This window comes from Phascolarctos cinereus, unplaced genomic scaffold (assembly GCF_003287225.1).
Source record: "Phascolarctos cinereus isolate Bilbo 61053 unplaced genomic scaffold, phaCin_HiC Scaffold_5;HRSCAF=322, whole genome shotgun sequence".
Lineage (NCBI taxonomy): Eukaryota > Metazoa > Chordata > Mammalia > Diprotodontia > Phascolarctidae > Phascolarctos > Phascolarctos cinereus.
Window position 1 is genome coordinate 400,864,756 of NW_027555958.1, and position 1,153,433 is coordinate 402,018,188.

The 1,153,433-nt window shown below is 37.1% G+C and overlaps 4 protein-coding genes, 2 long non-coding RNA genes and 3 pseudogenes across 14 annotated transcripts; 5 read left to right on the plus strand and 4 right to left on the minus strand.

Annotated features, from left to right (window-relative positions):
- Nucleotides 1-6,353: 6,353 nt before the first annotated feature.
- ODR4 (odr-4 GPCR localization factor homolog) lies at nucleotides 6,354-54,631 on the minus strand. 4 transcript variants are annotated; one of them, XM_078156449.1, is made up of 16 exons: nucleotides 54,468-54,630; nucleotides 53,008-53,226; nucleotides 45,731-45,880; nucleotides 42,559-42,693; nucleotides 41,023-41,118; nucleotides 38,449-38,555; nucleotides 36,048-36,084; nucleotides 31,856-31,996; nucleotides 30,947-31,042; nucleotides 30,275-30,343; nucleotides 27,551-27,679; nucleotides 26,002-26,092; nucleotides 21,573-21,758; nucleotides 21,019-21,126; nucleotides 11,936-12,046; nucleotides 6,354-10,123 (listed from the first exon to the last, which is right to left on the minus strand). In XM_078156449.1, the coding sequence occupies exons 3-16, from the start codon at nucleotides 45,827-45,829 to the stop codon at nucleotides 10,056-10,058; spliced, it is 1,473 nt and encodes a 490-aa protein (XP_078012575.1). In that variant the 5' UTR covers nucleotides 45,830-45,880; nucleotides 53,008-53,226; nucleotides 54,468-54,630; the 3' UTR covers nucleotides 6,354-10,055. The 4 variants fall into 4 exon arrangements, with proteins under 4 accessions (XP_078012575.1, XP_020840073.1, XP_078012577.1 ...); XM_020984414.2 differs by lacking the exon at nucleotides 53,008-53,226; XM_078156451.1 differs by lacking the exons at nucleotides 27,551-27,679; nucleotides 53,008-53,226 and having other exon boundaries at nucleotides 54,468-54,631.
- Nucleotides 54,632-54,711: 80 nt separating this feature from the next.
- On the plus strand, nucleotides 54,712-55,508 carry LOC144457822 (uncharacterized). Its single transcript, XR_013487351.1, has 2 exons — nucleotides 54,712-54,950; nucleotides 55,357-55,508. It is a non-coding gene; the product is annotated as an uncharacterized LOC144457822 (long non-coding RNA).
- On the plus strand, nucleotides 55,410-124,267 carry TPR (translocated promoter region, nuclear basket protein). 4 transcript variants are annotated; one of them, XM_020984407.2, is made up of 52 exons: nucleotides 55,410-55,670; nucleotides 57,955-58,059; nucleotides 62,969-63,042; nucleotides 63,943-64,039; nucleotides 65,282-65,385; nucleotides 66,827-66,991; nucleotides 67,395-67,487; nucleotides 68,400-68,480; nucleotides 68,575-68,662; nucleotides 69,961-70,101; nucleotides 70,683-70,774; nucleotides 71,013-71,210; nucleotides 71,981-72,088; nucleotides 73,058-73,284; nucleotides 74,943-75,106; nucleotides 75,469-75,605; nucleotides 75,690-75,838; nucleotides 76,385-76,547; nucleotides 79,530-79,664; nucleotides 80,703-80,843; nucleotides 81,517-81,685; nucleotides 83,334-83,500; nucleotides 84,402-84,554; nucleotides 85,125-85,241; nucleotides 89,940-90,143; nucleotides 90,298-90,482; nucleotides 91,417-91,564; nucleotides 92,022-92,159; nucleotides 92,285-92,416; nucleotides 95,000-95,130; nucleotides 95,619-95,829; nucleotides 96,385-96,525; nucleotides 97,125-97,323; nucleotides 100,317-100,522; nucleotides 101,201-101,262; nucleotides 102,676-102,884; nucleotides 103,692-103,964; nucleotides 105,729-105,877; nucleotides 106,919-106,999; nucleotides 108,369-108,569; nucleotides 109,868-110,005; nucleotides 111,639-111,726; nucleotides 113,125-113,306; nucleotides 114,846-114,914; nucleotides 116,145-116,239; nucleotides 116,984-117,090; nucleotides 117,990-118,085; nucleotides 118,624-118,780; nucleotides 121,141-121,259; nucleotides 121,369-121,494; nucleotides 123,395-123,493; nucleotides 124,061-124,267. In XM_020984407.2, the coding sequence occupies exons 1-52, from the start codon at nucleotides 55,520-55,522 to the stop codon at nucleotides 124,114-124,116; spliced, it is 7,221 nt and encodes a 2,406-aa protein (XP_020840066.1). In that variant the 5' UTR covers nucleotides 55,410-55,519; the 3' UTR covers nucleotides 124,117-124,267. The 4 variants fall into 4 exon arrangements, with proteins under 4 accessions (XP_020840066.1, XP_020840067.1, XP_020840068.1 ...); XM_020984408.2 differs by having other exon boundaries at nucleotides 116,148-116,239; XM_020984409.2 differs by lacking the exon at nucleotides 121,369-121,494.
- Nucleotides 123,227-147,178, minus strand: PRG4 (proteoglycan 4). Of its 3 annotated transcripts, XM_020984410.2 has the most exons (13): nucleotides 147,160-147,178; nucleotides 146,332-146,427; nucleotides 143,126-143,248; nucleotides 140,481-140,600; nucleotides 137,448-137,618; nucleotides 136,505-136,627; nucleotides 131,887-134,223; nucleotides 129,253-129,330; nucleotides 127,968-128,104; nucleotides 126,295-126,451; nucleotides 125,572-125,763; nucleotides 125,118-125,243; nucleotides 123,227-124,407 (listed from the first exon to the last, which is right to left on the minus strand). In XM_020984410.2, the coding sequence occupies exons 2-13, from the start codon at nucleotides 146,399-146,401 to the stop codon at nucleotides 124,310-124,312; spliced, it is 3,732 nt and encodes a 1,243-aa protein (XP_020840069.1). In that variant the 5' UTR covers nucleotides 146,402-146,427; nucleotides 147,160-147,178; the 3' UTR covers nucleotides 123,227-124,309. The 3 variants fall into 3 exon arrangements, with proteins under 3 accessions (XP_020840069.1, XP_020840071.1, XP_020840072.1); XM_020984412.2 differs by lacking the exon at nucleotides 143,126-143,248 and having other exon boundaries at nucleotides 147,160-147,177; XM_020984413.2 differs by lacking the exon at nucleotides 136,505-136,627 and having other exon boundaries at nucleotides 147,160-147,177.
- A 30,228-nt stretch (nucleotides 147,179-177,406) lies between these two features.
- Nucleotides 177,407-315,938, plus strand: LOC144457823 (uncharacterized). The gene is made up of 4 exons (XR_013487352.1): nucleotides 177,407-177,510; nucleotides 219,587-219,680; nucleotides 301,275-301,339; nucleotides 315,868-315,938. It is a non-coding gene; the product is annotated as an uncharacterized LOC144457823 (long non-coding RNA).
- LOC110206868 (large ribosomal subunit protein eL31 pseudogene) lies at nucleotides 193,884-194,316 on the minus strand (annotated as a pseudogene).
- On the plus strand, nucleotides 225,330-227,407 carry LOC110206867 (DNA repair protein XRCC1 pseudogene; annotated as a pseudogene).
- Nucleotides 257,960-753,463, minus strand: HMCN1 (hemicentin 1). Its single transcript, XM_020984406.2, is given in 108 exon segments — nucleotides 257,960-259,454; nucleotides 266,372-266,498; nucleotides 273,623-273,742; nucleotides 277,250-277,600; nucleotides 279,243-279,371; nucleotides 287,045-287,170; nucleotides 288,089-288,202; nucleotides 290,531-290,665; nucleotides 291,872-291,991; nucleotides 292,605-292,667; nucleotides 304,005-304,242; nucleotides 306,614-306,735; nucleotides 308,236-308,373; nucleotides 308,843-308,992; nucleotides 310,730-310,900; nucleotides 311,166-311,336; nucleotides 313,967-314,137; nucleotides 314,545-314,715; nucleotides 317,248-317,418; nucleotides 317,721-317,891; nucleotides 322,229-322,498; nucleotides 323,595-323,676; nucleotides 325,765-325,955; nucleotides 327,630-327,764; nucleotides 333,760-333,973; nucleotides 336,837-337,027; nucleotides 339,379-339,648; nucleotides 341,792-341,926; nucleotides 342,041-342,178; nucleotides 342,779-342,886; nucleotides 345,665-345,829; nucleotides 346,547-346,668; nucleotides 348,489-348,645; nucleotides 348,997-349,124; nucleotides 349,626-349,770; nucleotides 350,835-350,976; nucleotides 352,424-352,560; nucleotides 353,730-353,811; nucleotides 359,269-359,465; nucleotides 368,995-369,120; nucleotides 369,123-369,272; nucleotides 370,146-370,243; nucleotides 372,388-372,571; nucleotides 372,803-372,927; nucleotides 376,827-376,986; nucleotides 378,149-378,298; nucleotides 384,630-384,761; nucleotides 384,874-384,955; nucleotides 385,444-385,646; nucleotides 385,749-385,862; nucleotides 387,500-387,661; nucleotides 390,203-390,299; nucleotides 391,839-392,026; nucleotides 393,758-393,871; nucleotides 395,254-395,448; nucleotides 398,810-398,960; nucleotides 401,628-401,773; nucleotides 402,899-403,012; nucleotides 404,876-405,049; nucleotides 406,845-407,036; nucleotides 407,232-407,318; nucleotides 408,824-408,937; nucleotides 417,816-417,983; nucleotides 419,125-419,406; nucleotides 421,187-421,348; nucleotides 422,878-423,000; nucleotides 430,157-430,253; nucleotides 435,406-435,581; nucleotides 440,007-440,130; nucleotides 442,401-442,552; nucleotides 443,228-443,404; nucleotides 444,840-444,941; nucleotides 454,483-454,606; nucleotides 460,754-460,908; nucleotides 463,172-463,341; nucleotides 464,402-464,510; nucleotides 464,993-465,274; nucleotides 465,842-466,120; nucleotides 470,718-470,872; nucleotides 473,151-473,277; nucleotides 475,008-475,155; nucleotides 475,278-475,408; nucleotides 475,967-476,161; nucleotides 477,081-477,176; nucleotides 478,741-479,013; nucleotides 481,267-481,394; nucleotides 482,899-483,067; nucleotides 485,662-485,821; nucleotides 486,737-486,849; nucleotides 489,795-489,939; nucleotides 493,838-493,965; nucleotides 496,154-496,249; nucleotides 498,565-498,759; nucleotides 506,064-506,222; nucleotides 512,431-512,544; nucleotides 513,741-513,868; nucleotides 515,380-515,521; nucleotides 544,168-544,443; nucleotides 547,595-547,716; nucleotides 549,916-550,060; nucleotides 551,763-552,026; nucleotides 553,768-553,888; nucleotides 568,495-568,601; nucleotides 570,733-570,904; nucleotides 614,891-615,013; nucleotides 615,664-615,822; nucleotides 643,901-643,971; nucleotides 752,699-753,463. Coding segments are annotated over 108 exon segments (16,929 nt in total). The 5' UTR covers nucleotides 752,991-753,463; the 3' UTR covers nucleotides 257,960-259,087.
- A 287,522-nt stretch (nucleotides 753,464-1,040,985) lies between these two features.
- LOC110206768 (transcription factor IIIA pseudogene) lies at nucleotides 1,040,986-1,079,892 on the plus strand (annotated as a pseudogene).
- Nucleotides 1,079,893-1,153,433: the final 73,541 nt, after the last annotated feature.

Sequence of the window (1,153,433 nt, forward strand, 5' to 3'; positions counted from 1 at the left end):
CGGGACAGCTAGAGAAAATGCCTGGATATAAGAGATGGATTGCCTTGTTCATGGAACAGCAAGAAGTCCAATATCACTGGATCAAAGAATACTTGGTGGAAAGTAAGATATGGGGGCTGGAAAGATAGGAGGGAGCTAGGTCATGAAGGTCTTTGAAAGTCTTTGAAAACCAGAGGATTTTGTATTTGATCCTAAAGGTGACACTGGAATTTAATGAGTGCATATGGCGGGAGGCGGGAGAGGTGACATGATCAGACTTGTGCTTTAGGAAAATCACTTTGTGGTTAAATAGAGAACAGCTTGCAGTGGGGAGAGACTTGAGACAGGCAGACCCACCAGCAGACTACTCCAATAGTTCAAGGGTGAGGTGATGACAGCCCGCACCAGAGCGGTGGCAGCATCAAAGGAGAGAAAGGGGCTTATTGGGGACACGCCGCAAAAATGGAATTGGCAGGCACTGGAGTTGAGGATGACGCCTAAGCCATGAGCTTGAGGCACTAGGAGGATGTTGTTACTGTATAGTAAAAGGGAAGCAAGTAGGGTGGAGGGTTTAAGGGGGGAAATAATAAGTTCTCTTTTGGATATATTGAGTTTAATGTGTCTACTGGACGTCCAGTTCGAGAAGTCTGAGAAGCATTTGGAGATGTGAGACTGGAAGCCAGCAGAGAATTTGGGTCAGTTGCTGAGACTCATCAGCGTACAAATGGTAACTAAATTGCACTAGAGCTGACGAGATCACTGAGTGAAGTAGTATACAGGGAGAACAGAAGAATGCCCAAGATAAAACCCTGAGTTCTTATTAACAATAATAAAAAATATTCAGCAGGGTATTTCCTCCAATAGTCCATAGTCCAACCTCCAGTTGTAGGAGGAAGTTACTTTGGATTGGCCCTAGTTCTAAATGAGTGAAGAAAAACATTTAAACAAAAAGAAGATGCATGTGTACACATCAAGGTAGCATTATACTTGAAATGCAGTAATAAGAGTTGAATTATGTTCGACTACACTATCAGTATCAACGATTATAGTTCTGCAGCATGCTAACAGAACTGCAAAGCCATACAGGTAAGGATGAACGGCAACAAAATGGTCCTTGGCCGGGGGGGAAGTGGGGGGACAGAAGTGGGAGGGGAAGAACAATATTAATAAACATAGAGTTCAGAAAGGTTCTCAGTCAAGACAGCTTTTGTCTTGCCATAAGAAATAACCCACTATGCCGTTAATCTGACAGACAGACCAAACAAGCTGAAGCAAGATTATGCCAAGCAATGTCTTTAACCCATAATTGTCAAAACAAAAGTAACTAGGTGGCACTAATACTTAGTCGTTATGATGATAGCAACCATACTCAAAATAAGCAGATGGTGACTCATGGAAACCTGAATGAAGTCTTGATCACAGTATTCAGCAGGAAGAACTGAACAAAAGGCAAGATTTGACTCAAATATTTTAAGTCCACTACTTGCAAAAATCCTGGATAACAAAATCACTTCATTTAAACGCTCATTCTGCAACGTTCATGGTGCAAAAATATTTTTGTCTCAAAGGAAAGAAATAACATTTTAAATTTATAGCAGATGGTCTTCAGCCTCAGTTTCCCCATCTCTAAAGCGAAGAGTTGGTATAGATTGTCCAAAGTCTTATTTAGCTCTGACATTCTGTGATCTCCTCCACTTTACTTTCTGGTTTTGGTTTTTTTTTTTTTTTGTTACCTGCAATGAATTCCTTTACCAATGGAGATATGCACCTACTTGACCAACTTGACCATCGTTACTCAGCCAGTAGGTATTAGAAGCATTACTTGAACCCAGGTCTTCCTGATTCCAGGGCCATTATCTATATCCACTATTGATTTTTAAATGCCATTCTATATTATAGAGAATAGCATCAAACTGAGAACTATAAGAATATATGTAAAGACATATACAGTATACTTCTCAGGAAAAATACGAAAAAAAATAGTAAAATAGTAACTGGACTTCATGATCATTAATTAGTGGCATATAACAAGAATATCTTAATGATTTAAAATAAATTTTTTAAAAAGTCCATGTTAAAAATAATCACTTTTCTCTCATAAGAAAGACTTGGGGTTCAATTCCATTCATTATAACTTCTTATTTCTGTTTTAAGACTTCAGTCTCAAAATTCAATAAATATGTATTATGTGCCTGCTAATCCTAACTAGGTCTAGAGGAGCCAGGGAGAAGGCAGTAAGAAGATACTTTACCCCTAACCTTCCTGCTTTTTTCCCTTTTCTCCCCTCACCCCCCTCCCTGACTTGAAGATGATCCCTCCCCTTTCCCCATGAAGGAACACAGAAATCCCTCACTTCCAGTGCTTAGGCCCACTCTTTCCTTTCCAATTGTCTTCTGGGCCTCTCCAGATTGTTGTCACCACCACATCTGCCAAGGGTATTAATACTTGGAGGAGCAAGGAGCCATCAACTATAATCCTTCCGGTAAAACAAGGGTCTACCAGGCTTTACCATATATCTTGTTAGGCCCTCCAAATCCCTAAGCAACTTGCTGATAAACCCTAAGGCTGTCTGGGGCTTGCCATCTTTCCATCAGCTAAACCCTCCTATATGTGCCATCTTCCTTAATTAGAATGTGAGTTCCTTGAGAGCAAGGTCTATTTTGCTCTTCTATTTATAATCCCACTGCTTGGCTCATACTAAGCACTCAATAATGATTTTTCATTCTTTCACCCCATCTATCCATGCATCCATGCATTTATTCATTCACTATGTTCAAAGAACTGTGCCATAGGACTGAATGTAGAATTCAAAAGCGCACATGTTGCAAAACCTTGATGGAAAGAGAAAGCTTTTAAAAGGAAGCTTTATTGAATACTAAAAACCAAAATATAAAACAAGCAAAAATCATCAACATAAACAACAAAAAAAATCAATATTTTGGGGGTACCCAATTCATTCTTAGATTAATTCAGGGATGTTATTGTTCCATCAAAGTGGTCTATTGCAATAATAGAATTCTAACATATTATTATTATATTATTTCAATATCTCAAAGATCAGTCATTTCACAGATGTAAGTAGATTGCAACCTCCCTATAACTTAGTAGACAATCTTAGAGAATTGTTATCGTCAAAACTATTCATCACCCTGTGGCCAGCCTATTGCTGAGTTCAGGAACACCTCTTTCTTCTAGGAGGCTTGTTCCAGAAAGTCTGCTGCAGAGTTATTTGAATGAAAGAATAAAGTATTTATTAAGTACTTACTATGTGCAAAGTACTACTCTGACTACTGGGGATACAAAAAGAAAAAGAAGACAGTCCCTGTTCTCAGAGGGCCGACATTCTGTGGAAACAACATATATGGAAGGTTTCGGTTCTAAGTCAGATAGAGAAAGTCCTGGGAACTTTAGAGTACAGCAGCAAAGGAGATGTTAATGTCTCTTCTTTAATGCCATATTAGTTTCTGATGTTGAACCATTTGACAACACCAAGGACTTTGAGGGTGAGAATGTTCCTCTTTGAGCATTCAATAACTGTGGCCATAGTACCTGCAGGAACAGACCGCACCACTACAGGGGTTGTTTCTTAAGATAATGGCTGAGGGTACATTGCTGTCCCAAGACTCTTGAATTTAGGGTCCTGAGCTATCTCCATCAGGACCAGAGGATCCTTGACCAGATGGTCAAGGTGGTGATTATGATGGTTTCGCTTGCTGGGCACACGCTGCCTCCTGTCTCTTCCTCAGGGTGCCTTTGCTGCTTCAGCTAATATGGCTTGCCTTTGCATGGCAGCTGAATGGCAGTTGATGGGGAGGGCCGACCTCTTCTCCATAGGAGTTGTTTCCCTGGATAAGGGAATCTCTCACTTCCAGTGCTTAAGCCTACTCCTTCCTTTCCAACTGTCTTCTGGGCCTCTCCAAATCATTGTCAACACCACATCTGCCAAGGGTATTAATACTTGGAGGTTAATGAATACCCCTGTGAAGGTTAGGCTGGAAGCAGGAACGTTAGTATGAGGCGTGCTGCCACTCCCAAGGCTCTTGTGCCATTGGCTGCTCTGCCACTGCATCTCCAGTTTCCTAGATCACAGGCTACACTGGGCTTAGGTGTAGAATTACTTACCTAAAGTCAGAAGCTTTGCCAACTACGTAGTGTTGAGTTACAGGCCATTTCAGAAACAAAAAGAAGTGATGCTGTAGAAACATGAGCCCATTACTTCCTCAAATCCAATAATCTGTTCTCAGTCCTCATCCTGCTTGACCCCTCTGCCACATTTCCTATTGGTGCCCTTCTTGAAAAAGTCTCTTAGCTTTTATGGTGTTTTAGTTCTACTATGTCTTTGACCACTCCATCTGTCTTCTTTGGTTTCATTTTCTTCTACTAAATCTGTTCCTTCCCTAAATATAGAAATACCAAAGTTTGCATAAGAGTAATAGTCTCTTCAATTGAGAAATGCAGTAGGATCTCAGCTCAAACTAAGAGAATTATCTCACCCAAGGAAGATCCACTCTCAGTAGTCTCTAGGGCTGTAAGCTGTGGAGGTCAAGAGACATGGTAGGGTCAGCTTCTCCTATACAGCTGAAGTTCCAAGGCTTTAGCTTGCAATTTAAAAGTTCTCATCTCCATTCTTTCCCCCACACCACAACCACTCCCTCCCATCTGAAGTAAGCCCCATAAGCCAAATAGGTATTCATCAACATACTCAGAATTTTCTCAGGCAGCCAGAAGTCACCTCTCCCTCCAAATATACGACATGCAATACAAATCTGTCTTTCAGAAACACTGAAAGGTTGTTATATTTATGTGTGTGCATATATTATTGTAATATATAAATATATAATAGCATTTATATGGTGCTCTAAGGTTTATAAAGCACTTTATAAATATCTCATTTTACCCACACTACAACCCTGGGAGGTAATTGCTGCTATTATCTCCATTTTTTACAGATGGGGAAACAGGCAGAAAGAGGTTAACTGTCATGCCTGGGTCACATAGCTAGTTAGTATGTGAGGCAAGATTTGAACTCATCATCCTAAATCTAAATCCAGTGCCTTTATATGTTGTTATAACAAGGGTAACTATCAGAACGAAATAACACAGAAGAGACAAACTTTATCTTCTCCACCCAATTAAGGAGTATGAAAGGGTTTTGCCTCAATAGGTAGTGGACAAGTGAATGCTGAATAATGAAATTTTTAGACCTACATGTGATCTCCAATATAACCAAAAGTTCACCACAGGGAATACTTTCTACAACTCTGATTCTTGTCTAACTGTCCTACTAAACATCCTCCAACTCAACATTTTACCTGTTTCCAAATTTTTGCAAGGTTTGCACTTGTACCTGGCAGACTCCTTTTTCCTCACTTGTGCCCCTTAGGAGCCTTAGTTTCTTTACATTTTAGCTCAGATGCCACCTCCCATGAAAAGCCTTACCTGATTCCCCTCGTTGTTATTGCTCTGTCTTCCTCAAATTATATTTACTTAGCTATGTATACACCACATCCCTAGTAAGGTGAACGCTACCGGAAGGCAGGCTTTTGTAACTTTGTATTCCTAATGTCTCTATTATAGGAAGTACCAAACGTTTGTTGAATTCAGTTATTGAATTGAAAGTGAATTCCTGGCATGGATGTGTGGGAGATAGACAGTAGAATACCAAGTTCCAAGAACAGATAGTAGCTCTGCTGGACCATGAACATGAAGAAGATCAACACGAAATAAAGCCATGGAAAGATAGGTTGGAGCCAGATCACAGACGTCTTTAAATATCAAGGTATTGGTATTTTAACCTGGAAGCAATAGGGAGTCACTTTGGGTTTTTGATTGGGGAAAAGACATGGTTAGACCTGTGCAATAGGAAGATTATTTTGATATTAGAGATGATAGATTGGAGAAAGGAGTACCTGAGAGTTAGGCAACAGATTGGGAGGCTATTACAATTCAAGCAAGGTGCTAAACAAGATAATAGCTTAGTGGATGGAGAAGTAGATGGGCAAATGCAAGAGATATGGATGTGGAATTGGTCAGACTTGTTATCTGACTGCATGATGGCAGTGATGGAGAAAGAAGTCAGATGCCTTTACGGTTTCAAGCCTGGGGAAGCAGGAAGATACTAGTACCAGCAAGAGCAATAGGGAAGTTAGCAGCAGGTTTTAGGAGGAAGGTAGGTGCAGTTTGGGGAAGTTATAGAATTTGAAGAGCTAGAAGGAAAGGTAAAGCAAATGGGACTAGAAATTGGGGGTGGAGTGGGATTAGGCTTTTATCCTTTTAGTTAGCTGTTATTTCTACAAATAATTAACATTTTTTTCCTTAAAGTTTATTTTTAAAATTGAGCTGTATTACACCAGCTTGAAGACTTTAGACACACGTAAGGAAAAAATGCAAGTTTTATTAATGTAAAACCATGAACAGAATTGGAATGGACCTTAGAGATCATCTAATTTAAGCTCTACTCAATTTTTTAAAAAATCCATCTTTAAGAAACCAATAAGTGGTCATCTGCATTATGGCCATCATTGATGTGCAAAACACTATTCCCTGAGGTAGTCCATTCCACTTTTGGACAGCTCCAAATGTTTTGTTGTTCAGCTGTTTCAGTCCTGTTTCTTTGCGACCCCATATGCGGTTTTCTTGGCAGACAATGCAGTGGTTTGCCATTTCCTTCTCCAGTTCATTTTACAGTTGAGCAAATTGAGGCAAACAGGGTTAAGTGATTTGCCCAGGGTCCTACGCTATTAAATGCCTGAGACTGAATTTGAATTCAGGTCTTCCTGATCCCAGGCCTGGTACTCTATCCACTGCGCCAAATTATTTTGAACAGAAATCTACCTAACGGTATTGGGCATCTTATGAGATAGAAGCCATGAAAAATTTCACCTACTTCACCATCTTGCCTAGATCCAGCTATTTCAACTACTATCAAAACAAAATAATTAGTTCTGATCCATTCTTTTTATAATAAATGCAGATGTGCTGTGCACTGCAGTTTCTTAGGAAATCTTCACTACCTTACGCAGATTCTATGTTTCTCAGTATTCCAGCCAAAAGGATAACTGTTTTAGCTCTTAAAATTACTTAAACTTTGGTTTTATAATAGTATCACAAAAGCAGAGCTTTTGTTGGAAAAAAAAGCATTCATTAGAAAATATGGCAAGTTATGGCAAACCAAATGGTCTATTTGTGAAGAACATCAGGACTGGAGCAAATGGCTGTTTTAATTGTAAATTGAAGGACCAAGGTCCAATTCATAAGATCCTAAGTAGAGAATTGAAAGATGCCTTAGAGACCATTTACTATAACCCACTCTTTTTACTGAGAAGAAAATTAAGGCCCAGAGAAGTTGTGACTTGACTAAGGTTTCACAACTAGTAAGTGATTATCAGAACTTTAATCCAGGTACTATGACTCTAAATCCAGCAGTGTTTTACCTGTAACCACACTCCCATTAATGTCCTTTCTAAATCTATAACAAAAACCTAGTTAGCTAAAGCATAATACAGTTTTTAACAGCTCTGATATACTTGAGTAAGTATTAGTTTCCAGAAATATTATAATTTTGTCAAATTACTGATAATCAAACTTTTAAGGCAGCATTTCATTTAACAAAGTGCTCATGCATTTGGTCTTGGGGCTAAATGTCTAACAAATCATTTAAAATGTGTAATAGACTCGAACCATGTCTTCTATTTAAGACTCATACAGATTTCATTGAAGATGATTATGAATAGAACTGATGATTCTAATACTTTAAGAGTAGGGATGTAGATATTTAAGCAAGGTTCTCTCTATTCCTGTGCTAATCAAGAATAGCTTACATTTATATAGCTTTACTGTTACAAAGCACTCACATACATCTTATCAACTGATCTTCACAATCACTTTGTGAGGTATGTAATGAAATTATTACCCCCATTTTATAAAGAAGTTGAGGCTCATAAATATTAGGAAAGTTAGGCTAATTTCCAATTTTTGATGACACTGAAATCAAATGAAAAATTATACAAACTACAGTTAATGTTAGAAGGGACCTAAGAGGTTACCTAGTTTAATTTCCACACTTTACAGGTAATGAAGCTCGTGCTCACAGAAGCTAGGTTACTGACCCACGGTCATACAACTAGTTAACAGAAGTTGGGAATAAAAGAGTTTTACTAAATGCTAATCCACTGCTCTTTGCACTAGACTCAGAATCCAGGAATTAATTACTAGTAACTGTCCCTCTGACAGATGCAAAATATTAAATATTCACTACCAAAGGTAAAAAAAAATTTTCTAAAATAAAGTAAGTTTAGTTTAGTTTTTATGCCTGGTATCTGAGCATTTTTCCTATTCAGAGCTCTGATCACAAGGGCAAGCTACAGACTCAGCCAACTAAATTGGATTAGTCTAAAATAGAATCTAATTCAAGATTAAACTCCTTTCATTCTTATCACTAAATGCCACTCCACAAATTTATAAACAAAAGGCATTACTGCCAAACTGAACACCCATAGCAACTGAAATTGGCTGGGAATATTTTTCCTACTAAATTCTTAAAAATGAGCTTTTGACTGACCATAAAGTCTTAAGTTCTGCAGTGATTTGGTGGACTCAGAGTCCATTACAAAGCATGGCTTAATTTACTGTGAGTAGGGTTCAATTACCTAATGCTTATTAATATCTGTTTGTCATGTTTGCTTCAGTAACATTCCCAAGGCATTCTGTAGTCCTAGAGTATTAATACAAGAAGTAAGAAAACGTCTGGGCCATAAAGACTAAAGACAAATATGAAGGTCATGACAAGCTAAGCCTGAGCTTCTTTATCTGCAATAGGGAGAATAGCATTTGTTCAGAATACTTCAAAGAGATACCAAAACAACACACTGAAATAAGGTTAATAATATATCTGGTAAAACTGTAGAAAGAAACAGGGTAATTTGGGTCCCCATTAGGGCTTTATATCCTTTTATCCAAGATGCTGAAAATATACAAGTGAGGTATGTTACTTTACTGTAATAATATTATCTTCTCATAGGGGGTTATTATATATACATACACATGTATATATAAGGATTCAAGGACTACATCTGGGTATTGTTTAATATCTCTACCAGAATTTTCACAGTAAGAATATTAGTTTATAGCATGATATCAAGAAAAATCAACTGGTTTTCTGCTGCATTGATGCAGTTTTCTAACTAAAGCGTTATAACATTTTTTAAAGGCCTATAATCCTCAAGCAAGACACAATAAACAGAATAATTAGACTAGCACTTAGAATATACCAAAATTTTTTTTATCAATGATGCCTAAAAAGATAATCACAATACGCTAACGAGAGATACTGAGCATCTACATGGTCTTGATTCCCATGTATTTTATTTGGACCATTCTATCTGCCTGCTGTGGAGGGTCCAAGGTGTCAGCCTACATGGTAGGCTTTCTTTCCCAATGTGTGATCTGCCCAATCATTCTCCCCTACAAGGAACATGAGGCATCCTTCTATGGTACTGAGATTTTTATACATCCTGATTGGTGTCACAATTCAAAAAGACAATAAATAATGGCTTCTGTGTATACATTGTTTTTCTTCTAAAGCACTGTATATACATTTCCTTAGACCCTCACAACAACCCTGTGAGGTAGGTAGTATTATTACTCCCATTTATAAACAAGGAAACTAAAACTCAGGGAAGTTAAAATGATTTGCCAAAGTTCTCCCAGATAATAAGTGATAGAAGCAGGACTCAAACCTAGGTCTTTTGACTACAAGTTCAGTAGTCCTTCTACTACACCACATTGTTGCTATACCTGTTTTTGTTTTTATTTTTTATGGTTAATAACCTTCTATTACATGTAACTTAAATTTTTAGTTAGATAAGCCACTTTATTTTTGGAAACCTCTTCCACCTACAGTAATGGCATAACTACACAAGGCAGAGAGAGATCTTATGACAAATCAGAAGTATACTTATTAGCCATTTATGGAAACAGATCTGCCTGTTATTCTTTAAGTCCCTAGGTCTTGCTTGCATCTTCAGGATCAGCCCCTCATTCCTGGTCAGTGTTCCCACAGCTCCTTGTGTCTAATATTAGTCACTGAAGTAATGAAAGGAAAAGCCCGCAGCAAGGAGTGCCACTGCAGCTGCTATCGCCACACCTACAATTCAAACACACACACACAAAACATGAGTGACCCAAAACAGAACACTTGAATGATTTCCAGGACCAGAGAAAGAAGGGTCAAAGTCAACTGTGGCACAAGTGCAAACATTCTCTCTGATTTACACAACAAAGTATAAAGAAAGAGGAGACACTAGAAGTGGCCCCTCTATTTCTCAGAGGATTCTTCTTATTCCTGTTCATTGTTTTTCCATCTCCACAGACAGAAGATGGTCCTTCTACACTCTGTAGATACAAAAGTCTTACCTTTAATTCTTAATACATTTTAAGTATTGTTACATGCCAGGAAAATCTTATTCTGAGGAAAATATGCTTTAAAAAAAATTTCCCCCCAATTACACATAAAAACATTTTTTAACATTTGTTTTTTTAAAACTTTTTAAAACTCCCTCCCTCTCCCATCCCCTTGTTGAGAAAGCAAGAAATTTGATACAGGTTATACATGTGCAGTCATACAAAACATATTTCTATGTTAATCATCCTGTGAAAGAAAACACAAAAAAACAAGAAAAATTTAAAAAGTAAAGAGAAAGTATGCTTTGATCTCCATTCAGACTCCATCAGTTATTTCTCTAGAGATGGATAGTAAAAGTGCATCCCAGGTCCTTTTCCTCTCAGAATCTTAAGTTGCTTAGATGTAAATGGCAACCATCTACTTCACAGCCTTCTAAATAAAACTCAAAGTAAGGGGACAAAAAGTTTATGATTGCCACAAAAAGAGAACAATATTTAAAAAGCTGTACCAACAGATTTTTACATAGGTATTATATCTGTAGAGGGTAGTTTTAAATAGTAGTGAATAGGTCAATGGAGTTCAATTCAACAACCACTTATGAAAGGCCAACTACTACGTGCCCACCACTGGTCTAAGTGCTGAGGATACAAAGACAAAAATGACTGCACCAGCCATCAAGGAGTATATTCAGTAGAAACTTGCCTCTTAAACAAGTCCCAACTGCTTGCCACCTTAGTGACGTATTTGTGGCTCATTTTAGATGAGATGAGAACATATTCGGGTCAAAGCTTATGGACCAGGAAAAGGGGAAATAGCCATTAGGTGACAGAAACAGTAACTCTAACTTGCTCATTCATCATGCTGAGTCTGATTTCTCCTTAAAATAACAAAAATCACTTTTTGGAAAACCAAGAAGTATGAAAATTTTTTAGGTGAAAAAGAATTGTGACTAAATTAGCACAGTGCCTGGCACATAGTAGGAGCTTAATAAATATTTACTGATTTAATGACCAAATGACACCAAAGGTCTTGACCATTTAAAAACTCTTTCATAGCCTGTGACATTCATAGGCTATAACAGTCTAAAACAATAACAAAAACATGTTTAGTTCAAAGCATTCGAACTTCTAACTTAAAGTTCCTATGAAGTTGAGCAGGCAGCACTATTTCTGTTTTTACAGCTTAAAACACACATCAAGAGCACAACAAATGTTTGATATTCCGAAATTCATATAACTAATCAGTGATTCAGCCAGCATGAAACTCTAGTCTCTCAATATCCATGCCAACAGCCAATGCTCTAGCCAAACTGGACTACCTATTCCCCAGACTACATATATCACTGTGAGCCTAAAACCAGGATTACAGGGTTTTTTTTTTCTTCTCAAAATATATAAAGATCAGTAACTACTCTTCACAAAACCAAAAATATCAGTATGAAGTTTTTAAGAAAACAAAGTTAGAAAATTATTCGTGACAAGCAAAAATAGCTAAACTCACATTCCAGAATAATGTTTTTATAACGTTGTATACAAATGACCAGAGGTAACACACCTATGTTTTGCTGAATTCTCAATGCCACTGTAGTTTTAACCAGATGCTTTGGTTGATCATCATATGTGTCTTCTGGAATGTCTTCCCTTTTCATACATGAATTTATACTGGCTGAATGAGAGAAAAAGGAGTAATTATTAAAACAAGTACATAATAGGAGTAATTACTCTCACAATTCAGTATAACTTAAAACATTATAAACAAAAAACATAAGGTTAAGTTCCTATTTCATTCTTAGGTCCAGATTATGACACACTAAATTGCGCTTTTAAATTTGCATAGGGTGCTATGGAATTGAGAAAAAGGCATAAAATACACAAACCCCATCCTTAGTTTAATATTCCCTTTTTCCATATAGCTGTAGATTTCTGAATTTCAAAAGTATCCAAAATATGGGCAAATAAAAATCCATATTCAATGCCCTTTATAAAGATAAGGGATATACAAATAATTCCGAATGACATCCTCAAATTGTTATAAGTTTTCTGCCCAAGGTTCACAAAGTGAATTTCAGTGTTATAATACCAAAACACATATGGAAACTGGCAAAATAGTACTCTGATACATCCAAGAAATAAAAGAAGCAAGAAAAGACTGAGCCCATTGAGAGGATCCTCAATGAAGAAACAGAAAAATATGCACAAGAATAGCACAAGACACAGGACAAGTAGGCATGGGGGTTTGTGCTGTGAATAGTATAATGAACACCCACACCAACGACATTGAGGATACACCAAAATAAGCTTTTAGTCTACCACACACCACCTATGGGATGTTGGTCAAGTCACTTCATCAATCAGTGTCATTAAGGTTCAATGATTCTACCAGGATAAGCATCCTTTAAAATTGGGATGACACCCAAAAAAGAAAGGTTAATTGACTTTCGACAATTTTGTTGACAGTTTAGCAAAGATAATTCTGGTTATTCAAGTTGTTAAATTTAAGGAGGGGGAGCAATTTTTTTAATTCCTAGGCTTAGGAGAAATAATTTTATAGAGATTACCTGTGTGATAGGATCAAAAATTTTTATGGCTAGAAGGGGCCTTCTCTGTCATTTTACAAAGAAACTGAAGCCCAGATGATTGAAAGTGAACCAGCAGCCTAGAGACAAGAATCTTCACGTCCCAATAAACGGATTAAGAGAAAAGAAGAGGTACCTGAAATAGAGAGCTGCAACATCAAGATGAAGAGATCACAGAATCTTAGGGTCATAAGGAATACGGAATCAGAGGATTTTAAAGTTGGACAGGACCATAGAGATCATCTAGTCCTAGCTCCTCCTTAGGTCCTCTCATTTTTTTTTTAATTGGGGTTAAGTGACTTGCCCAGTGTCACACAGCTAATAAGTGTCAAATGTTTGGTCTGAAGCCAGATTTAAACTCAGGTCCTCCTGACATCAGGGCCGGTGCTTTATCCATTGCACCACCTAGCTGCCCCTGGTCCTCTCATTTTTATAGACCTGTAACATACCCAACAAGTAGTCATGCATCCTGCGCTTGAAGACTGCCAAGGATGGAAATGTGCTAATCTCCAAATAAGCCTATTTCATTGCTGACAGGAAACTGCCTGACACAGAGCCTAAATCTACCTCACCATTAACTTCCACCCAATTCTTTTACTAAGCAGAACAAGTGTAACCTCTCTTCCACATGATAAGACTTCAAATATCTGTAATAATATCATGTGTCTCCAGAGACTTTTCTTCTCCTCAATAAAGAGCCCCAGCTCCTTCAACCAAATTTTATAAGGACACAGTTTCTAATACCCAAACGACATATCATCCTCCTCTGGACCAGCTCTAGTTGACCAGTCTTACTAAAATATGGCACCCACAGATGAACATAATTTTCCAGATGTTGTCCAGGGTGCAAGGCACAGCAGCATGACCACAATCCATGCCTTTCTTAATGCCAACTAAGATTGTTAGCTTTCTTGGCTTCCCTGCCCCAGTACTGATTCATATTCAGCACTATGGCTACTCTTATTTCATTTTATTAGATTCATATTGTTATGGTCTTTTTGGATATTGACTTTGTTATGATCTTTTTATATCTCATTTCTGACATTCAACATGCTAGCTACTGAACAGCATATGTAAATCTAAAATGCATGATATTCAAACTATCATTCAAATTATTGATAAAAATATTTAACACAGAGTCAAGGACTACCAAAAAAAAATCTTTTTTGATGTAGAAGCAATTTGTGCAAGTTGCAGAGGGGCAGATTTTATCAGCTCAATTTCAGTTTCCTAACAATTAGAGCAATCGCAAAATGAAATGGAATACCTTAAGTTACAGAGCACTAAAACTCCTCAAGCAAAAGGTGGATCACCTCTTGTCATCTTGTCAAATGTTAATAAGGGAGTTCCTTTTTTAAGGTAGAGGTTGGGCTAGAAGTCACCTGAGATATTTTCCAACTTGAGATCCTGCTGATATTGACATTGTCAATCCCAGCTAATTATGAACTTTAGTGCCCCTCATACTATTAAAAAGGCAGAATCATGCCATTTTTTTTCTTCTGTTTTTGCACTTGATTCTATCATATATACATGTTTTAAAATTTTAAGCTGTTTCATTAGTTCCCTATGGATGCACGTTGTCTTGTTAAACAACTGTTTTCTGCTTCAGCTGATTTAGTGGTGCATCTTCAAGAAGGAACTTAAGATCCCTCTTGGACCAACTTTTCTTAAGAATTTTACACTACAGCTTCCTATCCATTCTTTCACTGAACTCTCTGAAATCTGTTCTGCCCAACCCTAGGATGTGCGCCAGACTACCAGGCTAGGCTTTTCACTTTATCACAAACTCTAAGGAGTGGTAACTTCCTGCCGAGGTTTCCATCATTTCTACTTCAGTAACCAGTTCTTTCCTGTTGAACAGGATTCAGAATAACACTTCCCCACCCTCCCACCCCCTCACTTCCTATACCTTCAAAAGAATAAAATAATCTTTAAAGACAATAATTTAACAATTGCTCTGCTTGTGGCAGAAAAAGCTCTAGAAGCCAAAATACAGTTGAAAGTTCCTCCCTACTCCCACGATTACACCATACCTCTGTGCTAGGTTTCTGATTTATTCCCTGAATTCTATCTGTTTTCCTCTTTCTAGTCAGGTAGTCTGTAGTATATTCACAATATAATGTTGCTATTTCTTCCCTCACTGAGCTTTACCCAAATGTTCTCCATCACATTCCTCCTCTATGGATCCCTGATTTCTCAATGTTACAGCACTATTCCTTTTGAATAAGGCATACCCCTCCAAAGACATATTCCATTCACAAAGCCTATTCCAACAAGTTTTAGTCATACCTGTGAAGTCCAATTTACTTCCTTGCAGTAAAAACCCTAGTTTAAGTTACTACCCGTGCTTTGTACATGTCTCATATAGATATATGAGAACAAGAAATTTATTCCTGTATTCTAGGGGGTGGGGTGGGATGGGTAGGTAGGTATACTGTTCCCCTATGAAAAGATATCTCTGCAGACAGTCTTTCTTCCTATGTTGTATCCACCACTCTTAATGGTATCCAGCATAGAACACATATTCCAGCAGTTTTCACTTTTCTTCCCTTTTCACTTTAAATCTTGTCAAGATTTGTAAGATTCCAGGCAAACATTTTCATTGGACAACATTAGATATATTCTGTATCTGACCAAGTGCTAGTCCTATAATTTGAACTCTAGAAATTCAAATCCTATTTTCAGTCACCATTAAAACAAACAAAAAACCATTCACTTACCAAATCTGCCCTTTTTTGGAAGCCTTGGCTTTTAGCCAACTGAACTGATGAAAATAGCATCATCTCTTCCTCTAAGGTTTTCAGTTCCTTGCTCAGGATTTGATAATCCCTAATAATGCTTTCTAAACTCCTTCAGCAATATCACTTGTCCCCACATGAATCATCAAAAAGGTGTAGTGGCAGTGGTCCCAGAGGGGTGAAAATGTATATGGAGATTATTAATATCCCAGAAAGAAATTTACTTTTATTCTCTGACATAACATTTTACTATTCCCTTATTTCTATCCATGGCACCATTCTTCTTTTTTGTAAGGCTCAAAATCTTTAAATTATTTTTAACCTTTTTCTTATCACTGCCTTTATAAGAAATTATAGCTACCTTGCCCTACAGATCTGCTCCTGAAACTCCTCCTTCATTGATGCCATGTGGGTAGGTAACCTGTAGCTCCTTCCCTTGAAATACCTCCAGAAAAGGTCTTTTCCATTCCATTTCCATGGCCAACAAACTACTCCAGACTTTAAATATCTCATGCTAAATTACTAAGATAACCTCTTAATTTATTGTTTCTCAGCCCAACTGCAGACTGATAAAATAGTTAAACTATTTTATGCCTACTGCTCTACATGCTTCCATTACCTCAGTAAAGTAGTTCTAGTAGCTCGGATTCAATATTTCAGTAACTTTTTCTACTTGTATTTATTTGTATCCCCAGCACTTATTCCAATGTTTCTCAAATAGTAAGCACTTAAAAAATGCTTTTTCACTCACTCATTTATTCAAATTTAAGAGTTTTACCTCAATCTGAGTCAGCAGTGTTTTTTTTAAACTGGCAAAAAAAAAACAATGGTAAAAATGAGTTTCACTAAAATTTCAAACATAAACTACTCCACTGCTGTCACCAAAGTCTATTAAGTAAAATACATTACTAAGTGAACGTCTACATTCTAAGATGACTAACATACCTAAAAAAGGTAAAAGCCATAGACACTCCAATCTTACAAACTCTTTTCTTCCTTTAATTATATAAAGGTGTACTATTATAAGATTCTACTCATTAAAGAACTTATTTTAACAAGTAACCTCTAGGTACCTAGATTATACAATGGAGATAAATAATCTAGTACATAACAAGGATTATCTTAGAAAAATAAAGCCATTAGAACTAGATCTTTAGCACTCCTCAATACCTAAATTCTACTTCTGACCACAAAGTTCATTTTGAATTGGTACCAATCTCAGCAAAACATTATTTCAAGGTTTCTCATCTCATAGAGGTGACCCTGAGTTCTTGAAGGCTATGTATATTTAAATTCCAGAAGGCCCTTCTAGGTCAGATTGAACATCTGTTTTCTAAGGTTCAGTCTAGCAAATTTTAGACAGATTCATCACCATAAAGTTGACTATGAATCTTTCAACCACATCAATTTGTTAAACCATCTACTAAGGAAAGGGTGTGTTTTGACCTACAAATGGTAGGTATAGATGAATTACTAAGGTAACTATCAAGTACTAGATTTAAATGTCAAAAGCTGTATTTTCAGGAAAACCTATGTACACAACATAAACTATCATCTCCACACTAAAAGAGATGGACTATTAATTTCTCATGATGCAAATCTTATCTAATGAAAATGACTATATCATATGAATCTATAACTGAAAAATATTCTATACATGACTTCCAGTCTACATAGTACAAATAAAATTCAGATTTATTATTAATAAGAAAAATTCTGGACTTTAAAATGTTGATTATTAAACATGTATTTTACTTTAACATTTTATTGTGATACCTCTATGGTTCTTATATCTTGTTTTATATCTCGTATCTCCTATCTCCTCTTAAAACTATAGTGATAATACTTTTAAAAATTCTCTCATAACACCTAAAACATTATTTATAAATAATAGGTGCTCAAAAGACATTTGCTAAATATGTTAAATGAATGATTTAAAATGATTACTCATATTTCTTAGAAAAATTTATGATACTCTATGTTGATAATTATCTTTTATGTTTTTTCCCATCTTTTTCATTAGATTACAAACACAAGGGCCATGTCTACTATTTCCTTTCTAACTCTGTACCAAAATGCTCTTCACAAAGAAGCATGTCATTTTACTACAATTTTCATAACAGAAAAAGTATATTTATTCACTAAATGACTATAAATATGTGATTAGAACCTATACTTTACCTGATTTTGGCATTTAATAATTTCACAAACCTCAATTCAATCACTAAGCATCTTTTTTGTGCAAAAATAAATATCACTTTTTAAACAATGTATGAGAGAATAAAATAGGGCTTAGTTTAAGAGCATTACAAGGTACAAGTTAGAAACTCTTGTTTCAAAATTAAACATTTCCTAAATAAAGTGAAAACTGGTTTAAACCAATTTGGCGAAGTGAATTACATATCATACTTATACTGCACACTTCACCTTCCAATTTTCTTCATCTAGTGTCATCATTTCCACTGAGAGTTCTCTGCAGCTGAATGCTTATGTCAGAGCATTTTTAAGTTTTTGAGAACTGAATGAATGATAAGAACCATTTGCCAGCAACAGCTGGTAGACAAAAGAGGTGATAACAGCAATGAGGAGACACAGTGCCTGGCAGCTTTAAGTAGGCACTTAATAAATGCTTTTGGAATTGAGTTAAAATGACACTTTCTTAAGAGAAGACAAGAGGGAGAAAGGACATTAGTGGCAAGGAGAGCATGTGGGAATTCTTTATCTGGTTATCATCAATTACATCTTTGGATCTCTGAAACTTTTTTGTCTCCATGACTTTAGAACTGTCTCATAATCCTCTCAAGGTCTTCAATAGCTTTGAGAAATCATTCCTGACCAGGTTGCTGCCAGTTATTTCCACAAAGAGGTATCATAACAGTGGAAATGTTTGGATTTTGGACCTGATAAAAAACAATGTGGTTGTCTGGTACTTATACTATGTTACCAGCCGCTTGTATAGCAACATTAAATTGACTTCTCCCTCTGGCCTCCTCTTGCCCTAATGCGAACTATTCTTTCATTCAGCTATTAAATTAATATTGAGGAAGATTATGAATAGATGTTTGGCAGATTTTTGTGTCTTGTGAATTCAGCAAGAAGTACAAGAAGCTGGGAGGCACAGCTTCCACGAGATGACAGGATTAAGATCCAAAATTATTTCAACAGATATGAATGAAAGCAATAAGACAAAATTCAAGAGAGATAAAGGTAAAGCTTGCATTTAAGTTTTTAAAATGTCACCAGGAGAGGATGGGTGGAACATAGCTTGTTAGGCAGCATTCACATTATCTAGGAATTGTGTAAGCAGTGACCCACAGTTTAAGAAGTGCTGAAGAGGTCATGAGTAGACAAAGTTTAAGAAGACCCAGTCTAAGGTATTAAGGAATACTTAATTGTAATTGAAGAATGATGCAGCTGCTAAAAAATTTTTTAAAAAAACTTTAAAAAGCCAATACAAACTTAGGCTGCATTTTAAAACTACTACTTATTATAGGAAATAAGAGTTCTATAGTACTTTGAAAGGTCAGATTACCTCGAGAGTATTATATTTAATTCTAAGTGCCACATTTTAAGGACACTAGAATATGTCTTAAGGATGGTAAGGATATCTGTCAGTAATGTGAAGTATTGATTGTAGGAACAAGTACAGCCTGAACATGATGTCTAAGGAGACATGATAACTGTCTTCACGTATCTGAAGAGATGTTGTATAAAAATGAGCAGAAGATGAGTTCCACATTGCTTCAGAGGACAGGACATGGATGCTACAGGATGTTACAGATAATTTTTTTTGCTCAATATACTTGTACTTATTCAAATACGGATTTGGTTTTTTGGGTCTTTCCCCACTCTGAGATTCTGTGAATACAAAACACTATTAATAATTGATGCTATCTAAAAATACAAAGACATGTCTCATGAACTGAGTTAAGGACATGCTAGATGACCATCATTTTCAGGGGTGCTAGACAAGAGATTTTCAGGGATTAATTGGGAAACAGATTAGATGACCTATATACTCCTTCTTTTTCCATTCTGAGCCTATGACTGGCTAACCTGCTAACTGGCTTTCCCTGTTAACAGGGAAAGTTCATGGCACTGCTCTGTGGAACCATTAAAATATTCAAGGTGGCACAAAAAAAATAAGACTTGTAAAATGACCTATGGTTATATGTTCAAAACAAAACCACGTCTTTAAAATTATGATATTATTATTGGACATTATATACTATTTAATGATGATATCATTTAAAACATAATAGTTGCCACAAAATCAAAATATTCAACATTTTTAATTTTTTCCTTCTTTTTTCACTGTAAAGCAAACTTTTTATTCCTCATCATGATTAGCACTAACACCTGGAGTTATCAACTTAGAAAAAGTTGGTGGTCTCAACTCACACCTGAGGCACTACAGTTAGGTTGGAAATTCACCAATCAGTTACATGACTCACCATAGTAACAACAGTGCTTGAATTAAATACCATAATCCAGTTCCAGCCCATACAGTAAACATAAGGGGGTGTGGAAGTAGAATAAAAAAAGGTACCATAGCAACTGATGAATAACTATGAAATTTGCAAAATGTACTGAGGGGAAAGTTGCTGTCCTGAGGTTTAAAAGCACTTGTTTTTTTCATTATAAGGAAAAAAAAGACAGGTAATAATGTGCCTACGAGAACACTCATGGACACTGTGATAGTCCAAATGATGAATTGTTCTTTCCTGATACCTACCTTTGTCTACAGAATTAATACTTTTTTCCTATTTTAAAAAGTTATCTTAGGAACATTATAATATTATTTCCTAAGATAATGCTCACATCCATTTATATACATTTCTTGGGAATTCTGTAGGATAAAATAAAATAAAATACAGACATCCAAAATACATGCCCCAATATGACAGAGAAAGATGAAAATGGGGAAGAAACCACATTTGACAACAGGCATAATATGCTCCTAAAGAGTATAGTTTTGGAAATTTGAAGGTATCTTTCAGGTTTGCCCCCTTCCAGCAGACATTTCCTTCTGTTATCTTATAAGTGTTTATTTCTTATCTGAGGGAGGTGTGGCAGCATGAAGCCACTAAGATAATGGAGTTCTGAGAAAAATTCCATGAATTACAAAAGGAAGAATATGAAACTTCATAGTTCTTCCTATTAGGGAGTCAGTCATATTCTACATTATTTTTATCTCATCAAGAGCCCCCTCCATTATTTTGAAAACAGTTGAAATACTGTGATGCTGTGCTAGAAATTGCTATCAACACTGTGCCAATCTGCCAACATTCACTATATATTTACCATTTATTTACTATAAATACCTGCAGAGTGGCACGGTGATAGACTGAGTTCCTTGGAATTAGGAAAACCTGGGTTAGATTCTGCCCCCTGGAACAGTGATGACAAGCAAGCCACTTGAACTCTGTGCCCTGAGAAAGTTCCCAAACCAATGAAATCACAGAATGCATTAACATTTAAATATTAACAATGGTATTTAATATCCTCTGGGAAGGAATAATCTTTATAAAGATTATAATTTGAAATGCCTTATTTAAAATGTTATGTCAGCATGCCCAAAACAACCATAAGATGTTTAAAAGTTAAACTTTTATTGATCTTTTAATTGATTCCTCACTATAGTTTAATCATGTGTTTAATAATAACTTACCTTTATGTCAGACTTAATAGTTTGCAAAGTACTTTCCTCACAGAAACAAAGTAGCATTTTACAGACGAGAAAATGAGGTTCAGAAATTATGTGTCTCTCTGGCGGTCACAAGACTAGCAAGCAGAACATTAAAAACTGGAGCTCAAGTCCATATGTTTACCATAGCTACAATGATGCCTTCTTTTTTAAACAAGATCTTATTTTTACCTGTATTGATTTCCTCTGCAATTTCTAAATCATCTATTCCTATGTGCTGATCCAACAATTCCATAAAATGTTCCTGTATCTCCCTAGTCGACTCATCTCTAAATTTATAATCACACAGTTTTACACTGGATCCAGGAATGGGGGCAAATACTCGATGTGGCAGAGCATAGAATTCTTTTTCAGAATCTAGAAGAAAACATAATTATTATCATGTAAATAATATTATTACTGGCTATGAAAAAGATACTCGTGCAATGGTGGCATCACTAAATCAAAATTATAAAAGACAAAAAAAAAAAACCAGATGAAGAGACCTTTCTATCCTCTTCAACACCTGAACAATTTAATTAAACAAACAGTGATTAAGTATCTACTATATGCAAGGCACTGGGAATAAAAAGACAAAAATTAAGCAATCCTTGCCTTTGAGGAGTTTACCTACTAAAGGAAACAACATGCCCATAATACAGAATAAATACAAAATAATCAGGAATTTTTTTAAAATGCTTGCTGAATTGAATTAAATTGAAGAGGGAGAAAGCACTAACAACTGGGGGGATGTGGAAAAGCTTTCCTGAGATCATGGCATCTGAGCTGAGCCTTGAAGGAAATTAGAGATTTTAAGATTCAGAGGTGATAAAGGCATTCTGGGCTTGTGCAAAGACAGAGAGAGAGTCAGCAGAAAGTACAAAGTTTGGAAAACAACAAATAGGCCATTTTGGATGGAGCACAGAGTAATGTGAAGGGGAATAATATCAAATAAACCATGAAAAGTGAGTAGAATCCAGACTCTTCAGGGATTTAAATGTAAAGGCTGATTTTGCTATACTAGAGGGAAGAGGATACCACTAAAGATAAATAACATTTCATTAAAAGAAATAGGTTTATAAGAACAAAAGATATCAATAAAATAATTTTTAAAAAGTAATCAGGTTATGAAAACTAAAATTGTTTCCCTATTTCTTCATACAAATAATTTTATGTACAAGAACATATAAATATAAAAATTTAGTCTATGGTTTATATTATTTAAAATTATGCTTAAAGAGTAGCCTACTCTTTAAAAGGGTATATTCTTTGCAGAATGTATTCTTTCACTAATAGATTTAAAATGATTCTTGTGGGTTTTATGTTGTTACTTTTCAAATTATGTCATACCATCATTTTCCTCACGCTTTTCAAGTCACAAAGTACTTATAAATGACAAAAGTTACATTTACTTGTTAAAGAACCAACCAAAGACTTTAGATATAAAGTGAAAAACAATCAAAAATTCCTTAAGTTTCACAGGAAATGCAAAAATTAGCATATTTTTCTAGCTCTAGCACATTATCTACCTTTCAGAGACAAGAAATTAAATTCTCCTCTTTGATCAGACTGCCTCCTAGCTGTAAAATCACTGAACTGCAATTAGCCTTGTAACTTTTCTTAATTGTCCAGTTTCTACATTACATACACACACATATACAGATATAATAATAATCATTATTATTGTTAATAAGCTAAAAATATCATGTGGAACTCATAATTTGTGCCAATGGGAGAAATATTAGAATGCAAAATAAAATTTAGTGTTTTGAGCTGCATTAATATGCTACTAATAGAAAAGAAAAACCTTAAAAATATGTTCCCTATACATTAAAGACTGCACATTAAATGTGGGGGTTTAATTAATTTCGGAAACAAGTTAACATACTGTTAACAGAAATATTAGCAAAGAACAGAGAGAAAAAGAAGGAAAAAAGGTAAGAAAAACACATTTCTAACTTCTTTTTTTCAGAAGCTAAATTAAATTTATTTGCTAATGAGTATAGGTCTTCTAATTAGTTTACAACTGAGTACTGGTCTTCTAATTAGTTTATAACTGATGACAAAAATGGAGATTACTAGGGGTATTTTTTTAAGGTAACAGTTTTTTCTTTTTAAATATACTAAAAACTCAGAAACAGAGGGAAGATAATTCTGCCATTTCAAAAATCATTCCTATATTTATTTTCATTTTCAAAGAGACATTTTAAAATGGAGAACCCAAATCTGCCTTCCACAGATCCAGAGGCAAAAAGAAATCTAATCATTTAAGTTAAAAAGAAATATACTATGCCCCCCACATAGATCTCAAATTTATTTCTCTTTAAAAAAATGATTACATTGTTATACCAGAGCAACAAAATAAAAGTTAATCGTAAGCCACTGGTTATGGTTCTTAATTGTTTTTACTAGTACTATAAGTGGCTTTATACAATTATATAAAGCTGGTCATCCACAACTTCAAAGAAAGACATCTGTGTTTATTTAAAAGATTATATAGTAAAATAAATATGTCCTATACAGATCTCAAATTCATGTAAGGGTGCTGTGGTTTACATAAATTTTATATTACGTATTCCAAATATCACTCTTTGTAAGATTTTCCTGATAGACAAAGAGTAGGATGCTAAAAAAACTTCATATGAACCATGAGACCCAAATAGTCTTTGTCATGATTCTGTCCTCTAGTTCTTGGATTTCCTCACAGGAACATACTTTGTTACTTACAATGCTACCATCTTCTTCCCCAGCCTCTGCTCTTATCTATTCTGTTTCTTTTCAATAAAGTGTTCCCAAACAGAGCCACAGTCCAGTAACAGGTTTCATCTCACCTAGTATCAGTAATCCCTACGAGATCAAATTGTCCCATTGCGTTAGGACCTCTGAGAGCTCCTCATCTGATTTCTGAACTTTGAACATTTGTATACACAAGACACTTGAGGCAAAGGCTCCTTTCATAGATTTCGTCTCCTCAAAAGAGGTTTTGGGCATCTCAGCTGCTTTTCTTCCCTTCTGTGAGACTATAATCTATAGTACCTTTCTTAGACCACAATCCATGCCTTGCACCCAAACCACGAGTGTCCCCCCGTGCCCTCATCTTCTCTCCCTTCACTGTCTCTCTCTTGATGACCTCATCAGTTTCCATGAATTCAGGTATTATATATCTGCAGATAACTCCTAAACAGGAGCAACTAGGTGGCACAGTGGCCAGGGCTGAAGTAATAAAGACTCATCTTCCTGAGGTTTTAAGCTTTAATAATTTAAAATTGTACCAAGACTTTGGAATTCTCTATATTTTGTTATATAATTAATATCATTCTATTATATTATATAATTTGCATCATATAATGAAATTATATAACTATGATATGTCTATGCTAAACACCTCATACTCTAACAAGGGCCAGAACGTAGTCATTCAACTTGCAAAGTGATTTTTTTTCTCTTTTCCTTTAAAAAATATTATTCTTCCAAGAAGGGATCCACAGGCTTCATCAGATTGCCAAAGGAGTCTGTGACACAAAAAAGGTTAAGAACACCTACTTTAAGGGATGCAACATTCAATCTGTGAGTTAAGTCATGGAAATGCTACTTTGAGATATTAAACAGGTAAGTCATCAAAATGTTCAAAACATTACTCTGAATATAAAGTAAAAAATACTGAATGAGGCCAAATTTTTAAAAATGATTAAACATTCTTAAATGGCATAAGTAATAAATACTGTTTACACAAAGAATAATAATATGATAGAGTCTTTATGGTATACCAGGAACTTTCTTTACAACACTGGGAGAAAAGTGGTATGATTATTATGTCCATTTCATAAATAAACAAAAGAATTCTAGAAAGTTTAAATGACTTATCCACAGAGGCAGAGCTAGTTGGTGTCAAAGGAAGAACTTAAGTCAAGGTCTTACTTTTAAGCCTTAGAACACAAAGAAAGTACAGTCAATTCAGTGTCTGTCTAATAGTGGTAACAAGAAAAGTTCTATGGGAAGACATATCTACCTTCATGGCATCATCTTAAAATGTTAGGGATGTATCTAAGCATCCCTAGCACTCAAAAATAACCCATTATGTATCTATTATCTATATACCAATCATGAATATTTAAAACTTATATTTTAGTCTACTCCATAAGTTATCTGTTTACATAAAATATATTATTTTATCTGGTCCATGGGTAAAGTTTCCTGTTTAACCAAATATTCTACTTAGTAGCAAGCAACCATACATACCAGACAATAACTACCAATTTTCAAAGAATTAGATTGCTATTTAGAACACATTATACTAAAACTAGTGAAAAAAATTTTAATTGTATTTTGACCATTGAGAAGTTCTGGAGGGAACTCACATGTTTAAGTAAATAAAAGTAATCATCTATAACACATGCCACATATACTAGTAGGTCAGGTGTTTTAGAGGAAAAAATTGCCATTTAGACAATAAACACTTGCAAATATTGCTAAAATTTATTCCTAAAGTACTAAATATACTTTATTGCAATTCTGTCACAAAACCCTAAGAATGTGTCCAATTTATACACTGTTATATTCCTGCACCAAATAAAGAAAACATACAATGAAATTTTAAAAATCACTTATTTTATATTCAAACCTGTATTGCCTGGTGTTTCATTCATAAGAAGATCTTCAAATAGTATTTCACAACGATCAGACACTGTGTTCAATATATCTCTCTTTAATGCCTACAGACAAAAACAAAACACAATCAGAAATAGAAATGTAGGGCTCCTGCTATAAGACCCTAACTGACATAATTTTGAAATATTTAGGGTCAAATTATGTCTACTAAAACACAAATGGAAACATAATTCTAAGTCTAAAGTGACTGACAAGCTTAGTGCTTAAAGCAGGTAACTATTTCCCTTCCAAACTCATTTTTACTATTCATTTCCTCGGCAATATCCATCAATATCATTAAGGTATTTTCCCTTTAATAGAATAAAGATAAATTTCAGCTCAGTCCTATCCAAATTAGTTACTTCCAAATTAATAAGTTATGTACATACTGCATAAATAATACTAGTTAATGTCAGTGCTCTGAACTGGTGAACTACACAATTATTTCGAAGTGTGTCATAATTTTCACAATTTCTGAATGACCTGGCACCCAACGTGACATTTCAGTTTTTTGGGTTGCTCTTAGAAACTGAAGATTCTGAGAGGAAAAGGACCTGGGACGCACTTTTACCATTATGATAGTTCATCCATAGTTGGTTGATGATCCTATAGGGAATTGTGTAATCATCACTTAAGGACAAATTTCCTCCATTTTCACACAGGAAAATGGAGAAATATAAAATAAAACAACGTATGCTATATCTTATTAATAATAAAAATAATTTTAAGTGAGAAACAGTACATATTTGACAAACCCAAGGTGCTCCCTGACATAAAAATTTATTTCTTTAACACCAATATTACTTTTGATACAATTATATACAACCCTAAATGCCATATAACTGCAATTTAAGGAATGTCATAATTTTTAAAGAATCAAAATTGTGAGTATACATCAGAAGAAAGTAGGGTACAGCAAATTATAAATGATGACTTTCATGCAAGAGTAACACAGACCTCACTCAGAAAATGTTATTTGAAAAGGAGGTGAGTCCTTTACACAACAACAATCTAGGGACTAACAATCTAGCAACTCTGTTGCACCAGTACTTATGAGCTATCCAAAGACCTAGAAAAAATTTCTGTCTACTCTATCAACAAACAGGAGAGCAATATTACCCACACTGATGCAATCCCAGATCCTTTGAAAATACCAAGGAATATCCATAAGCTATTTCAATTTAAAGAAAAATGAGAGTAAAGAACTTTGAACTTTATCATAAATTCTCAGATTCAATTCTGAACATGTAGATAAACTATATTTTCACTAGTACTGCGATTTTACTGTTATTTAGATTCACTAGGACTGTGATCTCAGCAATTTAAAAACAATAATAATGCTTACACTTAGCTCTTTAAGCATTTTCCCCTTAAGACCCTAAAGGAAACCTCAAGTATATGTACACTACATTCTCTTGCCAAGTAGAGTCAAATGAATGATTCCAAGTTTTAAAGGTTAAATTGTTATGGGACAGCTGAAGTAAAACATTATTATGCCCTGTACGATGTAATTATGTTCTGACCTGCACAGCATCTTTAACTTTTGGTTTGTTGCTGTGAATATAAGCTCTACATGTCACAGAACCCTTGAGGTTTACAGAACCACTGCAGACCTGGACTGTAGCTGTAGATCTGTGATTCGAATTAAGGAGCTGAAAGAGAAATGTTGCATTTAGTCTAAATAATGATTAAGTGGCCCTCCCACTAGAAATAAAACAAGTGCCATGTTAAACTCCACACAAGCATTTTAGGAATTTTATGAGCATGACTTTTATTTCTTGCCCCAATGTTTGAAAATATTTTCAATCAATTATGAAAAGGTCTTTACCCCATTTTCCTTTTTGTAGTTTAGTAGTTTTTCTGAGCATCTATATTGTAACCGGAAATCAATTTTTTTCTTTTAAGCACAAACATGAGTAGTATGACATTAAAACCAGCAAAGCCTTGCTTCGAGTCCCACTTCTAACACACAATGCCTAAATAATTCTGTACAAGTCACCTACCCTGTCAGTTCTCTAAGGAAATAAGACTCTAAGTGTCAAAGAATATGCCAATTTGCATTGGGAGGGGAATTTCCTCATCTGAGAGTGCCTTATTCCAATGAAATTACAAGTCCCGCTCCTATTTATCCTGAGTATAAATATAACAATTTCAATATTCATTCCAAAACATAATTCTTGAGTAGCAATTGTTTGAAAGGCACTGAGCTCAGTATTGTGGAGGAACGAATGATGGATGAATAAGACATTGTTGCTGCCCTCAAAGAGCTTCCAATCCAACAGAAGAAAGAAGACATGTATACAAATAACTATAGTACAAAGCATATGAGAGAAATACCATATACTTCAGATAATGAGGTTCAGATAACATGAAGGTCACTTCTGCCTAGGTGGACCAAAAATAGCTACCCTAGGATGAAGAAGATAGATCTGGAAATATTGGGAAGGATTTTTAACAGGCAGGGACTATTAATGGGGAGAAAATTATAAATACCATGAGTAAAATGGAGAAGTAGAAAGTATGTTCAAATAATAGCTCAGGACTGTTCAATCAATGACAAGTAGTTCAGTTTGGCTGGAAAGTATGGGATGTGAAAAGATACAGTGCAACTACAAGATTTCAACTCTAGTTTACTAGGAGAATAATGACACACTTCACAGAAACAGAAAAATCAGGAGGAGCTACTTTAAATGGGAAGATTATGAATTTGACTTTTGAAGTGTAAATTAATATGATGACCAGATAGAAATGTCCAGTACGTATTTCAAAAGGAGGCATAACAGAAAAATTAGAAAAAATTAAAAGTTGGTAATGGACCACAAAAAAATAAGAGTTGAAGCCATGGAGTGGAGGTAATCACTGAGGAAGAAAATATAGATACACCTAAGCAGAAAGCCAAAGGCAAAGAACCTTGCAAAAATGTCCATCTCTTGGAAAAAGGGCAGAGGTAAGGAAAGCTACAGAAGAAGGAAGCAAAGTAAACAGAAGAAGCAGTCAGAGGGACAGGAAGAGAACCAGAAAAGTGCAGTGTCAAGGAATTTAATTTCAGCAGAATGGTGGAGATGGATGCCATATTACAAGGGATGAAGGATGGAGGTGGTGGAAAGGCTGGGGAGGGGACAGAGAGGAAGGGGGGTAGTCAAAGAGTACAGAGTGCTTTGTGTAGGACTTCGCAAAGCAAGGAAAGATAAGACGGTAGTAGCGCGGGTACAGTACTTTTTAGGGAAAGTTGTTTCTGTTTTTTAGATTAGGGCAGGCAGATTGAAAAGACAAGAAAGGGGTAGGACATGATAGCAATCTCCAACTATTTGAAGGGTTGTCACGTAGAAAGCAGTTCATCCTTGTTCTTCTTGGTGCCAGAAAATAAAACTAGTACCAGTGGGTGAAAGTTAAGGGAGGCAAATTGTGACTCAACATAAGAAAAAACTTCCTTTTTAATGTAGTGCCTCTAGAATAAAATTCAAATAAAATTCTTAGCCTGGTATTTAAAATATGGAACAACCTGGTCCCAACCTAGTTTTCCAGACCTAGTTCACTACTTTCCTTCACATCCTCCATCTTTGTTCCAGAATAAAATGGACAATTAACCATTCTCTAAAAATGACATTCCATTTCCTATCTTTATGCCTTCCTATAATCTGTCCCCACAACTTAAAATAGGGTTCATGGGAGTTTACTGGAGGCAGATTGAGATAGTCATCTTCCATTTACATTCTCCACCATTTAGCTTCAAATGCTTTACAGATGGATAACTATCAAGTGATAGCCACATCAGACAAATGAAGCTCACATATATTATCTAATTTTAAATGGGCCCTCAGTGTTACATACCAATGCTTTTTACTCTTCCTTGATAAATTTCTCACAATTGATTCTAAATCTTTCCTTCTCTCTATCACTACTCCCTGTCAGCAGAGTACACCATGGAGAAAATTGAGGTGATCCATCATGAGCTCCTGCTTCTCTCAAATTCTAAACCTAAAGTCCTTTCAACATCATCTCTCATTCTTTCCTCCTTTCCTCCAAGCTTTAGGGCTAAGGAGGTAGTCATAAATGGTTCCAGGAAAATGATACCTCTGTGAGTTACTTAAAAAGTAAACTGTTCTCATGGTTGAAAAATTAATAATGACTAAGTTCTAAAATGTTATGATTCTATATATAATAAACTCCAAAATGTAAATTTTGTTAATGCCATATAATGACTTTCTGAAAAGATTTTAGATTAGTAGCATTTTCCCAATATTTACCAAATGTGTCAGGACCCTGACATCAAAAGTTTGGCTAGTAGTTTGAGTATTTCCTCTAGAAGACTTTTTCTGAAAGAGAAAAAAATTAAAACACTAATAATTTAGGCAATAAATATTTCCTTCAGGTTTTTTTAAAAAGCAATTTAGAAATCATCCTGAAGACATTTTTAGTACTGAATAGGTCTAACAAGAGACCAAAATTTGTTAATACTATAGGTTAAAAAAAAAAATCTAAAAAGTTAACGGAAAAGCACTACAGATAGCATTTGTGGGGTGAAATTTTTAAACTATATATCAACATCAAAATTTTTGAAAAAATCAATTCCTCCCCAATTTTCTCTGTTCCAATTAACTCACTGGAAATATGGTTTTGAGTCAGAATCACTTTGAGTCTAGCTATAGTCTAAGAAGATATTAGCTATTACTATTGTACTCAGAGCCAAAGAGCTATAAATATTGGGTGCTTCCAGCAAATTTTTCAAGACTGCACCATATTGTGATTAATACATTTGGCCCTTAACCACATTTTAATGTACAAATCTTCAGAAATACTGGGACTAAATGATACACAAATTCCACAGATTTTGTCAGAATATTAGTCATACTTTTTTTTCATCTTAAAGGAAATATTTCAAGTCATTTAATAGCTCAAAGATAATTTCCGGAATTCACCTGTCCTTCTAGCAGTTCGCAATCTTCCTCTTTAACTTGTCCATTGATCAAATATACACCACCTTCAATTTGCTTGGCCCAGCGTGCAAGTCCATTCTTAAAAGAAAAACATCTCATTAAGTCTCTAAGTATATCATATATTAAATAATTTCAGTTTTATTAGATTTTTCTCCCTTCCATGCTTACAGTTCCTAAAAAACTGAAAGCACTGGCAACATTTAATATTAAAAAAATATTCTTGCAATCATATTTAAAAAATTGCAATATACCTCCAATCTTTAACTACTCCATATATAAAGTCTTTACCCCTCATCTTCTCTCCTGACCAAAAATATGAGGCACATGCCTATATGTATCTAAATTGTAAATAAATCTTCCTAAATATATGTAAAATATAGAACAAAAGTTTAACCACAGATAACTACTCATTTCAAAAGCCTTAAAAAAATAAAAACAAAAACATAAACACTACAGAAAGGAGCTATAATATGGAATGAAAGATATCAAATAGTTTCAGAGAGTTCTCTTGTTAATAGAAAGGACAAAAAGGAAAAGCAACAAAAGTGGAAAAATCCTAAGTCTGAGATACTGAGAAGAAATTATACAAAGAGAGCTAAGAAAAAGGTACTGGGAAATGTAAGGAAGCTAAATTGAGGCCTAAGACAAAGAAAAACCCAGACAACCTTTTTTTCAATAAAGAATATTTACCAAGCACCTAATATGTGCAAGAAAGAAAAACAACTATAAGGCACTGGTTGGTTAACTCTACCATCTAGGTATTTATAATCTGCATGAAGGAATAAGACACAGACACAACAAATCACCACCTAATGGTGTCCAATAATGGAAAAGAAAGACAATATTCTCAACAGTTATTTAATAATATTATAAGTTTATTTTATCTATTACCTTTGTATTTTTCTCCAGGGGATAACTAGCAGTTGTAGTTGAAAGTGGAACATGAATGTTAACATGAATTGTGCAATCTAAAGAAAGCCATGAAGTAGACAGTCCATTCTGATATTTCCAGTCTGCAGGTTTTGGTAAACTCTAGAAGTGACAAAAGGGGAAATAAGATTGAAACTTAAAAATACACATAAAATGATGCACTTCAAATAAAAATATATTATGTATCAATAAGTTATAAAAAGCATAAGGATAAGCAATTATGTTACAGGACAGTAAGTTTTCAAACTTTGTCAGATTTCTTTAAATATGACATTTCTATTCCAAAATGAAAATACAAAGTAATAATAATTATTATGCCTAAGGTTCATTATTAGCTCTGAGAGGTCTTGGAGCATAGATTTTGCAAAGCAGAGTTGTCACCTGAACCAAATCTTCCAGAGTTTGAAGCATGTATTAAAATTCCCTATTCTTTAAGTCTTATTGGCTCTTCTGTTTTCAAGATACTGCAGAGGTGAGGTTAGTCATGCGGCTGTCATGTCAAAAGGCACTATGACTTCATCTCTTATAAGAACCCTACTTCTCACCTAACACCTGGGATTTTATATATTGGGTATGCTGACATGTGTTTATTGAATGCCTACTGTGCACAATGCCTGTGTATATGACTACCATGCCAAACAGGTCAGGGCTCTGAAATAATGTATTAAACGTCTTAACTTTGAAAACACAAGAGCCCAGGAACTCTTACTCTTTTAAGTATCTCTGGAAAGGGTTTCCTCCAAATGTTAATAGACTTCTTTAGCACTAAACACTGTATGCTTTAACATGTTCAAGAGCTTAAGGAATATCAGACTACTAAGAGAGGTGAGAGATGTAGTCTTCTTTCTGTTTATGCCTGTGTAAATCAGATACACATTCCCAATGCCCCTCCACCAAAGTAAACTATTTTAATGAGCTTTCTCATAAGTAGCCATTTAGAATATTTAAATCCCTAAACTTGAAACAACTTAACTGTACTTTAAAAATACAATTATGTTGGATTTCTAAAAAGTAAATAAAAATAATTCTATGGATTTTTTTTAAAAGCCCAAGTGAAATTGCCTTGTAGAAGTATTATTATTCAAAATCATATTATAAAGCAGTTCCAAACATTTACAAGAAATATGAGAACTACCATCTAGTTTTTTTGTCCACTTTGATTATGAAAAAAATATACCTTTAAGTATATGTATCTGTGTATATGTACACAGGAATTATCATTTGTACACTGATCCACATGGTGGGCAGAAAGCAGCAAAGATTTTTGAAATATCCCTCTAACAATAATGCATTATCTGATTTATCAGCAGGCATATCTTCATCAGTAGAAGGTTGATCTCTCCTGTCCCTGTTAGCTCTAGATTCTATGATTCTTTGTCTTCATTGAGCTTTAAGGCCACCCAGACAATTTCAGTTGACTGACATTAAGTAGAGATCGTTTTATCTTTCTGGTAGTTTAGACCTATGGTTTAACCTCTCTAACAGATAAAACTATAAGTGATAGCACTTTCTGCCTAAAAAATAGACTCTTTATTATAAAAATACATAATTCCTTAATCTTAGCGCCTTCCCCCCTGAGACTACTCCCAACTCATCCTGTACGTAGTGAGCCTGTACATAGTTATTTGCAAGTTGTCTCTCTCACTGAACTTCTTGAAAGCAAAGACTTTTTTTTTTTTGCCTTTGTATCTTCAATGCTTTGCACAGGGTCTGGAACACAAAAGGCAATAAATGCTAGCCAAGTGACCAAAAAATAATGGACTTTTAGGGACATTAACTAGCAATGTGTGGCTCTGATTTCGCTAGGCCCTAACTACTTCACTTGTAAAATGAAGAAGTTAGACAAGGGTAGGGGTGCGGGTGATGTCAGCAAATTATTAATGGTATACCTTTAAGTACATAAAGTAATGGGTCTATACCTGTATGTGGACTCATCTACAAAGCTTAATCAGCACAGTGCCTGGCATATACTAAATGCTTAATAATGCTTGTTGATTGTCTGACTTGAGAACAGACAAACTCTATAAGCCTAGCCACCAAAGCCTAATCAAGCTGCCACCCACTGCTCCTGGGGCACTCTGGCATGTTCTCTTTAGTCAATGATCCTGTTCAACAGCATCTCACCTAACCCAAACCTGGCTCTTTTGCTCTCCTTTCCCCCATCTTAGCCTCTTTTTTAAGTCATATACTTGTGCCCCCTCAGCATCAAACTGACTTTTTCAAGGGAATGAGGTAGTTAACTAATTACATTGTTAAGTTATAATAGCTCAGGGCTCTCTATTCCACTTACTAAGCTATAAATGGACATTAAAATAAGAATTTTCTGGAGACAAAGTATTGTGATTTGTTAATTTTTTTTTTATTGTATTGGCTTATATATTAAACTACACAATTTTAAGACATTGGTATAAAACATCTAGTACCAATTAGAAAAAGTATATCTAAAGTATAAATTGGCTCTTCAAAAAATGATTTTAAGAATGTTAGAAAAGAGGTTAACCTCTGGCCTAGGCTCTAATATTATACTCTTCTTGATCTAAAATTCTAGCAGGGATAGTAGAAAGCACCTTGAAGAGATCAGATATTAAGAGACCTGGGCTCCACTCCTGGCTGTCACTTACTGCTTCATATTCAACAGAATGACCTGACCTCTCCAGGATTTTTTTCTCATCTGCAGAACGAGGGATTTGAATTAAATGATCTTTAGTATGGTTTTAACAGCATCTAAGGTACCAGAAACAGAAATGTCACTTTCAAAACTAATTAATAATTTGAAGCAATCATAATGATCCATGCTCTAAATAGGAATATGCCACTTTATAAATACAATTTATCAAATCCTCTAATAATTTCTCAGAAAGATAATAAATTAAATGTTCTTCTTTTAATCAGAAACTTTCTGTGAATGTCCCTTCTCCTCACCACTTCCTTTTCTGGTTCTGTTATACAGTAGTCAGAGATTGTATTATAGTCTGAGGCAAAGCCAGTCATTCTTTCTATTACTTAATTAATGAGGTACTAGCACTCTGCTTGTCCAAAAGGCACAACTGTTCCCAGCACCTCTCTCTACCAGTAGAAATGGCAGCAGCTCCTGTGTCTCTGCATATACTTGGCTCAAGATACAAACTGAATTCAAAACCAAGCCTGAACCCTCAGTGGCTGCTCTGCTTGCTTCCAAAGTCTTATGACTTTGCTTACTCAAAGAAAATGGAATTGCAAAGCTGCTTCTTGCCAATGCTCCACTCTCTGGTTTTCCCTCCCTATTAGCAGCTAATTTCATGTAACTGAAAACACAATGACACTTGGTTTCTACAACATTAACACCATCTCAAATGGAGTTCCCTTGAATATAATTGGTTTCTTTAATTACATTTTTAAATTCAACAAGCATTTGAACAGCACCTAACATCTTTCAGGTTCTGTGGAGGTGATAGTGATACAAGACAAAAATTAAATACTCTTTGCCTTCAAGGAATTTATATTTTGTTATTAAGAAACATGCACAAAGAAGGCAGTAAAAAATGTGCATAAAATAATTTCTTGGGGGACCACACTATCAATGGGGGCTTTCAGGGCACACAGGCTTCTCATGAGAGTGAGAGGAAGCGCTTCAGCACATTAGCTCTGAAGGAAACTAGGATTCTGTCAGGTGGGAGGAGGAGGTTCATTCTGTTACTGAGGACAGCCTCTGTGGAGGGAGGATGGGAAATAAAAAATCGTGGATGTGAAACACCAAGCATCCCCTCTGATGGAATGGAGAGAAAGTAAATGAGAGTAACATACCACTGGCTTGGAAAGGTGGGCTACAGACAGGATTTGGAAGCAACACAGATGGTTTGCATTTTATACAGTCTTTAAATCTAACATCTGCTGAAACCTTAGGAAATTTTTTCTCCTCTCTCTCTCTTATAATAAAAAATATATTTTAAATACTTTTCCAGAGATCTGAAATGCTTGTAATCATGTTAATTATATTTGTGTCAAGCAGAACTCCAGTTAGCTTTGCACCTCAAAAGAAAGTAGGAGTGTGCTGAAGTAAATACACTGAAACTAATGACTAAAGTATAATTTTAAAATTCGAAACTTTAAATTTTAATTTTACATTTTAAAAACAAACATAACTGGTTCCAAGATAAACTGGTTTTCATCTTACCTTTGGGTCACGGATATCATAAGTGCGACAAAGTATTCTTGACTAATTAAGGAAATTCAAATAAAAAATATTTGGCAGAATCAGACAAAACAAAAAGAACAAATACTAACATCTATTTTAAAGTCAGGTAATGCAACTTTAAATGTAAGAAAATTAGCATCATCTTTAATATGAATGCAACCTGTGTATATGCTCTCACCAAGCAATATCACTACTCCAAAATAGCCTATACTCTAAAAATAATAGCTAACATTAAAAGCAAAAAGATCAAAGAAAAGGAAAAAATTGACTTACACACAAATAATTATAGCAGTTCTGTTTGTAATGACGAAGAACTAGAAGCCAAGAACGAAGCAAAGAACATCAACTGGAAATAGCTGAACAAATTATATGAGTATTATGGATTACTGCTTTAAAAAAAGATAAAAGGAATGGTTTCAGGAAAACCTTGGAAGACTTACATAAACGGTTTCAGAATGAAGAGAGTAGAAAAAGAACCATGTACAATAATAATGTTGTCAGGACAAACAACTTCGAAAAACTTAAGAATTCTGATCCACATCATGACCAACCACAATTCCTGATAATCAATGATGAAGCATGTTATCCATCTTCTGATAGAGGTACTACACTTAAGATGCATAGTAAGACATACACTTTTGGATATAGCCAACGCAGATTTGTTTTGTCTGACTACACACATTTGTTACAGTTTTTGCTTTTTTTTTCATGCTGTCTCCTCCAGTAAACTGAGAGCTCCTTTACAGCAGGGATGTCTTTCACTGCACCCTCAGTGCACAGCACATAATGTTTAGTAAATGCTTGCTGCTGACTTGAATTTTCAGTAGCAGTTGGAGATGGTAGAAGAGAGAGAAAAACGTTTAATTAAAAAAAAATTTTTTAAGGCACACTAAAGTAGGAAGTATGAATACAGGAAGATGTAAACACCTACACTATTTGAAAGGTGTTCCAGAGACAGAAAAGAATTTCAAACTTTATTTGGGGGCAGGAGGTATCACAGTGGATAGAGCACTGGGCCTAGAGATAAGACTGAGTTCAGATCCAGCCTCAGACACTCACTAACTAGTTATATGACTCTGTACAAGCCAATCAGTCTGCTTCAATAGTTTACTCAACTGAAAAATAAAGATAATTTCAGTACTATCTGAGAGGGTTGTGAGGACCAAATGAAAAGTCTATAAAGTGCTCTCCTTTCCCCTTCCTTCCTTTTTCCCTCCTTCTCTTCCTTTTTGTATGCGATGAAAAAGAACATCAGAGGAAGGAAGGGATCTCCACATACTATATGTACCCTTGAACTCCTGAGAGAAGTAATATGTTAAAAATGAGGCAGGAACTGTTTTGTTTCTTGTCTGTGTGATTTCAGTCACCAAACAGTTATCTTGCACATAGCTGGTACTTAATAAATGTTTGCATAATTTAATTGTTTTCACCAATGACCCATAACATGCTACAAAGTTATAATACTTAAAGACTGGTACTCAAAACGAAGAATTTTGTAATATAGTTTTATTACCTATCTTTTGAGATAAAATAGCAGTCACCTTGAAATTTTCAAAAAATATGTATATCCTTTTTCTTTAAGTGCAAGTAATGCCCAGCTTACAGACAGGTTATTTAGAAACACATTTTCCCTCAGAACGCATGCAGTGAATAGTAGTTATTTTCCAAAGTATTCCACAAAAGTTTATTTAATTCGTAATGCATTTAGTACCAATTCTACTTTTAAACCAGCACATATAATACCATTTCTATCAGAATATACAGAAATTCCAATTCAAGAGACCAGTTTCTCTTCTGTCTCTCCATTCTCCCCAAGTATATAAAAGGAAAGAGGAGGGAAGAGAATAACGGGTCCCTCTGGATGCCAGGAATTTGTAAACTCTCTGTGTAAGAGAAAAATCTGTAGCCAAATACTCTCTTTTGTTTTTAATTAACAGCCAGCAAAAACGCAGCACTTTAAGATTTGCAAAACACTTTATAATTATCCTCTCATTTTATCCTCACAACAGAGGTTAAGTGATTTGCTGAGGATTACACAGCTAGTTTAGTGTCCGGGGCAGAATTTGAACTCAGCACCTCCTCATTCCAAGTCTAGTGTGCTACTCACTTTACCATTTAGCTGCCTGAGAATTAGACTGAATTAAGAAAGAAGAAACAATTTTCCCCATGAAGGTCAGATTTATAGACTTTTCAACTGTCCATTCATGATGTGAGTATTTATAAATCAGACACTGCCTATTTGTCAAGTATTGTTTACAAAATTATACACAGTATGTACAATTTTATAAATCATGACATTGGAATTGAATTTATAAAGAAATACACAGGAATATAATTTCAGTAGCACATTCAAATAGTAAACACCCAATGTAAAAGATACTTCTTTGTAGATGAGCAGACATGAAGAGTGACCCGGTCTGAGATGTCATCTTCTGTGAGATTCCATAGTCTCTTTTTAGTAACAGATTTTTCCACAGCAAACACTAACTGGGGAAGAAATAACAAATAAATGATTTTTTTTTTCCTTCTCTTACCATACCATTGTGGATCGATGCTAAAATAAAATAAGGATTTCAACTATTGTTTACTTTAGACTCCATTCTTAGAGATAAAAATAACTGATTATTTAAGAGCACTCAAATGATAATAATTAATTGAATATATGTCATTCAAATTAAATTCTATTATTTTCATCTAAAATAGGCTAAATACAAATCAATTTAAGACAACTAGTATTTGAATGAAAAGAGGAGAGAATTGTTATTCCAAATGAAATGAAAAATTAGTTTCAACTTGAAACAAATTTTTTACAAAAGCATTTCATTAGAATCCCTTGTATAAATGAAACTCATAAAATTTCTAAAACTTCTGATACAGGTTACATTTAAAGAGCCACAAAACTGTTAACGCAAAAGGGAAAAATGTCTAACTCTATGTCATCTGTTTGACACGTCAACTGATTAAAATGACTAATGAAACAAAGGCTCGAGTTTGCAGGCATATCGATTTATTAAGCAATACATGCCAACTGCTTAACAAATCAGGACCTGGCCTCCTCAGCTTGGCACTGGACCCTGAATACAGGGGGGGAACAGATTTTTATGCATTAAAAGAAAACAACTTAATACAAACCAGGATACAAGATTAGGTCATCTACTTTCTAACTGGAGGGTAGATTAGAGGCTTTCTGAGTTAGGAGAGGGAAAGCAAACAGGTACAATTCCCTGAAATTAGAAAAGAGGTGTTCTACTCCTCTCTAAGTGTCTGTATTCAATTAAAGGAACAAGGAAACAATAACTGACTGATTAGTATGGAGCAAGTTTTCAGAGAAGACATATGGGTTGCTTGATATGTAATTACATTATACATTGATGCATAATGTGTAATAATGAGAAAATTCCTTGCATCAATATTTGGATCTGACTGGGTTTCTGGTCAGCATAACCTGGAGCCTTATTTAAGAGTCCCTAAGCAACAAGTAGAGGTGGTCCAGCTTTCCAGCCACGCGGGGTTAGATTAAAACAATGCAATAAAATTTTCTCACAATTCCCCAAACTGAATAGTTTTCTAACAAAACAGAAATTGGACTAGACCCATAACTGAACAGAAAGGGAACTGAGCTAGATGCAGAATTGAGTCACAAGATGAAGTCAGCTGGTTCACTCAATTCCCACACATACCTATCTAACATTTACAGCAATCCTTAGGAATCAGTGTTCTGGAAAGTCTGGCACATGTTTACTGCTAGATGAATTCTGGTAATCCAAAGGTGAAATTCCTTAACTTGGGGTTGAAGGCTCTCTACAAATTGAAATGAACCTACCTTCCCATCCCTATTTCATGTTCCTCTACTTCATTCACTCTAAGTTCCAGCCAAATTGACTTACAAGCTGCCCTCCAAGCTCAGCTTTCCACTTCCCAAATAAGGGTCCTTTGTCAAGCATTTCTCTCATTCCTAGAATGCCTCTTTCTGTATCTGCACCCTCACCTTACATCAAGGCTCAGCCATAAGGGTCTGTCACAAGCTCAGTAAAGGTTTCTCTCACCTCTCAAGTATTAGTAGTCTTTCCTTCCTCAAATATCTTTTCTTTACTTAACTGTATCACCACAGTAGAATATAAGCTCCCTGAAAGTAGGGACTATTTCCTTTTAGTTTTACATCTCCATAGAGTTCAACAGAGAACCCTGTACATACTAGGTAAGCATTTAAATGTGTGACCTTGTAAAGTTGAAAACTTATAACCCAGTTTATTCTGTATTATTTATTATTGATTGAGAATAGTATCTAATCACTGGAATCAGTACTTAGGAATTAATTTGATTTAAAAGACAGCTTGACTACTTAACATTAGAGTCTATAAGAGGGCTTGACTTCTTTGTAAGAGTTTAACTTTCCCATTTCTCTGGGCTAGAGCCCAGACTCATTGGCACCGATGTGTTCATAAAATGTTATGCCTGGCCATAAACCTACCATGGGACCACTCTGGTACATATAGATCACTGACACGGGACTTTCTAGACTTTCCAGAGGATGTTGACTAACTTTGTGTTTTCCCCTTACAATGGACTTTGGAAACAATCTTTTGTAAGCCAGGCAGCCTGATTATGCCAAATGTAAGCCTACCTTTACCAACTGTATGAAAGACTGCTCTGTCTGATTTAATGCATCTCTGGCCACTGAGGGGCTTTGGGAATCTCACTTATTAGCAACTGCTAGCCTTGCTAATAAACGATCATGCTTAGAACTTTGAACTTCAGTTTCTTTTCATCACAGGTTTCTATCACGACAACCTGCAACTAGATTTGAAAGCATAAGTATTTAATTACAATCCAAGCCCATAAAATTCTGTGAGCATTATCCGAATACAATCAGTGACCTTCATATGAAATTGCATTTAATTAAAACAATACATAGCCAAACTACATTGAGAATTGTTCATATGCTGGTACCTACCCTGCGTAGAGCATTTTGAACATCTTTCCCAAGATCTGGAGTAGTAATAATAAATATTCCAAGAACTAATAAGCCTCCTGGTAGCATTCTAGATACCTAAATAAAGAAATTAATTAAAATATTAACTATAGCATAATGACTTTTTTGTTTGTAATCAGTTTTCTTTCCTATTTGACATACATTCATTCTTCCAAGTATTTATTGAGCAACTACTATTTTAAAGTATTGTCCAAGGTGCTACAGAAAACTGATGTCAGTATCAAGAAATTTAGATTATCCAAGTGTGCTAAAGCCACTGAGTATTTTGCCTGTCCTCTAAGTACTTTGGAATATCCTGTCTGTGGTATCCATGCCATGGGATCCCTTATAACTGAAACCATCTTAGAATGAGATAGGTTGAAACTAAATAAGTATGTATGGCAAGAACATACAACAAATTTTGCTTTACAGCAAGAAACAATGTAATGAAAAATACTGTAGTGAAGTCCTGGTATTTCCTCCTTTATCCAATTAAAAATCAACAAATATATAACCTAAGGATAATCTATTGCTCTTGAACAAAAGAAAGATCTTTGTTTATTGAAACATTTTGATCTGTTAATGATTAAGTTCAAAATAAAGAAAACTTTAAAATAAACTCAAGATTTTTAAAATGTGAGTTACAAACTAGTAGTAAAATAGATTAATTTTCTCATCCATTTCAGAAAAAATGGGTGAATTTTGCAGTACATTTGGAAAATCCTCTTGAGTTTTCCATGTTAAATTTCACTGTACCTTTATCATTTATTTTCTTCCAAGTTTTGCTAGAAGTGCTAAATACAAACTTTAATCCATACTAGCACATGTGCCTTTTGCAAATATAATCTAAATATTCCGTTTGGATTTGGACTAGATTATAACACTTTTATATAGTAAATTTACCATCCTAACTAGATTTTTCTTATGCTAACAAACATATCTCCTCCACAAAATTCTATTCCTATTTCTCATCATGGCATACAGACAATCCTGGATTCAAGAAGACTATGTCAATAAAATGGCAGCTCTGGCAGGGTCTACTTTAATGAAAAGGCTTCAAGTACCATTCCAGCAAAAACTATATCTACTTTCCAAGGAACAGCCTAAATAAATGTGAAGAGAATCTTCACTAGTAAGCTAGTCATTAGGTGATGAATTATTTGTCCATGGTTAGAATAAGTTTGCACAGTCTAAGCACACTACAGCTGGGCAAAGAAAGTATTTTAAAAATAAAGAGTTCTTGGGGGAAAGAAAGAAGCTAAACTAAGATTAAAGTTGATAGAAATAACCCACAAGGCAGCTAAGATACACGTGAATAAAAATATCATTATTAATTACATGTACTGACATTTTTTGAAAGTTGAGAACAAATATTAAAATTCCAGTTTTATGTCATTAACCAAAATAAAATGCTGGCTTAATTTTGCATTAATATTTATTCTATAACTACATATATGTAATGTGTGTGTGTGTGTGTGTGTGTGTGTAATATTTATACATATTATAAAATAGCACAACCTGATTGGCATGGGCTGTAATCCATTCTTCATCCAGGTCATCCAGTTGTGACTGAGAAGATTTTGTGTCTTCATTCTGCTCTTCTCTGGGTGGTGTTCTAGTGGCAAGAACTACATAATCCCTTTGCGAAGAACACTTAAAAAATAAAACACAAGTGGTAATTCTGTTTCTACCTTGTTAAACTGAATGCATATAAAACAAACTACATAATAAAGGCTAACAGTTTTTATATACAATCCTCTTTCCATTTTTTTGTTGTGCTGAAATGTTTGTATTGATCACTTAAGTTTACAATGAAAATATTACAAAAATAAAATAAAAACTATCAGAGACATCTGATTAAAGAATATAGATATGGCATATATATAAAGGAAACAGTATGAATGTGCCAGTTGATTAATTCATTCAGTTATTAAACTTACAGTGAAAAAATTTCTAATTTTCCAAATTAGTTACCGTATACAGTGATATTTTTAATGCCTCAGCCTCAAAACTCTTTTGATTACAGCAAAGAAACAAAAAAACCCCACTCATTAACCAAGGAATGGCTAAATAAAATATATGAATGTAATGGAAAATTAATGAACAACAAATGACAAAAAGGATGAAACCCAGGAAGTCTTATATGATGGCCATCTCCAAATATGATCCAATGATCATGATCCTATAAACCAGCATAGAGTGAAGTGAGCAGCACAAGGAAAGGAAAAGAGCAGAAAGTTTAGGAAATGACACAAAAACAGGGTATTGTTGCAAGAACTGTGCCAAATGTAGCATGTTTTTAAAAAAACTCATGTTGAACAAATAGAGACTCATGGTGCTCTACAGAATCTTTTTTTCTGTTCTTTTCCATGTTTGTCAGTTCATAATAATAAAAAAGGGATTTTAAAAAGCTTCTGTCTACAAGGTTTTCTGGTCCTGGACTCACAGACTCTCAGAGTTTGAAAGGGGCTCAGAAGCCAAATAGTGCAACCCATGCTTGACCAAAATGCCCAAAATGCTTGTTGGAGGTGTTATCATTCAGCCTTACAGGAAGAGTCCAATGAGGGGAAATCTACCACATCCCAAGGCATACTATTCCAATTTCAGACAGCTTTAATTGTTAAAGTTTTTGACATAGCTTTCCTACTTGTTATACTTTCTCTTCATAATTACAAACATATTTTTTGAGAAACTTAGCCTACAAAATACTAAATATGATGATGATGGCATTATAATCAAATATTAATGGTGTTTAGTGATAGTTGAAAAGTGTATTGATAATTTAAACTTAATTAATCCCAAAATTTCAGTATAGACAAAATCTTGACTGACCTCAACAAACCTCTTACTAGATCTAACAGAAAAATTTGATTTGAATTTGTCTTAATCACAATTTTACTGTTGGTATTATTAAACCTTCAGTGACCAAGAATTGGCTAAATGAATGGCTTTCAAAAACCATTCAAAAACCAGGAAAACTGATTAGTGTTAAAACTGACTAACTGTTAAACTGCACAAATTCTTGGGCCAGGAGGCATAGGAGAATAAAATCTTGGTTGAGAAGACTTTTCTCATTAGCATAGAATGGCTACTTATTACTTTGGGGGGAAAAAAAAGACCCTGACCCTAAGTCAAGGAGATTCAGGACAGGTAAATTTCAACAAGGAAGGGTATAATAGGACCAAATTTTGTACCCAACACATTTAAAGGAGAAGATAGCAATATGAGGTCAAGCCCAGGGTCATGAGAGAGAGAGAGAGAGACAGAATATACAGACCATTGGCCTTTGCCAAGATCTGCAAGAGAGAAAAGGGAAATTCTGAACAAAATATACTTTATAAAACAGGCTAAAAATAAACAACACAGTCCTGAACATCAAAGAACACAATTTTAAATATTAAAAAAAAAATCAAATACATATTCAGTTGGTCACTACAGTACAAAAAGAATAAATTCAATACATATGAGGCACTGTAACAGACATCCTGTTCTACAGTCCTTGTTCTGATTCATCTTGATAACAAACAAATATGGAAAAATATGGACCAAAAACTTTTGTCTCAGTTTTAAAAATTTCTAGCTTTGCTATTATTTCTAACTTTTAATATATTATAGATTTATGTTTCTTCAAAGGGAGGTAGAGTAAGGGTGAGTAATATAAGAAATGCTTTGGGGAAGCAGTAAAATTGAGTTAAAACTAACAAAAAATATTTTAAAGGGTGCAGAAAGGTGTTTATTTTTTCTATTTCTAAAGGAAGCATTGGAAAAGAATTATCTTCTAAATTAATAAAATGTCTAGGTTTGATCTATTTTTTCCTGTTTTCTCAGAGACCTACAAGAAACTGGATGTCATCCCCTACATCTCTTTCCCTGCTCCCTAATCCCATCCCAATCTCTGGTGAAAGAAATGGAAGGAGGATAAATAGTTCATATTTCTAAAGCACTTTCTCTGTAGCAGTTCTATAAAGTAGGCAGTTTAAGTAGTATTGTCCCCATTTTACAGATGAGGAAACTGAGGCTCAGAGAAGACAAATGACTTTCCCATAATGACCAAGGTAGTTAATATCACAGATGAAACTCAAGGCCATGTCTATCCTGGCTCCAAGTCCAGTGCCCTTTCCATCATATTCAAGTATAAGGAAAAAATCTGTCCACAAAGGGAGAGAAAAAAATTTCAGGAGTTAAGCAGCAAGGAAAAAGATAAATAATAGAGGACAGAAGTGAAGGTAAGGTCAGTAAATGTGAAAAAAGAGGTAGAAAAATATATAGCAAGGGCAGAACAGACAGGCTTTAGAAGCAATTAATGAACTACACCACTTGCTTGCTATAAATTAACATGATAAAAGAACATCTACAAAACTATTCTTCCACTTAAATAGAAACTGTCCCTTAAAACAGGAGTGGGAAGAGAGGAAATGTACAAGTGGAAGGATGAGGAAAGGATGGTACAGTAAAGGGAGTGCAGAGGGATCAGTTTGCCTAAAGTAAGCTAAATAAGACCCTGGGTATTCAATACATTATATCATACTTTTAACCCCAAAAGCTAAGACCCTGGGTATTCAATACATTATATCACACTTTTAACCCCAAAAGCTAAGTCGTATTAATGAATTTGAGACTAAAATATGCATACCTAAAAGATACACACCTGTCCTATCAAAAAAAATATACATACCTAAAATATACATACCTGTCCTATCAAAAGACCAGAGACAAATGCCTTTTCTTGGTTGTTGAAGTTTAAAAGGTATTGTCCAACAGCTTCTTCTACTATGTAGCTTCTTCCCATTATTCAAAGCTTATCAATATTATGTTCAACGTCTCAGATCTTTTAAAAGTTCTATAAATGAGAGAAGACAGAACAAATAGAAATTGTCATAAAGCAACAAATAAAATAACAATAAGGAGGAACTATGGTATTTTAAAAACATAGGCCTTTTGTTTCAGGGGGAAGTAATGTCTCCAAAAGACTACAAACTCTTTGAAATAAGGGCCTATTTCATTTTTGCTTTTGTAATTCCAGCACCTAGCATAGTACCCTGCAAACAATCATCAATAATTTATTAAACACCTTTGAAGACAAAAATTAAACTGTCCCTTACCTCAAGTAGTTTATATATACACATTTTAAGTACATACAAAATAGATACAAGGTAATAGGGAGGGGGAGGCTAGAAAGACTAGCAAATGGGTGAGATCAGCAAAAGTGTCGTAGGAAGAGGTGGTGTCTGAGCTGAGATCTGAAGGAAACTAAAATTCTAAGAGGCAGAGGGAAGGAGGGAATGCATTTCAGGAGGTAATGTTGTATATAAGGAACACTAAGAAGGCTAGCTTAGTTGGACAGAGTGGCACGTAGAAGACGATGAAAACGCTTATTGAATGAAAGCTAGAATCATCAAGAGTTATAAACTTCATTCTTTCTTCCCTTCTTAAACCATGGTGCCCCTAAGTAAATATACAATACAATCTGACCAGGGGGGAAGTACAGAAGAACTATCACTTCTTATTACTGGAAGAAACGGCTCTCTTAATGCAGCCTAATAGAGCATTAGGTATTTTTGGACATCATGCATATGGCTGACTTACACTGAATTTCTTCCTCCATTAACAGGCTCTCACAGCCATAAGAGAACCTGAGACTTTGAGAGTCCAAAGTGCTGACAGGCAATACTGATTGCATTCAATCATCACAGGACCCTAGAGAATAGAAGCTTTTATCAACTGGTCACTCCTCAAGCAACTGAAGGTAACTTCCTTGATCTTGCTTTCCTTAGCCCTGTCATTCAGATTCAGCATCTGCAGAGGTGACAAACTTCTCTTCCTCCTCTCCCAGTACTCTAATCCTTATCCACCTTGGTCCTACCTGCAACCTAAACAGCTAACAATAGCTAGACACTAGCATTTATATAGCATGTTGAGACAGCTAATGGTGCAGTAGACAGAGCACTGGACCTGGACTCAGGAAGACTCAAGTTCAAATCTGACCTCAGATAAATACTAGCTACGGGACTATGAGGAAGTCATTTAACCTTGGTTTCCCTTAGTTGCCTCAACTATAATATAAGAATAATAGCACCGACCTCCCAGGTTGTTGTGAGGATCAAATCAGATAATATTTGTAAAATGCTTAGCATAGTGCCTGGTATATAGTAGGCACTATATAACTCCATCCATGGTGTGCTGCCATAACCTTTTACTTCTCATTCTACTAAACCCTATGGAGCCTCTACCCATACTCTACTATTTAACTCCCTTTTATTCTGTATCTATTCACATTCCATTCTATCTTCTTACACCAAACCTAGTTCTCTCAAGACATTGCATCCCTGCCCCCCTCTCCAACACCACTCTCTTCTCTCATGGCCTCCAAAGCACAGGATCCAGAGGAAGAGTAGGATCACTCCAACTTCCAGACCATTCCTTTTCCACCATCTTTCAGCAAACTTTCTTCCTTTGAAGATTACTTCATCAATCTTTATTATTATTACCAAGTCCAACTCCTTATTGCAGTCATATTGTGTGAACATTTTTATTGTAATCACACTGTAAGTACAATTTGTTGTATGTTGTCTCTTCCTTTCGAATACAAACTCCTTGAAGGAAGGAACCTTTCTATATATCCCCAGGCTTAGCAAAGTACCTAGCACACAAGTCAAATTTAATAAACGCCTGTTGAGTGATTAACATAGCTACTAAACTAGTTCAGGCACTCACAACCTAAGCCTGCTACAATGGTTAATTGGTCTCCCCATCTCACGTCTCTCCACCCTCTCTCCAAACCACCCTCCATTCAAGCACCAAAGTGATTTTCATTCTAAAGCGTAGATCTGATCAAATCACTGCCTAAATTTGTAGTGGAGCCAGTTAGCATAGTTTTATGACTTTCTCCAGCTCCACTCAGCAACATGACAACAGGGGCCAAAGCAGAGGATGGCAGGAGGAATACAAGGTTGGAACTTAGGCACAATTGGCAATACGATACAGGAGTAAGGGACACAAGAGTAAAAGATAGTGTGAAATTTAAATGGTTCACCCCTGAGTCAAGATGCCCAAGGAGGAGAATGCAGGAACTACAGGAGTGATGGCCTCGGTGAGAACTGCAGGGTAGAAGGACTGGAGGTCACTGTGAAGGGGAAGAACAGGAGTTATCTTCTTAAGGCATAGGGAAAGACTGATTAGACTGATAAAAGATTATAATCTGAGAGTTCATGAATATGGAAGGGGATAATGGGCAAGAGAAGTAATAGTAAGAACAAAGGTAATGATAATAATAGCTAATGTTTATATAGCACTTACTATGTGCCAGGTACTATGCTGAGTTTTTAAAAAAACTTTGACCTTCACAACAACCTTAGGAGGTAGGTACTTTTATCCACATTTTACAGATGAGGAAATTGAGGCAAACAGAGGTTAAGTGACTTGGGTCACACCACTAGGGAATGTCTTAGGCTTTATTTGAACTCAGGTCTTCTTAACTCCAGATACAGCACTCTATCTGTGTCACTGTGCCACCTCGATGCCCTTAAGATCATTCAGGTCTGAAAGATAGACAGTTTAGATAGAAATGTCCAACAGGTAGGTGATGTGGGATAGGAATTCAAGAGAGAGAACAGGACTAGACATAGGGATCAGTCCACAAGAATCTATTAAGATCTATGTTAGTCTTCTATTTCAGAGGTTTTTAAAACTGATAACTTTCTGGTCTCAAGACTCCCTTACATCCTCAAAAACTGAGTTTTTGTTTATGTGGGTAATATCAACTGATATTTACCATATTAGAAAATTAAAACTGATAAATTTTTAAAATATGTATTAACTTATTTGAAAATAACAATAAACTCATTCTACATATTAACAAAAATAACATTTTTTATGAGGTGGCATTAATGTATTTTTTGCAAATCTCTGAAGTCTGGCTTAACAGAAGACCCATATCAGTTTCTGCACTCAAACTGTTTCAACATCTTATTTTGGTTGAAGTATATGAAGAAAATTCAGCCTCACAGAGAAATGTAGTTGGAAAAGAGAGTGGTATTTTAATGGGCAAATAACATTTGAGTATGATTATGAAAGTAGTTTTGACTTTGCAGAGACCCTGGAAAAGGTCTCAGAATCCCCAAAAGGTCCACAAACCATTTGAGAACTGCTGACCTATTTCAAAATCTAAGAAGTTAAGTAATTCAGTTTACAATTTTAAAATGTCTCCATAATACCATAGAAAGTAATGTCAGTCAGTCAATAAATATTTATTAAGCACCTATTACGTTCCAAGCACCATGCTAAGCGCTGGAAATACAAAGAAAGGTAAAGACAGTCCCTGCTCTCAAGGAGCTCACGGTCTACTGGCGAAACAACATACAAACAAGCTACATATATGATATACTAGAACAGAGAGAAGGGACTAGAATTAAGTGGGATTAGGAAAGGCTTTCTGTACAAAGTGGGATTTTAACTGGGACGTGCAGGAAGTCGGTGGTAGAAATGAAGAGGAAGAACATTCCAGGCATGGGCGACAGTTAGTGAAAATGTCTGGTGCTGAGAGACGGGAGTCTCCTGTTCCCCAGAACAGAAAGGAGGCCAATGTCACCAGATGGAAGAGTACATGGTAAGGGTGGGGATGGGGAAGACAAGGTTATGAAGGGTTTTGAATGAGACGATTTTGTATTTGACCCTGGAGATGACAGGGGGCCACTGGAGTTTATAGGGGTGATAGGGCAAACCTGCACTTTAGGAAAATCACTTTAGCAAATGAATGGAGAATGGACTAGTGTAGGGACAGACTTGTGGCAGGAAGACCAACCCGATGGCTACTGCAATATTACAGGTATGAGATGATGAGGGCTTGCACCAGGATGGTGGCAGAGTTAGGGGAGAGAAGTGGACACACACAAGAGATATAACAAAAGCAAAATCAACAGACAAAATACTGGACAATGGGAGAAGAGAAGGGCAGTCTAAGAGGGAGAGAGGATGACACCTAGTTGTGAACCTGAGTGACAGGGAGAAGAGTGGTATCTATAACAGTAATAAAAAAATTTGTAAGGGGAGGGTTGGGGGAAAAGATAATGAATTCCATTTTGTACATGTTGAGTTGAACATCCAGTTCAAGATATCAAAAGGCAGTTGGAAATGTGAGACCAGAGGACAATTGGGAGGTTAGGCCCAGAAAGTATATTTGAGAATCATCTCAATAGAGATGATAATTGAATCCAGAGGAGATAGTGAGATCACCAAATGAAACAGTATTAAAGGGAGAAGGAAAAAAGGCTCTGGACAGAGCCCTGTATGACACTCAAAGTTAGCAGGGATAAGTCAGATAAGGATCTGGCAAAGGAGACTGAGGAGCAGTCTGATAGGCTGGAAGAGAACTAGGAAACAGTAGTGTCACAAAAACCTAGAAAGAAGAGAATATCAAGAAGAGGGTGATCAACAGTATCCAAGGCTGGGAAAGAAGTCACAAAGGATGGGATTGAGAAAAGGCCATTTGATTTGGTAATTTAAAAGATCATTATAATTTTGGTTGGAGACATTTCAGTCAAATAATCAGGTCAGAAGCCAGATTGTAGAGAGTTAAGAGAATGAAAAGAAAAGACATGGAAATACCTTTCATGGATGCTTTTCTCAAGGAATTTAGTCATAAGAGGCAGAAGATATAGCATGATAGCTAGCATGGATGGATGGATGGATCAAGTGAGAGTATTCTGAAGAGAAGAAAGGAAGAAGGTAGTGAAAGAAAGAAGATAGGAAGAAAGGAAGCGAAATAAGCATTTATCGAACTTTTACTATATGCCAGGCACTATGCTAAGCACTTTACAATATTACCTTCTGACAATAACTCTGGTAAGTAGGTACCATCCTCATTTTACAGCTGAGTCAAATAAAGTTTAAGTAACTTGCCCAGAGTCACACAGCTAATAACTGAGGTTGAATTTGCACTCAGATCTTCCTGACTTGAGGTCTACTGCTCTGTCCTCTGAACCATCTAGCTGAATGGAGAAGACATATCTATAGGCAGCAAGGAAGCAATCAACATACAGGGAAACTGAATATAAATGAGAGATTGGGGATGATAGAGAGAAATCTGCTGGAGTAAATAGGATGGAATGGGATCACTTGGGCAGGTAGAGGGGCTTTTGTTAGCAAGAAGGACCACCTTATATTATATGAGACAGAGGTGAAGGAGATAGTAGGAGAAGGCACCTGAGTGATATGAGGAGGAAAAGGAAAGAGAACTCTCAGAAAATGGCCTCAATGTGTTCAGTAATAAAAGGCCAGGTTCTCAGATGAGAGATGGTGGAGGGAGAAGGAAGAAGAGCCAGGAGAAGTTTTGAGAAACAATGAAAAGGTCTGGAAGGGCATGTTATGCTGAAGGGAAAACTGATTTAACTAGTGAGGAGTAAAAGGACTGCCTTGCAGCATAGAGGGTCTAGTTGAAATTATGTAACAAATTTGTAATGGACCCAGTCAGCTCAGTTCTGTGATTTTTCTCCACTTTCATTCAGCAGTGGAATAAAGGCAACAGATGATGGAAGTGACCCAAGGCTGAGGTTTGGTAGGGCAAGACATACAATATGATAATGGGACAGGGACTCAAAAGAAGATGGTATAGAGCCAAACTGGTCCATCAAGTGGTCAAGATAGGGTAAGGGGCCCAGTATGGCTAATAGAGGGTTTGGAGTTGCAACTGGGAAAAGTCAAATGACAATAGATCGTGATCAGATAAGGGGATTTTTAAGTTTATGAACACAGAAACAGAACATCTGTAGGTAGTGTCAAAATCATGGGTATCACCATCTTTGGATATGGTTGAGGTGGGTTTACAGAACAGTCAAAATGTACTGCCTTTTTTCAACAGTAGGTATGATGATTACTTTTAAAATATCAAAAGGACATGGAATTGACTAGATCATATAAATCCTTCCTAGCTCTCCAGTGCAGAAGCCCAATACTGCCAGCTAAGGGAGCAAAAGTGAACTTGAGGTTCAAATATTCTGCCTCTATCAGTGAATCTTTCTCTCTATTCTAATTATACAAGGCCTACTCAAGTTCATCTTCCCCTATCCTCTAAATCCATCTGACTACAATGTCCTTTGAAATCCTCAGTCTATGCTCAAACTTCAATACTTCCTCAAATTATTCAACCAACACTCCTTCCACTCCTCAATTTAACAGAAACCAAGCTCCCCTCTGAGGCTATCATATCCTTTACAATCTTGTTCACTGGAGGCCACTGATGCCCATGACTTTTGTCTATCCACTCAGTCTATCAAGTTTAAAAATCTAGCATTATCTTTGACTCTTTCCTCTCTCATAACTGTCAAATCCAATCAGTTATTAAATCCTATTGATTCCATTCCTTTCCCTCCAATCCATTTTTCTACTGTAGCCAGAATTGTTCTTATACATGTATCTGATCAATTTTCTTTTGAAAAAATCCATTTGCTCAAAAATCTTCAGTGGCTTCCTAGTACTTATTAATTAAAATTTAAGTTCTGGCATCTCCCTTTCTTTCTAGCATTACCTCACTCTCCTCCAAGCAATCTATGCTACAAAGAAACTGGCCTACCTGTTTCCAAATTACAAGTCAACAAGCATTTATTAAAGCTAAGTGCTAAGTGCTGAGCATACAAGGATATGCAAAAAATAGTCCTCCTCAAGGAACTGACAGTCTAACCAGGGAGACAACATGCAAACAACTGTACAAAAAAACATAGAAAAGGATAAATTGGAGATAATCAGGAGAAGTAAGGCACTAGGTACAAATTCTTATAGAAGGTGGGATTTTAGGTGGGCCTTGAAGGAGCCAGGAGACAGATGACAGAAAAAATTCCAAGCATGGAGAACAATCAATGAAAATGTCAAGGTCAGAGATAGATTGACCTGTATGCAAAGATCAGCAAGGAAATAAGTGTAACTGGATCACAGAGGAGGGGAGGAAGGTACCCCCTATTTTTTTTGCTTGCTTACCTTTGCTCAGGTTGTTTATTCCTTGAGTATTTTTTCTCCTCCAGTTCCTGTAGAATTCCTACATATTCTTTAAAACTCAATTCAAATGTCACCATTCATTCATTATGCCAACAAGTCAACAAGCATTTATTAAGGTCTTATTATGTGCCAGGTGCTGTGCTAAGTGAAGGGGACACAAAGAAAAGCAAAAGACAGTGCCTGCCCGAAGGATTTCACAATCTATTTAGAGAGACAACATGTAAACAAGAATGTACAAAAAAAAACATACATAGGTTAAACTGGTGAGTATTATTACCTCATGTCCCAAGTCAGAAATGACCTTTCCCTTCATATAACACTTTGTTAGGCATCTCTACTGATGTATTTCAGCCAGTCAATAAATATTGATTAAGCATTTACTACATTTGTACCAGGCACTGGGATAAGTTCTGAGGACACAAAGAAAGGCAAAAACAGTATTCCTGACCTCAAGGAGTTCACAATTCCAAAGCAAAAGATCACAAGGAAAGTAGGTGACCCATACGAGGTACACAGACGATGCATGGTAATGTTAGAAGAAAGGTGGAGGGGAGTTCGAGGGTAAGACAGAAGATTTCTAGGAAAAACCTCATGCAATTGGTATTTGAACCAACTCTTGAAGGAGGCCAGGGAATCCAAGAGAAAGAGGTGAAGAAGTAGAGCATTCCAGAAGTGAGACAGACAGCCAAGTGCAAGGGCAATGGGATACAAAAAAAGTGACCCAAAAATCTTGGTATAGTTTTATGCTTTAAGAATCTGTATTACGGGGTTTTTTTGTGTATGGGTCTTCTCCTCCTAAACTATAAGTTTCCTGAAGTCAAGTACCATTATCATCTAACTAAAATTTACCCAAAAGCTAATACAGTACTTCAGAGGGTAGGTGCTGAATATATACTGAACTGAACAGCAAGTGCCCCCAGAACAACCCAAAACACTTCAAACAATAACATGACCTTGGGCAAGTGACTAAATCTTCCAAGTTAATATTCATTTCACTGGTCAACATTATTTTGTATAATGGAGTGGGACTGAATATTCTTCAAAGTTCCTCCTAGCTCCAAAGACTAATGTGTCACAACCGAAGTACCATCCAAACCACTCTTTCCTCCTCGTAATGAAAATCAAGAAGCCACAGAGCTCGTCCTCAAGGGTCCCAGTGCCAGACTCCACTATTAACAAGCTGTGGGTCAAACGTGGCCCAACCACTGCCCCTCCCACCCCCAGGGCCTCAGTTTCTTTATCTGCATAAAATAGGAGATGGAACCACATTCGCGACGGTCCTTTTCCCGCCTTCTCGGCCGCCCCCCCCCCCCACCAGATGAAAGGCTCTCGCCCTTCTGTTCCGGCCTCCTATTCCCAGGGCTGACAGCCCAACTCCGGGCAGCCTCCTCTTCTCTCTAGGGCCCAGATTCCCGCCTCAGCCCCACCACGGGCTGACTCACCTGTGGGGGAGATGGGCGCGCCCACAGGCCCCGGGGGTGGCGATAGGGGCTGCAGCTACTGCCTCGGCAGCCCCAGCTTCCGTCCCAGCCGCTCAGCGTCGCGTGTACAGACGGAAGACACCTCACTCCCGCCTCAGGCCTCTAGCCGCCTTTCCGAGCACGGGGAGAGGAGAGAAGCTGGCGCAACCTGATGACGTATATGACTGTGCCTTCTAACCGACGTAGGAAAACGAAGCCCCGCCCTTTACCCCAGTCTTCCCCACTACTATTGGGAGGCGACCCCTGTTCCCCCGCCCCCTTCCGGACGGCCATAGAGAGTGTGGCGGTAGCGGCACCAGTCCGCCCCGCCCCGCTCCGGCCCTCCGGAACTGATGCCCTTTAGCGGCTCTCTGACCAAGAGCACCCGAAGACGACGACCCATGACGTCCCGAAACCTCAGTGAAAAGGGCTCTCGGCTCCTTGGGGCGGGACGCGGGTTGACTAGTAAGTAGCACCGCCCCGCCCACCCCCGCCCCGCCTCGCAGACAGTTTTCTCGCACAGGAGGGCAGGGGGGGAGAAGGGGATTGGGTTCCAGGACTGTGCTGGAGGTGGAGCGTGGAGGAGTAGTTGGCGTGACGAATGAGGAAGAGAAACGGGAGGGAGGATTACTACATTTCCCGCCGTTCTGCGCGCATGCTGTGAAGGAGGCGGGGTGGGGGGGAGGCGACAAGAAGGGTGCGCGCGCATCCAGGAATCGAGCTGCCTCTAGACTCGGTTTCCCAGGGTGCTCGAGGGAGTCCGTCTGAGCGCCAGCCACGCGAAAAAAGGGGGGGTAGGGCGTGCGCGCGCATCCCCCGGGGCGGGGTGAGAGTCGAGGTTTCCTCTCCAGCCCGTCCCTTGGCTTCCCAGGGTCCCGCCGAGCTAGCCTCAGGGAGTCGGGCGCGCGCGGGAGCGTAGCGCGGGAGGTTCCGGCGCAGGCTCGGGCCACGGCCCCGGTCTCCGCCTCCGCCTCCTTGTCCTTGGCCTCGGCCCTCTCCCAGCTCCCCTTCTTGAAGATCTAGACATTGGCAACATGGCGGCGGTGCTGCAGCAGGTTCTTGAGAGGCAGGAGCTGACCAAACTGCCTAAGCCCGTCCAGGCCAAATTGGAGAAATTCCTGGCGGACCAGCAGAGCGAGATCGACTGCTTGAAGGGGCGGCACGAGAAGTTCAAGGTGGAAAGCGGTAAGTGGGCCTCCCGAACTACCCTCTTCGAGTGACCCCGCTCGAAAAGCGCTTCCCGCCCCTTCTCCTCCCCTCCCCGAGCTTTGCGTGGGAGCTGCCGGACTTAGCGTCAGGAAAAGGCCTTCTCCACTCGGGGCCCTGACGCGCGTATCCACGCTCAGCATCCAGCGTGGTTCAAGGATCTGCCCCCTCCCAACCTGGACCTCTTGGAGGTGGTATCCCTAGCCGTTTACACTTAATATCAGTAAAACCTTAAGGATCGTCCCGGCCAACCTGTGCATTTTACAGATGTGAAAACCCGAGGCCTGGCCCTCTGCCATACAAATATAACGTAGCAAAGCTAAGATTTGAATACAAGGCCTTTGACTCCACATTCAGTCTTCTCTCCTACCGTATTGAGGTAAACAATCCAAACATTAAGAATACAAATACAAAGAATGAAACGACTGGAGCTTACGTTCCAATTTAGGAGAGACACATAGGACAAAAATCTTAGTGCAGTTTTAAGCAGTTGAAGCTTTAAAACATGTAAGGACGCATGGGAAAAATATAGAGAGAATAAATACAAAGTAGTTTAGGAAAGAACGGTACTAGCAGCTGGAGGAATCAAGAAAGGCTTCGTATAGAAAGTGATACTCGAATTGTGTCTGGGGAGAGGAAAGGGATTCTTTAAGAAAGAAGCAGAGAGTATATTCTAGGCAAAGGATTGTCGCCAGTGCACAGGCAGAGAGACAGGAGATACAGTGTTGTGACTAAGGCCACTTTGGCTGAATGTCAAAGTGTGAGGGGTGGGAGTAAAATCCATTGAACTTGGAAAGATAAGTTGGGCCTAGATTATAAAAAGTTTCAAAAGCTAAGCAGGAGGTTATATTTATTCTGGAGCAGTCAAGGAGCACTGGAGTTTATGACATACGGGAGTGCTGTTAGAACTGTACTTGAGGAATGTCGTTTTGGCAGCAGTGGAGAGAGACTTCAGGCATTGGAGACCAATGAGGAGGCTGTTAAAAAAAAAATCTAGGAAAGAGATGAAGAGGACCTGAAGTAAGGTAGCTGAGAGAAGGGATCAGATGTGAAAAATGTGGAGATAGAAATGGCAAGATTTCACAGCTGATTGGATGGTACCAAGGTTATAAATGTGGGAGGAGTGGAAAAATGGCCGTGTCTTCAACAGATTATGGAATATTGGAACATGGAAGAGTTTGAATTGAAGGGAAGTACTGAGTTTGAGATGTCTGTGGGGGACATCTAATTTGAACTTGCATTAGGTATTTGGTGATCCTGAACTGAAGTTCAGGGGAGATACTGAGGGTAGATTTGTAGATCTGGAAGTCACTTACATAGATACAGTAATTAAACCCATGAGTGCTGAAGAGGACATAAAGGGAGACAAGAGAAGAACCTTAAGGGATACCCATATTTAGGGGAAATGAAACAAACCAGAGAAGACAATAGAAAGGGAGAAGTCAGGCAGTTAAAGAGGAGAACTAGAAGAGAACAGTGTCACAAAAACCCAGAGGAAAGAGTGTCCAGGAGGAGAAGGGTGATCAACAGTGTGAAATGAAGCAGGTTGAACACCATCTCTGCAAGAAGCCTTTGATCCCCTTAAAGTTGGTCAATTCCTCATTAATGAATCAATTCAGTATTGTTTAAGTACCTATTTTGTGCAGAGTACCTACTCTGTGCCAGCTGCTAACTTGGTCCTCAGGTGACATAATATGCTTTCAAGCCTGTCTTTGAAGATTTTTTTATTCTGTAAGTATTTATATCCAATAAGTATTTAAGGGCGTACTGTGTGCCAGTCTCCATTGGCATAGCTCTCAGGTATCCAGAATCAACTCCACACCAAGATAAGGCATCAGTGCTAATGTTAGTCTGTGGTTTTCTAAGTCAGTATGTGGCTCTCAAGGATTCATTTCTTCTAGAATTTGATCTACTGCCATAGTACACTTTAAAATCATTGAAAGAACCCTTTAAAAGACTTAAAATGTAAATTATCTGGGAGTAGTTGAAAGAATATTGGACTAGAAGTTTGACTTGAGTTTTCAGTTCCTGGCTCTGACACTAGCTAGTTGTGTAACATCAGGTAAGTCTTTTAAATTGTTTGGACCTCATTTCTTCATCTCTCAAGTGAAGGAGCTCAACTAACTGCTACCAGCTCTCTGATTTTATTCACGTTTACTTAAAGCCTCAGGAAATTAAAGTTTACTATTAAAATATTTTACATTTTTACATTTACATGAACAAAATGTAAACAAATTGTGACATTGCAGTTTTTTTCCCTCAGAACAACAATACTTTGAGGTAGAGAAGCGGCTGTCCCAGAGTCAGGAGAGACTTGTAAATGAAAGCCGAGAATGCCAAACTTTGCGTCAAGAGCTGGAAAAACTTAGTAAGTGTTTTTTAAGTAACATAAATTTATGTGTAGTAGTATTTGGAGGTATGTGGAAGTCTTCTAACGCTCCTGAGAAAATGCATGAAAGTTTTTGAATTATGTATGTATTACAGTCATTCAGCTTTTGATCTAGTTTGTCTCTTCTATTTGATTTACAGCCTATTTTGTTTATCTTTGAAGGGGAAAAACAACAAAAACAAAATAAAGATAGAAAAGGCTGAGTTATAAAATGTACTGTTTTGGACTGCACTGTGTGTCAGATAGTGATAGATCAAATGACAAAAGACCATAAGTGGTCATCTATGTGAAATTATGGTGAAGGTGAGAAGTAATGTATAAATTTTAAATCTTATTATCACAGAAAAGCCATTTACTTCTTTGCGTTGTGTTCCTTAATGAAAAACTACTAATTTTGCCATGTATAGCTTTACTAATTCATAATTCTTTTTTGTCATGTTAACAGTTTAAATGCATGAAAGAATTATCAGCTTCATTCTTGCCATTTACTCTTATAATTGGAAAACTCATTGTTTTGATAGAAATGATAGAAATCTGACTTCTTAATCGATTACACAAGAAAGAGAGCTGTCCACAAATGAAATAGTTTGCCTCTGGAGGCTGTAGATTTCGCATCATTGGAAGTTTTAAGGTAGAGACTAAATAACCAGTTGTTGCAGTTCTAGTTGGGATTCACATTTTGGATAAAGATTGAACTAGATGATCTCCAAGATCTCTTTTATGATTTTAAGACTAAAAACATTGGAATTATAGCAACATACACAGTAAGCACATATTCAGCAAACAGAGAAAAAACTTATCTTAGCCCCTGTGTTTGAGAAACTTATAATCCTGTAGAGTAGCACCAACACAGATTGATGAAATATGCAATGTTACAAGGTTGATGCATTAAAGAGATAAACAAAAGCCCTATGTAGAGAGAAGGTTGTTAGAAACTTGGGGGATCAGGGAACACTTTATTTGGGAAGTGGCATTTGAGGTAGCCTTTAAAGAATGTCTCTAGTGTCGGATAAAGAAGAGGAGGAAAGAAGGGCATTCTGGCTTTAGGGAGTCAGGCAGCAAAGGCACAGAGGCATGACAGTGAACATTGGTTGCTCAAAGTAATCCTCTGAGCCTAGTTATTTATCCTTACTAAATTAAATCTTAGATGCAGCTCATCTTTCTACTTTGTTGAATGATATTTTTTTTGGCCCCTGGTTCTGTAAACCTAACATACTATGTTATGCCTTCATCTAAGTCATTCATAAAACATATTCACCAGAATGGGGTCAAGGACAGAATGCTGTGGCACTCCGTAGGAGATTTCGCTCCAACGTGACTTTGATCCATTAATCACTAGTTTTGGGGACCAGTTTTAAATTCATCTAGTTCTGTCATCATTCAACTTACATTTCTCCATTTTGTACACACGGATACTCTGAAAGACTTGGTCAAGTCTCTTTTTGAAATCCAGATACTGTGTGTTTGGCAGTTTCCTTATTTGCTAGTCTAATAATTCTATCAAAAGAGGATTTGAGGTTAATGTGGCATGACTTATTCCTGAGCAATCCATCCTGCCTTCTCTCCCTAGAATATGGTACCAAACCATCCCTAATACTTTCTGAAAGTTTATCAATTATCAAAATTAAATTTTTAGGTCTGTAGTTTGAAGAATCTATTTTCTCCCCTTTTGAAAACCAGGAAACTCATTTATCCATCAACATTCCTGATGGCATTTCTTCCTTTTTCTGTAATTTTTCAAAGATCAACAAAAATGACTTAGAAACCGTTTGGTTCTGGCAACTTTTTTTGAATGTACTTCGTTCAGGCCTGGTGATTTGAACTCTGTAAGTAAGGATAGTTAGATGTTCTTATCATCTCTTCATGTATCTTGTTATGTAAATGTCTTGTTAACCATTGGTGTTCTATTATTTTCAGACCAAAGATGTTTCACCTTGACAGAAAAAACATAAACAAAATAGGAATCAAGTAGTTCTACCTTCTTTCTATCAACCATCATCATCCCAGGAAGTATTTTTAAGTCATATTAAAAAATGTCAGTCCATAAGCAATCATTTAGATCTTATTATGTGCCACTGTTGTAGTAGGTATTAGAGATACAAAGACAAAAGTGAAACTCAGGGAGCTTACACTGTGATAGAAGAGACAACATGTATACATCTAAGTTTATACTGAATATACACAAAATGAATACAGGGTAATTTGGGGAGGGTATGTACTAAAAGTTGAGGTTGTGGGAGATGAATCAGAAAAAGCTTCACATAGAAGATGGTGCCTCAGATGAGCTTTGAAGAAAACCAGGAATCCCAAAAAGTATTCCAGGCATAGAGAGCCTTTTGTGTATGATGAACAGCAAGTAGGCCAGTAACATTGGACTAAAAAGTATCTGGAGGATAGTAGTATGTAAGAAGATTGGTAAGGTAGGAAAGGACCAAGCTGTAAAGAGATTTAAATCTGTCAGATCATAGAGGTCATGGGGAGCTTCTGGAATTTTTTGAATGGTTGAGAGGAAAGGGGGAGGTGACATGATCAGATCCTTGCTTTAGGGAAATCATTAACAGCTGTGTGGAGGAATATCTGGAGTGGGGATTTTCCTTTTCTTCTCAGTATAACCTCAGGGATGTTGTAGAGGTGATTCCTGCTCAACTGTTGATTGGATTAAATAACTTCAGAGGTCTCTTCCACAGCAGAAGTCTATTTAGTCTATGACTAAATGAAGTGGAAGTTATCCTCCCTCCTCCCAGGAGTTCAAAGATATCCTTCCTCTGCTGATTTGAACTGTAACTATTTTAAATCTTGTTGTTGATGTTAGAAGTGGTCTCATCGTCCCTTAAAATCTTAAGTAAATGCTGATTCTTCTTAACGATATTCTTAGTTTTGCTTTAGCATAGTGAAAAACATTTTCTTCTTGTTTTTAACTACAAGTAAGAAGGGAGTTAAGAACACTACTTGTCAGGCACAAGTAGATAATCCTAAGTAATACATCTAAGACTCTATAGGCAGCTGGTTGTATAGTGGATAGAGTTCTGGATCTGGAGAGGGGAATAGTTCAGTTTAAATCTTTCCTCAGACACTAGCTATGTGACCCTGGGCAAATCACCCAAACTATTTCAGCTTCTGTTGCCTCATCTGTTGGGAAATATTATAATAACATCAATCTCAAGAGTTTTTGTGAGGGTCAGATGAGATACTATGTAAAGCACTTGAAAAGCTTAAAGAGCCATAGAAGTACTAGCTATTACTATTAAATAAACAGGAGGAACACAAGAAAAAACTTTAAAACAAAATCAGTAAATATTAAATATTATAGGGACATATCTGCCACTTCAGAGGCCAGTAACAGCAAAACAGCAGCAAACTTATGAAATAGGAGCATTGGAAGTATTCTCATTAATCTTCCCAAACATTGGAGAAAAGAGTTTCCAATAAAGTGTTGTCAGATTCAGTTTATTTGCTTCTGTGTTATCTCTTCAACGCTGGAGGAGGACTACTAGGACACTAGAACTGTGTAGGAGATATGCCTGAAGGGTAACGATAAGAAAAATGGCAAAGTATATTAAAACATTCTTTATTTTCCATACTTAGTATGTATTCTCCTTAGTATTATAAAGTAAGAATGGATAAGATTGTTGCTACATACCCTGTGGGTTTTATGCCTCAAGTAATAAAAATAATAGCTTACATTTATACCATGTTTTATTTTTACATATTCTAAATATTATTGTCTCATATGATCCTAGCAAACACAATATAATTTTTGTCCCACTGTGCAAACTAGAACTCCAGGGATTAACTCCAACCACCTCCTTGGAATCATATTTCTTTATCCTCTTTCTCCCTGCCAATACACAAAAACCCGCTTCCCTGCCCTGTTTAACCAAATGAACACTTCCATTGCCTCTGGAAAAGGGCACATTGGTCACCTTCTCTTTTGTTGTACTCATTATTCGGTGACTAAGAAATTTTATTTTGCTTTACTCTGATACATGTGTAATTTCTCTCATTAGAATGTAAGGTTCTTTGAAGACCAGGGACTGTTTTGGTTTTATATTTGTGTCTCTAGTACTTTGCCTGGTAATTGGCACCTAGTAAATGCTTTTTTTTTTCATTCATTCATTCTCTTTGTGAGTGTCTTAATATTATCTACCCTCCCCAAACAGCCTCTAAGGTCCTTTCTAACATTTATTTTTGGGCAAATCTCATTCATTATATAATTTTATCACTGCTTAGGTGACTTTATGCCTGTTCTGCAGGTTTGATTACAGTCCTGTCAAATAATAATCCATGAATTCAGAACTAATTCTCAGTCTTTTTTTCTGTATCTGTTTTCTTAATTTTAAAAGTTTTTACAGTCACTATATGACCAAGTGTTCTTAATTTGTTTGCAAATATAGCAATTACAAACACTTTTGTGTGTGGTGTACATTTTGTTGAGTCAGCGCAGTGTAGTTAGAAGATTGGTGCTGGAGTTAGGATAATTATCTGAGTTCAAGTGCTGCCTCTTACACTAATTGGGCATGTGACTAAACCTCCCAGTAGCCCAGAGAACTTTCTTAAGACTCTATAAGTTATAGAGCCTGTCATCATTGGTATTAGGCATTCTTCATTGTAATTTTATTTTGCCAGTGAAATCACAGGTCTGGTCCAAATCAAATAATATATTTTGATTAAGTAAGAGATGATAATATTTGAAAAATTAGAAACTATTGAACCAATTTTTTATATCTTTGGTCAAGTCATAGTCTGTTGGGGCTTCAGTTTCCTCAGCTGTAAAATGAAACAGATTCCATGTTCTCTAAGGTTGCTTTCAGATCTAAAGTTCTGTGATTCTATTTCTGTACTTAAGTGATTGGATAAATCTTTAATTTTTAATAATCTTTATATTCAGATCAACAACTGAAGTCGGTGACTGAGAAAAACAAAGAACTGGAAACTGCCCAAGATCGACATATTGCTATTCAGGTAAAATAATCATTGTTCATATGCATAAAGTTTTGCCAATTATTTGTAGTTCACATTCCAAGTTAGTAACTATGTAAGTATGGTTGTTTTTATTGTGCACTTTTTTTTGCTCCTTTGTATCAGTTGCTTCTTGGCCAAGACAGGTAATGTATAACAAAATAAAGTTTGTATTGACATCAGATTATTTCTTAGGAGACAAGGTTTTCAGAAGATTAGGGAAGCGAATAAAAATATTTCCATTGAATATAGTTGAAAAGAACCCTCAATTATAATAATGGATTTCTTGGCCACCGTAATGATGAAAGGTCGTCACACTCCAAAAATAAAAATAAAATTTTAGAATATGGCCATAACATTTAATTTTTAATCACATTTTTTGTTTGTTTTTGTTTGCTTTTGACCAAAATACAAAAACAAAACATTTGAGATATTATCTCTTCTTCTTACAGGAGTACTCATGAAAATTTGCACACATAAGTTGCTTTATCTCATAATGGGAGGTTTGCTTATATACCCTTTGAAAGATTTTAATCCTTATTACTTTATATATTCAATGGGCTCATTTTAAAAATAATTACTTTTAAAATGAGAGAAGTGGTGAAGTAAAATAGATCTAGTGCTGACTGGAGCCCAGAGCATAATTTCCCTAGATTTGTTTAACATTCAGAATTCTTCCTTAAAATAAGCAGTACGAAAAAGTGAATTATGTTGAAAAAAAAGACACCTATAGTTAAGGTGTAGCTGATTTAAACCAGACAAAATTAAGATGTGTGTCTAGAATTTATCTGAAAATTTCATATGCCTAGTTCCTATGGATTGATAAGTACAATAATTTTACTTACGTAATTAATTTACTTATGTTACATTGCTTTTCCTTCATAATCTTATTTTAATTAACAGAGCCAGCTTACAAGATCAAAGGAAGAATTGGAAGCTGAGAAAAGAGATTTGGTCAGAACCAGTGAGAGACGTTCACAAGAACTTGAATATTTAACTGGTATGAAGAATATGTTCCAAAATTTTGCTTTTTATTACGTAACTGAAATAAGTTACTTTATAAGATTTAAAGAGGAAATCTGAAGTTACACTCTACTTTCAATTTTTTTCATTTAATATTTTAGACTATGTAATAAAGATGTAAATAATGTATTATTATTTCTTGTGGGGGGGTGGGCTAGGCAATGGGGTTAAGTGACTTGCCCAGGGTCACACAGCTAGTAAGTGTTATGTGTCTGAGGCTGGATTTGAACTCAGGTACTCCTGAATTCAGGGCCAGTGCTCGATCCACTGCGCCACCTAGCTGTCCCCCAATAATGTATTATTTCTAGTCTTATAATGGGAGGGTTGCTTATATACTCTTTGAAAGATGTTAATCCTTATTGCTTTATGTATTCAGTGGGGTCATTTTAAAAATAATTACTTTTAAAATGAAAGAAGTTATGAAGCAAAGTAGATCTAGTGCTGACTGGAGCCCAGAGCATGATTTTCCTAAACGAGCTGCTGAGTAGCCTGTCGTCCGAATTTTGTAAGGGTGTGTGAAAGAGCTGCAAACAATGGTAAAGAATACATTTGAGGGGGGCAGTTAGGTGGTGCAGTGGATAGAGCGCTGGCCCTGAAGTCAAGAGGACCTGAGTTCAAATCCATCCTCAGACCAAACACTTGTCACTTACTAGCTGTGTGACCCTGGGCAAGTCACTTAACCCCAGTTGCCTTAAAAAAAAAATACGTTTGAGGAGCAGCTAGGTGGCACAATGGATGGAGCTGTGGCCTTGGAGTTAGGAGGACCTGAGTTCAAATCCAGCCTCAGACACTTGACACTTACTAGCTATGTGACCCTGGGCAAGTCACTTAACCCCGGATGCCTCACCGAAAAGCAAAAATATATATATATTTGAAAAATATATGTATTTGAATTTTTCTCTTTTTTCTTTTTCTTTGTTGTTGTTGATATCCTGTTGTATTCCTAAATATTAGTGAATGACTGTATTACAGATGAAGGTCAGATTTATAGAACAATTAAGCATGGAATAATTGAATTAAAGAGCTAGGTGCCTGTTTTAGAAAGCTAAGTGGTATATTTTTTATTTACTGCATTTAGATTTTGTTGTACATTTAGTACATTATGTGAAAGCTACAGTTTTAAGTGTTAAGGGACATACAGTTATGAGTAAGAAAGACATAGTAATTTATACTCTGCAGTACTTTTAATAACTTTCATATCCTGTTCTGGCTTTTCTAGAGGATGTTAAACGCCTGAATGAAAAACTTAAGGAAAGCAATACATCAAAAGGAGAGCTACAGTTAAAACTAGATGAACTTCAAGCATCTGATGTTTCTGTTAAGGTACTTAGCATATACAAATTATGATTAATGGTAAAAACTTTTGAAAAATAAATCTCAAATACAATCAGTTGTACTTCTTTATTACTGTTGTCATAAGAGGTTATAGTCTCTCTACTCTTTAATGTTAGAGGTCCAGAGCTGCCACTTTTACTGGGAATGTTACATAGCTGGCTAGGACGTTAGTCATCATCTGTTAAATTTAATTTAGATGTTTTCCTTTTTTTTTTTAATTTAAGATAAGCAACCAAGTGGGGGTAAATGGAATTTATGACACCTCCCTGAATTCTCTCTTTGTATATTGACAAATCCACAACCAAGCTCTAACTTTCTAGTTATCTTCTGACATATAAAAATTTCCTCTCTCATGGTCCATTGTGAACTCTCCAGAGGTAGCCTTAAAGTGTAAATCTCACCAGCCTAGTTTAGAAATGTAATTCCCTTAAGTTTATCTATGTATAACTTTTGTTTCTCCTTCCTCTGGGTAATGTGGCAGAGTGTGTCTCCTTTATGAGGGCTCTAAAACCAGAATCATTTCTTTGTCTCTCTGATGTAATTGAAAACAATATAAATATAGTGAAAACTCTGATGAGGTACAGTTTTGTTTGTTTTTGAAACTCTAGGACTGTGCTTACACATAATGAAAACTGAGGTTTTACCTCCTAGATCTCTGCATGTCAATACTGGAAGCAGTAGCTATCCAGGATGCCATGGGTGTATTTCCTATAACACTGAAATGAGTAAAATCAAGTCAGTTAATCAATCAAACCATTATTAGGCAGCTGTTTTATGTCACACACTGCGTTATATGTTGACAATAAAAATACAAAGGATGAAACACTTCCTACCTTCAAGGGACTTATATTCTATTTGTGGAAATAAGTACATAAATAAGCCCATGCAGAGTAAATGTGAACAATAGATATGTTGTGGTACAGGGTACTAGTAATTGAGGGAGTAAGGAAAGGAAGAGAAGCAATCTGTGAGGCAGAGGCAATGAGAAGGTGCATTCCAGACATGAGATATGGCTATAGAAAAGGCATGGAAATGAGAAATGGGATTACACTTTTGAGGAATCAGAGAGGCCTATTTGAATGGATTGTGAAATGTAGGAAGAGAAGAAATGTGTAATGAGGTTGGAAAGATTGGTTTGAACCAGGGTGTATAGGACTTTAAAAGATAAAGTCTATAAGAAAGACTTTGTAATTATAATCTGATTGTGTGACATTTTAAAGTGTTCCTTAATGCCCATTATATGCAAGTCTTCTGCAGTTGATTTTCTGTGAAGCAAAATTTTATTCAAATTATACCCTGCAAAAAGCACCTATGACTTTAAGCAAATGTAAATATAGCTGGTATTCTTTAGTTGTATCCCAACTCTAGTTTATATCCCTTATAAAACTTTTTTTGCCCTCTGTAAAACTATTTCATGTGATTTCCATAGTATCGAGAGAAACGATTGGAACAAGAAAAGGAATTACTACATAGTCAAAACACATGGCTGAATACAGAACTAAAAACCAAAACTGATGAACTCCTGGCTGTTGGTAGAGAAAAAGGAAATGAAATCCTGGAACTTAAATGTAATCTTGAAAACAAAAAAGAAGAGGTAAGTTAGTGGAATAAAAATACTATCTTTATGGATGTGTGGTCAAATCTTTTCATATTTAGAATTATGTGTCAAATTTTACGAGATATTTGTTCAGTCTTGAAGCAAAACAATATTCTAGTAGGATAAGCATCAAAAACTGAGGATATTATTAACATTCTGTTCATTAAATCAGAAACCAGTTAAAGATTTCTTTAAAACTTCCCTACAACTGATTTTTTAATATTGTTACTTGGGATTTCATTTTAAAAAAAGAAAGGGACTCCATGTTGTACTAGTACATTTTTTGCAAAGGTGTGTGTAAAAGAGGACACTTGAGTTTTTATTAGACAGTATAATCATGAAATTGTGATAATTTAAAGTTTGTGACACTTCCTTCCCTTTACAAATTTTGTTCATGTAGGTTTCCAGGATGGAGGAACAGGTGAATGGCTTGAAAACATCAAATGAACATCTACAAAAACATGTGGAAGAGCTTCTGACCAAATTGAAAGAGGTGTGTTAAATTCAGCTACTACTTTGAGGATGTGAAAGCATTCTTAGGTTCATAAGTTTAGAGTTGGAAGAGACTTTGGGGGGGGGCCTAGGCAATGGGGTTAAGTGACTTGCCCAGGGTCACACAGCTACTGTTATGTGTCTGAAGCCAGATTTGAACTCAGGTCCTTCTGAATCCAGGGCCACTGCTCTACCTACCTGCCCCGAGAAGAGACTCATAAGAGCCATTTGAGGCAGCTAAGTATTAATAGCTTATGGGCACTAGACCTACAGTGAGAAAGACCTGAGTTCAAATTTGACCTCAGACAGTCAGTAGTTGTATGACCCTGGGTAAGTCACTTGACCTCTATCTGCCTTAGTTTCCTCATCTGTAAAATAAAAATAAGAAGAGCACCTACTGCCAGGTTCATTGTGAGGATAAAGTAAGATCATATTTGTAAAACACTTTACAAACCTTAAAGTGCTATATAAATGGTAGCTACTATTATCATTAAGTCCAGCCCTCTTATATATAATGTTTGACATTTGTAGCCTTAATTCTTCAAAAATATGTATCAGCTTGTAATTTCTAAGATCAGGAACAGACAGCAGATGCTATGTCAAAAATAGAGAATACATGTTAATTACAGTATTATGAAATTGTTTAATAGTTTTCCTGGAGAACCAAAAAATAATAAGATAATTTTACTGAAGGCTTGATTATTATTTTAATCTGTTTTGGAACATGATTATAATTTAATTTTAGGTAATCTTGTTATTTGGTAAAAATAGCATTTTCTTGCTCTCTCTGTCTCCCTCCCGATCTTTTCTCTTTTAAAAGACAACCACACCTAACCTTGACCATTTGAAAAAACTCTTAAATCTATACCAGTGGTGAGATATTATGATTATTATGATTTTGTTTACTTTCTAGGCCAAGGAACAGCAGACTAGTATGGAAGAAAAATTCCACAATGAGCTGAATGCCCACATCAAGCTCTCTAACTTGTATAAGGTAAATGCAGTATCATAAATTTTAGTGTTCCTGGTCTTGTTTTTACTGTTGTTGTTGATGCTCTTTAACAGCTTCTGATTAAACATTATTTCAGAGTGCTGCTGATGACTCTGAAGCAAAAAGCAGTGAGCTAACTCGAGCAGTGGATGAGCTTCACAAGCTTTTAAAAGAAGCTGGAGAGGGTAAGAAAGATTCTACAAGGAGAGAAAGATACTTAGAGATTCCATTTCTGTTGTGAATCATATGATTGCTGTAAATCAAGTATATTTTAGATAAGTTTATCTTAGTGATAGAGCTTACCTGAGGGATTTAAGAGCACTATTCTAGAAGTGAAATTTGTTTTCAATCTTAGTTCTAATGCTACTGTACCAAAATTTTGGGGGGGAAAATTGTTCTGTTGGCATAATTATTAAAGGCACGTCTGTATTACATAAATATGTATGTGTGTAGCTAGACAGACATATGTACACAGGATGTTCCAAAATCTTAATGCAGTTTTCAGCTATTAAAGCTTTAATCTGCACTGAGACTTGTATATTTTTCCATCACTATCTTATACACATTTACTAATAACATCTTGTAATATGTTGTTTCTTCCTAATTTTGTATACCTTATTCTCCTCTGTTTGCCAATTTTATAAAGTTAGATTTTTCCTTAGGACAGCAAGGTGGCACAGGGGATAGAGCGCTAGGCCTGGAGTTAGGAAGACTCACCTCCCTGAGTTCAGATCTCTTCTCAGATGCTTACTAGCTATGTGACCCTGGGCAAGTCACTTAACCCTGTTTGTTTTAGCTTCCTTCTGTCAGATGAGCTGGAGAAGGAAATGGCAAACCATTTCCATATCTCTGCTGAGAAACCCGAATGAAAATCACAAAGACTTGAACGCAACTGAAAAGACTGAACAACAACAACAAAGATTTTCCCTAACGCCAGTATGCTAAGCCTAGGTAGAGGCTTATAACTTTTTTTATATTCATTTCCAGAATATTCATTTTCAGAACCTATAATAAACTTTCTCACAGTGTAAGATATATTTCAATGTCTTACTCCTAACTATAAATAAAACATTTCTTAATTGATTATGCATAGGCCTTTAAGCCATATTCTAGAAAGAATATCCAGTATTTCAGATGAAGAATCAAAATGAAGTCAAGAGATTGAATTACAACCCCTTTCCATCTATCAGGGAGAGAGGGACATCAGGAGATCAAGAGAAACAGGAGAGTAAGAACCAAAGGCATGAGTATTTCATGTAATTCAAATGAAACAGGCACTTTAAATGAACAATAGTAGATAGAAGGAATGGTCGTTTCCTCTCCTGAATCCAGCTTTTATCCTTAGACGCTGATCCTTAGATTCTTAGCAAAGAATACTTTTGAGGAAAAAATAGGGATTTAAGCAGATTAAAATTTAGCAACTTCTAGATTTTTGTTCTACAGCATGATAAGATTTCTTTTTAAATTTGTCTTATATTTTAAGCTAACAAAGGAATACAAGATCATTTAATGGAAGTGGAAGAATCAAAAGCCCAAATGGAAAAAGAAATGCTAGAGAAGATTGGCAAGTTAGAGAGAGAACTAGAGAATGCTAATGATCTACTCTCAGCCACAAAAAGGAAAGGTATGGATGATATTTTCATATAAATGTTTTTAGTGACTTGGAACACTGAAATTGTTGTTCTTTGAGTATAATAGCAGGTGGTATATTCAATTAATAATATTTAAATATAAGCATTTCTTTTAAGAAATTGTCGGGTAAATTATTTAAGTTTCTTTTTATTTGACAATAAATATTATCCCTGATACTATTTTCACAACATAATGGTACCAGTCTGAGGCTCAGAGGCCAAGAGACTTGACTATAGTCAGATAGCTAGGGTGACAGAGGCAGGATTTGAACCTGGACCTCTAATAACTTCAAATTAAATACACAGATGAGGCACCAAAAAGAGAGCATTTGAAGCATGATTCAGGAGGTAATCTTGTTGTTACATTCTGTGTAACATGAAGGGGGAAGTAGTGTGAAGGAAGATTGTAAAAGTACTTAAAATGTATTATTGAATTGAAAATGTATTAATCCTTTTACGTGTGTTGAAAACTATAACTTTGGGTTTTTTTGTTTTTGTTTTTTGGGCTTTCTTTTTTGTTTTTCTTTTGAGCTTGTACAGTAATGGAATATTTTTTCTGTGTTTATTTGTGTAGGGGCCATATTATCTGAAGAGGAGCTTGCAGCTATGTCTCCCACTGCAGCAGCTGTAGCTAAAATAGTGAAACCTGGAATGAAATTAACTGAGGTGACCATTTTTTAATTTGAGTATTACAACACATTTTCATCTAAAATGTTCAGGACTCTTAAGATATTACTTAGAAGAGTCATGCTTAAAATAGAATGTTGATAGGAATATCCAGTTTTATGAAACGACTGTCTAGTCAATGTGGCAAAAAATTCAAATTTAGTTTGTGGTCTATCATGTTCTTACCTGCTCCTTTAATATTGTACTTAGACTTGACGTGGTATGTTTTCTCTTACAGCTGTACAATGCATATGTAGAAACACAAGATCAGTTACTTTTAGAGAAACTAGAGAACAAAAGAATTAATAAATATCTAGATGAAATAGTAAAAGAAGTTGAAGCAAAAGCACCGATTCTGAAACGCCAGCGTGAGGAATATGAACGTGCCCAAAAAGCTGTGGCAAGTCTATCTGTTAAGCTTGAGCAAGCAATGAAGGTAAGTGTACCCTTCTTAGGACCAAACTAGGGAACAAGTAAAGATGAAACATGATTTGTTGCCTTGATTTAAATTTTACAAAATTTAAAATTGATAGTAACAACTATCTCAATGGCATGTTGTAAAGAATGTTCTGTTTGGAATCAAGACATAGTTTAAATCTGGGATCTTCCATTTAATACTTTTGTGACCTTAGGAAAGTCACTTAACCTTTCTGGTTCTTTTCTTCCTCATCTGTAAAGAGAGAGTAAGTTTATCATGCATACTTTATGTCTTTCAAATGTCTTTTGTATTATTGGTAACTATTTTTTATCTGAAATTATAGTGTTAATGATTTACAGTCATGTAGCATTGCTATGAGGATATTAGTGTCTGTTACTATAGTGCTTGTAACATTTCTATGCCATTATATGTTACTGTCTAATAAGAATTCTATGTGGATATGTGACTAGGGTAAGGGAGTGAAATTTTCAATCAGAATGAACAGACCCATCTTTCCTACTTATTTTTTAATTTAGACCCAATTTTAAATGACAGCTATTAGTCATATGTAAATATTACATGTTGATTTTTTTTTCCCCTCAGGAAGATTAATTTAAGAAGGGTTTTTTCCTTTTTAATTTTCCCATATGTTATTTAATATTACTCTGATTATTGTAGTTCCTGAGCACTCTATGGTAATGGTAGTCTCAAACTTCTTAAAGCAAAATTTTTGTCTTACACCAGAAATACTGATTTTTACAAGCTTTAAACCTATTTCTGGCTTATAGGAAATTCAGCGATTGCAAGAGGACACTGACAAAGCCAACAAACATTCATCCGTTCTTGAAAGGGACAACCAAAGAATGGAAATACAAGTGAAAGATCTTTCACAACAGGTTAGAAAATTTTAATTTAGCACTTTAGTCTTCCTCTGATTCTGCATTTGGGGTCAGTGTTCTAAAGATAAAACTACCTTTATAATAAGTAGTTCCTTTGGTCAATAGATCCTTCATTAGAGGGAACCAGGAGTGATCCACTTTATATCAAAAGTCACCAAACAATGAATTAGATTCTAAAAAAGTTAGTGTCTGTTATTGTGTTACTGAGTTACTTTATCATATTTTATCATTCTATTGATATTGCTAAAGAGTATCTTGAAAAAAAAGTTTGTTTGCAGTGGACAGCTTTTTAGATAATAAATGCAATTTTACTTACATCAGAATTGCTAAGACTTAGTAAAAAATGTCTTACCTAGAAGGTATCAACATCTAAGTGATAAGCTGGAAGGCTTTTTTTTAGGTGATTAATTGAAGTGCTACTGTTGCTAACAATAACATTTAAATGGTGCTTTAAAGTTTTGGGAAGCACTTTTCTTATGCTAACTCATTTAATCCTCACAGTAATCCTATGGAATAGTTGCTGTTATTCCCATTTTACAAATGAGGAAACTGAGGCACAGAGACTTGCACACGGTCACACATCTAATAAGATTCTGAAGCAGTATTCTGATTTAGATCTTCCTTCCTTGCAAATCTCATTCTGTCTACTGTGCTACCTGGCTGTTTGTCAACTTTTTTTTCCCACTCTGAGGTTTTTAAAATAACAAGTACATGAAAATCATCTCTTAAAAATTTGCTTTCTGGGGGCAGCCAAGTGACACAGTGGATAGAGCACTGGCCCTGGAGTCAGGAGGACCTGAGTTCAAATCTGGCCTCAGACACTTAACACTTACTAGCAATGTGACCCTGGACAAGTCACTTAACTCCATTACCTAGCCAAAGAAAAAATTTTGCTTTCTGCTCTAAATGTTATTTTTTTTCACACCTAAATCAGCAATGCTTTAATAACATTGCATCCTCTCTTAGATTAGAGTTCTCTTGATGGAACTTGAAGAAGCAAGGGGTAATCATGTAATTCGTGATGAAGAAGTAAGTTCTGCTGACATCAGTAGTTCATCTGAAGTAATATCACAGCATCTAGTCTCCTACAGGAATATTGAAGAACTCCAGCAACAGAACCAGCGCCTTCTAGTAGCGCTTAGGGAGCTTGGGGAGACGAGAGAAAGAGAAGAACAAGAAACAACGTCTTCAAGGTAAAAAGTTGAGACCTTTTAAAACCATCTGTTTTTATATTTTTCCGTAATAAAATGGTCATCCTTTGATTTGTGTGATGGCTTTTCTGTCTTGTTATGATTTTTTTTGTTAACCTTAGGAAAATGTAATTAAAAGAATAAATCATTTAAATTTGCATATATTCAATAATATATATTCAATAATAATGAGAAAACTAAAAAATAAATATTACAGAAGACTGAAATTTTATAACTAAATTATGTATGGTAGACATACTCTGTGTAAATCCTTTCAGGTTTTAAGCCTCAATTTAAATTTCATTTCTAATTTAATCCTTTTATGGCAATTACCGTCCCTCCTTTCTGTCACCTCCCCAAAAAGGTTGTTTAAACCAAAGCAGAAAATCATGGAAGGGCTTGGATACTCTATGGCAGTCCTGCACAACCTGCAGCCCGTGGGCTGCTTACAGCATGCCAAAGGATTTTAGGAAGCCTGCAAAAAATGTAAAGGAAGACATTCTTTGTACATAGAGGAAATTTTTTGGCGGACCACAGATTGTGCAGGCCTGCTCTAAGGGTAGATGAGATGAAGGTAAGCGATAACAGAGAAGACAGAGAAGATTTTTACTTAACTTTTGTGTTTGCAACTAAGGAGATGATCTTTGAGCTGATAAGCACAGAATAATATGCTGAATTAGGAAATTGATACACAGAATAAACAAGGAGAAAGCTAAAGACCACCTTGATCACATCATCTGACCCAAATGTACTGCATCTTTGGGTACTAAAAGAAGCAGCAGATAACATTGTTGGAAGTACTCATGATATTTGAATGGTCATGGGAAAGGGAACAATACCTCAGATTTGGAAAAGGGTAAATATTGTCCCAGTTTTCAATAAAAAGAGAATAGAAGTTTTTAAAGTATGGGCCAATGACCTTCATTTTGTTTTCTGACAAAATTCTAGAACAAATTATTAAAGGAACAATTAATGTTCATCTAGAAGTGAAAGCAGTGCTCTTGAAGAGCCATCATGACTTCATCATGAACATAGGTCATGGGAATCGAACACATACAGTTCCATACAAATTCCACATAGAATAATAATAAATTAGTTATGTAATAATTTTATGTGTTGTTTAAAGTTCCCTGTGCAAATACTAGATAACCCATTGTGTGCTCAGTGGCATTAAATGATTTTTTAAAAGCATTCAAATGTGTTGGACTAAGTAAAAAAATTCAGAGAAAAAACTAGTGAATTGAAAATTATCCTTATTTTCAAATATTAATTTGATTTATATTTTGTGTTGTATACCCTATGCTTCTTAGCCTGAGATTTCCTCCCCCTGTACCTACCCATTAAATCCAGTTCTTTAAAGGCAATCTCGAATCCCTCCATGAAACAGTTATCTTCCATTAAACCCCAAATATTATGTTTTGTATTTATTTGATACAGTATTTTCTTTATTTGTATATATTTCATAACCCCCATTACATATAAACTCTAGAACAAATGTACCATGTCTTATCTAGACTTTGTCTTCCTCACCCCTAGCAGGAAAATAGGTATGACATTATGCGAAGTATTATAATATAGATTCCTGTATGAATTTCTAGCAGAACTATCAAAATGTAGTCACTGACATTTCTCTAAAGTATACAGCTATTTTTTTCCTGCAGAATTACTGAGCTGCAAATTCAGCTTGAGAGTGCCCTCACTGAATTGGAACAACTTCGTGAATCACGACACCATCAGATGCAGCTTGTTGATTCAATAGTCCGTCAGCGTGACATGTACCGAATTTTGTTATCACAAACAACAGGAGTTGTCATTCCATTGCAAGGTAGGTTAACACATTATTTAAGCTTTCAAATATTTTGGAAAAAAATAAATTTAGTGTGTTTCTAAAGTCTTTGTTAAGAAATGATCTGGTGGTAACAAAAGATTTTTATTTCTTGATTTGTGTTCACTTGCCATTTTTTGCTTTCAAAAGGTCACATGCACCTAAATGATTCTTGTTAGCTCAACATCTCCATCTCTCACTGAATAAAACAGTGAAGAACATTTATAGTACTAAATTCTGCAACCTGATCTAATTCAAGTAACCAGTGCCTGTTGCTTTTTTTTTTTTAGTGATGAAGTAAATGTAAAGACATGCAGAAAACTAAAAACAGCTCTCATATTTCTCATTTTATTTTTATGAAGCTTCAAGCTTAGAGGAAATTTCCCTGATGTCCACACCGAAACATTCTTCTGGTGTGTCACAGACCATCTCCACTCCTGCTCCAGTTTCTACAGTTGAGTCAACAGAGGCAGTAGAAGCCAAGGCTGCACTCAAACAGGTATAACTCTTATTTTCTTTGTCTAGGGCAGGTTTTAAGAAGGAAAGTCTTAAACATCATTCAATAATTGCTCTTAATATTTAGTTGCAGGAAATTTTTGAAAACTACAAAAAAGAAAAAGCAGAGAATGATAAAATTCAAAATGAACAAGTGGAGAAACTTCAGGAGCAAGTTGCAGATCTACGGTCACAACATACTAAAATTTCTACCCAGTTAGATTTTGCTTCTAAACGGTAAATCAGTTTTGTTTAGGTTGAAAAAGTCATTTAATAATTTGCTGTTTTGTTTAGAGATTAGTGAAATATAAAGAGTACCTTTTTATTTCATTAGACTCTGGTATAACTTCACTGTGGCTTTTTACAGGGTTTTTTTAGCTAACCAATATTAAGGATTTGATATATGAAAGTGAGTAGTTTAATTGGCGTAGTGAAGTGTTATTTTTATATTTCATAGGAAATTTTTTGAGTGTATTTATATTCTAGTTTGATTACTTAACATAGGACATTTGCTGTGTTGTTATTCTGATAGGAGTATAAAGTATAAGTCAAAATCAGATCTCTTTGAAAAGGATAAAATATGTAGTCATAGATAGCAAAATTATAGTAACTAGAGGTTACATTCAGGTTTTATTCAAGCCAAATTTGGAAGAAAACTGATCCTAGTGTTTAACTATGTGGTATATATTTCTGCAGTCCATTTAGATAAAAGTTGACGTTTTAAGAAGTCATTATGCTTAATTTTAGAGCTTATTAATGTATTTTTATTTTTTATAATACAAGGTATGAAATGCTACAAGATAATGTCGAGGGGTACCGTCGAGAAATTACATCCTTACATGAGAGAAACCAAAAACTCACAGCAACAACTCAAAAACAGGAGCAGATCATCAACACTATGACCCAGGATTTGAGAGGAGCAAATGAGAAGTTGGCAGTTGCAGAAGTGAGATTAGTTTTCTTTTTGTAGGTTTTACCTGAAAGTGCTTTTGCTTTTTTTTTATTTGAAGACAGATTTCTTTTTTTTTTTAATTTAATTTTATTGTTTAAACATAATTGCTTTACCTAACTTAGATATTTTGGATCTTCCATTTGGCTTATGGATAACAACTAATCTTTTCCCCACCCCACCCCACTTTTTTGGTGAGGCAGTAGGGGTTAAAGTGACTTGCCGAGAGTCACACAGCTAGTAAGTGTCAAGTGTCTTAGACTGGATTTGAACTCAGGTCCTCCTGAGTCCAAAGCTGGAGCTCTATCCACTGTGCCACCTAGCTGCCCCAATAACAAGTAATCTTTACTGTGCAGACCCTCTAGATCATTTGATCCTAGAAGATAGTGGTAGAGACTTGGATTAAGCCTGTGTGTTTGTAAGTAGAGGGCAATTGTTCTCAAAGTGTGGTCCTTGAAGTCAAAACCATATTCATGATAAGAAGGCATCTTAATTCCTAATGCTATTAATGGTACTTATAGCCCACATAAACAAAAGCTCTTTGGGGAAAGAGGTTTTCGGTAATTTTTAAAGGGGCCCTGAGACCAGAATATTGGACAATTGCTGGTATAAGCAAACTCTCAGATGATCTTCCGCTGAACTTTCTCCAAATTTAGAGGCTTAGAGTTGCCTGGTGTACTGAGGGATTGAGTGAATTACCAAGAGTTGTATAGCCAGCATATGTCAGAAGTAGGACTTGAATCTAAGGTTTCCTGGCCCTAAGAATGGCTTCTTGTCCAGTATGCTGTGCTGCTTAATTAAGTTGGAAATTAACATTTACTAGTGTTCCAATAAGAGAAAAATTTAAGAACTAGTCCAACTAGTTATTAGTGGCAAGTCATTAAGAAAATAAACTATTATGTAATTTTTGATTGTCCAGACATAAAGTAGGGGAATAGTAGTATGTCAGTCTGACTTTTATAGATCTTTACTTTTTCAGATCATTTTAAAAAGCCATTTCTTTAACTTTAGGGTGTATTTTTGTAGTACTTATTCTGGTTCAACTAAATAGCCTACAGTGTGAAAGGAGACATTGTACAAGGACTGGGTGTAGGGGAAATATCAGTCAAATAATAAACTTTGATTAAGCACTTACCATGTGCCAGACACCATACTAATCTCTGGGGATACAGGAGACAGCATGCAAATACATACAAAGCAAGCTATATACAGGATAACTAAGAATTAAAGGAGAAAAAGCACTGTGATTAAGAGTGGTTAGAGAAGCCTTCTAATAAAAGATGGGATTTTGGTTGGGACTTAAAGGAAGCTAGCAAGGTCAGTTATCAGCAAAGAGAATGATCCAGGCATGGGGGACAGCCAGCAAGAATTCCTGGAATTGAAAATTTGAATGTCTTTGTGAAACAGCCAGGAGGCCAGTGTGACTGGATTGAAGAGTATTTGTTAGGGAATGGGAGTAAAAAGACTGGGAGGTGGAGATTATGAAGGACTTTGAAGGCCAAACAGAGTGTTTTGTATTTGATCCTAGAGGCAATAGGAAGCTACTGATATTTTTCGGGGGTAGGGAGGGGTGATCAAACCTGTGCTTTAGGAAAGTCACTTTCATGGTTGAATGAAGGATAGATTGGAGTAGGGAGAGACTTGAGGCAGACAGACCCACCAGCAGCTGTTAAAATAGTCCAGGTGCACAGTAATAAGGGCCTGTACCAAAGAGGAGGCAGTGTCAAAGGAGAAAAGGAGGCATATTCAAGAGATGTTGGAAAGGTAAAATCAACAACCCTTGGCAACAGTTAGGCTATGGTAGGGGTGGAAGTGATAAAAACTAAAACTGAATGCTCTCTTCCCTCAAGAGACTTTCATTCTATTGATAAAAATAAATATTTGAGAAAAACTGGGAAGCTATTAATATTTCCTATCCTAGAGTCACAGAAACCCCATTTTATTTCTGGAAATAGGAAGTGTCACCTCACAGAGTTAGGAAAAGGGAAAAGAACTAGCCTAGAGCAGTATAGGTTTATCTTTATAGTGTTTTGTGGCTTGTGCTCCCTGTTGTAGGGAAATAAGTAACTAAGTGTTGTGACTTTAAACCTTTAAGCTTCTCCTGGGTTCTTGGTATTCTAAGGTATTCTAAAACAAGTTTATTGGATCCCATGGGTGGATGGAGAAAGCATTTATCAATCACTATGGTAAGTGCTAATAAACACTGTTCTGCTCTCAAGAAAGTCACACTCTTATCTCCCAGACAATATATGTAAGAATTCAGCTGCAGAGCTGATGGAGACTCTTGGAAATTTTCAGGGTTCAGAAGAGAGATGGAGATAAGGCCCAGGGTTCCATAGAGTGAATCAGCAGATGAAAGGCAGTGTCCATAGGAGATATAGTGGCAGGGCCAATAGTAAGCCCTGAGGTCTTCTGTCTCATCAGATTGTAGTTGACGACTCATAGGGTCTGGGCAGGTGAGGAGGCATAAGAAGGGTGACTTGCTGACAGCTCTCCTCTCCCCCAGTTCTACTCCCCATCAACACTTTGAGAATCCTGGGCAATTTGGAGGAAGGGATTAAGTAAAATTATGAGGAGACCCTGGTGGCCTTGTCTGTCTCCATATATACACAGCCTGATGGAATAGGGTCAGGGAGAGAGTTGGTAATAGCATCCCCCACTGATCCCATTGGAAGAACTCTGTGGCTCCCCCATCAGTTGTTTATTCTGATTGAATGACTCTGCTTTTCTTGATACCTTAACATGTTCTGGGATTTCTGTTTAGTACATAATAGACATTCTATAAATGCTTGTTGAATTGAATATGTATTTGATTAATCTTAAGAGCCATATATGTCCTTTGCACAGACCTTAAATATTGTGTAAGTTTAGCATTAAATTTGGCAAACTTTTGTGATTGTATATTTAGATATTATATTTAGAAAATTGTATTTTCAGTTTTTTCACACAAGACCTTTTATTGTTTTTCTGTCTTTTAAGGTGAGAGCAGAAAATCTGAAAAAGGAAAAGGAAATGTTGAAATTGTCAGAAGTTCGCCTCACTCAGCAGAAAGAATCTTTATTAGCTGAACAAAGAGGACAAAACTTACTGCTAACTAATCTGCAGACAATTCAGGTATTCTGCTAAATTGGGGGGGTGTAATGTCTTCATAAAAGAAACATCAATTTCTATATGTTGTAAATATACATGAATTCTACTAGGGATTTTTAGATATGTGAACTTTCTTTAATTTGATAACTATTTCAATAGAACTGGTTTAAAATCCTATGCGTTTTATTCTGTGCATTTAAAAACATTCTTAGGTGTCTGTGAGCTTCACCAAATTGTGAAAGGATCCATGTCACAAAAAAGTTTTAGAACCCTAATTCTAGATAGCTATTTGGAAAATATCGTTCTTTTCATTCTTATGAGTTACATTTGTTTGTATGTGTGTGTGTGTATGTTTTCATAAATTTAATAAATATAGAATTTGAGACCTTAAAATGTTATTTTTTCCGACTCAACCTTTAAAAGGAATCTTAACTGCTCTTTTCAGAACTTTATCTCTAATTTATGAAAGAAATGTGTAAAACTTACTTGTTCAGCCTCCTGAACATATATAAATCTTTTTGTTCTTGACAGAATTGTGAAATCTGGGAGAGTTTTTATTGGCATTTTCCTCTGTAGTTACATACATAATGCCTCACTTTGAGAAAAGTCTGAAAATAACTTCTTAATATGGGTAGTCTGGTAATTAAACATGTTCAAGTAGATGTATGCTGTATTTTTAAAAATATTTCTGTTAGCAGGCTTTTTCTTTGTGGTAGATTAAAGAGTTTATGGTGCTTATCTTGATAGACATTTTTGATTAACTTTCTCCTCACTGTTGCCCTCCCTCCCGTAGAACCCCTTGCTTTCTTCAGGCCTCAGCTCAGGTACTATGTACTGACTTCTCTCCAGCCACTGTCTCTTGCCCCCACCTCTAAACACCCAATTTATTTTTTCTTGTATTTTGTATGTGTATATATGGTTTCTGTCAACAGAAATTCTTTGAACTCAGACACTGTTTTCTTATTGTCTTTCTCTTCCCATTGCCCTACACTTTTTATAGATGCTGAATAAATTTGTTTTTATTAATTATTTAAAAACCCTATGACATTTCTTTTTCTTAAGGGAATACTGGAGAGATCTGAAACAGAAACTAAGCAGAGACTTAATAACCAGATAGAAAAGCTTGAACGTGAGATATCTCAACTGAAGAAGAAATTAGAAACTGAAGTAGAACAAAGACACACACTTACAAGAAATCAAGATGTGAGTCTATTTGCATAGATAATTGTTGTGGTTGAATCTTGCTTGTGTGAACTTAGGCAAGGCACTTCATAGCCTTTATCGGCCTCTGGCTGCAAATTAATTGGTCTGACAGTGCATATTATTTCCTATCTTTATGTTTGAGCTTGTCATTGCCAAAGCTCCTCCTTCCAATCTTTCTTCAGTACCTTTATAAATGCTATTTCCAATGCCCCAGAATAATCTCCCCCCTCGTCCTCTGCCTGTTGAAACCCTTGTCTTCAAGGACCAGATGAGTTATTAGTCTGTAAGAAGTGTTTACTTATTCCTCCAAAATACCATTAGTCACTCACATCTTTCATAACATTTTGTATGGGTCTCCCTTTTTGCAACTATTTTAATTTGTTTGGTCATTATCTGTATACTTGTAATGCATTTCCTTATACTAGGTTGTAAACTCCTTGAGAGCAAAACCTGTCTCTCGTTTCATCTTTATACGGCCGTCATCTAGCATATTGCTGTAGATGCTTAATAAATGCTGACCTATAGATGCTTAATAAATGTTTACTTTTGAGTGTTTTTTGTCAGCCATTTAAGTGACCATAAGAAAGGAAACTTTGATTTAAATCTGTGGTTTAAACTAAAAACAATCTTAAAATTTGATGTAAGTGATATATATATTTATCATCTTTTGCAGGTTCATCTTTTAGACACAAAGAGACAGCTAGAGACTGAAATAAACCGTCACCTTAATACAAAAGAACTGTTAAAAAATGCTCAAAAGGAAACTACTACATTGAAACAGCAACTCAATAATATCGAAGCCCAGCTTGCTTCCCAGTCAGCACAGAGAGCTCCTGGAAAAGGTAAACTATTTTAAGTTTATGATCTATCATAGATAGATAGATAGACATATCTATATATATATATAGATATGTCTATCTATCTATCTATCTATCTATATATATGTATATATATATATATATATGTGGATGGGATAGATAGATAGATCTATGTATGTATATCTATATCTATCTATCTATCTTGCAAAAACTATATCATGAACCAGTCAATTTTAGATAAGAGAAGAGGCGCACTTAACTAGAATTTATAGAGCATTAGGTGGGAAGTTTTAATCCTTGTGAATACTTTTTATCCTAGCATAAAATTGGGACTCAATGGTAGTGTTTACTCTTGACCCATTTGATCCTCCTCAGGAAGTTGAATATGGGTGTATAAGGTATCCTGAACAGGTAATCATAATATGCTTCATTTGTTTTCCAACTGTTGGAAGTATTCAACAGAATATCAGAAGTCCTCCAGTACAGCAGCTTCATTTTACATTTAAGGAAAGTAAAGCCTAGAATGAAGTGATTTACAAATAGAACTGAAGCTCAAACCCTCTGATAGCAAACTCTTTTCTAAGGACAGTTACAGATAAGAATGACAGAGTCAAATTAAAAAGCACTATGGGTAATTAAATTGATTACTTTTCCTGTAGAGTAGTATTCCTCTCTATAAGATATCCCAAGAATCTTAGTATGGTTTTAAGTTATTAAAGCCTAAAACTGCATTTAAGACTTTTGGAATACCCTGTATTATTAATGAGAAGGTCTTAGGTAAAAGAATTTTCCCAGAAGTTTTGCTTCCTGAAAGAAGTTTACAAAGCAAATGATTATCTTTAAATACTGGTTTCCAGATTTCTTTTTTTTTTTTCTGCTTTAGAAAATGGACATGTATAAATCAACATGGACATATACAGACAGTCATTGAGGTAGTATCCATTTTAGAAAGAGAACAATGCTTCTGGCCAGAATGACTCCCTAGACTTCAGTTTTCCACATCAGCAAAATGAGGGGATTGGTTTGACTTATCCTTAAAGTCTCGTAGCACTAAATAGTGTAACTTGAGATTTTAAAGTGGAAGGTTAGCGACTCAAATGATAGACTCAGAGAGTTGAGAGGTTCCTTCTGAACAAGGGCTTTTTAGTAGAAGTCATAATACTTGGACGTCTGTCTTTTTAAACATTAATTTGCTCAACATTTATTATTATGTACTTCTTGTGTACCAATCTTTTTCATGGTACTGGAGGAAGTATTTCAGACATGCCCTCATGAAGCTTACAATCAAATTGTAGGAGAAGGGAGGAGAATAAGATCCAAAGACAAATATTTTTAAAACTATATTACATATAATTACTGTGGGTTTAGAAACAAAGCATTTGGGGAGGGGATAGTTAAAGAAGGCTTCAGGTAATATTTTGAACTTTTTAAAGGTGAAAGGAATCCCAAACATGGAAATAGAATGAGCCATCACATGGAGGGTAAGCCATCACAGTAGAATGTAAGCTTCTTCGAGTTGGGTGTTGTTTCTCTATAGGTTTCACTGCCTAACAACTGTGATCACATACTTGGCATTTAAAACATCTTGAATTGAATTGTGTCCTGAAATATCTGTAAGGAACATAGTGCTTATTTTTTGTTTATATATTAAATTCAAATACCATTGTTTTAGGTCAGCCTAGTACTAAAGAAGATATAGATGACCTTGTAAGTCAACTAAGGCAAGCTGAAGAGCAGATAAATGACCTGAAGGAAAGACTCAAGACAACTTCTAGTAATGTGGAACAGTATCGAGCTATGGTTCTTAGCTTAGAAGAATCCCTAAACAAGGAAAAACAAGTAAGTAATATAATGTGAAGCACAATGATAGTCTAAAATCTGTTGACAACTTGGCATATGTACATAATGTATTTAATAGCAATGATTCATTTCAGTGGTACTTTTATTAGTAAATTTTTAATTGGCTTTGATTTTTCATTCAGTCCTGAGTTACTTTTCAGTATTGAGCCTTTTCAGTTAATATTCCTTCCTATTAACTATTTTAGAAGTCATTGTCAAATCAGTGTATACGTATATTCCCAGTTTAGTCATAGGTTAGACAGATTATACTTTATCATTTGAATACTTGTTTTTCAAGTGCATCTCTGACACATACTAACTATGACCCTGGACTCATATGAGTCACTTAATCTGTGTCCCAAGCATCTCTGTAAAAACTGTATATTACTCCTCAGTGCATTCTATAAGTGGGATGCTCAGTTTAACTCAAGCATTTATTAAACACTTACTGTGAGCCAGACCAAAAAAAAAACCAACAATATAGCAATTCTTGCCTTCTAGGAACTTACATTATATTGGGAAAAACAACTGCATGGAAAATTAAAAAGAAAATAGATACAAAGTAAATTGAAGAGGGAAGGCATAGGTACATTTAACAAGATGGAGAGGTGGATATAATGGGAGAAACAGGATTAAGTGGGATGAGGACATAAGGAGAACTGGGGCTGATGTTTTGGTGTACGTGGGGCAGTAGTGGTAGAGAAGAGACTTTCGGTATTGTCAGTTTTAGTACTAAAGATCACAAGAATTTATTATGGAACCATAAGGCAAGTAGACTGTCACAAACCTTCACCTTCACAATTGTAATGTTGATTTTGTCTCAGGGTTTCAAGCCTGGTATAACCTAAATTAATTGTACAACTTATTTTTGAATTCTTAATTTCTGTTGTCTAATGGCAAGGTGACAGAAGAGGTGCGTAAGAATGTTGAAGCTCGTTTAAAAGATTCAGCTGAGTATCAGGCACAACTGGAAAAAAAACTAATGGAAGCAGAGAAGGAAAAACAAGAACTTCAAGATGAAAAGCGCAGAGCCCTTGAGAGTATGGAGCAGCAGGTAGATTTGACCACCAGCATGTTTCCTTTGTGAGAAATTGTATCTTCTGTCATCTGTGCTTCTCTTCTTACCAGCTTTCAAGATAACCCATATTTGATTTGCTATTTTATTCCACTTTTCATTTTTCAAGCTTTCATGCTTGCACTGAAAAACTACCTTCTTGGCCCTTTGTTTTTAACCCCTGTTTATAATTATCAAGACTTAATTAATTGCTTACCTGTAGCTATAAGAGAGATTATTTCAAATTACCAGCTGTTCTTGTCTTACCTTTACACCAGAGGTGTCAAACATGAGCATTATCTGTCAGCAACACTGGAGCCAAACCAGAAAATGTAATTGGGAAATAAGTTAACAAAATTAATAAAAATACATTAGAATGTAGATGATGTTAATATGTTGTTTTTCTAAGTCAGTATGCAACCTTGCAGGGATCCTTAGTATAGTTTACTGGCCCCATTTCTTTTTGAAATTGAAACCACTGCTTTATACTACAAAGGTTTTCTGAATTTTATTTTTGTAATTTTAAAGCAAGCATACAATTAATTTGGATTTTTTGCTTTCCTGCTATAGCTATCTGAATTAAAGAAGACTCTCTCAAATGTTCAAAATGAAGTTCAAGAAGCTCTTCAGAGAGCAAGCACAGCTTTGAGTAATGAGCAGCAAGCCAGGCGTGATTGTCAGGAACAAGTAAGTATGGTTTTAAAAATAGTTACTTCAGATCTTTGGTTACCAAGAGAAAACACTGGCCATCAATTTAGTAATTGACAGCTGTCCTAATTGATAAATTGAATATTTGGACTTCTGGGAGCCAAGATGGTAGAGTAAGGAGTAAATCACTGTAACTCTCCCATATTCATCTCTGAACCATAAAATAGCACCCCAAAACAGAACCTGGAACAGCAGAAGCAACAAAAAAGATGGGGTGAAATAATCTTTTAGCCCAAGAAACTTGGAAGGTCACCAGGAAAGGTTTGTTGCAGTCAAGTAAAAAGGACATTCAGGACAGGAACCATCCCAGCAAACCAGCAGGGGATCCTAAGCCCAGTGTGGTGGAGCAGGTGAACACCAATACCAACCCCACCATGTGCCTCAGCATAGCCAAGGGAATGGGCAGACACCACCTCCAAAAATCACCATGTATTTCAGCGTAGTCCTGAACAAATAGACAAGGGCCAGCAGCCAGACTGCCATGTGCTTCAGTGTAGCCCCAGGGAAAAGCAGAAACACCCCACCAGCCTTAGCACACACCAGCAGAAGGATCTTCTACCACCACCACCCATCTCCCTCCTGGCTCAACACTAAGTAAGCTGCCAGACACACATACCCCAATCCCCTACAGCCACCCCCTCAATGCAGCACCAGACAAGAGGGTCCCCTGTGGGCCTCAGGGCAACATCGGTGCAGCACCAGGTAAACAACCATGGCTTGTAACACCTGGCACAAGAAGCCTGAGACAATGCCCCTTCCACCTCGGGAGCACAGATCGAATTTAAAAGAAAGGAAAAAATCAAAAAAGATGAGGAAAAAAAATCTGACCTTACAAAGTTATTATGGTGACAAGGAAGACCAAGACACAAACTCAGAAGAGGACAACAGTGTCAAAACATCTATGGGCAGAACCTCAAAGAAGAATAAGGAAGTGGTCTCAAGTTCAGAAAGAATTCATGGAAGAGCTCAAAAAGGAGCTTAAAAATCATATAAGAGAGATAGAAGAAAAAATGGGAAAAGAAATGAGAGTGATACAAAAGAATTATGAAAAAAAGAGTCAACAGCTTGGAAAACTGCTTTAAAAATAGAATTGGCCAAATGGAAAGGGTGATGCAAAAATCTACTGAAGAAAACAGCTCTTAAAAAAATACAACTGGCCAGATGGAAAAGGATGTACAAAAGCTAGCTGAGGAAAACAACTACTTAAAAGTTAGAATTGGGCAAGTGGAAGCTTATGACTTTATGAGACATCAATAATCAAACAGATTCAAAAGAATGAAAAAAAGATAGAAGAAAATGTAAACTACCTCATTGGAAAAACAACTGACCTGGAAATTTGATCCAAGAGCGCCAATGTTAGAATCATTGTCCTACCTGAAAGGGATAATCAAAAGGAGGACCTGGACATCATCTTTCAAGATATTACCAAGGAAAACTTCCTAGACAGCAAAATAGGCATTGAAAGAATCCACTGATGACCTCACCAAGGAGATCCCAAAATAAAAACTCCGAAGAACATTATAGCCAAATTTCAGAACTATCAGGTCAAGGAGAAAATACTGCAAGTAGCCAGAAAGAAATAATTTAAATATTGCGAGCCACAGTCAGTATTACACAAGACTTAGCACCTGTAGTATTAAAGGATCAGAGGTCCTGGAACATGATATTCTTGAGGGCAAAGGAGCTTGAAATGCAACCAAGAATCACCTACTCAGTGAAATGAAGCATAATACTTTGAGAAAAAAATAGTCATTCAATGAAATAGAAGGATTTCAATCTTTCATAAAGAGAAGACCAGAATTGAACAAAAAACTTATATCCCTACCTGGGAAGATGATACTTGTAGTTCTTAAAAAACATACCACTAATAGTACACCTAGAAGGAGTATACATAGAGGATACAGGTATAAGATGAATTTGAGGGAATGACATAAAGAGCTAAGAGAGGAGAAAGAGGAATACACTGGGTGCAGAAAGCAGGGATGGGTAGAATAGGGTAAATCATTTCACATGAACAGGCATGAAAAATCTGTTATAGTAGAGGGAAAAATGGATGGGTGGGCCATGAGCATCTCTTGAACCTTAGTCTCATCAGTATTGGCCCAAAGAGGGAATAATATACACAATCAGTTGAATATAGAAATCTGTCTACCCAACATGAAAGTGTGGGGGGGAGGGGGGGTGACTGACAGAAGAAAGGGCAGACCAAGGACGCAATAGACATAATTATGAATGGGATCAACTCTTCCATAAAATGGAATAGCAGAGTGGATCAAAAACCAGAATCCTATAATATGTTGTTTACAAGAAACAAACATGAAGAAGAGAGACACACAGAGTAAAGCTAAGGTGCTAGAGCAGATTCTTTTGTGCTTCAGCTAAAAGGGTAGCAATCCTGATCTCAGACAAAGCAAAGGCAAACATGGATCTAATTAAAAGAAATAAGGAAGGAACCTACTTCTTGGTAAAAGGTGGCATAGACAATGAAGCAATAGCAATACTAAACATCTGCACCAAATGATATGGTACCCAAATTCTTAAGAGAGAAGTTAAGGGAGTTATAGGAAGAAATAGGCAGCAAAACTGTACTAGTGAGGGACCTTAGCTGTCCCCTCTCAGAACTTGATAAATCCAACCGAAAAGTAAACCAGAAAGAAACTGTCCCCTCTCAGAACTTGATAAATCCAACCTAAAAGTAAACCAGAAAGAAACTAAGAAGGTGACTAGATTATTAGAAAAGTTAGATTAGACACAAAGAATGGTACCAGGGAAGAGTGCATGACCAAACAAGATAAGAGTATTACAAAATGTAAAATAGGTAATTTTGATTATATTAAAAGGCTTTTGTATAAACAAAACCAATGCAACTAAGATTAGAAGGAAAGCAGAAAGCTGGGAAACAATCTTTACTGCAAGTGTCTCTGGTAAAGGCCTCATTTTTCAACTATTTAGAGAACTGAGTCAAATTTATGAGAATACAAGCCATTCTCCAATTGATAAATGGTCAAAGGATATGAACAAGCAGTTTTCAGATAAAGAAATCAGTGTTATCTATAGCCAAATGAAGAAGTGTTCCAAATTACTTTTCTTTAGAGAAATGCAAATTAAAACAACTTTGAGGTATCATGTTACATCTATCAGATTGGCTAATATGACAAAAAGGGAAAATAATAAATGTTGGAGAGGATATGGGAAAATTGTACTGTTGGGGAAGTTATTAACTGATCCAACCACCCTGGAGAGCAATTTGGAACTATGCCCAAAGGACAACCAAACTGTATACCCTTTGATCCAGCAATGCCAATATTATTAGGTCTGTATCCCAAAGAGATTATAAAAAAGGGAGAAGGACCTGCACATGCAAAAATATTTATAGCAGCCCTATTCGTGGTGACAAAATACTGTAAATTGAAGGGATGCCCATCAATTGGAGAATGGGTGAAGAAGCTGTGGTGTATGAATGTAATGGAATACTACTATGCAATAACAAATGCTGAGCAGGCAGATTTCAGAAAAACCTGGGAAGATTTGTACAAACTGATACAAAGTGAAATGAACAAAACAGAAACGTTGTACCCAGTATCAGCAACATCATGTGATGATTAACTATGAATGACTCAGCTCTTCTCAGCCACACAGTGATCCAAGACAAGTACAAAGGACTTGTGGAGGAAAATGCTATCCACATCCAGATAAACAACTGATGGACTTTGAATGCAGATCGAAGCATACTTTTTTCAGTTACTTTACTCTTTTTTGTGGTTTTCTTTTTTTTGATCTGTTTCTTTTTTCACAGCTATGATTAATATGGAAATATATTTTACATACTAGGCAACTCTTCTATTTTCAGAAGAAGGGTGTGAAGGGAGGGAGAAATATTTGGAACTCAAATTCTTGTAAAAATGAATGCTAAAAATTGTCTTGATGTAATTGGGGGAAATACTATTAAAAACATAAATTGGGGCAGCTAGGTGGCTCAGTGGATAGAGCACTGGCCCTGAAGTCAGGAGGACCTGAATTCAAATCCAGCCTCAGACCAAATATTTGACACTTACTATTTGTGTGACCCTGGGCAAGTCACTTAACCCCAGTTGCCTAAAGTTAAAAAAAGAAAGCAAAACCATAAATTGATTATTAATTTCCCAGAAGCTCTGTCTCTCATTATTTTCATTAGTCTCATGAGAAAATCGCATGATTTCTATTGGTTTTGTTATTGATATTGTCAATTATACTGGTAGTTTTCCTCATATTGCATTCCTGATAATAAATCCCACCTGGTCATAGTGTATGATTCTTGTGATATATTGCTATAATCTCCTTGCTAGTATTTCATTTAAAAATTTTGTATCAGTATTCATTAGGGAAATTGGTCTATAGTTTTCTTTCTATGTTTTTGCTTTTCCTGGTATCAGTACCATAATATTTGTGTTGTAAAAGGAATTTGGTAGGACTCCACCTATTTTTTCAAAAAGATTATATAGTATTGGGGTTAATTGTTCTTTGAATGTTTAGTAAAATTCACTTGTGAATTCAAAAAAAATTAAAAATTTAAAAAATAGTTACTTCAAAAGTAGGGAGCCATAAAAATATTCAATAGCTTTTCATCAACGTGTTTTCTTTCTAGGGAACTCAAGATGGCCTTATAGTTATTAATTTATTTTCTGTAACTTATTACAGGCTAAAATAGCAATAGAAGCTCAGAATAAGTATGAACGGGAACTGATGTTACATGCTGCTGATGTGGAAGCTTTGCAGGCTGCCAAAGAACAGGTTTCTAAAAACTTACTAGTACGTCAGCAGTTGGAAGAAACAGCTCAAAAAGCAGAGTCACAGTTGTTGGAGTGTAAAGCCTCTTGGGAGGAAAGAGAGAGGATGTTAAAGGTACATTCCTTTGTAGATGTGAAAATGTTCAATGATTTTTTTGAGGCTAAGTTTTTTAAATGACTATATGGAATATGTTTTTGTCAGTAATGCTAAAAATTGTCATTGTCAATAAAACTAAAAAAAGGTATGATAACACATTTTTTATTCACAGGATGAAGCTACCAAGTGTGTCTCTCGCTGTCAAGATTTAGAGAAACAAAATAGATTACTTCATGATCAGATTGAAAAATTAAGTGACAAGGTCGTGACCTCTATGAAGGAAGGTGTGCAGGGTTCATTAAATGTATCTCTAAATGAAGAAGGCAAGTCTCAAGAACAAATCTTAGAAATTCTCAGGTAAATGAAATACATTCAAGAAAATTTGCTTCTGTGCTTTGGAATAAATCCATTTTTCAGGGGTTAAATTTTCCTAGCTCTTTCTTTCTTATGCATTTTTAATAAAATAGAGGAAATGGAAAGAGAAGATTTTTTGATTCTGTGTTTGTAATGCTCTATATTCTATCTACAGGTTAGCTTACTGTAGGTGACAAGTTAGTCTCGTATAGTCTTACCCTAAGATTTATTTCTCTTAAATTAATTGGTAGCAAAAGAGGTACCACCCACTTTTGTCTGGTTTTGGGGCACCTAAATTCTATTTTTAGGTTCTGACCTGAGTTAGGAATTTAAGGATCCTCAGCCTGAAATTTTTAATATTCACATTCAAAGGAGAACATTGCCTAGTAGATAAAGACCTCACCTCAAAACCAAGAAGCCCCAGCTTGTAATCCTGCTTCTGACACATACTGACTATAACTCTGAACAAGTCACATCACCTTCTAGTACTGAAAGCAGCTCTCTATGAGTTACAGAGAAGGTGCTAACCTACACTGATAGAGGGAATTTCTTCATACCAGTGGAATTATAGGCCCAGTCCATATACCCCTGCAGAGCAAAGCAAAATTCCATTCTCCTGAATATGTTGAATATGTCCTGAATACAACATATGGACATATGTTGTGGAGGGTTCATGCTTCACATATGTGTTGGTCTAGATCTAGATTTGTCCATGAGTCTTTGATACAAAAAGAAGAAAATAAAATGGTTTGGCACCATTTTAAACATTTTTGTTCACTTTCTGTACAGTAATTAAATTCTATATTGGTTTTTAACTTGTCCTTAAAAACTTGAAACACGGAATTATCAGCACTGAAAGTTTAGGCTGTGTTACTTTTAGGTAAGATCCATGAAGCCAGACATTTCATAAATATTTTAAGTGTTTTTCTTGTTGCAGGTTTATACGGCGAGAAAAAGAAATTGCGGAAACCAGGTTTGAAGTAGCCCAAGTAGAAAGCTTGCGTTACAGACAACGGGTAGAGCTCCTAGAGAGAGAGCTTCAGGAGCTGCAAGATAGTCTAAATGCTGAGAGAGAGAAAGTCCAGGTATGTGCCTTTAGTGATTTGGGGTTTTGTTTTATATTACTTTGAAAACAAACAAAATTAACTCCTACCACACCTCCACCACCCCACATCTTTTACTAGAACTGGCATTTCTTTGTTCATATTCACATGGATTCTTTCATTTTAAGCTTTAAAAGAAACATTAACATTTGTTTTATATTGATTCCCATTTTTGAGCCTGGTCACAAACTTAGATGGATATATATATAATTAGAAATATAAATCATGTATTATAACAAGACCCTTTAAAAAGTTGACTCCTTTCCACTATAATACTAATTCAATTAGAAATGTCACTACTTTCTCATACATTTTGGATCTTATTTGAAATAAATGATATACATATCGGTGCACTCCCCAATTCTTCCCTGTCCCACCTTCTCACCCTAAGCAAAAAGATGCTTATAATCTTGTGTTACCTCTGGATTATTACCCTTAGGTAACTGCAAAAACAATGGCTCAGCATGAAGAACTGATGAAAAAAACTGAAACAATGAATGTAGTTATAGAAACCAATAAGATGCTGAGGGAAGAAAAAGAAAGGCTGGAACAAGAACTACAGCAGATGCAAGCAAAGGTTTGTAACTTGCTAATTTACTCATGAAGGAAGCAGGGGGGAGGAGCATGTGATTTTAAAAGTTTCTAAATGTTATGTTCATTATATCAGCCAAAATAGTACTGGTAAGATGTTTTGTTTTCCAGGTCAGGAAACTGGAGTTAGATATCTTACCATTACAAGAATCAAATGCTGAACTGAGTGAGAAAAGTGGTATGTTGCAAGCAGAGAAGAAGTTGCTAGAAGAAGATATCAAACGCTGGAAAGCACGTAACCAGGTGAGTAAGTTCCCCATTCACAAAATTGGTAAGCAAATAATTTAGAGAATTAAAATTAACTTTTGTGAAGTAGCGTGGCGTAGTGAATGGTCTCAAAGTCGGAAAACTCAACCTTTGATACACACTAACTATGTGCCTGGTTGAATCATTTCTCTGCTCCAGGTAACTCTAAGAAAAGAGTTGTCAAACTTTGAGCCACTAAGTTCAAGTGACTGCTGAATGCAGGGAAATAGATTAAAGTACATTTGGGAAATGCTTAACAACATAAATAAAAATACAGCACAACAGAGATCATATGAATTTGTAGTTTTGTAAGTCAGTATGCAGCCTGCAGGGATCCTGTTCTTTTTGAATTTGACCCCATGTCTAAGTCTCTTAAGTTGCCAAGCAGTTGCAGAGCTGTATTGGTATTAGAAGTGTCCAAACAAGAAATTTGCTGTATTAATGAAATCACTGGTCCATTCCCCCTTCTCCACACTCTCTACACCCCCACACATACCCTCCCAAAAGTTACTTTAATGGAGTAAGACTATTTGAGAATAAGAAAAAGTACTTCTGCTGTGAAAGCTTTGTATAACATTGTATAACACACTCATGATGGTGTGGATTTGTGTCTGCCAGACAGCAAGTCGTTTCCTTTAAACTTAGCCTGCACTTGTTTCTTCCAGCTTTTAAGCCAAGTGTTGTTAATGTCGCCCAGTACCTAAGTTGTCTTTGGTTTTTACTCTATTCATGAAATACATTAATTCTACAAATATTTAGTTAGCACTTAGGTTCAAGGCACTGTGTACAAGAGTGAAAGGCTAAATAAACCACAATCCCTGCCCACTTAACTAGACAGATTAGTAGACTGGTCGGATTGGTAGACATTAAGAACTGATGATGCATGAGATAATTCCTTGAGATTAGTGAATAGGATGATATTCATACCTTATATTTGGTGAACAGTTTTTCGTATTTTATGTCCTTTTATCCCCATACCCTGAGGTAGGTAGGTCAGGCAGTTATCCTCAGTTTGTAGGTCAGACAGTGGAGGTACAAAGGAAATTAGGATTTGTCCAAGGTCTCAAACTCTAGTGAAGGAGCTACAACTCAAACTCTAGTCTTCTGTTTCCAATTCCAATGTTTTTTTCACTATCATACAATGCTGTCTCTCTGAAGTTAATAATCTTAGAGATCATGTAATCCAGCTCCCTCATTTTACTAATTTAGAAACAGGCCTAAGAGAGTTACCTGACTTGACAAGGTTACAGTAACACTAAGTGATAAGGGTGGGACTAGTTCCAAGCTCAGTGCGTTGGTAGTCATTGACACTCTTCCCTTTCTCTCAGTTGAATCAGTTTCCTAATATCTTATATCCTTCCCTCTTCCTTTCCTGCCTAGTTTAGGCTCTCATCACTTCTTACCAAGACCATTGTAATAACATCTCAATGGTCTTACCAAGACCATTGTAATGACATGTCAACCAGTATTCCTTTTTCCATCTGTAATACATTCTTCACAGTACTTTCTATGTAATCTTTCACATGGCTTGCTCTGATCATATCATCCTCTTTCAAAACCTTTTAAGTATTACCAATTGCTTTCTAAAGTATAAACTTCCTATATTAGTATAAAAGATCCTCCAGCCTATCTTTTACATGTCATATCTGGTACTATTTTATGTTTCAGGCAAATTCTGTTATCGCCTATTATTAATCAGTCCTTTTTCCTCTCTGATCCTTTATTCAAATCTTCCCCTCTTCTTGAAATCCCTACCTCCCTCCCCCCCCTCTCTATTTAAGTTCCTTTCTTCCTTGAGGACCTGACTCAGGTACTCTTTTCTTCCAACTGCCTGTCCAGTGCATAGAAACAACTCCCTTTTCCCTACCTCTTTTGTCTTCCATTGATACTGTCTGTATGTATCTTGTTTGTACCTAATTATACACATATTTTCTCTCCCATTAGAATGTAAGATCCTTGAGGGCAGGAACTAGTTTTTGCTTTTTATTTGTTTCCTCAGTGCTTAGTACAGTGCCTGGCACATAGTTGGTGCTCAATAAATGCTAGTCGATTGTATAGACAGCTCTGCTACTATTAGTAGCGCTTTTTATTTCCCATAAAAATATTTCCAATATCAAATACAAATTCTTCTGTCACAGTGTTACAAAACCTAGTCCTGCCTTACCTTTTCAGGCTTTTTAGAATTAATACTCATCATCCAACTTTATGGTCGAGCCATACTGACCTCACATGTGACATTCCGTCTTTAGTCTCCCCTGTTTTCACAGTCTGACTCCCATTTCCATCCTCACCTCTGCCTCGTCTGATCATTAATTCCTTCAAAACAGACACGAAGCCTTTACTGATCTCACCAGCTTCTAGTCCCTATGCCAAAGTTATCTTATATTTATCTTGTATGTATTTTGATTCTACTTACATGTATCAGGTCTCTCCCAGTGGAATGAAAGCTTCTTGGCGTCCAGGACGGTTTGATTTTTGCCCAGCTCCTAGAACAGTGGTTATAGCACATAGTAGGCACTTAATAAAGTGCTTTTGTTTGGTAAAAAATAGATCATGATTATGTGGTTTGTTCTTTTTCAGCATCTTGCAAGCCAGCAAAAAGAGCCAGATTTGGAAGAATGTCGAAAGCTCCTTTCAGAGAAGGAAGTGAATACTAAACGCATTCAGCAGTTGACTGAAGAAACTGGAAGACTTAAAGCTGAAATTGCAAGGTATAGTGGAAGGAAGTTCTAAGTTTAACCTGCTATTTGAAAGAAACTTCAAAATAAGTTATGCCACTTATCCTCCATTCTCTGGGAGCTTTCTGCTAACAATGCACCTTTCTGAAGAGAAAATAAAGATGTAGGACCTCCACTGTGGTGTGGCTTTCCTCATCATTTTTAGTATAGGGCTAAGCAATGCTATGCCTTTAAGTTGAAAAGAAAATTATTTAACCTTCTTCTTGTGTCCTAAAATATGCAATGCTTAGTGCTTACTTCTGTTACATACTTATAATATCCCTTGAGCTAATCAAATAAAGCACACTATGTTTTAATAAGGCCATGTTATCATGCTTTAACTATTAAACTTACACTAAAATCATGCCATATAAAAATGTGAACAATTTAAATTAACTTGTTTAACACTGGTTTTATTTTTATGTTCTTTCTCCCAACAAGATGTGTATGAGTTTTGTTTTGCTTTTTTTTTTTTCATTTAGGTCAAATGCATCTTTGACCACTAGCCAAAATTTAATCCAGAACTTAAGGGAAGAATTAAGTAAAATGAGAACTGAAAAAGAAACTCTCCAGAAGGACTTAGAAGTCAAAGTAGCTGATATACAAGAAAAAGTCAAAACTATTACTCAAGTCAAGAAAATTGGAAGAAGATACAAGACTCAATATGAAGAGCTTAAGGCACAACATGATAAGGTAAAGTTTCAGGTGGTTGTTTAAAAAAATGTAAAGCTGAATCTTACTCAGTTTAATGTAATTAATCCTCTACAATTTTTTTATGTATTATTGATTGAAATACTTGGATTAGCCAATAGTTTCAGATTCTTAGATGAAAATACAAACTTGAATGGATGTGGTTTTTCTGTTTGAATAGTGACCTAAAATAATTAATTCAGAGGTCTAAATAGTGTTTCAGAACAGAAGTTTGAAAGCATTTGTTGATTGTTTTCCTGTCATTGAATTTTCCTCCTTGTAAATCATTACAAATTTAAGTTTGTAGTGTACATGTGCAAACAATCTCTATGGATAGTCATGTATATACAGCTGTTAAGAAATGTAATCTAGTTTAGTATCTGCTACCTTAAGAGACAAGAACATAATCTAAGTATTACAGAAATGCCCATTATCACTTTTTTATCTCATTTGTATCTGAATTACTTCTGAGACTTTGTTTTTAAGCCCTATGGTCAGGAAGCACCCCCTTATCATGTGTGTATTGTTGATACTTAATAAACAATGTCATATTCTTAGGTAATGGAGACTTCTCAGTCTTCTGGAGAACTATTGGAACAGCAAGTATCTGTACACGAAGTTCAGGAGCTCAAAGAAACTCTGAGCCAAGCTGAAATAAAAACAAAATCTCTAGAAAATCAAATAGAGAACCTTCAGAAGGTAGGTGTAAGAGAGCTACAGTCCCAATTCTTCCTAACAGTGTAAGGAGTACATGGTTATGTGTACAGTGGTGACAGTAACTTATCTACCTCATAGTGCCATCATAAGCCTGGTCATTTTTCATACCCATATTTCGTAAGTTAGTGATGTATTGTAGAATCATTAAATTTTAGATATAGAGGAAACCCTTAAAGAGCATCTAGTTCAGCCTTGCATTTTACAGATAATGAAACTGAGGCTTCGAGAGGGAAAATGATTTATTTGCCAGAGCACGAAGCTGGGGTTGGTCTGGGATTGGTTGTCTGGCTCCAGGTCCAGTTCTCTTTCACTCACTGTACTACACTTGCTAAAAACGTTAGCTTTTTTTTGTATAATTATGTACGTTGTTTTATATACATAAACATGCATAAAGAGATATATACCAGACTCATTTACGTGGTGCATTGACACGTGTTCAATTTAAGTAATTTAAAGCTTGTATTGATTATAAGATTTGTAATTCTCTTTGAGGTTTGGTAATTCTGTTTGACAGCTCATCTTGTTTTTCTCTAGCTAGCTACTTTTATTTAAAGTTTGTGGGTTTGTTTTTTTTTCTTTAGACAGTATCTGAAAAAGAGACTGAAGCTAGAAGTCTTCAGGAACAGATAACACAGCTTCAGTCTGAACTCTCACGTCTTCATCAGGATCTTCAAGATAGGACTACACAGGAGGAGCAGCTACGACAACATATGACTGAGAAGGAAGACAAAACGAGAAAGGCTCTTGTTGCAGCCAAAGCAAAGCTGGCACACTTAGCTGGTAAAGATATCCCAGTTTGAAACTTATAATAATTACAACGAAGTTCTATATACATTTTGCCAGTATGCAGCTTAGGTATTTGGAGTGCTGATTGGAGATGAGGAAATAGAAGATGAAGTCATTTTTAACTCCCCACTTGATAAAAACTTTATTAGAATGTCACATGTACAGAATTGATAATGCTTCACATATAGCACTTCCTAAATGAATGTCATTTTAATGATAAGAAGTTGTATTAATTCCTGAAGATTTGGACTTATAGGAATTTAGATTTTTCAATGATAAACTAGTTCTGTGATTCATCACTTTTGAAGATAATGTTGGCCAGGGGGATGGTAAGAACTTAAATTTATATCTTTACCTCACTATTTACAAAATGCTTTTCCCATGCATTTGACTTTGGTCATCCCATATTGCTATACAGCTTCTAGCTACCACAGATAATAGTAGGGGGCCTAGCAATACTTTTCTGTCCTACCAGGATCAAATCTTAGGACTAATATTGAGGTGAGATAATAAACTGAATGAAGACATATTTCCTTGTTTTCCCTTAACTCCTAAGGTGAAGGATACCCTATAACCCATCAAAATCAGTGGCCTACCAAACCTAGGGAGAGCCAAATTCTATTTTAATCATCTCCAGTAAATTCTTCTGTTTTGGTTTTTTTTTTCCTGTTATATCAAAATCGAGGTAGGTGGGAGAGGAGGGGAAATGGAGTATAACAGGATTTGATCAGCATAACATTTATTTTTACCTATCATCCTAACTAATTCATGTTATTTCATTACTAATAAATACTTATGTTCCTGATCAGTAAACTGATACAGGGTTTGTGAGGTTGTTCCCCTCTGTTATTAATTTGGTTGTGTCTTTGATGTTATCCTGAGACATGAACCTGCTTCTTTTGTTCGAGAGTTTCCTTCAATCCTGTTTCCAAAGAATCTTGCATTTTCAGTCATAAAATACAGCTTGGTTTTTGGTTGGTTTGAGGGGTTGGGGCATTATTTTCTTTCTAAGCAGTATATCCTAAGTGGATTTGTAAATGTTAGTTATAGGTATTTATCGTAAAGGATAGATGATAGAATTGGAGGATTAGAAGGGTTCTCATCAGCTGTATAGTGCAACCCATACTTGAAAGGAGTCTCCACTGTATCATAACTCTTCTGCATGATAGTGCTTGAGGATAGCTACTATATCCCCCTCAAATCTTCTACAGACTAAGTGACACTAGTTCCATCAACTGATCTTTATAAGACATGCACTCAAGGCCTTTCACTGCTCTGTTTACCCTCCTTTGGGTACTCGTCAGTTTAACAGTTTCTTTCTGCCTGGAAGTTATGGCTCTCTTAATACAGCCCAAGATCTAATTCATTTTTCTGCCTGCTGTGTTTGTGTTACTCTGGTGACTTGGTGAGTTAGCAGCTCACTAAAACCTCCAGAACTTTTTCTGAAAAATTGCTATCTAACCAGGCCTGCCTTTTTTTTTTGTACTTGTAAAGTTGATTTATTTTTTTAACCAAAGTTTAAGGCTGCCCATTTATCCCTCTTGAATTGCATATTTTTAGATTCTGTCCAGTGCCTTAGAATCATTGAACTTTTTGGGTCATGACTCTATCATTCAGTATGTTGACTGTTCCTCCCAACTTTGTGCCATCTACAGATTTTATGGTCATACTTTCTATACATTTATCCAGGGCACTGATAAAAATCTTAAATAGCACAGGGCCAAGCACAAATGGATGCTCCCCTAAAGACCTTTTGTCAAGTTAGCATTAAATCATTAATAACTTCCTTGAATCCTGGCTGCTAATAGCAAAGAATAGAACTGGAAGAGCCCTTCAGTCACTGAGGCCAGTCCTCTCATTTTATAGAAGAGGAAATATGATCCTACAAGGTTAAAATGACTTACCTAAGTTACAGGTGGTAAAAGAATAGAATTTGAGCCAAGATTTTCTGACCCCAGAGTCAGTGCTTGTTCCACTGTTATGAACCCATCTAATTGTATTATCTACCCCACATTCCTCTGTCTTCTCCACAAGAATAGTGAGAGATACCTTTCAAATGCAGTAGGTCATAAGAGATAGGTTCATTGGAAACTGAAGTTTTTTGGCTTATGAATGGCATTGCAGTTTTTGTCTAATAGTAATAATAGGTAGCATTTTATGGTTTACAAAATGCTTTACAAATATTATTTCATTTAATCCTCATAACAACCCTGGTAGGGTAGGTGCTATTATTATCCCATTTTGTAGAGGAAGAAACCAAGGCAGACAGGTGAAATGACTTGCTCGTTATCACAAAGTTATGAAGTATCTGAAGCCAGATTCAAACCCAGATCTTTTTGACTCTGGGCTCACTGTTTTATCCACTGTACCACCAAACTTCCTAGTAATAAATATGGAAATGTAGTATTTGTCTCCATAGTTTTTATTGTTTCATCTCTTTTTGACTACTTAGGTACTTTTATCCTTGTATATTAAAGAGGCAACATGACAGTGGATAGAGTGCTGGACTTAGTCTCACAAATACTTTAGTTCAAATCTAGCCTCTGTCACATTCTAGCTTGGTGACCCTGGGTAAGTCAGTTAGATTGTGTGTGCCTCACACGACTTCCTAAGATTTACCTACAAAAATATAGTTAGATTACAGTCTTCATTCTCCTAACCTGAATTTCCCATCTGAACACATACATAGTTCTTTTGCATGTTTGCATTTTAAATATTAGAGTTGAAGACGAGCATCCTAATATGTAATTGTCTACTGATTTCAAACAAATGTAGGTTAAACCGTTGACTGTAGAGATAGATGAGATTCATTTAGAAAAAAGATATGCCTAAATTTAATATCTAAGTTGACAGAAGTGTACAAAAGGCCTACAGTAGTTGGGACTTGAGCTGAATCTTGAAGGAATTGAATTCTGCCAATCATTTTAATATTCTTCATTTCTACCCTTTTGGTACAGAAGTTATAACATATGGTGTTATTTGTTCAGGTGTCAAAGATCAATTAACTAAAGAAAATGAAGAGCTTAAACAAAGAAATGGTGCATTAGATCAGCAGAAAGATGAGTTGGATGTACGTATGACTGCTCTTAAATCACAGTATGAAGGTCGAATTAGCCGTTTAGAACGAGAACTCAGGGAACAGCAAGAAAGACATCTTGAGCAAAGAGATGAGCCTCAGGAAACTACTAGCAAGGTAATTGGTAACTCATTTACTTTCTCTGCATTTAATCTTATAGCACTCTTTATTCCTCTTTTTCATGTCATAGTATAGTGGGAATGGGACTATTTTCAGTCATAAGACCTAGATTTCGATTCTGGAACCATTATTTACTATCTGTGACCATGGGTACATCTCTTAAAACCTCTGAGGCTCAGTTTCTCCATCCTTAAAATAGGGTTAATAATACTTAGGACTACCTATCTCATAGGCTTCTTGTCAGGATCATATATAAACAAGAAAGTGCTGTTTCACTATGAGCTATTATTTGTTGTATTTCTCATCTACATTTATCTGTATGTGTCTTATATCCTCCTGTGTAACAGATTATTACTTTCTTGAGAAATTTGTATTCCCCTAGCATAGTGCATTATATATTGCAGGCCTCTGACAAACGTTTGTCGAATAAATAATGTGAGTTTTTTTTTAAAAATCTTAAAATTTTACTGAAGGTCTCCATAATTTTTATTTTCCTGTCTTATCTATTTTTACTCTGTTAATGAATGACTTTGAACAATTTGTATGTAACTGTTCTTAAAGATTACCAATAGTAGTTTTTTGAGATTTGGGTACTAGTGCTGTTTTTTGTTTTGTTTTGTTTTTGGGATTTTAGAGGGACTACTTATTCATCTACACAAACTTGTATTTTAATAGGTCCCTGAACAACAAAGACAGATCACACTCAAAACAACTCCAGCTTCAGGTGAAAGAGGAATGTGAGTTTATTTTTCTATTATATTTAAATTGTTCTTGTAATATAGGAGACTTCTCAATTGCTGGGAAATCTAGAAATAGTTTCAGAAAGAGTAATCCTATATTGTGCCCCCTTTTAAAGAATGATGATTTTTTTTTCCCTAACAATATGCTTTGAATGGCTTGCCTGTTGTGTCCCAAGTTTGCTTTTTCATTGTTCATTGTATTCTTATTTAGGAATTAGGAAAAGACTCTCTTGAGCATTGAGGTTTCTCTACTAACTCTTCTAATAGCTTATACCTTCTTATCCTTTTTCCAGCAAAGATGGGCTGCTACTCATCTTATAAAAAAAAAAATAGGTGGCAGTAGCAACAGTGAACAAAATTGGAGAGATGTGACATGGGCAACACTAGCAAAACAAAAAGCAATTGAACCTATGCTGGGTTGTCTCGTATTACAGATATTGGTTCAAAATGCTGAAACAATCACCAGAGAAATGTCCTGGTTTGTTTTTTTGTTGTTGTTGTTATTGTTTGGGTTTGGGGGGAGAGGTTGTTACAATTGGTAAGTGGAAATTCTTAATTTGTGCCCCTTACCTTTTGGGGGGGCCTGGGGGAAGGGCAAATTGTAGTTAACTGACTTGCCCAGGGTCACATAGTTAGTAAATATCTGAGGCTGCATTTGAACTCAGGGCCAGTGCTCTTTCCACTGGGCCACCTAACTGCCCTGTGCCCCTTTCATTTAAAACTTATTAATTAAAGGAACATAGCTAAACTTTATTTTAAGAAAAAATTCTTGGGCAGCTAGGTGGCACAGTGGATAGGGCTCCAGCCTTGGAGTCAGGAGGATCTGAGTTCAAATTTGGCCTCAGACACATAACATTTACTAGCTGTGTGACGGTGGGCAAGTCACTTAACCCCATTGCCTAACCAAAAAAACCCATTTCCAGGCTTAGAAATGATTCCTGTATCAATGAAAGAAAATTGAAATTTCTTAGCTTTTATTTTGGGAGGCTCATTTGCATTCTGCTTTTTGTAGATCTAATATGTAGACCTTACATAAAATCTCAGATTTTGCATTTCCACTAATTTCACATTGACTATGATTGTTGTACTTTGTTCTCTATCATATGAAAAATTTGCCAAATTAGATTCTTTTCTTTTTTTCCCTAAAATATCTTTCCATAAGAAAAGGATGTTCATAACATTGAGGATTAAAACCAATTAGCATTGAAGAGGTTCTTTTTTTACGGTGCCTGGTTTATATAACTTAATCAGAACTTAATTATTTTTTAATCTAGAAAATCTACATAATACTGTTTTTTAAATAACATTAAAAACCATGCTACACTTCAGTGGTGTATATGAAATAGAAAAACTTCAGATTTTTAAATTTATTTGTCAAAAGCTAGTTTTAAAAATATCTGTTATCTTTAGTGCTAGTACATCAGATCCACCAACAGCCAATATCAAGCCAACTCCTGTTGTATCTACTCCAAGCAAAGTGACAGCTGCTGCCATAGCTGGGAATAAGTCAACCCCTAGAGCTAGTATCCGACCAATGGTTACACCTGCAACAGTTACAAATCCAACCACTACTCCAACAGCTACAGTGATGCCCACAACACAGGTGGAATCTCAAGAAGGTAAGTAGACCAGCAGGTAAACTGCTCAATAATCAGTGGGCTGTTTTCTTGCTTATATTATCTATATTATTTCCACTAAGTGGTTCACCTGGATAGTGGTGACATCATTGGAGGGAACAACTTCTCACTGCCCCTAAGATACACCAGTAATGGTAAAAGAGGGTTGTGTTGTTTTTTAAGTAAAGCAGACTAAATCCTTAAAGTTTTAAAGAGGATAGAAGAAATACTTAACACATTATAGCAAGGTAGTGTGCTGCGTTATTCTTAATACCTCTAACATCTTGGACAAAGTAAATTAATTTCCATTTTTATGCTTGCGTATTTGAGGGGTAGCGTCTTAAAGTAGAAGAAGTACACTTATCATCAAAAAGACCTGAATTAGAGACTGGGCTTCACTATCGTTATACCCTCAAATAAGCTCATAGCGTATCATAATCTCTTTAAAATGAGGGTATACATTTGCATTCCCTATCCTGCAAGATTATTGTAGGGAGGTATTTTATTATAAAGCACTATACAAATGTCAGTTGTGTTGTTATTGCATGGAATTTCAACTTGTTGAAGTTTAGGATTGGGTTTATTCTTATTAGCAAAGAAGCATTTAACTACACATAGTGTGATGCTGATACACTATGGAAAATATTTGAAAGATACAGTTCTTATACTATCATTTACTACTAATAGCATCTTATTTGCTGTGCCTTCCTAAAAAATTTAAAATCAGTATCTGGAGAGATCTGAACAGTAGCAGGTAGCTGCTTGTTTGTTTTTGTTTTTTAATTAAACTTTAATCTTTTTCTCTTTCAGCTATGCAATCAGAAGGACCAGTGGATCATGTTCCAGTTTTTGGAAGTACAAGTGGGTCTGTTCGTTCTACCAGTCCCAATGTCCAGCCCTCTATTTCTCAGCCCATTTTAACTGTTCAGCAGCAAACACAGGCTACAGCCTTTGTGCAACCCACTCAACAAAGTCATCCTCAGATCGAGTCTGCTAGCCAAGAACTATCCCCCAGCATCGTAGAAGTTGTACAAAGTTCACCAATTGAAAGACCTTCCACTTCGACAGCAGTATTTGGTACCGGTAAGTTTAATCTTCTGAATAAAAGTTGCACTTAGTAATGTAGCAGGAAACACTTTCCCTCCTGCTATGATAATAAGGATGATTTCCCCAGATGGAGGGGGGGGCTTTTAGGCAGTTGGGGTTAAGTGACTTGCCCAAGGTCACACAGCTAGTAAGTGTCAAGTGTTGGGTCTGAGGCTGGAGTTGAACTCAGGTCCTCCTGACTTCAGGGCCAGTGCTCTATCCAGTGCGCCACCTAGCTGCCCCAGTTTCCCCAGATTATTAACATTTTAAAGTCTTTAGCAAATTTTTGGATTTCACCCATTCATGTCTGAATAAAATCTCCTTTGTCAGAAATTTTTATTTTATGTTTGGGAACTTAGGCACTTCCTTTTTTTTTTATTTGAGGCATATTAGAATGTATTCCTAAACATTTATTTAGTCTGTGCAAACATGATACAGAGTATTTCACAGTTTTTAGATCACTTATAAAACTCTGTTATTAAACAGATTCATAAAAATCTTTGCTAGTAATTTGTGCCTCAGATCCTAAAGACCACTGCCATCTTGGATATCACTACATATGAACTCTGATATACAATGAATTATCAAGTCTTGTCATTTCTGCCTTCATAATAATAACAATAATAATAGCTAGTGTTTATGTACACTCTCAGGTTTGCGAAGTGCTTTACAAATATTATTTTATCCTCACAACAACCCTGGGAGGTAGGTACTGTTATTACCACCATTTTACAAATAAGGAAACTAAGGCTCTGAGAGAGGTTACGTGATATGTAGTGATTTGTCCAGGTTCACACACCTAGCAAATGTCTTAAAAAATGTTTAAACTAGAGTCTGCCTTTTTCTGAGTTCATCAGTGTGCATTGTACTACCTAGCTGCCTTAATTGCAAGACCTGAATTCTTTTTTTTTTTTTAATTCATGACCAGACCAAAAAGCCAATTCTTTCCAAATATTAATGCTATAAATGTAATCATGGAAGGGTAGGTGTCATAACCCAAAGTAAGCTCTCACCCATTTATAATAAAAATTCATCTTAACACTATAAATCACAAATGCCAGAAATGTAGACCAAACTAAGACTAATGAATCACATGTATGACTAATATTTGGTTGGCTCAATGCAATAGTAATATACAGTTCTATCATGTGGACAGCCAACCAGAATCTTGCAATAGAATTTTTTAATCTTAGGTCTTTGTTAATGGCATAGAAAACATTTAAACTATAACTAAAGAAATCTTTACTGTGTCTTAGTCAATAAACATTTATTAGGCACCTTCTATGTGCCAGGCATTGTGCTAAGCACTAGGGATAGAAGTATGAAAAAGATAGTCCCTGTATTCAGAACTCAGAATCTAATGGGGGAAGATAACACAGAAAGGGGTGGGGGCAGAGAGGAGCAAATTGAAGTCCAGTCCATGGAGCACAAGCTGGGAGGAAATGAAGAGATGGCTGTCTGGGAGCCCTCTTTAAGTGGAGGTTTGGGGAGGAGTTCTTTGTTCTTCACTCCAATTAGAGAGAAAGAAAGTGCTGAAGGGTACTGATGAGATGAAAATACCAAAGCTGATATAATCTGGTAGTTTGTTGAGGTTCCTAATGACAAATTTTCCTAGGAGCATGATGGAGTGCAGCGCTATGAATGCCAAGTAATTTGGTCAGGGAACAAAAGTCCGTTTAAGGGGGAAGAGAAATTGCATGTGATCTCTTTTTAAGCGCTGTTTACTATTACAGTTTTTAAAATAGTGATTTGATTTCGAAGTTTCAGCTACTCCAAGTTCATCTCTGCCTAAACGTGCACGTGAAGAGGAAGATGATAGCACCATAGAGACATCAGAGCAAGTCTCTGATGAAGCAATAGATATGCCTCTCTCAAAGAAATTGAAAAGCATACCCCCTGTAGGACCTGAGGTGTGTAACTAAATAATGCGTTTTAATGTTTGCTAATGTTTTTGCCTATTAGGAGTGAATACCTGTTTTGGGTTCATTGACACGATTTAATTTTGCTTTAAATCTTAGGGATGTAGAAATAGAGTAAATTACAAGAAAAAAATCTCTGCATAAGAAGTACCATCTGAGCTAATATAATAACTCAGTGATTGTGAACCATATTCATTATAAACAGGAAAGATCTAATACGACAAAGAAATTTGGAATGTGCCCTAGAATAGTAAAATGGATTTGGGCCTTTATTTTTCCTGTGATAATGAACTACCTTAAAAGTATAAATAGAATAAAATGGCTTTTTAGTTCCACATACCCAAAACTCCTAAATTTGTTCCAGTGGCATGTTTTCTTTGTGCTATCAGTGTGCTAACAATAAGCTTTGATTTGTATACACCAAAGAAAAATGATAATGTTGTTTACTCTAAGCACTCCTTTAAAAAAACAAATATGTACAAAAGAAAGTACATTTATATACTAAATATGGGACATTTTGTATCCAAACCTAAAAAGTCCATAAATAGTTTGACAGCAGGGAGGGGAGAGGAAGAGGAGCTATGGGTTGTTTTATAATTGTATTTTAATATAATTGGGTTCCTTTATATATCTATGTATTTTATTTTATACATTTAAAAACATTATGAAAGGGTCCACAAGCTTCACCAAACTACCAAAGGGTTCCTTGACATAATAAAAGGTTACAAATCTAGAGTAAAAGGATATAAATGAGATGAACTATTCCTCTTTAAGTCTTTTGCTTATAGTTCTATAGTCACCATAATGCTACATGTTTTCTCTAGATTGCTAATGACAGTGTAGATGTTCACCTTTTAAATCTAAATTAAAATCTTCCTTTTCATTAAGAGGCAATTTTTCTGATTTTATTTGGTAGTTTTAGTGTAGTGGTGTATTGCTTAAATATATGTATCATATTTTATGACCTTCATCAAATACCTAAAGGATTAACGTAGGCAAAACATTTTTCATTTTATATACATGATGATTCAGGAAGAAGTTACGGCAGAAGAGAGCACTGATGGGGAGATTGAGCCCCTTGTAAATCAGGATTCACAAGATTCTGTTGGAGAGGTAAGTGAAACATAAATGAATTTAAGTAATAAGGTAACATGATTTTGAGCCCCTTGTAAATCAGGATTCACAAGATTCTGTTGGAGAGGTAAGTGAAGCATAAATGAATTTAAGTAATAAGGTAACATGATTTTGAATCAGTTTTACTTCTACAAATGTAAACATCTGGGATATTTTTGAATTCCTTCCTTATGATTTTCCTTTTCATTTGATAAGTGATTTTTGCACAGTCACATGTTTCCAAAAATTCTTGCCTCAAAAATTATTGTTGCCCAGAAAAATATTCCCAATATTAGGTGAATTTTATTTTAGCAGCAAGGAACTAATGGATTAAAAGTTTTGTTATCTAACATTTTGGATTCAGCATCCAGGTTAACTGAAGTCATGTGGCCCTACTATTCTTTTGCCTTATTGGTTCTTTTACTTTCATAAAACATCATTATTCAGAAAGATCTGTGAAGCTTTTCTATTTGTAGAGAAACTGAATTTTTTTTAGGTGATTTGTTCCCAAATTAATTATTTACTAAATTTGTAGGCCAGGTGAATGTATTGCTTCATTTAGCTGTCTTTGAAGTAAGAGGTGCAATTGCCAACTCTGTTTTTCCTTTAGTATATGCAGCAAGTTAAACCTTTAAATGCAAAGATAGTGGAGAATTATATCTCTCTATCCACTGTGTTTCATATAGCATTGGAACTAAAAGGAAAATAGTTGGTAATGTGTGAATTTCCATTGTGTCACATTTTATACCTATCATGAAAATAATTTTTTTTAGGCATAGCAAAATCTGCTGTTGGTTTTGAAGTAATACACAAAGGCATTTTGACCTGTCCTTCAACTTTTCATATCATATCTACTATCAGTAAACAATTCTGTTTCTAGTGTGCTAACTTTGAGCCAAACCCATGGATCAGAGAATTGATTTTTTAAAAAATGACCGCATCAGAATTTGGGGAGAAACACATTTTAGTTATATTTTGTCTTTTAAATTTTTTTCCATGGTAATGAACATTATTTTTCTTGGATGGTGCTAGTTAATGGTACATTTGTAGCAGCTACTGTGGAATATTTCATGCCAGAAAATAGACTTTTTAAAAAACTCTAATAAGATGGAAAAAATGGTTACAGAATTTTTTTTAAATTGGTGCTATTTAATGAATGAAAAATCTTATTAAGAATTTTGATTTTTAATGTTCTTTTAGCAGTGTGATATGGAGTTTTAGGAAAGTCATTGAAGTATTGTGATTTCTTTCTTGGTAAATATAAGCATATATATATATATATATATGCTTATTTTGAGAGGTATATCTATTAAGTTAGGGTATTTGAAAGAAACATTTTTTATTTCAGCTTATTTCTTTCTTTTTTAAGGGAGTCACTCAGGGAGATTATACTCCTATGGAGGACAGTGAAGAAACTTCTCAATCCCTTCAAATTGATCTTGGACCCCTGCAGTCAGATCAGCAGACTTCAACCTCTTGCCAGGATGCCCAGTCCAAAGGAGATGATGTCATTGTGATAGACAGTGATGATGAAGACGATGCTGATGATGAAAACGATGGTGAACAAGAGGTAACTGTGGTGTGGAATTAGCTGATCATAGGCCCTTTTTAGTCTTGATGGTAAAGTGTAAGTTCTGATTTCCCCCAGGCTCAGTTAAATATTTTTACCCCTTTTCTGAGCTTTTGGTCTTGACGTTTTATAACATTATAAAGTTCAGTGAGATATACTTGCTTTTAGTGTTAGGTTTTAATACTTTTTTCTGACTTTAGGATCCTTAGATATTTGCTCTGAATTTAATGCAACTTAATACCTTTGATAATTTGTTATGTGACTTGAAGATATTCAAGCCCTGTTGCTTCCTCAGGGACACATTACTTTTGTAACCAGACTGACCTGCTAATATAGAGAGACACCCTATCAGTTAGTGCCTTTGAAGGAAAAGACTGAAAGGTAATCTTGCCCTGTTCCTCTTGAAAAAAAAAATTTTACCTGGTACCTAGTACTTTACTAGGCTTTCCTGTAGCAGGAGAGAGGGATTCTGTGATGCTTCTGAGGATGAGGAACTTTATTTTTTTAAAGCCTTACTGCCTTCTAGAAGTAGCAGGGGAGCTCCAGTATGCTACTTAGAGGTAGATTATGGTGAAGATGAAACTGGCAGTCTTTTGCAGTTACTGAACTAAAGGCACCGCAATGACAAAGGCAGTGATTTATCAGTAAAAATATGTAGACTATAACAGTGTTTACCACATTTGGCATAACACTAGCCTAGCATTGTTCCTTTATCAGATTTTGTCATTTTTCACTCTTTATAGATGTTGATATAAACTATTTTTTTTTTAAGTAAGGCGATTGGGGTTAAGTGGCTTGCCCAGGGTCACACAGCTAGTAAGTGTCAAGTGTCTGGTCTGAGACTGGATTTGAACTCAGGTCCTCCCAACTCTAGGGCCGGTGCTCTATCCACTGCGCCATCTAGCTGCCCCCCCAATATAAACTTATTTTAAAAAGCAAGTCAGTTACAGCGGGTATTATTTATTGTACATAAAAATGGAGTACTTGAGGACTTGTGGGTAGAGGGAAGGTTTTGATTTGGATCTCTTAGTTGCTGTCTAGTTTTGTTACACAGACCAAGCCTTAAGCATTTATTATTCCCAAGATAACTTGTCAATTTCATTTTGAGCATTGACTCTAAATGTCACTCCAATTTCTACAACTTGACCCAAGAATGTTGTAGTTGAAGTTGCTAGTGTACTACAGTTTCAGTACTTCATCTCTTCTGATCAGCACCTGTTCTTTTGAATTACTGACTATTAAGATAAGCATCTCAGCTGACTTGTCTAGACATTTTTTATTTGCAATTTTCTGAATAGGATTATGAGGAGGATGATGAGGATGATGAGGATGACGATGATGATGAAGACACAGGGATGGGAGATGAAGGTGAAGATAGTAATGAAGGCACTGGTAGTGCAGATGGCAATGATGGCTATGAAGCTGATGATGCTGAGGTAAAACATAATCTTCACCAGCTTTTTTTCCCCAACATTTATCTTTTTTTTTTAAGATGACTTTGCTTTAGGGAAATTATTATCCTGTTTTGTCTTGAGTAAGTTATTACCAATAATGCAAAAACTGTCACGAGTAGTCCAAGCGGCCAACTTAATATACCCTAATGCATTGAATCTTTTGAACTTAGTATTTAATTTCATCCACTATTTTTGGTATCTTCCAATGCAATCATATTGAAAATCCAATAAAATCACATTATCTTGACTTCTTAAACTCAAATTCTGGTAGCTCCTACCAAGCTGGAAAGTGATAAGTTACAGGACTGACAACAAATTTCTGTCATTCTTGAAACAGTCTAGTTTAAACGTTTGCAGAGGCCCATCGCCAAACATTGACCATCAGAAGTTGCATTTTTTTGGCTGCAGCAACTCAGCCATTTCTTACAGTGTGAAAGGTAAACTATCAGCATGAGATGCAAGAGTATCCACACAAATGAAATCACAATTCAAACAACTAAAAATGATTATTAAATATATAACCGTTTTTGTTTGGTTTTTTAATTTATCAGAAGTTTTTAATTTATTTTAAAGAATTTATGAATGTTGACAAACTCTTCAAAGTCTTAGAGAAATAACAATATTTTTAGTGAATCAAAATAGCATTAATGTTAAATTCTTTTGCCTTGGACTAAATGAAAGATTATTTTGGGCCCTACTTGGAGATGTTAATTGAAGTTTAAGCTTGGAGAAGCATTATGGTATAGTGGAAAGAGTGTTGAACTTGGAATCAGAGGTCTGTGTTGGAGTCCTCCTTCCAGCATGTAATAGCTATGGGACCAAGTGACAAATTGTTTAAGCTCCCTGAGCTTTAAAGAAATAATATCTATATGAAACCCTACTTCATAGGGTTATTCTGAGGATCAAATGAGGTGATATATATCTAGGGACTACATAGTCCAGCCTCTCCATTTTACAGGTGAAGAAACATACTTTATAATAACCTTAAAGTATGATAAAAATACAAGATATCATTGTTAATAACTGCTTTGGTAAGACTTGTGCAGTTTTTTCAATTAGTACATTAAAGCAAACAAAATGGGATATAAATGTTACCTGCTGGTATTCAAAATTAAATTTATATTAAAGTTATTGTTGAGTTAGTAACTATTTCTTGAGATCGGTTTTAGATGTTTGGAGAAATAGCTACTCTTGTATTTTTGAAAATTTGGCAAATGTATCACAAAATAAGGGACTAAAAATAATAAAATTTTAGAGCTGGAAAGTGCCTTATAAATCATTAATTCAGCTCTGATTTTATAAATTCAGTAACAAGCCCAGACTAGAGTGATAACTTGAACACAGGGAATTAAGTCCTGCCAAGTGTCACCTAATGCCTAGTACAATATTCTTTCTGTCAAATCACAGTATCTCATTTTTGCATTATTACAAGGATATATCTATAGAAATGTAAACTTAAATTGCCAGCTTCTTCTGAAATCAAATGTCAGTATGCTACTGTCTAAAATTACTTCTTTATTAATATGTTCCTGTTTCACTCTAGATAATTTATTGTACTCTGTAGTATTAAATGCTGTTCATTTGTATCAAATCATCAGAGTGATTTTGTGTTCAGGGTTGTGATGGTACTGATCCAGGTACTGAAACAGAAGAAAGTACAGGAGGTGAAAGTAGCCAGAGAGCTGCAGATTCTCAGAACAGTGGTAAGAGTAAATGCTGTGGTTTTTGTTTGGGGACAGTATTATTAGTATGGGGATAAGAGTTATGTTTCGCTTGTGTTTAAAGCAAAAAGAAAAGAACACTTTTTTAAAAAATTTACTGTAGATTTGTTTCAAAGTACATCACTCATTTTATAAAACTCAGATTGATCCTGACCATGACTTAGGTTATGACTTCAAAGAGAATTAATGTGTTAGTGGACTGAATTCAAATTCCGCAGGTATAAATTCTTACCTCATTTCTCATTGCTTAGCTGGTTAACCTGGAACAAGTCACCATTTCTCTGTGTTTCCTTACAAATTTGGGAATGATAAGTTCCTTGCCTCAAGGACTATGTAAGGGTAAACTAAAAATATGTGAAATTTTGAAAAGTATAAATCAGTATAGTATAAAAAATAGCATAAAAATATAAATAAATGCAAGAGAATATTAAGTTTTTAAGTGGAGTTGTTTTAGGACTTCTAAGAAAACAGCAACAAAGTACATTGCCGTTGCTTTCTCTTTTGTCTTCTGCCACCAGCAGAGGTCAGTCTAAGCTTCTAAAGGAATAGTAGCAGAGCTGCGTACTTGAAAGGTGTCTGACTTTGTGTGATTTTGTAATCAGAGATTTATAGCTGAAAGGGACCTCAGAAGTTATCTACTCTAATTTCTTCATTTTACAGATGAGGAAACCAAGGCTTAGAGAGGTTATATAATTTTCATCTTTAGATTGATTTATACTTTTCAGAATTGATTGGTGGAATCTTCCAAGCACTGATCCACTCATCAATGTAAAACCCTATTCCAGCTTCCAAAACAGGAATTTCCATCTTTATACTACCTGGAGGAACCAAACAGCTAAAGATAATATGTGAGGTATACTAACTTTTGCCTTAGTAGAAAGTCTCCCCTGAAGTGCTATTTCAGTGCTTCATTATGGTATAGAAATGACCCTAGCTGTTAAGCAGCTTTGGTAGCAGAGCATAAATGCTAACATATTCTTTCAAGCCAGAAAAGCTTCTTCATGTATGGACCTACTTTAAACTGTATGTCCTTTGTACCAAAGACCAACCTAACAAATTTGGAGAGGCTCATTACCACATTGGTTACAGGGTGCTAGATTTTATGGCCAAGAAACCCTTGAAGACCTTGTACTGAGTTGTAGAGGAATTGAAATCAGTATCAGTGTAGGATAAAGCAATAAAATTACAGATCAGTCCTAAAATGTTAAAAGTCCTAAAAATGTTTAAATGTGATTTCATTGTTTTTCAAGGCTAATCTATCTGATTGTTCTCAGATCTACTTATCCATATGGTGGAAACAAGTGCTAACAGGAATATTTAGTTCAAAATGTCAGTTCAGCCAGTGGTGACGATTTTGTATTGTTTTTCTTTTCGCTAAAGGTGAAGGGAATTCTGTCACAGAATCATCTCTGTCCCATGAAAATTGTAGAGAACAACAACCATCATCAGCATCTGAAAGACAGGGTCCTCGAGCACCTCAGTCACCCCGAAGACCGCCTCACCCACTTCCTCCAAGACTAACTATCCATGCACCTCCTCAGGAGTTGGGACCTCCAGTCCAGGTACTAAAAAGTGCTATTTATTTTAAAGGATCTGACTTGTAGAAAATACATTAGCTTTTTCTGTTTGTCATTTTATTTCTCTGAGATAATATTCTTCTATTTACTGATATTGAAAATATTCTTAAATTACCCAAACAACTGCTTGCTCGTGGATTTCTTCTTCCTCAGATATGGCAGTAATTTATTTGCTGGCTTACGTAAGTAGTGAGAAGTTTAGAAAAAAAGAGTCAAAGCAATGAGTGGGTATAATTTGGAATTATTGTAGTCACTGTTCCATCGTTAAAAGCAAAAATTTGAGTAGGTTGAATTTCATATAAAATTTAGTCTAGCAGGGGCAGCTAGATGGCGCAGTGGATAGAGCACCGGCCCTGAAGTCAGGAGGACCTGAGTTCAAATTCGGCCTCAGACTAAACACTTGACATTTACTAGCTGTGTGACCCTGGGCAAGTCACTTAACCCCAATTGCCTAAAAACAAAACAAAACAAAATTTAGTCTAGCAACTAGTTAATTTTCTATGTGGAAGAAAAGAAATCTTTGTCTTGGTTCCATTTTTTTTTCTTAAGGATATATTTGTTTATGCCCATGTATTTTTGTACCTGTATACTTATACTTGTAATTTCTAGATTATATAGGTATGTTTTGTATTGAATTTCAGTCTGATGCTTTTTAGCAGCAATGGGTTTGGGCATCTCTAGGTTTTGAGTAGTAGCAACAAGAGTTTAAAGGTGAGTGTGTTATGCCAACTTTATACCTCATGATGTGTATTCTGTGTATTGTATACTTGGATTTTTAATCCAAGATTCAGATGGGTGTGTGTGTGTGTGTGTTGTTTAAAATGACATCATCATGTAGAGCACTAGCCCTGGAGTCAGGAGGACCTGACTTCAAATATGGCCTCAGACACTTGACGCTTACAAGCTTTTGTGACCCTGGGAAAGTCACTTAACCACATTGCCTAGCAAAAAAAAGAAAATGACATCATCATAGACAAAAATGACATTAATACTTGACTAGGAAATATATAGTCACCATGGAAATTTACTGTAGAAAACCTGTAAATTTCTCAGGAAGTCAGAATTTATTTAGAGCCATAAAGTACGAAGGTCTGGGACTTTACAGCACAGTTGATAACATTTTTAAATAGAAAAGGGATTAAGCATAAGCCTTATTATAGGAAATACACATAATTATATATCTTTCCTATTAGTAAACACAAGTCTTATTTTTCTTTTTGGTAATACCTTATTGGTTTAATTAGTTATATGCACTTGAAAATAAAGTTTCATTTAAAAAATATTATACACTGTTATTATACTTGCTTTATCTACCCTTAGTCCAAATCAAGGGGTTTTCCTGGTTTTTTAATCCAAGATTCAGATCATTGCATAGTTGCTAATATGATCAAAGAATAATTTTTTCATTATGCTTTAGGTAATTCAGTAATTAGCTGGTTAGCTGCTTCTATTCTTCCTTACTGTTTTGTTTGGTTTTGGTTAAGTCCCTTAGAAAATATCATCCTATTATTCCTTACCACACAGAGAATCCAGATGACACGAAGACAGTCAGTTGGACGAGGGCTTCAGCTGACTCCTGGGATAGGTGGTATGGTAAGTGTAATAACTGCTTAAGAAAATATTGTCTGGACTAAAAGCATTTCCAACTCTGGTTTGTAAGATAAGTTTGAAATAGCAGTTATATGTTAGCATTTTTTTAAAAAGTCAAGCATATGACAAAATAAAATTCCTTCCTCAAGGAGTAGTAACTTCATTCAATGGCTTTTGCTCCAAAAACTTCCAACACTAAATTAAAATCTTCATAAATTATATCTTGTGTTATTTTTCAGATATGTCCCCTTCTTTTGCCTACACCATGACCATCACCCTCATTCAAGCCCTCATTATCTCATGCCTATACTATTAGAGTAGCCTTCTAATATACTATCTCCCTTTATGCAGCATCTCTCCACAGCTGCTACATTTTTATTTGTAACACACAAGTCTGACAATGCTATTCCCCTGCTCAATAAAGTCCAGGGGTTCCCTATTTCCTCTGGGATCCAAACTTCCATGCTTAACATTTAATGCCTTCACAATGTGGCTACAAGCTATCTTTCTAAGATGGTAAGACACAGTACTTTCTCCCCTCCAGCTGCTCCTATACTCTGTAATGCAACTGAATTGGCCAACTTCTTGTTCTGTATATAACACTTCATCTCCATGCCTTTGTATAGGCTACCTATAAGCAACTCTCCTTATTCCTCCCCAGACCCTGCCACTTCTGCTCTACCCTCATTCTTGGAATGTGCTACCTCCTTCATTCTTCCTCTGGAAACCCCTAAGCTCCCTTCAGTGGTTATCTCCTCTAAGTGACCTTTCTTGACTCTAGGTTGTTAATACTCCTTGTACCTTGTACTTTGTATATATTTGGGTTTTATTTATGTGTGTACTTATCTATAACCTCCTCACGAGCAGGGACTGATTTCACATTTGTCTTTGTATGTCCGGCACCTAGCATGTGCCTGGCACAAAGAGATAAGTTTTGTGTTCTTCTAAAATACACAGTTAACGGGCTTAATAATGATGCCAGGGACCTCCCAACTAGTTTACAAAGGCTAGAATTACTGTTGGTTGTCAATTCCATTATCTCTTTTTCGTTGGAAATAGTTTTATCAGTTTCACTGAGTTGTAAGGAAACTTGTGGTATTTGTAGCAGTTCAGATAGATCTAGCAGAAGATGAAAATTGTCAGTTCAACATTTTCCTCAGGCACCTACTACATGCACAACCTGTTCTAAATATTGAATTCTTGTGTAGCTTTTAATTTTAGTCTTTGCTTTAGCAGCAGCACTTTTTTGATGATGAGGACAGGACTGTTCCAAGTACCCCAACTCTTGTGGTACCACATCGTACAGATGGTTTTGCAGAAGCAATTCAGTAAGTCATTATGTGAATAATTTTTTTCTGTTCTCCTTTTCCTTCCTTTTTTTCCCTTATCAAATTGTCCAGGTGTTTATAAGAATTTTAAATATTAAAAATTTTCTACTTCTTTGGATATGTTGCTTCTGAATTCCAGAAAAGAATCCAATCATACTCACACTTTTTATTCCCACACTGATTTGTTACTGTTATCCAGCATACTTCTGAGTAGTTTCCCTCCAACATCAATTGATATATTTTAGAGAGTGCAAGAAGTACAAACTAATTTTAATAGTAACATGATTAGGGGCAGCTAGGTGGCACAGTGGATAGAGCACCAGCCCTGGATTCAGGAGGACCTGAGTTCAAATTTGGCCTTAGACACATAATACTTACTAGCTGTGTGACCCTGGGCAAGTCACTTAACCCCACTGCCTAACCCCCCCCCCAAAAAATATAAATATATATATGTGATTAAAACATCGATTTATGGCCTTCTAATATACACATATATTCCAAAACCAAGTATAAATGATATTTGGGATAGTGTGTTCATTTCTTGACCCTAAATTCTTTTTTCCACTTGTCTTCAATCCTACTTTTCTGAAATATAATTTTTTCTTGCTCTTAGTGACCTTTGATTTTTTTTCTAAACCTGTTTCCTTCCTTGACATAGTAAGTATCTTAAAGTAATATGCTTTTTGACAAAAGAAACCCGTAGGTCAGATTTTGCAAAATTTCAACTAGAAACTTGTTTTCTAGTTCACCTCAGGTTGCTGGTGTTCCTAGGTTCCGGTTTGGACCCCCTGAGGATATGCCGCAAACAAGCTCTAGCCACTCAGATCTTGGTCAGCTTGCGTCTCAAGGAGGTAAATACTAGACAAGCCTTTGAATCACTTAAATTTTCTGAATAATGAGATAGCTAAGTGACTGGAGCTTAGTGGAAGTTTTGTGTACCATGAGTGTGTCATTATCTATAATTGAGTCCTTAGGCTAGCTTTTGCTGGAAGGTCTCCTGAGCTTTGCATCTTTCCTCTGTATTGGTATCCTTTCATGTGTCTTGTTTACCAAGTAGGCTATAAACTTCTTCAGAAAAGGGACTGTATCTTAGTTATTTCTTTGCCTCATACATAATATGTACTTAATAAATTGCAAGCACAGTATCTTTCTTGCATGTGGATGTTTAATAAATGTTTAATTTAACTAAATTAAGTTATTTCACTTTAGTGTTGAGAAAATGTATTAATAAAAGGGACTGATAGGGCAGCTAGCTAGGTGGCGCAGTGGATAGAGAACCAGTCCTGAAGTCAGGAGGACCTGAGTTCAAATCCAGCCTCAGACCAAACACTCGACATGTACTAGCTGTGTGACCCTGGGCAAGTCACTTAACCCCAATTGCCTCACCAAAAAAATAATAATAATAATTTTTTAAAAAATAAAAGGGACTGTTTATGACAAATATTTAAAAAAATTAAAGCCTACAACAAAGAAATTTTTGGATTAATAGTAGTGTTGCTGAAGCAACAATCATTTAAATTCTTACACTTTAATTTTGATAGTATATTAAGTTTTCTGTTTTATTTAGAACTTTAAATGTTTCCAAAGAATCATGATTTCTGCTTTATCTGCCAATTTAAAATGACCAAACTAAATATTTCAACAGGCTTGAGCAATGATAAACAACTTAGTTTTTACCTCGAATTGTACTCAGGAACCTTTTTTTTTTCTCATAGGTATTTAGTGAGGTCATTAACACAATTGTCTTTAGGTTTAGGTATGTATGAAACACCCCTCTTCCTAGCACATGAAGAAGAATCTGGTGGCCGAAGCGTTCCTACTACTCCCCTACAAGTTGCAGCTCCAGGTAAGTATCAGTTTGTAAAATGTGATACCAGATGCTTAGGTTTAGTAGTTTGTTTAATTAGCCATGTTGTACGATGACTAGCTTTGATAGACTTAACCCTTCTCAGCAATGCAAGGATCTAAGACGTCTCCAAAAGTCTTATGATGGAAAATGCTATCCACATCCAAAGAAAGAACTATGGAGTTTGAATGCAGATCGAAGCATGCTATTTGCTTTTGTTTTGTTTCCTCTTTCTGGTGGTTTCTCCTATTGGTTCTAATAAAAATTACGACATGACTAATGTGAAAATATGTTTAGTAGGAATGTATATGTAAAGCCTATATCAGATTTTGCAACATCTTGGGGAGGGTGGAGGAGAGGGAGGGCGAGAAAAATTTTAAACTCAAAAGCTTATGGAAGCGATTGTTGATAAATCAAAATAAATTAATAAAAATATTTTCTTAAAAAATGGAAACACTGTTGTCTGACCCCTCCAATTTCTTACTAAATATTGTGTGCCAAAGAATTTAAACTAAATTGTTTTTCCTGTCTTCTTTAGTGACTGTATTTACAGAAAGCACTACTACTGATTCTTCTGAGCATGCATCTCAATCTGTTCCAATGGTGACAACATCCACTGGCAGTTTATCCACGACTACAGAAACAGGGACAGGTGATGATGGAGATGAAGTATTTGTGGAGACAGAACCTGAAGGGTAATTTGTTTATTTGATGAATAATGCTTTCTTTAGGACTCAGAATACTTACTAACAGTTTAGGGTCATGAAATATGTTTTAGTTTATGGAAAGTGTGTCTGTAAACATCAGAAATTGCTAGTGGGGTAAGTAACAGTGGGATGAAATTTATATCCTCTCTGAATTTTTAAATAAGAATTTGCTATTTCAAAATTGAATTGTCTACAACAAAGCAAGCTTCTTAGTCGTTGTCTCATGTTGTTGGTTCCTGTGTGGCAACAAAATACCAAATGATTCCCCTAACGTTATTAACTTGGGTAGTTGACATTTGCCCTTACAAGAAGGGAAATTTTTGAAAATCAAGTGATTACCCTCTGATTCAGAGAGCAATTTAATTTCTGTAACTAATGACTCTGAAATGCCATTATTTAAAAACTTACCTCATCAAATCAGTTTTAATTAGTTGTTTGAAACATTCACATATTGGTAAAATAAATAAACCTTTGATAAACTATAAAATACAGCTGATTTCATGATTAAGCTAGCCACATTGTTTTTTGAATCATTTAGAATGGTTTATTTTAGGACATTCTAGTAATCTTGGTTTTTTGACATAGTATTTCTAAGTGGCACTGTAGTGGAAGAGTCCCAAGAAGGCAATCTGAAAAGTCCCAATCAAAGTTCTGCCAGTTATTCAATGGGAAGACTTGACCAAGTTAACCTTTGTGTCCTCTGTAAAGTTAAGGGAGTGAGCTTTGTGATTTCTGTGATAACTTTGAGCTGTAAAATTTTGATGCAGTGTTTTTTTCCCTCATACCTTGATGAGAATTGGCAGATTCCCTTGAGTTTGTCAGTTACTCGGATAGTTAGGCACCAGCAATACTGAATGTTCTATATATGATTCTCTGACTGAAAATTGGAGTAAGTCAGTCATTATTTGGGCCTCATGGACACATATTTAAACCAAAAAATAATAATGATAATCACTACCCAGCTACCTAGAATGTTGAATGTTGCCTCTATGAAAAGGAATTGTTTTCATCATGTATATTCTTCCTGTTTGTTGCTTTAGTTAACAATGGTGCCTTAATGGAGTCAGTGCTAGAACAAATTGCATGAAATTTCCCTTAGATGCACTCAGTTTTTTGTTTTATTGTTGTTTTGGGAGATTTTTTTTTCTTATCAGAACCACATTTCAGTGCATGATCAAATATTTCTCATCCACATTTCTTTGTATGGTGCATGAGGGGAAAAAAACCATTAAATGCAAATCTTAAAATAGCATATTTTATTGCCTGCAAAAATGGCTCTATAGCCTGGCTTTCTGATAGTTTGGGTGATAGAAAAGTACTACTAGTACTAACTAAATAGGTTTTGAGCTTGAAAAATAGCATGAAATTAAGTTGTAACCAGCTTTATTTAATCGTGGTAATGAAGAAAAAGGATTAATTTTAAATACGTGGATAAAAAAAAGTCACATGTTTGAGTAAGAAAGCTACTTCATCAAGAGCTGTTTACCAGGAATTTAATTCGTTGCTGAGTATTTAAAGGCCTTTTATTTCTCTGTGAGGGTGCAAATGAGCATTCAGATTACCAAAAAGCCCAAGGAAAAAGAAGCAGGTGATCTGGGTAATCCACAACTTATATAGTCTGGTCTTTCACAGCTAAGAATGTCTTTTAAGTACTTGAAATAACACTAAAATACTTTGTAAAATACTGGTCCTGACAAACAAGCAACTTTTTATGACTTTCATAATCATTTCCTTGGAAGCCTATGTGGTTTCAGAGAAAAGGAAAACATAGCTTAATATTAAAATAAAGGATATAATCAAAGATTAGAAAATCTTTCTAGATGAAGGAAAAGGGGGCTTTGGGGAGGGGTTTGGGATTGGGGTGCAATTTGTCCTGAACCATCTTTGTGGAAAACTCCTTTCGCTGCTGCAAATCAGCAACTGCTTTACAACTTGGCCTAGAGAGTTTCCTGGGGCACTGAAAGGTTAAGTGACCTACATGCTGATAAACTCCCCCTCATCATGTAGCCAGTATAGGTCCAGCTACAAAGCTGCATTCCATCTACTGCGCCAGGCTGCTCCTTGTCTTGTTATTATTGGAGGAAAATCTAGAGGAATTTCCATAAGGATTTAATATATTTTGTACATGAACCCATTGTATACATCATAAAATTCAGAATGGAAGGATCCTTAATGATCATCTAGCAAAGTGGCCTCTCTGTATGCTTGTCAGAGATTTTGTCCTTATGCGATATTTACAAGTTATAATCTCTTTATCAGCATTTAGTTAACTGATTTAGCATTTTACCACTAGAAGCACTTTTGTAGTTCCTAATGAGTTCCCCCCCCCCTTTTTTTCTCTCTATTAGAATTAGTTCGGAAACAGGCCTAGAAATTGATAGTCAGCAGGAGGAAGAACCTGTTCAGGCATCTGATGAGTCTGATCTTCCTTCTACCAGCCAAGATCCTCCGTCCAGCTCCTCTGCAGGTACATTCTGTTACTTTGACTAGACCAGAGATGCAGCCAACCTGCTCTTAATACAGCCTCTTCTAATTAATGATAATAACAACACATGTTTCCTTATATCGTGCTTTAGGTCTTTCAGAGCGTTTTCTTCACTACAACCCTGTGAGATGCAGTGAAAGGAGTAGTATTCAAATTTTAAAGACAAGAAACGGAGGTTCTGAGAAATTAAGTGACTTTACCCATGATTGCACAATTAGTAAGTGTCTGAGGCAGAACTCAAACCCAAGTCAAAGATCTTTTTAATACACTTACACTGTTTCTGTCACAGGCTTACTTATTTTTGTACGTGCTCACATATACAGACATAGGTATACAGATATGCACCATTAAGTAGAGGAACACCAAGTTCATTTTGAAGTCACTGTTGCAGAAGTTTTCTGTTTATTGGGCAGGAATAGCAAATGCTTCAGACCTTCAGAAGTGAGGAGCGAATCAAGAAATAAGAAGTTGCTAAATCATTCAGTCAGTCAGTCAAATAGTTTAAAAATTGGCCTTTTCACATTTTTGAAGTTTCTTGAAGATCCTAAGGGGTATGAAAAATAGAAGAGTTTGGAAATAAGTAGAACTGAATTTGTGTACTGAATAACATCTCAGCTCCTTTACTTATTAGTTTTGTGATCTTACGGCTTAACTCTGAGTTATGGAAACTCTGAGTTCCCATGTCTACATCTGTAAAATAACACTCTTTTACTTTATACTTTAAGGCTTATTGAAATATGTAAGGTATTTTGTAACTAGAATTCTATGTAAATATAAGCTGTATCATTCTAAAACTTGAAAGTTATTTCTTAGTTTTAAGATAGATTTGTTTCAGTTATTGGTATATTAATATATTGATCTCTCAGTGATCTGTTCAGAGTATTTTTTTGCTCTCTGGATTATATTATTGGTTCAAACCCACCCACACCCCATTTTGTGGTGTCATAAGACTCACTCCTAGGTAGGTGGATCCAGCATTAGCGGAAGGTTTTGTAATATTGCCTTCTAGAATTTTCTAGGCCAATTACAAGAAAAGGGATGATAAAGCCTTTATAGTACTATACTACAGGAACATAATAATTGCTGATATTTATATTGCACTGTAAGGTTTACAAAATAGTCTCCATGTATTTTCTCATTTTTATCTTCACAGCAAGAGTGTGGAAAATAAGTATTATTTCCATTTCACAGATGACAAAACTGAGGCACTTAGAAGTTAAGTGACTATCCCACTTGTCGCACAGCTAGTAAGCGTCAGATGCAGGGCTTAAATTCATGTCTCTTAACTCCCCAACAGCAGCACTTTCTCCTACACATGCACGTACACACGCACAGACACACACACAGCCTTTTTCCTGAATTTCTTCTGGAAATTCAGGGCACTTCTTAGTGGCACCCCAATTTAAAGCACATTTCCTCCTATCCACTATTGCCTAACTTGTGTTACATGTAGTCTTTCTGAAATTTTCTGTTATCATCAATGCTTTCTTCCATTGCCAAAGTTTAGGAATATATATACAGACTGTTCTGATGTTCTCCCCTCCCCTTCCCCCCCCCCAGGTTTTTTCCTAAGAAATATAAATGTGAAGCAAACTTCAAAGTGTTTGTGACTATCCATATGTAGCATGTAAAGTTCATAGAAGTAGTTTTTAAATGTTTATTGAAATAATTAGGAAGCCTGAGCCCTTTCCCCTTCGTGAGATGTTCACTTCAAGAGAAAGGAACTAGTCATTTAAGATCAAGATATTTTAAAGAAAGAACAAATGAAGCATAAAAATGTAGTGGTTTTCTTGATAAATTATTTTGACTTGAGAAATCAAAGTAATAATTCTTAACAGTTGTTTAGAATAGATAAAATAGTTCACTCCTTCTTTGAAGTTTTTTATATGAAATTAATGTCATTCAGTTAACCAGATAATATTTAAAAGTCAAAGAAAAAAGGTAAGCACTTTTTCATTCTGAGGTTTTTATTTTGTTTTTAAAAATTCAACATATTACATGATTAAATAGTTTTTAAAAACATTAAATCTAAAGGACATTTGTTTGCAGTTTTATCCATTCATGCAATTAGCTTTTACTTCAGTGACAAACTCATCTAAGCTATCTTCTCTTCTCAGATACTAGCAGTAGTCAACCTAAGCCTTTCAGACGAGTTAGGCTCCAGCCTCAGACTTTGAGAACAGGTGTCCGGGGTCGTCAGTTTAACCGACAAAGAGGTAAGATTCTCTCATGACTAAGAACATGGTTGGGTGGAGGGGCAGGAGGGAGAAATAGTTCATGTGAATCAGAACAAGAGTCCTAAACCTGAGCAAATTAACATTCTCTACCAAATATGTATACTTTAGGGACTAATTTGGGGAAAGAGGGTTATTGCATCATTACATTTGACTGATGACACATTATGTAATTATGTTCTTTCCTCATCTAAAATAAAATTTGAAAAATTGAAATGTTGTATCTGATCTTTAACCATCACTTCCCATGTTTCCTCTTTACATGTAACACAAATGAAAGTATTTTTAGGTGATTCTACCTAACTAATACAAAGATGGAGGAGTCTTTTAATAGTTCCTTTATCCTACTTTCCTACACAGAAATTGTATACTGAGTCTTAGTGTCATAAAAATGTAAAACTCACTTTTAAATATGTAATAGTAATAAAAACTGGAAATCATTTGCATTCTAGCCTGTCATAAAAATAGAGTGGAAAACCTGACACCCTTGTTGATAGATTTTTTTTTAAAGGGAATATTTATATTTGCTTCTTTTTTTTCCTCCTACAGGTGTCACCCATGCAATGGGAGGCAGAGGAGGATTAAACAGAGGAAATATTAATTAAAAGTTTTGTAAACTGTTATTTTAATTGTTAATAAGACTGTCATATCTGCTAGTGTTTTAGTGTAGTGATTGCTGAGGTTAAACGTGCTTTGTACTTAAATTGGTATGCACACATTTCAACAACTTTTAATAAAATCGTTTTTGTCTCAAAATATTATTTTCTTTTAAGTTTTTCATTTCTTTTGAAATCAGACTTAAGGACATTTATACCAGGCATTGGATAGTGTCTGTCCAGAACGGGTGATGATTAAGTTTGCTGTTCTGCTAGGCACATCAATGTTGTAATATCGATCTAGATGAAAAGAAAACATTTTTAATAAAATAGAAATAATTTGTTTTTATTATCCCACTAAAGCCCTTTTTCTCATTTGATATTCAAATTTTCTGACAAACAAGACACTTGTTTGAAATATGAACTTTTGCTACATTTCAGATAGGTGACTGTTAATAATTTCTAAATGAACATTTTTCAAAATTAGAAGAGTCATATAGACCTGTGGTCGTCTGGTCGGTTAAATAACTTTCCCAATGTCCTTCAGAGAGTAAGTGAAAGAGCTGGGATTTGAACACAAATTTTCTTACTTTAAACCAGCAAATGAAATCCTTTTTTAATTCATTTACATGTTATGTGTCAAATTATTCTATCTGCCCCTCAAAAAAGTGTCCACACTAATCTGTAAAATAATGAACTGGAGGAAAATTCTTAGGCAAATTAAATGAATTTAGCAAACTTAAATCTGTATACTCTGTATACTGAAATTTGTAGTAAAGCTTCACAGACGATCTACAAAATTTTACTCGGATTACTGTTATTTAACTTTACAGAGTTCCAATCTCCGTAATGATAGGATACAATTTTTTATACCTATAAATTTAAATGATTGAAGCAAAGATATTTAGATCTTATCTCTCTAGTCACCAGTTCACAATTGTCTGTCTTTGAATTATTCGTGGTTGAATAGTCAGCTCATAGAGCCATTAAGATTTATCTTAATCACTTACCTTTGGAAAAGGCATAGTAATCATAGCCATCAGGTTTTCTAATGTTAGGCAGTGCTATAGCTGAGGTAACCATATTTGGAAGGCCTCTCCAAAGTGTATTCACTTTAACTTCATTATGCAGCAAACCTATGTGTGTGAGACACATTTTTTATATCGCAAAAGATATTTAAGACCATAAGTAGACCATAAATCAGACCATAAGCCAAACCGAGTAAATGAAACTCCTTTCCCAGACAGAGAAGTAAAGTAGGGGGACAGTACAACACTGACCTTTGTGTAATTTCTGGGAATAAAGGTTTTGTACCAAGTAACATAAATCATGGCATAATTTTGAATTCCACGTCCCCCGATTCAGACTGCTTAGGTGTTTGCTCATAGCCTTACTATATGAAGCCAAATAACAATCATTTAAACTTTCATTCTAACAACATATGTAACAAAATATGTGGCTTACCTTTTTGATAAGTGACTCTGACAGGTGAATAGCTTATTCTAATGGTATGTGTTTGGGAGGGAATGATAGCCCGCTCATAGCGACGCCTCCTGACTTGGGTGGGTTCTCCATAAACTGAATAGTTTACAGTGGATCTTCTAGAACACTTTTTAATTGGTTCCTGTTGGTAAGTATACTGTTGAATGGTGCCACCTGATATGGAAATAGATTATATTGTGAAAGTTGTTCATTTAGGAAAAGATAAAAAAGTAGCTTTCAAAGTTTGAACTGGTTTATTATTCATGTCTCATGTTTTAAGCACCCCCAAAAAATTATTCCAAGAGGCATTACATTAAAATCATAAAACAGTTATTAAAATAATTAGCAGAGAGAGGAACTTTTAGTTCAATATATTTATAGCGCCTTTGTTTTATGAATCAGGAAAATTGAAGCCTAAAAATTTCATGCAACTTTACAAAGATCAGGCAAGCAAATTAATGGTAGAGCAGCAAGACTAGTGGGCACTAGAACCCAGTCCTTTGACTCCCAGGCTAGTACTCCCCTATCTACAAGGCAGCTATAGCCGAAAAATACCTTTGGTAGCAGTAAACCTAATAATAAACACAGAAGTTAAGTAGATGTATGTTTCCCTGGCAACCAAAGCTTCAGCTGTCTCAAGTATGTTGATTTTTGTACACATCTTAAAAGTGTCATAATTCTGCAGATAATTTAAACTCTACGTACCTTTCTTGAAAAAATACACAGATTCCAGCCTGTTTTTGTATTTTGCTATCGATAGAGCTGCCACTATTTTCCCATTTAGACCTCCAAATCCTTTAACAATTGATTTAGGATAACCTGGATCTTTTACATCATTGGTGAATCGCCAGTACTGAGAATCCTAATACGTGATAACAAAATATTAGTAAATTGGGGGGTAGGAGACGGGGAGCAGGGAGGAGGGAATTTAGTAAATACTTCCTTAATTAAATGCCTGAGGTAAAACCTTTATCTTAGTGGAAACTATTTTTTGTAAGTTATCTCCTACTACTGCTCTATCATGGTACAGAGGTAATTCAAATTCATTTAGGATCACAGAACCACAGACCTATGCTGGAAGGACCTAGAGGTCAACCAGTCCAACTCCTCATTTTACAGATAAAGAAACTGGGTTAAATGACTTGTCCAAAGTCAAACAAGTATTAAGATAAGGAGCCAGATAATGAAATGAAAATCCAGTGCCCTTTCCAAAATATGATGCCATCAACAATTTCAATACATCAAGTAACTGTAGAGTGTCTGTGTGCCACTAGGTGTTGGGAAATAGAGAAATAGTTTCTGCCTTCAGGGAGATTGCATTCTATTAATAATAGAATGTATACGTGAACAAATAAATATAATGTTAATACAAGCATCAAGAGAAAGTCTTCTTGTACCTAGTAGTAGGGAGGAGTTTGTGTCAGGAAAAGCCTCCTTTAGGAAGTAGCATCTGAGTTAAAGATTCTATAAAATGGAGTTAAGGGAGTGCATTCTGGACTGATGCATTTGTGCAGAGGGACCAAAGGAAGAAATAGACTGTCATGTATGGGGAATAGTTAGACCAACTTGACAAGAATGAATAGTAGATGAAAAGGGTAGAGATGTGGAGGGGGAGACAAATACTACTAGAATATTTTAGGAGATAGGAGTCACATTGTGGAGGGCAGAGCACAAATTCAAAGGGTCCTACCAAGCTAGAAATGGCCCAGCATGGGTCCAGTGAATATACGCCATTTGAGAAACAGCCTCACTGTGTTTAAAGAGGCTCATTACCAAAAATTTTACAGCCACGTATATTTTTTGTTGTTTATTTTTGATTAGAGAAACTCATGAAAGCATGTGTAGAAGTTTGGATGGTTTTCAGTTATCATTGGTGGAGAAGCAGGGGTGGGGAATCTGCGGCCTCAAGGCCACATGTGGCCCTCTAGGTCTTCAAGTGTGATCCTTTGACTGAATCCAAACTTCACAGAACAAATCCCCATAATGAAAGGATTTGTTCTGTAAAACTTGGACTCAAAGGACCTAGCATCCAAGGACCTAGAAGGCCACATATGGCCTCAAGGCCACAGGTTCCCCATCCCTGGATACTGATGAACCATTAAATATGTGTCTACTAAGATTAAATCTAATTTTATGCCTACAGATACATTTCATCTTTTTATAAATAAGAGGAGAAAGAATCTAGAAACACAGTTCACTAACTGGTAATCTTTAGATTTTGTTGTTCTTATCATTAAATATCCATGAACAAAAACTTATGAGTAGAATGGCTCTGTGATACTTAACGTTAGCCTATCTTTTTGAACCCTCATGACCAATAATACATCAATGAGCAAAATTACTGCTGCCATTTTTTTTTGGTAAGTTATTTTACTCACCTTAAAAAAGAAAGTTTTTCCTTCACAGTTACATCTAGTAAAGACAGTGTCAATGGGAGAAGGGATACCCCAAACTTCAGTAATTCTTCGAGCTGGTGATGGTGGAGTGGATGGATTCAACAACCAGAAATAATGACCTAAAGATGTAAGAAAAGAGTAAACATAGTGACTTAATTTTATCCCAAAAGCCAGTTTACAGTTGGAACTTCTTCAAGGTAGCCATCCTTGTATGCATGAAAACATTTTGGAAAAATAGAAATCAATATATGAATAAAAAGTATTAGCACTATTGGGAATTCTTGTCCAATGTGAAAATCTTAACATTTTCAAAATTACACTAGCACAGCTATTAAAATTTCTTAAGAAATAACAAAAAGATTGATAATTAAGATCTCCAGATTCAAAATAATCTAATGCTTACAGGGTAAATATGGCTATTCTCCATTAAAATCCAACTCCAGTACTTCTATCTTGGTGTGATAGAATGACCCTGGGCTCTTGAAAGCAATGCCAACAGAGGTCAAGCCCTAGTAGGTTCTACCAAGGTGTCAAGGCTTTGAGTACCATCCTGGCAACAGACAACATCAGTTGTTCAAAGACAGACTAGTTTTTTTGGTTTTTTTTTTTTCAGAAGCCTAAGCCCAGAAGGTTGGACACAAGGTGATGGCATTTTTAGTCACATCAATTCATGAAGATTGTCTAGTAAGGTGTATTAGGTTGCAGCCTGTGTAGGAAGAGAGGGTACCTAGAGCAGAAAAACCAATGAATCTGTGAAGCAAACACGGAGGTGCAAATATATGGAATAAGGATTATGATAGAACTAAAATTTATGTTGCAACCATCTAGTTGTGACCTTGAACAACTCATCCACTTCCCTTCCTGCCTTTTTGATATACCTACATCTATGCATCAAGCTTTAGTGATATTTTTCCAAAAGAAAGGCAAGAAGTAGAAATTTTGAAGTCATACTAATCAGCATGAAATGAAACTGGCACAACCTCATGGGCAGAGAAGAAATATCCTACCTGCCCAAGTATTTTGAATGCATCTCTGAATGCATTTATTTCACTTCAGGCTCCAAGTAGGCAACCACATTTTTCATACAGCATATTTTACAAAGACAATATCTGAAAGTCCCAGTGTCTGGAAGCATCATATGAGTCTTTTCCAATGAGCAGATCCAACACCATGCTCCCCCCCAAGACAATATTTCACAGCTGTGGTATTCTCATAAATGCCACAAAGTCAAACAGTAAGAAGAGAGGGTTTTTTATGTTCAGCTCACCTCGAAATGCGACCAATGTCCCATTGCGCAAAGTAGTCAGTCCATCTACTGGCTTCCCATTGCATAAGTTAGTCTCATCTGAAATAATCAGTATAAAGTATACATTGGTGGGAGAATGAGGTGGAGAAGGGAAGGAGAATATAAAACATAAAATAATTTTTTTCATTCCTTCCTCTAGATTCTACTACATTCAGTGGCTTTTTTTTAATCCTAATTTCTGCCTTTAGATAACATAATTCAAAACAGAAGGGATAGGACTGGATTTCAAAGGTGATAAGATGATCATATATTTCATAATTCTATTCTGTTTAGAAAGTATTCCACTAAAGTTAAACTTAAAAGACCAACCAAGTAAGTTTAAAGCTCTTTTTCATGGAATCTAAATATAGTCAGGAGCCCTGGGTTCTAGGCCTGACTGATAACTCCCTAGTTATGTGGCCTTGACACATAACCACTTGACTTCAGTTTTCTCCTATGGAATGAGCATCTTAGACCTTTAGCTGATTTCTGAATCCAAACCTAAAACTTTGTGATTCTACGAGGATACTTTAACCCAATGTGGAAAACCTTTGTTTTTTGTTGTTGTTCAGTTCTGCAGATGGGCAATAAATTAGGCCCAGAAATGAAAAGGAGTAAAAATAGCAGTCTAAATTGCATTTGGAAAATTTTGCACTACTTTAAATGACCCTAAGATTTTCTCTGAAACAAACAAAAAAACCCAACCATTTTTTAAACCCAATAGGTTTCCATTATGACTCATGGAATAAATACCTCTGTCTTCAAAGAATCATAATTATAGGTTATTCCAAGGCAATAGAGAGCTATGTAGTGCATGTTAGTAGACTAAACACTTTACTAGTGAAGAAGTGTATACAAGAAGTGGCATAAAAGAGATTATCAAAAAATTATGACTATAAAAGAGAGGAAGAGTTAAGGAAAATGAATGAATATGAATGAATGAAAAAAGCATTGATTAAGGACTTACTAAAGGCAGCATGACATAATAGATGGAAATTGGACAGGAAGAACTCTAATTCATACTGGCTATGTAACCCTGGGCAACTCACTTAATTTCTCTTCATTCTCGTCAACTCTCTAGCTATAAGCTGCAACAAAAATGCCAACTTTTATAGGTAGAGTTTGCTCACCAGGAGTTAGTTCCCTATACCAACGAAATCATCAGTCCAGCTCATGTTCTACTGTGTACCAGGCACCATGGTAAGTGCTAGTGATAAAAATACAAGTAAGCAAAACAGCCTGCCCTCAAGGATCTTACATTCTAACAGAAGAAGATAGCACACATTGGGGAGAGGTGGCTCAGAAATATTGTTTTGGAGAGAAAAAGTCATAGAGAATAGTGATTAGAATGATAAGCAATTGATTCAGGTATCTTTACCAGGAATGGCAGGATTGATTTGATTTTTCTTCTCAGAACTCGAATGACAAAGCAGCTAAGAGAAGGGAGAGTCAAGGGGAGATGAGGAGAGTTCAGAAAAAAGAAAGGCTGTGTACTCAGTAGTATCAATATATGATATGATATGATATAACATAACATAACAATATAATGTAATCCATATAACATACTATCAATATAATATATGATATATAACATATAATCAATATAATATCTAGACACCTCTATCAGAAGGCTCCAAGAATGGTGGGTGGGCTTCTTGTGAAGTATTTACTGGAGGACAAGGAGAAATGCTACATGGAATAAGAAAGTGTGGGCAGGTTTCAAGGTCTGCCTGTTGGAGGGAGTACCCTTATCAACTAGCTTACAGATCTACTAAAGTATTACTGCTAAATACTACTAAAGCATAAAGTATTGAAGAAGTTTTCATTTCACTTTTTATGGTAGGATTGAGATTTTTATCATTGAAATGTTTAAAGGAGTCTGTAGATTAAAGTTCAACCAGCTCTTTTGACAGTATAAGAAATGTAGGGCTCTTAAAGAGTCATTTATTTATAATGAGCTTTCAGGCTCACTGAATGGTCATTGTACCATTTAGTGCCTTGGTTTCAAAAGACTGATGATTGCTGCTGACCTAGAGAAACATGTCAAATGTGGACAGCTTCAAGATACCAGAAACATCTCAGGAGTGGCTGGTAAAAAAATCAGCATTCTTCAACTCAAGACTACTGAAAAAACTGACTAATGAACTGTCATTGTGCCTATGTAACAGACTTTTTGAAGTATCTTTTTGGAGTTTTGGTGAGCTCATGTTTTTTTTGTTTGCTTCTTGTTTTACCATTTTTAAGGTGGACAAGATGTATTAAACTTTTAGTGGATTGGCAATAATTTGCTCTCAAATGTTTCGTATTTTTAAAAAGTACCAAAATATCATTACCAGTTTTAATTCTTTTAAAGAATAACATAAAAATCACCATCTCCCAGTTTCAGGTGATGACCTCTAGAAGTAGCCTGGACAAATCAAAATCTATCAAAGATAACAAGATAAACCAATTCCAGATGTTCTACCATATCATTTTTCCTTTGATCCTTATCATGGCTAGTCTGATGGAATATATATTTTCCTGATGCTGAACACTGATCATTTCAGATAATATAATTTTGTAGACATGTCATCATTACACACAGAAAATAGAAGAATATCAGACTGTTCAAATTACCTGAAAGCATTGGGATGTTAACAATGCCTTGACTGGGTCTTCCCCCATAGATGCTAAAACCCGGGATACCTATTGGAATAAACACGGGAGGCCTAGGATTCAGGTAAGGCTTCTGCTGCTCGAAAATATTTACATCTTCATTCTTTGGAGTGAGTTCTGGTATAGTAAGAGGAGTTGTTATTTCCAAGTTTGGCCTTCTGTTGGGTCCAGGAGTGGTTCGAAGGATAGTCTCAGCCAGTGGCGTAGAGCTCACTTCAGTTACTGCTGATGTCTCTTCACTTGTAGTTGTGATTTTAGGTGTAGTTACTGGTTCCTTAGGTGCAGATGGAGTCTTCTTGTTGGTCACTTTAGGGTCAGGAGTTGGAACCAAAGGAGTAGTTCTGTCTTTTGTTACAATGGTTGTTTCCTTAGCTTTTGTGGTTGTCTCTTTTGTTGTTGTCACTGGTTTGGGTGTTGTCACTTTAGGGACAGGAGTTGTAGTTTTAGGCTTAGGGGTGACTTTGGGGGTTGTTGTAGTCTCATCTGGTGCAGCAGTTGTCTCTTTTGTTGTGGTAGTTGTCTCTTTGGTTGTGGTAGTTGTCACTTTAGGGACAGGAGTTGTCATTTTAGGCTTAGGGGTGACTTTGGGGGTTGTTGTAGTCTCATCCGGTGCAGCGGTTGTCTCTTTGGTTGTGGTAGTTGTCACTTTAGGGACAGGAGTTGTCGTTTTAGGCTTAGGGGTGACTTTGGGGGTTGTTGTAGTCTCATCCGGTGCAGCGGTTGTCTCTTTGGTTGTGGTAGTTGTCTCTTTGGTTGTGGTAGTTGTCACTTTAGGGACAGGAGTTGTCATTTTAGGCTTAGGGGTGACTTTGGGGGTTGTTGTAGTCTCATCCGGTGCAGCGGTTGTCTCTTTGGTTGTGGTAGTTGTCTCTTTGGTTGTGGTAGTTGTCACTTTAGGGACAGGAGTTGTCATTTTAGGCTTAGGGGTGACTTTGGGGGTTGTTGTAGTCTCATCCGGTGCAGCGGTTGTCTCTTTGGTTGTGGTAGTTGTCACTTTAGGGACAGGAGTTGTCGTTTTAGGCTTAGGGGTGACTTTGGGGGTTGTTGTAGTCTCATCCGGTGCAGCAGTTGTCCCTTTGGTTGTGGTAGTTGTCTCTTTGGTTGTGGTAGTTGTCACTTCAGGAGTTGGCTTTTTAGGTGTAAGAGTTGTCACTTTGGGAGTTTTCTCATCTGATACAGTCACTGTTTCTTCAGCTTTGGTAGTTGTCTCTTTAGCAGTAGTAGTGGTCACTTTGGTGGCAGTAGTTGTTGCTTTAGCTGTAGTAGTTGTCACTTTAGTTGTCACTTTTGGTGAACTGGCTGTTCTCGTTGTCACTTTAGTGGTTGTACTTGTCACCTTAGGTGGAACAGCTGTGATTTTGGGAGTATTATTAGGTGTATCTTTTTCGGTTACTTTATCCTTAGCAATTGTAGTCACTTCAGGTGTAGTAGGTGCAGAAGTTGTGTCTTTGGTGAAGGGAGCAGGGTCCTCAGGTGTAGGTCTGGGGTCTTTGGGTGTGGTCTTAGGGTCTTCAGGTGTAGGTTTGGGGTCTTTGGGTGTGATCTTAGGGTCGTCAGGGGTAGGTTTGGGGTCTCTGGGTGTGGGCTTAGGGTCCTCAGGGGTAGGTTTGGGGTCTCTGGGTGTGGGCTTAGGGTCCTCAGGGGTAGGTTTGGGGTCTCTGGGTGTGGGCTTAGGGTCCTCAGGGGTAGGTTTGGGGTCTCTGGGTGTGGGCTTAGGGTCCTCAGGGGTAGGTTTGGGATCTTTGGGTGTGGGCTTAGGGTCGTCAGGGGTAGGTTTGGGGTCTTTGGGTATGGGCTTAGGGTCCTCAGGTGTAGGTTTGGGGTCTTTGGGTGTGGTCTTAGGGTCCTCAGGTGTAGGTTTGGGGTCTTTGGGTGTGGGCTCAGGGTCCTTAGGTGTGGGCTTAGGGTCTTTAGCAGCTGTCATTGTCTCTGTAGTCAGTGTTTCTTTTGCTGAAGTAGTTGTCTCTTTACCTGTAGTTGAGGTATGTTTATCTGTACTAGTCACCTCTTTTGTTACAGCTGATGTCTCTTTAGTAGCTGTTGATGTCTCCTTTTCAGTTGTTTTAGTTGTCTCTTTAGATGTGACCTTATTACTCTCCTTAGAAGTTACTGGTGGTGCTGCTGTTGTCATTTTGAGTGTTGTGGTGACTTTATTGGGCTGGGAGGTAGGAACAGCAGCTTTAGGAGCAGCAGTGGGCTTGAAAGGTCCATTGTCTAATCCACTTCCTGCATCATCTACAACTGGAGGTGCTGGAGCAGGCTTGTCTTTGGGGGTTCTCTTCTTCTTGGAATCATTAGCTATGGAAAAATGCACATCTCAAGTTAATTTTTGAATGGCCTTTGCATTGCTTTCACGTACAGGTCCTTCCTCTCACTTACTAGTTGTGTTACTCTGGTCAAGTCACATAACTTCTTTGGACTTTAGTTTTCATATAAGTAAAATGATGATGTAACAAATTACCTGTACTCCCTGCCTCACAATGCTATCATCTGTATCAATAGAGAGAAGAATGTAAAGGGTAAAAAGCATTATGAAAATGTAACATATTCTTGTTATACAATGAGAGGCAACTAATGGAATTTCAGGGAAAATGGGCATGCCCATCATACTCTCCTTTCCCAAACGTTTCTTCTCTTCATTTCTCTTCTCATCTGCTCTCTCAATCTTCTTCATCCTATAATCCCAGTTCCCTTATCCATTTTCTCAAGAAACACTATTGTCTCAGCCCCAGCTCTTTCTTCTTATACATATATGCCTATGAGCTGTTATCCTTTCTCTAACTACTCTTTTCTCACACATAATGAGGCCAATGTGTGCTTCTGCAGTAAAACAAACAAAAAAAATCCCCAAAACGTGTATCCCCCATTAGTTTTTTTCGCAAGATGTTGATAACTTCAGGTTATATAGGAAATGCCCCAAGGTAAATATGGAATAGAAGTGAGACCCCTATGGTCAATATGGAACTCAGTGAGAAGAGAGACCACGGAGTCAAAGAGCATCAGATAAGAGAGCAAAGTCACTGACTAGGAAGAGAGGTATATATGAGCATCAGAGAAAAGAGTAAGGGGATTGAATAGAGTGAGGAATGGTAGGTGAGGTTTGGGGACTAGAAGAAAGGAGAGAGCATGAGAGTCAGTAAGAATAATTCTCCCTCTCCTCATCCCTCCTACCGCTGGTGCCCAGTTAGTTGCTGAGTATTGTCAGTTCTACTTCCACAACATGCCTTGCATCCATACCCTTTTCCTTCACTCACAACCCTAGTTCAGGTTCTTATCACTTCTTTCCTAGACTCTTGCAAACAGCCTCCTAGCTGGACTCATGATTACCACTCTCTCCTCTATTCCACTACCCCACTGCCAAAAAAAATTCTTCTGAGAGCAAAATCTGACCATGTCACTCCCCATCACAGAAGCCTTCCCTCTCACCTTGAGGACAAAATACAACATCTTTAACTTGGCATTTAAAGTTCTTAAAGAACTGGCTCCAGGCTGCCTTTTTGGGTTTATTTCATATTATTCCCCTTCACGAACTTTGTGTTTCATCCAGATTGGCTTATCTGCTGTTAATGGAATACAGCATTCTTTTCTCCAGCCTCCATGTCTTTGCATAGGCTGGAGTTTATTCCCTCCATACTTCTGTCTCTTAGAATCCCTCCCCAACTTTCTGAAAGGCTCAGAACATATGCCACCTCCTGAAGGATCCTTTCCTGAATCTGCTCTTCCTAGTTGTTCTCTCCTCTCTCCAATTATACAAGTGTGTACACACAGACACACACACACACACACACACACACACACCCCTAAGTCCCAATTAGTGCAAATAATGAATCTCTTCAAGTGATTGCATTATTTGAATTCACATTGTAGATTTCCATATTTCCATTGGGTTGGAACCATTACCACATTTTACAGAATTATAACTTCAAATAGTGCAAATTTGAATACATAACAACCATTTCAGGGGATTCATTATCCATACTAATTAGGACATAGCTTTGCATATGTGTGTGTGCACGTATGTGTATATTCACATATAGGAAATCCACATATGTACATATGTATGTATGTACATGTGTGTATATGTGCATGTATACATATATATAGTATTCCAAAAGATTTAGTGATGTTTTAAATTTTAACAGCTAAAAATGTGTATATATGTATTTTTATACGTGTATAATCTATAAGTGCCCAGGGACAGGGCATTTGTTTTATTTGTTTTGTTCTTGTATCTCCGAAGCCTTGTACATAGTAAACATTAAGAATTGGGTTGAATTGGATTAGAAAATTCATTGTTTTTGTCAATTTCCTATAAGAGGTTAGTCATTTGTTTCCTTATAGGATCCTCATCTTGGCCTAATATTCTCTAATTTTATTCAAATGTACTATATTTAAATTATAAGAAAACTTCTAGAAATCTTCATTCTGTATTTTCTGAAACAGTATTTACATGGTTATTGTCCCTTTCCCAATTTTAAAAAAAAAATTACCAAATATTACTGCCTCCACCCAACATTTTCACGTTATAAAATCTTAATGTAGCATTGATATAGCATTTGATCTGTATCAATGCTCAAACCTTTGGGTTTCTTCTTGGGTACTGTATTAGCAGCTGAATTTTTGGAAGACTTGGTTTTCCGAACAGTTGAAGAGGAAGAAGAAGAGGAAGAGGAGGATTCCTGATTTTCAGAAACAGAATGTTCTGTAATCAAATAAAGAAGTGGATTGTGTGAACTGTTAACTTTTCCACAGTAGTCCATCCAGTTCAAATAAAACAAGAATGGAGTCGGACCTTTTATTGATCAGAAAATGGCTATTTCCTGCACGAATTTGAATAGAGGGCATCATCATGTACTCCCTTGCACGTGACAGGACATATTTCAGAGTCATGAAAAAAGAGCACCCAAATTATATTGGTTGGACGAATTTCTCTCCCACATCCCAGCCTTGCCAGTACTCTTCAAAAGCACAACTTTCTTAGAAGCCAGACTCGGGGTAGGCCTGAGTGGAGCTTTTAAGATCATATTGATTTATACCTATTTTCAGTCTTGGGTTTGCGAAACCAAAGAGAGAGCGATGATTATGCTTCCGCCTTACCTGCACTTTAAAGAAAGCCAACTTAGTTTTAAATTGTCCATTTTAAATGGAGGCAGCCAGGCGGCTCAGTGGCCAGAGGGCTAGACCTGAGTTTAAGTCCTACTTCAGACACTGAAGAGCTGTGTGACCCTGAGCAAGTCATGTTACTGCTAGTCTGCCCCTGTTTCCTCTTCTGTAAAATGGGAATAATACCTACCTCATAAGATTTTTGTGAGGATTAAATGAGATATTTGCAAAATGCCTTGCAAACCTTAAATGCTACATAAGTAGTTATTTTTTCAGACAGTTTAGCTAGTCTTTCATGTATCTGAATGTTCCAAACTTTTCACAGCCCCATGATAAAATGCTAGCCCCAGTCCACCATCTGCATATGTAATATATTCACTTAGGAAAACTTCCTTTTGTCACAGTTATCTTCTTCCTACCTTCTGTTATTTCCTCTGATTCTACCACTTTGTCAGGGGTCCTCTTCTTGGGAGTTTTCGGGGAACGTTTAGTTGTTGATTTGATGGTCTGAGCTTCTGGAGATGGCCGTGGAGTCTTTGGAGATGGCGGTGGAGTCTTTGGAGATGGCGGTGGTGTTGTGGGATTATGCACTGAGGTCAAACAAGATCCATCAGTTAGTGCCAATTCCACAATCCATATAGCTCTCAAAACTATAAATCTAGAGGCAGGTTAAGTGGCACAGTGGAGAGAGCATGCCCCTGGAGTCAGGGGGACCTGAGTTTAAATCCAGTCTCAAACACTTACATTTACTAGCTGTGTGACCCTGGGCAAGTCATTTAACCCCGATTGCCTGGCCAAAAAAAAAGGAGTGAATCTAGCTATACTTGGGTTCCTTTTCATTTTGAATACATCTTTCCCCTTTAACTAAAACTATATCTAACTCTCTGAGCAAATGTTTCTAAAATCAAGTCTGTGTGGATTCCTGAACATCTAGTCTGCAAACATTAGTAATTGGGCCACTTCTGAAGGTGATTGCTCTAAATCACTGCTGTGGTGTGATGAAATGGAAAAAGCCATGAACTTGGCAGTCTCGGGATCTGAGTTTGAATGCCAGCTGTTCCATGTACTTGCTACCTGTGTGACTCTGCATGAGTCACTTCACTGAGCCTCAGTTTACTCATATGTAAAATTACAGCACTGGTCTAGAGGGAATCTAAGGACTCTACCAAATTTGGATCTATGATACTATGATAACTAAATTGGTGAGGAAAACACTGGACTGAGTTAAGAAATGAGTATACTCATTTTCACTCTGTCATTACCCAGCTGTAGAAGCTGGAACAAATTGCTTAACCTCTATGAGCCTTGGTCCTCCCACCTGCTCAATGAAGAGATTGGACTGGATCACCTCTAAGACGTTTCCATTTCTGAGTTTATCATGCCTCTCGCATAGTAAATGATCTGTAAAGTTGCTTCCAATACTAGATCCTATGGTCCCATGAACATCACCCTTTTACCCCTCACTCACAATGAAGGGGTGGTAGGATTTCCAAGCTGTCTAGAAAAGACACATGATAATATATTTTCTGCTATTTTTTTACCCAGGAAATAAGACCCTAAAGAAAATATGAAACAGGGATAATGAGGAAAAGTGACTAGCAGTGAAAAAGAAGAAAAATTGGGATTCTATACCAAGAATAGCCTGCATTATCAAACAGCACTGCTTCCATCAACAAACAGCCACTCAAAGCTAAGTTAACAATAGTCTCAGCAAGAGATCACTTCAGAAATGCCAGCAATAACAGTTGTTAGAAACACTGCCAAAGAGCCATCTGGGCAGGGAAGTATTTAAGAGAAATCAGTATCTGCTTATAATTTCTTCCTTTTTAAAGAATTGTAACTACAACCACCTTTCTAAAGTACTTTATTAGCATGATAAGTGGATCTGAACACTGTGCTAGAAGGCTTTCCTCTTTGTGATGAAAAAAAAAATGGAATGTTAGCTATGGGTCAAATCTTTCCAAGATGAAAAAATGGCTGTCCAAATTCTGTGGTTGTGTTGTATGTCCATTGTAACTAACATTACTTGAAATGAGTGTGCTATTGACTGAGGTTGGCAAATCTTTGGGCCCTACAGAAATGCTGGTTTTAATGGTATTTGATGCCAAGGGATTTCATGAATATTCTTTAATCCTTTTCTTTGCTTCTTCTTGAAGAGATACTTCCTGGCAGTGTTTTTTGCAACCCTATCACAACACAGGAATCAGTCTCTATTGTCAGGTAAAAGTACTTTCTCAAGTTTACGTAAACCCCACACTGACATCCCCTATCCTTCCCATATACACGTACTATATAAGCTAGGCAACTGAGAATATTAACCATTTATCCTTCTGCATTGTATTCTGCCTTGAGTAAAGGTGGTTAGACTAAGCATATGACAGCGTGGTACAGCAGATAAGGGGCTGGCTTTGGAGACAGGAAGGTCTGGGTTCAAGTTTTGCTTCTCACATATATTGGCTGTATAATCATGGGAAAATCACTAAACCTCACAAGGCCTTCAGGCAACCTTCTAAGATTATTTTAAATATGAGTTGCTGATCTTCAGTAGACATTTTCCCACAATAAGAGTTCTCTGATACACTCCCCCCAAAAAATCACAGGTTTAGACAAAAAAAAATTTATATTTATGAGATATTTTTTCTCTGCAATGTTTATTTCTTTATATCCCCTCCTTACCACCACCACCATCTCCCTTCCCTCTCCTCATCTTGTATGACAAACAGCCAAAACAAATTCCAGTGCTCTGAGTGAGGTTTGTCTTACTCACCCTCTGTTCTTCTGATAGCCGCATGGGCTCTGAGCTAAAGTGTTTAATTAGGAGGGTGTTGTCTCCATCATTTTTGGGATTTGCTCCAATTAAAGCAATGAGTAGCTAATATCTCCCCATGGACTCTGCTGTCTTAGCAGTTTCCTATCTTTCTCCTCTCAGGTGTTTCAAGAATGTTTAGGAAAAAAGAAAACGATAAGATTATACAAGTATCTTTTATTCACTTCCCAAAACTATCTTGTTTTCATGAAAAGGATTTTGCAAATGATAGCTTGGCAGAGACATAATCAGGGATTTAAGGTTTTTGTTATCATTATTATTCTTCCATCCTAAACAAAACCCTTAGTGGGTTTTAATAAGGTTAGGGTTAGGGACTAGACCTGTTATTTCATTAGTGTAGAAAACTATTTCATATAGTATACTATTTATGTAATATATTGATGAAGTAATATAATGATAGTAAACTATTTTTCTCTTCAAATTTCTCTTTGTGAAAGAAAATTCCCACTTAATAATATAGTTGGTCAGAGTATGGCCTTGAAGTGATCAATTTTAGATACTAGCTACCTTAACTGAGGTAACTGATTAATAACCATAGCCAGGCAGAAAATTCAGTATATAATGAGATGCAAAGGTGAACAAATGTTGGAGGAAGCCTTTGACTGAAACTGTGGTAGACACTTACCTTCTTTGCAGAAGTCCTCATAATCTGCACAGCACTTGCCATACTTCTTACAGGCAGCATCGCAGTCACATTCTCTCCCTCTGGCAAATGACTCAAAGCAACGGCCTTTACAGGAAAGCTCTACCCAGAGCAAAATGGGAAAAGAAATTATACGTGTGTGTGTGTGTGTGTGTGTGTGTGTGTGTGTGTGTGTGTGTGTGTGTGTGTAGATAGATAAATGTGAAATTGTGTTCATATTGTGCCACACACAGAGGCATTCCACAACTTGTAGACAGGTTGTATTCTAGAGTAAATTTAGATATTTCTTATTTGTAACTTTGGAAGCATTTTCCCATAGAAGAAATGTTGTATGAATGATGGTTAAGTTCCCAGGCTAGCCCACAAAAGCCTGTATAAATTATGTTGGAAGGAACCATTTTGTATAATGGAAAGAGTAATGGCTCATCCTGCTTTTGCCGTTTACCACCTGTGTGACCTTAGGCAATTGTTTCTGTCTTGACAAGAAACCCTGAAGGTTTTCCCCTCCCAGTTTATTTGTTGTTGTTGTTTTTTCAGTAGACAAACTAAGCAGTCTTTTGTCTCATTTCTTACCTAGCTTTAAATCATTTAAATCATTGAATGGGTGTTGCTTCAGACAAACCGAGATTGAGGAAAGACTTTAGTTTAAAAAGGCCAAGGTTTCCCACTGCATCTGGGGTTATCTCCAGTCATCCTGACCTGTGTCTTGCTACTGGACTCAGATGACCTTGGAGGAAAGAGTGAGGCTGATGACTTTTTAAGCTCTGCCTCATTTAAATCCAATTCACTTGCAAGTCAAGACACCACCTTCCTGATGTCACTGGCCCTCTTCCAGAAGGAAGGACAAACAACGACCTTAGGCAAGTCTCTAAGACTCAATTTCCTCATCTATAAAATGAGGGGGTTGAACCACATGGTTTCTGAGGTTACTTTCAGTTTTAAATGTAAAATCCTATCATTCTGTGAAATTTAATTTAATTTTATCACCTGAATCCATAAGTAATCTCATAGTTCAGAGATATGGCTCAAATAGATAATTGGGGACTGTCCTGGGAACACAACCACTGTTAATACCATTGTTCCTATGGAAAGGTCTGCTTAGGTGAAGCTCAGGAAGCACCAGAAACATGTCTCCTCTATTTCTTCTGTCCACTCTCTTAATGGTCATAGTGATAACCACATAAAGTAGGGGAGTCTCACTCTGTTTCTGGTGTGACTTAGACCAGCTGCTTGTATGCAAAGGATGTTTTCAGGTGTTTCGTAAATCAGGAATGCCTGTATTGTAGAACACAGGTTTCAGACATGTGGCTGCAGGGCCACATGTGGCCTACCCAACTCCAAGTGCAGCCTGTATCAGATTAAAATATAATTGTAAAATACTTAACAAAACAAATAAAAATATAATAAAATATAGATAATATTATATTTTAACACTTAAAGCATTTTAAGTCAATATATGGCCTGCAGAGATCTTTATGTACAGATTAGTGGACCATTTCTGTTTGAATCTGACACCACTATTGTAGGATGCTAGCCAAAATTTCCTCCTTCACTACCTCCTCCTTACAGTGGTCCTACCACTTCTATGAGTTCTATGTCAACTAGAAGTCAAATTCCATTATAATAACTCTAAGGACTTGTCTCAATTATTGTAATGGAATTATATAACATCAAATATTACTTTATATAAGTGGGTTTCAGTTTAGATTTAGAGATCTCATGCTATATAGGAAGGACTTCTGTGGCAATGGTATTCATCATAATGGGATTTAATAAGTATCATCAGGAACAAATGTGACATATGTTAATAAATTTGAATAATTGTGATTTAATTACATGGCATGGGCTATTTACATAGTTTAAAATGTGTTGTTGGGTTTTTTTTTTACCGTTTTAAAACATCCTTGTTTAAAGGAACATTGAATTAATTAGGGTCCATTTAAAATCATATTCTTATTGCAACTTAGTTTTTACATCTAAGTTCAAAACCAAGTGTTACTTCAACAAGTTATAATAATGTTTTCCCTATACTGAATATGAAATTGGTTTTGTATTAACAACAAAATGGTTTAAAATTAATTTTGAGTTGGAGCAATATTACCTACTTTTGGATTCCACTTAATTACTTCTGAGATCTCAACTTTAATTGTTTATAGTTTAATGTTCTTTAGGAATCTGATGGCTAATATTAAACATTTGAATAATGTGTACTTTACACGAATGTCCTAGAGCACAAATGATTGATTAGGCCCTATCATGAAGTAATGAAACATTTAAATTCTCAAAATGATTATCAATCCGAACTTTTCTATATGTAACAAAGAAAACTGTAGTTATACACTCTGCTATCCACATCTAGAGCAGGACCTTGGGGAGGAGGGAGTTGGCTGTATACTTCACAGGACTCTATACAAGAGTCAGTTATTTTGTCTGGGTAACTAACTAAAGGTTTTGGCGCTATGTTCAAATACAACAATGCAACATTTATGCAAGGGGAGGGAAAGACATACAACAGTGAAATGAAACACAGAAGCCCATTCAAAAATAACAAGACAACTAAGGCCACAGGGAGGGATCTCAGGAAACAGTGCTCTTTTCCAGAGGGCCTGTTGGGCTTAAGAACTTACCCACAGTGCAGACTTTCTTGTAATCAGGACAGCACTCCATGTAGTATTGACAGTTATAATCACAGTTGCAGGCGGCATCTCTAGTATACCCTTCCCCACATCTCCCTGCACAGCTTGGTAAATCTAAAATTACACAATACTAGTGTAAACATGACCAAACCAGCTGACTTGATACCAAGGGAAACATCGAATGGCAAAAAAAAAAAAGGGTAGGAGGGAGGCATAGGGCGTAGGGGAATGGGCAGATTTTGCTATGTGCCCATTGGATTGAAAGAGGAAAATACACAGTAGGAAAAGTTTATGATTGTTATTCCATTGTCTGACAATGATATCACTTTCTCCTTCCAAGGATCCCAATATATGGAGGAAAGTAGCCATATTCTTAGAAATGAGAGAATACTTTCATTAGGCATTTCAATAGTTTTACATAAAAAGGAACTCATGGGGTTCTATGCCACAGCCATCATGACCGACTTCAGTTGCTATATCAGGATTGGAAAAGGTCCTTTTTTTTCGGTTCCTATGTAAATATTTGCTGGCCATGCCAGCAGGCCCACTCCAGCAACTCCTACTGCAAGATGGGCTTGGGGTGGGGAACTGCACTCTTTAAGGTTCTGGGCAGTCAATTGCTCACACCCAGAGGTCAAGTGGCTGAGGAATAACCAAATTCCAACAAGAACAGCTACACATGAGAGTAAAGGTAACAAATAGAACTACACAAGGCAACGAAACCAAAACATACAAGCACAATTGTCTTCCGATGATCAAGCAGCAAACAGGAGAAAACCTCTTAGTAATCTCCTTGAGACACACAGCCATGGTTATGCAACAGTCACTTTTATCTGCTAGAATAAAGAAAATTATCCTTGATCTATAGAGGGAGACTAAAATATGCTGAAAAAGACTCAAGGTAGTGAACCCAGAACACCAATAGCAAAACCCACAAACATCACATGGAAGGTTAGGAGGAGTTTCGGCCTCTTAGACAAACATATGTTTTCATAAACATATGCCTACACATATGTACATATGTATGTACATATATAAAGGGGAGGAGCAAAAAGTATTTAGAAAGAAGGCGAGAGCGCAGCAGACAGGACAAAATCAGATGATTCATACAAATTTGTGGGTGGTAGATTTTTGAAACAGGTGAAAAATTAGTTTGGTAGGCAAGTTACAATCCTCAAAAAGGAAATGTGTCCTGCCTTTCTGTGTTATTATTGATTAATCACATTAGTTTTGTTTTATTTGTGGGTTTTTTTTTTAGTTTAATCATGGCAAAGTAAAGTGCAGTGAAGGAAGGAAGCATTTGCCACATTGGAAATGTATGTGAAAATTAGTATTAAGTTGTCACTATACTACAATTAAGAGGCTTCTCATTTTATTTTCATGGCACAGAAAGGTTCACCTACATTGAGCTGCTCAGCTTTATATTTTTAGTATTTCATATCTGCTTTCATCAATCTAAGAACATCATTGAGAAGATATCTAGCATAGGTAGTCTACATGCCCATTTTGACAATCAGGATTCACCTGTTTATAGTTATTTATGATAACATTCCAACATTAAGAATTTAATTTCACTACATCATTTCCAATCTCAATTTTTTTTCCTGAGATTGTTTGCCTTGGAGGGAAAAATCAATTCCCAACAGTCTCGTAGTTTTAAGAGTCTAATAAAAACAAATCACATACTTGAGCCTTTTTGTTAATGCAGATCCAATCTACATATACATTAAGATATGTGTTTGACACACTGAATACTATGTAATATTTATCCAGATCAGAGGAAATGTGGCAGAGTGTGCTTAGAGCCAGAGGTCTGAGGGTTTCGGGGCAAATCACGTAATCTTTCAATGCTCCAAGTAATTCTCTAGGACCGTACATTACAGACGGATGAGCAAAGGTGTGGAACCAGATCTAGAACCCTCCATCAAAAAAGCATGCAGATACAGGTGCATCCCCAATGACACTTAGGACATTGGGTTTGGAGTCTGAAAACCTGGGTTCAAAGTCTATTCCTATAACTTATTATTCTGGGTAAACCACTTCACCTCATCAAGCCTCAGTTTCCTCATCTATAAAATCAAGAGGTTGGGCTTGATGACCTCTGAAATTCCTTCTGCCTCTAGTCTATGATATATATTTTTTAAAAAATCAGTGCTATCTAATTCGAAGAATAATGATCGTGGCAGCTAGGTGGTACAGTGGATAGAGCACTGACTTTGAAGTCAGGAGGACCTGAGTTCAAATCCAGCCTCAGACACATAACACTCACTAGCTGTGTGACTCTGGGCAAATCACTTAACCCCAATTGCCTCACTTTAAAAAAAAAAAAAGGAAGAATGATCATTTGTAACACTTTCCCAAACTGAAACCAAGTCTACCTGATGGCAAAACAATGAGTCAATTTAGTTAATTCAACAAAAAGATTCATCAAACTCTTTTGCCATTATGTTGGCCAAAAATAATCAACTTGATTTTTCACTTACATTAATCAATTGTTTCCATGATATTTCTTGTTTCTATGACATACAAACCACTTCTTCCAGGTAGCTGGTAGGACTATGTTTTTTAACCCACAAGGCAGGAAAGAAGGGTTAATTTGATTTAATCCTTAAATAACTTTATCTCATACTTTTTTTTTTTTAGTGAGGGTGTTACAGATCTGTGATTTCATAATGTGATGACGTTCTGGCATGGCAACCCACTCCATTTATCCAGGCTGGTATCCTACTACCTACAGTCTTAGGGAGTTGTCTGGAGCATGTAAAAGTTATTTGCCCATGATCTTACAGCTACTGTGTGGTAAATGGGACTTGAATCCAGTTATTCTTGATTCTAAAGCCTTTCATCTGTCTAATAAACCATGCTGCCTCTTACCCTATATATGCTGATAAAATATCTTGAAGTGTTTTCTGGGGGAAAAAAACATGATAAAGATATTCACTTCGCATAAAATATAGAGGAAAGGGGAGTTCCTTCCTCCTCTCCCCTCCCAAAAACATATGCTTGTATATTCTTTTTACACGGTTCTGAAGGTTTATAGGGTGCTAAAAAAGATTAACAATTTTTTAAATGGTTAATTTTGTTTTCACAATATTGATAACAAAATACTATGCAATAATTCTTAAGTGGAAACTCCCCATATAAATGATTCAGGCCAAGAAGGAAACACCATTTCAGAATTTTGTTGGTTAAAGTACCTTGAGAAGAAACTTGTATCAAGAAAAGACAAAACACCAACAGGTGAATAGGAAGCACTTTCCACTCCATGGCTGTTTTCAGGTATCAAATCTTCTCTGAAAAGCAATATCAAAGTATTAAATGGCTAGCTTGAAGAACTACTGCTTCTGAGGTGAAGACTTTAGTCATTTTAAAAAGCCATTTCACTGTAAAGCTGTAAGACTTTAGATATGTCATCATGGACATTTAAAAATGATTATATTTTTTGAAGGAGATGACCATGTCTAATTTTGCAACACTATACTATAATTATTCTAGTATTGTTAGATTAAATAGGATGAAAATAATGTTATTGTCAGGCTGTTATCATTATGAGACTATCATATCAAAATAATCAGTTCAAATTTGCTACTGTTATCCTCAAATCACAAATATAAAAACTCTAAATTGCAATCTCAATATAACCTGTCCTCAACTATTTCCAAAAAACTTAATGATTAAAAATATTTCATTTTGTTACTAGAATGAGTCCAGACTTAAATTTTAAAATATTCTTAAGAATTACTAAATGTCATTGGATAAAAAATGAGTAAGTGGTTTCAAGAAAATTTAGTACAATAAATACAGAGGATTCTACCATCTCAAGTTGTTTTTTTTTAAACATTCTATTTAATATTAAAAAAAAAAACCTTCAGGAAGTGAATACCACAAAGTGGTTCCCTAGAAAACTTCTAAACTTCTGAACTACTATTTCTATTAAAATTATCCAAAAACCTTCAATAAAGCATCTACTTTCTGAGCTGAAAAATTAGAACTCAACAGAAAAGCAAAATGACTTCTTTACTTACCGGGCAAGGGACATGTGTGTATCTCTGATGTCCTGGATGCTTTATATATTGGTGCAAACATATTGGGATGAACCAATTAGTCCAAAGGTTAGACCAAAGCAACAGTGACAACCTATTAAAACAAACTTTCCACATTTATTGGAAGGGAGCCCAGATGACTAGACTTGGGCAACATCTGGAAAACACTTCCATTAAGAAAAATGACTACTACAAAATATATTTAGATTTATTGGACAAAACACATTTGTAATTTCTGAGTGAAGTGAACAAATTGTTCTGAGATGGTACATGGCTCTGACAGCCTGTGGGGAGTGTGTCAAAGAAGCAGTATCCAAACGGTCAAGGAGCAGAGCATCATTTTCTTTCCTTCCAACGGAACCTGACAAACAGTAGCTTTGAAACTTGCGAAGCTACTGAGTTGCAGTATAGATAGACCTTCCTGGATTATCAATCAATTAATCAATCCACAAATAAACATATATTAAGCATCTATCATTTGCCAGGCACTGGGACTACATATGAATAAACATATATGAATACATTTGAATAAATGTATTACAAATATATTTGAAATAAATACATGTGAATAAAAATTAAATAGTCCCTAATTCCAAGGAACTGCATTTCAAGGATTTTTCTTTTTAAATAGTAGAGTAAACACATAGTCAAAACTTAGCAAACATTTAAATATTTCAGCAAATATTTATCAAGCCCCTATTATGTGTGAGATGTGGTGCTAGGTACTGGAAGAGATACCAAAAGAAATGGGACATGATCTCTGCCATTTAACAGGGAAGATGTATAATGCATGCAGAGATAGCTCTAATACCTATTTATTAATATCTATCTATCTATCAGATATGGTATCTAAGAAATGAGGAAGAAAAAATATTTCCAGTGGAGGTGAAATTAGGGAGTAAATGGCATTTGAACTGAATCTTGAAGGAGAGTCAAGCATTTTAACATATGAGACCCTGAGCAAGTCACTTAACCTCTTTGGCCTCAGTTTACTTCTCTGTAAACTAAAGAGATTGGACTTAATGACCTCTTCCAGGTGTTAATATATGATTCCATGATTCGATCCATTTCCTGAATCTACAGTTGTGATCCTTTAAATAAGTTGAGATAGAGCAAGGCCCTACATCTGCAATGAAGCATATAGTAGGAAGCATATGATAAATTTCTGTTGAACTGAATTGGATGAAATTCTGGTCACTGAATATACAATGGGGCAGGCTAGAGAAATTAGGTCACTTTCTGACTCTTCCAAAGGGAGATCACTGTGTAGGCAGGTAGGTGGTTGGAATGTGGGACTTGGACATGGGAGGACCTGCATTTGAATCTTGCCTAAGACACTGAGTGGCTGTGTGACCTTGGGCAATTGATTTAACCTCTATCTCAGTTTTCTCATCTGTAAAATGAGGATATAAGAAGTACTTATCTTATAAGGTTGTAGGGAAGATCAAATGAGTTAACATGTAAGGCACTTTGTAAACCTAGAAGTGCCACAAAATGCTAGCTATTATTACTACTTAAGGTTTTTTAATTCTCAGAATATCAGATATGAATATATTAAAATGAAAATTTAAAACCCACTCTTAAAACAAGTATAAGTGATTTGGAGATTCTCTGCCATTTGGACTCATTATATCATTTTCCATCAAATAGTAATCTTTCAATATTCCAATAGTTCAATGGATCCATGATCTCACAGATATGTGTACTCATTTCAATAGTGCAGATAACAACTTCTCCACAGTTCCTTGTCCTAAGCCCTTCTTGTCTACATCCTCCCTAAGGATCTACTCAGTAGGCTTGAGGTCTTTCTATGGGTCTTTAACATTCCATGACACTATCCATCTGTTTATAATCCATCTGGATAGTAATAATAGAAATAAATGGGTTAGAATACATCATGTAAATGAGCACTGCTCCACAGACCTAGGTTTTAAAAGAAACTAGGTTAAGCAAAAAAAAAAAATCAAGTTATGGTCTAAATGAATTTTAATTAAAATATAAAACATTACCAACAATATAAGTTTGGTATATATCTACTTAGGCTACAGGCAGGCAGCGTACTATAGGGGGTAGAGTGGTAGACCTAGAGTCAGGAGGACCTAGGTTCTAACCCTTTCTCTTTACATATGTGAGATATGAGATCATGGACAGGTTCTGTAACCCCTCTGAGCCTCAGGCAACTATCAAAGAGTTCATTTGTTGTTCAGATATTTTAATCATGACCCCAAATCTTAGTGACCCCATTTAGGGTTTTCTTCATAAAGATACTAGAGTGGTTTATTATTTCCTTCTCCAGATCATTTTACAGATGAGGAAACTGAGGCAAACAGTGTTAAGTAATTTGCCTAAGTGTCTGAGACCAAATTTGAACTCAGGTTTACCTGACTCCAGGCCCAGTGCTCTATCTACTGCGCCATCTAGCTGACCTAAAGAGTTCATAAGTTCATACATTAATAGCTAGAAAGAATCTTTTGCCTTGTCTTGCTTGGATCCAAGCCTCTACTGCAATCCTGGGACATCTCCCTGTACTACCCCCATGATATCCACCTCTTTCCCATTGGAACCTTGGTCTCTTACCTTTGAACTACCCTGGGCTCTGATAGGCCACCTTTGATCTTTTATTGCCCTGATCCAGTCCTCCACTATACAACTTCCTGTGCCATACATTCCTCACCTACCCTTCCCTCTCCCAGTTTCCAAATTGCCTTTATGTATTGTCTTTTTCCATTAGAATACAAGCTCTGTTAGAGCTACAAATTGGTCCAGCCTTTCTGGAAAGCAATTTGAAACTATGCCCCCAAAGTTACTAAATTGTATTTACCCTTTGCCTCAGCACTACCACTACTACACCTCAAAGAGAGCCATGGAGGAAGAAAAGAACCCACATGTACAAAAATATTTATGGTAGCTCTTATCTACCTACCTACTTATGTACCTGCTTACCTACCTGCCTGCCTCAAAGGAGGGAGTTCCTACACTTATATAAAAAAAAAAAAAGGAAAATTTTACTGGCTAATAAACATGCATATGAATGTATGTATACATACATATGCATATACACAAATATGTATTATTGGTATATATACATAATATATATATGGTGTATCAGATATATATCTGTGTATACATGGTTTCTTGCCTCAGTAAAGAGTATATTGATCATAGTTGATCTTTTCTTATTGACTCAGGAATGAGAAATCCCTAAGGTATGATGAATTCATAGAACTATATGTAGTCACAAAGTGAAAAAGAGCCTTAGTGATCATCTATTCCAGTTCTTTATAGATGAAGAAATTAGGCCCAGAGAGGCCAAGTGACTTGTTCAAGGTCATGTAACTGGTGAATGAATGTATGAATGAGTTAATGAATTAATGAAGCCTTTATTAATAATTAACACCAGATCCCAGGTCTTGTGACTCCTTGTGTCCTATATTTTGAGGGCCCAGGCAGCCAGTAGACAGTGGTGGAAAATAATTAAGCTCCAATAATTAGAGCTTTAAAAGGCTACGCACATGTAAATCAATGACAAACATTTACTAAGCACCTACTGTATATCAAGCACTGTGCTAGATAATGGAACAGATATAATGTTTAGATGAAACAAAGTCCCTGCCCTCAGGGGCCTAATAGGTGTATGATATGCCGTGACAAATGCAACAAAACAAAGTCCCGTGTGAAGTCCTAGAAGGTAATGCTGTACCAACTGGAAGGCTCAAATAAAACTTCCTGAAAGGGTTGAAGGAGATATGACCCTTGAGTTGTGCTTTAAAGGGTGGGTAGGAATTTAACAGGCAGAGAGAGAAGGAAGGGTAATTCAGGAATAGGTAACTACCTGAGCAAAGGTGTGGCAGTGTAAGAGCACATTTTATATTCAGGGAACAATTTGACTAGAACATAGAGTACATGGGAAAAAAAAGGGAAGGAAACAAGCATTTATTAAGTACCTACTATGTGCAAGGCACTATGCTAAGAACTTTACAAATATTATTTCCTTTGATCTTTACAACTACCCTGGGAGAGGTATATGCTTTATTATTATCCCCATTTTACAGTTGAAGAAATAGGTTCACAGAGGCTTGCCCAGGGTCACAAAACTAGTAAATTTCTGAAGCCGTATTTGAGGTTAGGTCTTCCTGACTCATAGATGTCTTCACACGAAGGGGAGTAAAAGGATTGGGTGGTACCAGGCCACGGAAGACATTGAATACCAGGAAGAAGAGTTTGAACTTTTCCTGAAGGCAATGGTGAGCCACAGATTTTTGAATAGAATAGTGTCATGACTAGAGCTATATACAAGAAAACATATTCTGGAAATGTTAGCAAGGACAGATTATAGGAAGAAAGAATGGAAAAGGAAAAGCCTAGAAGGATTCTATCGCAATAGTCTAACTGGGCATATTATTTGTAGCACGTAGTAGGTACTTAATAAGTACTTGGGGCTTTGTGGACAATGAGAACTGATATTAGGGCAATGGCTGTGGGAATAGAAAGGAGGGGATATGAGAGATAATAAGGAAGTAGAATGGACACTTTCTGCTAACTAGATATGAAAGAGGAGGAAAAGGGAAGTGTCGGAGACAACCCCAAGATCATGAGCGTAGGAGACCAGTTGAATGGCAGTACACAAACCAAATAGTAAAATGAGGAGAGTTAGAGGAAAAGTAATGAGGTCTGGTTGGGACCTGTTTAATTTGTGGTCCCAGTAGGCCATCCAAGTAGAAACATCCTGTAGGCAGTTAAGAGATGAAGGTCTGGGGCTTAGAAACCAGGTCAGGGCAGGAGGTTCACATTTGGGAGTCATTCACAGAGAACATGTATTTGATACCTTGGAAGTAAACAAGACTGCTAGAAACAACAGAGAGAGAAGAGAAGAGGGGACCAAGGACAAACCCTTATGAAGAACACTTATGAAAAGGTCAGAAAAATGAGGAACTCATGAAGCAAATAAAGAAGGATCTGTCTGAGACGTAGGGGACTCATGAGAATATGGTGTCTCTGAAGCTGAGAGTACCCGTGTAGAGGAGTGGTTAACAGTGTTAAAATCTACAGAGGCCAAGGAGGATGAGGATCTGGTGTTGGTATTCTTTCTGGTCACTATGGTGGTGTGGTTGGAAACCTAGTTGTAGGGGATTAAAAGGAGAATGAATTTCAAGGAAGGAGAGATATCACATTGAAAACTCTAGAATCGTGGGTTCCATCATTCTACACTCTGGTTCTCCTACTGATTACTATTTCTGTATCCATTATGGGATCTTCTGTCTTCTCTCATTCACTAAATGTTGTTCCCCTACAGTTTATTTCTTGGCCCACTTTGTTTGCACTCTGTCTCCTCCTATGGCCTCAGTGATCACTTCTATGCTATGACTCTCAAAACTATAAATTCCACAGAGACCTCTCTCCAAAGCTTTAACCCTTTATTTCCAACAATCTTTAATTTAGATATGCTACCATGATCTCATCTTTGTTTTTGTGAAAAATCCCTCCCCCTTTCTTTGTTTTTTGTTTTGTTTTTGTCTGTTTTTCCCCCACAAAAACCCTGTTTATCCTCCTTCCCATTTCTGGTCCCTCTTCCTCTCTCCTCCCTATTATTATCCCTCTCACTTACTGAAGTTCAAAGCTTGGAGTCCTCCTTGACTTCCCCTCTCTTTTTCTCCTTCCCCCAAGTCCTCTTAATTCATCCTTTATAAAGATAAAATTCTTCCTTTATAGGATACTACTTTCACCTCAATTGTTTTATTATTGCTTTAAGATAATTCTATGAGTTAGATTGGGTGGCTTTTATTAGCTTTACTTGACAGAGGAGCAAATAAAATGCACAGCAAAGTTGATTGACTTGCCCAATGTCACAGATTAGTGGTACAATCCAAATTAGAATCAAGGTCTTCTAATTTGTATTTGTTTTCACTAAACTTTATTTACAATTCCTGGACAGTTTACCAGTTCCATGCCAGGAAACTGAATTGCTTCCATGTGAATTAGGAAGATTCTGAATATTACTTGGCAAGATAAGGTATCAGATACTGAATGGTCCTTTCTCTAGCTAAACTGCCAAGCATTCAAACTCTACTACAGAGAGCACAACTCTAAAGGACTGGTCACATCGTTCAAATGCCAAATGTAACTCCAGCCTTCCATTCTAATACTTCTCCCACTGAGTGACCAACACATGGAGCTTTCACAGTTTGAATCTTTCCTCATTTTCCCTCACTCCACACATCTAGTCAGTTGCCAGATCTTGCTGTTTCTCCTTCCCCAACATCTTTCACTTCTAACCCCTTAGTTCAGGTCCTTATCACCTCTCACTTAGATGACTGCAACAGACTTCTAATTGGTCTCCCTGACTCAAGTTTTTTGTTTGTTTGTTTGATTGATTTTTGATTTTTAACCACTCCAATTCATCCTACACATTGATGCCAAAGTAATTTTCCTAAATACAGATCTGACCACGTGATTCGCCTGCTTAATGAACTTCAATGGCTTTCTATTGCTTCTGGGATAAAATATAAACTGCTCTGTTTAGTTTTTAAGCTCTTTGCAACTTGGATCCAACCTTTCCAGACTCATTGGACACTATTCCCTCTCCCGAATTTTTTGATCCAACCAAATTAGGCTTATCTCTGTTTCTTACACACACTGCTCAGTTTCCAACTTTTTTGCTTTTGCTTTAGTTGTCTAACATGCCTGGAATGGGATTCTCTTGGTAGAGCTAAGATATTTGTAAAATGCCTTGCAAACCTTAAATGCTATATAAGTAGCTATTGTTTTTACACATTTTAACTAGTCTTTTATGTATCTGAATGTTCCAAACTTTTCACAGCCCCATGATAAAATGCTAGCACCAGTCCACCATCTGTATATGTGATGAAACTTCCAGGGAGAGAGCTCCTTCACTGTGGGCATATTCTCACCTGTATAACTTCTCTGATTTCTGTTGTTCTCAACTTGGATAAATGGGTTTATTTGCTTTTCACTATGTATGGTCTCTATGTAAAAGATTTGGGCAGGAAGAGTAAAGCTTGGATATATAGCTTAGGTTACTCTTCCGTTAAGGGGTATTGATCAGGGTATTGATCATTTCCCCTACACCAACAACATTTAGGTGGGTGGATAGATGCAATTCTAGCCTGGTGCCCTCTCTCCTAGGAAGACTCTGCTTGAGTACTGTCTGTCCAACTTGAATTCCTGTCTTTGCATTTGACTTCATGTCATCTGCACTCCATGGATTTCAACAAGCCAAAAACTCAAGTAACACAGCCCAGCTTCTACTGATGCTCTTTTGGATCCCAATTCCTGCCCTTTACCTCTTTCCACAACAGAGGATTGCCCCCTATTACCTTGGTTTCTGACAGAATGATTCTATTATTTATTAGTGCAAACATGGTCAAAGATTAGCCGCATTGATTTAGGGTGTTTCAGTACTGTTTTATATCATCAGACTACCAAAATACCAACTTCTTTCTGATCCGGGTGGAGGTAGAGCTGCTGGAGTTCATGCCTCATTCACAATCCAGCTGTGTTCCTCTGCCCCCATAACCATGGCTAACAAGATTTCAGGGAAGCACAGTATATGACAGTACAAAGGAAAACATTACAATTCAGTTTTTCAAATAGCCAACTTGATGAGTAATTACCATATTTATATGTTTTAAGTGAAAAACAGTGAAGGAGTGCCATGATAACCTTTTAGAAGTACTTGAAGACTGGGAGAGTCAGAGTGGGTCAGAAGCTTTTGGAAGTAGTCCAAAAAGAACACACCTAAGATTTACAGGAAAAAAGTCTCTGAGGAAAGTTGTGAAGGATGCATCCTATTGATTGAGTCATTATAAAATATACATGGCCACACCCTTGAAAAAATATTGAAATATAATGTAAGCTTTGAGTGATCAGTGGATAGCATGATTTGATAGATGCCTTTTCAAATCCTTGTTTCAATGATGATAACTTTTCCTGCTAAAGGAGTAAAATATTAAGAAAAAAGAATAAAAAAAACATTTTCAATGAATTCCCCCCCCCTTCTCTTATTACCACAATAATCATTGGCATATATAATGATGGAATCCAAAACCTTGGCTACCTGAGAGCCAGGTGCTAACTGATTAAGTAAATGGCTTGGTTTCTTTCAGAGATAGTTCTGCCTTAATAGTATATCTTTAGTGATCTTTCAGAATAGATAAGTTACCCACGTGAGACAACATAGGGGAGTCCTTGTTAGAAGTAAGGAGTAGACTAAATACCTTCTGAAGGACCCTTCCAGCTTTAGCCTACTGGGATTCTCATAGTATTTAGTCAATTCTTTATAGAATTGGAAACAAAGCTTTTGCTTCTTTTTGCTTTTAATATTTTTTCCCTCGACTTACTGTGATCCACTACAAACATGAAAGTTAGTAGATGTACAGAACAGTCCAAAGGGGGAGGACAGTAGGCAGATAGTTCTTTTCATGCCACTCTTTATCTATTCCATTCTTCTGTGAGCTTAAAAAGGTGTTTCAGATATGAAGAAATGTGGGGGTGAGGAGAAGGAAAAAAATAAGGTCCAAGAAAAATAGATCTGATGTAAATAGATGGCAGAGCCTTGCACAAAATCACTTGAGCAATCTTACATTGGTGGAAGACAGGATGAAATAGCAGTAAAGTTACCCATATGTGAGGCAGTAAAACTATCACCTACTGTGTAACCTTGAGAAAATCTCTTGTGACTTAGCTTTACCAACATTTTTGGAAATGTGAAATTAACACAAACACAGCCTTTCTATTTTATAGGGGACTCCAGCGGTTCATAAGAAGTTTACATAATATGTTGCAATGGAATTATATATATATATATATATATATATATATATATATATATATATATATATATATATATGTATGTATGTACCAAATATACATACCAAAATTTTCATCAGAGCTACAAAAAATTATTACATAATTGGGTTCTGAAGATGAGGTGATGTAGTGAATATGTATTTTATATATAAAAAGTTTGTAAAATATGTTTCAATGGAATTACATATATACATATATATACCAAATATACATACCAAAATCTTCATCAGAGCTACAAAAAATTATTACATAATTGGGTTCAGAAGGTGATAAAATTTGTTAACAACTAGGTAGTAAATGGCAGGCTGAAGATAGAAAAGGCTTTGAAGATAATTTAGACAAATTTCAATCCAATCTTAAAAAAAAACACATATGGAGCATTTAGGATATGCAGAGCATTGTGCTAAATACTAGAACAATATTGCCTACCTCAAAGGACCTGACATGGGGGGACCTGACAAGGACCTATAGGGGGAGGGAGGTTTGACACACAAATAGATACGCATCTAATAGCTCACTCTCTCTTATTAAGAGACCCTAGTTCTGGATTTATGAGAACAGACTAGGTTCAGTCTTATATTAGCCTTTCCTCTAAAGAGATGGATCACGTTCTTTTCTTGCTGGCTCTGGCTCTTTATACACTCAGCCTGGAGCTCTAAGAAAAATCACTCAAAGCTTAGTATGACTCATATTGAGGGTCTTCCCAAAAGGGAATAGAAAGTTACTCAATGTACAATGGTTTACAGGTATAGGACAGTGATTTATTTCCTTTATACAAAATAGAAGCTTAAGATACAAAATACTCATAAGTATGCATTCACTGACAAAGACTTAAAACATGAGTAGTAATTACAATTCATACCACATTCTTCTAGGAGAACGATACTTAAAACATTAAAATATGGGACATTGTGAACCTGCTGAATAGGCATTTCATCTTTACCATATGGACAATTACATCAAAGTTCATATCTTTCTGGCAAGGATGATCAGGGCTTAGGCTCATCCCCTCCAAGAAGCATTGTAGTAGCTATGGGGAGCATCTCCTGAAATTCTGCTTGTACCAATCAAAGAGCCTAGAAGCTCCCAATCTCTTGATCTCACAAGCCTAAAAATGTCCATCTCAGGATCAGTATTCAGTCACTTATGCTCAGAGAAAGAAATACAAAGTAGAAGAGGCAAATGGGGCCCCATGGCCCAGGTTCTAACTTGCCTAGGCAGCATATATGCATGCTGCCTTTTATGAATAGCTGCTATGGCTATGAGGGGAGAGAGATTTCCTATCCCTCCTACCATGGAAAGTCATAAGGAATTCTAGATCACATGCTATAGATATGAAGGGTAGAGATAGAGCAAAAGCATAAATTATCTCTCCTTTTTACATCTCCTAAATGAGAAGCTCTTCCTGGCTCATTGGCCAAAGAGAGATTATTTCATAATCCCAAAGTGATGATTCTTTCAACTCTGAACCAGAACTCCAGTGGCCCACTAAAATTGTCAGGAGAGGTCAGCTCAATTTCACATACCCTCCATGGGGCCTGCTCTAGCCAGAGCTCATGGGGATGGTGGAGGTTTCATGATTACTTCCCATTACATGTAGATACATAATAATTTGAGGAGGGAAAGTGCACTTAACTGGGAAAAATCAAGGAATGCTTCCAATTGGAAGTAGCCTATGAACTGAACCTTGAAGGAAGTTAAGGAGTTTAGGAGATGGAGGTGATCAGGTTCATGGGCGATAGATCTATAGTGGTTTATCAAAGGAAACAAAGACGCATGAATGCAATCTTTAATCTGTGAAATTGATGCCAAGGAGGACAATCACACCCCTTCTATAACATATGTTTGAATGCTTCAGTCAGAAACAAAACCCTAGTCTATAGTAACATGAAATGACCTACAACAGCAATTATTATGTTCTTACTTTCAGATATCCAGATTAGCAAAGAATTAGAGTACTCTACTATTACTACTACTAACAATAATAACAGCACATTTATATAGCACTTTATACTTTTAGAATGGAAAATGCAAAAATTAAATGATCCTATCAGAATTAACAACGCAAACTGAAACTAACCATTTTGAGAACTAGGAACCTATTTAAGAGGGGAAACGAAGGTGGTTTTATTTTGTTAATGAATTAAATAAATTTACTCTTTTTTGTTACTGGTTCTTATAAGTGGCGCACTATAATCAAATGCAATCTAATGCCACAGAATCACTCACTGGAGTACTGATGGGAAATCAGTCAAACATCAAAAAATCTTGGTTAATGGGTAACTATATAGTCTGGCCATGGCTGTATTCCCTCTCCTTTTTCTTTTGGGATTTTACCTGAATACCTCCTCCTTTCCCTCTTGTTTTATTGCATCAAGGAAAGTTGGATGAAGTTGAAATGATTTAGACCACTTCCAGGAATCAAACCTATGACTCAGGACTCTCAGGGCTGTGATTTAATCACTAGCTCAAGCTCCCTTCCGTGAACATTCCATGAAGCCATTAACTCCTTCAGGTTTTTTATATATCTATATTTCAGAAGACACTGCAATAGCTAATTACTTGCAGCTGTTGGTTAGTCAGACTGCTTGCTGTGAAAATTTGATTGCCGTTCCCTCCTCAACCAGCCCCAACCCCAGCCCAGGAGTCTTGGCAGATTGGCAGGCATGTGCAATGGTGCTTACTGGACTTTGCAAAAAATCAAAGCAACTCAAATGTGCCCAGGCCAGGGGGTCAAAACGTATAGACAGTCATGGAAAATGAATCCAATGATTTCAAAGATATCTATCCAGAGAGGTTTTACAGAAAGGCATCTTTTTGACTAAGAACAGTAAATAAACAGTCAGCTCTTTAACTTTGAAGTCACATAGTGCCAGTGGGGAAATTTTAAAGTGTAACTAAAGTGATGATCAATAGGTTTTGCGGGAGGGATGAGTGGAGGGAGGAATAAAAGATAGAAACTGTGATTAATCTTTTTTAGACTAGGCTCTGGAAAGGTAAAATTGCTCCCTAGAGTGATATATACATAATGGCTTTTGATAGGCCAAGGGAATAACAGTAATGAAAGGAAAAATTAGCTCTGGGTGTAACCATAGGAGTAGAATAAGATGGAACTCATTACATCTGGTCTATTTACAGTAGCCTTCTAACTGGTCTTCCTGACTGCAGGCTCTCTCCCACCCAATCCATTTTGTATATCTCTGCCAAAATAATCTTCTTAATGGCACATCTCTGGTTGTATTACTTCTCTGCTCAAAAATCTTTATTGGCTCCTTTTGGTCTAACAAATAAAGTCCAGATTCCTTAAGGTGACATTCAAAGCCTGCTGTCCCTCCACCCCATCCCCATTGGTAGCTCCAAACTACTTTTTCAGCTTCATCTTCGATTCCTCCCCTTCATGTATTTACACAAGCTAGACTTCATGGTGTTCTTTGAACTCAGCTCTCTTTTCTGCCCCTATGGACTAAGGCAGTTGTTGTCGTTGTTGTTGTTGAGTTATTTCCGTCCTGTCCAACTCTTTGTAACTCCATTTGGAGTTTTCTTGGCCAAGACACTGGAGTGGTTTGCCATTCCCTTCTCCAGCTCATTTTACAGATGAGGAACTGAGGCAAACAGGGCTAAGTGACTTGCCCAAGGTCACATAGCTAGTAAGTGTCTGAGATCACATTTGAACTCAGGAAGATGAGTCTTCTTGACTTCAGGACTAGCGCTCTATCCACTGTGCCACCTAGCCACCCGAAGCTAGTATTGCCTTTTAGATTATAGGGTCTATGAAGGCAGAGACTATATCTAAGTGGCTCTGTCTAGAACATGACAGAGTAACACTGTCATAAAGGCATTTGAGAAATACTTTTTGTTGATGTAGCAGGGGTCATTCCATGGAACGTGAGTGAGGATTAGCTTGAACTCTGGACCCTTTGGATGGGCCACACATGCTCTCGCTCTTTGCAAAAGGAAATGTGTGTGTGCGATGACTAATATTGATAAACTTAACCCTTCCCAGCAATACAAGGATCTAAGGCATCTCCAGAGGCCTCATTATGAAAAATGTTATCCACATCCAAAGAAAGAACTATGGAAGTTGAATTGCCATTTTTTTCCCTCTTCTGTTGAGTTTTGTTTCCTCTTTCTGATGGTTCCTCCTATCGGTTTTAATTTTAACTTACAACACCATAGGAATATAAATGTATAGCCTATGTCAGATTGTGCACTGTCTTGGGGAGGAAGGGGGAGAAAAATTTTAAACTCAAAAGCATACGGAAGTGATTATTGATAAATCAAAATAAATTAATAAAAAAAGGAAATGCATGTTCAATGGCTTCTGGTTGGTACCATGGTCTTTGCGACAGGAGTGGGGTAAGGTTTTCAAGATGATTGGTTGGTGACTGAACCCAGAAGACCTGTTTAGTAATGGGTTATAAGAGGAACTGAGTAGAAACAATCTCCTTTCTTTTCTTTCTTTGGAGCATGTTGCTTGGGATTCTGCCAGTTTTCACTTGGACTTCCACTGGAAGGAAGGGAAGGAAGTCTCTTTCCTCCCTCTTCCCAGCAGTAGCTATGTTGGCTACATGCATATGACAGTAAGAACATATGCTTACCTAGTTAAGCATGAGATTGAATCCTGGCTGCCTTCTGCTTTGTGTTTCTTTCCTGAGCATACACCACCTAATAACAATCCTGAGAGCTGTACCTTTCCAGCTTTGGTGACCACCTCTTGAGTTTGAGAGTCATTGATTCAGATGCTGGTAGCCCAGCAGGAAGCATTACCTGCGTCTGCACCTGCACCGTTCTTGGAGAAGATAACCATTGTTAGGAAGATGAGCCATACATACCTGGCTAGCCAGAAAAGAAAAGAGTCTTTGAGTTGCAACTTGGTCAGTGAAGACTGAGTGGAAAATGAAATCTATCCAGCAATCCCATAATTCTCCTGGGAGTTGTTCCTATCTCCTTGCAGAGTATCAGGATATAGAGGTATAGATATGTGATGAGTTATAGATTATGTTTTAAGTATGTGTTAATCCATTTTATGAGTTTTTTGTGTTTTAAGCATTTCTTTTGTGGTGGAAGAAATAAATAGCTGACCTATGCCTGAAATCTACTTTGTACACTGAGTAACTTTTCTAAAAGAGACCCTGTTAGTCACTTTTTGGGCAAATCATAAACATGAATTATACTCAAGTTTCGTTGCAGATATTTTCTCCATGATTCTACTATATTCCAGGTTAGGGGGCAAAAGCCAAACAGAGTATGAAAAACACCCTGATTACTTTCTTTGGGGGTTAGACTCCCCTAGCGCTGACTTTGTGTACACATGAGCCCCAAGCCAGTGCTCCTATTTTGGGAAAAGCCCTCAGATACACAATTGGCACAGATATTGATGGGCTTTGCTATACTTTTAGAAAATCCCATGGGTTAAATTTAAATGGCCAACTTAAATGATTAGAATGGTCTTTTGATTATGGGGTAAAGAATGGACTCAACTGTACCCCTGACTGAGGGAAAGCTCTCTGTGACTCCTTTGCCTGAAAGGCAACACGCTATAGTGAAAAGAGACTAGGAATCAGGTCCATCAAGTCTGGGTTTTGCCATTAACTCCCTGTGCGGCTGATGGCAAATCACTTTATTGGATGATGTGATGGTATTTAGACCTGGAAGGGACCTTAGGGATCATTTATTTTAACTCCCTTATTTTATAAATGAGAAAGCTGAGGCACAAAGAAGCAATATCACTTGCCCAAGGTCACATGGGTGGCCGAGCTGGAATTTGAAGCCAAGTTGTTTGTGTCAGCATCCAGTGTTTTTCTCATTCTACTACGCTGTCTCTCCTGGCTCGTTTCAGTTTTCTTCCCCTATAAAACGGAAGGAATAATAACACTTTTTTTAATATAACTAATTGTTGTGAAGATCATTGAGGCCTATAGTATTATACTACATAGTATTATATATATTATACAGTATATAGTATTGTATATAATAGATAGTATTTTTACACTGAATTCATTCAGATGCCTTAGGCTTAGTTTACCCCATACTTACACCTGAAGGGATTGCAACACCTAAATGAACCTGCTCAGGGAGTGCCACAGAAAGGCAAGACTATGTGAAAAGAATGATTTCTGTGAAGGGGAAATGAATTTTATCTATAACCTCTAATTAATCTTAGTGATAAGCCCTCCCACTTATGTTGAGGAATGCACATAGCTAAAGTTTGGGATTATTTGAACAGTAATTGCTGGGAAGAGGGTATGGTTAAACACAAATCCAACATACCTGACTTTGGAATCCACAACTCAATCCAAAAATAATGATGCACTTTCTTTCAAGATGGTGTGAGGGCTTGCTAAGCCCTTTCCAGGGCTGCTCATCCACCTTTGGTGTTCAGCTGGTGCTCAACTCTTACCTGTGGCTGCAAGAAGCTACCCCCTGGTAAACTGTCTCAGCAGATGGGCTAAACCAGGTTGACAGTAACCAACAGGTCAAACCCATCAGTTAAAGGGATGTCTACTCCAAGCATGTGAAGACTTTCCCTGGTGGAATGGGCAGATGAGAACAATTTGGTCCAACGGCCATGAAGGTGGATGAAGCACTTAGAACTTATTCCAACGTTGAAGATGCCAAGCTCATCCACTGCATCCTGTGCCATCTCCAGTCATCCTGACTTTTGTCTTGCCACTGGACACAGATGACTCTGGAAGACAGTGAAGCTGACAACTTTGTGCCATTCTGCCTCACTTAAATCCAATTCAGGCACAAGTCAAGATATCACCCCCATGATGTCATTGGTTCTTTTTGAAAAGGAAGGACAAGCAACATCTGTTATGTTACCAATTGTATAAATCATTAGAAATTGTTTTTAATTCAATTTAACAAACATATAATTAGTGTGACTTATTTGTGAAGTAGTGTTGAAAAATTTTTTTAGTCAAATTTGATCCAAATTATTAATACTCATATGATTACAGGCTACCCACCAAATGTAGTAGGAAGAGCAACTGCAAGTTTGAAAGCCTGGGTTCTAATCCTTGATCTGCCACCAATGAACTGCATACCTTGAACAATTCACTTCATCTTTCTGAGCCTCCATTTACCCAATTCTTAAAATGAAGGGAAGAAAATAAACATTTATTAAGCACCTACTGTGTGCCAGCTACTGTGCTAAACATTTTATAAATATTATTTCATTTGATCTTCACAACAACCCTGGGAGGTAGGTGTTATTATGATCCCTATTTTAGAATTGAGGAAACTAAGGCAAACAGAGATTAAATAACCGTGTCCCAGGGTCATACAATTAGTAAACATCTGAGGCTGGATTTGAACTCATGTCTTATTGGCCTTGGAGCAGCTAGGTGACATAGTGGATAGAGTCCTGGGCCTGCAGTCAGGAAGACCTGAGTTTAAATCAGGCCTCAAACATTTACTAGCTATGTGACCTTGGGCAAGTCACTTAACCCTGTTTGCCTCAGTTTCCTCATCAGTAAAATGAACTGGAGAAGGCATGGCAAACCACTCCAGCATCTTTGCCAAGAAAACCCCAAATAGGGTCACAGAGGGTCATATGTGACTGAAAACAACTGTACTTATTGACTCTGTCCACTGAGTCACCTAGCTGACTCTAGCTGAGGGGGATTGTACTATATAATCTCTAAGGCCTCTTCTAGCTCTAACCGTTTATGATTCTGTGATTCTAGATCTGCATCAAATTTTGGATAAGTGAGAAATGCTGAGGCATTGGAAACTAGGAAATTACCCTACTAGGACTGGAAATGTTAGAAGGTTGAATGTAATGATACTCTAGAGAGCAGAAGAGAAACTGTAAGAAAGAGGTGAGGTGAATGGTGAAGGGAGGAGCAAGCATTAGGGAATTTGGCCTCATCACTATTATGAAAGCATCAGCCTCACCCTTATAGTACAACTCAGGATAGACTTGGCAGCTGCTTCATAGACAAGTACTCAGAGACCAGATGTCAGAATTAAATCATGCGCGTCAGTCGATTCTTATGTCATTTATAGATCATTAGAAAATAGCGTACACCAAGAAATGAAGAAAGGTTACATTTTTCAGAGCTGACTGATACAGGTAACCTGACATTAAGTGGAGAGAATATTCAAGCCTTTCTTGACCTTTTCATCTCAATTTTTTTGTTTGTTTTTTGCTAGGCAATGGGGTTAAGGGACTTGCCCAGGGTCATACAGCTAGTAAGTATCAAATGTCTGAGTCTGCATTTGAACTCAGGTTCTCCTGACTCCAGGGCCAGTACTCTATCCACTGCATCACCTAGCTGCCCCCCCTTCATCCCAATTTGTCCACGCTCTCCCCTTTTAGTGTTTTATCATATATAATCCTATACTGTTTTCTAGTGGCTTCATGTGATTCAATCCTTTTTTTTTTTTAAGGCAATCAAGGTTAAATGACTTGTCCAGGGTCACATAGCTACTAAGTGCCTGAGGTCGCATTTGAACTCAGGTCCTCTTGACTCTAGGGCCTGTGGTCTCTCCACTGCTGCTACCTACCTGCCCCTTTAATTTTATTTTAATGAAAGGGCTGGCCCCAAGCAAAATTGTAAAGTAGGCAGAATTTGTTTTAAGTGCAGCTCTCTACTCCCCACTTTGTGACCTTCTACCCTATTACTCCTCTAATCAGGAGTCAAGGACCCTGGTGCTCTTTCTGCCTTCTCATTATTGAAATTTGTGCTCAAGAAGTTTTGATTAACTCATTAGCATTAAGATATAAATGATTGGTAAGCTTTAATGACATTACTCTTCCACATTGCACAGTACAGATGTTGTTTCTATATGTTCTTGGATAGAAGTATGGTACATTAGAAAGAGCATCCTGTACCTCTATTTCATCACTTCTCTATCAAGAGGTAGGAGGAATCACCAGTTTTCTGAAGTTGTGATTGACCACTGCGTAGATCAGAGTTCTGAAGTCTTTTGTAGCTGTTTTCCTTTACTTTATTGTGGTCATCTAGTCAATTATTCCTCTGGTTCTACTTATTTCACTATGAATGAATGTGCATAAATCTTCTAAAGTTTCGATGAATTATTCTTATTTTTACATTTTACACTTTAAGGTTTGCAAAACACTTTACATATGTTAGCTCATTTGGGCCTCACAACTCTACACGGCAGGCATCCCTATTTTACAGATAAGGAAACTGAGGTTGAGAGGGGTTACATGACTTGTCCAGGTTCACACAACTAAGTGTCTGAGGCAGAGTTTGGTGTTCTGATTGCAGATTCAATACTTTCTCTACTGTGTCATCCAGCTGCCATTATATTCATCTAATACTATTTGGTTAATCCACTACTGATGGACACTCACTTTTGTTACAATTATTTGTTACAACAAAAGTCATACTATAAATATGTGTGGGTCCTTTCCCTCTGTCTTTTATTTCTTCAGGGTATAAGCCAAATACTTGTATCCCTGGATCAAAGGATATGTTGTTTTGTGACTGGGAATACAGTTCTGAATTCTTTCCATAAAATACCAACATCAGTTCTTCAAAGACTGTGCTATTCCATGACTCTCAGCCATACATTGGCAGAAGATTATTAGGGTTTAAAACATGAAACTTTATTTCAGGGAGAAGTTTGGGGTCACTGAAAGAACTGAAATTTCCCAAAAGCAATTCGTCCTGCTCTTCTTCTGTTCAATTCTAGGCCTACCTCATTGTTTATTTACAGTGCTTCACCAAAAGACACATTCCTCCCCTCACCCCCATGCAGATAGATAAAGAGACAGTTATCAATATAGACAAGTTGTTTAGTCCTGTCTGACTCTTTGTGGCCCCATTTGGGGTTTTCTTGGCAGAGATACTGGAGTGATTTGCAATTTCCTCTCCAACTCATTTTACAGATGAGGAAACTGACGCTAACAGGGTTAAGTGATTTGCCCAGGGTCACACAGCTAGCAAGTGTGTCTGAGGCTGGGTTTGAACTATTTATCTATACGAATGAGCCCTATGGAGTAATCCATCAAACTCAATAAACATTCATATCATATTCTGGACAGTGGGCATTCTTATACACTGAGTTTTTCCCATGTGAATAGATAGGCTGAACTCTTCTGAGAGATTGTGGATTTCATTAAGAAGGTTCTGCCATGTTCTAGGGCTTGATTTAATTCATACCATGTCTTCTATCAACAGGAACATCTAAAGAATCAAATTTGTAGGGAATTCCTCTTTAATTTGAAATCTGTGCTAGATATCCTCTACGATGTTGCTCGCCATTGGTGAGAATACTCCCTGTTTAATGCTGCAGTGAATACTAATACTCAGGTGCCACTGAACAAAGTCAGCACTTAAATTTGCTTAATGGAATCTTGCATAATTTTAATGCATATGTCAGTGGTATCTTACTCGACAGGACTCCTTAAGACAAGATTTTACTCTAGGTGCCTTTGTCAGGTTAGTTAGTAGACAAAACACAAAGCCAAAAGAATGATTCTTTGATGGTGGGCATCATTGAGAGGAAGAGAGAGATAGAAAGGGAGACACACACACACACACACACACACACACACACACACACACACAGAAAGACAGAGAGAGACACACAGAGAGAGGGAGGGAGAGATATAGAGACACACACACAGAAAGACAGAGAGAGAGACACAGAGAGAGGGAGGGATATAGAGACAGAGAAAGAAGGGGAGGGAAAGAGGGAGAGAGACAGAGACAGAGAGAGAGAGAGAGAGAGAGAGAGAGAGAGAGAGAGAGAGAGAGAGAGAGAGAGAGAGAGAGAAGGAGGCAGGGAGGGAGAGGGGGAGGGGAGGGGAGGAGGAGGAGAAGAGGAGAGAAAAGGAAAGAGAGCCTTCCTGCTACTCATCAAAACATGCCACAGTTATGACTCTGCTCCCCAACAAGATGTCAAATTCCTTGAAGGCAAGGAACAGAATACACTGTTTTAAATTTCCCACGGCAGCTAGGAGAATGCAGGCAATTGACATGAGCCCAATAAATACTTGTTGAATTGGACTGAAATGATAAGTTAATCTATTATCTAACCATTCCGGATCTTGCTGTAGAAAGTGGTTCTCCCGTTGATAGAGAGCATCCAGAACATTGTTTCATTTTCTCTTTGGTTGGCTTCTTTGCCTTCAGTAACTCTCCAGCAAAAGGAGAATGAAATAGAAGAGAACATGTGAAAGATGAAAAAAGATTAAAAAGTACGATTTTTGCTTCTGTCACTGATCACAGATATTAGGGCATGCTATTACAACCAAAGTAGCTCTCCTTTCCCCTGAAGTATCTTCTAGGGATGTGTTTCATAAGCTTTTATGGTTTTTTTTTAATCTGACCTTTGATTTCATTGATGTAAGGAGCTCTTTGTGAGGAATGTCCTTTACAAATACTGATCCACATGTGCTCTGCAATTTATATCTTAAAGAGTTGATTCTTTGTGTATATTCTTTCCTGATTTCAGGTGAATGAGTATCAGAGATAGTGGAGACCAGGTCCTTGTGAGTTTTAAAAGGTCAGAAGAACCCCCATAGGTCCAGCAACTCCAGTCCACGGTGGATGAGTTTTCCCCAAGAGTCTGTACTTAACTCTCTTTTGTTCTTGCTCTACCCCCTTTTCTTAGCTCCCTATCTTTGGCAAATGATTTACAGCAAGTTCTGACTCTAAACCATGTTTGGAATTTCTGGTTTCCCCCAGAAATGTGAGTTTGAATAGGTTTGGGAGTGGGAAGAAATTGCTCTAGACCAAGAGAGCTCTGAAAATTCAATTTTGTCAATAAATGAGCATTTATGAAGTACTTACTATGTGCCAGGTTCTGGGCTAAGTGCCAGGAATACATAGAAAAGTAAGAACCATCTTTGCCTTTACAATATGAAGCTTCAGGATTCTACAAGAGCACCAACCTCCAGCACTCAGCTAAGAGGAATTTCATGAGGACTCACAAAGGGAGAAAAGAACTTCCATCCAACCAGAAGTGTTGAGTTACGCTTTTGTCACATCTGTTTTCTAAGCTTGAGTCCACTTTCCCTTGGATGCTTACATATACATATGTGAGAGGGTATTCCAGACTTCTGGATGTATTTCTTTGTTCCTTCCTTCCTTCCTTCCTTCCTTCCTTCCTTCCTTCCTTCCTTCCCTTCCTTCCTTCCTTCCTTCCTTCCTTCTTTTCTTTGTTTTTTTCTTTCTTTCTTTCCCAACTGTTCTTACTATACCACATTAGTAAACACCCCTTACTAGTATTAGAGGTGCCCCAGCCCTTCAGGATTACCCCCTAAAACCCTGAGGGGAGAAATACTCATTGTCTTCTGGGAACCTAATTTGCTGATCTAGTGCATGTTGGGAGAATGATGGAAGAGAAAGTGCTACAATCCAATTACTTTTATTGTTCAAAGTTACTTTTTTTAACATAACTTCACTAGTACCCAAATGTTCATTGACAATTGATCCATCCATCCCTGATAGCTATTGTCTCATATCTCTCCTTTTCTGGCTAAACTCCTGAGAAAGTCACCTGCGATATGTGCCTGTACTTCCTTTCTTCTCATTCTCTTCTTAACTGGAGCTCTACATTGTGACTTCCAGCCATCTCCATCTATACTACTTCTCTTGGAGATCTCATCAGCTCCTATGTATTCAATGATCTTCTATAGGCTGATGATTCTTAGATCTACTTATCCAGTCTCAACCTCTCTACTGATCTCTAGTATCTCATAAATATCGTAAACTCGACATATACAAAACTGAACCCATTATCCTTCCTCCAAAAACAGACCCCCTTCCAAACTTTCTTATTATGGTCAAGGGCATCACCACCCTTCTAGTCGTCCCCCAGGCTTGCAACTTAGGTCTCATTCTTGACTCCTCACTTTTTTCCCCTATATCTAATCTGTTGCCAAGGCTTGTCAATTTGTACCTTCTTTACATCTCTTGCATATTGCCCCTCCTTTCTTCTGACACGGCCACCATCCAGGCCCTCACTGTCTCACACCTGGATAATTGCAAGATCCTACTGGTTGATATCTATGCCACAAGTCTCTTCCCACTCAAATCCATCCTCTACTTAGCTGTCAAAGTGAATTTGCTAAGGTACCTGTTACACCCTTACTCAACAAACTAACTCCCATGGTTCTTTATCACCTCAAAATATAAAATCCTCTGTTTGGCTTTTAAAGTCCTTCATAACCTGCCCCTCCCACTTTTCAGTCTTCTCATACCTTCCACTCCCATCCACACAGTGGTTGTTGAGGCCTTTTTTTAATGGCAAAGGCAATTTATAACTTCTGGTACTATAGGGCTTGGGATTCTTTTATCTTTATAGATTTCTCACATGGGGGCTCTTGATTGTTAGGGTCATACTTCTTGAAGTTGCTTCTTCCTTCAGGTCACTGTCTTTCAGCGTCTTTCTAGCGTGCACGTGGCTCCTTGCTGAATGCTATGTCTGATAGATAAAAAATGTCTTTCCCACAGATAGTCTCTAATTTCAATTGCTCTGGGAACCTTGACTAGCTAGAACTCAGCTATTTCCAGCTCCCAGAGGGTTGGCTAATTTGTTTCCTCAAACAATTTCTTCCTTCTTAACTGAATCAGAGTGAGATGATAGACCCCCTCTTTTACAGTTAGTTTAATACCTCATTAAAATATGTGATTACATTCTGGCTTTAGATGACAGTGTCAACTAAGGTGATGAAGGCAAATAAAATATGAAATAAAATTAATGTAAATTATAAAAATCAGGCTTTTCTACCCTTTTTGTTCTTCAGTCATATCTGATTCTTTGTGGTTTTCTTTGCAAAGATACTGGAGTGGTTTGCTATTTCCTTCTCTCTGGCTCATTTTACAGATAAGGAAACTGAGGCAAATGGGGTTAAGTGACTTGCCCAGGATCACATAGCTAGTGTTTGAGGCCGGCTGAAGTCAGGAAGATGAATCTTCCTGGCTCCAGATCTGGCGCTCTTTCTACTGTGCCACCTAGCTGTTTCACTTTAGATCTCAAATTTAGTTTCCTATTTTCAGAGGGGCAGAGAGTAAATTTCACCTGTGAAAGAGAGAATTACTGCAACAAAAAAAATCGAAGACTAGATGCGTATGTCAAGAGACAGAGACAAAGGGACTAAGAGAGGAAAAAGAGAAAGGAAGAGGGAGAGAGTCCTGCCCTTGGCCTCCTTCTCACTTCTCCTGCTGGCCTTAGAATGTAGCTAATGATCTGCAGCTGTACCAGCTTCCGAGCCTCTGCAACTTGTCTGTGGCTGGCTTCACACCCCCACTTCTCTTGAATGGAAAACAGCTCTTTCAAATCGGGTCCTCCCTGTAGGGACGGAATGCCAAGCCACTTGGGGCTCCTCTGGGGATCAGGGCAGCTCACCATACCCCATTTCAGGGGACAGATGTGCCCTACATAGAAACTAATAGCTGACTTGCGAAGATAGAAATGAACATTAAAAATAATCTTTACAGCACTGCGTTTTGTTGTTGTTTTTGATTTTTTTTTAGAAGAAAATAGTTTTGGACTCGGCACATGGCTGCCAGTTCTACAAAAAAAGGGCAAACATTTTCAGAAGGACTTAACCAGCATCAATTTTTTAATTCAGCAAGTGATTCCATCCAATGAGACACTTCTTCCAGATGCTGGCCTCAGAGCTATGAAATCTGTCAGCTGGACTGGAGATTTTCTGAGAAGATTTGCTATTAGAAGATCAGACCTCATCAGGTTCCCACCCCCTGCCTTCTGTGGAACATTTCCTTTGGCCTTGTACAGATAAACAAATTTGGAAGTGGGATAAAGTATTTTGGACTAGATGGTACAGAGCAGAGAGGTCCTAGAGAAAGGCAGCACAGAGATGTAATATTTTGGTTAAGAACTGACTTCACATCCTGCATCACACACAATATTTACTTGCTTGTGACTCTGGGCAAGTCACTTGACCTTTTAATGTTCTAGGCAACTGTTCAAGATGATAACTCCATAATAAAACCAAATTAAGTGTTTATTTCAAACCTATAAAATTTTGGACATAAATTATATCCCTTACGTTTTTACTTTACTAAAGTAAACAATGAATATCAAAAAATCAGGAATCATTACAGAGATTCTCAGATGAATGTGAAACTGAGGATGTCAATGTTTTAAAACATATAATAGGAATTTCAATTGAAACTATGAGTGCATACTTAAACTTAATCATAAGTTCACTAAAATCCATGAAATCAGAATTCCTTGTGTAGTGTATTGCATTTAATCCCAAATTAACAAGTTTTCTCTGCATTTAAAACTCATTTAGTTCTCTAGGACAGAGATGGAGTTTCTTTACCTGGGAATTCTTTATTCCAGTGAAATAAAAGATCCAATCCCTATCCCTATATCAAGATAGGAAAAAACCGAATTTCTTTGTTGGTGTCTCCTCCTGAACTTTTTTTCCCTCTTCTGTGCATTTTAAAGTGCTTTATTGATGCACGTTTTGTGTTGATCTCTACAGGAATCCCCCTTCCTCTCTAACCCTAATGTCCTCTCTAGTAATAAACATGCATAGTCAAGCAAAACCAGTCAACACATTGGCCACATGTGAGAATGCATGTCTCTTCTGTACCTCTAGTCTGGTCTATCATCTCTCTGCCAAGAAATGGGAGGTATGTTTCATCACCAGTGTCATGATTTGTTGCTGCTTGGACTGGAGATTTGAAGTCTTTCAACACTGTTTCCCTTTGCATGATTATTGTGGTTATTGTGTAAATTGTTCTCCCCATTCCACTGATTTCACTATTCAATCAGTTTATCAGCTTTCCATATTTCATTGAATCTGTTATATTAAAATTTTCTTACTGATTTCTATCATGTTAATATGCTACAATTTGTTCTGCCAATCCCCAGTTGATGAGCATCTGCTTTGTTTCCAATTATGATACCACTGAAAATTAAGAGACAAGGTTTTGAGCATGATTTATTGATTGGGCTATCAGTAAATCGAAAAATTGGGTCAGTGACCTCTCTCAATGACCAAAGACCCTGAACAAAGGATGACGGGGTCTTTTATAACAATTATCAAGATGGCAGGGCAAAATTTCAGCAGTGTGTCTTTTTTTTTTTAGAGGCAATTAGGGTTAAGTGACTTGCCCAGATGGCACAGCTAGTAAGTGTCAAGTGTCTGAAGTCACATTTGAACTCAGGTCCTCCTGACTCTAAGGCCAAAGCTCTATCCACTGTGCCACCTACCTACCCTTTGTGTATCTTCCTCTAGAGGCCTAATATTACATCATGACAATCGTGATTAGTAGACATTTTACTTTTTTTTTTTGGTCCCTCCCCATTTCTTCCTCTATGGGAGGTGGGAGTAATCCTCAGGTGATAGAAGGTTTAATCTGTGGACTTGGGTGTAATTAGCCACCTCCACCTTGATTGAATCAACCTGAATTTAAATTAAGTGGGTTGTAGGTGAGGTTAAAAAGGCAGACAAAATAAAAGTGGAGATTCAATTTGCAATAGAGTTGAGTACTGGATTGAGGTAACTGCAAGCAAGTTTCTTGGGCCTGTATTTGAAGGTTGAAGTTACAAAGGTGAGGAGTTTGAATTTACACAGCATAGGAGATTATTAAACCAATCTGCTTGATTGTCTTACAAATATACTTAAAAGCAATTTTCAGTTTTACAGTTCTGTACCACAACAGAAAGGGCCAGTGTAACAATTTTTATATGTATGGGCCTTTTCTCCCCGTCATTGATGTCTCTGGTGTACATACCTAAAGGTGGGTCAAAGGGAATATACAGTTTAGTGACCTTTTTGAATAAAGTCAGTCAGTTAACAAGTATTTATTAATTACCTACTATGTGCCAAGTATTGTGCTAAGTGTTTAGGATACAAAGAAGGGCAAAAAAACAAAAAAAAAGAACAAAAAAAAAACCAGTCCCTGGCTCAAAGAACTGGGTCTAATAGGGGAGGCAACATACAAACAGTGATAATAAATAGAATGTTTACAGGATAAATTGGAAACAATCTCAGAAGGAAGGCTTTAAGATTAAGGAGGAGTAGAAAAGAAGGTGGGTGAAGTTCTGAATTGTCTTCCAGAATTGTTGAACCAACTGGGCTCTACCAACAATTCATTATTGGACTTATTCTCCCAGAACTTCTGCAATGGTTGCTACTTTGCTCTTTTGTAATCTTGGTCAATGTAGTGGGTGTGAGATAGGATCTTATTTTTTGAATATCCATTTCTCTTATTTTTTAGTGATTTGGAACACTTTTAATATGGTTGCTGGTAGCTTGCATTCTGTTAAGAATTGCCTGTTCAAGGCAGTTCTCAGATGAAGAAATTAAAGCCATCTATAGTCATATGAAAAAATGCTCTAAATCACTATTGGTTAGAGAAATACAAATCAAAACAACTCTGAGGTACCACATCACACCTATCAGATTGGCCAAATTGACAAAACAGGAAAATGCTAAATGTTGGAGAATATGTGGGAAAATTGGAATACTAATGCATTGTTGGTGGAGTTGTAAAATGATCCAACCATTTTGGAGAGCAATTTGGAACTATGCCCAAAAGGCTATAAAAAAAATGTGCATACCCTTTGACCCAGCAATAGCACTTAAGGGACCCACATGTACAAAAATATTTATAGCAGCTCTTTTTGTGGTGGCAAAGAATTGGAAATTGAGAGGATGCCCATCAACTGGGGAATGGCTGAACAAGTTGTGGTATATGAATGTAATGGAATGCTATTGTGCTATAAGAAATGATGAACAGGCAGACTTCAGAAAAACCTGGAAAGACTTGCATGGACTGATGCTAAGTGAAGTGAGCCGAACAGGAGAACATTGTACACAGTAACAGCCTCGTTGTTTGATGACTAACGTAGATAGACTTAACCCTTCTCAACAATACAAGGACCTAAGACATCTCCAAAGGCCTCATGATGGAAAATGCTATCTACATCCAAAGAAATAACTATGGAGTTTGAATGCAGATGGAAGCATACTATTAGCTATTTTTTTTTCTTCTGTTGTGTTTTGTTTCCTCTTTCTGGTGATTTCTCCTATTGGTTCTAATTCTTACAACATCACTAATGTGAAAATATGTTTAATAGGAATGCATATGTATAGCTTATATCAGATTGTGTGCCATCTTAGGGAGGGAGGAGAGAAGGGAGGGGGAGAAAAATTTAAAACTCAGAAGCTTATGGAAGTAATTGTTGATAAATCAAAATAAATTAATAAAAAATTTTTTTAAAAAGAATTGCTTGTTCATATCCTTTGGCCATTTATCTGTTGGAGAATAGCTCTTGTTCTCACACACACACAACACACACACACACACACACACACACACGTGTATATGTGTGTGTATGTATGTATATATATGTATATATATATGTGTGTATATATATATATGTATGTGTATCACATACATATATATCTCAAATGTAGAGGTATATCAGGGAAACTTGCTATGAAGATTTTTGTTAATTAATTGTGTACCTTTGGATTCTAAATGCATTTATTTTGCTTATAAAGTTTTTGATATAATTAATATCATCCTTTTTTTTTTTTAAAAAATGAACATCACTATCCCTTTTCAAATGAGATTTAACACAGTGCCTGGCAGGGGTAGGCACTATATACGTGCTTATTCTCTTCCCATCCCCTTCTTTTGTTAGGTAAGAATTCTTTCTCCCCCTCCCCACCCCAGTTCTAATTGTGAAAGATTCTTCTTCCATTGTCCTCTATTTATTTTATGTATGTATGTATTTAGATAACGTGTCCATTTGGAGTTTATTGCATGTTTGTCTAAACCTAAATTCTGCCAGACTGCTTTCCAGTTTTCCCAGCAGATTTTGTCAGATAGGGAATCTTTATCTTTTATCTTTGGGTTCATCAAACATTATACTATGTTAATTTCTTTCTGAGTCTTCTTTATTCAATCTGTTCCATTGATCAACTTTTCTTTTTTAAAATCAGTGTTAAATTGTTTTGATTACTATCACTATGTAGTATTGATGGGGTGCTTCAGTGCTTGGACCCCAATTTCTCCTTAGCCGAAAACACTATCCCTCACAGCTTCTCCCCAGCCCAAGGACACTGTGCCTAGCAATTACTCATGAGTGGGCCCCAGCAAGACCCTTATGTCTCTCCTTGGTGCAGTAACAAATAGCACCTGAAGGAATTATTAGTTTAAACTGGCTTTGCATTGGATCATAAAGATATTCTTACCCACTGGACTATCTGTACTACTTCCCAACCTCATTATCTACATCCTGGACTGCTCATTATCTGTATTCTAGACTTAAGACATAGGTATACTCCCTACATCCATCTTTTCAAACAAGACATTGACTGTTGGCAGATTGGACAACTCTCAGTCACCCCTAAACTCTAGTTAACTTAGTGACATAGCAGTAACCCCCCCACTCCCACCCGTGGGCTTTTCCTAGTGAACTCTGGGTAAAACGCCTGAGCAGTAGGTACAAGAAGTGCATGTTCTTTTAAGAACTGACCATTCCTTAACCACTCCCTAATCCCACCCTGAATCACCTAGTTAGGATATTTGGCACATGTTTTATTGTATTTTATCCTACATAAACTTTAATTGTACCCCTCTAAGGTTACAGGTTCCTTAAGAATCCTTGCCCACTGAAAAGTGTAACAATAAACTTTTTGCCAACTTAACTTAAAGAATGCTTGAGTCTGTGAATTCATTCCAGACGACCCCATCATGTACTTCAGTCTTTGAGGGGTCACAACCTCTTAGAATGCAACAGTATGTGATCTGATTCTGTGGGCCCTCTTAATTCCTATTTTTAAAAATTTCCCTTGAAATTCCTGATTTTTTTTCCCTCTAGATGAATTTTATTATTATTCTGTCTAGTAACAGAGATAGAAGAAAGTATAAAACATTGATCCATTCTCTTCAGAAATATTTAATTGGGGAGATAAAGCCAGGGCCCCATGAAGGAATTTCATGCTAATAACCCAAATTCAGTCTGTTGCGATATAAGAGGTTGAGAGGTTGTGACCCCTCAAAGACCAGAGTACAGGACAGGTCATCTGGAATGAATTCACAGACTCAAGCATTCTTTAAGCCAAGGTGGCAAAGTTTATTGTTACGCTTTTCAGTGGGCAAGGATTCTTAAAGGATCCTGTGAGAGACTGAGAATGTAGCTAAGGTTTATATGGAAAAAAGCATGGGAAAGAAATGCCAGGGACACTGATGAGGTAATCCAAAGGTGCAGGTTTCTTTGGGGACTATGGATGGGAAAGTACAGGGAGTATACTGGACAGGGAGGGAGATAACAGAGGTATGGATCTTTGGAGTCTGGCAGGAGGAAGAGTCCTTGGGCTGGCCAAGGACAAAACTCCTTGGGCTGGGCAAGGCACCCCTCTCCCTCTGTCTTGATGAGAGAATGTTCTGCAACAAAGGAAAGCTTTCTTACAAGACAGGAACTACTAAGGAATTGGGAGGCTTCCAGAGACATGATCTGAGGGCTGGGGCCTGAGCAGCCCAGCTCTGTGTAGCTGTACCAGGGAGAGAGATAAGGGTTGTGCTGAGGCCCATGCATGAATAACTGCTAGGCACAGTGTCCTTGGGCTGAGGAGAAACTGTCGGGATAGTGTTTCTGAGGCTAGGGAGAAATTGGGGTCCAAGCACAAGCACCCAAGCACCCCATCAAGTCCATCCATCGATAAGCATTTACTAAGTGACTACTCTGTGGCTGGTGCTGTGTTGGTACCGGGGATATCAATGGCATAAAGTGAAACACTCCATGCCTTCAAGAAGCTTATATTCTATCTGGGGAATCAATATGAACACATAAATAAATACAAACGTATGCAAAGGAAATACAAGATATTAATTAGCATATGGGCTTGGGGGTTAAGGGTAGAAATCAAGAAAGACCTCCTGCAGCTTGAGCTGAGCTTTGAAGGAAGCTAGATATTCTAAGTCACAGGTGGAAAGACGGGTGTGCAAAGACAAGAACCAGAGGAAGTGGGATGTTTTATCTGGGAAACGGCGAGTAGGCTGGTCTGGCTGATCTGTAGAATGCATGAAGATGCAATGAAGGGGAGTAGCACATAAAAAGTTTGGAAAGGCAGGCTGGAGTCAGACCGTAAAAGGCTTTAAATGCCAGGAGAGCTTGTCTTGGATCCCGGGGGCCCTAAGGAGGTACTGGAGGAAATGTAGAGTTGAAGAGGACGTGGTTCATACCTTTCTGTCTTCAGGTCTGAACCTTAGTGTCTCTCTGTCTGGGTCGCCTCTTACAGCTAATGCCATTGGCTGGATGAACTGTCAATCAGCGCCAGGCCAGTCAGTGACAATTTTCATTGGTTATTCTAGCATGCCGTGGATTTGAGGCTGATTGACAGCCCCTTTAGCCAATGAAAAGAGGAAAAAGTTACCAGTCCATCCTCTTTCCTCTCCCTTCCACATATCTATTCCAAATAGCGTGAGGAGCGCCTGACGTCAGGCTGCGAGGCACTGGGCCCAATGGACGCCACAGAATCCTCAAACCGGCCACCCTCAGCTGAGGGTCCAACTTTTCTGCCTGGTAAATAACTGGGGAAATAGCAGGGGCAGGGACACCCTCATTTGCTCATTCTAAGACTTATATTGCATTGAGCATAGTAGACCGTCCATGTTTGACCCTCAAATTTAATTAATAAAATTAATTTAAACAATTAGAGCTTAAAAGTACATTAACACTTTTGGGACATCCTGCATAAAACTGGAGTATGGCCTATAATTAGTAATTTTCCCCACAGAATGTAATAGTGATAATATTAATGTATTATGATATACGTTCAATTCATTAACTTTATTAATACACTATTATAACATGACAATATAGTCACATTAATAGAACATTTAATAATGGTATATTATCAACATAATGTAATATACTATATAATAATAAATATATTTTAAGACTGGCAAGGCACTTTACCCATATTCTCATATTTGATTTTTAAAACAGCCCTGTGAAGTAGATGGTATTATTATTCCCATTTTACATATTATGGAAACTGAGGCTGACAGGTGAAGTAATATTTCCAGGATCACAGAGCTAGAGAGTGTCTGAGGCAGGATTAGAACTCTGGTTTTCCAGATTCCAGGTCCAGCATCATGGTACCTAACCACTTGAGTTTTTAGATCTAGAACTGGGGAGGGGGGTTGGTGGTTCTCAGAGGGTGTCTAATCAGCATTTTACAGATGTGGAAACGGAAGCCCAGAGAAGCAAAGTATTTATTAAGTGATTACTGTGTGTCAGGCACGTTGTTAAGTAATGGGGATACAAAGAAAAGAAAAACAGCCTCCCCTCCCCCCCTCAAAAAAAAACCTAGTCCCTGCTCTCAAGGAGCTCATAGTCTAATAGGGGAATCAACATACAAACCACTATGCATAAGCTAGATATTTATATCATCATATATATATGATAAACTGCAGTCTTAGAGGGCAGGTACTGAGATTTGATTAAGGTCATGCAGCTTGTAAGCTTCAGATTTGGGATGTCAACCCAAATCCTCTGACTCCTGAGCCAATGTCCTTTTTGTTTTTTTTGGAAGGTTTTGTATGAAACTGTGAACTTCTAATTTTTTTTTTTTGAGTAAGTTAACTTTGGGATGCAGCATGACCAAGTGTTTATAGGTGTGGCCTTGAAGCCAGGAAGACCTGGGTTGAACTCCCACCTCTGACACATGTTGGCTGTGTGACTCGAGGCCAGTCATTTCTTAGTTCTCTAGGCAGCTTCCTGTGTTGCAGAGAAGGTGCTCACTTGGGAGAGCCATATACCAATTAAGTCATAGGTTTAGCCTGTATTCGTATATTAACTCTAATAAGATGGTGAAAGAAATATTTTCTTTCCATGCTGCCTTTTGTGGTATTTCTTCAATGGTTTTCTGCATTTTATTGCTTTCTTCTTCTTTTTTTTTTTTACTATTAATACCATTATTTAGAACATATGTGTGTTATTCTGATTCAGTTTTCTTTGCTGTGTATCTGTAAATGTACATATTCATTGGACTTAAGTAAATGGTGGGGGCAGGGGATGCTATTCTAGATGTGGAAAATGGTGTAAATGATGGTGTTGAGGTGACAAAATGAAACTTATATTGAGGGTACAGCATATAGTCCAGTTTTGCTAGAATGGAAGTAGGGCAGTAGTGGGAGGTAAGATTGGCAAGTTGGGGCAGTATTATAGAAGGTTTTGAAGATTAAGTAAAGGAGTTTGGACATTGTCCTTTAGGCAATAGGGGGCCACAATAAGTTTTCTGAGCAGGTTTCAGCACTGAAATGATGAAAATGATATTTCAGGAAGATCCATTTTGTAGCATGCAACAGACTTGCACAAAGTGACTTAAGATCATCAAAGATGTATGATCAGAGAAAGAAGGTGATTTCATTGTGTGGTGAGAGTGAGGGATAACAGAAGGATAGCCTTCTTGTTGTATTGGTCCCCACATAATGCGAAGAGATAGAGTATGACCATTTTGGGCAGATCCTCTCTGGGAGATTTACAGAGGAACTGGACAAGAGTCATACAGGATGAGAAGCTGCAGATGGACTGGAAGTACCCAATGAGATTGCAGATAACATTGACGTACTGGTGTACAGGATGGATTGGAGTGGGGGGAGGATTTAGGTAGTGAGACTAGGTGTGAAATGGTTAGAGCCTGAACTAGATTATCCCATTTTGGTTTGACTTGTTTTTTTTTGGGGGGGCATCTTGATGTTTAGACATTTATCACCCTTGACATCTCAGAATAGTTTTGTTGATCAGAAGCCCCATTGTGATGCCACTTGAAAGTCTTCAACTTTCCCCGGCGACTTCTGCAGTTCATTTTACCTTAAGAATGACTATTCTCAGAGTGTGAGGCAGAGAATGATGATGGTTCACCAAGGTGCTCTAGTTGGTCTGGTTTGTTGTAGCATTCCTGTTGATAATATGACAATGTCATTAGGATTTACGTATATCTAATAGAACTTAGACAATAACATATTGATATCCAATCAAACGTATCATCAACTTTCATTACTTCCAGTGAGGTTTGGAGTTTCTTCTCCCCACCAACAATTGGCTGTCAATGAGGTAGATATTTTGCAGGTTCTTTTACTCAGCTTAATAAGCATTTATATAGCACCTGCTCTATGCCAGGTGCTATTTTAAGTGCTTTTACAAATAATATCTCATTCGATCCTTGATAGTTTGTAAACTGAACAAGTTTGAGAACCACTGCCTTGAAAATGTTAAAAAGTACATTATGTCCAAACCTGTGGCTTTTGGAGGGGAAATGACAGTGGAGAAAGAGATGAAACAGAAGCTAAGACCAAAGAACTTGGTTGAATCATATAAGAGCTGAGACTTGAGAGGTAAGCCTAGTAGTACAGCCCTAAGTGTTTATTTCTGAATAGATTTGCTTCAGTCTTATCTGTATAGATAATGGTGGTGGACAGAATGAGCATTGGAATTGGATGCGGAAGACCTGGAATTGAGTCCTGGTTCAATCAGTGAATTAACAAGCATTTACTAAGCACTTATTCTGTATCAGGCACTGTACTCAATACTGGGATATAAAGCTAGGCAAAAGTGGACTCTGCCCTCAAGAGTCTTATGTTCTAATGGAGAAGTCAACATGTGAATAACTAGGTATGTTATGCCCAAAGTGGCCATTGATAAAAAGTAAGTCTGTAGATACACTAAAATATTTATAGAAGCCCTTTTTTCATGATAGCAAACAATTGGGAGCAAAGTAAATGCCTAATGATCAGGGAATGACTAATGTGTTTTTCATGGGGTACATGAATATAATGCAATATTACTGGGCAATAAGAAATGATGAATGAGGAGTACAGAGAAGCATGGAAATATGAACTAATGCAGAGCTTTTTAAGCAGAACCAAGAAAAAAAAAACAAATGACTACAACAGTAAAATGAAAAACAAAACAAAACAAAACCAACAACTGTAAAATCCAAAGTAAAAGCTGCAAAATTACAAAAATCAAGCATGGCTCCAAAAAGAGAACCATGAGAACACGTCCACAAACTGTTGTACATTGAACCTATTTTTAGATTTTTTTCTGATGTATTGACCAGTTTTGCTGATTTTTTTTCTTTTTTTTTTCCATCTTTAAAAAAATTTATTTAAAAACTAAGGTACTTAAAAAGATGTATATTCTGGGTAATGGGGGCTGAGTTGGGGAAGGGGAAGGGCTCCCTTTAGCCTGGGTCTGTCATAAATGAACTCCCCATTATCCTAGATCTTTCTTATCCTTTTTATCTAGTACCCTTTAACTATCAAAGCTTTTAAAGCACAGTTCAGGTACAGATCTACTCTAATGCTGACAAACATGCACTGATGTGCTTTCTTTGAACAGATTAACTAGTGACTTCTAGTTTAAAAAAATTATTTATCATAAAATAAGTGAAAAGAAAGATTCACATTCTCTCACTTATAGGGTGAGTGGAGACACATTATTGGGGAAAATGCATAGCTAGACAACTTAAACTGGTAAAGCAGCATCCCTTCTAGAATCCTTTTGTGTCTTGTTGCTGGCTCCCTGCCTTGTCACTGCTGTCCTCTAGTGATGTCCTTGTACTACAAATATCTCTTTCTGTTCTGTTATTTCTGCCTCACTGCTTGCTGTTGGCCTCTTCCTAAAGTCCCACCTCCACTGAGCTGCTTTCTGCTGCCATCTGCTGGTCTTCAGCTGCTATGCAGCCTCTTCACCTGTAGGGGAGTGACGTACTTCTTTGTGATGTAGACCTAGCCTGGTCCTCTGGTATTCAGGAAGAGCCCTTAGGGATTTTCCTGTTCCTTACCTCCTTGGTTTTTGCCTTAGTCTGCCATTGTGTCTACTCTTTTCCACTCTCATGATGCTGATTATGACCCATGAAAATCATAGAGGTTATCATTTGTGAGCAGATTTAGTTTCAAGAACTTGAACAGAATTAAATACCATAAACAACAGATAACCGTATGACCAAGATGCTTTAATATCATTTAGGTGAATCATACAACATAGGGATATTGTTCGGATATTCTTTTGCCCCCAAATGATCAATCTTTCACATAAGGAAATTCCTTACTGGCTCTCTTCCTTCAATCCCAGGTTCATAGGATACTTTAGAGCTAGAATGAACCTTAGAGATCATTGAGTCCAACCTCCTCATTTACTGGGCAGCCATCAACTGGATGTTCAGATCCGACTAGAGTTCAGGTCTGGCCTCAGACACTAGTTGTGGGACACTAATTTGAGACTCTGGGCAAATCATTTCACTTCAATTTGCTCATCTGTAAAATGGGGATAATAATAGCATCTGCTTCCCAGGATTGTTGTGAGGATCAAATGAGATAATTTTTGAAGTGCTTAGAGCAGTGCCTAGCCCGTACTCAGTGCTATATAAATGTTAGCTATTATCATATTATTACTGATGAGGAAACTAAGGCCCATAGAGATAAAATGACTCACCCAGAGGTAGAACTCTGAACCTGGAGTCAGAAAGTTGTTTCATTTTTCAGTCATATCTGATTCTTCGTGACTTCTTTTGGGGTTTCATTGGCAAAGATACTGAAGTGGTTTGCTGTTTCCTTCTCCAGCTCATTTTACAGATGAGGAAACTGAGGCAAACAAGGCCAAGTAACTTGCCCAGGGTTACACAGCTAATCTGCATCTGAGGGGAGATTTGAACTTGGGAAGAGGAGTTGAACTCGCTTCAGGCCTGGTATTTTATCCACTGTGCTAGCTGCCTCTGGAGTCAGAGAAAGACCTGGTTCAAATCCAGCTTTAGACACTGTATAGCTGGGTCAGTCCAGGCAAATTACTTTACCTTTGTCTGCCTCAGTTACCTCATCTGTAAAATGGGAGAATAATATCTATATCCCAAGATCGGGAGGATAAAGTGAGATATTTGTAAAGTGCTTTGCAAAACTTAAAAGTACTATACAAATTGATTATAAAGTAGCAGAGAGAAGCTTCAAACCCAGGGCCTCTGACTCCAAATCCTGTATTCTTTCCATTTCATTATGCTGCCTTCTTTACCTTGTTGGGAGGTGGGGAGAAGTAAGACCACATCTGTTTCTACTCCTGGAAACCTTTAGGGCTTCAGAGATTCCCCAATATAACTTAAAAAACCCCTCAAAACAAATCTGTTATGTGCCAGCGAACCTTGCCTCTCAACCTACTTTTCCAAAGAGATGCAGGGATGGCATAAGGATTCAAGGTGAGGAGAGTTCTGGGCTGAGATTTTAGGTGGAAGTGCTCCACCCAAGTAAGAGCAAATGACTGAAGTTCCTCATTTGCTAAGTCTTTTTTTTTTTTTGTGGGGACCAGGGCACATAGCTTCAATTTCCTCATTTGTGGAAGGAAGACTGAGTTCCATATCCACATGTGCTTTGCCTGCTGGACAGTTCACTCGGATATCCATCTGTTACCTCAAACTAAACATGTCCAAAACTGAACTCTATGTCTTCCTGTTAGAATCTGCCTTCCCTTTCAACTCCCTTCTATTGATGATACCATTATTCTCCTATAGCCATGGCTTCCCTTGCAGATACCACTGCCAGTGTTGGAGGTAAGGAAGAGGAATTCGTCTTTCCTTCTATTCTCCCAACACCCCCCCCCCCATTCTTTCCTCAAGACCTGGGTTCTTCTTCTATAGCTGACTCTTCTTGACTGACTTTCCTCAGAATTGACTGTCACTTTTTAAGAGCTGCTGGTAACATGGCCGATCCATCAGTTCCGTGAGTCCCTTAGTAGTCTTGATTCAGACCCAAATACCTGGTAATCCGTTCAGGGTTTTTTAGAAATTTGTTCATACTCTTGTCAGGGTGTAAGAAAGCTCCTTAATTTGAATACAGACTGAGCAATCTCCTTTACCTCTCATCTATTGAAATCCTTCTCTTCCTTCAAAGCCTAGCTCAGATGGCCCCTATTCATGAAGCCTTCCTTGATCCCACATCTGAAAAGAATCACTTCATCCTCAAGTGTCCTTACAGCACTTTGTCTCAATTTCTCTTGAACCTTTATTACATCATATCTTATATCATCGTCTGTATTTATTTATGTAGACATCATAGCAGAACTATTGGATTGTAATCTCTGGGAGTGTAAGGCCATCATATTTTATCTTTGTGTCTTCAGTGCCTTATGTGTAAGTGGTACTTGATAAATATTATTGGATCAAGGATTATAGAATTAGAGATGGGGTGGACCTTAGAGTCACTTTGTCCAATCTCCAGATTTTACAGATGAAGCAGCAGAGGCCCAGAGAGATGAAGGGACTTGTCTCGGTCCTATAAATGACAAAGTCAGGATTTGAATCCGCAACTCTTATTCTAAGTTCAGCATTCTTTCCATAGGACCAAAGTATCTAACTCTGTGACCTTAGGCAAGTCACTTAGCATCTATATGCCTCAGTTTCCTTATCTATAAAATTAAGGGACTGGACTAGGGGACTACTAAAGTCATTTTCATCTCTTAAACTTAGTAATTTTTGTTTCCTGATGTGTGCAGTTGCACATGCTGCATCATTTTTTTGGGTCAAGAAACTTGATAAAATATAAATACAGCAGACTTAGCTTGTATATAAATAACCAGAACCTCTTACTAATCAACATTTTTATAGTACAATGCACATTGTATTGGAAAGACCACTAAGTTTGTAGCTAGGTCCCATGGTAATCGATGGTTATACCTGTGTGATCTTGGGTCAGTCATTCACTTTACAAACCTTAAAGGGCCTAATAAATTTGAATCATTTTTATTACTGAACCTCTCTGGGCCTCAGTAAAATAAAAGAATCAGATCAGTTTATTTCTAAGGTCCTTTTCTGCTGGAAATCCTATAATTTTTGATGTACATGATATTTGTGAAACAGTTAATGATTCTGAAATTCCATACAAATCCTAAAGGAAAATTAAATTACCTGAAGTATCATTATATGATTAATTTAAGAGGCAGTGTTGTACATTGGAAGGAGGACTAGCCTTGGAGTTAAGATAAATCTAAATTCAAGTCATGTCTTTGACACTAGCTATGTGGCAATATCTAAGTCATTTAGCCTCTCAGTGCTTCAGGAAACTCTCAAAAGTCTTATAAGTTGGGGGCCAGTTGCCAACCTGCATCGGTGGAGGGAGTTTCATTCATTCAACAAGCATTTGTTGCATGCCTGTTAATCTAAGAATTCTCTACATGATGTGAAATCACTGGTCAAATAAAATATGTTATTATAGTCTCATTCTTTGTGTATTGGCAATCCACATTATATTATGTAGCCCATATAAAAGAATTTTGGTGGTCCTTATGCCCACCTCCCACTGTCATTGACATGTTGGGTCTCTAGAGTGCTGGCTAGCTGTTTTCCCCTCAGGATTCTAGGGTTACCTCAGAGAAGCCTTTTTTATCACTCTTGTTTACTTTTCTTTCTTACTTTCTAGAGTTATTGGTTCAAGTCCCCTTTCTGATATGTTCTTCCTAATATCAGTTGCCAGTTAGAGTTAGCATTTCACTTATTTCATGGATTGACAAAGTAGTTAACACCTTAATAGCATCAATTAGCAAGATACAACGTTCAAAAAGTCCCTCCAAACTGAGGTAGACTTTCCCTTATGCCACCTTGGTCTGTGGGGTGAGTGGGCTCAGACTTAAAGCAGTTAGTAACAGTTTTCTCCCTAGTAAATTCACTTCCACAGGCAGCTTAGCTTGGCTGCTGGATGAGTCTCTCCCTTGCTGCAGGGCATAGCAGTTGTGCTACCAGGTTGATCTGCCTATAGACCCTTGGGGCTGTTCTGGCTTATTGGGCTTGACTGCTAGCAAACTCTGGTGTGGACTCCAGTTCCTGGACCTTTGTTTCATCACTCTTTTGATCTTTTGAAGCTTACAAGGTCATAGATGTTGTCAATATTCCTTCGTAATAAGTAGAGTTTATATAGTGCTTTAGGGTTTACAGATATCTCATTTTATCACCTAAAAGCATAAAAAGAAATAGACACAACAGAGACAGAAGCTCATAGGCCTTGGCCCAGGTCAGAGAGGGAGCCTTCAGTTCCTGCCTTATGCAGAGGCCCCCAGCAATGTGTTCTCCTCACTCAGCTGCAAGATAGGAGACAAGAAGTCTAGTTGCCCCCAGGTTTTCCACACTATATATTCTCCTGACAGAAGATAACCATTGAATACTTGCACATTATCTGAGTTAGGGAGGAAAGCTTTTCTATTACACATACCCAGAAGGAGGCTCGCTAAGCATCCATTTTTGTCCTCTGACTGTGTTCTAGGACTGGACTCTCATTGGCCAGTTACGCATAAATTGCAGTTGTTTGCTAAACAAAATAGTTGACTAACAAGAACACTACATTCCACAACCTTGTTGGATGGTAGGTCTGTTGTGCTTATTGTGAGGCAGTGTCAGTTTGATATGTCAGTTATTGTATGCTTGTCATTAGACCAAAGACTTCTAAATTTAGATGGTCAGTGTAATAGTTCTCATAAATTCTTCTTAATTTGATTTGAATCTCTGTAAATGAAATATTCAGAAATATTAGACTTCTACAACCAAAAAATAAAATAACTCATTTCTTCATGCAGTCTTCAATTTTGTAAGAATTTTAATATAACAAGGTAAGCTGTCTGTGGTCATTTTAGAGACATGACTTCATTATAAACAGATCAGCCCATAATGGATTTCCTTTCACTAAATCATATGTATCATGCACATCTGTTAAAGAGCCAGCAAAGTGTCTTGTTTGGGAGGTCAATATAGTTTTGCCATTACATAATCCCCATAGGGAGACAACAACATGGTAATTTCCAAGCTTCCAGTTGAAATGTTGAGGAAATCTGATATTTCTCTTTAATCCCTTTCCTGCAGAGGGTAGTTCATGTTGCACCTGGATTGAGGGATTTGCATGATTTAAGGGCAAATATCCAGTTCAGAGAAGTAGGAGAGACTTCAAGAGATGGAGTTTGTGGCTCTCCAAGACCCACCAATATGCAGACAATTTAATAGTATGACTTAACAGTGACACAGCCAGAGTTCCCAGAAGAAAATAATTTCCATTTCCCTTGATGCAAGTTTTCATGAAATAGAGATTGTTAACTTGCCTGAACTCAGACCAACATCAGGAAGAGCTTGGAAAATAAGTGATTTTCCAGTAATTTTCTCTGTGACAGGGGAAAGTGCTGGCTGAATATTGATGGGCATGTTCTGAATACTGTGATATGAGTGTGTATTATGGAAATTTTTCTTTCTTTTTTTTTTTTTTTAAAAGCCAAGGTACATTCTTATATCATGCTTACTTTTCTTCTTCTTTTTAAAAAAATATTTATTTTTGGTTTTCAATATTCACTTCCATAAGATTTTGAGTTTTTAATTTTCTCCCCTCCTTTTCCTCCCCCTCCCCAAGATGACATTAAATCTGATATAGGCTGTACTTACACATTCATATTAAGCATATTTCCATATTAGTCATGATGTATAGAACAATTAGAACTAATGGGAGGAACCACAAGAAAGAAGAAACAAAACAAAACAACAAAAGAAAAGGAGAGCAAATAGTATGCTTCCATCTACATTCAGACTCCAGAGTTCTTTCTCTGAATGTGGATTGCATTTTCCATCGTGAATTATCTCAGATCCTTGCATTGCTGAGAAGAGCTAAGTCTGTCAAAGTCACTCATAGCACAATGTGGCTGTTACTGTGTACAATGTTCTCCTGGTTCTGCTCATTTCACTCAGCATCAGTTCATATAAGTCTTTCCAGGTTTTTCTGAAGTCCGCCTGCTCCTTCCTTCCTTCCTTCCTTCCTTCCTTCCTTCCTTCCTTCCTTCCTTCCTTCCTTCCTTCCTTCCTTCCTTCCTTCCTTCCTTCCTTCCTTCCTTCCTTCCTTCCTTCCTCATGAAGCAGTTGGGGTTAAGTGACTTGCCCAGGGTCACACAGCTAGTAAGTATCAAGTGCCTAAGGCCAGATTTGAGCTGGGGTCCTCCTGACTCCAGGGGTGGTGCATTAACCACTGCACCACCTAACTGCCCCTGCCTGCTCATTTCTTATAGCATAATAGTATTCCATTACATTCATATGCCACAACTTGTTTAGCGATTCCCCAATTGATGGGCATCACCTCAATTTCCAATTCTTTGCCACCACAAAAAGAGCTGCTGTGAATATTTTTGTACATGTGGCTCCTTTTCCTGTTTTTTATGATCTCTTTGGGTTATAGACCTAGAAGTGCTATTGCTGGGTCAAAAGTATTCATACTTACTTTCTTAAAATGATCAAAGGACATAAAGCCAGTACTGAAAGGTTATATGGAAATGGGAAGATCCTTTGATTAATGACAATAATGGGTATTTTATTACCTGGGCAAAATATCAAAAGTCACTTCACTGGACAATACTAGCAAAAAGGAAGTCTTCTACCAACAGTAGAATCCTGAGTAAATGCCTTCTGAGGTGATCTAAGTTCATCATCTTTCTTAAAGAGGAAAAATGACTTTGGAACTAAGTAATATATAGAATAAGTATAACCTTCAGAGAAGAAAAAAAAATCTGTGTGGGTTCCATTTCTATACTCCCAGTTACTGGGCAAAATAATTAACAAAGCATAGTCCCTCTGTGTCTAATGTAAAAGCCATTTTTCCTGTCCCTTGTTTAAGCTTCTGAAGAGCTGGCTACTTTGAAGGTTTTATGTGAGCCCAGTAATGGACATACAGTTCAGTTTTATAATGAACCCCTATTTATATTTAAAAGTTATAAAATTAAGACTTTTAACTTTCAGCTTGTTTTCTGCCACAGAGTTATGCTAATAGAGTTCCAAAGTAGCATTGGTAGATGACTATGGACTCTTGAATTGGATTATACTCTTATGTGGGAAGTATGAATGTGAGGCAGCATGGCCCAGGGGACAGAGTGTTGGAGGTAGAATTGGAAAGAAGAGCGTGGTGCAGTGGAAAGAAGACTGGCTCTGCAGTCATTTAATCTCTGTGTGATCTCGGGCAAGTCACTTAACCTCCTTGGGCCTCATTTTCTTAATTTATAAAATGAAGGGGTTAGACAAGTTGATCTCTAATATTTTTTTTAGCTCTGGATCTGTGATCCTAAGATTTGGGTTCAGATCCTGCCTCTTGATGCTTGCCTTTTGTGCAACCAGGGGCAAGTCACTTAATCTTTTTGAACCTTGTTTCCCCATATGTAAAATGGGGCTGACGAGTACTTTCTTTACAGGGTTGTTGTGAGTATCAAATGAGATAGATAAACTGTGGCTCAGGGCCTCCCAAGCATTCTGGGCTCGCATGAACCAGTCCTTGAAGCCTGACTAGATTAATCGAGAGAAATCTTAAATTTAGCTCTTGTTTAACAGAAGTGGGTAGCAGAGTCCCTTTCTACACAAGTATGCTTCACTGCTATTTCCAAACCATGCTGCTACAGATGTTAACACCTTTCTCCAGCCCCCTAACTCTCCAGTTCCTCCTTCATGGTCTTTTTTCCCCCCATAAGAATCTAAACTCCCTTGAGGGAAGGGACTATCTTGCTTGCTTATAGTTGTATCCAAAGCTCATAGCACAGTGCTAGCACATAGCAAACGTTTAACAAATGAGTTATCACTTATTCACTGTACAATATGTATATTGGCTGTGGGACAGCTGTTGATTTTTTTTTCTATCATAGCAACTTCACAGGGTGAAAAGGACCCTCAGTCATTAGTTTGTTTCTCACCACCAATAAAGAGGTAGCTCTAGTCACTGGACACCAATCATAGTAAAGTTCTCTGTGTCATCCTTAGCAGTGAGGCTAGAGAGGTTGTCCAGCTCCGTGGGAGATGCCCCCTGCAGACCAAGATCCATGTCCAGGGAAGGACTCATCAAAATGAGCCTGCCACATTTATGTAAGGTACTTTGCAAAGTGATGACTTTCACATCTACCCATCCTTCCCAAACTTTTCTGCTGACCTCCAGTCTTGCATATCCAACTGCCTTTCAGACATCTTGAAGTAGATGTTCAGTAAACACCTTAAATTCAAACCAGTATTGAACTCATTATCTTTCTCCCTCATTCTGCCCCCTCCCCCAGCTTCCCTGTTACTGTGGAGGGTAACACCATCCTCCCAGTGCTTCAGGTTCACAACCTAGATATCATTCTTGACTCCTCACTGTCTCTCAACCCTCATATACAATCTGTTGCTAATGCCTGTGGATTTCAAGTTTACAGTATCTCTTGAATAGGCCCCTTCTCTCCTCTGATATAGCTACCACTTTTGTACAGGCCCTCATCACCCCATTCTTGGACTATTGTAGTAGCCTGATGGTGGGTCTGCCTGCTTCAGGCTCTCCTCTCTCCAATTCAGCCTCCATTCAGCTGACGAAGCACTTTTCCTAAAGTGCAGGTCCAACCATGTTACCACCTCTACTCACAGTGATTCCCTGTGGCCTCCAGGATCAGACACAAAATCCTTTATTTGTCATTCAAAGCCCTTCATAACCTAGTGTGCCCTCCCCTCCAATTTTCCAATCTTCTTACACCTTACTCCCCGACTCATAGTCTTTGATCCAGTGACACTGTCCTCCTTGCTGTTTTCAAACAAGATACTCTATCTCTCAGCTTTGGACATTTTCTCTGGCTGTTTTCCAATCCTGGAATGCTCTCCCTCCTCATCACCTATAGGCTTCCTTGGATTCCTTCAATCCCCAACTAAAATCCCATCTCCTACAGGAAACCTTTACCAGTCTTCTTACTTTTAGAGCTTTACTTCTTTTAATTATTTCCTGTTCAACCTTTTCATAACTTGTTGTCTCCTCATTAGATTGTGAGCTCCTTGAGGGCAGGAATTATGTTTTGCTGCTTTTTTTTCCTTTTCTATCCCCAGTGCCTGGCAACCCAGTAAGCTCTTTTTTGTTTTTGTTTTTGCTAGGCAATGAGGTTAAGTGACTTGCCCAGGGTCACACAGCTAGTGAGTTTATGTGTCTGAGGTCGGATTTGAACTCAGGTCTTCCTGAGTCCAGGGTCGGTGCTCTATCCACTAACCCACCTAGCTGCCCCCCAGTATGCTCTTAATAAATGTCTATTTAGCATCAATTTATTATAGCTTTGATGCAAATAATATACATTTATGTTAAAAGAGATTTGGAATTCCTAATTAGAGATTTGGCAAAAAATAATTGTTTAATTAAATGTTCTTATAAAAACCATGCCCATTGATCTTACACATTGTAAGTTCTCATAGCATAAAGCAAGTGAAGAAATTCAGACCCAAAGCTGGATAAAACTATGGTTTCTGGAAATCCTTAAATGTCAGGATTTTTTTTCTTCTGGTATGCTGTGCCTGGATCGTTAGAAGAAACTTTATAATACCAAGGTTTTCCTTATGGCATCATATCCTTCTGACATCTGGTCTAGTCTATCTAATGCATATATATTTTACCCTATAAAACACAAGAAATTATTTTTAGCAGTGGCTCTGCTTTTGACAGGCATCATCAATAGCACTTTCTCCATAGCATGGAAAAGTATGAGGAAGTTATACATCATTTTTTATTGAGTGCTTCTTAGCCAAAATTTCCTCAATTCCCTTGACACTTCTATTTCCATCATTTCTCATTGGTAATGTATTTATTTAGGTTTATATAGTACTTTTCCTTGAATAGAGAGCACATTTTTAAGAGTTGTCTTCTTTGCTTGACTGAAGTAAAACACTTCATAATTATCCAGTTTCAGTTAGAGGCCTTGGAAAATGTGAGGCAGCCTGTTGGTGTGTGGAACACTGGATTGGGAGTCAGTGGCATATTAGTCTTCTTTCTGTTTCAAGTGTGTTTCTTATAAACAGCATATTGTGGGATTGTGCTTTCTAATCCATTCTGCTATCTTCTTCTATTTTATGTCCAATAGACATATGGTCTATTGTTGGTCATATGGAACTAGAGTTTGTGTGGGATAGAGAATAGGTCTAGTATGTAGATGTGTGTATCATCTGTATTGGGATGAGGTCATCAAGAGAAAGTGCCTAGAGAGAGAAGGCGGCCCAGGACAGAGCCTTAATGAATACTCATGGAATTTCTTTTTGGTAATAGGAGGGTTGCAGAGATTGGGGAGAAGGGAGTGGTGTGATTGGCAAAGGAGCCTGAGAAGAACCAGGAGAGAGCAGTATCATGAAATCTTGGAGAGAGAACAGAGGGTGGTCAACAGTGTCAAATTCAGTAGAGAGGTCAAGAAGGATAAGACTGAGAAAAGACCATCAGATTTATCAATTAAGGGATTGTTGGTAACTTTGGAAAGAGCAGAGTGTGCAGTTCCTTCAGATAGTCCAAATGTGGCATGAACTCTCAAGAACTTCCCTATTCTGGTTGCCTTCCCTTAGATGTTCTACAGATTGTCACTGGCCTTCGTAAACTGTGGTGTTCAGAACTGAACTGGGACTCCACATGTGGGCTAAGCCCAGCAGATAGAGTACAGTGGGACAGTCTTCTCATCCCTGAAAGCTATGCCTCTCTTGATACAGCCTGAAATGGTTCTCCCTTTTTTGACTGCTATGTTACACTGTTGATGAGTGTTGAGCTGGCAGCTCTTTAAAACCTGGAGATAGTTTTCAGACAAAATGCTATTGAACAAAGCCATTCCATTCAGTCAAACATTTATTAAGTGCCTCCTGTGTATCAGTATACTGTGCTGAGTGTCTTGAATTTTTTTTTGATCCAACTGTAAAAACTTTACATAGATCCTTATTAAATTTAATCTTATTGAATTTGACCCAGCTTTTTGCTCTCAAGATTGTTTCACATCTTGACTCTCTCAAATCCTGTGTTAGTTCTCCTTCCCAGCTTTGAACCATCTGTGGATTTGATAAGGATGCCCATCGGTATCTTTATCCAAAGCATTGATAAAAATGTTAAAACAGTGCAGAACAAAGTACAGCTTCCTGAGGCCCTCTAGTGGAGATCTCCTTTCAAAATGACATCAGACCATTAATCACAGTTCTGAGTCCAACCATTCAACCAATTGTAGATCCACCTAACTTTTCTCTTTTGAATTGACAACTCTCCACCTTTTCCACAAGAATAACATGAGATACTTTATCAAATGCCTTGATAAATCTTAGGTAAACTTCAGCTAATGCATTTCCCTGGTCAACCAGGATTATGCCATTTTTCATCTTTGAGTCTCAGTGCTCAGCGCAGTACCTGGCATGTGAGGCACTTAAATGTTTCATAAAGAATTATTTTTGGTTTTACTTACAAGAACAGCTTCAGATCAATGTTTTTCGGTTTTCCTGGACAATTGAACTGACTGGAAAAAATAGTACGAAGAGCTTGGATAATGTGTTAGAATGGTGAGGAGCCAAATATGGTCACCAGTCATCCAGTCAATTTCATCTCATAGCACTGATCCCAACCTTCTCAGTAAATATATGTAATCAATCAGCAAGTGTTTACTGAGCGCTATGCTGCATGCCAGACCCGGTCCTGGGCACTAAACACAGAGAGGCAAAACAAACGAACAATAACAGCAATAAAAGAGTCCTCTGCCGTCAAGGAGCTTAAATTCTATTATTCTGGTACAGTGGAAAGAGGGCAGGATATGGAGTCAGAGGACCAGGGTTACAGTTGAGCTTTGCTACTCACTACCTCTGTGACATATTGGCAAGTCACTTAATCTCTTTGGGCCCCAGTTCCTTGTCTGTAAAATGATGGAGTTGTACTAGATGGCCCCTAAGTTCTCTTCGAAACAAATGGCCTTGTGATCCTATCCTATCAGGAGCTGGGGGTTAGAATAACAGGGCATTTAACTGGAGAAGATAACTTGCTGCCTCCTTTTTTTGTTTCCCAAGTCTCATGTGGACAGAGCCACTTCTTTCCAAGCTCCACCCTTCAGGCATTCCTGTAGTTTGACTTTTCCTTATTCTAAACCGCAACTCTGACCGTGAGTGTAGGGGAAGGGCCTTTTTTTTTTTTGAGATTTTATAACTTTATTTAAATGAAGTTCAGTTTAGTTTTCCTCCACATTGACTGTCTGTAAACTTTTGAAAGTGGTGACAGGTACATAAGTAACCAACGTATACAGCTCTTTTGGTGAATCTTCATCCTCATTGCGTTTCCTAGACAAACGCATTCGGATACGGTATGGGACATTCTTATTCCTTTGGCCCAAACAGCTTTGTTGAGTCTGATGTCAATGCATACATCTGGAGTTCCCATTTCTTTCATGGCAAATTTTTGGATTTCCTTTAGAGCCCGAGGAGCTCGCTTTTTGAAGCCTACCCCATGAATCCTCTTGTGAATGTTGATGGTATACTCTCTGGTCACCACCTTATTGATGGCAGAACGTCCCTTCTTTTTCTCTCCACCTTTCTTTGCGGGAGCCATCCTGTCTGGGACCAGGTTGGAAAGGCTGGGAAGGGGCTTTTTAAACCTACAGCAGGAAATTTATCTGGAGGAACAGAAAGTGAAAAATCTGAAGGGAAATAATGGGGAAAAAAAGTGAGGAAGCCTAGCAGTACAAGACATAAAAGTATACAACCAAGCAATAATCCTCAAAATGATTTGGTTATGGTAAAAAAAAATAGAAAAGGAAATAGGTGGAACAGATTAGACATACAACATGTAGAAGCAAACAAATCCAGTAGTCTAATGTTTGACAACCCGAAGATCACAACTACTGGGGTAAAGACTCACTATTTGACAAGAATTATTGGGAGACTTGGAAAGCAGTCTGGTAGAAATTAAATTTATAACATCATCTCATACCAAATACCAAGATAAATGGTTCCAAATAGATTCATAACTTACATGTGCATATTTTCAGCATGAGTAAATTAGAGGAGCCATAAAGAAACTGCATTTCACATCTATGACTAGGGAGAGAATTCATTACTAAACAAGAGTTAGAGAGGATTGCAAAAGATAAAATGTGCAATTTTGATTACATGAAATGAAACTTTTTGCACAAACAAGACCAATACAGCTAACATTAGAAGGAAAACAGTTAATTGGGAAAAAAAATTTACTGCTAGTTTCTTTAATTTAAGCTCTCACTTCAAAGATTGTCTCCATATGTTCTAAAACGTAAGAAACTCATTGAATTGGTAATAGAGCCATTCCCCAACTGATAAATGAATAGGTAGTTTTCAAAGGAATAAATACAAGTAGCAGTAGACATAAAAAATGCTATATTAATAATAAAATGCAAATTAAAGCAATTTTGAGGTTCCACCTAATATTTATCAAATTGATAAAGATTACACGAGAGGAAAATAGCAATTGTTGGAGAAGTTCTAAGAGTATAAGCATATTGATGCATTATTGGTGGTCCTCTGAATTGGTCCAAGCAGTCTTGAAAACAATTGGAACAATGTCTCAAAAGTCACCAAACTGTACATACTTTTTGGCTCAGTGATACCAGTCAGTAAGTGAACATTTATTAAGCATATACTGTGTTGTAGGTATTATGTTAAGCACTGCAGATATTAAGACAGGCAAAAACACAATCCCTGCCCTTGAGGTGCTCCCATTTTAATGGAAGAGACAATATGCAATCAAATATATACATATATGTATAAATATGTATATATATTATATATACACACACAAGATATATATGATGTAAATAGGAAGTAATCTCAGAGGGAAAAAAAAGCACTAATAGTGCTTTGGTTGGAGAGGTGATATGTGAGAAAGACATTGCATCTAGAGATTTGAGCCAAGTCTTGAAGGAAGTCGACAAAGTGAGGAGAAGGAGTGTTTCAGACGTGAGGCACCCAGGAAGAAGGCACAGAGTCTGGAAATGAGGAACATTAAGGTCAATGTCACTGGATTGTAAAATACAGGGAAGGTATAAGTATAAGAATACTGGAAATGAAGGAAGGGCCAAGGTTGTAACAGGCTATAAAAGCCAAGCAGAGGATTTGATGTTTGATCCTGGAGGCAACAGGGAGCCACTGGAGTTTACTGATTAGTTTAGTGGTATGACATGGTTCAACCTACACCTGAGGAAGATCAATCTGATAGCTGAGTGGAGGGTGGACTGGAATAGGGAGAGAACTATGGCAGGGAGACCTACCAGCAGGCTATGGTAATAGTCCCAGGGTGGCTACTGTGTCAAAAGAGAGGAGAGGAGATATATATGAGAGATATCATGAAGGTAGGAATGACAGGTCTTAGCTGTAGTTTGAATATGGGCAGTAAAAGAATATAAGGATGACCACTAGATTGTAAGTGCTCTCAACAGTAATATGGATTCAGAAGATGGGAGAGATTACAGAGAAAGATAACGAGTTTGGGACAGTTGAGTGTGAGATGTCTAATAGGGAGTTGGAGATATGCGACTGGAGAACAGGAAAGAGGTTTGAGAATCATCTGCAAAAGCATGATACTTAAACCTACAGGAGCTAATGAGATCACTGAGAAAATATAGAGGGAGAGAAAAAGGGGTTCCGGGATGGACTTTTGGGTGGTGGTGGTGGTTGTTGCTGGTCAGCCATTCCAGTCATGTCCAGCTCTTCATAACCCCCTTTTCTTGGCAAAGATATTGGAGTGATTTGTCATTTCCTTCTCTAGCTCATTTTACAGATGAGGACACTGAAGCAAACAGGGTTAAGTGATTTGCCCAAGGTCACAAAGCTAGTAAATGTCTGAAGCCAGATTTGAACTCAGGAAGATGAGTTTGCCTGACTTCAGGCCTGGCACTTTGTTCACTGTGCCACCTAGCTGTCCTTGGGGTATACCCAGGGTTAGTGGGTGTGACCTGAAGGAAGATCAGCAAAGGAGACCTGGAAGGAGGGATCATGTAGGTAGAAGAACAACCAAGATAGGGGTGGTATCATGAAAACCTAAAGGAGAGGGTTGTGTCAAACACGGGTCACAGAAGAAAGGAATCACCTGTGTCAAATGTTGCAGAGAAGTAAAAAAAAAAGTGAAGATTGAGAAAAGGCTGTTTGATTTGGCAATTCAGAGGTCACTGACAATTTTGGGAGCAGTTTCAATTGAGTGATGAGGTTGGAAGCCAGTCTGGAGAGGGTTTAGAAGAGAGTGAAATTAGAGTAAGTCTAGGATGGCAGGAGATGAGTTTAATTGCCAGATTAAGGATGAGGAAGAGATGGGCAACAGGAAGTAGCCAGTAGATGTGAGACATTGAAGATTAGTGAGAGAAGGGATGTTAGAGGGGGGCAGTCTGCTGGAGAAGTTGGGATGGGACCATGTGTGCGTGTAGAGTTTTGCCTTGTCAATGAGATGGGCCACTTCTCTATGTGAGACAGGATAAAGGAGAAAGTGGGGAAGACATTTGAGTGATATGGGTTGAGGAGGTGGGAAGAAGGAGCTCTTGGCAAATGATTTCTTTTTTTTTTTTTCCGCCATGAAGAATGAGGTAAGGCTCTCAGCTGAGAGTGGAGGTGGGGTTGGGGAGGAAGTGGTTTAGGAGATTTGAACTGGGATGAGAAGTTTGGGAAATGTTTTAGAAGACCTCTCTTAATATTGCTTTTAATATTTTCAGGGTAATATAGATTAGTGGTATCAAACTCAACTAGAAATGAGGGCCATTAATCCATACATAAGGATCTCTGCAGGCTGGTTTTAAATTATAATATTATCTATGTTTTTATTGTATTTTTATTCATTTTGTTAAATATTTCCCAATTATGTTTTAATCTGATTTGAGCTTCACTTGGGAGTATTGTGGGTTGCATGCCTATGTGTTTGACAACTCTGATGTAAATGATCATTAAATGTTTTTACCTATTTATTATAATTTTTTACTCCACCAAATCTTTATCACAATGACTACTTTTGCAGTACATTTGATGATATGGGCTAACTGATAGTAACTTAGTGGATTCAGAACTAGTTGAATGACTGTATCCAAAGAGTAATCACTACTGAATTAATGTCAAGTTGAAGGGAAGTCCCCAGTGAAATATCCTAGAGAATGTCCTTTTCAGTTTTTTAAATCAATTACTTGGGTCAAAGCATAAATAATATACTTATCAAATTTGCAGAATTTCCCATGAAGCTAGGATGAATAACCAATATATTAGGTCACTTTTCCCTTAGAAGTGGAATAGGATTACCTCTCCCTAGATCAGTACTATACTGTACTGTTGAAAACAAAATAAGACAAAACAAAACCCACTAAAGAGTCCTAAGGTTCAAAACTGTGCAGTTATCCCTTCTGCATTGTGGAGGTTAGCGGTGTGGTGTCCCCCCTGATCTGTAAAATCTGTGTAAAATTTTTTGGCCTTCCCTTCATGCCAGAGAAGTCTGAATTATTATGGTATTAAGAGATAAAATGTTATTATATAATACTAAACATGTTCTGCATCTCTGAGTTTCTAAACATTTTCTGTGTCATCTGCTGGTCTTTGTGTGTCATCTGCAGCTTCTGCAAAATTCCCATTTAATTATCCAACCCCAAATACATTGAAACCATGATGGGGAAAGTCACAATGTGGAAGGGGTAAATTGTGCTTTATATTGAGAAAAAGTTAGAGAATTAAATAAAAAAAAAAATTCCTGGTTAACTGAGCATCAGCTGTAGGAAAGGACCCACATTGAAGTATAGTCAAATGTTTTCAGGATGTCTTTAGTGGAACTTCTCAGGTACTTACTTTCTGGCATTAGGGAATTTCTAGGATCAGGGTGTCCTCAGAGAAATTCTTTCAAAAGAGTTCCAGGGACTAATATTCCTCTCTGGGGATGCCTAGAGGAGATATGGGATTAAGCATGAACATTCTTATAGGATCTCTCTTGGGCAAATTTCTAATTTCATGGGAAAGGGGTAAAATCCATATCCAGTCAGGGATGACAAAGAAGAGAACCATCAGGCTATGCAGGGCATGCTTCAAAAATGCTAGGGATTCAAGTGATTTGTTTTGGCCAATATTTGGAACTTCTGACTATTCTACACTTAGAAAGTCTTGAACAATCTCCCAAACTTCACATAGACCAAATGAAATATTGGTACTGCTGGGAAACTGAGTTGAACCCCCCATCTTCCAGTCAGCCCTATACTCTCAACCTGCCTTACCTAATCCTTCTCTTCCTTTTGCACCTCTACCTTACTCCCCTCCTTCCACAACACGGCAAATGAAGAACAGCCTATAGCATTTTACCTCTTGTGGAAAATGTATGTCACGCTGGAGGGAGGTGGCTCTAGCTTCTGTTAGAGAATGCCACCCTTTCAGCCTTTCTGACCTCTCCATTTGGAGAAAAGACATTCCTAAATTTGTTGAAGATCCTGCAAGTTTTATAACCCAATTTCAGGCCATATTTAGGGGTTACAGTCCTACTTGGGGAGATATAATTAACTTAATGGAAACCTTGCTCCCTTCAGGAGAAAAAACAGCTATAATAGAAGCAATTAATATTCCTAATTGGCCTTTACAAGATCTGAATTGGGACTCTAATAATCCTGTACATTATACTCTGATGATTCAGGCTAGAGATTCTTTAATTTGGGGTTTGAAACTGCCATGTTCCCAAATAAGTGGAGTAAGTTCCAGAGACCATCCAAGAAGAAAATGAGACCTGCCTTGCATTTCTATGACAGGTGATGCAAAAGTGCTAAGTGATTTGCTGGGTTAGATCCTCTTAACCTTCAAGATGCAAGTATTATCAATATAGCCTTTGTCAATCAGTCTCTGTCAGAAATCAGGCAATGTTTTCACAAGCAATGTCCTGGTTGGCGTGAAAAGAACATAAGTGAACTGAAGGCTGTTGCTCAATATGTTTATAATGGAAGAGACTTGGCGACAATCCCAATCCAAAAACCTGCTACTTCTCTAGCCACCATTCAGGTCACAGGCCCTTTATGCACGCTGAAAAACCAGTTCAAGATGAGAGAATGATTTTATTGTCATAGGCCAGGACATCTTGCTTGGGACTGCTTAAATTAAAAATGAAATCAAGGAAGCCAAAGGTTCACTAGACTCCAGGGGCAAAACAATAACAGATGTTTGAGACCACCAAATGATAATAAGTTTGCAAGGTCCCAAGAACAGATTGAGAAGGGTTTTATTCATCCACAAGGAAATCCTCTCACATGAAGGTGTGGGGGAGAGGCAAGAACTAACACATTTAGATTTGGTGTCCTTGCTCCCATTATTCCTGTCTTTGCCTCTCCCTAAACAAGGGAACCCAAGATTACCCTTAAAAGTTGGGGGTACCTTTTTTGATTATCTCAAATACCAGAGCTTCTAATTCTCTCTTAAGGGAGAAACCAAATTTTATTTGCACCCCTTTTGGGTCCATAAGCACAGTAGGGATTGAGGGAGATCCCCAATAGGTATCCCTTCAAGAAGTTATTGTAGGCCCTCTGTCAGTAATGCATTCCTTTTTATGGGAACCAGATACACCAGTTCATCTATTGAGGTAAGATCTTTTGTGTAAACTAGAGGCCATATCTCATGCCTTCCAATAATACTCTAACTCTGCATTTACCAGATGACCCAACTTCTTTGTTCCTGGTATTGATAGACCTTACCAGTGATTGCTCTGATGAAGAAATGTCTTCATTGTTCCCTATTTTGTCCTCACACATCCATAGTGGAGAAGGCCCCTGTATCCCTCCTGATATTCCCGGTTCCTTATGGGCGACTTGATCCTCTAATATAGGTCTCCAAAAAGTCAGCTGTTCTGGTTACTATAACTGCCAATGGTGTCCCAGCACCATCTGTGTCTCAATACCCTTTATCTAAAGGAGCTATTGAAGATATTGTGCCTATTATTGACTTATATTGTGCCATGAAAATCTCCTTGTAATACTCCCATGTTACCAGTCAAGAAACCTAACCCAGGCCTGATGGTAGACCTGTTTATCATTTTGTACAAGGTTTATGTGCTGTTAATGCTTATGTCATACCTGGATAACCTGTAGTATCTAAGGTTGCTACAGTTGTTTTTTTCTGTCTCTTGTGAGGCTACCTGCCTTATTGTGATAGATTTGTGTTCTGTACTTTTTAGTATTCTGATTCACCCAGATTCCCAATAATTTTGCTTTCACCTGGAACAATAAATAGTGTATATGGACTCACTTGTCTCAAGGGTATGTCAAAAGTCCAAATTTGTTCTTCCAAATTTTGCAGCAAGATCTAGCTTTTATTGTTTTTATAGACTGTCCTAGTCCAATATGTTGATGACCTTTTGTTAGTATCACCTACTATCAAGATGTATCAAGAAGATAGCCAACATCAAAGGGGCCATAAGGTCTCCACATCAAACTTGTTCAAATGCCAAACCTATGTTTGCATGAAAGACTATTTTATGGAAACTGTTTTATGCCTTATTCACATAAGGCAGGCACTCAGAGATAAGGAGTGATGGGGGGGGTGTGGAGCCAAGATGGCAGAGTAAAAGCAGTGACTTGCTTGAGCTCTCCACCAAACCCCTCCAAATACCTGTAAAAAATGGCTGTAAACAAATTCTAAAGCAGCAGAACCCACAAAAAGACAGAGTGAAACAAATTCACAGCCCAAGACAGCCAGGATGGTTGATTGGGAAGGTATATCGCACCAGGCTGGTAAAGGAACGCAGTTCCATGTGGGCTCGAAGGCCTCAGTGAACTTGGAGCAGGCCTCAGAGGACTGAATTGCGGGCAGCTGTGGCAGATTCTCAACTCAATGACTCCAAAGACAACTTAGAAGGTCAGTAGGAAAAGTGTGTTTCTGCAGTGGTGAGAGAGAAGCCTGGTGGAGTTCTAGCCCCAATCCTTGAGCTTGGCCCCAGGGGGGCAGCTCCCTCTAGACTGAGGGGGAATCAAGTAGCTGATCAGAAGGGCATTGCAGGGATCTCTTTGCTGGTACAGGATTCTCTTGCTTTGCCCGTGCTTGGATCTGAATCACAATTCTAGGTGGCGGTCCTGGGGTGAGGAGGAGTGCTTGCTTGTAGGGGCTGTGGAGATAGAAAATCCTCCTCACAGGTGAAAGAGAGAAAAGAGTGCTTGTGGTCACTCATAGACCGGAGCACAGGTCAGGAAAGGAGTGAACACCTTGCCCTTGATCATAGCACCTTGGAAGAACTGAAAATTTTCAGGTCCCTAGAAGTATCTCTGAAAACAGCTGCATAAAACCCCCGATGCTTGGGACAGTTCATTCTCCACACTGGAAGCAGACTTCTACCCTAACAAAGGGTTTATAACTCAAGTAATTGGCTGGGATCATGAGCAAGAAGCGACAAAAGAATCAGACCATAGAGTCTTTCTTTGGTAACAAAGAATATCAAAACATACAACCAGAAGAAGACAATGCAGTCAAAGTTCCTACATCCAAAGCCTCCAGGAAAAATATGAATTGGTCCCAGGTCATGGAAGAGCTGAAAAAGGAATTTGAGAAGCAAGTAAGAGAAGTAGAGGAAAAACTGAGAGTGATGCAAGAAAATCATGAAAAACAAGTCAACAGCTTGCTAAAGGAGACCCAGAAAAATACTGAAGAAAATAACACCTTAAAAAAGAGCCTAACCCAAATGGCAAAAGAGGTTCAAAAAGGTGATGAGGAGAAGAATGCCTTAAAAAGCAAAATTGGTCAAATGGAAAAGGAACTCCAAAAGCTGACTGAAGAAAATACTTCCTTAAAAATTAGAATGGAGCAATTGGAAGCTAGTGACTTTACGAGAAATCAAGACATTGTAAAACAAATTCAAAAGAATAAAAAAAAAGAAAACAATGTGAAATATCTCATTGGAAAAACAACTGACCTGGAAAATAGATCCAGGAGAGAGAATTTTAAAATTATTGGACTATCTGAAAGCCATGATCACAAAAAGAGCCTAGACATCATCTTTCAAGAAATTATGAAGGAAAACTGCCCTTATATTTTAGAACCAGAGGGCAAAATAGAAATTGAAAGAATCCACCTCCTGAAAGAGATCCCCTAAGGAAAACTCCTAGGAATATTGTAGCCAAATTCCAGAGTTGCCAGGTCAAGGAGAAAATATTGCAAGCAGCCAGAAAGAAACAATTCGAGTATTGTGGAAACACAATCAGGATAAGACAAGATTTAGCAGCTTCTACTTTAAGGGACTGCAGGGCTTGGAATATAATATTCCGGAGAGCAAAGGAGATAGGATTACAACTAAGAATCACCTACCCAGCAAAACTAAGCATAGTGCTTCAGGGAAAAAAAATGGACATTCAGTGAAATTGAGGACTTTCAAACATTCTTGATGAAAAGACCAGAGCTGAACAGAAAATTTGATTTTCAAATACAAGACTCAAGAGAAACATGAAGAGGTAAACAGGAAAGAGAAATCATAAGAGACTTATGAAGGTTGAACTGTTTACATTCTGCATGAAAAGATGATATTTGTAATTCATGAATCCTTTGTAAGTTTTAGAGTAGTTGGAGGGAAAAAATTATGTGTATGTTTATAGATAGATAGAAAGATAGATAGATATAAATAAGAGGGCACAGGGTGAGTTGAAGATGAAGGGGTGATATCTGGAGAATAAAATTAAGGGGTGAGAGAGGATTATACTGTGAGAAGGAAAAAGGGAGAGGTAGAATGGGGTAAATTATCTCACATAAAACAGACAAAAAAGGCTTTTACAGTGGAGGAAATGGGGGGGAAGGTGAGAGGGAATGAGTGAATCTTATTCTCATAGGATTTGGCTTAAGGAGAGAATAACACACACTCAATTGGGTATGGAAATCTATCTTACCTACAGAAAATGGGGGGGGAAGGGACAAGAGAGCAGGAGGATGATAGAGGGGAGGGCAGATTGGGGGAGGGGTAATCAGAAGCAAACACTTCTAGAGAGGGACAGGGTCAAAAGGGAGAATAGAATAAATGGGGGGCAGGATAGGTTGAAGGGAATTATACTTAGTTTTTCACAACATGACTTACTATGGAAGTGTTTTGCATGAGTACACATGTGTAACCTGTATCAGTTTGCTTGCCTTCTCAATGAGGGTGGATGGGGAGGGAGGAAGGGAGAAAATTTGGAACCTAAAATTTTAAAAACAAAAGATAAAAAAAAATTAGTTTTCACAAGCAACTGGGAAATAAGATATACAGGAAACGGTGTATGGAAATCTATCCTACCCTACAGGAAAGTTGAAGGGGAAGGGGATAAGGTAAGAGAAGGGTGGGGAGAGATAGAAGGGAGGGTGGATTAGGGGTATTCAGAATGCATGCCATTTTGGGATGGGGGAAGGGACAAGATGGGGAGAAAATTTGAGACTCAAAATCTTGTGGAAGTGAATGTTGAAAACTAAAAATAAATTAATTTAAAAAGTGATGCAAAGACATTCTCAGGGTCTCTCTGAAGAATTGTGATTCAAGGGGGATATACAGTATCATCCAGCATGGCATGGCTGCATCAAAGAAGGGGGTTGTACTCTATGAACAAAGCAAAATTGTAGTAGCTCAAAAGAAATGAGATGTGCAAATTTAGAGACATCTCTTTCCCAAATGGTCATACCTGTGGTAGAACCTTCTGAGCTTGTATTGGTTTGATCAGCCACAGTCCAACACACTACATTGACCCTGACATTGTGATGTCATTTTGGTCATCTTCTAGTACTAAGGACAAACAATAATGACAGCAGTGGTGTCAACCTGAGGGTGGAGTATCTTGGATTTGTCTTGTCTGCTGGGCCACATTCTACTTCTCAAAAATGTATATGGGCTCTTCAACAGTTATCTCTTGGGAAGACTACGAAGCAGGTACGTGCTGTCCTTGGAGTAGCAGGGTATTGTTGGCACTGGATTCCATCATTCAGTGAGGTTACTAAACCTCTTGTTGCCCTGACTAAAGGTCACATTACTGAACCTTTACAACTTGATCCTGAACGTCTGACTGCCTTGACCAAACTTAAGAAAGCATTAATGTCTGTTCCTGGCATAGGACTCCTAGATTTTAGTAAGCCGTTCACCCTCTTTGTACATGAACAAAGAAGGGTGGCTTCCCTGGTCCTAACTGAATCCTTAAGATCCACATGCGCTCCACCTTGCCTGAGGGCAGTAGCAGCAACTGCCTTCTTAGTAGAAAAGGTGTATGATCTTGTCCTAGGAAATTCTTTGGTGGTGGTGGTGCAGTGCCCCCATGAAGTTGAGACTTTATTGCTTCATCACCACACTCAAACCTTTTCTGACCCTAGGCTTGCAAGGTATGCAAAGTATTGCCATTGTTAGGGAAAGAGAATGTCGCCTTAAAATGGAATTCTATTCTCAATGCTGCAGCATTGCTCCCTGACCTGCCTATCTCTGGTGAGCCTTTGCATGACTGTACCTCAGTTGCTGACTTGGCTGAAAAGCCTCATAATGACCTTACTGCTGTGTCTCTTGAGAATCAATACTTCATTTTCTATACTGATGGCTCTTCCTTCATGGAAGACCACGAGCATTACACTGGACCCTCTGTGGTTTCATGACACAGTTTGGGCAGCTTCATTGCTGTCTAACTTGAGTGCCCAAGCTGCTGAGCTCATTGGTTTTACTCAAGCCTGTCACCTTGCTGCTGACAAGAGTGCTACCTTTTATACTGACTCACTATGTTTTTGGTGTTTGTCATGCTGTTGGAATGTTGTGGATGCAACAGTGATTCTTAACTTCCTCTAGTAAGGTTATTGCCATGCAGACTTGATTAAAGATCTCTTCTTCCACTCAACTACTCAGGACCCTCGCAGTTGTTTATTGTTGTGCTCATATCAGTGGAACTGACCGTGTCTCTCGTGGGAATGCCTGGGCAGATGCAGCTGCAAAGTTAGCTGCTCTAGAATATCCTTCCTGCATCCTTCATATCAACAATTCTCTATCATCTACAGAAAACTGTCTTTTCTCCAACAGCTCTGACATCAAGCAGCAGTATTCCTTATGATAATACCAAGATTGAAAAGTAGAAATAGTAATACAAGACTACTCCTGTCTCAGGGGGTCTGGGTGACTAAGGAAGGGAATCCACTTCTATCCCAGAGTTTCTGTCACGAGGTAAGCCTTTCGGTTCACAAGAGGAGCCATTATAGCACACAAGAGAAAATAGATTCAATTAGAAGAGGATGGGTTGCTCTAGGCATCACCCAGTGGCAGCTCACATAACAGCCACTTGTCCAACTTGCCTAGCTTTTATTCAGCATGCATTTTGAGCCACAGCCTTTGGTAGCCGTCCTTTAGCTTACATTCCTTTTAAGCACTTACTTACAAGTTGATTTTGTTCATGTGCCCAAAGCAGGTCATCATAAACACTGTCTTGTCATTGTTGACCACCTTAGTCAGTGGGTTGAGGTGTTCCCTAGTTATAAAGTCACTGATGCCTTTGTTACCAAAATTATTATTTAAAAAATGTACCCAAATATGGCCCACCCGCCTACATAGACTTGAAGAGAGTATCTCATTTCAGTGATTCAGTTCTCTCAAGTGTATTCTCATCTTGGTATTACTCCTAAGTTCCACACCCCATATCATCTTCAAAGAAAGATCTGGTCAAGTTGAATGTATGAATAAGGAACAGAAGACTATGGTTGGCAAGTTATGCTTTGGAAACCATTTGAAATGGCCTGATGTTTTCTCTTTGACTTTGTTCTATATGCATAACAGACCAAGGAGGGAATTATGATATTTCTCCTAATGAAATGCTTTTTGGTCACCCTCCATAAATGCAAAACCTTTTTCTCTAGCATGTACATCACTGCTTGGTGGGTATGCTTCTGTTGTTTCCTATCTACAATAACCATAGAATGGATTGAAAGAGCTTCATGACAGAGTAGTAGTACAAACTGGACCTTTAGACTTTACACTGCATGATTTCTATCCTGGTAATAACATTGACATCAAGAACTTTTAGTGAATTGTGGGACCAGACCTGCCTGGGAAAATCCCTTCTAAGTTCCACTGACTACTTCCACTGCTGTCAAGATTGGAGAAAAGGGCTCATGGATTCACTGCTTACATGTAAAACCTGTGTCATTTTCTGACTTATAACTCTTGAGTTCTTAAGTTTTCTCTAATCATAAGACTCTTCTAGATAGGACTGAACCACCATTGCCTTTATGGGTGTGGGTTGCTCTTATTTTGGTAATCTTTTTTTTGTTTCTTTGGTTTGTGATGGTGATTGAGATAATATCTGAATACAGATAAAGGTTTACTTATGAACCAGTTCCATTTTTGATGTTGCTACCTAACATTTTGTCATGGGGACATTCCTCCTCCAGGTTATATCTGCACCTGCCAGGAGAGGAGGAGCTTAGTTCTTACAGCTTATGGCAAAGCAGCCTTTTTATTCCCCCCATAGCTGGAGATTGTTTGCTTTTATCATGTGGGGAATGAGAAAGATCATGCAGAGACCTAGGCCATTTTCCTCATATGTCATTGTCTTGATTTTGGCAGCAGCTCTTTCCTTTGTTCTGGCACCCCACCTACTTATTGCAAGTTGAGATAGAAAGGAGGAGGCTTTATTTGCAAACCTAACATGATATGCTAGAAATTGGAGAATAGGGTCCTGAGTTGTATTCCTGGAAATCCTTCTTTCCCTGGTAAAAAGAGGGGGAAAATGCTTCCACAATTTCTACTGAGATTTTTCCCTGGAAAGTCAGTATTTCCTGGGAGGAGATTGTCTGTGTAAAACAGAAAGCAGACCTTCCCCCTTTACTGCATCCATAACTCCTGGGACTCACACTTTTTTTTTTAACAGGGTCTATATTCTCCCAGTCTACTTTAAAACCCACCACCAGTCTTGACTCTAATACCATTTTTTTTTCATCTTTACTTACTTCTATGAATCAGCCTTTTTTAAAGGAACAAGTGACCATAGATGACTCAACAACGATCCTAGCTCCCATCAGTTTTTACAAAATCTTACTTACACTCTTTCAGTTTCCCTTGAGGATTTTTCAAGACCAGTGACTGATCTAACCCCAGCTGTAATTCCCTCAGTAACTGGGAAAAGTAACAACTTAAAGTCTTTACTTTGTCCCCCTCATGGTAGATGGGCAGACTGTAATTTTTCGGTATGGATTCCAGGGTCAATAGTCATAATTGTACTTTATCATTTTTATAAATGGTTTACTAGGTGGAGTCATGACATTTCTGAGCTGAGTGGGAGTCACCTGTTCCAAGATTGGGCCCCAATCCAATGTAGTTCTTACTAATATAATCAGATCAGTTTGTTCCATATTAAAGGAACTATATTCTGAAAATAAGACAGAAGAGTGTGTAGAGACAAGTAAAAGTGACACTGAAATAAAGGAATCGGAACATGAGACTCTTGAAACACTTTTGGGTATGAGTTATTCAGTTATAGTTGGAGAATATGAAAATGTAATGGGGTCTGAGGCCTGTACAATGGAGGGGCCCACACAGAAGCAGAAAAGGGAGGTCTAAACTCTCTGGCAATATAATCCCTGTTGTGTTGGCCTGTTCGTTTTGCTGCTATCTCTTGTCCTTGGGGATGAGTATCTACCTACCCCAAAGGATGCTTTCACAGAGAAGCTAGCTCAGTACTGAGGAGAAAGTGGGAAATTGATGATTATAATAGTGAAGAAGCCATTACAGAACAGCAAATTTTCAACTCTATTATACATGTGTCCCAAAGAATTCGGGAGGCCTAATGTGTGCTGGCATAAGGCAAAAAGTTGAAATCGTCAACCTCAACCAAAGCAGCAGCAGCAGCAGCAGTAGTAGTAATAGTAATAAAACAGGAGTTGTTGGGTAGTCCAACTCTAGCTCTGAGGTAGGCATGTTTTCTTGGTGTTCATAGCCAGATAGGTCATAAACTACACCATGCTAGGGCTATAAGGTCACAATGGTGTTAGATTTGTCAGCGAGTTCATGGACACACTACTGACCTTTGTTCAACTTTCCCTGTTAATGCAAGTGAGATTGTACCGCAAGGAATGGGCAGTAATCTTACTTTTATTGGGCCATTTGCACCATTTGTTTTTGCTAAATGTACTGCAAATAGCAGTTCTTGGGAACCAACTAAGTGGGCCACCCTAGTCTCTTTAAAAGTTAAGCCCCTCAGGTATTTCCAGATCAAATTTCATACCTTATCATGTCATAATGTGACCTGAATGAATTTTAAATATAGATTCCCTCTGCTTGCTGTGGTCCATTATATACCAAATTTCACTCTGTGTTAATAAAGGTAAAACTGAAAATTCTAAACTTAAGGTGGGAAACTCAGTAAAATGCAATTTTATTTTCACCATCCCAGGTGTCAATAATGTGTCTTTCTTGCTGCGTGTGCTTTAACTCAAAATTTTAAAGGAAATGGCCCTCCCATGATGATGTGTTCATGATATGGGCAGGTGTAGGTTATCACTTTCTATGGACTCCACTTCCTAACCTGTGAGTGACTACAGTAATAGATTCTGTCAAGAATTTGTCTGCTGAGCTTGAAAGACTTGCTCATGATACATCTGCAGCCATTCAATATACCACAGCCCCACCATCTCCATATTAACAGGCAGAAATTGACTCTATAATTCATACGGCTATAGAAAATGGAATGGCACTAAATATTCTGACTGCACAAAATCCTGTTGTGCCTACATCAGTCATTCAAGTGACATTATCACAAATGTTCATGATCTTTAAAGAATTTTGAATGATAACTCGGTGAATAGTACATGGAACTCATGTGACCCCAGGTAGTAGGAATTGGTGGAACTCTTTGTCTTGACTTTCTTGGATTATTTCTCTGTTTCAAGGTGATGGAATCCTCTCCTTTATTCTCAGATGGGCTCTAACTGTCCTGTGCATTGTTAATCTTTTTTGGATGTGTTGCTATTTGTCCTTCATTCTCAAAGGGGACCATGATATGAGGGAGGTGATGCCATGACATGCAAGTGAATTGGGTTTAAGTGAGGGAGGCCAATCAAAGATCATTAGCTTCACTTTCTCCTCCAGAGCCATCTAGGTCCAGTGTAGAGATATATATTAAGACAACTGGAGATATCCCAGAATGCAGTGGGGGACCTTGGCCTCTTCAAGCTAAGGCCTCAGTTTGACTGAGGCAATGCCCATTCAATGATTAAGGCTTGGGGGTGTATTAATTGCTGTGCTACATGTGTTTCCAAATTGACCTCAAGGTTGTTCTCAAAATTCAACTATGAACACTGATTACTATTTTTTCTTATCTCTAAAGATTCTATTTACCAGCAGAAACTTTTCTCCAGCAGGTTCAGAAATAATCCTTTTAAGATATGCCTCCAATTATGGATGCCTTTTACTTTAAAGGGGACCATGAGCTTCTGTCCACCTCTTCAGCATATGACTCCCCAGAACCAGCCAGTGTTCCCTGAGACTCATCTTGCTGCTTTTACATCTACCTCTTCTCTTCCTTTGAACTTTTCCTGTAGTGTTTGTGGAGATTTTGCTTTTAAGTTTCAGTATGGAACTTTTACTTGTGAAAATTATAAAGGTTTTTTTTAGCAGAGTTATAGAGAAGAAGCATCTTTTAATATGTACTACCTTGACTAATAATTGCCTCATTGAAAAGAGTAGAGTAAGTGTACAGCATGCTGTTTACAAAAATGTTATAGGGTAGGTATGAGAAGAGGATAAGAAGACTAGGGAACCTAGTTCTTTTTACCAGTCAACCTTCTGAAGAACTTAATTAAACAACAGTCTGAAGAACTTTGTACAGTAGTTAAGACTACTGCCAATCTATCACCAGAGATGGAAATTGAATGACTCACAACTCAAACAGATTACATTTCTTGGCTCGTACATGATTCTGTTGGCTCTCTTAGAGATCAGACAAATGCCCTAATGCAAATGGTTATGCAAACTATGAAACAGTGAAGTTTTATACCTTCCTTGCTGGTCCCTCAGTTGACATGTTACTCTGTTATCCTAGATGTTCACAAATGATAGTTAATGTTTTCTCATCAGTTTTAATCTTTGTTTGATTATTCAAGCATGATGGCTACTCCACTATGAAGGCAGCCTGTAAACCCAAGACATTCAAGGAGAAAGGTTACTTTCTGCTGCACCTACTTCCTGTTTCCCTGAGCCTTCATATACATTTGTCACTATGGCCCAGTGATCCTTCTATTTTTTGTCTGTGACATGGAAACTTTGAGAGAATAAGAGGAGAGCCCTCATCAGGATGCCTTAATTCCTGCACCTTCTATATCCCAAGCACCTGTCTAGTGTTTGGGGATGCCTCTGTCAGTCTTCATTATGGGATTTTTACCTGTCAGACCTGTATTACCTTTTTTGGCTGTCATCCATTGAGGAAAAACTGATTCCAATGTTTGTGAAACAACTGTTACTCTCTTTACTAGGAAGGGTTAGGTAACTCAGCATACCATTTGAATAAGTGCTTTCATTTGAGCATGAGCTTTCATTCTAGTCTTGCCAATAAGCTTAACTGCTCATAGATCAGCAGCAATAATCATTAGATGAGCTAATAGAAGTCCTTACAAGATTGGCCATAATGTCTCAAGCTTTTCCGATGTCTTTCAAGATGTCCACTCTGCAGGTCTGTGAAAGTCTAAGAATGGACTTTATTTGCTGACTCTCTTGTCTTTGCAGGATTTGACTATGGCTGATCTTGGCCTTCTGTCCCAGCTGCTTGACTCTAACCCAAAGGAGGATGAACTCCCTATCTTTGCTTTATCCATTAACCTCCTGACTTGGCCTATATTCCTCCTCTCTTGTCTTGCCTGACCAACCACATTCTGGAGAGTCATCTCAACAGGTCACTGATTCTCACTCTACGTTGAGACCATCTCGCCTTGCATCAGTGGGAGTCTTCTCCCAGCACTTGGTCTTCCTTTTTGTGGTCTGCTGTGGGTTTTGCTTACATTATAATCATGGGGCCCTGTGTTGTGCCAGCAATAGGTACTTCTTTAAAAAGAAAGAGAACATTCCTAGGGGCAAAAACAGTGATTGTACCATCACTCTGACAACCTACCTAAATTATCCAGCATGTCACTTGAAGAAGTGCGTCCTTAAAGGCATGTGTTTTGGGTTGTGCAAAACACCTACAGTTGCTAAGTGTCTTGCTTGCCTAGGGGACTTGACTCATAAGCAGTTGCCTGGTTGTGAACATTAAGGAGGATGGCCCCATTACTGCCCCTCAACTGATGCCTCCTCATTTTGAGCCTCTGTTTTCTGCTTTGCAGCAACCTCTGAGCCTAGCCTCTAGCCAGTCATCGGAGTTCCTTGACTTCTGAAGACTAGCTAATCATAAGAGTTTCCTCCACTTCTGAAGAGACTTCCCAAGGAATTGCCACAGTCTATAAAACCCCTCAAACTCTGAGTATAGGGGTGCTTGACCAAGAGGAAAGTCTAGGATCCAATTGCTTGGGGATCATCGGGCTCCCTAATAAATTAATCATTGCTCAGAGTTTGCTTTGGTGGCATTTTGTTGCAGATCGGAATTTTGTGGCCCTCGATTTTCTAATAAGACAAATTAGAAGGAACATACTGGAAATAAGATCTGGTAGGAGGCTCTTGTGATATTCTAGGTATGAATGAAGTGGTCAGCCCTAAAACCAGGGTGTTGGCAGTGATATGGGAAAGGAGGGGAAGAATTGCAAGAGGTACCTTAAAAGAAGAATCAACAGGATGAATCTGGTGAAAAAACTTGGAAACTGAGGAATTTTAAAAAACACAGCAAAGCTGAAATATGTATATGTAAACAAATACCACCTTTTCCTAAATATAACTTAAACACAGATAAGACTTATTGAAAGGGTCAGTTTTTTGTTTTGGAATGTTTAGAACTAGTCAATAAACATTTATTATGTACCTATGTGCCAGGCACTGTGGGATTTAAAAAAAAAAAAGATCCTGCCCTGAAGATGCTTGTGATATAATGGAGGAAGGCAGTATACAGAAGGAAGCTGAAAATTGGGAGAGGATGGAGGACACTGTTGGGAAGGTACGCGTGTGATGTGGGGGATATGGTGGGAGAGTCAGAAGTCTCAAAGTTGTACAGCCAGATTAGAAAGAAAGGGATGATTTGACCTGAGTTCCTTCCATAAATGGAGGTTTTGGAGTTTGTCACTCTACCATCCAATCAGTGGGATTGTACGTATGTATAAATATATATGTATGAATGTTTCTGAGGATGATATTTGATATTGGGTTAATTTTGGTTGGAGACCTTAGGATTAATTTCTCCTAGAATAACTGAAAACACAAGGTTTTCAAATGTTGATTCAAATATGTGAAAGGGCAACTAGCTTCTTTTTGGAATTAAGTCTTAAATGCTGAATGGGAAAACATATGCCATTGATTTTTTTCAGGAGAAATATGAGGTGGGGAAATGAAACTGGTGACATTTAATACTTAAGTATCACTGTTTTGAAAAATGTGTCTAAACTTGCACAGTATTAGTTAAACAATTGGTTCCTGTGGTATGTGCACAGTGTCATGTCGGGATTATAAAATGTTGTAAGGAGGATCCTCAGATACATTTTTTTTTTTGCCATGAAAGCAGTCATTACTTATTGATGTGGAGGGACAAAAGTGTTCTTTTTGTAATCACCATCTGAACAAAATAACTCTTTTCTTTTAATAATAGTTACTTAATGTTGAGAAATAGAAAAGCAACTTGAAGGGCTGATACAGTAAGTATAGACCCTGCTTTGACTGTGTTTTCCACTGACATTCTTAATGTACAGGGAAGGATTTATCTGAAAAATATTTATTGCTCAGAATGGGAAGTAAAAATCTGTAGCTCCTCAGATTACAAACATGCCAGATTTCTCTTGCTTCACACTGGTATTTCTTCCAGGTTACTTTGACTGTAGCCTTCTAGGGTCACGAACATACCCTTCCAAGACCATCTAGACCATAAATAAGACCAGGCTTTTATGTAGGCAGACTCTGTGGCCAAGTCTGTTTGAGTCACAGTGAAGGCCACCTCTGCTTCCAAATATCTCTTCTACTGGCTTGTCCTAAATCCTAAAATGCTCACCACTAGAGTCATTCTTCAGTCAAAATTAAAGGTTCATTCCAGTAGTCCCCTATTAAAATACAAATATATTATTTGAGAGAAGTAATACATTAACTTCTTAGCATGATTAATTTATCAGATTGACTAGCTTGAGAGCATAGTCATTAGGGAGTGAAAATCGGGGGAGATACTTTGTGATGAGAAAGGTGAATGAAGGTAAGCCTGTTGGCATCGTCCAGTAGGAACTGGATAAGTCAGAGGGCAGCTGGTGGTTAGTAAAGGGTGCATTGAATAAGTGAAGAGTTCTAGAAAGGGAAGTTAACAGAATCTATTTTATACTACACATCTGCCCAGGATTGGTCTTGGCCAGTAATAGCTCCTGTATTAATTTATTACTCAAAATTTTCATGGTATTTACTTGTCAGGGTTCTATACCAGGATTATTGCCCCAAGTTCTTCACTAAGTAAAATTTCTGGTAATACTCTGCTAAATCAAGAGACAATTAGTTACTTATTTCAAGGGTGGCATAATTGAAAAGCTGTACTGGGAATCTAATGATCTGGGTTTTAGTGCCAGCTTAACCACTAGACAGCTGCTTGCAGACACTTTGGATATTAATTCTGGACCTTCAAGAGGATCACAGAGACTTTGGATGATTTTCCTGTAGACCCATTTTAGCCCATATCTTATTTAAATACTTATCTAGATTTCTACATTATTTGATTTTGTTAATAAATTACGTGGCCAGTAACATTCATTTTTGTTTTGTTTTGAAGTTCAGGGTTTGAGACTCTGAGAGTGAAAGCTAGCTTATGGGGGAAGACATTTCCTTGATTTACTTTAGGGTATGAGCAGGACTAATTAGAGAAAGTTTTATAATTTTGCTAATTAAATTTGCATACCTACTAAGCTACTTTTAAAGCTAGTGAGAAAAAATAAATAGGGAAATAAGGCAATAGCAAATGGAAGAATAGAGAGTTGATAAGCTTTTCCCCAAGAATACTCAAGATGCAGCAGGGTAGTACAGTGACTAGAGCTCTGGGCCTAGAGTTAGGAAATCCTAAATTCAAATCTGGCCTCAGACACTTACTAGCCTTAGTGGTCCTGGGCAACTCACTCAATCTTTAGGTCTGCTCCATTTCCTTAACTGTGAAATGGAAATAAAAATGGCACCTATCTCCCAGGGGTGTTGTGAGGACTAAATGAGATAATATTTGTGAACCACAATTCCTGGCACATTGTAGGCACTTAATGCTTGTTTCCTTCTTTCTTTTCCAAGAAATATTGCTTATTCCTTGCATGAGATCCCCAAGTCTGATATTGGGCAAGTCACATAACTCTTCTGGGCCATTTTTTATTGTAAAACAGGAAGGTTGGACTTTAAAGATGGACTAAAAATTCTCTTCCATCCCTTAAATTCTATTATAAGAGTGAAAGATTAGTGAGCACATTAAGTGGCTCATACTTAGGTAATGTTAAGCTAGTTTTATCCTCCAACCCCATCTCCAGCTCTGACCAAAAGATTTGAAAGTGCTGTGGCTCCCTTTTGGCATCTGACTAAAGTTTAGTAGTCCCCTTTCCATAGTTCTGCATTTCTTCTTGTTTATGTTTCATGAGCAGTATTGTGGTTTTCTTTTAACAAGCCATTTATTCATCAAATATTTATTGGGCACATACTATGAGCAAAGCCTTGTTCTGGGCACTGAGTGGAACACAATAATAATAATAATAATAATAATAATAATAATAATAATAATAATAATATACTTGCAATCTGTTTGCAGCCCCTATGCCTCCACCTAAGTTACTCCCTCACTTCATATTCCTGGTTGGGTGCCCCACAGGAATGAACTGTCATGGGTTCAAAGGTATTCTATCAAATGCTGGAGGGAATGTGGGGAAAATAGTTGTAGTAATCAACTGTTGGTAGAGTTGTGAACTGGTCCAGTTATTCTGGAGAGCAATTTGAAACTATACCCAAAGGACTATAAAGCTGTGCATACCCTTTGACCCAGTAATGCCGCTACTATGTCTGTATCCCAAAGAGATCAAAGAAAAAGGAAAAAGACCTATATACACAAAAATATTTGTAGCAGCTTGGTGGCAAAGAATTGGAAATTGAGAGGATGCACATCCATTGGGGAATGGCTGAACAAGTTGTGCTAAATATTTGTGATGGAAAACCATTTATTGTGCTATAAGAAATGATGAGGGCAATGGTTTCAGAAAAACTTGGGAAGACCAGTATGAACTAAGGCAAAGTGAAGTGAGAAGAACCAGGAGATCATTGTACACAGTAATAGCAACATTGTAATGATGTTCTGCTGTGAAAGACTCAGCTACTCTGATCAATAGAATGATCCAAGATGATTCAGAACTCATAATGAAAATTTATTTCCCTCTCCAGAGAGAGAACTGATGAACTCTGAGTGCAAATTGAAGCATAGTTTTCTCACTTTATTTTTTTTGCTTTTTCCCTCCCAACATGGCTAATATGGAAATATGTTTTGTGTGGTTTCACATGTAAAATGAGTATTCTATTGCTTGCCTTCTCAGTGGCTGGAAGAGGGAGATAATTTGGAACTCAACTCAAAATTTAAAAAAAATTAAACAGTTTTAAAAAATGTAATTTATCAGTCCTTACTCAGGATCAAAAGGTCATGGATTTAGAACTGAACTCCTAAAACTATAGCTTAGGAGTCCCCACTGATTGTTTATTTCTAGTTCCCAGCCAGAGTACGTACTTGACTCAAAAAAAAAAGTCAACTCTTGGAATAGTATAGTTACAAAACATCTTTCCCATAAACCTGTGGTGCACCTTCTCACAAGTACATATAACATCTGTGAGCAGAGGGAATGCACAAAGAATTTATAAGCACAGATTTATACATATAAGGAACAGATGTGGCCAAGGTATGTGGGAAGACATGTAACGTAAGCCTTCAGTGTTGCAGGGCTATATATATGTGTGTATATATGTGTGTGTGTGTGTGTGTGTGTGTGTGTGTGTGTGTGTGTGTGTGTGTGTGTGTATGTGTGTGTGTGTGTATATATACATATATATGTATATATATGTATATATATGTATACACACACACACACACACACACATATATATATATATTTTTTTTTAGTGAGGCAGAGTTAAGTGACTTGCCCAGGGTCACACAGCTAGTAAGTGTCAAGTGTTTGGTCTGAGACAAGATTTGAACTCAGGTCCTCCTGACTTCAAGGCCGGAGCTCTATCTACTGTGCCACCTAGTTGCCCCTATAATTCTTCTATGAAATACAAAATTCGAAGATCAGAGCATAGACCATCACAGAGCAGCTCATTCAAAAAACCCTTCAATTCTATTAAAGCATGAAGTGAAGAGAATAAGGAAAGTAATAAAAAAATCATCTTTAGAGATGAAGGACATAAACAGAAGAAAAATTATGCTTATTTGTCACTAGGGATTTCACATTAGGCCCTAAATTGTGGTGAGTAATTTAATTTGATGTTTTAAATTAAATATCTTAAGTTTAAAAGGACTTGACTAAATATATTAATAGTGTAATTTTGACAGTCAGAAGCATATAGAAGTACCTTTTTTTTAGGAAAATATTTTAATTTTTCCCTTAATTTTGAAATCCATATCCTGTGGATTTGAAATATTAGTTTGTGAGCGTGAGAGATGGATATTTTCCCACTTAGATAAATGGAAAATAGCCTCATTGAAACAACAATACTGCCATCATAATTTTGCCCATGGCATATCTGTGCTAGGACATTCACAGATGACCGGATCTAGAAAATATGAGGCTGACCATCTTTCAGGAGATCTAATTTCCTGCCCAAATTAAATGGTGGGTCACTATGTACTTAACCCAATGTAACATTAAAAACATAGTGAAACATTTGTGAATAGGAGAAAATATATTTCCCTGGGGTCTCAATGAACAATTTGGACTCGTCAAAGAACTAATTTAGAGGGAAGGAAAAGTTCTTTGGCCCTATTAGATAATTGAATCATCCTGTTACTTTTGATAAATCAAAAGTTGTTGTTTGGGGTGTGAGAGATATTTTGAAGGGAAAATCAACAGGCCTTAGCAACAGATTGGACATAGAAGGTAAAAGAGTGAGGAGTTGAGGATGATGCCTCAGTTGTGAGCTTGAGTGATTGGTAGAATGATGGTATCCTCAACAGTAATGGGGATAGTAGGGTGGGGGGAGAGAGTGGTTTTTTTTGTGTGTGTGTGTGTGTGTGTATGTGTGTATATGTGTGTGTTTGAGTGAAATATGAATTCAGTTTTGAACATGTTAAATGAGATATAAGCAAGCAGTTGGAAATATCATACTGGAGGAATCATCAGCACAGAGGTGATGATTGAATCCATGGGAACTGACAAGAGCACCAAGTGAAATTATATAGAGGGAGAAGAAAGCCCAGGACATAGCCATGGGGAAGAACACCTATGATTAGTAGGTAGCACCTGGGTGAAGAAATAGGTCAGATAGTAGAAGTAGAACCAGGAGAGACTAGTGTCCCAAAAACCTAGAGAGAAGAGGGTATCCAGGATAAGAGGGTGAGTTCTCCCCACTGTCTGGTGGTTACTTGGGTCAGAGGCACATGGTTCATATGCTCAAACTCATATTACCTGAGAGGAGACTTCCTGGCCCCTACTTCCTAGTCACTGTTTTCTCTCTCTTTCCAAAGTGGAAGTCAGACACCAAAGACCTGAGAGTTAACTTTGCTGGCTCAAGAAATGGCAACATCTGAGGCTGGGCTTGCTGGAGCCAGCTCCAACTGGCTGCTGAGAGCAGATTGTTAAATTTTTAGTGTGAACATTTACACCCTGGAAATCAGCAAATAATACAAATAGGAGCTTGATTTATTGATTTGTTGTTTGTCTTGACCTAACAAATCTTGCTAGCACATCCATGATCTGAGGATATAATCTAGGACAGAGGCAGAAGGATCCTGCCCATGTGGCCTGAGAGGAAATCCTTGAACCTCAGCCTCCTAATTAAAGGAGGGAAATGTCCTCCAGCAGTGGTCTCCAAGTTTGAAAGTTTGAGTGACTAGCATATTGTTGACAGGAGGAGAGTTTCTTGAGCAGTGTACATCTTGGGAAGAGAAGAATCTTTTCAGTACCCACTTCTGGGAGGAGATTCGGAAAGGGATTAAAGCCAGGACATGGGAAAGCAAGAGATCTATGTGCACCTAGCTCTCTCCTATGATTCTGAGTTATTTTGATGTCGTAGGTCCGGTGGGAGAGGGAGGGATGCCTTTATCTGTACATTCTGTTTGGGCAAAAGAAGGAGTCACTGGAATGTCAAAGTTTTGTTTGTCTATCCACCCTCAGTGTATTTCCCTTCTTAATGAGTCCAAGCTCATTAAGTTATCATAAGGTTGAATGTCTATACGGTTCTCCATGGGTTTAAAGAGGTATTCATGAGATTTACATGTATGAATTATCTATGACCTAACCTCCAAATGTCTACTACTTTCTTCCATCAAGATGTTTGGGTTTTGCCTTCCCTTAAGTTTACCATTCTCATAGGACTGGCTAGGTTATGCCACTTGTGTCTTAGTTCAGGGCTAGATGATTTGCCAATATCTCTGTTCATTGCTCTGATATCATCTCATTTAGGGATAATTTTGAAATTAGCAGTTGACTCAATCTAACAACTTGAAATAAGGTCACTTCTTGAAAAGAAGTATCAAGGAAGACTGTAAATTAAAAGCATTAAAAAAAAAAGAATCTTAGAGTTAGAAGAGACCTTAGAACTTATTTTTAATTAGAAATAATCCCTTTATTTTGTAGGTGAGGAAATTGAGACCCACAGAGATGTGCAGAAGATTTGCACAATTTTTAAGTGGCAGACCTTTGACTCAAATCGAGGTCTTCTATTTTTCAGGTCAGTATCCTTCCCATTTCATCAAATTGTTTTCCTTATTCCAAAACAACTAAACTCTTTGGTCATTTCAGCCAATCAATGCAATTTTTAAAAAATTAAATTAATTAAATGGTATAGAGTCAGTTTTGCCACTTGATTTCTACCACTAGGTGGTTATTTGACTTCAAGTTCCACTTTTTTAGCTGGTTATGTTGCCTGAGTTTAGAGGCAGAGCCACTAAGTACCATGGGAATGATTATCACTGCCAAGCCAAGGGTAGATTTTTAAACTTTTCTTTCCCAGAGTGGAAAGGTCTATGTGGTTTATGTGTCAGTCCTTTCTGCCATGCCTGCATACCCATTTAGCCTTGGACTCTCTGTGATCTTAAAATTATGGCATCTACTAGTTTGAAAGGAATCTTCAGATAAACTCCCAGAGTACAAGGACCATGTCTTACATGTCCTTTCTGTCCCCCATAGTGCCTGGCACAGCATCTATTGGATAAGTAGATGATATTATTGAGAAGAAATACAGAGTGATGAGACATATTTTGGCCAGACAAAGTGTCTGACAAGGAAATTTGGCTCTTTTTAGGGGACTGGTGATTTCTGGTCTTCTTTGCTGTTTTGTTTGTTATTTATATAGAGAAGCTACTGAGCAGTGTTCACACACCATGCTTTCAAGGTCTTGTGGTGCCTAGGGCTTAGAAATGAAAAGAACCACCATTGACAACTGTCACCCCATGTTCAGATACCATCTGAGGGCATAGTCTGAGACATTTTTGAGCTTTGTAATATGTTGTTTCTGCACTGGGCCTTGAAGTAAATATATTTCTGGCCACACCCAAACCCAGAAATGTTCCATTCTCTGGGGAGAGTGAGAGACCAAAGATTTGCTCTCGTCATTGAAATGTCTATCAAACAATGATTCTAGCTTTCTGGCTGATGTGCTTTACATATGTAATGTCATTTGATCTTCACAATAGCCCTGAGAGGTAGGTGCTACTGTTACCCCATTTTACAGATGAGAAACCTGAGGTAGGCAGAGGTTAACTGACTTGCCCAAGAAAATAGAACTATTAAGTATCTGAGGCAGAATTGAGCTCTGATCTTTTTGACTCCTCAGTCTAGGCAACACCCAGCAGCTTATTGTGCCACTTAGCTGCCTGATTACAGAAGCTATAGAAGCAGCTGCCAGGGTGCATCTTCCCAGGGAAATGGCTGTGGGAATTGTGCAGAACGCACTGCTATTCCCAAGGCTCTTGGGATTAGGGTCACAGGCTGTGGCCCTCAGAGTCTGAAGGGAGAGGGGGTGATGATGGTTTGATTTACCTGGCACATGCTGCCTTTTCACTCTCTCTCTGTGTCACTGTCTCTGTGTCTCTCTCTCCCTGTCTCTGTTTCTCTCTCTCTGTCTGTCTCTCCCTGTCTCTCTCTCTGTCTCTGTCTGTCTCTCTGTCACTCTGTCACTGTCTGTCTCGCCTATCTTGTGGGTTAACAGTTAGCTAGAAATTGGTGGAGTTGGCTGAGCCCTTCTCCATAGGAGCTGCTTCCCCACAAAGTAATTATTATTACTTTTTTTGTTACAAAGGAAGGTTCAATCTAGCAGAGATGGGATAATTTGTTTCTTTTGTTTTGTTTCTTTTTCCTAAGAAATAACTGTGATGTAAAGACAAAATGCGTTGATAAAATATTTTTCAAAAAAACCCAACAAAACAACAATGTCAGAACTCAGTGTCTGTTGGGGGCAGCAAGAACTCAGGACAATGCCTAAGCACACATAAGGAATCACAAAGACCAGGGTGTTAGCATACCTATCCTCCTGCATCCCCTAATGAACATGTCAAACACGCATGCACAAACTCCCGAAAGAGGCCCAAGTAGATTAAAATGTAGTTGGAAGATGTTTAACAAAATAAATTAAAATGCCAACACAACATAGATAATGTTAATTTGTGGTTTTCTAAGTCAATATGAAGCCACAGGGATCCATTTCTATTTGAGTTTGACATATTGATATAGAGTAAAGCTGTCTAATATGGTGCCTTCAGAAGGCACGTGACTGATACACTCCACCAATGCTGCCCCAATCAGATTAAAATGTAGTTGGGAAATATTTACCAAAAAATGAATAAAAATACAATAAAATATAGATAATATTAAATTTTGAAACTAAGTCAGTATGTATTTAGCAGGGATCCCTCATGTCTATTTGAATTTGACACCATGGTCCTATAGCATTCCTTGTTCACATTTTTGGTTATCATTGCTAATACAGCATGAAGTGAAAAAGATCAGATTTGCTTTAATTTGTCTTTCTCTTGTTAATAATTTGGAGCATGTTTGCATGTACCTATTTATAGCTTGCAATCTTTAAAAAAATTGTTCATATCCTTTAATCTATTGGTGAATGATTCTTGTTATATATTTTGGTCAATTACTTTTGTGTCTTGGATAGTAGACTTATGTAAGTGACATTTGATGCAAACATTATTTCTATTTTAGCATTTCCTGTATTATTCCCAGTGAGTTTCTGTGCAAAATCTTTTAAATTTCATTTCTCTTTTGATCTCTCCTATCCATTATTTAGTTAAGAATTTACCAACTAGGGGCAGCTAGGTGGTGCAGTAGATAGAGTACCAGCCCTGAAGTCAGGAGGACCTGAGTTCAAATGTGGCCTCAGACCGAATACTTGACACTTACTAGCTGTGTGGCCTTGGGCAAGTCACTTAACCCCAATTGCCTTAAAAAAAAAAAGAATTTACCCCCTAGTGATAGTTGAGTAAAGAATCTGGTCTCATTTGTTCTAATTGATTGATGGTATGGTCCTTTATATTCAGGTTATGTACATAATTCATTATGATATGTGTCATAAGATGTTGGTCTAAAATTTTTGCTGAGCTACTTTCCAGTTTTCCCATACATTTTGTAAAGAAAGGGGTATTCTGTTATCCATCCCCTACTACTTTTAAGTAACTTGTATTCTTGGAGTTTTCAAACACTGAACCTATTTTGTTTTTTGCTTAGTCTATTGTACTGATTTAATTTTCTATTTTTTAAGTCAGTACCAATAGTTTTAATGAGTCCTTTATAATATAGTTTGAGGTTGAATCATGATTTGTCATTTTCCCTTTTACTTTGTATCGTTATTTCCCTTGTCGTTCTAGATCTTTTGTTCTTTTAAATGAACTTGGTCAGTCTTTTGTCTAATTTTATAAAGCATCTCCTATGTAATATGACTTGTACAGTAACATATTAGTAAATTAACCTAGGTAGTATTGCCATTTTTATTATATTGGCATGACCCAACCTTAAATAGTGACTAGCATTGCAATCATTAAGTCTTCCTTTATTTTTCAAAGGATTATTTTGTAGTTTTATTTTTCGTGTGTCTTGATAATTTAACCTCTAGATATTTTATACATTTTGTTCTTCTAGACAGAATTTCTCTCGTATCATTGCTTCTTCCTAGTTTGTGTTAGTATTGTTTAGAAATATAAGTAGAAATGCTAAGGGTTTTGTGCATTTATTGTTTATTTTTCTACCTTAGTGAAATTATTAGTCATCTCGATTGTATTCTTCAGTGATCCTGAGGTTTTCCAAATGTACCATCCTGACATCTGAAAATAGGGATAATTTTGTCTTCTCTTTGTTTCTTTTCTCTTTGCTGATGTTTAAACCTCTACCTTTATTGTTTCATGTTACTGATACAGCCCTTGTTTTTGTTTTTTAGATTTGTCCATTAATAGTGGGAAGAGGAAGCATTTTTGCTTTGCTAGTACTTTGTGGGAAAATTTCTCTGTCGAAAGTCGTGCTAGCTTGTAGTTTCGAACACACACACACACACACACACACACACACACACACATGCACACATATTTGACCATATTAAAGACCCTTCCATGCCCATGTTTTTTAAAAATATGAATGAATGCTGCATTTTGTCAAATACTTTTTCAGCCTCTACTGAAATAATTGGGTTTTTTTGTTTTTATTGTTTGTGTGGTCAATTATGCTAATAATTTTCTTAATGTTGAGCCATTTTTGTGTTCATTTCATGAATTCAGCTTGGACATAGTAAATTATTTATAAATTTCTTTGTTTTCTATGTTCTCTCTAAAATCATTGCAAGGATTTTAATCAGAATTTCAATATTCATCAGTCAGCATTAGCAAGATTGGTTTACAGTTCTCTTTTCTCTATCTTATCCCTCCATGGTGTAAATATCAGGATCATATTTGTTTAATAAAAGATGTTTTGTAGTGTGTTTTCTGTTTTTGATAATTTTGTTGTTGTTGTTGTATTGTACTAATTGCCTCTTTCCAAGAAATGCTGTTTTTTTCTCTCCCCTTTTTCCTAATCCTTTCCCCTTTTATGTTCTGGGATCTCTTCCCAGGTAAGTTAATTTTTGATGGAGCCAGCAGAGTTCAATGGGAAATGTTCCATAACCTTTGTCCAGGGGAACTTTTCTTCTTTCCTTTTCTCTTATTCATTTTGATGTCATGCCATCCCCCTTTTAGCCTATTTAAGCTGTTCTTCAGGTCCCAAACATTTCCTCAACCCTAGTGAGAGTTATTAGGTGCTTTTTAGGTGATTTCCTGAATTATCAAAAAACTCCAGTACAAATATTCCAGGACCCTTACGGGGCTCTATTATCTTGCTTTACAATGTTAGTAGATCATTCTTTTTCTGCTTGCTGTACCCAGCTCCCACTTCTCCTTCCATGATCTGCCACTCCCTTAATGTTCTGACCTTATTCTCTCACTACCCAAAATGAGGGGAGAAATTTAGTATCTCATCCATTTTTCCCTCCTGAATCCTGACTAGTTATTATCTGCCTTCCTTCTCCACATCTTACTCTCTTCTTTATCTGAGAAAAGTTAGTCTATATTGTCTTACTTCTTGTAATATTCCATGAGGGAATGATACTTTCTTCCTGAAATAAATATTCATTCACTTCTTTCACTTACTTTCCTTACTTTTTCCTGGTATACATTTTGTTTTTTAGATTTTTTTTTATGCCATTGATGCTGTCTTTGGCTTCTCAATCTTATTTATTTATTTATGTATCTATTTATTTATTTATTTGTTCATTCATTCATTCATTTATTTATTTATTTTGGTGAGGCAATTGGGGTTAAGTGACTTGCCCAGAGTCACACAGCTAGTGTCTAAGGCTGGATTTGAATTCAGGTCCTCCCGACTCCAGGGCTGGTGCTCTTACCACTGCACCACCTAGCTGTCCCCCTCAATCTCTTTTAGGCAATGTGCAATTTAAAAAAAATAAAACTAAGCAACAGATTATTCTCCTTTCCTTTGACTATAAAATGATTTTTCCTTGCTTCTTGTCAAATTTATTCTTTGATATTATAACTCCGCATTTTGTTAGGATATTTCTTAGTGAATTAAACATGAGATTCATATTGGTGTTTTCTGAATCTCTTGATCTGTGTTCTGGTGTCAGGTGCCAATGTTCTTATGAAATTTTTTGGCAGGATTTCTTACAGTTTGGCATTCGGGTTTTCTTTTTCATGATATTTTCCCATAACGCTTATCATCATTAGATTATCTCCTCGCATCCAATCTTCGGGTTCAGTGTTCTTGTAGAGCTCTGATGTGTTCTTCTAGTTTTGTTTTTTAAAAATTTAATTCTAGGCGTGCCCGACTTTGAACAGGCCTGGGAGGCTGCGCGCCTGCGCACTAGTGCTGCCCTAAAAGAGCGGCCTCTTCCTTCCCAGGCGCCGGCCTGGTCCGGAGGCCTCGGATTGTGAGGCCTCGTCCTGCCTGGCCTCTGGCCCCACCATGCCCGAGATCCGCCTGCGCCATGTGGTATCTTGCAGCAGCCAGGATCCGACTCATTCAGCTGAGAACCTACTGAAGGCCGACACTAATCGGAAATGGCGCTCTGCTAAGGCTGGGGAGAAGTAGATTTCCGTCATCCTGCAGCTGGAGAAGGAAGAACAGATCCATGGCATCGACATCGGGAATGAGGGCTCTGCCTTTGTGGAGGTGCTGGCGGGCAGCTCGGCACACGGCAGCGGGGAGCAGGACTATGAGGACCTGCTCGTCAGCTCTTCATTCATGTCCCCATCTGAGAGCCGTGGTGGGACTAACTCAAACCGGGTCCGGCTCTTCGCTGCCGACAAACTGGTGCGGGCCACGGCTGACAAACGCTGGGACCGGATCAAGATCGCATGCAGCCAGCCCTACACGAAGGACTCTCCCTGAGGCCCGAGTTTTATAAGGTTGCACAGCCCACCCGACAAGGAGGAGCCTGGGGCTGCGTCCTCTCCGAAGGTGACCAAGTTGGGAGCCTTTCGAGTGAAGGAGGATGATGGGACCAGCAGCTCCCTGAGACCTGGGACCCTCTTCTTCAATCGGGTCAGCAAGGCTTCTCCAGCCCGCACCAAAGAGCAGCCAGGCCCCAGTTATGCAGCGGCCACACTGCAGGCCTCCCAGGGCTTGGCTACCCAGTCTCCTCCTCGAATATCTCCCCCCCAACCCCTATCATCAAGCAGAGCTCCCAGCAAGCCCCAAGAATCTCCTAAGGGCAAGAGGAAATTGGATTTAAGTCAAGATGAACCAGGAAGCCCCCGGAGACCCCAGGCGCATGCAGCCCACCCTAAGCTACCAGCCCTCAAGAAGCCCAAAGTGCCCACTGCGAGCCCTGCCCCTGCCCAGTGCCCTCCACAAGCTGAAAAGAAAGGGGCCAAAGCTGGGGCCGGAGCTGGGCCTGTCCAGCTGGGGAAGGGCCTGGAGGGCGTGGTCGTGGTGCTGAGTGGCTTCCAGAACCGCTTCCACTTGGAGCTTCAAGACAAGGCCCTGGAGCTTGGCACCAAGTATAGGCCAGACTGGACCTCGGACAGCACCCACCTCATCTGTGCCTTCGCCAACACACCCAAGTACAGTGCAGTCCTGAGCCAGGGCAGACGCATAGTGCACAAAGAGTGGGTGCTGGACTGTCACCGCATGCGGCGGAGGCTGCCCTGTCGAGGGTACCTCATGGCAGGTCCGGACTGTAGCAGTGACGAGGAGACATCCCCTCCCACCACAAAGCTCCCCCAGGCAAACCACCAGCCTCCAGGAGCAGAGCCCAAGTCAGGCCCCAGGACTCCGTCCCCTGAAGAGCCAGAGACGGCCCCCAGGGGGCCCCAGAAAGACCCAGACCCAGAGGAGGAGTTGGCAGATGCTCAGGACAATGGGACCGAAGATTCTGGTGACACAGAGGATGAGCTGAGGAGGGTAGTCGAGCTGAGGGACCAGAAGCAGCTCCCAGATGCAGGGGAGAATGGAGAGGACCCATATGCTGGGTCCACCGACTAGAACACAGAGGACGAAGGCCCAGAGCTGTCGGACCAGCCCATCCCCACGCTCCCAGACTTCTTCCAGGGCAAACACTTCTTTCTCTATGGAGAGTTTGCTGGTAAGCAGCGAAGACAGCTGGTGCGATTTGTTACAGCGTTCAACGGGGAGATAGAAGACTGTATGAATGACCGAGTCCAGTTTGTGATTACGGCCCAGGAGTGGGACCCCAGCTTTGAGGAGGCCCTCCTGGAAAACCCGTCCTTGGCCTTTGCCCGTCCCTGCTGGATTTACAGCTGCAATGAGCAGCAGAGGTTGCTGCCTTACCAGCTCTATGGGGTGGTCCCCCAGGCCTGACAGACAGAGGGACGACCAAGCCTGGCCCAGCTCTTCCCCTCCCAGCCCCTCCCACCCCCAGAGTTCTAATAAAAGTCACTGTTTGGAGCAAAAAAAAAATTTTAATTCTAAATCAGAGGCTTATAGGTGCCAAGATGGTGGAGTAAGCAGTAAATAGCTGTAACTCTCCCATATTAATCTCCAAAAAACCATAAAATAACGCTGTAAAACAAATTCTGGAACAGCAGAACCAGTACAAAGATGGGATGAAACAATCTTTTAGCCCAAGAAACTAGGAAGATTGGCGGGAAAGTTTTTCTCATTCCAGGACAGGAAGCAAACCAGCAGCAAACCCCACCTCAGCAAACCAGGGGGAGATCCTGAACTCCAGTGTGGTGGAGCAGGCAAAACACCAACTTCAGGACTCCCTATGTGCCTTAGCATAGCCACGGGAATTGGCAGACTCCAACTCCAAGAACCTTACGTGTGCTTCAGTGTAGCCCTAGGGAAACACAGAAACACCCCACTGGCCCTCAGCTTATGCCAGATACTACCACTAGAGTACCAGCTCAGCACCAGGTAAGCTGCCAGACCCTTACAGCCTACAGCAGCACTAGCCATCCTCCACCCCAACACCTCAGCACAACACCAGAAATGAGGGGCCTCAGGGCAGCATCTGGTAAACAGCTGGGCCTGCAGCCACTGGCACAAGGAGCCTGAGACAGGGCCTTTACCACCCTGGGAACAGAGCTCAAATTTAAAAGAAAGGGAAAAGGCAAAAAAAAAAAAGATGAGCAAAAAACAACAAAAAAAGAATCTAACCATACAAAGTTCTTATGGTGACAGGGAAGACCAAGGCACAAACTCAGAAGAGGGCAACAGTGTCAAAACACCTATGGGCAAAACCCCAAATTAAAATGGGAAGTGGTCTCAAACCCAGAAAGAACTCATGGGAGAGCTCAAAAAGGAGCTTAAAAATAAGAGAGAGAAATTTAATTCAATTGTTTTTCCTTCTACTTCTGTATAAAAATACATCATCATTGCATTCTATTTCTGTCATTCTCTCCCACAGAATATACTGTAATGGATAGTATCTCTATACTACTTTCAATTAATTTTTTATTGTTTTTTCTAAAATATTTCATTGAATTTTGGAGCTGCCCCATTGTTTCAGGGGGCCCTGTGATATATAGCTGTTGCAATAACTTTATCCCCTTCAAGGGATTTTAAAAATTAATTTATTTTGGGTTTTTTGTTTGTTTTTTAGGCAGTTGGGGTTAAGTGACTTGCCTAGGGTCACACAGCTAGTAAGTGCCAAGTGTTTGGTCTGAGGCCGGATTTGAACTCAGGTCCTCCTGACTTCAGGGCTGGTGCTCTATCCATTGTACCACCTGGCTGCCCCAAAATTAATTTATTTTGAATTATCAACAATCACTTTCATAAGCTTTTGAGTTTTAAATTTTTCTCCCTCTCTCTCCCCACCTCCCTCCCCAAGACGGCATGCAATCTGATATAGGCTATACATATACATTCCTATTAAACATATTTTAACATTAGTGATGTTGTAAGTAAGAACTGGAACTAATAGGAGGAACCATCAGAAAGAGGAAACAAAACACAACAGAAGAAAAAAAAATAGCAAATAGATGCTTTGATCTGCATGCAAACTCCATAGTTCTTTCCATCATTTTCCATCACGAGGCCTTTGGAGATGTCTTAGATCCTTGTGTTATTGAGAAGGGTTAAGTCTATCAATATTAGTCATCATACTACAACATTCTCTTGGTTCTGCTTACTTCACTCAGCATCATACCATACAAGTGTTTCCAGGTTTTTTCTGAAGTCTGCCTGTTCATCATTTCTTATAGCACGGTAGTATTCCACTACATTCATATACCACAACTTGTTCAGCCATTCCCCAATTGATGGGCATCCTCTCAATTTCCAGTTCTTTGCCACCACAAAAAGAGCTGCTATATAAATATTTTTGTACATGTGGGTCCTTTTCCTATTTGTATGATCTCTTTGGGATATAGCCCTAAAAGTGCTATCGCTGGGTGAAAGGGTATGCACATTTTGACAGCCCTTTGAGCATGGTTCCAAATTGTTCTCCAAAATGGTTGGATCAGTTCACAACTCCACCAACAATGCATCAGTGTTCCAGTTTTCCCACATCTTCTCCAACATTTATATCGTTTTCCTGTTTTGTCATATTGGCCAATCTGATGTGTGTGTGTTGTGTTGTGTGTGATGTGTTGTTTCAGAGTTGTTTTGATTTGCATTTCTCTAATCAATAGTGATTTAGAGCATTTTTTCATATGACTATAGATGGCTTTAATTTCTTCATCTGAGAACTGCTGTTCATATCCTTTGACCATTTATCAATTGGGGAATGACTTGTATTCTTATAAATTTGACTTAATTCTCTATATATTTTAGAAATGAGGCCCTTATCAGAGAGACTGGTTATAAAAATTCTTTCCTAATTTTCTACTTTCCTTCTAATCTTGGTTGCATTGGCTTTGTGCAAAAACTTTTTGATTTAATGTAATCAAAGTTATCCATTTTGCATTTTGTAATGTTCTCTATCTCCTGTTTGGTCATGAGTTCTGTTCTCTATAAATCTGATAGGTAAACTATTCCTTGCTCTCCCAGTTTGCTTACAGTATCAGCCTTTATATCTAAATCATGAACCCATTTTGACTTTATTTTGGTATATGGTGTGAGATTTGGGTCTATGCCTAGTTTCTGCCATACTCTTTTCCAGTTTTCCCAGCAGTTTTTGTCAAAGAGTGAGGTCTTATCCCAGAAGCTGGGGTCTTTGGGTTTATCAAAAAATAGATTACTATAGTCATTGACTACTGTGTCTTGCATACTTAACATATTCCACTGATCCATCACTATTTCTTAGCCAGTACCAAGCAGTTTTGATAATTGCTGCTTTTGAAGATCTGGAATGACTGGGCCACCTTCCCCTGCATTTCTTTTCATTAATTCCCTTGACATTCTGGACCTTTTGTTATTCCAAATGAATCTTCTTATTATTTTTTCTAACTGTATAAAATAATATTTTGGTGGTTTGATTGGTATGGCACTGTGCAAGTAGATTAGCTTAGGTAGAATTGTCATTTTTATTATATTAGCTCGGCCTATCCATAAGCAACTGATGTTTTTCCAGTTATTTAGATCTGACTTTATTTGTGTGAAAAGTGTTTTGCAATTGTGTTCATATAGTTTCTAGGTTTGTTTTGGTAGGTAGACTCCTAAATATTTTATAGTATCTACAGTAACTTTAAATGGAATTTCTGTTTCTACCTCTTGCTGTTGGGCTTTGTTGGTAATGTATAGAAATACCAATGATTTATGTGGGTTTATTTTATAGCCTGGCAACTTTGTTAAAGTTGTTTATTATTTCAAGTAGATTTTGACTCAGTTTCCTTCCTTTTAAAGTATTTGATCATTGTATGTTTCTTTGTTCATTTTTGTCTCCTCTATCAGCTTTTGTCTGTCTTTACCTTTACATTGCTTTGTCTGTAAACATACTTATCACTGATCTTTTCCTTTCTGAAGGTTAGTGACCCAGTGCAGTTGTGCCTTCCCCCCAGCTCTTGTTACTGGTTTTCTTTTCTCTCAGACCATCAGGGTTGAGTGAAGTCTATATTCCTGAGAAGTGAATCTGACTCTACAGCTATTACTGTGGAGAGATACAACTGAGAAGCAATTGCTTCTTGAAAGTGGTAGTACTTTTTGAAAACTCCTCAAAAAATCAGAACTTTGTCTATAGTGCTCCTATCTTTTTCTTTGTGTTGTTCAGGTAATGGACCACATTTTGGCTGCTTGATGTGTCCCTACTTCTGGGTATTTTGCATTTATTAAAAGGGATCTTGCTTCATTTTTGTCTTTATATCTCCAGCACATAGCACAGTACCTTACATATGTAGATGCTTAATAAACACATATTGATTGTATTGAATTATTATTTTTAAGCTTAATTATCATTATTATTGATGGTTAATTATTATCAGTTATTATTTTATTAGAATTTATAACTATGATAACAAATATTACATATAATAATTATAATATTTGTGGGCTACAAACCCATTGAGAGAGCTTCCCAGTGTCCTTCAGGTTACCCTGGGTATGTGGCTACTTGATGATAGCAGCTAGCATTTGTGTAGTGCTTTAAAGTTTGCAAAGCATTTTACATGTTATTTCATTTGATCCAATGCATTAGATGAGCTGAGGTTTATTATCAAATCATTTTAGATATAGTGACTCACAAAATAACTTGTAGCATTCATAGTTGGTTTCCAGATTTGGCAGAAACTGTGCATGGCTTTTCCAGGGATATTTGTACACTAATCAGAGACCATCCAAAATGAAGACTCTTCAGGCCAAACCAAGACAGTTGGTTACCTTTAAAAGACCCTTTTCTAAAATGGTTAGTTTCTTCTTTTTGTTTAGTCATGTGAATAATTTTGAAAGTTTACATTATAAGTTTCATACACCAGGCAGGTAACCGTATGCTTAATTAGGCTTAATGGAAGATGATGTAATACAAGGACAGAGGATTGGGCTCTACAGCTAGAAAAGTGTTTAAGTCTGTTAAGTATGGCTGGCTGAACTTTTTGTCTGAAAGAAGAGCTGTTTTGTATTACTCAATTGAGGTTCACCATCTTGGTTGCTACAGGGTTATTGAATTCTTCAACTGGCTGGATGTTAAACCAACCATTTATAATGAGTGGAAAGTCACCCCCATGCTGTTTGTTTGCCCTGTCTCTAAAGGAATCCCTGTTGGGGAGTATCAGTATTGAGAACTGCTGCTACCTCCAGGAGAGTTTTGTTGTCTCTAATTGCAGTAACTTTGCCAAAAGAAGAAAAAAAAATCCTGTTTGTGACCACCATGTATATGCAGTCATGCTATGTATAATTGGAGGGTGGAGTATCAAATTCCAGGCTCATAAGATCATGAGCAGACTGAGTGAGGCTAATGTTTTTGATGGTTAGATTAAAAATAGTGTTTGCCTGTAGCTGTTATAACTAAGAACAGGGAATGGGTTATTTGTATTGGGGTTGTAGGAATGGTGGATGTGGAAGGGGACTTATGGGGGATCCAGTTCTGTAAACTGGGTTCCATTAGTAAACAAATCGTTGAATTATTGGCCCAGAATTCTCTGAATGAGTCATTTCAGTCGCTCTTTACAAGATAACTTTTGTTTATGCCCCTAGCTTTCAAGCCTGCAGCACTATTTACTTGAGGAACCATTTTCTTCCTAATGGCTGCATAGACTGTGCATACAACTGGTGTGACTATTTTGACTGAATTGGGTACTTAAAATTTAACATCTGATTATTTAGATGAATTGCCTAGATAATTATACTGGTCATGTCTAGACTCAGACAATCATCTTCTGGGGGTCTTGACAAACTCTGGTGTTCCCATAATATGTTATCAAATAAAACATGATTACCATACTTTATTAGCATTCAAACAGTAGAGGCAATAGTGCTAGGCTAGGCAGCTCTAGGTTGCAGAGGCTGTTGGGCTTGAGTGATGTAGTCTGGGACATTGCATTCACTCTCCATGGTCCCACTCTCGTGCTAGAATTACTCTAGCCAACCATACCTTCTCTGGAAGGGCAGGTAGGAGTGGGCCAGTGCATTAGAATAGCCAGCCCTACTTCCCCTTTTTCTACCCTAGAGTAACAGATCTCCTTATGTGTTCAGAGACAGAACCTCAGATCCTTATTAACTAAATGCCTTTTAATATGTTTACTAGCACAGACCATTCCAGAGCAAGCACTTATAATACTCAAGACAAATGTAGATCATATCAGAATGAACAGGACTGTGATCCATAAGATGGTTGATGTGAATCTTTGACCGTTTGACCGCTCCCACCAGAGTTGTCAATTACAATATTTTCTGACATTTTAATTTGGAGACAAATCAAAACCTAGAGACTTCAAAAACAGTTCAGTTCATTTTTAGGGCTAGTGTGGATTCCCAACAGGCTAGTTATGGTGTGATTCCTTTCCCTGGGAAAGGTAGCAAATAGGGGAGTACTCTAACACATGCTGGAATAGAATGGTTGTTAACATATGCCAAGAGGTTCTCTGGCAGTAACTTAACAAGAATATGCATATAAATAGATACTTACCAATTATGCTAAATCTCAAGATTTATTTTCTTTATTTAGAATCTAATATAGTAGTTCTGGTGAGAATTGGCTTCAGTGAAACAGAAGTTCTCATTGGCACCTATATTAGGCCTCTTGTCCTCCAAGTAGGTTGACTTATAGGACTGTGACAGGAAATGAATGGGCATTGCCTAGTGACCTGTGGAGGTCACCTGTTTGTTCTATACCTTTATTGATATTGATAAAGGAAGGGAGCATTAACCACTTGCAATTCCTTGGAAATTTTTTTGAGGATCCAGGCATCATGGGAATATATATGACTTGCTTTGTTGAGGGCATCTCTTCTTGGTGGGCCTGCCTTAAGCCAGTCACCTGGTAGTGTATGTTTGAATATGTAACTAAATGACACATTTTTAGGTCATTCAGTAGTCAACAGAATTCACTTTACAGATATGTTTAACAATGATAATTCATTGAGAGCACTCTGGGTAGATTCAGCTGAGTAAAGCTCCCCTGCTTGAGTTGTTCTTTATGATACACCAGGCAAGCATCAGAGCACACCAAGAGCTCCTTTTTGTACTTGGGTGACCAACAAACGATGACCTTAGCCCGAGGTTAGCCACTTGCACACTAGTCCCTCATTTTTTTCTTTGCTCCTCGAGACCTCAAAATTATTTTGTGTCCATCTTTCCCTTTTTCTTTTCTATCTCAGAGGAAGAAATATCCTTCCTTTTCAAGCCTGATGCTTGTAGTATGGATTTTATTTTCAATTTCTATTCCATTAATTATTTACTCTTTTGTTATTATCAGTCTTTTTTCTTTTTCTACAAACATGCTCAAATATCCATTAACTCCCACCCCCTGCCATTAGCAACCATTATGTCACCCACGCTCACTGCTTCCACTCTTTCCCTACCTACTGATCCTTTAACTCCAATAATCTAGTTTATGCCCCAACCACTCAACTGAGAATACTCTTTTGAGGTCACCAGTGATCTAAATGCCAAATGCAAAAGTCTTCTCTTAGCTATTGTCTTCTTAACTTCCTGTAGCATTTGACATTACTAAATATCTCAATACTTGCCATTGGTTTGTGTTATAATACTACCCTATCTTTGTTCTTTTCTCTAACTTGTTATTAATTGATTCCTTAAATGTGGGAATTTTTCAGGGTCTTATCATCAGCTTGTCTCTCTACATTCTTTGTCTCAGTGATTTCATCTATTCCACTGACTTCAGCTCTTACCTCTCTCTAGATGACTTACAAATCTTTATCCTCTGCCCTGACATCTCCTGAGATCCAGGCTTACATTCTCAAATGCCTGTTAGATATCTCCAACTAGATATCCTCCGATCATCTTAAACTGGATATGTCTAAAACTGAGATTACCCTCTTTTTCCACATAACCATGCCTAGAGGGAGTTCTTCCACTCATATTTGATCTCCCCTATGGAGCTGAGCTCTCCCTGTATGTGAGTGAGTATATGCATTCACCGAACTCATTATACATCAAGCCATCCCCATGCCATGTTTCATTTTACATCATAAAATACTAGCTATTATTATCCTTCTATCTACCAGGAATTCCAGGCATACTATGGATTCTTGCCATCTACCTTGCCATCTAACCACTCTATTATTTTACTTACCATCTCTGTGACTAACTGAAATTCCCTTTCCTGGCCACCATTCCACCATATGCCTTGTTCCCTCCCCTCCTCCATTAGAATATAAGATCCTTGAGGGCAGGGACTGTCTTATTTTTGTATTTGTATCCTAGGACCTAGCACAGTGTCTGGAACATAGTAGTCACTCAGTAAATGTTTTTGCATTTATTGATTCATTTATTCAAGATCTCCTTCTCTCAACTTTCCTATTTTTTGTTAATGGAACCAACATTTTTCTTCCTCATTAGAGATTTGGGTCTTCAGACACCCTGTTCCTTTCCCCCCATCATATCATATAATTCTCTTTATTCTTTATTTCGTATCCTTTATAATGTCTTAGTATGCTTTCTGGTCCTGCCCTGGAAGAATACCCTCCTTACTCCCACTGAAGTCTGGGAGAGGCCTGAGTGAAAAGGTAAAAGGTAAAGAACAATTTCTTTCAAGAGCTGGGTTCTTCCTCCATAGCTGGCTTTCTTCTTGACTGCCCCAAGTTACTCTGTCAAATTGAGATGGACATTGGAACTGGCAGATTTTCTTAAAGACCATCAGGAGTGTGAGCGATTTTTCAGTCAAACAGTGGCTTCTTGACACTCTATAATTTCATCAGGTTTGATTAACAAACTTCATACTTCGAAAATAAATTTACTATACTATACTAGCACTAGAGAGGAGAAGGGGACATATATGAGAGATATCATGAACGTACAATTAGCAAGACTTGTCACATTTGATCTGGGGAGTGAGAGAGAATGAGGAGTTGAGGATGACACTTAGTTTGTGAGCCTGGGTGACTGGGAGGATGGTGATGGCCTTGAGAGTAATATGAAAATTAAGAAGAGGGGAGGGCTTATGGAAAATGATAATTAATACAGTTTAAAGTGTCCGAGACATGCAGTTTGAGATGTCCAGAAGTCAGTTGGAGATATGAGTTTGGAGGTCAGGAGAGAAGATAGGACTGGATAAGTAGATCTGGGATTGATCAGCATAGAGATACTTGAATCCATGGGAAGTGATAAGATCACCAAGTGAAATAATATAGTGGGAGAAGAGAAGATCAATGAAGTGTTTATACTTTATATTTCCTTTGTATCTTCTTGATACTTCTATGTTCACAAGCTTCCCTGTTATTCTCACTAAACTGGACCTGGCTCATACTTTTCTTCCCCCAGCTTATAATACAGTGCTTCATCTACAATAGAGCCATAGCTGTCTATTGAATGAATTAAATGTTCAAAGCTCATCCAACTGTCATGACCTAGATTATTATTGTTTGCTTTGGTCATCCATTCCTACATCCTCTCCTCTTTGCAGTTAAAAGCACCCAAAAGAAAATTAACTAGAGTAATAAGGAGGTGGCCCTGGGTGAAAATATTTGAAAATCACTGGTCTAGGCTGACCTTAAATATCTTCTTTTTGGAAGGTCTTGGGGTGGGAGAAGGTAGGGAGTAGTTGCTGATAAATGCGATTATGATTTTGAACCATTGGATATCACCCTTTGAGCAAACAAATATGTTTTCAGACTAAGGACAAAGCCTTTTCCTTATTGATGTTTGAGAATAGTATGGGTACTGGTAGTGTAGGTCAGATCACATACTATTAATTCTTGCCTGTTTTCATTGAATCCTGTGTAAGCTCAAAATCGAACTAAGAAGTGGGAAAATAGTTGGAAGAAAGGCTTTGTAAAACAGTCTTTTATCTCCAGCAAATAGGGTTTGTGGACCACTGGAATTTGGAGAATGCCCATTAAGCATAATTACAAACTGTAATTTGGATTTGTGTGTTTGGGGAAATCATGAAAGCAGACATTCAATTAAAAAAAGATTGCTCAGTTTAATAAGATGTTAGCTATATTACTTCTGTTAACTGAACTAACTAAGTTGTATGTAGAATTTGGTGGAATCTCTTATATTTTGATAAAAATGGAAAGTTTTGTGATTTTATATGCTTAAACTAATTTCTAACTTTATCAGTTTTTACAGAAATTTAATAAGAACTGGAATGCCAAGGATATTCTGCTTTCAGAGTTTCTACATAACAGAAAAATTCATAGCCTTGAATTCACGAAATTCATTTTTGTGTCTCCAGAGTCAGTGGGGGCATCACATTTAAACATTTCAAGATAGTTCAAGTCCAAATGCAGGAATTGGTTATAAATTTGTCAGTTATATTTTTTTCAGCTGGAATTTTATTGCAGCCAGGCAGTTCTTTTATTAATTCCTAATTGATCTTTTATCCTACTTTGTATAGAAACTATCCCAGATCTCTTTTCTTGTCAAGCCTCTTCCTATACCTATGCCTCCCATTCTAGCTGAAGATCTTGCCATTTACTGAGAAAACTGAGAGCTTTAGACAAGCTCCCTCTTATTTCTTTCTCTTCATCCTCCAAACCCTTGACATTATTCTCCTCTCCTCCTTTCTTTTTCCTTGCCAAGGCCGACTCCTCTACTTGTGCACTTGATCCCATCCTCTTTTATTTTTTCTAGCAGATGGTAGCATCAATCATTTTCCTCTAATGTTCTTCCTTTCTCTATCTACTCGTTCCTTACCACCTTCAAATATACCAAAGTCTTTTCCTCCCATCTTCAAAAAGTCTTTTCTAGACCCTACCATTCAATCAAGGTGTCATACTCCTTCTTTTGCTCTCCTCCCTTTCTTATCCAAATTATTAGAAATGATTTCTGGCCTCTAATTTTTCTTGTCTTACTGTTCAACTCAGCCCTTTGAAGTCTAACTTTTAACCTTATTCAACTGAAACAGCTTTCTCCAAAGTTACCCATGATTGCCAAATACAATGGTCTTTCTTAATCATAATCCTTATTTGCTTCATTTAGTACAGTTAACAGCCTGCTCCTCATACGTTCTTTTTCCTCCTTGAATTTTTTTGACACTGTTCTCTCCTACATAGTTTATCTGCCTAACTGTCGCTTGCCAGACTCTTTTGAGGGTTCATCATCTATATCTTGCCCCTCTACATGTAGATATTGCCTAAGTCTCTGTCCTGAACTCTGTTTTCTTTCTTTTGATGACTTTATAAGTTCCCATGAGTTATGTCTGTGCAGAATATTGATAGATGTATATATCTCACCCAGCCAAGTTAAATATTTACTCAGTGCTTATTGTGTGTCAGGCATTGTGATAAGTGCTGAGAATATAAGGAAAACCAGAAACAGTTGCTACTCTCTATGAGGCTCCCATCCTGAATGGAGGACACAACATACAAACAAGTTATATACAGGATAAACTGGAGATTCTCTCAGAGAAGGCATTACGATTAAGGAGGACCAGAAAAGCCTTCTTGAAGAAGGTTGAATGTTAACTGAGAATTCAAGGAAGCCAAGAGGCCAGAAAAAGGAGGAGATGAGGAGAGAGAGAATTATAGGCACAAGGAACAGCCAGTGAAAATGCATGGAATAGAACGGTGGAATGTTGTGTGAGGAACAGAAAGGAGGCCAGTGTCACTGGATCATAGCAGGTGTCAGGGGGAGTAAGGTGTAAGAAGACTGGGAAGATAGGAAGGAATTAGGTTATGAAGTGCTTTCAAAGCCAGAGGATTGTATATTTAATCCTGGAAGTACACTTGTTTATTGAGTGGAGGGATGATGTGGTCTTACTTGTATCTTAAAATCAGTTGAACAGCTGGGGAAGGAGTGGGGAAAGACTTGACCCTATCTTTTGCCCTGAATTTCAACTATGCATTATCAATTGCCTGTTGTGTGTTTTAAACTGAATACTGCAGAGAAATATGAGATTCAAGATGCCTAAAGTAAAACCCATTATTCATCCCTCAACCTCCCTCAAACCCATACCTCTTCAAAATTCCCTTTTTCTGTCCAAAGTACCACTATTCTTCTGATGTCTCAGAGTTGTAACTTTAATATTTTTCTTGATTCTGCACTTTCCAGCACACCACATAAAGTGTCACCATATCTTGTTATTTCTTCCTCCACAAAGTCTCTCACCTTTGACCCTTCCTCTATACTTACATAGCCTTCGATATCTCCCACCTGGATTATTGCAGTATTTCCCTAATTGGTCTCCCCGCCTCCAGCTCCAGCGCACTCCGATCTATCTTTTACACACACTTATGTGTGTGATGATAGTTACCAGAACACCTCATACCCTATGCTGTCTGTTTCTTTCCCCGTCTCCTGATTAGTCCAGATACTTATTAGTTCTGTCAGTCAAAGTAACCAAAGCGATTTTGCAGATTTGACTCTGTCATTCTCTACTCAGTCAATTCCAGTGGCTGCCTACTGCCTACTGTCTCTAGAATAATGAAAAAAAAAAACGAACAAAAAACAAAAAAGCAAACTCCTTTCTTTAGCTTTTAAAGCCCTTCACAATCTGGCCCAAAGTTATCTTTCCAGACTCCTTAGACATTACTACTCATCCCGTACTGTGTGATCTAGGCAAACAGGCCTGCTGTCTTCCTCACAAATGAAATTTGCTTTCTATCTCTGTTCCTTTGCACTAGCCATGTGCTATGCTCAGAATGTACTTCTTCCTCACCTCTGCCTCATCTTCATCCAGGTTACATCCACTAACTGTGAGTTTCCCTCAGTGTTCTGTTCTGGCCTCTTCTCTTTCCTCTATATAGTATTTTGCTTGGTGATTGTCATCTATTCCCATGGATTCAATTATCTTTTCTATGCTGATGATTCCCAGATCTACTTATCTCAGCCTAACTTCTCCCCTAACTTCAGTTTTTGCTTTTCCAGTTTCCCTTTGCATACCTCATTGGATGTCCCTTAGACATCTTAAACTCAACTTACCTTAAAACTGACCCCCATCTCAAGCCTTTATCTCTTCCTAACTTTCCTATTACTGTCAAGCATACCACTATCCTCCCAGTCACTCAGCCTCACAACCTAGATATTTTCTTTAACTCCTAACTTTGTCACCTCCATGTAGTCAATGTTTTGCCGATGCTTGTTGATTCTGTGTTTGCAGCATCTCTTGTATTTGCCCCCTTCTCTTCTCTGATACTGCTGCTACCCTGATCCATGCCCTTAACACCTTACACTTGGACTACTGTAAAATATTGCTGGTTAGTCTCCCTGCTTTAAGTCTCTCCCCATTCCAGTCCATCATCACTCAGCTGTCACATTGATCTTCCTAAAGTATAGGTCTGATCATGTCATACTCTGCCCCCTTTCCAAGACCCCCATTCAATCAACTCTGCTGGCTTCCTTTCACTTCTAGAACCATCTAGAAACAAGTATAAAATCTTCTGCTTGACCTTCAAAGCCCTTCAGAACCTGGCCCTCTCCTACCTTTCCAAATTTCTTACACTTTATTTCTCCCATGTACTGTGATTCAGTGACACTGCCTTCATTGACATTCCTCACATATGACTTCTATTTCCTAACTCTAGGCATTTTTAGTGGCCAATATGTCCTTTCTCTTTATCTTCTTCTCTTGGCTCCCCTGGTTTTTCCTTTAGATTCCAACTAAAATCTTATTTTCCACAAGAAGCCTTTCCTGATCTTCTTTTAATCCTATTCCCTTCCCTCTTTTGATTATCTCCAATCTATCTTTTACATATCTTGTTTTCACATAATTGTTTGAATGTTGTTTCCCCCATTCAGCAATGAGTTCCTTGAGAGCATGGACTGTTTTTTACCTTTCTTTGTATTCCCAGAATGTAGTACAGTGCCTGACATACGTAGGCAATTAATAAATATGTGTTGACTAGACCCAGTGCAAGAACCACCTTTTTCATGAAGCCTTTCTTGATCCTTCCAATTGCTAGTGCCCTTCCTCCCAAACTAACTTGTATGTATTCTCTATATGTATAATGTACACATATACACATATACGTGCATCTATATACATATGTCCTTTTCTTCTTCATTAGAATGTAAGCTCCTTGACATTAGGTATATAACCCAGTGCTTGGCACACAGTAGGAGCTTAATAAATTCTTGATTGATTATTTTTCCAGGGGAAATGACATGTCAACCCACCTTTTTAACTCTTATTTTTCAGAAACTACTTCAGTTTCAATTCTCCCATCTCATTTCCCAACCTCTCCTCATTATCTGCTCTTCTGTGCTCTTTCTCCCCTACAAAATCCCAAACTCGTTCAACATTTGCCTGCCCTGGTCCTATGGGAACTATGGCAGCCCATACTTGGCAAGCAATTGAGTTCAGTCCGTAGGTCTGGTCTGTGTTAATGCTCAAAGACAGCCCATTTCTCATCTCTTTACCATGGTGCCAAAGAGGTATTCATAATGAAGTGCTATTCTGTAAAGACAAGACCTGTATCCCATGCACGTCTTTTGTAAATGCAATTGAACCAGATGATAGTGATTTTGATGTCAAGGAAGTAATGACAAAAGAGCAAACCATGCTGTAACGCTTTGCCTGGGTGTGTATCAGTTGAGGACAGATGAATGTTCTCGTACTAACCCAAAGCTCAGAAGGCTGCAGTTTTATTTGTATAAAACCCAGATGTGACAACTGGTACCTAAACATCAGCTTTATGGGCAGGAAACTCCTGAAGTAGGAGAGAATTTAAGGCTACTTTCAGTTCTCCGTATTCTTGTGGGCTGTGGATTCCCATCTTCTTTCTCATGAAGGAAGGTGGAGTGATATATAGAGGCTGTTACTTCCTCTCCTTTATTTTCATCAGCTTTGAATAAAAGTCAACTTTAGATGAAATCCTGATTGAGAAATTAAAAAAAAAATCACAGTGAATCATTTGTCCAGCCCAAGTTGATATAGGGGGAAAGACAGCTCTTTGGACACTAGGGATAGGGTCTAGCCAGGAGCACCAGACTGTGTAGAATATTCTAGTGCCCAGGGAACAGTGTCCAAGAGCAAGGTGAACTCCCAGACCCTCAACCTTATGCAGACTCTGAGATTAGGTCCCAGCTGACATTTTTTGTTATGTGCTACTCATTTCTAGATCAAAGATCCAGGGCAGACTGAGGAAGGGATCTGTACCCAGAATTGAAGAATGGTCACAGGCTCTAACCTGTGTATAGAGCAAGGAGAAAGTTTAGAAACAAGCAGCAACAGTATGTCTTAGGCTCCAGGAGTGGAGCTAGGTCTTAGTTCCAGCTCGTAGCCCAGTCTGCAGCCTGCAGAGGAATAACCAGGGTGGCAATCCCAGACCAAAGGGAAGCTATTTCACTCTAAACCAGCAGAGCTTTCTAGCTCGTGGTGGCTGAGTACAGCAGTAGTCTATTATTGCTCAGATCCAAATGCACATCAGACCAGGGGGAGAATAATCAGAATTTATCCTGGATCAGACCACACTGGGAGCATTGAAAGCTTGCATGTCCCCAACCCGAGCTGTCCCTGAGAATCTGGAATAACACAATATTCTATATCCTCAAGAAAGCAGCAATAGTGCCGACCCAGACCTTTCCTCCAGAACCTCACAGAGCCAGACCCTAACATCAGGTCTGAAGCTAAAAAGTAGGCTGGATGAATGAGCAAACACAAAAATAATCCCATTATAAAAAGCTCTTATGGTGAAAGGGATGCTCAAGACACAAATCCAAAAGAGATGTCTCTAAAGCATCTACAAGCAAAGCCTAAAAGAAAATCACAGTGTGGGCAGGGAACCATCTTGGCTTTTTCAACCCTTCAGAGTAACCTCTGTCTTCCTTTCTGTTGATTCAGAGTGGAAAAATACCATCCCAGATGGCAAAGAACAAGATCCTTCCAACTAGCTAATGCCCCTCAATTATTTATATGTTGCATTACAAATAGAAGGCAACTTCCTTTAGTATCTTTAGAAGCTGGCAATGTAGATGAATGGGTAAAGAAAAGGAATAAAAGAAAATAGCTAAGCCAAGGAGGAAAAGGTCATTATCTCATGTACCTACCCAGTCATGTTCTTGGCCTTTCATTTGCAGGTTTGGGCTGGTTCAAAACAAATTTCCTGCTTTGTAAATCAGACATGACATACGATAAATGCAAAATTGACAATGCGACAAAAGCCCAGAGCTTGTGAACTACAGACTTCTCCGCCCACTGCTCATTTGAGGCTTCTTCCATGAAGGCAGTGATTTAAAGGGACTATTTTCCTGTTGGTAGGAAGAGGGAAAATAGTCATAGAATAAGATGGGAGGACTCCAACTCATTGGCAAGCATTAGCCATAATCCATCAATACAACCTAGATCTAGAAAGGGCTTTCTCTCCACAGTTTATTATCACCAGCAGTACTCTGTAGTGGATAAATTGCTGGGTTTAGAAACATCAAGTCTGACCTGGATTTGTGACCAGAACCAAATCACTTCTCTGAGCCTTAAGTTTTTCTTTTTTTTCTTCAAAGGAGAATTATCTTTGAACAGAAAAAAAAAAGCCAGAATAAAAATGGCTAATTAGGAGTTGTTATCAAAGATAAATAAGGAAACCATAAGAGAGCACCTAGCTGCCCTTAATATGTTTGTTACCATACTCAGATGAACTATATCTTAGGGTACTTAAAGATTATGGAAAATGCAAGAATTACTTCAAGACTGGAGAAAAAAAGCAAATGTTTTCCTGATTAAAAAAAGGGGAAGATGCTAGTCTCCAAATAGAAGCCATTGATTTGGTTTAGAATCCTGGAAAAATTCTTGAACAGATTATAAAAGTGATAATTAGTGTAAATTTGGAAAAAGAAACAGTGATTTCAGATGACTCCATTGAGACCAGATCATACCTAGAAAGAAAAATAAATAAAATAATATAGTGTATAATTTTAGTGCTTAATTAAATACAAAGTATGTTCTTTGAAACCTTAATTAGTAGGTAGTACAAGTATTATCACCATTTTACAAATGAGAAAGCTCTCAGAGGTCAGTAACTTGTCCATAGTCATACAGTTTGGTTTGAAAACCAATATTCTTTTCATTGCATCATATAATTTTTGTATTTCTTGGAAGAAAATAATGGTATCTTTCATGGTTTTCAGTGCTTGAACAGTTTATAAAAACCCTTTCCTCACAACTTCATGAAGCGAACAGTACAATCAATAAATCAACCAGTAAGTATTTATTAAGTATTTACTCTGTGCCATTGTGTTAAGTGATGGGAATACAAAGACCCAAATGAAACAGTACCCACTGCTCAAGGGGCTTATGTTCCATTGAGGGTATAAATATTATCCTCATTTCATGATGAGACCTCATACCCAGACAGATTGTACCACCCAGTTGCTCCTGCTCAAGTCGTCTTCTTTTCACTATTTCATATTGCCTTTCAACTTTATGACAACTTTAAATTTTTAAGCTTCTTATAAAGTCCAGTATAACTACAGGATTTCCTGTTAGGGATTCTAAATTAACTACAGCTTTCAAATAAGAGAAGCATGGTAAGAGAACAGGAGTCTGTCTGGGAGATAGCCTCTAATGATCCTTCCAGCTCTTGATCTGGGATCTGTCCTGATTGTGTGGATTATGGCCAATACTTTCCAGTCAGTCAGGGTTTTTCTTATTTTGTGAATAGCTTCCTTCCCTCCTCCTTCTGTAAATCACATGGAAGGTGCTTGAAATGGACATTGGGCAGGGTAGTTTGGGCTTCAGAAGTTGTGGGCCTTTGCTTCTTTAAAACACTGGATGCTAAGAAGGTCTCATCTGGAAACTGTTTATTGGGTATTTACTTGTGAGCCATTTAGTAGCTATAAAACTAGAACAGTATCATAGGAAAAATGAGACAGGAAAAATGACTTCCTAGGGCTCCATTGTTGTTTCTCTATTCAAAAATGCTGTTTCAGAGACATTAAAATTAAAAAAGGACATTGTGTTCAAACAGATTGTGTTATAATAATAAATAGATACCCCATCACCCTGCACAACATTTTGACGTTCATTGTCTCTTTATATAAATTTAGGGTAAGATGGAAGTGATTGATAAGCCTTTTAAATGCTCTCTGTTAGAAAAATGCCTACAGTGAATATTTGTCAAAATGCAAATGATTGTAAGCTATACATCTATGGACAGATAAAATGTCATTATGGGGAATGAATTCCATGTTTCCATGGCCTACCTACTGGTACTTTTCATTAAAGATTTGCTCCAATATAATCATTATGCCATGAGAAATGATGAATACAGAGAAACATAGGCACTCAACGTATATAACTACGAAGATGTTAGTGGAAAGGCCAAAAAAAAAAGGGGGGAGAAAAGAGGGACTGAATGCTAATAATAATTATTAAGCTTAGCTCTGGAAATGAGTTGGGAAAATTCCTTTCCTGCCCTTATTTGACAAGATGAGATAATGTAGGTGTGGAATATTGTACATACAGTCAGAAATGATTGATGAATTACTTTTGCTGAAATTACTTTTTTGTTCTGAATTCTTTGTCATAGAAAGTAGGAAGGGGATATATTTGGAAATGAAAGTGATGTGAAAATCACATCAATAATTTTTAAAGTCCTGTTCCAAAATCTCACTGTGACTGGAGCTGACCCTAGATTTTTGAAGGCTATGTCAACAGAGTATGAATTTTGGCAGTCCTACTGTGTTGGAAAAGCTTCAGATACTCAACCATATTGGGTCTCAGCCTCTAAATGCCCAGGAAAGCTGACAGTCTGCTCTGAAATAGATTCTAAGGCATTACAAATCCTTTAGCACACCCAAGTTATTAGTTGGGAGGCTCTGCTTCCAGTGTCTCAGATAAGCCACCTTTTTTATATCTTTGGAGAGCTCATCCCAAGCCTTCTTGGACTGAGGCCTTGGGATAGCTAGCTGATATGAATTGAGCCTAGCGCCCTGACCTGCATTAACATGGCATCCTTCCATAGTTGGGATGAAAGAATAAAATGAGTTTTTAGGCCTTTGGGAGTAGAGATAGTGGGGATTCATACTAACCTTGTGCACAGTCATCACAGAACCCTGCAGAGTAGGGATATGTATCAACTAGTCTCTTCACCTGCTATGGTGGCAAAAGCTTGCTTATGCTTTCCTTATTTTTCTGACTTAATTTCCTGAGGAGCAAATAATTTCTTCTTATCTCTTCCCATACCCTCATCCTTACCTTTCCACAGTACATATTCTCTTCTGTCTCTTAGAAGAGCCCCCATTCTTTTTTGCCCTAATATGGTTACATCCCCTCCATTGCTTTTCTCCTGTTCTTTTGCAGTACTCCTAGTTATTAAGAGATTCTCATAATTATCATCCATTTACTGTTTATCTGTGGCACTATTAGAGGCACTTTCTCTCTCCCCATTTGCCTAGCTTCCCACAAATGATATGGATTCAATCACAGGGGATTAGGGAATTTAGTCTGTGGGGTATTAATTCAATCCCTCTTCCTTTCTTTCTGATTTCAAGTTCTCTTTAAATCTTGATTTTTTATCCCTATTTACTTTTATCTCATGGATCAGTCTTTCTCTTTTCCTTCTGAATCTTTCAGGTTTTTCTCCTCTCTGCTGTTTGTTTCCATATTCTTCTGTGTCTACCAAGTCTCTGACCTACTACTCTCCCTGCTGTTATGGCCAGATTCTGGCTTGCCAACTTGGTGTATCTTACAAGTTTACTCTGACATTCAGTACCAGCACATGACTATACCACAGACTGCTTTTCTGCTTACACATCCTTGACTGTGTCTTGACCAGCAGGGTTTATAAGGCTTGCTCTGGGTCCTGCCCTGGTCAGACACATTTTGAGTAATGTATTCATTGTTAATGCCCTATTTTAGAAAAAAATACTTGCAAACTGGAACATGTCTAGAAGAGGGTGACTAATATGTTGAAGGGAGTCTACACCACGCCAAGGTTTGGTTGAAAGAACCTGAGATGTTTTAGCATGGAACAAAAAAAAAGGCCTGAGAGAGGAGGTGGAAAACGATGGCTATTTCAAGGTATTTGATGGGCTATCATAGGAAGAGAGATTACTTATTCTGCTTGGCCCCAGAGGGCAGAGAAACTAATGAGTGGAAACTGTGTTTGATATGAAGAAAAAAACTTCCTAACAGAATTGTTCCAAAGTAGAAATGAGAACCTCACTGTGCCCCCTATCTCTGAAGGATTCAAATGAAGTCGTTAGGAGTGTTGTAGACAAGGTTCCTGTTGAGGGTTGGATCTGATGGCCTTCAAAGTCCTCCGCCACCCTCCCCCCTGTAATTTTTATTTTAATGTTTTTTTCCTGTGCGTTGTGTCTAGGTAGCATCACTGATGGGTACTAGGAAGACGAGACAACACTTAATAGGATGTGTGACTCATGCTCTTGGGAGCTGATTGCAAAGGGGAGGAAACTGGCAAGGAAGCTGATGCAACAGGTTGAACGGAGCCTTCTGAGGTGGAAAAGGCCAAAGGAGGGCTTGGGAATGGGAGAAGAAAGGAGCAATTCAAAACACATTCTGTGGGCCTTTCCAGTTCTCAGGCATTACTCTAAGAGTACAGATTTTTGAAATAGAGAAGCTTGGCAGAACACGGCAATTGGGAAGATAGAATCATTTCCAGCAGTCACATACCCTGATGCTACTCCAGCATCTCCAGTGTGCTCTATGACTCAGTCTGGAAGTAATCAGCACAGAGCGCTTGGCTTCTGTATGTTTCCTCCAAGTACAACTGTAATGTTGCACCTAGTCACCAAGCCAGTCACCAAAAGGTCATTTGATATTTTAAAAATGTGTTTTAGCAAAAAAAAAAAAGGACAAGAAACTGAATGTTGTGTAATTATAATCTTGGTCTTAGGTTAAAGCTGAGAAAACACAACTCTGTTTCTTCCTTGAGAAATGAGGGATTATGAGTGTGGAACATTGCATATACTGTCAGACTCAGTTGATGTTTTGGTTAGTTTTGTTGAACCTCATTTTTTCCCTCTAATTTTTAAAAATGGTTTTTTTGCTTTGGTTTTGGTTTTAAGGGATAAGTTGCTAGGTAAGGACATATCTGGAAATGAGAGGGATGTAAAAACAAAATATCAATACAATTTTTCAAATGATTTTAAAAATTATAACAGATATTCAAAATGTGGAGAAAGGAGAATAAGAACGATTTATGCATTTCATTCATAATGCTTATGAATTTTCCCTCATTTGTGTATTAAATACAGATATAGTTTTCTTTCTTTTTTTTTTTAAAGAAAATGTATTTTAGGTGCTCAGATCAGTTTGTTTTTGCATTCTTTCAAAGCCCTGCAGAGCTGGAAAAATTCATGGTCAAATTAGATCTTCCACATTGTTTCCCCTACACATGAAACAGCTTTAAATGCAAAGGCAGGTCCAGCAGATGTGGATTCTGTTGTTTTTTCCCCTCTGTTCTTGCTTGAGAGTTGGAGGAACATGGAGGCCACAAGGTAGACCATTAGCCTGTGGACAGCCTAGGGTGATGTAGCTATGGTATACTGGCAGGAGCAATAAGGACCTAGGCCTGTTAAACAGGTGGAAGGGGCTTCAGCGCTCATCTAGTCTGATGACCTCTCTTTACAGATGAGGAAACTGAGGGCTGTAGTGGCACAAAATACCTTTCCCAAAGTCACACAGGTAGTGAATAGCAGCGTCAGGGTTTAAGCCCTGGTTCTCCAATGACAAATCCAGGACTGTTTCCTATGTATCATATACATATTATATACCATGTTAACTTTCCTTTAGGAGCTTCAGCCATGTGGCTGCTACTTACCAGCCCTGTGACCTCACTCAAGTCATTTAGTGCTACACAGATAAAGCACTTTGTCCCCCGTACTCTATAAATTTCAGTTAGTAGTAGTACTGCTGTTGATGCAACAAATTTATAGCTGAATGTTGTAGGGGACTTGCAAACCAATAAAAAGTGAATAAAAGGTTCTAATTTCTTCTATTGTTTAGTACATGGGGCAGCCTAACACCATAGTTTGCAGATAGCATTACTTCTAGAAAGCCATACCATACTGAAAAAAGAAAAATAGACTACTACAGCTGTAACTGGGGCAGGGCAACTGGAGTTTTGCCTCAGAGTGATAAAATTTAGAGGGCATTGGTAGCACTTGTGCTCCTTCAGTAGATATAAAAAACTGAGCTAATGGAAAAGAAAGTACTCCCAAAGAAAGTAAACTAGAGCACAGATTAAAGGGATAGATGTAGTTAATGAACTACTGGTTAATTGTTTGAATGAGCTGAAAAATGGGAAAAGGCCTAAGAACTACATAGTGTATATGCATTGTTCTTCACCAATCAGAGTAGTCTGACACACACACACACACACACACACACACACACACACACACACACACAAATGTGGAGAAAGAGAGAATATGAAGGATTTGGGAAGATACCAAGGTTAAAAACTTGACAGGAAGAATGGTGGCACCTTCAACAAACAGGGAAGCTTGCAAGAGAGAAGGGTTTTGGGGGAAAGCTAATGAATTCACATTTTTACATGTTGCTGTTTCGATTTCTCTAGGACATCCCATTTGAAATGTCCAATAGGCCATTCGTGATATGGGACTGAAGCTTAGAGGAGAAACTAGAACTAGCATAGAAATAAGAAACCCATTGGAGGTGATGAGGTAAGAGAGAGAGAGAGAGAGTGAAAGAGCTAGAGCTCAAGAGCACAAGAGCCCAGGACAAAGCTTTTGGAACACCTAATAAGAGATATTCTATGGATGATGAAACAGCAAAAGCGAAGGACAACCAGGAGAGATACTGTGATGAAAACCCAGAGAGGAGAGAGTGAGTATCCAGGAGTGGGTGATCAGCAGATAAGTACCACCTCCTCCTTTTACAGATAAGGATAGGGTAAGTGATTTGTTAAGTGTCACACAGCTAGTAAGTATCAGGGGTAGAATTGGAATTGAGCTCTTCTTGCCTCAATGACCAAAACACATTTCCCCAAATTTAACCTGTGACCTACTTTAGTAATCTACATGCCAATGCACCTTTATGATTTCTTTTCTTCATTCAGCTGAAGTTTTGTCTTCTCTTGTTTCTCTCATAGCTTTGTCCCTATAAGCCAGACACGTAAAGTAAATCTGACTATTCTAGTTGGCATTCAGAGGTATCCAGAATGTAGCCCCACCCTACAGAGCCAATATTTTGTTGTTGTTAAGTTGTGTCTGACTCTCTGTGACCCTATTTTGGGTTTTCTTGCCAAAGATGCTGAACCTGTTGGCTGTTTCCTTCTCCAGCTCATTTTACAGATAAGGAACTGAGGTAAACAGGGTTAACTGACTTGTCTAGGGTCACACAACTAATAAGTGTCTGAGGCCAGATTTGATCTCATGAAGATGAGTCTTCTTGATTCCAAGCCAGTACTCTATCCATTGAACAGCCCAGCTGCCCACAGAGCCAATGATATTCCTACTGTATTCCAGTTTTAAAAATTAAATTTCATTTTTTCAATCATTGAAAATCCACTTTCTCTTCTCAATTGAGAAGGAAAAGAAAATGAAACCTCTGTCAGAAGCCTATATAGCTAAGTAAAACAATTTCCTGTATTGGCCATGTCCAAAAATATGCCTTAGGCTGCACTTTGGAGTCCATCTCTATTCAGAGGTGGGTAGCTTGTTTTCATCACGAGTCCTCTAGAATTATTGATTAGACTTTCCTTTTAATTGTTAGAGTATAAATTGTTCTCCTGGTTCTGCTCACTTCACTCTGCTTTAGTTCATACAAGTCTTTCCAGAATTTTCTGAAACCATCCCCTTCATCATTTTTTACAGCACAACACTATTCCATCACATTCACATACCATAACTTGTTTAGCCATTCCCCAATTGATGTGTACACACTCAGTTTCCACTTCCTTTCCACCACAAAAAGGGCTACAATGAGTATTTCTGTACATCTTTAGAGTTGTTTTGCTTAGGACTAATCTCTCCATTAATCTGCTCTCATTTCTCCATCTTCCCTCCCCCCTTTCCCTCCTATTGTCCTGTTGAGTGAAATAGATTTCTGTTATAATATGTGTGCATTTTTTCTTTCCTCTTTTGACCAGTTCAGATGAGAATGAGTTCAAGTGTCTGCCTTTCCAACTACCCCATTCTCCTCCTACTTGTGCATTCCTATTATGTGAAATAATTTTTCCCATCCATTATGTGAAACAATTTCCTCATTTTTTCCTTCTCTTCCCCTCCCCACACATTAGTATATTCTTCCCCTCCCTTTCCATTCTTTTAAGCTCTTTGACAGAACCACTCTAGGCCTCATTCTCCAACTTGGTCTTTGATGGTATGGTGCACAGTAGCTGGCCTCAAAGTCAGGAAGATCCCTATCAAGTCCTGACTCTGACATATTGTTACATACCCTGGGCAAGTCACTTCCTCTCTAGGTGCCCCGACCAACCCTCTAAGATATGTCTCTGAGGTGAGTTGCAGAGCTTCGTTAATGGAGGGGGTTTCCGCACTAGGAGATATCTGTTCTAATGAAATCACAGGTCTGAGATAAACAGCAAAACCAAATGGGCCACTTCGAGTTTGATAAGATTTGGGGACTTTGGCTTTGTTGCCCAAAGCTTTGATTCCTGGGATTGGGGGCTCTTTTAAAACTAGAACTAAAACAGATTAGATAGAGCAAGATGTAACAGTTAAGGAGCTGAGTTATATAATGGTTTCCACATCTATGACTTCCCTTTGGCAAAGAAATTACTCCAAATGGTGAAAAGGATCATAGCTTTTTATGCATCACATTCACCAGGGTCTTTGGGCCAATTATAGCACATCTGTATAACCATTGCCACGTGGGAAAATCTGGTTCCGTTATTTCCTCCTGGTTCTGATCTGTAACAGCCCTCCTTCTGGCCCATCCACCGCAGTCCCCCAAAAGGGCGGTGGCAGCAGAAAGAAACTTCCCTTGCTGTAAAAGTTCTGTCAGGATAAGTTGCCTTGAATTTTAAGCAGTAAAGGGAAAAGAAATGAAGAATTAAAGAAAAGTGACAGACACTTGGTCTGGCTAGCACTTGCTGAATAGATATTCCCAGCCCTTGGCACTTTCTTTAAAAAGCAGATGACTCCTGTTCAAGAAATTGTTGTTTGTTCACTTGGCAAAGACGCTGGAGTGGTTTGCCGTTTCCTTCTCCAGCTCATTTTACAGATGAGGGAACTGAGGCAAACAGGGTTAAATGACTTTCCCAGGGTCACATAGCTAGTAAGTGTCTGAGGTTGAATTTGAACTCGAGTATTCTTGACTCCAGGTCCCATGGTCTATCCATTGCACCATCTAGAAGTCCTCTAGGTCAAGAAGACCTTGATTCAAATCGGATAATGATCGAGTAATGAGTCTGACCCTGGGCAGGTCCACTCTGTGTGTCAGTTTCCTCATCTGTAAAATGAGAAGGTTGAACTTGATCGCACCTAAAACACCTTCTAGCTACTTATCTATGATCCTGTGATCTCTGAATCTCAATTTCCACATCTGAAAAATGGGAATAATAATACCCATAGAATCAGCTTCCAGAGGGTTATTGTGGAATCAAATGAGATAATATATGTGAAGTGCTTTACAAACTTTAAAATGCTCTTTAAATGATAGCTGTTCTTGTTTGCTCCTCCTCTGGCCTGTCTTCTCTCTTCTCTAACTTCCTTTGTTGAAGTGTTTTTTACTTGATTATAGTTCAGCCTGTCTTTTACTGTACTCTCTTTGGCTTCAGCTTCTGATATGGTTTGAAAACAATGTGTCAATTTGAGATGCTTCCTTGTGGCTGTGATAGAAATGGAGTTCACTTCAGTATAGTAGGGAAACAGGTGACAACTTTCTTTCTTCCAGAAGCAGAGAAATACAGGAAAAGATGGCACAGGGAGTTGAAAACAGAGGGCAGAATCTTCTTTATTTGGGTTAGTCATTTCAGTGTAGGCTGTAGTACCCTGACCAGTGTCAGAGTCTGCCTTTGTATATATTTGTTAGCATCTTGTCTCCCCCATTAGGTTGTAAGCTACTTGAGGGAAGAGACTGTCTTTTACCTCTTTTTGTACCTCCAGTGCTTAGCACAGTGCCTGACACATGGCAAGTTCTTAACTAATCTTTACTGACTGATTAATGACTCTACCCACTATGATACCTTGCTGCCTAGTAACCCCAGGATTCAATTTCAGTGCCTCTGAATCAGGCCTAGATCGAGCATTCTCAGCTTTGCCAGAGGCAGACTGGGGTGAGAAATCGAGAAGAACAAAAAGGAGACAGGAAGAAAAGAAGAGGAAAAGGAGAAGACCAAGAAGAAGGAGGAGAAACGCAAAAAGAGCAAGAACAAGAATTTGTTTGCAGAACAAGTAGACAAGAGGGCATGGACTTCACAGACTTACAGAATCTCAGAGGGGGAAGGACTCTTGGAGGCCCTCTATTCTAACCCGTCCCTGACATCCTTGACAATGGCCATCTGCCCTCTGCTTGAAGAACTCCACGATGAGGGCAACTTGGCATTTCTTAGGGTAGCCCATTCTACATTTGTATAGCTCTAATTGTTAGGGAAATTTTTCATCGCACAAATCCTAAATCAGGCCTTCTGAAACTTTACTTACTGTGCTTAGTTCTGCCCTCTGATGATAAAGTAAATGAATTTAGTTTTGCTTCTACATGACATTTCAAATTACTTGAAGTTGCCATTCATGACCTTCTACCTGCTGCCCCTCTAAATTTTCTCTTATGTAGTCTAAATATCAACAGTTCATTCAACTAATTCTTAATATGGTTTTGAATCCCCTCATCATCTTGCCCTCCAGTTTATTAGTGAATTTCCTAAAAAAAAAATTTCCCCATGTCCCTAAGACATTTTTCTCATGAACTATTGTCTAGCCATGTATTTCTTATTTTGGTCAATTGGCAGTTGATTCTTTAAAACCATCAGAGGACTTAATAAATATCCTTATTAAATTTCATGTTGTTAAATGAAATTTCCATTTTTCTTATCTTTCAAGCTCTTTTTGAGTCCTAAGACTTTCCCCCAATTATGTTAGCTATTCCTTCTAATTTTGTGTTGACCTGCAAATATGATTTGTATTATCATCCAAGTCACTGATAAAAATAGCAGAAGACCAAGGAAAGAACTCTAACACATACTTCTAGAGACTTTTCTTCAGATTGGAATCAATTCCCAACACTTTTAGAGTGCTAAGAAGCACATAGCTTTTAGACCATCTATAAACATAAATGTAACTGTTGGTATGGCTATATGTGAGAACATTGTCCTGTAATTAATGAATTGACATATTACAAGAAGAATGAAACCATAGTAAAAGTGATAGTTTTGTTGTAGTGGAAGCAAGAAAGCTTAAAGAAATTGCAAGTGACTCAGAGGTTCTTTTTGGAGATGCAAACAAAGGAATTGCTAGAACAGGTTTCACTGTGTAATAATAATAGCACTTTAAAGTTTGAAAAGCACTTAAAAACATTACAACTCTGTTAGGAAGGGACTATTATCAATCTCCATCTTATGGTTGTAGAAACTGAAATTTAGAGGTTGAGTGACTTGCATAGGAATGAAAAATTAAACCAGTGGCAGCTGATGTGGTCACTGAGAGATGGAGTATAAGGATAAAAGTAGGATTTTTAGGTCAAAATCTTATATCCATAACTAGGACCTGTTATTCTTATGATGAAATAGCAAAGGAAATTTGGAAGAAGAGTTAGACAAGTACGAGGAAGACCAAAGGAGAGTAATGTCATGAAAGCCCAGAAAGGGAGAATGTGATCAACAGTGTCTGAGGCTGGATTTAAGCCCAGGTATTACTGACTCCAAGCCCAGCACTACACCTACTATGGCGCATGTGCCCAAGGCAGTAACAGAGATCAGTTAATGGATCACTTCTTCATCTTGCTTGATCTTGCTCATGATGGGTGGGTAGGTAGTTGTCCTTTCTGCTTGAAGATGACCAAAATGATATCACTATGTCGGGGTCACAATACAATGTGTCCAGCTGGGGATGATGAGGCCAGTATGAGCTCAGAAGGCTCAGGTCGGGCACAAATACTCCGTGTGAACCTTTGGAATAGAGATAGCTCTTGGTGTGCTCATGATAAGCATAAATAAAAAGACTGCCACGATAATAATTGAACCTTTTGTACCAATGTCTCAGAGAATAAAGAGATTAAAAAGATTCTAAAATGAACTAGACCCAAACAAAATCAACATGTACATTGACACTTAGTAACTTTAATGAAAAGGTAGTGAAAATATGTCAGACATATGGTTCTGGGATTAAGAAATAAAAGAAGTGAAAGGTTATAGATTATTCAACAATTCAAACTGGATCTTATCTCCTTTGGTCTTCTCCAGCATCCTCTTGCTAATCTATCTACTGCTTCCCTTGTTCCTGCCTTCAAAGGTGCCCAAGTCTCTCCATTCTTAAAACAAAAAACAAAAAACCCCAAAACCTTCACTATATCCTACCATCCCCTCGACCTATTATTTTATATTTCTCCTGCATTTTGCAGCTAAAGTCGTAGAAAAAAATATATACTTCTTTCCTCTCCTTCCTTTCTTTTCTCTCACTCTCTTCTCTACCCTTTGTTATCTAACTTCTGATGTCATTATTCAATGGAAACTACTTTCTCCAAAGTTACCAGTGATCTCTTGGTATACAAATCTGATAGCCTTTTTTCAGTTTCTCATTCTTCTGGACCTGTCTGCTGAATCTGACACTGTTGATCACACTTTACTTTTTGGGCTTTCATGACACTCCTTTCCTCTGGTTTTCCTTGTACTTATGTAACTGCTTCTTCTAAATTTCCTTTGCTATTTTACCATCAGAATAATAGGTCCTAGTTATGTATATGATATTTTGACCTAAACATCCTACTTTTCTCTTTATACTCCATCTCTCAGTGACCACATCAGCTCCCGTGGGTTTAATTTTTCATTCCTGTTCTAATGATGCCTAAATCTACATCTCCAGTCCTAGCTAGTCTTTCCCCTGAGCATTAATTCCTCATTGCCAGCTGCCTAATAGACATTCAAAATAGCATATTCTGGAGATATCTTAAATTCAACATGTCCAAAAAACCCCCACCCTCACTATCTTTTTTTTGGGCGGGGGTAGGCAATGGGGTTGTGACTTGCCCTGGGTCATACAGCTAGTACGTTCAAGTGGCTGAGGCCAGATTTGAACTCAGGTCCTCCTGACTCCAGGGCTGGTGCTTTATCCACTGCTCCACCTAGTTGCCCCCCCCCATTATCTTTATCACCAAATTACTTTTCTTCTAAATTTCCCTATTTCTGTTGAAAGTACCACCATATTTCTAGTGTTCCAGTCTTGTAAACTTGGTTACCCTTGACTCCTCACTCTCCTTTTTGTCATATATCTAGCTAGTTCCCAAATACTACTGTTTCTGTTTTCACAACATCTCTTGAAACTGAACCCTTCTTTGCTCAAACCTAGGGTATTTATGACTTTTCACCTAGATTATTGTGAAAGCTTCCTATTTGGTCTCTGTTTCATTTCTCTCCTATTCCAGTCCACACTGCTATCAAAGTAATTTTCTTTAATCTTAACAGGTTACTTACCTATTCAATTAACTCCAGTGATTCCCTGTTGCTTCTAGCTTCAAATATAAACTGTTTGGCTTTTAAAGCCCTTGATAACCTTACCCCTAACTTATCTTTTCTGTCTTGTTTGATACTGTTGTTTCCCCCATTATACTCTGTCATCCAGCTAAGCTGGCTTGTTCTGGTGTTTTTCACAAATGGCACTCCATGCTCCATTTCAGTGAGTTTGTGCTGGCCATCTTATATGCCTCTTTCCTTACCTATGCCTCTTTCTTCCTGTAAGATGCAATTTAAACACCACCTTCTACACAAAACTTTTTCTTATCCCCTCAAGCGCCCTTTTGTCATGCTACTTTGTAATTATTTTGCACATCCATATATGCATGTGTATACATAAATATATGAATGTATGTGTGTATATCTATATCTATCTATCTATCTATAATAATGCAAGAAAACAAATTTGATCTGGTAACTATTACTTGAGAATAGGTGGAATGAGACCTGTAACTAGAATATGGCTTGGGAATAGTATACCTTATTTGAAAGAAACATGATTTTTTTGGGTTGCTTTTTGGTAAGGCAACTGGGGTTAAGTGACTTACCCAAGGTTCACAACTAGTAATTGTCAAGTGTCTGAAACTGGATTTGAACTCAGGTCCTCCTGACTCCAAGGCTGGAGCATTATCCACTGTACCACCTAGCTGCCCCAAGAAACATAATTTTGAACTTGTTTTCATGAGTGGTTGCTTCTATTACATACAGAATAGACAACTGATTAAGAAAGGATTCCCACATTAGTAACCAGTCATTTCCTTAATGCTGAGATAAAAGTAACTCTTTTTTTTCTGATGGTGGTGTTCATTACTCACCAAGTATAGTTACCTATGCTTTGTGCATTTCTGAATTTATACCTGAGGTTGTAGAATATGTTGCGGGCTCCATTGGATTTTTTTCTATGATAAACTTGTTAAAAACATTTATTTTATTCAATGTTATTTATCTTTAAGTCTACATTCTTTCCTTCTTCCTGCCCCCTCCTGCCCAGCTGAGAAAGCAAGAAAAGCAATTGTTATTTTTATTATATTGGCTTGGCCTACGCATGAGCAATGAACCAAATGAGTGTTGTAAAATGTTTAGCATGGTACCTGGTACATAGGAAACACTTTATAAATCCCTAACCTTCCCTCTCCTTCTCAATGGATACTAATAGTACAACTATTATGTGGGAGTAAATTAACTTTTTTAATATTAAAAGAAATTCTCATACTTGAAAATGTTAGCCATTGTATTATACCATTACATGCCTGATTACAAGGTCCTGGGTCAGCTTATATCTCAAGGTCTCTGTGTGCTATGATGTTGTGTGAAATTGCAATGTGGCACTGGTAAGGTACCTCAAACTACCTTACATTTTTCTTGGACAGGTACTCAATTCACTTAAAGGAAAAGAAAGAAAGAAACTGATACATGATTCTGATTAAAATAATAAAGAATTTAGGGTCTCACAAAAGTGTTAATAAAAGGGATGTGAGTTTTTATTTTGATTGTTTTGGCATAACACTTTTTGGTGCAGTATTTTAGTAAAACAATCCACTGAGATATTGCATAGAAAATACACACAAAGGTAACATATATACACTTCTTAAAAATAGAATACATCTTGGCAAATTACTTCCAGAGTCTGTCACCGCCTTGTACAGTGTTTTGACGTTGAATGTTATGCTAAACCAAACTTGCTTGAGTTTGGAGAAAAATGGTTCCATTAGTTTCTTAACAAAACAAAACAAAACTTTTCAACTGCCCAGGTGTATAAGGAATACTGGAATGTAAAAGTTGTGGCATTAAATGAATGGAAAGATTATGTCAAAATATTAAAGTTTCAGATCCATGCCATAAAATATTCTCTGAGGAAGAACTCATGGTTTTGGTTACAATCCACAAATGGTTCAGCTGAGTTCATACAATCACTGAAAGATCCGTATTTAGAAGGTTAAGTAAAACAGATGGACATCATTTGGGACAGACTAATCCTTCTTGGGGTTATGTTCTTTTTTGAAGTAAGTGGTATGTTTTTTTTTTTAAAGGAAATGAAAGTATATGTATAAGTCCTATTATAGAGTTTAAATAGGAAGAGAAGCATGATCTTAAGTTACAAGTACTGAGTAGGTTATTTGGTAACCAGTTTCATCATTCTAAATATGGCCAAATAACCAAAAAAAATGGCCTTTAACATTTGGAAAGGAGAAACGTGGTTGTAGTAACAGTTCAGAACACTAAACTACTATGTCAAATATCCCCTGATGTGCATTGTTGGGTGTTCAGAACAATCTTCAGAAAGTTACTGCTCCAGTGTAATAAATAAAGCAAATAATATAGGTTTTCCAAACCTCACTAAAAGCATACATGCATGCGCGCACACACACACACACACACACACACACACACACACACACACATACACCACCCCCCCCCCCACAAATCAACAGAATACTGGAAACAACTCAGCAGTGCCAAGGCAGGCACAAGAAAGAGCTTAGCACCATTTTCAAGTTGCAAAGTTTACAACTGTTTAGAAGGAGAGGGGAGGGTAAATCTGGACGGGGCAGTTATTTCCACTATGAACATTATTAAGCTACATGGGTTAATATGGATAGGCAGATACAGCTATATAAACAATGAATGTTGTCTGATATTCAATGGTCCCATTGGCACTGTAGGACAAGGCTCTAACCCTCATTCGGTAGGTCTCTGCTTCTCGAAGAGGTCGAGTTGTATATACAACTCCTTTCAAGTTTTCATCCCTGAGGGCAAAAGGGACTGTTTGGTCCTCATCCACCATGAGGAATGTTGTCCTGGGATGCATCACTCCATCCTGTGTGTATGCAACCAGCCGGATTAAATCTTGATTGGCAGCTATTCCAAATGGGAGGGAGACAAGTTTGTATTCCAAGGCGTATGGGCTTAGGGCACATTCCAGATCATTGGGTGGACAGTTTTTAAGACAGAACCTAGAGATGATAAACACATACAATACAGATAATTATTTGCCTCCAAATCAAGAGAAAGTATTGTGCAGGTAATTCTCATCCATGCCAATTTTGGGACTTTACAAAACATAATACTATATAATTACAGATTAATGAGGTCTAATCAAAGTTCTAAATTCTTGGCCCTAAACAGATGCTGAGTGAGTATGAAAGTTTGTTTAAAGTGGCCCAGCCCTCATTTCCATTGGAATTTGAAGTCATATTCAATGCTTAGTGCACAAAAAGGGAGTGCAAATACTCCAGCAGTGTCTTCCAAATATCAGGCTGGTATTACGCGATAAGGCATGTACTCTTTCTAGAGATGATAATGTAAGAATAATTACCCAAGATAGATGGTTTATTGGCAACAGGAAATCCTTTTTTCTCCCTTCTGCTACCTCCTCTTATGGTTTTCCTCCTTTCCTTCTTCCCTTTCCTCCTCTTCTGCTATAGACTTTGTGGTTGCCTGGACTGCTATCACTCATCTACACCCTTATCCTTGCTAATCACCTCACCCTAGGGCCTGACTAGGTGGGTGTAGGATGGCATGAGGACTTGTCTTGGGGTTAGCATTGGTTTCATGAGCAGTAGCAGTATACCTAGCCCCTCTTCCTTTTCTCCTTATTAAGCCGTACCCACTTTCTACTTCCTGTGATTAAAATGTCTAAAATAGACTGAGTCTACATTTTCCTTTGAAGTATCAATAAATCATACTTTACTCCTTTGTGTATTCAAGGAAGTTACAGGGAACCAACCCAGACAGAAAGGTCCTAAATGATTTACCCTGGAAGGAGTCCCCACACCCCAACAGTCCAATACTTCTATTCCCAGCCCCCTTTTAAAATCTTCATTCTTCACTTTTTCCCCCTTGACCCACCAAGATCCTAATAAATCCATCCCAAGAACTAGTAATATTGACATGTAACTTGGTGAAGCTCTATTTCCACTGTCAAGTACGTGGTGGAGAAAGTAGGAACAATAGTCTCTGATTTGAGTGACAAATTTGGGGATGGTAGGGGAAGGTAGGTTGGAGGTGACAGAAAGGGCATTTCAAGGAGTACTCTGTTGAAATTCAATATGTTTTCCAATAGTAATATCAGTATACAAGGTAGTTAGGTTACAGTATTATTAGAATGATTCTATATTTCAGGTATGTGAAAAAAATAAGTTTCTATGGGTTGATCTATGAAAATCACTATTTATCATACTGTTTCTATGGGAAAATATTTTCCACGTTAAAAATTGCTAACCTAGAAATGAAAGTTTCTAACCCTACCCTCCTTGCTGTTCCTCACAGAGGACATTCCATCTCACTTCTATGGATATTTACACTTTCTTTTCTTTCCCTTTTCATCTCAGACTCCTGGTTTCTTTCAATTGCCATCTAAAATCCTACCTTCTGCAAGAAGCCTTTTCTGGTCCTCCTTAATGTTAGTGCTTTCCCATTGTTGCTAATTTCTAATTTATTCTTTTTGTATCTTGTTTGTACATATTTGTTTGCATGTGGTCTCCCCAATTAGACCGAGTGCCTAGAGGGCAGGGACTACTTTTTTTTTTTACTTAAACAAACAAACAAACAACATCTCCAGAATTTAGCATAGTGTCTGGTACATAGTAGATGCTTGATAAATACTCATTGGTTTGATTTGACATCTCATTAATAAACTGGGGACTGCTTGTGATGGAAGGTGAACTTAATGAATTCTGTTAAAAAGCTAAATATTAATGTAAATCGTTCCATAAAGTCCCGTTCTGATGCCACATTTTGGCAAAGAAATGATTCCTGGGTTTTCAGAGGCTAGGCTAGCAGAAGACAGATAGTGGCAGATTCTAACATGCTGAAAGGCTTGCTTTCCCAGTACCAATCTAGGACAACCAGTGGCAAGGCTGAAATGGTATATTTTGTCATTTGGTTTGATTTTTCAAAAGAGTAAAGGCCAAATATGCTGTCTAGCTGAAAGAAATAACTTGGGCATTTGGCCTCCATGGAGTTTCATTTTTTTTTTCTTATTTGCCATGGTGAAAGAATTACCTAGTGATCAGCCTACTGCTGATGAGTCTCTCTGTACCTAACAGCTAGCTGAGCGCTAAGAAAGTAGAAACAGGCTACTACCAGGATTTGATGTGAAGCCTTTGTAGCTTAATAGAATCTGTCTGAACATATATACTGGAAAAAGTCCTTGAAGAGCTCAGGCAGGGTTATTGCCCCAATGTTGCCCTGAAGAAAGTATCCTTATCTTTGGAGAAGGATATCTTGTGTATTTAATGAAGATATAATATATACATGCACAGCATTTCTTTTTGCTATACCATATATGGACATTAAAAAGGCATCGACACTATAGCAGAGTTTATTAATCATTTTGGCGTCTTGGACCCCTTTGGAAGTCTGGTAAAGCTTATAGACACTACTGAGAATAATATTGTAAAATAATATTGTAAAATGAATAAAATAAAATAGATGAGATTACAAAGTAAATGAATTTTATTGAAATATAGTTATTAAAATGCTTGTTTGTTTTTTTAAAATTCACAGACACCAGGTTAAGAACCCTTGTATCACGTAATGCTAAAGAGAATGAAAAAAAACCTATAGGATATTTTTCATCTTTTTGTGAATTTTTAAATTTATCTTAAACTTAAATACAGAATGAGAAAAGAAAAAAAACATTGCCATGTATACAGCAGAATATGAGAGGATTAAATATAAAACAAATTTCCATTTCAAGAATGCCTATATAATAAATATTACACATTGTTTTCAAAGCTGTCCAGCTTTGCTTCCTTGTAGGTTTTCTTTTGTTCTTTGCTGTGCATTTTTTACTTTATTTTTTCCCCTTCCTTCCTCCACCCCACCCTAAAGGTTACAATTAAGCTCGGAGATATGTGTGTATAACATATATGTAAGACTGTACTATACTTATTTCCACTTGTCATCTGTTTTTCTGAAGATGGATAGAATCTTCCTTTGGGAGTCCAAGTCTTTCCATGTTTTTCTAAATCAACCAGCTCATCATTTCTTATGCCACAGCAGTATTCCAACCCAATCACGTCCTGAGAGACTGTCTGTAAAAGTTTTTCCCCAATTTTCTGCATTCCTTCTATTGTTGGTTACATAGATTTTACTTATACAAGAAAATTTTAATTTAAAGTAATCAAAATTATCCATTTTACACTTCAGTAATGCTCTACCTTACAATACTGAATCTGTTTACATCTTTTTTCCCTGGTTTCTTTAATGTTCCTGACCTTTTGTTCTTCCAGATGAACTTTATTATTTTTTCTAACCTCAGTAAGATAATTTTAGTAAATTAATTGGGATGGCATTAAATAAATAGATCACTTATATAAAATTCTTATTATATTGGCTTTACCTATCCATGAACAATAAATATTACTTCAGTTATTTAGATTTTAATTTATTTGTATAAAAAGTGTTTTATGTTTATGCTCATATAATTCCTGTGTCTGTTTTGGCAGGTATTTTGTACTGTCTAGTTATTTTAAATGGTCTAAAACAATATTGAATAATATCGCTGACACAGTGTAGTTTTTTTTTCTCTTGATTAAATCTATTTTAGCTTTAATTTTACCCGAGATCATGATTTCTACCCCTGCTTTTTTGCATAATAAATTCTACTTATGCCCTTTATTTTATCTTTATGTGTATCTCTCATTTTTATTGTGTTTCCTGAAGGCAACATATTTTTGAATTCAGATTTTTAATCTGCTATCCATTTCTGTTCTATGGACAAATTCATCCCATTCACATTCTAAGCTATAATCACTTGTGTATTTTCCACCTTCCTGTTTTTCCTCACTATCTTTCTTACACTATTTACGCAATCCCTCCTCCCTTCTCTAATTTACTTCCACCTGCTACCATGTCCTCCTACTCCTTAACCTACCCTTCCCTCTAAGAATCCCTCCCTTATCTTCTCTCCCCGCCCTATCCCCATGCCATCTTATTTTTTTTCTGAATTTAGAAGACTTTTATACCCTTCTAGACATATATGTTGTTCCCTCTTTAACCCTTTCCCAATGAGAATAAGGTTCTAGCACTACCAGTCTTCCCTGCCCCCTACTTCTTCTGTATCAGTTTTTCCTTTTATGCCTCATTTGTATGAGATAATTGCTTCTTTTTATCTCCCCCTACAGTTTTATTTTTTGAGAATCACCCCATCATACTCAGCTCAGCGCAAGTCTTTCTTTCAAACTACCCAAATAATGATGACAGTCATAAAAGTACTGATGATATTTTTACATGTAAGAAATAAATGATTTGACCATATTGAATCCCTTGTAATTGCTCTTTAATATTTGTTTACCTTATATTTCTCCTGTATGTTATATGTCACATTTTCCCTTAAGTTCTGCTGTTTTTGTCACAAATATCTAAAAGTCTTTCAGTTCATTTAAATGTCCATTTTTTTTTTCTATTTAGGATTATACTTAACTTTGCTGGGTAAGTTACTCTTGGTTATAACCCCAGCTCTTTTGTTTTACAGAATAGAGTATTCTAAGACCTACAGTCCTTAGTAGTCACTAAGTCTTGGGTAATCCTTACTGTAGCTCCATGATATTTAAATTGTTTTTTTTTTCTTGTTGCTTCCAATATTTTCTCCTTAACCTGGGAGCTTTAAAATTTGGCTATGATATTCCTGCAAGTTTTCTTCCTCGGATCTCTTTTGGGTGATCAGTGGATTTTTTTCTATTTCTGCTTTACTTTCTTGTTCTAGAGCTTCAGGGCAATTTCCCTTGATAATTTCTTATCATATTGTATCAAGATCTTTTTTTAAATCATACCTTTCAAGTAGTCCAACTATTCTTATATTGTTTCTCCTCGATCAGTTCTCCAGATCAGTTGTTCTTCTGATGAGATGTTTCAGATTCTTGTCTATTTTTCATTCTTATGATTTTACTTTATGATGTCTTGGTGTCTGAGAATATTATTAGCTTCCCTCTGCCCAATTCTAGATTTCAAGGAATTATTTTCTTCCTTAAGTTTTTAATTCTCTATTTCAAGTTGGTTGACTTTCTTTTCATAATTTTCTTGGATTGTTCTTTTTTTTTTCTTCTAATTTTACTTGATCTCTTATTTGATTTTTAAAGTCCTTTGTAAGTTCTTTCAAGAACTCTTTTTGTTCTTGGGATCATTTGACATTTCTAATTAAGAAAGGAGTGGCTTTTTTTAGTTCCATTATCTTCCTCTGAATATGAACCCATATCTTCTCTATCCCTATAGTAACTATCTGTGGTTGGGTTCTCTCTCCTTTGCTTGCTCGTTTTTATTTATTTGTTTGTTTGTTTGTTTGATTTTGTTTTTAGCAGCTATTGGTGTAATCAAGTTTTAATTCTGAGGTATGGAGAATGATTCCCTAACATTCAAGTCCTTCTTACTGTTATTTTCTGAGGTCTATCCCAGGGCTCAACCTTGGGCTTTCCTCTCTACTCTAAGCCGTCACAGCTAGGGCCTACAGTCACGCTGTCCCACAAATGATCTTGCTCCCTATGGTCCCTCAAGTGGCTGCAAACTGCAGCTGTCCTCTCTGTCTTGGAACTGAAACCAGGGAGTCTACTTTCTTGCAAGTGCCCACAGACAGTAGGGTCACTGGTGCTTACTACTGCACTCACCATATACATGCTAGTTCCTTCTCCCTGCAGCCACAGTCTGAAATGAATGTGGTCAGCGCAGCTGTGCTTGGTGTCCCTCAGCAGTGAAAGATCCTTCAGTCTTATCCTACTAAGCCATCTCAGACCCCCAGCTGTCTGTGAGATGAAAGCTTCTAAGGCTGAGGCAGCTTCCCAACCCCAACTGACCCCAGGGCTTGTTGATTGTGCAGAGTCAACCTGGAGATGTTTGCACTTCACTCAGGCCAAAAGGTTGGGTCTTTCCTGGGGTTTTCTTAAGTTGTCTTAGGTAAGAAGGACAACTGCTTTACCCCGACTTTTGTTTATTTCCACTGTTCTACATTCCCTCTGAGGTGATCTTTTTTTTTTTAATGTATGTGTGTATGTATGTAGAAAATTTGGAGAGCCAAAAGTTTCTGACCTACTCCATCATCTTCCAGGATTGTTTTTTATCTCCATGAATTATTTGCCCATTTCCCCCCCATTCAGTACTTTTCAGTTTAATAAAGTTAAAACTTCTCCCCATCTCAAAAATGATTCTTGATCAATAGCAGGAAGTATAAATTTAGCCAAGATATTCTGGGGGTTCTGGCCACTGTTTAGAGGAAATAGAAAGCTGGGCTCCAGCCAGCTTCTGACTATAGTACATTTATATCCCCTCGCCACCTAGTAAAACCCATAATCAATTTCCATTGTCTATGGTATTCACCAGCTGTTAGCACATTCACTGGCCCCAAATAAGCCTTTCTTTGCCATAAGCACAGAAGAATAATAGTAGTTCATCCCAAACCCAAAGGAGAATAGTGATGCAGACAACAGAGAAGCTGTGAAAGGCTATGGGATTTATGAGCAGAAATGTTGACTCATTTTTCCATATTCCCATTATCTCACTAAAAAGGAATAGAAATGCTTCTTTAAATTCTTTAAACCCAAAGCACTTAAAACCCTGCAGCAAAATGAGTGAAGCTAGAATATTTCAATGGATAAATAAGCTTATTATCCATTAAGGTTAGCTACTGTGATAGAATTCTTCTACAGGAAATATGTCAGTCAAAAGTAAGTGATAGCACTTCCTTAACCAGCTTTTGTGTGATCTGGTTATTTTTCAGTAACACAGAAGAATGAATGTACTACATGTAGTCTTGCTTCCCCTTGAAATGGTGACTACTAGGCAAGCTGGACAAAACTATCAGATAGTACTTGTTGGAAGAGAAAGGATTCAGGGATGATTTCAGAAAGAAAACCTAGGATGAGAAAGTTAAACTTACCCCGAAACAGGCTCTCGTTGATAGTTGGGTGGACATGGTGTATCTATGCACTGGTAGCTTCCTCGCATGTTGAAACACATTTGATTGGGTCCACAGTGAATGTTCTGTTCCAGGCACTCATCAATATCTAATTAGATCAAAAAGTACCACACTATTACTATCTTGGGTTGGAAAGGCTTTGTTTAGTTATTATACTAGGTAGTGGTTTTTTTGCTTTTGAGACCACTGGGTAGGGGCACACTTACCTTTGAAATTATTTATCTCCCATTCATGGTTGACTAGTAGACTTAGCACTGGGATGGGATTCAAGACACTGGGTTCTAATCCTATTTATCCATTAACTAATAGATAATTAACCTATTTATGTCTTGGCTTGTGAGGTAACATGGTATAGTAGATGGAGGAACTGCATTCATGTTCCATGACAAATACTGGACAAGTGCTCTAGGACACTCTCTCCAAGACTGTAAGTAGCAGAGAATATGCTAAGCTGCATTCATAGAGACAGTTTCCTCACCTGGAAGTTTCCTATACTAATGAAATCTCAGGTTTAGTCCCTAGTTATGTCTCAGATTCCTCATTTGTAAAATGAGGATTAAATAATATCTGGATACATTAAATGGAACTATAGATAGACAACTGCTTAGGGATAGAAAACTTTTAATATGATTCTTATGAAAGCAGTTATCATGAACCAGTCTCTCAAATCCATCGTCAGAATTCCTGCATTTCACATTAAAGCTAGAATCTCTCAGAAAAAGTTAAAGTCCTCAAAAAAATGGAGAAGGGAGTCAATGGATTAGAAATTAGAACACCTGATTTCTGGTTCAGATTCTGTTATGACTAACTCTTTGTCCTTGAAGAAGTTCTTTACCCTCTCTGGGTATTCATATTTTTAGTAGCAAAGTGCAGGAAATAAACTTGGATGATCTGTAAAGTACCATCTATCTCTAAGGCTTTATGAATTTGGGACTTCTCCTAACTGGCCTCCTTGTTCCAACCTCTACTTTAGCCAGCTTCATTTCAGTAATTCTTTTAGCAGTAGAAAACGTATAAAATAGAGAATGTACTTTTGTACTCAAGTTTGGTGGCTATTACCTTGCTATTCTGGTAGGACTGATAGCAAAATATAGAGTGAAATCTGTTTGAGTAGTATTACTGTCTAAATTACCAGAGCCTTTCATTGGTTAGATCTGACCCAGATGGGACCATGAAAAATATAGTACAAAAATATGTTTGCACTAGATGCCCTAAGGCATGATTTCCTCCAAAGAACTGTCTTGTATGTTTAGCCTGCTATTACAATGGTTATCAAGACTTTTTATTTCCCTAGAACTTTTGTAGAGTTTAAGATCTTAGAGACTGTGTAGAGTACATTTTTTCTTTTCCAAGGCAAAAAAAAAAACCCCATCAAAAAACAACCAAAGAACAAAAAACAACTACCACCACTACCACAAACAAACCAGTTAGTGGAAAGAGTAGTAGCACTTTTCCAAGCTGCCAATGTGGTAATGTCTGGTTTTTTATTCAATATCATAAGCAAATTCTTTTATGCCAGAAACTGAGTACAGACACCCTGGTACTCAACTGAAGCACCAGGAGGCTTTTTCCCTGTGCCTTCGCCTCTAAGGTTACCTTTTATCCACCATATCCTTACCCATACCCATGCCTCCTGTATCAGAAAGTAAGTTCCTTGAAGTCAAGGACAACTTTTGGTTTTTCTTTGTATCCCCACTAGTTAGCACAATGCCTGGAAGGCAGAAAACACTTAATAACCACTTGTTGATTAGTGAGTGATACTGTAAATACTAATACTGCTAGAGGCCAGTCCATTGAAGAGTGAAGCATTAGCAGCTGTAAAGGCTTTAAGTACAGACCTAATCACCTCCCAGCTTCTGGGATAAGAGCTCACTATTTGACAAAAACTGCTGGAAAACTGGAAAACAGTATGGCAGAAACTGGGCACACAGCAACATCTTACACCATATATCGAAATGGATACACGATTTAGATATATAAAGGCTGATACTATAAGCCAACTGGGAAAGCAAGGAATAGTTTACCTGCCAATTTATGGAGAAGAGAAGAATTTATGACCAAACAAAGGATAGAGAACATTATGAAATGGATAATTTTGTTACATTAAATTGAAAAGTTTTTGCACAAAGCCAATGCAACCAAGATTAGGAGAGAGGCAGAAAATTGTGAAAGAATTTTTACAACCAGTGTCTCTGATAAAGGCCTCATTTCTAAAATATATAGAGAACTGAATCAAATTTATAAGAATACAACTCATTCCCCAATTGATAAATGGTCAAAGGATGTGAATAGGCAGTTTTCAGATGAAGAAATTAAAGCTATCTATAATCATATGAAAAAATGCTCTAAATCACTATTGATTAGAGAAATGCAAATCAAAACAATTCTTAGGTACCACATCACACCTATCAGGTTGGCTAACATGACAAAACAGGAAATTATAAATGCTGGAGAAGTTGTGGGAAAATTGGAACAGTAATGCATTGTTGGTGGAGTTGTGAACTGATCCAACCATTTTGAAGAGCAATTTGGAACTATGCCCAAAGGGCTATAAAAATGTGCATACCCTTTGACCCAGCAATAGTACTTTTAGGGCTGTATCCCAAAGAGATTGTAAAAATGGGAAAAGGACCCACATGCACAAAATTATTTATAGCAGCTCTTTCTATGGTGGCCAAGAATTGGAAATTTATAGGATGTCCATCAATTGGGGAACGGCTGAACAAGTTGTGGTATATGAATGTAATAGAATACTACTGTGCTATAAGAAACAATAAGCAGGCAGACTTCAGAAAAACCTGGAAAGACATATATGAACTGATGCTGAGTGAAGTGTGCAGAATGAGGAGAATGTTATACACAGTGACAGCCACGTTGTGCAGTGACTAACTTTGATAGACACATCTCCAAAGGACTCATGATAGAAAATGCTTATCAATACGCAGAGAAGGAACCAGGGAGTCTGAATGCAGATCGAAGCACAGTTTGCTGTCCTTTTCTTGTTTTATTTCTTCTTTTTCTTTGTTCCTCCCATTCATTCTAATTCTTCTTTACAACATGACTAATATGAAAATATGTTTAATAGGAATGTATATGTAGAGACTATATCAGATTGCACACTGTCTTGGGGAGGGAAGAGAAAATTTAAAACTCAAAAGCTTATGGAAATGAATGTTGAAAACTAAAAATAAATTAATTTTTAAAACAAAGAATGTCCATTAGTCCAGAATACAAACTCCTTGAAGCTATTGTATTTTTGTGTTTCTCAGTGGATAGTATGCTGGGGCTAAAATTAGTACGACCTGAGTTTAAATCTTACTAGCTGTGTGACCCTGGGCAGGTCACTTAGCTTCTGTTTACCTGGTTTTCCTTATCTTATAAAAATAGCACCTACCTCTGAGGGTTGTGGTCAGGAACAAATGAGTTAAAACATGTATTCCATCAAATAAATATAAAGCTATTAAAAATAATGCAGTTATTTCAAGAGGGAAAGAATGCTAATAACTGGAGGGACTAAGGAAAGATCTTACATAGAAAGCAGCTTCCAGGTTGTGCTTTTAACGAAGCAAGGAATTCTACAGTGGGAAGTGAAAAAGGAGTGCATTGCAGAAATAAAGGACCACTTGTACAAAGGCATGGAGGTGGGAAATGGAAAGTCATATAAAATAAATAGCTACTAGGTCAGTTTGACTATAATGGAAAATATGGGAAGGGGAATAATGTAAATGAAACTGGAAAGGGAAATGAGAGACAGATTGTAGAAGGCTTTACATTCCAGGCTGAGAATTTTGTATTTTATATTATAGGTAGAAAGAAAGTATTTAAGATTTTTTTTTTGAGCCTAGATAACATTGTCAGTCAGATATGTGTTTTCATAGCAGTCAGTATAGCAATTGTGTATAGTATAAATAGAGTATTATGTTTGTTGAATTGAACTGAGGTCAAAGTGATTCACTTCCTTTTTTTTAATATTTCAGAAAAAAAGATTCTTGAAACATTTGAACCTTCTAATAAAGCAGTGTCATTATGATCTAGATATTGATAAAATCACAGATCACTTCTGTGCATATGGACAGATTAGCCTGGTGCTTTAAGTCAATGTTAATAGACTATATAAATCCAGAATTGCAAGGAATTAGTGAGTGGGACTGAAAGTTAGTATAGGAAAATATAGTTTTCTCTTCCCTATGCCTAAGAAAATTCAAGATTGTGTTCTCATTTCTTAGATTCCTATTATTTGAATCTATCATCTGTCCTCATGCAGTATAAACTCCATTATGATTTACTTCTTTCAGTATAGACTTAGTTTATATCACTAATGCTCAAAAATAAGAAAAGCCTAGTGAATCAATGGCAGTCTTTTGTTCCTCATAAATACCTTAGACATTTTTAAGAGATATAAAAATATCCCGTTGTTTTTTATAGTTGACTTTTTTGATGGAATATTTCTCTCATGTCTTTATAAAACCACAATAACATGAAACCCATTTAAATTGCAAACATTTCACATTCCACCTGGTTTTAATCTTTACTCATGATTTTTCATCCTCCAAAGTATAACTGAGATCTGAAGCATAGTGTGAACTGAATGAAACTGACAAGAGTAACTGAAAAAAACAAACTGGCATACCATAGAGAAGAAACATTATTTCTCAGGACTCAACAGAATTTAAGCTTGAACAAATTGTTTCCTGTTGCAATTTGATTCCTCCAGATAGTTCAGTTTTGACCAGTTTGCTTGGTACAGGAGTCAGGAAGAGGGCTAAGTCAACATGGCAATTATCATGTATATAGCTTAAAGCAATTGCACCTTTACAGCTTTGATCATTCTGCCAACTCTGTTGTATTTAAGTTTAGGTAAGGTGTTGCAAAATGAAGTCTCAGGTCATAGCCAATGGCACAGCCCCTCAATATCTCTGGCACTTGTTGCTACAAATTCCAACAATCCCACTGCTCACAGTGTAGGACAGTTGAGAGGGCATTGGACTAGGTAGGAGTCAAGAGTCTTGAGCCCTAGTCCCGATGGGGTGCTTGGGTGCTTGTGCTTGTATCCCAATTTCTCCCTAGCCTCAGAAACACTATCTGTGACAGTTTCTCCCCAACCTAAGGACACTGTGCCTAGCAGTTATTCATGCATGGGCCTCAGCACAACCCTTATCTCTCTCCCTGGTACAGCTACACAGAGCTGGGCTGCTCAGGCCCCAGCCCTCAGATCATGTCTCTGGAAGCCTCCCAATTCCTTAGTAGTTCCTGTCTTGTAAGAAAGCTTTCCCTTGTTGCAGAACATTCTCTCATCAAGACAGAGGGAGAGGGGTGCCTTGCCCAGCCCAAGGAGTTTTGTCCTTGGCCAGCCCAAGGACTCTTCCTCCTGCCAGACTCCAAAGATCCATACCTCTGTTATCTCCCTCCCTGTCCAGTATACTCCCTGTACTTTCCCATCCATAGCCCCCAAAGAAACCTGCACCTTTGGATTACCTCATCAGTGTCCCTGGCATTTCTTTCCCATGCTTTTTTCCATATAAACCCTAGCTGCATTCTCAGTCTCTCACAGGATCCTTTAAGAATCCTTGCCCACTGAAAAGCGTAACAATAAACTTTGCCACCTTGGCTTAAAGAATGCTTGAGTCTGTGAATTCATTCCAGATGACCTGTCCTGTACTCTGGTCTTTGAGGGGTCACAATCTCTCAACCTCTTACACCGCAACAGTCCTACCTATGCCACCAATTGCTGTATGATAATGAGTTTTATGACCAAAGAAGTCCATTCCAATTCTAAACGTCTATGAATTCCCTGAGGTTCAATTTCTTTATCTGTAGAATTAATATAATAATACCTACTCTGCTTATATTTCACAGTTTTTTTTGACTAACTAATGAAGGTATGGTTGTTAAGGTATAAAGTCATCAGGCAAAAGTATTATTATATTTTAGTGTCTCAAATGGTAACCATGTAAGAAATATATAATATCTGTTGAATGATTAAAGTCCCATTCTGGTGCTGTACTATGTACTTGACTTTTGGGTTCTTGAAGGTTATGCCAGTGGAAGTGATGAATTTCTGTTCATAGCAAACTCAGGAAAAATTTATTTTGAGGTGTGGAGGCAATGCAGTCTGCATTGAATTGGGTGGGGGGAGTGCCCATACTGATGAAATTAAAGGTAATTTGAAATATTTGATTGTATGGGGTAGGAGTTTTCATCATTCAGGTCCATTTCTCAACTCTTCATTATTTTCCAGCTGGACAGTGGGGAATGTATATGTTTCTGTGGTGGTGATGAGAGGAAAGAAGGAACATGAGATAAGAAAGCTCTTGAAGTAAAATAGTAACCCACCCTGGTATTACTTCCTCCATCTCAATTCTGATGAAAGAATCTAACTTTTCCTTGGAGAATCCCCTTTTAGAGAAGGAACACTTAGGGAAACATGAGAGGAAGTTTCAAAAAAGTTGTATTCATGTACATTCTAAGAGATTTAGTTTGTGGGATGTTTAAGTAATTATTAAAAATAAAATAATTATTTTATAAAATTTTTATTAAAAAATAAAAATTAAGTAATTGGCAGATAGAATTTGGACACAGGAGAATGAATTCCTAAAACAATTATTTTGAACCTGGAGAAACAGAGTGGTATGGTAGAAAAAATCTTAGATTTGAAGTGAAAGGAAACCTAGGTTCAATTCCTACCTTAACTATTTACTAAATGTATGATACTTGGCAAGTAACTGAAGATACAGTTTCCTCTACGTCCTATAAAATGGGGATAATCATACCCAGAGTAGCTCCCTCACAGGGTTGTTGTGAAGCTTAATTGAGATAATATCTACAAGACATTTTTGAAAACTTAGAAGGCTTTATAAATGCCAGCTATTATAATTTTGAGACATGTCCAGGTCTCAGTTGGAAGGTCATCTGGTCCAACCTGCACTTGACCAAGAAACTCATTTACAACTTCCCTAGAACAACATCATTCCTTAGGCAGCCCATTAAATATCTGGATAGTTATAGATGTTAGGAATTTTTTCTGTATATCAAGACGGGAGTGTTAGTAGAAGCTTAATAAATGTTTGTTCAACTAAACTGAACTGAAGGAGAACCCAATCAATGGGAAAAGGGAATGGGCAGATAAAAGAAGAATCACTTGAAAAACAAAACATGTTTTGCCCTTACTGTTTCTTGATTGGGTTTTAAATCAAAGTGGAGAAATATTCTTACCTTGACAGGTCTTGCCATTTGGCATAAGTTGATAGCCAGGTGGACAGACACATTTATAGCTTCCAAAAGTGTTTTTACACTCATGCTGACAGGAATCTCTATTTTCACATTCATCAATATCTATTCAGAAAAAAAAGACAGTGTGTAACTCTGTAATACAAACAGAATATGACAGATTAAACTGCTAAAAACCAGTTATTACTTAAAAAACCCCCCAAAACTTCTGCATGAATGTTACTGCAATCTATATCAATATGTTAATACTTTCCTCTTATCATCTGCTTTAAAAAAAAATTAAATCACAATAGGTTGAGTTGTATACTGTGCAAACCTCTTTTTTGTATATATGATGGCTACAGTCCAACACTGAATAATCTATAGGTAAAATAAGCAGATTTTTAAAAACCATATACTTAACCAGAAACCATGAAATGCTAAATTCCTTACATTTTCCAGAAAATTCAGTTTCTGTTTAAATTACAGTTTGAACTTTTGGCTGTTAATACACACATGTGCTGAAGTTTATAATAGATATGTGCACGTGAATGTCTTCCACCACTCCAGTTCACATACTCTGCTGCCAGTTATTTCCCTTAAGTGCAGTTCTTACCATGTGTCTTCTCTACTCAACCAACTCCAGCAGCTTCTTATTATTTCTGAGATAAAATACAAACTCCCTCTGAGCTGTTAAAACCCTATAAAATCCATTTCTAGCCTATCTTTCTGGTCATATGGGACATTACTCCCCTTTTCATACTCTCTGATCTAGCCAAACTGGGCTTCTCTTTGTTTTTCACATACATGTCCTGTCTCTGTGCCTTTGTAAGGGCCACCCCAAATGCCTGGAATAATGCATTTTTCCCCTCAGTCCCTCTCTTTCTTTAAAATGCATCTTGGGCACCATATTCTATGTGAATATTCTGTATGATCCTCCCAGCTGCTAGTGCTCTGCCTCTCAAATCACTTTATATTTATTTAACTACTTTGTATATATTTGAATTTATTAATTTAATATTTGTGCTGAATAAGTTTTTATATATAATTGTTATTTCCCCTTTTAAAACATATACTTATCATAAGTAGAGATTATTTCATTTTGTACTTGTATTCCCAGTGCCACAGTGCCTGGCAAAAAGTAGGTGTTTAATAAATGCTTGTTGAGTATATAAAGACATTCACACATGCATAAATTTCTCAAGACATAAAATCATAAATTATATTTTTGATTATTAGGTTCCCTGAACTTTATATACTAAAGCAAACAATTTTTTCAAGAAAAATGGTGCTAATCAATTTTGTGACTTGTCTTCATACTCATGGGTAATAATAGATAATTAAAAACGTCTTGCTTTAAAAAAAAACCTGCTGTAGGATTCAAAATGTGTAATATGATTTTCTTGGTGCCAGATTTGTCTGGCTATATAAATTCTCCTTTGGTCTGATACAGTTACCTTATTCACTGACTCATAAGAATAGTCACCGTCTTTGAGCACACATCATCTGATGGCAGAATGAGGATGAGACCAAGAAATGAATAGATTATATGATTGAAATTAGCAGGGGATTTAAAAGAGAAAATAAATTGCTGTGGATGATCCACAGAGTGCATAACTGAAAGTTGTTGGTTTGTTTCAAATGTAATCTGCAATGACTTAAAAAAATTAAGCATTAATAGTCACCAAGCACCTCTACATTAATTAAGTTAGGATAACGGACACAAAGATGGCCATTTTCTATTTGGAAATTAATTTTTATTTCATCCCTTTATATCTACCTCAAGCCAAAATTTAAAACAGAGCAACAGAATGGATTGAAATTGTTGTAGTAGACTCACATGTCATTTCTATAAAGGAAGAATTGCCTGCAAAAGTGATTCAGTAGTCATTATTCATATTAAACTGTGAAATGAATTTGCTCAATTTTAGCTCACTTCTGATGTGATATGATGATTTTACTTTGATCCTTAACTAAAAACTCATTCAAATGTTTTGTAAAATCATCCCTTCCAGAGGATTAATGAATATACAGTTAGGTTTATTGTAATTTATTCTTGCTATGTTATTCTAAAGCTGTTTGTAATCTTAGTGTAAATCTTTTTTAAAAAAATGCTTAATGTTGTAAAATAATTTGAGAATTTGAATAATGTTCTGAAACTTTTCACAGACAAAGTCCAGTAATCATTTACTTAAAGAAGAACATTCTGTACTCCCATGTTTGATCCCTTACTACACTATATTCTGTGCTTAGATATGCTTGAAAAGATTAGAAAGTAAGTGCACAAAGTGTACATGAAATAACAGAAGCAATTAACCACATTTATAAGGAAAAGTCAAAGGGAGTTGCTGATCGCAATGGGATTTGAGGAATGAGCAGTGGGTAAGATAAAGGCACGAACAATGATGTCAGATACTCAGGAGAAAAAGGCATGAAGGTGGAAATAAGATCTGTCTTCAATATCCTATCAACTGGCATATTTAGAGATTTACAAACAATGAGACAAACCCTTTAAAACAAGATTTCAGGGAAGAAGTCAAGAATGGAGGAATGGTTTGATTAGTCATTTAAATAAAGGTGTTTTAAGATGAGCTTGCTAAGGAGGCCCTGAAGAGTCTGTGGAAACACACTGAAAAAAGCCAATGAGTTGCTGAATGGATTACAGAGGTGGAATCAGTATCACAAAGATCATGAAAACAAAGCTCAGAAAAGAGCTTTAGGAGGAGAGATTAATGGAAAGTGCTAAGTACTTACTATGGAAAGATTAGAATAATGAGAGTTAGGTGGAAGTCTTTGTGTTTGGCCATAACTCTGATCACAATTCATTTTAGCTTCTAATTTGTTTTTTAGTGTAGTGTTTGAGGAATGACCAATAACTAAAAATATATTTTCCCCTCCCTCCCTTCCCTCATCCACTGTAAAGTATATTTAAGACAGATGGTGGAATCTGTGATCAAAACGAGGGCATAAACTTTGACTTGGAATTTACAGTGAACTTTTGAAGGCAAATGAAATTGTAGGCCTGTGAATTTTGCGAAACATATTCAAAGGATCTATTTAAATGATGAAGGCAACTTTATTTCATCCCTCCCCTCATATTATCTAATGACCTACAAACCAATCCAGTAAAAATAAAAGTCAAACCAGTTGTTTTATGGCATGTAAGTTGAGCCCTTTGTTAAGAGCTTTAGTGTTTGACTTTTGAATCAGTGCTTTGGCATCTCCCTGATATAGCTGCTCTCTAAGGGTGTTAAGTTTTATGACACTATATGTGCACCTTTTTTTTTTTACACATATGTACTTTTAACACAACTTTATAGTAGATGTTGGGAAGCTTCATTTCACCACTTCAAAATTATTTCTAGTAACATTTTTTTAAAGATAGGAGACAAAGTGGAAATGTGAACAAACCAATGAATTATTGGGTTATATGAATGTAAACAGAGAATTTCTTTAAATTAAATTTGTAACTGCTTTAGATGCCATAATGTTTCTGTAGCTTCTGAAATAAAATTTGAGGTCATATGTGGTCAAGTACACCCAAATTATCAAATATGTTATAAATATACTCATTTTTAACCTCTGGCCAATAAGTGAATCCACAAAAGGCAATGTGATATGGCTGACATTTACCTATACATGTGTGATTTCTTGCCTCACAGCCTTCAGGGCAAGTTTTTCTAATACTCCTTTTAGTCCTGGAGATAGATGTTCTGCTGTTTCTATACTCTGAGTAGGAGCTGTAGCGATTTGAGTACTGTCTGTAATGCTGTTGAGGTTGATTGTTGTCTCTCAGAGGGGAGAACTGTGCAAGATTATAGCTACTGTAACGGGCACCATAATTTGGCAGCCTCTCCAATCCAGCGCAAGATTTCCCATCACCTAATAAATGTTGTCCAGGTGGACAGATACACTTGAAGCTGCCAGGAATGTTGGTGCACTGATGTGCACAAGGTTTAGGCACCTGTTCACACTCATTAATGTCTGCTCATGTGGCATAATCCATAAAAAGAAAAAAAAACACACAACACAGAAACAAAGCATCAGTCTGTGGAAGAAACTGAGGACATGATGTCACCTGCCAAAGCCAGGAACACATGAAAAGTCAAGTACCAACAAATACATGCCAGAGGGTTCTTCCATTTTCCTTGAATTTTTCTATTAGACTTTATATTAACAAAGGACCTTATATAAAAGTTTCAAATCATGCCACTTCAAAATATTTAGGCATGCTTAACACCCCTCCCAAAAAATTCCTATACATAAAGAATTTTATTTCTTTTATCATTCTGTCAGAGGCAAGATGAATGAAAATCATAGTGGTCTAGATTAGAATTATGTATTTTTTATGGTAATGCCCTAAAATCTTTTAGAGTTTTAGGGCTAATGAGGTCTGAAAGCTCTACCAGTCTCTCTCTGAAAGAATTTTATCTTGATATGTACTTAAAACTATTGTTATAGGGTATTGTTTAGAAATTCTTATGATAAATGAATTTGATTCATTTATAGAAATTTATATGTTTATATATAATATGCATTATAAATTTTTTTCTCAATGACCATTCTTTAATCCCTGATACCTAAGAAGTTGGAAGAACAAACTATCACAGATCCACAAATATTTGCTATGCAAACAGAAAGAGATAAAATATGCCAGACAGGGATGTAAGACTGACTACACAACTCCCATGTCGTGTTTGTGCTTGTAAAGCAAAAATAATTATTAATATGGGCTACTAGGTGGTGTGCATACAGTACTGGGCCTGAAGTGAGGAAGACTCATCTTGAGTTCAGATTTGGTCACAGACAATTACTAGTTGTGTGACCCTGAACAAGTCACTTCACCCTGTTTGCCTCAGTTCCTCATCTGTAAAATGATCTGGAGAAGGTAATGGCAAACCACTTCAGTATCTCTGCCAAGAAAACCCCAAACTGAAATGACTGAACAATAACAACAACAACAACAACCTATTAATATGACAACGGAGTCTGGTCTACTGTGATAATAGGTTAGTGAAAAAATCCTCTTGATTCCAGCTATCTGTAGAAATACAGAATGTACTTTATGGTGTATGTGGCTGTATGTAGGTAGTTTAAAAAATAGTTCTTACATTATGAGCAATTAGTGCCAATTGCCAACTCTAGTAACTCTTTATTAGCATATTTGCTTAGAATTTGCCCTTTGGTAGCTTTATGCTTATACAAACACAAACATGTATCACAAGTATATTTAAAAAAAATTTTCTTTTAAAACTTCCTTAAAAAGTAATTGTTATTATTATAACATTGGGATTTTGGTATAAAGCAGGTAAAGAACTGATCCAAGTCGTATCATGGAGTCTTTAAGTTAACTTAGTCTTTATTATGATAAGAATATTAAAAAATAAATACTAATCAATTTTGGGTTCGTATGTCTGAATTCTTTTAATTTTCTGAATTATCAGGCACAATTTTCTTTGATCATAGGACTCAAGGCAAAATGGATGAAATCTGGACAATTTATCAACTTCAAAAGGGATAGTGTTTCTGTGAGAACTTCCTTGTAGATAACCATAAGTGGTAGTCTGGACCATGAATATGTTTTAGTAATAATTTTATTATTTAATAAGATTTCCTGTTAACTCACCCATACAGGGTCTTCCAACTCCCTGTGATCGATAACCTCGTGGACATATACAACGATAGCTTCCTTTTGTATTTTCACAGATCTGGTTATATCTGCATTGATGAGTGCCATCTTTGCATTCGTCAATATCTACAGATATAGAGGTAACAAGAAGTGATGACATTTTCCTTCTCAAAATCCAAAGTTCTGTTTTCTTTACTGAAATATTTAATATTGTTACAATTACGAGAGGCTCGAATTCTCAGTGGTTACAAAAAGGATCAGATAATTTGACAGCTAACTTTTTCCACTTTTGTCAAACTCTTTCCTTTACTTCCTGAAACTATTAACATCCTGGTTTTCCTCCTACTTCTTTGATTACTCCTTTGCTGTCTACTCTTTTTCTACATTGGTTCCTCTTCCCTTTATTTTGATGGATGTGTTAGTACTCCATCTACTGGTTCTGATTGCAACTTATGCATGGCTTCTTATCCTGTTTGATTGTTGCCAATGTCCTGTGAATCCTTTATAAAGTGCAGTGTGGTACAATAGAAAGAACACTAGTTCTAGATTCAGAGGATTTGGGTTTAAATTCTAACTCTCAGACTACTTTTGTGACTCAGTTTCCTTCTCAGTAAAACAAGGGAGTTGTTTTAGGTGGCTCTTTCCAGCTCTAGATCTATAATCCTAGGATCTACTCAATGTGCCAGAAACCTTCTTTTAGGATTTTTAAAAAAAATTTATTTATTGTTTTAGAGTTTTCAACATTCACTTCCGCAAGATTTTGAGTTCCAAATTTTCTCCCCATCTCATCCCTCCCCCCAACCCCAAGATGGCATGCATTCTGTATACCCCTTCCCCTAATCTGCCCTCCCTTCTATCTCTCCCTCCCTTCTTTTATCCACTTCCCCTTCTGTTTTCATGTAGGACAGGATAGATTTCTATACCCCATTTCCTATATTTCTTATTTCCCAGTTGCATGTGAAAACAATTTTTTTTAACTTTTGTTTTTAAAACTTTGCGTTCCAAATTTTCTCCCTCCCTCCCCACCAACCCTCATTGAAAAGGCAAGTAACTTGATACAGGTTATACATGTGTAGTCATGCAAAACACTTCCACAGTAGTCATATTGTGAAAAACTAAGTATACTTCCCTTCATCCTATCCTGCCCCCCATTTATTCTATTCTCTCTTTTGACCCTGTCCCTCCTCAAAAGTGTTTGCTTCTGTTTACCCCCTCCCCAAATCTGCCCTCCCCTCTATCATCCCCCTGCTCTCTTGTCCCCTTTGCCCCCTATTTTCTTGAAGAGTAAGAGGTTTCCATACCCAATTGAATGTGTATGTTATTCCCTCCTTAAGTCAAATCCGATGAGAATAAGATTCACTCATTCCCTTTCACCTTCCCATTTCCCCTCTACTGTAAAAGCCTTTTCTTGTCTGTTTCATGTGAGATAATTTACCCCATTCTATCTCTCCCTTTCTTCTTCTCCTAGTATAATACTCTCTTACCCCTTAATTTTATTCTCCAGATATTACCGCTTCATCTTCAACTCACCCTGTGCCCTCTATCTGTCTGTCTGTCTGTCTGTCTGTCTCTCTCTCTCTATCTATCTATCCATACATATAATTTTTTCCTTCCAACTACCCTAATACTGACAAAGGTCTCATGAGTTACAAATATCATCTTTCCAGGCAGGAATGTAAACAATTCAACATTAATAAGTCTTTTATGATTTCTCTTTCCTGTTTACCTCTTCATGTTTCACTTGAGTCTTGTATTTGAAAGTCAGATTTTCTATTCAGCTCTGGTCTTTTCATCAAGAATGCTTGAAAGTCTGCTATTTCACTGAATGATCATTTTTTCCCCTGAAGGATTATACTCAGTTTTGCTGGGTTTGGGACTTTTAATAATGCGAGAGTACAAATGCAAAACTTTGGTTGTTCATCTTTTTCTCTTCTCTCTTGCTACATGAGTAATTCATCTCTTCTTGTTCATATGCTTTAAAAGTAACCTTCCCTAAGGTTCTTTTCTTAGCTTTCTCTCTTTTTACCCTTTCTTTGGTCTTTTTCCACTTTTCACAGCTTCAGATTCAGTATCTTCAAATTCAGTATCTTAAAAACTTAACTCATTTTCATCTCCAAACCAGTTTGTCCACCTAACTTCCCTTCTCCTATTAATGGCATCACCAGTTTCCCAGGCATTCATTAAAAACAACAACAACTCGGATTTTGATTAGTTAATGAGTTATATCCATTTTCCTTTATTAATGATTTTGGATATTGTTTTTGGTTTAATACCATAATTCAGTCCCTCATTATTTTTTACCTGGACTTCTGCTGTGGCCTCCTTCCTGCTTTGTCTTCAATCTCTTCCTCCTCCAATCAATCATATAATCAAATATGTACTAAAATGGAACAGTTCTCATTGATGTGGATGCTTCCTCCAGTAACAGAAATCACAACTCTATCCATTCCTGTCCATCCTTTGTGACTTGTCTATGTTTTCCCATGAATTTTACATAAGGAGGCCCATTCAAGCTGGTGGCCTTCTTTATTTTCTCTTGACGGTGAGAGGGGCACATAGGCTGTTTATTGGCTTTCCCTCACTCACCACATGAATAACCTCTCTTTTTTTTTGATCAAACATTTCTTTGATTATATCTCTTAAGCTTTGATTCTCCATTGTAGTTCCATATATGAAAGAGGAAGGGTGGAATAATGGATAAAATGCTGGAGTTGGAGTCAGGAAGACCGGGGCTTAAATCCTGTCTCAGACACTTACTGCCTATGTGACACTGGACAAGTCAGTTAACCTCTCTGTGCTATAGTTTCCTTATCTGTAATATGAGTGGATTCTACAGCTCCATTTAGCATTATGGAAATGATGTGTTGGAGCCTACTTTTGTGCACTATTGCACCTTTCACCTGCCTTCTAAGTGATACTCATTTTTATTATTTTGAAGACTCTTGTGTTTCATGACTTGTGGCCATACAATGATAGCAGCATATTGGCATTAAAAACATAAGCCTGTGTTTCAGATTGAAGTTTGATGCCATTAAATAAACTCTGCAATTTTCCAAAGGCAATCCAGCCTGCTTTACTCCAGTGTTCAATTCTAAATCCAATTCATTGTTCATTTTTGGTCTGTGATAGAAGAGATCTATGGGCTCTCCATTTAACTGCATGCTATAGTCTAGAAAATAGGCATTTTTATCCACTTATTTTTAATGAAATTTATTTTTTAATGAAAATCTATTTTATCTCCCTTCCACTTCCTCCCTATTGGAAAAAAGAAAAACAAAATAAATTTTTGCATCAGCCATAGCTGAAACATACACATCTTTTTCTATACCTTGAATTTATCACCTCTCGTCAGGAAGTGAGTAGCATGATTGCTAGGTCAATGTCTTGAGTAGTTACAGATTTCATTTCATTTCATTTTATTTCAGGAGCAGTGTTTAGGGGTTTGATCAATCAATCAATCAATCAAGAAGCATTTATTAAGGACCTACTATGTTCTAGGCAGTTTTAGACACCAGGAAAACAAAGACAATAAAACATTTCCTGTCCTCTACTGTACATCTCTATTAGGGGAAACATTTACACATATAAATTAAATACATGGTAATTGAAGGAAGGCAAACACTAGCAACTGGGGTATCTGGATGTCGTGGTGTGTCATTTGCAAACAGAAGCTTCTAGATGGCCTTATCAACTATAGCCCTGTTCAACTTGGACTTTGTGCTGATCTCCTCTATAACAATGATTTACCCTTTTGTTATCAAATTCTTCATGTTTTATGCCCCACCTTCGCCTGGTAATAATGATCAGAAGATCACTAAACAGAGTTACTGATGTTATAACTTTCAAGAAATCTTACATAGTTTCTATAAATGCATTGGAAATACTTTGATGGATAAGAATTTCTAAGGCAGAATTTTGCTTTCCTGATAAAAAAATATATTTTTTTGGTAATCAAATAGTAAGCACATTATAATCTCATATTCTATACATCTTTCAGTCAATTATATAATAATAAAGATGCGGTCAGATGTGGAATATTGCTTGTAAAACTGAATACTGACTATTCTCTGAGAATGCCCTCAACAAGGATACACTTAATGTGTATGGATTATTTTTTAAAAACTCTTTATATTGATGGGAGAGTAGTCATACGGGTGTTGATGTTTTCTGGGTCATTTTATGAAGTATTAGTGAGGCGTGAGGTGTTTCTCCATGCTTTTGGTATCTTTCCGTACTTCATATACTTTCTGAATTTACAACTGTGTTTTTGCCAGCACAGATTTCCTTTACGTGTATTAGGTCCAGTCCAGCTGCTTTTGCCATGTTTATTATCTTTTCTACCATTTCTGCTACCTGTATAAGCACATTCAGAACTAAAATGCTTAATTCCAAGTGTGGAGTTTACTGTTTTTCATGGGAAAAAAAAGATTTATAAGATGTAGAAAAAGTCTTTGCAAATCTTTTCCATCTTTCATCTGTTTATGTTTCTTCTAGCTTCATCTTTAAATTTCCTAGGGAGGACTTTGCTTTGTTAAGTCTCTTGCCAAGTTTTCATTAAACTGTTTCACCTTATATTGCTTTTCTCTGTTTTATGAGGCAATACTGCTCACAATCTTCCACCATCCTTTCCATGAGCTTACAAATGAGTTTATTTTCTAAATGACTACTGTTTTTTGTTGCCATAGATCTGTCTTGGTAGGTAAATCAAATGTTTCCTGCTGAAGGTATTTTTAGGCTCCTTTGCTGTCCTTGTTATTGCAATTTTTGTACATTGTTTACACTTCTATATGAAACTATGATTATATATGTATATCTTTTTTTTTTTTTACACAGCCCATTTGGGGGCACCAATAACATGTTTAAATAGGTCAAGTTGAGGTTGTTTTAATTGACCACTTTGTCATCTCATTTTTATTCTCCTAGCTTTGTACTAATTTTGGTCTTTGTTCTAACAAATCAATGATATGATTTACAGGGACATTCAGGAATGATTCTCTGTACATGAGTTCTTAGTACCATAGATTTAGAGATGGAAGGGACCTCGGGGTCATCTAGTCCGATACCCTTATTTTACAGATGAAGAAAATAAGTTCTAGTGAGATTAGGTTACTTGCCCAAGATCACAGTGGCAGAGCCTGTCAACAGGCAATCAGAGTGCCACGAGACCAGGTTTATTACAAGAGAAATGAACATGTATGTGAAATTCAAAGAGTTCACAGTCCTTATGGAAGTTATATTTATGACAATACAACAAAAAGAGTAGGAGAAAACAGGAAGGGGCACGGCATGGGAGGGGAAAGGTGCAGTAACACCTCCTGAAGGGGAGGAGCAAAACGACGCAAAAGCCACATTCTTTTCACTTGGAAACCCCTAGACTACGAAGCTAAGAGAGTCTGCTTATCTGCAAAGGACTCCAGCTGCACAAGCAGTTTTCCAACCTGGCATAGACTTGCTGGTGCCTGTCTTGCCTCCCAAGGACAAACAGGGAATCCAGCTTGGGGTGCAAACAACAAATTATGTCCACTGTGGGGGTGGGGGTTGTCCTTGACACATTCAGGCCTTCTGCATGCTCTGAGTCAGTGTTTCTAGAAAATATGGCAACTCAAATAGACAAGATTAGGGGACTCTTTAACAGCCGGTCCATCAAAGGAGAACCCAGGATATGCTGATGACAACAGCCCTCAAGCCATGATTCAAACCTAGGCCTCTGCCACCAAACCCCGTGTACTACACTGTGTCTAACATATTGTAGTCTGTTAAAATAGAGTATTTCATTTTTTGTATTGTTTTTGGATAATTGCCTTGTCCAGTGCCTTCTGGTTCTTCTCATGGAAAGCATTTATGCTATGTAATTATGAGGCTTCTATGCAGTCTACAAGTCTTTGACCCATCATCATTTATTCCTTATTAATGTTTTCCAAATTACCCTTTTACAGTCTTGATCTATTCCCATCTTTGTATTAAAGTCAATAAGTATCAAAGTAGATATTAATTTAATTTGGGGGGCATTATCAAATTCTTCATATAATCTCCTTACTTCATCTTTTAGAACAGATTTCAATGCAAAAATTGCAATTTTTATAGTATACTCTTTGTGAATACATATCGTATAGTGAGCATTACAATACAAAATAATCCAATGTATCTTGAATTTGTTTCTTGCCTTTGGATGTATGACAAAACCAAACTTTTCACATTCTTTCTTTATTTCTCTAAGGAGAAACTGTGAGGCATCTTTCCATTAATTTATAACTTTCTTAATTCTTCAGTTTTTTTTTAACCTCAAGAATCTCAATATCATTAGTTCCTCCAGTCTGAATGGATATTCATTAGTCATTAGTTAAGAACCTTATATTTTTGAGTACCAACAGCTAAATTAAAACTTATAGATGGTCCAAAAACTGTGATGTTTTTTGCACCTTTTGTCCTCTATTCTGTGATTTTGTTACCATTATTGTACAATAAAGAGTCACACAGGACTGAGGGTTATTCCGTATTTTTCTTTGTTTCATGGGTTGCTATGACCAAACAATTTGAAACTAAATGGCCTGCCTATTAGTAATGGTAGGTAATTGAAGAAGGCTATAGATGATGAGGTCATTTAGATGCCTTCATCTGTATACCTCAGCTGCTAGTGTTTTTCCTCCTTCAATTACCATGTATTTATTTTGTATGTGTAAATGTCTCCTCTAAAAAAGATATAAGCTCTTTGAGAGCAGGAAATATTTTATTGTTTTGTTTCCCCAGTTGGTAGTAAAATCTCCATAGTTATTTAGCTAGGCTTTCTTCAGAAAGTGGATGTATTATGTTGCTCAGATCATGCTTCAAGCATTCCCAGAATGGTAGAACCTGTTAGCACTTATTTGCTGGTATAGCCTTTGAGAACCCAGATTACCTCTTTAGTACAATGAGGCATTGGAGTAGGATGCTGCCAAATTATTCTCACCTAAACATAGCTTTGATCAAGCTATTCTACTCAGAACCTCCAATGGTTCCCCATCACTTAACATATTAAATTTAAATTCCTTAAAACCTGTCATTCAAGTTCAAGACTTTCTGTATTATGGCCTGAGAATATTTCTAGCCTTATTTTTTATTATTCTTCAAAGAATACCCTACACTCCAGCCAAACCAGACTACTTGCTTTTTCTCATATATACACTATAATTTCTCAGTTCTCTGCCTTTGTTAATATTGTTCATTCTGCTTATAATGTCCTCCCTTCAATGCTTATAATTCATCTCTACTTATAAATATCCTACTCATGATTTAGGACTCAGTTCAAATGTGATCTCTTTTATGAAACTTTTCCTAATCCCTCCTAACTGGGCATAATTTGTCCCTTCTATGAATAGATATAGAATTTAATTTGCACCTTTGGGGGCACTTATAATCTGCCATGAATTAGAGACATTCATGCAGGGAAAAAATATTCCTCTTATCCCTTTGTTCTTTGACCATAACTGGGGATAAAAATATAAGTTTTTCCAAGAATCATGTTTTACACTCATTGAAAAACTGCTAAAGACCTGAATTCCTTTCAAGTCTTGTTAATAGAATCTCAAAATCTTCATGTTATCCCATGTCTGACAAAAGAAAGTATATTTACTAATAGATGTGAAATTAAGAGAAAAACTGGTTTTAGTTGCTGGTCCCCAAAATTTAAGAGATTGTTTGCCTCTGAGATCGTTTGTTAATTTTTTTTTGTTAAATGTTTTAAAAGCTAAATTGCTTATTTGGCTTGGTGGCGATCAACCTTCTGAGACTGATCTTGACTATGGAAATGTTCATATACCTACCGATGCAGGTTCCATTTTCAGCTTTGGTCATTCCATTTGGACAAAGATCAATGCATTTATAGCCACCACGTGTATTTTTGCAATGTTGATCTGGTCTGCATACGTTCTGTCTGCACTCATTCACGTCTTGATAAAAGAACGAAAATAATTCAAATTGAGAATGGCATTCCTTCATATACAGAATAAGCAGCTTGGGTTTCCAAAAGCAACACCACCATATAAACCAACATGAATCTCAACCAATTGTTCATAACTCATTTTTACTAGAATACTACCTCACAGAGTTGAGATTAAAATCAGATCAGACAATGTATGTGAAATTATTTTGAACAAACACAGAAACATGGATATATCAAGTATGATTACTATAAATGCCTATATACGTAGACTTAGGCTTAAGACATAGTATGAATTTATTTAACTCTTATTAATTTCAAATGATAAATGATTTATAGTACCTTGATGCTGCAAGTCTCCAAAGAAGCCACCAAAAACACCACAGTAATATTGCAATGAGAAAGTGTAGAATATGAAGGTAAAAAAGACTGAAAAGAGATTGTCAAGTAATAAGAAAGTAAAATAATGAAAATATGTCATGGTAGCATTTGCCTTCATATTGTTTCTAAAATGACCACATGAATATAATGTATTGTGTGTGTGTGTGTGTGTGTGTGTGTGTGTGTGTGTGTGTGTGTGTGTAGACCATGATTTCATTCATATGGGAAACTGCCAGTGGGGAAATTCACTCAGCTAATGTAAACTGGTACTTGCTAATCAACTTACAGTGTTAGAAAGTTGTGTGATGTACGTAGAGATTAAGTGACTAGCTCAGGGCCACATAGCTAGTGTATATCAGAGGCAGGGCTTGACTCCAAGTCTTCTCTGCTCCAAAGCTTGCTGTCTATCCATTGTGTCAGTCTGCTGCTTGTGTATAATAGATGTTCTGAATATAAATCTAGCACAGAAGTAGTGTATAAAGTTGTTTGGGCTACATTATAAAGTTATAAAAAAGTTGTGGGTTTTAAATTAAAGTCCATTTCCTACCCATGCATTTTCTGCCTTTAAGTTGATAACCAGGTTCACATCCACAGTGGAAACTTCCTATGGTATTGAAGCAGCGCTGGTGACAGGAATTAGATTCTTGACATTCATTAATATCTATCAAGAAAAACAAACCATTAAGAATAAGCAGCTGTGACTCCGGTAAATTTACCCTAAATATTTAGTATTTCATATCCTGTTTCAATGATTTGTACTTATAGTCATCTTTCTCAAAACTTCCTCAAACCAATCTAACATATCCTTCTAATAGGAACTATTATATCTGTCCATGACACTACTAATTACCTGCTCTCCCATTTTGTACTGTTGAAACTATCTTTGAGACTTCCTGCTTTCTTACTTTTCACATATACTCAGTTAACAAATCTTGCTGATTTACTATATGCTGCAACCAAATTGGACAGCTCCCTGTACCTGGATCACACTCAGTGTCCTGTGCTCATACTGCTCCTTTTGTTTTGACTGCTCTTCTTTCAATTCTCCATCTGTTGAATTCATACCCATCCTTTAAAAACCCCTCAAATGAGTTGAAATCTGATGATGATGTTTTATAAAATGCCAGTTTCTGGATCTCTCTGTATAGGTAATGATCATCCCCCCTAGTTCTAACAGGGAGCCATCTCCAGTTGTCCTGATCTATATCTTGTCATTGGACCCAGATGGCTCTGGAGGAGAAATTGAGGCTGGTGACTTTGCACAGCCCTCCCTCGCTTAAATCCAATTCACTTGTAAGTCATGACATCACCTTCCTGATGTCATGATCCTCTTCGAGAATGAAGGACACACAACAATAGTCCTAACATAACACCCTCTAATGCAGGGATTCTTAACATTGTTTTGTGTGAGTGTCATGGACCCCATTTAGCAGTCTGGTGAAGCCAATGGACCTCTTCTTTGAATAATGTCTTAAAATTCATAAAATAAAATACACAGAATTACAGAACAACCAATTACATTGAAATACAGTTATCAAATATTAATAAAAACAAGTCTACAAACCTCAGGTTAAGAACTTTTGTTCTGATGCATTTATCATGTAATAGTACCCTAACTGTATTTTAGCCACCTGTGTAATCTTCTTTCCCAATGAGACATTAAGATCCTGGAATGCACTGACTGTATTTTACCAAAACTTCAAATTTCCTCTTATGCCTAACACAGTGTTCTCAACACTGTGAGTGAGTATTGGATAAAGGTTTATTTTTTATTGATATCATAACTGAAAAACATGACAAACTAATGTCTAATCTGTTCCATCCTTACACAAATGTAAGGAATATGCTAATTACAATATTTCTTTACTTCAAATATTTCACATACCTCTGACAAAGTTCAATTATGAAAAGTTACTGACGTTGGAATGATAATTACAAGGGAGAAAAGAAGAGAATTTTTGTAATATCTCTTGGATTCCTCCCTTCCTCTCTATTGCATTGCTATCACACTCATTATTTCATGACTATTGCTGTAGTAGCTTTCTAGCTGTCCTCTCAACTTTCACTTTCTAGAATCCCATCACCATATAGGATGACCACTGATACATTAATCTTCTATGACATGATTTTCATCAAGTAAGTTTTCCGATTAAGATGGGATAATGCCTCATTATTGTTTACTGGATCAAAGATCCAAATTCATTAGTCTGTAATTCAATGCCTTTTATCATCTGATTGCTCTTTACTCTAACGTGTCTCTGATTCCAACATGGCCCATACCCTCTCTCTGCTCTGATTGGTGGCTTTTCTCTTCCTTACGCAAGCCACCTTCATTTGTGTCTGTGCTCATACTATTCTTTATTCATTCTCCCTCTAATGCTGTCTACTAATTTATTTTTCAGTTTGTGTCTTATACTGTCTCCAACTTCCATCTCATCCAAGAAATTTAGCTTCCACTTTACTAATTTCCATAATATTTATCATTGCCACACAAGCTAGAAGTTGGTTATATTCAGCCCTGCATTATTCTCTAGCTATTTCATGGATGGACATCATATCTCCCTGACTGAACTGGAAGCACCTGGGTCCAAGTCTTCTGCTTCTTTTGTGCCTTGCACAACATAGTAGGTGCTTTATGAACTAGAAAAAAAGTCTATGCTTCTATATTAGTGTGGTAAAGATCATTTCACCAATATTCTTAATTTCATCTTTAACTTAGGTAAAGGGAGCATGGACTAAATGCTATTGGCATTTTGCTATAGGTTTCTTTCACTCCAAATAGCAAAGAGTACGATCTTATTGGTACAGCTTACTTACTTGTATAGGGAGAACTTATGGAATCCTAGGTGCATTAAAATTAGAAGTGGGATCAATCCAATCTAATTTAAGGTATTCAGAGATAGTTTCTTTGAAGTGAGGTAAAAGGCAAATGGTTTTGTTTCTCAGTGTAACATGCATCAAACAAAAGGGTCTCCATTCTCTTACATACCCTGACAACTCAGTCCATCAGTTGTTCGACGAAAGCCAATTCCACACCTGACTACACATCGATAGGAACCAATGGTATTGTCACAGTCCTGACCTGAATGGCAGCTATATCCACCCAAAGCACATTCATCGATATCTGCAGTAAAGTTTCAGTTCATTGGAGTGAGTTGAATACTTAAGCTAAGAAAATACATTAAAGTTGAAAAATATGAGGCTAATTACTAGACTGCTCATAAGAAAAATGTTTCAAAATTGAAAATCAGCCTTTTTTTGGTCAGGGGTCAGAAGTGGAGAGGGGGATTATATAAGATAGTTAGTTTCTCCCTTTTGAATATGGAAGGGTTCCTTCCTAGGCAGAAAGTAGACTAAAATCTTCTCTTCTCACTTTCCCATTTTTCCTTCTGTCATGAAACTAGATTCTTCTCTGTGTTTTGGAGGAGAGGATTTTTGTTGCAGTTTTAGGCTTGTGGACACAGTTTGCCAGTCATGCAATTCAGAGTCTCCTACACAGAGAGTTAGAATGAACCTAAGAGGCCATGTAGCCCACCTTCTTCATTTCATAAATGAGGAAACTGAGTTTTTGGAGGTTAAGTGACCTTGTCATGGTGACAGCCAATAAGTGTCAGAGGTGGGACTTCAACCCAGGTCCTCCTGACTCCAAGCCCAGCACTCTGTTATTAAGCTGTGTTGCTTAAGGTGACAGTTACTGCAGAGCTACTCCAACAGCTGTAAGGCTAGCAATCCTGAGAGGAAGGAAGCCTCAGGCAGTGCGTGAAGCAATATCCTCCATTCTTCAACCCCTGGTAGAAATGAGTCTCAATCTCCTTTGAAAAGAGGTATGATAGCATCATGGATTTAGAGCTATAAAGGGCCTTAGGGGTTATATTGTTCAACCCTCTCATTTTACAGATGAAGAAACAGGGGCCTGAAGAGGCTAAGTGATGTACCCAAGCTAAGACAAGTATTAAGCGGTACAGCTTAGGTGCATATGTATGTGTATTGTATTTACACATACACATGTACACGCACACAATGTCCCTAAAGTCTTGGTGCTATTTTAAGTTTATTAAAGGTTACTAACGCTTTATGCTGCACCAACACTTTTGGGTCACCTGTGTAACCCATACCCTCTGATTCTAAACCTAGTATACTGCTCTCTCCCACTAATGCTTTGCCAGACTTGAAGCAGTTAATAAGCATGAGCTATTATCATCAGTTTGGGGCAAAGTGGTCAAAACCTGAGGAGAAGCTAGGGCTGGAATATTTATTCTTTTTTTTGTAGCTTTGGGAGAAATCTTCATCATTGTCAGAATGTCCCTGATGGTTGCAGTTTTGTGAATACCTTGACAAGTTCTTCCATCAGCAGCTATGGTGAGGCCTTTGGGGCAAGAACAATAATAAGTTCCCATAGCATTATGACAGCTATGAGAACAGGGATTTCGAGCTGCACATTCATCTTCATCTGAAAGAAAAGACAATAATTTCAAAACTTTATTTAAAAACTGTACCATTAAGGGATTTAGGATCAAAGCCTTGTTCAAGTAGTGAGTCACAATCATTCTTGTGTATCAAAGAGGAAAATAATTTTAAATATGGTCAATCTCATCCTAAAATATACATACTAGAAGCACTTACTAAAAAGAAGTTTTCCTCCCTAACACCACCTTCCCCCCTCCTCCAAATGCTCTTCACAGGTATCAGACTAACAAGTTCAATTGTCTAAAATCTATAGCAACTATTCAATGAAAAACAAATGTACTGCATCAAAGCTCCCATTCTCCAAGAGTCTGTTCCCCACATGCTTGGATGCCCTGATCTGTGGTTGTGGTTGCTTTGTGGTTTCCTGACACATGGGCAGGTGGGGTGGCTTGGCTCTTAGCTGCATTCCCATTGTCCTCTTCTAAGCATTTAGCAGTTCGGAGGCTGGGTAAGTAGGTGGCCAAGCAATTGCTATCACCTATGTGACAGCTGCGCTATCCCATCCAGTGTTTTCTATGTAAACACTTCAATTCTGTCCTTGGAAGCCAACCCTGGAGAAGTTTACCAGACAAATTTATGCTTGTTTTTTCACTTACCAGCACAGAAGGGTCCGGCTGAATCTAACACAAACCCAGATGGGCACTGGTTGCTCCTGTCTCCTATCATGGAAGAAACCAAAATTTATTGGTGGGCGAAAACATAAACACCTCATTTTTTTTTTCAGTGTAACCTACACTGTAATAATGTTGCAACACAATATTTGAAAATATGTTAACAGTGGAAAATGTTCATGTTTTTAATCTAAATACTGTATGAAATATAATCCAGAGGCTGTTGACATGATGTCACCAGCTGCAGATTTCTGTTTAATTTGTTTATATGAAGTCAAAGGAAATCTTTAAAATGTTGTTCAGGGGTAACTATAAAACAATCAAACAACTGTTGACATGCCAGATTGACCACAGAACAAAGTCCTCATTACCCTTGAAAACATTACTCAGAACCTTCCTCCTAATAGGAGTAACTTTTGTCAGGCAACCTCAAGAAGTTTGCTGTAACACATAATTTCACTTTCAGAGAAACATAGACTGTAAGAGCTAGATGGTCTGTTAGAGAACATCGAGTCAATGCCTTGATTTGCAGATGAGCAAACTGAGGCCTAGAAGGGTGGAGTGACTTAATTATTCAGGGTTATATAGGTAGTAAGTCGAAGAGTCAGGATTTGAAGTCAAGTCCTCGGATTTCAAATCTAGTGCTTTTTTTTTTTAATCAGGCCATGTATTTTCAATCTAGAGACTAAATGACTAGGGGAATTAGATTGTGAAGACAGAGACTCAAACTCCAGTTAAACTACTTTCTCCCCTGCCAAGTATTTATAAAGGCCACATCCTTGCCTGAAATACTTTTTCTCATCTCTGTCTGTAGAAATGGCTTCTTTCAAGGACCAGTTGAGGTACCATGTCTTCTGAAAGTGATCTCTCCATCCTCACATTTTTCTAGAATGTATTGTCTAGATATCTATATACCTCTATAACTAGGCGTCTGTGGTTCATAATAATTTGTGTTCATGTCATATACCTTCATCATACTATAAGATCCTTGTGGGTAGGGATTATGTCACTTTTTTTCTTTGTATCTCAAGTGTCTGCTGTAATGCTTTGCATGTTAGTGAATTGAACTAAATAAGGGCTGAAAATGGTATATATGGGGTGGGGTTAAGTACTGGACATTAAGGGCCCCAAGTGCTCAGGAAGTTTAGGAATAAAATACATTCACAACTCAACAATAGTTAAACCATTCTCCAATAGTCAGGGCCTCCATAGTGTCTATGGACATAAATGGTCACTAGTGGCATCTCTGAGAAGGGGAGAATAACTCTCACTTCCCTAAGCACTAGGCTAGTGTTGTTACTTCATCTTATCTTCTCTTTGTCTAATTTTGTTAGAAATTTGAAAGGATGGCCAGAGGAATTATTTCTAAAAATGTTAACTGCAAAAGGCACAACATATATGCTGGTCAAATCCTGTAAAATAATACTATTTCAATCTATATCTTTAGAGGTTTGAAAAATTGTTCATTGTGTAGACATTTTTAGTTGTAAAGATTATATTTGCTATGTGTAAACTCTCATGTATACCACACACACATACATACTCATAAACACACATCACCATGTGAAACATACATAGAATGCATCTAATGAAGATTTTCTCACATGGCAATTTTAAGATCCACAAACTGCATTAATTCCACATGGTTCTCAATTAAGAAATCCCCATAAAATAATGTTAACATATTAGAAATTTAGAACTATAGAAATATCTTTTTGCTGTGTCTCATTTTCACTGTGATTTTCTTGCAGGATAATAATCTTTTAAGATGATTTTTGCAAAGCAAAAAAAATTTTTTTGCAGCAAAAACAATTAGGTAGTATGTCTTGGTGAGCTAGGTTAGGACAGGATCATAGATGATGGCAAACGTGTCTGCATATAGCATATATAGCATAAGGTCTTTCTAGAAGAGACTTTAGAGATCATCTAAGCCAGGCTCCTCTATATAAATAAGGAAATTGGTCAACACTGGAGATTTAAACTGAATGTGGAGAATATAGGACATAGATCTGATCAACTGAAATAATTAAAACATAAAATTGAACCTATTAAAAATGTAAGGGCATTCTGATTACTTAGCTACATAAAGAAAAAAACCAAGCAAGGAAGATAATTTGTGAAAGCAGTTTCACAGGGCAAAATTTTGGGCTTCCTTGTTTATTATTAATTATAGAATAAAATCCCTAGTCCTAGAGGATAGGCTCCCTTTGATTTAAGCTCTTGAGAACAGTATGACAGAAGGTCTTCAGTGAAATACCCCAGAGTTCTTTACTTGGCCCTGTGTTGTTTGACATTTTAATCAAAAACTTGGGAAAGGGGATAGCTGGTATACTCATTAGATTGGCAGATGACACAAAATTAGGGAAAGCTCTCACACTTGGTGTCAGAGTAAGGATACAAAAAGATCTTGACAGGCATAAAACATTGGGCTGAATATTATTTTTCGCTTTCTTTTTCTTTTCTTTTTTCAACATGGCTAACATGGAAGTAGGTTTTTCATGACTTCACATGTAAAATGGGTATGCTATTGCTTTCTCAAAGGGTGAGGGAGAGACAGAAGGAAAACAGAGAATTTGGAACTTAAAATTTTTAAATGAATTTTTAAAAATCAGGTTATATTTGTTCGGATTAAATTCAGTTGGGGTAATATATAACATATTGCACTTGAGTACAAAAAAATCAATTCCACATATATATATGACCGGAGCCATTGCATAGATAACACATGTTCTGAGAAGGAGCTGGGGACTTTAATGGAGTGAAAGCTCAATGTATTGAGTCAGCAGTATGATGTAGCAGTCAAAAATGATAATGCAGTCTTGGGCTGTGTCAGGAGATAAGTTTCCAGTTCAAGGGGGGGATAATCCCACTGTATTCTGCCCTGGTCAGACCTAATCTTTCATACTGTATTCAGTCCTGGTCATTGTGATTTAAGGACACTGATAAACTGGAGACTGTCCAGAGGAGGCAACCAGGATGCTAAAGGGCCTGGAGTTCATGACCTATGAGAGCTGGTTGAAGGAAGTGAGCCTATTTATTATTTATGGAGTCTAGGAAGTGGGATAACCCATGACAGCTGTGCTCAAGTACTTTAAAGGCTGTCATGTGGAAGGAGGATCAGATTTGTTCTCTTCAGCCCTTGTGGGCTGAAATAGGAGCAATGGGTGCAAGTTGCAAAGATGCCAAATTCCTTTTGATGTCAGGAAAAACTTCCTAACAATTAGAGTTGTCCCAGAGGGGGAAGTTTTGCCTTGAGAAATGGTGAGATCTCCCTCCTTGTAAATTTTTAAGCAGAACCTGGATGACCACTTGTCAAGTACATTACAGTGGGGATCGCCTTCCAGGATGGGTTGGACCAGATGGCCACTAAGGGCCACATTCTATATTTCATTTATGCCTTGGTCTCCCTAGTGACTATCCCAGTCCTGGACATGTAGTGGGTGCTAATGAAGGCTGGTTGGCTGGTTGGTTGGTTGATTTGTGGGCTACCTCAACCCATATGACAACATAATACTGTAACAATAAAGTTTTGTTAGTTATGGCAGGAAAATTCTGACAAGAAGAACGAAACTTGTAGAAGTAGAGGTTTAGGTTAGAGATAAGAAGGGATGTTCTGACAAAAAAGGTTATTAAGCAGTGAAACAGGTTGTGGGTCTAGTTACATGTTTCAACAGATATTTGTTAGGTGCTTACTAATATAAGCTAAACACCAGCACAGGTGCTATAAAGACAAAAATGTAATAGTCCCTGCCCTCAAGGAACTTTCATTCTCCTAGAGAATACAACTGGTACACATATAAGTAAGAGAGACTACATAAAACAGAGATCAGGAAAGGTTTTAGGTAGTAACCCCTCTTAATTCTAGTGCCTTCCCTCTGTTAATTACTCCTATTTATCCTCAACATACCTTGCCTTGTATATATTTTGTTTACGTGTTGTCTCCCCCATTAGAGTGTGAGCTCCTTAAGGGTAGAGACTGTTGTTTGCCTCTTTTTGTATCCCCAGTACTTAGCACAGTGCCTGGCACTTAGTAGGCACTTAATACATATTTATTTATTGATTGAAGTGCTTTGAAGCACTAGGGATTCTACAAGATGGAGCACTTACAATATGCCAGGCTCTCTATTAAGCAGTAGGGATACAAAGAACAGCTAAAAACATTTCCTGACCTCAAGAAGCTTTTATTTTAATGAGAAAGCTAACATGCAAAAAAAATTTGTATGTTTAAGATCTATCTATATCTATATAACTATAGATCTATAGATAGAGACAGTAAATGGAAGGTAATCTCAGTAGGAAGGCACTAACAGTGGGTGATGGGATCAGGAAAGGCAGGAAGAACAAGGTAGAATTTGAGATATCTCAAAACAACCTGGGAAATCCAGGAGGAAGGGGGGACCAGAGAGAACATTCTAGGCATGGGGCTAGCCAATGAAAAAATGTGTAGAATGGTGCTGGAGGTTCCTGGGAGAGGAATGCCAAAAGGATAGTATCCCTGGACCACACCATATGTGAAGGGGAGTAAATTGCAAGAAAATTGGAAAGATAGTAAGGGGCCAGGTTGTAAAGGGCTTTAAAATCCAGAGGATTTTACAAGTTAGGCGTCAATGTGTTTGTGATAGATTAGGATTATAATTTTTTAAATCATAAGGCTTTCAGTGAATGGACAAAGAGCTCACTTAGAGTAAGTGTCAATTGCTATTTTAAAAAAGTGACCCAAAAGAAGAGAGAGAATACACTCCATTTCCATTGAGGCCGACAACATATATTGGGCCTCTTTCAAAGTTCTCATTAGGCCCCCTTTAGTAGTACCTCACATTTCTATAGAACTTTGAAGTTTAAAAAGCGTCTCACTACTCCTTGAGGAAGGAATTACTATCCCCATTTACAAATGAGAAAACTAAGGCCAGAGAGGTTATGTGGCTTGACTGACATCACCCAGCCAATAAATGTTAGAGCCAGGTAAGTGGTCCTTATGCTAAGAACAGTTATTTTATACTATACCATCAAGCCTTCTTGGGGATGTAGACCTTTTTTGTTTTATGATTTTATTGAGTTTTTGTAGCCAAAGGCTAACCTAGTTAAATTTTTAATCTTTCCTCTTCTCTAGCACATACACAGGTATAGGACTTAAATAAATATCTGTTGAATGAAGGAATGGATGGAAGCTGCTAAGATTAGCTGTTTAAAATGTTTTGTTCACAGGTATTTTTTGAAATAGGTGATTAAATTTATTATCACAAAAAGTTATTTTGATTTGTAGCTGGCCTGAAGGGGTAGCAGGCTGGTGCAATGGATAAGAGTACTGGGCTGGAAATCAGGAAGACTCATGTTGCTAAGTTCAAATCCGGCCTCAGATACTTACTAGCTCTGTGATCCTGGGTGAGTCACTTAACCTTGTTTGTCTAGCTGGAGAAGGAAATGGCAAACCACTGTAGTATCTTTGCCAAGAAAACCCCAAATGGGGTCACAGAGTCAGACATGACTTAAAAAATGACTAAACAACACAGTTGTCAGAAAGCTTTGTCAAAAAGCAGGGATCAGTAGTTATGTGTAAAAATGATTTACCCAATCAAAACTCTGAGGCACAAAAAGAAGAGAAAATGATTTGGAAAGTGGCTAAGGGAACAATACACCTTTTATATTTCTAATTTGTGCCTCACTCTCTGATCAGAAAAGAAAGGCAAAGGATCAAGGTGGAAAGAAATCTATTTTGGGGGGTATACTATGCTGATAAAATTCAGAAAGACCAGTTTTGTTTGTCATGGTATTACATAATTTGTGTCATTTAGCTAATTTTAAGAAAGGCTTTGACTTTTGACAGAGCTAATGTTAAGGCAGGCTGTAATGCTTTGCAGTGCAACCAGGAGCCTGGACATAACATTTTGGGTATAGAGATGATCACAGACAGTATGGCCAAGAGAAACGGTTTCAGTGTAAGTTAGCAGTGTATCTCTGAGGCAATTAAAAAAAAACCAACCTTTTTAGAGAGCGTATTAAAGAGATGGTGCATAAGTGGGATGGAAATTAGGGTAGGATTTGAAAGCAGCTAGCTGGCAGCCAAGAGACTCAACTGCATGGTTGGAACAGAGAAAATATCGAGTTGGGGCCTCATTCCAAGAGCTCCTGTCCTCTTTTACGAAACTGGCACTAGAACCACTTCAAGACTATGATGAGCCCCCTCTGCTAAGGATTCACATTCCCACACTGTTCTTATTTTGAACCTTTAGAGAGCCAACTCCAACTATTTTCAAGAAGAAAACATGCATGTGCACAATGAATGAGGATCCAAGCAGATGAGGCAAACATTTTTGCCAGTTTACCTCCTAAGTGTCTGTGCATGCAAACTGTGCTGTGGGATATCTGCTGAAAAAGCAAAAACATAACCAAAAAAGGATGCTGTGGATCATTTTAACTTGTGGGCTCACAGCTTAAAGCTAGAAATCATGTAAACATTTATTATCTCATCTATAAAATAACATCATGGAATACTGGAAGAAATTTCAGAACTCCACAGAAATACGGAAAGCTAATTGGCATGCTCTTAATTGAAAAGGAAACCCCCAGAGAGAAACGTTAAAGCACCACATGGCATAAAAGAACACAGAGATAAATTGCTGTAAACTACATCTGCAAAGGGAAAGTAGTCTGAAAAGTAATTACTTTAAACAATTTCAGGAACAAGGAAAGATGTTCAAATAGCTGCTCCTTCAGTGTTTGTGATTTGTCCAGAATTTGACCAGTTATATATAAAACATAACTTCACACTATTTCGTATGGATTCTGAAATATACATTCCATTTGGCACATATTTGATTCAAAAATAACTTATTTTTCCTTTTTAAGGATCCCAGATTGTCTCACTGTATGTATGTATGGGTGAATGTTATAAAGAGGCTGACAAATTATAGAAGGAAGCATTATATTAAATACACTAGAGAAAGCCTGACATAGCTCATTCATGCATTCTAACAAACACGTAAGCACCTTCTGGTGCTTTACTGTAGAGCACTGTACTAGGTACTGGGGGAGAATCAAAGTTTAGATAAATATACTCAGTCTCTGAACTCATTGAGCTTACAATATGGTAGGAGGATAAGACACACAGAACAGCCAACACTGCATGATAAGGGTAGAGAGAACTATAAAATAAAGGGTTATGTGAGGACTGAGGAAGAGGGTCATTGACAGGGGGGTCAAGGAAAGCTTCTTGAAAAAGATAGTATTTAAATTGGGTTCTAAAGGATGGGTAGGAATTCAGCTGGTAAAGAGGGGGAAGGAGAAATCCTAGGCAGGAAGAAAAACAGCATGAGTAATATCATGGAAGGAGGAATGCTCATGGTATGTACAATGAACAAAGAGAAGTACAGTTTGATTGGTGTGGGGAGGGAAGGAATATGAAATAAAGTTGGAAATGTAGGCTGGGGCCTGATGGGTCTTGAATACCAGGAAAAGGAGTTAAAGTTGTCTTTTTTTTTTCAGTGGCCAATAGAGAATGCCTGAATATTTTAAAAATATGTATATTTTCTTGATGGCTTTTATCTTTATATCACGTTCATTTCTGGGGGGAAAACCCAGAATCTCAAAACCAACCTTTTCCCCTTCCTCCAGACTGAGCCTTTTCTTGTAACAAAGGAAATCACTTAAGCATATATATATAGAGAGAGAGAGAGAAGGAAGGAGTCATATTATATATGTATATACAGAGTATTTAACATTGGAAACAACATTCTGTGGTAGTACTGCTCTGTCTCTGTGCTGTGGGGAAATACGTTCCTTATCTGTTCTTTGGGCTCATCATTAATTTATCCCTATTATTCAGTGTAAATAATCTTTTAATTTACATAGTTGTAGTCTGTACATCTATTGCTTTTTTTATTCTAAATCAGTTTATACGAACTGATATATTTTGGATAGGAAGATGAAGTAAAATCAGAAGACTGCAACACAAATTTTTAGAAAAGATAAGAGGAAGTTTACAGCTTGCTTGATTTTTTTATTTTGACAGCGGGATTTTTTAAAATTTCCCATTTTGTTAGTTTAGGGGTTTTATATTTTTGTTGATTTTCTTCAATTTCTGTTTAATTCTCAGTTTTGCTAGTATATGACTGTATAAAAATAGCTTCTGGTAGTTCTTTTTACTTTGTTGTAAATTCAACTTGTTTATTTTTTTATATTATAATTTGATTTTCTACTCTCTTTTTCTTAATCAGTCTACTAATGTTAATTTATGGTCATTTATTAAATGCTATATTCCAGGCATTGTTCTAAGTGTTGAGAATATGTACATGCATACAAAGTAAAAAAAATGCTCCTTGCCTTCAAGGATCTTACATTCTATTGGATAAGACAACATGCAAACGACTATGTTCATATGTTTATCTATGTCTCCTTTAATTTTCAAAATTTCATCTTCTATACTTGTTTTAAGGTGACTTTTTTTTTTGTCTAGGCAATGGGGTTAAGTGACTTGCCCGGGGTCACACAGTTAGTGTTATGTGTCTGAGGCCGGATTTGAACTCAGGTACTCTTGAATCCAGGGCCCGTGCTCCATCTACTGTGCCACCTAGCTGCCCCCTTGACTATTTTTTAAAAAAATCTTTTTAGTTACTTGTTCAGATTATTAATCTCTTCTTTTTTTTTTCTGTTTTGTAGGCTTAAGTTTTCAGAAAAATAAATTTTCCTGGGAGGACTGCCTTAGCCGTGCCCCACAAGTTTTGGTGTGTTATCTCATTTTTACAATTATATTTAACATATTACTTTTGTGACTTATTATGTGACTCGCCCATCATTTAATATGTCACTATTAAGTCTCTACTTAAGTCTGTACCTTTTGTTCACATTTCCTTTATCCGTTTCTGCTTTCTTGTATTGGGGCTTACAACAATATTTAATCATATCTGGCTTTTCACATTTACCTATGTTTCCTTTATGCACTAGCACATGACCAACTTGCACAAAGGCATTATGAGGTGCTGAGACTGTGTGTATTCCTTAGTAGGCCAATTTAGAAGTCGCCATAGATCAGCCAAACTTAATTTATCCAGTAACTCGCAGGCTCAGAAAAAAAAGTGCTGCGTGGTTTAGGGCATATGGAACATCTTGTCTTTGACCTTTCTGGGATGCGGGTGGGAGGAGGGATGCATGTCTAGCAGTAGGATTTCCAGATCAAACTTTCTTTCCAAACTGCTTTTCACAATGGTTGGGCCAACTCAAAGCTTCCAGAGTGGGGAAGTGAACTCAGAGGTCACCTAGTCCAACCTCCTTCTTTTACATATTAGAAAATTGAGGCTCAAGGAGGTTAGATGATTTGCCCAAGGTCACATAGGCAGTAAGGTGGAATTTGAACCTAGGTCCTTTAACTCCAGTCCCAGTGATTTTTCTACTCTATTATGCTACCTCTATTAAAATTCATTCAACTCTATATTTTTCTTATTAGTCATTTTGTTGGGTTTAATCATTTTATGAAAAAAGAATATTAAAATATCCTATTATTATTATGTTAGTATTGGTATCTTTTTACAATTCATCCAACTTTTCTTAAGAAATTAGTTATAATTATATTTATATATATTTATATACATATATGTTTATTATAATTTTTTATTATCTATGGTAATTTTAAGCACAGTAGATTTTGTTTTATCTCCTCACCTGTGCTCTATATGTTTCAAATACATTTCTTGTATGCATAAAATTGCTGGCTTTTATCTATTGCATAATTTAATCTATTCATATCCAGATTATGATTATTAAGTTTGTGATTTCTTGTATTAAGTTATTGCTATCTATCTATTTCTCTTCTCAAATTTTGACAAGTTTTATCTGGGCCTCCAGTACTATCCTTTCTTCTCCCCATTGAGAAGAATTCTTTTGTGCAATTTTACTACTTTTACATTGATTTATTAATGGGGGATGGATTGGTGGATTCACAGAATGGAGGAAGTCTGGTATTTAGGGAAAAGATTTGGATTCAGGGACCTACCTTTGGTACATCCCTCTGTACCTGAGTTTCTTAATCTCTAAAATGAAAAAGGGTTGAAATAGATGACCTTTAGAATCCCTTAGTTCTAAGAAGTTAGATTATCTTAATGGGAAGACTTGTTGAGAGATTACTGTAATATTACAAATGGTTAGTAATAAAATGTTAAAGGGTGGTGTCAGTGAGGAGAAAGAAAGTGGAACGGATTGAAGAGATGTTATAGAGGTGAAATTCAGCAGATTTTGTAAAAAGATTAGATTTGAAAGGTGAGAAAGAGAGAACGGTAAAAGACACTAACAAGTCTTGGAACATTAGAAACTGGTTCAATGGTGATGCCACAGAAGGTATAATCAGAAGCAGGTTTAGGGGAGAGAAAATTTTGGATTTGACCACATTGAATTTGAAGTATTCATGAGACCTTGAAGTGAAGTTGTATTATAGGCAAGTGGTAGATGCGGTTCCATAGTTCAGAAAAAAGGCCAGGGCTGGAGATTTTGATTAGGGAGTTGTTTGCATGTAGGGGATAATCAAAGTCACAGGAGTAAATGAGATTGAAAAAATAGGCCCTTGGGGAATATTCAAGTTAAAGGGATAGGAAAAGGATAAGCAGTCAGAGAAAGAGGAGCAGAGAAATAACCTCATACCTGGATTTCTGCATCACAAGGTCGTAGGTAATTTTTGAAGAATCAATTTCAGTAGAATGGTGAGGGAAAAGGATATATTGCAAAGGGTTGAGGAAAGAATGGACTGATTGGGTGTATACAAGTTTTTCAACAAGTTTAGCGGGGAAGGGTAGCAGAGAGATGTGATGGTAGCTGGATGAGTTCATTAGTTGGGTTCCACAGGTAGAGGGCGTATTCTTTTTCTGTGACCAAAGGGAAGGAGAGAAGATAATCCTGAAAAATTCCGAGGAATAGAGAGAGGGACCATGGCAGATGGTCTGAGTCTTTTCAGTGGAGTATGAAGTTAGGGCATCTTCAGTTAGTATGGTGGAGAGAGTACCATGCCAGCTTAGAGGAGAAATGAAAGGTTTTGAATGGCTCCTGCAGGGAATGAGAGAGGGAGTTGAGTAAAGGAGAAGGTTCATTAAGGAACAATGAAAATATTTAAAATATTCAGAAACACAACAGGTCAAGGCATATTTCCCAAAGAATAATATTTTTTAAACTGTATAAAAAAAAGAGTTCTGTCAGATTATCTCTAAGATTTTTTCAAGCTCCACCATTCTATCATTCTATAATACTAAGTGCATGCAATGAAAGTTTCATATTACAAATTTAGGATATAATGTGAGTGTTGATCCTGTCTCAACGTCCTCACATTATAAGAAAGGATTCCACTGAGGTATTTTTGCCCTTTTGGTAAGAACACAGTGGTATAAGTATAGGAATCTTTAAAATTACCTTTAGAGATTGAAGCGTGGATTTTAAAACCCAGAGTTTCTTCTAATTGGTTGTAATCAGATGCAATGGATGAGGCATGGAGGGTTTCTACCAAAAATGGCATTCTTCCCAAAGCCTGATCATAGGAAATCGTGTGATTCCAAGTATACGGGACGCTTATACCATCAACAGTGAAAAGTCGGGTGGAGTATGCATATAGTTGGCCAGGACCTGTTTGAATGTAGTCTTCTGTGTAATCCTAAAATGAACAATATGTATTTGAACGTCAGTACCTAAAAGTTCGTAGCATTTTTTCTCTCTGAAGATTTCCTCAAGAAGCAGAATTTTAAAATGCCTTGTTATCCAAAAACTATGTAATCCTAAAACATATGTGATGATAGAGTCCTTCACATTATATTTATATTGGCTTGATAAGATCACTGCTAGAGCTGTAGTATAGTGGGATATGGAACTGGCCTTGGAGTCAAGAATACCTGGATTCAAGTCCTGCCTACAACACATACTGGCTGCATGACCAGGGAAAGGTACTTAACCTCTTAGTGCCCCAGTCAATTCTCTAAAACTATAAAATATAGAGAAGATGTTAATATGCTTTTTGAGCTCTGTCATTTTTCTTTCTGAGTCCTCATTGGTCACGCCCTATTTCAGTAACATTGCATGTCCTGTTCCCCTGCCTTGCCAAAGGCACTGCAATAAATCAAAATTTAGCAAAAGAATTGAGGTTAAAAGTCATGAAAGAGAAAGAGCCTAAAGATGACAGTGCCTGCCTTTAAATTTTCTACTGATTGACTTTTATGTGTATGCGATGCTAATTTGTCCAATATATCTGCAAAAACTTGAGATAGTGATTTAATTTAATAGGTCTTGATGTATCAGGCTAACAAACCACCAAGAGGATATAATAGCCCATGGTGGAAAATCTTAGAGCATTTTCCTCTGAAGAACTTATACACATCTTGATAACCATTTATAACTTCAGTGATTTTGTGCAGTTTTTGTCCCAATGCTGAGGAGAGTTAGATGAGTTCGATCATGTGACTTCTCTAGGGTCCTTCTTGTTTGCTTTTTTTGACTTGTTGATAAAGACTTATTAGCTTGCCTCTTCTCTAAGGGGAGGACAGAATTACTGATGAATTAGTGAGTATGGATCCTGATACCAGAGGAATTTTAATAACTCTGAATAGGTCACTAGGCAAACTAGTTCCTGGATCATGTTACATGTGTTATACAGCTTTTTTAGAACCAGGTCAAGACTCTGACTCAAGTCACTAAGAGGCCATCCAATGCAGGTTCACCTCACTCTATGACAGTTCTGAAGCATTCTGAGGGTGAATTTCTGCCTGTACTTCTTGTTGAAGATCTGCAAAACTTTCTTATTGATGACCAGTCCCAGGACCCTGGCTGGTGACCTGTTTGTCATCCATGATGGCATTCATTTTGGTCTTCAGGCTTGACTTGACTAGAGGTGAGGCAGGAACACATGACATGTCTCCTTAGGACCTTTTATTTTTTTCCCCCAAGTGGTACAATAGCAGTTTGCACTCTATTAATATATCCTGTAGTTAGAGGAAAAGTGGGTAGGGCTGTATTCCTGTTTTCTGAGATTCAGAACCAGACTATGCTTACCAAATGAATTATTACCACCTGCCTACTAGACATTTTAAACTTAACTCATCATTTCCCCCCCAGCACCCTCTCCTCTTCCTAATTTCCCCATTATTGTTGAGGGTACCACCATTCTTGACTCCTCATTCTTTCTTACATCCCATAGCCAATCAGTTGTCTAGTACTGTCATGTGTACTTTTTGTGGTATCTCATTTATACTCCCTTTTCTGTCCTCTGATATGACCACCATCACCATCTTGGCCTTTATCACCTCATATTTGGACTATTGCAGTAATCTCCTATTTGGTCTCCTTATCTGGAGTATCTTCCCACTCCATCCTCAATTAAGCTGTCAAATTAATATTCCTAAAGCACAGATCTAACCGTGACACTCCCCCTCCAAGCCCCTAGTCACTGTGTTGACTCCCTCTTACCTATAGGATCAAATATAAAATCATGTTTGTCTTTTCAAATCCTTTATAAACTGGCCTTTACCTACCCTTGTGGTCTTTTTATTCCAAATCATTACATCTCTCAATTCCAGGCATTTTCACAGGCTGACCCCCATGTGTGGAATTCTCTCTCTCCTTGTCTCTACCTCCTGTCTTCCTTCAAGTCTCACTTAAAATCCCACCTTCTGCAAGAAGCCTTTCTCAGTCCTCCTTAATCTTAGTGCCTTAATGCATCTGAGACTATTCCCAATTTATTCTCTATCTACCTTGTTTGCATGTTCTCTCTTGCATTAGACTATGAGCTACTTGAAAACAGAGACTATTTTTGCCATTCTTTGTATCCCCACCACTTAACATAGTACGTGGTACGTTGAATAACTGTTGTCTGACTGAAGTGATTAAGATGCACACAGCAAAATCCATTAATACACTAGTTAACACAGAGATGAGCCCAATATGCATTGATAGAAGGACTTTCCTTATCTGGAATTCCCTATACCAATGAAGTCAAAGACCTGAAAAAAAAAGGTCACTTTTTATTAGCATTTTACCTTTACAGTAACATCTGTAGGTGACTGAAGCTGTAGGACATAGCCACTCACTACAATATCTAGCATCAAAGTTCCATCTGAATCCAAACCACGAGCAATGTGAGTCATCCGCAAAATTTCTCCTGTAAATTTCAATGCATTTACTTTAACAGATGAAAATAACATGATTTATGAAACCGTTTAACAGATTTTTTCCTATCTTTAAGTTTAGTCATATTGTTTTAATTCACCCTTTTTTAAACACATCAGATATGGGAATTAAATTAGAATTTCGCTTGGAAATTGCATAGTCTTCTAGTTAACTAGAGCAAAATGTCACTTAATAAACCTGAATTAACACATGCTCATGAAAAATCTCTTTTTTTTATATTATTACGGAAATATTCTAAATATTTAGTGATGGATTACATTCACAAAAGAAGCCACAAAAGTCTTCACGATTACAGGTCTCTAGGCAGAGATCCTGGGACCAGTAAGCCATAATAGCAGTTCACATTTATATCATGGAAGACTTTCCTCAGTTATGGCAAGTATGGAAGGGTAGGCTCAGAATCATAGGTAATTTGCCCATCATAACACAATTGGTGAATGTTAAGAGCTATCCTTTATCTGCCACCTCAAGAAGTGAAAAGAAACTTGTAGCTTACCCTAGATCTCAAGGCATCTTCATGCCAGTGGCATCAAGCCAATTTTAGGGTTAGTAACAGGAAGCAAGCTGACTCCAACTGCACAGCAACAGGATGGACAGATTTTATCTAAAAAAAACCTACCTGAACTCTCACCATGAAAATCACTATTATTTATACACCAAGTATAAAAAAGTATAAACAATTATAGTCTGGGGGATCTTAATATGGGAACCTATTTTAACTTCTTTTTTATTTCAACTGAACTCTCAACTTGATAACTTGACATTACAAATAATTTGCAAAACCCTTGCCAGTACCAACCTAGAAAGACTTTGTCTGTTGGGTGTGCCTCTTGTTCAAGGACCTGCCTCATATTTAGAGAAGCTTATCACCAGAAAGTTTCTCCTCCTAACCCATCCGGTGGATGTATCTCCCACACCATTAAGCACCATGGGATCTTTAGAATTGTTAAAGGTAGTATGATTGTACAATGGCCCTTTAAGTGTCTGTTGAATTAAATTATTTCTTTGTTTTATGTCTTTGACAAAGAACTTCAATTAAGTTTCATTATAACTACTGGTCAAATCCATAGGAAATAAACCTATTATTGAAATAGACTCATTATTATAAATTGGGTCAGGTTGCCTCCCCATCTGAGCTTTAATATTCACTCTGACAACTTATGGCTACAATTCAATTCGACAAACATTTGTTAATTGGGTACTGTATGCAAGGTACTGTATTGCATGCTTTGGACAAAAAGACAAAAAAAACCCCTGTAGTTTAGAAACAATGGGTTTCATACAGATCTAGCTTCAATACAATTTTCACAGAAACAAGACACTATTTTTATATTCCTTATGATGAGATTGAATCATTTTGAAGTTGCAATCAGCAAGAGTATAATCATAATGCATTTTACTGAGGTACCCAACCTTAATTCACTCAGGAATATCTTATATTAATAGTTGTTTGAGTTCAGCTGTCACTAACCAGTTGCAAATTCCACTTGTGTTTCTCTTTTGAAGACTGCATTAGTGAGGGTAAAACCATTGACAGCTTCTCCTATTTCTTTCGCTGTTGTCCAATAAATGGGATTCAGGATAGAAACTATCTTCCTCATTGCTGGACCTTAGGAGATAAAGTAAGTGTGATAAATAAGCCAAATATTTGTTAGGTCTTGTTTTTTTCAGTGATATAACTCAGGCTATGAATTATTAGGAACTGGAGTTCCTAATTAGTTGCAAATTTTGAAGACTACATTAGTGAGGGTATCCTCACTGGACTGGGGATATGTAACAGGAATCAATGTAACATATTAATTAAAAGTCAACTGAAGGAACTAGTAAGGACTGCTGTTATGTTATTCTGTGTAGCCCACAGAGTCACTTTGAAAACTTTGACACTTCAGGGGAATTTCTTAATAAAATAATTTAATATACCATGAAGTATGTCTGACAATGCATAAATAAACAAAACCAATTTTCCAGTCCTGGTATAGGGCAGGGATAATCTTAATGAAATCAAGCAGGGTTCAGTGAGAGCAAATTTGCAATGTTTTTAGAACCTATTTTCAACTTGAAGGAGCAAGGAAACTTACCAAGGCTGCGAGGGACATTGGTAATTTTGGCTTGTATTACTCTAGTGTCAGAGTGAGGGCTATCTATCACTGTGGCATTGAGGAAAGCAATTCCAAATTCAACATCATTAATATTTCCAATAACACTTCCTCTGGCCTGCTGTGGCCCACCTGTTGGGGGAAGGAGTTGAAGAAAAACATCCGTAGATGAGAAAACAATTGCATCAGCAGTATGGAAGAAAAGAAGTATATTCTTTTCAGACACAAGAAATGGCATTGGAGTAAGAAGACTGAGTTCAGGTACCACCTCTGCCACATATTGATTGTGTCACCCTGGGTACCCCTAACCTCTTGGTGACCCAAACAGCTATCCAGTACTTTAGGTTGCAGATTTGGATGAGTGAAGGGAATTTCCTTCCTGGGAGCACTGATGAAATCATAGGTCTTTAACCACCCCCCCAGTCATATCAGAATTTGAGAAATAGGAATGATGCCAGTGTCCAAGCATGTTACCTTAATATAAGAGCTCTCAGAATAAGCACACTGAGACATAGGAAGGAATTTGGTGATATTTTCCTTATTTGGGGATAACTGAAATAACAATGGTGGCAGCATAAATTATAATGGAGTATTTAGGGGAAGAAATATTTAGTCTGAAAGAGGGATTTGGGGGTAGGGTATGTATGCTCTCTTTAAATATTTGAGGAACTTTTATGAGGAAGAGGAATTGGATTTGTTTGGCCCCAGAGGGAAAAAGTAAGAATAATAGGTGGAAGATACAAAGAAGCAGATTTAGGCTTAAAGTAAGGAAAAGCTTCCTAACTTTAAGTCCTAAAGTGGAAGGGGATACCTTGGTAGAGAGGGGGCAGGTTTCTTCTCGCTAGGGACCTTCAAGCAAAGACTGAAATTATTGGTTGGGCATAAAAACATTAGAATTTTAGAGTTGGAAGGGATCTAAGGTGTTCTAAAGTTCAAATCCTACCAGAAAAAAGAATCCCTTTTATGGCACATAAGGCATTTATATAGAGCATATTCAAGTTTGCAAAAATGCTTTTCATATATTGCTTATTTAAGGATTTTAGGTAACAGTATGTAGATGAAGAAGTAGAGCCCCTGAGAACTTAATGATTTGTCCAAGTTCACAGAGCTAGTTAAGAACTGAGCTTTGAATCCAGGTTCCCTGACTCCAAACCCTATGTTCTTTCCATTATACCGTAGAATTATTTTAAGTAATTATGTTCTTAATACACAGAAGCTGTTTTTGTGAATTTGAATGCCTCTTACTGAACTATACATTTCCTTGAAAACCCACGTGCTTGCTAGTTCTCATTAAATACCTCTCTCAATAATGAACAAAATGTTCTCATTGTTCAGTGTGGTTCAGCCTGCAAAATGCTCCTGAGATATGGTAGCAGTGGCCTATAACAACAGAACTCTTAACAAAGTGTACATCTCTAGGGGTTGTTGTCACAAAACAGGGTGGTCTAGCCTTGGTTGGTTTTCTGTCCTTGCCCTTTCCATATATATACCCTTATGGTCTGTGAAGAGGAGGTCAGGTCATAAAGAAAAGCTCTAATTTATATGTCCCTTTTTAGGTTATAAAGCATTGTCTTTAAAAGAGTCATGTAAAGTAGGTAGTATAAGCATTATTATACCTGTCTTACAGATAAGGATAAACTTTGGAAATTAAGTTATTTGCCCAGATTTATTTGGCTAATAAGTGCCTAGAGTTGGTATTTGAACCCAGATCTTCTGACTCCAAATATAGTGCTCTTTCTACTACACAGAGTGTAACTGAGTTAAAAGGAAGAAAAAAGTATCTTCCCATGTAACTTAACCTGTCGTCCCATCACACGAGTCTTCATTGTGAAAATAACACTGATTTGTGAAGCTTATTAATGTGCCTACCTGGACATGTCTGGATATTGCATCTGGAGAGCTGAGTAGCATCTCCTGGACAAGTGCGTCCACTTTTGGATGGAGCTGGATTGTTACATATACGTTTCCGAGTTTTTTCTCCTCCTCCACAGGAAGTAGAACACCTGCTCCAAGTCTGCCAGGTTCCCCAGTTTCCATCCACTGTAAGCAAGTGTGGGAAGTAATATGATTACCACTGTTTACATTTATATGGCACTTTGTAGTTGCAGAGAGTTTTAAATACATCATTTCTTTGGTGACAATGTGTCAGAATAAAACAAATAACTAACATTAATCTAACTTAGCCAATTTTTACTGTGCAATTTTAAGGATAAAATTAATTCTGTGCCTTCAGATACCACCAGATATAATGACAGCTATTGCATAACCTCAGAAAATGTAAGCTGAATAGGAATCAAAAGCTCACCAGGGCACATGTCAATATTGCATCTTTGGATCTGAGAATCTGCCCCAGCACATGCTCTTCCACCATTGGCTGGATGAGGATTGTCACAAGTGCGGTATCTCCTCATCTGACCTCCATTGCATGTCCTGCTGCAAGTTCCCCAGCCACTCCATGGGCTCCAGCTACCATGAGCTGAAAACACAATGTTATTTGACATGAAGAAGAAAGTTCTGTCACTATGAATTAGTAAATACTGAAGTATATTAAAGTGGTCATGGAAGCATTCATTAAGTTTAGCTGCGGTCCTGACTGGAGATAGGTACTGACTTGGGTAGTTTCTTGAGATGTCTTCCAGTGATTCTATAATAATAATTAGGGTACTAGACACCAATTGTTTTCAGCCAAACTCACATTTGTGGGCATTCATTTACTTTTGGTCTCTACACTTTGGCTTTGTGACTAGAATGAAGCAAACAGATGCCCAACACATGCATTAACAACTAGTAGTCATTAAGTTATCATGCATATACTGCACTATGTGACCTATACTTTGTAAAACAAATTAAATAATATAATCTCTCCCACTACCAATCAAACAACATTTACCATGTAATTTCTTCATTTAAAAATACTTTTGAGTCTACTATGCAGGCAGGGCATTGTAACAAGTACTATACTGTCCTTGTAAAGATTCACCAGAAGCCATTTATTTAGGAGAAAACTCTTCCCTGTCCTCTCCTCCTCTTTATCTCAATAGGGCTTTGCTGACCCAATCTGAACCTACCTATCCCTTCTATTGTGCCCTCTGAAATTCCTATCCTATAGCAAACAAATTCCCTTTCATCCTGAACTTCTTTTACATTCTTTATCCCTTATGAAGACCTGGCTCCCCCTGATAACTTTATATTCCTGGATATTCTCTCTAGCATTGACTGTATCTTCTCTCAGACTGCCCATTTCACTGAGTCTGGAAAGGGAGTAAGAATATTCCTTGCTTTCCATTATCACTTTCAGATATTCTACCTTTGCCTCCTTCATTCAGTAACTCAGTAACTTTTCTTCTTTTGAAGTCCATAATTAAATATTTCTGTGTAACTAAAATATTATTCCTCAGGTCATTCTCCATCCTTTCTCAAGGAGTTCAGCATCTGCATCATCCTCTTCATCTCTTCCTCAGCACCTATCCTTACTCTAGGGAACTTTTAATATCCATGTATTTATTCATGTTGAATAGTAAAGTTTCCCTAATGTCCCATTTCTTCAATCTCCTTAAGCCTCTTACCTACTCTGCCACTCTGCTTCAGCCACAGATAGGGATGGTCACCTACTAGATCTTGCCATTATCCACAAGAGTTACACTTCCCTAATTAGAAACTCAGACATTTTCCTGTCTGACCTATGATTACATCTTTCCCTATGCTTCACACTTTTTATACTTGTTTTTTGCTGTCACTGAGACTCTCATTCCCTTTCACCCTTCAGTACTTTCTCAAGCCATTACCTCGATTCTGATCTCACTCTTCTCCAGTCAACACAGTAATTAGCCATTTTAATTCTATGCTGTCTTCTGTTCTTAAATTCCTTGTCCCTTTATCATATTACCCATTTTCTATTGCCAAACTTCACCCATAGTTGGATTCTATCATTCTATTCCTCTGCTCCTATTCCTAAGCTACTGAACAAAGTTGGAGGAAATCTCATAACCTTTCTTCCTGGGATTGTTTTAGATAAACCTGGGAAGATTTATATGAACTGATGCAAAGTAAAATGAAGAGAACATTTTATACAATAACAACGTCTATAAAGACAGACAACTGTGAAAGACTTAGAAACTCTAATCAACATATAGCCAACCACAATTTCAAAGGATTCGTGATGAAATACACTATGCACCTTCAGCCTCCAAACAGAGAGGTGGTGACGGGCTTAAAGTGCAGACCGAAGCTTAGGTTTGTTGTTTTGTTTTGGACATAGCCAATGCAGGAATTTGTTTTACTTGACTGTATATCTTTGTAACAGGTTTTATTTTTCTTGCTTTCTCAAATGGGATGAGGAGTGGTAGACAGGAGGTGGAAGGGAGAGAATTTGGATCTAAAAATAAAATTGCATTTTAAAAAAAGAAAGATAAGCAGTAAGGCAGCATGGTACAATAGAAAGAATGCTAAATTTGGAGTAAGATGGACTTGGGTTAGAAGTCTGGTTCTGACACTCACCACTTGTATGATTTTGGGCCAAGTCACTTAATGTCATAGGCCTCATTTTCATCATGTGTAAAATTAAAGGGTTGGACTATATGACCTCTGAAATCCCTTTTGCCTCTACATCTGTGATTCCATAAATTACATAGGCAGAACTGGGGAAGAGAAGAGAGGAGGCTCCAAGTAGAGGAAACACTGTAGATCATGTTAGGGAAATATCTAGAAGTCCAGTTTTACTGGAATGCAGGAATGAAGGGGACTTGTAGGAGATAAAGCTGGAATAGGGATAGGTAAGGGGATCTTGAATACCAATGGAAAGAATTTGTATTTTATGTAGTAGGCATTTGGGGAAATATGTAGATTTTTTCACTAGATTGGGAGAGGGTGTGCAACATGATCTGAAATTTAATTAAGGAAGATTAATATGGCAGTGGCATGTAGGATGAACTAGAAGGGAGATAGCAGGGAGACAACTTCACCAGACAGTTTTCCAGTGTATTGAAGGCAAAATGATTTGGTCCAAATGAAAAGTAATTTGTGCAGTCATGTAAGAGAACAAGATGGATCTAAGTATTTACAGTAAGAAAATAAACATGATGGAGAGCCACTATTTCCCGTACTTACTTGGACAAGGGTCACTATTACAAAAGTCAATCTGGACATCATTCCCTTCACATTTGTGTCCCCCATATTCAGGGGCTGGATCAGAGCAGTCCCTTGTTCTCTGCCTGGAGCCTCCTCCACAGGATACGCTACAGGCACTCCAACTGGCCCAGGGAGCCCATTTGCCATCCACTGGAAAAACATACAAAACCTTACTATCTGTAAAGATGATCAGTGCTATTAGTCTCAGTGATATTCTTGGAAGTATTGTTACAGGGGATCCCAGTTGGGACAGTACATAGCTAAGAAGATGATGTTTAATGGTTAGTATGATGGATTTGGAGTTAAGAAAACTGGGTTCAAATCCTCCTCTGACACTGTGTACTAGCTATGTAACTATGGGTCAAGTCACTCAACCATTCTGAGCCTCATTTATTCACATGGAATATGATGATAATGCCAGAAGTACTGACTTCATATACTTAGAAATAATGCACATATAGTGGTTTTTAAACTTTGATGTGCTATACAAATGTCAATTATCATCAGTCATTATCTTTTTATTTTTTAAAGGCATACATGAAATTTTTGTACCATACCTGGGCAGGGTCTTTCATTACAAACTTGCATTTGTGTTTCAGTTCCATCACAGTAGGGTCCATGAAATGAAGGAGGAGGATTATTACACAACCTCATTCTTATCTGAGTGCCTTTCCCGCAGCTTTCACTACATGACCCCCAGGGCAGCCAAGTGCTCCATGCTCCTTGAACTAAGAACATACCAAGAACAAAGTATTAGATAACAAAGTCATGTTTTTCTGTGTTTAAAAAAATTCAACAGAAACTCTAGTCATACAAACTAGTATATGTCCACACCAAAGGCCTAAAATCATTAATTTTCTTTGGGACTAAAAAAAAAAAACAAAAAAACCCCATCTTTTTCATCTCAGTTTTATATGAGAACTCGTTGGTAGAGAAATTCTGAAATTCTGTGGCTGACTCGATGCCAAAAAAAAAAAAAGGTTCAAATAAGAAGCGTCCGGTCAAACATTATTTAGTAACCTTTAAACAATAGCACAAAATTTTAAACTTAATTCAGTCAAGCTGGCATATGCAGGCATAGTCTGAATGCTTACAATGTTACCAGGCAATTTGTTCTCTCCATTAGCACATTACTGTCAGTGTGATGGAGAACAGTTGGGAGAAAGTGACAGCAACTACAAGTCAGAGGGTGACCTTGCTAAATGAGGTTGAAATCAAAGTAGATTTTCCAGGAAGGAAAACTTAGGTTGAACGTTGGGGAGGTTCTATGTGTTACAGAGCTGCTTTAATTCCATAATAGAATTTGCATTTGCATTCACAATAAAATGATTATTTCCTTCACAATAAAATGATTATTTCCTTAGCAGTAACTCTTTTAAAATATTTTTTCTCCATTATATAAATTCATGAATTAAAATGTCCTGAATTAGACTCTTAACACATTTCCTAAACAACAGCAAGAACTGACCAAAAGTTTCCAAGGAAATATATTGATGTTTTCCTTTTGATATCTTTAATATATGACATCATTGGACTACATGACTGGAACAACATCATATATCCTGTCAGGTGGATGGACGCATGGAATTGGGAATCAGAGTGACTGTTTACTCTGTGTAAATAACTGAGAATTGAATGCCTTTAATTGGTGGCAGGCCAACTTTTAGTTTTAAGAGGGTGTCCAGGCTACTTGGCTCATACAGTGCTCCTGACTTCCACGTGGAATGGTGGCACTGAAAACATCAGTTTCTCTAAGGGCTTTAATTAGTGTCTATGTGAAAATAGTGTGCTAGGGCTATAACACTGCAAATGAAAAGTACAGACAATAAACTAATTGTTAATATGTACCTAGCTTGATATATCACCCTTTTCTGTTCTAGGGAAATTTCTATCCCTGTAGCCAGCAGATTGTGTTGGAGCATCCTGTCCTTCAGACAGTGCTGGAGCCACACTGATAAAAACTTTTCTGGTATTCATTTTCTGTCATCTCAATCTTTGGTCATTACAGTATTATCTTATAGGCAGGTCACAGTTTCCTACATGACAGTTTATAATATATTTGTTACACTTTTGGATGGCTTCTGATTGAAAATTTTAGAGAAACATATTTAATAAATTTAGTAAATTATATTTTAGGCTGTTACTTCAATGGTTATTTTTATTTTTGCAGATGACTAATGCCCTCCATCACACAGGAATTATTTTTCTCAAATAGAAGTCTGGATACTTCCTAAATTTCCCCCAGATGCTGGGGTCCGTCTTTACTCCTTGCACCTATAACCTTCTATCTATTTAATAGATGGGGGGGGTCAATGGCCAGAGAAATAAAGATTACTTTGAGCCTCTCTTTTGGCAGCTGTCACATTATACCTGGGTTCATGTTTTACCTCTCCTATTAGTCTATAAGCTCCTTGAGGAAAACAGTATGCCATCTTTATCTCCTACAGTACCCAGGACCCATTACTTTGTGTACAGTGGGCAATTAATATATGCTAGCTGAATGCAATGCTTGATTAAAATATCAGAGAAAAGCAAGAGTTCTAGTTCTAGGTTCCATTACTCCTGTCTCTGCTCTGACTTAGGGTGACCTCAGACAAGTCACCTTTGGGTCTCACTTTCCTTACTGGTAAAATGATAGGCCAGAACATCTTTGAGCTGCTTTCCAGCTCTAGAATTCTTTAATTCTACAAAAAATCTGCCCCCAAATCTCTTTCATCAGCTTTGTAAAAGAAAACAAGCCTAGGGACTATCTTTTTCATTGAGATATTTTTATATTGTACTTATGGCAAAACCCAAACATTTACAGCCCCTCTATTCCCCTAGAACAGAGTTGAGGATATAGAATGAATGAACCCAAGAGTGGAGGTAAGAAAGTGAAAAAGAAGGAAATACAATGACAAAGAACAGTGTATTCATATCTTAGAGAAACGTCAAGGCATAATGAATAGAGAGCCACCCTTATAGTCAGGAGGATGTGGATTTATGTCTGGTTTCTAAAATTTAGCACAGTGCTTGGCACAGAGTAGGCACTTAATAAATGCTTGTCAGCTTCATTTTATTTGAAACATTTTGGCTGTGTGACCAGGCACAAATCACTTAATCTCTCAGTGTCTTGGGCATCCTTCTAAGATTCTTAAGTTATAGAGCTGCTGGTCAGTGTCAGTGAAGGGTGTTTCCAAACTGGATGTACCTCTGATTCATGAAACAGGTCCAACCTGGGTTGAACACATACATTTTAATGTTACTGTGCATATTCTTACCTGGACAAGGTTTAGTGTTACACATGAATATGTCCACAGCATTTCCTTCACATGGCTTTCCATTATGCTGAGCTGGAGGATTATTACAAGTTCTGGTCCTGGTTTGGTTTCCCTGTCCACAAGTCCTCGTACACTCTTCCCAAGAGCTCCATTCTGACCAGTTGCCATCCACTAAATAAAGATGAAAACTTTCACCATCCAATCTATTTAAATTTGAGCTCTAAGGAAACCTCTAAGTGTGACTAAAGTAGGGGAATCTGAAAAATACATATCTAGAAGTGATTATCAAAATCTACCTGCAGGGGGCAGCTAGGTTACACACTGGCTAGAGTTCCAGTCTTGGAGTCAGGAGGACCTGAATTCAAATCCAGTCTCGGACACATAACACTTACTAGCTGTGTGACCCTGGGCAAGTCACTTAACCCCGATTGTCTCACCAAAAAGCAAATAAATAAAATAAAAATAAAATCTACCTGGGCAAGGTTTATTTTGACAGTTGCGCATTTCTGAATCTGGGCCTTGGCAGGGCTTCCCACCATTGGCTGGAAAAGGGTTGTTGCACTGACGAATCCTTTTCTGAACACCTTGACCACAAGTGACACTACAGGGTCTCCATTCAAACCATTCTGAAAACCCACCATGCACTGAAAAAAAAATCCACCTAAAGTCAGCTATGAATTCAGTGACTCAATTAAAAAACACATGTTAAGCAAGAAATTATGAAAGGCTGTGAGAGACACAAAAATAAGATCAAATACTATGGGAGTTCATAGGCAGAAAACACTTTTGCCTGAGGGAATTGGAAGAAAGCTTTATAACATCTGACATAGCCAACTGATGATTGGTAGGTTTCGGTAATGGAAATGGGTTGGAGGGTGGAGACACTTCTGCTTCTATACCCATCTTATCATCTTTGGTATCTCTCCTTTTTCCCAAAGGCTAATCCTCTAACCTTTGTTCTAAATCTCATTCCTCATTGCATCTCTTATGGAAAACTGGATCTCCTTTCTCATATCCCTTTTCATTGGCTGACTCAAATCTTTAAGCTTTCAGATTGGTTTTTCTTACCCCAAATGTCATTCCCTTGATTGTCTCTCTCAATGTTTCCTTAAGATGCCATCATATTCCTTTGCTTCCTTTTATTACAAAATACCTTGGACTAGTGGCTAATACCAATTTTCCTTGTTTCTATCCTCTTTCCTCACCACAAATTTGCTCCCTTTATTCCTTGTAATCTGAGTTGATGTTGTAGAATGAAAGGTCACATTTTAAGGAAAGCTGACAAACTGGAGCATGTCCAGAGGAGGTCAACTATGAGCAGACTGGAACCCATATTATTTGGGAAAAAAAAGCACTGAAAGAACTGAGAATATTTAGCTTAGAGAAGAGAAACTTTGTGGGAATATGTTACTACTTTCAAGTATCTGAATGATAATCATACTCAGGAAGACTTTGTATGATTCCAGTGAACAGTACTAGGGTCAATGAGTAGAAATTATAGAAGGGTAGATTTTAGGACAGTGTAAAGAGCTTTCAAAAATTTATTAAGACAATTTTAGTCATCTCAAGTGGATCCTCGTGAGGTATAGTGAGTTCCTTCTCATTCTAGGTTTTAAATCATCTTCTGAGCAATTGTTACATGAAGCTGTTGTAGAGGGTACTTATATTTTGGGTAGGGGTTGGATAAATGATCTCTAAAGTCCCTTCCAAATCTAAAATTCTGTGATTCTCTAAGGCAATCCCTATCCTAAAGAAACTTATAATATGGAATGTAACAATGATAATAACAATAATAATAATAATAATAATATAATAATAATAATAATTTCAGCTGTAAAAAGCAGTAATTTTATTCATCTTCAAGTGTCAGCTAAAATCCAAACTTCTACAAGAAACCTTTCCCAGTCCCTTTAGATGCTACAACTATCTCCAGTTTAACCTGTGTGTATCTTGTATGTACATAGCTGTGGGTATGTTGTCTCCCACTCTGGAGTATGAGCTACTTGAAGGTAGAGACTGTTTTTGCCTTTCTTTATGTACCCAGTGCTTAGCATAGTGCCTGCCACATAGTGAGCACTTAATAAATGCTCTTGACTGGTTTGAACTGTGCAGTGATACACAGAACATTAGATAATAGAATGGTAACTTCTCCTAGGACCATTTCTATCTGTACCCCATCAAATAAGGTGAGAAAAAACATTTTCTACTGTAATAACAGCAACAATAAGAAAAAGAGAACTAGCAGAAGAAATTAAAGTCATGTGAGTAAAGGATAAGATATATATCCTCCCTTCTATCCTGTCTGTTACTGGGGTTGTCCAGAAGATATTTTCAGTTAGTCTACAGAAGATAAGCTTACCTCCCAATATTCATTTAATTATAATTAATTAAATAATAAAAAAATCATTATTATAAAACATAAAAAATCATGTAATTAATACTTTTAGCCACCTGAGCAATTTCCCACAGAATATAAAATATATGCAAATAATAGAACAGCAATTTATCCTCAAAATTTTTCTATCTCAACTCCATCAAAAAAGACAAGAATGAAGTAACATTAATAACAATGAAAACATAATAACTGACATTTACATAATACTTTAAGTTCTCACAATGCATTATATTATCTGATCCTCACAACAACCCCGTAAGTGCTCTATATTACTCTTTTTTTTTTTCTGACAAAGCTCAGAGAGCTGGTGAATTGGCTGTGGTCACATAGCTAGCTAAGTATCAGAGAAGCCACTGACCTTGGGCCTCACCTGAGAATAGTGCCTGGGACCTAGGAAGCACTTAATAAATGCTTGTTGACTTACGACTCTTCTGGCTGTCAGGCCAGCACTAAAAAAAGTAAGACATATACTCACATAACTATAATACAAAATAATAGCACACGATATTTATGTAATAGAGACATGCACAGTAGTAGAAAATCAGTATATTTAGGGGAAAGAGCACTGCAGTGGGACTTGAAGTCCTTTGTTCAAATCCTTCCTCTGACACATACGAGGTAAATGGACATGGATAAGTCTCTTTACCACTCTGAAATTCATCTTCTTCATCTAGAAAATGGGGAGTTGGATGTGGTAATTAGCAAGTCATGAATGATCTTCAAGAAAGCAGTTTAAACAGAATCCATCATGCATAACCGAAAAGATGAGGAAGTAAAAACTGCATATTTTTCTAGAATTCTGTCAGTGAAAGGGAGAAGAGATATAGTACAGGAGTTTAAGGGGATGAATGCTTAATTTTTTTTTAGGATGAGGGATATCTAAATATGTTTTCAAGCCAAGAAGAAGGAACTAACTGGTAGAGAGGGAGAGACTGAAAATACAAATACAAGTGGATGATTACATGATGAATATAACAAGCTTCCAGAACACTGAAGATGACTTAGCCTTAGAAAGGAGCAGGGTCAGTTCTCAGAGACAGAAAAATGGAAGAAAAGGATGAGTAAAGATGGAGAAATTTTCAGTTAGGAAGGAGAAACAAATGACATTGATATTCTCAGTAAATAGAAGGTGTGGTCACTTTACATATAAAGGGTATAGAGTTAAAACTATAAAAATTAGGAATTTTATTGGCCCAGCTATCATGTAATTTAAGTGTAGAAAGTTGATCAAGGTAGTAACATTGAATTAATGAGGTTACAAGGAGGTGAACCGATGTTTGGGATTCTGATTTCATCTCCCTGTGGAGGGTGCAGACTTGCCATTGACCCAGCTTAGATAGGATGAGTGAATCTCTTGAGCCTGGGTACTTTTTGATCCATTAGAAGCTCATTAAGGATGAGAGATTAAGTCTCAGGGATTAGAGATTATGTGACTGGCCCAAACTTTTGTAGGTAGGAGACACCATCTTGTACTGGTGCTATAAAAAGGCATCTTTTGGGCAGAATTGCCTCCTGGTTGAGTAGTATGAAGGATCCTGAAAGAAGTACCACAAAGCTAAGAGAAGGCCAAGGGGAAAAAAAGTTAGTCACTTGTTATTTATTAAGTGTTTACTATGTACCAGGCAATCTGCTAGTGTCTTTCTCTCTGGAATTATTTTTCATCTGTTCTGTATATATCTTCTATACACTTATTTACTTACATACTGTATTCTCCATTAGAACGAGAGCTTCTTGAGGGCAGACACTGTTTTTGTCTTTATTTGTATCCCCTCTTTGATATGACTATTGGGAAGGTTAAGGACTTTTTTTTCCCCTGAAAAGTTGGGCTGTGAACCTGATTTCCTGCCTATCAGTTAAGACCAATCTGAATAGAAAACATTTTACTTAAGAGTGAAATAATTGAATTGATTTCATAAGATGAGGTTAATTGAGTTGTTATTAAAAGACCAGGATCAACTTATTTTGGAGTTTCTAAATGTTATTTTAGCCTTGTATAGACATGAATTAGGTGTTGAGCTCTGGGCTTATAAAACTGTACCTATAATACTGAACCTATAATATTACCATAGAGAAGCAGAAAAAGCATAAAAATTGATAAGTAGGTGACCTTAATACTAACTAGTCCTTATGTCACCAACTTTGGGTAAGTCACTAATGGATGGCATGATCATCTTAAAGGCAGAAGACTGGGTTTGAATCTCGCCTCTCATACTTACTAGCTGTGTGACCTTGGGCAAGTCATTTAATTGTTCTGAGCCTCAGTTTCTGCATCTGTAAAACAGAGATAATAATGCCTGTAGTACCTACCTCACAGGGTTGTTGTGAAGGTTAAGCGAGATATTGTGTAAAAAGCACTTTGAAATCCTTAAAGTACTTCACAAATGCCAGCTGGTATTTATTCTCTATGGCCAGATTTTGATATCTAAGATTTTTGTTCTATTCTAATATTCTGTGATTTCATGATTCTACTGAAATCTTGAAAGTGCTTTAAGTAAAAGTAAAACAAGAATCAGGATTCTTGCTGTCCCATAGGATTTAAATTTCCTTAGCCTTTATGACCTAATACTCAGTTTTTTGGCTACTTACCCTGTACAGTAACTGGTACTCTGATAAGGACTGAGCCCATCAAGTTTCTAGCTATACATTCATAATCAGAGGTATCTTCTTTCTGAGCTACAGTAATCCGCAAGGAGTTGTTGGACAGTAGAGTAACTCGATCATCCCAGAAGAGGGGATGTCCTTGGCGAGACCATTCAATGGTTGGTGGAGGTTCTCCAATTGCTTGGCAGTTCAGCACAATTGTGCTGCCAGCATTGGTAATAGTTTCCATTGGCTCAATAGTGATAACTGGAGGACCTGATGAGAAATGCACAGAGATTTTTAGCTTTATCACACCTTATTTTAACAACAAAGTCAAAGTTTCACCTAAGCATAGAATAAAGATGATGTAACAACATTTGAGAAAAGACTCTCTCTCCCTCTCTCTCTCTCTGTCTCTTTCTTCCTCTTCTCTCTCTCTCTCTCTCTCTCTCTCACACACACACACACACACACACACACACACACACACACACACACACACACACACACACAAACTGACCCTCAAAAAAACCTTTGCTATCATATTCCCACTGATACTAATACGTTTTCATGGCTGTTCTCTGTCTGATGACAATAACTTGTGATTTTTTTCTCCTTTAAGTATTCCTTAAAGAAATGAAAACTTCAGCCAAATTACATAAAAAATTGGAATATACTCTTAAGTTCCACACACCTCTATCTGACTGGGTGAATACTGCCTTTTCTTTCTTTGATAATTTTTTAGGCAATAGACTAAATAATTATAATATTATAAATATAATTATCCTTTATTAATAATTTGTAATGGATGCAAAGCATTGGCAATATTCTTTGAGACTGTAATTAACATTTAAATGAAAAGTATTTTCTGTCAATGCAGTTTAGTTTAGCAAATGTAATCCAGTGAAATTGAACAAGTATTTATTAAGTCCTTACTATGTACTCAGCAATGTCCAAGAATTATGGGAGATATAGACAAATAAACTATTACTTACTTTCTCATATATCATAGGATTTAGGGTTGGAAAAATCACCTAGTTCAACCCCTTCATCTATTGAGGAAAATGAGACCTAGACTGGTGAAGTGACTTGTCAAAGCTATACAGGTACCAAGTAGCAGTAGCATTTGAACCCATCCTTTCTAACTCCAAATCCAGCCCTCTGCCTCTTATAATATATATGATGTTTACCATTATCTGTGTTTAAGTTTTAAAAGAATCATTAAATCATTAAAAGAATGATCAAGACTTTTTTCACCTTGTTAATTTAAACACGCTCTAGTGGCCAAAATCAAAAAAATGTTTGGCCCAAGAAGCAGGAAAATTCTAGTTAATGTTTTTTGATATGAATGACATTCAATTCAGTGGCTTACTCTGAAGTGTTAAAGTCATGCTGCGCTCCACCACACCAGCATCATTTGTAGCTATACATTTATAGTCACCCGCATCTTCATTCTGTAGAGAGAAAGGATTTTGCAAAGATATGAACTCTACATCATAACTTTTTCATGACATATTAGTATATATGAGACCGTATTTATGAGTGCAAACATTTAAGAGAGCAAAGTGCCTTCAATTTAGTCTTGAAAAGTACAAAACTTTATCAGACCCATTTTTAAAAAAATAACTTGTCCTTTCTCATGGAGTATGTTGTTATTAAACAGAAAAGACAGCAACTTTTTTTTGGTACTCAATTGCTAGAGAAGAATATGTTACCTGTTTTAAAGTAGATACTCAATACTACCTTAAAAATATTTTCATTAAACAAAGAGAACTTTTTTTTACTAAGCACCTACCATGGTAGGTGATTAACAATTAAAGGAAATGGTAGGCAAACAGGCCAGAAAATTCACTTAAGGAAAGGGAAAGTTCACTTAGGCTTTGGGAGAGCCTAGAGTAGAAGCTAAGGATAAAAGACTTGATCCTAGAGTCAATAGTGGGATATTGAAAGTTTTTGAGAAAATGAGTGACATGAACAGAGGGAAGGTTTAGGAAGACTGATATGTTAGTGAGGTGCAAGATAAGTGGGAGGGTCAAGAGAAAAGAGATGGGGAAAACAGGAGAATAAGAGGCTACTGAAATTTTCTTAAAGTGAGATGATAAGGGCTTTTGTAGAATGTTAATAAGGGCCTTAGTAGAGTGGCAGTGGAAATAGAAAAGAATGGATGGGTGTGAAAGATAATTTGAAGGAAAATTTGACAGGATTTAGTGAGTGATAGAATATGGAAGGTACAAAAGAGGAAAGAGTCCCAAATCATTTTGAGTTTTCAAGCCTTGGAGAAAGGCAGTACCCACAAGAGAAGGAAGTTCGGGTGAGAGAGAAAGTTAAGATTTAAATTTAGACATGTTGATGATGATGGTGGTTGTAGGATGTTTATTTAAAAAGCTCAAACAACCTATTGGAAATACAGTGTGGGTACTTAGGAGACACAGGGCTGAAGATAATTTCAGAAACTGAATAAAGGTGATGGACATGGATGAGACGTTCTGACAGAGAATATAGAGAAAAAAACAGGAAAAGACCAAACCTGAATCTTGGGGCAAATGTTCATTTTTACATGGAAATGTTAAAGAAAATGAGCTAAAGGAAAACAAAGAAAAGGATACTTCCAAGAAGGATTAGAGTGATCAGAAATAGTAGAAAAGTCAGACTGAGGAAAAAGCATGGAATTTGGTGATCAGGAACATATATATTTTTATCAACTATATATTTAAGATAATTGGTCCTTGAAAACATCTGAAGTACTTTATGAAACATGAACCAACAAACTTCTGACATATATTTTAACAGAGAATTTACTAGGAGAAATGGGCCATAGAGCTGGTGCTGGGAGTGAAGGAATTTAAAGTGGTAATTTTGAGATTCATTTTTTGGATAGCCAAATTTATGCTAAAAGTCTTTGGATAGCCTAAATGATCAAAACTATCCTATATTAAAAACCTATGTCACCAAGCTCATCCTGCAAGATCACATCAACCTTGAAACTCACACCAAGTCAGTATCCCTGGTCCCTGGGACTCTTCCTTCTTTCTGACGGTCTAGGGTAGAGAGCCAAGAATTCCACCCAGATCATCCATTTAAGATGGGTATCCAGGCCAACCATCTCTTCATTTCCCACCCAGATGTACTCCTCTGGATTTCATCATGCTCCTTTGCCAGTACCCTCCTTGACCCCCTTATGCTTCTTTTTATGTGTTGTCTTCCCCCATTAGATTGTGAGCTTCTTGAGGGAAAGACTGTTCTTTGTCTTTTTTTGTATAGCCAGAGCTTAGCAGTGTCTGGCACATAGTAGCCTTTTAACTAATGTGTACTGCCTGAGTCTCAAAGCTACAAATGCATTCTATGATCTTTTATTTGCTTAATGAAGTTGAACATAATATTCTGTATACTTCAATTTTTTATATAACACACTGTTGCTTCATATTTCATGATTTAAAATGATCACTTAAGACAAAATTTCCAGTTCAGTACCGACTTTATGGCCAGCTGAGATCTCCCCATAGCTGTTTTAGTCCCCGCACATAAGCATCTGTATGACTTACTACGGTGCCATAGATGGCCAATGAACCATTGCTGAGCTGTCGGATCCTATTGCTTATCTGTATTCCAACTCCACTTCTACTCCACTGTATTGTTGGTGGTGGATCACCTTTAACTTCACAATTCAGGATCACATTACCTCCAAGGGGCTCAATCCAATTAGAGTGATAGTCCCCTTTGAAAACTGGAGGTTCTGAGAGGAAAATACATGAACATAAGACAGATATTTGAAAGCTAAATGCAAAGAAAAATAATTCTAGGCAGTGTCTACCCAATACAAAGTAAGCAGTGACTTGACAGTTATCTTGTTCATTGAACAATGTAAATAGCCTGTCCATCTAAAAAGTCCACTTCGGGAGCCTCCTGAATGAATCTGCCAGATTATGAATAGCTAATAATCAAATTAACTACATAATTGACAAACATCTCTTTTGATTTTTTTGCTTTATAAAAAAAAGGGCTATATAACATAGGTAGTAAATAATCTGTTTCTATATTGTGTTGCTATTTGAGGCCCAAACCCTTAATCTTATTTTGTCTGTAAAGCAGACAAAACTATGAAATAAAAGTGGGTGGATAAATAAATTGGCAAAATTATTGTAGGCTATAGACAGTACAGTAACACTCTAGTTAGCTGGATCCTTTAAGCAATTGATACTCTTTGAACATGGAAGATGCGAGAAGAGATACAGAATACTCTTAGAGCCATTCATAAAAGTTGTCTGTCTAAAGCCATTAGGCAAAAGGGAAAAAAATATTTACATTGAAAGATATTTACATACACACACACACACATTAATTATGGTCACCAAGATGTAGAGCTAGGTGGCATAGAGGCTAGAGTGCTGGACTTGGACTTAGGGAAATCTGAGTTCCAGTTCTACCTAGGTCATTTATTAGCTGTGTGACCTTGGGTAAGTCACTTAACCTCTTTTTGTCTGCTTCAGCTTTCTCATCTGTAAATAGGGATAATAATAGTACCTATCTCCCAGGGTTGCTATGAGCATCAAATAAAATAAGTAAAAAATTTTGTAAATCTGAAAGTGTTATATAAATGTTTATCATTATTGCAGAGAAGGGATGGGGAACCAGATTTGGATGATATGGCAAGTAGAGTATAAAATCTTTTCATATATATATATATATATATATATATTATATATTATATATATATAATTATATATATATATATATATGTGTATATATGTATGTATATATATGTACATATATGTATGTATATATATGTACATATATGTATGTATATATGTATATATGTATTATATATACATACACACATACATATATACATATATATATATATAATGTATGCAGGCTATAATATTCACTAATTTTCTTTTTTCCTTGAAGAACATTTACAATAAATGATTCTACTTTTGCATTTTAACATATAGAAAATATAGTATTGATATGAAGAAAGAAAATGAATCAGTCTTTGTCTAAGTTTGATTTTCAAGGTAAAAGGGGATAAGACAAATTCAAATATATACACACATCAGCCCACCCATACATGTGTGTGTGTGGGTATACACACACACACACACACACACACACACACACACAGAGTCACTGCTTCTTTAAAGATGATTACTTCTACATTGTTTAACAAGTAATCAGCACACGTAGCTTCTGTGTGCTTACTGTCATGTCAGTTGTACTCAAAGCCTTTTCAGCTTGGTAGGATCTGCTAAAACTTGAGCTCTGCTGGCACAGGCCTTGAGAACCCACCACCATCATAGTCGCACTATAACAACTCATAAGAGGAGAACTTTGCTAAATACTGTGAAAGTAAAATATAAAATTCTTTTTTTAAAGGTAATATATCCTATCTTATTGTTCTTACACCTACCTTTCACATAAACAAATCCAATAGCCTTGACAAAACCAACTTTGTTTTCTGCAGTACATACATAAGTGCCAGAGTCATCCTTTGATACTCTTTCAATAACGAGTTCACTGTGTCCATTTACACTGTCAAACTGTGCTATGGAGAGAAATTAAGAAATTGAACAAATGTATTTGAAAATATGACAAATAAATCCTTAAGCAAGTATTTCTATGAAAGCTAAATATACCATAGGTTGATGGTTAGATATATAATTATCGCTAGCATTCATATACTTCCTTAGAAAGCACTTTTTAAAAATATCATCTCATTTGATCCTTACAACAACTCTGGGAGGTAGGTGCCATTATCATCCTCATTTTATAGATGATGAATGCAAGGCAGACAGTGGTGACATGACTTGCCCAGAGTCACACAATTAGTAAGTATTTGAGGCCAGAATTGAATTAGAGTCTTCTTTACTCCAGTTCCAGTAGTCTACCTAGTGGACTACCTAGTTGACTCATTTATGGAGCAATGGTAAGAGAATGAAAGGGATCCTATCAGTAGGTTGAAGACATTCACAGATTTCTTTTCTTTTTCTTTTTTAGAGAAAGCTTTCATTTATTTATTTATTTTTCTCTTAATTTTTTTTTTTATTTTTAGGCAATTGGGGTTAAGTGACTTGCCCAGGGTCACACAGCTAGGAAGTGTCTAGTGTTTGGCCCGAGGCCAGATTTGAATTCAGGTCCTCCTGACTTCAGGGCTGGTGCTCTATCCACTGCGCCACCTTGCTGCCCCTTCTCTTTGCTTTTTAATTACCTAGAGGTATTTTTTTTCTTCCCTTGGAGTAGTGAAAAAACAGCAAGAAGAAGAGAGAAGCTTTTAGAATTAAAACAAACACCATTTGAGAAATTATTTTGCATTCACAATATACTTTTTGTGCCTGGAATTTCTCTAAAAGCAGACTAAGGTATGTTATTTCATCAGAGTTTAGAGACCTGGCTTGAAGCCAGGAACACCAGGGTTCAAGTTCTGCCTCTGACTTATACTGGCTATATGAACATGGGCAAGTAGTGCTCTAGACAACTTTCAAAGTCTCTAATGTGTAGAACACATGCTGAACATGGAGGGAGTTTCTTTATTCAGGAGTTAGATTATTAAAATCTCAGGTCAAGTCCCCTATCCCTTTTCTTTGTTTCTTTTTTTATTATTTTACTTTCTTATTATGAGCTTAAGCACCCAAAAAGGACATTTCTACACACATGGAAGAGTACCAAAAAGGAATGTATATGGAAATAAGAACTTCTATTTTATACCATTTGCTTTAAAAAAAAATCATTATGGGGGCAGCTAGGTGGTACAGTGGATAGAGCACCAGCCCTGGAGTCAGAAGGACCTGAGTTCAAATCCAGCCTCAGACACATAACACTTACTAGACTCTGGGCAAGTCACTTAACCACAATTGCCTCACCAAAAAAAAAAAAAATCATTATTTTCAAAATCCTCTGTTCCTTTTGAACTTTCACTTTCTCCTATTCAGTTTAAAGCTTTTTTTGGGGGGGGGAAGGGTATATCACTCTTACTAATCCTACCTTGGCCCCAAACTTACCTGTTTCTCAGTTTAAAATTAGGGGGAAAAAAAACACCCTTGTTACAAATAAGCATAATCAAGTAAAACAAATCTACATAGATGCTCTTTTCAAAAAAAGCATGTCTCTTTCATCCTGAGTCCACCATGTCTCCATCAGGGGTGTATATAATTCTTGAATCATAGATTCTCTAGGGATGTAGTTGATTATTGCTTTGATCAGAGTTTTAAAATATTGCAAAGTTGTTTTTCTCATAATGTTTTAGACATTATATAAATTGTTGAACTGGTTCTGCTCACTTTACTCTATGTTAGTCAGTCAATAAATATTTATTAAGGACCCAGTATGTGCCAGGCACTTTCCTAAGTGTTGCAGATAATAAAGATAAATAAAAAGTCCCTGCTCTCAAGGAGTTAATAATCTAATGAGGGAAATAATCAAAAGAGGGAAAGTGTTAGCATTAAGGGGGATTGGGAGAGGCCTCGTGTAGAAGGCAGGATTTTAGCTAGGACTTGAAGGAAGCTAGGATGCAGAGATGAGAAGGTAGAACATTCTCTGCAAGGAAACACCTGAAGTCTACAGATGGAATGTCTTGTTTGAGGAACAGCAACGAGGCCAGTATGATTGGATTGTGTGTGTGTCTGTGAGGTGGGGGGGGGAGGTGTTAGAAGACTGGAAAGGTGGTGATTGTGGGGCTGGGTTATGAAGCATTTTGAATGCTTAACAGAGGATTTTTTATTTGACCCTGGAGGTAATAGGGAGCCACTGGAGTTTACTGAGTAGGTGATGTTGATGGTGACATGATCAAACCTGCACTTTAAGATCATTTTGACAGCTGATTAAAGGATGGACTGGAGTGGGGAGAGATTTATGGCAGGGAGACCAAACAATAATTGCAACAATACTCCTGAAGTATTGTAACACTACAGGAGTGAGGCGATAACAACCTGTACCGGAATGGTGGCAGTACTAGAGGAGAGAAGGAAGGGATGAGTCAGAGATGATATGAAGATAAAATTGACAGGTCTTGACAATGGATTGGATATCGGGGGCAACAGAAACTGAGGAGTCAAAGATGACACATCGGTTGCAAGCCTGGGTGACTGGGAGAATGGTAATACCCTCAACAGTAAAAGGAAAGTTTGGAAGGGGGGAGGATTTGAGGGAAAAGATAATGAGTTAGTTTTTGGACATGTTGAGTTTAAGAGGTCTATAGGATATCCAATACAGGATTTATTTAATAAGTAATTGGAGATGGGAGACTGGAGGTTTGCAGAGAGGTTAAGATTGGATAGGTATCATCAGCATGGAGAAAAGAAGAGGGCCCAAGATGAGAGCCCTGTGGGACACCCATGCTTAGTGGGCATGACTTGGATGAGGATCTAGCAAAGCAGACTGAGAAGGAGGGATCAGATAGAATTAGGAGAGAATAATGTCAGGTAAACCTAGAAAGAAGAAAAGATCAAGAAGAACATGATAATGTCAAAGGCTGCAGGGAGGTCAAGAATGATGAGGATTGAGAAAAGGCCATTAGATTTGGCATTTAAGAGAATGTTAGTAACTTTGGAGATTTGGGTTGATTGATGAGGCTGGAAACCAGACTGTAGATAGTTAAGAAGAGTAAGAAGAAAGTGAGAGGAAAGGAAGCAGAGGTACTTATTCTAAACAGCCTTCTCAAGAAGTGTAGCTATAAAAGGGAAAAGGTATATGGAATAATAGCTAATGGGGATGAATGGATCAAGTGACTTTTTTTGAGGATGGCACAGACATGTTTGTAGGCAGCAGGGAAGGAACCAGTAGATAGAGATTTTTTTTTTTGGTTTGTTTTTGGTGAGGCGATTGGGGGTTAAGTGACTTGCCCAGAGTCACACAGCCAGTGAATGTTATGTGTCTGATGCCAGATTTGAATTCTGTTTCTTCTGACTCCAGGGCTGGTTTCACTGCGCCATCTAGCTCCCCTAGATGGAGATTTTGAAGATAAGGATGGAATGGGATCACTTGGGCATGTAGAGGGGTTTGCTTTGGCAAGAAAGGCCATCTCATTATGTGAGATGGATAAAGGAAGAGATTAGTGGCAGAAGGCATTTGAGATGAGGATAAGGGGAGAAGAGAGAGCTTTAATTTCTTTTTTTTTTTTTGATGACATGTGAATTGAATTAGATTCATGTGAGAGGATGGGGAGAGGGGATACTGTAGGAGTTTGAGAATGGAAGAAACCAATGGAAGAAACCGTTTGGAAGAGTCACTGTGGTGAGTAGGTAGTAATTTAATTAGGGAGGACTTAATAGGACCAAATTAGCCACACATCCTTATGTATGGCTGAGTTAAGGTGGAAGAATAAGTCATGCAAAGTAAGCAGATTGAGCAACTGATTGGTTAGGTATCCAAAACATGTCCTTATACTTGGGGACTTCCTAAGTCTCTCCTCACACCAATCTATCCTCCATTCATCCACTAAAGGGATTTTCCTAAAGTGCAGTTCAGACCATATTACTCCCCTACTCATAAACTCCAGTGGCTTCCTGTCACTTCCAGGGTCAAAGATATAACCCTCTGATTAGTGTTCAAAGTCCTTCATAACCTAGTCCTCTTCTATCTTTCCAGTCTTCTTACACCTTACTCCAAGTCACATACTCTTTGATGCAGTGACACTGGCTTCCTTGCCGTTCCACAAACAAGACACTCTCATCATTTGGCTCACAGTATTCTCTCTGCCTGTCTGTCTTGCCTGAAATGTTTTTTTTTTCCTCATCGCTGCCTCCTGGCCTTTTTGGCTTCCTTCAAGTCCCAATTAAAATCCCATCTTCTGCAAGAAGCATTTTCCAACCCTTCTTAATTTTTATGTCTTCCTTCTTTTAATTATTTCCTATTTATCCTGTATATGTGTATATACATATATATATATATAGCTTCTTTGTACATATTTCTTTATTCTCTCCCTCATTAGATTGTAAGCTCCTTGAGGGTAAGAATCATCTTTTGCTTCTTTTTTTGTATCCCCAGCACTTAGTACAGTGTTTGTCACATAGTAGGCACTTTTATGTTTATTGACTGATTCATGTGAAATTCCCAATTTTATCTTTCTCTCAAAACTATTCATTTTCCTAATTTAAATCAGAATCATGACAGAAGCTCCCATTTTAATGAATAATTTGGCAGATTTGAAAAGACAAAGGTTAAGTACCTACCAGTTTTATGACAACATGATCCTCTGGGACTGTATTTACTTTGCACTCCCAAATGATGACACAGATATTTGTGGAGTAATTACGTGTTTTGAACTGAGCTAAAAGTAAATACCCCCAGTGCTTAAGTGCTTATTGATTGAGTTGATCAATCAGCACTTATCATATATGAAGCACTATGCTAGGCAGAGGAGATAACAAAGACAAAAACTGACACTCTATTTTCAAGAAATTTAAATTATATTTTTGGGAAAGCAATAGGTTATATCAAAATGTGTACAGACAAAAATACAAAATAAGTGCAAGGTAATTAAATACAAAGTAAATAGGAGGGAGAACAATAGCAATTTGGATAAAGAAAGGCATCTTGAAGGGAATAAAGGATTCTGTGAGTTGGAGCTGAGGAAGGAATGCATCCAGGCATGGGGGATGGCTAGAGCAAAAGTATGGAGATGGGAGAAAAATGCTGTATATGGGAAACAGAAAGAAAGGCAGTTTGGCTGAACTGTGCCATGCAGGAAGATAGGTAATATATACCGAGGTTGGAAAGATACGTTTGTAAAAGGCTTTAAAAGCCTTTCAGAGATCATCTAGCTTTATTCCTAACTGAAGCATGAACCATCATCTACGACATTCTCAATAAGGGAATTGATTTCCTAGAGCTATTTTTTTTCCGAATATACTCTTTGACATCAAGAAAGGTTAAACCTTAAATGTCAGTGACAAAACAGTGTTCCAAAAAAAATTTTTTTTTCAGAGAGTTATCTTCTCATATGGAAATGCAATATAATTGTCACAACAAAGTAAAGAAAGCTCCAGACATTAAATGGTGTTATTCATGTATCATCAAAAAACTAAAAAGTTCTAAATATAAAATAGTGTTGTTTATGTGTCACCAAAAACTAAGCTGTTGATTAAGTAGCAGACTGGAGTAGAACATGTTTACGTAGTTCTTTAATGCAAACGTGGCCTTTGTTAATTCTGAAGCTCTGCTCATTTTTGTTTTGTTTTGTGAACCTCTGATTTCATCAGCACAGGGAATTCTCAGTGAGGAATTTGTTTCCCAACACTGATTGATAACTGCCTTGCAAACTAGAGTCTGAGAGAGTTTTCTGGGGGCACTAACCTCACTTGCCTGGGTCCATATAATTAATGAATCAGAAATGAGTTTTAGGACTCTGACACCAGCTCCCTATCTACCATACCTGTGTCAGTAAAGTCTTTGCACTGAATTTGTGCAATCATATCTTCTGTCTTTTGCTTACTATATTCCTAAATTAGAGTGGGAAGAGGTATAGAGGAGAAGGCTGAGTAATGTACCCTCAGGTGAGAAAATGGAAATTGTGCTTTTTTGTTTTTGAGAATGATGCCATTTACCTGGGATAATATTGTTGTTAAAGGTCCATGTCAATTTGGGCAGTGGAAGGCCAGTGGCTCTGCAGCTCAACCTGAGCTCATCACCTTTATTTAAAGATATGTCTCCGGGAAGTTCCGTAAACGTGGGTAGAACATACACGGTCAGGCTGATGGTGTGTGTGTCCTCACCTGCTGCATTGTTAGCAATACACGTATAGCTGCCAGAATCCTCAGGCTTAAAGAAAAAAAAAAGCAGCACAGTATTTCAAGCTCATGGTTCTTCTGTGGCATTGTATACCCAATTATAAAGCAACTGAAATTTCTACAGGTTTATTGATGATCATCTTTTTTGCCCCTAAAAATTACTAGTGAAAATAATGATTAAGAAAAATACAGACTAAAGCACAGCATGTAGAACTATATAAACAATTCTTAAAATAATTCTGTCTTACAAAACTTTCCTAGATACAGCAAACACCTCTGGAAGCTCTGTTACAATATCTGTACAAATGACTGGGCAACCTGAATATTCTGAGACTCCTAGCAGTCAGTGTATCAGATTTTGGGTGAAGGTTGAATCCTAGAAAAAAATAAGTAAGAAAAAAGAGAGAAATGATTCTAGGAAGGGAAATGTGACTTATTGCAATGTTGAATACTAATTGATTAGAGAAGGCATATATGTACAAAGATACTACTGAATAGAGAAGGATTTTAGAAGGTATGCTCCTATTTCTTCTCATGTTAGAATTCTAAGGCAAAACTGCAAAGCAAAAGATTTTAAAGTGGCTGAGAGCAAGAATGCAGAAGCTACCAGATGCATCCCACTGACTAGTGGAAGAAGAAATAAAATTGAAATGTAGGCCTTTGTCAAACAATAGGTATTTTTAAAGGGTATGCATAGTTAGAATGGGCTAAATTTATTAATTATTCTGTGAAGTAGCTTTCTGATGACTGAAAACTTAAGCCTTGAAGAACAATAGATTTTCTTAAAGTGAAACACACAAAAAAAAAGAGAATCCAGCTGTATTTACTACAACCACATCCACTGCTTCATTGGACTTTTACCAGTTGTCATGTTTTTTTAATTTTCTGAGGAATTTGACAAGTTCATTCCTCCGTCCTGGATTCTCTTCAGAAGATTTCCATCAATATCATTTGCTGGATAATCATCCAGACCTCACCTTTTATGTATGGGGGTCCCCTACAGTTTTATCCCCTTTTTTGTTTATCTTGGCTCCTGTGGATTCAGTTAAAATTTTTAGCCAGATGAAAACCCCATCTGCATAGTTAGCTCATCTCTCTCCTGAGCTTCACCATAACATCTCTGAATACCTTTTAGAAATCTCTACCTTTCTGTCTTAAGCTTATCTCAAACTCAGCATACCCAAAACAGAACTTGTTATCTTTTCCCCTGAATCCAGCCTTCCTTCTGATTCTCCTATTTCTGTTGAAGGCACCACCATCCTTCCAGAACACTCAGGTTCACAACTTGGGAGTTGATCCTTGACTTTTCATTCTTTCTTACTCTCCCCCATCTCCAATCAATGGTCAGGTTTTTTTTAAATTCTACCTCCAAAACATCTTTTGATCTGTCTTCTTCATTCACAACGATATCACCCTAGTTCAGACCTTTGTCATCTTTATATTGGATTATTAACATAACCTTCTATTTGTTTTCCTTCCTCTCTAGCCTCTCCCTTCTTGAATCTAGCCTTCACACAGCTGCCCAAATCACTACCCTGCTTAAGAAACTTCAGTGGATTCCTGTTGCCTCTAGGACAAAACACAAACTCTCTTGCTTGGCATTTAAAGCCCTTTATAATCTGGTTCTGATCTATCTTTCTAGGCTTACTTCATGCCACTCCCTATCATGCATTCTATGTTTCAGCCAAACTGGCCTCTTTGTTGTTCACAAATACCCTTCCATCTCCCACTTCCATGGGATCATAGGAACATGGATTTAGAGTTGGATGAAAGCTTAGTTTACCTAGTACAATCCTCTCATCTTTCAGATGAGGAAACAGACCCAGATGTTAAGTGACTTACTTGCCCAAGGTCACAAGTCTTTTCACAGACTTTCTCCCTGTCCTTGAATGATCTCTCTCCTTACTTCTGCCTTTTAGAATCCCTAACTCCCTTCAAGGCTCTATTAGTGCCACCTCCTAAAATTAGTCTTTAGTGACTCCCCTAATTGTCATTATCCTCTCCCCCACAAATCACTTTGTATTTATTTTATGTGTACTTTGTATTTCCTTTCCTGTGTGTGTATATATTGCTTTCTTTCAGTAGAATGTTAAGTTCCTTGAAGGCAGGGGCTATTTCATTTTTGTCTTTGTATTCCAGGGATAGCGCTTGGCATAAAGTAGGCACTTAATAGCTTTTTGCTGAATTGAATTATTGTCTGTATCTTTATTTGGCATTTAAAAGATGTACTAAAATAATGATTTATCTTTGTATGCATGTATCTTCTCTACTCAATTAAACTGTAAGCTTCCTAATGGTACAGACTATGTCTTATGCCTTTTTTATATGCCCAGTAAATATTAAGCATTCTATAAATATTTGTTATTGCTGATAATGATAAATATAGTACTGAAATGACAAACATTTGGCAGGAAGTAAAAGCTATTAAAAGTGGAATCTTTAGGTCATAAGAGAGCTGTGTTTGTAGGCAAGTAGGGCCTGTTTCCTATGCTGTTTCACTTGTGTGCTTTGAATCTCAATTCAGTTTGGTTCAGTTTAACTTTACAAATATTGACAGCACAATTAAACATTTTAATTTACAAAACTCATTGAGTTCTTGATTTATGTAAGCCCTTTTGGAAAAGACCATAAATAACTTTAAAAGATTTATAGCACTCTAGGTATATGTAGTCCTAAAAAATTATCTGTCCTACCCAGGCTACTCCCATAGCTTCCTAATTCCTCATGTAATCCCTGACTTACAGAATGACAGAATTCCCCACAAAAAAACCCCCAGATTTATGTGAAAACCAAACTTGGGCATATAGGTCATTTTCATGGCTAAATAGCACATTTCCAGGCTAAGTAAAAGTATGAAGCCACTTTGACAATCTGTTCAGGTTTCTTAAACTTACAACAGCATTTTCCAAAATGAGTTCTCCATATGGCTCAGCTGTGTATTTTCCTAATAAGTCAGTTAAAAGAATGTTGTCTTTCTTCCAGTTTATTGCTGGTGTAGGGATTCCATCAGCCACACACGGTAGAATAGCTTGTGAATTTTCATTGACTGTGTATTGTACCTCTGTGGTGCGTATTCTAGGTGGGACTATAAAGAAATAAAGAAAGATGTTCACTTGGGAATTTTAGTTTGATCTCTGAATTCACTATAAATACAATAAAAAAGAATGTATTTTAGGATACTTTAGCCTGTGCTTCTCAAAACCTCATTAAATAATTTGCATCTTTTTTGCCATATACAAAGAACAGAAATAGTAGATATTCTAGATGGAAACAAAAATAGGTCAAGATGCCACTTTTCTGTTACTAATAACCTAAATATGCTTAAATTTGGTTTCATAATAACTTATTTCTGTTCCAAGGTTAAAAACCTCTACATCTCATTTTGGATGCATCTTAGTTGAAAAGAGGTAGAATTTTTATTACACTTTTACAAAGTATGCTTCTGAAAGGCTCAAATTCCTTCACTGTGAGACAGCCCTGATTTTCATTCTCTATTGTATACATACCAGATCCTCTATCGAATTCTTCCTTAAAGACCTTTGTTATGTGCAGGTGACTCTGGGTTCCTAAAGGCTTTGCCAGCAGAATACAAGCTTTGGCAGGTCATACTCAGTTGGCAGTGGCCTATATGATTTAGAGAGGCTTACTGCCAGATCAGCTGCAATACAATTTTCAGCCACAGTAATTATTAATGATCACCTGCCAAATTGTAGATGGGTTTGTGATCTAGGTTGGTAAAAAAACTCATATGGATTAAATTGTGGATTCTTTTGGTATTAAAGTAAATATTTTAATGCTTTGATGGATTTGTTATTTCATTGGTAAAGTTATTCTTCTCACTGGTATAGATCTCAACAGCACTGTATAGTGGAAGGAATACTGGATGTTGGTGGGGTCAGAGCACTTGGGTTTGAATGTTAGCTTTGTCATTTACTATATGTGAGACATTGGGCCAAGTTTCTTAAGCCTCTGGGCCTTGATTTCCTCATTGGTAAAAATGAGAGGGTTAGACTATAAAGTTCCTCCATTACTCTATCTACGAGCCTTTCCCTCCTTTGCCGAGTATATAAAAACCTAAAAAATATGCTAATGTTCATTGCATGGAAAAACAGTTAACACATCCATAAATTGTTCTTTGTATTTCAATTCTTCGGTTTAATTATGTGTCCAACAAATTTCAAATGTAATAAATAATTCCATCAACTGAATTGTTTCCTGATTTTTCTCTGCTCCTATCTCCTTAATGTAAAAAAAATAAATTCATTGTAAACTATCAGTGCAGGATATGCATCATAGAATTACTGCTTAAGAATAACTGATAAAAATCATGATGAAGCAGTTACCTAATCTGTATTAAATTTCATAAAAATGATAAGGAAAAAATACCATATTGTTATTGTATTTCAAGCGTATTCCATTCCGTTATTCCACTACATGCAAATACAACCAAATCAAGACACTGAAATTCAACTTTTACATTTACACAGCTAAGAGAATTTTAACATTGGCTTCATTTGTTTGTGAACCATAACATTAAGTCATTTCCTTACTGTGCCTTATTTACTATCTTATTTGAACTTGGATTTAAGTATCTTAGAAAGTACTGATGAAGGCAGATTTAATTCTTACAGCATCAAAGTAGTATCCTTGCAACCTAAGCACTGATGTTACTTCTAAAGGAATTAGACTGAATGTGAATAACCTTTTGTACTTTCTCAAAAACCTTGGAATTGGTGGGGTTTTCTTGGCAGAGATACTGGAATCGTTTACCATCTCTTTCTCCAGCTCATTTTACTGATGAGAAACTAAGGCAAACAGGGTTAAGTGACTTGCTCAGGGTCACACAGCTAGTAAGTATTTGAGGACAGATCTGAGCTCAGATCTTCTGGACTCTAGGCCTGGCGCTCTACCCACTGCTCACCTAACTGCTCCCCAAAGATGATTTATAAAAACATAATTTGGAAAGTGACTGATAGTACCATATCTATTTTAACAACCAAGTCAGGGGTTCCCAACTTGGGGTGTGAATTCTCCCAGGATATATGAGAAACTTGCCAAGGATGTATAAGAAATATTTGGTAAACTGCTATTTATTCCATTGAAGTTAGTTTATCTCTTTATCTCTTGTGTGCATATGCATGGTAACTCTAGAATTTATTTCCTTTCATAATGAATTGGGGGTGGGGGAGGTTTGCTGAAAGCTGAGGGGCAGGGAAACTGAAAAAATCTGAGGACTCCAAAACTTAAATTCTTTCTCTCACAAACTTACAAATATTTGGTAACTACGAAGAACAAGTTGATATACACAAATTCCACCCATCTTTCCCTGTCTACACTCAGTAATTTGCCCTCTACTTTTTTTGATATTCGTTATTTTCTTTCTCTATGCCATGAAAACGAACCTGTCTAAGGCAATTTCATTTTAGTACAACTTACCATGGACAGTGAGGCTGGTGCTCGAGCTACGTGATCCTGCCACATTTGCTGCCGTGCATGTGTACTGCCCTGTGTCGTCAGGCTGAGCAAACGCAATTTGTAAGGCCCCAGAGCTGAGGATTCTCTGGCGAACTGACTCTGTCACTTCATGCCCATCTTTATGCCAACTGATGTCAGGAGGTGGGTAGCCCTCTGCCTCACACAGCAGAGTGACAGGCTTATCCACAGAAATGACATATTCCTTTGGATGGGAACGAATGACTGGAGGAACTAAAAGATACTCAGAGAGTTAAATCTAATTTTTGAACAAAATAATGATATGTACACAGTTTGTATTTTATTTGCATATTTATTTTATTTGAGCAAATTAAATGAGATAATGTAAAAGTTTTTTGAAATTTATTAACATTTTGTTCCAGCATCAAAACTGATTTACTTTAGATCAGCAAGTAAGTTCCCCTAAGCTTTTTTAAAGAAAAGATTATAAATATATAATCTATAGTGCATTAACTCAGGAAATAGCATGTGTGCATATAGCACTGATGATTTATAAATTTCATTCTTAGCCTGGCAAAAATATTAACTGTAACATCTGTATCAAGTCTGAATTTTCCCTTCCATTTACACAGGGTACAAAAAAAATAAACTCCTTGGAGATTTGAAGAAAACTTTTCATCTCTTCCAAATACCTTTCCTTACAATAATGTCCTATCCGGCTTTGGCCCATACTTTGCTGTTTCCACTGTGGTCTTCATCTACCTATCTTTCAATAATCAAATCAAATTCTACCACCTCCATGGTGAAACACCTCTCTTGATTACCCCAGCATAAGTAATCTTCCCCCATCTGAATTTCCAGAGCACTTACTTTGGTAACACCCAGACAACTGAAGTCTTATGTGTTTTCCCCTATTATAGTTATTTTTGCATATGTCTAATTTTCCTAACTTGAGTGTAAACTTCTGAAGAATAGGAGGTTCTTTATAACCCCCATAATGCCTAGTATAGTGCCTTTTACTATACTACATTTTTCATTTTCTAAACATTTAATAAGTGAATGATGGAAAAATATGATTAGGGGACTAAGCTGGAAACGGCTTATGTTGTCGTGGAAGTTTCAACTTTCCCTAAAGTATTTTATAATACTGTTATAGGAGAGCTGAATACTCATAATTAACTCCCTGTGAATTACCCAGTTAGAAACTTTAAATTATGCACTCTAATTTGTGCTTTGTAATCACAATGTTTAAGTATATATTTATACAGAATGAGAAATGCCCCAGCTGCAAAATCGGTTCTGGTTATCTTTGCATTATTGACTGGTAAGTTTGTTTAAACTACATGCAAAACTTCAAAAAATGAATAAGTGCATTAATGAAAATTAGAAAAATTTTCATATTTTACTTCCTTTTACATAAAACCCAATGAGTTGTTATTTTTGTAAAATAATTTTCCCTTCATTAATAATTTTTCAGGAGTGATAAAAAACCAAAAGAACTATTCAAGAAAATTAGATTTATAATTATTAGGCAAATGAGACCTATAACACCTGGGAAATTCATCAGAAGAATTATACTAAAATCAGTCAGTCAGCAAAAATATATTATGTGTGAGGCACTGTGCTAAGCACTAGGGATACAGCAAATACAAATTATGTAGCTCAGGATCCATTTCTAGTTTTACTTTGTACCTCAAAAAGTTGATTTCAACATGAAGCCTTCCTTGAAGTAAGGCTATACCTATAGGATGTAAAAATAATTTCATTTTAACGTCATCTATCTAGAAAACTAAGAAGTCCTGGTAACTTAAAACTTCAGCTTTCTTCTAGATTGCCACAATGCAAAGGGGAAGAGGCAAAAAAGCAAGGTTACAAAAATTTTTAATTTTCCTAATTAAATCTAGTCAATTGCATGAAATGCAACAATTAGTTTGGCTTTTTAAAAAATACTTCACTGAACTGTCTAAATTGCCTGCATGTTCTGGTGCCTTATAAATGGCTTTACTTGAAAATGCTCAATATCATTCAGAAGTCAGGATGACAGGTCAGACAACTGTCCAAGAAAATTGTGAAAGGAAAAATTTTTAAAAATAATTTAAAATGTCTTCTGTACTAAAACTGCAAAAACACTTGAGTATATACTCTGTACTTGAATGGAGATGGACACAATGATTACCTTGCACTAACTGTTGAGGTTCAAATATATTCCAAAGATGATGTGATTTTTTTCCCAGTTTCTAACATGTACAATGGGGATATCACCTGCTTCTTCCCTACTTTATAAAATGATGTAAGAAAAAAATGAAATGTTTTATGCTGTTCTTTGAACTCCTTGGGGGAAAGAGTGATATAATTTTAATTACGTTTGATAAAAAAAATCAAATCTAAACAACACAAGAATAACTCAGCAACATACCTTGGACTTTTAACTTGATCTTGCCTAGGGCTGTACCAGCTGGATTCTGAGCCACACACATATAAGTACCAGCATCATCAGTAACAGCGTTGGTGATTTGTAAACCACCATTAGGAAGAACTGTATAACTTTCTCCTATATTAAAATTTTGAAGAACAAAGATTTAGAATCCTTTTTAATTAAAAAAAATCAGAACAACTTCTTAATCGTAAAAGACTGATTATATATGTATCAAATAGTGACTGATACCTGAGGTGATGATGTTAATGCCTTCCTTTTGCCAAGTAATGACAGGACTGGGTGTCCCTGTTGCTTCACATGGCAGTAAAATTGGGTTGTTCAGAATGACATCTAGATTGCTTGGCTGGGACTGAATGATTGGAGGCTCTAAGAAAAATCAAATACAGAGTTTGGAATATGTAAGTCTATGAAATAAACATCTATTAGAGACATGGAATTAGGCATGCCTTACTTCACAATTCTAGAGAATTAGCAACGGAGAGGTCCTAGAGAGAGACAAAGACCACCTTGCATGCTCAGTGGCCTGCTGGTATAGTGAGCTTCTACTTAAAAAATAGCAACAGAAGGTAAGTAGGACCAGATTTCACAAAATCAGAAAAGGAGAAGGACCTTCAGCTGATCAGAGGACCACAGATTTAAAGTTGAATGGGGCTTTAGAAACTATTTAGTTTAACACTTTTCTTTGACATGTTAGAAATTAAAGCCCAGAGAGATTATGTAATCTACCAAGTTCTTTGACTCTAAATCCAGTATTCATTCCACTGTACATTAGTGCTACAAAACCCTGGGGCTAGTCTGTAATTTATCATTTTGTACCTTTCTTAGTCTGTTTTTAAATATTTGATGTGATTTTTCCCAAGATAAATATGAATCTAGTTTTACTGCACTAGACAGTAATACTGTTTCAAGAATGATCAGAATCATTAAAAATAAGTGGGTATTTATTGCATAAATGACCCTTCTTACCTTGAACGTGAAGGGTTACATGCCGATGTGCAGAGCCAGCTGCATTCCTGGCAACACAGGTATACCTTCCAGCATGGTCTAATTTAGAAGCCGTTATTTCAATTGCCCCTGGGGAAAGAATGGACACAGTGACATGATGTATACTGACATGGTGCAATATAACAAGTTTGTTTAGCAGTACTATCCAGATCTCATCTCATTTACATCCAAACACTTTGCTGTGCAACCTTGCTAGTAATATTTCCAATCCTTCTACTTAGAGGACTATTTATCTATTCAGAAACAAATGTATCCTGGAGAGGTGTCAGCTTCTACTATGGCTCATCTCTTTGACACATCTTTTATGTAGAGGAAACCTTCACACAGGAGAAAAAGATTTTTATATGCCCTATTATATCTGTTCTCAGTCAATATAGATATACAAGTTTCATTCTTTCCAACGAACACTTACGATGTACCTAATAAACAATTATAATAATTCACATTTCTTGAGAACCTTAAAGTTCATAAAATACTTTCCCCTCAAAACTCCTGTAAGAGAAGTATTGCATGCATTATCACCATCCTTCCCTGATTGATTCCCTACCATTAATGCTCCAGGGAGAGCTTAATTTTGAAAATGGAAAGAACACAACTCCCATATTCTCCATACTTTCCCCTCTACAAACTTCCTTATTTCTGTAAAGTTATTGCCATCCTGTAGTCTACCAGTTATGTAACCTCAGCATTATTTCAACACCTTCTTCTTTCTCACTCCCACATGTCCAATCAATTGCCAGATTTTGCTGTTTCTATGTCTACAACATCTCTTGGATCCAACCACTTCACTCTACTCTCCCACCACCTTAATTTATCTCTTGCTTGAGCTCTTACAGTGGCTTCCTAATAAGTCTCTCCCATTTCTTTACCACACTCCAATCCATTCTCCATACAGTTGCCAAAGTGATTTTCCTAAAGCACAATTCTTATCATGTTGCTGTCCCCCAAATTCTAGTCATACTCTATTACTCAAATAAAATCAGTTTTTAAAGACCATCCCCACTCAAGCCCAATCTATCTTTTCAGCCTCATTAGATATAACTTCTCTTCTCACACTCTACTGTTCAGCTAAACTGGCCTTTCAGTTCCTTAAATGGTACTCTATCTACATGCCTTTACATGGCCATCCCCTATGTTTGGAATGTACTATTTCCTAATTTCTGCCTCAGAGAATCCCTCACTTCTTTCAAGATGTCACCTTAAGCGATACCTTCTATGTGAAGCCTTTTCTGATCCCTTGCAACTGCTAGTGTTTTCCTTCCCCTACTACCTTGTATTTATTTTGTATATAATATAGTCACAAAATGATAGCTACCATTTACCTAGGACTTTAAAATTTGCAGAGCACTTTTATTTATGTTATCTGATTTGATCCTCTCAATAACCACATAAGGAAGGTGCCATTATCCCCTTTTGTAGACGAGGAAACTGCAGCTGAGAGAGTTTAAGTGACTTACCTAGGCTTACCTAGTAAGTGTATGAGTAAATGTTCAAACTCAGGTTTTCCTGTTCCAGCACTTTTATCCACTTTGCCACTTAGGTGCATGCATAATACAACCCAGACTTAGTGTCCTCATCTGTAACATGCTGACATGGGTTAGCTCTAAATCCAGTATTCATTCCACTGTACATTAGTGCTACAAAACCCTGGGGCTTGCCTAGCTCACATAGCTAGAATGTTTGGGGCAAGATTTAAATTTCTGAATACTCTAACATCCAGTGCTCTATCCACTATTACCTAACCCTGCTGTTGCCTCTGATGTATGTATATGCTATCTCCCTAAAAAAATGAAAATTCTTTTAACATCAGTACCTAGCACAGTGCTTTGCATTTAATAAATGCATATTGTTCAACTGATTAATGCTCCCCAACCACCTTAGCACTACCATCTCTTCCAAACATATGATAACCTGGCTAGTGAGGGCTCCCTCATTTCCCTTACTCTACAATGCAAAATCCCTCTACATGTTTACTTGTGCACTTGACTCTATCCCCTTCTGACTTCGTGGATACCTCACCATATTAATGATTGTCTCTCATTTTTAATCTTTTCCTATCTTCTTGTTCATTCCTTGCTGCCTACAAAATGACCGATTCTCTCCCATCCTTAGAGAATCTTAGGCTGGCTGAGGCCATGGAAGGCAGGAAAATAAATCCAGACTTGGGCTATACTGTGCTGCCTAGAATTGAGGACAAAGAACATAATTCTGTTGTACTCAGACCTGGTCAGACCACATCTGGAGTACTGTATTCAGTTCCAAATACCAAATTTAAGGAAGAGCATTGTTAAGTTGATGAGTACACCAAACAAAAGAATTGGGATCATGAAGGCCATCAAGTTTATATCATGTAAAGATAAGTTGGAAGAATTGGTATATTTAACATGGAGAAGAAAAAACTTAGAAATCATTCCAAAAGTGAAATGGTCTTCCTCAAGTAGTTGTAGGTTCCTTGTTCCTGTTTTAAGAAAAAGCTACATGCCACTCTTTTTGGTTACATTGTAAAATGGATTCCTCTTTGGGCATTCAGTCAGATGGCATCTAAGGTCCCTAAATCTCTAAAATTCTGTAATTTTTGTTTTTATTATATGCAAATTATCATTCTAGGCCCTTTTGTGGGAACCATCAAAGTTAAGGAGCTTGTGGCCTAGCTGCATAAGAAATATGTAGAAATAACTATAATTTAAAAACAAAATACAAGTATGTAAGAGTGGAATAAAGAAGATTCTATGACAAGATAACTTTCGGTTGTGGAATCACAAATTCACATAAACCACAGACCTTTCAGACTGACATTTCAGTGTTTCAGTACCCTAGTTGAAATTATATTACTGTATGACAGAATACCTGAAGAAAGAATTCTGTAGCCATCTCCCCTGGGAAGCAGCCTTATTCCATTCTTTGACCAGTGAATTGAGGGCGATGGTACACCTGAAGCAGTACAAGTAATCACTACAGGAGACAGTTTAGTTACCAACAGATTGGTAGTTTCATCTGCTATGGAAGGCGGAACTAAAAAAGAAGAAAAAATAAATAATACTGTAAGTATTTTTCAGATTTACAAATTTCTAAAACATTATTAGTATGCAGCTTTTGCTTTTTCTTTTATAGTGAATGCTACCTGACTGTAATATTTGTTCATATTCTTTGACCAATTATCTAATGGGGAATGGCTAATTGTCTCAAATATGTTTATTAATTGCTTATATGTGTTGGATACCAAACTCTAATTACAGAGATTTGATACAAGATTTTTTAAATTCAGCTTCTTCCCTTTCTGTCATATATGCATTAATTTTATCTGTGCAGAAGCTTTTTAATTTGATGCAACCAAAATTATCTATTTTAATTTTTATATGTGCCTCTTATTCTTGTTGGATTAAGAATTCATGTCCTCCTTATAGATGTGAGAGGTATATGATTAGCTCCTGCCCTAATTTTTTATGGTATGATTTGAATATTAAGTTCATGTATCTATTTAGAACATGTTGTAGAATATAAGATAAGGTGTTGGTCTTAGTCTACTTTTTGCCAGACTGCTTCTCAGTTTTCCCAGGTGATCTTGTCAAACATGGAGTTCTTTCCTAAGGAACTCGTCTGTTCCACTTTATCCAGCATTACACTTTCTAGTGGATGCTACTTGGCCACAGAATCAAGAAGGCCATAGAGGCCCGTGATGTAATGGCAGTTATAATAAACATCTGCATGTTTGCTCTGATACAGTCATACCTTGTACGATGAGACTTATGGCTCTCTGATCCTCTCCAGCATCATTTGACACAGTGCATTCATATAATGCAGTGTCATCCACAGTAGGTGAAATGACTACTAGTGATCCTGAAGACAACAGCCTAGGAGAGATGTTTTAAAGATCTGAGTTACACAGGATGTAATGAATTGTTTAGTAATTTCATAAAGAGTTTTTATTTCACAAGGCATTGGTTAAAACATGTAGATTCCTCTAAGATAACTTTGTTATTAAATAAAATCGTCAACTAGTCCTAGCATTCCTCATACAGACTACAGACTGCTACCCTAGAAGAGATGAAAAAAATGGAGGTTTGTACCTGAAGTCTCGTTGTTTTCCACCTCCTCATCCTGTTTATTTTTTGGTATAGAGAGTTCATAGTGATTGCAAAGAATGATGCTATGATTTTATGATTCTTCAAGTGGAATGAACCGTTATAAAATGTACTTTATTTAGGGAAAATTTTCATCATTCCTAAAGATAATTGGTATGTGGTCTTAAGTAGAGTCCTGAAAGAAAAGGACCAATACCTACAAAAATATTTATAGCAGTTCTTTTTGCAGTAGCTCCAAACTGGAAACTGAGGGAATACCCCCTTTTGGGGAATGGCTAAACAAATAATTTCTCTGAATGTGTCGAGTATTACTGTTCTACAAATGGATGACAAATGGATATGACAAAATGGACAGTCTGGGAGGGAACCAGGAGGACCTCTGTGATCTAATGCAGGGGAAAGTGAGCAGAACTAGGATAACAGGTTACATGATGACAACACAATAGAGGAAAACAACTTTGGAAGACTTTAGAACTCTGATTAATGCAATCATAATCCATGAGTCCAGGAAACTGAAGATCAATTATACCATCTCCTTCCTGCCAGAAAGGTAATAGATTTAAAATCTAGAATGAAACATGCATTTTTTGGATATGGTCAATGTGAGAATTTATTTTGCTAGACTATGTTTGTTGCAAGCTTAGTTTTTTTTCAGTTGGGATGGGGCAATGGGAGGGAGTGATAATAGAAGCTTGTACAAAATAGATTAATGTTAAAATAATTTTTAAAACATCCACTTTTAAGAAAAATCAAGGGAATAACATGCACAAAGGCTAAAACAGTATATCTGAATAGATCTGAGTAATCAAAGAAAAAAACCTGAAAAGGGTCTCAGAGAAGGTCTTGGTAATGCAAAGAGTGTGCTATACATAACTTTTGCATGAAATCTAGCCCTCAGCTGACAGAAAACTATCTAAAGGTGGTAAAATAACTAAAGGTGGTGAATTCAGCTCAATCAAGTTTCATCTGGTCCAGATTTGACATTAAGAGCCAGCTTAGTGTCAGTGTTAGTTCCACATGCATGACCACTGCAGTCACAGAATGAAACCACATCAAAATTACTGCTTTCCCAAGTAATTTACATGCCATTGTATGTAGGTTTTGGGTTATGCACAAAGAATGATACTTGAGAAAGACTAAAGAAAAAAGAGAAGAGCATCCAAGAAAGCCTTAGGTATATGCATAGTGGGTAAGTCCCGAATGTAAAGAGGCTGAGAACAAGGATAGAGGAGGAGAACCAAAAAGCAGAAGGGTCGTAACGAAGAGTATACAGAAGGAGAGGGTCTTCAGATATTGCAGCGGTCATGAAAGATGAGGACTGAAGGAAAGAACTATTAGATTTGACACATAAGAGATTATTGGTCACTTTGGGGAAAATTTGGCAGAAATACAAGTTTTATGTTGGGGGGGATAGTTTCCATGTTAAGAAACAGATTTCAGCGGTGTGTTTATCAGTTGATTTTCCTCGTCATGTACTTTTTGTCCTGTGGTCATGAATGAAAATTTAAATTCTCTCTCATTTTCTCTTCATTTTCCCACTCGAGAATAGGGGAGGGGAAATAAAGTTTTTAGGATGAACTACTTCTCACCTGTAGGAATTTTGATTCTGATCCACATTAAGAAATTGTCCATTCTTCTTCCAACTTACTGATGGTCTTGGGATTCCAGTAGCTTCACATGCCAGAGTGGTTTGAACATTTACAGTAACAGTAATATTAGTAGGTCCAGGAGTAATAGATGGAGGGACTAAAAAAAAGTGTCACCAAATAAGGAACAAATCCAACAGAATATATTCTGTCCTGTATACAAACTTACTTTAAATCTGAAATCCTTCAAATACTTCATTTGTAGCTTTTCTTATATTTCTAGCTAGTAATGTAATAAAGTTCTTTAAATTCACATATTTGGCTCATCGTACTAACCACAGCAGGAAAACAAAGGCCTTTGATTATTTATTATAAAATGTAATGAACTTAAATAACCCAGAATGTCAGGGTCTACATGAAAACTATCAGCACAAAATATCAACAACTAACTTAAATCCTTAATTTTCTAATTCTACTGTCAGTTCCTGAGTGTTTATAAATATATATTTACCATGGACTTGTAAATCAATTCGCTTGCGTTCTGTTCCAGCAGCATTGGTGGCCATGCATAAATACCTCCCAGTGTCACTGACATGTGCCGAGTGAATATGAAGGAATCCATTCTCTGAGACAGAATATCTAAAATAAAGTCCATAAACAAAGCTTGTTTCATTCATAACATGCTGAGGAGAATAAGCACCAAATCTCCTCAATTAGTCTCACATAATTTCCCTTATTTTTAAAGAGTTTGTTTAGTTAAATTTTTCCTAGTCCTGACCCCTTTTCTAGGTTGGGCAAATTTACAATAATTTAATAGAATTAAACAAACACTACCAAATCTCAGAGCAAATGGGCTCATAATTGAGGATCTTAAACATGAGATTCATTGTTAAGCTCTGGCCATCCATCTTAAATATATTCACAGTCCTACACATCGTTCTCAACTATATTTCCACCATTAATGTTAGAGTAAGGAGAACAGTGGTTGTTCCAAATATATAGTAGGCTAAAAATAAAGTATCAGACAAAGGTTCAAGAATTCATACTTATAGCCTCACAGCACATTTCACTCCCCTCAAGAATATTTACACAATTGAAGACTCTAGCTTATTTAAAATTAGTTATCTCTCTCAATATTACCTGGCATTATTCCCGTTTAGAATAGCTCCATCTTTTCTCCAGGTAATCCTTGGGGTTGGTACACCTTCAACTATGCATTCCAATATAGCTGATTTATTAAAATGAACAGCAACACTCTGAGGGCCACCTTTTATGGTCGGAGAAACTGCATACAAAACATTCAGTTAATACCAGAAACACATCTTCACTTAAGGTCTTGAAAAGGTTAGCCCAAGGTAAACTTTGAGTAAATATGTAGATTTGCCTGCAACTGATTTGTGCAACAAAAATAAAATCAGTTTATAGTTCTGAAAGTTAAGGATTACATTATTCAAGATACCTTGTGTCCATTACAAAGGAGAAGCTATAAAACTCTACTATCATGTGAGACAAATGTAGTTGCTTGCAAGAAGTTGCAATAAAAATCAGATTTGGTCTGATGCAAATTAAAGATGATATTTCATGTTCCTGCTTGGCCCAAAGAATAGTTTGAAAATGTTGACACTGGCACAACTTTTCTTGAAATGAAGAACAGAAAGTGGGATTTTTTTAAAGAAACACATCTGTGATCAATCTTACTAGACCCAGTACAGTTCACTTTATTACACACTGAGTTCATCTGGGAACAGAAAACCTGAATTTGAATGTTGGCATTAGTGACATGAGCTGTGTTGGTCATTCACCAACATGTATAATTGCACAGGTAATGCATCTAAAGTGATATTTTGGGGAGAAAATCTGAAATAGTCTTCTTCAAAGTTGACAAAGCTTAGTCTTTGGGTTTTATCTACTAGAGATGATTATTTCTAACCAAAAAATATCTAGTTCCAGGCCACAGTCAATATAGGTGAGATGAAAAATAGGTTGGACAAATGAAGGATTAGGTGCATGCCTTCTTCAAACACTTTTGTTCTGAATGACACCAGGCATTAAGAATTCTAGGGCTGTTCCTAAAAGCAGTCAACGTTCTATATAGTGCCCTTTGAGATTGGGTCACAGCTTAGACCACACACACCTTCTTATAATTTTCATTACATTTAATTCACTTGAAATATGACCATTATATGGAAACAAAATAATCTTTGGTTTCAAAGCAATTAAGTGATTTAGCTTATAAAATGTTATTTAGCATTTAGCATGTAAAATGTTAAAATAAATCTCTACTTTTAATTTTTATGGAAATATTTGGCTGCATTTTTAAAATGTGCCAAGTGAATGCTTTTTTCTTACCATTTACAGTCAGAACAAATTCCCTAGTAGTCTTTCCTGCAATATTACTTGCAACACAGGTATAGCTGGCTGTATCCCCTAGGTCTGCATTGTTGATCTGTAAGTATCGCCCACCAGATAGGATACGGATTCGTGGAGTTGCCTAAATTAAATAAATGAAACATATAGTTATAACAATTTATGTAATATGCCAATATGATCATTTTTAATACATCAAAAAAGCCCAAGGTTAGGTCAGATAATGTTATTTTACCATAAATGCTTTCTCCCAAATGAAACATGCAAAACTTGTGATTTTGACCTGTGATTTCTAAATCACTAAATCACTAAAAGCTGCCTTTCCTGATACAGATGAGTTGCTTTGGGAGCAGCATGGAGAAGTAAATTGAATTACCCATAATTACACAGCTAGCATGTGTCAGACGTTAGACCACGAACTCAGGCCTTCTTGACTTTGAGATTAGCACTCTACTGTGCTTATGACTTTGTGGCAGCTAGATGCTGCGGTGGATAGAGCGCCAACCTTAGAATCAGAAGGACCTGAGTCCAAATCTAGACTCAGACGCTTACTAGCTGTGTGACCAGGGACAAGTTACTTCACCCTGTTTGCCTCAGTTTCCTCATCTGTAAAATGAGCTGAAGAAGGAAATGGCAAACCACTCCAGTATCTTTGCCAAGCAAACCCCAAATGGGGTCACAAAGACTCAGATATGTTTGAATAACAAATGCATGTGACTCGTAGATGTTACTTTACTAAATCATTCTGAGGAGAGGGGCAAACAGTATGTATTTCATACATATATTTATTTATAATGACTTAACTAATCATTGTCTAAAAGGGAATTAAATCCACACCGAAGTCCCTGTCTATGATTCTTTTTATAAGATAAAACTGCTTCCTTTTCTTTCTGCCTGGTAAACCTTTCAGCATAGCACCAGTAGAATTTTGATATTTGTTCATGGGACTGAGGAAGAATAAAGAGAAGAAAGAGGAATCAAGGAATTCAACACTTAAGACAAAGGCAAAACATTCCAGATAAAAGCATCATATTCTGTTGAATCAAGCAGACCTTAAAAAGTCACATGGATAATTTTAATGTCAATCAATCAAGTACTGGGTTATGGAGATACTAGAGAATTCAGTATGTCTTTTCCTTTAGGAAGCAGTATCCTAGTTCCATCGAGCCCAAGTTGGTTTTAAGGGTTTTGGGATATTCTGTTGAGTGATCCAGAAACAGGTCTAGGTCAATGAAAGCATGCTGCCAACTAGAAAAGTCCGATGTTAGGTCAGTACCAGGGATCTAGAGGGCCCACCAGATGTCATGTAAATTTTGGGGACCCTGAGAGCTTTCATCATCTCAGAGAAGAATTGCAGTGGAATGACCAAATTCAACTTTGTATCACAAAGCATTCTGAACTTTAGAATGTTGATATATGGCATGGAGCTAAATAGCTAGCCCCATTGGGTCCTATACCACCCATTCCAGTTACAGTCATTCTGTAGGGGAAGGGTAAGACCAGTGCAATTTATAGCCTGATTTTCTTTTTCTCAACAAAATGCCTGTCAAGCTAAACTATATGAAATTTACCTGTAATTGCTCTCCATTTTTAAGCCAAGTAATTATGGGTGGGGGTACTGCATCTGATTTGCATTCCAGTGTAACTTGTCTGTTTTGTAGCACAACGATGTCCTGAAGATCGCTGGTCCCAGCAATATTAGGTGGCACTGTGTATGACAACAAACCCATTGAAAACTTCATAGGAAATAAAACATATAAGGCAACTTAAAACAATTTGTTCTCACTTGTAATGCCTTATATGCTTGGAGAACAGTTTTAAATTTCAGGGCCTTTCCATATGTATTTCCATACACCTGACCACTCAGGTGAGTCTTTAGCCACCTTGTGAGGCAGAATGAGTCTTATTATCCCCATTTTTCCAGATAAGATACCTAAAGCACAAAGATGGGGGCAATTTGTCCAGGGTTCCACAATTCATGGCAGAACTAGGACAAGGCCAAGGTCTCCTAATTCCTACATCATTCTTTTTTTTCCACTAAACCTAGGATTCTTAACTTAGAATCTGTGAATGTGTTTCTTTAAAATATTTTGATAACTATATTTTAATATGTTTTCTTTTGTAATCTTATATGTTTTAAGCATTTAAAAACATTGTTGTGAAATAGCATCTATAGAGTCCATGACAAGAAAAAGATTAAGAACTTCGACTATAAAAGGATTCCAGATTACTCTCAGAAATCATCATATTACTTCTTGTATTACTTGATTGGGGATTCTACCATTCAGTCAATGGAAAAACACAAAAAACTAACCAGAAGCATCTTAGAACATATTATATTATGTTGTATTATATTATTGAAAGGACTTGTTAAGTAAACATAAACTCTTGTTACTAATTTTCTCTAGATTCATATGGTGTTTTTAAATATATAGAGTCAATATATACTGAAAAAAATATATGCTGAAAAATATCTACTCACCTCTACTAATATTACATGTTCAATCATACTTAATTCTTCCTAACCAACTCAACCAATCCTCAAAATTTAAGTGTGAAAATTAATGTCTATTAAAGGCAGCATTTCATTGTACAGAGACAGCACCATAACCTGAAGCTAAGTCTATCTATCCCCCAAGTTGGTCATTAGGCTCAAAGGTTATGCACCGAAGCTAGAGCAAAACAGCTTGGCTCCAGTGTGTCCCTTTCCCATGTTTGTCATGTAGAAGAGTGAGAGGTGGAAGAATATCAGGACCAAATAAGTAAAGAGAAAAGAAAATTTAAAAATACGAACATACCTAACATGTATTAAGTTATATTCAACTATGTAGCCTAATGAGGACATACGATGATTGCAGAACTTCTGGCTAAACTTACCATGTACTCTCACCAAATATTCTCTATCATCATCTCCTGCAGGACTAGATGCCAAACATGTATATCTTCCTGTGTCTTCCACCTAAAGGAAAAAAATTATTTTATCATGTATGCAAAATATGTCTGTAACATATTAGTCTTATAATGAGTATAAAAACAGGAAGAGAATAACCACAGTCTCCAAAGACCAGCTGAAGAAAGAATGATTCTCAAAAGATTGAGGAGTTCATTATCTTTTTGGGTTTCTGTTCCACTTATAAAAATCCCTTTAAACCTCTGATGAGATACTTAGTTCTATTACTTTGCAACACAATTTCAATATTTCATCTCAGAAATTTTGCAATTTATATGCATCTGATAAGATTTTGTAATAGTTTGTAATATAAATTTATTAAGTCTGTTGGGAGAATTCTTGAATAAAAAGAAATAAATTTGAAAAGTAGCAGCATAGATCATAAAAATCAAACACAATAATAAAATGCATATATACACATATAGCATTCATAATACATGTACATGCATATTACAACAAAGAGGTCTGTTTTAAGTTAATGTCTTTGACAGAATCTTAGTCCAGTAAAAACTATACAATGCCAGACGTTTAAACAAAAGCTGAAAACTTCCATTAAAAAAAGAAATATGCATGATGGTAAGTTAAATATCCAGATTTTTCATTAAGTTTCCCAGTTCTAATTCATATGGCGTTTGCATATATATATGTAAATGCCTCTGAAATGCCATTCCCTTCTCAGTGAGTAATTTTTAATGAATAAGTAGAGTGCTTTCATTTATTACCTGAGTGCCCCCCTAGAGATAGTGGAAATTTTTTTTGTCCTTATATTCAAAGTTCATGTATCTACAAAGAAGTATTTGGGTAAGCTTGTGTCTTCAGAGAGTTTGAAAGCTATAAAAGTGGGATTTTGGGAATTGTTTGGATGGAGTTTTAGAATAGATTACCTGTTACCAAATCACTCACCTATACTGGTTCTCTTGTATCCATGGAATAAATCAGAAATGCTGCTTAGCTTTCAGAATACTTCATGAATGGGCCCTATCTACCTATTTTGTTTGTACTGCTATACAAACAGGTCAAGTCAACGCACACTCTGCTTATTCTCATCTTTCTGCCTTTGTTTTGATACTTCCCCTACCTATAATGGTCTTCCTTCTACTCTTCCAGATTCTACCACCTTAAGTCCTATGTCCTACATGAAACTATTCCTGATAGTTACAGCAAACATTATTTTCCTTCCTGACCTCCCCTTATTCCCCACTGCCCTGCATGGCACTTTGGCACCCAACTATACAACTTTGTATAATTCCATAACTGCTTGACATATTTTTTCTTTGGAGAAGTCTTATTTCCACTTAGAGAATATAAGCTCCTTGAGTATATCACTTTGGCATTGTGCTGAGCACATAGTAGGTGCTCAGTAAATACTTGCAGAATTGAAATGCGGGAGTTTCAAGTTTTATAATTTTGCAGAATGTTGGCAAAATCCCAAAATATCAGATGCTATGAAAATTATGTGTTGTTTTGTTTTACCAAAATCAAATGTTGTTATAATAGGTATATTACCAAAATTGCCCCTACAAATAACAGTAGCATGATATGGAGGTGACCCTGGGTTATTACAAGTTATACTAACAAAACACAAACTGAAAAATTCTACTATTCTGGAAAAGCTTTGAGATAGGTCCTAGACACAGACTATATTAGCTCTCTGAGAACCAGCCTCGTTGATTGAGAAGACTGTCACCAGTAGACAGATCACTTGATGATTGACTCCTTTACCATAGCAATCAATAAGAAAAACGAAAATGTCAAAATGACCCCTAGTCCTGTGGAGCACTCTACCATAAGAGTGGCAGAGTGGAATAAAAGCGAACAGGGGATAAATGAATGAATAAGCAGTCCACATATGACTAACTTAGTTGCTGGTAGACTAAATGTGAGAGATATAGTGTCCATTGAGCTGACTCATTACTGGAGGAATCAAAGAAATGAATTCTGACATTCTCATTATAAATAAAACTAAAAGACAAAATAATTTATAGCTAAATAGGACAAGTCCCATGCTCTCCTTGGAGAGGAGTATGAGTTGGTTTCATTCTATTGCCAAAAGCAATAAAGAAAATAGGATCATAGATATGGAGCTGGCACAGACCTTGGGGATCTTTTAGTCCCACCCCTTCATTCTGCAGATAAAGAAACTGAAATTATTTATGAACCGACACATGGGTAATAGAGCAGAGATGTGCACTAATGATCTTTTGACAGAAAATCTAGTGCTCACAGGGTTCATTAACACATCATTGAAGGTGAAAACTGGGGGGAGATGTGCTCAAGAGAATGAGCAGAAAGGTAAGCCTAGCAAGAGAGCCACGTGGTAGATAAAAGCCAGATATAGCAAGTTTGTAATATTGTTAATAGGATAATAAAGCAAAAGATTAGGTGATAATTGATAGTAAATAGTTGAACTAGTCAACCATAGGGTTGAGAGTGTGATAGGAAGAAATACAGCCCAGACCAGGTTAGAGGGACCCTTAATGAGGAATAGGTTCGGAAGGTGAAGTCACAGGGAAAAATGGAAGGATAGGAGACTATGATCAAAAAGAGAAATTTCAGATTTCTGGATAATGGTGGTAGATGATGGTTAGATCAACTTCATTATCCCTGTGTGGCTGAGGCAGCTTATAGATGAAGGTCATTGAAGTTTAGGAGATCAATGAACTAACGGGAGGCCAGAGCATTTGAAGAGACATTGACAAGAATGTTAAAAACCCCAAATATGAGGTCAGTGGGGTGGGAGGGAAGGTAATTCTGTGAGCTAGGTGTTGAACTTGAGAAAGCAGGGAGTGTGACCTGGAGGTTAGTATATGAGTGTGAAAAGGAGCTGAATTATATGATAAAGATAACCTCAAAGGTGAACCTCAAAGGAAGAGGGTTACTGAGTGGTGATGGCAGAGGGATAGTATGGAACTGGAAATGAGAAGCAAAGAATATCTTTATTCTTCCTTCTGGCCTAATGCTTTGGGAGGCATGAGAAAAGGAGGAATCTTAGATTGGTGTCTTGTAGGTGTAGATGTATAGGTGTCTTCTGAAGAAAGCCAGGTTTCTGATAGCTTGATAAAATGTAGAGTATGAAGTGATAAGATGTAGGATAAAAGGCAGTTTGTTGATGAGGATTTCAGATGATGCAATGGAGTGGAAGAGAAGAGGATGTAGGCTATGGAGGGGTAGGACTGAGGTGGATGGGAATGAGTACAGGGAAAGAAAAGATGGAGAGGATATACACACATGTATATACACATACATACACACATTTTTTTTTTCTCAGCAAACACTGACTCTGCCATGCTGGGAACTCATATGGCCTAGGATTTTGTGATGACTGGAATTGGTGTGCTTGTTGCCTTTGACTCTCTTGTTTTGAGATACCAGAGGCTGAGGAAGAATAAAGGGACGATTATTAGATCCCTGGGGGCTGAGCTGATATCATGCTTTGCACCTATCCCAGTCTCATCCAAATATGGTTAAATATAAGGGAAATGCAGGCTATACCTTGCTCCCCAAAACAAAGTTCTTGAGGGCAGCCACACCAGACATTTCTGTCCTAGTTGTACCTAACATTAATGCCTTTCATTAGTAGTGCTTCAATAAATATTTGCTGACTGATTGTAGTATAGTGTTGTTTTGATTAAGTTGGTAACTTAATAGTTTAAGCAGATTTGATTTTTTTGTCCCGGGTAAACAGGATGTTATGAAAGGGGAAAAGCCTGAAGAGAATTTGAAGAGCATTTCCTATATAATGACAGGAAACCAAAACAAAACAAAACTTTAAAGAGTTCAACTAAGCTTTCTTTCCCACTTTTCCAACTACAATGAAAAAAGCATATGAACATGTAATTTCATTAGTAAATGTGTCTATTAACTGAGCAAGGACAAGAGAAAGACATTGTTGTGTGAGCTTATTCGTTTCTTAAAGACCTAGAAGGCATCATAATGTTCCATCTGCCAACATATGAAAAGGCCTGAATATTTTTGTTTACATATGACAGAAATTCTATTATAATTAATTTTGAGGGAGCATTCAACTTTATTTTTCCCACTGGAATTTTTTAATTGAATATTGTTATAAAATTGTGCATGTATTTGTCCAAACAATGTAAAGCAGCTGTCATATGCAAGATATTTATTAAAATCTCATTAGGTTATTAGTCTACTTCGCTGGCACAAATTTAAAGCAGCTGTCATATGCAAAATATTTATTAAAATCTCACTAGGTTATTAATCTACTTTGCTGGCACAAATTTAGTAATTTAGGAATTAACTTATTCAGCATGATGAGAGGCAGTATACAATGGTATAGTGAAAAAATACTTGTAAATGTATTTGGTGTCAAAGGATTTAGGTTTCAATTTCAGTCCTGCTTCTTGACTGTAGTAGTAGCAGTTAGATTTATATAGTGCTTTAAGGTTTGCAAAGCACTTTACATATGTTATCTCACTTAATTCTAGATGCTATTTCATCCCCATTTTATACATGGGGAAACTGAGGCAGACAGGTTCACTGACATGTTCAGGGTCAGACACCTAGTGACTGTCTGAGGTAGGATTTGAACTCTGGTCTTCCAGACTCCAAGTTCAGTACTCTTATACATTGTGCTACCTATCTCACCTATGTTATCTTGGGCAATTCACTTCAACTTTGCCTCAGCTGGGGTACCAAGCTTAGCAGCAGATACACATGATAACTAGTTAGGAGTTGAGTGCAGTATCTATAAGAGAAGTTAGATTAGGTGACCAGAGAATTCTGAGACAACTTGCCCTTCCACATGTGACCTTTAAATTGAGAAGTCTGGCTAGCATTTTGCTATAAAAGCCCTCGGGTGCATATATTTTCCCCTTCCCTGCCACAGCGAAAAAGGCATGACATAGAAGAGGATGGGGGTGGAGAGTTGAAAATTCAGGCTATAACAGAAACATATAGGGTTACTCCCATTGCTCAGATATTAATACTTATATGATGACTGAGTGGTTTCTTTGGGTTATATACTAAGGAGGCAAAGGAGAGTAGGATCAAAGTGTGTGGTAGCATGAAAAAATGAAAGAAAATTATGAGTTATTTTTAGAATATCCCTACCCATAGATAGGAACTTGTAACCTGGAAAGAGAGTACATAGAGGCTGGAAGATGCTAGAATATCCATATCTAGTGGAAGTAAAGTGACATGGCAAGTGTCAGTACCACCTAGTAGCGATGTAGAAAGGAAACCCTAAGGAGCCACTTGAGGCCATAATCCCTAGTGATCCAACAAAACACTGTCCTTCTGGGACCAAAATTGTCTTCGTATGAGGGCAAAAGTCCTTCACGTAAATAAAGAGATGCTAAAATTATTTAGATCTGTTATAAAAACAAAATCCAAAGCTATTTTAGTGTTTCCCTCAAACTACTAATTCCTAACCTTTCTACATTTTTTAAAGATGAGAAGTCCAAAGTAAAGGGAAAATGCAGTTGCAACATTTTAACCCGTTACCTGAGCGCTAGGTAGTCGAAGCACCTCTCCTCCTCCAAGAATCTGAACATCATCAATCTGTGGTAGGGGCCGTCCATCTTTCATCCATGTAATTTTGGGAGTAGGAATACCGGAAGCCATGCAGAAAAGTTCGAGGAGATTATTAACAACTACAGATATCTCTTCTGGATGATCTGATCCATTGATATGAGGTGGCTCTGTTTAAGGAAGAGAAAATCAAAATGTTAAACAGCATTAATGAGTAAAAACTCCAAATAAAACCCCCTCAAATTCACACTTAAAAGAAAAAGTAATTATTCAGTTGGTTAGGATGAGGCACTTGGAAATACAGTTCCTTTACATTATTCTTATTCTTTATTGACACTGACATTAATTTACAAAAGATAAATCAGTATGTCAAGCCCATAAAACCCACATTGAAATGGAGGGCTATTATGTGATGAATAGTGGGAATGGGAATTGGATAACTGAGATAGTTGTGGTTATAAAGATTCAGTTTTCTGTTGTTTTTAGAAGCTGGTATATGCTTGAAATGAAAAGAACTGACCCCATAATTTCTAAATTTTACCCAAAACAGCAGTAGTTTTAAAATAGGCTATTCTATTGTAAGCTACTTAAAAGAAGAGGCTTTGTTTTAAATTTGTGCCTCTACGGCCTAGCACAGAGTCTTGAACTAACTAGGTCCTCAAGCACACAAAGATGGTCATACCCTTGATCTTGCCATTACCCACAATTGTACCATCTCCATATTTAGGAACTCTGAAATTCCCTTAGCTGACCATAATTCATTGCTTTCCATCTCTCCCTCTGCCTTCCTATACTCTATCTACACTATGACTTTAAATCCTTTGACCCTTCAGTTCTCTCCCTGGTGATCTTCCCTAGAGTAGCTACATTCTTCTCCTTTCCCCATACTGACCCTCTGGTGAACCAGTTCAGCTTTACCCTGTTCTCTTCTCTTGAGTCCCTGACCCTCTTATCATATTGCTCATTGTACCTGTCAAGCCTCAACTTTGGATCACTCCTACTAGCCTTATCTCTTACTCACATATTGCTGAATCAAGGTGGAGAAAATCATACAACCATTCTGATGGGGTTGACTACAGATTTATGTTACACAACCTCAACTGAGCCGTCACCACTGCTAGGTAATTCTCCCACACCTCCTTTATGAATTGATCATCATGTTCTCTACAGGGGTTCTTTCAATTCTTTTTACCCCTTCTCGAATCTCCCACCCTCTCAGCTGAGAACCTAGCCTCATATTTTACTGAAAAATTCTCCCCCTTTTCCTGTCTTCCTCATCTCATATCATTCAGATGCCTTCTGATACTATCCTTTCACCTTTTTTGACGTGAATTGGTGGAATTACTCTTGGCAAGACAAAAACCTCTACCTATACAAACAATCCTGTTCCATCTCATCTCCTTCAACATCTGCCTCTTCTGTCATCCCCACTCTTTTATCTTCAATCTCTCCCTGTCTATTGGCTCATTATCACATGCCTTCAAACATGCCCATGTTTTCTTATCTTCAAAAAGCCCTCACTTGACCCTTCCATCCAGCTATCATTCCATATTTCATCTGCCTTTGTGGCTAAACTTCTTGAAAAGGCTGTCTGTGATGGATGCATCCACCTTCTCTCACTTGTCCTACAATCTGAATTCCATCCTCATCATTCCATGGAAACACCTCAAACTGATCCAGTTAACATTTTAAACTCAACATGTCCCAAACTGAACTCATTTATTTCTGCCTAAACTCTCCCCCCCTTCCCAGATCTCTTCTTTACTATCAAGGACACCACTATCCTCTTAGACACCAGGCTTATAATCTAGATGTCATCCTTGATTCCGCTCTCCCATATCCAGTCTGTTGGAAAAGCCTCTCAGTTTCAGCTTTGCACCATCTCTTGAACATGCTCCCTTTTTATCCTCTGATATTGCCAGCACTCTAGAGCAGGCTCTCATCTCCTCATGCTTGGACTTTTGCAATAGCCTGCTGGTTGGTTTGCCTGCCACAAGTCTCTCCTCACTCCAGAATGTCCTCCATTCAGCTGCCAAAAGTGATTTTCCCAAAGCACAGGTGTGACTATGTCACCTCCCCTCACCCTACCCCACCCCTGCTGCCATATTCAGTAAATTCCTATGGTTCCCTATGAACATTCAAAGCCCTTCATAACCTCCACCTCTCCTCATACTCTTTGATCCAGTGACACTAGCTTCCTTCTTGTTCCCTGAATGAAACATGCCATTTCTTGGCTCTGGGCATTTTCTCTATCTGTTCCCCCATGCCTGGAATATTCTCCCTCCTTATTTGTGCCTACTGGCTTCTTGAGCTTCCTTCAAGTCCCAACTAAAATCCTACATTCTATAGGAAACCTGTCACAATCCCTCTTGATTCTAGTGTTTTCCCTCCATTAACTGTTTCTTATATTTGTTTGCTGGTTGTCTCCTCCATTAGATTGTGGGCTCTTTGAGGAGAAGAACTATTTTTATCCTTTCTTTTTATCACAGTGCTTATCACATTGTAAGCTCTGATACAGGTTTACTGACTGCTCAAAATATGTTTGTTAAATTGAAATTTTAGAAAAATCTTTTATAAGATTTCCAATTAAAATAGCTGTCAAGGAATAGAGCTTTCATATGTGTACTCTAGCAATAACATAGAAAAGCACATGACTGAATAATGATCAAGAAATCCAAAGAGAAATTACAGTAAACACTTAAGGGTGGTCAGAAACCAACAACATTTTCACCATGGATATGGGGATATGTCTGCTTAGACTAGAACGACTCAGGAGTATTGGAAGTACCTAGCACAATGACCTGAGATGCTCTACAGGGTCCTGAAGAGAAAAGCACCCTGAACCCAGACATCCAGGGTGACTTGAAATCAGCCGGTTTTCTGAGTGGTGATACACCAGGGGAAGTGGAAGCCACCAGTAGGAAACTAGGAAATGATGGGCAGGACCAAACTGAAAGACCATGATGTCTAAGAATACAGGAAGTGGCAGAGCTAAGTAGTATAGCATAGAGATATGAGTAAACAGAAGACACTACACATTATGAAAAAATATCGATCTAGTGATGCCCAAGAAATAAACTCAGAAGTGTGTGATTACACAGCAACTATAAGCAGAGCCCCAGAGGGAACAAATGGCCTGCCCACGAGGACGAGAGTACCTGGAAGCAATGAAACGAAGTATTTTTTAATGAAATTATAAGTGAAATAAGGGCTTTGGAGGAAAGAATTGGAAGAAGGATAAATATCTTAGAACTGAAGGGAGAAAGGCTTACTCCTGTAGGGGCAGCTAAGTGGTACAGTGGGATAGAGCGCTGGGCCAACAGTCAGGAAGACCTGAGTTCAACTCCAGAGGAAGGGAGGGAAAAAGGTTTAAACTAGGGAAGAAAGAAAGTTGAAGAATTGTGTGAATGTGGAATGTTATTGTGCCATTAAAAATAGTATTTAACACATTAAGGTTTCCAAAGTATTTTACACATATTATCTCATTTTATCCTCATAAAAATCCTAGAAGGTAGGTACCATGATTATCTTCATTTTACATAAAAGGAAACTGAGGCACAGAGATGTTAAGTGACTTGTCCAGGGTTACACAGTAATTGTCTGAGGCTGTATTTGAACTTGGGCCTCCCTGACTCCAGCTTCAGTGCTTTATCCACTTTTCATCTAGTTGATTATGATGAAAATAATAAAAAGGAGGGATTCAGAGAAAGCTGAGAAGATGTATGAATTTGTGGAGAATGAAGTGAGAAAAACAAAAGAGCACAATTTACACAATGACTAAAACACTTTGGAGGACTTATCTTATGAATGCAATGACCAAATTTGACTACAGAGGACCACTGAAGAAGTATACACCCTACCTCCTAATATTGAGGTAGTAGATTCAAGGCTTCATGAGATATACATTTTCATACATAGCTAATATATGGAATTGTTTTGCTTGACTTATTACAAAGGAGGTTTTGTTTTTTACTTAGAGAGGAAATTTGGAGGGGAGGGGAGGATTATTGTTAATGATTTAAAAAACAAGAAAAGAAGGAAAAGAGGTCATGAGTAATTTTTAGTGCGTGGAAGAGGACACAAAGACATTGAATGAGACCCAGACAAAAGGACAGTTTTGAAACTAATACAAATTTATTGTATACTTCAAAAAAGAATGTATACATAATAGAGATTCTTGGTTTCATATTCCACACCCTCTTTCTGTTCTTATACAGTGGAAACATGTATAAGTTTGTTGGTGTTTGTCAAATTCAGAATAACAAAAAATTTTTTTCCAATTTAAAAGAAGCATCATCTTTATTATCTGACTGGCTGATTACTATTTTGACAGAATCTTTTAACTCAGTTTTCTCAACTGAAAATGGGGATAATAATAGCATTTGGCTCCCAGGGTTGTTGTGAGGATATAATGAGATTTTTTTTAAAGTGCTTATTAACACAGTGCCTAGCACATAGTAGCTACTTAAATTATTATTCCCTTTCCTTCCCTAGTCTAATGTGACCTGACATTACCTTGATGAAACCATGCTGCCTTTATAATAGCTTATTTGTCTGTATGTTCATTTTAACTATTCCTTTAATAATACTCTAATATTCTACTGCAGCTGTGATTTAGCTCATGGCTATGGGCACACCTTCTAACAAAGATTATACCCCATCCCTCCCTGTTTGTTCTGTGTAGGTTTTGTTCATATTCTCTAATAAGTCTAGTAGAGGAGTTTACCTAACATACCAAAGGTACTCTAGACATTTTTTAGATACCGATAGAGAATGAATACTATATAGCATTTAGTTCTTACTACTATTATGTTACCAGTCCAACTTTTATTCCCCCAGCTTGTTCATGTCTCCAATGACATACCACTTCTCCCATGTAAGTCCTTATTGTAAGGTATTCCAGCCTGTTCATTTCCACTATGATCTACTCTGTCTTTGGATGATCTTCAATTTCAGTTCTTTATAAATGATATTATTTCATGATTCATAGCCCTATGTGGGCATATTGAAGATATGGGATTTTGCTTCTGGGATAAACTTAGGCATCTTAAAAACAAAACAAAACAAAACAAAAAAACACTTTGAAATCTCATCTCCCTTCCTCCTGCAAATTCATCCAGAACATTTTCCTGCTTCTTTCTGATTATGGAACCAGATAGCTTATTTAGTTACAGTGTGTATGCAGGATATTAAGGATGAGTGAGCTCTATAGGTTTTCTTGATTGATGAATGAATGAACCTTATGTCCCTTTACTCACTATCTTTAGTTGGCTTCCAGGTACACTTTGTAACCCATCTAGCTATTCATGGGGAAGCAAGGGCCTTACAGGAGTGTCTTATCATCTTCCTTACTCCAATAGGTTTGAATACAACTCCTCAATCCCTTTTCTCCTTTTCCCTTCCTATGATGCCCTTCACTGTAACATATATCTTCTGTCCCTTGCTCTGTGAATAGTAATCAAGACAATACTGCTATTGATACTGGAAAGGGAGGTTACAACAGACTTCACAGTGGCTCCATTCATGATCTTTTCCGACAAAAATTCCTCTCTTTGCCTACCACTCTTTTATATGTCTGATAATATCCAAATGTAAACTCTCCTAGAGCAGGGATCATTATACCTTTATATTTATGTTCCCAGTGCCTAGCACAATTCTGTTTTATAAATGCTGGCTAATTAAATGATTTTTCATTCATTCAGTTATCCATCCAAACACCTACTTTGGTTTGTATAACAGCCATTTTTATCTACTTGGTTTTCCCTATAAGGTTAGGTAAGCCGAACTATTTTGAATGATTATGGATCTTATTCATAATGGTCTACAGTATTCCAGGGCTTGAAATAGTTAGCACAAGATCACTCACAAATCAGACAGTTACATCTGGAGGACCTCACTGTTTGTAAGAGAATCCCTCTTAGATTTGGGAATCTGTACTAGGCATTCTTCATAGAAGTAACAAAGACCTTTGGTGATTATATATGTCCTTATTTTATGTCCCACTAGATGTTACTAACTAAAGCACTGTCAAACATTTCTGTTGTTACATCTTACAAAGAACACTGTGTGATTGTGAAAACATACCTTGTTGGAAGAGAGCCTTTAAGTGGGATTTTGTTCTACCAAATCAAATGTTTGTTGTTGTTTTTTTCCCATACTCAACAAACAACAGGATTTTGTGTTCTCTATTCTGCAAATTACCTGTGTATCTACAAAGGAATGGTCTGCTATAGAATATCATTTTTTAAAACCTGCCTAATATATTTTCATTAAGGATTACTCTGATGAAACTGTAGATTGTTTTCATAAAACTCCTGTATACCTGGAAACAGAGGTAGATGGTTCAGCAGTTATTCATCTCTCAGTTGCTTTCTTTTTTTATAAAAAATGACCAAGAGTTTTTCTATGCTGTATTTTTTTCCATTTTGTGTCTTTCCCACTTTTTTAGATAACTTGAAAATCAGTCTCTCAGCACCTTCAAAATTGTGGTTTTATATATACTTGGTCGACTCTGGATGCTTTTCCCATTGCCACATCTTCATATAGTATATCTGGGACTGTGAGAGTCAAGTCCAAATTTGCTTGGTCACTCCCTGCTCTTGACGGATGGTGAAAAAATTGTTTTAAAAAATCTCTTTCTAAGATTTTTTTTCTCTCCCTCTGCTGTTTCTTACTGTTTCATGAGGCCATACTAGTCATAATCTCCTGTCATTCTTCATATATTACTCCTCTTTACAGCTTGAATAGAACTATTCTATTTATTCTTCCTTATATCTCTGCATAAGTGGTTCCTCATGTGTGGAATATGCTTTCTCCTCCAAGAGATTTTACAAATTAATTTATATTTTTAACTGATATTGTCCTCAGCTGCCACATCTCTTCTCTTTACAAGAAGGTCAAATGTTAGCTGGTTGAGGATTTTATGGACTCCTTTGGTCTTAATTGGTGTTGATATCTGTTCTTTTATTAATTTTCCATTTTGGGGGGCACGAATAGCTCATGTAAATAGTTGTTTAACAATTCTGAATTTTTTCCAGGAATTTAAATAAAGCTCACTAGCCTCAATTTGTAGACTTTATTCTTTTCTCTCTCCTTTTTTTTTTTGAAATCTAGACAATATTTTCTCCTTTCCCCAAAATCTTTCAAAGATCTCTCAGAGTGGGCTTAGATATCACAATTCCTTTAATGTCAGAGGATTTTGTTCCTCTGTCAGGTGATGAACTCAACAAGGGCAGCCAGGTACTTTCCTCTTACTTACAATGAGTATCAATTTCCTGTTAGCTATTTTTGCTGTGCCCTTTCCACTCAAAAGATCTTTCTCCTCAGCGAGAAAAGAAGCTCAAAGTAAGAATTGAGCAGCTTTAGCTTTTCCCTTTTATCACTTATTTTTGTCACATTCATTCTGAGCCATTGTCGTGTGTCTTTTAGAAAATACCATAAGCATCCTATTTTCTTTAGCAGAGCTAAAAGAAAAAAAATTCTTTTTTGCTGTTCTTAGTTTTCCTCACCAGCCTCAACTCATTTTGAACTTCAGCACTCTTGTCACTTTTAACACGACCATGCTACATTTCTGTATTCATTTACTTATTCTTGAATATATATTCTGTACATTACTTTTAAAAAGTGTAAGATTGTAACCCCTCTCTACCCTTGTCCTTTTACATAACTCTTTTTTTCCTCCTGATTAGAACTAATGTATACATTATTATATAGTATTATGTTACTGTATTGGAACAGAAAGACTTAGATTTAGTTACCCCTTAGTCCTTGGGAAAAGTTCAGAAACTTGGCTAATAATTAACTGCATAACTTTCACATAAATAAGGTAAGGATGCAAAAACAACAAAGGAATAGTCCTTCCCTCAAGAAACTTCTAGTCTGTTATGAAGATACAATACATGCACAGATAAGTACACACAAAATATACACACAATTATATAACTTTCAGGAGAGAGCAAGCCCTAACAAATGAGGGAATTAAAAAATTAAAAAAATCCTCTTATAGGAGAAAACCAATTAAGTGTCCTTTGAAAGATAATTAGGGATTTCTTTGAGACACGGTTGAAGAGGATGGGCATTCTAAACATGAGGGAACCATCTATATAAAGGCATGGGAGAAATGAAATGTCATGTTTAGGGGAGTGCTAGCAGGACAGATTGACTTGAATAAATTCTGTGTCAATGGAAGTAATATATAATAAGCCTAGAAAGATGTACGAGTCACATTGTAGAGGGCTGTTAAGTCTAGGATGAGGAATGTGCATTTTAACATAGTAGTACAATAGATAGCTATTGAAGGTATCTGAGTAGGGGAGTGACATGGACAAATGCATGTTTTAGGACTATTGATCTGGCAATATGGAGGATAGATGGGAGAAGGGAAAGACAAGGAGATCAACTAGGAAGCTCTGATAGTACTCCAATACTCCAGTATAGTAGTCCAATCTGAACTCGAGTAAAGAAGAAATGCTATGGAGGTGGACTCAATAAGGCTAAGGAACTGATAGAATATTGGGAGTGATGGTGAAGGAAGACTCAAGGATGATATCAAGACTGTGAATCTGGGAGATTCAAAGGATGGCGATGTGCTCAAGAGAAATAAGGAAATATGGAGGGGCAGGTTTTTAAGAAAGACAATGATTTTTATTTGCAACATGTTGAATTTGAGGATATTCTAATAGATGCTCAGCATGCATTTGGTAATGTGAGGCTGGAAGGCAAGACAGGGATTAGACCTTAGCATGTGGTAAGCATTTAATAAATACCGTTTCATCTATTGACAGCTTTGGCAGTCATCTGCATAGAGATGAAAACTGAGCACACTGGACCTGATTAGATCACCAAAGGAGAGATTATATTAAAAAAAAGAAAAGAAAGTTCAAGACAGAGACCTGGGCATACCTATAATTAGGGAGTAGATTCAGGATAATGATCCAGCAAAGGAAATTAAAAAAGAATAATAACAACTAGAATTTATGTAGTGTAGTGCTTTATCATTTGTAAAGCACTTTATAAATATCTCATGTTAGCCTCATAACAATCCTGGGAGGAAGGTGCTATTATTATTCCTGTTTTACCAATATGCAAACTAAGGCAGGCAGGTTGAATGATTTACTCAAGAGTTCAAGGAAGGAATTGACATCAGGTCTTCGTGACTCCAACTCCAGCACTCTATACATTTTACCACTTAACTATCTCTAATGTTTAGATAAGTAGAAAGAGAAACAAAAGAGAATAATGTAATAGAAACAAAGGGAGGCCAGAGTGTGCCAGAGGAGAGGATGGTGAAAAGTTCCAAATGTTGCAGGGGAAGTCAATTAAATTATCACTGTATTTAAGAAATCATTGGTAACCTTGGAGAGAGCATCTTCAGTTAAGTAATGGAGTCAGAAGCCAGAATTTAAGAGACTAAGAGAGAGATCAGAAAATGGAAATAATTGTAGATGACTTCTTGGAGTTTAGCTCTCAAAGACAGAATAAACATAAAATGGCATATATATGTGTGTGTGTATGTGTGTATTATATATACATATATATATATATATATATACACACACACACACACACACACACACACATATATATATATATATATATATATATATATATAATTTTTCACTGGGTCTTTGTTACTATTCTCTTTTTATAAACTATACTGACTTCCTAATAATTTTTTAATTTGTTAAAAAATTAACATACCTAGAACCTTTAGGACAAAGTGCTTCTTGACTTCCCCAGCTTCATTGGAGGCAATACAAGTGTATCTTCCAGAATCTTCGATTTCTGCTTCAACAAACTGAAGGACCATTCCTTGGTTACTCATTTCAAATGGGTGTCCAGCTCCAAAGGTTGACTCTCTTTAAGCCATGACGTAGTGGGAATTGGGATTCCATCAGTAAAGCACGTCAGTGAGGTAGGACTGCCTTTTACAATTGTTATTTCCTCAGTTCCAGCTGCATTGTCCATGCTTGGTGGTACTATGCAGGGGAGAAAATAAGAAATAAGATCATACATATTAATTTTCACTGATGGACTTTGGTCAGGTGGCAGGTGAATACAGAGGTAAAAGGGGGCTGCCTCTATTTGTGAAAGGCTCCCTTTTCCAATCTGGTAGAATACACCCACCAGAGCTTGTGCTCTCCCAGCACAGCCTTAAGAACTCAGCTGCAGTCAGGTACTGGAGGAGAACCTGAGTGCAGGATCATCATCATCATCATCATCATCATCATCTAGAGAAGAGGTGAATGCAAAATATAAGCCAACACATTTCTTCTATTCATAAATTCTCAATATTTCTGAGAATGGTGAACTAAATACTATAAGTGTTTATATAATTATATATTTGTACATGTACATATAGAGAAAGACACATATTCAATAATTATAATTATAACCTGACATTATGAGAAAAGTTTTAACTTTCTTTTGGGATGAGAAAGAATGACTTCATGCCTGGAGAGAAATATAACTGTTTGAACTTTATACTTGGAACAATATGAAAATCAAGGTCAAACTAGGGTAAAAAAAATCCTTGGCAGAAACATAGACAAAGGGGCCCCACTGACAGGGTTCCAGACTGGAGGAAAATTTCTGTTCCCTATACTTAAGGGACTCATTGTGTAAGTCCCTTCTTGACCTGTGAGTTAATTCATTCCTGACTACAAAATATGATACTTTACAAATTAAATGCATCAATCAGTGGAGAGAGACAGTGAGGATATTAAAGATAGATTATGTCCACAGTGTTTCACTATGAAACTGAAATAATAAAATAAAAATAGGAATATTTCCCTTACATCGAAAAAGTTATCAAGTAAGTATAAGGTTTCATATTACTCAAGATAACTTACCAAAAACTTGCAGACTATAATGTTTATTATCTACCCCAGCTCTGTTAGAGGCCACACAAGTGTATATTCCAACATCAGACACCTGAGCTCTCACAATTCTGGGGGAAAAAAGGTACAAAAACAAATATTAAATTCATAACAAATCCACAAATCTAACAAGAATCAGGAAGATATGATAAAAGAAGACATTCCATTCTAAATTATATAATGCGTAAAATAACATAGCTAACCTAAGACATGCAAAACTAATATAACTGCAACTATGAAACATTTTTTATAGAAATTAAGACTTAGTTAATTGGAAAGATATTCACTGCTTGTGGCTGGGTTGTCCCAAAATAATCAAAATGATAAAACTACTAACTTAATTTATACATTTAGTGCAGTCAGATTAGCAATAGAATAACTTATGGAACTAAGTAAACAACATAAAAATTTATTAAGAGGAAATAAGGTTTAGGATCTCAAAGAAAATGAGAAAAAGTTTGAAGGAATGAGGTTATTCAGTTATCAGAACTCAAACTGTATATTATAAAGTAGCTTTCAAAAGCATATAGTATTGGTTAAAAACAGACAAGTATATTAGTGGAACAGACTAGATAAGTAGGAAATGGAAACAAAAAATAGTAGGTCAGCATTTGGTAAAAATAAGAGCACAAATGATAAAGGGGAAGGAACCCCTTTTTTGACAAAAATTTCTGGGAAAATTGGAAAGTTTGGCAGAAAAAAAAAGGTTTAGAACAATATCTTAAGCCATGTTCCATAATAAACTCAAAAGAGTTACATGACCTGAATATAAAATGTTGTACCTTACAAAAATTAGAAGAAAATAGAGAGGAAGTACTTTTTATAACTGTGGTTAGGGAGAGAATTCTTAACCAAACCAATCATATGGAGGATCATAAAAGATAAAATAAATAATTTTGTATATGTAAAATTTAAAATAGCTTTCACATGCATAAAGATAGGAGGCACAATCAACCAGCATGAAGAAACGATATTAAGGTGGGAAAAATATTTGCTCCAAATATGACCACCAAAAGTTAAATATCCATAACATATAGCAAATGACATAATGACATCAAGTACCACTCCCTAGTAGATAATTGGTCAAATGATATAAACAAAACGTTTCCAAAAGAAGAAATAGTGGTGCAAACTATATATGACCACAGGAAAATATATTCCAAATCATTAATACTAAGAGAAATGCTAATTAAAACCACCTAGATTTTATTTCATATGATGCAGATTGGAAAAGATGGAAAAAATAGTTGAAATAGTCAAAGTTACAGGGACTATAAGGAGATAGGCACATTATTGTACAATTTGTGGAACTGTGAGTTGGCTCAATTAGTATGGATATTGAACACACATATATTACTTTTTCATTTTGTAAATGTATGATTAAAATGTATATAAAGTAGTTGCACTAACATACACGCATTAATAATATAACATTAAAATGGAACTGAACACCCATTTTTGTGATTATTTTTAACAAATATGTTTTTAAGATAGGAAAACAATGTTCAGTGTTTGGATCATAGCATGATCCAAAAATTATCTGCATCTCCAGCAAATGGACAAACATGACTAAAGTCACTGTTAGAGGGACTGCAGAAAGCCAGGTATTAGTACCTTTGCATGTGGAGCTATGAATTGGTCTAACCATTCTATTAAACAATTTGGAATTTCATTTTTTAAAAAGTGACTAGAATGTCTATATCTTTTGAACATATCCCTCAGGAAAAAGATCCCATATACCGAAAGAGTGAATACAAAGAATTCAGATAAGCATGGGATGACTTATGTGAACTGATACAAAGTGAAACAGAACCAGGAAAACAACATACACAACAACTGTACCAATGCAAACTCTGATAACAATAAAATGAAACTGGATGCTGTGAATTATAATGACCAAACTTGGACCCAGAGGAGAGTTGGAAAAAATAATTTACCTCCTTACCTTCATTGTAGAAATGAAGGGCTATGAGTGTGGGATATAGTATATATTTAAAAATGTGGTCCATGCTTGGTTTTATGGAACTTTTTTTTCTTATTCTATTTTAATTTAAGGTACAGAGATGCTGCTTGGCAGTGAAATGGGAAAGGGATAAATTTGGAAGTAAAAGTAATGTAAAAACAAAAGATACCAATATAAAATTGGTTAGAATCTAAAGGAAAGGTCCATAAAATACAACCATTCATTTAAAAATATAATATTTAAAAAGCTGACCTGATCACCTGCCCTGCAGCCAGCAGTCGGGTTTGGGATGAGATAGGTAGAGGAAGTCCATTCTTTAGCCAGTTTATCTGTGGTGGTGGAATTCCAGTGGCTGTACATACAATGTTTATCGAAGTATCCAATAAAGCCATTAACTTCTCTGCTTCCTCCTTATTACCCACAATTGCAGGTGAGACTACATTTTGCAGCAATAGAAGAAGAAAACCATAAAAATGACTAGTTTAAAACTATCCCTACTACAGTGACTTACCCTTCTGTTATACATCTCAGATGGTAGCAAGGCTGGCATTTTGACCAGAATTTGTCCCAGAAAACCTGCTATTGAATATTCATTTCTCTTGATGTATTCCTAAGGTAATAAAACCATAACATGTTGGAACTGAATGTGTCACAATTTAAAACTCACCATAGACATTCAAGTTAAAAATTCGGTCTTCTTCTCCTGCAGGATTAGTAGCTACACAAGTGTATTTCCCCATGTCAGATGTGAGAGCTCCGAAAATGTTTAGCATGCTGCCATCTGGAGTCACTCTATGGAAAAGGTCATAGGTAGAATGTACTGAGCTGATTTATGTGGTCCTATGATCTGGAACACTAACTCTTCTTGAAGTTTTTAAAGGTATTTATTGTGTTCTTAAACATCCCTTCCCATCATAAATTGATCATTTCCTTTCTGGTATTATACTCTAAGTTTCTTACATCTCTTCTTCTAGAAGTCCTAGAAGGAAGTGTGGTGCAGTGGTAGAAAATGCTGTATTTGAAGAAGAATTGGATTAGAATCTCAGCTCTGTTAGTATCTAAATGATGTTAGACAAATCACAGAACCTGTTTCCTTGACTGTAAAATGAAGGGGTTGTACTAGGTCTCCTCTAACATTCTTACTAGTCTTACATATCTAAATCTATGATCTTACTAGAGTCATATGTCATACAATTGATGTGAATTCTACACACGCAACTTAAAATCTAAAGTGTTGGGCTTCAGTATCTCAAATCTCAATCTTCAAATCTCAAAAGGAAAAGTAAGTGAATCAAATTTGATTGACAGCTAACTCAGAACAAAAGTTAATTTTTCTTACTCAGAATGTTATGTTTGTAGATCTTAATGCAATCAATGAACTAAATGAAAAGTGTGTAAAAGTTCTATAATGAAATTTATGGAAATATTTCAACAATGAAACACTCAAAAATGCAATATTAAATTTAGGCTTGAAAGCATTTTTTAATACCATATAGTTCACACAGCTAATCTGTGTGATAAAAGAATTTTGTGGAACATGTGGATATTTTTTCACTGGGTAAGTAAATAACATTAACAGACAAAATTAATAAATTGTCAAGGTATTTTAATGAAGTATATTCTGTAATTTAGTAATATATAATCTCTGAAATAGTTACTCTTAATTATCAATGGTAAATGATTTTCACCAAGTAAAATGGCCTACAATTTTATTTAGTAAAGTTTAAAAATAAATATAATTTTGATTGCAGTGACTTCAGATTGCTTCTCTCAACTCTTAAATGATTCATTGCTATCCCTAGTTAACTATAGCTGTTACTCTATTCTTTCAATAAAATAGAAGATTAGTTAGAATTCTAATATGATTGCCACATTACAGGTCTAGGGGCTATATTTATGTCAGTGTTTTTAATTATTATTATCATGACTAATATTATTAACAAATGAAATAAGTTTCACAAAGTACTTTAATATAGATTATTTAATTTGATGTTGTTTTTCAAAATAAATGTGTTTAATATTTGACAGAAAGTTGGACTATTAACAATCAAAGTGAGGTGAGATGAAACAAAGTGGTCGTTAAACTGTAACTGAATGATTGATTTAGATAATTAACAGAGCACCATTTCACTTTTCTCTACAAAGTGGTGCAAGGTTAGAGCACCAAATAAATACATAATATTACATATAGAATGATTAAAAAATCAAAGACAACATATCATAAAGAAAGTGATAGCAAATTTCATTTGAGTGTGGATCATATCTATCTTATACTTTTTTGTATCTTTTTTTTTAACCATTTTCTCAAGAAATACTTGTTGATTGTTGGGTTGGTAGCAGTATTTCTAGGCCTCTCCAGGACCTCTATTTCAGGAAAGTCCCAGACCTATATTATTTCACTCCTCTCCAGCCCCTTGACCATTCATCATGCCTTTCTTCCACCTCCCTACAATTCTTGAGCCATGAACAAATCAACTCTGCCACTGTTCCTGGATAGAGTGTATCAGTCTACTCTCTGATGATCCTATTCATCATCCCAGTAACTTTTCTAAGTTTCCATGGCCAATATGTTTTATTTTCCCCATTAGAATATAAACTCCTTGAGCTAGTATACTGTCTTTTCTTATGTAGTTATGAGCACTTAGCACAGTGCCTGGCATGTAGTAAACACTTAATAAACTCAATGTGTCCTAAAGAGAATGCCTTATCATTCCACCCAAATGCTGTCCTCTTCCCAAATTTCCTGTTACTGTCCAAAGCCCCACCTTTCTCTCAGTTAGCCAGGTTTGCAACATCGTCGTCTTTTAACTCCTCACCTGTACTCATCTCATATCCAATCTCTTGCCAAATGTTGTTTCTACTTTAAAGTATCTCTCCTATATATCCCCTCCTCTCCTCACTGGTACATGGCTTTATCATCTTTCACCTGTATTACTTCAAGTCTTCTAATTGATCTCTCTGCCTCAAGTCTCTCTCCACTCCAATCCATCATCCACTCAGTTGCCAAAATGATTTCCCCATCTCAGACATCTGACCCTATTGCTTCCCTCCCCCCAGTCAACTCCAGTAGCTGCTAATTACCTTCAGTACCAAATATAAAATACTTTGGCATTTAAAATTCTTCACAACCTGGTCTTTTCTTAACTTTCTAGTTTTCTTACATCTTACTTCCCTCCAGAGACTCTGTGTTTCAGCTTCATTCTCTTTCTTGCTGTTCCTTTCCCCAAATCTAGGGCTTTTTAATTGGCTGCCTCTCATACCCAGAATTCTCTCCCACCTTACTTCCAACTCCTGGCTTCATTGACTTCCTTTAAGACTCAAACCAAAATACCACTCCCTTTAGGAGGCCTTTCCAAGTCCTCCCCCTCCCTCTTTCTCCTTTCCTTCCCAACTTTTTCTGTCCTTCTGAGATTAACTTTTTTGTTTATAACATATATAGTCTGTATCTATATACTTATTTGTATGTTGTCTTCTAGAGGGCAGAGACATGTTTTTGACTTTCTTTGTATCCTCAGTGCTTAGAACAGTGCCTAGCATACAGTAAGTACTTAATAAAAACTTGTTTATTCACTACTAATTTATTTGAAATTTATTTATTCAAAATAATTCAGTTAAAAATAAAAGTGAGCAAGTGACCAGCTTTAAATGATGCATTTTACTAAAGTAAAATATTTATTCCTTTTTCGTATTAAGTTTTTTTAAATTAAGTTAAGAGCATGCCTCATGGTTTTTTATTGAAAGTATCAAAGAAATATCTGTTTCACCGTTTTGCCTATGATATTGTATTGTGGCACACAGTCTGACAACAGCATTAGAATGAAATACCAGGATATTAGTTTAAGTAGTATTTCAGTGTATTTTGTTCATCTGTATTGACTTTTGAGAGATGGAGTGGTATGTGGCAAATATGGTTGCTTCAGGTTCCTAGATCATTTCTAAGAAGGTAGATGGCAAAGTTGTAATTTGCTTGAAACAAACAAATTAGAAAGAATAACTTTCTTATAATATATGCTGAACTTTTTCAATCAAGAAATTTAGAAAATAAAGCAGGCCAAATCAATGCTTTTTTTTTTAAAGGAAAAGGGCTATTTTTTTTTGCTCACACCAAACTAGTGGAGCCTATTATACAGAACTCAACCTTTGATGTCATTTATCTGAGGAACATTTATTAAATCATGTTTCTTGAAATTTATCTTTTATCTTGTGAAAGAAACTCAATTTAAAGACAGAAGGGTGAAAAATGTGGGGACAAGCCATCATCTTTACTAATGTGCTAGAAGCTATAATGTTCTTTCATCTTCTGAGATAGTTCACAAGAAACCAGTAAAATCATTCTATGAATTTTAAAATAAGCATATATTGAATAAGATGACCATTATGTAACATTCTAAGCAGTTGATATATAAGATGTATGCATAGAACAACTTACCATGTGCAATTATAATAACAGTAGTTCACATTTAGTTATAGTGGTCTATAGCATATCATGGTTGTGGAAATAATAAAATCCTCATTTTAAAGCTATGGACTCTAGGGTCAGAGAGAGTAAATTGACTTACTCTGAATTATTAAATGATTGTGCCAGGACTTAAACCCAAGTATAGTTCTCTTTCCGTTACTTCTTAATGTACAATTTTGAATAACATCATTTGCATACTAAGGTTAATCCCTAAGTTCATATTTAAACATACCGTATTCTTTCCATTTCACCACTGGTTATAGGTTTTCCATCTTTCAGCCACTGAACAACAGGTCTTGGGATTCCATTGGCATTGCAGACTAGATGAATATTTTCTCCCAGAAGGACACTGACTTCACTTGGCATTTCAGAACCAACAATATTTGGAGGAACTTTTGCAGAAATAACCATAACTTTCATCAATGAGAATAACTACCTCCAAAGCATTAAACAACTTGATATCTATGTTTAGACATATACATAGAACTTTAGACCTGGAAGAAACCTTAGAGATTATCTACTTAAACTATCATTTAAAAAATCTGATACAAATGTATAAGAGACACTTATGGAAAGAGTGTCAGTGTAATATGAGCATATAAACAATGCACCCTCCCCACCATCCAGACCCACAAAGTCTGATGCTTGTCCAGCAGGCCCTGGATCCTGGGAATTGAAGAGTCTTGGGGTCTAACAGTTACTTCTAGGATGCCAGGTGGACAGCCTGTTCACACCTTGCTTCATTAATCCTAAGCTAGCAAGTGTTTGTGGGGAATCCTCCCCAGGTGTTCTTTCTCCTATATGCCCCAAAGTACCAGGGAGCCAGGGAATGAGAAGAGAAAAGTGAACGTCTACTGGCTTCTCCTTCTTCTCTTCAGAGTCTGTAGCTTTGCTTTTATTCTGTCTCATGTCCCTTTCTTTCAGAGGAGTGGGATTTCAGGAGGCAGAGAGTTGTTAATTCTACTATGTCTTTTTTCACCTCCTCTTTGGGACTAGGATACCCATCAGGACTTGTATGTACTGGAATGAAGGCAACAAAGCACTGTCCAAGTCTTTTGATAGAAGCTGTGACAGTCCATGCCTGGGAAGTGGGGGAAGAGGATATGAGTGGAGCACAATGTTGAGTCAGGGTTTGGGATGGAGCAGCTATAAAGTGTCCTCTTCTGTTTCACCTTTGCTAAGTGCTTAAAAAAATTATCTTCTATGAGCTCACATTATAAAAGGATAGGCTATAGAAACTCTGCAACTTATAATAGAACCAGAGCTAATTATATTCAGGATTAAAAAATCAGGATAGTTTAAAAGCATTCATTTTGTGAGTAGGTGACAGTTTCAACAAACACTTTCCACAATAATGGACACTGAAAGGCCATGAGAAACAGATTACTTTGATACTGGTAAATATGGAAAGGGTTAATGCAAATGATATGAAATAATAGCTTTTTCGTGATGTAAATATATCTTGGACCATTTGCAAATTTACTTTAATGTTAAGCCTATTTCTTGTTGTTAATGAAAGATAACCTTATTTGTATCCAGTGTGCCTGCACATACCTTGAATTGAAAGAAGGTAATTTTTCTGAGCTTTTCCTTCTATATTTGATGCAATACAAGTATATGTTCCACTGTCTGAATGTTGAGACCGTGCAATCTGTAGCTTGCTTCCACCGGACAAAACATGGATCTCAAGTGAATCAGAATTTTCTATGGATACATAAATTGTTTTTTTAAAAACCTGACAATCTGTTCTTTTCCTAATGAGAAATCACTGCAATTTCCTACAATACCATAACACTTAAAATATGGAACAATTCATTTTGCTTCATATAGTAGGAGTATTCATCAAAAGTGTACTTTAATTTTAAGAGAAGAATCCTATTATAAATGTAGAAATTCATTTAAAGTAGCCTAGTAGTGAATTCTGTTATAAAGCAGATAGTCACCTTTTAATCTGCTTTATAAGTCTGAATTTTATGCTATTGGGTTTTCTTGAAAAAGAACTCATATGAACATGGAAAGATTTCAAAGAAAGTATTTAAAATGACATTTACATTATATGTATGATAGTATATCATCTACCTGCCTTAATATTTCAATTTTATTCTAAGTTAACTTTAACAAACTAGATCAGTAAAATATATATCATATAGATGTATGATTTTATGGTTAAAAAGTCATTTCAAATATATCTGCAATTGATCTGCATATAACCTGGTGAGATTGATAGTGTATTAATGACTCCACTTTGTAGAAAAGTAATGCTGAAAAGATTAAATAACTTTCAAAATTAAATGACAGCTGCTATGACAGGATATATGATAAAGACCTAATCCAGCTCTTGTGGATCCAAGTGCAGCGCTCTTCTATAAAATGTTGCCCTATTGAAAAGTAAATGTTTAACAAAACAAAATAACTAGTTTAAAAATAACAAAATTGATAAGCCATTTGCTAACTTAACTTTTAAAAGTTTAAAACCAAACTGCCAAAATAAAAAATGAAGAGAGAATTATTAATAACTACTATAGCCACAATTATATGGTAGAAACATTAAGAATTAAAAGAAAGAGGAATGCCTAAAAAAAATATAAATTATCCCAGTTAATAAGAGTGACTGGAAATACTAAACTACCAATACTTATTGAAATGTCAAACTATAAGGGGGTTTACTTTATAAAATTAGATAAAATACATTTAGAGAAACAAAAATTCAAGAATTTAAAAGGCAATAATGAAAAAAAGGAATGAAATGACTTATTTTTTAAAACCAGATCTCAAATTACATTGTAAAGCAGTAATTGATTGCCAAAATTATTTATTAGAGGCTAAAAGCATTTTTGAAAGTGTGAGAGATGAACTCCTAGAAGTGAAGCCTCCTCAAAAGGTCAGTAATTCTTGATTATTACTTTCAAAGTCCTCCCCCACACAGACCCTGTTTTTAAGCTCATAACAGAAAGAATAAGCCCTGCCCCCGCCCCCAACCTGAGCCATTTGCCCTTGGCTTCCTGCCTCTTTCCTTGTCTTTGAATTTCTTGCCTGGAATGCAAGCCCCACCTCCCAGTTAAGGGGATAGGAAGAAACTTTCCAGCTTAGAATGTAAGCCTCACCTCCCAGTTAGAATGTAAGCCCACCCCCCAGTTAAGGGGAATAAAGGATAGTGGTGGGTGGGGACTTGTTTGCATTAGGGTTTATAAGGCTTCTCCTGTTGCATACCGGCCTCTCTGTCAGAATGAACAGACAGCCATCTCCCGAGATTGTAATAAAGGTAACCTTTGCTTTCCACCTTGAGAAGTCTCTGAGTTTAATTTGGGTTAGGGTCGCTGTCCACACAAAAGTAATTAATAGTGATATATTCCTATATTCCTCACTACTAGAGAGGCTGAGGCTGATGACTTTCTTGAGCTCAGGAATTTCGAGCAGCAAATCAAACCAATTGAGTGTCTCCACTAAATTTAGCATGAATATGGTCAGCTCCAAGGAAGAGGGAGCCACCAAATTGCATAAGAATGAGCAAAGTATCTCAAGTTGGAAACAAAGTAGGTCAAAGCTCCCATGCTGGTCAAAGTGGGACCTAGCCTATGAGCAGACACTGAACTTCCAGTCTAAGCAAGATAGGGAGACCTGGTCTATTTAAAAAAAAAAGATCTGTGGGATAGATTAAAGTATCTTAGATTCCTTTGTAAATTACAAATTATCAGTTTAAAATTGTTTTCTATTCTTAAGGATTTCTTCTCTTAAATTAGGTAAAATGTTTTTCTGCTCATCTTAAATCATAATTTAGACTTACAAAAAATAAACTTAATATTATATTTTTCCTTCTTTCCTTCATTATTCAACAAACATTCATTAAGTAGCTACATAGGATGTGATATAATAGGCATAAGAGAAGACAAAGAGATAAATAAGGTAGTTTCCTGCCCATAAGAAGCTTGAATATATGGTATGGATATTTGATCTACAATTTTTGAAATTTAGCAAATAATTTCAAATCTGACCTCAGACACTTGACACTTACTAGTCGTATGACCCTGGGCAAGTCACTTAATCCCAAATGTCTCACCAAAACAAAAAACAGAAAAAAGATAATAAGAAATTTAGCAAGTAATATCTATAGCATTATCATCTGCCAATATTTAATTTTAAAATTAATTGAGTATGACAATTATCTCTTACTGATAGCTAAAGTTGTACTGGTATGTTGCAACTTTCTATGTAAATAATCATTGTGCATGTATAAGGAAATATAAATATACATATAGGCTATATAAGTGGGACTTCTGGAATTCTGGATAATGGCTTAAATTACAGATGTTACAGACTCCTACTCAGGGAAGGAGTATACCTAACAATAGCTGGTAAGAATGTATTTGCCCATGGTCTTGCAAGTCAAATCAAGAAGGTATTAAACTGAAAAGAAAGAAGGGAGAAAATGCATATTTTTTTCTGCTACCAAACTAGTCACCACAGAGAAGTACTACAATGAAGAAAGAAGAATATAACTTGAGTAACCCGTAAGTTCCCAGGAAACAAAAATCCAAGAAAGGAATCAGTAGCAAAACCAATGGCCTTAAATGTCTATACAAAAATGTCTATAGTTTAGGCTATAAGTAAGAGAAACTAGACTTCCTAATTAAAAGATGCAAATTTGACTGCTTGGTATCACTGAGATTTGGTGGGGTCAAGTACATGACTTGAATATGGCTATGGGTGGGTAAATTTTAGTCAAAAATAGACTGCATATGAAGTTGGTATATTCATGTGGAGAACTCTAGAAATCAGAAGTACAAAGCACAGCAAAAAGCATGTAGGAGAAGGTAAAAGGGAAGAAACAGAAGTGATTTGTCATCAGAGACCACTGGAACAGAAAGAGGCAGTATATGAGGAGTTAGAGAAACCTGGCAACACAGATGTATTGCCTGGTAATAAAGGAGACCTTAACATATCCAGATTTCTGTTGGAGAGCTTTCTCTGCCCAAAGGAGAATAGCTGCAAAACAATTTTGTAACTTGACTTACTGATAATTTCATCCTTCCCAGAGTCAGGAAGACCTGAGTTCAAATCAGGTTACAGATACTTATTAGCTGTATACCCTTGGGCAAGTCACTTCAACTCTGTTGGCCTCAGTTTCTTCAATTGTAAAAGCACCTAGCTCATATGGTTGTTATGAGGATTAAATAAAATTCTGTAAAGTTCTTAGAACAGTGGCTGGCATGTAGCAGAGTCTTAATAAATACTTACTCCTTTTCCCTTCTCCTTCAAAAGGTAGAAGAACCAACAAGGGGATATCTTATGTTGCTCCTAATTTTCTTTAATACATTTCTAGGGTGAAAATGACGGGAACACTGAGACAAGGGGACTGACTACTTCCTCCTAGAATTTTTGACAGAGAGGGAATCTGGGTTGTCTGACATGCACCCTAATTTTGGGAAAGCAAATTGGTTTCAAAGGTATGCTTCAGAGGTTTCAGAGGAAAGGTATGTAGGATACTATGAATTAAAATTCTATATGGGGAACTATTTTAGGAGAGATGGCAAACTGTCAAGAAAGATTCTATACAAACAAAAGGAAACAATCCTAATGAGGAAAAATAGGAGTTGTTTGAAGATAATTATGTAGATTAATCACCTGCTAATTTAGAGCTCATTATCCAACTTAGATTTTTAAAAGATATGTAAAAAGATGAAAGCAAGGTTAGGCAACAAAGGATGCACATCACAGTTTGGCATTTTCCTATTAAAATAATGTTAGAAGTACTAAAGCTCAGAATGAGTTGAGACTAGTGAAAAAAGCTAAGGGCAACAACAAAAAAAAGGTTAGTTTTTTTAAACCAAGTTAAGACAGGGGACCATCAAAGAAGGTATGAACCACTGTTTGTTATCAGTTATAATCATTTTATTCAAAGTGAAGGCAGAGCTACTCTTATTTTACTTCTGTTTTCCCAAAGAGAATGAGAATGACAGACCAAAAATGGGTAACAAGAGATCTGATGTCCAATATAAGGAAGAATGCAAGAAAGAATCTGTTTGTCTTTGATGAATTCAAGTGACTTGGACCAGGTGAACTACATCCTTGTGTACTGAAGGAAATAGTAGATATTGATATAAGTCAGTATTAATGATATTGAAAGGAGCATGGAAAATGAAAAACGCACTGCTGGACTGGAAAAGAGCAAATGTCCTGATTGTCACAAAAGGAGAAAAAGATACAATCTATACGCCAGTGAACTCAACTTGAATTCCTAGAGGAAATTCTAAAAGAAATAATTAAAGAAATGGTTAGTGAAAACCAAGAAAAATACGTAGGGATTACAAAGAGCCGTTTATGAAGAAATTGCCCTTAATTTTTTTTTAATAATACATTTCGTAGAGTATCTAATACTATTCTTATGGAAAAGTTGAAGGGATATGGACTAGGTGATAATACCATTAGATGGATTCAGAACTAGCTAAATGGCCAGACTCAAAGAACTGTCATTGTTAGTTCAGTGTCAATTTGGTAAATCATCTCTAGAGATGTTTTTCAGGAACCTTTGCTTGAATCTGTGCTATTTATCACTTTTATTAGTGACTTGGATAAAGGTATGCCTATCAGATTTGCAGATGACACAAAGTTGAGATGGAAAGTTAATACACCGATGACAGTGTTTGGATCCAAAAAGGATCCTGATAGGCTAGATCAGTGGGCTAAATGTAATATGTTCAAATTGAATGGGGATAAATATGAAGTCTTATATTTGGTTTTTTAAAAAACCAACTTTTCAAGTACCAGATAGGAAAGGAATGGTTTAACAGCAGTTTATTTAAAAAAAAAAGTCTAGAGGTTTTAGTGGATTAAAAGCACTATAAACATGAGTCAGCAGTGTGATGTGACATCCCAAAAATTTCAATATAAAGTTGGGCTGAATTAAGATGTACATAGATAGCTTCCAGGAATAAGAAGATAATAGATCTGTACTCTGCTCTGGTAAGGTTTCAGTTCAGGGTCCCACAGTTTAAACAAGGATATTGATAAACTGGAATATTCAGAAAAAGTCAATCTGGATTATGAAGGATTTTGAGTCTATGGCATACGAAGACTACTAGGAGGAACTGGAGAAGTTTATTATCTAGAAGGGAGAAGATTCAGTGTAGAAAAGATAGCTCTGTTTAAGTACCTGACAGACTGTCACGTAAAAGACTTGGTGCTAGAAGAGAGAACAAGGAGCAATGAGCAGAAGTTGCAAAAAGACCAATTTAGGATTGATGTTAGTAAAATTTTCCTAATAATTAGAACTGCCCAAGAGTGGAATGGGATAACTTAGGAAGTGGAGAGTTTACCCTCAATGAAAGTTTTCAAATACAAACTGCATGGCCAGTGTTAGATATATTATACTGGGGATTCCTTTCAGGTTTTTTTTGGCAAAAGTGCCTACCTACTAAGTTCCTTCTAACACTAAAATTCTATAATTCATTGAGGTATTATATCAAACTTTTTTTTTCTGTAATAGAGTTAAGAAATACTGGTTATTGGTTGATTACCTGGTAAATATATAAGTTGATGAATTGGTTAATAATAATAATAATAACTGCAACATATATATGTATTTACACATACACTAATAGCTGGGTTCTTGAAGGCAATGAAAGGGAACTTAATCTGTGGCAGATTCTATGAGGTTGGGAAGGCTTCACACAAATGGAGGTAATATGGATCAGATGACAGAGTGTTGACAGTGTAGTCTTCAGTGTGCACTGGTATTAGGAGTAATCACATTGAGATTACCATTTGTTAAATTTATATACATCAAGGGTGGGCAACTGTTAAAGTTAATTATTACTGTGAGAGAAAGGCATACTCTTGAGTTAAGGCACAGTCATCAAATTTGCCAATGACAGAAGTTGGGAGGGAGAAATCCTGAAAGGCTAGAGTAGTGGGTAGAATCTAATATTGTGAAATTCAGTGGGGATAAATTTTATGCATTAACATTGAAAATTTGCAATTTTGTCTATCAATATAAGTAAAAAGCAAAAAAAAAATTCATTGTGTGCAGTTACATTACCTATTGGCTTTCTATTCTTCAACCATACCAGAGTAGGTGGAGGGATTCCAGTAGCATCACATGCAAGAGTCACAGGGTTACTGATAGTCTCAACAACCTCCTCTTCTTGGGGTCCTTCTATCCTAGGTGGTACTGTAATGACAGAGAAGTATCATAGAATGTATGTATTTACTGCATTAATTTCAGCAAAACTGTCTTCTTATTCATATCTTATAACAAACAGTAATTCAATACAGATACTTACCATAAACATTAAGATGGAAATTTTTATCATCTTGTCCTGCTACATTTATAGCTCTACATACATATTGGCCTGTGTCAGACACCTAAAAAAATAACAAAAAAACCTTATTATTGAATGTTTTCCATTCAGTTATGAATGATCACATTATACATAGTATAAAATATGACTAAAATTTCTAGATATTTTATGCTTTAAAAGATACAGTATTCTGTTTCAATTGTCAAATCTATTTTCTGTGAGAAACAAATTTATGCAAGTTAAAAGGCTTCAAAGTCACAAAAACAAAGCAACAGAAGAATAGAATCATACTTGTATAAGTCTGTGATCTCATAGGTATTGATAATTCCTTTAGACAGCTCTCTGTCTTATCCCCTAATTGTATAGATGAAGAAACTGGGATTCAAAGTACTCAAGCCAACGAGAGAGCTTGAACCAGAATTCAGGTTATCTGACAACAGTACTTTGCCTTTATGAAAATTATATTCATTATAGAAAAAGATCACGTGGCCATCATTTCCCCCACCTTCTTTCCAATAAGAAACACCATGCAGAGGAGAACAAACGATGTACCTCAGCCCCCTTGATGTGTAGCATTTGCCCATCACCTAAAATCTCCAAGTTAGCAGATTCCACGATCATTCGTGCATTCTTATACCAGGTTATGACTGGAGGTGGAACAGCATTCGACTCACACTCCAATGACACTGGAGATCCTTCTCGTATGTTAATTACAGAAACAGATTCACTGCCATGATCTTTAATGCTTGGGGGAACTGAAGAAAGAAAAAAAAGTAAGGTTTTAAAATTAATTTGGATGAAAAACTTCCTTGTAAATTGAATATAGGATATATTTTTGGAGTACAGTGAAAACAAACCATAAACAGTCAGGGAAATTGTTTTCTTGCTTTCACCAGCTTGGTTCATTGCTATACATGTGTATTCCCCACCATCAGATATTTTGGCCCGTATAATTTGAAGACTTCTGCCACCTGAATTGTATCAGAAGGGGGAAAAAAATAATGATAGTACAAGGATCAATCTAGTTATTACATTAATCTGGTAGGCATTTTAAAATGATCCATCTTTAAGTTATAAGAGACAAAGAAGTGTTTTAATGATTAAAAGGAAGGAATTCATTCTCTATTCTCTCATTTCTATTATTACCTTACCGATAAATGACATAATTCACAGGACTTTCTTTCTTATATGATAGGGACATATCAGAACTGTAAAATTTAAGTACTGCTGAGCAACTAGTAATTATAATTTTTTAAAGTTTTTTTAAATTTTTTAATGAATATCGAGTTTAGATCTTTGCCTCTATTCTACTCATGCAGAGGAAGAGGCCATGCAGACAGAAAATTCAGTATAAGGTAGTCTGCAGCCCTAAGGATCTTACAATTTTGTTCTCTAACTTTTAAGCTTATTAGTGTTGATCAAATACATTGCCTTTAAAAAAAAATCTGGTCTACTTGGACTAATTGAATAATTGAGCAAATATTTCAAAAATCACATTTGGATCTTGAAGCTAAAATTGAACCTGAAGTGAAGAGGCAGGCATCTAGTGACCTGGTTCTAACATTTGGATCTCATTTGATTCATCATTCCTTACTTGCTATACCCTTCCCCACCAAGAGTTCAGTGATGTGACAATGTATTGTGTATTTGAAGCTTGATACAATTAAAATTTTTTTTTATCCAATATTGCCTATGAACCAAAGAATAACATCTTTTAAAAATGATCTTCCTTGGCTCCCAAGTTGATTTTTAAATTCTTTGAAAATTTTCAAAATTGCGGATTCCATTCCCACTCCACCTTTTTCTTATTCTATACTATAACACTGTAATGTTGTAAATGTGTAGTAATTAAAAGGATCCATCAGTAGAATCACTGCCTGTTTTTCTGTCATTCTCATAAGAAGTGCAATGCAGTTCAGTTCTCAGATTTGAAAGCCACAATAGTAAGAAGAGACAAAGACTGTATCTGTGATTTCATTTGTATGTGGAACTCCCAAGAAAGAAAACTCCTACCAGTGTTTATTGGCATCTTCTTGGTAACTTCTAGAATTGTCTAGAGAGTTAAGAAGTTACATAGCTTGCTTATCTCACAGCAATATGTTAAATTTGTTTCCTTAACCCAGGTTGTCCTGGTTGCAAAACCAATTTTATCCACTATCCACTCCAGTATGCTGCCTCTCTTACTAAAATAAGAAAAAGTAAAATTTGCTATATAAATTAATTGTTACTACTATTTAAACTAGCATTTATATAATGTTTTAAGGTTTGCAAAGTACTTTTCACATATATAATTTCATCCCCTCTACAAATCTAGGAGGTAAATGCTATTTACTATCCCTATTTTACAGATGAAGAAACTGAGGACATTAGGCAGAGTGATTTTCCCAAGGTCACATAGCCAGTAACCATCTGAGTTGGGATTTGAACGTAGTCCAGCACAGTATCCACTAGGACACCTACTATGGGCTTAGAAAAGTATGCGAATTAATTTTTCTCAAATGGAGATTTTCAAGAATTTAAAATACAGTGTGCTAAATTTTCATTCTTGCTAAGATGAATGGAGGGGGAGAAAGTTCTCCCCAGGTTATCAGAAAAATAGCTTCCTTACCAGGCACAATGAGAGCATTATTGCTCAAGCTGATGGATTTTCCATTCTTGAGCCAGCTGAGATCAGGAGGTGGAAAACCAGTGGCCTCACAGGCCAAAGAGATGAAATTATTCACCACCACAGTCAGATTTTCAGGATTAGTACCAATGATACTTGGAGGAACTACAACAGTAAATACATTAAAAATGTCGTCCAACATTGTCAGCAATAAGTACTCCCCCATTTCCTCAACACAAGTCCAGCCACTGTATGCTGCCAAAGTACTGAAGAAAAGACATTGTTTGTATTTAGGAACTGGTCCACTGGTTTCTGCAGGGATCTAAAACTTGTGTGATGAAAACCAATCCAGCTGTCATCCTTCCTATTTAGAATCCCCTAATGCCCCCACCAGTTTCGTCTGCAGCTTCTTTCCTACATGGGGGTTTGGCAGGAATAATTCTTCCCCAATAGCAAGGGAGGACAAGAATTTCTAAAGCTAAACAGAACTATGCTACAGTGTATTTATGTTGAAAAAACTGGCTTTGTTTAAGGCTGTTGTCAAGGTACAGTTATGCAGTCTTTTTGTTTCTTTCTGGCAGATGTTCATTCTTCCTCCATATTTTCATTCAAAATTCCTTTTTCCTCCATTCCTGGAGTAAAAGACCTACATAACTTTATGACTCCACGGTGTCAGTAAGTCATTTATTCATTCACTTGGCAAACACTTATTAGTTGTCTCTGTGTGATATAAAGTCTAGGTGACACTAAGCTATAATTGTTTATAATTTTAGAAAATTGGTTTCAAGATTAGTTGCCATTTTTTTAACACAATAAGTTTGTTGAACAATAATAGAATGGACCTCAAAGGTAAAATCAAAGTAAAAGCCCTCAAACTAACCAGAAAATTCATTATTCTTTAGTAACTAAGAGAAGATATAATTTAAGGAGAGTTAATTTTTTTTTCCCATTTAAATAGGAATTTTAAAATGTACAAGTAGATAATTCAATTCTTCCTAATTGGTTTTAAGGGATTAGCAATACCACTTAGTGGTTAAAGAAGAAAGAAGTCAGACTCTTGAAATTCCAACCTGTAAAGTTAAAAAGTAAGTTTTTAGACTCCCTTCATTACGTCTCATTCAAAGCTACCTAATCTAGATCCTTTTCCCTATGCCTGCTGGCTGGCCAAATAGATCTATATGAAAAAAGTGTCTAAAATCCTAGAAAAAAGAAAAATCAGTTTTACCTTCCAAATTAAATTTCACGCTTAATCAAAAGGTCTCAAATATCTTAAAATTCCAAATTAGCTGGTGTAAAATTCTCCCGTGTATGCTTTTGTTGGTGTTGTTCTGTTGTGTCCAACTCTCCATGACCACATTTTGGGGTTTTCTTGGCAAAGACAGTAGAGTTGTTTGCCGTTTCCTTTTCCAGTTCATTTTAGAGGTGAGGAACTGAGGCAAACGGGGTTAAGTGACTTGCCCAGGATCACACAGCTAATATCCCAGGATCACACAGGGTCTGAGGCTGGACTCATGAAGATGATTGATTCTGCTGCACCACCTAGCTCCCCCATCCTGTATGCTTACCCATAATAAATTTCTTTGATGCTTAACAGAAATCCTTTGCCAGATAAAATGTCCTAAAAACTACTGCCCTCTAGAATTCATGAGCTAGTTTATATTTTAACCAACTTATATTTGGGGGGGGGGTATTTTTTAAAAAAACTTCATAAACAGTGGTCTAGATCTCTAATTTTAAAATCCAGAAGAAACGGCTACATAGAAATAGTTTTTTGTTATACTTTTCTTTAAGTCTTCTTATTACCAACAGAATACTAATTAGCAGTCAAGTGCTTAAAGAACATAACAGCTCTCAAAGCACATTCTTTGTCTACAGCTAGGTTGTAGAGTATGCATTCAGTGAGGATCAGATATGCAGCCCTGTGTTCAATCTGTGACATGTCATATCAACCCATATACTCTTTCTTTGCTGAAGTCTGTATCCAGGCCTTGACATAGATCCATCATAAGTATACATGGAAAGCACTGGCAGCCAGGGCTATGCAGAAGAAACAGAGAGAGACTGTCACTGTGGAGCTATTACATTCTCCTCAGAGATTTATCAGTTACCTGTTTCTGTAGTCTCCCTCATACCTCATAGTAAGGTCAGCCAGTTTGATAACCTGTTTGCAGTGCTATCACACTCATATACTACCTCACTCGGGTTTAGATGAAGCTATCCTAATTTATCCCAATAATAATGACACGGGGCTGTATTTCTCCAGTTCCACCATCGTTTCTACTACATTCCAGGGAGTTCATTGCTACTGCTATGCTGCAGTAGTACAGAGAAAACAGAGCAGAGGTTAAAGATACATTTTTATGATTTTAGAACCCATGTACTAATATCAAACTTATTTTGTAGCCTTTGGGATTTCAGTCCTGGTTACGGGTACATTTGCAAAGGAATAACCACTTTCTCTTGAGTTATTGATACGACAGGCAAGTGCCTGCCCTGCCTGTGAGATCTGAAATCTGTATTGTCTGCTAGTTGGATGGGAATCAGCATTACTGAGGGTATTCATATCAAAAAGGGATAAAGAAAAAGGGAGAGAGGCTAACATGAAGATCATGGACTAAAAACACAAACAGTTCCAAGAATTCAGAAACATGGTTTTCCTGGTTTGCCAAGCATAAAGTAGTAGATATTTTGGAAGTGACGTCTTACCGTGTACATTTAGGTTAAAATATTTTTTGGTACTTCCAGCTATGTTCTCTGCAACACACACATACCTTCCAATATCTGCTATTTGGGAATTTAGTATCTAAGGAAAAAAAAGATACTCCAGATGAAGTAATTTAGGAGGATATTTACATAAGCACATATTCAATATTTGCCTTCAACATAATGTTTTCAAGACTGAACAGTACCTTTCCTTTTCAGTTATTTTCATAAGAACGTGGGGGAAGTAAACATTTATATAGCACCTACTGTATATTTCCAGGCACCATGCTAAGCTTTTTTTTTTTTATAAAACAAGTATTACCTCTTGGATCTTTAACAACCCTATGAAGTAGGTGCTATTATTATCTCCATTTTACAATTGAGGAAACTCAGGCAAACAGAGGAAAAATGACTTGCCTAGGGTTAGCTAGTAAGTGTCTGAGGCTGGATTTGAACTCAGGCCTTCCTGACCCCAGGCCCAGTAATCACTGTACCACTGGCCTCTGTAAAGGAGGAGAAAAAGGCTTCTGCAGGTCATCTAGATCATATTACTTTCTTTATCATCTTAATTATGTGACTAGTTAGGTACGTATTGTTTAATTTTAGGAAAGGAGATCCCATGACTAGTTTCATCCTGAGGTATCTCCATGTAGAAGAAGCTTCTGCACAGATAGATTTCTTGGACCCTGTTCTCTGTATTAGGTAAAGAGGTCACCAAAGTTACATTTGGGATTTTAGAGGATGGTTTAAGAATTCAAAGCAATTGGTAGGCACTGAACTTGATATCCCTAGTGTAAAAACAACTCCCAAAGTATATGTTAGGTATTTTTATTTATTTTATTTAATTTTTTGTTTGTTTTTATTTTGGAGGCAGTGGGGTGACTTGCCCACACAGCTAGCTAGTAAGTGTCTGAGTCCAGATTTGAACTCAAGTCCTCCTGATTCCAGGTCAGGTGCTCTATCCACTGTGCCACCTAGCTGCCCCAGGCATTTTTAATGATATGCTAATTGTTTCAGGCTATGTTACTATGCTGAATTCCTAAGTAACACATTCAGTGGTGCCTCAGTGGGGCTAGTTAATTTCTCTAAGTGCCAAACATCTTCTCAAATACAATTCTTATCTTTAGTGAGTGTAAATGCACATAATATTTCTGAAAATAATGATGTGGACAAAGACAAATATGGACTATAGAATCTGGAATCTATAGCAATGTTCCTCAGAGCTCACTGGAGCCTTGGCATAACACTTCTAATTTTCCAAAAGCAAAATTAGGTTAATTCGATAGATTTTTATTAACAAGTACTATGTTCAAAGCACTTTTGTTTTTAAAGAGAAAATACGCACACACACACACACATACACACTCACACACGTCTCCAACTGGTTTATATTTTAAGTATTCTCTTAATCTGGTATGTCTACCTTAGGCTTTCAGGTACTAAAAAATAGCACTGTAATATGATATTTTCCTCTCAAATGGTATAGAATCTGAAGGTAGCATTCTAGCAAGGCCCAAGTGTGTTGGATTCCTTTATGATTTTCAGTAGTGCAAGTAGAAACAAAGGACAGGTAATTTTCAAGTGAGGTAGCTCCCTTTTCCCTGTAAAGTTCTTCTGCTGAGTAGCAATTGTCTTTTACCTGTAAAGTTCTCCCATTGGATAGAAATATATGGTGGTCATCTTCTACCAAGGGCAGTCCATCCTTTTGCCAAGAATTGTTTGGTACTGGATTGCCACTTGACACACATTCCATCAGCACAGTCTTGTTGACCAGTACAGTGACTTCTTCAGGTAAATCAATGTCAGCTCCCTTAATGGATGGTGGTACTAATAGGAGAGTGCAATAAATATTTTAACAATGCAAAGACAAGTCTTTTTCAAATTATTTTAGTTTTTAGGCAAGTTTAGAGGAATTTTATGTGATTTTTGAGAAAAAGAAATTATACGTGTGTACACAGACTCTCAGGCTAGAGTATATAGCCTGCCAGTCAGACTTTAAATCCAAAGGTGCCTAGATTTTTATTGAGACTTAACTACTGGGTAGGGATTTTACTACATATCCCCAAAGCACTTACAATCATATATCAGTGAACCAGGATATAAATCTATTTGGACAACTACATTAGCCTATTATTTTTCAAACCTACAGAAATCCAGATCTTTTTAGTACTATTTCCAAACTAATTTGTAAGTGTTACTGAACTATAACACTCAGTTAAAATGGTACTATAAAACTGAGTTGTAAATTATTACCCTTACTTTAAACAGACATTCTTAAAGTTTGTATATATTCAGGTATTTTTGGCAAAGTGGATTATATGGTAAATATGCTAGGGAAACTAGTTATTAAAAGGAAACCCCTGTTAAATTCTTTTGTCAAGTGAAAATACTTTTTAAAAAATCAAACAATAATTATTTAATTTGTTTGCAAGCTTTCATTATTTATAATATTTATACTTGGCCAACAGTATAGGCTGCCTTTGCAACATACAAGTGATATGGTAAAATCTTGGCAAGAATAATAAATGATGTAGAACAAAAATAAATAGAATATCAACATACCCTGTTGGGCTGAAAATATATAACATTAAAATTTATATTGCTTATAGTATTCTTTAGATCAGGGTTCCAAACTGTGGCCTATTGGCTAAATCCGTCCAGTGAGCTAAGAATGATTCATTATGTTTTAAAATAAAATTTTATTGTATTTAAAAATGTATAAAAAAATTCTTAGTTCAAAACTGTACATGATGGGCTAGATTTGGCCTTTGGGCCCCTAGTTTGCGGACGCCTGCTTTAGTTTATAGTACTAAATGCATACAAAATGAATATTTTTGTATACATAATAAACTGATATGTCAAAGTCAAAAGAGTGTGTGTGCCCATGCAAATCCCAAAGTGAAAAATTCACTCAAACCATTGATTTGGTTTCATATAGCTACATCTGAAGATCTGAGTTAATGACACTCTTCCTGTGAGATCACATCAATTCAGAAACTCACATCTCCTCAGTACCCCTGTCCCTGGGGCCTGTCCATCCCTCTGGCTGAGAAGCAGAGTGTTCCAACACAGAAAGCTCCTTCCAGATAATTTATTTAAGGAAGGGGCCAGGGCAGTAACTTCATCATTTCCCACCAGGCTGCATGACTTCATCAAGCTGGGTGCCCTCTGTCTCCCTCCCTCCATCCCTTTTTAGCTGTTCATTTTTATTTCCCCCATTAGATTGAGCTCCTTGAAAACAAGGACTACCTTTCCTTTTCTTTTTACCCCCAGCACTTAGCACAGTGCAGGCACTAAGTAGGCACCTAAGTATTTATTGACTGACACTAGTACTCTCAAAGCACCGTAAGATTTAGAGCTGGTAGAGACCTCAGAGAGCATCTAGATTAAAGTCCTCATTTTACAGATTAGGAAACCAAGGCCTAGAAAAATTAAGTGACTTGCCCAAGGTCACACAGGCAGTATATGGTAAAGCCAAAATGTGAATTCAGGTCCTCTGATTCTAGATGTAGTATTCTTTCTGCCACGCCAAAAAAGGGAAAGGTAAGACAAACTCACAGAGCACACGGACATCATACTGAAGGGAATCTTCTCCAGCCTCATTCACAGCAACACAGGTGTATCGACCAGCATCTTCCACTTGGGCCCTGGGAATCTGTAACACTCGTCCTCCTGAATAAAAAACAAATAAACAAAAATAACAACAAAAACATGTTTTGAAGTTAGAAACAATATTTCATAATATTCTTATTCCCCTAAATCTAAGTGTGTGTTTGGTTGAGATTTTACATCAGGTAATTACAATAAATCTTTTTTCAGTGTTCTTTCATCAACAACAGGTTGAGTTTTAATGCCCAGTTAACCTAAAAATCTCTTTCAACAACAATTTCAACCAATACTTAATTTCACTGTAAACATATTGGATGACAATGATAGTATGTACTCATCTTGCTAAACAACCAGTATACACTGGAAAGCTTCCACTTTGCCTGCCAACACAGCAAATAATAAAACCACTAATTGGTGATATAAAAGAAACCCCGTCTAAGATGGTAAACTTATTTTTAAAATATCGATATTAAAAAAGCCAATACACACATATAGTCAGAACTGTAACTATGATGGATGACATGGGCTTTCTTCAAAGGCACCAAATTTTAAAGGGTTTTAACAGCATTTATGCTTTTTCAATAGCATAGAAACAACTGATTGTGGAACACAATTAGCAAGCATAATTAATTCAATAGAAAGCTAAGAGACAGTGTAGTTCTTGACAAGACACCAGGATCTCTATCACTCCCTGATGGGGCTGATTTTGGCTTCTCCATTTTTGGGGAATGTGGAGATAATGAAAATTAGAAAAAGAGGCAGTAGCAAGTTAAGAGAGTGATATAAAACATCTCTCATTCTCAAACAGTGCTTTGTGTTCCAGGTTTTTTGTGTTCCAGAAGTGAATTCTTCTTAAAATTTTGCTTTGAGAATGCCTTTTCATTTTGACATATTTTATGAAGTTTACCTACCTTGGGTGACAAAATTACTAATGACAACTTTGCATAAAGTAAATAAATGATGTGCCCTGGCCAGTTTGTGAACACTTGTATTCTGCCTTTTAACCAAAGAAACATGCAGGAAATGAAATATTAGAAATAATATTCTCTATTACCTAGAATTGAGTCTTGCTGTCTTTGAACTGGTTAGTAATAATTTTCAAATTCCTTTCAAAATTTGCAATTCATAATATGAAGAATTAAGTTTGATCATCCCATTATATTTATAGAGTAACAAAGACACAAATAAGCTAAGTGAATAGAGTGGCCTGAAAGCAGAGCTGGAAGGAAATTCAGCCAACATCCTTCAACAACTAATTTAATTCTTGATCTTAGTTCTGACTGCCCAGACTCTACACAGAACCTAAGAACCCTACTAGGAAGCTTATCAATCCAATGCATCTAATAAATAAAGGTGAATCAGAGCTAAAAAAAGGTCTAAGGTTTAATAAAATAAAGGTGAATGGCAGACATTCAAATTCTTACGTGATCTCCAACAACTGTTACCTGGTAATATTAAGGCTTTATCACTAGAAGTCAAAGGATAACCATCTTTAAACCATGTAAGAGTGGGAGGAGGAACAGCATTTGTTTCACAGTAAAGAGAAATAGGATTGTTGATTATCACATCTTTGGCTTCACCACTTCGGCCTGTATCCAGCATATTTCCAATTTCCCAGAGTTTCTGAAAACTGGGTGGTACTATGGAGAGAAAGGAACATCTTAGACACGTATTTAAATTACGCTAAATTTTAAGAGAGTATTAAATCTGATAACCAAGGATACAAAAAGGTGATGTGTGTGTTTAAGCTATACTGGGGATAGGAGAAGGATCAAAGAAAAGATGACTACTGTCTTGTATATATTGGGATAAAGATAATGGATGATGTTGAAAAGATTGAATACCGAAATGCTTTGCTGCTGTTTTGTTTTGTTTTGTTTTCCACTGGAAAAAATAGAACAAAAAGAGCCAACTGGGACTTGAAACTGAAGATAAATGAGGTGTTAGAAAAGAGTAGCTAGCTGCCTTCAATGCTGTCACATCACAAAGCCCACATGAACTACATCCAAAGGGCCTGAAAAAATGGGCAGATGCGATTGTTAGACTCCGTGATTTTTAAACATTTTGGACGGTGGGGAATGTGTTGCAAGGTGGTTGGAAAAGGAAAAATGACACAAGTTTTTAAAAAAGGGAAGAAGCAAGAGTATGAAAAAATATAGGCTGGGGAATCTGATTACTATTTCTGGTAAAGTTGTAGGAAACATTTATTAAATGGATGGTTTGAAAGTATTTAGATAGTGAAGCAATGATTACTAAAAGGCAGAAATCATGGCTTTTGTTAGAGTAGGAGATCAGAAGAATTTGCCATACATCAAACAATCAACAAGCATTTATTAATAGTCTGCTTTGTGCAGTGATATGCTAGGTGCTGGGGGACACAGAAAAAATTAACAGTCTCTGACTTCAAGAAGCTTACATTTTATCAGGAAAGCCAGCATGTATGTAAATAAGTATATGCAAGATTAATTTTTGTTTGGTGAGAAGACCCGTAGCTGAGTGAGAGGTGGAGGGAGGGACCTGGAAAGGCTTCATGTAAAAGGGGCCACAGGAGCAGAGTCATAAAGAAAACGAGGAATTCTTAAGCGAGTTCCAGAAACTTTCAGGACAGTCACAGTACGTTAAGATGTCTCGAGTAAAACATTTGACAGAGTTTCTGATCATATTCTTGTGGACATGATAGGAAGGATGCCAGGTAGATAATAACACATTTGGGTAGGTTAGAAAATGCTTAAATGATTATGTCTAAAGAAAAGTCATTAATGGACCACTATCAACTAGAGGGGAGGGTTTTTATAAAGTGCCGAAGGAATTTGTCAGTGGTCCTGTGCTGGTCAATATATGTATCAATAACTTTGATTTGTGGATTATATGAAGCTGGAATAACATATTGGACTCTATCGAGTCAGAATACAAGACAGCAACAGGATAAAATGATAGCCTGAAAGTAATAAGATCAAACTTAATAGGAATAAAGGTAAAGTTCAATATGGGTCCAAAAAATCAACTTCAGAGAAACAGAATAGGAAATGAATGACTAGGTAGCAGTTTACACGAAAACAAACTGGGAGTTTTAGTTTGAGTAAACTCAGTGTGAGTGTCAGCAGTGTGATACATCAACCAGAAAGCAAGTGTAAGCATGGCTGCATTAAGACGGGTGTAGCTTCCAGAATTAGAAAAATGATTGATAGTCCCTTCATTGGTAAGACCACTTAAAAGTACTATATTAATTTCTGAGAACATTTTGAAAGGATATTAATTAAGTCAGAGGAAGTCTGGAATAGAGCTGCCAAAATGATGAAGGGCCTTGAATCCATGCTGTATGAGGACTGGTTGAAAGAACTGGTTAGCTTTGATAAAGACTGAAGGAGAACCTAATTGCTTTCTTCAAGTATCTGCAGGACTGTCATGCAGAAGAGAAGTAGATTTGTTCACCTCAGAATGAGGAGCAAGGGATGGGGGTTTCAAAGAGGCAGATTTATGCTTGGCCTTAGGAAAAAGCATACTAGTAGTTAGACTTATCGAAAAGTGGAATGTGCTGATGCAGGAAGTGGTACATCATTCCTCACTGGAGGTCTTCAAGCAGAATCTGGATGTATACTAGTTGGGTATATTGTAGTGGGAATTCTTGTTTGGATATGATTAGCCTAGAGGGCCACTGAATTCCCTTCCTGAAATTCTTTAATTCTGTGACTCCATGATATATGCCACTGAAATACTAGTGACTGGCATGACATACATTTCTAAGAAATGAGTTTTCTAAGGGGCAGCTAGGTAATGTAGTGGATAAAGCACTGGCCCTGGAGTTAGGAGGACCTGAGTTCAAATCCAGTCTCTGACACTTACTAGCTGTGTGACCCTAGGAAAGTCACTTAACTTCAATTGCCTCCAAAAAAACCCAACCACCTGTTTTCTAAATTGGATTTAATTTTACACACTTATTGACTGCTTCCTATGTACTCTGCTAGAGGTGGAGGAACATACACAGATAAATAAAGTCCTTGACCTTAAGGGTCTTATAATTTAATTATCCACAAAAGATAATAGGTCACTGATATTGCAAGTCAATTAATCAGCCAAGAAGCAAGAAAACGTTTATGCTGCACTTACCCCGGGCCAGGCACAATGCCAGGCTCTATTGATACAGAGACAAACAGAAACAGTCTCTACCCTTAAAAAAGCTTACCTTCTACTATGTACAATAGCAAATTAAATACAGAGTAACTGGGGGGACACTAACAATTTGGGGAATCAAGAAGAGCCTCATGTGGGATGTGGTATTTGAGTTAAGCTTTGAAGGAAACTAGGAAGTCTAAGAGGCAGAAATGAGAAGGGCATACATTCCAGGCACGAGGGACATTCCTGTGTGTAGCACTGGAGGCAGAAGATGCTATGGCAAGTAGGGCAATTGGTTGCGATTTGGAATGCATGACTGCGAATAATGTGAAAATCAGTCAGCTAAGATAAGCTGTGGCCAAATTGTAAAGGGATTTAAATGCTAAGCAAAAGGACATGGGCTGGACCTGAGATTTTATTAGTATAAGGAATTCCCAGTGCAGATTAGCACTTTTTCAGCAATATATAGAATCTGAGAGTTTCCTAGAACAATCAGAAAAAATGTTATAGTAAACTCAAAATTATTTTGTGCTTGATTAAATATGGAAGGAACTAAAGATGACTCTGATGTTGTGAACCTGAGTGATTGGTAGGATGCTGCTGCCCCCAACAGAAATAAATCCAGGAATAAGTGTAGGTTTGTGGGAAAAGATCACAGTTATGTTTTAGACAGATTGAGTTTGAAATACCATAGAACATCCAGTTGGAAACATCCATCTGGTAGTGTGTAATCAATGTGGGTCTGGTGCCCAGGGGCAGAGACTAGGGTTTAGATTTCAGATTCAGCTTCATTGAGATGATAATTGAACCTGTATCTGAACATCATAAATATCTGAATCATGTAAGTTTTATTAACAAGGCTGGGGCATTCACTTATTTTCTTGTTACCTTGTATGTTCACATCAAATTCTAATTCATCTTCTCCAGCGATGTTAGATGCTACACATGTATATCGACCAGTGTCTGATACTTGAGCCTCTTTTATCTGAAGTGTGCGTCCATTTACAGCAATATTAACATGATCATCTGATTTAAGGGGCTGTGATGTAATTCAAACAGTGTTAGCATGAGGCACCACATAATCACTTTATTTTATAGACACAATGTTGTCTTCTCCATTTTTCTGATAGATCACCTAATCATTTTTAACAGTTTTTGAAGATAATATAAAAATCATAGTTTGAATTTCTATGCTTTCAAATCAGTTTTCTCATTTAATCTTTATCACAATTCTTTAAGGTAGGTAGTGCAAGTAATAGTATTCCCATTTTACAGATGAGGAAATTGAAGCTTAGAGAAGTTTAAGTCCAAGATCAGAGTGTTGTCACTGGCAAGTTAGGACTGGAATGCAGTTGGGTTTGTTTTTTGCTTTAAATTCAATATCTATTTTTACCATGCTTGATTTCCTATTTTAATCAAAATAGATGGCAGTATGCTCTGAAAAGTTTATCAACCATGATAAAAAAAGAAAAACCACCTGTTCTTTTAATCAAGATCTCCCTAATTGATTATGTTTTTCTTTAAGGTGAATTTTAGTTGCTGTAGTTTGTGTTGCATTTTTTTCAGAAATGCTATGGCCATAGAAATAATTTTGAAATATATTTGAAATAAACTGATAAATACTGCATTTCTTTGTGATAAAATTTAATTCTTAGGAATCATCACCATGTTGGAAAAGAAACATTAGAATTGTTACAAATGGAATTGTCAATTAATCACACTTAACTGGAGTTTCAAAGGAAAAGATTTTTGAAAGAACTGTTTGTTACACATTGAGTTGATACCAAATTCAACATTTTTTCTCTATCGAGTACACGAGTGTTCTTCATTGGTGACTGAAAATTTCCAGCTTTAGTATGCTTTTATAAGTACACCTGTGACTTGGTGTCCTATCAATAACACTAGTTATTGCCTTGAAAGAGTTTTGTTACAACACTTCTCCTGCGTGTTTAAGCATTATCAGTCCTTTTTTTAACATCTTTTGAAAGTTGACAAGTTATAGTAAAATTTCACTTATTTGTGCCTACAGGGAAAAGTGAGACCATATATGAGACTACCATATAATCTCTAACCTCATATTAGCCAGTACCAATGAAATTTTTGTGGAAATTGTCAACAAGCAACCATATTCAATAGTCTCTTGCTTCTCGTTTCACTCTTCTAGAGACAGTAGCAGAAGGAAGAAAAAACAGATGAGTAACTTGGCAATTCAAGATTTTATTATATTATTGTGTCTATTTAAAGAGGTAGGAAAGAGCCAGAAATAGAGTGATTTAATGAAAGTCATACATGGGAGTCAAATTTAGAGCTTAGATTTAAAGATAAAGTTACCAAACAAAAATAACTGCTTTTCCCAGTGAAAGATTTCTTCTTTTGTCCCAAAAGTAAGAAAAAGATCACAAGTACTGAATTATCAAATGGAGGACAAGAAAAGATGACTTTAAAATAAAAACGTGCTCTCTCCCTTTCAAAGGAACTTATATATAGACTTGATAATCAATTATAAAACATAGTCACAACTGGAGAAGAAACTGTAAACACAGCATAGTGGGAGTTTCCTTATTCTCCTCCTGCAATGCTTTCCAGATGAAATTAGGTAATTATCTAAGCTGAGATAATTTCTCTAGCTGCCAGTGTTGTAAAATCCATCTGGGATCTAAAAAATCAATCTCTGTTCTTTGAAAATTTAGGACATGACCAAGAATTCAAATTCTCCAAATCATATTTTGCTGACCCTTTGGTTAATTATGTTCAAAACAGCACAAACATCAGCATCTTAGTTAATCACATCTGTATTGACTAGTGTTAACAGTAATAAAATCCTATTTTGGTCTGGCCACATCAGCACTCAAACTTTAATGACATTCATGAAAAAAAACAAAAGCAAAAAACAACCTAGTGGATGAGAAATAAAATGTGGTCTGATCACAAGACTAAATGATCTGTGCTTTATTTTAAAAAGTTTTCATTTCCCCAGAGTATTATAAGTACTTAATGTTCACTTTCAGCTTCATGCACTGATTTACTAAAGAGTTTAGGGTGGTCAAAGAGGAAACTATACAAATTTAAGATCTGCGATGTGTATATCACTATAATTTTGCTGATTGATATTTCTTTTGATTGAGTTTTACAAAGCCTAATCACTAACTCTGTAGGCCAGAGAGAAAAGAAAATCCTCTTTGCATGGGCAAATTTTCATAAACAACAGAACAATAAAAACTGTATTCTAAGAAATTACAGTGACCAAGCTTGGTCCTAAACAAGACTAACCAGAATGTACAGCCTTCCCTTCTTTGGAGAGGCAGGAGTCCATATGTATGGAATCCTGAAAACCATGTTGGACTTGGCCAATGTACTGTTTAGTTTTCCTGAACAATTTTTTCACTTTTTTATTATCGTAATGAGGGTTGGCTCAATGGAAAGAATGCTATATTAGGTGATGAAGGTAATGGGAAAACTGAAGACAGCAATAAATTTTTTAAATAAGAATCACAAACACCTCAAATGTATACATAAAATCATATGTAATTCTATAGAATAATATTTGTATTTGTTCATAGCATGCCAATTTTAAAGTTTCACAATCTTCCTTGAATTTTCTTTAGAAACAGAGAAACTATATACACACAGAATATATTTAAGTATACTTTTAAAAACTATCCCACAGCATTAACAAAAAAATTAAATGAAAAAATTAGTGACTGGCCTGTCCATCTTTGTACCAGCTGAGGGCAGGAGCGGGAATCGCATAAGCTTCACATTCCAGAGTTAGGCTGTTGTTGACTCTGATCTTCACTTCTTTGGGAGAAAGACCTAGCCCCAAAAGGTCTCCTCTATTAATTATTGGTGGAACTATACCAAAAAAATTTTGGAAAGTGAAAAATTCAGGCACTTCCATAACTGAAAGATACTCTACATAATATTTCAAACATGTTTAGAATTTGGAAGGAATTGACAAGAAAAGGAAGGTACTGCTCTATACTTTTTACAGTAAAGGGTAATGAGGCACCATGGATAGGATGGTGGACTGGAGTCAAGAAAAGCTGGATCCAAATCTTGATTTTTAACATTTACTTAGCTGTGTGATCATGGACAAATCCCTCAATCCCTCTGAACTTGACTTTCTTCAGCTATAAAAAGGGGATAATAATCTGTGTAATCCCAAGGTTACTGTGAGACTCAAATGAGGTAACACATAGAAAGAACTTTGTAAACTTTAAATATTATATAAATTTTAATTATTATCATGTACTCTTTATGTACCTATATCAACATTTTATAAAACAGTATTTTATGGATATGTACTATGAAAGATTTCTATTTTTCTTTATTAGAACAATGCCAACACCAAAAGGTCAATTTCTTTATGGGTTATTTAGTTTCACAGCCACATCCTTAAGCCCGGGCAATAAATGCATATTTGATAGTCTCAAAGGGGACTCCATCAAAGCATATAAGCCAATTCATATAAATCATAACCAATACCAGAAAAAAACCTCATAATACAATTATTACTACTGATAGTGGTTAGCTATGTCATATTTTTGTATAAAAATTGCATATTTTATTTATCTACCACTCTCCCATGGAACTAAAGATCATTAATGACCTTAAATTTCTCACTGCTGACAAAATCACACACATTCAAAAAATGCTTTGGGTGTAAAGAGGCAATGACTCAGGAGAGAGGATAATATAGACAGAAAAAATGTGAAGCTTAAAAAATTAGAAATCCATGGGTGGTAAGAACCTAAAAGAAGTCATCTTTCTCCATATTTAAGCCACTGGGGTCATAGGGAAAAGGGAATATATTGGTGGTACTTACTTTATTTAGTTTCTATGCTTAATAAATTATATAAAGCAGTAATTTTTATAATTAAGAATAAAAACAATCCAAAAGAGAAACAGACTTGTGAAAATAATCCAAAAGGATAGGGCAAGAAAATATGATGTCTGTTGTTATCCTAAAATACTTACTATAGACTTTCACTTCATAGTGTTTTACCATTTCCCCAGCTTCATTAGTAGCTACACAAGAGTATCTACCAGCATGGTCCTCCTGAGCATTTAGGATCTGCAGAGTCCTCCCTCCTGGAAAAATCAAGAATTTTAAAACCTGAAATCTGAACAGTAGCAGGCTTTTGAAACACTACTCTTGCCTTACCCTTCTTCCAGATTATCCTTAGAAAGCAAATTTTGAAATGGGTAATTGACTTAGAACAAAGTCTGATGTAAATTAATAAAAGGCCTTCACTTCAGCTGAAGTATATCAGACTCTGCTTCAGCTTCTTATTTTAACTCTCTATGTGTGTCTCTATTTCAAATGTGTTTCCTGTAAACAATATATTATTGGATTCTGATTTCTAATCCATTCTACTATCTGTTTCTGTTTTATGGGTGAATTCATCCCATTCACATTCACAGTTATGATTATTAACTATGCATTTCCCTCTATCCTATTTTCTTCTATTTCTTCTTCTCTCTCTGTTTTCACCCTGTCCCTCCTCAAAAGTCTGTTTTGCTTCTGTCCACTGCCTCCCTTAACCTGTATTCCCTTTTATCACACCCATCTCCTTTCTCTTTTCCCCTTCTCTTCCTGCCTCCCTGTTGGATAAAATAGATTTCTGTAACCAATTGTGTATGTGTGTATAATACATAATATATATGTGTATGTATGTGATATATTATACACACACCTATAAAAGTTTTTTTCTTGTGCATCTCTTTTATGTGAAATAATTTCCTCCATTCTTTCTCTTCCTTCCCCCTTTTCCCAGAGCATCCCTCTTTTTTACCTATCCTTTTTTTTTTCAGATCATCCCAACATAACTGAATCCCTTTCAAGCCCTCTGTTTATATAGAGTCCTTCTTACTGTCCAAATAATGAGAAAGTTCTTAGGTGTTACAAGAATCATCTTCCCATGTAGGAATGTAAATAGTTTGATCTTATTGAGTCCCTTATGATTTCTCTTTCATGTTTACCTTTTTATCCTTCTCTTAAGTCTTATATTTGAAAGTCAGATTTTCTATTCAGCTCTGGTCTTTTCATCAGGAATGCTTGAAAGTCCTCTATCTCATTAAATATCAGTTTTCCCCCTGAAGGATTATACTCAGTTTTTAGCTTTCAAGGCTATCCATCCAGTCAGTCAATAAACATGTATTAAGTACCTATTGCCAGGCACTGTGCTAAGTGGTGGAAATACAAAAAGAGGCAAAAGACAGCTCCTGCCCTCAAGGATCTCACATCCTAATTGATAACTAGGATCCATCCTACCTGTCTGAACTAATCTCCTGCTACTCTCCAAAAATGAACCTTGAACACTAGTATTCTTTGCTCATACTCTGACCATTTTTCTTTAAAGGGATAGTACAATGAAAGACAATTAATAAAACGATTAAGATCTACCACGATTTAGATTTAGGATACTGGGCACTTCATTTTAGATTGTGGGATCTTGAACAAGAATCTTTTGCATCAAAACAGAGACTAAAGTCTTACCTTGTGCTAACTATTATGTAGGAATTAGTGTATGAGTAGAGTCTATAAATTTATGTGGTTTTCCTTGTATGCCCACATAGTCCTCTACACATAATGAACAGTTTATTAAACCAAACGACTTAGGTGTGAGTTTTCACAAATACCTTTAAAGCAAAAATCAAAAGAAAATGTCATCTTAATTTACGTATTATGTGTTGATATCCAGATTTTATCAGATTTTTCTCGTCGGTACCATCTGTCCACTTCTCATAGCCACTAAATTCATGCCACTGGCCAGCTTCTCCTTTAATTTGTACTACCTGCTGTGTAATTGATGAAGAACTGACTTCCCAGAGAACAGAGAAAAAGATAACACACATGAATTTAACTATTTCTATTAACAATTTCCAAAAGCTACTTCTGTTACAGTAATATAATAACAAATATACAGTGATAATTAGAAGAGGAATAATTACCTGGCAGAATCCTAATATTTTGATTTGACTCTATAGGAGTTCCGTTTTTAAACCAGGTAATGGTAGCTGGAGGATATGAATATGCCTCACAGACCAGTGAAGTAGGACTGTTAAGAATAACAGTTATATCTTCAGGACTACCATTGTTATCTACACCAACAATAGTAGGAGATACTGAAAAAGAACAAAAACTTTGTCAAGGAAATATCTACATATGTGTATTATACATTGAAATATAATGTACACATATAACACATATACATACATACACACATATGTATAATATATATAAAAGTTTATCTACTGTGCACCTTCATATGTTCACTGAACCTATTAACTAGAAGTAAAACTCAACCATGCTTATTTGCACAGGTAATTTTTCATTAAGGGGTTTCATTATTATATATTAGAATAGATTTTCATCTTTTGTTAACATCATAGGTATTAATCTGTTGGAAAATTAATGATATATAAGGGTTGAAACACAGACTTTCACTTTAAAACAAGTTAAAGGATATTTCTAACAGATCTTAGCATCTTTTGATCAAAAAAAATGCAAATTGAAGAAGCTTTATCCTTTTATCTCGGTAGATGTTGCTGTTAAGTACTGAAAGCTATGCTACTTGCATACATGTGAATGGATCTGTCATATAGTTATTTATAGGCTTGGTACATGAGTTAAAAAGTAAGTCATGTTTCTTGTTCAGAATGTTTAGTAAGACCTTCATTACTTCACATCTGGATGGCTATAATGCTTTCCTTGATCTTTTTGCCCCTAGTCTCCTTTTCCTCTTCTCCAACTTTAAATAGCATTAATTTAGTCTTTCTACAGCAGTTTTAATCATGCAATTCCATCTGTTTAAAGAAAAAATAAACTTTAATGTCTATTTCCAATGAGATGAATTATTACTACCTTAGCCTGGCTGGCCCTAATAAGTCTTTCCAACTTACCTCCTTCTCTTCTCTCCAACATAAACCTTCCCTTCTGTCCAATATGGTTTATTTACTGACATATCACTTCTCACCTCGATGTTTTTCATTATTTTTCCATCTAAATATACTCCCCGAACTCTCCCCATCCTAGGCATCCTTTAAAGGTCCACCTGAGTTTCATCTCTTACACACACACTTTTCCTGACTATCTTAGCCATAAGAGTTTGTTCCCTTCTCTGAATTCCATTAATATTTACTTGTCTTAACATTTATCTGGAATTTGACCAAATATTACCTTTTACCATTTAACTTTTCATGTGTTTTCATGTCTTCTTTCCCCAATTAGATTATAAGTTCTCTGAGCAGGGAGTGTGTATTCTACATGTCTCAGCAAAATGCTGTAAATATTACTATAAAGTAATTACAATCAATAAATATTTTCTGATTATATGATTAATTAATTTTAGTGAAACGAAAGGTTTGTCAATTAAGAATTACATTATAATTACACTATAAAATTACATTGTAATTACAAAATTATGTAAAATTATATATTATAAACAACTTATAAACAAAATTAAGAATCTATATTCACTCCTATACTCATAAGTCATCACCATAATGTTTATAATTCTTAGGTATTACATCACTTTTATTTCACAAAGACTGCCTTCTAGAACATAAATATTATAATTCATGATAGAAAAACACATATGGGATATGTTAAAACTCATAGTAAGTCCAATTCACATTGTTTTATGATATTCTTTGTATTAAGTGCTACCTTATCCTTTTGTTATTGCTATACAACCCCTTATATGATAGAGCTCCGTGGATCATTTGTAAGGTACTTAGCATGGTGCCTGGGACATAACAGATACTTAATAAATGCTCGTTTCCTTCTTCCTCCATGCTAGAAACAGTTCTGCAGAGTAAGCTGAACTAAGTCTATGAAAAATGCTGCTATTAATATACATACACACACGCATATATATAATACACACTATATATATGAGAGACAAAGCTGTATACATACCAAACACATTAAGACTGAAACTTTTGTTCTTGTCACCAGCTGTATTAGAAGCCACACATGTGTATCTCCCAGTGTCTGACACTTGGGCATTGGTGATTTGAAGAAAACGCCCACTAGACATAATTTGGTGATCTCCATCCTCAATGAGAAGCTGTCCATCTTTTAGCCAGGTTATCTGTGGAACTGGATTCCCTTTAAGAAACATAATTTCTGAATGTTAGCTATTAATTACATGACTGTAACTTTCCAGGCCATAAGCTAAACTGAATTTTGGCCTTAATGTGCTTCTGAGGCTTACATTTTCTTCACATAATATTATCATGTAGATATGATACACATGAATTAAGAGAGCCTACGAGCTGGACAAAAACAGAATGTGTATCTTACCTAGTGCTTCACATGTCAGTGTAACACTAAGCTTTTCTTTCACCTTCACATCCTCCAACGTATTCTCACCAACAATGCTAGGAGGCACTAAGCAAAGAAAAACAAAGTAAAAGCAATCACCCTGTCTTTTCTAATAACACCACAACCACCTCAATACAAACCCTCACTCCCTTATCTTTTTTTTTTCTTTTTGCTAGGCAATTGGTGTTAAGTGACCTGCCCAGGGTCACACAGCTAGTGAATATCATGTGTCTGAGGTCAGATTTGAACTCAGGTCCTTCTGACTCCAAGGCCAGAGCTCTATCCACTGCACCACCTAGCTGCCCCCAAACCCTCACTCCCCTTGGCTTTTTCTATTGTGATAGTCTCCCAACTAGTCTCCCTGAATCCAGCCTATACTCTCTAGACACAACTGCCAAATTGATATTCGTGTATGGTGACTACATCAATACGTAGCAGCCTTTCTTTTAAATCTCAAACTGCCTGGTAAACGTGTTAAAAGTTGTAATCTTCATTGATTAAGGTCACTGGGGAAAGAAGAATGAAACACAGAAAGAGGGGGGGAAGAAAAGAAAGAGATACAGAGAAAGAGAAGTGGAGGGAGGAAAGTTATTCCATTTATGGTCTGAGACAAAATGTTGGTGAGAAGGGAGAGTTGGGTCCCTGTAGAAGTCTTGTAGTGCGCAGCCTGGGTTTGGGGACTGGGTGTGGAAGGCTGACCTCAGAGTCAAGCTTCCCTTTCATGGAACTAAGCATTCAGACTGGACCTGGAGGATGAGTGTCCCTCTAGGAACCACGAATAAGTGCAAAAGGGGATTTTGTGACTGGCATTGGGACGCCCTTCTGGAGACAGAGTTTCAACAGCAGCTCTGGGCTGAGTGGTAGGCAATTTCATCCATTTAATACTTCATATTATTTTGTGTCATGATGACATAATACATATACCCATCAGATTATAATGAATTTAATTGTGATGGATTATTAGAGAATGAACAAAAGTTGCATATAAGTTTAATGAAAAGACACCGTAAGGCTTGATATGCATAAATTAGACTGTGATCCTAATGCATTTATTAACAATTTTCTACTGTATCAACAAAATATAATAACATTATTTTAGTCCAGAGATGAGTCACATGCAATTTTTGATGGTAAGTGAACAGAAAGGTTTCTTTCAAAGTCATAGATTAGTTCTCATCTTTACCAGTATACAGATGAACACAATACATCGTAGTTACCATAGGAGAGAAGAGTAAGGAGAATACATTTTTAAAGTCACATTGAATCATAATCAGCTATTGGAAACTACAGTCAAAGTTTCAAAATTGTTGGCAACAAATCAGGCACTAAGCAGTACTCTGGAGAAATAGCAGGCCGCAGAAAGCTCTTATGGCAAGGCCAACATGCAGGAAGACTTGGCTATCGAGATATTCTTACCTAGTGTGACGTTGCTAAAAAATCTGGGATCAAACTCAAGGAAATATAATTATGAAATCAGTCAGGAAATGCATTTCCACTTTGCTCCCAGAATGGTCAAGGCCACTTAGAAGAATGTTTTCTGAGTGCCCAAGTTGGATGGACTATCTACTTACCTAAAACAGAGAGACCAAAGGTTCTCCTTTTTTCACCAGCTGCATTCCTTACTATACAAGTGTACTGGCCAGCATCTTCCACTCTGGCCTGCATCAGTCGTAGCATCCTTCCTCCTGGGTAGATAAATCACAAGATAAAGTTCATAATGAGTGGACTTGGAGCAGGAAGAGATCTTAGAAGTCATCTAGCCTAGCACCTTCATTTTACAAGTGAAGAAACTAAAGTGCGCAGAGGTCAAGCAATTTACTTAAAGTGACTGGTGGTAAATGAAAGAGACAATATTTGAACCTAATTCCTCTGTCTTTCCACTTATGGCCTAGTGATTTTTAGCAGTATCAGTTAAAATTCACTGAAAGAATTTGGTCATTTTCAATGAGATCTGGTGCAACAGTGTTTGATTTCAATTCGATTGAGGGGGAACCCAGTACTTCTTGGGGGAACCCATTCTACATTAGAACAGTTCTCATTTCTTTTTAGAAATATTACCTTATATCAAATAGAAATCCGCTTCTTTGTATAGTATTTTGCTTATAAAAAGTATTAATAAATGTTGGACAAATTTGAATTTGCAACCTCTATCATTGTTCCTGCTTTTTCCCACAAGCCTGTCTTTTTTTGCATGATAAATAGCCCTTCAAATATTTAAAAACTGCTGTCGTGTCTCTCAAGTATTTTCGCCTCTAGGCTAAACAATCTCAGTCCCTACAATTAATTCTCCACTACTGCCACTATCTTGACAATACTTTTCTGAATGGATTTCAACTTGTTTACTGTTCTACAAACTTGGAAGCATTATATAAATGTTGTTGTTGTTATTCCTAAAGTAAGGTTCCGCAAATGAATATAGTAGACTATATGGGATTTATCTGGTACAACAGAATGACCACTTTCCTTGTTCTGATTACTATTCTTTTTTTATGCAGCCTAAGAAAGCTGTAGTACTTTTGGCAGCTATGTCACAATGTTGACTCATGTTGAGTTTGGAGGCCACTAAAACCTCCAGGTCTTATATTTTTTAATATAATTCATTACTTTTATTTTGAAATTAGAAACAAAAATAGCATTGCCACATACACAATACAAAAGAAAACTATACATGAAACATGATCTTCCACTTCATACTACTTGCCTTTTTAAAAAGTATAAAATAAATTTCATGTTACTTTTAAAATTGTCCTGCTTGTCTGTGCTTCCTTCTGAATTTCCTTCTCTCTCTACTGTGCATTATTAAGTTTCAGTGGCCCCTTTTTTGAGGAGCAACACTGTTGTAAATACTTTTTTTTTCCCTGCAGTTAAAAATGGAGAGGGAAAAAATCCTTTAATAAATAAGTACAATCTAGGGGAATAAATCTACAGTGGCCATCTAAAAAAAAAATCTCTTGTCTCTTTCTATAGAATGAGTTTCTGATCTCTTCGTCAGGAGGTGGATAACATTGAACTTTATAGGTTCCCTGGAAATATGGCTCGTCATTGCATTGATTAGAGTAATCAGATCTTTCAGAGCTGTCTGTATTTACAATGTTGTTGTCCTTGTATAAATTGTTCTCCTAGTGCTGCTGCTTTTTATTAGTTTATATTACACAATATTATTTTAAATTGCCTTTTTCATTATTTCTTACAATGCAGTAATACTCCATTACATTCATATACAAAAATTTGTCCAGTCATTCTCCAATTAATGAACCAAGGAGAAAACAAAAGAACTGAAATAGTGCCTTTCCTCAAAGAGCTTATGGCCTATTAAAGGAAATACCACATACACAGCTAAGTTTAAACAAAATAGGTACAAAATGCTGTCTTTTAACAAGGAAATTCCAGTGAGGTATTTCCTCTACCACAAGAGTGCCATCTTTTTTTTTTTTTGAAATTTATAATCCTAGAGCCTGGAGCTATGGAAGTTAAAGTGACTTACCTAGAGTCACACATCTAGTGTATATCATTGCTGGAGCCAGACCTTCCTGACTCTGAAGCAAGCTCTCTTTTGGCCAGGGTTAACCATGGTAATTTCTGGTTGGGGAAATACTAGGAATTGGAGGGATCAGGAATTGTCTCATTTGGAAGTCATGTTTGGCTAAGCTTTGAAAAAAATGAGGAATTCTAAAAAGTGGAGATGAGAAGGGGGTTCATTCCAAGGAACTAATTGCCCATGCAGAGGTACAAAGATGGGAGATAGATTGCTGTGTGGGACACATAGCAAGAAGGACAGTGATGTAGAAAAGGAAGTGATGTTCAAAAGGAAAGTGCAAAGGACTTTAAGTACCAAAGAGAGGAGGTTGTATTTGATCTTTGGGTTAACTAGGAGTCACTGGAGTTTAACGAGTAGAGGAATGGCATGATTAGACCTGTGCTTTAGGAATAACCTTTTGGCAGCTGTCTACTTCAAGTAGGGGCCCGTTTCTTTTTTGATCTTTTGCTCAATAAGGTTTAAAAAGCTGTTATTCCTATGACTTCACTGCAGGCTCAGTTCATTCTAGGCTTTAGTGTTTCTGATACTGTCATTATAGAATCATGTTACTCTTTTGCAGTCATCCTGAGTGACCTGAACAGAATTTATATTATCTTGTAATATACTCCAGGTTGCCTACACAGAAATCGGGAAACATATGAGTTCAGGAAACAGCTTACATGCTTGGCACAGAGGTGTGATTGTTAGGGATGCAGCTTTTCAATGATATCAGCTACCAAGGTATCCTGACTTGCATCTATGGGCAGGTAAGCCCAAGAGCTGTAGGAATAGCAGTGCCCCTTAGGCCACCAAATCTGCTACCAGCCTGACCCTACAGCCACTATACAGGGGATCCAACTTTGAGGAAGTCCAACTTGGAAATTGCCTCTACACGTATTTTAGGTTTCAAACTCTCAGCAGCCACACATATGGGAGACTCAGAAAATTATCACCAGCAGCGTACTTGGCACATTCAACATCAGACTTATGGTGTTACTAATGCAAATAATATTTGCATTAAAGAATATGTAGTACCATCTGCTTTACTGCTACACCCTAGGGACTACAGGGCCCTTCCACCCAACTTGCAGCTGAAACCTCCTCTGTGCATTATCCCTCTATTAGAATGAGTTCTTGGGGCAGCTAGGTAGTGCAGTGGATAGAACACCAGCCCTGAAGTCAGGAGGACCTGAGTTCAAATCTGACCTCAGACCAAACACTTGACACTTACTAGCTGTGTGACCCTGGGCAAGTCACTTAACCCCAATTGCCTAAAAAAAAAAAATGAGTTCTTTTAGAGTAATGATTGTATTCCAAGTGCTTAATACTGTGTTTGGCACCTAGCAAAAGGGCAATAAATGCTTTAATTAATTAATTCCTCTGAATATCCCCTAGACTTTTCTCTTTTGCAAAAGCAGAGTAATTAATTTATGGTTTGGCTTAATGAAGAATTTCATCATTTAAAAGGTGAAGAAAGTGACCAGGATTGAAATTCTCAGCCTCATTCTGACCAACTAGGAGACAATGATGGGAATCATGAGGGCAAACGAGCACTTTGTTTGAAGGAGGGAAATGCTTACAGCAATGTTTCCCCACTCATATACTCATGAGGATAAAGTCTTAACTTCTGACAGTCTTTAACAATCCTTTTACACAACTACAAGTGATTCACTATCCCACTCACTTTTCCAATAAAAAGCAGCTTTTCCAATAAGGATAGAAGACGGGAGGGTTTGGAATTAAAAATGCTTTTCTGTTTGGGGCATTTTTAATTTTAAATGTTGATTTCAGTTGGAGATGTCAAATGAGCAGTTTGAGATGCAGGACCAGAGTTCCTGACAGAGGTGAGGATGTTTATATATGAATCTTGAAGCTGTCTGATGGTGATGATATTTAAGCCCATGGGACCTGCTAAGGTCACTAAGAGAGAGTGTAGCAACAAAGGAGAAGGCAGTCCAGTGATAAGCTTTATGTTACACTCAGACGTCTCTCCTCAGATAACTCCCCATTCCCACCTGGCTGCACTCATTGTGGACTTCTCTTTCTTTTCTGTTTTTGAATCCTAAGCACTTAGCAAAGTTCGTGGTACACAGTAGGTACTGAATAAATGTTTATTGACTGAATATTGACCCTCGTGAATAGAGGAGAAGGGATAGATATTGAGCTAACTGAGGAGTCTGAGAAGAAACAAACGACTAGGAACATGACAAGTATTCTCAGCCTGGTACATATTAAGGGCTTAATGCATGCTTGCTGGTTGACAGAATGATTAGTAGGACAACATGGAAAAATCAGTGTCCTAAAAACCCAGAAAGGTAGAACAGGAAAATGTTAAATTTTCTTTCAGATGTCTCTAGTTTACTTTCTGTCATTTTAAGCACAAAATATCATTAAAGTTGTATCTATATGACATCAAAACAATCAGCTAAAAATAATCCAACATGGAAATGATGCAACCATTTTGGAGAACAATTTGAAACTAGTGCCCAAAGGGCTATAAAAATGTGCATACCCTTTGACCCAGCAATGGCACTTCTAGGGCTATATCCCAAAGAGAAAAGGACCCACATGTACAAAAATATTCATGGCAGCTCTTTTTGTGGTGGCAAAGAATTGGAAATTGAGAGGATGCCCATCAATTGGGGAATGGCTGAGCAAGTCGTGGTATATGAATGTAATGGAATACTATTGTGCTATAAGAAATGATGGACAGGCTGACTTCAGAAAAACCTGGAAAGACTCTTATGGTCTGATGCTGAGTGAAGTAAGCAGAACCACGAGAATGTTGTACACAATAACAGCCATCTTGTGCGATGACTAATATTGATAAACTTAACCCTTCCCAGCAATACAAGGATCTAAGACATCTCCGGAGGCCTTGTGATAGAAAATGCTATCCACATCCAAAGAAAGAACTATGGAAATTGAATTGCTATTTTTTTTCTCTTCTGTTGACTTTTGTTTCCTCTTTCTGATGGTTTCTCCTATTGGTTTTATTTTTTACTTACAACATCACTAATGTGAAAATATGCTTAATAGGAATGTAAATGTACAGCCTATATCATATTGTGTGCCATCTTGGGGAGAGTGGTGGGGAGGAAGGGGCAGAAAAGTTTTAAACTCAAAAGCATATGGAAGTGATTATTGATAAATCAAAATAAATTAATAAAATAAATAAAAAAATAATCCAACATGCATTTGTTTGGAGTCCAGACTGTGCAAGTTGCTATAATAATAACTGACGTTATGTTGACTTCCAAAAGGCTCACTGCCTAAATTCATGAGTTTTGTTTTTAACTGACATTAGTCAAATCAGTTATTACATACATACAAACAGACTAACTGTGAGGAGAATATCCAATATCAGGAAAGGCTTCAGCAACTTAATCCTAGTTTGGGTGACAGATTTCATTCATTCATAGGATTATAGACTTAGCCTAACTTCATTTTACAGATGAGAAAACTGAGGCACACAACAGGTAATTTGCCCATTGCCATTTACCTAACAAAAGGCAAGGCCTAGTGTCAAACCTCAGTCTCCTAAATCCTGACCCAGCACTTCTACTGTACAATGTTGCCTCCAAATTTCAGTTTAGAGATATTTGAGCAACCAAAAACACATAAGTCATCCACATCATACAAAATGCCACCACTTAAAGTCCAGGACCATTATTTCTTGGTGTTTTCAGGTGTCTCATTTAACCCAAATGGAAGTCAAAAAGATCCTGAAAGTTTTATTTATGTGGAGTTATTTCACTTTGTCTAGCAGTTATCTATCTTTGGTCCACTTAATAATGATGCTAAGGTTGTCACCAAATCCATTAGTGTTTTCAAAATAGCTGTACTTTAAAACCCTCAGGAGGACAGATTTTTTACTGAGCCAGAAGCACACTGCAAACTGGGCAAAGGCTGAATGTCAACAAGTCATGTGCCATTCATCTGATACTCATTCATCTCTTGTGCAAGGCAAAGGTTCAGATTTTGTTACTGAACAACTCCTTTGGCAGAGCCTCAGGGGGAAATAGTTTGAATCTGTTAGCTCATGGATCTGCAGCAGCTGTTCAAGCAAAACAAAAGAAAACAAAAACCCCACTCTTTCAAGTCAACCAAAAAACCTGAGTTCATCACTCGGCTCAGCTTTTAGCTATCCCACAGGGCTCTGGTTTGGCTGTTAAGTGTTCCCACTTTTCATCAATAGGGATTTGGTTATTTGCTGTACTCTTCTGGGGAGAGGGGAAGGTGGTGGTGGGGAGGCAGGGAGGAGCACGTTACAGATTAGTGCATAAGCTCTTTGATGACTATAAAACACTATGTGCAATGTTCCGCAACCAACATTTAGCAATAATTCTTTAAACTTCTAGTACATTCCTAGAGTCAACAGAGACTAGAAGCACTCTTAAAATGATGGAAGTGGGAGCCATGCAAGAGGAAATAGCTCCCCAAACAGAAATAACAAAGCTCTTAAAAGATTATTCATTCCAATAATATAGTTAATACCATTGCGATACCCTTTTCCAGCTCCTCAATATATAGACTTGAATCATGCAACTTTAGAGCTGGAAGAGAGCTTAGGGACCATCTACTCTTAATACCTTTGATCTTAGAATCTTAGAATGTTAGGGCTGGAAGGGACCTTTGGGGACACCACACAGTGTGTGGTGTCATGGGAAGAACCTTGGATTTGGAGTCAAAGAAATTGGGTTCAAATCCTGACTCTGCTGCTTGTTACCTATATGACCTTTGGGCAAGTCAGTTAACTTCAATAGGTCTCAGTTTCCTCATATGCCAAATAAGGGGGTTAGATAAAATACCCAAACTGCTTGATCTTACACATGAAGAAACCAAGACCCAGAGAAGTCCAGTGACTTGGCTAATATCTGTGAGGTTAGATTGTAGTAGGGTTGGATTTAAAACCTAGTTCTCCTAAGCCCCATTCTTAGGAGATGCTAAGGAAATAACTACCTCATCAAGTCCCTGTGGACCCCTTCTCCCATTGGTGAGTTCATTCTGGAACCTCCATTTTCAGGAATGGCCCTGACCAGCCATGCATTGGTCTTCAGACTTTGCCGATATACTTTCGCTGTATTCTCCCTTAGCCCCCTTCTTTCCTTGATGAGTTCTTTCTGGAACCTCCATTTTGAGGAAGGACCCAGACCAGTCATGCTTCACTCTCTGGACTTCCCAGACCACTTTGCTCTTCAGCTCCCTTTCCCCCACAATAGAATGTTGAAGACAGGGTCTGGCTTTCTCTTTGCTCCTATTTGTATACTCAGTGTCTGCCACATTGTAAGTGCTTAATAAATGCTTGTTAACTTGACTTGATTAGAGCAGATCAAATACATGAAGACAGCTAATTTTTTTTATCTCCCTGGCATACAAAAATGGCAGTATAGATCTACCATGTCCTTTAACTGCTTCCCTATCTCAAAGTGGTGATTGACTATGAGTCACTCATACCCTTCTAGCCCAGACTCTCATGGAACCAGTAATACACATCTGCCTAGGATTTTCTTTTCTAGGAAATACAATCTTAGTTCCTTTAACTGCTTCTCAGGTGACACTGATTTCCAGACTTTTCACCAGCACATTTGCCCTCCCCTGAAGGGGTTAAAGTTTACTAGTATTTCTGCTAAAATGTGGATAAAAATACTCCAGATGAACTCTGTTCAGTTTAGAGTCTAATGGACTCTTATCTCTCTTGTTCTGGAAACTACATTTCCATTAATACAGCCCAAGATTGCGCTAAAGTTGGTTTTTTAACATTCAGGTCACATTCAAAATTAAACTTCCAGACAACCAAACCATTAAATTTTCTTCTTTTTAAATGTTTTTCTACATCACTGCTACTTTCCTACGATTTTCCCCCAGCCCCTCCCCAACACCCATAGAGTCCTCCCTTGGAACAAGCATCGTCAAGCAAAATAAATCAGCGTGTTACATTAGCCATGTCTGACAAGGATGCCTTATTCCATAGCTGCAGTCCACCAAGAGGTAGGAGGTGTGGTTTCATTGTTAGTCCTCTGTCTCGATTCTAGAGTTTTGGGGGGTTTTTTCCACATAAACTATTACGGTTCTCCCCCATTCTGTCTTTTAGCTGTTAATCTTCTGTGCCTATTTCACATTTATTTAGGCAGCTCAGTGGTGAAATAGAGCGCTGGACCTCGAATCTGAAAACTCTGAAGTTCAAAAGCTGGCCTCAGAGAGTAGCTATGTGACCCTGGGCAAGTCACTTTACCTTGGTCTTCCATTAGGGTCCTTATCTGTAAAACAGGAATAATAATGGCATCTCCCTCCCAGAGATATGGTGAGGATCACATGAGGTAACATTTGTAAAAGCACTTTGTAAACTTTAAAGTGTCATAGAAGTGCTAGCTGTTATTATTCCCATTTCAAATTTTATCCCATGTAGTGTCAGCTCATGTTTCCAGTTTATTACATTTTTGTATTCTAATTTCTTTTTCATCCATTTAGCTTTCCTTTCCAGCATTCAAGCATACAACAATTTTAAAGGTATTTGAAAGTCCTTGGGAGTCAAGAACAGCTCAATTCTAACTCTGCCTCAGATGTTCACTAGCTCTGTAATCCTTTCTTAGGATTTCCTTATCTATAAAGCAAGAACAATAGCACCTACTTCACATGACTTTTGTGAAGAACCACTGTAACAATACAGGTCAAGTGCTTTGCAAACCTTCTAGTGCTATATAGATGTGAATTATCTTTATTGAGGTCAGAGGCCATTTCACTTTTGCCTTTGAATCACCAGTACCTGGGACAGTGTCTAGTATACAGAAGCTACTTAATTAATGTTAAATGGAAACCTTCAAATATTCTTAATTAATATGAAAACTTTCCTAAATAATCAAACTTCTAACATTTGGTTCTTGTGGTAAATGCTGGATCAAAATTGAAAATACTGAATGACAAGGCTTGGAGGAGAATTTCTGCCTAGCTGTGGCCATTCTGTGCTGTACCACCAACACTTCTGGTCTGTTTATGGAGGAGTCCAATGTAACATCTGAAAGCAATATTATCCATTTTCCTAATACCTGAGAGAATTCTCATGGAGCTCCTTAGGGTAATGGGCCATCCATCCTTAAGCCAGGTTATTGAAGGTAGAGGAATTCCTGATGCTTCACAAGTCAATGTAACAGGATTCTTCTCCACCACACTTATGTTTTCAGGCACTTCCTGGTCTCCTACAATGCTTGGCGGAACTGTAACACAAAAGCAAGTAAATCAATAGAAAACAAGTACCTAATGGAAACTTTTTTCTCTTGTTACATATTCTAGTAAGCAAAAAACAATAAAAAGCATCCACTAACTTGAAACAAAGCACTAATGAGAAATCACCAAATTAAAATTTTTCTCTCTTGGTATACAAAAATGGCAGCGTGGACTACCATGTACTTTAACTACCTCCCCTCCCCCAAAGTGGCAAATGACTCTAAGTTAGTCATACATTCTGGTCCAGACTCTCACGTAACACAGTATTATACATCTTCTAGACTAATGACTGTGATTGATGATCCAATCTGTGACTATGGAATAAGGTTAAAATTCCAAGATTAGATTAATTAGAACCAAGGAAGATAAGCAGGCCAGATACTTTTTAAAGCTATCCTTACATGAATCAGAATAACACTGCTAATTTTTTCTCCTTTGTCTTTACTTAAAAAGATGACCTGTACGTACCTTTGGAATTTGATGCCTATTAGGTCTTAAAGGTTTACACTTTGGTCCCTTAATACTGAATAGCAAAGCAAAGTTTTATATATTTCTTCCCTGGCTTCATGATACTACTGTTATAGTTCTCTAAGTCCACTGTTCCCAAGATAGTTAAATATATATTACACATGGGGCACGTTTGTGCATACACACTTGTTTCTTTTCAATGAATTTTTTTAATTCATTACCTAGCATACAACCCCCTTTAGCTGCCTTAAAGAAAATCTGTATATACTTAAGGTTAAAAAGGGCAAAAGAATCATAAAGGTGGAAGACATTAAGTTTATTTTAGGGTAGGTAAGTATGTTAATCCTTTCTGGTCCTTCTCTTTGGGAAGAATTAATTCCAAATAGTTTGAGGCAAATATATAATTTTATTATTTCATTTTTTGTTTAATTTCCTAAAAAGATATATAATTTTTCTTGATCTCAGCAAAAAAGAAAGAAAGAAAGAAAGAAAAGCTAGAAAGCCTAGGTAGGATATGTGAAGAATTGTAGGACTATACCAAGAGTTATCTTTCAGAGGATGGAAAGTAAGACATATATCTAACCTTCAGGATGTCAGGCATCAAACTGAAAAAAAAATTGACATAGTTAAAATTGTCTAATTTACTTTGTCCTTTTTACTCACCATGAACACTCAAGTCATATTTTTTATCAGTCATTCCTGCTACATTCACTGCCACACACACGTAACGTCCAGTGTCTGACACATGGATGTTTTTCAGTTGAAAGAGGTGTCCCTCATTCAGAATTTCCACTCCTCTTCCGGTGAGCAAAGGGCGGCCATCTTTCATCCAGGTTACTGATGGTTTAGGAATGCCCTGTACTTCACATTCCAAAGTGACACTCTTCCCTCGGGTCACAGTGACTTCTGCAGGGTGATTACTGTTCCTTGATATGGTTGGACGAGCTAGAGAAGCAGAGAGAGAAAGATACTGTGAAATTCAACTCTGTGCTTCAAGAATTACACAGATATTTTCAGATTAGCAAGAACAGAAAGAATGAGGTCAACTCTGTGAAAGGAGATAGTGAAAGAAAACCCCAGGACTGCAAGAAGTAGTGGTGATAAACTGAGAGAGAAAAACTCTCCATTAAGACATAAAAGACAACATTTTTGACAAAATGTAAGAAAGGATGGTGTTGAAGAAATCATTTTTTAGAGGGCCAGAAAAAATGAGCCTCTTTATCTCTTCAATTTAAAATTTTCTTAGTAGTGTTTTTTTTTAAGTTTTCCTAATAATAGTTTGTCTTAGACAAGCCCCAATTTGAAGCACACACCCTTTGCACAGCCTTACATACAGAAAATAACAATGAAACTTTCTGATCTAAATACATTAGAGTTTGAGAACTGAAAATGACCTTAGAAAACAGATCTTATCCAACCCCTTCTTTTGGAAGATAGGGAAACTGAGACATGGAGTGACTTTCCTAAAAGACTTTTTGAAAACAAAAAACCTTCAAAACTTATTTATACTGTCAACCTTCTTATATGTGTCATGGTATTAGATACAAGTTGTTCCAGTATTGCAAGAGCCCTATAGATAGGATTTATAAAGCATTTTTAGCATCTTCTTCCAGGAAAAATTTATGAAATCAAAAGGTAGACTTTAAACAAAATTCTAAGATACAATGTCATAATCTTTAATATACTTCAATACTTTCACGTATCTTTGGGCCAGGTGTTCTTAACCTTTTCTGTCTTACAGGACTCTTTTGGCTATCTGGGAAAGCTAGCACAAGCTTTTAAAAGCAAAAATAAATTGATAGGATTAAAAAGAAAATAAAATAGCTATCAGAATATTTTTCAAAAGTTTCCCTGGTTAAGAAGCCTTGTTTTGGGCATCATTTTTTTCTCCTCAAGAAAATGTTGTGGGTTTTTTTTTTCTGAAACAAAGGTATATCTTTTTATTATGCCATTATTCTCTTAGTGATAATATGTAGTATTACATGGATATAAAATATGGAATACTAGAACCTCTGGAGATTCAGAATTGTAAATATCCCAAAAACCAATGGAAAGAAAATTGATGGGAGCAATTAGGCTGTGGCATTTGCCAATGATGACTTAGTGCACTCGAGAAATGGCTTAAAATATAGGGTTGGAAAAAGAGATGGGCCAGTCATTGAAGGAGGACCTGAAATGACAAATCTCCCTCATTCTTATAAAACCCTCACTTGATTTCACCAATCAGACTAGCTACCACCTTTTATCAATTCTCCCTTTCTCAGTTAACTCCAAAAGTATCTACACTAACTACCTCCATTTCTTCTTCTTCTTCTTGAACTTTTCTTTTAAAAATCTTGTTTCTGACTTCATCATCCAACTGAAGCTGCTCTTTCCACAGTAACCAACAATCCAATGGCCTAAATCTAAATCTAGATCTAAATATTATGGCTTTTCCCCAATCTCATCGTTCTTGACCTCTCTGCAGTTACTAAAGACTGCATGAGTGCAAAATTTTTTATTATTTTAGACTTTTATCTACATGACACCGACTGTTTGAATGTTTCAAAATATCTAGGGCTTATACAAGTAGATTATTTGATAGTTGATTTAATTTTTCATTTTTCTACCAAATTGTTGAGTGTTATGATACAGCTTTAGAGTTTTGACTGAGTCCTAATGGGCATAAAGAAAAAAAGATTGTGATAAATGAAAAGGAAAGTAAGCAAAAGACTGGTTGACTTACTGTAAACTTGCAGATTATATCTTTTCTCTGCATTCCCAGCAACATTTGATGCAATACATGTGTATAATCCTGCATCAGACCTTTCAGCAATTGAAATCTGCAGCTGTCTGCCTCCCGATAACATCCTGACTCTCCCTGTGGAATCAGTCAGTATTGGAGACCCTGAAAAGAATGTCCAGCTTCAGAATTTGTACACATTACTTTAGTAGGTATAATGTGATAGCCTCTCTGTTCAAATAACCAAGAGGCAATGTGCCTGTCATAAAAGATGAATATTCATGTGGTGCAACTTCCCTCTGTCTGTCAAATGTATGGAATATACTCAGTTCTATCCCTGAGGGGAAAATGTTATATTTTGTAAAAATTCAATTTTGAAAGTAATAGAAAACAAAAAATGAAATTCAACCTGATAAAGGTTAAAGAGAGGAAAAACAAGGAGTAAAAGAATTGGTCAGATATAGGGGCACACATCTGTAGGCCCTGCGGCAGAGGAAGCTGAGTCTTGATTTTGGGAGTTCTAAGTCACAGTAGGGCTAAAGCCAATCAGATGTTTGCATGGTAAGTCCCTAGATGTCCTATGTAAGTCCCTAAAGCCCCAGGCTACTTAAGGAGGCATGAATTGTCTCAGACTAGAAAAAGAAGCAGGTTAAAGTTTTCTTTCTGATCAGTATCATGAATTTGGCCTGTAAAAAGGGTGAGATAGAGAGATTCTACTTCCAAGAGAAAAAAAGAAATAAAAAAGAAAAGAACCAGTTGATAATTTATCTAGTCTAAAACTAGGTTCTAAGAAAAAACTTTAACTAGTAAAATATATATAATATATAAAATAAATAAAAAATAAAATAATATATATTATATATAAAATAAATAAATATTATATATAAAATACAAAAATATAGTTTATATTTAACTATAAAATTATGTCCAGAATCCTACTAAAAATTATGATTTTAAAAATACATTTTACACTGGATATTCACAGATAAAATTTAAGCAACAAAAATGAGTGTTAAGAATGGGGATTTTCATTGAATCTCCTTTTAAATGTACAAGAAATCTTAAAAGTTCATACTCTAGTCTAAGCAGCTCATCTGGCAGATAAGAACAATGAAGCTGGGGCAGCCAGGTGGCTCAATGGATACAGCACTGGCCCTGAAGTCAGGAGGACCTGAGTTCAAATCTAGCCTCAGACCAAACACTTGACACTTACTAGCTAGGCAAGTCACTTAACCACAATTGCCTAAAAAACCAAACCAAACCAAAACAACAATGAAGCTGAGAAGCTGATAGGCTTCTCCAAGCCAGTTCTGACTCAAAATGTGATGTTTCCCCTACATCAGAAGGCCTGTACTATGCATTTGGCACAGATGCTTTGTTAAATCAAACACTCCACTATGTGCCTAATTTTACAATCTAACACTGACAGAGGAAATTATTTACGGCTCTCCTCTGATGATCAGTGTTACAGAGATGTCTGAGTTCAGAAGAGTGCCTTTAACTGAGTAACATGCAATTTTTACAACAATATAGCTGAATGTTTAAAGCTATTCCATGTTATATAAATGCAAAATCTAGACATGAACAGAAAACCACTAAAATAAAATGCTTTGTTGACAACAACAAAAAAAGAAAATGTTTCCTTTTTTTTTTTTAAAACATGTTTTCAAAGGGCAAGAAGAGGCTTTTCTTACCTTTTTTTTTCCAAATGAGACTTGGTGGTGGAATGCCACTGGACTCACATATCAAACTAACAAGGCTGCCTTCAATGACTGTCAGTTGAGTAAGTTCATCTGCACCATGAATATTAGGTGGTACTGAAAAAGGAAGAAAAAGTTTCAATAACAGGACTGTTTTTACATTTGACATATCTTAGCCTTTAGCATTTTCAAGCTTTTGTGGCTGAGTTCAATCTCAGAGGTTAATTTTGTGATTTTTGAATGTAACGTTAATATTTAAATTTGATCTGAGAACCAATACAAGGCCCCTACTTGAATAGATTAAATCCAATTCTTGGGAATTGGACATGCTAACCATTTAGAAAATATTTCTTGGAGAGTTAAGGACCTTTCATGTCATTCACTTCCCCAAGGGAGACCAGGTTTGGCATCTAAAAGATGTATTTAATCAATTTACCAGAGCCTTGGTATTACATAATGGAAAGAACACTGAGTGTGGAGTCAGAAGATGTGGGTTCTAATCCTGGCCATTGAGAGAAATGATGATTTCTCTCTCATATTAACAGTCAGTTATTAAAACTGGTGAGACCCAAGCTTTTCTTTCCCCAGTTCTACTTTGTCAGAAGCCCAGTCTCTTTTAGAGAAGGCTGAAAGAAGATAGGATTAACATTCTCCTCATTCTGGGTATTGCTACTCCACCCAACTAATCAGACTTCTAATCTAAAATGAATTCTTGCCCACTGTGTAAGCTAACTTGGGTGGAGGTAGATCCTCTGTCAAGGTTGCCCAAGGGCAGGGTATGAGTAATCTGGGTGTAGAGGTAGTCCCTTTGGCCAAGAGTGATGTGAAGTCACTCTCTCATTAGAATAGATTCACCTACCATTGATTGTTAACCAATCAGAGTTAATTAACTCTGGCAGTTGCCACCCTGTGGACTGCCACTTTCCAAGGGCATGATTGTCTTTGGTCTGAGAGAGACAGCCAGATGACCATTCCTTTTATTAACAAAATGCTAACGTTATTAATAAAATGATTAATTGCCCAGAAATTATATCTCTCAAACTTTTTAAACATCACACCAGGGTTAGCTGATGTTTATATAGCATTTTAAGGCTTGCAAAGCAATGTATATGTGTGTATACATAACACAAAAATATGTATATCTAAAACCATGCTATATATAACTTGTCATATAATAATATGAAATATAATTACATATCATATATCATGTGTATGCATAATATATAATATATGCATGCTATAACATAATATAAACATATAGCACTAGGTAAAACTTAAAGCTCTAAATATACACTACCAGCTATTTTACATGTATGTAGATTATTTGATTTGATTCTCATAATAATCCTGTGAGGTTGGTGCAATTGCCATTTTAGAAATGAGGAAAAAGGGACTCAGAGAGCTTAAATCACTTGCTTAAGGAGGCCCCACAGGTAAAAAGTTTCTGAGTCAGGATTCAAAGCCAGGTCTTCATGACTCTAGCCTAGGATTCTATCCACTCTGCTATACTAGGCATCTAGTGCATCACACTAGTCATGCTACCTTGGATATGTGACCTTGACATAACTTCTGCCTAGTAAGCTTCAGTTTCCTCCTCTGTAAAAGGAGGATGGAATTAACTACTTCGCAAGGTTGTTAAAAAGAAAGTTCTTTGTAAAGAATAAGGGGTAAGAATAGGGTCTTAGAGAGTTCCCTAAAGCATTGTGTTGCCCAGGCTCACACAAGTCAAAGTCAGATGTGAGACTTGATCCCTGTGTTCCTGGTTTCAAAGCCATTTCTCAATCCAATAAATATACCATGCTGCCTCTTATAAAAAGGCCTATAAGATATGAATTGTTATAATTTAAAGCTCTTATCTCATTCAGGACTAAGCTTACCATGGCATATATGGGAAAGAATGGAAATGGTGAAGATGACTTGAGCAGAGTATTTCTTCTATTTGGGGAAGAGAGATAAAATGGTGACCTACCTGGTATATGATTTCAAGAGTGCTCTCAAATGCCAACCCCTCACCTGCCACAGTCCCTGAAATTCTAACTTATTCTTCTGGCTAAGGCAAGTTGAGAGCTGTTCAAATATGATTGTCATCTAGATTGTTATCTCATTAACTATCCATTTATGCCTTATTATGAATGTCTATCAAATCAGAATCGATCTCAACTATGAGTGACTTAGCTCTTCTCAGCAATACAATAGTCCAAACCAATTCCAAAGAACTCATGATGAAAAATGCTATGTACATCCAGAGAAAGAACTGATGGGAGTCTGAATGCAGATAGAAGCATAATATTTCCACTTTTTAAAAATGTGTTCTTTCCCCATTTTGGTCTGTTTCTTCTTTCACAACTTGACTAATATGGAAATATATTTTGCATGATTGCACCTATATAACCTATATCAAATTACTTACCATTTTAGGAAGGGAAGTTGGAAAGGAGGGAAGGAAAAAAGTTTGGAACTTAAATTTTTCTAAAAATGAATGTTAAAAATTGTCTTTACATTTAATTGGTAAAAATAAAATACTACTTAAAAAAATCAGAATCAATCACCCAGCCAGAGTCTAAGAATCCCTGAAGTAAATTTTGAGTACAGGGAGGGTCAGAAAGCAATACGAAGAAAGTACATCATAGAGTCACAGATTTAAGGCTTGAATGGACCTAGACCAATTCTGTAAAGAAAGGAGCAAACTTGGCATTTAAATTCAAGTCCTCCAATTTCAACTCTAACACTCCTTCCAACGTAGGTGGAAGGGAATGAAATTAAATGACAGTAGTGGAAGTCAATGAATGAATGGACAAGGTACCTAGAACACACTCCTTAACAGCACAACTCACCCTACAGATGACCTTTCTTGCCAGCATTAATATTTACTTTAGTAACATTCAGAAGTCTTTATGCTCACTGGGCTCTTAAAACCGGGGTATTTTCTGTTTCCTATGCTCTTCTAACATTAGCTAAGGGTTCTGATGTTTTGAGAGGAATAATAGACTTTTAGTTGATGTGATCATTTGTCCTAGTTCTTCTTAAGGAAGTTTACCAGATGCTTCCCTAAGGGTAAGAAGATTTCTATAAACCTAAGCAAAGTATTCCATCAATGTTTTGGGGTAAAGAAGAGGGAGAAAGATTATTGCCATACATGGATTTTACAGATTTCTTTTTGGACTCTTTTGAGCCCTGTATATCAGTGGCAATGTTTGTATAATGGAAAGGGAGACTGTCTTAGAGTCAGATGACTTGTGTTTATGTCCTGACATGGCCGCTGGGCACTTACTAACCATGTAACTGTGGGCAAGTCACTTAACTTCTGTTTGCCTCAGTTTTTTCCAACTATAAAACAGGAATAATAACAGCAACTGCCTTGCAGGGTTGTTGTGAGGATCAGATATCTGTAAAGCACTCGGCACAGAGACTGACAGATAGCGGACACTACACAGATGCTTATTCCCTTCCCTTCCCTCCCCCCTCCTAACTCTGGAATGATAGGATTTTGAGAAGTCATTCATACTCTCTGAGCCTGTTTTCTTCTCTGTAAAACAGGGATAATAGTACCTTGAACTACAGCAATTTGATGTGAGAACTCTGACAGCCTTTAAAGCACTACAGAAACATGAGCTGTGGGTGCTGCTGTTGTTACAGTTCCAAGATGATTAGAGGCAGTATGACACAGTGACTGAGGCTTGATTTGGAATCAGGAAGATGAGGATTCAGATTCTGCCTCTATGACTTCCTTAGTAGCTTTGTCACTATGGTAAAACCAATTAATATCAGTGCCAATCATCATTAATGATTCAACGTCAACTTTGGAGGAGGTCTTTCTCCAGTGGAGTGCCCCAGGGATCTGTGTTTGGTCCTGTACTCTCTAACATTTTCATCAGTGACTGGGATCAAGTTATAGACAGGATGCTCATTATGTTTGCAGCTTATAGAAAAGAAGGGGGATTTGCTAACAAACTGTATAACAGAGATAGGATTAAAAAGAAATCTTGACAGGTTAAAATGTTGGGTTTAATCTAGTAAGATGAAATTCAATCAGAATCAATGTCACAAATTATATTTGTGTTAAAAAAAAATTCAGCCTCAGAAGTACAGAATAGAGGAGGCATGGTTAGATAGGGGTTTGTCTGAAAAGATCTGGGAGCTTTAGTGGATTAAAAGCGCAATAAGAGTCAGCAGTGCGGTGTCTGGGCAAAAAGTTACTGTTATTTTGTGCTGCATTAAGACAGGCACAGTTTCCAAGAATAAGGAGATAATAGTCCCCCTGTTCACTTTCCTGGTAAGGTCACAGTTGAAGCACCCTGTTCAATTCTGGGCACCAGAACTAATAAAGACATGAATAAGCTGAGTGTATCCAGAGAAGAGCGAGCAGGATAATAAAGGGCCTTGAGATCATGTCATATGAGGATTAGTTAAAAACAATGTCAAAACCATAACAAATTTATAACCTCATCAACTGAGACTAACAATATGGAAATAACTATGGCACATTAGTGATATGTAGGATTAATGAACATTTTTGAGAAACATATCTTTATTATGTTCAAGGACATATAATGGACCCTACTTTTAAACTAAGTTAACAAAGATTTGGCAAATAAAGGTCTTCAGAGATCTAACTCCCTGGTGATGATGATAAATTCCTGAAGGTTACTAGAAATGAGAGTAATAATGTGATAAATATTCTCCATTAGTGGTTTTTAGGCAATGGAAGAGTCTATCTCATTACTGAGGCAAAGTAAGAAAAACAACCTAAAAGACTGTTTCCTTTCTCAATTCTCAGTATCCCAGGATTTTCTGAGTTACTGTAGTCACTGGGCTGCTAGGTGATACAGTGGGTAGAGGACCAGGCATAGGGTCAGGAAGATGTGAGTTCAAATCTGGCTTCAGACACTTACTAGCTACGTGGCACTGGGTCAGTCACTTAATTCTGTTTGCCTCAGTTTCCTCATCTGTTAAATGAACTAGAGAAGGAAATGGAAAACCATGCCAATATTTTTGCCAAGAAAACCTCAAATGGGGTTGCAAAGAGTTGGACACAACTGAACAATGACAACATAGTCACTGGGGAACAAGAGAGACATACATAGTAAAGATGTAGCTAGTTTTGCCAGTTCAATTACTACTTTAATTAAAGTAATTGATCCCTTATGATATAATCTACGTTTCACAAAGATCTCATTGATGTGAGTACAATGAATATCTCAACATTCAAGTCTGATCATCCTATGCTAATATGGTCCATACAGACCTATATGTCTTCCATGTTGCAGAACATTCCTCATCTCTTGACACTGTATGGGTATTTATGGAGCACATGGGCTGCCCATTTGTTATCAATCACTCTTTCAATGTGATCAGTTCCTCTTTTATAAGCATGTATTTTTCTGATTACATCATTTTTTCCTCTTTCTTTTACATAATTACTTGCTTGTACTATATTGTAGTCAGGTCACACTACCATGTATCTCTCTATTGCCATTTGGGTGATCCTCAACTTCCCTTATTTAGGACATTGCAGTATTATTCCATGACTCTCAGATATATAACATTGGCTATGTCACTTCTACTCAATAAACTCCAGTGATTCCACATTACTTCAAGGGTCAAATATAAACTCCTGTTTGACGTTTAAAATTGTTTGCTAACTAGCCCCTTTCTCTCTAAGGATCAAATATAATGTCAGATGGAAGCACTGAGCTGGATTTACAGCTCAAAAATATGGCCAGTCCCTGTTCTGGTCCCAGAGTGTGAACAGGGAATATAATTCTAAAATGGAAGCCATAAATTGCTTTTACAGAAAACTTTTGTTTTTTCAGTTGACTGGTCAAGATGAAGAAATATGAAGCTAAGTAAGATTAAAAATATCTTTCCTCTTAACTGAAAAATGATATTAGAATGTTCCTTACATTAACATGAAGGATAAAAGCAAACTTAATCAGGCTTACAAGCAAATGTTTCCCTCATTTTGTCTTTGGAATACACTTTGAAGTATGTTAGAATATAATAAAATATGAAATAATTTGGAACTTACCTTGTGGCCATTTAAAAAGAAAAAAAATTACACAGTTTGCATACTCCTGGAATAAGGATTGAAAAATTAGTTCTTTGTGGTAAATGAGAAAGAGCAAAATTGGCAACATTGCTCAGATCCTGGAAGAGGCCATCTATTTCACGTAGATGAACACTCATGGGTGTTTTCCTGTTCCTCTCTCACACACCATGAAGAAAAGTAACTCTGATATAATCTGAAGAATCAGGTCCATTAATGCTCAAATTTAGAATAAATTTCCTGATATTTAGACTGTGGAGCATTAAATACTGCCCTGATATTTTCTTCCCCTCTATTTCAGTAATTTCTTAACCAAAAGCGAATTTTTAAAAAGTATATGAAGACAAAATAAAGGAAAAGAAATGTACTTTTCGCTGGCTTCTATGTCTTTGCATAAAATTAACTTCTATTATAAAACATTTATTTTAAAGAAATTTTGTCCATTTTTTTGAAGTGAAAATAAATTGACCTAAAAGAGATGGCATTGACAAGAACTGGTGGCATTGACAAGAACTACAACCATTGCACTGAAAACAGTCTATCCTGTGAGAATATTTTGAGCTTTAAGGACACTGTCTGATAAACAATGATGCTTCTATACTTGCTAAGGTTATGATTGTGTTCATGTCAATAAAATTCTCTGAACCTGCCAGGTTCAGGGATGGGCCTACACCTGTAATCCTTGCTACTGAGAAGGTCGAGGCTGGCAGATATCTGGAGTTCTGAACTGCTGTAAGCTGAGCCAATAGGGTATCTACTCTACATTTAGCATTAACATGGTTGCCTAAGGAAGCAGCCCAGGTCAGAAGTGGAGTAGAGCTCCTGTGTCAATCAGAGTAGACAGTGGCTCACCAGTAGCCCTCAGACTTCTGACCTGAGTGGGAGATGGAGAGACTCAGTTTAAAAAAACCAAACCAAACCAAACCAAATAAAACCAAAACAAAACTCTGAACCTCAGTTTTCTCATTCTAAAAGGCCTGATAATACAATTACTGTATCACAGTATATCTACTATTAAAAATCATATAACTTATCTTTAAATAATTATCTGATACACATTTAATCGTCACCTTAAAGCAATGATTATGTATTCATATTTGTAGGTACAAATAAATGAAATTGGGCAACCTTTGTTATTTGCCCTCTGGAAACTCACAGAAAAGAATAAACTGATAAATAGCCAGACTTGTCTTTTGCTTTTCTTGGACCAGTGTAGATCACCCTTACCCCAAATGTTGACATTATAATTCTTCTCAGTTTTCCCAGCAATATTTGTTGCTTCACAAGTGTAGCGGCCAGTGTCTTGAACCTGTGCTCCTTCAATCTGAAAAGAAAATTATTATCTAAATTAGTTAATTTCAAGTTGAAAAGGTTAGGGATTTCATATCTAATCTGATTTAGTTTTTTCATATTAATCTGGTTTGTTACACACTTCAAAAATATCAAACATCCTTTTTTCTCAGAGTGTATGCTCAAGCCAATTTATACAGTAATGGATCCCCTTACTGCATTAAGACCCAGAAAGTTTTTCTAAATTACAGCTAGATATTTCATATAACTAATGTATGCTATTTCCAATACAATTCAAGAAACTCTAATGGTGAGTGGGGTGGAATAGGTAAAGTACGGGAGGTGAGGTTGTACTTTGAAAGGCCACAAATTGTTAGGGGAGGAGACATTTAGGACAACTTGAGGACAAACCAAAGAAAGCTATTTCACTCTGAGGGCTAACTTTGAAAGAAGACTCACTTTAAAGGAAGAAAAAGAATTTTTAAGTGGTAGGATCTAATGGGAGGACTCAAGGAAAAGATGATAGTTAAGAAGGTAATGTAAAGTAAACTAATTAGTGAAACAAAAGATCAGTGGGAAAAAGGAAAGGATTTAAGATACGAATATAAATTTGCTGAGATAAGGAAATAGAAATAAGATATAGCTGTCAAGTTTTTAAGAGGTGATATTGGCTATAAAGGTCTTAAGAATAATTAACAACTGGGGCATAAATACACATGAGTAGCTAAAAATATACTTGATTAAGTATCTTAAGGAATACTTATGTGAGGAAAGCCAAAAATCAGAACAAGGAAGCATAGTGGGGAGCATTTGGGTGAAGACTAATTGAGCGAAAACAAAAATGACTTTGTAATTGGGCTATATGACAGACCACCTATAGAAGAAAGGAATTTGGGAAACAAATTAAAAGTCTGTCATGATATAGAAGTGATGGGGGACTTCACTTATGCAGATATCCGTTAGAATATGACCCAAAAGCAAAGAGCCAATAAATGCTTGAATTTTTTTACAAACAATTTTATTCATCAAAGGGTGGAGAAACCAATCAAAGTAAATTCTATTCTGATTCTCAATCATAATTGATCAATCAACCAGTATTCATAAAGTACATAATATATATCAGGCACTTTGAAAGGCAGCAGTGACAAAAAAAATAAAAATGAAACAATCCCTGTCATCAAAGACATTCTAAGAGACAACACGTACTCCAATTATGTACATACAAAGAAGAAGCAAATTAGAAGCTGGGGAGAATAGGAAAGTCTATGTATAGAACATGGTATTTGAGTTGCAATTTGAAGAAAAAAAAAACCAAACCCCAGGGGTTCTAGGAGGCGAGAGGATGTTCCAGGCATAGGAGTCAGCATGTACAGAAACTGGAGATGGAATGCTGTGTGTGAGGAACAGTCAAAAATGAATTTGGCTGGACCAAAGAGGATGCAAAGGGTAGTAATGTATCATGATAGCTGGAAAAGGAGATTGGGGCTAGGTTGTAAATCAATGAATTAATATTTGATCATTGAGGTATAAGGGAGCCACTAGAGTTCACTAAGCATGAAAATGATGTGGTTAGACTTGTGCTTTAAGAATATCACTTTGGCAGCTGTGGGGAGCATGGATTGGAGAAGGGAGACAGAGGCAGGAATAACAGTTAGAAGGCTTTTACTGTATTTCAGGTGAGTGGTGCTGAGGACTTGAACTAGAATGGTAAACTTGTCATGGAGAGAAGAGAGGGATGAAAAAGACACTGTGGAGGTAGAACCACTAATACTTTGAAACTGATTAGATCTATGCAGTGAAAAGGAGTGAGAAGCAGAGGTTTTTGAACAGGGTATCTAAAAGAATGATGGAGCCTTCAACAGAAATGGGGAACTTTGAGGCAACGGTGGGTTTTTTGAGGAAAAGATAATGAGTTCTGCTTTGGGTATATTGAATTTGAGATGTCTATACGATATCTAGTTTGAAATGTACAATAGCAGTTGGTGACATGATACTGAAGCTCAGGAGAAAGACTTTATATAGATCTGGGAGACATCTGTACAGAGTTTACTGAAATCAGAAATGGAATGGAAGGCACTAAGAATCACAGAGTTTTTAGACCTATAAATATCAATTGCTGATACTGTAAATGGGAAATCTTTGTCTAGCAATCAACAGGAAATGGCTACTGGTGTGGAAATGATGGGAACTTTAAAAAAAAATGACCCCTCCCTCTGGAATAGAAAAGGAAAAGGAAAGCCAGGCATAGTGTGACAAATACTGCCTAGATTTTGGAGATCTGATTTCAAAGCATTCAGAAGAAGTACAAATATAATCCCATGGACTAGGATTCTACAGGGAAGTAAGGTCAAGTGGGTTAGGAAACTTTCAAGAATGAAATTTTGAATACACAAAGGGAAGAAAAATCTTATAAGGAGTAGAAAAGATTAAAGTGGATTCATAGGAAACCCACTACAGTTCATAATCCCTGAGCTCAAGGGATCCACCAATCTCAGCTTTCCTGCTAGCTGGAATTACTGGCATGTACCACCACATCTGAAGGAACTTAGATTAAAAAAAAAAGATATGTAAAGATACAAGGGCAAAGTAATAGAGGATTACGAGAAAAGCGTGGGTAAGTTTTATTACAATATTTTCAGGAGTGATAAAGTTCAGAATGGGATAAGTTTCATGAAGAAAGCAAAGGACAACATAAAAAAAATTCTTTATACTCTACAACTGACAGTGGTACCTAAGTTGCAACTATTTTCTTTTTTGTTTTAATTTTTATTGAAAAATCTTTTGCTTTTATATCACCTTCATTACAGCTCCTTCCAGAGGCCAAAAAGAGAAAAACAAAGTATTTCAGCATAATCCAACCAGTCTGAACAGTCTCTCACCTCTGCAAAGAAGGGAGATAACTGTATTTTCTCATCTCTTTTTTTTTTCAGGGTCATTATATCTAGAGTTCAGTATGAGTTTTTGTTGTTGCTCTTTACATTTCTCTAGTTATCGTCTATTTTCTTGATTCTCTTTACTTTGTATCAGTTGCATCAGTCTTTCTATACTTCTCTGTATTTTTCATGCTCAGCTTATGGCATGGTAAGCTTACTTTCTGGTGGTCTTTATACTAATTATGAATAGGGTTAGGTGAAATGACCAAATATCCCATTAAATTGTGTTTCTTACCTCCCCTCTAAAAGAAATGTCTGACCACTCTTTCCACTGAGCCCTAACTTCTTTTTCTAAAAGAATACTTTTATTTATTTATTTTAATTTATGGAATAAAACAAGCATTTCTATGACATAATATAATAAAAATGATGACTGCACAAGAAACTGCAAGTCTGTTATGTACAGCTTGATACTCCTTTAAAATATATAATAAAGTTAACATGTAAATTTGTTTCTTCCTCCCTCCCACCCTAGAGATGGCTATCGTTAGACACAAATTGATATATGTGTGTGTGTGTATACACACACATATATATATATGTATGTATATATATATATATATATATATATATACACACACATACATACATATGTATAAAATTATTCTATACATACTTCTATTTATCAGTTCTTTCTCTGGATGCAGATAGCGTCTTCATGTCCTTTATAGTTAATTTGGGTATTTATAATAGTCAAAATTGTTTATTTGCTCAGAGTAGTTCTTAAAACAATACTGCTGTCACTATATTTCGTTATTCTTTATTTTATGCAAGTCTTTCCATGTTTTTCTAAGATCACTGAGCTCATCACAATCATATACCACAACTTGTTCAGTTCATATACCTAACTTCTTTATAGTTTCTGGTTTCTTTTATACTGATGATATCAGTATCAGTATGGTTTTAGTTCCTCCCATTGCTACACAAAGCTTTCCCATTTGGTGTATCAACAGTTAAATTAATATTTATAAGTCTAAAAACATTGTGATTCTTAGTCTTCAATCCATTTCTGATATACAACATCATTGCTCAGATGTGAAAGGGTATTGCACAGGACAGGGGCATTTTCTAGTTTTCTTTGTTTCAGGGTTACCAGAGCCAAAGAATTCATCATTTTGCCCTTGAGCTGCAGATGTATTCAGTTACCACAATCATATTTGATGACTTTACAGCTTGTTAAAATCTGCCAGAATTTGTATGTAATAATGGCATAGCTTTGAGCATGGTTACCTCCGCGCTTCAGTGAGGCAGGCAATATACATACATACAGTATATTTACATACACACATACACATTTATATACCTAATATTTAAAATGCATTTTAAAATATAAAAATATATGCATACATATAGAAATAAAGAGACAGCATATTTGCTGTTCTTTCTCACTCACTAATTGTGTCCTTAAAGTAAAACATGGAACAGTAAGATCTTAAAATAGATTTCATTGATTTGATGAAAACGAATCCATTGCTTTCTTAATTATATTCATTTACAAAACTATTAAAAATGAATAATTTAAACAATTTTTATTTCAATAGCTATGTTTATTTTCTAATTGTGAATGTTTTGAATTTTGAGTGTCAAAAAAGACTTTGCTGGCCTTGTGTTTTTATTTGAGAGCACATTTTTTTCTTTCTTTTTTTTTTTTTTGATGAGGCAATTGGGGTTAAGTGACTTGCCCAGGGTCACACAGCTAGTAAGTTTCAAGTATCTGGAGCCAGATTTGAACTTGGGTCCTCCTGACTCCAAGGCTAGAGCTCTATCTACCGCACCACCTAGCTGCCCCTCTTGAGAGCACATTTTCACAAATGACAGAAAGTAAAGCTATTTAACTTTTTACATATTTATCTCATTTACTTAACTAGACTGTCAGCTCTTTGAAAGCAGAAATCATGTCTTTGTTATTTTAAAGGATCTAAAATAATTTTGCTTAGTATTTTGCAAAGTATTTGCTTAACGAATATTTGTTCACTGAGGATGAAACTATATATCTCTGGTGACATATGCTTAAGGATTCCAAAGTAAATATCAAAAAGGGTTATACCTAAAAAATAGAGAGATGTATGATTTAACGCTTATATTTATTTAAGCATGAAGTGCAAAAATCTTATATTGTCCCTGAAATGGTACTTGGACTTTTCTGGGAAAAAGTTAATAGCATTTTGATAAAATTCAATAACTTTTAAGCAGCTACTAACTGAATTATGAACTTGGAAAAAGCACAAGATAGAGTAAATATATTAATTTTACCTTCAAAACACTTCCATTTTCTGAGACACTGAGGCCTGATTTCTTTAGCAGGGGTCGACCATCTTTTAACCAAGTCAAAATGGGTGGGGGAATAGCATTGCCCTGACAGTGTAGCTCCACAGCTTGGTTAATGAAGACAGAGACATTCTGCTCTTCTCCCATAATATGGGGTGGAACTAAACAAAAGATAGAAAGAGATTTTTCTCAGAAAGGAAGAGGCCAGCATATGTTTAATCTTCATTAATCATCACAGATGCAATGAACTGTTTTGTTGGTTATCATAAATGGTTTTTCTGCAGGCATTCTGGCACACTGCCTTGATGTCCCATCTTAAGAAAGTTGGCCTATGATCCAGCATAACTAAGTCACAGTAAATCTGCTCATTTTGAACAGATATTCCTTACCAAGGGATCATCTTTAAAACTTCCAAAAAGAAAGGTAGTGCTAGCATCTCTCAAAGCTACAGTCAATAGAAATGACCCATTATAAAAAATTTAGATTTTAATTGGAGAGTATAATGGATATGCTTAAAAAAGGCAGGGTAGGGGGAGGAAGAAAATTATTCATTACTGAAAGAGAAGCAAGTTCAACTTCAAAATGTACTGTTTGTAAAGTATAACGATGCTACGAAAGTAAAATTATCAAACTTTAGGGTTATATGGGACATTAAAGACTATCTAGCTTAGCCCTTATGTATATATATTACATATAACAATTATACATAATCCTAATTACATTATAGCTTGTCCTTATTATATCTTATTTTTTTAAATGAGGAAATTAATACTTAAAGGAGTTTAATGATCAGCCCAAGATTCCATTTAGAGGCAGATATGGGACCAGAACCTAGTTTCATGTTCTTATTATTATTTCATACTGCTTTCTTAATCATATATTCATTAAATTCAGTGGAGCTAAAACCACAAAATTAAGAAAAGTGACATGTAGCTTAGTGATTGGCTATTCACTATTCTCACAATTATAGTATAAGAAGGAAGGCACTAAATTTATGATTAGATTTTTCTGATATTAAGGGTAGTCAGACACGGAAATAGTTTCCTGATGAAGGTTGCAAAAAAGTTTTCCCTTGGACATGGTAAAAAGTAGAGAAAATAACTTTCCTTTTGGTGATATAAGTTGAAATTATACCAGGAACTAAGCAGCAATGAGAGAGTGCACTGAATAACTTAAGGGCTCTTTTTGTACAGTTACATAATAATTAAAATAAAAACTAATGAAGAAGTTGAGCCTGCTATAAAAGGGCTACCCTGAGGAGTTTCTTGGCCTTCCCATGAGTTTTTATACTTGGAATAATTTTTTTTTATCTTTGTAGAGAATAAAGATGTTAAAACAAAACCATTTACCAGTACAAAATAGGGAATCACATACCATTTGAATAAATTCATTTCTAAGAAACTTTTAAAGTTCTTTGTTTAAAGTGGAATTTTATTGGCACCAAATACTGTTCACTAAATAAGGCATTGTTCAGAGTTTGGAAATATTTTTGCTATATAGAAATTTTGTTGTAATGATATTTGTTGTAACAGGAGATGATCTGTAGAGTATACTATTGTTGCAATTATTCAAATACTGTCATTTCTGCCTGTAGAAGTCACCATTAGGAAATAAGGACAAAATTTAAACACGAATTGACATTAGGGATCTGCACGCTGGGATAACTCCCTCTGCCTTCCTTCTTTATGTGTTACTAATGTGTAATGGATTCTGGGTATTAGCTTTTCCAGAGGTATTGCTGCTTTTGGAAAATGTACACTGCACAACTACTTAAGCAGACCCCTTTTGGGTACTTGAGTACATACATTTTGCATTGATTTCTGATGCTTTCTTTTCTTTTTTTAATGAAATTTAACACACAAACATCTGGCATAAGATTCTGTTTCAAGTCATCTGTTGGGGAGAAGAGGAAAAAAGAGAGAGACAGGAAACACTGGGATTGTGTTTGAGAAATGCCACAGTTCTGTCGTAGACAAAAGGTAACCAATAAGCTTGTGGGACATTAACATTGCATTCGTTGTCATACAAGTACAGCCCGTGCCGCTTTCTAAGATGTCACAGAAATGTATACTTTCACTAGATTTCCTTCTGTTTTTCTTAGCACAGAAAGCACTAAGCAGAACAGCTGATTTCACAGGTTAGAAATAATTTAAGGGAAAGTCTGGTCTCTGTGGATAAGAAGAACAGTCCTAGTATAAAAATATGTTTATCTTTGTTTCTTTGTAGTATTCACAAAAGAGGCTGTATTCTTTATGGATGTTTATAGAACTGAGAGTTGGAAACAACCAAGGAAAGCAGAATACGAATTTATTTCAAAATATTTTATCCTTCAGTTACTTTTCTCTGCAGTTAAGTGAGCTGAACCAAACTGAAAAACAAACCAGCTTTTTTAAACCAAGAAACAGACTGCAAAAACAATACAGTATTTGTTTCTTGGAGAACATAAATTAAAATGAATCTAATTACTTTGAAGGATATACATTACCCAAATAAATATATTTTATCTCTCTTGTCTCTCGCTCCCAACTTTCTGTTTAGTCTGGGGAAAAGAAGGTCCTGACCTTTCAGTTCCTCAGCTACTTTCTGTGTTATTCTTGCTTTGCTTCCTGGTTGTGTTTCTTGGGGAAGGCTTCACAGCAGGGTAGTTTTTCATTCTGTGTATTATACTTGAAGAACGTAATTGCTAAGAGTCAGATGCCACAGAGTTATACTATCTGAGATTCTAATTTGTGATCCCTGGGAAACTCTCTGAGTTCTTTAAAGTAAAAATACAATGGGAATCTAAAATTATTGGTCTCAAGTTTCCTATTTTAGGTCTGCAGGGTAAGACAACATACGGTCCAAAGACACAAAGCTACAAAGGGAAAAATTATTACATTGGACTTATCCTCTTTTAAGCAAAACTGAATTCTTCTACCCCTACGTAAAATCTGCAGATGGCTCCCTCTAAATCTATATTATATTATACCTTAGGTTGCCATAAGGGATTTGGCTATTCATTCTACTATTTCATTAATACTTCAAGGAATGGTGGTTTCATTGGAATGGTTATTCTCTCTCTGGATACAGATTGCAACAGCACTATATTTTTGTTGATTGTCTTTGAAAGTTGCTTTGACTGGAAAATATATTGTCCTGAAGCCAAACTAGTAATAAATTAGAGGACCTGGGTTCTAATCTTGTATGTGACCCTACTATATGTGTGACTTTGGATAGGTCACTTAACCTCTCTGGGATTCAGTGTCCTCATTTGTAAAATGAGGAAGTTAAATTAGATGGCCTCTGAAATACCTTTTAGAACTATGAAACTCCAAATTTAGCTAGGCTGGTCCTCACTGGTTGCCAGGGTGGTATGTAAAGTATTTCCATATTGTTAGAACTTGCCAGAATTTGTGATCTGCGAGTAAGAGTCCAAGGTCACTTGTATGTTTTGAGAGGGCATCAGTTTTAGAGGAAGAAGGAGGAGGGAGGGGGTAGGGAAAGAAGAGAGAGAGGAGGAGGAGGGTAGAGAGGAGAAGGAAGAAGAGTGGAAAGAGAACTAGGAGAAGCAGCAGCAGCAGCACTCCAAATTCTTGTATGCCCTCATCATTTCAATGCCTGGACTATTTGCAAAATCCTGCCTCAAGAGCTCCCACCCCAGTCTATCTTCCACTCAACTGTCAAAGTGATCTTAAAGCACAGGTGTGACCAGATCACATCTCTATTCAACAAACTCTACTGGCTCCCTTTTACCTCTAAGGTCAAATATAAAATCTTCAGAACATCTAAAATCCTTCGTAACCTGGTGCCTTCCTGTTTTTCCAGTCTTTTTATACCTTACTTCTCTCCTCTACCAAGTATTCTGCAATCCAGTGACACTGGTGTTCTCAATTTTCCTTCACACAAAACAGTGCATTTCTAAACTCCGGGAATTTTTGCTGGTCATCTCCTATGTCTGGAATTCTTTCTTCCTCATTTCTGCCTGTTGAACTTCATTCAAATGCTGGCTAAAATATGGGCCATTACCAGGTATGAGGTTTAAATGGAGATGAGAAGGTCCCAACTTCACTATAGCAGACTACACTCTTAGAGGGCCTAACAGAATCAGAGGTATCTTTTGTTTTATCCCTATATGACAGGCAATGATAATCATAAAACTATGAATTTTGTATATATATTTTAATATTTGATAAAAGTATCTTAACAACAGTATGAACTCTTTGTTGATTGTTCTGAATGTTGAATTATGTAAAACAGACAATATGAATGTACCTTTGATTGGAATATTTGGAGGAGATTACTTCGGTACAAGATTGCTTTATAAGTAGCAGCATTGCTTCTAATGCTCTTATTCTTCAAATATTCCTCTGTAAAGATCAACCTCATATATCTTGGGTGTATTTCTTTTTTATTCCAAGATTTTAAAAAAATCACAGGTAAAATTTATTTAAACAAAAACAAGCAGCTTGGTACTGACTTTTGTTCTGAGTTGATTGCATTAAATATCATTGCCACTTTCCATGACTATTTATTATCAACACTTCCCTTCCCCTTTGTGATCTTGTTGATACATATGCATAAGAGACAAAATGACTGCTATTCCTCACCATATACTCTGAGGTCAATGCCCCTTTGTTTCTCCCCAGCAGCATTTACTGCCACACATGTGTATTTCCCCGTGTCACTGATCTGTGCACTCGTCAATGCCAGGACTCTACCACCAAAAAGGACCTGTAAAAGAAAGAATAAGAAATCAAGGTTAGTAAATATTTTCTCTTGCACATTTGCTTCAGTAAGTAATGATAATAATAATAATAATGATAACAGCCAGAGCATTGATAACATGCTTTAAGGTTTACCAAGAGCTTTACAAATATTTTATTGAATGCTCAGAACAACCCTGGGAGGTAGGTTCTATTATTATCCTCATGATGAAGAAACTGAAGCAGGGAGCTAAGTGACTTGGCTAGGGTCAAAGAGATAGTAAGTGTCTGAGGCAGAATCTGAACTTAGGTCTTTAACCTGACTTAAACAATGCACCACCTAATTGCTCAAAATTATGAAACAAAGGGGAATTTTTTTGTAACATGCAGGAACTTTCCAGAATCATTCCAAAATTCACGAAACATCTGAGTTAGAAGGGACCTTAGAAATCATCTAATGTTACCTACTTAGAGCCATTTATTTTATAAGGAAACACCTATTTTATGAGGAAACCAAAATCCAGAAAAAGAGGTACATTGATCTGCTCCAACTCATAGGAACTTAGCAGAGTCAATAACTCATCCCCAGATTTCCCAACTCCTATTTAATGCTCCTTCCACTAAATGCTGCTTCCTATCTGGAGATAGCACCCCCAGTGAATTTTGTCCATTGGTGTCATCTTAATTTATAGTGATTTCTAGCTTACCTGAATATGAAGCCACTGACCGTGGTAGCAGAGATATTCAGCATAAATAACAAGGATTAAACTATGATAATATATAATCACTAAATTTCTCCATAGTGAAACTGGTAGCAACTGCTAGCCCAGGGTTACCATTTTTATGGAAAAAAATTGTGTGTGGTGAAGGGAAGGGGAAGGGAATATTTCAGGCAGCAAATTAGATGATCATTTAGTTTTATAAGAGAGAAAAAAAAGATGAAACCACAAGAACAAAAACTCAATTATTCCTTTTTTCCAATTGTTACTAATAAATTCTGTTAAATTAAACTTTAAAATAGGCATATTAATAAATGACACCTCCATCTATTTTTCGCCTCAGTAATCAATATTTACCTTCTATCAAGCCTTAAAAGGCTCTGGACAAGGAAGGATTAAAGAAAGCATGATGTATTGAAAGAAAAAAAAACCAAGAGGTTAAGAGATAAACTAATTTACTTGATTAAAAAGCACAAAAGTAAAATTTGATTTTGATTTGATTTGTTTTTCTCATTATTTTTTTTACTCAATAAAATTGAATCAATATGAAACTTTCCCTTTAGGTCTAAACTCACAGATTTCTGCAGAATCTTAGAGTTGGAAAGGGCTTCAGAGACCATCTAATTTCCACTTGTGCTTGACTAAAAATCCCCTTATGACATAAAGGACAAATGGTCATCTGGCCAGTTTTTTTTTTTTTTTTGAGACAATTGGAATTAAGTGATTTGCCCAAGGTCACACAGCTACTAAGTGTCAAGTGTCTGGTCTGAGACAGGATTTGAACTCAGGTTCTCCTGACTCCAGGGCTGGTGCTCTCTCCACTACACCACCTAGCTGCCCCCATCCAGCTGTTTCTTAAAGATCTCCTTGAAGAGTTAATCCGGAGAAATATATAGTAAAAGGTAGTTATTTTACATATTAGCTAGCAAGACAGAATCTGGCCAAAAAAATGCAGAAGGAAAACAATTCTTAAAAGTGAAAGACTAGTTCACATGCCATCTCAAGGTGTTCAGTTTTTTTTATTGCCCTCCTCATTCAGATTATCAACAGCTTTCCTTTAAAATGTGGCAACCAGCCAGAACCACAAGCAATACTTCAGACATAATCTGACCAGAGCAGAAGACCTCAGAATCAACTTATATTTATTTTTATATATGTACACTTTGTTGTTGTTGTTCAGACATTTTCAGTTGTATCTGACTCTTTGTAACCCCATTTTGTTTTTTTCAACAGAAATACTGAAGTGATTTGCCACTTCCTTCTCCAGCTCATTTTACAGATGAGGAAACTGAGGTAAATAGAGTCAAGTGACTTGCCCAGAGTCACACAGGTAGTAAGTATCTGAGGCCATATTTGAACTCAGGAAGATGTTGTCTTCCTGACTCCAGGCCTGGCGTTCTCTCCACTGTGTCCCCAGTTGCCCCCAGCTAATCGTTATATAGCTAAAAATGGATCAGGGGCAGAACTCTATGCAACTATCATACTTTTTGTAGATTTTTCTAGTGACATATACTTTTCCTAATTTTATTTCTTGTCTCTTAACAGTAGTTGATTTCTTTAGAATAGTGGCAGCAAGTACCTGAATTCCATCAGAGAAGCTGGAGACAGGGCTACCATCTTTTAGCCAGGTCAAACTTGGTGCAGGAATGCCTCTGGCTTCACACTCTAACCTTACCAGGTTATTAACGACCACTGACATCATGTCATTGCTGCCAGAAATTGATGGGGGGACTAAAAGAGAGATGAATTATGATAAGGCAAGTTAATGTTAAAAATTATTTAATTCAAAGATAAAGACAAAGAAGGCATAGTAATAGAAATAGTGTTATATATTTCTACAATAGTTTTTTTAAACTTTTTCGAAGATGTTATCTATAGTTTTCGTTTTATCCTCACAGTTACTCTGTGAGATATGCAAGGAGACCATTATTACCCAAAGTTTAAAGCTGATGAAATGGAGACAAAGAGAAATGTGCTGATTTTCCTAAGGCCATGAAGCTAGACCCTGACAGCGCTGGGCCTAGAATTCAGATATCTTTACTCCCAGAAAAGGGTCTGTCCTCTGCTGTACCATGCTGACTCTCTATTTAGGCAGGGAAAATTATTTTTAGCCAAAACACTTGTGATCACAAAGAGTATTTATTAATAAATGTAATTATTATAACTGGTCAATAAGATTTCTGTGGCCTGTTAGAAAAACCATTTAAATATGTTCAAAGGTCAAGCAGATATTAACATGTCCCAAAGAATAACACTATGTTATCTTAAATGTTTTGGTCCCTAAACCAAGATAATATAATAAATGTTTATATTGAAAGTTCAAGAGACTTACTGTCCTTGAAGCTAATTTTTAGTAAGCTCTTCCTTGCTCCCTGCCCAGATTAATTTAGGATAGGTGATACTTACCATGAACCTGTAGACTGTAAAATAATTCGGCAGTTCCTGCCGTATTGATGGCCACACATTTGTAAATGCCAGTATCAGCTATCTGAGCACTATCAATCTCAATGATCTGTCCTCTCTTCAAGAAAGTGATTCCAGCAGAACTTGAAAGCGGGTGATTATCTTTATACCATGTAATAGCTGAAAGAGGAATATGGGGAAAGAAAAGTGAGTGTGAAAAAAATTCCTTTGGAACAGTTTTATTCACTGAGCTGTCTCACAGCTATCATCCAGAAGTCACCTGGTGCCATGCTCATGCTGATTCTCCAACTTGCTCCAGGCTAGAAAGCCTCTTTGGTGGTGATTTTTGCAATTAAATGCTCAGTTGGATCTATGACCTCACCGATGTGGGAGGTCCCTCCAACCATGCAGATTGTGAATATTACTCATGTTCTCACAAAAGTTCATCCAGAATGTGAGAGGCCTTTCTTTCTCCCAATATCACAAATATATTAATGGAGCACTATGACTGTTTATCTCTTACGGGGAGACATCTAAAAAAAAGTATCTGTCACCCTCTGAGCCTAAAGATAAGTATGCTATTTTTTTCCATTGTCCTTCCCATCTAAAAAGACTGGCCGGGATCCCATCTTACATCATATCAACACTCATTAACTGCTTACTGTCATAAATGACTGATATAGATCAGCAATCTATGGGACAAAGTAAATGCTGAAGATCAAAACCTTCATCAGTAATAGTGCTTTTGCACGATGATTTGTATAGTATTTGTGTGATGCTACTTTGTAGGGACAAGGAGAGGAATAAGCATTTATATTGTGCTTATTAAGTGCCAGATGCAGTGTGAAGCACAAATGTTATCCTACCTGATCCTCACAACAACACTATAAGGTAGATGCTATTATTACCCACACTTTACAGTTGAGGTAACTGAGGTAAAGAGAGATTAAATGATTTGTCCAGGATCACTCTGCTACTGCCTGAGGCTAGATTTTAAGTCAGGTCTTCCTGGCTCCAGACCCAGGGCTCCTTCCACCATACAGCCAGCTGCCTCAGTTGTGTATTCTTTATAACAGGAATAAATGTCAAATGACTTGGAGGGGCAAGTGTGATATAGTGGGGAAAACTACAAGACTTTGGGTCAAAAAGAATATTGTTTAAAATACTGCCCCCCTCCATACTTATTAGCTGTATAATCATGAGCCTTTTTCAGCCTGTTTCTGTATCTGTAAAATGGGAATAATAACATCACCCTGGATCAAATGAGATGTAAAGGGTTTTCAAAGCTTAAAGCACTATGTGTCTTACATTTTTATTATCATCAATAATAATTTTGTAGCTTATATGCAATATACAGATGTATAACAACTGAGTGACTCATACTAATGTCTTTTAATTAGAAGAAATTATAGAAACATATGTAATTAACAGCAGCACTGTGAATACCAACATTTCACTTTTTAAAACCATTCATACCTAGGCTTAACTCCCTAATAATCTTAGTAATTTTGTTGTTAGTACTCAGGAAGAAATCATTTTTCACACACAGTTTTATAATCCCTAGAATTGCTCAAAATATGATTAAGATACAATATACCAAAGCAAACAAACATACCAGGCAAAGGATTTCCAGATGCTTCACACTCAAGCTGAATTGGACTGTTAACCACGACTGTCTCATTCAACATCTTCCCAGCATTGTCAAGGTGAGGAGGTTCTAGAAGGACAAACATTCTGAATGAGTCAGACAGAAATGCATATTTGGAGGCAATGTGATCGGTAAAATTTGCAAGGGTTTTTTTTTTGTTTGTTTGTTTATAGATACTGGATAATTGAAAAAAACAAGTATAGAGAGGCAGAGAATGTGTTCGCCTAAAATGGTACTTTTCTATTTCAATGAAACTGAAAAGGTCCAAGTCCCCCTCCTATACTACTTCATGTTAAACATAACAATTATTAAGCATCTCAATGTGCAAAGCACTATAGATAAATCTTCAAAAATTTCTATGATCTAAAAATCTTCCTCTAGGAAGGAACACAAAACACTGTGTATGACTTACAATTTTAGACATGTAGATATTATAGAAAATGCACAGGATAGGTTTTTAAATAAATACTGGTTGAATTGATATTTCTGAATATTTTGGGTAACCTAGTCCAAAACTGAACAATTTTGACATTGGGGATTTTCCCCTGCTAATCTTCATTTCTCCCCATTTCTCCCATTTGCTCCTCTGGACTTCTCTATCATGCCCTATAAATGTCTTCATCCTAGATGATCCCTTTAGCCTAGAATTTATACTTTTGGTATACCCTCCACTGCTGGGGTCCTTCCCTCCGACTGGATGACTCCTCCCAGACTCTATTTAAGAAGGGTGTCCATGCCAGTCATCTCTTCATTCCCACCAGGCTACACTCTTCCAGATTCATCCATCATGCCCCTGCATCAGGTACCTTTCCCATCCTTGCGCCTTAAGCTTCTTTTTATGTGTTGTCTTCCCCCTTAGACTGTAAACTCTTTGCTGGTGGTGGAGAACAAGCATTTATTAAGTGCCCACATATTATGTGCCACATATACTTTACAAATATTATCCCAAAGAACAGCGTTCTTTTAGCTTGCATGTGTGTTCCCAGCACTTAGCAAAGTTCCTGGCCCATAGTAAGCACTTAATTATTTTAAATCTTTCACGCTGTAGTTTAGGTTGTCATTGGGAGAGACACAACACATGTATAGAATTCACTTTAGGAAAGAGATTTTTCAATCCTGTAATCAGTTAGTAGCTTGCTTATACTCTTCAGTTTATATTCTGAAATTACCCTTAAGTAGCTAAGAATCTTACTAGCTAAATACAAGAGAAGATTATGGACTAATCAGACTGGTTTCTTAGGAAGAACATCACACCTTGTAGATGTTATGTCCACAGTCTGGTTGGAATATAGTATATCCAGGATTGCAAAGAGCACAAAGATCAGAAGGATATTTAACACAGTGAATGACTGAGTTGGGATTCAAAAAAGTACTTGACAGGTTGGGACCCTGGGCTAAGACTACTAAGATAAAATGTGATAGGAAGGAATGTAAAAAATTAAACAGATTCTAACCATAAGCTTCACAACTATGGTATGAGGCAGAAGAAGCAAGGTTAGACACAAGGGAATGCTGGAGACAGCCTGAACTAGCTAGTGAGGGCTGACTGTAAATATTTTTAATATGAGCACTTATAACTTGGGAATAGGTAGGCATTACAAATCAAGGTTTGATGTATTGTTTTGTTGATTGACTAGGCTTAAGAAAGTGATGGAGAAAAATGTTAAGAAGAGCTGGTTGGTAAGCATTTACCAGCACACTCCTGGTTAGACGGCAGTTTGTCAAAAAAAAAAAAAACAACACAACAAACAGACAAACAAATAGTGATTTTAATCAGTGAACCAAAATGATAATATTGAGTCAATAGTGTTCATAGAGCAACTAAGATAGCTGATGTGATCTTAGGATATGTGAAAAGAAGGAGTAAGAAAAGGCTAGGCTTAACTGTATTCTGAGCTGGTCAGAAAACAATGTGCAGAGTTTCTTTCAGTTCTGGACACCACAGTTTAGGAAGGACAGGAAACCAGAATGTTGACAGGTCTCAAAATTAAGCAACAAAGATGAATTGAAGGAACTGGAAATGTATAGTCTGGGGAAGATAGGACTTAAGAGAAACATCACAGATGTTTTCAAGTATCTGAAAGGTTGTCAACAAGAAAAATTAACTTGTTTGGCCCTAGAGGGCAAGACTAAAAGCGATGGCTTTAAGTTGCAAAGATACAAATTTAAGATTAACATAAGGAAAAACCTCCCAAGAATTAGGAGTCTGAAAGTAAAGTGGGCTGCCTCAATAGGTGGTAGCTATGCCTGACCACCCAGCAGGAATAATATAGAAAGATATTTCTTTTAGCTATTGGTGGGATTAGATGGTCATTCAGTTCCCTTACGACTCTGAAATTTTGTGATCCTACAATCCCTAGAGGAGGTAGGATCTGAGGCAAATCTCACATTATGTTTCTGCCATTTCCCAATATTTTCATGTGAAATACAGTTAAAACATACATCATGGGCAGATATGCAAAGATGTCACAAAAGTGAGATATATAGCAAAGAATTCTGTGGAAAGGAAATGAAGCCATTCTTCTCTCTTTCTCTTAGTAATGAGTTGAGTCAGAGAGTAGGACATAATGGCTCTTAGCTTATTTATCTCGGCATATGTGCAGAACTTCCTTGCTCTCCCCCTACTTGCTCCTTCTCTGAATCAGCAACTTCTAGCATAGAGGATACTCTACCTACCTGCCTACCTATCTATTAAAAATTAAAGTTCATTAAATATTAACAGACTTATCAACAGCAATATTAGCCACCAAATGATCTCTCACTTTCTCTCTCTCTCTCTGAAAAACAATGCACCAAGATTATACACTAAGGTATAAACAGGTTACAATCTGCAACATTTTTTGAAATATACACATGTATACATATATACATATATGTATATGTTTGTAGATATTAGTGCACACATACAAGAGAAAATGGTGCCAACAATAGTAAAATGACTAAAACAAAACATCACATATCTGGTCTTCAAGCAAGGGATGGATTTTACATATTCTTGCTGAATTTCTCCATCCACAGTGGGGAAAACAATCACAAATGACACACAAAGGATGACACCAAAGTTACCACACCCACTTTTTATGAGCGATGAGGCAGATTCAGCCTTAGCATTTAAATCAGTCTGGAAGAATAAGTTGAGTTTTTGGAAAATTCTTTTAATACTTCCTGGTTTTTTTTTTATTATAAGTATAGTTAATGCTATAATAATATCCTGTTGGCCTAAGAGAGTTAAGATATGTAGTAACTAAAGGGGATAGTAATTGGAGCATGTGGCAATAATAGGGACATGAAAGAGTTAATGCCATTTAATTATCTAATTTGCCATTAAGAAATTGCAGTAATAGTATCACAAATTCAAGTTATTCACAAATGAATGGAAAGTTGGTTCCCTAATCTTTTCATCTACATGTGTGAAGCCAAAAATAGCAGGGGAAAGATAAAGAAAAGTTTTCAACAACACTTGGTGCTGGCAAGTATTTGGTAATAAATAAACACACACATTGTGTATGTAAATATATACACACACACATATACATATGTGGTCATGCATTAGGTAATTTGATATCACATACACATATGGATGTATATGAAATTAAGAAGTTATAATAATGACAAATATCTCTGCAGATGTTCCCACTAGACTATTAAAGTCCCCAGAGGGCCCTGGGGAACAATAGAGGCAGTAGAACTTTACAAATGTTTGTAAAAATGTTGGTGAAGTGAAAAGGGCCCCAAATCGAAAGTTTGTTTTGCCAAAGCTATTAAAAGCAGGGATTTTACTTTTACTCATGTTTTATGAAGAAACAAATACACATAACTAAAAAAAGTTTGCACTTTTAGCACCCCAATCAAAACATCTGTCTCAGTTGGCTAACATTTGTAATATAAAACTCAGCCTCATATTTTGGTCTAAAGAATAATAACTTCCAGCATTTTTTAAATTTTAGAGGGGAAAAGGGGCTGATAGGGGCTCACACATTTTGTAAGAGGAGGAATTTTCCCAGGAAGCCTCTCAAGGATGTTTCTCTACTGAACAAATAGGATCCATGTGTTTTGTTTTGTTTTTTTCTGACTCAAAACCTAAACGGTTCATTGTCAGCATCTTAGAAACTCCTTCTGATTTCCTTATGAATAATAGAAGCATCTAAGAGTACTTGATAAGAAAGACAGTAAGGACCTGTCCTGGTGAATTTTCTAGGAATAGATACTTTGCCCCCGAGACAGTTAATGATTCTAAATACACAGACACATTATCTGTTGAAAGAATCAGGTATATGGTCTTCTGAATAAAGATTAGAAGCCAAGACACTTAAAAAGCAGTGTCTAAAAACAGTGAAAGGTTAGTCCTATTAGAATGAATAGAAATATAAAAACTTCCTAACTTATGAATGGTTTGTATACAAAAGTGTATCTGTAAATCGGTTGTTTGGAACTGGAAATACATTATCTTCTAGAAACAATGTTTTAAATGTTGGTTTGATTCCTAAACTGACCCACAAAAGCCCATGTAATGTTTCATAGGGGTGAAATACTTTAAATTTTCTTTGAAAAAGAATGGAAAATATTATCACAGGGCTAACAACTTAAAATTTCTTTAAATTTTCTTTGAAAAAGAATAGAAAATATTATTACAGAGCTAACAGTTTAAAAGAAACAAATGAAATTGAGTTTGAAGTTTATATTCAATTTATTTTAAATATTGATGATTTCACTGTGGGACAAGCTCTTGAAGGTGGCACATTTTGCCAGGCTGGGAACAATTACGTGTCCAACCACAGACTGACTGTCACCTGAAGATCAGTCTGCTTAATTCAGGGAAGCTCTCACCAGAAGACTAGCTTCCAGATGATTAATTAGTTTGTCTATAACAGCTCATGAGGATTGCTTACTAAGTTGTATAGTGCTTCAGCCCGTATTCTACCATACCAGTAAAATCATTTTTTTTAATACTGAAGCTGATGCTTGTGAATGTGAATTTCTTGATGTTCCCAGGTTCCCTTCTCCTCATCAACCCAAAGTAAAAATTTGTCCATGTTGCCTCGAGGCTAGAGTGCAGCCCTGCAGCTTGGCCGAGATGGGCAACCCAGACTCAGAGGACCAGCAGATACACCACAGCCCACACAGCTCAGAGGCATAACTGAACAAGCAGGATGATACTGGTAGTTTTGCAAGGGAAAATAGCCAGCAGCAGAAGCAAACACAGAAAGGCCTAGAGAGTGAGCTGCCCTGACTAAGCATGATTCCCACTTGTGTTCTTCTCCTCCAATAAATTTTTCATGTATATTCTCTCACTCCCACTTCTACTGTAGGAAAATATACTCATGTGTGTATGAGGATTTTATTTGTCATTTATTTTGCTGTTCCTTTTAATTAAATATGTTTTACTTTGAAAAGAATATGATCTCTTGTTGGTCTGACGGGGTGGGGAACCTGCAGCCTGGAGGCCACGTGTGGCCCTCTAGGTCCTCAAGGGTGGCCCTTTGACTGAATCTAAACTTTGCTCTGTGAACTGGATTCAATCAAAGGGCCCACTTGAGCACCTAGAGGGCCACATGTAGCCTCCAGGCCGCAGGTTCCCCACCCCTTGCTGGTAAAAGGACCATTAGTGCAGACCTTCATTTAATTTTTTTCTGATAGTTGTCTTTTTTAGAATGAGGAAAAATGTCGGGATGGCAGACATTGCTTCTGCATCTAGTATACGTATCATGCAGGAAATAAAGGTGGAATCCACAAACTCTTTTTTCCTGGCTACTTTTGTCTCCTGTGGCAAAAGAGAAGCAGCAGTAGGGGTGCATATTTCCCAGCTCAATCAGCACTGGTCTGCAAATGGTGAAGTTAACGAATGAATGGAAATACATGAAGTCCTCAACATGCAAATAGGCTTGTGTCCAAACATTTTTAAATCAGGTTTTTGGAACTGGGAACAGATTTTCCTATAGAAACAATGTTGGTTATATTCCTGGGTTAGCTCATAAAAGTCAGCTTAACCCTATCATGTAACTCAGTGACTACACTTGCTATTAAAAACAAAACAAAACCCAGCACAAAACAATATTTTTGCAACAATTGAGGGATGGAGAATAAAATGAGAAAACTGTTCCTCCCAGGTATTGGGTTGAGAAAAAGGATTCTTTACATCAAAAATGATCATCAGAGAAAACACACCTCACTATTACACATATGAGGTTACTGGAATTTTGTGCTTTTGGAAAACTTACCAATAATTATAGGAAATTGCCCCATCAGGGGAAAATGTGCTAAATTCCCTCATCATATTCTTAAATCTCTGGGTACCTTTAGAAATCTGTGTGGTAGGTCTTCTTCACCACACCACACTTTATTCTGAGCCCCTTGAACAAGAGTCAGAGGAGATTAATTATGAACAAGAATCAGTCATATTTTTCAGTTCCTTTTTACGTGTAGGAATGACAATAATGATTTTATGCCTGAAACAAATTAAAGCTTGCGGGCAGCTAGGTGGCATAGTGGCTAGAGCACTGGGTGTGGAAGCGGGAAAACTCAACTTCTTGAGTTCAAATTCAGTCTCAAACACCAACTAATTGTGTGACCCCAGGTAAGTAGTCACTTAACTGTCTGTCTCAGTTTCCTCATCTGTAAAACGCGCTAGAGAAGGAATTGGCAAACCACTCCAGTTATCTTTTCTAAGAAAACCCCAAATGGGGTCACTGAGAGTCAGACAGGACTGAACAACAAAAAGAAATGAAAGATAAAAAGTTACTAACTCCATCCTGCCCCTCCATTTTTGATCACTGGAACTCCTAGGGTGGTAATTAGCATTGCTACCATGGAAGTAGAAAGGACTTGAAAGAAATTTTCTCAATCTCAAATCAAAAGGGGGAAGGGAGAGAACTCAAGAGTTTCAAGTTTCATAAAACCAAAGGAATTCAAAAGGCAGACTTAAGTAAAGATTTCTACCAGCTGGCCACCTGCCTCTGTCTTTAAGGGTTTAAAAGACAAAAGAGGGAGGTGGCCCCAAAACTGGGCTAAAAGAGCTAAAAACTCCTTCACAGGAATAGAGGGGGAAATATTCAGTGGCAGCAATTCAGTAGACTGACAGAGAGTGATCATAATAAGCATTTAATTATCGAGGCACTTTGCTAGGGATATACAGACAAAAATAAAACAGTCCCTGCCATCGAGGGACATCCAATCTAGTTGAAGGAATAAATGTAGGCTATAAATATAAGTATAGACAAAATACCTACAAGATTATTGGGGGGAGAAGGTACCAGCTGCTGCTTGATGGGGTGCAGGGGAGGGGGAAATCAGGAAAGATTTGCTGTGGAAGGTAGTGCTTCTCAAGACTTCATTAATGTCCCTGTTCCCAGGCCAACCAGAGGCTATATTATTTCCAATCAAAAGACATTTAATTCAATAGCATAACTGATAGAGAGCAAGCTAGACTTGCAGAATCAACAGCCAATGATTGAGCAACAGAAACAATAGGTCAGTGCAGTACAACCCTATAACTGCAATGAAATCATGAGGGAAAAATGAATGGTATAAGGAAATCTGAAGGAGTTGGGGGAAAACAAGCTATAGCAACAGTGGAGACAGAGAAGAGTTCTAGCAAGGATGTTGCTGTGGAAAAATATTTTGCTCTAATGAAGCATGTTCCCTAAGAATGTCACCTCATTCTAAAACATAAATTGTTGGTTTGTTGGGTTATGTGTACATGTTCCCTCTTCTTCTGTGGTGAAGTATCTATAGGAGAGTAAGTCTCTCCAGAGCAAGGCAGAGATGGGGATGAGTTTCCTTATTTTTTTGCTATGCTATTTGAGTATCTTTCTCATTGAACATCTTCTGCTTGGTCTGGTAAAAGGAACATTGGTGAGGACTCATGAGTTGTTATGTTGTAATGTAAATACAAAGGATGATTTGAACCTAGGGTAGCTTTCTGGGGACCCACAATTGAAGAAGGCAAAGGTTACGTATATGCTCTCCCTACTACTCTATGATTCTGGGTAATTCATTCATCTTTGATTTCCATTTCTCAGTCTGTAAAACACTGCTTGTAATTCAGATTTTACTGAGAATCTTGGGAAAGTGATATTTTTAAAAAATGTTTTCAGTTTTATACATGCCGTGTCAATGTTGAAGAAACAAGGGTAGGTAAGAAAGGCAGTCTGTCCAAAAATAGCTGTTGCTTTTAATTAAAGGTAAACTGTTCTTTGATGCAAAATCAATTTGATGATAAAGCAAAATGAAATGAACAAATAATTAAACATTACTTACATAATATATGAATATCTGAGATGGAAAATGTTAAGGGGAAAATTAAGTTAAACATTTTATTTCTAAAAGTGAAAATAGCTAATGATCCTAGTTAAGATCTGTGATTAGATCATGAGGTTCCATTTCAGGAAGTATATTGAAAGAAAAGTGCTGTACCAATTCAGGACTGTCTGAATTATTGGAGCTACTTAGGTGGGAGTACATCCATTAGGAAGAAAGGAAGACATGATTTTAACTTAGAGGTTTTTCTTATATGAAACCTAATTTGAACTGATGTAAAATTTCAAAATGGAAAATGAATTTCCAACTAAAAAAGCAGTTTGGGAAAATCATATCATGAAGTTGGGGGAAGGGAGAAAAAAGATGGAAAGAGAATATAAGCCTTGGAGTTGCAAGGACATTGCTAAACTTTGAAGCATAGAATCAGTCTTTGGGAATTGTAAGGCCCTCCGTGGTCATTTAGTCCATAACCAAAAAAGGGCATCGTCTACCCTCTGTTTGAACTTCTTGTTGAAATGAGTATTTTATGCATGCAAATACAATATTCAGTGGGAACACAGAAGTCTTGAAAATCTTCACAGGTAGTACCCTAGTCGGTTAGATTCCTACCTATTTTTTAAAAACCAACTCAAATGCTTGCATCCCTGATCCTTCCTGGAGAACTTTACATGGCCCTCACATTGTACTTTTTAAAAAATTTTCTAATGCATTACCATCTAGTAATATGTATTATCAGGGACCTGTGCTTGTGTTTTATCTTCCTGCCAGACCACAAGTTCTATAAGGATCATGTCTTAACAAAATTCTGTATCTTCCTGAGCATGAAATACAATGTACTGCACAAAGTAGCTTAGTAAATGTAGTTCTTGCCAATACCTCAAACAACCCTTCCAAGATGGATCATGGATTAGTCAACAAACATCGAAAACATAGTATATGTGTTTGTAAATTCCTAAGTGAGGTAGTCCCTTCTCTTAAGGAGCTTACAAGCTGCAAAAAAATCGCAGGTGCAGCTAAGGGACAATCGTCACTGGCTCTGTTTAAAGAACTATGGAATGCTACCAAACAACCATTAAACTAAAGCTTCATCAAATGACAAGCCCTGACAATATTTCAACTCAAAGGACTGTGGTGGATTCTTTATGCTTTTATCTAAACAACATATCTTACTATCTAGATTGAAAATCATGATTCTGATGTATGCAATTCTTTTGCATACAAGGTAAAATGGTGTGGATTTTGTCGTGTAAGTTTCAAGAACAAACACTTCTATTAACCCATGTTTCTATAAAATAGAAATGATGGCATCAGAAAAGTCACAAATAAACTCTGTGTAACAAGAAATGGAAATTACCATGCACATGTAGGTGAATATGCTGTTGGGCTTCTCCAGCTGCATTGGTAGCCACACAGGTGTATCTGGCAGCATCTTCCAGCAGGGCTTTGGCAATTTGCAGAATTCGACCAGAAGACTGCAGCTAATTGGAGACAAAAGCATAATAATGGCTTGTGACCTTCATATTTGAGTCTTGAAAAAGGCCACATGAATAACAAGCTGATCCAGGTTAAAAAAAACACAACAACATGTAGTTCTAGTGAGAGACACACACACAGAGGGACGGGGGGGGAGAGAAGGGAGAGAGAGAAAGAGAGAGAGAGAGAGAGAGAGAGAGAGAGAGAGAGAGAGAGAGAGAGAGAGAGAGAGAGAGAGAGAGAGAGAGAGTATGTATGTCAAGAAAATCAAATTTCTACGTTGTCCATGTCTAAAAATGCATTTCTCATTCCTTCCTTTTGAAAATTGAGACATTTGCCCTGTTTCAATCCTATGATTGAAATCTCATTTGCTAACATATTTCAGCAATTATTTATGGTTCACCTTGGTCTGCTCACTTGAACTCACTAATGGAGGCTAGATGCCATTTTACCATTTGACCTCACCTATCTCATGAGGTCTTTCCATGCTAATACTTGTGCTCTGTCCTTTCCAGTCCAGATACCATCCTCTTTGGACGAGAAAACAGAAGCAAGCTAAGAATTATTTTCTTGACCCATGTTGAAGTTCTATCCATTCTTTGATCCTCCTTTTGTCCCCCAAATAGGTGAAATGAACAATATTAGCAACAGCAAAATGAGAAAACAAGACCAAACCCTTTCCGTTTTCCTTATTCATTGTCAGCCTCAATGCCGCTAATGTCTTTGTGTTGGCCTTGCCAAAACTACTATCTTCTGTATGTGCCTAAAAAAAAATCTGAGTTTGATGATGATTTCCCCACATATCCACATCAGACTTTTTAGGTGGGCCTTTCCCCTCTTTATTAGAACACATTCTGCAGGGACCTTCAGGACTTTCTTCTTGGGAACTTCACCATTAAGCAAAGCTCTAACATTTTCCATGGGAAATAAACATAGGGAGAATTTTAGGCATTGGATCCTACCTCCCATTTTTCTGACCCCTTTGAAATCTGCCTTCTTCAAATCTAAGGCACATGTCAATCATTCAAGAAGCATATATTAAGTATTTACTGTCAGCCAAGTACTTTGCTAAGAATTGGGAATACAAATAAAAAGGAAAAACAATCCTTGACTATAAGGAATTTACATTCTAATAAGGGAGACAACATATATAAATCAGAAGCAACAAGATACACAGTTGATGGAAGGTGAACAGTTAGGTGGTCCAGTAGACAGAGTGCCTGGCCTGGAGCCAGGAAGACATCTTCCCGAGTTCAAATCTGGCCTCAGACATTTATTAGCTGTATGATCCTGGGCAAGTCACTTAACCATGCTTGCCTCAGTTTCCTTATTTGTAAAATGAACTGGAGAAGGAAATGACACACCACTTTAGTTTCAAGAAAACTCCAAATGGGGTCACAAAGAATCAGACACAAATGAGAAATGATTAAACAACAACAATCTTAGCATATGCCTAGCTTTCCTTTCCTTTATCATGAACTTCCTTTCCTCTACCATGAACTCTAAGATAGAATTGCCATTTGCTCTTAAGATTCCTCATGTTTCTCTTTCAGTAAACAATTCCTCCTTATCAGTCAGAAACAGGGTGAGAAAAGTAGTTCTCATCATTACTTTATTCATCTTTTAAAGCATGCAGTTATCATTAAAGAATCACAGATTTATTAGCTGCTCTGTTTTGGCATAGAAAGAGCTCCAAATATGCCCAGATAGTCAAAATTTCCTATCATTACAACATATGGCCTGCTCAGGGTCACAGAACTCATAAGTTTCTAATAACTAACAAGGCAGAAATCAAACCCAGGTTTTAAAATCCCAGCCCCCTACCTGCCACAATGTCTGATAACCTTTGGCTAAGACAAGTTGAAAGCTGTTAAGATGTGACTGATATTTAAAACATTATGTAATTAATCATCCATTTATGTCTCTTTATGAATATCCCTTCTGCCACTATCTCCTTCCTTACCTATTTCACATGATGAAAAGGACTTACTTTTTACCAAGGTTAACCTCTCTACCTGCTCAAGCAATCTCATTCTGTCCTATCTCTTCTATCAGATTGCTGTCTCTGTAATCCCCATTCTATCGCTTATTTCAATCTCTTCCTGTTTACCTGTTGCTCCTCTACTGTCTACAAACATGCCCATGTCTTCTCTACCATTCTGAAAAAACCCTCACTTGATCTTTTCATCTTCACTAACCATCATCCTATATCTCTTCTTCTTTGTGGCTAAACTCCTAGAAAAGCACTTCTACAATAGATGCCTCTACTTTCTCTACTCACACTCTCTTCTTAACCCTTTACAATCTGGCTTCTAAAAGCTGCTCTTTTCAAAGTTACCAATGATCTCATAATCAGCAATTACCTTTCCTCAATGCTCATTCTCTGCAACCTTTCTGCAGCCTTTGACACTATTGATCACCCTTTCTTCCTTGATATTCTCTTCTCTCTAGGTTTTTAAGCCATCATGCACTCTTGGTTCTCTTCCTATCTATCTGACTACTCCTTTTCAGTCTCCTTTGCTGGATCTTCATCTAGATCATGCCCCCTAATAACTGGTGTCTCACATGGTTCTGTCCTGTTCTTTCTTCTCTTCTTTCCTCTTTGCTACTTAACTTAGTGATATCATCAGCTCCCACGGACATAATTATCATCTCTATACTTATGATTCTCAAGTCTACCTATCCTGCTCAGGTATCCTGCTACCTCTCTGATGACCTCCACTCTTACATTCTCAACTGCCTTTCAGACATCTTGAACTGGATATCTAGTAGATATCTTAAACTCAACATGTCTAAAACCAAACTAATTATCTTTTCCCCTAAGTCCTTCCCCCAACTGACCTTGCTTATTGAAGTCAAGGGCACCACCACCTTACTTGCTCAGGCTCACAAAGTACATATCATCTTCCACTCCTCATTATTTCTCACCACCCCTAAATCCAATTTGTTGCCAATGCCTATCAATTTCACCTTTGCAACATATCTTGAATATGCCCTCTTCTTTCCTCTGACATTGCCATCAGTGGTGGAGGCCTTCATCATCTCATAAAGTACAGATCTGACCTTGTCACCCCCATAATCGACGAACTCCAATGGCTCCCTAACACTTTCCAGGTCAAATACAAAATCCTTTGATAGTCAGAGTCTTTATAACCTGTTCCCTGCCACCTTTCCAGTTTTCTTATACCTTACTCCCCATTAAACCAGTGACACTGGCTTCCTTGCTGCTCCATGAACAAAACACTCCATTTCTCAGCACTAAGCATTGTTTTTTGGCTTTTCCCAATGCCTGAAATGTTCCCTCCTTATCTCTGCCTACTGCCTTCCCTGGCTTCCTTTAGGTCTCAACTAAAATCCCATCTTCTACAGGAAGCCTTTTCCTACTCCTCTTAATTCTAGTGCCTTCTCTCTGTTAATTATTTCTATTTATCCTGTATATAATTTGTCTGTACATACTTATTTGCTTGTTGGCTCCTTCATTAGACTGTGAACTCATTGAGGGCAGGGGCCTCTTTTTGTTTATTTCTTTCGTATCCTTAGCATTTACTTGGACTAGTGCCTGGCACATATTAGGCATTTAATAGAAATTTATCAACTGACTGACCTTTGTGGATAGGTGGGCTTATATACAGATAGTCTTTGTATAGTCTTTTATATAGTCTAACTCTTAAATTATGTTATTTTGTGTGATTCTGTTTCTGGTCCAGGTGTCCAAATCCCATTCTTAAACATAATCTTTTTTTAGGCTTTTATATCCTGAATCCTCTATAGTTGATAGTAATGAAGAAAACATCATCTCTGTCCTCAAGGTCTTCAATTTTTTGATGAAGTTTTCCAGCTCTTTAGCAAGGCTTTTTAAGTTCCTTTTGGTAATATCTAATGCCAGGAGAAAGTTCTCAGGAAGTTCTCTTTTGTGTCCTAGATAAATGCCCCCAGAAGGCAGCAGATCTGTTTTTCTTTTAAGAATGAGGAATTCATTATCCTACAAAGCACTCCTATTCTATTGTCCGCTAAAAACTACAGTGATAGTCTGAGCATAATTATCTAAACTTTTCCTCATACTGAGCAGAAATCTGCCTCTGTAATTTTGTTCATTGGTTTTCTTAGCTAAAGGGAATATATTTAATCCATTTTCAATATAATGGTCCTTTAGCTACTTTTATTTAGCTTAAATTTTTGTTAATGTGGGCATTATATAGTTTTAAGATATAGTCCATTTCATTTAAATTGCTTGTTTTATTGACATGTGGTTAGGCAAAATGGTTTCTAATAATTTTCTTTATTTCTTTTTCATTAGTTGTAAACTCTATAATCAAAGAAGCTTACATGTTTTGAAGACAGCTATTATTCCTCCTTCCCTCGGCCCTTGCAAGTCTTCTCTAGGAGAAACTGGAGTTCTTTCAAGTGTTTCTCAGTTGACGTGACTTTTATAGTTTCTTCATCATCTTCCCTTTTGGATAAATTTCAATTTTCAATATCTGTCCTAATAAATGGGAAGTGAATGTTCCAGGTGTGGACTAGCTAATGTAGTATGATTGAATTATCAGGTCTCCATTATATTCATTCATTATATTTCCATTCAAGGTAGCCTAAAATGAAATGAGCTTTTTTGGGTTTTTTTTAATAGCCTCATCATGTTTTGGTTCTTTGTTGCTGTTGTTGTTAAGCTTTTAGCTCACCAAAACCCAAAGGTCTTTTTAAAATAAAGATTCCTTTCATTACCGTACTTATGCCATTTTAACATAAGTGTAGGACTACATATTTTTCCCTATGTAATTTCAACTTGTTAGATTCAGTTTACTGTTTCATCCTGAGATATTTTGGGATGCTGTTATTGTCACGTGCATAACAATGAACATTACCATACCAATAGAGATTTCTCTCCTGGCTGACAGAGATTCATTCATGTACACTCTGGGTTTAATGTATCACAGTCCACATTTTTCCTTCTTGTCCACAATAATATTATAGAAAATTTTGTCAGATGTCTTACTGTGATTTAGATAAACCATGTCTATAATATATTTGACCTATGAATATAATACTCTTAAGAGAATGTCAAGTTAATGCTAAATATTAACAAAGCACCTGTTATGTGCCAGGCACCGTGTTGAGATATGAGCATACAAAGAGAGACAAAATCAGTCCCTGTTCCCAAGGAGCTTGTATTAATAACTTATCCACAAGATAAATTGGAGACAATATCAGGAGGAGGGAATTTGCATTAAGGGATCAGGAAAGGCTTTCTGCAGGAGGTAAAACTTTAGCTGAGACTTGAAGGAAACCACAAAGTAGGGATGAGGAAAGAGGAAACGATACTATTTTGGCATGACTTATTTTTAATGAACCTGATGATTATGATTTCCCTCTCTAAGTCTCCATAAACTATTTGCTTCATGATCTCTTAAAATGGGAGAGGGAGAGAGGTGTGGATGCTGAATCTGTTATTAATCCATATGGGAATGTAAATAGCTCAGCACAAATCATTAAGACCAATACAAAGAGTGATTTAAAAGATGATCATTATGGTCTATTTTCTTGTGCTACGGACATGTCTTACAGGAAGGGAGTCAGAATCACTATCTGTGTAGATGAATAAAGTTCATTACATGATCATTACAGCCAAATTGGATAATTTAGGACCCTAAGTGGATACTTTGGTTTGGACTATTCAGTGTTGACATTTATATAAAAATGAAAACAAAAATATCAAACACGATTTAAAAATTCCATTTCATTTTGAGTTTAGTCGCCACGGCCTATGTCTGAGTATTATTTACTGAGTACTACACTATATGAAGATTAAATGAGTTTAGCGTTTGTGATACTGCTTTTTTTTCACTGATTCTAGAGGAAACAATGGAACTCACTTAGAAACGGAGATAATAAAAAATAAATAAGCTAAAATTCTGGTCTTTAAAAATAAGTGGTCTTTGAAATGTCTAATTGATTGCATTGCTGAAACAGTGATTTTAGTCAGAACTCACTCCTACAAACTGTTACAATCACATACTGTTTTTGTATGCATCCAAAAAAATTTGGCCTATGTGGATAAATCCAGAACAAAAAAAGTAAAAGCATACCAACACTTTTTGGTAACCATTGCAACTTTTTGAGGTTGGGATGTGATGACAGTGTTTTTGTTTACTTACTTTGATGTTTCCTCGGGCAGTGTTCACAGGCTGTCCATCTTTTAACCAGGTGATAGAGGGATTGGGAATGCCATTAGCTATGCACTGTAGAGTCACAGGTTTGTATATCACCACCGATCTCTCAGAAGGTCCTGTAGACTTGATTGTTGGAGAAACTAATAAAAGAAAATAAATATAACTTCCATCATTTGGACTGAAATAAGCATTTAAATCATGCAAGCAATTAACCTTTGAAGAAAAAAACTTATTATTATGTTGTATGTTACATATTATACAATATGGTACAGAGGCAAACCTACATTGAATTTTTATAATGCACACCAAGGAAAAAATAAGAAAATGTACCCCCCTCTCTTTTGGCATAAGCGAGGAACTGTGGGCGAGAAACAGTACATATATTGTCAGAGTTGTCCAATGTACTGGGATTAGTTAGATCTGAGTTCAAATGTAGCCTCAGACAATTACTATCTGTGTGACCTCAGGGTTATTTTACTTTGGTCTGCCTTAGTTTCCTCATATGTGAAATGGGGATGACAATAACATTTACCTCCCAGGACTGTTGTGATGATCAAATGAGATAGTATTTATAAAGTCCTTTGCAAATCTTAAAGTGTTATTTATAAATGCTAGCTATTAACTGACTCACTTTTGAATTCACTTTAAAGAAATCCTTATGGTTTTCATTTGTTGTCATTATTCTATACATATCTCTGTACAGTTTGCAACTGTTGACGGTAAGTGATGTTTTCAGATATTTGTGTTCATATATATATATTAATGTCCCTTAATCACCTGAAATTAGGCTCTAATCTTCTTGAATGTATGATGTTGGTTAATATTTCCTTGTTAACTCTTTATAGTGTGCTATTTTTTTGGACCTATCCTTACTTTTCTCGAGTATACCTATAGAAACTTGAAATTGAAAGTATCAGAGCCCATATTATAGGCATTAAATGCTATATGGACATTCAGGGATAGGTCAATGGTAACTGAAATTATTAACAAAGGAAAGGCTTTGTGGAGGAGTTGGCCATTAAGACAGATATTGAAGGACTGGTACAGTTTAGAGAGTCACAAAAGATGGATAATACATCGTAAGTCAGTGGTTTGGAGATAAATAATATCAGTAAAGGCACAAAAGTAGGAATGAACATTGTGGGACCAGGGAGAACAAGGAATAGCTTAGAAAAAGTAGATGATAAATTTGAATTAGGCCATATTATGAAGAATTTTGAATGTTGGGTGATGAATTTGGATTTTATAGACATTAGGGAATCATGATCAGTGGACTGGTAGTAGGCATTTGTATAGCTTTTTAAAGTTGGCCAAACATGGTACATCCTGATTTCATCTAAACCTCTGAAAAGTACTGAGATAGGTGTTTCACATATTATGATTCCCATTTAATAGATTTTTAGAAATGGACAGAGCACTAGACTTGAAGCAAGAAAAACCTAATTCTGAATCCTGCCTCAAATATTTACAAACTGTGTGATCCTGAGCAAGTCACTCAGTAATTTGTTGTTCTTCAGTTGTGTCTGACTACGTGACTCCACGGAAAGAGTCCATGGAATTTTCTTGGCAAAGATACTGGAGTGGTTTGCCATTTCCTTCTTCAGTGTGTCCCCGTTTTACAGATAAGGAACTGAGGCAAATAGGGGTTAAGTGATTTGCCCAGTGTCACACAACTAGTAAGTGTCTGAGACTAGATTTGAACTCAGATCTTCATGACTCCAGACATAGTGCTCTATCCACTGTACCACCTAACTGCCTTTCTTTCAGTAATACATAATAATAATAATAGCTGCCACTTACATGGTACTTTAAGGTTTGCAAAGTGCTTTCCAAACATTATCTTGTTTTATCCTTACATCAATCCTGAGAGGTAGTTGCTTCATTTTATAGATGAAGCAACTGAGGCAAAGAGAGATAAAGTGACTTGGCCAGGGTTGAAGATTGTATATGAACTCAGGTTTTTTTCTGATTTTAGGTCCAGTGCTCCAACCACTATGCCAACTAGCTGCCTAATTAATAATAATTATTGTTAATAGCAACAGCATTCATTTCACAGGGTTGTCATAAGACTCAAGTTAATGGGAACAAAGGGTTTTGCAAACCTTAAAGTGCCAAAAGAGCAAGTTATTATTATTAATGTTAATATTCCATTCCTTATAGAGATGATGCAATTCTTTGCCCAGAAAAAGGTGAGATCTTCCTTAATGTGAATTTCCTCATCTCTTGATTTTGGACTCTTAAGGACACCCATACCTGATAACTACTTCCCAACTGACTCTGGATAAGACAAATAAAATTAGTAAATTAATGAGGTGATTATCCCAGAAGACTGTCCAAATTCCTTTATGAAGCCCTAAATCTGTAATCTTATGATTCTGTGATCTGATCCTTGCTCTAACATACCATGAACTGTTACATCAAATTCTTTTTCGCGAGTTCCAGCTGTGTTGGTTGCCACACACTGATAACGACCTGTGTCAGACACTTGGGCCTGTGTAATAACAAGTTTGCGTCCATTTGATAAAATCTTGAATCCATCTTCGTCTTCAATTGGCTGACCATCTTTCAACCACCTGGAATAAGAAAAACAATCAATATGGAATTCTAGCAAGTTGTTTAAACTAAAAGGCTACTTAGAAAACATTCATTTTTAAGCAAACTTTCAACATATGAAAGTATACCCTCCCTAGGATTTTAGTCTAGTACTTCAATATTTTGAATCATAAGCAAGATTCCACTAAAATGGGGATGCCTTACAGCTAAATAAGTTCTTTCTATGCTTCGTTGACTGTCTTATGGTTATAATGCCTTGCCGACTATGTCACAACTTTGTTATGACAAATAATTGAATAAGACAAATACTTCCCCTAGTCCCTCTAACGAAGCCATGCTGTATGATAAAAAGGCAATGCATAGCTTTATGTTATTTGCCAAACACTGCTCACTAATTAATTCGCTGTGTGAATAAAACTGTAAACGGTAAGAGAAGAGCGTAGCTATTGCTTTTTTAGGTTATTTTGCTCTTTAATTTTTTTTTGGATCACAGAAGACAGTAATTACTCTTCATCTCCTATTATCCTCCCCCATTTCAAACATTCAAACTGCCACACTAGTAAAATCTCACTTGTATTCTTTAGTTATTGTCTAAAACAAAATAGCAGACCTTCAAAAAACGGTCAGGAGACCAGAAAAGGAGAGAGGAAAGGGCAAAGATATTTGTACAGCACCTGCTTTCCTCCTGTTTTTTTTTTCAATAAGCATCTTTTCACTTAATAATTTACAGCACATTTCAAAGCAATAAGAGACTTGCATTGACTTTCATCTCTAGTCCCTGTTGACTAGGAATGTGATTTCTATCAATATCTTCTCCTGCCAGATATATTTTTAAAATGAAGTTTCACTATACATAACAAATTTGGATATTCTATAGAATTGTCAATTGGATCTGATCTGTTTTCTGATTATCTTTACCAAAAATGTTCCTTTTATTAGGAAATGAAGAAAATTTATGCAACTAATTTCAAAAAGTCGTTTTAAATATTTGTAAATAACTTAAAAATCTTTGCTAATTAGCTCCAACACCATTGCAACAAAGAAGCTGGCTATGTTTAGCAGACATACCACAACCCTTACATGATAGTTGGTGGGGGTGATCCCATCACCTGACAGTCTAGTTCCAACAGGTTATTAACAACCACGATGAAGTCAGACGGTTCATCTCCACCTTCCACAGTTGGTGGAACTAGAAGGCAATATAAGAATGTAAATACTAGAAAATATGTGTAATGATAACAAATGGAAGTCAAAATAGTAGAGAAGAGAGATTATGCATGTCAGAGTAACTTAAAACATGGGAGGAGGTTTTAGGTAAATAAAACCTTTCTCTATTAAAATTGGCATAAATTGTTTTTTTTCATTCATAGTATCACATGTGGTTTTCCCAATTTCCCTGTCACTATGGAATGACTGAAGGAGCATGAACCAACACTTATTTCATGATGAACACACCAAAGTAAGAACAAATTCCATGGACACTTTTGTTGGTTAACTTGATTTGGGGCCAATGACAACCGATACAAAAATATGCTATGTCTATGCAAACATTGAAAAGACAACTGAAACTCATTTATGATCATTCCCTGATGCAACATAATAAGCAAATTGTGGCAAAAGACTTTGCTATGAATTTAGGGGAAAAAATGCATGGCTTATTGATTTCCATACCTAAGACATCAACATTGTATTTGATTTCCTTTTCTCCTGCAACACTGTTAGCCACACATACATATTGTCCGTGGTCAGCTTCTAGAACATTCATGATTTCAAGTTTCTTCCCACCAGCTACTATATGGATGTTATCATTTGCTTTCGCAGGTGTGCCATCTTTTAGCCAGGTAAGGACAGGAGGAGGATTGCCAGCTGCTTTACATTCCAGTGTCAGAGAACTGCCAATAATCACTTGTCTGTTCAGAGGTGTTTCTGAGTTGCCTTCAATAACTGGTGGAACTATGGAAAGAAATGTGATTTTAAGGCTATTTTTAATGCAATTACAAAATGTTCCTTGGAGAGAGAAGAGGCTATTTTCTCCTTAACTTTTTTTTTGTCTCACCAAAAATATTTATAATTCCCTTTTCTCCCTAAGGTGTTGAGAAGAGTATTTCATGGTTCATATGACCTATCACTCTGCTTTTTACTCTGGAACAGGATCTGGCATATTTGACTTGAAAACTGTTGTTCAAACAAGGAAGGAAGATGACAGGTTACGTGCAGCACTACTGGGCCTACCAACCCAACAGATTTATCAAAAGCTACAATGAATGCCTAAATTCTCAGAGACTAAACAGTTGTCAAAATGAGTAGGACATCCAGCTCCTCAGGCTCATGGAGATTTGCTTTTGGCCCAAATCAGGAGACGGATTCTTTTTTTTTTTCTATTCCCTTACATAAAAAGAGACCTTTGAAACTAATGATGTATACTACTTATAGTGCTTTAACAGAAAACTATTGTTTTATTATCATACCCTTAAGAACTAGAGAAAAGGCAAGAATAACAAAATTCCTTTTTTTCTTTACCATACACATCTACTTCATATGTTTTTTCAGCTGTTCCAGCAATGTTTGTCACATGACACATGTATTTTCCAGAATCAGACACTTGAGCATGAGGGATCTGAAGAAGATGTCCCTTGTCAATATAAAGGGCTTGCGGATTAGATATGATCAGCCGGCCATCTTTATGCCAAGTTATAACAGGCATTGGAAGTCCACGTGCTTCACATTCTAGTTTAATTATGCTGTTGATCAGTGCAGATACTTCAGTGGTCACGTTACTTCCTTTAATACTAGGTGGAACTACAAAAAAAAATAAAAACAAAACCAAAAGTTTTCAAAATCTCAGTAACCTTAATGGAATCTTGAGTGTCATATTTGATTCTTTAAGAGAGCAGTGATTTCATCAATATGGATTACTGCAATAACCTCATACCATAATAGATGGTTCTGTGAGTCAAAGTGAATGACAAAAATTATCACCAATCAACCTTTTGGTCAGTAATCTCTTTGAATTAGCTAAGCTGGTATCCTGAGAGTTTATCACTGGACCATTCCAGCATGGTAGGACCTGCTACCTTTTGTCCTATGTGCCATGATGAGGCATTGTTGTAGTACCATATTGGAAGTTACATTATCACAAATGTTACTCAGTTGGTCTAAGCATGTATTAAATGTCTGCCAGGCACTGTGCTGATCACTAGAGATACAAAGAAAGGCAAAAGACAGGCACTACACGAAAGGAGGTCATGGTCTAATGGTGGAGACAGCATGCAAACAACTATGTATAAACAAGCCACATAGGATAAATTAGAAACAATCAACAAAAGACTTTTCTAAAAATAAACCCAAATGAAAGGAAAATAGGAAGTCAGAGTTTTATAGATTGCTATAGCAAGAAAGAACTTTAGAGATTATTGACACTGGAGGTTCTAGACCATTTTTGTGCCATGGCTCCCTTTGTCAGTCTGGTGAAGCCTATGCACTCCTCATAAAAAAATATTTTACACACAAAACATAACATACAGGATTACAAATGAAACTAATTATTTTTAAATACAATTATCAAAAAAAAATTTTTTAATTTCAGAGACCCAAGGTTAAGAACTTAAACCAACCTTCTCATTTCAGGTGATGAAAATGAGGACTAGAGGAGTAACATGGCTTCCTGAAAGTCACAGAGAAAGTTAGTAATACACATTCACATCAGACCTTACAAACTCCTACTTAATCCAGTCTCCTTCCACTATACCACAGCTGCTTATATTTACAATACAATTAATTTTTTGGTCAGAATTATATTAGTCATCATAATTATCTGCCTTGGCTATTAAGAATACCATTTCAGGGGTTTATTTAATTGTACAGTTCTATGGTCATGTGGTATATAAGAATAACTATTACTAAAATACCTAACGCAAGCACAAGACATCTAGAATTGGGCCAAGGGGCAAAAGGGGAAATTTCTGAGTCAAAAAGTTGGTACAACTCCTTGTTCTTTCCCCAAGGAAGAGGTAGTATTTGAAATCTTTCATAACCAGCTACTGCTGATGACTGGGACCTTTTAGTTTCTGCCTGTCAGTATATTTTTTTGGAACTACTAACATATCATATGCTCAGCTTTGCTCATCTAATTGATGACATGTGTAACTTCTAGCATTCAGTGTCAACATGCCTTATTTTCCTCACCATGTCCCTGAGGACTTACTAGTGGAAAAATAATTCTAGTGGCTTGATCCCCACAATAGTTTTAATACTGCCATCCCTGTGTTATACCATAATTGCCACAGTTTAAAAGAAAACAAATGGCCCACAATATGTTAATATTTCTAAATACTTTACAAAAATCATTCTTAAAATTGATCCAAAATGCTAAATAGCCATGGATACAATGTTAGGACCAGTCTAAGAATGGTTAGGGTCAAGTATTGAAACCTACATATGTTTACTTTGAGATTTTTTGTGTTTTTAAGAAATGGCAAATTAAGGTCACACTTTTAGTCACATTTGTCTAAAACAAAAAGGCAGCCTGGTTGGCTGAAGCATAGAACTAATGAAATCAACAAACTTATAGGTTCAATCTATCATATTAATTTTTCTCTCTTTGTTCCATAATGAGAATCTACACACTAAACTTCAGTTATTGTTTTAAAAATTTATAAAAGTTGTTCACAAGAGGAACCAATCACAGGAGTGTGAATGGTAGGATATATAATGGCCACTGCTTAAATTCATCCACAAATTAAATATTTCACTTTTTAATATTTCACATTACATGTGCCTTCAAGTCAACAGTTTGTGAATGTTGACATTCACCTGGGAGTTAGATATTTAATGACTAATCCCACTCACTATATGCAGTTCCTACAATACAGGTGCATTTAGCCACCTGCTCCATCCACATATCAGTGATTATGAGAGGAAAAATAAACATCTGCTGGAGTGAATGACTGTACAGTAACCTCAGTGATAAATGCAAGGAAATATCCCTGACAAGGAAACCAAATGATGAAGTCTAACTGTTTCCCTTGGCATCCATCTCTGTAACAAAAACATTTCCTAACATAAAAGGGGAAAAGTACGTTTCAAATTAGCACTCAGTGGTGCAGGTGTGCACATTGGGAAGGAAACGGTATTATTTCCTGAATTGTGATATTCAAAAACTTCACATTTTGATGATGTCTTTGAACCCAGTAATCTTAGTGTGTTTTATTCATTATATGGATTTCCCTTCCCAAGGAGCCTGAGAGGTAACCTCTCCTCTCTCGTTGTTTAAGAATAAAAAAGAGAAAAGTGAGAAAGGAAGAGAGAGGAAGTAGAAGACGAAGAGAGACTCAAAGACAGAGAGTGAGAAAAAAGCCAGGAGACAATAGCCCATATTCCATGGAAACATGACTTTTTTATGCCACCAAAATGCATTAATCACTGTCAAGAACCTGGAAACTATACAACAGGCTAGAGAAGGCAGCTCAACAGCTTAGCAAGATATTGCACTATCGTTTCAATTTCTGGACTCTGGTAGGAGGCCAATAGTAGCAGAAATGGTTTTGTTTAACTTGGCCACCGAAGTGCCTAATCTTTTTCTAATGTTATGCTCTTTTGTACAGGATATATCTTTTCATGGTTGATTTCTTCTTCCATGCTGGCTCTTTTTATATAGAAGTATATGCATAATCAATGTGCATGAAACCACAGAGCTTTTATTCCATTAAGTGATGAACACCATATTCACTCATATCATGAGAAATTCATATCAATACACTACTGTGTAAAATGAACACAAAATCTAGTTACAGAAAAACCGAAGTTGATTGAGAATACTGAGCATGATTCTATGTGGATTTTAACTTCTAATGATGATAATTATTAAACAGGTATTCTTTTCAACTTATAATCTAGTTATTCCTCATTGCTTTCTGCATCAATCTTTGCATTTTTATCATAGTGTTGGCTTTCTTTATGGACCCCTTAAATGTTTTGATTTTGAATAAGGGTTAGTGTCCTTGATCTTAGAACATCACCACAGAATAACAGTAGTTTTATACTTTTGTCTGCTCTGCCTCAAAGTTTTTTGAGCGTATTGCATGTTGACAGAAATAGATACATTCCTTATCATAGGTTCTTTGGGTAAAAGGGCACTGGAATAATTTTACCTTTTCTTCCTACCCTAGATGGGTAATGCACATATAATCCATCTACCACTTCTCTCTTTTGGGGTATAAGGGAAAAGATAAGGGAGGGGAATGAAAAGAAAGGTAATGAGGAAGGACAGGAAGGTTATTCTGTATTGGTTTTCATCTACTTAGAAGAAGGAAAATAATCGAAACTACCAAGAGATTTCATTACACCTTAACTATGTCAATGGTAAAGCCCATCCTAGAAATGAAGGCTCCCAAATCAGTGCTTTTCACAGTGTATTATGCTATTTCCATATGGTTCATTCTAAAGTTATTCAATTTTCCTCAAGTGTTGTCCTTTACAGTTTACCTAAAATGTACAGAATGAAGCACAGTGAGATGAGAACCAGAAGTTGTGGTCATTAGGATTCTTTTCCTGTTTCCGGTTGAATATGCTTGAGCTAACTGCTTAATTTCTGTATGCCCTCCTATTCACTGTTTGAAAAAGGGAAATAATAATGTCTGACAACTACCTCAGACAGATGTCAGATGGATTCATGTGCTAAGAACTGTAAAGGTTTGTGATGGACAAGGTCAAAATATACGAGGTATTTTAAGAGGTTTGCAAAGTGGTCAGATTCAGCAGCAACTGGAAATTTATTTAGAATGCATTAAGATGTGACTACATCTATATACATGAATACAAATATCATTAAAATCCATGTTTATCCGTATTAAACCTTTTAGAAGGGGGTATATCCATGTCATTTATGTATCTAACAATGACTCATTCATAGAGCACATTAAAGTAAACAAAGCATTATCACTATTTTATAGTTGAGGGAACTGAGGGTCATGAAGATTTGGCAATGTATCTAGGATCAGAGAGTATAAGAGCTTAGGACTCAAACCCAAGTTTAAGTTGTCTGACTCCAAATCCAGTGCTATCTTTCATAGCTACATATACACATATCCACAGGGATAACTGCCATATTAAGTAAGATTATTTGAAAATCTCTAAATGGTTTCAATAAACCCCGAAACTGTCTGACGAGGAGCTACAGTGCCACATGTAAGCCTGGATAGTTATAAATATGTGTCAGTAAAATTGTATAAAACATCTTTCAATAACATCAGTGTAGACTCATTATTCTCTTTTAAAAGAACTGAATTTCATTTTTGAGACCAGAACAGTTAAAATTATATCAAATCATGCCTTTCTACCAACAAGAATGTTTTATTTTTCCCATAATAAAAAGGCAAAAGCCATTTTCATAACTCACCATAGACAGTCAATTTGATATCCTTGTTTTGTTTGCCAGCTGCATTGGACACACTGCACTGATATCGCCCTTTGTCACTTCGACGTACGTTCTTTAGATACAGAACTTGCCCTCTATCTAGAAGTTCAATATTTGGATCTCCCAAAAATAAGGGCCTGGGGAAAAGATAATTTTAATGTCATTATATGATTCTATTTCCACTTCTCCAAATGTGCATTTTCCCTTTCTTTAGCACAACAAAAATTATTTTTAATGAACTAGCTACATAGATGAATATTGATAATAAAATACCTTTTTCAAAAGTGTGAAAAGGTGTTCTTCATATAATAATACCTGATATTTATATAGTGCTTTAAGTTTTGCAAAGCCCTTTACACATCATATCTCACTAGAGCCTCACAACATATCTGTGAGGTAGGTGCTATTATTATCTTCATTTACAGAGGAGGAAAATGAGGTTAAGTGATTTGCCCAAGAACGCACAGCTAATAAATACTGAGGCAGGATTTGAATTCATATCTTCCAGACTCAAGTCCAGCACTCTCTATACTCTATCAATTAGTTGCCATAACTTATTTTGACATGGAAATAGTCCTAATTTTTTGAAGACTACACTGGAAATATACAAGCTCTGTCATGTTCTTTCAGCATGGAAAGAATCTGAGTATGGCTCTGGCAGTGAACTGTCAAGTGAGGACTGGCCTAGCCAGATTCGAGGTTCTGACCATTATGAGATAACTTTTTATCTGGAGTAATGCATGAAATCTTCTATTGAGGTCTGAAATGAAGGATTTATGACCTACACTGACTTCCTAAGTTTCCTATTATTGTTGAGTAATACCACTATCCTCCCAGACATCCAGACTCCCAACCTAGGAGTCATATGTGACCCCTTACTCTCTCTCACTTCACATATCCAATCAGTGGCCAAATCCTGTTGTTTCTACTTTTACTTCTCTTATGTGTGCCCTTTTTCTCTCCTCTGATTCTGCCACTACCCTGGTACAGGCCCTGGACTACTGGAATGCCTGCTCTGTAGTCTCCCTGACTTAAGTAACTCCCCCCCCCCCGCAGTTCATTCTTGTTCAACTATCAAAATGATCATCCCAAAGATCAAGTCTGACCATGTCAACTCCCAATAAGACTTGGAAACTAACTGGGCAACACAGGGTGAGAGAGTGAGGAATCAGGGATAACACATAGGTTGTAAGCCCAGGTTCCTGGGAGGGATAGTGATGCCCTCAACAATAATTAATAATTTAGGAAGAGGAGAAGGTCAATGCATGCTACAAATGCTTAATTTCTGACCTTGGAAGATTTCATAAATTGATCAAATGAAATAATTTTTGTAAAGTTCTTAGGACAATGCCCAGCACATAGCAGGTGCTTAATAAATGCTTGTTTCTTTTCTTCCTGTTCAATAAACTCCAGTGGTTTTCCATTGCTTCCAAGATCAAATACAAAATCCTCTGGCTTTTAAAGACTTTCATAACTTGACCCCTCCTACCTTCCCAGTTTTCTTGTGCCTTCTCTCTATACTGTTACGATGCAGTGATACTGGATGCCTCCTTGCTCTTCCCCAAACTTGACACTCCATGTCCCAACTCTGCCTTTTCAAATGGCTGTCCTTCATTCCTGAAATACTCTCTCTCTCACTCCTTCTTTCTAGCTTCCCTGACTTCCTGCAAGTCTCAACTAAAATCCCATCTTCTATAGGAAGTCTTTCTTGGCCCCCCCCTTAATGATAATGCCTCCCTTCTATTGATTATCTCTAATTTATCTTGTATATATCTTGTTTATACACAGTTTGTATATTGTCTCCCTCATTAGACTGATCTCCTTGAGGGGGAAAGATTGTTATTGACTGTCTTTGTATTTCCAGCTTTTTGCACAGTACTTTACACACATACTAGCAGCTTAATAAATGTTTGTTGACTGCATTAGTAAACTCTTCCACCAATTTACTAAAGTATTTAAAAATGTAGGAGTCTCACATCTATTTTCCAATTTGTATTAAGAAATTATTGTTTAAGGGTAGTTTCTGGGATTGAATATATTCTATGGCAAGTTAAACAGTATTAAACTTCAAAAGGGCAGCTAGCTGGTGCAGTGGGTAGAGTGCTGGCTTTGGAGTCAGGAAGGTTAATCATCCTGAGTTCAAATCTGGCCTCAGAAACCTATTAGCTCTGTGACCCTGGGCAACTCACTTAACCTCTGTCTGCCTCAGTTTCCTTACCTATAAAATGGAGATGATAATAATAACATCTAGCTTTTGGGATTGTTGTGAGGATCCAATGAGTTAATATTTGTAAAGCACTTAGGACAGTGCCTGACACATAGTAAGAGTTATGTAAAATGTTAGTTATTCTTTTTATTCATATAATTATACTGTATCAGTAGAGGCCTTGCTGAAGACAAAGAAGAAATACTTACTTGCCATCTTTGAACCACTGAATAGCAGGAAAGGGAGTGCCTTTGACCTGACACTCAAGACTGGTATCATGGTTGAGGATAACCGAGACCTCACTTGGAAAATTGGCACCTATTATGGTGGGTGGAACTTGAACAAAGAGATTTTACCATGAGAATCTACGAATTAACACATGGGAAAATAAACGTTCCTTCATCAGTTCAACAAGTTTTTTAAAGTTCAAAATGCAAGAAAATAATTCCCTTCCACAACATAGTAGAAGAGCCAAGATTTAAAATGAGAAAGTGGAAAAAAACTCATGAAAGATCTACTGGGGTGATTTATACTTTCTGGGCTAACACCTTTGCTCTTAAATCGGATTTTATTTTGAGAAACATTTAGACACATGTGTAACAAGGGGATAGGAGGACTGTTTATGAAGAGATGAATCTCATGCAAAATAACTTACTCCTAACATAATCTCTGAAAATTTAAGAAGCCTTGTTATATGAACTACTAAAGTCGTTTCACTTCAAATGGTATATATCAAGCCACAATGCTATTCTCAGTTTATCATTATAGATCCTGCTAAAAGCCTCTAATTGATGAAGTTGGGGAAATGTGAGATAGATGCAGAACACTATGTATCAAAAACTGTCCTACTGCTGAAAGTACTAAGGTTGCTCTACTGTTTCCTTTCTTATTTCTTCATTCCTTATTTCCCCTTATACCATGCCCTTCCCCAAAATAATGTCAATGATGGTTATTTTCCCCTTATTTGCATTCATCTTTGGTTATGCAGTCCTTTCTTACTTACACAAAAACCAATCCCAATACCTTCTTTTGGTGTGGACATGACATTGAGTTCTTAAAAGATATGCCAGTGTCTCTAGCAGGTTCTTCTAAGTCAGAAAAGTTTTGGATATGAGTCTAGGGATGAACAAGAACTGGTCTCAATATGGAGAGAAATATCATCAATAGGCTGATAATCAGGAATTATTTATAATTCTAATAATGTCTAGAATTAATTAGCATTCCTTATGTACTGTGATGAGTAATAGAACCACCCAAAAGACTAACAATATGGATAAGGAAATTGAGGCTCAGAAAGGCTATGTGACTTAGATATGGTCACATAGATAGTAATGATGGAAGTAGAATGGGAAACCAAATCTTCCTGCCACTAAGTGTAGAAGTATATCAAGTTTCTGATTGCCCATAGTACTATATCCCCTTTCCATTTCTTAAGTGATAAAAATGGCACAAACAGCTAAATATTTTTAGATATTTAACTGTTTTAGATATTAACTGTTGCTATTCAATGGTAGCCCAAGATAAGGACTTGGTCCTTCCTAGGTCACTGTGTAATTACATGTATGATGGAACCAGAATTTGGGCTACTTTTCCCAATATAACATAATATTTATTAAAACTTTTATGGCCCCAAGTACTGTAACCAAGCATAGAAGAACATGTCACCAGACTCTATGGTTGGGAAGAAGAAATGGACATTGCACATGTTCACTCTAGGGCAAAAAGATGCTCATTCTTTCTAGTAAATTTCATGTATACCCATTTGGGTACAGCTTTTGTGTGTCTGAAGGTAGGCAATGATGGATAATTTCTAAGAACTTAATAAAATTATTTTAATAATTTATGTATAGAGTAATGGCAACAACCTCAAGATGCTAGTCTGTAAAGAATTAGAATAGCCTTAACTCTCCATTCCAATGTATTCCCAAATACTAAAGGAAAAAAATTGAAGTTTAAGGGCATTTTGTCCTGTTGATTCTTTCTTCATCATTGACCTGTTCTAATGTAGTCAGTTTACATATGATATTCATGTGGGACTGACTTCTTAAAAAAAGTGTTCTGCTTACTGAGCACAGCAATGCTGAAGTCCTTCTCAGAACTGCCAGCAATATTAATTGCTCTGCAGGTATAGTGCCCAGCATCCTCTGGAGAAGCTTTGAAGAGCTGTAGCATCTTCCCATTATGTGTGATCTGGACAGTGCTGCTTTCAGTCACCTTCAGGGTCCACAAAAGATGAGTGTTATTAATACACTTCACAGGCATGCAGAGGTCAAAATCAAATTACAAACTTCATGGAACAAGAACTGGCATTTGGATGCTTTATATGATGGTCGTACCTGGACGTCATCTTTGTACCACATGATGACAGGAGAAGGATTGCCTGAGACTTCACAAAAGAGATTTGTGGGCTGGTTTAGCACCACAGATACATTTGTCACTTGTCCTTTATCTCTGATTTCAGGAGGAACTACAAAAAGAGAAGCTTTACTTTAACAAATTACATGTTGGCAAATTGCTATGGAAAAAAGTCAATTTCTAAAACATGCATAATTCTTTTTTTTTTCTCCTAAATAGTGGGCTAATAAGAAATCTAAGGTAAATGCTAAGAAGTCTCCCAGAAGTGAAAGGCTGGACATATGATCAAAGCACTAAAGATATATGAGAATTCTTTAAAATTTATTTGTCCAGTTTATATTACATTTCTGTTTTATTTTTAATTCATTCAGACATCTAAGTTTCATTTCATTTCTTTCTTTAACTATTTAATCCTTTTAAAGGAAATTAGTATTCATAAGTTTAGTATAAAAATTAAATTGTTTCATTGAATCATTATTTGAGCAAAGTGACTTTCACAAGTTTAGGCTGAAAATTCAATAAGCAGGACCCCGGACAATTGCTTAGTAAGGATTCTGAATGCTGTAAAATCAGACATCAGAATGATGCCCTAAATAAAATTTTTAAATAAGTACTTGAAAAATAACCACACTTTAAGTAATGGAATTTTTGTATTTTGTGCCAGTTTTACCATGCACTTTGAGATTATATTTTCTTTCTGTAGTTCCAGCTTCATTGGTTGCCACACAAATGTACTCCCCGTTATCATATGGTGTAACTGAAGCAATAACCAAAAATGCTCCATCCTCCAAAATCGAAAGGCCTGGTTCTCTGCCTGTCAGCTCTCTGCCATTACGCAGCCATTTGATTGTTGGTTTAGGGGTACCTAAGGAGAGAAATAAAGAATATTAGACTTTTTGCAAAGAATATAAAAACAGTTGTTAAGAAAACAACCATTAAGTTGTTAGGAAAACAACTATTATGTCAAGAAGGAAGACAATTATCTTACTGATTATAAATTGAGTACATAAACATCAGACTATTGCCCAGATATTTGTGGTTTGGTGATTTGAAGGTCTTATATTATTAAAATTATTAAATTATATTATTAAAATTCTAATTCCTGGAATGTCTTGGAGACACATAGCCTTATTTAAAGTTGGAGGTAAGTTATCTTTATTGAGGTAATTAGGCATCATCAGGTAAAAAAGTTTCTATATTATAGAAGATTAATTTTGACATTTCAAAGAAACATAGCTAAAGGTAGGTGAGTACCACTATATGACAAAAAAGAGCATACACACAACACACACACACACACACACATATATGTCACTATCTCTTAAAGGTGTTTTCATGTGTGGCATAGGAGGTTTGACTAATGATTTTTAAAGTCTATTCCAAATCTAACATTCTATGACTTTCACTATTCTATGAATTATATTATTATTGTTATATTATTCTATGACTATGTTATTATTCTGATCATTATTAACATGTTTCTATTCCTTTTTGCACCAGAATTTTTATGGAAAATTAATATGTCAGCAAAATCAACATGTATTTGCCATGTATGTGGCCTTCTGGCCACAAGGCAAAAAAAGTACAGTTAGCATTTGACTTACTTCATTGTTCCAAACAGTACTTACCTTAAATATTAAAACTATCAAACATACATATATTTATTTTGGTTTAAAAGAACTGAATAATTTTTTTCAGAAGTTATAATATTGTAAAAAATAATGAATTGCATAGTTATTCAAATTAGCTCCTCATGATAAATTATTAGCCATAGTATACCACACCTTTCACTGGACATGGAAATGCAATGCGTTGGTTAGCCACTCTTTCTTGGAATGGAGTGTTATAAGGGGGATCCAGATCATCTATTGCTGGGGGTTCTATTGAAAAAAAAGGATGCATTAAATATTTATCACAAATATTTATCAAGTATCTGCTACTGAGAAGCACCGTGATAGGTGGCATGAAGGGATACAAAGATACATAAAATAGCTAACAACTTATTAAATAGAGCACTGCACCAAGAATCAGGAAGTTCAAATCCTGTCTCAAGTATTTAGCTGTGAACACTGGGCAATTATTTAATCTCTGCCTGCCTCAGTTTCCTTATCTATAAAATGGAGATAATAGAAACACCTATATCGCACTGATCTTGTGAGGAAATGAAATATTTGTAATGTACCTTGCAAACCTTAAATCACTATGTAATTCTATTATTATTGTCATTATCATCATTATTATTATGCCTTTACATGAAAGTTTACATCCTCAAATTTTTTTTGAAATATGTACTAACAAGTATGATTTCCCTGACATCACAGACTAAGAACTAAGTTTGAAAGATTCAGTAGCTTGCCTATTTTCACATGGCTGGTAAGCATCAGGGACAAGTTGGAAAGCACCTATTTTCTGACCCCAAATCCAACATGCTTCCCACTATATACTATGCTGCCTCTCAGTAAACTACAATACAAAAAAAAAGATAGTCTTATCAGATGACTTTCAATAATAATAAACAAAAGTCTTAGATATGTTCCACTCTTCATGTTCTATAATTTGAACTTGAATTTCTGAGAAGGATCATAATGTGTATATATATATATATATACATAATAAAATATGTATTATATATCTACATATAGAAATATGAAGTTCAGAGTTGGAAGAGATTACTGTGCATAGGGATGTGTGAAGATTTCACAAAAGAGAGGGATCTAATATATGCAGTGTATGTAGATAGATATGGATATAGATATAGGTAAATAAATTGATGTATACACATGTACAATAAAACACATGTAAAAATAAACACATCCCAAACTAAAAACACCAAGATTTAGGGCAAACTGGGGAATTCTCACTTCTTAGAATGCCCTTCTCTTGTCTACCTTCACTTTGTCTTTCCAAATCCACTCATTGTTCAAGAATTAGACCAAATCACTCTTCAGTGGATCCTTTCTAGTCCCCATTTTCATCATGCACACATACCCCTAAATAAATATAGATATGATATCTATCCTTCAACCACTAAAAGTAAATTCAACATCAAGCATAGGGGACAGCAGATTTATATTTCTTAGGAATATGATTTGTACAAAGTATTTCTAACTGTAGTTAGATAAAATAGTAATTCCACTAACAGTATACAATTTCTCACAAATGTAATGTATCTGGTATTGTAGATTAGATGTGTCATACACAGTGATTTAATTTTCAAAGACTAAATATACTAAATATATTTTTAGATTAAAAATGTCAGATTCACAATCTAATGTTTTTATCTCTTCCAGTTACATATGGAAGAGACTCCTATCAGTTCTGCCTGTAGAACTGTACAAAATCATATCCATGGAAAAATCACAAATGTTTTTAAGAAATGAGTTAAATATACTTGAGTTGTCTTCTCTATTCCCCCACCTTTCTCTATGTAAAAAAAAAAATTACCTTGAACTTGTACTGTTATCTCTGCTTCATCACTGCCAGCTACATTATTAGCAACACATTTATATACACCAGAATCTGAAAGTTGGACTTGGTCAATGCTCAGTGTTCCATCTGGACTGTTGATATACTGCACTCCATCAATCATCATAGTATTTCCATCTTTAAACCAGGTAAGTACAGGGAGAGGTAATCCTTGGGCATTGCAGGAGATGTCCACTCTCTGACCAACTTGTACCTTCAGAAGTCTAGGACCACGTTGTATCTTTGGAGAAACTAGAAACAACCAGATATATTTAATTTTTTCAAGTAGATGAATATTATGTAACTTGTTCAATGTCCAACTGTCAGTCTATGGCATGAAAAATATAAAAGTAATAGAGGACCATTTGTATATAACCCAGTAAACCATTTAACATCTCAGATAATTTGCTAAATGCAACATTAAATGACATTAACTGATATTGTAAATGTATCTTTCAGGAAGCTATAAATCTTGAAACAGAAGAGCCATAACATACCATAGAGATCCTCCTACAACAATAGGATTAGAAACATGTGACACTGTCATTAAATGGCCTACTGACACTGAACACTAATGAGATGATGAATTTTTCCTAAGATACAACTAAATACTCTGGAAAACTGCAGGATCTTGGGATTACTTGGGAATGAAGGAGAACCTTGGACAATGCGCACAAGAAGAGAACCTACAAAATTTATATACCAGGACACATATCCACATAACCATCAAAACTGCTGAATACTTATCTAAACTAATCTAAATGTCTAGAAATTTTATGGTTCACCTATCATTATTTAGAATGAAGCTAGCAAAGCCATTTTTCTGCCTGAGACCTTGCTGGAAAGGTCAATATGGAAAAAAAAAGTTAAATGATTTACATTCACTTAATAATTGATATTATGAACAATATAGAATATTATAGTTTACAAAACATAAGAACCTATGTCTATCAAAAACATTAAAAATTTCAAGTGTGCAATTGCGGGTCATTCCATATCAGGCAATTCAAAAGAATTTGGTTGTTTGTGGGTTTTTTTTTAACATACAGACTAATGAAAAGAATTTTATTTTCCTTTATCTTTTCATTACTAATGTGCTTTAACTGATTTGCTGAATAACTTAAGAGTTCATAACATGTAATGATTTATTCAAGAAGCATTTACAGTAAATGACAGGTATACTAAAATAAACAGAATCACAATATGATGGATGGGGCATTGGACTAGGAGTCAGAAGACCTGGGTTCTAGTCTGGTTCTATCCCTACCTAGCACAAATGAGCAAATTCCACATGAGTTTTCTCATCTGTAAAATAAGAGAAAAAACCAGACAATTTCTAAGGTCACTTCCACCTCTAACATTCTATGACTGTAAGATATATCAAAGAACAGTTATGTAAATAGCATGTGTACATACATACATACATATGAAATGTCTGAAGAGTAACATGTAACAGTCATAAACAAATGCAGACTGATACACAAAACCAAATATCTAAGGGCTGAAAGGATGTAAAACAGATGGATAATATGTCAGGTGGAGTCAATCAAAAAAGACTTTTCACTTTTCAGAATTTATACATTTGGAGTCGTTTTTTAAAAGGAGTAAGACACATGGAGTGGTGAAGAAGATACCATTCCAGGTTGAAAAAATAGCACTGCGAGATGATTGTAAACAAGAACAAACAACATGTGTGTGTGTGTGTGTGTGTGTGTGTGTGTGTGTGTGTGTGATAAGCAGACAAGTCATTATAACATTGATAAAAGAAAAGGGCCATAGTGGAGAGGAAAGATTTTAGAGAGTCAATCAGAATGAGTGATTAGGCATTTGACATAATCCCTTCAATGTTAAGCTGAGGAATTTAGATTATGTACAATGAATAATAGAAAGCCACTGTATTTTTAAAAAGAGAAATCATTTCGTAAAAAACTATTGATGAGAAAAAAAAATTTCTGGCAGTTCAATGTAGACTACATTAGAATAAGAAAAAGAACAAAAGATTACCTAAAAGGTAGTGGTAGTAGTTAATGAATACTTAATAGGAGGGGAGAATCTAATTTTCTAGATACTAACTTACTTAAAGCCAAAATAATGTTATATGTTGAAATTCTATCATCTCATATAAATAGCAATTTTCTTAAATTAATTTATCTCTTCCTCCTTTTCCTCTATTTCAGAACAATACAGTCAGGGAGTATGAGAAGTTACATTAAAATTGGTAATATCTAAGCTTTGCAAGTTTTAGATTATTCACTTTTAGAGGTGGAAGAAAATTGTTGAAGAAATTAGTTGATCACCCTGTGGACAACAAATTAATATTTCTGGGCTCTACAAGAAGCTGTTTTGATTTCTGGATATTTTCCTAGTAATTATTTTGAATGTAGTCTAAGCTTTAGATATGACATAATGGTTAATGGGTTTTCATGGTTGCCAGTTCACATCATTGCAAGTTCACAGAGTCATCACATAGGACACACTGTCTTTATTTCAAGTCTCAAAACTTACCATGGACACTTAATTTAACTGATTGAGTCACATTCCCTGCAATATTTGTGGCAACACAAAGATACATTCCACTGTCTGAAACACGTGTCTCAGTGATTTTCATTGATCCTGAAGGAAGGAAGATGTGCCTGTAAGAGACGGAGCATACATACAGTGCCTTTAAAAGAGTAAGTACAATCAAACCTCCTTAATATTCCCCTGTGAAATTATAACCACTTAAGTGGCATGGAAACCATATCCCATCTGTCATAAGCTGTCTACATAGCTTAAAAAGGAAAGGGAGACATAATTATCTGTTTGATTTTGGTCTGCTGAGGTTGCCTTTGCCTGATTTTTTTTTTCAATTGAATTCAATACACATTTACAAGCTTACTAGTGTAAGGCGCTGTCCTTGGTTCTGGATAGAAAGACTAAAATGAAACTGTTTCTTGTTCTCAAGGAGATCAAGTTATACAGAACAGGATGAAATATTTAAGTGGACAATATACTACAAAATAGAGAATGAAATAAGAAAATTAGAGATTAAAGGAGTCCAGGAAAATTTGAGGAGGGAAGGAGGAATAGTGGGGAGAACAGAGAAGGCTTCAGGCAGCTGAGTTGAATCTTGAAGAAATCTCAGGGGAACAGGAGATTGACATCTGCAAGCCTCAAGACAAGGGAATTTGCTGTTGATCTGAGTCTTTAGTTGATTGTATTAAAGTCAGGATCAATGTTAATTATGACAAGTGTGTCATAATTAAAGGCCAGTCAGGTACCCTTCAGTACAGTGATGTCAAATTCAAATAGAAAGAGGATCATTAAACCATAAAGGATCTCTGCAGGCTGTATATTGACTAAGAAAACAATTTAACATTATCTATATTCTACTGTATTCTTACGTATTTTGTTAAGTACTTCTCAATTACATTTTAATCTGGTTCAGGCCATATGGTGGAGTTAGGCCCCCAGACAGCATGTTGACACTTCTGTTCTAGTATATAACTTCAGTGTCTTAATTTGTGAAGGATAACCTAGAAAGTTAATAAGTGGAAAATCCTAGAAATGAATGACTGTATTGTGCATTATTCCTGTTGAGCTAATGGCACTTCAGCTGGTAAAATAACAAAATCCTACAGGTACTCTTCAATGAAAGTATAGTAGTGTAACAGGGGCCTAGCCAGGGCATGCCCATCCTCAGGGCATATGCAATGTATTCTGCCTACTGCCACAAGTGGAAAGAGATGGGAACTACTTCTGGAAAGGTATAATGACATGTAATCACAAAGTTGTGATCCGTGATTTGGAGTATGTGTAGACATTCTATATAGCTCCAGAACTATTCAGCTTGGAGGCAGGTAGAGAAGGCTGTGCATATTCTGAGAATGAGGCTCCATTGTCCATGTCTCGATTATAACAAGAGTTAACTTTGTGAAACGTACAGATGTGGAAGAATATTAGGATTATGTAATCATCCTCAAACTTAAATAAAAAATGAGGTATGTGTTCTCTGTAAAATCACATTTCCTAATTAGTTCCCTGAATGACAAGATTTGAATCATTAAAAATGTTTTTAAAGCACTTAGAAAATGAGAGAGAAGCAGTATCTGAGAACTTCTGCTTTTACAGGACACAGTTCACATACAAACTCATTACCTGGGAGAGAATGGGGAGATGAGCTGTGTTTCTCTGGCCCACGTTACTGTGGGCGGAGGCAGGCTTTTCACCTCACATGGAAGCGTGACATCTTCACCTGCTGTGACTGAGATCTCTATCGGCTTATCCTGGGTTAGTCCTTGTTGATCCCCTGACACTCTGGGCCTTACTAAAATACACATTTCATTTATTTAGTAAGGGAAATAAATCTATTTAAAATTAAACAAAAGAAAACATACGTCACTTACCAGAAATATGACGAGAGGAAACATGTTACAGTGGAAAGGACACTGGGCTTTGAAAAGTTAAGAGGCACCTGGGTTTGATTTCTATTTCTGTCAGTTATTAGTTATGATCAATCAATGTGCTTACTATGTGCTAGACACTAGGCTAAAACTGGGAATGCAAAGAAAGGCAAAAACAGTCCCTCAAAGAGTTTACATTTTACCTGTATTCCCATCATCAAGTGCTTTTAGTGTCTTTAAGTCTCTGTTTCATCTTTAAATAGTATAATAAAGAAAGAAAGAAAGAAAGAAAGAAAGAAAGAAAGAAAGAAAGAAAGAAAGAAAGAAAGAAAAAAGGAAAGAAAGAAAAAGTCTACTAATCTCATGTATGTGGGTATTCCCTCCAATGATGTATTCCATGGATGCAACCTGACCATGACTATCTATCCTATGCAATTCTCATCCATGCCTACCTATTAGCTTGCTGCAGGGGGTCTACCCAACATTTTGATAATCTCTCACTCTTACTATATGTCTACAACTTCTTTTTTAATCATGAATTTTTAGGATGAAATCTTTTACAATGCTTCTCTTGTACAAATCCTTGCATGTAAATATATTGCTGCCTGCGCAAGCCAACCTTCAAAACTGTATCCTGGTCTATGAACCCAAAAGTTCTTGAAAGTACAAATATTACAGATTTTTTTCTAACCATATTTTGTTTGTTGCTTTCTTTCTAGCCTCATCCTTATCTACTGTTGGGATGACTTTACTTAATTTGCTCTACTGCCTAGCTTTAAAAAGCAAAAAACAGACCCAAAAACTTTCCCCCTTCTACTGCTTCTCAGTTTTATGGGGCAATACTGTTCATAATCTTTCATTCCATTTCTCTAAATGATTTTACAAATAAGTTTATATTTCAAAATATATTGGCTGCAATATCTCTCTGCTTGGCAAGTAAATCACAAGTGCTTTTGGACTGACATGGTTTTTGGGCATTCTCGGTTTTCTCATTATTAACAATGGATGCACACAAGTTAAACTTCTGAAAAAAATTTTGTAATTGGTATTAATATAATTTTTCTATCAATTTCCCTTTTTGTGTCAAAATTTGTTTAAGTAGGTCATATTGATGTTGTTTTAATTGTATAATCTATCTATTCCTCATTTTTATTCTTTCAGTCTTGTCCTATCAAGTTAGTGGTCTATTACTACTTTTTTTGGGGGGGGGCTAGGCAGTGGGGTTAAGTGACTTGCCCAGAGTTACGCAGCTAGTAAGTGTTATGTGTCAGAGGCCAGATTTGAACTCGGGTCCTCTTGACTCCAGGGCCAGGGCTGTATCCACTGTGCCACCTTATTTATTACTTATCTTTAAATTATCATTCCATTTAAGTTCAACTCTAATCAATATAAGTTTTAAAAGATATTCAGAGCTTAGCATATTGCTTGGTACAGGACCACACTCAAAGCTTTTCCAGGATGGTAGACTGTGCCAAGGCTTACATTCACCTGGCATTGCCTTTGAGAATCCAGGATCACATCCACACCATGATGAGACGTGAGTGTAGGAATTTGTGAATAATAACACCTGTAGTATTTTACCACTCTGTGTTTAGAGGATAAAACAAAATAGCATATGTAAAACTACTTATTAAACTTAAAAGGCAGAAGAAGGAACAAGCATTTATTAAATGCCTAATATGGGCCAGGCACTTTGCAAAGCACTTAACAAATATCTCATTTGATCCTCACCACAACTCTGGGAAGCAGATGCTATTAAGATTTCCATTTGATAGCTGAAGAAACTGAGGCAGACAGAGATTATGTGACTTGTCCAAGGTCATAGAGTTAGTGTCAGAGGCTAGATTTGGACCCAGGTCTTCCTGACTTCAGACCCAGTGTGTGATCTACTCCTCCATCTAGCTTCCTCTAGGCAGCTTAAAGTGCCATAGAAATGTTAGCTATTATTTTTATTAAATAAGTAAATTTTTCAAAAACTGATGTGCAAAGAGACTTCATATGGTCCCAAATTTCAGGGGCCATCTAATGGTTTCCAGACATTTTAAATGAGGAATATGGAAAAAATGATAGGCAGGCAATTAGAAGACTTCTCACTTTTTTTGCTTTAGTACAAGTATTAAGAGAAGGTCAGCAAAAATGCAGTCTTAAAGTAAGCCATCTGAAAAAATAGCCCTCTAGGGCACAACTCTAACCCAAGACATAACTGAGGTTTGGCTTACTAATACTTTTAACTAACTGGTATTACTGTTCAAAGGTTGGGTGTAATGAGCATATTACGCTGAGAAAACATAATAAAATTTTCCATGCGCTTATATATGTCTCCCCTTAAAACCAAAATCATAGTTGGGTAGAGTTGCCCTTATATGAGATTTAAGTTGGCAAAAAGACTACATTTTTGGGAAAAATCAAGCCTTACTTTAGGGGTACAATCTTTGGGTAAGGTTATGTAAAGGACAGCTGTGTGTTTTGGCAAGGATAGAAGGTGTCAATGAAAAACATTCTTCAAATAGGCTCTTACCATAAACTGTCAGTTGAACTTTTCTTTTGGCATATCCTGCTGCATTGGTGGCAGTGCAGACATATTCCCCACTTTCCTCACCTCCCGGTGACACTATATATAAACTTCCATCTAATCCTGCAGAAAATTTAGCATTGCTGGGAGAAATCAGTTCTCCTTTCTATGAAATAGAATAAAGATCAATGAATGTGTAAACATGTGTTTAGACAATAGAGATATGACACTATCTGGGAGAAAACAAAAATATATATACTTTTCTATTCCCAAATAATACATAGCTTAAACTATTTTAACACAAATACCCCTTCTATTACAGAACAGAGATTTAGAGGCAAAGAAAAGTATCAGGTCACTTCATTACTGGAATCCAAGATATTGCCAAGACACGTCTTTCCTCATCTACCAAGGAAAAAGGTGAAAAAAAGAAGAGAAGGTAGTTCAGTTTAGTTCAAGGACACTGAGTAAGCAGGAGAAATAGGTCCTAGGAATAGTTTTGCCACTGGACTATGTGACCAACTGAAACACTATGCTTCAAATTATGTCAAATACAAATAACAGTAAGTGTTCTTCACGTCACTGAGATTTTAAGAGTGTGAAATGCAATTATATGTCATAATATTTTAGTTGTATATACTAAATAGATACAATAAATCTTTATTTTACATTTTGCCTCTGTTTTTATAGAAGATTGGCTCTGTTAAATCCATATACTGATGTCTCATCATGGTGTGGATGTGCCCTTTTATTTTCAAATGATGTTTATGCAAAAAAAAGATAGATCCTACTAAGATGGAAGGGCTTTTCACAGAGTCTAGGAGATGGACTCTGCGTCAGTTTTTAGAAGGCTAGTCTAAGTTTGGAAAGTTTCATTTCCAAATGTTTGGACAGCAGGTGATGGATTTTTTTAGGCAACCTCAACTTATGAGTACTATCTATGAGGCCATAAGGGTGTTAATATCTACATTAGGATAGGATATGTCCCTATCAATGGAGTTATAATGAAGAAGCACTATTTAATCTACTATTTAAGGTCCAATAGTAATAGTATTTCTTCTAACTAAAATAAGATACTTACCTTGGACCAGACAATAGCTGGTTTGGGAACTCCACTTGCTTTGCATGGTAAACTTACAGGGACTCCTTCAATTGTGCTGAATATCTGTTGTCCATGCTGAATAATTGGCAGAACTAAAAAGAAAAACAAGCATAAAAATATGTCATGGCTCAATAGTCAGTCCTATATATCTACCCCTCTACACTTTCTAGATTCTATTTCAAATTAAAATTATTACAGTTTTTAGAAAGTTTGAAAAGCCTGGCAAGGAAATAGCTTCTGAGAAACATACAGTACAAGTTAGTATGCTGAATCACTGGCCAACTGACAATGATTAATTGACTTTATCAGGAACCTCATAAAAATTCTTAAAATTTAATCATATAGAGGGCCTAAGTTGAACCTCATGAGAGCAACCATGGGGCAGGAAGAAAAACAAGATGGAAAAGTCATTCACTCATGCAACCTTAAGAAAGAAGTAAATCTTAAGGAGATAACTCAACAAGAAAGCATACATTCTCCTATATCATCAATAAAATAAACAGCTACAGAAAAATGGACCATATTTAACCATGAAAAATAAGGGAAAAGACTAATTTTTTTAAACAAAATTAAAACTTTAAAGATATATTTAGCTTAGAAAAGGAAATATATTTTCCTAAAATAATTCAAGAATAGACTTTGAAGGAATACAGTAGGTGATAAAAGGAATGATGGACGACTCCTCAGAGAAAGGAATAATAAAGTTGCAGACTGAATCCTTGGAATTTCTTTGGAATTGTCAACTTAGCTGGTACAACAATTTGAACAACTTAGATATGCCATTTTACCAAATAAATACTAAGTGCAAGAAATAAAGATGAAATAGAGAATAGAGGATTTTAATAACTGGGGAAATTTGGACATTGATAAAACCTCCTCTAAACCATCCAGAAAAAAACTGTATCAGCCAAATTTATTAGGTGATTAATTGTTCAACACTCTATTTTACTTTGAACTTACACATATTTGTTAATTCATTCCTTCAACTGCTATATATTGAGGATATGTTATTCGTAAGGCATGAATCTCATGACTGGGCAACTGTAAGAATGGTGGTAAATATAATTAAGGGAAATTGGGGAACCAGAAAAATCTGCTTAGGCAAGTACCAATGCAGTGCCTACATGTAAATGAAAATGAAAAAGTCAGTCACAAGAATGCTTTGAAGATCCAAGGTACTAATTCCAAGTACATGGGGATGGTGCTTTCTATTTTAAACTAATCGACTAGCTCCACTGACTGGCCTAAAATATGTTACTAAAGGAGACTGAGCGTTACTTTATTAGGAGAATAGAGGATCACTTACTTGTGTAATGGTGAATAGTTGCCTTGTATTGACAAGTGGGAGACATTAGATCTCAATATATAGATCACAGTTACCCTTCAGTTGATCTTTTGCATAAATATCCAGGCATTTGTTTATTGTGTCAAGCATTTTTAGAAGTTAATTGTTTCAGTATAACCATCAACATTATCTCATCTAGAGAAACATCAGTTTAGAGAAAGGGAGAGATTGTAATAGCAACTCCCAGTTGGTGGAGAGGGAAGATAAATTGCTAACTCTCAAGATGTTTTTGTACAGTTAAGCAGTTTGCAGACCAAAAAGGACTGAAAGCCACTGAACTCAATGGTCACCTTAAGGTCCTTTAAAATTATTATAACCATAATGATCAACAAACATTTCACTATTCAAAGGAGAATAAAAAAATAAACTATATATAAGACAATGCACTTCTGTTTTTTAAACTGCATGCTAAATTTAACAGAACAGTAAGAAAATGATCCTGTTTGTGTCCCCTCCTGAGCATTTTTGTTTTAAGTTGTGCATTTTTAATATCTTATTGATATCCTTTTCTTTTCTTTTTTTGAATCTCTAGCATTACCCATTTTCTCACACCAAACAAATCAACACATGTCTAAAATGAATGTCTCATCCCGTACATCTAGTCCATCATTTCTCTGCCAAGAGTCAGGAGACACATAAGGTCATTTCCCAGCTTGCCATTCTAATATTTTCAAAGTACTGTATTTTTCAACTGGCAGTATAAAGGATGTCATCAGACAGATGTATTCACCATCAATACTTTTTTTTAAGTGATGAGCCAGTTACATAGCAATTGATAACTGCCTGGATGTGGCAGTGGTGCACATACAGTGTGAAGAGATCTAGAAGGACCTTAGCATACTGGATAGACTCCCTGTAGAAGAGTGATAGGCACACATGGACGATAGTCACACAAGATGGGGAAGGATAGGTTGTGATCTATATATAAAAGAGATAGCAAATCTATGATAGCAACTTAATATTCTTTAGCCAATAGAAAATCTTGTCTTAAGCTATTTACTTCCATTCTTCCCCTCCTCCAGAGCTATTTTTCAGTAACTTGGTAAACGTGTTGCTAATCTCTCAAAAGAAAAAAAGCAATCTAATTCCTCAAATAATTACAAGGCCGTCACTTACAAATGAGATACAATATGTTGACCTTTGGCAGGAATAAATAAAAAAGGTGTTCTATCATTTAAAAAAAAATCAGTGACCTTTAAAATGTTTAAGATGCGTGAGGATTGTATATATGTGGCAAGCAGTAGTGACCGCATGAAAAGTTCAAACCAACTTTGGAAGACTAGGAGGTCATTCTTAAGGACAAGCTTATTGCACAATCAGCAAGGGGAAGGCAATTTTGGAAGGTATAAAGTATTCAACTTGCCTGAAATCACAATGTATTTTTAAACATTCTCTCTTTCTCTGAGTTGTGTTCCCTTTTATCAATTAAGAAACTACTTACACAAGCACTTGGCAAGCAGGAGTTGCCAACTCCCCCTAGCATTTTTATTTTCTGAGTAGAAAAGAGGAGTCTGGAAAAGTCATTAATCATGTAGTTTTTTTTTTATTAAAATAAAGCTTTCTATAAGAATAAAAACAATGCAAATTTATTTCAGAACTTTAAAGGGGATTAGTTTGGTATTTGCTTTAATTTATGATACCCATGTTTTAGTAACAATTTAGGGCAAAGATTTCACTGAACAGATTTCTTACCATACACATTGACATTTGTAGTTTTATTGTGAGCTCCAGCAACATTACTTGCCACACAGGTATATTCGCCTCCATCCTGAAGGCGAACTCTTTCAAGGTGAAGGCTCCCATCACTACGAATACTGATATAGGGATTTGGAATCAACTTAGAGAGAAAAAAAAAAAGAGGGCAATTTTCAGAAATAAAGTCAAGCCCATGCCTAGTCCTCAATTTTAGACATTGTTTTCATCAGGTATGAGGGAAGTTATAGAAAACCAAGAAATCTTTTAAAATCTTTTTGTTTTCTGCTCTAAAAAATATTAAAAGGAAAAAAGCTACTTACAAGAGAGAACAAATCCACAGTGCAACAGTAGTTACAACTGTATTTAATAATGAGAAGCCTCACAAGTAATTTGCATTAACATTTATCAGAGAGTCAAGTTTCATGCTTCTGTATATTTTAGTTATTATCTAACATCCAAATCTACTTTAAAAAAGATAAACTTAGCTTGAAGATGCTCTTTCCTAAGTAGAAGATCTTATTACCTCTACACAAGCAGGTTACATTTTTATTTCGGCACACTAAAGGTCAGCGGTTCTTAAGGCAGTCATTTTGGCAATGCAATGGCCATTTAATCTTAAGTACTGGACCCTGAAGTCAGGAGTGGCCTAGGCTCAAATCCCACCTCACACATACATTTAATACTTGTGCAACTAGGGGCAAATTACTTAACTTCTCTTGGTCTATTTCTTCCTACATAGATGAAGGTGCAGATGTGCAGCTATGTGGTGCAGTGAAAGAGTTCTGGGCCTGCAGTTAGGAAGACCTGAGTTCAAATATGACCTCAGAAACTTACTAGCGGCACAATCTTTAGCAAGTCACATAACCTCTGTTTGCCTTAATTTCCTCAAATATTAAATGAGGTATAATAATAGCAACTCTCTTCCAGGGTTGTTGTGAGATTCAAATGACACAATATTTGTAAAGCACTTAGCACAGTGACCAGTATATAGTAGACACTAAATAAATGTTTACTACTACCACCATTACCACTACCACTACTACTATTATTGCTTACTACTACTATTACTACCACTACTACATAGGATTGTTGTGAAGATCAAATGAGATAACACAAATTGTTTTGTAAACTGCAAAATAGTTCATGAAACCATTATCTAAAATATCAGGTTATTATTACTTATAGAATTATAGGCATGATAAGCAATGGAGATAAACACAGTGAGACAGGAATCATGCCAGACAAAGGCTGTCAATGTTTCTAGTTAAATATGACATGCTATTAGGTGGCCACATAAGAGGCAGCATGATGTGATGGATAGAGTTGGCCTTGATGGAAGGAAGTTCTGGCTTCAAGTCCTGCCTGTAACCCATATTGGCTAGGTGACCTGGTCATTTAATTTTTCAGTGTGGTAGGCAACTCTCCAACATCTTAAGTTGCGGAGAAGTTTCCATCTTGCCCTTCCTCTCTTAGGAATTTTCCTTTACCAGTGAAACCAAAAGTATACTCCTTGTCTCTATTTATTACCACCATCTCCACATATCTGTCTTTCTTTCATTTTTTTTAAAGAGGATTCAACCTGGAGTAATACTACATCACACTTGGAGATGTAGACTAATCATAAATCAACAAGAGGAAATTCATCCCAAAGCAGGACAATTAAAGGATAGGTTTTCTAGTACAAATGGGTGACCTTTATCTAGTAGACAGGGTGGGTTTTTGGAACAAATGATAGAAAACTGGGGCCAAAAGGGATTCAGCAGCCATAAGGAAAAAGCCCAGGTGACAGATCAAAAGAGATGGAATGATCCTGAGGTTAGCATATACTTATACCTCCTAGGCCACCAGGCAGGCAATACAAAACTAGTATAAAAATTTCTAAATTTTTTAAAAAAACTACTAGGAAACCAAATTTCCTCCCTATGACTTAGATAAAAAAAAATCTGCCTGTCATGCATCACTAAACTTATTTCCTTGTCTATAAAAAGAGAGGTTTAGAAGTCCTTTGGATCCAAAATCCATGATCTTATGCTCTTAATAACTACTAAATTTAAAATGACACACAAGTTAAGAACCCTATCTAAATAAAAATTTTCACCAGTTTGTATAACCCTACTAAAATGGATTAGTTCTGAAACTAAGGATCATCTTGGATAGTTACTGAGATCCCCAAGAAGAGGCTCCATCCCTTGGAAGTAGACTGGTATCTGCTGCATTTGACTTTGCAACTTGTTTTGGGATTTCTGGTTCTTGGTATCATCTTCTATCACACTGTTTCCTTCCTAAGTGTCAGTTTCTAATAAAGTCGACTCATCAACTACAGAAATGGAAGTGTCTTGGAAACCCATTTCCTTCTTAACAACAGTGGTGGGGGAATCTGGTGTTGATGAGAGGAAAGCCACCCCAGAGCCAACTGGTGGGGGAGAATGAGGTTCCTCCTTGGCCTGACACAGAATGGGATTGATAGAAAAGTACCAGAATATAGTAAAATGATTACTATCTCTGCATTTTTTTCCAATCACTATACTTCTTCTAATAGCATTGTAAGAACTAGACATAGGGAAAAAAGAAGGGGGGCCTGTGTTTACTGAAGTAATTTCTTATAACATTGAGTTTTGAGGGTACAATTAATACGTATTTTAGATCCATTTTCATGAAATTTATGCATACTATAGCAAATGTACTCCATGTAAATAGTATTTCTTTATTCAGAGTTCTCTTCAAACCTGGATTGGCCCCTGGTGCTCCAGACCTTCTCCACTTCTACCCCAGCAGCCTTCTCAGTAAGCAACACCTCTACCCCTGTCACTTCTTATTCTGATTGGTGAGTTCTCCTCTGAATCTACATTTGACGGAGTACCCACAACAGCCATCAGGTTCTCTTCAAAGCTCAGACCAGCCCATGACACTCCAGATGAATTTTTTTTTGGGGGGGAGGCAATCAGGGTTAAGTGACCTGCCCAGAGACACACAGCTAGTAAGTGTGTGAGGATTTGAACTCAGGTCCTCCTGACTCTATCCACTGCACCATCTGGCTTCCCCTTCCAGTATCATTTTATATGCTGTCTTTTCCCATTTACAATATAAAGAGATGGCCTTTGGTTTTGCTTGTGCTTATATTTTCAGTGCTTGGCACAGTGCCTGGAACACAGTAAATGCTTAATAAAGGTTTTATCTACATGCCACTGATGTGATCCTAAATGTTGCTGGAGAAATGGGAAAAACTTTGAACTATTCCAAAGATTATATCTTTGGAAAGTAGACATGTAAAACAGTGTCAAGAAATCCAGTGAAAGAATCCAACATTGTTATCACAATAAAAATGTGCACACTCAAGTACTTTCAGCAATCTTGGAATTGTCATTTGAAAATAGTTTGTAATCAAAGTAAGTATGCCTTTGAGAGGAACTGTGGTTCATAGTCACTTTGGAGTTAGAGGATCTGAGTTCAAATCCTATCTCTATCACTTACCACCTCTATGACCCCAGGGAAATCAGTAAAAGTCTTCAGACCTTGGTTTCTTCATTTGTAAAATGAGGTTGTTGGATCAGATGGCTTCTACCATCCCTTCCTGATCTAATGCTATGATCTAATCCTGTGATCCAATCCTATGATCTTAGTTCGTGGCAATAGTTGAAATTACTTACAAAGGAGGGTTAATATACAAAGCATCGGTAGAGGCTTTACACAGGGCTGCTAAATTTTATATTGTGCTGAGGTGAGACATTACAGTGTTTTAATTTTATGTTAGTGAGATAGTCAGTCTCTCTCTCTCTCTTTCTCTCTCTCTCTCTCTCTCTCTCTCTCTCTGAAAGAACAAAAGTCAGTGGTAGGATTTAGAAATATTCAATCTTGTAAAAACTATATACCAGGGACAATTTTTTCCTCAATGAGACTTCTTTATCCCCTCCCCTTCCCAACCCAAATTACACACTGTTTAAAACTGTTCACTTGCTAATGTTTTTGATAACTTGCCAAATGTAATTTATAATATATTTATCACACATCCTTCAATTTTTCAATCAAAAGAATGCTCTTACCATAACTGAGTTCTTCAGCCATCGACGTTCTGGAATAGGATTTCCAGCCAACAAGATGCAAGGCAAAGTAAGCTGCTGCCCTTCAATTACATTGGCTACAGCAGGGCTGATTCCAATAAGTGGAGCAACTGAATGCAAGAAAGAAGTTGGTACATTTAATTAGGCCTCATCCACAATAATAAGCTACCTATACCCTATCTGAAAGCTATCATTAACTTAGTGCTTTAAGGTTTGCAAAATGCTATATAACTGTTACCTCTTCTGATCTTCACAACAACTCTGCAAGGTAGGTGCTATTATTACTTCCATTTTACAGACAAAGAGACTGAGGCACTGTGAAGTTATTTGATTTGCCCAGGGTTACATAGCTAAAATATTTGAGGTAGGATTCAAGTTCAGGTCCTCCTGACCCTAAGGCACTGAGGCACCTAGTTGTCTAGTATCTACTATAAGAAGAGCAAAATAACTAAAACCCAGGTCTTCTGACTAAACTGCTCATTCTACCAGTGCACATACATACTTGCCAAAGTAATGACAAAATATAAATGGTGAGTTTTTAACAGAAAACAAATGTCTGCATAATGACTAACATGACTATAGAAAACAGAAATCTTAAATTATATTTAAAATCCTCTGTTTTGGGAAGAAAACTTGAAAATCAAGCCTAATAATAGAGTAAATAAGAGATTCTGCACGTTCAATGACAATACTAGGGGTCTGGTCAAAAAAGACAAGAGAACCAAAGTATCGTATCTGAGGAGCAGGCAATGAACAATGTTATTTCTCAAAGTAAAGAATAATATGAAATTGTTATGCACCTAACATATGCAGAGTATTCTGCTAGATGCTGAGACTGAAGGGATACATAAAGATTAAATGAGACCCGGTCCCTGTTCTCATAGAACTCCCAATCTAGTTAGTGTGACAGTAAACAGATTAAATTATAATAAAAAATTAAAAAACTGAGATTAGGATGCTGAGAAAGGGTAAGCTGTCCAGCTTACAGAGTCAATCACTTTTCATTATTTAGGTTGATCACTTTGATGGTTGTTTCAGCTTCATATTCTTATCCACATTAACATTTAAAAAGATTCATGGTTCAGAGAAGCTCAATTGTGAAAGGGAGCTTGGAATATGTATACATGTATGTATGTAGTATGAATTTTTAAATCCATCTATATAGAGCAAATAGTTGAAGCTGTGGGAAAGATGAGATGATTAAGGACTAATAATAATAATGATTGCAAACATTCATATAGCACCTAATATATGCCAGGCATTTTACATATATTATCTCACAACAACCTTGGCAGGTATGTGCTATTATTATCCCCATTTTATAGTTGAGGAAACCGAGGCAAACAGAGTTTAAGTGGCTTGCCCAAGGTTACACAGCCAGTAAGTGTCTAAGGGCAAATTTGAACTCAAGGTCTTTCTGATTACAGGCCTAGCACTCTATCCCTTATGCCACCTAGCTGCCCAGTGAGAAGTATCCTTCAAAGCTCTACCTTAGTTTGTTCTCTCTGTCTCTCTCTCTGTCTCTCTCTGTCTCTGTCTCTCCCCCTTCCTCTCCCCCTATCTTTCTCTTTGTATCTCTGTCTCTCTCTCTCTCTCAATTCTCTTCCAAGATATAAATCATAACCACTGTGCACATAACTCCTACCTTTATGTGCTCATCTCTGATATCTTCTCCAAGATCCAACCCCATATTGCCAACTCTCTTCTGGAAACTTCCACCCTCATATGGGTTACCGAGTGTACCTTTGCAGAAAATGGAAGGCTGAAGGCCAGCACACACATTTGGTATCCCTGTGCTATTGTTGAAGCTAAGCAACTGCTTGACTGTACACTCAAGACCTTCAGTGTTTAATTGTATATCAGAAGAGGATGGATTGAAATCTTAGCCAGGGACAAAGTTACCACTTAACTTCTGGGCCTCAGTTTCCTCAGTTGTTAAATGAGAGGACTTGTTCTCACTGTGGCTGTAGTTCCAATGTTTTTGAAATAAGGAAACAAAATCTTTCTATAAAAAAAAAAAAGATCGGGGCAGCTAGGTGGCACAGTGGATAGAGCACCGGCCCTGAAGTCAGGAGGACCTGAGTTCAAATCCGGCCTCAGACCAGACACTTGACACTTACTAGCTGTGTGACCCTGGGTAAGTCACTTAACCCCAGTTGACTAAAAACAAAACAAATAAACAAAAAAAAGATGATCCCAGGCACATCTCTAATCATAACAAGGAATGGAGTGTTGGCATTAGTATGTAAAAGATTCTGAGATACCCTATTATCAGAATAATTACTAGAGTCTTCTTACCAAGTCCTGTCACTGTTATGGTCGCCTGTGCCTGGATCTTTCCAAACTGATTCTCAGCTTCACAAACATAAGTGCCTTTATCACTGGCCCACAAATCTAAAATGGAAAGGAAGAGATTTATGAAAAAGTATTCCTAAGTGCCAAAACATTTAACTTAATTTTACTGTTTCAGTAAGACTTTCAGAGAAAATGCAGCTGCCCACTTAGAATTTAAAATGCTTAAGTTCTATCAACTCTCAGTTCTTTCATGAACATTGTTCAAAAAGGACACATGGTAAACCTAGTCTACGTCTGTTATTCAAAATCAAAATACCCAGAACAAGGGGAAAATTTCAATCAATCATCTTGTTAATTACTCCACACAATATTAACTTTGAGTTAATTTAAAAATATTTATACTGACTCTTGGAATAACTTGAAAAAATAAAAAAAATTACTGGAAATTAATTTATATTTATTTATCTTTCCAATCATTTCATTTTGTCAGTGACCCTGCTGCTTATCTAGTGTCTGAGACTACACAGTCATCTTTGACTCTTCCTTTTCCTTTCTTACATATGGCCAATCTGTCATCAAATCCCAATGCTGCTAAAATTTATCCCTTCCTTATAATTTTTGTTATTATCATCTCTTCTTAGATATTCATAATGTTTTGCCTGAAGTTATGTGATATCCTTTTAACTGGCAACCAGTTTTGCCTTATAATCTAATATAGAATAAAATCCATAAAAAACACTTTCATCATGCTATTATTATTTTATTGCTCAAGATCTGATAGTGGTTCCTTGTTGACCATCACATCAAGTCCTTAGTACTCTGAGACCCTCTATAATCTGATCTACCTTCCTTTCCAAATAAATTTCCCACTTCTTTTTTACACACATCCTTCATTCTAGGCAGGACTACCTTCTTGGTGTTCAGCACATATGTAATGGTGGGTAGGTTCTACTTGCTGGTGTTATGCCGCCTTCCTGAAATGTTCTCCTTTCTCCACCAGATCTTCCTAAATATTATCATTCCTTCATGAAACTACAGAATCATCTTATTGCAGAGTTGGGTGAAACCTTAAGTGGCTTCCTAATTCAATCCAAACTTTAAAATGTATTTCTACTTCAATACGCCTTACACATAGTTAATTCAGCTTTTGCTTGAAGACCTTCAATAAGAAGACTGCAGAGAAAGGGTATTTCACTTTTGGATGCCACCAATTCTTAGGATGTTTTTTCCTTCACTGGACTGAAATCAAGGGCCAGCTCAAATTCTACCTCTCCTATGAAGATTAATCCCTTAACTAGTCCACATTTTAATTGTCCTTTTCACCAAATTTCTATTATAGTGAGCACCACATAGTTTATCACTTAATTTTTCTTTAATCATATCATGAACATTAATTTTAATCTCTTCAAATAGACTACAAGTATTTTCGAGAGGAGGGACTCTGACACATATTTCTTTTACATCTACCATAGCATGTGGTAGACTCAGTAAATATTTGTTGATTGATTTAATTCATTTTACTTTTAGATTTGGATACCTAATTGAGGGCTTTAGAAATCCTTAGTTCTTTATTATAGGTAGAGTGCCAAAATATCTTTATTGCGGGTCAGCAAATTATAGCAAGCGTCAAATCCTGCCCCACTGCATGGCCCTCTAGCTAAGAATGGCTTTTACATTTTTAAATAAAGTTTTATTGCATCTAAAAATGTAAAACAAATTTTTAGTTTAAGGGCTAGGGCAGATTTGGCCCTCTGGCCTTATTTTGCTCTCCCCTGATCTATACAAAAAGTGAAAAAATTATCAAGTAATCTAAACATTTTGCTTTTTTTAGTGCTAACTTTCAAGCATTTGTTGAAAAATGGAATGATTTTAATAAATGCTTAAATATATAGAGTTTTGAAGCCATGAAAAGTTAACATGTGGATAATCAGATAATCATACTTTGCAACAGGATATTTTTGCTTTAGATAGTCATAGCCCATAATCCAAGGTTTCCATATTGGTTTTCAGAATGCTTATCTATAACTTAAGGTGCATTACTTCATGAAAATAAGAGTTAAATGAAATAAATTTCAATAATGCTTTATGCTTTTCTGACACAATTAGTTCAAAGCTGATGAATAGGATGAAGCCCATCGATCCACTTGTTACCATCAGGACTTTGAGAAGACTTACATAATTTTGCTATAACAAATCCAGAGGCCTAAAAATGTCAACTACCTTCCTAGGAGTTGACGGATAATTCAACATGGTGATGCTAAATTGCTACATCAACAAAATATTATTTATTAGTTGTATCCTGTACCCTTAACTCTCTGATATAGTTAAAACATCTACACAAACCACATATTTAAAAGCACATATACTTATATGAATGTGTATATACATATGCATATTTAATTAATTTAACCTACTGATAATAGAGAGGGATCCTGTTCTGAGCTGACTGATGGAACTAACTGCAAAGGACCTTGAGAAAAGCGGCATGTTGTCCAGCCGTCGCCATTTGACTTTTGGTTCTGGGTATCCCTGAACATAGCAAGGTAATGTCACATTTGAACCAATTTCCATGGATATATCACTAGGTTCCTGTATAAAATTTGGGGAAGCTGAAAGAGATTAAGATAAGTTGATTAAAAATAGACAAATAGTACAATATTCAGGACCATTTAATAAATATTCTCTTATTCACTCTGTTAATTGAATTTATATTTATAATTTTTCCAAAGACACTTATCAACTTAGTCTGCACACAGAAAAAGTAAATATTACTATCCTTATTTTACAAACTAAAAGTTAAATTGTAATCTTCAGAGTAACATAGTTCAGTAGTGTGACACCTTAAATCAAGTACCCTTTCTTCAAGGAATTATATATTACTTGTTAATTAATACTGTAATGTTCTCTCTTTGACATTCATTCCATGGAACTTTTAAAAAATAATAACCTTTTGGGACTAAATTAATCAAACTCTTTTGGAGAGAATTTAACTTAAAATGACTTCATTCGCAAATTTTAAATTTAAAGTAAATTATAACAAATTATCAGTGCATATCCTAGAAATCTTATTCATGCTCTGAATCCCATTTATTTCTCAAAACAGAAATACCCCTTTCACATTTGGGTTTCAAAGAAAAACCCAGCTTTGAGAATCATTAATATGAATAAGAATAACGGAGTATGAAATTCACTGAAAAGGGAAAAGTTAATTCTCGACGTCCTAGAGAGTTGAAAAAGGATTAAGAGCATGAGTACATTAATGAACAAGTATTTATATAGTTAAAGATAAGAAGTACATCACAGATGCCATTTTGACTGGGATCTAACATAACTAACAAATGAGTTGAAGCTCCTACACCGGGAACAAAGTGGACAATTGCCTTTTCTCTAGCATTCCAATAACCAAAATGTAACAAGTGCAGATGAGGGATATAGCAGATACACCTTGACCAACTCAGAAAAGGAGTAATAAGCATGGAGGAAGCAGTCTGTAAGACCAACTAAGTGGAGTAACCAATATGTTACAGAAAGTTCATCATGAATAATATGTGAAATATTTAATATTATGGATTATGAGGCATATAATTTGGTAATTTGGGGAGAGAAGGAGAGGACAATAGGATGTTTCCTTGGCAAAGAGCAGGGGAATATATATATTAAGAGATCAAAAGTCACTGTCAATTGCATAAATTTAAGAATTGTGAATAAGAGTCTTAGTTCTCCCAAGATTTCAAGATAAGAATAGAATAAACAGCAAACTTCCCAGTATCATGTGACAATAAGCTGTAAAGTGGGAATGAAGATTCCAGGTGAAAATGCACAGTACTTAAAGAATAAACTTTTGGGGTTATGCTATGTTATATGCTTCTGTTGAACCTGCAGGCAACTAAAATAACTAGATCTTTTTCTAATGAATTGCTATCTAACTATCTCTTCTCCAACTCAGACTTGTGAAGCTGATATTTTGAAATCAAGTATAGGATCCAATCAATCTATCAAAAAGAATTCATCAAGTACATCAGGTACTTTACTATGTGCTAGGCACTTTGTGGGGACACAAAGACACACATGAAAAATTCTTTCCCTCGTGAAGCTTACATCTAATAGAGGAAACACACACACACACACACACACACACATATGCACATACAAAAGGATAAGGTAGTTTGGAGAAATAATGTACTAGCTACTGGGTGATGGGAATGAGGAAAGGATTCCTATAGAAGATTAAGTTTGTTGATTCTTAAAAGTTAAATATGATAATTATTTAAATTATTAACAACAAAACTATTCAATGGAGTATCTACTTCAGATCCACTTAAAATAGTATTTAGTGATGACGAGTTATGGCAGTCATGATTCCTCCTTTCCCCCTCCAATAAAAATAGTTTTCTGTTCCAAACTTTTTGTCTTATGATATTTCAACAGAGCAAAACCCTCCACAGGCCCTCTAATATGTTTACCTTTCTCTATAACCTTTAAAAACATAAAGATTAGAAGAAAACATTTGTTTCTTATCCTTTGATTAGCACATAAATAATTTATCCCCATAGATTTTCTTCTAATGAAATAAAATGTGTGTTCCTATATTTCTCTTGGGTCCTACATTTTCATTTCAAATATCTACTCAGTTTTGACCTTTGGATAAAAAGTGCTCAGAAATGCTCTATTTTACTAAACATCCTTTCCTCTCCATCCCCTCCAACTCTCATAGAATTATACTTAGTTTTGGCAGATGGTTTATTTGTGGGGATCAGCCTTTACTTTTTGCTTTATGGAATATTGGATTCCATGTTCTTCTCTTCTTTAATATGGCAGCCGTCAAGTTTCATGTGATCCTTACTGTGTCTCCTTGGTTTTTGGAATCTTTTTTTTTTGGGGGGGGAATACTTGTGTATTTTTTCTTTTTTTCTAGAAGCTCTGGATTTTGGTTATGACATTCCCAGGAGTTTTCATTATAAGAATTTATTAAAGGAGGTGACACATGGATTCTATTTTCACTTTGTCCTTTGATTGTAAGAGTTCTGGGGAGTTTTAAATTTATAATTTCTTGGGAAATTATATCTAGAATCCTATCTTCCCCTCAGGACTGTTTCTTGCACAACTTTATATCACCATAGGGCCTAGCAGAGTGCCTATACCTTAAATGTACTTAATAAATATTTGTTATCAGGATTTTGTGATTTTAAAATGTGAAACCATAAGTTGGCTTTGTGGCTGTGTGTGTGTGTGTGTGTGTGTGTGTGTGTGTGTGTGTGTGTGTGTGTAGGCTTTTTCTCTAGCAATGATTTTTCTACTAAGTGGAAAAGTACAAGAGCAAGGCACTCTGCCAATAAACGTGTGAATTTTGTAGGCTTTCATGTTTCCAATATATTTTAACTGAATCCAAAACATGTGCTCTTAATATAAAATACACACTGTAGTTAGATAATAGGTTCAAAGCAATTTATATGTATGTGTGTTTTTTGTGTGTCTGTATGTATATGTGTATGTTTCTGTACTTAGCTTTACCTCGTCTGATATGGAGATTAAATTCTCCAAAATGAATAAGATTGGTAAAATAGAGTAATTTTACAGACAGCCAGTCCCTCAGACCAAGAGTGAGTCATATACCTTTCTCTGAAGTGGTCATTCAGTCAGCCAAATTTATTCTGTGTACTCTACTACTCCTAGGACAGGTAACATACAAATGAAATGCACAAATCTCAGCATGTGTCATGCTGAGACTGCAGACAGATATATTATGGGGACAGGTAGAAAACTGAGATACAAGGGATATTCCAAAACCAGAGGTTTGAGAAATGTCATGGTAAAAAACCATTTTAATTGTAATCCATTTTATTGTCACATCAGCACCATGAGCATCAGTGAATCATAGAAATAGGGCAGAAAGCCAAGGCAAAGTTGGAAAATAATAACAGCTGACATGTAGGTGGCAATTTAACATTACATCTATTTTCTCAGTTGTTTCTCATAATGATCCTATGAGGTAAATGCTAACAGTGTTATTATCTTGGTAAAAGCAGTTGAATCACATTATCAACTTGGTAATCAAAAAACAGGCTTTTACTGTTTTACAGAGACAATAAATAGGTTAACATGGCTGAACTGAGAAGGGTGGAGATGGCAAGGTCAGTTCCTGATTGCATGAATCAACTTTCCATTGGGAAGGGGAAAAAGAGACTGCCTTCCTTTATATCCTCATCTATGACTGCTTCTTCCAGACCTTGCACATACTGCTAATTCTACTTCTGCATGAAAATTAGGGATTATTTCTCTTCTTCCTCAATAAAACAAAGAGATTTATAACAATTTTTTATAATAATGACTATTTTGCCCTTATAAATCAAATAAATTATTACAAAGAGCACTAAAAACTAAGACTACTGTAGAAGTCTTACTATTATCTGACTATCCTTATCCTACTAGGATAAGAATACTCTTACTAGTTCTAAAGTGATGTAAATATGGTCCTTGATTAATGTCATAACAGAAGTAGTCTTCATATAACATGCTAAATAGAATTCTTTTTATCTACTGTTGTAATTGTCAAAGTGGTGGATTGTGAGATGGAAGCTATGAGATATTCCTAATGAAAAATTGTCATGTTAAAGAAGGATTAGACTTATTCTGTTCCCAGAGGGAGGAACTAGGAGTAAGTGGTGGAAGTTTCAAAGAAACACATTTAGGCTTGATGTCAGGAAAAACTTCCTAACAGTAAGAGCAGTCCAAAAGGGAAATAGGTTACTTGAGGCCAGAAATTGCACAGAGTATCTTCTTTAATATCAAATGGCATTTGGAATCTAATCAGAGGAAGCTGCTTTTTTCCCATGGGAAACAGTGGGTTCCCACTCACAGGAGGTCTACAAGTAAAGGACAGGTGACCACTTTAGGGTATGTTATAGTGGGGTTTCTTTTTCAGGTATGTGTTGGACTATATAGCCACTGTGATCCCTTCTAGCCTTGAAATTCTGTGATTCTATGAAATGATCCTCCCCATAATAAACTACTTTGATCACAGTTCTATTCATTACAAAATGAAGGTTCTCAAGCACTCAGTGAAATTGGGCAATGGAGATGATCAGTTTGGAAAAATTGGGTACAAGCACCTGCTTTCCCCTTAATTATCTGAGTAACTCCAGGAAAACAAACAATCAAATAAACAAAAAGCTATGGGAGGTTGTTTTTTTTTTGGTTAGTTTTTGTTGTTGTTGTTTTAAATGTGTGGCTCAGTGGATAGAGCATCTGGTCTGGAGTCAGGAAGACCTGAATTCAAATAGACACTTATTAGCTGTATGACCCTGGACAAGTCACTTAACCTTGTTTGTCCCAGTTTTCTCATTTATAAAATAAGCTGGAGAAGGAAATGGCAAACCACTCTAGCATCTGTGTCAAAAATACCCCAAATGAGGTCATGAAGAACAGGACACGACTGATGACTGAAAAACAACAAAATATTTGTGGTTTCATAAGATTGCGCCCCCAGTCCCAAAAGTAAGTATTCAAAGGAGAGGGAGTTAGAGAATTAGGTAGCAGGCTTCTAGAAGATAAACATATTCTTACTCACCTGGAGATAAAGTAAGATGATTATCTAAATTACTAACAAAAAGCAGCATTGCCTAAACTAACCATTCAATGGAGTTCACTTAAGGTTATATTTAGTGATAAGTTACTGCAGCCATGATTCCCCTGCCCCTTTAAAGAAGGATCATATGTTCTTGAAAAACCCCATCGGTTTAAGTTATTAATAGTGGTTAATAACTACAGATAGGTGGTATATGAATATTTTAAAATGAAATCGTGAGATTACTGGAAGACGGACTTTTATCCTGCCTTATAACACTTTTTCTTTTGTTTATTCTAGTGATAATTAAAATAGATACTAACTATGGCAACTATTATACCACATGAGACAAACAGATTGATATAAGACTTTCCCCTTACCCACGGGGCTGAGCATACTGCTTTGAATGTACCAGACCACAAAACACTTAAACCATAACCTCGGAATGAAATCCAGGGCAGTGCAGAATGCTACAAATAAAATCTCTGCCAGGCATAACTTTGTGTTTGATGTAGTCACTGTTCCTTTCCTCAGAATGACTTCATAATCTACTAGTTCTTTTTCAGAAGAATAAAAATTATTAGTAACTTTCCCTGTTGACCTGAAATGGCCACAGATTAAAGCTACAGTCTTAGGAGAGGGGGAAGAAAGAAATAGAAAAAAGAAAAAGAAAAGAAGTTCACCATAAGAAGTAAGCAACCAAAAATTACATTAAATTTTTAAAATATAATTTGGTGTCATGGCCATAAAGTAATAGAACTACAAAACTGGTAATTGGACAGCTTAAAGAAAAAAAATAATCACAGCAATATAGCCAAATGAACATTTCTCTTTCAAGGCACAAAATACCTAAATTTAAATAAAGGAGTTAGGAATCCAAATGACTGGCACAGGAATGATGAACATTTATGTAGTACTTCAATCTTGACACTCAATATTTCACAAGATCTTTCTGGTTAAGTCTAATTAAGTTCTCTTAAATGTAAGAAAAAACCAGTGATCCTTATGTATTATTCATTTTCTACAGTATTAATTTCACATTTCTATGTTATCTATCTTTTATATGTACATATCTACTTTTATAGAAAGCAGGACATAAGCCAAGACACATCTAGGAGACTGAGAATGGAAGCAATCTCTGGGTATATATAAAAAAGGAATGAGAAATTCAGAGAGAATGATAAAGATTATCTGCTACTCTGTTTTTCCTTTATTTCATTTCCTGTCATACCATTGGCTGCCATGTTATGCTGATGAAGGGATCTATTCTCTCCATTAAAAACTGGAGGTAACAATAAAGAATGAGGGCAAACATCAGAAGTGGTTGGCAAATGGGATGAAAATTAACTCCAGATTCTATTTGCCTGGGAGTAAGGCTAAAGCAATTGGAATTAGTGATTCAGTGGTAAATTTCATAAGAGACATTCCTTTCCTTTCCCTTTCCACTCCCCTTTCCTTACTTCCCTTACCATTCTCTTACTTTTCTTCTCCTCCCTTTCCCTTTCTTCCATTCCTCTTCCCAGACATCTCTTCCTCTCCCCTTCCTTTTGCCCTCTCCTTTTTCCTTCTTTTCCCTTCCCCTTCCTCTCCACTCTTTGTGTTTTTCTATGAGAAGACAAAGTATACATCCTACCAATAATTCATAAAGTTAACCATAATTTGGTAAAATCTTTTTAAAACCTTAAAAAAGTTGTTTCTACATTTTGGTACAAGATATCCAGGACTGAGAAAACTGCTGTCATATTCTTAAGGATAGGCATTTACCTGCTCACTTAAGTTAATGAGCACATGACCAAGCTATAGTTTAGATATTGCTTTTAGTTCCCAGAAGAATAGATGCACATCCTTTCGGCTACCACCAAGTTGCTACCACAACATTTAGGGACATTGCACTATACATTGGGAGATGGCATTAGTGATTGGTTAGAACATCATTCTTAGCACTAAAGTGCAATAAAAGATTTGTGAAAAATAAGAGACCAAGTTGCCAATGAATAACATTACCTCTAGTATTCCCAAAGTAGAACCCCAAGTCTTACTCTAAATTTTAGCATCCAGGCATAAATCATTTCAAATTTGGTGTCATAGAGGATGAATTTTGATGTCAACATTTTTTGAACATCCCTCACTTAACATCATCATTATTATTTATCTATAACAAAAATCAAATCTCAGCAATAGAAAACTTAACTCTTCCTTAAGATCAAGTTTACAGTTTGGTAGACAATTATATTTTGTCATTTTAATTTAACTGAACATTAAAAAGTAAGTAGCTGATTCTGAAATGATGAGAGGAGAGAGGAAAAAAAAAATCTACCCATCCTCTACAGACATGGATGGAATGCTTACAGCCAACATCCAAAGTTATGTGGCCAGTTGCCCTTCCAGCTTCATTGACAGCTACACAGGTATAATCGCCAGCATCCAAATCTTGGGTCTCTTGAATGTTTAGAATCCCCCGTTGTGAGTCAATAAGAAGAAATGTTGAAGCCCTCAATTCAAGATCACCTAAATTGAAATAAAAGGAATGAAATTTTAAAAATGCACATTCCCCATAACTTTGCTTAATCACATTTGCTCTGAGACATACTGAATATAACAATATTGAATAATTTTATTTTAAGATCCTTGAATAATCATTTTAAAGACTGAAGCTGCTAAAATATTTTTGGGTAAAAAACAACCAACATCCATGAGCTATTTTTCCAGACTATATTCCTGTAAGATTACCTAATCCTATAACCCCAAAATCTATAAACTGGGAAACAGTTAAGGAATAGAGTCATTGGTCCCAAAAAATTAGTGAAAAAGCTGCTGCCTTCACAAACCCCATACAAAAGAAAAAATATATGATCTGTCTACCATCTCAGGATTGGTAAAAGCTAGACAACTTCCCTTTACTTTATCTGTTTTCTTCTGCCCTACACAATGCCAATCATTACTTCTAGAAGCTATTAAGACCAGGGATTTGTGCTCGGCTCAAGTACTGTAATGAATATTTCTGTTATTTATTCACTACAAATATAATTAGTTCAGGTACATTATTATTTAAAGTAGACTTTTTCATGACTCCAAACACTTAGAAATATTGTTTCTGTAGGAATACTCATTCTCAGTTCCAAACAACCAACTTTAGAATCCAATCCTTTTGTCGACTGAGGATTGACTGGATCTGTGATTTCACTGGCATCAGGAACCCCAGAAAGAAAAAAAAACTTCCTTTACATATGCTTCTTCTCATAAAAGTTTAACTAGAGGGGCAGCTAGATGGCATAACAGACAGAGCACTGGCCCTAGAATCAGGAGGACTTGAATTCAAATCCAACCTTAGACACTAGCTACATAACCTTGGGCAAGCCACTTAACCCCAACTGCCTCAAAAACAAAAAAAAAGATTTAACTAGAGCACTGAGAAGTCAAAGGACTTCCTTACAATCACATAACCAGCATATTCCAGAGGCTCAACTTGAACAACGTCTTCTTGGCTAAAAGGCTAATTCTTTATCCACAATTTTGTGACAGCCTCACCTGCCTGCACAGACCATAAAATATAAGTTTTCTTATATGTGTGTATCTTAAAAGCTAATAACTAAATTTCAGGGATGATGGAGGGGTATCATGGATAAAAACTATGTCCTTTATAGCTCAAAGGCAGCAGAAGTATATTCTCTTTTGTTAAAGAATTTTATTTATCCTCCATGGGCATGATGAGCTCTCAGTCTATGTGGCAATACCTCTCTCCAGGGCTCTACCAAATGTAATAGGGGAAGGGAAGTGGAGAAGTGAAAGGGGAGATGCAGGTCATTGAGGGTCAATGTTTTCAAGAATGGTTTGGGAATCACTTAGAGTTACCAACACTGTGACCTTGGATGTGTCACCACTGTGGGTCTTAAATTTTTCTCATTTATAAAATGAGGGGTTTGGACTAGATGCTAAGGTTTCTTGAGGCACTAAGTTTATAATCTGAAGTACAGCTTCCTAACATGTTCTGAAATGTAGGCATTCCTTGCAACTACACAAAGGACCCATACATTGCATTTCTGGATATCATGAAAGAAGCTGGCTCAGCTTCCAAATGGCAAAGGGACAACTTTAGTAAGTCTTCAGGTCACCAAGTGGAACATTATTCAATAGATGTAAAGCAATGGGCAGATTTCTTTTTCTAAAAGAGCCTCAAATAAAAAGAAATTACATTAGAAACAGCTGTTAGTGCCAAAACAAAGTATTTTTCGGCATTCCAAAAAAGTAATCATCCTCTTGAGTTTGCTACTACATACCATGAGAAAAAGAGAAGAAGCAAATAAAGCAATGTCTATGAGCCTCTGAGAAATTATCATAAATAAAAGCAGATGATGTTGACATAAACTTTTCTCCCACCACGGGAGGATGGAGTGTGACCTTGCTATTCATCAAGTCTTAAAATATTTGGTCTTGGTACATTGTTGGGGTTTTTTTTTTTTTTGCTTCTTACTTCTTTCCTCTGTAGTTGTGTTTGGTCATAACAGGATTAAATAAAGACTTTTGTTGAGTTGTTTTTTTCCCCCACAAATTAAAATTCTAAAAAGTAGCAGTAATGAAACACAGCAACATGATTCAGAAAGTTGAATTTCACTGAAAGTAATCCAGTTTACTACTTACAGGTCAGACATTTATATATATTCTTTCTCTTCTTCCATTGTTTTCATGAGAAAAATATATCAAATTACTTCAGAAACTTTTCATCAGAAATTCTAGATATGATTCTAGAAGCAATACATTATCACAGTAATGGAAATAAAGTAAAGATAATTTTCCTCATTTCTAAAATGAGGGAACTGGCCTCCATGACCTCTGGGGTTTCTTTTATTTAAGAATCTATGATCTTATGCTCATTTAATTCCACCATTTAACATGACATCAGGAGAGTAATTTAAAGCTTTTCCTAGGACCTATTTCAAGGATTCAAAATTTTCCTATTTATAGTGCTCATCCCTTCATTTGCCTAAGCCCCTCACATTGTAGCCTATGCTTAGTTCTGGCCTTAGTAGATAGGGAGAACAGCTGGTCATCTTCCTTGATACAAAAGCCTTCACCTAACTCAAAGTCACAAGGATACTCTAGTTAAATAAACTCAGTCCCTTTAATGCTTCCTCAGAGGTCCATTTTTGCAACATTTTAATCATCTCCCTGATTGCCCTTTGGCCCCTGTTTAATTTTTTCATGTCCTAGAATGAAGAAGCTGAATGCTTGGTGGATAATCTGTAATTCTGGAACATGTCGTTGCTAGTCTGGTTGAAATAAAAAAAGATATTTGTTTTTTCAATTAGTCCTCTTTAAGAATGAAGGACATACCACAAACTATTCAATTAGAATTTTCTGGAGAAGGGTTGATGGAAGGAAAAAAAAAACTTCCTTACAGTTAAAGGAAGAAATGGAATATCTATCCAAAGGTTATTTATGGATTATTCTCAGGTTCTCTTTTGTTGTCATTTTTTTTCCTATACTCACCACACAGTGTAGAATCCAATTAGCTGAAGGGTGCTAAAAAACAGCATGTGCAAAAGTACTAGCTAAGAGAGCAACCAGTCATTTCGGAGAAACTACTTGGCTGTATGTATTACTTTGGGATTCTTGATAGAATCTGAATAATTTTTCTCTAATTTAACTTGCTGTCATAAAGAACACTCATTGTGAGTGCTATAGAAATAATAATTAGTAAACTCAATTTCCTCATGAGTATTTTTTTAAAATTCTGAATGAGTATTAGGGATTAACTTGACTTTAAAAAAAAGACAGTCTCTACAAATTGTTTCTCTTGGATATAAAGTAGATTTATAATATTTTTCCAATTATTTATTCAAACATTTTTGGTCATTACAAAATAATTTGTGTTGAGAGAAACCAATTGGATTAGTGAAAACAATTAAAGAAAAGCTTTCCCTCCAAAGGAAATGCCATTATAAATATTTAATTCACAGGACAAAGGAAATGGTGCTGCCCTTTTCTATCATTTAATGTGTTTGTTTTCTGGATGAAAACTTCTTTTCACTTCATGTTTCCCAGGGCTTGAGGTGAATTCATAATTTTATGATTATGACATCAACTTGTTACTATGGGAATGTTTGGGCTATAACAAACAGAATAATAACTAATAATTCTTTGAACTGCTTAACATTTTTCATCTGAGGATTACAAAACATTTTACAAATAATAATACTAGCAACCTTTTCATAGAGTGCTTGTAAGGATACTTTTCCTTCTCATATATGGATGTACTGAAACAATAAGAAGTCCTGTGCCCATAAGCATTAGAGAAAGACAGAGCTCAAATTCCTGATTCCCAGTCAGTACTCAAGTCACAGGATCCTACATAGGGGCCAAACAATTGCAATGCTATTACATGATTATACAAAGTATAGAGTTAAGACCATTCAGTCATCTTACTCAAGACACCTAGGTTCCAAGGGCCAGACTCTGCTATGTAACCCGAAGACATGATATTTCTCCTCTCTGGCCTTCATTAACTCATATATAAAATGAGCAAATTAAATGAACTCAGTTTTTGGTGTTTTTTTTTTATTTTCATGTCACGAAAACCATTGGTGAAATTTATAGAGACCTTCTTATACTAATGTTTTTAAAATGAATAAAACAAAATACATAGGATTACAAAGGAAACCAACTATATTGAAATGCAGTTGTCAAAAGATTTTTTTTAAAATTTTATAGACTCCAGGAGTTAAGGAACCCTAGACTAAATAAAGTTTAACATCTCTTTTAGCTCTAATAGGCTGTGATGTGATGATAGGATGGGCTTAACAGTTTTAAGTGGAACAATATAAAGCCATGAATTAGAGCAAGGAAGCATCTAATGTATGATCAACCCAATAATGAAATGCCTTTCTTTTTCCGTCAAACACTTTGAAACTTCAACTGATACACTTGTTTAATTTTTTTTTAACTGTTGAAAGCTTTTTGGAAACTCTACAAAACTTCCTAACAGTAACATCTTCATAGTATTTGTAATTAAAAGACTTGAATTCAGGTACCAAGATTGCCATTTGATAAATGTTTGCCCTTGACCATGTCATTTAAGTTTTATTCAATTCAACAAACTCATGATACCTACTATGTACAGTATTGTACAAAGTATTAGGGGATATGCAGTGTTTAGCTAAGACACAGTCATAACTTTGGGTAGGTAAAACAGAAAGAGAGCAAAATATAATAAACAATAACATATGATAAATCCATTAAATAGGTAGAAAACAAAATGTCATATGACATTTAAAGATATGAGATTTAAGGATCAAGGTGAGAAAGGGAGTACCAGAGGTTTCTTGGAGGGCATGGCATTTGAGTTAAACTTTTAAAGAATGAGAAAGAATTCAACAAATGTAAGGGGGAAAGGAAGATGTTTCAGGCACAGAGTTATGAAGACTGGGATGATAAAAACCCAATTACCTATATTAAAAGGCTTGTTAAAAGGATCATATGATATCAATTATTTGAAGCTCTCATCAACCATAAAGCTCTCTACAAATGTCAGCCAAATGGTAAGAGTCATCATCATAAGAGCTTACATGGAGGCAATTTGGTCAAATGCAGAGTGCTGGATGAGGCAAAATCAAGAAAACTTTGGCTCAAACTCCACCTCTGACATTTACAAGCTGTGTGCCCATGAGCAAGTAAGTCCTTCTCTGAGCCTCAGTCAATGCTTTAAGACTTATCTAAAAAATGATAGATGGGTTGCAGTCTCTGTCAGCTCAATGTCAATGAAATGACATTTTTAAAATGTATTGCTGTGTAATTGAACCTTCCATATAGACAGACTATATGTCTATAGTCTAAAGATTAGACTAAAGTTTAAAGACTCTAAAAGCAAGAATTTTGTTCTACAAATAGTGAATTTTTTCAGCTATGATGACTAATAGATATAGTCTACTAAGGCATACAAGATTTGTAATCTACATTGGTGGATGAAGTACTGTCAGAGATGCAGCATAGAACGGAAAATGTGCTAGGGTTGTAGCCAGAGAGACTCTTTATATCCTATATCTGCCACTTACTAGCTACATGATCTTGGCAAAATAATTTAATTGGACCTCAATTTCTTTACTTGTAAAATGGGGAGATTGGACTAGATGGTTTCTTAGGTACTTTTCAGATCTACATCTATAATTCTATGATCAAGATAATTACAGATCCTCGCTTTTTTATATAGCACTTTATTGTGACAAGATACTTTATACATTTCTACTCTGAAACTAAGAACCCTACAGAGGTAAGTCATGTGTTATTATTCATATTTTACTGATGAGGGAACTGAGTTTCCAAAAGGTAGTAACTGATTCTTCTAACCCTAAATCTAGTATTCTTTCCACTACACTCTTCTACTTCTCTAAAGAAAATAAACTCAAATTTGTGAGGATATTTTAAATCTTGACTATGGTATTTCTGGAGAATATGCTACAATACAGGAAGGAATCCTAAACTAACAAAGAGAATGTTCAGCTGGACTAGCAGAGAACTTTTCCGTCTTTAATTTTCACGGTTCTATAATCTACACCAGATGTGAAGCGCTGAAACTTAAGAGTTCAAAACTTTGAGCTCCAGTCACCACTGAGGTCATAAACACATTTTTATAGTGCTGCTAAGTCTTGCACCAAAACAAACTTTTAACAAATCATTTTTTTAAAAAAAAGCAAAATGAAACAGATAAATTTAACAAATGTACCTTTAAACCACTTGACCTGAGGCAAGGGAACACCAGTGGTTTGACATTCCATAACTGTTGTGTCGCCCAAGGCAACCAAGAGTTCACTCTGAACTACAGTTAACTTTGGGGCATCTGAAAAGGAAGAAGGTATATAATATAATCAGTGTCTAACACAGCACTTGCTCCAAAATGCTTTCAGAATGAATAAATGAAGAACTGTGTTAATATGTACATAGCTGTATTTTATAATGTATTGTGTATGTGCATAAAGAAAAGCATACATGTAATGCACATAGAGAACAAAGCATTTCAAAGGTAAAAAAAATTACAATATATTTTCCCAAATAGATCAATACAAAATTAGTAAGTAGATTTCAATAGTTTTAAGCAATAAATTTTGTTTTAAAAAGCTCCATTAGAAAAGAGCAAAGTGAAAGAGTCAAGGAGAGAAGGGTGCTCTTTAAGGAAAAAAAAACTTTAAAAATTTTGTCATTGCACATACAAACTATAAGAATAAATTAATTAAGTAAAAATTTAAGAATTGTAAAATGTGAATTATAAACTTTTCAACCTTATTTTGATGCTTATGATGACTAATTATAGGCAAAGAATTTGTATTTTCAGACCAGAAGTAAGATTTACAAAGCATCACTGGTAATTAGGGGTTTGTTTGTTTTTTAAGAAGTATAGACACTCAAAATTTAAAGAAGAAAAATGTTAATGACATAATATCATCACTACTGCTGCTATTCAATAGTTATTCACCATTAATAATGGGAAATCCTATTATATCATTTTACATAGAGTCTCTAAGCTTGAGGAGCTTTGCATAATAAATGCCAAAAGATTCAACACAAGAACGTGTAAGTGTTTAAACATGACGTGCTGAAGGTTAATGATTGTTATAAACCATACAAGAAAAATAAAATGAATCACATAAAATGCATACAGCATTAAATAAAATGTCATAATCCATCTTAAATAATGGCAGAGATAATCGTTTGAATGAGTAGAAGGAAAAGAAGCTGAATTCATCTACTTTGGATGTGTAAGATTAAGGAAGATTTGAAACAGCAGGGTGGATCAAAGAATGGGCCAACCATCTGAAAGTTCCTTGGCTAAACAAAGTATCCACTCAAAAATGTTAAAGTTTCAACAAATTATATTTTGAATTTCAAAATGTGAAAAAACCCAATGTCTCAAAAATATGTTCCTTATGATTATCAATTTCTATAAAGTAATAGTATTTCTATATTTGCTTTTTATCATTGCTTTTTTTTTAAATCATTCACTCTTCTTTATTGGTCTTCTAAAAGATGTATACTTGCCAACATATCTCAGAGTAGAAATCTGTTTATTTGTCCCAGCTGAATTACTAGCCAAACATCCATATTCTCCTTCATCTTTGGGAGCTGCATTTTTTATAATCAAGGTGCCTTCTGAGGTCATTCTATACCTGGATGAAAAGAGTATCTTATGTTACACTCAACTGGAGATACTGTAACACAGCGATGTCTTTCTTCAATGGCAATGAATGTGGACAACCATCAGTGTTACCATTTATAGACAGGATAAATGAAGGCACCTGGCATCAAATTCTTAAGAGCCTAAAATGAGTTAACGATGGCCCAGGGATACAATCTGGCTTGAAATGCTAGATTCTTTTTGCCAAACCCAAGGTAATGGAAGCCCTATGGTTGGAAGCTTTGTTGTTTATGTTCCACATGTTCATTTTGCCCTTGACGTGTGGCAGGATTTTAAAAAACTAACGGAGCATAAAATGCTTGTACATGTAGGATGAGAAAATGGATGCTCATCTCTCACGTCTGCATCCTATTTCATTAGAACTACTGTCCCTTTTCTCATTTCTGTATTGACTTTTAGAGAGAAAAATAGTACATTTCCAAGAATATTACCAGAAATGGAATCAGTAGACCTGAGTTGTAATCTTGATTATATCAGTATTAGCTATGTACTCTTGGGCCCAGAAACTGAGACTGTCTGCTTTCACATAAGATATGAATATTGAAATGTATTCTGTGAACCTCATGGCATTATTTTTATAATCAAATGAGACTGTGAATGTTAACAACCCTGTAACCATAAAGCTCTCTATAGAAAATGTGTTATTATCAAATTTAGGACCTTTTCCTAAATAGAGTTCTCAAAACAACGCCACCTTAAGATACATTGTCTAAATGATACTAAACATCACTTAGCACCTAGCAGAGTTCCTGACACTTAGCAGCCACTTAATAAATGTTTGTTGATTATGTGAATAAATATGTTGTTAGGAAGTGCATGTTCTCTACTTAACTTGTGAATGTAATATGAAACTTCACAGGGTGATTCTGAATGACTCCACATGTTGGGATTACTGAGTCATAGGATCAGGGATGTGGATTTAGAAATGACTTTAGAAGCCACGGAGTCCAATCCCCTAGATATACACATGAGGAAATGGAGGCACAGAATGGTTCAATGTCTTTCCAAGGGTTTCATAGCTAGTATGTGTCTAATGCAGGATTTGAACCCCAGACTTCCTGACTCCAAACTCCAGTGCTCTAAAAATTCTTTGAAGCCATTCTTCCTTATTTTTCTGATTGCATTTCTTGCTGTGTTTTGGGAACATCTGAAAGTGCTATTTAAGGCACAATCTCCCTTAGTTTCAGAGGGTCAATATAATAAGTTTCCCTTCGAGCAGAAGTTCTTAATTTTTTTGTGTCACAGGGCTCCCCTTTGGTAGTCTGATGAAGCTTAAAATTTTATGAATCATAGTTTTAAATGAATAAAATAGGATACATAGGATTACAAAGGAAACCAATAATATTTCAATATAATTATCAAAATATTTTAAAATAACAAGTTCATAGATACTTTTAGAAATACTTGTTTTAGGAGTTTAAAAACTATCTTCACTCCTTAAAAAATGAAGCATAACTCAAGAGTATGATACAAGCCAAGTACCTGTGTGAGCCCATGATAAACAGGTCTTTGTAGGTCCAGACTATCTTTGGCTTTGGGTAACCAGTTGAAGAACACATGATGGATACCTCAGATCCTGCTGTGAAAGACTGATTCTTAGGCACCACTGTAACTTTGGGTGGCTCTGTAAATTAAAAGAAAAGCAGAATGATAAATATGTACAGTAATATCTTCATTAAACAAAACTTGCTATCAGGTATGACTTTTCATGTTTCTGTAATCTGTATTCCATCTTCTGAGATGACATCTAGAAATTACTGTGATAATCTTAAAACCACGGTACTAAATGTTGGTTATTTTTATGATTGTTATTATAACTGATATTGTTGTAGTTGTTATCCCTCACCCCAGTTTGCTATTCTTACTGCAATCCCTACAAGCTTCCAGTATGGTCCCTTTCAATGACTGGTTCCTGCTTGGACTGGGATTGATAAAGTCAGAGTGAAAGAAGCAAAAGACCTTAGCTCTTGAGATCAAATTGATCTTTAGTTTGTGTACTGCCTCTCCAGCCCTTGCTGACTTCTGAAGTTGTAACTTTTTTTGGGGGGTGGTGAGGCAATTGGGGGTAAGTGACTTGCCCAGAGTCACACAGCTAGTAAGTGTTATGTGTCTGAGGCTGGATTTGAATTCAGGTTCTCCTGACTCCCGGGCTGGTGCTCTCTCCACTATGCCACCTAGCTGCCCTTGAAGTTGTAACTTTCATCCCAAACCATCAATACCAGAAAATTTCAAAATCCTGTGTCTGGCATTCAAGGCCATCCAAAATATGGCATCTCCATATCTTTATAACCTTATCTCATAATTCTACCATCTAAACCTCTTTGCTGCACTCAAAATGGCCTCCTTGCCTTTCAAAAATGCCATGTACCATCCTAATTCCATGCCTTTGTTCATATTTTTCCTTCTCCCTGAAGCACACCTGTTGAATTACAACCCATCCTTTAAAGTTCAACTCATATATCATCTCCTTTGTGAAAGGGAAGACCCTGAACCCTCAAGGCAGCAACCATCTCCCTTGGCTCTCAACTCACATGTTCTCTGTATTGTACTTATTTGATGTTAGGTATGTCAGTCAAAGATATTTATGTCCCATTCCTTATTAGACTGTAAGTTCCATGAGGTCAAGGACCATTTCATATCTAAACTATGGGTCTGCTCCAGTATCTATCATAGTGTTTTGTGCACAATTGGTACTTAATAAATAAAAGTAAACTGGTACTTAATAAATGAATGAATCTGATGCCTGAATATTTCACCAACCTAATTGTGATAGAATAACCTATGAAATGTGATGCTATTGAAAAGGATGTTTTATAAAAATTTTCATGAGAGAAAATGAAGATTAATATGGCATCCAAGTGGACCTTTAAAAAGCAAATGAATATAAAAATAAAGGATCTCTTCCTTTTTTTCCCTTTTCTGGTCATTTAGGGTTATCCTTATCATAAACAAAATGTGATGCAACAGTACCAAAGTGCACATGCTACTTCTGCAGTGCTGAGCAAGAGATTAGATTCAGCCCCTTCCTTCTGGCAAGTTGTGCCATATTCTTCCTCTCTTCTTGTTTTATGTTGTATGGTTCAAACTATGAAAAACTATTTGGGATGGTTTTCAGAATTGTGGGTCTCACTGACAGTTCTATGAGCCTGAGGCTGGTTCTTATTCAACACAGGAGTAATAACCACTATCTTGCAAACAGTGGGTGTTTAATAAATGTTCACTGAAGAGAAGTGAACTGAATCAAGAAATAGGAGATCACAGACTAACTGGTTATCGAGTTTGGATTATGATTCCATCTGGGACACATCAATTCTGAGATACTGGAAAACTGTGCATGCATGTGTGGGTGTTGTAGGGAATTGTTCTTCAGAGGAGTAAGTGAAGAAGGGATGTTTCTTGTTATTTCTTGTTTATCGAGCACCTACATTGCGCTAAAATGTTGAAAAGAGAAAAAGTGCTTTACGTGTCCAGCTTGTACTGGCACGATAACACTGGAGAGTTTCAGGAGGCTTTCAGACATTTACCCAAACGTGATTCCATAAGCTGCTGTTGCCTATCCAGCTTATTCCTGAGCTTCTCTGGCACTGGTCCCAGCAATGACTGCACTCCCACCCACTGCAGTTCAGATATCAAAGTGAAAGAAAACATCAATTACCCACACCAGGATGCAGGAAGCTAAAAGGTCACTTTGCAAATAAAGTGGGGGTACAGAGTGCTGCTAAGGGTCACAAAATAAGTATGGATGCAATGCACAGATGTGATGACATCACCCCCACAGAAGGTGAGAGATCTGCTCTGTCACTACAAAGGATATTACTGCTGACAGAAGGAAAATCAAGGGGGAGGTAAGAACATAAATAAGAGAAAAGTCAATCAGGAGCAATGAGACACAGTTGGATGATGCAATGAAGCCCCTGTCTGTTCATTTTTCTTCTGCTTTTATTTGATTAGGTTAAAAGGAGAATGGCTGTGCTTGGTTTTCAACTAATGGAGATACTCTTCTAACTTGGATAAATTCTTGGATAAGTTGGATAATACCCAACTTGGATAACTTCTCAATTCATTTCTAATTAGTGTTCTCCCCTGAATCAGTAGTCCACTCAGCTTAACTGAGGGAAGTTCAATTTTCTTGTAGCTCTTCTGAAGATTGTTTTAAAAAACCCAACAATGATGACACGTCTTATGAAGTAATTTAGTATTTGATGAGCATGATGGGCTTCAGGATCATGAAGGGTCTGACATGACTGAATGACTGAAGAAGAACAACAATGGCTTTGGGGTAAAGTGGAAAGAGGACTGGCTTTGAAGTCCCAGGCCCTAAGTACACCTGAGCTTTGCCACTTATTACATGGGTAACCCTGGGCAAGTGACTTAATCTGCCTAAGCCTCGTTTTATTATCTATAAAAGAGAGATGGACTAATTGGGTTCTAAGGTCCCTTCTAGCTCTAAATCGCGACCCTACAATCCCACCAGAATCTTTCTTTTCCTGCTAGCTGAATCCTAATCATTCCTGTCATCTATTTATTCATGCAGCTACCATTGTGATTAATCAGGCTTTCCTCACTTCTTCCATAGACTATTTCCATAGCCTCCTATTTGTTCTCCTAAATCAAGTCTGGGCCCCCTATCCCTCCAATCCATACTTCACACAATTACAAATGTTATTTTCCTGAAACATGATTCTGACAATATTACCCTATTCTTCCTCCCTGACATGAACACATTATCATCATCATCAAAACTAACATTTATATGGCACTTGCTATGTGCCGGGCACTGTGCTAAATGCTTTACAATTAGTTTTTCATTTGATCCTCAAAAGAACCCTGAGAGAAAGGCATTATTATTATCCTCTTTTTACAATTGAGAAAACTGAATGAAACAAGGTTAAGTGACTTGCCCAGGGTCATGGAGTTAGTGAACATTTGAGGCTGGATTTGAACTCAGATCTTCCTAATTCTAGGCCCCCCACTCTGCTACACCACCTAGTTGCCAACAAAATCCAGTGACTTGTTACTTCAAGTATGAACTCCCCTGCTTGCCACTTAAATTTCTTCACAACTCGGTCCCTTTCTACCTTTCCAGTCTTAGAAATTCCTCCCCTCCAAGCAGTCTACAATCACACTGTACAGGTCTACTTGATTTTCCTCATACACAACACTCTATCTCCTTCTCTGTGCCTGCACTGGCTGTCCTCCATGCCTCCCTTATCATCTGGGCTTGAGAATTCCTAGTTTCCTCCAAGAATCACTTCAAGTGCTATCTCATAGAGGGCACCTTTCTTGGTCTCATCAGTTGCTACTGTCTTCCCCTCTAAAGTTGCATTTTATCTGTGGTATATGTATCGTGCATATGACTATATATGGAAATGCTTTCTCTCCCATTAGAATGTAAGTTCACTGAGGGCAGAAACTGTTTCACTTTTGTTTTTGTATCTCATGGACATCAGATAGTACACGGATAGATTGTTTAAGGAGTGATTGATTGAACAAACCAAATAGTTAGGTATGGACCCTCATCACTAAAAGGAAAATTGAGAAAAGATGAAAAATATCTTTCATTTTAGTTCAACTATGATTCACTCGGGATTAAAGATGAGAACATTTATTTTTCCTAGAGCAGAATCCATTTTACTTTGTTGACTTCTAGATAAATATCAAAATTAGGACAATGAAGTAGGGTCACCAGGAGGCAATGGAAGTCTGGAACTATGGCATGTGAGGAATCATCTCAGAGAAACATATTTAATTTATTTCATTGTTCCTTCAACATCCTTTGTGCTATTCTACTTTTTTGCCTTTGTCTATGCTATTTTGTCTTTCTGTCATGCCCATCTTTCCCCCCTTCATCTACTTAATTTCTACCTATACTTTAAAGGCTACTTCAAATGCTAACTAATCCACAAAGGCTTCTTTGATCTCCTCCCAATATAAAATGATATCTTCTTCACTTGAAGTCCTATAGCATTTTTATATGTAAAATTGCACTTTAATAATCAATTGCACTTTATTATTGCACTTTAGTATTCTATTTTGCATTAAACTATTTATTTTTCCTATAAGAATTTAAATTATTTTAGGGAAAGTACCTTGTCTTTTTCTTTTTTTCATTTCTTACAGAATCTATGCACTCAATAACTTTTTTTTGAATAATGTATAAAGAGAAAAATTAATTTTATTATAACAACTTTTAACATTTGAAGAATCTGAAGATTGAGGAAACTGAAATATTTATTTTGTATTGCCCTTGAGGGTAAAATTGGTACCATCATATATATATATATATATATATATACATATATATATATATATATATATATGTATGTATGTATTTATGTACATATCTATCTATCTGTAGTGCCTGTTTAAATATATGTATTGACATACTAACTCAATGGAAATACAAAGGCATCATGCCCAATGACATAAGATATTCAAGAGTATACATATCCATATATAGATATGTGTACAAACTTATACATATATATTTATGTTTTAATATTGTTTCATTAGTCATGATGACTTTAATCATAGTACATTGTCTCTGCTAGTCTTTCTTGAAGGCAACTATATTTTTTACTGCTTTATCTGAAACCATGATTGCAACTCTTGCTTTGGGGGATTCACTTAAAATAGAGTAGATTTAACTCAAGCTCCTTACTTTACTTGTTTTTCCTGAATGAATCAAATTATTTGGTTGTTTTCTAATCACTCTGCAAATCCCTTCATGAGTGAATTTTCACTGTTGACATTTAAGATTTTAATAGCTAATGGAGCCAAGATGGCAGAGTGAAAGCAGCAACTTGCTTGAGCTCTCCTCCAAACCCCTGCAAATACTTATAAAAAATGGCTCTAAACAAATTCTGAAGCAGCAGAACCCACAAAAAGACAGAGTGAAACAAATTTCCAGCCCAAGACAACCTGAATGATTGATCAGAAAGGTGTACAGAGCCGGGCTGGGAGCACAGCGCAGCACAGCGTGGGCGCACCGCGAACCTGGAGCAGGCCTCAGAGCACTGAATCTCGGGCAGCTGTGGAGGTTTCCAGAATCCTCAATCCACCAATGCCAAAGACAACTTAGAAGGTCAGTGGGAAAAGTCTGTTTCTGTCAGTGCTGACAAAGTAAGGCGGGGTTTCAGCTCCATTCCCCAAGAGCATGGCCCGGTGGGGGGGGGGTTCAGCTGCTTCCCAAGCTTCTGGCCCACAGACTGAGGGAGAATCCAGTGGCTGATCAGAGAGGGATTGCAGGGATCTCTTTGCCAGTGCTGAGGCAGGAATCTCTTCCTTTGCCCGTGTTTGGATCTGGGCCACAGTTTCTGGGCGGCAGTGCTGGGGTGAGGAGGAACGCTGGCTTGGTGGAGCTTGTAGTGATTGTGGAGAGGAGCCCCTCCTCACAGTTACAGGACAGAAAGGAGTACTTGTGTCAGGCCAGGAAAGGAGTAAACACCTTGCCCCTTATCATACCACCTTGGAAGAACTGAAAATTTACAGGTCCCTACAAGTATCTCTGAAAACAGCTGTACAAACCCCGAAGCTTGGGACAGTACATTCTCCACATTGGAAGCAGACTCTTACCTTAACAAAGAGTTTAAAACTCAAGTAATTGGCCAGGATCATGAGCAAGCAGCGCAAAAAGAGTCAGACTATATTATCTTACTTTGGTGAAAAAGAAGATCAAAATATACAACCAGAAGAAGACAACAAAGTCAAAGCTCCTACATCCAAAGCCTCCAAGAAAAATATGAATCAGTCCCAGGCCTTGGAAGAGCTCAAAAGGGATTTTGAGAAGCAAGTAAGGGAAGTAGAGGAAAAACTGGGAAGAGAAATGAGAGTGATGCAAGAAAATCATGAAAAACAAGTCAACAGCTTGCTAAAGGAGACCCAAAAAAATACTGAAGAAAATAACACCTTAAAAAATAGCCTAACCCAAATGGCAAAAGAGGTCCAAAAAGCCAATGAGGAGAAAAATGCCCTAAAAAGAAAAATTGGCCAAATGGAAAAGGAAGTCCAAAAGATTACTGAAGAAAATACTTCCTTAAAAATTAGAATAGAGCAATTGGAAGATAGTGACTTTATGAGAAATCAAGACACAGTAGAACAAATCCAAAAGAATGAAAAATTAGAAAACAATGTGAAATATCTCATTGGAAAAACAACTGACCTGGAAAATAGATCCAGGAGAGAGAATTTAAAAATTATTGGACTATCTGAAAGCCATGATCAAAAAAAGAGCCTAGACATCATCTTTCAAGAAATTATCAAGGAAAACTGCCCTGATGTATTAGAACCAGAGGGCAAAATAGAAATTGAAAGAATCCACAGATCTCCTCCTGAAAGAGATCCCCAAAGGAAAACTCCTAGGAATATTATAGCCAAATTCCAGAGTTCCCAGGTCAAGGAGAAAATATTACAAGCTGCCAGAAGGAAACTTCAAGTACTGTGGAAACACAATCAGGATAACACAAGATTTAGCAGCTTCTACATTAAAGGACCGCAGGGCATGGAATATAATATTCCAGAGGGCAAAGGAGATAGGATTACAACCAAGAATCACCTACCCAGCAAAACTGAGTATAATCCTTCAGGGGAAAAAATGGTCATTCAGTGAAATAGAGGACTTTCAAGCATTCTTGATGAAAAGACCAGAGCTGAATAGAAAATTTGACTTTCAAATACAGGACTCAAGTGGAACATGAAGAGGTAAACAGGAAAGAGAAATCATAAGAGACTTATTAAGATTGAACTGTTTACATTCCTGCATGGAAAGATGATATTATAACTCATGAGACCTTTGTCAGTATTAGGGTAGTTGGAGGAAAAAAATTAATGTATGTATATGTAGATAGATAGATAGAGGGCACAGGGTGAGTGAAGATTAAGGGGTCATATCTGGAGAATAAAATTAAGGGATGAGAGAGGATTATACTCAGAGAAGAAGAAAGGGAGAGGTAGAATGGGGTAAATTATCTCACAAAAAAAAACAGAAAAGTCTCTTACAGTGGAGGGGAAATGGGGAAGGTGAGAGGGAATGAGTGAATCTTATTCTCATAGGATTTGGCTTAAGGAGGGAATAACATACACATTCAATTGGGTATGGAAATCTGTCTTACCCTACAGGAAAATAGGGGGAGAAGGGGACAAGAGAGCAGGGGGATGATAGAGAGGAGGGCAGATTGGGAAAGGGGTAATCAGAAGTAAATACTTCTGAGGAGGGACAGGGTCAAAAGAAAGAAGAATAAATGGGAGGGCAGGATAGGATTAAGGGAAATACAGTTAGTTTTTCACAACATGTCTACCATGGACATGTTTTGCATAACTGTACATGTACAACCTATATTGAGTTGCTTGCCTTTTCAATGAGGGTGGGTGGGGAGGGAGGAAGAGAGAAAATTTGAAACCTAAAGTTTTAAAAACATATGTTTAAAAAAATGTTTTCACATGCTACTGGGAAATAAGAAATATAGGAAATGGGGTACAGAAGTCTATCCTGCCCTACAGGAAAATAGAAGGGGAAGGGGATAAGAGAAGGGGAGAGAGATAGAAGAGAGGACAGACTAGGGGAAGGGATATTCAGAATGCATGACATCTTGGGGTGGGGGGGGGGGAGATGGGGTGAAAATTTGGAACTCAAAAACTTGTGGAAGTGAATGTTGAAAACTAAAAATAAACAAATTTATATTAAAAAAATAAAAAAGGAAAAAAGGAAAAAAGGAAAAAAAGATTTTAATAGCTAAGTTTGGTTTTTCCTCCATCAAATTATAACAGAAAAAAGACAAAACTGACAAGTTATTGGAGCACAGAATCTGAAATCAGAAGAGTTGCGTTTGAATTCTAGCTCTACCACTTTACCACCTTGGGCAAAAGTCTCTATGCCTGTTTCCTTATATTTAACATGAGATTAGGCTCAAAGAAAATTACATTTTCTTCAGTTCTCAATTCTTGATCCTGTCTACTAACAAACAAGAAACTGCTAAAGCATTAGGTAAAGTATCAACAATTACTTTTTTTGTACTCTTTGGTTTTCAAGGTATTTATTTACGTTGTATGGGGCTTGAACTGTGAATCTGTAAGAGCTGCATTTGCTAGTAAAATACATAATTGCACAGCAAATAACGGTGATATTCCAAATTATTCACTCAGAGTAAACATTTCTTTGCTTTGCCCTATTGACTCAGTTCCACATAAGGAGTTCATAATGAAATCAATTAAAATCCCCCTAATGGAATAGATATGTCAAAAGGGGTAAGTGTGGATATTCTGGTGCATAGTTACTGCCATCTACAGTTGCAACACAAATATCTATTGCAAAATTTCCAACACGCTTGTGCAATTTGTTATAACATTTAATGACACCTGTTTCAAATAACTGCTCAGATTTGCAAAGAACCTTCCTTCAAGGAAGTTAACACATACAGATGTCTTCTCATTCATCCTCACATTCCATCTCATTTAAGCTATACACTACCCTTGTAAAGCATTTTCAAGTCTAGCATGACATATTACGTGAACAATGAATTACGCTACTTTAGTATGTTTCACACATTTTCAGCAAATATCACTAACATGATGTAATTTCTAAATTGTCAGGATGAACTAGTTTAAGAAATCTTTTGGGGAAAAATTCCATATATCCAAAACTGTCAACTTTGTAGATCCTAAGTTTTTCCATGTGAATTTATTTTTGTGTATTAATGGAAATAATCTAACATAGGTCATAAATGGAAGAGAAACTAATCGTCCGGCAGAATCTTAAGCTGTTGCTTTGACAGTAATGTCACTAAAATTGGCTCCCCAAACTGAAAGATCAGCAACCCAATCAACTCTTTCTTATAACCTGTCGTGTATATTTTGAGGTATAGTCTACCAAACCCTGTTTTACCAACAAATCAATACTTATTAAGCATCTATTTATAGCCTAAACCTGCAAAGCATTGTGAGAGAGACTGAAGAAGCATAAGATATGCTCATTTCCCTCAAGGACTTTATTTTTTAGCTAGAGAGACAAAGTTAGCATAAACAAAAAAGTAAACAATACAGAGTGGGATATACTTGTGCTGAATTATGTAGTATAAACAAAAAGTGCTTTTGGATTGTGTAAGAAATCTAGAATAAGGGATCCAGTAAATCTTTTTTGAAGGAAGCAGAAGTTGAGCTGATGCAGTCATTGTCACTGTCGTCGTTTTCTTCTTCTTCATCTAAATAGCATTTTAAAATTTGCAAAGTGCTTTTACAAAAATCTCATTCTAACCTCACAATAACTCTGTGAGATGGGTGCTGTTGTTATTATTACTCCCATTTTATAAACAAGGGAATTGAGGCAGAGTTCCCTAGCAAGGAAGTGTCTGAGGCTGGATGTGAGCTCAGAATTTCCTGAGCAACAAGGGGGTGCAGTGGATAAAGCTCTCAGCCTGAGGTTTGGAAGACTTATTTCCTTGAATTCAAATCTGTCCTCAGATACTTAGTAGCTGTGTTACCCTAGGCAAGTCACTTAACCCTGTTTGTCTCAGTTTTTCACCTGTAAAATGAGCTGGAGAAGGAAATGGCAAACTACTTCAGTATCTTTGCCAAGAAAACACCAAATGGGGTCACACAGAGTGAGACACAACTGAAAAATGACTTAACAACAATAATAACAAACTTCCTGATGCCAGGTTCAGTATTCTATTCACTCTGTACATTGAATCAAAGCATTCGGAATGGGAAAGGGAAAAAAGAGCAAATTCCAAACAAGGGGGCCATCTGCAAAAGTACAAAGGCCATGTTTAAGGGATAGCTAGGAGAATGACCTGACTGAAGCAGAGGGCAAATCATGATAATGTATATGGGTGGGATGGGGACAAATTATGCAAGGCAAAGCCACAGAGATGAAGTCTGAGTTGAAGCATTAAGAGTATTCAAGATTTCTGAGCCAGGGAAATGTATCATGACTTTTTTTTAAAAAAAGGTTTTGTCCTACAGGAATACGACTGATTAGAGAAAGGCACACATACTACTATAAGAGCTATCAATTAACTGACCTATTTGGAGAGCAATTTGGAATTATGCAAGAAAAGTGACTACACATTACACTCTACCCAATGATCCCATTACTGGTCAAATACCTCAAAGAGCTCAGATATTCAGTATATGAATGTAATGGAATATTACTGCAGTGAGATATGAGAAATTCAGAGCAATATGCGATGATTGGTATGAGTTGATGCCCAGTGAATAAGCAGAATAAAAAATAACATATCCAATAACTGCAGTAATATAATTGAAAAGACAAGTATAAGAAAGTTGAGTTGAATAACAAGAAAACCAATAATGGTCCTAGAAAACAGATAATGAAATAGGCACTCTAATACCAAGAGAGAATTGGGGCCATTGCCAGGCATGGTCCCCATATAAGGTGTTTTTACTTAACTATTTTTCTTTGTTATAAGGTTCAATTTTGAAAGGGGGTCTTAGAAACAACTTCAATGTAAAATCAAAAGACATTGATAAAACCTTTAAAAATGAATTAGAGAGAGGGCATCCTGGAATCAGGGAGTTGTTACTCCTAAAGTAAATTGTATGACAAAGATCTGGATGACAGAGGTGACAATGGTAATGGTAAGAAAGGGGCAGACACAAGGGAGATTTTGTAGGAAAAGCCAACATGTCTTAATGGTTAAACATAGGGATTAAAGGAGAAGGGTGAAACCAAAAGACGCCCAAGGTTTTGGACCTAGATTTCTTGAAGAATAATATTGATGGATTTAGGAGAGTCAGTGGTATGCTGGGGGAACTGGTTCTTAGTAAAAACCAAAGGTTCACTAATAGACATGTTCAGACAAACATGAAAATCATTTTTTTTAAAGGCTGTAAGCAATTTTAAGTGTAGGACCAAATGAGAAGATAGGGATAGAAATATGTGGTTGGGTGCAGAAATATATTTATATTTACATGTAAGTATAATATATAGCATACACTTTACTAGTAATAATGCCAATACTTTTGAGAGAAAACTTGATAAAAGGAAGGGCAAAATTTACCATGGAACTTTATGTCTATTATGATAATCATAATAATCCTCATAATCCTCATAAATCATATCATCTATAGGTCAGGAGAAATATTCTCCAATTTTACCCTGTTCTTTTGAACCCCAAAATGGATATTCAATTGTATATATTTCAATGACTATCAAGCTTTTACTCTGAACAAGATATCAAAAACTACAAATGAAAGCAAGCACTTCTCCACTATTATCATGCTTCTACAAATATCTACTTTAACAGGTATGCCAGATAAAATTGTATTCACATAATAGAAGGAAACATTTGTACCATTTCATATATTGGTACTCTAACCATTGTAAAGGGGGCTGCTATTACTTGCAAATACTTACTGAGAGATATGTTTTCAGTTTTGCAGAGTAGAGTTCATTAGAAAAATATGCATGAAAAATGACTACTTAAATCTCATGTAGCTATCAATAATTACTATGATCATCATTATCACTACTACTACTACTACTAGCTAGCTAGCATTTATATAGTGTGTTGTTTTTCAGAATGCTTTACAAGTATTCTCTCATTTGACCCTCACAATAACCTTATGTGGGTGGTGATACTATTACCAACATTTTACAGTAAAGGAAATCACAGCAGACAGATGAAATGCCTTGCCCAGGTTTACATATATAAGTGTCTGAGGCTGAATTTGAACTCGGTTGTTCTTGACTCCAGGTCTAGTGCTCTGCCCACTGTGCCACCTAAGTGCCAACTAATAGTTATAATGTAGTAGGCACTCTTCAGGATGCAAAATGCAATGCACACAGCATCCAGATGAGTGTGTTTATAACCTAGTGTATGTGCATTTTACAGAAATATTTCATCCTCACCATTAAATGTTAATTGAACATCTGCTGCCTTCTTAGCATGTGCTAAGTCTTGGGAATACAACATGACATGGTTCCTACTCTTGAATAGACTTAGTGATACAAAATATGGAGTAAAAATGAGAAAAATTAAATCTTGGATAAAAAAAAAAATACTGAGTGAGGGTTACAAGAACCCAGGCATTGAGGTGCAGCAGATGGAGTGGTAGAATTAGAGTCTGGAAGACCTCCTTAACTACTTACTAATTATGACCACGGGCAAGTCATTTAATCTCTCTGAGTATGTTTCCTAGAGGGAAGCTAGAGATAATGACCCCTGTCATAAAATGGAGATGTTCAAAGGCTCAAATGATATAATGTATTTAAGCATTTGAAAACTTTAAGGTGCTATGTAAATGGCAGCTATGTTTTAGTAAAGGGAGGAGTCAATGAAGAAGTTTTTATGTAGGAGGTAAGATTGGACAAGACATCGGATTTTGAAGGATGGGTTTTACCCTTTGAGAGTGATTAATAAGTTGGATTCCTTAGTCATTCTCTGATTTCTTTTAAGAAGCTTGCTAATATGGTAAAGTTGATGGCTCAGTGGATAGGGTGACAAACTTGAAGTTGGGAAAATATGAGTTCAAATTTTGCCTTGGAAATTTACTGGAAGAGCCTAGGAAAGTCACAACTTCTCAGAGCCTCAGTTTCTTCATCTATAAAATGAGGATAATATAGCACTCCACTAAGAAGGTTGTGAAGATCAAGTGAAATAATATAGGTTATGTACTTTGCAAAATTTAAGGCATTCCATAAACACTGGAGGTTATTATTATGATTTATTATTGCTATCATGAAGACAACCAAGACAGGGCAGTGGCATTAACTTACAAAACAAATTGTCCACGTTTGCTGAAACAAGGAGAATTCATCAGTTAGGTGGTAGTAACTTATAAATATAGGATAAACATAGAATATCACTGCTTTCTGTAGCAAACCATGGCTTGTATGAAGAGAGTCCTAAGGAGATTTTGACTCTGTTGAAATTTTCTCCTGAATTCTGTTCAGTTTATTTTCTAATTTATAGAGGAAGGACAACTTGGCAACTTACCTTATGCAAAAATGTTCACAGGAATCATCATATAATAACAAATGCAGATAAAAAGCTGGTAAGAGGAGATATCCCATGAGCTATTTCTTAGTTCCTTAGTATTCTTTTGTTATTACTTGCATTCCAGCAATAAAATCTGAGTAAATACTCTTAAATTTATTTTAAAAAAACCCATATACACAAACCTTATACTACTGGAATTTCTGAAAAATCTAAGAAAACTGGTTCATAATCATTTCCAAATTTCTTCTCATTTGTGGGAAGAAAAAAACCGCAAAATAACAATAACAAAAAATCCGAACTCTTATTTCTCCTGAATAAGTAGACAGAGCAGCATAAGCTGCTATGTGAGAAAGTTGGAAAAGATTGATTAATGAGCTTGTAAACCTATCTAATTTTTCTTAAATCAAACAGGACTCAACAGTCTGTTTTAGGATCTCTGACCGATCCTCCAATTGTTTGCATTTCCTGTGTTAAGAAGTTAACTTCAAAAAGTAATGTAATGACTATCATTGAGCCTGCTGAGAATTATAATTAGCAGCTGTGTACCATTGTAACAGATGTGTACCTACTGATTTAGATCATTTAGTTTAAAACACATTGGCATTACTTTCAAATAAAGAATCTAACTTCCCTTTATTTCCTGTTCTGAATAGAAAGATAAGAGACTACTGTTAGTCATGCTAGTAATTTTTAAATTAAAACTCTGGGTATATGGAGAAACAAACTTAACAATTGGTTTATCATAAGGTCACTTTATAATGTACCAACATACTCCAAGAAACCTTTCTCAACTTTCATTTTTTCTTTACTGTTTCCTGAAGGAAATAGCAAAATGAAACATTTTAGCATTTCAAAATATATACTACTATAACCTAGGCTGGTCTGGTAAGGAGATTGTATTACTAGCATTTCTCTGTCTAGTTTATGACCTATGATTTGAATATTTTTCTCCCATGGGTTTAACTTACAACTTCTAGAACATTTCCTAATGCTAGAATCCCTTAGGTCACCCAACTAGGCACCAAGATTCTGGTCTAAAGCTCCCTTGGTGATACAGTGGGGAAAGATGGGGACACAGTAGAAAGGAATTGGAAAAGAGACAGATACACAGAGAGAGACATATTTAGAAAGAAACAAAGAAATGGATATAGACAAGGCGGGGAGCAGAAAGATACAGATGAAAGAGGAGGAAGAAGAGAGGGACAGGGGAGAAGTAAGATGCAGAGAAAGAAAAATAGGAAAAGGGAAAGAGAAAAGAAAAGGAAGAGGGAGAACAGAGAAGAGGGAAGGAAGAGGGAAAGACACAGAGGGAGGGAGGGAGGGAGAGACAGAGACACGGACAAGATACAAAGATGAAACGGAGGAAGATGGAGGAGATGATGCCTGGAGGAATGTGGAATTCACTGATTGGTTAACCAAGGATCTCTCTTCTTATAATGGAATGTCAAACTTAACTGAATTATCCCTTTTTCAAAATCTTAGCCTATAAATTTATTCAAATTCTACCATGTCTACTTTGTTTACAAAAATGGGAAACCAATTAAACATCAAGTAGATTTTACCTATTTAGTACTTTTTGTTTAGTACAATTTACTACTACTTAGTACTTATTGAATTGTCTGTAATATCTCATCTTGCTGCCTCTTAATCTCTCTGCAGAAAGGAAGAGAAAAAGCATGTCAAATCCCAATGTAGAGTGATGCTGATTCATTAACTGACCAGTAGATGGTACACCAGTAGCAAAGCACTTTGGTAGGGATATACCTTGTTTTTAAGCAAATTTGGATTTGTAGCAGGTGAGGAAGTAAGGAAAGAAAATGATACATTGATTATAAATTGAGATTGTGGTGGATTTTAATGAAAAAAAATAATTGGACTATGTAGACATTTTCCTAAAAATCCATGATACTAATTACCTCATTTCAATCTATAAAGGCATACATATTAGAAGTGTAAGTTGGCCTTCATTTTAAGCTATGCACAAGGTATCATCAGCACATGCTATAGTAGGTATTTCAACTTGGAACTTTATAACAAAAAGAACATTTAAAGCTACTAAGCAAAATAGGTCAAGGTAATACATGTTCTACATTGAGAAGGGAATATTTTGAGTGACTGATTTTTCCTTTAATTTATCTGGTATTTTAGTCCCTACATTCTCCTACCTTTCAATAAGTTTTCAAATCTTCAAACTGCTAGATGCATATATTTATGTACTGTGGATCTAACAAATGCACCTGATGCATAAGTATGCTCTACTGATGCAAATTCCTAAGATTCAATGTCCTGAGCATCAAAGAGTGACATCTGAGATTCAGCCTAGCAATATCTCAGAGAGGATTCACTCAAGTGAACTTGGTGAGCCTAATGTTATGTAGAAACGGTTCTAACTGTGAGCCTACTCTCTCCAGGGACCAAACTGGTAGAGCAGAAAGTGTGCCCCAGAGGTATCTGGGTAAAATATTAGTGCTTTTGTTTTTATCTGTTTCTTTAGTAAATATCCTTTTTAACAGCTAATTGATGCTATATGGTTAAATGGAACTGGGGTGTTAGTCAATTGTGGCTAAGCACAGTTAGTTGGGGCTTAAGTCAGAAACATTACAGATACTTCAATCTCCCAGGGGCTTCCCTGAGAACACTGGCTCTCAGGTAGATGACCATCTTCCAGGTGAAGGCATTAGACTGCAAATCAAACTAAAGGTCTATAGAATCAACATGATGACTTCACTGTTATATGCCTGTAAAACCTGGATAGTCTATTTCCACTTGAACTGTCTTAGTGAGATTCCGAAGATCACCTGGCAAGATAAAGCACGAGACACTGAGGTCTTCTCTCAAGCTAAACTGCCAAGCATTCAAACTGCAGAGAGCTCACCTTCGATGGGCTGGCCACAATGCCAAATGCATGTTTACCTAAAAGATTGTTTTACAGAGAACTTGCACAAGGCAAGCACTCACATTTAGGTCAGAAGAAGCGGTATAAGGATACTCTCAAGCACTCTCTGAAGAACTTCACTACTAAGGGTGAGACTTGGGAAAGACCTCATCAAAGAAAGTGCTGTGCTCTGTAAGCAAAACAGAACCGCAGGAGCACAAAGGAAACATAGGATGCACAAATCTAGAGACACCTCTATCCCAAATGGACTCTTTGTGCCCGGCCCGCAGGAGAGCCTTCCAAGCTTATGTTGGACTGATCAACCACAGCCAAACACCCTAGATTTTGACCCCAACACCATGAAGTCATCGGTCCTCTTCTAATACAGACGACAACCTTGAGGACCCTGGAAGGAAGATGCAATAGCCTGGCTCTGAGATACTGGGTCAGATCATACTTGCTATGTTTGAATATGTTGTGGTTTTTATTCATGAATTTTTAATCCATTTATTTACTGAACGATTTTTTTTTGTAAGCATGGCTGTATGTATGAAATGTGTATGTATAATGTGACATCTGACAACCTGGATATAGAATCAAATTAAAAGTCTCAGGAGAAGCAAGGACTATAGGCTATCATTCAAGGATTATTACAGATTAACCTAATTCAGAAAGACTCAGCAAATAATCAAGAAGTATTTATTAAATACTTACTATGTGCCAGGTGCTAGGTATACAAAAATATTCTCTGCTGCCCAGCAGCCTACACTCATCACTAGAACAATGTCTATCATGTTCCAAATTCATTTATCCATAACAAGTACTGAAACTATTTGCTAAAATGCATAAGGCCTGTAATATGAATCGATGAAAGGATTATCTACAAGAACAAAATCAATTTTTTTCAAGCACTGATTAAATATATTTCGTGTAGCTCTCTTCCTGGTTCCAAGGCCAGTTCTCTATCCATAATGCCATGCTGACTGTGTGTAGCACAATGCCTGGCACTTAGCAACTGCTTACTAAATGTTTATGGACTGACTGTACAACCCTCAACAAGTCAATCTCTCAGTGCTCTAGGCAGCTCGAAGACTATATATAACTTACTGTCAAGGGGCCAATCTAAATTGGTAGAAAGAGTTTTTTTATACCGCATTTCCTTATGCCAATGAAATCACACACCCAGTCCCTATTCCTATCCCTGTAAAGCTCTCTTAGATCCTAGAAGTTTTCAAGGCAAAGTCCCTATCTGTGAACTGCAGTTTAAATGGATCACGAAATCGGACTTGGTTTTTGTGGGAATGATAGGCATTTGCTGCCATATTTATTCCCTGTAGCCTACAGTCATTAACAAGAAAAGGGCAGCCTCAGTTATATCATCTATAAAATATTTATAATAATACCTATTATACCTACCCTTAGGGGTTGAATGGAATAGTGGCTAGAGAGCCCACTTAGGAGTCAGGAAGATGAAGGTTCAAATTTAGTCTCTGACACATCCTGGGTATGTAAATCTAGGCAGGTTAGTTAACCTCTCAGTGGCCCAGGAAACCCACTAACTTTGCTTTTAAGTTGTGGAGAAGGTGTAGCTCTACACTAGTAAAGAAAGTCTTTACTTGGAGGTCTCTATACCAGTGAAATCACAGGTCCAGTTACAATACAAAACACCTACATGACAGCACTACGGTGAGGTGAAAATGAAATATTGTATATTTTCAAACTTTAAAGTGCTATGGAAATGTTATTAAAAAGTAGAAAGAAAGATATGACAGATGTCTGCAGCATGCCTTCCACATCAAGGACTACCGTAATGGACTTCAGGATGAATGGCAGCAGAATAATCAATTCCAACAGACTAGAGACAGTCGATTGTGTATAGGACAACTGAAAGTTTTTCATGTGAAATGGAAGCTATACTCCAAAAATTTAGTTAGAGGCTTTAGCATTAGCCGGGCCTAAGTTTTGCTTTCCTGTAAATCATGTGATCAGGTCATACATCTGTTGCCCACTCCCTCCCTTGTTTTGTAACCACCACCCCAGCCTTACCTTTGCCAAATAAGGCAATCTTCCAGCTCCCAAGCTTGTTTTGGGTAAAATGTATCTCTTAGTTTCTGGGTAGAATGTAAGGTCTCTCACCTCAACCAACGGGGATAAAGAGATTCAAGTTAAAAGGTGGGAGGGTGGGGTTTTCTTAGAATTTGGTTGTCTAGGGGTATATAACTGCTTGCTTGCTACTTGTATCCTGCCTCCCTACTCCAGTCCGCCCTGGGTAGATGATGCCCAATTCTTGCACGAGACTTGCTAGAATAAAACTTATGTTTCTACTGAGAGAAACCTCTGAATTTTTATTGGGATAAGTGGTCTCAATCCCACTCAATTGTCAGACTTTCAGTGTGAGCATTTACATCTCACAAATGAACAAATGCTACAAATCAGGGTTTGATTTATTGTTATTGACACTTAACAAAATGATGAAGAAAATGTCATAATTCAGATTAAACTTAAAAAGGGGCAGATAGTCTTTACCTAATGTACAGAGACTTCACTGACAGCACCTCTTACATACAAAATAATCTCTCAAATATTAATAAAACATAACTCCTTCTTCCTGAAAAGTTAGAGGATCTCTCTTCTTCAATATATTTCCTTGTTCATTGCTCTTCATAATTTCATACGTATGATTCCGGTTTGTGAAGTATTATTGTATTGACTCGGTGCGTTGCAGACAGCAAGAAAAGGGGTAAATGGCCTATCCTTTAGTGTTCCAAGAGGAGTTGATATTTCCCACATCTATCTATGGAGGTTATCTATCCAGTTTTTCATCAACATCTTTCACTTAAATATTGTGAAGCTAAACTGCACAAATAACCACAGTAGGACTCAATAAGATCTCTGGGGATATTTCCCTATTTCCTTCCCTTCGTTCTTATTTTCTTCAATTTGAATCACACTGTTGTTCTAAGATTTGTTATTTTACAATCATTCTGATGGGATTGTCTATGCTAAAGCTTGATGCTTCTGCCTTCTCTTCTCTACCATGCACTTCTAGGGCTCTTGGTTTAGTTCAATACCTGCCAGTTCTGATTCAGTTGAAAGGTTCTCACATCCCTTGAGCTATAATTGACTCACTATATACTTTTCAGAAGTAGGAAAAGATTTGCTGTAATTAAAGGGACAAAAATGATTAAAGAGAAGACAATTTGTTTGTGTCCCTGTGCAGTACTGATACCCAGAGCACAAGGAATCCCTCAACACTACACTCTCTGGGATCTTCCTCAAGAGACCTCTCAGGTCAGCCCTGGTTATATGGAAGTCAGGTACGTTAGAATGGAGTCCAGAGTCTGAAAGAAATGTTTGGTTCTAAAAGAAATCAGGCACTGGGAAAATAAAATTTTATTAATGGCATAGAATATCTTTCATTCTGTGTCAGGTTATTAATACTCACTATAATTACATGCAACCTTAAGATTCCGATAAGTGGGAAAAAGACTGGTGAAAAGCTTGTCAAGAGGTAAAAATGCTTCTGAGCAGACAATGATGATGCTGAGTGTTTATGTTTATCTTCTATGTAGGTATGAAAATGCTTGTCTTGTTAGACTGGATCATACTCTTCTGTCAAGGAGCAGCATAAATTCTGTTTGTATAGAAAATGCTCATATGTATTACAAAAACATAAATACGGAGATTCTGATACCATTTAGTTGAATGATAATAAGAACAAGAACATTTATTAAGAATTCTCTTCCTAGTAACAATCTTTCAGGGTTTAACTTCTCTGACAATTGATTGGGAAGTTCTACTTCCTATCTAATCTAACTCTTACAAGCTAACTTAAACATATTTTCTCATCTTCTATCTTTGGTGGCAATGGAAAACAGCTGCTCCCCAGGCTCATAATAATAACCCTCCATCTCTTTGAAGCATTTATTAGGTCATCTCACATACTATCCTCATATAAACTAAATAATCTTTATTCTTTAACCTTTCCTTACAGGTCTTATTTTAGAACTATTTAATAATCTTTCCTACTCTCCACTGAACATGAGAGGGAAATAATTCTTACCTCCTACTATTAAATTGTTATAACATCTGTCAAACACATAGATTACTAGAATGAAAGTTCCATATAAATGTCAAACACAGTATTATTTTATACATTTTATTATGTGGAACTTGGAATGTATCACCAAAAAAATAAAAAGACTCTTCAGTCCACTTTAGCCAGAGGACTACATTAAACAAGTAAGGCAAATGGACATGAAAATCCCACTTCTTTATTTAACTATGTAGATGTCATCGAACAGTCTTGTCATTGCATCTCAACCTTAAATAAGTCTGATTTTTTAATAAGAAAAATGATCACAAGCTCAAAATTGTAACAATTTTATTAAAGCCACAGGAAGCTTTGTCATATTATGAATAAAGAGCCAGACTTGGAATCAGAAATACCTAGATTCATGTGCTATCCCTACCCATACTGTGGAACCATGGGCAAGTCAGAAAATTTCATTAGTGTGCCAAACAACTTTCTGAGACTAGAAGGTACAGAAGAGTTATTGACCTGCATCACTGGAAGAAGTTTCCACATAGAGAGTTCTCTACAATGATGAAATCATGAACATAGACTGAGTAGGGAACCAAATAAAACCACAGATGAACCTTTGAGATGCTTAAAATTAAATGGGGCAGCTAGGTGACACAGTGGTTCGAGTGCTGGGCCTGTGGTAAGGAAAACCCAAGTTTAAATTCATCCCCACACATTAACCATGTGATTCAGAGCAAGTCACTTGACCTCTGTGTCAGTTTCCTTAGCTGTAAAATGGGGATAATAATAGGACTTACCATACAGGATTGATATGAAGATCAAATGAGATAATATGTATAAAATGGTTAGCACAGTGTCTGACATGTTAGTGGGTAGTTAATAAATACTTATTCCCTTCCCCTTCTCTCCTCTAAAATCTCTCAGAGAGTTGGACTACATGTCCACCTAGATCTGTGGCTATGGTCCTCTGATCTTTTCAAACTAATCATAAGTGACATAAAGGCTTCCACAATACTCTATATCACTCTTGTAACTAAGAGACCAATAAAAGTCAGAATGTTAACACACCACTTTATTTATCTTCACTGACTAAAGCCTGGTACTCTAATGAGTTAAAATTGTCCCAAAAATTAAATATTTGTGACAGTTAGTGATTTAGGAATTTTCATTATAATTTAATGATAACAACTTTAGTGTGTCTGTGACTACCATAACTGAATTCATTCAGCAGATAAAATATTGATGCAGGTATATGGCATGTGTCTTTCAGTTCAGTCTACAGAAAAATTTAGCAGAACTCTGCAATATATAAAAAGGTCAAGAATAGTATTTTCCAATGAAAACTAGTATTGACTATTCAGTGCTATTTAAAATAGTACATTACTTGAATATACTATTCAAAATAGCATTAACTATTTAAATATGGTGATAAGCAAAGTTTATTCATATGAATTTCTATAAAAGAGAACATATTAAGTAAAACAGATCTAAGGGATTTCCCCCTTTCCTCTTATTGGAAAATTAATTTGAAGAAAATTCATCACCTGGAATACTGAACATAAAACACTTTAATAGATAATACAGAGTACCATTTCAAGTCCAGTGTCTTGAACATGGTGCCCTTAATGTCTCACAGAGATGAAGGGAGTGGCATGGGGGAGGGATGAGTGAGTGATATTGTTAGATCTGCACTTCAGGGAGATCAATTTGATGGCTGAATGGAGGATGGACCAGGGTGGGGAGAGAATTGAGGCAGAGAGAAGTCCAGGTCTGAGGTGATGAAGGTCTAAGTAACAGATGGTGGCAGTATCAGAGGAGAGAAGGGGTATATATGAGAGATGCAACAAAGGTAAAATCAACAGGACTTGACAATAGATTGGCTATAATGGGTGAGAAAGAGAATGACACCCATGTTGTGAGTGTGAGTGACTGGGACAATGGTGGTACCCTGACAAAGTTAGAGATTAATATGGCCTTCCTCCTTGTTAAGGCCAATTCTTCTACTGCTACCCCTGATCTCACCATCAACTGTCCTTTAGGTAGCTTGCCCCACCAGTCATTCTACAGCTCTTTCATTTTGAATCTCTGCCATTTTGATGACTTCATAACCGTTGCTTAGATGAAACATACTCAGGTTTCACCTACTCTAAAACAAGAACAAAATTATTTTTTGATCCTCCCATTCCCTCAAGATATCCCCCTTTAAGGACAAATTCCTAGAAAGTGGAATCTTCTCCTAGAAAAAGATAACTAGGATGTTCAATGGATAGAGTTCTAGGCCTGGACTCAGGAAGACCTGAGTTCAAATCTAGCATAAGACTTTTATTATGATCTTCAGTATGTCATTTAACCTCTTTTTGCCTTAGTTTCCTCATCTGTAAAATGTGGACAATAATAGCACCTACATCACAGGGTGCTGATGAAAATCAAATAAGATAATATTTGTAAAGAGCTTAGCATGATGCTTTATAAATGCTTAATTCCTTCTTTCCTTATATTTGATGCCTTCATTTCTTCATCAAAAATTCACACCTAAAGCTCTCACAATCTGGCTTCTAATCCCACCATTTGGTTAAAATTGCATTTTCAGAGGTTACCAATGGTCTTTTAGTAGCTAAACAAAGAAGTAGCATAAGGCTGGAAGAAATCTCTGAGTTCATATAATCCACACTCACTGCCAGCAAATAGAATTATACCTAAAGCATCTATGAAGGACAAGGGACTATCTCATCTTGTACTTTTTTTTTTCCTGAGAAAGATTCTTCTTTCATTTCTGTTATTTGTAAACAATTTTCCAACGGACCAGCTTATTTCATAGAGATGACATTTGTGGCCTAACATCATATAGGTTATCAAACTTTCATTAATGATATTAATATTTTCATGAGTCAAGACCAAAGAAAGCATACTTAGTATAGCATTATGCCTTCAAGTACAGCAGTTTATTTCATCAAACATCTGTAGCTTTGCAGTAGTATGCTCAACCATAAAATAATACATTTGGGTGGCCACAAATTAACTGTAGTCTCTTATTTTCTACTAAACAGTGCCATAAATTCTGGAATATATCTTCCTGTCGGCTTCGAAAACATTTCTTCATCAAAATTTTTCCCCAAAACCGCTGCCAACAAGACAGGCCATCAAAAAGAATGTCTCTGAGAAGATTTACACCATTAATGACTAAAGAAACTAGGGAGCAAAATGTAAATAGCATCTTTTTTGGTAGTTTATTGCGGCACTTATTTAAAGAATTTGGATAGTAATGGTTCTGTTCTACCAAGGAGAAGAGAGTGAAAGGCATTCCTTCTGTAAATAAATTTCAGCCTTCAGGAGTTCATTCACTAAAGCAACTTTCAGTGAGTCTAAATACCACATGAGTAGCTATCAAAAGTTAGTCAGATGTTAAAAAAGGAACAATTTGCTGAGACAAGGCTTAGGAACATAAGCTAAAAGATTTAAAGCTGGTCAGACTAGCAGAGGTCATCTACGTGGTGCAGTGAATGAGTGGTAAAGTTGGAGTCTGGGAGAACAGAATTTATATGCTGCCTCAACCTTACTACTTGTGTGATGCTGGGCAAGTAACTTAACCTCTCTCAAGTCTCAATTTTCTCACTTGTAACCTGCATCAAGTTAAATATAAGCACAGGAATGGAAGCTGTGAGGTATCAACACCCTACTTTCTGGAAGCAACTTTTGTTCACATTTTGGAGAGAAATGTTCTTTCTGTATAAATACCTTCAATGTCTGTTCCTTTTGGAATTTCTTTGGAAAACTTAAGAATTCCTTCCACTTTTGCCTGCTGATTGAATAAATAAAGTGCCAGAAATAGTAGACATTTATATTCAAATCACCCAGCAACTATTTAGGCTGACTCCTCTATCTCAAATATTTAGAACTTCTGGATTAACCAATCATTAAGTTTTCATCGAGTTACTATGTGCCTAATGAGATACTCCAGATTGTACTATCAAAGAAAAGTATGGCATGAAAAGTTCTACAGAATATAAGCCTCCTGAGAGTAGATATTGTTTCATTCTTTGGATTCGTATGCCCCCATCCTAAGCACAGTGCCTGGGAGATGGTAAGTGCTTAATAAATACTTATTAATGGACTGACTGATTGACTGATGGGAATGACCTTCTTTTTTGTCTTTGCATTCCTAACATTTAGCACAATGCCCCGTATATTATGAGCACTTAATAAATGCTTACTGATTGATTTTTTTTCATCTCTACATTGAATTTCTTATTCATGTGTTGTCTCTTTCCTTCCTTTTCTCCAAAGGGTCATGATAACTGTTCAGAAGAAGAAGATTCACATAGTACCAATTCTACCAATAAAAACTGGAATTACTACCATGTAAATAGATTAAAACTGTGTTGTAATCTTTGAAAAAGTCATCTACAATACACACAAACAGCACTACATAATAAAAGATCATCTCCATATTTTATGCCCCACTCATTTATGTTTCTTAATGAACTAGAAAAGGAATTTTGCTAAAAATTGTTCTAGAACTTTGCTGTTGCTAACTAAAACTTGTTGCAACTTTTTACTCCTATTATAGCCAGATATGAAGCAAAATTCTTAAATTTCTCCTTAGAGATATGGTTGTTCTTACAGAGAAGCTGACCAGATAATTGTCTATCAGATGAAATAGTGATGAACTCAGATACCAAACTTCCATTTTTAGAATGTTACAGCTTTTCTGATACCTTTTCCCTTCCTCTCCTCTCTTTAAGTTGTTTGTCAGCCCAGGACCGATCAGAACGTTGCTTCTTACTGGCTATTCTGAGCTTGGGAGATGGGGATAGTTGTCATGGCAAACCTTTTTCTTCCACCAAGAAGAAATGGAGAAGCTTCTATTAAAAGTATGTTGTCACATGAATATGTGAAGTATTGCTCACAGTCTAACGGGGGAGGCCACTTACAAGCAGCTATGTACAAACTTTATAATCATATATATACATATATACAAACTTTTTAATACGTGCATATATTATTTATATGTACAGACCTTATATGTATACTTGTGTATATATACATGCATATATACACATATACAAAGATAGAAAGATAGATAGTTCATACGGTTGTTTGCATATTATTTTTCCCATTAGACTGACCTTCTTGAGAGCACAGATTATTTTTTTTACCTTTATTTGTATCCCCATTGTTTAGCACAATGTTTGGCATATAGTAGAAGCTTAACAAATGCATGTTGATTTGTCAACATGAGAAATTGTGGCACAGAGAGGTAAAATGACTTGCCCTTCAAGATCATAGATATGGCAAGTAGCAAAGCCAACATTTGAACCTCAGTCCTTTAATTATAACTCTGGCATTCTCCATTATGAGCCTATATCTCAAATGGCTTTAATTTACATGAGAAGGAGGAAAAATGGGAAGGGAAAGGCAAAGGAAGGAAGGATAAGAAGAGGAAACCTTATTTTTCAAAAGGGGAAAATGAGGTATCCAGAGATTGAGTAGTTTTCCCAAACTTCCTCTAAGAACACAGAGTCACAGTCAGAAACAGAATATAGGGATTTGTTGGCTCTTCAGTTTTATCTGAAAGCTTCTACTAAAGCTTTGGAGTTTTACAAACCTTTACAGCTGGAAGGAACATCAGATAACATCTAGTGACACAAGTTACTACACAGATTGGTCCAGATCTAGGCAGTTTGCCACCTTGGAAATGTAATAAATTAATTCTAGGTCAGTGTTGCCCCAATTATTTCACTAGATTGATTATCTAAGTCACAACTAGAGACCTGAGAATTTTGCTCTATCACCAAGAAAAAAAGTAAGAATCAAATGTCTGCTCTTTCAGTAAAGGATTTTAATTCTCACAGTGGTTTTCTTTAAGAAAAAGATTCTTCATACACAATGGTCACTCATTTGGATTACCTTGTCAATGTCCTCATCTGTGAGCATGTAATCTTTGCAAGAGCATATCGGGCAGAGCCATTTCCAACTTTTTGATGTAATTAATCTCTTACATAAGGGATTTTAAATAAATTATTCTGCTGAAACAGCAGCAGTACCACAATTTAACTATAAAAACCAAGCCAAGAGTAATTTGCTTATTGCTTTAAGCTTCCCAGCTGCTCTATAGACATTTGGAAGAAAAATATAAATGCAATGAAAAAGAAGCTTTCAGGCTGTTTTTCATCTTCAATTGATGACCTTGAACATAATACACTTTTAATACTTCCAAGGATAATGCTAATGCCATTGTATACAAAGCTTGTTGTCAGCAGATTCTAAAGAGGTGCAGTTGAAGATTTAAGATTGCATAGCCGTTAACTTATACTTCACTGGGTTCTCATTTCCATATAAGTCAAATAAGTCACTGGAAGCGGCTCTACACAGCATATAGACATAAAATTTCCAGAGGATGTAAAATATCTTAAAAGTTTGGAAGGAAATTAAATTACCTACCAAGAAGTAAGGGACAAGAGCAAAATCTGGTATAAAACAGACTGGTCCAATAACCAAAATAGTTTCAATTCTCAAGTCAATTTTATATTGATGTTTTGGAAGGAAGAAATCTAAAAAATTACAGTAAATACAAAATATTAAACTACCTGGTAGATGAATCTGATAGTCTGGAAATACTTGTTGGCACTAATTTGGGAGTTTATTTTTAGGGAGCAACTATTAAAACCAATGTTATTTCATTCATACCTAGTTTTTTTTTCTTTTTTTTTATGAGGCAATTGGGGTTAAATGACTTGCCTAGAGTCACACAGCTAGTAAGTGTTGAGTGTCTGAGGCCAGATTTGAACTCAGGTCCTCCTGACTCCAAGGCTGGAACTCTATCCACTGCACCACCTAGCTGGCCCACATACATAGTTAAGAAATATAAAACACCTTGATCTCACAATAATGAAAATTAGAAGTAATACAAAGGACACTAGAAAAATATATAGTGGATATAAGCTTATTATTGTATATTACTAGAAAAGATATGAGAAGCAGCATAAAAGTTGTTGTCGTTGTCCAGTTGTTTTCAGTCATATCTAACTTTTCACGACCCCATTTGGGATTTTACTGGCAAAGATACTGGAGCGGTTTGCCATTTCTTTCTGCAGTTCATTTTACAGACAAGGAAACTAAGGTAAACAGTGTTAAGTGACTCACCCAGTGTCACACAGCTATTTAGTGTCTGAGGCCAGATTTGAACTCAGAAATATGAGTTTTCCTGACTGCAAGTTCAGCACACTATCTACTACACATCTGTGCCACCTAGATGCCCAAGCATAATATATATATTAATATATGAAGAGCATGATGCCACATTATATTCAATGAGATGTTTCCAACTGCCCAACTTGGTGATTTTCTTTGGTCATTTGTCCTGCCACTACACCCTTAGGATGACAAGCTCAGAGATCATGCCCTGGGGCACTTAATGAACTTAGTTTTGTAATGCCCACCCTAGGGATGAGCTATCCTGTATCAGTAAGGAATAAGCTGACATAGCACACTATATGTAACCAGCTATAGACCACAGATCATGCTTCCAAGTATACCATCCCTTCCATCTACCTTGCCTGCTATATATACTCCCTCTCTCCCCATCTACATCTTTTCCTGGAAACTATACTGCCGCTATACTATCAATCAATCCTAGCATTGTACCACTGCTTCTGGAAAAGCTGTATAAATCAACTCCCTTATGGAGCCACTCACTATCCTTGTTTCTTCCCAGACCAAAACATTCTGTCCTGGTCACTGCTCCTTTATATGCTCATCTCCCCCTTATACTATAAGCTCTTTGAAGGCAAAGACTGTCTCACTATTGCATTCTCAGTAATTGCCACATACTAAGTACTTAAAAATAAACACTTATCATTAATTCATGATCTTATAACAGAAAGCTGGAGTGTGACATCAGGAAGCTTAAGTTGTTAAGAGTCAGTCAATAAGCATTTATTAAGTACCTACTGTGTTCTATGCACTAAAAGGCCCCCGAATGTGTTGGGTATATTCTTTATGGAAAGATTTACAGAAAGGTATGGAGGAAAAGTGAACAAGACAAGAAGGTGTGAATAAATTGAGATTTGTACCTATGCAGGAAGTATCTGAACTGATATGAACATAGGTCCATGATGTGATCATAGGCTAGTGAATCTAAATATTTCAAGTGGCTATTTTTGGGGTACAATTTTGATGTCAGTTAAAAAATTTAGACAACTAGAGCCCACTTATGAACTACAGACATAGTATTCTTCTATTAATATTTGCAACTTTTTAAGTATCTGGAGAAATTTTTACTCCACCAACAGAGGGATGAAGGAAGGGTTGGGGAAGCAAAGGCTTGATTCATTAGGAGATCCAAAGAAGAAAAAAACAAAAACACTACAGTTCAGAAAACTTCCAGTACATACCTTGCACAGAGAGGAAGACTGAAGCAACTGTTGATCCTCCTTCATTAGAAACCACACAATTATATTCTCCAGCATCAGTGAATTTTACACTATTTATCTCCAAGGAGAGGTTGGTCAGAGTTCTGATCCGAGCTGCATCTGCCAGTCTGACATCTTTACCATTTCTCTTCCAAGTAAGGTTGTAAGGCACAGCACTTATGGCAAGGCACATCAAGGTTGCTAATTCTCCAGGAGTAACGGTCACATTGTTAGGCACTTGGATGACAGGAGGGGGCTCTGTATGAAATCACAAGGCAGGAACTCAAGAATCATTTTCATTCATTTAGACCTGAAGTCAGAATTTTTAAGATGAATCTATTAAAATTTACTGCACAAAAATCACACCAATACATGATATTCTGGAGGGTACAAAAGAAGACAGAACCCTGGAGAAAAGTTAGACAGATGAAGACTGTAGAGGTATGTTCTGGAAAATGTAGGAAATGAGTATGGAAAGAAAACTAGACTTGGATTCATATGGCCTGGTTTTAAATCCTGATTCTGTCACTTAATACTCTATGATGTTGGACAAGGTACTTAATCTCTCCAGGTCTCTGTTTCTATTAAATGAGCAGGTTGAATGAGATGGTCTGAAGAACCTTTTTAGTTCAAGTCTATGATTTTCTGATCCTGTAAATTTTTTTAAATCCTACAATCCTAGCAAATAACACTAATTCAGCAACAGGTAAAAGTTGCAAAAAGGCAAATTTAGGTTTGATGGTAAGGAAATAATGTCTAACAATTACAATTATCCCCAAACTCAATGGTCTGCTTTGGAAGGTAATGGAATCCTCTTTCCTGGAGTCCTTCAAGAAAAGGTTGGGTGACCTCTTGTATATTTTGTAGAAAAACAATTTTGTTCAGATATGAGTTAGACTAGATGGCTTTAGAAGTCCCTTTCACCACTGAGATCATAAATAAATATACATACATACACACAGAGATATGATTTTGATGTGTGTCCATGCCTTTGACAGAAAATGGCATAACTAGGAATTCTTTAGTCTAGATCTGGTTCTAATATAGACATATATGTATACATGCACATTTTACATATAGACACACGTGTATAGACACACTGAAAACATGTCAGTATAGCTCATTTACAGAAGTTTGTAAAACACATAGAGCCAACACTCATTAAGTTCAGTTCACAAGGCTTTCCTGGCACTGTGTTCTCACTTAAGCAATACGTCTGAATCCACTCTTCCCTCAAACTACTTCACTGTTCTCCTTCACTTAAATTAATACTGCTGGGAAGGGAAAAACAAGAGCTCAAGTGTTTGTTTTCTTAGAAGCAGAAGAATGTTGACACCATTCCAATTCCTTCCATAATTACAGCAGTTGAAAAAAATGTGTAGTTCATGATGTCCATCAACTTGCTAAAATGGAAATTCTTTAGAAAACAAACTGTATTTTCTAAGAGCAAGACACTATAGGTAGTTTTGTCTGCAGAACAAGTGATGTGCATTCTTTCCATATGTGCTCTCATGCTACATTTCAAATGTGATTTATTAACAAAAATAATAAAAAATAAAACTCAGATTTATAAGCATAACATACATTTCAGAGGAAGCTTTTGTCTTAAATTCTTTTTAAAATATATGTGCATACATACAAAAGCAGATGCAGGGAGTACAGAACTGAAACAGAAATGCTGCTCTGACAAAGATAATATATAGTTACTATTATTTGCCAGCTTGTAAAAACAATGTGCCATTACACATGCTAAGAATCAATTGTGTTACAACTAAGATTTAGGTAAATGTCTAGTTCTAGACAGACTGAACGTCTAAAATTATAGTCTGCATTTCCAGCAGCAGCCTGGATGCCTACAAAGAATTTGAAAATCTTCAAGGAGAAAGATAATTAAGCAGTGAGTAAATCCCCCCACAAAAAAGCTTTTTTTGCCATTTGTTTTGCATTCTATCTCATCAAGATGTAAAGAAGATTTCCATTTGTTTCTTAACATCTTTTGTAAAATGTTTTACATTTTTAGAGAATAAAATACGTAAATTTCAAAAAATGATGTGCTTGGCTATTTTAGTAAAAAATACATGTGTGTGTATATATATATATATATGTATATATATAATATATATATATATATATATATATATATATATATATATATATATATATGTATATATATGAGGTTCCTTTCAATTGCTTCCTAAATCTGAAAATACAGGGTATCCCTAAAATGTTGTTGCAATTTTAAACTTCAATAGCTTCAGAAGTAAAAATGCTACGAAACTTACAAAATACAACATTTAAAAGGTTAATTCAATTTTTAAAATACTGATTTTTTAAATTAAAATTTAACATATCCAACATCTTCTTCTAGACGTTGCTCTAGTTAAGTTTTTCAACTTTGTAAAAAACTTTCATCAGCTATTGTTCAATGACTGATAGAATTTCATTTATAATCATATCCCTAAGTTATTCAAAGAACAAAGTTGTGGTGTATTCACAATACTTTTGATGTGTCTGCACAAGAAAAAAGTCCAATTAAGGTACATCAGGTAACTGAGCTGGTCAAGCAAGAGGACTTCCTCCATTAGTATTTACCCATCTGGGAAAACCACATGCAGAACATGTCATGCAATACACAAAATTACAAGTTTATTATTCAAAATTCACAAGACAATATAAATGTAAATAAATCAAATAACTAAAATTTCAGATTATGTTTTTGTAGATTTGTAGGATTTACAATTCTGGTAATACTCAAGTTTTAAACTGAACCAAGACTTTTGGGACATTGTATGTGTATGTGTTTATGTTTGTATGTAAATATGTATATGCATATACATACAGAGAGAGAAGGAAAGGGGGGGATATAGAGAGGGAGGGAGAAAGAAAGAGAGAGAGGAAGAGAAGGAGGGAGAGAGGGAGGTGGGGGGAGAGAGAGAGAGAGAGAGAGAGAGAGAGAGAGAGAGAGAGACAGACCCTACAAGAAAAAGTCTAATTAAGATAAATCAGTTACTGAGGTGGCCTTTACTGGCATCTATCCATCTGGCAAAGTATCATCTAATATTTTCTATTGTATTTACATACAATATATGCCTATATGTGCACATATATGTATATACATATATCACAGATATATCATCAGATACATGAGGGCACATATACACACGTGTATATGTGTGTGTGTGTGTGTGTGTGTGTATATGTTCATGATTCAGATTTAACATTCTTAGTAACAGAACAAGTCCAACCTATCAAGCAATTTTATTCTTTCAAAGAAAAGTGGTAGTTTCTATGATTTAAAATTATCTGAATTCATAACAATGAGGCTAATGTTAAATAAGACCACATTACTTAATCAGAGAATGCATAAAACAATCTGCTTTCTGATGCAGAAGAATTAAACAATACTCACCTGAAACATCAAAAAAGGTTTCCGCCCGACCAATCCCTGCAGTGCTAGTAGCTTCACATTCATAGTAACCTTCATCTGACAAAGTCACTTGTTCAATGTCCCAATTCACACTTGCTGATTCTCTGAAAAAAAAAATAAAGAAAAACTTCCCAGTAACTATCAAAACAAGGTAGAAAAAAAACAATATGAAACTACATAATAATAACTTTATATCTCTTAACTTCTGAGCAACATTTAGACAGTAAAGCTTTTTATCATGAGAACACTGTCAAGATAACAGATTGTAGAGAGGTGCTAAATATTATTTTAAACTGTACTTTTCGACCTCTGGGATTATGTTTACTATATGAGGTATATAACAACAAACCTCTATCAGAATGATAAGATGATAAAACTGGGAAAGGTGTCCATCAAATTATTCCTTCCCTCTTCTTGCCACTATTCTCCTCAATTAACTTTGAGAACACTCTCATGCAGTCTAGATCTATTCAATCATTCACATTACAGGGCTGAAAACTCAAAGCCTACTTCAAATCTAGAAAATATTCCCTTTGTTACAAGAAAGGTCAACATATTTGAATAAGTCAACCAAGGTTTAGTTGGTGTTAAAACCACTGGGCTTCCCTCAATAAATAAAATTGTTTAGTTTTGTTTTAGAGATGGTCTTCAGAAATGAGAGAAGCAAACGTAAGCACCCTTAATCCATATTCCATTATCTGCTGCCTCTCGTAGCATATCAAATACACAAGAAATATGAAACTTCATATCCCTAATGGCCAGGAAACCTTGAATAAATTTCATATGAGCAAACTATAGGGAGCATGGTATGATAGAGAAAGACTACTGGATTTGAAGTTGTCAAAAGACTTGAGTTCAAATCCTATCTCTGACACTTACTAATTAGGTCGCCTTGGGCAGGTCACCCATGCTCTCTGGACCTTAGCTTCCTCAACTGTAGAATAAAAGAACTGGACAAAATTCAAACTAAAGTCCCTTCCATCTCTAAATCAGTGATCCTGATCCTGAGTCTTACTACTGTGTGACATCAAGGGTCCCCTCCATTGTCACAGAGGAAGACCCAATCCCAGGGTATTTATAAACAAGGTTCTGTTGTGATCCCTAGAATTTCCATTAACTAAACCTGCCTCTCTTTAGCTTCTCTCACGCAAAGAGTTTATTAAAACACTCAACCAGAACCCATCAATTCTCAATGACTCAGAATTATACAAATGAGGAATTAAATACTTACGGCTTTATTCCCAGGGATGTTTTGGAATTAATGAGTCAATATCTGTACACAAAGTGCCTCTGTCAAAAGATGTTATTTAAATTTGAAGAATCCTTATCATTTAACTACATCAGTCAGTTACATAGTGTGAGCATTTGACTTTATTAGTCTTGTATGGTACTAGATCATTAAATATGAAATTAAGTAAATAACCAAGTCATACTATGTGAAAAAACACTGACAAATTATGAAGCTTATTCATCAAAGCAGGGAAAATTTTATGGAAAGGTTAATAAATGTCCCTGCCATTGCTTTTCACTTAAACACAGCCCCTCATAAAAGAGAACTGTATAATCTAAGATGGCCAACTATTTACGATGGTTTATAGAAGCTATTTATTCTATATTCAATTAAAAATGTTAAACTTACATAAGGCATTATTCTTCAGGTTTCTTCTAAAATATACTCTGTTTTACAGTAGGAAGGCGGAGGTGAAATCCTTTCCCTATCTTACCCTAAATCTCTCCTCTTCCCTATCTCTACCAGTTTTTAAATGCTTGCCCAATTTTTCCTAATTAAATTCCTTATTTTGGTTCATGTTTCCCCCATCCAAAAACGTGTTCCTCACTTGAAATCAATGACATGGATCATTGCCTACAAGTACATTTTGCCTTATTGCTTCAGGGTAAGAAATGCTACATTTTGGAGAGGATGCAATCAAGAAAATCTGGGGCCATACAAGGTGAGCCCTTTTTACTATTGTGTAATTTTTTTAAAGCAAGTCTAACATACTTTATAGGTATCAAATATCGATGGACAATGATCTATTTTCACAAAGAAGAAGTTCTAGTCCATGCCTTGTGATATTTTTATATGAAATAACCACATGTGCTCCTCCTGTGTGTCCTGATTTCATTCCAGTAATATCACCTAATGAAAGAATAACTATGATTATACTGAAACAGGGCACTAAAACAGAACTTATGGCTTTACCATACCTTCCCTTGGGGGAAAATTGCAGTAGAATAATGATGCAATTTAATTCAGATTTTCTTAATGACATATAGCTATATATTTAATAATTTTTACGTACTTCAAGTACTGGTTCACTCCTAGCGTCACCCCATTTCTGACAAAACGCAAAGTAAAAGGCAGAAGACTCTCTACAGAACAAGGAATATAGCCTGGCTGAAGGTAATATCCTGGGGTTTTCTTGGGCATTGTAACTTTGGGAACATCTGGAAGAAGAAGAAAAAAAGACCCATTATATGTGAAAAGATCATCCTAATTGTGGCTGCTTACTGACATTCACAAATGTAATTGTGAAATGATTACAGGAAATTGCTGATAATGCAATTACTGACTTTCTTGAAACGTGCCATTAAAAATGTTTCCTTAAAGAGTCTAAACCTATAAATTTTGCAAACATCTCCATGGGGCCATTTATATATGTCTACTCTTAGAGACTGCAAATATGGCACAGTGAAAATCTCAGAACATTACATATGAAAAAGCTTTAAGAGTTGCCCTACTTTCACGGATATTAAATACTTACTAAACTCATAGCTAGTTGAATTGTATATTTCAGTTATTGTCCTACATAGCATCACAGCTAGAGAAGCTGATAATTCTGAACAGAACAATAATTAGCAATTTGGTGCCCAGGATAGATGATATATCCAGGGCAAGTAGTACCTCTAGGACAAATAAAACAAAATAACCCCTCTAATCAAATTTGTAATTCATTAAGTGAAAATAATTTAAAAGTAATAAAGATAAAATAAGTAGAAAGACAAATTAACTGCTATAGTAGTTCACAGATGGGTGTTATAAAATACAATGCATTCCAACTAATATCATCTTATTTCCTGATGCTCCAACGATCATAGATTGAGAGCTGTAAGGTACCTTAGAGGCTATCAGATCCAACCCTCTCAATTCACAGATGAAGAAACTGTGTCAAAGAGGAGGTAAATCACTTGCTCAGGGCCACACAGCTAGTAATATTGAGACAGGATCTCCTGACTCAAGTCTTACACTCTATCCACTATGTAACTTAACTGGTCTCAGATCAATTTCAGCTCATTATTCTTCCTAACAAAGTGGTGAGCAGCTCAGTTTGAGTTGTTTCTATGCTGCTAAAGGAGTGCATGTGTTGTCAAAAAGTAAATGTAAAACATGTAAATATTGCACAATATTTAAAAATCATCACTTTAAATTGTGTGATTTCTAAATTTCTATGCCCTGGGACATAGCTCTGGTTTGTCAGGTACTGGTTATGAATCTGCTTCTGTATTTCTGTCAATTATGTTGCTATTAAAAAAAAAACCCCAAAGGTTAATCATTAAGATTTAAAGTTATGTTTAGATTGATTTAGGGACAATTCTGCATTCACATAAGCAAAAACTGCTTACGTGTAGATAAATTGGTAACATAAGCTGGTTTTACCATACAATTCATAATTCTGTGAACTTTGTCCCCCCAGTAACCAAAAGTCCATAGTCATTCTTGAGCTTCTCTGTTAGTTCAACAAAATGTTCAATTGTTAATTGAACAAATATTAATTAAACAAAACATAGCTAAGATCTGGAATTATATATTTTAGTCTGAAATACACATAATAAAACTGAATAATTTAGGCTAAAGCATATTATTTGGGATTAGTTTGATTATTTAAATCCATCAAATTACTCAATAAATGTCACAGGAGACTTGACTGCATTGAGTGGATTCTGTTTAAGCATTCAACAGAGGCCATGGGAGATTTTATTTTGTAGATAAGGTGACAGAAATAATTAACCCAAGTGACTAACATATTAGTACTAGAAATCAATTTGTATGCATAGCAACTAATTCCTAGCCCACTAATGCTCTGTAAAGCAACTTTACTGCATTAATTTATTGACAAACAGATATTCAGAATCCTTAAAAATGACTTACCTGGAACAATACTAGAGAATGACACACTTGAAACTCTTTGGAAAAGATAATCATCCTTATCGTAGCCTGTTACTTTAAGGAAAAAAGCTTCATTTGGTGGAATGAAGTCAGAAACGTTCCATATGCCATAAGGTTTTCGATCTGGGTAAAACTTAACAGGAATAGTTGTAAGAGGATCTCCAGAGATACTCAGAAGTTCAAGACGATCCACTCTGGCGGGAACAGCTATTCCAGAGGTATTCAAAAGTACGTACGTAGGTACACCTACAAGAAGAAACATTTATTTGGGAAAGCACTTATTCTCTACTTCTGTTTTGACATAAAGCTTTGGCTTTTGCTGTGAAAGAAGGAAAAGAGGGAGGGAACAAGCCTTTATAAAGTGCTTATTCTGTGCCAGGCACTGTGCTAAGCAATTCACAAAAATCTTGTCATTTGATCCTCACAACCACTCTGGGAGGTAGGTGCTGCTATTACTCCCATTTTTCAGTTAAAGAGATTGAAGTAGACAAGGGCGAAGTGACTTGCTAAGGGTCAGGCATGTAGCCAGGTCACATTTGAACCCAGGTCTTCTTGACTGTAAATACAATACTCTATCCACTGTGAGATACACATACACACATATGCACACACATACACACACACACCTATGATGCATGCATATATACATGGACATATATACACATATGCATATCTAAATGTATATTTATATGTATGATAAAAGTGATATATCATATGCATTATGTTTATATTTACTTACATATGTGTATATATAATAAAAACTATATATGTATATTACATACATATATGCCATATTCCCATGTATACATATGCTTACGTGTATATACATACTTATATAACATATAAAGAGTTTGAAAATAATATATAGAGTTTACACTTCCAACTACTTCTTAAAGATAAGCATCATCATTTTGCATAAAAGACAATATATCCTTAATCAGAAAAACTGTTTAGAAAATCTAGTATAATCATTTTTGGTGGGGGCAATGTGGGTTAAGTGACCTGCCCAGGGTCACATAGCTAGTAAGTGTTACGTGTCTGACGCCGCATTTGAACTCAGGTCCTCCTGAATCCAGGGCTGGTGCTCTATTCACTGCGCCACCTAGCTGCCCCCAGTATAACCATTTTTGATAAAACTTTAAAAAACTGTTGTATTTTAAAAAAATAAAACACAAATATAATACTTTATCATAGAGGTGTCTACATGGACATTTTGGAAGATTTATGATTTTTATTCAACCTGCCATGGTCACAATGAAAACAGCATAATGGCATGAGAAACATCCTTAATTTTGTGCTCTACTTCTGAGCAGTATAAACATAGTCTTAATTTTTGTGGATATATAAAAAGGTAGAATAAGTTCCCCTCTCTGAACACAAATAGCACTGGTATACAATTTTTTTTATATGAGCTAAAAATGTGCCATTAGCTAACAAATCCATACTACATTAAGATGAACATAGCTTTCAGGAATGAGGAGGTGACAGTGCCCTGGTCTGACTACATCTGTATTATTTTGATTGATTATGGTTACTGAATTTTAGGAAGGATATTTAATAAGTAGAAAGGCCTTACTATCTGAGGATAGGCTGAAAGAACTGTGTAGCTTTAGTTTGAAGAAGTGAAAACTTAAAAGGGAAGACATGATGCTGAGATTACTTCTGATATTAAAATTCTGTGATTCTGTCATTTCAGTTACTCATATATATGCTATTCCAATGAGAATAAAACTATTTACATACAAAATAATTATATGGTCAGACTATGTAGATCAAGAAAGTAATCATTTGGAGAGGAAATGTGCAAGATATTTTGTATGGTATTCATATTTTTTTCATATTATTAAGAGCTGGCAATGACTTCAAGTTCTTCTAATTCTATCTCTTCATGTAATAAAAGTACACAATAATATGGAAATCAGTACAATAACCAAGAAACACTTTCAATTTACATTTCTATGTCAATACAAGGAGCAAACATACAAACCTTGTACTGGTCTGCTAACTGTTTTTTTGAAGTCTAGTGTTGGTTTTTTTGAAAAGCCAGCTCGGAAATCAATAGTACTTAGGCCAGTAATTCGAACTGAGTGTCTTCCATTGCTAGATGTCTGAAAAAAAAACATTGAAAGACAGACCATATCAACAAGTACTACTAATTATTTACAAAATATTAAAGCAATGACTATGGCTTTGAAAACAGGAAATATTCCATTATAACAAGCACCAAAAGATTAATATTTTTAACTGTATACTTTATACTTAACCTCAAAACTATATATCAACAAGTACTAGGATTCTTAGGCTTTTCCATGTGATCTGCACTGGAAATACCATTCTGTACTTTGAAAGTTTTTTGAAGAACAACTATCACAAGAAAAATTCCACGTGTGTATGCACATAAATATATATAGTACGGAATGGAATATTTTGTCCTGGGTGAATTTTAAAATTCTTTTTTTAATTTTTAGACAGTTGGGGCTAAGTGACTTGCCCAGGGCCACACAGCTAGTAAGTATCAAGCATTTGGTCTGAGGCTGCATTTGAACTCAGGTCCTCCTGACTTCAGGGCCAGTGCTCTATCCACTGTGCCATCTAGCTGCCCCGTGAATGAATTATTATTCCTTAATTCACTGGCCACTTTTACCTTCTTTTTATGTGTTATCTTTTCCCCTTCCAGATTGATTGTTTTTAAACTAGATAAACTAGGCCATTCTTTGCCTCATTTCTTACCCAGCCTTAATCACTGAATGGACATTGCATCAGACACACTGAGACCTGGGAAAGACCTTAGCTTAAAAAGGACAAGGTCTCCCACTGCATCAAGGGCCATCTCTAGTGGTCCTGATCTATATCTTGCCACTAGACCCCAATGGCTCCAGAGGAGAGAGTGAGGCTGGTGACTTTGCAAAGCCCTCCCTCACTTAAATCCAATTCACTTGCAGATCATGACATCACCTTTCTGATGTCATGATCCCCTTTGAGAACAAAGGAAAAACAAGAAGAAGAAGAAATGATGCAATAAAAATGGAACATAAAAAGGGCAGGAAGCAGTCTTCACTTTCACCAAGTGTTCACTTTTAAAGTTTAATTCAGGTAAGTTTACCAGGCACTGATATCACACACACACACACACACACACACACACAACCACCCCTATTGTGCTTAGTAAACTTACATACATACATATACATACATATTTATACATGTGTATGTATATGTGGGTATTTTTATACATACACATATACATACATATTTCCCCTTCCCAGTGCCTGGCATATCTACCTGAATTAGACTTTAAAAAGTGAACACCTGGTAAAAGTGAAGACTGCTTCCTGCCCTTATGTTCTACCATTTCTATAATTCAGGGAAAAATAATTCCTGCTGTACTTTTGACACTGTTGACCATCCCTGACCTTGCAATTCTTTTCACCCTTGCATTATGTAACAATGCACTATCCTAATTCACCTTCTACCCTATGACTTTTTTGTACCGTTTTCTTCCTCCTCTTGACCTCCAGCTGTAAGCCTAACAATAAGGATCCACAAGCAAGGTTCCATTTTTGATTCTCCATTCTTCTTTAGTCTTTCTCTTTAAGACAGTTTGTCCATTCACTTGGTTTCAACTTTTTCCCCTTTTGCTGAATTCAATTCAAGGAACATTTATTAAGCACTCATGCCATTCAAACTACTGTGCTAGGCAACGGGAACACAAAGACAAAAATGAAACAATCCCTGCCCTCAAAGAGCTTACATTCTACTGAAGACTGCCAAATGCATACCTCCATTTCTGTTTTCTCGCTGGAGCTCCCATCATCTTCTGCATACTTTCACTTGGATCTTTCATTAGTATTTCAAACTAAACATAACCTAAATGAAATTCATTATCTCCCTCCCACACCTCCCTCCACAAAAAAAAGAAAACTAACCTCCCTCCTACTTTGTTATCTCATACAGATTATTGTAGGAACCTTTCAGTTCCTACATTCTAGGATTATCTACCAAAATATATATGATATCAACCTGCATATAATAATTTTTCAGGTATTTGTAACCATCTACCAGAATTTCTCCCGTGTTTGCATACAGATTCAAGGAATATATTACGTATCTTATAACTGAACTTTTATAACAATGAATCTAATTTTTAAAATAGACACTTAATTTTTTTTACACACATCTATTATAAAAGTGTGTATTTTAAAAATAAACACCTATATAATCTACAGAATCTCCTATGGGTAAATTTTAAGTGAAAATGTATTTCATAACATATTTTTATATACTAAGTTTTTATAAATAATTTATAACTTTATAAACAATGTTATAAACTAGTTATTTCTTTGTCTCTATCCTTTTATTCCATCTCCTTCTCAGTTACTCCTATTGATTACTATTTTCAGAAATGAGTCTGAGGAGAAATAGGAGAAAGAGCTCCCATTTTACTGGCCAAAAAAAGAGACAGGAAATAGCATTTTACAATGTTCTCCCACAGACTTTAAGACTTTCAGATTCTCAGGGGCAGCTAGGTGGCACAGTGGATAGAGCACTGGCCCTGAAGTCAGGAGTACCTGAGTTCAAATCCAGCCTCAGACCAAACACTTGACACACTTGCTAGCTGTGTGACCCTGGGCAAATCACTTAACCCCAATTGCCAAAAAAAAAAAAGAAAAAGAATTTCAGATTCTCTATTATGTTTGACCATTTGATCAGTCTATAGAAATATAAGTTTAGAAACCATACCTATAGTTTCATTCGTATAAGAAAAACCCTGATTGAGAAACTATTATTCAAGTCAGCACTGTCTCTGCAAGTTATAATGATATTTGTTGAGAGATAGATTATGTGATTTACCCAACGTCACTGAGTTGACATGTCTCAACAGCAGGACTTAAACTCAGTTTTCCCTGACTCCAAAGCCAGTTTTCTATCTACTTTTCCATGGTACCTCTCTTCCAGGTAAATACATAAGAAAATTTGATTCAATTTGACAAATATTTATTAAATACCTGCTACTATTTGAAAAGTATATCTCAACATCTGTTGTGCTAAGTTAAATCTTGCTGTCAAACTTTATATAAACAACGGTAAGTACTTTGGATTAAGGCCAGAGAATTAAATGGAAATTCACGTTGGTTTGTAATTAGGATTTTTTTTACTCTTGACTTCTTTTAGTTTTGGTGAGACTAAACTGCTATGTCAGTATAAAAATATCATTATATATCAACATTAATGTGAAAAGATGAGAGGGAAAAAATAACCCTTAAGGTAACGTATTAGACACCCATACTTTTTTTTTCTTTCTTCACTGAGGAATCATACATCTAGTTATCACCAGCATGTGAAGTTACATGGAACTGCCTTATACTAAAAAATATCTTCATTAAATAGGCAAATAAATTGACACAGTAGATAAAGAATGGAAAGACATTTCTGTAAAGTGATAAAATGCAAATGAAATATTTTAGTAGGTCATTAGATCCTCATCCAGCATAGAGACAAGATCTAATTTAATAATAACAAAATGAATAGCCATACTATAAATAGGAATCTTTACCACCCCACAAAGAGAGGCAGATTTTTAAAAAAAGTGCTCCTGGGTCAATATGTTTCCTTTCTCATACATAATTAAACGGAGGTATGCTCACCATGCGATCCTGTTTCCTTTCCAGGCAGCAAGGTAGCACAGTGGAGATAGCACTAGGCCGGGAGTCAGAAAAATCTGAGTATAAATGTGGCCTAACATACTTAACTAGGTCCCGCTCTACCTGCCTTAGTTTCTTCATCTGTAAAATGGGAATCATAATACCACCTAACTCACAAGACTGTTTGAGGATTAAGTGAAATAATATCTGCAAAGCATCTAGCATAGTCCCTGGCACACAGAAGTTACTTAATAAATGCTTATTCCCTTCTCTATTTCCTTCTCTTCTCAATGAGGGGTAGACAGACATGGAAGTAGCTATTGTGGGAGGAAGAAACAGAAGAGGAAAGGGAAAAAGGGGGAAATATGTGATTTGTGGTGCCAAGTTTTCTTCATGCTATTAATCACATAAAATATTCTATCTAGAAATATTACAGGTAGGAATTAAGATTTCCAGGTTAGTCCATAAAATCTTTTTTACTAGTAATACAAATTAAATAAATCTATTATTTATAATGGTACAATTACTACTATTTTTCTGAGAATTGGCCTGAGAACTTAAACACAATTTACAACATTTTTGCCATTAGAAAATCCATTCTGAGTTTCAATCAACTCACAAATGAAATGTCAGTATGCTACGTATTTGTAAATTAGAGATTTCCTATATAGTTACCTAAGTGGTAACCTATATAATGAAAACCATGGATCTGATTAGACCATCTAGCCCTTTACCAAATACTATTTTAAAGTCATGCAGCTATCTTTTACAGATCAGCTCAACCTTTCAACATTACGACAAGCAAGTTAGTTACATGAAAATGACCTCTAGATATTTCCGTTTGTTCCCTTTTCCATTCAAAAAGTCTTAGTATAAAATAATTATCAAAGATGCCAAAAAGCACAAAAATATTCAATGAACTGTCAAGCTGCTATCAAGGGCAATTTGCCTGGCAAACATCCCGTGGGTAAGCCAAAAGACAAAGGTTTATGTTACAAAAGATTTATTTAACAACAGTGAGAAATTGAGAACTTTCCCAAATGTTTGAAAACATATTTTTCTCTCCTGTTGTTAAATATTAAACAGATCATATCAAAATAAAATTGAAGATCAAACATATTCTTGAGCTGAGGATAGGTAGATGGTGCAAGTGTGCTAAATCCAACCCCAAATTATTACCTGTGTGACCTTTGACAAATCACTTAACTTTTGCTTTAGTTTCTCATCTGTAAAAGAGGGATAATAACAGCACCAACCTCCCAGGGTTGTTGTGAGGAACAAATGAGATAATATTTGTAAATTTAAAATTTAAAGTGCTATACAAAATGCTAGTTGTTATTGTTAATATTATTGTTATTATTTTTGGAATGCCCTTCTGAATTATTTTATTTATAAATTTATTTTGATCTTAAAAATTAGCGATATGTATGCAAAAAAAATACTCTTCATATTATATGTAAAATGTTTTAAAATGCTGGGGGAATTAAGGAACATTCAATAATAAAACAACAATTTCATTTATTTAAATTACAATACAAAAGATTTGGAATACATATGTATACATACGCATTCAAAAACCTTTGTCTGCTAAAAATCTCTTCAAGTGACAATTTTTAAACACAACTATTTTACCAATCTATAATTCAAATGCTCAATGCATACAATCTTTAGCTTTAACAATAAATGCTTTTTACCATGTGCACGCATAATTTCTCATGTTCTAGTGAAAGTTATGGCTTAAGCTTGCAGTCAGAGCACACGGTAGTTATCCATTTATAACAAGTCACCTTGAATTGCCAGGGCCCAAAGTAAATATGAAACCCCAGCTGGCTAGAATTATCATTATGAAGGCTCTATGAGCCAAAAGTTCTATTCAAATTTCTCTATAACTCTTTGAATTTTCTCCACTTTATTAGGTAGAGTTTTGTATTTTATTGTCTTGCCTCCTTTTCATCTTTCTTTCTTAGAATTCCATTTTTCAAAGGAGGGATAGATAAAATATAATCAGATTAAGAGAAATCATAACTGTGAGGTGAATAACAGAAGAATAACATATGGAAGACATATGGTTATTCTAAGTGTCTATGTAGTATCATTTAAAGAATGTCAAAAGGCATCACCTTATGCCAGATTCAGAGAACTTGGAAACACACATGATGCTTCCATCTCCTTTAAGTGGGAGCAATAAAGAAACTTGTTAAAACACAATGTCATATGAAGGTTCAGAGGTAGAAAAGCGAGTTACACACTAACCCATTATCATTCATTAACACAGAATGAACTAGCTACTAAGTGTGTGATCTAGTGTGCTTTATCTATCTGAGCCTAATTTTTCTTTCATGTGAAACAGAGTAACTGGATTATTAAGATCTTTGTTTTTCTAACATACTAAGGTTTTGTGGTTCTAAGAATTCATTTGACAGGACTCTAAGGAAAAAGGCACAGGGCAAGGTAAATTTTGAAAAGAGGACAGGATAAGGAAATATAAAGTCCATGGGGATGCCAAAGAGGAGGGTCCGTAGATAACCAGTGATAACACAAAACAATACCATACCAGGCATAGAGGTTAGCAATGGCAGCCGGAGTGGTGGTGATGGAGAGGTGAGGGGGTAGAAAGAGGGGGATTCAAGAAGGAATGTGGAGTTTGAGGGAATACTGACGTCCAAAACCAAACTTTACCTAATTGATATTTTTCCCAGGTTCAACACTGATTATATATTTTATGATCCTTGAAGATCCTAAGAATACTTTCGATTTTAAAATATTCAAGCACTTTAAGAATTTTTCTGAATGTTACTTATTACATAATAGGAGTAAACAGATATTTTTTTCTATATTTTGGGTAATTAAAGTAGGTTTAGCTGGCTTTATTGCAGCTATCTGGATAAATACATGTCTTTAACAATTCTCTCATATGAATAATGCATTTTTTTTTGTAAATTCTTTCCATTTCATAAGATGGTTATTTAACCTTAAAGAGTACATATGAATTTGTGGGGAGGGAATGTTGCCCATGAGCAATAAAAGAAAAAAACACATGCTCTCCCTGGTTCCTAGTTCTATATGGCATTTATACATGTAATCTGAGTATGCCTGTGCCTATATAAGAACTTATGAACATGATGCCATTTGTGTTAGAATGTAAGCTTACATTAAAGTCAGGGATTATTTTTGCTTTTTCTTTGTATTCACATCTCTTAGTATATTGACCAGAATATAGTGAATACTTAATAAATGTTGACTGAACCCAGTTAAATTTGGAGAGTTTGACAACGAATTGTGGGAGGACCACAGCAATTCATGACATTATGGCATATAGGTTTGCATTGTTTTATGATGATTAAAGAAATATCCGCACTGAAGAAGTCACCATTTTTTTTTAAGTTTAGTGTTCACATCTAATGAGGTAATGGCCCCACTGTACTTTGCCCTAGTCAGACCACACCTGGAATGTTATGTTCGTCATAAGTGCCACATTTTAGAAAGGAATGAAAAACATCCATAGAGGGAAACAATTGAGAAGAATATCAAGAACATGAAATCTGAGGACTAGTTGAAGGAAATGGGGAAGTTTAGTCTGGAGAAGAGAAGAATTAGGGGAAACATAATAATTTTCTTCAATTATTTGAACAATTATCACACAGAAAAGGGATTAGGCTACTCATGCTTAGCCCCAACGGACAGAGTTAGGAGCAGAGGGCAAACGTCACATGGAGACAAATTTAGATTGGAAGGGGAAAAATCTTCCTAAAAATTAATGTCATCCTAAAGTGGAATGGGCTGCCTCTATAGTTACTAGGTTGACACTCACTGCAAGTCTTCAAACAAAGATTTACGGAAGGTTAGATGGTAGAAGGGATTCTTGTTCAGGTATGAATTAGTGTAGATGACCCCTGTGGTCCCTTCCAACATTAAAATTATGTGATTATATAACTGATTAAGAAGCTCTTTTAAAAGACTCTATCTTGAAACAATATAGTAAAAAAAATAAGCACTCTAACTGTATCATTAATCTTTAGGAAATTAATTCTAAACAATATTTCCCTTACCTTTCTTCTAAAAGTGACTGAGCAGTAGTGGCACCTACAGCATTTGTAATTATAATTAAAATCAAACATTTTCATGTTAGGACATGTTTACATTTAGATTATTTTAGCTGAAAACAATACAGGGTAGAAGATGTTTTTCACGACACAGTAAACTATAATTAAAAGAATGAGGTACACCAAAATGCAGTGTCAGGAATAAGCACTAAACTTATTTACAGAACCAAAATCACAACACGCCTACACTATGGTAATAGAGAATAAACTAGAAAGCTAATATTTATGGTACTGAATTAACTCATGATCTTGATGGAAAACTCTTAGTCATGAGAAATCAAGCATTCCAAATTAAAATAAAATCTGGTTAGAGAAATAGACTTTCATTCTCTTTCTTGACAGGAAATAATCCTAAAGGTAACGTTTTATTTTTAAAAAGTAGAACAGTTTGGGGTAGTAATCAGACTCATAAAATTTGACTGTATTTTTACATAAAAACAAGAAATAATACCACTTTACAGATAAACCTTCTAATAGGCTCTCAGACCAAATAGCTAATGGTAGGACTTAGATTTCAACCAAACGTATGCTTCTGTTTTCTAAACAGAGAGATCTTTTGTTTTCCCTGGTATATTGAGGAGCTAAGGAACTGTAAAGCCACAAAGAAATGTATCTGGAGTTGGCAAAGAGTAAGAGCTCTAGCACTGTCTGAAGCTCTTTTTTAGTATTGCAAAATCCCAGCATATAAGAATTGGAAGGGGCCTCGATCTAGTCGAAGCCATATCTGAAAGGAATGTCCACTACAACAAAATGACAAGTGGCCAACGAGCCTCTTCTTGAAGGCCTCTAAGGAGAAGAGAACCACCTCCATTCGAGGTAGTCCATTCCACTTCTGGACTGACTTAGATGTTGGGAAATTTTCTTCACCTCAAAATTAAACTCTTTCAGACTTAGGCTCACTGCTCTTAGTTCTGAACTCTAGAATCAAAGAAAACAAGTCTAATCCACATTATATATAACAGCGCTTCAAGAATTTGAGTGTAACTTTCATCTCCCCGCCCCCCTCCTTCCGGGGTCTTCTCTTTTCTAGGCTAAACACTTCCAGTTTCTTCCGTCTTCATATGGCATGAAGTGAAGACTCTTCACAATCCTAAGCCCTCTGGATAGATATATATGCATAAACATGTTAAGAAAATACTCTATTTAATTGGCAATCTGATATTGTCAAGGTCAAATAACTGGGATAATTTCCAGGAAAGACCTATGCTAGTACAATACATTTCACTGACCCCAAAGAGAATTGGTGCCACATTTAACTCATCTAAAGGGCACACCTGGTGTAGCTAGTTTGTAAGCTTATTCATAAGAGTTAACAGGTGAAAATATTTGGCTGCTAGCATAATCCTTCCTCTTGTGTGGTCCATGGTACACATTGTGTTGATTTGATTTTCGTTGCTAAATACATTCATGTTACTTGAATATGATTTCAAAAGCATTCTGATCATGTTTAAATGCCTTAATAGGCTCTGGAAACCAACATGAATGCCTTAAATGTAACTGTATAGTTGGAACTCTCTATTTTCCCCTTGGAAGATTATCTTAGCACAGTTTATCCAAATTTTCTTAATGGAAATATACCCTTGGGAATAGACACATATGTGAGCTTACCCAATTATACTGATAATCATATACTAATCGAGGGATTTTGTGCTTTCTAGAACCTATGGTTGCTCTTACTTCTTTAATGTTTTTGCCGCGAATTTTCCCAAAGCAGCTGAAGGCCAGATTTGGCTTAACACAAATGTGTACTTATGTGATTATATTTGAATTCTATAGCTACAGAGATAAATGTCTGGATGGAAAATTAATAATGCATTTTAGAAATGAGATCCAGGACTTACCATATTAAGTAGCCCCCCTACAGATGGGAACGTCTGGCTTAAAACAACTTTCTCTTTTGTTTTTAATAAAAGAATAATTTATGTTCTCTTAAATTGCTGCTTTTAAGCATGTTTTCACTAGCATCAAATGTAACTCAAAGCATTTGACTCATTTGTATGAAAGTCACACAAGACTTACATTTATCTCTTTGTTGAGTGTCCCCTGAAATGTCACAGTACATATGCATTGCAATTCTAATATTGAAGCTACAGAGATTGGGAACTGCAACCTTTATATGATCTGTCACTTTAGACAAATCACTTAAATGTTCTGCATCTCATTGTACCCTACCTATACAATGAGGCTTTGAAAGTTAGTGCCCCCACCTAATTCACGAAAGCTGTTAGGTCAAATAACATATATGATCTACTCTCTGCTCATGAGGTGAAAAAATGCTACGTGAAACATTCAGAGCACGATTAAGTGCAGACACAGTAGACACTTCCCATAGAGCAGAAAACGAAAGATAGGAACAAGGATAATTCCAATTTTTGATGTCTCTGTAGAAGGGCCTAATGTAATTAACTGATTCAACAGCTTGTCTAAACTAAGGTTCAGAGTTAACAGTTATATAGAATGTGAGTTCCTTGAAGGTAGGCACTGTTTCATTTTTGTCTTTGAATCTCCAGAGTCTACTTAGTACAGGAGATTTGCATGCTTCATTAATGTTGACCTAATCTAAATTAAGTGGATTCCTTTCATTCATTTAACAGACAACTACTAAAATCTTTACAAGAAGAAAATTATGCTCAGCACTGAGGGAAATGCAACATTTCAATACGTCAAAGTCCCTGCCCTAATGGAGTTTACAATCTGGGAAAGGGATGAGATAGTTATTCAAAAAGAATTTACTACATGGTAGGCAATTTGCTAGTTACTAGAGATATAAAGACAAAAAAACCCTTAACAAATTAATAGTCCCTGACCTCAGGAAGCTTACATTCTATTGGGGAGAAACAAACAGGCACAAAGTAATTTCCATATGACACAAAGGATTGGGGGGATTAGGATAAGCTTGAGCTGAGCTCTGAAGGAAGGCTTAGATCATAAGAGACAGCAGTGCCTTTCAGGGACCAGGAATGGCTCATATGGAGACAGGAAAGAAGGGAAGAACATGGGAAGGGAAACAGAAGAAGCATTTATAAAGTGCCTACTATATGCCAGGCACTGTGCTAAGTGCTTTACAAATGTATCTCATTTGATCCTCACAACAACCCTGTGAGGTAGGTGAGGTTATTACTTCCATTTTATAGATAAGTAAACTGCAGAAAACAGAAGCTAAGTGATTTACAGCTGGATTTAGGGCTCAGGTCTCCTTGACTCCCAACCCAGTGCTCTATCCACTATCTACAGGAGACGGAATATACGGTATAAAGAATGAGTAATGTGCCATAAGCCTACAAAGTTGACTTTAAAAGCCAAAAAGAAAAGTAAAGATTTTATCCTAGAAGCAAGAGGGAACCACTGGAGCTTTCTGAGTGCAAGAGTGACAAGGTTAGACCTGGGCAGAAGAATGTCAGATTGGCAGCTATGTGGATGCAGAATTGGAGAGGAATAAAACTGATGTCTGAGAGATCAGTTAGAATATTATTGAAATTGTCTAGGTGAAAGATAATGAGGACTTGAGCTATGACTGCCTGTGTCTCTATGTTAGGTGTTGGCTAAAGTGAAGGGGATTTGAGATAAGCTACAGACATAGAGAACATAATACCCAATAACATAAGAAAAGTACATCAATAGTTGTAAAATAAAGCGCTCTCTGAGTCTGAAATGGTTCATCAACATTATAATAATAGCTAGTACTTGGAAGAGTTTAAGGTTTGCATACTTTAATACGTTTTTTCATGCGATCCTTACAATAATCCACTGAAGGAGAAGCTATTATTATCCCCATTCTACAGATGAGGAACCTGAGGCTTAGGAAGGCTAAATGACTTGTCTAGGGTCACACAGTTAGTAAGTGTCTAAGGCAGCACTGAACTGAAGCCTTCCTGCCTGGCTCTATCCACCACACAAGGCCCGCACTCTATCCATCATTCCTTTTAGCTGCCACATCACAAAACAGATGGATCAGAGAAGGTTTCAGAAAGAAATGAGCATTTTAGTTGAGGTTTATAGGGTGAGTAGAAATTCAGAGAGCAAAGAGAAGAGAGGACATTCCAGACATAAGCTACAATATAAATAAGGGGGTCCCGGCATGTACATAGAACACATGGAGGGAAGCAATTTGAGATCAGGCTGAAAATCTGTGGTCGCACGCCATGGAATGTCAGGTAAGGACTGGGATTTCAGGAGTAGGGGACTTTTATGTATATGGTCAAATCAATTCTATTTCTTTCTTCCATCAGTACTTTATATACTCTTCATATTCTAAGAAAGGTATGAGTTTGGTTACATCTTCTTATATTTTATGTAATGAAAATATGTGGGTAATGCAATAATGCTTGTATTTGATGCAGCTGATGCTATCAGTTGTTAAGCTTAAAAAAAAAAGAATGATAGGATTTATATGAAGTAAGAGTTCATGATGAATATAAGATATAAATCCAAGATTACCATGAGCTAGTCACTGTGTCTGCATGTTTCTTTAATTATTGTCATGTTAGCTGCGATGTTCACCTACAATCATTTGAATGGAGCCCTCATCATTTCATTACATCATTGTTTCCCTCCCTACTCACAAACTAATCTAAGGACCTATCAGTTCCTTTTGTTGCGGGGGGGTGGGGGTGGGGAATTGGGGTTAAGTGACTTGCCCAGGGTCACACAGCTAGTAAGTGTCAAGTGTTTGGTCTGAGGTCGAATTTAAACTCATGTCCTCCTGACTTCAGGGCTGATGCTCTATCCACTGTGCCATCTAGCTGCTCCCTGGTCCTCTCATTTTTATAAACCTATAACATACCCAACAAGTAGTCATGCATCCTGTGCTTGAAGATTGCCAAGGATGGAAATGTGCTAATCTCCAAATACGGCTATTCCATTGCTGACAGGAAACTGCCTGACACAGAGCCTAAATCTAACCTGATTCTTTTACTAAGCAGAACAAGTGTAACCTCTCTTCCACATGATAGGACTTCAAATATTTGTAATAATAGCACGTGTCCCAGAGACTTTTCTTCTCCTCAATAAAGAGCCTCAGCTCCTTCTTCCTATCAGCTCCTTTTCCAGTAATGTTTACTGACGGCCTATGGTACGGAAGGCACAGAACAGATGGAACAGTTGTTGACACACAGAATTTACCCACTAGACAAGGCACTGGTCTAAATAACCTGAAAAGAGTTAGTATACTACATTCCATATTTGCCCCCTCCCCAAAAATGGTTTGGACCAGTCCTTCATTCCTAACACTGCTCCTGCTTTTCTTGACATCTTTCTCCACTGTGACCCTTTTCTTCCTTCCCCTCCCACAGATACTCTCTCCTTGCCTCCCCTCTTTCATTTTTCTTTTATGTGCTATCTTCTCCCACTAGAATATAAGCTCTTTGATGACAGGAACTGTCTTTCTTTTTGCTTCTATTTACATTTGCAGCACTTATCACGATGTCTAACATACAGTAACACTTAATAGATGTTTGTTGATTTGACTTAATTGGTCTTATATTAGAAATATTTAATCATTTTTGCCCATACCTCTGTGTGCAAATACTGTGCTAGATGCTAAGGATAGTGAAACAAGAATAAAACAGGCTGTATTCTAAAGGGTCTTCAATTAAACCTACCACACAATGATAATCATTAGATATATTGGTTTTATTACAAAAAGCAATTATATTTTCCATCACTACAATGGTCTCATTGCAAGTAGGAGTTGTTTAATTCTTTGAACGTGTACACCTAGGGCCTGCCAGATAGTAGATGCTTAATAAATACTTGTTGATTGCTTGAATGTCCGCAGCATATCAAATATAAAAGAAATGTAACAGGATAGAGACTTGCGCTGGAATCATTTCTATCTAAACTCCATTGAAAAAGATGAGAATGAGATGATGATGATGATGATAATAATAATAATAAAATTTCCACTTAAGCCCTACACTGATACTTAATGATAGAACCATGCTAATTGGACCCACCATGCTTCACCATACAATTTGCTTTGGGTCACTCTCAACTCTTCATTTTGGAGACTGTGGTATTACAAGATTTACAGCTACATATCACCCAAGGAATATTTGTGATTTTTTTTTAAATGATGAAATTTTACAAAAGGAAATAGCCTGGGATCATTATAAGCATTGAGCAATTTCCCAAATGCAATCCAATCTACTCTCTTCCTAGTCAGTTCTTGGCCCAACTCATTGCTCTCTGGAGTTGCATGTACATGATAAATGTCCTAATGGATTAACCCAATGAACTACATGTACCAAGTCTGAATAATAGACATTTTCCAATGATGTAATCTTTTGTAAATGGGCTATTTTATACTATTATCTATTCTATCTAGGTGATATCTAGGTGACAATAACAATAGTAACAATTGATAGTGTCATAATAGTTTACATTTAAATATTTTTCAATTTTTCAGTTTAGTCATGTTACCTCATTTCATCATTGCAACAACCCTGTTCAGTAAAGATATTATCACCCTGATTTCATGAATGAGACTTATTAAGGAACAGAGAAATTGTGTGACATGCCTATGACCAAAAAGTAAAATAAGTAGCACAGCCAACTCTAGGTCACCAGTTTCTGACTTCTAAACTTGGAAGTATCTTCAGCAGAGTAACAGATTTTTGTGTCACATTCAATTTCAGGTATTTTTTATAATAAGCATACTAACTCTGTGCTAAATAATAGGAAAACTATAAAATATAACTATAGTTTTCTTAAATGTTAACTTTTAGGGAAGAACAAATTACCAGCATGATGAATGGAGTGCTTTATCTCTGGGGATTTTATGGGCTACTTCTAGACACTGGAGATAATTCATATATCGAAAATGTCTTTAAAATATATGTATTTCTTTTTGTTAAATTGTTATCTACGCTTGCAAGAGATTTGTATTATAAATGGTCTGTTACATACACTTTATAAAATATATTACCATAGAAATAAAATAATAATATATGCTTTGTGGAATAACAGTACCTTAATTGTCCACATGCCAGGCTCTGGCTCCTTCACATTCACTACTTTGGCAGAGTTATGGATATTTAATAGCTCATTCAAGCCAAATCCTTTTTTTATCAGCTTCCCTGAAAGACAGACAGAAAGGTAACAAGTACAATATTTCTTTCAGCTTTGAGTATTGACTGATTTATCACCACATAAATCTGAGAGAAAGATCAGATTTCAAGTCACAATTTTCTCTCAGTGATATTTTCTTGCCAAAGAGCTATGTACACAGGCTTAAAGATTCACTGTCCTTCTGTTTGTTGGATAAATGAAGTACATACCATCTGGAATATTATATTTACTAATAGATCTGATTAAGAAATCATAAAATGAGGAATGTTTCCTATATCCATAACATACCATTAAAGTATGAGCTTTAGAACTAGAGTCACATATTCACCTCTATTCTGTTGACTTTTATATATAGAAAAAATAAATAACCTTTGTCAGACTGTGGTCATATATTTCCAAAGACATCCTAGCTTATAATTATCAAAATAATTTCAAAGTCTGTCCACTGGCACAAGGGTAATAGAGTATATGAATAGCAATTTCAGAAAATTAGATTAAATAATTTTTGGCATTAATTCAGGAAATTGTTATCATAAGAGCCCCCAACAGTCACCCAGAACTAAGGCTGTCAGTTATTAAGCATTTATTAAGTATCTATGACACGTGGTAGGCACTGTGCTAAGCACTAGGAATACAAAGACAAAAAAAGTCCTTTCTATCAAAGAGTTCACAGCCTAATGGGGCATACAACATGAAAGCCACTAAGTATAAACCATACACAGGATAAATTGGAGACAATCAACAATTTTATCCAATTTATCTCCAAAGTACCAAGCTTTGTGCATTGGGTATAGGGGAGGGATATTATCCTGCAAAATAATTTTATAAACTATAATCAAAACAATGTAACCAGATAATTCCAACTAGTCCCTATGAACACAAAGTATATCTGACATATACACTAAATTAGTCCTATAAGGCCTATAAATTACTTTGGATTGAAGTCATATTTTCTGACTGATTCCACCCCTGGCTTTCCAGTAAAGAAAAGATCTATGCTGGCATCTATAGAAACTAATAAATGCCAAAATGATATTTCATCAACGAATCTGGACGGTTTTAGCCTTAATTCACATATGATATTCTATTGGCACACTTAAAAATGAAAAGGTTGAAACATCATGCAAAAGGATCATTGAATTATCAAGAAGGCATAAATCCATATTGGGAGAAGCCTGAATTTTTTTCAGGTAACATAAGAAGCTCAACAACGTATGGATTTGCTTCTTCTGTCAATGGCAATGTACTTCTTAATGGACCATGTCCAAAAAAATTACAAAAAGAGGAGTTACATATGGCCTTGGAAGGCCATATGCTCTAGTGGTATGAATATATCCATAAAAATATTTAGATTTCCAGATGTTTTCCTCAATTCCAATTTGATTGCTAAGGTACATGAAACTTCTGAGAAATTTTTCAGATTTTTAAAAAAATCAGAAATCAGGTACCTTTTAAGACCATTTTTCAAATAACAAAAACACAACAAAAAGTGAACTGAATTAAGAAGTGAATAAACCATACAAGTGTGCAGGAAATATACAATATAAGCTCAATACTCAATTAGAAATAAATTTGTTTCACTGCCAAAAGTAAACAAAAATCTTTTCTGAATTAAAGATGTCAAAACCATATTCTGGTGGTGTGCCCTAGTTACCAGTATTTAGAAGACAACTACCGTAGGATTGAAATCCAGTGGGTGTTATATACACATTTGGTGTGCATTAATGAATGTTTTATTTGGTTATACTGGTTTGAAAATCATTCAAATGGAATTACAAAGTATACACATTTGTCTTATATGAGTTATTCTACAAAGCATCCCATGGCAAGCGTGATATCATCAGCATATTTTACAATCAAAATTTCTTTTCCCCTAAATGGGGAAGGCTTTTTAAACTTCCAAATGAAAAGTATGAAGGAAGGGACCTTGAAGTTTGGTTCAGCCATATAATAGGGCTTGGTGTAAAGGAACAAACAGAGCACTTTCTGCCCACTTAAAAAAAATGAAGTGATATGAAGGTGTATACATAAATATATACATATATACACATATATACACACATATACACACATATACATACATATATACATATATATATACACATACACACACACACACACACACATAAATAAACTTACCTAATGGATTACGGATTTCAATCAGTGGAGAAGGACCACTCAAAGATACAGTAACTTCTTTGAGGCTGGGATCAAAAGGGATTTGCCAAGTATTTGCAGCCTTTTCTAAATGATCTGTAGAGAGGAGATGAACTTTTGAAGCTTGAACTGCTTCTTCTACCCATTTTAACACCTATTAAAGAAAAAGAAAAATACCAGTGATACCAGAAGGTATGAGGGATTTACACACAAAGTTATTTCCAGCTGCAGTAGTTGGTCTGGGTCAGTCCTAACACCCTGGCAATTTATTTTTATGGTGTGAGATTGATTTCAGCAATTAATGACCACAAGCTGGGACTCGCCTATACCTGATGAATATAACAGTTTCCAAATGAAATGGTGGTTTGACATTTGCTCATATTTCTGGCATTTTTTTGGAGCCAATAAATTTTTAAAAGGTTTTAAAAAGAGATGTGGTAGAAAAAAAAACAAAATTTAAAGCACTATAGAAATTCCAGTTCTGTTGCTGTTATTCTTCCCCATGAGAAATGATAATAATAAAGATTTCCCGAGAAATAATAATAATAAAGATAATAATAAAGTTTTGTTAAAATTGGGAACTTCTTTTCCATCAGTTCTCTTGTTTGAGATTATACTTTCCCCCAGATTCTATTAGGAGAACAATTCATTTGAATGGACTATCAAGCCTAGCTTCAGTTTAATATGGGATTCATTTACTATTTCTCAACTGCAATAATCGCAATCATGAAAATGACAAAATTAGTAAATAGCAATAATGAAGAAAGAAATCAAAATATCATTAGGTAAAAACCCTCCAGACTATATCACTCTTTAGGAATGAATTCTTGAATAATAAACTCTGTGTAAGTATAACAGAAAATTTTCAGTGCCTACAGGTAAGACAAGATAAAATGTTAGTATACCTACAGGTACATTACTAGATATAGATAAAGAAATCATCAATGTCCAGTTAGATGGCACTTATTTGAGGCTAGAATTTTTTTTTGAAAAAAAAAATCTAGGTCTCTACAATGAACAATTCTCTATAACGCATCTTTCTTTCATTCCTATTTTCTTTGTGAAAGTTTCTTATAATAAAAACAAAATGTTGTCTACATTGTATTAAGATATAAGATAACTGACTGGAACCTAATCCAATCTAAAGTACATTTATTAAGTGCCTATACATGCAAGTCTAGGAAATGGGAGAGATGAGAAAAAAAATAAAACAATTCTTGTCTGTAAGGCTCTTAAATTCTACTTTGAGGCTGCAATATGTAACTTTATAGCAAGCTCTAGCTGCTCGCTTGTCCTTTCATCAAGAACCAATTATCCTACATCTCCTCTTATCCCTTTCTTCATCCTTCAAACATTCTAATCAAAAAGGGCAGGAAGGATACAAATATTTCCTAACCACCCATCAAAATACATATTCAACAATCATTTATTAAAGTCCCTACTATATGCAATGCATGGTGCTTGGCTCTCAGCGAGGTGATTAAAAAACAGATGAGACCCTACCATAAAATCTATTTGGGGAAGTAATAAATATGCACAAAAAAACTACAATATAAATTATAAGATAAGTGAATAAGAGAAGTAGAAAGCAATATGATAAAGATGAAGGAAGACTGATTGGTATCAGAGAAAATCAGGAAAGGCTTCCTGGAGTAGACAACAGTTGAGTTCAGACTCCAAGTTTTGGTAACCTTGAAAGCAAGGACCTATGTTATATATCTGTGTACTCTCAACACACCTGGCACAGGAACTTGTATACGGTTGGGACTAAATAAATGTTTGGTAAATGGATTAATGAAAGAAATTGTTCAATTCACATAATCATGGTTATTTTTTCCCTAAAACTGAAATAAGCACTAACTTAAAAAAAGTTTTTGAAAACTTTTCTTAAAGTCAGTATGTCTAAGCTTACACTTTCTGGGGCAAATACTTTCTGACTTGGTGTTAATTGGTCCCATTCCCAGCCTTCCTTAGCTTTTAACACTCTTCTTAGCTTCAGGCAGAGGAAAAAACAACTTTGGAACCAAACAATTTGTCTTGTTTAGACAAAGCCAAGGTAAGTGTTCTGTTAACAGAGGTTGATTAAGGTCAAATTCTCTTAACCAAGACACCTATGGGGTTTACAATTCCTTAGCAATCATGTTCTGGTTATATAAGGTTATTTTCATGTAACATTTCTCTTCTTATATCTCCCCTCCCTCTTATTTCCAGATAGGGCATTTAGCATATGTGTATATGTGTGTTAATACCAAAGGAAAAGTATAACATAAGTGAAATTCATCCATGTGTATTGAAAAAGTGCCTGGCAAGCCCTCACACCAGAGGTGCTAGTCTTCCTTGAGAATAATAAGTTACCATCCCTGAAAGGATAAGGTGGGGCAAGATTCTGAAGGGATTTAAATGACAAACATAAGAATTTGCACTTTATCCTACAGGCAACAGAAAATCACTGAAGCTTCCTGAGTAGGAGAATGCCATGATCAGACTTGTGCTTTAGAAATATCAATTTGGCAACTGTATTGAAAATGAATTAGAAAGATGGTTAGAAGTTGGCTACAGGGTAACCAACTAGCCTCCTGCAATAATCCAGGTGAAACGTTATGAGAATCTCAACCAGGGTGGTATCCGTGAGGAAAGAGAAGGGGACAGATATGAGAGATGAGATGATGGACCTTTGGTGGAAAGAAGGAAATGAAAAGACTAACTTTGGGAGGGGAGAGTTAATGAGTTCCACTTTAGGTATGTCGAGTTTGAGATGGAACGCATGGAATACAAAGGTAGAAATGCTCAGCAGACAGTGGGAGACGTTGGACTGGCATTCAAGACTGGCATCAATAGATGAGGGCTAGATATATAAATTTGGGAGCCATCTACACAGAGATGATAATATAAACCCCATGAGAGCTAGTTAGGCCAGCAAGCAAGCCAATATAGAAAGAAAAGGGGGCACAAGACACAAGCACACATACAGCATAGGGTATAGGTCATGGCTGATAAACCTTCAGAGGAGACTAGCTAAGAGATGTTGCATTAGAGATTCTATTAACTCTCTCTCTTTCTATATATATGTATGTATGTACACACATATATATTCATATATATATAGATATGAATACACATATGTATACATGTATGCATATTTATTGGCTCCATATACAGGAGGAAGACAGTTTAAACATACTCTCTACAGACATTTATGATTGTGTATATGCATACATATACATATATGTATACTGACTCCCTGATATTTCCTATAAAAAATTATACACACACACAAACACACACACACACACACACACAATTTTGCTTTAGCAATGCTAACCTGTATGGTTGATTGTTGGTTTATTTTTTCAATATGTATATCAGCTTCTCAAGGGCAGGCATTGTCTCATAAAGTCGTTGGGTTTTTTCTTTTTTTATCAATAGTACCTGCTACAATGAATCTTATATATTATTATGTGCTTAACAAATTTGTTGGCTATGATGATTATGATGTTGATGCTTATTATGTGACAAACAATAATACAATCTCTCATTCCAACTTGCACTAGCTTTATCATCTGTGCCACAGAGAACTGTAGTTCATGCAAGACACTTAGAACAAACTGCTAGAATCAATGCTACCTTTGTAGAAGCAGTGTAGTTTAATAAAAGGAACAAGGAATTTGGGGCCTTCTCTGCCACTTACTGCCTGGGTGACCCTGGAAATATCACTACAACTGCTTGGATGTTTTAGCTTTCTCATCTGTAAAACGAGGTTGAACTAGATAACCTCTCTGATCTTTCCTAACCCTAAATCTACAATCTTGTGACCATCTTCCACATAACATAAATCAAATTTGCTTAACTATTTAAAAAATTCCCCGAGTCTACTCTTATGGATGGGTAGCTAAGTGGCACACTGGGACCAAATCCAGAAGTTTCATCTTTGTAAGTTCAAATCCGGCCTCAGACATTGACTAGCGGTGTGATCCTGGGCAAGTCATTTAACCCTGTTTGCCTCAGTTTCCTCATCTGTAGAATGAAATAGAGAAGGAAATGGCAAACCACACCAGTATCTTTGCCAAGAAAACCCCAAATGGGGCCACAAAGAGTCAGACATGACTGAAACGATTCAATAACAACACTCTTATAAAGTGAAGCTCTCCTAAAATGGTGGTATTTTCATGAGATGAGTTTGGTCAAACTGAGCAGAATACAAGTAGCTTTTGATTTCCCCTTATTATAGTGCCCAATTCATCAACATTTACAAGGCTTTCACAAAAGGATTACTATGTATCATAATATTACTTGTTGGAGTAGACATTGCACAGACTTCTGTCAAGAGGCCAGAGCAACTTTTTCAAATCTGCTTATAAGAAAAATCAAATTGAGAACAGATGGAACCCATTTTATTAGAAAATATAGATATTACTAACACATGAATAAAAGTAGATCACTTATAAACTACAATATGCCTATAAGCCTGGCCCTCAATCTACCATGCAGAATGTATGTACTTCAGAGAAAAAACCCCCAACAATCTAATGTTAACATGAGAAATATTCTCATGAAGTATTAACAGACTGAATTAATTACTATTTTGTTGATCAAAGGAATCAGTTCAACTATATTTCTTCAGGTGTCACATAGTTGTAGGGATGTCTAAATAGCACCATTTACTTTAGACTGAAGAGTTCAATGATCTAAGTGGTTCCCCAGTAATTCACAGAAATATAGGGTGGCAGTCTAGAAGAGACCGATGATATCATCTAGTCCAACCCTTTCATTTTATAAATGAGTGGAATGAACTTGAAAATGTTCATTCGCCTTCTAAAACCTTAGCCTCATTTGCTCTCCAGACTGGATCTGGCTCAGTCTTAAACTTCAAAGTGAAATCTTGCATTCCTAAAGACTCCACAATGTCATATAAATCTATATCCCATAAAACAGTATGTATTCAGAGTAGTTACACCTGCCCATTCAAGTACTAATGAGATATAGAAATGGTTTCAAAGAATAAAGTAATTCTGTCCAGAAACTAGTGATGTCACACTCAAATTGAAAAGGGAACCACTTAAAACATACATAAGGATCCTTGCAGGTGACATTGACTTAGAAAAACACATACTAACACTTTCTATGTTCTACTGTATTTTTTTTTTTTACTTATGAAGTATTTCCCAGTTACAACTCTTCTGCTTCAGGCTACACTCAGGAGTGTTGGGAGTCTTGTTACATCTACACTTCTGCTTTAGACCAACAGTCTCCAAACACTTTTGATTCTGAATCGTTTTTAATAAAACATTTTCAAGCATGCATCTCTAATATATATACTCATTTATAATTTATCTGCATTTACTGTTCTACTAATAGTTATGTCCATTATAAAATTTGAAGGTAGGAAAGAGTATTGGGAGAGAAGAAACAGAAGATAAAGTAGGAAATATAAATCAGATTTTTACCATCAGATTTAGGAGTCAATGTTGTTGTTAAGTCATTTTTAGTTGTGTCTGACTCTCTGTGACCTTTTATTGTCAGAGATACTGGAATGCTTTGCCATTTCCTTCTCCAGGTCATTTTACAGATGAGGAACTGAGGCAAGCAGGGTTAAGTGACTTGCTCAGGGTCACACAGCTAGTAAGTGTCTGAAAACAGATTTGAATTCACAAAGCTGTCTTCCTGACTCCAGGTCCAGCACTCTATCCACCGTGCCACCTAGCTGCCCCACTGACAGAAGTCAATGAGCTACTATTTGCTGCAAAATCCTATCTTTGGTAATCTATTCTTGGTATCTGGGACCAAAACAGCATAGTTTAACCTACATTCTTAAGTATGCTACTTAAGACCTCTTCCATTTTGTTGTTGTTATTGTTTTGATGATGGTGTTGATTTCCAAAAGTCAAAGGAGAGCCCCCTGGGATTAAGCCTGTTTTAGGAATGCCAGTGAAAGTCTATATTGGCCACTACCATTTGCTGTAGGTCTTTTCAGGCATAATGATGATAGCAATTAAGAAAATGGATACAGTAAAGATAAGAATCAAAGGTAGCCTTCAAAATGGAACTTCTTATATGGGGTCTACTCCTGGTGAAACTGGCAAGTTTTGTATTTTGTCCCTGTTTTCTTTAACTTGCATCATTCAGGACAGGACTTGCCTTCTCAGGGGAAAGAGGGAAAGAAAGGGGAAGTTGAGGCTTTTATTTGTAGTCCAGATGGGTTTCTGGAACCAGGATCCACTGTGGCATACCTTGTACATGATTTGCTTACACAGCCTTGGCTCTAAAATCAGTGCTAGAGACCTCATGGCAGCAGCCACTTTCTCTAGCTCCTATGACTTCTTCACTTAGCTCCTTCTCATAAGTCCAAAGCCCAGGGCGGTGGAAGCTTGTCAGTTAGGCTCTCCGTAGGGACAGAACTCTCTATTAAGGACTGGGTGGTGGTGGAGAAGAAACCTGGAAGAGCTTGGCTTGATCAGCTGGCATCCAACTCTAGTGACCTGATGATCCTTGGCAATGCCTGCAGTAGCAGCATGATCGGCAAGAAATTACTATGGTAAAGGAAGCTTTGAGGGGAGTTGGAGGTGGGCAGTGGGAAGATCAGATATGATTTCAACAATATAAGGTGCTCCTGGTGAGAAACTTTTTCTTCCAATGTAGATCAGGATCTGCTCTGAAACTTAAAATTTTCAAGGACTTCCTGGAGGGGTAAATGACTTACCCCAGTCAGTGTGTATCAGAGATGGAACTTGAATTCAATTCTTCTTGAGTCAGAGATCAAATCTGTATTGACTGTCCAATGCTACCTCTTGTGAAAAAACTATGTAAGTCCTAAGCAACAGTATAGCCAAGAGACATGACAGGAAGTTAGAGAAGAGGGATCTCTTCTGGCTGGAATGGTCATACAAAATTTTCCAGAGGAACTGAGATTTGAACTGATCCTAAAAAAACTGGTAGGTAATAGGCAAGCAGGGTCAGGGGTAGTACATGGCAGGCATGAAATAGTTTGTGATAGAGGTATGGAGGAAAGACCAAGCAAGCTATTCACATAGCGCTGTGCCTGACACAGAGTAACACTTGATAAATGATTGTTGATCGGCATTCAGGACTATTATATAGTTGGACTATAGCAGAGAGTTTCTCTAAGAGAATATTGGGAGATAAGACTAAAAAAGTAGTTTTGACAACAGGCCAAGAAGAATCCTAAAGGAAACAAATATTTTTTCCTTCCTTCCTTCCTTAAAATAGAGGATAAGATGTTTGTCCTATATTCTATAGGTTTGGAGAGCCAGTGCCAGGTTCTGAGTAAAGAAATCACATGATCAAAGTAACATTTTAGAAAGATGAATCTGGCAGCAGTGTGCACAACTTACGTTTTCTCTCATAATTACTTTCTAGTTGTTACTGTTGTGTGTGTGTGTGCGTGTGTATACATGTATATATGTATTGCAGCTGGGTGGAGGTCACTATTATTAGGGAGCTTCCACATAGGTTTATGAATGATAGTTTCCAAGGCAAATATGATATCATAAACATACTCATGCTTCTTTCTTTTCAAAATCACCAGCAGTACAGTCTATTCCAGGGGTGGGGAACCACATGTGTACCTTTAAGTCCTCAACAGCGGCCCTTTGAAAGGATAGGGCCCCACTTGAGGACCTAGAGGGCCACATGTGGACTTGTGGTCAAAGATTCCCCTGGTCTATTCCTTAGTGACCTCAGGGCACACCTGGATATAGCCAACAGAAGCCTACTTTGGCTCCCCTCCTCTCTCCTCCCCTTACCTCTCCTTCCTTCCTCTCTCTCCTCCTCTCTTCTCTTTCTCTCCCTTCTCCTCCTCTCTTTTCTCTCTTCCTCTCTTCTCCTCCCTCCTCTTCCCTCCCCTCTTCTCCTCCTCTCTTTTCTCTCTTCTCCTCCCTCCTCTTCCTCCCCTCCCTTTCTCTCCTCTTTTCTCTCTTCTCCTCCCTCTTCTCTCCCCTCCCTTTCTCTCCTCTCTTCTCTTTTTCTCTCTTCTCCTTTCTCTCCTCTTCTCTCGCCTCCTCCTTCTTCTCTCTTATTCTCCTCTCCCTCACTCCTCCTCTCATACTAGCTCTCTCCTCTCCCCTCTTACACTTTAAGCTTTTAAAACACAGGGACTATGTGTTTCATTATTTTTTATCTTCCACCAGGCTTTGTACAGAGCAGATGCTCCTCCTCCCTCACCGTCTTCGCCCGGCGGGGCGGCTTTCTGCTTCCGGGTCGAGGGTCAGGAGTAGCGGGGAGGGAAATGGTGCGGCCTGTGAATGTCTCCCGGCTCCTCCAGGCAGGACTGGATTGGGCCCTGCCCTTGAGTACAGTCTAAGGTTCGAAGCGCTGTGCTTATCCAAAGCCACGGGCAGAAAAAGAACGGAAGCCAGCAGCAGAGCAAAAAAAGAAGAAATGAAGACGGCTCAGCAGAAACTGGGGTGACGCCATGTTGAAATCAAAGATTTGCTGTGTTTTCTTCTGCAAGAGTTGTCGTCTAATAAAGCTTTCTACGGTGTATTTAAAAAAAAAAAGAGTAGGTGCTCGATGGAGTTTTGGTGTGAACTTTTTTCTGAAATAACTTCTCTGCACTTCTGCAGAGTAGGGCTGCATACAATCTTGGGGTCTGGAAGCGGGAGCTCTGCCTGTGTATCCAGAAGATGGCTGCTTCTCAGCCAAGCCAGTAGGAGCCGTGCGTGTCCGTCTGTGGCAGCTGGATATGCCTCCGGCTTCTCCGAGCTAACACTCCACTGGGTTTAAAACCAGTGATCACCTTGGAAACGTCTCAAGCCTGTTTCGTGTCATATACCACATAGAACTGTATGGTCTAATCCTTTTTTTATATGGATCAAGACCTGACAACTTGCTGCCAAATACTGATGGGAACACGCAGTGAATTAAATCACTGTGGTTTTCCTGCTACTTCCTTTAAAAATATTGCTGTTGGTATTTTTTTGTTCCTTAACTAATTCTCATATGCCCTGCTCTTTGGAAAAAAACCATTTTTTTTCATAACAGCTACTTATGATAAATGAAAAGCACAAGACCGTGACTAGTTCTACACCTAAAACTTGATCACAGATGACCAGTAGATACTGGTTTTATTGCCTATTCTTTTAGGCATTAATTATTTAGACTTTAGAAGGTCATCCCATCTCAAGAAGAAAATCCTGCTGCTTGGAAATTACAAGTATAAAATATAATGAAAGGATCATATGAACATCTAATCATAAGTATGTACAAGATGGAAGAAAACAATCTTTCTTTGTTGGGGTTCAGGAGAGACAGCAAAAGTGTGTTTCAGATTACTCAAATTAACTCCAAGAAGCATGATAATTTAGTGGAAATAAAACTCAACTAGAAGTCAGAAGAATTAGGTTCAAGTCTGCTCTGCTGCTATCTATGTGAGTATGAGAAATCACTTTACCTTTGGCCTACATTTTATCAGTTTTTACAAAGGGAGATTGTACTGGCTGACTTCTAAGGTCTCTTCTAGCCTTGAAATTCCATGATACCTTTACCTTCTCTCCTCTCATGCATAAACCAGCCACCATGCTAGTTAACACAACTAGTCTGAACAAATGCTATTGCCTCAGTTGGTCTCTAGGGGCTCCACCCAGCCGCCAGGGTAATCTGTCCTGAAGCATGATTTTGACTGTACTTCTCTCTAGGTCAAAAGCCTTCTTCCAAGGTTCCCTTTTACCTCTAGGACAAAACACATTGTTTGACATTTAAAGTCTTCCTCAATGTGGCTCCAACCTATGCAAAATTTGTATCTTGTGTTTTCTCCCCTCACACATTTGACATTCCGTCCAAACTGGCCTTCTCGCTGGTCTGTATACCTGACAGTATATTTTCTACCAGCGGTCTTTGCGCAAGCTGTCATGTATTCCTGTAATGGTTTCCACCTCTTCACCCCTGATTTTTGGAATCTTTATCTGGACTGAAGTCTTGGTTCAAGAGCCACCCCTAACTTTCCTGATTTCTTGAATTGTTAATACTTGCCTCCACTCACTCTTAAAATTAGTTAGCATCTATTTAGCATGTATTTTGTTTTAAGTTATTTGTAATTTAGTCCAACTTTCTCATTTTACTGATGATGAGACAGATTTGGATGGGTAAAATGACTTGCCCCAGGTCACACAGAGAGTTAGTGAAGAATGAGGATTTGCACCTCTGTTTTTAGACTTCAAATCCAGTAAGTGCTCTTTCCCCTGCATTACATGATCAGCATGTACACAAGTATCTATAAAATATATGCAGATAATTTAAAGAGGTAGAGAGGGCTAGTAACTTGAGGGTAGAGGGAAGGTAGATAAGGAAGGGTCTCACGCAGGAGGGAACATTTGAGCTGGGCTTTGAAGCTAGCTTCAGTTTCTCTGAGATAGCGTATCAGACATGAGGAACCCCTTGAGCAAAGGCATTATATACAGGGAACAATACTGGAATGCAGAGGCATGGAGTAATATAAAATAAGACTGGAAATATAAGAGGAAGCCAGATTACGGAAAATTTCAAATGCCAGGCTGTGGATTTGGTATTTTATCCTAAATGATAAAGTAACAATTGACCATTTTAAGCAGGGCAATACCATGGTCAGATCTATGTTTTAGAAATATCAGTTTGATGACTTGCAAAGGATATGTAACTCAAGGTTCAAGCTCATTTACATAAGATTCTCCTCATTGTTGGAGAATGATTACTTACTGCTCAGTTGCTGGTGAGAAGCAGAGTTAGTAAGATTTGAGAAGAGGAGTTTTCTTAGCTCCCTTCAGATTCCCGGAGGGAGAGAAAGACTCCAGGAAGGAGTTAATATGTAAAAGAGTCTACATAGCCCTATTCCCAACTAGAGATTTGGGGAAATCTCTCCTTGGGTGATACCAGGGACTCTTGGGAAGCCAGGAACTAGGATTTTTCCTCTCTGAAGCTCATGACAACTCCACCCATCATGAAGGAATTGACAGTAAGATAATTATTCTGTAATGCAGAGTCTTAGCCAAATGAGCTTGGAAAGGAAAGAGACTGGTGGCAATGAGATCAATTAGGAAATTATTGTGGGTACACCTTAGAGAATCATCCTCTTCTTCATTTCCAGTGTTCACCAGAATTAGTAGATGCATTACCGTTTTTTTTTTTTTGTATAAACAAGATGTAGTGATAGGATGCCAGATTAAGAGCCAATAGATTTGGCTTAAATTCTGTTTCTGAGGTTTACTAGTAATATGGTTATGGGAATGTCTATAAACTTCAGTTCCCTTATTTAAAAAAAACCAACATTATCCCCATAACCTACATCACAGAGTTAATACAAAGAAAGCACTTTGTAAATCCTAAAGCAAAATAAAAGCATAACATTATTTTCTTTATTAAATGTGTAAAATATGCTTACTAAAAAGTGCTTTAAATTTAAAAACCACCAAAAGCTTGAAGCCAACTATCATTATAAATCTGCATATCCACACACAACTATTTTTTTCATATGTAGAAAGCTAAAATTAAAATAAATGCCTTTAAATGGATGTAAACAGATGGCTTGCAGATTAGATGCAGTAATGTTAATATGGGAACAGATAAAAATTGCAACTAAGAAAATAGATCAGCCACAAAGCATATTTGCTTGATTATATTAGCTAAGAGGGCCCCTTTCCTTAATTGCTCCTCTCTGTAACTCTTTGATTCAATAAAAAAAAAATACTGAATTCTAAAAAGGAAGTTGTTCACATGCATATGAGGATGAAAGAGACAAAAACAGTTACCAGTAAACAAATGGCATCAATAATGGTATAAAAGGTCTACTTATAAATGTCCTACAGCATCTTGCCATTTGTTAGTACTATAACTAATTGCAAATAAAGAAATTATGAAAAAAACTCCTATGTAATTTGTAAATCAGATGTTATCCCAAAGAACTTAAGAAATCTCAAAACTTCCAGAACATGTTGTCAAACTACATAGAAAGGCCATCATCTGCCACTTGGACAGCTTTCTGATTTGTTCCCCTGTCTCAAGTCTTTCCACTTCATTTAGATGATAGAGTGATTTTCCTAAGGCACAGGCGTGACCATGTCATTTCACCTCTGATCCCTCACATATATACTCAATAAAATTCAGTGGCTCTTTCCCTGCTACCTCAGGGATCAAATATAAAGTCCTTCATTTGGCATTTAAAGCCCTTACATCACAGTCCCCTGCTACCGTCTTCTTATACTACTCACCTCCACTCACTCTGACTCAACTACTTGCTGTTTCTCAAACAGAAGCCTGACTTTCTCACCTCCAATCTCAGTGCCTTTGCACTGACTGTCCCTTATGCCTGGAATGCTCTGCCCCTTCATCTCTACTTCCTGGTTCCCCTGGCTCCTTCTGGGGCTCAGCTCAAAATCTCACCTTCTTCAGGAGCTTTTCCCCACAACTTCTTCATTCCACACCCTTTAACAGTGTTAAAGCTTTATTAGGAAAACTCCTTTCATGGAAGGGCAACCTGTAGAGAATGTCTTCTGTGTATGTTCCCCGATATGACTTGTATATCTGAAAATGTGCTGGCAAGTTGCCTGAAGGTCCTGGCAGAGAAGAACATTAAGATGATGGTGTAATGCTCTAGGCTTAACTTGTTGTGTGCCTGAGCCAACACTTCTAATAGCCTTCATTTTCCCTTAGGGTAGTAGATCCTGTTACCTGGTGAAATGCACATCCTTACCAACATGCTTTCTCTTCTGGTTTTTTGCCTGAAGCATCCACCTATTGCCAAGACTTTTTTTTTTTGCCAAGACTTTTTAAGACACATTAACTTTGAAAGAGAATGTTTACACATAGGGTAGAAAAAAGTACAAAAGGAACTCAAAACCCCTAAAGGTTTTTCTTTCTTCAGAACAATAACTACTGAGTACCCACTATAAGTGAATCGCTCTGGTGAATGCTGTGGAGGAGAATGATATCTTTTTGCAAGGAGTCTACAGTATTGTTAAGGAAACGTGGCATGGTGACAAGGTGGGACTGAAAGTAGGGACACATGAGTTTGATTTTTTACATTGACGCTGACTAACCATGTGGCCCTAAGGAAGTCTCCTCCTTTATAAAATAAGAATAATATGATTTGCATTTTCTACCTCACTGGGAAGAAAGCACTTTGCAAATGTTACCATAAAGCACCATGTCAATGCAATCTACTACTACTATTCTTGCTACTATAAACCTGAAACAATTAGGGAACAGAGGGAATTTTAGTGATGCTAACTGGGTGATGATGAACAGTCAGGAAGAGGAGAGATCCAGACTGGCTGAAGCTGCCTGTTCATGCAGGAGGTTCAACCCAGGCTAGTCCTGACTCAGGGAAGGAAAACAACTTCATTTCCTCAAGGAGAATCTTTACGAATTCCAAATATGAACATAGAGCACTTCTGCCAAACATCTACAGCCCCTCTTTTAAATCACTATAAAACTTTAATAGCTTTTTCAATTAAATCACCACTATAGGGACAGCAGCTTGCAGCAATTGCAGAAACAGAAAAAAAAATTGCAGAGAAAGAAGAAAAGAAAATGAGAAACAGAATCAGAATTTGAAAAGGAAAGGAAAATAATGGACTAAAACAAAGAAAGGTAAGCTTATCTACGTACCAAAAAGATAATCAAGTTATCTGAAAAGGGAAAAGACACAAGTCATAAAGCACATGATGTTACAGAGAAGGGAGCATATCTTTGTGATAAATCAAATCTAAGAGAAAACTGCCAACCTACAGCCTGCTAGAGGATTTGTGGAATGCATACTATTTCGAACCCAGCTACCATAGCATCCTACCAGTTGATCAAAGAACTAAACTGCTTTGTGACATAAAAAAGGATTTAATATGTTTAATAACAACTAGTAGCTTCCATGATTTAAACAATGCACATCAAGAGGAAAGGTTAAAATATTGTCGCAATAGACTGAACATTTATTGTGAAGACTGGAAGGTTCTTGCAATACTGGGGATGGATCCATGATCTCATTGAAGTGGGTATTTTCTCCATTGATGTAGCTCTCAAGCCATTCACACCAACCCATATATAACTCATTCGTACCTTCTCATAAATTCACTACAAGATAAATTCTACCCAAAGTGCTAGGAGTCTTCCTTGAGTTCTCTTTACATTACATGGGTAACAGTGGGAAAACCTCAGATATCTACTGGTTATGCTTCACTGATGCTTCATGATGAAGATGTTTTGGGAAGGCGACACATTTTTCTTCTGATATCCTTTGTACCATCTCTCTGGCGTAATTTCATATTTGCAATGATACTAAAACAATAATAGCTAATATTTCTATAGTGCTTTAAAGTTTGCAAAGGATTTTAAATATATCATCTTGTTTTAACCTCATAACACTGGGAGTTCGGTGCTATTATCATTCTCATTTTATAGATGAGAAAACTGTGGCAAATAGATATTAAGTATCTGAGGCAGGATTTGAACTGTCTTCCTGACTCCAGATTCAGCACTCTATCCTCAGTGACACCCAGCTGCCTCCATACTCTTTATACAGTGAAAGACTTCATGACAGCCACGTGTCTCTCCAATGTCTTTGGTATATATTCAACTTCAGTCCTCTGAACAGTGTTATGTTCTGTGGTTTATAGACATGTATCAGTATCATGTTTATAAAAAGGGGACGGGAGTGGAGGGAAGCTTTTGTTTCAGGGAGAAATTCAGGGTCATTTGAAATATTGTGTAATTTTTAAAAGGCAATCCAACTCATTCTCCTCATCCCTTTTTAATTTTGGACTCAACTCATTGCCCACGCAATATCTGTCCAAAATGCATATACTGACAGACAAACTATATGGATTATTTATCCAATAGTCCATGAAACAGGCAATACACTTGTTTTTTTTTTCCATATGAGTCTTTTGGCCTGGGTGATTATGGATCTGATTTAGGATATTCTCCAATGTTCCTGGGCTTCATACAGTCAGCATAATCTCACTCTCAAGCATGAACATCTGAAGGACTTCACTATCTAGCACGGGAAAATTATCCTGATCATAAACTAATCTACTGTTAAAGGAATAGTTAAGTTATGTTACAGTACTTAAGACAACGTATCCATTAGATCTTCCCTAAACGCATAGCATTATGATGTTCCAAAAATTGTTCGGACCAAAGCTGTCAAAACCATTGATATAGGAATCCAATGATTCTGTGCCCCTGTCAACTGTACAACCATATGTAGTTGTTCAATCAAAAATTAAAGAGGGTACAATTCTCAAACCATTCCGACTCTAAACATATATTCAATTCAATAAACATTTATTAAGCATCTGTTATGTGCAAAGTATTGCTGCGTCCTGTGGATATAAACATAAAAGTCAATAAGCATTTATTTTTAAGCCAATCATATGTTTCAGGTACTATGTTATATTCTACATTCATTTATCAAACAATGATTCATTTATGTCTCAACATTGTTCTAGCTGTTTACATTTATTAATTTTATATTTATGCTATGTATATATATTTATATATGTGTGTGTATGTAGGTGCATATGTATATTGTTCCTTCATTTTCAAAGAGGATCAGTGATGTCACAGATGTGTAACGCTATATGTGTGTACACATCTGTATACAGACAAATGTGTGTGTGTATATGTTAAATATAATGTACTCATTGAGCTCATTTACTGAAAGCAGGGATTATTCGATTTCAGACAGTGGAGAGAGAGATGAATACAAAATCAGGAAGAACTGAGTTCAAATTTGGCCTTAGGCACTTATTAGTTGTGTGGGCAAGTCACTTAACCTCTGTCTGCCTCCGGGTCTTCATCTAGAAAATGGGGTTAATAATAGCACCAATACCCCAGGGTTTTTGTGAGGATAAAATGAGATGATACATGTAAAACGCTTTGCAAATCTTAAAGATGTATATAAATAATAGCTTTTGTTAGCTCTTATTATTATTCATTCTTTATACTTGTATTCCCCAGTGCTCCACACGGCTTGGAACATAAATAGGCACTTAATAAATACCTGTTGATTGACTGATGGACTGATTCAATACCATCCTTAACTTCAAAGAACTTAGTGTCAATAGTATTTTTTGGGTGATACAGGACTTTAAGTTTCACAAAGTACTTTACTTGTTTGCATGAAACATCTCATTTTATCCTCACAACAATACTGTGAGGTAGGTACTATTATTATCACCACCTACTTTTTACAGATGAGGAAACTGATGCTGAGAAAAGTTAAGTGATTTGTCCAGGTTCATACAGCTAGTACTCATCTGAGGCAAAATCTGAATTCAGGTCTTCTGACTCCAAGTCCAGTGCTCTGCTCACTTGCACCACCTAGTGGTACTGTTGGAGATCACGAACAAATTCAGAAATCAATGGTATCCTAATGTGTCTCTGAATATAAGCTAAGAATTGAATTTCACCTAAATGGAGAGATATAGTTCCCTAATCCTCCAAACCCCTTAAACCTGAAGAGCAGTAAAAGAGAAACTGAAAGAGTGGGTGGGCAGTCTTTGTCCATTCTGCTGGTTAGAAACATCTGTGTAAGTAAGACTAGTGGTATTACTGCTATGCTGCAATTCTTAGGTAACACAGAATAAATTGCTGACACCAATGATTGATATGCATTGATTGAATGACTGGAAAATTAAGTCTCCATATATGTTTACTAGATGCATTTAGTATGTCACAAGCAAAGTTAGTCCTCCATGGCCATTGCCTGTTGTTCTGATCTATATCTTTTTTTTTTCTTTTTTGGTGAGGCAGTCAGGGTTAAGTGATTAGCCCAGGGTCACACAGCTAGTAAGTGTCAAGTGTCTGAGGTCATATTTGAACTCAGGTCCTCCTGAATCCAAGGCCAGAGCTCTGTCCACTGTGCCAACTAGCTGCCCCCTCCCCCATCTATATCTTGCCACTGGACCCAGATGGCTCTGAAGGAGAAAGTGAGACTGGTAACTTTGCACAGCCCTCCCTCACTTAAATCCAATTCACTTGCAAGTCATGGCATGACCTTCCTGATGTTATGGACCTCTTCAAGAATGAAGGACAAACAACAACAACAATAACCCTTCAGCACATCCCATGGCACAGGGCTTGGCTATTGCTGTGGAGAAGGAAATTGAAAGTGGTAGGAGCTGTCCAGCTGAAAGGACTTCAGAAGAAGCTGGAAGTCAGCATTGCCACACACTAGAGGGCATAAAAATATGCACTTACGACTCACAAGCCAAATGACCATAGCAGACTGAGATAATGATGTTACATACTCATTCCTGCGTAATTACAACATGAATCCCAAATCTTGCCCTTGGTACTCTTCTCACAAACTTTAGTGTGACTGCTGATGTTGATCCTTATTTTACTCCTGACTCTAATTCCATACTGCTTCTTTTTCAAAATATACCTGCTTGTATCTTGATCTTAGATTGTTTACAATGGTATTCTGGCTTTTTAGTTTAATCTGCATTATTGACATCTTCTCCATCACTTTCTTAAGTGAAGACAACTAAAACAATAAATCAAGCCCTGATTTGTAGTGTCTGATTTCTGAAGTATGAATACTCACATTGCAAATTTAACAATCAGTTCACAAGTGGGTTAGAACTGGCTCCAACACAGTAGAGTAACTCTGAGCAGGGACTTCTCACCTACACTTACTTTCATCACTCCCTGACCTCCACACTTGCTCCCCAAACTGGAGATGGCACAGTCAGCACACTGCTTAGTCACAGCCTTTGACAAGATCCATCCCTACTCTCAGTGAGGCTTGGCTGATTGAGGGGTGTTGAGACAGAATGGTAACACAAACACTCAGCAAGTACAAGTATCCACTTGAGAGACTGCAGGGTGCAAGAGCATTGTGGAACAGCGTGGCTGGGGGCCCTCAACTGTGGCTTGGGAGTGGAGAGGAGAACCCAAGGTTGAGTCCTGGTACAAACCTCAGAAAATAACAGTAAGAAATACCTGAGGCTTGGGGCATCATTCCTATACCTTAGGACTATAACTTGATTACACTAATAGCTGTTAAAAACAAAACAAAAGTAAATAAATAAATAAATGTGTAAACAAAGGAGAAAGACCTCAACCCTAGATAGTTACTATGGGAAAAGAGAAGATCTTGGTTCATACTGAGAGGAAGATAATGGAGCTAAAAAGAAGTCACTCCTTTTTCAATGTGAAATGTCGAATGGTCCCAAGCAGTTCTTGGGAACAAAAAGAGTTCTTGGAAGAACTTGAAAAGGACTTTAACAATCAAATAAGAGAGGCTGAGTTAAACTTAGGAAAAAAATAAGAGCAATGCAAGAAAATCAAGAAAATTATGAAAGAAAAGTCAACCAACTTGAAATAGAGAATCAAAAACTTAAGGAAGAAAATAATTCCTTGAAAACTAGAATTGGGCAAGGGGAGAGCTAGACATTCTAAGACACCAAAAAATCACGAAACAAAACCAAAAGAATGAAAAAATAGAAGGGAAAGTGAAACATCTCATCAGAAAAAAATAACTGATTTGGAAAACAGATCAAGGAGAAATAACATAACAGACTACCCGAAAATTATGATTAAAAAATAATCTTGATACAATATTATAAGAAATTATCAAGGAAAATTGCTCTAAAGTTTTAGAACAAGAAGGCGGAGCAGAAATATAAAAAATCCACTGATTACCACCTGAAACAGATCCCAGGAAGAAAATTTACAGAAATATCATAGCCAAATTCCAAAGTTCCCAGATTAAGGAGAAAGTATTAGAAGCAACAAGGAAAAAAATTAAATATCATAGAGCTTCAATAAGGATTACAAAAGACCTAGCAGCTACTATGTTGAAAGATTGTAGGTCTTAAAATGCCATATTTCATAGGACAAAAGAGCTGAGGTTACAACCAAGAGTAACTTACCCAGGAAAGTTAAGTATAATCCTGAATGGGGGAAAAAATGGTTATTTAATGAACTCAAAGACTTTCAGATTTTTGTGATAAAACCCCCTAGAACTTAAGGGGAAATTTGACATATAACATACAGGAGACATACAAGATAAACATTAAAGATCAATAATAAGGGACTCAATAAGGTCAAATTGTTTACTTCTTATATGTGAAAATATTAGTAGCACTCTTATGATTGTCATCATTGATTGCTTAATTTGAAAGAAAAAATGTGGACTGAGCTGAGTATGATGGGGTGATTCTAAAAAAATAAAACTAGAGAGATATTAAAAGGAGTAATTACCTCATGGAAATGAGGCATAAAAGGAAAAACTGATACAGAAGAAGCTAGTAGGGGGAAGGGCAGGTAGTGCTGGTAGTGCTTTCATCAGGAATGAGTTTTATATATATAAAAGGTTATAAAAGTCTTCTAAATTCAGAAAGAAATAAGAGGGCAAAGGGATGGGGGGAGGTTAAGGAATAGGAGGGCAAGGTAGCAGGTAGAAATAAAGCAGAGGACTGAAGAGGGATAGGGTAAATAGAGAGAAAAAAATAGTGAGGAAAAATAGGAAGGAGGAAAATACACAAGTAATTGTAGCTTAGAATGTTAATGGAACAAATTTACCCATAAAATGGAAATGGATAAGAGATTAAAAATTTGAATTCAACAATATGATACTTTCAGGAAACATAAAAATGAGAGATACACAAAAAGATAGAATAAGGAGTAGGAGTAGAATTTGGTATGTAAAAAAAGCAGGGATAGTAATCATGATCTCAAAGTTAAAGTTAAAATAGATTTAATAAAAAAATGAAAAACAGAGAAACTACACTGTGTCAGCAATATTCAGTATTGTTTTAGACCATTTAAAACACCTACACAGTATAAAATACCTGATCGTATACTTGCCAAAACAGACACAGAACCATATGAACATATATATGCATATACATATATATGTATATATATGTATACACACATATATATATATATATATATATGTATATATAAAAATACTTTTTACACAAGTAAACTTAGATCTAAATAATTGAAGTAATATTTATTGTTCATGGGTAGGTAAAGTCAACATAATTATAAAAATGACAATTTTACCTAACCTATTTATTCAGTGTCATCCTATTACTAAAAAAGTATTTTACTGACTTAGAAAAAATAATAACAAAGTTCATTTAGAAGAACAAAAGGTCAGGAACTTCAAAGAAACTAGGAGGAAAAGATGTAAAGGAAGTATATTCAGCAACATCAGACCCTAAACTATATTATAAAGTGAGAACAATGTTGAAGTGTTGAAAGGATAATTTTGATTATTTTAAGTGAAAATTTTCTTGTATAAATAAAATTTAAATATTCAAGAATAGAAGGAATGCAGAAAATTGGGGGAAAACCTTCACAGACAATCTCTCAGATAGGATGTGACTGGATTGGAACATTGCTGTGGTGTAGGAAATGATGAGCTGGTTGATTTAGAAAAACATGGAAAGACTTGGACTCCTGAAGGAAGATGCTATCCACCTTCAGAGAAATAGATGATAGGAGGAAATAAACCTAGTATAGTCTTGTGTATAAGTGTATATGAATATGTTTGTTTGTTTGTGTGTGTGTGTGTATCCATGCTTAATGGTAGCAAGTATTCCTCTTAGCAATCATGAACAGACATGACATTTTAGGATTATTAAATGTATGTTGTTTGATACTTTGAACAAATTAAATGCAAAATGCCATCAAACATATGGAAGAGTATTGATTTGTTAGCAGTTTAGTGCCCAACTTCCAAGCCATGACTTTCATATCCAAAATACATAAATTAGTAGGTTGTCACATCAATTAGACAAACATTTAAGTTAGTCTGGATCTATACTGAGAAATGATGCCAGGGTCACCAAAGTTAATTAAGGTAGATACAAAGAAACAAACCATAATTATTCATGTAGGTTAACCATTTTAGGTATTTCTCACAAATGCAAAAAAAAAATTCTTCTTTTAAATCAAAATGAACCCAAAGTCTGACAAAGTGTGCCTAATTATAATGTTTATAAATCATCTAGCACTGAGCTTCATTGAGGCATGGGTCCAACACAAATAATGACTATAATGATGCAAATGAAAGCAATTATTTGAATGTAAATAGCTACAGCTTAACACAAAGTTCCCAAATGCTGTAAATGCCATCCCATCTCTAGGAAGAAATCAGCAAAAGTTTACCAAGTGGGAATTTTTTGTCTTGTTTTGGGTTGTTCATTTAAGGACAAAAATTTTCATTGGTAAAAACATATTTCCAAACAAAACAATCTCATTATACTAATAGTAAATTAAATAGTAAAGAAATGTTTTAATTGTGGTTTATGCTTCATTTAAAGTAAACAATTGATTTGTAATTTTTATAACCAGTACAAGTACTATGCTGAGGGTTATAAGAAGTATAATAGTGAAAATCATAAAAATTGAATAATCATTGCCTTTCAAATGTTCAAAATTTCACTAGAGAGAAAAATATATGTGAAATATAAAAGAATACTTAGGTTTTAGCAGGGTAGAGACCATGTTTTATTAAATCTGTACCTGTTCTGTTCCCTCATCTCCACCTCCTGGCTTCCCTGGCTTCCTTCAGGTCCCAGCTAAGAGCACACCTTCTACAAGAGGCCTTTACCAATCTCCTTAACTTCGGTATCTTCCATCTATTGATTACATCCAATTCATCTTGTATATAGATTGCTTGTACATAGTTATTTACATATTGTCTTGCTGATTAGACTGTGAGCTCCTTGAGGGCAGGGATTGTCCTTTTTCTTTGTATCACCAGCACAGTGCATGGTGTACATATGTATATGTATATGTATATGTATATGTGTATGTGTATGTGTATGTATATGTATATGTATGACAATTAATAAATACTTGATGAAATTTTTTCTTTTGATTCTGCCGTGTTTTCCTATGTATCAGTTCATAGAAATCCTCTCAAGTCTCAATTTCTTATACTCATATTTATTTTTCTTAACCAGATTTTCTTGTTGCAAGAGAGGCTTTTATGCTGGTGGTATTGGAAAGTTAATAGTAATTAGATGAATATGTATATAGATGAAAACGTAAACAAAAAATGCCGATGACCTCAAGTATTTTTGTCTGTAGGTTCTTTGAGAATAATTTACAGAAGTTAAGTATTGCTTATTAAGACACATTAATAATAGTCAAATATTATATTACATTTCTGCAAAATATCAAATACTTTTATAAATACTGTACTATCCTATCATCTTCTCATTGACACTCTAACTATGATGCCTCTCTGTGACTTTGTGATTACATTACTAGTTAAGGTCACAGGGTAAAAAAGGCCTTTGCCAGCTTTGGTATTTTCTAGTATTTCCTCTTTTGGGTTTTCAGTGGTCCCTTTTTTTAAGGTGGCCCTTTTGTTTGCAGAATAGGTAAGCAGGGAATTATATATATAGCCTGAGCAGGGGTTGGTATTATAGAACATGTATTTCATGTGTTCTGTTGTCCCTACTGGCAAAAGAACATAGCCAAGATGCTGTGTACAATATTGACATTTGAACCTACTCTTGAAATTTGAGGGGGCACTTCTTTTCTGTAACCAAGAGGTGTCTTTGGAGAGCTCCATCCTTTTCTCAAGAGAGGCATTATATAAGGCAATTATTAAACAGGTAAGAAAGGAACAAGCCTTCTACATAACTGAATTTTATCACTTGAGAAATTACTCTAAGAATAATACACATTAGTCTAAGAATAACATACAAAATATGATACACTGTAAAATTCAAAGGGAAAATCAGAAAGCTAACAGCATTGTGCATATATAATATAATATAATATAATATAATATAATATAATATAATATAACATAATATAATATAATATAATATATAATAGTATTTAAATTTTTATAGGACTACAAAATAGAAGTTGACTCTGGTTACAATGTATCAGCAAGTAATACTTAGTTTCCATAACATATTCTCAAAGAATATGACAATGAAATCATTGAGGTTATCATGTAAGCAAAGCAGTCCTATTGCGTATTACTTGAGAAATTCCCTAACTCATTTAATTCACTTCAAACCAACAAATATTTATTAAGCACATGCTATTTACCAGGCAATGGGGAGATAAAGACACTAACATACAGCCAGGTACCAACCAGCCTGTAGATGCCAAATATCAAGTTTAAATTTTCAAAATATGACTGAAGGTGATAGAGGGAAGCATATTTTCAACCCCCTGGTCCTGGACGAAGCAGAAATAGTTAGGATTTTCTTATAGCATTTATCTGGGTCACCGCAGACTGTCAAAAATATGTAATATCCCTGTTCAGAGTCCTGTTACATGGTTATTTCAGGATAGAGGGATAATTGATCTATATTTGAATCACAGGATGCTGTATTACTGACAGCTTTTCAATATGCCCCATGACAGCTTTTTCAGGTACAGGGCTATCTAGGGTTTCCGGGTGGGAGCCATATTCAATCTTTTATTAGAATATTAGAGAGGAGAGATTTGTGGTGGTCCAGTTTAATGCTATTCCTTCCTTTCCCTCAGGAAGGCACTGACTAGGCCATTATTAAATAGGGTAAGCGATCAACAAGCCTTCCACAAGACTATATTATCACTGTGGAAGCTACTCTAGAAACCATTGCTCACACAGACACTTAAACAGCGTAAAACAAAAAGGAACTAAGAATAAAATCAGAATGCCCATAATACAAAAGTAACTAAATCAAGGTGCCAACAACAGATGTATGTTTATTAATTCTCTCTCTCCACATATATATATATATATATATATATATATATGTGTCTGTATGTATATATGTGTACATAACATGTTTAATAACATATGTAGGTATATGATGATATATGTTGAAAGTTTTGCAAACTGCAAGTACTATATAAAGAATTAACAGAATTTGATATTTTTTCTGTTTCTTTAATCTCTTGCTTATGAAACATATTGCATAGGATAACATTAACATCAGTAATTCTGTATCTGATTTTTGAGGCTTGAAATGGTAAGGAAATGATTATGCCCAATAAAAAGGGACACAAGCCATGTGATCCTTTGGCATTTTGCTATGCTTTTCATGGTTATTCACCTTGAGGATCCTCAAGGAGACAACAGAGTTCTAATACTATGGACATTATGTTACCAGAAAAGGTAAATGACGAATTGGCAGCTCCTTCTAGAATGGCCACAAAGTTGGAAAAGGGATATTCTAAGTCACTTATTTAAATTAAGGCTGGGTATCATATGCATGGCAAGAAATAAGTTCCTTGAGCCAAAGTATCATAAGAAGCTCAGTATCATTGGCACAGCAATGAGAGACTTGCTGGATTTTTTTAACTGGATTTTTATGACTCTCAGTGTAGCAAACTGGCTGTGTTCCCTTCCAAAAAGAAAGAAAATTAAAGGAGCAGTGTGTCTGGCATCATAAAATAGAATGTCCTACTCATCTTCCCTCATTTGATCCCATGAGGAACATATGTACTCACATTTTTAAATTTCAGAAAGCCATAGGTTTGTGCAAAAATTGTCTTTATGTATATTCCTCATGTATCAAGGACGAGTGATTTCACTGGTGTAGAAACTCCTTCACCTGATACATTTCACAAATCCCTTATGCCCTAGTTGATGGCCTTCATGAACTGATGAAACACAAAAGATTTATGAGATGATATGGCTAGCTTTGTAAATATAAAAATCCTCAATTTAGGAGATAATAGACATCCAGTCCTTTGCCAAGCTCATACTCAAAGCTTTTTGTTTGGCATGTCTTTTAAGAACCTAGGGTCACCTTCATGCCATGATGGAACATCAGAATACAGGGATATCTCATTTTATTTTACTTTGCAGATACTATGTTCTGGGTTTGGTTTTGTTTTTACAAATTGAAGGTTTGTGTCAAACCTGCAATAAGCAGGTCTTTTAACACCATTTTTCCAACAGCAGGTACTTACACAGTGCATATTTTGGTAATTTTCACAGTATTTCAAACTTTTTCATTATTATTACATCAGTTATGGTGATCCGGGATCTTTGATGTTATTTTTGCTTTTGGGCACCGTGAACCATGCCCATGTAAGATGGTGAACTTAGTCAATAAATGTTGTATGTGTTCTGACTGCTCCAGGGACCAGCCATTCGCCCATCCCTCTCCCTCTCCTCAGGCCGCCCTATTATTACCTGAGATACAACAATACTGACATCCAGCCAGTTACTAACCCTACAATGGCTTCAAAGTGTTCAAGTGAAAGGAAGAGTCAATCAATGCAGCAAACTTCATGGTTGTCTTATTTCAAGATTTTACCACAGACACTCCAACCTTCAGCAATCACCACTCTGATCAGTCAGCAGCCATTAACATTGAGGCAAGAGCCTCCACCAGCAAAAAGATTAACACTTGCTGAAGGCTCATAAGATGATTACCATTTTTTTTTTGGCTAGGCAATGGGGTTAAGTGACTTGCCCAAGGTCACACAGCTAGTAAGTGTTATGTGTCTGAGGCCAGATTTGAACTCAGATCCTTCTGAATCCAGGGCCAGTGCTCTATCCACTGCACCACCTAGATGCCCCGATGATTATCATTTTTTAAGCAATAAAATATTTTAATTAAGGTATATACTTTTTTAGACACAATACTATTACATACTTTATAGAATACAGTATACAGTAAGCATAATTTTTATATGCACTAGGAAACCAAAAAAAATCACATGACTCAGGGAAACAAAAAAAATTGTGTGACATGCTTTATTGTGATATTCACTTTGTTGCAGTGATCTGGAACCAAACTGGCAATATCTCCAGTGCTTTAGTACTGTTGTACTTTAGTTGAATGATTTAAATATATTTAGTAGAAAAATATATTACAAACAGCCCTTCAATACAGTGGCACATCAAAATCTTTCATATGTGGGACCAAATGTTACTTATGATGAGTGTTAAATCATACAAATTAAGTGAATTTTATATTTTGTTTATTTAATCTTTCCCTAATGAAACTTCCTACATGGGATCAATAATATCAACAAATCTATATTATAATACTGAGGTTTAAAAATGTTCAATGAAACATCATGCTTTGTAAAATGGGGCACAACCTGTGTGGTCCGTGTCATTTCTCTTAGTTATGGGAAGTTGTTCATCTCTAAATAAAGCCTGAAGAAAATGATGAGTATTCCAGTGCCATGGAAATGCTGTCACTGGTGAATGTAGAGCTTCAATTAGCAAATTCTTCTATTTCGAGCATGGCCACAGATTTGGAAGGAAATTGTGGTAGGTTTAAAGAAAACATGGCAAGAGACCCAAATAAGCAAAAATCATTCCAATGACATTTAAGGATGAAAATGGAAGGAAGACAAAAAGCAGAAGAAAAATGGAAAAGATCTGTAAAGATTACTCTGACACTTTTTTTCCACCTTTAAGTAAAATGGAACTACCCTCCTTGCATTCTAATAGAATAGTGATGGATGTGCTTATAGAGGACACAGAAATGGCACTAAAGAGAATACACATATAAAATGCAGCTGAATTAAAACCAAATATACATTGAGGAGAACCATTCTAGAGGAAACAGAATCCGGAGGGTGCTGAAGGATCAATTCACAAGGCATCTAAAAAGAAGGAAAAGATATCAAAGATGCAAAAACAATTTCAGACCTTATCAACATAGAAAAAAGGGACCCAGAGAAAGGGGTCATTAGAAAAATGACATTAGAAAAAGGAATCTCAAAGCTCAGGATCTCAGAGGGTGAATAATGTAAAGCATTTGCTTTGTGAAATCTAATTATGCTTAATTTTTTCATAAAGAAGAAAATAAATCATTCCAACTCTCTTTTCAAAGTCATCAATTATCAGATTGCCTTTACTTTTAAGAGGAAATCACTATTATTGTTTTTCTTTAACTAATGTATTTGACTATCTTTACTTTTTCATTTGCATATAAACACATATAATAAATGTTCATTTTTACAGCTGCCCAGGGCAGAAGGCCTACCAGCCATAGCAGGGAATAACAATTCACCAATTAAGTAATCATGCTTACTTACATTTCCTTTCTATAAACTCATTGTCAATTTGTTATAATATTCTATACAACGTGATGCCTGGTTAGCCCTGTAAAAATATTTAGTGGAAGACATTCATTTCTTATAATATCCAAAAAACTTTGTTCATATACACACATATATATATATATATAAACAAACTATATGTGCAACTTGCTAGCTAAAGGAACAATTGGTTTGTTTGAAATGAATGGAACAAAGTACAATTCGTGAAGTTACTAATTGTTCTTGCCAGTAGGGTTTAGTTATCTATTCTATTGGGGGGGGGTGTTGTTTTTTGCTAGGCAATGGGGTTAAGTGATTTGCCCAGGGTCATATAGCTGGTAAGTGCCAAGTGTCTGAGGTCGGATTTAAACTCAGGTCCTCCTGACTCCATCCATGGTCTATGCTCACCTAGTTGGCCCCTAGTTATCTATTCTTGCTCCCTTTCCATTTAGTGCTATTCAGACCATTGCTTGTGGGTTCAATCCTGGTATGGATGAAGATTGAATATAAAACATCACACGTATATGGAAAATCTTCTGCAAAGAATAAAATAATCTGGCTATCCTGCTACAGAAGTCTCCTTAAAATGACTCTTAATCTTAAAAGAAATCTGAGATTATGGAGAATAAACCAAATATTTTAATAGTTATCTGAACCTCACAGTTGTTAGTGGTTCCATTTCACCTTCAATCTTAAATGAAATGGACCTCATTAATATTTCCAACCACTTCTGCTTTTACTTAGGTTAAAATTCCTATAAGAATAAATTCTCTAGGGAAATTGTGTTCTTTTACTTTCAGGCCCCATTTGAAACAGGAAGTATCGGGACTAAAATGAAAAAAATACTAAAAGACTTATCCAAATATTTTTGAAGCTGCAAAAATATTCAGTGTAAGTTTTGGGCAAAGGTACAAATTGCTTTTTATTTTGTAAAAACTGGCTCACCCATCTTGGGTTTACATTGGAAAAAAATCATCTGAACAAGAGCTCAGCTCTGTTAAGTGTTGTAGACTTGCTTTTATAATAAAACTGGGATTTGTCTGGAGTAATGGATTTTAACACCACATCTTCATTCCACATTTCTATTTTAAAAAAGGAGAGTCCATTAGAAAAGCAACAACAAAAAATCCCAGGAAATAGAACTCAGGTTGTTGCTTCTTCAGATTGTATTTACTGTAGCAATATACACCAACAAAAGCCATTCATTACCCAATGAAGATAAACATGAAGATTCTGATCCAAATTCACTGCCTGTCTGCCAGTCCTATTTCCCAATATTTTCCTCCCCAGGCTTTTTTTTTTTTGGCAAAGCAGCATTTTATTGAAAGGTTTGTTAATGTGCTAGACTAATTTAGAGTAACATTTGGACATCTATAATCCACATGATAAAAAATATGCTAACACTAACATCACAAATCTTGTCCAATGAGAGTTTCTTAAGAAGAATGTAACAATGAAATCAATGGAGTTCATGTTGCTCTGTGAAATCGTGCCTTACTGATTTCCTAAAATCTGGCTCCCAGATTTTGTTTATACTAACAGAATGTTTCTCCTTGAGCACAGGAGGAAAATGATTCCGTAGAGCAAACAGGGTCGATCACAAAGTCTGTGCAGGTACAAGGTTGCCAACAACAGGTGATTTTTTTTTTTTAGGCAATTGGGGTTAAAAGTGACTTGCCCAGGGTCAGACAGCTAGTAAGTGTCAAGTGTTTGGTCTGGGTCCACATTTGAACTCAGGGCCGATGCTCTATCCACTGCGCCACCTAGCGGCCTCTTTTTGAAGCAGGTAGCTACAGAATATGTCGGTATCCTCTCTACCTAAGGTTTGTACGAGTATGAGATCATAGGAGCTGGGGGAGCTTAGATATCACCTTGCCCTACTCCAGAATTCTTAGGGCCTACGCAATGTGCTGTGGTGGAACTAATACTTAATTGGGAATCTAGGAATCACAGTTCTAATTTGAGCTCAATCACAATTGTATGACTTTAGGCAAGAATTTTAACTTATTGCTGTCTCAGTCTTGTTTTTGCCGTTAGTTTAGATTATCCTTTAAGGAACAGTTAGAATTTGGAGTTTCGGAGCACAGAAGAGCCTTCAATTCAACTATGTAATTCATGATGTAAAAAATAATATAAGTAGTCAAGATAGATTCAGTGGAGAGTAATAGGTAATTAATATAATGCTCACACAAAGATTTCATTAACAATGAGAGCTATCTAACATGGTCCTACTTTAATAATTCTTGCTAATTAGGTACTAATTAGGTTTAGTTGTTTCAATGCTGCTGGAGTACTGTGTGTTAATTTTTTGGGATCTTTAGTTTCATGGATAAAACCAATGTTGTCTTCCCTAGTTACAATTCTATTCCAAGATCACTTTGAGATAACAAAAATATGTAGATCCCGCAACATCTATCTAATAATGTATGAAGACAGCCATTGGGACAGAGTCAAGGTGACCCCCATATTTTAACCTTGCTCAACCTTTGGGTACAGTGCTCAACCAGCCTGCACTCTCAGTCCCTTTAAGACTAATTCCATCTCTTGCAGACTAATATTACCCCTTGAGGGCTACTCCCATGTCCTAATGATGCTGTAATGGGGAGGAGCTTGTTGTTTCGGTATTTCTAGGTCTTTGACTCTTAGTGACCTCATTTGGGGTTTTCCTGGCAAGGATATTGGAGTAGTTTGCCATTTCTTTCTCTATCTAGCTCATTTTACAGATGAGGAACTGAGGCAAATAGGTTTAAGTGACTTGCCCAGGGTCACAAAGCCAGTAAAAGTATCTGAAGCTGGACTTAAACTCATGGACGTGAGTCTTCCTGATTCCAAGCCCAGTGCTCTATCCACTGCAACACCTAGCAGTGGAGGTAAGGAGACACTAATCCCACCTCCTCATTGAAAGGTCTACCAATCAGGACTGTCTTAGTCTCATCTGGAAATTATTTTACTGCTGTCTAATAAAAGCAGCTCCAAGTTAGAATTTGGAGGCCAGTGCCACTACAGCTGCCTGATGTCTTTTTATGTCACTAAGCTTCTTTTATCTTATTTCCTGAGTTTGCCTTTAATTGACCAGGGCAAAATCTAAACAATATTTTCTTTTTTTAACAATTCCATGCACCTTTCTAGCTAAATATGTACTGTAGTGACTAAATTTTGAGACTATCCTTTGACAATTCTGATAATGCTTATACTTTTCTTCCATACCATTAATTAACTCTCTTCTAGCCATAGCCAGATGTTTTTGTCACTTTTGAATTGTCACCTTTTAAAAATCTTCAGTTCTCACAGCCACAGAAATAAGTGGCTTCCTCCACCTTCTTCTCCTGGCATTGGTTCTAGCCTTTCCATAATTCATTTCAGGTGTTCATTTATTAAGTTTTTAAAACACATCATTTGCAAAAGATGCCTTTGGAGCCAAAGGCAAAAAAAGAACTTCCTGGCCAGCAGAAAAAAAAATATTTGACTAGAATTCAATGAACTTGTGTCAGTGTCTTCCCTCTGTCATTGTATAATTCTCAAATAGAAAGCTGTTCTGCTTCTGCAACCATAAAATGGATCGAATAAGCTCACAGGAATTCAGTGGAATAAGGTAGCCATACATAAATTGTACAGTTATTTTGACTGCTAGTGGGTAATAGGCCAAATATTAATTCTACCAGCCTTACTGGGCTATTTTTCAGTCTTATTCTGCTTATGTTTGCATGGAAACTAGAGGTAGAATGGAAGCTGGGAAGAATTTCTCACTGCCCATCTCTATCCACTTGTTTTGCAGTTTTGCCAAATGGAAAGCTTAGGATTATTTAAAGAGGACACATTCCACTGACCCAGGGATACCAGAGGTGTTAAAAGTAATATTAGATCAAAACTGAAAGAAGAGTTTAGACTGAGAAACTAAGAAGTCATTGGTGGAAAGGGTTTCAAAATATAGACTAAAGAAGACTAAAGGCTTTTGTAGCTAATTGACTAAGGTCTATAATCACAAAAGAGCTCACTTGGGTCTCAGGCCTAGAGCCAAAGAGCCTAGAGAATTCTTCCTGTTATGAAGAACAATCAGGTACAGTCCAGCATAAGCAAGCAGACACAGCCAACAGAGAGCAGTTTTACAGAAAGAACAGGAAGCAAGAGACCCCAACATAGCAGGTGTTAATGATTTTGAGTGGCTATGCGCCAACAAGGTACTTGGAACCTGGGGTGGTTTTCTGGGAGCTCACTTGTCAAGGCAGGGTGGTGGCAGGCAGACTAGGTACAACTTCTAAGAGAATGTAATATCCTTTGGGGCAAGATTATTTGATTTTTGTCATTGTACCTGTAGCACAGTGGCTGACGTAGTAGGTGCTTGAGAAATGCCTATTTATTGATGCCTATTATATATTTTACTTTGCTACATTAACAGGTCTTTATGACTCACTAATGTTCATGTAAAAAAAACAGAAGCATGTTTTGTAAAACTTAAGTGAAATGATGCAAAGGATAGTAAGAAGAACAAGGAAAACAATGCATAAAATGATTAAAACAATGTAAATGGAAAGAAAATCAATGAAACAATCAGAACTGAATGACATTCTAATGGCCCAAAAGAAATAAAGACACCTCCTCACCTCCTTTGAAGAAATGTGAGGCTATGGGTATAAAAAGCTGAATACAATATCTGAGTTCAGTGTGTGCTAAATTTTTTTTCTTCTTTATAATAAGGGATTACTTTCTAAGAGGAAACAGGGAGGGTCAGGATACAGGTGATATAGAAACAAAAGAACAACAAAATTTATTTTCAAAACAAACAAAAATATCACAGGGCAGATTTGCATATCTCATACTTTTTCCTTATAGGTGATCCAAGGTGGCATAAAACAAACTCTCATTTGTAATCTTCTCAAGTTGCTTGCTTACGTAGGACCAAGATAAATCATTATAAGTATTCTCGACTTTTAAAAAAAATAATATTTGCAGGGGACAGCTAGGTGGCACAGTGGATAGAGCACCAGCCCTGATGTCAGGAGGACCTGAGTTCAAGTTGGCCTCAGACCAAACACTTGACACTAGCTGTCTGACCCTGGGCAAGTCACTTAATTAACCCCAACTGCCTAAAAATAAAAAATAAAAATTTTAAAATAATGTTTGCTAAGTAACTGTTTTGGCTATATAAACATTAAAGTGAACTTTCAGCCCTACCCATTGATTGGTTGAACTGCTTAAATCTAAAATATATGCACACAATCTAGATTCAGTTAATTATAGATGTTGAGTTTACACAGTTGATGTTCCAGAAGTTTTGTTATCAGCTTAAACTCATCAGAATATTGGGATGCTCCCTCTAAATTAATAGAGCCTCTCACTGAACAATCAATATGTTCCTAAAACATAGTCTGTGAATCAAATTTTTATAAAATTTATCATCTTGGCCCTAATTGATAAATGACCAAGGGAAATGAATAGGCAGTTTTCAGAGAAAGAAATTCAAATATCAATGAACATATAAAAATGCTTAAAATCACTAATAACTAGATAAATGCAAATAAAAACAGTTCTGATAATAAATAAAAACACCCATCAGACTTGAAAAGTTAAAAAAGGAAAATGATAAATGTTGGAAAGGCTATGACAAAACAGGTATAATGTGGAACTGTGAACTAGTACAGCTATTCTGCAAAAGCAATTTGGAACTATACCCAAAACACTTAAAATCTGCACACCCTTTGACCCAGTGATACCACTACTATATCTAGATCCCAAAGAAATCAAAGAGAGAAGAAAAGTACCCATGCGTATGAAAATATTTGTAACAGCTCTTTTCAAGGAGATAAAGAATTGCAAACTGAAGGGCATTCATTAATTGGGGAATGGCTGAATGAGTTATGGTATATGCATGTAAAAGAATGCTACAGTGCTATAAGAAATAACAAAGGAGATAGTTTCAGAGAAACCTAGGAAGACTTGTATGCAATGATGCAAAATGAAGTGAGAAGAACCAGGAGAACAATTTATAAAATTACAATAATATTATAAAGACAACCTTAAAAGATTTAGGAACTCTGATCAACCTAGTGACCACTCACAAATCCAAAGGACTCAAGATAAAACATACTACCCACTTTTTGATAAGGAGTACAGACTGAAACTTTTTTGGGGGGCTGGGAATGGGCATGTGTGAAATATGCTCAATGCAGGACTTTTTTTTGCTTGATTTTATGCATTTGTAACAGGGTTGGTTTTTTTTCCCCTCCCATTCTCAATTAAGGGATTTGGGAAGTGGAAGGCAGAGAATGCAAATCTGAAAATGTTTTTAAAAAAATCATCACACTGCAAAAGCACTGAAGGAGCTTACTATATGAGAAGATACTCTTTTACCTCTAGGTTTTTGGATTGCCACTGTGTCCTGGTTTTTCTCCTATCAGAACACTTCTTCTGAGTCTCTTTATTTTATTTATTTTATTCATTTTATTTTCTTAGGGAATTGGGGTTAAGTGACTTGCCCAGGTTCAGACAGCTAGTAAGTGTCAAGTGTTTGGTCTGAGGCTGGATTTGAACTCTGGTCCTCCTGACTTCAGAGAGAATGCCCTATCCACTGTGCCACCTAGCTGCCCCTTTCTGAGTCTCCTTTGTTGGCTCCTCATTCAGGTGGTGCCCTCTAACTGTAGGTGTCCCACAGGGTTCTGTCTTGGACCCTCTTCTCTGCTCCTACTATACTACCTCACTTGGTGATCTCATCAGCTCCTATCAGTTTAATTACTGTATCTATACTGATGATTCTCAAATCTGCCTATCCTGCCCTAACCACTCTGCTGACCTCCAATCTTACATTCTTAACTGTTTTTCAGACATATCAAACAAGATGTGCAGTAAATATCTTAAACTCAACATGTCCACAACTGAACTCATCATCTTCTCCCTAAACTTTCCCTTCATCCTAATTTCCCTATTACGATAGAGGACAGCACCATCCTCCAAGTCCTTCAGACTTACAACCTGGCTGTCATCTTGAACTCCTATTTCTTACTGCCTTCTCCACCATATCCAATCTGTCACCAAGGTCTGTTGACTTCACCTTTGTAATATTTCTTGAATATGCCTCCTTCTCTTCTCTGATACTGCTACCTCCCTGGTACAGTCCCTCATCAACTCATGCTTGAAATATTTTAATAGCCTGCTGGTGGGTCTTGAGTCTTTAATTATCACTGCCTCAACTCTTTCCCTCCTCAAATCCACTGACCATTAAGCTGCCAAAATGATTTTCCTAAAGCTCAGGTCCAACCACATCAGCCCCCATCCCCACTCAATAAACTCCAGCAGCTCCCTATTACCTCCACAATAAAATACAAAATCCTCTATTTGATGTCCAGTGCCCTTCATAACCTACTCCTCGACCCCTACCTTTCCAATCTTCTTACATCTTACTCCCCACAACTCCAATGTCACTGACCTCCTTGCTGTTTCAGAAACAAGACACTCCATTTCTCAGCTCCAGGCATTTTTTCTGGCTGTCCTTCATGCCTGGAATCCTCTCTCTCCTTATTTCAAACTACAGGCTTCCCAGTTGTCCTTCAAATCCCAACTAAAATCCCATCACCTATCAGAAGCCTTTTCCAACCCCTCTTAATTCTAGCGCGGTCCCTCTTTCAATTATTTCCTATTTATTCTGTGTATACCTTTGCATGCATTTGTTTGCTTAGTGTCTCCCCCATTAGACTGTGAGTTCCTTGAGGCAAGGACTGAGTTTTGGCTCTTTTGGTATCCCAATGCCTGGCACATTGTAGGTACTTAAGAAATGTTTACTCATTGACTAACATAGGGATTCATGTTTTGATGGTTTTGAACTTAAGTGGACTCTGAAGCCATTTCCATCTCTGCCATTCAATTTATGGGAACATGGTTGTTAATTCTTTCATAAAATTAAAATCTTTTCTTAATATAAATACTATATTCCCTTCATTTATCAATTTTGAATTTTTCTCCTTTTCATATATTACATTTCTTAAGCGGGAGCACACCAATATCCCAGACTAAAAGGCAGGAGAATGACAAGGTGACATTAGAGATAATTTAAATAAGTGTTCACTACAATGTAAGCTACTTGAAGACAAGAACTGTGTTTCTTTTTGTCTTTGTATCTTCAATCTATCACAAGGCCTTGTACATACAATAGACATTTAAATGTTTGTTGAACTAAACTGAATTGAGTATCTAGCATAGTAGGACACATATTAAGCTCTCCATAAATATGGAATAATGAATTGAATAATGGATTTTTATGAGGACAAAATGACATGAAAGTACTCTGAAAACTAAAAAAAGCACTATACAAACACAAGATATTATTATTCTGGAATCTTCCTATAATATGAATCACTCTAATGGGTAATTCAATGTAAGGCTATGTCTATTTTGGCTTCTATTTGTGGAGAGCTGAAATGAAAGTAAAGCTGTTAAATATAAAACATGGCCCTGTGGCATGAAACCCAGGTGTGTATGTGTGTGTATGTGTGTGTGTGTGTGTGTGCGTATGTGTGTGTATGGAGAGAGAGAGAGAGAGAGAGAGAGAGAGAGAGAGAGAGAAGGCTTCAGCACATTATAACAACAAGCTGAAATTATATCTACTATTAATTTTATAAATTTACAAATAAGCTGCTATATATATGTGTGTATATACAAATATGTGTGTGTGTGTATATGTATATATGAACAGAGCTAATATTTTCATGAATGTGGTCATTTATTCCCTAAACCATTTGGCTCCTTAAATATAGATGATACCAAACATTTAGGATTAAACAAAAGCATAATGACCAAGGTTTTGAAGTTCATATGTGAAAAGCAAAGTTGATGGGAAGAGCCAGCTGCCATATCTCCTAAAGTAACTTGTTTGTTTATAACTTTTAAAAAACAACTTTTGAAAGACCTTTTTTAGTATCCTCTTTCTCCCACCAGTGACTTTGAAGTACATTTTTCCTCTGGGACTCTTAGTCAAAAAAAAAAAAGAAAGAAAGAAAGAGAGAGAGAAACATTTTCAATGTTTGTAATATAGCCAAATATTGGCCTAAATTACATAGAGACTCAGAAGTAGATCACGCCATCCAAAGATTTTGCTTGTCTAACCTCACTGCAGTCAGGTCATTCTAGGAATGCCTTAAGAAACCTGGAAACTGTATGAACAATGACTGTTTCCATTAATTTATCATGGGTCACAAGGAAATCTCTTAAACAAAACTTCCCTTCAACTGTTAATTCTTTCTCCTCCTTTTTAGATGGTCAGAAAAGTGAACCCTGATAACATTTTTAATACTATCTAACCAAGGGCAAAAAAGGCATAAAACAATTCCATTACTCTATGAGCTGACATATGCATAGTATTTTAAATTTTATATGTTTGAGGAAATTAGGATTTGCCATTTTGTAACATAATCTTCTAGCCTTTATGTTTTCAAAAGCAAATTGTTATCTGCTCAACTCACAAATATTTTTAAAGAAGCTCTTAAAATTAAAAGTTTAATTTTAGGAGCAATTACAATATAATTATTTCTGTCAATGATGTTAAGTTTTTCTACTCTTCTAAAATACCTTTTACCATCTGGGTAGAGCATAAAAGTTGTAACCTCTCAACATTATTTTTATCATAATTCTCAAAAGAAAAATGTAATTCGTGGTGTCTCAAAAATAATTCTGTGTTCTTCAAGGCTATGCCAACAGAATATAAGGTCTGGTTGAGAGCATGCTACTGGTTTGCAGGATTTGATTGAATTATGTTTACTTTCTGAGGGCCAGCCTTGGTACAGAGAGGCTTATCACCAGTAGGCCAGACACTAATTAATGAATGATTTGTCCATAGACACAGATGGAAAGAAAAGCATAAAACCACCATCAGTTTTGTGTTCCCTCCTGCCACCTACCCCCCACAACATAGTGATAGGCAAGAGAGGAAAGTGATAAGAATGAAAGTTTTTGGACCATTTAAATATATTAAATTGACTGTTGGCACACTAAATCACATTTAGAACTAACATGTATTATCTCTCACCTTAATAGCTAGACATTATGTAGTTTAAGATTTTTAAAGTGCTTTATGCAAATTGTCTCTTTTGATCCTCACCACAGCCCTAGGAGGTAGATGCTATTATTATGCCTATTTTACAGATAAGGAAACTGAGGCAGAGGGAGAGGTTAAATGTCTTGTTACACAGCTGGTATCTGAGAGAGGTTTCAAACTCAGGTCTTCCTGACTGTAAGCCCAACACTCTATCTACTATACTACCCTTTCTAATGAAAAAATCTAAATATGAACACAATCATATTAATTATGACATCCTTGTTATCAGTGAAGCCAAAAGACAAAAAGGAAGTTGAAATGAAAGATGACTAATAGGTTCTCCTTGGAGATGTATATAAAAGGAGATTATAACACTAGTTTTAGTTCATGTACAAAGCCAACAAGAAATATTATTTTATATGATACTTGGTCTTCTCATGTTGCACATACTTATAAATAACATATTCAAAATGATGCTATATAAATAATTGTAGCCTAAGTGTCAGCATTTTTTTATACAGCATGTAAAGATAGAGAAATTCTACAAAGGACTCAATTAGGAGCCTTTAAATTAAATGAGCTTTACTTTTATATGTATTTCAATATTCAGTGACTTAACACACATAAGTTGGGATGGGGAAAAAGCATTTGTCCTTAAGGGTGATTGGCAGGAAGAGGAGAGTAAGGAGCCCCTTCTCAAGAAAGGCCCATAGAGGAAGAGGAAGCAATGACTTCTGTGTTCCAAACAGTTCACAATCTACCACCTGGGAGAGATAATCTCAGACCAAGCATTCAAGAGTCCTGGGAATTGTCCTGTAGTTTTTCAGTCATGTCTGACTCTTCATGACCCCGTTTGGGGTTTTCTTGGCAAAGATACTGGAGTAGTTTGCCATTTCTTTCTTCAGCTCATTTTTTAGGTGAGGAAACTGAGGCAAGTTGAGGGTTAAGTGACATTACCAGGGTCACACTGCTAATAAGTGTCTGAGACCAGATTTGAACTCGGGAAGATGAGTCTTTCTGACTTTAGGCCTGGAATTCTATCTACTGCACCATCTAGCTGGGAATATCAGTGCTCATCCCTCCTCCAACATACCAGCCCCAGAAATCATCATCACTGAAGGTAGCAATTCTTGTAGAGAAGAGGCCACCAATCACTCTGACATAAGCAACAACCACTAATAAACTACCACCAAGATCCCGAGGAATAGTGGACCCCTCTGGGCCACCAGCTCAGCATGTATCTCTGTAGACCAGCCATTTTTCAGGCAAATAAACCCCTGGGGAAATGCAATCTGACAAGTGCTTCTGTAAATGCTACGGAGATAGACAGCATTTGGTAATCACTGTCATTTATATAACATTTTATAGTTTTTAGAGGACGTAACAGATGTTACTTCATTTGACTGATAGTTCTACCTCCATTAGTAGCCACTACTACAGCTACCAATGAATGACCCAGAAAATAAAGTTCTTTCCACCAAAGTCTTAGGTACTTTCAAATGCTTCAGCATCAGAAAAGGATAAGATTTTATTCATGGAAATGCCACTAAAGAAGCTGTATTACAATATGCCTTGAGCTGCTGTGCTCTGAGGATGGACCTTTCTATCAGACTTACCGCTGAAATCTACTATGTCTGTATCTACATCTATATAGGTATGTCATCTGTCTGTCTATCTGTCTATCTGTTCCTTCCTATTAGAAGATGAGTTCCTTATTTATATGTATAGCCTATATCAGATTGTGTACCATCTTGGGGAAGGAAGTGGAGAAAAATTTAAAATTCAAAAGCTTATGGAAGTGATTGTTGATAATTCAAAATAAATTAATTAAAACTTTAAAAAAAAACCCAGAAGATGAGTTCCTTGAGAGCAAGGGTTGTCTTTCTATTTTATTTTTCTCCCTGGTACTTAGAAGAACATTTTGCATATAGTAAGAGGTTAGTAATTTTTAAATTCATGTTAAAAATAAAAAGGTCAGAATTAAGAAAGAAAAGAGGTCAAAGACTTGTAGGCCATAGAGAAGCTTCACTCCTATGTATCTTGAATATTTTCTTGAAGAAGAGAATAGGGAGCCACTGAGTTTGATGAACACCAGATAATGTTACAAAAAAATGACTGGTCCTTGGTAAGTTATTTTTGAACAGTCAGACCACCAAATTATTATAACAAGGATCCAAACCAATAACAAATTAGAAAAAATGAGAAGATATTAGGTTAAACTAAATTTAAACAATTAAAACATGTCTGACCTAAGTATTGCAAACCTGACCTATTTAAACAAAAAGGGGGGAAATAGATAAAATAATAGATTCTCACCATTTCCTAAGGAAGTTTAACCAATATGAATCAATCAACAAAAGAGGAGGCCAAAAGAGACTAGAAACTGCCAGCAAATACTTGATCACTTTGCCAAGTAGAGTGTTATAGGGGCCAAGAGCAACACTGTTTTATAATATAAACTTGTGCATAAATTCTTACACAAGAGGATGGTAGAAGATTATGAGCAGTACTGACTCATAAAAAAGGAAGAATTATTGGAAGGTAAAACAAATTTACAGAAGCTTGACACAAGATGCTGTTAGGCCAGATGATGTTGAAGGGGTTTAAAGAGGAAACTGGAAGTAGGTTAATAGGGAAAAAAGCACACAAAAATACCTAGAAAAAAATTCTTTTAAAATTTCCAAAAGAAACAATTTTCTCTTTTGATGACACTGGAGATGCTATATTTGGACTCTTGGTCATAGTCCCCAGTATGAGGACCTGGAAATGATAGTAAAAAAAATAAGAGGATCAGCTTCATGGGACCAAGTATACAGAGAAGGTCTTTGTAGGAGATGATATAATTGTGAAGGCATTGAGGGACTGATTCTCAAAATATCTGAAAGGGGAGAAAATATCGTATACTTGGGGGGGGGAGAATCACATATTGTTGAAAAAAGAATCATATAACTACTTTCCCATCTCTACCAAAGTCTTATAAGAATAATCTCCACACATGGACACATATTTTATGAATGTCTAAGAAGGAATTAGAAGGGTTGTTGTTGTTGTTTTAAAAGAGGATTCTGCCCTCCCTTCTTTTGTGGATGAGTTTATCTAAATCACATTCATGGTAATGATTTTTTGGTTTGTTTTCCTTTCAAAATAGTATAATTCCAATCTTTCTTCTTGCTCCTTGTCTTTTTTTTTTTTTTGGGTGAGGCAATTGGGGTTAAGTGACTTGCCCACAGTCACACAGCTAAGTGTTATGTGTCTGAGGCTGGATTTGAACTCAGGTCTTCCTGACTTCAGGGCTAGTGCTTTATCCACTGAGCTACCTAGCTGACCCTTAACCCTTGTCTTTAAATGGAAAAAAAGAAAAGGGAAAGAGGAAGAAGGAACAAAATCAGTTTTAGTAATCTGTACCTGAAACAGTGTGCTCCTAATACTATTGCTTCCTTTTCCTAATCCAGATCTTGATCAATGGGCCTTGATCTTTCTGTTTCTTCTTCTACTTTCATAATCAGCCTTTTAGCTGAAGTTTATTTTGCCCACAACTATTCTGTCCCCAATGCCACACAATTCCACACTCTTTTGTCCCTCTCTCAGCCCACTTCCCTGTTTTCTTTGTTATAGCTACCACCCCACCCACTTACTTGGCTAAACTCAACTAAGGGCAAGGTTCATGAGACCTTCAATCCTTCTAACATCCACCTCCATTTTTCTCCCCGTGGTGCCCCAATTATAAGAAATGGTAGGTTCCTCTTCCTTCTCCTACTCTTTCTAGATTACTTCTATTGTTCTTCAAAAAAAAAAATCTAGGACATGAGCTTGACTTTCTTTGTTTCTTCATTTGCCTTTTGGAAGATGGGATTCTGGAGGAAAAGTCTTTTCTTCCCCTTTCACAAGTTATCCCTTTCAAGCTGCTCAAATTGATTATACTTTGGGTTTCACTTGTCTCCAGTACTTTTTTGTTTGTTTGTTTGTTTGTTTGTTTTATCTACACAGCTCTGTTTTTTTTTTTGAACAGACATTGTTTGGAAGCCATGGATTCTACTGATCTATTTTCTCTCCATCAATTAATCTCATCTTTATGGTTTGCTTTTTTTTTTTTAGGTATAGGCTTTTTTTGTATATTATATTCTCCCCTTTCTCATATTTCCTGTGTAAACCTCTGTGATTAGAAGTAGGGATCCTTGGCATGTGATTTGTCTTGTAGTTCTTTTTTTACCTCTATTCTGTATCACATTTCTAGGTATTTAAAAATTGGGCTTTCTTTCAGGTGGCCTATAGAATCAACCATTTTTATTTTTTACTATGGTTCCAAAAGTCTGTGACCATTTTCTTCTCTGATTTCTGAAAACAAGATAACCAGAATATTTGTTAGATTAGTATATTCAGGGTAGGCCATTTTTCCTTAAAATTAAATCTCCAGATCTTCCAAAGCAGTTGTTTATCAGATATTCATGTGTCCAGCTAATCTTTTGATCTAATTTAGGAGGCAGGATGGTAATGTATGATGATATATAGACAAATGTGTGTTTTTATGTTAGTATATATCCATATGCTTACATGTCTACTCACACTGAAGAAATTGATATTGACCTAGTCCCTAGTGAACTAAATATGTTTCTTTTGGGTTCCAAGATTGACTACTGACATCAAGGAATGCTAATATATTTATACATGTGAAATGTGTACATGTAAATGTACATAAAACATATCAACATAGTTTTACTGGGTCCTTTACTGCTTTCTTGACATTTAATTAGGTAAGCTCCAAGAAGGGAAAGAGTAAAAACATATATACATTGTTTTTACAGATTTCCTGTAGATTTTTATATTATAGTCTCCTCTGACACATTTTCACATTCTAGAGGAAACACCCGTTTCTACTTATTTTCAAGGTCAGTGATAGGGTCATGTTTTTCAAATAGCCTCTGGTGTAGGGCTAGGAACATTGACAAATAAAATGACATACATATTTTTAAAAAATACATGTTCAAAACAGAGGCTTCAGGAAAAAGTCTCTATCTTAAGCCAAAAAAAGAGAAAGCCCCGTCTGAATATTTAGCCAGGAGTGATTTGTACCCAAAATAGCAGGAACAAGCTAGACATATTATTTAAAACACCAGTGACAGATTAATCAGTACAGTTTCAAGCTGTGCCAAATTCACACTCCATCAAACATGGCTGTTTTTCTAACATCAGTTCTGACAGCAATGAAAACCAGAAATCAAATCTTGTAGTCGATGCTGCCTTTATTTGCAGTGTTGTTGTTTTTTTAATAGATTTGTTGGGAGACCTGAAGTTCACTGCATTTTTTTTCAGAGTTCTCTTACGTCCCATCTAACATATAAGGAGCTCAACTCTTTTCTTTTATAACTGGCAATTCCCCAGATGCCCAAAATTAGGGAGGTCCCTTTTACCACCTTTTAGAAAAAGGACTATTACATGGGGTCCATGGGTAAATTGGAGAGGGTCCTTGAACTTAGATGTGAAAAAATTACATCTTTACTTCAATAGAATTGGCTTGCTTTGTAATATTTTATTTCACTCATCATTCTAAGGACAGCGACATCAGCACACCAGACTACCAAAGAGTTCATGACACCAAAAAAAAGTTAACTCCTGTGGAAGATTTTCAAAAACTAGTGGAATACAAGTTCTGATCAGGCCTTCCTGGTTGGAAGAGCTTCAAATATAGGCCCAGTGATAAAACTAGTCTTGGGACTAGCCCACTTAAATTGAGAAAAGTTTCATAAGCAGAAGGATGGCCAAAAGTCTTCACCCCTAACTTTTTTTTTTTAAATCCTTAGCCACTTAGAAGATGGTCAACTAAGATGTGACAGGACTGTAACCTGCTGTCAATTGAGAAAGACAAAATCAGACTTCTTTTGAAATAATGAAGTAATAAAAAGAGTCAGGTACAATGAATGTAATAGTTGTCAGTTTGGGGTACTATGAATGTAATACTCATGGGAAAAACTAACTCTTTACTCCAATTGTCAGTTAAGAAATAAGAGTTTAAAGTTTCCATGAGAGTTCAGCTTTTAGATTTCATTATGTTTACAACACATCAAGGTTGTATAAATGTATTTATATGTAACCAACCACTTAAGTGACAGGAAATAAACAGTTATACCATCAAAATAAAACAATTGTATCATTTGGCAGACTTTTGTTTCACACCTTATAGCCTATTATGAACTTGTAAAACCTAGTCTTTTGTAATAGATCCTCCAAAAATTCTTACAATTATCATACTCCTGCCATTTTAATATAGACTTTCAACATAATTGATGAGTAATTTAAGGAACATGAAACAAATTTAAATTATCATATACCTTTTGCCAAATGAATTCCTAAACAGGGTTTACATTCTCCATTGCCAGTAATATTTAGATGGCTCCATGATCTATTGACATGGCTACTTTCTTCCCTGGTAAAGATTTCAGTAACTAAAACGATTCATTCTAAGCAATTTTTGTCCACGTCCTTTCCATAAATCCCTAACAGAAGATCTACCCCATGCCCTAGAAGCCTCTTCATCAGAGGTGTCAAACACACAGGGCCAGCAAGTGTGGCCAAACCAAATTAAAATGTAATTGTGAAATATTTAACAAAATAAATAATAAAAATAAAAATATAACATAGATCTTATTATACAATGCAATATAAATACAATATTCTAAAAAGAATTTAGATGTTAATATGTGATTTTCTAAGAACCTAGAGGGATCTTTAGGTCCCATTTCTATTTGAGTTCGACATCAATGCTCTATATATCCCTCTTTGCCTCATAAATATTTGGCAAGTTATCCAAAAGCAATGTTAACTAAACTCTTCTACTGAACCAAGGGGGAAAAAGATTTATCATCAGTTCCATTTTTTCTTTAAATAAATTTCTATTTAAATCTAATTACACAGAAGACAATTCAGAAAATGAATATATTAAGACTCAACGTTAAGTCAGTCAAATTTAATCATTGACTATCCACCTTGAACACATGGACATTTGTCTGAATAAACAACAATTCTATCAAATAGGTTTTATCAATCAGGCAGGTGATGAAAGCAGTCACGATTGGACAAGCTGGCTAAAAACACTAGGTTCATTATTCCTTTACTCTGATATTATTTTTTTAAAAATCATACGAACTTTACCTCATTGACTTGCTTCTTATCTAAGTGGAAAATCTGACCCGAACTTGTAGAGGCAATCTCTTCATAGACTTTATAACCAATATGGCCTCTGTCATCACAGTCTCCTGTCAGCACAAACACCACCTGTAATCAAAATGATTCCTAGGATAAGCATTTTAAACCCAACTGTATAAATAAAACAGGATAAGGGGGTCAAGCTTTTTAATGTAAATAATTGACCTGTTGGCCATTTCTTTTTATATATTTTGTATGGAAAACATATGTAAAAGTTGGTGCACAAATAACATAAAAACCTTAACAGAAAGGCTCTTAAGCCTCTTGAGATGTGTGGAGTAATATATGAAGTCAGGAAGACATGAGTTCTTTCCTTTGACACTAATTGTGTTACCATGAACAATTCACTTCATCTTTCACTGTGTCCTCAGGTAACTTTCTGAGACTGAAAATTATGGATGAATTATTTATCTGAATCCATTTTGAGAGTTTCTACACTAGAAGATCCTTATCAGTGAAATCAAGGTCAAGATCCAACCCCTTCTCCCTCCAAAAAAAAACCCCACCCCCCAAAAAAACAATCCATGAAGATTAAATGCCTATCCATAAAGATGTATATGTAAACTAGTATGGAGACATACGTTTGAATGAAGTCTATTGTTAGTACTTTGTACAAATAATACAATTTTTCCACATAATGGTCAGATCTAAGAAAACATCTCCAATACTACTTAGCCCTGGGGTCATATAGGGAAACCTTGGAGTGCATGTATACTTACTTGTGACTGCTTCTGTTGGATGAGTTGTAATACTTCATGAGTTAGTCGATAATCTTTGGATCGTGCATCAGTAAATACATATATAAAAGATCCAGGGAGAGAAATTTCCAGGGCGATTTTGATGGCCCCAATACTCATTTCTGGACAATCACCACCACCCTGTTCAAAAGCACAGGGAAGAAAGTTATTTCATTAGTGGGAAAAAAAAGGCATTATCAATTATATCTGAATATATTCCAATTCTGATTAGCAAGGTTCTCTTTACTGTCTTCTGGTATGTTCCAAACAATTGGTCCCTTTGCAAGAAAAAAAAAGTTACGAATAAGCTATAACATACTAGTTTATATGCCCACATATGCTTCACACAGGTGGGCATACTGAAGGTAATGAAATGTTTTTATATATGAGTGTTTTACTTAGAAATAGGAGTTTTCACTGACAGGAGTGTGAATATTAATGATGGCATTTGGCATATATATGTATATATACAAATATATGTATACATGTACTATTATGTACTATTATTATATATGAATGTTACATGTCTGTGTATATATATGCATATTATCTAACATATGCACTACACACAATAACATTATATGTAAAATCATTGCATAGGACATGGACTAGACTTGTGATTTCTTTGGTAAAGGGAACTCCCAGGGGAGGAAACTCTCTCTATCATTGCAGATTGCCACCTACTCTGCAATATACAGCCTTAGAGAGTTATCTAGGGCTGCAGGATTAAGTGATTTGCTTGGGGTGACAAAGCCAGTATGTGTCAGCAGTCATACTTGAATCCTTGTCTTTTTGGCTTTAAGGTAAGCTCAGTATCTATTTATGCCACATACACTACATATATAGATATGATATATAACACATTATGCACACTTGTATTAAAAGTTATGTGTACCCTTTTGTTAGTATATGTTTCTATGTGCACAAACGTGTTTTCACAGTATATTCAATTTTAATTTGTATAGTACTGCATTTTGGCAGGTTTTGTCCAAACAGTTCAAGTCAGCTACTTGGAACTTGGAATTAATTTTTCTCATAGAAACAATGTTGTAAACGGCAGTAAAATTTCTTGCTCGGCTGAAGAAGTTTATTTAACCTATCATATAGGTGGTTCTATGATGGAGGACATGAAGAACAGGAGAAAGAATGAAGAATAGGAGAAAGGGGTGTAAAAGCCTTTTCTTGGGCTAAAGGCTGACTCAAGTAACAATTCTGAAATAGTTGATTGATTTTGACATATATTCTTCTTTTCTGCATTCCTCTCTCAATCTTTATGCCACTGGCTCATTCCCCAGATTTCAAGTGCCCTAAAGTTGCATTAAATCTAAAGCCTACCCCCCAAGGCCTACCACACTTGACAAAGTACTCCATGCTCTAAATTAAATACTTCCCATCCAACCCCAATAAAAAGTCACATAACCTCAGTGAAGTTGATTTTAAATAGCTATAGGAGGAAACAATTTGATTACAGAATCCTAGCATTATAAAAAATTTGAACTGGAAAGGACCACAGAAACCAGCACCTTCATTTTATCTACCTTAGATAATCCCTTAAAGCTCTGGATTCTATGCAAAACAAATGCTATGACCTCTCTTAAGCTAGTTCTGCTTCTAATAGCTTCTTTCTTTCCTCTACTTGTCTTCCTTCTCTCCCTCTCACATATGCTCTAAGAATACAAATTATTTTCGTAGTCCATGAAGTGCCAGTAGTGTGGTTAGGAATGACCGTTCATTTGTAACAGTAGGAGTGTAGTCACCCAATTTAATCTGACCCTATGAATTGATTGTTTTTATTTTGTTTTAACCACCAATATAGAATATTGGATAATAAAGAGGATTCTATTAGACTCCTTTCGAGTAAAAAGTTCTGGGGCATTTATTTATAGATCAGTCAGTCATTGCCATCTCAAAAGGACTCAAAGAGGTCAGCTGGTGAAGCCTATCCCAGTGAGCTTCACAGTTATGTCAATCAACAGCCCTGTTTACTATATCATTAACCAAAAGTTATAAAATTATTGTCAGTCCTATAAAGTTTGGGATAATATTCTTCAAAAATCCTGTGATTTCATTACAAAGAATATTTCTTTTGACCACTGCACCCAGCAACACCTCCAGACTCTTCTAAAATGGTTTTTCTAATTTATTTTGGCCAAAGAAATTCAAGTCTTGATGGCCAACCTTCTGACAAATAACATTTCCAAATTTAGTTTGGCTGGTCTTTGAATAACAGAAATAATCTGCCATTGAGTCTGCATTCAAACCTTTTCAACTTAGTCACACCTGCCAAAGGTCAGTTGGTTTAATGAAGTGCCTTGAGTTTATGCCATGTGGCGATCACTTGAAGGGGCCAGGAATGTTTAGCCCAGAAAAGAGAAGGTTTGGGGGGTGTGGGAAGGGTCATGATAGCTGTCCTCAAGTATCTGAAGGACTGTCATAAGAAAGAAGAATTAGACTTGTTTGTCTGGACCCAAAAGAATCTTTAAACTATAACTAAAAAGTAAGCTGCTTTAGGGCAGGGATTCCTCTCCTCCTTTTTTGCAAGTTCCTCTTAAGCCTCTTAATTCTAACCAAAGAAGTCCCTTGAACTATTTGCCCTTGTTTTATATTGTGTGAAGACAAGAAGTGTCTGATCAACCGTCCTGTCATAATCCTCAATATGTTAAGTGATGATGACAGAGACAGCCTGACATAGAGGAAAAAGCCTACCTCAGAGACCTAGGTTCATGTATTGCCTTTGACAGAGTTATTAACGCCTCTGAAACATGTTGGCTGTGTGACCTTAGTCAAGTCATTTACCTCACTGCCTCCTGGCAACTCTAAGCCCATAGGGCTGAGTTACTGAGTGGTTGTTGATCTTCACTGGTAGAGGGAGACTATTTACCAGAAGTTTCCAAACTGTGAAATCACAGGTTGGGTTTTAAATAAACAACAAAACTTAACATTAGTTATAGTTTAATAGTTTAATTTTCCAAGGTAAACCTACAATTTCTTTTCACCTTTATAGATCCGGTTTTGGAGTATTTAATATTTTTAGTTTCTTCTCTGTATTCTGAATTATTTTTGTTTATCTTTCTCCAAAGTACATTGATAAAATAGGATACCATATTTTAATTGGCCTGTGATAAACACTGTGAAGTATAGATGCAGGATAAATCATCATGGCTAACTTTATAATAAGTGTACAGTCAACACAGCATTAGTAAATATCCCTTTGGAAGTAGGAGAGGGAAGGATAAGAGGATTGAGAGGGCAGTAGCCAAAGAGTTCATTAATTTTGGCATATGGCACCTGTTATTTTAAGGCAAAAATACAATAAAATACAGTCAATTAAGGAGACAATATGATAACTAAAGAGGACTACCAGCAAAGCAAATAATTAAAGAGGAAGAGTAGTACTATCAATGAATTAAAGCCACAATCAGCTTGAATAAAATCCAAATGCAAATAAATCTTCATGTGATAAATTAGTACTTGGTTATCTACAGTGATTCAATTAGCAGGATGATTTTATTAACTTTGTGCTATACAAAGAATTTGCACTTTGGTTTACTATATTGGCAGATTTCTATAATTCCATTCCCAATGCTATATAACAAAATCTATTAGTATAGTTTCGCCTTTATCTTACTATTACTTAGCCTGTATGTGCTAAGTTTACAAAGAACTTACCTATAAGAAGACTGCCTCCTATACTCCAAATATCAGGCACTTTCACATGTCTCATGTTAGAAGTGGAACAGAACTTAAAAGTCTTCCACACTCCAGAAGTGGCCTTATCCAGGGCCAATAGGAAGGTAAGTAAAACAGAAACGCTATTTAAATAATTGTGTATATTTCAACAAAGAGATTCAGGAGCCTGTTAAAAGCCCTTGAACTGAATGACCAAGAATCATTCACCCAATGGAATTAATTTCAGTATCAGACCAAATCTTGAGTGGAGACCTTGTATGATATGTACCAATGATGATATGTACCAATAAGAATTTTGTAAGCCTATGGCAATAATGATTCATATATTTAAATGGACCCTGGAGTCCCCAAATCAGTGAGTCAATCAAGAAGCATTTATTGAGGGCTAACTATGTTCCAGGCACTATACTAAACACTGGGGATATAAAGACGTGGGAAGGAGGGGACACACGACAGGGACATGGTTCCTGCTCTTATGCATGCATTTTCTGAGGGAGAATACATTCAGGATAGACAAACACACAGAATGATAGACTGAGAGAGAGAGAGAGATCGCCACCTCCTCTCTAGAACTCTTCTTTCCTTCTCCCATTTCTGGTTCCTTTCATGTGCTATCTTCCCTGTTAAGATTTAAGTTTCTTCAGGCTAGGGAATGATTATGTATATTATATTATATTATATTATATTATATTATATTGTATTGTATTGTATTGTATTGTATTGTATTGTATTGTATTGTATTGTATTGTATTGTATTGTATTATATTATATTATATTATATTATATTATATTATATTATATTATATTATAGGCACACAGTAAGTGCTTAATAAACACTTTATCTATATCTGCTATTTTCTCTTCAATTCCTAGCTCAGTGCTATTCTCCATAAAGTCTACCCTGATCTTTATAGCTAAAAGTAATTCCTGTTTCCTTGAATCTTTCAATCAATCAATCAATAGGCATTTATTGAACACCTATGTGCCAGGGACTGTGCAAGGCGCTGGGAATTCAAAGAAAAAAAGTTATATGGTCTCTGCCCTCAAAGGGCTTGCATTGTATTAGGAGAGAGATGTGTGTGTGTGTGTGTGTGTGTGTGTGTGTGTGTGTGTGTGTGTGTGTGTGTGTGTGTACAAAAGAGATACAAAGTATTCAAGAGAAAGTGGACTTAGCACCAAGGATATTGGTTAGGAAAGCCCTCATCTAAAAGTGGCACTTGAACATAATCTTGGTGGAAACTAGGATTCCTAAGTGAGGACGGAGTATGTTTCAAGGATGGAGAACAGCTAATACAAAGGTATGGAGGTGGGAGATAGAATGCCATAAATGTGGGATATTAAAAAGATCAATTTGGATGGAAAACACCTAGACGCATCAAAAATATATACATAATTATTAAAGGTATCTTTTAGGAGGTAGGTGGGTAAGAATGATTCTTTGTCATTAACAGCTTTATTTATGCAAATTCTCATATTTTCTTAAGATAGCATTCTTTTTGCTATTTTATATTTGGTCTTCATTATTTCCTCATCTGAATCCACTAAAAAAGAAGCATATCCATGGAAGCAATATCTATATGGAGAATGTGTGTATAGTTCTTCTTCTTTTTTTTTTTTGCTTTTTGGTGAGGCAATTAGGGTTAAGTGACTTGCCCAGGGTCACACAGCTAGTAAGTGTCATGTGTCTGAGGCACAATTTGAACTCAGGTCCTCCTGACTCCAAAGCCAGAGCTCTATCTACTGTGCCCCCTAGCTGCCCCCATCCTTCATTTTTTAAGAGGACCAACGACATTACAATGTTGGGGTAAAATAGCGAATAATGGGTAATATTTCAACTTGCACACAAACTGGATTTAAGTGAGGCAGAGTTGCATAAAATCATCAGCCTTGGTCTCTCTTCCAGAGTCATCAAAGTCCAATGGCAAGACAAAAGTTGAGACAAATGGTGATGGCCCAGAATGCAATGCATGACCTTGGCATGTTCAATATCTGACCAAACTCTAAGTATTCCACAGCACCTACTTCAGCTGCCTTCATGGCCATTTGAACTATTCTCATCCACCCATTCTACCAGGGTAAGTCTTCACATGCTTTAGGTAGACATTCCCCCTCACTGAAGGGTTTGAGGCCTATTGGTTACCCTCAACATTGTTTAGCCCATTTGCCAAAATGGGTTTTTTTGGGGGGGTGTAAATGAAGAGGGAATATTTTCCTTCAGCCACTTCAAATCTTCACCAATATTGCTCCTCTAACAATAGAAGACACAATTATAGCTATTCCATTAGAAACCATTTTTGAGGCTTTTAGTTTTATTCCTTCAGCTACATTTTCAAACACCATGATGAATTTTTCAATTTTTTTCATCCTAATCTTCTATGAAAGGTATGAAATTATCTTTGTGATTTTTTTCTGATCAAATCCATAAAATGTTACTGCAATTAGAATGAAAAGGAAAGGAAATTCCAAAAGATATAAGAATCACAACTCCATCCCTCCAGAATGAAATTCTGCACATCTAAACATTTTGTTTGTCCATATGATAAAAATCAGAGTTATTTGAGAAGTGACTACAGAATGAAGATTTCACTATTCTTCCCCTGTTTTAAAGTTTTCATTGTCTCTATCAGACTTAAAAATATCCCCCAGTATAAGGCAGAGCCCTGAAAAACCAAAGGAATGCTGGCCAGAAGAATAAGATCAGAATATTCCACCCCAGTAATTCTTCTAACTCATTAACTAGCTCAAAAGATGAAGTAAACACTACCTAGTCCAAGCATGTGATGCAAATTCTTCCAAAATGAGGTTTCATAGTAATATAACCCAAAATCACACTAATAACCTGAGTTATACTATTATTCTCTTAATCACAAGTATCAACTCAGTAAATATTAATAAACATTGGAATAAACAATGGTATTGACATTTTGATATTAAAGCACTTTGATATTAAAGCCTTTTGATAAAGCACTTTTTCAAGCATCCATAGGAAAGTATCTGTGGCAATACAAAATAAAATCCTTAAAACACCCTTTCAAAAACAGGAAGACTACTTTAGCCAGTCTAAATAAAATGTAAAAAACTGTCTATCAATATATAAATATTATTAAAGGCCATGCTGCCATGAAGGCCATCATCAAAAAAGAAACATTAAATTTCAAGTCTGTCTTTCCCTGTCTCTCTTTTTGTTTTAACATTATGCACCAAAAAATACAAAAAATATAAGACATACAAGAGGAAATTAGCATTAAAAAAGGAATGGAAAAGGATTCTTGCTGAAGTAGGACTTTAGTTGAGACATAAAGGAAGCCAGGGAAGTTAGGAGACAGAGCTGGGAGGGAGAGAGCTTCAGGACAGTGAAAATGCCCAACTAGGAGATGGAGTATCTAGTGGGAGGAACAGCAAAGAGAAAGAAGAGCTGAGGAGGACATCTAAGTTATGAGCCTGAATGACTAGAAGCATGATAGTATCCTTCATAGTAATGGGGTAGTTAGGAAGGGGAGAAGGGCCAAAGGGGAAGGATAAATGAGTTCAGTTTTGAACCTGCTGAGTTTTAAGATTTCTTCAGGACATCTAGTTCAAATTGTCCAATAAGAAGTTAGAGATGTGACTCTGGAGATCAACCAAGAGGTCCGAGCTGGACAAATAAATCTGAGATTCATCTACATAGAGATAATAGTTGCAACTATGGGAGTCAACAAGATTCAAATGGAGGTCATCCAGTCTTCACTTGGAATCCTAATGATATCATTATGGAAAATAGGATAGAAGGAAAAGAGAAGAGGGTCAGAATAGAGCGTTGGGGGAAAGACCCCGTATGGAAAAGGGATTGGATTTGTTCTGTTTGGCCCCTAAGAGCAGACCTAAAAGCTATGCATGGAAGTTAATGCCCTCCTTCATCCCCAACAAAAAAAAAAAAGAGTTAGTGTTACTGTTACTTTCTAATAATTGGAACTATCCAAAAGGAATCCATATACAAAAATGGAACAGTCTGCTTCAGAAAATTGTGGGTTTCTTCTCATTGGAGGTTTTCAAGCAAAGGCTGGATGGCCATTTGTTGGATACTGCAAATCAAATCCGCCCCCCCCCCCGCCATTGGTTGAACTGCATATTCACTCAGATGCCACCAACTTGAAATTCTGTGACTTTGGTACTAATATAAACCTAACTAAGCACATAATTGCTCTGAGTCAACAGCATAAGACATTTTAAGTATGAGGCTCCCCAAAGAAAAGCAGATCACTGCTTCAGTGCTGGATTTTTCTCTAACTTTAAATCTGGCAGGGCAGCTGAAGGTCAGACACTAGCAAAAACAATACTCTGCAACCTTCTCTTTAAGCAATTGATCTTGAACTTAGCCATCTCTGTTTCCTTGAAATAGTACCTTCTGACACTTTAGAATCCTTACTATTTGAGTCATTTCAATCAAAGGAATGTTTATGATGAAAAGAGATGGCACCAACCCCACAGATATAATCCCAAACCAGAGACAATTCTTTTATTTCTCCCGTATCTGTTCTTGAAACATTCTTCTAATCATAAAACCCTCCAAAATGTAGCCTTTATGGAGAAACCAACAGAAAGTCTCAAGGCAGCCAGTAAATTGAGTATGTTAAGTTAAAAAGGCAACATTTTACCTCACATATGTCAGAAATTCATGCTGGCAACGCTCACACATCCCAAAGGAGAGATCAGTATAGACCACTTAATTTTTTCCTGCTGTTGCAAAGCCGGTGTCTTCTTTTTAAAAAGAGTCACTCTGCCTTGAGTTCCACATTTGCAGACAGGGGCTTTTATTATAACTGCTTTGACATTACTTTTTAGGAACATAACATTCTTCTCTGTGCACATGCACAAAATTATACGCTCCAAATGTTACCTTTCAGCCGATAGTTTATCAACATTTAAATCTTTTAACCGAAATGAGAGTGTAAAAGTGTTCCTGGTAATTCTCCTGGTGTTCAGTCAAACTGCTTGCCTGTCATTATCACAAATATGATTTCCTACAATGGAAAGTAAGGATTCTCTGCCATCCCTCCACCTCAAAGCATTAAAATGTAATACTTTCATCCTCAAAATTCTCCATTTTGTCATTTCTTTTTCATTTCCTTAAACTTCTAAATCCTTTCTGACCCATGAAGTTACTTATTTATAGCAAGGTTTAAATCTATATCCTTGGCTGGGTGCTTTGGATTTCTTTTTTTAGGTTGAACCACTTGGGTCACTCAGGAAGTCAGAAATTCTGTTTCTGGCATCTTCTTTCTAGGTCTACAGTCCTTGTAATAGTATAGAAAGCCCTAGAATTGGTAGCAGGAAGCCCTAGATCCCTATCCTGCCTTAAATAAATCTAGCAAGTGACGACGGGCAAATGACTTAACTGCTCTGAGCCTTAGTTTCTTCATCTGTAAAATGGAGTTCAGACTAACTGAAATAGCTTTCTTATGGGCTTGCTGAAAGGTTCAATTGAACAAATTGATTGGATGTGCTTTGCAAAATTTAAAAGTGATATATAAATAGCAGTCATTTATATCATCCCCAACTATGGGACTACATATTAGTATAGCTTTCTAAGGTTTTATCTTTAGCAAGTAGTGGGCTTTGTTGTAGACATTAAAATTGAATAAAACAATTGTGCCCTGGTAAAATTCCACCCCCTCCCATAATTTCCCCCATAAGTAGCATGGTATAATGGTCACCAAGTTGTCCTTGGAGCCAGGAAAAACTGGGTTCCATTCCTACCTCTGACACATACTAGCTGTATGACCCTGGGCAAGTAACTTAGCCTCCCAGTGCCCTAGGCAACTAAGACTAGAAGTAGCAGAGAAGTGCTGGATTCATTAGCAGAGGTATTGCCATGACCTTCCTCTTATCAATGAAATCACAGGTTCAATTCTTATTCCTAAACTTTCCTTTCCAAAATTTTCATTTTTAAAGAGATAATGTTTATAAAGCACTTTAAGCTAGTTTTTCTCAAAGGGCATGATACAAAATTTTGGATAGTATGTTATTTCAGACAAAAAAATTATAAATAATTTTATTTGATTTCAATTCTACTTATCCAGTATACACAGCAGGGCAATTCACCAAATAAAACTTGCTTATTACCCATTTGCACTAACCTCAAAGAAAACCAGATCCCAAACAAACCAGCAACTAAACAAAAATGGCTACTTTTATTGAAGAGAACCTATGAAAACAAAAATATTTTCACTTTCTCAAGACATTGCCATCCTAAGCATTCAATAAGCTGCAATTCTTAATGACAAAGAATACTTCACTGTTCGGAAAAAAAGGAAAAGAAAAATACTGCTTTAATATTTTCCAGTGGAAAGAAAACTGGCTAATTTCTATAGCAAAGAATTCTAGTTAACAAAGTTATTGTTGACACTATTTTAAAAGTCTTAACTATTTGTTTAGTCTTTTATTTTAATCAAATAAGTTAAGATATGAACATATTTGATAAAACTAGCTTTGTTGCTGATATGAAATATAAAGTCTGAAATCCCATTCACTTTTATTTATTAAGGATCTATAATCAAAGCAACATTTTAAAGGTTTTACTATAAACCAACAAACAAATAACTTCAAGAATAGTAACAGACAGAAACATAATTCATTGATTTCTTAATTGTTTTCCCTAATGTGGATATTAACCATTATGTAGTCTTTTGAGCTTAAGACTCAGCTAATGTGGTAAAACTAAATGCAAAAAAAAAATTAACATCGACATGATTAACAACAATAATGAGCCGCTGTTCAAAAGTTCAGAAAATCTGAACTAAATTAATGAAAGTTTTGAACACACAAATGCTGATTCAGATTTCTAGACTTCACAAATGTGGTCATAAAGCCCACAAAGTCAGGTTGCCATTTTTTTTGTCCCCCAGGGCTTTACCTCAAAAAAACAAACAAACTTACTTAAGAAATATCCTTTGAAAATATTTCAGTGCTTCTCTCTTGGTCTGAGTCCACAGGAAAGATATAATATTAAAATTCATATTGTATAAAAACAATTAAAGCCTCTCAATTTTATACTGCCTTCTCCAGAAGGGAGAAAAGTCTTATTTAAAGATGGTTGGATGAAAGGTTACTCCTCTCATTCATCCTTCTCACCCTTCTCTACTCTCTGCCCCTACACCCACAAAAGGTATATTCGTTCATTCATGTTTGTAATGAGCCTAATATTTTTTCCCCTTATATATCATCAGAGCTGTATAGAACATTTAGCTCAGCCCCCAATTTTACAGATAATGAGACTGACGCCTAAAAAAGATAAATTGCTGGCCAAGATGACACAGCTAAATATTGTTAGAAGAGAAATAAAAATCCAGGCCCACAGACCCACTATCCAATGTAATTCTTTTTTTTTTTTTATCATATTTCTTCCCTTAAACATCACCTTTTAGAAGGAGGGAAAGGAATAGAAGGTAAGGGAAAGTATGATGATCAATTCAGATTTCTACCTACATATTTAAGAAATATTTCCTTCAAATACAGAGGGCTCATTAGCAATCTATCCTAAAGGAAATGAGAAGGGAAGAAAACAACCTGCACCCCTCCCAGATTCTCTTGATTGTGACCAAAGAAGAAAATGAATTCCCAGCTGCCAATAATCCATGTGACTTCCAGAAAGGTAACTTAACCTCACCAAAAATGGCACAGCAAAGGCATTGAGTGGGGGAGAAGCAACACTTGCTTTACAAGCCAATGTGTGCAAAGCACTTACCTTATTATGCCACTTGATCCTCATCATAACCTGATGAGATAGGTGCTTTTATAATCCTCAATTTATAGATCCAGAAACTGAGACTGAGAGATGTGAACGTACCCAGGGTCACATAGCTAATAAGTGTCTGAGGTTGAATTTCAATGCAGGTCTCATGCTTGAGCCATCATGCTATTCTGCTTCCCTCACTACCTAACTCATAGGATTCATAGGAGGAAAGCACTTTACAAATTATCAAGATACTAAATAAATATGACCTACTATGATTACTCTGTTACTCTGCAACTAAGCACAGGAGAAAAAGCCTCCCCATCCTTTGGATAAACAGAGCTAGCTAGTGATGGCCAGGGGAGGAAGGGTCAGGCTCAATATGAACTATCATCAGCTACTCAAATGTAACCTACGTAGAAGAAATAACGAAGGTAAAATGTGAAGACAGTTGTGTATTTCCAAGAAAAACATGATATGATAAAATATGTCCAAAGGATCTAGTGGTTTTTCAGTCTAAGATTTCATTTGAGTTTGGAAATGGAACAAAAAGGAGCTAGAAGACCTCCATTATGGTCCATGTTTCAGTATCTGTCATATTTTGCTGACAGTAATATTTTCAAAGTGCTAAAAGTATTTTAGACTGACTAAAAAATACTTGTGTAGAAAAGACATACTTGATCATAAATGTTGTTCCTCAAATGGAAGGAGGAAAAATGTCCCTGTGACCTCAGTTATTTTCATAATTATGTTTTAAAAATTAATTCCTTAAAACACCAATAAGACTAAATTGACGTCCTGTCAGTCAAAACAATAAAAAGACATAGATTAACATGTACAATTTGCGATGACCAAACTTAATTCCAGACCCAGGTGATAAAATGCACTCCCCTCCTCTTGTACTGGAGTGGCTTTTTGCAGATGCAGAATGGTGCATCATTGTCACTTTATTAGTCAGTTTTGTTGAAATATTTTTCTTTATTATAAGGGAAGGTCCAGTGTAGGGACCAGATGTGACTGTGGCATAAAAACCATGAGGCATCAACAAAACTTCGCTTTTGATGGTATAGTTTCTAAGGAGAGGATACTGTTATTATGGGAGGGACACTAACTGAAACTGTGAGAGTCTAAAAAAAGCAATGAAGTGAAATGATGAGCCCTGTCAAAATTCTGCTGGAAAAATGTTCATCAAAAAGAAGACCAGAAGACTAGAAACTATTCTCTTAACAGCAAGCAATCTCACACATTTTCCTCTTCTATTATCCCATAAATGTTTAAATTCTTTTCTTTACATTTTCCATCTGCCTTTAAATAGGGAACTTGCATTTGAGTCAGCTGAGCTCTATACATAGCTCACTGTGAGGATCAAGCTTTTACACAATGCAATTATTTTAATAACCACAGTATGTACCCTTGCACTGAAACTGGCTTGCCCAATTGTACTTCCTACCTAACCTGTTTTAATTTTACCTATCCCAGTCTCATGAACTGTCTCTTTCTTTGGCTGCACATTCTATATACTTTTTATTAATCTCTGATCTATATGACTAAGGTATGGAGTTCAGTAAAACTAAAGTTAAATAAAAAGTGATGACTCTCAGTTTTTCTTCCTCTTGAAATGCAGATGTGTAGCTCTACAACCAGGGAAATAGAACGTACACATGGAAACCATTGCTCCAAGTTGAAATATACATCCAAGCAGCATGAAATAAATCAAAACTGTTACAGAGTTCTAATGTATCAGTGACATATACTGGGCTTCATCACTCACAGAAAACATTAACTAGGGAGATAATATGAATATTTTAGAGCCTCCAAAACCAGAAGTCTCCATAATCAAAACAAAGGAAGATGTTGCATCCCAGGCATTTCATTATGCATGACTCCTGCGGCAGACCGATACTCATATAAGCATTTAGATGATGAAATTCAAGTCCATAGCTTCAAAGAACATCTTGAATCTCAAATCCCTAGTGCTACATATGATAGTTTTAAACCTATTCATTCTAAGAATTTTCCTTAATACCTTACAGAACAAAATGTTTGATCTCTAGGAGATCCAAGCAGAAGCCAACCCCACTTCAAGATCACTGGAACAGGTAGCCTTCTCTATTCTCAAAATACAATATGTGACTATTCCCTTATCTTTAAAAAATCTGTAAGTTTATGAAGGTTATTATAATAATGCATAATGAATCCTTTGGAAACCAATACTTTTATAACAAAGTAGATTGTATTTTCTATTTTAAAAATACTTTTTCATAAAAATTGATTTTATAAAAGCAAAGTTATCATGTGCTGTATAGCTTAAAATAGCTCTACTAATAGTTTCCATTTGAACATTACCAAAGGTCCAAAGGGCTGAGACCTTAGGCAAAACTGTGAGTTTGGGAAAGTCTATCTTCAAAAGCAACATACATACATATATATATATATATATATATATATATATATATATATATATATATATATATATATATATATATGTATATATATACACACACACACACATACACACATACATATATATACACACACACACATATATACACACACACACACACACACACACACACACACACATATATACACATATAGATAGATAGATATATCTCCGATGGAAGATAGTTGCTGATTTCTTTCTTAGAATGTTTAGCTAAGACTTGGGGTGCAGGGGATATGATAACCATCTTCAAGGATCTGAAGGATTATCACATGGAAGGTGAGATTAGTTCTTTTGTTTGGCGTTGGAGGAGAAACATAGGTGCACTGGGTGAAAGGTTCAAAAAAGCCAATTTAGGCTTGATGTCAGGAAGAACTTCTTGACAATTAAAGTTGTTTGAGTGGAATGGGCTACCTTGAAAGGTGGTGGGTTTCCCTCTGTGAAAGTCTTCAAGAAGTTGGAAACAACTTATTGGATATGCTATAATAGGTATTCCTTTCATTTGTAAATTGGACAAAGTGGCTGATTCTGTGGTTCTTCTATTTCCCTAGGGAAGGTTTGCCAATCTTTGGCAATAGGGTCCAAAGTCCAACTTGCCCTAAAACATCTAGCATGCATATACCCTTGCTAACTTGTGTCCCAATTCAATAAACTTTAATTGCCTCCTACTGACTCTTTAAACTTCAAACTCTTCAAATATCAAAAACAAATAGAATACAATTTGTGAAATTTCAGTAACTCCTTCTAGTCCTTAAATCATTTGTGTTGGTCCTCTTTATAGACATGCAAGCCAAGGCATACATGAACTTATGTGCATAATCTCCTAAAACAGTTAATGCAAGCACAGTATAAATGATGATTACATGAAGTCTTTTCTTTCCTCATTACTATCTAGTATTCAAATTTCTGATTTGATCAAAGGAGTATCTACTATGCCTCTTTGCCCTAATACCTCCATATTGTCCACAAGGATTTGTCAAATGTCTTACTGAAGTCTAGATATGCTATATCTAAAGTATTCTCCTGATTTTAGGAGATTTAGTCCTAATTTAGGAGATTTATTTCTGATTTAGGACTCATTTGAGGCAACCTTTGCTTCCATCTTCTATCTATACATATTTTTTATTCATCTCAGTTGGCTAATGCTAATTCTTGAGAGTTTCCCATCTTCTCTGAGACAACTTCCCCTGCATAAAATTGAGTCATTAGCATTTGACTTTATTTTCTCTGAATCCTTTTAAATTCGCTGTCCCCAAAACTAAGATGCACATAAGACTACATCTGGCTTTTCTCTGCTCTATCAAACTCTACGTTAGAGTGGTCATTGAACCCTAAAATTCCTGTCATTTTACATTAGCAACCAGTTCTTCCTTTCTGATGAGAAACAGGTATATTCTAGCAATTTCCCTTGCCACATCCTTTTTAGCATTTGAATGCTGAAATTATCATTAAGACATCATAAATTTCACAGCTATTCTGCTTTTGGCAAAGAGAGAACTTCAGCAGATGTCCATGGACTTGAAGTCCCCACTGCAATAGCAGACTTTATTTATGATCTTTATCTCAAATTCATCATCAAAAGCCTTCTTTCTAGGTGGTCTACAATGTACCTGGATGACCACATAAATTCTGATTATCTCACCATTGCCATTTCATCCAAATGCTTTTCACCAAGTTTCCTTTTCTGGGTTCCCATATTTCCTCACAAGAATATATGGTCCCAATAAATACTGCTTCTTCGTTACCTTTTAAAAAATCTATTCTGTTTCTATAAGTAAGGTATATTGTTCCACAGCCATGTTCCAGTCCTATGCTCACTTTTACTACATCTCAATGGCACTCATAAAATCAGAGTCGACTTCTTTTGTCAGGAATGCTAATTCATCTTATTACCCATACCTTATGGATTTGTGTATAACTATGTGTAAGCCATGGGATATATTGATGGATTTGGATTTTTTTCCAGAGAATTACTGGGCATCTCAATAGCAATTCTTCTTCCTATGATGTAAGTGTTTTTCTATGGTGTCCAGCTTTGTAGGCATTCTTCTCTTAGAAGATCATGTATTCAAAGGCACAGTGTATCATACATGAAAGATGTGAATAGGCATTTGAATATCTTTTCATACTGGAAATAGAACTTCTTTAGAACTAGCAGTTATAGTGGAAAAAAGAGGAAACCTTAAAACTTATCAGTGCATCCCCTTCAAAAATTGTTCAATTTTTCACAGAAGAATTTGTTCTTGAGGGCCCTTATTCTAGAACTCGTGACTTTATATTACAGTTTTGACTTAAGTCAAATATTTATTCTTCCAAATATTAAACCACATAAATAGAAAATTATTTCTCTTTCTTTATCACAAATTGTATTTGCTGCTTAATGTGGAAAGTACAAAACATCTAGCAAAAGTAGAGTTAATTCAATTATCTACAGTAATTCGGGAAAAGGAGGGCAGGGACAAATTGAAATAACAAAGCTATAATTAGGAAGAAGGGACTGGAGTTTCGTACCAAGGTCCCAAATTTACAGGGTAGTGACAGCAGTTGAAGCAATCCCTCAATAGTACAGAAACAACAGACCTTACCGTCTAGACAGCAAGACTAATTAACCAAAAAAGAAGGCTCTTTCTGCGTACCACCCACCCTGCTCCTTAAGCCACTGTCTTAGTGTTTTTATCTGACCTTTCCCCCATCCCAACCGAGGGCACACTGTGTCACTAGTTTCTACTTATTATTTCATCAATTTAAAATTACGTTTATTAGATAAGAACACTTCTTAATTGAATCACTGGAAACTAAGTGCGAACAGGGATTGTACATCTCTTTGAATCAAGCAAAGCCATTATGTATGAGATTTTGTTATGCCCTAAAGAATCTGCATAAAAGGAAAGTGCTATCTCAGAACCAGACAGAAATTCGGAGGGTCTAGTAGCCTAAAGTTTACAGAAAATGGGGCTTCCAGTACATGTCTGAGCAGCAAGGGTAGGACTCAACTATAGCGGAAAAGGATCATAGGTTCTATCAGCATCCCAGAGCAGAAAATCCTGGCTGAAAGTCCTGAAAGTCAGCTCTTTCCCCAACTACCTCTCCAAGTGCCTGTCTGTCCACAGTCATTACAATATAATTGGCTGTTCCATTACTCAAATGTTTCCAGGAAACTGAATTTTGCTCAATCACAAAGAGGCCAAAGGGTTAACTGGAAATCGACATAAATGTCAAGTTAGGCAGAGAGCCCAGCCTCTGCCTAAATGTTAGGAATTTCCCTTACTAGGGGCTTGGAGTGATTATGATTGAACTCATAACTTTTTATCTAAAATAAACTTCCTAAAGCTGAAGAGGAAGGAACCATGGGGACTTCAGGGACCGTTATATTGCCTCTAAGCTTAAGTAAGCTAATTAGTATAACAGGGTGTCACATGAATAATATTTGGTTCTCCTGGATAACTTACAGAACAAAAGTGTTTCTCTGGCTAACTTATCTTCTCCCCTATGACAGTCAGTAACTTGCATTTTTTGCTTGCATATATAGGTGTTACAAATTATACAATGTTTTCAAAGTTCTTTCAAGTACTATGAATGCCAATTATTAATACTACTACTAAACCTTGGTATAAATTCAAACACCGTCCACCCTGTGCAGGTCAGGATAAAATTCACCTTGTCCTCTATCCTTGCTCAAAGTGACATCTTCAGGCCTTAACTTTTGTTGTAGCTCAGTTGACTTACCTTCCTGTCTAGCTGCTGAGGCAAACTGCCTCATTGCTATACTTGCTTTCTCCTCAGCTAATATAATTACCAGCTTAGCTTCTTCTAGGGATGTTGTTCAGTCATGTCTGATTCTTTGTGACCCTGTGGACCAACTGTCCGTGGGGTTTTCTTGTCAAAGATACAAGAGTGGTTTGTCATTTTCTTCTCCAGTTTTAGGCAGGGGTTAAATGACTTGTCCAGGATCACACAGACAGGGATAAAAATGCTACTATTTGTTCAGGTATCTTTAATTGATAAATTAGTCCATGGCTGCCTGCAATTAACACAAACAAGCCAAAAGACTGATTTTAGAGACAAAATCCAACTATTTAACTGGAATTTTCTACCTACCTTATTTCCCTTTGCCCACTGATTTCCTCTGAATTTTCTTTTAAGTTTCCTAGTGACTTCACTCTGTTCTTTCAGAGTTTTTTAGTTTTTATTTATCAGATAATGGACTGGATTAATAACCATAATTCACATTTATATGACACTTCACAGTTACAAACAATTTTCCATATAAGATCTCATTTGTTCCCCCAACCAATGCTATAGGATAGATAGAAAATTATTTTCCCCTTTTAATGATGCAAAAACATCAGGGATTTTAAGGGTAAGTTAAAAGTATTGTAAAACTCAAACCACAGTCTCTTAAGTCCAGTGTTCTTTCCACCACAACAATTCCTTAACTGAAGAAGAAAGCAGAATCACTTTACCTGGAGGAAGTAAACTGAATTGAGTGACTTTTGGTATTTCTTTCTAGATCCTACAATAGAGGACTGAGGCCAGAGGGGAGAGGAAATAGAGGCTGATCTCAGGAATGAAAGCCAACTAATACTCAAAAAAAGTATTCTGGAAGGCTGTTTCACCTTCCTATCTGCTAAATGGGTCCTTCTCAGAGGTTTCATTATTTCTAGTGAGAGGGAATACAATCAAAGAAGACCTCTGTGGCTACTTTAATATGGTTCCTGAATGAATATTGGACTTCAACTGAACTTTTATCCCTATGACTAACTCAATAGTTTGGATTCCAAACTACACAAAATGAAAATAACTTCATATAGCTTTTATTAAACATTGTAAGCAATTATGCAGATAAGATTATGTGTGTCTTGACTAGGGATTCAAAGAGTAACATAAATGATTTAGGACCTGGGAAGATTTACAAATACTACTGGGATATTTCACAAAGAAATGGCATCCTGGCTCAGTTGTGTGTAAAGTCTGGGGCTGAGAAAATCTACATATTTCTGAAATGTGCATCAGGTGATCTTTTACACTGATTAAGGAAAATGGAAGAGCATAACCAGGGATAAAGTAATGAAAGCCTGCCAAGAAAAAAAATAGGATGAAAAACAGCCAACTTCATTATTTTTTTTTAAATGTGCATTATCCAAGATCCTTTTCTTCTCATTTTTGCCAACATGCATCATGGCCATTTCTGTGTATTAGCACCACAAGTATGAGTTCAGGAGAGCAGAGCACACTAGGACACAAATAAGTCAAGAGTACTATTTCTTAAAGGGCTCTCTTCAAGGTCTGATATGCAAGAATAGGAATAAATAGGAATATACTGATGCTTTAAAATTACCTATGGCATTTCACTCTGCAGTGCTAGCCTTCATTACTATGAATAATTAAAAGCTCCAGGCCAACACAGCAGACTGACTGACTGCCACCAAAAACATTTCAATTTATACTCTCTATTCTGAAGGAATTTAAGAGTGGTGATGGAGTCACCTCTGAGACTTAAATCACAAAATTAGGTGGAATGTGCTCTGGAGCAGGCTGAAACTAATTTGCAGGGTGGAATTATAAGGCTTTGCTTAGGGACTTTTTTTTAAGTTGAACGTTTACATTGCATGGGGTTTGTACAAACTGAAAAGCTTAACATATTTGGATAGAACAGGAATCCCCTGGTGGGTGATTCTAATAGGATTAGGAACTAGGTCTAAATTGTGTTCTGACAGACCTATATACCATTCAGTCATCTCTAAGAAAAATGGTACAACCTTTAATCAATTAAAACTCAACTGGATCAAATTCTGTACTTGTCATTGAATAAGGAAGAATCCTTCATTTGGCTAAAGACCATTTAGAGCATGCAACTTGAGGCACTGCACCCCAATGGGCTGCTCAGAATACTATGACAGTTACTCTCACTAAGTAACCATGATACAATTTAATCATCTATTCCAACACTACAATTCTTCAAAATTAAGCCACATTTTGAGAATGTGGCTCTCCCTTAGAAGAATAATCTTATTGGTGGGAGATTCTTGTCCAAGGCAAAGAGTGAAACTAGAAAAGTAGAGACCCAGCTGTTTGCCTCTGGGCAACAGGAGGAGATTGAAAAACAGCACTTGCTCCTGGAGTCCCACATAGTTAACTCTAAGTACACTCATTACTCATCTCTGTCTTTTCCTTACTTCCCATCCTGAGAGTATATGGCTGTAGGTTTCCATCCAACCCTATGAAGAAACTCAGTCAAGAAGCTAAATATGTACAGACTGGAACAAAGGAGTTTAAGACCCAAACCTAAAACTCAAATGGAAAGGAAATTTGCAAATGCTAATAACCATCTTTCATTCACTTGAAAATAATCTTCTCCCTAGTTCCTTCATAAATATGCTTGAAGTCTCACTTAAATTTTTCATTGGGTGATAAAATGGAAAATATTAGATTTAGGTTAAATTTACTCTGTCATTAATTGATGTTCAATTTGAGGTTTAGTAAATGGGAAAGGGTGAGGGAAGAAGGCATCTAAAAGATTAATGGAACTTGCTGTGGGTGATGGCAGAGCAGTACCGAAATCCTCCCATGATTCCTTATTCTCTTATTTTAGAGTAAAAACCTCAAAGGAAAAGTATGTAAGTATAGTAATTTGATAAGAATGTTGTGGTGACAAACATTAAATAGCACAGGGCCAACCATAACTCCCTGGGGAGGGTCCACCAAGATATGAAGAAAAAGCTGTTTTTTGTAGCTATCACTCTAGTGGTAAGGAAAATATTAGTCTATTGTCCGACAGCAACACTCACAGTCTGTAGTCCTAGCGACCAGTTGTTAACCACTTTGGAAAAAGTTGAAGGTGCAGATGACTAACTACATTACTCTGCCACAGATTCTCATGCTTCTAGTATGACTCTCATCTTGCTGGATTGAGGGTGGCAAAAGGCACAGGTTCAGGGGAGAGAGTTTATAGACAAAGTTGCTGAACTTCTTTTGAAATTCCAGATTCAGTTGCTAACCCTGCATGAAGCTCGATATGATGGAAATAGGTCTGGATTGGGAGTCACAGATGTGCTTTCAAATTCTGATTCTGACCCTTGATGACTGTGTAATCCTGTGCTAGGCACTTCCCCTCTCCAAAGTCTCAGTTTTCTTATCTGTCCAAGGAAGTAACTGGGCCAGGTGACCTTAGAGATTTCTCCCAGCTCTAAATCTGTATTATAAGAAACCAACTCTAAATAAATGAAAATTAAACCCAATTTTAAATTGCTTATTTTGGTATCTAAATGCTTTCCCCCTCTCTGCCTAGTGAACATTAAAGTTACACTCAATACTTTCCCTGCCATATTACAAAATGTGTATCACCACCATTGCCAAAGGAACGAAGAATGCTTATTAACAAGCACAGTTTTTAGGTTCGGTTATTTTTCAATCATATCCCTTCACAACCCCATTTTGGGTTTTCTTGGCAAAGGTACTGGAGTGGTTTGCCATTTTCATCTCCAGCTCCTTTTACAGGTGAAGAAACTGAGGCAAACAATTAAGTGACTTGCCCAGGGTCATATAGCTTGTAAGTGTTTGCAGTCACATTTGAACTCAGGGCTTCCTGATTCCAGGCCTGGCACTCTGTCCCATCCCCCATTATTAATAAACATAGCAAGACCTAATGTATGAGAAACAACACTACTGTCCATCAATCAACATTTATTAGGCACCTACCTATTTGCTTCTATATGCCAGGAGCTGTGCAGAGTTCTGGCTGCTGGGGGTACAAAAGGAAGTAAAAAATAATCCCCACCATAAAGGAATTCACAGTCTAATGGGGGAAGTACTACATCATCTTGACTTTTATTTCCTTTCTTTCTCCTTGCTTTGGTAAAAATTCTTCCTTTCCCACCTCTTCTTAGCTATCATCTTTAAGGTAACAAATCAGTTTGGAGGCAACATCTTAGAATTAGGCTCTGGGAAGGGATTCTCTTGCCACAACAGAGTTCATAAACAGAGGCTAAAGGGTTACCATGGCAACTTATTTTGCTACAAACATAAATAAGTTAAAACTGCAGCTTCATTAAGTTCTCCTAATTTTCACAGCAGAAAGGTAGGTGTCCAGTACACTCTTATGCATGTCTGTTTACAGCATTTTCCTACCTCCCTTGGCAGCTTCCTCTGTCATCCAACTGTTCTGATAATTACAGTTTAACATTCATCCCCCCCCCCCAATCTTTAGTCTGCCAGAGCCTGAGCCTATTTATTCTTCTTCTGTTCTCATTAAGGAATGAGAGTAATTGGACTGCATCCCCATCTTCACCATAAATCTATCCAGTTGCTATGTGATGATTCTGTCTACTTTTTGGATTTAATTCTTGGTGGTCAGTTCCTTTTTTCCAAGTTGGTTTCCTTAAAGGACTTCCCAAAGGAGAAGTATTTATAAGATTTTCTTTTTTTTTTTTTTTTAGTTTCTGGAATCTGCCATACACTGAAACATAAAAATTGTAACTCTCATAGCTATCAAGGTAGTTTCCTAGAATTTTTTCTTCTTTTATGGGCTTTTAAAATGTTTGATCCTTGTTGATTTCAAAGGATGGAAGGTTGAAAGAATATTACTTAAGCTGCTGTAAAAGCATGCACATACTCAACTTTATCTTTCAAAGAATTTGCCTGGAGTCAAGGCTTTTCACTGCATATTTATAAGGTTTTCATTCCCAGAGCTCCAACTTATTTGTATGCCATTGGAAATAACTTGTTTTCTTTTCTTATTCTCAAGAAAAACAGTTGTTTTTAAAGTGATTTTTCTATATTACAGATAAGTGGGGGGTAGAGGAGAAGAAAACAAAAGCTACAGATTTCTTTTTAAGTTGAGTGGTCTTTTCAACAAAATCACAATGCTTTTTTTCCCTACAAATTATAAAATAATTTATTTTATAATTACAAATCCTGCCATAATTTTAGCTGACCTTTGTGATACTCAATTAGTTATTTTGTAAGCAAATTTCAAAAATCATCTAGGATTAAAAGTGCCTAGGGCTCCAGAAACATGTGTTGAATTGCACTGAATTGTATTACGAAAGGGATGTTATAAATGCTGAAGGAAGAAATGAGAAAGGACACCAAGACAAGTTACTTTTTTTTTTCTTTTTGGTGAGGCAATTGGGGTTAACTGACTTGCCCAGAATCACACAGCAAGTAAGTCGTGTCTGAGGCTGGATTTGAACTGAGGTCCTCCTGACTCCAAGACCTGAGCTCTATCCACTCACTACACCACCTAGCTGCCCCTGACAATTACTTTTTTAATCTTGAAGTAGTTTCCTGGTTATTGCAAATTTGAGGCAATAAAAATAGAATTATTTCTCCTCATATCAGTGATTTTTTCCTCAAAAATTCCTACAAGATTTAGGAGGGCTGCCAAGTAAGTGACTAAGACCTGTAAGCCAGGATCAATAGTATCTGGCACATAGAAGCTTAATAAGTGTTTATTGCATACATGAATATGCTTTTGGAATGACTTTAGAAATTAGTGAAAGAAATGACAGGAAAATGTTAAGATAAAATGGCTTTCTTACTTTTGTTATAGTTATGTATCACAGAATACAATTTTTAAAAATTGTCACCTAATATTAAAAAACAACAACAACAGTGTTTTGCCACTCATTCAAAAAGTATGAGCCAAATGACTCAGGTACGAAATACTCATGGTTTTGAGGAAGTCTTCTTTGCTGTACGAGTATTTGTTGTTGTTCAGTCGTTTCAGTCATGTCTGACTCTTCATGACCCCACTTGGGGTTTTCTTGGCAAAGATACTAGAGTGGTTTGCCATTTCCTTCTCCAGCTCATTTTACAGATGAGGAAGGACTTTCCCAGGGCCACATAGCTATGAAGTGTCTGAGACAGGATTTGAACTCAGGTCTTCATCACTGACTTCAGGCCTGGAACTGTATCCACTGTGCCACCTAGCTGCCCTACTTCATGAATAAGGGCACTGCAAATTGTGTTTACTTTGTCAGTGGTGTAGGTGATATTGGCCCTAAAGTCAAGAAGATTTGGACCCAAATTCTGCCTCTGACACACACTAGCTATATGACCTTGAGGCAAATCATTTAATCTCTCAGTACCTCAGGAAATTTTCAGGGTAGGGGGAGCTCCCTGGGTGGGAATTTCACATCCCAATGAAATCACAGATCAAATACAAAAAGAAATGTAACATTTTGTATTAACTTATCTGTCTTCATGTTATTTGCTCCCAAAGGAATGGAAGCTCTTTGAAGAGCAAGTATCCTTTACTTTCTCATTGTATTCTAGTACCTGTCACAGTGCTTGGAATATTGTAGGTGCTTAATAAACGCTTGTTATATGAATGAATGATTCCATTTTGGCTATTCTACACAATTTCCAATTAGAATATACATAGGCCGTTTTCTCCTTCTTCCTTTCTACTTCAAAACTCTTTTAATTAGATTTTCAAAACTCCAGGCAAATACTGATTACCAACCCTTGTTAGATGTACCCTTTCCTTGTCCAAGAGCCTATCATTCTTTTATTTTAAATCCAGAAATCCAAATTTCATCCTCAAATATCATTTTTTTAACCTTCACAAATTTACTTCCCAAATTTGCTTCTCTCGTGAAACCTTTGTTTTCAATGGACAGCAATGATGCAAATGCTTTTAAAATTTTTTATCCAAGGCTTCCTAATTTTTAGCAAAACTTTCTAGGTTTCCTTTGACAGAATCATTTGTGCCCATGTGAAGCCCCAAAGAGAGTAGTAGCCATCTTGTTAGTTTCTCCAATCAATTCCACCTTATTCACTGGAATCTGTTAAAGAATAGGAGGTCCCCTCATCACTTGCTATACCTTTGAAAATTGAAATTATTTTAAAGACACATCATGAATTTATCAACTCTTCTGCTTCTATAGACTTATATACTTCTGGCAAATGCCCAGATAGTTCAAGTCCTTCTGTAATACTACAGGATGGCTCTATGTCTGATTTGTGACTTATTTCCCAAACTCTTCATATAATTTCTCCCCTTTGTCCCAAGAGATACATACTTTCCTACCTTATGCCTCATTATATATTGAAAAATAACTAAATACCTTGGTGGCTGTGCCTATTAAAGAAACATGTATGACTTTAACATATATATGGAAGATATATTTTGGGGGAACCTTTAAGGCTATTTTGCTCCACTGAGTTGAGTGCTTTTTTTTTTTTGTAGTAATCAAATGTATAACTACATTGGGACTTTATATTTTCTATACCTTTCAGGTATTTGAATGGCTGTTAATATCATCTCCTTATGAATATTCCCTCCTCTGTGTTTTGGGGACATCACTCCCTCCCTTTTGGTTCTCCTCCTGTCTATCCAACCACTTCTCAGACTCCTTTGCTAGTCCTCCATCCATGTCATGTTCTCCCAGAACTCAGTCCTAGATCCTTTTCTCTTTTTGATCTAGGCCATCTTTTGCTTCCATTCTTACCTAGCCTTTAATTACTGAATGGGTGTGGCCTCATACAAACTGAGACCTGGGAAAGACCTTAGCTTAAAAAGGCGAAGGTCTCCCACTGCATCTGGGGTCATCTCCAGTTGTCCTGACCTATGTCTTACCATTGGACTCCCAAGACTCAAATCATTCCAGAGGAAAGAGTGAGGCTGATGACTTTGCACAGCCCTACCTCACTTAAATCCAATTCATGTGAAGGCAAAACATCACTCTCCTGATGTCATTGGTCCTCTTTGAAAACAAAGGACTAATCTTGGTTGCATTGGCTTTGTTTGTGCAAAAACTTTTCAATTTAGTGTAATCAAAATTATCCATTTTGCATTTTGTAATGTTCTCTATCTCCTGTTTGGTCATGAATTCTTTTGTTCTACATAAATCTGACCGGCAAACTATTCCTTCATCTCTCAGTTTGCTGATAGTATCAGCCTTTATATCTAAATCATGAACCAATTTTGACTTTATTTTCACATATGGTGTGAGATTTTGGCTTATGCCTAGTTTCTGCCATACTCTTTTTCAGCTTTCTCAGCAGTTTTTGTCAAATAGTGAGTTCTTATCCCAGAAGCTGGGATCTTTGGGTTTATCACATAGTAGATTACTATAGTCATTGACTACTGTGTCTTGCATACCTAACCTATTCCACTGATCTACCACGCTATTTCTTAGCCAGTACCAAGTAGTTTTGATGATTGCTGCTCCCATAGATTCAATTATTTCCTCTCTGATTCCCTCTATGATTCTCTCACCCAGGCCTGAAACATTGGGGTCATCCTGAATTCCTCAGTTTTGTTCACCACACATATCCAATCTCTTGCTGAATTTTGTCACTTTTACCTTCACAATATCTCTCATACACATCCCCTTCTCTCCATTCATTCAGCTATATTCATCTTTCACCTAGACAACTGCAATTGTTTTCTAACTGGTCTCTCTGACTCAAGTGTCTCTCTCCCAGGCTTCCCACACCCCATTCCACTACATCCTCTATTCAGTTATCAGGATAATCTTTCAAAATGTAGGTCTGACCATGCCACACCAACCCCCTGCTCAGTGAGCAACAGTGGCTCTCTATTACCATCAAGATCAAATATAAATAGCTCTTTGGCATTTAAAGCCTTTCTTCCTATATTTCCAGCCTTCTTTCATCTTATTTCCTTCTACATGCTCTGCAAACCAATTATACCACCCTACTTTCAGTTCTTTGAAAATGATATTTTATCTGCTATCTCTGTGACTTTGCACTGACTCTTCCCTATGCCTGGAATGCCCTGGCTCCTCACATCTGCCTCTTTGTTTCCTGGCTTCTTTCAAGGCTCAGCTCAAAATCCCACCTTCTATAAGGGGCCTTTCCTGGTCCCTCCAGATGCTAATGTCTTCAAATTAACTTCATCTATTCTATATACCTACTTATTTACATTGTTGCCTCATCCATCAAAGTACACACTCCTGAAAAACAGAGGCATTTCTCCTCTCCTTTCTTTGTATCCCCAGTACTTAGCTTGGTGCCAGGCACATAGAGTAAATGCTTAAGAAATGCTTGCCAACTGCTTGACTTACCATTTAAATGTGGTTTATTATAAAAAGCATTTATGTTTCTTCTCAGAGAAAGTATCATTTCCACAAATAGATCTACTATAGCATCTTAACAGGTTATTCAAATGACCTAGGATTTTCAAAGGCTATTCTAGGATAACACAAATAACAGACAGTGTCTGCTTGTTATCCATGATCAATTCTATCAGTGTTTGGAAAGTATCCTAAGTGGTAGATTAGTCACCAGATAATTTGACCAGGGCAACTATGAAACAAATGAAAATATTTAAAGGTTTCAGCTTGCTGTAAACCCCTTTCACTAAAGTCCAATAGGTAAAGTGTGTTAAGTATTCAAGGTATGCTAAGAATCACTGGTCTTTAGATGGTCTATAAATATTTATTTAACCACTAGTACCTTAAATGTGAGATCTTTGTCCTATGAAATGATCTAATCTCTTAAATGAGATATATCAATATTGACATTTCTGTAAGAAGACATAAGGAAATTGAAGTCAACCAACTTACAATAAGGAGATAATTACTGGGTTCTCATTGGAGAGACAAAGGAGTGGATGAAAGTGGTTTTACCATGTCTCCAAGAGACAAAGGAAACATTTGGTAGTGTTGAGCATGGAATCAGAAAGACTTAGATTCAAATCTGCCTGACACTTACTGGCTGTGTAACCATGGGCAAGTCACTTACCTTGTTTGATCCTCAGTTTCCTCATCTGTAAAATGGAGAACATGATCCTTGTATTCGCCCCATTGTATTATTGTAAAGCTCAACTGAGATAACAGGGGTAGGGAACCTCCATTTTAAGGAGGTGGCCCAGGGTAGCTATATCTTCATTCCTGTCTCGTTTATACTTCTAACTCTTTGGACTTTCTCTACCATGACATCTGTACCAGTTATTTTCTTCTCTTCCCACCTTCCCCCAGTTTTTTTTTAGCTTCTATTTATGTGTTGTTTTCTCTGATTATAACATATGTTTCTTGAGGTCATGTGCTATTTTGCTTTCTGCTTGGATTTGTATACCGAGCACTTAGCACAGTGCCTGGCACAGAATAGTATTAGTTGCTTAAAAATGCTTATTAACAACTTGCTGATATTTATCAAAGTTATCTATTTATACATTCTTGGAATGGCACTGGGAGATGATATGGCTATACCTACTCATTTCTCCTAATACCTGAATTAATGATTATATCTTCATCACAAATGGTCAATGCAGGCAACTTTTACCATAGAAAACAAAATTAGTTCAATAATATACAAAAAAAACCCAAAACCAAAAAGGAATGCTGCAAGAAACAGAAACAAAAATTCACAATGTTTTATTACATAAGAGAAGGTCAACAACTCACCTGAACATAGAGTTCTCTGAGTTCATACTGAAATTTCTTGGGATCTGTGGTGATTGTTACTGGCCCAATTTCTAAAGAAAAAAGAATGCAAAATAATAAGAAACTTGTAGGCAGCATCTAAAGGCATTTTAATTATATATCTTCACATCTGTCTAGTACTGCTCAAATTATTGATTCATAAACTGTATTAAGAAAAACATCAAAGACAAGCCATAATTTACAAAAACCAAATATCCAACTCAAAGCCAACTCTATCTTCTTCACATGAAAAAAGGGAAACATGAATATGGATAAATTTGGTCCAATGGTAGACTCAGATACCTGATAATCTCAGTTCAGCCACTCAAGAACTATGAGCAGAGTAGGGCGCTTTAACCTGTCTCGGTTTTTTCATCTTTGAAATTGAGATGACACCATATACCAAGTGAAATAATGAATTTAAAAGCACTTTGGAAATTAAAATGTGCTATGATTTTTAAATATAAGATATGCTAGTTCATTTTCCACTGCTGTTTTCTGTTCCAGAACTTCTCAGCTAGGCTTACCGTCTGCAAGTACTACTTCCCATACTTACTTTACCCACAATTACAATTTTTAGGGCTACTACCACCTTTGCTACTATTATTAATATTTATGCTATTGCTTCAGCTGAAAAGCAATAGGGTTAAATGGCTGCTAAAAAGTAACTTTAATAGCCAGGTAGCACTGAATAGCGGGTCGGGACTAAAGAGGCCAGTTCTGAATAACAGAACCAATTAAAAGTTAGATTGTATAGTTCAGTCCATATGAAATAATATTTTAATCTTTGCTTTCAGAATCACTCCTAGAGCTCTTCTTCACAGCTTAAGCATTTAAGTCAAGTCGCCAAGCATTTTTTAAGCGCCAACTACACTATATTCAAGGTGTAGGAAGAAAAACCCCTTTCCTGCCTTACTTACAGGATAGCTCTTATGAAATGCTTTACGATTCCAAATCAGTTTTCTCCATGATGTACTATACGTCTAGCACACACATGCAAAGGAGGATCTCAAAAACGAAGGGAATAATTTAGAAAAGAGATGCAATGCATATTCTAAGACCTACATAATTTCCTTCAGAAATGAAATTATAAGGGGGCAGCTAGGTGGCGCAGTGAATAGAGCACAGGCCCTGGAGTCAGGAGGACCTGAGTTCAAATCCAGCCTCAGACACATAATACTCACTAGCTGTGTGACTCTGGGCAAGTCACTTAACCCCAATTGCTTTCACACAAAAAAAGAAAGAAAGAAATGAAATTATAAGATGCTTCTCTCCATTCTCAGTAACATGTTAGGGTTATTAAACACCTTGCAAGATGGACACAGAGTGTTGAGAAAGACCAGAAAGCAACAGAACAATTTGCATTCCTTATGAAGCAAAAGTAATAAGTGGTATAAAAGCCATATCCCCAGTGTAGAGGCACTATATTCTTTTAAGACTAAATAAGGCTGGGGGGCACCTAGGTGGCACAGTGGATAGAGCTCTGGCCCTGAAGTCAGGAGGACCTGAGTTCAAATCCAGTCTCAAACTAAACGCTCGACACTTACTAGCTGTGTGACCCTGGGCACGTCACTTAATCCCAATTGCCTTAAAAAAAAAAAGACTAAATAAGGCTATGTTATGGTATGGCATGTGTACGGTATAGTATTTTTGAGGTTTAGGGGTGCTGGGACCCCAAAATTCAAGGGCAAGCAACGCAGTCAAATGAATTCAACTCAAACCTTTCAGCCAAAGACAAAGTTTATCAGAACACTGATAGAGGCTGGCAAGATCCTAAGGAATCTCAGCGTTGGCCTGACTCTTAAGGAATCTAAGCACTTTAATGGAGGCAAGATGGATCTTTTATACAGAAGACTATGGGAACAGAGAAGGAGTCTAGATGGAATTAAGGGTGGAAAGTGGCTGAGGGTGATCCAGAGGTAACAGACAATGAAGGGCTGGGCTAGGTTAGAGGTAACAAAGAATTGGGAGATTGGGTGTAGGCCACAATGAAAGGTCACTAGGGATGGAATCGATGCCTTAGGCAAATGTCAGAGACTTGGCCATGTGGGAAAGTTCAAGGAAAGTTCAGGATTGTGGGGGGTTCCCAGGGGCCATACCCTATCAGTAGAGTAGAATATAGTATGGTATGGTATGGTATGGCACCAAGGTGGTGCAGTGCATAGAACACTGGGCCTAGAGACAGGGAGCCTCATCTTCCTGAGTTCAAATCCTGCCTCAGACACTTACTAGCTATGTGACCCTGGACAAGACACTTAACCTATCTGCCTCAGTTTCCTCATCTGTAAAATGAGCTGGAGAAGGCAATGGCAAACCAGTCCATTATCTTTGCCAAGAAAACCCCAAATAGGGTCACAGAGTCATACACAACTGAAAATGACCACACAACAACACAACAAATGTTATGTTATTCAGATTAATATATAACAGGAAGGATCATATACCAGCCAGTTGCTACCTGACACATAAGTTGGCCGGAACAATGTCAACCTGCTGCTTAAACTGTGGTATAATTCAGGAATGTTCAACAATAATACTGAGGCAACTGAAATTGAAATGGGAAAGTAATGGCAGTTTGGGCCTCCAATGGCATTCTATATATAAAAGATTGCCCCTTTTCTAGAATGGGGAGGATTAAGGTAAACAGAACAATAAAAAATGACAAAAGCTTAGCCTTTACTATAATTATTATTTATGACTCTCTAGTGTACCTGTTAACAAAACGGGAAAGAAGGCCATTGAAAACAATTACACACCTATGGCAAGATACCTTAGGAAATTAAGTGATGCCTTACTTCTGAAAAATTCTCGAGTATGAAGAGTTGACTCAAGTATTGCAAACCTTATTCCAGACAATGAAGAACTAAGTACATGGCAAAATCTGTACATATCTTTCTCACTTTCATTCTAACTCTTCCAATGACAAAAAATACACTTCACTTTAATGCAGTCTTGGGCTGTTTTACTCAGCCCTTCCTCCTACTTTGTCTCTTTGTTCAAGAAGATTTCATATTTGACCAAAATTACACTGGAGGCTCTTCTGCAAATACAACTTTGTTTTGGACAATTGGGGATCCAATGAAAGGCAAAACCAGACTCTGCTCTTAAAGAGCTCACAATTTAATGGAAAAGACTATGCAAAAAACTATGTATAAACAAGATACATGCAGGAAAAATTAGAGGCAAACAAAAGAGGGAAGACTCTAACATTAAGGGTCAGGAAAGGCTTTCTGCACAAGGTAGGGTTTTAGCTAAGACTTGAAGGAAGTCAGCGGAGCCAGAAGGCTAGAGGGGACAGAGAGTTTTCAGGCATGGCAAAACAATCAGTGAAAATGCACAGAATCCTGAGATGGAAGATCTAAATGGGTGTTGTTTAAAGTTTTCCCCTATTGTCATGATTGTTATTCAAAGTTTCTCCTTTTATTTATATTCAACTACTGTTGCTGATGAACAAAAGACACAATTCTCCACAAATGGATAGATTCTTTTATAAAGCAAAGCAAGACTTTTTTTTCCTAAATGATTACTTAAATAAAATAGTATAGCTCCAAAGGGAAATGAATTTTTAATTGAAAAAAAAAACTGATTGAAAATGGAGTTAAAGAGGGTTTCCTCTTTTCTATAATACCTTCAGATTCCTTTCCCTAGGTGTTTATCAAATGGATTAGAGTCACACCCCCTCCCCAACATTCTAGTCATTGTTCTCTTAATCTGAATTGTTGAACTGAACTTGAGAAAATAATAGGGGGAAAGTCACAATCAAGTACTTTTTTTTCCTGGCTCACTTGGCAAGATTTATTTCCCTTCCTTCACTTCCTTTTTCCTTTACAATGACAGAATTTGTATTACAATTTTCTTATTCTCACTGTGTTTCCATGATATTAGGGGAATATTTTGTGCTGCCTCTTGGCAGCAGGATTGGGGAGAACGTGGCTGCAGAACTGGATCATGCTAAACTGCACATAGGCATTTTTTGGACAATGTCTTCCACAGTATATTCAACGTACTCAGTATTTCAAGTTAATGTTGCTAATTCATTGGCAAGACTCTATGATCTTGTATTCTGATCTTTCTTTCTCTCAAAACATATTTAAAGATTACACTAAAGGAAATGTTTTTGAGCTGTATCAAGAGCTGCAACAAGTGTAACCATGCAATGTATACATAGTAAGAAATACTAGATTCAACAAGCATTTATTTAGTGCCTACTGTTTCCTGTTTCCTGTCCTAGCTGTGGAAGAAACAAAGACAAAGACCAGGAAGGGCCCTGAAGTCATTTACTGCAGACTAACCAGTCAATTAGCAAGGATTCACTCAGTGACCTTTCTAGGACTCTTGGGAGATACTAAAATATATGAGGAATCCTACATGAATTTAAAGAACTTATAACCTTATTGGAGAAAGCTGTATAGGCAAATGAAAGCTACTAAACAATTATTATATGTCATAGAGGCAGGAGAGATCATAATGTGACGAGTGGTTAGGTACAGGATTCACGGAGAAGGAGAGGTAAAGGGTAGGTCAGTAAAAAGATCTGAATTCATATTTTGGTTATACCATTTAGAAGCACAGACCTCTAGGGGAAAAGGGGTGGTGGGGACAAAGTCCAGGCTCCTCCTTTTACAAATGAGCAAATTAAAGCATAAAGCAGGTGAAATGATTGTTCTAGAGTCCTACAGCTTATCCATCCTTTCTGAGCCTCACTTTTCTCATCTACAAAATGGAGATAATACCTGTACTACTTACCTCCCAAGGTTATTGTGGAGGTGAGGAGAAGTGCTTTGTAAAACTCTTAAGTTTCATATAAATGTGAGCTGCTATTACAATGGAAAGGAAGGGGAGGAGGACAATACACAAAAGTAGGCAATATCTAACTTTAGTTTAGAGAGCAGTTGTAGAATAGCCCATCCAGAAAGGACAGTTCAATTAGGAGAAGTTTTGGAATGTATCTGCAAAAATGGAATAAGAGCATTCTTAGGAGTGGAACCAAAATAGTGGAGTAAAGATAGGGATTTACTTGAGCTATCACAAATTCCCATCCAAACAACTTAAAAATCATGCCTCAAAAGGAATTCTGGAGCTGCAGCTCAAAATGATGGAGCTCAAGACAATGTAGAAGCTTGTCAGTAAAGGTCTGTCTCACTGGAGTGAGAGTGGAGAACAATCCAGCAGCAGGCCTTGGTGGCAGCTGAATTGGCAGTGGTGGCTTTCAGAGCTCTCAGCCCACAGACAGGTCAGACAACTGGTAAGAAGGAGATTACAGGGGGTGCTTTGCTGGCACTGGGTGCAGGACTCTGTTGTATTGCCCATATGCACTACAGTATGTGGCCCCAGGGGAATCAGGACCTGGTCATCACCGTTCCAAGGCAGAAAATAGTGCTTTAGGCCACTCACAGACCAGAGCACAATCTAGAAGAGCAGTAATTACACCTCTCCTTAGATCATACCATTTTGGAGGAACTGAAAGCTTACAAATCCTCAGAATTCGCTCTGAAAACAGTAGCACAAAAGAACCTGAAGCTTGGGACAGTGCACCCTATGCCGCAAGAGCAGAACCCAACTTTAACATAAAGTTAAAAGTCAAGAAATTGGCTGGAAAAATGAGTAAGCAACAAAAAAGGAACCTAACAACAGACAGTTACTATGGTGGCAGGAAGAGCAAAACACAAGCTTAGAAGAAGACAATAAAATCAAAACTGCTACATCCAAAGAAAAAAAAAATATGAACTGGTCTCAGGTCCAAAAACGAAATTCCTGAAAGGGATCAAAAAGGATTTGAAAACACAAATAAGAGAGGTAGAAGAAAAACTGGAAAAAAACTGACAGTGATACAAGAAAATAATGAAAAAAAAGAGTCAACAGTTTGGTAAAGGAGGCACAAAAAATACTGAAGAAAATGACAACTTAAAAAGCAGAAAAGGCCAAATAGTAAAAGAGATATCAAAATCCCCTGAAGAGAACTCCTTAAAAAGCAGAATTGGCCACATGGGAAAAATAAGTACAAAAATTCACTGAAGAAAAGAACTCCTTAAAAAGTAAAATTGGACAAATTAAAAAGAAGTTACAAAAGCTCACTGAAGAAAATAATTTCTTAAAAATTAGAATTGGGCAAGTAAAAGCTAATGACTCCATGAGGTATCAAGAACAATAAAACAAATCAAAAGAATGAAAATATAGAAGAAAATGTGAAATACCTCATTGGAAAAACAACTCACCTGGAAAACAGATCCAGAAGAGATAATTTAAGAATTATTGGATTTCTCAAAAGCTATGATTAAAAAAAAAGGCTAAGACATAATCTTTTAGGAAATTATCAAGGAAAACTGCCCTGGTATTCTAGAACCAGAAGGTATAAAATAGAAAGGGAAAGAATCCACTGACCACCTTCTCCCAGGAATATTATAGCCAAATTTCAGAGTTCCCAGGTCAAGAAAAGAATACTACAAGCAGCCAGAAAGAGCTAATTTAAATATTGTGAAGTCACAAGAAGGATTACACAAGATTTAGCAGATTCTACATTAAAGGATCGTTGGGCTTGGACTACGATATTGTGGAGAGCAAAGGAGCTAGGATTACAACCAAGAATCACCTCAAAATTGAGTATAATACTTATAGTGGAATACTGGATATTTAATGAAATAGAAGACTTTCAAGCATTCCAGATGAAAAGACCAGAGCTGAATAGAAAAAATTAATTTTCTAATATAAGACTTAAGAGAAGCATAAAAAGGTAAATAAGAAAGAAAAATCATAAGGAATTCAATATAGTTAAGCTGATTACATTCCTACATTGGAAGATGATACTTATAACTCCTAAGAACTTTATGATTATTAGAGCAGTCAGAAGGAGTATACAGAGTCACAAGTGTGAGTTGATTATGATGGGATGATATCCAAAAAAAATTATATTAAGGAGTGAGAAAGAGGGATGCACTGGGAGAAGGAGGAAGAGAGAGGTATAATGGGGTAAGAAAATCTCATATAAAAGAGGCACAAAAGAGCTTTTACAGTGTAAGAGAAAATGGGGGTGGCAGAGAATTCTTGAACTTTACTGTCACTGTCACTGGCTCAAAGAAGAATTAACATACACACTCAATTGGGTATAGAAATCTATCTTATCACACAGGAAAGTAGGAGAGAAAGGGGATAAGACAAAGGGGCAGCTAACAGAAGGGAGGGAAGATTGGAAGAGGTGGTAGTCAGAAGCAAAACACTCTGAGGAAGGATAAGGTGAAAGAAGAGAAAGAAGACTATACAGAAAAATAGGATAGAGTGAAATACATAGTAATCATAACTACGAAAAAAATTTACATAAAGTTTCTATAGTAAAGGCTTCATTTCCCAAATATATAGAAAATGGAGTCAAATTTATAATATGGCATCCTGCAATTGACAAATGGTCAACACATATGAACAAGCAGTTTTCAGACAAAGGAAGCAAAGCTATCTATTGTCATATGGAAAAAATGCTCTAAATTACTATTGATTAGAAAAATGTAAATTAAAACAACTCTGATGTACCACCTCACACCTATCATTTTGGCTAATGTGAAAGAAAAGAAAAATGACAAATGTTGAAGGGGACACGGGAAAATTGAGGCACTAAAGCACTGTTGCTGAAGTTGTAAAATGATCCAACTATTCTGGAGAGCAATTTGGCACTATTCTGAAAGGGCTATAAAAACCATGCATATCCTTTGACCCAGCAATACCACTGCTAAGTCTATGTCCCAAAGAGTTTTTTTTTAAAGGAAAAGGACCTATATGTGCTATGTATAAATATAATACACACACATATTGTATATTATACATATATGTAAATATATACACACACATATGTGTATATGTGCGTGTATATGTATATATAATTGCTCTTTGTGGTTGCAAAGAATTGGAAATTGAAGGGATGCCCATCAATTGGGGAATGGCTAAACAGGTTGTGATATATGATTGTGATGGAACACTAATGTGTTATAAGAAATGACGAGAAGGATGCTTTCAGAAAATCCTAGAAAGACTTACATGAACTGATGGAAAGTGAAATGAGCAAAACCAGGACAACACTAGTAATAGCAATATTGTATGATGATCAAATATTAAAGACTCAGCTATTCTCAGCGATATAATGATCTAAGACAATTCCAAAAGACTTATGATGAAAAATGCCATACACCTCCAGAGAAAGAACTAATGGAATCTGAATGCAGATCGAGGCATACTTTTCTTTTTTACTTTATTTTTCTGGGGGTTTTTTTTGGATCTGTGTTTTCTTTTACAACATGACCAATATGGAAATATGTTTTACATGGCTGTGCATGTATAACCTATATAAAATTGCTTGTCTCCTCAATGTGGGGGTAGGGGAAGAAGGGAACTTAAAATTTTTAAAAAATGTAAAAATTGTTTATATATGTATTTTAAAAGTAAATAAATAAATAAAATACCATTCTCTATAAACCTGTACTTTTCACCTACACATCAATCACTCTGCTATTTAATTTATACACATTTGGGTTAAATTCTACCCTTCTTCTGCCACTGTGACTCTGGGAAGTCAACTCCCTCCCCCCAACTATGTCACTTTTCTTTAATGGTAAGACATTTCATACATGCCTCTTACATCTAACTGGGAACTGAATATCACATGTGCACAAAGTCATAATTGAAAGGAATTATTTCACACCTCTACATCCCTCTATCAATCTAAGAAACTAAAAAGAAATTTAGAAGGGATAGCAACAAAGATAAAATAATTTATTTAAAAAGGAAGATTATATCTAGTTCTCATTTTTCTCTTAATTCTCTTTTTGTTTATCTTTTGGACTTCTCAGAGCCTATTATTATGTTCAGCAAGAGAATATGAAGGCTATTTATTTTGAAAACTTTGTTCTCAAAATAAGAGGCAATTGTAACATAGTGGATAGAGAGCTGGTCTCAGAGTAGGAAGAACTGTGTCCAATTTCTCCCCAACACATACTGGTTGTATAATCATGGACAAGTCACAACCTCTCAATACTCTAGGCAACTCTCTAAGACTAAGTTGTAGAGAAGGTGCCAACCTGCACTGGTAGGGGGAGTCTCCCCATTCCAGGAAATCACCAGTCTAGTCCCTATCTCTTTCCCTACACTGTCATTATCTTTGACAATATTTGTAGGCTAACTAAGGACCATGTCTATGGTCTGTGACTACAGGAGGAATAAAATCAAATGAGATTTTACTCTAAATTTTTTACTTTTTACTCAGCTAACTGATATCCTAGAGCATAATTGGCATGTGCTTTCTCAGCAGCTAAAGATTGCATTACCAAACTTCAGTTTATACATTGTAATGGCCCAAAGGAAAGTAGATGTGGCATTCATCACTTAGTATACCCAAATCAAATTGGCAGATAGAACTTCAGTTCAGAAAACAAAATTTCCTACCATGTTCTTTTGTAGTGAAAACACAAAACAGCAAAGACAGAGTATAAAAAGTAAGGATCTTTAACAAAAACCAAACCATAATTAACACATCTTCTATGGTCTTCATTATCACCTTCTCAAAATTTTTGCATGAAAAAGCATCAGTTTTTATAAATAAAACTTGACATTCCAAAAGAGAACTGGAATATCTCAAGATATTTTAAACTTCTTCAGAATTCAACATATGCAAAACATTATAAAATATTTTCTCAGTAATATTATTAAATCCCATGCCTGTTTCTCTCTATGACCCAAATGAGCTCAAACTACACTTATTTCTTTTGAACATGATCATTATTTCCCACACACATACTCTTAGCTTTCCTAAGTTCTCATTTTGCTAAAAAATAAAATGCTGCTGTCCAGCACCAATGCTCAAGAAGAACTTGTCTGCATTTAATCTACTAGAACAGGACTTGTTTCCTGACATTGACTTAAACCTGAGCCAAGTATAGCTCAGAACTCATTTAACTGAGAATAGTCAGACTCACAATAAAACAAGCAATTTTCATGACTACTGAAAGACTCTCAATGACTGTTTTGGCAAGGAAGCAATGCTCTTGGTCTGTATCACAAAACTATGTTCAGTGACATATTAACATATATCACACTATCTGATATTTAATATAATGGCTATATGTTCTCCCACCCAAAAATATTATTCATGTTGACACAGAGCTGTACAATAACCCTAAACATATACACTCACCTAAATTAGAGATTGGGGGATTACCATGAAGGGATCATTTCACTTCGCAGACCACTTATGTAGGATATGGTAATAATAATCAAGAGCATGAATTCATCAGTTACCTTCTACTTAGAACAGGAAATAAAGAAGAATGCCTTAATAATTGTAACACAGGGGGCAGCTAGGTGGCATAGTGGATAGAGCTCCTGCCTTGGAGTCAGGAGGACCTGAGTTTAAATCCAGCCTCAGACACTTGACACTTACTAGTTGTGTGACCCTGGGCAAGCCACTTAACTCTAATCACCTCACCAAAAAAAAAAAAACCACAGGCTTTAAGGTAGGATGATATTGCTTAGGTGGGTCTTTGGTCAGGAAAAACTGTTCTGAAAATAAAAATGTATTGAGATCTTCAATGGCAAAAAACAAAAACAAAAACCAAGAATTCAGCTTTATATTTCACCTCAAAGAAGAAATTTTATGAACCAAAACTATCTCCAGTTAGCAATGGACATTTCCTCAGAGCAAAGGACTCAGAACAATCTTCCTCATACCTTTGTATGTTCTGGGCAAAGAGTTCTCTAATATAATCAAAGGGAAAAAAGAACCACAGAAAATTAAGTGGTATACACATAGCAGTACTCTTAAGAAGAGGAATGACTTCCATGTCAATATTTTAATAGTTCATAATAAGCATTAATAATCTTCAAACCAAATCCAAAAATGACTTGAGAGACATAGAAAAGAAAAAAAAGTTGTTGAAACAGAGAATAAAAAAAATGTAGAAATAGAATTAAGGATCTAATCAGATTGGGTATTGCCAAAATGACCTGAAACCAAGTCTTAAGGAAAAAGTTATCTTACTTCCTATAAAGATTAGCAGAATGGAATATGAACTGGGTCCTGATGGCTTTCAAAACAACTAAAAGAGTTCACATATTCCTCTGTCAACTGATTTCCAGAATAAAGGAAATTCTGAGGTCCAAAGAAACCTTGTAATCCCCCATATTTCTAGAGGAGAAACTGCAGAGGAGACTAGAAATTGACAATGGACAGAGAGAGCCACATAAAGCTAAACAGTAATAACTGGAGAGGTCGTCCATTATTTCTCGACTTTTTTGCAAAGACAACAAACATGTAACATGAAGGCAAAGTAGAATAGACAGCTTTTTATCCTGCAGTCATCTTGGCTGCAGCATTCAACTCCACAGGATTTTCCAGTACAGTGGTATCACACAACTAGAAATGGGGGCCACTAAACCATCTGTAAGGATCCCTGTGGGTTGCATATTGAATTAGAAAACCACATACTAACATTATCTAATTTTTATTGTCTGGGTTAAGCTTCATTGGGCTGCACGTTTGATGCTGAAGTAGAGGTTATAAAGATGAGCTAGAAAACCAGTACCAGCAATATTTGTATTTGGTTCCAAAGAAACATCTATAAGGCATAAACTTATACACTGTCAAGAGACACATAATGCTTTTTAAAAAAAGATGCAATGAGAAGGAGATGAGATTGATTAATCCACATAATAAGGCAAACCTGTTACATTCTCATTAATTCCCCCTTCAAAAAAAAACAACAAAAATTCAATGCGGCCAAATACAAATTTTAATTTTTAAAAATTTGCTATTTTCCCTCTACTACTATATTCCTTCATATTCTTAGTATTTACTATCTTTCAAGATACTTTTGCTGTGATAGTCAGGAAGGAACAAAGGAAGTGTATTTAAGCTTTAAGACATATTTAGAGAGATTAGGTAACTTCCTAATGATTATTTGTTAAAATACTGAAGAGAGGGAAGGTTCTGAACGCTTTCTCAGGCAGAAATGATTCTTCTTTACTTAGACTTAACACAGCATTTTCATACACCTTCTTTGAACTTCTATCTTGCTATGTAATTATTGGACATTTATGTATGTGTCACATAACTCATCTTTTCTATAAGAAGAGAAAATATGGCAATTAAATTTGAATCTTCCCTATTTATAACAATGCTCTGAACATAGGTTGTTCACAAAAGATGGACTCAAGTGGACAGCTTTTTAAAAGTCAGTCACTTTCAGGAAGTCACAAAGGACATCTTTATAAGATTTTTGTATCACGCAAAGCTGGGAGGGATAGCTAGCATATTGGATAATATGGTCAGGCTCCAAAATAACTTCAGCAGGCTGGAACAATTTGTCAGGAAAAGCTCTAAAATCTTAAACTTGGGTTCATAAAGCACCAGTTTCTAATGTGTAAATGAAGTAAAAACAAAGAAATGATCAGTCAAAAACCAAATCCAAGGTACATACAATACAAAAGGTATTTTAAGAGATAAAATTAACTTGTTTCTTCTCTATCTTCTCCTATCAAAATGGCAACTTTGGCTGCTAGAACATTTTCCAATAAATTTAACTTTGCTTTTTTGTAAATTTTCTAATTAATAATTTTTAAAAGAATTTTAAACACATTAGCAAGCCTGAACTCACTCAGAGGAGACCAAGATGGCACAGGGACATTAAATAACTCTAAATGAGATTTAGTTAGAGGAATTGGGCATATTTTACCAAAAGAGGAGAAGAATAAAGGGACAGGTAAGGTCACAACTTTCAAATATTTAAAGAGGTCTATTATGAAAAGAAAATTAAACTTCTGTTTGGTCCCCAAGGAAAGAACTAGGACCACCTAGCGCAAATTACAGAGAGAGATTTTCACTCCTGACAGGAGAAACTTCCTAACAATTATAGAGTTGGTCCCTGCCCCCCAAAAGGAATTGATTGTGCCCAGAGTTCCTGAGTGATCTGCCATGGAAATTTGTAAGCAAAGGCAAAGTTGTCTAGGTAACTCATGATTTAGGTGGAGGTTGAACTGATCTCTAGGGCCCCCTGCAACTCTGGAAGATTCTATCATTCTGTGATCAGGGCAAAACCATTATGATAGGAAGTATAGCCATGAAGCACTGAAAGCAACAGAATGGACCAGGCAACAACTAGCTAAAGCAATTTCTCATATTCCAGGTACCCATGATTCTGCAGAAATTCACATCATCCTGGCACTTTTCCTTTATAGTGGCATAAGCATATTGCATTTGATCATAAGTGAAAAAGAAGCAATGAAAGGAATATAGCAGGATCACACAAGGATTTTGAGGTTGGGTTTGTGAATGCCTCGCTCTGTGTGGCCATTAATCTGTTTACCATAGTCTCTAGAAAAAGCACAAGAATATTTCTCAGTATTGTAAAATGCAACAAGTGTAACGTTGAATTGAAAGAGTTATCTATTCGTATTGCTCACTGAAGTCTTTGAAGCCTGCTAAAGTCTCATCAATGCAGTCCCTGTCTGAACATGCTCTCTTTCAATTCTCTCCCATGAGGAGGTAGACTCCCTCATCCATTTCCATTTCTCATCTCCTGTCTTCTGTAAGACCTTTTTCTAACCCCTGCCCTTGGCAATATCATCTTCCTTTACACTTACTCAAATTCCCAGAAATTTATCAACTTGATCAAAGGCAATGAAGTTCTCATAGAATCTCAAAAGAGGGAAAGATCTCAGGCAATATGTAGTCCAATCTATACTAGAAAAAGAACTCCAGCAACAATATATCTGAAAAGTGGTCATCCAATTTTCATTTGATGACAGGCTAGATTATACCCACTACTTCCCAAGGGAGCCCATCTCACTTTTGGATAACCCTAATTGTTAGACAGTTTTTCCTTACATTGAGACTAAATCTGCTTGTCTGAAATATCTTCTTATTGTTCCTATTTCTATACTCTGGGGCCAAGCCTGATTATTTTTTCCACGTGACAACCTTTCAAAAATTTGAAGGCAGCTTTATCATTATCACTCCCGCCTCCACCACCAAGTCTTTTCTCTAGAGTAAATAAACCCCAGTTAGTTCAACCAACTTTCTTTTGGAATGTTATTAAAGTCTGTCTCCATCCTGGACACCTTCTTGTGGGGACTCTAGCTTATCAATATCCTTTCTGAAAATGTGATCCCCATAAGTGACCATAATGCACTTCATACAGTCTGACCAGGGCAGAGTATAGCACAATGATCACCTATCTATGCCCCTCTTAATATATTCTAAAGCCACATAGGTCTGTTCATTTGTACTGACTATAATCTACCAAGACCTCCAGACATTTTTCAAACAAACTATAATGCAGGCATACCATATGAGTTGCCTCAGAAATAATAAAAATTCTGAGAAAAGAGATTAAAACTTTTTTTTTGATAGGCAATGGGGTTAAGTGTAAAACTTTTTTTTTGCCTTTGTATTCCCAGTGCCTAGTACAGTGTCTGGCACAAGGAAGATACTTAACAAATGTTTGCTAATTGACTAGATTAGTTGGCAGATTCTCCCTAGTTTGTTAAGATAAAGTTCATCCAATGCCAAACATTGTTCTGGGAATATACCGGTTGTAATTTCACCAAAATCTGTCTTTATAGCTAAAACAAGTATATTTACAAACAGTTGTATGCATGTGTTGTAAATGTGGCTGATAATGTCCTTTTCTCTTGCCTCCTATTGTGGGATTTCTTGTACTGGCAACTACCTCTATAATTTTTTATGAACCCAAATTGCTCTACCAACTCAGGATGGTAAATTTGTTTTGAATGCTACCTCTCCAGGAAATGAATGGTTCCCTGGGCAAGAGACTCTTCCAAATGCTACCCCCCACCTCCTGAACCTATTCCCAGTCTCAGCTTTTAGAATACTGTACTTAGAATATGCACCATAAACATTAATTAATAACAGATGCAACCAATAAAATTTCCCAAGAAAACTGATATATTGGTTTGGTATTCTGAAAGAATCAGAGAATTTCATAGTTAGAAGGAACCTCAGCAGTCATCTAGCCTCACTCATACCCAATAAAGAATTCCCACTACAATATACCCAGCAAATAGTCCCCCAGCTTCTGCTCAAATACTTTCAACAAGGGGTAACCCACTATCTCCCATGGCAGGCCGTTCCACTTTTGGATAGCTCCATGTGTTTCAAGTTTTTCCTGGCATCAATCCTAGGCCTTTCTCTTGGCAACTTCACAGAATCACACAATTTGAGAGTTGGAAGGGATATAAGCATCCATCCAGTCCAAACCATAGACAAAAGGAATACCCGCTACAATATATAGCCAACAAAGGATCATTCAGCCTCTGCTTGAAGATTTCCCAGAATGGGGAACCCACCACCTCTCAAGGCAACTTATTCCACTCCTGGGAAGTTCTAAAGAAGAGCTTTAAGTATGTTTTTCTGACATCAAGTCCAAACTAGCCTATGTAACACTCCCATTCACTGTATCTGTCCTTTGTGCCCAAACAGAACAAAGTGAATCCTCTTCCATATGAAGGCCCTTCAAATACTTGGGACCAGCTGTCATGTCTTCCCTGAGTCAAAATTTGCTTCTCTAGGTGAAACATTCCAATTCTTTCAACAGATTCTCAAATGAAATGGATCCAGGACCCTTTAGCATCATGGTTGCCTTCTTTGGGACACTCCCAAATTTATCATTGTCTCAAAACTGTGGAACCTATATTTAATATGCAATCTGAGAAGGGCAGAATACAATGGGATGATCGTGCCCCTATTCCTGGAAGCTACATCTCTCTTACTTTACTCTAAGATCATATTTGTTTGGGGTTGGTTTTTTTTGGGGGGGGTGCTATATTACATTGCAGACTGAAATTGAGCTTTCTTTTTTTAAAAAAATTTTATTAATTTGATTTATCAACAATCACTTCCATATGCTTTTGAGTTGAAAATTTTTCTCCCCCTTTCTCCCCCCCAACCTCCCCAAGATGGCACACAATCTGATATAGGCTTTACATTTACATACCCATTAAACATATTTTCACATTAGTGAAGTTGTAAGTAAAAATTAAAACCAATAGGAGTAACCATCAGAAAGATGAAACAAAACTCAACAGAAGGTAAGAATAAGTGATAGCAAATCGACTTCCATAGTTCTTTCTTTGGATGTGGCCAGCATTTTCCATCCCGAGGCCTCTGGAGATGTCTTAGATCCTTGTAATGCTGAGAAGGGTTCAGTATAACAATATTAGTCGTTGCATAATGTGGCTGTTATTGTGTACAAAGTCCTCTTGGTTCTGCTCACTTCATTCAGCATTAGACCATATAAGTCTTTCCAGGTTTTTCTGCAGTCAGCCTGTTCATCGTTTCTTACAGCACAATAGTATTCCATTACATTCATATACCACAACTTGCTCAGCCATTCCCCAATTGATGGGCATCCTCTCAATTTCCAATTCTTTGCCACCACAAAAAGAGCTGCTATAAATATTTTTGTACATGTGGGTCCTTTTATCATTTGTTTGATCTCTTTGGGATATAGCCCTAGAAGAGCTATTGCTGGATCAAAGGGTATGCACATTTTTGTAGCCCTTTGGGCATAGTTCCAAATTGTTCTCCAAAATGGTTGGATCATTTCACAGCTCCACTAACAATGCATTAGTGTTCCAATTTTCCCACATCTTCTCCAACATTTATCATTTTCCTGTTTTGTCATGTTGGCCAACCTGATAGGTGTGATGTGGTACCTCAGAGTTGTTTTGATTTGCATTTCTCTAATCAATAACGATTCAGAGCATTTTTTCATATGACTATAGATGGCTTTAATTTCTTCATCTGAGAACTGTCTGTTCATATCCTTTGACCATTTATCAACTGGGGAATGGCTTAATTCTTTCCCAATTTTCTACCTTCCTTCTAATCTTAGTTGCATTGGCTTTGTTTGTGCAAAAACTTTTCAATTTAATGTAATCAAAATTATCTATTTTGCTTTTCATAAAGTTCTCTATCTCCTGTTTGGTCATGAATTCTTCTGTTCTCCATAGATCTGATAGGTAAACTATTCCCTGTTCTCCCAGTCTGCATATAGTATCAGCCTTTATATCTAAGTCATGAACCCATTTTGACTTTATTTTGGTATATGGTGTGAGATTTGGGTCTATGCCTAGTTTCTGCCATACTCTTTTCCAGTTTTCCCAGCAGTTTTTTTCTAAGAGTGGGTTCTTATCCCAGAAGCTGGGGTCTTTGGGTTTATCAAATAATAGATTACTATAGTCATTGACTACTGTGTCTTGCATATTTAACCTATTCCACCAATCCACCTCCCTATTTCTTAGCCAGTACCAAGCAGTTTTGATGATTGCTGCTTTATAATACAATTTAAGATCTGGAATTGCTAGCCCACCTTCCCCTGCATGAAACTGAGCTTTCAATCCACTTAAAAATCTCTTTTTCAAAATTCACTTACACATGCTTTGAAGTTGATTTTTTTCCCTACTATATAAGACCTTACATCCTTATTGAACTTCATCTTACTGGATTTTTTCCAGTGCCCTAGACCCTCAAGATCTCTTGGGATACTGGCTCTATATTCTGTATATTGGCTATACATCCCCCCCTTTGTGCCATCTGCACATTTGATGAGCATGTCATTTACGCCTTTAGCCAAGTCATTATAAAAAATGTTAAATAGTTTAGGATCAAGCTACAAACAAAACTTCCACCCATTGTCCCTTGTGATGTTCTCTGGGGTCAAAAAGAATAAATATAATCCCTCATCCATGTGATAACCCTTCAAGGTCTTAAAGATAGCTATTGGATCTTCCTTAGTTTTCTCAAGTGACATATTCTCTGCTTCTTCAAACTGTTGTCATAAGGAATGGATTTAAACTCCTTCTATAACATTAGAGAATCAGGTCCAGAATTTCAAGTGTCATCCTAGGATATTATCTAAAGAAGTTTCTCACTTCTCAAATCACTTTTTCTCCCCATCATTTCTCTCCCCTTTTTTTCATTTGTTAAAAGTGTTGAAAACATAGCCTGTGCCAAAGATTTTACTCATAATGTATGTGGCTATTTGATAAGATTCATTAAAAAAATTAACAAATATTTATTCTGTATAAAAGACCTTATATTAGGCCCCAACCTTGATCTAAAAATAAGGGATAATGACAGTCATTTTGAGTTGCCTAGTTTTTGATAAATATGCTAAAACAGCATTACATATCCAAAGGGACATTTAGTAAGGCATATACTAAATACTCATGAACTATCCTATCTCCCAGAGTGATCCGGGGCTCTTTTTCAGGAAGTAACTAACTCTGAATTCTAAGTATAAATAATAGCCTTATCCAGGAATGTATATTAGAGCCAGCTTGAATTGGCTCTCAAGAGCCCATCGTTAAATTTTCAATGTGAACATTTACGTCTTGGAAATTGGAAAATGTTTCAAATGAGGCCATATTTATTGTTTTGTTGATTTCGTGACTTTAAGAAGTAATGAAGAAAATATTAATGATGCATATTAAAACAAAAAGTATGTTGTTTATCTCCCTTCCCCCCAAGCCAGTTGTTAAACACTGACTGACAGTACACCTGTGGTCTCATGTTAACATGAATTTTCAACTGATTTCTCCTTCTGCTTTTATGAGTTTGGATGCAATGAAACACATTCATATTTCATAAAAGGTGATGCTAGATGACCCATATTTTCTTTTCAGATAGGTTTACTAGACTAGTTGATCAGGGGACTGCAATAAACATGGCATACCTAGATTTCAGCAAAGCATCTCACAAAATCACTCATGCTATTCTTGGAGACAAAATGGAAAGATGTAGTCTGGATAATAATAGTACAATTAGGTACATTCACAATATAAGGGGGCCAAATGAGTAAATCAATCAAATTACCACACCGTGCCTAAAGTAAGTGATAAAATTGCCATGCCCTTATACCTTAATCGTATAGGAATGCATCTCAAATGAATCAAATCAATAAAAGGCTTTTAAACTAAATATGAAAAGGCCTTGATCAATTTATAAGTCTCTATTGAGTCAATGGATGAACTGAAGTGATGTTGCACTTGAGGAATGTTCGAATTGGCAAAGGAAATTTGATCATGCACCACAGGTCTCCTATATAAATAGCAAACCAGTGAAAAAACAAAAGATTGATTCCAGCAAGTAGTGAATGAGGAGAGAGTATTCTGGCTTAATATCCTGAGGAGTTGCATAAGGTAGAGATGAGCATCATTGCTTTAGCTTTGAACTACTTCTGTCCCACTAGGTAGAGAAAGACTGTATGAACTTCAAAAGGACTCAATTCTTTAGGACTTCCAATTTTTCCATCTACCCATCAACATCTGACCATTATCCCCACTGGGTTCTTATAGATACTAGTGGTAGAGTATAGCACAGACTTTGCAGACTGTGTTTTATTACTAACTATTCTTACTGTACTACCTTAGTATCACCCTTTTCTAAAAATTAATTGAATCTGGTTGATTAAATGATATCAACTGATTAAAATAGTAGGAAGCATATTGGTGGGGGTTAGTGAGCTATAGTGTGAAAAAAAAAAAAGACAACCCTCAACTCTTTAGTGCTGGAGCTCTAAAAGGATGTAGTAGCCAAGCTCTAAGGGTTAGGATAGGAGCTCTAAAACATGCTGTAATATAATTATAGAAGCTCAGAGTTGAAAAGAACTTCAGAGGATTTCAGAGGACTTCTCTTTTATAGCATATTTGTCGAGTATTTATTCAGCTTTTTCTTGAATTAAAGATTATTTGACTGGCCAGACCAAAAGAGGAGTTATTAGTGGTTTAGTATCAAATTGGAAAAAGGTCTTTCACAGATAGATACAAACTATATCATTCTAAGGGCACTGTTGAACCAATGAGACCAGAGATCCATTTGAGAATAGGGTATGTATGCGTTGCTATCCCTAATAAAATGTAAGTTCCTTTGGGGCAGGATCTGTTTAGGTTTTGTCTTTGTGTCCCTATTATCTAGCATATTACATTTCCAATAGTAGGCATTTAATAAATATTTGTTGAATTGAATGAATCCTTGACCTCATTAGCTTGGAACTACCCTCCAGTGATGCAGATCACAATTCATCCATGGCCAGCCATCCTTTGTGATTTCATACATATTCTTCCAAAATTTGCCATGGGGATTCCCCCGACATTCTAGAGACCTTCCTAATTTTCTCCCAACATAGGAAGTGAACTAGTGGAACACTCTGGTTGTCTTCTTGTCATCCCTGAGCTCACCATATGACTAGCCCAGCTTTTCTTTCTGTCATACAATTCTTGGATGGCATCCTTCTCTCCTGTTTTTCTTCACAGATTATACATTACACTCTGCTTACAGCCACCACGTGCCTTCCTTACCATTGCCCTCTATTTAGCATACACCTATAGTTATTTCATATTACAGTGGTGTTCCAGTTCTCATTGCCTTATACCAAATTCATTAAAATGTTTGAACTGAAAATATGGGTCATTATTGTTATGGGAAGTTTGGGATCAGTAAAAGTACTTTACAGTTTGCTGAAAACAGTCTAGGCCCTCTTCTTCTTTTTCACTCTGGGCCCAGTTCACTGTCATCTGTCATATTACTGGACAGACTTTATAAGGTGATCTTTTAGATGAATGTTGAAATCTAGACAATAAACATTCTTCATCCACTTGGTCTTCACTGTGTGGATAGACCCCTACAATGAAGATCACTCAGGCTTCTTTAAGTAAAGACAGATTTCTTCCAAGAGGCTCTGCAGTGCCTTGGGACTTGATACAGTCAACAACAATATCATTCACAAAAAGGAACATCTGGAGAAACTCACCATCAACAAGGAATCCCTCTTTGATCTGGACTCTGTAGAGGAGAGGATTTCTTCTATTATAATGGCAAATATTTTTGACATGCATATCTCTGTTTTATGCTTTGCCTCATGTTTATTAATCATCATTAAACAGAGTTATTTCTGTTGTTACATTTTCCAAGTAATCTTAAATGATCTTGATATAAGGCTAGGAGGACACCTTGTCATTAAGGATCCTGTAAGAGAACATTTTGTTCTGCCAATTGGAATGCTTCTGCGTAGTCAACAAATATTAAGCACAATGAAATCTCATCTAAATTTTTAAATCAGTTGTGAAATGGTAAATATGTAATCCATTCTTGAAAATCATTTCAGAAAGCTTTCTTGTTCCCTACAGTATCTTCACCCAGATGTCCTCAATTTAACTTTATATAACCTCAGATAACCCTCATATTGTTTGTATGGATGGGAGAGTAACCATATATGTTGGTGGTTGATATTTTCTCAGTCTTTGTTTTTTGGAATCAATAAGGTCTGCAATTTTTCCCATGCCTCTGATGTCTTTCCCTCCCTTAGATGCTTTTAAATCAATCCTAAAATGCCCTCACAATTGTATCATCTCTCACCCAGATCTCCTCTATATACATGTGAAAGAATCCAGATGTGTTTCCTATCTTTGTTTTTGTTAGTGGCCTATTCATGTCTTCTACGAGAACCTTAGGCACTGTGCTGACAGGGTACAACTGTGGTAAAAACATGATCCTTTATGCAAAAAAAGTTTTTTACAATAATTTTTGCAAATCTTTTAAATTTCCCTTCTATTTGTCATCTTCTTCCATTTTCATTATTGATGACTTTGGGAAGACTTTTCTTTGTCAGATATATTGGAAAGCATTAGTTAGATTGGTTTTATCCTCTACTATTTTTCTCTCTTATATAAGATGATACTGCCCATAATTGCTCATCTTTCTTCATAAAAATTTTTGAAATGAATTTATATTCTAAACTGATAATGCTTTTGACAGCTATCTCTCTTTAATGGGCAAATAATTAAAATATTTGTTGACTAAGACACTTTTCTGGGCATTTTTGGTCTCCTTGTGGTAGCAAAAATTTCTATTGTTTTAACTTCTAGATGAAATTTTTATAGCTAGTACCAATTTCATTTCTGTTGGGCATTTCTTTTTTATTTTCAATAACTTGCTTCAAAAATTCTTAATTATATGCCATATTTTTCTTCCAACTCTTTCTTTTTGTTTATCAAAAGTTCTCATCTTAATTCTGAAAAGTTGGTGGTCTGACTACGTACAGACAACTGATGAAGGGATAATCCCCACGTCTAAAATGCATTTTTCTATAGTGAATATAGACAATTTCATTCTTTGTGATGTTTCATCCACATTTCAGGGTCTAAGCAATATTTTTGTTTGTTTGAATGAGGTGTTCATGATATAAAAGCATGAGGATCTGTATAACCTACAGTTCTTTTGGATCTTATTTCTTTCCCCTGAAATGTACCTTACTATACATTTTTCCACATCCTCACTTTCACATTGAAGTATATGTTGATTTGTTTTGGAGGGTATTATCAAGTTCTTCATAGAATTTCTCTACAACTTCATTATCAGGGACTGATGTTGATGAAGTAAGCTATAATTATTTTCATTATGATCTCTTTGGAAATACTTGTCACTAGCATTGTAATATGAGATGACCAAATGTCTGTCCTATGATTTTTGTTTGACAGCTAAGGGACTAGAAAATACTAGAGAAACTGGACCATACAAATACTGACTTGCATACTGTAAATCACATGAGAAAAATCTTAGAAAGCCAAAACTCTTTGAAAGAATAGCTCCAATTAATTAATAAGTTCTTTCTGAAGAGGTAAATAAAGAAATTTGGAGAACTAGTCTTATCATGGGGCCAAAGATGGCAAGAAATATAATTTCATTGGAGATTTGATCATATTGTTTTGCATTACTTATGATGAGCATAAATTAAAAGATCATCACAAAACTTATATTGAAACATTTGTTGCAGAGACTAAATAAATAGAAACAATTCTATGAAGAACTTGATGAAATCCACCAAATCAAACCAATATGTACATTGATATTTGATGATTTCACTGTATGGATCAGTGTAGGGAAGAATGACAACAAATATGTAGAAAAATATAGTTTAGAACTAAGAAATGAACCAAGATCTGTAGGCTACTTAGAAGACACTTATCCATTTGTAATGAATAATTTGTCAATAGAGTTAGAAAGCACTAAATTAAGTACTGATATCTCAAAAAATGAATCTGACAACATTTTAGCAAAAAAGAAATGACAGGTTACCTACAGAGAATCCACTTTACATGTAGTCAAACCATTGGTTAGTTATAGCAGAGGTAAAAATCAATGCCAAATTAAAAGAAAGGGTAAAGATGAGAAGACTATATACATACACATACAAGTATGTGTATGTATATGCATACGTGTGGATGTAGGTGTATGTATACATGCATGTGTGTATACATATGGATATACATATGTGTATATGTATATACATAAACATAAACATACACAAACACACATACGTGATTATATCTTCAAATTGACCTGAATAAGCAAGTTATTTTTAAATGTATATCCTAAAAAGCTTTGACATGGAAAGCTATCTGCACAATGAGGAGACTAAACAGGTAGTCGATAAATACTTGACATTTATTAAATACCTACTATGTGTCAGGTACCGTACTAAATGGTAAGGATACAAAGAAAGGCAAAAGACAATCCTTGCCTTCAAGGAATTCATTATCTAACAGAGAAGACAAGATGCAAGCAACTATGCACAAATAACATATATGTATGTGCACACATACAGGATAATAGTAAATAATCAACATAGAGAAGTCACAAGAATTAAGAAGGAATGGGAAAGGCTTTCTGTAGAAGGTGAGGTTTTAGCTTGGACTTGAAGGAAGCTAGGGAATTCAGGAGATAGATACATAAAGGGAAAGCATTTCATGTATGAGACAGCCAGTGAAAATGTCACTGGATCAAAGAGTACATGAGGGACTGTAATGTGTAAGAAAACTTAAAAGTTGGGTGGGAGGTAGCCTAGGTTATAAAGGTTGAATGCCCAACAGAAGATTCTATATTTGATCTTGGAAGAGAAGGAAAATCCCTGGAGTTTATTGAGTAGGTCAGGTAATATGGTCAGATTTGCACTTTAGGAAAATCACTTTGGTGACTGAGTAGAAGATGGGTTGGAGTGGAGGGAGACTTGTGGCAGGCAGAACAACTAGCAGGTTTCTGAAAGAGTTCAAGCTTGAGGAGATGAAGGCCTGGACCAGGGTGGTGGCAGTTTCAGAAGAAAGAAGGAGGAGTATTTGAGAGATGTTATAAAAGTAAAATCAACAGGGCTTGGCAACATATTTGGTATCCTGGAATCTTCTTGCCCATTTAGAAATTATTTGCTTTGATCTCGAGTTTCCCTCCTGGTTCATTTTATTTTATTTTTTTAGCAAGAACAGAGCACCAGTAATTAGGAAATATATTCATAGGCCCAAATAACTGAAGAAGAGAGGAACACTGAGTTGGAAGAGTTGCTGAAATGCTGATGACAAGTCTGTTTTGAAATGATAAATGGTATGCTATCACATGGACTTTTTAAAATATCATCATCACAACTACTTTTTAAAATGCTGAAAAATTACTCAACTAATAGAATACTTTGAGGTATATAAAAATCACATTTAATAAAACACAAAGGATCTATTCTCTCTGGTTAAGTTACAAACAGGAAAAGATAAATGAGTGACCTACAAGTGAAGACACCAACATTTCCAAGACTTTGGAGTCTTCAGAGAAGTAGAGTACCCCAAAGGAGAAATCAAACATATCTGTTAGTTTAGTTGCACAGTGTACCTTATGATTTATCTGTTTAGAATTTTCCTATCCGTGTACTTTTCTTGTAAAGGCACCTCTGACTATTTTATAGAGCAAATGAAGTATGACAAACAAGCTGTGGGGGGTGTAAACTGAATGAAAAGGGTAGTTGGAAAACTATGTGATGAAGTAATAAAATAAAGATGATGAGGAGATTAAAGGAAGTTAACTGCCATAAATAGAGGTTTCTTTTTCCTCTTCTTTTTTAACCAGATGATACGCCATAGACATGCCAAAAATCCAAATATGTTCAAGGTTTAAAAATCACAAGGGTTAGAAGATTATACCAAGACGTTTGACTTTATCACTCAAATGAATTCTCCTTTCTTCTTCAACTTTTCAGGTCATTTTAAAAAATCATAATTGCTATCAAAACCAGAAAAAAACACAAATATTTCCCATTGATTAGGTCCTGGTATTGTTTCTTTGTTTGGGAATCATGAGTCCTTTAGGTTCCCAAAATAACTCCCCACACACAAACAACTGGTTACATATAGAAGGAAACATTTTCAAATAGGAATTGTTGCATGTTATTGAACATGGAGTGGTCTTCCTAAACTGTAAAACCACAAAACCAAACTTAACACAACCAATATGCTGTTTGGTCTTATCCCCTAAGCAACTGACCAAACACTACTATAAATTTGCCTGCCAATGGATTTGACAGAGATTAAGAATGTTGATACTTCCCCCCAAAAAATTAACTGAACAAACATAACTTAAATAACAAACAGACAGGAATTCAAATGACAAACAACTTGTAAGATTACAAGTGGTTCACATTCAGCCATATTGATGTAACTATAATACTTCATGAACCTATTGAGCTTGCTGGATGAATAAGAACACAAGAGTACACACCCAACATTTCAGACACTACTAATGATGGAAATCAGCTGTTACTACCATGCTTTTCTTGGCATTTGAAACAAGGAAATCATTGTCCTCCTGATTTAATAACAGCTTGTAAAAAAAATAATATAAAACCAATGTACTCTAAATATAACAATAAGACCAAGGCCCTACTGGTTCTTTTTGTTGGTGAAGTAAATGTAGAATCTTATATTAATATGAACATATCAGCTCCCCACATACAAGATGAAGAAGACATGAATGAATGAATGAAAAAGTATTTATTAAGCACTTACAAGGTGCTGAGCACTGTGTTACATACAAGGGATGAAGGTACAAAAATGAAGATTTCAGAGACAATACATAGTGTGGAGTGGTGGTCAGGTAGGAGTACTTTGGTTTGGAAAGTTACAAGGATAGTGATTGATGCCAGACTGCAACAGATTGATACACCGTTCCTACGGCAATAGAAGTATTGATTTGATATTGGAAACAACCCAGCCTTTGATCAAACTGAAAGCAGAAATTATTGGGAAAGAACTCTATAGTTGACAAGATGTTCTAGAAAAACTGGAAATGGGTAGAAGTAGGGTTTAGAACCTATTTATCTTATCACATAGCAAAATGAATTTGTTCTTCAGTCGTTCAATCATGTCCAACTCTTCATGACCATAGACCACAGCACGCCAGGCTCTTCTCTCCTCTACAAAATATGAATACTGAAAGTCACACCACACAAAAATAGAAAAGAAGTAGGTCAGATATATTTGACAGCCATGGTCTGAAGGAAAAGTCTTAACTGAACAAAAGACAGAGGTATTCACAAAAGATGTAATAGATTATTTTAAGTATGTGCAATTGACAAGGTTTTGCATGAAGAAAATAATAAAGCTAGGATGAAATGAGAAGCTATGGGGAGGGGAGTAGAGAAACCTTATTATCAACTATCTTCAAGGCAGATATCATATCCAAAATTTATAGAAAATTAATCCAAATGTAGATGACTAAGAACCACTCTCCAATGGATAAGTAGTCAAAGTATATGAACAAATAATTCTCAACATATGAAGGACAGCTCTAAGTTAGCAACATATCAGAAAATCAAAGAAACTCTGAGGTTTCATTCCAGACCTAGGGGATTGGCAAAAAATTAGAACGGATGGGAATTGTCAATATTGGAGGGGCTGCAGGAAGACAGGCACACTAATTCATGTGTGTCCCTAGTGGGATTGTGAACTGGTCCAATAATTCTGGAAAGTAATTTTGGATATTTGTAAGAAAGTGACAAAAATGTCTTTCCTTTGTATTATACCACACGGAAGTCAAAGAAAGAAGGAAAGTTCTCATGTCCACCCATATATTCATAGCAACCCTTTTCATGCAAAAGGGAAAAAACAACAACAAAATGGAAACAAACTAAGTGCTTATTTCTTCGGGAAAGGCTAAAGAAATTGTGGTCCATTCATGTAATGCAAAATTACTGTGCCATAAAAAATGATGAAAACAAAGAATTCAGAAAAGCATTAGAAAACTTTTATGAGCCAATAAAAAGGAAAATAAGTAGAACTAGCACAATGACTACAACAAAAAGAGTCAAAACCAAAAGTGAATGCTTTGAAATTATAATAATCAAACTTCACTGAAGAAGAGACGAGAAATTTCACCTACTGACTTTCAATGTTGAGATGGAGGACTATCTAATGTTAGTGGTTTTTGTAGATGGAATATGGTTTATGAATAGGACACACTGTCCTTGAAGTCAGGAACACCTGGTTTCAAATCCTCCTACTGATCTTGGGCAAATACTTCTTTGTACCTTTGTTCCTCATCTGTTAAATAAGGAGGTTGGACTTGATGACCTTTAAAGTCCCTTTCAGCTCCAGAGTTTCTTTTGCTGATCTACTTTTTTCCTGTTTCTTTTTTATTCTTTGTTGCAAAGGATAGTTCACTCACCAGGGGAAGTGAGGAAAGACTCACTTATAAAGTAAAGTGCTATAAAAATAAAATGTATCATTTTCTAAGAACAAAACAGACCAAAAAATTTAGAAGTTCAAAGGAGAAATAATCTTCAACTACAATAATCAGGTGTGAAGAGTGTATCTTATACTGAATTATAATACTGTTACTGAAAATGATACATATATTATTATTATTGCTCTGAACTATATACATAGGCATATTATGAGTTTTGCAGAAGACATATAATTTTTAAAATAAAATAATTTCAACTTGCTAATTAAAGTGCTGGTAAATTTTGAATGAAAACATAAATAGTAGGAGAAATACAATGGGAAATTATCAAAACACATCTGATTTTATTCTATAGATTTTATACTCATAACAAAGTTTGAGAAGTCTGGATCATTTCAATTTTGTCTCTTGTTTAAATATTGTTTCTTATGTTCAAAATTAAAAGAAATAAGCAAGAACAATAGAACCCTTTAGGTGATTTGCTTTTTAAGATCAAGAGGCATTATTTCAGTTCAATCTTCTGGAATTCAACTATATGGATGGCTCAGTGGAACTCTCAGGTATTTTGTTAAAATCACAGAGCCCAGGGATATTCCACTGGAAGACTCATAGCTAATTAGAGTCAAAAAAAATTAAAGCCAATTTTTTAAATATGAAAAATGTTAGAAATCAAAGCAAAAGATATTCAACTCAAATCAGTTTAATCAGCACTTATTAAGCACTCTCTATATGTCCCAATCTTAAACAATCCCTTGCCCTCAAGAAATTTACAATTTAATGTACTCATCATATAGGAAGTCACCTTTTCCAATTAATTTTTTGGAATTTCCATCATAAATTTCCAAAGGAAGCAGTTAGAAAAAAAGAAATAGGTATGATTGAACATAACAATTATTATCTCTAAGCCCTACATGCCCTAACCTATTTCCTTCCTTGTGTAACTCATTTAAGACTTAAATAGAATTAACAATACAGCCCTTCCTCTGATTAGTTGGCCCCTCCCAGAGCTTGATTTCAAGGAGAATGCTCAAGCCATTCTTCATTCCTCTCCAGGCTGCACTCTTGACTTCCTACCCTCCACATATACAAAGTGCTGAATATATGCTTGTTAACTTGTGCTTAACTTTAGGTCAATCAACAATCTTTTCGTTAACAGTAATATTCTTAAATATCAGCATCAGTATCATTCAGACTGGAAGGGGTTGGCAAGCTGTGGCCCAAGGACCAAATACAGCCTGCCACATGTTTTTGTACTTTTGGGGAGTTAAGATTCTTTTTTACATTTTTTTAATACAATAAAACTTTATTTTAAAATGTAAAAACCACTCTTACCTCACAAGCATACAAAAATAGGCAATGGCCTACTAGATATTGCTTGCCAACCCCTGATTCTGATTTTATTTTCTTCTAATAGAGTAAATTCCCATTTTATGTATCTATACACACATACACACATACACACACACACACACACACACACTGCGCAAAGACCACTTGATAAGAGGAGAGTAGGTTAAAAATGTTTTATGTAACTTTACTGAGTTTTATGAATTCTAAATTCATTAAAAATAGAAAGAGCATAAATATTATTCTAAAATTATTCAAATAAAACATTTTCCCCATAATATTCTTAGGATAAATTGACAATTACTATTTTATGGAAAATCTATTTTTTGGAATAGGATTTTATGATACAAAAGGATACCAAATTTATATATAGTTTATACTTGTTACTTTCTTCACAACTAATAAATAGCATTTCTCTAAATATATGATCATGAAATAAAGTATTTGGAATTACTATTTTTTTATCCTTAGATTCTGATTCTTAGTTGAGCATTTCCCAACTGCTCTATAACCCTGGGCAGGTAACCAAACTTCCTTACTCTCTGAAAAAATAAATATGACTATTGCCAACAGGACTAAGAATAAAATTTCATAAATTCTGAATTTATTTTTATTAATTTATTAATTTATTAGGTATTCAATTAGTTCCTTCAATACATCCATTACTTGTGGTTTCATCAGTATGGGAACTCTCTCCACTGATACAACAAAACATATATCTATTCAAGTACATGGTCCTCATGATTTTCTAGGTTGGAAACAAAATTATCTGGTAGTCATACTTTAAGTGATAATTCTCTCTGAACTTAGCTGGGCTGGTCCTTGGAAAGTGTATACTCACACCATGGTTCATCATGTGACCAATACTCAAAGTTTCTTCTGGTTCAGTAGGACATGCTGGAATTTACAATAGGCTGCCATAAGCTTTGAGGATCTAGGCCAGGGTTTTCTCTATGCCACAAAGAGACATCAAATGTATTTGAAGCCCCTTCATGGATTAATGCAGAGATTATAAACTGTAACACCTCTGAACCCAGTTTGCAATGTGAAAACACAGAAATATCAATCAAGAATACAAAATGGGAAATAAAGACAAAATGGGCTCAACGCACTATATGCTGACAAAATCCATGCATGTATATGTAGCACAATTTTAAAGGTACTCTGGACTCAATTTTCAGTATTAGCTCTCCTTTTCTTTTGTTGTTTTGTTTTGTTTCTTCTTTCTTGTGGTTCCTCCCACTAGTTCTACTTCTTCTTTACATCATGACTAATGTGAAAATATGCTTAATGTGAATATAGAAATGGAGCCTGTATCAGATTGCACGCTGTCTTTGGGAGGTGGGGCGAAGAGGAAAGGGGAGGAAATTCAAAACTCAAAATCTTATGGAAGTGAATGTTGAAAACTGAAAATAAATTTTTTTTTAAAAGAGAGATGATCATCCAGAAGATCTCAAAAGAATCCCACATGCTCCCACAGATATCATATTTTTTTATACTTGGCCTTAAAATTAAGATCTCACTAAGCATCATTAAAGAAAAGAAATTAATGTGCAGAAATGTTATTTGTTCCATTCTTATTTCCTACTATTTCTTAAAATGAACATATTACTCAAGCTGTTAAAAAGAAAGCTTGGCTTCAAAGAGGAAATATGATATCTCCCCTCATTTCTTTGCAAAAGTAAAGGATACTAGGTGTGGAATAATATCTATGACATCAGACTTTTTTGATCTATTGGTTAGTTTTGCTGAACTTTCTTTTCCCTCTTCTTTCTAAAATTATGTATTGGAAAGAATGGCTCTCTGAGACAGGTTGACACTCTGGAAAACGTAGGTGCCATAAAATCAGAAGTTAACAAAAATTTATTTTTCAAAATATATTTTCCATATTAGGGCAAGTAGGTGTCCAAACTATTGAGTTGAGTCCATTGTTATATAAATAATGACCAATCACTGTAGTTGGACAATGAACTATACTCAGAAATAAACAGGAGAAAGAAAAAGGCTGATCTATTTCTCAGAAAGTGTACATTGTTTTCAATAGCCAGATTTATTGATGTAGACTTGGTAATTGGCTAACTTAGAATGTAAATAAAAACAGCAGAAAATATGCACTCAACTTAATGATTGAATTTAGCATTAAACTGTTCACACAGAGAGTGGCCACGATCCTGCCCTATGGTAGAGGTTGAACTTTAACAAGCCCATTGGGTAACATTGGAAATTAGCCTATTACAGAACATAAATTATGGTACATGATAGAGGTAGACATAGATAAAGACGTATTGTACAGTTTTCTTTTTAAATTTTTATTCATTTATAATTTATAAAATAAAACACAACGTACAATAAAAAGATGATTCAACATGAAACTGCAAATCTATTATGTACAACTTGCTGTGCCTTTTAAATACATAAGGTTATCATGTGAATTTCTTTTTTTTCCTTCTCCCCCCCCCCAAGAGATGGCTATCATTAGACACACATAAAAATCATTCTGTACCTAACTTCTATTTATCAGCTCTTTCTCTGGATACAGATAGCATCTTCATAGATCCTTTGTAGTTAATTTGGGTATTTGTAATAATCAAAATGACTTATTTGCTCAAAGTTGTTCTTAAAACAATATTGCTGTTACTGTATACGATGTTCTCTTGGTTCTACTCATTTCACCTTTCATTATTTTCTACCTCTCTCCACATTTTTCTAAGATCATTGAGCTCATAAGTTTTTATAGCACAGTACTATTCCATCACAATCATGTATCACAACTTGCTCAGCCATTCCCCAATTGATGGGCATCTCCAAAATTTCCAGTTCTTTGTCACCACAAAGAGAGCTGCTATAAACATTTTGAAACATTCAGGTTCTTTTCCTTTTTCTGTAATCATCTTTGGAAATAGACCTGGTAGTGGTATTGCTTCTGGGTCAAAGAGTATAGGCAGTTTAAAAACTCTTTGGGCATCATTCCAGATTACTCTCCAAAATGGGTGGTTGCAATTCCACCAACAATGAATTAGTGTCTCAATTTTTTTCACATCTCTACCAACACTTCTTGCTTTCCCTATCAATCATTTTAGCCAATCTGATAGGTGTAAAATGATATCTCAAGGTTATTCTAATTTGCATTTCTCTAACCAATAAAGATTTAGAACATTTTTTTATATAACTATAAATGGTTTTGATTTCTTTATCTAAAAACTTCCTGTTCATATCCTTTGACCATTTGTCAACTGGAGAATGACATATTCTTGTAGATTTGACAAAATTCTTCATATATTTGAGATATGAAACCCTTTCCCCCCAATTTTCTGCTTTCCTTCTGATCTTAGCTATATGTATTTTATTTGTATAAAATCTTTTTAATTTTACCTAATCAAAATTATCCATTTTATACTTCACTGTTCTTTCTCTCATTTATTTATAAATTGTTTGCCTATCCATAAAAGTCTGATAAGTAATATGTTCCATGTTCTTCAAATTTTATCCAGTTTTCATCACACTCTAAGAATCCTATCAAATTTATGTTGTAACCTAAAGTTGGTTTGGACACAGCAGTTATACATTATGTGTATCAACACTGGAAAAAAATCACAAACTGCTGTCAGCAGCTCTGCAGTTTAAATGCAATTTTACCTTTTGGCTTTGATAGCATACGCTAATTATTATGAACATGATCAAAAAAGTTTCAGCTTTCCAAATCTTACAACCTCCAGAGAAGTTCCTTTGCTTTAGATCAAATATTTGCCAAAGACTAACTGAATATAAATAAATGTAAGGTACTTATATTTTACCTAAATAGGAACAAGAGAATAGAAATAAACTATATACAAATCTAATTGTCTTATATCAGAAGATACAGTCTCTCATATTAATCATGATCAGAATTGAGGGAAAAGGACAATAGTAACATCTCATTTCGTGGCTCAACTGTTTTTTCATAAATTATCCAACTTGAGAAACTTCCCCTTCCGGGAGCCAAGATGGCGGAGTAAAAAGGTAGTTGCTCTCACTCTCCCCTATCAACCTCTGAAAACCCAGAAAATAACACCCCAGAAAAAAACCCTGGAACAGCTGAACTAGAAGAAAGATGGTGAGCAGCAGTGCAGCAGCCCAGCAAATGTGTCCAGTGCCTCAGCAAAAATAAGGGAGGCAGAACTACAAGGGGCCGAAGGCAGATAAGTACCCTGCAGCATTCATTTGAATGGAGCTGAAGAGAGCAACCTAAAGTCTTCCTAAAGTCGGGCCTTGCTGGTTCCAGTCCAACACCAGGTGAGGTATCGGAGCCCTGCTGCCTCCAATTGTCAACCAGGAAGAGATCCTGAAGCCCAGAAGGTACAGCATGCAAATACCAACCCCTGGACCTCCGAGTACCTCGGTAAGGGTGGGGGGAACCAGTGGAGGCCAGCTTGGAAAACCACCAGGTGCCTTGGCATTCTACCACAAAGGAATCTCCCAGTACATTAGCATAAAGGAGGGAAGCAGCACTGCAAGGGGCCCCAGGCAGATAAACACCCTGCACCACCCATCTAAAAGCAGGCAGTCTACAACTGCCTGAAAGTTCCAGCCTTGCTGACTCCAGCCCAACACGAGGTAAGCTGCAGCACCCTAAAGCCTCAAATTACCAACATAAGAGGCCACAGCACACAAAGGCAGTGACCAAGACCTAGGCTCCCAACACAAGAAGCTTGGGTCAGTGCTCCCTGTTCCCCAGCAGGAGAGCTCAATCTCTTTAAAAGCCAGGGAATACAGAAACACCATAAGTAAAACAAAAAGTGCCATAGATTCATATCATGAGAAGAGTGAAGATCAAGACAGAAATTCTGAAGAGGACAACATTGTCAACAAACCCATATCTGCAATGTCAAAAGGAAATATGAACTGTTCTGAAACCCAAAAAGCCTTCTTAGAAGCGTTCAAGAAGGATTTTAAAAGTCAAATGAGAGAGGTAGAAGAGTTCTTAAAAAAATATAATTGGCCAATTGGAAAAAAAGTACACTGAAGAAAACAAGCCCCTAAAAAACCCAACTGGCCAATTGAAGAAGGAAGAACAAAAACTAACAGAAGAAAACAATCTGTTAAAAACTACAATTGGACAAATGGAAACTAATGACTCTATGAGAGAGCAAGAAGTCAAACAGAAACAAAAAAATGAAAAAAATAGATGAAAATTAAAATACCTCATGGTAAAAAACCGACCTGGAAAATCGATTCAGGAGAGACAATTTAAAAATTATTAGACTACCTTAAAATCATGATAAAAAAAAGCCTGGACAATACGTATCTTTCAGGAAATCATAAAGGAAAACTGCCCTGAAGTCCTAGAACCAGAAGGAAAATAACCATAGAAAGAATCACCGATCACCACCTGAAAGAGATCCCAAATTGACAACGCCAAGGAATATAATAGCAAAATTCCAAAATTACCAGATGAAAGAGAAGGTGCTGCAAGCAGCCAGAAAGAAACAACTTAAATATCATGGAACCACAGTCAGGATTACACAGGACCTTGCAGCTTCTACATTAAAAGACCCAGGGCATGGAACATGATATTATAAGGCAAAGGAGCTTGGAATGCAGCCAAGGATCAATTACCCAGCAAAAATGAGCATCATTTTTCAAGGGAGGAGATGGATATTCAATGAAATAGGAGACTTCCAAACTTTCCTGATAAAAAGACCAGAGCTCAACAAAAAATTTGATCTTCAAGTACAGGACTCAAGAAGGACATAAAAAGGTAAATGGGACAGAAAGATACAATATGTTGTTAATAAGGGGCTGTTTAAACCCTTACAAGGGAATATGACACTTGCAACCCTTGAGAACTGTATTATACCATGTTAAAGGAGTATACATAAAGGGGTGGATATTAGTTGACTTTGATGTAATGAAAAAAAAAATCTAATCAAGTGGGTTAAATGGATCCAAATAAGTGGATCAATCTGATCTTAGAAAATGTACTGAGAAAGGAGGAGGCAGACAAGGGTAAATTACATTACAGGAAAAGACACAAAATCCTATTACAGCAGAGGGAAAGAAGGGGGGTGAGCATTGTTTGAACCTTACTCTCATCAGATTTGGCTCAAGAAGGGCATAACATAATCAGTTAGGTATAGAAATAACTTGCCCTACAGGCAGTAGGAAGGAAAAGTGGAAAGAAAAGGAGGGGGGAAGAAGGGAGGGAAGAAGCAGTAAGTAAAGGGAAGAAAAGGGAAAGGGATAATAAAGGGGGAGGGACTGAAGGAGGCAGTGGTCAAAAGCAAAACACTAGTGGGGGAAAGGAAAAGGAGAAAGAAAAGCATAAATGGGGGAAAAGGATGGAGAAAAAGACACAGATAGTAATCATAACTGTGAATGTGAATGGGATGAACTCTCCCATAAAAGAAACAGATTGCAGAATGGATTAAAAACCATAATCCTACAATATGTTGTTTACAGGAAACACATTTGAAAAAGAGTGACACATACAGGGTAAAGGTAAAAGGCTGGAGCAGAATATATTATGCTTCAGCTGAAGTAAAAAAGAGAGGGTAGCAATCCTGATCTCAGACAAAGCAAAAGCAAAAATAGATCTAATCAAAAGAGATAAGGAAGGAAACTACATCCTGCTAAAAGGCACCATAGACAATGAAGTAATATCATTACTAAACATATATGCACCAAATTATAGCATCCAAATTCTTAGGAGAAGTTCAGGGAGTTACAGGAAGAAATAGACAGCAAAACTATACTAGTGGGGACCTGAACCTCCCCCTCTCTGCACTAGATAATCTAACCACAAAATAAACAAGAAAGAAGTTAAGGAGGTGAATAGAACATTAGAAAAGTTAGGTATGATAGACCTCTGGAGAAAACTGAATGGGGATAGAAAGGAATATACTTTTTTCTCGGCAGTACATGGCACATACACAAAAATTGACCATGTACTAGGGCATAAAAACCTCACAATCCAATGCAGAAAGGCAGAAATATTAAATGCATCCTTTTCAGATCATGATGCAATAAAAATTATATGTAATAAAGGGCCATGGAAAGATAGACTAAAAAATAATTGGAAACTAAATAATCTAATCCTAAAAAATGATTGGGTCAAACAACAAATCATAGAAACAATCAATAATTTCATTCAAGAGAATGACAATAAGGAGACAACATATCAAAACTATGGGATGCAGCGAAAGCAGTTCTTAGGGGAAGTTTTATATCTCTAAATGCTTACATAAATAAAATAGAAAAAGAGGAGATTAATGAATTGGGCATACAACTAAAAAAACTAGAAAAAGAACAAATTAAAAATCCTCAACTAAACACCAAATTAGAAATATTGAAAACCAAAGGAAAAATTAATAAAATTGAAATTAAGAAAACTATTGAACTAATAAATAAAACTAAGAGCTGGTTTTATGAAAAAAACAATAAAATAGATAAACCTTTGGTTAATTTAATTAAAAAAAGAAAGAAGAAAACCAAATTACTAGTATCAAGAATGAAAAGGGTGAAGCTACCACCAAGGAAGAGGAAATTAAAACAATAATTAGGAATTATTTTGCCCAACTATATGCCAACAAATTTGACAATCTTAGTGAAATGGATACATATTTACAAAAATATAAATTGCCCAGATTAACGAAGAGGAAGTAAAATACTTAAATAACCCCATCTCAGAAAAAGAAATTGAACAAGCCATTGATGAACTCCCTAGGAAAAAATCTCCAGGGCCAGATGGATTTACATGTGAATTCTATCAAACATTTAAAGAACAATTAATTCCAATACTATATAGACTATTTGGGAAAATAGGTGAAGAAGGAGTCTTACCAAATTCTTTTTATGATACAAATATGGTGTTGATACCTAAACCAGGAAGAGTCAAAATAGAGAAAGAAAATTATAGACCAATTTCTCTAATGAATATAGATGCAAAAATTTTAAAAAAATACTAGCAAGTAGATTGCAGCAACTTATCACAAGAATAATACACTATGACCAGGTAGGATTTATACCAGGAATGCAGGGTTGGTTCAATATTAGGAAAACTATCAGCATCATTGAGCATATCAACACAAAACCAACAGAAACCACATGATCATCTCAATAGATGCAGAAAAAGCTTTTGAAAATACAACACCCATTCCTATTAAAAACACTAGAAAGCATAGGTATAAATGGAGTCTTCCTTAAAATAATAAATAGCATTATCTAAAACCTTCAGCAAGCATTATATGTAATGGGGACAGGCTAGAAGCATTTCCAATAAGATCGGGGGTGAAACAAGGATGTCCATTATCACCACTGTTATTCAATATTGTACTGGAAACTTAGCTTTAGCAATACAAGAAGAAAAAGAAATTGAAGGAATAAGAATAGGCAAAGAAGAAACAAAGCTATCACTCTTTGCAGATGACATGATGATATACTTAGAGAATCCTAGAGAATCAAGTAAAAAACTACTTGAAATAATGAACAACTTTAGCAAAGTTGCAGGCTATAAAATAAACCCACATAAATCATCAGCATTTCTATATATTACCAACAAAGCCCAACAGCAAGAGATAGAAAGAGAAATTCCATTTAAACTTACTGTAGACATTATAAAATATTTAGGAGTCTACCTCCCGAAACAAACCCAGGAAATCTGTGAATACAATTACAAAACACTTTTCACACAAATAAAATCAGATCTAAATAATTGGAAAAACATCAGTTGCTCATGGGTAGGCCAAGCTAATATAATAAAAATGACAATCCTACCCAAGCTAGTTTACTTATTCAGTGCCATACCAATCAAACTACCAAAAATTATTTTATAGAGTTAGAAAAAATGATAAGATTCATTTGGAAGAACAAAGGTCCAGAATATCAAAGGAACTAATGAAAAGAAATGCAGGGGAAGGTGGCCTAGAAATTCCAGATCTTAAATTGTATTATAGGGGCAGCTAGGTGGCGCAGTGGATAGAGCACCAGCCCTGGATTCAGGAGGACCTGAGTTCAAATCCAGCCTCAGACACATAACACTTACTAGCTGTGTTACCCTGGGCAAGTCACTTAATCCCATTGCCTACCCCCCCAAAAAAAAATTATAAAGCAGCAATCATCAAAACTGCTTGGTACTGGCTAAGAAAGAGAGTGGTGGATCAGTGGAATAGGTTAAATACGCAAGCCACAGTAGTCAATGACTAATAGCAATCTATAAACCCAAAGACACCAGCTTCTGGGACAAGAACCCACTCTTTGAAAAAAAAACTGCTGGGAAAACTGGAAAATAGTATGGCAGAAACTAGGCATAGACCCAAATCTCACACCATATACCAAAATAAAGTCAAAATGGGTTCATGACTTAGATATAAAGGCTGACAGCATAAGTAAACTGGGAGAACAAGGAATAGTTTACCTATCAGATCTATGGAGAACAGAAGAATTCATGACCAAACAGGAGATAGGGAACATTACAAAAAGCAAAATAGATAATTTTGATTACATTAAATTGAAAAGTTTTTGCACAAACAAAGCCAATGCAACTAAGATTAGAAGGAAGGTAGAAAATTGGGAAAGAATTTTTACAACCAGTCTCTCTGATAAGGCCTCATTTCTAAAATATATAGAGAATTAAGACAAATTATAAAGACAAGCCATTCCCCAATTGATAAATGGTCAAAGGATATGAACAGACAGTTCTCAGATGAAGAAATTAAAGTCATCTATAGTCATATGAAAAAATGCTCTAAATCATTATTGATTAGAGAAATGCAAATCAAAACAGCTCTGAGGTACCACATCACACCTATCAGATTGGCCAACATGACAAAACAGGAAAATGAAAAATGTTGAAGGAAATGTGGGAAAATTGGAACACTAATGCATTGTTGGTGGAGTTGTAAAATGATCCAACCATTTTGGAGAACAATTTGGAACTATGCCCAAAGGGCTACAAAAATGTGCATACCCTTTGATCCAGCAATAGCACTTCTAGGGCTATATCCCAAAGAGATCACACAAATGGGAAAAGGACCCACATGTACAAAAATATTCATAGCAGCTCTTTTTGTTGTGGCAAAGAACTGGAAATTGAGAGGATGCCCATCAATTGGAATGAATGGCTGAGCAAGTTGTGGTATATGAATGTAATGGAATACTATTGTGCTATAAGAAATGACGAACAGGCTGACTTCAGAAAAACCTGGAAGGACTTGTATGGTCTGATGCTGAAGGAAGTGAGCAGAACCACGAGAACGTTGTATACAATAACAGCCACGTTGTGCAATGACTAATATTGATAAACTTAACCCTTCTCAGCAATACAAGGATCTAAGACATCTCTAGAGGTCTCATTATGGAAAATGCTATCCACATCCAAAAAAGAATTATGGAAGTTGAATCACTATCAATTTTTTTTCTCTACTGTTGAGTTTTGTTTCCTCTTTCTAATGGTTCCTCCTATTGGTTTTAATTTTTACTTACAATTTCACTAATGTGAAAATATGTTTAATAGGAATGTAAATGAGATTGTGCGCTGTCTTGGGAAGGGTGGTGGGAAGGAAGAGGGAGAAAAATTTTAAGCTTTTTTTTAAATTTAAAGCATATGGAAGTGATTGTTGATAAATCAAAATAAATTATTTAAATTAAAAAAATAAACTCTAAATACAAAAACAACCCCCCTAAATTGCATATAAAATGAAAGACTTCCATTATTGACAATTTAAGAAAATATGTAAATTAACTTTAATAAAGAAATATAGTAGTTATCCTATTAACACTCCTCTTTCCCTTTGTTTTGTGTTTACTTACTTAATTTTGTTAGTTACTGTCATTCTTACATGGGTATAATCAATTTACAAAGCGATTTACACAGTTGACAAAGGGCTCCCTTTCAAATCCTTCTTATGAACCACATTAGCTGTATGAACAAAGGCAAGTCACTTAACCTCTCAGTTTCCAAGGAAATTCTATAAGATTATAAAGCACAGAGAAGTTACTAGTCTGCACCCATGTAGGAAATTACCACATCAACAATTTCCAAGATAAAATTACAGATTTGAGGAAAAAATTAGTTTCTATATTGCTTTTTGATTCAGCTTAATTTGCCTTCCACTAATGCAGATATTTTCCATACTCAGAAATTTTAAAATATCTCTGTGACTCTATCTATTTTGACATTTCCTCTAACAACACAGATTGCAATGCATCAATGCCCATTCATCCTATGCAACTCTTGTCCATCTTTCTATAAATTTGCCACAGGGGCGCAATTCTACATGTTAGCAACCTTCCTTACTTTCTTCTGATCCTATTATCCCTCATTTCACATATCCAATCTGTTGTCAGATATTGCTGTTTTTGTCACATCTAGCCCCATCTCTCTACTCAAATGGAATGGAATGCTATTGTGCTATAAGAAAAGACCTACCACTTTAGTTCTTGTCCTTGTCACCTCTAGCCTAGATTACTATATTGACCTCTTAATTGGCCTCCCTGCCTCAAGTCTCTCCCCACTTCAATCTGTCCTTCACATTGCTGCCCAAATGATTTGATCATGTTACTCCCCTACTCAACCAACTCCAGTGACTTCCTGTCACCTCTTAGATAGAATATAAACACCCTTGTTAACTTTTAAAGACCTTCACAAGCTGGTCCCAACCTATCTTTTTTTGTCTCATAAATTATTTTACCTCTTACACCCTGTGATCTAGTCAAATGGGCCTCTTCCTTTGGTTCTTCAGATATGAAACTCTACACCTCCCATTTCCACAAATTTCATTGGTCATCCCCAACATCTGTAATGCATTTTTTCTTCACCTCTGTCTAATGGGATCTCTCTTCTTTCAAGATGAAGCTCAAACACCACCTTCTTGATGAAACCTTCTTTATCCTCAGAACTATGTCTTCCCTCCCAAACTACCCAATAGTTATTTAGTTTGTATTTATTCTGTATATACCAATACACATACACATTGTCTCACTTGTTATAATATACACTCCCTGAGAGCAGGTATGGTTTCATTCATTGGTTTTTTTTTTATCCCTAGCACAATGCCTGGCACATAAATAGGTACTTAGTGAATACATGATTGACTATGAAGATATGAGTAGAGTGCTCAGGTTGTCTCCCTGTCACCCCTTGCCTGGCCACATGATCACCCCACATTCATTTTTTCTTACACATTTTCATGATGGCAGGCTGTATTCCTCTTCCACTTCCAAGTTCCCCCTTGGTTATGGGTTCACACCCACCAAGCTCTTATTATGGTCCTCTTGTTGATATTCAGTTTCAGTTATTCAGAGACTATTTTTTTCTTTGTCTCAAAGCCTTGCAACAACACAGAATATTTCACATATTTCTTTATGCTCCTCTTCATGTTTGTAATTTCTTATGGTATAATAATATCCCATTGCATTCCTACCATGAGTGATCATCATTCCCCAATCGCTGGACAATTGAATACTTAGCCTATTTTAATTTTTGCTATTACAAATGATGATGTTAAAACTACTTTGGCATATATTTGTATATACTATGTATCATGTTGTATATTATATACTATATTGTGATATGATATGTTACTGCCCTCTTTGCTGAGAGATGGAAAATATTCTATTACACCTGTAGTTTCTTGGAAGTCCTATACAAGCAAAGTCTTGCCATATGCAACATTAAAATATTTAATATACTATTCAAATTGTTTCCCACAAAATGTCTTCTGATGATTCAATTGCTTTTGTCTTAACAGCCTTTACTCTGTATTTAATTGTGTCAATCTCTGAAAAATCTACACAGTTCCATATAGCAGCTTGTACCACAAATTTAAATATGAAAAAATGAAAAAATGAAAATAAAAAAAAATAAAGTAAAATTAAAAATAATTAAAATTGAAAAATTTGGCCACAATAATTTAATTTTGCCATTTGTAGCAAAATGAGACTGAAAAGGCTTTAAATGACAATAACAGTTTCCAACAAAAAAGGAGTTACCATGAAATGGAGGCTGCTTGGGAACAGATTTTTAACTACAGTTTGATTCATCCAGAATTGTCATAACCAAGTAACCAATGCCAGAGTTGAAAAGGACTTTTGGGGTCATCTGGTTCAACCCTTTTCTACAAAATACTGCTGTGAAGTGCTGCTTTCTGCAACATGCCTCCAAGCAGTCATCCAGCCTTAACCCAGATAGCGCTTGACTTCCTCCAGTATGAGAAGCTATTTACCAAGGCAGTCCATTCTACTTTTGGACAGCTCTACGTGGGATGTTTTTCATTTCACTGAGCCCAAATCTTCTTTAGTAACCCTCAGTGCTGAAGTTAGTTCTCCAAAAAGTGGATCTAACCATGTGGCGCCACCCCACCCCACTCAGTAAAATTCAGCAGCTCACTATCATCTCCATGATCAACGCCAAAAACCTAGCCTCCTCCCACCTTCCCAGTCTTAACGCGTCTTCCGCACATCGCGTACCCTTCCACTCCTGGATACTGGTCTCCTTGCTCTTCAGTGAACACAATACTCTGTCTCTTGCCTTCTTACACTTTCTCTGCCTGGCCCTCATGCCTGGAATGCCCCTCTCCATCTTCATTTACTGACTTCCCTGGCTTCCCTTAAGTCTCAACTAAAATCTCATCATCTACAGAAAGCCTTTCCTAGTCCTCATATGCTAGTGATTCTCCTCTGTTATTATTTCCCATTTATCCTGTGTAAAACTTGTTTGTATATGTATTTGTTATCTGTTGTCTCCCCCATTAGAATGTGAATTCTATGAAGGCAGGGACGTTTACCTCATTTGTATTCCCGGCACTTCTTATAGTGTCTGGCACATATTATGTGCTCAATAAATGTTTACTGATGCATTGATTGAATGCCCTCTGCCTGGAACTGGCAATTTCATAGGATCACAGATTTTAGATCTGGAAAGGACATTCAAAATAACTTGATCCATTCCCTTCATTTTACGGATAAGAAAACTGAGGTCAAGAAAAATTAAAAGATGTATCCAAAAATCTGGCAGATAATAGCCATGCCAAAATTCAAATCCAAGTTCTTTGGCTCCAAATGTGAGATGCTTTCTTCTATACCATGATGCTAAAAAAAAAACAACCCCAAAACCTTAAAATCCAAATTAAGGGATTGGAAAAATAAATACCCTGGGTGGGTACAAGTTCTTTATTTCAATGTTTACCATATAAAAGACGTACTGGCCTCATGCATTTCAGTGGTTCAAATGAAGAAAAACAGGATAGTCCCATATGGAGTCTCATGTTCCATTTTTCTCCTTTGGCACAAAAGGAATACATTTGCAATGAGGCTAAAATCAGCTATTTCTTCCATGGGCTTTTTACACATCAAAGGGAAAATTACAATGATCTTCTAATTGATCTCCTGGAATCAAACTGTTGAGGTAATTTGTGATCATTTTCACTGGTTGTTCTTTATACCTGATGTAACCTTCCTCCCTCATCATCTCCATCTCCTAGCTTCTCTGATTTCCTCCAAATCTCCATTAAAGTCTTACCTTCTGCAAGAAATCTTCCTCAGTACTCCATAATCTTCATGCCTTCTCTCTAAAACTACCCCCAATTTAACCTGAATATGTCTTGTTTGTGTCCAGGATTTCTGCCCCATTTGACTATAAGATACCAGAGAGCAGGCACTATTTATTGTCTTTCTTCCTATTCAAAGTGCTGGGTACATAGCAGTTGCTAATAAATGCTAATTGATTGACAGCCTACTCCTCCCACAGGTATTCTATACATTAGTGGTAGTGTGATTTAGGTTTATAGAGAGAATGTTATATAAATATTTGAGAATATAAGAAGGGAGTAGTAGAGAGGGATCTAAGAGGGAGGGCAGGATAGGGAAGTAGAATACAATCAAATGTTGGAAAAAGGAATATGAATGGAGAATTAAAAGGGAAGGAAGAAAGAATAAAATTCCAGGATCAAAGAAGCGGCAAGGTGAAGAAAACTATGATAAGAAATACGCAGTATCAGTTATATGATTGCAAGAGTCAGTTAAATTCTCTCTTCTCTTCCTTATCATTATTATTATTAATTATTATGATAACTGTAGCAGCATTTATGTAGCACCAATTATGTGCTAGGCATGGTTCTAAGCATATGATAAATATTAGCTGATGTGATCATCACAACAACCCTGAAAGGTGTCTCACTTTTTAATCTCCATTTTACAATTGAGGAAATTGAGGTAAACGGAAGCCAAGTGACTTATCCAAGGTCACATAGCTAATTAGTGAATGAGGCCAGATTTTAATCAGGTTTTTTTGACTCCCAGTCCCAAACCCCTACCTCATGAGCCACCTAGCTCTTATCTATAAAGAGGAAGGTGGGAACAAAATTAGAGAAAAATACAAGAGGAGAAAATAGAAGGAAATATACAATTAACAACCATAACTATAAATTTGAATGAGATGAACTCACCCATAAAATGGAAGGGGTTAAGAGAGTCCATTAAAAAGCACACTACAACACAATGTTATTTCCAAGATTCACATAGATTTAAAAGGAGAGGCTAGAGCAGAATCTATTATGCCTCAACTGAAGTTTAATAAAAGAAAAAAGCAGGGATGGCAAACAATTTTAGATAAGGCTATCTGAAGTAAATATATACATGATAAAAAAAATAAGCAGGGAAATTACATTACCAATCCACAGATAATGAATCAATTTCAACACATACATATACATACCTAATAGTATAGAATCTAAATACTTAAGTGAAAAATTATAATTGAAGTAAATTAGAGGTAGAAATAGATAGCAAAACTATACTAATGGAGGAACCTAAAAGTCCTCCATTCAGATCTTGACAAATCTAAATGAAAGATAAAAGAGAATTTAAGGACATGAATAGAACTTTTGAAAAATTAGAGATAAATGAACTCTAGTGATTGCTGAATAGAAACTGAGAGGAATTTACATACAGTATAAACTGTAGATGGCACTTTTACAAAAGACTGATCATGCTTTGGTGCATAAAAACTTTACCAAATACGTAGAAAAGCAGAAATACTAGATATATCACCTACTAATCATTTTGTAATGAAAACTACATTAAATAAAAGGCATTTAAAGAAAAATGTTAAAGCAATTAGCAACTAAAGAACATAATTCTAAAGAACTAGAGTTTCAAAGAACAAATTAATGATAACAACAATAATAATATTAGAGTTTATATAATACCTACTATGTCCCCTGCACTGTGCCTCAGTACTCTATACTTTACAAATATTATCACATGTCAGTTCCAAAGCATTTATTAAGTGCCTACTATGTGCTGGGCACTGTGCTAAGTACTAGGGATACAATGAAAGGCAAAAACAGTCTGTCCTCAAGGAGCTCAGAGTCTAATGAGGGAGAAAATATGCAAACAACTGCATACAAACAAAATATATGAAGGATAAATTGGAGATAAACAATAGAGGGAAGGAACCAGCCTTCAGGAGGATCAGGAAAAGTTTCTCATAAAAGATGGAATGTTAGCTGGGACTTGAAGAGAGCCAGGGAATCCAAAAGGCAGAGGAGAGAAAGAGAGAGAGAGAGAAAGAGAAAGAGAAAGAGAAAGAGAGAGAGAGAGAGAGAGAGAGAGAGAGAGAGAGAGAGAGAGAGAGAGAGAGAGAGAGAGAGACCTATGTATGAAGGACAACCATTAAAAAACACCTGATCACAAACTCCTTCAACAAGAAAACATTTTTTTAAAATGTATTAAAAACTATTCTGTGTAAATCCTGATTAAAAAATGAGATAAGACACAGCTCTTCTCTTCAGGAACTCACAATTTAATAGAGAGGACAACAATTCACACAAACACCTATAACAATTTCTACTACGGTAAGGACAAAGGAAAAAGCACATTTAGGAAATGTGTTATTCTTAATTTGTAGTTCAGTGCTATCATAGTGCAAGGTACTTGCAAATACTTGTTGATTTAATTGCCATAGGAAGAAGATCTACTGGGTAGCAATTAGAGGGGAAAAGATTATTCATAGACCATACTCTTTGCTGGATGAACCAACAATGGCTAATTTTGGCCTCAATGGCCTGAAAGTTAAGATTAGTATTCTAATGATTATATTTTGGTGCTGATCTGTACAGAAAAAAAATCATTCGAGTCAGTCAACTAACATTTCATAAACGTTTACTATGTACCTGGAGCTGTGCTAAGCACTGCGAATACAAAGAAGGTCAGAGAACATTACCTATATCAAAAAGCCCACAGTCTAATGGCAGAAGACAAAAAGCAAACAAGTATGTAGGAACAAGATATATGTCAGCTAAATTGGGGATAGTCTCAGAAGGAAGGCACTAGTATTAAGGAGAGCTGGGAAAAGCTTCTTGCAAAAGGTAGGACATTAGCTGAAAAAGAGATGAAGAAGTACATTCTGGGCATGGACAACCAATGAAAACAGGAGATTGAGTGTTGTGTGTGACAAACAGCAGGGAGGCTATCACTAGATCAGAGAGATTTATTAAGTTCCTACCATGTGTCAGGCACTGTGCTTGATGTAGGGAATTCAAAGACCAAAAATGAAATTCGTATTCTTACAGCTCACGTACCATCTTGAGAAGATATAAAAAGATATGTGAACATCTCTTCACCTATAACCAATCATTTAATCAAGAAGCATTTTAATTGCACAGGCATTACACTGAACAACAGGGACACAAAGTTAAAGCAAAAACAGCACCTGCCTTAAAGAAATTTGTATTCTAAAATGGGAGGCAACATGCATGTAAAGAGGTGTGTGCAAGATAAATACAGAGGAAATGGTTGTAGCAGAGAAGGCATCAAATGGGGATGGGAATGGGAATTATTTATCCTGGATAACCTAACTCTCCTTCTTTTACTTGATTCTTTACTAAAGGTCTGCCATTCTCCTGAGGCCAGAAACCTACATCACCTTACCCCATGTCTACTACTATACTCTCAACTTTAGTGCAATTATCTGTCAGAGAAAAAACAACTTTGTTCTTTTATTCATGAGGATAGAAACCTACCAAAATCAAGTCAATTATTATGCTAAATGCTGTCATCCTTATGACTTTCTTTTATGGGAAACACAGAATAACTAGCCTGCAAAGCTACTTATCCACGATATACCCAAATAGTTTATTATCTTGCTATGTGACACATGAATTTCTTCTAAAGCTGAAGAGACAAATAGGGCCAACTCAGTCAAAACTACCTTTTACTTTTCTGTGGAATTCAAATTCTGCCATACTTTAGCAAGGAATAAGAGATAAATGAGCGGAAAGAACAACTAAATGGTAATTTAAGGCTCTAAATAACCCAGTGTCATGGAGGCTAAAAAAAACAAGCTCCCATACACAATCATCATATGCATGGATACCTAACACAAACAAAGTCAACTGTAATCTTTCTTTGCCCTTCAAATGAACTCCAGAGCATTTGTTCAGGCCATTGTTTCTACACTCTTTTTCCGTGAGGAGTCTTAAATTTAGTTTTACAGTCATTTTTGCCTCAAATCGTCCTGTGTATGTACTGGCAATATTCAGTAAAATTTGTAACAGTCCTACAGAAAGAAAAACATCAGGATTAAAGATAGTGCTACAGACCACTGTGGCACTGGGATACCAGCATGGTACAGTGGAAAGAGCTTTGGAGTTGGAGGTGGAAACCTCCCAGGTTCACATCCCATTTCTGCCACTTGATATAAGTATGATCTTGGGCAAAGCAATTAACGTCACTGTGCCTCATTTTCCTCAACTACACAGTTAGGGGATGGTTTCTAAGGTCTCATCCAGCTTTAACTCTGTGACATCATATGAACCCATTTTGTCCCAGAGTTTAAGCCCTTCTGCTAACTTTAGGCAATACGATAAACTTTATTAAACCCAACATTAAGTACAATTTATAATAAACTAGTCCAGGTCTGTGCTTGCTACAATACTGCAAAAATCCTTCAACATGTGTTGAGCTGGATTTCCATTTTACCTCCTTACCTCCCACACCCAAGTAAGTCTACTGTGGGAAGTGTTGGAATTGGAATTATTTAGCATGGGAATTGGTCATAGATCTCCATCTACTGGAAATGTTAGGTTTAACAAGTCATAAATGCTAACCTTTTGATTGACGCTTTTTTACAATATGCCTTATCTCTTCAAGAAATATAGAAGTGACCTCAATAGACCCTGTGAATAGAAGAAAGGCCATATGGAAATATACAATGAATTACAAATAGTTGTCCAAGTTGAAGTCTATTCCATTCTTCTACTAATTTATCATCATGGACCTATAATAATTAATTATTATATGAATAAGGGAAAGATCTGCAATCTTTGAGTATAAGAACTCCTTCCACTGAAGGAGAACACAGAGAGAAGTCTAGAACTTGGGAGATAAGTCAGAGAACTTAAGTGACTTGCCCCTATTTACATAACTTAATAAGTGCTATTATTGGGACGTGAACCCTGCTCTTCCTGACTTCAAGGTAAGACCATGCTATGCTGCCTCAAGTGATCTTTATTAATTTCAGTCAATCCTTCTCTCCCTTTTAGAAGTTAAACTGTGTTACGTAACACTAAATTTCAAGAAATGAGCAGAGGCAATGAAAAAAAAGTGAGAGAAAGAAGGGATAAAAAATGAAACCACCCAGAAATAACTGCAGAGACCACATGATTTGCTCTAATTGCAAATGATTACAGATTGATTCATAACTTGGATACATGTTCACATACATAAGAAGCTAAAATGGACAGGGTATGTGTTCAGATGATAGTGCTAACAAGCCAACAGTGATGTCAGGCTAGTGCTTGTCCATGGGAAAATCTGAGAGTTCATGGATAAACTGGAACCAGCAATTTGTGTACCCAGGCAGAGTCAGAAAATTGTGTCTTCCATCTTTTTGAGAAAATTGTGTTTCCTATTTATCACTAGCTTCTAAAAGCTAACCTTCATTGAAACACATATGATTTAACTTGACACAAAATTAGTAAGTACATATCACAAAGACAGAATTTTATAGCATTAAAAAAGTAGATATTTTTAAAACGTCTCTTTCCTCACTACATGAACCGCCCTTGGTTACTGCCTCACCTTGCCTACACTATTCCAAATTTTGATTACTGAAATAGGCAACTCTTAAAATCTAAGATATAACATGCATATTGATGAAATGAACCAACAGCCAATTGGTAAAATTTTTGAACTTTTTGCCTGTAAAAATAAATATGTGAGGTTCCCAGACTCAATTGTGAGTATATCACACCAAGATACTAGATCAAAAAGGAATCAAGGGTAGCTGGAACTGGAATTCTCATTACCACCAGTGTTAAGTACCAGTTTAAGCATGTGTATGGACAAGATGCTGAGATGTCCACCACCTCAAATGCCCCATGAAGAGATAGTACTGCCATTTAGTAACATATAATCTAAAGTAATACCACATTTTAAATGGAATGACTCAGTCACAGAAGTAACAGATCTCCCAAGTTTTCACAAATGATGGGGGGGAAAGATTTCTCCAAGTAAGTAAAACTATAGATGACTGACATTTCTTAATTACTTTTATAAGGACCTGATGAGATAGAACACAGCTACTCCTGTAAATCAGCTTCTTGAAAGAAAAAAGTAAATTTCCTTTCTGCTGTTTGGGGACAAAGGGAGCTAGAAAGGAATAGCTACAAAGTTGCATTTCCATGGTTTACCCAGAATCACCAAATCTTAGCAACAGAAGGGACCTCAATTGGCACTGAAAAAAATATCTCTTTGCCAATATGCCGAAGTGCTCTGCTTGAAGCGCTCTAGCAAAGGGGCGACTGAGTAGTTCCTGAGGCGTGCCATTCCACAATGAGACACATCTAAATGTTGGGAAGTTTTTCTTTTTATCTAGTCTAAATCTGTTCCTTCACACCTCCTACTTATTGATTCTAGTTTTGCCCTCTGGAGCCAAATAGAGCGAATCTACTCCCTTATTCCTTCTGATAGACTTGCATATACATGAAAACAGCCATCAAATCTACTTTCCTCCCTCCTCCTCAGCTTTTCTTCTCTGGCTAAATATCCCCGTTTCCTTCAACCAGTCCTCAAAGGATATGGACTCAAGGCTGTTTTATCATCCTGATTGTCCTCTACTGGCTGCCCCACAGCTTATCAATTTCCTTCCTCAAGTGTGGCAAAACCAAACATAATATTCCAGATGTAGTTTGACCAGGACACAGTAGAGTATGATCATCACCTCCCTAGTACTCAACACTCTGCCTCTTACGTGGTCTAAGATTACATTCACTTTTCTAGATACTTTATCACATAGCCTTGCCAGATTGACTTCTGTCCAGGCTTATCTCCTCTTTTAGATAATCTTACTGTTATTCTGTTATTCAGTCATTCAGTCATGTCCAACTTTTCATGACCCGTGGACTCTACCGTCCCTGGGCTTTCCTTGGCAAAGATATTGGAGTGGTTTGTCATTTCCTTTTCTAGTGAATCAAGACAAAGAGAAGTTAAGTGACTTGCACAGGGTCATACAGTCAGTGTCTGGGGCCATATTTGAACCAAGGTCTTCCTGACTCCAGATTAAGCACTATATCCACTAAGCCATCTAGCTGCCCCTATTATTATTCCACCCTATTAAGTGTAATACTAAGACTATCTATTAAAATAGACATGACTAGTTTACTGTATCAGTTTGTCATTGTTCACTGCCATCAGAATATAGAGCCCCAAATCCAGGGCAAATAAGTGACTCTTTTTCACACCATAATTCATGGTAAGGGATGTATAATGATAGAAATAATAACAATTCACCTTTAGAGAGCACTTTAAAGTTCACAAAGTGTTTTCTACAAGACACTGGGGCTCAGAGACACTAAATGACTTGCCCATGGATCATGTGGCTAGTGAGTTTCAGAACTGGGATTTGAATCCAGACATCTCTTGAGACTTTTAATACATTTCCATATGGTAATCCTGAACCGCTTTTCTTTGTGATCTTAGAGGGTGTATTTCATAGTATTTCCTAATTTATCTTAAAAGGGGTTAATTGTATCAATCATAGCATGCCTTGTCTATAAACAAATTTAGGTGAGTGGCAAAGGAAGACAGAGTCCCAAATGAGCAAGAGGCAGAATTGGTCAAACCAGACCAACTAGAATTGTTCAAACTATTTTGAAAACTTCCAAAATGGGTGAAGATGAAAAATACCTTACTTTTTCAGCAAACAGAAGCCTTACTGTAAGTGTGGTCAAAATGATTAAATATTAAAATGTTCAATATTTTCACCAGCAATTCACATTTAACAGAATTCATATGTTAGACATTTTTTTCCTTATGAAGGATCTCTGACCTATAACTTCTTCCTCACAGTTCCTAAGGACTTTTCCTTACATAACCAATTACAAAGAGATGATCAAAAAATCTGACTAGGCTGAATTGTGTCAAAATAAATTACAAGATACTTTGCATTTTAGTCAGGAGCATGGCAAATGATTGCTTCATTTTAAGAGAAAAGGTTAGTTTTAGTGAGTTATAATTAATTTTTCAAGTCAATTAACTTTTTTTTAAAAATCAAGATACAAGCATATTCTTTTTCCACTTGTTTGAGGAAAAATGTTTAGTTCTGTTTGTTAATACAGTAAAATGCATGAATTAGAATGTTGACATAGGTTTGAAAGAGAATGGCAGAAGAATTAGTCAAAAAGTTTGCATATTGTATACAAACAAGCCACCCATCTACCAACCCATTGAAGTCATTTTTGTCTTTTCTTCCAGTTCTGGTGCCATGTTTTGCCCTCAAAAAATGTATTATTAAGCAGAAGTAATATTAAAACACTCTTTACCCATATGTAACAATCATATCCTATGCTAAGATCAAAAGGCTGGGACACTATAAATGGAGAACTTTCATTAAATGTCAAATAAGCAAGGACCCTAATTAACAGAATCTGCTGAGAGTTGAAAATATATGTCTTCAGTGACCGTCAAATAGGTCTGTTTCCAATTTTCTGCAAATACATAGTCTACTTTGAGTCTGAATAAATAAACCAGTGGAAGAATGATTCTTATGACAGTGCCTGAGAAGTTAATTCATCTTCATTAGCTAAAATAATTCTAAAATTCACAGCATCTGTTAAGAAAAATATGAAAAAAAAGGAAGAAAAGTCAAAGAGGAAAACCACATGTCAATTTGCACATGTTTCTTTTTAATAATTTTGGTAACACAATTACTTGAAAGTTATATCCCTCGTGTTATTTTTTTTCATTTTTTCCCTTCCATGCAGTATTCTTCTATCAAATCAGAAACTTCAAGGTAGTACTAACTTCAAGAATGACATTTTCACACCAAAATTGTAATATACCCATAAGCAAAAAAGTTTTTTTTTAACCTTTGCCAACTACTTTCCTATATGTGCAAAAAAAAATCAATTATATAAACATGTTTCAGTTAGGCATATTCACAAACATTAAATATCAAAGCAAGTTCAGTTGATAGTATACCTTGGGGTTGTGGAGGGGAGGGAAACATGAACATTTCTTTATAGATAAAGGAGTGTAACAGAGCAAAAAATTAAAAATAGGTCTATCTTACACATCTTGCCCATCTAACAGCATTTCCTGTGAGCCTACACAAAAAGGCTATTTTTTTTCTTTAAAGCAAAGGATCAATTTTGCTGCAAAATCACTTCTGACTTAAGCCCTAAATGGAAGGACATGTGAGAGAGAAATAAACAAAAGTAATGTAAAACTACCATAGATACACAAAACATTTCAGCCTGAATTTCATGACACTTGAAAAACATTTCGTGACCAACTTAACTTACTTGGAAGATTTGGGGGTGTGGGGTGGGATTGTTTTCTAATAAGCAAATACAGATGTTGGGAAAAAGTTTAAATTTTTGACACTGTTCTTTGCTAACAGAATTTCCAAGTGTTTTCCATAAGCAAACAATGTTGAAATGCCTGAAATTTCTTTCTTAAAAAAAAAAAACACCCAACTCAACTTTGAAACATGGAATTCACCCATTCTGTTATTGAGCTTATTTGTTATTTATATACTTTCTGATCAAAATTCAAATATATGTATCTTTGCACACATTTTTATGCATATTAGAAAAATCAATAATTATGTAATCTATGACCTTCCTTAGTTATACTTGGGGCTTCTAAACATTAAACATTGTATTAGTATGTATACAATTAGCTTCTTTTAGTGTCTTATCTGCCAAATGTTGTTAAAATAAAATCATTTAAGATTCCAATTGGCAATTTAGGTGCTAAATGCTTAATCATAATAACACATAGTATATTGGATTAAGTTATTTTAAAAATTCATCTCTGCCTTCTGTGTAACAATGGCATATCTATCCTTAAAGGCAAACATTTGTCAGCCCAAAGAAAATAAAGAAGACTAAACAGAACAGACTGGGCATTTGTGGTGCTAATGCAGTGCCTTATATCTCAGCTTCAATTTCCATTACGATTGTGACTGTCATTAACTTGCCATATGTGACTTTGGATATGGCACTTTGTCTCGCTGAGCCTCAGTTTCTCTCTCTCTGTAAAATGAGAGTTTCAAGCTAGTTAATATCTGAGGTCTCTTTCAGTTCTAACATTATATGGCTTGATGAATAATCCTGACTCTCAGTCAAAGAATGTATTTCCTTTTCACTTGAAAGACCTCAACAACTTCGTTGGATCCTCCCATACCCTACACCCCAAATGTTCAAAGTCTCCAGAAATTTTTATCAATAATTCAGTAATAATTTAATTAAATAAATGCTTATTAAGCACTTACAACATGCAGTATACTGCACTGAAGAATACAAAGATCAAAAACAAAATAGTCCTTGACCTGAAGGATCTTAGATTCCACCAAAATTCAATAGCAATGAATTGTTCAGCTGAAGAATTCCTAGAGAAATTCACAGTTTACTGGGAAACTTGGTAGAAAAGATAGGCTTATAGGGAAGGGGCTCACTTTTTAGAATTATTGTCTGTACCACCACATTTGATAGTATATATATATGTTCTAAACATATTCTGACTGACAACTGACTTCCTATTTCCATCTCCAAATTCCTACAACAAATGGGATTTATTTTGACTTTCCTATGCCTACCATAAGCCCTTCTGAAAAAAAAAATGTTAAACTTAAGGCCGTCCATAATTTTTCTGAGCCTTGATTACTTTCTCATTATTGTTTCCATTAGAAGAAGACTGATAAGGAAGCATAAAATAATCTCAAGGCATAGAAACAATTTTTGTTGTTCAGTCATTTTCAGGCATGTCCAACTCTTCATGACCCCACTTGGGGTTTTCTCGGCAAAGATACTGGTATGATTTGCCATTTCCTTCTCTAGTTCATGTTATAGATGAGGAAATGGAGGCAAACAAGGTTAAGTGACTTGCCCAGGGTCACATAGCTAGTAAGTGTTTAAGACCAAATCTGAGCTCAGATCTTCCTGATTCCAGGCCTGACATTCTATGTAACTGCTCAAGAAGCAAAAACATATCTCAAATGGAAAAATAACAATATAGAAACTGACAAAAATACCTGATATCTTCCTATATTCTCCCACAAAACCTTTAAGGCTGGGGAGAAGTGTTTGAAATGCTTTGAAAATGACCTTAAACTTTTCGTATTAACTATGCATTCATTTAACACGTATTGTATCAAGTGCCTACTTTGTGCAAGGCACCAAAGATAAACAAGATAACCAAGATAAAAATGAAATAGCTTGTTTCCTCAAGGAGCCTCCATTCTGCTGGAGGGATACAACTGGACATGAGAAGCTGACACAAACATATCTACAAAATGCATATAATGTAATTTTGACAGAGGCTAAGATATTGACAGTTGGGGAAATCAGGATAAACCTTATGCCAGAGGTAGTATCTGAGGCAAATCTTGAAGATATGGTTTCAAAGACGTGTGTGGAGAGGGAATTCATTCCAGAGATAAAATAGAGCCTGTTCAAAGACTTGGAGGGAGAAGACAGAGGGTCATGTACATAGAAGAACACGTAGACTGGTTTGGCTAGAATGCAGAATAAGAGAGGGAGTAATGATAAAATATGAGTTTGTAAAGATAGACTGCAGGGACATTGTAAAGGGCTTCAAATGGCAAGAGAAATTGTACTTTATAATAGAAGCAAGAGAGAGCTCCCAAAGCATGGTGAGCAGGAAAATAACATGGTCAGACCTGCACATATGGGACCTACATTATTTAGAGAATGGCGTAATGTAATGTCTCCATTTTTTTAAAAATAAAAGCAAAATCCAATTTTAAATGCTACTTTAACAAAAACAATAGTTTTAAGAAATTAAAGTGATTGCTATTAAACTAAATTTGAATAATGCAAATGGCAATTTTAAAAATTAAATAGTATAATATAGTAATAAGAATGGGGAAAGAAGTATGCTGGCATGTTTTCCTCCCTAGTTTCATTAAAACAAATAGCTTTTCAATAAAATTCTTCAGATAAATTGCCAGTTTCTATTTTTCCAGAAAATGTGATTTTGTGAAATGATAGTCCCAACATACTCTATTTTTTTTAAATAGGATTTTATTGTACTGTGGAAAATTATTTAGTCCCTCACTCAGAGTGTGAATGAGATGTTTATAAAGTACTTATGGATACTGGGAAATGAGTATTATAGCAAAGGCTAATTATGAAAATCAAGCAGAGACAATTACCCATGCAATAACCTTTGGCTCAGGATCACAAAAAAAAAAAAGATCAGGGTGGGTAGAATAACCTTGAAAACCTAGTCTGGTATAAATTAATGACTATCCATTCCAAAGATCTAATCCATTACGTATTGTTGATTGCTATTTCCCTTCAGATTATGTTAGAATCTTACGTGACTAGTCCCAAAAGCCTATGGCCATGGTAGATGCCATCACATCACTGACATGCAGAGAAGGAAATAATGATCTGCCAAAAAAATTATTTCAACTGGGGCTCCTAAAAAATAGAGGAAGTAAAGGTTTTTTTTGAATGGTTCCTTCATTTGCAAGATTTCAATGGGTAATATAGAGGACAAATTATAAACATGAAATTCAGCTGTAGGTCATAAGTTATTCCCTATCCTATCCCCACAAAATACATATAAATGTTACAATTTATTCAAAGAAGGCAATTTGTTAATGCCAAACGTACTAATATGGACCTTAAAACAGATTCTACCCATACAGTGGGATATGAGAAGAATACTGGAATGTTTTTTTTTATTAATTATTTATTCTATTGAAGATTCATTGCAAAACCTAGAAGTTTCTCTCTTTCTTGCTCTCCCTCTCCCTTAAATCATAACATCAGGGTAGCTTACTTGGCTTGATGGCAAAAAGAGACAGTGGTAGTGGACAGAGGGCTAGGTTTGCAGTTGGTAAGAACTGGGTTCCAATCCTAACTCTAACCCTTACTAGCTGTGTTATCCTGGGAAAGTCACTTACTTGCTGTGGCTAAGGCAAATTTCTAGGACTGGGGCAGATAGGTGATGTAGTGGATAGAGCACAGGGTCTAGAATTAGGATGATCTGAGTTCAAATTTGGCCTCTGATGCTTACTAGTTGTGTAACCCTGGGTAAGTCACAACCCCTATTTGCCTCAGTTCCTCATCTGTAAAATGGGGACCCGTTGGAGAAGGAAATAGTGAACCACTCCAGTATCTTTGACAAGAAAACTATGAGGGGGGGTTCACAAAGAGTCACACATGACTGAATGACTAGACAATGATTTACTAAGAATGAGAGTTGTGATCCAAGTTGGTAAAGAGAATCCCTATGCTGATGAAATCAATCCTTCCTCCAGGTGGGATACTGCTATTATCTTTTTCTGATAAAAATGTTTCCAGTGTATCCATTTTGCATGGATAACTCCAACTTCCTATTGATATCTTTTCATATAATTTCACCTATTTCGTAAAGTATAAGGGAAGAGTGCTTTATTAAGAGAAAGCATCCAAAGTACAGATTTGCATTTCATGAACCCTTAGGAAAACTACAACGAGGTCAAATAAAGCGGAGAAAAGTCATTCTGTCAGTCTTTTTATAACCCTGGAGAATTTGTTCCAAAACAGTTTAGCATATGCCTGTACCAAATGGACTCATCTTGATGGAATATTTTCTTCTTCTTACCAAAATAAAGCCATCACATTTTGTTTAAAAAAATCAGATACACTGTTCAATTTGCGTGTGTTCTGAGATTCATCCATTATTCCTGTTTGTACACTGTGCAAGCTGTATAAACAATTAAAGAAAACCAGGAGGAAAAATATTACAATTGGGACAGATAGGAGGGACCAAATGAGAATAGTCTGAATGTTGACTCCTTGGTGCCAAAATGTTACAATTTCTTTCTCAAAGACAATGTAATCTTCAAGAGGAAACAATCACAGAAATGGTAAGAAATGCTAATATTTGGATTTTTTTACACTCCAGAATCAGAACTTTATTTCCATTGATAAGCTGGTTTTTTGGTTTGTTTTTCAGTTCTTAAAATTCACACAAATCAAACTGAATTTCCAAACTATCTCACAATTCCATCAATAATTAAAAATTTAAAAGTCTACCTTGGGATTATTCCACACTAAGAGAATTAATTTTAATATGCTCAAAGGAATCAAAAGGAAGGTACAATAGTTACCGAACTCCTTTCATTAATGAAACAGTAACAATGAAAATATTTACCAGACCTAAGATGAGAATCGGGACGCCTCTCAAAATGCAATGTTAAATGAGGCACATTAACCAAATTGCCTGCATTAAGCCTCTTCAAATAAAATAATCTTTGTACTAGTTTTTAAAGCACCATGAACACCTAAAAGATAGATTGATTCATAGATATAAATATGTTACTCATATTTTATAAAATATGTTATAAAGTATATTACTTATATTTTACACTTAAAATGTATTACCCACTAACTAGGTTTCACATGAACATGTAATTAAAACCAATTTATGAAGGATCTGGAAGAAACCCAAATGTTGGGCAACTATAAGTCAATACTTACTTTTATTATTGTTCAGTCATTTTCAGTTGAGTCTTACTCTTTGTGACTCCATTTGGGGTTTTCTTGGCAAAGTAAGTCTCTGAAGCAGATTTGAACTCATGAAGATCATGACTCCAAGGCCCAGGCCTCTATCCAGTGCATCACCTAGCTGCCCCTTGGTGCCTACTACATATTCTTATATAACCTAATTACTGAATCACAAATATTTGAAAATGCAAGTTTTTTATTTTTAACTCCCTCTGTATACACCTAGTGTCACATCAGCACAAGGCTTTTGGAGTGGGGAAATCATAGTCATATTTAATTTTAAAAATCTGGAAAAATGTAAAATTTCTTTGTAGCACATTAGTGCTGTCATGGTAAATAAAAAAGTGCAGTTTTTGAGGATCATGAAGCATTACCCTGAATAACCCAGAAATATTCATTATGAAAATACACATGGTTTTTGAGGGACAGCAATACAAACTACAAAATACAAAGCAAAACTGCCTATCTATGGTTTAGGCCACAGGTGGGGAACCTGCGACCTTGAGGCCACATGTGGCCCCATAGATCTTCAAGTCTGGCCCTTCGACTGAATCCAGCCTTCACAGAACAAATCTTCTCCAGCCCATTACACAGATAAGGAAACCGAGGAAAACAGGGTTAATGGCCAATGCTCACGTCACATTTGAACTCAGGTCTTTTAGGTCTTCCTGACTCTAGGCCCAGTATTCCACCTACTGTGCCACCTAGTTGCCTATAAAGTACTGAGGGTTCTCCAAAGAGTTTGTATGGGTTATAACCATTAATATTTATTGTATTAGAAATCAAACATCTCAGTGTTATTGTGAAATGGACCCCCTGAAAGGGTCCTGGGAGCCCCTAGAGGTCCCAGTGGACCGCTTTGAGAACCACTGAACTAGGTTATCTCTAACACCCTTTCCAGCTTTAAATCCATGGTCTTTACCCACATTCCAGTCTTGTTTTTGCCACAGTTTGCATTGCTTCCTGGTAGGAGGAGGTGAAAAGGTCTGTCCTGCCTCAGCATGTATATGTTATATGAACTGAGATAGTTTTAAATGCAGGTGAAAGAAAGCTGAAGAATTTCAGGACTACTTTCTAGGCCTGTATCTGCCTCAAAAAACTTTCTGCTTAGGTGCTGTGATTCAGAGTTATACAAGTGTGTTACAGCCAAGGACACCAGATAGCACACACAGTAAAACTGTGTTTATAGAGAACTGGTCCAAATCAAGTTCATTTGGTAAAAACAGATTCTCCAGAAAAAAAAAAAGAATTTTCCAGAAACTGGCAATCTACTCTCAAGTATTTTACTGAGAAAAAAATAACACATTCTATTTTATTTGAATGATGATTAGAGATAAAAACCTGCCAGAGTTGTCCTTTTCCCATTTGTTAATAAATCAGGTCATAGCAAAATTCTGTAACAATTTATGAACCTCCTCATTTCTCACCTGGCTGTACTACTTTGGGAATTCTCTGATTTTTCCACTATGCCCAAGAGTTGGTACCTTTCCACTCCTCCCTGCCCCCCTCCACCTTTTCTGCTCCATTTGGGTGTTATCTTCCCCCATTAGATTTTAAGCTCTCTGAAGGCAGGGACTATCTTTCTTAGCACACTGCCTGGCTCGCAATAGGTGTTTAATAAATATTTATTGAGTGACAGAAACACTAAAAAGAGGCTCCGCGGCATCAGTTCAATCTGATTTAACCAGTCATTCTCATCTGGCCAAGTTCATTTTGTCCCATTCAAACAAAATTGTACAAAAATGAGTTTTTACAGTACTCAGAGGAGAGATACTAGATTCTCCATCTGATAACTACAGAGGAAAATTATCCTTTATTAAATGGAATACATTGAATTACAATACAATTTAATTCCACAAGTATTTTTGAGGGTTTTATCATGTGCAAAGCATAATAATCTTTTTTTAAAATAGCTGGATATTTTAGAATTAACTGGGACTAGAGTTGATGTACTTCACCTTTCAGTCAAGGCTCCTTCCTGCTTTGGTTTTAAGATGGACCGTAAAGTTATGGAAAACCAATAATCTGAAAAAAATTTTTCCTCACTGCAAAATCAGTTGAACTGATTTAGAACAAACTTTCCAGTGGTATCTGTCATATACTTTTCATTCCTTCCAAGACCTAGTCTCATGTATTTTCTGACCAAACAGTTTATAACAGGTCAAGAGGGAAATTGTGTAATTACAGAATGTTAGGTCAATATACAGTACTTCAATACAATACACATTATTTTTAAACAGCAGGGCTCTGCAGTCTGGCCACAACATTCTGAGCCTCCTCTGAAGTTTAGAGAGCAGGGATTTAGGAAGACTATAAAAGAAGGAAATGCTACAGTCGGCAGGAAACAATTAAGACATAAATAAGGATTTCGGCAGAGTCAGGGTCAAAATAAGGACACATTTTGGAAATGTCCTAGAGGTGAGAATAGGCAGACACACTGAAAATGGAGGAGAAAAAAGGGGTGCAGTCACCTACTTTGAACATCAAGTTAAAGGATTGAGTTTAAAGTCATATCGGGGTCAAATAAGGACTCTGAACACAGAGAACTCTTTTTTTTTTTAACTTTCCATCTCTAAATACAGCATTCAAATCCAAATCCAACTAATATTTGTTAGTTGTCTAGAATTTGCAGAAAGCCCATATAAGGCTCTGGGGTGAGATGTAAATTTCAAAAAAACCAGTCATATGCTTATCTAAGCAACTAAGTAATAATTCCTTCCTTTATGAGACTTCTTAGTCTAATAGGGGGTTCTGATACACATGAACATAACAATACAGAAATAATACACGATGAGTATATCAGAGAGGTAAAAGAGAAATGCTTTTCAGAGAAAGAAAAAGGGGGAGGGAGAACATTTATTAAATACTTACCATATGCCAGGAATTATCTTAAAGCACAGGGTAGACAAATGAAAGCAAACAATACAGTCTCTGACTTCAGGGAGTTAAATTCTAAATGGAGAAGGCAGCAGCATATAATGGGGACCTCAAGGAATGGCGACAAGGAGAAGGTGTGCCTACATAGTGTAGACATGGTAGGCAAAATGGATGGGGGCCCGATTATTGGCAACATAAGAAAAAAAAAGCCTCACCTATCAGAGTGGGGAGACCCATAGATGGAATCCAAAGTTGGGGCATGGGGATGGGGAAGATGAGAATGATTTGCAGCATACTGAAGAAATAGGATGTAGCATGAAAGCTTGGTATGTAACAACATAAGGTGAAAACTCACCCACCAGAGCCTGGGCACCCAGGGCCTCTGTATAGGGAGAATGAGGATGATGGCCAGAGTTTAGACAGCATAATGAGAAGATGCCAGATATAAGAATAGTGTGAACAAAGGTACAGATGCCAGAAAGTATAAGGCATGGACAGGGTATGTTGAGTAGTCCAGATGATTGGGGTGTAGAGTGAGGCCCTGAAGAATAATTAGTATTTGCAGAGACAATGGAACAGAGAAAAGTCATTCCAACTGAGAGGAATGGGATGATTGAAAGCAAAGAGGTAGGAATGAACATGCTCTGTGAGGCCAATAGTAAAGAGAATCTTCTGTAGGGAGGTCTTCACAATCCAAGGCGAGTCAGAACAGATCAGAAGACATATGTAGTACAATTATTAGAAATGTTTTGGGGTCCCTGCATGTATGGTACTCAAGTTTTACTGAACATGACCAAACAAAATAACATATGCTCTGTTACCCATAGAATGTTAGAGATAGGAAGGAATGAATCTGCCCAGTTGTACAGTTAAGTAACAACCATAGTTAACAACCAACAAATATTTAATATTTTTTCCCCAGAACTGCTAGTTGGTGAAAAAGTCCAGATTGCATCCAGGTTTCCTGACTTCCAGTCCAAAATGTTTTCTAGCATATCATACCATTTCATATTATAACAGGTCCAATCTGGGATTACATTTGTAAATCTTAATCTTTCAATTATCTGTAATCAGCTTCATTGTTTCCTGAAACAGTATGTAATAAACTCTTCTGTCTGGTGGTCATTAGCCTTTATCCAAGACACAAACATTATTTTTTTTTTATTAAGCAAAGGAAAATGTTCTTAGCTAATTGGTTAACTGTTCTCTTCTCTGCGGCCTCCCCCATTTCTTCTTTGTCTTTGTATTCCCAGTGCTTAGCACAGTACCTGGCAGATAGCAAGTTTTTAACAAATGTTTGTTGATTGACTGATTATTCATGATACTTTATCACACTTTCTATTTAAATATATATGCATGTCTTCATAGACATATACTTGTAAAATCTACATCTATTCTCTTTCTTTGAAATTGACTTTTGTTGAGATTTTTGGTTACATTCTTTAGTTGTTTTTTTAAATAACAGTGAACAAATAAATATGTTCAGTGCCTTCACAAAGTCATTTGGGCTCTCATTTTGGCCCACATAAAAATTACATTTTTAACAGAAATAAAAAAGGTGTTATCAGCTATTCCCATTTCAAAAAAAAAATCTAAGCATATTTGTTACACTTTGGTACTGATTTTCTGATCTCTTTCTATGGGAAACAGTTATGAGAGGTATCACTGGTAAATATGGGTAAAGCCAATGTAAATGTTTTGAACTTACAGAAAGCTTGGTGAACTAAAGATTGTTTTGAACTCTTCTAAAGGCAGTCAAAATTGTCTTACTTATGTTTCTCATAAAATATTTTTAAAACTAAATTTCTAAAGTACTAAACCAAAGTTCAAATGATAACATAGAAACTATGATGAGATTATTCATTGGGGAGGTCATTCTTTAAAACTCAAAGTATAAACAGATAACTAGTTTTTTTTTTTCCAACAAGAAATTTGCCAGAGTGTGCCAGCTCAGTTAGATACCCCATGAACTACATTTTTTTTTAATTTAGTGCTCAATTCTTTGTAACCTATATCAAGACAGGCCCAAACATTAATCAAGATAATTTAAAAGGTACTAGCAAAGACTACTGTCCCCCCTTGACTTGGGTTTTTAAAATGTAGCAAATGCTCAAGTCAGAGGAGTGGAGGAAAATTTCAACTTTCAAAGACTGGTTTCCCCCTTTGTGAACTCTGAGAGTAAATATGAACGACTTTGTTCTGAGAGTTTCAGGCAACCAGCAGAGACCCTCAAACTCAGTTGGGACACTCCTATTGGCGCTGTAAGTAGAATTTGGCACCCAAGAGTCATTTAATGATTTTTCTGAATTGAATTCCTGGCGCCTGGACGACAAATTTAGTCTGTTGCTACAAGGTATTTTCAACAATCGGAAATTGATGATTTGTAAAACTACCAAACCAACATGCTGTTCCTTGAAAAAAAAAATACAAGTTTCTCTCGGGAAGAGATGTTGAAATGACTTTCTTATTTATTTTGTTAGGATTCAGTGATTACATTAAGTAATGAGATAAAAATGTGGATTTCTTGAACTGCTAGGAAATAGAAATATTTGGGCTGGTACCAGAAACCCAGTCAAGAGTTTTACAATTGATGCCAGCCGGTGGCTAAATACAAGGAGGCTCTGATTCCCTGATTCCCTGAGCTCACCTTTTAGAAGGTCTCACAGGAGCTACTTACACCTACAATGAACTCACCCTATCATTTTTCATCCTCTTGTGGATTCCATTCTCCAGCCTAGGTAGGGCTAGAACTCAAGAGCTCAGGTCCTGCTGCATCCATCAGGCCACACACACACACACACACACCTTATTCCTTCAAGAGAAAGCCAAGACTTACAGCTGCTTCTAGGGACTGACTACAGAGCTTGACAGGGACTGGAAACTATTCCAAAACTGATATAAATATTCCAAAAAGTTAAGGTTCCAATCTAAGAATGAGCCAAGTCTTATTCTACCCAAACTAACAAGCCAATTAGAAGGTCATTAGAAAGAGGCATATGTGGAGTTTAACAGTTTATTGCTTTATTTTAGTAGCCTTACTTTTCTTTCACTTTCATGGTGGGTAATTAATAAATACCCATTGCCTTGACCTAAATTTTTCCCTATAGAACGTTTTGGTGTCCTCAGCACACAATTTCTTTATCACTATTCTGCAAAAAAAAAAAAAAAATTCAAGACAAACTAATGCTCTAAGCCTGAGAGATAAACTGTGTTATTCATTCTATCAATCCAACTTAGCTTATTTTAAAAAATGAAATACACACTGGGAAATGTAAAGAGGTCCCCTTTTCAAAGGAAAAAGCACAAGAGACTAGAAAGCCTACCCCAAGAGTCTTTTCTACATAATACATTGAATCAGAGAATCAGATGACTTTGATGTGGAGTATGTTATAAAGTCCAAACTCTGGGTGAAAGCTATCTGATTAATTTTAGCATTCATCTTGCATTCCTAATTAACCTGACATTTTGGGACAAGAAACAGAAATCTATTCTGTGATTATCCATCCATAAAATGGCAATATTAAAGAACAGAAAAGTTTGGTATTTCAGATCAATGAATTAAAGATACAATCTTCTGATTGTTCTTCATAAAATTTAATTGTATTGATTTAGTTGTGTAAAGACTAATCAAGTGATCTTTTTCACTATTTAGACTTTGGTCATGTCATTGATATTCATTATTTTAGTTAAGTTTTATTTTCAGGTATCACCCTGACAGAATAGTGGCCTATCATAACTTTCTCTAGAGTTAATAGAAAATGTAGAATGTATCTATATAATACCAACATTTGCAGGCTTGCTTTGAACTAGAGAAGAGCTGGGACAATTAACTCTTTTGTCTCATATTTTTCATTTCTGATTTCCTAAAATATAGCTACGGAAAACCAGGCTTTGGTAAAGCCTACTGGGATTCAAATGGATCCACCTGACTATGCCTTTAAACCCAAATCACTCGGGCTTTCACTGACTGGCCAATAATAGGTCCCAGGCCAAGCCTCACTTGCTCATTGTTTGGGTTTTGATAGCTCAGAGTGCATGTAAATAAGCAATTGTTCTGTTCAGAGGCTCTTCCCCTCCCCAGATGGATTATTTTGTGAAAGCAAACTTGGCCATCTTTTGCCTCCATTCTTACCTAGCCTTTAATTACTGAATGGGTGTTACCTCAGACAAACGAAGCTCTGGGAAAGACCTTAACTTAAAAAAGGTCAAGGTCTCCCTCTACATCTGGCCCTCCTCAGTCATCCTGACCTATGTCTTACCATGGGACTCCTAGGACTCTGGAGGAGAGAGTGAGGCAGATGACTTTGCACAGCTCTGCCTCATGCAAATCCAATTCACTTGCAAGTCCTCCTCTTTGAGAAGAAGAACAAACAACAAACAATATTAATTATAATATGTATGATTGTATGATCAATATAGACTGCAGTATGGATTTCCCAATGATGAGTTTCCTGGGGAAGAAAGGCATGATGCAGTGTTCCAAAGAAATCCAGAAGCAGTATAACTGGTGGGAAATGTAATTAAGATTAAGGAGGGCTAGGAAAGGCTTCTTGCAGGAGGTGGAAATAGTTGAGACTTAAAGGAATTCAGGGAAGCTAGCAGGTAGAGATGAGAAAGGAGAACATTGCTGGAATAGGAAAAAGACAATCAAAAAGCTTGAAGTTGAGAGAATACAAGGAAAAGCAAGGAGGTCAATGTCAATGGATCAGAGAAAACATAATGGAGAGTAAGGTATAATAGGGATGGAACGGTAGGAAGGGACCAGATTATGAAAGGCTCTAGAAGCCAAACAGAGGATTTTATATTTGATCCCAGAGGCAATAGGGAGCAACTGGAGTTTACTAGGAGAGGGAGAGGGAGAGAGAGTGTTTGGGTGTGCATGTGCCACATGATTATGGTCAGATTTGAGTTTTCTGAAGATCAATTTGCGTTGGTCACAGATATTTCATCTGGGAGTCTCCTATTCAATAAAATCACAAGTCTATTCCCTATCCCTTTGAAAGAGGAGAGAGAGTCCTAAGGAAGAAGATCATCTCACCTCAGCTGATGCTCCCCTCCTAGACTATGAAGTCGGGGCTATGAATTCTGTAGAAACACAACCATTCCAATGTATTAGAGTTATAGAACAATGTACTTGTTATAGAGTTATAGAACAATGTGTGCACTGATGCTTTCAAACTGTGATGCTGGAAAAGACTTTTGAGAGTCCTTTGGATAGCAAGGAGATCAGATCAGTCAATACTGAATTCAGACTACTCATTGGAAGGACAAATCCTGATGCTGAAGCTTAAATATTTTGGCCACATAATGAGAAGACAGGACTCATTGGAAAAGACCCTGATGTTGGGAAAGATCGAAGGCAAAAGGAGAAAGGGACAGCAGAGGATGAGATGGAGAGATAGCATCATGGAAGTAATGAACATGAGCTTCAACAGACTTCAGAAGATAGTAGAAGATAGAATAGCCTGGTGTACTATGGTCCATGGAGTCACAAGGAGTCAGACATGACTGAATAACTGAACAACAACAAAAATCCAAGACATTGGGAAAGACCTGCTTTACCATGTATTCAAATGTGTCAACCAAACTTTGTGCAAGACTGAAGTTCCCCAGGAAATTTCCATTTGCCATAGTCTGGGAATTCTTGTCATTCTGACCTGATGTCACTACCCTAATGCCTTTCCTAAAAGGAAGTGATGTCCTCTTTGTGGGGCCCTTGGTGGGGCATTCCTTTTTTGTGTTTCACTGTGGGCAGTAGTAGAGAATTAGGAATCTGGCCTGATTTGGTCAGAATGTTTAAGAGAATAGCAGTAGAATGAGCTACAGTGCTGGATTAGGTCAATTAAATTTATGTCTGAGACTATATCCTGAGGCATCCCTTTTTCCTTAATCTTCCAGGAACTCTACCCCACTGCTAAGCAAGACATGAATATAAACAATTTTTGCAGTTCATTCAATTCATGAGATGTCCTAATTGAAGGGTCATTAGGGGTTGAGCTGATGAACAATAGCTGATAACATAAAAAGCACTTCTATCTGCGGAATGTGTACATCTTTGTTTTCTTTTTACATTGGAATATTTGGTGCTCAGTTAGTTCATAACAATTTAAAATGAAGTAATTAAGAAATTTGTATACCCCCAAAAAATTAAGTGTTGGTAGATTAATTAAATTGTTCATGTTGAACCTTCCTGATTAATTTCTACTGCTCTGTTACAGTTCTCACTGGGAATTAAAAATGACTAATTTGAAAAATATAAGATTTCTACTCTGTTGATGATCCCACATCCTTCTAGTTACCCATTTTCATCACCACAGAGTCATTCTTAAATTTTTCTACTCTTTTTCTACCTATATTCAATCATTTGTCAAATTTTGTTGATTCATCATCTCTTACATCCATCACCTTCTTTCTGATCCCCCCCCCCAAAAGTGGAAATAATCATCTTAAAAATGTCACTCTCCTGCTCATAAGATCTTTCAGTTAGAGGTTCCTGATTTCCTCTAAGAAAAAGTACACTCTTCAGCAATATTTAAAGCCCTCTGCAACTACCTTTATAGGTGGATTTCCCACCATCCCCCTTCATAAACTGTAAATTATACCAAAATGGACCACTGGCTATTTCCTCAAACTCAGATTTCACTGTCCCATCTCTCTTCTTTTGAACAAGCTGCTATCTGAAATGTACTTACTTCTGATTTTGACCTTTTATAACCTGGCATTCCTTCAAGGCTTGCCCCAGGCATTATATCCTATGAGAAGCATTTTCCTCATCTTCCCATAAGTTAGTGCTCCCTCTCTTCAAATTGTCTTGTACATCTACACTTTTCTGGGTCCCTTGTGTCCTCCCATCAAAATGTAAATTCCTCGAGGTCAGGGACTATTTCATTTTTTTCTTTGTAACCCATCAACCATCACATTTTCCTCATCTTTAAAATTATCTCAGCTTTCCTCAGATTCAAAATAAATGACCCTCATTCTGAAATCCCTAATGAAGCGTCACTTTTCCAGGCACCTTGGCTCAAAAAATCAGGGCCATTTTTAACTTGGCCTTCTCCCCCACAACCTATTGGTCAGGCACGATGTTGCTCAAATCCAACACATCCTTTCCAGTTTCAGTATCATCATAGTAGTTCAGACCCTTGCTGCCATTCAAAAATACTGAGAATATTAGATAAACAAAATATTTAAATAGAATAAGTATTCTATTTAAATAAATATGATTCTATTACAGTTACTGAATATTTCAATAGCCCATTTCCTTTTTCTCTAGTCTCTGAATTATTCCTGTGTATAATAGATTAACTGTAATAGGATCATAGATTTATAACTAAAAGAGATCTCAGAGGTACTCTAATCCCATTCACTCATTTTACAGATGAAAATGAGGCTCAGAAATGTTGAGCAGATCTGGACAACCACTATACAAATCCTCTCACGAACTCCCCACAGGGACTCAAGCCAACATGGTGGGAGAATTCCTTGTTTTCTTTTGATGTTGCAAGTATAGTTGGGGAATACACAGACTATTCACATGCTCTTACCATATAAACAGCCAATCACCTCTTTCACTTTTCAATCATGCATTTCTTTAATGCCATCCTTTTTACTGCTGCTCCTATATAATTCCTTAGTCATATTCCCAAACTTTACCATCATCAGTAACTTGTTTAGGTAGGTCAAGATGGAGTTGATTTCATTGCATACCATAAATTTCACTTACATTTATTCTTGTTTCATATTAATTTTGATCCCATTTCCCACCAGCTTCAGTGTTTCTAGACTTATTTGGGCTTCTCCATCATGCCTTCTTGCCCCAGAAGACCTACCTCTGGAAAAGAAAATGTCATTTTCTTGCAAGATTGAATAAGCCTTGGTACTCATATCTCATTAGTATCCTCTCCCCCTCTGATCAGACCCTTTGATCTGAGGGCAGAATCATGAGCTCCAAAACCTCCATTTAAGGAAAGGACTCAGCACAATCTTCTCATTTCCCACTAGCTGCACTGCTTTTGGATTTCTTTGGACTTCTCTATCAGGTCTCTGCCTTCATTATGCCCCTAATCCAAGTACCTTTTCCCATCCCCCCCATCACCCTTTTCAGCTTCCTTGGATGTGTTATCTTCCTCAATTAGACTGTAAATTCCTTGAGGGCAGGAACTGTCTTTCTTTTTTTGTATTTGTGTCCACAGTGCTTAAGACAGTACCAGGCACATAGTAGGTACTTAATAAATGTTTATTGACTATTGACCATATTTATATTAACAAATCAATGGTCTTATTGTACCCAGATAGTTGATTTAGTAATGACTCCAACATCAATAATGACTTGTTTGCTGTCAAAACAATTTCATTTTTAAAATGTTATTTGGATTTATCACATCCTGTGCCTTCCAATTCTCTTCTAGAAGAAAATATTCATAATGTATAGATTCAAGGCTTCTTTGCTATTTACAATGAGCCTCTATCATTCCATATTCCTGATTCATATTTTCTAACATTTTTAAGTGCCTTTGTATATGCCTACCTTTGCATTAAAGTAACTGAGTGTCAAAGAATTTAATAATTTGATCTGAAAAGTTTAATTAAATTCTTTGTAGAATTTCTTCACCTATTCATCCTCTACAATGGCTATTAATTATTGCCCACAAGCTATTAATTATTTCTAATATGATCTTTCTGTAAGTACTTATCATGAGCACTGCAATATGAAATGACCAATTATACTATAGCTTTAGAGATGGAATTTAGAGATTGAGCTCATCTAGTACAACCTCCTGATTTTACAGTCAAGGAAACTGAGTTAGAAAGAAATTAAATAACTTGCCCAACATCACTCAAGTAATAAGTTGACAAAGTCAGAAATTAAACCCAGGCACAATGATTCCAAATTCAACACCCTCCCCTCCACAATGGTACCTCCCAATGAAAAGATGCTTATCTTTACAGAGATACAACAAAACCAACTCCACCAATTCCTTCACTTGGTATGCCAAAGAGAAACTAAGAGCCATCGTTTCATTGAGATGCAATTTCCCTCTATCTTTTGGTTTCATTCATAGCAAGATTGTGAAGATTGTTGCAATTCCATTCCTACAGTAGTAAATCCACTTGTTCATTGGACAAGCAGTTCATATATTTAGGGTGCCAAGAACTAAGTTCAAATGTATATGCTACTGAACACTGCACGTTCCGTACCCCATTTGTCTAGCATTCTCCTACCATTATTAGAGAAGTAAAAGTGGTCTTGTACTCTGGCACACAGAGTACGTTATCTGATTAAACAGTCCAAGATCACAAAGGTATTAATTAGTAGGGCCTGGATTCATAACTAGGTACTACGACTCAAAAACCACTGCTTTTTTTTAATCTTTATTATGTTCCTTCTTGTCAAAAAGCTACTCATTGCCTATAGAATGACTACATCAAAGACTGAACTTCAACCAGACCTTAAAAGGGAGATTTTTCCAAGACACCTTTTCAAAGAGAGAGAGAAGTGGTTAAATGCCAGAAAACCAAATTACACATAAAGGAAGCCATGACTTTTTAGAATCTTTATTGAGGAGGAAAAGCTATACAAAATTAAGAAAAACTATATGACATTTAAAAATAAAAATGCAAATTTGAGAGTGGAATATTTGACTCTCATAGAAAATAAACTTAATTATTATATTAGCATCCATATAAAAAGTTTATCATCCAAAGATGAATGCTTTATTGCAGCAACTCCAAAAAAAAAAATACACCTGTGGTTCTCAATAGCATAAAATGAACATACTCATTTCAAGAGATCATTACTATTTGACATTTAAACATTCTTCCTGTCTAGAAAGATGTCCAACTGATCAGTAGTTTTTATCATCCTCTTTCCTACTACTATACAAATATGTAGTTCCTTGATAAGACCCAAACAGCATAAAAATGCATAGATCAGTGGAAATCTCTAACAGTGGAAGGAGGGCCAACATCAAAATACCAGATCCAAAAAAGGTACTGACAAAAAAATGAACAATTTCCAAAAATTCATTAAAATTAGATTATCCTAATGAAAAGATCAAACACATAAATACACGTGAAGCTGGAGTCCTCTTAGTTCTTCCTATTAAACATCAATTATTTTAACCCCAATTATTTTTTGGATAACACTTTGAAAATCAAATTTTTAAAACTTTGTTTTGTTGGCATATGGCATATATTCTAATAAGGTAAATACATTTTTAAACTGTCTCCATTGTTCTTTCACAGTTAAAAGGAAAGATTTACTTTTTCTAATTAAATGACTTTTTAAATGATTTTTATGCATTTGCTTTTCAAATAAATTACAACACAGACTTACATTTTTGTCTTACATGGGTTACATTATGTCCTCACAAAACTAAACAAAAATCCCCATCCTTCTGAAAACAGACTCGGACATACCAATGTGCAGCTCAACAGAACTCAGGAAATGTTTCAGTGATATTTTCTGTCCCTAGAGAACCTTCACTTCAGTTTATGAAAATACACCAGTGTCTAAGGCATGAAAATTGTAACAACTTCCTCCTTACATTTCCCTCCCCCTTTAGGCAATGAATCTAATTCAAACAATATGGTAAGACTTCATTAATAACCTATGGCCACAGGTTAAAAGCTGATTCCTTACAAGACAATCCAAACATTTACCTGGAGACAATAAAATGTTTCTCTCTTTTTGACGCACCATATGCCTTTTCTTATACAAAACAGATAACATTAAAGAATTCTAACATGCCTGAAATATTCATTTTTAGTAACAAGTCATTTTTTTTTAGAGAAGGTAGTTACCAAAGCTATGCTTTGGAAAGATATTGAAATATAAATACAAAGCCATATCCATTTCCTTACTTTTATTAGGCTGCCATTATAAAAGTGTTAAACCTCTCTAAGTATTTTTAAAGGTCTTCATCAATGAGTATAACAACACAAATTATATCCTCTTAGTAACTGCCTGACATGTGTTGACCTTCAACAGTGAATATGATAATATAAATTAGATCTCAGTAACTACCTGATATGAGTTAATTAAAGTTGCAGTAACCAGAATTCAACAACCCTCTAAGAATTCACCAGTCCTTTAAAGAGCCACACTTGAGGACCTAGAGGGCCACATATGTTCCCCATCCCTGGCCTAATTGTATACCTCTAACTTGACTCATCTAAGCCAAAGTTCTCACAAAAAAAAAAATTAACAACAACCAATTCTATTGGCAATATATCTTCAGTGCTTAGCCCAGTGTAGATGCTTAATAAATGCCTGTTGACTACCTCAACCACAAGAGTTTCTGTCTTCTAGGTGTTTATAATCTGCTACAGCAAAACAATAGGCAACACAGATAATATTAATATACACAGAAGCATATATAAGATAGGTACCCCCCCACACACATACATACACACATATATATATGTATATATATATACATATATATATATGTATATATATATACATATATATATATACATATATATATACGTATATATATATATATACATATATATATATACATATATATATACGTATATATATATATATATATATATATATATATATACACACACACATCTCCCACTCTGGGATACTCCCCAATTCCCATTTTTATTGTAGGTTGGGTCCACAAGGGTAGCTGCTACTCTTGGTTTCTAGGGGTGATTAATCACATAGGCTTCTAGTCACTCTTACTACTACAGCTCACAAGCCCCCACCATTTTGCTTCCCATTAATAATCAGCCAGCAGATTTAGAATGAAGGCATTTATTAAGATGGAATAGTAAGAACAGTTAGTTTAAACAGTCTACCCAAGCAAAATGAAAACAAAAAACTTAGGGTATTATTCTTCCTAAAATACATATAGAAGCCATGGGAAGAATGGGCTCCAACTTAGAGCACAATGGCAGTGGGGCATACATGCAGGATACATATACAGCAATGGATAACTCATCACTCTTCATACTGTATAGACAAGAAGTCCTTTCTCTGTAGCGTTCTCTCACAGTTCCCCTTAGGTGTAGCATCTCTGCCGGGTAAGACACTCGGCTGAGCTACTAGGGTTTGTCCCATGTCTGGGATCTTTTCTCTGCCATAAGGGGTCACACTTCTTGAAGCTGGCCCTCTCTCTGGATCTGGATCTGTTCTCAATTTCTGCTCCCAGACTGAGATACTGTCTCCTATTGGTCCAATGACACAGTCAATGGGAGCAGAGAGGTAAAGGCAAGAGAGAAAGTCTCCTCTCCAAAATTCTCTCAATCTAGAATACTTCAACTGCTAAACTCCTTGTTTTTATATATGGGGCCAAGAAACATGACTGATCTTCTCCATTAAGTGCAAAATGTTTTTCTGTGTGGAATCAATTCCCTTTATACAATAACCAAAGGCCCTGTAAACTCAGGGCACAGAGATAGTGAAAGGAACAACAGGTCAGTTCATCACCTCATGCTTTCCAGGTTTGTTTATGGTAGTGGTGATATGATGATAGTTCTGAGAGAAAGAGGTAGCAACAGGGTGGTAGAGTCATGTAATGGCTCCTGTCAGGAGCCATAATAGTCAGGTTTGGAGGGTATAGCAATAGAGTTGAAAATTGTCAGCATAAAGATGAGAGTAGGAGGTCCCAGGGAGAGCAGAGAAGAAAAAGGACTCAAGTGTTCATTGAATTTATTTTTTAAAACAGCTGGTAGACTAAGAGTTCCAGGGAAAGCTTTTAACAAATTTAATACCGAATTTAAGCAAGGATCTTGACAAAATACCTCAGGGTATCAATGTGGACAAGTTAAAAAATGTTAGAAGAAAGTAATTAGATGGATTCTAAACTGGCTGGATGGTTGATACCAATGAATATTGATGACTGAATCAGTCATCCTGAAGGGAAGTCTTCTCCGCAATAAAGGACGAGCAATCTGTCCTTAGCCTTGTGAACATTTTGATCAGTTATTTGGATGAAGGCACAGATGTTATGCTTATCAAATATGCAGATGACATAAGGCTGAGAGGGGTAGCTAAGACACTGAAAACTCTTGACTAAACAGCTGATAGTGAGCGGAATTTATTACAGTGAGCTGAATCAATTACAAAGAAATTTAGGAGGCCTAAATGTAAAGTTCTAAAATTAGGTTTAAATTATCAGCTATACAAGTTTGCCCTCTCCTTACCCCCAAATCTTCCTATAATCACCATTATTCTTACTGATATAAAAATATCTAAGGCTATTAGTGAATAACAAAATAAAACTAATGCAACAGTAAGAAATGGTGAACAAAAATAATTCAATCTTATGTTAGAGATTTGACTAGCGATTTCATTAGGATAGGAAATTCCAATATAAAGAAACTCCCTTTAGCAATACCAGTCAGCATTAATTCAATCTTACTCTGCAGTAATACTGACTGGATTAATACTTAATCAGAATTAAGCCAGAATTAAGAATGAAAGAGGTAATGATGCTTGTGTGCTCTGCCCTAATCACCAGAGGCTTCCTACGTCTGGAATATTTAGCACTATATAGCAAGATACAACCAGCTATCTTTCATAAATTAATAAAAGACAAATCAGTGTACTACACATAGATATCAAAATAACCTTTGAGAATATACTACATAAACTGTCCTGGAACCAGGCCATTATCATAGGCTAAACTGGTACCTATACCTGTACATAATACAGATCCATAAAAATGTAACAATGTACTTAATAGATGGTGCCATAGCAAAAGTTCAATCTCTAAGCTATGCAAAATGAAACACTTTCAAAACATAGAGACTGAGCAAGTAAAATCAAAATCATGTGGGAACAGGATAAGGCAATTCCCCTCATCCTGTCTGCTACTAGAGACGTTCCAGGTATATTTTCAGTGAGCCTATAGAATATGTGTTTATATCCCATTGCTTTTATCCAATTACAAAAAGCAATTGTTTTACGCATCTGTGCAATATTTCATAGACCATTAGGAAAAAGAGTAATAGTAGAATAGTAACTTGTCTTAGGACTGTTTCTAATTGAAATGAATATAATATATTCATTATATGAATATGTATGAATTAAAATATGAATATAGTAATATAATTATTATACTAATATTCAAGATTATATTATTACTACCAGGTTTTTTTCATTCTTTCTGAAAGTCAGGATGCTATGGTTCAAAATTAAAATGATTAGAGTGATTCAAAATATAGTGATAGAAATTAATTTGCTTTTCCAAAGGAAAATTGTTTAAGAGCTTCATTCAAATGCAAAAAGTTCATTTGGTCTTGTGCAAACATAACTAAAATGATCGCTGGTAAAACTAGTAAATGTCCAAGATGGGGTTCAAAACCAGGTCTTTATGGGTCCAGGTGCAGCACTCTCCAGATTGCCATGCTAAAAGGAAAAAGGAAGTATGCACAAATAAATCTGATGAAAGTGAAGAATTGTTCCTGCTATTTGCTACAAAAACAATCTAAGAAGGGAGAGATTATTTAACCTGGAGGATCTGGGAAAAGTTCATGAAAGAGGTAGCACTAGAACCAGAGGAATTTCAATAAATAGCTAAAATTTATATGGCACTTTATGGTTTACACAGTGCTTCACAAATATCTCATTTGGTCCCCACACCAACCCTGGGAGGTAGGGGCCATTATGAGCCTCATTTGGTCCCCACACCAACCCTAGGAGGTAAGAGCCATTATGAGTCCCATTTTGCAGATGGGAAAACTGAGGCAGACAGAGATTAAATGACTTGCCCAGAGTCACACAGCTATCAAGTATAGAAAGCCATATTTAAGCTGACTCCAGGCCAGCATACTATCCACTGCTTCAGTAGTATGTTTCAGGGACAGGGAATGATGACTGCTCTGAAAGACAGTGTTGTGCAGCAAAAACAGTTCTGAACTTGGATTCAAAAAGACCTAGATTCAAATTATACTTCAGATATTAACTAGCTTGTGACAACAAGCAAGTCATGTAACTTTCCAGATTCTCGGTTTCCTCATCTGTAAAATTGGGATAATACATATCTCATTGGATTATAGTACAGAAAACATTTGTAAACTTCAATGTACTATAAAAATGTGAGGGGTGTTTTTGTATTATTGTTATTATTATGGAGATAGGAAAGGTCAGAACCATCTCCAGGATAATACACATATAATATTCCAGTTTGTCTAGAACAACGGAACAGAGTGTGTGAATGGGAGCAGGGTGATACAAAGCTGGAAAGGTATATTGGCACTACATTAAGGAAGGTCTTAAACTGAAATCCAAGGTGTCTGTATTGCATCTTGTAGGTAATAATAAGTCACGGAAGGTTTTTAAGCAGGAGAGTGGCATCACTACTAAGATGGTTTTGAAAGCTTAGAAGGAATGGATTGGAAAATAGTTTGTAGCTAGTATTTATATAATCCTTTAAAATTTGCAAAGTGGTTATATGTACATCATCTCATTTGATCCTCGCAACAACACTGTGACAGGCACTATTATTATCCTGATTTTACATTTGAGGAAACTGAGGCTGAAAGAGTCACTTAATGTGACTTGCCCAGAATTCAAACTCAGGTTTTCCTCACTCCAAGGCCATCACCTAGCTACCCTAGGAAAAGAGAAACAAGATGCTGGGAGATCTTTTGGGAAGCTATTATAGTCCAGATGATTGAAGTATAGAACCTCAAAGCTAAATAATATACTCAATGAACGACTTCTGCCGTGCCAACTTCAGGCCCAACCTGACCTATCCCTGGTAGACTTACATGTCACCATTTTCATCTACTGGAATGCCGCAGGACAATTCTTTTCTATCTGCTTTTTTCATCTATTTTTCATGGGGGGAAATTATGTATACTACCCCAAACTCTCCCCTCCAACACTGCACACAACATCCCTTTCTGCTCAAAGTTTCAAATATAAGATCAATTATTTCAAGTTTCTAATTTACAATAAAAATAGAAATTAAAAGAATTGAAAAGTAATATTGTCTCATGTTACAGGAAGCAAATAAAAAAAAAAGCTCTCATCAGTTTACGATTAATACTTCACAAACCTTCCCAAAATGAAACAAAACTAAGCGATGCCAGCAAATCTAGGATTTTAAGTGACAGATAGCATTCATTGGGTATAATGAAGCAAAGCCTAAGTGGCAAATAAGGCCATTGCTGCAGAGTATAGCTTTAGACCAAGGAAAAATTCAATATTTTTAATTTCTTTCTGCCGTGTTTGATTTATGTAAAAGCTTCATGTTGGCTTTGTGTCTGGAAATGTGTCCTTCTTCAAATATTTTTAACATTAATAATTTGCAGATTGAAATCTGTGGTTAAATACATTTCTAAGAGGACATTTGCAGCTAGAAAAGGTTTGCACAATGATACACTGCAACCATTGGAATCAGAGTGAGCCTTAGAGAAGATTTCCAAGGAAGTCAAAGAAAGCCAAGATGTTTGAGAGCCCCAGATGAGGTAAAGAAAGCCAAGAGAGACATTTTTAATACAAAGTCCAGTGTTCCTTAGTCTATGTGTATTTTCATCCTAAAACTAAAATTAGGGACAGTTCTGATTGGTTAAATAGTAATTCCTCTCCCCTCAAAGAAACAATCAAATGAAAGAGAAATCAACATTGAGGAAAAAGTTTTAATTAACCTAAGTTCAAAATAGTGGACATTCTGTGAGATCATGGAGGAGAATGTATTGTATAAATGTAGGTTCCAAATACTGTTTTCTACATTTCCATGGAAAATCTCATTAGAAAAAATGTTTTCTGGGACTTCAGTTTGGAAACTCAATGGATCAGCTCTTTGGTGCCAGATAAATAACAACAGCATCTTAATGCCTATGATTCACAGGGCATAATTTTTCCAAATAACTTAAAATACCATACAAGCATCTTCTTGTTAACCTCCAAAGCATTCCCTAGGAACACACAGGTAAGAATCATTATTACCAGCATTTTCCAGATCCAGAGCTTCAGGCATAAGAGAAACTTGTCTTGTCAAGGGTGCTTACAGAATCAGTTACAGACTCATGAATGGAAACCAGATCTCCAGATTTGAAATACTATATTTCCATCTAATAGCCAATTCTGTTTGAAAGGAAACTAATTTCATAATAGGGTACCATAACTTCCCTCAAATGAGGGGAATGAAGCATGTGTTTTTAAACACTCCATTCAAGGACATGATTTTTTCGTTCTTGATATTGTAAGAATATTTCTTTTTAATGAAGTACTTTGTTTTTAATAACAAAAAGTCTCCTATGAACCACAAACAGAATCAGATTGCGGCTGTCATAATGTGGATACGTTAGGCCCCACTGATTTAAAAAATATATAACTACAGACAGTCCAAACATACTTATTATTCAGAGAGATCAGTGTCATAGAGGCAGGAAATATCATCAGCTAAGGTGGCATATCTGCAAAGTTCTCTATTTTTCAAGCCCCTTGGAGGTCAGCAAGCACTTTCATTTTCTAAAACTAGTCCTGAGATTTCCTACTAGGTCATTGTCAAAGCACTACTGCACCTTTCAAAGGCTTTTCTCCATTTATTGTTGTTCTGTCGTTTCAGTGGGATCTCTTTGTGACCCCATCTGGGGTGTTCTTGGCAAAAATACTAGAGGTGTTTGCCATTTCCTTCTCCATATCATTTTACAGATGAGGAAACTGAGGCAGAGTTAAGTGACTTGCCCAGGATCACACAGCTAGCATCTAATGGCTAGATTTGAACTCAGATTCTCAAAACTTCAGGCCCTGAAATCTATCCACTGCACCATCTTGCTGCCCCTACTATTACACAAAGTAGGGTAAAAGGCAGTCCTTTTTCTCAAAGAGCTCATAGTCTAATGGTGGAGATATCATGTAAACAACTAGCAATCCACATACACGATAAATTGGAAATAATCATCGCGAAAGGCCCTAGAATTAAGAGGGACTTGGGGGAAGTCAGGAGGTGGAGATCAGAAGGAAAAGCATTCTAGGTCTGAGGGTAAGTCAGAGAAAATGCCTGGAGTCCAGATATGGGGTATCTTGGCTGTACAGAGTTAGGGGGTTATTTACTCCCTTAGTAAAAGTTTAAATAATCATTCAACCTGATACTTGAATCAAAACACAATTTCTATTGATTTTCCCCCAGGTACTACAGGTGTCCTGCATTAACTACCTTGTAGTGTTTTTTTGTTTTTGTTTTTGTTTTTATGTATACTTCTATGCAGTGCATATTGTCTCCCCTCCTAGAATAATAGTTCCTTGAGACTAGGGATTGTGGACATGTTTATCTTTGTCTCCCTAGTGCCTAGCACACAGTAAGTGCTTAATAAATGTTTGAATGCTTGATTATTTGATGGACTTAAAAACACCTGAGAGTGAAATTTCGCTTTGATACCCTCTTCCTTCAAGTGACATCTTTCTTCCTGGTTTTAACAGCCTTCCTTTAATTGGACATTTCACAAGCATTATGGTTCTACTTCATTCTTTCTAACACTTTGTCATATTTGAAAATATAGACTGTAGAGGGTGAAGTCTGAACGAGATAGGACATTAATGGACATCAAATGCAAACAAAACTGCCAATAAATCAATGCTCTTTTAGCAGCTATTCCATTGATTTTCAGAGATAAAAATTCAATTCTTTCTTTCTCCTTTCTCACTACTATTCCAGCCTACCCAGAAGAACACCAAAGCAGACTACAAAAGAAAGCCAAAAGTGAAAAGAAAGTCCTTAGGTGTCTCTCTGTTGCAAGATATTACAAAATAAGTCTATAAATATAAAGTTTTGTGATGCTTGGTACTATGTGGGAAGCTACACACATGGATTTTCTCTCTCATGTGCATGTGCACACACATACACACACAGACACACACATACAAGTCCTGCTTTCACGCAGCACAGCCAAGCTGAATAGCTGCTTTGAGACAAGAAACCTTTTAAAGCAGCACACAAAACCAGCCCTTAGCAGCAGGCACTATTTAACCCCAAAGAAGTCACACTGAATAAATGCAATCGCCATGTAGACAAGTGACTGAAGTCAGAAGTGCAATAAAAAATGAACCCTCAAAGGAAATTAAAAGGAAAGCAACAGTTCTCAAAAACCCTTTGAGGAAGAAGAGACAGAGAGAGACAGGGAGAAGGAGAGCAAGCACTGGTCTGAGCCAAGAAGGTCTGGGTTCATATTCTAACTCTAATACATATAGACTGTTTAACCTCAGCAAGCCAATTAACATCTCAGTGTCAACAGGAAACTGACTATAATTTGCAGAAAATATACTGACATTAGTGGATGGAGTTTCTTCAGCAATGAAATCACCAGTCCAGCCTGTGTGTGTGTGTGTGTGTGTGTGTGTGTGTGTGTGTGTGTTGTATGTATATACAGTCTATACACACATATACTATGTATGTATAATATATACACACATATACTTAATCATATTTTTGTTATTCAGGAACAAAAAAACACAACTTGTGTATCTTAATTTTTTTTTTTGCTTTTTCATCTCAAACAATAGCCTTATTTATTTTATCAAGCTTTCAAAAGAAAAATTTCCCCCGGGGGTAAGAATCAATAAAGCAAGTTTCACTTTACAGGATTTTTTTTTAAATCAAGGAAAAAACAAAGTCATTGTAATCTGGTTACTAAAAAGATACTGGGAAAGCATAATTGCTCTTCATTTCAGTCCTATTACTTTGCCCAAATCGAGATTGCAATAATCAGACTCTATACAATTCTTTCAGACACTTAAAATTAATCACCAACTGCACCATATGTAGACATTTTAAATGACAGCAACTGGAGTGTCACCCAAGGAATGAAGAAAGCATATGGCCTCTAAAATCACAACTCATTAAAACACACAGAGACACACACATTGATCCACTCCTAATTAAGAAAGGCACTAGACAAGCTAAGAGTTCATAAAAGTGCACACACATGGAAAAAAGAAATCGACTGATGAACTTGAAAAGTCCTTAAATATGAGAATAATAAACCTGATTAAATAATAAATATAAACAGGAAATACCGATGTCTTTATCACTGAGTAAACCATATGCACTCCACCATGATTTGGATCATAGATAAAAGAAAACCAGTCTTTTCAGCAGCAGACTTCAGCCCACAGAAGAGTCAAACCAGTTTAAAAGGGACAAAGCACACCCAGGCTCTTTTATAACAGCCATGTCAATTACTATAGACTTCAGCAGAGGTTAAGTAACACAGCTGACCTCTTTCAACAATGTTAAAGCTTTCCCCATTCAAGGCCTAATAAACACATGTTCCCAATATCTCCCCTGATGAATAAGTCCCTTTCAAAACAGAAACAAGACTCACATCAACACTAACCTCTTGATTAGAAAGCACATATTTACCACTGGATCTCTCTCCTCCCTCCTTCCCTCCCTCCCTCTACCTGCTTCAGGCTACATCCACCATCAATTAGTTACATCAAATCCCCTTTTGTTTCCCTCCTTGGGTCTTTTTATGGCCCCTGTTATTTGACTCCTAATCAACTGCCTCACCAGGCTGACAGCCAGATTCAAAGCAACCCACACTGTTTTTATATCATAGAACTATGTAAGGCAATCTGTATAAGAGTTTATGTAGTCAATCCAACCTTGTACAATTCCCATAATATGACAGTTGTAAAAAAAAGTTTTGCTCATTCTTTCTCTTGGTCTTTTAATTTTTTGTAATACTATGTTGTCTACATAATATCTATTAAAAATAAATAAATGCCACTTTGGAACAAACACAAAAGTACCTTTCTTGCTTTCATTCCGGTACAAGTCACAAATTTGGTGCTCAATAAATATTGATCGAATGGATGTGAATAAATTAATAAAAATTGTTTTTTTTATCATGTTCTTCCTTATGTGCCGGACACTGTGATAAGCACAGGAGATACAAATACAAAAAAACAAACAAAATAGCCCCTGCCCTCAATGAGTTTACATTCTAATGGGGAAAGACAGCACATTTATGAAAGTGGTGGTTAGGAAGGGATGTTTTGGTCAGGAAAGTCACAGAAATAGATAACTAACAAACTTAGTGACAGTGGGTATGAGGGATGAAGGGTGAGTGTGAGAAGTCCAGGATGACACTCAGGTCGCAAGCCTGGGCAAATGCCCTAGAAAGCATGAAGACAGTTCGAATGAGGGAAAGGTTTGGGAGGTGGGAGGTTCACTTTTTCATATAGCATTTTCAGGTATTGTCATCAATGAGGAGAATATATTGTTACAGAAATGCTGACATATCTTTTGAAGTCCTCTCAATTTTATCTATCAATACTCTAATGGTAATCTGGCTTGGGTCCAACACCCAGCATGCACTTTTTCTCCTACAAAGTTTTTCCTCTATTTACCAAGGCAATATTGCTACCCACCCTTCTTTACAAATGAGTTTGTAATACAAACCTTGGTGACTCTTAGCAGCCAGGTTTTTTTTGCTTGATAAAGAGATTAAGTGTTTATTGGCTAAGGTGATTTCCAGGCTCTTCTCTTCATTGCAGGAACTACTTTACGTAAGTAGCTAACATTTGTAGAGCTCTTTAAGATTTGCAAATTGATTTACAAATATTATCTCATTTTAACATGACAACACCCCTAGGAAGTATGTGCTATCATTATATCTCATTTTACAGACGAAGCAACAGAAGCAGACAGAGGTTAAGTGACTTGCCCAGGGTCACACTGCTAGTGTCCGAGGCTAAATTTGAACTCATATGTTCCTGAGGGCCAGCGCTCTAGCTGCTACACCACATAAAAGCTAAGCTTCTATAAGAAATGGTGGTAGTCAATGGAGATGCTTCTACCTTCATCCATTTTCCAATTTTCAGCATCAGTAGTTTGCTTTAAAAGAATAGGTTGAAGCAATTATAACTGTATTTGGTGTCCCCTGGTCAGCTCTGGCCTTTTTTCTAATTTAGTGTTGATTTCTACCTTTGCTGCAATGAATATGACTGCACATAGGTGATTCAGAAATAGTTTTCATGGTAATAACCAATCATCTCATGTCTTAAGATATAGTCAATTTCTGGTGCCATTTGGTGCTTATGATGTCTAACACTTCTTGAAGAAAGTATTCTATACACACACACACACACACACACACACACATATGTATGTATGTGTATACATTATGTATCTATAGTATAGTTATAGATTATGTGTATACATATAATGTATATAACATATAATGTACATATAATGATATATGTAATGTGTATATACACATTTCTGAGCAGTTTCTGTGACTTCAGACTATCATTCTGATCCCAAAACACAATTTCCAACATATTTCTCATCATTCTCCCTTGTACCTGCTTTCACATTTAAGTCATAAACTCTCAAAACAAGATCTAAGTTATACGGAAAATTATTTCTACATCCTCATCTTTTGCCACAGACTTTGAGACATAAATTATAATTATCCACACAGTAGTCTTTTGGCTTATACTCAACAAGGAGATTACAAGATGACTAAGTATCTCATGAAATATTTCTTATTGCCTGTGGGTACATGATATAAACAACTCTGTTAACTCTTTAATTTGGTTCTATAAAATGAACCTGTAGAGCCACCCTTCCATTTAGTTTCAGCATCCTTGTAGCCTCATTTTATAGTGGAAATTTCAATATTCATGTGGTCAAGTTCTCCCAGGAGTATGTGAGCTGAGTGGACGCTGGAAAAAGATCCCATTATCATAACACGAAGTTACATTAATATCTGTAACCTTACTAAAAACTAGGATTCTTAGAAACCTCTATCCTCCTTTCTGTCACTCTGACCCTATTATTTTGTAGGTAGGGGGGACAACTTTACAAGACTAAGGGGCCATTTTGTATTTGTCTTTGTTTCAAGGGTTGTCATAGCCAAAAAATTAATCACCAAGTTATTAGCCTCATGGATCACAGAATCATGGGATCACAGATGTAGTACTAGAAGGAACATTAGAAGACATTTAGTTTGATTTCCTCATTTAAAAAATAATTGATAGAATCTGTGTAGCACTTTAAGATTTACAAAGCAAATTACAGGCAATGAGTATCTCCATATTTTTCAAATTATTGTTGAGTCATTTCAGCTGTATCCAACATTCCATGACCCCATCTGGGGTTTTCTTGGCAAAGATACTGGAATCGTTTGCTATTTCCTTCTCCAGTATATTTTACAGATGAGGAAACTGAGGCAAACAGGGTTAAGTGACTTGCCCCAGGTCATACAGCTAGGAAGTATCTGAGGCCAGATTTGAATTCAGGAAGATGAATCTTCCTAACTTCAGGCCCAGGACTCTATCCACTGTGCCACCTAGCTACCCAGGCACATCTTTACCATCACACAACTAATTAAAAGATATAGATAATATAAGATCTCATTGCATTTCTTGACTTTCGTTTTTTATTGATAGAGCAAAGTACTGCTTTAAAGGTTCTCTTTCAGCAATGTATCCCCTATGCACATGTCCACATTATTTAGGATGCCTTGATACATACAACAGAAATTACCTTTTTGATGATGCCTTTGATCATTAATATAAGGTGAGGAATAACATAAGGATTTGGATGCTCTCCAAGATGTCCACCTTGTCATGTACTAGATCCATTTCAGCCACTGAGGCTGCAGAAGAATCACTAGATAAAGATGATGAGGTCTTCCACATATTTCTGTTTTCAGATAACAGTTTACCCATTGTATTAAGCCCAGGAACACTGAAGAGTTCCCTAAATTAGATCTATAATCACTCAAAACGAATTTATCTTTAAGTATCCACACTAGAGAATGAATTGTCCAGACAATGGTATGTAATTGAAAGGATAACCCACAGAGTTCATGCACTTGTATTCATATACCTTGGGTAGAAGTTCTATAAACTGACACCTACTGGGGCCCAGAAATGTACCAAGGAACAGCAGTTCCAATTACCTTTGGGAAATTGTAAAGTTCTTGTAATGACCCTAAAATAAAGATCCATCTTTTTAAAACCAAGGTTTTTCTGGAGATGTACAGCTGTAAGTCATGGAACACAAAGCATCTGAAGAACTGAAGCTGAGCATCACCCAAAGGGCAATGAAGAGACATATGGTGGGCGTAAGCAGGCCACAACACATTACAAACAATTATGCAGGAGAAGTGCCATAAAGAATGTCATCCAAGAAATGCATGATTGAAAAAGAAGATGAACTAGTCACGCAGGGAGAGCAAGGGATAAAAAAGCGTGCAGCCCACATACCCCATTTGTATCCTCTAATGACAAATGAACACAAGGAAGGACCAAACACACTGCTGGATGTCCTGGGAACTTATGGGAGGACATAAGTAAGAATCACTCAAAATATTTAGGGATGGATGGGTACCTAAAACACTGGAGGGAATACCCACATCAGTGAGACCACTGATCCAGAGGAGTGCAGGAAAAAAAAATATGCTATAGAAACAATGTTGCATAATGAGCATAGAGTTTGGCTTGGCATCAGGCATATTTGGTTTTAAGTCAAATAAGATAATATTAGAAAGCACTTAGCACTTACCTGGCACACAGTGGGCACTTAATAAATGCTTATTCGATCCCCCTTTAAATTATCTCACTAATAATTTCTAGCTATATCACTTTGATCAAGTCACTTCATCTCTAGATGCCCTATGCAACTCTATAGTGTTATCTATTAAGTTAGTTATCTATTAAGGCATAGAGAGGTTGTCATCTGCTTAGTGGGAGGAGCTCTCACGCTGGAAATTCTCCATTCTTTTGAAGGAAGCTACTGATCTTTTACAGATCCTTCATAAATTGAGTTCTATCATATGACTCATATCCATCTTCCCCCTTAACTTTAAGTTCAACACAGTATCATGGGAACAAGCTAGGATGCAGCCTTACCTGCAGTAATAATGAGGATAATAATGTGCTCTGAGAAAAGGCAATTAATCAATCAATAAGGATTTACGTTTCAACCATGTTCCAGACCCTTTGCCAAATGATGGGTGTACAAAGACAGGGCTAGAAGCAGAACATGAGAAACAGATGGTCAAAGGACAAATTTGGCCCCAGGACTAGGGTACAGCATGGTTTCCCAACTTAGGCACTGGCTTTTGGTGACTATGCCCAATCACTTTAAAACCATACCCTCGATATGGTCCTTCACTTGCATGTTTCTTATTTTCTGTTTGCTTAGCTTATGTCCAATCCAATCTACTCAACATTTATTAAGCATCTACTATGTGTCACACAAGGGGCTAAGTGATGGGGATATAATTAATAAAAAAGAAATATAGTACCTGACCTCAAGGAGCTTACAATACAAAAAGGAAGACAAAACACAAAAGGAGGAAGCAAAGGGGGAGGTGAAACACTAGGGGGTAACCAGCACAAAGATATCTTGTTCCATGGAGCTGAAGCCAGCCAGGACGGCAGATGCAAAGTGGAGTAATCTGAAAATCCGCTTTCCCTCTATAAAGGAAAGAAATAGGAAGAGTTTGGTACCTCTAGCCTCCAGCCCTCCAAACAGAGCAGAGAGGAGGCTGAGGGAGGTAGGATCAATCAAAACTTAAGGTTGCAACATGCTGGTGAGTCTAGAAGTGATGAGCTTATTCCGGGAGGGACATCTTGTACCCGGGAGCTGAAACCAGGTAAAGCAACAGATACATAAGGTGTGTTGCTGTTAAATCAGTCATGTTCCAACAAAAGGGGATTGAATACCAATGATGAACACAGAGTGGAACTTCTTCCAAAAATTTATATACTGGGCAACATCCCATGATGCCCTATCAGTAAGCAGTTTCCAAGGGTAGCAAACTATTTATTTCCTCCCCAACCCACCCTAAAAGAACAAACCTACACAAGTTCCTACATAAATTCCTGAGAGTCTCTGAAGCATGAAAGATCAGCTTCTTCAAGAAAGAAAGTGATATAATGTCTATATATACGTATACATATATATATGTATATATACATAAACACATTTGAAAATATATTTGAATGAAATATAATTTTTCCACATTCTTTCACTTCTAAACTCAATTATTGATATAAGTGGATATTACCAAATGTTATAGCTTGGACAGACCTTAACATTATCTATTCTAACCCACTCATTTTACAGATGAGGAAATTGAGACTCATAGAGGGGAACTTGATTGGCCCAAGGACACATAGCTATGAAGTATGAAGCCAGGACCTGAATCTAGGCATTCTGACTCCAGATTCCACTGACTCCAGATTTCCACCATAAAACATATTAGTAAGGTGATTTTTTAATTTTCTCATAGACAATATTAAGCTATAATGTATATGTCACTGTATACTCTAATCCTGATGTGTAAATTTGCCAGAGGTGGTGACATTTTGTTCATGTTTCTGAAAAAAGATTTTAAATTGATATTTTTGAAAATACGTTATCTAGGAACTTCCCCTCACATTTGTAGAGTCCATTGGATTTTCTCCATATCCTAAGCAAACAATCTAGTTTTTGTCTGAACCTGTTCTCTCTTTAAAATAAAAAAAATCTAGCACTGTTTGTAGTGGAATTACTGGCTTCTCTTTGACTAGTTCTGATAGCTTTTCCCCCTAGTTAAAACTCTAATCTCTATACTGGCTTTCTCTTTACTTCAGCAGGCTCCTAAAACTGGACCTCTTATCAACCTTCACTTTTCCCTTCCAACCCTTTCTGAATATTGCTGCCAAAAACATCTTCGTGTTTTATTGCCTCTGTTTTATTAGTCCTTTTAAGTCCCTTGCTAGCTTTTTTCTTTCCTCATCAAACCTACCTTTTTTCCTTTCCCTGTCTTTCCCAGCTTATACTCAGTTTTCCCATTTCATCTCCTTGCTCTTCACCCCATCCCTTTTCTGTTGCCTACAACATTGGTTAAGCAGATCTACCCACAAGCTAGCCCCTGCTGTATTCTTGTAGGGGCAAGAAAGAAAAAAAAGTTCTCACCAGCCAGGGTACATGGAAACGGATTGAGATTTTATTTGAGAAACAAGTATTTAAATGTACACCTTTGCATGCCACAATCGTCATATGGTATACATAGAGAACAGTGGCTTAGGGGATAGGTGGTTATGTTTCTAACTAGGTTGCAATTTTGGCCAATCTAGCAGCTAATTTGGTGCAATGAGTAAGGTGCTGGGCCTAGAGGGGAAATCTAAATTCAGATCCGGCCTCAGATACTTACCAGATCTAAAACCTGAGTAAGTCATTTATCTTCTGTCACATTTGTTGTTTCAGTTGTGTCAAACTCTTAGTGATCCCATTTGGGGTTTTCCTGGCAAAGATACGGGAGTGGTTTGCCATTTCCTTCTCCAACTCATTTTGCAGATGAAGAAACTGAGGCAAACAGGGATAAGTGACTTGCCCAGAGCTAGTTGCTAGTAAGTTTCTGTAGTTGTACCTAAGCTCAGGTCCTCCAGACTCCAGACCTAGCACTCTATCCACTGCACCACCCAACAGCCTCTTTTTTCACATAATGGAAACTTAATAAATGCTTGGTTGCCTTCCGTTCAAGTCACTTTACATCTCTGGGACCCAAATTCCTTGTATGCTTAATGAAAAGGGCGGAGGGGGTTGGATTAGATGGTCTCAAAAATCCCTTCCAGATTTAACTTTTTATGTCCCAAAACAGAATACAGACTTTCTTTTCTTTTTAAACTGTATTTCAAAATAACCCAGCTTCACTCTGGTCACCACTGGCTAGGTCTATGATGTTATGTGACTAGAATGCCCTCATTTCTAAAGGTCTAGATCCACTGAATGATAAACCATATCACCTTTAACAACCCTGTTTACAGAACAGAAAATGAGGATAATTGAGATTAAGTAACTCAATGATGTCCTATATTAAGTCAGAGGCAGAGTCAGTATAGGAATTTGCAATACTTAAATTCTCAGTTTAGTCATTAGCTATTACTTTTCTTCCTCCCTTCCCTTTGCTCAGAAACAAATGTTTTGGTAGCCATCTATGCTATATTCTCTCATTCCTTTCTGCATGTCCCTTCATGTCCACTCACCCAACCATCTCCTAGAAACTTAATTACATTTTTCCAGTAAGTCTTCTATTCTAGCACTGTACCAGGTAAAAGAGGATGGAATATGATCAAAATTATACCATGGAAAAATAAGATAAACTTAAGACACCAACTGACTCTCCCTTCTGAGCCTGTCTTTTTCTGAGATGTTCTTCTATAGAGTATAAGCTACGTACTTTAACATACTTGGCATTCATAAAACAAATGCTGGAAAAAAATATAAGACAAAGTGAGGGAAACTAAGTTTTTCTCTCCCCCCACTCTGGCTTCACATTTTCATGCTAATGACTTATCTTTTATGGCACTTAATCTGAACTCTATGCTTTTTCCTTGCTAAGGGCTATTAACATTAATATTCTACCACAAGAGGAATTTTTGTTTTGCTTTTGATAGCCATCTTTCAACAAATCTGGCTGTAAGTAAATGAGGTCAGCATTTGAAGGGCCAAATATTCTGTGGCTTGTTGTCTGTGCTTGCTAAATTCTACCTTCCTCATCATTTGCCTCAGCCTCTATCACTGAATGCATCTTGTAATGAAAATTAATGCCCTGATTAAGATGAGAGATATGAAATATGATCTATTTGGCCTGTTGGCACAAAACATGTTTCACCTCATTACCACATTCTTGAAGAATAATTAGCATCTCTGGGGATCATGTGGCTGTTAAATATGAAGACCTTTTTTCTTTTCTTTTGTTCAAGTTCTGCACAGTTTTATTCACAATCAGAAAACCTCCACATATCCTAGCTCGGCCTCAAGTTTTATCCATAGGCTCTCGGCATCCTCTCCCCTGTGTCTGGAGGACTGAAAGACAGAGCCAAACTCCTCCTATTTCCTTCCTTTAAAGAGGGCAGAAGCTGAACTCTCAGATCAGTCTACCTTGTATCTGCTTCCTTGCCTGGTTTTAACTCCACAGAACAAGATGTCCCCAAGCTAGGTACCCCATGCTGTCCAGTTCCTCCTCCTACTTTTCCCCTTTCTTTTGTGTGATGTCTCCCCTTTGGACTATAAACTCATTGAGGGCAAGGGCTGTCTTTCTTTTTATTAATTGTATCCCCAGCACTTAACACTGTGCCTGCACATCATAGGGACTTAATGGATCATTAGATGGGATTCTCAAAGGTAGAGATCCAGCCTGAAATTTCTTGAGTCATTACAAAGTAACTTACTCTAGAACTATCATCCATGAATTTATAATTAACACTTCCCAAAACTTTTTATGTTTTGGGTAATACCTCTTCAGTGAATTTCACGCCTATCACTACCTTTCATGCAAAGAAGAGTAAAAAGCAAACTCACTTATGTCTTAACTACCCATTTAGACCCCTGAAAAATGTTATGAAGATTTACTGCATACATAAAAGGCAAAAGCATGAAATACTGTCATTTAATCTATTCTTGGTCAAAACTACATGCAATAAAAGATATGTGCAATAAAATGTCAGCACAGTACTAGAGAGTACCTTATCTGATTTCATAGTGCCATGTTATAAATCCCCTCTTTACCAACAGCATCCCTCTCTCTAAGCAGTGGTATAAGAGCTGTAATCACCCTTATTTCTATACCCTGATTCTCCAGTCAGGTAATGGGCTTCTTCACAGGTTTAGAGACTCAGTCTGTCTTCCTGACCTAGATGACTTAGCCATTTAATGAAATATTATTACCAAGCAGTTTAAGGAAGCTTGTTTCACAGAATTTTAAAATCACACAATGAATAAAGAATGCCATTAGCTCATGTTAGAGAAAATGAAATATGGAACTTAGGTGACTCATGCCTAAAAATGACTTTAGTACCTGATGTGTTAGAGATCAGCATTTGACAGGGAGATGTGATATTGGTTCCACTAGATATTTGGATACTTTAATGAAAAGAGAAAGAAGAGGTCTAAGTTTCAGGAACTATGAGTATAAATCTGGGAATTCCCAGATAGATGAGAAATGTCTTATATCAAAAGAATGGCTAGAAGGAAAATATAAAATGACAAGTAAGAGTATGTTCTGTAAAATGAGGGCGATCTACATTATGCTCTTAAGTTCTCCTTCCCTCCTCTAACCTTTTCTATTATTAAATTGTAGGATACCTTAATTTCTGGGGTGTTTGTTTTCAGACAAATATACAAAATAAAGACATAAATTTGGAATAAAGGATTGAAGTAAAAGGTTATGTCTACCAGAGGCTCTACTTGACTATATGTTGTCCTTGCTTCCCCCATAGCTATTCACTTGCAGAGAAGATGCAGGGGACCCTAAACTGAAGGAAAACCGAGATGTCTCAGACCTATATAGCCCTTGTGACAATGCTTTACTGGAGTCCCCCCCCCCCAATGAAATGAATTTTAGAATGCATGATTCCAATAAGGCATTAAATAGGAATCTCAAAGCGTTTCTAACTCATTGCAACAGCATCCTAATTAATTTTCCTGACTCAAAGTTTATCATTGTTCCACTGCATTCTTTTCTCAACTGCCAAAATGATTTCCTAAATTGTAGCTCTGTCCATGCACTCCCCTACTCAATAATCTCCAATGGATTATCTTTGTATCTAGGATCAAATATAAACTCCTATTTACCTTTTAAAGCCCTACACAACCCAGCCTCAACTAATTTTCCCAACCTTGCTGGAAAATCCCCTCCTACGCTCTGCAATTCATTTAAACTGTTTTTTCTCTGCTCCTTGCCCACAAACATTCTTCCAACTCCCATCTTCATGTCTTTGTACTGGTTGTGTCGCATGCCTGGAATGAACTTCCTCATTAATAATGCCTTGAAGAGTCTAATTCTTTTCCTAAGATGGGGCTTAAGTATCATTTTCTACGTGAAGCTTTTCCTGATATTCTGAACTGCTACTGGAGCCCTTCTTCCCAAATTATCTTGTATTTAACTGCTTTGTATATATCTGTACTTGTTAATTTTTATATTTCTTATGTATATATATATATATATATATATATATATACACATTATACTTAATATATTATTCCATTAGAATATAAGCTCCTTGCATTACATTCTTTGTTCTTCTGTCTTTATCACCTAGCACAGTGCCTGGCACGTAGTGGGTTCTTAATAAATGAAAATCAACTGATTCATCCCTAAACCTAACTAAATGATTTCTCTCTGCCAGGCCTGATTGTCTTTACCCTTTTTTCTATCCAGAGGGGTCTATAATATAGGAATATAGAAATTTGGAGAAAGGGATTTTATTGCTGGCTCTTTTCACAGATTTTGTCTCTTGTGAATTACTGGGTGTCTCTATTACTATTCTGCCAGTACTTTAACAGCTGCTCTTGTTGATATCTAGCTTGGTAAATGGACATAGGTAGTTTTCTCTTAGAAGATTATGCATTCAAAGGCCTCTGTGACAAACACAAAAGTACTGAATAAACATTTAAATACCCTTTCATGCAGAAATAAAGCTTCATTAAATCCAGAAGTTGCAATGAAAAGGGCATGAGTGTGCGAAGGACAGGGATGTGAAACTGGTCTGGAAAAATGGTTGCAGACAGATAACCAAATTGACAAAGGAGTTTATGCTTTCCATCAAGCTTTGTATCAAGCCAACAATGCCCATTCAGTGATATATGTATGTGTGTATGTATGGCTACATATATGTGTGTATATACTTTATATATGTACATTATATACACGTACATATGCATATAGATGTATATATGCATACACACATCTGGAAATGGAGCTGGGGCCTCCTAAGAATGAAAGACCAAAGAAAACAAGAAGGCCTCTTCTGTACTGAATAAATTCTCTATGGGAGATCTATGGAAGAATATGGATAAGAATCATATAGGCTATGAAAGTTTAGAGAAGTTATCTAATCTGTAAAGAAAGTATCCACACTAATGAAATTTTAAAATCCACTAAATTATCAAATGTATTTTACTGAATTCAATTTTTAAAAAAAATTTTGATAATCCATGGAATGTACTCTATTAACCATAATATTTATAAGCATTCCTAAATCTCATTTTGAGGGCCATGCCAAATAATAAAGTTTATTATGTTAATCAGGCATGGAGAGGGATATGGCACACTGCATACCAGCTCCATCTATGGAGGGTACTAAATCACATTATTTGATCAAGGTTAGTAAGGTTTTCAGACTATCTAATAAGAACGGCATGTTCACATTTACCTCCCCTTTATGGAGAATGGATACGTTTTCTTATGTTCAGTGAGGTCTTGATCTTGCAAAGTTGCTACAGAGAAATTATTTGCACTGTGGTACATTATTTGCTATTGAGTTTCCCAAAAAAATATATAGTACAATGCAAAAAGGCTTATGATCTTTAGTACTTGAGTCAGAATAAAAGTATAGCAGAACAGTGAGTTCATTATAATGGCCATGGTTTTTGCCATTGCAGAGAATGTAAAAGGAAGGGCAATCAGAGAAGGAAAGTTAAAACAATAACTTAACTGTACTCTCCATAAGTTCTTCCCATCTGTACAATACACTCATGTTACTGCCACAGTTAAAACAATGAAAAGCATCCACATGGCAAGAAGGAAGTAATGTGAACAGACAGCATTCTCAAGTGTTTATAATCAAAGATAGTGCAAGAAACAGGTTCTAGTCAAGTTTTCCTTTGTTTATATATATCTACATTTCTCTCTCACCAGAGCAGTATTCTTACAGCACCAGATGCAATCCATAATCTCTTTTAAAAAAGCCTGAATAGTCCTCATTCTGTGGTCTGTTCTGCACATAAGTGTTGATTATAGCTCTGATAGCATTTTTTAGATCAAAATTAAAAAGAAAGAAATCATATGTTGCTCTCCTAGAATATAAACAGTGACTCTTAACAGGCCACAAACTGCTTTATAGAAGTTTTGAAATTTGATCCCCACAACTACCTTATAAATTAAGTAGAACAATAATTATAATCCCCATTTAACAGATGAAGAAATTGAGAAACAGACAAAATGGCGTGCCCAATTTCACACAACTAGCCAAAATTCAAACCCAGGTCTTCTAAGGTTGAAGTAGGGTACTCTTCTAATATCTATATATCTAGTTAAATAAATGTTTGTTGATAGATTAATATCTTTTCATAGACTAGCCATTAGATAGGAGCTCAGAAGTTATTTCAGAGTTCAATCTATATCTGATATGAATTCCCCCAAAAGAGGTCATCTAGCAGCTAATGGAAGACTTTCATTGATGGGAAACTCACTACCACATAAGGCAGCTCACTGTACTACTTTTGTGTAGCTCTTATGGTTAGGAATTTTTTCTCTCACATGGAGATGAAATCTGACCATGCAATTTTTACTCATTCCTATTTCTCAACTTTCTTGATTCAAGTAAATAAAGTCTAATCCCTCTTCCACAGGATAGCCCTTTAAACACTTGAAGACAACCATCATATCTTGCCTACATCTTCTTTTCTTAAGGCTAAACATTCCCAGATCATTTAACTGACTCTTGTATCATGTGATGTTGAATTCATCACCTTCCTCTGGAGGCATTCCAAGTTATTAATGTCCTTCCTATAATATGGTGTCCATGAGTGATTACAGTTTCTCAGGCTTGCAACCTGATTCAGAGTTTGTATTATGGAATAAGTTAATTTAGACTCCATCCATTTTACCACAGGGGATAGCTAGTGGATAGCGTGCTGGGCCTAGAATCAGAAAGAGTCATTTGATAGTTCAAATTTGGCCACAGACACTTACTTGTTATGTGACCCTGGGCAACTTACTTAAGCCTGTTCACCTCAGTTTCCTCATCTGTAAAATGAACTGGAGAAGGAAATGGCAAACCACTCCAGTATCTTTGCCAAGAAAACCCCAAATGGGGTCACAAAGAATTGGACACAACTGAAATGATTAAACATTTTACTACAACTTCACAGGATTGGGACAAGGATATGGCAGTTATAAGCAGCTGTACGACAGTAAGCTAGGTAGTACAATGGATACAAAGCTGGACTTGGAGCCAAGAAGACATGAGTTCAAATCCTGCCTCAGAGTCTTACCAGCTATGTGACACTGGGCAGGCAGGTCACTTAACCTCTGCTAAGTATCCTTATCTGTAAAATGGGAATAATATTAGCACCTATATCCCAAGATTGTTATGAGGATCAAATGAAATAATATTTGTGAGGTTTTTTTGCACTTTAAAAGTACTTTATAATTATAATTATTATTAATGGTATTTTGTTTTCCAGACTGACTGTACCATTTATTATCATTACCATTGCTTAACTGTGTTCCTTGTCCCAAAATGCCATCAAGGTGAAGTGGGCATGGATGGACCTGAGGAAGAAGGGCATCCATGGTACAAGTTAGTATTATTATCAACACTCTCCTGACCGCATTCCCAGCAAAGAAATGATAGCGATTTCTAATACTGATTAATGATTATGAAATAACGGGATTTTCTGTATGGCTCATTTGATTTGAGAATAAAAACAAAACTGGCATTTAGATTGTCTTACTGAGATATTATCCAATACATAATAAATATACTCTGAGGATGAAGAAATTGCTATATTTAATAAAATCTAAGTCATTACTTCAAACGCATTGCTGAATTAGTCAGTAAACCTTACTATAATTCTGAACATTTCTGAAAAAAAAGCCATTTCCCCCTAGTGAATATCAAATAGACGTTAAGTCAAGAAAAAACATTCAAATATACCTTAAAAATCACATTCCCCATAGACCCACTAATATAAGCTTTACAAGAATGCTAAGGAGAACACTGTAACAGTGCCACACATGTTAGACTTGTAGTGTGTAAATAGAATTTAGCCCCCCTTAGCTTACTCATTCTTTCTTTCATTCATTTACCTTTTCTTTCATTTATTCAACAGACACTCATCTGACCTTTATTTCATGAAAGCCAATATCTTAAGTGCTGAAGGAAATATAAAAATAAATAAGCCATGGCCTCTGCCCCGAAGAAACTTACAAATTAAGACAATTATTATAGAAAATAAAATATAAGTAAATAATGGATTCGTAGTGTGGTAAGATAACTTCTGGTTAGAGTCGTCATATAGGCATTATGGAAGGGAGGCTTCAGGAAGGAGTCAGAAAGAAAGGTGAATTAGCTATTTTAAAAGAGGAGGTAAAATTGACTTCCTGGGTATCAGTAGCACTTGGTTTGATGGGACCAATGACTTTTTAGTCATTATATGGTATTATATGGTACTGGAAAGGTACTCAAAAGGTATAGAGGGTGATGATAGAACAGTGTTTCAAATTATGAAGAAATAATCTTGTGAGAAAATGAAGGAATCAGATAAGGGGATCATGAAGAATAGCATCAAGCAGTACTACAATGTCACTATCAATTGTTTCATCCTTTGCTAATCTTCACTTGATGTGGTAATTTGATCAACCTGAGCGAGGGAGAGGAATCAGGGAAATGTGTTCTTAATAGATCAGAGGGAAGAGATCATAAGACCCAAACTATGATCCAAGGGTGATTTGGATCTGTGGTCAATTCCAGCTAGAGGAATGAGGGATACGCTTCGATGCTTTGTGATTTGGGGTTGTAATCATAGTAGGTTCCAGTAAACAACTGTGGAACTTACTCACTTTGTTTGATGATGTCTATAAATAACATCTTTTGATCTGGTCTATATGCCATGTCTGTTTCTTTCCCTCTTTCAGACTTATTTGCTTTTTTCAGTTTCAAGTATTTGCCATAGTCACATTCAAGTGTTGTCACCCCTGTATGTGTGAAATTTTATCTCCAAGAGTTTTTATTTCACTAATATAGGAATTTATCCAACAATGAAGACAGACTCATCTATAACTCATATAGTCTTTGAGAGCTGCCTGAGGATCAGAGAAGATTTGCAGTTTGCCCAGTGTCATATATTTAGCAAGTCTCAAAGGCAGTATTTGAACTGAGGTCATCCTGCTTCCACTTCCACCATGTTATCTGCTAGGCCATGCCACTTTGGTGTTGAACTATACAAGTACCCATAATGTCATCAATGAAGACAATAAGTTTTGATTTAATTTATTGTTTTCCAATTCCATGAGACATAACATTTATAAACTCTGAGCTACATAAAGGACAATACACTCCATTTTCTTTGTCTCACATGGAAGGAAATTATTCTATCTTCATATGAACAAAAGGAATTTCTTTTGTTAATATTGAAGTCACCCCACCTTCTAACCCACAAAAGACAAAATATGGTTTTTCACTTTTCATATATATAGGGAATTTTACTTTATAAAGACAATACCTAGAATTTTATGATCTGAGAGCAACAATAATGATCCAAAAGTCACTGGCAAATATTAGAACTGCACAACACCTTATAAATCACTTGTTTCAACTCCAATTTGTAGATAAGAATCCTTAAGTGGAAAGCTAGATGTTGCAGTGGATAGAGTGCTGGGTCTGGAGTCAGGAAGACTCATTTTCCTGAGTTCAAATCTAGTCTCAGATACTTACTAGCTATGTGACTCTGAGCAAGTCACTTAACCCTGTTTGCCTCACTTTCCTCGTCTATAAAATCAGCTGGAGAAAGAAATGGCAAAGCACTCCAGTATCTTTGCCAAGAAAACCCCAAAGGAGGTCACAAAGAGTTGGACAATAAAACAAATAATAAACAAGCTAAGTTTATTATAGATAAGCAAAACCAAATGCTTATTGGGCTGTTAGTAAAGAAAGTTGTGAAGCCTCCATGTTTATGAGAAGCATCATTACTTTTCCAGTTAGTCAGAGAAGACAGCCTGGAGGAGGTGCCATTTCAGAAAAGAATTCAACAGGAGGGGGAAAGTTTGACAAGCAAAATCCAGGAGGACATTCCAATCATAAGGTGTGATTTAGGAGAAAGCTCCAAGGAAGGACAGTGATGGAATGATTAAGGGGAGATTAGAAGAAAATTTGCGTGGAAAGAAAAAAGAGAATCATCTAAAGAAGTGGAAGCGACAGCAGAAGGTATCTTGGGGTCTTCTCTTTAAAACATTTATAAAGAACTAAATTTATATACAAAAAAGCCTAATTTAACTCCAGAAACCCAGCATTTATTCTAGAAAGCTCAATCCCTCTTTGCTAACACTGATTTCTATGGTTTCATGAGATAACACTTTGTCTTGGCCTCCCAATGAATTATTCACGAACAGGGTGCACCTAACTGTATTTATACTATGCTCTATCTCCCCACTCCCCAATCTATCCCCTTTAACCAACATCTACCAACAAGTCTTGGCCAGACAAACCATAGGTTGCCCTAAAGCAGTGGCATCCACTATACCTTCTGTGTGTATGAACTTCAAGGAATTCCTCTCACCTGCTCCAGGAAACTACTTAAAGGAAAATCCCTAATGCTTTGGTGCTAATGGGAAAATTGCTTCAATTAGTGTGTTTGAACTTCCAAAAATTAAACCCAGGAGTGTGCTTAGGCAAAGTGTCTTTGAATCTACATTTAATCCCCAGTATACTCAGCAGTTCTAGAACTTGGGAGGTTTCAAAATGTCAGCAAAATTCCCCATGAGTCTCAAAAAAAGAGAGGTAATCAAAAAGCTTTTTATGAAGAAAACCATAATTTATTAATAACATTGTTATTCATAGTTAAAAAAATTAATTTTTTGGCTAGAACTTCAATAGCACCACAAAAGAAATTAATTCATCTTCCCATGTGCCAGCAAAGAGTAAAATTTCTCAACAGTAAATGACCCCATCCAAAAAAAAAATGGTATTAAATCTCAGATTGCTTGGGGCTGAATTAAATACTTCCTCTATTATGCTTTTCCAGTGAACACCCAGCTGGACTACTTTATGTCAGTTCATGAGTAGTTACCTTAACCTACCTCTATTACACATCTATTCAATTTTAATTAATATATAAAATATAAGAATACCTGAAATCAATCACTGAAGAAGATAGAAAAGGAAAAAGAATAAGGGATGGGAAAAGATGTCCTTTTGCAAATTATGCCGATCACAATTTTAATTATAAATAAGGTAAATTAGTACAGTTTCTAATCAAACTCTGGAGTTTCCTAAACAACTAGATAATGTAATATAATGTAATATAAAAACATTTCCTAAACATACTAATAATATAGTATAATCAACTTGATAACATTAATAAGCTGTTTTTCAATAGAGAAAAGCAACTCATTGGCTAGCTGAGGAAGAGCCACATTCCTACTGGTCTTTAAAATGCAAGCTGACCTAATTCTAAGAATCATCTGTGAGGGAGGAAAATCATGTCTAAGGAGTCATCTCTGGAGTGCTTGAGGAAGCTCCAACATCTTAATCATCCTTCATCTTTTACTTTGGGCTTCTCACAGAGTATGGCAAGGGGCCAGGAAGATTTCTCTCAATAGCGACTTACAGCAGAAGTACATGGCCATTGGAGATGTGAGATTGCAGGCACTCTGTGAGGGAAATTCAAAGATACTGCATCTTAAATTCCAGCCTTGTATATACATGAAGGTAGATTCTGAATTCCCTAGACATCATGATTCTGAGATTGAACTTTCTTGCAGACAAAGGAAATTTCCAAGACATGACCAACTTTGAGAGTTGCTTGGTGGAAACTCCACATTTAAGGTTCCTAAGTTCTATAGTTTCCAGGCACTGAACCTTCTAGAAACAGAAGCTTCCTGATACTTCCTCCTCCTTGAAGAAGTCATGTGGTTGCACTAGTCTTCTACTTCATCTGTTAAGCTACCAAGTATTTCAGCTGAGTTACAAGCTAGACATGGCAGATGATATAGTAAAAGGTGAAGCTGCATCTGGTAGAGATATGAGATCAAGTTTGTAGGAAGAGCAATGTGAAGATGTTGATGGCCCTGAAATCCTACTGTACTAAAGTTGTCCCCCCTTTCAGGATGTCAAAGGCAGGAACCAAATCAAGATCTTCTTAATTTCAAGTTCAGCATAAGATTCATACACATTTACATATTTTAGAGGTAGAAAATTTAACCAAACTCATTCCTGCTGCAATATATGCCTGTTTCCTCTCATTTTGTTCTCTGTGGGTCTCTATAGGGAAAACTCTGGTGAGAATGATAAGAACAAATACAAATGGTGGGAATTAGAAGAACCAAACTATATAGAATTCCACAGAAGACTTGCAACCACTACGTCTGATGTCTATCTGCTATTTGCATAGAACTTAGAAGTTATTTCTCTTGATTTTTTTTTCTTGACCCTATGCTGCTAATCTCAGGCCTTTCCAACAGGCAGGAGACATAAAAGGTTATACAGTAATTACTTAGTTTCTCACTCTCTCAGTTTACTAAGTCAGTTCATGGTTGCTAGTTAGTAGCAGACCCAGAAACCGATCGACTGATTTTCAATTAAGTTTTAATAAATTCAGTCATTCATTTATTGAACAAGCATTTATTCAGCACCCACTGTGCAGCAGATGCTGTGCTAGATGTGACAGAGTCAAAGAAAACAAAAACAGAAACAGTCCTTGTGTTCAGGGAGCTTACATTCTAAATACAAAGTAATATGGTAGGGGAAGAGAGCATGAACAATGGAGAGGGGGGTTTCAGAAAATGTCTCATGGAGGAGCTAGCACTTAATGAGAGCCTTAAAGAAAGCTGGGGATTCTACAACGCATGTTGTAGAGAAGCCTGTTAAAAGGCTCAGAGATTAGAGATGTGTCATGTGTGGTAAGCAGCAATAAACCAGTTTGGCTGGAATGCTGAATCTGTGAAGGGGAGTAACTGGTGATAAGCCTGTCAAGAGACTGTTTTAAATGCCAAACAGAAGGGTCTGTATATCAGCCTAGAGTCAAAAGAGCTTCTTGTTTTAGGTGAACTCTACTTAACCAAATCGAACTGCTGGAAACTTCTGGGTTACATGACCAACAAGATGGAGGATTAGACATTTTCTCCAATCATCCCCACCTGTCCAAAATAGGATTTATGAGCAAGAGATAAATCAGTTTCAGCTTTCTCCAAATTCTAGGACACCAAGACCCCAAACAAGGTAAAAATCCACTGAATTAACCCTTAATGCAATCAGCCAGTATTCCCTCCTCTACCACCCATCATGCTGTGGTAGCACAGATGTATGATGTGACCTACCAGTTTGCAACCAAATTCTATACTGCTCCCCTTTCTCACCAGTACCTCTAAAATCCAAACAGTATAAATGTGTTCAGGTTGCAAAGGCAACAAGCAGCCCAGTATTGTACCGTGCCTCAACAAAGCTCAGCCAGAGAACTGAGGAACAGAGAGAATTGGAGCAAGGCACGTCAGTGAGACTGTGATCTGTCCAGCATGGGAAGAGACTGAGAGAGCTTTGATATCCAGGTCCCAGGGAAAGTACCACAAAGCTTTGAGCAGGAGCTAGAAAGTGAGCATTAAGGGAAAATAAAGGGAAAAAAAAAGACTCAAATTACCAAAAGCATCTGGAGGGTGGAGAAAAAACCCTCAAAATCTTTAACATAAGCAAATAAACCAACAGGAATGATATTAAAAAAAAAAGAGAAGGGAAATGGCCTCTACATCATGTAAAAGAATTCAGGCATCTATACATAAATATTGTAAGACAAAGGAAAATGAATCAACACATGATGAGGCAGAGGACCTTGTGGCTTCTCAGGAGGGCATGGAATCACAGCAGATATTTCTAAGTAGCTTAAAAGAGAAATAAAAATTTTGAGAGCAGAATAGCAGAAATAATTGGCAGAATAGAAAAATTTGGATCCATGGTAGCAAACAAAAGGGATAGTAACTGATTAGGAATGCAAATACACAGAAATGAAGGACAATCTGGAAGAAAAGAAGCAAAAAGCAATAATATTGAAAGAAAGCATGGTTTCCATACAAGTGAAACAATGATCAAGACAAAACGTGTAGATACAACTTAAGGATTTGTCTCCCAGAAGAACACAAGTCAAAAAACCCTTGAACATCATAATGCAAGAAATAATACAAGAAAACCTTAACTACAGAAAGCTCAAATTTGCAAGGAAGTAAATGAAAGAGCTGCTATCACTTTGAAAAAGGACTCTTCCTTTGGACATACCTAATGCAGGAATTTGTTTTCCTTGAAAATATTTATTTGTATTAAGTTCTGTTTTCCTTGCCTCCTCAATGGGTGAAAGATGAGGTGTTAGGAAAGAGAGAAATCCAAACTGAAAACAAGATAAAATTGAGTTTTTAAAAGAAGGATTCTTCATTTTACAAGACTCACTAAAGGATTCATTTAAATAGTTATCTCCTCTTTAAAAGTTCAACTTAACCAACATTTGATTTATATACAACTTTTCAAAAATACATGTATTGTAAAGCCCACTATATTCAACTATTTTGGTCTTCTATTTTGGTCCATCTCTTCCTGTTGGATTTAACATAGATGCAGACAACCTCCTCATCAAAATTCTTTTGCCAGAGAGTTGAGCTCTGAAGGAAAAGGAACTTTGATTCCATCTCTCTAACACCTCTGCCTCCCACATTTCTTAGATATCAAAAATATTTCAATTTGAGAAGAAATATCTCGTGAAGTTCTAGTGAAAATTTCTTATTATATAATAATGTAATAATGTAACTATTTCATTCACAATACTCTTGGGTATTTTGACTTTGCAGCAACTCAGAAAACTGTTCTTTCAGTGACTCTATTAGCATACAAATATGTATAAATGTCTAAATCAATGAAAGATTTTTAAAACATAATTCAAGCCTTGCCATTCACAATTAAGGAATTGAGTGTTTCAGCATCTTGTCATAATACACACATACATACGTGCACACACACAAATAAACTAGTTTTCCTAATAAATCTATAATATTCACCAGGCTATCCTAGTGACTTACCCTTCAATACATTCTCAAGGTAGACAACAGAACACTTGAGCTAAAAAGTAGCTTAACAATAATTTAGTTCTTACTCTTCCCCTCTACTGAAGAAATAGGATAAAGCCCAGAGACATTGAATGGCTTTCCAAAGTTAAACAGCTAACTAATGGCAGAAGAAAGCCCCAAACACAGATCTTTTAACTCCCAATTCAACATTCTTTCCACTGTATCACATTTCTGGTTGGTTGGTTGGTTTTAGGCATTGGGGTTAAGTGACTTGCCCAAGGTGACACAACTAGTGTCAAGTGTTTGGTCTGAGGCCAGATTTGAACTCAGGACCTCCTGACTCCTGGGCCAGTGTTCTATCCACTGAACCATCTAGCTGCCCCTACATATCTGTTTTGTATAACATTAGTTGGTTCACTTAATCAGATTTATCAGAGTCATATTTAATTTGTTAGAGTCCCAGAATCTGTATGACCCTGAGCAAGTAATTTAACCTTTCTGTGCCTAGTTTTCTCATCTGTAAATGATGGGGTTGCTTTTTAAAGCTGCCATGAGTAGGGGAAGCCAGTGCCATGGTAGAGATTTCAAAAAGACTTGGACAGGGAAGACCATTACCTTTGAGGTCAAAATTTAAATACTATTGAAAATGTCAAGGCTAAGAAGATAAAGAAGGTATTTCCCTCAATTAACAAAGAATTATTTTTGCCAGCAATCATGCAGAAGATGGACAGTCTCTGTCTGACTACAACATTTAGGAGTCTACCCTTCATCTTGTGCTAATGCTTCAGGGGTGATAACAAGAGCAAAGAGTTGTACAAAACTCTCTACAAGAACAATCATGAGAGAAAGTTGGTGAATCTTGCTGTACTAGAATACTATGAGGTTAATGAAAATGGCAAAATTAACCACCTTTGACAAGAATGCTCTTCTGATAAATGTAGTACTATGGTACTGGAATATTTATGGCCAACCCATTTCACAGAAATGACAGTGGTAAGTGTTGTCTAACCTACTGCTTCAAAAAGCCAAAAGACAAGTAAATGTAAATGTTGATTTTTTAACTCAACTAAAAATAAATATGTGATATGATGGAGTTGAAAGCAAAGGCTTTTAAGGTCCCTTCTAGATCTCAATCTATGACTCTATGATCATGTCAACCACATAGATACTTCTATGGATGAAAACAGTGGTAATAGAGCTAGAGTTTTCATGCTATTTGGACAGAATAAGAGCTTATTCACTTCTCCCTAAAATGGTAGGCTGCAGGGAGGAAAGAAAGTTTTATGTGCAGCCTATTTCTCCAGACAGGGCAAATTAAAAGAGATAAAATGTTTCATTTCTCTCTCAGCTACCTTTTCCTACATCTCTCTTATAGGAGGAATGTAAATGTGATCTAGCTAATCAGCTGGAACGTAGCATTACAAGTAGACACTGCAGAAGCAATGTGGATTGGAGAAGGTAGATTTTAGGTAATTCTCTTAGCAAGCAAGTTTAAGGTGAATGTGTTACTGTTGTGACTTTCCACTCTCCCCCTTTTATATCCTTCTGGCACTGCCTCATTTCCCAGATAAGCCCCACGTGTGTATATACTTCTTGCTCTGAATGGCACATTCACACCTTACTCCCCTCTCCCTCTTCTACAATGTTCATGTGTTTCACTTTCTTCTCTCACTAAACTCCAAAAGCAAAACCAGCAGCCACCTACATGAAAGGTTTTTTTAAGCTGTAACCCAAATGTCATCTATGATCACATTTCAGCAAATAGGAGAAGTGATGTGAAGGTGTCTTGACAAGTGAAAAGAACTGAACAAATATATGTTCTATTCTACCTAATATGATTTTTGTCATTGGTGTCCCAATTAAGGACAACAAAGACCACCCATCTGTCGCAGGGACATTTGTGAGCAGCTATGAAATGCAGCAGTACAACTCATTGCAACCATAAACAAACAGTGAAAACATTAACATTGATGACAAAATGGACAGTAGAGAAAAAGTTTCATTTATTCATTGGTTTGTTCAGTAAGAATTTATTAAGCTTCCACAACTTGCAAAGCACAGAGCTAGGTGCGAGGGATAAAAAAAAAAATGAAAAAACAGTCTCAGGGACATTTCTATTCTAATTTACATTTACATAGATAGGCAAGTGTAAATTAATTTGAGAAGGAAGAGAATGCAAAAAGGATCAGGAAAGGTTTAGGAGTTGACCTCTGATCTGAGACTAGAAAGAAACTAAGGTGAGCAAAAACCAATTCTAGCTCTGGGGGCAGAAAACAGGAATGCTGAATTCTGGGAAACAGCAAAAGAAGGGGGAGGAACAAGGATTTCTTAAGTGCTTACTATGTACTAAACACTGTGCTAAGTGTTTATCTCTTTTGATCAGTAAGAGGCAGTTTGGCTAAAATGGAGAATGTGTGAAGAAGAGCGATTATAAAGTATATATAAGTCAGAAAGAGTAGATTGTTAAGGATTTTAAGTGTCAAGCTAAGGAATTTGGATTTTTCCTTAGGAACAATGACTGAATATGCTCGAGTAGCAGAGTGACATGGTCTGACTTGTACTTTAGGAAGATTATTTTGGCAGCTCTGTGGAGGATGGATTGGAGAGGGAAGAGACTAAAAATAGGAAGACCAATTAATAGGCTATTGGAATAATTTAGACAAGAGATGATCAGAGCCAGAACAAGAATGGTAGTCTTTTAAGTGGAGCAAAGGGGACAGATATGAGAAATATGTGCAGTTAGAGATTACAAGACTTGGCAACTAACTCAGTGCATAATGAAAGATGATGGTGAGGGAGACTGAAGAGTCAAAGGTGACTCTGAGGTTGTTCACTTGGGAGAAGAGAAAGATGGTAGTGGCCTCAGCCTACATAGGAAAGTTTTGGAAAGGAGGTAGGTTTATGGAAAAAAAACAATTAATTCCCATTTTGGACATACTGAATTTGAAGTACTAAAAGGACATCTAGACAGAGATGTCTATCAGGGAACTGGTTTTATAGGATATAGCAATATAAAGATTTTGGAATCTAGTGTATAGAGATGATAAATGAACTAATGAGATTCCAGAGGGAAAAGGTATAGAAAGGGAAGAGGGCCCAGTACAGAAAATTTAAGAACATCTTCCATTAAGGGGGATGGACATGGATGATAATCCAGTCAAGGAGACTAAGAGGGAATGATTGAGCAGATCATGAAGAAAGCAATGTCAAAAGAGTTAAGGGAAGAAGGACCATATGAGAAGAGGGGCCATAAATTATAGAGAGGTCAAGAAAGATGAGTCTGATGGAAGGCCAAAAATTTAGGAATCCTCAAACAATATAATTCAATGACCATACAATCAGATGTAAATGAATTAATAGAACAAATTAAAGTTATCAACAGTGAGTGTTATTTCTTCTCCTACCCCTTTACTTCAGAATATTTCTTATATAGCTTAGTTCAGGGGAGGATCTGCTGATATTTAATTCTTTTTTAAAAATAATTACAGAAACTATAGACAATTGAGCTCTTACAAGAGAGATCACTTAGACAAAATCAATTTGAATTAATCATTGCACCAGTATAATTTAATTGTAGCTAGAGGACCTAGGATCAAATCCCAGCTATTCTACCTATTTCTCCTGTGTGACTTTTATACTGGGCCTCAGTTTCTTCATCTCTAAAATGAAGGAAGTTCTCTCTTTAAAGTCTAAGATTCCAAATCTATGAAGTTATAATTCTAAAGTCTAACTAATTATGCCATGTGATTTTCACTTATTAAATCTATCTTGCTTTCGATAGATTTTTCTTTTGGTTATTTGTTGACCATATAATTGCTAAACTTTAAGAACATCACATTAGTTTAACCAATAGTTAACTTTTCCTCTTTGGTAACAACTGGAAGACACTCATCACAAAGCTTCTGTTCCAGTCATTTTGAAGATTATTTCAAATGATCAGGACAGATCAACTTCCACATATGCTTATAAGGTAGTCTTTGTATGTTGGGTTCAACAACGTTAAAAGTCAGAATGTTTAAATAAAGTATTTTTTAAAAATTATTTACAGAAGTTATTTATTCTCAAAGAAAAATCAAGCTCTTCTACGTTAAAAGGATGTTTAAAATAATGAAATCCTTGCACCTTGTCAAAATTAACACCTCAGATTTAGGATCATCGCATGGAATAGATCAGAGCAGTGTAAGGCATAAGGGAGAGATCTTACTAGAATGATACTGAGATGGTACAGGGAGGGAGCAGGGAGATAGCTCAGTGAATAGAGTACTGGACTTGGAATCAAGAAGACATCTTCCTTAGTTCAAATCTGGCCTCAGAGTCTTACTAGTTGTGTGGTCCTGGGCAAATCACTTAACCTTGCTTGCCTCAGTTTCCTCATGTGTAAAATAAGCTGGAGAAGGAAATGACAAACCACTCCAGTAACTTTGCCAAGAAAACCCCAAATTGAGTCATGAAGAGTTAAACATGATTGAACAACAATAAAGATAATCTGATCAGTAAGGATGAATGTCACAATGATTTGGACATTACAGAAAAAAGATGACTAGATTTGGAGTCAAAAGTCCTGGGTTCAAATCCTTGTCCTACCTCTAAAACATTACATGTGTGACACCAGGCAAGTCATTTAAACTCTCTGAGCCCCACTTTCTTTATGTATAAAATGAGAGGATTGGACTAGGTGACCTCAAAGGACCTTCCAGATCTAAATCTATCTCACTGCACTAAATGTAGGAACCACCAAACTATATTACAGGATCACAGATTTAGAGCTAAAAGGGACCTTAAAGACCATCAATTTTGACCCTTTCATTTTACTGATGAGGAAACTGAGGCACAGAGAGGTTAATTCACTTATTCAGAGTCATACAACTAATAAAGGTCTGAGGAAGGATTTGAATTCAGGCATTCCTGACTACAAGTTCAGTGTCCTCTGCACTATATCACACTAACCCTCACAGCAAGTTAGATGTGGCAAATTAGTGTTTTTAGTATTACAGTAAAAACAAAAATTTCAGAAAAGTCTCTTTCCACATAAATCTCTCCTTTCACACTGTATTAAAAGTGATAACTCATTTAAAACAACTAAGAAGCAAGCTGCTTTTAACAAATCACATCAATATATCCTCATTTATAAAAGAAACAACTACAAAATTTAGATTTCTAAAGTCCTTTTCTGCCTGTAAGATTCTATCTCAGAAACAGAGAAGGAAAAAAAATCAAAGCAAGAAAAATGTGGGATAGCAAAAGAGAAAGATTCTAAAGAACTAGTATTTTGTTTCTCAAAATTAGTGGTAATGTGTGTTAATGAAACTCAGGTAGACAGGGCTAAAGGAAAGCTGCCTTAAGCATGGATAACAAAAGCTCCCATGAGCCTCGCAGAGAAGTCAACTTCTGAAGAAAGAAACTGAAAAGTAAATAGAATCATATTACAATGATGCCGATGAAATTTGTGGCTAGAGGGCAAACATAAATATATTTGTTCAAGTACTTTTAAAGTACAGACATACCACATTACACACACACACACACACACACACACACACACACACACATCCCTTTACAAGAACAATAAAAAGACACAGACATTTTGTCTACACCCACAAGCAGAGACAATTTATGGTAAATGAATGCAAATATGAATAGATTCAGCTTAAGGCAACAAACATTAATTTATTAAATCCCTACTGTTTGTGTGTGTGGCGCTGGCCTGGAGAATGAGAGAGGTATACACTTAAACATTTTATCTATTTCCTGTTCACTAATTGCACATGCCAATATTAATTTAAAGTCTTTCTTGTTCCACACGGCAGCTTTTCTCCCTCTCCTAAGAGGGCTGTCCTTTATAGGAGAGAGACCATGCCCTCAACCTGGACACTGGCTAACAGCAAAGCAACTGGACGTCTATGTCAGACGCTGACTAAATAATTAAGCAAAGCAGTCTAAAAATGTATTTCAAAGCTATTAACCTTGAAACACAGTTGCCTTAAAGTATCTGTGGCAAGTTCGTTTCCAGAGTTGTGAAGGGCATGACACAGGTTCCTTCCCCCTTCCCCCGTCCCCCATTAGCCACATGCCTGGTGGCTAGAAGATGAATAAGGAAGAGTTTTAGACTAGAGAACAATTCCTTATCTGTTTTACACATACTCAGGAGACTCTCTAAAATACTGCTGGAACATCTTGCACATCTGAAACGCTTAGAAGAAAGAATGGTCCTGAGAGTATAATAAATAACAGAAAAATCATTTATGGTTTTCCCCCTCTTTTCCTTACCTGGATCATGGAAAGGCACCAAAGCAAAGTTAAAAAGTGGTCTCTTGGGTCTCTTCAAAGACGTCTCTAAGATTTTGGAAGCCCCTTCAATAACTTGAACTAAATCATCGTACATGGAGCCGGTGACATCGAAAACAAAAGTCAAGGTGGATGCCCCCTCCGGGATCTCCTCAGGGCCACCAGGCTCCTTCTCTGGGCTGGTATCTTGAGCTAGGGAAGAAGAAAGTAGAGCCAACAAGAGTACCGTGTGGACTCCCACTCCCCAGCCGGGGACGATTTCCCAGGAAATCATTTTTTTTTCCCGAGTGTCTAAGCAATGTGCTTAGTCTTCCTCAATAACCAGCAGAAGGCTTCCTCTCTGGGTAATTCATTAGATCTTTTAAATCTCTTTGAACCAGGGTGGGTTGGGGGTGGGTGCAATAGTTTGGAGCTGAGGATCAAATTTGTGTAAGTCCGAAATCCCCAGTCCCTCGTTGGGGTTGGAAAGGGCAAAGATGCTGAAGTTTTTGTTTGAAGGTAGTTCCTGACTCTCTCCCGCTAGGTCTTTGGCAGTGCGTCAAAGAGTGAGAGGGGAGAGCCCCATCTATGCCCCCAGCATGCCGCTACGAGCTGCTTGCTCCTGAAGCCTTTTGGCGGGAGTCCGAGCTTGCTCTGCTGCTGCTGCTGCTGCTGCTGCTTCCACCTCTGCCTCTGCTGCCGCTGCTGCAGCTGCTGTTACAGCTGCTGTTGCTGCTGCTGAGGCTCTGAGAGGCTTTGGCCAGAAACTGAGGCTCCCAACTTTCCACTACTGAAGCTCACAATCAAGGAGGGGAAGCCTGGCTCAGCCTCCACTTCTGATTGGTCAACTGCATTCCTCTCCCCCCCCCTCCTCCCCCGCCTCCTTTGCTTTGGAGGCCCCTCTTTTAGGCTAACTTTTCTTTAAACTGATTTTAGGGTCAGTTCATTCTGGGGAGCTCCCTCTAAAAGGCAGCGTGCCTAACCTGCAAAAATACCAGCGTTAACAATGGCTTCTAAGAATGTGTGGCAAAAACCCAAACCCGAGGGACATAACACAAAGGAAAGTTTCTCTGATATGTACAAAACTGCCTCAAACACCTATTTCACAACTCTCTCCAGGAGCCAAGGTACCGCAGGCAGCACAGCTTCCTAGGATGGTCCCTAAGCTCCCAGTGGCAACCCAACCCGGCCAGGAGGGGGAGCTGACGAGACTCCCCACTTCAGGAAAACTCCCAGCTGGGCAGCTGCCACACTTCTGTTCTTTGATCTTTGAGCTCCACAGGGACTGGAAGGCTGTGGTAAAGCGAGGAGAGAAGGGCCTGAAGGAAGAGACTAGTGGGGGAAATGGGAGAGGCAGCAGGGACTGGGATAAAGAGGAGCAAGAACAGGGCATGTTGTGGATTGTAGTCAAAAGGGAATGAGTATGGAAGCTGAAAACTTGGTGAAGGCAGAGGGCCAGAGGAAAAGAGCTAAGCATGATGAAAGGATAAAAAAATGTGGAAGAACCCTGAAGTTAAAAGAAAGTAATGGAGGATGACTCTGGAAAGTTTAACTCTCAAGATTTCTATTTGCTGAGAACATTCAAGCCCTTCAGAGGAAAAAAACTGGGGAGAGTATTACTGTAAAGCTTAACTGGGACATCCCTCATTTTAAATCTCCCACTATCCACATTTTTATAACAGCCCTTTTTAAAGTCTCAGCCAAAGGTCCAGAAAATGGTGTTCCCCTGCACCCTCCATATCATTCTCTTGCCAATAACTTTAAGGAAACTTAGTCCCTTGGAAAACATTACAAAGTTTCTCTGTGTTATTACTACACACATTATATTATTACTAACACGGGGGAAGAGGGTGGGCAAAACTGAGGGAAAAGCTTAGGACTGCTTAAACATATATGTATATATGTGTGTGTGTGTGTGTGTGTGTGTGTGTGTTTTTCCCCCTGAGAAGGAGTGTGTAGTGCTCCAAAGTGAATTTAAGAGATGGAATCTCTACCACTACAGAGTGGGCATTGGACCATATGTCTTGGAAAGAGCTTTTTTTTTTTAAGCCTTTGATTTTATGCTAAATATCTTTTCTCCAAGACCAGCTATTCTGCTTTTGTGGTATTTCTACTGTTATGTATGTTACTCAGTGGAGCTGCAAAGGACACGAAATGGTGGGGAATGGAAAGGTATATGCCTGTGGAGATCTGGGGAGCAGGACAGAGGGAAGGCACAGACATGGGAAAAAAACCCCAATAATAATCTAATTTCTTCCAGAGTAGCATCTACAGATTTTTTTTTTTGCTTAATTTACTAACTCCTCTAAACATTTACCTGGATAGGGGTTATGTATCTGTTCTAGAATTTTCAAGGAGCTGGGTGTCATTTCAACTGTTCTAGGAAGTGAGTCAGGGGGGTGTGTGTGTGTGTGTGTGTGTGTGTGTGTGTGTGTGTGTGTGTGTGTGTGTGTGTGTGTGTGTGTTTTGTAGGTAAGACAGACCACTGAAGGGGCATATGTCTGAAGGAAGCATTCTTATATGATTTTATCGCCCTACTACAATGATTACTAGTGTGTCACAAAGCTCAGGATTACTTTTATAGTTGCCAAAGTAGCAGTAGTTTGTTTAGAACAGGAGGGAAAATAGATGAAGGAGGACATTCCAGCCCTGAAAGTTCACTCCCTCCCTGTCTTCCCTAAATTGATTGCTAAATTGTGTGATTGAGAGCACCCAAAAGGCCTCCTTCTGATTAGAAGAATATCTAATAGCATTTTTCGATGGCCAAAAAATCCTGCTGTAAAGAGTTTCTTAACTTCAGTTCAAAGCTTTGGTCCTAGTTAAATGCAGATCTAGGCCTAATGCAGAGTTCTTAACATAGTAGACCCTTAACAAATGTTTGTAGCTGTTAAATGTTGAAACACCTGTGAGAGGTTGTCTCCATAACTGGAAACCAATAATTTACATTTAAGTATAAATGAATTTCCAATTCTTTCTTGAGTACAGATTTTGACAGGAAGAGACCATTAGGACAATCTGTATCTCAGCTGAGGGAACTGTCTTCATGGGAAGGCAATTCAAGCCTGAAAACAAACTCTAAATCACATTCTTCCTATCTCTTGTCACCTACACCCTCACCTCTTTCCAGAATTGAAAGTAAGCACTCACAATGAGGTAACATGGAAACAGTAATGGATTATAATGTTAGTAGTCAGGATATCTAAGCCCTGGTCACCTCAAGTAGGAATGCCTATATGAAAAAAATAATATAACACATGCTAAGAATTTGCTTTCAAATTGGAAAAGCTAAGAACAAAATATATCTTTCTACTGAATCTTCTCTCTCAAAAATCACTTATTATGGCCAAATTCAATGACTCCCTTTTCAGTCTTCATCCAGCTTGACTTCTCTGCTGCTCTTGAACCTGTTCATCATCCCCTTCCTTCCCATATTCTTCCTCCCTTTCCTCTTCCTCTTCTTTCCTGGATACTGTTTCTTCCCTTGGTTTTGGAGGCTCCACATGCCTGAATTTACTGCTACCCCTCTGACAATTCCTTCTGTTTTCTTCACTGGTTCTTCATTTCTTCCCAATCCCCTAATGTGGAGGTCTACAGAGGGTCTGTCCTCAGCTCTCTTTTCTTCTCTCTACACTTCCCTTGACAACCTCTTTCACCTTCATGGCTTCATGGATCTCAGAAGAGGGGTCAATACTGTAGATTACTCCCAAATCTATATCTACAGTACCGACTTCTCTTCAGAGATTGAGATTCATATCTGCAATTGCCAACAGAAGAGCACTGATGGTATGTTCCAGTTGCACTTAAACTCAACACTTTTTATTCCGCTGGATAAACCCACTCCTTCTGATTTCACAGTTTCTGTCTGTGGCAAGTTCATTCACTCAGCCTCCTACTGTTAAGTATATATAGGTTTCATCTTAGAAAAAGAGACAGGATGGGACAAAGATTTTTTTTTAATTATACAGGAAAATATACCACCAGTCAGAGTAGACCTGGAATCTTTATTATCCAGCATTCTACTCAGAAGCTCTATTACCTACCTAGGGAAAACTGAGACATCTAATAAGTAAACATTCTACAGTGAAAACACTTACCATGTTGCTTCTATAATAGCCACCCCAACTCAATAAAATGTTCTCTTAACGTAATTATATTGATAGGGAGCATAGAATTTGGAATGGAAAGAGATCTGAGAGATCTTCTGGCCGAAAGCCTTCATCTTAGAGATGAAGAAACTTGGGCTTGCAGAGATTAAAAGATTTGCCCAATGTCATACAAAAGAACATGTCCAGGCTTTAAATCCAGGTTCTTTTACACTGAAGAACTCTTTCAACTATACCAGAATGCCAAAGATGGTAATCGACAGTGAATGCCTTGAGGGTAGGGATTCAGTTGTTTTTCATCTCTAGCCTAGACTAGTGACTTTTCCAAATCTGGGTCTGAGAGAGTGATCCATACCTCTGAGGAAACTCCTTTACCCATAAAAATCAGTAACTCATCTGCAATTTAAAATCTTGGAGAATTTTCTGGGACAGCAAAAGTGATTTACTCATAGTCATAAAGCTAGTAGGTGAATGTGATAAGACTTGAACCCGGCTCTGCTGACTCCAAGGATGATGGGCTATCCACTATACCATGCTGCCTTTCTTCCCTACATATGCTAAGAAATTAATAAATGTTTTTTAAATTGATTTGACTTGACTTGAATTTAAAGGAGGAGGAGGAGGAGAATAATTTAAAGAAAGAAAAAAAGCAGGTTTTGAGACAAGAAGTTGCCTTATGGCAAATCATTGATTTCAGGGCACAATATAACACTCTTGCACTTCAGATGCTAGTTTTCTCCCAGAGAAAGAGGGATTATTCACAAACTTAGACTCAAGTTAATTTTATGTCTCTTGTAACACACATTTCTACAGGGAAATTTGTTGCTTTTAATTGAATTAAAAATAGTGTATTCATGAGCCAACTATAGTAGAAACATTTGGCATAGTTAAGAAACTGAAAACCAGACCAAAATAAAGTTAGAATATTATTTTTCTTGCTTTTATCCCTTAAAGAGGTGATAAAAGGACACAAAACCATCATGATGTTGTGACTGGAAAATTAATCATGTCAAATATTCCCCTATACTAATCAAGTTATAAGTCTGGAATGGACTTATAAAAAACAGATGTTTACATTCTTGTTCTCCTTTGGTACTAATGTCAAGAGGCAAGAGCACAGAGTGACTGTGTCATGGCATACTTTGGGGAATGTAACACTTTGCATTATTTTTCAAATGAAGCCACAAAACTTGTGGTCAGTGAGTAGGGAGAATGGAAAGGGTGAAAAAGAACATGAGGTCTAGTCTCATACTCCTTATATAGGCAAAATCCCCATCAGCTGTAATGGAATGGGAAGTATGCTGCAAAGGAATAGAGAATTGGCTCACAACAAAGTGGGAGAGGACAAAAGACAACATATGTCTGGTAGCTTGTCCAGAGGGAGGCTCCCTTTTGGCTCATCTCATACAACAGTTCCCTAGAACTTTCTGTGGTTCTGATTTGGATCTGACTTTAATCATTATTCTCCCTGGAAGATCCTCAGGAGTGCCCCCAGGAGGAGAGCCTAGGGGTGTGTTTACAGCAGGCTTTAATCTAATGATGACATGGCACCCAGGAGAACATTGACAGAGTTGGGGGGAAGAGGAGGGATCACAGACATTTGGACTGAGAATGAAGTCTGTTCTTGGCAAAGTTGTGAAGCAGGAGAAGGTTTATATTCAATGCATCTCTCCCTCTCCTTTTGTTCTTCCTTCTCCTTTCCCAAGGGTCCAGTGTCCCCTAGTGTCACTCCCACTAAGACACTGCTCCCATGCTCTCAATCTCACCAAATTTTTGGTGACCTTTTTGAGTCTGATGTGATCTTTCTAGTGTTCATTTTGTAGGTGGGGAAACAGCCTGAGGGAAATAAAGTGACTTAACCAAGGTTGCACAACCTAGGAGGAGACAGAGTCAGGATTAGAGGACAATGCTATCTATGCCTTTTCTGCTTCACCAAACTGATTATCCTTGGTAGCCTGGAGAATGTACATTTTAGAACAAGCAGCTATTTTCTTCAAATCACACCATGTAAATGATCGTCTTATGCCAAGACCTTCTGAGACAATAGAACTCCACCCAGAGGGAATCTTGAATCCTTCTCCCCCGCCTTTTTGCTTCTCTTTTACCCTCAATTCTTTGCTCTTACTATTCCTGTCATTATTAGACTTTTTTTGGTTCCAACTTTCATGTTTTATGTACAGTCCATCGAACAATTCCAAAGAATGTCTGACTCTACCATTCAAGGCCCTCCCAATCTGGTGCCAACCTAACTGTTGGACTTTATCTCATACAATTCCCTTTCACATATTCTACATTTTAGCCAAACTGGACTAGATTTCCACTTCCATTCTTTATTCTGCCTCCTCGTGTCTCTACAACTTTGCTCACTTTTTTCCCATCATGACCTAAATGAACTATACCTATTCCTACCAACTTCATCTTTTGAAGTACTTCCCTTTCTTCAAAGCTCAGCTAAGATGCTGTCTTCTCCAAAAAGACTTTGTTGACTTCCTCCCACCCTCTTTTAAATAGAAGTCACAGAATCTTAAAGCTAGACTTCAGATACTATTCAATTCAACCCATATCTGAATACGAATCCCCACTATAACAGCCCAAACAAATGTTCATTCACCCAATCTTCCAAGGCAGTCTATTCCAATGTTATACAGTTCTAATTATTAGGAAGTTTTCCTTTGTCTCAAACCTAAATCTGCCTTTCCATGACTTCTCTCCCTTGCTCTAAGTTCTGCCCTCTGGGCCAGACAGACTAAACCTATTCTCTTCTCCACACTGACAGTCCCCCAAATGTTTGAAGACAGCTGTCACAGCCAAACACTCCCAAGTTATTTCTTTCCCATGCTAATGAGGCTCAGCTCCTTTAACCATCCCTCAAATGTCACGGTCCCAGGATATCCTTATGGCCCTCTCTAGCTTGACAATATTCTTTCTAAAATGTGGTATCCAGAAATGAACACAATACCCCTGATATGGGCTGACAAGGACAAAACATAATACCCCTGTTATGGACAGTATGTATTTTGAACTTAGACCTAAGATCAATGGGTTGTTATCCTTCCCTCTTCAAATTTCTCACAAAAGGTTTCCTTGAACCCCTCCTTTACACTTATTTTATTCTTTCTATGTTGATTATTTATGTATAACCATTTTAAAGGAGGGCTGTGTCATATTTATATTTGTAAATGTCTTAGAGGGGGGAGTCTGGATGTGTGATTATAACAGTGCAGGGGAATTCCATCTATCCAGTACAGATCAACAACTTGCCTATAATTTAAAGTCTTAAGGAGATAGCTGGGGCACCGGGAGTCTGAATGACTAGCCTAAGTTCACGGTTGATATAGATCAGAAGCAGGATTCAAACCCAGGTCCTATTGATGCTAAGTCTAGCCCTCTATCCATTTAATTCACTGGTACCTGTCACCTTGCAAATAATAGTATCATAGATTTAGATCCTAAGAAACAATTTTTGTCCTAAACATCCATTTTTATAGATGAAGAAATTGAAGTCCATGGAGGTTAAGAGATTTGTCCAAGGTCACATAGGTAGAAATAGTCACATGTGGGATTTGAACGCAGAGATCCTCTGCCTCAAGAGCCAGCTCTCTTACCATAACACACTGGCTCCCAATGCTTGATAAGTGCTTCTTGAATTTAGCCACACATGATTTTCTCCATGCCAATTATTATACTTTGTGAATTGTTCATGATATAGTTTTGATCTTAAATCATCTTCTCCCTAAAATTAATACATTTCTGCACCATCTTCCTCACCACCTAACCAATACACTCAGTAAGGGAAAAAACCTAATTTTATTATCTGCCTGAATAAAACATAATTTAAAAGTCAAATGTGTGTGGCAGAAATGTGGGAAATATTTGGGAGAAAGACTAAAGAATACATTACACAGCCAAAGGAAGTGATTTCTTAATTAGTTGGTTCACTTATCTACTACCCACCTCCAGCCATACATTCGATGACTTGGGGAGGGAGTAGAGAGTGAGGCTGATGACTTTACCTCACTTAAATCCATTTCATTGGTAAGTCAAGACATCACCCTCATGATGTCATTGGTTCTCTTCAAGAGCAAAGGACCACCACCACCACCATAAAGGTAATCTGGCTGTAATGATAAAGGATATCAAGACAATAAAAAGCTACACACACACACACACACACACACACACATTGTCTCTCTCTCTCTCCATCTCCTTCTCTGTTTTTCTCTTTCTTTCTTTTTCATTTCCTCATTAGTTGGACAAGTCAGTGAATGTGGAAGAGAAGTTTCTATTAGCCACAAGTGGCTTTGAAAAGTGGTAAGTGTTCCGTATATCCTCTCAGATTTTAAGGTAATCAACATTTATTTAGTGCTCCCTATGTGCCAAGCACTATGCTGAGTGCTAGTACCATGAAGGAGCATTGGGAAGAAAGATCCTAGTGGCTGCTATAATTTGTTTCCTCCTTTCACTATTTTCCTTGATGAAGCAGCCTTCTAAATTCCCAGGATAAAAGCTTTGAGTGATTTTTTTCTCTTAGTGCTATGGAACCCACTCTGCTTCTTCCAACAGAACTCCTACACTCTTCAGAACTGGAACTTCCTTAAATTAAGATGACCTTCATGGGCTCAGAGAATCATAAAATTCAAGGAATAAAAGGAACATTGGAAAGTCAGGACTAGGCAAACTATTCCAGACAGATGAGGATCTGTCCTAATTTTAAAGAAGAGGAGGAAATTCTACAACTTCCCTCCTTAACACATTCCAGCCTTCAAAAACTCTCATTGTCAGAATATTTTTCCCGACATCTCTCCCACTACAGTTTAATTCTATTAATTCTTCTGTTTCAGAAGAAGACCAGCTGGTCATCACCTTCAAATTTCCTGTTTCTTAAAAAACAACTTTTCATTTATATTTTTTTAAAAATTATGATACAAGGATCTAAGACATCCCCAAAGGCCTCGTGATGGAAAACACTATCCACAAAGAAGAAAGAACTATGGAGTTTGAATGCAGATCGAAGCATATCATTTGCTATTTTTTTCTTCTGTTGTGTTTTGTTTCCTCTCTCTGGTAGTTCTTCCTATTTGTTCTAATTCTTGCTTACAACATCACTAATGGGAAAATATGTTTAATAGGAATGTATGTGTATAGCCTATATCAGATTATGAGCAGTCTTGGGGAGGGAGGTGGAGAGGGAGGAGAAAAATGTAAAACTTGGAAGCTTATGGAAGTGATTGTTGATAATTCAAAATAAATTAATAGAAAAAAATTATGGGGGCATCATTGAGAATAAATGTAGAAAGGATGCAGTGACTTCTGTTTTTCCTTCTGTGGCTCTGTTTCTAGCCCAGTATACTATTAATCAAACAGCTGTGATTTTGGTTTCCTTACCAAAAGTCAGGAAAGACATTATAAAGGGCCTTTATTGTTTTACTATACTCAGTAAAATAAAAACTTGAATCTTTGGGTGTCTGGATGGTTTTTGTTATTGTTGTTGTTTTTTAGGTTAAAAAATGCCTCTGCAATCAAAGGTAGCAGAGTGGCTCTGGTGTCAGAGAAGCTCATGTCTAAGGTTGCTATTTACTGTGTATAGGACTTTGGTCAAATCACTTGGCTTCCCCAGGGCCATGGATTCTTCATCTGTAAGACAAGGTGCTTGGATGGTTTCTAAGGTCTTTTTCTGCTCTAAGTCTATGACCTGATGATCTAATAGAAAAAAATCCAATCTACCCACAAGAGCCATTTTAATGAGGCAGAAAGTTATGGCACTATTAGTCATTTATACAGTTTGTTTGTTGGGAATGGATTAAATCAGTCATGCTAATGTGCATGAGTTTATGAACCCACAGAATAAAATATTATTCCCACAAGAGCAGGCATCTAAAAGAGATTCTGGTGGGGTTAAAATAAATGTCTGTTGAATGAATGAATGAATTGAAGAAATAAATATTTATGAACCATCTGAGATGTACAAGTTATTATGTTAGGTTCTGGGGATAAAATGACAAGAATGAGACAATCTCTGCTCTTGAGGACCTTACCTTCTACTGGCGGTGAAAACATGTACACAGACAAGAAAATACCAGATAGGAGCAGTAACAACTGGAGGAAATTGGGAAAGGCTTCTTGTAGGAGACAGCATCTGAGCTGAGCCTTAAAGGAAGCTACGGTTTTGAAAACACAGATGAAGGAGTACATTTAGGGCATAGGAGACAGTGTGCACAAAAGCAGAGACATGGGAGATGAAATATCAAGTTTGGAGAAGAAGTTATAGGTCAGTTTGGTCACAGTGAAGCAAGTGAAATAAAAGAAATCTGGCAAGGAGGGTGGACACCATATTGTAGAGGGTTTTTAATGTCAGGTTAAGATATGTGCAGCAAGGTGGTGAAGTGGAGAGAGCAACAGGCCTGGAGTCAGAAAGTCCTGAGTTCAATTCTGGCCTCAGACGTTTATCAGCTGTGTGATCCTGGGCAGGTCACATAACCCTGTTTGCCTCAGTTTCCTTATCTGTAAAGTGAGCTGAAGGAAATGGTAAACCACTCCAGTATCTTTGCCAAGAAAATCCCAAATGGGGTCATGAAGAGTTGGACATGACAGAACAATAACAAAATTTTATCCTAGAGGCAGCTGAGAGTCACTGAAGATTTTTGACCAGGGAAATAACATGATCAGAGGTTTATCTCGCAATTATTGATTTGGAAGCTATGTGGAGGAAGGATAAGAGGAGAAAAAGACTAAATGAATGAAGCACATGCCTTATGATTATTAAAATTATGCCATTTTCTTAGACAAAAGATTTTATATTTGTTATTATTAGTTTTTCTTTTTTTGTGGTGTGGAAAGAAACTTGCCTACATTAACCTTGCCTTGTCCCTTACTATGTATCTGACATTGAGAACCTCTCAGTTTCTTCATCTGTATAATGACGATTGATAGACTGGATGACCCTTGTAGCTCTACAAGGATTCTATGAACCTGGGCCAGAAGCCGAAGAGGAGGTGTGGATGGGTAGGGCGGTTGTAAATTACACGGTTTCACTCTGGCGTTCTAGTGCAAAGGACATTCTCTTCCTCGCGCCTTAGCTGAGCTCCAGTACCTAGGAGATGACCCGTCCCTCACTGAAAGGTTTTCGGCCCATGGCCCTTGCTTTGCAGTTGTGCAAACAAGGTAAAGTGTGGAATCTACAAGATGAGTTTTGGCCCCTTCCCCCAGGTCAAAGGCTACTCCCAAAATAGGAGTGCAAACCAAATTATTGGATGTGGCACCACTGAACAGTTAGCCATATATTAAAACAGAAAGATGATAAATCACACTCTTGCCTCTAAAAGAAAAAAAAAAGAAAAAGAAAGGTTCTACCTAGCACAACCAATTCAGACTAGAAATATGGTAGAAACCTCATACGGAGGCAAGAAGCGAATACAATAACTTTACACACCAAAAAAGATCAGAAGAGCCCAGACTTAAGAGCTAGGAGGGACCTCAGAGATCATGTAGTCTATGGAACTACAACCATAGATATCCTTCAAAGGCAGCCTTTAGTTCAATAGCAACTTCAATTAAAATTAGTTTCCAGCTAAATTCAACCTGAAAAATCTTAATTAAGGTTTAATCTCTCCGATTTAAGTTCAGCCAAGTGGAATACTTACTCCAGCAGCAATTGGCAAACAATAGAGAATCGCTTTCTTATTAGTGTTTTGAACTAATCCAGCGGAACTAAAGACCCTTACATCCATTAATTAAGCCTCAGTTCCTCTGTATGGGGCAACAATATCATCCTCCTCTGCAAATGCAAAACTCTTATTCTTGAAGTACTTGACGAAGGTCACTCTAAAATGGGTGAGAAGAACCAGAAAGCTTAATTCCTGCGGTGCTCGTATTCAGAAATACTAGGCAGGAAATTTTGAACTTCATGCCAGTGAATGGGTCCTGGGGCAGAGACAAGGTGAAGATACAGAGGGAGGAGGAATTGTTCTCATAAGTTTTTTTTTTCAATTCTGGGCAAAGAAGGAGTCAAGTTTTTACAATAGAAGAGTTCAGCAAATATTCCACAATTTAAACAAAGATAGAAATCAGTTTATTTCTTTTCAGAGATGTTGATCTAGTTGCTTTGATGAGTCATAGGTTAACTTCATCTTAATTTTTACTGTTCCCTACACTTATTTCTCTGAAAAGATTATCTTTTCTTTTATAGCTGAATATACTGAACCCCAAATGGCTAATTTTCATTTAGCAATTAACCAGTTTATTATTTTTTTTAAACTGCAAATGCTAATATTGCCCTCTGCTGGTTGATTCCTTAAGTAAACTGCTGGGGTGCTTAGGAAAGAGTGTATTCTTTGTATCATAGCCATTTCAGAGATGAGACAGAACACCTAATCTGATTTTGATTACTTTACAGATGAAAGTGATTTATCCAACTTACCCATGTGACTAGGCATCATCTCCTAATTCAGTCTCTTTCCACTATACCACCAGTTTTATATTTATGTCCAAGTTCTCAATGTTTTGGAAAATACCTTGAAAATTTTGAGCCTAATTTAAAAAAATACTTGGAATTCTTTTCAAAACAAAGCTACTCAAATTTAGGCAATGGTGATAAGCAAAGTCAGAAAAATCAACAACTCCCCCAGAAATGTTTTTTTTTAAAACTATAATATGTTTATACAACACTCTAAGGTTTACAAAGCACTTTCAAAAAAATGCTGAGCTTTTTAAAAATTCTATCTAGTGAAAGTATTATCTTCATTTTACATATCAAGACACTGAGGCTCTGAAAGTTATTACTTACCCATGATCACAGTCAGTAAGTATCTCAGGCAGTATTTGAACCCAGGGCCCCTGGCTCTAGGTCCAGTGTACTTACTATCCATTGCTCTGGCTCCTCCTCCTAACATATCTCTCATATGAATGTTTTGCCTAGGGGTGTGGTTTAAGGGAGCACTGCAGTTTTACAGATGAGTAAACTGAGAGGTAAGGAAGAGGCAAGTCTGTTGAAACTCAGAAAGATTAAGTGATTATCTAAGGTAGATACCAAGTCTAGCACTTTATCCACCATACCACTTTAACTCCTAGAGGAACATATCGTGTTCTCATTCAGAAGTTGCTGTTACAAACTTTTCTGTTACTCTTCACACTCTGTTTTGAGTTTTGAATCCTGGAACAAAGTGTGTCTTCCTTCTCCATGTGAGTGTGGTCTACTGGTAAAATAAGACAAGCCAGTGTCACGAGTCATGGAACCTTTTCCAGCTTTCTCAGTGACTCATGAGTCACATGAGGAGACATTGGGATTTAATGACTTTACCAGGACTTTTGTGAAGCTTGACCGAGCTGTATGGCATTTTTAACAATGTTGGTGAAGTTCTCATTTTATTCTCAACTTGAAAGATGCTACAGCAAAGCGTGAGTAGAATGGAAAAGCTGAGGCCCCTGTGTGTAAGGCTACAGTACCAGATTCTTCATGAGAAACAGCTGTGCCTGTAAGTTTAATTCTGTGATCCATTTATTGACATTCTTGTCCTCTTGCCAGTGCTAGCTGCTGGCCAGCTGTCCTCATCATATTTTAATTGAAGAAGCTCCCATCCCATCAAGAAATGTGCTGTGGAAAGATGGGCAACACCTGTCTCCTACTGGTCCAGCACTTAGCACAGTGCCTGGCACATAGCAGGAGCTGAATAAAGGCTTATTGACTGGTTACTCCTCTACCTGTCCCATCCATTCATTCATCTCCTTGTCCTTAACCGAGAATCATCCATTGTTTTCCCTCAGATGTGATTAAGACTGAGCTAGAAGATTAATCTTTTCCTACTAGACAGACATTGCATTCATATTCAGTGGAATGGGAATAATAACTATTTGGAGACCTGGATGGTTTTTTTTTTCAACCATCAAGAGGGTCAAAGATTAAATTTGGTCCATAAACTAGTGAAACTACAATACTTCAAGCTCACTCATATGAATAATCCCTTCATTAATGTAGATCACAGTTCAGGTAGACTTTAGTATATGGGTTTTATGAGTTGGGACTGAAAAACTCATCCCACCATCACCTGATGAAGTGGCTTAACTAGTCTTGTCTTTGGAGAAAAGACAGATGAGTCCATTTCTAGGTCTGTACTTGTCTGGTAGTACAGAGCTCATGCTGTAGGACTCCAGGGTCATCTCAAGATATCAATGAAACACCAGAGTTGAGCTTCTTTGGAAGGAAGTAAGGATGACATAAAAGGGGAGAAGAAAAATAAGTTGGGGACCATAGTATGAGTTCAAAAACTGTTTGATTCCATTTATAGAGCATAGACTACAAAATTTATGAAAGGGCAGGGTTGTATATTTACACAACTTCATTTGACTGTGAATGGTTTCTCCAGTCTCATGAGGAAAATAGCCTAAAAAAAAAAGTTTAGCACCTAGAAAGTGGCCTGATAAGACTTCCGGGAAAGTCAGAATAGTCATTCAACTAAAATTTATTAACTGTCTACTATGTAGACAGCTGGAAGGTACAAAGTTTAGGTAAAACATGATCCCTCCTCTCCTAGAGATTACCATTTAAAATGAGAATGAGATACAATATTACCTTTTAAGTTCAAGAAGCACAAAATAAAATCTGGTATAAAGTGTTAGAGTGGAGTCATGAAGGGCTTCTTAGAGAAGGTAGCATATTAATTATCCTTTAAAGGACAGGTAGAAATTCAGTAAGTAAAGATAGAAATTGCAGGGCATTCCAGGCACTAGTATAATGAGCCTCTCTGAATGACCTCCATGTTCCCACAGTGCTTTGGGACCCAAAGATCCTCACTTACTGGAAATGAGAGCCTTTGGAATACTTGTCCCAGAAGGTGCTGGACTCCCTGACCTAGAATGCTATGCATAGGTTTAGCAATACAGAAAGTTAGAAAAGGAAAAGCTGTGAAAAGTGCCTTGAGCAGATGCTAACAATGCATAGTTGAACAACAACAATAATATAATAATAACAATACAGAGTTGAAGAGGGTAAAAAATGGATGCAAAGCCAAGCAGCTACTCCTCAGCTGCATCCAATGTCTGGGACTATTAACAGGAGCTTTCTTAGTTCCTAGGACTGGAGAGTGGGATTATGTGATTTGGGGGAATAACCACTGAGATCGCTTTCTGCTTAATTCACCTTTTGTGGTTTACCTTGTACTTTATTTTGAGGAAATGTCCATTTGCAATACTGTTATGTCACCTGAATGGATTCTGATTGATCTTGGGGAGGCTGAGAGGAAGCTACAATCATAGATTATGCTGCAGGCTTGATGCTAGAAGGACCCCCAGAGGTCATCTAGTCCAATGTCTACTTGGGAACATAGGAGGGGGAAAGATGTAAAGAGAGGAGAATCTCCTAATGTGACTTTTTGTTTAGGGCGAGATAATACTACTTTCCTTATGACAGAAGAGGTCTTCCAAAAATTAAATGAAAATATAAATTCTTCTTCAGCTGAGAAACAGATATGATCAGAGAATTTAAGTAATTTGTTCAACATCACAGGAAGTCAGTAGCATAACCAGGATTCAAATCCAGATACTCTGACCCTAATTTCCATGTTTTTTTTTTCTACTGTATACTGCCTTCTTGGCTTATGAGCAGTGGTTTTGATTAGCTAATGGACCCAGACAGGTTTTAAGAACTTGAAAGTATCTTAGGGCATTACTTAGGGATAGCTTAACCAAATACATGGGGTGAAGAGTGAAAAGCATGTTCAGAAGGGAGACAACATAGCAGTTTGTTTAGAGTCTAGAGTATGGGTAAATATGAAATATGAACCAAGATTATAAAGATAAGGCAGCATCAGATTGTGGAAGGCCTCAAAAGCCAGCAAAGGGATTTTAATAGAGAGCAAGCCATTGAAGATTTATTTTAGTAGAAAAGCAGCATGACTAGATTTGCACATGAGAAAGATTATTCTGCCAATGATATTCAGGGGGATATTGAAGTGAGAAGAGAGTGAAGGTGGGAAGACTCTGAATGAACGAATAGTGGAAAAAGCAGTTATTAGGTGCAGAATGTAGTCAGAGATGGTTAAATGCAATCATAGGGTACTTGATGAATATGCGCTTTCCAGGAATAGTGTCATGGGTTTGATTACTACTCTTAGAGCTACAGGTGAAAAAGTAAGGAGGCTGGGGAGAGAATGCCCAACACGGCATGACTAGTTATGGTCAAAGATCACCATTTGAGGTGAGAAAGGCCAGAGTGCAGGAGGATGGAATGGAAATACCTAAGGAGCCATGGTAGAGCTGGACCAGTGATGGTAGTCCAGATGAGCAGTAATGAGAGCCTGTATTCAAGTGGTGGCACATTCTTAAGCCTGTGTTTGTGTACAAAAGAAAGTATACTAAATTCCTTTCAATAAACAGAGATTTCTAGTTGAATTAGTTATAGTTCAGCTAAATCTTGATTTCTCTGGCCATTTTTATGTTGGCTTCCAAGTTGGCCAATTCTGTAGCAGCTAGATCAGAATCCTATGGTTCCCTGAGAAGTATGATAAAGAAAGGGTCACAGAAGTAGGTTTGAACATCCATTTTGAAATCCACTAGTATAATCTACCACCACATTGGTTAATGATGGTATCTGTATCTGGCTTCTCACACCAACCCCACCCCCCTGAATTGACTAATAGATCTTACTGGAATTCTTGCTCAATGGCCCCTTACAGTACACTGGATACCTTCATATCAGTGAAGAAAACACTAAGAATATATTTTCTAAGAGCCACTGCTTCCATATATAGTTAATTAATATTTTATTTGCATGGGACAAAAACGACATCTAAGTTCCTATACAGTGCAGTGGGAAATGGGACAAAGAGAAAAAAAGGAAATCAATATATGTTACTAATCAATAAGAAAAATATAGTATAGCTAACTAAGTTCTGGTTTTATTGAATAACTAAAATGTAAAGTGATGCCATACCAGGAATGATGTAATGCTAGCAACTTATATTAAGAGGGAAATTATACTTCCCTAGCTGTTGTTCCAATGTTCTCCACTAATCTCTGTATATTTAATATCATAAAGGACAACTAGGAAATTAAAAGAACTATTTTGGTGAAAAAAATTAGCTCTATAATGAAATGCATGAAGTGTATTTCTTGAATAAAAGAGATACTATTAAGCTTTTTATGCTATTATTACATATGCTTATAGAATATCAAAATAGGCTTAAAATGAAAATTGCAATAGTTAGAAATTACTGAGGAAGTACATTTTATTTTATGTTTTCATCTATTTTTTCATTTTTTTGGTTTCTGTTTGACTGATTCTTGCTCTCTCATAGAGTCATTAGCGTCTATTTGCCCGATTCTAATTTTTAACAAATTGTTTTCTTCTATTAGATTTTGTACTCCTTCCCCAATTGGCCAATTGTATTTTTAAGGGATTTGTTTTCTTCAGTGTACTTTTTTTCCACTCGGCCAATCGTATTTTTTAAGGACTCTTCTACTTCTCTCATTTGACTTTTAAAATCCTTCTTAAGCTCTTCAAAGAAGGCTTTTTGGGCTTCAGACCGGTTCATATTCCCTTTTGAGGTTGCAGATACGAGTTTGTTGACAATGTTGTCATCCTCTGAATTTCTGCCTTGATCTTCACTTTTCTCATAATATGAATCTATGGTACATTTCTTTTTACTTATGGTGTTTCTTTATTCCCTGGCCTTTAAAGAGATTGAGCTCTCCTGCTGGGAGCAGAGGGCACTGATCCCAGCTTCTTGTGCTGGGAGCTTGGGTCTTGGTCACTGGCTTTTGTGTGGGACCTCTTATGTTGGTAATTGGAGGCTGTAGGGTTCTGGCAGCTTACCTGGTGTTGGGCTGGAATCAGCAGGGATGGAACTTTCAGGCAACTCTAGGTTGCCTGCTTTTCCTTTCCTTTAGCTTTCTTCAGCTCCTTTCAGATAAATGTTGCAGGGTGTTTATCTGCCTGGGGCCATTTGTAGTGCTGCTTCCCTTATTTTTACTAAGGCTTGCTGGAGAACGCCAAGGCACCAGGATCTCCTCCTGGTGTGCTAAAGTGGGGCTTTCCTGGGGGCTGGCAGGGATGCCTCCCATTCAGTACTGCTCCCCTTCCCCCATGGCAAGAGGGGCCTTTCCTGTTAATCCCTCAAGCTTACCTAGGCTACTGTATTGCTGCTCCCCATCTTTATTCTGGTTCAGCTGTTCCAGGGTTTTTCCTGGGGTGATATTTTCTGGGTTTTCAGAGGTTGATAGGGGAGGGTGAGAGTGACTACCTTTTTACTCTGCCATCTTGGCTCCTGGAAACAGAAGTCCTCCTCTGCTCAGGAAGTAAATTTTAATAGTCATGACCACCACATACTTCCAGACTAGATTGTTTTATTTATACTTCTTTACTAAGAGTATTAAATGGTTCCAAGATATTGTATATATATTCTGCACACTTGAGCAATTTATTTGGATTTTTATGGCATTTTTCTAACATCAAAAATATCCACTTAAGATCTAAATAAAATTCAAAAGTGTCTCATGTTTTTAAAACTTCTTGAAATCTCACCTCTAATATGTAGCCTTTCCTGACTGACAATGAGGTGGTAACTTCTTGTCCCCTTTACCTCTTCTCTGCCTTTTTGACATACATCATACACTTTATTCTGCAGTTGGTAGTTTTGTAGAAGTCTTGGAGAATGGGAGAAATAGCCAAAGCCAAAGCTGGAAAACATTGTCCTATCTTTTTTTTAAAGAGTAAAAAGATGGATTCTAGAAATTATAGTTTTTTGAGCAGTTCAAGTCAAGAACTCACTAAGCATCTACTGTGTTCCAGGCACTAAGATTCATCTGATATCCCTCATTCTAACCACAAGACCAATCATACAGTCTCTCCATAGCATCTGCTACACTCCTTTATAAGCATGTCATCATTGGAAATATGCTGCGGCCTGTGTGCTCACATGCATTTCTCCACGGCCCACTGAGTAACCTGAAAATTCTATTCCTCAAGTAAACATAGTGAATATACAAAACTCACAATCAGAAAATATCACTCAGAGAGCATTTAAGTTGAAAAGATGGGTCTTTGTGCTGAGAGTACACAAAATATACTTGCTAATGGTATGATATCGCTGTCATGGAAGATTCTTCAGGGTCTGAAAGGAAGAAGGAATGACTATAGATAATGATGTCTTACAGATACTCATATTTGTAGACGATATTGTGCTAATTATATTAAGTCCCAGAACATTATGGTACCCCCCTCAATGATACTCTTAACTATCCAAAAGATAGCTTACAATCCACACAGGAAAAATGAAATGGATTAAAAATGCCTATTACTTAGACTATGATATACACGTGTATGGCCAATCTGTTGAATTAGTATATATATTTGGGACACTCACTGAAGATGAATAGTCAATTGAGCTATGAATTAAGAAGGAACAAGAGAAAAAATTAGATTATAGTTGGAAAAAAGTATATGGACATGGAACATCTTAATTTCAATTTAGTTCAAACATTTTATTAATACCAACCACATGCAAAGCACAACATGGAGAAGTATGAGATGGATTATAGTACAATTACATAAGAAAGGATTACCTTCTATCCAGTTGCCCTTGCTCTCTCTCCCTTGCCCCCAAGTAATTTTGGATTTACATGTATATATCTTTAAGGCAGCATGGTGAAGACCTTGGAGTCAGGAAGACCTGGTTTCAAATCTCACTTAAGATACTAACTGTGTGACCCTGCCCAAGTCATTTAATCACTCTGTGACTCAATTTCTTTATCTGTAAAATTAAAGGGTTGGAGTTGGTGCCTCCTTTTCTCTTTCAGATCTAAATCTAGAATCCCATGATTTATCTATGTATGTTACTGCCCTCAGTTGAAGGTAAATTACTTGAGGGCAGGAACTGTTTTGTTTTGCCTTTGCATCCTTTAGTAGCTAGCATAGAGAGCCTGGAACAAAGTAGGTGTGTAGGGAATACATGTTGAATTGAATTAAATTGAATTTATAGGCTGTTGAACAACTGGACTCAAAGACTGCTGATATATGGAGCAATTGACACAGTGGAAAGTCTTTAGTAAAGGTCACATACTTCAGGGCTTTCTCCTCAGCCTTATCTCATACACTTAGCAAATTGGAAAATAACACAAGGCTAGCATAATAATAATAATAGTAAGTAACAACAACAACAACAACAAAAATAATGATAATGATAATAATATTCATAACTAACATAGCATTTGCTATGTAGTAGGCACTGTGCTAAGCATTTTATACATATTATCTCATTTGATCCTCACAACAACCCTGGGAGGTAGGTGCTATTATTATCCCCATTTTACAGATGAGGAAACTGAGGCAAACAGAAGCTGAGTGACTTGCCCAGGGTCACACACCTAGTAAGTAGTTGAGGCTAAATTTGAACTAAGATCTTCTTGACTCTAGGCTCAGCACCCTATCCATAGCACCGTCTAACTGCTAACGTGTTGAATGACAGAAAATTCAAAGCAATTGCAGTACACTGGAACAATAAACTAAACCCAACAATATAAAAATTGGCTTAGACCTTTAACTGATTCAGTTTGTAATGAATTCTAGGTGAGAAAACGTTCCCTGTTGATGAGGATCTACATCTATTCCGCCACTTAGAGTCTGGGGGATTTGACTTGGGCCCTAAGGCCACACCCAGATGCCTCTAAAAGTGAAATTCAACAGTGACGAATATGAAGTCCCACATTTAAGATCACAAAATCAATCAAATAAATAAAGCGTATTGAAGCCTGGCTTGACAAAAGTTCATAAGAAAATGATCAGAAATTTTTAGTCTACCATAAACTCAAGATAAGACAACAGTGTGACACAGACAGCAAAAAAAAAAGACAATGCCATTTTGGGTCACATCAATTCAAGTCAAACACCCAGCTTGAGGACATACTAATCCTGTGGTCAGTTATGGATATCACACTTTTAGAGGGTGTGCTGACAAGACTGTTCCCAGTCTTGTTCGTAAGTTTGTAAGAGTGATCTTTTTTTTAAGAATTTGTAAGTCTAGCAATAAAATACGTAGCATTTCAAATTCGGAGAAATATTGAAGCAGAAACTAGACTACCAGCTATTTAAAATATTACAGAAGGAATTTCTGTATTGGGTGGATCATAGAAATCTATGCATCTCTTCCAGGTCAATAATCACAAGTGATCCAGTCATCAATGACTATAGTAATCTACCATTTGATAAACCCAAACACTCTAGCTTCGGGGATAAGAACTCATTATTTGACAAAAACTGCTGGGAAAACTAGAAACTTGTATGGCAGAAACTAAGCATAGACCAACATCTTATATTGTATACCAAGATAAGGCCAAAATGGGTACATAATTTAGACATAAAGGGTGCTACATAAGCAAATTAAGAGAGCGAAAAATAGTTTATCTGTCAGACTTATGGAGAAAGGAAGAATTTATGACCAAACAGGAGATGGAGAACATCATTAAATGCAATATAGATAATTTTCATTACATTAAATTAAAAAGTTTTTGCACAAACAAAGCCAATGCAACCAAGATTAAAATGGAAGCAGAAAGCTGGGAAACAACTTTTACAAATAGTATCTCTGATAAAGGCCTCATTTCTGAAATATATAGAGAACTGGTCAAATTTATAAAAATACAAGTCATTCCTCAATTAATAAATGGTCAAAGGATAATAAACAGTCAGTTTTCAGATGAAGAAATTAAAGCTATCTATAGTCATATGATCACTATAAATCACTATTGATTAGAGAAATACAAATTAAAACAACTCTTAGATATCACATCACACCTATCAGATTGGCTAATAAGACAAGAAAAAGAAAATGATAAATGTTGGAGAAGATGTGGGAAAATAGGAACACTAATGCATTGTTGGTGGAATTATGAACTGATTCAACCATTCTGGAGAGCAATTTGGAACTATATTCAAAGTGCTTTAAAGCTGTGCATATCCTTTGATCCAGCAATACCACCGCTAGGTCTGTCCCAAAGAGATCATAAAACGTGGAAAAGGACCCACTAGTATAAAAATATTCATAGCAGCTCTTTTTGTGGTGGCCAAGAATTAGAAATGGAGGGGATGCCCATAAATTGGGGAATAGCTGAAGTTGTGGTATATGAATGTGATGGAATACTATTGTGCTATAAGAAATGATAAGCAGGCAAATTTCAGAAAAAAACAGGATTTAGAACTGATACTGAGTGAAGTGACCAGAACCAGGACATCATCGTACACAGTAATAGTAATACTGTGTGATACCCAGCTCTGTAGACTTAGCTCTTCTCAGCAATACAATGATCTAAGACAATTCCAAAAGAATATGCTATCCATATCCAGAGAAAGAACTATGTAGTCTGAATGCAAATCAAAGCATACTCTTCTCCTTTTTTTTGTTTGATGGTTTTTACCTTTTTTTCTGATTCTTCTTTTACATCATGGCTAATGTGGAAATATGTTTAATATGATTGTCCATGTATAGTTTATATCAGATTGCATGCTGTCTTGGGAAGGGTAAGGGGAGGGAGGGAGAAAAAAATTTGCAACTCAAAATCTTATAAAAGTGAATGTTGAAAACTACCTTTACGTGTAATTGGAAAAAATGAAATACTATTAAGGAAAAAAAATCACAAGAGATCGTCATCATCATTGCTAACATTCATATACTTTAAACTTTGTAACGTGCTTTACCATTATTCTCTTATTTGAGCATCAAAATAGCCACACAGGATAGATACTATAGATAGTAATGTCATCCCAACTTTGCAAATGAAGAAACTGAGCCTCAGAGAATTTAAGTGACTTGCTACTAGTCACACAACTAGTTAATATCAAAATCAGAATTCAAACCCAGATCTCTCCTGATGCCAAGGACCTGAGTTACATTTTACACTCAAAGTAAAAGGTGTGGCAATCCCTGGCCAGGGAACTAGGCAGGTCAAATAAGCTGATAGAACGATTCCATGAGGATCAATAAGTGGAGTGTAAGGTAGAAGGCCAAACATCAGTCCCCAAGTGGATGGGAAGTTAGGAGCATGTCTAGTGAATGTGCAGGAGGCCAAGATTTGTCCTCAGTTGGAAGGAAGGTGTCCAGTGAGAGGCTAGGAGGCCAGGAATATGTCTTTAAAAGAACAAGAGGCCAAGAAGTCTGTCCAGAAAGGGTTGACAGTACTGGGAAAAGAAAGGAAAGGAACCCATCTTTTTTACATAGATTATAAAGTATGACAAAGCCCAACATTTATGTGTTTGTCAATTTATTGTTGTATATTATTCTGTTGATGAAATCTGTTTTAGATTCTAAGTTCCTAGGGGCAAGAGACTATGCCTAAAGATGCTAATAATAGTGTTCTATGAGACATTGGAGATTTTTAGATACGATTTGGCAACAGAGAAGAATATTTAAATCTGCATTCCTGACTTTTATTATCACCTAAAATTCTGGCTTATCTTCAAATATGGTTTATAAAGGTGAGATAAATCTAATTTTAAGGTACTCATCATTGTCCCTTGGTATTCCCTTAGAAATAATATTTTTTTCTCCCTTGTAGGGGGTACTTTAGTTTTTATTGTCTCATTTCAATGGTTTTTACGAAGTCCTTTCTTTCTTTCTCCCTCAATCATATCTATTTCAACTGATATCTTGAATTTTCTTTGCTGTGCTTCCAGCTATATGTTACTTCATGTGCAAGAAAAGTCATGTAATTAATTTTTTTAAAGAAAATCATTTTTCAAACGTCCTGAGGGAGCTTATGACTTAAAGCAATGATGAAGTAGCTTTCGCAAAAGTGAAAAATTACTTTAAGATAAGAGAGTGTTTTCTTAATGTATCAGTTTTATTAATTCAGAGTTTTAAAAACTAGATTGCTTTTATTCTTTTAGGTTCTTATACCACTTATCCATACAGGCAAACTTGGCAAAGCTTTTATAGTCTTTCTTCCAGTTGAATCAGTGAGGCTTCATCAATCTTGGGGATCTAACCCCTTTATTTTGCAGATGAGGATACTTTGGCCCAGAGAATCCAAGTGACTTGTCCAAGATCACACAGCTAGTTAGCAAGAGAGCTAGTCTCTAGCCAAGTCTTCTGACTCCCTTAACCTAATGCTTTTTCCAGTTGTGTCTGTAATTAATTCAGGTTCATTATAATGACTGAAGCTTGCTTCCTTCCATTTCTCTGCCCATTTCAATCTTTATTGAAAGTACTAGAGATAAGAACCACATCACTGCATGCACGCAATGTCTGGCTAACTTCAAAGTTATTTGATAGAGCCTTATTTTGACTTCCCTGCCAACAGAATAAACATAGCCGGCCTCTGAAGCAACCGGACTTGTCATGTGGTTTAGGCTGCTTTGCACCTTGTTAACATGTAATACTCATCAACAAAGCAACCATTTTGGCAGTGTTTAGAGCCAAACTCCTGCTCAGTATTTGAGCACTTTTAACTATATGAATTATTATGGGGCCATGGGCCCAAGGTTCAAAATAAATAAAGTTGTGGAAAATTCAGATTTTAACAAATATCAGAAATAGATGCCAGGATCCAAAATGTCATGTTTCCACAGTCAAAACAAAGTAATGGCACAGCTATACTTTGCTTTAATAATGATAGCAAACATCTGGGGTGCTCTATGAACATCTGGATTGAATTTAATTCAATTCAGTGAGCATTTAGTAAGCACCTACTACATGCCAGGCACCATGCTAGGCTAATGACATAAGAAAATGCAATAGGGTACTGGCCAATCAGAGCCCTGGGCACAGGCTGCATGTCGCACCAGCTTCCAAACCCATGAGCAGGCTTGGTGAGCCTTCTTCTGGAAATGTGTGATGACGTGTAATTGAAGACCCTGCTTTCTACTTCAGAGCATGAGCAATTAGTCATTCCATAACTGTTTCTATGTGCTTGCACATAGGGAACAAAAGGACTTCTGATCAGCTTCTGAACCAGAACTGAGGGTGGTGACATTGCAGTTCACTTTCCTGGCTGGCTAAGCTCAAGTGAGAAGGCAAGGCCTGCCATAAACCATAGCCATACTGTTACTTCTTGTGTCAATGCCCAATCAGTCAATATTTATTAGGCACATACCATGTGCCAGGCATCGTCTTGAGATTGTGCCTATTCTTTCCTGCCTCAGGTAAAAGAGTACTAGAGAAAGAACAGAATAGGCAGTGACCTTGTGAGCTTCCAAAGGTTAGAAGAAGCACCAAGTGTCCAGAGATGGCAGGTTGGTTTTGTTTGAGTTTGAGGCCAGGGAAGTGGTGAGGACTTACTTATAGGATCCAACCTAGCAGTGAATAAGACCCGGCAGCAAGACCACTATTTCATGTAGTAAATTCATCCATCCATTATGCCGCCCTTGGAAGTGAATTTGGCAGGGTGAATGGTTTGTAGCAATCTTGTTGACTTGGAACCTTCTCTTCTCAGGGACTGAGGTAATACAGAGAAGAGCGTGCCCCCTGGTTGGGGGGTTAGGGTGTGTGGTTTGTATTTCTATCCTTCTTATCTCTTCTCAGTAAATTTCCCTTTGTCCAAATGAATTCCTGTTAATTAGTTAAATCTTACTAGACACTAATCACTAGAAGAAATTGAAGATATACGGGAGATACTAATTGTAGCTCGTTACTGATGTTGGAAAGAACACATCAGAATGGGGTCTTTGGCCAATGGTGTTGGAGAAGAACCCCATAACCCTTTTTGAGGGGTATCCCTAAAACTCTGAGAGAGAGATGTAACTAGTTTTACTCTGGGGGGAACCTAACTTATGACTGTGAGTGGGAGTTACAATAAAGACTCCCAGAGCTCATAAATATATAAAAGTATATATACATATATATATATATATACATATATATATATATATGTATATACTTTTAAATAAATATTAAATATATCCCAAGAAAATACAAAGTCAGTTCAGGGAAGGACATTCTAATAAACTTTAAATGAACAAATAATATAGTAAGGAATAATTATTTGTTTAAAATCTTTACCTTAAAATAGTTCAAAAAGGATTCTCTTAAATAAGCTTTCCTAATGAATTTAAAATAGAATTCTTTAAGGCAGAATAGGATAATGGAAAAAATAGTGGACTAGAAGATCTGGTCCTGACTCTGCCGAGATCATCGCAATGCACTCCTGACTTGTATCTCTCACCACTCCAGGCTATTTCACACTGCCAAAGAATTATTATGCTGGTGAAAAATTTTTCCTTAAGCACAGCTATGACCATATCATTCTCCTGCTGAATCAACTCTACTGGTTTCCTTTTACTTCTAGGATAGAACATAAATACTTCTATTTAGTTTTTAAAATCCTTCAAAACCTGGGCTCTATCTTTCTATCCTATTTAGCTTTTAATACCCTTCAAAACATAGCCTCTATGCTTCTAGCCTCATAGGATATCAATCTCCCTCCTACACTCTTTGATCAAGCCAAACTGTCTTTCTACTTCCTTACATAGGATACTTGATGTCCTATTTCTGTGCTTTAAACATCTCACATGCCTCCAGCACCCTTCCTCCTCACCTTGAGCTCATAGAGTTTGACATAGCTCAATCACCATCTTCTGCATGGAGACTTTCCTGACCCTTCCAGATAGTCAATTGTCCTCCAAGATACAAATTATCTTGCATTTAATTACCTTTCATATATTTGTAGCTCAGTTCAAATCCAGCCTCAGACACTTACTAGGTGTGTGACCCTGGGGAAGTCACTTAGCCCTTTTTGCCTCACTTTCCTTATTTGTAAAATGAGCTAGAGAAGGCAATGGCAAACCACTTCAATATCTCTGCCAATAAAACTCCAGATGTGGTCATAAACAGTTGCACATGACTGAAAACAATTGAACAACAATGAATATACTGGTATTTCTGCAGGTAGGTGGTTCAACAGATAAAATGCTAGACTTGGAGACAGAAGAGCTTGCCTCAGGAACTTAACTAGCTGTGTGACCATGGGCAAGTCACTTAACCTCTTTTATACTCACCTTCCCTACTCATAAAATGATATAATAGATATAATGACATATAATAAGATAATAATAGAACCTACCTCACAGAGTCATTGTTAGAATCAAGTGAGATAAGACATATAAAATGCATTGCAATCTTTAAAGCATTATATAAAAGTCAGCAATATGTTCACTTTATGTTTATGCTGTCTATACATATTTTACAGGTATTGGTATCCCCCATTAGAATGTGAACTCCTTATGAGTTTCATTGTTTCATCACCCATGCTCACGTCCCTAGGATAGGAGGTACATAGTAAGTACTTAAGAAAGCTGACTGATTGAATGATTGACTGAAGTTAGCATTAGAGCAGAAAGAAGGTTAGATTTGAAGTCAGACTCTGGATTAAGAAGCCCAGTTCTTCTATTTTCTACCTGTGTACCATCATTGTGACTCAGTTTACTCTTTTATAAAATTCCCGAAGGGGCATCTAGGTAGCGCAGTAGATAGAGCACCAGTCCTGGATTCAGGAGGACCTGAGTTCAAATTTGGCCTCAGACACATGACACTCATTAGCTGTGTGACCCTAGAAAAGTCACTTAACCCCATTGCCTAGCCCCCCTCCCAAAAAAAAATGTCTGAAGCATGTTCTAGCTCTAAATATTTGATCCTTTGAGGAAGTAAGATAGAAGTACAAATTCATTATAATGATATGTCTCTCTAACTTGAATTAGGGCTACTTGGTCCCATTGTGTGAGTGTAGCTTTGCCCCAGACTCTAAAACCAATCCTATTCCTGGTTCAGGGGAATTTAAAGAGCCATGGCTCACTAGCTCATTAGTCTTGTCCTAGTCCTGCTCTGATCTTGTAATTTGCTTCCAAGGACAAATGCCCTTGCCTTTCTCATCTAGACCAAGTCCCTACTTATATCCCAGTTCTAGTAAACAAGGCCTTACCTGATTCTCATGGCTGAATCTCTGTCACCTAAACCTCTACTTATGGTTAATTGCATACATTTCACTGTTGTTCAGTTGTTTCAGTCATGTCTGACTCTGTGGCCCCATTTGGGGTTTTCTTGGCAAAGATACTAGAATAGTTTGCCATTTCCTTCTCCGGCTCATTTAAGAAACTGAGACAAACAGGGTTAAGTGACTTGCTTGGAGTCATACAGCCAGTAAGCATCTGAAGCTGGATTTGAACTTAGGAAGATTAGTCTTTCTAACTTCAGGCCTAGCATTCTATCCATTATGCCACCTGGCTGCCCCCAATTACATACATACATACATACATACATACATACATACAATAACTATCTATTATAAGAAATGATGCAATGTAGAGGAAAGAACATCAGTTTTTAGTTAGAGGATTTAAGATCAAATCTTAGCCCTAGCATTTAGTATGAAATCTTGGACAGTCATTCTGAGAGGGAAATAACAAGTGTAATATTCAAGGCCATTGGGAAGATCAGATGAGATAATGTATATAAAGTGCTTTGTAAACCTTATATCACTATATGGCATCTATTATGGGGATAATAAATGTTTACTACCTACCTCATAAGAGTGTTGTGGGCAAATACTTTGTAAATCTTAAAATGCTGTGTAAATGTAAATTATTTTTGTTGTAAATCCTATTGTTACAAACTCCACTGACTTTATACTTTGCACACCTGCTGGGATATCTGCCTGTTAAGTACTTCTGGACTGATGGAATGACAGATGGTACAGACTGTGTGAACTTTCTCCTGTCGGCTGCTCCTTGCTAATAGAACCATAAGATTTTTGACCTCAAAGGGCACTGAGGGACCATCCACAGATGAGGAAAATGAGGTCTGCAGAGATGAAATAACTTGTTTAATGTCACTCAGGTAGTTAGTAGTAAGTCTGGGATCTGAATCCAGGTAGCTTGACTCCATGTCTGAGAACAACACGGTACCACCTTGTTTTGGAGGGACTGTCTGATTTCTGGATCTCAACCGTTCTTGCTTTGGATGACTTTGCCCATGACCAAGTGAGTGCTATCAATGACATTGCACTTCAGATGATCAATAAACTCCCTTCCAACACTAACATTCTATGAAGTACATACAACTTTTCAGGAACCTACACATTATGAAAAGTTAGGTTTAGCTATGGCTCATTGCCTGGGTTGCCATTATTCTGCTTAGCTAAGGAAAAAGCCATTCTATGGATGGGTCCACATAAACAATATTGATCTCTCTTGATTGAATTGAGAGACATTATGGTAAAGTAGAATGTACATTGTAATAGAAGTCTGAAGACCAGTTTTGCTGTTAACTGTGTGCCTTCAGTCAAGTCACTTCACCTGGCTAGGCTTGTTTCTTCCTTTGTAGAATGAGGAGGTGTTTTGGAGAAAATTTCCAAAAGCTCTCCCCCTTCTAAAATTCTATGATCTCTAAATAGGCAAATCAAAATGTTTGAGTGCTTGCAGTCTTGGCACTCAGATGAGCAAAACAAAATTTCCCTTCAAACCAACTTACTAATTCATTAAATAAAAATAAAATAGGTGGAGCAGCTAGATGGCACGGTAGATAGAGCTTTGGCCTCGGAGTCAGGAGGACCTGAGTTCAAATCCAGCCTCAGACACTCGAAAGTTACTAGCTGTGTGACCCTGGGCAAGTCACTTAACCCTGATTGCCTCACCAAAAAGCAGTAATAATAATAATAACAATAAAAGTAATACAGGAAAAAATTAAGATAAATTCAGTAAGCAGGAGGGAGATCTATGTACCATAATGCCCAATAGATGGGTGCCTTAATAGTGCCTGATAGCGTCTAGTAGGTTATTATTTTAAGTAATTGTTCTTGCTAAGTAGGTACTAAGGTCAATTGTTATTTTTTGTGGCTCTCTAAATTCCAGTGCCCTGGGAAAAGCCCTAGCTCCTCACCCTAGTTATGGTTCTAATGATGTGTAACTAGAACTAGACACAGCCTGATTAGCATACTAACACCCCAGATAACCCTGCCCTATAACAATGTTAAAGCACAGACTGAGCTGATGGAGATATTCAGAGTTTGATTGTCGTTTTTCAATCTTCAAGGCAGTATTGTAGCCCAACAATTCCCACTCCTGTTCTGCTGCCCCCACTAGTATTAGTTATTCCTAACTTTAAGAATTTTCCTGGAACTGCAATAAAGCTTTAGCTTTCACAATCTTTCTCTTTCATGAGATTATAGAGATTAATAAAATTCTGTTCATACTAAATAATATATAATATATATAATATAATATATAAATAATATATAATATAATAATAAAACATAATAAAATTCTGTTACTACTATTTGGTGAAAAGCACTATGAATCCAAGACTCTTATCAAAGGCAAAATCATGAAGTGTTTGCACTGACTGACAAGAAGAGACCAAGAATTTAGAAGATTAAGATGGAGTCCTTTCTGGTCTCAATGATAATTTCAGACAACTATCCATGGAGCACTTATTAAGTGCTTACTGTGTGCCAGATGCTGTCCTAAGAGCTGGAGACACAAAGAAAGGCAAAAATATATGAGTTCAAGAGGTTTAATTCTAATAAGGGAGACGTATGCGAGCAACTATGAAGATGCAAGATATATAACAGTAAAAATGGGAGGGGATCTGAAGTTGGATGGGAAGGAGTAGGAAAAAGAGAGGGACCAGAAAAGGCCTTTTGTTTCTCTAGAAAACTATAAAATATTTTCACAGAAAATGATTCCTCCTCAAGGAAGAATGGGAAGCATTCCTGGTACATGGGACAAAAGGCATGATGGAGAATATAGATAGCCTGTGTACCACTATGAATCAGTAGAATTGGCAAAAGCATGAGTTTTCATACTGGGTCAAAAGAGAAGCAAGGGAAAAAAAGTTTTAAACTATTCTCCCCATCCTCATTAACTTGACCATAAATTGAGTTAACAAAGTCTGAAGCTATTACCTTATGTTAGTCACACCTGCTAATGATAATTAGTTCCTACATAAAATAGAAAGAGAAACTCAATTTGTAGTCAGAGGACCTGGATTCAAATCCTGATTCAACTACTTACAGCCTACGTTAGCTATAGTAATAGCTGACATTTATATAATGCTTTACATATATTATGTCATTTAAACCTCACAAAATTCTCGAGTTAGGTACCACAGGTATTACTATATCCATTTTATAGGTGAGAAAGCTGAGGCTCAAAAGGTTAATCAACTTGCCCATGGTCACATAATTGGTGTCAGAAATGATATTTAAGTCTGATTATCTCTCGATCCCAAAACCAGTACTTTTTTCAGGCTGTCTCACTTTAGCTTCTCTGGGCCTCAGTTTCCTCACCTAGCCATGATCTCTGAGATCTCTTCCAATTCTAAATCCTTTGGTCCTATGATCCCCTCTTCTCTTAGAGCGCATTTCTCTAGGATGTCTCACACAAATGGCGACAAGTCAGTTTTGAAAGATAATTCTTCCACTGAAACATAAATCATAAAATCCTAAATAGAAATTGCAATAGTCAATGAATGCAATCATCCCAAACCAAGGTAAACAAGGAAAAACAGAGGCATATGGAAAGAACAAGGGGATGAAAAATCAGAAAGAGGTTTAAATGTAGCCCAACTGGCCACAAGGTGGAGACCTGGGATAAAGATTGGTTTTCAGCAGTTGAGGTGGACACTCTCAAGTCCTTCATAAATGTGAGCTGTTACTGTTGCTGTAGTAACTGTTTAACAAAGTCAGTATTAGGAGCATTCTGATATCGTGCCACAAATTGATTAACTCCCTTGCTGAGTTAGAAGGAAGCAAGGTGAGTCTTTTCCTCTAAGCAAGAAGCACTCTTGCCATGCTTAGCGTTTCTGATCACCTTTTTTTTTGGTTTGGTTTTATTTTTTTGTTTTGCTAGGCAGTAGGATTAAGTGACTTGCCCAGGGTCACACAGCTAGTAAGTGTTATGTGTCTGAGGCCAGATTTGAACTCAGGTCTTCCTGACTCCAGGGCCGTTGCTCTATCCACTGTGCCACCTAGCTGCCCCCCATCTGGTTGCTTTTTTCCACCAATAAATTAAAAAAGACACACAGACACAGCAGTCATGCTGACTGAACGCTGAATTTATGCTAGGGAAAATAACATTGTTATGATTGTTGCCCGATCAAGAATTTACTTAACAAAATCTTACACTATTGTTGTCGTTCAGTTGTGTCCAACTCTTCCTGACCCCATTTGGGGTTTTCTTGGCAAAGATACTAGAGTGGTTTGCCACTTCCTTCTTCAGCTCCTTTTACAGGCAAGCAGAGTTAAGTGACTTGCCCAGGTCACACAGCTAGTAAGTGTCTGAGGTTTCTGTCCAAATCATTGATCAAAACATTAAACAGCATAGGGCCAAGCACAGATCCCTGGGGCACTTTACTAGAGACCTCATACCATACTGACATGGAATCATGACCAACTATTCTTTGAATTTGGCCATCCAACCAGTTATGAATGCACTGGATTGTGTGTGTGTGTGTGTGTGTGTGTGTGTGTGTGTGTGTGTGTGCGCGCGCGCGCGCGTGTGCGTACGTGTGTGTTGTTGGGCAGAAGCTCCTGGGCTCCAGCCTCCAGCAGGTTCACTCTGGATCTGGGCAGACAGAAAGACAACAGTGGAGACATGATAAGGGGTTAATATTACTTTATTCTGAATGGTGGCAGGTTGAGACAAGGTGAGAAAAGCATCCTTCTTTCTCTTTATTCTCCCTAGGGCTGGCGAAAGGTGGAATAGGAGCACCTAGCCCGACAGCATCCCCCTAATTCTCGATGGTGGCAGGTCCAGACAAGCACAAAGAGTACCCACTTTTCCAAGCTTACTGACCAGTGCTTATTTGATTTATAGAGAGGTATACAAATAAGGCATCTTGCCAACAATAAACTCACAAGTTTACGTTAACTATGGTTATATGATGATGTGTCAGCATAGAGCAAGTGCAGTTTACTCAATAAACTCATTAGCATAGCCCCAAGCCCAGTGTGAGTGTTTAGGAGTTAGGGATCCTGGCCTGGCTGCCCATATCAAATTGGATCCATGCCATCTTATACACATATTGTACATATGTATATGTATGTATATGTATATGTATGTATATATATTTGTGTACCTTCTCCACAGAACAACATTAAATATTTTATCAAAATTTTGTTAAAATTTAGCTCAAACTATCACAGACTGTGAGAGTGGAGTGGTCATCTTCCCACCCACCCACCCAAGGTTTCCATCACTTCTACCTCTTAATGAGCTAAGGGCTGTCTGCTCCAAACATGTGAAGAATGGGCAAGTGAGAACAATTTGTTTCAATGACCACAAAAGCAGCTAACCTTAGCGCTTGATCAAACATCAAAGACACCAAGGTCATCCACGGCACTCTGGGCCATTGGCAGTCGTCTTGATTTTTGTCTTGCCAATGACTCTGGGAGACAGGGCGATGCTGACAACTTCGTGTCCCTCTGCCTCACTTAAATCCGATTCATGAGCAAGTCAAGGTATCACGTGATGTCACTGGTCCTCTTGGAAAATGAAGGTCAAATGACAGCAACCCAGCAACCAGTTCCTCCCTGTTAGTGAGAATCAGATCCAAAGAAGAACTTCTTGTTGATTTCTCCACTTTTTGAAGGATGAAGTTATTGCTAAGGCTAGTCAAGAAGTTATTGTCTGTTCTGCTTTTGGCAGAGCAAAAAAGCTTCAGAAGATGTTTGCATAAGTGCAGTCTCCCATCACTGATATATCATACTTCTATGTCAGGCTTGTGATCTATAACTCATCTTCTTTTATTCTGTTTCATCTTTTTCATATATATATTTATCTTTCTGTCCAGGCAGTCTGTAGTATACACCAATGACAAAAATCACTTCAGTTAATTCATTCTTTGACCTTCAGCCAAATACTTTCTGCCATGCTTCCTTCCTCTGGTCCCTGGATTTCCTTCCAGGTATACCTTCTTAATATACAGTGCTACCCCATCCCCCTCTTATAGAAATGTATATCCATCCAGAAAAATAGTTCAAATCAAATCAAAATTAGATAATTAAGCACCTACTATGTGCTGGACACTGTGCTAAGCATTGGGAGTACAAATCCAAATCAAAACAAAAACAGTCCTTGCCCTCAAGCAGCTTACAATCTAATAGGTGATAATAATATAAATTATACTAATAAATAATAATAGTTAGCATTTAGATAGCACCTACTATGTTCTAGGAGCTTTACAAATATTGTCTTATTTTTATCTTCCTGATAACCTGGGAGGGAGGCCCCTAGCTAGGTGCCATTGCTAAAGAATTGAGTCATGAGTTTCATCTTACCAGGCCTCAGTGAGGTTTATGAGATCAAATTTATCTCCTTGCCTCAGGACCTATGGATCTCATGTATGTTGCCTAATCTTTGGACATCTGCATACCTTTGGATATCTATATTTTAGGGTATGTATTAGATTTTCTGTCCAATGAATTACTGAATGTTTCAGTTTCTTACTTGTGGCTATTCTCTAGTGTATCTAACTTAAGAGATATTGTTGTTATTGTTGTTACTACCATCTACATAGGGGAAGCTAGGTAGTGCAGTGGATAGAGTGCCAGGCCCAGAGTCAGAAAGACCTGAGTTCAAATCTGGCCTCAGACACTTCCTAGCTCTGTGACCCTGGGTAAGTCACTTAACCCCATTTACCTCAGTTTCCTTATCTGTAAAATGAGCTGGAGAAGGAAATAGCAAACCACTCTACTATCTTTGCCAAAAAAATCCCAAATGAGGTCACAAAAGAGTTGGATACGACTAAACAGCCACTACCATCACCACCTAAAGGTGCTTTGAGGCTTCAAGGTTATGAAAGGATCAATAGCCTAACTTCTATCTCCATACAAATTAAGCTAGTTTTTCTTTTAAGTGTATTGTACATTCCTCAGGATGTTTTTGGCTTAGGGGACTGACATCTCAGACTTTTGATATCACTTTCTGGTCAAATGATTATAAAAGAGCCATGAAGAACTCCAGGTTCTGATGTTTAGTTGTAGGAAAAATGATTGGCAATTTAGGCAAGAGAGCTTCATTCTGTTGAACCAGCTTGAGTGTCTAAATATCTTTCCTTATTGAATATACTTCACCTGCTATGGCTAAGTAAACTGCCTTTTCTCAAGTGTTGAATGACTTATCAGTGCCTCATTTTGTTCCAGTATCAAAGCTAAACTACCAGGGGACTTTCCCAAGTCAGGCCCAGTCCAGAACAAAGGTCTCCAAAGTATGTTAATCTAAGTTATCTTGTTTAATCATCACAATAATCCTATTTTACAGAAAAGGAATTTGAGGTTGAGAAGAGTTAAGGAGTTTGCCTAGGTCACACAGCTAGTAAATGTCTGAGGCATGGTTCAAACCCAGATCTTCCTGATCCCAAGTCCAATGTTCTATCTTCTATGTCATCTAGATAGCTCACATAACATACATCTACATAGGAAGTCTTCTACCTCCCACCATCCTTTCAATTAGATTTATAAGACACCTGGCAATTACATTATCACTAGTCTTTGTTAGACTAGGAATCTGCCAAGCCTGTACTGTGAGCTGTAATCCAGGAATCCAATCAGAAGTTTTCCTTAATAAGGGATGGAGGGAAACCTTCAAAGCCAGCTGTTCACTTACCAAATTAGTTTTTTTCTTCTCCATCCCTTGCTGTCAGTGGGCAGTGGTGGGTAAAAACTCAAACTCTACCTCCATGTTCTTCCCTTTTTTTTTGCCTAAGACTTCCTAATATTGGCAATATCTTTGTTGGAAGTATCATTTGAGCCCATACAAATCCTCAGAAGTAATGTGGAATGAAGAAGGGAAGTACTTATCATCTGCTTTGATAAATCTTGGGAAGTTCTTATTTATTTATTTATTTGGGGCGGGGAGTTCTATGTTGTATTTTGGATACATGTCCCAGAAAGGCCAGAGATGCCTCTATTATTGTTATCAGGTTGATAGATACATATGTTAGTACTCCTAAGCAGGAGTACTAACTTGCCACCACTATTCTGATCCTCCTCTGCTCCTTGATATTCTGTTTCCCCTGACTGCTTTTGTGGCTCTACCATATCATTCATGGGGAAAAGACACAGGGCTAAGCAGTATCTTCCTCTTATAAGCATCCAGATCTCTTCTCTTCAAATGAGACAACATTTGTAAAATGCTTAACACAGCACCTACCAGCAGAGTAGTTTGATAAATGCCTGTTCCCTCCCCCGCACTCCTCAGGAAGAGTCTTAAATCTGATTTTAAGCAATCATTGTAAAGTTGTTCTTTTGTTTCCCTTTCTTCTTGGTGAAACATGATTCCATTCTCCATCACTCTGACAAGGGCCAATTCTTCTCCGAGTCAGATGCCTTTCTTTTTCATTGAAGTCTCAATTCGGTATCATTCAGGATCAATTTCTCATTCGTCCTAACAACCTGGAGTGTGGAGAGGCATTCTTTTGGCCTGTCGACCTTCTCCAGGAGGGAGATCAGCCTACATCTGAACCACAGGGACAAGTTACTTGGTTGTGGCAGAAATACAAACATCATACATATTGCAAGTAAGTGCACAGTTTCTCATATGAAGCCATTCTCCAAAATGATTTAGAATTTCACCCTTGTCTGTTAAAACTATCTGTAGGCATTTACACCCCGACCTCATACACCCTATGTTAAACATTTTAGAGACATCAGAAATTTTTTTCCTTTGATATCACAAGAAAATTTGAAGAATATGGAACATATTGCTTATCAGACATGGATAGGTGAACAATGTATGATCAAACAAGAGATGCAGAATGTTGTGAGATGTAAGATGTATAATTCTGATTACATTAAACAATTTTTATACAAATAAAACAAATGTAGCCAAGATCAGAGGGCAAGCAGAAAACTGGGGAAAAATTTTTATAGACAGTTCCTCAGATAAAGGTCTCATATCTTTAATATACAAATAATTTTGTCATATCTATAAGAATGCAAGTCATTCCCCAATTGATAAATGGTCAAAGGATATGAATAGGCAGTTTTTAGATAAAGAAATCAAAACAATTTATAGTCATATGAAAAATGCTCTAAATCTTTAATGATTAGAGAAATGCAAATTAAAACAACCATGAGATATCATTTTATACCTATCAGATTGGCTAAAATGATTGAAAGAGAAAACAACAAAAAAGAAAAAAAAAGAAAAAAGCAACAAACATTGGTGGGATGTGGAAAAATTGGACACTAATTCATTGTTGGTGGAATTGTGAATGGATCCAACCATTTTGGAGAACAATCTGGAATTATGCCCAAAGAGTTATTAAACTGGGGATACCTTTTTATCCACCAGCCATACCATTAGTAGGTCTATTTCCAGAGATGATTAGGGAAAAAGGAAAAGAACTTATATGCTCTAAAATATTTATAGCATCTCTCCTTGTGGTGACAAAAAACTGGAAATTGTAAGGATGCCTGTCAATTGGGGAATGGCTGAACAAGTTGTAGAGTATGATTGTGATGGAATACTACTATGTTATAAGAAATGATGAGCTTGATAATCTTAGAAAAATATGGATAGATTTGCAAGAAATAATGAAAAGTGAAATTAGCAGGACCAAAAGAATATTGTATACAGTAACGGCAATATTACTTTAAGAACAACTTTAAGTGAATAAGTCATTTTGACTATTATAAATACTCAAATTAACTACAAAGGACATATGAAGGAAAATTCTAACTGCATCCAGAGAAAGAACTGATAAATAGAAGAACATATAGAATGATTTTAGATATGTGAGTGTGTATATGTATGTGTAAATGTACACACATATATTTTATACATGTATAGACACACATAGTTGTGTCCAATGGCAGCATCTTCCAGGGAAAAAAGGAAGAAAAAATAAATTTGCATGATCATTTTATTATTATTTAAAAGGAATAACAAGTTGTATGTAATAGATTTGCAGTGTCATGTGAAAACATCTTTTTTTTTATTATACACATTATGGAAATGCTTATTTTATTCTATAAATTAAAAATAAGATAATTTTTAAAAAAATTCCTTTCCTTTGTCTCAGTAACTTCATAGTCACAATCACACCCAACTCCCCTTTTCAACCTTATACCAATTTCCTGTGTATTAATTCAATTTGCCCAACCAACCACTCTATCAATTTGATTCAATTATTTCACTTATCTTTTCTTATTTGCCTTATCCTGCCAACTACCCTGTCCTCCTTTTAAAGTCTGCAATTTCACATTTTATTCCTTAATGTTTCTTAATCCTTCTTAACACCTTAATACCCTACTTAATTGTTCTTTTTTATCGAGCTAGAAATAGAAGCCAGACAAATATCCAAGCCTGGAGATGATTTTCCAAGTTTTCCTCAATTTCCCCCAAATTTCTCATCCTTAAATTCAACCTCTGACTGACTTCGCTAGTCCCGACTCCTTCAAGTCACCTAAATCAGTGATGTCACACTCATATAGAAATGGGGGCCACTAAACCATACATAAGGATCACTGTGGGATGCATATTGACTTAGAAAATCACACATATGTATGTATATCTCATAAACAAACATACACACACATATGTTAATACAACAACACATTAAATCAGCTAGGAACCACATTTTAATCTGATTCAGGCTGCATTTAGGAATGCTGTGGACTGAGTGTTTGACATCCCTGACCTAAATGATTTTCTTCTTTTTCTTTCGTGTAAATCTTTCTATCTTCTCTCTATCCTTCTCATGAAACCTTCTCTCACACAAGCCAGAAACAGTGACTCTAGCTCAATACGGCCAGGTAGATCACTGTAAGAATCCTCAAGTTGAGTTTATGAGATTGTGTGTATGCTGCTATTAGGTCCAGAAGCTGTGATTTCCTTAGGAAACAGAGTTTCTATTGAGGAACTTTATTAACTAATGCAGTTTTCTATAACTTCTCTGCAACTTCTAGTCTTACAGAGTTGCATAGAACACTGGTGTCAAATTTAATAAGGCTCCCTGAAAGCAATATGTTGACATAGTTTTAAAATGTAATGTTACCTGTGTTTTATTGTGTATTTACTTATTTTGGTAAATATTTCCCAATTACATTTTAATCTGGTTCAGGCCCTAATGTGGAGTGAAGTGTTTAACACTTCTGGTTCAGAGCACTTAGAGGTTAAGTGACTTGAACACAGGTCCTCCTAGTTCTGAGGCCATTTTCCTTATGCAATACTTCATGCTGACTCTCTGTGAGTTTGTGTATGTGTATGTATGTCACAGAGCTACTAAAGTACTGTGTGTACATACATATACACACATGCATGCATATCTCCACATACATACATATATACATACATGGTACTTTGGTAAATTTATTATTTCATTAGAACACAGCACCCTCCACCAATGCAGATCATGGCCCCTCCATGTCTTCTCACAATGCAATTCTTGAGAGAAATGATTATTTCTCTCCTATATTAATAGCCAATTTTTGAATTAGGACTACATCCTTCTTTTCCTTATTTAGAAATCAACCTCTGTAGGCTATTCAGACAGCCTTTGAAGTACAGGACTGATAATGAGATGAAATATTGGGTGAGATACACCCAACTGAGAAAGTTTAGATCTGATCAAAAGGTAAAGAAATTTTAGTTTAAGTGAATTGGTGGATTCAGGCCCATTGCCTTTTAATCAGACAGGTCTGAATAGAAGTAGATCTCTACTTTTATCTACATTACCCTAGGTAGGATGGTAGGAGTGTGGATAGACTCTTTGTCCAAGACTGTCCTCCAGCTCCTCATCAGAATAAGCCCATCTCTCATTATAATATTCATTCTCCCATTAATTGTTAACCAATTAGAGTTTATTTCCACCCTCAGGAACACCGCTCTTCCAAGGGCATATGTGTTGAATGGATTACATGAGGGGTCTTTGGCTTTTGAGAGTACCATTGTCAATTAACTGCTAGCAATAGTTAATAAAATGATTAATTACCCAGAAACTATGTCTGTCAAACTTATTTTACATCACATTCTCATCCATGTTTTCCCATGAATTACAGTAGACTGCCTCTGCCATCATCTCTACTCATTTTCAATCTCTCCCTGTCTACTGGCTCCTTTCCTACTGCCCACAAACAAACCCATGTGTCCCCTATCCTCAAAAAACCTTCAACTGATCCTACCATCCCATCTACTTATCTCTCCTCCCCTTCATAGATAAACACTTGAGAAAGTCATCTATATAAGGTGTTTCCATTTCCTTTCTTCTCACTTTACAATCTGGCTTTCAATGCCATCATTCAGATGAAACTGCCTTCTCCAAAGTTAGCCTCGATCTAATGGCCATTTTTCTCAATCTATTTTCATCTAATTCCATTTTCTCAATCTTGATCCTTCTTAATCTTTGCAGCATTTGACATTGTTGATCCTCTTTCTGTCTTTCAACTTTCACATTCAGTTAAACCAATAATCATAGTCTGTTAAAATGTGCTGACCAGATGATGGCTGGGGACAGTGGATATCTAATTTTTTCTCCCCTTTAATTATCCTATTGTTTTCATTTTCCCAGGAATTTTAGTTTTAGGATTTTACTTAGTGTTTTCACCATTCATGCTTCAGTGAGCTTCTCTTGGCATTTTTGCCATGCCCCCTCCTTTACCCCAACCAATTAAAATAAGCTCTAGAAAAAGCTGATTCCTAAAGAATCAGTTTCTTTGTAGACTCTGACCTCAGTCATGGACCACCAAAGGCAATTTGATCTGGTAATCTAAGATTGCTTATGTCTGGTTCTTCCTACTTTCCTCTTCTCTTTTTCTTTTTTTTTCATTCTTTCATTTTCTTTATTTCTGTCTTTTCCTGTTTTCTTCTTTCATCTTTTTTTCATTTTCTTTCATCTCTTTTTTTTCCCCCTTCATTGAAATTTGCCTGCTGGTCTTTTAAGTGTTATTATTGCCTGTTGGGTTTTTTTTTTTTAAGTGTTATTGCCACCTTTTGTTTTTACACTTGTCACAGTGATTATTCTGGCCTCACTGCCTGAGAGCCAGGTGTGTTACATTTCACTTCTCCTTCCAGGTTCTCTGGCACCCTTAAGAAGGTTAGGGGGTATCTATTCTGTGTTTGGCTCAATCTATCACTGATTGTATTCTCTCAGTTCTGGGGCCTCAAGCACTCCAATGCCATTTAACTACTTAACCATCAGATTGCCTTTTGCAAAAGGATATTTACTTCAAATACAACAAGAACAAACATACAAATATCCCTCCCCTCAACATCTAGGAGCACAATTCCCCTTATACCCTCTCAATCTCTGGGAAACTCAATTTCTATGTAGCATTAATCTCACCAAGTCCCAAATCCAAAGCCCCTCCTGGCCTTGTGGCCTAGGGATCCTGGCTTTCCAGGATTTCCTTGCCAGGCCGGTTACAATATCTAGCTTAGAATCCTGCCTTTAAGATCCCCATGGCTTGAGCTCTCAGGTCCAGAGAATTCACCCCTTGCACATAGAACTAAAAAGGACAAATGAAACAAAACTCAGATTTTAAGCCTGTTTCTCAGGACCCCATAGCCTAAGGGGAAGGGCGATGTGGCCATTCCCCCACTTAGCTTAGTATGTGGTATCCATGCTGTGGGTGAATGAAATCTTTATTTATGGATGCCACTGGAAATAGAGAATGATTGTGCCTCCAGCAAGTAGATTGAAAGACATGGTCAGTTCTGGCTATGTAGTTGATGGAGACTGCTTTCACTCACACAGTATGGAAGTGTGGGAGAGAAGAGGTATTAGGCTGCCTATCCAACTGAAGGTCTACAGAGCTATTGGACTTACCTCATTGTTGTATGCCTATGAAATCTGGACAGTATACCAGTGCCATGCCAGGAAACTGAATCACTTCCATTTGAATTGTCTAAGGAAGGTGCTGCTGCTCACCTGGCAAGATAAGGTACCAGACACTGAGGTCCTCTCTTGAGATGAACTGCCAGACATTCAAACTCTATTGCAGAGAGTGCACCTCTGTTAGGCTGGCCATGCTATTTGAATGCCAAAAGTATATTTACCTGAAAGACTATTTTACGGGAGAACTCACACAAGGCAAGTGCTCACACTGAGGTCAGAAGAAGTGATACGAGGACACTTTCAAGGTCTCTCTGAGGAATTTTGGAATTGATTGTGAGACATGGGAGACACTGGCACAGTATCAAAGAAGGTGCTGTGCTGTACGAGCAAAACAGAATTGCAGTAGTTCAAAAGAAATGTGAAATGCATAAATTTGGAGATGTCTCCACCCCAAATGTTCATATGGACTGCGTGCCCAATCTGTGGTAGAACTTTCCGAGCTCATACTGGTCTGATCAGCCACAGTCAGACACACTGTACCTTGACCCCAATGTAGTGATGTCATTTTGGTCTTCTTCGAGCACAAAGGACAACAACCAAAGGGAACACAGGATGTCCTCTAGAAGCAGGTAGGCGTCTCTCACATTGCTACTGCCACATGTGATCTGGTATGTGCCAAAAGCCCCTTTACACACTAGAGTTATTTCCCCTTCACTGAACCTCTTCCCAACATTCTTTATATAAAAGAAGACATTTAAGCAAAGCTAACTGACACAGTCACTGATCTGACAATATATATCAAATTCCACTCATTGTCCCTGTCTCTCCATTGAAAGGAAGGAGGTTCATTTCCTTATCAGTTTTCTCTATGCAAAATTGTACAATAAAAATCTCAAAGCTTATGGGAAAATGAGGTTGAGATAACAGTACTCAAAAACTTCATCAATGACACATAAAAAGATAGGAATCTAAGGAAAAAAGGTAGCACGATTTTATACATGTTAAATGGTTAAGAAATACATAAATACTAGAATAAATAGTGGCTGCATCTGAGGCCTTGAGCTTCAGGGCTTTCTTCAGACATGGGGCTGTTCAAACAAATAAAAACTCCACATTTTGGGGGAGAGGGAATTGTTTGGGGATGAGGATGGGGTTGGAGGTATTTTGGATCAGCCCTCCTCCTCTCACAAAAGTTATATAATAAACATGGCACTTTACCTTGAAAAAAGTGCTGTTTGGTAGTGGAAGTGGGCTTCAAGAGGGTCATAGCTTGAGTTATTGTAAAGTGGTACAGTTTTCTCAATTCTCAGTGTTTTTCGAAGAAGCAATCTCAAAATTTGTGTTATGCTTAAAATGTCCCCTAACATATCAATCGCCTTGGAACAAATTCACATTTTCGAAACACATTATAGAACTGCTTGTACCTAGACTGTTCATCACAACTCATCAATTTGATGGCTCTGTAGTGCTGTTATTATTTATATTATTATAGTCATTATTAATCCCCCGGTTCTTCCTTCTTCCCTCTGCATCATATGATAAAGCCATCGCTATTTCTTTGAATTCTTCATGTCTGTCATGTAAACAGAACAACTATATTCAAGCACTACAATTTGTTCAGCCATTCTCCAACTGATGGGCACCCATTGTGTTCAACGATTTTTAAAAGAACAATGAACAGTGGCTCAGCACATCTTATTTTTTGTATTTAATATTATTTTATTTTTTCCACTTACATGTAAAAGATAATTTTCAACATTCATTTTTGTAAAATCTTGAGTTCCAATTTTTTCTCTCTCCCTTGCCTCCCCCTCCCCAAGACAGGAAGCAATCTGAAATAGGTTATACATGTACAATCACATTAAACATATTTCCACATTAGTCATATTGTGAAAGAAGAATCAAAAGGGAAAACCATGAGAAAGAAAAAAATGAAAAAAATTGAAAATATTATGCTTCAGTCTGCATTCAGACTCCATAGTTCTTTCTCTGAATGTGGTTAGCATTTTCTATCATGAGTCATTGGAGTTGTCTTGGATCATTGTATTGCTGAGAAGAGCTAAGTCTATCATAGTGGATCATCACATAATGTTCAGCACATCTTATGGTTCTTTCAATACCCTGAAATACAGTTCATCTGAGTCTGATAGCTTGAACTCATCAAGTGCTGCTAGTTATTATTTCCTTATTTATGTTGGGTTTTATTCCATGTTCACCACTGGAGTATATAAGCAAATACACCAGAGATGTTCTTCATGCTTTTTCAGTATCTTTTGATATCTCAAGAGTAACCAGTGTACCTCTTGGTTTGTCTTACAATTTTTGATTAAAATGTCTCTACGTTTTTATATACATTTTATTTTGAGGTAGGAATGGAATGACAATATAGAAACCATGATTGTAATGGCAACAACCAGTCAATCAATAAGCACTCACTAAGTGAAATCCCATCCCATTTTTTATTGATAGAGCTAGATGCGTCTTGAGCGCTTCCTATCTTTCCTTTCATTTTACTACAAATGAACCAACGCTGCTGAGTTCTTCTATACCAGTTATACATGTACCAGGAAGTTGTCTTCCTTTACAAATAAGTTATCTAGTCTTTTTTTTTTATTACATTATCTCTCTCTCCCTCCTATTTCTGTAGGTCTCAATTTATTTTCAAATCATGTAAGTCCATGCAAGAACCTAGTCCTAGCTTTAGCTTATGAAGGATTAATTTTTTGTAAAAGTTTTTCTTGTAAATTCCACTCCTAAGAACTTTCTTTCCAAACAAATTAGTTAATAAATAGATAAACAAATGAATAAAAAAAATTTAAAGCCTAAAAGTTTTGGCAATCCACACATAAGTAAATCTAAAATACAGGTGCCTAGCAACATAACACAAGAACACAAAGTATTGTTTGGGGTTGTTTTTATTTTTTCTTCTTCCAAATCACAAAAGAACAGAATTGTCTCAGTTACCTGTACTGTGACTGGTAACACTGAAATTCAATCTTTTTTCCTTAGATAAACATCAAAGTTTGAGATGCTGGTCTGCCTTTAAGAGATCTTTGATCTTGTGCACCTTTACTTGGAATCAGCCTGGAAATCTCACAAGAATGTGCTGACAGTTCTGTAGCTTTCTGTCCTCAGCTGGGTCAGACATACCAAGAAAACAACCTGCTATCTTGGAAGTTTAGAAATTACACTTCCTGTCCAGGACCAAAGCAGAAGGGGTGGAAAAACATAAAAATGCAAAGCAGATCAAAAGTTTGCTGATCTTTTGAAAACCATCCAATACTTGCATTGAGGTTAGTTGAGGTTCTGATTAGTTATTTTAGCAGGATAAGGTGATGTCAGTTAAGTTACAAACATTTATTAAGTGACTGCTTACATATGCCAGGCACTGTGCTAAGTGCTGCAGATACAAAGAAAAGCAAATGACAGTATGACAGTCCCTGTCTCAAGGAATTCACAATCTAATGAGGTTACAGCCACTGACTGATGATGGGTTAATATTTAGTATCATAAATATATATATGTAGTACACATATGTGTATGTGGAGGGGAGAGAGAGAAAAAGAGAGAGAGAGAGGGGGGGGGAGGGAGGGAGGGAGGAGAGAGGAATGAGAGATGGAGAGAGGTAGAGAGGAAGGAGAGAGGGACGGAGAGAGAGAGTGAGTGAGAGACAGGAAGGAAAGAGAGAGAGAAGAGAAGAGAAGAGAAGAGAAGAGAAGGAAGAAGAGAAGAGAAGAGAAGAGAAGAGAAGAGAAGAGAAGAGAAGAGAAGAGAAGAGAAGAGAAGAGAAGAGAAGAGAAGAGGAGGAAACTCTTTCAGGTTATTAGAGTATGCATAGAATTATACAATTTCAGCAGGACCCGAAAATCTTAACATGATACTTGCCTGCTTTATTCAGAAGTAACATACTGAAGACTAAAGGAGCATCCTAGGGAATGAATGTGCAGTTCAGTTGCTAGTCAGCTTTAGACTGGTTTGGTAGAAACATACGGCAACACAAAGCTTCTTGATCCACAACTACAAAAACTAATTTTTTAAAGAAAACTATCTCTCTCATCATGCAGCTAGGTGGCACAGTGGATAAAATATTGGACCTGGAGTAAAGAAGACCTGAGTTCAAATCTCCATTTAATTTACTAGCTGTTTAAGCCTGCGCAAGTCATTTAACGTGTCTGTCTCGGTTTCCTTATCTATAAAACCTATCAGGTTTGTTGTGAGGTTAAATGATACAGTTGTTTTGCAAACTTTAAATTGCTATATAAATGCTAGCTTTGTTATTATTATTATTATTATTGAAACTTAACAAAGGCACTGTATGCAACATGCCAGTTTTACTGTCAGTCAACTGCCATTTATTCAGTATCAACTATGTGCCAGGCACTGTGCTAAGCATTGGGTATACAAAGAAAGACAAAAGATAGTCCCTGCTCTCAGGAGGCTCCCAACCTTCCGGGAACCTAATCCAAGAATTTTACTTTGAAACTGCCCCAATGTCTCTCTATTTCCCACTTTGTTAAGCTTCCTTTTATGTGTTGCCTTCTCCCACTGGAATATAATCTCCTTGAGGGACAGGATTGTCTTTCTTTTTGTCTGTATTTGTGATCCTGCTGTTTAGCACAGCATCTGGCACACGGTAAATGTTGAATAAATATTTAGTAATCTGACTAGACCAACATGAAGAAGGCGTGAGCCTTTTCCTGAAGACAGAGGATTTTTACGCCTATTTCATGGGTGACTTAGTTTCCCAATATTTTAAACTCAGTACCATAATTATAGGTACAAATTTACTATGTACAACATATAGGGAAAAAAAAAAGTCAGCCCTTGGAATCATAATCTGTGCCAGACTCAGAAAAAGAATCACATGTTCTGTTGATGAAGAAGGGCAGCTGAAATGGTAATGAATGCTATTGTAAGAACATTTCCAAAATCTTGCCAGAAGCTATATGTCAATCCCAAAATTATTTTCTTTTTTAAAGCAAAATGGCTTCCAAAAAATGCAAGCATAGGCATACAACTCAAGTAAGTCTCAAATCCAACTATAGTAACCTTTAAAACAACCTCTGCAAGGTACTAATCAGGGATTCTGTACTTGATGTCACATTTGTATGTAATTGAAGAAACAGATGGAAGGATTAAAATGCATTTGAAAAATAAAAATCTCTAGATTCTATTTGAACTGCAAGTCACTTGGAAAACAATCCCGAAATGGAGTTAAAAAGCAAGAAAACAAAAATCTTTGTTACTGTCAGAATGGCTAAATATTTCTTTTTACCTTGCATAGAATGAGCTGAATTCTCATATTAATTCTTTCCCTCTGAATTATCCAATTGATTGGCATCACTTGTGATGCTTCTGCTAGCAGTGCCTAAGTTTGACATCTCCATGGAGAGAAAGGGTGTTTTTGGCAGCTGAACTCTGGTTGTGAGGTTCACACTTTAAGTTTTTTATGTTTCAAGTTTTTAGAACTCTAAACTTAGAGCTTAAGCCCATCTGCTCTTCCAGGCATTTGAGAAGGATGCATTATTTTCAATAGAGTTCAAAAGGGTTTTATTATATGTGTGTGTATACATATACATATACATATACATATACATATACATATACATATACATATACATATACATATACATATACATATACATATACATATACATATACATATACATATACATATGTATACATATACATATACATATACATATACACATACATATACACATACACATACATATACATATACATATGTATACACACATATAATAAAACCCATACATATGTATGTATGTATAAATATAGTATATGTGTATATATGTATGTATGTATATGTACATATATTTAGGGTATGTATGCATGTGTATATATGTGTATGTATATATGCATACGTACACATACATATATAGTTTATTATATAATATTGGATAGCAAGTTGAAGGTCTTGCTAAAAATAAGAAATTATAATTATCTTTGAGGCTGTTAGTCACAGAAAGTTGTTACTTTTTGGGGGTGATATGAAGTCTATTTTGAACAGGTAAATTCTCCTCTCTTCTTCAAAGAAATAATGTTTCTAAGTAGATTTATCTAAGAGTAAATCTAAAGTGAATGAAGATAGTATAGAAGCAGCAGGGATTTTTTAAAATCTCCAAGTCCCAAATACAAAAGAATCTTTTTTTAAAAAGCACAATAAGAATATGAAAGATTCCTTTTAATTCACCAATTCAATTCCCAAACATTTTTAAGCATCTATTATGCACAATAGACATTAGCAGTAGAAAGATTAAAAAACATACAGTTGCTTGAAAGAGCTTACATCCTACTAAGGGAGACAGGACGTATACACAAAAATAATTCAAGGCAGGAGGTAGACCATGGCTTATGGACATCAAAAAAGGTTCTGAGATGAAGGAGGGCTTTAAATCCCACGTCTCAGCTTGACCTCACTGACTTGCTTATAAAGGGGGTAGGTGTACACAGTAGAAATCTGAGGCTTATGATAGCTAAGTAGCTGGAGTGTCCTTGAAGACTCAGCTAAAATCTCACCTTCTGTGAGAAACCTTTCCCAGTCCCTCTTAATGCTTCCCTCTGGAATCACCTCCAACTTACCCTGTATGTATCATGTCTGTATATGGTTGTTTGTATGTTGTCCTCTCTGTTAAACTGGGAGCTTGAGCATCACACCTATTTCTGCCTTTCTCTGTATCCTCAGTACTTGGCAGCATCTTACGTATAGTAAGTGCTTAATAAATGCTTATCGATTGACTTACTGACTATCCTATGGTGAAGGAGACAAGTAGAAAGAGACGGCTAAGGCAAATGGCTTTTAGGAAGGCTTTGTTGTTTATATAAAATGTCCTGAGCCAGTGACTGTAAGGTATTTAAGTGTTATAGCTGGTAAACTATAAGGTATTTAAGTACAAAGTTGTAACACCAGTGGATGTCAGTGTGAAGAGTAGTGCTGGTTGGTCTGTCTGCTTTTAATTCTTTCTATTCCCAGCAGTGGGTTAGGAAAGTGATGTCAAATGCAAATGAAAACAGGATCCCTGCAGGTTGCCTATTGACTTGTTGTTCAGTCATTTTCAGTTGTATCCAACTTTTCATGACCCCATTTGGGGTTTTCTTGGCAGAGATACTGAAACAATTTGCCAATTCTTTCTTCAGTTCATTTTAAGGTGAGGAAACTGAGGCAATCAGGGTTAAGGGACTTGCTCAGGGTCACACAGCTATTAAGTGTCTGGGGCCAAAGTTGAATTCAGGAGGATGAGTCTCTCTTGACTCCAGGCCCTGCACTAGGTCCATTGCCGCCACCTAACTGCCTCCATGTTAACTTAGAAAACCATATATTGACCTGATCTATGTTGTATTGTATTTCTTGGTTAAATTTTTCCCAGTTATATTTTAATCTATTTGTAGGCCCCTGAAGGGGAGTTTGACACCTCTGGTTTAGGGTACTGCCTCTTAGGTCATCCTCATTTTCTCCCATTCCCCTCCTTTTTCATATCAGTGGCTGGAGAATGAATCAACCACACCCTGTTTCAATCGTCTCACTTTTAGCCTAGTGGCAATGTAATGGCTTCTTGTGGTCCCTTTCTCTGCTATTTTAGGCAGTTTAAATCAGACAAAAAGTTATTAATACGATTTTAAAAGCTCAGTGCTACTCAGGAAAATTCCTAAAAATGAGATAGAGGTGTAGCACTCTGCCCTAATTTAAATTTTGTTTATTTCCAGCTAATTCCTGGCTTCTCCATCCAGTCCCCTTTTTTCAGCATAGGTTAAGTAATAACACAGCCTTTCAAGACTCCTCTGAGAAGCACAATCAGGTTAAAGGAAACATATAAGAGAAGCAAGAAGAGAATATAACAATGCCTTTTACTGGGCAGACACAGGGAAAGGAAGTTGAGGGAAAAGGAGATTTTTCTGAAACTTCTTTTCAATTCTTGAAGAGACAATCACAAACATCAGTTTTGGTCTTAATTCTGTTTCAAGAGGCCTGCAGGGATCCAACAGCCAATTTCAATTTCAATCTCTCTCTCTCTCTCTCTCTCTCTGTTTGTGTGTGTTTCTCTCTTGAAGGAAAAAGGAAGAAGGAGGAAGGGAGAAAGAAAGGAGATAGAAAACTAGATTTGGAGATGCTTCTATGCAGAATGTGACTGCTCAAAAACAAGAAATGAATTAACCTAGAATGTAGAGTACTTAAAAACAGAAGTCCTTCTTAAACAAAGATTTTGTGGTAGTCCCTTCACAAAAGAGTTGAGAGGGAAAAAAGAGGCTTACTATCTCTGGGGATGATTTACATTTCTATTTACTTCTTTCATGTATCATCTTTATGAATAAATAGTGTAATTTGCTCTTCAACACTATCCCTAGACACATTACTTGAAAATAAACCATTTAACACATATGTAACACAATCTAGTATGAAATGGAATCCCTGCCTTTTTTTCTCATTCCTCCCCCAACCCCAGTTTCATTTTCCTTCTTGGAAGAATTCAAAAGGCAAAAATTAAAATTACACCTTTGTTACTCTATTTATTGAACAACGCATGGGCTGTTTTCTAGCATAGATTTTCTGTTTGGTGATTGGCTTGGATAAGGAGTTTCAACAAATATTCTATAATTAATCTAAACAATGGATTTGTTAATTCACATATTCACTCAACAAATATTTATTAAACATATGCATAAGGGCAGGGGGGAATAAAAATATGTATAAAGCATGTACAATCTAGAACCATCTCATATAAGTGCATACCATCTAGAACTGGTCAGCAAACTATGGCAGAAGGCCAAATCTAGCCTGTGACTTGTTTTTGTATGACCTGTGAACTAAGAATATTTATTTTTACATTTTTAACACAATAAAACTTTTTTTAAATGGAAAAATCATTCTTATCTGATGGCAGAAAACAAAAGCTGGCTGCAGGCCAGTTTGGGCCCATGAGCTATAGTTTGTCCTGATCTAGAAGCCTATAATTCACTGGCAGGGAATAAGACATATAGACAAATGATTACAGTATGAGGCAGTATGTGATTTATACAGAACTTAATATGCCATGCAAGGCAGCTTATCTGACGCCGTTAAATTAAAAATAAAATGGCAGTGAAATTCCTTATAATGCAAAATTGTACAAGCTAACAGGAGCCATATATACACACAGTAAGAGATATTTTCAAAGTTTGAAGATGAGTCAAAAACGAATCTATATTTCTTCACTGAATAGTGGAATCCAATGATAGATTTGAGTCCTCACCCAAGATCCCATTGCACAACACCTGTCACTGCCCCCACCCGCCATGTTTTCCTTATATCCTTTTTTCCTCTGTAAGCCTAGGCCTCAGTCACAATTAGTGAAAATCAGTTTATATGCTCATAAATTGATACTTTTTGAGGCACAGTGGTATATCGATTATTTTCTTATCACATTAGATGGCAAAGCATTGTGTATATTATGTAATGGCACTATGGCTATGATAAAAGAATATAATATACATCAACCTTACCAGACTAAGCTCTCATCACAATATTCCCAACTCATAGGAAAACAACAGTCAGAAAAATTAGAAAATTTAAAGCAGAATATCTTATCACAGTAGAACTTCCTGACAAAAATGAAAATGAGGCTGTAACCAAAGAAAGTTTGGTTGACTTTTCTCTTTTTGTTTTGACATGATGCATAGAAAAAAAAATCAAAGTATGGCAATACACATGGCATTCAAAACACTGTTAAGTTATAACTGTGTCACTGTGATTTGTAGTATGACAAGCAGCAGTGGGAAGAGATGAGAGAGAGCCATGTATAGTCTCTGCTGCAGCTACCAAACTCTACCATTGTAGTAGCCACTACAAATAAATACATAAATGAATAAATGTGACTATGTTCCAATAAAACTTTATTTATCAACACTGAAATTTAGAATTCTGTATCATTTTCATACTTCATAAATTATTCTTATTTTTTTAAAGAACCATTTAAAATGTAAAAACCATTCTTATCTCAAGGGTCATACGAAAACATGTGATGTGCCATACTTGGCCTATTTGCCATAGTTTGCTGACCCTTTCTCTATATTATCTTGCTTGGTGATCTCATCAGTTTCCATGTGTTCATGTATCAATTCTATGCAGATGATTTCCCAATTTATAATTTTGATCTATCTCCTGAGCTGCAGACTCAAACCATAAATTGCTTTTTGGACATCTTAAAGTGGATGTCTCATAAGTATCTCTAACTCAACATATCTAAAACATAACTAATCATCTTTTTACCATAACATAGCTTCTCAACCACTGTCAAGCGTGCCACCATTCTGCCAGTAACCCAGGCTCACAACCTCAGACTCATCCTCAACTTCTTCCTCTTCCTCACCTTGTATAACTAGCATTTTACCAAAATATTTCCTTCCTAGCTTCATAATCTCTCTCCTATAGGTCTTCACAGAGTCTAACTGGTCTCCCTGTCTCAAATCTTTGTCTACTCCAATTCATCCTTCATGCAGCTGCCAATGTGATTTTCCTAAGGTGTAACTTTGCCCATATAACCTTCCCTACTCAATAAACCCCAGTGACTTCCCATTGCCTATAGGATCAAATATGAAATCATCGGGGCTTTAAAGACCTTCATTACCTGGTTCCTTCCTACCTTTCCAGTTTTCTGCTTGACTCCCTTTCAAGTACGTTGCAGTACAACTACATTGGCCTACATGCAGTTCCTCGCTCTCTGTGCCTGTGCCTTGGCTATCCCCTATTCCTGTTTCTTCCTCTTCACCGTCTTCTGGGTTCCCTGACTTCCTTCGAGACTTAGCCCAAATACTGCTTTCTTCAGGAGGTCTTTCCAGGTTCGATAGCTCTTAATACTTTTCCTCTGAGATTAACAACAACAAACATTTTTATGGTGCTTTAAGGTTTGAAATGTGCTTTACAATTATTATCTCATTTGATCCCCACAACAATCTTAGGAGGACAGTGCTGTTATGATCCCATTTTACAGATGATGGAAACTAAAACTGAAAGAGGTTAAATGACTTGCCCAGGATCACATGGCTAGTAAATATTTGAGGCTGGATTTGAACTCCTGACTTCCCTGATGCCACACCTTATCCACTGTGCCACCTAGCAGCCTCTCTCTTCGATGGAAGGTGTATGAGGTATTCAGGGAGGTCTGGCACTTCTGCTATAAGGGCTTGCTGAGCCTTTTTCAAAGCTGCTCATCCACCTTTCACCCAACTCTCAGCTGTGGCTCTAAGAAACTGTAGCATGCTCAGCATCCACACCATGGTAAACCATCTCGGCTGAACCAGGTTGAGGGTAACTAACAGGCCTCAAATCCATCAGTAAGTTAGGGGAATGCGTACCCCGAGCATGCGAAGACATCCCCAGGTAGAATGGGCAGACAAGAACAACTTGGCCCAATGACCATGAAGGTGACTAAGGCAGGTGCTGTGGAGCACTTAGAGCTTAGTCAGACACTGAAGATGCCGAGGTCATCCACTGTATCTGGGCCACCACCAGTCATCCTGACTTTGTTTTGCCAATGGACTTCATTACCTCAGGAAAGGAGAGTGAGGCCGATGACTTTGTGTAGCTCTGCCTCACTTACATCCAATTCACACGCCAATCAAAACATCACCCCATGATGTCATTGGTCTTCTTCAAAAACCAAGGACAAATAACAATCTTCCATCTACTTTGTATATTTCTTGTATGTACATTATTTACGTGTTATCTACACCATGAGAATGTGAGTCCCACAAAGGCAAAGAGACAGTGCTTTAGCCATTCCTGGCCATTCCTTAATCATTGTGATTGATAGAAAGATTCCCAAATATTGTGATTGGCAGAATGTATTTCTAACAAAGAAAGAAGTATGTTTTACCATTGGTTTTTGCATTTCATCTATTGCCTTATAGCCTACTCTTTCTTTACAATTATTGTAATCATCATGTATGTAGTTTATAGTATTCCTGCTCCTACTTTCATCTGGAACAAACGTTAGTTATTTTATCTGATCTAAGCCCTGTTATCTTTTAATGGTGTCCTAATTTACCTGATTGTAATCGGGGTATACATTGTTCTGGTTCTACTTTCCTTGCTCTGCATCATTTTATACAAGTATGCCAATGTTTCTCTGAATTTCTCATAGTTGTCATTCTTCGTGACACAGTACTATTCCAGGACATTGATAGCACACAATTGACTCATCCATTCCCCAATCAGATCACAGATTTAGAATTCTAAGGGATCTCAAAGAACACGGAGAGCATGTTCTCTCAAGGCCCTGAGTTGCTGCCCAACCTGCAGCGGTGAGTAAGATGCTTAGGCTAAAGAGTCCGTTGTCATTAATTATAGTATTTATGTATTTCTGTACCATATAACATGTATAAAACTGTTGCACCATTTTATTAGATTCCTATCTTTTTTTTCAGTGTGTCACTAATGAAGTTTTTAAGCATCATGCCCCAAATCTCATTTTCCTCATGAGCTCTGTGGTTTTTATTGTGCAATTTTGCATAGTATAGTGCTTTTTGAGAATACAAATGTCGGTTATAGTAGAGCTGCCTGTAATTGGTTTCCTTTGCAAATGTCAGTTTTCCTTCATACCGTATTTTATTTTATGGACTTAAAAATATTATTCAGAGCAGGGGTCCATAGGCCTCATCAAACTTCTAAAGGTGACACATCACACACAAAACCAGGTTAAGAACTCTTGATCTATTCTGACACATTCATATTAAGTTTCAGTTTTCTTTATCTACCTCATTATAACATGTGATCCACTTTTAATTGTCTCATGCCACTACCCTTCAGTCAACAGAGCCAAGTGACTGATTACGTTATTTCCCACGCTGGCAATGAGGTAGGAGCGTGACTTTGTATTCTTTTAGTGGGAATGCGTAATGCTTTCTTTCAATCAATAATTTCTGCTGGTAGCTTAGAGGTAGTTGTTTTAAGTGTATCTCTATTTCTTGAAATCTCAGACAAGATTGGCAGAAGAGGCATGTCACTGTGCTAGTACCCTTCTGAGATTACCTTCTATATAATGTTATTTGCATATTTATTTGCATGTTATGTCTCCCATTGCATGATTTTACCTTGTTTCATATCCCGGCACTTAGCAGTGTCTGGCACGCTGTAAGTGTTTAATAAATCCACTGATTGATATCTTAAATGGAAACACTACTTAACTTATCCCCTTGTTAAGAGGAAAGTACAGGTAATAAAATTAATTCTATGTCACAGTAAGGCAAATGACATTTTCTCTTAGAAGAATTCACCTCTTCCAAAGGTAGAAGAATCTACCTTGATTTAAGAAAAAAAAATACCTGTTCCAGCAAGCTTTTTTTTCTTTTTTTCTTTTTTTAGGAAATACGGCATGATAGATCATGTAGAAGACGAAGTCCAGAAAATTTGAATTTGAACTCTATCTCTGACACTTACAAGTTGTATGACTCTTGTAAGTCACTTAACCTCTCTGGGCCTCAGTTTTCTCATTCATAAAATGGAAATGCTAATAGAGTTATCCCTTCCATATCACAGGGTTTAGGGGCACAGTGCCCTTTCAATCTAGAAGATCCAGATAAAATATTTTGGTCCTCCCTTTGTACCATAGAACAAGTCTGAATTATTATTGTATTAAAAGATAAAATATGTTGATATACAATATTATACATATATTTTATGAATCACTGAATTTCATGTGTCTGAGACAGCACAGATGAACAAATTGGGCCCAAAATTTAAAGGAGGGAAAGAGCAAACTGGAGTCCTTCAGGAAACTACAAAGTTCATTTAAAGACACCAAGTCTCTTAAAAAAAAAAGCTCATAAAAAAATGACAGAGGCAGCTAGGTGGTTCAGTGAATAGAGCTCTGGCCTTGGAGTCAGGATGACCTGAGTTCAAATCTGGTCTCAGACACTTACTAGCTGTGCAAATCACTTAACCCTGATTTCCTCACCAAAAAGGAAGGAAGGAAGGAAGGAAAGAAAGAAAGAAAGAAAGAAAGAAAGAAAGAAAGAAAGAAAGAAAGAAAGAAAGAAAGAAAGAAAGAAAGAAAGAAAGAAAGAAAGGAAGAAGGAAGGAAGGAGGGAAGGAAGGAGGGAAGGAAGGAGGGAAGGAAGGAGGGAAGGAAGAAAGAAAGAAAGAAAGGAAGAAAGGAAGGAAGGAAGGAAGGAAGGAAGAAAGGAAGAAAGGAAGGAAGGAAGAAAGAAAGAAAATGGCTAAATGGACACATAATAAAAAAAGGCATAAGCATCATAGACTTTGGGGGGGAGTTAAAAAAATAAACATGAAAAAATGAAAAAAAAAACCCCAGTATTCTACCAGTATTGTATTATACCTGTGTCATCTGTCATAGAACATAGCAAGTTCTGAAGAACTGAAAATGAACTTCCCAATATAAGCAATAGAGAGCCAAGCAATGTGTAAATATGCTGTAGCTTGGAACCAACAAGGAGCTTCAGAGAAGAATAGGAGTAAACCAGGAGATGAGAGAAATCTAAGCTAGGAAAGACGGGTTGCTCAATGGTGAGGACAAACAATGACAGCTGACAACATGAATGTGGAGAGGGTATCCTCCAGATGTCAGGGGAAAGCCAAGAAGGCCTCACGCACATTGGGTGGACCCACCTTGGTGAACTGATAAGAGACCATGCCTTGCAAGAGGTAAGACAAAGGGCTCAGCACTACTAATCCTAACCCTAACCCTCTTAACTGGGCCCCTTCCTACTGGAACAAGGCCAGGAAGACTGGAGATCAAATACTTCATCAGACTCTTATTAGCACTGTGACCCTGCACTTGTTTTTTCAACTGTAAAATGAGGGAGTTGGAATGAATTGTCTGTTCCTATCTTTCCCCTCTTGTTTAGAAAATTGTCATCAAATCAATACTACCAGAGCCTCTGGAAAGGGAGTATCAAAGGGCTGCCCTATTGTCCTTATCTCCATCTGTGTCATTTCCCATAATTCTTTTCATCCCCTCCATTAGGATGTAAGGCCCCCAGGGGCAGGAGTTGTCTTGCATTCTTGTATTTGAATCTCCACTGCTTGGCACCCAATAAGTACTTAATAAATGCTTTCCATTCATTCATTTCTGTTGTCAAATGGTCTTGCCAAGAAGAACTTACATCAAATACTGAACACTTTTCATTCAGGGAAGAACAGATTTCACTCACTTTCCATCTAATGTCGTTCAATAAAACCTTTGTCTTCAAACTAGACATTTTATTTCCTGACTCTGGGCATTTTCACTGGCTGTCCCCCAGGCCTGGAATGTTCTCCTTTCTTATCTTCAATTCCTTGTTTCCCAGGCTTCCTTCCAGACTCAGTTAAAATCCTACCTTAAGCATCAAGACTTTCCTGATCCCCTGAAAGGCTAGTGCCTTTCCTCTGAGATTACCTACAGTTTAACCTGTATGTATATATCTATATCTTGGACAAACATAGTTGTCTGAAAATTGTTTTTGCTATTAGAATGTGAGTTCCTCCAGGGAATGGATTATATTTTGCCACTCTTGTATCCTTAGTGCTTAGTACTATGTCTTGCACATCGTAGGCACTTAATAAAAATACTTGTTGACTTAACTTATGTGTTTAAGTAATAACTGTACCGCAAAGTACACCATGCAGGCAAGGTAAACGAGATTAGCACAATGGCTTCTCAAGTCTAACAGCTGAAGATACATTTCTATACTTTTGAGACAATAACATCTGATAGTCCCACGTTCCTACACTGGCAAAAAAATTCATTTTGGCAAAACTATTAAAGAGCTAGGTGTTTTTCACACTGACCCAGGGTGTGAAATTCACACCACATAGCATACTCTTTGAGAATCAGATCACTGGAATATAGATTTAGAACTGGAGGGAAAACTTGGAGACTACTGGGTCCAATCCCTTCACTTCACAGATAAGGAAACTGAGGTACAGACATTAAATGACTAACCCAGAGTCACATAGCTAATAGTTTCTGAGGCAGTTTTTGAACTCAGGTCTTCTCTCCAAGCCCAGCTTTCTATCTACTATACAACCTAGTTCTCTTAACAAGTAAATAGCAGTTGGTATAGGCCTAAAAGGCACAATGCCTCAAAGTAGTCACTTCCTTCTTGACAACTATTTGGTCTCACTTGGAATTTATGAGCCTGGCATTGAACACAAATTTAGCTTTCCTGATGGTGTTTCTAGACTTACCTTTGGCACTGGGCCTCTACTCCCTTCCCTGCATTCCAGCTTCCATGGTATTGTGGAACTACAGCTGATTCCTGCCTCACCCCACCCTTCCACTTAAGGTCTGCCATGGATACCCTAACAAATCCTTCAGTACTTCCTGCTTTATTCTAGACACAACACAGGGAATTACAAGATAAAATCTGAAACCTCATTATTATTCTAAATTACCCACAGCTCCTATATAAAATAATAAATGCTTATATTTATATAGCTTTTTAAAATGATTTGCAGAGTACTTTCTTCCCAAAAACTCTATGAGGTATATGTAAATGTATAGATAGATAGATAGATAGATATAGATATAGATATAGATAGATATAGATATAGATAAATCTCCATTATCTCTGCACTTCAGAGAGGTTGTTTCTTGTGCACAGTCACACAGCTAAGAAGCTTTGGAGCCAAAAATTATATCCAGCTCTCCTGACTCCCAAATCCAAGGTTCTTAGCACTTAACCATGCTACTGAAGAGGGCTTTTGTATACAAAATATAATTTGGTTAGTTGAACAAATTGTGAGAAAGATAAGCCTAAATGAGAAGCATACATTTAAAGCCGGAAAGACATAGAGGCTAAAGCCCTCTTTTTTTTTTTCCAGATGGTAAATTAGACTTTAAGTGACTTGCCCAGGGTCATGAAAAAGACAGTATTTCAGTGATTCTCAAAATGTGGTCCAGGGCCATGTAGAGGTCCCCAAAGTTTTTGTGAGGGGCCTGTGAGGTCAAAACTCAGTATTATTATTTTTATAATAACACTGATGTTTTCATTTCAAATTTGTAAGTATCAATAGGTATAACTCACATAGACAAAAGCTCTCCAGAGACTCCTCAATTTTTAAGAAGGTAAAGGGATCCTGAGACCAAAAAGTTTGAGAACCACTAGTGTAATGGATAGAGTTCTGAGGAAATCAGGAAGACCTGGGTTCCGATTCTGTCTCAGACACTTGTTAGGTGTGTTATCCTGGGCAAATTATTTAACCTAGATATGCTTCCATTTCCTCACTAAAGGGAGCCGGTGGCAAAGTGGATAGAGTGCTGCACCTAGAGTCAAGAAGCCCACAGACACTTGCTAGCTGTGTGACCCTGAACAAGTCCCTTAAGCTCTGGTTGCTTCAGTCGTCTCATCTGTAAAAGGGGAATAATAGTAGCATCTGCCTTGAAGGTCTGTTGTGAGGATCAAATGAGGTATTATATTTGTAAAGTGCTTAGCACAGTGCTTGACACATAGTAGATGCTATACACGTGTGTGTTCCATTCTGTTCTCTTGAGCTTCTTCATTAGAGGCAGCTTATGGCAAAGTGGATAGACAGCTAGACTGCCCCCAAACACTTAAAAAAAGCTCTCAGTCCAGTGCCCAACATGTAGTAGATGTTAAATAAAAGCTTATTCTCTTTATTTCCCTTATTTGTAAAATAAGAAGGCTGGTCTCAATGGCCCAAGGGCTCAAATGGTGTCTATGGGCCAAGGTCCCTTCCATCTTGAAATAAGAGTAGGGACAAAGCCCGGGTATTCAGACTTCAAATGTTTACATTATACCTTAGTGAAATGTCTGAAACATAGAGAGAAAAATTAAGAAACAAAACTATATTCAAGGTATAGAAAGTAAGTGATGGATTCCTTGGTAACCATCCCTTGGAAAGTTGCCTTAACTAATGGATAAGAATGATTTATAATTAATATATCAAATATTTGAATGTAAGCAATTCTTCTGAAATACTCAGTGAAAACATGTCAAGTTTTTTTTTTTAATAATGAGATCTAACATACTATTAATGAAGAAAAGCTTTGCTACTTTTTTATTAAATAAATAAACATGAAGCCACTCATCTGAATTATGAATTCTGGTTTAGTGCAGTCTGAATTAATGAGGTTTATAATATCACCAACCCTTAATTGCCTAGACACTAATTATCCAGTTGAGGGATTAATCAGAGTTCTTCACTTTTCTCTCTTGTAAATTGTTCTTTGGCCATTTCCCCCCACCCAACTTCCAAGTAACAATCAAGGGAAGGAAAGGAGATGAAACTAATGAATCAGATTTGTTTCTTTCTGGGAGTCTAGATGAAGAATTTGGTTGGGGAGGAAACTGATGTGATGAAGGAAAAGACAAAGGATTAGCTGTGGATTTGGTTTATGCGTGTGATGCTTGTCATCCATTGCCACACTGGAGCTCGCTTTGCTGATTATATTTTGCCAGTGAGAAGCAGCCAAGGTGTTTCATGGTTCAAGGCCAATTAAAATAGTTATTGGGCTTGCTGAAGCCTCACTGGGAAGTTATGTAACAAGGGAAATGGCTTATAGGTGCATCTAGGCCATTCGATGCTGGGGAGCACGTATCCTCTTCCTTCATAAGACCTTAAAAATATGGGTGTGTGCATCTGATGCTACCCAGGGGGCAACTTCAACTTGTATAACCACCTTCATCTACAATCCTTTTGGCATAGTTACCCAGAATTATTCCAGGCAGTCCTCCTCATTCTCATTTGATCAGCACAACATAGAAATCCTCAACTCTACTAGTGGAAGTTCAGGCAAGGTCAGGCAGGCTTGTTTTTTTCTTTCTAGTCAACGGATTTTTCTCTATAAACTCATTTGTCCTGCCAAATGCAAGGGAAGCGTTATTGTCTTTTCATGTTTGAGTTTCCCTGAAGGCTCCTGCTATCTTTGGAGTGGTGATGAAGTCAGAAACCTGTTTCACATACGTGTTTGTTTTTTCCTGGAAGTGACCTGCTCAACACCATTAGCCCATAAAAGACTGTGGAAAATTTTCCCAACGTTTAAGTTTTTTTTTTGCATATTAATAGAGGTGACTGTAGAAGGATATTTGAAATGTTGTTGACTGATTGACATACCAGTAGTCTTAATTTTTTTAATTATATACTCCATTCATAAAAAGGTTTTAAGCATAAGTCACCAATATTTGTATATTTTCTCACATATAAATTGCATACATGTATATGCATATGTAATTATATACATGGTACCTATTGCCTAGTCAAGTCAACAAGTATTTATTAAGTATCTATTATGTGCCAGGCACTGTGCTCAGTGCTGAGAATACACAGAAAGCCCCCCCAAAAAAATCCCTACCTTCATAGTCTAATACTCTGGTGGTATTAAGCCCCAGAGTATAATGAAATAATGAATTTATGGTCATAAAAAATAAAATCTTTTAAAAAAGCAAAGCCATCCCCATCTTGGATACCTATTAATCTGTTATTCAGATAAAAATCTGAAGCTAATCTTCAAACTGGAAAAGCAAACTTCCTTGGAGAAATTCTGATATTTCTTTACTCAGTTCTGAATGAAAGAATGACCACTAAACAATTCTGGTGCTCACTTCACTATTTTTGCCTGTGCTCTCATTCCAGAATAGAATGAATACAGGACAAAAGACACAGTGAAAAAAAAATAAATCCTTGAGGACTTTTTGAAGCCTTTGACCAAATTTCACAGGGTCATCAATACAGACCTAAAAGGAATCCTCAGATACCAAGCAGTCCAACCTCCTCAATTTAATGACAAGGAAAATGAGGCCAGGAGAAGTTAGGTTACTTGTTCAGCGTCATCCAAGGGAGGAAATGAAGCCAGCATGCTATTCCTACCATATTGTTATCTGACAAGATGGCGCAGAGTGGTAGAAAGCACACTGGATCCAGCATAGAAAGACTTGGGGTTAATATCCCCAAAGACCTAGCTGTATGACCCAGTTGCAAGGCATTGAAATTCTCTGAATCCCAATTTGCTCCTATAAAATGGACACCTATATTTCCTGGGTCACTGTGAAGTTCAAATGAAATAATACATGTAGGGGCTTTAGAAACATCAAAGTGAGAGAGAGAGAGAGAGAGAGAGAGAGAGAGAGAGAGAGAGAGAGAGAGAGAGAGAGAGAGAGAGAGAGAGAAAGAGTGGGAGTGGGAGAGGGAGAGGGGGGAGAGAGAGAGAGGGAGAGAGAGAGAGAGAGAGAGAGAGAGAGAGAGAGAGAGAGAGAGAGAGAGAGAGAGAGAGATGACTCCAGTCACATCATTAGAACTAGGGGCAACTTTGTAATCTCCCCATTTCCATTCAAATAGGAAATAGCTCACTATTCATGAGCTAATACATATCAAAGTCCTATGTGAACTGTACGGCGCAATATCAACTTAAGACATTATCATGATTCCTGACCTTTTAAAATCCCAACTTCCCCTTTAACATTTAAAAAAACATTTATAGTAAAAACATTAACATTGAAAAAATAAAGCATGTCATGAAAGTTATATAAAAAGAAATTAATTTCCTAAGACTGATCAACCATCATCAATCCCAGTCAAGGATAGTAACAATATCTAAATCCAATCTTTTTTTTAGCCAGATAGGAGATAAGAGGTTCCCGGAGAAACAACTATACTTAAGACAAATTAGAAAGATTAATAAGAAGAACAACAACAGTAGCTGGCATTTATATAGTGATTTAACCTTTCCAAAGCTCTTTACACATTTGTTTGAGGTAGCCGCTATTATCATCTCCATTTTACTAAGGAGGAGAATGACTTGCCCAGGATTACACAGCTAGTCAACATCTGAGGAAGAATCTGAACTCAGGTCTTCCTGATTCCAAGTCACGCACTTTATCCACTTCATCACCAGATAAAAGATTAAAGATTTGAAAATTCCCTTTGGATTGACCACTTACTCATACACATACCTAACTTCAACTAGAAACAAAAAATATTAACTATTTATTATTAAAATATGCATTTATGTTAAAGATGTATTAATAACTTATTTTAAATAAGTATTTTTCCTTCATAGAGGTTGGTATCATTATCAAATAAATTCATAAGTCTTCCTAATAGTGTATTTTTGTAAAACTGTTGCCACTAGGGAGAAAGGAAACTTTGATTTCAAAGAAGGTGATTGTTTTTCATGATTAAAAAATATGTCATTGTCTGGCAGAATTTTTGTGGTAGTACCAGTAGAATTATATTCTTTTGCAAACAGAGTTGGCATGCATGCCATATGCCCCAACAGCATTGTTGGCATCATGCAGCCTATCCAGATAATTATTTTGCTATATAACCTATCTCTATTTTACCAAAACACCACCCTTATGTAATACAAAAATAAGCAAGTCTAGAAACAGTGACTCATCCCCATCTGCCACTACCTTAAATCCAGTGATGGGCATCCTCATTGTTCATGCTTTCATAATCCCCTGCAGATCTCTATTTTGTTCTGGGGCTTTGTCCATCAACCCACTTTATGGTTGTTAAATCCGTAAAGCTCCCAACTACCCTACAATTTATCTCATTACAAAGATTTACTAGAGGACAATAATTCTCTTCACATTGCACATTGGTCAGGAATTAATGCCGACCTGCTCTTTTGCAAGGATAGCAAGCTGCTTCTTGGACTGGTATAACCCCCCTGAGTCAACAGTGAGCACATTAGCAAAATACAATTGCTAGCTCATTGGATGATTCCAGTTACTCACTGAGTGTGAGCTATTTTCTGTTTCTCCAATTGTTTAAAAATTCAATTTGTTTGCAAATAAACCAAGCGGGCATGAAAAATGAAGTGATGAAGCAAAGCATGCATGAGTTGTTGTGCTATTTGGGAAAAAATACATACATATTTAACCATATACTATCTTAGTGAGGGAGGGAAAAAAACTCCTAGAACATCTGATTTGTATTGAATTAATACATTCTTTTTATAGGATGCTATCCAGGGAGAATGTGACTCTGAGCAAATGACATCTTTGGGCTTCAGTTTCCTTGTCTGTAAAATGAGTGGGTTGAACTAGACCTCTAAGTTTCTTCCCAGTTCTAAATCTATGCTCTTGTGAAGAAAAGGAATTAATTTATGGGCTAGCCAAAGAATATTCTCTGATCTCTATTTTCAGAGTAACCTACTTTTCAAAAAGGAAATTGTAAATTCTTTATAATTAGATCCAGCTCCAGACAAAATTTATGAAGCAGTCACAGAGTTTTAGATCCAAAAGGGACTTTCAAGGCTATTCTGCCTCTGACACTTTCATTCAATTAAATTTAATTCGGCAAACATTGGTTAAACACCTACAACATGCAAAGCTCTGTTCTAAGTGCTGGGGATTCAAAGACGAAAAGAAAAATAACCCTGGTGCTCAAGAAGCAGTACATTCTATCAGGTGTATGACCTTGGACAAGCCAATTAACTTCCTAAACTTCTGTTTTCTCATCTGTAAACTCAAGTCTGTAGTAAGTACTTTCCTCCTACGAGTTGTTGTGAAGGTCAAATGAGAAAGTGTATTTAAGGCATTTTATAAGTCAAGAAGTCAACAAGCATTTATTAAGCACTTACTATGTGCCATGTCTTATGTGAGTACTTCTGGCTTCCAGCTTCAAAAGAAAATGTAAAGAAGGCCAAACCTACTTCCGGTTACCGAAGGAAAAACTCTGGCAAGAAGCCGACTCTGTCTTATCCCTATCTCCAGCTTGCTACACTAACTACTTTGGGCAATTTCTCCTTGGTTGTGAACTAGGATTCTCTCCCTTGGTTGAGCTGAGTTTTATCACTCCAATGGGAAAATTCCTTCACCTTCTATTATCTGGTATATCTTTTCCAATGTATAATTTGTCTGAATTCTGTTTTTCTATCAAAATGGATAAATGGGTTTCTTTGATACTTGCCATGCACGTTAGTTGTGAAATGGGTATTTGGTGGGAAAAGAGGTCAAACCTTGAATATAAAGCTTGGGGTTCTGCTTCCCCTCAATAAAAGAAATACTGATTAGCAGTTAGACCGAACCTGAAAATCACATCCTCTAGATTAATAATATTTAAGGGAGCAGATAGATATAATTCTGGCCCAGTATCCCCTCTCTCTGAGAAGAACAGAGTAGTTTTCTCTGGAGCCAACTTCCTGCTTCCCCTCCTGATAGGAATTAAAGTTTCCTTTGGAGAAGGGTGGGGAGATAAGAGAGAAGAGAGAGAAGATGCCTATTCTACCTCCCTTCCAGCCACATGACACATAGTTGTGGACCCCTCCCCAAACTGTCTTGAACCCCCAAGATCTGAGAAAGGCCTAAAACCTGGATTGGCCAATCAGGAGAAAGACATTTTGGCCCACTCTAAGCTTAACCTACCATGATGCTTTGCTTTGCTCTCTGAGTGAAGTCAAAATGCCCCTTCCTGTGTCAGCAACTACAAGGCCAGATGAAGTTGACCAGGAACATTCTTCTGTTTATGACTACCAAGGACCCAAACACTATCTTGAATAGTGGGACTTTTCTTATCTTGGTATTCTACAGACACATGTTATTTCATGTTATATCATGTTAATGATAGAAGAAGCACAGACATCTTCAACTGACACTTTGACATTCTCCTATCTTATTATATTTACACTCTTTCCACTTAAGAAATTCCTTTCTCATATTATAGTTAACACATATGGAGACTATAATTTTGGCTGACATAGGTATCCTGAGCCAGGAAGGGAATTGCTCTGAAGATATAAGGTCCCCTTTGTGTGTGCTCCTTGAGTTAATTTCTACAATGAACTCCCACGTGTATCTTCATTTGCATATTCCACATGCTTTGAGAGAAATAAACACTTACATGTAGCCTAGTTTTGTTTGCCTTTCTTAGAATGAACTCAGTAATGGTTGACATAGGAGACGACTTTTACTACATATATATATATGAAGAAACTGCAGCCCAGAGTGGTGAAGTTGCCCAAATCATACAACTAGTTGATAGCAGAGGCAGTACTAGGTCTCCTGTCTCTCAATGCAGTGTTATCTGGAGCTCTCCATTTGTGGGGAAGGAGAATGGGAAAGTTAGCCAGAGCAGTTTTGGATATTCAAATAGAGTGGTGAGGGTAAGTGTGTGTGGGGTGAGGTGGGGAATAGGGGGTGAATTAAGAAAGGCACAGCTCTTAAAACTTGATCGGGGCATAAATTCACAATTACACCTATGGTTTCAGGTTCTCAAGGGGAACAAAATAAATGGTAATCAGCTTTTCTCCCTCTTGGCAGTAGAAATCCTTCTAGGCAGATCTAATTATATGTATATTCAGATGGTTTCGACATCCCAAAGAACATTTCTCTTCCACCTCTTTCCTACTTATAATCCCTACCTACCTATGTCTTTGGGTTAATGGCTAGGCAGAATTTATTGGGGCTTATGAAAAGAAATGCACCCAAAGGTGGAATGGGAATACCATGTGAGCAGGAAGGAGCTGTAGGAAGTCTAGTCTGGTGTATGGTATGTACACATAGCTAATTTATCATGACATATGCTAACCTGTGTGATGGAAGCAACAATTAGACTTATGTTTCTCAATGCACGTAATCCAACTTTTTAAATCAATACTTACTAACATCATCCCCCTCCCCTTCCTGGAGGTCCTAGGAAACTTCCTTCATATTTATGCTCACGACAAGTTTCCTTCTCCATCCCTCCAGAAATCAAGTGCGTCTCTTTCTCTCTGAAGAGACCATCTAGCGAGTCTCCATCAGTCAACACCGCCTTCAAGTGAACATTGGCTGCTCTAATCTCAACTTTGGGAATGTAGGGCCATGTCCCAGTACAGACCCAGGAGCAGATCGAGGCCTGAGTGGTTTTGTTATAGTTCTAACTATGGGTATTTGTATGTTGCTGGTAATTTGTTACATAAGTTGCTGATAAAGTTGTCTATATTATTTTTGTTGTTATTGTTGTTCAATCCTTTCAGTTATGTTTGATTCTTTGTGAACCCATTTGGTGTTTTCTTGGCAAAGATACTGGAGTAGTCTTCTATTTCCTTCTCCAGCTCTTCTTACAGATTAGGAAACTGAAGCAAACAGTGTTAAATGACTTGTCCACGGTCACACAACTAGTAAGTGTTTGAGGCTCGATTTGAACTCAGGAAGATAAGTCTTCCTGGCTCTAGGCCACCTAGTCACCCACACCATACCATTTTTCTGTTGGTGGTCAATCATGTCATTAGTTATTTATGAACACAGACATGTTGTTTACTAGATCATAGCACTTAAATACTTATCTTATTATTGAAAAACAACTTGTACAAAACCAACAATTTAATCACAAAATGGAGGCTTAAAACAAAATGGAGTCAGTTATGCAAATATGGCCAGCATTCCTACCATCTAATTACGGTACTAAAACGTATTCTCACTATGGGAAATGAAAGAGGCAACAGTTAACTTTTGACTCTACTGTACCTCACTGTCTCAGGGGGAACATTTTCTCCTTCTGAACCACAAGGCATCTTTCCTCAAAGGAGTCTTTTTCTTCTCCAGGCTTGCCCTACTCACTTTTAAACTGATGACAGGGGAAAAAAAATGTTTACTGATCATTTGAGCAGTATCTTCCTTGATTCACTCGTACACTAGTGGGCCTCAGTTTGTCTGCACAGCCATAAAAAAAAAAGGCTAATATTAGTCTGGGGGCAATAAGGCTTAGCATATTCATTTGTTAGCCAAATACTTAGAGATTCTCTGATAAAATAATATCTAAATGGCATTGTAGGATTTAGCAAAATGCATTTGCCCAATCCTACCAGCTAATGGATGACCTGAGGTGACCTAATTATGTTCCCGGTTCATGTTTTGCTTACTCACCACTGCTGCTTGAATAGCTCAATCCTTTCTTGCAACTTTGCTTTCATTTTATGCTTTGAAAGATACCCATATTACCACCATGTATTATTTGCAGACACATAATCAAAACACGTCTCTTATTTCTAGCTGCTTAGCTTTAAAAATACAAGTACATTTATTTTTTTATTAGCAAAGAATAAAGAAAAACTCCTAATTCTAGTCCAACTTGTCCTTTTTTTTTCCAGATAAAGAAAGTGAGGCCTGGAAACATTAAATGACATGCCCAAGGTCATACAGGTGAGGCTAGTCACATAACTGGGATTTGAACCCAGGTCCTCTGACTCCCAAACCAGTAGTTTTCTCATTCTCCCATGATGCTTTTCTTGTTATAAGATCTTTTAAAAGAGTAATTTTTCTGTAGCTCTGTTTCTTCATCTTTGAATTAGGGAAACATCATGACAGTTATGAAGATTTGCAGGAAGAATGTTTGTATAGCTTTTGGCTATTCAAGCACATTTAAGTTTCCTAGGAAATGCTTAATCATGACCACAACCAAAACAACAATGGAAATGTGTGAGAAAAAAACTGTCACAAACTCATGACTGGTTTTCACAGGGGTGGGGGAGTACAAAAGAGGATGTATTCATTTTCCTTTATCTCAAAGAAGTGTTTGTTTTCGTCTGTTCTTACTTCCTCTCCCACTTCCTACTAAATATATAACATTAGTAGCAGTCAAGTAGATGTTTAAGGGATTAATTTAGCAGCTGTATTGTCTCTGTTTCCTGTAATCACTGAGCAAATATTTTTTGCTTGGTGTTCAATTCTTTAAACATTGCTGGAGCCTTCTCTACTCTCTCTCTTCCCACAACCAGCTCTCTACACTCTCAAATCAAATACTACAACACAGATGCCATTTTAATGAATAAAATCATAGGTGAATAAGGCTTGGAAAGCTGCCTCCATCAGTATTAAATGATAACCATAGCTTATCTTTAGATAATGTTTTATATTATAAAGACATGCATCATCTCCTTTGAGCCTTCCAATGACCTCTGAGGTAACTAAGGAAAGTCTTAGCATCCTCATTTTTCAGACAAGGAAATCTGAGGCCCAAGGATCAGAGGCCAGCCTGCCCAACCCCTTTATTTTACAGATGGGGAGACTGTAGCCCCAAAAGGTTACCTGCCTGGTCTAGGATCATATATGTAGTAAGTGACAGAGCTGCTTCCCAATCCTAGGGCCTTTTATACCATGCACAGCCAGTAAATATAGAGGCGTAGACACGAACAGAGACTGAGTCTAGTGCTCTTTTTCATACACTCTGTTCCCTTTATACTTAGTGCTTCAGAGAAAGTGGAGGAATCAGATGAAAAGTAATAATCAACCATGAGTGCTTTTCAGAGAAAAAGGACTTTTTCTGACCTTTGGTGACATTATGCTATGCCCTTGAGCCTTATTTCCTACTTCAGCCAGCCCATGGCCCATAGATAAGAACCAGATCTATCTTTTAAAAAAAAAATTTCTTGGCCAGATGCAATGGCTTTTACTTAATACCTGTTTCTGGGGAAGACTGAGGCTGGTAGATTGCTTGAGTTGAGGAGTTCTGAGATATAGCAGGACTAAAGCCAATTAGGTGCCTGTTCTAAGTCCAGCAACAGTATAGTGAGCCCCTGGGAAAAGCGGCAGATCAGACTGCCTAAAAAGGGGTTAGACGAACACAGGTTTGAGAAAAAAACAAACAAAACCAAAAACAGAGCACGTTAAAACTTCCATACCCACCAGTATTGTGATTAAGCCCACGAATGATGGCTGCACTTCCAGCCTGGGCAAAATAAAAATGCTAAGTCTCTCAAACAAAATGAAAATACATTATGCCAATAAATGCCCCACATTAAAATGTTTCATCTGTAAATTATCTCACTGCAGGAGCTACTTATTAGCAACTTAGTGATGCTAAGCAGTTGAATATGTAGTTACCTGGTCTCACTCCTGGATATCTTTTGTGGACAGATGGGGTGGTCCACTGTAAGGAACGCTAGACTAGAAATGAAGAGATGTGAATTCTGCTCCCTCTTCTGACTCTAAATAGCTATGACTAAGCAAGTCACTTCATCTAACTGGCCTCAGTCTCCTCATCTATAAAATTAAGGGGATTGGGATTCGATTCGAAAGAGAAAAGGACCTATGGAAGAACTAGAGAGGTGGCCCGATTTAGTGAAAAGACCACTGGATTTGAAATCTTAGTTCCACCTATTACTACATGTGACTTTGGTCAAGTGACTTATTCTCCAGGTTTTTCTTTAAAATAGAAGAGTTGCACCAGATGGCCTCTAAGCCTCTAAATCTTATATGCTTTGAACTAAACCCACAGTTAATGAAGAATTGGAAATAAAGCAAGTGCCAATGACTGGGGAGTAGGTAGACAAATGATGAATATGAACATTATGATATATTATTATGCTGTGAGGAATTCAGAGAAACATGATATACACAATGAGTCCAATGAGGCAGCAAGAGAACACATTGGTAGAATGTTCACCCTGAAGTCAAGAAGACCTGAGTTCAAGTCCTGCCTGAGCCACTTCCCATCAGTGTTATAGTAGGCAAGTTATCCTGTCTCAGCTTCTGTTTTCTAATCTATCAAATGAGGACAATAAATAAATTCTGGCAGTTGATTTCTAACAGTTAAACTTCAACATGAAAATACTGTGGTCTGTGTCTATATCTTCTTTGTTTCATATCCCATTTGTCATTGTTATTAAATTCTTTAGATAGGCTGAAAGGAGTTCTTTTAGTTGCATTCCATATTTTAAAAAAATCTTTATTCTCTCTCTTTTGTCTAACTGTCCAAGACCATTGATTCAGGAACTGGTGGTTTCTTGTCTACTAAAATACAATCCATTTCATTTTGTGATGATATTGGGTGCTAGTCATATCCAGAACCTTCTGATTCTTTTCTCCAAAAAAATATTTATAATATGTAGGCATGACGCTTCTGTGTAGGCTATCAGTTTGAGGGCTATCTTTCCATATCTCTGGATCCATATTTTCTAATATGTTATCTATCATCCTTATTTATTCCCATCTTAGCATTAGAATTTATAAGAAATGACTTAATTTGGAGGGTCTTACTGAGTTCATAGAATTTCCCTACTTCTTCATCCTCTGCATCAGAGGATGGTGCACAGGTTGCCATTATTTTCAAGGTGGTCTTTTTACAAATACATACCATGAGTATTGTAATACAAGATGTCCAAACATCTCTTTAAATTATATTTCTTGTTGCTTTGAGGTGCATGATAAAATCAACTGCACAAAAGCCTTTATTTGTTTTTCCAAGGAAAATCAGTGAGGCATCCTCCCGTTTATCTGTAACTTTATTCTATCCTCTGGTTTTATTCACATCCAGAATGTCATAATTGATGTGATTCAATTCCACCCATAGTATGTCCACCTGTTGGTCAATTGATCAGAAATTCACATTTAGAATTCCCATAACCAAATTCAAGTTTACTAATGGTCTAAAAACCATGATGATTACTGTAGAAACAGAAGGGGACTACACAGAACTGAGTGCCATTTTGTATTTTTCTCTGTTTCACAGGTAGCTATAGCCAAAGAATTCATCACTAAATGATCAGCCTACTAGTGAAAAACTTCTTGGTACTTAGCTAGCTTAGTCCTCAGTAAGTGGACTCCGTAATTTGTTGCTGAAAATTCTCACAACCTTTCCAACATGGCAGAACCTGCCTAAGCTTGTCTTTAAGAGCATAGAGTCACTTCCACTCCAAGATGAGGCATCAGAGCATGAATTTGTGAAGAATGGTAATATTATTACAGTCTCAGGCTATATTCGGTGCTTCATATGCAGTGCTCTCTCATTTGTGTTGATATGTTTTCTATCTCTCATTTATTTTTTCTCCTTTCCAATGTTGGTGAGGGAAAGAGCAACCAACCTGGGGGAAAACATATCGATCCAACTTTCTGGCAGCTAAGTGGTGCAGTGGATAGAGTTCTAGACTTAGAATCAGGAAGATTTGAATTCAAATCTGGACTTAGTTACTTACTGGCTATGTGACCCTGGTCAAGTCACTTAACGTTTCTCAGCCTCAGATTCCTTCTCATTTATAAAATGAGGTTAGTAATAGTACCTACTTCCTGGGATTGTTGTGAAAATCAAATGAAATATATGCCAAGCACTTTGCAAATCTTAAAGTGCTATACAAATGCTAGCTATTATTATTTCAATCTTCTAACTTACAGGAGATGAATGTCAGCAACAAATAAAGTGTTTTAATGTCTCTTATCCTTCTCTATTCCATTAATTTCTTTTTATCTCGACATCCTTCTATTTCTAGTCTTCTCCTTCCCTTTTCCTCTACAAGGAAGAAAAAGAGAAATGGGAAGAGAATGAGAAGTATAAAAAGAAGAGGGAGAGAGTGCGATGGAAAAGATGGGGGAGGGAAATGATAGTTGTCTCCAAATATTTGAAGGGCTGTCATGTGGAACAGGGATCAGACTTGTTCTGTATAGTTCCAAAGGGCAGAACTAGAACCAGTGGGTGGGTAGAAGTTACAGGGAGGTGGAATTCACTCAATATAAAAAATAGCTTTCAAACAATTAAGAGTTGTTCAAAAGTGGAATGTGCTGCCTCATTAAGTAGTGAGCTCCCTCGCACAGAATATGTTCATGCAGACTGGATGAGCCCCCTACAAGAGATGTAATAGAGAAGATGCTTGCTTTGAATGACAGTAGGGACTTTGTAACTTTCTAAGTTCCTTTCCAAAAATAAGGCTTCTGTGTACATAAATAACTGAAGTTTTGTATAGAATATCTAAAGAAGTAGTTATTATGCTTCTATATTGTTCTATAATGTTGATCTGCACTGAGCAAATGAAAGGGTACATATAAGGAAGTGAGAGTTTTATAACTAAAAGAGACAGTAGGGGATAGTAGAAAGAGCACTGGACTTGGAATCTGAAGACCTGGGATGGAATTTTCACTCCAACACCTAACTAAATAATTGTGCAGCAGTCACAAAGCACTCTGAGTCTATTTCCTCCATCTGTAACACCCAGAAGAATAACATTTACACTGAATACCTTAGAGGTTATTTGAGCAAAGAGCACTATAGAAATGGAAGTTGATTATTCTTAGAGAACAAGACCCTGGCATAATAGGGGTTGCAAAATTGCTATTTTTGCTTAAGTATGTCAGTTATCTTGGATAATGCTCAGTCACGACCACACTAACGGCAAAGAAACAAGTCAGAAGCTTTCAAACGTTTAAAGATAGCACAGGACAAAAAACACAATTATGGTCTTAAGTCCACTGCAATTTAAGAAGGATAAGGAGTCTTTCCTAAAAGACACATCATTGCCTGTTTCATTATCTATTCAGGTAGATTTCTCTAGAGAACACTAGAACAGATGTTCAGTATATATAAAGGTCATATCTCTGGTGCATGAAGACTCATGTATTTATATCTTGCCATTTGCATCAGCTGATTTAAAAACAAACTGAGGAACATTTAGGCCAAGTGCTCAGGGATTTATAAAGAGCCTGTATTTCTTGATCTTCCTTCTATTATGGCTTCCTTCATACTACTTTTTCAGTGCTACACAATAGAGATGCTGGATAATTAAATTAACCTGCAGAAATATGCTTTTTTATAGTCTCCAAAAACTTATTTTATAATAGTTGTCCTAGAGAAGGGTGTAAGATTAATATTACTAGTGTCATTAACTACCACTGTTGTTGGAAGCCTTTCCCTGGTTAAGAAAGAAAGAAAGAAAGAAAGAAAGAAAGAAAGAAAGAAAGAAAGAAAGAAAGAAAGAAAGAGAGAGAGAGACAGAGAAAGAAAGAGAGAAAGAAAGAGAAAGAAAGGAAGGAAGGAAGGAAGGGAGGAAGGAAGGAAGGAAGGAAGGCAGGCAGGCAGGCAGGCAGGCAGGCAGGCTAGGAGAGGGTGTGGATGGAAGGATTCCTCCAAAAGTCCAATCTGAACTGAAATGCCATCATATCATCAGCAAAGATTAATGACTGACCAAAGACTTTTAAAAGTGAATCCAGTAGGGGTACATTCTGTGATTCCTACAAAGCCAATGCTGCTAGTAACAGTAGGATCTGCCTACCTGGTTCTACTATATCTGGTAAGGAATACTAAGACCTTTCTAATACTTATAACCAAGGGAGCTTGAAAGGTAAAAACCCAGCTGCCTCCAACCACAGGAGGGGGCCATTTTATCAATTTCCAGCCAGCTGCTATAAACAAACAAAAAGTCTTTAAAATGTAGGAAAGACAGGGAAACTAACAAATCTGCCCCAATGGTGGGAGGTGACTAGCTTATCAGTTTTCAAGGTAGAAAGCCTCTTCTTGATAGGGCTTCAAAGAAAAGGGACATTAGACGTTTGTCTTCTTCACTGGGTGGACTCTGGCAGGAAAGTAACTAGCACAAATGCCTCCTCCACGTTTGTGCATGTCCTTATAACCATAACCAAAAGGCTGTCATTAGAACTCCTAGGTACAGGCTGAACCTATCTGAACAATGGCATTTCTTTCAACTATACCCCAAAGAGAGCCAGGATAAATAGGAGAGATGAGTGAGGATTTGTTTTTAACCTAAATCCATCATTTTACCAGAACGTACCTCTGGTATCAAGGTAAACGGAGCGTTTGCCCAACAATCTAGTATTCCCGTGGGGTCAAAATCAATGAAGGTGTTAAGATGATATGATCAAAAGAGTGCTGACAGCTATCTGCTTCAGTTATTTTTTATACTCTCTTAATCACAATAACTTTTGTTGGTTCATTTAGCTGTTAACCAAACAAATATTGTTGTTTCCAAACAAATGATTGGAAACAGGAAGAAGAAAGTATATTTGGTTGAGCTCCTAAAAATTGGAAGCCAACAGCCACTCTTCTCCATTCTGGTCAGTGGATGTTGTAATGGGGTGACATGCAAGTGCTCTTGGATCCTGTGACCAGGCCAGGGTCAGGCCACATTAACATATTAGATATGGAGATGGAGCCTTGATCTCGTCTCTGTGGATGGTTAATCACCGGTGTAGATCTGAACCTCTCCACACATTATTGTAACAGTTCTCTCAGACATGTCTTTTTATAAATGCTCCCTGGTGGAGGATCACCCAAATGAGCAATCAAACCATTCTTCCCATACATCCCTATATCTTAGTCAACATTAGGATGAACCTTTTAACCTTGGGCAGGCCCATCTCTCTTTCAATTGAGTCAAGTTCTTTATTGATTCAGTGCTCATGGTATTGCCTTAAGTCTGGGACACCCTTTTCTCGCCTCTAATGTTATAATAACCAAACCCATAAGTCAGTTCTACTCCATGAAACCCGCTCTGATCACTCCAGGCCAAAGTGATTTATTAATAGCACTTTTTAAGTATTGCAGCAGCCTCTGAAAAAAGTAATAAAATATAGAACTTCCCTCATAAACACTACTTTTGCCACACATTTTGACACACTATTTATATATTGCTTTGTTTCATTGTCTTTTTAAAAAATGTCTAAATATTATCTTCCCGATGAGACTGTAGATTTTCTAAATGAAAGGACCATGTCTAGTAACCAACAAGTTTATATGCAGTGGAAATGGTGCTGGACTGGGGAGTCAGGAGACATGATCTCTGGTTTGGTTGAGAGAATAATGAATTTTGTGCTGGCCAAGATGAAGCACAAAGTCATTGGCAGATAAGCATAATAAAGACAGGAATGTGGAAATAAAGCAGAAGATAAGTGCTATCACTTGGTCTTTCATGTTTAACCCTAATTTCATTTGCATGCTAATTAGTGTCTACATACTTCCTGGGGAATTTTTTTCTGGGTAGAGTACCAAAAATGAGTTTGGAGGGCAGAGACTCACAATCAGGAATTTAACAGGAAATAAAAGGAACTTTCTAATCCCCAGTGAGGTAGTTTTCTGGGACTTAGAGTAGGCATCAAGAGACAAGCAGCGAAAGAAGAGTTAATTTTAACCTAGAGGCTTTGCTAGCTTTTGATAGTTACCAGGTGGGATTTGGTGCTCATAGCCTTTGACTAAGAGAGCATCACTTCTCCTTTGTCATGGAGAGGCTTTCTAGTCACTGCATGTGAGTAAATGGTGGCAGACAATAATGGATATTCCTGAAAAAGACTAAGAAACTGAGGCCTAGCAGATGGTAACAGGGAACAACTCAGCAGCTCCAAGACTAGCAGGAATAATGATGATAATTATATATTATATTCATGTTTACTTTGAAATGTACAAAACCCTTTACAAACATTATCTCGTTTGAGACTCACAGTTTTGTGAGGTAGATACTATTATCCCCATTTTACAGAAGAGGAAAATCCAGAGATGTTTCGTGATTTGTGCTAAGCCACACAGCTAGTTAGTGTCTGAGACAGGATTCAAACCCAAGTTTTCCTGACCTCAAATACGGTACTTCATTTACCATGCCAGTAGAGGTGATGGAAGAGAGAACAGAGAGACACTATGTCCTAAAGAGTATTACCAGAGAATGTCAGTGGCTGTGCAGAATCAGAAGTGTGAGCTGCCCTGGCCTTTTTAACCCTCTAGTTACACATTTTCTCCATCTCTGTGTCCTTACACACTGATAGTATGAAAACCTGTGGAAGAGTGTGCTCTATAGCTTTTCTTATCACTTTATTTGATTTTCTGTTTCATTAAATGTCTTTTTGTTTTGAACTAAAGTGTCCTCTAGTCGGCTGGTAAAAGCAAACAAATCTGCGGATTCACATTCACCAATCAATCAATATTTATGAAGCTCCTACTTCATATCCAGGCCTTGTGCTTGATTCTGAGGATGCAAAGACAAAAACAAAAGTCTTTGCCCTCAAAAAACTTACATTGTATTAGGAAAAACAAAATCTGCATAAGCATGTAAATTCAAAACTTATACAAAGTCAATACAAAGTGGTTTTAAGTAGGGGCACCAACAGCTCAAGTGCAGGTAGGTAGTATAGTAGATAGAGCACCAGGCTTGGAATCAAGAAAACTCATCTTCCTGAGTTCAAATCTGGCCTCAGACACCAACTAGCTTTGTGATCCTGGGCAAGTCACTTAACCCTGTTTGCCTCAGTTCTTCATCTGTAAAATGGGCTGGAGTAGGAAATAGCAAACCACTCCAGTATCCTTGCCAAGAAAACACCAAATGGGGTCACGAAGAGTGGGACATGACTGAAACGATTCAAGGACATAACAACAACCACAACAACTACCAGCAGCTCAGGGCAGCCTGGGGAGTGATCTTGAAAGGTCTCTTGTAGGAGGTGGAATTTGAAATGAGCCTTGAGGAAGCTAATGATTCCAAGATGTGCAGGTGAGGCGGGAGTATGTTCCAAGCTGTATGGAATGCCATGTAAAAGAACAGCAAGTGGATGTGAAGGTGAGTAATGTGTAATAAGCCTGGAATAATATGGTCTGGCCATATTATTAAGGACTTTAAATACCTAATAGGGAGAAATTGTATTTTATCCAAAAGGCAATAGGAAGCCACTGAAGCTTTTGGTGCAAGAAGGTTGATCCCACATTGAAAGCCTTTCAAAGCACATGGTAGGACCTATATTTTGAGAATAATGCTTTGGAAGTGATGTGGCAGATGGACTGTAGAAGAGAAATAATAAGGAGGCTATTACAATAGTTGAGGCAAGAGGTGATGAGGGGGTGGTGGCTATGTAAGAGAAGAGGAGGGGACGGTTGTGAGATGTGAGAAATATTGTAGATGTGGAACTGACAAGACTTAGCAAGTGATCAGATAAGGAGAAAGAAGAGTAAAGAGTTGAGGATGACTCTGAGGTTGTGAACCTTGGTAAGGTGGTGGTAAGGATGGTGATATCCCCAAAAGAAATGATTTGAAGTAGATGCTGATTCACTGAGTTCCTGATTCATTGAGTTCTTTGATAGCTTTTCTAGAGGCCTACATGTGAAGAGGACCTCAGGAGATACTAGTGATACATTTCTAACTAGTGATATCTAGCTAGTTATGTCTAACTAGTTATTGTCTGAATAGTCATTTCTAACTAGTGACGTCAACTTGACCAAAACACTAAAGTGTTTGAGCTTTCAGTTTTCTCAAATTTAAAATGGAGGATAAGAGTTTATTAAAATATTTCTAAGATAGATAAAGCATTAATTAAGTACTTACTATGTCCTAGGACTATGCTAAACACCCAAACCTGCTATCCACCTCCAGATAGAGAGCTGATGGACTCAAGATGCAGATTGAAGCATATATAGATATACTGGCCAGACAACTAAGACATCAAGGTCCTCCACTGCCAATGGACTTTGATGACTCTGGAAGAGAGTGTGAGACTGAATTTGGCAACTCTGCCTCACTTAAATCTAATTCATGCACAAGTCAAGACAACACCCCATGATGTCATCGGTCCTCTTTGGAAAAAACCTGGGAAAATCATTTAATCCCTCTCTGCCTCAGTTCCCTCATTGGTCAAATAGAGAAAAATATAGAGGGGCAGCTAGGTGGTACAAAGATAAGAGTGCTGGGTCTGGAGTTAAGACGATTCATCTTCCTCAGTTAAAATGTGGCCTCAGATACTTACTAGGTGTGTGACTTAACCCTGTTTACCTGAGTTTCCTCATCTATAAAATGAGTTGGAGAAGGAAATGGCAAACCACTCCAGCACCTTTGCCAAGGAAACCTCAAATGGGGTCACACGGGGTCGAACGAGAATGAAATGACTGAACAAAAACAAAAACCTCGAAGATGTGTTGTGAGGCTCAATTGTGATAACATGTCCAACCCTTCACAAACCTTCAAGCTCCGATTGTATATTCTTAAAAAGAAAAGAGAAGAAAGGTGAAAACTACTAAGGAGTCTGCGATGTTGTTCGGGACTCCCTGATCCGGCCCCATAGCCAACAAAACACACTGAAAGATTTAATGTTATGCTGCAGGTACCTTTAAAGGAAAGATTTCTCTTGGGCCCGGTGGATTGTAACGTATTACATTTTCTCTAAGGCTTTAAGAACGCTTTATAACTTTTGTTTCAAATAGCTAGCACTCTCCAGAAAACCCAGGGTACATTTCCAATCAAACAGAGAACAATCCCACAGCAGCCTGAGCCTCAGTGAAAGGTTATGTGATGAGCTATTGTTTACAGGGCCATTGTGTCTGGGCACATAAATGTTAATGAAATAATCACTCCACAGGAACTTAATACACTCTGGGAACCATTCTGGAGTATTGTACCCAGGGAGCCAAATGTCGAAACATGAAACAACTGGACATGAACAGGAAAACAAGCCTGGCTGTTATCTCTTACTGAGTCTATTTTCTTCTAGAGAAGCCTGAGAGAAGAAGTGGGGAAAAAACCCACAAGTTTAGTTTAAGTTTCTGCCTTCTACAATTCTGAGAAAAACATTCTTTTTCTGGGGGAAGGAGGGTATTTTCAAGTTGCATGCTCCTGAAGGCCATTTCCCTCCTCCCTTTTCTCCAGTTCTCAAGAATCGTGTAACTGGGTGATTTCATATTTCAAAAATTGTGAAGGTCAATCAATCAACAAATATTTATTGAGCAACTTCTCTATGCCTGCCTTGTGATAGGTAAATTATGGGATAGAGAAAATTAGAAGGCACAGAGATAGAAGGCAACTCTGTGAGGAGCAAGAGAATAATAACGTAGGGAAAAGAAACAATGGAATGTGGCAGGAGAAAATGTGGAGAGGGAAGACATGGGTTCAAATCCTGGTTCTGCTACTTACTTTGTGATCATGGGAAAATGGTTTACCTCTCTAAGACTCTTTTTTCTTCTCTGTGCACAAACATAGAAGGATCTATAAGTTCATCAGATAGGAACTCTTGCCCTGGGAAATCCGACTTCCAATGGAGAGATCCTTCTTCCAATGCAGTCACAGGTGTTATCTGGTGGTCTGAGGTGAATTAACGTTGTGATTTGTCCAGGACTACACAACAAATAAATGCCAAAGGTTACATTTGAACCCAGGTCTTCTTGATTCTAAGGCCAGTACTATCTCTACCATAACATGCCACCTCTTATTTCTCTTATGTAAAAAAGATGTTGTTGTTGTTTAATCATTTCAGTCATGCCTGACTCCTCGTGACCCCACTGAAGGTTTTCTTGGCAAAGACATTGGAATGATTTTCCATTTCCTTCTCCAGCTCATTTTACAGATGAGGAAATGGAGGCAAAAAGGTTTAAGTGACTTGCCCAGGGTCACATAGCTAGTAGGTGTCTAAGTCCAGATTTGAACTCAGGTCTTTCTGACTCACCAGCACTCTATTCACTGTACCACCTGGTTGCCCTATAACATGGAGATAATATTACTACCTCACAGGGCATTTTGAGAAAGATGCTTGGGAAACCTTTAAGTATTATATAAAGAAATGTGTGTTATTAGAAGGATATAACATTGGGGAAAAAGAAATTGAATTAGAAATCAGGAGAACTTTTTTTTCTATTTTGATGGATAAATATTACTGATCTATGAGATAATAGGCAAGTCATTTCCTCCTCTCTGGGTCCCATTGTCCTCATCTGTAAAACAAAGAAGGTGGGCTAGAATCATAGAATATTAAAGTTTAAAGGGTTCTTCAGTGATTACTCAGTCCATACCTCCCCCCCCATTTTAGAAATGAGAAAAATGAGACTTAGAGAAGTTAATGACTTACTTGAAGTCATGTAGATGAAATGAGTCTCACTGCAACACTTTTCCACAACACCATGAAGACTTTCTAGAAACCCTCTGAAGTGCCTTTCTACTCTAAAAATCTCTAATCCCTTGTTCTCAAGGAGTCTGCAATGTGGTATTGGATACTCAAAGTAACTAGAGAAGAATGAAGTGCTCATTAAGTCAATTTCCTTTGAAAGGCAGTATCTCATAGTGGAAAGAGGCTGGGCTTGGAATTAGACGTCCTGGGCTTGCATTCTGCCACTGCCACTTAATAGCCAAGTAAACAGAGTCAATTTCTTCACTCCACTGGACCAGTTACTCCATCTTTAAAATGGTGGGGGAAATCACAAACACTGAGCTGAAGGAAACTTCAGAGGTCACCTCATCCAACCCACACTGAATAAGAACTCCCTATATGACATACTTGATAAATGGTTAACCTGGCAAATAAATGACCATTTGTCCCTTGATCAAAGACATCAACACAGGGGTAACATTGGTGGGGAAACTACTATCTCTTCAGGCAATTCATTTAACTTCAAGATAACTCTAAATGTTAGGAAATTTTCCCTTACATCAAACCTAAATCTGCTTCTTTTCAGCTCCACCCATTCCTCCTAATTCTGCTCTCTGAGATCATACAGAAAAGGGTTAATCTCTCTTCTGTTTGAGAGCTGTTATTGACTGTATGACATCTCCTCTGCTCCAGGCTCAATATTCCTAATTCCTTCAACAAATTCTTTTATGAACTTTTAGGAGCCTTCACAGTCCTGGATGCCATTTTCACATTATTTTCCAGTTTTGCAAGTGGCAGTAAGAACACTGAACATAACATGCTAGTCTGACCAGAGCAGAGTACAGTAGAACTATGACCTGTATAGTCTTGGACTCTATGCCTTTCTTTTTTCCCTTCCTTCCTTTTTCCTTCTTTCTTTTTTTCCTTCCTTCCTCCCTTCATTCCTCCCTCTCCTCCTTTCCTTCCTTCCTGTCTCAAAGAAATCCATTTATTCAAGTCAATACCAAAACAAAAATCAGAGAAAGTATACATATAGGAGAATGTATATTAAACAATACAGAATGAAGGAGCTTTCCCACTGGGAGTGAGGTAACTTAGCTCAACCAGACAGAACACTATGTCTGTCTTAAATTGCATCCTAAGATCAAATTAACTTTCCCTTCACTCTCTTAACTGTCTGAAGTCTGGCCTCTGACCTCAACAGCCAACTTAAACTGCTCTAAGGTTACCAATGATCTCTTAATTGCCAAATCCAATGGCGCTTTCTCAGTCCTCATGCTTCTTGACCTCACTGCAGCCTTTGACAACGTTACTCATTCTTTTTTCCTTGATACTCCCTTCTCCCTAGGTTTTTGAGACACAATTCTCTCCTGATCCTCCCCCTACATATCTTACCATGTCTGACCACTCTGTCTAAATCTCCTTTACTGGATCTTCACCCAGGTCTTATCTGCTAATGGTGGGTGTCCCACAATGCTGTCTTGGGTCCTTTTATTTTTTTCCCCTTTGTATCAGGGAAACTATGGACAGCAACCAAAAGTATGGCCAAAGTCAATAAAACTTTATTTTAAAATGTAAAAACCATTCTTAGCATGTAGGTCATACAAAAATAGGAAACAGACTGGATTTAGCCTCTGGGATCATAGTCTGCTAACTCCTGCAGTCTATACTGTTTTCATTGCTGATCTCATGGATTCTATGAGATCCAGGTTGGTCCCATGGATTCAATCATCATCTATATGCAGCTGATTCTCAGTTCTACTTATCCAACCCTAACCTCCCTCTTAACCTCAAATCTCACAATGTCAACGCTTAGCACAATGCCTGGCACATAGTAGGCACTTAATAAATGTTTGTTGGCTTGACTTTTTGTTTTCCTAGCTTCCATATCACACTACTGACTTATATTGAGCATGAGGTCTGCTAAAGCCTTCATATTTTTTTTTTCAGATAAACTACTGTCTAGTATCTTCCCATCTTGTGTTGATGAAGTTGGATTTTTTAATCCAAGTGTAAGACTTTATATTTATTCCTATTTTTAAAATTCTTATTAGATTTAGGTCAACATTTTACCCTGTAGAGATCTTTTTGGAAATTGACTTGCCATCCCATGTACAAGGTAGGTATCCTTCTCAGCTTTGTGTCATCTGCCAGTTTTATAACCATGCCATGCTTTCACTCTCATGTTTGGGGTATGGTGGGGAGAACAAAACAAAACAAAAGCAAAACTTAAGCAGTATAGGATGAAGCCTGGATCCTTAGGGTCCTACAATAGAGACTCCTTTCCAAACTTAAATATAGCCATTAATGACCACTCTTTGGGTCCAGCCATTCAGAGAGTTCTAAATGACACTTCTCCAACTTGTCTTCAAGCAAAAAATCAGATATTGGGTCATATGTTTTGCTAAAATCTAGGTGAACTGTAGCTATAGCAGTCTCCTTATCTATCACTGGTAGTAACTCTGTCAAAAAAGGAAATGAGTTTAATCTGGCATAACCTGTTTTTGATGAAGCAATGTTAACTTTTTGTGATCACCACTTCCTTTACTAGATGTTCACTAACCACCCCTTTATTTATTTGTCCTAGAATTTTGCTAGGTACCAAAGTTAAGGTTACTGACTTATAATTTATAGACTTGACTTTCTTCCTTTTTTAAAAAAAAATCAGGACATTTGCCTTTCTCCAATCTTTCTTTTCTATTCTTTTAAAAATTATCTTTAAAGAATGTAATACTCATAAATAAATACAAACATTCTACTGTGAAAAAAGATTTTATATGATGCCATAAACTTGTTCTATGGAGAGCTTTTTAAAAATTTTAGCACGGAAGTAACAATATTACCCCTGTTTGTGTCCTTTTCCAAAATTTTTTGTATATTTCTGAGTATTTTTTCATGAATTAAAATTTTTCTTTTCTTTATTCCGGTTTTGCATCTGGCACTTCCTAACTAACAACCCAGATCTCTTTCCCCTCCCTCCCATCCACCAGCCCTCCCTTGTAATAAATAAATAGTATGCATTTCACCAGTTGCTGTAGAGATTTCATTGATCACTGACAGGAATCACTTCTGTAAGTTTTTCAGCACTCTGAAGTACAGCTAATCTGAGCTTGGGATCTTGGACTTGAGGCCTTTTAATATCTCAGCCTGTATGAAACTTGAGTTTCAACTGCCTATGAAGCATTTTTGTTGTCAAATTCAATTTAATGAAAATATCTTGAGTGACAATTGCATACCAGGGCCCCTACTAGGCCCTATCATTTCTAGTTCAAAAATCACTCTCCTTGGTAAAAGAAACAGAAGCTAAATACTTTGCACATATGCAGCAATTTAATATTTACAAAATAAATTATTTCATTTGATATGCTGTGAATCAGGGTAGGGATTATTGGACTAGGAGTCATGAGATCCAGGCTCTTATGACAGCTAATTGGTGTAGTGGTTAGAATACCAGACTTTGAGTCAGTGATTTAAAATCAAAAGTTTACTCTCAGACACTTACTAGCTATGTGACTCTAGACAAGTCACTTAGCCTGTCTCAACTTCCTCATCTGTAAAATGGGGATAATAGTATGATAATAGCACCTGCCTCTCAAGGTTGTTATAAGGATAAAATGAGATATGTGTAAAGCACTGTGTAAACCATAAAGTGTTATATAAATACTAGTTATTATTATTTTTATTATTATCATATTGGTTCTGTTACCTATTAGTTATTTGGCTTTAAGGCAGTGTCTTTATGTCTGCAATAGAGGTGCAAAAGCAAGAGGGAACCCCTTCCCAACAAGGTCTTCTTGGCTCCCAGGCCAAGTCTCTATCTACCACCTCTCCAAAAGAATCATAACACTGAAAAATAATTTTAATTTAATACACACTAGTCTTCTACCAAAAAGCTGGTTTGGCCAACTGTTTTAAGCATTGAGACATGTTGGCGCTTAGCTAGTTATAAAAATGGGATTAATTCATTAACAACTATCTCAAATTGGACTTACCATTTACCTCATTGAGTAAGGAGATAATTACTTGTTTCATTAAGTAAGCTCAACAAGGAGGCAAAAAGTACAGACAGAAAAAGACAGAGTTTATTGAAACTGGGAGATAGATACTTGTTGAGATAGGGACAAGATCACAAAGAAACCATCTACTAGTTCTCTACTTTACCTGAACAAAGCTGTGCCTTGCATGAATGGCAGCCATAATGTTTTCATATTTCTTGTTCATTTCTCTGAAAGCCTACCACCAAATACTTGGAACTTTAATATCTAGACATAAATTCATCAGACTCAAAAAAACAAGACAAAACAAAACACGGCAGATTTTCAGTGATTTCTTCCCCGTCTCTGGCACGAGATTCTTAATTGAAAAAAAATTTAAAAAACAAACTAGGAATTTCAGTGCATTGTACCAAAGTGTTGTCACCAACTCTCCTGTATGCACATGGTTCATAAAGAACAAAAAAGAAAAGGTTCATTTTCAAGCTAAAGGCTATAGATCACAGAATCCTAGAAGTTGAGAGTAGGAAGAGTCCTCAGTGGTCATGTAGTCTAACCCATACCCAAAAGGAATCCCCTCTACTGCATCCACAAATGGTTGTCCAGCCTCTGTTTGTCTTGAAGACTTTCAAGGAGGAGGAGCTCACTACCATCTGAGGCACCATTCAACTTTTGGATAGTTCCAATTGTTAGGAAATTTTCTTTTCCTGATATCAAGCCTGTAGTGTCCTCTTTGCAATCTCTGCACATTGTTACTGGTTCTGCCTTCTGAGGTCAAATGGAGCAAAGCTAATCCCTCTGTCATATAGCAGCTTGCATGCCCCCATTATGTCTTTTCCTAGTTCTTCCAATCAGACTTCATGATATGGAAGCAAAACTCTTTACCATCTTGGTTGCCTTCCTCTGGAAACTCTCAAGCTTGTCAGTGTCCATAAACCGTAGTGTAAAAGAACTAAACATAGTGTTCCAGATAACATCTAATGAGGGCAGAAGGAGGTGGGATTATGTCCTCTCCATTCTTCAAAGTGATGCCCTTCCTAAAGTAGCCCAATGTCCAACTGGCCTTTTTTTTGGCTACCACAGCATGCTACACACTCTTATTGAGCTTCTAATCAATGAAAAACCTAAGATCTTTACTGTTGTCTAATTGTTGCTTTTCCCAACTTATACTCAGGAGGTTTTGGTTTTTGTATCCAAGTTCAAGGCCTTACATTTATCCCCGCTGAATTTCCTATTACAAAAATCAGTCAAACATTCCAGATGGTCAAGACCCTTTGGGATCCCGACTCTCTCATTCTCTATGGTAGCTATCCTAGGTTAGTGTCAACTGCATATGGCAGCACATGATGAGCATAACGCCTTTATCCAAGACACTGATCAAAATGTTAAATCAAAGATCATAGCCCACAAAAAAGATTGATACTTTCCAATGAGCCATTCCCTGAAGAACAATAACCTCAGTTACTGAGAGTCATGTATTAGGTGGGATTCTTGGTCAATATGGTTCCTCATAAGTTCTCAGAGCATGGCTCCCCTCACAACTATCTGCAGTTCCTAGAAGGTAGTCTTCTTTCCTAGTCATTACTCCTGTAGTTTTCCAAGCTCTCATCAGGTGATACCTCTAAGCTCTTTTTGTTTTTTTCTTAATCACTTTTTTCAATGAATAGAAATCTATTTTTTCTCCCTCCTACATTTTCCCTCACCTCTATTGGAAAAAGTAAAACAAAACCTTAACCTTCATAATAAGTATGCAAAGTCAAATAAAACAAAATTTCACACTGGCATATCCAAAAACACACAAATCATTCTGCATCATAAGTACCATTATCTCCCCCGTCAGGAGGTGAGTAACAACATTCTTCCTCTGGAATCATGGTCACTCATTGTGTTGATCAGAGTTCTTAGGTCTTTCAAATTACTCATTTTTATGATATTGTTGCTATTGTACAAATAATTCTTCTAGTTCTGCTCATTTCACTCTATATCCTAGGTTATACTGCAACTATCCCTTTTTATAATTTTTATGGTACTATAGTATGCCATTGTAGTCATTTACATAATTTGTTCAACTGTTCCTCAATTGATAGGTACCTCTTTAGTTTATAGTTCTTTGCCACCACAGAAAGATTTGCTATAAATATTTAGTACATATAGGACTTTTTCTATTTCTTTGATCTCTTTGGGATACGGGCATAGTAGGGTGGCATTTCTGGGTCAAAGGCTAAGCATTCTTTAGTAAGTTTGGGGGTATAGTTCTAATTTTTTTTACAGAATGGCTGTACCAATTTATACCTTGCACCAACAGTGAATTAATGTACCCATTTTCCTGCTATTTTTCCAACATTTGTCATTTCCCTTTTTCTTCTAATCTGATAGGTATGAGGCAGAATCTCAGAACTGCTTTATTTTTAATTTCTCTAATTGTTAATGATTTGGTGCACTTTAAAATATGGCTATTGATACTCTGGGTACCTTTTCCAGAGAAAAAAATTCTATCATGGGACCCAGCTCAATACAACAAAGGAGTCATTTTCATGACAGAATATATAGGCTGTCTTGGAAATGTATCTTAAAATCCTTCTCTTGCCTATAGTTATTCAGCAGCCACTGGTAACACACAAAGGTTCACTCAGAAGTTAGGGATGAATCCTACCACTCTCATCTGTCCTCCAACTCCAAAACATTGCTTCTTAAATATCAGCATTTTCCATAAGGTCCAAAGATTAAGTAAGCACTTCAATTTCCCCAGAACTATTCCTCAAGCCACAACAATCTGAACTGATTCAAATTTATAAGTCAAGAGCCATTCCCCAATAGATAAATGGTCAAAGGTTATGAATAGATAATTTTCAAAGAAAGAAATCCAAGCTATCACAAACAATATAAAATGCTTCAGACTGCTAACAATTACAGAATGAAAATTAAACAGTTCTGATGTTCAATTTCACACCCATCAAATTTGCAAAAATGACAAAGGGAAACACAGGAAGACAGGCACATTGTTATACTGTTGGTAGAGCTGTGAATGGAAAGCAATTTGGAATTATGCCTCAAAATTAAGCAAACTTTGAATACTCTTGACCCAGCAATACCATTACTATGCTCCCTATGGGAGCTAGAGAGTGATCCAGGAATAAGGTATTCAAAAGAAAAGGAAAGAAATTGAAAATGCCAAAGAGAACCATTGAAGCATTTTGTTCTGTTTTGTTTTCCCAATGCACAGAGGAGAACAGAAGGAATGCCAGGAAGAATCAGGGACAAGCAGGACAGTTTGAAAGTTACATGTTGGATTGATGACATATTTAAAAAGAAAGGCAAGTTGTCCAAGTAGGGATTTACAGTTTCATGTACGATCCTTATTTTTAAATGTCCATTTTATTTGGATTTTTAAATTCCGAATACTTTTTTAACCCTCAGTAGCACTTCTGGGTATATCGGGATGAGGACATTCAAATTATCAGGACTCTTGAAAGTACTTAGCATAGTGCCTAGCACGTAGTAGGTGTTCTATAAATGCTTATTCCCTTCCTTCTTTCTCACTCCTTCCTCAGGGATACCACACACTCCTTGGCATTCTCATACTTTAAGAGATATGAAGGAGGAAAAAATATTTAACAGATCCAGTTTTCAGTGACGGAAAAAGAAGAAACAAAATGAAATTTGCCTTTATTCTTGTAGTCATTAAACAATTTGCCTGTTTTTTTTTAATTTTAGAATTGTATATGGGTAGTGTTGGGGTCAGAGAGTCCTTAGTTTAAATCCTGCTTCAGGCACTTAGTAGCTGTGTGACCCTTGGCAAATCACTTAATGGCTGTTTGCCTCAGTTTTCTCATCTGTAAAATGGGGATAAAAGTAATACCTCCCTCATAAGGTTATTCTGAGAATCAAATGGAATAACATATGTGATGCACTTTATAAATCTTTTGGTGCTATGTAAATGCTAATTCTCATTATTATTAAACTGGAATATCAAAGGAGACAGACCTATCAGTAAATTTAGTTTCTTTCTCTTGTTTTTAAAAATTGTATAACTAGGAAAAGTGAGAAACTTGCTTTACTGAAGAGAAAAATGAGGAACTGGAGCCCACAATCTTTATAGTATAAATGATAGGATCATAATATATAAAGGGACCTTGAAAGATCATTTAGTCACTTCCTGTTCCTACCTTCCATTTGAGGTGGAATATGCCTATATTATTCCTGGTCAGATGAAAAGCTGTCCTAATTTACATTAATCTATAAAATCCTCCTAGAAATTTTTTCTGCTTCTTTAACTTTCCTGACTACCACAAATAATATCTATATTTTCCTCAAGGGGAAAGTTGTTTTGTAATATTTGGAAATGTGAACTAAAATATGAAACTATGAAATTTACTAATTTTTATTGATGTCTTATTTTTGTATCTTCCTTTTGGATATATCTCTTACCATTCTTTCACCCACTGAGCTATTCCTTGTAACAGAAAATAAAAAGGGGGCTTTTTTTGTTGGACTAGTTGTCAAGAAATCCAGTTTTTATTATTAATTTTGCTACCTATTAGTCTTTTGTCTTTGGGAAAGTCACTTCATTTTTTTCAGACCTCAGTTTCCACATCTATAAAACAAAGAGGCTAGAACGAATGAGTTCTAGGATTATCTTCTAGGCCTAATATTTTATGAAATATCTTTATCTTGAAAAGAAGGAAAAACTGGATCTCAGAGGATTTAACTGCACTCAATCAGGGCTTCTTAAACTTTTTCCACTCGTGACCCCTTTTCTCCTGAGAAATTTTTATGTGACCCCAGATATATAGGTATATAAAATAGCTATACAAGTCAAACATTTGCTGATAATAAGTCATAAAGAAATTTATTTTAAAACAATTCTTTGGCATACATACAATTTTACCACTTATTAAAGAGAAAAGCAAATTTGTATACTAATGAAATGGATGTACTTGTTTATTTTTACATAAAGAATTAAATCTTGGAGGAATATTTGATACTGCAGGACATAGAACATCTTCAAAGGTTTTCAGAGTTGATTGATATTTTGATTTTATAATCATCAATGCTGAGAATTCCACTTCACACAAATATTTAGTACAAAATGGCAGAAGTATGTTTAGGGTCATTTCAGAAATTGTTGGAAATTCTACCCTAATTCCAAGCCAAAATTCATTTAACAATTTTGTATGCACAATAAAAACACTGCAATTCATAACATGCAATAGTCCCGAATCTGAGCTGAGGTGTTTGTTGGTGTTGTGTGTTTACAATAGCATGCGCAGTACAAAGTGCACACGATGCGTGTTCAGAACCAAGGCTGCAGTGAAGTTGTGCAAGGTAACACGGCAAGGACTACCAGCAACATCTCGTATTCTTATGCATTCATTTTTGAATTTTTGGTCATTGCGTGTTCAGAAACCTTTTACAGTTGCCAAATTTTTTTCACAACTCCCATATTTAGTTACGTGCCCCCATGTGGAATCAAGACCTGCAGTTTAGAAAGTGCTGCCTAGATCATGGCTGAGGGTGGGTAAAGCCAGGACTAAACTCAAGGCCTCCCAACTTCTAGCTTTGTTGCGGTTTGAGAGATTGTGACCCCTCAAAGACCGAAGTATACAACGGGGTGGTCTGGAATGAATTCACAGACTCAAGCATTCTTTAAGTCAAGTTGGCAAAAAATTTATTGTTACGCTTTTCGGTGGGCAAGGATTCTTAAGAATCCTGCAACCTTAGAGTGGTACAGTTAAAGTTTATATAGGATAAAATACAATAAAACATGTGCCAAATATGCTAACAAGGTGGTTCAGGGTGGGATTAAGGAGTGGTTAAGGAGTGGTCAGTTCTTAAAAGAACATGCACTTCTTGTACCTACTGTGCAGGTGTTTTACCCAGAGTTCACTGGGAAAAGCCCACAAGGGGGGCCACATGGAAGTGTGGTTTTAGGCCTGCTACTCAGTAAGTTAACTAGAGTTCAGGGGTAACTGAAAGTTGTCCAGTCTGCCACCAATCAATGTCTTGTTTGACAAGATAGATGTAGGGAGTATACATATGTCTTAAGTCTAGAATACAGTTAATGAGGAGCCCAGGATGTAGATAATGAGGTAGGGCAGTAGTATAGATAGTCCAGTGGGTAAGAATGTTTTTATGACCCAGTGCAAAGCCAGTTCAAACTAATAATTCCTTCAGGTGCTGTTTGTAACTGCACCAAGATAAAAGATAAGGGTCTTGCTGGGACCCACTCATGAGTAATTGCTAGGCACAGTGTCCTTGGGCTGGGCAGAAACTGTCAGGGATAGTGTTTGTGAGGCTAGGGAGAAATTGGGGTCCAAGCACAAGCACCCAAACACAAGCACCCAAGCACCCCATCAGCTTCATACCTCTTCTATTACATTTTGCTACCACACTAAATTTTAGGAGATATTCTCCAGTTCCTACTTCATAATGATATCAAGACATTTAATAAAGGGCTCCTACTTGTGTTAATTAAGGGACCTTAATATATTCATTTACTACATAGGAGTTTGACAAGCATCAGAATTTATCAATGACAAGGAAAGAAAGGTAATGTGCTGAAATTTCACTCACGTATTCCTAGGATTTTTTTTTCTTCTTCAAAAGAGTTTGATACAAAGGAAAGTTTTAGAGAAAGCCAAATTACCCAGCCCCTGTTACCTGCCTGCAGTGGAATGGAGTGAGCTTGTTTCTATGGTGTTTATGCTAACAAAGGGCTTGGCACTCTCAGAAAAAAAAAAGGCAGTAATTTTCCTTTCATTTAGACATAAGAATTTTTTTCAAGAAGTGATTTGAGTAGGAGATTAGCATGAAAACACTGACCTTTCCTTTGCTTTTAGAATCTATAAAGCTTTCAATGGATTTGATAGCAGCTCTTTTCATTTTGTGGAGGGCACTTTTTGTGGGAATATTATGAACACGAAGCTCCATAGGTAGTGAGGTACTACTCTCTGGTTCATAATGGGTTGGAAAGTAGATGGGATTCGCATATTTAATAAGATATAGTTCAATAACTTTGAAAAAAATTGGAAAATTGTGTTATCAAAGTCACTTATATCAGTTCTACCTTCCCCTTCTCCCCTTTCCCACCTCTTTTCTTAGTGTCCTAAAAGAAGTGGAAGAAATTATGTGAGTATCTCAGCCTTGGTCTGCCACTGCCCTAGCAACTTTCTTTAATCTTATCCTCAGTTCTCATCTCCATTGACTAAAGAACAATGATTGACCCAGAGTTGCACAGTGATCAGTGGCAGAATTCATAGGATCCAAGGGCTTAAGCATTTCTGTTTGACTTCAATAATACCTTGCTCCTTTGAGCCAAATACTATTTGATTTGCTGCCCTCAGAACATAGATTTCTGAGAAACAAATTAAGGGAAAGAGATTATTTATATACAAATGGAATGCATTGTTTATACTTAGTGTTTCTTTTCCTACAAAATGCCAGGTTTGAAGATTTAAACACTTTTAAAAAGAAGGACCAGGTAGCTGCCGTAGCCTCAGGTCAGGGGTGGTATCTTTCCCAAAGAGGTGGTAGTACATTGGGCCCAAGAGTCCTGCAATACATAACCATCACATCCCTGTGGAATGATTAGTTATAGGAGCAGGACTTTGGTGGAGGAATAATGCACCACCATCTACTATAACTTGGAAACAAACAAAATGAACATATTGTATTTTTATTCACAGGAACTATTTACTTCATTTCATAACTAGGAAACTTGAGATATATAAGGTCAAAGTCATGCAGAAGATCCATGGTGAAAGAACTGACCAAATGGAATTCCTATTTTAGAGTTCCATAAAAGCACGACCAAGCATATTTGGTTTCTAACCTGTCTTTAAAGGATTTAAATTTCCCACTTAGCTGAATTTCTTTTCTTAATCACTGTCCCCACCAACCTCATCATCAGAATCCTGATTATCCCGTAAGATCAGATTACCCTTGGTACTCGTCAGTACCCTCTGTTCCTCTGACTGAAGAGCAGAGTGAGGGGCTCCTCTTCAAACTTTTTAAGGTGGAGGCTCAGGTAAGCCATCTCTTCAATTCCCAGTACATTGTACTCCTTTGGACTTGTCCCAACATCCCTGCCACCCTAGTACCTTCTCCTTTCCCCTTCAGATTCCTTTATTGTGTTGTCTTTCCCCCTTAGGTTGTAAGCACCTTGAGGACAGGGACTATCTTTTATCATTTGTATCCTCAGTGCTTAGCCCAGTGTCTGACAAATACCAGGTGCTTAATAAATGTTTATTGACTGCTCAATTGACAGGAAATGATATGACAGCACCTCATCTGTGATCATCTTTTGTTATACCTTTTGCTGAAAGAATCATTACTACAATGCACATTTTTTATATTATTGTACAAGCTTTGCTTAGTTATAGGATAAAGAGCCTATAACCACATTGTTTCTGCATGTTGTTGTGTATTCTCCTGATTGTGAAACACATATATACCTACATGACCTCAAAAGAATCAAAATAATAACGATCAAAAACCATTCGTATATTTAAATTCCTATTATCAAGTACAGTGTTATCAGGTGTGTACTGTGACATTCAAAAAGTGTCCATGAGCCATTCATTTCAATGTAAATTTCTCCTTTTTTTAAAACACAAAAGTTAAGATATTTCTCTAAAGCCAAATGTCACTGATAGGTTTTAATAGAATAATGTTGTAACTAAACACCTCCTATATTGAAATCTCCCTAGTGTTTCACCAACATCACCCAATGGAATTAGCAATTTCTCCTTTGAAGATCATGACCTTGGAACTGAAGATTTTCTCCATTTATATAACAATAGGAATTCTATGAATTATAAAATGCCATGTAAGTATTTACTTTTATTTTTGAAGCTACCTCAACATATTGTTACACATTCAAAGCCTCCTAATACTGTAATTTTTTGTTCAACACCTCTTTATCTCATAGCTAATTGGAATAGGAATATAATAATGTCTTTCTTTCCTCCATCTCAGCTTTAGTTAGAAAAACAGGTCTTTCTAAATGACTCCTTGAAAATCAGAATTGGGCAAGGGGAAGCCAGCAAAGTTCTAAGAGATGAAGAAATAAAAAAAATATACAAAGAATGAAAAAATAGAAAAGAATGGAAACATCTCATAAGAAAAAACAATGGATCTAGATAACAGATCAAGAGGAGAAAATAAAAGAATAATTGGACTGCCTGAAAGTTCTGATGAAAAAAAGAATCTTGATAGAATAATACAAGAAATAATTAAAGAAAATTGTCCTGAAGCATAAAAATAAGAGGGGAAAGTAGAAACAGAAAAAATCCACCAATCACGAGCTGAGAGAGCTAGTATGAGGAAAAACTCACAGGAATATTAAAGTCAAATTTCAATCAAGGTCAAAATATTACAAGCAACAAGAAAAAAAACAATTTACATGTAGCAGTACCACAATTAGAATTACACAAGACCTAGCAGTGGTGACACTAAAAGATCACAGGTCTTGGAACATTATATATAGAAGAGCAAAAGAGCTGGGCTCCTGGCTGAAAATATCATACCCAGCAAAGCTAATCATAATTCTGAATGAAAAAAAAAATGAACATGTGATCAACTGTCAGATTTTCAGGTCTTTACTAAAAAAACAAAACAAAACAAAACCCTGAACTCAATAGAAGATTTGACATACAAGATCCAAGAGAAATATAAGGTACATACCAATAACTGATTACAAGGGACTAAATAAGGATAGAATGTGTGCCTTTTATGTATGAAAAATGTAAAACCTGTGTCTAAGATTGTTACTAGTAATTAGGTAACTTATAAGAAAGATAGGGGTAGACCTAAGTATGATACAATTTCAAAAAGTAAAACCATTTAAGAACAGCTAAAAGAGGGAGCCAAGAAGGAAGAGTAAAAACAGCGACTTGCTTGAGCTCTCCCCCCAAACCCTCCAAATACCTGTAAAAATGGCTGTAAACAATTTCTAGAGCAGCAGAACCCACAAAAGGACAGAGTGAAACAAATTTCCAGCCCAAGACAACCTGGATGGTTGATTGTAAAGATCTATTGCACTGAGGTGGGAGAGTACTCAGTTCAGCATGGGCACTCAGGCAAAGACCAGGCCTCAGAGAACCTGGAGCAAGACTCTGAGGACTGAATCATGGGCAGCTGTGGCGGTTTCCAGACTTCTCAACCCACAAATGCCAAAGACAACTTAGAAGGTTAGTAGGAAAGGTCTGTCAGACCTTGGTGAGAGAGAAGCTTGGTCCCAGCCTCAGTCCCAGCACAGCTCCAGGGTGGCGGCCACTCCTGGAGCTCTCAGTCCACAGACTGAGGGGGAATCCAGTGGCTGATCAGAGGGGGATTGCAGGGACCTCTTTGCTGGTGCTGAGGCAGGATTTCCTTGCTTTGCCTGTGCTTGGATCTGGGTCACAGTTCCTGGTGGCAATCCTGGGGCAAGGAGGAGCACTAGCATAATGGAGCTTGTAGAGGTGGTAAAGAGAGAATCCTCCTTACAGTTCCAAGGTGAAAGAGTGCTTGTGGTCACTCATAGACCAGAGCACAGGCCAGGAAAGGAGTAAACACCTCACCTTTGATCATACCACCTTGGAAGAACTGAAAATTACAGGTCCCTAGAAGTATCTCTGAAAACAGTTGCACAAACCCCAAAGCTTGGGACAGTACACTCTCCCACTGCAAGCAGACCCCTACCTTAACAAAGAGTTTAAAACTCAAGTAATTGGCTGGGATCGTGAGCAAACTATGCAAAAAAAGTCAGACCATAGAATCTTTCTTTGGTGACAAAGAAGATCAAAATACGCAATCAGAAGACAACAAAGTCAAAGCTCCTACATCCAAAGCCTCCAAGAAAAATATGGATCAGTCCCAGGCCATGGAAGAGCTCAAAAAGGATTTTGAGAGACAAGTAAGAGAAGTAGAGGAAAAACTGGGAAAAGAAATGAGAGTGATGCAAGAAAATCATGAAAAACAAGTCAACAGCTTGCTAAAGGAGACCCAAAAAATACTGAAGAAAATAACACCTTAAAAATAGCCTAACCCAAATGGCAAAAGAGATCCAAGAAGCCAATGAGGAGAAGAATGCCTTGAAAAGCAGAACTGGCCAGATGGAAAAGGAAGTCCAAAAGTTCCAAGTACTTCCTTAAAAATTAGAATGGAGTAATTGGAAGCTAGTGAGTTTTTGAGAAATCAGGACATTGTAAAACAAAACCAAAAGAATGAAAAAATAGAAGACAATGTGAAATATCTCATTGGAAAACAACTGACCTGGAAAATAGATCCAGGAGAGAGAATTTTAAAATTATTGGACTATCTGAAAGCCATGATCAGAAAAAGAGCCTAGACATCATCTATCAAGAAATTATCAGGGAAAACTGCCCTGCTATTCTAGCACCAGAAGGTACAATAGAAATGTAAAGAATCCACCAATCACCTCCTGAAAGAGATCCTTAAAGCAAAACTCCCAGGAATAGTGTAGCCAAATTCCAGAGTTCCCAGGTCAAGGAGAAAATTTTGCAAGCAGCCAGAAAGAAACAATTCAAATGTTGTGGAAACACAATCAGGATAACACAAGATTTAGCAGCTTCTACATTAAGGGATCAGAAGGCTTGGAATATGATATTCTGGAGGGCAAAAGAGAGAGGATTACAACCAAGAATCACCTACCCAGCAAAACTGAGTATAATCTTTCAGGGAAAAATGGATATTCAGTGAAATAGAGGACTTTCAAGTATTCTTGATGGAAAGACCAGAGCTGAATATAGAATTTGACTTTCAAATACAAGACTCAAGAGAAGCACAAAGAGTTAAATAGGAAAGAAAAATCATAAGGGACTTATTAAGGTTGAACTGTTTATATCCCTACATGGAAAGATGATGTTTGTAACTCATGAGAGCTTTGTCAGTATTAGGGTAGTGGAGGGGAAAAATTATACATACAGATAGACAGATAATCACAGCGGGGTTTCTCAGTCGTTGCTGACAAGATTCTTGCCAGCATCCTCCTTAATAGGCTGATCCTTCGCCTGGAAGATGGTCATCTACCTGAGGGCCAGTATGGCTTCAGAAAGGGCTGAGGAATGGTTAATATGGTATTGGCTGCTCAACAGCTCCAGGAGAAATACCAGGAGCAGAACAGAGGTCTGTATACAACGTTTGTAGATCTGAACAAGGCCTTTCATCAACAAGGTGAAGACTCGCAATCTGGTGAAATCTATAGATGTCTTGTCATAATAAGGTTTTTAAATGCATAAAATAAAATACATGGGATCATAAAGGAAATATTGAAATACATTGATCAAGATTTATTTTTTAAATTCATAGACCTCAGTTGAAGAAATCCTTCTCTGTATACTGTCTTACTACCCACAGCAACCCAATCTAAACTAGTGATCAAGAGATGAAGACTGAAACCTCATTTTTGATGGCTAAAGTAGATTAATGGAGATTTTGGGTAGCCAAAGCAACCAAGTGATTTAGTATTTAACAAATCTTAGTATTTAACAAAAAAAGAGAAGAATGTAATGTAGAATGGCTTTCAAGAGGCAGTAATACTCAGTCATTTATTCATTTCACATCTTGCAATTTTTTTCTTCCAACAATGGCATCCCTTGTTGTAAGTGGCAAATACAAAGATTCTAAAACACAGCTAGCATTTATGATCCATTGAAGAATGTAATAGTGACTTTATTCCTGTTTATTTCAGGGGCATGTGACAAGGACATTTTTCTGTTCTCATCAGGGAGGAGAATCAAGATGTTTGGTATTTGCTTCTACTCAAGAGGCAGAAAGACAGGTGTAAAGGAGGAAACAGAGGGTGAGGTTGTGACTGGTGATGGACTGTCCACTTCAGGCAATGGTTTGGCTCATTTATGACACAGATTGAGAGAAGGTTAGACATATGTTTGATGTTTGTTCCAATCTTGTTGCTTTGATTAGATGAAGCCATCCTCTGTTCTGGAAATAATACTTCATGAGTTTTCACTTCTATTCATAAGAGAGAGGGGGAAAATTCCACTATCTGATGAGTATTGGCACTCTAACAATGACCCTGGGAGTTGGAACAAATTCAAATGTCCATGAAGTTTGATCAGTGTAAATAAGTAATAGAGGGTAGATTTAAGCCTCATTATTTGTGGTTTGCTTCACCCTTCACTGTTGATGATTAATGGCATTGTTGAGGTTGGATCTGGTCATGGGGATATAGGGCTTTCATAGATGTATAATGGTTGACTGCTTAATAAGGGCTTGTCTTAGGAGCATGTGCATTCGGTAAGGTTGCTTCTGGAAGTTCCCATTGATATGTAACCACAGGGGACCTGATCACTACCTCAGAGGGGATTGTTTTTGGTCCAGTAACTGTGGTGAACAAATAGACTTTAGACTGGCTGCTGCGTTAGAACTGGTTGTAAATCTAAAAGGCACAGACTGGATAAGATGAGTCTCTTTCAGGGGTGGCTGTGTTCAAAGTAGAAGTTAAGGACTTCTGTAAGCCTCTGAAGAGAGAGAGAGAGATACAGAGAGGGAGAGAAGGAGAGACAGAGACAGAGAGGGAGAAAGAGATGGAGAGGGAGGGAGAGATGGAGAAGGAGAGAGAGAGATGGGGAGAGTGAGAGCATGAGCCAACAGCCTACTCTCTCCTTCCAGGTCTACATGAAGCCATAAACACATGGCCATACTGTTGCTTCCGTATCTGTTGTGTATTCTTTCCTGCATTAGGTGAAGGAATATCAGAAACAGAAGAACTAGATCATGATGTGTGCTTTGAAAGGTCAGAAGACAGAGCTATTAAAGATCTATTGAAGGGAATATATGCAAGAGTTTGCAAGCAGTTAATCCCAATGAGGAGCTAAACCCCGAGGCGGATTGCTTGACCTGGCATATCAGTGGATAAAAAGCAGCCAAAAGAGAATGACTTGTCCATTGACTACGCCAAATTTCAGAGTGAACTTGATGGTGGAAAATGATTTAGGGAACTACTTTAAGTTTGAGCTAACTCTTCCCAGGACCAAAGTAGTATAGGGGAGAATACGCCCCCCTAATTGTTGGAGGGAAATGTTTGTGCCATTTCATTGTAATAAATATCCCCTTTTAAGAGCTAATTGTAATCATCTTTTTTTCTATTCTAATATGTTTTGGAAATGTTTATTTCTCAAGTTCAGAATTTTAGAAAAGCTAATTGATGTTCATTAGTTCAGTGCTTGAGTACTAATAAACATAGGGTTGGTCAATGTTATTAGGAAGGTACAAATTAAAACTGGAAATTGATATTGGGGAAAACACACCAGAATTTGTGTTTGAGCTGATGGTGCCATAAAGAACCGCAGTCCCTCAGAGTACCCCTAGGTCCCTGAGGGAAAATTTAGCCAGCTTTACTCTGGGCACCCAATCCATCACTAAATATGTATAAAATTGGCTTCTCTAAAAGTCAAGCCCTTGATTCTAATCTCAACTCTAGCTAACAATGTGGGCTTGGGTAACTCATTTTTATCTCTCTAGGCCTCATCTTCTTCATCTGTATAATGAGATGATTGGAATAGGTAATGCCTTCTAAGGTCACTTCTAGCTATATAATTCTATGGTTCTTTTAAAAGAAGTGATTTGGTTTTTTTATATGAGTAGCCTATTTATGTTTTCTATACTACATGCCACTTCTGTTAGTTTATGCTTACATATTTATATTATATTGCAGCTTCTCATTTTGAGGTTTTCTACCATAGACAACATATTACCTAGTAATTGATTTCCTTCCTCTTTGTTTTTTTTAATCCAAATCCACCAAATGTTTTTTTCTATGTTGACCTCTTTTGTTTAGAAGAACTAAAACCAAAAATTAATCCTCTTCCTGTATGTCTTCAGATCATTAGAAAGCCTCAAATGTGGTAAAAAAAAAAAAGAAAAACCTCCTCCCCTCACCCGTATATATATATATATATATATATATATATATATATATATATATATGTGTTATGTCTGTATGTGTGTGGGTGTGTGTATATACACACACCCACACACATATACATGACTAAAAACAACTAAACTACAATTTTATGTATGGATTTATACACATGCAAATATGCATATATATGTGTATGTGTATATACATATATATATGTATATATGCATATTTATATGTGTATAAACCCATACATAAAAATTGTAGTTTAGTTGTTTTTCAGTCATGTTTGACTCTTTGTGATCCCATTTGAGGTTTTCTTGGCAAAGATACTAGAGTAGTTTGACAATTTCTTCTCCAGCTCATTTTATAGATAAGGAAACTGAGGTAGACAGTAGCTTGTCCAGGGTCACATAGCTAATAAGTATCTGTGGCCAAATTTGAACTCAGGGAGAGGAGTCTTCTTGACTCCAGGCCCAGCACTCTATCAACTGTGCTACCTAGCTGCCACACACACACATACATATGTGTATGCATATGTGTATATAAATATACATACATATTAGTGTAGCATGTAGAAGGTAATTTGGGGTAGGGTGGCCCTAGTAGCTGGGGGAATCCCAAAGACCTCATGTAGCAAGAAGTAGAGCTTGAGTTGGGCTTTGGAAGAAGCTTTGTTGCTGTTCAGTCGTTTGCAGTTATGTCCAACTCTTAGTGACTTCATTTGGGGTTTTCTTGGCAAAGATACTGGGGTAGCTTTCCATTTCCTTCTCCATCTCATTTTACAGATGAAGAAAATGAGGCAAACAGGATTAACTGACTTGCCCAGGTTCACACAGCTAGGAAGTGTCTGAGGCCAGATTTAATACATAAAGAAGAGTCTTCCTGACCCCAGCCCTGGCACTCTATCCACTGAGCCATCTAGCTGCCCAAGCTCATCTATCTTTTGTGTCCACCTGACACTCAACTCTCACCTCTGGCTCTGAGAAGCTGTGGCATGTGCAGTGGACACACTGTGGTAAACTATCTTGGCAAACAGGTTAAACCAGGTTGAAAGTAACCAGTAGACCTTAAACCTTTTGGTAAGTTGGGGTTGGTATCTACCCCATGCAGGTGAAGACTTCTCCTGGTACAATGGGAAGTTGAGAACAATTTGTTCCAATAGTCATGAAGGCAGCTGAAGCAGGCACAGTAGAACACTTAGAATTTGGTCAGACATCAAAGATGTCAAGGTCATCCACTGCATCCTGGGCAATCACTAGTCATCCTAACTTTTGCCTTGCCACTTGACTTCAGTGACTCTGGAAGAAATGGTGAGACTGATGACTTTGTGCAACTCTGCCTCACTTAAATCCAATCCATACACAAGTCAAGACAGCACTCTGTAATTTCATTGGTCTTCTTCAAAAACAACATTATATACACACATATATACTTGTACATATATGTGTATATATATATATATATATACACACACATACACATACACAAATGTATATATTTTATATATTGAAATATGTATGATTTTAATATGTTTTGATGCAGCATAGATCATTTTAAATATAAATGTGGGTTTTGAGAAAGCTGATGTATTAATGAAAGAAAATACTGGTATTTTGTGACCTTGGAGAAGGTATCCAAAGCACGAAGAATGAATTGAGTAAGGTGCAGGGTTGAAGAAGTGCATGCTATTGAAAAAAACTGAAATTAGAAAGTAGTGTGATTTGATTGAAGGTGGGAGAACTGTAAGGATATATATGAAGATATTCATTAACTGCCTAGTGGCAAATCAGTTGGAAAAATATTAAAAGTATTTAGGAGTAGATTAAGAATGAGAGATGGGGTGGAAGAGGAAAGAAAGAAGAGGAGAGAGGGAGAGAAGGAAGGAAATGAATAAGGAGAAAATATGGAAAGAAACAGAGATAAATGGAGAAAGAGAAGCAAGAGGAAGATGAATGAAGGGCAACAGAATTAGAGAGGGAGAAGAAAGAAGGGACTGAGAGAGACACAGAGACAAAGAGACAGAGACACAGAGACAGAGTGAGAGAGACAGAGAGAGAGAGAGAGCTATGCAGAGATGTAGAGTCTAGCAGGGAATCAGAAAAATGGGTGAAAACTGCATTCATGGCAGTCCTGTGTGCTTTTACCCTATATACTTTAGATTATTTCTTGTCTTGTCAGGCTACCTATAAGAGCCTAGCAAAATTACCTTCTCTCTTGTTAGGTCTCTAAATCCTACATCTTACCTGCCACTTAGAATTAGAGAAAGTCACAACTGCAATATTTAAAAATATAGGTGGAATCTGAAGGTTATTTTTAAGGAATAAATTGTTTTAAATTCAAAGGAACCTGCCTTGTTAACAATAGAAAGCCAGTACCTTTAATCCAGACACATGACACTAGATCTTTTGGAAGACCTATTTTTCTTTTTTTATTTCTTTTTTAAAAAACTTTTAATTTTAGATAAATGCTGTAACTTAAATACATAATAAGAAAAGAGAAACTTTATAAACTTAAATATAAAATAAGAAAAGAAAAAACATGTCATGTGCACAGCAGAACATAGTAGAGGATTCAAAATATATAGCAATAACTCTTCATTTTGAGAAAGCCTATATGTTAAATACTGTGCGTTATGTTGAAAGTGTCCATCTTTTCTTTGCTTCCTTGTAAATTTTTTCTTGTTCTCTGCTGTACAATTTTTGCTTTGTTCTTTTTCCCCCTTCCTCCCCCCACCTGCCTCTCAAAGGCTACAATTGAGCATGGATGTATTTATATATAGGTATTGATATATACATACATGTATACATATATGCACATACATCATACATACATACATATATAAACATATCTTTTCCCTAAGAGATTCTACTCCTAATCTTTGTTTTTATTTTTGTGAATATCTCTTTTTTCCTATCTCTCCTAACTCTTACACTTTAGTTCTACTTGCTAACCTATCCTCCTATTACTTAACTTACCCCCACTCCATCCATTTCTCCCTTATCCTCCCATTCCCCTAAATCTAAACAACCTTCTATATCCCCCTTTTAATTTATTCCCTCACCCTCCCCTCTAAAAAGCCCTCCTTTATCCTCTCCCCCCTCCTTTCTCTTTAGCGTTTTATTTCTTTCTAAATTTAGAAGACTTTTATAATCTTCTAAATGTATATATATTTCCCCCTCTTAAGCCCATTCCTGAAGAAAGTAGGTTTACAGCACTAACAGCTCCCCTTCCCCATCTAATTCCTCTGTATTGGTTATTCCCCTTGCACTTCATTTGTAAAAGATAATTACTCTTTTAGCTGTTCTTTTTTTGTCCATTAATTAATTTATTTTTAGTTTTCAACATTCACTTCTACAAGATTTTGAGTCCCAAATTTTCTCCCCATCTCATCCCTCCCACAACCCCAAGTCAGTGTGCATACCCTTTCCCCTAATCTGCCCTCTCTTCTATCCCCCCCCCCTTATCTCATACCCTTCCTTTTCTGTTTTCCTGAAAGGCAGAATAGGTTTCTATATACCATTGCCTGTATATCTTATTTCCCAGTTGCATGTGAAAACGATTTTTTAATATTGTTTTTAAGACTTGGGTTCCAAATTTTCTCCCTTCCTCCCTCCCCACTCATTCTCATTGAGAAGGCAAGGAACTCAGTACAGGTTATACTTGTATAGTCATGCAAAACACTTCCATAGTAGTCATGCTGTGGAAAACTAACTATATTTCCCTTTTATCCCGCCCCCTGTTTATTCTGTTCTCTTTTTTGACCCTGTCCCTCATCAGAATTGTTTGCTTCTGATTACCCTCTTCCCCAATCTGCCCTCCCCTCTATCATCCCCCCTAGCTCTTTTATCCTCTTCCCCCCTATTTTCCTGTGGGGAAAGATAGCTTTCCATACCCAATTGAGTATATATGTTATTCCCTCCTTAAGCCAAATCTGATGAGAAAAAGATTCACTCATTCCCTCTCACCTTCCCCCACTTCCCCTCCACCGTAAAAGCCTTTCCTCCTTGGTTTTATGTGAGATAAATTTACCCCATTTTAACTCTCCCTTTCTCCTTCTCCCAGTATAATCGTCTCTCAACCCTTAATTTTATTTTCCAGATATCACCCATTCATCCTCAACTCACCCTGTGCCCTCTATCTATCAATCTATCTATACATATAATTTTTTACCTTCAACTACCTAACACTAGCAAAGGTCTCATGAGTTACAAATATCATCTTTCAATGTAGGAATGTAAACAGTTCAACCTTAATAAGTCCCTTATGATTTTTCTTTCCTATTTAACTCTTTGTGCTTCTCTTGAGTCTTGTATTTGAAAGTCAAATTCTATATTCAGCTCTGGTCTTTCCATCAAGAATACTTGAAAGTCCTCTATTTCACTGAATATCCATTTTTTCCCCTGAAGGACTATACTCAGTTTTGCTGGGTAGGTGATTCTTGGCTGTAATCTTATCTCCTTTGCCCTCCAGAATATCATATTCCAAGCCTTCTGATTCCTTAATGTAGAAGCTGCTAAATCTTGTGTTATCCTGATTGTGTTTCCACAACATTTGAATTGTTTCTTTCTGGCTGCTTGCAAAATTTTCTCCTTGACCTGGGAACTCTGGAATTTGGCTACACTATTCCTGGGAGTTTTGCTTTAAGGATCTCTTTCAGGAGGTGATTGGTGGATTCTTTACATTTCTATTGTACCTTCTGGTGCTAGAATAGCAGGGCAGTTTTCCCTGATAATTTCTTGATAGATGATGTCTAGGCTCTTTTTCTGATCATGGCTTTCAGATAGTCCAATAATTTTAAAATTCTCTCTCCTGGATCTATTTTCCAGGTCAGTTGTTTTCCAATGAGATATTTCACATTGTCTTCTATTTTTTCATTCTTTTGGTTTTGTTTTACAATGTCCTGATTTCTCAAAAACTCACTAGCTTCCAATTACTCCATTCTAATTTTTAAGGAAGTACTTGGGAACTTTTGGACTTCCTTTTCCATCTGGCCAGTTCTGCTTTTCAAGGCATTCTTCTCCTCATTGGCTTCTTGGATCTCTTTTGCCATTTGGGTTAGGCTATTTTTAAGGTGTTATTTTCTTCAGTATTTTTTGGGTCTCCTTTAGCAAGCTGTTGACTTGTTTTTCATGATTTTCTTGCATCACTCTCATTTCTTTTCCCAGTTTTTCCTCTACTTCTCTTACTTGTCTCTCAAAATCCTTTTTGAGCTCTTCCATGGCCTGGGACTGATCCATATTTTTCTTGGAGGCTTTGGATGTAGGAGCTTTGACTTTGTTGTCTTCTGATTGCGTATTTTGATCTTCTTTGTCACCAAAGAAAGATTCTATGGTCTGACTTTTTTTGCATAGTTTGCTCACGATCCCAGCCAATTACTTGAGTTTTAAACTCTTTGTTAAGGTAGGGGTCTGCTTGCAGTGGGGAGAGTGTACTGTCCCAAGCTTTGGGGGTTTTGTGCAACTGTTTTCAGAGATACTTCTAGGGACCTGTAAGTTTTCAGTTCTTCCAAGGTGGTATGATCAAAGGTGAGGTGTTTACTCCTTTCCTGGCCTGTGCTCTGGTCTATGAGTGACCACAAGCACTCTTTAACACCTTGGAACTGTAAGGAGGATTCTCTCTTTACCACCTCTACAAGCTCCATTATGCTAGTGCTCCTCCTTGCCCCAGGATTGCCACCAGGAACTGTGACCCAGATCCAAGCACAGGCAAAGCAAGGAAATCCTGCCTCAGCACCAGCAAAGAGGTCCCTGCAATCCCCCTCTGATCAGCCACTGGATTCCCCCTCAGTCTGTGGACTGAGAGCTCCAGGAGTGGCCGCCACCCTGGAGCTGTGCTGGGACTGAGGCTGGGACCAAGCTTCTCTCTCACCAAGGTCTGACAGACCTTTCCTACTAACCTTCTAAGTTGTCTTTGGCATTTGTGGGTTGAGAAGTCTGGAAACCGCCACAGCTGCCCATGATTCAGTCCTCAGAGTCTTGCTCCAGGTTCTCTGAGGCCTGGTCTTTGCCTGAGTGCCCATGCTGAACTGAGTACTCTCCCACCTCAGTGCAATAGATCTTTACAATCAACCATCCAGGTTGTCTTGGGCTGGAAATTTGTTTCACTCTGTCTTTTTGTGGGTTCTGCTGCTCTAGAATTTGTTTAGAACCATTTTTTACAGGTATTTGGAGGGTTTGGGGAAAGAGCTGAAGCAAGTCACTGCTTTCACTCCATTATCTTGGCTCTACCTCATCCCCTGTGATTGTCACAGGACAATCTATTTCTTTTGCCTTTATGGAGATGGACAATGGAGGCATCCTTGAACTCCTGGGGGACAACCTCCTTTTGCCATATAACCTGGAAAATTTCAGTCAGCTTTTGTATAAGCAATTGATCCCCCTACCTTATAAATCTCAGCTGGAATAGAATCAGCACCAGGTTCTTTGCCACATGAAAGGAGCCTAATGGCATTGAAAACTTCTTCTTCAGTTGGAACTTCAGCTAGAGAGGGATTGACTTTAACTTGAGTTAAATGGCCAATGGCTTCAGCATTGATTGATGATGGTCTGTTGAGAACGTTATGGAAGTATTCAGTCCAGCTCTCTACAATCATGTCCTTATCACTAATCAATGTGGCTCCATCAGTGCTGAGTAGTTGAGATGCACCATAGGTCTTTGGCCCATAAATAGCCTTCAGGGCATCATAAAAGCACTTTGGATTTTTACTATTGGCATAAAACTGAATTTCATCTGCCTTCTTAGTGAACCAAGAATCCCACATCTCTCTAAGTTTTGCTTGCACTTTATTTTTGATAGAATTAAGTGCTGCCTTCTTAGAGATGGATGAACAATCCTGCTGGTAAACCCTGTGGAGTTTTTGTTTTTTCATTTCTACAGAGCTGTTGTGCTGACCTCATTGTTGTATGCCTCTGAAACCTAGATAGTATACCAGTGCCATGCCGGGAAATGGAATCACTTCCATTTGAATTGTCTTAGGAAGATTCTGAAGATCACCTGGCAGGATAAGCTACCAAACACTGAGGTCCTTTCTTGAACTAAACTGCCACGCATTCAAACTCTTCTTCAGAGAGTGCTACCCCACTGGAGTGGTCACATCGTTTGAATGAAAAATGTACACTTGCCAAAAGACTGTTTTATGGAGAGTTCACCTAGGGCAAGCATTCACATGGTGGTCACAAGTGATAGAAAGACACTCTCAATGTCTCTCTTAAGAACATTGGAATTGATTATGTGACATGGAAGACACTGGCATAGGACCGCTCAGCATGGCATGCCCACATCAGAGCAAAGCAGAATTGAAATAGCTCAAGAGAAAGGAAAGATACACAAACTTAAAAGAATCCAGCCCAAAGATTCACATGGACTATTTGTGCCCAACCTGTGCTAGAACATTCCAAACTCCTATTGGTCTGATCAGAAGCAGTCAGACACACTAAAACTTGACTCTAGCATAGGGATGTCATTTTGGTCCTCTTTGAAAACAAAGGACCACAACAAGACCATGTTGATGAACTGATGATTTCATTTCAGTACTCATGAAGAAAATAAGTCTGTAACAGCCAAAGAGCATCAAGTAAAAGACCGTGTTATTGTAGGAAGGTGAGGCCAGAGGCTGGAATCAGGACTGAACTGTCTCTTTCACCAATGCACGGTTCAGAGAGCTTTTTATATATTACATGAAAAGAGACTACCAATTAACAACATTAACAGCTAGTAGAGAGAAGCCAGACATAAAATATAATCAAAGCAAAGGGACATCAAAGATGTTTTAACATTTATCAGATGAATTAACTTCCTCAAGTTATCTATGGTCTGCTTTATCAGTAATAAGTAGCATTTATATAGGACTTTAAGGTGTGCAACGCACTTTACAATTCTGCCACTTCATCCTCAATCCAAAGATTGAGGTAACAATCCTGACAGGTACACACTATTATTATTATTCTCATTTTACTGATAAGGAAACTGATGCAGATGGGTTAAATGACTTGCCCAGGATCATACAGCTATGAAGTGTCTGAGGTAGGATTTGATCTCAAGTCTTTCTGATTCCAGGTGGAACAGTCCATGTGCTGTGTCACCTAGCTGCCTAGCAAAATCAATCATAGAGGCAGCTAGGTGGTGCAGTGGGACAGAGCACTGACCCTCGAATCAGGAGGACCTGAGTTCAAATCTAGCCTCTGACACTTGACACTAATTGTATGACCCTAGGCAAGTCACTTAACCCCAATTGCCTCACCTAAATGAATGAATAAATGAATAGATAAAAAAATTAAAAAATCATATGTAGTTAGAATGAGGAGACCTCTTAAGATTAAAATAACATTAGGAATTTCTGAAACTACTTTTTTTTTGACTCCTTAGAGTAAAGCTTACTGCTCAATAAAAAAATAGAGCTTTGAATATCTTTATCATTACTATCCCCAAAGCCATGATGGTCATCTTCCTTCTTGGCAGTCTACACAGAGAAATACCAAAAATTGGAAATTTCTAATCTTGTTTAAACTGCTCCAAATAGTTAGGTTCTTCTGGGGTCAAGGACTAAATGTGCTCACCATTAGTTCTTACTATGCACAGACTTTCATCATCTATCACAAAGAAATAATTCATTTGATGACAATATAGTCATTCCATTCGGTACCCTCTTGGATCAATAGATGGAATGCTAGACCTGAAGTCAGGAAGTCCTGAGTTCATATCCAACCTCAGGCACTTACAAGAGGTGTGACCTTGTACAAGTCACTTAACCTCTGTCTGTTTCAGTTTCTTCATCTTGAAAAAATGAGAATAATAGCACCTACCTTGTAGATTTGTTATGGAAATAAAATGAGATATTTGTAAAGTGCTTTGCAAACATTAAAGTGCTGTACAAATTCTATTATTATTTGTGATGTTTACTGTATATTTTAAGTTTCTTAACCACCCAGTCAAATGCTTATCTTTTTCACACTTGTTATTCTAAATGGTAGCCTGTATCTAAAAGCTAAAGTTGGTATGGTAAAAAAAAAATGAGCCCCCTTTTTGGCTTTAGACTCTCAGGAAAAATGTACAGAAATCCTTCCTCATCCAATCAAGGAAATGGTGACAGTTCCAAAAAGCAATGGTATAGCCATAAATAGCATGAGTCAGGGGGTGGGAAATCCACTGAACTTTCCTTTTTGAGAGGAACTTGAAATGGGAACAGAGAGAATCATTCACCCCTAACCTGAAAAAAGAGGAGGCTCTTTTAATTCAACATTATTCCCAAGTGATAAAGAACAAATAACTCGGGCAGCTAGGTGGAGCAGTGGATAGAGCACTGGCCCTTGAGTCAGGATAACCTGAGTTCAAATCCGACCTCAGACATACAATACTTACAAGCTGTGTGGCTCTGGGCAAGTCACTTAAGCCCAATTGCCTCACCTCCCCCCCAAAAGAACTAAAAGCCATGCAGATACTTCAGTGTGTCTATGATGTCACTATTGTAGGAATCCCCTCCAACCGGACATATCTCAAGCTATCCAAGCCACCATCTCAAGTGACTTTTGGTCAGGAAGTTCTTCCTACAGATTTTCCCCAGGATTCCCTAAAACATGCTGGCACTTTCCTCTACCTCTTTTCCTCCTCTTGGGTATAAGGGGAACACATAAGCTGCCCACCTGTTTATCCCTAGTTCTCCCTGTGAATAGTCCATCTTATCTTCTCAAGTATAATGCCCTTTGATGAGGCATACTATAGGATCATAACTCTAGAGATAGAGTGAGTGAAGAATGAGCCTGAGATTTCTAATCTTTGAAATGAAATTTCTAAAACCTAGGTGGCAAGCCTGGGTGACTAGGAGGATAGTAGTATCCTCAACAATAATAGAAGAAACTTAGGAAGACAGGAGAGTTTGAAGGGAAAGATGATGAGTTCAGTTTTAGACTTTTTGAGTTTAAGATGTCTATTGGGCATCCAGTTTAAGAAGTCCAATACGCAGTTAGACTTTTGAGACCAGAGGTCAGGAGAAAGGTCAGGGCTGGACAAACAGACCTGCCAGTCATCTGCATGGAGATGATGATTAAATCCATGGGAACTGATGATGTTACCAAAAGAAACAGTTTAGAGGGAAAAGACTAGAAAGTCCAGCACTGAGTCTTAGGAGACACCCACAGTTAATAAGCACAGCCTGGAAAATGATAGATCAAGGATTCAGCACTGTCCATATGGATGTCATACATCTTATTCTGGTCAAATCACTCAACCTCTCAGTCTTCTCTAAGAGTTTAAGTTGCAGAGAAGATGATGACCTGTCTTAGAAGAGGTACTTTTCTCATTTGGGAGTTCTTTATACTGAAATATTCCAGGTCTAATCCAGTTCCTAATCTAATTCCTATTCCAGTATCTAACCTACAGGCTTAATTTCCAAACTCCTTGTGTCAAAATACATCAATGACCGCCTACACTTTTAACTTCTATGTTTCAACATTTATGTTTTTATGTTTCTGGAAAAAAAAATTAGTTCTTTTAACAGCATCATCAGTAACTTTCCATTTAGCAAGTAGGGGCCTGTCAGAGGGATTGGGAGGACAAATGAGTACAAAAAGCATTGGGAAGAGAATCATAGTTTCTCACATACATGAAAGGAATTGCCCCCAGGGATTCTCAAGATTTTACAACTTTTTTTTGTTGTTGTATACCAGCTTTCTAGTGAAAACTGCCGGTGTTAAGCACAAATGAACCCACTGTATTTATGAATAACCGGCATTCTTTGCCTGGAGATGGGCCAATTACCCTGGGACCAACTTCCTGTTTACTTTGTAGTAAATGTGGGAGATATGCAGCCTGCCAGTGGCTGTTAAGGGAATAAAAATCCGGTAAGAATCTGTCACAAGGAGGAAATCACAAAAAAAATTAATTTGTTAACTTCAGGGACAAAGATTAAACATTGTGCAGTGATGCTCAAACAGGCAGCCTTGTCTAAAAAGAGGAGAATCTGGGCAATGCTTGCTTATTTTGCATTCTTTTTAAGAGTTTGGTGACATTAATAGTCAAGGATTTGTATGTCTTTTTTTAACCACTCTCTTATCTTCATAATACACTTTAAAATTGAGAAGGGGAGAAGAAAGAGAGGGAAGGAGAGAGGAAGAGAGAGTTAGTTTGGTCTGTTTCTATCTGGCGCATGTAGAAATTGTTTTATTTTTTTCTTCAGTTCTCATCTGGTCTGTCTAGTACAAAGTAAACCCAAGTCAAAGTTACTGGCAACACAGTAATTTGATGCCAAGTAATGTGATATGTACATGTGCAGTCATGGCATGTTATAAACTTAATATGGATTCATCAACTTATTTCTTCTTGCATGGATTATTAGGGTAATTTCTTTTGAGAGAGAAACCTTTCCTAGTCTTCCTTAATCTTAATGCCTTCCTTCTGAGATTATCCCCAATTTATCCTGCATATATCTTAGATCTCAATGGAAGTACTGCAGTGTTGCTAGATTCAATCTGCTAGTATCATGTCATCTGCAAACAGGGGCATCTAAAGAATCTCGTCAGTGATAAGGAATTTCTTTGCTATTTGGAATCATGGAACACCACTATCTCAGAAGAATCTAAATTATAGGTAATGCATATAGCAAGAGTCCTAGTGCTGCATGGATAACCATGTTATTTTAGAAGAACCAGAAGAAGGTAATTAACATTTGGTTAGATCTTTAGAGAGGAATTATAGGTAAACATGAACAATAATGGAATTAGACGAGGTATTAAGGTATTGCAATATGCACTTGTGAAGAGGGTAGCCACATTGATCAAATGAGATAATATTTGTAAAGCACTAAATATTTGTGTGATGCCTGACTCATAGTAGGTGCTTAATACATCTTTGTTCCCTTCTTTTCCCTCCCCCCCCCATTGATGAGATAATGGATCTAAGTATTGGAGAATGCTCTCACCTCAATGAAATTGTAAGCATCTTGAAAGTAGATATCACATTTTTACATTTCTTTTATATGACTCTCAGTACCTAAACACAGTGTTTATTTTGCACACACATAACAAGAACTTGATAAATATTTGTTGAATGAACACAGTAGTATTTGGGACTGGCAGTACTATCAGTTTTTCCTTTCTGGTTCCTGCTTCAATACCCTGGAGGAAATAAAAGTAATTTGAAGATAAAAGTTCATCAAAATGCTTAGGACCAGCATCCAATTAAAAGCCAAAGTAGCTTTCTCATCTCTCGAGGCTTATTTCTAGCCTTCCAGAATTACAGCTTCCCTAAACCAAATGTGGCCAATAATTGCAAGTGGAAAATGTAGCCATATACAAGTACTCACTACACAAGATCCTATTTGGGGCAGCCTTTTGGTTGTAATTTATTTTTTACATTTTGTTTCACCAAGAAAATATATCTATCAATTTGAAGTATTCACTTCAAATGGTAAATCTTTGTCTTTAAGGCCGCCATATATAGCACTGAAAGGTTGAACAATTAGAAGCCTAGCCTAGAAAATAATTAAATCATTTTCCAAGGACCTCTGCAGAAGTTCTTGTTTCCCTTTTGTAAAATCTTCTTTTAATAAAGGTGGAGTGTCATCTCACTGCAACAAGGAAGTGACTAACCTGCAGTAATGGCCAAGACAATTTCATTATACTCTGCTCTGGTCAGACCACTTTTATGGCATTGGGTTCAATTCTGGGAACCATTATTTTAGAAAGAAAATTGGTCAACTGGATCCTGTCCAGTGGAGGGCAATCAGAATCTTAAGGGGATTAGAAACCATGTCATCAAAGGTTTCGTTAAAGGACTTCAGGATGCCTAGTTTGTTGAAGAAAAGACTAAGGGGAAATAAGAGAACTGTCTTGATATAGACAAGGGATTCAATCTATCCTGTGTGGCTTTATGGAACAGAACTTAGAGCAGTTGTGGAAGTTGTAGAGAATCAGATTTTAGCTGAATATAAGGAAACATCTTTGTAGCCTATTGACTCAGGGGGTGGAAGTGGGGATGATGGTGGTCCTTATCCTAATTCTGATGCTCATTCATGAGTAAGGTCATTCAGAGGATAGCTAGATATAGACTCTGGAGGTCCTTATCCCAACTTCTACACTCACTGACAAGTCTGATCCTAGCTATCATTATACTCTCTGAATTCTCAAGGTATCCCTGAAGTTATTCTTTCTAACACTATTGACTTGAGCCCCATTCCAATGTATTCTTTCCAATATCAATCACCAGTTATTAGTACTTCATTGTCATTAATCAATTATTCAAAATTAGATTTTACTTAAAGAATATTAACTGAAAGTATCACCAGGCATTTGTGGTCCAGTGCCTTTCCTTCATCTCAAGATGGAATCCATCTATTTTCTAACTTAGCGAAGCCACCCTCTTCCTGAAGTGGGTGAGGTGGGCCTTGAAGGTGTCTTGGAGAACCCAAAGGACACCTGCACATTGGGTATCCATTTAAAGTTTCTTTTTAATAACCTTTTATAAAGAAAATGTTCATTACCCTTGCCCAGTTCAGCTTGATCCTCCTGTTCTCTTGCCCCTTTCTTTTCAGTGCCATTCTGAATCAAAAAGCTATGGCTAGCTAGAAATTGTGCCAAGACCACCTCCCCTGCCCCAGGACACTTACTTACCCATTCATCTTTCCCACTCCCTTCCTTTTCATTATCACTCTGGATGGAAGTCAGAGACTGCCAGCCAAGGCCTTTAGGTACTTCTGTATAATTACATAGGGTTTGTGGGGGTTTTTTTCTTTTATTTTTTCTTTGGTTTTCATTTCATTTGTCTTTCAAAACCAACAGGTATTTTGAAACATAGGAAAACTCTCACCAATGGTTGCTGTTAGTTAGATCAATAAATATCTTGACTAAAAAAAAAAAAGAATGTTAATTGGAAAGATATAGCAAAAACCAAAGTACAAAAATACCCCATCCTGACAAGGCTCTCATTCTCTCATATACTATCTCAATCCCTAGGAAGAGTGGGTTCAAACTTAAAGTAGCTGCTACAAAGCATTAGACCCACCAAGTTCATTTTCAAAGGCAGCATGGCCAGTGGATGAAATGATTCTCTTGGCTTGCAGAAAATGGCATTTTAGCTACCTTGTGGATTTATGGTTGCCCTAGGTCAAACAGGAGTTGTGCTGGCTCCCCCTGGGCTCAACATCCAGTAAACTGTAGTGTGAACTCTAGTTCCTAGACCTATCAAGATTTCAAAAAGCCCTGTATAAATACTCTACCAGGAGACCCATAGCAATTCTTGCTTTGCTCATTACCAAGAAGAAAAGTTCTCAAGTTTCTCTTGTAGGATTCCTTCATGTGCATGCTCAGTTCTGGCTTAGCACCCAATCAAAGAGGATCCTCTTTGCCACATGGTATGCAGATTAGAAATAATCATAGTCTGCTGCATGTACTCTAAAGTACCCCTAAAAGATGACTAGTCCCTTGTTACAATTTCTAACAGTTAGAGCTGTCCAAAAAATACAATGGGTTACTTCAAACAGAGGTTCCCATCAGTAAAGGTTTTTCCAATAGAGATTCAATGAACATAATGGTGCTCAATTTGACTTAACATTTATTAAGTATCTACTGTATGCAAAGTGGTGTTGGCACAAAGATTTATTCTCTAACTTCAGAACTCTGCCTCCATACCACACTAAAAAGGATAGGTTCTTTTATTAAAAAGGCAGTGAAACTGACCCATCAAAAAGGACCTCACAACCACCATCCCTACTTGATCCAAAACACAATCTACCTCTAGTTACATATAAGACAAGATAACATCTTAGAGAAAGAAAAAAAAACAATGAAGACTATGATTTTGCTAAGGCTGTTGTATGGTCAAGCAAAGAACACAGTTTCCAATTCCAATTCTAGGTTCCATGTGTAAGTAACTAATTATTCATCTTCCAGAAATTAAGGATGTTTGCCTTTTAGCATTTAAAAAAAATAGAGTGAGGCATATTATGGATATATTTATATTTTAACATATAGCATATATTTAGTAGGAATAATATATAATATGCATTTTAATAATATGTATTTTCCCTCTACTGGGATTAAGATCAAAAAGAAAGGAAAAAATCCCTCTACTGGGATTTAGATCAAAAAGAAAGGAAATAATTATAATGGTCATAGAAAGACTTCAAGTTAGAAATTAATTTTAGCAGTAATTTATACTTTTAGAAGTAAATTTCCAAAAGGTTGCTTGATATCAATGGGAAGAATGAGTCTACATATTGAGCACAGAAACTGCAAAAAAAAGGGGAGGACGGAGTCAATGACAAGAAATTGGAAGAAAGAAAAGGAAGCAATTAGAGTTACATTAAAATGTAGATGCTCAAAAAGAGGCCTGATTCTGCCTTTCTTAGTGTCCTTTAATACAGTGCCTGACACAAAGTAAGCACTTAATAAATGTTTGTTGATTGACTGAATGATAAGTAACCGTGACAAGTGAAAAATAAGATGGACAATTGACTGAAAGCAACTGGGAAGGGGCAGAATGATCTGAAAGCAAAGGAAGTGCAGGTTAGGATGACTATTATGGAACCACTTTCCCCAGAGAAAATCTGATGAATGTTCAGGGCAGAGGGCAGGGTTTAAAAAGCAAACATGGAATATTTCTTCCTTCAATTAAAAAAATACTGATGTAAATAGCAATTGATACAGAAGGCAGAGAAAAAAATAGCACTTTGATTCTTTAAGGATGTGAAATCTTATTACTATAGACATGCCCACTACCATCTACAAGAGATTGCAAGCTCTCTATGAGTCAGGAAATAGTCTTCAAGAGCTGCCATGGCTAAAATATTCATAACCATGAGGCCAACTATGTCTTGAGCAGCTTTGAATTTAACAAGGCTGGAGCTCTCAGATAAGAGGTGTAGAGTTAGCATTGACATAATAATGAGATAGAGATAGGGAACGGAGCTACAAATTCATTTTTGTATGGAACTCACATTTTTATACATGCTTTAAGGTTACAAAATTTTCTTTTTTTCATGACAACAATGCAAATATTATCACACCATTCGATCTCAGAAGAGTAAAACATCTTCACCATATTCACACAGAGAATGTCAGAGCCAGAATCAGATATATCACTAAGATACACTTTCAGGTCCACAAAGTTAAGACTTCTGCCTTAAATTTTATTGTAAGTCACCAAGACAGCACAAAGGATATCAGTATAAACCGAATGAATACTTGCTGAGGTGAAATTAAATGCAGGAGAGGCAAAATGATATCATGATGCTATCACACAATTGAGAATTACGGTTGAAGTGGAGATGGAACCCATCTTACCAGCAAAGATGGCAAGCAATGACATTCAACTGAGGCTAGCAGAAAGAACATGGGGCAGAGAAACAGAAGTTTTGGGACTGGAAAAGATGGGGCAAAATGGTGAACAGGGGTTGATACCCAGGATAAATGAGAAGATAGTAGAGAGCACCAGCTTCAAAAATCCAAGTGAGCCAAGCAAGTGATCCGGTGAACCAAATTTCTTGTATTAAAAGACTGTATTAAAATGATTATTGAGCCCCTTCAGTGATGGTTGAAAGGTCATAAGAGAATAGGAGAGGTGCCATCAATCCAGAAAAGAGCAAATGTGAAACCATTTTTAAAAAGAGGAGAGAATAAAGGCTACATACTATAGGCCAATGAGCTTAACTTTGACAGCAAAATTCTGGAAATTATCATTTAAATGAGAGAGAAAATCTAGGAAGAGAAGAGATGACCATAAGGAACAGCTTGGTTTCATCAAGAACAGGCCAAGTTAAATCTAATATTTGTTTTTGATAGGCTTACTAAACTGAAAAAACAAGGGAATCCTATAGCTATGTTTTCCCTAGATTTTTTTTAGGCCATTGGGGTTAAGTGACTTGCCCAAGGTCACACAGCCAGTAAGTATCTGAGGCCAGATTTGAACTCAGGACTTCCTGACTCCAGGGCTGGTGCTCTATCCACTGCACCACCTACCTGCCTCATTCCCTAGATTTTAGAAAAGCATTGAATAAAGACTCTTGTGGATTTCCCTTCTATCAGTGTGATGAGGATTAGAGAAAAATGTACAATTAAATGACTCCCAAATTGGTTGAACGGATGGTAGTCATTAATGGTTTGATATCAGCTTGGAAAGGAAGTCTCCAGTGGAGTGCCTTAGAAATCTGGCACTTGTCCTGATGCTGTTGAGCAATTTCAAAATCTATGACTTGGATAAAGTCATAGCTGACTGGCTTGTCAAATTTGCAGAGAGGAAAAGCTAACAAATCAGATGACAAAGTCAGGATCCCAAAAGGTCCTGACAGGCTAGAACGTTGGGTTGAATCTAATGGAAGTGACATGGTTTTACAGCAGTCTGTCCAAAAACTATGTGGGGATTTTAGTGAACTGAAAGCTTGATACCAAAGTCAGCAGCATGCTATGGGCAGCCTAAATAACTAATGTAATCCTGGACATTATTAAGATATGCAGAGCTTTCAGGAACAAGAAGCTGATAGCCCCACCATGCACTTCCCTGTGCACTCAGGCCACATCTAGAATATTAAGTTCCATCCTGGGCGCCACAGTTTGGGAAGGATATGTATAAGTTGGAGAGCACTGGAATTAGGGTTAGCAACCCAAAATTAAGGAAAAGCAACCAGAATAGTGAAGAACTTTTGAGTCCATTCCATATGAGGACTGATGGAAGGAGCTAAGATTATTTAGTTGGGAAAAGACTTAGGTGACATGATAGCTCTGTTGAAGTATTTGAAGGGCTCTCATGGGACAGATGGAGTAGAGGCAGCGAGGTGGCCCAATGGATACAGCCCTGAACCTGAAGTGAGAAAGACCAAAATTTAAATCTAGTCTCAGATACTAGCTGTATGACCTTGGCCAAATCACTTAATCTCTATTGCTTCAGTTTCCTCAGCTGTAAAAAGGGGATAATAAAAGCACCTTCCTTGCAGGTTTGTTGTGAGCATCAAATGAAATTATATCTGTAAAGCACTTACTGCAGTACCTGACACATAGTAGGCATTATATTAATGCTTATTCCCTTCACTCCCCATCTGTTTGTCCCCAGAAGCAAAACCGGGAGTGATGGATGGAAATAGAAAAGAGGTTCACTTTAGGCTTGAAGTCTCAACAATTAGAGTTATCCAAAAATGGAATCAACTGCCTTAGCAGACTACCATTTCCCCCTCATTGGAGGCCTTCAAGCCAAGACTACATGTACTTATTAAGTATATTGTAGCCTAGATTATTTTTCAGGTAGGTGTTAGACTAGATGGCTCTATCTAACTCTTACAATTCTGCTGTTCTGTAATTCTGTGAAAGCTATACTTCACTCTGAGAAAACTTCTTATCTTTCAAGATAGCCTATTGTACTTTGAGATGGCTCTAATCGTTAGGAAGTTTTAAAGTTTGCTTTAAAGTTGCTATTGTTAGGAAGCCTTTGGAAATACTGTGGAAACAATTCTATCGAAGATTGTGGTGTTGAACCATATTACTGGGGTGCCTAGAATTCCTAGTAGATATTCCATACTTCCCAGAGGCTTCTGTGCTTCTGGAAAAGTGGAATTCAAAGAAAAAGAAATATGTCATCATCTGAAAAAGTATACATTACCTAGAGGTTTGTTTTTTGTTTGTTTGTTTGTTTTTTGGTGGAATGATCTGTCAACAAGCATTTATTAAGCCCCTACTATATGCCAGTAACTAGGCTAGGCACAGGGGGTACAAAGACAAAATGAAATAGTCCCTGCCCTCAAGGAACTCACATTCTATGTGACAGACTATGCAGATGATTATATATAGAATAAACATGTGGTAGCTTTAAGAATATGGACACTTCCAGCTGGAGGAATTGAGAAAAGCTTTAGGTAGGTGACATGAGCTGTAAGGCAGCTAGGTGGCGCCATAGTGCGCAGAGCACTGGACCTGGTGTCAGGATGACCTGAGCTCAAATCCAATCTCAAACACATTACCTGTGTGACCCTGTGCAAGTCACTTCACCTGCTGCCTCAATTTCCCCATCCATAATTTAAAGATTATAACAGTACTTACCTCTGAGGTTTGTAGTGAGGATAAAAGAGATAATATTTGCAAAGCATTTTGCAAGCCTTAAAGAGCTATATAAATGCGGGCATCATCATCATCATCATCAATATCATCATCGAGTTTTGAAGGACATTCTAAAAGGCAGGTGTGAGGCTGGAGTCACTATAGTCTAGGCTGTTAAAAAATCTAATGGATCTTTTAAGGAGACTGAAGGCATGGGGCTGGAACAGAGACAGGAGCTGTATCTAAATAAGATCCTTCTAGGTATTTATCCTCTCTGGCTCTGGTCAGTATACTTATGTGTATAGAGTTATAGTGAGTGCTAGAAAATTTGACCCTTTCCCCTCCTTTTCCCGCTTAAGTAATGGGAGATCACATATATACTCCCTGATATGAACATGGTAATGGATGGTTGTTCTCCATGCCTGGAACTAACTCTCTCTGTCTCTGTCTCTCTCTGTCTCTCTCTCCCTCTCCTCCCCTTTACCTCCATCTCCTGATTTCCCTGGTTTCCTTCAAGTCTCAGTTCAAGTCCAGCTTTGTGCAAGCAGTTTTCCCCATTCCCCTTAATTTTAGTGCCTTCCCTTTGAGATGACCCTCAATTTATCCTGTACATATTGTTGGTATAAAGGGGTTTTTTTTTGCATTACATTGTTAGCTCCTTAAGAACAGGGGTTGTTTTTGGTCTTTCTCTGAGTCCCCAGGGTTTAGAATAGTCCCTAGCACACAGAAGATACAATAAATGCTAGCTGATTGATGTGGTGGCCCGCTAAGGGAAAGTTAAGAAGGCAGTAAAGAGGAAGTACCTCCAGCACAAGGGTAGAGGCAACCAGGAGAGAATAGAAGTATCTCAATTTTGATCTCATTTTGCACAGGAAACACATCTTTGAAAGACTGAAGAATGATAGAGACTTGCTCACCTGGCCTGAGAAAATGGAGGCTAAGAGAGAGACAGACAGAGACATATAAACACAGATAGAGACAAAAAGAACCACAAAATCAAAGAATTTAAAGTTGGAAGGAATCTCAGCAGCTATCTATTCCAACTCATCCAGAAAAGAAATCCCGACTATAACATAGCAGATGAGGTAGTCACCCAGCCTCTGCTTGAAGACTTCTCCAACAGTCAGCCAACTAGTCAATTAGTCAACAAGCATTATTAAGCATTTATTATGTTTCAGTAACTATGTTAAATGCTGGGGACACAAAGATAGGTAAGAGAGACAAAAATACAGTACCTATTCCTAAGGACTCCCATTCTAATGGGAGAGACAACCAGCAAAAAAACATTCATCCATCCATCCATCCATCCAAGAGGCAGCCTGTTATCACCTTTGAACATCTCTAATTTTAGGAAGCTCCCCCTAATATTAAGCCTAACTTTGTCTCTTTTTAACTTCTACACTGCTCTTGGTTCTGCCATGTGGGGCCAAACAGAGCAAATCTTGTCTTCTTCTACATGACAGTTCTTTTTTTGTTGGTTTTTGTTTTTGTTAGGCAATGGGGTTAAGCGACTTGCCCAGGGTCACACAGCTAGTAAGTGTTAAATATCTGAGGGCTGCTTTGAACTCAGGTCCTCCTGACTCCAAGGCCAGAGCTCTATCCACTGCACCTAACTGCCCCATGACAGTTCTTCAGAAACCTGAAGATAGCCATCCTATCAACCCTGAGTCTTTTCTTCCCCAGATTAAACATTACTCAGTTTATATGACTAATCCTCATATAATGTGCATCCAAGGCCTTCCATTATGCTGGCTCCCTTCTTCTTGACACTCCAGCTTATCAATGCTCAGAACACAACTTGATGCTCCAAATGAGGTCTGAGAAGGGCAGAGCACAGTTGGACCATCACTTCTTCATTCCAAGAGCCTCTGCATGCCCTCTCTATACAACCCAAGACCTCATTAGGGTTGTTTTTGGCTGATCACTCATACTGAGTCACTAAAACCTCCAGATCTTTTTTTCAGAACAACTGATATTCATCTAAGATTTTTCATCTTTTACATATGAAGCACCCTTCAAGGAGAAGCAAGCCACGTTAGTTTTTCCGGGATGGGGGTGGAGCTTTGTCAGAGCAGCCTTCATCTTCAGGGATGTTGGCAAATCCTTTTTCTGATTTCCATACTGGCTACTTCTCAATTCTCTCCAGAAAAGTGGATGACTAGATTCCCCTCATTGTTATTATCAACCTGCAATTGGATGTAGCAGGGAAAGTGGAGCAGGATATGTCTGTTCTGGCAAAAAATTAAATTCTGACCTCTAATTCTCTTTCTCACACTAATCAGGGTATTCCACAAGAAAATAAGATGTTCACTGAAAGTAAATGTTGCAAAATTACAAATAACAAACATGGCCCCAAAGAAGAGAAATGAGAAGACAGTTTCCCTCAACTCCTTTGCAGAAGTGGAAGGTATATGGGTGTGAAACGTTACACATAGTTTCAGATTTTTTTAATGTATTGATTGGTTTTGCTGATTTTTTTCTTTCCATTCTTTTTAAAATATTTTTTAAACAGAGGATGGTTCTCTAGGGGGAGGAAGAATAGTGGGAAGAAATTGGGTGATACAAAGGGAAAAGGTATCAATAAAAAGCATTAAAAGAAAACGAAATGGTTAAGAGTGAAAGGTTTTGTTACATAGGTCTCACAAATCTTTTTACAGCAGGGCTATCCACTTCTTGGCAGATAACATTTACATTCATTTATATTCCAAAAGCACAAGCAAGAATAAAAACACAAACAAAAGTCTCCAATAAATAGCATGATGTCATCCAAATACACTTGTGTCTTTGTAGAACTTGTTGAATATGAGAAGCTGCTGCTCTTAAGAGCCATTAAAAAAAAAAAAAGAAACAAACACTGGATCTCCAGGGCCCCACCAAGCCACAGACACAAACTAGCCAGCCTTAATCTCAGAATGAGAAACAGATATAGCTTGACTCTCAGACCAAACAAGGGGAGCTTTTCAAATCCAAGGGGCGCCGGAGAAAAGTGATGTTCCAAAGATTTCAAACTTAATCTAGGAGTTGAGTCTGGAATACAAAGAACACAACTCAAGTTTTTGTTTTTGTTTTGAGAAAGGAAGAAAGAAAAAAGAGAGAGAGAAAGAAAAATAGATTAAAATACGTGATGTCTACAGGAATAAAAGCTTCAAAAATTGTTGTTGTTGTTTTCTGTTTGTTTGTTTTGTGTAACTCTGGTGGGGGCTTAGTGCTTGCTCAATCCCTCAAATTATACCCTGGGGCTCATTGGTGGTTTACCACAGATTTCAAAGTCTATGAACCGTCACTCTCTCAGGTTTTGTTCTCTCTTTTCTCTATACTATATACATCTGTCATCTGTCAGAGGGAGTCTGAGTCAGTGGTGGTGGGTAGGAAAATAAAGAAATGACAGCCTTGATGGTACTAAAACTTAGCTTGAAAGTCATTTCAGAATGGAAGACAATCTATACAGCAATGTCATCCCTAAATTTTCATATGCAAAATGACCGCCATAGCCCCTCCTTGTGATGTGCTGACATAGAGCATGACAGATCCTATGGTCACCCCAACCCACCCCTCACAGACTCTCACAAGTACCTCCCACTTGCACCCAGAACCTGCAAGTCTCTAGTTAACTCTATGGGCATTGATCCCCTGCCTCTGCCTAGCCCCATAGAATCCACTGAAGCTCAACCAAAATTGGCTCCAAGGCTCTGTACTTAGATTTTCTTCCTCCCCGACAAAGTGAACACAGAGTTTGACACTAAGAGTTCTTGAACTTCCCTTCTGTTCATATTGTCCCCAGCATTCATAACTCCCTCTGCGTAAATTCAATATTGATTCCACACTCTGTTCTTTAGCTTTATATTTCTTGTACCCCAGTTTCCTTGTACTTGTAAATTGATTGTTTTTTGCCCAAGTGTAGCCTTTAGAATAATCACTATTAAATGTAATAGCTTTGATCCAGTCCATTGCAAGTATTTTGGGAAATATCCATAAAAAAACAAGCTTAATATTAGTAGGGGGTTGAAGGCACATGGGGAGTGGGGCAAAGGAAGATGGTCAAGGATACACTGGGATCATTGTCACTCACTATCTACCTAAAGGGGACCTGTCCTGAGACGGTCTTGTCTTAGGTGTAATAGTCTTCAGACTTAGTGGAAAGAGGAAAATGATCCATAATCCAGGCAAGAAACATTGCCAGCATTATTTAATGTAGAACACCTAGGCTTTCATACACAGTAGAGTCATGTTCTACTTCCAAAGATGGCCAGATAATTTCTAGGGAGGAGTGAGTTCTTACTTGAGTACATCTAACTAATTTGCCACTTCTGATGTCAGGGAGTAGGAAGAGGGAGAGCAGTTAGAGATGGGATGGGAGATATAAGAGAGAGAGAAAATGTTTCACCAAGGTAGGGTGGAGATGTCAGGAAAGAGGTACTATCTCTAGTACCTAGACAGCTTCTTAGAGAAACATTAGGTTCAAAAAAACCTCTGATTTTCTGTCATAAATCACAATCTTTATCTCAAAAATATTTATCTTTATTCAGTTTCACCAATTTGATACCTGACTACCATAAAATTGAATAAGGAATGTATTGGAAAAAGCCTTAGGAATAGAGAGATTTATTCTTTGACATTAAATAGCTTGAGACCTTGAGCCATTTGTCTAAAATTTTAGGGCTAGAAAAGATCCTAGCCTAGATTATAGAATCTAGAACTGGAAGGATTTAATTTACTTCAGCCCTCTCATTTATTAAGTGAGGCAGCTAATTAGTGGCAAGATGAGAACTAGAACTCAGGTTTCTTGACTTCTGTTTAAGAACTCTTTCTAGGGTACTAATCTATTTCATTTGAAAAGTAGCAGTTTTATTTCTACTTATCTTCCTAATTACAAGGACCATTGTGAAGCTCAAATAAGGTGTTAAATAAGTGTGTGAAAGTGTTGTGAATAGTATAAAGCGCTAAACAAAAGTCAAATATCAAACTGGGTTCAATGAAATATATCACAATGCAACTAATGATTCAAAAAAAAAAGCAAGTAGATTAAAAAATACATAATGTCCACACTATGATGCATGTGTATATGTAGTATAAAGAACATTGGATTTGGAGTCAAAAGTTGGATTCATATTCTAATCTTGGGCATATCAATTACTTTCTCTGTGCCTCAATTTCTTCATCTGCAATATGAGAAATTTAGACTAGGTAATCTCTAAATTAATACTAAGCTCTATGATCCCAGGCTTCTGAAACTTGGCCTCAGGATGAAGGACACAGACAATATGTATCTCGGACAGGTGCTGCTAACGTATCTTGGGCTGGTTCAAGAATTAAGAAGGAGAAGAGCAGACTTGATCATATGTGGGAAATTATGCAACACTTTCAGGAATACCTAGTACTCAATGGTACAAAAGTCTTTCACTTTAACATCTGGCCATGCTATATGACTATTATATGGACAACTGAGAAAGAAGACTCCTGGAATGGATTGGAAGGTAAAATCCAACAATTATTGTTTATAAGAAAGACAGGACGGGTAAAAAGTCAGAATTGAAATAAGGAGGTGAAGCAAATTAAGGGTAGCAGTTAAGAACAGACAAGGCAATAGCAAAAACAGAAATGAAAAGAAATAGAGAAAATGAATTTTGCTAAAAGGTAACAAAGACAATGAATTTATTTCAGTACTTAACCCATATGCATCAAATAGTATAGCTTCAAAATACTGTAATAAATGAATTACAAGGAGAAATAATAAAGTTGTAATAGTAAATGATCTAAATTTACACCTATCAACCTTAAATAAATCTAATCAACAAAAGAAGGAAGTTGAATATCTATATAATTTTAGAAAAATTATATATGATAGACTTTTGGTAGTTATTGAATGGAAATAGAAAGGAGTATACATACTGTCAGCTATGGGTGGTAACTTAACAAAAATTGATCAAGTCTTAGGACATAAAAAACTCATAAACAAATGAAGAAAAGCAGTAACATCCTGACCAAAATGCAACAAAATTATAATAAATATGGGACCACTGAAAACAGTGTAAGAGCCTAAATAACTTAATCACCAAAACAGATGGGGGGTCAAAAACAGATGATGTATAATTTCATTTAAAATAATAACAATAATGACACAATGTGATGCTTTGCTATTTCCTACTGCAGCTCATTTTACAGGAACTGAGGCAAATAGGGTTAAGTGACTTGTCCAGGGTCACACAGCTAGTAAGAGTCTGAGGCCAGATTTGAACTCACGGAGATGAGTCTTCCTGAGTCCAGGCCTGGCACTCTATCCATTTCATCACCTAGCTGCCCAGATAGTCCATTAACTGATTTAATTTAAAAGGAAGAAAATTAGATTACTACAGTAAATGAAAAAAGGAGAACTCACAGTAAATGAAGGCAAAATAAAAGGTATCATTAGAAATAATGCCCCTGGAGCAGCTAAACATAATGGTGCATAGAGTGCTGGGCCTGGAATCAGGAAGGCTTGAATACAAATCCGGGCTTAGATACTCTCTAGTGGTATAACACTAAGCAAGTCATTTAACCTCTGCTTCCCTCAGTTTCCTCAACTGTAAAATAGCGATAACAGCACCTAGCTCTCAAGGGTGTTGTGAGCATCAAATAGAATTATATTTTTATAGCACTTAGCACAGAACCTAGAATATAGTAGGTGCTATATAAATGCTTATTCTGTTCCTTTATATTACAACAAAACTGACAAATAAACGAATATTCAAAAAAACCCCCATAAAATGTACAAATCAAGAACAAGAAATAGAGAATTTAAACAATCTAATTTCAAGAAATAAATTAAACAAGCTATAAATGAGCTTCCAAAGGAAAAAAACCCCCTCCAAGACCAGATGTACTCACAAGTGGATTCTATCAGATAGTCAAAGAACAATTAATACCAATATCATATAAACTCTGTACAAAAATAGCAAAAATAAGGGATCCTACCAAATTTCTTTACATAAACTAGTGAGTGTCAAAAGAGAAAAAGAAACTGTAAATCGATATTCCCTACTGAACATCAATCACAAATAAAACACATTTGATAATAATAAAATGCAAAATTAATGAATGAAAAATATTAGCAGAGAAGCTCAAACAACTTATTACAAAGGTTACATGCTACTATCAGGCTAGATTTATACTAGGAATGCAAGACTAATTTAATATTAGGAAAACTACCAAATTAATTAACCATAGTAATAACAAACTTCACAAAAATAATATGATCTTACCAAGAAATTGAGAAAAATCTTTTGACAAAACAATACACATTTCTGTTTAAAAATTCTATAAAAATAGAAATAATAGTCCTTTCCTTAAAATTATAAATAGTGTATATCTAAAGCCAAGAGCTATCATTATATATATAATGAAGATAAACTAGAACCTGTTCCAATAAAATTGAGGTGAAAAAAGGAAGTCCACTGTCATCACTTCTATTTGATATAATATTAAAATGCTGACTATAGCAGTAAAATAATAAAAAGAAACTGAATGAATATGCATTGGTAAAGAAAAAACAAAGTTATCACTATTTGCAGATGATATGATGGTATACTTAAAAAATCCTTAAAATGAACTAAAAATTGATTGAAATAAATAGCTTCAGCAAACTTTTAGGATAAAAAATAAATTCACGCAATTCATTAGTATTTCTACATAATACCAATAAAACCCTGCAGAAAGAGCTAGAAAGGAAATTCCATTTAAAATAACTATAGAATGTATAGAATGCTTGTCAGTCTACTAACCAAGATATACATAAGAACTACATAAACACAACTACAACCTACAATTACAGAAATAAAGAACAACCTAAATAATTGAAAAATATTAATTGTTCATGGATAGGACTAGTCATTATGATAAAAATGACCAATACTACCCAAATTAACTTACTTATTCAATGATCCAATCAAACTAGCAAAGCTTAAATTATAGAACTAGAAAAACAAATAATGAAATACATATGGAGGCTCAAAAAAAGTAAGAATCTCAAGGGATATAATGAAAAGAAGTAGTAATGAAGGGAGGTTAGCAGTACCAGATCTCAAGCTACTACAAAGCAATAATTCTTGGAATAATTTGCCACTGGTTTAAAAAAAATATAGATCAATCAATGGAACAGATTAGGTAGAGAACATATGGAAGCAAAGATATTTAGTACTCTAGTATTCAATAAAGACAAAGACCTCTGCTACCAGGACAGAAATTTGATAGTAATTCTGGGGAAATCTGGACAATTACACAGAAGAATTGAGATTACTCATTAGAACAACATCTTATATGTTATTTCATGATAAGCTCCAAGTCAATGCATGACCTAGATCTAAAATATAAAAGAAGTCATATCATAAATAAATAAGAGAAAATGATAAAAATTAGTTATGAGATTATGGATAGAAGAAAATTTATGACCAAACAAGGGATAGAAAGAATCACAGAAGATAAAGTGGATAATTCTGATTCCATAAAATTAAAAATGTTTTCCCATAAAAATCCAATGATGCTTCAATTAAAAGGTAAAAAAAAAATAATTGGGAAAAATGTTTTTCTGATAAAGGTCTAATTTCCAAGATGTATAAGGAATTGATTCAAATTTATAAGAATAAAATCCCTTCCCTAATTTATGAATATTCTAAGAATACAAACAGGCAGTTCTCATAAGAAGGAACTCAGGCTATCTATATTTAAAGGAAAAAAATGCTCCAAATCACTACTATTTAGAGAAAACCAAATTAAAGCAATTCTGAGATATCACCTTATACCCCTTTCAAAATGGCAAAGATGACGTAAAAGGAAAATGATAAATGTGGAGGGACTGTGGGAAAACAGGCACATTGCTGAAATGCTGTCATAAATATAGATGGATATAACCATTCTGGAAGGCAATTTGGAATTATACATGAAAATATACTAAACAGCGCTTTCGCTTTGACCCAGCTATATCACTGGTTGGTATTAACTCAAAAGAGAGTAAAGAAAGAAGGAAAAGTCTCATATATACAAAAATATTTATAGTAGCTCTTTTGTGGTGGCAAAAAAAGGAAACTAAAGGGATGCCAAATAACTGAGTAAAAGCTAAACAATTTGCAATATAAGAAAAGAGGAAATAAATTATTTCAAAATGATATAGAAAAACATATAAACTGATGCAGAGTGAAGTATACAGAACCAGAACAATTTATACTATAACATCAATATTATAAAAATGAACAATTTTGAAGAGATATAAACTGATGCAGAGTGAAATGAGCAGAACCAGGAGAATAATTCATGCAATAACAAAAACACTCTAAACACAAGTAAGTTTGAAAACTATAATGGGGCACCTAGGTGGCGCAGTGGATAGAGTACTGGCCCTGAAGTCAGGAGGACCTAAGTTCAAATACGGCCTCAGACACATAACACTTACTAGCTGTGTGACCTTGAGCAAGTCACTTAACTCCATTGTCTAAGCAAAAAAGAGAAAACTATAAGAACTGTGATCAATACAATGACAATCCATGATTCCAGAGAACCAACGATAGATCCAGGAGGTCTATCTTATGATAGAGAGGTAACAAATTTATGGCATAAAGACATATATATTTTTGTATCCAGTTGATGAGGGAATTTGTTTAGCTTGATTATGCATATCTGTTACAATGGTTTTTTTTTCTTTTCTCTCTCTTTTAATAATGGGGAGTGAAGAAAGAAAAAAATAGATTAAAAGAAATAGAGGTGAGAATGCTATGGATGTGGAATGTCACCTGCACTTTCATATAAGGTCACTGTATTGTTAGTTTTACTTAAATGTTGTACTTTGTTGAAAGAGAATCCTTGGTTAGAAGAGAGTAGGGGTAGTGTGGAAATGTTTGTCATGTAAAAACAAAACATGTCAAAAGAACCTAAAAATAAATTTAAAAAAAGGAAGAAGAAATTCCCACACCAACAAAACCTTGATCCAATAAAGTTCGCAGCATTTCCATTTACCTTAATCCCCCAATCCCAACATGGAATAACCCCTCCAAAAAAAAAAAGACAAATGCATATTTAGGCTGTATGAAGAGAGATATAATATTTAGAATGAAGGAGGTGAGAGTCTTGCTATGTATGCATATCGACACCAGATCTAGAATATTATGTTCAGTTCTGGATATTCCATTTTAGGAAGGAAGAGCTGGACCATGTCCAGAGAAAAGTAAACTAGATGATGAGGGGACTGGAGAATATGTTGTGTGATGATCAGCTGAAGGAAATGGAGATATTGAGCCTAAAAAAGAGAACATGTAGAGGAGGTTTTCCTGCCTTAAGGAAGTATGGTTGCTTTTAAATATTTATTTCAGTGATGCCATGTCAAAAAAGAACCTTACTTTTCCCCCCTTTGTTCTAAAAGGCAGGATTTGTAGCTACAAGTGGAAATTGTAGAAAGTCAGATTGCATCTAGGTGAAAAGAAAAACTTCCTAAAGTACAGCTATGCCAAACTGGAAAGCAGTGAGGTCTCCATCCCTGGAAGTCTTCACTCTGGGGCTGAATATGAACATGAAGGTTCACACCTGTGAGCATAGCTGGCTGGGAGTGGGGGTGGGATGCTGTTGTTCATTTATGAGTTGGATGATCCCTAAGGCCCCTTCACCAAAGATTTTTCTCTGACTCTGAGATCAAGATATGAAGGTAGCCATAGAGGTCACCCAATGGTTAGAGCTCTGGCTCTGGAGTCAGGAAGACCTGAATTGGAATTTGGCCTTGCATACTTACTGGCTGTTTGACCCTGAGGAAATCACTTAACTTCTGTTTGCTTCATTTTCCTCATCTGTAAAATGAAGATAATAACAGCACCTATCTCCAAGGGTTGTTGAGAAGATCAAGATAATATTTGCCTGGCACATAGCAAGCATTCTATAAATGTTAGCTATCATCGTCATCATCATAGTTGTTGTTATTCTAGGAGGTGAATAGTCATTGCAGTTCCTTTGTCACAGATGGAGAAACTAAGCCAAAAAGAGAAAAAATCAAATTATCTTCTTCCTTAATTGCATTTTTAAAAGTCCCAACACATTACCTAGTCATGCAAGGTGATGAACCTTCATGGTTCCTGCCCTCTAGGAATTTACTATCTACATGAGGCCACATCACATGGGTCAATAGATGAGAAGTGCAAACTGGAAAATTCAGTCTCCTGGGAAATGATACAATATTAAGAGCCAAGGTCATAAAAAAGGCTGAAAAATATTCATTGGCAGAGTTTAAAAAAAAAATGACAACAGTTCAGAGCCCTTCCTTTCCAGAAAATAGCCATAATTTCTAAGCTGCATTTCAAAAAAATGCAGAGCTCACCTAAATATTTGATGTGCAAAATCAAATAGTACCTTAAAAGCCTTTTTCCTTAGCAAAAGACGCTTATGAAAATTCAAAGTTTAACACCTCTACTTGCTATTTTTCATAACTGCAATAAGATTTGCTCCCTACAGAAATTCATTCAGAGAGCTAGCCTGCTTGGTCATTTTCTGAAACTTGTTTTCCCCTTGGGGTAAGCATGAACAATAAAAGTTTGTTGTAATTATACCTAGTCTGAAAAGCTTGTCTGGTAGAAGAAGCTGTCACTGCTGAAATAAGCCAAGAGCTAAGCAGAAAACAAGAACGTGCTGATAAACTGCAGAAATTGTGTAATGTGATTCCACGTGGGCTCTTTCCTTGGGGAGCAATGAGAGACTTACTGGTGGTGCTAAACAGAAATGCTATTTATAAGTTTGGCAATGGCATTCAGCTCATAAAAGTAGCCATGTCGATTGAACCTGAGAAATGAATGAGGCACCACAGTTGAGTGGAAAGAAAACTGACCTTGGAGTCAGGAGAGAAGTTGAACTCTATTCTTTGTCCTTACTAGCCATGTGACCACAAGCAAGTGTGACTTAGGGTCTCTACGCCTTTGTTTTCCCATCTGTAAGATTGGTGATTGTAATATTTGTGCTAGCTCCGTCTCTGGTCTGTTAAGACTGAATGAAATCATATTGATATAAAGAGAGTATACGTAAATGTTAGTTGTGTGATATGTTTCCTCTGGCCTTGTTCATTCAGGGCCAGGCCTGTCCCTGCTCAGGTTTCTCAGAAACCCCAAGGGAGTTGGGGTATCTCTTTTCTCTGCCATTGGTTTAAGCCCCCATTAGTTGTGTTCCCTCCATTTGTTGGGGAGCCAGTGACTGATACCCCAGTTCCATTAAATCACTTAACACTGGATGACCATTATAGAACAAGAACAAATATATAGATGTTTCCCCAACAGTATAATCTCTTCAAATACCACACTGGTCTGGGGATTACGGAGGAGGAGAATTAGGCCCATGATTTAGCTCCTTTCCTACATAGCACTGATACCACAAATTCCACTGGGCTATGGTAGCAAAGGTAACTCCTAAAGTACTCCTTACTCTTTGGGGCATCAGTGCTATACTGGCTAGATTACTATAACTCATTCTCTTGACCTAGATTGGAGATTCCACTCCCTGAACCTAGGATGGAGAAGAATGAATGAAAAGGCCGAGAACCCAGTTTCATTTCTCAGGTGGTCATATGGCCTTGGTGGGGGAGATGGGAAAGATTCCATGGTTCTTCCTCTAACATGTGGTTCTGTTACCAGAAGTCATGAAGAATTGAGTCACCTTGTTCCCCCAGATACAAATATAGCAAAGAGATAGCTAGTGCCAACTCAGGCCCTTTTGAAGAAGCCAACAGTTCTGGCTACATGGCCAACCCCCAAGCATATGTGTGGTAGGCAAACCAGAACCAGCCACAGAATAGCCATGCATGCTCCAGATATCGATTTTCCCAGAAGCAACTTCCTGGTGTTCTCCACATGGAGACTCAATCCTAGCAAGCTGATGGGATGTGCACGTGCGCCACGCCCCTGTCATAATTGTTATCAGAAGCATTAAGGTGAAATTTGTGCCAAAGGACACAATGTTGCCTGCTGCTATGCAAACAAAAAAGTAGAACCAACTTAAGGTGGTAGATTTAGAGCAAGACAAAGCTTTACAATTCATCTAGGCAGACCCTACAAATGAAGGAATTGAGCTCTGCAGAGTTTAAGAGCCCTGCCCAGGGTCATGCAGGCAGTAAGAAGCAGAGGAGGGATGCACACTCACATCCTTGAATCTAATTCCATTTATCTTTCCACTGTACCATAACCCATATGTATCTGCCCTACCTGTGCCCTTGCCCACCTTTACCCCATAACCAGGTGAGAAAATTCAATAACGAATGCAACTAAAACCAGCAAACTCAGCAACGCATTTCCTGTTATGTTATCTGAAAGTTTCTATATCAAATGAGTCTCTCTTAAATATCTTTAAGTTATCATAAAAATAAAGTATAACAATAAGGGGGGAAAAAAACTTCCTAGCAATTAGTCACTAAAACTCCCTGGGGGCATATTTCCCCTTCTGAAAAATGAGGAGATTGGATTAGCTGGCATGGCCCCATGATTTAGAGCTAGGCTGGATTGAAAGACTCTACCTTAGGAGGTTGGGTTTTCCCCTCACCAGGGATTTTTCAGGCTCAAGGTACCATTTTAAAAAACTCAAGCTTCTACTTCCTTTTTCATCCTTCCTTCCTCAGAAAAGCCAATTAATTAGATTAATATTCAGGGTTATTCCTATATAAGCTCAAACAACTGATCAGTGGTATTTAATCTCCTGGAGGGCAGAGATTATTTAGTTTTTATCTTTATATTTTCAGGGCCTAGCACACTGCCTAGTGTGTAATAGGTGCTTAATAAATTTTTGGCAAATTGCATTAAATGGAATCAGTCAATTTAACAGGTAGGTGCTATTATTATTCCCATTTTACAGTTGAGGAAATTGAGGCAGTGATTAAGTGACTAGCCCAAGGTCACACAGCTAGTAAGTATCTGAGGGTTGGATTTGAACACAGATCTTCCTGACTCCAAGTTCAGCATTCTATCTGCAATGTCTGTTGGCTTAGATTAGACACAGTTCTTGCTGTTGTAGAAGCTACAGTCTAGATCGAGTTCATACAGTGGTATGTTGGTAAATGTTTAACAACCATCTCTCTATGGAGAAAAAAATATGTATATATAAAACACTTTTTAAATTAATATGCTTTATTACCATTTTTTCTATTACTTTCTTAAGCCTAGTAATCAACCAAAGCATAAAGCAAACTCTGATTTGTAACATTTACCAACTTCTGAGGTATAAATACTCATGCTGAAAATTTAACCATCAGCTCTTCTGAGACCACTGTCAGCTAACTCTAGCCCATCCCTTAGCATATGACATATACAGATAACTATGAAGGGGGAAGGGAATAAGCATTTATATAATGCCTAGGATATTCCGGGCACTGTGCTAAGAGCTTTACAAATATAATCTCTTTTGATGCTGACAACTCTGTGAAATAGGTGTTATTACTCCCATTTTGCAATTGAAGAAATTGAGGCAAACAGGATTAAGTGACTTGCCCAGAGTCACACAGCTAGTAAGCGTCTGAGGCTGGATTTGAACTGAGGAAGATAAGTCTTCTTGACTCCAGGCCTGGTACTATATCAACTGACCCAGCTAGCTGCCCTCTTGCAAGTTGATACTTAGAAAAAATAAGATGACAGCAAGTAATATAACTCGTGTTTAGAAAGAGTGACATGCTGTCTCAAGGATTAATTTGTATTGGCTTACTGCCTTCTGTTGCTCATAATATTACTGAGAATAATGGTGAAAACACATGCAGACAAGCAATGCATAACTTTTCAAAACAAAATTTTAAAATATCCTGAATGCCAAGAAATTTTTAGAAGTACCATAACAATCTCGTGTACAATATACACTTAGGAGATAAAACATTTATCTCCTCAGTTGTTTGGGAATTTCCTGTTTTTAAACATGGTGAGAACACACTTCTTTCTTTCAAAAAAAAAAAACTTGAACAAAGTCTCTGTTTATGGCTTACAGTAATTTTGTATTATCTTGATTTAAGCAATAGCATTCTATTTCTCCAGAAGCATTACTAGAGAATTAATGACTAGCTAGAAAAGCCTGGTGAATATCAGTCTCTAGGGAATGCCTTTCACCAAGGTTGCCATTGGTGTCCAAAAAAGCTAGGAAGCTGGAGCAGGAAACCATAGGTGAAACTAAGCAACAGGGTTTGGTTTTGCCAAATCCTGGGAAACACGGCAACATAATAAGTTGCTAGGAAATAGAGATCTGAGATCTGAATCAATCTGAGTGTTAGATAATATCCTAATGTTCTTATTACTTGAAAATTATGAAATATCATCTTTTCCTACCCTCCAAAGCATTTAATGTCATAATCATTGGCAGGAACAGTGAGAGAGGTTATGTGATAAAAGTAGGAGAATTGCAGGTTTTGAATCAGCTAGCTGCTCACTGACTAGCAGGAAGAGCTTGGAGGCTATTATTTTTCTTATAAGCATCATAATACAAAAAAAATTCCCGAAGCCAATTTATAAACCCTTTTTATTAGACTGGTGATTTCATCACTACTGGGAACTCCCAAGAAGGAAATTCCCCCTACTAATACATGTTGACACCTGCTTTTCAACTCGGAGTTTCAGATAATTGCCCAGAGACTTGAAAAACATCGCATTGTCAGGATATGTCAATGGGGCCTGACTTAAAACCTGATCTCAAGGTTGGCTCTGTCTCTCTCCTAATACTACGGCTAGTTCTCTTGATGTTTCTATGCTGTGAAATCGAGGGCTGAAATGATATCCTAGACCAAATTCAATACTTTGTTTGCCAGAGTGGTATTTACCTAGTTGTCAAAGGCTGATGCAGTGGTTTGTTGCAAAGCGAATAGATGATACTTTACAAATAACTACTGAGAGGAGCACACTTGAATGGGAGATCTAGCCAGTAATACTTGAAGCACCCTGCAGCCCCACAAAAGGACCCCTAAAACTTTGAAAGGAGATAGAACAATAGCCTTGTTCTGGGAACTCAAACTTCCCATTGAATTGGGGTTGAATAAGTCTAAAGCCTATATAAATACTACACAAGGATGGCCTTCTTACCTCCTTTAATTAGACATGGATCTAAAAATACTAGTGATAGCAATAAGAGTAAGAGATTAAAGCATAAACATAGGCAAAGAAGAAATAAAGTTATTCTCATATGCTGACTTGTCAAATCAAAGAAGTATTTATTAAATGCCTACTACGTCCCAGAAACTCTGATAAGCATTGGGAATACAGGAAAAGGCAAAACCAGTCCCTTGTCTGGAAGGAGCTGACATTCTAAAGAGGGAGATAGCATGTAAACAACTGTGAAGATACAAGAGGTTGATGGGCAAAATGGAGATAATCTCAGACGGAAGGAATCGTATTGAGGGAAACTGGGAAAGACCTCTTCCAGAAGGTGAGGTGTTTGTTAGATTTGTAGGAGCCAGGGAACCAGAAGGCAAGGAAGGAGCATATTCCAAGCACGGGGGATTGCCAGTGAAAAAGCGTGGGGTGGGAGGAATCACGTGTGAGGAACAGAAAGATGGCCAGTATCTCTATACCATAGGACACATGGAGGTAGGTAAAGTACAAGAATATTGGAAAGGTAAGAAGGAGCCAGGTTATGAAGGGCTTTAAAAGCCAAACAGGAGATTTTTATATTTGACCTTGGAGCTAAAAGGAAGCCATTGGAGTTTAAAGGGAATGGGAATGACCTGGTCGCATCACTTTGGCAACTGAATGGAAGATGTATGGGAGAGACTTGAGGCAGGTAGCCCAATCAGCAGGCTATTGGAAGAGTCTGTGTGGGAAGTAATGATGATGAATGGCTGCGTATTGTCTCCAGGATAAAATATAAAGACCTCAGCTTAGCATGTGAAGACCTCCATGGTCTGGCTACCACTTACCAGGTTTGTTGCACATGATTCCCCTTCGTGCATATTCCAGACAAACTGGCTTGCTTGTGGCTCCTCAGCCCCAGCACTGCACTGCCCTCCTCTGTAGCTTCTCCCGGGCAGCTCCCTGCCGGACTACACCTAGAAGGCATTCTTATCTGTGTCTCTGAGAATCCCTCCAAGACTCAGATTCTAAGACTGTGTCTCTGTCTGTCTCTCCAGATGATCACTTATATATGTACCTGTTTACAAGTTGTATTCTCATGGTAGAATAGAGAATCTATTGATTGTCTTCCTATCCTCAGAACCTAGCCCTTTTGTCTTGAACTTAGTAGACATTTAACAAATATTCACTGGCTTGGGTTTTCTCTCTCTAGAATAGCCCAATTCAAGCTAAGTTTGAGGTCTTCTCTCCCCCTTCTAGGGTTCCAGCTCTCTCCTGGGTCTTTCTTTTCCTTCCCCAGAGCTCTTGTGATGCCTTAACTGCCCAACACTTGTACATGTCATGATTGAGTATCCATTCTTCCCTCCTTTCCATGACTCATAAAAACTTACCCGGTCCCCATTTTATCCCACTGTAAAGTTGAGCCCTTTTTATAAAGCCTCCCAAAATTACAATTAGCTACTCAGATAAATAATCCATGTTTACTTGCTCACGTGAACACCCTAAAAATACTCTTAGGATCTTCCCTCCTCTCCTAGCTAACATGAACATTATAAATGTGACCTTCTAGAGGTAATAATACCACTTGTCATCACTCCCAGAAGTGTGATTTTTAAATGTGTAAATTTGAGGCCATTAAGGAAGGTGGAATCATGGCAACAAAGCAGCTGAGAGTTGGTGGGGCCTTATGCTTTTTAATTTAAGAAAAATAGTAGAAACAATCCATTTGGGCAAAGAGCTTGCCTTAGCCAGACATATATGGTCCAAAAGGCACTACCAGGTCTCTTCCTCCTTATCCCTTTTAGAAGGCATGAGGTGGCATAGAACAGAAGTGAGAACACTGGCTCTGTAATCAGAAGGCCTGGATCCACCTCTGATGCTTACTCCATATGTCACCTTGGGCAAATCACTTAACCTTCATGGACCTCAGTTAACTCATTTTCAAAATAAGGGAGTTGGATTAAATGATGTCTTAGGAATCTTCCTTCTCTAGATCCATTATCCTAATCATAGAATTTGGACTTCTGTTGCAAGTACTAAAACTTGCACACCAATATAGAACATGGCTTTGGAAGATCCCCAGAAAAATTTGAAAATCAAACCAGCTCCCTCCAATTAAGCAGATATTGGCTATGGGTTTTGGATCAGTCCAGAGATGTGATTAGCACTAACCTAACTTGTATATTCTGCATAATTTTCATTATACATGTTTATATTTTTTGCAGCTTGAGGTTAACTATATCAAAGCTTTTCCTGAATAATCTAGAGTTGGCTTAATTACATTCTTCATATGCTTACCAAAATATTATCTCATTATTCAAATATCAGACTCATGGGGAAAATCTGTGCAACCTTTTCCCCTAAAGTTCTGGCTGGGTTTGAGATTTTGTTTCCCAAATGCAGGACGTGGAAATAATGATCTTTCAAAGTCACTACCACTTTTATAATTACCAAAGATACTTGAAGCCAGCAGTGTGCTGGTAAATGTTCAATAACCAGCTCTCAAAACAAATTTTTTAGTTTAATCTGCATGAACACTTTCTCCACCAACTTAATCACTCTAGACAACCGACAAAACAACAAATCATGCTGTGATTTGTAGTGTTTGCTCATTTCTGCGATGTAAATGCTCACAATGAAAATTTAACAATCAGCTCTCATAAGCTGGTTTGAGCTGACTCCAACACACCCCCTGCATGAAATATCATGCTTTGCATGCAAGTGTTTGATAAAAATGTATTGAATTAAGTTTAAAAATTGCACCCTGACAGAAAAAAGATTAAAGTGGCATAGTAGATAATATCAGAATGGGGTTGGGGGACCTTAAGGCCTGGGAAGCTAATGTCAGAGGGAAAGGTCTATTTTGCTAAATGGAATTTGAAATGAATCGGGGACAACTTAATCAATCAATCAGAAAGCATTTACTATGGTCGTACTATGTGGTCACTGTGCTAAATGCCAGATATTACAAAGAAAGGGGAAAAAATAGTCCCTGCCCTCCAGGAGCTCACATTCTAATGAGGGATGCAAATAACTTGGTACATACATGGTATGTAGGTGGGAGGCAGTCTCAGTGAGGAAGTCACTAGCAAGTGGGGGGCTGGAAAAGGGCTCTTGTAGAAGGTGGGCTTTATAGGAAGCCAGGGAAACTAGGAGGTGAAGGTGAGAAGTGAGAGCATTCTGGGCATGGGGAACAGAGAAGCTGGCTTCAGCCCACCCTTGGGCAAGGAAGAGCGGCAAGGAGTCATGGATGACATTGACATTGTGAGCCTAGGGTAAAGGGAAGATGGTAGTTATCTTCCACAATAACAGGAACGTTGAGAAAAGAGAAGATTTTGGTGAGGGGAAGGAGGGGTATGAGAATAATGAGTTCTGCTTTGTACATGTTGAGTTTGAAATGTTTACTCGATAACCAGTTCAAGATGTCTGATAATTTATGATGCATGACTATAGGGAATGTTTTATGACTTTTATAAAATCAATATGCAGACAGTCTCAAACTGATAACATTAAATGAAATGTACCTACTGGGTGCTCCATTCAACTTAAATGACTGTAACTAGCTTGCTTATGAAGTTATGAGAATTTAAAAATGCTCTGGTAAAAAGAAAATTCTCAAGACAACTTTTGTAATTCCGCCCATTTTTCACAGACTTCAGATATTTCCTATTCCCACTCAATTATGATTCAGTGGTGGCTTCTGGTAACGGCAGTGGGTGCTATATGCAAGCTGCATACGAGGGATTAGTCATCACAGGCTACCGAGCTGGAAACCCAAGACATATCAAACAGACCTCGTCAGTGCTTACTGTCTGTCTGAAGGTCTGACTAATCGAAGGGTCAAAATAAAAGAAGAATGGCTATGGAGCAAATCAGAAGGTGAAAATTCTTTGCAAAGAAGGAGAACCCACAATTTTGTTTCCTAGATTCACCCACCTTATTTCCCTTCTCTTGTCCTGGGGCTTGTCATTTTTATTCTTCATGTATTTTCTTTATTCAAGACATTGCCAATTTCTTTGTAAACCATATTCTTATATATGATTGATTTTTTTCTTCCACTAAGAATAATACTTAATAATTACTTAATAATACTTATTATTAATAATAATAATACTTAAATAACTATCATAGGTTACCTATTACATGACTTCTCTAATATTGAGTGCAAAATATTTGCATTTTTTAAAAAAAAAGGTTGGATAAAGAATGGTTAGAAATTCTTATTTTAAATAATACATGATTTTTTTGTTTGAAATGGTACTCCCTCCACTAACGTAAATTACAGTCCCATGATGTCTTCGTAGACTATTCCGCGAGTTTCCATGGCCAAAAATAATATATCACCAGATGACCAAGTGTCTGGTGTTTCTCCCAACTTTACCAGATTGGTCCTTAGATGATAATCAGCTAGGTTACATGGTGGATAGAATGTTAGACTTAGAGTCATGAAGACCAGATTTTGAATCCTATCTCAGAATCTCACTAGTTGTGTGACCTTGTGCAAGTCACTTAACTTCTCTCAGACTCAGTTCCCTCATCTGCAAAATGGGGATGATAATAGCATCTACCTCACAGGTAAGGATCAATTGCGATAATATATGTAAATTTTTTTTGCCAACCTAAAGTGTTATATAAATGCTATCATTATTACAATACCCCATTGCTAAGTACAGACTCAAAGCCTTTATGTTAGAAATTGACATTCTGCTAGAGATCCTGTTCCACTGGCATAGCTGTCAAGATTCAAAGTTCATGTCCATGCCACAATGAGACCTCAGATCATGACTTAGGTAGAGGAGTTAGAATTTCATTGTAGTAAATTCTATCAAATTTCATCTTACAATTTTCCAAATGAATAGTGAAGACTAACTCTCAATAATTTAAAAATCTGAAATATGTTGTATCTTCCTATGACTAATTCCCAAGGATTATTTCTGAAACACATGAAAGTTTCTAGCAACTTTCCAAAGACAGCTGGCTTACCTGACATAATTTTAGGAGCACCCAAAACCCGGTTTCTTTTAAAATATCTCCCTCTAGGTGGCTACCACGTAGAGTCAGTTCTGCTATAATACTTGCAAATTTGCTCCAGTGGGATTGATATACTAGAGAACAATTTGAGTATAATGCAAATTTCACAGTTCCTTATGTACAAGTTTGTTAGCAAGGGATAGAAAACTACACCCAGCTGAACAAAGCATAAAATGCTCACATATACCAATCAGCCCACCTCAATTCACTTTGTATGTTTTCCTGCAAGGCTGAATAACACTGTACAATATGTTCTCCTACAAGGTTGGATAACCACTTCACAATAACTCACATGCTGCAACCCTTTCCACAAACAAACTTCAGGTCTTAGTGGAGGTGAAGTGCCATATTTCCTGCATAAGTAACCCAGCCCTCAGGTCCTCCAACACACAGATAGAGTAGCCTCCTTTCATTGGCCGCCCGCATCTTTAAAACTGGTGAGAGGTGAGTTTGTTTCTCTCTTTCCATTATCTTTTCAGCTGTGCTTCTAGATGTACAAGAACTGAACCAAGAGAGGGGGGAAGGTACTTGACCACTCTTCTGCCTGGGGTTGTTTCTGCTTTGTGTTATTTGTCCTCAGTTCCAGGGGTCAGAGGTGATCCTCCTGGACTGGGAGTTTGAGCCACGGTGATCTTGGAGCCAGGATTGCAGGGAGGCCAGAGTAGAAGCCATGAGAATCCAGAGTATCTGGGATACAAGCCTGAGGGGAGTTTGGACTTGGACCTAGGACTGTACTCTATAGAAACCAGGTTAAGCTATGAATCTAATCCCTTTCCATGAATAAATCAATTGATAAATGTTTATTAAATGCCTATTATGTGTCAGGCACTATGCTAAGTGCTAGGGATACAAAAAGAGGTAAAAGACAGTCCCTGCCCTCAAGGAGCTCATAATCTAATGGAGGAAATGACATGCAAACAAATATACAAAGCAAGCTATGTACAGGATAATTAGGAAATAATTAAAACAAAGAAAGCACTGGAATTAAGAGGGGTCAGGGAGGGCTTCTTCTAGAAGGTGGGGTTTTAGTTAGGATTAAAGGAAGCCAGGGAGGTCAGTAGTTGAGTGGAGAAGGGAGTGTGTTCCAGGCATGGAGGACAGCCAGAGAAAATGCCCAGAACTGAGAGATGGAGTGTCTAGTTCACGGACCAGTCAGGAAGCCAGTGTCACTGGATGGAAGACTATGTTGGGAAGTAAAGTGTAAGAAGACTGGAAAGGTAGGAGAGGGCTACACGATAAAAGGTTTTGAATACCAAACAGATCATTTTGTATTTGTTCCTGGAGGTGATAGGGAACCACTGGAGTTTACTGAATGGGGGTGGAGGGTGGAGCGTGTAAAATGATCATACCTGTGTTTTAGGGAAAGCACTTTGGCGGCAGAATGGAGGAAGGTCTGGATAGGAGAGAGACTTGAGGCAGGCAGATGCGCTAGCAGGCTACTGCAATAGTCTAGCCATGAAATGATGAGGACCGGCACTAGAGCAGTGTCAGTGACAGAGGAGAGAATCAGTAAAAGGGAATAGATTCCTTTGGAAAAGCCTCTTCTGGAACAGTAGGAACTGTGGGCTGAAGAGGATTCATTCAACCCTACCTCCTCACCCCCCCGCCCAATCCTCTGGAGTTGTGGTCCACTGAGGCCACCTGCTCCACTGCAGTGACTTTATTTTGCTGGCATGAGGCCTGTAGGAAAAAAGGTATAGGCTGAGTGCGGACACTGTCACAACTTACTGTAATATTTATGTTTTTCTTAGCCATTTAACATGTATTACAAAACTGTACTGCTGCTCTTTTAGGTTCCTTTCTTTTTTAAATGTGCCACTGATGAAGTTTTTGAGCATTGTGCCTCAACTTCATTTTCCCTGTAAGTCCTGTGGTTTTTACTGGAAATTTTTGCATAGTGGGCTCATATATGTCATGTTATGTCAGAACTCACTGTACCTGACATTTCTACTGTTAGTCACTCCTTTAGCATAAGAACTTAAGGCATTTCCCCTACAGAATCAGAGAGGTTAGAGATCATCTAATCTGAACTCATACAGATTGGGAAACAGCCTGAGAGAAAGGAAATTACTTACTGAAGATAATCATTACAATGGCTAGCATTGATAGATGTCTTTATATAATACTAACATCTCCACTTTACAAATATTTTCTCATTTTTATCTTCAAGATAACCATGGGAGGCAGGTGTTATTATTGTCCCCATTTTACAGATGAGGAAACTGAGAGCAACAACGATTAAGTGACTTTTCTAGGCTCACCTAAGGACTTTCAACATTGTGTAGGTATGCCAGTGCAACAGATCACCCATTATCTCTTACTTTCATTGTATGACAAGTCTACATCCTTTTCCAACCATACATATCCAAGATAACAACAATATTATAAAGAAAAACAGCCCTGAAAATACTTGAGAATTTTGATCAATGCAATAATAAACCATGAGTCCAGAGGACTGAAGAAGCATACTACCTACCTCCTGATGCAAAGGTGATGGATTCAAGATAAAGAATGAGGCAGACGTTTTTGAACGTGGAAAATGTGGACCCTGACTTCGCTTAATTATGCATATTCGTTATGAGGGTTTTCTTTTCTTTTCTTTTTTCTTGACTGGATGTGGAGTCAGGAAGACTTAAGTTTCAAATCCTGCCTCAGCCACTTAATTATTGGTGTGACTCTGGGCAAGTTGCATAATATATTCAGCCTCACTTTTGTCATCTATAAAACAGAGATAATAATAGCAATTACATTCCAGGATTCTTGTGAAGATAAAATAAAATAATATCTGTAAAGTACTATGTAACCTTAAAGCACTATGTAAATTTTAATTATTATGAAGGAGGGAAAGGTGGCAAGGAGAGAAAATAACTTTAATTGAAAAATAATAAAATCAAAAGTTTAAAAAAGAGGTGGTTTTATGTCAGAGGGCACAACCATCTCCAATTATGAAACCAGCCAACACATAGTAGGTACTTAAATTCTTATTGACCAATCTACTGACTGATTTGCAGTATCTCTCTGAGTTGTATACACTCAGAGGCCAATTCAATGGAACGTCCACCCAAATATCTTTCAGAGACTGCCTAATAGGGTCGTAGTCACTGAAGAAACCGAAAAGAACTGTGCAAAACTAATAGCCATTTTAAAATTGTTCGTTTTGTGTATAGTCATGGCCAAATAATTTATCACATAGTGACTAACCTACAGTTAGCCTTTCCATACTTAGCTGTCCTGAAACAGCAGACCAGGATGTTTCTGGGCCAAAACATAAAGCTTTTCTAGCTGGGCTTTCAGAGAAGTTATGCTCCATTGAGAATCCAGGGTCATCTCTGTGCAACCATGAGACATCAGAGGAAGACTTCTGTGGAGAAAATGTCTGGATTAAGTTTACTCCATCTAGTCAGAGTGTCTTACCACAGTAAGGAAACCAAGATGCAGTCAGCAATAGCCCTAAAAAGAGCAACAGCCATGTTCTCATGCTGAGGCAGTCTCAAGCAAGCAGATCAAAACTGGGTCAGCGTTGAACTTCTTTGATCACCGTTTGTAGTCTGACCCATCTTTCAGCTATTTCAAAACGTACTGTATTTGGATAAAGGGAAAAGAATTATTAAGAACATAATTCTCCCTTCTCTCCTGCTTCAGCTGGGTTTTTAAGGAAGTGTGGCATTCTGTGAGGAAGAGATGAGAAGAGAACACATTTCAGGTATGGCGGATGGCCAGTGCAAAGGCACGCAGATGGAAATCTGAACTCATTATCTTTCCTGACAAACTGGACCCTCTGTCAAACTTCCCTCTTACTGTCTGGGGTGTCACCATCTTTCCAGGCATCTAGTCTCTCAAACTAGCTGAGCTTGGCTCCTCACTCTCTCTTATCTAATCCCCATAACTAATCTGTGGATAAATTCTATTGCTCTACCTTCATAACATCTCTCACATACATCTCCTTCTCTCCTCTGACACTGTCACAGTTGGTGAAGGCCCTTATCATCTCATTCCTGGACTATTATAGTAGCCTTATTGTTGTTCTTCCTGCCTCATCTTTCCCCATGCCAATCCCTCCTCCATTTGTCAAATTTATCTTCCTAAAGCAGACATCTGACCATATCATCAAGCTATTTAGTATACTCTTATGGTTCCCTATTACCTCCAAGATCAGATATAAATCTTCTTTTGGCCTTTAAAGGTCTTCATAATCTTGCCCCTTCTTATATTTCTAGTTTTCTTACCTCATACGCCACTCTCCTCTCCTACGTTCTCTGGGATCCAGTAACACCAGCCTTTCTGCTGTTTCTTTAACTAAACAGTCCATTTCCAACTCTGGGACACTTTCACTTGCTTTCCCCTATGTCTGGAATGTTCTACCACCTCTTGGCTTCCTCCAAGTCTTGGCTCAAACTCTACCTTCTGCAAGAGGCCCTTCCCAAGGTGGTGCAGTGGATAGAGCACTGGCCCTGGATTCAGGAGGACCTGAGTTCAAATCTGCCCTCAGACACATAACACTTACTAGCTGTGTGATCCTGGGCAAGTCACTTAACCCCATTGCCTAACCAACCAAACAAACAAACAAAAAACCCAGAACAAAACAAAACAAAAAAAGAGGCCTTTCCCAATTCCCCTCAATTCTCATTTCTTCCCTATAAGGCTATCTCCAAGTTCTACCCCTCCCCCTTCCACATACACTGCTAGTGCCTTCCCATCTGGGATCACCTTCTATTAACACTATACATAGGTACACACACACATACACACACGTGTATGTATATATGTATGCATGTATATACACATACATATATGTGTATGCATGTATAGAAATGCATATGTGCTTATATACATTATGTGTGCATATACATCTCTATACATACACATATATGTATGTGTGTATATACATGCATTCATACATATATGTATATATATATACAGTATATGCACATAATTGTTATTACGTGTGTGGTGTGTGCACATAATTGTTTGCATGTTGTCTCCTCCATTAGAATGTGAGCTTTTTGAGGATGGGGACCTTGTTTTTGCTTTTTTTTTCCATCCCTAGCACTTACCACCATGCCTGGGACAAAGTAAATACATATTAAATGTTTGTTCATTGATTGATTGAGCAATACATTGCTGAGGGAACTGGTGTTCCTGTATGGTCCTTAGTATATCTGTTTCCCATGTTTTTCATGTCCCAAGGGCATTATTGCATATCAGGCCATCCTTGCTGAGATGCCCAAAGGCTTGAGCACAGAGTAAACCCAAGAGTTTGGTGTTGATGCTTCTTTTACAAGATAACTGACAGACAGTCCTTGATAACACTAAGGTAACCCCCACCTTTTTGGGTGTGTCAGTTTCAAAGGTCATGGAACCCTGACTGCAACACCAATATGGAGACTACCCTCTATAATGCTGAAGAGTCTGATAGAGGCATATATAAGCTTGACCAACCAGCTTTTAGGAATCACAAAAAATCATTACTTAGCTTGGGCCTTATCAAGAAGGCTCCATATTGGTTTAGAGATCAGAACCTTGGAGCTGGAAGAGACCTTGGGTGCCTTCTAGTTGAATGTATAACTAAACCAGAAACCCCTTCACAACTATGCTACAAAGGGGCCATACAGCTACTGACTGAAAAAACCACCAGATAAATATTGGACAACAGCTATCATAGCTTCACCCAAGTTTTCTCTTCTCCAGACTTCCTAGTTCATTCAACCAATCATCATGCGGCATGTGGTGTCTCCTGGTACTGTGGATACTATAATAGTGGCTAGCATTTATACAGTGCTTTAAGGTAGCAAAATGCTTTACAAATATTATCTCACTTTGTCTTCATGACATCTATGGGAGATAGGTGCTATTATATCCCTATTTTATAGACAAGGAAACTGAATCTGAGATAGATAAGTGACTTGCTAGTAAATATTACACAGCCAGTAAATATCTGAGGCTGGATTTGAACTCAGGTTTTCCTGACTCCAGGTCCACCACTCTATCCCCTGTACCTCCTTGATGTCTATGGTGGCTTACCAGAACCTCTGGTTGCAACACCACTTCCAAATCTTCCTTTTGTGATTATCTCCAATTTGTCCTGTTTATAGCTTGTTTATATGTGATTGTTTGCATGTTGTCTCTACTTTAGATTATAACCTTCTCGAGGGCAAATATAATATTTGCCTATGATTGAATACCCAGAATTTAGCACAATACTGGCATATAGTAGGTACTTCACAAGGGCTGAAAAACTGAATGCATAAAGTAGTTTCTACCAGCTACCTGCTATGTGCCAGGCACCCATGCTAGGTGTTGAGCATGCAAATGTAAAAGTGAGACACTCCCTTGCTTCAAGAACTTACATTCTAACATGGGATACCACCCACGAAGGGGAGTCACAGTGGCCCAGGAAGAGAATTTTAGTCACTATCCTGACGTTTCCAATCGCAATGGTAGTGATCTAATTACTGTTCCCATAGCACAAAGAGGGTGAACCCAACCAGGCCTTTCCAATATTCAACAAAAGCCTAGCTAAAGCCAAAAATTGCTAAATCAGGCACATAAGAGAGAGTGGAGGGATGCTCTCTGCTGAGGTAGTATCGGCACTTTAGCATTCAAGGCAACCCAAGCAGGATGTAGCCACTGCCATGCTTACAGTAACAGAAATAGGTATTTGCATCTGTAAATGAATTCCAACTACCAAGCCCTCTTGTTCTATGAGAAGGAAGTACTAATGAAAGAATTCAGAAATGGTCTAAATGAGAGCATAAAGCATTACTTAGCAGAGCATCCTGTGCCTAGGATTTGGCAGCTTTAAGGGATTAGTATACAACAGTTTAGTTCAAGGACTGTCCAGAAGACAGGAAAGGAGGGGCCAGGAAGACTACACAAAGCCACTAAAATAAGAATTTCCAAAGGTCGTGAAGCTAGAGGCCAAGCAGACACTGCAATCTCTAAGAAACTGGCAGAATTAGGTTTGTTGTAGCCTGTACTCCCAGCGCCACACTTCTGATGAAATGGCCTATCAGTGTTGCCGGGAGCAGAATGATACAGACAGGGCCATAGGAAGAGCAGAGAACCCTGAAACTGGCCAGTAGAGATTACAGGGAAGATAGACTTGTAGGGTATGGAGCTTATCAAGACTTATGTTTCCAGGATATAGATCCAAATCTCCGGCCATGGTGATGCAGAAAACAACCAACCAAGGAAGGGTTCCCTCAGAAACAAGGGAAAAGGCTCTAGAAGTAGAATCTCACTCATGGTCACAGGTTAAGGAGAGTTTAATTGGGCCAAGGACTAAACCAAGCAGGAAACTTGGGCAAGTATACTGCTCAGAATTTAGTACAAAGTTTCTTAACCTGGGGTCTGTGGATGTTTTTTTTTAAACATTTTGATAACTGTATTTCACTATAACTGATTTCCTTTGTGATCTTATACATCTTCTCATATGCATTTAAAAATATTACTCTGAGAAGTGGTCCATAGGCTGCACCAGACCGCCAGTGAGGTCCATCATGCACAAAAAGGTTAAGAACCCTTGGTTAGCATGAACGTGCCATGTACTATTTTAAGGAGAGAACATGTTTTGATCATGTTACCATGTATGACAAATCCAGATGACTGGGATGGGTATGGTATGCCAGAAAACCAGAATTCGGGGGTAGGGGGCGGTGGAAGAAAAACTTCAAAGTCAACTTTCTGTTCTTAAGACTCAAGGAGGTCTTCAGTTCCTAGAAATTTGAACTCTCCCTAGATGATACACTTAGATATGAGCTGTTTTTGAAGAAAGCCCAGATTGAGTACTTTATTAAAACCGTTTGAAATTCCATCTCCCGAAAGCATCTGTATGGAGAGTAAAGGACACAGGAATATGTGTTTATTCACAACTCCTCTTGTAATTTTATCCAGTATGCTCTGGGATGGTGGTTTCAAACTCTCTCCTGCTGCTTCAGTTTGGCTAAGGTTTCATATATCGTTCTACATAATATCATAGTAATTTGGAATCTATGAAAAGTATACAGCTCAGTTTCCTCAGTAGCAGACAACAAAACTAAACTAAACCTTAAGAAACAAAGGTGGAGAGAAGACAAGAGAAAGAAGCAACAGCTTTATTTGAGTATTTTAGAAATCAGCTTCCAATTGGCCTGTTTCATTTAATTTGTTCCTTTCCCTCTCCCTTCAAGGTCTGTTGTTGTGGTCCTGACAGAAGCAAGGCTGGTGTCTAATCCAGTACAAGGAAGTGGTCTCCTTGGCAACCATAGCCACAGGCAGGCAGCTTGAACTTCTTCCTCCTTTCTTTGCTGGGGTTTGTTTGGTTTCCAGAGTACTTCAAAACATTTGAACCGCTGAGGAATCTGGCACGGAATACCTGACTTTGTAGAAATAGTTAGAAGCGGAACATGAGATAAAATATCCAAACAGTTACTACGCATTAAACAATGATCATTTTCAGGTATCCTGGCTGTGCCTGCATTAATCTGGCCCTGGAAGGACTAACGCTGAGAGGCTGGTATTAAAAATGCAAAATAAATGACCATGCCAAGCACGCCATAAAAATTTTAAAAGTGTAGCAGCCCAAAATGCCAAAGACCAGGTAAAAGATACTGTTTCACATAGGAAATGGTTTTTACCTCGCATTTCATTTTCACTAACTTGAAGTATATAAAACCTCACAAATACATGCTGAATTCAAGTGGAAAAGAGACAAGATCTCTATGTTATCCACTACAACCCATTCATTTGGTAGATGGCACTCGAAGTTACGCTGGGATCAGGAATGTCCATGAAGAATGGCTGTAATAGTTTTTAGAGAGCTTAGAAAAGCCTGACTGTTACAAACATCTTTATTTAAAAGCAAATGTTTGACCAGGGCATGGAAGTTGGGAGATCATCCTTTTATCTCTTTGATTACTCCCTTTCATACATCAGTATTTTGCCATATATCAATTTCTCCACAGGAAAATGGAAATACTGCTTATCCTTGATTAGAGGGATGGTGGAAGGATTAATAAGAGCATCTGTAAAGTGACTGACATTCTTCAGAGAAAGACACTCAATATAACATTATGAGTTCTCCCTCTGGAATATCAACATGGGAAAGAGTTTGAAGAAAGAAAGAGAGAAATGAAGGAAGGAAGGAAAGAAGGAGGGAGGGAGGAAATAAAAAGAGACAAAGAAAGGAAAAAGAGAAAGAAAGAAGGAAGGAAAGGAAGAAAGGAAAGAGAGAAAGGAGAAGAAAGGAAAGAAAAAAGAAAGGAAAAGAAAAAAGAAAGAAGAGAGAAAAAAGAGAAAAAGAAGAAAAAAAAGAAAAATTGAAAGAAAATTAGAAAGAGAAAAAGAAATAGAGAAAGAAAAGAGAAGAAAAAGAAAAAGACCTTCTCCAAATTATATGACTTTAGAAGTATGTCAAGACTTCCTGGAGTCATAAGAATTGAGCTGTAATTACATAGTGGAAATTATAATGGTCATACTAACCTTTCTTAAAAATGAAACAATGGGCCAGAGAGTAAGACTTACAAATCAAATGTCCTTAGTAGGTAGTCTATGAGAGATGAGATGTAGCTCCAGATTTGCACTCTAATGATCACCTATGCCCAACCCCTGGTGCCTTCCTTTTGGAATTACCTCCAATTTACTACAGAAACATATGTATGTATGATGTAGATACACACATGCATGTATATATGTGTGTGTGATGGAGAAAGAGGCAGGAGCAAGAAATAAGTTGCTGAAGCCAAAATTTGTCCCAAATAAGTAGCTGCAAATATCTGGCTCGGGAATCTTTCTGAATAATACAAGAGTGAGGATATAGATAGCGCTTTAAGGTTTACAAAGCAATTTACATGTGATCTCATTTGGCCCTTACAAACAACCCTATGAGCCAAGTGCTATTATTAGCCCCATTTTGCAAATGAGGAAATTGAGGCTGAGAAAAGTCATGTGACTTGCCTAGGGTTACCAGCTAGTAAGTGTCTGAAACAGGACTCAAATTCAGGTCTTCCTAACCCACCCTATCTACAATGACCCTAGCTGCCTCCATTAGATTCTGGATGATCCCTGGGGATCATTCATTTCATCAGGGGATTGTGATATTTTAAGGGGCTGCAAATGCACAGGTGCCTTGTGGCCTCAAGTAAGTGGGAAATGTGCCTTTCCTGTTAACATGCTGGAGAGCCACTATGCAGTCCCGTTTTGTCCTCTGTATGCAGCCCTCACACCCAGCCACCATAGGTCCCTCAAAGAGAAGAAGAAACCTGCTCTGATTAAAATGGGAATCTCTTTTTTCTCTTTCTTGGCATCAACCCAGTAAAAGCACAGGTTTCTACTACTCGCCAGGCATCTCTATTTGAAGAAGCAGATTAAGACTCCCTGAGGATCCTAGGTACCAACATCCTGGCAGCCAAAACCATGCCATTAATTGAACTAGTTGGCAAAACTGACAAGATGACTACTCCTCTCAGATTCATAGCAAGTGACCAGAAGAACCAAGGAAATGGACCATGTGTCTGACATTGCTGCCATTTTCATAGTTCACAGATTTAGAGCTTTGAGATGTCTTTATCCAGCCCCCTTATTTTGCAGATAAGTAAATGAGGCTCGACAGAGACTGTGACCTGCCCAAGGTCACACAGGGAGCAGAGATAGGATTCAAACCAAGGCTTTCTGACCCCAAATCCAGGACCCTTTGCCACCCTACCATGTTCAGTTCTAGTTCTTATACATGTTGCACAAAGTTTGTGTCTCAATCTCCACCTCTCAATTTTAACCCCATTTTAAGAACCCTCAGAAGTTGATTGTTTCTCTAATGCTTCCAGTCACTGGGCCCAGATGCTAATATGGTGGAGGGCAGAGGAAGGAGCTGTTATTCTCCTTCCCTCAAACTAGTCCCTGATCTCTCAGACTACATAAAGGAAAACATTCTGCACAGGAAGAAAGGAAACCAGGCTAGCTTCACTTCCATTAGTTTAGGATTTCCTAGACAGTGCCAATTGCTCAGTATGTGCCTAATATGTTTATTGGATACTCTGGCACTGGCTAGTGAAAAGCTAGAACTCAGCCTTTGGGATTGTACAGTCAGTCAACAAGAATTCCTAAACACCTACTATGTGCCAGGCACTGAGCTAAGTGCTGGGGCTATAAAGAAAGGCAAAGGACAGTTTCTTGCTTCTCAAGGAACTCACCCTCTGAAGAGTTTATTTTCAGTTCCCTCTCTCTGTCTTTGAGGGAAAAAACATATTTCTAGTATTTTTTTTAGTGTATTAAGGGGAGAATGGAACCTATTTGTATTATATTGTGATTGCCCTCTGGCTTTTATGAAATAGAAACTTGATGACAAAATGGTCTTATGAGGCCATAGTGGAAAGAATACTGGTAATGAAGCCAGAGGTCCTAGGTTCAAATTCTGACTTCCACACTTACTACCTATCTGGCCTTAAACAAATCACAACCTCTCTGTGCCTCATCTGTAACATGAAGGGAGTAGGTTAGATGGGCTCGAAGGTCCTTTGAGGTTTCAAAACCCTCTGTAAACGTACTGTAATTAAAAGTCATATGACAAATTTTTGGTGGGCCATTTCCTTTTACTCTGTCCATCACTCCAAATGGGGGCTAGGTGGTCAATTGGCAGTAATTTCATAGGCCCCACATCATCATCTGATTTGACAGATGTTTTGGGTACAGTTTGGGCTATGGCTCTCCCAATAATAAGATGCTGAGATTCTATTCTACTTCCAAGGCTGCCATACTTTCGGTGAGTGCACACACCTGTGCGTTCAACTCTCACTTATCTCCACTGATGTATGCTATGCTTAACCCCACAGATCATGAAAATGGTCAAAGAGGAAGCAGAATCAGAACCAATAATGATTCGAGGACCCAACAACCCAGACCACTAGTGAACTGGTAGGTCACACACAGAGTCAGAATCAGTGCTTCTTGTTCTATTTTGCAAAGTTCTTTTGCCCAGGAAACAAGTACACAGACAGCCCTGTTTATCATTATATAATCAGGCTTCAGTTTAAGAGTAACCATAGGAAGTCTTCTGACCACATGTCTGTATTAAGACCTTTCCTAATACAGGACATACCCTTGTATTGTCTAAACAAGCACAGAGAAAGTAATTTGCAGTGTTTTCAAAGCTCCTGCCATTAACTTACTAGAATTATTTATATGTATATATAGAAGAAACAACCTCATAATGTGCAGTGGACCAGACAGAGTAACTCAATGCACAATACTAAAGGTTATTCATGCAGTTGCAGGGATAATATAATTATTCTGTCACGAATAACGAATGCCTGGATTTATTTACAGACTTTGGAACCTCATGCTACATTTTATTTTACCTCTTTAAAAAAAGTGACCTTTGGAGACACTGAGGTAGCATGCTGCATAGAATGCTGGACTGGAAGTCAGGAAGACCTGAGTTCAAATCCTCCCTCAGACACTTACTAGCTATGTGATCTTGTGCAAGCCACTTAATTGCCTTTTGCCTCAGTTTCCCTTATTATAACATGGGGATAATAATAGTACTTACCTCCCAGGGTTATTATGAGGATCTAATGAGATGTTATCTGTAAAGCTCTTTGTACTTTTTAATTTTGTAATTTTAAAGAAGTATATAAATGCTAGGTATTATTATGATTATTATTTTATTATATTACCCCCATGCTCAATTATGACGTTCCTCCAAATAAAAGGAAGTGAGGAAGAAAGGAGAGAGGGAAGGAACGAAGGAAGGAGGCAATGAGGGAAGGAAGGAGGGAAGGGAGGAAGGAAGGAAGGAAGGAGGGAAGGAAGAAAGAACACATACTTTGAGCAGCAAAGTCAAGTGGAAATGGTAATTGAGTGGGTATACCAAGTTCCAGGAGCAGCTTTGGCATTCTCAATTTTTAACAACAGGTATAAGAGCAGAGGAGTACAGCTGGGACCAAACACTAGAAATGAGCATCAAGGTGTGATTTACAATCAAACTCCATGTGCTACTGCAGAGCCAGGACACAGAATACATCTAAGAGGAGATCTGAGAAATAATGACAAGTCCTGCAGCTGTAGCTTCAGTGCTGCACATCTGAACCTTCACAACTGCATTCAATCTTCTTTCGCTGAGGGAGATTGCCCAGAGGCAGGCAGCTTCAAGGCAGAGGATCCCTTAGGACACCATTATTAGTAGGATCTCTCCCACTGTTGTCAACACCCTCCTGGCCATAAACACATCTCGTATATCTATCTATCTATCTATCTATCTATCTATCTATCTATCTATCTATCTATCTATATATAGATATATAGATATATAGATATATATATATATATATACATATATATATCTATATATCTATATATATATATAACTATTGCTAATGGCATAGCTTAGAAGTGTAGATGAGACAAATTTCTGTTCTAATAATTGACTGAGCTATGTGACTAGTAATGCCCAGGGATGTGTGAGGGTGGTGTAAGTGCTCCTGTGGCAGTGCTTTAACTCTTTCAGAGTTAAGGCAAAACCCAAAATAAAGAGCAATAATAAAAGTTCCAGTGGGCATCAAACTAATTCTACAATGCATGGGATAGAGGCCAGGCTATAAAACGTTCAAAGCATCCAAATAGACATAATTTTTCTGTGGAAGGTGAGGCTCTTCCACTCCATTCCTAGATCCTAATGGTGCTTTGTACTTAGCAACAGAATGGGAGAACTGATGCCTTCAGGCAGTGGTGTCGAATTCAAATAGAAACGGGCCACCAAAGTGTATACAAGAATCCCAGAAGGCTTCATGTTGACTTAGACGACCGCATGTTAACATTATCTATATTTCATTGTATTTTTATGTACCTGGTTAATTATTTCTCAATTATATTTTAATCTGGTTTGGGCCACACTTAGAGTAGTCCTGACTGGGTGGTATCTGACATCTCTCTATCCCAGGGGTGTGTAAGAAGGTAGAGTTCACTTAGCAGGCTCTCAGGGTGCTGCCAAGGACAGCTCCGTGGTGCCATAGTGCACAGAGTGCTGGGGTAAGGAAGACTCATCTTCCTGAGCTCTAATCTGGCCTCAGACACTTACTAGCTGTGTGACCCTGGGCAAGTCACTTAACCCTGTTTGCCTCAGTTTCCTCACTTGTAAAATGAGCTGGAGAAGGAAATGGCAAGCCTCTCCAGTAATTTTGCCAAGAAAACCCTAAATGGGGTCACAAAGAGTTGGACATGACTGAAAAAGGACTCACAACAGCAGGCTACTGCCTCTTTTGAGTAAATTTCTGCTGCAACAGACTAGAGTATCTGGGTGCCACAATGACTAGGTGTAAATTCCAGAAGCCCAGGAAAACTTCTGATATTTCTTTGTATCTCTAAGTTTGCTGTCTTTGTCGGTTCCATGGGGCCTGGGCTTGTAGCAAGTGTTCAATACGTACTGTCAAATGAACAATTTAATGTTGTCTAGCCAGGACATGTCACCCTCTGGCTGCCACCACTCCTACCCACCCGGACCGTACCCTCTAGATAGGACCAGGACCTCTCCATGGGACCTGCCTAGTCACTGGGGAAATTAATCCACTCATCTTTGATGCTAGAGGACAGCTAGCTCGATGGTGACTAAGTGAGGACGAGCTAGCCCACTGTGTGCACCGTTTCTACTTGCTGGTCCCAGACCCCAAACCATGCATCTCTTTTATATCCCATCCAGCACTCCATCAAGGCCATCTTTTCCAGTGCCTACCTAACCCTTCCCTCTCTTCCTTTCCACCGCTTCCTCTGGCCACAGTAATTAAATCAACAGTTCTATTGCTTCCAGAAAGAACCTGTCAACTGACTATTCTGTTGTTGTTTGTCCTTCATTTTCAAAGAGGACCAGTGATATCATGGGGTGATGTCTTTACTTTCACGTGAATTGGACTTAAGTGAGGCAAAGTTGCACAAAGTTTTCAACCTCATTCTCTCTTCCAAGGTTACTGAAGTCCAGTGGCAGGACAAAAGTCAAGAGGTCTGGCGATGGCCTGGGCTATAGTGGATGACCTTGGTGTCTTTGATGTGTGACCAAGTTCTAAGTGTCTGCTTCAGCCACCTTTGTGGCTGTTGGAACAAACTGTTCTCATCCAAACATTCTACCAAGGGAAGTCTTCACATGCTTGGGGCAGACAAACCCCTAAGCCATGCATGGGTTTGAGGCCTGTCAGTTACCTGGTTTAGCCTACCTGTGCAGACAGTTTACCAGGAAGTGGAGGCTGTGAGCATGCTACAGCTTCTTGGAGCCACAGATGAGAGTTATTCATCAACTCACCTCCTCTATGATTCCCTACCCCAAAGCTTTGTTCCTAGGTCAGCAATACTTCACTAGAATGTAAGCTCCTTGAGGGCAAGGACTAATCTCTCTTTGTGTATCTTTATACCTAGCACTTTATACACAGTGTCTAGTATATACTGTTGTACAGTAATCAATAAATGCTTTTTGTATTCACTCATTCATGAATCTAACAATTTAATGTTCCATCCAAAGGAACATAGGAAAGACACTATTTCAAATTATAAACAACTGAGGCCTCTTAGCACATCATTTTAAAATTCATATCAGCTTTGCCACCTGTGTGATCTTGGCCAAATCACTCGACCTCTCTGGGCCTGAATTTCCTTATCTATGTGTAATGGCAATGACGTTACCTGGGGAAAATGTTGTCCTTGATGTGGCCCCATTCCCACAATATTACACCATTTATTATCCTTCCCAACGATATATAGATATCTCCATTTAAGGAGGGCCCCTAGGTCAGCCATCTCCTCATTTTCCACCTAGCTCTATTACTTTGGATTTTTTTACACCCAGAAGAACCTCATTCTGCAAGAGCAAATTAACCTTGGTATTCACACCTCATCCCTACCCTTTATCCTGGAAACCTCTCTAAATGAAGAGAGAATTGGAAAACTCCCCCCCAACCTCCATTTAAGGAAGGCCCCCAGGTCAGCCATCTCTTCATTTTCCACTTGGCTTCATTACTTTGAAATTCATCACACTCCTTTCCTTTCCCTTTCTCCCCACTTTTCAGCTTCCTTTTGTGTTTTTTCTTCTTCCATTAGATTTTAAGCTCCTTGAAGTCAGGGAGTGTTTTTATCTTTCATTTTTGTGCCTCCAGTGTTTAGTACAGCACCTGGCACTACTAGGCACTTGACAAATGCTAATTTACTTAATGATTCCTTACTTTCTAAGGTCACTTGCTCACTCCTACCTGCTCTCACACTAGCAGGTCTAGGGGTGCAGAGAGAGACTACCATCACACAATGGCAAACTAAATTTCTCAGGATTCTAGGGGTAACTCTATTGCATAAATACACTCGCTTTATTCAATACTGTAGTCTTTGAGCCCAGCCCACGATGTATTCCTTTTTATGTAACCAGGCATTCAGAATAATGATATCTTTAAATCTTCAATATAACCATTTACTTTGCAACAAGGCAAGAGAAATAATGTAAAATGCTTGTATGCTAAAGTGAGCATATAAATAATAAAATACATCATAATCTACACAAAAATCTGGGTCATATCCACTCACCAATGAACTCAGTATTTATGGAAGAGAATGGTCGTGCAGTTATAAGAACCTTGCGGGAAGCAAATGAGAAAACAAACAAAAATGTATTTGGGATAATTCACAACCCTCAACTGCATGATTTTATGTCATTGTTCTGTTCTGGAACAATAGCCCATATTCTTCTTATTGCCTTCTTATTGGTCCTTACTTCTCTATAGCTAGGCAAATCCTCTCGTATTATTTATTGGAAGATTAGAATTTACATGCTTATTCAACTTCTATTACCCTTAAAGCTGCAGTTAGAAAGCATTGCTTCTTAAGATGGATAGCAGTTTCCTTTAAGCCAGAGAACTGCAAAACTCATCAGGCTGATTCTCTTGGTCTATACAGACCAGACCAGTCAGTTATCTATTTTTAGTTTTCAACATTCACGTCCATAAGATTTTGAGTTCTAAATTCTCTCCCCATCCCTTTCCTCCCCCCTCCCCAAGATGGCATACAATCTGATATATACTCTACTTATACATTCATGTTAAGCATATTTTCACATTAGTCATGATATACAGAAGAATTAGAACTAATGGGAGGAACCATGAGAAAGAAGAAATAAAACGAAACAACAAAAGAAAAGAAGAGCGAATAGTATGCTTCCACCTACATTCAGACTCCATGGTTCTTTTTCTGGATGTGGATAGCATTTTCCATCATGAATCTTTTGTAGTTGTCTTAGATCCTTGAATTGCTGAGAAAAGCTAAGTCTATCAAAGTTAGTCATTGTACAATGTGGCTGTGACTGTTTACAATGTTCTCCTGGTTCTTCTCATTTCACTCAGCATCAGTTCATATATGTCTTTCCAGGTTTTTTTGAAGTCTGCCTGTTCATCATTTCTTACAGCACAATAGTATTCCATCATATTCATATACCACAACTTGTTCAACCATTCCCCAATTGATAGGCATCCCCTCAATTTCCAATTCTTTGATACCACAAAAAGAGCTGCTACAAGTATTTTTGTACATGTGGGTCCTTTTCCCATTTTTATGATCTCTTTGGGATACAGCCCTAGAAATGGTATTGCTGGGTCAAAGGATATGCGCAGTGTAGCCACACCGGTCAATCAGAACACGGCTGGAAGCAACGCATACTGATCAAGCTGGTCATACTGCTATTTAAACAAATCAAACCAATCTAGCCATCTCAACGGGATACAAAGCAGCTGCAAAGCCAAACTTCACTTCTGCTCTTCTTTCTCAAACCAGAAGTGGTAGCAGAGAGTTACTGGCACTTATAAGAAGTTTTATCCCTTTCCAACTCTAGATGGCACTGAAGGAAATATCTGTCACTGAACCACTTGGCCAGTGAAATCACTTCTCTCTCCAGTCATGAATCAATTCTTAATTCTTCTTTAAGTCAAGTCTATTACCCCAATGGTTTAAATGAGAGCCTTCTGACTCAATGCCAAGTCCTCAAGACTGTCCAACATCTCAGTTTTGTGTCCCTGTCTCTGCATGCTCAGATCTTTCTGTTTTTAAATAAACATTTATTTTTTTCTGCCTTTGTCTCCATAAAATCAAGCAGTTCACATGCAAATGAGACATCATTCTATATTGTTCACAAAATAATCTGAGTCTTTATATTTATGGCACAATTCATTTTCTGTTCAAAGCAGCCCAAATCCCATCTAAAAGCTGTGTTTTGTGATACACATATTTTATAAACTTTTAATATAAAAAATTTATCTTCCAATTTCTTTAAGGCACCAAATGACAATAATGACAATATCTGACATACTCTGATAGTTGATGTAACTCTTTTCTTTTATGTAACGATACTTTTTCTGTTTCTTTTACTACTGAAGTGCTCCATATGAATGGAGTAGTATTTTAATTTTTTAATTTAATTTTTTGTTTTTAGGCAATTGGGGTTAAGTGACTTGCCCAGGGTCACACAGCTAGTAAGTGTCAAGCGTTTGGTCTGAGGCCGGATTTGAACTCAGGTCCTCTTGACTCCAAGGCCGGTGCTCTATCCACTGTGCCACCTAGCTGCCCCATGGAGTAGTATTTTAAAGGGACAGCATGTCTACTTGTACAATGATGGGTCTGGACTAGACTTCTAAAATCCTTTCTTGCTTTAAATTTATGATCTTCTGATCTATGACTTATTTGCATCACTCTTTGGCATTGACTTGGCTTGAGAAGAATTAGAAGGGATTAAGAAGAAAGAATAGATACTAAAAAGGAATACACTAGCAGGAATAAGAAAAGAACAGAGTGGGGGAAAAGGCAATAAGTGAGAATGTGAAGGAGAAGTAATACTTGAAAGCTTGAAAAGTAGACACACAGTTGTTAAAAATAGACTGCCTAGTCTCACAGAACCAACTTCACACTCCTCCATATGCCTTTGACTAACTTATCACTCTTGCCAGGGGTGCCTTTGCCATCATTCTTCCCTTGGGTCTACTTCAATAGTCATAGTAAAAGGGAAAACAGAAATAGGCAGTCACCTAAGTATCTAGCTAAAATTCCACCTACCTTCTATGGGAAAGATTTCCCAATCCCTCTTTATTCTAATGCCTTCCCTGTATTGATTAGCTCTAATTTATCCTGCATGTAGCTTCTTTTTTATGCAATTGCATGTTGCCTCTCCCATTAGAGTAGACTTTCTGTTGTATCTCCAGCATTTATTGCAATATCTGGCACACAGTAGGCACTTAATAAATTGTTTTTGATTGGCTAACTGACTCTCCTAACTATTCCAGCCTTCTCAAACTTCTTTGCCTCAATCATCAACTTTATCTGCTCCCAACCCAAGTATTCTTTCCCCTAATAATGCTACTCCTTGCAACTGAGCTCTTCCTTAGCAATGCACTAATCTCAGGAGACTCTCTTGGGTGCGAATGGTCAGTTTCAGCACAAGCATCAGTCTCATAGGAGATACTGGATATCTTAGCTAAATGGACTCAGGGTATGTTAGTAGGAAATTTTGTCGTCTGAGGTTCTCCAGACACAATCATGTGCTGTTCAGGCATAACTTTTTGCAGCACAAAGGATTAGAGCTGGCCCGTGATTGGATCCAAAATGAAGAAATTAATTCAGCAGAGGATAGCGATAGATATATGGGTCTGTACCTAGAAAGGGGCTTATGCCAGCCTAGGCAGGGCACCCAGTCAGATTTCCTTCCAAGGCAAGAGAGGTTTGGCTCAGCCTTCACATACTCCCTGTTCTCTGTAGATGCTCTCTCAACAAGCCAGTGGCCATCAACAAGGTGTCCGGGAACAGAATATTATGACCTTTGATTCAAACTACACAGGCTGTAGCCAGGAAAATTAAAGCAGCAGCTCCTCTAGGAGGGCAGGGAAACTCATTTACATTTGAGCAGGCTTGCCATGTTACACCCTTGGGCATAGACTGAATGAGACATATTAGGAACTTCCATTAGAAGGGCCAACAGGGCACTCAGGGACCCTGGTTGGGCACAAAGCAGATGTCTAAATACGAGACATGACTAGTAGGCAGGAGCCCGGAGAAGAGCTATGTGTGTCTGCCACATTTGTTGCTTTCCAATTAAACAGATCCCTGACCTGTTATGATAGCCCTTCCAGGAGAGAAAAGCTTTGGTATAAAGAAAGAAAAACACATTTCACTCGTAAAACAGCTGCCACAAAGCCTGAGAAAACCATTAATACAGATTGCCAGTTGCTAGATAAATCCCTCCAAGGGTTTCACAATTCTAAGAGTTTACCTTTCCAAATAGTGGTTTATGCCTGATCTACAATTCCATCTCCCCATGCAGCTAGGTGTCCCAGTAGACAAGAGTGCCTGCCCTGGAGTCAGGAAGACCTGACTTCAAATCTGGCCTCAGCCACTTCCTAGCTGTGTGACCCTGGGCAAGTTTCTTAACCCTGTTTGCTGCAGTTTGCTCGTCTGTAAAATGAGAAAAAAGTGGCAAACCACTCCAGGCTCTTTGTCAAGAAAACCCTGAATGGGGTCACAGAGATTTGGACACGACTGAAATGATCGAATAACAAAAATGCAACCACATGTTCTACTCAGAAAAGCCATTTACATTCATATGAATTTAGGAGAAAGCAATACATTTTGTGCCCATATAACAGATAGAAAAACTAGGACACTCAAAGTGGTATAGCCAGCAGCTATCAAAGTCAAAGTCAACTTGGAGTCAATCTGCATGAGAAATTCCTCACGACTGATGAAGCTGCTGGACACGGTCAAGATAATTTCAAACTTGAGGGAGTACTCCTTGGAGTAGTTGGAGCCCATGCTTGCTCTAGTACTCACTTATGAAGCCCAGGGGCCTTCCCCTTGGATGTTAGCCCTATAGCTTTTTGACACAGAACCTTGAGAGCACAGGGGCCACACAGTGACTCCCCTGCTTTCTGTATGGGACAAAATACGCTAAGAGGACCAGAATCCTCATGGAGCATTGCAACAAAGAATCCTCACTACCCCATCACATGCCCAGAGAACAAACCAGGAAAGGATTGGGATTGTTTAGATTCCCTAGCGTGGATAAAGGCTATATATAAACATGGCATCAAGGGCACCTGTAGCCCCCACTATGAGATTTGGACAGATTGGAAGGAAGAAAACAAACACTTATTAAATGCCTACCATGTGCCAGGCACTGTGCTAAGCATTTTATAAATATTATCTCATTTGATCTTCACAACAACCTTGGGAGGTAGGTGCAATTATGATCTTCATTTTATACTTAAGGAAACTGAGACAGAGGTTAAATGACTTGCTTAGGGGTCACACAGTTAGTACGTACCTTTTGCCAAATTTGAACTCATGTCTTCCTGTCTCCAGGGCCAGTATTCTAACCACTACACCATATATAAGCTAAGAAATGGTGGTATCTATCAGAAATGGTGGTAGTCAAAGACAATGATTTCACCTTCATCCCTTTTCCACTTTTCAGCATCAGTGGTTTGCTTACAAAGAACACCTTGAAGCTATTACAGTGGGTATCATGAGACTGCCAAAGCACTCCAATGTACAAAAAAGTTGAAGAACCCCTGACCTAAGGAAAAATTCAGGCTTCCTACTCCTGTAACAGTCTCCCCACTCATGACCACGTGTTCCCCATACGATATCTTCTTTCTTTTTTTCTTCCTGTCCAAACTTATTGTTTTATCTGTGTAGGGAAAATCCCAGTACAGGAAATCACTGTACTGATACAGAAATATGAGGCTTCTACTTCTGAATTGAAACAAAAGCAAAAATTGGCAAAGACAAAGGAGGTGAGAGATACCAGGGAGGAAAATAAAACTGGAAACTCAGATTTTCTCATGTTCGTCTTACCTGACAAGACACCTTCAATTATTCAGGGTTAAAGGAATAAAGTTAGATCAAAGTTGGAGATCAGAGGAGTACATGGGAAAGTATGATGAGCTCAACTTTACATCACCTTGGGATGTAGTTTGAGCCTTAGGCATTGGTACTGCCTGGTAGCAAGGAAAATAGGAAATGAAAGGAAAGTTACCTGTAGTAACTTCAAGAAGACGCAAGGTAAATCAAGGAGAAATAGGAGGGCCAAGGATATGGGCCAGGTGTACAAACTGTTCATAAATCACTCATCATCAATGTGGTGCCAATGAGGTAAGCTAAGATGCAGCAAGATGATTATAAGAAGACATCAGTTCCAGAATAAAATTCTTATCAGATATGAGGACTCAAGACAACACCAAGCTAAACAAGCTGTGGTATATGATTGTGATGGAATATTAATGTGCTATAAAAAATGACAAACAGGATGATTTCAGAAAAACCTGGAAAGACTTACATGAACTGATGCAAAGTGAAGTGAGCAGAACCAGGAAAATTGCTGTACATAGCAACAATAATATTTTACAAGGAAGAACTGTGAATGACTTTGCCATTCTCAGCAATACAATGATCCAGTACAATCCCAAAAGACTAATGATAAATCATACTATCTGCCTCCAGAAAAATAAGTGATATTGTTTGAATACAATCTGAAGTGTGCTATTTTTCACTTTCTTTCATTCTTTTTCTTTTATTCAAGTCTTCTTCTACAAAATGATTAATATGGAACTGTTTTGCATGATTGTACATGTTTAACCTATATCTGATAGTTTACCTTTCTGGGAGAGGGAAGGAGAAAAAGAGATAGAATTTAGAACTCAAAACTTAAAAAAATGTTAAAAATTGTTTTAACATATAATTGGGGGAAAAAATATTATTTATTTTTTAAAAAGACAATACCTAGAAGTACCCACTAGGCTTCTATTCTTTTCTCTCTTATATACTTTATGACTAGGTCATAAAGCAAAGTCAATGCAGTGGACCAAGAAAGGAGCATGACTGGTGTGCCAATTCCATAGGAGAATGCCATATTAGATTGAGAAGCTGTGTATCCCTAGCCAACACCTACTACTCCCCTTTGTGATTCCTCCTGACTCTGTGCCGAGTCCTCAGATTTGAATCACCACCACAAACTCCTTTCTGAATGTTCTGCCTAGCCCTTGGATTTGATTAGATCTGTAGACTTGCTTGACTCATCATAGAATCCTATATTCTTTCAGATCACAATTTGCACTGCTACATTTCCTTCCCTAAAGGACTCAGGGTTAAATAGTATTGTCTTACTCCTGAACAAAACAAAAACAAACAAAAAATGAATGGATGAATTCAAAGGCACTCATTAAGCATTTTCTATGTGTCAAGCTCTATACTAAATCCTGAGGATACAAAGAGAAGGGGGGACGGGAACAGATAGTCCCTGCTCTAAAGCATCTCAAATTCTAGTTAGAGGAGAGTTCGGCTGCAGAGCAGGTGGAAAGACCCAGAAAACCTTAGAATACATCAGCAGGTGAGGTGACAGAATCCAGGACAGGAGTCCAGAGGGCGTAGTGGCAGAGCAAATAGTGGGACCTGGAAGACTTTAAAACACAATAGTAGAACAGATAGTAAGGCCTGGTGATCCTCCACCTCACAAAACTACCAGCTCATCTAAATGGTATGCACAACCATGGTGTTCTTTCCTCTGAGCTATCCCAGGTGATGAGGCTGCTGAAACATGGCAAAAGAGCCTGGAGTGTCAGAATTAAAGCCATGGCAAAAATAGTTGGATCAGAGCTCTGAAGGACTGGCCTTTCAAGAAGCTGAGAAATGACTGTGGGAGTGAATAGATGGAGAGGAAGGAAGAGGGTTTGCAGGGCTGGCATACTGGCAGCTCTGAGCCCCCAGATAACTTCTCCAGCTAGGTGAGGGACAGCCCAAGGTTTCTGGTCCAATGCAAATCCCATCCTCTGAGAACTGCACATAATCTGCACCATGGTAACCTTTGCTCTATTTCATCTGGTAGGACTGATGGCCCACTGGTTCAAACCCGCCACCTGACCCTTGTCTGTCTGTCTGTCTGTCTCTTCTCTTTTCCTCCTTCCCTCCCTCTCTCTCTCTCTCTCTCTCCCAGCAAACTGTCCCTTATTTAGAATGAGGGTATTCCTGCAGGAGTTCATATAGATTTTTGAGCCCTATTTTCATACTAAATTACAATTTAAAAATTATACCACCAAATTCATTGTGTCAATCGGGGGGAAAACAAGGGAGAATATTCCAGCTTCTTCTAAACACTAAAATACAACTTATCATAGTGAAACAGGTCCCTGGCTCTGGAATCAGAGGACCTGATTCAAACTACCAGTGCATCCAACAATAAAGAGTATTAGATATTTTCTCGGATCTTCACAATCTCACAAAACTCTCTGGAAGAATAATTATGGTGTGGGGGAAGAGAATGACGGTCTGAAATCGTATGTGTTCCACTTAAATGTTCTCTTCTCTCCACCCAAATCCCCAAAGATTAGGCACTCTTGAGGTGGTAGGCTGGCTTGAAACTTGGGGGCCTATTTGATTGGGGGTAAAGTGGTCAACTTCCCACTTTTACTTCTGCCTTCATTCTTAACAATTTCAAGTGTTTTGGGGTAGGCATATTAAAAATCAACTTCATCCCCCACCCTCAAAATAAACTCTTATCCCATCTTCTACTGTGTCAATCTAACAGGAAGAAACTATATCATCAGCAAAAGTTGTTCCCATGTGCCTTTTGTGGCAAAAAGGAACTAACTTTTATGTAACCAAATGTCGTGTTTTAGTAACTTTTTGATAATGTACAGGTTTTTTGTGAATCTAAATTTATCTTTCAATATTTTTAGGACCAATGTAATTTTTAATAAGGTTGAAAAGGAAAAGAAAAGTCGAGAAAACTCCTGTTATTGCCATGTGATGTTCTTCCACAAGTGCAACTGTAGAAAAAGTGCTTGTCAGTTGAATAAAAAACACATTTGATAGAGAAAAAAAAAAGAATAATGATGAGTAAGAGGTAAAGAAATTGCTTATTGAGGCAGCTAGGGAATCTAATGGATAGAGGTCTGGACCTAGAGTCAAGAGGACCTGAGTTCAAATTTAGCCTCAGGCATTTACTAGTTGTGTGATCCCTGGCAAGTTACATAACCTCTGTTTGCCTCAGTTTCCTCATAAGTAAAATGGGAAAAATAATAGCACTTATCTCTCATGCTTGTTGTGAGACTCAAATAACACCATATCAGCAGAGAACTATACAACCCTTTACAAACCTCAAAGCATGAATACTACCTATTATTAAGTACTTGATAAATGCTTGTTGATTTATTAGTTTACCTCTGTTAGTGAATTAGCTTAAAATAAATAATAAAACCATCTCAGCAGACTGTATCTTGGTTTTAGGTAGATCACACAAGGTTAGACACTTAAATTTTTGACACACGGGACCTAGACAATTCTCTAAATCACGGAAGCATTTTTTCCCTCTTTTAATAAAAAAAGTCCATTCAAAGCACCCTCACTGGTGGTGAGTCATCCAGGTTGTCATCCCCATCAGTTGTACTTCTTAGCTGTTAACCATCCTTAGGAGAGCATGTGACAGTTACATTCTTCAGTTCTGGGGACCACAATTTAGAAAGGGCACTAGTAAATTAGAGGGTGTCTAGAGGAAAACAATCAGGAAGGTGAAGGACGTTGAGTCCAGGTTGTATGGAGATCTAATAAAGCAAAACAAGATGTTTATCTGGGAAAAGAAAAGACTTGCAGGCATGTGATATGTACAGGCATTTGAAGGGCTGTTATGTGGAGGAGGGATTGGCCCAAGAGGAAAGAATTGGGAACAATGGATGGAAACTTCCACACACACAAAAAGCAAATTTCAAATAGGTATCAAGAAAACCTTTCTAACAGAGCTACCCAAAGGTGAAACCTGATGCCTCAAGAAGTAGGGGGTCTTCAAGCAAAGCTTCTGACATGTCAGAAATGTTATAGTGGGGATGTCTAACATATGTGTTATACAAGATGACCACTAATGCCCCTTCTAAATATCAAATTCCATAACATATTTATAGGAATTAGACCATTTTGGAGAAACTCTGGGCTTTGGGCATCCTCCTAGCTCATTCTAGGACTAATGGTAATCCAAATCCCATTCCTCCCTCTCCCAGTTCCCCTGCTTAGTTTTGGGGCTGCTCTAATCTTTGTTTTTAAGACCCCTATAGTTGAAGAAAAGGTGGTAACCAGCCCTATTTTCATGGTTTACCACAAGCAGGGAAAGGAGCTTTTGAAGGACTGATTGGCCTCAGCACCATCTCCCAAGATACAAGAAGCTATTCATAAGGAAATAACAGGGCTAACACATCAACCAGAGAAGGTCTTCATATCTGATGCTGTCTGGTTCCTTTTTTTTTTAATTGTGAACTTAGATATCAACAAACTCAAACATAACTATACTCAAAGAATAAGAAAAAAAGACTTCATTAGAAACCATGAACTTCTATTAAATACATTTATTTGCATCTTCCATGTTCTACTTTTCCTCTTCCATCACCCATTCCCAGTCTCTGCTTTGAAAATAACTCCCAAATTAAGACAGAAAAAGCATTTTGAATACATTCCACCAATCTCAACCTCCTTTGTCCTGTAGACCTATTTCAGAAGGCCAAGTCTTTGAATAACTAGATGAAGCAACCTTTCCATACAGATCAGCTCTCTGCATCTCAAAAATAAAAACCCATTCAATGTGCTTGGCTTTGGAACTTCTGAACACTTGCTGAAAAAGTGTCTCTGCACATCTACAAAGAGAGGGATGGCTTGGAAGAGTGGCTCTTGCAGATATTTACTGTTGCTCCTACTGCCAGAAGCAACCATTAGTAAGATAAATATTGGCCTAGAAATAAAGGGCAGGTTCTCCCCCGGAAGTAGTGGTCCTGTATGCCAAGTATATTTTTCCTCTTAAGCTATCATTCTATTCCAAATTACTGGGTGTTATGGGTGAACATTAAAAACTGGAATTGATCAAGATCAGTTATGGAAACAACCACTGTAATATCTCACCATTAGTTGAGCTTGAAGGACGAGCTAAGCCATTGAGTCAATTTCTCCTCATAAGGCTCTACTTGAAGCACAGAACAAGTATGCAATTTGATTCCACAAAACAATGTTCTGTTGTGACAGGAGGCCCTAATTAGATGCTTTCTGAGAACATACGTTTTTCATTTGAGGTTCAGTTAAGGAATTAGAAAAGAACGGAAAATACTCTGCCACTATGCCACAAATGGGAAGGAAGAAGATATTGAGATTCTTAGGTGAGTGAGGTGAGCATGTATGCTGGATGTCATTAGAGAGATGGCAAATAATTGATGTTCAGAATACTAAGTCACGCTTTGGTGACAGTAAGCAGTAAAAAATCAAACACGACAAAACCCCTAGGGAACAGACACAAATTTGAGGAGCTCTCTCCTAAAGTCATCTTTGGATGCCTCAGACTGTAATAGAGGTGACCTTGGGTTCTTGAAGGCTATAATAGTGGAATACAGACTTTGGAAGGTGTTTCTCAGTTAGAAAAGCTTCCAGCACCACCTCCAAGACCAGCCTAATCAAATAGACAGAGGTTTATCATCAGGCAAAGGTATGGTGTAGCAGAAATAACACTACATTTAGAGCCAGAATATCTGTGTAAGAATACTGGCTATATTAATTACTACTTATAGGACCTTGGGCAATTCACTTAACTTCTCTGAGCCTCAGTTTCTTTATCTGTAAAATGACAGGGTTAGACTAGATGATCACTACAGCTGAATCCAGATTCAGTTCTAAAGCTATAATTCTACATGATGAATCCCCCCTCCCCTCCCCACCCAGCAGCAATTGTTGCAGGGGGGGCTGTGATTTGTGTAGGAGAAGTATTGAAGTAATTAAAGGAATGATTTTCCTATCAGTATGAAAATTAATATTCATGAAGAGGAAATACAATTTAGATGATTTAATTATAAACTCTACACTTTAAGATGGAGATAAAATAGAGATAAGGTGACACCAGAAACATTTCTTAGGAATTCCTAATTTTTAGGGGCAAACCTGCTAAAACGGACTCCAGCCAATACAAACTTTTTAAAAAAAAAAAACATTATGTATTCTGCTTGATTGTTAAACTGTGCATTTTAGGGAAACAATTCATATATTCACAGTTGACTTACTCCTGAAAAGGCGGCTTTGCAAAAGCAATTATATATATCTTCCAAAACCTCAAAACCTGCTTTTTATTCCTCTTTTAAACCTGAACATTATACTTTGCCAACTGAAAACAGACTACATGACTCAAGTTTAATTACAAGTTTCTCATAATTTTCCAGTAAATCTGAGGATACAGATTTTTTTTCCATTACTTACTATGTACAGTTACAAAAATACATATGAGGAGTACCCAAAGTCCAAACACGCATAGGCTTCCAGAATGCTGCCCTAGGTTTGAGACACATTATGGGTATAGGTCAGCATCCACTCAAAACCATTGCTTGTGAGCCCCTAGTCATGTGTTTCTTTTGCGAGCCAGCCAGAAGACACAGGGTTCCAAGCCAAGGGCATGGAATTAACCAGCATGGCAATATAAGTGACAACAAAGATTTCCCCCATTCACACAGAAGCTTCTTTCAATACTCAGCTCTAATATTATCTTCTACAAGAAGCCTTTGCTTATACCACTTCCAAGGTGTTGGTGCCTTCCCTCTCAAATTCCCTTTTAATTACTCTTTGTAAGTATTGTACGTAACTAGATATTTACATATTGTCTGCCCCATTATAATGTCATATTCTTAAGGCTAGGAACTGCTTTTGCCTTTCCTTGAGTCCTGTAACCAACACATTGTCTGTTTTTGACCACCTGATTTTCATACCACTAATGGAGGAAGATACATACCTGGAACACGTCTGATTAAACAAGGAGTGTGTAGGGCCACACATGAAGGGAATATGTGTGGCCAGGGCACCTGAGTGGCTTGGACAGCTCATACCTCCTATGCTACAGAGCCAGCAACATTCTCTAGTGATATTATTGGGCAAGTTGCTTGCGCTACTGAACTGGGGTCCTATGCTGCTCCCTACAAGAGGTCAAATAATCTCTTCTGGGAGTCTCCATTATCTCTAGCTGCAGTGCTCATTGAGACTCATGCTGCTACCATCTGCTGGTATTCAGCCTCTTCATGTTACCTGTTGCTTTGCCATAATATGCTGGGGTACAGCGGCTGACAAATCTCTAAAAGAAGGATAGAGCTCTTTTGATTCATTAGCTTGAGCTAGGGCAGTTGAGTGGCACAGTGAGTGGATAGAGCGCCCAACCTGGAGTCACCTTCCTGAGTTCAAATCTGGCTGTGTGACTTTGGGCAAGGAAATGGCAAACCACTCCAGTGTCTTTGTCAAGGAAAAACCTAAATAGGATCACAAAAACTCAGTCATGAACAACACCACTAACAACATGGCAATCAAACCTGAACAGCCAATAAATAGCCAGAAGAAGCTCTCAGACCAAGGTGAAGCCTTTTCTCTTTATCTCCTCCCTTTACGGCTACTCCTACAGAGTATTTTTACTCTAACTTCCCTCTGAATGATGATCAGAAAATTGTTTCTGCCTCCTATTGTACCTCTTATCTGGGCAAATCACTTCCCAGAACTTCACTTTAAATTAAAATTGTTAAGTAATTGGATGAAGCTGTGAGGAGGAGACTGCTTCAACTTGATATAATGTTCATCATATTCCACACAAACCACAGGAGCTAGCTTGGAAAGAGAAGACTTTGAAGAGCTGGCCATCTGTTTCCCATTTCTCCAGCCACAAAATCATTGACTCTTTTACTATATTCCAGTCAGAAGAAAAGTGCCATTCTCTCTAAAGTTATCTTCTTTTTAAAAAGCACATTCCAAAGATGCACCATAAACAGACACAATTGGTGTGTTATCTTCAATTATATTCAAATGATATATTCATAGTTACTAAAAAAGAGATGGGATCTAAATGGGGAGGAAGGTAGGTTCCCTCAAATCAGAAAAAGACAGAGTGAGCAACGTCAAAACTAAAATAAAGCAACATTCATGGAAAATGCAGATGTTTGAGATTCCTACGTGAAGTGACTCAGTGTTAAGGTCTGAGATCTAACCTTGGTCAAAAGGTTCTCACTATTTCATCACTTCCAAAATAAACCAAATTTGCCCAAGATGACTAAGCAGTACTTGAAGTAAGGGGAAAAGAAAGGGAAAGACAGGGCAAGAATGTCCCTCCCTTTTATCAAAATCAGACTAACCAAGATCAGGCTGCTCAGCCAGTCATATAGTCTGGAGTAAACTGGTCTTGGAGTTAAATGTTAAGGAAAAATTCTAACAATAACTTTGTCAGGAAAAATAGCCTTCCTTCTCTAAGTTCCTCCACCATATACATATAGGGAATTGAGGAACATGTAGATAGGGCAAAAAGAACCACTTCTAACGCTTAGGGGATCACTGATAGTGGCAGGATGGATTTAAGCCCTCAAAAATGGTAGGATGGCAGATCACCTTATATGTCAATGATGCAAATTCTTTTCAAGGGTTTTATTCTTCCCATCATGACTCTAAAAATGGACACTTTACTTTCAGCAGTTCTAACTTCTTGTGCCTTGCTTTCGAGCAGGGGTATGATGTTAGTGGGGTTGGAACCATGCAGAGCAAGTGGTGAGAAATGAAGAGATGGCTAGATAACTCTATAAAGGGAGACTTTGGGAGGAGTTTTTTTTGGTTCCACCTCCAGCCCTCTAATTAGAGAGGAAGAAGCAACTAAGGGTCCCAATGAGGTGTGAGAACCAAAAGCTGAAGCAATCTCCATGATAATGAGTTTCCTGGAGGAACAAGATGATCGTGGAGTCTAAGCATAGCAGCTGGTGGAAAGTGAAAAGATGAAAAAAACCAAAGACCATTCTGTTTGAAAACAGATGGAAAGAATGGGAGCCAAAGGATATTTACCCTAGAGAAAACTTGCAGGAGGCTAGAAAGGGTGCTGACCAGCAGGATACCTGTCTCCAAATATGCAAAAGGCGTATTCAACATGGCTTTGGAAAATAGATTTGAAAATAGATTAGATACACCCTGGGTGGCCCTAGAGGGCAGAACTAGGAATAAATGTGCAGAAGTTACAGAGGAGCAGATTTAGGCTTGATGGAAGGAAAAACTTCACAATAATTAGGGCTGTCTAAAACTAGGGATCACTTTGGGAGGTAGGCCACAAGCACTTATTGAGCACTTTCTACATACAAGGCACTATATACTAAGTACAAGGACGCAAAGAAAAGCAGAAATAGTGCCTGCCATCAATGAGCTCAAATCCTAATGATGGAGGCAACATGTAAATAAGTAGGCAAAATGTGTGTATGTATATATTCACATATATACATACACACATACCATGTAATACATTATATACATATATTATATATCTATTTATAAAAGAGATGAAGTCTCCTAGTATGAGGCCAGGATTGGAGTGGAAAGATGGTGAGAGGCACTAAAGCCATTGAGGAAAGGAGAATATGAATATGTTCCCTCTCAGTGAAGTTCTTCAACAGAGGGTTGTTGTCCACTTTGTGGGGAAAGTATAAAAGAGACCCCTGTTGAGTTTCAGGTTGGACTAGAGGACTTTTAGGGTAACTTTCAGCTCTGAGCAGTTTGCGTTTGATTTTGTCTTTAATTCAAGAACTGAGGGGATCAAACTCCTGCCAGCTCCTATATGGTCTCCCCCTAATTTGATTCTTCAGATATCAGGAAAGTCTGGACATCCAAGCACAATCCAAGATTATAAATTATAAGTTCAAAGAGCCTGTTCATAGCTTCATTACTAACTAGCCTTTTGTTAAACATGGTCCAGGGAAAGTTAATACACATCATTCAGGTAGGACTTCCACAGATATACATTAAGGGAGAAACAAGCTATACTTTGGTCAATACACATCTTTAGTGCTTTACCCAAGAACCATAATTAATAAAAACAAAACAAAACAAAACAAAAAATGTCCTTTTCTGGGACTGAGCAAACAGCATTCACCAAAAGTCATTGGTAAACCATAGAGGTTCTCATTATCACCCATACATGTACATAGCAATTTATAGATGCTAAAAATGTGGCATTGTCATGAAGATGGACTCTGATCCTATCCATTAATTTAATAAAACACTATTATGAAAGGATGAGTATATGTTAATTTCATATTCTAATTCACATTGACTCAATATTATGCTTTTACCTATTGATTATAAAGCTATTACAATAAAAGCATGTAAATATAATGTGCTCATGGTGATTAAATTCAATATTAATGTGGCAGGGATAATACAATGAAAGGTATATAAACTTACTCTTTCTTTTTGATCATCCCCCATATCTAATCAGTCATCAAGTATTGGCATTTCTTACCTTGACAATGGCTCTTGTGGCTTTCTACTTCTCTCCATTTCCATTATAACTGCCTAGTGTAGTCCCCCATCACCTTTCATCCGGATGATCATGATCACTTCCGGGATGACTTTCCTACTTCTAATCTATCAACTTCTCCAATCTGTTTGTCACACTACTATCTCAGTATGTCTTGAAAATACATTTCTCTGATCAGGTCACTACCAAATTAAAAAAACAAAACACCAGTGTCTCCCAATTGTCTAAGAAAAAAAATTTTATCAACTCCTGATTCTGATATTTAAAGCCCTCTAGCATGTGGCAGCAACACCTACCACTCCAGCATCATTTTATACATTTATACATTTTCCTTTTTGTATTTCATAACAACTTTTTGGATTAATAACCCCAACTTATAATCTATGTTATTATTGTATGGATGCACTCATATACTATCAGGTCAAAACCCCATCATTCAACCTGTTACTTGTTACCTATTCTTTTTTTTTTTCGGGTAAGGCAATAAGGGTTAAGTGACTTGCCCAGGGTCATACAGCTAGTAAGTGTTATGTATCTGAGGCCGAACTAGTCTTTCTTTCATACTGTATACTGAGGCAACAAAGAAGTATATTCTGATATTTTCTCATTAATTTCCAAAATTCTAATCTGCCTTATTAATCAGTTAGCTCTGAGGCCTCATCTTAGTTTATTAAATATTATTTATAAAATAATTAGAGAAAATTTTCCTTGTAAATTCTTTTTGTCTGTCTATAAGCATATGCTATATATGCATACATAAATATATTCAAATATCATACATACTATACATTATGCATAGACATATAAATTCCACAATTGCCTAGGCTTAAATAAATCTCAAAATTATTAGCTATATAATTAATTCCATAAAACAATAATAATTATTAATTATAAAAATAAAATATGATAAATAATGTTTATAATGTATCAGCTGTGAGAAAGATCACAGCTATAGTCACCTCTATTGCTGAATTTTCCTCAACTCTGGAAGTAGTGTCACTATTCTACTTTTTCCTTATGGTAGCTAAAGACTCTCAGGAATTCTCTTCATTATGTTTCTTCACAAAATAGAAGCTAAACTAAGTTCTCTTAGCAAATGCCTCATTAGATTCTTCATCTTAACAGTTACCTCGGTCTTCCAGGAACAAAGTTCTCTTAGTCCTTTAACTACTGGTTTTAGCATTCTCTTTCTAACTACCCCAGTTAACAGACTTTGGAATCACAATTAAATTTTCAGTCCCCAAGATTCCACTCTCTTTTAGAGATACAGTAATAGTATCCAAAAAATCTCTGTTATTGAAGGTTATTGAAGCTGGTATCACAATGTTCCAATAAGCAGGACTAATTTCCATTTTATTCTTCCTGTCCTGCCTTCTCCAGCATCCATATCCTTGTTTCTTCTAAATTCTCCCCCAGTCTCCAAGTCGAAAGCCTTCCTGTTTAACTATTCTTGGCAACATTGTAATTACCGATTGATACTCATTGCCTTTGAATTCTTTGGAGGGAGAGGGGATAATGATGCACATCCTCCTCTGGTCTACTTCTGATAGAACAATAGGTCTCAGAAAAAAGAGCCATATAAGTGGCCTAAGGGCAATTTCCTGTTATTGATGAGGTTAGATATTCTTAGCTCAAAACTGATATGCCACTTAAAAATTGTCAGCCTCCCTTTTACCCCGATGACTGTCAAATCAAATGTATGAAGTAGAAGCTGAAATTCTCCTCCAGTTCTCACTGAGAACTGAGTTGCAGTCTATAAAAATTAGATCACAAAGTACTGTGATTCAATAGCCTAGTATTTATTAAACCCAAAGACCTCAGTCACTGGAGTAAGAACTCATATTGAGCAAAAATTGTTGGGAAAACTGGAAAACAGTCTAGCACAAACTAGCTTATAGGACAGTATCTCATAATGGATCCCAAGATAAGCTCCAAATGGAGACACGATTTAAACATAAAGGGTAACATCATCGATTAGAAAAGCAAGCAAGAAATCACCTGTAAGAACTATGGATAGAGAAAAAATGTAACCAAACAAGAGGTAGAGATGATCACATAAAGTAAAATATAGATTTTGACTATATAAGAATTTGTCTGCATATAATTTTGAAAATTCTGACTACATAAAATTAAAATGTTTTTATACAAACAAGACCAATGCAGCTAAAATTAGAAGTAGTTAAAGGGGGGAAATATTTGCAGTAAATTTCTCTAATAATAGTCTCATTTCTGTTATATAGGGAATTGGTTCAAATTTGTAAGAATAAGAGGCATTCCACAGTAAACAAATGGTCAAAAGATGTGAAGAGGCAATTTTTAGAGAAAGAAATCCAAGCTACTATTAGCCATATTAAAAAAAAATCAAAATAACATGTAATTAGAAAAATTCAAACTAAAACAACTCTGAGGTTCTATGTCATACCCATAACATTGATAAATAATAAAAAAGGAAAATGACAAATGCTAGAGGAGCTGTGGGAAAACAGGTATGTTAATGTCACATTGGTACAGCTGTATACTGGTATGGTCATTCTAGAAAATAATTTGGAACTTATTTCCCAATACCTATTAAACTGTGCATATATTTTGATCCAGCAAAACCACTACTAAGTACTGTACTATTATACTCAAAGAGATCAAGAAAAAGGAAAATAACCCACAGGAGCAAAAATACTTATAGCAGTTTTTTATGTGGTAGCAAAGAGTTAGAAATTGTGGGGTATCCATCAAATGGGAAATGGTTGAACAAATTATGAAATGTGAGTGCCACGAAATACTCTTGTGCTATGGAACTGATGAAAGAAATGATTTCAGAGAAATCTAGGAAGATTTGCATGAACCGATACTGTCAAAATGATCATTCTAAAGCACGGGTCTGACAGTGCTATTCCCCAACACAATAAGTTCCAGTGGCTCCCTATCACCTCCAGGATTCAATATAAAATTCAAAGCCCTCTATAACCTTCCCCCTTTTCCAGTCTTATGGCATGCTTCCTATCCATACTCTGTGATCCAGTGTCACTGACTTCCTTGCTGAACTCTGAACAAGACACTCCACCCCTTGACTTTGGACATTTTCACTAGTGGTCTCCCATGCCTGGATTTCTCTCCCTCATCATTTCTGCCTCCTGGCTTATCTGGCTTTCTTCAAGTCCCAACTAAAATCCCACTTCTAAAGGAAATCTTTCCCCATCTTCCTTAATTCTAGTGCTCTGTTAATTAGTTCCAATTTATCTTCCATATAGCTTGTCTATACATAGTCGTTTGCATATTGTCTTCCCCATTAGACTACGAACTCTTCGAGAACAGGGACTGTCTTTTGCCATTCTTTGTATCCCCAGCATGGTTTCCTAGTATCTAGTAAGTGCTTTATTAAATGCTTGCTGTTTTGTCTGTTTGATGTAGAGTGAAGTGAGTGGAGCCATAAAAACAACTTCTGTAATAACAATGTCAACGTGAAAGCAAACAACTTGGAAAGATTTAAGAACTCTGATAAATGCCATGACCAGCCATAATTCCAAAGGATTTATGATGAAATATGCTTCCCACCTCCAGATAGAGAAATAATGGACTCAGATTATATAGAGACTTTTTTTTAGACACGGCTGATTCAGGAATTTGTTTTTGCTTAACTCTCTCTCTCTCTCTCTCTCTCTCTCTCTCTCTCTCTCTCTCTCTCTCTCTCTGTATATATACATACATATATATATATATATATATATATATATATATATATATATATATATTTGTAACAGGAATTTCTTTTTCTTGTTTTCTCAGTAATGGTGGAAGGGCATGGGGTGGGGGAGGAAAAGAAGTCAGATTTTGACTGAAAAAATGTAATATTAAGAAAAAAGGTTTTGTGATTTTTATAATTATAAATGACTAATTTAATAGAAAATAGTGGAGGGAAATGCAGCAAGGATGAACACAGAACTTTTGCTCTTCTCTAGTGACAGAGCAATAAAGAGCAGTGTACCCATCCCCATTCCTCTCCACCTTTCCCCATCTGTTTTTGTGTTCCTGGGTCAGAGGTTATTTTACTCCTTTTCTCCAGTTCCATTCAAGACGCTGGACCTTTCCTTTTTAGAAAAGTCTCTTTAAGGAGCAATGTCTCTCTTTTTCTATGACAGAGGAATATGTAGCAGAGTGTACAAATAATCTCTACCCCACCCCCTTTCACTCTCCTTTTTTTGGTCTAGAACTCCGATTTTGTCACTCTAGAGAACTCTTTGGTGAGGAAACTCTCTCTATCAGTATAGATGGATAAACTCTTTTGTAATTTATAGTCTTAAGATTGTTTCACAAGACAGTGAGAGCTGAAGTTATTTGCCCAGGATCTTAGAGCCAGTGGTGTCATAAATGGGACTCGCACTCAGTTCTTCCTAACTTCAAGCCCAGCCCTTTTTCTAGCTACAATTTTATATTCATTAACTCTTGCCTGTGTTCCCATGTTCTGTATGTCTTTTTTTTCCAAATTCCTTTTAATATTTATTGCAGCTTTTTTTTGGGGTGGCAAAGAACTGGAAAATAAGGTACTTATCAATTGGAAATTAGCTAAATAGAATGCTATTGTGACATAAAAACTGTGAAAGTTTCAGAGAAACTTGAGCAGACTTTTATGAATTGATTCAGAATGAAGTGATAGAATCAAGAAAGCAATTTATGCAACAACTATACAAAAACAATTATAGAAAAACATTTTCAAGATGAACAACTTTGAAAGATTTAAGAACTCTGATTAATGCAATGACCAACCATGACCCAAAGGGATGATGATGAAGCATGAAACTCCTTTCATGAGAGAGCTAATGGGCTCAAGGTACAACATGATTTAGATACACACACAGAGAAACACATGTTTTGCCTAACTATGCATATTAAAAGGGATTTTTTTCTTTTTTTTTTCCTTTTGTCCAATGGAGACAGGAGGGAGGGAGAGAAAATAGATATCTGTTCACTAAAATTTTTTTAATAATAAAATAGAATTAATTTTGCTAGGTGAGTTCTCCACATTAGTCTATCTAGACAACTGATTTCTTTCCCTCCTCTCTAGAATCGTTTCTTCTTGAATCTTCAGATTGTTTTTCTCTCGAGAGCTCCCTATGCCTATCCCCATTCCTATGAATCAACTTTCTCTGAAGAATTCTGTTCCATAGGATCTTATCTCTGCTTATGCAATTAGAATGTAAGCTTTTAAGAGCAGGGACTTTCTTACTTTCATGTTTGTATCCCCAGCTTGGAACATACTAAGTGTTAAATGTTTTTTCATCCATTCATTCATTTCATTCTACTTTTTCAAACTCTAGGGTCAATATCACTCTGCCCAATTTTCTCCTTCCTCTCTATTACAAATTTTAAAGGTCACTTCTTTCCAAGATTCTCATTATTTCTATTTAAGCAGCCCATTCTTCCTTGTTAGTAAGAATCTGATGTAAAAATCTAAAATTCCCCTTGTTGGTTCCTCAACTTTTAAAGACAAAATTCTCATTAAGAGAAGTCAAGAGATTATTTGTTGTTCAGTTTTTGTCAGAGAACTCCAGTAGGTGTTGAAATAGTGGAAGCCCCTCCCATCATGTCTCAGATCCCAGTTTATGATCTGTTTGAACTCTTAATTTCCTCTTTCTGTACATATGACCTATAGTATACTCCATTGAGAATCTAATTTCTTTTTCTGTTTCTGGTTATCTTAATCTAGGAGCCAGATTAGATGTCATCTTGGAAGGACATCTCTAGTAAAGTGCTTCAGAAATCTGTGTTTGGTCTATATTATATATCAGTGGTTTGTATAAAGGTATAGGTAGCATGTGTATGATATTTGTAGGTCTCACAAAGCCGAGACGTATAGCTAATATAGTCTAATATTGGGCCAGATCTATAAGAAATTAGAGAGGAATAAATGTAAAGTCTTACATATACAATTTCAAAAAAATCTATTTCATTCATATAAGATGGGGGAAAGAGGACTAGACTAGACAGTAATTCATGTGAAAAATACCTAGATTAGTGGAGATATAAATATATCATATATGTGTGTGTGTGTGTGTATACACACACACACACACATATATACAGGCAATTTAATATGACATGGCCTCCAACAAACCAGACTAAAAGAAGCCTATAGTTCTGAATTGGGACTGTAAAAATATCCCTATATCCTGCCCTGGTCAGAATTAATCTTGAGTATCTTGGGGCTGATAGTGGCTTTCTCCTACACAACAAAGAATACTTTTCCCCACTGAATATCATCATAAGTCTTTTCACTGGGCCCAATCTGGTAAAGTCTTCTAAATAAAAAGATATGTATTTTACTACCATGTGTACTAACTCATTATTTTTTGCCAAAACTTTCTGGAGATTAATCTAGTGTAAGTACTTTATTTGGCAAAAGACTGCCCCTCAATTGCTTGATTCAAGGATAAATAGATGGCTTAAAAGAAACTTTCTGGAGAAGATGATGTTAAAAAAGAGATACCCAAGGAAAGAGCTTTAAGTCGCAAAGTATTATTAAGAAAATCATTAGCAGTTCCTTTTAAAGCAGGAGTAGATGCTGTGGACTAAGGAATTCACTGAGAGTAGAAAGATTAATATCTTTGCTAAATTCATTATGGGTAAATGGGCCATGAGTGCTATGTTTTGCTTTTTGCGGCAGAGAGGAAGCCTGTTAGCTGGCTCCTCCTTTTCACCTTAGGAACCCTCTTAAGACTTAGCACAATATTAAAGCTATTGTTGTCTAAGACTCACAGGATTCCAGACACCCTGCGAAACTTTCCAATGAGTAATATTATCCACGTTTTATGGGAAGTCCTACATGAAGCTAATAATGATGATGAGCTAAAAGTTACATAAACACTCACATATACAAGAAAGACAAATCAATTCCTACTATGGAATTGTCATCATTCATAAGGAAAATTTTATAAGAATAAAGGAATGCAGAGGGCACCAGAATTTACACATACCATTCTCCTAATCCCACTCTAGGCAAGGAAAAAGAGCAAAAAAAGAGTGCTATATATTCCATGACCTCTTTGATTTCTTTTTCTCATAACAACACTGGAACTGCAAGGTTATTGCCAATTAAAGCACAAGAACATTTGCCCTCTGTATTACTCATCTTGGCAGCTACGATGCTTAGCAACACTCCTCCTGTGAATGTACCTAAATCATAGTCTATGTTGATAGGGCCTCCTCATAGTTAGGAGGACTCCTAATCTTTGGTCTAAAATGTTATTTCTGGAAAGGCAACTCCAAGCTATGGTAGAGAGCCTTTGATCCCCAAAGTGCTTCTTTGAATGTCCTAATAGGTAGAGAGAATTGTCATCATAATCTCATACATTCAGGGAGCCCACTGTGCTATAGGGATACAAACTGAGCTTCTTTAATCTTTCATAGCTACAAGGAAAAATCTTAAAGCTTTCCAAATCCTTCTCTACTTCAAAACTATAGGCTCTCCTCTTCTTTAGTCTTTCTCAGAGTTCTGGTATAGAGGAAAGAATCCTAAATTTCGAATCAGGAGACTTGAGTTCAAGGCCTTCCTGTATGAACTCTCTGATTTTATGTTTTCTCCTCTTTCAAGTGGATAATAATATGTGCATTGCGCACTTCCTGGGGATGGTTGTGAGAAGAGTGCTTTGTAAACCACAAAGGATGATTTATACGTGAGTTATTACCATTGGTTCCAGGCCACAATTCTGGGGTTCTACCAGAAACTAAGTTGGGAGTGGGGGAATAGTGCTTTTGTTTAATAACAAATATACAGATGTTAACATTGTCACTTCTTGATCCCTGATTGAAAGCTCAAACCTGAAAACCTAAAGCGGCAAACATTCCCTTGGCGATGCACGACAGAACCTTTCCTGTCAGCCACGATGACTTTTAAGTGAAGCCTCAGTGGTATGGAGTGCTGGGCCTGGAGTCAGGAAGGCTCATCTTCTTGAGTTCAAATCTGACCTCAGACATTTACTGGCCATGTGGCCCTGGGCAAGTCACTTAACACTGTTTGCCTCAGTTTCCTCATCTATAAAATGAGCTGGAGAAGAAAATGACAAACGACTATAGTATCTTTGCCAAGAAAACCACAGTGAGTTGGACATGACTAAAAAATAACTGAACAACAACAAAGATTATACTAAAGGAGCCATCTCTGCCTTTCAGGCAGGTAAGGACAAGGACTGGCAAAGGTTGCCAACCCCTAAAGTCTCAGTATAGTGGTGCCTGGCTATCCAGTGTACTAGATTAGGATTTACAATTATGTTGATTAAAAAGTTACTGAATGGAAAGAATGAAGCAATTGCAATATGCTTGGACTTCAATTAAGCACTTCATCTTGTCTGCTCTTAATGAGGACTTTGAAAGATTCTGGATAGACCCATATACAAATATAGCGACATAAACTGAAAACCAGGAGGAGATAAAAGGTATCTTATAGAATTAACCCATAAACAATAGATAGTAGAGTACATTTAAAATGGGATAAGGAGGGAAATGTAACTTTAAAATGAAACAAAATAGTCACAAAAAAAGAAAATTCCAGGTTTCACGAGAAAGCAACGTTTTAATAGGCATAATAAAACATCATCAAAATGAGTGTTGACCTTAAAAGAGGTTCTACTGGCTAAATTATTATTCTCATTCAGTCTGATTTTGTGTCAATAGCTCAATTATTTCTAATGATTTTACCATTAATGATATAGACATAGGACTGAACAAATGATTTCATTGATCTAGGAAATCAAACAGTACAGGTCACCATCTATAGTTTATCATCTTAGAGAGTTACCTGGGGCCATGTGCCCAGATTATACAGTCAGTATACACCAGAGGTGAGTCTTAAACCTGGACACACACACACACACACACACACACACACATACACACACAGAGTGCTCCAAAAGCTTTATTTCAGTTTTAAGCTACTACAGCTATAAAAGCTGCTAATAGGTATTAAAGTTTAAAACAATACTAATATTTTTGGGATACTCTGTATATATTATGCATACACATAAATGAAAATATTAAAAGTCTGTGGGGAGCTAAGGTTACAAATGGCTCCGGGGTTAGTAGAGATTCTCAATGGAAGGAAGAAAGTGGGTTGCCCCACCACAAAAACACAAATATTTCAATATAAGAAATAATAGCAGTTATTACCAATCCACAGTTGAATCTCCTTTAGAAGATTAAAGAAATGAGGTAGCATGGTATAATGGAAAGAGCCCTGGCTCTGAAGTTGAAGGACCTGGGTTCAAATCCTGCCTTTGATGACTACTAGCATAACTCCCTTGGACCTCACTTTCCTCCCTATGAAATGGGAAAGGGGGGTGAACTAGACAGTCTCTGAGGTGTCTTGAAGCTCTTAATCTAGTCAACAGAGAGAGCATCAAATTTGGAAACGTACTTTTTCCACAAATTCAGACCTGTTCAAATACTCAGTTTTCTCACCTGATTTCTACCACATTTTCCTTCTTTTAAGGCATCACCATCTTTTCAGTTGCCTAGATTTACACTCTTAGAACTAACTACATTCCCATGCCCTAAATTCAATCTGTTGCCAAACTTCATCTTCCTCCACATCTCTCACATTCATCACATCTCCTCTCCACTCAACTACCATACGAGTCAGACAAATAATTTAGCTTCTTAAAGCCACAGTTTCCTCATGTATAAGATGGAAATCATAACACCTATAGTGCCTACTTCACAGGTTGTGTTGGAACAAATGAGTTCATATACATAAAACACTGCAAATTTTTTAAGAGCTAGATAAATGTCAGTTATTATTATTGTGAGTTATTTGAAGGGTGAGCAGGCATACACTGGCTACTAATCGTGCCTGCCTCCTAATTCATAAAGGGGTTTCTTTTGTCAGAAGACAAGAACCCAACAAGGAGTTTCTCTACCACTCCTCCATGTGGGTTTGTGTGGGGGGAGGTCAGGTTTGGAGTGGGAAGGGGGAAGAACTGATAGAAACTATCACAGTCTAGTACTAAGGACAATCCATGGGACAGCCTAGGGAGTGAGAAAAGGCAATGCTTTTGGTCCCCCTCCCACTGATAATATAACACAGATATAGAGCTACTGTGTAATTCAACTATTAATTAGTCAATGCCCATCCCTCACACAAAAATCAATCATCCACCAGTCAACAAATCTCTGGGGAGTCAGTATTCACAAGAATGGGCCTTCATGGCATTTGTGTGTGAATGGCTTTACTGGGCAAACAGAATCTGTGATCTCTGGGGAAAGAAAGGGAATTATTTTCAACCCGTCAGTTCAATTCTTCAAACTAATCTACCTCTATGTTCTGAATGATTAAAGGAAAGAAGGTCCTCTAGCTAAGAAGAGTTCTGTGTCACTCAGTCTTCTAATTCTTAGGTTTAATTTAGCATCACTTTGTGCAGTGCTGGAAAATGATCTGAAAATGTCACATTCATCTTCTTTAACCAGGCTGAGAAAGGATATTAATAGTGTGATGCCACCATGGCAGATTGCATGGGGCTATTCTCACTACATTTTCTCACAATGGACTTATCTTGTCATATTTTGGAGGAGTAATCACCCTTATTAAACTAAACTACAACTTTTATTTACTTTTCTCAAATCTTGTTCACTACATTTTTTCGTTAACTTCTCTCTGGGGCGTTTAAAACACTTATTTGTTAGATATATAGAGTGCCTTATCCACTAAGAGCTTGAATAAATATATTGAGAAATTCAGCCTGGCAGACACAGGCATCAGCATCACCCAGCTAGCATCTATATTGTTGGGGGTTGCTGTATCTGCTGGAATATTGATATGCAGCTGACATAAGTAAGACTATAGGAAGCTGAGGAAGAGGGAAAGGGATAACATTAGACAACATGGGCAACAGTAACACCATGTGTATCAGAATGACTGCAATTTTGGCATGGGCCATTTCTAAAACTTGAGCTTGGAAGAACTGCATAATAATGTTTTAAAGTGATACGAAAATTAAATTTGTTTCATGAATTGCTATGGAAAACATATCTATGTAAAATGTAATTGATTTACCAGCATTTCTACAATAGTGTATGGGCATCAATAAGAAAGGGAACACATCTCGATTCTATGTCGATACCTGATTACTAACATGTAACAAAGTAAAAATTACTTCCCCAACCATATCTAAAAAGACCTTCTGACCCACAAGTAGGCCTCCAGACAAAAGAAGCCAAATGCAGAGAGAGTAAATGAACCTATATGCCCAAAAATATTTACAGCAGTCTTCTTTGTTAGAGCAAAGAACAGGAAACAAGGTGAGTTTCCATCAATCAGGATATAGCAGAACAAATTGTGGTATGTGAATATAATGGAATATTACTGAGTGATAAGAAATAATTAATATGATGAATTCAGAAGAGTCTGGGAAGACCTTTATGAACTGATGCAGAACGAAGTAAACAGAACCAGGAAAATAATTTACATAATGATCACTATAATGGAAAAGAAAATAACTGAAAGATTTCAGAACTCTAATTAAAGCAGTGGCAAATGAAGTCAAAAGACTGATAATGAAGCATGTCTCCTACCTCTTGGCAGAGAGCGTATGGAATAGAAAAGCAAATGAAGACTCATTTTCAGACATATTCAATGTGCTTACTTGTTTTGCTCAACGGTATCTGTTGCAATGGAGGGCTTTTCTTTGAAGGGTGCCAGGAGGAAGTCAGTGGGCAATAATAGTGATACAAAAAGACAATCAATAACAGTTTAAAAGGACACAAGAAATAAAAGTACATTCAGGAGGAGACACAAATGAGACAATTTTGTTATTACCTTTTTAACATAAACCTTTACAACCTCTCCATGACAAGTTCACAGTTTCATATACAATCATCTTTTTTGTTCTTTGTGTACTGAAATGTCTTTGCTTGTTTATTAACATTTCATAATTAAATTCTTTTAAAGAAATGGCTTCCAAGAAGATGAAGTTGGAAAGAGCAGCTGAGATGTGAATGGAAGTAGAAACAACTGACTGGACATGAGAGGTGAGGGAAAATAAGGACTCTAGGGGAATTCTAAGGTGAACCTGGGAGACCAGAAGGATGATGGTACATGAGTGTGGAGTTAGATTATATTCAGGAAGTTGCATAGCTTCTTTAATGACCCCACATTTCTCTCATAAACCAAGACCTTCTTTAGCATAGAAGCTGGTGCCATAGTGGATGGATTACTGGTCTTAGAATTAGAAAGACATGGGTTCAAATCTTGACTTCAGACACTTACTAGCTGTCTGACTATGGGCAAGTCACTGTGTGCCTCCATTTCCTCAAATGTAAAATGGAGATTAAAAATAGCACCTATCTCTCAGTGTTGTTGTGAAGATCAAATGAAATAATATTTGTAAAAAGCACTTAGCATAGTGCCTAGTACATAGTAAGTGTTATCTAAATGCTTATTCCCTTCCCTTTCATTCCAGTATTCTATCAGCATTGTTTTATATCGGTGAGTCATGGAACACAATTGCCTCTAAAAAATCGAAAGTGTTGTGCAAAGGGGGACAACAAGCACTTATTAATTTAACACTGTGCAAAGCACTGGAGATACAAACAAACAAAAAAAGAAGTCCCCTGCCCTCAAGGAACATGCATTCTAATGGGGTAAGACCATGCACAAAAAGGAGCTCAAAAGGTTGGGGTGCACATCAAGAGTGAGAATGGTTTGCAAGTCTGGAAAGTTAGAAGCAGAACTAGGGGGTAATAATGACATAAGTCTGTCCCAAAAATGGAGGCCCCAGGAAAAACTCACCAATGAGAAGAGGGCCGTCATAGAAGAGGGATGTTACAAGTGAGACAGTAGCTGAGACATGGTGGCAAAGTCTAGAAAGTCAGGAACTGAGCTGAGTGGGGAATGAACGGCAATTCAAAGAAAAGCAGTGAGAAGACTCATGACACATGTGAACAGGCTGTAACCTATACCAAAGGAGGAAACTGGCCGAACTGTAGAAAAAGATGTCATCAGGGAAATGGATGACAGAAGAAAATTATACAGTGGTTGGAATGGATAGAGCGCTAGCTCTGGAGTCAGGGAGACTCATTTTCCTGAGTTCATGTCTGGCCTCGGACACTTACTAGCTGTGTGACCCTGGGCAAGTCACTATACCCTGTTTGCCTCAGTTTCCTCATCTATAAAATGAGCTGAAGAAGGGAATGGCAAACCTCTCTAGTATCTTTGCCAAGAAAACCTCAAATGGAGTCATGAAGAGTTGGATGTGACCGAAAAATGACTGAACAACAACAAATTTCATACAATCCTAGATCTCAGTGTTGGAAGAGACCTCAAAGATAATTTTGCTGAAGTGTAGGTATGGCTGGGTCATTCTTCTGCTAAATCAGTCTTCCAGGATAAAATATAAACTCCTCTGTACAGTTTTAAAAATTTTTTTTGGCAAGGCAACTGGGGTTAAGTGACTTCCCCAGGGTCACACAGCTAGTAAGTGTCAAGTGTCTGGTCTGAGACCCGATTTGAACTCAGGTCCTCCTGAATCCAGGGTGGTGTTCTATCCATTGCACCACCTAGCTGCCCCACTCAGTATAGTCTTTAAAGCCATTTGCAACTCAGTGCATCTATCTTTTCAACCTCTTTGGACATTACTCCCCACCCCACATTTTCAATTCAGCCAAACTGGTCTTCTCTTTGTCCCTCTCACACTTGGATGTGCTGGTAAATGTTTAACATCTGACTCTCAGGGGGAAAAAAGTGCAAATGACATGTTTTTTTTTTAAAGTCTAGACAATCAACAAAAGAATTTGTTGTTTGGTAGCTATGATCTGTCACTTTTGCTGATTTCTGAGGTATAAACACACACAAGGAAAATTGAATAATCGACTCTCAGTAGCTGGTTCAAATTGACTTCTTCACATCTCTGTCACACATGATGCTCCATTTCCAGTCTCATGTCTTTGCACTGGCTGTCCCACATGCTTAGAATGTACTTTCTTCTATCTCCACCTCAGTGCTGTGTGAAGTCTTTTCTAATATGCCTGATGGTGTACTCCCTCTAAAACTACCTTGTATGTAATGACTATATGTTTGCATTTATTAATTTTACATTTATGCTGTATATCTATATCTATCTGTTTATAATATATATTATTTCCTCCACTAAATTGCAAGTTCTTTGTAAATAGCAATTATTTCATTCTTTATATAAATATCCTCAGCATCTAGCATAGTGCCTGGCACATAGTAGGTGCTTAATAAATGCCTGTTGATTCATTGATCCTCAAGGTCAGAGACTGTTATTTTTTCTTTGAATCCCTACTACTAATCACAGTATTGGGTGCATAATAGTTCTTTAATAAATGTTTGTTGAATTGAATTAGTGAGATTAGAGAATCTATAATTCTTCACCACCCCCACCACCTACCCCATAGTTTTCAATATTGACAGACTGTTTCCTCATTTCCTATAATATAGACAACTTATTCAAAACATACGCAAAATGGGTTATTTACAAACAGAGCCTTACACAGCACAGTACTTACAGAGTAAGACTTAAAGAAAATGTTAGAAATATCATAAATGGAATCTTGTGTTTCTCCATACCCATTAACTTTACTGGTCCTCTGCCACAAGTAAACATTTGCTTGAATAAACATTTGCTATATTGGTGATGAATAAAGAACAAATACATTTCTTTAAGTGCCATACTTACATAAAAAACACCAGCAGCAACCCCTCCAACCCATATTTTTCATGGAACTCTTCAAAAAGGAGTGAACAGTACCATGAACTGTTCAAAGATAGTTGAGTCACTTGTAGACTTCTACCTGACACTTGCATTATCTTCCAGGTAAATGTATGTATGTCAGCAGACAATGCAGCTCATACCCAGAATAGTGTGAGCCTGTCATTGAGTGCCCCAAATAATTACCCCAGAAATGACTCCTTTTAGAAGGACAAATTAGCCCGTCAGTGCAGTGACAATGTCATGAGGCTGTCGGAGAATGTCTTTTTTAGTATTTTCCTGCTGATGTCTAGTGTCATAAAGTTATAAATTAAAATGACACAAGTGACTGAGAGATAGATAGGAATGATTTTTCTAAGGACTTTCCCTAGTTCTAATTGAGGCTTGAGATGAACTCACCTAGAAGTATGATAAAAATGCTTAAGTTGAGAATGTATTTCCCCCAAGCGAGAGGTCCTTTGGATGGACTCTGAATGGGAATTGGTTAGATACTCTTGTACTAGTCACTGGTATGCAGGTCACACATAGTGTGTTCTATGATTGGCTAAAATGACAAAAAGCATTTTAAGCACCCAATGCTTGCTAGACTCAATAAAAAGACAAAAATGAAAACCCTTTGCCCTTGAGGAGCTTATATTCTCCTGGAGGAGGAAAACCACATGTACCAAGCTAAATAAGTACAATACACATATACACAGTAAAGACAAAGTAATTTGGTATGAGGAGATTGGAGAGAGCATTAACCATGAGTGGTGGGTGAGGGAGGTGGACAAGAAAGGCTTCATGTAGGAGAAGATCTGAGGATTCCAAGAAGAGGGAGGGAGGGAGAGTATTCCAAGCATGGCAGACAGCATATGCAATTTATACTTATATAGCAGAATCATAGAGCTAGCACTGGAAAGGAATTCAAGGATCATATATTTTATTGCCTGCTCCCTTCATTTCTTAAATGAGAAAATTAAGGTCCAGGGAAGTTAAGGGACTTGTCCAATGTCACCCAGGTAATAAATATTAGACACAGGATTTGAATTCAGATCCTATGACTCCAAATTCAGCGTTTTATTCTTCCATTCTATAATGTGCTTAAAAGTTTACAAAGTGCTTTTGCTGACAATAACATTGTGAGACAGGTAATTCAATCATCATTTTTTTTCCATTTTCCAGATAAATAAATTGAGGCTCTAGGACGTTAATGGCTCGCCTATGGTCACATAGTAAATATCTGAAAAGGATTTGAACTCAGGTCTCTGAGTTACCTCGGAGTCTAGACATGTTATCTCTCCTTTGCAAGAGAGATGAGGCTCGGACTCAGTTCTTTTTAAGGTTAATATTTCCATTTCAATTTTACCCAGGTTATATATTTATAACCTAGGACCCTGGTCTTCTCCAACCCCTCTTCATTCCAGTGCCTTCCTTCTGTTAATTATTTCCTATTTATCCTGTATATATCTTGCTTTTTATATATTTGTTTGCATGTTGTCTTCCTCATTGAGGGCAGGGACTATCTTCTGCTTTTTTTTTGTATCCCCAGTCCTTAGCTCAGTGTCTGGCACAGAACAGTCACTTAATAAATACTTCTTGATTGATATTTATTGAGCACAAAATAATCATAAACTCGAAGAATGTTATGGCTGGGAAGGGTCTTAGAAATCATTTTGATATTGAGATGAGAAAACTGAGGTGCAGAAAAGCATGGCCTCTTTATTCTATATGTAAATGTGTCACTACTGTACAAAGTTAGGATACAGTCACTTAAATACCAGGTTCAGCCTGGCTTATTGCTTCAGGCAATTCTCCATGGTAAGAAGTTTAAGTGAAATTTAATTTAAATTCCCATCTTCTTAGCTGCCTCTTTCTATTTTCCATTTTTCTTGCTAGGATGAGAAATTCTTTGGCCTGATAACAAAGGGACAAAAGTATAAGAGGGAGAAATGTACAGGATACATCAAGCATAGGACTTCAAACTTTGTGGCAAAGCAAAAGACACCTAGGATGGCACAGCAACCCACAAAGCCCCGTGGGGCACACTCCGTTCAAGAAGGGGGCAGCTCTTTCGAAGGCCAGACATCAGGGAAATGGAAGAAAAAGAGGCTTGTGATCCACAGACACAAAGAACAAACTTCACAAGTAGGGAGTGGAAAAGACAGGTGGTGGCTAGCCAGTGAACACACCCCTCAGAGTCAACTGCCTCATCCAAGCAAGCAAGCAAGCAAGCAAGCAAGAAAGAAAGAAAGAAAGAAAGAAAGAAAGAAAGAAAGAAAGAAAGAAAGAAAGAAAGAGGGAGGGAGGGAGGGAGGAAGGAAGGAAGGAAGGAAAGAGAGAGAGAGAGAGAGAGAGAAAGAAAGAAAGAAAGAAAGAAAGAAAGAAAGAAAGAAAGAAAGAAAGAAAGAAAGAAAGAAAGAAAGAAAGAAAGAAAGAAAGAAAGATCCACAGCTCGAAAAGAAATCAGGAAGTGGAAAGGAGAAATGAGGGAGGTGGGAAGGGAAGAAAGAGGAGAAAGAGAGAAGAAGGAGAAAAGAGAGAGAGAAGGGAACAGAAGGGGAGAGATGGGGAATAGAAAAGGTGAAAAGGAAAGGGAGGGAGAGGAGGAGAGAGATGGAGGGATGGAGTGTGTGTGTGTGTGTGGGGGCTCTATGTGTTTTTTCACCCAAACACTTAATTATATGGCAGCTAAATCCTGACACTCAGCTCCCTCGCTCTTTCAGTGAATGCAATGCAAACTCTCTTGAAATGTTAGACAGCAGTGCAAATTAAGAGGTGTAACTCTATACTAATTAAGCTTCAATTAATGTTTTTGAATTTCTGGATGGGAAGAGTTAAGTAAATGTAAAGGAAGTTGGCTTGGCTATGCAGGGCTTTCATGAGATGAAAAAAAGTGATCTATATTCAAGACAAAACTAATATAAACTGAATTAACATTAGTTTCAGATAAATATTTAATTTTCATGGTTCATTTTGTCTTTAAGGAATTGTCATTAAAAATATTTGAAAGCAGTGAAGCATAAGGGTTATGTGTCCCCTTATTCATCCCTAAATGAAATGCCAGTACAGCTAATATGAAAAGTTCCAGTTTTGATACAGCAAAAAGAGGATCTAGTTCAAATTAGTTACGTGACCAGGGAAATGTAAAATCCTATTCAATCCAAGCTGGCTTTTTGTTGGGGGCAAGGTACAAAATTCTAGAAGAATAAAGCTCTAGCCTGAACATGTTTGCCAAAACACATAGACACACCCTGGGTATTTGGTCACCAAACTGCAGTGTTTCTGTTGGTTGGTAGAACACTTGAAGAGAACTGAGAGTTTGATGGGCTAAACAAAAAAAGCAACAATCACCTCTATGTGTGAAATATATTTTTTTAAAAAGCTGACTCATTTTAGCTCAATTATAGCTCTGACTTGCATTTTTAGAGCCCACAGCCTATGTCCATTGGATTCAATCAATTTTCCCCAAATAAAGTCATATTGACTTTTTCAGTGAATTTAACATCTATAGGAAGCTACAAGATATTTCTTTTAATAACAGTAACAGCTAGCATTTATGTAGCTCTTTCAGGTTTGCAAAGCACTCTATAAATATTATATCATTTGATCCTCACAGCAACCCTGGCAAACAGACACTATATTATCCCTATTTTATAATTGAGGAAACTGAGGCAGACAGTAATTAAGTGACTTGCCTTGCTAGGAAGTGTGTGAGACTGGATTTGAACTCGTCTTCCTGACTCTTTCCTCCACTCTGACTACTAATCTCCCCCAGCTTCTTTTAATTCCTATCTAAAATCCCACCTTTTACAGGAAGCCTTCCTCCACACCTCTTAATTCCAATGGTTTCCTTCTCTTAATCATTTCTTCTTTATCTTATATATAGCTTGCTTTATATATATTTGTTTGCATGTTGTCTCCCCATTAGACTGTAAGCTCCTTAAGGGCAGGGACTGTCTTTTGCCTCTTTTTGAATCCCCAGAGTCTTAGCACAGTGCCTAGCAGATAGTACGCATTTAAGAGATGCTTATTGATTGAATTGAATCGACTCCCAGCCCAGTGTTCTATCTGCTGTGCCACTTGGCTGTCTTTGACGTCATTTAGTACATCTAATAAATAACTAGTTTAGAAGTCTTACTTCTCATCTTCAGATAGAGATGCAGTAAAAAAAAAAAAAAGCTATGAGCAGTCAGTGACTGAATGTGAAAGTTTGAAAAGTTTGAAAGAAGCTATGGAACACAGAATTCTTCAGTAACCCACTCCAGCATGATAGAGCCTTCATTGCCCAAAGGTATATCCACAGGTCTACCCTGAACCCCTCCCCCACAGCTACTCCACCTTCCTTCCTTTTACTTTATTTTCTGTGAAATCTGTACTTGAAGAACTAATTTCAGGTCTGGCCCATTTAACAGTGGTGAAAACCAGACAAGGCTAATACAAAGGCTCAGAAATGTGGTGAAGTTCTTAGTGCTTTTTCTAGAAATGTAATGGATAGAGAATGCTGAATTTGAAGTCAGCAAGGTCTAGATTCAAATCTTATTAGATACGGGATTACAAGTCATTTAATATATGTGAACTTCAGTGTCCTCAGCTATAAAACAGTGATTCAGTTCCACAAGCATAGTATTGTGGAAAGAGTACTGGCTCTGAGGTCAGAGGACTGAAGTTCAAAACTTAACCCTGACCTTTACTACCAGTCTGGTGTTAAGCAAGTCACGTAACCTCAATTTCCTCCTATCTAAAATGAAGGAGTTATACTAGATGACCTTCTAAATTTATAATCCACTATGATACAGCATATGAGCATTTATTAAATGTCTGCTACGTTCTAGGCTGGGGTTAGAGATACAAAAAAACAAGCCTGCCCTCAAGGAGCTGACATTCTACTGGTATAGCAGAAGCCACTGCTGTATACTAGACATGGATTCATAGGGCTTGGAATCCAGCTCACTCACTGACTAACTTTAATAGCCTCATAGGATTTAGACCTGGAAGAGTCTTTACAGATTATTTGACTTTGGCCAATCCACCCATTTAACAGGTAAGGAAACAGAGGCTGAGCAATGTAAAATGACTTGTGACTTCAGAAACTCACTATAAAATGGAAAAAACAATAATATGTATCTCATAATAATAATAATAATAACACACCATCATCATTATAAATATCTCATAGGATTTGCATGAGGAAAGCAATTACACTACATAAATGTCAGCAATTATTATTGAGTAGAATGACAGGAGAAAGACCTGTTCTCATCAAGGATAACGGATAATAGGTATTATTATTGACTGCCTATAAAGTTTGGATACTTAAATGCTAAGGTTCAAATCCAGTAGACTCAAGAGACTGTCCTTCTACAGTTAAGTTTTTCTTTCCATTGAAAATGGGGAAGAAAAAAAAACTTTCCAAATGACCTTGGTTTAGTGTACAACTCCAAACAACCTACTCTTAATGCCTTAGATATGACCCATGCTGATATGCCTAAGGCATCTCATGACCTTGAGAGAGGCCCTTTGAGAAGAATGCTGTATAAACAGTAAATACTGCAAACAGGGAGATAAAATCATGGGAAGAAAGATACAGCACAATCAGTACCTTTGCACCTGCCAAGGTACCACCTACTGCCACTAACTTTCCTGATTGAAAGTTTCGAGAGCTATATTTATTAACAGCTTGGAATGACATTTATGCTGTGTAAATGCAAACAAACACAGATTGCTCCTGAGAAACAGACCACAGCTTTAGAGCTAGCAAGGACCTCAGAGGTCACCTAATCAAACCCAGTCATTTGATGGAGTAGTAAACCAAGAGAGGTAAAAGCATTTTGCCCAAGATCACAGTTAGTAACAAGCAGGGCTTGGCGGGATTGAAACTTATGTCTTCTGACTCCAAAACTAGTGTTTTTGGCCAGAAGTGTCAAAAGTGGCCCTTTGCCTGGCACTGTCCCCAGTGTGTCCCAAACTCAAATCGAAAATATAATTGGGAAATATCTAAAAAATAAATAAACATGCAACAGAAGACAGATAATGCTCATTTACAGTTCTGTAAGTCAATATGCAACCCTCAGGGCTCTTTATGTATGGTTTAGGTTATCCCATTTCTGTTTGAGTTTGATACCACTGGTCTCAAGTATGTTACCTTTAACTCTACAGCTTAAGGGCTCAATGATACCTACCCAAGCAGCCCTTGCATTGCAGAGCCCCCTAACAGAATAGCATGAAGTCTTCACTAGAAATCCATTCATCTGCATATTAACGAAGGATACAGGAAGGCCTTCCTAGGGTTTTTAGCTTGGGAGCCCAATATTTAAACTTAGAAAACATAAGAGAACCATTAACAGTTCAATGATAATTTGAGTCATGAAGCATTCACATTGCATCTTTGATTCAAAATATTATATTCAAAATGCAAGAGTAATCCATTTCAACCTGAAATATATTCACATATATACATACACATGCATACATAAAAACACATATACACATATGTATACACAGCAGTGTGCTGGTAAATGTTTAACAACTGGCTCTATAATAATAAATATAGGGGCAGCTAGGTGGCACAGTGGATAGAGCACTGGTCCTGGAATCGGGAGGACCTGAGTTCAAATCTGCCCTCAGACACATAATACTAGCTGTGTGACTCTGGGCAAGTAACTTAACCCCAATTGCCTCACCAAAAAATAAAATAAAAATAAAAATATATGTGGCACATTTTAAAGTTTAACATACACTGTGAACATTTTCTCTATCACTTTAAGTCAGACTGTTAACAAAATAATAAACCAAGCCTTTTTTTGTATTACTTACCTACTTCCTACCTGTAAATGCTACAAGGAAAATTTAACAATCTACTCTTATGAGCCAGTACAAACTGATTTTTGACATACTCCTTCCTATATGTATAGACGTGTACATATACATCTTTCTCCAGGAATTTCTAAGTTGTCTTCCAACATTTCAATATTCTTAGGGGTTCCATATGTACTTTTAAGAAAGAGAACAAGGAGGCAGAGAGAAGATTCAAAAGTGACTCTGTTCCAGCCTCGTGCCACAGCCAGACAACTATTGTACCTCCACAGCTTCAATCCCAGGAAAGCCCATCTTGAAAAATTCTACTGGCTCTAACAGTCCATGCCATCAGCGGGGCATGCAAGGACAATACAATTTGCCCAACCTGGGAAAACAGTAGCAGTTAGTGCACTACTTGGAAAAGTGGGCCAGTACTATTAAGTACATAAGTTATATTTCACAGGACAAAGCATCACAATGTAACAAAGAGAGGGCCAACTTTGGAGAGCCTAGGTGCAAGTCTTACCTCTGAAACAGACTAGCTATGTGACCAAAGGCCAGTCAGTAAATAAGCATTTATTAAGCACTCACTGTGCTTTAGTTCTAGGGATACAAAGAAAGACCCTTTTCCCTCAAAAAAAATTAAGAAAACATACTCCCTGCCCCACAAGGACCTCACAATCTACTGGTTGCAAACTTGCAACATGTATGTATGTATGTATGTATGTATGTATGTATGTATGTATGTATGTATGTATGTATGTATGTACGTGTATATGTGTATACATATATAACATGCATACAAACATATGTGTAAATTGGACATAGTATAAATTGGAGATAATCAATAGAGGGAAGGCATTAGAATTAGGGGAGATCAGGAAAGGCTTCTCATTGATAAAAATACCAACTAAAATACTAAAAATGCCAGCTAAAAAGCTGGGTCTTGAAAGAAGCCAGTTAAGACAGGATGCTGAGATGAGGAGAGATAGAATTCCAGTGGTCAGCTATTTAACATTTTAGTACCCCCCAAGAAACTTTCTGAGAGCATAAGTTACAGACATGTTGTCAGTCTGCATGAGTGTGGGTAGTTTCCATATCAGATGTTCTCCACACTGATGTCTTTTTCAAAATACTTTAAATAACATAGTCTAATACAGATGTTACCTGCTTTAAAGATAACCCAACATTTTAAATCCAAGCTTACTATTAGGTTGTGATTATTCATAGCATAAAAGGATTCTTTAATGTGCCCAAGGATTCACTAAAAAGTTCCTTTACTAAGAGGCTCCATTTCGTGTAGTGAAAATAAACTGTGATTTGTGGAAATCCAGATTACACCCAGATTCTCAGGAAGACAAAGAATACCATAGTTTCTTCAACAGGTTCAACAAAAAAAGACCTTGGTTTTTACTTCTCTAAAGAACCTATCTGTGATTTAGCTCCCTGAGAAAGATATGTGAGTTCACTCTTCCTAGAAAGGAGACCTGACTCCAGTACCACCTGAATTGGGTAACTGTTAGTGTTCTTAGTACTGAGGGGAAAGAAAAAAACTTTTAAAACTCCAACAGAGTTCTAGAATCATAAAATAATGAGATGGCAACATTGAGAGGGGCCCTAAAGCTCATTCAACCCAACCTCTTCATTTTAGGTCTGAGGAAGCAAGCCCCAGAGAGAGCCGGATAAGTTTCTATACTTGCAAGCAAATCTGGCCATCACATTTTTGAGTGCTGGCAAAGAGGGCCATTTTTTTAGTTTGATTTTAAAGCATGAAGGAATACACACACACACACACACACACACACACACACACAGAGCTCTTTGACCACATTATTTTATAGTAGAATACTGAAAAACTCTGGGCAAAAACAAAATTTGTTCCACTTTGATTTTTGATTTTACTGTAAGGTTGAGAGGAAAAAATGTTTACTCACCAAAGTGACCACATTTTGTCCTTGATATAGTTCCAGAAGCAAAGATGGCAAATGTAATCAAACCTCAGGCACCAGAACACACAGACTGAAAGTGGATAAAACTCTGCAGCCCCAAGACTATTTCTCCCTCATTTGCCCTTTGCTCTCAGATAGATACACAATTAAACTCAAGCGGAATAAGATTACTTTCCTCTCCTCCCTCCTTAATCCTCAATTCATTCACCAAAAATGAAATGAGAGCCCTCACATTTTTGTCATGATAGTAATCATGGGACAAGACACAACTGAGCTATGATTTCCTCAGAGTGAAGAAATTCTTGGGTGGGAACTCTATCCACTAAAACACCATATTTTATGTACACCTTGGTGGAGAATTCCAAAGATATTGGAACTGTCACATGAACACCAGTTGACTTGCCCAGGTTACCATAGCTAGGCAGTATTGGAGTTGGGATTCAAAACCAAGTCTTTCTGACTCTTAGTCCAACTTAATTAGTAAAAATAAAAAAAAAATAATAATATCTGAACCCCTTTTAAAGAGGTGAGAATGAGATAATAACAGTATTTTTCATAAACTAATAGACTGACTAACCTCTATACCATACGAATGAATGAAGATTCTTGGGAATTCAGAAAATAAACTGTTTTGGAAGCAGAACATTCATACATAAAACTATCACCCATAATTGCCTGGATACAACACTGACCCACACAAATATAATAACATTTTTAATATCTATGGCCATACAGAACACTAATAACCCTCAAACTAAACAGAATGGAAAAACCCTCAAAATTCAGGATGTTCCAAAAGTCTTAGTGCAGTTTTAAGCTATTGATACTGCTACATTCATTTACTATAATTACATTGATTTGTGGGACAACTTTTTTAGAGATACAACAGAAGAAATTAGTGCTATGTGAGAACACAAGTCTTCTGCCTACTATTGGCATTGTTCCAAAAATCTTTGGGGAAGTCTACAAAAGATGAACCTTCATGCCAATACTTGCATTCAATTACTAATTACCTTTTTTTTTCCTACTTGAGCAATAGTTCACTACAAAATAAGAATGGAAGGATAGTGACTTGTCCCAGGACCATTTCTGAGTTCCTTTGAACATAAATATGAGAAAAAAATCAACAACAGTAATTATAACACTACCAAATTTATATAATATTTTAAGGTGCTTTTCACAGCACTGTTTGCAAAGTGCTTCACAAATATTATCTAATATCTTCTTCATAACAACTCCAGAAAGTAGGTGCTCTTGTTATCTTTATTTTACAGATGAGGAAATGAGGCAGGCATGGAAGTCAAGTGACTTGTCCCAGGTTACAACAGCTAATACGTGTCGGAAGCAGAATTTGAACCTAGGCTCTTGACTCCAACCCTCGAACTCTATCCACTGCACCGCTTGGGTAGCTAATAACAATACCTACAAAAAGTGATATAATTTAAAGTACAAAAACTTCTTAAAGTTTGTGATGCCTTAGGTATATTATCTCATTAAAACTACTTACAAAAGACAAAGCTATGAAGTTTTCTTCTTTACAGCTGGTAAAAACATTGAAGAGAATTTTTTTTAAAAGACAATGAACCTTCCAAAACATAGAATGCTACATAATTATAAAATATTTATATATATGTAGGGTTGGCCAAAAAAATCTTTCCAGGCTTTCTATAGGACCATAGTGACAATCTTTTGTTGCTGTTGTTCTTTTTAATCATTGTACACCCCTGCTACAAACTGGTCTAGTGGTCCTCCTTGCTTTATCCCACACAAAAAATTAATCATGGCAACCTCATAGACAATTTTTAAAAAAAATTTTAAACTTGTTAAATTTGAAAGTTGTTTGTATTTTAAAACAACCTACAAATCTCAGCAACCTTTCCTATTCTTACTATGACAATGGTGCCCACATCTGTCAATTGAAGAAGTCTGTGACCAGTGCCAAATTCATATTTTCAATTCTCAGTTCAAATTTGTACACACTGAAGCCTTGTCTTGTCAAGTTAAGACTATGCTTAATTGTTGACTGGATTTTCCAGCTTCCAAAGCTCACAGAATCCTTTTATTTAGCTGAAAAGAAAGAATGATCTCCAAAAAAAGAATAACAGTTGCTTATTGCCCAAAGGAACACAATAATTTTGATTCAAATATTTTTCTTAGGAAATTATTGTCTAGCATGGTGATGTATACCCACAAGGCATTTACTAAATGTTAGGTAGGTGATGATGCTTGTGAGGCTTTGAAGAAAGCAGTAAGTGCTTGCTGAAAACTTGAGTGGGCGTTGGGTATTTGAGTTGTCTGATTTTTCTTGGCTCACAAAAATAAACTGCTAGTTTCACTATATGTTGAAGCATTTTGTTTTGTACCCTCTCCAAGAAGGAACTGTTTTCCTTTTTGTCCTTATCCTCTGCACTTTGAACATAAGCACTTAATGAACTGATTATAACAGATTTAGAATTAAAAGGGATCTTAGAAGGTGTAATGAGGGACTGGTCACTGTGCCCAGGCCTTACGACCATACAAAGAATGTTACTACTATAATTCCCCATGTAGAAGAAGTTTGGTGTCCTGTTTCTGGGAAAGTCATGATGACATGTAATAAAAATGCCTTGGAGAGATTCGGAGCATACACAGCAATTCTGTAACCATTTCTGATCTGCTAGCTGTATGATGAAAAACAGCCTCTTTGAATGGATATAGTTGCAAAACTTGAACTCGTCTGCTTTCTAAAGAAATTAATCAGCCTCTTGTCTTAGCTTGACTTCTTGTCTTCAGCTGATCTCTCTGAATTTGGCTCTCTTCTTCATGTGACTTCTTGATGGCATCTGATGATAGACAATGCTATAAGGGGAGAGACCTTGAGCCCTTTCCCTCCAAGGTCACCATGTAGACCCATGAATATAGGTCTCAGTTCTTTGTCTCAGTATTTGTTCTTTCATATTAGGTGAAGGAAATTGGAAACGATGACCTTGTGAGTTCTGAAAGGTTAGGAGAGCAAGGTGCCCTAGATACAGGAGTCTAGGAGTTGAGTCTATGCCAGGTCATGTAGTGAGCCTAGCACCGACTCTCCAGCAAGCAGAGACTTTTGAGACCAGCCCAGCAATAGCTGAGACAAGAACTTACCTAGCAGTGATGTCATATTTATACATAAACTTGGTAGGATTGATACTATGTAGAAATTGAGTTGTCTGAGCCCACTCCTCCCCAAAAGAGGGTGACTCCTCCTCCACAGAGTATTGGAGAGAATGTTTGTATTTCTATTCTAGCTATATCTTCAAAGTAAATATCCCTTTGTAAAACTTAACTAGTGTTCATTGTCCAGGTAGAACTGGGAGATAACAATAGATATCTAATAGTGGAGAGGAATACCCTTAGATTAAGGCTCAATCCAGTTAGTGCATTAGAAAAAAGACATCCCAATCCCTCAGATGTACCCTTAGAGCCCCCAAAAGATGTAGCTGGCATAGTTTTGAGATGGTAGGCTAGAGAAAACACATTAAAAGAGTATCTAGTCCAACTACTCCAATTTATAAGTGGCAAAGATTAGGAGCACAGAGGTTAAGGTACTTAACCTAGGGTCACACTGGTAGTAAGTAGCAAAGCTGTGATTTGAAAAGCAAACTATTTGTTCAGATCTGGTTTTCTTTATAAGAATGATTCAAATACATCTTTCTAATTAATTTCCAATTTTTCCCATTAACAGTTTAATTTGAGTTTACAGGGTATATCATCTTGGGATGCATCTTGATATCCTTTGCTTTTGAGAACACACTATTCATTTCTTCCTGCATTTTCTAGTGGGTACTGAATAGTCTTATGTTACTAAAATTTTCTTTTCTTTGTATTTGAGGGTCTTTCTCCCAGTCACTTGCAGAATTTGTAGTTTGTCATTGGAATTGTTAAATTTAGTCACTATGTATCTTGGAGTTTGCAGGATAGTATTTTTTTTTCTGGAGGAAATTTTTGTACTCCTTCAACTTAAACTTTGTTTTCTGTGTTCAGAATTTCTGGGAAGGTTTTTTTTTTGGTATTATTTCTTTCATTATGTTCAGTTTGCTTGTTTGTTTCTTATCATGTAGTTCTGGGAGACAATCTTTAAGTTATCTTTTCTGTTTTGTCTTCAAAATCATTATATTTTGTTTGTATGGAAATCATGTTTTCTAACATTATTCTTTTTGCTTCTCTTCTTCCAGAATGTCTTTCACTTTTGTGAATTTGCATTCTCAATCAGTTATTCTCCTTTTAGTTTCTCTGATGAGACCTACCACTGTACATTCAAGTTTTTTCTATTCTGCCAATTATATTTCTGCTATGCAAAACATAGACTCTGCTTTCACAATTTTTATTTCTCTTTTAAACAATACAGGAACAATCTGGTGCAGTTCTATGCTCTCTTGGGAATCCAAAGAGTCCTTTGCCTCATCAGGTGTTGATTCATTTTCATTTGTCTTACCATGTTTATTCACAGATGCCTGGACTCATTTACTTGATCTCAAGTCCACATTCCCTTCTGTTATTAACAGCTTCCATTTTGGTTTATCTGGTTATGCTCAAGGATATTAACTGAGTTTCCTTCTTTTTGAGATCTTTGGAAATTTCAGTCTTTTCCCTCATATTTTCCTATTGTTCACTTTCTAACTCCTTCCCCTTTGACCGTAGTTTCCCTAGAGGGCTAGATCTCAAAGCCATGTCAGTCTCGTACCAGGCTGGGCAATTCATGTTTTATCAGCTTCAGTCTCTGCCCAAAGTGACTTGTTGGGGGACAGAACTGGCCCCAGATGGATGTTGGCACCTTTGTTTCAGTCAGGAACATGCTAGATCCTGTCACAATTACGCCTGTTCTCCAGTTCTCTACCTGAGAACTAAAGCACAGAGCACTGCAGTCCCAACCATAGCATGCTTCTGGATTTTGTTTTCCATTACACTAAGAGGAGAGGGTAGTAGAGTTTTGTTGTGTTGCAAGCCCTGGTGTGGCTTGTGCAGCCCTACCAGACAGTGGTGGGTGGCTGGGGAAGGGATGCTGAGTGTATGCTTTAGAGGTTAGGGACTAAACTTCTCTGCTGCTCATTAGCTTTTACCTCATTGAAGTTCTTGGTATCCTAGACTATGGAGATGAAAGAAATTGCTTCATTCTTTGCCTAGAATTCTGATTTTTGGAGGGGTTTGAGAAGTTGTAAGAATCAGAGAAAATTTTCCATTTTCTGTCTTATTTGTCACATGACCCAGAAGTCACACAAAACTGTAATTTGAACCTAAGTCTTCTTACTCTTTCTATTTCATCTGCGTTTAAATGAAAGTTTTTTGTGTCTTTGTCAAAACTTATCATTAATGACGGGCAAAATTATTTATTTTCTTTTCAAACTCCTAAGACAGTGAACATGAAACCTGGCTATGGAAATCCCCAGGGTCTTACCAATGTACTTAAGGCAAACTAGGAAGTACCCGAAACAAAAAGTGATTTTAATTACACTGAAAGAGAAAGGGTTAAAAAAAAAAAAGGATGAACCAGACAGCCTAACACTAACAACCAGACACTCTAAGGGATGCCAAGTGTCATGGAATTGAAGGAACCAGGTCATTTCATTAAAACTTACTTGTGACTGACGTAAGATTTGCCTCCAAAATCAAGTTTAAAATGTACACTGGACCATAAATCTAGAAGATATCTTGGATGCCTTATATTCAAACTCCTTGTTCAGATAATGCAACTTAGATTCGATGAGATTAGATGACTTGCCAAGCTAGTCAAGTGCCAAAGGAAGGAATGGATCTCAAGTCTTCCTGACTCTAAGTTCACTATGCCTCCAATGTCACATGACTTAACTATAGTCTTTTTGTGACTCTTGTTCTGGCTTTCAGTGAAATTTGTTGTTAAATAAGACATTTCCCCTTTCCTTTAGATTCTTCTTCTCTGTAATTTTGACTTGGATCTAAAGAAAGAAAAGAAGAAACCTAGTCTTTCTTCTTCTTCAACATGGGCTTGACACCCAGGTGGGTGGGGCATGAGCAGAAGCTCAAAGCTACTTGGTAGCATGAAGTCTAGAGTCCAGAATAACAAAGGTGACAGTAGTCTTGATATACTTTTCCCTAGTCATACCAGACCACATTTACAATACTGAAGGAAGACAGAAAGGAAGAAAGGAAGAGAAAGAAAGAAAGGAAGAGAAAGAAAGAAAGGAAGAGAAAGAAAGAAAGGAAGAGAAAGAAAGAAAGAAAGAAAGAAAGAAAGAAAGAAAGAAAGAAAGAAAGAAAGAAAGAAAGAAAGAAAGAAAGAAAGAAAGAAAGAAAGAGAGAAAGAAAGAGAGGAAGAGAGAAAGAGAGAAAGGAAGAGAGAAAGAGAGAAAGAAAGAGAGAAAGAGAGAAAGAAAGAGAGAAAGAGAGAAAGAAAGAGAGAAAGAAAGAAAGAAAGAAAGAAAGAAAGAAAGAAAGAAAGAAAGAAAGAAAGAAAGAAAGAAAGAAAGAAAGAAAGAAAGGAAGGAAGAAAGAAAGGAAGAAAGAAAGGAAGAAAGGAAGAAAGGAAGGAAGGAAGGAAGGAAGGAAGGAAGGAAGGAAGGAAGGAAGGAAGGAAGGAAGGAAGGAAGGAAGGGAGGAAGGGAGGGAGGGAGGAAGGGAGGGAGGGAGGGAGGGAGGGAGGGAGATAAAGATACAGAAGGAAGAGAGAGAGAGAGAGAGAGAGAGAGAGAGAGAGAGAGAGAGAGAGAGAGAGAGAGAGAGAGAGAGAGAGAGAGAGAGAAGGAACACGGAAAAAAAGAAAGAAAAAGCATTCTCACACTTTGCCTTGTACATTGTAGACGCTGATAAATACTTATTTTGCTGCTATCTCAGCTTCAAAATCCTAAGGAGTCAGGCAATTCTATATATCCATATTTATAAATACAAAGACTAGGAGATGTATCAGTAACCTTAATTACAAGGGCCCTGCCTGGTAAATGAGTTAGAAGAAACTAGTTTCTAGCCTTCTGTCCTAACTAAATAAACAGCACACTAAAACCATACCTCAATTAAGTAGAATTGATTATTTTCAAACCTTGGCATACCTACCTATTTCACGTGTATAATTTATAGTAGGTTGTGCTGTCCATGCCCTGGTGCCTCGTTATTAAGAGCGATTTTCTGGGTCATTTTTGTTTCTTTGTTTTAATGATGCAGTTTTCCTGCTTCATAGGACGTGAAACAATACAGAAAATGAGCCATCTTTTATTGGAAGCTTAAAAGTGCCTTTTAAATCTGGCAAAAATAGTTTTCTTTAAGTTCAATGAGCAAAATTTAAAGCCACATCTATACGTGTCTATTACAACACTGGAGGTTAAAAAATATTAACTATCCATGCAGCTTCTCTAAGGCTGTCACCTCGATCTAGTGCTTGAAGATACATGAGAAGCTAGATGCTCTAACTACTGCTTTCCAAATGAACACTAAAACCTTTTCACAAGAAAAGAAAATGTCCCTAAGTGACTTGTCTGAGGTCATAGATTCAGTCAACAAGAGATGCCTAAAAGAATATAAATTCCCTAAAGGCAGGTACTATTCAGCTTTTCTCTTTGTATCACCAGGGTCTTGAGAGGCTACACGGCATAGTGGATAGGTTTCTGGATTTGGAATCTGGAAGATTCATGATTGAATACTGTTCCTGACTGTAGCTGGGTGACCCTGGGCATGTCACTTAACTTTCTGTGTCTCCAACCTCCTCATTTGGATTAGATGGCTTATTAAGTCTCTTCCAGCTCTAAATCTCTGATCCCATGTACTTGGCAGAATAACAAATGTTAGTTGAATTGAAGCAGGAAAACATGATAAGCCTGCTGACTTGTTACTTCTCTTCTCCAAAACTTCCTTCACTTTCAAACATTTAGTCCTCCCTCCCCTCAATACTTACTAGCCTTATCTTTCCAATACAACACCTGGGGGGTTTAATTCAAATTATTCTTCCAAACCAATCATCTTCAGGTCCTCCATGAAAGAGCCCTACTACTCCTTAGCTCTTCTGCTCCTTGAGAAACGACCATCACTTCCTAGCTCTATGAACCATGACGAGAACACAGAAGTTTCTGGTTAATATTCAGGTCTCATGAAAGAAAGTTGAGATGTTCAGCTGATCATGTGCAACATGAGCTTTCTCCTCATTGCTGGAATTCAGAACGCCCTGGCCTGTCTTGATCCCACCGCATTTTTGTTACCAAGCACTTTGGTCCCAGGGCTAAACTGAACCAATAACTTTTTCTTTGCAACACCCAGCCCTGACCCATCACTCAGTATTAATCATCTTGGGCTACTGATCTTTACACATCATCAGGGCTGCCTGACCATAGTACCTAAGACCTACAAAGAGAACTGGGAAGAACAGCAAAGAGATTTCTTATCAATTGCTTTCTTAGTGACCTCCTATCAGACCATTTAAAGTTGAATCACAGCATGATTTACACATTGATAGGGGCCCTGAGCCAATATAGCATTTGATGTTAGGTTATGCAGTGCAAGCCAGGCTTCTGCTTATACCCCTGCCGTACTGGATATTTGCAGCAAAAATGTTGAGTATAGGGTATTTACACTTGAGATATGTGTACATTGACTTTTTTACCCAATAAACTGTAATGTTTGCTAAGGCTAAACCACGCCACCAATCCAGATGAGAGGTAACTAAGGTATATGAATCCACAGAAGAATGGGCATTGTTCTTCATTATCAATGGCACGATAGCCTTAATGCCTATGATGTCAAGGCATTGCCTTGGCACGTAGCCAGTTCTGAGTCAAAGGAGTTTTAGAAGACTGGAGGAGGGCAAGGAGGATAATGAAGAACAAGAGTGGATCCCATAGCTAAGTTGAAATCCAATGAATCTGCACAGGTTCTGGTAAAGTAACAAGGTCAAGGTCAAGTCCTATAGGGCACATAACCTCGGAACTCACCTTTATCCCACTCCAATTATTTTTTGTCTAGACCTGAGATTCACAGGTATAGAAACTCTCTCCAGTAATGGAGTTTGGCAATTCACTTGTAACTTGTAGTCTCAGGGATTGAAGTACTAAGTTGTGTGAAGTACTAAGAGTTTCAGTGACTTGACCAAGGTCACATTGCTAGTAAGTATAGGTGGGTATGGGGACTTGAACCAAGGTCTTCCTGACTTCCTGACTGGCCTTCTGTACCAAATTCTTTCTCATCTTGGACTAATATAAACTTTTAAAAGTCAGTTACAATGCCATTTTTATAAACTGTGATAAAACACCTTAATATTGGTGTTGGGGAGGAGAAGAATTTTTTTTACCAAACTTATGATTTTATTATCATAGGGAACTTCCAACAAAGAAATTCCCTTTACCAATGCAAATGGGCTCCTATTCTGTAATTTATGGTTTTAGAGAGTTGCGTGGGGCACTTAGAGGTAAAATGATTTGCCCAGGGTCATACAACCAGTATATGTCAGAGACAAGATTTGAATTCAAGTCTCCGTGGCAGTCTCTCTGCCACAAAGACTCCCTAAACACTTTGCTGTTGAATTAATATTCTATATGCCTAGACTCACCCAAGGGACTTTCATTTCCGAAGTACTAAAACAACACTTTCATAGAGCAGTTTCACTCATTAGGAAGTCCCATGCCAGAGGATTTGAAGAAAAAATTTGAATGAAATATTCCTGTGTATAACTGGGCAGCTTCAATGAATGCTTCCTGTGAAAAACAAACCTCTTTATATGGCCTAGTACAAGAGTGGAAAAGTCTGGTCTGAAGATGAAGTTCAGTCTGGCAAAGATTGGAAATGAAGATTTGAAGAAATTTTATTTTACTTCTTAGAAAAGGGGGAGTAGAAAACACACAATTAAAAATAACACACGATTTTGGCTATGACTTGGCTCATAGGCCATTAATGCTTTTTCTCTTTTTCTATGCTTGAAAGATGTGTTTGTTTGTTTGTTTGTTTGTTTGTTTCTTAAAGGTAACAACTGTGGTGCTATTTTTGAAGTTATTTTTGTCTATCAGTCACTCGCTCCTTTCCAACCCCAGTGAAAAGCTCAACCAAATACCTGATGAACTTATACTACCTTTTTTTTTTCCCAGATAATTAAAGGAGGAGCAGCTAGGTTGCGTAGTGGATAGAGCACTGGCCCTGGAGTCAGAAGGACCTGAGTTCAAATCCAGCCCCAGACACATAACATTCACTAGCTGTGTGACTCTGGGCAAGTCACTAAACCCCAATTAACTCACAAAAAAAAAAAGAAATAAAATAAAAAAAGAAATAATTAAAGGGATTCTAGCAGCTATGGGAGCATAGATTTTAGAGTTAGATGGAACCTTAGAGGCCACAGAGTCCAAGGCCTTCATTTTTCAGATAAGGAAACCAAACCACAGAGCAGTAATGTGACTTGCCTGGGGTCATGCAGCCAGTATATCAGGCAGTTCTTTCCAGCTCCAAGTCTCAGGCCCTATCCAATGTACCTCGCTGTCTCTCTTATCAAGTGCTTTGGCTAGGAATTGAACCCAAGTCAACTACTTGGAAGGCAGCTATGCTTATCACTGTTAACACCAACATAACTAAAGATAAAGCAATAAGGTATGAAGCAAATACTATAGGAATTTTATCTCTACTAAATATTATCAAGGTGAACAGAAATCCAAAAGACAAACAAACAAACAGAGTTGTTTTGTCTCTATCTGAATTCTTTAAGTCATCCACTAAAAACAAGTTATGTGGGTATTTAAAATTTAAAACATTTTCTGCAGCAGGCACACAATAAATATTTGCTGATCTGTACCCTGAGGAAACTTAATTATTTATGTAATATGCAGGCTTATACCCCATTAATTCTATGACAGATTGTATATAGGTATGGGATGCATTGTTTTCTTTACCATTTAAAAGTAGTAGCCCTGTGTCTCCCCAAGAAAGTGTGAACTGGAAGGGTCTGGCCCTCACCAATGCAGATTATGCCCCTAAACTGTGAGACATCTTAAAGATAGCAACAGTTACCCCATTTTGCAGCCCTCTACATGCAATCTAGGCAGGAATTTCTGATCAGTATAGGCACAGCTTGCCCTATTAAAGTCAACACAGAACTAGAGAGCTCTCTCACAGAATAATGGACAATGAATTCCGAGGAACAGGCAGAGAAGTGGGAAAATATACAACAGAGAAATGTAAGCAAAAGCATTTCATAGTGCCAAAATTCAGAATCATTAGTGTTTTAATTAGGGAGACAGTGTAGGGCAGTGAAAAGGAAACTGGAATTAAAGCCAGCAGATGTGGACCTAACTCCAACCAATCAGCAAGGATTTACTGCCTACTATGTGTCAGGCAATAAGCAGATAGAGACAAGAAGGAAACAATCTCTTGAGCTTGCATTCTATCAAGGAAGACTGCATATATATTTGGAAACATATGCAGAAACATTGTGGGATGATTAACTATGCATGACTTAGCTTTTCTCAGTAATACAATGATCCAAGACAATTCCAAAGGACTCATGGTGGAAAATGCTATTCACAGAGAAAGATCTGATAGAGTCTGAATGCAGATCGAAGGGGAAACTATTTTCACTTTCTTATTGTTTTCATGCTCTTTTTCCTTTCGGTCTGTCTCTTCTTTCACAACATGACTAATATGGAAATGTGTTTCACATGATTGCATACATATATAACCTATATCAAACTGCTTATTGTCTTGGGAGGGGGAGGGGAGGACGGGAGAAAACTTGGAAAAATTTTTTAAATGAATGTTTAAAATTGTCTTTACATGTAATTGGAAAAATAAAATACTATTTTTTTTAGGAAAAGAAACACGAAGAACAAATACAAAGTAAATGCAAGTTATCAAAATACAAAGCATTTAGGGAGCGAGAACATTCAGATCTTGGGGATTGGCAGGGGATATTAGGAAAGGCTTCATATACAAGGTAGTGCTTGAGCTGAGTCTTTAAGGAAGAGTAGGATTCTTTGAGGACAAGCTCAAGAAGCAGCACATTCCATGTATGGAGAATGGAGAGAGGAAATAAAGGTAGGAGGAAGACAGAGAAGGCCAGTTGGGCTACATTATAGAATAAAGAGGAGGAGAGTAGCTGACAATGAGCCTAGAAAGGTAGGTTGGACGCAGGTTGTGAAGGGCTTTAAAAGCCAAACAGGAGCTTCTGTTTTATCCTAGGGGCAATAGGGAACCAAAGTATTGATCAGATCTTTACTTAAGGACAATCCCATTGGCAGTGATTTGGAAGATGAATTAGAATAAACTTTGGAGGTAAACCTGAGGCACAAAAGCTGAAGAGTAGGCATTGCTATAATGTGGGCAAGAGGTTATGAGGGTCTCAGTTCAGGTGGTTGTTCTGTGAATACAGAGAAGGGATCAGATACCATGAAGGAGAAATAGTGAGATCTGAGAACTGATCACATTGGGTGAAGGAGAGTATAGAGTTGAGAATGATGCCAAGGTTACAAACCTGAGAAACTGGAAGAATGGCGATACCTTCTTCAGAAATAGGAATGTTTGGCAAAGGAGTGGGTTGGGGAGTTATAGGAAGTCTGTTCTGGACTTGTTGATTTTAAAAGGTCTCGGGGTGTCTAGTCTGAAATGTCCAATAGGGAGTTGATGATGTGGGATTGAAACTCAAGAGGTGAGCCTGGGGATCTCCTCAGCTATAAGTCATCTGCATAGATATAAACCCATAGGAACTGATAAAGTCACCAAGAGGATGTTGGAGGGAAAAGAAAAGAGGGCCCAGGACAGAGCCTTGTGGAACATCCACAGTTTGTGATGGAGGTGCTATGGATGATGAGCCAGTAAAGAAGACTGAAGTATGGAAGGACAGGTAAAAGGAGAATCAGGAAAACAGTAGTGTCACGAAAAAATGGAAACAGAGGAAGAGAGTATTCAGTTAGTCAATGCTATCAAATGCAGCCAAGAGGTCAATAATGATGACTGAGAAAAGATCTCCAAATTTGGGGATTATGATATTTGTACCTTTGGAAAGAGCACCATCATGTGCTGTGTGACCGTGAGCAAGTCGCTTAATTTTTCCAGGTTTCAGTATTCTCATTTATGAGATGGGGATGCCAACATTACAATCCCATAATTCCAATGGTACCTACACCACAGGGTTATTGTGAGGATCCAATGCAATAACATATACATAAGGCATTTTATAAGGTACCATATAAATTATTAACAATAACCATGAATAATCAAACATATTTACTGTCATTTGCACCATCATTGTTTCTTTGTTTTGAAATGACTATTGAGTATGAGAAGCTCATCCCAGTTGTAAAACAGCTATTTATCTCTGTCCCTGGTCTACAACCTTGTCTAATCTTTGAAAGACTGAAGGGGAAAAAAATTGAAAGATCTGAGCTGCTAGCTAGAAATATAAAAGTCAAACTTATGTTGGAAAAGATAGGAATATACCTTGATAATTTATATATCTGATTCCTATGTACCTTGGTTTCCAATGTAGAATTAGGGTTAGAAGTGATAATGGAAGCTATCCAGTTCAACCCTCTATTCTTGTAGTGAGGAAACTGAGTCTTATAGAAGTGGAATGACTTATACAAAGTCACATACACAGAGGCAAGAATTATATCTTACAGTTTGTGCCCAAATTTCATTCCCTATTGTGGTTCTACCACCTCCCTCACTTCAGTTCTACCTTGATACTTCAATTAGGGATGTGGGTGCTACGTGTAACGGCAGATTTGTTTGATGGGTTTCTTAGTATTGTTCAATTTTTTTCCTGTTTTTTTTTTTACTCTTTTAAGAAATGGCTCTCTTGGAGGGAAGGAGAAGGATACATTGGGAAATGTAGATGATGTTAAAACAAAAGATATCTATAAAAACTTTAAAGTGTTTATTGATTGATTTTTTTTTTGCAGTCAGGAGGAAAAATAAAAGGTTTTTTTTATAGGCTGAACAACAGTAATTTGGGATTTGGGGAAAGAAAAAAAAGGAAGAGAACAGAAAAATCAACCTCTAAGTATCATTTTGAGTTTTATAAATAACACCTGCTTTCTCCTGATTGAGAGTATAGTGCTCAGAATGATTCATTTAAATGTTTACAAAAGGCATTACAATGGATTTGATTATCATTCTCCCAACTTCCCAGTTGTCCCAGGGGGTAGGAAGTAGGTTGTCACAAACCCACTGAGGGAGCTAGATTTCCTCTTAAGTTCCTTTCAGTTCTCCCTGGGTATTTATCCCAGGCACAGCCAGCATTCATATATGAAGACTAGACAGGACACTTGTCCCTCTGCCCCAGTAACCTTCATGATGCTCCAATCATTTACTTACCTCACAGGTTTATTCAAAGTTTGGATTTATATATGCTAGGTTTCTTTTTTAAAAAAGAGATCTCTATACAGCAAAATAGCATTTCATTTTAGTAGTAAGAATGGTGTGGGATGGCAAGAATTTTTTTTATGGCTAAGATCACATCAGTCTACAGGTTAACAATGCAAATCATTCAACAGAATTGTACATTATCACAAATCACAGCATGCCATAGAAATATGAGCTATTTTCCCCACCATTACCATGATGATTATTACACTTTCAGGAGAAAATAGCACTTACCAAGTCTTATCATCAACAGCTCATTTCAGCACTTCACCTACATACAACAATGGGGTATGGAGTAAGAGGAAGGGGGAGGGGAAGAGGAAGATAGACTCTGGTAAAGGACAATGGACAACATACCTTTACTATTGTTGTTTAGTTGTTCGTGTCCAACTCTCTGTGACTCCATTTGGGGTTTTCTTGGCAAAGATACTGGAATGGTTTGCCATTTCCTTCTCCAACTCATTTTATAGACGAGGAAACTGAGTCAAATAGAGTTAAGTGACTTACCCAGGGTCACATAGCTAGTACATGTCTGAGGCCAGATTTGAACTCTGGAAGATGAGTCTTTCTGACTCCAGGCGTGGCACTCTACTTACTGCGCCACCTACCTGTCCTGAGTGTTTACTGAGTGTTCCCTAAAAGCAAGACTCTTCTGTGAATGCTGAGGAATACAAGGAGGTATGACATTTAAGCTCCTTGAGATTAGGGACTGTTTTACTTTTGTGTTTGTTTCACCAACTCTAGCACAGTGCCTGGCACATAGTAAGTGATTAATAAATGTTTGTTGATTAATACGATTGCCACTATAAATGACATCACCGTCTGTCACAAGAATGTGACAAATGGATGAATATTTTGTAAGTTGAGTCAGTAACTACATAGAGGCAGCAAAGTCCAATGATTGTTAAAAGTTCCTTCAGAAAAAAAAAAGTTCCTTCAGCATAAAGACCTCTAGGATGGGGGAATCCAGAGTCTCTTAAAGCAGCTCATTCCATTTCTAGACAACTCTACTTGCTAGAAAATTTTTCCTAACATCTGTAAAATGGGGATAATATACCACCTACCTCATAGGGTTGTTGTGGTGTTTAAATGAGATAATAATTGTAAAGTGTATGGCACAGAGTAAGTACTTTGATCTTTTCCTTCCCTTTCCCTTCAAAGAACCAAGTTAAGGGGATTTTCTGTTTGGGGGCTAGTTTGGAGATGTACATTTAGTTATCCTGAATTGTTCTGAAATATTGTCAGTCACCAAATCACAGAATATTTGAGCCAGAAGTCACATCAACAATCATCGGATCCAACATTTTCATTTAACAGATGAAACAACCAAGTCCAAAGAAGTTACACAGCTAAGTGCCAAACTTAGATCACCTCATTCTTGGATTTTCTTAAATCAAATCCAGATCTTCTGAATCAACCCCAGAACCCACCATATGAACATGCTATAGTTTATATTCTTAAATCATAGCAAATATCATTTAGCTTCTCATTTTCTATCATGTCCTTATACCTAAACACTTAATATATACAGCTAAACTTTTCTTCTAGGAGAAAAAAGAGAAAAACAAAACTATCAAGCTTCCCTCTTCCTGACCTATGCATAGCTTTGATTCTGCCTACAGTAGCAAGCCAATAGAAAGCTACATAATTAAGCCCCTTCATTATGAAGATATCTCCCTATTTAGAAACCCTTGAAATTATTTTGAATAGATTCCACTCTCACTTGGCTTATAACCCATAACAAGCAAGCTACTAGTTTGGATGCAAAGAACTACAAAATATAATTAATCCTCCCTAAATCACAGTATTGAAAATGAACGGATTTTTTTTTTATGAAAAGGCTAAGGGCAAAGAATGGGGCGGGAGGAAAAGAGGAGATGAGGAATAATAGAAATTAACATTAGTCTTCAATTCAGCATCTAATGCATAGCTCTAGGCTCATTCTCTGCACTTAGGGGCAGTAGCGTACCTTTAAGAAGGTACCTGCTGTATATGCCAGAGAACAACAACAGTAAAGATGCTGATAAGGGGTGGTGAGCAAAGACAGTCAATCCATAAAATTCTTTCAAGACCACCAAAATAACTAGATAGTTTGATTATTTCAGCCATTATAAAGACCAAACTGAATTGCCTAACAGCCAATTCAAATGGATGGGGTTGGGGAGAGGTTGCAAGGATGGGGATGGGGTGGGGGAGAAAGAATTAAACATCTTTTAATCAGTTCATTCAAATTACAAAGACACGCCCTTGTCTATTTGGGCATTCTAAATTGAAAATTACTTCTCCTGGCTTGGGCTCTGTGTGGTTCAATAGAAAGAGGAAAGTCCAATGTTTCAAATCCTCTGTCTGCCACTTATTGTCTGCGTGACTCTGAGCAAGGCATTTATCTTTTCTGGGCCCCAGATTTTGCATCAGTTAAATGACGAGGTTGGACTGGATGATCTCTAAGGTCCACATGTTTAGAGCTGGAAATGGTCTTAGTCCAACCTTCTTGAAACTGGGAAAAGGCACATGCCCAGATCACCTAAGATAGAGGCACTCACATAGGAGCTGCCAGGGACCTACTTCTGGAAGAGAGGAGGGCTGGTGCTGGCATGGCCATTCTGAGTTGGCTGACCGAATGGTTGGAGCAGCCTGTTTCTACTGGCTGCTCTAGCTGGAGCTTTCTGAGTCTTTAAATCTCCCTGACTAGGCACAGCTGCTCTCTCTTTCTTGCAGTATCCAGGGATGAAGGATTGGCTCATTCAGAGCAGGAAATGCCACATGGAAAGTGGAGGAAATCTAAAGGTACTTTCTGCTCTCATTAGGCTGTGTGGCCCCAAGAAATGGGATTGAGGTTTTTCTGTTTCCTTTGTCCTTTTCAGTTCTTTGTCCAAGGATTGGAGGTCCAAACTCAACACCTTAAGCATGGTGAGCTTGGAACTGAGGATTACAGCTTGAATGTTGGAGTCAGCCCAGAAGGAAAAGTCTGAGAATCCAGGGTTCCTGCAAGCTGGAGGAGGAGGCAGGTTGACTTGAACTTTGTGGGAACACTATCCAGGAACTGAGCGAAACTATGAGCCTAATCTGCCCCCCTACCTCAGAGACCAGGGTACAGAGAAAAATGTTTCTATGTTTGGTCTTACTATACCTTTGAAGCAAATAGTCCCCTATAAAAGCTAATCTGACATAAGAGGTAAAATAGAATTTAAATGCTCATCACTGCCCCCCTGGAAGTGAAGGAACACAATCTTCTGGGGCTCTGGCCAATGGAAGAGTTGAGAGGCACCTCCTCCAACCCCTCAGGAACTGGAGGACTTTGGTTGGAGGGGTTAAGTGTAGTAGAACTGGACTTCAAACAGTGAGACCGTTTACTCATGTTAAACCCTCACTTAACTGGCAAGGAAACGGAGGACCGGAGAAATGTTCAAGGTAACAACACAGGAAATAAGTGAAAGACATGGGATTTTAATCCCCAGCCTCTGGTTCCAAATGCAAACAAGTCAACAAGCATTTATTATCACCGATTTCCATGTGTTGTGCTTAACTCTGGGGATACAAAGAAAGGCAAAAACAATCCCTGTACTCAACGAGAAGACGATCTAATGGACAATGTGCGAACAATTACGTACATAAAAGAGAAGATACATCCAAGGGAAAGTGGTAGTAAATTACCTTCACAGAGGAGGCACAAGCATTGAAGGGAACCAGGGAAGGGTTCTTGCTGAAGGTAGAATTTCAACTGAGAACTGTAGAAAGCCAGGAGGCATATGTGAGGAGAGAAAACATTCCAGCCACAGGGGACAGACAGTGAAAAAGTGAAGTTGAGAAATGGAATATCTGGCACAAAGCACAATGAGGAGACCAGGGTGGCTGGATCACAGAGTTGGGGGGTATGGAGTGGGGAAAAGTAAGATACAAGAAGCCTGGAAAGGTGTGGGGGGGAGGGGGACAGATTGTGAGGGCTTTAATATCCAAGCAGAAGATTTTATATTTGATCTTGGAGGTAATAGGGAGCCACTGGAGTTCATTGAGTAGGGGGATGGGGTGACAATCAGACCTGTGCTTAATTTCGAAAGATCACTCTGACAATTGAGTCAAGAAGATGGACGAGAATCCAATACTCTCTGCATGGCATCCTACTACAGCCACAAAGCTCCTCCATCCTTCGGGAGGTGGAGCATCAAGCAAGCAATCTTTTTCTCCACCAACGAGGAGGATCCTATGCAAATGCCCAGGCTTGTGCCCAGATTACACTTTCCCCCCCTAAACACCTATTTCAGCACATTGCAATGCACTTATCTTCAGATGCGCATGTGTATGGAGTCTAGTGAGGAACTAAAATTAGTAAGGAACTAAATTAAAGTAGTTAGGAACTAAAATAGTGACCAATATCATTTCCATAAATGTCCCCAAAACATTTCATCTGCCCTGGAAAGCCAGGAGTTTACTTTCCTCTGTTCCACTGACAAAAATCAACCCCAAGACAGAAAATTACACTGTATATTTGCACTTCTATCTTTTGTTTACTCGAATTCATTGGTTTGGAGGAGGGGTGTGACTAAAATGTACAGCCTTTGCTCTGCTGCTCAATTCAGGAATGAATTTTAAAACAGACAGCCAGCACATCTTACCTTCTGCTACAGCAGATAAGTGTTATGTCTTGCTGCTGTTTCAACACCCCAGCTGGTAAAACAAAGACTCCCCAGCAGCTATAATTTAAGCCACCTTCCATAATCTTAGCATGAGAATAGAAAGTTTGGGGAAGGACAGGATGCAGTTTGTTCTCTAAAATATGGGCTTACTAAATAGAAGACTTGTGAGACGAGGGCAGTAGGAAAGAATAACAGAATTGGACGGGATTTAAGGGACTGTGTAGTCCCACCTGCACCCAAGGAGTACAGAAGAAGGCCTGGAGCCAAGAAGAAATCTTCCTGAGCTGAAATCTGGCCTCAGATACTGACTAGCTGTGTGACCCTGGGTAAGTCACTTAAACCTATATGCCTTAGTTTCCCCATCTGTGAAATGAGCTGGAGAAAGAAATGGCAAACCACTCCAGTATCTTTGCCAAGAAAACCCAACAGGGTCACAAAGAGTTGGGCGTTAACTGGAACAACCAAACAATAATGACAAAAACACATGAGAAAGTATCCCTAGTTCAAAATACCTAAGAGACAGGGGCAGCTAGGTGGCCCATTGGCTAGAGCACCAACCCTGAAGTCTGGAGAACCTGAGTTCAAATCTGGCCTCAGACCAAAGCACTTAACACTTACTAGCTGTGTGATCCTGGACAAGTCACTTAACCCCTATTGCCTAAAAAAAAAAAAAAATATCCAAGAGCTGCTCATATAACTCCTGCTTGAAGACCTCCAGAGGAAAACAAAGTGTGGGGGAAGGAGAAATCTACTACATTCCAGCAATCTGATCAATCTTGAATTTAGGGAATTATCAGTATCTATATACTCTATCCATACTCTATATACATACTAAGTATATACATATTCCATCCATCAGAACAGTTCAACTCTCCCCTTCTCCTTCTTGTCTGTTGTGGGTTTTGTTCATATCTGTCCAGCAATCATAAGAATATCACATTAGAACTGTAAGGGACCTTACAGATCATCTGGTCCACTATTATTATTTTACAGATGAGGAAATTAAGGATCATCAAGGAAAAATGAAGTACCCAAGGCCGCAAGTTAGTAAATAATAGAGTCCTAATTCAAACTGAGATAGTCTGTCTCTAAATTGAGCATTCTTGCCATTACGTCAGACCATACCAATTCTCCATAGAAAACCCATCCCACATCCTGGAGGACTGTTGTGTTTTAATATACCACTCAGGCTATCTATTTGTTATCTAATTCAACTAGGTGTATAAAGTACTAGACTTCTCAGGAAGACTTGAATTCAAATCCCACCTCAAACATAATATGTGAACCTGGCCGAGTTAATTAACCTGCCTCAGCTTCACTTTCCTATTAGCACCTACCTCACAGGGTTGTTATAAGAATCACATGAGATAATATGTGTAAAGTGCTTTATAAACCTTAAAATGCTATGTAAATGTTACTATTAAAACTAACTGGGTTTTCCCCTCTTTTCTATTCTTACGTATTATCTTCACAATATCTTTCCAATATTTCTCATGTGCACACCATCTACATAATATAATATATACACCATAAACCATGCATCTTTCTATCGATCTTTGAGTCATCTGGAATTTCAAGTCTCATAAAAACATGGAGAGCCAAAGTTCACAGTCATATAGCATCAAGAGGAGAATATGGGCTTTTGAAGCAGGGAATAATCTTGAATTTCTAGAAAGACTGAACAGTTTCCGAAATGGAATTCAGTCAAATCTCCTCCTGCTGCAGGCATCTCAAACTCAGCATAAACAAAATAGAAATCATTGTTCTTAGCTCAAAACCCACCCCTCTTCCAAGCTTCCTGATTGCTATAAAACAGTGATGTCAACCTCAAATAGAATCCAGGGGCCACTAAATTGTCCACAAAGATCCCTATGGCTACATATTGACTTAGAAAACTACATATTAACATTATTTTTTTATTTTTATTTATTTTGTTAAATATTTCCCAATTATAATTTAATCTGGCTTGGGTACCACTCTAGAGAGTTGCGGGCCAGGTGTTTGACACCTCTGCTATAGATATTGCCATCTTTCTAGTCATCCAAATTTATAATTTCATTGTTATCCTCCATTCTTTATTCTCATCAATCCTACATATTCAGTTAGCTGCCAAATATTATTGTTTCTATATCTACAACATTTATCATACATATGCCCTCCTTTCCGTTCAGACAGCCACCATCCTAGTTCAGACTATCATTACCTTTTGCCTGGACTATTACAATAACTTCCTGTCTCCAGTCTCTCCCCACTCCAATTCATCTTCTTTACAGCAGCTAACACAATTTTCCTGAAGAGTTCTGACCATGCCCACCCCCTTTCAATATATTCAATGACACTCTTTTGCCTCTGGGATCTATAAATATAACCCCCTCCATCTGACATTTAATCTCTGGCCCATTCCTAACTTTCTAGTCTTTTCCCAGATTACTTTCTCTCTTACACTGTGTGGTGTGTCTAGCCACATTGGTCTTCTGTGTTTTGAATGTATAATAAGTCATCTCCCATCTCTGTAGCTTTGCACTGGTTATAGCTAATACCTGAAATGCACTGCCTTCTCACCTCCACATTTTTGGAATCCCTGATTTCCTTGAACACTCAGATCAATACTTGGCTTCTACAAGAGGCCTTCCTGATTCAGTACCTCAGTGGTAGTGTCTTGCCTCCCAAAACTGTCTTCTATTTATTTTGAATGTATTTATATTTGTGTTGCTTTCCCCACCAGAATATAAGCTCCTTGAGGGCAGGAACTTTCACGTTTGTCTTTGTGTACCCAAGTGCTTAGAATGGTGTCTGGAATATGGTAAGTGTTTAATAAATGCCTATTAGTTGATTCTTCATAAAATGTCTGTATCTCTTCACTTTCTGCAATTAATTTGGAGCCCAAGATTCAATTTATCTTCATGGTAGATGGTTTACTTACATTTTTCATGGGGAAGATGAGATGAGATGCCCAAGCATTCCATGAAGTGGTGTTTCCTATTGCTTTTGAATCCCCAGTCTAACTCTTTCATCTCCTTTATTTGTGTCCCCAAAGAGAGAGCCTGTAAGTCAGCTTTCTATTTAGCTGCAATTTCTCTATCTTCTAGTTCGATGAAGTGAAAGGATGTCAACATGGATTCAGTTTAGCTATATACAGGGTACAAAGGAAATAATTCACAGAGAGAAGGAATTAGAATTAAGAATTAAGAAGAAAGGCAGGCAGACACATCACCAGGTTATTGTAATAGCCTTTGTACCATTTGCAAGCTCCTTGTGAACAGGGTTCACATGTCTAGGTATCCCTAGCTTCAATGTCTTTCACATGATAGGGATAGGTACTGGACCAGTAATTTTCTTTCATCAAGCCCCTAGGGTTTTGCACAATGCCTAGCACATAAACAAAAAATAAATCCTTGTTGACTTGACTTGTATATGAAGCTCTCAATGAGAACTCCATCTCACTACAACTTAAGTCTTAGAGAAACCTAAAGCTTTGAGAGATTAAGTGACATGTCCAAGGTCACCCAGTCAGGTATGAGGTATGACCTGAATTCAAATCTTACTGGCTTTGAGGCCAGCTCTCTATACACTATTCTATACTTCCTCTTGACTTACCATTAGGTACTTGAATTGAAAGGACCTCTCCCAATTATTAGAGGCAGTCAGTACACTGTCCTCCAATTTCCCCCCAAAAAAGTTCAGACTCTAGAGGTTGATCATATTGTGTAATGCCTACAATTTAACTCAGTCAATACCTTTGCCTCTAGGGAAGGCCATTTGCAACAATAAGGGCAAATTAGAAGGATTCCTCTCCCTCAAAAAATGAAAAAAAAATATTATTTCAGTAAGGAGGAGAAAACTAAGAAAGGAAGGTTCAGAATAGAAAGAGGGAAAAGGTGAGGGAGGGGTGATATAGACATCCATGGAAACAAACAATGTGAGTCAGACTACTAATTGGATTATAAGTCTTTTTCCTTCTGCTTTATGTGGTTGAGCCCAGCCCAGGTAGGTTTTACTATCATATCTATGAGCAAGTAAGTAATCTGTGTGAACTGACTCAAGGATTGCAAGTATCTATATTATATGACACAGTTGGGAATAATAAGCACATTTCTCCAGAAGAGAATAAGCCAAATCCTGCAACCCCTGGAGAACTAATCTGTCCAACTAATGATTGGCTCCACATTGACAAAAGCACAAGGGCATTTGACATTTCTGGGCCAGCCACCTCATTAGCACAAATTGAGGACAGCGGTTTAACAGCTGGCCATCAATAGCAATGCAGATAGATGCATTGCTTAGTTCATTTAAGAACTCACCATTCGCAAGTATCATCACTTTTACTGGTAACGCAAAGGATTCGATGGAACAATTCAACAAGTTATTGTCGTTAAAAAACCTACTAACTTGGGGAAAGGAGATACAAAGACAAAATTTAAAACAGTACCTGCTCTTCGGGTGCTTATATCCTTAGGGAATATATTTAAACCGGTAAATAAACAATAAAATTAAAGGAAGGGAACTGAAAAAAAAAAAGAAAAGCTTCTAGTAGGAGGTGAAACGAGTTGAGATTTGAAGGAAGAGAATTCTAAGAGGTGGCATGAAATGGAACGCTTTTCAGAGGGAGTGTTGCATAATGCACAGATGGCTAAAATTTGAGTTAAAAAGACCCAGGTTCAAATCCCGCCTTGTACATTTCTTAGCTGTGTGAGTTTCAACAAGTAACAACTTGTGCTAGCCTCAGTTTTATAATTTGTAAAATGGGATAATCGCACCTACCTAGTAGAGTTGTTATAAGAATCATATGAAACATTTATAATATTTCATCTGATCCTTATAACAACTCTATCTGGTAGGTGCAATTATCCCATTTGTTTGTATTTATCTCATTAATTTGTATTATCCCATATATTTGTGTTTCACAAATCTTGCAGCCTGATATAAATGTCTGTTATTATTTTTGGCATATATAACAGCCTTTGCAAAGTGAGGGATGCAGGAGCTGAAACACTGAGTTCAAGGAATAGCAAAGTAGTCCAGTTTGCTGCAACAGATGGTATATAAAGAGGAAAACTGTGAAAAAAATTATGGAAAAGTAAGAGGCAACCAGACTGTGACTATTAATGTCCGACTGAAGAGTTTTTACTTTATTCTTAAGGTAATAGGAACCCAATGAATAGTCTTGAGTAGGAGCATAATATGGTCAGGATGGTACGTTAGGAATATCACTTTGGCAGCTGTGTGGAAAATGCATTGGGAAGAGGGAGAGGCTGAATTATAAGGAGACAAATTAGGTATTACAATATTATTACCCATTAGGCTGTGAGCTTCTCAAGAGCAAGGACTATCTTTTGCCTTTCTTTTTATCCCCAGCACTTCGTACAGTGCCCGGCACGTAGTAAGCACTTAATAAATGTTGGTTGCCTGAGTCAATAGTCCAAGGCAGAAGTGATGAGGACCTGAACTTGGATGGTGGCAGTATAAATTAAGAGAAAGGGACAGATACAAGAGATGCTGTGAGCAGGTACATTCAAAGGTGATACAGCATGGTGAAGAAAGTTTACACTTGGAGTCAAGAAAACCCAAGTTTAAATCCCACCGCAAAGGCTTATAAATTATGTGACTGAATAAATCACTTCATTTCTTGGAACCCTGGATGTCTTATCTATAAAGTGGGGTGGGGGGTAATGACAGTACCTACTTCATAGGATTGTCTTGAGATTCAAATGAAATAATATATGTAAAAAACAGTTTGCAAGTCTTAGATCATTATAAAAGTGTGAACTATTATTATTGCAGATATAGATTTACCATACTTTTGGTAACTAATTGGATATGGGAGGTGAGGGAGATGGAAAAGCCAAGGATGACACAGAGGCTGCTAGCTCAGGTGATTGAAGGATGGTAGCATTCTTAACAGAAATAAGGATGGTGCAGGTCATCCTGCCAGAGATTGGAAAAAACAATTGTCCTTTCAACTCTGATATCCTGTGATTCTATGTGGTCAGCTCAAACTTTCTGGTACCCAGAGAGTTTGTACCTCTCTTCCTTATATTCCTATTGTTAAAAATTAATGGAGCCACTTGTCTTAATAGTATAGGTTATTTATAAGACACATTTCCTCAAGAGTGCCTTAGCTAGTTCAGCATTATCAGCCTCATGTTGCTTTCTTGCCTGGTACCTTGCACAGGCCTTAATGCTTTGACGGATCTGTGATTTCATGGATATGGGCACTTTTTCTAGTGGTACCAATTGTAGCCCCAGGTCTACTACTAGTTGGGTGACCTTGGGCATAATCTCTCTGTCTCAGTTAAAAAAAATAAACATTTATTAAACACCTACTAGGACAGTTAAGTGGCACAGTGGATAGAGTGTCAGGCCTAGAATCAGGAAGACTCCTCTTCCTGAGCTCAGATCTGGCCTCAGACACTTACTAGCTGTGTGACCCTGGGCAAATCACTTAACCCTGTTTGCCTCAGTTTTCTCATCTGAACTGGAGAAGGAAATGGCAAACCACTTCAATATCTTTGTCAAGAGAACCCTAAATAAGGTCACAAAGAGTAAACATGACTGAAAAATGACTGAAAAACAAGGGCCCAGACTCTGTGTCACACAATGGGGATATAAAGAAGGACAAAAGACAGTCCCTGCCCTCAAGGAGCTCACAGTCTAATGGAGGAGTCAACATGGAAACAACTATATACAAACATGATATAGACAGGATATCAATGGTAAAATAAGGGTGTTGGAATAAATGAATTCGAGGGTCTCTTCCAGCTCCAAATCTTTGATCTGATGATGCATCATCCATGGATCTTTCCAATCTTGCACATCTACCTATGTCCTCCCATAACTCTTCAAAAGGAGGGTGCACCCAATGTGCTGATCTCCTGACACTGTAGTGATAGCACTGGTGTGTAACAGTGACCATCCCACCTACCTCCCCCACTGCCTGAAGGCCAGGTATGTCACATTTAGCCTTCCCCAGGATTCTCCAGTATACCTAAGGGCTTGGGGAGTATCTAGGCTCTCTACTGAAGGCACCAGCTTCTATCAGCAGTGCTGCTCCAACTGCACCTCAGCGCTATTTAACTGCTAACAATCAAATGAGCTTTTACATAGTAATATTTACTTTCAAGGTATAATCACAAACATACACACTTACTCTACAACAAATAGGGCTTAATCATCTCTGTCTTGCACTACCTCAGTCTCTGGGGAGGAAAAGGGGATTAGGTTTACAGCTTAGGTCAGTTTCCGTACAGCTCAGTTGCAAGTCCCAAACCTCCTATAGGCTCACGTCCCAGACATCCTGGCTTTTCGAGGCGTCACTGCCAGGTTAACTAGGTGCAATATCTCACTTGGAATCCTGGCTCCACGTTTGCCATGGCTTGAACTCCCTGTCCGTTAGCGTTTGCTGACAGCACCTAAAGCTGAAAAGGACAAATGAAGCCTAGAAAGACAAACTTCCCAGGCGTGTGTTAGAATGAAGAGCACGGGAAGGAAGCAAGGCCCCCTTCAGCCAGTTCAGTTCACGGCAACTGCACAGTGGGTGAACTGTGAACCTCACCTTCTGGAAGAATCAGGAAAGAGCATGCAGGAAAGAAAGCATCTGCCCAGGCTGGCAGTTTTTAAAGACTGTTCAATCTAAGCAGCTATTCCCACCCCTGTGGGAAGTTATACAGAGAAGCCAAGTGCCTTCATGCGAAGTGTTCTGAACACGCTCTAAGACACTCATTACAAAAGTATGCACCTAGTCCACCGATTATTAACAACTCTTGTTTCACGACTTCCTATCTCCTTTTCTGGTCATGACCCCCTAACGATATAATGATAATGATACTACTACTGATAATAACTAGCATACATAGATCATTTTAAGGTTTGCAAACTGTTTTGCAAACATTCTCTCATTTTATCCTCACAACAACTCTAAGAGTTAGGGGTTATTATTATCCTCACTCTATAAGATGAGGAAACTGAGGTAGATAATGGTTAAGTGAATTCCTCAGGGTCATACAGTCAGTATCTGAAGTTGGATTTGAACTCAAGTCTTGTCAATGCCTCACTAGTGGTAAGTTTCAGACTTAAACATAGTCAGCACTTAGTAAATGCTGGTTGAACTGGAAAAAATGAATTTGAAAATAATTGAATTAAAAATGTGAGACAGATAGCATCAGACCTATGACTAGAAGTTAGGGCTATACCTCATTCAGGCAATTAAAGTCATTTTACCAACCTACTTTTAAAATCAAGGTACCCTACGAATATAAGGTAATATTACTGTGCTGTAAGAAATGATGAAGGGAATGGTTTCAGAAAAATCTGAATTGATGCAAATTAAGTGAGCAGAACCAGGAGAATTTTTAAACAATAACAACAATATTGTAAGGATAATCAACTATAAAAAGACTTGGCAACTCTGATCAATATAATGACCCACCACAATTCCAAAGGACTCATTATGAAAAATGCTATCCACTCCAGATAGGGAACTGATAGGTTCAGAGTGCAGACTGAAGCTTTTTTTCCTCATTTGCCCCCAGAAGATGGCTAATGTGAACATATTTTTATATGATGTGATATGTGTAGTAAGTATTGAATTTTTTGCTTTTCAGTTGATGGGAGAAAAGACTAAGGGAAGTAGAGAATTTGGAACTGAAAACTAAATCAAATTTTAAAAAAGAAGGCATCCACTAAATGTCCCATTGTTAGCTTGTGTTAAAACAGTGCGATTCCAAGTGATTTAGACTAAACCCAGAATTTCTCCCTCTGCTATGCAGACTCAACACAGTTCTATTTCATATAGGTATAATAGGGTTAGCAAGAGGAGCCACCAAGATCTTCTGGACTAGAACCTATGGGGTAATCTCATGGATAAATTCCCTTTGATATTGAAGTGGGTTTCTATATACGGCCATCTCCTTTCTTTGAAAATCTCTCTTATGGGGCAGCTAGGTGGCTCAGTGGATAGAGCACCAGCCCTGAAGTCAGGAGGACCTGAGTTCAAATCCAGCCTCAGACCAAACACTTGGCACTTACTAGCTGTGTGACCTGGGGCAAGTCACTTAACCCCAATTGCCTAAAAAAAAAATCTCTCTTATGGTGTGTTGCTTTAAAGAACAGCTAATCTTGGAAAGAGATGACCCATATTTGACAGACTTCAGAAGAGGCAGAACATTATACTGGAAAGAGCTCTAGATTTGGGGTCAGAAAACCTGGATTTGAATCCTGGCTCTATTAGTTACTAGCTGTATAACACTGAACAAATCTTAACAAGTTTCCTTATCTATAAGGTAGCGACGCCTATAATAACCATCTCATAGGCTTACTTTAAGGATCCAATGAGATTCAATTAGATAACGGGTATATAATGATTGTTAAAACTTATTACCTAGGTAAAGTTTGGAAAAGTCTCTTTACTTCTTGGGGCCTTGGTTTCCTAATCAGTAAAACAAGAGGGGTAGGCTTAATAATTTCTAAGATCTTTTCTAGCTTTAAATTTCTGGATCTATAAAACTATAACTCCTCCCCATCCCCCATTCTCCTATGAATATACCCAAGCAGAGCTCCCATCACAAAACCAGGAGCCAAAACAAAGGGCACAGGTCACATCTGAATAATGAGTCTTCAGCCAATTCCACACCCTGAACATTCTCAGGATGTGTTGCCATTACTGTTGATGTGCTGGGGTTTTTTTTTTTCTCCATCTGCTTCCTTCCACCAGCATCCCCTCCTCCCCCTTAAGCGCAGTTTAGCTGGGAGGTACCTTCAGAAATGGCTTTCATATGTAAGGGAAACAGTCGATACCTCCTGCTGGGTCAGTGTCACAGGCCACTGAGCTCTAAAATGAGCAGCTTTGGCGTGACAAATGGTCCCATTTCAAGGGGGGGCCCCTGCTTCAAGTTAAGGCACACTGAGCCACTGGTGAGCCTTCTGCGTCCTGGGTTTGATTAAACTGGGAATAATGGTGCACTTCAAGCTGTCAGACACACCAGGTGGTGGAGTCTGGAGATAAAGGCTTACATAGAGCCTTTGTTAAAAATAGAAGTCTCTATTGTAGGGTCTACAATATTTGAGTACATATGCTTGGAGCTTAACAGCTTCCACCACCCTCCTCCCACTTCACCCCCTACCGGGGTGCACTCGTGATAGCTAAGAAATCTTGTTCCCAGGGAGATTCTGACATAACGTTGGTGCTACTGGCTAAACACAGCATTGTTAAGTCTTGCCAAGTGCTAGAAATGGAGTTTGCTAAGGCTTCAGTGGCACTCATAGACTATAGAGAGGGTAAACCAAAGCAGGGAAACAGAACATCCTTCAAGGAAAGAAAAAAGAGAGAGAAATATGTATGTAGTGCAGCAACAATAACACATGAATCCTTGGAAAATCTGATTTCATTGATGGTGGACTCTCCCTCCACTGAGGCTGATTGAGAATTGCTGTGGACTCAAATTTTACCACCTTACAGCAAGCCCTGAGGATCAACTTCTCTAACTCATGCAGACTGGTCTTCTGATGACAGACATTATTTTAATAAAAACAGATACAGGATCAGAGGTCCAAAGCTGGGAGGGACCTTAGGGGTCATCTTGTCCAACCCACTCATCTCATGTGCTTTGTCCAAGGTCACACAGGTAGTATAAGTGACAGGGACAGGATTCAAACCCAGGCCTTCCAGTATCAAATCTCAGGCTTTTAGCACATGTGGTCTATCATAGGCCTCATACCTGAAGCCTTTCTGACCGGACAGAACTTTCTAGAGTATGTGTTCCACTGACACAGACTGTGGGAAACCAGGGTCACCTCCATTCCACAACATAGCACTGGAGACAGACTTCAATTGACAATAATTTCAGTAACTTCACAATTAACAAAGTACTTTATATACATTATAAAACTTCAGAAATAGAAAGGCTCAAGACCGTCTAGTCCAATTTCTTGCTACACAGCCATGATCTCTAATACAAGTCCATGGAATTGCCATCCAGCTTTTAAGACCTCCATTGAGAAGAAGCCAACTCCCTACCCCAAGAAGGCTTTTTCCATGACATCAAACCTAAATACATCTCTCTATAACTACTATTCAGTTCTCCTAGCTCTGCCCTTTGAGATCAAGAAGAACATAGCTAATCCATCTTCCACGTGACAGATCTTCAAATATTTAAAGACGGTTATCAAACCCCTTTCCATAAAACATTTTTTTTTACAGAGTAACTATTGGTTACTTCAATTAAGGTCTGCAAAGCATGATTTCTCAGTCCCTTCACCATCATGATCCCCTTTTTTCTCAATGCTCTGCTGTTTGTCAAAGTCTTTCCCACTGAACATGAGACTCCAGTTGTGATCTGTCCAAGGTAGAGTAGACGAGGACCATCACATCTTCATTCCTGGAAGCTGTGTCCACCTCTGTCAATGGAGCCCCAAATCACAGCAGCTTTTTGGGCTGCCATATCACACTGTTGACTAATATTGAACTTGTAGTCCACTAAAACTATCCAAATATTTTTTCAAACAAACTGCTGCTAAATCATACCTTCCCCATTTAGCACTTGAAGTCAATTTTTAGAGGCTAAGTATAAGATTTTGGGGAAGCTAGGTGGCACAGTGGATGGAGTGCCAGGCCTAGAGTCAGGAAGACTCATCTTCCTGAGTTCAAATCTGACTTGAAACACTTGAGCAAGTAACTTAACCTTATTTGCCTCAGTTTCCTCATCTATAAAATGAGCTGGAGAAGGAAATGACAAACTACTCCAGTGTCTTTGCCAAGGAAACCCCAAATGGGGTTACAAAGAGTCATACATGACTGCAAAATGACTGAATTGAAAGCATAAGACTTTAATATCTATCATATTTCACTTTATTCAATTCAGTCTAATACTTCTTGCTTGTCATTATCTTTTGGGGTTTAGTCTATTGTCTAATGGTTAGTTAACCCTGCTCTGGCCCTTGATTAATCAAGAAGTAGATCCAAGGTTCCAGTGGGGAGGAGATGGAGCAAATGACTTAGAAAGAGGTAGAGTTGTACAAAGAATTTGCTAAGACCTTCCAAAGTAAATCAACATATGCTTTAATACTTACCAATCTTAATATAAAGGTAGCAACAGGGGAAAACAGCAAATATATTAATACAGACAGATAATATACATATATTATTATATGACATATAAGTATGTCTATGTCCTCTAGGCCTATATGACACATATCTATGTCATCTCTAGTTACATAGATATTTAGATATGTCGATAGGACTATCTGTGCAAATATATAGATCTAACTACATAATATACAGGCAGCTAGTGGCACAATGGGTAGAATCCTGGCTCTAGAGTCAGGAAGAAGACTCATCTTCCTGAGTTCAAATTCATCCTCAGACACTTACTAGCTATGTGACCCTAGGCAAGTTGCTTGACCCTGTTTGACTCAGTTTTCTCATCTGTAAAATGAGCTGGATAAAGAAATGGCAAACCACTCCAATATCTTTGCAAAGAAAATCCCAAAAAGGATCACATAGAGTCAGACACAACTGAAAAATGACTGAACAACAGATATCTATATGATATAGATCTATACATAATATATAGTTCTATGTGATATCTAGATATATTCAATGTCATCTGTAAATCTAGAGAGCTATCCTATATCCATATATGATATATATTTATATTATATATTTAATAAAATTAATTGAATATAATTAATTTAAATATATTTATATACATATATATCATATATGGACATAGGATAGCTCTCCAGATCTATATAACTATAGATATATATAAAAGTCATAGATCAGGAATAATACACAAGAAAGACTTCAAGACGATGCAGAAGTCTTATACCTCTGTGTCATAAATATTTTCTTATTATTTCTTAATACCAGAAGGTATTGGACATATTGATAACTAAGTAACATAACAAATAGTTAAATTTATTATATTCTAACCAACAAAAAAATGAGTGATTACTACTAGTATGGAAGTTATTTCTCAAAGGCCCTGTGTATAATCTGACCATTGATCTGTTAGAGTGTATATTAAAAGCAATAACAAATTAAGATAAAAGTTAATACAAAAAGATGTAGCACATGACTGAGGCAATTCTATCCTTATCTATTGTTGCCCCAAAATGGGAAGTAAAGAAGAGACATAGACACAGACTCTGATCATTTCCTAAAAAAATAAATAAATAAAAATTGACCAATGTAAATCAATTGCCTTGATGAGGAAACTGAAAGAGCCTAGAAACTACATTAGTGCCAGCACACCTTCAATCTCCCTGCCAGGCTGAGATGTCAAGCATAGATACCACTGGTTTGGAATGTAAAAATTGGTTTGCAAAATCTTACTGAAATGAATGGTGACAGATTATTAACAATATATAGCCTCCAAAGAGTGAGAAATTGTGGGAAGAAAAATAAGTTTATAACAAGCTTGGCAAAAATCTGAAGGAAACCATAAAATCCCAAAGGTATTTAGGGATGAAAATGGAAGGATTACAAAGAGGAAAATCATGGAAAAGAATTGTAAGGATTTTTACAATAAACAATTCTCCCACCCATGATGGCAGAGCCACCATATTTGGATTCTAATATCACTATTCTCAACGTGCTTCATGAAGGAAGCAGAAAAGGTATTAAAGAAAACCAAGATGAGACCAAGCATACACAAAGAAAGTCCATGCTAGAGGTGGAACAATTTTGAGGAGATTGGGTGATAAGCTTTTAGGAAATCTGAAAGAAGAGAATGTAGTAAATGCTAGAAGAAAAGTCACAGACACTATTCCTCCAAAGATATAAATAAGAAAATAGCAACAGCTATCCATCATATATGTTCCAAGCTATATAAAATTTTTATGAAAATAATATATATGTCCACATCAAGGGAATCCTTAATGAAGTTACGAGAATAGAACAGACAACTTTCACAAAAAATTATATATTAGACAATATCTTTATAATCTACCAAGTGAAGCATAAAACAGGAAGACCTATGCTTGCCACAGGTGTTCGTCATAGTCATGATGGATGTCCAGCATGGAATCTAAATGGAAAAAGGATTTCCCAGATGCTCCTATTTATAGATAATACTGCATTGATTGCATTAAGCCTGCAAACATCATAGAACCTCTTAAATTAAATACATAATATTTCAAAATAGTTCTGTTTTTTTCCTGGGTAGGTGGAAAGATGGATGAAGATCGTCTATTGTCCTAACCATGGTACACAGTTGAATGGAAAAACCATAGAGATAGTCTAACAGTCTGTGTAACTTGGGCAGGCCTTGTATATGGGTAGTAAACTAGGTTTAGAATTGAAAAGAAAGAACACAGGCTCAATTGTCTTTGTTTCTTATTTTAATTAAAACATTTTAAGTAACAAGTTTTTATTTTTAATTTGGGAAATTTTAGTTATTTCAACAGCCCAAGTTTCTCATTGAAACAAAGGCCCATAATTTTAACAGTATACTTTTGATGGTGCTGTATAAAGGAATGAGTGATGGAAAAAACAGTTTTCAATGGATTAAAGTTGTAGATCAAAGGGTAACACAGGAGCATATGGTGGGTGAAAGTTAGGAGCAACATATTACCAGTCAGGAAGTGCACAGGAAAAGAAGTGTAAAAAATAACATGAAGAAAAGTTTTTGACTAAAAAAACAGTTAAGCAGTTCATGTAGCGAGATCCTAGAAAACCCAGTAGATAGCTTATGTGATTCACTGGTATCCACATAGTGTCGAGAGATGAAGAAAAATGCCACCAGTACATTGGGTGAGTCTTGTATAGAAGACTGATGGGATGGCATTAAGACTTGCCTAAAATGAGCTAGGTAACAATCTGTACCACTGAGGGCAGTATTCACATCAGTGAGATCCCAGCACTGTGTCAAGTAGAGAGCTGGTACATAATCAATGCATAGTTATTTACAAAATAAATCCCAAAGCCTTAGACTTGGAAGGGAACTTACAAGTCACCTAGTATAACCCTCCAAACCATGCCACCCTTCCCAAGAGACCTAAATTTATGTTCATAATTTAATGCTGCCAATTTAACTCAGTTCAACACATATTCATTGATTACGTACTATGTACAAGGCATTATGATAAGTACTTGAGACACAGATAAAAATGAAATGGTGCCTCAAGTAACTCATATTCCACAGTTTGAGAATGTGTAGAAAGGTAAATTACTGAAAAATCAATAAAGGAGGGAGGGAGCACTAACATCTTGGGGTCAGGTGGTCAGGCAGAGCTCAGGCTCTTAGTTTTTATTTGTTCATAATTTAGAAGCAGCTAGGTAGGTAGCACCATAGTGCAGACTGCTGGGCCAGGTGTCAGGAAATCAAGAGTTCAAATCCACATCAAACACTTACTAGCCATGTGATCTTAGGGAAAGTCATTAGGCTCAGCTTGCCTTAGTTTCCTCATCTGTAAAATGGGGATAATAATAGCACCTATGTTCCAGGGTTGTTGTGATAATTAAATGAGATAATTGTAGTGCTTAGCACAGTGCCTGCCACATATTAAGAGCTATATAAATGTTAGCTATTATTATTACTAGTTGTTGTCCTCCTATATACAGGTTAATGGATGATAGAGACAAGTTACTTCTTAATAATCAATGTTACTGGTAGGACCAGGAGCTCCCTCAGGTTTCCAGTTGGAAACTGGAGAAGGGCAAAGAACTCATACATGATCTTCATTTGCCGTGTGTCTACTTAACACCACAGGGGGCAGTTAGGTAGCACAGTAAATAAAGCACTGGGCTTGGACTCAGGAAGACTCCTCTTCTTGTTTTTGTTTTTGTTTTTTGGCAATTGGGGTTAAGTGACTTGCCCAGGGTCACACAGCTAGTAAGTGTCTTGAGTCCAAATTTGAACTGTGGTATAATGCTAGCCTTGGGGCTCTATCCATGGTACTACCGAAAGAGTGAATTTCAAGATTGGATCCTGCCTCCTGCTAATTATTATCTGTGCTATTTTGGGCTAGTCACAAAGTCTCTGGTCCTTATTTCTTCCTCTGTAAAATGAACTGGTTGTATTAGATGAGCACTAAGGCCTTTTTTATCTCTAAATCTATGTTTATACATAAGGATGGGTTATAAATCTGTAACAGTTAAGGAGGTACCAGGAGCTGAGATGTTTATTTATATATGCATTTTAAGCATTGCAAAGACCTTTAAATTCATTATCACATTTGATCATCCCAAAAGTAAGATAGGTAGTACAGGTATTATTATCCCCATTTAACAGATGAGGAAACTGAGGCTCAGAGAGACTGTGACCTACCCATAATCACCCTGTTAGTATTTTCCCCCATATGGCTATTTGCTTGTTATAGATTCAGTCCAAGTTTACTTCTCTTTAGAAGAAGTTCGTGGCCACAAAGTTCCTCTTGATTTTGGAACATGTTATGTAATTATGCATTTCCTTCCTATTAAAGGCTTTATTTAGCTGTGCTTTTCAGCCAGTTGCTGTCTGAAGAAGGAAGCTTCTAGCAGAGGAGCTTACCTTCGCTCTCATTCTCCTTCCCACTGACTTATTAGCATTTTCTCGTTCCTCTTCCCTGTTATGATGTTCTAGGATTGTACAATGGGTAGAGAGCTGGGCCTAGAGTCAGGAAGACCTGAAATCCAATCTAGCCTCAAACGTTGATTAGCTGTGTGACCTGGGTAAATCATTTGACCTCTGTCTTCTTCAATTTCCTCACTTGTAGAATGGGTTGAATATGAGAACCTACCTTCCACGGTTGTTGTAAGAATCAAATGAGATATTTGTAAAGAGCTTAGCAAAGTGCCTGATACATAGTAGGCACTTCATAAATGCTTATTCCCTTCCTCTTTCTGTCCCAGTTGGGCCCTAGCTTTCTTCTTCCTTCCTCACCTCCTGACCACCACATAATGCACTCCTTCTCTACTTTCATATTTTATCCAAGAATAATAAAATATTCCACATAAAAGAAGCATGGATCATAGGTTACTTTCATTATTTGAAAATAAAGAATTCATTGAAATGCCCTTACCCCAAATGCACTAATCTTATCATCAATCACTCTACATCACCAAATAGAGCATCCCAGTGGAACTAGTGATTATTTGGTTATTTCAACTTTCATTAAAATAGCAATCATAGAAATAAATTGTTTCAATTAATTTATTAATTGACCTTCTAGAGTTCTCTATGTCACCTATCATGCCATCCATAAAAAGCAATATTTCTCCTCTTTTCTTGTGCTTAATTGATCATCTGTTCTCTGGCTTCCATCAATTTGCTCACATAGTCCTCCATCTCTGGAACAGAAACCCTCAGTATCTTAGCTCTTGAAGTCTTTCCCTTCCTTCAAGGAAATCTCTTCCATAAAGCCCTCTTTGATGCTTCTGGCTAGAAATGATCTGTTCCTTCCTTTCTGAATTTCTTGTGCCTCCGTATTTATCTTCTCTTATGTACTTTTCATATTTTAACATATCTCCCTACTAGGATATTAGCGTTTGGAGGGCAGGGCTATCTTTTTTTCATCTTTGTATCTCCAGAGCTTAGTACAGTGCCTTACACATAGGAGGTGTTTCATAAATGCTTGCTGAATTTAGGAAATTTTCTAAGTAAAACTCATTTTAATAATAGTTTTTCATTTAACTCAATTTTCCAGTACAAATTGCTTAGTGAGGAATGGGTAAGGAGTATGAGGATATTGGCTATTGATAATTAATGAGAAGAGGTGTGCCTCAGACATGCAGAAACCACTGTCTTTCAGGAAATTTCTCTCATATATGCCCTCCTCACTTTTCTGACATTGCAGCCATCCCCAGGCAGCCCCTACCATCACAAGCATGTATAATGTCAGAGGCCTTCTGACTGATCTCCTTACCTCAAATATTCTCATTTCAGTGGTCAAACTGATCTTCTTAAAGCACAGGTTTATGTCAGCTCTTCATCCCTACATACATACACACAGTCAATAAACTCCAGTGGCTCCCTATTACCTCCAGGATGCAATATAAAATTCTCTATTTGGTTTCAAAGTCCTTCACAACCTGGCCCCTTCCTACCTTTCTAATCTCATTACACCTTACCTATCCTCACTACTCTGCAACCCAATTACACTGTCTTTCTTTTCTATTCTTCATATAGGACACACATTTCCTGATTCTGGGCATTTTCCCTGTCTGTCCTCCATGTTTGGAATGCTCTCCCTCCTCACTTCCCTGGCTTCCTCCAAGTCCCAGCTAAAATTCCACAGTCTTCAAGAAACCTTTTCTGATCCCTCTTAATTCTAGTGCCTTCCCTCCATTGATTATTTCCTATTTATCATGTAAATATCTTGTTTGTATGCTGTCTCTCTCCACTCCCAATCAGGCTGTGAGCACCTTAAAAGCCAGGACTACATTTTGCTTTTCTTTGTATCCCTATCACATAGTGCCTGGCACATAAAAGGTGCTTAGTAAATGCTCGCAGACTGACTGAGCTGAGCAAACAGCTCAGAAAACTTTCTCCTTGAAAATGTAGCATCCCATTCAATAAGCTATCCAAATTTCCAGCTTGCTAGTGGGCAGAACCATTAAAACATTTAAATGTGTAAAAATTTCAGGTTTATGATGAAATTGGCATATATTATTTTAACATCTGAAGGCAAGTATTGTTACATTTAGATCTGCTTATTGAAGCAGATATTCCTTCTGGTCCCACCTCCAATCACTACTAATGGCACATGGCATCCTGCCAGGTTCTGCATAAAAGGGTCGGGCAGACAGTTTCAGTGTTTTTTGGAATTCAGGAAAAGAGAAGTGAGCAGGTATGAAGACTAAAATTAAAATGAATATAAAGTGTGGTTGAAGCAACCCTCCCTAGAAAAATGGAAAGTCCTAAGTAGTTACGACAAACCAGGCACTGTGCTAAGCACTGGGATGGAATTAGATCAAAACCTTGTCTTCCCTTAGGGCCCTTTTGGGCTTTCTTGGCACAAGGCCATTTGGGAAGGACAAAGAGAGATGTGCTTTGTTAGGGAACCAGACCCAGAGGGCTGGAAAGCTTTGGTTGAGTTGCTGTTGAACTCACCAGAAAGTAGAGAGAAAACCCAAAAGGGTTCAAGTAAGATGCAACCTCTAGTCTGGCTGTGAATAAAAGAAGCACCATGGAGAGATCCTACTGTTGTGCCCACCAGGAAAAGAACTTACAGGGAGCTGCTGCCAGGCTTCCTAGGAGCCAGACCCAAAGGGAACAAGTAATTCTGGCCACAAACAGTCCTAAGTGAATCTTCAATTCTAGTCAAGTCCCACAGAGGATTTTCCTTCTACATAAAGTTTCTATAATGCTGTACATTGTATCTCTTCTACTCCTTTGGTCCACCTTGTCTAAAATAATTTTCAAGGATGGTCATAATGACTCCGCCCATCATCTTATGGTTGTCTATCTATCAGATGAGGACCTGAGTTCCCTTATCATCAACAAATGGTACCCCCTACTCCCCATGCCTCAGAGGGGCTGATTTGGCAAAGGGGGATCACTATGACCCCATTTTGACCCCATATAGCCAAGTCTCTGGCACCACTCTTCCTCTGAGAACGATATAGATTATTATCATTTATTAATATGGTTTGAACCTAGCTTAATGTGACTAGAAAATTGTCTAAACCAAAAAGCTTATTGTAGAGCTAAGTCTGAGCTCAGAGATGCTCCAGGGAAGTCAGATGATTGTAAAGAATGCTTGTTTTGGGTCCTCACACACATATCTTGTTTTGAGTCTACCCAAGCTTGTGTTTTGGGTTTCCCTTGTGTTTCAGTTGTCCAAATTTTATTAAAAATTTACATTTACTGATATATGTGTGTGTGTGTGTGTGTGTGTGTGTGTGTGTGTGTATATATTATATATATATATATATATATATATATATATAAATCTACCTCACTTTCAAATTGTCCTTTCAGCAAAATTGCTTAACTGTGCAGATGTGTTTCCTGTGCAAGTACCCTTACTTAAATCCTATATAATGTAAACCTTCTAAACCTTGGAAGAGAGGGAGCCACCCTTTCTCTCTGGTGCATGCTCTCTCTCTTTCTCTCTTCCTCCTTCTCTCTGTCCCTCCCAAATGACCTAATAAATTTCTTTCTAAAACGATTTCATATTTTGAAATGTGTTCTTGAGAATGATTATGATCTATCCCAGTGGCTTCCTTTCCCCTATCTAAGCTATTTCTGGTCATGAGTAAGTACTGAATACATCTGCTTGTTCTCTCTGCTTTTTGCTTCTACTATTTTTTTGCTGCTTCCTAACCACCACTTAGGAATTCCCCATGCCCAGCTTCTGGCAATGTGTTGGGATACTTTAGCTTATAAATCTTGGACGAGGGATCTGAAACTTCCAGCAGCTGTCCTATATCTCTCAGGATTCCTCTGAGAGTACTTGGAGGGTAAGGGCTGAGAGCATGTACCCCGTATCCTAAAAGGAGAGATTCCTTGTTTCTCTAACCTTCCCCAACTGGGATCAGGGGGCTCACCCTAAACCTTGCCCCAACATCCTTTGGCTCCCCTTCCTTCTGACCTCATAAACAGTGTTAATAGGCTGTAGGCTATATTGATTCTCACTTTGGAATATTGCCTCATTGTAAGGGCTGGTGCTGTCCCCTATGTTGAGAAGATCTTATCTTCTCAAGCCAGTCATAGGGTATGCTCCTTCCTTTTCTAAGAACTATTGTTCTGGCTGAAGATGAGGAAAGGGGTCCATTATTGCCTCTACCTGCAAAGAGCAAAAATGTAACAAGGTATCAATGAATTATCAAAATAGAAAGCCTCTTAATGAGAATGAGCATAGGCTATATCCATTCCCCTAGATGTTCCATTTCTAGGCATATGTCCCAAAGAGGTCGTTGACAAAAAGAAAAAAATATATTTATAGCAGCACTTTTTGTGGTAGCAAAGAAGTGGAAACAAAGTAGGTGTCTTTACATTGGGGAATGGCTAAAAAAAAATTGTGGTACATGTGTGTAATGGAATATTTCAGTGCTATTTTTAAAAAGGTTAATATGATTAGTACAGAGACTTAAACAAACTGATGCAAAGTGAAATAAGTTGAGGCAAAAAAACAGCATATCCAGTGTCTATAATGTAAATTTTAAAAACTACAAAAATAATCTAAAAATGAATGTTTATTACAACATGACTAACGTGAAAATAGGTTTAATATGAATGTATACATTGAGCTCATGTCAATTTACTTGCCATCTTGGGGTCGGAGGAGGGGAGAGATGGTGAGAAAATTTGGAACTCAAAATCTTATGGAAGTGAATGCTGAAAACTAAAAATAAATAAATTCATAAAAAATAAAAATGAATGTTGTAAAATTACAAAGAACAAGCACAGCCCCAAAGAAGAGTCATGAGAAAGCATCTCCCCCAACTCCTCTTCAGAGCCGAGGTCCACAGGAGAATAACAGAGTATATAGGGTCCAATTGTTTATGTATTGATGGATTTGCACATTTCTTTTCTTATCCTTTTTCTTTTTTAATGTAAAAAAGTCTATATGATATGTAATGATTCTCTGGGAGAAGAAGAAGGTACATAGGGAAAATTTAGACATTGTAGAAACAAAGGATATCAACAAAAATTTATTTTAAAAAACAGTGAAAACATAAAGATAATCTTGTATACATATGTTGCCAATTAGAAAGTAGCCAAGGAACCACATGCCAACCCACTCGGAATTTTCTATTGCCTCTGCCATAAATTTTTAAAAATAATATGAAGTAGAAAAAGAGAAGTTGCTATACCATTTAGTGGTCCAACTTTATCCAAAGATGTTAAATCAGTTGTTTCACTTTGTGAAGGCACTTTCGTGCAGGCACTTTCTCTGCAGAGAGATATTCATCACAGAATAGAAATGGGAGGAAGCTAAGAACCACACCCTTAGACAAGAGGTGAAGAAGCCTGCTTTGAGACTAGACTTTAAATTAGTGGTCACTACCTTTCATGAAATGGTCAACTCAAGCCAGCTCCCCAATTACTTTCTACTACACCTAAGTAAACATCAACTATTCGGGAATCCCTAATTTCCTAGGAACACACATGACACATGCCTGGTTGGGTCAAACTGGATTAGGCAGCTCCTAAGCTCCTAATACTAAAAACTATACAGAAAATTAGACAGAAATAGCTATTCCCCAATAGATAATAAATGGTCAAAGGCAGGAATAAATAGTTCTCAGAACTACAAAGTATTCACAACCACATAAAAAAATACTCCAAATCACTAATAATAGAAATGCAAATCAAAGCAACCCTGAGGTTTTATCTCACACACTGCAAATGGGCAAAAATGACCCAAAAACATTCCAACAGTCAATGTTGGAGGGGTTGTAGAAAGATAGGCACACTAATATATTGTTGGTAGAGCTATAAACTGGTACAACAATTTTGGGAAGCAATTTGGAATTGGGCAGACTCCATCACTGGGCTTATACTCCAAGGAAGCCATAGATAAGAAAAAAAAGTCTCTATATACCCCAAAGTATTTACAGTAATATATTTTGTGATAACTAAAAATTGGAAAAAAAAAAGTATGTGCCCAGGTATTGGAGAATGGCTAAACAAATGCATGAATATAATAGACTATTACTGTACGTAAGAAATGATGTGTGTGATAAATACAGAAAAGCATGGAAAAATCGATATGAACTAATATAGTGAAAGATTGCTAAGAAAACAATACACACAGTAACTACAACAATGTAAATGGAAATACACCAAAAAATTAAATGTAACAAATTATAAATAAAGTTCAGACAGGGACTCAAATGAAGAGAGATGAGAAGGTACCCCCAACTCACCCCTTCGTGAGGGGGAGGTCCATAGGTGTTACACATTGCACATGTTTTCAGATTTTTCTTACTAGATCAATCAGTTATGCTGACTTTTTTCCTTTAAAAAAATGCTATTTGTTATATTGGATTATTCTGTAGGAGGGGAAGAGGGCGGGATACAAGGCATAACTATGGTGATGTAAGAAACAGAAAATGATAAAAATTTAAAATAATAATTTTCCTTAAAAAATAAGAAAATTAGAAAGAAAGAGGACCCCTACAACACCCAGACTGAGATTTTGCAGGTTACATGGCCTTATTTAAGATTCTCACTTGTGACTCCTCAGAGTTTCCACAAAAATTCCTTGTGTCAGCTAAGCTGAGGCAAGCAGCCAGAAATCAGTTCATCAGCACCAGAGCTATCTGATGATCACCAGCCTTTATAGGATAATGTTCATCATTTCCAACAGGGAAAGCAGCTGGCAAGAAGACTCCTCAGCTGCATTGCCTATGTAGTTCCTTCCTGCATGTTGGTCCTCTCTGTCTGAGATAGCTAATCTTTGCTATTTGTCATTGAGTGATGGGTATGGCTCCTACTAAATATATGTGGATTTATTTCCTTCCTCATTGGCACCTAAATTCTGGATATGTGTAATTTGAGCTGATGACAGAAGTAATACCTATCTTATCTATCCTTAACAACCCAGCTAAAATACTATCTCCTTCCTAACTCCTTCCCTGATCCCATCTGTCAGTAATGACCTTAGACTTCAGATAGCACTTTCTTTTGTTTTGCTTCTCTCTAACACAATATTGTATGGTAGCTGAGAGAGAGAGGTTGGCCTTGGAATCAGAAGGCTTGGGTGTATAGTCCAACTTTTGATGCAAATTACCTATGTGAACCTGTGTGACAAGTCACTTAACCTCTCAGCAGCCAGAGCCACTAAGTTAATAAATTTGGGACGAATTGCCAAACTGCATCAGTGAAGGAGACTTCCACACCAGGAATTCTTCACTCCGGTGAAATCATGAGTCCAAACCAAAAACCAAATTAAAGATCTCACCCACACTAAATATACTTTGTACAGACAATACAAATGGAGAACTTAGGCACAGAAAAGAGTAGGTTAGATTGCTTGTGGAAAACTGCAAAGCTCCTTTCACAATCCCAAACTTTTTCCTGAATCAAAGGTTTGTCTTTTCATTATCAATAGTCTACTGGTATCTCAGTATGGCTGTGAGTCCTGGAACGCTACAGTCTCTGAATAATTAGAGACCAATATCACTCAGAGGGCAATGTAGAGTTGCATGATGGGTAAGAGCATGTGACAATGCATTAAAAAGGCACTACAAAGAACTGAACAGGAAAATAGCTGAACAAATTATGACACAGTGATGTACTGGAATATTATCACACTGTAAAAAAAAGTGACAAAAGATTGATTCAGAGAAACCTAGGGAGACTTATGTGAACTGATGCAGGATGAAGCAAGCAGCAACATAACAATTTATATAATGATTACGTCATAAAGAAAAACAGACTTGGAAGACTTGAAGAGTGTTGGAGGTCAAATAAAGGATTTTTTTTTACATTAGATCCTGGAGGTGATAGGGTGCTACTGGAGATTCCTGGAGGAAGTGGGTGACATAGTCAGACCTGTACTTAAGGAAGATCACTTTGGCAGCTGAATGGAGAATGGAGTGGGAAGAGACTTGTGGCAGGCAGTCCCACTAGCTGGCTATTGTAATACTCCAGATGTGGTGGCAGTATCAGAGGTAAGGAGACATATGCAAGAAACATTACAAAGGTAAAATTGACGGGTCTTGGCAATGATGTTCATGTTTGCTGGTATTTGTCAAGTACAGAACAAAAAAAAAATAAAATTTAAGAAAACAATAAAAGATGTCATCAAAAAAGTGTGATCAAAAAAGAAGATAGGATATTCATGCCCTTTTAATTCACTGATATCTTCTTAGTGTCAAAAGAAAAAGATGACATCTCCCCCAAAAAATATCAAGTTGCTACCGTTTGGCTATCTCGTGGGAGGACATAGATAAATGTTACATAGGATAGGTAGGTAGGGATGGGCTTTAATCTACAGTGATGGAGAGAATATTTGCATGATGAATTCACATATCTGATTATTTGATGTACGTATTACAAGTTATATGTGTGCATGTGACTTATTCCCTTTTTCCTTTTATATGGCTTCCCCCATTAGAATGAAAGCTCCCTGAGGGTAGGAGCTGTCTTCCTTTCTGCTTGTATTTGTATTGTCAGTACTTAGCACAGTGACTGGTACATAGTAAACATTAAATGCCTGTTGACTTCATTCACAGACTTATTCTCCTAATAGACTACAAGTGCCTCAAAGGCAAGGACTATGTCTTATTTAAACTTTATATCTCACAACACCCAATATAGTCCTATATACGATAGTCACTTAATAAATATGTATTGCACTGAATTAGAACAAGTCATTGCTGGGGCTAGGGACCAAAATCAGAAGTCCTGACTCCCTATTTAATGCTTCAAGCTAAGCTAAAATATACCTAAGCAGCTGATAAATGCCAGAACAAAAGCATAATATTTGGTGCCTTCAGCAATGCCTAATTCAATCCCCTCATTTTCCATTGGGAAATGAGGCCCTAAGAGGTTTAGTTACTTTCTAAAGGTCAAACAGGTAGTAAAAAGCAGATTAGGATTTGAATACAGATTCCCTAACTCCAAATTCAGAATTTCCCCCCAATTATACCAGTCTGTTTTTCCAGTACATCGTCTCACTGTTTGGGGAAAAGAAATAGGTCATTGAGATGAAAGAGTGACCTTTTTCTCCACTGGATAAGATCAAATGCTGTGATCTTCCATTTGCATGACAGACGTCACACTGAGAAATGATTAACAGCTACTAGTCACACAGCACAGACAGAGCTTAAGATGTTTATATAACTTACAATAAAGAAATTAAGGAGGAAATAATTCTGCTAGAAAGAGGATTTCAGCTGCTTTCCATAAGAAGTTTACATTCATTCAAGGCACTTCAGCATATTAAGAGAACAGAGTAATGTAAAAGCAATGATAAAAATCAGTCCACTTCTGGGATGGAGTCAGTCACAAACCAGTGCATTGTTGAAACTCAAAATGCCAACTGAAGTATCCAGTAAATGGGTGATATCCCATAGGCACATGGTGCTATCCCACTGCTCAAGAAATTAATAAGACTGCAGTTGTTACCATGCAATTAGTCTGATCAGCCATGCAAGCAAAATTGCTGCCTACAGACCTACTTAATTACCTAATGCAAACACAGAAGAGGTGTTCCCAGAGGAGTCTAGAACAGGAGAGGCATGGCCTGTGTAGCTGCTATGAAAGGATGGCTGGGGAAAAAAAATCCCAATATTTAGACCACAAATGGCACTTCAGGCACCCATGGGCACAATGTAACACTGCTGAATATTTCTGCTGGTAATGTCTGTAAGTATAGCAGGGAGAAGTATGATCTGAAAAGACACTTCTGTCCTTTGTTTAGCTTCATTACATCTAGCTTAGACCCTTATGCTAAAAAGCTAGTATGGCAGCTAGGTGGTATAGTGGATAGAGTGCTGGACCTGGAGTCAGAAGACCCGAGTTCAAATCCAGATTCAGGCACTTACTAGCTGTGTAATCTTAGGTAAGTTACATAGCAGGTACTTCATAAATGCTTGTTTCCTTCCTTCCTCTGTATGACTTAATAAAACATCTTTGAGAATTTTTACAGCCAAAAAAAAAAATTCACCTTGTAGCCAATCTGATGATGGCTTATCCTCAGATGACAGGCAGATGGATAACTCCTCCTCTCAGGATCCTAGAGGTAACCATGGAGGAGCTGGGCAGGGAAAAGTTCTAGTATTATTGCTCATGAGCCCCTTCCAGTGTGTTTCCATATTTATTTTCAATTGATATCAATTAGCCAGAGTTGATTTTAGCTAAGGGTATTACTAAGGCAATGCTGGTACAAAACGTTTCCTCACAAGAGTCAGGGACGAACTCTCTCATATGTACAAGTATAATTCAGAGGCAAATGGACTTTCCATCACAAATAATGGCTCAAGTCATCACACGCTCAGAAAGCACGTGAGGCAAAGTGGTAAATTCAGTTCTTGATTACTTAAAGTCTTTTTCTTTTCTTTGGTACATGCTCAGAGAGTTCCCTTTAGGTCTAGTTTTTATCAGTTCTTTGTATAGTCCTGAAGATGCTTTTCATTAGAATATCTAGTTTGTCCTCAGCTCTCAAAAACAGACCCTGCCATCAGCTACTACTGTTTCTGGGACACCGACTATTACCAATGAGAAATTAAAGTCTTTTCAAAGTTTATGAAGTCATCTTCTGGTCAAGAGGGAGATGAAGGGGAAGGAGACAAAGAGTCTCTCCTCCTCTCACACCCCAATCATAATTCCCTCTCAAGACCTGACTGGACCTGTTTCTCCATTAGGCTGACCTGCTATTAGAATACTAGACCCTGGGGCAGCTAGGTGGTACAGTGGATAGAGATCTGGCCTTGGAGTCAGGAGGACCCGAGTTCAAATCTGGTCTCAGACAGTTGACACTCACTAGCTGTGTGACCCTGGGCAATTGCCTCACAAAAAAAAAAAGCAGAAAAAAAAAAGAATCCTGGATTCTGAACTGGCTTGCTATTTTATTGAAACCCCACAGGGAGTGACTGATTCTCTTCAACCAGTCCCAATTAATTTCCTGTGTAGCATTATCTCACTTAACCCAAAGCTCTCAGGAATCTCTCTCCTAAATTGATTAAAGATTTTTGTACCTCTTTTATGCCTTTGATTGATTCAATTGAGGTATCTAGGAATTGTTAATATCTAGGTTACACATTTGGTAGATAATTTTAATGAGAAATCTAGACCTATTGTATTTAATTGGGGTAGAGTGGACCTCCACACAGACACACATACAGTCTTATACAAATAAAAGTATTCCTACCCTCAAGGAACTTATATTCTAATGGGAGAAAAAATATACATAGAAATTGGCACATATATAATACATATAGAAGTAGAAGGAAAAATTAGAAGTAGGGGGAAAAATTAGCAGCTAGTGGTTACAGGAAAGGCCTCCTGTTGGAACTGGTGCTTGACATGAGCCTCAAAGAAAGTCTAGGATTCTATCAGACACAGCTTAGAAGAAAAAGCATTCCAGTCCTGTGGAACAGCCAGTGTAGAGACTCAAGACAGAATGTCTTATGTTAGGAACAATGAGTAGACTGTAGAGTACATGGAGGGCAGGAATGTAATAAGGCTGGAAAGATAAAAAGGGACTGGATTGTGAAGAGCTTTAAATGCCCAACAGTAGAGTTTATATTTGATCTTAGAGGTAATAGGGAGGCATTACAGTTTATTGAGTGGACCCTAGGGTTACCTTCAGCAATGAAGCATCAAAGTAGTATGACAGAGTAAGGAGTCTATAAGCAGTTGTTGATCTGGTTTAATGAGAGGACAGAGAAAAAAAGTCACAGGTCACTGAATTAATTGACATGGAAATAAAACAAATAGAAATACAGAAAAAATTCACTAGATTGGGCTAATGAGGAGATACACATATACACACACACAACACACAACACACACACATATATATATATTAGAAACTTAAATTAGATTAAATTAATCAATTAAATTAGAGATTATCTAATCCTACCTCCTCATTCTAGAAATGAGAAAACAGGAAAAAGAGATGAAGTTATTTGCCCCTAAAGTCATACACCCAGTAAGTATAAAAGCCAAAACTCAGTGGAAAGTCTATTTCCTTTTCAATAAACATTGTTTTTAGGCAAATCTGAATTAATTTATGTATAACTGAATTGTAGAATTTTTTAAAGGGGTATTTTACCCTACACAGCTTGGCTCCAGGCATTTTCTTTGTCTCCCCCACTGAAATGTTCTCCTTCCTCAGCTGCACCTACTGGCTTCCTTTAAGTCCAACTAAAATCCCATTTTCTACAGGAAGTCCTTCCTAACCCCTCTTAAATGCAATGCCTTCCCACTCTTATTTACTTCCTACTTATTCTAAATATAGCTGATTTGTACATATTTGTTGGCTTCTTTTCTCCCCCATTAGTTTGGGAGCTTCTTGAAGGTAACATCTTTTGACCCTTTTTGTATCCGCAGAGTTTAGCATAGTGCTTGGCACACAGTAGTCATTTAATAAATATTTGTTGATTGACTAAATGATTTAGTCTTTTAAATTTGTACTCTAATACAGCTAAAGCTGACCTTTAATGAATAAAAACAGTCATCTGTAATGATCGTCATTTGCCCACAAAATATTGAACACACTATTCTTTTGAATAAGTTAATGCTATCTCTGAAATTCTGTTTTCACTATTAATATCCTTAGCTGATCCACTGTTCATCGAGAACCACAGATACCTTTTAGTCAAGCCCAGATTAAATCTTATCAGAAATTCTAAAATAAAGTAGTCTAAATGAATGTATTTCTGGCACATCTGTACTCTTCAGGTTTCATTTGCTGCTTTAGAAATGAAGGTCTAGATCTTGATTTTGCATATGATATTGAACCCATAGAAGAGGCAGTATGGTGTTGGTGCCATGGACACACTCCTGGGTTTCAAGTCAAGAAGACCCAGGCTCAAATACCTTCTAATAATGATTAGCTGTGCAACTCTGAACAAGTCACTTAACCTCCAAGCAATTCAAGCAACTTCCTTTATCTTTATTTCAATATAACTCACATAGTCAATGGGTTGATATCTTCATTCCCCTCACTGATGAACTCCCAAATCCATAGAGGAATGACAGGTCATTAAGGGATTAGAAATATTTTTTCCTTGATATGTTCTTTTGCCTGTACCTTCCTCAAGTTCTTCCATAAAAACCTCCAGGAGCCCATCTAGAGATTCCTCTCTAGGTCAGGAGTGTCATTTTTGTATCAATGTACCCCTTTGGCAGTCTGGTGAAGCCTAAAGATTCTGTATTAGAATAATGTTTTAAATACTTAAAATTTAAAATGTAGAACTACAAAAAAGAAACCAATTATACTGAAATAAAGACATATTTTCCCTACATAAGTTCACTTACCTTCTCCCTCCCCAAAATCTATCCATGAACCTGAAATTAAAAATCTTTTCTTTAGGTCCTTACCACTCAACCAAACTGGCTTTTAAAGAAAGAGAATCTGAGGACAGATTTTTACCTTTCTAAATTAAAACTGCTTGGTCAACTGTTTGGAAATCATGATAAGTGACATAAAAGTAGAGTTAAACAGATGTTAACTCAATTCATATTGTGCACTGCCTTACACAGGTTTTAGACTGCTCGGTGAAGCAGTCATTGGTTCGATTAGTATGAGTTAGCAGTATCATTACACTGGACATTTGCCATGTGTCTCCTCCAGGACTATAACGTTTAAAGGAGAACATCAAATTAATTAATTATAGCCAAGAAACTCTTTTTAAGTGCAGTAATTTTCAGAGGAATTATTAGACAATTTCTATTCAAGTTCATTGAATTAGGTATTTCGAGGTGGAAAAGGCCTTAGAGGTCATTTAGTCTAAAGTCATCATTTTACTGATGAGGAATATTAAAAATAGCAATAACAATAGCCCTGTCATATATACAAAATCTTTATGAGAGTCATTTACATATGAATCAAAGGTATCCTTGTTGAGGGCATTAGTAGGCAACAAGCAGTCTTTCACAAGCAATATTTTAAAATGAACCACAGCTTTACCATTTCTTAATTTATTAAGGTTGTAGAAAATACAAGATCACATTGTACTAAGTGTTTATTAAGAATGAAAAAGCATATCATTCAACAAAGCAAAACATTGCCTTAAAGACTTTCCCTCAATTTATCTCCTTACCTATATATCAAATATCATTCAAGATTCTCTGGAGAACATACCAATAAAAAGAACTCTATTCAATGACTTCCTGATCAAAAACATCAGGTGAGGCATAAAATGTGGAGATATATACTGGTCAGAGATATTCACCACTGTGAAGGAGGAAATCTAGCCTATTATCCAAAAGGAAAAAATGGTTCTGTATGGACAACACAGATGGGAAAGTACTACAAATGTTTCTGTTTGAGAATGCACACGTCATGTCACGCTGAACACCATAAACCTCCTGTAACTTCACAAAAGAGTTTAGTCTGCCAAAGACTAAGTGGATGAAGTATGTCTTTTGTCTAGATAATAATATTCAGTTGAATGGACAATCCTTAAAGCTTACCCATCAGTATGTATATCTAGGACAGACAGGGCAAATGGACAACAAGGTGGGCTCAGAATTAAACAGGAGGAGCAAAGTGGGGTAGATTGCCATCAGGAAATCATAAAGCTTCTTTAAACAACCCTAAGCTTGGCCCAGAAACAAATCCTTATCTTTTAAGTACCAATATTCTATTGCTGTTGTTACATGTTTGTGAGACAGAACAATATAAGCTCCCAAGAACTGAAAATTAATATCTTTCAAAGAGAAGAGAGAGGTGCCTAGTTTCTATAAGCAGGCTGCAAGATATAATCAATGAGAAACTTTAAGGAGAGAAGAGAGATGATTTTCAAAATAAAGAGATCTATTCGTATTAGCCCCAAACTGGAAACTAAGGGAGTGGAAATGGATTTTAAAAATGTAGAAAAGGGGACTTCAGCTTCCTGGAGCCAAGATGGCAGAGTGAAAAGGTAGCTGCTCTCACTCTCCCCTATCAACCTCTGAAAACCCAGAAAAATCACCCCAGAAAAAAACCCTGGAACAGCTGAACTAGAAGAAAGACAGGGAGCAGCAGTGCAGCAGCCCAGCAAACGGGTCTCCCAGTGCCTCAGCAAAAAATAAAGGAGGCAGAACTACAAGGGCCTCCAGGCGATAAGTACCCTGCGCATTCATCTGAAAGGAGGTGAAGAAAACAACCTAAAGGCTTCCTAAAGCCCGGCCTTGCTGATTCCAACCCAACACCAGGTGAGCTGTCAGAGCCCTGCAGCCTCCAATTGTGAAGAAATCCTGAAGCCCAGGTGGTAGAACAGGCAAACACCAACACCTGGACCTCCGAGTGCCTCAGTGAGGGCAGGGAAACCGGTGGAAACCAGCTTAGAAAACTACCAGGTGCCTCGGCACTCTACTGCAAAGGAATCTCCCAGTGCATTAGCAGAAACTAGGGAGACAACACTGCAGGGGGCCCCAGGAAGATAAACACCCTGCAGCACCCATCTAAAAGGAGCTGAAGAAAGCTAAAGGAAAGGAAAAGCAGGCAACCTAGAATTGCCTGAAAGTTCCAGCCTTGCTGATTCCAGCCCAACACGAGGTAAGCTGCCAGAAACCTACAGCCTCCAATTGCCAACATAAGAGGCCCCAGCACACAAAGCCAGTGACCAAGACCTAGGCTCCCAACACAAGAAGCTTGGGTCAGTGCCCTCTGTTCCCAGCAGGAGAGCTCAATCTCTTTAAAGGCCAGGGAATAAAGAAACACCATGAGTAAAAAGAAACGTACCATAGATTCATATTATGAGAAGAGTGAAGATCAAGACAGAAATTCTGAAGAGGACAACATTGTCAACAAACCCACATCTGCAACAACAAAAGGGAATATGAACTGGTCTGAAGCCCAAAAAGCCTTCTTAGAAGAGCTCAAGAAGGATTTTAATAGTCAAATGAGAGAGGTAGAAGAGTCCTTCAAAAATACAATTGGCCAATTGGAAAAAAAATACACTGAAGAAAACAAGTCCCTAAAAAACACAATTGGCCAATTGAAGAAGGAAGTACAAAAACTAACAGAAGAAAACAATCTGTTAAAAACTAGAATTGGACAAATGGAAACTAATGTCTCTATGAGAGAGCAAGAATCAGTCAAACAGAAACAAAAAAATGAAAAAATAGATGAAAACGTAAAATACCTCATCAGTAAAACAACCGACCTGGAAAATCGATCCAGGAGAGACAATTTAAAAATTATTGGACTACCTGAAAATCATGATGAAAAAAAGAGCCTGGACAGTATCTTTCAGGAAATCATAAAGGAAAACTGCCCGAAGTCCTAGAACCAGAAGGGAAAATAACCATAGAAAGAATCCATTGGTCACCACCTGAAAGAGATCCCAAATTGACAACGCCAAGGAATATAATAGCAAAATTCCAAAATTACCAGATGAAAGAGAAGGTGCTGCAAGCAGCCAGAAAGAAACAATTTAAATATCATGGAACCACAGTCAGGATTACACAGGACCTTGCAGCTTCTACATTAAAAGACGCAGGGCATGGAACATGATATTCCAAGGCAAAGGAGCTTGGAATGCAGCCAAGGATCAATTACCCAGCAAAAATGAGCATCATTTTTCAAGGGAGGAGATGGATATTCAATGAAATAGGAGACTTCCAAACTTTCCTGATAAAAAGACCAGAGCTCAACAAAAAATTTGATCTTCAAGTACAGGACTCAAGAAGGACATAAAAAGGTAAATGGGACAGAAAGATACAATATGTTGTTAATAGGGGGAGAGCTGTTTAAACCCCTACAAGGGAATATGACACTTGCAACCCTTGAGAACTGTATTGTTATTACACCATGTTAAAGGAGTATACATAAAGAGGGTGGATATTAGTTGACTTTGATGTAATGATAAAAAAAAATCTAATCAAGTGGGTTAAATGGATCCAAATAAGTGGATCAATCTGATCTTAGAAAATGTACTGAGAAAGGAGGAGGCAGACAAGGGTAAATTACATTACAGGAAAAGACACAAAATCCTATTACAGCAGAGGGAAAGAAGGGAGAGGGTGGGGAGCATTGTTTGTACCTTACTCTCATCAGATTTGGCTCAAGAAGGGCATAACATAATCAGTTAGGTATAGAAATCTAACTTGCCCTATAGGCAGTAGGAGAAAAGGAAAGAAAGGAGGGGAAAGAAAAAGGGGGGGGAAGAAGGGAGGGAAGAAGCAGTAAGTAAAGGGGAAGAAAAGGGAAAGGGATAATAAAAGGGAGGAGGGACTGAAGGAGGGGTGGTCAAAAGCAAAACACTAGTGAAGGGGGAAAGGAAAAAGGAGAAAGAAAAGCATAAATGGGGGGAAAGGATGGAGAAAAAGACACAGATAGTAATCATAACTGTGAATGTGAATGGGATGAACTCTCATTGCAGAATGGATTAAAAACCATAATCCTACAATATGTTGTTTACAGGAAACACATTTGAAAAAGAGTGACACATACAGGGTAAAGGTAAAAGGCTGGAGCAGAATATATTATGCTTCAGCTGAAGTAAAAAAAGCAGGGGTAGCAATCCTGATCTCAGACAAAGCAAAAGCAAAAATAGATCTAATCAAAAGAGATAAGGAAGGAAACTACATCCTGCTAAAAGGCACCATAGACAATGAAGTAATATCATTACTAAACATATATGCACCAAATGGTATAGCATCCAAATTCTTAGAGGAGAAGTTCAGGGAGTTACAGGAAGAAATAGACAGCAAAACTATACTAGTGGGGACCTGAACCTCCCCTCTCTGCACTAGATAATCTAACCACAAAATAAACAAGAAAGAAGTTAAGGAGGTGAATAGAACATTAGAAAAGTTAGGTATGATAGACCTCTGGAGAAAACTGAATGGGGATAGAAAGGAATATACTTTTTTCTCAGCAGTACATGGCACATCCACAAAAATTGACCATGTACTAGGGCATGAAAACCTCACAATCCAATGCAGAAAGGCAGAAATATTAAATGCATCCTTTTCAGATCATGATGCAATAAAAATTATATGTAATAAAGGGCCATGGAAAGATAAAAAAATAATTGGAAACTAAATAATCTAATCCTAAAAAATGATTGGGTCAAACAACAAATCATAGAAACAATCAATAATTTCATTCAAGAGAATGACAATAATGAGACAACATACCAAAACTATGGGATGCAGCAAAAGCAGTTCTTAGGGGAAGTTTTATATCTCTAAATGCTTACATAAATAAAATAGAAAAAGAGGAGATTAATGAATTGGGCATACAACTAAAAAAACTAGAAAAAGAACAATTAAAAATCCTCAACTAAACACAAATTAGAAATATTGAAAACCAAAGGAAAAATTAAAAATTGAAATTAAGAAAACTATTGAACTAATAAATAAAACTAAGAGCTGGTTTTATAAAAAAACCAATAAAATAGATAAACCTTTGGTTAATTTAATTAAAAAAAGAAAGAAGAAAACCAAATTACTAGTATCAAGAATGAAAAGGGTGAAGCTACCACCAAGGAAGAGGAAATTAAAACAATAATTAGGAATTATTTTGCCCAACTATATGCCAACAAATTTGACAATCTTAGTGAAATGGATACATATTTACAAAAATATAAATTGCCCAGATTAACAAAGAAGAAAGTAAAATACTTAAATAACCCCATCTCAGAAAAAGAAATTGAACAAGCCATTGATGAACTCCCTAGGAAAAAATCTCCAGGGCCAGATGGATTTACATGCAAATTCTATCAAACATTTAAAGAACAATTAATTCCAATACTATATAGACTATTTGGGAAAATAGGTGAAGAAGGAGTCTTACCAAATTCTTTTTATGATACAAATATGGTGTTGATACCTAAACCAGGAAGAGTCAAAATAGAGAAAGAAAATTATAGACCAATTTCTCTAATGAATATAGATGCAAAAATTTTAAACAAAATACTAGCAAATAGATTGCAGCAACTTATCACAAGAATAATACACTATGACCAGGTAGGATTTATACCAGGAATGCAGGGTTGGTTCAATATTAGGAAAACTATCAGCATCATTGAGCATATCAACACCAAAACCAACAGAAACCACATGATCATCTCAATAGATGCAGAAAAAGCTTTTGAAAAATACAACACCCATTCCTATTAAAAACACTAGAAAGCATAGGTATAAATGGAGTCTTCCTTAAAATAATAAATAGCATATATCTAAAACCTTCAGCAAGCATTATATGTAATGGGGACAGGCTAGAAGCATTTCCAATAAGATCGGGGTGAAACAAGGATGTCCATTATCACCACTGTTATTCAATATTGTACTGGAAACTTAGCTTTAGCAATAAGAGAAGAAAAAGAAATTGAAGGCATTAGAATAGGCAAAGAAGAAACAAAGCTATCACTCTTTGCAGATGACATGATGATATACTTAGAGAATCCTAGAGAATCAAGTAAAAAACTACTTGAAATAATAAACAACTTTAGCAAAGTTGCAGGCTATAAAATAAACCCACATAAATCATCAGCATTTCTATATATTACCAACAAAGCCCAACAGCAAGAGATAGAAAGAGAAATCCCATTTAAACTTACTGTAGACATTATAAAATATTTAGGAGTCTACCTCCCGAAACAAACCCAGGAACTCTATGAACACAATTACAAAACACTTTTCACACAAATAAAATCAGATCTAAATAATTGGAAAAACATCAGTTGCTCATGGGTAGGCCGAGCTAATATAATAAAAATGACAATCCTACCTAAGCTAATTTACTTATTCAGTGCCATACCAATCAAACTACCAAAAAATTATTTTATAGAGTTAGAAAAATAATAACAAGATTCATTTGGAAAAACAAAAGGTCCAGAATATCAAAGGAACTAATGAAAAGAAATGCAGGGGAAGGTGGCCTAGCAATTCCAGATCTTAAATTGTATTATAAAGCAGCAATCATCAAAACTGCTTGGTACTGGCTAAGAAATAGGGAGGTGGATCAGTGGAATAGGTTAAATATGCAAGACACAGTAGTCAATGACTATAGTAATCTATTATTTGATAAACCCAAAGACCCCAGCTTCTGGATAAGAACCCACTCTTTGAAAAAAACTGCTGGGAAAACTGGAAAAGAGTATGGCAGAAACTAGGCATAGACCCAAATCTCACACCATATACCAAAATAAAGTCAAAATGGGTTCATGACTTAGATATAAAGGCTGATACCATAAGTAAACTGGGAGAACAAGGAATAGTTTACCTATCAGATCTATGGAGAACAGAAGAATTCATGACCAAACAGGAGATAGAGAACATTATGAAAAGCAAAATGGATAATTTTGATTACATTAAATTGAAAAGTTTTTGCACAAACAAAGCCAATGCAACTAAGATTAGAAGGAAGGTAGAAAATTGGGAAAGAATTTTTACAACCAGTCTCTCTGATAAAGGCCTCATTTCTAAAATATATAGAGAATTAAGACAAATTTATAAGAACACAAGCCATTCCCCAATTGATAAATGGTCAAAGGATATGAACAGACAGTTCTCAGATGAAGAAATTAAAGCCATCATATGAAAAAATGCTCTAAATCATTATTGATTAGAGAAATGCAAATCAAAACAACTCTGAGGTACCACATCACACCTATCAGATTGGCCAACATGATGAAACAGGAAAATGATAAATGTTGGAGAGAATGTGGGAAAATTGGAACACTAATACATTGTTGGTGGAGTTGTGAAATGATCCAACCATTTTGGAGAACAATTTGGAACTATGCCCAAAGGGCTACAAAAATGTGCATACCCTTTGATCCAGCAATAGCACTTCTAGGGCTATATCCCAAAGAGATCAAACAAATGGGAAAAGGACCCACATGTACAAAAATATTCATAGCAGCTCTTTTTGTGGTGGCAAAGAATTGGAAATTGAGAGGATGCCCATCAATTGGGGAATGGCTGAGCAAGTTGTGGTATATGAATGTAATGGAATACTATTGTGCTATAAGAAATGATGAACAGGCTGACTTCAGAAAACCTGGAAAGACTTATATGGTCTGATGCTGAGTGAAGTGAGCAGAACCAAGAGGACTTTGTACACAATAACAGCCACATTATGCAATGACTAATATTGTTAAACTGAACCCTTCTCAGCATTACAAGGATCTAAGACATCTCCAGAGGCCTCGGGATGGAAAATGCTGTCCACATCCAAAGAAAGAACTATGGAAGTTGAATCGCTATCACTTATTTTTACCTTCTGTTGAGTTTTGTTTCATCTTTCTGATGGTTCCTCCTATTGGTTTTAATTTTTACTTACAACTTCACTAATGTGAAAATATGTTTAATAGGAATGTAAATGTAAAACCTATATCAGATTGTGTGCCGTCTTGGGGAGGGTGGGGGGAGGAAGGGGGAGAAAAATTTTCAACTCAAAAGCATGTGGAAGTGATTGTTGATAAATCAATAAATTAATAAAATTGGGAAAAAATTTTAAAAATGTAATAAAGGAATGTAATGGAATGTTACTGTGCCATAAGGAATGACAAAATGGAAAATTTCAGAGGAAACTGGGAAAATCTCTATGAAGTAAGGCAGAATGAAGTGAATAGATCTAGAAAAACAATGCACCCAATGACAGGTGTTATAGAGAAAAATATCTTTGAAAAACATAAGAACTCTGATCAATGCAAGGATAAACTACAAGTCCAGAGGACTGATGATGAAATGTTATACAACTCCTGCCAAACAGATGATAGATTTAAAATGCAGAATAAAACATGGCCAATGTAGGAATTTGTTTTGCTAGACTGTGAATATTAGTTATAAGGGTTTTATTTTTTAATTGTTCAGTGGAGATGGAAATTATGTCTATAAAAATTAATTATTTAAAAAATATAGAGAGACCATCAAAAGAAACCAAAATCATGTGAAAACAATATAAGGTATATCTCATCCTTATTATCCTGTTTGCAACTGGAGTTTTCTCAAGAATGCTTTCATTGGGCCTATAGAAGATGAAAATATTTTAATATTTTTATTCAGTTACAAAGACCAGTTAGTCTATCAATCTGCAAATGTGCACAGAATGTACAATATGAAAAAATTCTAGGATAGTGAATTGTTTCAGGACAGTTTCTATCTGAACCCCATCAAGAAAGAAAATATAAAAAATTGCAACAAGAACTCATCATTCATATAGAGAAGGGGTGAGGAAATTGAAAGTAAAAAAAAAAACCAACCATCACTGCGCTACTAATTAAAATTAAGAAGCTGGTTTTATGGGAGGGGCAATAAAATAGATAAACCATTGGTTAATTTGAAAAAAAAAGAAAACCAAACTACTAGTGTCAAAAATTAAAAAGGTGAATATACCATCAATGAAGATTAAATAAAGGCAATTACTAGGACTTATTTTGCCTAATTATGTGCCAGTTAAATTGACAATCTAAATTAAAATGGATGAATATTTATAAAAGTATAAATTGCACAGATTAACAGAAGAGCAAACAGAACACTTAAATAACCCTATCTTGACAAAAAAGAAATCGAACAGGCTAATAAATGAACTCCATAAGAAAAAGATCTCCAGGACCAGATAAATTTGCAAGTAAATCCTACCAAACATTTAAGGAATAATTAATTCCAACACTATGTGAACTATTTGAAAAAATAGGTAAATAAGGAGTCTTACCAAATTCCTTTTATAGTGCAAATATGACACTATCACTAAACCAGGGAGAGGGAAAAAAGAGAAAGAAAACTATAGGTCAATTCCCCAAATGAATAATGATGCAAATTTTAAAAAAAATACTAGGGAGGAGATTACAGCAATACATCACAAAGATCATACACTACGACCAGATGGGATTTATATGAGCTATGCAGGGCTGATTCAATATTGGGAAAATGATAAGCATAATTGACCCACTTTAATAATAAAACCATCAAAAATCATACAATTATATCAATAGATGATGGGAAAAAAAGATGACTGGAAATGGCCTAGGATGCAGTGGATGACCTTGGCCTTTTCAATGTCTGACTAACCTCTAAGTGCTCCACAGTGCCTGCTTACCCTACCTTTGCGGCCATCGGAACAACTTTTTATCTGCCCATTCTGCTGGGGGAAGTCTTCACATGCTTGGAGTAGACATCTCTCTATTTCACTGACAGGTTTGAGGCCTGTTGGGCTTGCCAAGTCCTTTTCAGGGCTGCTCATTCACCTTTGCTGTCCACCTGTTACTCAGTTGTCACCTGTGGCTCCAAAAAGCTGTTGCATGAACAGTGGTCACATCCCAGTAAAACAGTCTTGGCAGACAGGCTAAACCAGGTTGTTATGGAATACTATCGTGCTATAAGAAATGAGAAAAACAGTTCCAAAATAATCCTGGGAAGACTTTTATCCACTCACGCAAAGTGAAGTGAGAAGAATCAGGAGAATATTGTACATAGTATCAGTAATATTGTAATGATGCTCAACTGTGAAAGACTTAGCTACTCCACTCAATATAATGTTACAAGACAATTCCAAAGGATTCATGATAAAAATGCTATCCACCTACAGAGAAAGAGAACTGATGAACTCTGAGTGCAGATTAAAACACATTTTTTCACTTTTTTCCTTGAGGGTAGGGTTGGGTTTTTTTTCTTTTTTGCAACATGGCTAATATGGAAGTATGTTTTGCATGACTTTACATGTACAATTGATATCATATTGCTTGTCTTATTAAAGGTAGAGGAGGGACAGGAGGGAATTTAAAATTCAAAATATTTTTAAATGTTAATAATACATACATACCTTGTTTTATTGCACTTCATGGATATTGCATTGTTTTAAAAACTGGAGGTTTGCACAACCCTGCACCAAGCAAGTCTATCAGCCCCACATTTCCAACAGCATGTGCTCACATTGTGTCTGTGTCACATTTTGGCAATTCTCTCAGCATTTCAAACTTTTATTATTATTATTATATCTGTTGTGGTGATTTGTGATCAGTGATCTTTGATGTTACTATTGTAATTGTGATGTTGAACCTAATCAATAAATGTTGCGTGCGTTCTGACTGCCCCACTTGCTCAGGCCTCCCTATTCCCTGAGACATGACAATATTGAAGAAAATGACATAAACTTAGTTGATTAAGCAGCAGGGTTTGAGAGAACTGACTCCAATTTTTAAAGAAGTTCTACTGTGGGCAAAATACTATTAAATAGCATCTCCTGCTGCAGAGAAATCTTTCACAAAATAGTCAATTGATGTGGCAAACTTCGTTATTATTTTATTTTTAAAAATTGCCACAGCCACCCCAGCCTTCAGCAACCATCACCCTGATCAGTCAGTGGCCATCAATATCAAGGAAAGAGTCTCCACCAGCAAAAGAGATTATGACTCAATGAAAGCTCAGATGACGATTAGCACTTTTTAGCAATCAAGTATTTTATTAAGGTATATACACTTTTAGATATAACACTACTGCGCACTTAATGGGCTACAATATGGATATAATTTTTATATGCACTGGGAAACCAGAAAAATTGTGTGACTTGCTTTATTGCAGTGGTCTGGAACAAAACCTGCAGTATCTCTGAGATATGCCTGTAAATAAATAATATTTTTAAATGAAAAGAGTGAAGAGAGTAACAACAAAGAAACCGAAGCACAATCAGTCTGATATACAGCAAGGATTTTATGTGACATGAGACTGCTACAGCATGTATGAGGCCTGGGTCAAACCCTGAAATAATGAGGAAACCACTGAATGAGTTAGCGTCGTGGTCAGCATAACATCAGCATTCTGAAGAGTCAAAGAAATCAATGGGGAAGCATAGAGTTACAATACCGCAATACTCAGAATCACTGTATTATGTAGCTTAACACTGAGGATAGTGAAATGAGGAGAATGCCTTCAGTTTCTACAACCACAAGAGAGCAAGATGTACTGGAACAAATCAGAAAACCTTTTGGAAGTACTTCTGATGATCAAATGGAGCTCATCACTAAAACAGAGAAACCACAAGTATGCATGAGATGGAGTACAGATATGAATGTTTCCATCATGCACCACTACTATATCATAACAAAATTGGAAACAGATGTTACTAGTTGTAGGCAAGAACTTCATGTTGCTTTTTGTCAATACATAGTCCAGCAAAACAATGTCTACATTGGCCATGTTTTATTCTGAATTTTAAATTCTTCACCTCTTTGGCAGGAGGTGGATAACATGTTTCATCATCAGTCTTCAGCACTTGTGGTTTGTCATTGCATTGATCAGAGTTCTTAAGTCTTTCAAATATTTTTAATATCCTTGGCACCAAGTCCCACAACATATTGTGAGCCAATGTAGAGTAAGTTTTATGAATATTATTATCTTTAAATCCAGATTAGATGAAATAAGAGCTGAAATTAAGATACTACAAAAATCTGAAGAGGGAAAAGTTAAGGAACATTACCCTAAGTAGCTGAAAGGGAATATGACTGTGGATATCAAGCATGAGTCAGATGGGATCTGGATTTGAATTCTGCCTTTGATACATTTTGCCTGGGTGATCATAGGGAAATCACTGAATCTCTCAGTGCTCCAGGCAGTTCAACTAATTGACTAACCATGGCTGCAGAGCACACATAATATGACATTGTTATGGTATAGCAATATCATACATAGAGAGAGTGACAGAGACGTAATAAACTGAGGCTACAGAATGAGACATACATATTTTTGGACATGGTCAATGGGGGAATTTGTTTTACTTATTTGTTACAAAGGTTTTGTTTTGGGAGACAAGAAGGGGGGAGATAGAAGGAATATAAAATAGATTTTTGTTGATTGAAAAAAATTAATTAAAAAATTATTTTAATAATTTGACTAATATAATAATGTCAAAAGTAATTGACACAAAATATGAATCTTCCAAGGACTAATACACGTGGAAGACATCTTCATTGTTTTCAAACAGTTTAAATATGCTATGGTTATGCCTAGTACTATGTCCATTATCATCATTCCTGAAAGAAAAACAAACTGAGTATGACTTTCAAGTTAAAGGGGAAGTCATATCAAAATGATATTAATCACTTGATGCATGGGAATGAAATCAAGTTATGTAGATCTACAAAACAAACAAAAACATTAAACAGCTTCTCCCTCTGTGGAATCTTTCTCCAAGGATAATAAAATGTCATTTGAATTCAGTAAGTGTAAAATTCTTAATGTGCTCCCAAGAAAATCAGAAAATAAAAGCTTCAAGCGTGAATCCGGAGATCAGATAAAATCAATGGAAGAAGGCAATATTCATAAAAACTTTCATGTTCTTCAGGCAAGAAACAACAAACATGAATTATCAAGGAAGAAACTATGGATGTCAAGGGACTTCTGGGCATCTAAGTCCAATGAGAACACTTTTAAAGTAGATAACAAATATGTGATACCAGCAGACAACAGATTTGGAAAGTTCCTTAGCAAAAAACTGTAAAATACTAACAAGGCATAGAGTCCATCACCCTAACAGTCATAATAAAATTAACGCTTTATTGCCAAAAAGGAAGAAGATTAATACATGTTCTCAGAGCATATGATAAACAGGTTATAAAATTTCAGAAGATCTTTCAAAACAGAAATCGCTACACCAATTGGCAGTAAAGGCTTACAATAAAATTATGCCATTGGATATGTTGAAAGTAGTCAAAAGTGGTTTACTTCCAGATTGAATCCATGAATCAAAATGTGCCTCCCTTCCATAAGTGGTATTGACATAAACTCAACCAATATGTTGAGAAAGAAATATTGAACATATAGCAATCATACAGATTTGTTTATGGGAACAGAAGGGTTTACGATGACTGTTCCAGATTAGGACTTTACTGACAAAAATTACATAAGAATTATCACTAAGAAGTCTTTTGTCACTTTATCAATTCACATCATTCAAGGAAATTATAGAAATTGGTCAACATATCACTGCAGGTTTCAAAACTAATATCTACCAAATGCCTAGACGCTACCTGGTGACTAAAATTATACACCCAAAGCATTCATTCTTCCATAAACAGATGGCAAAACTCCATACAACAAACACAAATTTTAAAATATTCTTGAGATTCAGCGAATAAACCAAACTGGAAGAAACCACAATCGCCTGGATGTAATCAACGATGAACATTTATTAAGGACCTACTATGTGCCAGACACCAAGTGCTAGATAATTTTGATCCATAAAAATTTAAGAAAAACTTCTTAAGAGAATGTTTCAAACACTTAATCTCCAAGGCACGTGGAATAAAAAGCCTTCAGAATCTAGAAATGTAGCAGAAGAAACAAAGACCATGTGGGAGCAGGCAGAGGTACAAGGTTTTAAGCTTTAATAGCTCAAAACTGCCCTGAGGCTTTTGGGACACCTTCTATGTGATATCCATCTTGTTTCCTACAGTTCTTCTAACATTTGTCATTTTCCTTTTTTTGTCAACTTTGTTAATTTGATGAGTATGAGTTGTTCTAATTTGCATTTCTCTAATTGTTAGTAATTTGGAGAATTTTTTCAGATGATTATTATGTATTTTTTCCTTTAAAAATTGGCCTTTGACTTTTAATCAATAAAAGAATGGCTTGTATGCTTACAAATTTGAATCAGTTTGCTCCCTTCCTCATATATATATTTATAAGTATATATATGCATATATATATTTATCAGAGAAACTTATTGTAAAGATTTTTCTCTCCAAGTTACCTCTTCCTTTCCAGTTTTAGCTGTACTGGTTTTGCTTCTATAAAACCTTTAATTTTACATAATAAAAGTGGTCGATTTTGTGGCACATTGTAAATTGAGAATGGTTTTATGTGTATATAGCAGATGCCTTAGTATTCTTACTATAATTGCTTCTATTTTCTACATTTACATTACCCTAAGTAGCTGAAAGGGAATATGACTGTGGATATCAAGCATGAGTCTGATGGGATCTGGATTTGAATCCTGCCTTTGACACATTTTGCCTGGATGATCATAGGCAAATCACTGAATCTCTCAGTGCTCCAGGCAGTTCTCATTTGCAAAAATATCATTTGTGAGTCATAGCTATGCAATAACCAATAAAAGACATCCGTTACTAGAGTTGTCCAAAGATACTTTTAGTGAGCTTACAGAACCCGAGTTGGCATCCCAATATTTTTATTTAATTACAAATAGTTATTTTACTCACATATCAATGGTCCATAGAGCATCAGCCATAATAGAATAATAATAAGATATTGGCCTGTACCAAGACTGTTTCTTTCTGAGCTCCATTGAACTAGATGAAAAGAATTAGATATAATAGTAATGATTATTATAAACTGAGACCCAGGGAAATTATGACATGTCCAAAATCACATAAGTAATTAATAGCAGAAATTGAAAATTGAAGTCAGGTGCTCTAACTCTAAATAAGTTAGGGGTAGAAATGGAAGGGGGACAGTGGAAGAAAACTATCCAACCATGGGTGTAGGCATGCTGCATGCCATGGGCATAGTAATGCTGCATGCTTAGAAAGGAGGCAGCCTATCCACCAGAAAACCTAATCTTTATCCCCACAAAAGTAGGGTGAGAAGGAAGGCCCCAGAAGAGGGGTCCATTGGTGGTTGAACTCTCATGGTGACAGCCTGGATGTGGCTACACAACACAACAGCATGAGCATATAAAAGCATAAGGATAGCAGCCACTGGGGGACAGAGGAGTACATGCTCTTGGACATCACCACCCTGGGACAAGGGCTTGCTTGTTGCATGCCAGCTGCAATTCTGCCTCTCACTGTACCACAATACCTCACTTATATACAGTTACATGTTTTTATGTTGTCCAATTACTAAAAGTAAAATCTATTTGGTAGGTGCTAAAGTTATGTTGCACAACGCCTTCTATTTCCTTGCCTCACCTACATTCAACAATGAGTCCAGGCTTTTTAAGTGGGCTAACCGAAAGCTGGCCTGTTATAATAAGTATTGTCACACAAACTTCAAGAGGAGGAAGCCAAAGAGATTTGGAAATCTAACAAAGCTTTGTGACAGCTTTGCTTTTAATACCTTGGGGCACAACCATCTATCAACTAACAAAATTTTGTTAAGCACTGGCTATTTGTCAGGCACTGTGCTGGGCACTGGGGACATAAATATAAAAGTGAGATGCTCCCTGACCTCAAAGAGCTTACATTCTCAGATTTGGCATTAAAGAGGCAATGTGGTATAGTATTTTTTAAAAAAGAAGTAATATCCGGCTGAGAATCTCACGCTCAAAAAGCTGAGAAGCTTTCATGCCTGCTCCTCCTTATGGGTGACACCTGGCCTATATGTTTTATCACTAATAAACTTTTCCTCTGGCTGAAAAAAAAAAGTAATATCCAAAGTTTCAAAAGACCTATATCCTGGTTACACATTTACTAGCCATGTGAACTTGGGTAAGTTCACCCCTGTGAACCTCAGTTTCCTCATCTGTAAAATGAGGATATTAATTGTCCTGCTTACCACACAGAGTGGTTGTGAGGATCAAATGAAATTATCCTTTTATTTACTCAGCAAATATTCATCGAATGGCTACTGAACCTAGAGAACGATTTATAATTCAGTTCTGACCACCCCTCTCCACAGTTCAGATCTCTAGTAGGAGGTGCCCATCCTGTCTTCTCTCATCTCTGCTTGTGGCTCTCCAAGTTAAACTCTCCAGCCAATGACATTCCTCCTCTTCCTTAGGGGACCATCTCACTAAGCTGGCATAAATGAAGCCAGTTCCAAAGGAGAGGGAGCTTTGTATGGCTCCACACCCAGCCCTTCATTAAACTTAGGTCTTTTTCCTTCTTTTGTGTATTGTTCTGGTAGCCTTCAGGCTTATTAGAAAGACATGAGAACTCCACTTTCCTGCATTGTTCAGATGAATCTCTGGCTCCAACCCCATACCTGGTTAGAATAAGTCATTACTCTATATTACTCATTACATTTTCCTCCTCTTTCCCTTAGCTCTCAGAGCTAATCACTGACTTTGTCAGCACTGGCACTCTTCCCCACTCATCTCTCAAAGTTCAAGTTTTAACACTCATTCTCTGATTCTCCCCTCCATCCCTTCTTCCCTTGGGGGTAGCTGAACTGGGTTATTCAAATTACCCCAGTGCTACTTAATGAAAGAGCTCCAAAACAGAGGATATGTGAGAGCAGTTGACTGCTTTTTTGCTCCCAAAATGTCTACCTGAGGCAGAGTGGGAGATTTATAATCCCTTTATAACATTTGAAAAGTCTGATATAACTGATCTCAAGCTAGTCATAGCAGGAGGTAAGAGGTTAAACTTGTATATGCAGAAAACGTCAACAGAAATAAGGGAGGATTTGGAAGCATCAAATCCAAAGAAACAAGGAGACCTAGAAACCAAACATTGAGTTGATGAGGGCAGGATACCAGCAGAAACAAACCAAGCTGAACATAACAAACAAGAAAAACCAGAACTGAGAACCCAGGGTTTAAAACCACAAAGAAGCCAGGTGAACATACACAAGTTAGGTCACTGTGGAGACAAGTTGTCAAGAGACTGGGAATTTTGGTCCATGAAAGGGAATAATGGCCATGTGATACATGAAAGTTTAAAAGAAATCATTATAAGCAGAGTGCTGCCTTGGATTTGCCATGTGCCCTTGAGCAAGCTCCTTCTTCTGGTCTGTGATCTTCTCTGTACCACGTCAGGGGAGGGCCAGGGGACAAACAGTTGGATTTTGGTTTCTAAGTACTTTTATAGACTTTAAATCGCTACTGGAAATTTGCCCATTGATCTAACGTTTATTGCAACCCAGGGCCAGTTTTCTAGGGATTTGATCCAGGCTGTCAGTTTAAAGTTTGCTTTCCTTTTTAAACGGCTGTATTTTGTGTTTTGTACTACAATTTCTCTTTGAGAGGCAGCAAGGTAGAACAGATATAGGGCTAACCTTGGAATCAGGAATACCTGGGTTTAAGTACTGTCTCTGACACATACTAGCCATACAAATATGGGCAAGATACTTAAACCTATCAGTGCCTCAGATAATGTTTTAAAATCATAAGTTACAGATGAGCTGCTGATTTACCTTGATGATGTTTACATACCTGGGAGGTCCAAAATTTTTACTTATGTGTGATAACAGCAATAGAAAGCTCCTGTATTTGCAGGGTCTTGTAGGTTTCTCACAGGATCCTAGGTTCTCTATCCCAGCCATATCCCCCTCTTCACTTAACCACATAACAGAGATGAGCCTGCTCATATTTTAAGTCCAAGACAGCTTAGAGCATGAATTCTTTTGTGGCAATCAGAACTGGTAGAAGCTAAGGAGCTGGGGGAATTAAGCTTGCTGGTAAATAATAATAATAATTGCTAGCACTTATATACCAGTTAATATGTACCAGGTAAGTACTTCACAACTATAATCTCATTTGAGCCTTGCAAAAATTCTGAGAAGTAGGCACTATTATTATCCCCATTTTACAGATGAGGAAAGAAAGGCAAACAGAGGCAAAGTGACTTACCCAGAGTCACATAAAGTGACTGAGTTGCCTCATAATCTCCTTTATTGACATTCTCTCCATCACTTTCCTGAGTCTTGATAATAAACAAAACAATAAATCAAGCCTTGACTTGTAATGTCTACAGTGTTCTGAGGTGCAAATGCTCATATGGAAAATTTAACGATCGGCTTTGGAGAGCCGGTTGGATTTAACTCCAGCTTAGCCCTGAGACCCAAGGCTCAGCTGTGTCCAGTAAAGTACTTATTAGAGAAAGGATTGATGTAAAAGAAGAGACACAGTTAACATCTCCTCAGTGAGGAAAAAGGCTCCCATGAAGTAGTCTTCTGCCTTTCAAGAAGGTTGATTACAGCAAAAGTTACAGATGGAAAGTCACCCCTGTTCTCCCACCTCCAAAGGCTCTCTGAGAGTCTTGTGAAAGTTGGCTATTAGTTAAGATATATCTTTGGCTTTTTAAAGAATGATCTGAAGGCTACCCAGGCCAGGCTGTGCTTGTAGGAGATAATCACCCACAGTCAAGACCTCAGTCTAACGTGATGGAAGAACAGAGGATAGAAGCTCTAATTTTGTTGGCAGGGCTGCTCACCAAGGAGTATATAGTATTACAGCAAGATTTGTCAGCAGGGGCTGGGGGGAGGGTGTCGAAGATGCCAGAGGTCCTGGATGGTAAGAAATTTCACAAGAGAAACATTCCAAGTATGATTAATGGATGAAATCAACCTTTCTAACCTGGGGATGGGGAAGGTAGGGGAGGGTGGGAAAACTTCAGTCTTGGTTATGTGATCCCTGACAAATCATTCGGGCCATTTCTCCATCTGTAGAATAGAGACATAGCACAAATTGCTCTCCTTACTGCCCAAAGCCATTGTGAGCAACACACTTTGGAAAGCATAAATTACCAGATCAACGGGAACCATCACTTTTTTGCATCTGCGGTTTGTTTTGTGAAGCTCTTGGGTGTGCAAGTGCGTTCGGCAGAATGGTGTAGGGGACAGAGGGCCAGTCCCAGAATCAGGAAAACCTAGGTTTGATTCCCACCCCTCAGTCAGGGGGATGCTGGTATATTTTGAATAACCAGCTTTCTGGAAAAAGACATTTAAGTTCGACCTACATCATTGATGTTTCCTCCATGGTTTTATCGTCTCCAGACGATCAACAAAGCAAACCAAAACAAAAAATCAAGCCTTGGTTTGTAGTTTGCTGTTTGCCAAAGTGTAAATGCTGATACTGAAATTTTAACTATTGGCTCCCTGGAGCCAATAGCAGCTGACATCAGTGCACCCCTGCCTGACACACACTGGCTGGGTGACCCTGGGCAAGTCAGGTATCTTCTCAGTGCCTTAGGCAACTAAGATTAAATTGGAAAAGGAAAATTCTTCACAGGAATTCCCTATACCCCAAGTGTCAAACTCAAATAGAAAAGAGAGGAACGCTAAGCCATAAGGATCTCTGTGGCTATACATTGACTTAGAAAATCACATATTAACGTTAGCTATGTTTTATTGTATTTATTAGTTATTTCCCAATTACATTTTAGTCTGGTTTCAGTTCACTCAAGAATGTTGTGGCCCACTTGCAGGTAGTATGTTGGCACTTCTGCTCCACACTAATAAAATTGGGAGGGAGGGAGCGAAGGAGGGAAGGAGGGAAGGAAGGAAGGAAGGAAGGAAGGAAGGAAGGAAGGAAGGAAGGAAGGAAGGAAGGAAGGAAGGAAGGAAGGAAGGACCTCCCCCAGACCAGGATCTAGAAATAATGACTGAACCTGTAATTTTACTGCTGGAGGACTTCCTTGTTCTGAGGCCAACTATCTAGGCCATCTTTTACCCAGTATGCACTAAACAAATGTTTATGAAATTTAATTAAAATTGAAGAGAGAGATGAAACTTGACATTTAGGATGCAGCTTTATACCTAAGTCCATTTGAGAATTTTGGGGACCAGGGGTGACCATAGGCTGAAGCTTGGTTTTTCGTGGTGAGTATCTTTACCAGTAAATGGTCTTTATCAACCTAAATAAATAAATCCTACCTTTGATGGGTAGCTATGTGACCATGAGCAAATCATGGAAGCTTTCAGTACCATAATGTTCTCTTTTATAAAATGAGAATCATAAGGCATTTACTACCTACTTCACAAGGTTGTTCTGGGAAAACATCTTGCCAACTTTAAGGTACTAAATAAATGTGAATTTTTATTTCCATGTATTAGAAGTTGATGATGGGAAATTAATAGCTTATCTTTTTTAGTTTTTATTTCACTCCAAAGGCCAGCTTGCTAAAAATGAAGTCATTAGAGGAAAAGACGAAAAGGGGGAGCTGGAGATGCTGTTCTTATTATTACATTGTCCACAAGCAGCTTCTAATGCTGCACCAATTTTATACCCTAGCCAATGATCCCTACTGTGTGCTCCAGTGATCCCAGGCCTAGCTTGCTTAAATGTATGTAGGCATTTTAAGCACCTAGCTAAAAGCCGCACCAGAACTCGGCCCCACAAAAAAAAAAAAATCCCTGTCTTCCCTTCTTCATGCTTTTGCTGACACTGCTCAATAGTGACTATTCCTGGAATGTCTTCCCTCCCACCAAACAAAGCTGATATCTATGCAGAATTCAATGTACATTATCTCATTTGATCCCTATAACAATCCCATGAGAAAAGAACTACAAATATTGTTTCAAACATCCTAAAGATGCTAAAACACAGAAGATCTCAGAGATCAAATGATATGCCCAGGGTCACATAGCTAATAAGTGTCTAAGGCAGGATTAAAACTCAGGTCTCTCTAGATTCTTGTCCAGTGTTTTTATTATAATGCCAACTCCTCCTTTGAAGCCTAATTTAAATTCTACCTTTTCCATGCAGTTTTCTCTGATCTCAGGAACAACCTTATAATATCTGACAAGTTACCTATCAGACCTTAAAAAATGGCTTGCCCTGTTGGTGAAACTGTGAACTGGTCCAACCATTCTGGAGAATAATTTGAAATTATGCCCAAATGTCTATAAAACTGTGTGTACCCCTTGACCCAGCAATACCACTACTAGGTCTATATCTGAAAGAGATAAAAGAAAAGGGAAAAGAATATATATGTACAAAAATATTTATAGCACCTCTTTCTGCAGTGGCAAAGAACTCAAAATTGAGGGGATGCATACTAATCAGGGAATGGCTGAACAAATTATGGTATATGATTACAATGAAATATTATTGTGCTATAAGAAGTGATGAATAGGATAGTTTCAGAAAAACCTGGGAAGATTTATGTGAATTGATACAAGGTGAAGTGAGCAGAACCGGGAGAACATTGTATACAGTAAAAGCAGTATTTTAATGATGACCAATTATGAAAGATTTAGCCACTCTGATCAAGACAATGATCCAATACAATTCCAAAGGACTCATGATGAAAAAATGTTATCCACCTCCAGAGAGAGAACTGATGAATTCTTAAGTGCAAATTGAAATTTTTTTTTTACTTTATTTTTCTTGGTTTGTGTGTGGGCTTTGTTTTGCAACATGGCTCATATGGAGATGTTTCACATGACTTCACATGTATAATTAATACCATGTTGCTTGACTTCTCAAGGGTGGGGGAGAGGTGAGAGGGAGGGAAATAATTTATAATTTAAAACTTTAAAAATGAATGTTGGAAATAGTTAATGAAATAAATTTTGAAAAATTATTTAAAAAGAGGGTTTGCCCCTCATGCCTCACACATTATTTCATTTTGTAAATGTACAATGCCTTAAACATGGGATATTTTCTATTTTTCTATTTAGAAATTTCTTTTTAGAAATTTTTATTTCTGTTTATAAAATAGTCTACATTTTCTATCATGGTTATCCATGTTTGTATCATTGCCTTATTAGGCTCTAAACTCCATCAGACCAGGAACAATGTTTCCTTTTAGCTTTGCACCAGGGTCATAAGGGCCTAGCAGAGTGGTCTGCATACAGGACTCCTTCAATAGGAAAAAATTTGATGAATCTAATTCACTCTGGCTCTCATTGATTGGCCAGAAATAGGTCCCTGCTCAAGCACCACTTAATGGTTATTTTTTGGGCCTCATGGCTCAGAGTGAATGTAAAATTGTTTCTCTTTTGGCCAGAAACCCTGACAGTCTTCCCCTTGGTTTGATTTTTTTTTTATTAAGGGGGCCGTCCTTTGACTCACTCACTTCTTAAACAGCCCTAATCACTGAATGGGTGTTGCCTCAATGAAAGTGAGAACTTAGAAAGGTCTGAATATGAATATCAACAGTTTGATATTCCAGGCAAGAAAGCTAAGGCAAAATCTGACTGCATTGAGAGACACAAAATCTGGGACTAGAGAAGAAAGTGACAATCACTTTGTATTCTGCTTCAGTGTGGCAGCTAGGTGGCACAGTGGATAGAGCACACAGCATGTAGTCAAGAAGATTCCTCTTCTCAAGTTCAAATCTGGCTTCAGAGACTTACCTGCTCTGTGACCCTAAGCAAGTGACTTAACTAACCCTGTTTGCATCAATTTCCTAAAACAAGCTTTAGAAGGAAATGGCAAACCAATATCTTTGCCAAGAAAATCTTAAATGGGGTCACAAGGAGTCAGACACAACTTAAATGACCAAACAAGAAAATTATGCTTTTGGTGAGGCCATATCCAGAGTCTTGTGTTCAGTTCTGAGGTCCATGTTTTAATAAAGACGTCAATAAACTAGAGGGCGTCTAGAGAAGGACAAGAAGATTGATGAAGTTTTGAGTTCATGTCGTATGAGAATCAGCCAAAGGAAATAAAGATATTTAGCCTGGAGGAGGCATGATTGTTGTCTTTAAGTATTTGATGGATTGTAAAATGGAAAAAAAAAAAACTAGACTTGTTCTTTCTAGCTTCAAGGATAGAACAAAGGCCAGTTGGGAGAAAATCTAAAGAAGTTTGTGGCAAGGGAAAAACTTCCTAACAATTAGAGCTGTTCCAGAATGGAATGAGCTGCATTGGGACATAGCTGGCCTCAGCTCACTGGAGACCTCCTGGAAAAGGCTTGATGGTCACTTATCAGGTCTGATGGAGTAGGTTGTATATTCAAGCACCATTTGGACTAAATGGCCTTTGAAGTCCCTTCTAATTCTAAGATTTTATATATGTGAAAAGGGAGGGAAAGGGGAAACAGGAAAGCACATCCACACTCAAGAGCTTTTCTTTTCGTATATCTTCTTTCAAAAATTTTTCTCATTTTTCTCCTTTTAACTCAAGTTCACACTTTCATTATTATTATTTCAGGCACTTGACTTTTTCTCACTATCCAAGACTATTATGCATCTAGTTTAAATGGTTTTATTCACCCCTCCTACCCCCATTTCGAGCAGCTACACATTTCAGGTCCCTATTACCTAACCCAAACTCCTTAGATTTGCATTAAGGTTTTTCATAATCTAGTACTGATATACCTTTCTTTAAACTATTCATCATGGCATAAACCAACCAAAGTGGCTTGTTCATTATATGTATCCCATAGTTCCCTTCCTCCATGCTGGGTCTTTGTTCACACCATTCCATAGCCTGGAATTCCTCTTGCCTATATCTTTGTTCATTAAATGTCTACTTCTCTTTCAGGATCCAGCACAAATGATATATCCTCCACAAAGCCTTCCATAATTCCTCATTGGAAAAGATCCTTCTTTTCTCAGATTTCATCAAGCACTCCCTTTGTTTCTTTCCTACCAATCTAGCTAGGCACTTAGCCCATTTTGTATTACAAGATCATGAATTTAGAGCTTGAAAGTCACTTCAAAGGCCATCTGGTACAACCTCCTCATACTAAGGATGAATAAAAGTATGGGAGGTTAAATCCCACGGTCCTACAAGTAGTAAATGTGAGAGTGAGGAGTTAACTCTTTATCCTCTGATTCCAGACCCATGCTGCCTCCTACTCTTTATGTATTAAACCCCACTCTGCCCCCTACTAAAACTGTAAGCTCAATGAAGACAGAGATTGGGTCTTATTGAGCTTTGTATTTACCACAGTGTCTCAAAGGATGTTCTGTACTTGGTCTTTTAAAAATGTTTTGTTTAATGAAATTCATAAAAAAGTTTCTAATCAGTGTTCATTTTGGGGTTGCTGAGATAAAAGAAAGTCTCATAGAGGAAAAATGCAACAATCTGAGTGCTTTAGCATTTTGGGCAAAACACCAAGTAGATTTTAGCCAGTTACACTGCAAATTCTGCTCTCAGAATCAACAGGAACTAGATATACAAGTAAAACACACATAAGAGATGGCTTTAAGAAAGCCCAGTATCTAAAACTCCAAATTTATGAAGCAGACAAATTGGGTGCTATTTGCAATATGTGAGAGATTCTTTATATTACAAAAGGGAGTTCTTGCAAGGGACTGCAAGCATGTCTAACCTACTAAAGAGATTTTTCAATTTTCAGAATTCCCATTAACACAAAACTTTTCTGAAAACTACTTATTGTATAACATTAAGTGAGGTATATTATCCACGAAGATTTTAATTGATTTTCCTTTTAATCTTGTGACAAAACAATTTTTCCCTACCTAAAGATATTATTCAGAAGTGGTGCTACAAATCTTGAAAGTGACATTTTGCTCTTCCTGCTTTTGATAAGTCACTTCGTACAGAGATAAAACATTGTCTCTGTTATGGCATTTTTGGGAAAAATGTGAAATCCTCCCTAGAGTAGCTAAAGTCAACCATTACAGCTAACATATAGAGGAATATATACATATCAAACACACAAGGCAGTGAACATAAAGTTATCTAAATGTAGCTTCTTTCAATAAATAAATTAGCTCTGCCGAGGAATTCCATGCATGGCTAGTATTTCCAATAAGATAACAAATAAAAAACTTGCAGTGGAAAATATAAAGTCAAAAAGGCTTTAAATTTATTACTGCTTTTCAAAGAGATGTCATGTCTATGAGAAGCAGGGTATAGTGTATTGCTTACTCTTGAAGAGACAAAGAGTCGGATCCAAATCTTCCCTTTTGGGAGTATGGGCAAGTCTCAGATGCAGAGAATTCTCTAAGAATTCTCTATTATGACCTAAAAAGGAAAAATCTAACTTAATGAGAAAAAGCACCAGCTCTGAAATCAGAGGGCCGGGGTTCAAATTCTACCTGTAATGCTTGTTGCTGTTTGACCTCGAGAAAATCACTTAACTTTCTTTAGGCTCAGTTTCCTTATTTGTAAAATGATGGGGTTGAATGAGTCAGCCTTTGAGTTCCTTCTAAGTGCTAAATCTTTTATCCTTTGATCTGCATTGTTGCTTACACTGATGGAATCATAGATCCTTACCACAATATGGTCATGTCTATGACAAGATACTTTCATGAACCAAGGAGCTTATAGACACTAATTAAGGTCTCCTAGTTAACATTTATTAAATTCTCACAATCCAGTTTGTGCCATAAATAATGCATGTGCATCTGAATTGAGCCAACAGCAAATGAATTGACTTGGCTAAAAAAGAGTGGACAGTTCTGCTACCATCAATCTGACAAGATGATAGGACCACCACCATCTACTATGATTCCCCCTCTCCTTATAGTATGAGTTAGGCTAGTTTTTCCTTGAAAGTCTACAAAGCTGTTCACCAGGACTTGGTTGGCCCGGGAGGCTAAAGCTTAAGCTATACCTTCCTTGATGGAGCTTCCTGGTATTGTCTGGTCATATTGATGTGGCTTCACGGTCATTTAAATACATAAAAAGACCCACCCACATGGAGTTGAAACCTTCCAGATTTGGCAAATGTTCAAAGACCATGAGAATCACCACACCCTGTGCTGCTGATCAGATGGGTTTCCATATGGAAACAAGGAGGTGAAGAAGTGTAGAGAGGCCTCTACCAAAGCCAAGTGCTGTAATATTCTTATTGAATGTCCTTTCTATGTTAGAGCTAAATAAGCTTTCCTTTGTTAACTACTGAAAGACTTCTGAGTGCCTCATTTCTTTCCACCACCTGACCTATCCAGGTAATGACCTGAGTCAGGCCCACCCATTACAACCTCTAATCACTAATGAAGAAAAAGATTTACAGGATCATGGCTTTGAAAGAGACCTGAAGACATCTTGCCCAAATAGGTATTCCCCCTACAATATCCCCAAAACGTAGTCATTCATCCTCCATTTGAAGCCTCAAGTGATGAGAAACAAATACCAGAAGTGGGATTGGACATGGAACTGGGCCATTGGACTCTCTAGTGCCAATGGGAATAGACGAGGTGCCATTGGTATTTATTTCTCCAGAGTCCAACCAGTCCCTTGTCTGATGAGTCATCTGCCCTTCTCCCTGCTCCAATCCTCTGAGCTCCTGCTTTTGTTGAGCTCACCATTTTTTTTGTGAGGAAAACTCCAGGGCCCCTCCCTTGACCTGGTTTATCCTGGATCACTCTGGTAAGGATATCCTTTCTTAATTGCATACTTCTGTTAATAAGCCTCTCTGTGTGCCTCTATAAAATTGCAGCTGCATGCCTTGGTAACCTGTGTGCCTCTGTATGGACTGTGACTGCTCACTGTTAGAATTCTTTGCGTTTGTGCTGTGAGATCTGTCTTGTCGTTTTGTCAGTGTGTCTTTGTAAAATGTAAAATGTCTGTGTCATATTTGTGTTGTGAACTATATTCTGTTACCTTGAAAGATTTAAAATGCAGCCAGCCAGAAAAACTTCTAAAGGCTGTAGTCAGAGAGTTTAGAACACTGAGAAATGAACTTTCATACTTGAAGCAATTGTCTCAGTAACAGGATTAACTCTCACTTTAGGCTTTCTAAGGGAAATTAGGTTATAAGAAAAGAGAAAAAGAAAAACATCTGTAAGACACTTTTTTCTCTCATTTCAGCTTTGGCTGTGTTGGAATTACAGAAATAAAGTCAAATAACCAGTTTGTGGAACTACTTAAAAGCATTTTAGCAGATTAAGGAGTTTGAAGATTTATCATTTTTAAGATTGCAGGGGAGAACTCCTGAGACATTTGGGCAATTCTAGGAACTCACTCCCTTCTAAAATATCTTAGTAAATTTTGGGGTACTACTTTGTAGAATTTGTTTTAAGGAAAAATAAGGTTTAAATTTTATAAAAGTAAGTAGCAAGATTAATAGCTTCATCGTTCTAGGGTGATGAAGGAAGGCAGCTAGTTTGGAAGTAATCTCAGAGTGAAGAAAGAAAAAAAATGGGTAAACAGTTTGTACTTTATAGCAACCCCTTGTTAACCCTTCCTTAAATGACTGTTTAAACCAGAGATCTCTTATAACTCCCACAGGTCAGAGTCCCTCCTTCTCCCTGTTAACCCCTCTCATCTCAGATCAGATTCCCAAATACAGGTGTTGAAAAAATTTCTAGAAAAATGTAGGGAAACTTGAATTACATTCTGCTCCTCCAGCCATGCAGGGCTCACCTGGTGGGCAGCAGCTGTAGCAAGGCCTCCCAACTGGCAGTGGCCCCAACAGCCTTGTGTCCCTGGGCATCCCGCAGGCCACCTCCTAGGCAAACCTGGGGGCATTACCCAAGTGTAGTACAACCTGCCCATCCTGCCCTAGCATCTGTAAGTGGCCCCAGTCCCAGCAACACCTGGCTCCAAAACTGCAGCTGTCAGGGGATCAAGGCCCTGTGGCCAGCAGCCACTTTGCTCTGCCACCAGCAGCTACCACCAATGGGAAAGTTCTGGCATAAACCACCCTAGCCCCTGAGATTCCCATTCTGCAGCCAGTACCCTTTGCCATACTCCCCCAAAGCCCAGTCATTGTCTCCAATATTGGCCCAGCTCTAAGCAGGCCCTTCCCAGATGCTGCCTGGGAAGGTTCTAGTGCCCCTGATGGAATCTAGCATGGCAGTATGAGGTGGGGGACCAGCCAGCCTCTGCCCTTGGTAAGCCTTCCCTTCTCTGTTCTGGTTGCAGAAATTTATTAGCTATGTAATCTTAGGCAAGTTATCTTATCTTTATTTGCTCCAGTTTCTGTAAAGAGAAAAATAATGGTACCTACCTCCCAGGGTTGTTGTGAAGATCAAAATAATATAATGATTGTAAAGAGTTTAACATGGTGACTAGCATATGCTAAGCACTACGTTATTTTTTTAACTGAATGTAATTGTTCCACACCTGATAACTCTAAAGTGGTTTTAAAATGCCAAAGGTAATAAGATTAATGATTTTTATATGTGATAATTTAGAAATGCAGCTGATGTGATTTGAAGTTTTGTTTCATGTTTTAAATACATGATATTGTTTGTGTTATTACTATATTTCTAAATTCTCTTATACTGTGAAATTTGAGAGATCATTGGAACAGAAATACTGTTAGACAAAACAACTTTTTTAATGTAGATGCTGTTACACATGAATTGGGTTTTTAAAAGGATGTGATTTTAAAAATAGGTATTTAAAAACTGTTAAATATTTAATGAGGTATGTTTTGTTATAAAGCAAATAATAACAATAGTATATAATAGCAAATTTCCATTTGAAATTCTTAGCTATCATAAAAGTGTATATGGTGGTTTAAAGATATACCTTCAACATATTAATGATGAGTCAATGATGAGGTATTTGCTATATGTCTGAAGCCCCAGAATGTAGATAGTTTTAATTTATAAATTAGGGAAACTTCAGGAAAGGTATTCAAGCCCTAAGTTGTGGTTAGTGAAATTTTGCTATTTAAGGTAGAAATTCCTGGGACCATAATTTACTATTGTTTTGAGATTAGATTACAGGGATAGTTGTCTGAATTGTCATGAAACCAATGGTAGAAAATGGCATGTTCTGCAGTCTGGGAACTGCTAGAGATGGATATCTGTGCCTAGGAAAAGTATTGGGGACAACTTAGCCACTGCCTAGGTAGGATCCTCCTGACTCTGTTTCCCCATTGCGCTATTTCCTTTCCAGAAAGGAAATTTCCCCACCTGGTTAATGCTGAGCCTTGTTTTTGATACCCTGTGACTACATCTGGCTGTCAGATATGACTTATACCTGGAATCAAACAGAGCTAAGGGAGTTCCCCCTTTCCCCCCATTTCCCATTAGGATATATGACATTGTTATGAGTATATCCCTCTTTTTCTTTTTATAGCAAATTTCTATAATCAAGAAGTTTTGTAAGTACAATACTAAATCCATTAAATAATAGATCGATACTGGAACATCTCTGAGTTACTATAATAGCATGCAAGGATGAACATCTTACAATTTTAACCTGTATTTGCAGTCAAATTATAATATGGGGATGATAGCCTCCTAAGGGGGAAATGATTAGACAAAGTAATAAGATAAAGATGCAATGTAAAATATTTCTACTTAAACAGAATAATAAATTTTGAGAAAAGTAACAGGATTAAACTATTTTCTCTAAGGAGTAAATACATGTATATGATTGGCGTCCAAATTTATCTATCATGACTATAAGTTCTCAAAAATTGGATTAAGGATTTTACATGTAAAATTGTATTGATAATGATAAAGAAAATGAAATTATTTTCACATTTTTATAGTATCTGTCTGATATTTTTAAAAGACAGAACTGTCCATAAATGAGCTTTCTAAGAAAAAAGCACCAGGACCAGACATATTTACAAGTGAATTCTACCAAACATATAAAGATTAACTAATTCCAATATTAAATAAATTATTTGGAATAATAGGTAAAGAAGGGATCCTACCAAGCTCCTATTATGTAACAAATATAATACTGATACCTAAAACCAAGAAGAGTAAAAACAGAGAAAGAAAATTATAGACTAATTGTATTCATGAATATGGATGCAAAAATCTTAAATAAAATATTAACTAAAAAATTACGACAATATGCTACAAGAATTATACATTATGACTACATGGGATTTATACCAGGAATGCAGGGATGGTTTGACATAAGGAAAACTATTAACATAATTGATTATATGAATAATAATAATGATAATAGAAAATTTAAAAATCATATGATTGTATCAATAGATGCAGAAAAAAGCTTTTGATAAAGTAAAATACTCATTTCTATTTCAAAAAACATTTTGAAAATATAGGTATAAATGGGGCTTTCCTTAAATTGATGAAAAGTATGTTTATCTAAAACCATCAGACAGCACTATTTGTAAATGGATAAGCTAGAAGCCTTCCTAATAATAAGATCAGGTGTGAAACAAGGAAGCCCACTGTCACCAGTATTATTCAATATTGTACTGGAAATCCTAGCAATAGCAATAAGAAAAGAAAAAGAAACAGAAGGAATCAAAATAGGGAATGAAGTAATAAGATTATCGCTTTTTGCAAACAATATGATGATATACTTGGAAAATCCCAAGGACAACTAAAAAGTTAGTTGAAACAATTAATGATTTTAGATATATCACAAACAAAACCCTGTAACAAAAAAAATCTGTAGACAGTATAAAATACCTGGAAGTACCTCTGCCAAAACAAACCCAGGAACTATAGAAGATTTAAATAATTGGAGAAATATAAATTATTCATGGGTACACAGAGTCAATATAATAAAAACAAAGACCAAAAAGTCAAGAGTATCAAAGGAACTAATAGAAAAAGGTAAAGGAAGGAGGTTTAGCAGTATCAGATCTTAAACTATATTATAAGGTAGTAATTATCAAAACTATTTGGTGCTGGCTAAGGAATAGAAAAGTAGCTCATAAATTTAAAAAAAAAGATTCTTATATCAGGTATAGGATTTAGGTAAGGATAGAAAGAGCAAATGGTATATAAACTGAAACTCTCTGAAGTTTCAAAATTGTAGCACCAAATTTAAATCACATTACTAGCAGAATTATCTAGGAACCTCTAGAGAAGCTAAACTCCTTTCAGAGCTATCCTGAAAATAAAACCTATTGTCCAAGAAAAGATATTTAGGGACATGATAACTACATGAGACATCTGGGACTCAAAATGTGCTGGTTAAATGGATGTTGAGGACGGGTCACTAAAATACAAGTAGGCTTGATTTTAGTTATGTTTAAGTTTTCTTGGTTACCTTTGTAACATGTAAATCTCCCTTCTCAGAACTAGTCCATTGTGAGACCTCTAAGTAGTTTGATCTGTACCTGACTTAATGTAATCAGGCAATTATAGGATTTTTCAGAAAAACATTATTACGTTGTTTGAACCTAGCCCTGTGTGGCTGGGAAAATGGATCATCTTTGTGTTATTTAGAGACTCTTAACTAAGGACCTACGTTATGCTTACTAGAAATTCAGATTCAAAGATTCAAAGATTGCTGCAAGGAGTTTTCTCTAAGGGCCCCTACCAGGTCCTTCTGACTGTCCCACAGTTGTCAAACTTGTGGGTGTGGACTCCTGGATCATCTGAAGAAAGTCCCTGCTCCTAAGTGGACAGCAGAACCCTCCAGGGACCTTAAGTTTCATCTAGTATGGACCCAGAAGCAGCCAACATCCAGGTGAGACAGCTGTCCAAAAATTCCAGACAAGGGCTGAGTGTACTGTCCTAGCTTTTTTTTTCTTTCTCTTCCGTTTTATGTGCCCAATCACCAGGGCCCTGATTCCAGCGTGTGTTGGCATTGTCTCACTCTACATTCTTGGACCCCTCTCTTTTCTGCTTGCAAGCAAACAATGACTAGCAATGATACTTGGGACATACTTCCCCAATAGGTTCCCTCAAGGAACTAACCCTCTGGGCAATATCTTGTTCTTGCTCAACTGGCCTCTCTTTGCAACTTGGCTTATACCTGCCTCTCCTTTGCTGGCCATAAGGGTAGGGGTTCTTTCAGACCTCCTCCCTTTGGCCAAAAGGGGAAAATGTCAAGATATTAAGAGACACTCTGTTTTCCAGAGCTAAGGCCCAGCAAGCAGGGTATGCCCTGAGCTTGACATAACAATAATCCTTTGTGCTCACCCTCTGGACGATCTCAGCCACAGGAAAATCCCAGAATCATTTCTGGTCATGAAGTGCTGCTGAGAATCAAACTTGCCACATTGTTGCTGATACCCCTTATTATCAGGGCTACAGATCACTACATGGCCACAAGTATTGAGATCTCCCCACTCTGCCTCAGGTCCCATCCACTAGGGGTGGGGCTCCAGCACATGTCCTTGCTTGCAAGCCATTTTCCTCACTTTAAAATTAAACTTGATCCCTATTCTGTCTGTAGCCTGCTTTGTTCAGCTCTGGCCATCCACAGGTTAGAGGCCAGTTCTGTGTGGCTGTCACATACTACTTCACATTCCATTTGGGGGAAAACCTAATTGCCAGAAAGTTGTTTCTTACAGTCTAAATCTGCCAATGCAACTTAAACTTATGGTTCCTACTTCCATCTTCTGGGGACAACCAGAACAAACATAATCCTTCTTCTACGTGACAATCCTTCAAATACATGAAGACTGCTATCACATCTCCCTTTAAGTCTTGGCTACTTCAGGCTAAACATCTCCAGCTCCTCCAACTAATTCCCATATGCCATAGTATCTAGGCTCCTTGGCATTCTCATTGTGCTCCCCTGGCCCACTCCAGGTTGCCCTTGTCCTTTCTAAAATACGTTGCACAATGCTCCAATTCTGGTCTGCCCAGGGCAGAAGGCAGCAGGATCATTAACTACCTCATTCGGGACAATCTGCCTCTATTGCTTTGCCTAACACGGGATTAGGGGCAGCTAGGTGATAGAGTAGTTGAAGCGGATAAAGGGCCAGGCCTGGAATCAGGAAGACTCATCTTCCCGAGTTCAAATCTTCCTAGCTGTGTGACCCTAGGCAAGTCACCTAATCCTATGTGCCTCAGTTTCCTCATCTGTAAAATAAGCTGGAGAAGGAAATGGAAAACTCCAAATAGGGGGTCAGGAAGAATTGGACATGACTGAACAACAACAAATACAGCATTAACCATAACAAACCACCATGTCATAATACTGACTCACATAGAACTTGCAGTCCATGAAAACCTTCTCTCCAGACAGGATAGAAACCAAAGCATTAAAGAATTAGGCAGAGATTCCGACCTCCATCTGAAGCCTAGAGTGAGCCAACTCAGTTGAAACCCCATTTTTACCGACATATTTGAAAGGTAGTAATTCTTTCTCCCTCATGTTGTTAATACTCCTAATTCTCAGGTAGCCACTATATTAACTTATGCCAACCTAGGTAGTGCTTTTGTGGACAGTTACCAAATATGGGGAGATGGGGTCTCAAATTCAAATTTCATGTTGATTTTAAATTTATAGCACACATTTATTAGCATTAAGTCATGACTCTCTTAATAAAAAACTTCATGTATTAGTCTAAATAATAATTGACATTTACCCAGCATTTTATCGTTACAAAGTGCTTTACATACAACATCCCATTTGGTCCTCACCCATTTTACAGGTGAGAAGATAACTTCAGAGTTGCTAAATGACTTAGTTATGATCACAGAATTCTACCTTCACAAAATCTGCCATATAAGTCACCTTCTCTACTCACAGAGCTAGCACCCTAGTCCAGACCCTTACCAACTCTCTTGGACTCTTGCATTAGAATCTTAACTGCTCTCCCTATCTCAGCTCTCCCTACCTGAAATCTATCCTCCACTCAGCTGCCAAGGTGATCTTTCTCAAGCAACGAGCCCCAGTGGCCCTCTCTTTCCTCTGTTTAGCATTTACATTTCTGCACTTATTGACCTCTTCCCACCATTCCAGTCTTCTTACACTTTACTCCCCCCATCCCCCATGTACTCTATAATCCCACTGGACTGGTCCCATGGCAGCATCTAAATAGCAACACTCTCATCTCCTATCTCTGTGTCTTTACACTGACTATTCTCTAAAACTGGAGTACTTTATTTCCTCATTCCCCTTCTTAGCTTCCATGACTTTCTTCAAGATTTAACTTAAGTCTCACCTTCTGCAGGAACCTGTTCTCACTCCCTCAAGTTTCTGGTGCTTCACTCTCTTGGATAACTTTCTGTCTGCTCTGTGTGTATACATATGCACATGCCTAGACATGTATACCCACCCATGTATGTATATGCACACACATATTACATATATGTGTCTGTGTGCATATAAATATACTATGTAGTTATTTACATGTTGCTGCCTTCATTAGAATGTACAGTCCTTGAGGGTATGGACTATTTTTCACTTTCTTTGTATCCACAGAACTCAGCACATAGTAGGAGCTTGTTGACTAATAAGTCTCGGAGGCAAAATTTGAATCCAGGTTTTCTTCACAGTCCAGCACTCTATTAGGCCTTGTTGAACAAAGAGAAGAAGGGACTACATCAATATGCCTCTGACAGGATGTAAGCTGCCCTGAAAGAGACCTCTGGCCTTGATGTGGCTGACAGGACCCCAGAAAGAAGGACGGTGAAGGCCAATACAATTTCCCCACAATTTCCATAGTTTCTCAGTGCTTACAAGTTAACACAGTTAACGTCAAACTTGGATAGCATCCTTGAGCTGTGTCTTTGGGCGTGGGCATTCAGCTATTCATGTGTCATTTAAAGCCAAACAGGAAGGACCTCCAAATGCAAATACGAACTGAAACAACATCCATCATTCCCAGTGAGCTCAGTAGCTGCCTTTTCGTTCTTAATGTATCACTTAGCACAGAAAACAGCCAAAAGGGCAAACACCTGAGCACAAAGTCTGTCCACCCTCAGAGACGGCAGGAAGTGACTTTGGGAGGGATGTGGTCCTAATTGCTGCTTTTGAGCAGTCTTAGAAAGAAACCTCAGAGATTTGAGTCTTTGCAGTTTGCACTCACAGCGCCTGGTTCTGTCTTGTGGAGTTGTGCAGGGCGTGTCTGGGCCTTTCAAATACCGGGAGAAAGCTATTCTATCCATATGCTTCCATCCCTGAATATTCTCTTTTCCAGACTAAACATGCCCATTTCTATTAACTGATGGATTCAAGACCCTCTGCCATCCTGGCTGGCCCCTTTTAGATTCTCTAGCTCATCAATGACTCTAAATCATGTCACTTAAAATGAAGTACTCCCTATGAGGTCTGATTGGAGCGGAGCACAGCATCCCTTCCCTCCCTATTCCTGGAAACTCTTCCCATCCATGCAGTCCTTGCTCGCATTTGTTTTGTTTGACAGCCACATCACACTGCTGGCTCATACTGAGCTTGCATTCCAGTAAAATCACCAGATCTTTTTCAGGAAAAATGTTGCCTAAACATGCCTCCTCTTTCTTGTGCCTGTGAGTTTGACTTTTTGTGCCCAACTGCAAGAATGAACAGGTAGTCCTTTTGAATTTCATAGTATTAGATTCAGCCCAATGCCAGTCTGTCAAGTTCCTTTTGGATCCTGGCACAGTCATGCAGAATGTTAATTATTTACCCCTCCTGCCCCATCTGTAAGTTTGATGAGCAGGGCCCCTGGTGCTTTTGCCCAAATCATAGATAAAAATGTTAAGCAACACAAGGCCAAACACACACCTACGGGGTATTCCATCGGAAACCTCCTTTCATGTTGACACTGAGCCATTAACAACTGCTGTTGAAGTTACAACTTCCAACCAATTCTTAATCCATTTAATTACATTATCTTGTAATTCATATCTATTTCCTTCACAAGACTGGCATGAATTCAGAAATCATTAGCTCACAATAAATCCACCTTGCCTGCCCCAAAATACTCCAAAAACCTCATAACTTAATAGGGAAAGATTTTGAAACACATTTCAAACCCCCAAAGTATTCATGCAGCCAGAATCATAGAGCTGACTCTTCACACCCTTGCTATGAAAACACAAAGAATGAAATTAATCCTGGGATTCAATTGCAAAATTGCAATCCGCAGAATTTGGATGACTTCATTTCACAAAATTATCATACACAGTAACTAAGTTATAAATGCAAGGAGTAACAAAAGATAAAAATACCTTGCATCCTTAGCTCTTAGCTCAGATGCAGCCTTAGTCATGCTTAATAGCTAAATTCCTAATGGTTGCAGAGAGGCTGACAAAAAAAAATGAATTGGTTCTAGTCTCTGTAGAGCTAGGATACTAGACTCTAAAGCTGATGTCCTTCCTCTCTCCCTCTTTGTTTTCTGCCTACTTTTACTTCCCCATGACCAAAATATAAAACAGAAACTTCCACACTTCACTCTTTGAGTTTTCACAAGGAAGGAAATTCAACGAAGTCAATTCAATCTAAACATTTATTAAGCACTTACTTTATGCAAGTCACCTTTAACTCTTTCTCCCAAGCACATAAAATATGCTTAATAAATGCTTATTTTCTGTGACCCTGGGCAAGTCACTTAACCCCAATTGCCTTAAAAAAACCCCAAAAACAACAACAACAATAAATGCTTATTTTCATCATTTCTAAAATGTATGCAGTCTGAAGATTTAATGCCCTTTATGCTTTTCCACCTCCATTTCATTATCCCTACATTACTTCTTCTTCCTCTCTACTTATCTAAAGTTGATTCATCATCCAAGTCAGCTTAAATCTCACTTCCCTAATCAACCACCCCATTCTAAAGTGATTGGTTTCTGTGTAAATGACTTGTATTGTTGGTACCATTCATCTGGTTATTAATTATATCCTACCTTACGAAGTCTCCTCCATTGTTGTCTCATATTGCTAAAAATTATTGAACTTTTCATTTGTTTTAATCTTGTCTTCCAACTAAATTCTAAGTTCCCTGAAGGCAGATCCAATGCTCTTGGATTCCCCACAATACTTTGTTCCTGACAGATGTTGATTATCATTTAATTTAGCCAGAAGAGAAAGAGAGAGGCAAAAAAAAAAATACTAAGCAGAAGCAGCTGGTAAAAGCAGGACTTTTAAAAAAAAGAAGAGAAATGGGGTAGAATGAAATTTCCTTAATGTCACCTCCAGTGAGTCTCTAGAGAGATTTTTGGTCACTTTGAAAAAAGATACACTTTCTGCAGTACAACAGTCAACACAACTTGATTGGAGTATTCAAATAGGTGGATTATCCATAGAGCCAAACTTCACCACCTAAAGATGCATTTGCTTTTGTGTCATCCTTTTTACCTAGAAACTGCTGACATGTGAATCTCATACACATTTATGAGAGAGAGAGAGAGAGAGAGAGAGAGAGAGAGAGAGACAGAGAGACAGAGAGACAGAGAGACAGAGAGAGACAGAGACAGAGAGACAGAGAGAGAGAGAGAGAGAGAGAGAGAGAGAGAGAGAGAGAGAGAGAGATATTTATTTGTATTGTCACTTAAATAGGGATGGATGTTTGGTCAGGGAGAAATAAAGTTGAGGATAAATTTTTCAGTGCATCATAGGGGGCAAAGGGTAAATAATACAAGCAAGGTTGGACTATGTCCAGAAAGATAGTCAGGACATTAGTAGAATTTCAGAGCATGGATTTTTTTCCTCCCTTTACCCCAAAGGCAAAAAATGTTCTAGATTCCATGGGCCATTGAACAAATTGGCAATTGACATTTCACTAGTCCTCAAATGGAGATAAACTTTTCACAGAATCACAGGCTCCATAGCACTTATGGTTTATACAATGCTTTTATTACAATAACTCCGTGAGAGAAATAGTGCAAGTATTTATTATCCCCATTTAACAGATGAGGTCACAGCTATTCAGAGAACTTAAGCAACTTGCTCAAGGTCATACAAGTAATGACAATCACAGCTGAGACTCAAAACAGGTCTTTAGATGTCAAGATCAGTGTTATTTCCAGTATCTGTTGTTATTGTTGTTCAGTCATGTCCAACTCTTTGTGACTCCATTGGGGGTGAGGGGTTTCTTGGCAAAGAGACTGGAGTGGTTTGCTATTTCCTTCTCCAGCTCATTTTACAGACTAGAAAACTGAGGCAAACAGGGTAAAGTGACTTGCCCAGGGTCACACAGCTAGTAAGTTTCTGAGGCTGAATTTGGACTCAGGAAAATGAGTCTTCCTGATTCCAGGCTGGGCACTGAGTCACCTAGCTGCTCTTTTTTCCAATACACCATACTGCTTCTTTGGTGCAGCTAATTCATAAATACAGTTAGCTATATGGTCAGGAATTAAGAGCCAAGAAATAAATAGGCTGATCTTTAAGAAATCTTGCTTTCCTGGAGAAACTCAGGGTCACACAATTGCTATGTATTGATTCCCACTTAACAGCATATACCAAAATTGTTGGTATATGACTTCAATACAAGTCCTAGGCCTATATTCTTTTCATAAAATACTCCTGTGTCAAAAACAGTGTACCCCTCCCCAATCCAGAACCTCAATGTCAAAAGTAATGTATACATCTCTCTCCCAAGATGGCACTGTCATGGAGACAAACCTTTCCCCTAAATAGCAGATTCCCATAAAAGCAAAGGTGATTCTTTCAAAAGTGATACTATTTTTATACCAACACACCAATACTAACCCATACAATGAAAGTTGTCTGACTGATATACTGGAACAAGTCTGGAAGAAGATGACCAAGATGAAAAGAGGAATAAAGACCATGATATCTAATGAACAGCTGGTGGAAATGAGGATATTAAACGTAAAGAAGACTTAGAAAGAGATATGCTAGCTGACTTTAAGTATTTGAAAGTCTGTTGGCAAAAAAGGGATTGGACTTATTCTGCTTGGCTCCAAAAGACGGAACGACAAATAATGGGTAGATGTTGCAAAGATGCATTTTTTAGTTCTATGTAAGGAAAATCTTTCTAACAATTAGATTTATCCAAAAGTAGAATGGCCTTCCATGGAAGGCTGACTGAAGACCAGCCAAGATGGTGGAATAGGAACAAGCATTATAACCCAGCTCCTCCCACAACTACTAGCAAGAGCTGACACAGGGCTGAACAGAGACCAGGAAATCAAAGGAAAAACCACAATGCGTCATCTTTCTAGCCCAAAATCACAAATTTTACCTATAGGAAAGTGACCAGAGCTGAAACTGTGGAACAGGGGTTCGCTCAGTGCCTAAAGTTTGGAGCAAGGCCAGCAACACAGAGATACCTAGACCTGATTGAGGACTCAGCCCCTAGCACAGATCAGCAGCATGGGGCCAAGAGCATAGACTCAGTGCCCAGAACTCTGAGCATGTGGTCGACCAGAGAAGATCTAGGACTCAGTCCTGCTCCTCCCACCCTCAGAACAGCTGTGAGACTGGATTGCAGACTTCACCCTAGGGCTTCCACCTAGACCAGAAATGAGGCTATTCAGAACAGATCATTGGATGAATGACTAAACTAAAACAGATAAAGTGTTATTATGAGGTTAGGGCTACCCAAGACACAAGTGCATAAGAAAAAAATAACCCCACAGCAGCTAAAGCAAAATCTCAAATGAAAACACAGCTTGTCCAATTCAAATTTAGTTTAAATTCCTAAAAGAAATTATGCAAATGTTTAAAATGAGTTTAAAGTGAAATGAAAGTGAAAGAGGAAATAATTAGAAAAGAAATGAGAGTTGTAGAAGAGACTTGGAGAAATAATCAACAACTGTACAAAAGGTAAAAAAAAAATGCTTGCCCAAATAAAGGACTCCTTTAAAATTAAAATGAACCAAACAAAAGTTAAACATGCCATGAAACAATAAGAAATATTAAAATAAAGTCAAAAGATTTTTGAAAATACAAGTTGTTTCATAAAATATAGCTGATCTCAAAAACAGAAGAGGAGATAATTTAAGAATTGTCTATCTACCTGAAAGCCATGACCTAAAACAAAACAAAACAAACAAACAAAAAAACCCAGTCTGGACACATTTCAAAAAATCATGACAGAAAAATGCCTAGATCTCTTAGAACCAAAAGATAAAGTAAAAAAAGGAAGACTCCATTGATGACTTTCTGATAGGAACCCCAAAATGAAAACTCCCAGGCATATTATAACAAAATCCAGAGCTTCCTGGTAAAAAAAAAAATGCTATAAGCAGCCAGAAACAAAGAATTCAAATATCAAGGATCCAGTCGCAATCACACAAAATTTAGCAGCCATATATTGATGAGTGGAGAGCATGGAACATGATACTCCAAAAGGTAAAAGACATGGGCTTACAACCAAAAATAACTTACTCAATAAAACTGAGTGTAATCCTCCAGGGGAAGATAGTGGGTTCCCCTTTAAACAGATGTCTTTTAGTCAGAAACTGGATGGCTATTTGTCAGGGACAGCATAGAGGAGATTCTTGTTCAGGTGTGAGTTGGACCAGATGGTTTCTGGGGTCCCTTCCAACTCTAAGATCTGTGACTTTATGGAAAGTATGTCCTCATTTGACCACTAATTATCAGAGTCAAGCTATCACAAATGTCAGTTGGCTATTTTTTTTTTTTGCTTTTGTAGTAAAAGAAGGAAGAACTTATACCCTGGAAAGTCTACAGTACCCTGAGTGTCTTTATGGACAGAATCTGACTTTGTTTATAAATGTCATATTGGCCCTTTACACTTTGGCCTGGGAGGCTTAGATGAATGACTTCTAACACCACTCACTGGTTTTATAAAATGTCACTAATACGTTGGCGACTTGCTTCCTGTCAGCTTGCTGTGGCATCTTCTCTTTTTGTTACCATCTGCTCGTGTGAGATGAGCACCTGTAAAGCAGTGCAACCTAAAGAGCATTCTGACAATTTTCAGAACTTCTTTCCAGCTGCTAAGAGGAATTACCAGCTGTTCCACCAGCTTGGGGATTTATTGTCATAGGCTGTCATAAGCACCTTTGAAGTATTATCTTGTCTCACTGATTTTTTTTTCTGTCCTGAGCTTAACTTGCAGATTGATTTATTATAGAGTTTAGCAGGATCAGAACACAGAGAGAGTATCCTTTCGATTATCCCCAGACTGACATTTTTGAGAGACCACAGCAATAAGCACCACAACATTAGTCACATTTGAGCACTTCTCCTCCTACCACTTCCCCCCCTCCCCTGAGGAGTTAGTTTGATCAACCTTCATCCATGGCATGTGAGTCATAGCAATACGTGCTCCAAAAGGTCCATTCAAAAATAAAGAGGCCTTAAGAGAATCCAGTGTGATCTTCTAGTCATACATGAGCCATAAAACCCACCAAAGACCAAGTTAGTTACAGGACCAATCTAGGACAGACTTGGACTTTTGGACCAGTAATGCATCAAGGTTTGGCTAGGCTGGAACTGGACAGACTTTTGGGTGTGACGAGGGTAAGGTATTTGCTCTGTGGTGTTTAGCACTTTGTGGTACAAAATCCAGCTCCTATACCTTACGATTCTTATGCTTCTGTCTTATCTAGTTCCATATGAACTGCTAAAAATGTCTTAAAGTATGTGAAGGTTGTCATGTGTTACTCAATCAACCAAGATTTGTTTTTGTAAGATTCTGAGTTCTAAATTTTTCTCCCTCCCTCCTTTCACTCCCCCTCCCCAAGACATCAAGCAATCTGATGTAGGTTGTACATGCACAGTCATGGTGTTAGTCAATTAACAAGCATTTATTAATTATTTACTTAATGTACTAAGCCTTGGGGGTACAAAGAAAGGCCAAAAACAAACAAAACTCACACTCTCTTATCAAAGAAAATGCATCCTAATAGGGAAAACAGCATCTAAACATCTAGATTTATACAAGTTATTTGAATTTATAAAGGTAATCTGAAAGGGGGAGGCATTAGTGGCTTGGAGCAGGGGGAGAGGGACACTAGGAAAAGTCTCCAGCAGAAATGGGATTTGAGTTAAATCGCGAAGGAAGCCAAGGAAATGAAGAGTGGAAACAAAGCGAACCTGACATGGAGGACAGCTGGCACAAAGGCGTAAAGATGGGAGGAGTGTCATGTGAGGAACCACAACAAAGCCAGTGTAATTATCATATCATAGAGTGTGTGGAGGAGAGTAAGGACTAAGGAAGCTGAAAAAGGCAGAAGGAGCCAGGTTATGCAGATTTTAAATGCCCAAGAAGGATTCGATTTACTGTGCTTCACCCCTGGGGTCAGATCTAGGAGCAATGTGCAGACATTACAAAGGCAGCAAATTTAATTTTGATGAAGGAAGACATTGTGTATCAATTATAGGTATCCCCAAAATGGAAGAGGCTGTGTTGAGAGTGAGTAGGTTCCTATCAATTAGGAGTCTTCAGGCAAAGGCTGAATGACTTCTCACAGAATATATCATTGATGTTTCTTTTTCGCATGAATTAGATTTCTGAGATCATTCCAACTCTTTGATTCTGCAGGCAAAGACTAGAGACAACTGACCACCTGTATCTTGACCAAAATAAGAACTCAAATGAGGATGTGCAGCATATTTTCTTGGTAAGTATCAAACTGATGTTCAACTGAATTTAAACCAATTTATCTTAATCATAACCAATTTGTGATGACACCATTCCCGATAGTAACTTTGTGGCCTAATCCTACTTAAACCCATAGAAGTCTAATCATCACAAAAATAGTCAAAGTTGGAGAGACTGTAGGAAGACTAGCTCACTAGTAAATTGTTGGTGGAACCATGGGTTGGTCCAACTATTTTGGAAAATAATTTGGAATTATGCAAAAAGGGGGAGGGGGGAGAGACCAACTTGTTCATACTCTATAACCGAAAGATCTCACTGTAAAACCCAAGGAGACCAAAGGCAAAAAGGTCTTATGATACAACAAAATATGCATAGCAGCACTTTTTTTTAGTAGCAAAGAGTGGCAAACAAACCAAGTGCCCATCAATTGGGGGTGACTGAACAAGTTGTGGGATATGTACCTAATAAAATGTCAGTTATTACATTGTAATAAACAGATATGAAGAATTCAGAAAAGCATAGGAAGATGTATTTAAACTGATGAAGAATGAAGTTATTAGAACCAGAAAAACAATGTAGATGATGTCTACAAAATTGGAAATAAAAAGAACCATAAAACAAAGCTCAGTATGATATAATTATACTGACCGATACTGGTTGCAGTGAAGAGATGAGGATAGGCACTGTCTTTTTTTTGAGATATGTATGAGGTGAAGAGGCCTATAAATGTAGAATGTTAGTTGGTTTTGCTTAACTGTTTTTCTTTTTTTTCTTAGTAACAAGGGAAGGCGAAGCGGAAAGAGGAAGAAGGTACATCTGCTCATATTTAGAAATTACTGATATAAAGTCAAAGGGCATCAATAAAACTTCTTAAAAGGCGGGTCTCAGTTGTGTTATAAAATATTAGAATATTAATATTAATTTGAAACATTTAAAATATTAATATTCTGACCCTATTCTGATCCTAGTCTGAAGTGCTTGATCTCAATTGCATCAAAGTCCTGTCTCTTCCAGTCTTTCTGGAAAAGAAGATAATCAGTTTCAAGGAGGGATGCTGATTTCTTGAGATTTAGATCATTACATTATTTTACCGTTACCAAACTAAGGATGCTAATGTCCTCCTGTTTAATCTAGTCAAGAAAGTTTTTCTTTAGTCTTTATTCATTTTTTTACCATATTGAAAGAGGGATCTTTAGAGAGAGTGGTTAAAGGGAAGAAGTGCTTTCAGGAAGGTATTTTCTCCTCAGATTCACTAGCAGTAACATTCTTGTTTAAATCAATCATTGGCTCTCAATTTACATTTTTTACTTTTGTTTTACTTTGCTATGGAATGTTTTCTTATTTCAAGATAATAATAAACAGCTAACATCTTAATAACTCTTTAAGATTTGCACTTTACAAATGCCATTGCATGTGGTCTTCACAACAGCCCTTTGAGGTAGGTGCTTTCATTATCCCCACTTAATAGATGAGGAAACTGAGGCAGACGGGGTTAAATGATCTGTGCAAAGTCACACATTTACCCTCTGGTACTTACTAATATCAGACACCTGGTGCAAAATCAGGTCTTAGTAGCTTCTAGCTATAATCAAATGTAATTTGGATGTTATTAGAGTCAGAGATTATTCTAAATAGTAGAGCAAAGTCTGCCTAGCTGAACTTTGCTCCAAGGAGAAATGATTGCATATTAATGAATGGGCTGTCATAAAGTTGGGCTAGAATGCTATATACCCATCTATTGTTTTCTTCTACAGGCAAACAAAAATTAATGAATTTTTTTTTAAAATTCACACATAGAAATCCAGTTATCTGTATATCAGTTATTAATCTCATAGACCTTTTCATTCATTTCTTTAAAGTGTTCATGGCAAGCAACAAACATTTCATTAAGAACTTACTATGTTGTAGGCGTCTGCATTACCTAGCTCATGAGACTGTGAGAGAAGCATATTATAAAGCATGTCACAGTTTAAAACCAACACATTGAATTTGGAGTGAGGGAATCTGGGTTCGAGTGCTGGTTCTGCTTCCTATAACTGCTGCTGCTCTCCTTTGAGCCTCAGTTTTCTTGTTTGTAAATGAAGACTTTGTACCTGATAACCTCTGTGGTCCCTTCCAACTTTCAATGTAGAAAGAACCACTGCAGGAAGTATGATAATAAATCCAGAAGAGAGCAAAGGATTGCTAAGCAGCATAGAAAGTAGAATGGAAATGAGACGACATGAATTTGCAGCAGCCCTTCTCTGCCAAGTCGCATCAGATTCCTTCTACCACAGGACTGGAGAAGGTAAATGTTGAGAGCAAACCCTGGTTGACTTTCGACAAGGTAGGAACTACCAAGGGACAAAGGTAGAAGGCTGCTGAGCAAGTCATGCATATGGTCAAGACTAACAGAGAAAAGGCAGGACAGAGCAGGGGGAGATGGGCTTGGAGAGCAAGGATGGCTATAATCCATGAGCAAGGTATCCCAAGACTCATACAGAGTCTGATCCAGGAGTTAAACTCAAAGGATCAACTTCTTTTCTTTTGGTTCTTAACTCCCACCTGGATTGATCCAAGACAGTCTCCAAAATAAAAAGGAGACATAGTTCATGGCTGAAGTGACTTAAATATGAATGGCCTGGTATAACTGGTGGTTGCAGTGTGGAGAAAGATGATGTAATTCTAAGATCAATAATGTAGAGGAAAATATTATTATTAAAGAGGAAAATTTTAGGTAGAACCTTGGATCATGGATGTGGCCTTGGGAAGCAGTAAGAATGTATTTAAATTCATATCGGGCCCTCCCTCATTTCTTTCTTGTTGGCTTGCATATTTTTAAAAACTGTTCCTAAGCCATGCAAGCAAGCATTCATTTGAATGACTAGGGAAAATTGAGAGCCAAAATGGAAAAATGCTGAGTTCATCAACTGTAAATTAGCCAGGGCTATTTTTATGTAAGGTTTTGATTTAAGAAGGGGGGAGGGAATGATCTTCCGATCCACTTCCTGGGAACAGCTGTAATCAGGCAATGCCCAAGATCACAGAACTCAAGTAATTAAACATCTTCCACTTTTAAAATCTGTTTAGCTAAGGGGGAGGGGGAGGGGAAGCATCCTGTGGGTTTCTCCTTGTTAAACCCTCTTTTGAAAATGGAGTGGAATGAATTTTCATGGCCCACATGAAAATATTCATAAAAATAACTTTCTGCATCTCTGAACAGCAATATTTTATAGGCTTCTCTGTTTCCCGCCTTCTTGCAAAATATATAGTGCAAAGAGCCACCATTGAAGCATATATCTGTCTCCTCTGGTTTCTTTTTGGCTTGTTCAAATGCCACCGTATGCTGAGATATTATGGAAAAAGCTTCCTACTTTCCCAAGTGCCATTATTCCCAGGAATGAAATGCTACTTCTGTTGTTTGTCTTGACTAGGAGGCTGAATCCTTCACTAGGATTTCTTTCCAGACTTGTACGAAATTATGCTGAGCAAAGTAAGCAGAACCACAAGAAAAGTTTATATAGAGGCCACAATAACATTGAGGGAAATTTTGCACACTGAATGACATCAGGAGTCAGATCGATGCAAGGATCCATCATGATTTCAGAAGCCTGACAGTGACATGTCCACCTCCCTCCTCTCAGCAGAAGGTGCTGAATGGGACATTTTTGGTCAGACGGGACCAATACGTTAGCTTTCGCTGCTTAACTGTACGTTTTTTAAAAATGATGAGATTTTATAAGGCAAAAGGAGGAGTTGTCATTAGGAAGCAGTGATGATGTAAAAAAATCAATAAAGCCTTTTTAAAAAGGATTTCTTTCAAGTACTTTATAGGGCAGTTTTAAGCTACTAAAGCTTAATCAAAGCTACTAAAAAGCTTAACTTCTGCACTAAGACTTTTGGGACACATTATATATGGTAAATGAGAAAGTTTGCTAAATTCCCCCTATTACTAACTCTCTAGCAGCATACTTCTGCCAAAGACCTACTCTGATGCCTTACTGTGGTTTTCAAAGCAAGAGTATAAGCTATGGTATTTCTTAACCAAGCCAGAACAGGTTGAAGGATGGATCCCATGACCAGCTATATGTGCCTGTCATCTGACAACCAGTTAATTTCATAGAGACTTACCACCAGGTTAGCCAGAAAGTGATATATATTTTTTACTACAGTATTTTCAGAAGGCGGCTTGTAACTGCATTAATGGAGAATCCCAATGCAAATGAAATCCTAAATCCTTGAAGTACTGAAGTATTAGAAAGCTGGAAAAAGAAGGCATGAAGAGCCTTTCTGAAAATCACAAGAGCTTTCATGGCATTTGAACAAGAATTAGAATATGACCAGGCTGTCCCTATCCTGGATTTATCTACCCAACTGCTCTAGCACATCAGCTTGGGTTCATATTTATAGGTTTCCAGGAGAACATATAAATTTTTTAAAAGTTAAAATTTTTAAAAAACTCCACAATCTTTTATTAAAACACCATAAGTCCCCGGAAACCAAAATATTAACATTTATTTAAGGAATTGTTACGAATCTTCTTGCTATAGCTGAATAAGGATCATCGTGAAATTTCAGTTCCACAGAATTCATGGCAGACTGATATGTTTGGGTCAAATGAAGTTACTATGTCTTAAGCATAATTTCAATCTTTGTGGTTGAAAATTCTTTCTGAGGGGCAGCTAAGTGGTGCAATGGATAGGGCACTGGCCCTGATATCAGGAGGACCTGAGTTCAAATCTGATCTTAGACCAAACACTTGATATTTACTAGCTGTGTGACCCTGGGCAAGTCACTTAACCCCAATTGCCAAAAAGAAAAAAGAAAAAAGAAAAGAAAATTCTTTCTGAAAGTATACCAGTCATATAAAATAAATCTATAGAAATCACAAGTTTTTCTGTCTAATATTAATGGAACCCTGGAGGAAGAGAAATTCTATTAAATGTAAACATAAAATACACTAAATATTTGAAAATTAATCTGAAAAGACACATAGTACCTAGATCAATACAATTACAATTTTTTAAAACAGAAATGAAAGAAGATATAAAGAAGGAAGGAGGGAGGAAAGAAGGCAAGAAGAAAAGACATTTGTTAAGCACAGATACTATACTAAGCGCTTGAAAATCAAAATAATTATTGCTCTAACTCACACACATTCTAATAAGGAGAGCCAACTCATATAGGGTATTTTGGCTACAAGTCAGAAGGAAAGATCTAATGGCCCTCAGTTTTTAAAAGAAGATATATAAAGCATAAATAACCACCCAAAAAAGGCCAAAAATAACCAGTAGAAAAATGCAAATTTAAAAAGCTCTAATTATACACTTTATACCTTTCATGCTGGCAAAAACACTATAACATGTCCACTTGTAATCCCTATTTCAGGGGAGGCGGAGTTTTATGGATCACTTAAGCTTAGGAATTCTGAGCTGCAGTAAGCCCACCTGATGCCAATGCTAAGTCTGGCGCCAATATGGTGAGTCTCAGAGAACAGGGAGTCATTGGGCTGCCTAAGAAAGAACAAAGTAGCACAGGTTGGGAATGGAGATTTCCATTCCCATGGAAGACTGCATTTCTGTCTTGGAAGAGAAAGAGAGATCTAATCTAAAATAAAGATGGAGAATTCATAGCTAAAGAGGCTGGGGGAAGACTAGCAAAATAATCATAATCTCATAAATCTAGACCTGGAAGGTGCCTTAGCAATTACCCAGCCCAATCTCAATTACAGATTAGCAAGTAACAGTGACAAGATCTGGGATATGAGCTCATGCCCTGCGACTTCAAGTTCATGGCCATTTTCCACTTCACCATGTTGCCTCCCTCTTGATGGAGCTGTGAATTAATTCAACTATTCTGGAAAATGATTTGGAGTTATGCAAGAAAAATTATAAATTGTTTATATCTTTGCAACCAGAGATTCCATTACTAGGATCATGTCCCAAGGAAGTTATTGACAACAATAGAAGACTTATGTACAAAAAATATATATTTATAGCAACATTATTTGTGATTTTTTTCAAAACTTGTAAAATACAACTGATAAATAGGGAATATCTGAATAAATTACAGTAACAGGCTCTGGAGTTAGAGGATCTAGGTTGAAATTCTGCCTCTAACATTTATAACCTATGTGATCTGAGGGTATGAGTCACTTAATGCCCCCTAGATCTCATATGTAAAATGAGAGGTTGGACTATAGGGCTGCTGAGATCTTTTCCAATTCTTTATTTTTTTTTCCATTTTATTTTTAATTTATTAAATAAAACAAGCATTTCCATAATATAGTACAATAAAAAGATGATTGTACATGAAACTGCAAATCTACTATGCACAACTTGCTATTCCTTTCAAATATACAACAAAACTATCATGTAAATTTCTTTTTTTTTCTTTTTTTCCTTCCCTCCTTATGGTCATTTCAATATGAAAACTCCAGATAAACAGGAGAGACTCGTACAAAATGGTACAGTGAAGAAAGAGTCAAAGCAACAACGTATGCGTTGAGGACAAACAAGTAAAGTCAATATGAAGAAGCAAAAAACTCTGATCAAATAAGGTCACTGCTAGGAACATACTGTCCGACAAGAAGGACACGTTGTTCCTTTCCTGCTAGCAATCAGTAAACTCCTGACTGAAAGGTGTTAGACTCAAAATGCTGAAGGAGACATGCATTTTTGGACATGACCAATGTGGGAGCTGGTTTTGATTGACTGCATATTAGTTAGAGGGTTTTTTTTTCCTTTTTGTTGTTGTTGTTGTTCAATTAAAGGTGGGGAATGTGGGAGGGGAAGGGAAAAAATACTTAATTGAAAAAATAATAGAATTAAATTTTAAAACAATCAAACTTTTTTAAGAAATACATTCTGCAAGGGAGTTTGGGTATTTTTTGGGAAGTATCTGTTAGGTTAAAACAAAATGTATTGATTAAGTCAACAACAATAACAAAATTAAAAGAAAATATATCAGTTTATGTTTTTATTTATTATAATATGATGAACACAATTGAAACTGTGAGAACTAAGGATCTTGTAGTATGCTCACAGTCATCATTCAGCAGATCAGTTTGCTATACACAAACCTTTGGACAGGGATATATAAAAGTTCATAGGATCATAGATAAAGAGCTGGAAAAGACTTCAGCTGCCACGGAGTCCAGCCTCCTCATATTCAAATGAAGAAGCTAAGGACCAGGGTCATATTGCTAATAAGTTAAGTGCAGCTTGAACTAAAGTCTTCCTCATTCCAATGCTTTATTTACTACACCACGGTGCCTCTCCAGTATGGGAGATTATGCTGAATGAGACCCAGGACACATCCAGGAATTTTGGATTTGTCTTTAAAAAAAAATAATAAACTGCTAATACAAGCCTGTTTTCTTGTTATTTGCCTCTTTCTTCCTGCAAATTAAAGGCAAAAAACAAATTTCAATTAATGGAATTATGGTTAACTGAACTTTTGCTGTGGCCATATCTACATTGAGTGCTTTGGTCTGTGCAACACATCAGAACATTTGGTGTGTTTTTCTCTTCACCATGCCAAGTGCTAGACAGTTATTGGACACAAACGTTCTGTTTCTGAGGACGTTACTAAACACAATACATATTATCCTAAAAATAGGCTGAAACCTTCCTCATGGCAAGTATCAGCTTTTATAGACATATTCTTTCTTGCTAGTTTGTTTCCCTCCACACTTTTTGGGACCAACAGAACATAGTTGAGCCATTTTCAAGTTCAAAATGACTTACATCCTTTTGGGCTTACGTCAGGGAAAGTGATTTGACTTGTCCTCATTTTTCACCCATTACACAATAAATCTTGATAGAGAGCGAGTTAGAAATAATAGCTGGAATATCTCTTTAAGATTTTGCCAAATGCTTCCTTCACAGCAACCCTGGGGGTGAGGAAGCCAGTGTGAGTACTCATAGCCCCATTTTGTACACAAAGACATCCAGATTCAGAGAGGGAAAGTGGTTTGGCCAGGATCACACAGTAAGAGTGTAGAGGAAAGAGGATTAGGATCCCAACAAGCCAGGTTAGAATACAGCAGAAAACTACAGGGACAAACACTCTGCCCAGGATGAGAAGAATCATAAAAATAAAATAATGTTTTAAGAGTCTCAGGAAGAACATGGAAATAATTTTGAAATAAACTACAAGACATGAAGGACAGTACAGGAGGACAGTACCAAAAGTCTCAGTGTAGTTTTAAGCAATTAAAGCACCCTGTGTGAAACTTCAGATAAAAAAATAAAAGAACAAAATTTTGCAAAGTTTGGACCAACTATACAACTTAGAAAGCCATGCAAGTGCCAGTCTGCCATAACTTGTTAGCCAGTTTAATTAAATGTGCTTTTAAATTAATCAAGAACAAAGAGTGTCCCAAACACAGAACAGAACACTTGCCATGCTCACTGCAGATAAAGGGAATGTGCTACTGAGATATGTGAGTAATTTGTTTAAGGTCATTCAGCAAGCCTGTGACTGGCAGAAAATCCTCTGGAAGCCAGGAGGTCAGCTCTGCTTTCAGGACATTCAGACCACGTGTCAAGCCTGTAGGAGCCAGCATACATAGTAGGTGTATTGTGAAGGATCCTTCTGTTCCAGCTGACCCAGAATTGTTAGACACTGTGAAGTCAGATCACTGGCAGTCTGCATGAATTATATTTACACTCCCTGAATAAGGAAGGCTAACCAAGGAAAATGTAATCCTTTGCTTCTTCTTTCTTTCTCTTTTCCTTCTCTCTCTCTCTCTCTCTCTCTCTCTCTCTCTCTCTCTCTCTCTCTCTCTCTCTCTCTCTCACTCTCTCTGTCTCCCTGTCTGTCTCTCTCTGTTTCTCTGTCTCTGTCTCTCTGTCTGTCTCTGTATCTGTCTCTGTCTCTGTCTCTCTCTCTTTCTCTCTGTCAGGATGAGAGGGGGCTAAGAGCAGTGGGGCCCAGGGGCCAAACCTATGATTTCTTTAGTGAAGGAAACTCACAAGTGGAAAAGACTTCCTCTACCAATCAATGCAGATTAGCGACTGTTCTGCAATTTATAATCTTAAAAAAGTTGCCTGAGACACCAAGAAGCTAGGTGATTTACCCAAGGCCACACAGTCTGTATGTGCTGTTAGAAAAGGGACTAGAATCCAGGTCTTCCTGATTCTGAGACCACTATTCCATGCTTCCTATTTACTTTTGTTTTAAGGCAATTAGGGTTAAGTGACTTGCCCAGGGTCACACAGCTAGTAAGTTTCAAATGTATGGTGTGAGACCAGATTTGAACTCAGGTCCTCCTGACTTCAGGGCCAGTGTTCTATCCACTGCACCACCTAGCTGCCCCCCCTATTTACTTTTTAAAAATAATTTTGAAATAGTATTTTTCCATTTCTCCTTATTTCTTCTATTTCTCCTTAAAACCGATCCACACGGGCCCAGTAAAATGAGCTTTTGCCAAAGTTCTCTTCCCATGACTCTCCACATCAGAAGAATGCTCAATCATAGCAGTAGAAGACAAAGGATACTGATTGGTATCAAAGCACTAGCAGACTAGAGTTCAAATATTCCTCTTATACTTACTACCTGTGTGACCATGGGATAACAATACCTAGTATTTGAAGCTATTTGTGTATGTTAGCTAGATGCTGTTATTATCCACATTTTACAGATGAAGAAATTGAGACAAAGACTCATACAGGCAGGATTTAAAATAAGGTCTTCCCCCTTCAATGCCCTGATCTCTATCTCTTTGCACCACCTGGCTGCTTACATCACATCATTTTTCTGGCCTCAGTTTTCTTACCAGTAAAATGAAAGGGTTGGATTAGATAGCCTCTGATGTTTCTTTTAGCTCCAGAGCTATGATTTTATGAACCTTAGATGTTATCAGGTCTAACATGTCTAACCTGATCACCCTAAGCTGGCTCTGCCGGAATTGGTTCTTGTTTTTAGAGGAACCATATGAATGTTCTGAATGTGAAATAGGAAAGATATCTCAAAATCCTACCTTGTTACTCATTCCTGGTGCTGTTCTTCAGGCCTAATGCCTCATTCACCTCAATCCTTCAGTTTCTGGATGTTTGCCTGAATCTGGATTTTTCTGTCCATACTAGGTGGTGGTTGGCCACCAAATAGGGAAGGAAGGAGCCATCAGAAGTGGAGGCTAGGCTGGTCCATCCTAGAAGCTGGAGCATCTGAATGATATCCTGGTTAGGGGCCTATCTATTTGAGCAGGAAGAATGGTGTAGCTATGAGTCTAGAGAAGAGACCACAAGTAAGATCTACCAAGCAGTCAGCCTGCGGTGAGCATTCAAGGTCCAAGCCAGTCAAAAGAGCAGGCGGAAATGTGATCAAGATAAACAAATTAAAAAAAACCATAACCAGGGATCCAATTATTGTGGGAAGCCAAATATAGAAGAGTCAGAGTTTATAGGTACATATGAGGGTTTAGAAATTAAAGCAAGCAAGTCCTATATATCTAAAACCAAATATCTACCACCCTTGGGGGAGGGGAAAACAAACCCTTAAACCTTTAAAAAAGAAAACCTGCTTCTTGCTTCTCCTGATAGCTTACTTGGTTCATTTAGTGGCACTCCCATTCCTTAAGATACTATAAACAGAAACCTTAGAATCTTCATTTCCTCCCCAATCCAATTCATCGCTGTGCTACATGGCTCAGTGTTTAAACACGGGGCCTGGAGTCAAGAAGGCCAGAGTTCAAATGTAGCCTCAGACACTTAATAGCTGTGGACCCTAGGTGAATCACTTAACCTCTGTCTGTCTCAGTTTTCTCAACTGCAAAAAGTGGATAATAATAGCATCTACTTCCCAGTGTTGTTGTAAGGATGAAATGAGATATGGCTTGGGGCTTTGCAAATCTTAAAGTTCTACGTAAATGCTAGCTCTTTTTATTTTATTATAGCTTAGAGAATGTAGGGAATCATATAAGTTTGTATGGCAGGGTAAGACTAGTGAACTGGGACAACTCTTGATGACTGCGTGAAGGATAGATTATAGAGGAGAGAAACTGGTGGGAAGAGCAGGTAAGAGATAATGAGGGAACTAAAATAAGATAATGGTGAGGTGAGTAGAGAGGACAGGGTAGATTGTGAAAGACGTAGTGGAGTTATAATAATTGATAATTGATTGGATGTAGGAAAAGAGGAAAAGGGGATTTAAACACATCTTCAAGGTTCTAAGCCTTCATTCAAATCTTAGCTCTCACGCTTAGTACCCATGTGACGGTGGGCAAATCATTTAAGTAATCTGGGTCTTAGTTTCTCCATCTCTACAGTGAGAGGGCTAGACTGCACCCCTTCTAACTCCAAATCTATGATTATCTGACGCTAGGACTGGGAGAATGGTAGTGATGTCCACGAAAGAGTGGAATGTTTTGAGGGGAAATAGTCCTACAGGGAAGATGATCAGTTTGCCTTGGGGCATATTGAGCTTGAGATGCCAACAGGATATCCAAATGGAGATGTGAGATTTGTGGCCAGAAGAAAGATTAGGGCTGGATTTAAAGATCGAGGAGTCATTTGTAGCATTGATAACTGAACCCATGGGAATGGTTGAGATAATCAAGAGAAAGATTGCAGAAGAAGAAGAAAAATCCCAGGAAAGGGTCTTGGGCTCTAAATTTAGGGAGTAGAGGAGACTAGCAAAATAGTTAAGGAAAATGGTAAAGAATGTTTAAATAAAAAGAAAAGTACCATAAGATAGCAGCATCAAGGGAGGCCAAGGAAGAGAGAGTATCCCAGAGAAAGGGGTTGTTAATTGTGTCAGACATTACAGAGAACTCAAGGAAGATGAAGACTGAGAAAAAGGCCATAATATTTAGCAATTAAGAAGTCATTTGATGACATCTGAGAGAATGGTTTCTCTAGGATATGGGGTTAGAATTCAGATTGAAACAAGTTGATATACGCAGACTACTCTATTAATTTATCAAGAGGAAGAAGCAGAGAAGCCAATAAAGGGGAAAAAATGATAAGCCAGAGAACCAGGACAGTGCAATGTCACAAAAAAAAAAGGAAAGAATTTTTAGAAGATGGCCAATAACATCAAATACAGGAAAAGGTTTGTTGTTTGTTATGATAAGAGACAGTGTATCATAGTATATAGAGAACTAGTCCTCATAACCAAGAAGACCTGGATTCAATTTCCACCTCTAACACATACTGACTGTAGAACCCAAGACAAGTCATCTAGCCTTTCAGGATTCTAAACAACTGTCTATGACTAAGTTGAAGAGAAAGTAACAACCTGTATTGGTAGAGGGAGTTTCCCCTCCTGGGAGTTCCCTATAATTAATGAAACCATAGGTCCAGGAGGCCCTATCTACATTTGTTGTAATGTCAAGAAGAAAGGAATGAGAAAAGGCCACTGGCTATGATAAATAGCAGGTTACAAGTCATCATCAACACAAGTTTCAAAATGCTCTAAATCACTAATGATCAGAGAAATGCAAATCAAAACAACTCCGAGGTGCCACATCACACCTGTCAGGTTGGCCAACATGACAGAACAGGAAAATGATCAATGTTGGAGAGGATGTGGGAAAATTGGAACACCAACGCATTGTTGGTGGAGTTGTGAAATGATCCAACCATTTTGGAGAGCAATTTGGAACTATGCCCAAAGGGCTATAAAACTGTGCATACCCTTTGACCCAGCAATACCACTTCTAAGTCTGTACCTCAAAGAGATCAAAAAAATGAAAAAAGGACCCACACGTACAAAAATATTTATAGCAGCTTTTTTTTGTGGTGGCTAAGAATTGGAAACTAAGGGGATGTTCATCAATTGGAGGATGGCTGAACCAGTTGTGCTATATAAATGTAATGGAATACAATTTTTCCATAAGAAATGATGACTGGGTAGACTTCAGAAAAACCTGAAAAGACTTACATGAACTGATGCTGAGCGAAGTGAGCAGAACCAGAAGAACATTGTACATAGTAACAGCAACATTGTTCAAATACTAACTTTGATAGACTTGCCTCTTCTTAGCAACGCAAAGATCTAAGACAACTCTAAAAGACTCATGATGGAAAATGCTATCCACATCCAGAAAAAGAACTACGGAGTCTGAATGCAGATCAAAGCATATAATATGCATTTTTTTCTGTTTGCTTCTTCTTTCTTGTGGTTCCTCCCATTGGTTCTAATTCTTCTTCATAACACGACTAATGTGAAAATATGTTTAATATGAATGTATATGTAGAGCCTATTTCAGATTTCATGCCATCTTGTGGTGGGGGAGGGGATGGAAGGAGAGAAAATTTGGAATTCAAAATCTTATGGAAGTGAATGATGAAATATAAAAAGATAAATAATTTTTTTAAAAGAAAACGAGTTTCAGTTACCTGATAGGAATGAAAGTCAAAGATTGGTAGAGAAAATACTTCAATGATGAGGAAGTGGAGGGAATATAGACTTCCCTTTCAAGAAGTTTAGAGATCAAAGAGTAAACAACAGGATGTCAGCTCAAGTGGCTTTACAGCATGTAAGGGATTTTTTTTCCTCAGATAAGGGAAACTAGGGCATGTTTATAAAAGAGGAGGAAGGTGTCATGGAAGAGGAGATGTTGACGATCCAAGCTTCTCAGAGTTGGAAGAGACTTCAAAGGTTCATGTAGTTCTAGCTGTGCCTGAACAGGAAGCTTCTCTACAACATCCTCAGGAAGTAGTCACCATGTGGAGGCTCTTACTGCCTCTCACTTCACTTTTGGAGAGTCCTAATCTTAAGAAGTTTTTCCTTATATTGAACTGATAAGCACTGCTCTGCAACCTCAATTTTGTTGTCAAGTCAGTTTTTAGTTGTGTCCAACTCTTCATGACTCCATTTGGGGTTTTCTTGACAGAAATACTGGAGTGGTTTGTTATTTGCTTCTTCAGTTCATTTTACAGATGAGGGTTAGGTGACTTGTCCAGGGTCACACAGCTAATAAGTGTCTAAGGCTAGATTTGAACTCACAAAGACGAGTCTTCCTGATTTCAGATCTGGCACTATCCATGGCACCACCTAGCTGCCCCACAACCTTAATACATTGCTCTTATTTAGGCCTTCTGGGGCACATGAAAAGAAAAGGGGATAATTAAGGAAGCAATAATGATCTAGAGGAGGCAGAATGATTAAATCTGATTGGGGGAGGGGAAGGATATGAATTTCAGGCTAAGGATTTTGTACTAATTCAATAGAAAACAGTGGAAGAGAATATTTTTGTAATTCTTTGTGTAAAGATTTTTCAATCTTTTATTTCTCAATCAGCATTTATTTTATCTTCTTCCCACTCCACTCCAACCCCAATCTGAAGGAACAGAAAAACAAAATCTTTGTAACAAATGATGCATAGTCAAGCAAAATGAATTCCCACCTTGTACATGTCCAAAATTGTAATGTCTCATTTTTCTTCTTCAGTATATCACTTGCCTGTCAAGAAGCAGGTAGCGTAGTTCATCTGATCCTCTGAAATCATCTTTGGGCATTGCATTGATCAAAGTTCTTAAGTACATCAAAGTTCTTTAAGATAGGAATTTATAATGAGCACTGTATATAAATGTGATTCTAAGTGTTTGAAGGCATTGAAAGTTGATGAAATTGAGGGTGGCAGGGAGGACAAGAATTCTCAGTTGAATTGCCATTGCTGAAAAGGATAAAATCCAGGTGCTTACAGCTGAACTGTATTGTACCACATTAATAACAGTTCACCAACATGTAGTGGGTGGCTTAAAAAAGAGATTAGATCTCATTACCAAAAACCACAGACTGAAAGTCTAAAGCTTTGAAGCAGCTTCAGTAGTCTTTGGAGGGCTCCAGAGACTAAAGTCTGCCTCCAGCGCTTAGGAAGAAAATGATGACATTGTCAAGCTTCCTATGAGACTTCTCTTACAGTGACATGTCACTGTGCTTCCTCCCCCGAGGACATTAGCCAGGGAAGTTATGTGTGTATGGGTGTATTTATGGTCTTCCTACCTCTGGGTATCTGGCTCTTTGTGGTATCTCCATGGGCTGAAGGTCAATCATCTGGCATTAGTTATCTGTGATGATGAGATTTTCCTGAAACAGCCTAAAACTGAATCTCTGCTGTGGTATTAGCCCAACAGGTGATGTGGGCATGCATCATGGGTGGTGGGGGTGGGGAGGCACTTGAGAGCCACAGAAAACTAATTTGGGAATAAGAATTCTAGATTTTTTAAATTATGTCCCTATCTCCATGAAGAGCCTCAACACTTTGGATGCTGCTCCGAGCGGGTTTCCTCTTAGCTCACTTGCTCTCACTTTATACTCTTTCTATTTAACTACCATGCTTAGTTTCATCTGAGCAATGACACTTCAGCTCCATTCCCACTGACTCCTTTGTAAAATTCCCTTGCAAATTCAGTGTTGGAGGAAATGCTGGTATAAATGGCCACTTTTTCCTGCTATTCCCCCCACGCCACTCCATTAAGCCACAGCATGATGGAAACACCCCCAGGGTATCTTCTGCACATTGCATGAGATACCAAATCCTCCCTTTTTCTATCCCTGCCCCACAACACATGATTCTCCCTGCTGACACTTTGGTTTAACATACAGGGGCCCCTCAGGAGAGATCAATGGAGGCAAAGAGAAATCTGGACCCCTTATCACAGAAATCATTTTTTTCCTAATTCAATCACACTTCCACAAATACTTCTCCTTTCTTTTGGCTTCCTTCTTTCCCCATTCAGACCCTCTTTAAACAGCTGGCATGTAACACAACATTAATTCATTCATTCCATTGCCACTTAAATAAGCAGGCTATCACCACAGTTATGTAATAAAATCAGAGAATTAAATAATGCAGATATTTGGAGCTCAAGAAAGGGAAAGACTATCAAGCCAAGATAGCATAACAAAGCCTAGCTTCTCTGAAGATCAGATTTACAGCAACCTTATACTCTGAAAAAAATACCAAATCTCAGAAATGAAGACAGATTCTGAGCTATCAGTAAAGCCATGTTCTTTATTTAGTATGACTCCTTAAATCCTGTCTTAAAATGGGGCCTGACACATAGTAGGTGCTATGTAAATACTTATTCCCTTCCCCTTTCCACTTCTTTCCCTTTCCTTCCTCTTCCCCTACTTAGGACCTATTTGCCCTAAGATATTTTTTACAAACTTAGTTGTTTGGTATCCTAACATAGAGCAATTCAGAAAGAGCACAGGAAGGTAGGTATCTGAGCTATTAGCAGTCACCAAAAGGAAGAGAGGGAAGTAGGGTATCACATCCCTGTACAAATAGGAATTGCCATGAAGCTAAAAGTGAACTTATCAAATAGTTGCTTCTAATATCTGTAAACCCATGGGTTCAATCTGCCTTTGCCTAGAATATTGCAATCTGGTTAGCTTTCCAAGAATCTCCTTCTACTTGTACCTTGTGAATTTGCCTTGACTAATTTTGCCTCTTTGCAATTTTCTTCACCCTAAAGGCAGGACTCCCCTTCATGGACTGCCATATCCTTATCTAAAGTATTAGGCTTTGCTTACCTTCTCAGTAAGGCATTGGATGTAATTAGGAATGTCCAGTACAAGACAATCCAGTCAAAGTGGGAAATAAGGCAGAGAGGGTGGATTCACAGAATTCACAGACTGTGACAGGTGAAAGGAATATAAGCCATCTGGTCCAACCCATACCCTCTGAAGGATTTGACAGTGCTAAAAACTCAGCAAGTGCTCGTGGAGGCTCTTCCTGAAGTCCTCTGATGAGGTAGGACCCAAAATGGCCATTCAACCTTTGATATTTTTAACTGTTAGGAAGTTCTTCCTGACACCAAGCCTAAGCTTCCTTCTTTGTAATATCTACCCCATAGTTCCTAGTTCTATCCCCACACTAGACAAAACAGAATTCTCCCTCTTTCCTTTTACAGGTGATAGCTTTTCAAATACTTGACCACAGCTATTATATCCCGCCTCCCCATACTTCCATCTTCTCCTCTCTCACCTAAATGTCTCCATCCCCTTTAACTGATCCTCACATGAAAAAAGCTTAAGGCCCTCCACCACCCTGGTTGTCTTCTTCTCTGCACTGTGTAGCTCACCAACATCCTTCCTCAACTATGGAGCCCAGGACTGAACACAATATTCTCAATGGGGCTTGACCACAGTGGGACTATCACTTCCTTACTCCTAGAAGCTACGTCTTTTCATGTAATCTAAAACTGATTTACCTTTCTGGGTGGGTTTTCACATCACACTGCTGACTTATACTGAACTTACAATCCACTAAAACCCCCGTGATCTTTTTTCAGCCAAATGACTGTCCAACCATGCCTTCCATATCTTGTGCTTATGACAGTGATTTCTTAAATCCAAGTGTAAGACTTTATATTTATCCCTCTCAGCTTTGTGTCATATGCAAATGTGATAAGCGTGCTATCTGTGACTTTTTCCAAGTTATCGATAAAAATGTTCAACAGCCTAGAGCCAAGCATAAATTCCTGGGCACTCCACTGGAGACCCCCTGCCAAGGAGCCATAGACCTATTAATGACTGTTTGAATCCAGTCACACAAACAGTTCAGAATCTGTCTGTAGTCTTTCAAGGTCACATATCTCTATATTTTCCATAGGATACCACGAAATAGTTTATCAAATTTTTTATGCTAACATCTAGGTAAACTTGGTCTGCAGCATTTCTCTGATCTCCCAGTTAATAACCTCATCAAAAAATGAGACCATTTTGGCTTTTTATGATCATCATTTCCTTGTCTAAATATTCATTAATCATCTCTTTAGCAATTTATTCTAGTCTTTTACCAGCAATTGAAGTCAGACTCTCTGGCCTATGGTTTGTAGACTCTATTGTCTTCCATTTCTTTTTTTTTTTTTAAATTGGAACAGCATTTGTCCATCTCTCATCTATGGCTCGTTTCCTGGTTCTCCATAAACATTCAAATATCACTAACACGGTCTCAGGAAGCACACCTGCCAGGCCTTTTGGTTCTCCCATGACATAGTAGCTCAAGTGGGCCAGGTGACTCAAACTCATTATGAGCAGCTAAGTGTTTTCATTAGTTCCTTAATTATCTTGGGTACCAACTCCCTAGTAACCATTTTTGTTCTGTCTGTTTCTGTTCAAATGTCATTCTTCTTCACAGAAAAAAAAAAGCAAAATAAAAATTGAATAGCTCTGCCATCTTTCTGTCATCAGTTATCATTGTCTTATCCAGCCTAAGCAGCAATTCTATCCTTTCTCTGATCCTCCAATTTTCCCCAACATAGTTTTATGAGGGGCTTTTTCCTCCAGTATGGGGAAGGGAACTTTTTTGTTATTAAAACAATGATTATAGGGAGGGATGAAGAAGACCTATTAAAAAGAGGCTTTATGAAAGTAGTTGAAATTGACAGCTGATAATCTGACCTCAAGAGAAGAAACAGAAAAACTAAAAAGCAGACATAGAACTGTGCAGTATGTATAGCAAAAGAGCAGACATTCATAATGACAGCCCTGAGTCATCAAAAGATTAGATTATCCTCATTATCCTCTCTTTAAATAGGCAGAGAAGTATATGACACATTTTTGACAATTTTCCATTCAAAGTGATTTTTAATTTTTTTTTTAAGATTTTGAGGCTAAAGGGTAAATTTTAATTACCTGAAAAATTCCAATATGAGAAGCAACTCACTTATTAACAGTGCTGGATAAATTCAGTATTACTGTTAAATTACAGACACAAGGAGAATATCACAGATTTTTAAGCTAAATGAAAATAATGTTGTTTCACCAGCTAATCATATTTGACTAAAGCTTACTCTAATGAGTAATGAATACCATAAAACTATTTGGAGAGGCAAAGAGAGTCGATGTGGAACTTCAGTCCTCACAGTATTTTTTTAAAAACTGCAATAATATCCTTCTTCCATGTAGCAATAATGTTACTTTTTAATCATTGAACACTTTTGTCCCTCTCCCCGTCAAAGCCTTTCAGGACAACACGTACAATTAAAATATCACAAATACACTAAAAGGAATTTTGAAAGTGCAGCAAGTTAGATATTAAGGAGTCATTAACTGCTAATTACAAAGGGAAGGAATTCTGAAAGGGTTTACTTCTTATATTATTCCTCATAATGTCCTTCACTTTTGTTTTCATATGTGCCTTTCCACAGTCCAATGTCTTTTATCACTATTGTTGGAAAAACTTAAAAAAGAATAAAAGAATGGGTTTAAAACCAATGACTCACCCTTGTCAATTCTGCATGTTAAAAGTGGCACTGCATTGCCAGACTGCCTCAACCCACAAAGTGTATGTATGGCCTGACGAGACAGATAGCTTTGTTCTCTAATTCAGAATCAGTGTTTCTAGGGAAATCTGGTGGATTTTACTGCTTGTACAATGATTCCTCGGTTCAAACACAATTTCATTCTAAAGCCCTCAAGAGAAAATAGGAACCACCACTCTTGCAGAGGTTGGGATTACCAGATGGGGAGAGCTGCATATTATGTCATTTTTCCCTCACGTGTTGACTAGTTTTGCTGGATTATTTTTCCTTCTTCAGCTTTAAAAATAATTCTTTGTTGTAAGTGATGGCTCTGTGGGAGGGGAAAAGGAGGGTTCTGGGAAGACAGGAAATCTGGGCTACATAAAATGAAAGATACTGATGAAAATATTTTTAAAGAGAAATAATAGCTGTGTGTATAACTTATTTTCCCAATAACTAATCAAAACTTGTATGTCTTTTTTCTATGAATCAGATGGATGTAATTTACTGACACAGTGACCTTTGCCAAGAGCCCAGTTTTAATATTCTACAATTATCCTATAAAGCAAACACACCCTCTGTATCTGTCTTGTTATCGCCACAGATGTCAATAAACCTTTAAAATAAGGAAAGAATTTACTGCAAAGCCTGCATTCACGAGTTGTATTGACAGCTCTAATAAACCAATTGTCTGGCTAAAGAACTGTGAAAGAATACAGCCTGTTCAGGATCTAGGTTAAAGAAGGTCAGGTCAATAGAAGGGTGATAGCTTTAGACCAACGGGTCTCAGTAAATTTCAGTGTCCCAGAGATCAAATTATTCCAAGTCATTTGGCCTTCTCCATACAGTACCAGGCTACTCAGAGATAATTCTGAATTTAAAAAGCAATCTAAACCTCTCTGCCAAGAAGAGGAAGGCTTTTTAATAAAGAGAAATCTAGTATACCTGATCATGTGTGGTAGTTTTTCCTCAATAGTTTGTTTTCTATCTGTATGTCTGGCAATCACACCACCATTCTCCCAGTCACCAAGACCTAAGCTTCTGAATTGTAAACCTTGACTTTGCCCTTAGCCACATCACTTCCAATTAGTCTAGTCCTGTCAATCCTACCTCCGTAGTTTCTCTACCTAATCTGTCCCATCATGCCCATTACTCCATTCACCCACACTAACTCAGGCTTACATTATTTCCTGTTTCGGCTGCTATAACAGGATCCTTAACAGATCTCCCTACTTTTAGTGTCTCCCCTATCAAATCTACCTATACACTACTAGCAGATTGATCTTCCTAATGCAGAGACATTCAACTGAATCATTTGTTTAGAAATTTTCAATGCTCCTTCCCTTTGCCTATCTAATGAAGTCTGAACTCCTAAACTTGGCATTTATGTCACTCCATGAATCAACAACAACCTATCTTCCCAGCTTTACCTTACGCTATTCCCCTTTGTGTACCATACATTCTAGTCAAACACATTCATCTTTTTTTCCCAATAATATTTTATTTCTCCCCAATGAAGTGTAAAAACAATTATAACTTTTTTTTAAGTTTTGAGTTCCAAATTCTCTCTCTCTCTCTCTCTCTCCTTCCCTCCCCCCACCCAAGACATAAGTGATCTGATATAGGCTTATACATATGCAATCAAAAACATACTAATCTTCAAACGTATCTCATCATATCATGTCTCCAGATGTCTGCTCCTTCCATCTAGAATGCCTTCTCCCTCATCTCCACTTGCTGAAAACCTACCTATCCAGCTCAAATGCCACTTCTTCCATAAAGCCTCCCTTATCTTCCCAGCCAAAAGTGATTTCTCATATCTTTGAGCTCCCAAGGAACTTTACAACTCTCTTGTGCACTTATATTCTACTTTTCATCATAGTATTTGTATTTATCTTTCTTACTAGGTTGTGAATTCCTTGAGGACAAGGAATATATTCTCTATATCTCCCTATTATCTCCTGGATCAGATATACAATTCTCTGCTTGGTTTTTAAAGTTCATAAGATGGCCTCCTCTTGCATTTCCAATCTTCTTATACCTTATTCCCCATCACATATTCTACAGTCCAGTGACACTGGCCTCCTGGTTGTTCCTAGCATAAGACACTCCATCTCCCAATTGAATGCATTTATACTGGCTGTCCCCAATATCTGGAATTCTCTCTCGCCTTGCCTCTGCTTCCTGGCTTCCCTGGCTTCCTTCAAAACTCAGCTCAACTCCCACCTTCTGGGGAAAAAAAATACGTTTCCCATAATGCTAGTGCCTTCCTTTGGAGATTGTCAACAACTTAACCTGTATATGTCTTATTTGTTTGCTCATTGTCTGCCCCATTGGACTGTGAGCTCTTTGAGAGCAGGGACTGTTCTTGCCTTTCTTTGTCCTCCCAGCACTTAGCGTAGTTCCTGGAACAACATGTGCACTTGACTTCATTGATGTATACCCCACATTACCTCAAATCCTGCCTTCAACAAGGAGTAGCTTGCTTTAGAAGTGCCTGCTGAATTATTAGCATTTCTTTTTTGAAAGTGCTTTAATATTTTTTCCCAATTACCTGTAAAAACAATTTTTAACATTCAAAAATAATTTGCACTCCAAATTCTCTTCCTTTCTCCCTCCCTTTTTCCCCTCATTGAGAAAGCAAGCAATTTGATATAGATTATACATGTGCGGTCATACAAAATGTATTTCCCTGTTGATGACTAGCATTTCTTTAGAATAATTAATTGTACCATGAAGTAGAGATGACAGGACCTTAGAATTTAGAGCCAGAGGGGAAGTTAGAAGTCACCTATTGCAACCACCTGATTTTGTGAGTGAGGAAACAGGAACAGAGGTGAAATATAATCATTAGCTACACAAAGAAAGATAATATCCAGAAAAAGGATGGTGACTGAACCTTTTCCTAATTAGATCACTTCTGGGGTATTATGTTTAGCTATAGGTGCCAGATTTGGAGGAAAGGAATTGATAACTGAAAGGTATCTAGAGAACAGTGACCACGATGATAAACCCTGTTCAAACCACATGGCTAGGTAAAAGTCAGGGAGGGATAAGAGTCCCAGCCTCAGGGGGCTCAGCCTAGTTGTGCCACAATGCTGCATGGGTAGTAATGACAACAGCTCGTATTCAACTATCACTTTAAAGTGGATAGAAAGTCCGATCCAACCAAGTCTTAACTTGTCCCTTATAAGGGCTTATACAAACATTATTCAAAGACATGAAGAGGAATTTAACATAATGATATTAATAATAGTCCAAACATGACCTTGAAGGCCTTAACCCAAATATTACAATTCCAACAAATTTATTCCTTGTGGATAAAAACCCATTTACTAGCAATAGAAATTGCATTTATAGTATAATCAGAAAGCCCATACTAAAAAATTGCAGCTCAGACTTTCAAAGTATAAGAGACTGAAAGGATTACTATCTCTTCTCTATTCCTCTGTTTACCTAAGAAGTTAATTTTCCTGATTTTTCATTTGCTACTTTACGTCTATCACTTCACCCTCTTCCAGCTGGTACTTGGCACCCTTCTGAAAAATGGCAAAATTTGTCAGCAGTCACTAACAATGATTCCCAAGTGGGTGACAAGAATATTTAACATCTGTTGCTTGACAGTCCCCACTGTACAGCATGTTAAATTATAATATAAAGCACAAAGGAGAATTCACCCCATTCAGTTTTCCCATGACACTAACAGCAGAGAATCCTTAAAAATGACTAAAAGATTCCTTTTACTCTGAATTTCCCAGACATATTACAGTTTTATAAGCAAAAAACAAAGAGGGAAAAGTAAAATAACTGACCACTAGTCATTGCTTCCTTCAAGAAGCATTTATTAAAGATCCTGCTGGGCCATCGCCAGTTGTCTTGACTTATGGTGTTGCCGCTGGACTCCCAATGACTCTGGAAGAGAGAGTGAGGCTGATGACTTTGCCCAGCCCTGCCCCACTTAAATCCAATTCACTTGCAAATCAAGACATCACCCTCTTGATGTCATTGATCCTCTTCGAGAATGAAGGATGAACAGCATTAAAGATCCTTCTATGTATGTTCATTGTGCTAAGTATTGAAGGAAATAGAAAGACATGGATGGCCCCACACTCTCATTACAGTCTAATAAAGGGAATAAACATTTATATAGCATCTACTATGTGCCAAGCACTTTTACAAATATAATTTCATTTGCTTCTCACAACAACACTTAGAAGTTAGATGCTATTATTATGCTCATTTACAGCTGAGGAAACTGAGGCAACCAGCAATTAAGTGATTTGCTCAGGGTCACATATCTAGTAAGGTCTGAGGCTGCATTTGAACTCAGGTCTTCCTGACTCCAGGCCCAGCTTTCTATCTGTTGAGCCATCAGCTGCTTCTAAAAATGAAGTAAGAGTGCCATAAAATAAGTGCCATAAATAAGTGATTTGATGTCTATATAGATAAATGGAATACAAATTAGAATGTAAGTGCATAAAAAGAGTACAACATCTTATCCCATGAGTCATTTGGGAGAAAGGAGTATAAATTAGAATTCTTGATTCCTACTTGATCAATTTTCTAAATACTCTTTTATTTCACCTCTCTCTCTCCTTCTCTCTCTCTCTCCCTCTCTTTCTGTCTGTCTCTCTGTCTCTCTATCTGTCTCTGTCTCTATCTCTCTCCCTCCTTTTCTCATCCCCTTCTCTCTCCCCTTCTCTTTCTCTCTCCTCTCTCTGTCTCTGTCTGTCTGTCTGTCTGTGTCTCTCTCTCCTCTTCCTCTTCCCTCTCACCTTCTCCCTTCTCCCCCTTCTTCTTTCTCTGTCCCTTCTTCTTCCTCAAACATATGCTCTTTTTTGGTCATGGCTTATTATCTTAGTATAGGGACCTCTGACTCTGAGGCCAGATCTCTACCCCCTGTATTCCACCTTCGCTTTAGCAGTGAGATTACCAAAATCAAGCAATATAATCGCATAGGAATATACTTGAGGAGCTAACACTCTATGGGGGAACCCACATACATACAAACGAGTAAATATAATATATGTAGCATGTAAATACAAAGTAATTTCAGAGGCAGAGAGGAAAGCATGAGCAACTCTGGGGATCAGGATAGTCCTCTTGTAAGCCATAGTACTTGAAAGTCAGCTCAAGGTTTTCCAAAGCGGAGGTGAGGAAGGCGCATGTTCTAAGCCTGGAGAACAACGTGTTCAAAGACGATGAGATAAGAAGTGCAGTCTTGTGTACAGAGAACAGCAAGTAAACACTCTGATAAGAACAGGGAGTCCATGAAATGAGTAATGCACATTAAGCCTAGAAACGTAGACTAGAGGCAGAACCGTGAAAGGCATAAAGTGCTAAACTCCATCCAGCCCTCAATTTGCTCTTCCAAGAATTTGCATAGCTATCCTTCCCCACAGTAGCAACTTTCTTTTTTTCCTTCTGCCTCTATTTATAGTAAAAATGCTAGCGTTTATGATACAGTAAATATGTTGGCTTCTTGATCATTGAACACAGACCTTATATTTAGAATAACAACGGATAAATTAATGTTAACAGATGGATCGATAGAAGGATGCTCCACTCTCATTTCCAAGACTCTACCATCACTATTACGTATAATGGCCACCACTATTTTGTATAATAGAAGTAGAAGGGGCCTTCAAGAACTGAGGGCCATTTTATATCTGTCTTTTTTTTTCAATAATAGTCATGATCACAGAATCCATGAGCTAAGTATTGGTCCACTGCTAATAGGCCTCTCACAGTTACCTAGGCTGGTCCTTGGGTATCAGATATAATTTATCACCAACACCATGGTTGCAGCCTTAGTAGAACCTGCCAGCTCTTACATTCTGACTTTGAGGAAATGACAGCCCACTCTGTGCTAACTTCACACAACCAAGCATTAAAAAAATACAAATGCCTAAAGAAAGCTGAGTGTGGCCAACTGAGGCAATTAATTCTGCTAAACTTCAACTCCTGTTATCTTAAACTTGAGCCCTACATCATGATCTTATTTTTATCCTGGCAGGGATACTGCTTCTGATCCAGACTACCATTTCTGCCTCTAGCCTCTCAGCTCAACATGCATTTGGTATCCCCAAGTCTCAAAAATATTGCTGGCATCTCCTTGTGTATAAAATCCCCAGCTATGACCCTCTCATTCTCTAGCCAGAGAGATTCCAATTTATATCACAGAATAGTCCTCAGACCATCTCTGGAGAAGGGTTACAGAAGAATATCACAAGCTATTCACAAAAGGCCTGGGGGTGGAAGAATAAAGCTAGCACTTAGGTGGCATTTTAAGGTGATATTATTTCTTTTGCTCCTAAGACTCCTGTAGGTGCTATTTTTATCCCCATTTTACAGATGAGGAAACTGAGGCTGAGTTCAGGTCTTCCAGACTTCAAGTCAAACATTCTAGCCGCTGCTCTACTTAGCTGCTTCTGGATATGTGCTAGGGATGGGTTTCTGAGGCTTCCCCTTGGCCTGATACAGGGTAGAGGAGGTATTTAAGCTAAGTTCACTCTACTACTTGTACAACACTCAAAGGGGTATATCTTTTGTGGGGTTCATGGTGTTCAGGTGTTCAGGGGAGCATTAGAGGACACAGCCAGGTAAGGCTCAGCCATGCTGGTCTGGGCCATCCTTCATGCTTCTCTTCCTTGTTTTGTGGGGCCTTGCCTGCTTTACAGCTGGGAGAAAGAGTAAAGAGATCAGATGACCAGTCCGTTCTCTCTAAATGTTTGCAGTGTGTGTGGTCGACAGTCAGACCTTGTGTTACTCTGTATTAAACCCACGGCATACACCAAAGGATGGATATGAGCAGTGATTCTGAGTCCTGCAGATTCGGCCCAAGGGATCTCGATCTTTTAGGCCTGACCTCTACCTTGCATCAATCACTAAACATTTAGTAAGCACCTAGTCTGTGTCAGGTGCTGTTTGAGGCAAAGAAGGTACAAAAAAAAATTGAATTAGTCCTTGCTCTCCAGGAGCTTACCTTCTACTGAAGGGTACAAAACAATCTCACATAGTTAAGTAAAGGAAATACCCAAAACAAATTCAAAGTCATTTTGATAATTTTGTGGGGCACTAAACACCCTCATATAGTTAAATATAGGATATATGCACAATAAATTTGAAATCATTTTGATCATTTTGTGGGGGCAAGTTTTGTAGCTGGCCCCAGAAGACCTCAACTAGGGGTACTGGCAAAGGCTTCTTGAAGGAAGTTGAACTGGAAATGAGACTTGAAGGGAGCTGAGTTTTCCAGGAGGCAGAGATGAGGAGGAAAAGCATTATGGTCATGGGGTTCAACTGATATGAAAACGTGGAGTATGGTAAATGGGGAGCACCAAGTAGGCTAGTTAGTCTGGAAATAATGTGCGTTCAGCCTGAAAAGGTAGCATGGAACCAGACTGGAAATGGATTCAAATGCCAAACAGAAGAATGTGTATTTTATCATAAAGGCACTAAGGAGTTTATTAAATAGGAGAGTGACATGGTCAGAAGTGTGTTCTAACTATGCCCAAAGGGCAACCAAACTGTGCATACTCTTTGACCCAGCAACATCTCTACTACATCTGTATTCCAAAGAAATCATAAAAAAGGGAAAAGGAACCACATGTACAAAAATATTTATAGCAGCTCTTTTTGTGGTGGCCAAGAATCGGAAAGTGAAGGGATACCCATGAATCAGGGAATGGCTGAACAAGTTGTGGTACATAAATGTGATGGAATACTATTATTCCATAAGAAATGATGAGCAGGCAGACTTCAATAAAACCTGGAAAGACTTACATGAACTGATGCTGAATGAAGTGAGCAGTACCAGGACAATATTGAACACAGCAACAGATTAGTGACTTGAAGCCTGTCTCAGAGGGAATGAGATATGTACACATAAACTTCTTTGAGGGGTGGAAGCAAGAGGAGGAAGCAGAGTATCAACAAGGAATAAGGGAGAATGGCCAGCCTCAGGTGGGATTGGGAGATGGGAACTGACCATAGGAAGCTGAAAAGTGATGAAGACAACCCAATTTTCTATTTTTTTCTTCGACAGCTGAACCCTGCTAGATCAAACCCCCCCCCCTCTCTCTCTCTCTCTCTCTCTCTCTCTCTCTCTCTCTCTCTCTCTCTCTCTCTCTCTCTCTCTCTCTCTCCCACTTTCCTCTCAATTGCTCCTCCATCTTTCATATCCATCCCACAAAAGGCCTGGACTTCAACAAAGTAGGAGATTTAATCCCAGAACATCCCAAGTACAATACAGCCACCAGCTGAGCTCTATTCACTGTGATTTTCATAACTACCAGTAGGTCCTTTTCATTTTCTCCCAAGGCTCTTCATATCAGATGGCTTGCTAGTGCTTGTGATAGCTAAATAGGATTCAGCCAGATTGAAATAATCCCTTTATTAGTCAATCAGCCAAAGCGTCAATAGCCTGACTCTGAGTCCCAGACTCTGCCCTACCCTTACCTTGATACCAGTTTTTACAAGTAAGACCATGGCTAAATTGATTGAGCTCCAAAAAAAATCACCATGAGATTGATGGGTTTTTCTTAGCTAGTATGGAGGAGACCAAGCAGGTTCCCAAGTAAATGAAACCGATGATATTGAGTTTTTTCCATCATTTTCAGATAGGAACCTAGAAAAAAATTTTCCAAATGGCCACATGAACAAAGCAGTCATTACTTAGGCAGGGGAGCTACTGATCCTTTTGATGTTATAATAATACCATCCCAATGATACCAGGGTTTGATCCCCAGTAGGAGGGAGGGACAAAGGGAGAAGAGGAGAGAGAGAGAGAGAGAGAGAGAGAGAGAGAGAGAGAGAGAGAGAGAGAGAGAGAGAGAGAGAGAGAGAAATTGGGGAGAACAGGGTATGTGGAACAGAAGCATGCTTAGCTCCCTAACCCTAAGAAAATTGGAACTTGAAACTCTTGCAAGCCGTAAAAGGGAGCCAATAGGAAGAGCTGCTATTTCTCTAGGCTACTCTCACTGGTTTTGTCCACTGCCTCCCACAGAGGACAAAGAAACACCCTAGTATCCCCAGCCACATAGCCTTTATGTCTTGTTGGCCCTGAAATAATAAGCAACATCCTCACTCAAAAGAAAGGCTAACTCATCTTTACCATTCTAGATATTTGGGAGTTTCTAAGCTCCCAATAGAAATTTTATAGTGTCTTCCAATTTTTCTTTCAACCTGGGCATGGTGTAATTTCCATTCATTCTATTCAATTTTCCTGTATTTCCCTTTTCCTTTAACATACTTTTGCACACATCAGTTTAAGTCCCACCTTCTTTTCACTCTCTTATGTTTTCCATTTTATGACATAATTTCCTAAAATTCTAAATGTTGGTTAATCAATGAAGGTCTTCCCTGTAGCAAGATCGATAGCAGCTAGATCTATGGCCCCCTTATCTTTGTAAGTAGAGATGTATGGGTATTTCGAAAAACCAGTCTAACACTTTCTCAATTTCCCCAGCACTGTTTAAGATTCATTGGGTTGATCAGAAAGCATTTCTTAAGTACCTACTATGTGCCAGCACTGAGGATACAAATAAAAAGAATGAAACAATTCCTACTTGCAAGGAAATGACATTCTGACATGGGAGTCAGCAAGGACACATACAAATAGATGCATAATAAATATAATGAAAAATAAATGCCAAATGGCTAAAGCAAGCAAGAATGAGAGTTTTAGGGGAGGGCACTAAAGACTCCATGTAGAAGATGATGCTTGACTTGTATCCTAAAAGAAGAGGGCGGTTCTGTGAGGTGAAGAAGGAGTGCATCCCAGTCATGTGGGATAGCTGGTGCAAAGACATAGACAGAGTCAGGGAACTCAGTATTTTGGGTGAGGAACAAAGAGAAGGCCAGCTTGGCTGAATCATAGAGCTAGAGAAGGGGAGATACTAATGAGATTGGGTAGAGATTGGGGCCAGATTTTGAAGGGCTTAAAAGCTAAGTAGAGTTTTCATTTTATTGTAGAGGCAATAAGAAGTCTATTTTAAAAGAACAATTTTCATTTTTTTTTTGTCACTAATAAATGTTATTTCTTTGGTCATCAGAATGCACTGCCCTGGATCTGATTACTTGCTGTGTTAGCTTTGAAGACATATATAGAACACAAGAAAGGGCCATCTCTGATGATTCTGGCCAAGCCTAACCCATGGCATTTGGGTCATAGGATGGCACATGGAGGACAATAATGATAAATGGCATTTATATAGCACTTCAAAGTTTGTGAAACACTTGACATATATTCTTACCTGAACTTCATAACCTGAAATGGCTGTGATAGGTATGTGCCAAGGAACTGTTGTTAAGGAGCTTTTCCACAGCCAGAGAACAAGGTATTAATGAGAGAATTACAGGGTCTTTGCCATTTTATGAAGACAGCTAACAGCATCCAGAAAACCACCAGTAATTGGCTGAGAGAATCAGCCAAACACTTTGCACCTGTATGCAAAAATAGAATTACTTGGAGCAAAACATCATTTTGTTACAATTTCCTTGCGTGATAGCAATAGTCAGGCATACGTGACTCTACTAAGACTAAGCTGGTTCAGGACATCTGACTTTGAACACAGGAAACTGTTGTGTTGGCTTCCCAAACTTGCTATAGTTCTCTGTCATTTGAGTGCTAGATTTTATGTCATTCACATTTCATTTCTCTCTTCTGTTGTTTTTTTTTAATTCTGTAATTTTTAAATGGGTATTTACTATGAGGAAATGGGCAAAAATTGTAGCTCTTAAAGAATACACGTCAATGAGTATTAGAAATATTGTCTCGGCTATTGCTGTGGGGAAATCGAGGAGTTTAAGGATCATTGAAGCCCATGACAAAACAGGATCAGTCACACTGAAGCACAAAGGAAAACAATCAGAATCAGAAGACAATGTCAAGAACTGGAAAACTATTATTGCAGCCTAATTAATCCTCAGAAAACAAGCATAGACCTTCAGAAGCACCTAGAAGCTCGAAGGATGCAATATAATGCAAAATAGGACACTTGAGGTTGGAAGAATAGTGAGAACAGTAAAAAAGAAATCTGTTTCTTTGAAGAAATACAAATTGTTTGTCTTGTTCGTCCTGGGCAAAAATATACATAGACTGGTATACTGAAGAGTAGAAAATTTTAATTTTTACAAGGAAACATTTCTTTTCAATATGAAAACTCATTGCCAAAAGAAGTCCAGCATCTTGGATTTGGTCATCTTCACCAGACTGCAGAACATCTGACCAATAAAATGTTCAGAGAATTTTTTACTGCCAGTGGGCCTGGAAATCCTAGTCGTACTGGGAATAATGAATTGAAAAATATATTAGTATGCTTAGAAAAAGGATTATTCCAGAATTAAAGAAATTCCCAAATATAGATAGAATACTACAAGGCAACTTGTCATTGTGCTGCATACTATGAAAAATTAAGAAATTTATCTTAGATGGTGATAAACATGCTTCAACAGCCTGAGACTACCCTAATTTGAACCCTACTGAAAACCTATGCCCTATACACAAGGCCAGACTTGAAAAATGGACTGTTCATTAAAAGAATGCTTGATATCCAACACTGTAGCTCTTCATCTAGCTCTTTCTTTCCTGGCTGGCATCAAGAAGGAGAATGAGCTGCTATGGGCTTCCAAGTTGGGGAGAGGCCTTATTCACTCTTTTACCTGGAGCTGGCGTGAAACTGCGCATGCCTGGCCCTGCTATTTCTTGTCTTGCTGTCGTGCCTATTTTTTCCTGCTTTTAGACAAAGGAGAATTGGAGATGGCTACAATCCTGTGAGCTTCAAAGGGTCAGGAGAGCAAGCCACCAGAAGTCTAGCGTCTAGAGTCTATGCCAGTATCTATGAAAGGCTGATCATGTGAGGCAACAGCTGAAGAAAGACCAGCTTGACCCAGCCCAATGGTAAAAGAAATATGGACTCATTCATTCACGGCTATGCCACATTTGAAAGTGAACTTGGTGGGATGATCCTATGTAGAAATAGCTTTAAATTTGAGCCCACTCTCAGCAGAACCCAAGGTGGTATAAGGGAGAGTTTGTTCCACCCCAGTTTTTTTTTGGGGGCGGGCTATTTGTAACTTCTGTTCCTGCTATGTCTTCTACATAAATTTTCTTTTTTAAAAGCTTTACAGAATCCAATATGATATGTGGTTTCATAATAAAGGAATAAAGATTGTATAGTGATTGTAACCCACTTCATCTGGACAAGGCTATAGAGAAACCATCACCCAAAGAATGAAGTGGCTTCAAAGAGCATGACCCTTTCAAGTAGAAGAGTTATCGACTCAAAAGAGAATTAGTACAAGCAATTTGAGAGTCGGGCCACAGAGAGGACCACAAAGGAGAAGAAGGACTTCCTGATCCCCCAGCGGCCCCCTAATGCCTCCAGGATCCATTTGACATTTAAAGCCTTTCATGACTGAGCCCTGTCCTACCTTTCCAGTCTTCTCACACGTTACTCCCTGCCACTCTTCGCTACAGTGACACTGGTCTTCTGGCTGTTCTACAAATAAGACACTCCATCTTTCAGCCCCAGGCCTTTTCTGTGGCTGTCCTCTATGCCTGAAATGCTCTCCCTTCTCATCTCAGCCTACTGCCTTTTCTGACTTCCTTTGAATCCCAACTAAAATCAAATCTTTTATAACAAGCCTTCTCCAATCCCTCTGAATTCTACTGCCTTCCTTGCTAATTATTTTCTGTTTATCTTGTACATAGCTTGCTTTGTATGTATTTGTTTGCATGTTGTCTCCCCTATTATATTATTGTAAGTCCCTTGAGGGCAGAGATTGTCTTTGGCATCTTTTTGTATCCACAGAGCTTCGAACAGTGTCTGGCACACAGTAGGTATGTAATAAATGTTTATTGATAGATTAATTGATTGGTGTTGTGAGTTGTCGAGACAAGTGTTCCCTACATGCATGCTTCCCCACCATTGTACTCTAAGTGCTCATTCTTTTCATGGATATTATATGTATTTGTGGCAGACTATTCCCCAGATATATGGGAGCTGTTTTGTAGTTACTCTTCCTATTATGTAATTTTAATAAATGCTTTTGCTAAGAGTTAACTGTGTCTACTGGCTAAGTGTTCAAGGGAACTATACCAGTGAATATTCATGAGCTATAGTTTTAGAAGTAGTTACCCACCAGGTACCTCAAACTAAAGCTTTCCTCTGAGGACCCAATCCATCCAAGTGAGTACAAGTTGGGAGGGGAAATTCTTTAAAGGAGGTGTTACACAGGTATTATTAGCCTCATTTTACAAATGAAAAACTTGAGGCTCATAGAGGTTAAAGTACTTGCCCATGATCATATAACTAATATATATAATATCCAAAATTTGAACCAAGGGCCTTCCTGGTTACAAGTTCAACATGCTATCCACTATACCACCGTGCTGCTCATAATTTGCCTCCATATTTAATGAGATAAAGTTACCCATAAAAAAGCATACAGAAACAAGAGCAATTCCATAGAACCATGTGGCCAGAAAGATATGAACACAGGACTCCTGTAGCCACTGATAAAACTAACAGCGGAAACTGGAACTGGACCTTCCATTGATGATAGCAACTTAATGGATGGCAGGGAGGGAACACCAGGATAAAGGGATAACTTAGCTATTGGTTCTTGAAATGGAGACTCTATTCAGCTTTATTATCCTATTGGTTTTCCTTCTACCAACCGGCTTCCAACCAACACATTGATACGGAGACACAAAATAAGAAGTTTTTGACCAATTTTACAAAAGAAATATTTTGTATCACTTGTACAAACACATTTGCTTAAATGAGAAGACCCAGATGTCTGACCTCATTTTGCTTTCACGCTACAAGAGTTGTTAATGTGCACTACTTATCCATGAGAGTCCTTGGCTGCTAACAGTTGTTAATGTACACTGCTTAGCCCTGAGACACAGCAAGAATTCAACATATGTGAAAAATGTAGATTCAGTGCCAGTGTGTCCAGTCAGGAGAAATGAAGATGACTACAGTTGGATACTACCAAATACCAACCCTGCCCATGACATAAACAGCTACAAGCTCTGTGGTTTGTTGTCTCAAGGTCTTCTTCCTACCTACTTTTTAAAAATAGGTATAGGCAGGATATATACATATATACACACACATACATATATATATGTACAGATATGTGGATATGTGTATGAATATATGTATGAATACATTATATATAGTTATCTCTCTCTTTTTATTAGTATGGAGAGAGAAGCACATAGTCAAGAATCTGATGGTTTACCAGGAAAAGGACAAGGAAAAGAATAGGAAAAGAGAAAGATAGAAAAATTCTCCCTCTACTCTCCTTCTTGCTAACATCAGAGGGGATGCTGTGACATGAGAACACGCCACAAATGCAAAAGAAAAGCATTAAGATGTGCACAAATGAATTAGTAAAGAAGAAATCATAGGCTTGCCTTCCTATGGCAGTACAAGATAATTAGAAGAATTCACACTTATATAGTGCTCAAACGTTTCAAAAGTGCTATCATCACAATAGTCCTGTATGGGTATTACTCCCATTTTACAGAAGAGAAAACTGACACTCAGAAAGGTAATGCTGTATAATGAAAAGAGCATTGGACTTAGAGTGGAAGACTGGACCCAGCTTTGACACTTACTTACTATTCACTGTGACCATTGGTAAGACATAGCTTCTCTGAATTTAGTATCTACAACTTTAAAACAGGTTATGGGGATCAAATGAGAACAAATGCAAAAGGACTTTTTAAGCTAAATCTAAAAGTGTTACATAAATATAAGCTGGGGAGGCAGGGTGGAAGAATGGAAAGAATATCAAAGGACCTGGATTCAAATTTGGATTCTGTCTCTTACTACTTTTATGACCAAAGCTTCTAGGCCTCAGTTTCTTCGTCTGTAAAATGAAGAGACTTGACCAGATAACCTTTACCTTTAACTCTATAATCCTATTCTTTCTGGCCGAGTGATTATTCTCATCCCAAAGGAATTGTTGTGTTGAATCTTGAATCCAGTTGATTTCCAACCCTTGTGTTTTTGGTAGTAACTTACATTCCATAGTGCCATTTTCAAAGGGGTGCCAGAACCAGTTGGTACTAGATTGAGCCAAATGTTAAATTTTCAGTGTGGACATTTATAGCTTGGAAATTATCAAAGGTGTGAGTCAGGGAATGATTTATCATTCTGTTGATTTCTAGACTTAAGAAAGCAATGGGGAAAGTGTTAATAATGCAGGTTAAACTTAGAAGTTTGTCAAGCATACATTCCCCCCTCAAAAAAAAGAACCAGTTGTTAAACAGTTATCAGCATACCCCCTGTTCTTAAACTCCTAAAAGAAAAGATAAAATCGTAGAAAGGAACTGCACTGAGGCACCAAAAGGCTTCTGTTTCTTAAAGAGTTAAACAAAAAGTTTCTCTTAAGAGTAAGCATTTTACAAGGAAGCCACTTTTTTTTTCCTTTCTATAATAAACTGTTACTAGGTCAGATTTGAAAACAAATGCTGGTTTCCATGAAAGAAGAGGAGAGATAAAGACAACACAGTGGGCAAAGGAGTGATACTTGATTCTATCTGATTTGCAATAGTACAGTTTTTCCATGGATACTGATGTTTTGGGGGGGGGGAAATAGGCCCCACATATTTTTAGTCCTGAACGTGAAATTCATCCTTCTATGGAGAAAAAATTACAAAGTGACTCTCTCTGGCTGAATGTAAAATTAAACGTTAACTTAGAAACATTGACCAACCATCATCTGGGAATTCATTCATCCTTTGCTAGAGGTCTTCAAAAAAGTGACTGAGAACAGGGCAGTTAGGTGGCGCAGTGGAGCACCGGCCCTGAAGTCAGGAGGAGCTGAGTTCAAATCCGACCTCAGACCAAACACTTGACACTTACTAGCTGTGTGATCCTGGGCAAGTCACTTAACCCCAATTGCCTTTTTTTAAAAAAGTGACTGAGAAGATCCTGGATGGCTCAACATAGGGAAAGAAGAGTCTCCAAGTGTGGTTCATTGAATATTAGAGTTTTTAACAGTGGTCATATCAATAACTGCCAATCTATGTTTCTGTCTCAGGCATGAATTATTTACCTCTGATGTTTAATAAAAGACAACACAGCTTGCTGTCTTCCTCTTGCTCAATTTTAGGCCTATTGTCCATTTTCAAGGTCTATACAATGTATATGTACAAATAGACAAGTCCTATGAGTTGCAAAGTTATTTTAATGATCCCCCCACCACAAGCTTCACCCTGAAGAAAAAGCCCATCTCGGGGGCAGCTAGGTGGCACAGTGGATACAGCACTGGCCCTGGATTCAGGAGGACCTGAGTTCAAATCCAGTCTCAAACACATAACACTTACTAGCTGTATGACCCTGGGCAAGTCACTTAACCCCATTGCCTAGCCAAAAAATAAAAAAGCCCATTTCTTTAGCACCAATATTCTTCTAGTGATGATATATGACTGTGAGTGACGGAACACCATTATTTCCTATAACAATGAGGACCACTGAGGTGCTGAGGTACTGGCCCTTATCTTTTCTCCACTAAGAGGCTCTTGTGTTTTGCATCCACATATGTAGTCTGATTGTGTTAAGTCCTGAGGGAGCCTAACCTTTGAAAAGACTTAGGTTCCCTTTTCTCATAACATTTAGATCATTATGCCCTGCCTGTCTCCACTAACTCTGGTATCCATCCTCAAATAAAATTGCTTAAGGCTTAGGTTTTGACTCAGATCAAGATTCTCTACAAAGTGGGAGTAGAAAGGCTCCTACTGTACAGTTAAAATCTAGTATGAGATAGGTATGTGTTTCCTGCACATACATACACATACACACACACACACACACACAAGCAAATGCTAAATGCAAAATAATCATAAGTATACATTTTAAAAAGACAAATAGCATTACTAACTACAGTTATAAACCATGCAATGGAAAGGGGAAGAAGGGGAACAAGCATTTATTAAGCACCCACTATATGCCAGACACTGTGCTAAGCTCTTTACAAACAATATCTCATTTTATCCTCAAAGCAACTCTGGGAGGTTGGCACTATTATTATTCCTATTTTACATTCGAGGAAACTGAGGCAAACAGAAATTAAGTGACCTACCCACAATCACACAACTAGTAAGTGTCTGAGGTTGGTTTTGAATTCAGATCTTTCTGTCTCCAGACTCAGCCTTCTATCCACTGTGACACCTAGATACCTCATAAATAAGAGGTTGATGCTTAAAATTGCCTAAACTTGAAACTGATTATAGTGCTGCTAATTATATATTTTACATTCTTCTACAACTCTACACTTCCCTACAAAGTCCACACCTGCTGGCAGATGAGGGAAGGCATCGGGCTCATTCTCTGGTTGATGGTCATCTTCTCCAAGAGCACTAGAATAATTCCCAGGGACTCCTCCTCTTATCCCCACTCAACTCTAACCAAAAGACTCCAGACAGTTGAACTCTTAAACTCACAAAATGGATTCCAAGCCCATACATTTTCATGAGAACAAACAAAGAAGTAGCCCCAAACCTAGGATTAGGCTTGCCTAGACAGTACAGGGACTTTATCAGATCATAGCCCCTCGGCAGTCAGACTGGGAGATAGGGTGATCTGGCCTTCCCCTATGTCTCATAAAAAGAGATTCAATCTACCGTTGGGAAGAGGAAAGAAGGGACATCCAGAGGCCAAGTCATTCCCTTTTTAATGGTCCACTGAATCATAAGCTCTTTATGGACCTGCTCAGTGAACAATTAAGGGGATGATTCCATCAGCTCAAAACACAAGCCCTTCAACACTGAATCACCCAAGTAGCTAGTAAGAATGAGTAAGTTCTGTTCTGCACACAATCTGTGCAATTTCCAGTTATTCTTAAAAAAAAATTCATGTTGAGGATTACTCTCAGGGCAATAGAAAGGTGCAGGTGGGGGTGGGCATGATCAGGCTGCAACATATTACAAATGAAGAAATATATAGGAGAAATGACATAAGGAATGGTATCAGAAAGATGTTTGACCAGAAAAAAAAATAGGAACTGGTCCCATGGCAAGAGTGAAAAGATAAGCAATGGAGAGTCTGCATGTTCCAGTGGTATCTCGGCAATGTCAAAAGATATTTGGTAGGTTAAATGGAGCTCATATGGTGAATTTATACGATGTTCATAAGAATCACACAAGATGAGCAGGTACAGAAGGTGTTTGGTCTACATTATTGGAGAGAGGACCTTCATCAAAAAGATCACAGATTCATTTGAGTAGGTGAGTATTTAATTTAAAAAAAGTCAGACATCATCGTGCTGTTATCTCATCCAAAGAAGCAACAGCTTTCCCATTCTTTCCAGTGAGGTTTGTTTGAAGACACTTTCTTTTTTTCTCCCCACTGTTTGATAGTAAATGAGAGTGAGTTGGTTAGGCTATCCTCAAGGTTAGGTGATTAGTTCTATGTATCTCTATTTTAGTTTCTCATGAGTACCTTACACAAAGTTTGTTGTTGTCGTTCAGTTATTTTTGTTGTGTTCAACTCTTCATGACCCCATTTGGAGTTTTCTGGGCAAAGATAATGGAATAGTTTGCCATTTCCTTCTTCAGTTCATTTTACAGATGAAGAAACTGAGGCAAATAGGGTTAAGTGACTTGCCCGGGATAGGAACTTATTAAATTATTTTTGCGTTGAGTGACCAGGTGTAGATACATGGGCTCAACAGTAACAAAATTAAGCATACTTACAGATAACTGAACAGCCATATCCAAAAAGTGCTTATCAACATTCACCTTCTGAAAGGAAGCTTCCAAAGGCATGCCATAACTCTTGTCCTACCCAACATTTTAATTAATTATTTCAATGACAACATTCTTATCAAAACTTCACATGATAAAAGTTAGAAGCTTTAACTAACATAATATATAATAGAATCAAGACACAAAATTATCTAGACAAAACTAACTAGATAAAACTTTACAGTGACATAAAGTTCTAAACTTATATTCAAAAACTCAATTGTCCAAGTAAAGAATGGGAGAAACCAGGTTTGGCAGACTTTAGTTGAAGATAAATCCAATGTGAGTCAAGATGCATGATTTGACTACTTTTAAAAAATCTAACACAATCTTGGGCTGCATTAATAGACTTACAATGACCTAATCAAAGAATTTAATAATCCAAACACATCTTGCACATGTCAGACTACATCTAGAAAGGTGTTCAGTTCAATCTTAGCAAAAAGGTCAAGAAGGAACTATATGACAGAGAGACTTTGACAAATGGGAATGTGTCCAGGGCATAGAAAAGGGTCTAGAAATATCATAGTATATGAGGAGTGGGAGATTCAGTAGATGATATAACTGGCTTCAAATCTTTGAAGTGCTAGCATGTGGAAAGAGGAAATTTACTTCTATATTGATCTAGAGCAGGACTTTTAAAAATTTGGGGCTCAGGATCCATTTATGTTCTTAAAAATTATTGAAAGCCCCAAAGAGCTTTTGTTTATGTGGATTACATTTGTCAATATTTACCATATTAAAAAGTAAACTATCTTAGTATTACTGTGAAAATAGTTTTAACCTCTAGTATTCCCTAAAGGGATCTCAGGGACCCCCATGAGTCCCTGAAACACACTTTGATAATTGATGACCTAGACAAAGAACAAGGAACCAGTCGATAGAAGTTACAGGGAGGCATATTTCAGCTCACTATCAGGAAGAACTTTCTAATTGTTAGGGTTATCCAACACTGAAAAGACTATCCAGAAGGGTCCAAGCATAGATTGAATAAACCCATTGGGGGAATTGGAAGGGATTCCTGACCTAGGTAAGAAATTAGATTAAATAACTCCTGCCAATTCTAAGAATGCTATTATCATTATTTGTTTGTTTGTTTATTATTCTCATCTTACAGTATATTTGATGAAGTTCAGATTGAACCATTTGTTTCTGGGACAAGTTACTATCCTCCTAGTCTTCTCTTATGTTTAATGTTTGGGGGAACTACTATGTAGTTGGCAAAATGATTGCTTTTTATAATTGAGATGTTAGCTCATGTTCTATAGGCTCTCTGAAAGCATCTTTGGCGCCACCCAGTTGCAGACAGGACAATAGGAATGTTATATCCTTCATCCTGTTCCTCTACAGCTTTGATTTCTTCTGCTAGGTCTCTAATATTCTGAGAGCTTTTTCTTCTAAAATGGAATTATGAATTTCGAGGTTATGAATACTTTTGTGGTAATAACTATGAAAATTGTATTATTATTTAGTATTATTATTATTATTCCCTTCTAGCACTAAAATGCAATAATTCTACAATTTTCTAAAGAGTCTTGGCAACTTCTTCACTTTTTTTTTTGTGGGGGTGGGGAGATGAGGCGACTGGGGTTAAGTGATTTGCCCAGGGTCACACAGCTAATAAGTGTTAGGTGTCTGAGGCTGGATTTGAATTCAGGTCCTCCCGACTCCAAGGCCAGAGCTCTATTTACTTTGCCACCTAGCTGCCCCTACTGCTCCACTGTTTTCTCTGGTAAATTATACTTCCAGGTCTCAGGTACAACTAAAACCAACCTGAAGTTCAACACTATCACTAGATTGTAAACTCCTTAAGAGTAAGGGATTGTATAGTTTTTCATTTGTGCATTCCCAGCACCAAGTCTGGTGCCTTGAACATTAGAGGTGTTTAATAAATGATAAATAAGTCATCATACGTTTTCCTATACCACTCCACTTGAAGGACTTACAAGCATCCACAAAAGTCAGACAGGTCAATCATGCTAAAAGGCCTTTATTGGGTTTATTTTAACTCTGAGTAAGAGAAGGCTTATAGGGCTTGTTTTGCAAATCCAGACTTGCGCTCTGGTGAGAAGTGCTTAGGTCTGCTGTGAAGCATGGCAGGGAGTGGAGAGGCCAGCAGGCCCCCAGCTGCCCCCGGCTACCCCAGCTGGCCTCAGCCTCCCTGTCTTCTCTGGCCATCGTCTGTAAGAAGCCCTTCTACTCGTTTCCTGATTGCAACATTATCTACAACAAGGCCTGGAAGCTGGACTCGCACCTGTGCAAGCAAGGGGGTGGGGAAGGAGGGGGTTGCGGGAGACCATGTGTTTGTGATTATGAAGGCTGTGGGCAAAGCATTTATCAGAGACCACCATCTGAGTCGCCATGTGCTGACACATACCAAAGAGAAGCTATTCGTTTGTACTGCTACTGGTTATGGTCAGAAATTCAACACAAAATCGAACTTGAAGAAACATATTGATCGCAAACATGAAAATCAACAAAAACAATAGGCATATGACTTTGAAGGTTGTAGCAAGTCTTTTAAGAAACATCAGCAGCTAAAAGTCCATCAGTGCCAACATACTGATGGACCACTATTCAAATGTAACAACAGAGGCTGAGGAAAACCCTTTTCTTCCCCTGGCCATCTAACAAGACACAAGATACATGAAGGTTGTATGTGCCAAAAGGGTGGTTCTTTCGTAGCAAAAACGTGGACGGAGCTACTGAAACACGTGAAGGAAACTCATAAAGAGGAGATAGCATGTGACCTATGTGGGAAAACCTTTAAACGCTAAGACTACCTTAAGCACCGTAAGAAAATTCATACTCCAGAACGGGAGGTGTGCTGACGCCCAAGAGAAGGCTGTGGCAGATTGTACGTAGCTGTGTTCAATCTTCAAAGCCATATTCTTTCCTTTCATGAGGAACAGCACCCATTTACTTGTGAATATGTGACTGTAGAAAATCATTTGCTATGAAACAAAGTCTTACCAGACATGCTGTTATACACAATCCTGACCAGAAAAAATTGAAGATTAAAGTGAAACGACTTCTGGGCAAATGGAGCCTGGCCTCTCGCCTCAGTGGATACATTCCTCCCAAAATTAAAGAAACATTGCCAAAAATTGGCAAGTCATCAGACTGTTTTGAAGAAAACATGCTCTCAACTGTTGCAACACTGACCATTGGCTAAATATTACATATGTAGATGTATGTAAATAGCTTTTTAAATTAAAAATATCACGTTCCTTCTCGAAAAAAAAGGCTTATGTTTCTTAAAGGGACAGAGAGGATGACAAGCCAGGGACAACAAGGAAGGGCTAAGATTAAAGTGGTTGCCAGGCATCTTTAGGCCTTGGTCAGAGGAGGAAGAGGGTTCAGCAATGATTCTATGGAGAAGCTGATGCTCCACCTTGTGGTTCTCAGCTTCTGCTCCTGACTTGAAGTAAGGAAACCTGGTTGTGAATTCTGATTCTGACACTTAAAAGATGTCATATATGACCCTGATCAAGCTACAACCTTTCCAGTCTCATTTTTCTCATTTATAAAATTGGGATAATAATACCTTCACTGCCTACCTCACAGGGTTGTTGTGAGGAAAGTTTTTATAAGAGCATAATAGAATGTCAATTACTTGAGGGCAGTGTAGGGACTATTTCTTTTTTGTCTTTTCTAAGGTGGTATGGCAAACAGTGTTTTATACCACCAATGAATTAGTATAAACAAAGAAGACTGACTCAGTCTTCTCAATAGACTCAATCTATCAATGGTATCAATTAGATGTGAACAAATCCTAGATACTTCTACTGAATCCATTAATCAAAAGTATTAAAAGTATTAAACTAGAAATGAATAAGTGCTTAGTCAATTTGAGAGGGGCAAAGTGCTTTGATGGAGCATACCTTTGGGCTGCTGTATTTTAAGTACATTGAGCCAATTCCAAATCCAGCATTCTAGCAGCATGATTCCAACAAGAGATTTCAGCAACTAAACACTTGAACGATGGTTCCCCTGTGATGGAGAGGATTGAATACTCTTCCCCATCCTTGACCAGGGGATGACCTTGTGAACTTCAAAAGGTCAATAGATTTAGGGGGCAGCTAGGTGGCAGCTAGGTGGCGCAGTGGATAGAGCACAGGCCCTCAAGTCAAAAGGACCTGAGTTCAAATCCGGCCTCAGACCAAACACTTGACACTTACTAGCTGTGTGACCCTGGGCAAGTCACTAACCCCAATTGCCTAAAAACAAAAAACAAACAAAAAAAGGTCAATAGATTTAGACTTCCCTTCTGCATCAGAATTGGTGTCACAAGAACAGCAGTGTAGTCAATGAGCATTTATTAAGTGCCTACTGTGTGCTGGGCACTGTGCTAAGCTCTAGGGATACAAAGAAAGGCAAAAGATAATCCCTGCCCTCAAGGAGCTCACAATTTAATGAGGGAAACAATAAGCAAAGAACTAGGTACAAACAAGCTATATACAGAAAAAACTGAAAATAATCAATAGAGGGAAGGCTGTAGAATTAAGACAGATTGAGAAAGGCTTCCTGTAGAAGATGGGATTTTAGTTGGGACTTGAAGGAAGCTAGGGCAACCAGTAAGCAGAAATGAGGAAAGAAAGTATTCAAGGCATAGGGGATATCCAGAGAAAATGCTCAAGAAATGCAGTGTCTTATTTGAGGAACAGCAGCGAGGTCAGTTCTGCTGGATCAAAGAGTACTTGTGGCTTCAGAAGCAGAGACAGCTTCAGGATTCTGCAAGAGCTCCAACCCTTGCAGCCCAGGAAGGTGCTATGCAAACTATAGGGGAATTTCATGAAGACTCCAAGAAGAGAAAAAAGGATTTCCATCCAACCAGGAGATGAGTTATTCTTTTGCTAAATATGCTTTCTAAGATTGAGACCACTTTCCTTTGGGCTCTGTGTGTACTTCTGAGAGAGTGCGTCAGGCTTTTGAGTGACTTTCTGCCTAAACAGTGCTTACTACCCCACATTAGTAAATAATCTTTTCTAAAAACTAATTAACTCTGGCTGGTTAATTGATAATTAATAGGGAACACACAAGATGGAGGCTCATGAGCAAAGTATTATTAGAAAACTATTCCCAGCAGCCTAAGAGTTATTCCTAGAGCTCTGAGGAGAAAAGTAGTAAACCATCCTCTTGGACCCAACTAGCCAATGAGGTGGGAGAGAGGGAGGATACTTTGTATCTGCCATGCCTAGTACATGGTAGATGCTTATTAAATGCTTGTTGAATTAAATTGACTAGAATTAAAACTTACAATTATATATTAACGTGAGTTATTATGTGTGGCAAACTTAACAATGGAAAATTTTCAGAAAAAAAAAACACCTCTAACCCTCTTTAGGATAAACCATTTCATAAGCATGCTATTTAGGACTTGGACTGCCAAATTCACAAAGCTCAAATATATCTTGGAAACACTATTCAAATTCATAGTAAATATTTGATTTCCTTTTTAAGATGTATAAACATACATTTTTAAAGTTACCGTGTATTTGTATCAACAAACCACAAGAGTAGTCCATCTTTCCACCCAAAAATTATGGAAATCCTCATTAATTAATATTTTACATCTATGCCACCAAGAAACCAGTAATTTAGGGCCACAATCAATCAGACAAGGAAACTCCAAACATATAGAATATCCAGGAAAACTCCCCCATCAACCTGATATTCACACCTTGAACTTTGAAATCTTTTTGCATATTAGCAAATCTCCACAGCGCAAAGGGGTGGAGAGCCAGAAGGGAAGTACTTGGGTCTCTAAACCACAAACCTTAAAAGCTCTAAATCAACAAGCTAAGCGGAACTGAAACAAATCAGTAGGTAGCCAGCACATACTGAAAGCCAGGACAAATTTGGAAGTAAACCCTGTTAGGCAATGGACGTGTTCCTTTCAAAAGGCAGGGCCAGGCTGTCAAATAGCACTGCAGTGATCTCTCCATTCCCAAAAGTTACCAGGGAGTGAATGAGTAAGAGAAGAAACTAAATTCAATGAAGAGCCTAGATGGAAAAACACGAGCTTTTGTGTCGCCCAAATTTCTTCTTACTTCAGATCAGCCCATGTGAGGCCCACACCAGCCTCCTCTGGTTTTACAGCGGCCAAGAGTAAGATGGTAAATTATAGCAGTTTGTATTACACATTCTTTCCAGAGAGAGGTAAGCAGGAGCAGGGGATGAAAGGATGTTTGTTTACATCTCATGATCCTCATTGATACAGTTCCCACACGGCCTCTGTCTAGTCCTCAGAAAAAAAAGGGGGAGTGGCCATGGGGTGCAGTACTCAAGGAAGTGACTCAAGCCGGAAACAACTCACCAGGCTGGGAGAAAATAGCAGTTGACGTGTGAAATGGATTTTGTTTTCCTGCTTAGCTTTCCTTTCCCAAAAGGGTATCAAGCTGACCCTGAGTACCCTATGTATAGCACAGTCTGCCACATAACCTAGAGATTCAGGAAAAACTTCATGGTGGAAATGACCTTTGTTCTGACATGAAATAACCACTACAAAGATCCACTGTAGAAATCTGAGGGAGTTTAATTTCCATCGATAATCTAATAATTATTTAAACTTTTTAATACTAATGTGACCATTTCTTTAAAAAGAAATCCATTCTTTCCATTATACTGTGCATCTCTGAAGTAATACTAATTAAAGTTAGTATTTACAAAAAAACACTTTAGGGTTTGCAAAACACTTTGTATGTTATAGCATTTGAACTATGTGAGGTAGGTGTCATTATTATACAAGGAACTATACATGATGGGAATATAGACCCCAGGCCTATAACAAGTCTATGTACGTGGGGCTTGGGGGAGGGAAAAAATGTTTTGTTGGGTTACAGAAAAAAGAACATGTTCACAAATGGGAATTGGGGAGAAGTAGTATGGAGGTAGTCCTGCCACACTCACATCTGACACCACTTGAGAGTCATTGAATTTTGAACTGAAAGGGACCCTAAGGATAAATAATAAACCAGTAAGCTTTTGTTGAGCTCATATCACGTGCCTGTGCTGTGCACCTGAGGATACAGGTTCAAAGAATGAAATAATCTCTAGCCTCAAGGAGCTCATGTTCAAATAGACCCAAGAACTACATACATCAGTATACATGGAATATATATAAATATAAATATGAAGAAAATACATGCAAATAAATACAAAGTAGTTAAATACAAGGTCGTTTCAGAAAGGACCATCTAAAATGTCTCTGAGCCAAAACCAGAAACTATTTCAGCAGAAGCAAAAAACGATGAGGGATGTAGATGGCAGCAATACCAAGGACCATTCCCCTGGGCAGTCATAGCAACTGAAGGTTCAGTCCCAGGAGAGGGGCACCACAGCAACCACCCCCTGGAGGCGTCAGCTCAGGAGATCCAAGCCAAATGCAGCACAGAGAAGCAGAAGACCATGAGATGACTTAGGCATCCCTGTGGTCAGTGTAAAGAGAACAAATCCACCAGGGAGGCTGCCCCACCCAGATGGGAGCACCTTGGGGGAAAGGCCCATTCACTGTCTACTAACTGAAGCTATATGACTCAGAAAGTTTACAGATGAAGGAATGAGTATCCCAACAGAAGTCACTTGCTCAAGGTCACACAGGTAATAAGTGATAGAGCAATAATTTGAACACTAGTCATCCAATTCCACACCCAGTGTTCTTTCCACTAATTCTTGCTGCCTCTGTAGTAAATGCCTTACTATGTCTGTCTGGGCCTCAATCTTCCAGAATGATGCAGTGTAATATAAGATGCGCAGTGGAAGTCAGGACCTGGATTCAGGAAGACCTGAGTTCAAAACCAGCTTCGGACTCTTACTAGCTATGTCACCCCAGACAAGTCACTTCACCTTGTCTGCCTCAGTTTCCTCACCTATAAAATGAGCTGGAGAAGGAAATGGCAAAAACACTCCAAGTGTCTTTGCCAAGAAAACCCCAAATGGGGTCACGAAGAGTCAGACATGACTGAAACAAATGAATAAGAACATCAAAATCTGACACATATTGTCTGTATGACCCTGGGCAAGTCACTTAACCCTGTTTGCCTCAGTTTCCTCATCTGTAAAATGAACTGGAGAAGGAAATGGCAAACTTCTTCAGTATCTTTGCCACGAAATTCCTAAATGGAGTCACAAAGTCAGACACAACTGAAAAATGACTAGACAACAAATAAAGTAGAAATAATAAAAGAGAAACTCATCATCCTTAATTTATATTCCTTCTACTGTCTCACACTAGTAATGTGCTAGATGTATATATCCCAACTCCACCTGTACAAGTCTCACACCATTAGCTTTCTCATAAGATTGTCATGCCTCTGAGTAATTTTCAATTTAGGATTTAGTGGAAATAGTAATAAAAGCTGATGTTTCTGTATTGTTTTAAGGTTTACAAAGCACATTACATACTTGACCTCATTTGACCCTGGAAACAGGGCTAGCACATTCTAATATGTGGTTCACACCCCTCTCCAGATCCCCAAGACCACTTCACTCATAGTTTTAGCCTATAGGGAAAAAAAAATGAAGGCTCCACATGGCATAATTTCCTCTGCTGTTTGCAAGTTTTTATTAATAAATTTAAGATCACAAGATCCTTTTTCATAACTCAGAGCCCCCATTTAGGAGAAAACCCTAGCATTTTGGACCAAAGTTCAAACCTCAGTCCTGTTTTGTGTCTGTATACCACAAGACATTCACTGGCTCTTTCTCTAATAGCCTCAATATTCACAACTAAGGATATAGCCACACCTAGAACAATTATGAGTGGACATAATTTTATAATAAAAGTAAGACAGTTTTTAAGTTACTATAAAAATCAGGAATAAAAGTGCCTGAAAGAATAGAGAAATCTTGATATCTGCTGTCTCCAAAGAGAGAGAGGAGGATAGTACAATACTTCTCTTTCCTACAGATCTCAGTTTCAGTTGGCCTACAATCTCTTCCAGGGGTTTGAATTTGCTATTCAGTCATGTCTGACTCTTTGAGATCCCATTAGAGGTTTCCTTAGCAAAAATACTGGAGTGGTTTACCATTTCCTTCTCCAGCTTATTTTAAAAGTGAGGAAACTGAGGCAAACAGGGTGAAGTGACTTGCCCAAGGTCATATAGCTAGTAAGTGTCTGAGGCTAGATTTGAATTTAGGTCTTCATGATAGTAGGACCGGCACTCTACCCAATGCACCACCTAGTTTCCCTGCCTGTAATACAGTAGGTGCTTAATAAATGTTCACTGACTGAACCTTCTTTTGTAATTAAAAAAAATATTAAGGAAAACTGACTGGTTTTAAACCCAGTTCTCCCTGATTCCAGGTCCAGCATTTTCTCTACTAAACCACTTAGCTACAAGGGAGGAATTCTTCTATTCTATCTCCTGCAGAAAGTGGTATTTCTAAAAGTGAGGACCGACAGAGAAAGGAAGACAAGGGCGAGACTGTTTAGAAGAAGGGTCTCAAAATAGCTCCCTTAGAAGTTTTAATTTCATGAGGAATATGGAAGTTTAAGAAGAAATAAAAAATATAAAGTCCAAGATATAAACGTCTAGAATAGACAGAAAAGGAAGAGAATGAAGGAAAGAGACCTTTTTTAGAAAAATGTACAAAAAATGAAATAAACTAACAAAACAAGTTGAAGGGCTGCAGTAGAAGGGAGAATTATATTTGACTACTTAACTAAGAGAACATAGGAGAAAAATTAGATAATTAAGTAAAAAGGGGAAAAAAAGAAAAAGGAATTAAATTAAGCAAAACTAAAGAAAAAGGTGAAAAATGGGAGGGGAGATTAAGGATGAGGGGATGAGAAACAGTGGGGATTAGAATGCTTTAAAACTGATCAAACAAAAATAACAGAAGAGACAAAGCATTATCTTTATAGAAGAGAAGAAGGTAGGGCGGGAGTCTTAATTTAGAAAAGGAAAAAAAATAGGGATAAATGGAGCCTCACTGTTATAACTTTAAATGTGAATACATTAAAGAATCCAATAAACCAAAGTGAAGGTTGAATGTTTTTAAAATCCACCCTAAATTTTCCCCAGGAATCAGTCACTCGTAAGACTATAGTTTTCCAAATCAATTCTCATCTCTTTTTCGAAAATTGGAATATTTGCCCTTCTCCAAACTTTTGGTATTTTTTCTATTTTCTGTGATTTCTCAAATATTACTAACAATGGCTCACAATCACATCTGCCACTTCTTTAGTATCTGAGACTGTAGTTCCTCTGGGCCAGGGAAATTGAATTCATCAAGAGCAATTAGGTGCACTCTTACAATTGCCTTACTTATCTTAGGGATAAATCTCTCTCCCTTCACCTTTAGTGATTTTCATTCTGTCATTTTCAGTACAAAAGGCTTTCTCCTTATCAGAATGAGAGAGATGACAGACAAAGAAACAGAGAGATAGAGAAAGAGAGAGTCAGAGATAGAAAGACCGAGAAACAGAGACAGAGAGAGACAGAGAGGAGAGAGAAGCAAAATTAAGAACTGATCCAATTTCCTCTCCAAAGTCCCCACCCAAAAAACCTTTCTGTTTTCCTGAGCTTCCCTCCTCAACCTCGGCTCATTCTGAGACTGAAGACTCCAGAAACCCTTTGCAGGCTATGCCATACCCTTCTATTCTATCCTGTTATGTAACCTTCAGTTGTAGTCAGAAGCTCTTAACCTTTACTGGGTTCTAGACCCTTTGAGCAGTCTGATGAATCCTAACGCATGCCTTTCCAGAATAATGTTTTTAAGCAATTGAAGAAAATGCTACCTTTCAAATGAAAGGTTAATGACAATAAAGGTGTGATTTTTTGGTGTGTTTTTCTTTCCCATCCAAGTTCACCAGCTCCCTGAAGTCAGGTCTAAAGACCTGGTCTAAAAACCACAGTCTGAACATCCAAATTGACACCCGTCAGTCATTCCTGGTCAGGATAAGGTTGCTGAGGTATAAGACACAAAACCCCAAATCCATGGAAAAGCAAGTTTCATCCACATCATTCTTCACCCTATGGTACTCCCTCTTTATCTGTGACTATAATAACCCAGGGGTCATCCTTGACTTCTCACTCTCTTTCACACCCTATTCCCATATCCTTTAAATTGCCAAGTCCTTTTGTTTCTACCTTCTTCACATTTTCCTTCTCTCCTCTGACTCAACCACCACCCTGGTAAAGGCTCTCATAACCTCAGGCCTAGAATATTGCAATAGCCTACTGGTGAGTCTCACTGTCTCCCTGGACACCAGTCCATGCTATACTCAGCCATCAAATTAATCTTCCTAAAACAAAATAGTCTGACCACATTGTTGTACATCTTTTGTTTTTGAAGAGGAGCGATGACATCACAGAGTCATGTCTCGACTGCTAGGTGAATTGGATTTAAGTGAGGCAGAGTTACACAACATAATCAGCCTCACTCTCTCTTCTAGAATTATCAAAATCCAATGGCAAGACAAAATTCAAGATGACTGACGATGGCCCAGGATGCAATGGATGACCATGGTGTCTTTGATGTCTGACAAAGCTCTAGGTGCTCCACAGTGCCTGCTTCAACCACCTTCTTGGCCATTGGAACAACTTGCTCTCATCCACTCGTTCTACCAGGGGAAGTCTTCACATGTTTAGGGTAGACATCCCCTTAACTTACCAATAGGTTTGAAGCCAGAGTTGAGGGAAAGGTGGACACCAGAGGTGGATGAACAGCCCTGAAAAGGGCTCAGCAAGTCCTCACACCAGAGATACTAGTCCTCCCTTAATACTCCTTACACCTCCCTATTCAATAAACTCCAATAAACTCCCAGGATCAAACATAAAATCTTCTGTTTTGCTTTTAAGTCCTTTATAACCTGGTCCTTCCTAACTTTCCAGTTTTCTTACAACTTACACCTTACAGCTTTCCCTCCCTATCCCCATCTCCACATATACTCTTCAATCTACTGACACTTGACTCTTTGCTGGACTCCTTGCATTTTTAACCAAGACATTCCATCTCCAGACTCTGAGCATTTTCATTGGCTGTCCTCCATGCCAGAAACTCTCTAGGGGTGGAGGGAAGAGTGGGGTCCCTAAGGCACAAGGGTATTGCGAGGCTCAAGTGAGATAATGGGTACTTTTTTAGCCACATGCCAGTTTATTACTATTATTATTATCTAGACTTATAATTATATTATTATTATCAACATCATCATTATCCTATAGTCACTAGGCCTCTAGTCTAGTGATGATTTCATTCCCTGAGTCTTCTACTGTACTCCTGCTGAGCTCAAGCATTTTTATAGAGCAATACAAGCAGTGGAGGGATAAATGTTTAACAACCTGTTTGAAGGCAGTGGAGGGGATGTGTACACACACATTTTTTCAATTTAATCTGCATGATTAAGACTTTATTACATCTAGACAATCGATAAAGCAATCAATCAAGCCTTGATTTATAGTGATTGCTGATTTCTGAGGTGTAAATGCTTACAATGAAAATTTAACAATTTTCTAGCGGTTAGAACTAGTTCCATCACACTGGGACAAGATATCACATCTTAGCTTCTCATTGTTCTTTTACAGGGAAAGAAAGAAGGAAGGAAGATAGGAAAGAAGAAAGGAAGAAAGGAAGATTTATTAAGCACTGACTACAGCCAGTCATTATAGTAAACACTTGGAGTATAAATAGAAAAAGTAAGGTAATCTCTGCTCTCTCATGAAGCTCAGCAGACACGGCACAAAACAGTGCTCAGCTATAGAGATAATGTGAAGTCCCAGAGGCCCTATGGACTCAGGGACAGGGTGGACAGCAAGACCCAAAGGCTCTTAAGTTCCATCAGTAGGTCAGATCACAGTGCCAGGAGTCTTGCAGGTCATAGGCACAGGACTAATGGTAGGGCCTGGAGACCCTTAGCATCAGTGGTGTGCTTGAGCTGGCAGGAGACCCAATAGTTCAATTTTAAGGTCTACTTTAAAATCTAAAGCACCCCACAATTTGCGGCTCCCAGCATTGACTGTACAGATCCACAGACTCTCCCTCTTCTCTTATATTCCTCCTTTCTTTCTCTTGCAAGAATTTATTCCCACTGTTAAACCATCAAAAAAAAAAAGTGATGAGGACCTAAGCTAGGTTGGTGGCTGTATGAAGGAAGAGAAAAGAATGAATGGGAGAGATGTTGTGGAGATAGAAACAATAAAACCTGGTGACTGATTTGGATGTGGGAAGTGAGAAAAAGAAGAGTGAAAGATGGCTCCCAAATGGTGAACTTGGGCAACTGGGAGGATGGCGATATTCAGATTGGAGGGAAGGCTTGGGTAATTATGCTGGGGGAATTTGGTCCCAAGGAGGCATCTGTCATAGATGGAATGGAGGAGGGAGGGTCTTTAATCCTCAGGAAAAATATCTTCTAAGGGGCAGGTAGGTGGTGCAGTGGATAGAGCACTAGCCCTGAAGTCAGGAGGACCTGAGTTCAAATTTGGCCTCAGACTTGACACTTACTAGCTGTGTGACCCTGGGCAAGTCACTTACCCCCAACTGCCTAAAAAAGTCTCCTATTTTCATATCAAGGTACTGTGACGTGGGTGTGTGATCTGAAGTGTAATTTGAATTGGGTCTGAGTGTAGAAGGATCATCTCCAGAGTTTGTCTTGGGCTATACCTACAATTTGGGTGGAAGAAGAATGTTGACTGTAACCTTCATGTTAAATCAACCAGCATAGTAAACACCACACAAATTAAAATCAACTAATAAATAATTATTGAAGGGAGGAAAAGAAAGGACCATTTATATAGCACCTATTATGTGTGAGGCACTGTGCTTTAATTGAGTACCAACAATCTATAAAGGCAGTGTCCTTGCTGCTGTGGACAGATGGATGCAAAGTTACTTGAGACCCAGTCCTCACACTAAAGAAGCAGGATATGTGAATGTAGTGGGGCATAGGAAATCTGAAGGCCTGGTGATTATCGCTGTGACTGGGCCTAAAAAAGCAGTCTCTTCTTCCTTCTTCCAAACACAGAGGAAAGTGGGGGGAAATGACTGAAATCTTTTGGAAGAAGAGTACAAGCAAGCTGAAGGTTGGTCAAAGGCCTCGATCATCCTGCCACCACAACAAATCAGAAATCTCCACTGTCACTGTGTGTGAAGGTAAGGGGGCTGCCACCCACCTCCCACCACCTCCACAACCAAGGGGCTTCTATGACATAACTGAGAAGGAGAAACTCCCGGGGTTGAGTGCCATCTCTACTAATGCTGCTGCTGCAATCGGATGGGAGAAAAGAGATCACCAGGAGCAGAGCCGCCGAAAGGAAAGACTGGAGCTGTCTTTGTCAGCAACCACAAACTCACCTCACCCTCCTATCTAGAGGATCTGTTCCAAAGCTTATCTGTTTCTTTCTAATTTGCGTTTTGCACTACTTTTCACTTAGTCTTTAAAAAGCTAATATTATGATAAAACTGAGGCTAATCCAATGCATTATTGATCTGTATATTTCTTCTGCTCAAAGTCAGCTGAGAAGGAGCTTATGGTCAGCTACTTATAAAGAGAAGGAAACACTCTAAATTGCTGCGGATTCTCCAGCTCAGGGCTCAAAACAAAACTAAGAGATTTTATGGATAAGTATTATCACAACTTCCCCAAAGCCACATGAATCCAGACTCCCACAGATTTCTCTGGGCTCAAATGAGTCAGCAGAATAAGGTTTGGTAATGAGAAGCTTTGAAAGAAAGACACTGAGGCTAACTTTCTCTTCTCCTTAGGGTTGGCGCTGTTGGCCTGGACTAGAGGGAGAGTTTTCCCTGAAGGAAGGAGCTGGGAAAGAAGAGAAAGAGAGGAAGTAGCTATTTCTCCTACTCAGCCAAATACCTCCTAACCGTAGCCACAGTGAATATATATATGTATGTATGTATATATATGTCTATGTATGTATGTATATATATGTCTATGTATATATGTATATATATGTCTATGTATGTATGTATATATATGTCTATGTATATATGTATATATGTCTATGTATGTATATATATGTCTATGTATGTATGTATATATGTCTGTATGCATATATATGTGTACATACAGACATATATATAATAATAAAAAGATTTAAATGATGCCTCAAATCAATGAGATGCCAGAAATAATAATAACTTACTTTTTAAAAAAGCTTTCAAAAGCATTTTCCTCACAACTCAGCGTTATAGTACAATTCCCATTTTATAGATGAAGAAACTGAGGTTCAGAAAGTTTCCCTGACTTGCTCATAGTCACATAGCTAGTAAATGGCAAATCAAGAACTTGAACCCAGGTCTTTCGATCCTAAATCTAGCACTACTTATTCCCATTGTTAAATCATAATATACAATGCTTTAAAGTTTGTGCATTGTGTATCAGAAGTTCAAGATATTTTGGGGGCTGTTCATGGAAAGGAAAAGCAGCTATGTGCCCAAGGCTGTCTGGGCACATGGGTTTGCAGCTGCCAGATATTCCATGGCTTACTTAAGAGCATCAAGAATTAGCCTCAGGGCTTGAGGTCGGTCATTTTGGAAGATGGAAAGTGATGTGGGTGTGGGTGTGTGAAGGAAGGAATGTGGACCTAAAGCTAGCTTTGTGCAGAGACCAGGAGGCTGATTGGGGCATTTGTTTTGGAAACACGTTGGGGAGGGTCAGGAGAGTCTGAAAAAGAGTTAGTGAAGGGAAGAATCAGTGAATGTGGAGAGAGGCTTGAAGGGGAGGAGAAGGGGAGGTGACTCATTTAGTGCCAGGCCAAACACTGAACTGGGGAGTTCTGGTTATGCATTGAGCCTTGGCCTAAAATAAATTGTTTCTGGGGACAGGGCAATGAAGTGCACTTTTGTGTGTGTGTGTGTGTGTGTGTGTGTGTGTGTGTGTGTGTGTGTGTATGTGTGTGTGTGTGTGTGTGTGAGAGAGAGAGAAATGAATAAATAAAAAAGAATTTAAAATGAATGGATGGATGGATAGAAAATTAATAAATGAGAAAATATGTAAATGGATAGACAGGTAAATTAACATATATGTACATAAGCACAAAAGAGCAATGATCAGAGTTATAAGGGAGAAAGACCTTAAAAATATGGATGAAATAAGAGCAAACCTCCATTGGGGGCTTTAATTCTTTTGGGAAGCTCCTTCACTCCCAATGGTTAGAGGCTAAAGGGACTTGGGGGGCAGGGGTAGAGACAGCCAGCTGAGCAAGAGAAGGTAGCTCCAACACCAGCTGCTAGAAATGCGTAGTCAATCCATGTACCCTCCCGAGTATCATTTGAACAAAGCAATAAGGCTAATAATAATAAAAGCTTGCAAAGCAATTTACATATTTTCTCATTTATTCCTCTCAAAAGCCCTATAACAATAGTGGGGCTGGTGATATTATTATTCCCCTTTTACAAATGAAGAAAATGAGGTTGAGAAAGGGTTAAGTGACTTGCCCAGGTTCACAGTCAATAAGCAGGATCTGAACTCAGGTCTTTCTTACTCAAAGGCTAGAATGCCATCCACTATCATACATACATACACGGTGCCCTGTGGGGATTTTTTCCCCTACCAGACTTCCATTGAAGTTCATTTTAACTTTGTTTCACCCAAGCAGATATTCCCCAGTTTCCATAGTTTTATACTGCTCCATTCACACTGCCTAATTAATAACATATCATCCATGGATGGCAATGGAGAGGGGCATGGTGAGCATGAGAAGGCTGAAACACATCACCAAGAAGGAATTACACAGAAAATATGGTATAAAAGACATTTCAAAGAAATAAGTAACCAACAGAGAAGATGGGCTGGTCACATGGAGAGGGTGAACAATAATCAATGGACGGTCCCATGTGCTCCAACGGTATACTCAAGATGTAAGACAAACCTCAATACATTGGATTATGAAAAAACTTTCAAAGGACAAGCAGGAAAGAATGTATTTTGGCCTACATCTTTGGAAAGAAGACCCTCATCATTGAGTTCATTGCTCTGTTGTAATGATGGAGAATTATTGTATCTCTAGAAATTTTTTTTTACCCTTAAAAAAAAGTAAGGGAGAAAACAAGAATTTATTTAGTACTTATCATATGCCAGGAAGGGCAGCTAGATGGCCCAATGGATAGAGTTGTGGGCTTGGAAGATTCATCTTCCTGAGTTCAAATCCAGCCTCAGATATTTACCAGTTGTGTGGTCCTGGCCAAGTTACTTAACCTTGTTTGTACCCCTCATCTGTAAAATGAGCTAGAGAAAGAAATTTCAAACCACTCTAGTGTCTTTGCCAAAAAACCTCCAAATGGGATCATGGAGATCGGGCACAACTGAAATGACTGAACAAAACAAACAAAATATGCCAGGCATTATGCAAAAGGCTTTACAAATATTCTCTCATTTGATCCTCACACCAACTCTGAGAGGTAAGTATTATTATTATTCCCATTTTACAGTTGAAGAAACTGAGGCAAATAGAAATTGACTTGCCCAAGGTCACACAGCTGATATGAGGCTGCATTTGAACTGAGATCTTGCTGACTCCAGCACCATGCCCTATCCATTCCATCACCTACCTGCCTCAGAGAGATACCTAAGATTCCTCAAACCTTGTGACAACTTCTGGTGATTCATGTGGAGACAAATGATAACACCAGAAGGAACCTAAACTCATTACAAGGGATTATAAAGACCTGAGGAAGAAAATGAGGAATTTAGGGCAATGGGCAATGTTTTCATCTACTGGCACCTAAAAGTAGAGCTTTGGAAGAAAAAAGCCTGATTCAGGAAGTTGACAGTTGATTAAAGACGTGGTGTCTGAGACAGTGATTTGGATTCCTGGCCCACTGTTTAAAATATAGCAATAATGGGCTCTTGGTCCTGGATAGAAAGTACCTAACGAGGGATGGCAAAAATATTTTTTCATGGAGTCTTTTAAATCTGAACAAAGGGATTCTAGACTTAAAAAAAAAAAGAATGTATAGACAACTCCCCAAATATATCTTCCAAGTCAGGTACTGTGAAAAGGAACCTGAAAAAAAAGAAAAAGGAAGAGCAGTAAAGATGAAGAGAAATTCACATAGGACGGTAACTCAGAAGACAACAATGAAATCTATAGTCTATACAAAAATGCACAAAGCTTGGGTTAATGGGGTGAGCTAGAAACACTAAGGCAAGGAGATAAACTAGACTGAGATTTGGAGGGGATGGGAAATGGGAGTGGCATACGATTATGAAGGTTATACCTAATTCAAAAGGAACTGAATGAATAAAAAGCTATGGAGCATTATATTTTATAATTGTTGCTTTTTTAGCTTGCTATTATTATTTTCCAATAACCCCCCTCCACCTATAATAGAACTCTCCTTTGCAACAACAACCACAAAAAAAGTCAGTTAAGCAAAACAAACCAACCCATTGACCATGTCTAACTGCCTATGTTTCATTCCATGCCTGTAGTCTACCATCTCTCTATGGAGTAGAGAGATCTTTGCTTCATCAGTTAAGATTGGCAATTGCATTGATCTGAGTTCTGATATCTTTTAGTCCTGATTTCCTTTACATTATTGTAATTATTTTGAATATTATATTCAGTTCTTCACAAGTTTCTCTGAATTTTTCATATCTGTCATTTCTTACAGTATGGTAATATTTCATCATGTTCATATACCACAATTTGTTCAACCATTTCCTCAATAGTTTGCTAACTTTTGTTGCTAGTTTTTCCTCCCACAAAAAGTGTTACTATAAATATTTTGGCATATATACAATCTTTTCAATGGTTATTAAACTTAATTACTTTTGTGGCATAGTTTTGAATTTTCTCCAGAGCAGCTGAACCAATTCATGTCTCCACTAATGTATATTAGTATTTCCTTCTCCAATATGGAAGTATTAAATGATAAGAACTTATACTCATGTAAGAAAACCTAAGAATGGGAGGGAGAAGTATGATGGAAAGCATTGGATGAAAATCAATGGAGGAAAAAGTAAAAGTGATTATCCCAGGAATATACTACAGACTACTTAGACATGAGGAAAAATTAGATGAGGAGCTTAGGGAAAAATCAGAAACCTGTTAGTAAGGCATGAAATTATAGTGATGGTGATACAGTGACAAATACTTGGACATTTGTCTTAGCTCTCTGATAAAATCAGACTCACTAACATTTTTTTTACTTCTCTTAAGGGTAATTTCTTTCTTCAAAAGGTGATGGAAGTAATGTGAATAATTTCACCTAGCTACCCTCAAAAACTTTAAGTCATCAGACCCAGATAAAAACTACCTTCCAGAACACTGGGGTGGGACAGAGGGATAGGGGAGGAATGATGGCAGATATGTTTACAGAGGAGCTGCCACTGACCTTAGAAAGATTTCAGAGAATGGGAGATATGATGCAGAAATGGTAAAGGAAAAATGTTTTACCAACTTTCAAAAAAGGGAAGCAGTTTAGTCTTCAAACTATAAGTCAGCAAGGTGTCTCTGAGTCCTGTCATTTGTACATGGCATGCTCAACAAATTTGTAGATGACACAAACCAGGAAGAAATAGTTGATACATTAGACGATAGTCAGGATCTAAAAACATAGGTTCCCAAAGTGGGCAATACTATCCAGGGGGCCTGTAATAGCCTCAGGTGTAATTGGGGGGGTGTTGAATAAAAATAAGGGGGTCACTAAGCAATTTTTTTTGAAAAAGGGGCGTAGACCAAATAAGTTTGGGAACCTCTGAATAATGGCTGAATCATATGAGATGGAATCTAATTAGGATGACTTGAAGTTCTATCCTTAGGTTAAAAAAAATAAATGTTGAGTACAGGATGAGGACTTATGGTTTGACAACAGTTTATGTGACAAGGAATGGAATTTCAGGGTACTACAAACTCAACAAGAGATATCAGTGCAATATGACAACCAAAAAAAGTTTATGAGATCTTTGGCTACATCAAGAAACATGGTGTCCAATGATCCTGCTGCCTGCCCTCTGTCATAGTCAGACAATATCTGAGATGTGTTCAATGCCAGTTATCACCTCTAAAAAGACACTGACAATCAGCGCAGCATGTCTGCAGTGGGTAGTAGCGGCACTACAGACCATGCCATAGAGGTATCCATTAAAGACCTGAAGAATAAAAGATAACTATAGGCAACTATTTGAAGGGGTGTCAAGGAGAAGAGAGATTTGACTTGGCCTTTAGAAGTAAAAACTAGAAGCAAAGAGACACATTTAGGCTTGTTGTAAGGAAAAAATTCACAGGCTCCTTCTCTTCAATTAGTCGGTCAGGCAGCTAGGATTTATTAGGCTTCTAATATATGCCAGGCACTGTGTAAAGTGCTGGAGATACAAAGATAGGGAAAAACAGTCCTTAATCTCAAGGAGCTCACAATCTAATGTGGAAGACAACATGCAAACAGTACTTACCAGCAAGATAGATAAATAGGATAAATTCAAGATAATCGACAGAGGGAAGGCACTAGTATAAAAGGTAATCAGGGAAGGCATTTTGAGGAAGATGGGATTTTAGCTGGGCCTTGAAGGAAGCCAGGGAAGCCAGGAAACAGAGAGGAGGAGGGACACAATTTCAGGTGACAATTTCAGGCATGGGGGACAACCAGTGAAAATGCAATCAACAGATAGTATCCTATTCAAGGAAGAACATGGAAAATAATATCACTGGAAAACAGGGTCTATGGGATTTGGGAAAGCGTGGGGAGAATAAGGTTAATAAATAAGGTATAAGAAGACCTTTTACACCTTAGGGGTCAGGCTGTGGAGGTTTTGAATGTAGAGGATTTTATATTTGATCCTAGAGGTGATAAAGAAACCAGTGGAGTTGATTGTATGGGCATAAGAGAGAAGGAGTATGACACAGTCCAACCTGTGCTTTAGAAAGATCAATTTGGCAACTGAGTGGAGGACAAACTGGAGAGAGGAAACATTAGTGTCAGGTAGACCGATTAGTAGACTAATGCAACAGTCTAGGTTTGAGGTGATAAGGACCTGCACCAGGTTGGTGGCGAGGTCAGAGGAAAGAAGAGGGGTGTTAGGAAAGTTGAATTGATAGGATTTAGCAACTGATTGACTATAGGCTCGAGTGAGGGAATGACATTTTCCTCTTTCTCAAACAGAGGCAAGATACCCACTTGTCAGAGATATTGATGAGGGTGAAGGGTAAGGCTGTTCAGGTCTGGACTCTGTGGCCTCTGAGGCCCTTTCCCACCGTGAGGTTCTATGATTCAAATGCTCACTGACTTGATCTGCTCATTCTGTCACATCTGCTAATATGTGAACACAGGTGGGCCTACTGCCCGACAACAAAAGACTTGTCTTATGCCTCTTATAAAAACTATGTGAGAAATGTTTTGAAATTCCTTCCAATACATTCAGACTCATGAGCTAATCATTGTTTTTCTAGCTTACTGAGGTAGCACAAAGTGTTCCAATAGCTATCAGGAGAATGTCAGGCAGAATGATTTCACGGCATTATTTCCTGGGACCCCTTTTGCTGGTCTAATACTGAAAAGCTACAGTTTTATTTATAGCTTTGAATAAGGGAAAGGTTCAAGAGAGAGAGAGTAGGGTTTTGTCAGGCTTTCCTTTTTAAAGTACTTTTCAGCTAGAGAAACACCATAACCATTACATATTGAGTATCTACTATGGATATCTGAGTTAGCTCCAAGGTCATTGAAATGGTTTTGAATGCCTTACTAGAGAAAATCTTCTAACTACAGGAAAATTAATCAAGAAAAATAAAGAAGAAGAAGAAGGCATCACCTCAAACTTCCTTGGATAGCCTTAGTTCAGAGACCTGAGACATCTAAGTCATTATTAAAGGCCCTTCTAAGCTAAGATAAAAAACAAAATTATTATTAATAATATTCATTATGCTTATTAAAATTCGTGATATAGTAGAGTTACGTAAAATGGGACTTAACATAAATAATTTGTCTCCTATAATTATGTACATTTGGTAGGGCCTGAAGCATAACTTTAACATTTATATTATTATAGATATTTATTATTTCTAGCCTTTATGATCTATCATTTATCATATCCATCATTTATTTGATGTGAAGATTTTGGTTCAGAATTCTGTCTCTATTTTTCCTCTGATCAGATCTACGATTTCATCTGTTTAGGTAGGTCTGTGCTCCCAAGGCAGAAATTCTCTCCACCATTGCAAATCAGTAACTCTTCTGTAATTTTACGATCTTAGAGAATACCTGGACCATTGAGAGGTTAAGTGACTTGTCCAGGATCTCACAGCTAGTATATGCTGGAGACAGGACTTGAACCCAGATCTACCTGACTCCAAAGCCAGTTCTCTATCTCCTCTAAGCTGCTTCTTAACCAACCCTCTGTTATATCACAATTTATGTGGAAGTCAGTTCGAGTCTTGAATTCCACCATTGTATTACAGTAAAAGATGGTGACTTCCTTTTTTTAAAATTTTCTTAAAACTTTTTTTTATTCTGAACTTAGGAAATAAGACAAGCATTTCCATAACATTCCTTTATAAAAAACACATTAAAGGGAAGAAGAGAGCAAAGAATATGCCCCCTGCCTTGCTAGTTAGTCTCCCTGAATCATATCTCCCCAGAGTCCATCCTCCTTTTATCTGTCAAATTGCTCTTTCTAAAGCATAGATCTGATCGTGTCTTCCTCCTACTCAATAAACTCCAGTGGTTCTTTGTCACCTCGAGGATCAAACACAAAATATTCAAAGCCCTACATAACCTGTCCCCCTCCAACCTTTCCAGTCTTCTCATACCTTACCCCACAATCCAGTGATACTGATTCCTTGTTGTTCTTAAACCACTCTATCTGCTGACTCTGTACATTTTGACTGGCTGTCCTCCATGCCTTGAATTCTTTCCCTCTTCATCTCTTCTCCTAGATTCCTTCGCTTCCTTCAAGGCCCAGTTAAAGTCATATCTTCTACAAGAAGCCTTTCCCTCCACTGATTAACTCCAATTTATCTTATATGTATCTTGTTTGTACAGGTTATCTCCTTTATTAGACTGTGAACTCCTTGAGAGCAGGGATTAGTTTTTGCCTTTCTTTGTATCCCCAGTCCTTGGCACAATGCCTGACACATAGTAGGTGCTTAATAAATGTTTGTTGACTACAGTGTCCCAGAGATGATCCAGAGTCCCACTTCTCCCTAGAAATGGCCTAGCTAGCCAAAAGGGCTCTCTCCTGCCCAGGAATGGACAGTGGGTCAGTAACACCATCTTTACATCAAAAAAACCAGAATCTTTTAATACATTCATGGGCCAGTTAATTACCTTCCATATTCCCCAACTTGTTACCTTTAGGGGAAATAAGCAATTCACCTTCAGGCTATCTATTTAGACACAAGACATATTATCTTGCCATCACAAGAAATGAGACATAAAACTTTAAAAAAGATATTTGTTTCCTCCCATCCTTTTGATAGATATTTCTTCTACACATACAAGCACTATAGGACATCAGTGAAATATGGACATACCTTCTTGCCTATGACATCTACTAACCAATACATTTTGGACCAGATTTATTTCCTTCTCACAAACAATGGCAAATAAAAAGATAACGACTATTTTTGAGGGTAAATATTGCATATATTTACAAATGTAGATGGGGAACCTGCTTACCTGCTTAGTGATGTGCTTCCTATAATCCATAAGCCATAATTAGGGGTGTGTTAGCTCATTTCTAAAGCTAATTGTTAAATTTTCAGTGCGCACATCTACATCTTTGAAATTGACAAAGGCTACTTCAACAAGCTAGGCAGGCTAAAGAAGGCTCTCTAGTGTGCTCATTCTTAGACCCAATGATCTGGTACAAAATATCTTAGTCCAGTTATAAAAACCAAGCTTCTGGAGTCAGTATGAAAAGAAAAAGGGGGGAAATGGCATTTTAGAGGAAAAACAGGAAGCTTCATTTCTCTGCACTGTGCATGACCCAGGATGTTTGTTTTTTTTTTTTACCAAACTTCCTTTCCCAGATGTGGTCCTTAGAGTCAAAGAGCAAGAATTAAGTTATTGGTGGGTCCAAGAGAGTTTCTGTGAGGACCAAGTAAGAGAAGAGAGGTCAGAAGTCTTATTTGCAAAGGACAGCCATGATGAAGCAATCACTATGCCCCACATCTCCTATCTCCTGCCTCCTACCCCCTTTACCACTGAAAGACCAACTGCTGAATTAAAAGTCTCACCCACCTGACGGTAAGTTCTGCTCAATGATTTCTTCCCTCATGCTGTAGCTAGAGCCATCCATCCCTTCACTTCAAAACTGGACCTGAGCAGAACTGAAGTAGACAAAATTCCTCTGTGGATTTCTCCTAGAAGATCCTAATTTCCACAGGGAACTGATCCTGACAAGTCATTCAATAAATAGTTATTAGGTGACTGTTTTGTTCTGGTATTATTTCAAGCTCTTCAGATACAAAGACAAATAGGCCCTGCCCTCATCAAGGAACTTACATTCTCCTCTGGAAATGCAACATGTATAAAATTAAGTGTAAATATGAAAACAGACCAGAACCACCAGCCTTGAGGCATGTTGGGCAGAATGTCTATAGTGAACTAATGGAAGGATAAGAACAAGAGTTGCACTGGATGGACCGATGGAGGGAAGGAATACCCACATCTGTGAGTTCACAGATCCCATTACACTACTGAAGTTGAGAAGTACTAAAAGACAGGGGATCAGGGAAGGCTTCTGAGAAGAAAGTTGTGGCACCTGAGATGGCTAGATGATTAGCTCCTGAGGGTGGAGACTGTTTACATTTTTACTTTTGTAACCCTAGTGTTTAGCAATGTGCCTGGCACATGGCAGGCATTTAACAAATGTTTGTTGATTGACTGATGAATGAAGAAAAGATCAGGATTCTGACAGGTGAAATAATGAGGGAAAGAATTCCAAACATAGGAGACTGAGACTGTATTGCCTGCTCCCAGGGTAATTTTCATTTTAATGAAAAACAATATGGATTGAGTCAGAGGAGTTGAGTACAAATACCACCTCTGATGATTATAAATGGGTGTGATCTTGGATAAGTAACTTAATTTTCCTACACTTCTGGTCCCTTACCCATAAAATGGAGGTAGGAGTGGTACCTACCAAATGGTTTCTGAGGTCTCCTCCAACCATAAATCAATGATCCTATAACAAAAGGTTTTCAGAGAACCCCTCCCTCTGCAAAAAAAAAAAAAATTCTCTCATTCTCAGGCCAACGAGGTAATTTATTTGCAGGTGGAGGAGGAAGCTTTTCTTCTGCCTTTTATTACTACCTTTAGCTGCCTGCTCTGTGTTATTATAAGGTCAGTGTGTCCACAGTTCTCATCTTCAGACCTCAGTGGACATGTGTCTTTTAGCTGACTCTACAGGATGTGGCTGAGAGATTAAAAAAACAGCCATTGGCCCTTGCCTATGAAGGACTTTTCCTTTAACCTATGGGTTCTTAACTTTTTTTGTATCATTAAACCTTTCTAACATTCTAGTAAAGTCTCTAGAACACTTTTTGGAAATTTTTTAACAAATTAAAAAATATAATAAATTTCAGTTAGATGTTAGTGAAAATGAAGATGCATTTTTTTTCCTATCCAAGATTACGGATCCCTTGAAATTTATTCATGGATTCCTAAGAGGCACTAGGTTAAGAATCCTTGATTTAACCTGCAATAGCATTATTTAATACCGATGATTTTACCACATAGGGCCTCTGATTATGGCATTTCCCTCTGAGCTGATAATCATTTTGCTTTTCCATCTTCTGAGACTAAAGGCATTTTCCCTTGATGCATTCCAGTTTTATGAACAAAGTCTTTCCTGAAAAGAAAAGGACCTGAAATCAGTAGCATATTAGACTATTAATAAGGACTACAGTAGGTGCTTTCTGGAATCAGTAACATATTAGGAAAGGCATATTAATGGTATATTGTCATATTAGGAATAGCCATATTAGGTTTTTCCCTTCATCCTCTCTTGACTAAATGCAGTGATCCTTCAGATAGGAAAGGGAGCTTGGTGTAGAGCAGTGAATTGAGAGCGTTTGAAGGGAAAGACCTAACAGAGTCCTCCCTGCTATCATTAAGTAAGAAAAGATGCAGTCATTGTTAGATTAGGCACCAAAATAAAACTGCTCACCAGGGAGCCTGGAGTTAAAGGTGAGATTTTACTTATAGCAAGAAGCTAAGAAGGAATACCATGTGTTATCACTGAAATTTGGTGCACTCACTGAGTCTGAGGCAGAGTATTAACAAAAAGGACTAGAATGGAAATGTTCTTTCAGCCTGATTCACTGGCGACTCCACAGCATTCAAATAGCAGGACTGAGTTGCCCCAGTGAGTCAGACAAGATAAATATTTTGGTGCTAGGCTATGTAGCCACACTCAAAGGAACACAACATGAATAGAATTCATTTTGTAGATTCTTAGACTGGGAAGGGAACTTAAAAGGACATTGAGTCCAACCCCTTAATTTTGAAGATGAGGAAACTTGAGGCCCAGAGAGGTGGAGACACTTGCCCATTGCTACATAGACAGCTAGTGGGGTTTTTGTTTGTTTGTTTGTTGGTTGGTTTTGCTTAGTTTTGCTGAGAGGACACTGAGCTAGGATTCACATAGACTTAGATCCAAATGCTGGCTTAGTTGAGTGACCCGAGGCAACTTCCTAATCAGTAGAATGGAGATGATGATAATGGCCCTCCTTAATAAAGCCAGTAGGAAAATCAAATGAAATAGTGTATAAAAGGTGCTTTCCATACATTAAAGCATCATATAACTATCAGCTTTCTAAAAACCTGCTTCCATTTTTGTTCTTTCTCTTTTTTTGGCCAGTATTTTGTGTTCTGATTGTTCACATGAAATAATAATAATAACAATAAATATATTCTTCAGTTTCTTCACTGCTCAAGTATTTGATGATATACTGGCACAAAATTAGGAAGACGTTCTAAAAAGGAAAGTGTAAAACAAAGCAATGTATAACAACAGAGTGACATTAATTATGTATTCCATTAACTTGAGATTATATTTTTAGTTCATTCATTACTAGGCATTTCCTAAGGCCTACCTAGCAAGCACCAAGGAGATGTTTAATGCTTGTTGAATTGAAGTGAGTTAAATTCAATCAAGCAGAAGTGGGATTTATATCGACCCCTCATTTCCATTTAGTGCTTTTTTTTTATCATTTATTGCTCATTAACATTGCATTTTAATTATCTTGACTGCACCTCAGTCCCTCAGGATGTAATAGATAATTTAAAATGTATATTTAATTTTTTGTAATGTACTTACAGCAACTTTTTTGTTTCCTGATCTTTGTTCAAATTCTCAGAGGCTTTGAGGCACATGTGATTCAATTAAAAATGTCATTCTCAGATTTCTTAGAAAGGTTTGGGGAACTCAATGGGGATAGAACTTGGAGGAGTTAATTGTCAGTTAAATATGAAGCTACCTCTCACATCTGAAGGAACACTGCATTTAGTCAAAGAATAAGTCACGGACCGACACTTTCCATTTCCCATCTTTCAATTTTGGGTGAAGCCATGTGACACCAAGAGAGTATGACTGATAGGTACTTTTCTAGAGAAGCAGTTAAGGGAATAAGTAAGAGGAACAGGCAATTACAGGGGAGAGAAGGGGGGAAATGAAATTTATATGATAACTTTATTATATATTTAAAAGGAATAGCAAGTTGTACATAATAGATTTGCAGTTTCATGTGCAAAAAAATCAAAGATAAAAAGATAAACAGCCTATAACGTCCTCCTGCAGAGAAGGTCTATGTCCTTCAAAGTTAAGTAACTCCTTCATTTTTGAGAGGGAGATATTTCTTGCTCTATATCCAGCTGCTCTGAGCTGGCACAAACAGGAAGTTGCAAAAGACATGTAGCACTGACTGATTATGCCACACTGCTCTGGCACCTAGATGGACCCACACTATGATGCCTCCAGCTAGTAAGGAATGAAAGAAGCAGAGAATGGCTGATTTTCTTCTGGAAGCTAATTCTATTGCCCAACTGGAGGATTCTTTTCATCTACATTTAGCATAGAACAGAGGATCGTGCACAGATTTAGGGTTGGCAGGGACCTTAGAAGTCACCTAACCCACACACCCTCATTATATAGATAAAGAAGCTGAGATCCAGGGAGGTCGTGACTTTACCAAAGCCACAAAGACAGGGAATGGAAGTGATGGGATTTGAACTAAAGTCCTCTGACTTCCAATAGAATATAAACTTTCTGAGTAGAGTTAGACTATATTGCTTTTTTATTAGCGTCCCCACCACCTACCACAGTGCCTGGAATTTTTCAGTCACTTAATAAATGCTTGTTGATTAATTGGTTGATTCCTAAACCTCACAGGTTTATCATACATTCATATCTCTTTGACACTTCAAGGTGAGATTCTGTGATTCCATCAGTGTAGGAAATCCCTTAAAGTTCACATTCATGCAAGGTATCCCAAAACTTTAGCAGCTGAAAGTTTTGCTAAGATTTTTGGAAGCCCTATATAACGTATTAAGGTTTACAAAATGCTTTACTTCAAAACAACCTTTTAAGGGTTGTGGTGCAATATTATCCTTATTTCACAGATGAAGAAAATGAAACTTAAGGGGTCACAAAACTAGTAATTTCTAGAGCCAGACTTCTCAGATCATTACAACACCCTCTCTGTGCTCACTCTCCTGACCTCCCATTAAATGGCAGGGTGGGTCCCCAGAAGACAAATGAATACTCCTCCTCTCAGGATTCTAGGGGTAATTCTGAAGGTTTTAGTTTTCTAGTATTATTTCTTTCCAGTGTGCTCTCTGATACCAATTAACCAATTAGTATCTATTAGATTTTACAAAGAGATTTATTGAGAAGGTGTAGCAAGAAATGAAATACAATATCTCCCAAAACTGAAAAGTGTGTTCTCCTTCCCTTCTCCACACCCACACAGTCCTTACAGAGAGTGGTCTCAAAGGGGAAGAGGAGTAGGGGAAGAGCCCTTAGTAGGCCTTTTCTTCCCTTGAGAAGCCACTCCAAGTTCACTACTGGGTGCGGTACAGCTTTAAGATGGGAGCATTATTCCTTGCTTCCCTAGAATTGCTCCTTGCAGGGTAGACCCTTCTCAGGGATGGCCTCTCACTGGATTCAGAGGTTGTGGCTACAAGAAGATCTTGCTGGCCAAATCCATTTGTGGAATTTCTGATGGGTCTTCTGACCATTTGAAGTTCACAGTGTCATAATCTGGTCTCTTTTGGCTTCCAGGCACTCCTTCATAGGTGAATGAAATAAACACACATACACACACACACACACACACACACACACACACACACACACACACACTACAAAGGCATCAATCATTCATGGTCACATGGCAGCCAAAATGGAGAGAGACAGCCCCACCTAGCAACTCACAACAGTTCTTGCCTCATTCATACCAAGAAAGAGATTGGAAAGTTGTCTGCTCAAACCTTTTGTATGCACACTCAATTCTGGATCAGTAGCCAATTAAAAGACTTTCTATCACCACCCAATAAGCCAACAGGAAATAGTCAGAGGATACTTATGAATGTTCTAAAGTGGAGGGAATTCCATTTCACAAGCAAGGTACATCAAGCCTCCCCATGATTGGACCCTGGACGAGCATATTGTACATACTCTAAGGACTGGACTTTCATTGGGACTGGGCTAGTCCCATCATTACAATAATATTAATAATAATAGTTTGCATTAATGTAGTACTTTACAATTCATAGAACACTCTACTGGGAATATTTCCTCTGTCTAGTCTAAGACATATTGAAACCCCCAAGAAAGACTCAAACTTAACCAGAGGACATGGTATGATCAAGGGTATGATCTTGAGAGGGGGAGAATTCTTTCACACATTAGGAACAAGCCTTGTTTGTCCCAGCCCTTTAAGGCCAAGTAGGTTTTGTTTCCAGGTCAGAAGAGCTAGATTTTGGTACAGTAACAACTTTCCTTTAGCCGACATCTGATTGACGTGTTCAAGTTGCCCTGATTCCTAAGCATTCAGCATCCCATCCCACTCACATTCTTTTATAAACTGGATGGTATAACTGCCATAGAATTGGACTTAGAGGCAAAAGACCTGAATATAATGACATTGCCATTTAGCCCTGTGAAAGTGGGGAAGTAAGGTAGCCTCTATGAACCTCTGTTTCTTTATCTATTAAACAGTGACTGACCGTTCAGGATTGTTGTCAAGACAGTCCTTTGTATGGTGTGAAGCACTCTGGAAATATGAACCATTATTCTTACTGACCTACCATTTCTGTTACAAAAGCTGTTTGTATTCAGTATTCCTATAGCCTTGGCACACTTGGTGACAACAGTGTATATCAATTGCCAACATGTTTGATCATATCTTAAACTAAGTAATAACAATAATAATAAAGTGATGATGAAATAAATATTTTTCTAGTTTTTAAACATTTTTATTTAAAATTCTGAGTTCCAAATTCTATCCCTCCCTTCTCCCTTTCTCCTTTCCCCTTTCCCTGAAATGGTAAGTAATCAGATAAAGGGTATACATGTGCAATTATGTAAAACATTTCCATATTAGCCATTTTGTACAAGAAAACTCGAATAAAAAAAAGAAAGAAAAAGTGAAAAATAGCATGCTTCAGTCTGTATTCAATCAATATCAGTTTTTTCTCTGGAGGCGGATAGTATACTTCATTGTTACTCCTTTGGGATTGTCTTGGATCATTGTTTTACTGTGAATAGCTAAATCATTCTTAGTTCTTCATTGAGCAATATTGCTGTTACTGTGTATGATGTTCTCCTGGTTCTGTTCACTTCGCTATGCATCAGTTCATGGAAGTCTTTCCAGGCTTGAAATAAATATTTATTTAGCATTTACTGCGTCAGACACCATGCTAAGCACCTTACAATTCTTATATAATTTGAACCTTACAACAACACTGGGAAGTACGTGCTATTATTATCCCCATTTTGTAGATAAGGAAAGTGAGGCAAACAGTGACTAAATGGCTTGCCCAGAATCACACAACTAGTAAGTGTCTGAGGCTGGATTTGAATTCAGGTCTTCCTAACTCCACATCCCATCATTGCATCCATTGCACCATCTAGCAGCCCCATAATTGCCCCAGATTTGTCTGATTCCCATTGCACAGACCTGAGAAGAAGATTATTTTCCTTGGCTCCAGAGGCAGCACAACACACTGCACATTAGGAAGGATATCCTTTAAAGCAAAGAAAAGTACTTTCCCTAATTACACACTGCATCCTCCCATTTGCCAAGAAAGTGAGCCTCCAGGCATTTTAAGATGTATACCAAATGAGTTAAAAACTCCACAAAATCATGCTGCTTCAAAACCAGAGGAAAGGGCTCTGGGTCTTGAGTCATAGGACATGGGTTAACTGGGTCATTTTAGGTAAGTCTCAACCTCTCTTTGATCTGTTTCCTCATCTATAAAATAAAGAGGTTAGACTAGAATCCTTTAAGGTCTCTTTCAGATCTGAATCAATGATGGCAAAATCCTTTTGGAAGAGAGGATGGGGGCAGGAAAGTTAAATCCTAAATAAGTAAAAAATAAGTAAAACTGTACCACATAGTTCACACATCTCCCAGAGACTTGGCTCAGCACTGCTCTCTTTCCCCAGGATGCAGAGCTAGTCCCAGTTCAAAAGACTTAGTGTTGGATTGCCACTGTGTTTGTCCCACAGGTCCCTTCTTGTACATTCAGACCCAGCTGTTTATATTTCCTTGTCACCCCCAGTACCTGTAACCATCAGAAAACAGGTCAGGAAAAAAAAAAACAAGAGGAATGTAGTCAGGGGGTACGGTCAGTTTTGATGAACATCTAAGGTCAAATCATTTATCAAACTGCACATAGACATGTGGGGCTTATTTGTCAGGTGGTGTGGCAAACATTAACCATGCCTTAAGAAGAACAGAAACTTTGTGCCCTACCAGGCGAGCAAGGGCAAAAGGCTATGACTTTGAATGGAAAGAAATAATTTTCTTTGACAAATTACCCTCTGATATTTTTCAAAGCTATTTGGGGCCTTTTCCCTTAGCGTTCTATGGCTAGTAAGTTCATTTCTGGAAGAGGTTAATAAAGTGATATCAGTTAAAGTGTCAAAGGGTCCTTGAAATTAATATCAGGAGCAGAAAGGGCTAATGGCCGCCTCTACCTAGCTTGAAGATTTTACACATCTTTGCGTAATTCCAAATTGCTTTCCAAAATGGTTGTGTTGATTCACAGCCCTACCAACAATGTTATGTGACTTTTATACAGGAAAACCAAATAGTTATACCTTTTCTCATTCCATTGTTAGTTTTTTGATGCCTATAGGCACTGTTGAAATAAGCACGTTTCCCTGATATCATTTATAGTTAGTTTAATCCTCATTGCAGCATAGCACCTTGCACACTGTAGGTACTTAATAAATGTTGGCTGACTAACAGTGGAATTATGCAAATAAAATGATTAACATGCCCATGCTCTTTGATCCTGAAATTTCATTACTAGGCATATGCTCCCCAAAGAAGTCATTGATAAGAAGTATGTCCCTACATATGCTAAAATATTTATAGCAACCCTTTTTCTGGTAGCAAAGAATTGGAAATAAAGTAGAAACCCATCATTTAGGTAATGGCTAAACAAACTGGTACGTAATGAATGTAATGGAATATTATTGTGCTATAAGAAACAATGATTACTATGAATATAGAGAAACATGGAAAGATTGATGCATTGCGAAGTAATCAGAGCCCATATATGGAGGATGACTAAAAAATGTAAATGAAAGAATAACATCCACAAAACAATGAAAAAAGAATGTTGCAAAGTTACAAAGAATAAGTATAGCCCCAAGAAGAGATATAAGAGAATTCCCTACCCCACTGCTTTGCACATGTATATATCTTACAACTGGTTCTGGTTGGCCTACCACATATTGGGAGGAGTATTTTTCCATTGTTAGCATCTTCTAAAGGGCCTGAATCAGCTCTGGCCACTTCTTTTTGCTCTATGTGTGTTTGAGGGAGTGAGATGACTTCTTTACTCATGGCTTCCAGCGTTATAAAGGGAAGAGTAATGGGACCTTCTCTCTTCTCCCCAAGGCCATCTGCCTCTCTGTGAAATAAACCTGGATCCTTAGCATTCTAGGTACAGGGAGTGGAGTCTCTGTCCTTGAGAGTTTCAAGTCCAGAAGCATGAGCCGCAAGAGTCTGGCCCAAATGTTGCAGCCAATCTGATGCCTTGAGGAGCATGGAGAAACTAGTCATCTGGAGTGAACTTCAGGCCCCCCACGCCAGCAAAAAAAAATAAAATAGCAGCTATGCCACCTTTGGGTATATACTTGCTGGGACCAATACTATGTAGAAACTGATTAAGCTAAGTTGTGACCCTTACTTCCTCCCCAAGAGATCAAAGTGGTATGGGGGTATTACACTTCCAAGGCACTGGGGAAAATGTTTGTGTGTTATTGCTATATCTTTGAAGTAAATATTCCTTTGTAAAGAGCTAATTTGATGTTAGGTGGCTAAAGGTAACTTGGGCTATCACCAAGCTCCCTAACAAATGGGGTATCACCAGTGGGGGCTTGAGTTGATGGATTAGAGAAGAGAGATGCTCCAACTTCATCAGAGTACTCTAGAACCCTAAGTGGGAGATTTAGCAGTCTGGCCCTGAAAAGGTAGGGCCAGAGTATATGTCCCACATTATTATCACAAAAGTGATTATATATGTGTATATTTACATACATATATACATTCAACTATGTTATTATATTGAGTTAAAATAATTAAATTATATTAATATAATAATTCCTATCATTGCCATGTTAATTATATTAATAAATGTGATTATTAGTTACATTAACAATGAATAATATTGCTATATTAATATATAATTATGATTAAATTATTTTAACTCAGTTAATTAATATTATATTGAATCCACTATAGATTTTATTTTATTATAACATTATTCTCTGTTTAGTAATACTCAGCCTTTTTAGTTTATTACTTTTATAACTTGTTCATCAAGTCATGAAAAACCAGCAACAACTTTTTTTTTATTTGCTAGGCAATGCGGTTAAGTGACTTTCCCAGGGTCACACAGCTAGTAAATGTTATGTGTCTGAGGCCGCATTTGAACTCAGGTCCTCCTGAATTCAGGGCCGGTGTTCTATCCACTGCGCCACCTAGCTGCCCCCAGCAGCAACTTTTTAAAATGCCTCACCCTATACCTCTCCACTTCTTAGTTCTATTATCAATTTCCATTCTCACTCCCATTATGGAATTGCACCTATGTGGTGCAGCAAATATAAGAACTGACCATATGAAAAGGAGAGTATGAGAGAAATATGAAGAAGCCTGAGGAAAATTGGAATAAAACTGAGGACAGGATAGTTCAAACAAAGAAAATACATAGATTTGATATTGATGTCTGTCAGGTGTAGACAAGACTAAAAGAGGAAGACCGAGTTTACGTGAAGCCCTATAGCAAAGGAAGTAAGGTAGAGGATAGTCCGGCCCCACCTCTCTACCTGAACAAAAACTTGCAGAGATAGACAAACACATGGCTCTCCAGTCCAGCTAGGCAGGCCAAATTAGATCCCTAAGTCATTAAGTCTGCTTCATTGGCATTTTTTAAAAGGTTTAACAGATGACAGAGCTAGAGTTCTGAGATGTAATCCCAGCCTGATAAAAGTTTCTTAAGTAATTATTATTTATCTGAATTTTCTGTAGACCAGCTCTCTAGATCAGGGACTTTAAGCCTGGGGTCTATGAACTTTCTTAAAAAATATTTTGAAAACTGAATTTTAATATAATTTATTTCCTTTGCAATCTATATATTTCATTTTTTGCATTTATAAACATTATTCTGAGGAAGAATTAATTCATAAGCTTCATCAGACTAACAAAGGTGTTCATGACACAGAAAGGTTAAGAACTTGATCCAAATTTTTATCTTTCTTGAAGGTTCCATCCAAATGCTACCTCTTTCGTGAAGTCTTCCCAGATCCTTCAGGTTGTTAGTAATGTTTTCCATTTTTATGTTTGTAACCCCAGATCCTCATACAGTATCTTAAGCAAAGTATGGGTTTAATCAATGTTTGCAGAATTGAATTAATTTTTCCTCAGAGTAAAGCAATAAGGGAGACCCCAGGCTAAGATTTAGAGAAATTGAAATGATTTGCCACATTAACCAAGTTAGTAAGTGACGTCAAATGTGAGATGTGCATCCAGTTGCCTACTGACTCCAAGACCCATACCTTTTCCACAGAGCCATGCTGCTTCTCATAGGTATGCCCTGACCTGATTTTGCTCCCCAGTCACTTATTCTCATCCATAATATCATTAAATAGAATTAGATGGGGCTTCGGAGGCTATCTGGACAACACTTTCATTTTACCAATGGAACCCAAAGAGATTAAATGACTTGACTAAAGTCACTAGTTTGGTAAACTAGTAAACATCAAAGGAGGGGGTTGAATCTACTTCTTCTGATTCCAGAACCAATGCCCTTCATATCATATCGTGTTGTTTAATTCCCACAATGACATCCATATCTATAGGAGACTGTTCTTATCATTGGATATTTTCATTAAATTTCATTAAATTTTTTTTTGCTTTGACTTATGTTTTTCCATTTGGTTTGGTAAAAGAAATATCACTAAGGACTAACGAGAAATGGTTTTCAGCAGAGGCTATCCTAAAATTTCCTTGAACCTTGGGTAGTTTTGGGGGAATGAGGTTCAGAAGTGAGGGGAGCCCCTAAGGGTACCACTAAAAGAACAACCACTGAAAGGATTATTTTTCCAGGCAAAAGTCATCTGGGGAAGGTATACTTAACAAAAAGATGTCATGAAGAATTCACAATAATGTTGACATTCTGTAAAATCCATTTTATGTGAGTAACAAAAGAAAACCACCAATTTAAGTTTAAATGGCTTAAGGCAGAATAGATTCAACCTGAAATGAAAGGCGTATAGAGGTTAGCAAGAAAGGAGTTAGCACTTAGTAAGTGCCTGACACACAGTAGATACTCAATAAATGACTGTTAACCTGAAAGGACTAAAGCAGTTAGATTAGTCAATAAACATTTATTAAGCACCGTGTGTGTGTGTGTGTGTGTGTGTGTGTGTGTGTGTGTGTGTGTGTGTGTGTGTGCTAAGTACACTGTACTAATTGCTGAGTATATAAATAGAAAAAAGAAATGGTTTCTGTTCTCAAGGAGCATATAGTCGATGGTAGGAGACAACAAACAAAAGAAAACTGAAAGAGGGCCAATAGAAGGAAGGGAATGGAGCATCGTGGAGAAATCCCACAGAAGTAAATAATAGTTTGCTGGTCTCTTTAAAAGGGGGAATGGGACGGTTCATTGCTCTGCCCTCCAATCAGAAGGGAAGAGGGCACCAGGTAGGTGTGAGCACCAATCCTGATTCATGTAGTAGAATAGCATCTTTATACTCTACATGACTGAGCATGCATCTTGCTGGACAAGAAGTCCATGGTTCCAAGGTCAAATATAAAGAGAAGAAATTTCTGATGTTTTGAGCAGTTGCAATGGAAAATTACCACCAGCAAATGCTAAGATGCCTTCTGCTTGGCAACAGGCTGGTCTGTCTCCTCAGAAAGGAGTCTAATTCCCAATACATATATTGTAAGAATATTTCTGGGACTGGAAGGCAAGTTTTCAAAGATCTGAAATTAAGCTACCACCACTGCAATTGCCTATCCAATGAAAGGATGGAGATCTCCTGGGGGCACTTTTAGGAGAAGGGACTAAAGGAAGTGAAGTAGACTGAAGAAACAGAGCACTTAGAGACCAGGACTGAGAAGCAGAGAAAATGTCAGACCAGGGGTAGATATTTTAAACAATGAAAAATATGCACCATATTAAGTTCTAATGTAGTATATAGGCTACTCTCCCCCCACCCCTTTTTTTTTGGTTTGAACCTGTGATTTCAGGGATATAAGAAACTCTGTTTCTTATAATGTAACTAATATAATGTACATATTATATGTACAATATGATATAACAAATATATTATGTATATACATTATATATACAATATATAGAATATACAATATAACAAGATATAGCTTATTTATAATTTAGTCTTAGAGCATTTTCTGAGAAACTGAGAGGTTGTGACCTGCCCAAAGTCTTACAGTCTGTTTTTGTCAAATTATGTCACATTTCCTCCCTACAAGCACTAAGAAGGGGAAAATTAATTTGTACACGGGATGTTATCATAAGAGTGATCAAGGATGGCAACTTACAAAATCATGTAACCGTGAACAGAGGTCTGGGTATCTAAAACTTTCAAAAGAAGAAATGGCGTTTGATAAGATGAAAAAAGATGGAAAAAAATAAATAAAGTAACTCAAAGCAGAAAAAGAAGCCTGTAAAGTCCAGGAGTTTCTTTTAAGTATGGGAACAGCCTGAAATTAAGTTATAAAAAGTAGTAAATGAAATAGTGAGGGAAAGAACCCTGTCCTTGAGGTTTGTTTACTTATGTTTTTAGCTGTTTCTGATCCAACCTTCATAAAAGAATCGCTAAGGCACCATCTTCTAATAGCTAGAATATTGGATTATGAGTCATATCTGTCTTCTTTCCCCAGTTTTACTACTGAATCACCATATGTTCCTTTGGATAGAGTCCTTGTTAAACCTTTCCTTTTTTTAATTACCTGATTTTTGTCGCTATTGCCAATTTCTGCCTCTTTAAAATTGCATTGTAAAACAATGTCAATATGACTAAGAGGAAATTTTATTCTGTTCTATCCCATCCTAATCTATTCTATTCACTGAGAATTTATTAAGTACATACAAGATTCACTGGCACTGTGTTAGATGATGGGGATGCAAAATGACAACAAAATCAGGCCCTGGTCTCAAAGAGCTTACATTCTAATGGGAAGAAACAACATTTATACAGATCAATAAATGCTAGGTCATTTGAAGGGATAATATTAACAACCAGGAGGATCAGGAGGGGAAATCTGGGTTAAAATGAAGTAAGAGAACATTCCAGGCATATGGATTACCCTGTACAAAGGCACGGAGGTGAGAAATGGAATGATGATCTGGGGAAAGAGCAAGTAGATCAATTTGGCTGAAATACAGAGTGTATGAAAGGGAGTAATATAAAATCAGTCTGGAAAGGTAGGCTGGAGCCAGACTATGAAGGGCTTTAAACACCAGCTTGAGGAGTCTATAATTTTATCCTAGAGGTAATAGCCATTGAAAATTCTTGGGCAAGGCAGTGACGTGGTCAGACCTGTGCTATAGGAAGATTATTTTGTCAGCTCTGCAAAGGACCGAAGCAGGGAAAGACTGGAAGCAGTTAAGAGGATATTACGAAAATCCAAAAGAGAAATGATTAGCATTGGAACTGGGGTGATAGTTGTGAAAATGGAGTGGGGAATTCACCAGATTTGGCAAGTGATGGGCCAGGAAGATCAGGAATGCCTCTGATTTTGAGAACCTAGATGTGGAAGACAGTAGAATCATCAAAAAGCAACCAGCACATTTACGATTTCTCACCATCCCCCCTTTCAAATCTTTCCTACACATATAACATCCTACAGAGTAACATTGGTGTATTATGTGTCTAATTACCATCCTGCTCTAGAACTCACGGGAGCTCCCTCTTAAACCCAGGCTGTTCTCTTGGTTCGTCCAGACTTTTCCCCATATCGTCTCTCACTATTTCATCAATTTTATTTTGCTTCCCTCCCCAGAAGAGTTTGTGCTTCAACTTTACGAAAGTACCCATAATTAAATCGATCAGTCAACCGAATTAAACATTAATTTTGCATTAAGCATTGTGTTAAGTGCTGAGGATACAAAAAAGAGGCAAAAGACAGATCCTGCCCTCAAGGAACTCACAATCTAAAGGATGTCTACAGGTCTTTTCACATTCCACTGCCAATCTATATCTGTCCTTTTAACGTGCTTTCTTTCCTTAAACCCCCAACCTCATACAGTTAGTTCATGTGGTTAGTTTATCAGGCAGCATTAATTAACTAGAGGATAGGAGCCAGGATTGGACCTGTGATTTCATTAGCATAGGGAACTCCGTGGTGAAGAAATACCTTCTACCAACAAGGTTGTCTGCAGTTTAGAATCTTGGAGAGTTACCTAGAGCTCTGAGAGGTCGTGACTTTCCCAGGAACACGACAAGGAAGTAGCGGAGGAAGTACTTGAACTCAGGTCTTCACAGTTTTGAGGCCAGCTCTCTAGCTACCATGCCATAGTGATTCTTATAGTAATTTACTATTAAAAAAAATTTACTTATTATTTGAACAAAAAGAGCAAAAGTCTCCAGATTCTCAGTGCAAAGCCCTAGCCATTAAAATATAATGCCTCAGTAATTCTTTTCTGAAAGATGGATGTCAAAGAGTTAAAAAAGCAAATATATAAGGGCAGGTTGCATTGTATTTCTTATTCCCTTCTCTGAGTTTATCCTACAATGTTCTAACCCTTAAGACAAGCCCCTAGCATTTTCTGGCTTGTTTTTCTACCTTGATTTCTCTTACTTTTCTCACCTTCCAAAATCCAATCAATTGCCAGAACAATATATTTGTAGGGAATTTTATTTATTATTTGTCAATGTGTTCATTGTTCATTGTTTAAGTCACGTCCAACTCTTTGTGACCCCGTTTGGGGTTTTCTTGGCAAAGATACTGGAGTGGTTTGCCATTTCCTTCTCCAGTTCATTTTACAGGTGAGGAAACTGAGGCAAACGTGGTTAAGTGACTTGCCAAGAGTCACACAGCTAGAGTCTGAGGCCAGATTTGAATTCAAGTCTTCCTGAGTCCAGGCCAGCACTCTTTCTGCTGTGCCACCTCGCTGCCAATATTTGTTGATAACAACTATTTAGGAAGAGACAGAATTAGTATAATGGAAAGAACATTGGACTTGGAGTCAAAAGAGACCTGAGTTCAAATTCCATATCCAGCACTAGCTGTACGACTATGGGCAAATCTCTTTATCTCTCTGAGCCTCAGTTTCCTTAAGAATGATACCTGTGGTACCTACCTTACAGGATTATTATGGATCAAATGAGATAATCATAGGATCATAAGATAGTCAGCTTATAGCTAGAAGGGACCCTAGAGGCCATCTAGTTCAAGTTCATTTTATAAATGAAGAAATTGAAGGCAAGAGAGATTGTGACTTGCCCAAGGTCACACAAATAGTAAACATAGGAAGTAGGTTTTGAACCCAGACCCTTTGACTCCAGAATCAGCACTCCTTTCACAATGCTACAGTTTGCAAACCTTAACACAAATTATAAATGTCAGTTATATGATGTGGGCAACCCTGTTGAAGAAGAAGAAAGGCAGTTAAGATACGGCTGACAACATGTTTGTCTTCTGAGCCAATAAATGTCTTCAGCTGGTTTTAATCCACCCATCCTAGGTACACCTTATAGACCTGATTTTAGACTTACAAGGGACCTCACCCTTTCCAGCTTCTAAGACTCAGTGACTATAGCTCCTGGGATGTTTTGTATGTATTAGCCTGGCAGGGCTTTGGTTTTATAAGATAATTATGTATGACGCCTCAGCAGAGTTACAGAGCTCAGTGTAAAGCTAATGCTTACTCAATGAATTCTTGTCAGTGCAAAGGACTACATCCTGGAGACTGAGTAAGCACTTACGATGATATTTTCTGGGCACTGCCATTTGTTTAATGTTACTGGAAAACTGCTACTCCACTTGTTCCTATACATTTTAAAGGAAAAACCCAACCCTGTTATTGGTGCTTGGTGAAAGAAAAAAGGTGATCACTAGAAAAGGGTTTAGTTTACTTGGTTACAGGGATTGGGTTTCAGGGTACTCCTCCATCTATTATCTCTTCATCTGTACAGCGCACATTAACTCAACAAGTGAAGATTCTTCATCTTTCACGTGTCTACCTAGGGTTAAAGTCCCATATTTTTTATTCATCTTCCTCATACTTCCCTACTCTCTAGTACTGACTCACATTAAAATAAAAACAAAACTAATAATAACAGCTAGAATTTATATGGTGCCTTAAACTTTGGTAAGGCACTTCACAAATATTATCTTATAGGTTCTTCAAAACAACCCGGGGAGGTAGGTGTTATTATTATCCCCATTTCACAGATGGGAACAATGAAAGAAATAGAAGGTAAATGACTTGCCTAAGATCACACAGCTAGTAAGTGACTGAGGCAGGATTCAAACTAAGGTCTTTCTGACTCCAATTCCAGTACTCTATCCACTGACAGATGTGGAAAGTAATTACCAATACTTCAAAATGAACCACCATTTAGGTTGCCCAGTGGTTACAGCCTGGTCTTAGAATAAAGAAGAGATGAGTTCAAATCTCAGCACCAGACACTATTTACCTGACCCTGGACAAGTCACTTAGCCTCTGCTTGCCTCAGTTTCTTCAACTGTAAAATGGCGATAATAATAGCATCTTCTTCCCAGGGTTGTGAAGATCAAACAAGATAATATTTGTGAAGATTTTAGCATAGTGCCTTGTACATAGTAGGTGCTATGTGGATGCTTGTTTCCCTCCTAATATGTTCAGAAAAAGGCAGTACAAGGATCTCCTTCCCAGGATTAAGAGATTATTTATGCCTTTCTTACTTGCTTTTGCTATTTTTAATTCTTTTTTTCCCTTTTAGGTTTCATTTATTCATTCAATAAATGTTTACTGAACACTTATCATGTACAGGATCCTGTGGTAGGCATACTTTGAGGCAGGAAGAATAATGAGAGTAATTTCTCTCAAGGAGCTAAAAATCTGCTCAAATCTCCATTTTAACCTATGAAATGCTTATGAAATATGATACAAGACAAGACAGTTTAAGTAAAGAGAAGCATTGATGTGTCTCCTTGATTGTTAAGGACAGACAGGAAAAGAGAGGGTCTTTATTTCCCTTATTTACCCACTGAAGTTCCTTAGTCTTAATTTAAAAAAAAAAAAAGGAATTTCTTCAATAATTCTCTTAAGAAAAAAACCTTCAAAACTAAAAGCTAAATAGCTTAAGATGGCTTTTTCTTATATGTTTCCCTTAACTTTTTTTTTCCATCTGTGGATCAAGATGCCTTTGATGGAAAAAAAAGAAGTTTCCCATCCAATGTTCTCTCGAATGTTTTAAAGAGGTGAGCAGATGATGGTGTTTCATGGGAAACAAGGCGTGCAGACTCAGCACTCAGATTCAGCTGCTGCGACTATGAAGAAACTGGCTTTTATGAGAGGCTTATGGAATTGTTTCCTGACTTTTTAAACATCACGCTGTTGACACGCTAACGCCCTCTCCTCCTACTAGGCCAAGTCTCCTCTTGCTTCACTCATTCATTCTCTTTCTACAAAGCCTCTCTGCTGCTTTCCCCTTTGACCTAAAGGGTCATTGCTCACCAAGCCCTTCCCTGCACCCTATCCAGAGTCCAAGGTAACCAGGGACTCAAGACAATAGAAATCAAGCCCTGAGGCTGTGAATTCTTTTGGAGTTGAAGAGAGACAATGGGTGCCTATGATTCAGTAGTGGAGGTGGGGTAGATACCCAGATGGGTGAGGAGAGTGAGATTGTATTTGTGGAAAGTAAAGTGAGAGTGGACTCTGGATCCCTAACATCTGGGAGACTGGATAAAAGACAGGGGAGAGACTAAAGATTAAAGAAGGTAGCCACAGCAACAAAAACAAAACCACAACAAATGTTCATTAAACACCTACTGTGTTTAAGGCAGAGTTACATTTAAGAGAGCGTGTGCCTTATTGGAAAGATCACTAGGCTTTTAAAAATAGTAGCTGGCATTTACATATGGCACTTTAAGGCCTGCAAAGTGCTTTACAAATATATCTCATTTTATCCTCACATAATCCTGGAAAGTAGGGGCTATCATTATCCCCATTTTACAGATAAGGAAACTAAGACAGACAAATGTTTTGTTTTGGGTTTTGAAATTTTTTTTACTTTATTTTTATTTTATTAATTTATTTTGATTTATCAACAATCACTTCCATACGCTTTTGAGTTGAAAATTTTTCTCCCCCTTCCTCCCCTCCACCCTCCCCTAGATGAGTACTATCTGATATAGGCTTTACGTTTACGTAGCCATTAAACATATTTTCACATTAGTGAAGTTGTAAGTAAAAATTAAAACCAATAGGAGGAACCATCCGAAAGATGAAACAAAACTCAACAGAAGGGAAAAATAAGTGATAGCGATTCGACTTCCATAGTTCTTTCTTTGGATGTGGACAGCATTTTCCATCCCGAGGCCTCTGGAGATGTCTTAGATCCTCGTAATGCTGAGAAGGGTTCAGTTTAACAATCTTAGTCACTGCATAACGTGGCTGTTATTGTGTACAAAGTCCTCTTGGTTCTGCTCACTTCATTCAGCATCAGACCATAGAAGTCTTTCCAGGTTTTTCTGAAGTCAGACTGTTCATCATTTCTTATAGCACAATAGTATTCCATTACATTCATATACCACAACTTGCTCAGCCATTCCCCAATTGATGGGCATCCTCTCAATTTCCAATTCTTTGCCACCACAAAAAGAGCTGCTATGAATATTTTTGTACATGTGGGTCCTTTTCCCATTTGTTTGATCTCTTTGGGATATAGCCCTAGAAGTGCTATTGCTGGATCAAAGGGTATGCACATTTTTGTAGCCCTTTGGGCATAGTTCCAAATTGTTCTCCAAAATGGTTGGATCATTTCACAACTCCACCAACAATGTATTAGTGTTCCAATTTTCCCACATCTTCTCCAACATTTATCATTTTCCTGTTTTGTCATGTTGGCCAATCTGATAGGTGTGATGTGGTACCTCAGAGTTGTTTTGATTTGCATTTCTCTAATCAATAACGATTTAGAGCATTTTTTCATATGACTATAGATGGCTTTAATTTCTTCATCTGAGAACTGTCTGTTCATATCCTTTGACCATTTATCAATTGGGGAATGGCTTGTGTTCTTATAAATTTGTCTTAATTCTCTATATATTTTAGAAATGAGGCCTTTATCAGAGAGACTGGTTGTAAAAATTCTTTCCCAATTTTCTACCTTCCTTCTAATCTTAGTTGGCTTTGTTTGTGTAAAAACTTTTCAATTTAATGTAATCAAAAATTCCTTTTCATAATGTTCTCTATCTCCTGTTTGGTCATGAATTTTTCTGTTCTCCATAGATCTGATAGGTAAACTATTCCTTGTTCTCCCAGTTTACTTATGGTATCAGCCTTTATATCTAAGTCATGAACCCATTTTGACTTTATTTTGGTATATGGTGTGAGATTTGGGTCTATGCCTAGTTTCTGCCATACTCTTTTCCAGTTTTCCCAGCAGTTTTTTTCAAAGAGTGGGTTCTTATCCCAGAAGCTGGGGTCTTTGGGTTTATCAAATAATAGATTACTATAGTCATTGACTACTGTGTCTTGCATATTTAACCTATTCCACTGATCCACCTCCCTATTTCTTAGCCAGTACCAAGCAGTTTTGATGATTGCTGCTTTATAATACAATTTAAGATCTGGAATTGCTAGGCCACCTTCCCCTGCATTTCTTTTCATTAGTTCCTTTGATATTCTGGACCTTTTGTTTTTCCAAATGAATCTTGTTATTATTTTTTCTAACTCTATAAAATAATTTTTGGTAGTTTGATTGGTATGGCACTGAATAAGTAAATTAGCTTAGGTAGGATTGTCATTTTTATTATATTAGCTCGGCCTACCCATGAGCAACTGATGTTTTTCCAATTATTTAGATCTGATTTTATTTGTGTGAAAAGTGTTTTGTAATTGTGTTCATAGAGTTCCTGGGTTTGTTTGGGAGGTAGACTCCTAAATATTTTATAATGTCTACAGTAAGTTTAAATGGGATTTCTCTTTCTATCTCTTGCTGTTGGGCTTTGTTGGTAATATATAGAAATGCTGATGATTTATGTGGGTTTATTTTATAGCCTGCAACTTTGCTAAAGTTGTTTATTATTTCAAGTAGTTTTTTACTTGATTCTCTAGGATTCTCTAAGTATATCATCATGTCATCTGCAAAGAGTGATAGCTTTGTTTCTTCTTTGCCTATTCTAATGCCTTCAATTTCTTTTTCTTCTCTTATTGCTAAAGCTAAGGTTTCCAGTACAATATTGAATAACAGTGGTGATAATGGACATCCTTGTTTCACCCCGATCTTATTGGAAATGCTTCTAGCCTGTCCCCATTACATATAATGCTTGCTGAAGGTTTTAGATAATGCTATTTATTATTTTAAGGAAGACTCCATTTATACCTATGCTTTCTAGTGTTTTTAATAGGAATGGGTGTTGTATTTTATCAAAAGCTTTTTCTGCATCTATTGAGATGATCATGTGGTTTCTGTTGGTTTTGTGTTGATATGCTCAAAGATGCTGATAGTTTTCCTAATATTGAACCTACCCTGCATTCCTGGTATAAATCCTACCTGGTCATAGTGTATTATTCTTGTGATAAGTTGCTACAATCTACTTGCTAGTATTTTGTTTAAAATTTTTGCATCTATATTCATTAGAGAAATTGGTCTATAATTTTCTTTCTCTATTTTGACTCTTACTGGTTTAGGTATCAACACCATATTTGTATCATAAAAAGAATTTCGTAAGACTCCTTCTTCACCTATTTTTCCAAATAGTCTATATAGTATTGGAATTAATTGTTCTTTAAATGTTTGATAGAATTCGCATGTAAATCCATCTGGCCCTGGAGATTTTTTCCTAGGGAGTTCATCAATGACTTGTTCAATTTCTTTTTCTAAGATGGGGTTATTTAAGTATTTTACTTCCTCTTCTGTTAATCTGGGCAATTTATATTTTTGTAAGTAGAGACGGACAAATGTTAAGTGACTTGCAGAAGATTACACATCTAGTAAGTGTCTAAGGCTAGATTTGAACTCCAGTTTTCCTGGTTTTAGGTCCAGCACTCTATCCACTGAACTACCTGCCAGCTTCTAGTCAGAAAGATCTAGTTTCAAATCCTTCTTCTGACACTGATTTTCTGTGTGATCTTGGAGAAGTCACTTCAGTTCTTAATGCTTCAGGCAACTAACTAAGACTGACCTACTAAGTCATAGGTAGATTGCAGTCTGCTTTGGTGGAGGCAGTTCCCATATCAGGATTTCTCACATTCAATGAGGTTTAAGGCACTACACACAAGGTACTGGAAATATTTATATACTTAACCTTGATTAATATTGTACTCATGTGATAGACATTCCTGGCACTTAATAGGTATTTTTAAAATGTCTTTGGTTGGATAATCCATGATTTGACAATTGTAAATACCCTGTCCACTGAAAAAAATCCCAATCCTTCCCTGTCTTTTCATTCTGTGTGATTCATGTCCCTATGTCTTTCCATAAATCCTTCAGAGGATTTACGCAAAATGCTAGAGGCCTTCCTTTATTTTTTGGATGGCAATAAAGTGCTCAAACTTTCACCTATCATCCTGCAATCATGCTATCTGATTGGCCTGCTTCCTTTTTTAATCAGCTATATCCTTAATAATCTTTTATGCAACTCTTTGAATATGTTGCCATTGGCAATAGGCTGAAACCTAATTACATGTATCACACATCTTTACATTCTTATTTGAGGTATGAAAATTCTAATTCTTCTCAGATGAGCATTCTATGATTCATAACCACATATAAAAACAGGAGAATAATGACATTAATTTGGATCATTAAAAATGTTAGCCAATTTCCCAAATTCAATTCGACCTCATTGCCACCACCTATTCAACTTTTGGCCCAGTTCATAGCCTGTCATAGATAGGTGGATAGATGGATAGATAGATAGATAGATAGATAGATAGATAGATAGATAGATAGATAGATAGATAGATATAGATGTGTATGTATATGTGTATATATATATACTGGGGATTAAAATAGTCTGCCCATCCAAATGCATATTGACAAATGATGTCTGTACCCACTTAATTTTTCCTACATAGACTTTGGAAAGACCAACCTCTTTTAAAAGTCAATCAATCAACATACATTTGCAAAGTTCCTACTGTTTGCCAGGCACTGTGCTAAGTCTTGGAGTAAAGTGAATATGGATTTCATTGATAAAGCCCTACAGTGTCTCAGGGCTCAGGACCATCAGTCCAATGTTGCTTTCAAAAAGGAGCATCTGAAGAATTTCATTATCTTTAGGAGATTCCTTGTCTGCTTATACTTTGCACAGAAGAGAAGGTGCTTTGAGGGAAATGTAGCTGCTTGTACAAAAAAGAATGATACAGCCAAGACAGAGAAGCCATCAAGGTGGTGATCATCCCATCAGAGTCAGAGGAAGAAAAAAAGAGAAGCAGTGGTAGGAGATTCCAGGTTGAGAAGTATCTCATGAGCTATTTGTTGACCTCATAACAAAAAGAGGTTTTCCCTGAGTATTTGCCCAAGATATGACAGAGAAGCTACCAAGGCTTAGCAAAACAGACAGCTATTAGCCATTTCTGGTGACTCATGATATGACCAGAAGTAACCTAAAAGGCATTTCCAACAATTATAAAGTTTGAGGCAAGAAATTAAGTATCTTAGGGGAACAATCTGTATTTTGCTCACTGCTGCCTATTGTAGGCAAAATACATGGAAGAGAAAAATTGATTTGGGAAATGAACTGCCGGCTAAGAAAGTAGTCCAGGGTTTAATATATTGAGGTGAAAGACTGTTGGCCAGGGATGGTGTATATCTTACAAAAGGCTGGTAAAAGAAGTTATTTTCTGGGTGCCTTGCACCCAGGGCTTTAAATGAAAGGGCTGGGAAGAGCAAAAGCTATCTATGTGCATCCAATGAGCTAGATATCATGAGGAATAACAATAATAACAATAACAACAACAACAATAGCTAGCATTTATATAGGTATATATTCAAGGTTTACAAAAAGCACTTTTCAAATATTATCTATTTGACCCTCACAGCCACCCTAGAAGGTAGGTAGATACTATTACTACTTCCGTTTTATAGATGAGAAAATTGAGACAGAAAGAGGTTAAATGACTTGTCCAGAATCACATAGCTAGCAAGTATCTGAGGCAGAATTTCAACTCAGGTTCTCCTGACTGCAGGTCCACCATATCCACTGCTTCACCTAGTTGCCAATAGCAGCTGAGTCACACAAAATTTCAAAGGAGGCAAAATTCAAGAAATAAACCAGTAGTAAAACCTACTGCCTCAATGTACGTATACAAATGGCCAAAGTTTAGGCAGAGGATCTGGAGGCCCTAATACAAGTAGGAGAATTTGACATCATAGATATCACTGAGACTTGATGGGATAAAACCCATTACTGTAATAAAGCTCAAGAAAGGCATACATTATTCAAAAGAAACATGATAGATGAAATGGGAAGGAGGGCAACATATATTAAGAAGGCATACTTATGGGAAGAAATCCAAGAACAAGAGTGTGAAAGCATAACAGGGAACATTTAGTAGCAAACAGAAGAAAAGAGAAAAAGATGTAATTTTGTCATCAAAATGTACTACAGAACACAGACAGAAAGAGGAAATAAATGAGAAGTTTGGGAAACAGCTCACAAGTCCAGAACCGATATTTGATAGAGTAGTAATGGAAGACTTCAGTTACCCAGACAACTACGAGAGTACTCTCTCCTCCTCCTTCTCCTCCTCTTCCCCCCCTCTTCCACCTCCCCCTCCTGCTCCTCCCCTCCCTCTCCCTCCTCCTCCTCTTCCTTTCCCTTCTCTTCCTCCTCCTCCTTCTCCATCATCTCCTTTTCTCTCTCTCTATCTCTATCTCTATAACTCTCTCTCCCCCTCCCTCCTTCCCCCTTTTTCTGTCTCTCTCTGAAAGCAACAAATAATTTTTTGCTTTAATATTACGATAATATATCACATATAAATAATATATCATATATCTATCAAAAGGTGGAGGAATCAGCAATGGGAAATTTCTATAGTAAATCAGATTTTTTTATTAACAGAGAGAAATTGGTTACTGGAATATAACTGAGAGGAACTTTGTAGGAAACTGACCACTTTGTCTTAGAATTTGTGATAGAGAGAAAGGCCAGACACAGTCTAACCTGAATTCTAGGTCTTGGGAAAACAAATTTCAAAGCCTTCAGAACAATGCTAGATAGTCTCCTACATACTAAAAGTTTTTGCAGTCAGCCTAGGAGGGATGGAAAACTCTCAGGAGTGAAATTCTGGACATATTAGTGAAATACAATGAGGGAAAATTAGAATTGTCGCAAGAGATGAATGTGTCCGCAAGAGATTTAGCAACCAACCAAGACAGTTAGTCAATAAACATTTATTAAGTGCCTTTGGCATGCCTGGCACTTGCTAAGCACTGAGGAGTCAAAGAAAGCCAAAGAATAGCCTCTGCTCTCAAAGATTTTGTAGTTTAATGAGGGAGATAACATGAAAACAACTATACATATATATTGATAGATAGATAGATAGATAGATAGATAGATAGATAGATAGATAGATACACACATATAAATAAGACATATATATACATATATATAAACAAGACATATATATAAGATAAATTCAAGATAATCAACAAAAACATTAAGGGGGATCAGAAAATTTTCTTGTAGAAAATGAGATTTTAGCTGGGATTTGAAGAAAGTCAGGAAAGCCAGATGGTAGAGAGGACAAGTGAGAGTTTCCTGGGCAAGAAAGCAGCCCATGAAAACGTACACTATACATACAAAAATATTTATAGCAGCTGTCTTTGTGGGGGCAAAGAACTGGAAACTGAGGGGATGCCCATCAATTGGAAAATTGATGAACAAGTTATGGTATGTGATTGTGATGGAATACTACTGTGTTATGGGAAATGATGATTGGGATGCTCTCAGAAAAGCCTATAGAGACTTTAGCTGATACAAAGAAAAATGTACTGTGTACAAAGTAATAGCAATATTGTAAGATGATCAGCTGTGAGGGACTTAGCTATTTTCAGCAATACAATGATCTAAGACAACTCTGAAGGACTTATGATGAAAAATGCTCTCCATCCCCAGAGAAAGAACTGATGGTGTCTGAATGCAGATTGAAGTATACTTTTTTTAACTTTATTTTCTGAGGGTTTTTTTTTACTTTTGTTCTATGTTTTCTTTCATAACATGACTTACACGGAAATATGTTTTACATGAATACACATGTATAATCTATATTGAATTGTTTTCCTTCTCAATGAGAGGGGGTAGGGAGGGAGGGAGGGAAAGAATTTGAAACTCAAAGTTTTAAAAATGAATGTTTAAAATTGTTTTTACATGTAACTGGGAAAAAATAAAATACTAAAGAAAAAAAGAAAAAGAAAATGTGCAGAGTAGAGAAATGGAGTGTCTTACTCAAGGAAACTAGTGTCATTCCATCATAGGGTACATGAAAGGGAGCTCAGTGCCTTGTCTTTGTCCTTTGTTTTCAGAGGACCAATAACATCGCAAGGTGATGTCTTTACTTGCGCATGAATTTAATGTAAGTGAGGCAGAGTTGCACAAAGTCATCAGCCTCACTTTCTTTTCCTGAGTCACTGAAGTCCAGTGGCAAGACAAGTCAAGACTACTGGCCATGGCCCAGGATGCAGTGAATGGCGTTGGCGTCTTCAATATCTAATCAAGCTCTAAGTGTTCCACCTGCTTCAGCCGCCTTCATAGCAGTTGGAACAAATTGTTTTCACCCCCATTCTGCCAGGTGAAGTCTTCACATGCTTAGGGTAGATATCCCCCTAACTTACCGACACGTTTGAGGCCTGTCAGTTACTCTCAACCTACCAAGGCAGGCTGCCTTGACATCTGCTAAGACAATTTTGCCAGGGCATGGCTGCTATGCATGTTACAGCTTCTTGGAGTCATAGGTGACACCTAGGCATAAAAAGTTTGCAAAGGTCTTCTCGTACCTTAGGAGACAAGTTGTGAAAATGTTTGAATGACAGAGGATTTTATATTTGATCCTGAAGGCTATAGGGAGTCACTGACATTATTTGAATGGGGGAGGGGAGTCAGACCTGCACATTAGTAATATTAATTTGACAGCTGAGTGGAAAATGACTAGAGTAGGGATAGTCTTGAGGCAGGGAGATCAACCAGCAGGCTACTGGAGCTGGGGAACAGAGAATATAGATTTCAGAAAGATATGTACGGGGAATGGAAACAAAGGCAGGAGAGAGAGGATGAATGTAAGAGAATAACACTCATATTCATGTCCTGTTACCACAGTGAGCTGAGGCAAGCAAGGGAAGCTAAGGACAGCAAAAGCGTGGAGGGTTATTTTGTTTGTTTGTTTGTTTTTTATATCCTGAGGAGAAGAGGAGGATCAACATAAGAATAAAACTACTTCTTGGGGTGTATTGGACAGAGATAACTAACAGAGGAGAAACAGAGTGGCTCAGTTATTATTTTTTCTGTTTTCTTTGTCAAGAAGAATAACCTTCCCACTACAAACAACAAAACAAAAATGACTAACAGGAAGTTGATAGCTAGGATCAAGCAATCAAAAAATTAACAAGCATTTATTTTAAATAATACTTAGTTTCCCTAATTACATGTAAAGACAATTTGTAGCATTTTTTTTTAATTTTGAGTTCCAATTTCTTTCCCTCCCTTCCTCCCTCCCTTCCCTGAGATGGTAAATAATCTGATATAGGTTATAGTTGTGCAATCATGTAAAATATATTTCCATATTAGTCATTTTGTGGAAGAAAAGAAAAAGAAAGGAAGGAAGGAAGGAAGGAAGGAAGGAAGGAAGGAAGGAAGGAAGGAAGGAAGGAAGGAAGGAAGGAAAGAGAGAAAGAAAGAAAGAAAGAAAGAAAGAAAGAAAGAAAGAAAGAAGAAAGAAAGAAAGAAAGAAAGAAAGAAAGAAAGAAAGAAAGAAAGAAAGAAAGAAAGAAGGAAGGAAGGAAGGAAGGAAGGAAGGAAGGAAGGAAGAGAGAGAGAGAGAGAGAGAGAGAGAGAGAGAGAGAGAGAGAGAGAGAGAGAGAGAGAGGAGAGAGAGAGAGAGAGAGAAAGGAATAATAGTATACTACTTAGGTCTGCATTCAGACTCCATCAGTTCTTTCTCTGGAACCAGATAGCATTTTTCATGAGGAGTTCTTTGGAATTGTCTGGGATCATCATATTGCTAAGAATAGCTAAGTCATTCACAGCTGTTCATATAATATTGCTGTTACTGTGTACAGTGTCTTCCTGGCTCTGCTCACTTCACCATGCATCAATTCATGTAAGTCTTCCCAGGTTGTTCTGAAAGCATCCTGCTCATTGTTTCTTATGGCACAATAGCATTCCATTATAATCATATACCACAACTTGTTCAGCCATTCCCCAACTGATGGTCATCCCCTCAATTTCAATTCTTTGCTACCACAAAAAAAAAACTGCTATAAATATCCTTTAACAAGCATATATTAAGTACCCGCTATTTGTCAGGACAAGTGCATGTACAAGTGCATGTACAAGTACATGCAGCAGAAATGTAAAGTATATAAATACAAATAAATGCAAAATTATTAAATACATGGTAGTTTGGGAAGGAGGACACTTTTAGGCTTTCTACAGAAGCTGTTGCTTGTGCTACAGTTTAAAAGAAAAGTGGGATTCTGTGAAGTGCAGATAAGGAGGAAGCGGATTCTAGGCATGCTGAACAGATGAGTTTCTATTTTACACTAGAGACAAGAGGAAGTCACTGGAGTTGATTAAGAGATTTGTATTTACAGTCAGATTTGTATTTAAGGAAAATTACTTCAGCTATGGTGTGTATTATGAATTGTATTGGAAAGAAATTTGAGGTAGAAAAACCAATTAGGAAGTCATTGCAATAATTTAGGTGAGAGGTGATGAGGCTCTGAATTAAGGTGGTAGATAGTGGTGGTAATAGAGAAAAGAACTCAGATTCAAAAGATGTTGGGAAGGCAATAATAGCAGTATTTGACAGATAAGTAAGAAGATAGTAAGACAGCAGTTATCTTTATTTAATTCAAGTTACCTGGTCCAGGTGAACTACAACCTCAGTACTTTGATATGTGACTGCTGTGATTGCTGAAACAACTGTCAGTGATATTCGAAAGGTTGAGGAAAACAAAAGAGGTAACTCAAGATTGAAGAAGGGTAAATGATGTCATCATGTTTTTAAGGAAAGAAAACAGAGTATGAAAACTAGAGAAATGAGCCTGACTTCAATTCCTGGGAAAATTGTAAAATAGATTATTATAAATGTGAACAGTCAACATTCAGAAAAGGAAGCAGTGATAATAAGGAACCAGTATGTCTTCATCAAGAACAGGACATACCAGACCAACTTTATTTCCTTTTTTTAGACATGGTTAGTAAACTGGTAGACCAGGGGAATTCTATTTAAAAAAAAACCAAAACTTGCATATGTCTTAACAAAACATTTGATCTTATCTCATACTTTTCTTGCGGAGAAGATATACAGAGATGTTAATACACAAATGGATTCCTCACTGGTTGAATGGTGAGACTCAAAGAGTAGACATTAATGATTCAATGTCAGTTTTGTAGGAGGTCTCCAGTGGAGGGCCCTCAGAATACTTTACCCTATTCTGCTTAGTATTTTTACCAGTGACATGCTTGACTTACTAGTCACTTTTTGGCCAGCCTGTTGCTCCATTTAGCCTACATTGGCCTGTCTTCCCTACCTCTTTCAGAACATTGCTGCTAGAAAGGATATGTTACTATCCCCCTATGACTCTACTTGGTATTCCTTTAACATTCAAAAAATGGCCCTCCCTGGCCATCAATCCCCTATATGTATTTTCTACTCTATTAAAATGTGAGCTCTTTGAGGTCAGAGACTATTTACTCTTTAATTTGTATCCCTAGCACCTTGTAATTGGCACATAATAAATGCTTAATAAATTCTTTTTCATTCTTTCATTTAAAGGGCTGTCATGGAAGAAAGAATTTAGATTTGTTCTGTTTGTCTGACGCTTTTTCAACAAAAGCAATGGGTGGAAATCACAGGGAGGAAAATTTAGGCTTTGATGTTAGGAAAAAATTCCCTATTACAGCCCAAAAGTTGAGTGGGCTTCCTTGAGAAGTGATGGGTTTCCCTTCATTTCTGGTCGTCAAGCATTGATTGGATATAGTAGGGAATTTCTTTCAGTGTGTTTTCATCAGGAACAGGACAAGCCAAGACCAATCATAAGTCCTTTTTCTGACATGGTCAGTAAACTAGGATATCCTTCAGATATGGGTTGAACTAGACAATAACTGAAGTTTCTTCCAACTTTCAAATTGTGTGATTCAATGAGAACTATTATTATATGGCAAGCATATGTCTGTGTTCCTCTTTTATCCCTGACTTGATCCCTTTCCTAGGTATACAAAGATGGAAAGTGACCTCAAGAAGCTTTTTACTTCAGGGAAGGGAAAGAAGAGAAGTGGATGCATCAGGGAAGCATCACATAAACTTTTTATCAAGCAGATCAGGCTCCAGGTCTTAAAGCTACAAGAGCAAAACATCGGTAATGCTGAGATACACTCCTTTCCCTCCTCTTAGAAGCTCCTGGAGAGTAATCAGGGACATGTTAAATTTTCAGTGTGGGCATTTCTACCTCTGAAATAAAAAAACATTATAAATCAGGATTTGATTTATCATTTTGTTGATGTCTAGACTTAAGAAAGTGAGGGAGAAAATGTTAATAATGCCTATTAATTTTAAAAGTGGTCCTGCATATATTTTTTTCAAAGAGCCAGTTATTAAATATTTGCCAGCACAGCCCTGTGAATAACAAACCAGAAACCCCAAATAATACTTTTCAGAAACCCCAAATAATACTTTTCTGTTCTAGAGACAGACTTGTGTTGATACAATTCCCTTTTGACCCAGCCTCTCCGGGCACTCAGAAACAACCGAATCAAAGAAAAGATCTTCTTGTTACATGATCCAACTCCCATAAATCTTACTCACTGATGCCTCTAATTCTTTTATCAAGATATCAAACCTCTTATTCTACAATTAGAAATAAAATGTTTAATATAGAAATAACCTTCAGAGAGATGTGAATAAATTCTTACTCAAAAGGTATCATGAATTCAGATTCACAAGATCTTACATACTATCCAGGCCAATATTTTCATTGGCAAATGAGGAAACTCAAACCCAAAGTGGTTAAGTGACTTGCTCAAGGTCACACAGCTAGTTAAGTAGCAGAGGGAGGGTTCAAATCCAAATATCTCCTCACTGCTGATAGAAGACAGTTAAAAAAAAACAACCGTTATGTATTGGTATCTGAACATGGGAAGGAAAGGTCCCTAAAAAGAAAAGACAAGGGGAGACTCAAAAAACCGATTACAAATTCTAACAACTTCCCCCTTTTTGTGTAAAACTGGCCTTGTTTACTTTCATCTGTGGTCAGAAATATAGAAGTGATATATAGTTGTTTCATGTTCTTCATTCAGTGGATAAGTATGAAGACACCAGGCTCTTCACTTCCCCTCTTGCCATTTCTATCCCCAATGGGACCAAGGTGATGGGAGATTCCTGGAGAGTTCTCATATTGTTTCATGGGGACAATGAAATATCTGACTTTCTCCTAGCATCTTCTTCCTACTCGTGACTCTGATGAGTATTATAGGGATCCCTTGTCCCACTCTTAATCCCAATCCATAAGCCCTCTGAATTTAGTCAATTCTTGTTACTTTAGAAATTGGATCTGGGCTTCTAGGAAAATCAGAAACAGAGGGAAAAGATGCTCTTCAATCACTCCATCAATCCACAAGTATTTATTAAGCACTTAATATGTGCCAGACACTTTGCTAGGTGCTAGGGGTACAAAGACAAGATAAAACATATTCCCTGATTTCAAGGAACTTATATAGTCTGGGGGATTGGGTTAAGAACAAAAATATATGTGTGTATGCGTATATATATATGTGTGTGTGTGTGTTTGTAAATACAAAACAGATAGATGGTGATATTGGATGAAAGGCACTGGTATATGGGGAAATCAGGAAAAACCTCTTGTAGGAAGTGGTACTTGAGCTGAGCCTTAAAGAAAACTTCAAGGGGAATGCTATAAATGATAATGAGATGATAATACAGATAAATGGATTCCTAACTGGTTGAATAGTCAGACTCAGAATCACAGATTCTGAGAGTCAGTGGTAAGGAAAGAGTTCATTCCAGGCATGGGAGGCAGCCAGTGCAAAAAGGTATAGGGTCAGGAACCAGAGTTCCATGTTGGAAAAATAGCTAGGTGACCAGTTTGGCTGGAATGTAGTGTGCTTAGAGGGAATGTGTAATAAGACTAAGAAGGCAGCCTCAGACACTTGACACTAGCTGTGTGACCCTGGGCGAGTCACTTAATCCCTATTGCCTCCCCCCCCAAAAAAAGACTAAAAAGGTAAATTGAGGCTAGATTGTCAAGGATTATTCTGGTTCCCAAGCTCTAGTCTTGCAGCCCCTGAGCTATAAAAAGGGGAAAATGTTCTTCCCAATTTGGTAGAAATTTGACTAGCTTGTTTCCAACAGCCTAAGGAACAACCAGACACTGGGGGGCTCTAGGCATGTACCTACTCTGACTATTCAGTAATCTAGCATTGCCGTTATACACGGGGGACTCTCACAAGAAAGCTTCCCCCAACTCTTTTCTTATTTAAATGATTACATAGACCTACCTGAAAAAAGAGTTAAAAGAGCACAGGGTGAGGGAAGAGACCAGGCTCTTTCTACAAAGACCCTATTTTAAAAATATCATTAATGCTAGATAAGATATTCTGAAGTTTCCTTTCTATTTTGTTTATTCATTATATTCTGAAAGAAGCCAGACTGACAGCCTTGGTTACTGAAGGTTTATAATTATTCTCAAAAGGTACAAAGGGTGGTGCAAAATTGCCTGTTCCTGCTGTAACCTTGGTCAGAGGCAGAGGAGAAGGGGAAAAAATGAACCCTTTAATTATAACTACCACTATGGGCCAGATTGGAATTTACGACTTGGAGGCAAAATGTTGCTGGCCAGCTACTAGCCCCTCAAATACCCAATCCCTACCTACCGGCCCTTTTGCTTGGTTTTTGATGGCTGAATAAAGTACTGTCTTTTATACCCAAGTAGCATGTCCAAAGCTATTTGAAAACATATTTGTAAATACTGGAGAAGAAAAGAGCACTCTAAGTCAGAAATCTCATTTCTCATAAGTCTCACACCTAGCTATAATAGTTGAAACAAATTCACCAAACGTTTTTCACAACTACATTTTGCTTAAAATCAGCTTCAAGTCCCAAGGGTATGCGAAAACACCATTCTTCCTTCTTTATAAGAATAATTATAATAACTCACATTTATATAGTGCTTAATACTTGACAGTATGGGTATATAGATAGAGAGTTGGCTTTGGAATCAGAAAAACCTGGATTCAATTCTTACCTCTTACACATAGTAACTGTGTGACCTTGCACCAAGTCACTCAACTTGTCGATGTCAATCAAGTAATAAGCACTAACTGAGTACCTACTGTGCACAAAACACCTTGTCCCAGAAAATTCCCCAAGACTGTAAGTTATAGACAGACTGCTCAAATTCATTGGTAGGAGTTTCTATATCAAGGAGTTCCTTGCACAGATTAAATCACAGTTCCAACCAAATAATAATAATAGGTGCCATTTATATAGTGCTATATGGTCTACAAAATACAGATGTAGTGTCACTTGATTTGAGGTATTAAAGTCAACAAACATTTATTAAGCATCTACTATGTGTCAGGTACTATATACTAAGTGCTTGGGGTACAAAGAAAGACAGAATAAGTGATATTATCCCTGTTTTACAAATAAGGAAACTGAGGCTCAGAGAAGAAAAGGATTTTCCCACAATCACACAGTTAGGAAGTATACATCACAATTTTAAGTGTTTGGGGTTAACATGTGTACCCTTCATCAATGATGCTTAATTTTGGGATATCCTGAAAAATACAAATTGATTCCTTTCTACATGGTTTTACATCTCGACAGTATAAATTCTAAGCCACTGCTGACTTAATTTATATTAACCTAGTTCTAAACACTCCCTATAAGCTGTCCTGCTTACCTGTTTCTTATTAGGCTTGTTGCAAAAGTACCGACAAGAAAGTCACATAACTCTGTTTTAGGGTTATTTGTTTATTTATTTTGCTATTGAAAAAAGGCTCTGAATTCTACAGGTCAAATACATGTACAATAATATGTATGATGCTGACAAACTGGTAATGTATTTAGCATTTCTGATGATTAATTGCAACTAAAGTTTGAATATAAGCTGTGGATTTGTCAGAAGCTAATTTATTCATCAACACTTTAGATTTGGAAAACCCACTTCAGGAAAATACATTAAATCCTTAATGATTTGGTTCAGTGAATCCAATTGGATAAAATTGCCAGGAAATGCTGAATACAAAACAGAACTGTGGGATGGAGGAAAAAGAGCTGATGGTATATGTTAAAGAGGCAGAGTCAATAATTTACAGAACCTTCAATATAGGCATCTCACTATGCAGGAGACAGTCTATCTGAATATAGAAGGGTGGCAACATTGAGACCAGGCCTCTATAAGCCCAGCCAAATCAGATCATAGGACTGCATGGGCTTCCATCCCTCTCTAGCTGATTCTGTAGCCTATGCATACTAGAAGTTGTTCTAAAGTTTCCCTTCTCTCCTCAAATCCAACCCCTCACACTTCCAGTTAAGGATTTCCCATCATCCTTTACAGAGAAAGCTGAGCCCATTTCTGAGTGCCTTCTTCTTCCCTTCTATTTATCCCACAACTTCTTGACATCATCCCCCACTCTCTCCTCCTTTACTCCAATCTCCAATGAAGAGGTGGCCCTTCTAGTGAGGCCAACCCTCTACATGTGTCCTTGATCCCACCTGCTTCTGTCTTTTTCAGAAGACCACACCACAATCATCCCTTCACTCTCTCTAATCTTCATTTTCTCCTTACTCATTGCCCAAACACACCCAAGTCTCCCCATCCTTAAAAAACATTTCCTTTATGTAATGCCATTCCAATTAAATTACTAAAAATTATCCTATTGAGTCAGAAAAAATAATAACGGGGCTCATTTGGAAGAGCAGAGGGTCAGGAACTTCAAGGAAACCAGAGGGAAAATATGTGAAGGAACTAGATTCAATAGTGTCAGACCTTAAACCATATTATAAGGTGAGAGCAGTGTCAAAATGTAAAATGGATAATTTTGACTATTTTAAACTAAAAATTTCATGTATAAGTAAAACCTTTGTGGCCAGGAATAGAGGAAATGCAGAAACTGGGGAAAAAAAACTCTCATAGACAATCTCCCAAACAGAATGTGATTGGGTTGGAATATTGTTGTGGTATAGGAAATGATGAGATGGTGGATTTAGAAAAATATGGAAAGACTTGGACTTATACAGGAAGATGCTATCCACCTTCAGAGAAACAGATGACAAGTGGAAATAAGTATAATGTGGTCTTACATATGTGCAATATGTGTATGTTTATAGATATCTGTGTACATGTATCTATATATGTATATATGTTCCTGTATATATACATACATAGATACATATACACACATATATACACATATATGTGCATGTGTGTATGCCTGTATGCATGTATGTATGTATACACACACTTAATTGTGGCCTCCAGGGGCAGGGAAGAGGAAAAAAATAAAGTAAAAAGTGCATAGCAGAGGACAAAAGAAAACCTACAAAGAAGCAAAGAAAAGATGGACAGCTTTCAAACTAATGTATAGTATTCATTATATAGGTTTTCTTGAAATGGAAATTTATTGCTTTATATTGAATCCTCTCATGTTCTGCTACGTACATGACAATGTTTTTTCTTTTCTTATTTTGTATTTAAGTTTGAAATAAATTTAAAAACTAAAAAAAGGGAGCGGGGAGCTAGGTGGCACAATGGAGAGAGAACCAGCCCTGGAGTCAGGAGGACCTGAGTTCAAATCTGGCTTCAGACACTTGACATTTTCTAGCTGTGGGCAAGTCACTTAACCACAACTGCCTCACAAAAAAAAGCCCTCCTTAAACCTGACAATATCTTGACATAGGCTCCAAAACTGTGATCACTGTGTGTAAAGTAAATCCCATGATGAGGGAAGTGAACAAACTAAGTAAAGGGATAGAGAAGCCCTGAACTCAGAAATGAGGAGATATGATAAAATGAGACTTTGAGAACAAATGATATCACATATGCAGAGTGCTTTGCAAACCTTGAAAAAAGCTATACAAATGGGAAGGGTGGTGATAGTAGTAATCATTGTTTTGGCACTTGTCCTGACTACTAATAGATAAGAGTGACCCTAAATAGGTCACTTCCTCCATCTGAGCCTTATTTTCTTCATCTGTGAAATGAGAAGGTTGGGCCAGACAATCTCTAAGGTCCCTTCTAGTTCTAAAATTATTTGATTCCATGACGACAGTGCAAGACACCAGAGACAGAGAACTTCCTGCACAAGACTCCAGGATTAATAGGAAAAAGAAAAGAGATCAAATACCATAGAAGGAAGCTACTCAGAGCTATGAAGTTGGAAAGTGACCATTTTGAAGATCAGATTTGCATTTCAGTGAAACTGACATCCAAATTCAAGATGAATCAGCTAGTCAACCCTTTAATTATTTTTAAGACGTCATACCTATCATAAAGTGTGATGATGAGTTTAAACATATAATAGAAAGGCAATTTTGTTTAATCAAGGAAAAAATAAATGTCAGTCTATTACATCATTGACAACTAAATGAATAATTATTAAAGCTATGTCAATAGCTAGTGGAACAGGAATAAGTCCATTGTAATAAAATATTAGTGTAAGATTTAGCACTTACTTTAAGAGTGAAGATAGAATCTTTGTTCTTACCTGCAAGGAATAGCAGCTCATTATTTCATAATTACTTCCTGTTAGGTACAGACAGCCAAAGCATTAGTTCTTCATTTATCTCCAATATTTATTAGTCTTATGTCTTTTATTTCAAATCTGGGTCCAGTTCATTGTCCATTTATAGCGTCTGAATAAGATACATGTGCTGATGGATGAGTTTTATGGGTGATCCTCCTAACTGCATGCCATTGTCTAGAGAACAAGCATTTTCATCCACTTGGCTTTTCCCACATAGGCAGCTATACTGAAATATTTTGAGAGCTTATGGCTTTCATTTGGGAGGTCCAGAATGTAAAAGAGGAAAGGAGGAAAGGGAATAGGCTAGATTGTCTTTGGGAAAACACACAATTCTCTTAATAAATCTGAATTTCGCCGTGAAACCTAGGCCTGGATTTTAATACTAATATTCTTCTGGTGATGTGGTATGACTGTGAGTCATGGAATATTACAGGCTTGAAATTGAGGATCACCCAAAAGCCAATGGAAAGATGCATGACAGGCATGATCAGACAGTAACACATTACACACAAAGAATTATACTGGAGAAATGGTGTACTATAAAGGATGCCATTGGAAAAATGAATGGAGAAAAATAAAGGGCTATCACAGCAAGAAATGAGATAACCAGTGGATACTCCTCATGTTCTATGGGTCTCCAGACAATGTCTAGAGGAAAGAGATAGAACAATAGCTTTGAAAGTAGGAGAGAATACAAGCTGGGAGTGACCTGAGGAGGAGACCCCTGCAGGGATGGGGCAAGGGATTTCCTTCTCCCTTTTTCCGCCTCTGACATTGACCATGTAGCTTTGAAGAGGAGCCATTCAAATCTTCCTTATTGCCCATGGAATAAAATATCAACTAACAATCCTAATATTCAAGGCTGACCATAGTATGGCTCCAATCTATATAGACATGAATTCAAATCTGGCCTCAGAAACTTACTAGCTGTATGATCCTAGGTGAGTCACTAAACCTCTGTCTGCCTCAGTTTCCTCAACTGAAAAATGGGGATAATAACAGTACCTAACTCATAATGATAATCAAATGAGATTATTTATAAAACTCTTAGCACAGTGCCCGGCACATAGTAGGCTCTTAATAAATGCTTATTCCTCTTATTTTCTCTTCCCTTTTCCCATACTGTTCTTTTTCATGCATTCTACAGCACAGCTAAACTGGACTACACACCACATCCTCCTCTTGTCCTGCTGTCTCCTGTATCTGTGTGAATGACAAGGAAGGAAGGATTCCTCCACTCCTCTATCAATGTCTGTTGAAGTCCTCACCTTCTTTGAGGGGCTAACCTAGATGTTATCTGCCCTGTGAAGTCCTGTCTGAAAACCCTACCCCCATCCCCTGGTAAAAGTGCTTGCTTCTTCCTCAAAGTTCCCATACACTTTACCTGAGCCTCTCCTTTGCATTTGTCTCATTCATCCTCACATCATAGCTTTTTGTCTACTTGTACTTCCTCCATTAGACTAAAAGCTCTTTGTGAGAAAGACCTGTGGTGTACGTCTGGGTATCCCAAAAGATTCCCAAAGTGCCTTGTACAGGGGAGAAACAGCTGGACAGCACAATGACTAAAGTGCTGGACTTGGAGTCAGGGATCCCTGGGTCAAATATTGCCTTCAACACTTAGTAGGTATATGGCCCAGAATAAGTAACTTCACCTCCATCAACCTCACTTTCCTCATCTGTAAAATGGGGATGATAACAGCACATACCTCACTTGTTGCTGTGAGGATCAAATGAGATAATATATGAAAAGTGTCGTGCAAACCTTAAGGTTTGTTGACTGACTACTATTAGCTAACACAGTTCGTGAAAGCACCACATGTGTTGGGGGATAGTTGTTGGTCAACAAGCATTTATTAAATGCTTACTGTATGCGAGGTACTAGGCATTCTTCAGTGAAGATACAAAGAAATGTTAGTCCCTCCCTTCAAGAGGTTCACATTTTAATGAGGAAGACACTATGTAAATTACTAGGGACATAGAACATGTAAAGACAACATGGAAGGTAATCTCAGAGAGGGAGGCACGAGCAGCTGGAGGGACTGGAAAAAGCCTTGTGCAGAACTGAATGTTAAATTGAATGTTGAAAATGGTCCATGGTGTCAGAACAGAAAGGGAGTGGAGAAGAAAAAGAACTGAGCAATGGGCTGAAGTCCTCAAGGAATGTGAGAGGAAAGGGTTTTATGCATGACATAGAGACACTGCTAAGTCATGATCAGAAAATAGCACACAAGCAACAGACAGAAGCAAGGAATACACCAACCTCACCCCTTGACCATGTGAGTCTAGTTTGATAAGACCAGAGAATTAGAGCTAGAAGAGACTTTACAGACTGTCAAATCTAACCCCCTCATTTGGTCAGAACCTGAAAAGAATGATGGCAATACAGGTTGATGTAGTGAGGTCAGCACCACGATCATTCTTTCCACCGCCAGTCAGTTTCACATAAAGAGGTAACCAATTCACTGAAGATGTTATGTATAGGAAAGAACACACTATCCAACCCATTTAGCTTGAGCCTTCCCCTTCTGGATACATCCTCCTGAGTTTCAGAAGGCAGAGGAGCCTTCCTCTGTTTCCCTCCTTCTTTCCACTCCTTTCTTCCTCTCTCCCTCCTACATACAGTTGACATTGGGAAATTGAGAGATAAGGTCTTCTTGCATGTAACTGCATAAGTCATAACCGTATAATTTCTGAGTTTGAAGGGACCTCACAGGTCTTCCAGGCCAATCCATATCTAAGGAGGTGCCCCCTCTGCAACATCCCCCAAAAGTGATCATGTGCCCTAAGCCATGAAGAAGAACTGCTCCCACTCCACATCCATCCCTATTTCACAAAGTAATGAAGGAGGGTCTGGTATATCTCTTCACAATTTTCTAACAAGCCTAGAAGAGAACTGGGCTCATAGTCCTGTCCCTTATTCTTTTACCAGCCTCATCACAGTGACTCAGTTGCCTAAGAATACATTTCCTTTTTCATCATGGTCAAACATCCCATATAATCTTCTCTCTTCTCACTGCTCAGTAAAGAAAAAGAGCCAGAAATAAACAAATTAGATTATAATAATCTATCTGCAATGGAAGGCTAATTAAAATTAAGGTTTTTTAAACACCAATAATCCCAAGGATTTGCATGGGATTTAACTTCTTTGGATCCCAGTTTTGTCCTCTATAAAATGAAGGAGTTGGATTAATTGATCTCTAAGTCCCTTCCGGCTCTAAATTCTATGAATTCTTAAGCCTATAGCTCACCTCCATTCATAGTAAGTACTATTGCATAGTTGTATGTTTAAATAAAAGTATCTCCCATGTCTTCATAACCTAACAACAGTGGTACGCTGGAAACAGGTCCAATGGCTTCAGGAGAGACTGTTGTTAAATTTTCAGCTAAGTATTCATACCTAGAAAATCACCAAATGCTACAAATCAAAGCTTGCTCTATTATTTTGTTAATTTTCTAGACTTAAGAACATAACAGAGAAGATATTCATTCAGATTAAATTTAAGAGTATGTGCTGAGTACAAAAGGTTTTCCTGGAAAGAGGGTAGTTGAATATTTACCAGCATGCCCCTGCCTAACAGGTACATAGCTTCATGAGCTCTCTCTAGACCTGCCATTAAAATTAACCAAAATTCACTAGAACCAGAAAACAAGATAAAGTTTCAGACTTTAGTGACATTGTGACCAGGTCTCTGACTTCTAAGAGGATCAAGATGGGCATACGTGATAAAATGGTCCCGTGTCCTAGTTTCTTTCCTACTTTTAGTGAAATGGTGGCATTCCTGGGAACTTCTATAGCTGTTTCCCAAGCATGGGCTCCCTTTTCATTTGACCTTTTAGGTAAGCAAGTAGAAAGGCTAGAATTTTAATTTTTTTTAAAGGGCTCTGAGAGTCTTTGAGACTTAATAATATCTCCATGTGACTATAAATATAACCAGTAAGTTCTTTCATAGGTTCAGTATGTCAATTTAAGTCATAATAATGAGATAATAATCAGTTTTATTTTTATCCCTTTCACATAGGCCTTAAGGCATGTCTTCCTCTTACAATTCACTCACTGAATTCAAAAAGAATTCTGTTCCTGAAGAAGAGATGCAGTTATATAGCCAGGACTGAAAAATAAGATTGAGTATGTACATATATAAGTATGCTCAGAGAGAACAAGAAATATTATTTCATGGACTAAATTTGGTCATTATACATAGAAGCATTAATGATAAGTATTTAGAAAAAGATCACCATGAAAATAATTGCAGGTTGTGCATCACTATCAGCAGCTAAGGACCAAGAAGTAGAGAAAGAAGAATTTGATAAAAACCTCCAAATCAAATTAACAGATACCCTGACACTTGGAGACTTCAATGCAAAAATGGAAAAAAGTTGAGGATGGAGAGATTTATATGAGAAAGTACAGTTCAGGAAGAAGGAATGAGAAAAGACAGACTTATAGATTATACAGAAGCCTCATGCCTCAATATTCACAGACAATTTCTTTGAAAACAAAATGGTAGACACTGGTCATGGTATCAAATAACACCATAAAGAATGAAATTGGTGCTATTTAACAAAAGAAAATACTTGGTTTTGATTTGGAAATTACTTCTGATGCCACTGTATTCAAAGAGTCATCAGAGCTAAGATCAGAATTAGTATGTATAAATAAATGAATGAGTGAGTGAATAAATGAATGAGAGAGAAAAAGAAGAGAGAGGAGGGAGAAAAGGAGAAAAAGGAGAAGAAAGAGTAGGAGAAGAAGGAGTAAAGATGAGAAGATATGGCATACAATTGAAGCAACTTAACTTTGAAAACATAAACAAATCAATGCAAATGAAAAATGGACAATACAAATGGTAATGATATTGACACTGACTATAACCAATGCAAATTAATCGCAACAGGAACAAAAGCACCCTGAAAATGTGTTAGTCAGAAAACATCTGGCTCACTTGAAAAATGGAGATGGTTGCCAAATGTAATATTCATCGGGTTAAATATAAACTCGTTTGTAAAATCTTATGAAAGAAGAAAAGGAGTATTTATTAAGCACCTATTGTGCTAAGCTATGTCTACTATACTACATTGTACTACAGTGTACTATAGTACATTATCCTAAACACTTTATGAATATTATCTCATTTGATTCTCACAATTACGCTAGGAGGTAGAGATTTTTACTATCTCCATTTTACAGTTGAGAAAAGTGGGGCAAACAGAGGTTCAATGACTTGCCCAGGACCACAGAGCTAATAAGTATCTGAAGCAAGACTTGAATTCAGGTCTTCCTAGATTTGAGATCCTGAGCCCTATCCACTGCACCACCTAGAAGGATGATGGATGATTAGTAGAACTATCTTCTCATAAAGCAGAGAGAAGCAAAAAAGGGTAAAAACAGTTTGAAGAAAGCTTGGCAAAATATCCAACAAAGCAAAGTCATCCCAAGGTTATTCAAATGTGAAAAGAGAAAGAGCACTACAAACAAAGTAAAATGAAAATGGAAAAGATTTGCAAAGCTGTTTTCTCTAACAAGGACAGTAGAATCACCATCCTTGGACCTTAAAATCTTAGTCCTACATATGCTTATAGAAGAGATATAAAGAGCACTAAAGAGAATGAATATGGGATAATCAGTGGGATTAGACCAAGTATATAGAAAGAGTATGTATGCTACAGGCAAAACATTTGTGAGGGCAATGAAGGACTTTGGATACAAGGTAGCTGAAGAAGGAAAACCTATTCACACGATGTACAAACTCTTAAACCTCATTAATACTGGAAAAAAGGAGACAAAGAGAAAAATAAATACCAACCTACATGCCTGTTCTCCAACCCATACAAAATCTTTGTCAAATCCATCTATACACAAATCGAGGACATCCTTGATGAAGGAATTAGTAGTGAACAAGCAGCCTTTCACAAATGTTGTCCAACAACAGACCACATCTTTACCATTTTGCAATTAACTGAAAGATGTAGAGAAGATAAAATCTCATTCCATTGATTACAAAAATGCATTTGATTCAGTAAAACAAAACCTCACCTTGCAAGCTTTTTTAAGACAAGGTGTATCTCATCCACATTACAAAATCATTCAAGAGTCCTTAACACATATAACAATAGAACTGGCCCTGTTCAGCAACTCTTTAATATTAAACATCAGATGAAGCATAACACAAGGAGATGTGAGCTCACCACAGGGTATATGCAACTATCATGCATAAGGCTCAGCACAGAGGACAGGTGGAAATGGAATTCCTTGTGGACGGTGATGTCTTCTACATGCTCCTGTTTGAAGACGTCATTGGGCTGACTGTATCAAGCCCCCAAATACTGCAGAGCTTCCTGGAAAAGATTTATAATCACTCAAAGGAGTGTGGCCTGTCCATCTACACAAGAAAGACAAAACGGATGAAGAATATCTATTGTCCCGATTTCAACATAGATTTGAATGAACACACTATTGAGCTTGTCCAACAATCTGAGACAGACAGTATGGATGGACAAAGGCTTTGGCCCAGAGTTGAACAGTAGGAGGAAAGTAGGCTGGATTGCTTTTAGGAAGTTACAGAGCTCCTTTACCGACCTCAAGCTTCCTAGGAAAGCAAAGGCCCATCTTTTCAATACAAATATTTTGCCAGGATTGCTATATGGCAACAAGACATGAAATACAATTGCCTCCAAAGAACTAAAAATGAGTATTCCACAGAGAGCAATGGAGAAGCTCATGATGTGTATGTGAGTAGGCTGCAATGTATAACCAATGAAGAGTTCCAAAGAACAGGAATAAAAGGTGTAATGCAGGAATTATATGATAGGAAGAAATGTTAAGAGAAACAAAGGAAGGTCTCCTGTACCTTGCGAAGAACTTAGAAAAGATGCAGACAAGAATTATAAAGGACAGGCAGGCATGGATGGTTATCAGTCTGCATCACTGGAGGGAAATTCTGAATTGATGAGATCATAGATCCATTGGAGTAAATACAAAAATGCATTTTTAAAAATTTAAAACATTAGGGAACTATTTGAAACAATAATGATATTCAAAAGAGAGCAGATGGAAGTTCAGGTGGAGACAGACAAGAACAATGTTTAAACCACTATGTCAAATGAGTTATATACTTTATAAAACTAATCCATACTGATAGGGAGCCATAGTTTCAAATACAAAAAAGAAATAAATTTATGAGCCAAAGATAAAAGAAATTGTGATGTAAGTTTTCTTTTTAGGATTTACTTCTTCCTTCTTTTACTGTAAATGATGAGTCTGAAACATGTGAAATGAACAATGCTGGGACATAATCCAGAATCCCTTCTATTTACGTGCTTAGTTTTGTCCTTCATCATGATGTACACTGTGCATTTAACTGCATTCTCTTCTTTATCACCTAATGGTAATTTCCAAAGGCTATAAGCAGTGTGTTTATCAATCACCTCCAATGATATTTTAGTTATGAAACGACTACTAATATCTGGGCTGCTTAGCCTTCCTCATCTCATGAAAAGTAGCAAACTTATGACAAATCATTCCCAGTATAAAATTTAAACAGATTAAAAAGAGCCTGACCCACAACAATTCCAGCCTACTCTGTAAAACTCCATTAGATTATATGTATCCTTGCATAACATAGATCTTTACATGTTGCATCAGATCTCATACCCTCCCATTTACCTTTAACCCATCCAAATATGGTATCCCCATCCTCCCCAATGGCACATATAAAAAATGCCCCCTCTATTTTTTTTCCTTAAGTTAATCACCAGCAGGTGAAATGAATGGACCACCAATAGACTATAAAAGCCTCCAAATAAAATGTAAACTCCTTGAGGTCAGAAACAATTTCATTTTTGTCTTTGTATATCTCCAGTGTCTGGCATACTTCCTGGCACACAGCAAAAAGCTTAATAAATGCTTGTTGATGGATCAATTGATTGAGTCTCAACAGGACAATCAATTCATTTTTGTTGTCTTCACAATCAGGTCATGATGACCTGATTGTACTTCATTTGCCATTATCTATCATAAGCACAAACAACTTAGCCATTTAGTCCCTCTCTAGGTAGATACCCTTTCTGCATTGAACGAAGCTCCCACCATCCCCCATCCCTCGAAAAGGTGCCCTCTAGGTTATTTTCTTGGTGGCATCTTTCATGGCATTTTACATTTATTGCTAGTAAAGCTAATATGTTATTTCAAGAATTTAAAAGTAGTGGGAAATGTGTACATGGTATTAGTTCCTTAGAAATATTCTTAAAGCACGTCTTACATAGCTGACATTACCCACCAGGGAAGCATTTCTTCCTGTCCCCTTGAAAGCTCAGATAAGCCTTATCTTTCCTCCAGGGCATCTTGAGTTGCCACCTCTCTAATTAATTTTCTTTGCATCACTAATCTTGAAGTCAACAAGGACTCTAGACAAGCACATCTATAACCTGTGCCAAATCATCTATTTTAATTTTTTTCATATCAATCCACTTAGAGACCATTTATTTTTATTGGAAATTATTTCTAAGCATTTTCTTTACATTTGCCCATGTTTATAAGAAGTCATTTCTAAATTTATGAGTCCAACAAAAAGTAATTTAATACAGACCTATTGTGGCTTTAAAATTTCAAACAAATATATATATGTACACATATAATATATACATGAATTATATATACATACTCATATGTGTGTGTGTATATATATATATATATATATATATATATATATATATATATATGGTTTTCTCCTTTTCCCCAATACCAAACTAAAACAATATTTTTCTTTTTCCCTTAAGTATGTATGGCTCCTAAAAAGGGCTGATCTGAGATTCTATTTAATTTTGGCTGAATAATAATAATAGCAAGCATTTATGTAGCATTTTACAGTTGGCAAAGAACTTTACAAATATTCTTTCATTTTATCCTCACAACTCTGCAAAGTAGATGCTGTTATTATCCCTACTTTGTAAATAAAGATCCTGAAGCAGACAGAAGTTAAGTGAATTGCTCAGGCTCACATAGTTAATAACTGTCTGAATCCAAATTTGAACTCAGGTCTTTCCAACTCCAGGTATAACACCCTATGCACCCGGCTATCTCAAGGCTAAAGTCACAGATTAATGCTGGAGATAGCTACAGAAAGCAACAAAACCAAAGTTGCCCTGCTATAAAAATTTAAGGCATAGATAAAATTTTTTTCTTTTTCCAAGGAATCTCAGGCCATTGCAGTCATTATTTAGTTCCACTGATGACCTAAAAATGATGTTTTAAGAAAAGTAAAAATATGCTACTAAGATTTACAACCTTATATTAATTTACCCCTTTTTTAACAGAGACTTTCTGCCATCCCATGAAACAGGTACTAAGTTGCCTCAGCCACCTTCAGGGAAATGTGTCTGCCTCTAAAAAGCATTTGCCAATTTGGGATGAGGTTAGAAATCTTGAGTGGTTCCTTGGTCCTCCATCCCATAATGGCTGAAGGGTGGGGGCATGATAAATATGAAAGCTTCCTCAAACAGGATTAGCCACTAAATCAGGGAGAGTGGCCCATTCCTTAAAAAGGAAGTGACTGCCTCCTTCTCTCTGCTCCCTTCATTTCTCCCATGTGGCAGGTAGGTCTCTTTTACTAGATGCCTCATGAAGTGTTAAGTGGAGAGATGACACCCTTTCCCTATCCCAATAACAGGGTGTCTGTCAGCATATGGCAGCTAAGGCAAGGAGCTGGGTAAGGTGAGCAGAGATTGGACTTTGGAGTCCCTGGCATCTTCTCTGCTTTGTATTTCCTTCCTGAAAAGAGGTGAGCAAAGAGTGATTCCAAGGTGGAAGTAATTAGCCTTGAAAAGCAAACTTGAAGGCAACATATTAGAAGACAAATATAAGAGCATGGCATAACCCTATTTCTTTTAAGTTCCAGGAACGTTAAAGCTCAAAATTAGCTGAGGATAGCGAGAAAGGCTAAGATGTATAAAAAGTGTTTTTAGCCATAATGGGAGAAAAAGGAGAATCAAAGAAAGGATAGGACCTGTGCTTGGGGTAGTTGAGATGATGATAACTGACAAAAGTAAAGGCAGGTGACTAAAGAGTCCATTCCAAAGATTCTATTATTGGCCTCATACCCCAAAGAGACCATTGAGAAGTCCCAATATTCACTAAAATATTGATAGCAGCACTTTTTGTGACAGCCAAGAATTGGAAACAAAGTAGATGCCCATTGATTGGAGAATGGCTAAACTAATGTGAAATGCTATTATGGAAATACACAGAGAGATCAACATGAATTGATGTACAGTGAATTAAGTAGAACTAGGAAAATAATGTACACAATTATAACAATGCAAACAGAAAGAACCACAAAAAATCAAAAGTGAATATTGCAATATTATAAAGAACAAAAAAGAACAAACATGGCTTGAAAAAAAAGAGGTATGAGAGCAGTTTCCCATCCCACACACTTGCAGAAGTGGTTCAAAAATGTTGCATATTTCACATATTTTCAAACTTTTTCAATTTATTGATCAATTATACTGGTTTATTTCATTTTCTTTTTTCTCTTTTTGTCTTTAGAAATACTGTTTATAACATGAGATGACTCTCTGAGAAAAAAAGATTCTGGAGAAAACTATGGTGATGTAAGAAAATACATCAATATGTTTCTTAACGGGTAAGGACAGAGATGCTCGATTTATATTTTGTTTCTGTTTTCTCTGCAAAAAAAGAAAAATGACCTTTATACTGGAAATGATAGAACGAAAATAGCTAACATGGAATTGATACCCAAGAGAAGTAAGAAGACTGTAGGAAATCTAGCTATCTTTGAAAAATTCAATTCACCTGATCAATAAGAACTATATCCTCTAGTACTAAAAGATTGTGCAGGTACAAGGCAGCTAGGTAATACAGTGGATAGAATACCAGGTTTGGAATCAGAAAGACTCATTTTTCTGAGTTCAAATCCGACCTCAGACACTTACGAGTTGTATGACCCTGGGCAAGTCAATCTTGTTTGCCTTAGTTCCCTCATCTGTAAAATGAGCTGGAGAAGGAAATGACAAATCACTCCAATATCTTTACCAAGAAAATCCCAAATGGGGTCACAAAGAGTCAGATGCAACTCAAAAATTACTGAACAATAACACTGAAAGACCTGGCAGATGTCATTGTTGAGCCATTGTTTATGACATTTGAAAAATCATGGAAAAGCACAAGATTGAAGAAAGGTTAATGTTTTCCCGATTTTCAAAAAAGAGAAGAGTATATCAACTCATCTAGTGAGCTTAACTTTGACTGACGCAAAAATTTTGGAAGGGATCATTCAAGAGATGATTAGTGAGAATCTAAAAAGTGAAGTAATTACAAAGAACCAGCATAGTTTTACCAACAGTAGGTCATGCCAGATTCATTGCATTTTTAAAAGAAGTATTGAACTAGTAGATGTAGGGAATGTTGTGGGTAATCATTTACCTAAATTTTATCAAAATTTTGGATAAAAGTGGAGAGACAGGGATTAGATTATAATATAATCGAATGAATTCAGATCTGGTTATATGACTGGATTCAAAAAACAGTTGGTAATGGTTCAATGTCAATATGGCAAGAATTCTCCAATAGAGAATCATGAGAATCTGTACTTGACCCTAAGATGTTTAACATTAACATCAGTGACTTAGGGACAGCTAAGTGGCACAGTGGATAGAACTCTGGCCTTGGAGTCAGGAGGACCTGAGTTCAAATCCAGCCTCAGGCACATAATACTTACTAGCTGTGTGACCCTGGGCAAGTCACTTAACCCCATTGCCAAGCCAAAAAATAAATAAATAAATTTTTTTAAAAAGCAGTGACTTGGAATAATATGATAATAATAATAACAACTTGGAATAATTATAGTATTTATATAAGGCTTCTCTGTGCCAGTCAGTCACTGGGCTAAGCATTTCACAAATATTATCTCACTTGACTTCACAACATCCCTAGGAGGTAAGCACTTTTATCCTCATTTTACAGTTGAGGAAACTCAGGGAAACAGAGGTTAAGTGACTTGCCCATGGTCACACAGATGCTAGTAGGTATCTGAGGCAGGACTTGAACTCAGGTCTTCCAGACTCCAGGCCTGGCACTCTATCCACCATACCACCAGCCTGTGATAGCTGTTGAGCTCTCAGCTCTCAAATTCTGTCATTCTGTCAATCCCAGCCTGAGCCCAACACTAACACTTTTTCACTAAACCAATCCTCCTCGTTAAGCAAGGCTATTTTGGCAGGAGGTCTGAGGGATGGTTTTTAGAGAGACACAGGAGGAAGTGAGACCAGTTAGGAAGCTATTACAATAGTTCAAACAAGTGGGCTTGATCTAAAATGACAACTGGAGTGATAGAACAAACACTGAGTCCTCTGTCCTAGACTCTAAAAAAGTCATCCATCCTGTCTTTGGTGAGGCAAAATAAGTTATCTGGCATCTTGCCCTGTTGCCTTAGCAGCTGGAAGGAAGGTAAGGAAGTGAGTCAACATGTGGACGCAACTCGGTTAACCCAGGATTTGGTTCTTATTCCACAGCAAACAAGTCAGCACTGCCAAAACTGCTGATCACCCCTAATGGAACCTCCCATGGGTGGTGTGGATGGCAAAACCAGTTATAGAAAGGGCGCCTGTGTCTTTGGACTGGTGAGGACAAGTACTGCATAAATCATCTCCCATCCATTAGCTCAAAACATCTTTTACAAATTCACTCATTTCCTGTTCCAATGGCCCTGTGGGATGGGCAAGGGTGAGGTTTACCATCCCCCTATTATGTATGAAGGAAAATGGGGAAATGATTTGGCTTCAGTGATCTAGTAGCTCAGTGGTACAGTGGGCAGTATCTGTTTTAGCCACCGAACCATATTTCTTCCTTGGGTATATGACCACCACAACCAAAGTTATCAGGAAGATAGAGTATATTCATGAATAGTTCAGGTGCGGAATAGCTATGTGTGGAGGTGACTAAATAACAGGACTTACATTTAGGCTGTGACAAATAGAACATATGCAGAGAATTCAAGGCAAAGCCTTGGCCTTCCCCTCACTCTGGGTATTGAGTGTTTCACACCAATTCAGCTGTGGTCCTTTCCATCTAGCTTATATTTTTGTACTATAGATAAAAAGCTAGAGTCTTTTCTCTTTCTGAACAAAGGTACAATTGAAAAGGGCCCCTTTAGAGCTTTCAACAAGATAAGCCAAGGTGGGAAAGGGATTACTTTCCCATACTCTGCAGATATTTTTCTCTTATACTTCTCTCTTCCTCTTACCATTCCTAATCTCCACATTGCTCAGAAGGCAGCACAGATAAATGAATGAATGAACATTCCAAAGGAAATAGGCTATATGCATATAAAATAATTGTCATTGAAATTTCCAAATGCATAAGAATTGTGTTGAACAAATGCCCTAAATTAGAAAGTATAATTCTATGATATATTAATATCACGTGTACAGAGTGGACATCTTAGTTGAGTCCACCAGCCAACAAGTACTTACTGAGTGTCTACTATGTGCAAAGCATTATTTTAGGTGCTACATGGGATCCAGGAAAATAAAAGGTGTGATTCCTGCCCTCAAAGAGCTTACAGTATAGTTAAGAACACAAAGCACAGGTATAAAAAGGCAGTTGCTGAAAGAAGGCAATATATGGTAAATATCTACCAAAGGTACAGATGTATTAGAGGTGATAAGAGGAGTTAAAATGCACAATGTTCTGAGTCCCCACCCACCCAACCAACCAATTGATGAGATTGCCTTTGTTAGAAGGACACAGCCTCTGAAAGTCAATATTCCCTGTATCTCCTTGTAGAAAACCAACAGCAAATTTCTCGTTCTGGAACTGGCTCCAAGGAACCATGACTGGGGATGCCTCCTGAAAGATGTACTCAGTAGAGGAGCTAAGCAGTTTCATGGATGACTGAGCTAATGTCCCAAAGTCGGGGTTAGGCACAAATTGTGATATTTCTAACTGAAGACAAATTCTAGAATGCTAGACAGACTCCAAAAATAAAGGCAGCTGAGTGGCACAGTGGATAGAATGTTCAACCTGAAGTCAGGAAGACCTGAGTTCAAATTTTCTCTCAGGTCGACCCTGGACAAGTCATTTAATCTCTGTCTTCCTCAGTTTCTTCACCTACACAAAGTGGGTAATAATAGCATCTACCTTCCAAGGTTGTCATGAGGACTGAATGAGAAAATACTTGTTTACAAATACTTGCCACTTGGCAAACCTTAAAAGCACTACATAAATGCTAGCTATTATTATCATTATCTATAAGAAGGAATTTTCAAACCAGCTCACTTCTGTTACCCCATTTTCCCTTTTCATTACCATAGCTTTCTCTCCCTTGAACATCCAGGTTGGAGTATAGCAAGGTGTGGGAAGAAAAATGGATTCCTCTTTTTCCCACCCAAAGAACAGAAATGGCAACTTTCAAGAGAAGCATAAGGAGAGTGAAGAGGAGTTCCTGGAACTCCAATTCTGCCTGCCTTGTCCCTTTCTGGGTTTTTTCCCCTGCTCACAGATCAGAGACTAGTAATCCTGACAATGGACATTTCCAATTTTAGGATTTGCCTTATGGCTAATCCTGAGTTCAAAACTTTTCAGATTCTGAAGCTTCTGAGGAGTTTGGGAGGTTCTAGGTTAGGAAGTGACAGCCTAGATTTCTGTGATAGCCTGCAGTTTACAAAAGGAATAGGATCCTTATCACAGAGTTGCCCTGCAATAGAAGGCCTAGTATTATGCCATGGGGTGCCAGGAATTCTGGACCTTGCTCACTCTCTATACATTGCTGTGATTTGCTCTGGTGGTACAGGTCTAACGTAAATAAGAAGTATTTGTTTTAACAGTCCTACTTTACATTTAGGGAAATCTAATGAGCTATTTGAGTGATTTATGTTCATATATTTGTTTATGGGTGCTTATGATTCTTGGGAGTCTTACATATTTTTCATAGTGGGTTTCCCATCCCAAATACCCGTATTGTGCCTTGAATACCTGTGAAGGAGTAGAATTCCTGCTGTCCACTTTTGGGTAAAGCTAGACACATATCTAAGCTATATTTGGGGGATTTTCCCAGAGTTCAGGTGGGGGCATAACAAATTAGAGAAACTGACCCGTTGAGATCGGTCTCCCAGGATGTAACTCAGTCTCTAGAATCACCAGGGTTAAGGATGGGGTGGGAAGCAAGGAATACAGGTGTGGCCCTGGGCTTTAAAAGGAGGGGAAAAACATGAATATTCATATCATCAGTGTTCCTTACCATAAGGTAAATCTCTGCTACCTTCAGAAAATATAGGGGAAGATGCTGAAAAGTAAGAGGCAACCAAATTGGTATTAGTGAATAGAGCATTTACTCGACATCAGAAGACCTAAGTTCCAATCCAACCTCAAGCATTTACTAGCTGCACGACCCTGAGTGAGTCAGTTAGCCATTGGTACCCAGAGAATTCCCTTCATCACTTCCTACCTGGTTACTTTCCTGGACTTCATCATCTCCAAAAACTAATTCATTCTTCAAGATGAAATCAACTCTTCAGATCATTTCCTCCCTGGTCACATGATTTTATCCTGCCCCCACTTTTTCCCCTCTCTTACCTCCCCTCCCTAATTCCCTCACCCCACTTTTCAGCTTCTTTTTATGTGTTGTTTCCCCCATTAGATTGTGAGCTCCTTGAGGGCAGGGACTATCTTTTGCCTTTCTTTGTATCCCCTGCATTTAGCACAGTGTCTGGCACATAGTAAGCACTTAAAAAATGTTAACTGACTTTGACACTGACTGATTCACCCTCAGTTTCTTCATCAGTAGAGTGGGGGAAATAATGGACTTACTTCCTAGGGTTATTGTGAGGATAAAATGAGATAACATACATAAGGCACATTGCAAACTTTAAAGCTCTATAGGAATGCTAG

Bases quoted from the DNA above. Each gene is read 5' to 3' on its own strand.
- ODR4 (XM_020984414.2), bottom strand. From the start codon at position 45,829: ATGGGAAGAAGCTACATAGTAGAAGAAGCTGTTGGACAATACCTTTTA. The intron at 31,997-36,047 runs GTAAGATGAAAA...TGTCACTTCTAG, and splicing joins ATGATATCCGTGACCCAAAG to AGTTTACCAAAACCTGCAGA. The intron at 10,124-11,935 runs GTGTGTTACCTC...TTTGAATTGTAG, and splicing joins GAGAATTCAGCAAAACATAG to GTGTGGCGATAGCAGCTGCA.
- TPR (XM_020984407.2), top strand. From the start codon at position 55,520: ATGGCGGCGGTGCTGCAGCAGGTTCTTGAGAGGCAGGAGCTGACCAAA. The intron at 102,885-103,691 runs GTAAGTAGACCA...TTTCTCTTTCAG, and splicing joins ACAGGTGGAATCTCAAGAAG to CTATGCAATCAGAAGGACCA. The intron at 110,006-111,638 runs GTAAAACATAAT...TTTTGTGTTCAG, and splicing joins ATGAAGCTGATGATGCTGAG to GGTTGTGATGGTACTGATCC.
- PRG4 (XM_020984410.2), bottom strand. From the start codon at position 146,401: ATGGAGTGGAAAGTGCTTCCTATTCACCTGTTGGTGTTTTGTCTTTTC. The intron at 143,249-146,331 runs GTACTTTAACCA...GTGTAATTTTAG, and splicing joins GATACAAGTTTCTTCTCAAG to ATTTACCAAGCTGTGCAGGG. The intron at 129,331-131,886 runs GTAATTTGAACA...TGATTATTTCAG, and splicing joins TAACATCCCAATGCTTTCAG to ATGAGACTAACTTATGCAAT.